The 999,653-nt window shown below is 37.6% G+C and overlaps 579 non-coding genes and 1 pseudogene across 579 annotated transcripts; 1 reads left to right on the forward strand and 579 right to left on the reverse strand.

The window, feature by feature from the left end:
• Positions 1-653: 653 nt before the first annotated feature.
• TRNAA-CGC (transfer RNA alanine (anticodon CGC)) lies at positions 654-725 on the reverse strand. Its single transcript has one exon. It is a non-coding gene; the product is annotated as a tRNA-Ala (tRNA).
• Positions 726-3,422: 2,697 nt separating this feature from the next.
• On the reverse strand, positions 3,423-3,494 carry TRNAA-CGC (transfer RNA alanine (anticodon CGC)). Its single transcript has one exon. It is a non-coding gene; the product is annotated as a tRNA-Ala (tRNA).
• A 1,774-nt stretch (positions 3,495-5,268) lies between these two features.
• TRNAA-UGC (transfer RNA alanine (anticodon UGC)) lies at positions 5,269-5,340 on the reverse strand. Its single transcript has one exon. It is a non-coding gene; the product is annotated as a tRNA-Ala (tRNA).
• An 851-nt stretch (positions 5,341-6,191) lies between these two features.
• TRNAA-CGC (transfer RNA alanine (anticodon CGC)) lies at positions 6,192-6,263 on the reverse strand. The gene has a single exon. It is a non-coding gene; the product is annotated as a tRNA-Ala (tRNA).
• A 1,776-nt stretch (positions 6,264-8,039) lies between these two features.
• TRNAA-CGC (transfer RNA alanine (anticodon CGC)) lies at positions 8,040-8,111 on the reverse strand. Its single transcript has one exon. It is a non-coding gene; the product is annotated as a tRNA-Ala (tRNA).
• Positions 8,112-8,962: 851 nt separating this feature from the next.
• On the reverse strand, positions 8,963-9,034 carry TRNAA-CGC (transfer RNA alanine (anticodon CGC)). The gene has a single exon. It is a non-coding gene; the product is annotated as a tRNA-Ala (tRNA).
• Positions 9,035-9,885: 851 nt separating this feature from the next.
• Positions 9,886-9,957, reverse strand: TRNAA-CGC (transfer RNA alanine (anticodon CGC)). The gene has a single exon. It is a non-coding gene; the product is annotated as a tRNA-Ala (tRNA).
• An 851-nt stretch (positions 9,958-10,808) lies between these two features.
• Positions 10,809-10,880, reverse strand: TRNAA-CGC (transfer RNA alanine (anticodon CGC)). Its single transcript has one exon. It is a non-coding gene; the product is annotated as a tRNA-Ala (tRNA).
• Positions 10,881-12,654: 1,774 nt separating this feature from the next.
• Positions 12,655-12,726, reverse strand: TRNAA-CGC (transfer RNA alanine (anticodon CGC)). The gene has a single exon. It is a non-coding gene; the product is annotated as a tRNA-Ala (tRNA).
• An 851-nt stretch (positions 12,727-13,577) lies between these two features.
• On the reverse strand, positions 13,578-13,649 carry TRNAA-CGC (transfer RNA alanine (anticodon CGC)). Its single transcript has one exon. It is a non-coding gene; the product is annotated as a tRNA-Ala (tRNA).
• An 851-nt stretch (positions 13,650-14,500) lies between these two features.
• Positions 14,501-14,572, reverse strand: TRNAA-CGC (transfer RNA alanine (anticodon CGC)). Its single transcript has one exon. It is a non-coding gene; the product is annotated as a tRNA-Ala (tRNA).
• An 851-nt stretch (positions 14,573-15,423) lies between these two features.
• Positions 15,424-15,495, reverse strand: TRNAA-CGC (transfer RNA alanine (anticodon CGC)). The gene has a single exon. It is a non-coding gene; the product is annotated as a tRNA-Ala (tRNA).
• Positions 15,496-16,346: 851 nt separating this feature from the next.
• On the reverse strand, positions 16,347-16,418 carry TRNAA-CGC (transfer RNA alanine (anticodon CGC)). The gene has a single exon. It is a non-coding gene; the product is annotated as a tRNA-Ala (tRNA).
• An 851-nt stretch (positions 16,419-17,269) lies between these two features.
• Positions 17,270-17,341, reverse strand: TRNAA-CGC (transfer RNA alanine (anticodon CGC)). Its single transcript has one exon. It is a non-coding gene; the product is annotated as a tRNA-Ala (tRNA).
• Positions 17,342-18,192: 851 nt separating this feature from the next.
• Positions 18,193-18,264, reverse strand: TRNAA-CGC (transfer RNA alanine (anticodon CGC)). The gene has a single exon. It is a non-coding gene; the product is annotated as a tRNA-Ala (tRNA).
• An 850-nt stretch (positions 18,265-19,114) lies between these two features.
• Positions 19,115-19,186, reverse strand: TRNAA-CGC (transfer RNA alanine (anticodon CGC)). Its single transcript has one exon. It is a non-coding gene; the product is annotated as a tRNA-Ala (tRNA).
• An 851-nt stretch (positions 19,187-20,037) lies between these two features.
• TRNAA-CGC (transfer RNA alanine (anticodon CGC)) lies at positions 20,038-20,109 on the reverse strand. Its single transcript has one exon. It is a non-coding gene; the product is annotated as a tRNA-Ala (tRNA).
• A 2,695-nt stretch (positions 20,110-22,804) lies between these two features.
• Positions 22,805-22,876, reverse strand: TRNAA-CGC (transfer RNA alanine (anticodon CGC)). The gene has a single exon. It is a non-coding gene; the product is annotated as a tRNA-Ala (tRNA).
• An 851-nt stretch (positions 22,877-23,727) lies between these two features.
• TRNAA-CGC (transfer RNA alanine (anticodon CGC)) lies at positions 23,728-23,799 on the reverse strand. The gene has a single exon. It is a non-coding gene; the product is annotated as a tRNA-Ala (tRNA).
• An 851-nt stretch (positions 23,800-24,650) lies between these two features.
• Positions 24,651-24,722, reverse strand: TRNAA-CGC (transfer RNA alanine (anticodon CGC)). The gene has a single exon. It is a non-coding gene; the product is annotated as a tRNA-Ala (tRNA).
• Positions 24,723-25,572: 850 nt separating this feature from the next.
• On the reverse strand, positions 25,573-25,644 carry TRNAA-CGC (transfer RNA alanine (anticodon CGC)). Its single transcript has one exon. It is a non-coding gene; the product is annotated as a tRNA-Ala (tRNA).
• Positions 25,645-26,495: 851 nt separating this feature from the next.
• Positions 26,496-26,567, reverse strand: TRNAA-CGC (transfer RNA alanine (anticodon CGC)). The gene has a single exon. It is a non-coding gene; the product is annotated as a tRNA-Ala (tRNA).
• Positions 26,568-27,418: 851 nt separating this feature from the next.
• TRNAA-CGC (transfer RNA alanine (anticodon CGC)) lies at positions 27,419-27,490 on the reverse strand. Its single transcript has one exon. It is a non-coding gene; the product is annotated as a tRNA-Ala (tRNA).
• An 851-nt stretch (positions 27,491-28,341) lies between these two features.
• Positions 28,342-28,413, reverse strand: TRNAA-CGC (transfer RNA alanine (anticodon CGC)). Its single transcript has one exon. It is a non-coding gene; the product is annotated as a tRNA-Ala (tRNA).
• A 1,772-nt stretch (positions 28,414-30,185) lies between these two features.
• On the reverse strand, positions 30,186-30,257 carry TRNAA-CGC (transfer RNA alanine (anticodon CGC)). The gene has a single exon. It is a non-coding gene; the product is annotated as a tRNA-Ala (tRNA).
• Positions 30,258-31,108: 851 nt separating this feature from the next.
• TRNAA-CGC (transfer RNA alanine (anticodon CGC)) lies at positions 31,109-31,180 on the reverse strand. Its single transcript has one exon. It is a non-coding gene; the product is annotated as a tRNA-Ala (tRNA).
• Positions 31,181-32,030: 850 nt separating this feature from the next.
• TRNAA-CGC (transfer RNA alanine (anticodon CGC)) lies at positions 32,031-32,102 on the reverse strand. The gene has a single exon. It is a non-coding gene; the product is annotated as a tRNA-Ala (tRNA).
• An 851-nt stretch (positions 32,103-32,953) lies between these two features.
• Positions 32,954-33,025, reverse strand: TRNAA-CGC (transfer RNA alanine (anticodon CGC)). Its single transcript has one exon. It is a non-coding gene; the product is annotated as a tRNA-Ala (tRNA).
• Positions 33,026-33,876: 851 nt separating this feature from the next.
• On the reverse strand, positions 33,877-33,948 carry TRNAA-CGC (transfer RNA alanine (anticodon CGC)). The gene has a single exon. It is a non-coding gene; the product is annotated as a tRNA-Ala (tRNA).
• An 851-nt stretch (positions 33,949-34,799) lies between these two features.
• On the reverse strand, positions 34,800-34,871 carry TRNAA-CGC (transfer RNA alanine (anticodon CGC)). Its single transcript has one exon. It is a non-coding gene; the product is annotated as a tRNA-Ala (tRNA).
• Positions 34,872-35,722: 851 nt separating this feature from the next.
• Positions 35,723-35,794, reverse strand: TRNAA-CGC (transfer RNA alanine (anticodon CGC)). The gene has a single exon. It is a non-coding gene; the product is annotated as a tRNA-Ala (tRNA).
• Positions 35,795-37,566: 1,772 nt separating this feature from the next.
• TRNAA-CGC (transfer RNA alanine (anticodon CGC)) lies at positions 37,567-37,638 on the reverse strand. Its single transcript has one exon. It is a non-coding gene; the product is annotated as a tRNA-Ala (tRNA).
• A 1,774-nt stretch (positions 37,639-39,412) lies between these two features.
• On the reverse strand, positions 39,413-39,484 carry TRNAA-CGC (transfer RNA alanine (anticodon CGC)). Its single transcript has one exon. It is a non-coding gene; the product is annotated as a tRNA-Ala (tRNA).
• Positions 39,485-42,178: 2,694 nt separating this feature from the next.
• Positions 42,179-42,250, reverse strand: TRNAA-CGC (transfer RNA alanine (anticodon CGC)). The gene has a single exon. It is a non-coding gene; the product is annotated as a tRNA-Ala (tRNA).
• A 2,697-nt stretch (positions 42,251-44,947) lies between these two features.
• TRNAA-CGC (transfer RNA alanine (anticodon CGC)) lies at positions 44,948-45,019 on the reverse strand. The gene has a single exon. It is a non-coding gene; the product is annotated as a tRNA-Ala (tRNA).
• A 2,695-nt stretch (positions 45,020-47,714) lies between these two features.
• On the reverse strand, positions 47,715-47,786 carry TRNAA-CGC (transfer RNA alanine (anticodon CGC)). Its single transcript has one exon. It is a non-coding gene; the product is annotated as a tRNA-Ala (tRNA).
• A 2,697-nt stretch (positions 47,787-50,483) lies between these two features.
• Positions 50,484-50,555, reverse strand: TRNAA-CGC (transfer RNA alanine (anticodon CGC)). Its single transcript has one exon. It is a non-coding gene; the product is annotated as a tRNA-Ala (tRNA).
• Positions 50,556-53,250: 2,695 nt separating this feature from the next.
• Positions 53,251-53,322, reverse strand: TRNAA-CGC (transfer RNA alanine (anticodon CGC)). The gene has a single exon. It is a non-coding gene; the product is annotated as a tRNA-Ala (tRNA).
• Positions 53,323-56,019: 2,697 nt separating this feature from the next.
• TRNAA-CGC (transfer RNA alanine (anticodon CGC)) lies at positions 56,020-56,091 on the reverse strand. The gene has a single exon. It is a non-coding gene; the product is annotated as a tRNA-Ala (tRNA).
• Positions 56,092-57,846: 1,755 nt separating this feature from the next.
• On the reverse strand, positions 57,847-57,918 carry TRNAA-CGC (transfer RNA alanine (anticodon CGC)). The gene has a single exon. It is a non-coding gene; the product is annotated as a tRNA-Ala (tRNA).
• A 607-nt stretch (positions 57,919-58,525) lies between these two features.
• Positions 58,526-58,597, reverse strand: TRNAA-CGC (transfer RNA alanine (anticodon CGC)). The gene has a single exon. It is a non-coding gene; the product is annotated as a tRNA-Ala (tRNA).
• Positions 58,598-59,448: 851 nt separating this feature from the next.
• Positions 59,449-59,520, reverse strand: TRNAA-CGC (transfer RNA alanine (anticodon CGC)). Its single transcript has one exon. It is a non-coding gene; the product is annotated as a tRNA-Ala (tRNA).
• Positions 59,521-61,275: 1,755 nt separating this feature from the next.
• TRNAA-CGC (transfer RNA alanine (anticodon CGC)) lies at positions 61,276-61,347 on the reverse strand. The gene has a single exon. It is a non-coding gene; the product is annotated as a tRNA-Ala (tRNA).
• A 607-nt stretch (positions 61,348-61,954) lies between these two features.
• TRNAA-CGC (transfer RNA alanine (anticodon CGC)) lies at positions 61,955-62,026 on the reverse strand. Its single transcript has one exon. It is a non-coding gene; the product is annotated as a tRNA-Ala (tRNA).
• Positions 62,027-64,722: 2,696 nt separating this feature from the next.
• Positions 64,723-64,794, reverse strand: TRNAA-CGC (transfer RNA alanine (anticodon CGC)). The gene has a single exon. It is a non-coding gene; the product is annotated as a tRNA-Ala (tRNA).
• A 1,774-nt stretch (positions 64,795-66,568) lies between these two features.
• Positions 66,569-66,640, reverse strand: TRNAA-CGC (transfer RNA alanine (anticodon CGC)). Its single transcript has one exon. It is a non-coding gene; the product is annotated as a tRNA-Ala (tRNA).
• Positions 66,641-67,472: 832 nt separating this feature from the next.
• Positions 67,473-67,544, reverse strand: TRNAA-CGC (transfer RNA alanine (anticodon CGC)). The gene has a single exon. It is a non-coding gene; the product is annotated as a tRNA-Ala (tRNA).
• Positions 67,545-68,151: 607 nt separating this feature from the next.
• TRNAA-CGC (transfer RNA alanine (anticodon CGC)) lies at positions 68,152-68,223 on the reverse strand. The gene has a single exon. It is a non-coding gene; the product is annotated as a tRNA-Ala (tRNA).
• An 851-nt stretch (positions 68,224-69,074) lies between these two features.
• Positions 69,075-69,146, reverse strand: TRNAA-CGC (transfer RNA alanine (anticodon CGC)). The gene has a single exon. It is a non-coding gene; the product is annotated as a tRNA-Ala (tRNA).
• Positions 69,147-70,901: 1,755 nt separating this feature from the next.
• TRNAA-CGC (transfer RNA alanine (anticodon CGC)) lies at positions 70,902-70,973 on the reverse strand. Its single transcript has one exon. It is a non-coding gene; the product is annotated as a tRNA-Ala (tRNA).
• A 607-nt stretch (positions 70,974-71,580) lies between these two features.
• On the reverse strand, positions 71,581-71,652 carry TRNAA-CGC (transfer RNA alanine (anticodon CGC)). The gene has a single exon. It is a non-coding gene; the product is annotated as a tRNA-Ala (tRNA).
• Positions 71,653-72,484: 832 nt separating this feature from the next.
• On the reverse strand, positions 72,485-72,556 carry TRNAA-CGC (transfer RNA alanine (anticodon CGC)). Its single transcript has one exon. It is a non-coding gene; the product is annotated as a tRNA-Ala (tRNA).
• A 607-nt stretch (positions 72,557-73,163) lies between these two features.
• Positions 73,164-73,235, reverse strand: TRNAA-CGC (transfer RNA alanine (anticodon CGC)). Its single transcript has one exon. It is a non-coding gene; the product is annotated as a tRNA-Ala (tRNA).
• An 851-nt stretch (positions 73,236-74,086) lies between these two features.
• TRNAA-CGC (transfer RNA alanine (anticodon CGC)) lies at positions 74,087-74,158 on the reverse strand. The gene has a single exon. It is a non-coding gene; the product is annotated as a tRNA-Ala (tRNA).
• A 1,755-nt stretch (positions 74,159-75,913) lies between these two features.
• TRNAA-CGC (transfer RNA alanine (anticodon CGC)) lies at positions 75,914-75,985 on the reverse strand. The gene has a single exon. It is a non-coding gene; the product is annotated as a tRNA-Ala (tRNA).
• Positions 75,986-77,515: 1,530 nt separating this feature from the next.
• Positions 77,516-77,587, reverse strand: TRNAA-CGC (transfer RNA alanine (anticodon CGC)). Its single transcript has one exon. It is a non-coding gene; the product is annotated as a tRNA-Ala (tRNA).
• A 1,755-nt stretch (positions 77,588-79,342) lies between these two features.
• Positions 79,343-79,414, reverse strand: TRNAA-CGC (transfer RNA alanine (anticodon CGC)). Its single transcript has one exon. It is a non-coding gene; the product is annotated as a tRNA-Ala (tRNA).
• Positions 79,415-80,944: 1,530 nt separating this feature from the next.
• On the reverse strand, positions 80,945-81,016 carry TRNAA-CGC (transfer RNA alanine (anticodon CGC)). Its single transcript has one exon. It is a non-coding gene; the product is annotated as a tRNA-Ala (tRNA).
• Positions 81,017-84,617: 3,601 nt separating this feature from the next.
• On the reverse strand, positions 84,618-84,689 carry TRNAA-CGC (transfer RNA alanine (anticodon CGC)). The gene has a single exon. It is a non-coding gene; the product is annotated as a tRNA-Ala (tRNA).
• A 1,530-nt stretch (positions 84,690-86,219) lies between these two features.
• Positions 86,220-86,291, reverse strand: TRNAA-CGC (transfer RNA alanine (anticodon CGC)). The gene has a single exon. It is a non-coding gene; the product is annotated as a tRNA-Ala (tRNA).
• A 2,697-nt stretch (positions 86,292-88,988) lies between these two features.
• On the reverse strand, positions 88,989-89,060 carry TRNAA-CGC (transfer RNA alanine (anticodon CGC)). Its single transcript has one exon. It is a non-coding gene; the product is annotated as a tRNA-Ala (tRNA).
• Positions 89,061-90,815: 1,755 nt separating this feature from the next.
• TRNAV-CAC (transfer RNA valine (anticodon CAC)) lies at positions 90,816-90,887 on the reverse strand. The gene has a single exon. It is a non-coding gene; the product is annotated as a tRNA-Val (tRNA).
• A 607-nt stretch (positions 90,888-91,494) lies between these two features.
• TRNAA-CGC (transfer RNA alanine (anticodon CGC)) lies at positions 91,495-91,566 on the reverse strand. The gene has a single exon. It is a non-coding gene; the product is annotated as a tRNA-Ala (tRNA).
• A 1,755-nt stretch (positions 91,567-93,321) lies between these two features.
• Positions 93,322-93,393, reverse strand: TRNAV-CAC (transfer RNA valine (anticodon CAC)). The gene has a single exon. It is a non-coding gene; the product is annotated as a tRNA-Val (tRNA).
• Positions 93,394-94,000: 607 nt separating this feature from the next.
• Positions 94,001-94,072, reverse strand: TRNAA-CGC (transfer RNA alanine (anticodon CGC)). The gene has a single exon. It is a non-coding gene; the product is annotated as a tRNA-Ala (tRNA).
• Positions 94,073-94,923: 851 nt separating this feature from the next.
• On the reverse strand, positions 94,924-94,995 carry TRNAA-CGC (transfer RNA alanine (anticodon CGC)). Its single transcript has one exon. It is a non-coding gene; the product is annotated as a tRNA-Ala (tRNA).
• An 851-nt stretch (positions 94,996-95,846) lies between these two features.
• Positions 95,847-95,918, reverse strand: TRNAA-CGC (transfer RNA alanine (anticodon CGC)). The gene has a single exon. It is a non-coding gene; the product is annotated as a tRNA-Ala (tRNA).
• An 851-nt stretch (positions 95,919-96,769) lies between these two features.
• On the reverse strand, positions 96,770-96,841 carry TRNAA-CGC (transfer RNA alanine (anticodon CGC)). Its single transcript has one exon. It is a non-coding gene; the product is annotated as a tRNA-Ala (tRNA).
• Positions 96,842-97,692: 851 nt separating this feature from the next.
• On the reverse strand, positions 97,693-97,764 carry TRNAA-CGC (transfer RNA alanine (anticodon CGC)). Its single transcript has one exon. It is a non-coding gene; the product is annotated as a tRNA-Ala (tRNA).
• Positions 97,765-99,536: 1,772 nt separating this feature from the next.
• Positions 99,537-99,608, reverse strand: TRNAA-CGC (transfer RNA alanine (anticodon CGC)). Its single transcript has one exon. It is a non-coding gene; the product is annotated as a tRNA-Ala (tRNA).
• Positions 99,609-100,440: 832 nt separating this feature from the next.
• On the reverse strand, positions 100,441-100,512 carry TRNAA-CGC (transfer RNA alanine (anticodon CGC)). The gene has a single exon. It is a non-coding gene; the product is annotated as a tRNA-Ala (tRNA).
• Positions 100,513-101,119: 607 nt separating this feature from the next.
• TRNAA-CGC (transfer RNA alanine (anticodon CGC)) lies at positions 101,120-101,191 on the reverse strand. The gene has a single exon. It is a non-coding gene; the product is annotated as a tRNA-Ala (tRNA).
• An 850-nt stretch (positions 101,192-102,041) lies between these two features.
• On the reverse strand, positions 102,042-102,113 carry TRNAA-CGC (transfer RNA alanine (anticodon CGC)). Its single transcript has one exon. It is a non-coding gene; the product is annotated as a tRNA-Ala (tRNA).
• A 1,755-nt stretch (positions 102,114-103,868) lies between these two features.
• On the reverse strand, positions 103,869-103,940 carry TRNAA-CGC (transfer RNA alanine (anticodon CGC)). Its single transcript has one exon. It is a non-coding gene; the product is annotated as a tRNA-Ala (tRNA).
• Positions 103,941-106,391: 2,451 nt separating this feature from the next.
• TRNAA-CGC (transfer RNA alanine (anticodon CGC)) lies at positions 106,392-106,463 on the reverse strand. The gene has a single exon. It is a non-coding gene; the product is annotated as a tRNA-Ala (tRNA).
• A 1,774-nt stretch (positions 106,464-108,237) lies between these two features.
• Positions 108,238-108,308, reverse strand: TRNAA-CGC (transfer RNA alanine (anticodon CGC)). The gene has a single exon. It is a non-coding gene; the product is annotated as a tRNA-Ala (tRNA).
• Positions 108,309-110,063: 1,755 nt separating this feature from the next.
• Positions 110,064-110,135, reverse strand: TRNAA-CGC (transfer RNA alanine (anticodon CGC)). Its single transcript has one exon. It is a non-coding gene; the product is annotated as a tRNA-Ala (tRNA).
• A 2,451-nt stretch (positions 110,136-112,586) lies between these two features.
• TRNAA-CGC (transfer RNA alanine (anticodon CGC)) lies at positions 112,587-112,658 on the reverse strand. Its single transcript has one exon. It is a non-coding gene; the product is annotated as a tRNA-Ala (tRNA).
• A 1,774-nt stretch (positions 112,659-114,432) lies between these two features.
• On the reverse strand, positions 114,433-114,503 carry TRNAA-CGC (transfer RNA alanine (anticodon CGC)). Its single transcript has one exon. It is a non-coding gene; the product is annotated as a tRNA-Ala (tRNA).
• Positions 114,504-115,335: 832 nt separating this feature from the next.
• On the reverse strand, positions 115,336-115,407 carry TRNAA-CGC (transfer RNA alanine (anticodon CGC)). Its single transcript has one exon. It is a non-coding gene; the product is annotated as a tRNA-Ala (tRNA).
• A 1,530-nt stretch (positions 115,408-116,937) lies between these two features.
• Positions 116,938-117,009, reverse strand: TRNAA-CGC (transfer RNA alanine (anticodon CGC)). Its single transcript has one exon. It is a non-coding gene; the product is annotated as a tRNA-Ala (tRNA).
• Positions 117,010-117,860: 851 nt separating this feature from the next.
• On the reverse strand, positions 117,861-117,932 carry TRNAA-CGC (transfer RNA alanine (anticodon CGC)). Its single transcript has one exon. It is a non-coding gene; the product is annotated as a tRNA-Ala (tRNA).
• Positions 117,933-119,706: 1,774 nt separating this feature from the next.
• On the reverse strand, positions 119,707-119,778 carry TRNAA-CGC (transfer RNA alanine (anticodon CGC)). Its single transcript has one exon. It is a non-coding gene; the product is annotated as a tRNA-Ala (tRNA).
• An 851-nt stretch (positions 119,779-120,629) lies between these two features.
• TRNAV-CAC (transfer RNA valine (anticodon CAC)) lies at positions 120,630-120,701 on the reverse strand. Its single transcript has one exon. It is a non-coding gene; the product is annotated as a tRNA-Val (tRNA).
• Positions 120,702-122,475: 1,774 nt separating this feature from the next.
• TRNAA-CGC (transfer RNA alanine (anticodon CGC)) lies at positions 122,476-122,547 on the reverse strand. The gene has a single exon. It is a non-coding gene; the product is annotated as a tRNA-Ala (tRNA).
• Positions 122,548-123,398: 851 nt separating this feature from the next.
• TRNAA-CGC (transfer RNA alanine (anticodon CGC)) lies at positions 123,399-123,470 on the reverse strand. Its single transcript has one exon. It is a non-coding gene; the product is annotated as a tRNA-Ala (tRNA).
• An 851-nt stretch (positions 123,471-124,321) lies between these two features.
• Positions 124,322-124,393, reverse strand: TRNAA-CGC (transfer RNA alanine (anticodon CGC)). The gene has a single exon. It is a non-coding gene; the product is annotated as a tRNA-Ala (tRNA).
• Positions 124,394-126,167: 1,774 nt separating this feature from the next.
• Positions 126,168-126,239, reverse strand: TRNAA-CGC (transfer RNA alanine (anticodon CGC)). The gene has a single exon. It is a non-coding gene; the product is annotated as a tRNA-Ala (tRNA).
• Positions 126,240-127,090: 851 nt separating this feature from the next.
• TRNAA-CGC (transfer RNA alanine (anticodon CGC)) lies at positions 127,091-127,162 on the reverse strand. Its single transcript has one exon. It is a non-coding gene; the product is annotated as a tRNA-Ala (tRNA).
• Positions 127,163-128,013: 851 nt separating this feature from the next.
• On the reverse strand, positions 128,014-128,085 carry TRNAA-CGC (transfer RNA alanine (anticodon CGC)). Its single transcript has one exon. It is a non-coding gene; the product is annotated as a tRNA-Ala (tRNA).
• Positions 128,086-130,782: 2,697 nt separating this feature from the next.
• Positions 130,783-130,854, reverse strand: TRNAA-CGC (transfer RNA alanine (anticodon CGC)). The gene has a single exon. It is a non-coding gene; the product is annotated as a tRNA-Ala (tRNA).
• Positions 130,855-132,628: 1,774 nt separating this feature from the next.
• Positions 132,629-132,700, reverse strand: TRNAA-CGC (transfer RNA alanine (anticodon CGC)). The gene has a single exon. It is a non-coding gene; the product is annotated as a tRNA-Ala (tRNA).
• Positions 132,701-133,551: 851 nt separating this feature from the next.
• Positions 133,552-133,623, reverse strand: TRNAA-CGC (transfer RNA alanine (anticodon CGC)). The gene has a single exon. It is a non-coding gene; the product is annotated as a tRNA-Ala (tRNA).
• Positions 133,624-134,474: 851 nt separating this feature from the next.
• On the reverse strand, positions 134,475-134,546 carry TRNAA-CGC (transfer RNA alanine (anticodon CGC)). Its single transcript has one exon. It is a non-coding gene; the product is annotated as a tRNA-Ala (tRNA).
• Positions 134,547-138,166: 3,620 nt separating this feature from the next.
• TRNAA-CGC (transfer RNA alanine (anticodon CGC)) lies at positions 138,167-138,238 on the reverse strand. Its single transcript has one exon. It is a non-coding gene; the product is annotated as a tRNA-Ala (tRNA).
• Positions 138,239-139,089: 851 nt separating this feature from the next.
• Positions 139,090-139,161, reverse strand: TRNAA-CGC (transfer RNA alanine (anticodon CGC)). Its single transcript has one exon. It is a non-coding gene; the product is annotated as a tRNA-Ala (tRNA).
• A 3,620-nt stretch (positions 139,162-142,781) lies between these two features.
• TRNAA-CGC (transfer RNA alanine (anticodon CGC)) lies at positions 142,782-142,853 on the reverse strand. The gene has a single exon. It is a non-coding gene; the product is annotated as a tRNA-Ala (tRNA).
• A 1,777-nt stretch (positions 142,854-144,630) lies between these two features.
• Positions 144,631-144,702, reverse strand: TRNAA-CGC (transfer RNA alanine (anticodon CGC)). Its single transcript has one exon. It is a non-coding gene; the product is annotated as a tRNA-Ala (tRNA).
• A 1,774-nt stretch (positions 144,703-146,476) lies between these two features.
• Positions 146,477-146,548, reverse strand: TRNAA-CGC (transfer RNA alanine (anticodon CGC)). The gene has a single exon. It is a non-coding gene; the product is annotated as a tRNA-Ala (tRNA).
• A 2,697-nt stretch (positions 146,549-149,245) lies between these two features.
• Positions 149,246-149,317, reverse strand: TRNAA-CGC (transfer RNA alanine (anticodon CGC)). The gene has a single exon. It is a non-coding gene; the product is annotated as a tRNA-Ala (tRNA).
• Positions 149,318-152,014: 2,697 nt separating this feature from the next.
• TRNAA-CGC (transfer RNA alanine (anticodon CGC)) lies at positions 152,015-152,086 on the reverse strand. The gene has a single exon. It is a non-coding gene; the product is annotated as a tRNA-Ala (tRNA).
• An 850-nt stretch (positions 152,087-152,936) lies between these two features.
• TRNAA-CGC (transfer RNA alanine (anticodon CGC)) lies at positions 152,937-153,008 on the reverse strand. Its single transcript has one exon. It is a non-coding gene; the product is annotated as a tRNA-Ala (tRNA).
• A 2,695-nt stretch (positions 153,009-155,703) lies between these two features.
• TRNAA-CGC (transfer RNA alanine (anticodon CGC)) lies at positions 155,704-155,775 on the reverse strand. Its single transcript has one exon. It is a non-coding gene; the product is annotated as a tRNA-Ala (tRNA).
• A 1,775-nt stretch (positions 155,776-157,550) lies between these two features.
• On the reverse strand, positions 157,551-157,622 carry TRNAA-CGC (transfer RNA alanine (anticodon CGC)). The gene has a single exon. It is a non-coding gene; the product is annotated as a tRNA-Ala (tRNA).
• Positions 157,623-158,472: 850 nt separating this feature from the next.
• TRNAA-CGC (transfer RNA alanine (anticodon CGC)) lies at positions 158,473-158,544 on the reverse strand. The gene has a single exon. It is a non-coding gene; the product is annotated as a tRNA-Ala (tRNA).
• Positions 158,545-162,162: 3,618 nt separating this feature from the next.
• TRNAA-CGC (transfer RNA alanine (anticodon CGC)) lies at positions 162,163-162,234 on the reverse strand. The gene has a single exon. It is a non-coding gene; the product is annotated as a tRNA-Ala (tRNA).
• Positions 162,235-164,008: 1,774 nt separating this feature from the next.
• TRNAA-CGC (transfer RNA alanine (anticodon CGC)) lies at positions 164,009-164,080 on the reverse strand. Its single transcript has one exon. It is a non-coding gene; the product is annotated as a tRNA-Ala (tRNA).
• Positions 164,081-166,777: 2,697 nt separating this feature from the next.
• On the reverse strand, positions 166,778-166,849 carry TRNAA-CGC (transfer RNA alanine (anticodon CGC)). Its single transcript has one exon. It is a non-coding gene; the product is annotated as a tRNA-Ala (tRNA).
• A 1,774-nt stretch (positions 166,850-168,623) lies between these two features.
• TRNAA-CGC (transfer RNA alanine (anticodon CGC)) lies at positions 168,624-168,695 on the reverse strand. Its single transcript has one exon. It is a non-coding gene; the product is annotated as a tRNA-Ala (tRNA).
• A 2,697-nt stretch (positions 168,696-171,392) lies between these two features.
• TRNAA-CGC (transfer RNA alanine (anticodon CGC)) lies at positions 171,393-171,464 on the reverse strand. The gene has a single exon. It is a non-coding gene; the product is annotated as a tRNA-Ala (tRNA).
• Positions 171,465-172,314: 850 nt separating this feature from the next.
• TRNAA-CGC (transfer RNA alanine (anticodon CGC)) lies at positions 172,315-172,386 on the reverse strand. Its single transcript has one exon. It is a non-coding gene; the product is annotated as a tRNA-Ala (tRNA).
• Positions 172,387-175,082: 2,696 nt separating this feature from the next.
• On the reverse strand, positions 175,083-175,152 carry TRNAA-CGC (transfer RNA alanine (anticodon CGC)). Its single transcript has one exon. It is a non-coding gene; the product is annotated as a tRNA-Ala (tRNA).
• Positions 175,153-176,005: 853 nt separating this feature from the next.
• TRNAA-CGC (transfer RNA alanine (anticodon CGC)) lies at positions 176,006-176,077 on the reverse strand. The gene has a single exon. It is a non-coding gene; the product is annotated as a tRNA-Ala (tRNA).
• Positions 176,078-177,851: 1,774 nt separating this feature from the next.
• On the reverse strand, positions 177,852-177,923 carry TRNAA-CGC (transfer RNA alanine (anticodon CGC)). Its single transcript has one exon. It is a non-coding gene; the product is annotated as a tRNA-Ala (tRNA).
• An 850-nt stretch (positions 177,924-178,773) lies between these two features.
• On the reverse strand, positions 178,774-178,845 carry TRNAA-CGC (transfer RNA alanine (anticodon CGC)). Its single transcript has one exon. It is a non-coding gene; the product is annotated as a tRNA-Ala (tRNA).
• An 851-nt stretch (positions 178,846-179,696) lies between these two features.
• Positions 179,697-179,768, reverse strand: TRNAA-CGC (transfer RNA alanine (anticodon CGC)). The gene has a single exon. It is a non-coding gene; the product is annotated as a tRNA-Ala (tRNA).
• A 1,774-nt stretch (positions 179,769-181,542) lies between these two features.
• Positions 181,543-181,614, reverse strand: TRNAA-CGC (transfer RNA alanine (anticodon CGC)). Its single transcript has one exon. It is a non-coding gene; the product is annotated as a tRNA-Ala (tRNA).
• A 1,774-nt stretch (positions 181,615-183,388) lies between these two features.
• Positions 183,389-183,460, reverse strand: TRNAA-CGC (transfer RNA alanine (anticodon CGC)). Its single transcript has one exon. It is a non-coding gene; the product is annotated as a tRNA-Ala (tRNA).
• An 850-nt stretch (positions 183,461-184,310) lies between these two features.
• On the reverse strand, positions 184,311-184,382 carry TRNAA-CGC (transfer RNA alanine (anticodon CGC)). Its single transcript has one exon. It is a non-coding gene; the product is annotated as a tRNA-Ala (tRNA).
• Positions 184,383-185,233: 851 nt separating this feature from the next.
• On the reverse strand, positions 185,234-185,305 carry TRNAA-CGC (transfer RNA alanine (anticodon CGC)). Its single transcript has one exon. It is a non-coding gene; the product is annotated as a tRNA-Ala (tRNA).
• An 851-nt stretch (positions 185,306-186,156) lies between these two features.
• On the reverse strand, positions 186,157-186,228 carry TRNAV-CAC (transfer RNA valine (anticodon CAC)). The gene has a single exon. It is a non-coding gene; the product is annotated as a tRNA-Val (tRNA).
• Positions 186,229-188,925: 2,697 nt separating this feature from the next.
• TRNAA-CGC (transfer RNA alanine (anticodon CGC)) lies at positions 188,926-188,997 on the reverse strand. Its single transcript has one exon. It is a non-coding gene; the product is annotated as a tRNA-Ala (tRNA).
• Positions 188,998-189,848: 851 nt separating this feature from the next.
• Positions 189,849-189,920, reverse strand: TRNAA-CGC (transfer RNA alanine (anticodon CGC)). Its single transcript has one exon. It is a non-coding gene; the product is annotated as a tRNA-Ala (tRNA).
• Positions 189,921-191,694: 1,774 nt separating this feature from the next.
• TRNAA-CGC (transfer RNA alanine (anticodon CGC)) lies at positions 191,695-191,766 on the reverse strand. Its single transcript has one exon. It is a non-coding gene; the product is annotated as a tRNA-Ala (tRNA).
• A 2,461-nt stretch (positions 191,767-194,227) lies between these two features.
• Positions 194,228-194,299, reverse strand: TRNAA-CGC (transfer RNA alanine (anticodon CGC)). The gene has a single exon. It is a non-coding gene; the product is annotated as a tRNA-Ala (tRNA).
• An 851-nt stretch (positions 194,300-195,150) lies between these two features.
• On the reverse strand, positions 195,151-195,222 carry TRNAA-CGC (transfer RNA alanine (anticodon CGC)). Its single transcript has one exon. It is a non-coding gene; the product is annotated as a tRNA-Ala (tRNA).
• A 1,774-nt stretch (positions 195,223-196,996) lies between these two features.
• Positions 196,997-197,068, reverse strand: TRNAA-CGC (transfer RNA alanine (anticodon CGC)). Its single transcript has one exon. It is a non-coding gene; the product is annotated as a tRNA-Ala (tRNA).
• An 851-nt stretch (positions 197,069-197,919) lies between these two features.
• Positions 197,920-197,991, reverse strand: TRNAA-CGC (transfer RNA alanine (anticodon CGC)). Its single transcript has one exon. It is a non-coding gene; the product is annotated as a tRNA-Ala (tRNA).
• A 1,774-nt stretch (positions 197,992-199,765) lies between these two features.
• Positions 199,766-199,837, reverse strand: TRNAA-CGC (transfer RNA alanine (anticodon CGC)). The gene has a single exon. It is a non-coding gene; the product is annotated as a tRNA-Ala (tRNA).
• A 1,774-nt stretch (positions 199,838-201,611) lies between these two features.
• On the reverse strand, positions 201,612-201,683 carry TRNAA-CGC (transfer RNA alanine (anticodon CGC)). Its single transcript has one exon. It is a non-coding gene; the product is annotated as a tRNA-Ala (tRNA).
• An 851-nt stretch (positions 201,684-202,534) lies between these two features.
• TRNAA-CGC (transfer RNA alanine (anticodon CGC)) lies at positions 202,535-202,606 on the reverse strand. The gene has a single exon. It is a non-coding gene; the product is annotated as a tRNA-Ala (tRNA).
• Positions 202,607-204,381: 1,775 nt separating this feature from the next.
• TRNAA-CGC (transfer RNA alanine (anticodon CGC)) lies at positions 204,382-204,453 on the reverse strand. Its single transcript has one exon. It is a non-coding gene; the product is annotated as a tRNA-Ala (tRNA).
• An 851-nt stretch (positions 204,454-205,304) lies between these two features.
• Positions 205,305-205,376, reverse strand: TRNAA-CGC (transfer RNA alanine (anticodon CGC)). The gene has a single exon. It is a non-coding gene; the product is annotated as a tRNA-Ala (tRNA).
• Positions 205,377-206,227: 851 nt separating this feature from the next.
• Positions 206,228-206,299, reverse strand: TRNAA-CGC (transfer RNA alanine (anticodon CGC)). Its single transcript has one exon. It is a non-coding gene; the product is annotated as a tRNA-Ala (tRNA).
• A 1,762-nt stretch (positions 206,300-208,061) lies between these two features.
• TRNAA-CGC (transfer RNA alanine (anticodon CGC)) lies at positions 208,062-208,133 on the reverse strand. The gene has a single exon. It is a non-coding gene; the product is annotated as a tRNA-Ala (tRNA).
• An 851-nt stretch (positions 208,134-208,984) lies between these two features.
• On the reverse strand, positions 208,985-209,056 carry TRNAA-CGC (transfer RNA alanine (anticodon CGC)). Its single transcript has one exon. It is a non-coding gene; the product is annotated as a tRNA-Ala (tRNA).
• A 1,774-nt stretch (positions 209,057-210,830) lies between these two features.
• On the reverse strand, positions 210,831-210,902 carry TRNAA-CGC (transfer RNA alanine (anticodon CGC)). Its single transcript has one exon. It is a non-coding gene; the product is annotated as a tRNA-Ala (tRNA).
• Positions 210,903-211,753: 851 nt separating this feature from the next.
• On the reverse strand, positions 211,754-211,825 carry TRNAA-CGC (transfer RNA alanine (anticodon CGC)). The gene has a single exon. It is a non-coding gene; the product is annotated as a tRNA-Ala (tRNA).
• Positions 211,826-212,676: 851 nt separating this feature from the next.
• Positions 212,677-212,748, reverse strand: TRNAA-CGC (transfer RNA alanine (anticodon CGC)). Its single transcript has one exon. It is a non-coding gene; the product is annotated as a tRNA-Ala (tRNA).
• An 852-nt stretch (positions 212,749-213,600) lies between these two features.
• Positions 213,601-213,672, reverse strand: TRNAA-CGC (transfer RNA alanine (anticodon CGC)). Its single transcript has one exon. It is a non-coding gene; the product is annotated as a tRNA-Ala (tRNA).
• Positions 213,673-214,523: 851 nt separating this feature from the next.
• On the reverse strand, positions 214,524-214,595 carry TRNAA-CGC (transfer RNA alanine (anticodon CGC)). The gene has a single exon. It is a non-coding gene; the product is annotated as a tRNA-Ala (tRNA).
• A 1,774-nt stretch (positions 214,596-216,369) lies between these two features.
• Positions 216,370-216,441, reverse strand: TRNAA-CGC (transfer RNA alanine (anticodon CGC)). The gene has a single exon. It is a non-coding gene; the product is annotated as a tRNA-Ala (tRNA).
• An 851-nt stretch (positions 216,442-217,292) lies between these two features.
• Positions 217,293-217,364, reverse strand: TRNAA-CGC (transfer RNA alanine (anticodon CGC)). The gene has a single exon. It is a non-coding gene; the product is annotated as a tRNA-Ala (tRNA).
• Positions 217,365-218,215: 851 nt separating this feature from the next.
• On the reverse strand, positions 218,216-218,287 carry TRNAA-CGC (transfer RNA alanine (anticodon CGC)). Its single transcript has one exon. It is a non-coding gene; the product is annotated as a tRNA-Ala (tRNA).
• An 848-nt stretch (positions 218,288-219,135) lies between these two features.
• On the reverse strand, positions 219,136-219,207 carry TRNAA-CGC (transfer RNA alanine (anticodon CGC)). Its single transcript has one exon. It is a non-coding gene; the product is annotated as a tRNA-Ala (tRNA).
• An 851-nt stretch (positions 219,208-220,058) lies between these two features.
• On the reverse strand, positions 220,059-220,130 carry TRNAA-CGC (transfer RNA alanine (anticodon CGC)). The gene has a single exon. It is a non-coding gene; the product is annotated as a tRNA-Ala (tRNA).
• Positions 220,131-220,981: 851 nt separating this feature from the next.
• On the reverse strand, positions 220,982-221,053 carry TRNAA-CGC (transfer RNA alanine (anticodon CGC)). Its single transcript has one exon. It is a non-coding gene; the product is annotated as a tRNA-Ala (tRNA).
• Positions 221,054-221,904: 851 nt separating this feature from the next.
• Positions 221,905-221,976, reverse strand: TRNAA-CGC (transfer RNA alanine (anticodon CGC)). The gene has a single exon. It is a non-coding gene; the product is annotated as a tRNA-Ala (tRNA).
• An 851-nt stretch (positions 221,977-222,827) lies between these two features.
• TRNAA-CGC (transfer RNA alanine (anticodon CGC)) lies at positions 222,828-222,899 on the reverse strand. Its single transcript has one exon. It is a non-coding gene; the product is annotated as a tRNA-Ala (tRNA).
• A 1,774-nt stretch (positions 222,900-224,673) lies between these two features.
• On the reverse strand, positions 224,674-224,745 carry TRNAA-CGC (transfer RNA alanine (anticodon CGC)). The gene has a single exon. It is a non-coding gene; the product is annotated as a tRNA-Ala (tRNA).
• Positions 224,746-225,596: 851 nt separating this feature from the next.
• Positions 225,597-225,668, reverse strand: TRNAA-CGC (transfer RNA alanine (anticodon CGC)). Its single transcript has one exon. It is a non-coding gene; the product is annotated as a tRNA-Ala (tRNA).
• A 1,774-nt stretch (positions 225,669-227,442) lies between these two features.
• Positions 227,443-227,514, reverse strand: TRNAA-CGC (transfer RNA alanine (anticodon CGC)). The gene has a single exon. It is a non-coding gene; the product is annotated as a tRNA-Ala (tRNA).
• Positions 227,515-228,365: 851 nt separating this feature from the next.
• On the reverse strand, positions 228,366-228,437 carry TRNAA-CGC (transfer RNA alanine (anticodon CGC)). Its single transcript has one exon. It is a non-coding gene; the product is annotated as a tRNA-Ala (tRNA).
• A 1,774-nt stretch (positions 228,438-230,211) lies between these two features.
• TRNAA-CGC (transfer RNA alanine (anticodon CGC)) lies at positions 230,212-230,283 on the reverse strand. Its single transcript has one exon. It is a non-coding gene; the product is annotated as a tRNA-Ala (tRNA).
• Positions 230,284-232,980: 2,697 nt separating this feature from the next.
• Positions 232,981-233,052, reverse strand: TRNAA-CGC (transfer RNA alanine (anticodon CGC)). The gene has a single exon. It is a non-coding gene; the product is annotated as a tRNA-Ala (tRNA).
• Positions 233,053-234,826: 1,774 nt separating this feature from the next.
• On the reverse strand, positions 234,827-234,898 carry TRNAA-CGC (transfer RNA alanine (anticodon CGC)). The gene has a single exon. It is a non-coding gene; the product is annotated as a tRNA-Ala (tRNA).
• A 1,773-nt stretch (positions 234,899-236,671) lies between these two features.
• TRNAA-CGC (transfer RNA alanine (anticodon CGC)) lies at positions 236,672-236,743 on the reverse strand. The gene has a single exon. It is a non-coding gene; the product is annotated as a tRNA-Ala (tRNA).
• An 851-nt stretch (positions 236,744-237,594) lies between these two features.
• Positions 237,595-237,666, reverse strand: TRNAA-CGC (transfer RNA alanine (anticodon CGC)). The gene has a single exon. It is a non-coding gene; the product is annotated as a tRNA-Ala (tRNA).
• A 1,774-nt stretch (positions 237,667-239,440) lies between these two features.
• Positions 239,441-239,512, reverse strand: TRNAA-CGC (transfer RNA alanine (anticodon CGC)). The gene has a single exon. It is a non-coding gene; the product is annotated as a tRNA-Ala (tRNA).
• Positions 239,513-241,286: 1,774 nt separating this feature from the next.
• On the reverse strand, positions 241,287-241,358 carry TRNAA-CGC (transfer RNA alanine (anticodon CGC)). The gene has a single exon. It is a non-coding gene; the product is annotated as a tRNA-Ala (tRNA).
• An 851-nt stretch (positions 241,359-242,209) lies between these two features.
• On the reverse strand, positions 242,210-242,281 carry TRNAA-CGC (transfer RNA alanine (anticodon CGC)). Its single transcript has one exon. It is a non-coding gene; the product is annotated as a tRNA-Ala (tRNA).
• Positions 242,282-244,055: 1,774 nt separating this feature from the next.
• On the reverse strand, positions 244,056-244,127 carry TRNAA-CGC (transfer RNA alanine (anticodon CGC)). The gene has a single exon. It is a non-coding gene; the product is annotated as a tRNA-Ala (tRNA).
• Positions 244,128-248,670: 4,543 nt separating this feature from the next.
• TRNAA-CGC (transfer RNA alanine (anticodon CGC)) lies at positions 248,671-248,742 on the reverse strand. The gene has a single exon. It is a non-coding gene; the product is annotated as a tRNA-Ala (tRNA).
• Positions 248,743-250,516: 1,774 nt separating this feature from the next.
• TRNAA-CGC (transfer RNA alanine (anticodon CGC)) lies at positions 250,517-250,588 on the reverse strand. The gene has a single exon. It is a non-coding gene; the product is annotated as a tRNA-Ala (tRNA).
• Positions 250,589-253,284: 2,696 nt separating this feature from the next.
• Positions 253,285-253,356, reverse strand: TRNAA-CGC (transfer RNA alanine (anticodon CGC)). The gene has a single exon. It is a non-coding gene; the product is annotated as a tRNA-Ala (tRNA).
• A 1,774-nt stretch (positions 253,357-255,130) lies between these two features.
• On the reverse strand, positions 255,131-255,202 carry TRNAA-CGC (transfer RNA alanine (anticodon CGC)). Its single transcript has one exon. It is a non-coding gene; the product is annotated as a tRNA-Ala (tRNA).
• Positions 255,203-256,053: 851 nt separating this feature from the next.
• Positions 256,054-256,125, reverse strand: TRNAA-CGC (transfer RNA alanine (anticodon CGC)). The gene has a single exon. It is a non-coding gene; the product is annotated as a tRNA-Ala (tRNA).
• A 1,774-nt stretch (positions 256,126-257,899) lies between these two features.
• On the reverse strand, positions 257,900-257,971 carry TRNAA-UGC (transfer RNA alanine (anticodon UGC)). The gene has a single exon. It is a non-coding gene; the product is annotated as a tRNA-Ala (tRNA).
• Positions 257,972-258,822: 851 nt separating this feature from the next.
• TRNAA-CGC (transfer RNA alanine (anticodon CGC)) lies at positions 258,823-258,893 on the reverse strand. Its single transcript has one exon. It is a non-coding gene; the product is annotated as a tRNA-Ala (tRNA).
• Positions 258,894-260,667: 1,774 nt separating this feature from the next.
• TRNAA-CGC (transfer RNA alanine (anticodon CGC)) lies at positions 260,668-260,739 on the reverse strand. The gene has a single exon. It is a non-coding gene; the product is annotated as a tRNA-Ala (tRNA).
• An 851-nt stretch (positions 260,740-261,590) lies between these two features.
• Positions 261,591-261,662, reverse strand: TRNAA-CGC (transfer RNA alanine (anticodon CGC)). The gene has a single exon. It is a non-coding gene; the product is annotated as a tRNA-Ala (tRNA).
• Positions 261,663-264,358: 2,696 nt separating this feature from the next.
• Positions 264,359-264,430, reverse strand: TRNAA-CGC (transfer RNA alanine (anticodon CGC)). Its single transcript has one exon. It is a non-coding gene; the product is annotated as a tRNA-Ala (tRNA).
• Positions 264,431-265,281: 851 nt separating this feature from the next.
• On the reverse strand, positions 265,282-265,353 carry TRNAA-CGC (transfer RNA alanine (anticodon CGC)). The gene has a single exon. It is a non-coding gene; the product is annotated as a tRNA-Ala (tRNA).
• Positions 265,354-267,126: 1,773 nt separating this feature from the next.
• Positions 267,127-267,198, reverse strand: TRNAA-CGC (transfer RNA alanine (anticodon CGC)). Its single transcript has one exon. It is a non-coding gene; the product is annotated as a tRNA-Ala (tRNA).
• Positions 267,199-268,049: 851 nt separating this feature from the next.
• Positions 268,050-268,121, reverse strand: TRNAA-CGC (transfer RNA alanine (anticodon CGC)). The gene has a single exon. It is a non-coding gene; the product is annotated as a tRNA-Ala (tRNA).
• Positions 268,122-269,895: 1,774 nt separating this feature from the next.
• Positions 269,896-269,967, reverse strand: TRNAA-CGC (transfer RNA alanine (anticodon CGC)). Its single transcript has one exon. It is a non-coding gene; the product is annotated as a tRNA-Ala (tRNA).
• An 851-nt stretch (positions 269,968-270,818) lies between these two features.
• TRNAA-CGC (transfer RNA alanine (anticodon CGC)) lies at positions 270,819-270,890 on the reverse strand. The gene has a single exon. It is a non-coding gene; the product is annotated as a tRNA-Ala (tRNA).
• A 1,774-nt stretch (positions 270,891-272,664) lies between these two features.
• On the reverse strand, positions 272,665-272,736 carry TRNAA-CGC (transfer RNA alanine (anticodon CGC)). Its single transcript has one exon. It is a non-coding gene; the product is annotated as a tRNA-Ala (tRNA).
• A 2,695-nt stretch (positions 272,737-275,431) lies between these two features.
• TRNAA-CGC (transfer RNA alanine (anticodon CGC)) lies at positions 275,432-275,503 on the reverse strand. The gene has a single exon. It is a non-coding gene; the product is annotated as a tRNA-Ala (tRNA).
• Positions 275,504-276,354: 851 nt separating this feature from the next.
• On the reverse strand, positions 276,355-276,426 carry TRNAA-CGC (transfer RNA alanine (anticodon CGC)). Its single transcript has one exon. It is a non-coding gene; the product is annotated as a tRNA-Ala (tRNA).
• Positions 276,427-278,199: 1,773 nt separating this feature from the next.
• On the reverse strand, positions 278,200-278,271 carry TRNAA-CGC (transfer RNA alanine (anticodon CGC)). Its single transcript has one exon. It is a non-coding gene; the product is annotated as a tRNA-Ala (tRNA).
• An 851-nt stretch (positions 278,272-279,122) lies between these two features.
• TRNAA-CGC (transfer RNA alanine (anticodon CGC)) lies at positions 279,123-279,194 on the reverse strand. Its single transcript has one exon. It is a non-coding gene; the product is annotated as a tRNA-Ala (tRNA).
• A 1,773-nt stretch (positions 279,195-280,967) lies between these two features.
• Positions 280,968-281,039, reverse strand: TRNAA-CGC (transfer RNA alanine (anticodon CGC)). Its single transcript has one exon. It is a non-coding gene; the product is annotated as a tRNA-Ala (tRNA).
• A 1,773-nt stretch (positions 281,040-282,812) lies between these two features.
• TRNAA-CGC (transfer RNA alanine (anticodon CGC)) lies at positions 282,813-282,884 on the reverse strand. Its single transcript has one exon. It is a non-coding gene; the product is annotated as a tRNA-Ala (tRNA).
• An 851-nt stretch (positions 282,885-283,735) lies between these two features.
• Positions 283,736-283,807, reverse strand: TRNAA-CGC (transfer RNA alanine (anticodon CGC)). Its single transcript has one exon. It is a non-coding gene; the product is annotated as a tRNA-Ala (tRNA).
• A 1,773-nt stretch (positions 283,808-285,580) lies between these two features.
• On the reverse strand, positions 285,581-285,652 carry TRNAA-CGC (transfer RNA alanine (anticodon CGC)). The gene has a single exon. It is a non-coding gene; the product is annotated as a tRNA-Ala (tRNA).
• Positions 285,653-287,425: 1,773 nt separating this feature from the next.
• TRNAA-CGC (transfer RNA alanine (anticodon CGC)) lies at positions 287,426-287,497 on the reverse strand. Its single transcript has one exon. It is a non-coding gene; the product is annotated as a tRNA-Ala (tRNA).
• A 1,773-nt stretch (positions 287,498-289,270) lies between these two features.
• On the reverse strand, positions 289,271-289,342 carry TRNAA-CGC (transfer RNA alanine (anticodon CGC)). The gene has a single exon. It is a non-coding gene; the product is annotated as a tRNA-Ala (tRNA).
• An 851-nt stretch (positions 289,343-290,193) lies between these two features.
• TRNAA-CGC (transfer RNA alanine (anticodon CGC)) lies at positions 290,194-290,265 on the reverse strand. Its single transcript has one exon. It is a non-coding gene; the product is annotated as a tRNA-Ala (tRNA).
• A 1,774-nt stretch (positions 290,266-292,039) lies between these two features.
• Positions 292,040-292,111, reverse strand: TRNAA-CGC (transfer RNA alanine (anticodon CGC)). Its single transcript has one exon. It is a non-coding gene; the product is annotated as a tRNA-Ala (tRNA).
• Positions 292,112-292,962: 851 nt separating this feature from the next.
• TRNAA-CGC (transfer RNA alanine (anticodon CGC)) lies at positions 292,963-293,034 on the reverse strand. The gene has a single exon. It is a non-coding gene; the product is annotated as a tRNA-Ala (tRNA).
• An 851-nt stretch (positions 293,035-293,885) lies between these two features.
• On the reverse strand, positions 293,886-293,957 carry TRNAA-CGC (transfer RNA alanine (anticodon CGC)). The gene has a single exon. It is a non-coding gene; the product is annotated as a tRNA-Ala (tRNA).
• An 851-nt stretch (positions 293,958-294,808) lies between these two features.
• Positions 294,809-294,880, reverse strand: TRNAA-CGC (transfer RNA alanine (anticodon CGC)). Its single transcript has one exon. It is a non-coding gene; the product is annotated as a tRNA-Ala (tRNA).
• An 851-nt stretch (positions 294,881-295,731) lies between these two features.
• Positions 295,732-295,803, reverse strand: TRNAA-CGC (transfer RNA alanine (anticodon CGC)). The gene has a single exon. It is a non-coding gene; the product is annotated as a tRNA-Ala (tRNA).
• Positions 295,804-297,577: 1,774 nt separating this feature from the next.
• Positions 297,578-297,649, reverse strand: TRNAA-CGC (transfer RNA alanine (anticodon CGC)). Its single transcript has one exon. It is a non-coding gene; the product is annotated as a tRNA-Ala (tRNA).
• Positions 297,650-299,423: 1,774 nt separating this feature from the next.
• On the reverse strand, positions 299,424-299,495 carry TRNAA-CGC (transfer RNA alanine (anticodon CGC)). The gene has a single exon. It is a non-coding gene; the product is annotated as a tRNA-Ala (tRNA).
• An 851-nt stretch (positions 299,496-300,346) lies between these two features.
• On the reverse strand, positions 300,347-300,418 carry TRNAA-CGC (transfer RNA alanine (anticodon CGC)). The gene has a single exon. It is a non-coding gene; the product is annotated as a tRNA-Ala (tRNA).
• Positions 300,419-301,269: 851 nt separating this feature from the next.
• On the reverse strand, positions 301,270-301,341 carry TRNAA-CGC (transfer RNA alanine (anticodon CGC)). The gene has a single exon. It is a non-coding gene; the product is annotated as a tRNA-Ala (tRNA).
• Positions 301,342-302,191: 850 nt separating this feature from the next.
• TRNAA-CGC (transfer RNA alanine (anticodon CGC)) lies at positions 302,192-302,263 on the reverse strand. Its single transcript has one exon. It is a non-coding gene; the product is annotated as a tRNA-Ala (tRNA).
• Positions 302,264-304,037: 1,774 nt separating this feature from the next.
• On the reverse strand, positions 304,038-304,109 carry TRNAA-CGC (transfer RNA alanine (anticodon CGC)). The gene has a single exon. It is a non-coding gene; the product is annotated as a tRNA-Ala (tRNA).
• Positions 304,110-305,883: 1,774 nt separating this feature from the next.
• On the reverse strand, positions 305,884-305,955 carry TRNAA-CGC (transfer RNA alanine (anticodon CGC)). The gene has a single exon. It is a non-coding gene; the product is annotated as a tRNA-Ala (tRNA).
• Positions 305,956-306,806: 851 nt separating this feature from the next.
• Positions 306,807-306,878, reverse strand: TRNAA-CGC (transfer RNA alanine (anticodon CGC)). Its single transcript has one exon. It is a non-coding gene; the product is annotated as a tRNA-Ala (tRNA).
• Positions 306,879-307,729: 851 nt separating this feature from the next.
• Positions 307,730-307,801, reverse strand: TRNAA-CGC (transfer RNA alanine (anticodon CGC)). The gene has a single exon. It is a non-coding gene; the product is annotated as a tRNA-Ala (tRNA).
• An 851-nt stretch (positions 307,802-308,652) lies between these two features.
• On the reverse strand, positions 308,653-308,724 carry TRNAA-CGC (transfer RNA alanine (anticodon CGC)). Its single transcript has one exon. It is a non-coding gene; the product is annotated as a tRNA-Ala (tRNA).
• A 2,697-nt stretch (positions 308,725-311,421) lies between these two features.
• TRNAA-CGC (transfer RNA alanine (anticodon CGC)) lies at positions 311,422-311,493 on the reverse strand. Its single transcript has one exon. It is a non-coding gene; the product is annotated as a tRNA-Ala (tRNA).
• A 1,774-nt stretch (positions 311,494-313,267) lies between these two features.
• On the reverse strand, positions 313,268-313,339 carry TRNAA-CGC (transfer RNA alanine (anticodon CGC)). The gene has a single exon. It is a non-coding gene; the product is annotated as a tRNA-Ala (tRNA).
• An 851-nt stretch (positions 313,340-314,190) lies between these two features.
• On the reverse strand, positions 314,191-314,262 carry TRNAA-CGC (transfer RNA alanine (anticodon CGC)). The gene has a single exon. It is a non-coding gene; the product is annotated as a tRNA-Ala (tRNA).
• An 851-nt stretch (positions 314,263-315,113) lies between these two features.
• Positions 315,114-315,185, reverse strand: TRNAA-CGC (transfer RNA alanine (anticodon CGC)). Its single transcript has one exon. It is a non-coding gene; the product is annotated as a tRNA-Ala (tRNA).
• An 850-nt stretch (positions 315,186-316,035) lies between these two features.
• Positions 316,036-316,107, reverse strand: TRNAA-CGC (transfer RNA alanine (anticodon CGC)). Its single transcript has one exon. It is a non-coding gene; the product is annotated as a tRNA-Ala (tRNA).
• A 1,774-nt stretch (positions 316,108-317,881) lies between these two features.
• TRNAA-CGC (transfer RNA alanine (anticodon CGC)) lies at positions 317,882-317,953 on the reverse strand. Its single transcript has one exon. It is a non-coding gene; the product is annotated as a tRNA-Ala (tRNA).
• Positions 317,954-319,727: 1,774 nt separating this feature from the next.
• Positions 319,728-319,799, reverse strand: TRNAA-CGC (transfer RNA alanine (anticodon CGC)). The gene has a single exon. It is a non-coding gene; the product is annotated as a tRNA-Ala (tRNA).
• An 851-nt stretch (positions 319,800-320,650) lies between these two features.
• On the reverse strand, positions 320,651-320,722 carry TRNAA-CGC (transfer RNA alanine (anticodon CGC)). The gene has a single exon. It is a non-coding gene; the product is annotated as a tRNA-Ala (tRNA).
• An 851-nt stretch (positions 320,723-321,573) lies between these two features.
• TRNAA-CGC (transfer RNA alanine (anticodon CGC)) lies at positions 321,574-321,645 on the reverse strand. Its single transcript has one exon. It is a non-coding gene; the product is annotated as a tRNA-Ala (tRNA).
• Positions 321,646-322,496: 851 nt separating this feature from the next.
• TRNAA-CGC (transfer RNA alanine (anticodon CGC)) lies at positions 322,497-322,568 on the reverse strand. The gene has a single exon. It is a non-coding gene; the product is annotated as a tRNA-Ala (tRNA).
• A 1,774-nt stretch (positions 322,569-324,342) lies between these two features.
• On the reverse strand, positions 324,343-324,414 carry TRNAA-CGC (transfer RNA alanine (anticodon CGC)). The gene has a single exon. It is a non-coding gene; the product is annotated as a tRNA-Ala (tRNA).
• Positions 324,415-325,265: 851 nt separating this feature from the next.
• TRNAA-CGC (transfer RNA alanine (anticodon CGC)) lies at positions 325,266-325,337 on the reverse strand. Its single transcript has one exon. It is a non-coding gene; the product is annotated as a tRNA-Ala (tRNA).
• Positions 325,338-327,111: 1,774 nt separating this feature from the next.
• On the reverse strand, positions 327,112-327,183 carry TRNAA-CGC (transfer RNA alanine (anticodon CGC)). Its single transcript has one exon. It is a non-coding gene; the product is annotated as a tRNA-Ala (tRNA).
• An 850-nt stretch (positions 327,184-328,033) lies between these two features.
• TRNAA-CGC (transfer RNA alanine (anticodon CGC)) lies at positions 328,034-328,105 on the reverse strand. Its single transcript has one exon. It is a non-coding gene; the product is annotated as a tRNA-Ala (tRNA).
• A 1,772-nt stretch (positions 328,106-329,877) lies between these two features.
• On the reverse strand, positions 329,878-329,949 carry TRNAA-CGC (transfer RNA alanine (anticodon CGC)). The gene has a single exon. It is a non-coding gene; the product is annotated as a tRNA-Ala (tRNA).
• A 1,774-nt stretch (positions 329,950-331,723) lies between these two features.
• TRNAA-CGC (transfer RNA alanine (anticodon CGC)) lies at positions 331,724-331,795 on the reverse strand. Its single transcript has one exon. It is a non-coding gene; the product is annotated as a tRNA-Ala (tRNA).
• Positions 331,796-333,567: 1,772 nt separating this feature from the next.
• TRNAA-CGC (transfer RNA alanine (anticodon CGC)) lies at positions 333,568-333,639 on the reverse strand. The gene has a single exon. It is a non-coding gene; the product is annotated as a tRNA-Ala (tRNA).
• A 5,466-nt stretch (positions 333,640-339,105) lies between these two features.
• Positions 339,106-339,177, reverse strand: TRNAA-CGC (transfer RNA alanine (anticodon CGC)). The gene has a single exon. It is a non-coding gene; the product is annotated as a tRNA-Ala (tRNA).
• An 851-nt stretch (positions 339,178-340,028) lies between these two features.
• On the reverse strand, positions 340,029-340,100 carry TRNAA-CGC (transfer RNA alanine (anticodon CGC)). The gene has a single exon. It is a non-coding gene; the product is annotated as a tRNA-Ala (tRNA).
• Positions 340,101-341,874: 1,774 nt separating this feature from the next.
• On the reverse strand, positions 341,875-341,946 carry TRNAA-UGC (transfer RNA alanine (anticodon UGC)). Its single transcript has one exon. It is a non-coding gene; the product is annotated as a tRNA-Ala (tRNA).
• An 851-nt stretch (positions 341,947-342,797) lies between these two features.
• TRNAA-CGC (transfer RNA alanine (anticodon CGC)) lies at positions 342,798-342,869 on the reverse strand. The gene has a single exon. It is a non-coding gene; the product is annotated as a tRNA-Ala (tRNA).
• Positions 342,870-343,720: 851 nt separating this feature from the next.
• TRNAA-CGC (transfer RNA alanine (anticodon CGC)) lies at positions 343,721-343,792 on the reverse strand. The gene has a single exon. It is a non-coding gene; the product is annotated as a tRNA-Ala (tRNA).
• Positions 343,793-344,643: 851 nt separating this feature from the next.
• TRNAA-CGC (transfer RNA alanine (anticodon CGC)) lies at positions 344,644-344,715 on the reverse strand. The gene has a single exon. It is a non-coding gene; the product is annotated as a tRNA-Ala (tRNA).
• Positions 344,716-347,412: 2,697 nt separating this feature from the next.
• TRNAA-CGC (transfer RNA alanine (anticodon CGC)) lies at positions 347,413-347,484 on the reverse strand. The gene has a single exon. It is a non-coding gene; the product is annotated as a tRNA-Ala (tRNA).
• Positions 347,485-348,353: 869 nt separating this feature from the next.
• On the reverse strand, positions 348,354-348,425 carry TRNAA-CGC (transfer RNA alanine (anticodon CGC)). The gene has a single exon. It is a non-coding gene; the product is annotated as a tRNA-Ala (tRNA).
• An 851-nt stretch (positions 348,426-349,276) lies between these two features.
• TRNAA-CGC (transfer RNA alanine (anticodon CGC)) lies at positions 349,277-349,348 on the reverse strand. The gene has a single exon. It is a non-coding gene; the product is annotated as a tRNA-Ala (tRNA).
• Positions 349,349-352,968: 3,620 nt separating this feature from the next.
• On the reverse strand, positions 352,969-353,040 carry TRNAA-CGC (transfer RNA alanine (anticodon CGC)). Its single transcript has one exon. It is a non-coding gene; the product is annotated as a tRNA-Ala (tRNA).
• Positions 353,041-354,799: 1,759 nt separating this feature from the next.
• TRNAA-CGC (transfer RNA alanine (anticodon CGC)) lies at positions 354,800-354,871 on the reverse strand. The gene has a single exon. It is a non-coding gene; the product is annotated as a tRNA-Ala (tRNA).
• Positions 354,872-357,074: 2,203 nt separating this feature from the next.
• On the reverse strand, positions 357,075-357,146 carry TRNAA-CGC (transfer RNA alanine (anticodon CGC)). Its single transcript has one exon. It is a non-coding gene; the product is annotated as a tRNA-Ala (tRNA).
• Positions 357,147-358,904: 1,758 nt separating this feature from the next.
• TRNAA-CGC (transfer RNA alanine (anticodon CGC)) lies at positions 358,905-358,976 on the reverse strand. Its single transcript has one exon. It is a non-coding gene; the product is annotated as a tRNA-Ala (tRNA).
• A 1,759-nt stretch (positions 358,977-360,735) lies between these two features.
• TRNAA-CGC (transfer RNA alanine (anticodon CGC)) lies at positions 360,736-360,807 on the reverse strand. The gene has a single exon. It is a non-coding gene; the product is annotated as a tRNA-Ala (tRNA).
• Positions 360,808-363,010: 2,203 nt separating this feature from the next.
• TRNAA-CGC (transfer RNA alanine (anticodon CGC)) lies at positions 363,011-363,082 on the reverse strand. Its single transcript has one exon. It is a non-coding gene; the product is annotated as a tRNA-Ala (tRNA).
• Positions 363,083-365,763: 2,681 nt separating this feature from the next.
• Positions 365,764-365,835, reverse strand: TRNAA-CGC (transfer RNA alanine (anticodon CGC)). Its single transcript has one exon. It is a non-coding gene; the product is annotated as a tRNA-Ala (tRNA).
• Positions 365,836-368,533: 2,698 nt separating this feature from the next.
• TRNAA-UGC (transfer RNA alanine (anticodon UGC)) lies at positions 368,534-368,605 on the reverse strand. Its single transcript has one exon. It is a non-coding gene; the product is annotated as a tRNA-Ala (tRNA).
• A 1,774-nt stretch (positions 368,606-370,379) lies between these two features.
• Positions 370,380-370,451, reverse strand: TRNAA-CGC (transfer RNA alanine (anticodon CGC)). Its single transcript has one exon. It is a non-coding gene; the product is annotated as a tRNA-Ala (tRNA).
• Positions 370,452-372,225: 1,774 nt separating this feature from the next.
• On the reverse strand, positions 372,226-372,297 carry TRNAA-CGC (transfer RNA alanine (anticodon CGC)). The gene has a single exon. It is a non-coding gene; the product is annotated as a tRNA-Ala (tRNA).
• Positions 372,298-374,994: 2,697 nt separating this feature from the next.
• TRNAV-CAC (transfer RNA valine (anticodon CAC)) lies at positions 374,995-375,066 on the reverse strand. Its single transcript has one exon. It is a non-coding gene; the product is annotated as a tRNA-Val (tRNA).
• An 851-nt stretch (positions 375,067-375,917) lies between these two features.
• TRNAV-CAC (transfer RNA valine (anticodon CAC)) lies at positions 375,918-375,988 on the reverse strand. Its single transcript has one exon. It is a non-coding gene; the product is annotated as a tRNA-Val (tRNA).
• Positions 375,989-377,764: 1,776 nt separating this feature from the next.
• On the reverse strand, positions 377,765-377,836 carry TRNAA-CGC (transfer RNA alanine (anticodon CGC)). Its single transcript has one exon. It is a non-coding gene; the product is annotated as a tRNA-Ala (tRNA).
• A 1,774-nt stretch (positions 377,837-379,610) lies between these two features.
• TRNAV-CAC (transfer RNA valine (anticodon CAC)) lies at positions 379,611-379,682 on the reverse strand. The gene has a single exon. It is a non-coding gene; the product is annotated as a tRNA-Val (tRNA).
• An 851-nt stretch (positions 379,683-380,533) lies between these two features.
• Positions 380,534-380,604, reverse strand: TRNAV-CAC (transfer RNA valine (anticodon CAC)). Its single transcript has one exon. It is a non-coding gene; the product is annotated as a tRNA-Val (tRNA).
• Positions 380,605-382,380: 1,776 nt separating this feature from the next.
• On the reverse strand, positions 382,381-382,451 carry TRNAV-CAC (transfer RNA valine (anticodon CAC)). The gene has a single exon. It is a non-coding gene; the product is annotated as a tRNA-Val (tRNA).
• Positions 382,452-384,225: 1,774 nt separating this feature from the next.
• On the reverse strand, positions 384,226-384,297 carry TRNAA-CGC (transfer RNA alanine (anticodon CGC)). Its single transcript has one exon. It is a non-coding gene; the product is annotated as a tRNA-Ala (tRNA).
• Positions 384,298-385,148: 851 nt separating this feature from the next.
• On the reverse strand, positions 385,149-385,219 carry TRNAV-CAC (transfer RNA valine (anticodon CAC)). Its single transcript has one exon. It is a non-coding gene; the product is annotated as a tRNA-Val (tRNA).
• A 1,775-nt stretch (positions 385,220-386,994) lies between these two features.
• TRNAA-CGC (transfer RNA alanine (anticodon CGC)) lies at positions 386,995-387,066 on the reverse strand. Its single transcript has one exon. It is a non-coding gene; the product is annotated as a tRNA-Ala (tRNA).
• Positions 387,067-391,607: 4,541 nt separating this feature from the next.
• On the reverse strand, positions 391,608-391,679 carry TRNAA-CGC (transfer RNA alanine (anticodon CGC)). The gene has a single exon. It is a non-coding gene; the product is annotated as a tRNA-Ala (tRNA).
• A 1,774-nt stretch (positions 391,680-393,453) lies between these two features.
• Positions 393,454-393,524, reverse strand: TRNAV-CAC (transfer RNA valine (anticodon CAC)). Its single transcript has one exon. It is a non-coding gene; the product is annotated as a tRNA-Val (tRNA).
• A 1,775-nt stretch (positions 393,525-395,299) lies between these two features.
• Positions 395,300-395,371, reverse strand: TRNAA-CGC (transfer RNA alanine (anticodon CGC)). The gene has a single exon. It is a non-coding gene; the product is annotated as a tRNA-Ala (tRNA).
• Positions 395,372-397,145: 1,774 nt separating this feature from the next.
• TRNAA-UGC (transfer RNA alanine (anticodon UGC)) lies at positions 397,146-397,217 on the reverse strand. The gene has a single exon. It is a non-coding gene; the product is annotated as a tRNA-Ala (tRNA).
• Positions 397,218-398,067: 850 nt separating this feature from the next.
• TRNAV-CAC (transfer RNA valine (anticodon CAC)) lies at positions 398,068-398,140 on the reverse strand. The gene has a single exon. It is a non-coding gene; the product is annotated as a tRNA-Val (tRNA).
• A 1,773-nt stretch (positions 398,141-399,913) lies between these two features.
• Positions 399,914-399,986, reverse strand: TRNAV-CAC (transfer RNA valine (anticodon CAC)). The gene has a single exon. It is a non-coding gene; the product is annotated as a tRNA-Val (tRNA).
• Positions 399,987-403,607: 3,621 nt separating this feature from the next.
• Positions 403,608-403,679, reverse strand: TRNAA-UGC (transfer RNA alanine (anticodon UGC)). The gene has a single exon. It is a non-coding gene; the product is annotated as a tRNA-Ala (tRNA).
• An 850-nt stretch (positions 403,680-404,529) lies between these two features.
• On the reverse strand, positions 404,530-404,602 carry TRNAV-CAC (transfer RNA valine (anticodon CAC)). Its single transcript has one exon. It is a non-coding gene; the product is annotated as a tRNA-Val (tRNA).
• Positions 404,603-407,300: 2,698 nt separating this feature from the next.
• TRNAA-UGC (transfer RNA alanine (anticodon UGC)) lies at positions 407,301-407,372 on the reverse strand. Its single transcript has one exon. It is a non-coding gene; the product is annotated as a tRNA-Ala (tRNA).
• A 1,773-nt stretch (positions 407,373-409,145) lies between these two features.
• On the reverse strand, positions 409,146-409,218 carry TRNAV-CAC (transfer RNA valine (anticodon CAC)). The gene has a single exon. It is a non-coding gene; the product is annotated as a tRNA-Val (tRNA).
• Positions 409,219-411,916: 2,698 nt separating this feature from the next.
• TRNAA-UGC (transfer RNA alanine (anticodon UGC)) lies at positions 411,917-411,988 on the reverse strand. The gene has a single exon. It is a non-coding gene; the product is annotated as a tRNA-Ala (tRNA).
• Positions 411,989-427,204: 15,216 nt separating this feature from the next.
• On the reverse strand, positions 427,205-427,276 carry TRNAA-UGC (transfer RNA alanine (anticodon UGC)). Its single transcript has one exon. It is a non-coding gene; the product is annotated as a tRNA-Ala (tRNA).
• A 4,550-nt stretch (positions 427,277-431,826) lies between these two features.
• TRNAA-CGC (transfer RNA alanine (anticodon CGC)) lies at positions 431,827-431,898 on the reverse strand. The gene has a single exon. It is a non-coding gene; the product is annotated as a tRNA-Ala (tRNA).
• Positions 431,899-441,979: 10,081 nt separating this feature from the next.
• TRNAA-UGC (transfer RNA alanine (anticodon UGC)) lies at positions 441,980-442,051 on the reverse strand. The gene has a single exon. It is a non-coding gene; the product is annotated as a tRNA-Ala (tRNA).
• Positions 442,052-442,902: 851 nt separating this feature from the next.
• On the reverse strand, positions 442,903-442,974 carry TRNAV-CAC (transfer RNA valine (anticodon CAC)). The gene has a single exon. It is a non-coding gene; the product is annotated as a tRNA-Val (tRNA).
• Positions 442,975-443,825: 851 nt separating this feature from the next.
• TRNAV-CAC (transfer RNA valine (anticodon CAC)) lies at positions 443,826-443,896 on the reverse strand. Its single transcript has one exon. It is a non-coding gene; the product is annotated as a tRNA-Val (tRNA).
• Positions 443,897-444,748: 852 nt separating this feature from the next.
• TRNAA-CGC (transfer RNA alanine (anticodon CGC)) lies at positions 444,749-444,820 on the reverse strand. Its single transcript has one exon. It is a non-coding gene; the product is annotated as a tRNA-Ala (tRNA).
• Positions 444,821-445,671: 851 nt separating this feature from the next.
• Positions 445,672-445,743, reverse strand: TRNAV-CAC (transfer RNA valine (anticodon CAC)). Its single transcript has one exon. It is a non-coding gene; the product is annotated as a tRNA-Val (tRNA).
• An 852-nt stretch (positions 445,744-446,595) lies between these two features.
• Positions 446,596-446,667, reverse strand: TRNAA-CGC (transfer RNA alanine (anticodon CGC)). Its single transcript has one exon. It is a non-coding gene; the product is annotated as a tRNA-Ala (tRNA).
• An 851-nt stretch (positions 446,668-447,518) lies between these two features.
• Positions 447,519-447,590, reverse strand: TRNAV-CAC (transfer RNA valine (anticodon CAC)). Its single transcript has one exon. It is a non-coding gene; the product is annotated as a tRNA-Val (tRNA).
• An 851-nt stretch (positions 447,591-448,441) lies between these two features.
• Positions 448,442-448,512, reverse strand: TRNAV-CAC (transfer RNA valine (anticodon CAC)). The gene has a single exon. It is a non-coding gene; the product is annotated as a tRNA-Val (tRNA).
• An 851-nt stretch (positions 448,513-449,363) lies between these two features.
• TRNAA-CGC (transfer RNA alanine (anticodon CGC)) lies at positions 449,364-449,435 on the reverse strand. Its single transcript has one exon. It is a non-coding gene; the product is annotated as a tRNA-Ala (tRNA).
• Positions 449,436-450,286: 851 nt separating this feature from the next.
• On the reverse strand, positions 450,287-450,358 carry TRNAV-CAC (transfer RNA valine (anticodon CAC)). The gene has a single exon. It is a non-coding gene; the product is annotated as a tRNA-Val (tRNA).
• Positions 450,359-451,210: 852 nt separating this feature from the next.
• Positions 451,211-451,282, reverse strand: TRNAA-CGC (transfer RNA alanine (anticodon CGC)). The gene has a single exon. It is a non-coding gene; the product is annotated as a tRNA-Ala (tRNA).
• Positions 451,283-453,056: 1,774 nt separating this feature from the next.
• On the reverse strand, positions 453,057-453,128 carry TRNAA-CGC (transfer RNA alanine (anticodon CGC)). Its single transcript has one exon. It is a non-coding gene; the product is annotated as a tRNA-Ala (tRNA).
• Positions 453,129-454,903: 1,775 nt separating this feature from the next.
• Positions 454,904-454,975, reverse strand: TRNAA-UGC (transfer RNA alanine (anticodon UGC)). Its single transcript has one exon. It is a non-coding gene; the product is annotated as a tRNA-Ala (tRNA).
• Positions 454,976-457,673: 2,698 nt separating this feature from the next.
• On the reverse strand, positions 457,674-457,745 carry TRNAA-UGC (transfer RNA alanine (anticodon UGC)). Its single transcript has one exon. It is a non-coding gene; the product is annotated as a tRNA-Ala (tRNA).
• Positions 457,746-461,365: 3,620 nt separating this feature from the next.
• On the reverse strand, positions 461,366-461,437 carry TRNAA-CGC (transfer RNA alanine (anticodon CGC)). Its single transcript has one exon. It is a non-coding gene; the product is annotated as a tRNA-Ala (tRNA).
• Positions 461,438-462,286: 849 nt separating this feature from the next.
• On the reverse strand, positions 462,287-462,358 carry TRNAV-CAC (transfer RNA valine (anticodon CAC)). The gene has a single exon. It is a non-coding gene; the product is annotated as a tRNA-Val (tRNA).
• A 5,464-nt stretch (positions 462,359-467,822) lies between these two features.
• TRNAV-CAC (transfer RNA valine (anticodon CAC)) lies at positions 467,823-467,894 on the reverse strand. Its single transcript has one exon. It is a non-coding gene; the product is annotated as a tRNA-Val (tRNA).
• A 6,387-nt stretch (positions 467,895-474,281) lies between these two features.
• TRNAV-CAC (transfer RNA valine (anticodon CAC)) lies at positions 474,282-474,353 on the reverse strand. The gene has a single exon. It is a non-coding gene; the product is annotated as a tRNA-Val (tRNA).
• Positions 474,354-477,972: 3,619 nt separating this feature from the next.
• On the reverse strand, positions 477,973-478,044 carry TRNAA-CGC (transfer RNA alanine (anticodon CGC)). The gene has a single exon. It is a non-coding gene; the product is annotated as a tRNA-Ala (tRNA).
• Positions 478,045-480,741: 2,697 nt separating this feature from the next.
• TRNAA-CGC (transfer RNA alanine (anticodon CGC)) lies at positions 480,742-480,813 on the reverse strand. The gene has a single exon. It is a non-coding gene; the product is annotated as a tRNA-Ala (tRNA).
• Positions 480,814-481,664: 851 nt separating this feature from the next.
• Positions 481,665-481,736, reverse strand: TRNAA-CGC (transfer RNA alanine (anticodon CGC)). Its single transcript has one exon. It is a non-coding gene; the product is annotated as a tRNA-Ala (tRNA).
• An 852-nt stretch (positions 481,737-482,588) lies between these two features.
• On the reverse strand, positions 482,589-482,660 carry TRNAA-CGC (transfer RNA alanine (anticodon CGC)). Its single transcript has one exon. It is a non-coding gene; the product is annotated as a tRNA-Ala (tRNA).
• Positions 482,661-483,511: 851 nt separating this feature from the next.
• TRNAA-CGC (transfer RNA alanine (anticodon CGC)) lies at positions 483,512-483,583 on the reverse strand. Its single transcript has one exon. It is a non-coding gene; the product is annotated as a tRNA-Ala (tRNA).
• Positions 483,584-484,434: 851 nt separating this feature from the next.
• Positions 484,435-484,506, reverse strand: TRNAV-CAC (transfer RNA valine (anticodon CAC)). The gene has a single exon. It is a non-coding gene; the product is annotated as a tRNA-Val (tRNA).
• Positions 484,507-485,357: 851 nt separating this feature from the next.
• Positions 485,358-485,429, reverse strand: TRNAA-CGC (transfer RNA alanine (anticodon CGC)). The gene has a single exon. It is a non-coding gene; the product is annotated as a tRNA-Ala (tRNA).
• Positions 485,430-486,280: 851 nt separating this feature from the next.
• TRNAA-CGC (transfer RNA alanine (anticodon CGC)) lies at positions 486,281-486,352 on the reverse strand. Its single transcript has one exon. It is a non-coding gene; the product is annotated as a tRNA-Ala (tRNA).
• Positions 486,353-488,127: 1,775 nt separating this feature from the next.
• TRNAA-CGC (transfer RNA alanine (anticodon CGC)) lies at positions 488,128-488,199 on the reverse strand. Its single transcript has one exon. It is a non-coding gene; the product is annotated as a tRNA-Ala (tRNA).
• An 851-nt stretch (positions 488,200-489,050) lies between these two features.
• Positions 489,051-489,122, reverse strand: TRNAA-CGC (transfer RNA alanine (anticodon CGC)). Its single transcript has one exon. It is a non-coding gene; the product is annotated as a tRNA-Ala (tRNA).
• Positions 489,123-490,896: 1,774 nt separating this feature from the next.
• Positions 490,897-490,968, reverse strand: TRNAA-GGC (transfer RNA alanine (anticodon GGC)). The gene has a single exon. It is a non-coding gene; the product is annotated as a tRNA-Ala (tRNA).
• Positions 490,969-491,819: 851 nt separating this feature from the next.
• TRNAA-CGC (transfer RNA alanine (anticodon CGC)) lies at positions 491,820-491,891 on the reverse strand. Its single transcript has one exon. It is a non-coding gene; the product is annotated as a tRNA-Ala (tRNA).
• An 851-nt stretch (positions 491,892-492,742) lies between these two features.
• Positions 492,743-492,814, reverse strand: TRNAA-CGC (transfer RNA alanine (anticodon CGC)). Its single transcript has one exon. It is a non-coding gene; the product is annotated as a tRNA-Ala (tRNA).
• Positions 492,815-494,588: 1,774 nt separating this feature from the next.
• Positions 494,589-494,660, reverse strand: TRNAA-CGC (transfer RNA alanine (anticodon CGC)). Its single transcript has one exon. It is a non-coding gene; the product is annotated as a tRNA-Ala (tRNA).
• A 2,698-nt stretch (positions 494,661-497,358) lies between these two features.
• On the reverse strand, positions 497,359-497,430 carry TRNAA-GGC (transfer RNA alanine (anticodon GGC)). The gene has a single exon. It is a non-coding gene; the product is annotated as a tRNA-Ala (tRNA).
• An 851-nt stretch (positions 497,431-498,281) lies between these two features.
• On the reverse strand, positions 498,282-498,353 carry TRNAA-CGC (transfer RNA alanine (anticodon CGC)). Its single transcript has one exon. It is a non-coding gene; the product is annotated as a tRNA-Ala (tRNA).
• An 851-nt stretch (positions 498,354-499,204) lies between these two features.
• TRNAA-CGC (transfer RNA alanine (anticodon CGC)) lies at positions 499,205-499,276 on the reverse strand. Its single transcript has one exon. It is a non-coding gene; the product is annotated as a tRNA-Ala (tRNA).
• Positions 499,277-501,050: 1,774 nt separating this feature from the next.
• Positions 501,051-501,122, reverse strand: TRNAA-CGC (transfer RNA alanine (anticodon CGC)). The gene has a single exon. It is a non-coding gene; the product is annotated as a tRNA-Ala (tRNA).
• Positions 501,123-501,973: 851 nt separating this feature from the next.
• TRNAA-CGC (transfer RNA alanine (anticodon CGC)) lies at positions 501,974-502,045 on the reverse strand. The gene has a single exon. It is a non-coding gene; the product is annotated as a tRNA-Ala (tRNA).
• Positions 502,046-502,896: 851 nt separating this feature from the next.
• On the reverse strand, positions 502,897-502,968 carry TRNAA-CGC (transfer RNA alanine (anticodon CGC)). The gene has a single exon. It is a non-coding gene; the product is annotated as a tRNA-Ala (tRNA).
• A 1,774-nt stretch (positions 502,969-504,742) lies between these two features.
• TRNAA-CGC (transfer RNA alanine (anticodon CGC)) lies at positions 504,743-504,814 on the reverse strand. Its single transcript has one exon. It is a non-coding gene; the product is annotated as a tRNA-Ala (tRNA).
• Positions 504,815-505,665: 851 nt separating this feature from the next.
• Positions 505,666-505,737, reverse strand: TRNAA-GGC (transfer RNA alanine (anticodon GGC)). Its single transcript has one exon. It is a non-coding gene; the product is annotated as a tRNA-Ala (tRNA).
• Positions 505,738-506,589: 852 nt separating this feature from the next.
• TRNAA-UGC (transfer RNA alanine (anticodon UGC)) lies at positions 506,590-506,661 on the reverse strand. The gene has a single exon. It is a non-coding gene; the product is annotated as a tRNA-Ala (tRNA).
• An 851-nt stretch (positions 506,662-507,512) lies between these two features.
• Positions 507,513-507,584, reverse strand: TRNAA-CGC (transfer RNA alanine (anticodon CGC)). The gene has a single exon. It is a non-coding gene; the product is annotated as a tRNA-Ala (tRNA).
• Positions 507,585-510,281: 2,697 nt separating this feature from the next.
• On the reverse strand, positions 510,282-510,353 carry TRNAA-GGC (transfer RNA alanine (anticodon GGC)). Its single transcript has one exon. It is a non-coding gene; the product is annotated as a tRNA-Ala (tRNA).
• A 2,697-nt stretch (positions 510,354-513,050) lies between these two features.
• Positions 513,051-513,122, reverse strand: TRNAA-GGC (transfer RNA alanine (anticodon GGC)). Its single transcript has one exon. It is a non-coding gene; the product is annotated as a tRNA-Ala (tRNA).
• Positions 513,123-513,973: 851 nt separating this feature from the next.
• On the reverse strand, positions 513,974-514,045 carry TRNAA-CGC (transfer RNA alanine (anticodon CGC)). The gene has a single exon. It is a non-coding gene; the product is annotated as a tRNA-Ala (tRNA).
• Positions 514,046-516,742: 2,697 nt separating this feature from the next.
• TRNAA-GGC (transfer RNA alanine (anticodon GGC)) lies at positions 516,743-516,814 on the reverse strand. Its single transcript has one exon. It is a non-coding gene; the product is annotated as a tRNA-Ala (tRNA).
• A 2,696-nt stretch (positions 516,815-519,510) lies between these two features.
• Positions 519,511-519,582, reverse strand: TRNAA-GGC (transfer RNA alanine (anticodon GGC)). Its single transcript has one exon. It is a non-coding gene; the product is annotated as a tRNA-Ala (tRNA).
• An 852-nt stretch (positions 519,583-520,434) lies between these two features.
• TRNAA-UGC (transfer RNA alanine (anticodon UGC)) lies at positions 520,435-520,506 on the reverse strand. The gene has a single exon. It is a non-coding gene; the product is annotated as a tRNA-Ala (tRNA).
• An 851-nt stretch (positions 520,507-521,357) lies between these two features.
• TRNAA-CGC (transfer RNA alanine (anticodon CGC)) lies at positions 521,358-521,429 on the reverse strand. Its single transcript has one exon. It is a non-coding gene; the product is annotated as a tRNA-Ala (tRNA).
• A 2,697-nt stretch (positions 521,430-524,126) lies between these two features.
• TRNAA-GGC (transfer RNA alanine (anticodon GGC)) lies at positions 524,127-524,198 on the reverse strand. Its single transcript has one exon. It is a non-coding gene; the product is annotated as a tRNA-Ala (tRNA).
• A 3,620-nt stretch (positions 524,199-527,818) lies between these two features.
• TRNAA-CGC (transfer RNA alanine (anticodon CGC)) lies at positions 527,819-527,890 on the reverse strand. Its single transcript has one exon. It is a non-coding gene; the product is annotated as a tRNA-Ala (tRNA).
• Positions 527,891-528,741: 851 nt separating this feature from the next.
• TRNAA-CGC (transfer RNA alanine (anticodon CGC)) lies at positions 528,742-528,813 on the reverse strand. Its single transcript has one exon. It is a non-coding gene; the product is annotated as a tRNA-Ala (tRNA).
• An 838-nt stretch (positions 528,814-529,651) lies between these two features.
• On the reverse strand, positions 529,652-529,723 carry TRNAA-UGC (transfer RNA alanine (anticodon UGC)). Its single transcript has one exon. It is a non-coding gene; the product is annotated as a tRNA-Ala (tRNA).
• An 851-nt stretch (positions 529,724-530,574) lies between these two features.
• On the reverse strand, positions 530,575-530,646 carry TRNAA-CGC (transfer RNA alanine (anticodon CGC)). Its single transcript has one exon. It is a non-coding gene; the product is annotated as a tRNA-Ala (tRNA).
• A 3,620-nt stretch (positions 530,647-534,266) lies between these two features.
• TRNAA-CGC (transfer RNA alanine (anticodon CGC)) lies at positions 534,267-534,338 on the reverse strand. The gene has a single exon. It is a non-coding gene; the product is annotated as a tRNA-Ala (tRNA).
• An 851-nt stretch (positions 534,339-535,189) lies between these two features.
• TRNAA-CGC (transfer RNA alanine (anticodon CGC)) lies at positions 535,190-535,261 on the reverse strand. The gene has a single exon. It is a non-coding gene; the product is annotated as a tRNA-Ala (tRNA).
• An 838-nt stretch (positions 535,262-536,099) lies between these two features.
• Positions 536,100-536,171, reverse strand: TRNAA-UGC (transfer RNA alanine (anticodon UGC)). The gene has a single exon. It is a non-coding gene; the product is annotated as a tRNA-Ala (tRNA).
• An 851-nt stretch (positions 536,172-537,022) lies between these two features.
• On the reverse strand, positions 537,023-537,094 carry TRNAA-CGC (transfer RNA alanine (anticodon CGC)). Its single transcript has one exon. It is a non-coding gene; the product is annotated as a tRNA-Ala (tRNA).
• Positions 537,095-537,945: 851 nt separating this feature from the next.
• On the reverse strand, positions 537,946-538,017 carry TRNAA-CGC (transfer RNA alanine (anticodon CGC)). The gene has a single exon. It is a non-coding gene; the product is annotated as a tRNA-Ala (tRNA).
• An 851-nt stretch (positions 538,018-538,868) lies between these two features.
• Positions 538,869-538,940, reverse strand: TRNAA-UGC (transfer RNA alanine (anticodon UGC)). Its single transcript has one exon. It is a non-coding gene; the product is annotated as a tRNA-Ala (tRNA).
• Positions 538,941-539,791: 851 nt separating this feature from the next.
• On the reverse strand, positions 539,792-539,863 carry TRNAA-CGC (transfer RNA alanine (anticodon CGC)). The gene has a single exon. It is a non-coding gene; the product is annotated as a tRNA-Ala (tRNA).
• A 1,774-nt stretch (positions 539,864-541,637) lies between these two features.
• Positions 541,638-541,709, reverse strand: TRNAA-CGC (transfer RNA alanine (anticodon CGC)). The gene has a single exon. It is a non-coding gene; the product is annotated as a tRNA-Ala (tRNA).
• A 1,771-nt stretch (positions 541,710-543,480) lies between these two features.
• On the reverse strand, positions 543,481-543,552 carry TRNAA-CGC (transfer RNA alanine (anticodon CGC)). The gene has a single exon. It is a non-coding gene; the product is annotated as a tRNA-Ala (tRNA).
• An 851-nt stretch (positions 543,553-544,403) lies between these two features.
• Positions 544,404-544,475, reverse strand: TRNAA-CGC (transfer RNA alanine (anticodon CGC)). Its single transcript has one exon. It is a non-coding gene; the product is annotated as a tRNA-Ala (tRNA).
• Positions 544,476-545,326: 851 nt separating this feature from the next.
• On the reverse strand, positions 545,327-545,398 carry TRNAA-CGC (transfer RNA alanine (anticodon CGC)). Its single transcript has one exon. It is a non-coding gene; the product is annotated as a tRNA-Ala (tRNA).
• An 852-nt stretch (positions 545,399-546,250) lies between these two features.
• On the reverse strand, positions 546,251-546,322 carry TRNAA-CGC (transfer RNA alanine (anticodon CGC)). Its single transcript has one exon. It is a non-coding gene; the product is annotated as a tRNA-Ala (tRNA).
• Positions 546,323-547,173: 851 nt separating this feature from the next.
• On the reverse strand, positions 547,174-547,245 carry TRNAA-UGC (transfer RNA alanine (anticodon UGC)). Its single transcript has one exon. It is a non-coding gene; the product is annotated as a tRNA-Ala (tRNA).
• Positions 547,246-549,019: 1,774 nt separating this feature from the next.
• TRNAA-CGC (transfer RNA alanine (anticodon CGC)) lies at positions 549,020-549,091 on the reverse strand. Its single transcript has one exon. It is a non-coding gene; the product is annotated as a tRNA-Ala (tRNA).
• A 1,774-nt stretch (positions 549,092-550,865) lies between these two features.
• On the reverse strand, positions 550,866-550,937 carry TRNAA-CGC (transfer RNA alanine (anticodon CGC)). The gene has a single exon. It is a non-coding gene; the product is annotated as a tRNA-Ala (tRNA).
• An 851-nt stretch (positions 550,938-551,788) lies between these two features.
• Positions 551,789-551,860, reverse strand: TRNAA-CGC (transfer RNA alanine (anticodon CGC)). The gene has a single exon. It is a non-coding gene; the product is annotated as a tRNA-Ala (tRNA).
• Positions 551,861-553,145: 1,285 nt separating this feature from the next.
• Positions 553,146-553,217, reverse strand: TRNAA-CGC (transfer RNA alanine (anticodon CGC)). The gene has a single exon. It is a non-coding gene; the product is annotated as a tRNA-Ala (tRNA).
• Positions 553,218-554,068: 851 nt separating this feature from the next.
• On the reverse strand, positions 554,069-554,140 carry TRNAV-CAC (transfer RNA valine (anticodon CAC)). Its single transcript has one exon. It is a non-coding gene; the product is annotated as a tRNA-Val (tRNA).
• An 852-nt stretch (positions 554,141-554,992) lies between these two features.
• On the reverse strand, positions 554,993-555,064 carry TRNAA-CGC (transfer RNA alanine (anticodon CGC)). The gene has a single exon. It is a non-coding gene; the product is annotated as a tRNA-Ala (tRNA).
• Positions 555,065-555,915: 851 nt separating this feature from the next.
• On the reverse strand, positions 555,916-555,987 carry TRNAA-UGC (transfer RNA alanine (anticodon UGC)). The gene has a single exon. It is a non-coding gene; the product is annotated as a tRNA-Ala (tRNA).
• An 851-nt stretch (positions 555,988-556,838) lies between these two features.
• Positions 556,839-556,910, reverse strand: TRNAA-CGC (transfer RNA alanine (anticodon CGC)). Its single transcript has one exon. It is a non-coding gene; the product is annotated as a tRNA-Ala (tRNA).
• A 2,696-nt stretch (positions 556,911-559,606) lies between these two features.
• Positions 559,607-559,678, reverse strand: TRNAA-CGC (transfer RNA alanine (anticodon CGC)). The gene has a single exon. It is a non-coding gene; the product is annotated as a tRNA-Ala (tRNA).
• Positions 559,679-562,374: 2,696 nt separating this feature from the next.
• TRNAA-CGC (transfer RNA alanine (anticodon CGC)) lies at positions 562,375-562,446 on the reverse strand. Its single transcript has one exon. It is a non-coding gene; the product is annotated as a tRNA-Ala (tRNA).
• Positions 562,447-563,297: 851 nt separating this feature from the next.
• Positions 563,298-563,369, reverse strand: TRNAA-CGC (transfer RNA alanine (anticodon CGC)). The gene has a single exon. It is a non-coding gene; the product is annotated as a tRNA-Ala (tRNA).
• Positions 563,370-565,575: 2,206 nt separating this feature from the next.
• On the reverse strand, positions 565,576-565,647 carry TRNAA-CGC (transfer RNA alanine (anticodon CGC)). The gene has a single exon. It is a non-coding gene; the product is annotated as a tRNA-Ala (tRNA).
• Positions 565,648-566,499: 852 nt separating this feature from the next.
• Positions 566,500-566,571, reverse strand: TRNAA-CGC (transfer RNA alanine (anticodon CGC)). Its single transcript has one exon. It is a non-coding gene; the product is annotated as a tRNA-Ala (tRNA).
• Positions 566,572-567,422: 851 nt separating this feature from the next.
• On the reverse strand, positions 567,423-567,494 carry TRNAA-UGC (transfer RNA alanine (anticodon UGC)). Its single transcript has one exon. It is a non-coding gene; the product is annotated as a tRNA-Ala (tRNA).
• Positions 567,495-568,345: 851 nt separating this feature from the next.
• Positions 568,346-568,417, reverse strand: TRNAA-CGC (transfer RNA alanine (anticodon CGC)). Its single transcript has one exon. It is a non-coding gene; the product is annotated as a tRNA-Ala (tRNA).
• A 1,774-nt stretch (positions 568,418-570,191) lies between these two features.
• TRNAA-CGC (transfer RNA alanine (anticodon CGC)) lies at positions 570,192-570,263 on the reverse strand. Its single transcript has one exon. It is a non-coding gene; the product is annotated as a tRNA-Ala (tRNA).
• Positions 570,264-572,037: 1,774 nt separating this feature from the next.
• On the reverse strand, positions 572,038-572,109 carry TRNAA-CGC (transfer RNA alanine (anticodon CGC)). Its single transcript has one exon. It is a non-coding gene; the product is annotated as a tRNA-Ala (tRNA).
• Positions 572,110-573,883: 1,774 nt separating this feature from the next.
• On the reverse strand, positions 573,884-573,955 carry TRNAA-CGC (transfer RNA alanine (anticodon CGC)). Its single transcript has one exon. It is a non-coding gene; the product is annotated as a tRNA-Ala (tRNA).
• Positions 573,956-575,729: 1,774 nt separating this feature from the next.
• Positions 575,730-575,801, reverse strand: TRNAA-CGC (transfer RNA alanine (anticodon CGC)). Its single transcript has one exon. It is a non-coding gene; the product is annotated as a tRNA-Ala (tRNA).
• A 2,696-nt stretch (positions 575,802-578,497) lies between these two features.
• TRNAA-CGC (transfer RNA alanine (anticodon CGC)) lies at positions 578,498-578,569 on the reverse strand. The gene has a single exon. It is a non-coding gene; the product is annotated as a tRNA-Ala (tRNA).
• Positions 578,570-579,420: 851 nt separating this feature from the next.
• On the reverse strand, positions 579,421-579,492 carry TRNAA-CGC (transfer RNA alanine (anticodon CGC)). The gene has a single exon. It is a non-coding gene; the product is annotated as a tRNA-Ala (tRNA).
• A 1,774-nt stretch (positions 579,493-581,266) lies between these two features.
• Positions 581,267-581,338, reverse strand: TRNAA-CGC (transfer RNA alanine (anticodon CGC)). The gene has a single exon. It is a non-coding gene; the product is annotated as a tRNA-Ala (tRNA).
• Positions 581,339-582,189: 851 nt separating this feature from the next.
• Positions 582,190-582,261, reverse strand: TRNAT-CGU (transfer RNA threonine (anticodon CGU)). The gene has a single exon. It is a non-coding gene; the product is annotated as a tRNA-Thr (tRNA).
• A 2,695-nt stretch (positions 582,262-584,956) lies between these two features.
• On the reverse strand, positions 584,957-585,028 carry TRNAV-CAC (transfer RNA valine (anticodon CAC)). Its single transcript has one exon. It is a non-coding gene; the product is annotated as a tRNA-Val (tRNA).
• Positions 585,029-589,549: 4,521 nt separating this feature from the next.
• Positions 589,550-589,621, reverse strand: TRNAA-CGC (transfer RNA alanine (anticodon CGC)). Its single transcript has one exon. It is a non-coding gene; the product is annotated as a tRNA-Ala (tRNA).
• A 2,700-nt stretch (positions 589,622-592,321) lies between these two features.
• Positions 592,322-592,393, reverse strand: TRNAA-CGC (transfer RNA alanine (anticodon CGC)). The gene has a single exon. It is a non-coding gene; the product is annotated as a tRNA-Ala (tRNA).
• A 1,777-nt stretch (positions 592,394-594,170) lies between these two features.
• TRNAA-CGC (transfer RNA alanine (anticodon CGC)) lies at positions 594,171-594,242 on the reverse strand. The gene has a single exon. It is a non-coding gene; the product is annotated as a tRNA-Ala (tRNA).
• An 851-nt stretch (positions 594,243-595,093) lies between these two features.
• On the reverse strand, positions 595,094-595,165 carry TRNAA-CGC (transfer RNA alanine (anticodon CGC)). Its single transcript has one exon. It is a non-coding gene; the product is annotated as a tRNA-Ala (tRNA).
• Positions 595,166-596,016: 851 nt separating this feature from the next.
• TRNAA-CGC (transfer RNA alanine (anticodon CGC)) lies at positions 596,017-596,088 on the reverse strand. The gene has a single exon. It is a non-coding gene; the product is annotated as a tRNA-Ala (tRNA).
• Positions 596,089-596,939: 851 nt separating this feature from the next.
• Positions 596,940-597,011, reverse strand: TRNAA-CGC (transfer RNA alanine (anticodon CGC)). The gene has a single exon. It is a non-coding gene; the product is annotated as a tRNA-Ala (tRNA).
• An 853-nt stretch (positions 597,012-597,864) lies between these two features.
• TRNAA-CGC (transfer RNA alanine (anticodon CGC)) lies at positions 597,865-597,936 on the reverse strand. Its single transcript has one exon. It is a non-coding gene; the product is annotated as a tRNA-Ala (tRNA).
• Positions 597,937-598,787: 851 nt separating this feature from the next.
• TRNAA-CGC (transfer RNA alanine (anticodon CGC)) lies at positions 598,788-598,859 on the reverse strand. The gene has a single exon. It is a non-coding gene; the product is annotated as a tRNA-Ala (tRNA).
• Positions 598,860-599,710: 851 nt separating this feature from the next.
• On the reverse strand, positions 599,711-599,782 carry TRNAA-CGC (transfer RNA alanine (anticodon CGC)). Its single transcript has one exon. It is a non-coding gene; the product is annotated as a tRNA-Ala (tRNA).
• A 1,776-nt stretch (positions 599,783-601,558) lies between these two features.
• TRNAA-CGC (transfer RNA alanine (anticodon CGC)) lies at positions 601,559-601,630 on the reverse strand. Its single transcript has one exon. It is a non-coding gene; the product is annotated as a tRNA-Ala (tRNA).
• A 1,774-nt stretch (positions 601,631-603,404) lies between these two features.
• TRNAA-CGC (transfer RNA alanine (anticodon CGC)) lies at positions 603,405-603,476 on the reverse strand. The gene has a single exon. It is a non-coding gene; the product is annotated as a tRNA-Ala (tRNA).
• Positions 603,477-604,329: 853 nt separating this feature from the next.
• On the reverse strand, positions 604,330-604,401 carry TRNAA-CGC (transfer RNA alanine (anticodon CGC)). Its single transcript has one exon. It is a non-coding gene; the product is annotated as a tRNA-Ala (tRNA).
• A 7,626-nt stretch (positions 604,402-612,027) lies between these two features.
• Positions 612,028-612,099, reverse strand: TRNAA-CGC (transfer RNA alanine (anticodon CGC)). Its single transcript has one exon. It is a non-coding gene; the product is annotated as a tRNA-Ala (tRNA).
• A 2,696-nt stretch (positions 612,100-614,795) lies between these two features.
• TRNAA-CGC (transfer RNA alanine (anticodon CGC)) lies at positions 614,796-614,867 on the reverse strand. Its single transcript has one exon. It is a non-coding gene; the product is annotated as a tRNA-Ala (tRNA).
• A 1,773-nt stretch (positions 614,868-616,640) lies between these two features.
• TRNAA-CGC (transfer RNA alanine (anticodon CGC)) lies at positions 616,641-616,712 on the reverse strand. Its single transcript has one exon. It is a non-coding gene; the product is annotated as a tRNA-Ala (tRNA).
• Positions 616,713-621,076: 4,364 nt separating this feature from the next.
• TRNAA-CGC (transfer RNA alanine (anticodon CGC)) lies at positions 621,077-621,148 on the reverse strand. Its single transcript has one exon. It is a non-coding gene; the product is annotated as a tRNA-Ala (tRNA).
• Positions 621,149-623,170: 2,022 nt separating this feature from the next.
• On the reverse strand, positions 623,171-623,242 carry TRNAA-CGC (transfer RNA alanine (anticodon CGC)). Its single transcript has one exon. It is a non-coding gene; the product is annotated as a tRNA-Ala (tRNA).
• Positions 623,243-627,603: 4,361 nt separating this feature from the next.
• Positions 627,604-627,675, reverse strand: TRNAA-CGC (transfer RNA alanine (anticodon CGC)). The gene has a single exon. It is a non-coding gene; the product is annotated as a tRNA-Ala (tRNA).
• Positions 627,676-634,558: 6,883 nt separating this feature from the next.
• TRNAA-CGC (transfer RNA alanine (anticodon CGC)) lies at positions 634,559-634,630 on the reverse strand. The gene has a single exon. It is a non-coding gene; the product is annotated as a tRNA-Ala (tRNA).
• Positions 634,631-637,574: 2,944 nt separating this feature from the next.
• TRNAA-CGC (transfer RNA alanine (anticodon CGC)) lies at positions 637,575-637,646 on the reverse strand. Its single transcript has one exon. It is a non-coding gene; the product is annotated as a tRNA-Ala (tRNA).
• Positions 637,647-640,590: 2,944 nt separating this feature from the next.
• Positions 640,591-640,662, reverse strand: TRNAA-CGC (transfer RNA alanine (anticodon CGC)). The gene has a single exon. It is a non-coding gene; the product is annotated as a tRNA-Ala (tRNA).
• Positions 640,663-648,464: 7,802 nt separating this feature from the next.
• TRNAA-CGC (transfer RNA alanine (anticodon CGC)) lies at positions 648,465-648,536 on the reverse strand. Its single transcript has one exon. It is a non-coding gene; the product is annotated as a tRNA-Ala (tRNA).
• A 4,536-nt stretch (positions 648,537-653,072) lies between these two features.
• TRNAA-CGC (transfer RNA alanine (anticodon CGC)) lies at positions 653,073-653,144 on the reverse strand. The gene has a single exon. It is a non-coding gene; the product is annotated as a tRNA-Ala (tRNA).
• A 1,773-nt stretch (positions 653,145-654,917) lies between these two features.
• TRNAA-UGC (transfer RNA alanine (anticodon UGC)) lies at positions 654,918-654,989 on the reverse strand. The gene has a single exon. It is a non-coding gene; the product is annotated as a tRNA-Ala (tRNA).
• A 2,022-nt stretch (positions 654,990-657,011) lies between these two features.
• Positions 657,012-657,083, reverse strand: TRNAA-UGC (transfer RNA alanine (anticodon UGC)). The gene has a single exon. It is a non-coding gene; the product is annotated as a tRNA-Ala (tRNA).
• Positions 657,084-660,027: 2,944 nt separating this feature from the next.
• Positions 660,028-660,099, reverse strand: TRNAA-CGC (transfer RNA alanine (anticodon CGC)). The gene has a single exon. It is a non-coding gene; the product is annotated as a tRNA-Ala (tRNA).
• A 2,944-nt stretch (positions 660,100-663,043) lies between these two features.
• TRNAA-CGC (transfer RNA alanine (anticodon CGC)) lies at positions 663,044-663,115 on the reverse strand. Its single transcript has one exon. It is a non-coding gene; the product is annotated as a tRNA-Ala (tRNA).
• Positions 663,116-666,059: 2,944 nt separating this feature from the next.
• Positions 666,060-666,131, reverse strand: TRNAA-CGC (transfer RNA alanine (anticodon CGC)). Its single transcript has one exon. It is a non-coding gene; the product is annotated as a tRNA-Ala (tRNA).
• Positions 666,132-670,666: 4,535 nt separating this feature from the next.
• TRNAA-CGC (transfer RNA alanine (anticodon CGC)) lies at positions 670,667-670,738 on the reverse strand. The gene has a single exon. It is a non-coding gene; the product is annotated as a tRNA-Ala (tRNA).
• Positions 670,739-671,588: 850 nt separating this feature from the next.
• Positions 671,589-671,660, reverse strand: TRNAA-CGC (transfer RNA alanine (anticodon CGC)). Its single transcript has one exon. It is a non-coding gene; the product is annotated as a tRNA-Ala (tRNA).
• Positions 671,661-672,511: 851 nt separating this feature from the next.
• TRNAA-UGC (transfer RNA alanine (anticodon UGC)) lies at positions 672,512-672,583 on the reverse strand. The gene has a single exon. It is a non-coding gene; the product is annotated as a tRNA-Ala (tRNA).
• An 851-nt stretch (positions 672,584-673,434) lies between these two features.
• TRNAA-CGC (transfer RNA alanine (anticodon CGC)) lies at positions 673,435-673,506 on the reverse strand. The gene has a single exon. It is a non-coding gene; the product is annotated as a tRNA-Ala (tRNA).
• Positions 673,507-674,357: 851 nt separating this feature from the next.
• Positions 674,358-674,429, reverse strand: TRNAA-CGC (transfer RNA alanine (anticodon CGC)). Its single transcript has one exon. It is a non-coding gene; the product is annotated as a tRNA-Ala (tRNA).
• An 851-nt stretch (positions 674,430-675,280) lies between these two features.
• On the reverse strand, positions 675,281-675,352 carry TRNAA-CGC (transfer RNA alanine (anticodon CGC)). The gene has a single exon. It is a non-coding gene; the product is annotated as a tRNA-Ala (tRNA).
• Positions 675,353-678,049: 2,697 nt separating this feature from the next.
• On the reverse strand, positions 678,050-678,121 carry TRNAA-CGC (transfer RNA alanine (anticodon CGC)). The gene has a single exon. It is a non-coding gene; the product is annotated as a tRNA-Ala (tRNA).
• An 851-nt stretch (positions 678,122-678,972) lies between these two features.
• On the reverse strand, positions 678,973-679,044 carry TRNAA-CGC (transfer RNA alanine (anticodon CGC)). Its single transcript has one exon. It is a non-coding gene; the product is annotated as a tRNA-Ala (tRNA).
• Positions 679,045-681,741: 2,697 nt separating this feature from the next.
• On the reverse strand, positions 681,742-681,813 carry TRNAA-CGC (transfer RNA alanine (anticodon CGC)). Its single transcript has one exon. It is a non-coding gene; the product is annotated as a tRNA-Ala (tRNA).
• Positions 681,814-682,664: 851 nt separating this feature from the next.
• Positions 682,665-682,736, reverse strand: TRNAA-CGC (transfer RNA alanine (anticodon CGC)). The gene has a single exon. It is a non-coding gene; the product is annotated as a tRNA-Ala (tRNA).
• Positions 682,737-685,433: 2,697 nt separating this feature from the next.
• On the reverse strand, positions 685,434-685,505 carry TRNAA-CGC (transfer RNA alanine (anticodon CGC)). Its single transcript has one exon. It is a non-coding gene; the product is annotated as a tRNA-Ala (tRNA).
• Positions 685,506-687,279: 1,774 nt separating this feature from the next.
• On the reverse strand, positions 687,280-687,351 carry TRNAA-CGC (transfer RNA alanine (anticodon CGC)). The gene has a single exon. It is a non-coding gene; the product is annotated as a tRNA-Ala (tRNA).
• An 851-nt stretch (positions 687,352-688,202) lies between these two features.
• On the reverse strand, positions 688,203-688,274 carry TRNAA-CGC (transfer RNA alanine (anticodon CGC)). Its single transcript has one exon. It is a non-coding gene; the product is annotated as a tRNA-Ala (tRNA).
• A 3,620-nt stretch (positions 688,275-691,894) lies between these two features.
• On the reverse strand, positions 691,895-691,966 carry TRNAA-CGC (transfer RNA alanine (anticodon CGC)). The gene has a single exon. It is a non-coding gene; the product is annotated as a tRNA-Ala (tRNA).
• Positions 691,967-692,817: 851 nt separating this feature from the next.
• Positions 692,818-692,889, reverse strand: TRNAA-CGC (transfer RNA alanine (anticodon CGC)). The gene has a single exon. It is a non-coding gene; the product is annotated as a tRNA-Ala (tRNA).
• Positions 692,890-695,586: 2,697 nt separating this feature from the next.
• On the reverse strand, positions 695,587-695,658 carry TRNAA-CGC (transfer RNA alanine (anticodon CGC)). The gene has a single exon. It is a non-coding gene; the product is annotated as a tRNA-Ala (tRNA).
• Positions 695,659-698,355: 2,697 nt separating this feature from the next.
• Positions 698,356-698,427, reverse strand: TRNAA-CGC (transfer RNA alanine (anticodon CGC)). The gene has a single exon. It is a non-coding gene; the product is annotated as a tRNA-Ala (tRNA).
• An 851-nt stretch (positions 698,428-699,278) lies between these two features.
• On the reverse strand, positions 699,279-699,350 carry TRNAA-CGC (transfer RNA alanine (anticodon CGC)). The gene has a single exon. It is a non-coding gene; the product is annotated as a tRNA-Ala (tRNA).
• Positions 699,351-700,201: 851 nt separating this feature from the next.
• On the reverse strand, positions 700,202-700,273 carry TRNAA-CGC (transfer RNA alanine (anticodon CGC)). Its single transcript has one exon. It is a non-coding gene; the product is annotated as a tRNA-Ala (tRNA).
• Positions 700,274-701,124: 851 nt separating this feature from the next.
• Positions 701,125-701,196, reverse strand: TRNAA-CGC (transfer RNA alanine (anticodon CGC)). The gene has a single exon. It is a non-coding gene; the product is annotated as a tRNA-Ala (tRNA).
• Positions 701,197-702,970: 1,774 nt separating this feature from the next.
• On the reverse strand, positions 702,971-703,042 carry TRNAA-CGC (transfer RNA alanine (anticodon CGC)). The gene has a single exon. It is a non-coding gene; the product is annotated as a tRNA-Ala (tRNA).
• An 851-nt stretch (positions 703,043-703,893) lies between these two features.
• Positions 703,894-703,965, reverse strand: TRNAA-CGC (transfer RNA alanine (anticodon CGC)). Its single transcript has one exon. It is a non-coding gene; the product is annotated as a tRNA-Ala (tRNA).
• An 850-nt stretch (positions 703,966-704,815) lies between these two features.
• Positions 704,816-704,887, reverse strand: TRNAA-CGC (transfer RNA alanine (anticodon CGC)). Its single transcript has one exon. It is a non-coding gene; the product is annotated as a tRNA-Ala (tRNA).
• An 851-nt stretch (positions 704,888-705,738) lies between these two features.
• Positions 705,739-705,810, reverse strand: TRNAA-CGC (transfer RNA alanine (anticodon CGC)). The gene has a single exon. It is a non-coding gene; the product is annotated as a tRNA-Ala (tRNA).
• Positions 705,811-706,661: 851 nt separating this feature from the next.
• TRNAA-CGC (transfer RNA alanine (anticodon CGC)) lies at positions 706,662-706,733 on the reverse strand. Its single transcript has one exon. It is a non-coding gene; the product is annotated as a tRNA-Ala (tRNA).
• Positions 706,734-708,506: 1,773 nt separating this feature from the next.
• Positions 708,507-708,578, reverse strand: TRNAA-CGC (transfer RNA alanine (anticodon CGC)). The gene has a single exon. It is a non-coding gene; the product is annotated as a tRNA-Ala (tRNA).
• An 851-nt stretch (positions 708,579-709,429) lies between these two features.
• Positions 709,430-709,501, reverse strand: TRNAA-CGC (transfer RNA alanine (anticodon CGC)). Its single transcript has one exon. It is a non-coding gene; the product is annotated as a tRNA-Ala (tRNA).
• A 1,773-nt stretch (positions 709,502-711,274) lies between these two features.
• TRNAA-CGC (transfer RNA alanine (anticodon CGC)) lies at positions 711,275-711,346 on the reverse strand. The gene has a single exon. It is a non-coding gene; the product is annotated as a tRNA-Ala (tRNA).
• Positions 711,347-713,120: 1,774 nt separating this feature from the next.
• TRNAA-CGC (transfer RNA alanine (anticodon CGC)) lies at positions 713,121-713,192 on the reverse strand. Its single transcript has one exon. It is a non-coding gene; the product is annotated as a tRNA-Ala (tRNA).
• Positions 713,193-715,889: 2,697 nt separating this feature from the next.
• TRNAA-CGC (transfer RNA alanine (anticodon CGC)) lies at positions 715,890-715,961 on the reverse strand. Its single transcript has one exon. It is a non-coding gene; the product is annotated as a tRNA-Ala (tRNA).
• Positions 715,962-716,812: 851 nt separating this feature from the next.
• Positions 716,813-716,884, reverse strand: TRNAA-CGC (transfer RNA alanine (anticodon CGC)). Its single transcript has one exon. It is a non-coding gene; the product is annotated as a tRNA-Ala (tRNA).
• Positions 716,885-718,645: 1,761 nt separating this feature from the next.
• TRNAA-CGC (transfer RNA alanine (anticodon CGC)) lies at positions 718,646-718,717 on the reverse strand. Its single transcript has one exon. It is a non-coding gene; the product is annotated as a tRNA-Ala (tRNA).
• An 851-nt stretch (positions 718,718-719,568) lies between these two features.
• Positions 719,569-719,640, reverse strand: TRNAA-CGC (transfer RNA alanine (anticodon CGC)). The gene has a single exon. It is a non-coding gene; the product is annotated as a tRNA-Ala (tRNA).
• A 1,761-nt stretch (positions 719,641-721,401) lies between these two features.
• On the reverse strand, positions 721,402-721,473 carry TRNAA-CGC (transfer RNA alanine (anticodon CGC)). The gene has a single exon. It is a non-coding gene; the product is annotated as a tRNA-Ala (tRNA).
• An 851-nt stretch (positions 721,474-722,324) lies between these two features.
• TRNAA-CGC (transfer RNA alanine (anticodon CGC)) lies at positions 722,325-722,396 on the reverse strand. Its single transcript has one exon. It is a non-coding gene; the product is annotated as a tRNA-Ala (tRNA).
• Positions 722,397-724,171: 1,775 nt separating this feature from the next.
• On the reverse strand, positions 724,172-724,243 carry TRNAA-CGC (transfer RNA alanine (anticodon CGC)). Its single transcript has one exon. It is a non-coding gene; the product is annotated as a tRNA-Ala (tRNA).
• Positions 724,244-731,554: 7,311 nt separating this feature from the next.
• Positions 731,555-731,626, reverse strand: TRNAA-CGC (transfer RNA alanine (anticodon CGC)). Its single transcript has one exon. It is a non-coding gene; the product is annotated as a tRNA-Ala (tRNA).
• Positions 731,627-732,475: 849 nt separating this feature from the next.
• Positions 732,476-732,547, reverse strand: TRNAA-UGC (transfer RNA alanine (anticodon UGC)). The gene has a single exon. It is a non-coding gene; the product is annotated as a tRNA-Ala (tRNA).
• Positions 732,548-735,244: 2,697 nt separating this feature from the next.
• Positions 735,245-735,316, reverse strand: TRNAA-CGC (transfer RNA alanine (anticodon CGC)). The gene has a single exon. It is a non-coding gene; the product is annotated as a tRNA-Ala (tRNA).
• A 1,772-nt stretch (positions 735,317-737,088) lies between these two features.
• Positions 737,089-737,160, reverse strand: TRNAA-CGC (transfer RNA alanine (anticodon CGC)). The gene has a single exon. It is a non-coding gene; the product is annotated as a tRNA-Ala (tRNA).
• A 1,759-nt stretch (positions 737,161-738,919) lies between these two features.
• On the reverse strand, positions 738,920-738,991 carry TRNAA-CGC (transfer RNA alanine (anticodon CGC)). The gene has a single exon. It is a non-coding gene; the product is annotated as a tRNA-Ala (tRNA).
• A 1,774-nt stretch (positions 738,992-740,765) lies between these two features.
• On the reverse strand, positions 740,766-740,837 carry TRNAA-CGC (transfer RNA alanine (anticodon CGC)). The gene has a single exon. It is a non-coding gene; the product is annotated as a tRNA-Ala (tRNA).
• Positions 740,838-741,688: 851 nt separating this feature from the next.
• TRNAA-CGC (transfer RNA alanine (anticodon CGC)) lies at positions 741,689-741,760 on the reverse strand. The gene has a single exon. It is a non-coding gene; the product is annotated as a tRNA-Ala (tRNA).
• Positions 741,761-742,610: 850 nt separating this feature from the next.
• Positions 742,611-742,682, reverse strand: TRNAA-CGC (transfer RNA alanine (anticodon CGC)). The gene has a single exon. It is a non-coding gene; the product is annotated as a tRNA-Ala (tRNA).
• A 1,774-nt stretch (positions 742,683-744,456) lies between these two features.
• On the reverse strand, positions 744,457-744,528 carry TRNAA-CGC (transfer RNA alanine (anticodon CGC)). Its single transcript has one exon. It is a non-coding gene; the product is annotated as a tRNA-Ala (tRNA).
• An 851-nt stretch (positions 744,529-745,379) lies between these two features.
• On the reverse strand, positions 745,380-745,451 carry TRNAA-CGC (transfer RNA alanine (anticodon CGC)). Its single transcript has one exon. It is a non-coding gene; the product is annotated as a tRNA-Ala (tRNA).
• Positions 745,452-747,210: 1,759 nt separating this feature from the next.
• Positions 747,211-747,282, reverse strand: TRNAA-CGC (transfer RNA alanine (anticodon CGC)). The gene has a single exon. It is a non-coding gene; the product is annotated as a tRNA-Ala (tRNA).
• Positions 747,283-749,056: 1,774 nt separating this feature from the next.
• Positions 749,057-749,128, reverse strand: TRNAA-CGC (transfer RNA alanine (anticodon CGC)). The gene has a single exon. It is a non-coding gene; the product is annotated as a tRNA-Ala (tRNA).
• A 1,772-nt stretch (positions 749,129-750,900) lies between these two features.
• TRNAA-CGC (transfer RNA alanine (anticodon CGC)) lies at positions 750,901-750,972 on the reverse strand. The gene has a single exon. It is a non-coding gene; the product is annotated as a tRNA-Ala (tRNA).
• A 1,774-nt stretch (positions 750,973-752,746) lies between these two features.
• Positions 752,747-752,818, reverse strand: TRNAA-CGC (transfer RNA alanine (anticodon CGC)). Its single transcript has one exon. It is a non-coding gene; the product is annotated as a tRNA-Ala (tRNA).
• Positions 752,819-753,669: 851 nt separating this feature from the next.
• TRNAA-CGC (transfer RNA alanine (anticodon CGC)) lies at positions 753,670-753,741 on the reverse strand. The gene has a single exon. It is a non-coding gene; the product is annotated as a tRNA-Ala (tRNA).
• A 2,698-nt stretch (positions 753,742-756,439) lies between these two features.
• Positions 756,440-756,511, reverse strand: TRNAA-CGC (transfer RNA alanine (anticodon CGC)). Its single transcript has one exon. It is a non-coding gene; the product is annotated as a tRNA-Ala (tRNA).
• Positions 756,512-757,362: 851 nt separating this feature from the next.
• On the reverse strand, positions 757,363-757,434 carry TRNAA-CGC (transfer RNA alanine (anticodon CGC)). The gene has a single exon. It is a non-coding gene; the product is annotated as a tRNA-Ala (tRNA).
• Positions 757,435-759,206: 1,772 nt separating this feature from the next.
• Positions 759,207-759,278, reverse strand: TRNAA-CGC (transfer RNA alanine (anticodon CGC)). The gene has a single exon. It is a non-coding gene; the product is annotated as a tRNA-Ala (tRNA).
• A 1,773-nt stretch (positions 759,279-761,051) lies between these two features.
• TRNAV-CAC (transfer RNA valine (anticodon CAC)) lies at positions 761,052-761,124 on the reverse strand. The gene has a single exon. It is a non-coding gene; the product is annotated as a tRNA-Val (tRNA).
• An 851-nt stretch (positions 761,125-761,975) lies between these two features.
• TRNAA-CGC (transfer RNA alanine (anticodon CGC)) lies at positions 761,976-762,047 on the reverse strand. Its single transcript has one exon. It is a non-coding gene; the product is annotated as a tRNA-Ala (tRNA).
• An 851-nt stretch (positions 762,048-762,898) lies between these two features.
• Positions 762,899-762,970, reverse strand: TRNAA-CGC (transfer RNA alanine (anticodon CGC)). Its single transcript has one exon. It is a non-coding gene; the product is annotated as a tRNA-Ala (tRNA).
• Positions 762,971-763,821: 851 nt separating this feature from the next.
• On the reverse strand, positions 763,822-763,892 carry TRNAA-UGC (transfer RNA alanine (anticodon UGC)). Its single transcript has one exon. It is a non-coding gene; the product is annotated as a tRNA-Ala (tRNA).
• An 851-nt stretch (positions 763,893-764,743) lies between these two features.
• On the reverse strand, positions 764,744-764,815 carry TRNAV-CAC (transfer RNA valine (anticodon CAC)). Its single transcript has one exon. It is a non-coding gene; the product is annotated as a tRNA-Val (tRNA).
• A 1,112-nt stretch (positions 764,816-765,927) lies between these two features.
• On the reverse strand, positions 765,928-765,999 carry TRNAA-CGC (transfer RNA alanine (anticodon CGC)). The gene has a single exon. It is a non-coding gene; the product is annotated as a tRNA-Ala (tRNA).
• Positions 766,000-766,850: 851 nt separating this feature from the next.
• Positions 766,851-766,922, reverse strand: TRNAA-CGC (transfer RNA alanine (anticodon CGC)). The gene has a single exon. It is a non-coding gene; the product is annotated as a tRNA-Ala (tRNA).
• A 1,775-nt stretch (positions 766,923-768,697) lies between these two features.
• TRNAA-CGC (transfer RNA alanine (anticodon CGC)) lies at positions 768,698-768,769 on the reverse strand. Its single transcript has one exon. It is a non-coding gene; the product is annotated as a tRNA-Ala (tRNA).
• Positions 768,770-769,619: 850 nt separating this feature from the next.
• Positions 769,620-769,691, reverse strand: TRNAE-CUC (transfer RNA glutamic acid (anticodon CUC)). The gene has a single exon. It is a non-coding gene; the product is annotated as a tRNA-Glu (tRNA).
• An 851-nt stretch (positions 769,692-770,542) lies between these two features.
• On the reverse strand, positions 770,543-770,614 carry TRNAA-UGC (transfer RNA alanine (anticodon UGC)). The gene has a single exon. It is a non-coding gene; the product is annotated as a tRNA-Ala (tRNA).
• An 851-nt stretch (positions 770,615-771,465) lies between these two features.
• On the reverse strand, positions 771,466-771,537 carry TRNAA-CGC (transfer RNA alanine (anticodon CGC)). Its single transcript has one exon. It is a non-coding gene; the product is annotated as a tRNA-Ala (tRNA).
• A 2,697-nt stretch (positions 771,538-774,234) lies between these two features.
• Positions 774,235-774,306, reverse strand: TRNAA-CGC (transfer RNA alanine (anticodon CGC)). The gene has a single exon. It is a non-coding gene; the product is annotated as a tRNA-Ala (tRNA).
• An 851-nt stretch (positions 774,307-775,157) lies between these two features.
• TRNAA-CGC (transfer RNA alanine (anticodon CGC)) lies at positions 775,158-775,229 on the reverse strand. The gene has a single exon. It is a non-coding gene; the product is annotated as a tRNA-Ala (tRNA).
• A 1,774-nt stretch (positions 775,230-777,003) lies between these two features.
• Positions 777,004-777,075, reverse strand: TRNAA-CGC (transfer RNA alanine (anticodon CGC)). The gene has a single exon. It is a non-coding gene; the product is annotated as a tRNA-Ala (tRNA).
• Positions 777,076-777,926: 851 nt separating this feature from the next.
• Positions 777,927-777,998, reverse strand: TRNAA-CGC (transfer RNA alanine (anticodon CGC)). Its single transcript has one exon. It is a non-coding gene; the product is annotated as a tRNA-Ala (tRNA).
• Positions 777,999-778,849: 851 nt separating this feature from the next.
• Positions 778,850-778,921, reverse strand: TRNAA-CGC (transfer RNA alanine (anticodon CGC)). Its single transcript has one exon. It is a non-coding gene; the product is annotated as a tRNA-Ala (tRNA).
• Positions 778,922-779,772: 851 nt separating this feature from the next.
• Positions 779,773-779,844, reverse strand: TRNAA-CGC (transfer RNA alanine (anticodon CGC)). Its single transcript has one exon. It is a non-coding gene; the product is annotated as a tRNA-Ala (tRNA).
• Positions 779,845-780,695: 851 nt separating this feature from the next.
• On the reverse strand, positions 780,696-780,767 carry TRNAA-CGC (transfer RNA alanine (anticodon CGC)). The gene has a single exon. It is a non-coding gene; the product is annotated as a tRNA-Ala (tRNA).
• Positions 780,768-781,618: 851 nt separating this feature from the next.
• Positions 781,619-781,690, reverse strand: TRNAA-CGC (transfer RNA alanine (anticodon CGC)). The gene has a single exon. It is a non-coding gene; the product is annotated as a tRNA-Ala (tRNA).
• Positions 781,691-782,541: 851 nt separating this feature from the next.
• Positions 782,542-782,613, reverse strand: TRNAE-CUC (transfer RNA glutamic acid (anticodon CUC)). Its single transcript has one exon. It is a non-coding gene; the product is annotated as a tRNA-Glu (tRNA).
• Positions 782,614-783,465: 852 nt separating this feature from the next.
• TRNAA-CGC (transfer RNA alanine (anticodon CGC)) lies at positions 783,466-783,537 on the reverse strand. The gene has a single exon. It is a non-coding gene; the product is annotated as a tRNA-Ala (tRNA).
• An 851-nt stretch (positions 783,538-784,388) lies between these two features.
• TRNAA-CGC (transfer RNA alanine (anticodon CGC)) lies at positions 784,389-784,460 on the reverse strand. Its single transcript has one exon. It is a non-coding gene; the product is annotated as a tRNA-Ala (tRNA).
• Positions 784,461-786,234: 1,774 nt separating this feature from the next.
• Positions 786,235-786,306, reverse strand: TRNAV-CAC (transfer RNA valine (anticodon CAC)). The gene has a single exon. It is a non-coding gene; the product is annotated as a tRNA-Val (tRNA).
• Positions 786,307-787,157: 851 nt separating this feature from the next.
• On the reverse strand, positions 787,158-787,229 carry TRNAA-CGC (transfer RNA alanine (anticodon CGC)). The gene has a single exon. It is a non-coding gene; the product is annotated as a tRNA-Ala (tRNA).
• Positions 787,230-788,080: 851 nt separating this feature from the next.
• Positions 788,081-788,152, reverse strand: TRNAA-CGC (transfer RNA alanine (anticodon CGC)). Its single transcript has one exon. It is a non-coding gene; the product is annotated as a tRNA-Ala (tRNA).
• Positions 788,153-789,003: 851 nt separating this feature from the next.
• TRNAA-CGC (transfer RNA alanine (anticodon CGC)) lies at positions 789,004-789,075 on the reverse strand. Its single transcript has one exon. It is a non-coding gene; the product is annotated as a tRNA-Ala (tRNA).
• Positions 789,076-790,849: 1,774 nt separating this feature from the next.
• Positions 790,850-790,921, reverse strand: TRNAA-CGC (transfer RNA alanine (anticodon CGC)). The gene has a single exon. It is a non-coding gene; the product is annotated as a tRNA-Ala (tRNA).
• Positions 790,922-791,772: 851 nt separating this feature from the next.
• Positions 791,773-791,844, reverse strand: TRNAA-CGC (transfer RNA alanine (anticodon CGC)). Its single transcript has one exon. It is a non-coding gene; the product is annotated as a tRNA-Ala (tRNA).
• Positions 791,845-792,695: 851 nt separating this feature from the next.
• TRNAA-CGC (transfer RNA alanine (anticodon CGC)) lies at positions 792,696-792,767 on the reverse strand. Its single transcript has one exon. It is a non-coding gene; the product is annotated as a tRNA-Ala (tRNA).
• Positions 792,768-793,618: 851 nt separating this feature from the next.
• TRNAA-CGC (transfer RNA alanine (anticodon CGC)) lies at positions 793,619-793,690 on the reverse strand. Its single transcript has one exon. It is a non-coding gene; the product is annotated as a tRNA-Ala (tRNA).
• A 1,774-nt stretch (positions 793,691-795,464) lies between these two features.
• On the reverse strand, positions 795,465-795,536 carry TRNAA-CGC (transfer RNA alanine (anticodon CGC)). The gene has a single exon. It is a non-coding gene; the product is annotated as a tRNA-Ala (tRNA).
• An 851-nt stretch (positions 795,537-796,387) lies between these two features.
• TRNAA-CGC (transfer RNA alanine (anticodon CGC)) lies at positions 796,388-796,459 on the reverse strand. The gene has a single exon. It is a non-coding gene; the product is annotated as a tRNA-Ala (tRNA).
• Positions 796,460-798,233: 1,774 nt separating this feature from the next.
• TRNAA-CGC (transfer RNA alanine (anticodon CGC)) lies at positions 798,234-798,305 on the reverse strand. Its single transcript has one exon. It is a non-coding gene; the product is annotated as a tRNA-Ala (tRNA).
• A 6,248-nt stretch (positions 798,306-804,553) lies between these two features.
• TRNAA-CGC (transfer RNA alanine (anticodon CGC)) lies at positions 804,554-804,625 on the reverse strand. Its single transcript has one exon. It is a non-coding gene; the product is annotated as a tRNA-Ala (tRNA).
• An 851-nt stretch (positions 804,626-805,476) lies between these two features.
• Positions 805,477-805,548, reverse strand: TRNAA-CGC (transfer RNA alanine (anticodon CGC)). Its single transcript has one exon. It is a non-coding gene; the product is annotated as a tRNA-Ala (tRNA).
• A 2,698-nt stretch (positions 805,549-808,246) lies between these two features.
• Positions 808,247-808,318, reverse strand: TRNAA-CGC (transfer RNA alanine (anticodon CGC)). Its single transcript has one exon. It is a non-coding gene; the product is annotated as a tRNA-Ala (tRNA).
• An 851-nt stretch (positions 808,319-809,169) lies between these two features.
• Positions 809,170-809,241, reverse strand: TRNAA-CGC (transfer RNA alanine (anticodon CGC)). The gene has a single exon. It is a non-coding gene; the product is annotated as a tRNA-Ala (tRNA).
• Positions 809,242-810,092: 851 nt separating this feature from the next.
• Positions 810,093-810,164, reverse strand: TRNAA-CGC (transfer RNA alanine (anticodon CGC)). The gene has a single exon. It is a non-coding gene; the product is annotated as a tRNA-Ala (tRNA).
• A 1,774-nt stretch (positions 810,165-811,938) lies between these two features.
• On the reverse strand, positions 811,939-812,010 carry TRNAA-CGC (transfer RNA alanine (anticodon CGC)). Its single transcript has one exon. It is a non-coding gene; the product is annotated as a tRNA-Ala (tRNA).
• Positions 812,011-812,861: 851 nt separating this feature from the next.
• On the reverse strand, positions 812,862-812,933 carry TRNAA-CGC (transfer RNA alanine (anticodon CGC)). The gene has a single exon. It is a non-coding gene; the product is annotated as a tRNA-Ala (tRNA).
• An 851-nt stretch (positions 812,934-813,784) lies between these two features.
• TRNAA-CGC (transfer RNA alanine (anticodon CGC)) lies at positions 813,785-813,856 on the reverse strand. Its single transcript has one exon. It is a non-coding gene; the product is annotated as a tRNA-Ala (tRNA).
• A 1,774-nt stretch (positions 813,857-815,630) lies between these two features.
• Positions 815,631-815,702, reverse strand: TRNAA-CGC (transfer RNA alanine (anticodon CGC)). Its single transcript has one exon. It is a non-coding gene; the product is annotated as a tRNA-Ala (tRNA).
• An 851-nt stretch (positions 815,703-816,553) lies between these two features.
• On the reverse strand, positions 816,554-816,625 carry TRNAA-CGC (transfer RNA alanine (anticodon CGC)). Its single transcript has one exon. It is a non-coding gene; the product is annotated as a tRNA-Ala (tRNA).
• Positions 816,626-818,399: 1,774 nt separating this feature from the next.
• TRNAA-CGC (transfer RNA alanine (anticodon CGC)) lies at positions 818,400-818,471 on the reverse strand. Its single transcript has one exon. It is a non-coding gene; the product is annotated as a tRNA-Ala (tRNA).
• Positions 818,472-819,322: 851 nt separating this feature from the next.
• Positions 819,323-819,394, reverse strand: TRNAA-CGC (transfer RNA alanine (anticodon CGC)). The gene has a single exon. It is a non-coding gene; the product is annotated as a tRNA-Ala (tRNA).
• A 1,774-nt stretch (positions 819,395-821,168) lies between these two features.
• TRNAA-CGC (transfer RNA alanine (anticodon CGC)) lies at positions 821,169-821,240 on the reverse strand. The gene has a single exon. It is a non-coding gene; the product is annotated as a tRNA-Ala (tRNA).
• An 851-nt stretch (positions 821,241-822,091) lies between these two features.
• TRNAA-CGC (transfer RNA alanine (anticodon CGC)) lies at positions 822,092-822,163 on the reverse strand. The gene has a single exon. It is a non-coding gene; the product is annotated as a tRNA-Ala (tRNA).
• Positions 822,164-823,937: 1,774 nt separating this feature from the next.
• TRNAA-CGC (transfer RNA alanine (anticodon CGC)) lies at positions 823,938-824,009 on the reverse strand. Its single transcript has one exon. It is a non-coding gene; the product is annotated as a tRNA-Ala (tRNA).
• An 851-nt stretch (positions 824,010-824,860) lies between these two features.
• On the reverse strand, positions 824,861-824,932 carry TRNAA-CGC (transfer RNA alanine (anticodon CGC)). Its single transcript has one exon. It is a non-coding gene; the product is annotated as a tRNA-Ala (tRNA).
• Positions 824,933-826,706: 1,774 nt separating this feature from the next.
• On the reverse strand, positions 826,707-826,778 carry TRNAA-CGC (transfer RNA alanine (anticodon CGC)). The gene has a single exon. It is a non-coding gene; the product is annotated as a tRNA-Ala (tRNA).
• An 851-nt stretch (positions 826,779-827,629) lies between these two features.
• On the reverse strand, positions 827,630-827,701 carry TRNAA-CGC (transfer RNA alanine (anticodon CGC)). Its single transcript has one exon. It is a non-coding gene; the product is annotated as a tRNA-Ala (tRNA).
• An 851-nt stretch (positions 827,702-828,552) lies between these two features.
• On the reverse strand, positions 828,553-828,624 carry TRNAA-CGC (transfer RNA alanine (anticodon CGC)). The gene has a single exon. It is a non-coding gene; the product is annotated as a tRNA-Ala (tRNA).
• A 1,774-nt stretch (positions 828,625-830,398) lies between these two features.
• On the reverse strand, positions 830,399-830,470 carry TRNAA-CGC (transfer RNA alanine (anticodon CGC)). The gene has a single exon. It is a non-coding gene; the product is annotated as a tRNA-Ala (tRNA).
• A 2,697-nt stretch (positions 830,471-833,167) lies between these two features.
• On the reverse strand, positions 833,168-833,239 carry TRNAA-CGC (transfer RNA alanine (anticodon CGC)). Its single transcript has one exon. It is a non-coding gene; the product is annotated as a tRNA-Ala (tRNA).
• An 851-nt stretch (positions 833,240-834,090) lies between these two features.
• TRNAA-CGC (transfer RNA alanine (anticodon CGC)) lies at positions 834,091-834,162 on the reverse strand. The gene has a single exon. It is a non-coding gene; the product is annotated as a tRNA-Ala (tRNA).
• A 1,774-nt stretch (positions 834,163-835,936) lies between these two features.
• Positions 835,937-836,008, reverse strand: TRNAA-CGC (transfer RNA alanine (anticodon CGC)). The gene has a single exon. It is a non-coding gene; the product is annotated as a tRNA-Ala (tRNA).
• A 2,697-nt stretch (positions 836,009-838,705) lies between these two features.
• TRNAA-CGC (transfer RNA alanine (anticodon CGC)) lies at positions 838,706-838,777 on the reverse strand. Its single transcript has one exon. It is a non-coding gene; the product is annotated as a tRNA-Ala (tRNA).
• Positions 838,778-839,628: 851 nt separating this feature from the next.
• TRNAA-CGC (transfer RNA alanine (anticodon CGC)) lies at positions 839,629-839,700 on the reverse strand. The gene has a single exon. It is a non-coding gene; the product is annotated as a tRNA-Ala (tRNA).
• A 1,774-nt stretch (positions 839,701-841,474) lies between these two features.
• TRNAA-CGC (transfer RNA alanine (anticodon CGC)) lies at positions 841,475-841,546 on the reverse strand. The gene has a single exon. It is a non-coding gene; the product is annotated as a tRNA-Ala (tRNA).
• Positions 841,547-843,320: 1,774 nt separating this feature from the next.
• Positions 843,321-843,392, reverse strand: TRNAA-CGC (transfer RNA alanine (anticodon CGC)). The gene has a single exon. It is a non-coding gene; the product is annotated as a tRNA-Ala (tRNA).
• An 851-nt stretch (positions 843,393-844,243) lies between these two features.
• TRNAA-CGC (transfer RNA alanine (anticodon CGC)) lies at positions 844,244-844,315 on the reverse strand. Its single transcript has one exon. It is a non-coding gene; the product is annotated as a tRNA-Ala (tRNA).
• An 851-nt stretch (positions 844,316-845,166) lies between these two features.
• TRNAA-CGC (transfer RNA alanine (anticodon CGC)) lies at positions 845,167-845,238 on the reverse strand. The gene has a single exon. It is a non-coding gene; the product is annotated as a tRNA-Ala (tRNA).
• An 851-nt stretch (positions 845,239-846,089) lies between these two features.
• TRNAA-CGC (transfer RNA alanine (anticodon CGC)) lies at positions 846,090-846,161 on the reverse strand. The gene has a single exon. It is a non-coding gene; the product is annotated as a tRNA-Ala (tRNA).
• Positions 846,162-847,012: 851 nt separating this feature from the next.
• Positions 847,013-847,084, reverse strand: TRNAA-CGC (transfer RNA alanine (anticodon CGC)). Its single transcript has one exon. It is a non-coding gene; the product is annotated as a tRNA-Ala (tRNA).
• An 851-nt stretch (positions 847,085-847,935) lies between these two features.
• TRNAA-CGC (transfer RNA alanine (anticodon CGC)) lies at positions 847,936-848,007 on the reverse strand. The gene has a single exon. It is a non-coding gene; the product is annotated as a tRNA-Ala (tRNA).
• A 1,774-nt stretch (positions 848,008-849,781) lies between these two features.
• Positions 849,782-849,853, reverse strand: TRNAA-CGC (transfer RNA alanine (anticodon CGC)). The gene has a single exon. It is a non-coding gene; the product is annotated as a tRNA-Ala (tRNA).
• A 2,697-nt stretch (positions 849,854-852,550) lies between these two features.
• Positions 852,551-852,622, reverse strand: TRNAA-CGC (transfer RNA alanine (anticodon CGC)). Its single transcript has one exon. It is a non-coding gene; the product is annotated as a tRNA-Ala (tRNA).
• Positions 852,623-853,472: 850 nt separating this feature from the next.
• TRNAA-CGC (transfer RNA alanine (anticodon CGC)) lies at positions 853,473-853,544 on the reverse strand. Its single transcript has one exon. It is a non-coding gene; the product is annotated as a tRNA-Ala (tRNA).
• A 1,774-nt stretch (positions 853,545-855,318) lies between these two features.
• On the reverse strand, positions 855,319-855,390 carry TRNAA-CGC (transfer RNA alanine (anticodon CGC)). The gene has a single exon. It is a non-coding gene; the product is annotated as a tRNA-Ala (tRNA).
• A 2,697-nt stretch (positions 855,391-858,087) lies between these two features.
• On the reverse strand, positions 858,088-858,159 carry TRNAA-CGC (transfer RNA alanine (anticodon CGC)). The gene has a single exon. It is a non-coding gene; the product is annotated as a tRNA-Ala (tRNA).
• A 1,774-nt stretch (positions 858,160-859,933) lies between these two features.
• TRNAA-CGC (transfer RNA alanine (anticodon CGC)) lies at positions 859,934-860,005 on the reverse strand. The gene has a single exon. It is a non-coding gene; the product is annotated as a tRNA-Ala (tRNA).
• Positions 860,006-860,856: 851 nt separating this feature from the next.
• On the reverse strand, positions 860,857-860,928 carry TRNAA-CGC (transfer RNA alanine (anticodon CGC)). The gene has a single exon. It is a non-coding gene; the product is annotated as a tRNA-Ala (tRNA).
• Positions 860,929-861,778: 850 nt separating this feature from the next.
• TRNAA-CGC (transfer RNA alanine (anticodon CGC)) lies at positions 861,779-861,850 on the reverse strand. Its single transcript has one exon. It is a non-coding gene; the product is annotated as a tRNA-Ala (tRNA).
• An 851-nt stretch (positions 861,851-862,701) lies between these two features.
• Positions 862,702-862,773, reverse strand: TRNAA-CGC (transfer RNA alanine (anticodon CGC)). Its single transcript has one exon. It is a non-coding gene; the product is annotated as a tRNA-Ala (tRNA).
• Positions 862,774-863,624: 851 nt separating this feature from the next.
• Positions 863,625-863,696, reverse strand: TRNAA-CGC (transfer RNA alanine (anticodon CGC)). The gene has a single exon. It is a non-coding gene; the product is annotated as a tRNA-Ala (tRNA).
• An 851-nt stretch (positions 863,697-864,547) lies between these two features.
• On the reverse strand, positions 864,548-864,619 carry TRNAA-CGC (transfer RNA alanine (anticodon CGC)). The gene has a single exon. It is a non-coding gene; the product is annotated as a tRNA-Ala (tRNA).
• Positions 864,620-865,470: 851 nt separating this feature from the next.
• Positions 865,471-865,542, reverse strand: TRNAA-UGC (transfer RNA alanine (anticodon UGC)). The gene has a single exon. It is a non-coding gene; the product is annotated as a tRNA-Ala (tRNA).
• An 852-nt stretch (positions 865,543-866,394) lies between these two features.
• On the reverse strand, positions 866,395-866,466 carry TRNAA-CGC (transfer RNA alanine (anticodon CGC)). Its single transcript has one exon. It is a non-coding gene; the product is annotated as a tRNA-Ala (tRNA).
• Positions 866,467-867,317: 851 nt separating this feature from the next.
• Positions 867,318-867,389, reverse strand: TRNAA-CGC (transfer RNA alanine (anticodon CGC)). Its single transcript has one exon. It is a non-coding gene; the product is annotated as a tRNA-Ala (tRNA).
• An 851-nt stretch (positions 867,390-868,240) lies between these two features.
• Positions 868,241-868,312, reverse strand: TRNAA-CGC (transfer RNA alanine (anticodon CGC)). Its single transcript has one exon. It is a non-coding gene; the product is annotated as a tRNA-Ala (tRNA).
• An 851-nt stretch (positions 868,313-869,163) lies between these two features.
• On the reverse strand, positions 869,164-869,235 carry TRNAA-UGC (transfer RNA alanine (anticodon UGC)). The gene has a single exon. It is a non-coding gene; the product is annotated as a tRNA-Ala (tRNA).
• Positions 869,236-870,086: 851 nt separating this feature from the next.
• On the reverse strand, positions 870,087-870,158 carry TRNAA-CGC (transfer RNA alanine (anticodon CGC)). Its single transcript has one exon. It is a non-coding gene; the product is annotated as a tRNA-Ala (tRNA).
• An 851-nt stretch (positions 870,159-871,009) lies between these two features.
• Positions 871,010-871,081, reverse strand: TRNAA-CGC (transfer RNA alanine (anticodon CGC)). The gene has a single exon. It is a non-coding gene; the product is annotated as a tRNA-Ala (tRNA).
• A 1,774-nt stretch (positions 871,082-872,855) lies between these two features.
• On the reverse strand, positions 872,856-872,927 carry TRNAA-CGC (transfer RNA alanine (anticodon CGC)). The gene has a single exon. It is a non-coding gene; the product is annotated as a tRNA-Ala (tRNA).
• An 850-nt stretch (positions 872,928-873,777) lies between these two features.
• On the reverse strand, positions 873,778-873,849 carry TRNAA-UGC (transfer RNA alanine (anticodon UGC)). The gene has a single exon. It is a non-coding gene; the product is annotated as a tRNA-Ala (tRNA).
• Positions 873,850-874,700: 851 nt separating this feature from the next.
• TRNAA-CGC (transfer RNA alanine (anticodon CGC)) lies at positions 874,701-874,772 on the reverse strand. Its single transcript has one exon. It is a non-coding gene; the product is annotated as a tRNA-Ala (tRNA).
• An 851-nt stretch (positions 874,773-875,623) lies between these two features.
• Positions 875,624-875,695, reverse strand: TRNAA-CGC (transfer RNA alanine (anticodon CGC)). The gene has a single exon. It is a non-coding gene; the product is annotated as a tRNA-Ala (tRNA).
• Positions 875,696-876,547: 852 nt separating this feature from the next.
• Positions 876,548-876,619, reverse strand: TRNAA-CGC (transfer RNA alanine (anticodon CGC)). Its single transcript has one exon. It is a non-coding gene; the product is annotated as a tRNA-Ala (tRNA).
• Positions 876,620-877,470: 851 nt separating this feature from the next.
• TRNAA-CGC (transfer RNA alanine (anticodon CGC)) lies at positions 877,471-877,542 on the reverse strand. The gene has a single exon. It is a non-coding gene; the product is annotated as a tRNA-Ala (tRNA).
• An 851-nt stretch (positions 877,543-878,393) lies between these two features.
• On the reverse strand, positions 878,394-878,465 carry TRNAA-UGC (transfer RNA alanine (anticodon UGC)). Its single transcript has one exon. It is a non-coding gene; the product is annotated as a tRNA-Ala (tRNA).
• Positions 878,466-879,317: 852 nt separating this feature from the next.
• Positions 879,318-879,389, reverse strand: TRNAA-CGC (transfer RNA alanine (anticodon CGC)). The gene has a single exon. It is a non-coding gene; the product is annotated as a tRNA-Ala (tRNA).
• An 852-nt stretch (positions 879,390-880,241) lies between these two features.
• On the reverse strand, positions 880,242-880,313 carry TRNAA-UGC (transfer RNA alanine (anticodon UGC)). Its single transcript has one exon. It is a non-coding gene; the product is annotated as a tRNA-Ala (tRNA).
• Positions 880,314-881,165: 852 nt separating this feature from the next.
• Positions 881,166-881,237, reverse strand: TRNAA-UGC (transfer RNA alanine (anticodon UGC)). The gene has a single exon. It is a non-coding gene; the product is annotated as a tRNA-Ala (tRNA).
• An 850-nt stretch (positions 881,238-882,087) lies between these two features.
• Positions 882,088-882,159, reverse strand: TRNAA-CGC (transfer RNA alanine (anticodon CGC)). Its single transcript has one exon. It is a non-coding gene; the product is annotated as a tRNA-Ala (tRNA).
• Positions 882,160-883,010: 851 nt separating this feature from the next.
• TRNAA-UGC (transfer RNA alanine (anticodon UGC)) lies at positions 883,011-883,082 on the reverse strand. The gene has a single exon. It is a non-coding gene; the product is annotated as a tRNA-Ala (tRNA).
• An 851-nt stretch (positions 883,083-883,933) lies between these two features.
• Positions 883,934-884,005, reverse strand: TRNAA-CGC (transfer RNA alanine (anticodon CGC)). Its single transcript has one exon. It is a non-coding gene; the product is annotated as a tRNA-Ala (tRNA).
• An 848-nt stretch (positions 884,006-884,853) lies between these two features.
• On the reverse strand, positions 884,854-884,925 carry TRNAA-UGC (transfer RNA alanine (anticodon UGC)). The gene has a single exon. It is a non-coding gene; the product is annotated as a tRNA-Ala (tRNA).
• Positions 884,926-885,772: 847 nt separating this feature from the next.
• On the reverse strand, positions 885,773-885,844 carry TRNAA-CGC (transfer RNA alanine (anticodon CGC)). Its single transcript has one exon. It is a non-coding gene; the product is annotated as a tRNA-Ala (tRNA).
• An 851-nt stretch (positions 885,845-886,695) lies between these two features.
• Positions 886,696-886,767, reverse strand: TRNAA-CGC (transfer RNA alanine (anticodon CGC)). The gene has a single exon. It is a non-coding gene; the product is annotated as a tRNA-Ala (tRNA).
• Positions 886,768-887,618: 851 nt separating this feature from the next.
• TRNAA-CGC (transfer RNA alanine (anticodon CGC)) lies at positions 887,619-887,690 on the reverse strand. Its single transcript has one exon. It is a non-coding gene; the product is annotated as a tRNA-Ala (tRNA).
• An 850-nt stretch (positions 887,691-888,540) lies between these two features.
• Positions 888,541-888,612, reverse strand: TRNAA-CGC (transfer RNA alanine (anticodon CGC)). Its single transcript has one exon. It is a non-coding gene; the product is annotated as a tRNA-Ala (tRNA).
• Positions 888,613-890,386: 1,774 nt separating this feature from the next.
• TRNAA-CGC (transfer RNA alanine (anticodon CGC)) lies at positions 890,387-890,458 on the reverse strand. The gene has a single exon. It is a non-coding gene; the product is annotated as a tRNA-Ala (tRNA).
• An 848-nt stretch (positions 890,459-891,306) lies between these two features.
• On the reverse strand, positions 891,307-891,378 carry TRNAA-UGC (transfer RNA alanine (anticodon UGC)). Its single transcript has one exon. It is a non-coding gene; the product is annotated as a tRNA-Ala (tRNA).
• An 851-nt stretch (positions 891,379-892,229) lies between these two features.
• On the reverse strand, positions 892,230-892,301 carry TRNAA-CGC (transfer RNA alanine (anticodon CGC)). Its single transcript has one exon. It is a non-coding gene; the product is annotated as a tRNA-Ala (tRNA).
• Positions 892,302-893,152: 851 nt separating this feature from the next.
• On the reverse strand, positions 893,153-893,224 carry TRNAA-CGC (transfer RNA alanine (anticodon CGC)). Its single transcript has one exon. It is a non-coding gene; the product is annotated as a tRNA-Ala (tRNA).
• Positions 893,225-894,075: 851 nt separating this feature from the next.
• On the reverse strand, positions 894,076-894,147 carry TRNAA-CGC (transfer RNA alanine (anticodon CGC)). Its single transcript has one exon. It is a non-coding gene; the product is annotated as a tRNA-Ala (tRNA).
• An 851-nt stretch (positions 894,148-894,998) lies between these two features.
• Positions 894,999-895,070, reverse strand: TRNAA-CGC (transfer RNA alanine (anticodon CGC)). Its single transcript has one exon. It is a non-coding gene; the product is annotated as a tRNA-Ala (tRNA).
• A 2,696-nt stretch (positions 895,071-897,766) lies between these two features.
• On the reverse strand, positions 897,767-897,838 carry TRNAA-CGC (transfer RNA alanine (anticodon CGC)). The gene has a single exon. It is a non-coding gene; the product is annotated as a tRNA-Ala (tRNA).
• An 851-nt stretch (positions 897,839-898,689) lies between these two features.
• TRNAA-UGC (transfer RNA alanine (anticodon UGC)) lies at positions 898,690-898,761 on the reverse strand. Its single transcript has one exon. It is a non-coding gene; the product is annotated as a tRNA-Ala (tRNA).
• A 1,773-nt stretch (positions 898,762-900,534) lies between these two features.
• TRNAA-CGC (transfer RNA alanine (anticodon CGC)) lies at positions 900,535-900,606 on the reverse strand. The gene has a single exon. It is a non-coding gene; the product is annotated as a tRNA-Ala (tRNA).
• Positions 900,607-901,454: 848 nt separating this feature from the next.
• Positions 901,455-901,526, reverse strand: TRNAA-UGC (transfer RNA alanine (anticodon UGC)). Its single transcript has one exon. It is a non-coding gene; the product is annotated as a tRNA-Ala (tRNA).
• Positions 901,527-902,377: 851 nt separating this feature from the next.
• Positions 902,378-902,449, reverse strand: TRNAA-CGC (transfer RNA alanine (anticodon CGC)). The gene has a single exon. It is a non-coding gene; the product is annotated as a tRNA-Ala (tRNA).
• Positions 902,450-903,300: 851 nt separating this feature from the next.
• TRNAA-CGC (transfer RNA alanine (anticodon CGC)) lies at positions 903,301-903,372 on the reverse strand. The gene has a single exon. It is a non-coding gene; the product is annotated as a tRNA-Ala (tRNA).
• Positions 903,373-906,068: 2,696 nt separating this feature from the next.
• Positions 906,069-906,140, reverse strand: TRNAA-CGC (transfer RNA alanine (anticodon CGC)). The gene has a single exon. It is a non-coding gene; the product is annotated as a tRNA-Ala (tRNA).
• Positions 906,141-907,915: 1,775 nt separating this feature from the next.
• Positions 907,916-907,987, reverse strand: TRNAA-CGC (transfer RNA alanine (anticodon CGC)). Its single transcript has one exon. It is a non-coding gene; the product is annotated as a tRNA-Ala (tRNA).
• An 849-nt stretch (positions 907,988-908,836) lies between these two features.
• Positions 908,837-908,908, reverse strand: TRNAA-CGC (transfer RNA alanine (anticodon CGC)). The gene has a single exon. It is a non-coding gene; the product is annotated as a tRNA-Ala (tRNA).
• Positions 908,909-910,680: 1,772 nt separating this feature from the next.
• TRNAA-CGC (transfer RNA alanine (anticodon CGC)) lies at positions 910,681-910,752 on the reverse strand. Its single transcript has one exon. It is a non-coding gene; the product is annotated as a tRNA-Ala (tRNA).
• An 851-nt stretch (positions 910,753-911,603) lies between these two features.
• TRNAA-CGC (transfer RNA alanine (anticodon CGC)) lies at positions 911,604-911,675 on the reverse strand. The gene has a single exon. It is a non-coding gene; the product is annotated as a tRNA-Ala (tRNA).
• Positions 911,676-913,449: 1,774 nt separating this feature from the next.
• Positions 913,450-913,521, reverse strand: TRNAA-CGC (transfer RNA alanine (anticodon CGC)). The gene has a single exon. It is a non-coding gene; the product is annotated as a tRNA-Ala (tRNA).
• A 5,426-nt stretch (positions 913,522-918,947) lies between these two features.
• TRNAA-CGC (transfer RNA alanine (anticodon CGC)) lies at positions 918,948-919,019 on the reverse strand. The gene has a single exon. It is a non-coding gene; the product is annotated as a tRNA-Ala (tRNA).
• An 849-nt stretch (positions 919,020-919,868) lies between these two features.
• Positions 919,869-919,940, reverse strand: TRNAA-CGC (transfer RNA alanine (anticodon CGC)). Its single transcript has one exon. It is a non-coding gene; the product is annotated as a tRNA-Ala (tRNA).
• A 1,773-nt stretch (positions 919,941-921,713) lies between these two features.
• TRNAA-CGC (transfer RNA alanine (anticodon CGC)) lies at positions 921,714-921,785 on the reverse strand. The gene has a single exon. It is a non-coding gene; the product is annotated as a tRNA-Ala (tRNA).
• A 3,600-nt stretch (positions 921,786-925,385) lies between these two features.
• Positions 925,386-925,457, reverse strand: TRNAA-CGC (transfer RNA alanine (anticodon CGC)). The gene has a single exon. It is a non-coding gene; the product is annotated as a tRNA-Ala (tRNA).
• Positions 925,458-927,227: 1,770 nt separating this feature from the next.
• TRNAA-CGC (transfer RNA alanine (anticodon CGC)) lies at positions 927,228-927,299 on the reverse strand. Its single transcript has one exon. It is a non-coding gene; the product is annotated as a tRNA-Ala (tRNA).
• Positions 927,300-929,071: 1,772 nt separating this feature from the next.
• Positions 929,072-929,143, reverse strand: TRNAA-CGC (transfer RNA alanine (anticodon CGC)). The gene has a single exon. It is a non-coding gene; the product is annotated as a tRNA-Ala (tRNA).
• An 851-nt stretch (positions 929,144-929,994) lies between these two features.
• On the reverse strand, positions 929,995-930,066 carry TRNAA-CGC (transfer RNA alanine (anticodon CGC)). The gene has a single exon. It is a non-coding gene; the product is annotated as a tRNA-Ala (tRNA).
• An 851-nt stretch (positions 930,067-930,917) lies between these two features.
• Positions 930,918-930,989, reverse strand: TRNAA-CGC (transfer RNA alanine (anticodon CGC)). The gene has a single exon. It is a non-coding gene; the product is annotated as a tRNA-Ala (tRNA).
• Positions 930,990-932,763: 1,774 nt separating this feature from the next.
• TRNAA-CGC (transfer RNA alanine (anticodon CGC)) lies at positions 932,764-932,835 on the reverse strand. Its single transcript has one exon. It is a non-coding gene; the product is annotated as a tRNA-Ala (tRNA).
• An 849-nt stretch (positions 932,836-933,684) lies between these two features.
• TRNAA-CGC (transfer RNA alanine (anticodon CGC)) lies at positions 933,685-933,756 on the reverse strand. Its single transcript has one exon. It is a non-coding gene; the product is annotated as a tRNA-Ala (tRNA).
• Positions 933,757-935,509: 1,753 nt separating this feature from the next.
• TRNAA-CGC (transfer RNA alanine (anticodon CGC)) lies at positions 935,510-935,581 on the reverse strand. Its single transcript has one exon. It is a non-coding gene; the product is annotated as a tRNA-Ala (tRNA).
• A 1,774-nt stretch (positions 935,582-937,355) lies between these two features.
• TRNAA-CGC (transfer RNA alanine (anticodon CGC)) lies at positions 937,356-937,427 on the reverse strand. The gene has a single exon. It is a non-coding gene; the product is annotated as a tRNA-Ala (tRNA).
• Positions 937,428-941,025: 3,598 nt separating this feature from the next.
• Positions 941,026-941,097, reverse strand: TRNAA-CGC (transfer RNA alanine (anticodon CGC)). Its single transcript has one exon. It is a non-coding gene; the product is annotated as a tRNA-Ala (tRNA).
• Positions 941,098-944,718: 3,621 nt separating this feature from the next.
• TRNAA-CGC (transfer RNA alanine (anticodon CGC)) lies at positions 944,719-944,790 on the reverse strand. The gene has a single exon. It is a non-coding gene; the product is annotated as a tRNA-Ala (tRNA).
• Positions 944,791-947,487: 2,697 nt separating this feature from the next.
• TRNAA-CGC (transfer RNA alanine (anticodon CGC)) lies at positions 947,488-947,559 on the reverse strand. The gene has a single exon. It is a non-coding gene; the product is annotated as a tRNA-Ala (tRNA).
• Positions 947,560-949,315: 1,756 nt separating this feature from the next.
• Positions 949,316-949,387, reverse strand: TRNAA-CGC (transfer RNA alanine (anticodon CGC)). Its single transcript has one exon. It is a non-coding gene; the product is annotated as a tRNA-Ala (tRNA).
• Positions 949,388-950,237: 850 nt separating this feature from the next.
• Positions 950,238-950,309, reverse strand: TRNAA-CGC (transfer RNA alanine (anticodon CGC)). The gene has a single exon. It is a non-coding gene; the product is annotated as a tRNA-Ala (tRNA).
• An 851-nt stretch (positions 950,310-951,160) lies between these two features.
• Positions 951,161-951,232, reverse strand: TRNAA-CGC (transfer RNA alanine (anticodon CGC)). Its single transcript has one exon. It is a non-coding gene; the product is annotated as a tRNA-Ala (tRNA).
• Positions 951,233-953,250: 2,018 nt separating this feature from the next.
• TRNAA-CGC (transfer RNA alanine (anticodon CGC)) lies at positions 953,251-953,322 on the reverse strand. Its single transcript has one exon. It is a non-coding gene; the product is annotated as a tRNA-Ala (tRNA).
• A 2,945-nt stretch (positions 953,323-956,267) lies between these two features.
• Positions 956,268-956,339, reverse strand: TRNAA-CGC (transfer RNA alanine (anticodon CGC)). The gene has a single exon. It is a non-coding gene; the product is annotated as a tRNA-Ala (tRNA).
• Positions 956,340-963,217: 6,878 nt separating this feature from the next.
• On the reverse strand, positions 963,218-963,289 carry TRNAA-CGC (transfer RNA alanine (anticodon CGC)). Its single transcript has one exon. It is a non-coding gene; the product is annotated as a tRNA-Ala (tRNA).
• An 852-nt stretch (positions 963,290-964,141) lies between these two features.
• On the reverse strand, positions 964,142-964,213 carry TRNAA-CGC (transfer RNA alanine (anticodon CGC)). Its single transcript has one exon. It is a non-coding gene; the product is annotated as a tRNA-Ala (tRNA).
• Positions 964,214-966,910: 2,697 nt separating this feature from the next.
• Positions 966,911-966,982, reverse strand: TRNAA-CGC (transfer RNA alanine (anticodon CGC)). The gene has a single exon. It is a non-coding gene; the product is annotated as a tRNA-Ala (tRNA).
• A 1,098-nt stretch (positions 966,983-968,080) lies between these two features.
• Positions 968,081-968,152, reverse strand: TRNAA-CGC (transfer RNA alanine (anticodon CGC)). Its single transcript has one exon. It is a non-coding gene; the product is annotated as a tRNA-Ala (tRNA).
• Positions 968,153-970,846: 2,694 nt separating this feature from the next.
• Positions 970,847-970,918, reverse strand: TRNAA-UGC (transfer RNA alanine (anticodon UGC)). The gene has a single exon. It is a non-coding gene; the product is annotated as a tRNA-Ala (tRNA).
• Positions 970,919-992,008: 21,090 nt separating this feature from the next.
• LOC148533708 (cyclin-dependent kinase 5 activator 1-like) lies at positions 992,009-992,821 on the forward strand (annotated as a pseudogene).
• Positions 992,822-999,653: the final 6,832 nt, after the last annotated feature.

Below are 999,653 nucleotides of genomic sequence, written 5' to 3' on the forward strand. Positions count from 1 at the left end.
AAAGTTCTCCATCAGAGACTGGTTCATCATCAGAATCCCCTACTTTTACTAATGAATGGTGTGGATATTGATCAAGTTTTGCTAACTAGAGGGCTGTCTTACATTCTGTTTGGTCATCAGTGTCAGAACTTAGCAGTAGGGCACAAAGGATGCATGCTAAGACTGCCTCTTGGCCACTGCTAGCTAATGCTTCACCAGACAATCTATGTAGAGTTGATATGTTGTCATCATTCCATGCTTTGAAATTTCATTAAGTGCTTGCCCTCCAAGCCCATGTCCATCCTCTTTTTGTTCATAAAGTGGTTGAACTTGTCTCTCAATCTTAATCGTTTAGTTCTGCTATATTATTTGTCTCGCTCTTTTATTAAGCTTTGCTTGAGTTGTCGCCTTCAGTTCCCACTGAAAATAAAAAATCTATTTCCTACTTACCATAAGTTTACCTTCAGTGTAGTAGAATGGCAATAAGCATTCAATGGGAACTTAACTTTGAAAAATGGAATGAAGAAGATGATGAATATAATCATATTTGATTGATTTTTTATGATTTGTAATCAACTTTGACTATTGCTGTAGAGTACTTTTATTGGTTTGCTTGTTTTCTTTGGCTCTACTAGAGAGTTTACATATGGTAAAAAGCTGTATTTTGTAAAACTTGCAGATGCCGGGGATTGAAACCGGGGCCTCATACATGCGAAGCATGCGCTCTACCACTGAGCTACATCCCCTATGAGCTGCTATTTTTTAATGCACAAGTGATTGCAGCTTTACATTTCACTAGAGATTTACTACTTTTCAGTGTTTTTAGGGATATCTTAGAGGATGGAAGCATAACCATTATACCATGCTTGACTGCAAGGACTTTATGGTTATCATGGCTGATGAGAATGCAAGTAGATGCCCATTCCGAACATTGGAATGCTCTTAAAGTTCTCCATCAGAGACTGGTTCATCATCAGAATCCCCTACTTTTACTAATGAATGGTGTGGATATTGATCAAGTTTTTCTAACTAGAGGGCTGTCTTACATTCTGTTTGGTCATCAGTGTCAGAACTTAGCAGAAGGGCACAAAGGATGCATGCTAAGACTGCCTCTTGGCCACTGCTATCTAATGCTTCACCAGACAATCTATGTAGAGTTGATATGTTGTCATCATTCCATGCTTTGAAATTTCATTAAGTGCTTGCCCTCCAAGCCCATGTCCATCCTCTTTTTGTTCACAAAGTGTTTGAACTTGTCTCTCAATCTTAATCAATTAGTTTTGCTATATTATTTGTCTCGCTCTTTTATTAAACTTTGCTTGAGTTGTCGCCTTCAGTTCCCACTGAAAATAAAAAATCTATTTCCTACTTACCATAAGTTTTCCCTCAGTGTAGGAGAATGGCAATAAGCATTCAATGGGAACTTAACTTTGAAAAATGGAATGAAGAAGATGATGAATATAATCATATTTGATTGATTTTTTATGATTTGTATTCAACTTTGACTATTGCTGTAGAGTACTTTTATTGGTTTGCTTGTTTTCTTTGGCTCTACTAGAGAGTTTACATATGGTAAAAAGCTGTATTTTGTAAAACTTGGAGATGCGGGGATTGAAACCGGGGCCTCATACATGCGAAGCATGCGCTCTACCACTAAGCTACATCCCCTATGAGCTGCTATTTTTTTATGCACAAGTGATTGCAGCTTTATATTTTACTAGAGATATACTACTTTTCAGTGTTATTAGGGATATCTTAGAGGATGGAAGCATAACCATTATACCATGCTTGACTGCAAGGACTTTATGGTTTTCATGGCTGATGAGAATGCAAGTAGATGCCCATTCCAAACACTGGAATGCTCTTAAAGTTCTCCATCAGAGACTGGTTTATCATCAGAATCCCCTACTTTTACTAATGAATGGTGTGGATATTGATCAAGTTTTGCTAACTAGAGGGCTGTCTTACATTCTGTTAGGTCATCAGTGTCAGAACTTAGCAGAAGGGCACAAAGGATGCATGCTAAGACTGACTCTTGGGCATTGCTAGCTAATGCTTCACCAGACAATCTATGTAGAGTTGATATGTTGTCATCATTCCATGCTTTGAAATTTCATTAAGTGCTTGCCCTCCAAGCCCATGTCCATCCTCTTTTTGTTCATAAAGTGGTTGAACTTGTCTCTCAATCTTAATCATTTAGTTCTGCTATATTATTTGTCTCGCTCTTTTATTAAACTTTGCTCAGGTAGTCGCCTTCAGTTCCCACTGAAAATAAAAAATCTATTTCCTACTTACCATATGTTTTCCCTCAGTGTAGGAGAATGGCAATAGGCATTCAATGGGAACTTAACTTTGAAAAATGGAATGAAGAAGATGATGAATATAATCATATTTGTTTAATTTTTTATGATTTGTATTCAACTTTGACTATTGCTGTATAGTACTTGTATTGGTTTGCTTGTTATCTTTGGCTCTTCTAGAGAGTTTAACTATGGTAAAAAGCTGTATTATGCAAAACTTAGAGATTCTGGGGATTGAACTCAGGAGCTTATACAAGCGAAGCATGCGCTCTACCACCGAGCTACATCCCATATGAGCTGCTATTTTCTGATGCATAAGTGATTGCAGCTTTACAATTCACTAGAGATTTACTACTTTTCAGTGTTATTAGTGATATCTTAGATGATGGAAGGATAACCATTATACCATGCTTGACTTCAAGGACTTTATGGTTTTCATGGCTGATGAGAATGCAAGTAGATGCCCATTCCAAACATTGGAAAGCTCTTAAAGTTCTCCATCAGAGACTGGTTCATCATCAGAATCCCCTAATTTTACTACAGAATGGTGTGGATATTGATCAAGTTTTGCTAACTAGAGGGCTGTCTTACATTCTGTTTGGTCATCAGTGTCAGAACTTAGCAGAAGGGCACAAAGGATACATGCTAAGACTGCCTCTTGGCCACTGCTAGCTAATGCTTCACCAGACAATCCATGTAGAGTTGATATGTTGTCATCATTCCATGCTTTGATATATCATTAAGTGCTTGCCCTCCAAGCCCATGTCCATCCTCTTTTTTGTTCACAAAGTGTTTGAACTTGTCTCTCAATCTTAATCAATTAGTTTTGCTATATTATTTGTCTCGCTCTTTTATTAAACTTTGCTCGGGTAGTCGCCTTCAGTTCCCACTGAAAATTAAAAATCTATTTCCTACTTACCATATGTTTTCCCTCAGTGTAGGAGAATGGCAATAGGCATTCAATGGGAACTTTACTTTGAAAAATGGAATGAAGAAGATGATGAATATAATCATATTTGATTGATTTTTTATGATTTGTATTCAACTTTGACTATTGCTGTAGAGTACTTTTATTGGTTTGCTTGTTTTCTTTGGCTCTACTAGAGAGTTTACATATGGTAAAAAGCTGTATTTTGTAAAACTTGGAGATGCCGGGGATTGAATCCGGGGCCTCATACATGCGAAGCATGCGCTCTACCACTGAGCTATATCCCCTATGAGCTGCTATTTTTTTATGCACAAGTGATTGCAGCTTTACATTTCACTAGAGATTTACTACTTTTCAGTGTTATTAGGGATATCTTAGAGGATGGAAGCATAACCATTATACCATGCTTGACTGCAAGGACTTTATGGTTATCATGGCTGATGAGAATGCAAGTAGATGCCCATTCCGAACATTGGAATGCTCTTAAAGTTCTCCATCAGAGACTGGTTCATCATCAGAATCCCCTACTTTTACTAATGAATGGTGTGCATATTGATCAAGTTTTGCTAACTAGAGGGCTGTCTTACATTCTGTTTGGTCATCAGTGTCAGAACTTAGCAGAAGGGCACAAAGGATGCATGCTAAGACTGCCTCTTGGGCATTGCTAGAAAATGCTTCACCAGACAATCTATGTAGAGTTGATATGTTGTCATCATTCCATGCTTTGAAATTTCATTAAGTGCTTGCCCTCCAAGCCCATGTCCATCCTCTTTTTGTTCATAAAGTGGTTGAACTTGTCTCTCAATCTTAATCATTTAGGTCAGCTATATTATTTGTCTCGCTCTTTTATTAAACTTTGCTTGAGTTGTCGCCTTCAGTTCCCACTGAAAATAAAAAATCTATTTCCTACTTACCATAAGTTTACCTTCAGTGTAGTAGAATGGCAATAAGCATTCAATGGGAACTTAACTTTGAAAAATGGAATGAAGAAGATGATGAATATAATCATATTTGATTGATTTTTTATGATTTGTAATCAACTTTGACTATTGCTGTAGAGAACTTTAATTGGTTTGCTTGTTTTCTTTGGCTCTACAAGAGAGTTTACATATGGTAAAAAGCTGTATTTTGTAAAACTTTGAGATGCCGGGGATTGAAACCGGGGCCTCATACATGCGAAGCATGCGCTCTACCACTGAGCTCCATCCCATATGAGCTGCTATTTTTTTAAGCACAAGTGATTGCAGCTTTATATTTTACTAGAGATTTACTACTTTTCAGTGTTATTAGGGATATCTTAGAGGATGGAAGCATAACCATTATACCATGCATGACTGCAAGGACTTTATGGTTTTCATGGCTGATGAGAATGCAAGTAGATGCCCATTCCAAACATTGGAATACTCTTAAAGTTCTCCATCAGAGACTGGTTTATCATCAGAATCCCCTTCTTTTACTAATGAATGGTGTGGATATTGATCAAGTTTTGCTAACTAGAGGGCTGTCTTACATTCAGTTTGGTCATCAGTGTCAGAACTTAGCAGAAGGGCACAAAGGATGCATGCTAAGACTGCCTCTTGGGCATTGCTAGCTAATGCTTCACCAGACAATCTATGTAGAGTTGATATGTTGTCATCATTCCATGCTTTGAAATTTCATTAAGTGCTTGCCCTCCAAGCCCATGTCCATCCTCTTTTTGTTCACAAAGTGTTTGAACTTGTCTCTCCATCTTAATCAATTAGTTTTGCTATATTATTTGTCTCGCTCTTTTATTAAACTTTGCTTGAGTTGTCGCCTTCAGTTCCCACTGAAAATAAAAAATCTATTTCCTACTTACCATAAGTTTTCCCTCAGTGTAGGAGAATGGCAATAAGCATTCAAAGGGAACTTAACTTTGAAAAATGGAATGAAGAAGATGATGAATATAATCATATTTGATTGATTTTTTATGATTTGTATTCAACTTTGACTATTGCTGTAGAGTAGTTTTATTGGTTTGCTTGTTTTCTTTGGCTCTACTAGAGAGTTTACATATGGTAAAAAGCTGTATTTTGTAAAATTTGGAGATGCCGGGGATTGAAACCGGGGCCTCATACATGCAAAGCATGCGCTCTACCACTGAGCTACATCCCCTATGAGCTGCTATTTTTTTATGCACAAGTGATTGCAGCTTTATATTTTACTAGAGATTTACTACTTTTCAGTGTTATTAGGGATATCTTAGAGGATGGAAGCATAACCATTATACCATGCTTGACTGCAAGGACTTTATGGTTTTCAAGGCTGATGAGAATGCAAGTAGATGCCCATTCCAAACCCTGGAATGCTCATAAAGTTCTCCATCAGAGACTGGTTTATCATCAGAATCCCCTACTTTTACTAATGAATGGTGTGGATATTGATCAAGTTTTGCTAACTAGAGGGCTGTCTTACATTCTGTTTGGTCATCAGTGTCAGAACTTAGCAGAAGGGCACAAAGGATGCATGCTAAGACTGCCTCTTGGGCATTGCTAGCTAATGCTTCACCAGACAATCTATGTAGAGTTGATATGTTGTCATCATTCCATGCTTTGAAATTTCATTAAGTGCTTGCCCTCCAAGCCCATGTCCATCCTATTTTTGTTCATAAAGTGGTTGAACTTGTCTCTCAATCTTAATCATTTAGTTCTGCTATATTATTTGTCTCTCTCTTTTATTAAACTTTGCTTGAGTTGTCGCCTTCAGTTCCCACTGAAAATAAAAAATCTATTTCCTACTTACCATAAGTTTACCTTCAGTGTAGGAGAATGGCAATAAGCATTCAATGGGAACTTAACTTTGAAAAATGGAATGAAGAAGATAATGAATATAATCATATTTGATGGATTTTTTATGATTTGTAATCAACTTTGACTATTGCTGTAGAGAACTTTTATTGGTTTGCTTGTTTTCTTTGGCTCTACAAGAGAGTTTACATATGGTAAAAAGCTGTATTTTGTAAAATTTGGAGATGCCGGGGATTGAAACCGGGGCCTCATACATGCGAAGCATGCGCTCTACCACTGAGCTACATCCCCTATGAGCTGCTATTTTTTTAAGCACAAGTGATTGCAGCTTTATATTTTACTAGAGATTTACTACTTTTCAGTGTTATTACGGATATCTTAGAGGATGGAAGCATAACCATTATACCATGCTTGACTGCAAGAACTTTATGGTTTTCATGGCTGATGAGAATGCAAGTAGATGCCCATTCCAAACATTGGAATGCTCTTAAAGTTCTCCATCAGAGACTGGTTTATCATTAGAATCCCCTACTTTTACTAATGAATGGTGTGGATATTGATCAAGTTTTGCTAACTAGAGGGCTGTCTTACATTCTGTTTGGTCATCAGTGTCAGAACTTAGCAGAGGGGCACAAAGGATGCATGCTAAGACTGACTCTTGGGCATTGCTAGCTAATGCTTCACCAGACAATCTATGTAGAGTTGATATGTTGTCATCATTCCATGCTTTGAAATTTCATTAAGTGCTTGCCCTCCAAGCCCATGTCCATCCTCTTTTTGTTCAAAAAGTGGTTGAACTTGTCTCTCAATCTTAATCATTTAGTTCTGCTGTATTATTTGTCTCGCTCTTTTATTAAACTTTGCTCAGGTAGTCGCCTTCAGTTCCCACTGAGAATAAAAAATCTATTTCCTACTTACCATATGTTTTCCCTCAGTGTAGAAGAATGGCAATAAGCATTCAATGGGAACTTAACTTTGAAAAATGGAATGAAGAAGATGATGAATATAATCATATTTGATTGATTTTTTATGATTTGTATTCAACTTTGACTATTGCTGTAGAGTACTTTTATTGGTTTGCTTGTTTTCTTTGGCTCTACTAGAGAGTTTACATATGGTAAAAAGCTGTATTTTGTAAAATTTGGAGATGCCGGGGATTGAAAACGGGGTCCTCATACATGCGAAGCATGCGCTCTACCACTGAGCTACATCCCCTATGAGCTGCTATTTTTTTATGCACAAGTGATTGCAGCTTTATATTTTACTAGAGATTTACTACTTTTCAGTGTTATTAGGGATATCTTAGAGGATGGAAGCATAACCATTATACGATGCTTGACTGCAAGGACTTTATGGTTTTCACGGCTGATGAGAATGCAAGTAGATGCCCATTCCAAACCCTGGAATGCTCATAAAGTTCTCCATCAGTGACTGGTTTATCATCAGAATCCCCTACTTTTACTAATGAATGGTGTGGATATTGATCAAGTTTTGCTAACTAGAGGGCTGTCTTACATTCTGTTTGGTCATCAGTGTCAGAACTTAGCAGAAGGGCACAAAGGATGCATGCTAAGACTGCCTCTTGGGCATTGCTAGCTAATGCTTCACCAGACAATCTATGTAGAGTTGATATGTTGTCATCATTCCATGCTTTGAAATTTCATTAAGTGCTTGCCCTCCAAGCCCATGTCCATCCTCTTTTTGTTCACAAAGTGTTTGAACTTGTCTCTCAATCTTAATCATTTAGTTCTGCTATATTATTTGTCTCGCTCTTTTATTAAACTTTGCTTGAGTTGTCGCCTTCAGTTCCCACTGAAAATAAAAAAATCTATTTCCTACTTACCATAAGTTTTCCCTCAGTGTAAGAGAATGGCAATAAGCATTCAAAGGGAACTTAACTTTGAAAAATGGAATGAAGAAGATGATGAATATAATCATATTTGATTGATTTTTTATGATTTGTATTCAACTTTGACTATTGCTGTAGAGTAGTTTTATTGGTTTGCTTGTTTTCTTTGGCTCTACTAGAGAGTTTACATTTGGTAAAAAGCTGTATTTTGTAAAATTTGGAGATGCCGGGGATTGAAACCGGGGCCTCATACATGCGAAGCATGCGCTCTACCACTGAGCTACATCCCCTATGAGCTGCTATTTTTTTATGCACAAGTGATTGCAGCTTTATATTTTGCTAGAGATTTACTACTTTTCAGTGTTATTAGGGATATCTTAGAGGATGGAAGCATAACCATTATACCATGCTTGACTGCAAGGACTTTATGGTTTTCACGGCTGATGAGAATGCAAGTAGATGCCCATTCCAAACCCTGGAATGCTCATAAAGTTCTCCATCAGAGACTGGTTTATCATCAGAATCCCCTACTTTTACTAATGAATGGTGTGGATATTGATCAAGTTTTGCTAACTAGAGGGCTGTCTTACATTCTGTTTGGTCATCAGTGTCAGAACTTAGCAGAAGGGCACAAAGGATGCATGCTAAGACTGCCTCTTGGGCATTGCTAGCTAATGCTTCACCAGACAATCTATGTAGAGTTGATATGTTGTCATCATTCCATGCTTTGAAATTTCATTAAGTGCTTGCCCTCCAAGCCCATGTCCATCCTCTTTTTGTTCATAAAGTGGTTGAACTTGTCTCTCAATCTTAATCATTTAGTTCTGCTATATTATTTGTCTCGCTCTTTTATTAAACTTTGCTTGAGTTGTCGCCTTCAGTTCCCACTGAAAATAAAAAATCTATTTCCTACTTACCATAAGTTTTCCCTCAGTGTAGAAGAATGGCAATAAGCATTCAATGGGAACTTAACTTTGAAAAATGGAATGAAGAAGATGATGAATATAATCATATTTGATTGATTTTTTATGATTTGTATTCAACTTTGACTATTGCTGTAGAGTACTTTTATTGGTTTGCTTGTTTTCTTTGGCTCTACTAGAGAGTTTACATATGGTAAAAAGCTGTATTTTGTAAAATTTGGAGATGCCGGGGATTGAAACCGGGGCCTCATACATGCGAAGCATGCGCTCTACCACTGAGCTACATCCCCTAAAAGCTGCTATTTTCTTATGCACAAGTGATCGCAGCTTTACAATTCACTAGAAATTTACTACTTTTCAGTGTTATTAGGGATATGTTAGAGGATGGAAGCATAACCATTATACCATGCTTGACTGCAAGGACTTTATGGTTTTCATGGCTGATGAGAATGCAAGTAGATTCCCATTCCAAACACTGGAATGCTCTTAAAGTTCTCCATCAGAGACTGGTTTATCATCAGAATCCCCTACTTTTACTAATGAATGGTGTGGATATTGATCAGGTTTTGCTAACTAGAGGGCTGTCTTACATTCTGTTTGGTCATCAGTGTCAGAACTTAGCAGAAGGGCACAAAGAAGGCATGCTAAGACTGCCTCTTGGGCATTGCTAGAAAATGCTTCACAAGACAATCTATGTAGACTTCATATGTTGTCATCATTCCATGCTCTGAAATTTTATTATGTGCTTGCCCTCCAACCCCTTGTCCATCCTCTTTTTGTTCATAAAGTGGTTGAACTTGTCTCTCAATCTTAATCATTTAGTTCTGCTATATTATTTGTCTCGCTCTTTTATTAAACTTTGCTCAGGTAGTCGCCTTCAGTTCCCACTGAGAATAAAAAATCTATTTCCTACTTACAATATGTTTTCCCTCAGTGTAGGAGAATGGCAATAGGCATTCAATGGGAACTTAACTTTGAAAAATGGAATGAAGAAGATGATGAATATAATCATATTTGATTGATTTTTTATGATTTGTATTCAACTTTGACTATTGCTGTAGAGTACTTTTATTGGTTTGCTTGTTTTCTTTGGCTCTACTAGAGAGTTTACATATGGTAAAAAGCTGTATTTTGTAAAACTTGGAGATGCCGGGGATTGAATCCGGGGCCTCATACATGCGAAGCATGCGCTCTACCACTGAGCTATATCCCCTATGAGCTGCTATTTTTTTATGCACAAGTGATTGCAGCTTTATATTTTACTAGAGATTTACTACTTTTCAGTGTTATTAGGGATATCTTAGAGGATGGAAGCATAACCATTATACCATGCTTGACTGCAAGGACTTTATGGTTTTCACGGCTGATGAGAATGCAAGTAGATGCCCATTCCAAACCCTGGAATGCTCATAAAGTTCTCCATCAGAGACTGGTTTATCATCAGAATCCCCTACTTTTACTAATGAATGGTGTGGATATTGATCAAGTTTTGCTAACTAGAGGGCTGTCTTACATTCTGTTTGGTCATCAGTGTCAGAACTTAGCAGAAGGGCACAAAGGATGCATGCTAAGACTGCCTCTTGGGCATTGCTAGCTAATGCTTCACCAGACAATCTATGTAGAGTTGATATGTTGTCATCATTCCATGCTTTGAAATTTCATTAAGTGCTTGCCCTCCAAGCCCATGTCCATCCTATTTTTGTTCATAAAGTGGTTGAACTTGTCTCTCAATCTTAATCATTTAGTTCTGCTATATTATTTGTCTCACTCTTTTATTAAACTTTGCTTGAGTTGTCGCCTTCAGTTCCCACTGAAAATAAAAAATCTATTTCCTACTTACCATAAGTTTACCTTCAGTGTAGGAGAATGGCAATAAGCATTCAATGGGAACTTAACTTTGAAAAATGGAATGAAGAAGATAATGAATATAATCATATTTGATGGATTTTTTATGATTTGTAATCAACTTTGACTATTGCTGTAGAGAACTTTTATTGGTTTGCTTGTTTTCTTTGGCTCTACAAGAGAGTTTACATATGGTAAAAAGCTGTATTTTGTAAAATTTGGAGATGCCGGGGATTGAAACCGGGGCCTCATACATGCGAAGCATGCGCTCTACCACTGAGCTACATCCCCTATGAGCTGCTATTTTTTTAAGCACAAGTGATTGCAGCTTTATATTCTACTAGAGATTTACTACTTTTCAGTGTTATTACGGATATCTTAGAGGATGGAAGCATAACCATTATACCATGCTTGACTGCAAGAACTTTATGGTTTTCATGGCTGATGAGAATGCAAGTAGATGCCCATTCCAAACATTGGAATGCTCTTAAAGTTCTCCATCAGAGACTGGTTTATCATCAGAATCCCCTACTTTTACTAATGAATGGTGTGGATATTGATCAAGTTTTGCTAACTAGAGGGCTGTCTTACATTCTGTTTGGTCATCAGTGTCAGAACTTAGCAGAGGGGCACAAAGGATGCATGCTAAGACTGACTCTTGGGCATTGCTAGCTAATGCTTCACCAGACAATCTATGTAGAGTTGATATGTTGTCATCATTCCATGCTTTGAAATTTCATTAAGTGCTTGCCCTCCAAGCCCATGTCCATCCTCTTTTTGTTCAAAAAGTGGTTGAACTTGTCTCTCAATCTTAATCATTTAGTTCTGCTGTATTATTTGTCTCGCTCTTTTATTAAACTTTGCTCAGGTAGTCGCCTTCAGTTCCCACTGAGAATAAAAAATCTATTTCCTACTTATCATATGTTTTCCCTCAGTGTAGGAGAATGGCAATAGGCATTCAATGGGAACTTAACTTTGAAAAATGGAATGAAGAAGATGATAAATATAATCATATTTGATTAATTTTTTATTATTTGTATTCAACTTTGACTATTGCTGTAGAGTACTTGTATTGGTTTGCTTGTTATCTTTGGCTCTTCTAGAGAGTTTACATATGGTAAAAAGCTGTATTTTGCAAAATTTAGAGATTCTGGGGATTGAACTCAGGAGCTTATACAAGCGAAGCATGCGCTCTACCACCGAGCTACATCCCCTATGAGCTGCTATTTTCTGATGCATAAGTGATTGCAGCTTTACAATTCACTAGAGATTTACTACTTTTCAGTGTTATAAGTGATATCTTAGAGGATGGAAGGATAACCATTATACCATGCTTGACTTCAAGGACTTTATTGTTTTCATGGCTGATGAGAATGCAAGTAGATGCCCATTCCGAACCTTGGAATGCTCTTAAAGTTCTCCATCAGAGACTGGTTCATCATCAGAATCCCCTACTTTTACTAATGAATGGTGTGGATATTGATCAAGTTTTGCTAACTAGAGGGCTGTCTTACATTCTGTTTGGTCATCAGTGTCAGAATTTAGCAGAAGGGCACAAAGGATGCATGCTAAGACTGCCTCTTGGCCACTGCTAGCTAATGCTTCACCAGACAATCTATGTAGAGTTGATATGTTGTCATCATTCCATGCTTTGAAATATCATTAAATGCTTGCCCTCCAAGCCCATGTCCATCCTCTTTTTGTTCACAAATTGTTTGAACTTGTCTTTCAATCTTAAACAATTAGTTTTGCTATATTATTTGTCTCGCTCTTTTATTAAACTTTGCTTGAGTTGTCGCCTTCAGTTCCCACTGAAAATAAAAAATCTATTTCCTACTTACCATAAGTTTTCCCTCAGTGTAGAAGAATGGCAATAAGCATTCAATGGGAACTTAACTTTGAAAAATGGAATGAAGAAGATGATGAATATAATCATATTTGATTGATTTTTTATGATTTGTATTCAACTTTGACTATTGCTGTAGAGTACTTTTATTGGTTTGCTTGTTTTCTTTGGCTCTACTAGAGAGTTTACATATGGTAAAAATCTGTATTTTGTAAAATTTGGAGATGCCGGGGATTGAAACCGGGGCCTCATACATGCGAAGCATGCGCTCTACCACTGAGCTACATCCCCTATGAGCTGCTATTTTTTTATGCACAAGTGATTGCAGCTTTATATTTTACTAGAGATTTACTACTTTTCAGTGTTATTAGGGATATCTTAGAGGATGGAAGCATAACCATTATACGATGCTTGACTGCAAGGACTTTATGGTTTTCACCGCTGATGAGAATGTAAGTAGATGCCCATTCCAAACCCTGTAATGCTCATAAAGTTCTCCATCAGAGACTGGTTTATCATCAGAATCCCCTACTTTTACTAATGAATGGTGTGGATATTGATCAAGTTTTGCTAACTAGAGGGCTGTCTTACATTCTGTTTGGTCATCAGTGTCAGAACTTAGCAGAAGGGCACAAAGGATGCATGCTAAGACTGCCTCTTGGCCACTGCTAGCTAATGCTTCACCAGACAATCCATGTAGAGTTGATATGTTGTCATCATTCCATGCTTTGATATATCATTAAGTGCTTGCCCTCCAAGCCCATGTCCATCCTCTTTTTGTTCACAAAGTGTTTGAACTTGTCTCTCAATCTTAATCAATTAGTTTTGCTATATTATTTGTCTCGCTCTTTTATTAAACTTTGCTCAGGTAGTCGCCTTCAGTTCCCACTGAAAATAAAAAATCTATTTCCTACTTACCATATGTTTTCCCTCAGTGTAGGAGAATGGCAATAGGCATTCAATGGGAACTTAACTTTGAAAAATGGAATGAAGAAGATGATGAATATAATCATATTTGATTGATTTTTTATGATTTGTATTCAACTTTGACTATTGCTGTAGAGTACTTTTATTGGTTTGCTTGTTTTCTTTGGCTCTACTAGAGAGTTTACATATGGTAAAAAGCTGTATTTTGTAAAACTTGGAGATGCCGGGGATTGAATCCGGGGCCTCATACATGCGAAGCATGCGCTCTACCACTGAGCTATATCCCCTATGAGCTGCTATTTTTTTATGCACAAGTGATTGCAGCTTTACATTTCACTAGAGATTTACTACTTTACTGTGTTATTAGGGATATCTTAGAGGATGGAAGCATAACCATTATACCATGCTTGACTGCAAGGACTTTATGGTTATCATGGCTGATGAGAATGCAAGTAGAAGCCCATTCCGAACATTGGAATGCTCTTAAAGTTCTCATCAGAGACTGGTTCATCATCAGAATCCCCTACTTTTACTAATGAATGGTTTGGATATTGTTCAAGTTTTGCTAACTAGAGGGCTGTCTTACATTCTGTTTGGTCATCAGTGTCAGAACTTAGCAGAAGGGCACAAAGGATGCATGCTAAGACTGCCTCTTGGGCATTGCTAGCTAATGCTTCACCAGACAATCTATGTAGAGTTGATATGTTGTCATCATTCCATGCTTTGAAATTTCATTAAGTGCTTGCCCTCCAAGCCCATGTCCATCCTCTTTTTGTTCACAAAGTGTTTGAACTTGTCTCTCAATCTTAATCAATTAGTTTTGCTATATTATTTGTCTCGCTCTTTTATTAAACTTTGCATGAGTTGTCGCCTTCAGTTCCCACTGAAAATAAAAAAATCTATTTCCTACTTACCATAAGTTTTCCCTCAGTGTAGGAGAATGGCAATAAGCATTCAAAGGGAACTTAACTTTGAAAAATGGAATGAAGAAGATGATGAATATAATCATATTTGATTGATTTTTTATGATTTGTATTCAACTTTGACTATTGCTGTAGAGTAGTTTTATTGGTTTGCTTGTTTTCTTTGGCTCTACTAGAGAGTTTACATTTGGTAAAAAGCTGTATTTTGTAAAATTTGGAGATGCCGGGGATTGAAACCGGGGCCTCATACATGCGAAGCATGCGCTCTACCACTGAGCTACATCCCCTATGAGCTGCTATTTTTTTATGCACAAGTGATTGCAGCTTTATATTTTACTAGAGATTTACTACTTTTCAGTGTTATTAGGGATATCTTAGAGGATGGAAGCATAACCATTATACCATGCTTGACTGCAAGGACTTTATGGTTTTCACGGCTGATGAGAATGCAAGTAGATGCCCATTCCAAACCCTGGAATGCTCATAAAGTTCTCCATCAGAGACTGGTTTATCATCAGAATCCCCTACTTTTACTAATGAATGGTGTGGATATTGATCAAGTTTTGCTAACTAGAGGGCTGTCTTACATTCTGTTTGGTCATCAGTGTCAGAACTTAGCAGAAGGGCACAAAGGATGCATGCTAAGACTGCCTCTTGGGCATTGCTAGCTAATGCTTCACCAGACAATCTATGTAGAGTTGATATGTTGTCATCATTCCATGCTTTGAAATTTCATTAAGTGCTTGCCCTCCAAGCCCATGTCCATCCTCTTTTTGTTCATAAAGTGGTTGAACTTGTCTCTCAATCTTAATCATTTAGTTCTGCTATATTATTTGTCTCGCTCTTTTATTAAACTTTGCTTGAGTTGTCGCCTTCAGTTCCCACTGAAAATAAAAAATCTATTTCCTACTTACCATAAGTTTTCCCTCAGTGTAGAAGAATGGCAATAAGCATTCAATGGGAACTTAACTTTGAAAAATGGAATGAAGAAGATGATGAATATAATCATATTTGATTGATTTTTTATGATTTGTATTCAACTTTGACTATTGCTGTAGAGTACTTTTATTGGTTTGCTTGTTTTCTTTGGCTCTACTAGAGAGTTTACATTTGGTAAAAAGCTGTATTTTGTAAAATTTGGAGATGCCGGGGATTGAAACCGGGGCCTCATACATGCGAAGCATGCGCTCTACCACTGAGCTACATCCCCTATGAGCTGCTATTTTTTTATGCACAAGTGATTGCAGCTTTATATTTTACTAGAGATTTACTACTTTTCAGTGTTATTAGGGATATCTTAGAGGATGGAAGCATAACCATTATACCATGCTTGACTGCAAGGACTTTATGGTTTTCACGGCGGATGAGAATGCAAGTAGATGCCCATTCCAAACCCTGGAATGCTCATAAAGTTCTCCATCAGAGACTGGTTTATCATCAGAATCCCCTACTTTTACTAATGAATGGTGTGGATATTGATCAAGTTTTGCTAACTAGAGGGCTGTCTTACATTCTGTTTGGTCATCAGTGTCAGAACTTAGCAGAAGGGCACAAAGGATGCATGCTAAGACTGCCTCTTGGGCATTGCTAGCTAATGCTTCACCAGACAATCTATGTAGAGTTGATATGTTGTCATCATTCCATGCTTTGAAATTTCATTAAGTGCTTGCCCTCCAAGCCCATGTCCATCCTCTTTTTGTTCATAAAGTGGTTGAACTTGTCTCTCAATCTTAATCATTTAGTTCTGCTATATTATTTGTCTCGCTCTTTTATTAAACTTTGCTTGAGTTGTCGCCTTCAGTTCCCACTGAAAATAAAAAATCTATTTCCTACTTACCATAAGTTTTCCCTCAGTGTAGAAGAATGGCAATAAGCATTCAATGGGAACTTAACTTTGAAAAATGGAATGAAGAAGATGATGAATATAATCATATTTGATTGATTTTTTATGATTTGTATTCAACTTTGACTATTGCTGTAGAGTACTTTTATTGGTTTGCTTGTTTTCTTTGGCTCTACTAGAGAGTTTACATATGGTAAAAAGCTGTATTTTGTAAAATTTGGAGATGCCGGGGATTGAAACCGGGGCCTCATACATGCGAAGAATGCGCTCTACCACTGAGCTACATCCCCTATGAGCTGCTATTTTTTTATGCACAAGTGATTGCAGCTTTATATTTTACTAGAGATTTACTACTTTTCAGTGTTATTAGGGATATCTTAGAGGATGGAAGCATAACCATTATACGATGCTTGACTGCAAGGACTTTATGGTTTTCACGGCTGATGAGAATGCAAGTAGATGCCCATTCCAAACCCTGGAATGCTCATAAAGTTCTCCATCAGAGACTGGTTTATCATCAGAATCCCCTACTTTTACTAATGAATGGTGTGGATATTGATCAAGTTTTGCTAACTAGAGGGCTGTCTTACATTCTGTTTGGTCATCAGTGTCAGAACTTAGCAGAAGGGCACAAAGGATGCATGCTAAGACTGCCTCTTGGGCATTGCTAGCTAATGCTTCACCAGACAATCTATGTAGAGTTGATATGTTGTCATCATTCCATGCTTTGAAATTTCATTAAGTGCTTGCCCTCCAAGCCCATGTCCATCCTCTTTTTGTTCATAAAGTGGTTGAACTTGTCTCTCAATCTTAATCATTTAGTTCTGCTATATTATTTGTCTCGCTCTTTTATTAAACTTTGCTTGAGTTGTCGCCTTCAGTTCCCACTGAAAATAAAAAATCTATTTCCTACTTACCATAAGTTTTCCCTCAGTGTAGAAGAATGGCAATAAGCATTCAATGGGAACTTAACTTTGAAAAATGGAATGAAGAAGATGATGAATATAATCATATTTGATTGATTTTTTATGATTTGTATTCAACTTTGACTATTGCTGTAGAGTACTTTTATTGGTTTGCTTGTTTTCTTTGGCTCTACTAGAGAGTTTACATATGGTAAAAAGCTGTATTTTGTAAAAATTGGAGATGCCGGGGATTGAAACCGGGGCCTCATACATGCGAAGCATGCGCTCTACCACTGAGCTACATCCCCTATGAGCTGCTATTTTTTTATGCACAAGTGATTGCAGCTTTATATTTTACTAGAGATTTACTACTTTTCAGTGTTATTAGGGATATCTTAGAGGATGGAAGCATAACCATTATACGATGCTTGACTGCAAGGACTTTATGGTTTTCACGGCTGATGAGAATGCAAGTAGATGCCCATTCCAAACCCTGGAATGCTCATAAAGTTCTCCATCAGAGACTGGTTTATCATCAGAATCCCCTACTTTTACTAATGAATGGTGTGGATATTGATCAAGTTTTGCTAACTAGAGGGCTGTCTTACATTCTGTTTGGTCAACAGTGTCAGAACTTAGCAGAAGGGCACAAAGGATGCATGCTAAGACTGCTTCTTGGCCACTGCTAGCTAATGCTTCACCAGACAATCCATGTAGAGTTGATATGTTGTCATCATTCCATGCTTTGATATATCATTAAGTGCTTGCCCTCCAAGCCCATGTCCATCCTCTTTTTGTTCACAAAGTGTTTGAACTTGTCTCTCAATCTTAATCAATTAGTTTTGCTATATTATTTGTCTCGCTCATTTATTAAACTTTGCTCAGGTAGTCGCCTTAAGTTCCAAGTGAAAATAAAAAATCTATTTCCTACTTACCATATGTTTTCCCTCAGTGTAGGAGAATGGCAATAGGCATTCAATGGGAACTTAACTTTGAAAAATGGAATGAAGAAGATGATGAATATAATCATATTTGATTGATTTTTTATGATTTGTATTCAACTTTGACTATTGCTGTAGAGTACTTTTATTGGTTTGCTTGTTTTCTTTGGCTCTACTAGAGAGTTTACATATGGTAAAAAGCTGTATTTTGTAAAACTTGGAGATGCCGGGGATTGAATCCGGGGCCTCATACATGCGAAGCATGCGCTCTACCACTGAGCTATATCCCCTATGAGCTGCTATTTTTTTATGCACAAGTGATTGCAGCTTTACATTTCACTAGAGATTTACTACTTTACTGTGTTATTAGGGATATCTTAGAGGATGGAAGCATAACCATTATACCATGCTTGACTGCAAGGACTTTATGGTTATCATGGCTGATGAGAATGCAAGTAGAAGCCCATTCCGAACATTGGAATGCTCTTAAAGTTCTCATCAGAGACTGGTTCATCATCAGAATCCCCTACTTTTACTAATGAATGGTGTGGATATTGTTCAAGTTTTGCTAACTAGAGGGCTGTCTTACATTCTGTTTGGTCATCAGTGTCAGAACTTAGCAGAAGGGCACAAAGGATGCATGCTAAGACTGCCTCTTGGGCATTGCTAGCTAATGCTTCACCAGACAATCTATGTAGAGTTGATATGTTGTCATCATTCCATGCTTTGAAATTTCATTAAGTGCTTGCCCTCCAAGCCCATGTCCATCCTCTTTTTGTTCACAAAGTGTTTGAACTTGTCTCTCAATCTTAATCAATTAGTTTTGCTATATTATTTGTCTCGCTCTTTTATTAAACTTTGCTTGAGTTGTCACCTTCAGTTCCCACTGAAAATAAAAAATCTATTTCCTACTTACCATAAGTTTTCCCTCAGTGTAGGAGAATGGCAATAAGCATTCAAAGGGAACTTAACTTTGAAAAATGGAATGAAGAAGATGATGAATATAATCATATTTGATTGATTTTTTATGATTTGTATTCAACTTTGACTATTGCTGTAGAGTAGTTTTATTGGTTTGCTTGTTTTCTTTGGCTCTACTAGAGAGTTTACATTTGGTAAAAAGCTGTATTTTGTAAAATTTGGAGATGCCGGGGATTGAAACCGGGGCCTCATACATGCGAAGCATGCGCTCTACCACTGAGCTACATCCCCTATGAGCTGCTATTTTTTTATGCACAAGTGATTGCAGCTTTATATTTTACTAGAGATTTACTACTTTTCAGTGTTATTAGGGATATCTTAGAGGATGGAAGCATAACCATTATACCATGCTTGACTGCAAGGACTTTATGGTTTTCACGGCTGATGAGAATGCAAGTAGATGCCCATTCCAAACCGTGGAATGCTCATAAAGTTCTCCATCAGAGACTGGTTTATCATCAGAATCCCCTTCTTTTACTAATGAATGGTGTGGATATTGATCAAGTTTTGCTAACTAGAGGGCTGTCTTACATTCTGTTTGGTCATCAGTGTCAGAACTTAGCAGAAGGGCACAAAGGATGCATGCTAAGACTGCCTCTTGGGCATTGCTAGCTAATGCTTCACCAGACAATCTATGTAGAGTTGATATGTTGTCATCATTCCATGCTTTGAAATTTCATTAAGTGCTTGCCCTCCAAGCCCATGTCCATCCTCTTTTTGTTCATAAAGTGGTTGAACTTGTCTCTCAATCTTAATCATTTAGTTCTGCTATATTATTTGTCTCGCTCTTTTATTAAACTTTGCTTGAGTTGTCGCCTTCAGTTCCCACTGAAAATAAAAAATCTATTTCCTAATTACCATAAGTTTACCTTCAGTGTAGGAGAATGGCAATAAGCATTCAATGGGAACTTAACTTTGAAAAATGGAATGAAGAAGATGATGAATATAATCATATTTGATGGATTTTTTATGATTTGTAATCAACTTTGACTATTGCTGTAGAGAACTTTTATTGGTTTGCTTGTTTTCTTTGGCTCTACAAGGGAGTTTACATATGGTAAAAAGCTGTATTTTGTAAAATTTGGAGATGCCGGGGATTGAAACCGGGGCCTCATACATGCGAAGCATGCGCTCTACCACTGAGCTACATCCCCTATGAGCTGCTATTTTTTTAAGCACAAGTGATTGCAGCTTTATATTTTACTAGAGATTTACTACTTTTCAGTGTTATTAGGGATATCTTAGAGGATGGAAGCATAACCATTATACCATGCTTGACTGCAAGGACTTTATGGTTTTCATGGCTGATGAGAAAGGAAGTAGATGCCCATTCCAAACATTGGAATGCTCTTAAAGTTCTCCATCAGAGACTGGTTTATCATCAGAATCCCCTACTTTTACTAATGAATGGTGTGGATATTGATCAAGTTTTGCTAACTAGAGGACTGTCTTACATTCTGTTTGGTCATCAGTGTCAGAACTTAGCAGAGGGGCACAAAGGATGCATGCTAAGACTGCCTCTTGGGCATTGCTAGCTAATGCTTCACCAGACAATCTATGTAGAGTTGATATGTTGTCATCATTCCACGCTTTGAAATTTCATTAAGTGCTTGCCCTCCAAGCCCATGTCCATCCTCTTTTTGTTCAAAAAGTGGTTGAACTTGTCTCTCAATCTTAATCATTTAGTTCTGCTGTATTATTTGTCTCGCTCTTTTATTAAACTTTGCTCAGGTAGTCGCCTTCAGTTCCCACTGAGAATAAAAAATCTATTTCCTACTTACCATGTTTTCCCTCAGTGTAGGAGAATGGCAATAGGCATTCAATGGGAACTTAACTTTGAAAAATGGAATGAAGAAGATGATGAATATAATCATATTTGATTAATTTTTTATGATTTGTATTCAACTTTGACTATTGCTGTAGAGTACTTGTATTGGTTTGCTTGTAATCTTTGGCTCTTCTAGAGAGTTTACATATGGTAAAAAGCTGTATTTTGGAAAACTTAGAGATTCTGTGGATTGAACTCAGGAGCTTATACAAGCGAAGCATGCGCTCTACCACCGAGCTACATCCCATATGAGCTGCTATTTTCTGATGCATAAGTGATTGCAGCTTTACAATTCACTAGAGATTTACTACTTTTCAGTGTTATTAGGGATATCTTAGATGATGGAAGGATAACCATTATACCATGCTTGACTTCAAGGACTTTATGGTTTTCATGGCTGATGAGAATGCAAGTAGATGCCCATTCCGAACATTGGAATGCTCTTAAAGTTCTCCATCAGACACTGGTTCATCATCAGAATCCCCTACTTTTACTACAGAATGGTGTGGATATTGATCAAGTTTTGCTAACTAGAGGGCTGTCTTACATTCTGTTTGGTCATCAGTGTCAGAACTTAGCAGAAGGGCACAAAGGATGCATGCTAAGACTGCCTCTTGGCCACTGCTAGCTAATGCTTCACCAGACAATCCATGTAGAGTTGATATGTTGTCATCATTCCATGCTTTGATATATCATTAAGTGCTTGCCCTCCAAGCCCATGTCCATCCTCTTTTTGTTCACAAAGTGTTTGAACTTGTCTCTCAATCTTAATCAATTAGTTTTGCTATATTATTTGTCTCGCTCTTTTATTAAACTTTGCTCGGGTAGTCGCCTTCAGTTCCCACTGAAAATAAAAAATATATTTCCTACTTACCATATGTTTTCCCTCAGTGTAGGAGAATGGCAATAGGCATTCAATGGGAACTTATCTTTGAAAAATGGAATGAAGAAGATGATGAATATAATCATATTTGATTGATTATTTATTATTTGTATTCAACTTTGACTATTGCTGTAGAGTACTTTTATTGGTTTGCTTGTTTTCTTTGGCTCTACTAGAGAGTTTACATATGGTAAAAAGCTGTATTTTGTAAAACTTGGAGATGCCGGGGATTGAATCCGGGGCCTCATACATGCGAAGCATGCGCTCTATCACTGAGCTATATCCCCTATGAGCTGCTATTTTTTTATGCACAAGTGATTGCAGCTTTATATTTTACTAGAGATTTACTACTTTTCAGTGTTATTAGGGATATCTTAGAGGATGGAAGCATAACCATTATACCATGCTTGACTGCAAGGACTTTATGGTTTTCATGGCTGATGAGAATGCAAGTAGATGCCCATTCCAAACACTGGAATGCTCTTAAAGTTCTCCATCAGAGACTGGTTTATCATCAGAATCCCCTACTTTTACTATTGAATGGTGTGGATATTGATCAAGTTTTGCTAACTAGAGGGCTGTCTTACATTCAGTTTGGTCATCAGTGTCAGAACTTAGCAGAAGGGCACAAAGGATGCATGCTAAGACTGCCTCTTGGGCATTGCTAGCTAATGCTTCACCAGACAATCTATGTAGAGTTGATATGTTGTCATCATTCCATGCTTTGAAATTTCATTAAGTGCTTGCCCTCCAAGCCCATGTCCATCCTCTTTTTGTTCATAAAGTGGTTGAACTTGTCTCTCAATCTTAATCATTTAGTTCTGCTATATTATTTGTCTCACTCTTTTATTAAACTTTGCTTGAGTTGTCGCCTTCAGTTCCCACTGAAAATAAAAAATCTATTTCCTAATTACCATAAGTTTACCTTCAGTGTAGGAGAATGGCAATAAGCATTCAATGGGAACTTAACTTTGAAAAATGGAATGAAGAAGATGATGAATATAATCATATTTGATGGATTTTTTATGATTTGTAATCAACTTTGACTATTGCTGTAGAGAACTTTTATTGGTTTGCTTGTTTTCTTTGGCTCTACAAGGGAGTTTACATATGGTAAAAAGCTGTATTTTGTAAAATTTGGAGATGCCGGGGATTGAAACCGGGGCCTCATACATGCGAAGCATGCGCTCTACCACTGAGCTACATCCCCTATGAGCTGCTATTTTTTTAAGCACAAGTGATTGCAGCTTTATATTTTACTAGAGATTTACTACTTTTCAGTGTTATTAGGGATATCTTAGAGGATGGAAGCATAACCATTATACCATGCTTGACTGCAAGGACTTTATGGTTTTCATGGCTGATGAGAATGCAAGTAGATGCCCATTCCAAACATTGGAATGCTCTTAAAGTTCTCCATCAGAGACTGGTTCATCATCAGAATCCCCTACTTTTACTAATGAATGGTGTGGATATTGATCAAGTTTTGCTAACTAGAGGGCTGTCTTACATTCTGTTTGGTCATCAGTGTCAGAACTTAGCAGAAGGGCACAAAGGATGCATGCTAAGACTGCCTCTTGGCCACTGCTAGCTAATGCTTCACCAGACAATCTATGTAGAGTTGATATGTTGTCATCATTCCATGCTTTGAAATATCATTAAATGCTTGCCCTCCAAGCCCATGTCCATCCTCTTTTTGTTCACAAAGTGTTTGAACTTGTCTTTCAATCTTAAACAATTAGTTTTGCTATATTATTTGTCTCGCTCTTTTATTAAACTTTGCTCAGGTAGTCGCCTTCAGTTCCCACTGAAAATAAAAAATCTATTTCCTACTTACCATATGTTTTCCCTCAGTGTAGGAGAATGGCAATAGGCATTCAATAGGTACTTAACTTTGAAAAATGGAATGAAGAAGATGATGAATATAATCATATTTGATTGATTTTTTATGATTTGTATTCAACTTTGACTATTGCTGTAGAGTACTTTTATTGGTTTGCTTGTTTTCTTTGGCTCTACTAGAGAGTTTACATATGGTAAAAAGCTGTATTTTGTAAAACTTTGAGATGCCGGGGATTGAACCCGGGGCCTCATACATGCGAAGCATGCACTCTACCACTGAGCTACATCCCCTATGAGCTGCTATTTTTTTATGCACAAGTGATTGCAGCTTTACATTTCACTAGAGATTTACTACTTTTCAGTGTTATTAGGGATATCTTAGAGGATGGAAGCATAACCTTTATACAATGCTTGACTGCAAGGACTTTATGGTTTTCATGGCTGAAGAGAATGCAGGTAGATGCCCATTCCAAACACTGGAATGCTCTTAAAGTTCTCCATCAGAGACTGGTTTATCATCAGAATCCCCTACTTTTACTAATGAATGGTGTGGATATTGATCAAGCTTTGCTAACTAGAGGGCTGTCTTACATTCTGTTTAGTCATCAGTGTCAGAACTTAGCAGAAGGGCACAAAGGATGCATGCTAAGACTGCCTCTTGGGCATTGCTAGCTAATGCTTCACCAGACAATCTATGTAGAGTTGATATGTTGTCATCATTCCATGCTTTGAAATTTCATTAAGTGCTTGCCCTCAAAGCCCATGTCCATCCTCTTTTTGTTCACAAAGTGTTTGAACTTGTCTCTCAATCTTAATCAATTAGTTTTGCTATATTATTTGTCTCGCTCTTTTATTAAACTTTGCTTGAGTTGTCGCCTTCAGTTCCCACTGAAAATAAAAAATCTATTTCCTACTTACCATAAGTTTTCCCTCAGTGTAGAAGAATGGCAATAAGCATTCAATGGGAACTTAACTTTGAAAAATGGAATGAAGAAGATGATGAATATAATCATATTTGATTGATTTTTTATGATTTGTATTCAACTTTGACTATTGCTGTAGAGTACTTTTATTGGTTTGCTTGTTTTCTTTGGCTCTACTAGAGAGTTTACATATGGTAAAAAGCTGTATTTTGTAAAACTTGGAGATGCCGGGGATTGAATCCGGGGCCTCATACATGCGAAGCATGCGCTCTACCACTGAGCTATATCCCCTATGAGCTGCTATTTTTTTATGCACAAGTGATTGCAGCTTTACATTTCACTAGAGATTTACTACTTTACTGTGTTATTAGGGATATCTTAGAGGATGGAAGCATAACCATTATACCATGCTTGACTTCAAGGACTTTATGGTTATCATGGCTGATGAGAATGCAAGTAGAAGCCCATTCCGAACATTGGAATGCTCTTAAAGTTCTCATCAGAGACTGGTTCATCATCAGAATCCCCTACTTTTACTAATGAATGGTGTGGATATTGTTCAAGTTTTGCTAACTAGAGGGCTGTCTTACATTCTGTTTGGTCATCAGTGTCAGAACTTAGCAGAAGGGCACAAAGGATGCATGCTAAGACTGCCTCTTGGGCATTGCTAGCTAATGCTTCACCAGACAATCTATGTAGAGTTGATATGTTGTCATCATTCCATGCTTTGAAATTTCATTAAGTGCTTGCCCTCCAAGCCCATGTCCATCCTCTTTTTGTTCACAAAGTGTTTGAACTTGTCTCTCAATCTTAATCAATTAGTTTTGCTATATTATTTGTCTCGCTCTTTTATTAAACTTTGCTTGAGTTGTCGCCTTCAGTTCCCACTGAAAATAAAAAATCTATTTCCTACTTACCATAAGTTTTCCCTCAGTGTAGGAGAATGGCAATAAGCATTCAAAGGGAACTTAACTTTGAAAAATGGAATGAAGAAGATGATGAATATAATCATATTTGATTGATTTTTTATGATTTGTATTCAACTTTGACTATTGCTGTAGAGTAGTTTTATTGGTTTGCTTGTTTTCTTTGGCTCTACTAGAGAGTTTACATTTGGTAAAAAGCTGTATTTTGTAAAATTTGGAGATGCCGGGGATTGAAACCGGGGCCTCATACATGCGAAGCATGCGCTCTACCACTGAGCTACATCCCCTATGAGCTGCTATTTTTTTATGCACAAGTGATTGCAGCTTTATATTTTACTAGAGATTTACTACTTTTCAGTGTTATTAGGGATATCTTAGAGGATGGAAGCATAACCATTATACCATGCTTGACTGCAAGGACTTTATGGTTTTCACGGCTGATGAGAATGCAAGTAGATGCCCATTCCAAACCCTGGAATGCTCATAAAGTTCTCCATCAGAGACTGGTTTATCATCAGAATCCCCTACTTTTACTAATGAATGGTGTGGATATTGATCAAGTTTTGCTAACTAGAGGGCTGTCTTACATTCTGTTTGGTCATCAGTGTCAGAACTTAGCAGAAGGGCACAAAGGATGCATGCTAAGACTGCCTCTTGGGCATTGCTAGCTAATGCTTCACCAGACAATCTATGTAGAGTTGATATGTTGTCATCATTCCATGCTTTGAAATTTCATTAAGTGCTTGCCCTCCAAGCCCATGTCCATCCTCTTTTTGTTCATAAAGTGGTTGAACTTGTCTCTCAATCTTAATCATTTAGTTCTGCTATATTATTTGTCTCGCTCTTTTATTAAACTTTGCTTGAGTTGTCGCCTTCAGTTCCCACTGAAAATAAAAAATCTATTTCCTACTTACCATAAGTTTTCCCTCAGTGTAGAAGAATGGCAATAAGCATTCAATGGGAACTTAACTTTGAAAAATGGAATGAAGAAGATGATGAATATAATCATATTTGATTGATTTTTTATGATTTGTATTCAACTTTGACTATTGCTGTAGAGTACTTTTATTGGTTTGCTTGTTTTCTTTGGCTCTACTAGAGAGTTTACATATGGTAAAAAGCTGTATTTTGTAAAATTTGGAGATGCCGGGGATTGAAACCGGGGCCTCATACATGCGAAGCATGCGCTCTACCACTGAGCTACATCCCCTATCAGCTGCTATTTTTTTATGCACAAGTGATTGCAGCTTTATATTTTACTAGAGATTTACTACTTTTCAGTGTTATTAGGGATATCTTAGAGGATGGAAGCATAACCATTATACGATGCTTGACTGCAAGGACTTTATGGTTTTCACGGCTGATGAGAATGCAAGTAGATGCCCATTCCAAACCATGGAATGCTCATAATGTTCTCCATCAGAGACTGGTTTATCATCAGAATCCCCTACTTTTACTAATGAATGGTGTGGATATTGATCAAGTTTTGCTAACTAGAGGGCTGTCTTACATTCTGTTTGGTCATCAGTGTCAGAACTTAGCAGAAGGGCACAAAGGATGCATGCTAAGACTGCCTCTTGGCCACTGCTAGCTAATGCTTCACCAGACAATCCATGTAGAGTTGATATGTTGTCATCATTCCATGCTTTGATATATCATTAAGTGCTTGCCCTCCAAGCCCATGTCCATCCTCTTTTTGTTCACAAAGTGTTTGAACTTGTCTCTCAATCTTAATCAATTAGTTTTGCTATATTATTTGTCTCGCTCTTTTATTAAACTTTGCTCGGGTAGTCGCCTTCAGTTCCCACTGAAAATAAAAAATATATTTCCTACTTACCATATGTTTTCCCTCAGTGTAGGAGAATGGCAATAGGCATTCAATGGGAACTTATCTTTGAAAAATGGAATGAAGAAGATGATGAATATAATCATATTTGATTGATTATTTATTATTTGTATTCAACTTTGACTATTGCTGTAGAGTACTTTTATTGGTTTGCTTGTTTTCTTTGGCTCTACTAGAGAGTTTACATATGGTAAAAAGCTGTATTTTGTAAAACTTGGAGATGCCGGGGATTGAATCCGGGGCCTCATACATGCGAAGCATGCGCTCTACCACTGAGCTATATCCCCTATGAGCTGCTATTTTTTTATGCACAAGTGATTGCAGCTTTATATTTTACTAGAGATTTACTACTTTTCAGTGTTATTAGGGATATCTTAGAGGATGGAAGCATAACCATTATACCATGCTTGACTGCAAGGACTTTATGGTTTTCATGGCTGATGAGAATGCAAGTAGATGCCCATTCCAAACACTGGAATGCTCTTAAAGTTCTCCATCAGAGACTGGTTTATCATCAGAATCCCCTACTTTTACTATTGAATGGTGTGGATATTGATCAAGTTTTGCTAACTAGAGGGCTGTCTTACATTCAGTTTGGTCATCAGTGTCAGAACTTAGCAGAAGGGCACAAAGGATGCATGCTAAGACTGCCTCTTGGGCATTGCTAGCTAATGCTTCACCAGACAATCTATGTAGAGTTGATATGTTGTCATCATTCCATGCTTTGAAATTTCATTAAGTGCTTGCTCTCCAAGCCCATGTCCATCCTCTTTTTGTTCATAAAGTGGTTGAACTTGTCTCTCAATCTTAATCATTTAGTTCTGCTATATTATTTGTCTCACTCTTTTATTAAACTTTGCTTGAGTTGTCGCCTTCAGTTCCCACTGAAAATAAAAAATCTATTTCCTAATTACCATAAGTTTACCTTCAGTGTAGGAGAATGGCAATAAGCATTCAATGGGAACTTAACTTTGAAAAATGGAATGAAGAAGATGATGAATATAATCATATTTGATGGATTTTTTATGATTTGTAATCAACTTTGACTATTGCTGTAGAGAACTTTTATTGGTTTGCTTGTTTTCTTTGGCTCTACAAGGGAGTTTACATATGGTAAAAAGCTGTATTTTGTAAAACTTGGAGATGCCGGGGATTGAACCCGGGGCCTCATACATGCGAAGCATGCGCTCTACCACTGAGCTACAACCCCTATGAGCTGCTATTTTTTTATGCACAAGTGATTGCAGCTTTACATTTCACTAGAGATTTACTACTTTTCAGTGTTATTAGGGATATCTTAGAGGATGGAAGCATAACCTTTATACAATGCTTGACTGCAAGGACTTTATGGTTTTCATGGCTGAAGAGAATGCAGGTAGATGCCCATTCCAAACACTGGAATGCTCTTAAAGTTCTCCATCAGAGACTGGTTTATCATCAGAATCCCCTACTTTTACTAATGAATGGTGTGGATATTGATCAAGCTTTGCTAACTAGAGGGCTGTGTTACATTCTGTTTAGTCATCAGTGTCAGAACTTAGCAGAAGGGCACAAAGGATGCATGCTAAGACTGCCTCTTGGGCATTGCTAGCTAATGCTTCACCAGACAATCTATGTAGAGTTGATAAGTTGTCATCATTCCACGCTTTGAAATTTCATTAAGTGCTTGCCCTCCAAGCCCATGTCCATCCTCTTTTTGTTCAAAAAGTGGTTGAACTTGTCTCTCAATCTTAATCATTTAGTTCTGCTGTATTATTTGTCTCGCTCTTTTATTAAACTTTGCTCAGGTAGTCGCCTTCAGTTCCCACTGAGAATAAAAAATCTATTTCCTACTTACCATGTTTTCCCTCAGTGTAGGAGAATGGCAATAGGCATTCAATGGGAACTTAACTTTGAAAAATGGAATGAAGAAGATGATGAATATAATCATATTTGATTAATTTTTTATGATTTGTATTCAACTTTGACTATTGCTGTAGAGTACTTGTATTGGTTTGCTTGTTATCTTTGGCTCTTCTAGAGAGTTTACATATGGTAAAAAGCTGTATTTTGCAAAATTTAGAGATTCTGGGGATTGAACTCAGGAGCTTATACAAGCGAAGCATGCGCTCTACCACCGAGCTACATCCCATATGAGCTGCTATTTTCTGATGCATAAGTGATTGCAGCTTTACAATTCACTAGAGATTTACTACTTTTCAGTGTTATTAGGGATATCTTAGAGGATGGAAGGATAACCATTATACCATGCTTGACTGCAAGGACTTTATGGTTTTCATGGCTGATGAAAATGCAAGTAGATGCCCATTCCGAACCTTGGAATGCTCTTAAAGTTCTCCATCAGAGACTGGTTCATCATCAGAATCCCCTACTTTTACTAATGAATGGTGTGGATATTGATCAAGTTTTGCTAACTAGAGGGCTGTCTTACATTCTGTTTGGTCATCAGTGTCAGAACTTAGCAGAAGGGCACAAAGGATGCATGCTAAGACTGCCTCTTGGCCACTGCTAGCTAATGCTTCACCAGACAATCTATGTAGAGTTGATATGTTGTCATCATTCCATGCTTTGAAATATCATTAAATGCTTGCCCTCCAAGCCCATGTCCATCCTCTTTTTGTTCACAAAGTGTTTGAACTTGTCTTTCAATCTTAAACAATTAGTTTTGCTATATTATTTGTCTCGCTCTTTTATTAAACTTTGCTCAGGTAGTCGCCTTCAGTTCCCACTGAAAATAAAAAATCTATTTCCTACTTACCATATGTTTTCCCTCAGTGTAGGAGAATGGCAATAGGCATTCAATAGGTACTTAACTTTGAAAAATGGAATGAAGAAGATGATGAATATAATCATATTTGATTGATTTTTTATGATTTGTATTCAACTTTGACTATTGCTGTAGAGTACTTTTATTGGTTTGCTTGTTTTCTTTGGCTCTACTAGAGAGTTTACATATGGTAAAAAGCTGTATTTTGTAAAACTTGGAGATGCCGGGGATTGAACCCGGGGCCTCATACATGCGAAGCATGCGCTCTACCACTGAGCTACATCCCCTATGAGCTGCTATTTTTTTATGCACAAGTGATTGCAGCTTTACATTTCACTAGAGATTTACTACTTTTCAGTGTTATTAGGGATATCTTAGAGGATGGAAGCATAACCTTTATACAATGCTTGACTGCAAGGACTTTATGGTTTTCATGGCTGAAGAGAATGCAGGTAGATGCCCATTCCAAACACTGGAATGCTCTTAAAGTTCTCCATCAGAGACTGGTTTATCATCAAAATCCCCTACTTTTACTAATGAATGGTGTGGATATTGATCAAGCTTTGCTAACTAGAGGGCTGTCTTACATTCTGTTTAGTCATCAGTGTCAGAACTTAGCAGAAGGGCACAAAGGATGCATGCTAAGACTGCCTCTTGGGCATTGCTAGCTAATGCTTCACCAGACAATCTATGTAGAGTTGATATGTTGTCATCATTCCATGCTTTGAAATTTCATTAAGTGCTTGCCCTCAAAGCCCATGTCCATCCTCTTTTTGTTCACAAAGTGTTTGAACTTGTCTCTCAATCTTAATCAATTAGTTTTGCTATATTATTTGTCTCGCTCTTTTATTAAACTTTGCTTGAGTTGTCGCCTTCAGTTCCCACTGAAAATAAAAAATCTATTTCCTACTTACCATAAGTTTTCCCTCAGTGTAGAAGAATGGCAATAAGCATTCAATGGGAACTTAACTTTGAAAAATGGAATGAAGAAGATGATGAATATAATCATATTTGATTGATTTTTTATGATTTGTATTCAACTTTGACTATTGCTGTAGAGTACTTTTATTGGTTTGCTTGTTTTCTTTGGCTCTACTAGAGAGTTTACATATGGTAAAAAGCTGTATTTTGTAAAACTTGGAGATGCCGGGGATTGAATCCGGGGCCTCATACATGCGAAGCATGCGCTCTACCACTGAGCTATATCCCCTATGAGCTGCTATTTTTTTATGCACAAGTGATTGCAGCTTTACATTTCACTAGAGATTTACTACTTTACTGTGTTATTAGGGATATCTTAGAGGATGGAAGCATAACCATTATACCATGCTTGACTGCAAGGACTTTATGGTTATCATGGCTGATGAGAATGCAAGTAGAAGCCCATTCCGAACTTTGGAATGCTCTTAAAGTTCTCATCAGAGACTGGTTCATCATCAGAATCCCCTACTTTTACTAATGAATGGTGTGGATATTGTTCAAGTTTTGCTAACTAGAGGGCTGTCTTACATTCTGTTTGGTCATCAGTGTCAGAACTTAGCAGAAGGGCACAAAGGATGCATGCTAAGACTGCCTCTTGGGCATTGCTAGCTAATGCTTCACCAGACAATCTATGTAGAGTTGATATGTTGTCATCATTCCATGCTTTGAAATTTCATTAAGTGCTTGCCCTCCAAGCCCATGTCCATCCTCTTTTTGTTCACAAAGTGTTTGAACTTGTCTCTCAATCTTAATCAATTAGTTTTGCTATATTATTTGTCTCGCTCTTTTATTAAACTTTGCTTGAGTTGTCGCCTTCAGTTCCCACTGAAAATAAAAAATCTATTTCCTACTTACCATAAGTTTTCCCTCAGTGTAGGAGAATGGCAATAAGCATTCAAAGGGAACTTAACTTTGAAAAATGGAATGAAGAAGATGATGAATATAATCATATTTGATTGATTTTTTATGATTTGTATTCAACTTTGACTATTGCTGTAGAGTAGTTTTATTGGTTTGCTTGTTTTCTTTGGCTCTACTAGAGAGTTTACATTTGGTAAAAAGCTGTATTTTGTAAAATTTGGAGATGCCGGGGATTGAAACCGGGGCCTCATACATGCGAAGCATGCGCTCTACCACTGAGCTACATCCCCTATGAGCTGCTATTTTTTTATGCACAAGTGATTGCAGCTTTATATTTTACTAGAGATTTACTACTTTTCAGTGTTATTAGGGATATCTTAGAGGATGGAAGCATAACCATTATACCATGCTTGACTGCAAGGACTTTATGGTTTTCACGGCTGATGAGAATGCAAGTAGATGCCCATTCCAAACCCTGGAATGCTCATAAAGTTCTCCATCAGAGACTGGTTTATCATCAGAATCCCCTACTTTTACTAATGAATGGTGTGGATATTGATCAAGTTTTGCTAACTAGAGGGCTGTCTTACATTCTGTTTGGTCATCAGTGTCAGAACTTAGCAGAAGGGTACAAAGGATGCATGCTAAGACTGCCTCTTGGGCATTGCTAGCTAATGCTTCACCAGACAATCTATGTAGAGTTGATATGTTGTCATCATTCCATGCTTTGAAATTTCATTAAGTGCTTGCCCTCCAAGCCCATGTCCATCCTCTTTTTGTTCATAAAGTGGTTGAACTTGTCTCTCAATCTTAATCATTTAGTTCTGCTATATTATTTGTCTCGCTCTTTTATTAAACTTTGCTTGAGTTGTCGCCTTCAGTTCCCACTGAAAATAAAAAATCTATTTCCTACTTACCATAAGTTTTCCCTCAGTGTAGAAGAATGGCAATAAGCATTCAATGGGAACTTAACTTTGAAAAATGGAATGAAGAAGATGATGAATATAATCATATTTGATTGATTTTTTATGATTTGTATTCAACTTTGACTATTGCTGTAGAGTACTTTTATTGGTTTGCTTGTTTTCTTTGGCTCTACTAGAGAGTTTACATATGGTAAAAAGCTGTATTTTGTAAAATTTGGAGATGCCGGGGATTGAAACCGGGGCCTCATACATGCGAAGCATGCGCTCTACCACTGAGCTACATCCCCTATGAGCTGCTATTTTTTTATGCACAAGTGATTGCAGCTTTATATTTTACTAGAGATTTACTACTTTTCAGTGTTATTAGGGATATCTTAGAGGATGGAAGCATAACCATTATACGATGCTTGACTGCAAGGACTTTATGGTTTTCACGGCTGATGAGAATGCAAGTAGATGCCCATTCCAAACCATGGAATGCTCATAATGTTCTCCATCAGAGACTGGTTTATCATCAGAATCCCCTACTTTTACTAATGAATGGTGTGGATATTGATCAAGTTTTGCTAACTAGAGGGCTGTCTTACATTCTGTTTGGTCATCAGTGTCAGAACTTAGCAGAAGGGCACAAAGGATGCATGCTAAGACTGCCTCTTGGCCACTGCTAGCTAATGCTTCACCAGACATACCATGTAGAGTTGATATGTTGTCATCATTCCATGCTTTGATATATCATTAAGTGCTTGCCCTCCAAGCCCATGTCCATCCTCTTTTTGTTCACAAAGTGTTTGAACTTGTCTCTCAATCTTAATCAATTAGTTTTGCTATATTATTTGTCTCGCTCTTTTATTAAACTTTGCTCAGGTAGTCGCCTTCAGTTCCCACTGAAAATAAAAAATCTATTTCCTACTTACCATATGTTTTCCCTCAGTGTAGGAGAATGGCAATAGGCATTCAATGGGAACTTAACTTTGAAAAATGGAATGAAGAAGATGATGAATATAATCATATTTGATTGATTTTTTATGATTTGTATTCAACTTTGACTATTGCTGTAGAGTACTTTTATTGGTTTGCTTGTTTTCTTTGGCTCTACTAGAGAGTTTACATATGGTAAAAAGCTGTATTTTGTAAAACTTGGAGATGCCGGGGATTGAATCCGGGGCCTCATACATGCGAAGCATGCGCTCTACCACTGAGCTATATCCCCTATGAGCTGCTATTATTTTATGCACAAGTGATTGCAGCTTTACATTTCACTAGAGATTTACTACTTTACTGTGTTATTAGGGATATCTTAGAGGATGGAAGCATAACCATTATACCATGCTTGACTGCAAGGACTTTATGGTTATCATGGCTGATGAGAATGCAAGTAGAAGCCCATTCCGAACATTGGAATGCTCTTAAAGTTCTCATCAGAGACTGGTTCATCATCAGAATCCCCTACTTTTACTAATGAATGGTGTGGATATTGTTCAAGTTTTTGCTAACTAGAGGGCTGTCTTACATTATATTTGGTCATCAGTGTCAGAACTTAGCAGAAGGGCACAAAGGATGCATGCTAAGACTGCCTCTTGGGCATTGCTAGCTAATGCTTCACCAGACAATCTATGTAGAGTTGATATGTTGTCATCATTCCATGCTTTGAAATTTCATTAAGTGCTTGCCCTCCAAGCCCATGTCCATCCTCTTTTTGTTCACAAAGTGTTTGAACTTGTCTCTCAATCTTAATCAATTAGTTTTGCTATATTATTTGTCTCGCTCTTTTATTAAACTTTGCTTGAGTTGTCGCCTTCAGTTCCCACTGAAAATAAAAAATCTATTTCCTACTTACCATAAGTTTTCCCTCAGTGTAGGAGAATGGCAATAAGCATTTAAAGGGAACTTAACTTTGAAAAATGGAATGAAGAAGATGATGAATATAATCATATTTGATTGATTTTTTATGATTTGTATTCAACTTTGACTATTGCTGTAGAGTAGTTTTATTGGTTTGCTTGTTTTCTTTGGCTCTACTAGAGAGTTTACATTTGGTAAAAAGCTGTATTTTGTAAAATTTGGAGATGCCGGGGATTGAAACCGGGGCCTCATACATGCGAAGCATGCGCTCTACCACTGAGCTACATCCCCTATGAGCTGCTATTTATTTATGCACAAGTGATTGCAGCTTTATATTTTACTAGAGATTTACTACTTTTCAGTGTTATTAGGGATATCTTAGAGGATGGAAGCATAACCATTATACCATGCTTGACTGCAAGGACTTTATGGTTTTCACGGCTGATGAGAATGCAAGTAGATGCCCATTCCAAACCCTGGAATGCTCATAAAGTTCTCCATCAGAGACTGGTTTATCATCAGAATCCCCTACTTTTACTAATGAATGGTGTGGATATTGATCAAGTTTTGCTAACTAGAGGGCTGTCTTACATTCTGTTTGGTCATCAGTGTCAGAACTTAGCAGAAGGGCACAAAGGATGCATGCTAAGACTGCCTCTTGGGCATTGCTAGCTAATGCTTCACCAGACAATCTATGTAGACTTGATATGTTGTCATCATTCCATGCTTTGAAATTTCATTAAGTGCTTGCCCTCCAAGCCCATGTCCATCCTCTTTTTGTTCATAAAGTGGTTGAACTTGTCTCTCAATCTTAATCATTTAGTTCTGCTATATTATTTGTCTCGCTCTTTTATTAAACTTTGCTTGAGTTGTCGCCTTCAGTTCCCACTGAAAATAAAAAATCTATTTCCTAATTACCATAAGTTTACCTTCAGTGTAGGAGAATGGCAATAAGCATTCAATGGGAACTTAACTTTGAAAAATGGAATGAAGAAGATGATGAATATAATCATATTTTATGGATTTTTTATGATTTGTAATCAACTTTGACTATTGCTGTAGAGAACTTTTATTGGTTTGCTTGTTTTCTTTGGCTCTACAAGGGAGTTTACATATGGTAAAAAGCTGTATTTTGTAAAATTTGGAGATGCCGGGGATTGAAACCGGGGCCTCATACATGCGAAGCATGCGCTCTACCACTGAGCTACATCCCCTATGAGCTGCTATTTTTTTAAGCACAAGTGATTGCAGCTTTATATTTTACTAGAGATTTACTACTTTTCAGTGTTATTAGGGATATCTTAGAGGATGGAAGCATAACCATTATACCATGCTTGACTGCAAGGACTTTATGGTTTTCATGGCTGATGAGAAAGCAAGTAGATGCCCATTCCAAACATTGGAATGCTCTTAAAGTTCTCCATCAGAGACTGGTTTATCATCAGAATCCCCTACTTTTACTAATGAATGGTGTGGATATTGATCAAGTTTTGCTAACTAGAGGACTGTCTTACATTCTGTTTGGTCATCAGTGTCAGAACTTAGCAGAGGGGCACAAAGGATGCATGCTAAGACTGCCTCTTGGGCATTGCTAGCTAATGCTTCACCAGACAATCTATGTAGAGTTGATATGTTGTCATCATTCCACGCTTTGAAATTTCATTAAGTGCTTGCCCTCCAAGCCCATGTCCATCCTCTTTTTGTTCAAAAAGTGGTTGAACTTGTCTCTCAATCTTAATCATTTAGTTCTGCTGTATTATTTGTCTCGCTCTTTTATTAAACTTTGCTCAGGTAGTCGCCTTCAGTTCCCACTGAGAATAAAAAATCTATTTCCTACTTACCATGTTTTCCCTCAGTGTAGGAGAATGGCAATAGGCATTCAATGGGAACTTAACTTTGAAAAATGGAATGAAGAAGATGATGAATATAATCATATTTGATTAATTTTTTATGATTTGTATTCAACTTTGACTATTGCTGTAGAGTACTTGTATTGGTTTGCTTGTTATCTTTGGCTCTTCTAGAGAGTTTACATATGGTAAAAAGCTGTATTTTGCAAAATTTAGAGATTCTGGGGATTGAACTCAGGAGCTTATACAAGCGAAGCATGCGCTCTACCACCGAGCTACATCCCCTATGAGCTGCTATTTTCTGATGCATAAGTGATTGCAGCTTTACAATTCACTAGAGATTTACTACTTTTCAGTGTTATTAGTGATATCTTAGAGGATGGAAGGATAACCATTATACCATGCTTGACTTCAAGGACTTTATTGTTTTCATGGCTGATGAGAATGCATGTAGATGCCCATTCCGAACATTGGAATGCTCTTAAAGTTCTCCATCAGAGACTGGTTCATCATCAGAATCCCCTACTTTTACTAATGAATGGTGTGGATATTGATCAAGTTTTGCTAACTAGAGGGCTGTCTTTCATTCTGTTTGGTCATCAGTGTCAGAACTTAGCAGAAGGGCACAAAGGATGCATGCTAAGACTGCCTCTTGGCCACTGCTAGCTATTGCTTCACCAGACAATCTATGTAGAGTTGATATGTTGTCATCATTCCATGCTTTGAAATATCATTAAATGCTTGCCCTCCAAGCCCATGTCCATCCTCTTTTTGTTCACAAAGTGTTTGAACTTGTCTTTCAATCTTAATCAATTAGTTTTGCTATATTATTTGTCTCGCTCTTTTATTAAACTTTGCTTGAGTTGTCGCCTTCAGTTCCCACTGAAAATAAAAAATCTATTTCCTACTTACCATAAGTTTTCCCTCAGTGTAGAAGAATGGCAATAAGCATTCAATGGGAACTTAACTTTGAAAAATGGAATGAAGAAGATGATGAATATAATCATATTTGATTGATTTTTTATGATTTGTATTCAACTTTGACTATTGCTGTAGAGTACTTTTATTGGTTTGCTTGTTTTCTTTGGCTCTACTAGAGAGTTTACATATGGTAAAAAGCTGTATTTTGTAAAATTTGGAGATGCCGGGGATTGAAACCGGGGCCTCATACATGCGAAGCATGCGCTCTACCACTGAGCTACATCCCCTATGAGCTGCTATTTTTTTATGCACAAGTGATTGCAGCTTTATATTTTACTAGAGATTTACTACTTTTCAGTGTTATTAGGGATATCTTAGAGGATGGAAGCATAACCATTATACGATGCTTGACTGCAAGGACTTTATGGTTTTCACGGCTGATGAGAATGCAAGTAGATGCCCATTCCAAACCCTGGAATGCTCATAAAGTTCTCCATCAGAGACTGGTTTATCATCAGAATCCCCTACTTTTACTAATGAATGGTGTGGATATTGATCAAGTTTTGCTAACTAGAGGGCTGTCTTACATTCTGTTTGGTCATCAGTGTCAGAACTTAGCAGAAGGGCACAAATGATGCATGCTAAGACTGCCTCTTGGGCATTGCTAGCTAATGATTCACCAGACAATCTATGTAGAGTTGATATGTTGTCATCATTCCATGCTTTGAAATTTCATTAAGTGCTTGCCCTCCAAGCCCATGTCCATCCTCTTTTTGTTCATAAAGTGGTTGAACTTGTCTCTCAATCTTAATCATTTAGTTCTGCTATATTATTTGTCTCGCTCTTTTATTAAACTTTGCTCAGGTAGTCACCTTCAGTTCCCACTGAGAATAAAAAATCTATTTCCTACTTACCATATGTTTTCCCTCAGTGTAGGAGAATGGCTATAGGCATTCAATGGGAACTTAACTTTGAAAAATGGAATGAAGAAGATGATGAATATAATCATATTTGATTAATTTTTTATGATTTGTATTCAACTTTGACTATTGCTGTAGAGTACTTGTATTGGTTTGCTTGTTATCTTTGGCTCTTCTAGAGAGTTTACATATGGTAAAAAGCTGTATTTTGGAAAACTTAGAGATTCTGTGGATTGAACTCAGGAGCTTATACAAGCGAAGCATGCGCTCTACCACCGAGCTACATCCCATATGAGCTGCTATTTTCTGATGCATAAGTGATTGCAGCTTTACAATTCACTAGAGATTTACTACTTTTCAGTGTTATTAGGGATATCTTAGATGATGGAAGGATAACCATTATACCATGCTTGACTTCAAGGACTTTATGGTTTTCATGGCTGATGAGAATGCAAGTAGATGCCCATTCCGAACATTGGAATGCTCTTAAAGTTCTCCATCAGAGACTGGTTCATCATCAGAATCCCCTACTTTTACTACAGAATGGTGTGGATATTGATCAAGTTTTGCTAACTAGAGGGCTGTCTTACATTCTGTTTGGTCATCAGTGTCAGAACTTAGCAGAAGGGCACAAAGGATGCATGCTAAGACTGCCTCTTGGCCACTGCTAGCTAATGCTTCACCAGACAATCCATGTAGAGTTGATATGTTGTCATCATTCCATGCTTTGATATATCATTAAGTGCTTGCCCTCCAAGCCCATGTCCATCCTCTTTTTGTTCACAAAGTGTTTGAACTTGTCTCTCAATCTTAATCAATTAGTTTTGCTATATTATTTGTCTCGCTCTTTTATTAAACTTTGCTCGGGTAGTCGCCTTCAGTTCCCACTGAAAATAAAAAATATATTTCCTACTTACCATATGTTTTCCCTCAGTGTAGGAGAATGGCAATAGGCATTCAAAGGGAACTTATCTTTGAAAAATGGAATGAAGAAGATGATGAATATAATCATATTTGATTGATTATTTATTATTTGTATTCAACTTTGACTATTGCTGTAGAGTACTTTTATTGGTTTGCTTGTTTTCTTTGGCTCTACTAGAGAGTTTACATATGGTAAAAAGCTGTATTTTGTAAAACTTGGAGATGCCGGGGATTGAATCCGGGGCCTCATACATGCGAAGCATGCGCTCTACCACTGAGCTATATCCCCTATGAGCTGCTATTTTTTTATGCACAAGTGATTGCAGCTTTATATTTTACTAGAGATTTACTACTTTTCAGTGTTATTAGGGATATCTTAGAGGATGGAAGCATAACCATTATACCATGCTTGACTGCAAGGACTTTATGGTTTTCATGGCTGATGAGAATGCAAGTAGATGCCCATTCCAAACACTGGAATGCTCTTAAAGTTCTCCATCAGAGACTGGTTTATCATCAGAATCCCCTACTTTTACTATTGAATGGTGTGGATATTGATCAAGTTTTGCTAACTAGAGGGCTGTCTTACATTCAGTTTGGTCATCAGTGTCAGAACTTAGCAGAAGGGCACAAAGGATGCATGCTAAGACTGCCTCTTGGGCATTGCTAGCTAATGCTTCACCAGGCAATTTATGTAGAGTTGATATGTTGTCATCATTCCATGCTTTGAAATTTCATTAAGTGCTTGCCCTCCAAGCCCATGTCCATCCTCTTTTTGTTCATAAAGTGGTTGAACTTGTCTCTCAATCTTAATCATTTAGTTATGCTATATTATTTGTCTCGCTCTTTTATTAAACTTTGCTCAGGTAGTCGCCTTCAGTTCCCACTGAGAATAAAAAATCTGTTTCCTACTTACCATATGTTTTCCCTCAGTGTAGGAGAATGGCAATAGGCATTCAATGGGAACTTAACTTTGAAAAATGGAATGAAGACGATGATGAATATAATCATATTTGATTCATTTTTTATGATTTGTATTCAACTTTGACTATTGCTGTAGAGTTCTTGTATTGTTTGCTTGATATCTTTGGCTCTTCTAGAGAGTTTACATATGGTAAAAAGCTGTATTTTGCAAAACTTAGAGATTCTGGGGATTGAACTCAGGAGCTTATACAAACGAAGCATGCGCTCTACCACCGAGCTACATCCCCTATGAGCTGTTATTTTCTGATGCATAAGTGATTGCAGCTTTACAATTCACTAGAGATTTACTACTTTTCAGTGTTATTAGTGATATCTTAGAGGATGGAAGGATAACCTTTATACCATGCTTGACTTCAAGGACTTTATGGTTTTCATGGCTGATGAGAATGCAAGTAGATGCCCATTCCGAACATTGGAATGCTCTTAAAGTTCTCCATCAGAGACTGGTTCATCATCAGAATCCCCTAATTTTACTACAGAATGGTGTGGATATTGATCAAGTTTTGCTAACTAGAGGGCTGTCTTACATTCTGTTTGGTCATCAGTGTCAGAACTTAGCAGAAGGGCACAAAGGATGCATGCTAAGACTGCCTCTTGGCCACTGCTAGCTAATGCTTCACCAGACAATCTATGTAGAGTTGATATGTTGTCATCATTCCATGCTTTGATATATCATTAAGTGCTTGCCCTCCAAGCCCATGTCCATCCTCTTTTTGTTCACAAAGTGTTTGAACTTGTCTCTCAATCTTAATCAATTAGTTTTGCTATATTATTTGTCTCGCTCTTTTATTAAACTTTGCTCGGGTAGTCGCCTTCAGTTCCCACTGAAAATAAAAAATCTATTTCCTACTTACCATATGTTTTCCCTCAGTGTAGGAGAATGGCAATAGGCATTCAAAGGGAACTTAACTTTGAAAAATGGAATGAAGAAGATGATGAATATAATCATATTTGATTGATTTTTTATGATTTGTATTCAACTATGACTATTGCTGTAGAGTACTTTTATTGGTTTGCTTGTTTTCTTTGGCTCTACTAGAGAGTTTACATATGGTAAAAAGCTGTATTTTGTAAAACTTGGAGATGCCGGCGATTGAATCCGGGGCCTCATACATGCGAAGCATGCGCTCTACCACTGAGCTATATCCCATATGAGCTGCTATTTTTTTATGCACAAGTGACTGCAGCTTTACATTTCACTAGAGATTTACTACTTTTCAGTGTTATTAGGGATATCTTAGAGGATGGAAGCATAACCATTATACCATGCTTGACTGCAAGGACTTTATGGTTATCATGGCTGATGGGAATGCAAGTAGATGCCCATTCCGAACATTGGAATGCTCTTAAAGTTCTCCATCAGAGACTGGTTTATCATCAGAATCCCCTACTTTTACTAATGAATGGTGTGGATATTGATCAAGCTTTGCTAACTAGAGGGCTGTCTTACATTCTGTCTGGTCATCAGTGTCAGAACTTAGCAGAAGGGCACAAAGGATGCATGCTAAGACTGCCTCTTGGGCATTGCTAGCTAATGCTTCACCAGACAATCTATGTAGAGTTGATATGTTGTCATCATTCCATGCTTTGAAATTTCATTAAGTGCTTGCCCTCCAAGCCCATGTCCATCCTCTTTTTGTTCACAGTGTTTGAACTTGTCTCTCAATCTTAATCAATTAGTTTTGCTATGTTATTTGTCTCGCTCTTTTATTAAACTTTGCTTGAGTTGTTGCCTTCAGTTCCCACTGAAAATAAAAAATCTATTTCCTACTTACCATAAGTTTTCCCTCAGTGTAGGAGAATGGCAATAAGCATTCAATGGGAACTTAACTTTGAAAAATGGAATGAAGAAGATGATGAATATAATCATATTTGATTGATTTTTTATGATTTGTATTCAACTTTGACTATTGCTCTAGAGTACTTTTATTGGTTTGCTTGTTTTCTTTGGCTCTACTAGAGAGTTTACATATGGTAAAAAGCTGTATTTTGTAAAACTTGGAGATGCCGGGGATTGAAACCGGGGCCTCATACATGCGAAGCATGCGCTCTACCACTGAGATACATCCCCTATGAGCTGCTATTTTTTTATGCACAAGTGATTGCAGCTTTATATTTTACTAGAGATTTACTACTTTTCAGTGTTATTAGGGATATCTTAGAGGATGGAAGCATAACCATTATACCATGCTTGACTGCAAGGACTTTATGGTTTTCATGGCTGATGAGAATGCAAGTAGATGCTCATTCCAAACACTGGAATGCTCATAAAGTTCTCCATCAAAGACTGGTTTATCATCAGAATCCCCTACTTTTACTAATGAATGGTGTGGATATTGATCAAGTTTTGCTAACTAGAGGGCTGTCTTACATTCTGTTAGGTCATCAGTGTCAGAACTTAGCAGAAGGGCACAAAGGATGCATGCTAAGACTGCCTCTTGGGCATTGCTAGCTAATACTTCACCAGACAATCTATGTAGAGTTGATATGTTGTCATCATTCCATGCTTTGAAATTTCATTAAGTGCTTGCCCACCAAGCCCATGTCCATCCTCTTTTTGTTCATAAAGTGGTTGAACTTGTCTCTCAATCTTAATCATTTTGTTCTGCTATATTACTTGTCTCGCTCTTTTATTAAACTTTGCTCAGGTAGTCGCCTTCAGTTCCCACTGAGAATAAAACATCTATTTCCTACTTACCATATGTTTTCCCTCAGTGTAGGAGAATGGCAATAGGCATTCAATGGGAACTTAACTTTGAAAAATGGAATGAAGAAGATGATGAATATAATCATATTTGTTTAATTTTTTATGATTTGTATTCAACTTTGACTATTGCTGTAGAGTACTTGTATTGGTTTGCTTGTTATCTTTGGCTCTTCTAGAAAGTTTACCTATGGTAAAAAGCTGTATTTTGCAAAACTTAGAGATTCTGGGGATTGAACTCAGGAGCTTATACAAGCGAAGCATGCGCTCTACCACCGAGCTACATCCCATATGAGCTGCTATTTTCTGATGCATAAGTGATTGCAGCTTTACAATTCACTAGAGATTTATTACTTTTCAGTTTTATTAGTGATATCTTAGATGATGGAAGGATAACCATTATACCATGCTTGACTTCAAGGACTTTATGGTTTTCATGGCTGATGAGAATGCAAGTAGATGCCCACTCCAAACATTGGAAAGCTCTTAAAGTTCTCCATCAGAGACTGGTTCATCATCAGAATCCCCTAATTTTACTACAGAATGGTGTGGATATTGATCAAGTTTTGCTAACTAGAGGGCTGTCTTACATTCTGTTTGGTCATCAGTGTCAGAACTTAGCAGAAGGGCACAAAGGATGCATGCTAAGACTGCCTCTTGGCCACTGCTAGCTAATGCTTCACCAGACAATCCATGTAGAGTTGATATGTTGTCATCATTCCATGCTTTGATATATCATTAAGTGCTTGCCCTCCAAGCCCATGTCCATCCTCTTTTTGTTCACAAAGTGTTTGAACTTGTCTCTCAATCTTAATCAATTAGTTTTGCTATATTATTTGTCTCGCTCTTTTATTAAACTTTTCTCGGGTAGTCGCCTTCAGTTCCCACTGAAAATAAAAAATCTATTTCCTACTTACCATATGTTTTCCCTCAGTGTAGGAGAATGGCAATAGGCATTCAATGGGAACTTAACTTTGAAAAATGGAATGAAGAAGATGATGAATATAATCATATTTGATTGATTTTTTATGATTTGTATTCAACTTTGACTATTGCTGTAGAGTACTTTTATTGGTTTGCTTGTTTTCTTTGGCTCTACTAGAGAGTTTACATATGGTAAAAAGCTGTATTTTGTAAAACTTGGAGATGCCGGGGATTGAATCCGGTGCCTCATACATGCGAAGCATGCGCTCTACCACTGAGCTATATCCCCTATGAGCTGCTATTTTTTTATGCACAAGTGATTGCAGCTTTACATTTCACTAGAGATTTACTACTTTTCAGTGTTATTAGGGATATCTTAGAGGATGGAAGCATAACCATTATACCATGCTTGACTGCAAGGACTTTATGGTTATCATGGCTGATGAGAATGCAAGTAGATGCCCATTCCGAACATTGGAATGCTCTTAAAGTTCTCCATCAGAGACTGGTTCATCATCAGAATCCCCTACTTTTACTAATGAATGGTGTGGATATTGATCAAGTTTTGCTAACTAGAGGGCTGTCTTACATTCTGTTTGGTCATCAGTGTCAGAACTTAGCAGAAGGGCACAAAGGATGCATGCTAAGACTGCCTCTTGGCCACTGCTAGCTAATGCTTCACCAGACAATCTATGTAGAGTTGATATGTTGTCATCATTCCATGCTTTGAAATTTCATTAAGTGCTTGCCCTCCAAGCCCATGTCCATCCTCTTTTTGTTCACAAAGTGTTTGAACTTGTCTCTCAATCTTAATCAATTAGTTTTGCTATATTATTTGTCTCGCTCTTTTATTAAACTTTGCTTGAGTTGTCGCCTTCAGTTCCCACTGAAAATAAAAAATCTATTTCCTACTTACCATAAGTTTTCCCTCAGTGTAGGAGAATGGCAATAAGCATTCAATGGGAACTTAACTTTGAAAAATGGAATGAAGAAGAAGATGAATATAATCATATTTGATTGATTTTTTATGATTTGTATTCAACTTTGACTATTGCTGTAGAGTACTTTTATTGGTTTGCTTGTTTTCTTTGGCTCTACTAGAGAGTTTACATATGGTAAAAAGCTGTATTTTGTAAAACTTGGAGATGCCGGGGATTGAAACCGGGGCCTCATACATGCGAAGCATGCGCTCTACCACTGAGCTACATCCCCTATGAGCTGCTATTTTTTTATGCACAAGTGATTGCAGCTTTATATTTTACTAGAGATTTACTACTTTTCAGTGTTATTAGGGATATCTTAGAGGATGGAAGCATAACCATTATACCATGCTTGACTGCAAGGACTTTATGGTTTTCATGGCTGATGAGAATGCAAGTAGATGCCCATTCCAAACACTGGAATGCTCTTAAAGTTCTCCATCAGAGACTGGTTTATCATCAGAATCCCCTACTTTTACTAATGAATGGTGTGGATATTGATCAAGTTTTGCTAACTAGAGGGCTGTCTTACATTCTGTTAGGTCATCAGTGTCAGAACTTAGCAGAAGGGCACAAAGGATGCATGCTAAGACTGACTCTTGGGCATTGCTAGCTAATGCTTCACCAGACAATCTATGTAGAGTTGATATGTTGTCATCATTCCATGCTTTGAAATCTCATTAAGTGCTTGCCCTCCAAGCCCATGTCCATCCTCTTTTTGTTCATAAAGTGGTTGAACTTGTCTCTCAATCTTAATCATTTTGTTCTGCTATATTACTTGTCTCGCTCTTTTATTAAACTTTGCTCAGGTAGTCGCCTTCAGTTCCCACTGAGAATAAAAAATCTATTTCCTACTTACCACATGTTTTCCCTCAGTGTAGGAGAATGGCAATAGGCATTCAATGGGAACTTAACTTTGAAAAATGGAATGAAGAAGATCATGAATATAATCATATTTGTTTAATTTTTTATAATTTGTATTCAACTTTGACTATTGCTGTAGAGTACTTGTATTGGTTTGCTTGTTATCTTTGGCTCTTCTAGAAAGTTTACCTATGGTAAAAAGCTGTATTTTGCAAAACTTAGAGATTCTGGGGATTGAACTCTGGAGCTTATACAAGCGAAGCATGCGCTCTACCACCGAGCTACATCCCATATGAGCTGCTATTTTCTGATGCATAAGTGATTGCAGCTTTACAATTCACTAGAGATTTACTACTTTTCAGTGTTATTAGTGATATCTTAGATGATGGAAGGATAACCATTATACCATGCTTGACTTCAAGGACTTTATGGTTTTCATGGCTGATGAGAATGCAAGTAGATGCCCATTCCAAACATTGGAATGCTCTTAAAGTTCTCCATCAGAGACTGGTTCATCATCAGAATCACCTAATTTTACTACAGAATGGTGTGGATATTGATCAAGTTTTGCTAACTAGAGGGCTGTCTTACATTCTGTTTGGTCATCAGTGTCAGAACTTAGCAGAAGGGCACAAAGGATGCATGCTAAGACTGCCTCTTGGCCAATGCTAGCTAATGCTTCACCAGACAATCCATGTAGAGTTGATATGTTGTCATCATTCCATGCTTTGATATATCATTAAGTGCTTGCCCTCCAAGCCCATGTCCATCCTCTTTTTGTTCACAAAGTGTTTGAACTTGTCTCTCAATCTTAATCAATTAGTTTTGCTATATTATTTTTCTCGCTCTTTTATTAAACTTTTCTCGGGTAGTCGCCTTCAGTTCCCACTGAAAATAAAAAATCTATTTCCTACTTACCATATGTTTTCCCTCAGTGTAGGAGAATGGCAATAGGCATTCAAAGGGAACTTAACTTTGAAAAATGGAATGAAGAAGATGATGAATATAATCATATTTGATTGATTTTTTATGATTTGTATTCAACTATGACTATTGCTGTAGAGTACTTTTATTGGTTTGCTTGTTTTCTTTGGCTCTACTAGAGAGTTTACATATGGTAAAAAGCTGTATTTTGTAAAACTTGGAGATGCCGGCGATTGAATCCGGGGCCTCATACATGCGAAGCATGCGCTCTACCACTGAGCTATATCCCATATGAGCTGCTATTTTTTTATGCACAAGTGACTGCAGCTTTACATTTCACTAGAGATTTACTACTTTTCAGTGTTATTAGGGATATCTTAGAGGATGGAAGCATAACCATTATACCATGCTTGACTGCAAGGACTTTATGGTTATCATGGCTGATGGGAATGCAAGTAGATGCCCATTCCGAACATTGGAATGCTCTTAAAGTTCTCCATCAGAGACTGGTTTATCATCAGAATCCCCTACTTTTACTAATGAATGGTGTGGATATTGATCAAGCTTTGCTAACTAGAGGGCTGTCTTACATTCTGTCTGGTCATCAGTGTCAGAACTTAGCAGAAGGGCACAAAGGATGCATGCTAAGACTGCCTCTTGGGCATTGCTAGCTAATGCTTCACCAGACAATCTATGTAGAGTTGATATGTTGTCATCATTCCATGCTTTGAAATTTCATTAAGTGCTTGCCCTCCAAGCCCATGTCCATCCTCTTTTTGTTCACAGTGTTTGAACTTGTCTCTCAATCTTAATCAATTAGTTTTGCTATGTTATTTGTCTCGCTCTTTTATTAAACTTTGCTTGAGTTGTTGCCTTCAGTTCCCACTGAAAATAAAAAATCTATTTCCTACTTACCATAAGTTTTCCCTCAGTGTAGGAGAATGGCAATAAGCATTCAATGGGAACTTAACTTTGAAAAATGGAATGAAGAAGATGATGAATATAATCATATTTGATTGATTTTTTATGATTTGTATTCAACTTTGACTATTGCTCTAGAGTACTTTTATTGGTTTGCTTGTTTTCTTTGGCTCTACTAGAGAGTTTACATATGGTAAAAAGCTGTATTTTGTAAAACTTGGAGATGCCGGGGATTGAAACCGGGGCCTCATACATGCGAAGCATGCGCTCTACCACTGAGATACATCCCCTATGAGCTGCTATTTTTTTATGCACAAGTGATTGCAGCTTTATATTTTACTAGAGATTTACTACTTTTCAGTGTTATTAGGGATATCTTAGAGGATGGAAGCATAACCATTATACCATGCTTGACTGCAAGGACTTTATGGTTTTCATGGCTGATGAGAATGCAAGTAGATGCTCATTCCAAACACTGGAATGCTCATAAAGTTCTCCATCAAAGACTGGTTTATCATCAGAATCCCCTACTTTTACTAATGAATGGTGTGGATATTGATCAAGTTTTGCTAACTAGAGGGCTGTCTTACATTCTGTTAGGTCATCAGTGTCAGAACTTAGCAGAAGGGCACAAAGGATGCATGCTAAGACTGCCTCTTGGGCATTGCTAGCTAATGCTTCACCAGACAATCTATGTAGAGTTGATATGTTGTCATCATTCCATGCTTTGAAATTTCATTAAGTGCTTGCCCACCAAGCCCATGTCCATCCTCTTTTTGTTCATAAAGTGGTTGAACTTGTCTCTCAATCTTAATCATTTTGTTCTGCTATATTACTTGTCTCGCTCTTTTATTAAACTTTGCTCAGGTAGTCGCCTTCAGTTCCCACTGAGAATAAAACATCTATTTCCTACTTACCATATGTTTTCCCTCAGTGTAGGAGAATGGCAATAGGCATTCAATGGGAACTTAACTTTGAAAAATGGAATGAAGAAGATGATGAATATAATCATATTTGTTTAATTTTTTATGATTTGTATTCAACTTTGACTATTGCTGTAGAGTACTTGTATTGGTTTGCTTGTTATCTTTGGCTCTTCTAGAAAGTTTACCTATGGTAAAAAGCTGTATTTTGCAAAACTTAGAGATTCTGGGGATTGAACTCAGGAGCTTATACAAGCGAAGCATGCGCTCTACCACCGAGCTACATCCCATATGAGCTGCTATTTTCTGATGCATAAGTGATTGCAGCTTTACAATTCACTAGAGATTTATTACTTTTCAGTTTTATTAGTGATATCTTAGATGATGGAAGGATAACCATTATACCATGCTTGACTTCAAGGACTTTATGGTTTTCATGGCTGATGAGAATGCAAGTAGATGCCCACTCCAAACATTGGAAAGCTCTTAAAGTTCTCCATCAGAGACTGGTTCATCATCAGAATCCCCTAATTTTACTACAGAATGGTGTGGATATTGATCAAGTTTTGCTAACTAGAGGGCTGTCTTACATTCTGTTTGGTCATCAGTGTCAGAACTTAGCAGAAGGGCACAAAGGATGCATGCTAAGACTGCCTCTTGGCCACTGCTAGCTAATGCTTCACCAGACAATCCATGTAGAGTTGATATGTTGTCATCATTCCATGCTTTGATATATCATTAAGTGCTTGCCCTCCAAGCCCATGTCCATCCTCTTTTTGTTCACAAAGTGTTTGAACTTGTCTCTCAATCTTAATCAATTAGTTTTGCTATATTATTTGTCTCGCTCTTTTATTAAACTTTTCTCGGGTAGTCGCCTTCAGTTCCCACTGAAAATAAAAAATCTATTTCCTACTTACCATATGTTTTCCCTCAGTGTAGGAGAATGGCAATAGGCATTCAATGGGAACTTAACTTTGAAAAATGGAATGAAGAAGATGATGAATATAATCATATTTGATTGATTTTTTATGATTTGTATTCAACTTTGACTATTGCTGTAGAGTACTTTTATTGGTTTGCTTGTTTTCTTTGGCTCTACTAGAGAGTTTACATATGGTAAAAAGCTGTATTTTGTAAAACTTGGAGATGCCGGGGATTGAATCCGGTGCCTCATACATGCGAAGCATGCGCTCTACCACTGAGCTATATCCCCTATGAGCTGCTATTTTTTTATGCACAAGTGATTGCAGCTTTACATTTCACTAGAGATTTACTACTTTTCAGTGTTATTAGGGATATCTTAGAGGATGGAAGCATAACCATTATACCATGCTTGACTGCAAGGACTTTATGGTTATCATGGCTGATGAGAATGCAAGTAGATGCCCATTCCGAACATTGGAATGCTCTTAAAGTTCTCCATCAGAGACTGGTTCATCATCAGAATCCCCTACTTTTACTAATGAATGGTGTGGATATTGATCAAGTTTTGCTAACTAGAGGGCTGTCTTACATTCTGTTTGGTCATCAGTGTCAGAACTTAGCAGAAGGGCACAAAGGATGCATGCTAAGACTGCCTCTTGGCCACTGCTAGCTAATGCTTCACCAGACAATCTATGTAGAGTTGATATGTTGTCATCATTCCATGCTTTGAAATTTCATTAAGTGCTTGCCCTCCAAGCCCATGTCCATCCTCTTTTTGTTCACAAAGTGTTTGAACTTGTCTCTCAATCTTAATCAATTAGTTTTGCTATATTATTTGTCTCGCTCTTTTATTAAACTTTGCTTGAGTTGTCGCCTTCAGTTCCCACTGAAAATAAAAAATCTATTTCCTACTTACCATAAGTTTTCCCTCAGTGTAGGAGAATGGCAATAAGCATTCAATGGGAACTTAACTTTGAAAAATGGAATGAAGAAGAAGATGAATATAATCATATTTGATTGATTTTTTATGATTTGTATTCAACTTTGACTATTGCTGTAGAGTACTTTTATTGGTTTGCTTGTTTTCTTTGGCTCTACTAGAGAGTTTACATATGGTAAAAAGCTGTATTTTGTAAAACTTGGAGATGCCGGGGATTGAAACCGGGGCCTCATACATGCGAAGCATGCGCTCTACCACTGAGCTACATCCCCTATGAGCTGCTATTTTTTTATGCACAAGTGATTGCAGCTTTATATTTTACTAGAGATTTACTACTTTTCAGTGTTATTAGGGATATCTTAGAGGATGGAAGCATAACCATTATACCATGCTTGACTGCAAGGACTTTATGGTTTTCATGGCTGATGAGAATGCAAGTAGATGCCCATTCCAAACACTGGAATGCTCTTAAAGTTCTCCATCAGAGACTGGTTTATCATCAGAATCCCCTACTTTTACTAATGAATGGTGTGGATATTGATCAAGTTTTGCTAACTAGAGGGCTGTCTTACATTCTGTTAGGTCATCAGTGTCAGAACTTAGCAGAAGGGCACAAAGGATGCATGCTAAGACTGACTCTTGGGCATTGCTAGCTAATGCTTCACCAGACAATCTATGTAGAGTTGATATGTTGTCATCATTCCATGCTTTGAAATCACATTAAGTGCTTGCCCTCCAAGCCCATGTCCATCCTCTTTTTGTTCATAAAGTGGTTGAACTTGTCTCTCAATCTTAATCATTTTGTTCTGCTATATTACTTGTCTCGCTCTTTTATTAAACTTTGCTCAGGTAGTCGCCTTCAGTTCCCACTGAGAATAAAAAATCTATTTCCTACTTACCACATGTTTTCCCTCAGTGTAGGAGAATGGCAATAGGCATTCAATGGGAACTTAACTTTGAAAAATGGAATGAAGAAGATCATGAATATAATCATATTTGTTTAATTTTTTATAATTTGTATTCAACTTTGACTATTGCTGTAGAGTACTTGTATTGGTTTGCTTGTTATCTTTGGCTCTTCTAGAAAGTTTACCTATGGTAAAAAGCTGTATTTTGCAAAACTTAGAGATTCTGGGGATTGAACTCTGGAGCTTATACAAGCGAAGCATGCGCTCTACCACCGAGCTACATCCCATATGAGCTGCTATTTTCTGATGCATAAGTGATTGCAGCTTTACAATTCACTAGAGATTTACTACTTTTCAGTGTTATTAGTGATATCTTAGATGATGGAAGGATAACCATTATACCATGCTTGACTTCAAGGACTTTATGGTTTTCATGGCTGATGAGAATGCAAGTAGATGCCCATTCCAAACATTGGAATGCTCTTAAAGTTCTCCATCAGAGACTGGTTCATCATCAGAATCACCTAATTTTACTACAGAATGGTGTGGATATTGATCAAGTTTTGCTAACTAGAGGGCTGTCTTACATTCTGTTTGGTCATCAGTGTCAGAACTTAGCAGAAGGGCACAAAGGATGCATGCTAAGACTGCCTCTTGGCCACTGCTAGCTAATGCTTCACCAGACAATCCATGTAGAGTTGATATGTTGTCATCATTCCATGCTTTGATATATCATTAAGTGCTTGCCCTCCAAGCCCATGTCCATCCTCTTTTTGTTCACAAAGTGTTTGAACTTGTCTCTCAATCTTAATCAATTAGTTTTGCTATATTATTTTTCTCGCTCTTTTATTAAACTTTTCTCGGGTAGTCGCCTTCAGTTCCCACTGAAAATAAAAAATCTATTTCCTACTTACCATATGTTTTCCCTCAGTGTAGGAGAATGGCAATAGGCATTCAAAGGGAACTTAACTTTGAAAAATGGAATGAAGAAGATGATGAATATAATCATATTTGATTGATTTTTTATGATTTGTATTCAACTATGACTATTGCTGTAGAGTACTTTTATTGGTTTGCTTGTTTTCTTTGGCTCTACTAGAGAGTTTACATATGGTAAAAAGCTGTATTTTGTAAAACTTGGAGATGCCGGCGATTGAATCCGGGGCCTCATACATGCGAAGCATGCGCTCTACCACTGAGCTATATCCCATATGAGCTGCTATTTTTTTATGCACAAGTGACTGCAGCTTTACATTTCACTAGAGATTTACTACTTTTCAGTGTTATTAGGGATATCTTAGAGGATGGAAGCATAACCATTATACCATGCTTGACTGCAAGGACTTTATGGTTATCATGGCTGATGGGAATGCAAGTAGATGCCCATTCCGAACATTGGAATGCTCTTAAAGTTCTCCATCAGAGACTGGTTTATCATCAGAATCCCCTACTTTTACTAATGAATGGTGTGGATATTGATCAAGCTTTGCTAACTAGAGGGCTGTCTTACATTCTGTCTGGTCATCAGTGTCAGAACTTAGCAGAAGGGCACAAAGGATGCATGCTAAGACTGCCTCTTGGGCATTGCTAGCTAATGCTTCACCAGACAATCTATGTAGAGTTGATATGTTGTCATCATTCCATGCTTTGAAATTTCATTAAGTGCTTGCCCTCCAAGCCCATGTCCATCCTCTTTTTGTTCACAGTGTTTGAACTTGTCTCTCAATCTTAATCAATTAGTTTTGCTATGTTATTTGTCTCGCTCTTTTATTAAACTTTGCTTGAGTTGTTGCCTTCAGTTCCCACTGAAAATAAAAAATCTATTTCCTACTTACCATAAGTTTTCCCTCAGTGTAGGAGAATGGCAATAAGCATTCAATGGGAACTTAACTTTGAAAAATGGAATGAAGAAGATGATGAATATAATCATATTTGATTGATTTTTTATGATTTGTATTCAACTTTGACTATTGCTCTAGAGTACTTTTATTGGTTTGCTTGTTTTCTTTGGCTCTACTAGAGAGTTTACATATGGTAAAAAGCTGTATTTTGTAAAACTTGGAGATGCCGGGGATTGAAACCGGGGCCTCATACATGCGAAGCATGCGCTCTACCACTGAGATACATCCCCTATGAGCTGCTATTTTTTTATGCACAAGTGATTGCAGCTTTATATTTTACTAGAGATTTACTACTTTTCAGTGTTATTAGGGATATCTTAGAGGATGGAAGCATAACCATTATACCATGCTTGACTGCAAGGACTTTATGGTTTTCATGGCTGATGAGAATGCAAGTAGATGCTCATTCCAAACACTGGAATGCTCATAAAGTTCTCCATCAAAGACTGGTTTATCATCAGAATCCCCTACTTTTACTAATGAATGGTGTGGATATTGATCAAGTTTTGCTAACTAGAGGGCTGTCTTACATTCTGTTAGGTCATCAGTGTCAGAACTTAGCAGAAGGGCACAAAGGATGCATGCTAAGACTGCCTCTTGGGCATTGCTAGCTAATGCTTCACCAGACAATCTATGTAGAGTTGATATGTTGTCATCATTCCATGCTTTGAAATTTCATTAAGTGCTTGCCCACCAAGCCCATGTCCATCCTCTTTTTGTTCATAAAGTGGTTGAACTTGTCTCTCAATCTTAATCATTTTGTTCTGCTATATTACTTGTCTCGCTCTTTTATTAAACTTTGCTCAGGTAGTCGCCTTCAGTTCCCACTGAGAATAAAACATCTATTTCCTACTTACCATATGTTTTCCCTCAGTGTAGGAGAATGGCAATAGGCATTCAATGGGAACTTAACTTTGAAAAATGGAATGAAGAAGATGATGAATATAATCATATTTGTTTAATTTTTTATGATTTGTATTCAACTTTGACTATTGCTGTAGAGTACTTGTATTGGTTTGCTTGTTATCTTTGGCTCTTCTAGAAAGTTTACCTATGGTAAAAAGCTGTATTTTGCAAAACTTAGAGATTCTGGGGATTGAACTCAGGAGCTTATACAAGCGAAGCATGCGCTCTACCACCGAGCTACATCCCATATGAGCTGCTATTTTCTGATGCATAAGTGATTGCAGCTTTACAATTCACTAGAGATTTATTACTTTTCAGTTTTATTAGTGATATCTTAGATGATGGAAGGATAACCATTATACCATGCTTGACTTCAAGGACTTTATGGTTTTCATGGCTGATGAGAATGCAAGTAGATGCCCACTCCAAACATTGGAAAGCTCTTAAAGTTCTCCATCAGAGACTGGTTCATCATCAGAATCCCCTAATTTTACTACAGAATGGTGTGGATATTGATCAAGTTTTGCTAACTAGAGGGCTGTCTTACATTCTGTTTGGTCATCAGTGTCAGAACTTAGCAGAAGGGCACAAAGGATGCATGCTAAGACTGCCTCTTGGCCACTGCTAGCTAATGCTTCACCAGACAATCCATGTAGAGTTGATATGTTGTCATCATTCCATGCTTTGATATATCATTAAGTGCTTGCCCTCCAAGCCCATGTCCATCCTCTTTTTGTTCACAAAGTGTTTGAACTTGTCTCTCAATCTTAATCAATTAGTTTTGCTATATTATTTTTCTCGCTCTTTTATTAAACTTTTCTCGGGTAGTCGCCTTCAGTTCCCACTGAAAATAAAAAATCTATTTCCTACTTACCATATGTTTTCCCTCAGTGTAGGAGAATGGCAATAGGCATTCAATGGGAACTTAACTTTGAAAAATGGAATGAAGAAGATGATGAATATAATCATATTTGATTGATTTTTTATGATTTGTATTCAACTTTGACTATTGCTGTAGAGTACTTTTATTGGTTTGCTTGTTTTCTTTGGCTCTACTAGAGAGTTTACATATGGTAAAAAGCTGTATTTTGTAAAACTTGGAGATGCCGGGGATTGAATCCGGTGCCTCATACATGCGAAGCATGCGCTCTACCACTGAGCTATATCCCCTATGAGCTGCTATTTTTTTATGCACAAGTGATTGCAGCTTTACATTTCACTAGAGATTTACTACTTTTCAGTGTTATTAGGGATATCTTAGAGGATGGAAGCATAACCATTATACCATGCTTGACTGCAAGGACTTTATGGTTATCATGGCTGATGAGAATGCAAGTAGATGCCCATTCCGAACATTGGAATGCTCTTAAAGTTCTCCATCAGAGACTGGTTCATCATCAGAATCCCCTACTTTTACTAATGAATGGTGTGGATATTGATCAAGTTTTGCTAACTAGAGGGCTGTCTTACATTCTGTTTGGTCATCAGTGTCAGAACTTAGCAGAAGGGCACAAAGGATGCATGCTAAGACTGCCTCTTGGCCACTGCTAGCTAATGCTTCACCAGACAATCTATGTAGAGTTGATATGTTGTCATCATTCCATGCTTTGAAATTTCATTAAGTGCTTGCCCTCCAAGCCCATGTCCATCCTCTTTTTGTTCACAAAGTGTTTGAACTTGTCTCTCAATCTTAATCAATTAGTTTTGCTATATTATTTGTCTCGCTCTTTTATTAAACTTTGCTTGAGTTGTCGCCTTCAGTTCCCACTGAAAATAAAAAATCTATTTCCTACTTACCATAAGTTTTCCCTCAGTGTAGGAGAATGGCAATAAGCATTCAATGGGAACTTAACTTTGAAAAATGGAATGAAGAAGAAGATGAATATAATCATATTTGATTGATTTTTTATGATTTGTATTCAACTTTGACTATTGCTGTAGAGTACTTTTATTGGTTTGCTTGTTTTCTTTGGCTCTACTAGAGAGTTTACATATGGTAAAAAGCTGTATTTTGTAAAACTTGGAGATGCCGGGGATTGAAACCGGGGCCTCATACATGCGAAGCATGCGCTCTACCACTGAGCTACATCCCCTATGAGCTGCTATTTTTTTATGCACAAGTGATTGCAGCTTTATATTTTACTAGAGATTTACTACTTTTCAGTGTTATTAGGGATATCTTAGAGGATGGAAGCATAACCATTATACCATGCTTGACTGCAAGGACTTTATGGTTTTCATGGCTGATGAGAATGCAAGTAGATGCCCATTCCAAACACTGGAATGCTCTTAAAGTTCTCCATCAGAGACTGGTTTATCATCAGAATCCCCTACTTTTACTAATGAATGGTGTGGATATTGATCAAGTTTTGCTAACTAGAGGGCTGTCTTACATTCTGTTAGGTCATCAGTGTCAGAACTTAGCAGAAGGGCACAAAGGATGCATGCTAAGACTGACTCTTGGGCATTGCTAGCTAATGCTTCACCAGACAATCTATGTAGAGTTGATATGTTGTCATCATTCCATGCTTTGAAATCTCATTAAGTGCTTGCCCTCCAAGCCCATGTCCATCCTCTTTTTGTTCATAAAGTGGTTGAACTTGTCTCTCAATCTTAATCATTTTGTTCTGCTATATTACTTGTCTCGCTCTTTTATTAAACTTTGCTCAGGTAGTCGCCTTCAGTTCCCACTGAGAATAAAAAATCTATTTCCTACTTACCACATGTTTTCCCTCAGTGTAGGAGAATGGCAATAGGCATTCAATGGGAACTTAACTTTGAAAAATGGAATGAAGAAGATCATGAATATAATCATATTTGTTTAATTTTTTATAATTTGTATTCAACTTTGACTATTGCTGTAGAGTACTTGTATTGGTTTGCTTGTTATCTTTGGCTCTTCTAGAAAGTTTACCTATGGTAAAAAGCTGTATTTTGCAAAACTTAGAGATTCTGGGGATTGAACTCTGGAGCTTATACAAGCGAAGCATGCGCTCTACCACCGAGCTACATCCCATATGAGCTGCTATTTTCTGATGCATAAGTGATTGCAGCTTTACAATTCACTAGAGATTTACTACTTTTCAGTGTTATTAGTGATATCTTAGATGATGGAAGGATAACCATTATACCATGCTTGACTTCAAGGACTTTATGGTTTTCATGGCTGATGAGAATGCAAGTAGATGCCCATTCCAAACATTGGAATGCTCTTAAAGTTCTCCATCAGAGACTGGTTTATCATCAGAATCACCTAATTTTACTACAGAATGGTGTGGATATTGATCAAGTTTTGCTAACTAGAGGGCTGTCTTACATTCTGTTTGGTCATCAGTGTCAGAACTTAGCAGAAGGGCACAAAGGATGCATGCTAAGACTGCCTCTTGGCCACTGCTAGCTAATGCTTCACCAGACAATCCATGTAGAGTTGATATGTTGTCATCATTCCATGCTTTGATATATCATTAAGTGCTTGCCCTCCAAGCCCATGTCCATCCTCTTTTTGTTCACAAAGTGTTTGAACTTGTCTCTCAATCTTAATCAATTAGTTTTGCTATATTATTTGTCTCGCTCTTTTATTAAACTTTTCTCGGGTAGTCGCCTTCAGTTCCCACTGAAAATAAAAAATCTATTTCCCTCAGTGTAGGAGAATGGCAATAGGCATTCAATGGGAACTTAACTTTGAAAAATGGAATGAAGAAGATGATGAATATAATCATATTTGATTGATTTTTTATGATTTGTATTCAACTTTGACTATTGCTATAGAGTACTTTTATTGGTTTGCTTGTTTTCTTTGGCTCTACTAGAGTGTTTACATATGGTAAAAAGCTGTATTTTGTAAAACTTGGAGATGCCGGGGATTGAAACCGGGGCCTCATACATGCGAAGCATGCGCTCTACCACTGAGCTACATCCCCTATGAGCTGCTATTTTTTTAAGCACAAGTGATTGCAGCTTTATATTTTACTAGAGATTTACTACTTTTCAGTGTTATTAGGGATATCTTAGAGGATGGAAGCATAACCATTATACCATGCCTCTTGGCCACTGCTAGCTAATGCTTCACCAGACAATCCATGTAGAGTTGATATGTTGTCATCATTCCATGCTTTGATATATCATTAAGTGCTTGCCCTCCAAGCCCATGTCCATCCTCTTTTTGTTCACAAAGTGTTTGAACTTGTCTCTCAATCTTAATCAATTAGTTTTGCTATATTATTTGTCTCACTCTTTTATTAAACTTTTCTCGGGTAGTCGCCTTCAGTTCCCACTGAAAATAAAAAATCTATTTCCTACTTACCATATGTTTTCCCTCAGTGTAGGAGAATGGCAATAGGCATTCAATGGGAACTTAACTTTGAAAAATGGAATGAAGAAGATGATGAATATAATCATATTTGATTGATTTTTTATGATTTGTATTCAACTTTGACTATTGCTGTAGAGTACTTTTATTGGTTTGCTTGTTTTCTTTGGCTCTACTAGAGAGTTTACATATGGTAAAAAGCTGTATTTTGTAAAACTTGGAGATGCCGGGGATTGAATCCGGGGCCTCATACATGCGAAGCATGCGCTCTACCACTGAGCTATATCCCCTATGAGCTGCTATTTTTTTATGCACAAGTGATTGCAGCTTTACATTTCACTAGAGATTTACTACTTTTCAGTGTTATTAGGGATATCTTAGAGGATGGAAGCATAACCATTATACCATGCTTGATTGCAAGGACTTTATGGTTATCATGGCTGATGAGAATGCAAGTAGATGCCCATTCCGAACATTGGAATGCTCTTAAAGTTCTCCATCAGAGACTGGTTCATCATCAGAATCCCCTACTTTTACTAATGAATGGTGTGGATATTGATCAAGTTTTGCTAACTAGAGGGCTGTCTTACATTCTGTTTGGTCATCAGTGTCAGAACTTAGCAGAAGGGCACAAAGGATGCATGCTAAGACTGCCTCTTGGCCACTGCTAGCTAATGCTTCACCAGACAATCTATGTAGAGTTGATATGTTGTCATCATTCCATGCTTTGAAATTTCATTAAGTGCTTGCCCTCCAAGCCCATGTCCATCCTCTTTTTGTTCACAAAGTGTTTGAACTTGTCTCTCAATCTTAATCAATTAGTTTTGCTATATTATTTGTCTCGCTCTTTTATTAAACTTTGCTTGAGTTGTCGCCTTCAGTTCCCACTGAAAATAAAAAATCTATTTCCTACTTACCATAAGTTTTCCCTCAGTGTAGGAGAATGGCAATAAGCATTCAATGGGAACTTAACTTTGAAAAATGGAATGAAGAAGATGATGAATATAATCATATTTGATTGATTTTTTATGATTTGTATTCAACTTTGACTATTGCTGTAGAGTACTTTTATTGGTTTGCTTGTTTTCTTTGGCTCTACTAGAGAGTTTACATATGGTAAAAAGCTGTATTTTGTAAAACTTGGAGATGCCGGGGATTGAAACCGGGGCCTCATACATGCGAAGCATGCGCTCTACCACTGAGCTACATCCCCTATGAGCTGCTATTTTTTTATGCACAAGTGATTGCAGCTTTATATTTTACTAGAAATTTACTACTTTTCAGTGTTATTAGGGATATCTTAGAGGATGGAAGCATAACCATTATACCATGCTTGACTGCAAGGACTTTATGGTTTTCATGGCTGATGAGAATGCAAGTAGATGCCCATTCCAAACACTGGAATGCTCTTAAAGTTCTCCATCAGAGACTGGTTTATCATCAGAATCCCCTACTTTTACTAATGAATGGTGTGGATATTGATCAAGTTTTGCTAACTAGAGGGCTGTCTTACATTCTGTTAGGTCATCAGTGTCAGAACTTAGCAGAAGGGCACAAAGGATGCATGCTAAGACTGACTCTTGGGCATTGCTAGCTAATGCTTCACCAGACAATCTATGTAGAGTTGATATGTTGTCATCATTCCATGCTTTGAAATTTCATTAAGTGCTTGCCCTCCAAGCCCATGTCCATCCTCTTTTTGTTCATAAAGTGGTTGAACTTGTCTCTCAATCTTAATCATTTTGTTCTGCTATATTACTTGTCTCGCTCTTTTATTAAACTTTGCTCAGGTAGTCGCCTTCAGTTCCCACTGAGAATAAAAAATCTATTTCCTACTTACCACATGTTTTCCCTCAGTGTAGGAGAATGGCAATAGGCATTCAATGGGAACTTAACTTTGAAAAATGGAATGAAGAAGATCATGAATATAATCATATTTGTTTAATTTTTTATGATTTGTATTCAACTTTGACTATTGCTGTAGAGTACTTGTATTGGTTTGCTTGTTATCTTTGGCTCTACTAGAAAGTTTACCTATGGTAAAAAGCTGTATTTTGCAAAACTTAGAGATTCTGGGGATTGAACTCTGGAGCTTATACAAGCGAAGCATGCGCTCTACCACCGAGCTACATCCCATATGAGCTGCTATTTTCTGATGCATAAGTGATTGCAGCTTTACAATTCACTAGAGATTTACTACTTTTCAGTGTTATTAGTGATATCTTAGATGATGGAAGGATAACCATTATACCATGCTTGACTTCAAGGACTTTATGGTTTTCATGGCTGATGAGAATGCAAGTAGATGCCCATTCCAAACATTGGAATGCTCTTAAAGTTCTCCATCAGAGACTGGTTCATCATCAGAATCACCTAATTTTACTACAGAATGGTGTGGATATTGATCAAGTTTTGCTAACTAGAGGGCTGTCTTACATTCTGTTTGGTCATCAGTGTCAGAACTTAGCAGAAGGGCACAAAGGACGCATGCTAAGACTGCCTCTTGGCCACTGCTAGCTAATGCTTCACCAGACAATCCATGTAGAGTTGATATGTTGTCATCATTCCATGCTTTGATATATCATTAAGTGCTTGCCCTCCAAGCCCATGTCCATCCTCTTTTTGTTCACAAAGTGTTTGAACTTGTCTCTCAATCTTAATCAATTAGTTTTGCTATATTATTTGTCTCGCTCTTTTATTAAACTTTTCTCGGGTAGTCGCCTTCAGTTCCCACTGAAAATAAAAAATATATTTCCCTCAGTGTAGGAGAATGGCAATAGGCATTCAATGGGAACTTAACTTTGAAAAATGGAATGAAGAAGATGATGAATATAATCATATTTGATTGATTTTTTATGATTTGTATTCAACTTTGACTATTGCTGTAGAGTACTTTTATTGGTTTGCTTGTTTTCTTTGGCTCTACTAGAGTGTTTACATATGGTAAAAAGCTGTATTTTTTAAAACTTGGAGATGCCGGGGATTGAAACCGGGGCCTCATACATGCGAAGCATGCGCTCTACCACTGAGCTACATCCCCTATGAGCTGCTATTTTTTTAAGCACAAGTGATTGCAGCTTTATATTTTACTAGAGATTTACTACTTTTCAGTGTTATTAGGGATATCTTAGAGGATGGAAGCATAACCATTATACCATGCCTCTTGGCCACTGCTAGCTAATGCTTCACCAGACAATCCATGTAGAGTTGATATGTTGTCATCATTCCATGCTTTGATATATCATTAAGTGCTTGCCCTCCAAGCCCATGTCCATCCTCTTTTTGTTCACAAAGTGTTTGAACTTGTCTCTCAATCTTAATCAATTAGTTTTGCTATGTTATTTGTCTCGCTCTTTTATTAAACTTTGCTTGAGTTGTTGCCTTCAGTTCCCACTGAAAATAAAAAATCTATTTCCTACTTACCATAAGTTTTCCCTCAGTGTAGGAGAATGGCAATAAGCATTCAATGGGAACTTAACTTTGAAAAATGGAATGAAGAAGATGATGAATATAATCATATTTGATTGATTTTTTATGATTTGTATTCAACTTTGACTATTGCTCTAGAGTACTTTTATTGGTTTGCTTGTTTTCTTTGGCTCTACTAGAGAGTTTACATATGGTAAAAAGCTGTATTTTGTAAAACTTGGAGATGCCGGGGATTGAAACCGGGGCCTCATACATGCGAAGCATGCGCTCTACCACTGAGATACATCCCCTATGAGCTGCTATTTTTTATGCACAAGTGATTGCAGCTTTATATTTTACTAGAGATTTACTACTTTTCAGTGTTATTAGGGATATCTTAGAGGATGGAAGCATAACCATTATACCATGCTTGACTGCAAGGACTTTATGGTTTTCATGGCTGATGAGAATGCAAGTAGATGCTCATTCCAAACACTGGAAAGCTCATAAAGTTCTCCATCAAAGACTGGTTTATCATCAGAATCCCCTACTTTTACTAATGAATGGTGTGGATATTGATCAAGTTTTGCTAACTAGAGGGCTGTCTTACATTCTGTTAGGTCATCAGTGTCAGAACTTAGCAGAAGGGCACAAAGGATGCATGCTAAGACTGCCTCTTGGGCATTGCTAGCTAATGCTTCACCAGACAATCTATGTAGAGTTGATATGTTGTCATCATTCCATGCTTTGAAATTTCATTAAGTGCTTGCCCACCAAGCCCATGTCCATCCTCTTTTTGTTCATAAAGTGGTTGAACTTGTCTCTCAATCTTAATCATTTTGTTCTGCTATATTACTTGTCTCGCTCTTTTATTAAACTTTGCTCAGGTAGTCGCCTTCAGTTCCCACTGAGAATAAAACATCTATTTCCTACTTACCATATGTTTTCCCTCAGTGTAGGAGAATGGCAATAGGCATTCAATGGGAACTTAACTTTGAAAAATGGAATGAAGAAGATGATGAATATAATCATATTTGTTTAATTTTTTATGATTTGTATTCAACTTTGACTATTGCTGTAGAGTACTTGTATTGGTTTGCTTGTTATCTTTGGCTCTTCTAGAAAGTTTACCTATGGTAAAAAGCTGTATTTTGCAAAACTTAGAGATTCTGGGGATTGAACTCAGGAGCTTATACAAGCGAAGCATGCGCTCTACCACCGAGCTACATCCCATATGAGCTGCTATTTTCTGATGCATAAGTGATTGCAGCTTTACAATTCACTAGAGATTTATTACTTTTCAGTTTTATTAGTGATATCTTAGATGATGGAAGGATAACCATTATACCATGCTTGACTTCAAGGACTTTATGGTTTTCATGGCTGATGAGAATGCAAGTAGATGCCCACTCCAAACATTGGAAAGCTCTTAAAGTTCTCCATCAGAGACTGGTTCATCATCAGAATCCCCTAATTTTACTACAGAATGGTGTGGATATTGATCAAGTTTTGCTAACTAGAGGGCTGTCTTACATTCTGTTTGGTCATCAGTGTCAGAACTTAGCAGAAGGGCACAAAGGATGCATGCTAAGACTGCCTCTTGGCCACTTCTAGCTAATGCTTCACCAGACAATCCATGTAGAGTTGATATGTTGTCATCATTCCATGCTTTGATATATCATTAAGTGCTTGCCCTCCAAGCCCATGTCCATCCTCTTTTTGTTCACAAAGTGTTTGAACTTGTCTCTCAATCTTAATCAATTAGTTTTGCTATATTATTTGTCTCGCTCTTTTATTAAACTTTTCTCGGGTAGTCGCCTTCAGTTCCCACTGAAAATAAAAAATCTATTTCCTACTTACCATATGTTTTCCCTCAGTGTAGGAGAATGGCAATAGGCATTCAATGGGAACTTAACTTTGAAAAATGGAATGAAGAAGATGATGAATATAATCATATTTGATTGATTTTTTATGATTTGTATTCAACTTTGACTATTGCTGTAGAGTACTTTTATTGGTTTGCTTGTTTTCTTTGGCTCTACTAGAGAGTTTACATATGGTAAAAAGCTGTATTTTGTAAAACTTGGAGATGCCGGGGATTGAATCCGGTGCCTCATACATGCGAAGCATGCGCTCTACCACTGAGCTATATCCCCTATGAGCTGCTATTTTTTTATGCACAAGTGATTGCAGCTTTACATTTCACTAGAGATTTACTACTTTTCAGTGTTATTAGGGATATCTTAGAGGATGGAAGCATAACCATTATACCATGCTTGACTGCAAGGACTTTATGGTTATCATGGCTGATGAGAATGCAAGTAGATGCCCATTCCGAACATTGGAATGCTCTTAAAGTTCTCCATCAGAGACTGGTTCATCATCAGAATCCCCTACTTTTACTAATGAATGGTGTGGATATTGATCAAGTTTTGCTAACTAGAGGGCTGTCTTACATTCTGTTTGGTCATCAGTGTCAGAACTTAGCAGAAGGGCACAAAGGATGCATGCTAAGACTGCCTCTTGGCCACTGCTAGCTAATGCTTCACCAGACAATCTATGTAGAGTTGATATGTTGTCATCATTCCATGCTTTGAAATTTTATTAAGTGCTTGCCCTCCAAGCCCATGTCCATCCTCTTTTTGTTCACAAAGTGTTTGAACTTGTCTCTCAATCTTAATCAATTAGTTTTGCTATATTATTTGTCTCGCTCTTTTATTAAACTTTGCTTGAGTTGTCGCCTTCAGTTCCCACTGAAAATAAAAAATCTATTTCCTACTTACCATAAGTTTTCCCTCAGTGTAGGAGAATGGCAATAAGCATTCAATGGGAACTTAACTTTGAAAAATGGAATGAAGAAGAAGATGAATATAATCATATTTGATTGATTTTTTATGATTTGTATTCAACTTTGACTATTGCTGTAGAGTACTTTTATTGGTTTGCTTGTTTTCTTTGGCTCTACTAGAGAGTTTACATATGGTAAAAAGCTGTATTTTGTAAAACTTGGAGATGCCGGGGATTGAAACCGGGGCCTCATACATGCGAAGCATGCGCTCTACCACTGAGCTACATCCCCTATGAGCTGCTATTTTTTTATGCACAAGTGATTGCAGCTTTATATTTTACTAGAGATTTACTACTTTTCAGTGTTATTAGGGATATCTTAGAGGATGGAAGCATAACCATTATACCATGCTTGACTGCAAGGACTTTATGGTTTTCATGGCTGATGAGAATGCAAGTAGATGCCCATTCCAAACACTGGAATGCTCTTAAAGTTCTCCATCAGAGACTGGTTTATCATCAGAATCCCCTACTTTTACTAATGAATGGTGTGGATATTGATCAAGTTTTGCTAACTAGAGGGCTGTCTTACATTCTGTTAGGTCATCAGTGTCAGAACTTAGCAGAAGGGCACAAAGGATGCATGCTAAGACTGACTCTTGGGCATTGCTAGCTAATGCTTCACCAGACAATCTATGTAGAGTTGATATGTTGTCATCATTAAATGCTTTGAAATTTCATTAAGTGCTTGCCCTCCAAGCCCATGTCCATCCTCTTTTTGTTCATAAAGTGGTTGAACTTGTCTCTCAATCTTAATCATTTTGTTCTGCTATATTACTTGTCTCGCTCTTTTATTAAACTTTGCTCAGGTAGTCGCCTTCAGTTCCCACTGAGAATAAAAAATCTATTTCCTACTTACCACATGTTTTCCCTCAGTGTAGGAGAATGGCAATAGGCATTCAATGGGAACTTAACTTTGAAAAATGGAATGAAGAAGATCATGAATATAATCATATTTGTTTAATTTTTTATGATTTGTATTCAACTTTGACTATTGCTGTAGAGTACTTGTATTGGTTTGCTTGTTATCTTTGGCTCTTCTAGAAAGTTTACCTATGGTAAAAAGCTGTATTTTGCAAAACTTAGAGATTCTGGGGATTGAACTCTGGAGCTTATACAAGCGAAGCATGCGCTCTACCACCGAGCTACATCCCATATGAGCTGCTATTTTTTTATGCACAAGTGATTGCAGCTTTACATTTCACTAGAGATTTACTACTTTTCAGTGTTATTAGGGATATCTTAGAGGATGGAAGCATAACCATTATACCATGCTTGACTGCAAGGACTTTATGGTTATCATGGCTGATGAGAATGCAAGTAGATGCCCATTCCGAACATTGGAATGCTCTTAAAGTTCTCCATCAGAGACTGGTTCATCATCAGAATCCCCTACTTTTACTAATGAATGGTGTGGATATTGATCAAGTTTTGCTAACTAGAGGGCTGTCTTACATTCTGTTTGGTCATCAGTGTCAGAACTTAGCAGAAGGGCACAAAGGATGCATGCTAAGACTGCCTCTTGGCCACTGCTAGCTAATGCTTCACCAGACAATCTATGTAGAGTTGATATGTTGTCATCATTCCATGCTTTGAAATTTTATTAAGTGCTTGCCCTCCAAGCCCATGTCCATCCTCTTTTTGTTCACAAAGTGTTTGAACTTGTCTCTCAATCTTAATCAATTAGTTTTGCTATATTATTTGTCTCGCTCTTTTATTAAACTTTGCTTGAGTTGTCGCCTTCAGTTCCCACTGAAAATAAAAAATCTATTTCCTACTTACCATAAGTTTTCCCTCAGTGTAGGAGAATGGCAATAAGCATTCAATGGGAACTTAACTTTGAAAAATGGAATGAAGAAGAAGATGAATATAATCATATTTGATTGATTTTTTATGATTTGTATTCAACTTTGACTATTGCTGTAGAGTACTTTTATTGGTTTGCTTGTTTTCTTTGGCTCTACTAGAGAGTTTACATATGGTAAAAAGCTGTATTTTGTAAAACTTGGAGATGCCGGGGATTGAAACCGGGGCCTCATACATGCGAAGCATGCGCTCTACCACTGAGCTACATCCCCTATGAGCTGCTATTTTTTTATGCACAAGTGATTGCAGCTTTATATTTTACTAGAGATTTACTACTTTTCAGTGTTATTAGGGATATCTTAGAGGATGGAAGCATAACCATTATACCATGCTTGACTGCAAGGACTTTATGGTTTTCATGGCTGATGAGAATGCAAATAGATGCCCATTCCAAACACTGGAATGCTCTTAAAGTTCTCCATCAGATACTGGTTTATCATCAGAATCCCCTACTTTTACTAATGAATGGTGTGGATATTGATCAAGTTTTGCTAACTAGAGGGCTGTCTTACATTCTGTTTGGTCATCAGTGTCAGAACTTAGCAGAAGGGCACAAAGGATGCATGCTAAGACTGCCTCTTGGCCACTGCTAGCTAATGCTTCACCAGACAATCCATGTAGAGTTGATATGTTGTCATCATTCCATGCTTTGATATATCATTAAGTGCTTGCCCTCCAAGCCCATGTCCATCCTCTTTTTGTTCACAAAGTGTTTGAACTTGTCTCTCAATCTTAATCAATTAGTTTTGCTATATTATTTGTCTCGCTCTTTTATTAAACTTTTCTCGGGTAGTCGCCTTCAGTTCCCACTGAAAATAAAAAATCTATTTCCCTCAGTGTAGGAGAATGGCAATAGGCATTCAATGGGAACTTAACTTTGAAAAATGGAATGAAGAAGATGATGAATATAATCATATTTGATTGATTTTTTATGATTTGTATTCAACTTTGACTATTGCTGTAGAGTACTTTTATTGGTTTGCTTGTTTTCTTTGGCTCTACTAGAGTGTTTACATATGGTAAAAAGCTGTATTTTGTAAAACTTGGAGATGCCGGGGATTGAAACCGGGGCCTCATACATGCGAAGCATGCGCTCTACCACTGAGCTACATCCCCTATGAGCTGCTATTTTTTTAAGCACAAGTGATTGCAGCTTTATATTTTACTAGAGATTTACTACTTTTCAGTGTTATTAGGGATATCTTAGAGGATGGAAGCATAACCATTATACCATGCCTCTTGGCCACTGCTAGCTAATGCTTCACCAGACAATCCATGTAGAGTTGATATGTTGTCATCATTCCATGCTTTGATATATCATTAAGTGCTTGCCCTCCAAGCCCATGTCCATCCTCTTTTTGTTCACAAAGTGTTTGAACTTGTCTCTCAATCTTAATCAATTAGTTTTGCTATATTATTTGTCTCGCTCTTTTATTAAACTTTTCTCGGGTAGTCGCCTTCAGTTCCCACTGAAAATAAAAAATCTATTTCCTACTTACCATATGTTTTCCCTCAGTGTAGGAGAATGGCAATAGGCATTCAATGGGAACTTAACTTTGAAAAATGGAATGAAGAAGATGATGAATATAATCATATTTGATTGATTTTTTATGATTTGTATTCAACTTTGACTATTGCTGTAGAGTACTTTTATTGGTTTGCTTGTTTTCTTTGGCTCTACTAGAGAGTTTACATATGGTAAAAAGCTGTATTTTGTAAAACTTGGAGATGCCGGGGATTGAATCCGGGGCCTCATACATGCGAAGCATGCGCTCTACCACTGAGCTATATCCCCTATGAGCTGCTATTTTTTTATGCACAAGTGATTGCAGCTTTACATTTCACTAGAGATTTACTACTTTTCAGTGTTATTAGGGATATCTTAGAGGATGGAAGCATAACCATTATACCATGCTTGATTGCAAGGACTTTATGGTTATCATGGCTGATGAGAATGCAAGTAGATGCCCATTCCGAACATTGGAATGCTCTTAAAGTTCTCCATCAGAGACTGGTTCATCATCAGAATCCCCTACTTTTACTAATGAATGGTGTGGATATTGATCAAGTTTTGCTAACTAGAGGGCTGTCTTACATTCTGTTTGGTCATCAGTGTCAGAACTTAGCAGAAGGGCACAAAGGATGCATGCTAAGACTGCCTCTTGGCCACTGCTAGCTAATGCTTCACCAGACAATCTATGTAGAGTTGATATGTTGTCATCATTCCATGCTTTGAAATTTCATTAAGTGCTTGCCCTCCAAGCCCATGTCCATCCTCTTTTTGTTCACAAAGTGTTTGAACTTGTCTCTCAATCTTAATCAATTAGTTTTGCTATATTATTTGTCTCGCTCTTTTATTAAACTTTGCTTGAGTTGTCGCCTTCAGTTCCCACTGAAAATAAAAAATCTATTTCCTACTTACCATAAGTTTTCCCTCAGTGTAGGAGAATGGCAATAAGCATTCAATGGGAACTTAACTTTGAAAAATGGAATGAAGAAGATGATGAATATAATCATATTTGATTGATTTTTTATGATTTGTATTCAACTTTGACTATTGCTGTAGAGTACTTTTATTGGTTTGCTTGTTTTCTTTGGCTCTACTAGAGAGTTTACATATGGTAAAAAGCTGTATTTTGTAAAACTTGGAGATGCCGGGGATTGAAACCGGGGCCTCATACATGCGAAGCATGCGCTCTACCACTGAGCTACATCCCCTATGAGCTGCTATTTTTTTATGCACAAGTGATTGCAGCTTTATATTTTACTAGAAATTTACTACTTTTCAGTGTTATTAGGGATATCTTAGAGGATGGAAGCATAACCATTATACCATGCTTGACTGCAAGGACTTTATGGTTTTCATGGCTGATGAGAATGCAAGTAGATGCCCATTCCAAACACTGGAATGCTCTTAAAGTTCTCCATCAGAGACTGGTTTATCATCAGAATCCCCTACTTTTACTAATGAATGGTGTGGATATTGATCAAGTTTTGCTAACTAGAGGGCTGTCTTACATTCTGTTAGGTCATCAGTGTCAGAACTTAGCAGAAGGGCACAAAGGATGCATGCTAAGACTGACTCTTGGGCATTGCTAGCTAATGCTTCACCAGACAATCTATGTAGAGTTGATATGTTGTCATCATTCCATGCTTTGAAATTTCATTAAGTGCTTGCCCTCCAAGCCCATGTCCATCCTCTTTTTGTTCATAAAGTGGTTGAACTTGTCTCTCAATCTTAATCATTTTGTTCTGCTATATTACTTGTCTCGCTCTTTTATTAAACTTTGCTCAGGTAGTCGCCTTCAGTTCCCACTGAGAATAAAAAATCTATTTCCTACTTACCACATGTTTTCCCTCAGTGTAGGAGAATGGCAATAGGCATTCAATGGGAACTTAACTTTGAAAAATGGAATGAAGAAGATCATGAATATAATCATATTTGTTTAATTTTTTATGATTTGTATTCAACTTTGACTATTGCTGTAGAGTACTTGTATTGGTTTGCTTGTTATCTTTGGCTCTTCTAGAAAGTTTACCTATGGTAAAAAGCTGTATTTTGCAAAACTTAGAGATTCTGGGGATTGAACTCTGGAGCTTATACAAGCGAAGCATGCGCTCTACCACCGAGCTACATCCCATATGAGCTGCTATTTTCTGATGCATAAGTGATTGCAGCTTTACAATTCACTAGAGATTTACTACTTTTCAGTGTTATTAGTGATATCTTAGATGATGGAAGGATAACCATTATACCATGCTTGACTTCAAGGACTTTATGGTTTTCATGGCTGATGAGAATGCAAGTAGATGCCCATTCCAAACATTGGAATGCTCTTAAAGTTCTCCATCAGAGACTGGTTCATCATCAGAATCACCTAATTTTACTACAGAATGGTGTGGATATTGATCAAGTTTTGCTAACTAGAGGGCTGTCTTACATTCTGTTTGGTCATCAGTGTCAGAACTTAGCAGAAGGGCACAAAGGATGCATGCTAAGACTGCCTCTTGGCCACTGCTAGCTAATGCTTCACCAGACAATCCATGTAGAGTTGATATGTTGTCATCATTCCATGCTTTGATATATCATTAAGTGCTTGCCCTCCAAGCCCATGTCCATCCTCTTTTTGTTCACAAAGTGTTTGAACTTGTCTCTCAATCTTAATCAATTAGTTTTGCTATATTATTTGTCTCGCTCTTTTATTAAACTTTTCTCGGGTAGTCGCCTTCAGTTCCCACTGAAAATAAAAAATCTATTTCCCTCAGTGTAGGAGAATGGCAATAGGCATTCAATGGGAACTTAACTTTGAAAAATGGAATGAAGAAGATGATGAATATAATCATATTTGATTGATTTTTTATGATTTGTATTCAACTTTGACTATTGCTGTAGAGTACTTTTATTGGTTTGCTTGTTTTCTTTGGCTCTACTAGAGTGTTTACATATGGTAAAAAGCTGTATTTTGTAAAACTTGGAGATGCCGGGGATTGAAACCGGGGCCTCATACATGCGAAGCATGCGCTCTACCACTGAGCTACATCCCCTATGAGCTGCTATTTTTTTAAGCACAAGTGATTGCAGCTTTATATTTTACTAGAGATTTACTACTTTTCAGTGTTATTAGGGATATCTTAGAGGATGTAAGCATAACCATTATACCATGCCTCTTGGCCACTGCTAGCTAATGCTTCACCAGACAATCCATGTAGAGTTGATATGTTGTCATCATTCCATGCTTTGATATATCATTAAGTGCTTGCCCTCCAAGCCCATGTCCATCCTCTTTTTGTTCACAAAGTGTTTGAACTTGTCTCTCAATCTTAATCAATTAGTTTTGCTATATTATTTGTCTCGCTCTTTTATTAAACTTTTCTCGGGTAGTCGCCTTCAGTTCCCACTGAAAATAAAAAATCTATTTCCTACTTACCATATGTTTTCCCTCAGTGTAGGAGAATGGCAATAGGCATTCAATGGGAACTTAACTTTGAAAAATGGAATGAAGAAGATGATGAATATAATCATATTTGATTGATTTTTTATGATTTGTATTCAACTTTGACTATTGCTGTAGAGTACTTTTATTGGTTTGCTTGTTTTCTTTGGCTCTACTAGAGAGTTTACATATGGTAAAAAGCTGTATTTTGTAAAACTTGGAGATGCCGGGGATTGAATCCGGGGCCTCATACATGCGAAGCATGCGCTCTACCACTGAGCTATATCCCCTATGAGCTGCTATTTTTTTATGCACAAGTGATTGCATCTTTACATTTCACTAGAGATTTACTACTTTTCAGTGTTATTAGGGATATCTTAGAGGATGGAAGCATAACCATTATACCATGCTTGATTGCAAGGACTTTATGGTTATCATGGCTGATGAGAATGCAAGTAGATGCCCATTCCGAACATTGGAATGCTCTTAAAGTTCTCCATCAGAGACTGGTTCATCATCAGAATCCCCTACTTTTACTAATGAATGGTGTGGATATTGATCAAGTTTTGCTAACTAGAGGGCTGTCTTACATTCTGTTTGGTCATCAGTGTCAGAACTTAGCAGAAGGGCACAAAGGATGCATGCTAAGACTGCCTCTTGGCCACTGTTAGCTAATGCTTCACCAGACAATCCATGTAGAGTTGATATGTTGTCATCATTCCATGCTTTGATATATCATTAAGTGCTTGCCCTCCAAGCCCATGTCCATCCTCTTTTTGTTCACAAAGTGTTTGAACTTGTCTCTCAATCTTAATCAATTAGTTTTGCTATATTATTTGTCTCGCTCTTTTATTAAACTTTTCTCGGGTAGTCGCCTTCAGTTCCTACTGAAAATAAAAAATCTATTTCCCTCAGTGTAGGAGAATGGCAATAGGCATTCAATGGGAACTTAACTTTGAAAAATGGAATGAAGAAGATGATGAATATAATCATATTTGATTGATTTTTTATGATTTGTATTCAACTTTGACTATTGCTGTAGAGTACTTTTATTGGTTTGCTTGTTTTCTTTGGCTCTACTAGAGTGTTTACATATGGTAAAAAGCTGTATTTTGTAAAACTTGGAGATGCCGGGGATTGAAACCGGGGCCTCATACATGCGAAGCATGCGCTCTACCACTGAGCTACATCCCCTATGAGCTGCTATTTTTTTAAGCACAAGTGATTGCAGCTTTATATTTTACTAGAGATTTACTACTTTTCAGTGTTATTAGGGATAGCTTAGAGGATGGAAGCATAACCATTATACCATGCCTCTTGGCCACTGCTAGCTAATGCTTCACCAGACAATCCATGTAGAGTTGATATGTTGTCATCATTCCATGCTTTGATATATCATTAAGTGCTTGCCCTCCAAGCCCATGTCCATCCTCTTTTTGTTCACAAAGTGTTTGAACTTGTCTCTCAATCTTAATCAATTAGTTTTGCTATATTATTTGTCTCGCTCTTTTATTAAACTTTTCTCGGGTAGTCGCCTTCAGTTCCCACTGAAAATAAAAAATCTATTTCCTACTTACCATATGTTTTCCCTCAGTGTAGGAGAATGGCAATAGGCATTCAATGGGAACTTAACTTTGAAAAATGGAATGAAGAAGATGATGAATATAATCATATTTGATTGATTTTTTATGATTTGTATTCAACTTTGACTATTGCTGTAGAGTACTTTTATTGGATTGCTTGTTTTCTTTGGCTCTACTAGAGAGTTTACATATGGTAAAAAGCTGTATTTTGTAAAACTTGGAGATGCCGGGGATTGAATCCGGGGCCTCATACATGCGAAGCATGCGCTCTACCACTGAGCTATATCCCCTATGAGCTGCTATTTTTTTATGCACAAGTGATTGCAGCTTTACATTTCACTAGAGATTTACTACTTTTCAGTGTTATTAGGGATATCTTAGAGGATGGAAGCATAACCATTATACCATGCTTGATTGCAAGGACTTTATGGTTATCATGGCTGATGAGAATGCAAGTAGATGCCCATTCCGAACATTGGAATGCTCTTAAAGTTCTCCATCAGAGACTGGTTCATCATCAGAATCCCCTACTTTTACTAATGAATGGTGTGGATATTGATCAAGTTTTGCTAACTAGAGGGCTGTCTTACATTCTGTTTGGTCATCAGTGTCAGAACTTAGCAGAAGGGCACAAAGGATGCATGCTAAGACTGCCTCTTGGCCACTGCTAGCTAATGCTTCACCAGACAATCTATGTAGAGTTGATATGTTGTCATCATTCCATGCTTTGAAATTTCATTAAGTGCTTGCCCTCCAAGCCCATGTCCATCCTCTTTTTGTTCACAAAGTGTTTGAACTTGTCTCTCAATCTTAATCAATTAGTTTTGCTATATTATTTGTCTCGCTCTTTTATTAAACTTTGCTTGAGTTGTCGCCTTCAGTTCCCACTGAAAATAAAAAATCTATTTCCTACTTACCATAAGTTTTCCCTCAGTGTAGGAGAATGGCAATAAGCATTCAATGGGAACTTAACTTTGAAAAATGGAATGAAGAAGATGATGAATATAATCATATTTGATTGATTTTTTATGATTTGTATTCAACTTTGACTATTGCTGTAGAGTACTTTTATTGGTTTGCTTGTTTTCTTTGGCTCTACTAGAGAGTTTACATATGGTAAAAAGCTGTATTTTGTAAAACTTGGAGATGCCGGGGATTGAAACCGGGGCCTCATACATGCGAAGCATGCGCTCTACCACTGAGCAACATCCCCTATGAGCTGCTATTTTTTTATGCACAAGTGATTGCAGCTTTATATTTTACTAGAAATTTACTACTTTTCAGTGTTATTAGGGATATCTTAGAGGATGGAAGCATAACCATTATACCATGCTTGACTGCAAGGACTTTATGGTTTTCATGGCTGATGAGAATGCATGTAGATGCCCATTCCAAACACTGGAATGCTCTTAAAGTTCTCCATCAGAGACTGGTTTATCATCAGAATCCCCAACTTTTACTAATGAATGGTGTGGATATTGATCAAGTTTTGCTAACTAGAGGGCTGTCTTACATTCTGTTTGGTCATCAGTGTCAGAACTTAGCAGAAGGGCACAAAGGATGCATGCTAAGACTGACTCTTGGGCATTGCTAGCTAATGCTTCACCAGACAATCTATGTAGAGTTGATATGTTGTCATCATTCCATGCTTTGAAATTTCATTAAGTGCTTGCCCTCCAAGCCCATGTCCATCCTCTTTTTGTTCATAAAGTGGTTGAACTTGTCTCTCAATCTTAATCATTTTGTTCTGCTATATTACTTGTCTCGCTCTTTTATTAAACTTTGCTCAGGTAGTCGCCTTCAGTTCCCACTGAGAATAAAAAATCTATTTCCTACTTACCACATGTTTTCCCTCAGTGTAGGAGAATGGCAATAGGCATTCAATGGGAACTTAACTTTGAAAAATGGAATGAAGAAGATCATGAATATAATCATATTTGTTTAATTTTTTATGATTTGTATTCAACTTTGACTATTGCTGTAGAGTACTTGTATTGGTTTGCTTGTTATCTTTGGCTCTTCTAGAAAGTTTACCTATGGTAAAAAGCTGTATTTTGCAAAACTTAGAGATTCTGGGGATTGAACTCTGGAGCTTATACAAGCGAAGCATGCGCTCTACCACCGAGCTACATCCCATATGAGCTGCTATTTTCTGATGCATAAGTGATTGCAGCTTTACAATTCACTAGAGATTTACTACTTTTCAGTGTTATTAGTGATATCTTAGATGATGGAAGGATAACCATTATACCATGCTTGACTTCAAGGACTTTATGGTTTTCATGGCTGATGAGAATGCAAGTAGATGCCCATTCCAAACATTGGAATGCTCTTAAAGTTCTCCATCAGAGACTGGTTCATCATCAGAATCACCTAATTTTACTACAGAATGGTGTGGATATTGATCAAGTTTTGCTAACTAGAGGGCTGTCTTACATTCTGTTTGGTCATCAGTGTCAGAACTTAGCAGAAGGGCACAAAGGATGCATGCTAAGACTGCCTCTTGGCCACTGCTAGCTAATGCTTCACCAGACAATCCATGTAGAGTTGATATGTTGTCATCATTCCATGCTTTGATATATCATTAAGTGCTTGCCCTCCAAGCCCATGTCCATCCTCTTTTTGTTCACAAAGTGTTTGAACTTGTCTCTCAATCTTAATCAATTAGTTTTGCTATATTATTTGTCTCGCTCTTTTATTAAACTTTTCTCGGGTAGTCGCCTTCAGTTCCCACTGAAAAAAAAAAATCTATTTCCCTCAGTGTAGGAGAATGGCAATAGGCATTCAATGGGGACTTAACTTTGAAAAATGGAATGAAGAAGATGATGAATATAATCATATTTGATTGATTTTTTATGATTTGTATTCAACTTTGACTATTGCTGTAGAGTACTTTTATTGGTTTGCTTGTTTTCTTTGGCTCTACTAGAGTGTTTACATATGGTAAAAAGCTGTATTTTGTAAAACTTGGAGATGCCGGGGATTGAAACCGGGGCCTCATACATGCGAAGCATGCGCTCTACCACTGAGCTACATCCCCTATGAGCTGCTATTTTTTTAAGCACAAGTGATTGCAGCTTTATATTTTACTAGAGATTTACTACTTTTCAGTGTTATTAGGGATATCTTAGAGGATGGAAGCATAACCATTATACCATGCCTCTTGGCCACTGCTAGCTAATGCTTCACCAGACAATCCATGTAGAGTTGATATGTTGTCATCATTCCATGCTTTGATATATCATTAAGTGCTTGCCCTCCAAGCCCATGTCCATCCTCTTTTTGTTCACAAAGTGTTTGAACTTGTCTCTCAATCTTAATCAATTAGTTTTGCTATATTATTTGTCTCGCTCTTTTATTAAACTTTTCTCGGGTAGTCGCCTTCAGTTCCCACTGAAAATAAAAAATCTATTTCCTACTTACCATATGTTTTCCCTCAGTGTAGGAGAATGGCAATAGGCATTCAATGGGAACTTAACTTTGAAAAATGGAATGAAGAAGATGATGAATATAATCATATTTGATTGATTTTTTATGATTTGTATTCAACTTTGACTATTGCTGTAGAGTACTTTTATTGGTTTGCTTGTTTTCTTTGGCTCTACTAGAGAGTTTACATATGGTAAAAAGCTGTATTTTGTAAAACTTGGAGATGCCGGGGATTGAATCCGGGGCCTCATACATGCGAAGCATGCGCTCTACCACTGAGCTATATCCTCTATGAGCTGCTATTTTTTTATGCACAAGTGATTGCAGCTTTACATTTCACTAGAGATTTACTACTTTTCAGTGTTATTAGGGATATCTTAGAGGATGGAAGCATAACCATTATACCATGCTTGACTGCAAGGACTTTATGGTTATCATGGCTGATGAGAATGCAAGTAGATGCCCATTCCGAACATTGGAATGCTCTTGAAGTTCTCCATCAGAGACTGGTTCATCATCAGAATCCCCTACTTTTACTAATGAATGGTGTGGATATTGATCAAGTTTTGCTAACTAGAGGGCTGTCTTACATTCTGTTTGGTCATCAGTGTCAGAACTTAGCAGAAGGGCACAAAGGATGCATGCTAAGACTGCCTCTTGGCCACTGCTAGCTAATGCTTCACCAGACAATCTATGTAGAGTTGATATGTTGTCATCATTCCATGCTTTGAAATTTCATTAAGTGCTTGCCCTCCAAGCCCATGTCCATCCTCTTTTTGTTCACAAAGTGTTTGAACTTGTCTCTCAATCTTAATCAATTAGTTTTGCTATATTATTTGTCTCGCTCTTTTATTAAACTTTGCTTGAGTTGTCGCCTTCAGTTCCCACTGAAAATAAAAAATCTATTTCCTACTTACCATAAGTTTTCCCTCAGTGTAGGAGAATGGCAATAAGCATTCAATGGGAACTTAACTTTGAAAAATGGAATGAAGAAGATGATGAATATAATCATATTTGATTGATTTTTTATGATTTGTATTCAACTTTGACTATTGCTCTAGAGTACTTTTATTGGTTTGCTTGTTTTCTTTGGCTCTACTAGAGAGTTTACATATGGTAAAAAGCTGTATTTTGTAAAACTTGGAGATGCCGGGGATTGAAACCGGGGCCTCATACATGCGAAGCATGCGCTCTTCCACTGAGCTACATCCCCTATGAGCTGCTATTTTTTTATGCACAAGTGATTGCAGCTTTATATTTTACTAGAGATTTACTACTTTTCAGTGTTATTAGGGATATCTTAGAGGATGGAAGCATAACCATTATACCATGCTTGACTGCAAGGACTTTATGGTTTTCATGGCTGATGAGAATGCAAGTAGATGCCCATTCCAAACACTGGAATGCTCATAAAGTTCTCCATCAGAGACTGGTTTATCATCAGAATCCCCTACTTTTACTAATGAATGGTGTGGATATTGATCAAGTTTTGCTAACTAGAGGGCTGTCTTACATTCTGTTTGGTCATCAGTGTCAGAACTTAGCAGAAGGGCACAAAGGATGCATGCTAAGACTGCCTCTTGGGAATTGCTAGCTAATGCTTCACCAGACAATCTATGTAGAGTTGATATGTTGTCATCATTCCATGCTTTGAAATTTCATTAAGTGCTTGCCCTCCAAGCCCATGTCCATCCTCTTTTTGTTCATAAAGTGGTTGAACTTGTCTCTCAATCTTAATCATTTTGTTCTGCTATATTACTTGTCTCGCTCTTTTATTAAACTTTGCTCAGGTAGTCGCCTTCAGTTCCCACTGAGAATAAAAAATCTATTTCCTACTTACCATATGTTTTCCCACAGTGTAGGAGAATGGCAATAGGCATTCAATGGGAACTTAACTTTGAAAAATGGAATGAAGAAGATGATGAATATAATCATATTTGTTTAATTTTTTATGATTTGTATTCAACTTTGACTATTGCTGTAGAGTACTTGTATTGGTTTGCTTGTTATCTTTGGCTCTTCTAGAAAGTTTACCTATGGTAAAAAGCTGTATTTTGCAAAACTTAGAGATTCTGGGGATTGAACTCTGGAGCTTATACAAGCGAAGCATGCGCTCTACCACCGAGCTACATCCCATATGAGCTGCTATTTTCTGATGCATAAGTGATTGCAGCTTTACAATTCACTAGAGATTTACTACTTTTCAGTGTTATTAGTGATATCTTAGATGATGGAAGGATAACCATTATACCATGCTTGACTTCAAGGACTTTATGGTTTTCATGGCTGATGAGAATGCAAGTAGATGCCCATTCCAAACATTGGAATGCTCTTAAAGTTCTCCATCAGAGACTGGTTCATCATCAGAATCACCTAATTTTACTACAGAATGGTGTGGATATTGATCAAGTTTTGCTAACTAGAGGGCTGTCTTACATTCTGTTTGGTCATCAGTGTCAGAACTTAGCAGAAGGGCACAAAGGATGCATGCTAAGACTGCCTCTTGGCCACTGCTAGCTAATGCTTCACCAGACAATCCATGTAGAGTTGATATGTTGTCATCATTCCATGCTTTGATATATCATTAAGTGCTTGCCCTCCAAGCCCATGTCCATCCTCTTTTTGTTCACAAAGTGTTTGAACTTGTCTCTCAATCTTAATCAATTAGTTTTGCTATATTATTTGTCTCGCTCTTTTATTAAACTTTTCTCGGGTAGTCGCCTTCAGTTCCCACTGAAAATAAAAAATCTATTTCCCTCAGTGTAGGAGAATGGCAATAGGCATTCAATGGGAACTTAACTTTGAAAAATGGAATGAAGAAGATGATGAATATAATCATATTTGATTGATTTTTTATGATTTGTATTCAACTTTGACTATTGCTGTAGAGTACTTTTATTGGTTTGCTTGTTTTCTTTGGCTCTACTAGAGTGTTTACATATGGTAAAAAGCTGTATTTTGTAAAACTTGGAGATGCCGGGGATTGAAACCGGGGCCTCATACATGCGAAGCATGCGCTCTACCACTGAGCTACATCCCCTATGAGCTGCTATTTTTTTAAGCACAAGTGATTGCAGCTTTATATTTTACTAGAGATTTACTACTTTTCAGTGTTATTAGGGATATCTTAGAGGATGGAAGCATAACCATTATACCATGCCTCTTGGCCACTGCTAGCTAATGCTTCACCAGACAATCCATGTAGAGTTGATATGTTGTCATCATTCCATGCTTTGATATATCATTAAGTGCTTGCCCTCCAAGCCCATGTCCATCCTCTTTTTGTTCACAAAGTGTTTGAACTTGTCTCTCAATCTTAATCAATTAGTTTTGCTATATTATTTGTCTCGCTCTTTTATTAAACTTTTCTCGGGTAGTCGCCTTCAGTTCCCACTGAAAATAAAAAATCTATTTCCTACTTACCATATGTTTTCCCTCAGTGTAGGAGAATGGCAATAGGCATTCAATGGGAACTTAACTTTGAAAAATGGAATGAAGAAGATGATGAATATAATCATATTTGATTGATTTTTTATGATTTGTATTCAACTTTGACTATTGCTGTAGAGTACTTTTATTGGTTTGCTTGTTTTCTTTGGCTCTACTAGAGAGTTTACATATGGTAAAAAGCTGTATTTTGTAAAACTTGGAGATGCCGGGGATTGAATCCGGGGCCTCATACATGCGAAGCATGCGCTCTACCACTGAGCTATATCCTCTATGAGCTGCTATTTTTTTATGCACAAGTGATTGCAGCTTTACATTTCACTAGAGATTTACTACTTTTCAGTGTTATTAGGGATATCTTAGAGAATGGAAGCATAACCATTATACCATGCTTGACTGCAAGGACTTTATGGTTATCATGGCTGATGAGAATGCAAGTAGATGCCCATTCCGAACATTGGAATGCTCTTGAAGTTCTCCATCAGAGACTGGTTCATCATCAGAATCCCCTACTTTTACTAATGAATGGTGTGGATATTGATCAAGTTTTGCTAACTAGAGGGCTGTCTTACATTCTGTTTGGTCATCAGTGTCAGAACTTAGCAGAAGGGCACAAAGGATGCATGCTAAGACTGCCTCTTGGCCACTGCTAGCTAATGCTTCACCAGACAATCTATGTAGAGTTGATATGTTGTCATCATTCCATGCTTTGAAATTTCATTAAGTGCTTGCCCTCCAAGCCCATGTCCATCCTCTTTTTGTTCACAAAGTGTTTGAACTTGTCTCTCAATCTTAATCAATTAGTTTTGCTATATTATTTGTCTCGCTCTTTTATTAAACTTTGCTTGAGTTGTCGCCTTCAGTTCCCACTGAAAATAAAAAATCTATTTCCTACTTACCATAAGTTTTCCCTCAGTGTAGGAGAATGGCAATAAGCATTGAATGGGAACTAAACTTTGAAAAATGGAATGAAGAAGATGATGAATATAATCATATTTGATTGATTTTTTATGATTTGTATTCAACTTTGACTATTGCTGTAGAGTACTTTTATTGGTTTGCTTGTTTTCTTTGGCTCTACTAGAGAGTTTACATATGGTAAAAAGCTGTATTTTGTAAAACTTGGAGATGCCGGGGATTGAAACCGGGGCCTCATACATGCGAAGCATGCGCTCTTCCACTGAGCTACATCCCCTATGAGCTGCTATTTTTTTATGCACAAGTGATTGCAGCTTTATATTTTACTAGAGATTTACTACTTTTCAGTGTTATTAGGGATATCTTAGAGGATGGAAGCATAACCATTATACCATGCTTGACTGCAAGGACTTTATGGTTTTCATGGCTGATGAGAATGCAAGTAGATGCCCATTCCAAACACTGGAATGCTCATAAAGTTCTCCATCAGAGACTGGTTTATCATCAGAATCCCCTACTTTTACTAATGAATGGTGTGGATATTGATCAAGTTTTGCTAACTAGAGGGCTGTCTTACATTCTGTTTGGTCATCAGTGTCAGAACTTAGCAGAAGGGCACAAAGGATGCATGCTAAGACTGCCTCTTGGGAATTGCTAGCTAATGCTTCACCAGACAATCTATGTAGAGTTGATATGTTGTCATCATTCCATGCTTTGAAATTTCATTAAGTGCTTGCCCTCCAAGCCCATGTCCATCCTCTTTTTGTTCATAAAGTGGTTGAACTTGTCTCTCAATCTTAATCATTTTGTTCTGCTATATTACTTGTCTCGCTCTTTTATTAAACTTTGCTCAGGTAGTCGCCTTCAGTTCCCACTGAGAATAAAAAATCTATTTCCTACTTACCATATGTTTTCCCACAGTGTAGGAGAATGGCAATAGGCATTCAATGGGAACTTAACTTTGAAAAATGGAATGAAGAAGATGATGAATATAATCATATTTGTTTAATTTTTTATGATTTGTATTCAACTTTGACTATTGCTGTAGAGTACTTGTATTGGTTTGCTTGTTATCTTTGGCTCTTCTAGAAAGTTTACCTATGGTAAAAAGCTGTATTTTGCAAAACTTAGAGATTCTGGGGATTGAACTCAGGAGCTTATACAAGCGAAGCATGCGCTCTACCACCGAGCTACATCCCATATGAGCTGCTATTTTCTGATGCATAAGTGATTGCAGCTTTACAATTCACTAGAGATTTATTACTTTTCAGTTTTATTAGTGATATCTTAGATGATGGAAGGATAACCATTATACCATGCTTGACTTCAAGGACTTTATGGTTTTCATGGCTGATGAGAATGCAAGTAGATGCCCACTCCAAACATTGGAAAGCTCTTAAAGTTCTCCATCAGAGACTGGTTCATCATCAGAATCCCCTAATTTTACTTCAGAATGGTGTGGATATTGATCAAGTTTTGCTAACTAGAGGGCTGTCTTACATTCTGTTTGGTCATCAGTGTCAGAACTTAGCAGAAGGGCACAAAGGATGCATGCTAAGACTGCCTCTTGGCCACTGCTAGCTAATGCTTCACCAGACAATCCATGTAGAGTTGATATGTTGTCATCATTCCATGCTTTGATATATCATTAAGTGCTTGCCCTCCAAGCCCATGTCCATCCTCTTTTTGTTCACAAAGTGTTTGAACTTGTCTCTCAATCTTAATCAATTAGTTTTGCTATATTATTTGTCTCGCTCTTTTATTAAACTTTGCTCAGGTAGTCGCCTTCAGTTCCCACTGAAAATAAAAAATCTATTTCCTACTTACCATATGTTTTCCCTCAGTGTAGGAGAATGGCAATAGGCATTCAATGGGAACTTAACTTTGAAAAATGGAATGAAGAAGATGATGAATATAATCATATTTGATTGATTTTTTATGATTTGTATTCAACTTTGACTATTGCTGTAGAGTACTTTTATTGGTTTGCTTGTTTTCTTTGGCTCTACTAGAGAGTTTACATATGGTAAAAAGCTGTATTTTGTAAAACTTGGAGATGCCGGGGATTGAATCCGGTGCCTCATACATGCGAAGCATGCGCTCTACCACTGAGCTATATCCCCTATGAGCTGCTATTTTTTTATGCACAAGTGATTGCAGCTTTACATTTCACTAGAGATTTACTACTTTTCAGTGTTATTAGGGATATCTTAGAGGATGGAAGCATAACCATTATACCATGCTTGACTGCAAGGACTTTATGGTTATCATGGCTGATGAGAATGCAAGTAGATGCCCATTCCGAACATTGGAATGCTCTTAAAGTTCTCCATCAGAGACTGGTTCATCATCAGAATCCCCTACTTTTACTAATGAATGGTGTGGATATTGATCAAGTTTTGCTAACTAGAGGGCTGTCTTACATTCTGTTTGGTCATCAGTGTCAGAACTTAGCAGAAGGGCACAAAGGATGCATGCTAAGACTGCCTCTTGGCCACTGCTAGCTAATGCTTCACCAGACAATCTATGTAGAGTTGATATGTTGTCATCATTCCATGCTTTGAAATTTCATTAAGTGCTTGCCCTCCAAGCCCATGTCCATCCTCTTTTTGTTCATAAAGTGGTTGAACTTGTCTCTCAATCTTAATCATTTTGTTCTGCTATATTACTTGTCTCGCTCTTTTATTAAACTTTGCTCAGGTAGTCGCCTTCAGTTCCCACTGAGAATAAAAAATCTATTTCCTACTTACCACATGTTTTCCCTCAGTGTAGGAGAATGGCAATAGGCATTCAATGGGAACTTAACTTTGAAAAATGGAATGAAGAAGATCATGAATATAATCATATTTGTTTAATTTTTTATGATTTGTATTCAACTTTGACTATTGCTGTAGAGTACTTGTATTGGTTTGCTTGTTATCTTTGGCTCTTCTAGAAAGTTTACCTATGGTAAAAAGCTGTATTTTGCAAAACTTAGAGATTCTGGGGATTGAACTCTGGAGCTTATACAAGCGAAGCATGCGCTCTACCACCGAGCTACATCCCATATGAGCTGCTATTTTCTGATGCATAAGTGATTGCAGCTTTACAATTCACTAGAGATTTACTACTTTTCAGTGTTATTAGTGATATCTTAGATGATGGAAGGATAACCATTATACCATGCTTGACTTCAAGGACTTTATGGTTTTCATGGCTGATGAGAATGCAAGTAGATGCCCATTCCAAACATTGGAATGCTCTTAATGTTCTCCATCAGAGACTGGTTCATCATCAGAATCACCTAATTTTACTACAGAATGGTGTGGATATTGATCAAGTTTTGCTAACTAGAGGGCTGTCTTACATTCTGTTTGGTCATCAGTGTCAGTACTTAGCAGAAGGGCACAAAGGATGCATGCTAAGACTGCCTCTTGGCCACTGCTAGCTAATGCTTCACCAGACAATCCATGTAGAGTTGATATGTTGTCATCATTCCATGCTTTGATATATCATTAAGTGCTTGCCCTCCAAGCCCATGTCCATCCTCTTTTTGTTCACAAAGTGTTTGAACTTGTCTCTCAATCTTAATCAATTAGTTTTGCTATATTATTTGTCTCGCTCTTTTATTAAACTTCTCTCGGGTAGTCGCCTTCAGTTCCCACTGAAAATAAAAAATCTATTTCCCTCAGTGTAGGAGAATGGCAATAGGCATTCAATGGGAACTTAACTTTGAAAAATGGAATGAAGAAGATGATGAATATAATCATATTTGATTGATTTTTTATGATTTGTAATCAACTTTGACTATTGCTGTAGAGTACTTTTATTGGTTTGCTTGTTTTCTTTGGCTCTACTAGAGTGTTTACATATGGTAAAAAGCTGTATTTTGTAAAACTTGGAGATGCCGGGGATTGAAACCGGGGCCTCATACATGCGAAGCATGCGCTCTACCACTGAGCTACATCCCCTATGAGCTGCTATTTTTTTAAGCACAAGTGATTGCAGCTTTATATTTTACTAGAGATTTACTACTTTTCAGTGTTATTAGGGATATCTTAGAGGATGGAAGCATAACCATTATACCATGCCTCTTGGCCACTGCTAGCTAATGCTTCACCAGACAATCCATGTAGAGTTGATATGTTGTCATCATTCCATGCTTTGATATATCATTAAGTGCTTGCCCTCCAAGCCCATGTCCATCCTCTTTTTGTTCACAAAGTGTTTGAACTTGTCTCTCAATCTTAATCAATTAGTTTTGCTATATTATTTGTCTCGCTCTTTTATTAAACTTTTCTCGGGTAGTCGCCTTCAGTTCCCACTGAAAATAAAAAATCTATTTCCTACTTACCATATGTTTTCCCTCAGTGTAGGAGAATGGCAATAGGCATTCAATGGGAACTTAACTTTGAAAAATGGAATGAAGAAGATGATGAATATAATCATATTTGATTGATTTTTTATGATTTGTATTCAACTTTGACTATTGCTGTAGAGTACTTTTATTGGTTTGCTTGTTTTCTTTGGCTCTACTAGAGAGTTTACATATGGTAAAAAGCTGTATTTTGTAAAACTTGGAGATGCCGGGGATTGAATCCGGGGCCTCATACATGCGAAGCATGCGCTCTACCACTGAGCTATATCCTCTATGAGCTGCTATTTTTTTATGCACAAGTGATTGCAGCTTTACATTTCACTAGAGATTTACTACTTTTCAGTGTTATTAGGGATATCTTAGAGGATGGAAGCATAACCATTATACCATGCTTGACTGCAAGGACTTTATGGTTATCATGGCTGATGAGAATGCAAGTAGATGCCCATTCCGAACATTGGAATGCTCTTGAAGTTCTCCATCAGAGACTGGTTCATCATCAGAATCCCCTACTTTTACTAATGAATGGTGTGGATATTGATCAAGTTTTGCTAACTAGAGGGCTGTCTTACATTCTGTTTGGTCATCAGTGTCAGAACTTAGCAGAAGGGCACAAAGGATGCATGCTAAGACTGCCTCTTGGCCACTGCTAGCTAATGCTTCACCAGACAATCTATGTAGAGTTGATATGTTGTCATCATTCCATGCTTTGAAATTTCATTAAGTGCTTGCCCTCCAAGCCCATGTCCATCCTCTTTTTGTTCACAAAGTGTTTGAACTTGTCTCTCAATCTTAATCAATTAGTTTTGCTATATTATTTGTCTCGCTCTTTTATTAAACTTTGCTTGAGTTGTCGCCTTCAGTTCCCACTGAAAATAAAAAATCTATTTCCTACTTACCATAAGCTTTCCCTCAGTGTAGGAGAATGGCAATAAGCATTCAATGGGAATTTAACTTTGAAAAATGGAATGAAGAAGATGATGAATATAATCATATTTGATTGATTTTTTATGATTTGTATTCAACTTTGACTATTGCTCTAGAGTACTTTTATTGGTTTGCTTGTTTTCTTTGGCTCTACTAGAGAGTTTACATATGGTAAAAAGCTGTATTTTGTAAAACTTGGAGATGCCGGGGATTGAAACCGGGGCCTCATACATGCGAAGCATGCGCTCTTCCACTGAGCTACATCCCCTATGAGCTGCTATTTTTTTATGCACAAGTGATTGCAGCTTTATATTTTACTAGAGATTTACTACTTTTCAGTGTTATTAGGGATATCTTAGAGGATGGAAGCATAACCATTATACCATGCTTGACTGCAAGGACTTTATGGTTTTCATGGCTGATGAGAATGCAAGTAGATGCCCATTCCAAACACTGGAATGCTCATAAAGTTCTCCATCAGAGACTGGTTTATCATCAGAATCCCCTACTTTTACTAATGAATGGTGTGGATATTGATCAAGTTTTGCTAACTAGAGGGCTGTCTTACATTCTGTTTGGTCATCAGTGTCAGAACTTAGCAGAAGGGCACAAAGGATGCATGCTAAGACTGCCTCTTGGGAATTGCTAGCTAATGCTTCACCAGACAATCTATGTAGAGTTGATATGTTGTCATCATTCCATGCTTTGAAATTTCATTAAGTGCTTGCTCTCCAAGCCCATGTCCATCCTCTTTTTGTTCATAAAGTGGTTGAACTTGTCTCTCAATCTTAATCATTTTGTTCTGCTATATTACTTGTCTCGCTCTTTTATTAAACTTTGCTCAGGTAGTCGCCTTCAGTTCCCACTGAGAATAAAAAATCTATTTCCTACTTACCATATGTTTTCCCACAGTGTAGGAGAATGGCAATAGGCATTCAATGGGAACTTAACTTTGAAAAATGGAATGAAGAAGATGATGAATATAATCATATTTGTTTAATTTTTTATGATTTGTATTCAACTTTGACTATTGCTGTAGAGTACTTGTATTGGTTTGCTTGTTATCTTTGGCTCTTCTAGAAAGTTTACCTATGGTAAAAAGCTGTATTTTGCAAAACTTAGAGATTCTGGGGATTGAACTCAGGAGCTTATACAAGCGAAGCATGCGCTCTACCACCGAGCTACATCCCATATGAGCTGCTATTTTCTGATGCATAAGTGATTGCAGCTTTACAATTCACTAGAGATTTATTACTTTTCAGTTTTATTAGTGATATCTTAGATGATGGAAGGATAACCATTATACCATGCTTGACTTCAAGGACTTTATGGTTTTCATGGCTGATGAGAATGCAAGTAGATGCCCACTCCAAACATTGGAAAGCTCTTAAAGTTCTCCATCAGAGACTGGTTCATCATCAGAATCCCCTAATTTTACTTCAGAATGGTGTGGATATTGATCAAGTTTTGCTAACTAGAGGGCTGTCTTACATTCTGTTTGGTCATCAGTGTCAGAACTTAGCAGAAGGGCACAAAGGATGCATGCTAAGACTGCCTCTTGGCCACTGCTAGCTAATGCTTCACCAGACAATCCATGTAGAGTTGATATGTTGTCATCATTCCATGCTTTGATATATCATTAAGTGCTTGCCCTCCAAGCCCATGTCCATCCTCTTTTTGTTCACAAAGTGTTTGAACTTGTCTCTCAATCTTAATCAATTAGTTTTGCTATATTATTTGTCTCGCTCTTTTATTAAACTTTGCTCAGGTAGTCGCCTTCAGTTCCCACTGAAAATAAAAAATCTATTTCCTACTTACCATATGTTTTCCCTCAGTGTAGGAGAATGGCAATAGGCATTCAATGGGAACTTAACTTTGAAAAATGGAATGAAGAAGATGATGAATATAATCATATTTGATTGATTTTTTATGATTTGTATTCAACTTTGACTATTGCTGTAGAGTACTTTTATTGGTTTGCTTGTTTTCTTTGGCTCTACTAGAGAGTTTACATATGGTAAAAAGCTGTATTTTGTAAAACTTGGAGATGCCGGGGATTGAATCCGGTGCCTCATACATGCGAAGCATGCGCTCTACCACTGAGCTATATCCCCTATGAGCTGCTATTTTTTTATGCACAAGTGATTGCAGCTTTACATTTCACTAGAGATTTACTACTTTTCAGTGTTATTAGGGATATCTTAGAGGATGGAAGCATAACCATTATACCATGCTTGACTGCAAGGACTTTATGGATATCATGGCTGATGAGAATGCAAGTAGATGCCCATTCCGAACATTGGAATGCTCTTAAAGTTCTCCATCAGAGACTGGTTCATCATCAGAATCCCCTACTTTTACTAATGAATGGTGTGGATATTGATCAAGTTTTGCTAACTAGAGGGCTGTCTTACATTCTGTTTGGTCATCAGTGTCAGAACTTAGCAGAAGGGCACAAAGGATGCATGCTAAGACTGCCTCTTGGCCACTGCTAGCTAATGCTTCACCAGACAATCTATGTAGAGTTGATATGTTGTCATCATTCCATGCTTTGAAATTTCATTAAGTGCTTGCCCTCCAAGCCCATGTCCATCCTCTTTTTGTTCACAAAGTGTTTGAACTTGTCTCTCAATCTTAATCAATTAGTTTTGCTATATTATTTGTCTCGCTCTTTTATTAAACTTTGCTTGAGTTGTCGCCTTCAGTTCCCACTGAAAATAAAAAATCTATTTCCTACTTACCATAAGTTTTCCCTCAGTGTAGGAGAATGGGAATAAGCATTCAATGGGAACTTAACTTTGAAAAATGGAATGAAGAAGAAGATGAATATAATCATATTTGATTGATTTTTTATGATTTGTATTCAACTTTGACTATTGCTGTAGAGTACTTTTATTGGTTTGCTTGTTTTCTTTGGCTCTACTAGAGAGTTTACATATGGTAAAAAGCTGTATTTTGTAAAACTTGGAGATGCCGGGGATTGAAACCGGGGCCTCATACATGCGAAGCATGCGCTCTACCACTGAGCTACATCCCCTATGAGCTGCTTTTTTTTTATGCACAAGTGATTGCAGCTTTATATTTTACTAGAGATTTACTACTTTTCAGTGTTATTAGGGATATCTTAGAGGATGGAAGCATAACCATTATACCATGCTTGACTGCAAGGACTTTATGGTTTTCATGGCTGATGAGAATGCAAGTAGATGCCCATTCCAAACACTGGAATGCTCTTAAAGTTCTCCATCAGAGACTGGTTTATCATCAGAATCCCCTACTTTTACTAATGAATGGTGTGGATATTGATCAAGTTTTGCTAACTAGAGGGCTGTCTTACATTCTGTTAGGTCATCAGTGTCAGAACTTAGCAGAAGGGCACAAAGGATGCATGCTAAGACTGACTCTTGGGCATTGCTAGCTAATGCTTCACCAGACAATCTATGTAGAGTTGATATGTTGTCATCATTCCATGCTTTGAAATTTCATTAAGTGCTTGCCCTCCAAGCCCATGTCCATCCTCTTTTTGTTCATAAAGTGGTTGAACTTGTCTCTCAATCTTAATCATTTTGTTCTGCTATATTACTTGTCTCGCTCTTTTATTAAACTTTGCTCAGGTAGTCGCCTTCAGTTCCCACTGAGAATAAAAAATCTATTTCCTACTTACCACATGTTTTCCCTCAGTGTAGGAGAATGGCAATAGGCATTCAATGGGAACTTAACTTTGAAAAATGGAATGAAGAAGATCATGAATATAATCATATTTGTTTAATTTTTTATGATTTGTATTCAACTTTGACTATTGCTGTAGAGTACTTGTATTGGTTTGCTTGTTATCTTTGGCTCTTCTAGAAAGTTTACCTATGGTAAAAAGCTGTATTTTGCAAAACTTAGAGATTCTGGGGATTGAACTCTGGAGCTTATACAAGCGAAGCATGCGCTCTACCACCGAGCTACATCCCATATGAGCTGCTATTTTCTGATGCATAAGTGATTGCAGCTTTACAATTCACTAGAGATTTACTACTTTTCAGTGTTATTAGTGATATCTTAGATGATGGAAGGATAACCATTATACCATGCTTGACTTCAAGGACTTTATGGTTTTCATGGCTGATGAGAATGCAAGTAGATGCCCATTCCAAACATTGGAATGCTCTTAAAGTTCTCCATCAGAGACTGGTTCATCATCAGAATCCCCTAATTTTACTACAGAATGGTGTGGATATTGATCAAGTTTTGCTAACTAGAGGGCTGTCTTACATTCTGTTTGGTCATCAGTGTCAGAACTTAGCAGAAGGGCACAAAGGATGCATGCTAAGACTGCCTCTTGGCCACTGCTAGCTAATGCTTCACCAGACAATCCATGTAGAGTTGATATGTTGTCATCATTCCATGCTTTGATATATCATTAAGTGCTTGCCCTCCAAGCCCATGTCCATCCTCTTTTTGTTCACAAAGTGATTGAACTTGTCTCTCAATCTTAATCAATTAGTTTTGCTATATTATTTGTCTCGCTCTTTTATTAAACTTTTCTCGGGTAGTCGCCTTCAGTTCCCACTGAAAATAAAAAATCTATTTCCCTCAGTGTAGGAGAATGGCAATAGGCATTCAATGGGAACTTAACTTTGAAAAATGGAATGAAGAAGATGATGAATATAATCATATTTGATTGATTTTTTATGATTTGTATTCAACTTTGACTATTGCTGTAGAGTACTTTTATTGGTTTGCTTGTTTTCTTTGGCTCTACTAGAGTGTTTACATATGGTAAAAAGCTGTATTTTGTAAAACTTGGAGATGCCGGGGATTGAAACCGGGGCCTCATACATGTGAAGCATGCGCTCTACCACTGAGCTACATCCCCTATGAGCTGCTATTTTTTTAAGCACAAGTGATTGCAGCTTTATATTTTACTAGAGATTTACTACTTTTCAGTGTTATTAGGGATATCTTAGAGGATGGAAGCATAACCATTATACCATGCCTCTTGGCCACTGCTAGCTAATGCTTCACCAGACAATCCATGTAGAGTTGATATGTTGTCATCATTCCATGCTTTGATATATCATTAAGTGCTTGCCCTCCAAGCCCATGTCCATCCTCTTTTTGTTCACAAAGTGTTTGAACTTGTCTCTCAATCTTAATCAATTAGTTTTGCTATATTATTTGTCTCGCTCTTTTATTAAACTTTTCTCGGGTAGTCGCCTTCAGTTCCCACTGAAAATAAAAAATCTATTTCCTACTTACCATATGTTTTCCCTCAGTGTAGGAGAATGGCAATAGGCATTCAATGGGTACTTAACTTTGAAAAATGGAATGAAGAAGAAGATGAATATAATCATATTTGATTGATTTTTTATAATTTGTATTCAACTTTGACTATTGCTGTAGAGTACTTTTATTGGTTTGCTTGTTTTCTTTGGCTCTACTAGAGAGTTTACATATGGTAAAAAGCTGTATTTTGTAAAACTTGGAGATGCCGGGGATTGAAACCGGGGCCTCATACATGCGAAGCATGCGCTCTACCACTGAGCTACATCCCCTATGAGCTGCTATTTTTTTATGCACAAGTGATTGCAGCTTTATATTTTACTAGAGATTTACTACTTTTCAGTGTTATTAGGGATATCTTAGAGGATGGAAGCATAACCATTATACCATGCTTGACTGCAAGGACTTTATGGTTTTCATGGCTGATGAGAATGCAAGTAGATGCCCATTCCAAACACTGGAATGCTCTTAAAGTTCTCCATCAGAGACTGGTTTATCATCAGAATCCCCTACTTTTACTAATGAATGGTGTGGATATTGATCAAGTTTTGCTAACTAGAGGGATGTCTTACATTCTGTTAGGTCATCAGTGTCAGAACTTAGCAGAAGGGCACAAAGGATGCATGCTAAGACTGACTCTTGGGCATTGCTAGCTAATGCTTCACCAGACAATCTATGTAGAGTTGATATGTTGTCATCATTCCATGCTTTGAAATTTCATTAAGTGCTTGCCCTCCAAGCCCATGTCCATCCTCTTTTTGTTCATAAAGTGGTTGAACTTGTCTCTCAATCTTAATCATTTTGTTCTGCTATATTACTTGTCTCGCTCTTTTATTAAACTTTGCTCAGGTAGTCGCCTTCAGTTCCCACTGAGAATAAAAAATCTATTTCCTACTTACCACATGTTTTCCCTCAGTGTAGGAGAATGGCAATAGGCATTCAATGGGAACTTAACTTTGAAAAATGGAATGAAGAAGATCATGAATATAATCATATTTGTTTAATTTTTTATGATTTGTATTCAACTTTGACTATTGCTGTAGAGTACTTGTATTGGTTTGCTTGTTATCTTTGGCTCTTCTAGAAAGTTTACCTATGGTAAAAAGCTGTATTTTGCAAAACTTAGAGATTCTGGGGATTGAACTCTGGAGCTTATACAAGCGAAGCATGCGCTCTACCACCGAGCTACATCCCATATGAGCTGCTATTTTCTGATGCATAAGTGATTGCAGCTTTACAATTCACTAGAGATTTACTACTTTTCAGTGTTATTAGTGATATCTTAGATGATGGAAGGATAACCATTATACCATGCTTGACTTCAAGGACTTTATGGTTTTCATGGCTGATGAGAATGCAAGTAGATGCCCATTCCAAACATTGGAATGCTCTTAAAGTTCTCCATCAGAGACTGGTTCATCATCAGAATCCCCTAATTTTACTACAGAATGGTGTGGATATTGATCAAGTTTTGCTAACTAGAGGGCTGTCTTACATTCTGTTTGGTCATCAGTGTCAGAACTTAGCAGAAGGGCACAAAGGATGCATGCTAAGACTGCCTCTTGGCCACTGCTAGCTAATGCTTCACCAGACAATCCATGTAGAGTTGATATGTTGTCATCATTCCATGCTTTGATATATCATTAAGTGCTTGCCCTCCAAGCCCATGTCCATCCTCTTTTTGTTCACAAAGTGTTTGAACTTGTCTCTCAATCTTAATCAATTAGTTTTGCTATATTATTTGTCTCGCTCTTTTATTAAACTTTTCTCGGGTAGTCGCCTTCAGTTCCCACTGAAAATAAAAAATCTATTTCCCTCAGTGTAGGAGAATGGCAATAGGCATTCAATGGGAACTTAACTTTGAAAAATGGAATGAAGAAGATGATGAATATAATCATATTTGATTGATTTTTTATGATTTGTATTCAACTTTGACTATTGCTGTAGAGTACTTTTATTGGTTTGCTTGTTTTCTTTGGCTCTACTAGAGTGTTTACATATGGTAAAAAGCTGTATTTTGTAAAACTTGGAGATGCCGGGGATTGAAACCGGGGCCTCATACATGTGAAGCATGCGCTCTACCACTGAGCTACATCCCCTATGAGCTGCTATTTTTTTAAGCACAAGTGATTGCAGCTTTATATTTTACTAGAGATTTACTACTTTTCAGTGTTATTAGGGATATCTTAGAGGATGGAAGCATAACCATTATACCATGCCTCTTGGCCACTGCTAGCTAATGCTTCACCAGACAATCCATGTAGAGTTGATATGTTGTCATCATTCCATGCTTTGATATATCATTAAGTGCTTGCCCTCCAAGCCCATGTCCATCCTCTTTTTGTTCACAAAGTGTTTGAACTTGTCTCTCAATCTTAATCAATTAGTTTTGCTATATTATTTGTCTCGCTCTTTTATTAAACTTTTCTCGGGTAGTCGCCTTCAGTTCCCACTGAAAATAAAAAATCTATTTCCTACTTACCATATGTTTTCCCTCAGTGTAGGAGAATGGCAATAGGCATTCAGTGGGTACTTAACTTTGAAAAATGGAATGAAGAAGATGATGAATATAATCATATTTGATTGATTTTTTATGATTTGTATTCAACTTTGACTATTGCTGTAGAGTACTTTTATTGGTTTGCTTGTTTTCTTTGGCTCTACTAGAGAGTTTACATATGGTAAAAAGCTGTATTTTGTAAAACTTGGAGATGCCGGGGATTGAATCCGGGGCCTCATACATGCGAAGCATGCGCTCTACCACTGAGCTATATCCCCTATGAGCTGCTATTTTTTTATGCACAAGTGATTGCAGCTTTACATTTCACTAGAGATTTACTACTTTTCAGTGTTATTAGGGATATCTTAGAGGATGGAAGCATAACCATTATACCATGCTTGACTGCAAGGACTTTATGGTTTTCATGGCTGATGAGAATGCAAGTAGATGCCCATTCCGAACATTGGAATGCTCTTAAAGTTCTCCATCAGAGACTGGTTCATCATCAGAATCCCCTACTTTTACTAATGAATGGTGTGGATATTGATCAAGTTTTGCTAACTAGAGGGCTGTCTTACATTCTGTTTGGTCATCAGTGTCAGAACTTAGCAGAAGGGCACAAAGGATGCATGCTAAGACTGCCTCTTGGCCACTGCTAGCTAATGCTTCACCAGACAATCTATGTAGAGTTGATATGTTGTCATCATTCCATGCTTTGAAATTTCATTAAGTGCTTGCCCTCCAAGCCCATGTCCATTCTCTTTTTGTTCACAAAGTGTTTGAACTTGTCTCTCAATCTTAATCAATTAGTTTTGCTATATTATTTGTCTCGCTCTTTTATTAAACTTTGCTTGAGTTGTCGCCTTCAGTTCCCACTGAAAATAAAAAATCTATTTCCTACTTACCATAAGTTTACCTTCAGTGTAGGAGAATGGCAATAAGCATTCAATGGGAACTTAACTTTGAAAAATGGAATGAAGAAGATGATGAATATAATCATATTTGATTGATTTTTTATGATTTGTATTCAACTTTGACTATTGCTGTAGAGTACTTTTATTGGTTTGCTTGTTATCTTTGGCTCTACAAGAGAGTTTACATATGGTAAAAAGCTGTATTTTGTAAAACTTGGAGATGCCGGGGATTGAAACCGGGGCCTCATACATGCGAAGCATGCGCTCTACCACTGAGCTACATCCCCTATGAGCTGCTATTTTTTTAAGCACAAGTGATTGCAGCTTTATATTTTACTAGAGATTTACTACTTTTCAGTGTTATTAGGGATATCTTAGAGGATGGAAGGATAACCATTATACCATGCTTGACTTCAAGGACTTTATTGTTTTCATGGCTGATGAGAATGCAAGTAGATGCCCATTCCAAACATTGGAATGCTCTTAAGGTTCTCCATCAGAGACTGGTTCATCATCAGAATCCCCTACTTTTACTAATGAATGGTGTGGATTTTGATCAAGTTTTGCTAACTAGAGGGCTGTCTTACATTCTGTTTGGTCATCAGTGTCAGAACTTAGCAGAAGGGCACAAAGGATGCATGCTAAGACTGCCTCTTGGGCACTGCCAGCTAATGCTTCACCAGACAATCTATGTAGAGTTGATATGTTGTCATCATTCCATGCTTTGAAATATCATTAAATGCTTGCCCTCCAAGCCCATGTCCATCCTCTTTTTGTTCACAAAGTGTTTGAACTTGTCTCTCAAACTTAATCAATTAGTTTTGCTATATTATTTGTCTCGCTCTTTTATTAAACTTTGCTTGAGTTGTCGCCTTCAGTTCCCACTGAAAATAAAAAATCTATTTCCTACTTACCATAAGTTTTCCCTCAGTGTAGGAGAATGGCAATAAGCATTCAATGGGAACTTAACTTTGAAAAATGGAATGAAGAAGATGATGAATATAATCATATTTGATTGATTTTTTATGATTTGTATTCAACTTTGACTATTGCTGTAGAGTACTTTTATTGGTTTGCTTGTTTTCTTTGGCTCTACTAGAGAGTTTACATATGGTAAAAAGCTGTATTTTGTATAACTTGGAGATGCCGGGGATTGAAACCAGGACCTCATACATGCGAAGCATGCGCTCTACCACTGAGCTACATCCCCTATGAGCTGCTATTTTTTTATGCACAAGTGATTGCAGCTTTACATTTCACTAGAGATTTACTACTTTTCAGTGTTATTAGGGATATCTTAGAGGATGGAAGCATAACCATTATACCATGCTTGACTGCAAGGACTTTATGGTTTTCATGGGTGATGAGAATGAAAGTAGAAGCCCATTCCATACATTGGAATGCTCATAAAGTTCTCCATCAGAGACTGGTTTATCATCAGAATCCCCTACTTTTACTAATGAATGGTGTGGATATTGATCAAGTTTTGCTAACTAGAGGGCTGTCTTACATTCTGTTTGGTCATCAGTGTCAGAACTTAGCAGAAGGGCACAAAGGATGCATGCTAAGACTGCCTCTTGGGCATTGCTAGCTAATGCTTCACCAGACAATCTATGTAGAGTTGATATTGTGTCATCATTCCATGCTTTGAAATTTCATTAAGTGCTTGCCCTCCAAGCCCATGTCCATCCTCTTTTTGTTCAAAAAGTGGTTGAACTTGTCTCTCAATCTTAATCATTTAGTTCTGCTGTGTTATTTGTCTCGCTCTTTTATTAAACTTTGCTCAGGTAGTCGCCTTCAGTTCCCACTGAGAATAAAAAATCTATTTCCTACTTACAATATGTTTTCCCTCAGTGTAGGAGAATATCAATAGGCATTCAATGGGAACTTACCTTTGAAAAATGGAATGAAGAAGATGATGAATATAATCATATTTGATTGATTTTTTATGATTTGTATTCAACTTTGACTATTGCTGTAGAGTACTTTTATTGGTTTGCTTGTTTTCTTTGGCTCTACTAGAGAGTTTACATATGGTAAAAAGCTGTATTTTGTAAAACTTGGAGATGCCGGGGATTGAAACCGGGACCTCATACATGCGAAGCATGCGCTCTACCACTGAGCTACATCCCCTATGAGCTGCTATTTTTTTATGCACAAGTGATTGCAGCTTTACATTTCACTACAGATTTACTACTTTTCAGTGTTATTAGGGATATCTTAGAGGATGGAAGCATAACCATTATACCATGCTTGACTGCAAGGACTTTATGGTTTTCATGGGAGATGAGAATGAAAGTAGAAGCCCATTCCAAACATTGGAATGCTCATAAAGTTCTCCATCAGAGACTGGTTTATCATCAGAATCCCCTACTTTTACTAATGAATGGTGTGGATATTGATCAAGTTTTGCTAACTAGAGGGCTGTCTTATATTCTGTTTGTTCATCTGTGTCAGAACTTAGTAGAAGGGCACAAAGGATGCATGCTATGACTGCCTCTTGGGCATTGCTAGCTAATGCTTCACCAGACAATCTAAGTAGAGTTCATATGTTGTCATCATTCCATGCTTTGAAATGTCATTAAGTGCTTGCCCTCCAAGCCCATGTCCATCCTCTTTTTGTTCACAAAGTGTTTGAACTTGTCTTTCAATCTTAAACAATTAGTTTTGCTATATTATTTGTCTCGCTCTTTAATTAAACTTTGCTCAGGTAGTCGCCTTCAGTTCCCACTGAAAATAAAAAATCTATTTCCTACTTACCATATGTTTTCCCTCAGTGTAGGAGAATGGCAATAGGCATTCAATAGGTACTTAACTTTGAAAACTGGAATGAAGAAGATGATGAATATAATCATATTTGATTGATTTTTTATGATTTGTATTCAACTTTGACTATTGCTGTAGAGTACTTTTATTGGTTTGCTTGTTTTCTTTGGCTCTACTAGAGAGTTTACATATGGTAAAAAGCAGTATTTTGTAAAACTTGGAGATGCCGGGGATTGAACCCGGGGCCTCATACATGCGAAGCATGCGCTCTACCACTGAACTACATCCCCTATGAGCTGCTATTTTTTTATGCACAAGTTATTGCAGCTTTACATTTCACTAGAGATTTACTACTTTTCAGTGTTATTAGGGATATCTTAGAGGATGGAAGCATAACCTTTATACAATGCTTGACTGCAAGGACTTTATGGTTTTCATGGCTGAAGAGAATGCAGGTAGATGCCCATTCCAAACACTGGAATGCTCTTAAAGTTCTCCATCAGAGACTGGTTTATCATCAGAATCCCCTACTTTTACTAATGAATGGTGTGGATATTGATCAAGTTTTGCTAACTAGAGGGCTGTCTAACATTCTGTTTAGTCATCAGTGTCAGAACTTAGCAGAAGGGCACAAAGGATGCATGCTAAGACTGCCTCTTGGGCATTGCTAGCTAATGCTTCACCAGACAATCTATGTAGAGTTGATATGTTGTCATCATTCCATGCTTTGAAATTTCATTAAGTGCTTGCCCTCCAAGCCCATGTCCATCCTCTTTTTGTTCACAAAGTGTTTGAACTTGTCTCAATCTTAATCAATTAGTTTTGCTATATTATTTGTCTCGCTCTTTTATTAAACTTTGCTTGAGTTGTCACCTTCAGTTCCCACTGAAAATAAAAAATCTATTTCCTACTTACCATATGTTTTCCCTCAGTGTAGGAGAATGGCAATAGGCATTCAATGGGAACTTAACTTTGAAAAATGGAATGAAGAAGATGATGAATATAATCATATTTGATTAATTTTTTATGATTTGTATTCAACTTTGACTATTGCTGTAGAGTACTTTTATTGGTTTGCTTGTTATCTTTGGCTCTTCTAGAGAGTTTACATATGGTAAGAAGCTGTATTTTGCAAAATTTAGAGATTCTGGGGATTGAACTCAGGAGCTTATACAAGCGAAGCATGCGCTCTACCACCGAGCTACATCCCCTATGAGCTGCTATTTTCTGATGCATAAGTGATTGCAGCTTTACAATTCACTAGAGATTTACTACTTTTCAGTGTTATTAGTGATATCTTAGAGGATGGAAGGATAACCATTATACCATGCTTGACTTCAAGGACTTTATTGTTTTCATGGCTGATGAGAATGCAAGTAGATGCCCATTCCGAACATTGGAATGCTCTTAAAGTTCTCCATCAGAGACTGGATCATCATCAGAATCCCCTACTTTTACTAATGAATGGTGTGGATTTTGATCAAGTTTTGCTAACTAGAGGGCTGTCTTACATTCTGTTTGGTCATCAGTGTCAGAACTTAGCAGAAGGGCACAAAGGATGCATGCTAAGACTGCCTCTTGGCCACTGCAAGCTAATGCTTCACCAGACAATCTATGTAGAGTTGATATGTTGTCATCATTCCATGCTTTGAAATATCATTAAATGCTTGCCCTCCAAGCCCATGTCCATCCTCTTTTTGTTCACAAAGTGTTTGAACTTGTCTCTCAATCTTAATCAATTAGTTTTGCTATATTATTTGTCTCGCTCTTTTATTAAACTTTGCTTGAGTTGTCGCCTTCAGTTCCCACTGAAAATAAAAAATCTATTTCCTACTTACCATAAGTTTTCCCTCAGTGTAGGAGAATGGCAATAAGCATTCAATGGGAACTTAACTTTGAAAAATGGAATGAAGAAGAAGATGAATATAATCATATTTGATTGATTTTTTATGATTTGTATTCAACTTTGACTATTGCTGTAGAGTACTTTTATTGGTTTGCTTGTTTTCTTTGGCTCTACTAGAGAGTTTACATATGGTAAAAAGCTGTATTTTGTATAACTTGGAGATGCCGAGGATTGAAACCGGGGCCTCATACATGCGAAGCATGCGCTCTACCACTGAGCTACATCCCCTATGAGCTGCTATTTTTTTATGCACAAGTGATTGCAGCTTTATATTTTACTAGAGATTTACTACTTTTCAGTGTTATTAGGGATATCTTAGAGGATGGAAGCATAACCATTATACCATGCTTGACTGCAAGGATTTTTTGGTTTTCATGGCTGATGAGAATGCAAGTAGATGCCCATTCCAAACATTGGAAAGCTCTTAAAGTTCTCCATCAGAGACTGGTTCATCATCAGAATCCCCTAATTTTACTACAGAATGGTGTGGATATTGATCAAGTTTTGCTAACTAGAGGGCTGTCTTACATTCTGTTTGGTCATCAGTGTCAGAACTTAGCAGAAGGGCACAAAGGATGCATGCTAAGACTGCCTCTTGGCCACTGCTAGCTAATGCTTCACCAGACAATCCATGTAGAGTTGATATGTTGTCATCATTCCATGCTTTGATATATCATTAAGTGCTTGCCCTCCAAGCCCATGTCCATCCTCTTTTTGTTCACAAAGTGTTTGAACTTGTCTCTCAATCTTAATCAATTAGTTTTGCTATATTATTTGTCTCGCTCTTTTATTAAACTTTTCTCGGGTAGTCGCCTTCAGTTCCCACTGAAAATAAAAAATCTATTTCCCTCAGTGTAGGAGAATGGCAATAGGCATTCAATGGGAACTTAACTTTGAAAAATGGAGTGAAGAAGATGATGAATATAATCATATTTGATTGATTTTTTATGATTTGTATTCAACTTTGACTATTGCTGTAGAGTACTTTTATTGGTTTGCTTGTTTTCTTTGGCTCTACTAGAGTGTTTACATATGGTAAAAAGCTGTATTTTGTAAAACTTGGAGATGCCGGGGATTGAAACCGGGGCCTCATACATGCGAAGCATGCGCTCTACCACTGAGCTACATCCCCTATGAGCTGCTATTTTTTTAAGCACAAGTGATTGCAGCTTTATATTTTACTAGAGATTTACTACTTTTCAGTGTTATTAGGGATATCTTAGAGGATGGAAGCATAACCATTATACCATGCCTCTTGGCCACTGCTAGCTAATGCTTCACCAGACAATCCATGTAGAGTTGATATGTTGTCATCATTCCATGCTTTGATATATCATTAAGTGCTTGCCCTCCAAGCCCATGTCCATCCTCTTTTTGTTCACAAAGTGTTTGAACTTGTCTCTCAATCTTAATCAATTAGTTTTGCTATATTATTTGTCTCGCTCTTTTATTAAACTTTTCTCGGGTAGTCGCCTTCAGTTCCCACTGAAAATAAAAAATCTATTTCCTACTTACCATATGTTTTCCCTCAGTGTAGGAGAATGGCAATAGGCATTCTATGGGAACTTAACTTTGAAAAATGGAATGAAGAAGATGATGAATATAATCATATTTGATTGATTTTTTATGATTTGTATTCAACTTTGACTATTGCTGTAGAGTACTTTTATTGGTTTGCTTGTTTTCTTTGGCTCTACTAGAGAGTTTACATATGGTAAAAAGCTGTATTTTGTAAAACTTGGAGATGCCGGGGATTGAATCCGGGGCCTCATACATGCGAAGCATGCGCTCTACCACTGAGCTATATCCCCTATGAGCTGCTATTTTTTTATGCACAAGTGATTGCAGCTTTACATTTCACTAGAGATTTACTACTTTTCAGTGTTATTAGGGATATCTTAGAGGATGGAAGCATAACCATTATACCATGCTTGACTGCAAGGACTTTATGGTTATCATGGCTGATGAGAATGCAAGTAGATGCCCATTCCGAACATTGGAATGCTCTTAAAGTTCTCCATCAGAGACTGGTTCATCATCAGAATCCCCTACTTTTACTAAAAAATGGTGTGGATATTGATCAAGTTTTGCTAACTAGAGGGCTGTCTTACATTCTGTTTGGTCATCAGTGTCAGAACTTAGCAGAAGGGCACAAAGGATGCATGCTAAGACTGCCTCTTGGCCACTGCTAGCTAATGCTTCACCAGACAATCTATGTAGAGTTGATATGTTGTCATCATTCCATGCTTTGAAATTTCATTAAGTGCTTGCCCTCCAAGCCCATGTCCATCCTCTTTTTGTTCACAAAGTGTTTGAACTTGTCTCTCAATCTTAATCAATTAGTTTTGCTATATTATTTGTCTCGCTCTTTTAATAAACTTTGCTTGAGTTGTCGTCTTCAGTTCCCACTGAAAATAAAAAATCTATTTCCTACTTACCATAAGTTTACCCTCAGTGTAGGAGAATGGCAATAAGCATTCAATGGGAACTTAACTTTGAAAAATGGAATGAAGAAGATGATGAATATAATCATATTTGATTGATTTTTTATGATTTGTATTCAACTTTGACTATTGCTGTAGAGTACTTTTATTGGTTTGCTTGTTTTCTTTGGCTCTACTAGAGAGTTTACATATGGTAAAAAGCTGTATTTGTAAAACTTGGAGATGCCGGGGATTGAAACCGGGGCCTCATACATGCGAAGCATGCGCTCTACCACTAAGCTACATCCCCTATGAGCTGCTATTTTTTTAAGCACAAGTGATTGCAGCTTTATATTTTACTAGAGATTTACTACTTTTCAGTGTTATTAGGGATATCTTAGAGGATGGAAGCATAACCATTATACCATGCTTGACTGCAAGGACTTTATGGTTTTCATGGCTGATGAGAATGCAAGTAGATGCCCATTCCAAACACTGGAATGCTCTTAAAGTTCTCCATCAGAGACTGGTTTATCATCAGAATCCCCTACTTTTACTAATGAATGGTGTGGATATTGATCAAGTTTTGCTAACTAGAGGGCTGTCTTACATTCTGTTAGGTCATCAGTGTCAGAACTTAGCAGAAGGGCACAAAGGATGCATGCTAAGACTGCCTCTTGGGCATTGCTAGCTAATGCTTCACCAGACAATCTATGTAGAGTTGATATGTTGTCATCATTCCATGCTTTGAAATTTCATTAAGTGCTTGCCCTCCAAGCCCATGTCCATCCTCTTTTTGTTCATAAAGTGGTTGAACTTGTCTCTCAATCTTAATCATTTTGTTCTGCTATATTACTTGTCTCGATCTTTTATTAAACTTTGCTCAGGTAGTCGCCTTCAGTTCCCACTGAGAATAAAAAATCTATTTCCTACTTACCACATGTTTTCCCTCAGTGTAGGAGAATGGCAATAGGCATTCAATGGGAACTTAACTTTGAAAAATGGAATGAAGAAGATGATGAATATAATCATATTTGTTTAATTTTTTATGATTTGTATTCAACTTTGACTATTGCTGTAGAGTACTTGTATTGGTTTGCTTGTTATCTTTGGCGCTTCTAGAAAGTTTACCTATGGTAAAAAGCTGTATTTTGCAAAACTTAGAGATTCTGGGGATTGAACTCTGGAGCTTATACAAGCGAAGCATGCGCTCTACCACCGAGCTACATCCCATATGAGCTGCTATTTTCTGATGCATAAGTGACTGCAGCTTTACAATTCACTAGAGATTTACTACTTTTCAGTGTTATTAGTGATATCTTAGATGATGGAAGGATAACCATTATACCATGCTTGACTTCAAGAACTTTATGGTTTTCATGGCTGATGAGAATGCAAGTAGATGCCCATTCCAAACATTGGAAAGCTCTTAAAGTTCTCCATCAGAGACTGGTTCATCATCAGAATCCCCTAATTTTACTACAGAATGGTGTGGATATTGATCAAGTTTTGCTAACTAGAGGGCTGTCTTACATTCTGTTTGGTCATCAGTGTCAGAACTTAGCAGAAGGGCACAAAGGATGCATGCTAAGACTGCCTCTTGGCCACTGCTAGCTAATGCTTCACCAGACAATCCATGTAGAGTTGATATGTTGTCATCATTCCATGCTTTGATATATCATTAAGTGCTTGCCCTCCAAGCCCATGTCCATCCTCTTTTTGTTCACAAAGTGTTTGAACTTGTCTCTCAATCTTAATCAATTAGTTTTGCTATATTATTTGTCTCGCTCTTTTATTAAACTTTTCTCGGGTAGTCGCCTTCAGTTCCCACTGAAAATAAAAAATCTATTTCCCTCAGTGTAGGAGAATGGCAATAAGCATTCAATGGGAACTTAACTTTGAAAAATGGAATGAAGAAGATGATGAATATAATCATATTTGATTGATTTTTTATGATTTGTATTCAACTTTGACTATTGCTGTAGAGTACTTTTATTGGTTTGCTTGTTTTCTTTGGCTCTACTAGAGTGTTTACATATGGTAAAAAGCTGTATTTTGTAAAACTTGGAGATGCCAGGGATTGAAACCGGGGCCTCATACATGCGAAGCATGCACTCTACCACTGAGCTACATCCCCTATGAGCTGCTATTTTTTTAAGCACAAGTGATTGCAGCTTTATATTTTACTAGAGATTTACTACTTTTCAGTGTTATTAGGGATATCTTAGAGGATGGAAGCATAACCATTATACCATGCCTCTTGGCCACTGCTAGCTAATGCTTCACCAGACAATCCATGTAGAGTTGATATGTTGTCATCATTCCATGCTTTGATATATCATTAAGTGCTTGCCCTCCAAGCCCATGTCCATCCTCTTTTTGTTCACAAAGTGTTTGAACTTGTCTCTCAATCTTAATCAATTAGTTTTGCTATATTATTTGTCTCTCTCTTTTATTAAACTTTTCTCGGGTAGTCGCCTTCAGTTCCCACTGAAAATAAAAAATCTATTTCCTACTTACCATATGTTTTCCCTCAGTGTAGGAGAATGGCAATAGGCATCCAATGGGAACTTAACTTTGAAAAATGGAATGAAGAAGATGATGAATATAATCATATTTGATTGATTTTTTATGATTTGTATTCAACTTTGACTATTGCTGTAGAGTACTTTTATTGGTTTGCTTGTTTTCTTTGGCTCTACTAGAGAGTTTACATATGGTAAAAAGCTGTATTTTGTAAAACTTGGAGATGCCGGGGATAGAATCCGGGGCCTCATACATGCGAAGCATGCGCTTTACCACTGAGCTATATCCCCTATGAGCTGCTATTTTTTATGCACAAGTGATTGCAGCTTTACATTTCACTAGAGATTTACTACTTTTCAGTGTTATTAGGGATATCTTAGAGGATGGAAGCATAACCATTATACCATGCTTGACTGCAAGGACTTTATGGTTATCATGGCTGATGAGAATGCAAGTAGATGCCCATTCCGAACATTGGAATGCTCTTAAGTTCTCCATCAGAGACTGGTTCATCATCAGAATCCCCTACTTTTACTAATGAATGGTGTGGATATTGATCAAGTTTTGCTAACTAGAGGGCTGTCTTACATTCTGTTTGGTCATCAGTGTCAGAACTTAGCAGAAGGGCACAAAGGATGCATGCTAAGACTGCCTCTTGGCCACTGCTAGCTAATGCTTCACCAGACAATCTATGTAGAGTTGATATGTTGTCATCATTCCATGCTTTGAAATTTCATTAAGTGCTTGCCCTCCAAGCCCATGTCCATCCTCTTTTTGTTCAAAAAGTGGTTGAACTTGTCTCTCAATCTTAATCATTTAGTTCTGCTGTATTATTTGTCTCGCTCTTTTATTAAACTTTGCTCAGGTAGTCGCCTTCAGTTCCCACTGAGAATAAAAAATCTATTTCCTACTTACCATATGTTTTCCCTCAGTGTAGGAGAATGGCAATAGGCATTCAAATGGAACTTAACTTTGAAAAATGGAATGAAGAAGATGATAAATATAATCATATTTGATTAATTTTTTATGATTTGTATTCAACCTTGACTATTGCTGTAGAGTACTTGTATTGGTTTGCTTGTTATCTTTGGCTCTTCTAGACAGTTTACATATGGTAAAAAGCTGTATTTTGCAAAATTTAGAGATTCTGGGGATTGAACTCAGGAGCTTATACAAGCGAAGCATGCGCTCTACCACCGAGCTACATCCCCTATGAGCTGCTATTTTCTGATGCACAAGTGATTGCAGCTTTACAATTCACTAGAGATTTACTACTTTTCAGTGTTATTAGTGATATCTTAGAGGATGGAAGGATAACCATTATACCATGCTTGACTTCAAGGACTTTATTGTTTTCATGGCTGATGAGAATGCAAGTAGATGCCCATTCCAAACATTGGAATGCTCTTAAAGTTCTCCATCAGAGACTGGTTCATCATCAGAATCCCCTACTTTTACTAATGAATGGTGTGGATTTTGATCAAGTTTTGCTAACTAGAGGGCTGTCTTACATTCTGTTTGGTCATCAGTGTCAGAACTTAGCAGAAGGGCACAAAGGATGCATGCTAAGACTGCCTCTTGGCCACTGCTAGCTAATGCTTCACCAGACAATCTATGTAGAGTTGATATGTTGTCATCATTCCATGCTTTGAAATATCATTAAATGCTTGCCCTCCAAGCCCATGTCCATCCTCTTTTTGTTCACAAAGTGTTTGAACTTGTCTCTCAAACTTAATCAATTAGTTTTGCTATATTATTTGTCTCGCTCTTTTATTAAACTTTGCTTGAGTTGTCGCCTTCAGTTCCCACTGAAAATAAAAAATCTATTTCCTACTTACCATAAGTTTTCCCTCAGTGTAGGAGAATGGCAATAAGCATTCAATGGGAACTTAACTTTGAAAAATGGAATGAAGAAGATGATGAATATAATCATATTTGATTGATTTTTTATGATTTGTATTCAACTTTGACTATTGCTGTAGAGTAGTTTTATTGGTTTGCTTGTTTTCTTTGGCTCTACTAGAGAGTTTACATATGGTAAAAAGCTGTATTTTGTAAAACTTAGAGATGCCGGGGATTGAAACCGGGACCTCATACATGCGAAGCATGCGCTCTACCACTGAGCTACATCCCCTATGAGCTGCTATTTTTTTATGCACAAGTGATTGCAGCTTTACATTTCACTAGAGATTTACTACTTTTCAGTGTTATTAGGGATATCTTAGAGGATGGAAGCATAACCATTATACCATGCTTGACTGCAAGGACTTTATGGTTTTCATGGGTGATGAGAATGAAAGTAGAAGCCCATTCCAAACATTGGAATGCTCATAAAGTTCTCCATCAGAGACTGGTTTATCATCAGAATCCCCTACTTTTACTAATGAATGGTGTGGATATTGATCAAGTTTTGCTAACTAGAGGGCTGTCTTACATTCTGTTTGGTCATCAGTGTCAGAACTTAGCAGAAGGGCACAAAGGATGCATGCTAAGACTGCCTCTTGGGCATTGCTAGCTAATGCTTCACCAGACAATCTATGTAGAGTTGATATGTTGTCATCATTCCATGCTTTGAAATTTCATTAAGTGCTTGCCCTCCAAGCCCATGTCCATCCTCTTTTTGTTCAAAAAGTGGTTGAACTTGTCTCTCAATCTTAATCATTTAGTTCTGCTGTGTTATTTGTCTCGCTCTTTTATTAAACTTTGCTCAGGTAGTCGCCTTCAGTTCCCACTGAGAATAAAAAATCTATTTCCTACTTACAATATGTTTTCCCTCAGTGTAGGAGAATGGCAATAGGCATTCAATGGGAACTTACCTTTGAAAAATGGAATGAAGAAGATGATGAATATAATCATATTTGATAAATTTTTTATGATTTGTATTCAACTTTGACTATTGCTGTAGAGTACTTGTATTGGTTTGCTTGTTATCTTTGGCTCTTCTAGAGAGTTTACATATGGTAAAAAGCTGTATTTTGCAAAATTTAGAGATTCTGGGGATTGAACTCAGGAGCTTATACAAGCGAAGCATGCGCTCTACCACCGAGCTACATCCCCTATGAGCTGCTATTTTCTGATGCATAAGTGATTGCAGCTTTACAATTCACTAGAGATTTACTACTTTTCAGTGTTATTAGTGATATCTTAGAGGATGGAAGGATAACCATTATACCATGCTTGACTTCAAGGACTTTATTGTTTTCATGGCTGATGAGAATGCAAGTAGATGCCCATTCCGAACATTGGAATGCTCTTAAAGTTCTCCATCAGAGACTGGTTCATCATCAGAATCCCCTACTTTTACTAATGAATGGTGTGGATTTTGATCAAGTTTTGCTAACTAGAGGGCTGTCTTACATTCTGTTTGGTCATCAGTGTCAGAACTTAGCAGAAGGGCACAAAGGATGCATGCTAAGACTGCCTCTTGGCCACTGCAAGCTAATGCTTCACCAGACAATCTATGTAGAGTTGATATGTTGTCATCATTCCATGCTTTGAAATATCATTAAATGCTTGCCCTCCAAGCCCATGTCCATCCTCTTTTTGTTCACAAAGTGTTTGAACTTGTCTCTCAATCTTAATCAATTAGTTTTGCTATATTATTTGTCTCGCTCTTTTATTAAACTTTGCTTGAGTTGTCGCCTTCAGTTCCCACTGAAAATAAAAAATCTATTTCCTACTTACCATAAGTTTTCCCTCAGTGTAGGAGAATGGCAATAAGCATTCAATGGGAACTTAACTTTGAAAAATGGAATGAAGAAGAAGATGAATATAATCATATTTGATTGATTTTTTATGATTTGTATTCAACTTTGACTATTGCTGTAGAGTACTTTTATTGGTTTGCTTGTTTTCATTGGCTCTACTAGAGAGTTTACATATGGTTAAAAGCTGTATTTTGTAAAACTTGGAGATGCCGGGGATTGAAACCGGGCCTCATACATGCGAAGCATGCGCTCTACCACTGAGCTACATCCCCTATGAGCTGCTATTTTTTTATGCACAAGTGATTGCAGCTTTATATTTTACTAGAGATTTACTACTTTTCAGTGTTATTAGGGATATCTTAGAGGATGGAAGCATAACCATTATACCATGCTTGACTGCAAGGACTTTATGGTTTTCATGGCTGATGAGAATGCAAGTAGATGCCCATTCCAAACATTGGAAAGCTCATAAAGTTCTCCATCAGAGACTGGTTCATCATCAGAATCCCCTAATTTTACTACAGAATGGTGTGGATATTGATCAAGTTTTGCTAACTAGAGGGCTGTCTTACATTCTGTTTGGTCATCAGTGTCAGAACTTAGCAGAAGATCACAAAGGATGCATGCTAAGACTGCCTCTTGGCCACTGCTAGCTAATGCTTCACCAGACAATCCATGTAGAGTTGATATGTTGTCATCATTCCATGCTTTGAAATTTCATTAAGTGCTTGCCCTCCAAGCCCATGTCCATCCTCTTTTTGTTCATAAAGTGGTTAAACTTGTCTCTCAATCTTAATCATTTTGTTCTGCTATATTACTTGTCTCGATCTTTTATTAAACTTTGCTCAGGTAGTCGCCTTCAGTTCCCACTGAGAATAAAAAATCTATTTCCTACTTACCACATGTTTTCCCTCAGTGTAGGAGAATGGCAATAGGCATTCAATGGGAACTTAACTTTGAAAAATGGAATGAAGAAGATGATGAATATAATCATATTTGTTTAATTTTTTATGATTTGTATTCAACTTTGACTATTGCTGTAGAGTACTTGTATTGGTTTGCTTGTTATCTTTGGCGCTTCTAGAAAGTTTACCTATGGTAAAAAGCTGTATTTTGCAAAACTTAGAGATTCTGGGGATTGAACTCTGGAGCTTATACAAGCGAAGCATGCGCTCTACCACCGAGCTACATCCCATATGAGCTGCTATTTTCTGATGCATAAGTGACTGCAGCTTTACAATTCACTAGAGATTTACTACTTTTCAGTGTTATTAGTGATATCTTAGATGATGGAAGGATAACCATTATACCATGCTTGACTTCAAGGACTTTATGGTTTTCATGGCTGATGAGAATGCAAGTAGATGCCCATTCCAAACATTGGAAAGCTCTTAAAGTTCTCCATCAGAGACTGGTTCATCATCAGAATCCCCTAATTTTACTACAGAATGGTGTGGATATTGATCAAGTTTTGCTAACTAGAGGGCTGTCTTACATTCTGTTTGGTCATCAGTGTCAGAACTTAGCAGAAGGGCACAAAGGATGCATGCTAAGACTGCCTCTTGGCCACTGCTAGCTAATGCTTCACCAGACAATCCATGTAGAGTTGATATGTTGTCATCATTCCATGCTTTGATATATCATTAAGTGCTTGCCCTCCAAGCCCATGTCCATCCTCTTTTTGTTCACAAAGTGTTTGAACTTGTCTCTCAATCTTAATCAATTAGTTTTGCTATATTATTTGTCTCGCTCTTTTATTAAACTTTTCTCGGGTAGTCGCCTTCAGTTCCCACTGAAAATAAAAAATCTATTTCCCTCAGTGTAGGAGAATGGCAATAAGCATTCAATGGGAACTTAACTTTGAAAAATGGAATGAAGAAGATGATGAATATAATCATATTTGATTGATTTTTTATGATTTGTATTCAACTTTGACTATTGCTGTAGAGTACTTTTATTGGTTTGCTTGTTTTCTTTGGCTCTACTAGAGTGTTTACATATGGTAAAAAGCTGTATTTTGTAAAACTTGGAGATGCCGGGGATTGAAACCGGGGCCTCATACATGCGAAGCATGCACTCTACCACTGAGCTACATCCCCTATGAGCTGCTATTTTTTTAAGCACAAGTGATTGCAGCTTTATATTTTACTAGAGATTTACTACTTTTCAGTGTTATTAGGGATATCTTAGAGGATGGAAGCATAACCATTATACCATGCCTCTTGGCCACTGCTAGCTAATGCTTCACCAGACAATCCATGTAGAGTTGATATGTTGTCATCATTCCATGCTTTGATATATCATTAAGTGCTTGCCCTCCAAGCCCATGTCCATCCTCTTTTTGTTCACAAAGTGTTTGAACTTGTCTCTCAATCTTAATCAATTAGTTTTGCTATATTATTTGTCTCTCTCTTTTATTAAACTTTTCTCGGGTAGTCGCCTTCAGTTCCCACTGAAAATAAAAAATCTATTTCCTACTTACCATATGTTTTCCCTCAGTGTAGGAGAATGGCAATAGGCATCCAATGGGAACTTAACTTTGAAAAATGGAATGAAGAAGATGATGAATATAATCATATTTGATTGATTTTTTATGATTTGTATTCAACTTTGACTATTGCTGTAGAGTACTTTTATTGGTTTGCTTGTTTTCTTTGGCTCTACTAGAGAGTTTACATATGGTAAAAAGCTGTATTTTGTAAAACTTGGAGATGCCGGGGATAGAATCCGGGGCCTCATACATGCGAAGCATGCGCTTTACCACTGAGCTATATCCCCTATGAGCTGCTATTTTTTATGCACAAGTGATTGCAGCTTTACATTTCACTAGAGATTTACTACTTTTCAGTGTTATTAGGGATATCTTAGAGGATGGAAGCATAACCATTATACCATGCTTGACTGCAAGGACTTTATGGTTATCATGGCTGATGAGAATGCAAGTAGATGCCCATTCCGAACATTGGAATGCTCTTAAGTTCTCCATCAGAGACTGGTTCATCATCAGAATCCCCTACTTTTACTAATGAATGGTGTGGATATTGATCAAGTTTTGCTAACTAGAGGGCTGTCTTACATTCTGTTTGGTCATCAGTGTCAGAACTTAGCAGAAGGGCACAAAGGATGCATGCTAAGACTGCCTCTTGGCCACTGCTAGCTAATGCTTCACCAGACAATCTATGTAGAGTTGATATGTTGTCATCATTCCATGCTTTGAAATTTCATTAAGTGCTTGCCCTCCAAGCCCATGTCCATCCTCTTTTTGTTCAAAAAGTGGTTGAACTTGTCTCTCAATCTTAATCATTTAGTTCTGCTGTATTATTTGTCTCGCTCTTTTATTAAACTTTGCTCAGGTAGTCGCCTTCAGTTCCCACTGAGAATAAAAAATCTATTTCCTACTTACCATATGTTTTCCCTCAGTGTAGGAGAATGGCAATAGGCATTCAAATGGAACTTAACTTTGAAAAATGGAATGAAGAAGATGATAAATATAATCATATTTGATTAATTTTTTATGATTTGTATTCAACCTTGACTATTGCTGTAGAGTACTTGTATTGGTTTGCTTGTTATCTTTGGCTCTTCTAGACAGTTTACATATGGTAAAAAGCTGTATTTTGCAAAATTTAGAGATTCTGGGGATTGAACTCAGGAGCTTATACAAGCGAAGCATGCGCTCTACCACCGAGCTACATCCCCTATGAGCTGCTATTTTCTGATGCAGAAGTGATTGCAGCTTTACAATTCACTAGAGATTTACTACTTTTCAGTGTTATTAGTGATATCTTAGAGGATGGAAGGATAACCATTATACCATGCTTGACTTCAAGGACTTTATTGTTTTCATGGCTGATGAGAATGCAAGTAGATGCCCATTCCAAACATTGGAATGCTCTTAAAGTTCTCCATCAGAGACTGGTTCATCATCAGAATCCCCTACTTTTACTAATGAATGGTGTGGATTTTGATCAAGTTTTGCTAACTAGAGGGCTGTCTTACATTCTGTTTGGTCATCAGTGTCAGAACTTAGCAGAAGGGCACAAAGGATGCATGCTAAGACTGCCTCTTGGCCACTGCTAGCTAATGCTTCACCAGACAATCTATGTAGAGTTGATATGTTGTCATCATTCCATGCTTTGAAATATCATTAAATGCTTGCCCTCCAAGCCCATGTCCATCCTCTTTTTGTTCACAAAGTGTTTGAACTTGTCTCTCAAACTTAATCAATTAGTTTTGCTATATTATTTGTCTCGCTCTTTTATTAAACTTTGCTTGAGTTGTCGCCTTCAGTTCCCACTGAAAATAAAAAATCTATTTCCTACTTACCATAAGTTTTCCCTCAGTGTAGGAGAATGGCAATAAGCATTCAATGGGAACTTAACTTTGAAAAATGGAATGAAGAAGATGATGAATATAATCATATTTGATTGATTTTTTATGATTTGTATTCAACTTTGACTATTGCTGTAGAGTAGTTTTATTGGTTTGCTTGTTTTCTTTGGCTCTACTAGAGAGTTTACATATGGTAAAAAGCTGTATTTTGTAAAACTTAGAGATGCCGGGGATTGAAACCGGGACCTCATACATGCGAAGCATGCGCTCTACCACTGAGCTACATCCCCTATGAGCTGCTATTTTTTTATGCACAAGTGATTGCAGCTTTACATTTCACTAGAGATTTACTACTTTTCAGTGTTATTAGGGATATCTTAGAGGATGGAAGCATAACCATTATACCATGCTTGACTGCAAGGACTTTATGGTTTTCATGGGTGATGAGAATGAAAGTAGAAGCCCATTCCAAACATTGGAATGCTCATAAAGTTCTCCATCAGAGACTGGTTTATCATCAGAATCCCCTACTTTTACTAATGAATGGTGTGGATATTGATCAAGTTTTGCTAACTAGAGGGCTGTCTTACATTCTGTTTGGTCATCAGTGTCAGAACTTAGCAGAAGGGCACAAAGGATGCATGCTAAGACTGCCTCTTGGGCATTGCTAGCTAATGCTTCACCAGACAATCTATGTAGAGTTGATATGTTGTCATCATTCCATGCTTTGAAATTTCATTAAGTGCTTGCCCTCCAAGCCCATGTCCATCCTCTTTTTGTTCAAAAAGTGGTTGAACTTGTCTCTCAATCTTAATCATTTAGTTCTGCTGTGTTATTTGTCTCGCTCTTTTATTAAACTTTGCTCAGGTAGTCGCCTTCAGTTCCCACTGAGAATAAAAAATCTATTTCCTACTTACAATATGTTTTCCCTCAGTGTAGGAGAATGGCAATAGGCATTCAATGGGAACTTACCTTTGAAAAATGGAATGAAGAAGATGATGAATATAATCATATTTGATAAATTTTTTATGATTTGTATTCAACTTTGACTATTGCTGTAGAGTACTTGTATTGGTTTGCTTGTTATCTTTGGCTCTTCTAGAGAGTTTACATATGGTAAAAAGCTGTATTTTGCAAAATTTAGAGATTCTGGGGATTGAACTCAGGAGCTTATACAAGCGAAGCATGCGCTCTACCACCGAGCTACATCCCCTATGAGCTACTATTTTCTGATGCATAAGTGATTGCAGCTTTACAATTCACTAGAGATTTACTACTTTTCAGTGTTATTAGTGATATCTTAGAGGATGGAAGGATAACCATTATACCATGCTTGACTTCAAGGACTTTATTGTTTTCATGGCTGATGAGAATGCAAGTAGATGCCCATTCCGAACATTGGAATGCTCTTAAAGTTCTCCATCAGAGACTGGTTCATCATCAGAATCCCCTACTTTTACTAATGAATGGTGTGGATTTTGATCAAGTTTTGCTAACTAGAGGGCTGTCTTACATTCTGTTTGGTCATCAGTGTCAGAACTTAGCAGAAGGGCACAAAGGATGCATGCTAAGACTGCCTCTTGGCCACTGCAAGCTAATGCTTCACCAGACAATCTATGTAGAGTTGATATGTTGTCATCATTCCATGCTTTGAAATATCATTAAATGCTTGCCCTCCAAGCCCATGTCCATCCTCTTTTTGTTCACAAAGTGTTTGAACTTGTCTCTCAATCTTAATCAATTAGTTTTGCTATATTATTTGTCTCGCTCTTTTATTAAACTTTGCTTGCGTTGTCGCCTTCAGTTCCCACTGAAAATAAAAAATCTATTTCCTACTTACCATAAGTTTTCCCTCAGTGTAGGAGAATGGCAATAAGCATTCAATGGGAACTTAACTTTGAAAAATGGAATGAAGAAGAAGATGAATATAATCATATTTGATTGATTTTTTATGATTTGTATTCAACTTTGACTATTGCTGTAGAGTACTTTTATTGGTTTGCTTGTTTTCATTGGCTCTACTAGAGAGTTTACATATGGTTAAAAGCTGTATTTTGTAAAACTTGGAGATGCCGGGGATTGAAACCGGGCCTCATACATGCGAAGCATGCGCTCTACCACTGAGCTACATCCCCTATGAGCTGCTATTTTTTTATGCACAAGTGATTGCAGCTTTATATTTTACTAGAGATTTACTACTTTTCAGTGTTATTAGGGATATCTTAGAGGATGGAAGCATAACCATTATACCATGCTTGACTGCAAGGACTTTATGGTTTTCATGGCTGATGAGAATGCAAGTAGATGCCCATTCCAAACATTGGAAAGCTCATAAAGTTCTCCATCAGAGACTGGTTCATCATCAGAATCCCCTAATTTTACTACAGAATGGTGTGGATATTGATCAAGTTTTGCTAACTAGAGGGCTGTCTTACATTCTGTTTGGTCATCACTGTCAGAACTTAGCAGAAGATCACAAAGGATGCATGCTAAGACTGCCTCTTGGCCACTGCTAGCTAATGCTTCACCAGACAATCCATGTAGAGTTGATATGTTGTCATCATTCCATGCTTTGATATATCATTAAGTGCTTGCCCTCCAAGCCCATGTCCATCCTCTTTTTGTTCACAAAGTGTTTGAACTTGTCTCTCAATCTTAATCAATTAGTTTTGCTATATTATTTGTCTCGCTCTTTTATTAAACTTTTCTCGGGTAGTCGCCTTCAGTTCCCACTGAAAATAAAAAATCTATTTCCCTCAGTGTAGGAGAATGGCAATAGGCATTCAATGGTAACTTAACTTTGAAAAATGGAATGAAGAAGATGATGAATATAATCATATTTGATTGATTTTTTATGATTTGTATTCAACTTTGACTATTGCTGTAGAGTACTTTTATTGGTTTGCTTGTTTTCTTTGGCTCTACTAGAGTGTTTACATATGGTAAAAAGCTGTATTTTGTAAAACTTGGAGATGCCGGGGATTGAAACCGGGGCCTCATACATGCGAAGCATGCGCTCTACCACTGAGCTACATCCCCTATGAGCTGCTATTTTTTTAAGCACAAGTGATTGCAGCTTTATATTTTACTAGAGATTTACTACTTTTCAGTGTTATTAGGGATATCTTAGAGGATGGAAGCAAAACCATTATACCATGCCTCTTGGCCACTGCTAGCTAATGCTTCACCAGACAATCCATGTAGAGTTGATATGTTGTCATCATTCCATGCTTTGATATATCATTAAGTGCTTGCCCTCCAAGCCCATGTCCATCCTCTTTTTGTTCACAAAGTGTTTGAACTTGTCTCTCAATCTTAATCAATTAGTTTTGCTATATTATTTGTCTCGCTCTTTTATTAAACTTTTCTCGGGTAGTCGCCTTCAGTTCCCACTGAAAATAAAAAATCTATTTCCTACTTACCATATGTTTTCCCTCAGTGTAGGAGAATGGCAATAGGCATTCTATGGGAACTTAACTTTGAAAAATGGAATGAAGAAGATGATGAATATAATCATATTTGATTGATTTTTTATGATTTGTATTCAACTTTGACTATTGCTGTAGAGTACTTTTATTGGTTTGCTTGTTTTCTTTGGCTCTACTAGAGAGTTTACATATGGTAAAAAGCTGTATTTTGTAAAACTTGGAGATGCCGGGGATTGAATCCGGGGCCTCATACATGCGAGGCATGCGCTCTAACACTGAGCTATATCCCCTATGAGCTGCTATTTTTTTATGCACAAGTGATTGCAGCTTTACATTTCACTAGAGATTTACTACTTTTCAGTGTTATTAGGGATATCTTAGAGGATGGAAGCATAACCATTATACCATGCTTGACTGCAAGGACTTTATGGTTATCATGGCTGATGAGAATGCAAGTAGATGCCCATTCCGAACATTGGAATGCTCTTAAAGTTCTCCATCAGAGACTGGTTCATCATCAGAATCCCCTACTTTTACTAAAAAAATGGTGTGGATATTGATCAAGTTTTGCTAACTAGAGGGCTGTCTTACATTCTGTTTGGTCATCAGTGTCAGAACTTAGCAGAAGGGCACAAAGGATGCATGCTAAGACTGCCTCTTGGCCACTGCTAGCTAATGCTTCACCAGACAATCTATGTAGAGTTGATATGTTGTCATCATTCCATGCTTTGAAATTTCATTAAGTGCTTGCCCTCCAAGCCCATGTCCATCCTCTTTTTGTTCACAAAGTGTTTGAACTTGTCTCTCAATCTTAATCAATTAGTTTTGCTATATTATTTGTCTCGCTCTTTTAATAAACTTTGCTTGAGTTGTCGCCTTCAGTTCCCACTGAAAATAAAAAATCTATTTCCTACTTACCATAAGTTTACCCTCAGTGTAGGAGAATGGCAATAAGCATTCAATGGGAACTTAACTTTGAAAAATGGAATGAAGAAGATGATGAATATAATCATATTTGATTGATTTTTTATGATTTGTATTCAACTTTGACTATTGCTGTAGAGTACTTTTATTGGTTTGCTTGTTTTCTTTGGCTCTACTAGAGAGTTTACATATGGTAAAAAGCTGTATTTGTAAAACTTGGAGATGCCGGGGATTGAAACCGGGGCCTCATACATGCGAAGCATGCGCTCTACCACTGAGCTACATCCCCTATGAGCTGCTATTTTTTTAAGCACAAGTGATTGCAGCTTTATATTTTACTAGAGATTTACTACTTTTCAGTGTTATTAGGGATATCTTAGAGGATGGAAGCATAACCATTATACCATGCTTGACTGCAAGGACTTTATGGTTTTCATGGCTGATGAGAATGCAAGTAGATGCCCATTCCAAACACTGGAATGCTCTTAAAGTTCTCCATCAGAGACTGGTTTATCATCAGAATCCCCTACTTTTACTAATGAATGGTGTGGATATTGATCAAGTTTTGCTAACTAGAGGGCTGTCTTACATTCTGTTTGGTCATCAGTGTCAGAACTTAGCAGAAGGGCACAAAGGATGCATGCTAAGACTGCCTCTTGGGCATTGCTAGCTAATGCTTCACCAGACAATCTATGTAGAGTTGATATGTTGTCATCATTCCATGCTTTGAAATTTCATTAAGTGCTTGCCCTCCAAGCCCATGTCCATCCTCTTTTTGTTCATAAAGTGGTTGAACTTGTCTCTCAATCTTAATCATTTAGTTCTGCTATATTATTTATCTCGCACTTTTATTAAACTTTGCTTGAGTTGTCGCCTTCAGTTCCCACTGAAAAAAAAAAATCTATTTCCTACTTACCATAAGATTACCTTCAGTGTAGGAGAATGGCAATAAGCATTCAATGGGAACTTAACTTTGAAAAATGGAATGAAGAAGATGATGAATATAATCATATTTGATTGATTTTTTATGATTTGTATTCAACTTTGACTATTGCTGTAGAGAACTTTTATTGGTTTGCTTGTTTTCTTTGGCTCTACAAGAGAGTTTACATATGGTAAAAAGCTGTATTTTGTAAAACTTGGAGATGCCGGGGATTGAAACCGGGGCCTCATACATGCGAAGCATGCACTCTACCACTGAGCTACATCCCCTATGAGCTGCTATTTTTTTAAGCACAAGTGATTGCAGCTTTATATTTTACTAGAGATTTACTACTTTTCAGTGTTATTAGGGATATCTTAGAGGATGTAAGCATAACCATTATACCATGCTTGACTGCAAGGACTTTATGGTTTTCATGGCTGAGGAGAATGCAAGTAGATGCCCATTCCAAACATTGGAATGCTCTTAAAGTTCTCCATCAGAGACTGGTTTATCATCAGAATCCCCTACTTTTACTAATGAATGGTGTGGATATTGATCAAGTTTTGCTAACTAGAGGGCTGTCTTACATTCTGTTTGGTCATCAGTGTCAGAACTTAGCAGAAGGGCACAAAGGATGCATGCTAAGACTGCCTCTTGGGCATTGCTAGCTAATGCTTCACCAGACAATCTATGTAGAGTTGATATGTTGTCATCATTCCATGCTTTGAAATTTCATTAAGTGCTTGCCCTCCAAGCCCATGTCCATCCTCTTTTTGTTCAAAAAGTGGTTGAACTTGTCTCTCAATCTTAATCATTTAGTTCTGCTGTGTTATTTGTCTCGCTCTTTTATTAAACTTTGCTCGGGTAGTCGCCTTCAGTTCCCACTGAGAATAAAAAATCTATTTCCTACTTACAATATGTTTTCCCTCAGTGTAGGAGAATGGCAATAGGCATTCAATGGGAACTTACCTTTGAAAAATGGAATGAAGAAGATGATGAATATAATCATATTTGATTAATTTTTTATGATTTGTATTCAACTTTGACTATTGCTGTAGAGTACTTGTATTGGTTTGCTTGTTATCTTTGGCTCTTCTAGAGAGTTTACATATGGTAAAAAGCTGTATTTTGCAAAATTTAGAGATTCTGGGGATTGAACTCAGGAGCTTATACATGCGAAGCATGCGCTCTACCACCGAGCTACATCCCCTATGAGCTGCTATTTTCTGATGCAGAAGTGATTGCAGCTTTACAATTCACTAGAGATTTACTACTTTTCAGTGTTATTAGTGATATCTTAGAGGATGGAAGGATAACCATTATACCATGCTTGACTTCAAGGACTTTATTGTTTTCATGGCTGATGAGAATGCAAGTAGATGCCCATTCCAAACATTGGAATGCTCTTAAAGTTCTCCATCAGAGACTGGTTCATCATCAGAATCCCCTACTTTTACTAATGAATGGTGTGGATTTTGATCAAGTTTTGCTAACTAGAGGGCTGTCTTACATTCTGTTTGGTCATCAGTGTCAGAACTTAGCAGAAGGGCACAAAGGATGCATGCTAAGACTGCCTCTTGGGCATTGCTAGCTAATGCTTCACCAGACAATCTATGTAGAGTTGATATATTGTCATCATTCCATGCTTTGAAATATCATTAAATGCTTGCCCTCCAAGCCCATGTCCATCCTCTTTTTGTTCACAAAGTGTTTGAACTTGTCTCTCAATCTTAATCAATTAGTTTTGCTATATTATTTGTCTCGCTCTTTTATTAAACTTTGCTTGAGTTGTCGCCTTCAGTTCCCACTGAAAATAAAAAATCTATTTCCTACTTACCATAAGTTTTCCCTCAGTGTAGGAGAATGGCAATAAGCATTCAATGGGAACTTAACTTTGAAAAATGGAATGAAGAAGATAATGAATATAATCATATTTGATTGATTTTTTATGATTTGTATTCAACTTTGACTATTGCTGTAGAGTACTTTTATTGGTTTGCTTGTTTTCTTTGGCTCTACTAGAGAGTTTACATATGGTAAAAAGCTGTATTTTGTAAAACTTGGAGATGCCGGGGATTGAAACTGGGACCTCATACATGCGAAGCATGCGCTCTACCACTGAGCTACATCCCCTATGAGCTGCTATTTTTTTATGCACAAGTGATTGCAGCTTTACATTTCACTAGAGATTTACTACTTTTCAGTGTTATTAGGGATATCTTAGAGGATGGAAGCATAACCATTATACCATGCTTGACTGCAAGGACTTTATGGTTTTCATGGGTGATGAGAATGAAAGTAGAAGCCCATTCCAAACATTGGAATGCTCATAAAGTTCTCCATCAGAGACTGGTTTATCATCAGAATCCCCTACTTTTACTAATGAATGGTGTGGATATTGATCAAGTTTTGCTAACTAGAGGGCTGTCTTATATTCTGTTTGTTCATCTGTGTCAGAACTTAGTAGAAGGGCACAAAGGATGCATGCTATGACTGCCTCTTGGGCATTGCTAGCTAATGCTTCACCAGACAATCTAAGTAGAGTTCATATGTTGTCATCATTCCATGCTTTGAAATGTCATTAAGTGCTTGCCCTCCAAGCCCATGTCCATCCTCTTTTTGTTCACAAAGTGTTTGAACTTGTCTTTCAATCTTAAACAATTAGTTTTGCTATATTATTTGTCTCGCTCTTTTATTAAACTTTGCTCAGGTAGTCGCCTTCAGTTCCCACTGAAAATAAAAAATCTATTTCCTACTTACCATATGTTTTCCCTCAGTGTAGGAGAAAGGCAATAGGCATTCAATAGGTACTTAACTTTGAAAACTGGAATGAAGAAGATGATGAATATAATCATATTTGATTGATTTTTTATGATTTGTATTCAACTTTGACTATTGCTGTAGAGTACTTTTATTGGTTTGCTTGTTTTCTTTGGCTCTACTAGAGAGTTTACATATGGTAAAAAGCTGTATTTTGTAAAACTTGGAGATGCCGGGGATTGAACCCGGGGCCTCATACATGTGAAGCATGCGCTCTACCACTGAGCTGCATCCCCTATGAGCTGCTATTTTCTGATGCATAAGTGATTGCAGCTTTACAATTCACTAGAGATTTACTACTTTTCAGTGTTATTAGTGATATCTTAGAGGATGGAAGGATAACCATTATACCATGCTTGACTTCAAGGACTTTATTGTTTTCATGGCTGATGAGAATGCAAGTAGATGCCCATTCCGAACATTGGAATGCTCTTAAAGTTCTCCATCAGAGACTGGTTCATCATCAGAATCCCCTACTTTTACTAATGAATGGTGTGGATTTTGATCAAGTTTTGCTAACTAGAGGGCTGTCTTACATTCTGTTTGGTCATCAGTGTCAGAACTTAGCAGAAGGGCACAAAGGATGCATGCTAAGACTGCCTCTTGGCCACTGCAAGCTAATGCTTCACCAGACAATCTATGTAGAGTTGATATGTTGTCATCATTCCATGCTTTGAAATATCATTAAATGCTTGCCCTCCAAGCCCATGTCCATCCTCTTTTTGTTCACAAAGTGTTTGAACTTGTCTCTCAATCTTAATCAATTAGTTTTGCTATATTATTTGTCTCGCTCTTTTATTAAACTTTGCTTGAGTTGTCGCCTTCAGTTCCCACTGAAAATAAAAAATCTATTTCCTACTTACCATAAGTTTTCCCTCAGTGTAGGAGAATGGCAATAAGCATTCAATGGGAACTTAACTTTGAAAAATGGAATGAAGAAGATGATGAATATAATCATATTTGATTGATTTTTTATGATTTGTATTCAACTTTGACTATTGCTGTAGAGTAGTTTTATTGGTTTGCTTGTTTTCTTTGGCTCTACTAGAGAGTTTACATATGGTAAAAAGCTGTATTTTGTAAAACTTCGAGATGCCGGGGATTGAAACCAGGACCTCATACATGCGAAGCATGCGCTCTACCACTGAGTTACATCCCCTATGAGCTGCTATTTTTTTATGCACAAGTGATTGCAGCTTTACATTTCACTAGAGATTTACTACTTTTCAGTGTTATTAGGGATATCTTAGAGAATGGAAGCATAACCATTATACCATGCTTGACTGCAAGGACTTTATGGTTTTCATGGGTGATGAGAATGAAAGTAGAAGCCCATTCCAAACATTGGAATGCTCATAAAGTTCTCCATCAGAGACTGGTTTATCATCAGAATCCCCTACTTTTACTAATGAATGGTGTGGATATTGATCAAGTTTTGCTAACTAGAGGGCTGTCTTATATTCTGTTTGTTCATCTGTGTCAGAACTTAGTAGAAGGTCACAAAGGATGTATGCTATGACTGCCTCTTGGGCATTGCTAGCTAATGCTTCACCAGACAATCTAAGTAGAGTTCATATGTTGTCATCATTCCATGCTTTGAAATGTCATTAAGTGCTTGCCCTCCAAGCCCATGTCCATCCTCTTTTTGTTCACAAAGTGTTTGAACTTGTCTTTCAATCTTAAACAATTAGTTTTGCTATATTATTTGTCTCGCTCTTTTATTAAACTTTGCTCAGGTAGTCGCCTTCAGTTCCCACTGAAAATAAAAAATCTATTTCCTACTTACCATATGTTTTCCCTCAGTGTAGGAGAATGGCAATAGGCATTTAATAGGTACTTAACTTTGAAAACTGGAATGAAGAAGATGATGAATATAATCATATTTGATTGATTTTTTATGATTTGTATTCAACTTTGACTATTGCTGTAGAGTACTTTTATTGATTTGCTTGTTTTCTTTGGCTCTACTAGAGAGTTTACATATGGTAAAAAGCTGTATTTTGTAAAACTTGGAGATGCCGGGGATTGAAACCAGGACCTCATACATGCGAAGCATGCGCTCTACCACTGAGCTACATCCCCTATGAGCTGCTATTTTTTTATGCACAAGTGATTGCAGCTTTACATTTCACTAGAGATTTACTACTTTTCAGTGTTATTAGGGATATCTTAGAGGATGGAAGCATAACCATTATACCATGCTTGACTGCAAGGACTTTATGGTTTTCATGGGTGATGAGAATGAAAGTAGAAGCCCATTCCAAACATTGGAATGCTCATAAAGTTCTCCATCAGAGACTGGTTTATCATCAGAATCCCCTACTTTTACTAATGAATGGTGTGGATATTGATCAAGTTTTGCTAACTAGAGGGCTGTCTTATATTCTGTTTGTTCATCTGTGTCAGAACTTAGTAGAAGGTCACAAAGGATGCATGCTATGACTGCCTCTTGGGCATTGCTAGCTAATGCTTCACCAGACAATCTAAGTAGAGTTCATATTTTGTCATCATTCCATGCTTTGAAATGTCATTAAGTGCTTGCCCTCCAAGCCCATGTCCATCCTCTTTTTGTTCACAAAGTGTTTTAACTTGTCTTTCAATCTTAAACAATTAGTTTTGCTATATTATTTGTCTCGCTCTTTTATTAAACTTTGCTCAGGTAGTCGCCTTCAGTTCCCACTGAAAATAAAAAATCTATTTCCTACTTACCATATGTTTTCCCTCAGTGTAGGAGAATGGCAATAGGCATTCAATAGGTACTTAACTTTGAAAACTGGAATGAAGAAGATGATGAATATAATCATATTTGATTGATTTTTTATGATTTGTATTCAACTTTGACTATTGCTGTAGAGTACTTTTATTGGTTTGCTTGTTTTCTTTGGCTCTACTAGAGAGTTTACATATGGTAAAAAGCTGTATTTTGTAAAACTTGGAGATGCCGGGGATTGAACCCGGGGCCTCATACATGCGAAGCATGCGCTCTACCACTGAGCTACATCCCCTATGAGCTGCTATTTTTTTATGCACAAGTTATTGCAGCTTTACATTTCACTAGAGATTTACTACTTTTCAGTGTTATTAGGGATATCTTAGAGGATGGAAGCATTACCTTTATACAATGCTTGACTGCAAGGACTTTATGGTTTTCATGGCTGAAGAGAATGCAGGTAGATGCCCATTCCAAAAACTGGAATGCTCTTAAAGTTCTCCATCAGAGACTGGTTTATCATCAGAATCCCCTACTTTTACTAATGAATGGTGTGGATATTGATCAAGCTTTGCTAACTAGAGGGCTGTCTAACATTCTGTTTAGTCATCAGTGTCAGAACTTAGCAGAAGGGCACAAAGGATGCATGCTAAGACTGCCTCTTGGGCATTGCTAGCTAATGCTTCACCAGACAATCTATGTAGAGTTGATATGTTGTCATCATTCCATGCTTTGAAATTTCATTAAGTGCTTGCCCTCCAAGCCCATGTCCATCCTCTTTTTGTTCACAAAGTGTTTGAACTTGTCTCTCAATCTTAATCAATTAGTTTTGCTATATTATTTGTCTCGCTCTTTTATTAAACTTTGCTTGAGTTGTCGCCTTCAGTTCCCACTGAAAATAAAAAATCTATTTCCTACTTACCATAAGTTTTCCCTCAGTGTAGGAGAATGGCAATAAGCATTCAATGGGAACTTAACTTTGAAAAATGGAATGAAGAAGAAGATGAATATAATCATATTTGATTGATTTTTTATGATTTGTATTCAACTTTGACTATTGCTGTAGAGTACTTTTATTGGTTTGCTTGTTTTCTTTGGCTCTACTAGAGAGTTTACATATGGTAAAAAGCTGTATTTTGTAAAACTTGGAGATGACGGAGATTGAAACCGGGGCCTCATACATGCGAAGCATGCGCTCTACCACTGAGCTACATCCCCTATGAGCTGCTATTTTTTTATGCACAAGTGATTGCAGCTTTATATTTTACTAGAGATTTACTACTTTTCAGTGTTATTAGGGATATCTTAGAGGATGGAAGCATAACCATTATACCATACTTGACTGCAAGGACTTTATGGTTTTCATGGCTGATGAGAATGCCAGTAGATGCCCATTCCAAACACTGGAATGCTCTTAAAGTTCTCCATCAGAGACTGGTTTATCATCAGAATCCCCTACTTTTACTAATGAATGGTGTGGATATTGATCAAGTTTTGCTAACTAGAGGGCTGTCTTACATTCTGTTTGGTCATCAGTGTCAGAACTTAGCAGAAGGGCACAAAGGATGCATGCTAAGACTGCCTCTTGGCCACTGCTAGCTAATGCTTCACCAGACAATCTATGTAGAGTTGATATGTTGTCATCATTCCATGCTTTGAAATTTCATTAAGTGCTTGCCCTCCAAGCCCATGTCCATCCTCTTTTTGTTCACAAAGTGTTTGAACTTGTCTCTCAATCTTAATCAATTAGTTTTGCTATATTATTTGTCTCGCTCTTTTAATAAACTTTGCTTGAGTTGTCGCCTTCAGTTCCCACTGAAAATAAAAAATCTATTTCCTACTTACCATAAGTTTACCCTCAGTGTAGGAGAATGGCAATAAGCATTCAATGGGAACTTAACTTTGAAAAATGGAATGAAGAAGATGATGAATATAATCATATTTGATTAATTTTTTATGATTTGTATTCAACTTTGACTATTGCTGTAGAGTACTTGTATTGGTTTGCTTGTTATCTTTGGCTCTTCTAGAGAGTTTACATATGGTAAAAAGCTGTATTTTGCAAAATTTAGAGATTCTGGGGATTGAACTCAGGAGCTTATACAAGCGAAGCATGCGCTCTACCACCGAGCTACATCCCCTATGAGCTGCTATTTTCTGATGCATAAGTGATTGCAGCTTTACAATTCACTAGAGATTTACTACTTTTCAGTGTTATTAGTGATATCTTAGAGGATGGAAGGATAACCATTATACCATGCTTGACTTCAAGGACTTTATTGTTTTCATGGCTGATGAGAATGCAAGTAGATGCCCATTCCAAACATTGGAATGCTCTTAAAGTTCTCCATCAGAGACTGGTTCATCATCAGAATCCCCTACTTTTACTAATGAATGGTGTGGATTTTGATCAAGTTTTGCTAACTAGAGGGCTGTCTTACATTCTGTTTGGTCATCAGTGTCAGAACTTAGCAGAAGGGCACAAAGGATGCATGCTAAGACTGCCTCTTGGCCACTGCAAGCTAATGCTTCACCAGACAATCTATGTAGAGTTGATATGTTGTCATCATTCCATGCTTTGAAATATCATTAAATGCTTGCCCTCCAAGCCCATGTCCATCCTCTTTTTGTTCACAAAGTGTTTGAACTTGTCTCTCAATCTTAATCAATTAGTTTTGCTATATTATTTGTCTCGCTCTTTTATTAAACTTTGCTTGAGTTGTCGCCTTCAGTTCCCACTGAAAATAAAAAATCTATTTCCTACTTACCATAAGTTTTCCCTCAATGTAGGAGAATGGCAATAAGCATTCAATGGGAACTTAACTTTGAAAAATGGAATGAAGAAGATGATGAATATAATCATATTTGATTGATTTTTTATGATTTGTATTCAACTTTGACTGTTGCTGTAGAGTACTTTTATTGGTTTGCTTGTTTTCTTTGGCTCTACTAGAGAGTTTACATATGGTAAAAAGCTGTATTTTGTAAAACTTGGAGATGCCGGGGATTGAAACCAGGACCACATACATGCGAAGCATGCGCTCTACCACTGAGCTACATCCCCTATGAGCTGCTATTTTTTTATGCACAAGTGATTGCAGCTTTACATTTCACTAGAGATTTACTACTTTTCAGTGTTATTAGGGATATCTTAGAGGATGGAAGCATAACCATTATACCATGCTTGACTGCAAGGACTTTATGGTTTTCATGGGTGATGAGAATGAAAGTAGAAGCCCATTCCAAACATTGGAATGCTCATAAAGTTCTCCATCAGAGACTGGTTTATCATCAGAATCCCCTACTTTTACTAATGAATGGTGTGGATATTGATCAAGTTTTGCTAACTAGAGGGCTGTCTTATATTCTGTTTGTTCATCTGTGTCAGAACTTAGTAGAAGGGCACAAAGGATGCATGCTATGACTGCCTCTTGGGCATTGCTAGCTAATGCTTCACCAGACAATCTAAGTAGAGTTCATATGTTGTCATCATTCCATGCTTTGAAATGTCATTAAGTGCTTGCCCTCCAAGCCCATGTCCATCCTCTTTTTGTTCACAAAGTGTTTGAACTTGTCTTTCAATCTTAAACAATTAGTTTTGCTATATTATTTGTCTCGCTCTTTTATTAAACTTTGCTCAGGTAGTCGCCTTCAGTTCCCACTGAAAATAAAAAATCTATTTCCTACTTACCATATGTTTTCCCTCAGTGTAGGAGAAAGGCAATAGGCATTCAATAGGTACTTAACTTTGAAAACTGGAATGAAGAAGATGATGAATATAATCATATTTGATTGATTTTTTATGATTTGTATTCAACTTTGACTATTGCTGTAGAGTACTTTTATTGGTTTGCTTGTTTTCTTTGGCTCTACTAGAGAGTTTACATATGGTAAAAAGCTGTATTTTGTAAAACTTGGAGATGCCGGGGATTGAACCCGGGGCCTCATACATGCGAAGCATGCGCTCTACCACTGAGCTGCATCCCCTATGAGCTGCTATTTTCTGATGCATAAGTGATTGCAGCTTTACAATTCACTAGAGATTTACTACTTTTCAGTGTTATTAGTGATATCTTAGAGGATGGAAGGATAACCATTATACCATGCTTGACTTCAAGGACTTTATTGTTTTCATGGCTGATGAGAATGCAAGTAGATGCCCATTCCGAACATTGGAATGCTCTTAAAGTTCTCCATCAGAGACTGGTTCATCATCAGAATCCCCTACTTTTACTAATGAATGGTGTGGATTTTGATCAAGTTTTGCTAACTAGAGGGCTGTCTTACATTCTGTTTGGTCATCAGTGTCAGAACTTAGCAGAAGGGCACAAAGGATGCATGCTAAGACTGCCTCTTGGCCACTGCAAGCTAATGCTTCACCAGACAATCTATGTAGAGTTGATATGTTGTCATCATTCCATGCTTTGAAATATCATTAAATGCTTGCCCTCCAAGCCCATGTCCATCCTCTTTTTGTTCACAAAGTGTTTGAACTTGTCTCTCAATCTTAATCAATTAGTTTTGCTATATTATTTGTCTCGCTCTTTTTTTAAACTTTGCTTGAGTTGTCGCCTTCAGTTCCCACTGAAAATAAAAAATCTATTTCCTACTTACCATAAGTTTTCCCTCAGTGTAGGAGAATGGCAATAAGCATTCAATGGGAACTTAACTTTGAAAAATGGAATGAAGAAGATGATGAATATAATCATATTTGATTGATTTTTTATGATTTGTATTCAACTTTGACTATTGCTGTAGAGTACTTTTATTGGTTTGCTTGTTTTCTTTGGCTCTACTAGAGAGTTTACATATGGTAAAAAGCTGTATTTTGTAAAACTTGGAGATGCCGGGGATTGAAACCGGGGCCTCATACATGCGAAGCATGCGCTCTACCACTGAGCTACATCCCCTATGAGCTGCTATTTTTTTAAGCACAAGTGATTGCAGCTTTATATTTTACTAGAGATTTACTACTTTTCAGTGTTATTAGGGATATCTTAGAGGATGGAAGCATAACCATTATACCATGCTTGACTGCAAGGACTTTATGGTTTTCATGGCTGATGAGAATGCAAGTAGATGCCCATTCCAAACACTGGAATGCTCTTAAAGTTCTCCATCAGAGACTGGTTTATCATCAGAATCCCCTACTTTTACTAATGAATGGTGTGGATATTGATCAAGTTTTGCTAACTAGAGGGCTGTCTTACATTCTGTTTGGTCATCAGTGTCAGAACTTAGCAGAAGGGCACAAAGGATGCATGCTAAGACTGCCTCTTGGGCATTGCTAGCTAATGCTTCACCAGACAATCTATGTAGAGTTGATATGTTGTCATCATTCCATGCTTTGAAATTTCATTAAGTGCTTGCCCTCCAAGCCCATGTCCATCCTCTTTTTGTTCAAAAAGTGGTTGAACTTGTCTCTCAATCTTAATCATTTAGTTCTGCTGTGTTATTTGTCTCGCTCTTTTATTAAACTTTGCTCGGGTAGTCGCCTTCAGTTCCCACTGAGAATAAAAAATCTATTTCCTACTTACAATATGTTTTCCCTCAGTGTAGGAGAATGGCAATAGGCATTCAATGGGAACTTACCTTTGAAAAATGGAATGAAGAAGATGATGAATATAATCATATTTGATTAATTTTTTATGATTTGTATTCAACTTTGACTATTGCTGTAGAGTACTTGTATTGGTTTGCTTGTTATCTTTGGCTCTTCTAGAGAGTTTACATATGGTAAAAAGCTGTATTTTGCAAAATTTAGAGATTCTGGGGATTGAACTCAGGAGCTTATACAAGCGAAGCATGCGCTCTACCACCGAGCTACATCCCCTATGAGCTGCTATTTTCTGATGCATAAGTGATTGCAGCTTTACAATTCACTAGAGATTTACTACTTTTCAGTGTTATTAGTGATATCTTAGAGGATGGAAGGATAACCATTATACCATGCTTGACTTCAAGGACTTTATGGTTTTCATGGCTGATGAGAATGCAAGTAGATTCCCATTCCGAACATTGGAATGCTCTTAAACTTCTCCATCAGAGACTGGTTCATCATCAGAATCCCTTACTTTTACTACAGAATGGTGTGGATATTGATCAAGTTTTGCTAACTAGAGGGCTGTCTTACATTCTGTTTGGTCATCAGTGTCAGAACTTAGCAGAAGGGCACAAAGGATGCATGCTACGACTGCCTCTTGGCCACTGCTAGCTAATGCTTCACCAGGCAATCTATGTAGAGTTGATATGTTGTCATCATTCCATGCTTTGAAATTTCATTAAGTGCTTGCCCTCCAAGCCCATGTCCATCCTCTTTTTGTTCATAAAGTGGTTGAACTTGTCTCTCAATCTTAATCATTTAGTTATGCTATATTATTTGTCTCGCTCTTTTATTAAACTTTGCTCAGGTAGTCGCCTTCAGTTCCCACTGAGAATAAAAAATCTGTTTCCTACTTACCATATGTTTTCCCTCAGTGTAGGAGAATGGCAATAGGCATTCAATGGGAACTTAACTTTGAAAAATGGAGTAAAGAAGATGATGAATATAATCATATTTGATTAATTTTTTATGATTTGTATTCAACTTTGACTATTGCTGTAGAGTTCTTGTATTGGTTTGCTTGATATCTATGGCTCTTCTAGAGAGTTTACATATGGTAAAAAGCTGTATTTTGCAAAACTTAGAGATTCTGGGGACTGAGCCCAGGAACTTATACAAGCGAAGCATGCGCTCTACCACCGAGCTACATCCCCTATGAGCTGCTATTTTCTGATGCATAAGTGATTGCAGCTTTACAATTCACTAGAGATTTACTACTTTTCAGTGTTATTAGTGATATCTTAGAGGATGGAAGGATAACCATTATACCATGCCTGACTTCAAGGACTTTATGGTTTTCATGGCTGATGAGAATGCAAGTAGATGCCTATTCCGAACATTGGAATGCTCTTAAAGTTCTCCATCAGAGACTGGTTCATCATCAGAATCCCCTACTTTTACTAATGAATGGTGTGGATATTGATCAAGTTTTGCTAACTAGAGGGCTGTCTTACATTCTGTTTGGTCATCAGTGTCAGAACTTAGCAGAAGGGCACAAAGGATGCATGCTAAGACTGCCTCTTGGCCACTGCTAGCTAATGCTTCACCAGACAATCTATGTAGAGTTGATATGTTGTCATCATTCCATGCTTTGAAATTTCATTAAGTGCTTGCCCTCCAAGCCCATGTCCATCCTCTTTTTGTTCACAAAGTGTTTGAACTTGTCTCTCAATCTTAATCAATTAGTTTTGCTATATTATTTGTCTCGCTCTTTTATTAAACTTTGCTTGAGTTGTCGCCTTCAGTTCCCACTGAAAATAAAAAATCTATTTCCTACTTACCATATGTTTTCCCTCAGTGTAGGAGAATGGCAATAGGCATTCAATGGGAACTTAACTTTGAAAAATGTAATGAAGAAGATGATGAATATAATCATATTTGATTGATTTTTTATGATTTGTTTTCAACTTTGACTATTGCTGTAGAGTACTTTTATTGGTTTGCTTGTTTTCTTTGGCTCTACTAGAGAGTTTACATATGGTAAAAAGCTGCATTTTGTAAAACTTGGAGATGCCGGGGATTGAAACCGGGGCCTCATACATGCGAAGCATGCGCTCTACCACTGAGCTACATCCCCTATGAGCTGCTATTTTTTTATGCACAAGTGATTGCAGCTTTACATTTCACTAGAGATTTACTACTTTTCAGTGTTATTAGGGATATCTTAGAGGATGGAAGCATAACCATTATACCATGCTTGACTGCAAGGACTTTATGGTTATCATGGCTGATGAGAATGCAAGTAGATGCCCATTCCAAACATTGGAATGCTCTTAAAGTTCTCCATCAGAGACTGGTTCATCATCAGAATCCCTTACTTTTACTAATCAATGGTGTGGATATTGATCAATTTTTGCTAACTAGAGGGCTGTCTTACATTCTGTTTGGTCATCAGTGTCAGAACTTAGCAGAAGGGCACAAAGGATGCATGCTAAGACTGCCTCTTCGCCACTGCTAGCTAATGCTTCACCAGACAATCTATGTAGAGTTGATATGTTGTCATCATTCCATGCTTTGAAATTTCATTAAGTGCTTGCCCTCCAAGCCCATGTCCATCCTCTTTTTGTTCACAAAGTGTTTGAACATGTCTCTCAATCTTAATCAATTAGTTTTGCTATATTATTTGTCTCGCTCTTTTATTAAACTTTGCTTGAGTTGTCACCTTCAGTTCCCACTGAAAATAAAAAATCTATTTCCTACTTACCATATGTTTTCCCTCAGTGTAGGAGAATGGCAATAGGCATTCAATGGGAACTTAACTTTGAAAAATGGAATGAAGAAGATGATGAATATAATCATATTTGATAAATTTTTTATGATTTGTATTCAACTTTGACTATTGCTGTAGAGTACTTGTATTGGTTTGCTTGTTATCTTTGGCTCTTCTAGAGAGTTTACATATGGTAAAAAGCTGTATTTTGCAAAATTTAGAGATTCTGGGGATTGAACTCAGGAGCTTATACAAGTGAAGCATGCGCTCTACCACCGAGCTACATCCCCTATGAGCTGCTATTTTCTGATGCATAAGTGATTGCAGCTTTACAATTCACTAGAGATTTACCACTTTTCAGTGTTATTAGTGATATCTTAGAGGATGGAAGGATAACCATTATACCATGCTTGACTTCAAGGACTTTATTGTTTTCATGGCTGATGAGAATGCAAGTAGATGCCCATTCCGAACATTGGAATGCTCTTAAAGTTCTCCATCAGAGACTGGTTCATCATCAGAATCCCCTACTTTTACTAATGAATGGTGTGGATTTTGATCAAGTTTTGCTAACTAGAGGGCTGTCTTACATTCTGTTTGGTCATCAGTGTCAGAACTTAGCAGAAGGGCACAAAGGATGCATGCTAAGACTGCCTCTTGGCCACTGCAAGCTAATGCTTCACCAGACAATCTATGTAGAGTTGATATGTTGTCATCATTCCATGCTTTGAAATATCATTAAATGCTTGCCCTCCAAGCCCATGTCCATCCTCTTTTTGTTCACAAAGTGTTTGAACTTGTCTCTCAATCTTAATCAATTAGTTTTGCTATATTATTTGTCTCGCTCTTTTATTAAACTTTGCTTGAGTTGTCGCCTTCAGTTCCCACTGAAAATAAAAAATCTATTTCCTACTTACCATAAGTTTTCCCTCAGTGTAGGAGAATGGCAATAAGCATTCAATGGGAACTTAACTTTGAAAAATGGAATGAAGAAGATGATGAATATAATCATATTTGATTGATTTTTTATGATTTGTATTCAACTTTGACTATTGCTGTAGAGTACTTTTATTGGTTTGCTTGTTTTCTTTGGCTCTACTAGAGAGTTTACATATGGTAAAAAGCTGTATTTTGTAAAACTTGGAGATGCCGGGGATTGAAACCGGGACCTCATACATGCGAAGCATGCGCTCTACCACTGAGCTACATCCCCTATGAGCTGCTATTTTTTTATGCACAAGTGATTGCAGCTTTACATTTCACTAGAGATTTACTACTTTTCAGTGTTATTAGGGATATCTTAGAGGATGGAAGCATAACCATTATACCATGCTTGACTGCAAGGACTTTATGGTTTTCATGGGTGATGAGAATGAAAGTAGAAGCCCATTCCAAACATTGGAATGCTCATAAAGTTCTCCATCAGAGACTGGTTTATCATCAGAATCCCCTACTTTTACTAATGAATGGTGTGGATATTGATCAAGTTTTGCTAACTAGAGGGCTGTCTTATATTCTGTTTGTTCATCTGTGTCAGAACTTAGTAGAAGGGCACAAAGGATGCATGCTATGACTGCCTCTTGGGCATTGCTAGCTAATGCTTCACCAGACAATCTAAGTAGAGTTCATATGTTGTCATCATTCCATGCTTTGAAATGTCATTAAGTGCTTGCCCTCCAAGCCCATGTCCATCCTCTTTTTGTTCTCAAAGTGTTTGAACTTGTCTTTCAATCTTAAACAATTAGTTTTGCTATATTATTTGTCTCGCTCTTTTATTAAACTTTGCTCAGGTAGTCGCCTTCAGTTCCCACTGAAAATAAAAAATCTATTTCCTACTTACCATATGTTTTCCCTCAGTGTAGGAGAATGGCAATAGGCATTCAATAGGTACTTAACTTTGAAAACTGGAATGAAGAAGATGATGAATATAATCATATTTGATTGATTTTTTATGATTTGTATTCAACTTTGACTATTGCTGTAGAGTACTTTTATTGGTTTGCTTGTTTTCTTTGGCTCTACTAGAGAGTTTACATATGGTAAAAAGCTGTATTTTGTAAAACTTGGAGATGCCGGGGATTGAACCCGGGGCCTCATACATGCGAAGCATGTGCTCTACCACTGAGCTTCATCCCCTATGAGCTGCTATTTTTTTATGCACAAGTTATTGCAGCTTTACATTTCACTAGAGATTTACTACTTTTCAGTGTTATTAGGGATATCTTAGAGGATGGAAGCATAACCTTTATACAATGCTTGACTGCAAGGACTTTATGGTTTTCATGGCTGAAGAGAATGCAGGTAGATGCCCATTCCAAACATTGTAATGCTCTTAAAGTTCTCCATCAGAGACTGGTTTATCATCAGAATCCCCTACTTTTACTAATGAATGGTGTGGATATTGATCAAGCTTTGCTAACTAGAGGGCTGTCTAACATTCTGTTTAGTCATCAGTGTCAGAACTTAGCAGAAGGGCACAAAGGATGCATGCTAAGACTGCCTCTTGGGCATTGCTAGCTAATGCTTCACCAGACAATCTATGTAGAGTTGATATGTTGTCATCATTCCATGCTTTGAAATTTCATTAAGTGCTTGCCCTCCAAGCCCATGTCCATCCTCTTTTTGTTCACAAAGTGTTTGAACTTGTCTCTCAATCTTAATCAATTAGTTTTGCTATATTATTTGTCTCGCTCTTTTATTAAACTTTGCTTGAGTTGTCACCTTCAGTTCCCACTGAAAATAAAAAATCTATTTCCTACTTACCATATGTTTTCCCTCAGTGTAGGAGAATGGCAATAGGCATTCAATGGGAACTTAACTTTGAAAAATGGAATGAAGAAGATGATGAATATAATCATATTTGATTAATTTTTTATGATTTGTATTCAACTTTGACTATTTCTGTAGAATACTTGTATTGGTTTGCTTGTTATCTTTGGCTCTTCTAGAGAGTTTACATATAGTAAAAAGCTGTATTTTGTAAAACTTGGAGATGCCGGGGATTGAAACCGGGGCCTCATACATGCGAAGCATGCGCTCTACCACTGAGCTTCATCCCCTATGAGCTGCTATTTTTTTATGCACAAGTTATTGCAGCTTTACATTTCACTAGAGATTTACTACTTTTCAGTGTTATTAGGGATATCTTAGAGGATGGAAGCATAACCTTTATACAATGCTTGACTGCAAGGACTTTATGGTTTTCATGGCTGAAGAGAATGCAGGTAGATGCCCATTCCAAACATTGTAATGCTCTTAAAGTTCTCCATCAGAGACTGGTTTATCATCAGAATCCCCTACTTTTACTAATGAATGGTGTGGATATTGATCAAGCTTTGCTAACTAGAGGGCTGTCTAACATTCTGTTTAGTCATCAGTGTCAGAACTTAGCAGAAGGGCACAAAGGATGCATGCTAAGACTGCCTCTTGGGCATTGCTAGCTAATGCTTCACCAGACAATCTATGTAGAGTTGATATGTTGTCATCATTCCATGCTTTGAAATTTCATTAAGTGCTTGCCCTCCAAGCCCATGTCCATCCTCTTTTTGTTCACAAAGTGTTTGAACTTGTCTCTCAATCTTAATCAATTAGTTTTGCTATATTATTTGTCTCGCTCTTTTATTAAACTTTGCTTGAGTTGTCACCTTCAGTTCCCACTGAAAATAAAAAATCTATTTCCTACTTACCATATGTTTTCCCTCAGTGTAGGAGAATGGCAATAGGCATTCAATGGGAACTTAACTTTGAAAAATGGAATGAAGAAGATGATGAATATAATCATATTTGATTAATTTTTTATGATTTGTATTCAACTTTGACTATTTCTGTAGAATACTTGTATTGGTTTGCTTGTTATCTTTGGCTCTTCTAGAGAGTTTACATATGGTAAAAATCTGTATTTTGCAAAACTTAGAGATTCTGGGGATTGAACTCAGGAGCTTATACAAGCGAAGCCTGCGCTCTACCACCAAGCTACATCCCATATGAGCTGCTATTTTCTGATGCATAAGTGATTGCAGCTTTACAATTCACTAGAGATTTACAACTTTTCAGTGTTATTAGGGATATCTTAGATGATGGAAGGATAACCATTATACCATGCTTGACTTCAAGGACTTTATGGTTTTCATGGCTGATGAGAATGCAAGTAGATTCCCATTCCGAACATTGGAATGCTCTTAAAGTTCTCCATCAGAGACTGGTTCATCATCAGAATCCCTTACTTTTACTACAGAATGGTGTGGATATTGATCAAGTTTTGCTAACTAGAGGGCTGTCTTACATTCTGTTTGGTCATCAGTGTCAGAACTTAGCAGAAGGGCACAAAGGATGCATGCTACGACTGCCTCTTGGCCACTGCTAGCTAATGCTTCACCAGGCAATCTATGTAGAGTTGATATGTTGTCATCATTCCATGCTTTGAAATTTCATTAAGTGCTTGCCCTCCAAGCCCATGTCCATCCTCTTTTTGTTCATAAAGTGGTTGAACTTGTCTCTCAATCTTAATCATTTAGTTATGCTATATTATTTGTCTCGCTCTTTTATTAAACTTTGCTCAGGTAGTCGCCTTCAGTTCCCACTGAGAATAAAAAATCTGTTTCCTACTTACCATATGTTTTCCCTCAGTGTAGGAGAATGGCAATAGGCATTCAATGGGAACTTAACTTTGAAAAATGGAGTAAAGAAGATGATGAATATAATCATATTTGATTAATTTTTTATGATTTGTATTCAACTTTGACTATTGCTGTAGAGTTCTTGTATTGGTTTGCTTGATATCTTTGGCTCTTCTAGAGAGTTTACATATGGTAAAAAGCTGTATTTTGCAAAACTTAGAGATTCTGGGGACTGAACTCAGGAGCTTATACAAGCGAAGCATGCGCTCTACCACCGAGCTACATCCCCTATGAGCTGCTATTTTCTGATGCATAAGTGATTGCAGCTTTACAATTCACTAGAGATTTACTACTTTTCAGTGTTATTAGTGATATCTTAGAGGATGGAAGGATAACCATTATACCATGCCTGACTTCAAGGACTTTATGATTTTCATGGCTGATGAGAATGCAAGTAGATGCCTATTCCGAACATTGGAATGCTCTTAAAGTTCTCCATCAGAGACTGGTTCATCATCAGAATCCCCTACTTTTACTAATGAATGGTGTGGATATTGATCAAGTTTTGCTAACTAGAGGGCTGTCTTACATTCTGTTTGGTCATCAGTGTCAGAACTTAGCAGAAGGGCACAAAGGATGCATGCTAAAACTGCCTCTTGGGCATTGCTAGCTAATGCTTCACCAGACAATCTATGTAGAGTTGATATGTTGTCATCATTTCATGCTTTGAAATTTCATTAAGTACTCGCCCTCCAAGCCCATGTCCATCTTCTTTTTGTTCATAAAGTGGTTGAACTTGTCTCTCAATCTTAATCATTTAGTTCTGCTATATTATTTGTCTCGCTCTTTTATTAAACTTTGCTCAGGTAGTCGCCATCAGTTCCCTCTGAGAATAAAAAATCTATTTCCTACTTACCATATGTTTTCCCTCAGTGTAGGAGAATGGCAATAGGCATTCAATGGGAACTTAACTTTGAAAAATGGAATGAAGAAGATGATGAATATAATCATATTTGATTTATTTTTTATGATTTGTATTCAACTTTGACTATTGCTGTAGAGTACTTGTATTGGTTTGATTGTTATCTTTGGCTCTTCTAGAGAGTTTACATATGGTAAAAAGCTGTATTTTGCAAAACTTAGAGATTCTGGGGATTGATCTCAGGAGCTTATTCAAGCGAAGCATGCGCTCTACCACCGAGCTACATCCCCTATGAGCTGCTATTTTCAGATGCATAAGTGATTGCAGCTTTACAAATCTCTAGAGATTTACTACTTTTCAGTGTTATTAGTGATATCTTAGAGGATGGAAGGATAACCATTATACCATGCTTGACTTCAAGGACTTTATGGTTTTCATGGCTGATGAGAATGCAAGTAGATGCCCATTCCGAACATTGGAATGCTCTTAAAGTTCTCCATCAGAGACTGGTTCATCATCAGAATCCCCTACTTTTACTAACGAATGGTGTGGATATTGATCAAGTTTTGCTAACTAGAGGGCTGTCTTACATTCTGTTTGGTCATCAGTGTCAGAACTAAGCAGAAGGGCACAAAGGATGCATGCTATGACTGCCTCTTGGCCACTGCTAGCTAATGCTTCACCAGACAATCCATGTAGAATTGATATGTTGTCATCATTCCATGCTTTGATATATCATTAAGTGCTTGCCCTCCAAGCCCATGTCCATCCTCTTTTTGTTCACAAAGTGTTTGAACTTGTCTCTCAATCTTAATCAATTAGTTTTGCTATATTATTTGTCTCGCTCTTTTATTAAACTTTGCTCAGGTAGTCGCCTTCAGTTCCCACTGAAAATAAAAAATCTATTTCCTACTTACCATATGTTTTCCCTCAGTGTAGGAGAATGGCAATAGGCATTCAATAGGTACTTAACTTTGAAAACTGGAATGAAGAAGATGATGAATATAATCATATTTGATTGATTTTTTATGATTTGTATTCAACTTTGACTATTGCTGTAGAGTACTTTTATTGGTTTGCTTGTTTTCTTTGGCTCTACTAGAGAGTTTACATATGGTAAAAAGCTGTATTTTGTAAAACTTGGAGATGCCGGGGATTGAACCCGGGGCCTCATACATGCGAAGCATGTGCTCTACCACTGAGCTTCATCCCCTATGAGCTGCTATTTTTTTATGCACAAGTTATTGCAGCTTTACATTTCACTAGAGATTTACTACTTTTCAGTGTTATTAGGGATATCTTAGAGGATGGAAGCATAACCTTTATACAATGCTTGACTGCAAGGACTTTATGGTTTTCATGGCTGAAGAGAATGCAGGTAGATGCCCATTCCAAACATTGTAATGCTCTTAAAGTTCTCCATCAGAGACTGGTTTATCATCAGAATCCCCTACTTTTACTAATGAATGGTGTGGATATTGATCAAGCTTTGCTAACTAGAGGGCTGTCTAACATTCTGTTTAGTCATCAGTGTCAGAACTTAGCAGAAGGGCACAAAGGATGCATGCTAAGACTGCCTCTTGGGCATTGCTAGCTAATGCTTCACCAGACAATCTATGTAGAGTTGATATGTTGTCATCATTCCATGCTTTGAAATTTCATTAAGTGCTTGCCCTCCAAGCCCATGTCCATCCTCTTTTTGTTCACAAAGTGTTTGAACTTGTCTCTCAATCTTAATCAATTAGTTTTGCTATATTATTTGTCTCGCTCTTTTATTAAACTTTGCTTGAGTTGTCACCTTCAGTTCCCACTGAAAATAAAAAATCTATTTCCTACTTACCATATGTTTTCCCTCAGTGTAGGAGAATGGCAATAGGCATTCAATGGGAACTTAACTTTGAAAAATGGAATGAAGAAGATGATGAATATAATCATATTTGATTAATTTTTTATGATTTGTATTCAACTTTGACTATTTCTGTAGAATACTTGTATTGGTTTGCTTGTTATCTTTGGCTCTTCTAGAGAGTTTACATATAGTAAAAAGCTGTATTTTGTAAAACTTGGAGATGCCGGGGATTGAAACCGGGGCCTCATACATGCGAAGCATGCGCTCTACCACTGAGCTTCATCCCCTATGAGCTGCTATTTTTTTATGCACAAGTTATTGCAGCTTTACATTTCACTAGAGATTTACTACTTTTCAGTGTTATTAGGGATATCTTAGAGGATGGAAGCATAACCTTTATACAATGCTTGACTGCAAGGACTTTATGGTTTTCATGGCTGAAGAGAATGCAGGTAGATGCCCATTCCAAACATTGTAATGCTCTTAAAGTTCTCCATCAGAGACTGGTTTATCATCAGAATCCCCTACTTTTACTAATGAATGGTGTGGATATTGATCAAGCTTTGCTAACTAGAGGGCTGTCTAACATTCTGTTTAGTCATCAGTGTCAGAACTTAGCAGAAGGGCACAAAGGATGCATGCTAAGACTGCCTCTTGGGCATTGCTAGCTAATGCTTCACCAGACAATCTATGTAGAGTTGATATGTTGTCATCATTCCATGCTTTGAAATTTCATTAAGTGCTTGCCCTCCAAGCCCATGTCCATCCTCTTTTTGTTCACAAAGTGTTTGAACTTGTCTCTCAATCTTAATCAATTAGTTTTGCTATATTATTTGTCTCGCTCTTTTATTAAACTTTGCTTGAGTTGTCACCTTCAGTTCCCACTGAAAATAAAAAATCTATTTCCTACTTACCATATGTTTTCCCTCAGTGTAGGAGAATGGCAATAGGCATTCAATGGGAACTTAACTTTGAAAAATGGAATGAAGAAGATGATGAATATAATCATATTTGATTAATTTTTTATGATTTGTATTCAACTTTGACTATTTCTGTAGAATACTTGTATTGGTTTGCTTGTTATCTTTGGCTCTTCTAGAGAGTTTACATATGGTAAAAATCTGTATTTTGCAAAACTTAGAGATTCTGGGGATTGAACTCAGGAGCTTATACAAGCGAAGCCTGCGCTCTACCACCAAGCTACATCCCATATGAGCTGCTATTTTCTGATGCATAAGTGATTGCAGCTTTACAATTCACTAGAGATTTACAACTTTTCAGTGTTATTAGGGATATCTTAGATGATGGAAGGATAACCATTATACCATGCTTGACTTCAAGGACTTTATGGTTTTCATGGCTGATGAGAATGCAAGTAGATTCCCATTCCGAACATTGGAATGCTCTTAAAGTTCTCCATCAGAGACTGGTTCATCATCAGAATCCCTTACTTTTACTACAGAATGGTGTGGATATTGATCAAGTTTTGCTAACTAGAGGGCTGTCTTACATTCTGTTTGGTCATCAGTGTCAGAACTTAGCAGAAGGGCACAAAGGATGCATGCTACGACTGCCTCTTGGCCACTGCTAGCTAATGCTTCACCAGGCAATCTATGTAGAGTTGATATGTTGTCATCATTCCATGCTTTGAAATTTCATTAAGTGCTTGCCCTCCAAGCCCATGTCCATCCTCTTTTTGTTCATAAAGTGGTTGAACTTGTCTCTCAATCTTAATCATTTAGTTATGCTATATTATTTGTCTCGCTCTTTTATTAAACTTTGCTCAGGTAGTCGCCTTCAGTTCCCACTGAGAATAAAAAATCTGTTTCCTACTTACCATATGTTTTCCCTCAGTGTAGGAGAATGGCAATAGGCATTCAATGGGAACTTAACTTTGAAAAATGGAGTAAAGAAGATGACGAATATAATCATATTTGATTAATTTTTTATGATTTGTATTCAACTTTGACTATTGCTGTAGAGTTCTTGTATTGGTTTGCTTGATATCTTTGGCTCTTCTAGAGAGTTTACATATGGTAAAAAGCTGTATTTTGCAAAACTTAGAGATTCTGGGGACTGAACTCAGGAGCTTATACAAGCGAAGCATGCGCTCTACCACCGAGCTACATCCCCTATGAGCTGCTATTTTCTGATGCATAAGTGATTGCAGCTTTACAATTCACTAGAGATTTACTACTTTTCAGTGTTATTAGTGATATCTTAGAGGATGGAAGGATAACCATTATACCATGCCTGACTTCAAGGACTTTATGATTTTCATGGCTGATGAGAATGCAAGTAGATGCCTATTCCGAACATTGGAATGCTCTTAAAGTTCTCCATCAGAGACTGGTTCATCATCAGAATCCCCTACTTTTACTAATGAATGGTGTGGATATTGATCAAGTTTTGCTAACTAGAGGGCTGTCTTACATTCTGTTTGGTCATCAGTGTCAGAACTTAGCAGAAGGGCACAAAGGATGCATGCTAAAACTGCCTCTTGGGCATTGCTAGCTAATGCTTCACCAGACAATCTATGTAGAGTTGATATGTTGTCATCATTTCATGCTTTGAAATTTCATTAAGTACTCGCCCTCCAAGCCCATGTCCATCTTCTTTTTGTTCATAAAGTGGTTGAACTTGTCTCTCAATCTTAATCATTTAGTTCTGCTATATTATTTGTCTCGCTCTTTTATTAAACTTTGCTCAGGTAGTCGCCATCAGTTCCCTCTGAGAATAAAAAATCTATTTCCTACTTACCATATGTTTTCCCTCAGTGTAGGAGAATGGCAATAGGCATTCAATGGGAACTTAACTTTGAAAAATGGAATGAAGAAGATGATGAATATAATCATATTTGATTTATTTTTTATGATTTGTATTCAACTTTGACTATTGCTGTAGAGTACTTGTATTGGTTTGATTGTTATCTTTGGCTCTTCTAGAGAGTTTACATATGGTAAAAAGCTGTATTTTGCAAAACTTAGAGATTCTGGGGATTGATCTCAGGAGCTTATTCAAGCGAAGCATGCGCTCTACCACCGAGCTACATCCCCTATGAGCTGCTATTTTCAGATGCATAAGTGATTGCAGCTTTACAAATCTCTAGAGATTTACTACTTTTCAGTGTTATTAGTGATATCTTAGAGGATGGAAGGATAACCATTATACCATGCTTGACTTCAAGGACTTTATGGTTTTCATGGCTGATGAGAATGCAAGTAGATGCCCATTCCGAACATTGGAATGCTCTTAAAGTTCTCCATCAGAGACTGGTTCATCATCAGAATCCCCTACTTTTACTAACGAATGGTGTGGATATTGATCAAGTTTTGCTAACTAGAGGGCTGTCTTACATTCTGTTTGGTCATCAGTGTCAGAACTAAGCAGAAGGGCACAAAGGATGCATGCTATGACTGCCTCTTGGCCACTGCTAGCTAATGCTTCACCAGACAATCCATGTAGAATTGATATGTTGTCATCATTCCATGCTTTGATATATCATTAAGTGCTTGCCCTCCAAGCCCATGTCCATCCTCTTTTTGTTCACAAAGTGTTTGAACTTGTCTCTCAATCTTAATCAATTAGTTTTGCTATATTATTTGTCTCGCTCTTTTATTAAACTTTGCTTGAGTTGTCGCCTTCAGTTCCCACTGAAAATAAAAAATCTATTTCCTACTTACCATAAGTTTTCCCTCAGTGTAGGAGAATGGCAATAAGCATTCAATGGGAACTTAATTTTGAAAAATGGAATGAAGAAGATGATGAAAATAATCATATTTGATTGATTTTTTATGATTTGTATTCAACTTTGACTATTGCTCTAGAGTACTTTCATTGGTTTGCTTGTTTTCTTAGGCTCTACTAGAGAGTTTACATATGGTAAAAAGCTGTATTTTGTAAAACTTGGAGATGCCGGGGATTGAAACCGGGGCCTCATACATGCGAAGCATGCGCTCTACCACTGAGCTACATCCCCTATGAGCTGCTATTTTTTTATGCACAAGTGATTGCAGCTTTATATTTTACTAGAGATTTACTACTTTTCAGTGTTATTAGGGATATCTTAGAGGATGGAAGCATAACCATTATACCATGCTTGACTGCAAGGACTTTATGTTTTTCATGGCTGATGAGAATGCAAGTAGATGCCCATTCCAAACACTGGAATGCTCATAAAGTTCTCCATCAGAGACTGGTTTATCATCAGAATCCCCTACTTTTACTAATGAATGGTGTGGATATTGATCAAGTTTTGCTAACTAGAGGGCTGTCTTACATTCTGTTAGGTCATCAGTGTCAGAACTTAGCAGAAGGGCACAAAGGATGCATGCTAAGACTGCCTCTTGGGCATTGCTAGCTAATGCTTCACCAGACAATCTATGTAGAGTTGATATGTTGTCATCATTCCATGCTTTGAAATTTCATTAAGTGCTTGCCCTCCAAGCCCATGTCCATCCTCTTTTTGTTCATAAAGTGATTGAACTTGTCTCTCAATCTTAATCATTTAGTTCTGCTATATTATTTGTCTCGCTCTTTTATTAAACTTTGCTCAGGTAGTCGCCATCAGTTCCCTCTGAGAATAAAAAATCTATTTCCTACTTACCATATGTTTTCCCTCAGTGTAGGAGAATGGCAATAGGCATTCAATGGGAACTTAACTTTGAAAAATGGAATGAAGAAGATGATGAATATAATCATATTTGATTGATTTTTTATGATTTGTATTCAACTTTGACTATTGCTGTAGAGTACTTGTATTGGTTTGATTGTTATCTTTGGCTCTTCTAGAGAGTTTACATATGGTAAAAAGCTGTATTTTGCAAAACTTAGAGATTCTGGGGATTGATCTCAGGAGCTTATTCAAGCGAAGCATGCGCTCTACCACCGAGCTACATCCCCTATGAGCTGCTATTTTCAGATGCATAAGTGATTGCAGCTTTACAAATCTCTAGAGATTTACTACTTTTCAGTGTTATTAGTGATATCTTAGAGGATGGAAGGATAACCATTATACCATGCTTGACTTCAAGGACTTTATGGTTGTTTTCATGGCTGATGAGAATGCAAGTAGATGCCCATTCCGAACATTGGAATGCTCTTAAAGTTCTCCATCAGAGACTGGTTCATCATCAGAATCCCCTACTTTTACTAATGAATGGTGTGGATATTGATCAAATTTTGCTAACTAGAGGGCTGTCTTACATTCTGTTTGGTCATCAGTGTCAGAACTAAGCAGAAGGGCACAAAGGATGCATGCTATGACTGCCTCTTGGCCACTGCTAGCTAATGCTTCACCAGACAATCCATGTAGAATTGATATGTTGTCATCATTCCATGCTTTGATATATCATTAAGTGCTTGCCCTCCAAGCCCATGTACATCCTCTTTTTGTTCACAAAGTGTTTGAACTTGTCTCTCAATCTTAATCAATTAGTTTTGCTATATTATTTGTCTCGCTCTTTTATTAAACTTTGCTTGAGTTGTCGCCTTCAGTTCCCACTGAAAATAAAAAATCTATTTCCTACTTACCATAAGTTTTCCCTCAGTGTAGGAGAATGGCAATAAGCATTCAATGGGAACTTAACTTTGAAAAATGGAATGAAGAAGATGATGAAAATAATCATATTTGATTGATTTTTTATGATTTGTATTCAACTTTGACTATTGCTCTAGAGTACTTTCATTGGTTTGCTTGTTTTCTTAGGCTCTACTAGAGAGTTTACATATGGTAAAAAGCTGTATTTTGTAAAACTTGGAGATGCCGGGGATTGAAACCGGGGCCTCATACATGCGAAGCATGCGCTCTACCACTGAGCTACATCCCCTATGAGCTGCTATTTTTTTATGCACAAGTGATTGCAGCTTTATATTTTACTAGAGATTTACTACTTTTCAGTGTTATTAGGGATATCTTAGAGGATGGAAGCATAACCATTATACCATGCTTGACTGCAAGGACTTTATGGTTTTCATGGCTGATGAGAATGCAAGTAGATGCCCATTCCAAACACTGGAATGCTCATAAAGTTCTCCATCAGAGACTGGTTTATCATCAGAATCCCCTACTTTTACTAATGAATGGTGTGGATATTGATCAAGTTTTGCTAACTAGAGGGCTGTCTTACATTCTGTTAGGTCATCAGTGTCAGAACTTAGCAGAAGGGCACAAAGGATGCATGCTAAGACTGCCTCTTGGGCATTGCTAGCTAATGCTTCACCAGACAATCTATGTAAAGTTGATATGTTGTCATCATTCCATGCTTTGAAATTTCATTAAGTGCTTGCCCTCCAAGCCCATGTCCATCCTCTTTTTGTTCATAAAGTGGTTGAACTTGTCTCTCAATCTTAATCATTTAGTTCTGCTATATTATTTGTCTCGCTCTTTTATTAAACTTTGCTCAGGTAGTCGCCATCAGTTCCCTCTGAGAATAAAAAATCTATTTCCTACTTACCATATGTTTTCCCTCAGTGTAGGAGAATGGCAATAGGCATTCAATGGGAACTTAACTTTGAAAAATGGAATGAAGAAGATGATGAATATAATCATATTTGATTGATTTTTTATGATTTATATTCAACTTTGACTATTGCTGTAGAGTACTTGTATTGGTTTGATTGTTATCTTTGGCTCTTCTAGAGAGTTTACATATGGTAAAAAGCTGTATTTTGCAAAACTTAGAGATTCTGGGGATTGATCTCAGGAGCTTATTCAAGCGAAGCATGCGCTCTACCACCGAGCTACATCCCCTATGAGCTGCTATTTTCAGATGCATAAGTGATTGCAGCTTTACAAATCTCTAGAGATTTACTACTTTTCAGTGTTATTAGTGATATCTTAGAGGATGGAAGGATAACCATTATACCATGCTTGACTTCAAGGACTTTATGGTTTTCATGGCTGATGAGAATGCAAGTAGATGCCCATTCCGAACATTGGAATGCTCTTAAAGTTCTCCATCAGAGACTGGTTCATCATCAGAATCCCCTACTTTTACTAACGAATGGTGTGGATATTGATCAAATTTTGCTAACTAGAGGGCTGTCTTACATTCTGTTTGGTCATCAGTGTCAGAACTAAGCAGAAGGGCACAAAGGATGCATGCTATGACTGCCTCTTGGCCACTGCTAGCTAATGCTTCACCAGACAATCCATGTAGAATTGATATGTTGTCATCATTCCATGCTTTGATATATCATTAAGTGCTTGCCCTCCAAGCCCATGTACATCCTCTTTTTGTTCACAAAGTGTTTGAACTTGTCTCTCAATCTTAATCAATTAGTTTTGCTATATTATTTGTCTCGCTCTTTTATTAAACTTTGCTTGAGTTGTTGCCTTCAGTTCCCACTGAAAATAAAAAATCTATTTCCTACTTACCATAAGTTTTCCCTCAGTGTAGGAGAATGGCAATAAGCATTCAATGGGAACTTAACTTTGAAAAATGGAATGAAGAAGATGATGAAAATAATCATATTTGATTGATTTTTTATGATTTGTATTCAACTTTGACTATTGCTCTAGAGTACTTTCATTGGTTTGCTTGTTTTCTTAGGCTCTACTAGAGAGTTTTCATATGGTAAAAAGCTGTATTTTGTAAAACTTGGAGATGCCGGGGATTGAAACCGGGGCCTCATACATGCGAAGCATGCGCTCTACCACTGAGCTACATCCCCTATGAGCTGCTATTTTTTTATGCACAAGTGATTGCAGCTTTATATTTTACTAGAGATTTACTACTTTTCAGTGTTATTAGGGATATCTTAGAGGATGGAAGCATAACCATTATACCATGCTTGACTGCAAGGACTTTATGGTTTTCATGGCTGATGAGAATGCAAGTAGATGCCCATTCCAAACACTGGAATGCTCATAAAGTTCTCCATCAGAGACTGGTTTATCATCAGAATCCCCTACTTTTACTAATGAATGGTGTGGATATTGATCAAGTTTTGCTAACTAGAGGGCTGTCTTACATTCTGTTAGGTCATCAGTGTCAGAACTTAGCAGAAGGGCACAAAGGATGCATGCTAAGACTGCCTCTTGGGCATTGCTAGCTAATGCTTCACCAGACAATCTATGTAGAGTTGATATGTTGTCATCATTCCATGCTTTGAAATTTCATTAAGTGCTTGCCCTCCAAGCCCATGTCCATCCTCTTTTTGTTCACAAAGTGTTTGAACATGTCTCTCAATCTTAATCAATTAGTTTTGCTATATTATTTGTCTCGCTCTTTTATTAAACTTTGCTTGAGTTGTCACCTTCAGTTCCCACTGAAAATAAAAAATCTATTTCCTACTTACCATATGTTTTCCCTCAGTGTAGGAGAATGGCAATAGGCATTCAATGGGAACTTAACTTTGAAAAATGGAATGAAGAAGATGATGAATATAATCATATTTGATTAATTTTTTATGATTTGTATTCAACTTTGACTATTGCTGTAGAATACTTGTATTGGTTTGCTTGTTATCTTTGGCTCTTCTAGAGAGTTTACATATGGTAAAAATCTGTATTTTGCAAAACTTAGAGATTCTGGGGATTGAACTCAGGAGCTTATACAAGCGAAGCCTGCGCTCTACCACCAAGCTACATCCCATATGAGCTGCTATTTTCTGATGCATAAGTGATTGCAGCTTTACAATTCACTAGAGATTTACAACTTTTCAGTGTTATTAGGGATATCTTAGATGATGGAAGGATAACCATTATACCATGCTTGACTTCAAGGACTTTATGGTTTTCATGGCTGATGAGAATGCAAGTAGATTCCCATTCCGAACATTGGAATGCTCTTAAAGTTCTCCATCAGAGACTGGTTCATCATCAGAATCCCCTACTTTTACTACAGAATGGTGTGGATATTGATCAAGTTTTGCTAACTAGAGGGCTGTCTTACATTCTGTTTGGTCATCAGTGTCAGAACTTAGCAGAAGGGCACAAAGGATGCATGCTACGACTGCCTCTTGGCCACTGCTAGCTAATGCTTCACCAGGCAATCTATGTAGAGTTGATATGTTGTCATCATTCCATGCTTTGAAATTTCATTAAGTGCTTGCCCTCCAAGCCCATGTCCATCCTCTTTTTGTTCATAAAGTGGTTGAACTTGTCTCTCAATCTTAATCATTTAGTTATGCTATATTAATTGTCTCGCTCTTTTATTAAACTTTGCTCAGGTAGTCGCCTTCAGTTCCCACTGAGAATAAAAAATCTGTTTCCTACTTACCATATGTTTTCCCTCAGTGTAGGAGAATGGCAATAGGCATTCAATGGGAACTTAACTTTGAAAAATGGAGTAAAGAAGATGATGAATATAATCATATTTGATTAATTTTTTATGATTTGTATTCAACTTTGACTATTGCTGTAGAGTTCTTGTATTGGTTTGCTTGATATCTTTGGCTCTTCTAGAGAGTTTACATATGGTAAAAAGCTGTATTTTGCAAAACTTAGAGATTCTGGGGACTGAACTCAGGAGCTTATACAAGCGAAGCATGCGCTCTACCACCGAGATACATCCCCTATGAGCTGTTATTTTCTGATGCATAAGTGATTGCAGCTTTACAATTCACTAGAGATTTACTACTTTTCAGTGTTATTAGTGATATCTTAGAGGATGGAAGGATAACCATTATACCATGCCTGACTTCAAGGACTTTATGGTTTTCATGGCTGATGAGAATGCAAGTAGATGCCTATTCCGAACATTGGAATGCTCTTAAAGTTCTCCATCAGAGACTGGTTCATCATCAGAATCCCCTACTTTTACTAATGAATGGTGTGGATTTTGATCAAGTTTTGCTAACTAGAGGGCTGTCTTACATTCTGTTTGGTCATCAGTGTCAGAACTTAGCAGAAGGGCACAAAGGATGCATGCTAAGACTGCCTCTTGGCCACTGCAAGCTAATGCTTCACCAGACAATCTATGTAGAGTTGATATGTTGTCATCATTCCATGCTTTGAAATATCATTAAATGCTTGCCCTCCAAGCCCATGTCCATCCTCTTTTTGTTCACAAAGTGTTTGAACTTGTCTCTCAATCTTAATCAATTACTTTTGCTATATTATTTGTCTCGCTCTTTTATTAAACTTTGCTTGAGTTGTCGCCTTCAGTTCTCACTGAAAATAAAAAATCTATTTCCTACTTACCATAAGTTTTCCCGCAGTGTAGGAGAATGGCAATAAGCATTCAATGGGAACTTAACTTTGAAAAATGGAATGAAGAAGATGATGAATATAATCATATTTGATTGATTTTTTATGATTTGTATTCAACTTTGACTATTGCTGTAGAGTACTTTTATTGGTTTGCTTGTTTTCTTTGGCTCTACTAGAGAGTTTACATATGGTAAAAAGCTGTATTTTGTAAAACTTGGAGATGCCGGGGATTGAAACCGGGAACTCATACATGCGAAGCATGCGCTCTACCACTGAGCTACATCCCCTATGAGCTGCTATTTTTTTATGCACAAGTGATTGCAGCTTTACATTTCACTAGAGATTTACTACTTTTCGGTGTTATTAGGGATATCTTAGAGGATGGAAGCATAAGCATTATACCATGCTTGACTGCAAGGACTTTATGGTTTTCATGGGTGATGAGAATGAAAGTAGAAGCCCATTCCAAACATTGGAATGCTCATAAAGTTCTCCATCAGAGACTGGTTTATCATCAGAATCCCCTACTTTTACTAATGAATGGTGTGGATATTGATCAAGTTTTGCTAACTAGAGGGCTGTCTTATATTCTGTTTGTTCATCTGTGTCAGAACTTAGTAGAAGGGCACAAAGGATGCATGCTAAGACTGCCTCTTGGGCATTGCTAGCTAATGCTTCACCAGACAATCTAAGTAGAGTTCATATGTTGTCATCATTCCATGCTTTGAAATTTCATTAAGTGCTTGCCCTCCAAGCCCATGTCCATCCTCTTTTTGTTCACAAAGTGTTTGAACTTGTCTCTCAATCTTAATCAATTAGTTTTGCTATATTATTTGTCTCGCTCTTTTATTAAACTTTGCTTGAGTTGTCACCTTCAGTTCCCACTGAAAATAAAAAATCTATTTCCTACTTACCATATGTTTTCCCTCAGTGTAGGAGAATGGCAATAGGCATTCAATGGGAACTTAACTTTGAAAAATGGAATGAAGAAGATGATGAATATAATCATATTTGATTAATTTTTTATGATTTGTATTCAACTTTGACTATTGCTGTAGAATACTTGTATTGGTTTGCTTGTTATCTTTGGCTCTTCTAGAGAGTTTACATATGGTAAAAATCTGTATTTTGCAAAACTTAGAGATTCTGGGGATTGAACTCAGGAGCTTATACAAGCGAAGCCTGCGCTCTACCACCAAGCTACATCCCATATGAGCTGCTATTTTCTGATGCATAAGTGATTGCAGCTTTACAATTCACTAGAGATTTACAACTTTTCAGTGTTATTAGGGATATCTTAGATGATGGAAGGATAACCATTATACCATGCTTGACTTCAAGGACTTTATGGTTTTCATGGCTGATGAGAATGCAAGTAGATTCCCATTCCGAACATTGGAATGCTCTTAAAGTTCTCCATCAGAGACTGGTTCATCATCAGAATCCCCTACTTTTACTACAGAATGGTGTGGATATTGATCAAGTTTTGCTAACTAGAGGGCTGTCTTACATTCTGTTTGGTCATCAGTGTCAGAACTTAGCAGAAGGGCACAAAGGATGCATGCTACGACTGCCTCTTGGCCACTGCTAGCTAATGCTTCACCAGGCAATCTATGTAGAGTTGATATGTTGTCATCATTCCATGCTTTGAAATTTCATTAAGTGCTTGCCCTCCAAGCCCATGTCCATCCTCTTTTTGTTCATAAAGTGGTTGAACTTGTCTCTCAATCTTAATCATTTAGTTATGCTATATTAATTGTCTCGCTCTTTTATTAAACTTTGCTCAGGTAGTCGCCTTCAGTTCCCACTGAGAATAAAAAATCTGTTTCCTACTTACCATATGTTTTCCCTCAGTGTAGGAGAATGGCAATAGGCATTCAATGGGAACTTAACTTTGAAAAATGGAGTAAAGAAGATGATGAATATAATCATATTTGATTAATTTTTTATGATTTGTATTCAACTTTGACTATTGCTGTAGAGTTCTTGTATTGGTTTGCTTGATATCTTTGGCTCTTCTAGAGAGTTTACATATGGTAAAAAGCTGTATTTTGCAAAACTTAGAGATTCTGGGGACTGAACTCAGGAGCTTATACAAGCGAAGCATGCGCTCTACCACCGAGCTACATCCCCTATGAGCTGTTATTTTCTGATGCATAAGTGATTGCAGCTTTACAATTCACTAGAGATTTACTACTTTTCAGTGTTATTAGTGATATCTTAGAGGATGGAAGGATAACCATTATACCATGCCTGACTTCAAGGACTTTATGGTTTTCATGGCTGATGAGAATGCAAGTAGATGCCTATTCCGAACATTGGAATGCTCTTAAAGTTCTCCATCAGAGACTGGTTCATCATCAGAATCCCCTACTTTTACTAATGAATGGTGTGGATATTGATCAAGTTTTGCTAACTAGAGGGCTGTCTTACATTCTGTTTGGTCATCAGTGTCAGAACTTAGCAGAAGGGCACAAAGGATGCATGCTAAGACTGCCTCTTGGCCACTGCTAGCTAATGCTTCACCAGACAATCTATGTAGAGTTGATATGTTGTCATCATTCCATGCTTTGAAATATCATTAAGTGCTTGCACTCCAAGCCCATGTCCATCCTCTTTTTCTTCACAAAGTGTTTGAATTTGTCTCTCAATCTTAATCAATTAGATTTGCTATATTATTTGTCTAGCTCTTTTATTAAACTTTGCTTGAGTTGTCGCCTTCAGTTCCCACTGAAAATAAAAAATCTATTTCCTACTTACCATAAGTTTTCCCTCAGTGTAGGAGAATGGCAATAAGCATTCAATGGGAACTTAACTTTGAAAAATGGAATGAAGAAGATGATGAATATAATCATATTTGATTGATTTTTTATGATTTGTATTCAACTTTGACTATTGCTGTAGAGTACTTTTATTGGTTTGCTTGTTTTCTTTGGCTCTACTAGAGAGTTTACATATGGTAAAAAGCTGTATTTTGTAAAACTTGGAGATGCTGGGGATTGAAACCGGGGCCTCATACATGCGAAGCATGCGCTCTACCACTGAGCTACATCCCCTATGAGCTGCTATTTTTTATGCGCAAGTGATTGCAGCTTTACATTTCACTAGAGATTTACTAATTTTCAGTGTTATTAGGGATATCTTAGAGGATGGAAGCATAACCATTATACCATGCTTGACTGCAAGGACTTTATAGTTTTCATGGGTGATGAGAATGCAAGTAGAAGCCCATTCCAAACATTGGAATGCTCTTAAAGTTCTCCATCAGAGACTGGTTTATCATCAGAATCCCCTACTTTTACTAATGAATGGTGTGGATATTGATCAAGCTTTGCTAACTAGAGGGCTGTCTTACATTCTGTTTGGTCATCAGTGTCAGAACTTAGCAGAAGGGCACAAAGGATGCATGCTAAGACTTCCTCTTGGGCATTGCTAGCTAATGCTTCACCAGACAATCTATGTAGAGTTGATATGTTGTCATCATTCCATGCTTTGAAATGTCATTAAGTGCTTGCCCTCCAAGCCCATGTCCATCCTCTTTTTGTTCACAAAGTGTTTGAACTTGTCTCTCAATCTTAATCAATTAGTTTTGCTATATTATTTGTCTCGCTCTTTTATTAAACTTTGCTTGAGTTGTCGCCTTCAGTTCCCACTGAAAATAAAAAATCTATTTCCTACTTACCATATGTTTTCCCTCAGTGTAGGAGAATGGCAATAGGCATTCAATGGGAACTTAACTTTGAAAAATGGAATGAAGAAGATGATGAATATAATCATATTTGATTGATTTTTTATGATTTGTATTCAACTTTGACTATTGCTGTAGAGTACTTTTATTGGTTTGCTTGTTTTCTTTGGCTCTACTAGAGAGTTTACATATGGTAAAAAGCTGTATTTTGTAAAACTTGGAGATGCCGGGGATTGAATCCGGGGCCTCATACATGCGAAGCATGCGCTCTACCACTGAGCTATATCCCCTATGAGCTGCTATTTTTTTATGCACAAGTGATTGCAGCTTTACATTTCACTAGAGATTTACTACTTTTCAGTGTTATTAGGGATATCTTAGAGGATGGAAGCATAACCATTATACCATGCTTGACTGCAAGGACTTTATGGTTATCATGGCTGATGAGAATGCAAGTAGATGCCCATTCCGAACATTGGAGTGCTCTTAAAGTTCTCCATCAGAGACTGGTTCATCATCAGAATCCCCTACTTTTACTAATGAATGGTGTGGATATTGATCAAGTTTTGCTAACTAGAGGGCTGTCTTACATTCTGTTTGGTCATCAGTGTCAGAACTTAGCAGAAGGGCACAAAGGATGCATGCTAAGTCTGCCTCTTGGCCACTGCTAGCTAATGCTTCACCAGACAATCCATGTAGAGTTGATATGTTGTCATCATTCCATGCTTTGAAATATCATTAAGTGCTTCCCTCCAAGCCCATGTCCATCCTCTTTTTGTTCACAAAGTGTTTGAACTTGTCTCTCAATCTTAATCAATTAGTTTTGCTATATTATTTGTCTCGCTCTTTTATTAAACTTTGCTCGTTTAGTCGCCTTCAGTTCCCAATGAAATTAAAAAATCTATTTCCTCATTACCATAGTTTTCCCTCAGTGTAGGAGAATGGCAATAGGCATTCAATGTGAACTTAACTTTGAAAAATGGAATGAAGAAGATGATGAATATAATCATATTTGATTGATTTTTTATGATTTGTATTCAACTTTCACTATTGCTGTAGAGTACTTTTATTGGTTTGCTTGTTTTCTTTGGCTCTACTAGAGAGTTTACATATGGTAAAAAGCTGTATTTTGTAAAACTTGGAGATGCCGGGGATTGAATCCGCGGCTTCATACATGCGAAGCATGTGCTCAACCACTGAGCTATATCCCCTATGAGCTGCTATTTTTTTATGCACAAGTGATTGCAGCTTTACATTTCACTAGAGATTTACTACTTTTCAGTGTTATTAGGGATATCTTAGAGGATGGAAGCATAAGCATTATACCATGCTTGACTGCAAGGACTTTATGGTTATCATGGCTGAAGAGAATGCAGGAAGATGCCCATTCCAAACACTGGAATGCTCTTAAAGTTCACCATCAGAGACTGGTTTATCATCAGATTCCCCTACTTTTACTAATGAATGGTGTGGATATTGATCAAGCTTTGCTAACTAGAGGGCTGTCTTACATTCTGTTTGGTCATCAGTGTCAGAACTTAGAAGAAGGGCACAAAGGATGCATGCTAAAACTGCCTCTTGGGCATTGCTAGCTAATGCTTCACCAGACAATCTATGTAGAGTTGATATGTTGTCATCATTTCATGCTTTGAAATTTCATTAAGTACTCGCCCTCCAAGCCCATGTCCATCCTCTTTTTGTTCACAAAGTGTTTGAACTTGTCTCTCAATCTTAATCAATTAGTTTTGCTATATTATTTGTCTCGCTCTTTTATTAAACTTTGCTTGAGTTGTCGCCTTCAGTTCCCACTGAAAATAAAAAATCTATTTCCTACTTACCATAAGTTTTCCCTCAGTGTAGGAGAATGGCAATAGGCATTCAATGGGAACTTAACTTTGAAAAATGGAATGAAGAAGATGATGAATATAATCATATTTGATTGATTTTTTATGATTTGTATTCAACTTTGACTATTGCTGTAGAGTACTTGTATTGGTTTGATTGTTATCTTTGGCTCTTCTAGAGAGTTTACATATGGTAAAAAGCTGTATTTTGCAAAACTTAGAGATTCTGGGGATTGATCTCAGGAGCTTATTCAAGCGAAGCATGCGCTCTACCACCGAGCTACATCCCCTATGAGCTGCTATTTTCAGATGCATAAGTGATTGCAGCTTTACAAATCTCTAGAGATTTACTACTTTTCAGTGTTATTAGTGATATCTTAGAGGATGGAAGGATAACCATTATACCATGCTTGACTTCAAGGACTTTATGGTTTTCATGGCTGATGAGAATGCAAGTAGATGCCCATTCCGAACATTGGAATGCTCTTAAAGTTCTCCATCAGAGACTGGTTCATCATCAGAATCCCCTACTTTTACTAACGAATGGTGTGGATATTGATCAAGTTTTGCTAACTAGAGGGCTGTCTTACATTCTGTTTGGTCATCAGTGTCAGAACTAAGCAGAAGGGCACAAAGGATGCATGCTATGACTGCCTCTTGGCCACTGCTAGCTAATGCTTCACCAGACAATCCATGTAGAATTGATATGTTGTCATCATTCCATGCTTTGATATATCATTAAGTGCTTGCCCTCCAAGCCCATGTCCATCCTCTTTTTGTTCACAAAGTGTTTGAACTTGTCTCTCAATCTTAATCAATTAGTTTTGCTATATTATTTGTCTCGCTCTTTTATTAAACTTTGCTTGAGTTGTCGCCTTCAGTTCCCACTGAAAATAAAAAATCTATTTCCTACTTACCATAAGTTTTCCCTCAGTGTAGGAGAATGGCAATAAGCATTCAATGGGAACTTAACTTTGAAAAATGGAATGAAGAAGATGATGAAAATAATCATATTTGATTGATTTTTTATGATTTGTATTCAACTTTGACTATTGCTCTAGAGTACTTTCATTGGTTTGCTTGTTTTCTTAGGCTCTACTAGAGAGTTTACATATGGTAAAAAGCTGTATTTTGTAAAACTTGGAGATGCCGGGGATTGAAACCGGGGCCTCATACATGCGAAGCATGCGCTCTACCACTGAGCTACATCCCCTATGAGCTGCTATTTTTTTATGCACAAGTGATTGCAGCTTTATATTTTACTAGAGATTTACTACTTTTCAGTGTTATTAGGGATATCTTAGAGGATGGAAGCATAACCATTATACCATGCTTGACTGCAAGGACTTTATGTTTTTCATGGCTGATGAGAATGCAAGTAGATGCCCATTCCAAACACTGGAATGCTCATAAAGTTCTCCATCAGAGACTGGTTTATCATCAGAATCCCCTACTTTTACTAATGAATGGTGTGGATATTGATCAAGTTTTGCTAACTAGAGGGCTGTCTTACATTCTGTTAGGTCATCAGTGTCAGAACTTAGCAGAAGGGCACAAAGGATGCATGCTAAGACTGCCTCTTGGGCATTGCTAGCTAATGCTTCACCAGACAATCTATGTAGAGTTGATATGTTGTCATCATTCCATGCTTTGAAATTTCATTAAGTGCTTGCCCTCCAAGCCCATGTCCATCCTCTTTTTGTTCATAAAGTGGTTGAACTTGTCTCTCAATCTTAATCATTTAGTTCTGCTATATTATTTGTCTCGCTCTTTTATTAAACTTTGCTCAGGTAGTCGCCATCAGTTCCCTCTGAGAATAAAAAATCTATTTCCTACTTACCATATGTTTTCCCTCAGTGTAGGAGAATGGCAATAGGCATTCAATGGGAACTTAACTTTGAAAAATGGAATGAAGAAGATGATGAATATAATCATATTTGATTGATTTTTTATGATTTGTATTCAACTTTGACTATTGCTGTAGAGTACTTGTATTGGTTTGATTGTTATCTTTGGCTCTTCTAGAGAGTTTACATATGGTAAAAAGCTGTATTTTGCAAAACTTAGAGATTCTGGGGATTGATCTCAGGAGCTTATTCAAGCGAAGCATGCGCTCTACCACCGAGCTACATCCCCTATGAGCTGCTATTTTCAGATGCATAAGTGATTGCAGCTTTACAAATCTCTAGAGATTTACTACTTTTCAGTGTTATTAGTGATATCTTAGAGGATGGAAGGATAACCATTATACCATGCTTGACTTCAAGGACTTTATGGTTTTCATGGCTGATGAGAATGCAAGTAGATGCCCATTCCGAACATTGGAATGCTCTTAAAGTTCTCCATCAGAGACTGGTTCATCATCAGAATCCCCTACTTTTACTAACGAATGGTGTGGATATTGATCAAGTTTTGTCTAACTAGAGGGCTGTCTTACATTCTGTTTGGTCATCAGTGTCAGAACTAAGCAGAAGGGCACAAAGGATGCATGCTATGACTGCCTCTTGGCCACTGCTAGCTAATGCTTCACCAGACAATCCATGTAGAATTGATATGTTGTCATCATTCCATGCTTTGATATATCATTAAGTGCTTGCCCTCCAAGCCCATGTCCATCCTCTTTTTGTTCACAAAGTGTTTGAACTTGTCTCTCAATCTTAATCAATTAGTTTTGCTATATTATTTGTCTCGCTCTTTTATTAAACTTTGCTTGAGTTGTCGCCTTCAGTTCCCACTGAAAATAAAAAATCTATTTCCTACTTACCATATGTTTTCCCTCAGTGTAGGAGAATGGCAATAGGCATTCAATGGGAACTTAACTTTGAAAAATGGAATGAAGAAGATGATGAATATAATCATATTTGATTGATTTTTTATGATTTGTATTCAACTTTGACTATTGCTGTAGAGTACTTTTATTGGTTTGCTTGTTTTCTTTGGCTCTACTAGAGAGTTTACATATGGTAAAAAGCTGTATTTTGTAAAACTTGGAGATGCCGGGGATTGAAACCGGGGCCTCATACATGCGAAGCATACGCTCTACCACTGAGCTACATCCCCTATGAGCTGCTATTTTTTATGCGCAAGTGATTGCAGCTTTACATTTCACTAGAGATTTACTAATTTTCAGTGTTATTAGGGATATCTTAGAGGATGGAAGCATAACCATTATACCATGCTTGACTGCAAGGACTTTATAGTTTTCATGGGTGATGAGAATGCAAGTAGAAGCCCATTCCAAACATTGGAATGCTCTTAAAGTTCTCCATCAGAGACTGGTTTATCATCAGAATCCCCTACTTTTACTAATGAATGGTGTGGATATTGATCAAGCTTTGCTAACTAGAGGGCTGTCTTACATTCTGTTTGGTCATCAGTGTCAGAACTTAGCAGAAGGGCACAAAGGATGCATGCTAAGACTGCCTCTTGGGCATTGCTAGCTAATGCTTCACCAGACAATCTATGTAGAGTTGATATGTTGTCATCATTCCATGCTTTGAAATGTCATTAAGTGCTTGCCCTCCAAGCCCATGTCCATCCTCTTTTTGTTCACAAAGTGTTTGAACTTGTCTCTCAATCTTAATCAATTAGTTTTGCTATATTATTTGTCTCGCTCTTTTATTAAACTTTGCTTGAGTTGTCGCCTTCAGTTCCCACTGAAAATAAAAAATCTATTTCCTACTTACCATATGTTTTCCCTCAGTGTAGGAGAATGGCAATAGGCATTCAATGGGAACTTAACTTTGAAAAATGGAATGAAGAAGATGATGAATATAATCATATTTGATTGATTTTTTATGATTTGTATTCAACTTTGACTATTGCTGTAGAGTACTTTTATTGGTTTGCTTGTTTTCTTTGGCTCTACTAGAGAGTTTACATATGGTAAAAAGCTGTATTTTGTAAAACTTGGAGATGCCGGGGATTGAATCCGGGGCCTCATACATGCGAAGCATGCGCTCTACCACTGAGCTATATCCCCTATGAGCTGCTATTTTTTTATGCACAAGTGATTGCAGCTTTACATTTCACTAGAGATTTACTACTTTTCAGTGTTATTAGGGATATCTTAGAGGATGGAAGCATAACCATTATACCATGCTTGACTGCAAGGACTTTATGGTTATCATGGCTGATGAGAATGCAAGTAGATGCCCGTTCCGAACATTGGAATGCTCTTAAAGTTCTCCATCAGAGACTGGTTCATCATCAGAATCCCTTACTTTTACTAATCAATGGTGTGGATATTGATCAAGTTTTGCTAACTAGAGGGCTGTCTTACATTCTGTTTGGTCATCAGTGTCAGAACTTAGCAGAAGGGCACAAAGGATGCATGCTAAGACTGCCTCTTCGCCACTGCTAGCTAATGCTTCACCAGACAATCTATGTAGAGTTGATATGTTGTCATCATTCCATGCTTTGAAATTTCATTAAGTGCTTGCCCTCCAAGCCCATGTCCATCCTCTTTTTGTTCACAAAGTGTTTGAACATGTCTCTCAATCTTAATCAATTAGTTTTGCTATATTATTTGTCTCGCTCTTTTATTAAACTTTGATTGAGTTGTCGCCTTCAGTTCCCACTGAAAATAAAAAATCTATTTCCTACTTACCATATGTTTTCCCTCAGTGTAGGAGAATGGCAATAGGCATTCAATGGGATCTTAACTTTGAAAAATGGAATGAAGAAGATGATGAATATAATCATATTTGATTAATTTTTTATGATTTGTATTCAACTTTGACTATTGCTGTAGAGTACTTGTATTGGTTTGCTTGTTATCTTTGGCTCTTCTAGAGAGTTTACATATGGTAAAAAGCTGTATTTTGCAAAACTTAGAGATTCTGGGGATTGAACTCAGGAGCTTATACAAGCGAAGCATGCGCTCTACCACCGAGCTACATCCCATATGAGCTGCTATTTTCTGATGCTTAAGTGATTGCAGCTTTACAATTCACTAGAGATTTACTACTTTTCAGTGTTATTAGTGATATCTTAGAGGATGGAAGGATAACCATTATACCATGCTTGACTTCAAGGACTTTATGGTTTTCATGGCTGATGAGAATGCAAGTAGATGCCCATTCCGAACATTGGAGTGCTCTTAAAGTTCTCCATCAGAGACTGGTTCATCATCAGAATCCCCTACTTTTACTAATGAATGGTGTGGATATTGATCAAGTTTTGCTAACTAGAGGGCTGTCTTACATTCTGTTTGGTCATCAGTGTCAGAACTTAGCAGAAGGGCACAAAGGATGCATGCTAAGTCTGCCTCTTGGCCACTGCTAGCTAATGCTTCACCAGACAATCCATGTAGAGTTGATATGTTGTCATCATTCCATGCTTTGAAATATCATTAAGTGCTTCCCTCCAAGCCCATGTCCATCCTCTTTTTGTTCACAAAGTGTTTGAACTTGTCTCTCAATCTTAATCAATTAGTTTTGCTATATTATTTGTCTCGCTCTTTTATTAAACTTTGCTCGTTTAGTCGCCTTCAGTTCCCAATGAAATTAAAAAATCTATTTCCTCATTACCATAGTTTTCCCTCAGTGTAGGAGAATGGCAATAGGCATTCAATGTGAACTTAACTTTGAAAAATGGAATGAAGAAGATGATGAATATAATCATATTTGATTGATTTTTTATGATTTGTATTCAACTTTCACTATTGCTGTAGAGTACTTTTATTGGTTTGCTTGTTTTCTTTGGCTCTACTAGAGAGTTTACATATGGTAAAAAGCTGTATTTTGTAAAACTTGGAGATGCCGGGGATTGAATCCGCGGCCTCATACATGCGAAGCATGTGCTCAACCACTGAGCTATATCCCCTATGAGCTGCTATTTTTTTATGCACAAGTGATTGCAGCTTTACATTTCACTAGAGATTTACTACTTTTCAGTGTTATTAGGGATATCTTAGAGGATGGAAGCATAAGCATTATACCATGCTTGACTGCAAGGACTTTATGGTTATCATGGCTGAAGAGAATGCAGGAAGATGCCCATTCCAAACACTGGAATGCTCTTAAAGTTCACCATCAGAGACTGGTTTATCATCAGATTCCCCTACTTTTACTAATGAATGGTGTGGATATTGATCAAGCTTTGCTAACTAGAGGGCTGTCTTACATTCTGTTTGGTCATCAGTGTCAGAACTTAGAAGAAGGGCACAAAGGATGCATGCTAAAACTGCCTCTTGGGCATTGCTAGCTAATGCTTCACCAGACAATCTATGTAGAGTTGATATGTTGTCATCATTTCATGCTTTGAAATTTCATTAAGTACTCGCCCTCCAAGCCCATGTCCATCCTCTTTTTGTTCACAAAGTGTTTGAACTTGTCTCTCAATCTTAATCAATTAGTTTTGCTATATTATTTGTCTCGCTCTTTTATTAAACTTTGCTTGAGTTGTCGCCTTCAGTTCCCACTGAAAATAAAAAATCTATTTCCTACTTACCATAAGTTTTCCCTCAGTGTAGGAGAATGGCAATAGGCATTCAATGGGAACTTAACTTTGAAAAATGGAATGAAGAAGATGATGAATATAATCATATTTGATTGATTTTTTATGATTTGTATTCAACTTTGACTATTGCTGTAGAGTACTTGTATTGGTTTGATTGTTATCGTTGGCTCTTCTAGAGAGTTTACATATGGTAAAAAGCTGTATTTTGCAAAACTTAGAGATTCTGGGGATTGATCTCAGGAGCTTATTCAAGCGAAGCATGCGCTCTACCACCGAGCTACATCCCCTATGAGCTGCTATTTTCAGATGCATAAGTGATTGCAGCTTTACAAATCTCTAGAGATTTACTACTTTTCAGTGTTATTAGTGATATCTTAGAGGATGGAAGGATAACCATTATACCATGCTTGACTTCAAGGACTTTATGGTTTTCATGGCTGATGAGAATGCAAGTAGATGCCCATTCCGAACATTGGAATGCTCTTAAAGTTCTCCATCAGAGACTGGTTCATCATCAGAATCCCCTACTTTTACTAACGAATGGTGTGGATATTGATCAAGTTTTGCTAACTAGAGGGCTGTCTTACATTCTGTTTGGTCATCAGTGTCAGAACTAAGCAGAAGGGCACAAAGGATGCATGCTATGACTGCCTCTTGGCCACTGCTAGCTAATGCTTCACCAGACAATCCATGTAGAATTGATATGTTGTCATCATTCCATGCTTTGATATATCATTAAGTGCTTGCCCTCCAAGCCCATGTCCATCCTCTTTTTGTTCACAAAGTGTTTGAACTTGTCTCTCAATCTTAATCAATTAGTTTTGCTATATTATTTGTCTCGCTCTTTTATTAAACTTTGCTTGAGTTGTCGCCTTCAGTTCCCACTGAAAATAAAAAATCTATTTCCTACTTACCATAAGTTTTCCCTCAGTGTAGGAGAATGGCAATAAGCATTCAATGGGAACTTAACTTTGAAAAATGGAATGAAGAAGATGATGAAAATAATCATATTTGATTGATTTTTTATGATTTGTATTCAACTTTGACTATTGCTCTAGAGTACTTTCATTGGTTTGCTTGTTTTCTTAGGCTCTACTAGAGAGTTTACATATGGTAAAAAGCTGTATTTTGTAAAACTTGGAGATGCCGGGGATTGAAACCGGGGCCTCATACATGCGAAGCATGCGCTCTACCACTGAGCTACATCCCCTATGAGCTGCTATTTTTTTATGCACAAGTGATTGCAGCTTTATATTTTACTAGAGATTTACTACTTTTCAGTGTTATTAGGGATATCTTAGAGGATGGAAGCATAACCATTATACCATGCTTGACTGCAAGGACTTTATGGTTTTCATGGCTGATGAGAATGCAAGTAGATGCCCATTCCAAACACTGGAATGCTCATAAAGTTCTCCATCAGAGACTGGTTTATCATCAGAATCCCCTACTTTTACTAATGAATGGTGTGGATATTGATCAAGTTTTGCTAACTAGAGGGCTGTCTTACATTCTGTTAGGTCATCAGTGTCAGAACTTAGCAGAAGGGCACAAAGGATGCATGCTAAGACTGCCTCTTGGGCATTGCTAGCTAATGCTTCACCAGACAATCTATGTAGAGTTGATATGTTGTCATCATTCCATGCTTTGAAATTTCATTAAGTGCTTGCCCTCCAAGCCCATGTCCATCCTCTTTTTGTTCAGAAAGTGTTTGAACATGTCTCTCAATCTTAATCAATTAGTTTTGCTATATTATTTGTCTCGCTCTTTTATTAAACTTTGCTTGAGTTGTCACCTTCAGTTCCCACTGAAAATAAAAAATCTATTTCCTACTTACCATATGTTTTCCCTCAGTGTAGGAGAATGGCAATAGGCATTCAATGGGAACTTAACTTTGAAAAATGGAATGAAGAAGATGATGAATATAATCATATTTGATAAATTTTTTATGATTTGTATTCAACTTTGACTATTGCTGTAGAGTACTTGTATTGGTTTGCTTGTTATCTTTGGCTCTTCTAGAGAGTTTACATATGGTAAAAAGCTGTATTTTGCAAAATTTAGAGATTCTGGGGATTGAACTCAGGAGCTTATACAAGCGAAGCATGCGCTCTACCACCGAGCTACATCCCCTATGAGCTGCTATTTTCTGATGCATAAGTGATTGCAGCTTTACAATTCACTAGAGATTTACTACTTTTCAGTGTTATTAGTGATATCTTAGAGGATGGAAGGATAACCATTATACCATGCTTGACTTCAAGGACTTTATTGTTTTCATGGCTGATGAGAATGCAAGTAGATGCCCATTCCGAACATTGGAATGCTCTAAAAGTTCTCCATCAGAGACTGGTTCATCATCAGAATCCCCTACTTTTACTAATGAATGGTGTGGATTTTGATCAAGTTTTGCTAACTAGAGGGCTGTCTTACATTCTGTTTGGTCATCAGTGTCAGAACTTAGCAGAAGGGCACAAAGGATGCATGCTAAGACTGCCTCTTGGCCACTGCAAGCTAATGCTTCACCAGACAATCTATGTAGAGTTGATATGTTGTCATCATTCCATGCTTTGAAATATCATTAAATGCTTGCCCTCCAAGCCCATGTCCATCCTCTTTTTGTTCACAAAGTGTTTGAACTTGTCTCTCAATCTTAATCAATTAGTTTTGCTATATTATTTGTCTCGCTCTTTTATTAAACTTTGCTTGAGTTGTCGCCTTCAGTTCCCACTGAAAATAAAAAATCTATTTCCTACTTACCATAAGTTTTCCCTCAGTGTAGGAGAATGGCAATAAGCATTCAATGGGAACTTAACTTTGAAAAATGGAATGAAGAAGATGATGAATATAATCATATTTGATTGATTTTTTATGATTTGTATTCAACTTTGACTATTGCTGTAGAGTACTTTTATTGGTTTGCTTGTTTTCTTTGGCTCTACTAGAGAGTTTACATATGGTAAAAAGCTGTATTTTGTAAAACTTGGAGATGCCGGGGATTGAAACCGGGACCTCATACATGCGAAGCATGCGCTCTACCACTGAGCTACATCCCCTATGAGCTGCTATTTTTTTATGCACAAGTGATTGCAGCTTTACATTTCACTAGAGATTTACTACTTTTCAGTGTTATTAGGGATATCTTAGAGGATGGAAGCATAAGCATTATACCATGCTTGACTGCAAGGACTTTATGGTTTTCATGGGTGATGAGAATGAAAGTAGAAGCCCATTCCAAACATTGGAATGCTCATAAAGTTCTCCATCAGAGACTGGTTTATCATCAGAATCCCCTACTTTTACTAATGAATGGTGTGGATATTGATCAAGTTTTGCTAACTAGAGGGCTGTCTTATATTCTGTTTGTTCATCTGTGTCAGAACTTAGTAGAAGGGCACAAAGGATGCATGCTAAGACTGCCTCTTGGGCATTGCTAGCTAATGCTTCACCAGACAATCTAAGTAGAGTTCATATGTTGTCATCATTCCATGCTTTGAAATTTCATTAAGTGCTTGCCCTCCAAGCCCATGTCCATCCTCTTTTTGTTCACAAAGTGTTTGAACTTGTCTCTCAATCTTAATCAATTAGTTTTGCTATATTATTTGTCTCGCTCTTTTATTAAACTTTGCTTGAGTTGTCACCTTCAGTTCCCACTGAAAATAAAAAATCTATTTCCTACTTACCATATGTTTTCCCTCAGTGTAGGAGAATGGCAATAGGCATTCAATGGGAACTTAACTTTGAAAAATGGAATGAAGAAGATGATGAATATAATCATATTTGATTAATTTTTTATGATTTGTATTCAACTTTGACTATTGCTGTAGAATACTTGTATTGGTTTGCTTGTTATCTTTGGCTCTTCTAGAGAGTTTACATATGGTAAAAATCTGTATTTTGCAAAACTTAGAGATTCTGGGCATTGAACTCAGGAGCTTATACAAGCGAAGCCTGCACTCTACCACCAAGCTACATCCCATATGAGCTGCTATTTTCTGATGCATAAGTGATTGCAGCTTTACAATTCACTAGAGATTTACAACTTTTCAGTGTTATTAGGGATATCTTAGATGATGGAAGGATAACCATTATACCATGCTTGACTTCAAGGACTTTATGGTTTTCATGGCTGATGAGAATGCAAGTAGATTCCCATTCCGAACATTGGAATGCTCTTAAAGTTCTCCATCAGAGACTGGTTCATCATCAGAATCCCCTACTTTTACTACAGAATGTTGTGGATATTGATCAAGTTTTGCTAACTAGAGGGCTGTCTTACATTCTGTTTGGTCATCAGTGTCAGAACTTAGCAGAAGGGCACAAAGGATGCATGCTACGACTGCCTCTTGGCCACTGCTAGCTAATGCTTCACCAGGCAATCTATGTAGAGTTGATATGTTGTCATCATTCCATGCTTTGAAATTTCATTAAGTGCTTGCCCTCCAAGCCCATGTCCATCCTCTTTTTGTTCATAAAGTGGTTGAACTTGTCTCTCAATCTTAATCATTTAGTTATGCTATATTATTTGTCTCGCTCTTTTATTAAACTTTGCTCAGGTAGTCGCCTTCAGTTCCCACTGAGAATAAAAAATCTGTTTCCTACTTACCATATGTTTTCCCTCAGTGTAGGAGAATGGCAATAGGCATTCAATGGGAACTTAACTTTGAAAAATGGAGTAAAGAAGATGATGAATATAATCATATTTGATTAATTTTTTATGATTTGTATTCAACTTTGACTATTGCTGTAGAGTTCTTGTATTGGTTTGCTTGATATCTTTGGCTCTTCTAGAGAGTTTACATATGGTAAAAAGCTGTATTTTGCAAAACTTAGAGATTCTGGGGACTGAACTCAGGAGCTTATACAAGCGAAGCATGCGCTCTACCACCGAGCTACATCCCCTATGAGCTGCTATTTTCTGATGCATAAGTGATTGCAGCTTTACAATTCACTAGAGATTTACTACTTTTCAGTGTTATTAGTGATATCTTAGAGGATGGAAGGATAACCATTATACCATGCTTGACTTCAAGGACTTTATGGTTTTCATGGCTGATGAGAATGCAAGTAGATGCCTATTCCGAACATTGGAATGCTCTTAAAGTTCTCCATCAGAGACTGGTTCATCATCAGAATCCCCTACTTTTACTAATGAATGGTGTGGATATTGATCAAGTTTTGCTAACTAGAGGGCTGTCTTACATTCTGTTTGGTCATCAGTGTCAGAACTTAGCAGAAGGGCACAAAGGATGCATGCTAAGACTGCCTCTTGGCCACTGCTAGCTAATGCTTCACCAGACAATCTATGTAGAGTTGATATGTTGTCATCATTCCATGCTTTGAAATATCATTAAGTGCTTGCACTCCAAGCCCATGTCCATCCTCTTTTTCTTCACAAAGTGTTTGAACTTGTCTCTCAATCTTAATCAATTAGTTTTGCTATATTATTTGTCTCGCTCTTTTATTAAACTTTGCTTGAGTTGTCGCCTTCAGTTCCCACTGAAAATAAAAAATCTATTTCCTACTTACCATAAGTTTTCCCTCAGTGTAGGAGAATGGCAATAAGCATTCAATGGGAACTTAACTTTGAAAAATGGAATGAAGAAGATGATGAAAATAATCATATTTGATTGATTTTTTATGATTTGTATTCAACTTTGACTATTGCTCTAGAGTACTTTCATTGGTTTGCTTGTTTTCTTAGGCTCTACTAGAGAGTTTACATATGGTAAAAAGCTGTATTTTGTAAAACTTGGAGATGCCGGGGATTGAAACCGGGGCCTCATACATGCGAAGCATGCGCTCTACCACTGAGCTACATCCCCTATGAGCTGCTATTTTTTTATGCACAAGTGATTGCAGCTTTATATTTTACTAGAGATTTACTACTTTTCAGTGTTATTAGGGATATCTTAGAGGATGGAAGCATAACCATTATACCATGCTTGACTGCAAGGACTTTATGGTTTTCATGGCTGATGAGAATGCAAGTAGATGCCCATTCCAAACACTGGAATGCTCATAAAGTTCTCCATCAGAGACTGGTTTATCATCAGAATCCCCTACTTTTACTAATGAATGGTGTGGATATTGATCAAGTTTTGCTAACTAGAGGGCTGTCTTACATTCTGTTAGGTCATCAGTGTCAGAACTTAGCAGAAGGGCACAAAGGATGCATGCTAAGACTGCCTCTTGGGCATTGCTAGCTAATGCTTCACCAGACAATCTATGTAGAGTTGATATGTTGTCATCATTCCATGCTTTGAAATTTCATTAAGTGCTTGCCCTCCAAGCCCATGTCCATCCTCTTTTTGTTCAGAAAGTGTTTGAACATGTCTCTCAATCTTAATCAATTAGTTTTGCTATATTATTTGTCTCGCTCTTTTATTAAACTTTGCTTGAGTTGTCACCTTCAGTTCCCACTGAAAATAAAAAATCTATTTCCTACTTACCATATGTTTTCCCTCAGTGTAGGAGAATGGCAATAGGCATTCAATGGGAACTTAACTTTGAAAAATGGAATGAAGAAGATGATGAATATAATCATATTTGATAAATTTTTTATGATTTGTATTCAACTTTGACTATTGCTGTAGAGTACTTGTATTGGTTTGCTTGTTATCTTTGGCTCTTCTAGAGAGTTTACATATGGTAAAAAGCTGTATTTTGCAAAATTTAGAGATTCTGGGGATTGAACTCAGGAGCTTATACAAGCGAAGCATGCGCTCTACCACCGAGCTACATCCCCTATGAGCTGCTATTTTCTGATGCATAAGTGATTGCAGCTTTACAATTCACTAGAGATTTACTACTTTTCAGTGTTATTAGTGATATCTTAGAGGATGGAAGGATAACCATTATACCATGCTTGACTTCAAGGACTTTATTGTTTTCATGGCTGATGAGAATGCAAGTAGATGCCCATTCCGAACATTGGAATGCTCTAAAAGTTCTCCATCAGAGACTGGTTCATCATCAGAATCCCCTACTTTTACTAATGAATGGTGTGGATTTTGATCAAGTTTTGCTAACTAGAGGGCTGTCTTACATTCTGTTTGGTCATCAGTGTCAGAACTTAGCAGAAGGGCACAAAGGATGCATGCTAAGACTGCCTCTTGGCCACTGCAAGCTAATGCTTCACCAGACAATCTATGTAGAGTTGATATGTTGTCATCATTCCATGCTTTGAAATATCATTAAATGCTTGCCCTCCAAGCCCATGTCCATCCTCTTTTTGTTCACAAAGTGTTTGAACTTGTCTCTCAATCTTAATCAATTAGTTTTGCTATATTATTTGTCTCGCTCTTTTATTAAACTTTGCTTGAGTTGTCGCCTTCAGTTCCCACTGAAAATAAAAAATCTATTTCCTACTTACCATAAGTTTTCCCTCAGTGTAGGAGAATGGCAATAAGCATTCAATGGGAACTTAACTTTGAAAAATGGAATGAAGAAGATGATGAATATAATCATATTTGATTGATTTTTTATGATTTGTATTCAACTTTGACTATTGCTGTAGAGTACTTTTATTGGTTTGCTTGTTTTCTTTGGCTCTACTAGAGAGTTTACATATGGTAAAAAGCTGTATTTTGTAAAACTTGGAGATGCCGGGGATTGAAACCGGGACCTCATACATGCGAAGCATGCGCTCTACCACTGAGCTACATCCCCTATGAGCTGCTATTTTTTTATGCACAAGTGATTGCAGCTTTACATTTCACTAGAGATTTACTACTTTTCAGTGTTATTAGGGATATCTTAGAGGATGGAAGCATAAGCATTATACCATGCTTGACTGCAAGGACTTTATGGTTTTCATGGGTGATGAGAATGAAAGTAGAAGCCCATTCCAAACATTGGAATGCTCATAAAGTTCTCCATCAGAGACTGGTTTATCATCAGAATCCCCTACTTTTACTAATGAATGGTGTGGATATTGATCAAGTTTTGCTAACTAGAGGGCTGTCTTATATTCTGTTTGTTCATCTGTGTCAGAACTTAGTAGAAGGGCACAAAGGATGCATGCTAAGACTGCCTCTTGGGCATTGCTAGCTAATGCTTCACCAGACAATCTAAGTAGAGTTCATATGTTGTCATCATTCCATGCTTTGAAATTTCATTAAGTGCTTGCCCTCCAAGCCCATGTCCATCCTCTTTTTGTTCACAAAGTGTTTGAACTTGTCTCTCAATCTTAATCAATTAGTTTTGCTATATTATTTGTCTCGCTCTTTTATTAAACTTTGCTTGAGTTGTCACCTTCAGTTCCCACTGAAAATAAAAAATCTATTTCCTACTTACCATATGTTTTCCCTCAGTGTAGGAGAATGGCAATAGGCATTCAATGGGAACTTAACTTTGAAAAATGGAATGAAGAAGATGATGAATATAATCATATTTGATTAATTTTTTATGATTTGTATTCAACTTTGACTATTGCTGTAGAATACTTGTATTGGTTTGCTTGTTATCTTTGGCTCTTCTAGAGAGTTTACATATGGTAAAAATCTGTATTTTGCAAAACTTAGAGATTCTGGGCATTGAACTCAGGAGCTTATACAAGCGAAGCCTGCACTCTACCACCAAGCTACATCCCATATGAGCTGCTATTTTCTGATGCATAAGTGATTGCAGCTTTACAATTCACTAGAGATTTACAACTTTTCAGTGTTATTAGGGATATCTTAGATGATGGAAGGATAACCATTATACCATGCTTGACTTCAAGGACTTTATGGTTTTCATGGCTGATGAGAATGCAAGTAGATTCCCATTCCGAACATTGGAATGCTCTTAAAGTTCTCCATCAGAGACTGGTTCATCATCAGAATCCCCTACTTTTACTACAGAATGTTGTGGATATTGATCAAGTTTTGCTAACTAGAGGGCTGTCTTACATTCTGTTTGGTCATCAGTGTCAGAACTTAGCAGAAGGGCACAAAGGATGCATGCTACGACTGCCTCTTGGCCACTGCTAGCTAATGCTTCACCAGGCAATCTATGTAGAGTTGATATGTTGTCATCATTCCATGCTTTGAAATTTCATTAAGTGCTTGCCCTCCAAGCCCATGTCCATCCTCTTTTTGTTCATAAAGTGGTTGAACTTGTCTCTCAATCTTAATCATTTAGTTATGCTATATTATTTGTCTCGCTCTTTTATTAAACTTTGCTCAGGTAGTCGCCTTCAGTTCCCACTGAGAATAAAAAATCTGTTTCCTACTTACCATATGTTTTCCCTCAGTGTAGGAGAATGGCAATAGGCATTCAATGGGAACTTAACTTTGAAAAATGGAGTAAAGAAGATGATGAATATAATCATATTTGATTAATTTTTTATGATTTGTATTCAACTTTGACTATTGCTGTAGAGTTCTTGTATTGGTTTGCTTGATATCTTTGGCTCTTCTAGAGAGTTTACATATGGTAAAAAGCTGTATTTTGCAAAACTTAGAGATTCTGGGGACTGAACTCAGGAGCTTATACAAGCGAAGCATGCGCTCTACCACCGAGCTACATCCCCTATGAGCTGCTATTTTCTGATGCATAAGTGATTGCAGCTTTACAATTCACTAGAGATTTACTACTTTTCAGTGTTATTAGTGATATCTTAGAGGATGGAAGGATAACCATTATACCATGCTTGACTTCAAGGACTTTATGGTTTTCATGGCTGATGAGAATGCAAGTAGATGCCTATTCCGAACATTGGAATGCTCTTAAAGTTCTCCATCAGAGACTGGTTCATCATCAGAATCCCCTACTTTTACTAATGAATGGTGTGGATATTGATCAAGTTTTGCTAACTAGAGGGCTGTCTTACATTCTGTTTGGTCATCAGTGTCAGAACTTAGCAGAAGGGCACAAAGGATGCATGCTAAGACTGCCTCTTGGCCACTGCTAGCTAATGCTTCACCAGACAATCTATGTAGAGTTGATATGTTGTCATCATTCCATGCTTTGAAATATCATTAAGTGCTTGCACTCCAAGCCCATGTCCATCCTCTTTTTCTTCACAAAGTGTTTGAACTTGTCTCTCAATCTTAATCAATTAGTTTTGCTATATTATTTGTCTCGCTCTTTTATTAAACTTTGCTTGAGTTGTCGCCTTCAGTTCCCACTGAAAATAAAAAATCTATTTCCTACTTACCATAAGTTTTCCCTCAGTGTAGGAGAATGGCAATAAGCATTCAATGGGAACTTAACTTTGAAAAATGGAATGAAGAAGATGATGAATATAATCATATTTGATTGATTGTTTATGATTTGTATTCAACTTTGACTATTGCTGTAGAGTACTTTTATTGGTTTGCTTGTTTTCTTTGGCTCTACTAGAGAGTTTACATATAGTAAAAAGCTGTATTTTGTAAAACTTGGAGATGCCGGGGATTGAAACTGGGGCCTCATACATGCGAAGCATGCGCTCTACCACTGAGCTACATCCCCTATGAGCTGCTATTTTTTATGCGCAAGTGATTGCAGCTTTACATTTCACTAGAGATTTACTAATTTTCAGTGTTATTAGGGATATCTTAGAGGATGGAAGCATAACCATTATACCATGCTTGACTGCAAGGACTTTATAGTTTTCATGGGTGATGAGAATGCAAGTAGAAGCCCATTCCAAACATTGGAATGCTCTTAAAGTTCTCCATCAGAGACTGGTTTATCATCAGAATCCCCTACTTTTACTAATGAATGGTGTGGATATTGATCAAGCTTTGCTAACTAGAGGGCTGTCTTACATTCTGTTTGGTCATCAGTGTCAGAACTTAGCAGAAGGGCACAAAGGATGCATGCTAAGACTGCCTCTTGGGCATTGCTAGCTAATGCTTCACCAGACAATCTATGTAGAGTTGATATGTTGTCATCATTCCATGCTTTGAAATGTCATTAAGTGCTTGCCCTCCAAGCCCATGTCCATCCTCTTTTTGTTCACAAAGTGTTTGAACTTGTCTCTCAATCTTAATCAATTAGTTTTGCTATATTATTTGTCTCGCTCTTTTATTAAACTTTGCTTGAGTTGTCGCCTTCAGTTCCCACTGAAAATAAAAAATCTATTTCCTACTTACCATATGTTTTCCCTCAGTGTAGGAGAATGGCAATAGGCATTCAATGGGAACTTAACTTTGAAAAATGGAATGAAGAAGATGATGAATATAATCATATTTGATTGATTTTTTATGATTTGTATTCAACTTTGACTATTGCTGTAGAGTACTTTTATTGGTTTGCTTGTTTTCTTTGGCTCTACTAGAGAGTTTACATATGGTAAAAAGCTGTATTTTGTAAAACTTGGAGATGCCGGGGATTGAATCCGGGGCCTCATACATGCGAAGCATGCGCTCTACCACTGAGCTATATCCCCTATGAGCTGCTATTTCTTTATGCACAAGTGATTGCAGCTTTACATTTCACTAGAGATTTACTACTTTTCAGTGTTATTAGGGATATCTTAGAGGATGGAAGCATAACCATTATACCATGCTTGACTGCAAGGACTTTATGGTTATCATGGCTGATGAGAATGCAAGTAGATGCCCGTTCCGAACATTGGAATGCTCTTAAAGTTCTCCATCAGAGACTGGTTCATCATCAGAATCCCTTACTTTTTCTAATCAATGGTGTGGATATTGATCAAGTTTTGCTAACTAGAGGGCTGTCTTACATTCTGTTTGGTCATCAGTGTCAGAACTTAGCAGAAGGGCACAAAGGATGCATGCTAAGACTGCCTCTTCGCCACTGCTAGCTAATGCTTCACCAGACAATCTATGTAGAGTTGATATGTTGTCATCATTCCATGCTTTGAAATTTCATTAAGTGCTTGCCCTCCAAGCCCATGTCCATCCTCTTTTTGTTCACAAAGTGTTTGAACATGTCTCTCAATCTTAATCAATTAGTTTTGCTATATTATTTGTCTCGCTCTTTTATTAAACTTTGCTCGTTTAGTCGCCTTCAGTTCCCAATGAAATTAAAAAATCTATTTCCTCATTACCATAGTTTTCCCTCAGTGTAGGAGAATGGCAATAGGCATTCAATGGGAACTTAACTTTGAAAAATGGAATGAAGAAGATGATGAATATAATCATATTTGATTGATTTTTTATGATTTGTATTCAACTTTGACTATTGCTGTAGAGTACTTGTATTGGTTTGATTGTTATCTTTGGCTCTTCTAGAGAGTTTACATATGGTAAAAAGCTGTATTTTGCAAAACTTAGAGATTCTGGGGATTGATCTCAGGAGCTTATTCAAGCGAAGCATGCGCTCTACCACCGAGCTACATCCCCTATGAGCTGCTATTTTCAGATGCATAAGTGATTGCAGCTTTACAAATCTCTAGAGATTTACTACTTTTCAGTGTTATTAGTGATATCTTAGAGGATGGAAGGATAACCATTATACCATGCTTGACTTCAAGGACTTTATGGTTTTCATGGCTGATGAGAATGCAAGTAGATGCCCATTCCGAACATTGGAATGCTCTTAAAGTTCTCCATCAGAGACTGGTTCATCATCAGAATCCCCTACTTTTACTAACGAATGGTGTGGATATTGATCAAGTTTTGCTAACTAGAGGGCTGTCTTACATTTTGTTTGGTCATCAGTGTCAGAACTAAGCAGAAGGGCACAAAGGATGCATGCTATGACTGCCTCTTGGCCACTGCTAGCTAATGCTTCACCAGACAATCCATGTAGAATTGATATGTTGTCATTATTCCATGCTTTGATATATCATTAAGTGCTTGCCCTCCAAGCCCATGTCCATCCTCTTTTTGTTCACAAAGTGTTTGAACTTGTCTCTCAATCTTAATCAATTAGTTTTGCTATATTATTTGTCTCGCTCTTTTATTAAACTTTGCTTGAGTTGTCGCCTTCAGTTCCCACTGAAAATAAAAAATCTATTTCCTACTTACCATAAGTTTTCCCTCAGTGTAGGAGAATGGCAATAAGCATTCAATGGGAACTTAACTTTGAAAAATGGAATGAAGAAGATGATGAAAATAATCATATTTGATTGATTTTTTATGATTTGTATTCAACTTTGACTATTGCTCTAGAGTACTTTCATTGGTTTGCTTGTTTTCTTAGGCTCTATTAGAGAGTTTACATATGGTAAAAAGCTGTATTTTGTAAAACTTGGAGATGCCGGGGATTGAAACCGGGGCCTCATACATGCGAAGCATGCGCTCTACCACTGAGCTATATCCCATATGAGCTGCTATTTTTTTATGCACAAGTGACTGCAGCTTTACATTTCACTAGAGATTTACTACTTTTCAGTGTTATTAGGGATATCTTAGAGGATGGAAGCATAACCATTATACCATGCTTGACTGCAAGGACTTTATGGTTATCATGGCTGATGGGAATGCAAGTAGATGCCTATTCCGAACATTGGAATGCTCTTAAAGTTCTCCATCAGAGACGGGTTCATCATCAGAATCCCCTACTTTTACTAATGAATGGTGTGGATATTGATCAAGCTTTGCTAACTAGAGGGCTGTCTTACATTCTGTTTGGTCATCAGTGTCAGAACTTAGCAGAAGGGCACAAAGGATGCATGCTAAGACTGCCTCTTGGGCATTGCTAGCTAATGCTTCACCAGACAATCTATGTAGAGTTGATATGTTGTCATCATTCCATGCTTTGAAATTTCATTAAGTGCTTGCCCTCCAAGCCCATGTCCATCCTCTTTTTGTTCACAAAGTGTTTGAACTTGTCTCTCAATCTTAATCAATTAGTTTTGCTATATTATTTGTCTCGCTCTTTTATTAAACTTTGCTTGAGTTGTCGCCTTCAGTTCCCACTGAAAATAAAAAATCTAGTTCCTACTTACCATAAGTTTTCCCTCAGTGTAGGAGAATGGCAATAAGCATTCAATGGCAACTTAACTTTGAAAAATGGAATGAAGAAGATGATGAAAATAATCATATTTGATTGATTTTTTATGATTTGTATTCAACTTTGACTATTGCTCTAGAGTACTTTCATTGGTTTGCTTGTTTTCTTTGGCTCTACTAGAGAGTTTACATATGGTAAAAAGCTGTATTTTGTAAAACTTGGAGATGCCGGGGATTGAAACCGGGGCCTCATACATGCGAAGCATGCGCTCTACCACTGAGCTACATCCTTTATGAGCTGCTATTTTTTTATGCACAAGTGATTGCAGCTTTATATTTTACTAGAGATTTACTACTTTTCAGTGTTATTAGGGATATCTTAGAGGATGGAAGCATAACCATTATACCATCCTTGACTGCAAGGACTTAATGGTTTTCATGGCTGATGAGAATGCAAGTAGATGCCCATTCCAAACACTGGAATGCTCATAAAGTTCTCCATCAGAGACTGGTTTATCATCAGAATCCCCTACTTTTACTAATGAATGGTGTGGATATTGATCAAGTTTTGCTAACTAGAGGGCTGTCTTACATTCTGTTAGGTCATCAGTGTCAGAACTTAGCAGAAGGGCACAAAGGATGCATGCTAAGACTGCCTCTTGGGCATTGCTAGCTAATGCTTCACCAGACAATCTATGTAGAATTGATATGTTGTCATCATTCCATGCTTTGAAATTTCATTAAGTGCTTGCCCTCCAAGCCCATGTCCATCCTCTTTTTGTTCACAAAGTGTTTGAACTTGTCTCTCAATCTTAATCAATTAGTTTTGCTATATTATTTGTCTCGCTCTTTTATTAAACTTTGCTTGAGTTGTCGCCTTCAGTTCCCACTGAAAATAAAAAATCTATTTCCTACTTACCATAAGTTTTCCCTCAGTGTAGGAGAATGGCAATAAGCATTCAATGGGAACTTAACTTTGAAAAATGGAATGAAGAAGATGATAAATATAATCATATTTGATTGATTTTTTATGATTTGTATTCAACTTTGACTATTGCTCTAGAGTACTTTTATTGGTTTGCTTGTTTTCTTTGCCTCTACTAGAGAGTTTACATATGGTAAAAAGCTGTATTTTGTAAAACTTGGAGATGCCGGGGATTGAAACCGGGGCCTCATACATGCGAAGAATGCGCTCTACCACTGAGCTACATCCCCTATGAGCTGCTATTTTTTTATGCACAAGTGATTGCAGCTTTATATTTTACCAGAGATTTACTACTTTTCAGTGTTATTAGGGATATCTTAGAGGATGGAAGCATAACCATTATACCATGCTTGACTGCAAGGACTTTATGGTTTTCATGGCTGATGAGAATGCAAGTAGATGCCCATTCCAAACACTGGAATGCTCTTAAAGTTCTCCATCAGAGACTGGTTTATCATCAGAATCCCCTACTTTTACTAATGAATGGTGTGGATATTGATCAAGTTTTGCTAACTAGAGGGCTGTCTTACATTCTGTTAGGTCATCAGTGTCAGAACTTAGCAGAAGGGCACAAAGGATGCATGCTAAGACTGCCTCTTGGGCATTGCTGGCTAATGCTTCACCAGACAATCTATGTAGAGTTGATATGTTGTCATCATTCCATGCTTTGAAATTTCATTAAGTGCTTGCCCTCCAAGCCCATGTCCATCCTCTTTTTGTTCATAAAGTGGTTGAACTTGTCTCTCAATCTTAATCATTTAGTTCTGCTATATTATTTGTCTCGCTCTTTTATTAAACTTTGCTCAGGTAGTCGCCTTCAGTTCCCACTGAAAATAAAAAATCTATTTCCTACTTACCATATGTTTTCCCTCAGTGTAGGAGAATGGCAATAGGCATTCAATGGGAACTTAACTTTGAAAAATGGTATGAAGAAGATGATGAATATAATCATATTTGTTTAATTTTTTATGATTTGTATTCAACTTTGACTATTGCTGTAGAGTACTTGTATTGGTTTGCTTCTTATCTTTGGCTCTTCTAGAGAGTTTACATATGGTAAAAAGCTGTATTTTGCAAAACTTAGAGATTCTGGGGATTGAACTCAGGAGCTTATACAAGCGAAGCATGCGCTCTACCACCGAGCTACATCCCATATGAGCTGCTATTTTCTGATGCATAAGTGATTGCAGCTTTACAATTCACTAGAGATTTACTACTTTTCAGTGTAATTAGTGATATCTTAGATGATGGAAGGATAACCATTATACCATAGTTGACTTCAATGACTTTATGGTTTTCATGGCTGATGAGAATGCAAGTAGATGCCCACTCCAAACATTGGAAAGCTCTTAAAGTTCTCCATCAGAGACTGGTTCATCATCAGAATCCCCTAATTTTACTACAGAATGGTGTGGATATTGATCAAGTTTTGCTAACTAGAGGGCTGTCTTACATTCTGTTTGGTCATCAGTGTCAGAACTTAGCAGAAGGGCACAAAGGATGCATGCTAAGACTGCCTCTTGGCCACTGCTAGCTAATGCTTCACCAGACAATCCATGTAGAGTTGATATGTTGTCATCATTCCATGCTTTGATATATCATTAAGTGCTTGCCCTCCAAGCCCATGTCCATCCTCTTTTTGTTCACAAAGTGTTCGAACTTGTCTCTCAATCTTAATCAATTAGTTTTGCTATATTATTTGTCTCGGTCTTTTATTAAACTTTGCTCGGGTAGTCGCCTTCAGTTCCCACTGAAAATAAAAAATCTATTTCCTACTTACCATATGTTTTCCCTCAGTGTAGGAGAATGGCAATAGGCATTCAATGGGAACTTAACTTTGAAAAATGGAATGAAGAAGATGATGAATATAATCATATTTGATTGATTTTTTATGATTTGTATTCAACTTTGACTATTGCTGTAGAGTACTTTTATTGGTTTGCTTGTTTTACTTGGCTCTACTAGAGAGTTTACATATGGTAAAAAGCTGTATTTTGTAAAACTTGGAGATGCCGGGGATTGAAACCGGGGCCACATACATGCGAAGCATGCGCTCTACCACTGAGATACATCCCCTATGAGCTGCTATTTTTTTAAGCACAAGTGATTGCAGCTTTATATTTTACTAGAGATTTACTACTTTTCAGTGTTATTAGGGATATCTTAGAGGATGGAAGCATAACCATTATACCATGCTTGACTGCAAGGACTTTATGGTTTTCATGGCTGATGAGAATGCAAGTAGATGCCCATTCCAAACACTGGAATGCTTTTAAAGTTCTCCATCAGAGTCTGGTTTATCATCAGTATCCCCTAATTTTACTAATGAATGGTGTGGATATTGATCAAGTTTTGCTAACTAGAGGGCTGTCTTACATTCTGTTTGGTCATCAGTGTCAGAACTTAGCAGAAGGGCACAAAGGATGCATGCTAAGACTGCCTCTTGGGCATTGCTAGCTAATGCTTCACCAGACAATCTATGTAGAGTTGATATGTTGTCATCATTCCATGCTTTGAAATTTCATTAAGTGCTTGCCCTCCAAGCCCATGTCCATCCTCTTTTTGTTCACAAAGTGTTTGAACTTGTCTCTCAATCTTAATCAATTAGTTTTGCAATATTATTTGTCTCGCTCATTTATTAAACTTTGCTTGAGTTGTCGCCTTCAGTTCCCACTGAAAATAAAAAATCTATTTCTTACTTACCATAAGTTTACCCTCAGTGTAGGAGAATGGCAATAAGCATTCAATGGAACTTAACTTTGAAAAATGGAATGAAGAGGATGATGAATATAATCATATTTGATTGATTTTTTATGATTTGTATTCAACTTTGACTATTGCTGTAGAGAACTTTTATTGGTTTGCTTGATTTCTTTGGCTCTACAAGAGAGTTTACATATGGTAAAAAGCTGTATTTTGTAAAACTTGGAGATGCCGGGGATTGAAACCAGGGCCTCATACATGCGAAGCATGCGCTCTACCACTGAGCTACATCCCCTATGAGCTGCTATTTTTTTAAGCACAAGTGATTGCAGCTTTATATTTTACTAGAGATTTACTACTTTTCAGTGTTATTAGGGATATCTTAGAGGATGGAAGAATAACCATTATACCATGCTTGACTGCAAGGACTTTATGGTTTTCATGGCTGATGAGAATGCAAGTAGATGCCCATTCCAAACACTGGAATGCTCTTGAAGTTCTCCATCAGAGACTGGTTTATCATCAGAATCCCCAACTTTTACTAATGAATGGTGTGGATATTGATCAAGTTTTGCTAACTAGAGGGCTGTCTTACATTCTGTTTGGTCATCAGTGTCAGAACTTAGCAGAAGGGCACAAAGGATGCATGCTATGACTGCCTCTTGGCCACTGCTAGCTAATGCTTCACCAGACAATCCATGTAGAGCTGATATGTTGTCATCATTCCATTCTTTGATATATCATTAAGTGCTTGCCCTCCAAGCCCATGTCCATCCTCTTTTTGTTCACAAAGTGTTTGAACTTGTCTCTCAATCTTAATCAATTAGTTTTGCTATATTATTTGTCTCGCTCTTTTATTAAACTTTGCTTGAGTTGTCGCCTTCAGTTCCCACTGAAAATAAAAAATCTATTTCCTACTTACCATAAGTTTTCCCTCAGTGTAGGAGAATGGCAATAAGCATTCAATGGGAACTTAACTTTGAAAAATGGAATGAAGAAGATGATGAATATAATCATATTTGATTGATTTTTTATGATTTGTATTCAACTTTGACTATTGCTCTAGAGTACTTTTATTGGTTTGCTTGTTTTCTTTGGCTCTACTAGAGAGTTTACATATGGTAAAAAGCTGTATTTTGTAAAACTTGGAGATGCCGGGGATTGAAACCGGGGCCTCATACATGCGAAGCATGCGCTCTACCACTGAGCTACATCCCCTATGAGCTGCTAATATTTTATGCACAAGTGATTGCAGCTTTATATTTTACTAGAGATTTACTACTTTTCAGTGTTATTAGGGATATCATAGAGGATGGAAGCATAACCATTATACCATGCTTGACTGCAAGGACTTTATGGTTTTCATGGCTGATGAGAATGCAAGTAGATGCCCATTCCAAACACTGGAATGCTCATAAAGTTCTCCATCAGAGACTGGTTTATCATCAGAATCCCCTACTTTTACTAATGAATGGTGTGGATATTGATCAAGTTTTGCTAACTAGAGGGCTGTCTTACATTCTGTTAGGTCATCAGTGTCAGAACTTAGCAGAAGGGCACAAAGGATGCATGCTAAGACTGCCTCTTGGGCATTGCTAGCTAATGCTTCACCAGACAATCTATGTAGAGTTGATATGTTGTCATCTTTCCATGCTTTGAAATTTCATTAAGTGCTTGCCCTCCAAGCCCATGTCCATCCTCATTTAGTACATAAAGTGGTTGAACTTGTCTCTCAATCTTAATCAATTAGTTCTGCTATATTATTTGTCTCGCTCTTTTATTAAACTTTGCTCAGGTAGTCGCCTTCAGTTCCCACTGAGAATAAAAAATCTATTTCCTACTTACCATATGTTTTCCCTCAGTGTAGGAGAATGGCAATAGGCATTCAATGGGAACTTAACTTTGAAAAATGGAATGAAGAAGATGATGAATATAATCATATTTGTTTAATTTTTTATGATTTGTATTCAACTTTGACTATTGCTGTAGAGTACTTGTATTGGTTTGCTTGTTATCTTTGGCTCTTCTAGAGAGTTTAAATATGGTAAAAAGCTGTATTTTGCAAATCTTAGAGATTCTGGGGATTGAACTCAGGAGCTTATAGAAGCGAAGCATGCGCTCTACCACCGAGCTACATCCCATATGAGCTGCTATTTTCTGATGCATAAGTGATTGCAGCTTTACAATTCACTAGAGATTTACTACTTTTCAGTGTAATTAGTGATATCTTAGAAGATGGAAGGATAACCATTATACCATACTTGACTTCAAGGACTTTATGGTTTTCATGGCTGATGAGAATGCAAGTAGATGCCCACTCCAAACATTGGAAAGCTCTTAAAGTTCTCCATCAGAAACTGGTTCATCATAAGAATCCCCTAATTTTACTACAGAATGGTGTGGATATTGATCAAGTTTTGCTAGCTAGAGGGCTGTCTTACATTCTGTTTGGTCATCAGTGTCAGAACTTAGCAGAAGGGCACAAAGGATGCATGCTAAGACTGGCTCTTGGCCACTGCTAGCTAATGCTTCACCAGACAATCCATGTAGAGTTGATATGTTGTCATCATTCCATGATTTGATATATCATTAAGTGCTTGCCCTCCAAGCCCATGTCCATCCTCTTTTTGTTCACAAAGTGTTTGAACTTGTCTCTCAATCTTAATCAATTAGTTTTGCTATATTATTTGTCTCGCTCTTTTATTAAACTTTGCTCGGGTAGTCGCCTTCAGTTCCCACTGAAAATAAAAAATCTATTTCCTACTTACCATATGTTTTCCCTCAGTGTAGGAGAATGGCAATAGGCATTCAATGGGAACTTAACTTTGAAAAATGGAATGAAGAAGATGATGAATATAATCATATTTGATTGATTTTTTATGATTTGTATTCAACTTTGACTATTGCTGTAGAGTACTTTTATTGGTTTGCTTGTTTTCTTTGGCTCTACTAGAGAGTTTACATATGGTAAAAAGCTGTATTTTGTAAAACTTGGAGATGCCGGGGATTGAAACCGGGGCCTCATACATGCGAAGCATGCGCTCTACCACTGAGCTACATCCCCTATGAGCTGCTATTTTTTTAAGCACAAGTGATTGCAGCTTTATATTTTACTAGAGATTTACTACTTTTCAGTGTTATTAGGGATATCTTAGAGGATGGAAGCATAACCATTATACCATGCTTGACTGCAAGGACTTTATGGTTTTCATGGCTGATGAGAATGCAAGTAGATGCCCATTCCAAACACTGGAATGCTCATAAAGTTCTCCATCAGAGACTGGTTTATCATCAGAATCCCCTACTTTTACTAATGAATGGTGTGGATATTGATCAAGCTTTGCTAACTAGAGGGCTGTCTTACATTCTGTTTGGTCATCAGTGTCAGAACTTAGCAGAAGGGCACAAAGGATGCATGCTAAGACTGCCTCTTGGGCATTGCTAGCTAATGCTTCACCAGACAATCTATGTAGAGTTGATATTTTGTCATCATTCCATGCTTTGAAATTTCATTAAGTGCTTGCCCTCCAAGGCCATGTACATCCTTTTTTTGTTCATAAAGTGGTTGAACTTGTCTCTCAATCTTAATCAATTAGTTCTGCTATATTATTTGTCTCGCTCTTTTATTAAACTTTGCTCAGATAGTCGCCTTCAATTCCCACTGAGAATAAAAAATCTATTTCCTACTTACCATATGTTTTCCCTCAGTGTAGGAGAATGGCAATAGGCATTCAATGGGAACTTAACTTTGAAAAATGGAATGAAGAAGATGATGAATATAATCATATTTGTTTAATTTTTTATGATTTGTATTCAACTTTGACTATTGCTGTAGAGTACTTGTATTGGTTTGCTTGTTATCTTTGGCTCTTCTAGAGAGTTTAAATATGGTAAAAAGCTGTATTTTGCAAAACTTAGAGATTCCGGGGATTGAACTGAGGAGCTTATACAAGCGAAGCATGCGCTCTACCACCGAGCTACATCCCATATGAGCTGCTATTTTCTGATGCATAAGTGATTGCAGCTTTACAATTCACTAGAGATTTACTACTTTTCAGTGTAATTAGTGATATCTTAGATGATGGAAGGATAACCATTATACCATAGTTGACTTCAATGACTTTATGGTTTTCATGGCTGATGAGAATGCAAGTAGATGCCCACTCCAAACATTGGAAAGCTCTTAAAGTTCTCCATCAGAGACTGGTTCATCATCAGAATCCCCTAATTTTACTACAGAATGGTGTGGATATTGATCAAGTTTTGCTAACTAGAGGGCTGTCTTACATTCTGTTTGGTCATCAGTGTCAGAACTTAGCAGAAGGGCACAAAGGATGCATGCTAAGACTGCCTCTTGGCCACTGCTAGCTAATGCTTCACCAGACAATCCATGTAGAGTTGATATGTTGTCATCATTCCATGCTTTGATATATCATTAAGTGCTTGCCCTCCAAGCCCATGTCCATCCTCTTTTTGTTCACAAAGTGTTCGAACTTGTCTCTCAATCTTAATCAATTAGTTTTGCTATATTATTTGTCTCGGTCTTTTATTAAACTTTGCTCGGGTAGTCGCCTTCAGTTCCCACTGAAAATAAAAAATCTATTTCCTACTTACCATATGTTTTTTCTCAGTGTAGGAGAATGGCAATAGGCATTCAATGGGAACTTAACTTTGAAAAATGGAATGAAGAAGATGATGAATATAATCATATTTGATTGATTTTTTATGATTTGTATTCAACTTTGACTATTGCTGTAGAGTACTTTTATTGGTTTGCTTGTTTTACTTGGCTCTACTAGAGAGTTTACATATGGTAAAAAGCTGTATTTTGTAAAACTTGGAGATGCCGGGGATTGAAACCGGGGCCACATACATGCGAAGCATGCGCTCTACCACTGAGATACATCCCCTATGAGCTGCTATTTTTTTAAGCACAAGTGATTGCAGCTTTATATTTTACTAGAGATTTACTACTTTTCAGTGTTATTAGGGATATCTTAGAGGATGGAAGCATAACCATTATACCATGCTTGACTGCAAGGACTTTATGGTTTTCATGGCTGATGAGAATGCAAGTAGATGCCCATTCCAAACACTGGAATGCTTTTAAAGTTCTCCATCAGAGTCTGGTTTATCATCAGTATCCCCTAATTTTACTAATGAATGGTGTGGATATTGATCAAGTATTGCTAACTAGAGGGCTGTCTTACATTCTGTTTGGTCATCAGTGTCAGAACTTAGCAGAAGGGCACAAAGGATGCATGCTAAGACTGCCTCTTGGGCATTGCTAGCTAATGCTTCACCAGACAATCTATGTAGAGTTGATATGTTGTCATCATTCCATGCTTTGAAATTTCATTAAGTGCTTGCCCTCCAAGCCCATGTCCATCCTCTTTTTGTTCACAAAGTGTTTGAACTTGTCTCTCAATCTTAATCAATTAGTTTTGCAATATTATTTGTCTCGCTCATTTATTAAACTTTGCTTGAGTTGTCGCCTTCAGTTCCCACTGAAAATAAAAAATCTATTTCCTACTTACCATAAGTTTACCCTCAGTGTAGGAGAATGGCAATAAGCATTCAATGGAACTTAACTTTGAAAAATGGAATGAAGAGGATGATGAATATAATCATATTTGATTGATTTTTTATGATTTGTATTCAACTTTGACTATTGCTGTAGAGAACTTTTATTGGTTTGCTTGATTTCTTTGGCTCTACAAGAGAGTTTACATATGGTAAAAAGCTGTATTTTGTAAAATTTGGAGATGCCGGGGATTGAAACCAGGGCCTCATACATGCGAAGCATGCGCTCTACCACTGAGCTACATCCCCTATGAGCTGCTATTTTTTTAAGCACAAGTGATTGCAGCTTTATATTTTACTAGAGATTTACTACTTTTCAGTGTTATTAGGGATATCTTAGAGGATGGAAGAATAACCATTATACCATGCTTGACTGCAAGGACTTTATGGTTTTCATGGCTGATGAGAATGCAAGTAGATGCCCATTCCAAACACTGGAATGCTCTTAAAGTTCTCCATCAGAGACTGGTTTATCATCAGAATCCCCAACTTTTACTAATGAATGGTGTGGATATTGATCAAGTTTTGCTAACTAGAGGGCTGTCTTACATTCTGTTAGGTCATCAGTGTCAGAACTTAGCAGAAGGGCACAAAGGATGCATGCTAAGACTGCCTCTTGGGCATTGCTGGCTAATGCTTCACCAGACAATCTATGTAGAGTTGATATGTTGTCATCATTCCATGCTTTGAAATGTCATTAAGTGCTTGCCCTCCAAGCCCATGTCCATCCTCTTTTTGTTCACAAAGTGTTTGAACTTGTCTCTCAATCTTAATCAATTAGTTTTGCTATATTATTTGTCTCGCTCTTTTATTAAACTTTGCTCGGGTAGTCGCCTTCAGTTCCCACTGAAAATAAAAAATCTATTTCCTACTTACCATAAGTTTTCCCTCAGTGTAGGAGAATGGCAATAGGCATTCAATGGGAACTTAACTTTGAAAAATGGAATGAAGAAGATGATGAATATAATCATATTTGATTGATTTTTTATGATTTGTATTCAACTTTGACTATTGCTGTAGAGTACTTTTATTGGTTTGCTTGTTTTACTTGGCTCTACTAGAGAGTTTACATATGGTAAAAAGCTGTATTTTGTAAAACTTGGAGATGCCTGGGATTGAAACCGGGGCCACATACATGCGAAGCATGCGCTCTACCACTGAGCTACATCCCCTATGAGCTGCTATTTTTTTAAGCACAAGTGATTGCAGCTTTATATTTTACTAGAGATTTACTACTTTTCAGTCTTATTAGGGATATCTTAGAGGATGGAAGCATAACCATTATACCATGCTTGACTGCAAGGACTTTATGGTTTTCATGGCTGATGAGAATGCAAGTAGATGCCCATTCCAAACACTTGAATGCTCTTAAAGTTCTCCATCAGAGTCTGGTTTATCATCAGAATCCCCTAATTTTACTAATGAATGGTGTGGATATTGATCAAGTTTTGCTAACTAGAGGGCTGTCTTACATTCTGTTTGGTCATCAGTGTCAGAACTTAGCAGAAGGGCACAAAGGATGCATGCTAAGACTGCCTCTTGGGCATTGCTAGCTAATGCTTCACCAGACAATCTATGTAGAGTTGATATGTTGTCATCATTCCATGCTTTGAAATTTCATTAAGTGCTTGCCCTCCAAGCCCATGTCCATCCTCTTTTTGTTCACAAAGTGTTTGAACTTGTCTCTCAATCTTAATCAATTAGTTTTGCAATATTATTTGTCTCGCTCTTTTATTAAACTTTGCTTGAGTTGTCGCCTTCAGTTCCCACTGAAAATAAAAAATCTATTTCCTACTTACCATAAGTTTACCCTCAGTGTAGGAGAATGGCAATAAGCATTCAATGGGAACTTAACTTTGAAAAATGGAATGAAGAAGATGATGAATATAATCATATTTGATTGATTTTTTATGATTTGTATTCAACTTTGACTATTGCTGTAGAGAACTTTTATTGGTTTGCTTGTTTTCTTTGGCTCTACAAGAGAGTTTACATATGGTAAAAAGCTGTATTTTGTAAAACTCGGAGATGCCGGGGATTGAAACCAGGGCCTCATACATGTGAAGCATGCGCTCTACCACTGAGCTACATCCCCTATGAGCTGCTATTACTTTAAGCACAAGTGATTGCAGCTTTATATTTTACTAGAGATTTACTACTTTTCAGTGTTATTAGGGATATCTTAGAGGATGGAAGCATAACCATTATACCATGCTTGACTGCAAGGACTTTATGGTTTTCATGGCTGATGAGAATGCAAGTAGATGCCCATTCCAAACACTGGAATGCTCTTAAAGTTCTCCATCAGAGACTGGTTTATCATCAGAATCCCCAACTTTTACTAATGAATGGTGTGGATATTGATCAAGTTTTGCTAACTAGAGGGCTGTCTTACATTCTGTTTGGTCATCAGTGTCAGAACTTAGCAGAAGGGCACAAAGGATGCATGCTAAGACTGCCTCTTGGGCATTGCTAGCTAATGCTTCACCAGACAATCTATGTAGAGTTGATATGTTGTCATCATTCCATGCTTTGAAATTTCATTAAGTGCTTGCCCTCCAAGCCCACTTCCATCCTCTTTTTGTTCATAAAGTGGTTGAACTTGTCTCTCAATCTTAATCATTTAGTTCTGCTATATTATTTGTCTCGCTCTTTTATTAAACTTTGCTCGGGTAGTCGCCTTCAGTTCCCACTGAAAATAAAAAATCTATTTCCTACTTACCATATGTTTTCCCTCAGTGTAGGAGAATGGCAATAGGCATTCAATGTGAACTTAACTTTGAAAAATGGAATGAAGAAGATGATAAATATAATCATATTTGACTGATTTTTTATGATTTGTATTCAACTTTGACTATTGCTCTAGAGTACTTTTATTGGTTTGCTTGTTTTCTTTGGCTCTACTAGAGAGTTTACATATGGTAAAAAGCTGTATTTTGTAAAACTTGGAGATGCCGGGGATTGAATCCGGGGCCTCATACATGCGAAGCATGCGCTCTACCACTGAGCTATATCCCATATGAGCTGCTATTTTTTTATGCACAAGTGACTGCAGCTTTACATTTCACTAGAGATTTACTACTTTTCAGTGTTATTAGGGATATCTTAGAGGATGGAAGCATAACCATTATACCATGCATGACTGCAAGGACTTTATGGTTATCATGGCTGATGGGAATGCAAGTAGATGCCCATTCCGAACATTGGAATGCTCTTAAAGTTCTCCATCAGAGACGGGTTCATCATCAGAATCCCCTACTTTTACTAATGAATGGTGTCGATATTGATCAAGCTTTGCTAACTAGAGGGCTGTCTTACATTCTGTTAGGTCATCAGTGTCAGAACTTAGCAGAAGGGCACAAAGGATGCATGCTAAGACTGCCTCTTGGGCATTGCTAGCTAATGCTTCACCAGACAATCTATGTAGAGTTGATATGTTGTCATCATTCCATGCTTTGAAATTACATTAAGTGCTTGCCCTCCAAGCCCATGTCCATCCTCTTTTTGTTCATAAAGTGGTTGAACTTGTCTCTCAATCTTAATCATTTAGTTCTGCTATATTATTTGTCTCGCTCTTTTATTAAACTTTGCTTGAGTTGTCGCCTTCAGTTCCCACTGAAAATAAAAAATCTATTTCCTACTTACCATAAGTTTACCCTCAGTGTAGGAGAAAGGCAATAAGCATTCAATGGGAACTTAACTTTGAAAAATGGAATGAAGAAGATGATGAATATAATCATATTTGATTGATTTTTTATGATTTGTATTCAACTTTGACTATTGCTGTAGAGAACTTTTATTGGTTTGCTTGTTTTCTTTGGCTCTACAAGAGAGTTTACATATGGTAAAAAGCTGTATTTTGTAAAACTTGGAGATGCCGGGGATTGAATCCGGGGCCTCATACATGCGAAGCATGCGCTCTACCACTGAGCTATATCCCATATGAGCTGCTATTTTTTTATGCACAAGTGACTGCAGCTTTACATTTCACTAGAGATTTACTACTTTTCAGTGTTATTAGGGATATCTTAGAGGATGGAAGCATAACCATTATACCATGCTTGACTGCAAGGACTTTATGGTTATCATGGCTGATGGGAATGCAAGTAGATGCCCATTCCGAACATTGGAATGCTCTTAAAGTTCTCCATCAGAGACGGGTTCATCATCAGAATCCCCTACTTTTACTAATGAATGGTGTCAATATTGATCAAGCTTTGCTAACTAGAGGGCTGTCTTACATTCTGTTTGGTCATCAGTGTCAGAACTTAGCAGAAGGGCACAAAGGATGCATGCTAAGACTGCCTCTTGGGCATTGCTAGCTAATGCTTCACCAGACAATCTATGTAGAGTTGATATGTTGTCATCATTCCATGCTTTGAAATTTCATTAAGTGCTTGCCCTCCAAGCCCATGTCCATCCTCTTTTTGTTCACAAAGTGTTTGAACTTGTCTCTCAATCTTAATCAATTAGTTTTGCTATATTATTTGTCTCGCTCTTTTATTAAACTTTGCTTGTGTTGTCGCCTTCAGTTCCCACTGAAAATAAAAAATCTATTTCCTACTTACCATAAGTTTTCCCTCAGTGTAGGAGAATGGCAATAAGCATTCAATGGGAACTTAACTTTGAAAAATGGAATGAAGAAGATGATAAATATAATCATATTTGATTGATTTTTTATGATTTGTATTCAACTTTGACTATTGCTCTAGAGTACTTTTATTGGTTTGCTTGTTTTCTTTGGCTCTACTAGAGAGTTTACATATGGTAAAAAGCTGTATTTTGTAAAACTTGGAGATGCCGGGGATTGAAACCGGGGCCTCATACATGCGAAGCATGCGCTCTACCACTGAGCTACATCCCCTATGAGCTGCTATTTTTTTATGCACAAGTGATTGCAGCTTTATATTTTACTAGAGATTTACTACTTTTCAGTGTTATTAGGGATATCTTAGAGGATGGAAGCATAACCATTATACCATGCTTGACTGCAAGGACTTTATGGTTTTCATGGCTGATGAGAATGCAAGTAGATGCCCATTCCAAACACTGGAATGCTCATAAAGTTCTCCATCAGAGACTGGTTTATCATCAGAATCCCCTACTTTTACTAATGAATGGTGTGGATATTGATCAAGTTTTGCTAACTAGAGGGCTGTCTTACATTCTGTTAGGTCATCAGTGTCAGAACTTAGCAGAAGGGCACAAAGGATGCATGCTAAGACTGCCTCTTGGGCATTGCTAGCTAATGCTTCACCAGACAATCTATGTAGAGTTGATATGTTGTCATCATTCCATGCTTTGAAATTTCATTAAGTGCTTGCCCTCCAAGCCCATGTCCATCCTCTTTTTGTTCACAAAGTGTTTGAACTTGTCTCTCAATCTTAATCAATTAGTTTTGCTATATTATTTGTCTCGCTCTTTTATTAAACTTTGCTTGAGTTGTCGCCTTCAGTTCCCACTGAAAATAAAAAATCTATTTCCTACTTACCATAAGTTTTCCCTCAGTGTAGGAGAATGGCAATAAGCATTCAATGGGAACTTAACTTTGAAAAATGGAATGAAGAAGATGATGAATATAATCATATTTGATTGATTTTTTATGATTTGTATTCAACTTTGACTATTGCTCTAGAGTACTTTTATTGGTTTGCTTGTTTTCTTTGGCTCTACTAGAGAGTTTACATATGGTAAAAAGCTGTATTTTGTAAAATTTGGAGATGCCGGGGATTGAAACCGGGGCCTCATACATGCGAAGCATGCGCTCTACCACTGAGCTACATCCCCTATGAGCTGCTATTTTTTTATGCACAAGTGATTGCAGCTTTATATTTTACTAGAGATTTACTACTTTTCAGTGTTATTAGGGATATCTTAGAGGATGGAAGCATAACCATTATACCATGCTTGACTGCAAGGACTTTATGGTTTTCATGGCTGATGAGAATGCAAGTAGATGCCCATTCCAAACCGTGGAATGCTCATAAAGTTCTCCATCAGAGACTGGTTCATCATCAGAATCCCGTCCTTTTACTAATGAATGGTGTGGATATTGATCAAGTTTTGCTAACTAGAGGGCTGTCTTACATTCTGTTTGGTCATCAGTGTCAGAACTTAGCAGAAGGGCACAAAGGATGCATGCTAAGACTGCCTCTTGGGCATTGCTAGCTAATGCTTCACCAGACAATCTATGTTGAGTTGATATGTTGTCATCATTCCATGCTTTGAAATTTCATTAAGTGCTTGCCCTCCAAGCCCATGTCCATCCTCTTTTTGTTCATAAAGTGGTTGAACTTGTCTCTCAATCTTAATCATTTAGTTCTGCTATATTATTTGTCTCGCTCTTTTATTAAACTTTGCTCAGGTAGTCGCCTTCAGTTCCCACTGAGAATAAAAAATCTGTTTCCTACTTACCATATGTTTTCCCTCAGTGTAGGAGAATGGCAATAGGCATTCAATGGGAACTTCACTTTGAAAAATGGAATGAAGAAGATGATGAATATAATCATATTTGATTAATTTTTTATGATTTGTATTCAACTTTGACTATTGCTGTAGAGTACTTGTATTGGTTTGCTTGTTATCTTTGGCTCTTCTAGAGAGTTTACATATGGTAAAAAGCTGTATTTTGCAAAACTTAGAGATTCTGGGGATTGAACTCAGGAGCTTATACAAGCGAAGCATGCGCTCTACCACCGAGCTACATCCCATATGAGCTGCTATTTTCTGAGGCATAAGTGATTGCAGCTTTACAATTCACTAGAGATTTACTACTTTTCAGTGTTATTAGGGATATCTTAGATGATGGAAGGATAACCATTATACCATGCTTGACTTCAAGGACTTTATGGTTTTCATGGCTGATGAGAATGCAAGTAGATGCCCATTCCGGACATTGGAATGCTCTTAAAGTTCTCCATCAGAGACTGGTTCATCATCAGAATCTCCTACTTTTACTACAGAATGGTGTGGATATTGATCAAGTTTTGCTAACTAGAGGGCTGTCTTACATTCTGTTTGGTCATCAGTGTCAGAACTTAGCAGAAGGGCACAAAGGATGCAAGCTAAGACTGCCTCTTGGCCACTGCTAGCTAATGCTTCACCAGACAATCTATGTAGAGTTGATATGTTGTCATCATTCCATGCTTTGAAATATCATTAAGTGCTTGCCCTCCAAGCCCATGTCCATCCTCTTTTTCTTCACAAAGTGTTTGAACTTGTCTCTCAATCTTAATCAATTAGTTTTGCTATATTATTTGTCTCGCTCTTTTATTAAACTTTGCTTGAGTTGTCGCCTTCAGTTCCCACTGAAAATAAAAAATCTATTTCCTACTTACCATAAGTTTTCCCTCAGTGTAGGAGAATGGCAATAAGCATTCAATGGGAACTTAACTTTGAAAAATGGAATGAAGAAGATGATGAATATAATCATATTTGATTGATTTTTTATGATTTGTATTCAACTTTGACTATTGCTGTAGAGTACTTTTATTGGTTTGCTTGTATTCTTTGGCTCTACTAGAGAGTTTACATATGGTAAAAAGCTGTATTTCGTAAAACTTGGAGATGCCGGGGATTGAAACCGGGGCCTTATACATGCGAAGCATGCGCTCTACCACTGAGCTACATCCCCTATGAGCTGCTATTTTTTTATGCACAAGTGATTGCAGCTTTACATTTCACTAGAGATTTACTACTTTTCAGTGTTATTAGGGATATCTTAGAGGATGGAAGCATGACCATTATACCATGCTTGACTGCAAGGACTTTATGGTTTTCATGGGTGATGAGAATGCAAGTAAAAGCCCATTCCAAACATTGTAATGCTCTTAAAGTTCTCCATCAGAGACTGGTTTATCATCAGAATCCCCTACTTTTACTAATGAATGGTGTGGATATTGATCAAGTTTTGCTAACTAGAGGGCTGTCTTATATTCTGTTTGGTCATCAGTGTCAGAACTTAGTAGAAGGGCACAAAGGATGCATGCTATGACTGCCTCTTGGGCATTGCTAGCTAATGCTTCACCAGACAATCTAAGTAGAGTTCATATGTTGTCATCATTCCATGCTTTGAAATGTCATTAAGTGCTTGCCCTCCAAGCCCATGTCCATCCTCTTTTTGTTCACAAAGTGTTTGAACTTGTCTTTCAATCTTAAACAATTAGTTTTGCTATATTATTTGTCTCGCTCTTTTATTAAACTTTGCTCAGGTAGTCGCCTTCAGTTCCCACTGAGAATAAAAAATCTATTTCCTACTTACCATATGTTTTCCCTCAGTGTAGGAGAATGGCAATAGGCATTCAATAGGTACTTAACTTTGAAAACTATAATGAAGAAGATGATGAATATAATCATATTTCATTGATTGTTTATGATTTGTATTCAACTTTGACTATAGCTGTAGAGTACTTTTATTGGTTTGCTTGTTTTCTTTGGCTCTACTAGAGAGTTTACATATGGTAAAAAGCTGTATTTTGTAATACTTGGAGATGACCATTCCAAACCGTGGAATGCTCATAAAGTTCTCCATCAGAGACTGGTTTATCATCAGAATCCCCTTCTTTTACTAATGAATGGTGTGGATATTGATCAAGTTTTGCTAACTAGAGGGCTGTCTTACATTCTGTTTGGTCATCAGTGTCAGAACTTAGCAGAAGGGCACAAAGGATGCATGCTAAGACTGCCTCTTGGGCATTGCTAGCTAAAGCTTCACCAGACAATCTATGTTGAGTTGATATGTTGTCATCATTCCATGCTTTGAAATTTCATTAAGTGCTTGCCCTCCAAGCCCATGTCCATCCTCTTTTTGTTCATAAAGTGGTTGAACTTGTCTCTCAATCTTAATCATTTAGTTCTGCTATATTATTTGTCTCGCTCTTTTATTAAACTTTGCTCAGGTAGTCGCCTTCAGTTCCCACTGAGAATAAAAAATCTGTTTCCTACTTACCATATGTTTTCCCTCAGTGTAGGAGAATGGCAATAGGCATTCAATGGGAACTTCACTTTGAAAAATGGAATGAAGAAGATGATGAATATAATCATATTTGATTAATTTTTTATGATTTGTATTCAACTTTGACTATTGCTGTAGAGTACTTGTATTGGTTTGCTTGTTATCTTTGGCTCTTCTAGAGAGTTTACATATGGTAAAAAGCTGTATTTTGCAAAACTTAGAGATTCTGGGGATTGAACTCAGGAGCTTATACAAGCAAAGCATGCGCTCTACCACCGAGCTACATCCAATATGAGCTGCTATTTTCTGAGGCATAAGTGATTGCAGCTTTACAATTCACTAGAGATTTACTACTTTTCAGTGTTATTAGGGATATCTTAGATGATGGAAGGATAACCATTATACCATGCTTGACTTCAAGGACTTTATGGTTTTCATGGCTGATGAGAATGCAAGTAGATGCCCATTCCGGACATTGGAATGCTCTTAAAGTTCTCCATCAGAGACTGGTTCATCATCAGAATCTCCTACTTTTACTACAGAATGGTGTGGATATTGATCAAGTTTTGCTAACTAGAGGGCTGTCTTACATTCTGTTTGGTCATCAGTGTCAGAACTTAGCAGAAGGGCACAAAGGATGCAAGCTAAGACTGCCTCTTGGCCACTGCTAGCTAATGCTTCACCAGACAATCTATGTAGAGTTGATATGTTGTCATCATTCCATGCTTTGAAATATCATTAAGTGCTTGCCCTCCAAGCCCATGTCCATCCTCTTTTTCTTCACAAAGTGTTTGAACTTGTCTCTCAATCTTAATCAATTAGTTTTGCTATATTATTTGTCTCGCTCTTTTATTAAACTTTGCTTGAGTTGTCGCCTTCAGTTCCCACTGAAAATAAAAAATCTATTTCCTACTTACCATAAGTTTTCCCTCAGTGTAGGAGAATGGCAATAAGCATTCAATGGGAACTTAACTTTGAAAAATGGAATGAAGAAGATGATGAATATAATCATATTTGATTGATTTTTTATGATTTGTATTCAACTTTGACTATTGCTGTAGAGTACTTTTATTGGTTTGCTTGTATTCTTTGGCTCTACTAGAGAGTTTACATATGGTAAAAAGCTGTATTTCATAAAACTTGGAGATGCCGGGGATTGAAACCGGGGCCTCATACATGCGAAGCATGTGCTCTACCACTGAGCTACATCCCCTATGAGCTGCTATTTTTTTATGCACAAGTGATTGCAGCTTTACATTTCACTAGAGATTTACTACTTTTCAGTGTTATTAGGGATATCTTTGAGGATGGAAGCATGACCATTATACCATGCTTGACTGCAAGGAATTTATGGTTTTCATGGGTGATGAGAATGCAAGTAAAAGCCCACTCCAAACATTGTAATGCTCTTAAAGTTCTCCATCAGAGACTGGTTTATCATCAGAATCCCCTACTTTTACTAATGAATGGTGTGGATATTGATCAAGTTTTGCTAACTAGAGGGCTGTCTTATATTCTGTTTGTTCATCAGTGTCAGAACTTAGTAGAAGGGCACAAAGGATGCATGCTATGACTGCCTCTTGGGCATTGCTAGCTAATGCTTCACAAGACAATCTAAGTAGAGTTCATATGTTGTCATCATTCCATGCTTTGAAATGTCATTAAGTGCTTGCCCTCCAAGCCCATGTCCATCCTCTTTTTCTTCACAAAGTGTTTGAACTTGTCTTTCAATCTTAAACAATTAGTTTTGCTATATTATTTGTCTCGCTCTTTTATTAAACTTTGCTCAGGTAGTCGCCTTCAGTTCCCACTGAGAATAAAAAATCTATTTCCTACTTACCATATGTTTTCCCTCAGTGTAGGAGAATGGCAATAGGCATTCAATAGGTACTTAACTTTGAAAACTATAATGAAGAAGATGATGAATATAATCATATTTGATTGATTGTTTATGATTTGTATTCAACTTTGACTATAGCTGTAGAGTACTTTTATTGGTTTGCTTGTTTTCTTTGGCTCTACTAGAGAGTTTAAATATGGTAAAAAGCTGTATTTTGTAAAACTTGGAGATGCCGGGGATTGAACCCGGGGCCTCATACATGCGAAGCATGCGCTCTACCACTGAGCTACATCCCCTAAGAGCTGCTATTTTTTTATGCACAAGTTATTGCAGCTTTACATTTCACTAGAGAATTACTACTTTTCAGTGTTATTAGGGATATCTTAGAGGATGGAAGCATAACCATTATACCATGCTTGACTGCAAGGACTTTATGGTTTTCACGGCTGATGAGAATGCAAGTAGATGCCCATTCCAAACCGTGGAATGCTCATAAAGTTCTCCATCAGAGACTGGTTTATCATCAGAATCCCCTTCTTTTACTAATGAATGGTGTGGATATTGATCAAGTTTTGCTAACTAGAGGGCTGTCTTACATTCTGTTTGGTCATCAGTGTCAGAACTTAGCAGAAGGGCACAAAGGATGCATGCTAAGACTGCCTCTTGGGCATTGCTAGCTAATGCTTCACCAGACAATCTATGTTGAGTTGATATGTTGTCATCATTCCATGCTTTGAAATTTCATTAAGTGCTTGCCCTCCAAGCCCATGTCCATCCTCTTTTTGTTCATAAAGTGGTTGAACTTGTCTCTCAATCTTAATCATTTAGTTCTGCTATATTATTTGTCTCGCTCTTTTATTAAACTTTGCTCAGGTAGTCGCCTTCAGTTCCCACTGAGAATAAAAAATCTGTTTCCTACTTACCTTATGTTTTCCCTCAGTGTAGGAGAATGGCAATAGGCATTCAATGGGAACTTCACTTTGAAAAATGGAATGAAGAAGATGATGAATATAATCATATTTGATTAATTTTTTATGATTTGCATTCAACTTTGACTATTGCTGTAGAGTACTTGTATTGGTTTGCTTGTTATCTTTGGCTCTTCTAGAGAGTTTACATATGGTAAAAAGCTGTATTTTGCAAAACTTAGAGATTCTGGGGATTGAACTCAGGAGCTTATACAAGCGAAGCATGCGCTCTACCACCGAGCTACATCCCATATGAGCTGCTATTTTCTGAGGCATAAGTGATTGCAGCTTTACAATTCACTAGAGATTTACTACTTTTCAGTGTTATTAGGGATATCTTAGATGATGGAAGGATAACCATTATACCATGCTTGACTTCAAGGACTTTATGGTTTTCATGGCTGATGAGAATGCAAGTAGATGCCCATTCCGGACATTGGAATGCTCTTAAAGTTCTCCATCAGAGACTGGTTCATCATCAGAATCCCCTACTTTTACTACAGAATGGTGTGGATATTGATCAAGTTTTGCTAACTAGAGGGCTGTCTTACATTCTGTTTGGTCATCAGTGTCAGAACTTAGCAGAAGGGCACAAAGGATGCATGCTAAGACTGCCTCTTGGCCACTGCTAGCTAATGCTTAACCAGACAATCTATGTAGAGTTGATATGTTGTCATCATTCCATGCTTTGAAATATCATTAAGTGCTTGCCCTCCAAGCCCATGTCCATCCTCTTTTTCTTCACAAAGTGTTTGAACTTGTCTCTCAATCTTAATCAATTAGTTTTGCTATATTATTTGTCTCGCTCTTTTATTAAACTTTGCTTGAGTTGTCGCCTTCAGTTCCCACTGAAAATAAAAAATCTATTTCCTACTTACCATAAGTTTTCCCTCAGTGTAGGAGAATGGCAATAAGCATTCAATGGGAACTTAACTTTGAAAAATGGAATGAAGAAGATGATGAATATAATCATATTTGATTGATTTTTTATGATTTGTATTCAACTTTGACTATTGCTGTAGAGTACTTTTATTGGTTTGCTTGTATTCTTTGGCTCTACTAGAGAGTTTACATATGGTAAAAAGCTGTATTTCGTAAAACTTGGAGATGCCGGGGATTGAAACCGGGGCCTCATACATGCGAAGCATGCGCTCTACCACTGAGCTACATCCCCTATGAGCTGCTATTTTTTTATGCACAAGTGATTGCAGCTTTACATTTCACTTGAGATTTACTACTTTTCAGTGTTATTAGGGATATCTTAGAGGATGGAAGCATGACCATTATACCATGCTTGACTTCAAGGACTTTATGGTTTTCATGGCTGATGAGAATGCAAGTAGATGCCCATTCCGGACATTGGAATGCTCTTAAAGTTCTCCATCAGAGACTGGTTCATCATCAGAATCCCCTACTTTTACTACAGAATGGTGTGGATATTGATCAAGTTTTGCTAACTAGAGGGCTGTCTTACATTCTGTTTGGTCATCAGTGTCAGAACTTAGCAGAAGGGCACAAAAGATGCATGCTGAGACTGCCTCTTGGCCACTGCTAGCTAATGCTTCACCAGACAATCTATGTAGAGTTGATATGTTGTCATCATTCCATGCTTTGAAATATCATTAAATACTTGCCCTCCAAGCCCATGTCCATCCTCTTTTTGTTCACAAAGTGTTTGAACTTGTCTCTCAATCTTATTCAATTAGTTTTGATATATTATTTGTCTCGCTCTTTTATTAAACTTTGCTTAAGTTGTCGCCTTCAGTTCCCACTGAAAATAAAAAATCTATTTCCTACTTACCATAAGTTTTCCCTCAGTGTAGGAGAATGGCAATAAGCATTCAATGGGAACTTAACTTTGAAAAATGGAATGAAGAAGATGATGAATATAATCATATTTGATTGATTTTTTATGATTTGTATTCAACTTTGACTATTGCTGTAGAGTACTTTTATTGGTTTGCTTGTTTTCTTTGGCTCTACTAGAGAGTTTACATATGGTAAAAAGCTGTATTTTGTAAAACTTGGAGATGCCCGGGATTGAAACCGGGGACTCATACATGCGAAGCATGCGCTCTACCACTGAGCTACATCCCCAATGAGCTGCTATTTTTTTATGCACAAGTGATTGCAGCTTTATATTTTACTAGAGATTTACTACTTTTCAGTGTTATTAGGGATATCTTAGAGGATGGAAGCATAACCATTATACCATGCTTGACTGCAAGGACTTTATGGTTTTCACGGCTGATGAGAATCTAAGTAGATGCCTATTCCAAACCGTGGAATGCTCATAAAGTTCTCCATCAGAGACTGGTTTATCATCAGAATCCCCTTCTTTTACTAATGAATGGTGTGGATATTGATCAAGTTTTGCTAACTAGAGGGCTGTCTTACATTCTGTTTGGTCATCAGTGTCAGAACTTAGCAGAAGGGCACAAAGGATGCATGTTAAGACTGCCTCTTGGGCATTGCTAGCTAAAGCTTCACCAGACAATCTATGTTGAGTTGATATGTTGTCATCATTCCATGCTTTGAAATTTCATTAAGTGCTTGCCCTCCAAGCCCATGTCCATCCTCTTTTTGTTCATAAAGTGGTTGAACTTGTCTCTCAATCTTAATCATTTAGTTCTGCTATATTATTTGTCTCGCTCTTTTATTAAACTTTGCTCAGGTAGTCGCCTTCAGTTCCCACTGAGAAAAAAAAATCTGTTTCCTACTTACCATATGTTTTCCCTCAGTGTAGGAGAATGGCAATAGGCATTCAATGGGAACTTCACTTTGAAAAATGGAATGAAGAAGATGATGAATATAATCATATTTGATTAATTTTTTATGATTTGTATTCAACTTTGACTATTGCTGTAGAGTACTTGTATTGGTTTGCTTGTTATCTTTGGCTCTTCTAGAGAGTTTACATATGGTAAAAAGCTGTATTTTGCAAAACTTAGAGATTCTGGGGATTGAACTCAGGAGCTTATACAAGCAAAGCATGCGCTCTACCACCGAGCTACATCCCATATGAGCTGCTATTTTCTGAGGCATAAGTGATTGCAGCTTTACATTTCACTAGAGATTTACTACTTTTCAGTGTTATTAGGGATATCTTAGAGGATGGAAGCATGACCATTATACCATGCTTGACTGCAAGGAATTTATGGTTTTCATGGGTGATGAGAATGCAAGTAAAAGCCCACTCCAAACATTGTAATGCTCTTAAAGTTCTCCATCAGAGACTGGTTTATCATCAGAATCCCCTACTTTTACTAATGAATGGTGTGGATATTGATCAAGTTTTGCTAACTAGAGGGCTGTCTTACATTCTGTTTGGTCATCAGTGTCAGAACTTAGCAGAAGGGCACAAAGGATGCAAGCTAAGACTGCCTCTTGGCCACTGCTAGCTAATGCTTCACCAGACAATCTATGTAGAGTTGATATGTTGTCATCATTCCATGCTTTGAAATATCATTAAGTGCTTGCCCTCCAAGCCCATGTCCATCCTCTTTTTCTACACAAAGTGTTTGAACTTGTCTTTCAATCTTAAACAATTAGTTTTGCTATATTATTTGTCTCGCTCTTTTATTAAACTTTGCTCAGGTAGTCGCCTTCAGTTCCCACTGAGAATAAAAAATCTATTTCCTACTTACCATATGTTTTCCCTCAGTGTAGGAGAATGGCAATAGGCATTCAATAGGTACTTAACTTTGAAAACTATAATGAAGAAGATGATGAATATAATCATATTTGATTGATTGTTTATGATTTGTATTCAACTTTGACTATAGCTGTAGAGTACTTTTATTGGTTTGCTTGTTTTCTTTGGCTCTACTAGAGAGTTTACATATGGTAAAAAGCTGTATTTTGTAAAACTTGGAGATGCCGGGGATTGAACCCGGGGCATCATACTTGCGAAGCATGCGCTCTACCACTGAGCTACATCCCCTATGAGCTGCTATTTTTTTATGCACAAGTTATTGCAGCTTTACATTTCACTAGAGATTTACTACTTTTCAGTGTTATTAGGGATATCTTAGAGGATGGAAGCATAACCATTATACCATGCTTGACTGCAAGGACTTTATGGTTTTCACGGCTGATGAGAATGCAAGTAGATGCCCATTCCAAACCGTGGAATGCTCATAAAGTTCTCCATCAGAGACTGGTTTATCATCAGAATCCCCTTCTTTTACTAATGAATGGTGTGGATATTGATCAAGTTTTGCTAACTAGAGGGCTGTCTTACATTCTGTTTGGTCATCAGTGTCAGAACTTAGCAGAAGGGCACAAAGGATGCATGCTAAGACTGCCTCTTGGGCATTGCTAGCTAATGCTTCACCAGACAATCTATGTTGAGTTGATATGTTGTCATCATTCCATGCTTTGAAATTTCATTAAGTGCTTGCCCTCCAAGCCCATGTCCATCCTCTTTTTGTTCATAAAGTGGTTGAACTTGTCTCTCAATCTTAATCATTTAGTTCTGCTATATTATTTGTCTCGCTCTTTTATTAAACTTTGCTCAGGTAGTCGCCTTCAGTTCCCACTGAGAATAAAAAATCTGTTTCCTACTTACCTTATGTTTTCCCTCAGTGTAGGAGAATGGCAATAGGCATTCAATGGGAACTTCACTTTGAAAAATGGAATGAAGAAGATGATGAATATAATCATATTTGATTAATTTTTTATGATTTGCATTCAACTTTGACTATTGCTGTAGAGTACTTGTATTGGTTTGCTTGTTATCTTTGGCTCTTCTAGAGAGTTTACATATGGTAAAAAGCTGTATTTTGCAAAACTTAGAGATTCTGGGGATTGAACTCAGGAGCTTATACAAGCGAAGCATGCGCTCTACCACCGAGCTACATCCCATATGAGCTGCTATTTTCTGAGGCATAAGTGATTGCAGCTTTACAATTCACTAGAGATTTACTACTTTTCAGTGTTATTAGGGATATCTTAGATGATGGAAGGATAACCATTATACCATGCTTGACTTCAAGGACTTTATGGTTTTCATGGCTGATGAGAATGCAAGTAGATGCCCATTCCGGACATTGGAATGCTCTTAAAGTTCTCCATCAGAGACTGGTTCATCATCAGAATCCCCTACTTTTACTACAGAATGGTGTGGATATTGATCAAGTTTTGCTAACTAGAGGGCTGTCTTACATTCTGTTTGGTCATCAGTGTCAGAACTTAGCAGAAGGGCACAAAGGATGCATGCTAAGACTGCCTCTTGGCCACTGCTAGCTAATGCTTAACCAGACAATCTATGTAGAGTTGATATGTTGTCATCATTCCATGCTTTGAAATATCATTAAGTGCTTGCCCTCCAAGCCCATGTCCATCCTCTTTTTCTTCACAAAGTGTTTGAACTTGTCTCTCAATCTTAATCAATTAGTTTTGCTATATTATTTGTCTCGCTCTTTTATTAAACTTTGCTTGAGTTGTCGCCTTCAGTTCCCACTGAAAATAAAAAATCTATTTCCTACTTACCATAAGTTTTCCCTCAGTGTAGGAGAATGGCAATAAGCATTCAATGGGAACTTAACTTTGAAAAATGGAATGAAGAAGATGATGAATATAATCATATTTGATTGATTTTTTATGATTTGTATTCAACTTTGACTATTGCTGTAGAGTACTTTTATTGGTTTGCTTGTATTCTTTGGCTCTACTAGAGAGTTTACATATGGTAAAAAGCTGTATTTCGTAAAACTTGGAGATGCCGGGGATTGAAACCGGGGCCTCATACATGCGAAGCATGCGCTCTACCACTGAGCTACATCCCCTATGAGCTGCTATTTTTTTATGCACAAGTGATTGCAGCTTTACATTTCACTTGAGATTTACTACTTTTCAGTGTTATTAGGGATATCTTAGAGGATGGAAGCATGACCATTATACCATGCTTGACTTCAAGGACTTTATGGTTTTCATGGCTGATGAGAATGCAAGTAGATGCCCATTCCGGACATTGGAATGCTCTTAAAGTTCTCCATCAGAGACTGGTTCATCATCAGAATCCCCTACTTTTACTACAGAATGGTGTGGATATTGATCAAGTTTTGCTAACTAGAGGGCTGTCTTACATTCTGTTTGGTCATCAGTGTCAGAACTTAGCAGAAGGGCACAAAAGATGCATGCTAAGACTGCCTCTTGGCCACTGCTAGCTAATGCTTCACCAGACAATCTATGTAGAGTTGATATGTTGTCATCATTCCATGCTTTGAAATATCATTAAATACTTGCCCTCCAAGCCCATGTCCATCCTCTTTTTGTTCACAAAGTGTTTGAACTTGTCTCTCAATCTTATTCAATTAGTTTTGATATATTATTTGTCTCGCTCTTTTATTAAACTTTGCTTAAGTTGTCGCCTTCAGTTCCCACTGAAAATAAAAAATCTATTTCCTACTTACCATAAGTTTTCCCTCAGTGTAGGAGAATGGCAATAAGCATTCAATGGGAACTTAACTTTGAAAAATGGAATGAAGAAGATGATGAATATAATCATATTTGATTGATTTTTTATGATTTGTATTCAACTTTGACTATTGCTGTAGAGTACTTTTATTGGTTTGCTTGTTTTCTTTGGCTCTACTAGAGAGTTTACATATGGTAAAAAGCTGTATTTTGTAAAACTTGGAGATGCCCGGGATTGAAACCGGGGACTCATACATGCGAAGCATGCGCTCTACCACTGAGCTACATCCCCAATGAGCTGCTATTTTTTTATGCACAAGTGATTGCAGCTTTATATTTTACTAGAGATTTACTACTTTTCAGTGTTATTAGGGATATCTTAGAGGATGGAAGCATAACCATTATACCATGCTTGACTGCAAGGACTTTATGGTTTTCACGGCTGATGAGAATCTAAGTAGATGCCTATTCCAAACCGTGGAATGCTCATAAAGTTCTCCATCAGAGACTGGTTTATCATCAGAATCCCCTTCTTTTACTAATGAATGGTGTGGATATTGATCAAGTTTTGCTAACTAGAGGGCTGTCTTACATTCTGTTTGGTCATCAGTGTCAGAACTTAGCAGAAGGGCACAAAGGATGCATGCTAAGACTGCCTCTTGGGCATTGCTAGCTAAAGCTTCACCAGACAATCTATGTTGAGTTGATATGTTGTCATCATTCCATGCTTTGAAATTTCATTAAGTGCTTGCCCTCCAAGCCCATGTCCATCCTCTTTTTGTTCATAAAGTGGTTGAACTTGTCTCTCAATCTTAATCATTTAGTTCTGCTATATTATTTGTCTCGCTCTTTTATTAAACTTTGCTCAGGTAGTCGCCTTCAGTTCCCACTGAGAATAAAAAATCTGTTTCCTACTTACCATATGTTTTCCCTCAGTGTAGGAGAATGGCAATAGGCATTCAATGGGAACTTCACTTTGAAAAATGGAATGAAGAAGATGATGAATATAATCATATTTGATTAATTTTTTATGATTTGTATTCAACTTTGACTATTGCTGTAGAGTACTTGTATTGGTTTGCTTGTTATCTTTGGCTCTTCTAGAGAGTTTACATATGGTAAAAAGCTGTATTTTGCAAAACTTAGAGATTCTGGGGATTGAACTCAGGAGCTTATACAAGCAAAGCATGCGCTCTACCACCGAGCTACATCCCATATGAGCTGCTATTTTCTGAGGCATAAGTGATTGCAGCTTTACAATTCACTAGAGATTTACTACTTTTCAGTGTTATTAGGGATATCTTAGATGATGGAAGGATAACCATTATACCATGCTTGACTTCAAGGACTTTATGGTTTTCATGGCTGATGAGAATGCAAGTAGATGCCCATTCCGGACATTGGAATGCTCTTAAAGTTCTCCATCAGAGACTGGTTCATCATCAGAATCTCCTACTTTTACTACAGAATGGTGTGGATATTGATCAAGTTTTGCTAACTAGAGGGCTGTCTTACATTCTGTTTGGTCATCAGTGTCAGAACTTAGCAGAAGGGCACAAAGGATGCAAGCTAAGACTGCCTCTTGGCCACTGCTAGCTAATGCTTCACCAGACAATCTATGTAGAGTTGATATGTTGTCATCATTCCATGCTTTGAAATATCATTAAGTGCTTGCCCTCCAAGCCCATGTCCATCCTCTTTTTCTTTACAAAGTGTTTGAACTTGTCTCTCAATCTTAATCAATTAGTTTTGCTATATTATTTGTCTCGCTCTTTTATTAAACTTTGCTTGAGTTGTCGCCTTCAGTTCCCACTGAAAATAAAAAATCTATTTCCTACTTACCATACGTTTTCCCTCAGTGTAGGAGAATGGCAATAAGCATTCAATGGGAACTTAACTTTGAAAAATGGAATGAAGAAGATGATGAATATAATCATATTTGATTGATTTTTTATGATTTGTATTCAAACTTTGACTATTGCTGTAGAGTACTTTTATTGGTTTGCTTGTATTCTTTGGCTCTACTAGAGAGTTTACATATGGTAAAAAGCTGTATTTCGTAAAACTTGGAGATGCCGGGGATTGAAACCGGGGCCTCATACATGCGAAGCATGCGCTCTACCACTGAGCTACATCCCCTATGAGCTGCTATTTTTTTATGCACAAGTGATTGCAGCTTTACATTTCACTAGAGATTTACTACTTTTCAGTGTTATTAGGGATATCTTAGAGGATGGAAGCATGACTATTATACCATGCTTGACTGCAAGGAATTTATGGTTTTCATGGGTGATGAGAATGCAAGTAAAAGCCCACTCCAAACATTGTAATGCTCTTAAAGTTCTCCATCAGAGACTGGTTTATCATCAGAATCCCCTACTTTTACTAATGAATGGTGTGGATATTGATCAAGTTTTGCTAACTAGAGGGCTGTCTTATATTCTGTTTGGTCATCAGTGTCAGAACTTAGTAGAAGGGCACAAAGGATGCATGCTATGACTGCCTCTTGGGCATTGCTAGCTAATGCTTCACCAGACAATCTAAGTAGAGTTCATATGTTGTCATCATTCCATGCTTTGAAATGTCATTAAGTGCTTGCCCTCCAAGCCCATGTCCATCCTCTTTTTGTTCACAAAGTGTTTGAACTTGTCTTTCAATCTTAAACAATTAGTTTTGCTATATTATTTGTCTCGCTCTTTTATTAAACTTTGCTCAGGTAGTCGCCTTCAGTTCCCACTGAGAATAAAAAATCTATTTCCTACTTACCATATGTTTTCCCTCAGTGTAGGAGAATGGCAATAGGCATTCAATAGGTACTTAACTTTGAAAACTATAATGAAGAAGATGATGAATATAATCATATTTGATTGATTGTTTATGATTTGTATTCAACTTTGACTATAGCTGTAGAGTACTTTTATTGGTTTGCTTGTTTTCTTTGGCTCTACTAGAGAGTTTACATATGGTAAAAAGCTGTATTTTGTAAAACTTGGAGATGCCGGGGATTGAACCCGGGGCCTCATACATGCGAAGCATGCGCTCTACCACTGAGCTACATCCCCTATGAGCTGCTATTTTTTTATGCACAAGTTATTGCAGCTTTACATTTCACTAGAGATTTACTACTTTTCAGTGTTATTAGGGATATCTTAGAGGATGGAAGCATAACCATTATACCATGCTTGACTGCAAGGACTTTATGGTTTTCACGGCTGATGAGAATGCAAGTAGATGCCCATTCCAAACCGTGGAATGCTCATAAAGTTCTCCATCAGAGACTGGTTTATCATCAGAATCCCCTTCTTTTACTAATGAATGGTGTGGATATTGATCAAGTTTTGCTAACTAGAGGGCTGTCTTACATTCTGTTTGGTCATCAGTGTCAGAACTTAGCAGAAGGGCACAAAGGATGCATGCTAAGACTGCCTCTTGGGCATTGCTAGCTAATGCTTCACCAGACAATCTATGTTGAGTTGATATGTTGTCATCATTCCATGCTTTGAAATTTCATTAAGTGCTTGCCCTCCAAGCCCATGTCCATCCTCTTTTTGTTCATAAAGTGGTTGAACTTGTCTCTCAATCTTAATCATTTAGTTCTGCTATATTATTTGTCTCGCTCTTTTATTAAACTTTGCTCAGGTAGTCGCCTTCAGTTCCCACTGAAAATAAAAAATCTATTTCCTACTTACCATAAGTTTTCCCTCAGTGTAGGAGAATGGCAATAAGCATTCAATGGGAACTTAACTTTGAAAAATGGAATGAAGAAGATGATGAATATAATCATATTTGATTGATTTTTTATGATTTGTATTCAACTTTGACTATTGCTGTAGAGTACTTTTATTGGTTTGCTTGTATTCTTTGGCTCTACTAGAGAGTTTACATATGGTAAAAAGCTGTATTTCGTAAAACTTGGAGATGCCGGGGATTGAAACCGGGGCCTCATACATGCGAAGCATGCGCTCTACCACTGAGCTACATCCCCTATGAGCTGCTATTTTTTTATGCACAAGTGATTGCAGCTTTACATTTCACTAGAGATTTACTACTTTTCAGTGTTATTAGGGATATCTTAGAGGATGGAAGCATGACCATTATACCATGCTTGACTGCAAGGAATTTATGGTTTTCATGGGTGATGAGAATGCAAGTAAAAGCCCACTCCAAACATTGTAATGCTCTTAAAGTTCTCCATCAGAGACTGGTTTATCATCAGAATCCCCTACTTTTACTAATGAATGGTGTGGATATTGATCAAGTTTTGCTAACTAGAGGGCTGTCTTATATTCTGTTTGGTCATCAGTGTCAGAACTTAGTAGAAGGGCACAAAGGATGCATGCTATGACTGCCTCTTGGGCATTGCTAGCTAATGCTTCACCAGACAATCTAAGTAGAGTTCATATGTTGTCATCATTCCATGCTTTGAAATGTCATTAAGTGCTTGCCCTCCAAGCCCATGTCCATCCTCTTTTTGTTCACAAAGTGTTTGAACTTGTCTTTCAATCTTAAACAATTAGTTTTGCTATATTATTTGTCTCGCTCTTTTATTAAACTTTGCTCAGGTAGTCGCCTTCAGTTCCCACTGAGAATAAAAAATCTATTTCCTACTTACCATATGTTTTCCCTCAGTGTAGGAGAATGGCAATAGGCATTCAATAGGTACTTAACTTTGAAAACTATAATGAAGAAGATGATGAATATAATCATATTTGATTGATTGTTTATGATTTGTATTCAACTTTGACTATAGCTGTAGAGTACTTTTATTGGTTTGCTTGTTTTCTTTGGCTCTACTAGAGAGTTTACATATGGTAAAAAGCTGTATTTTGTAAAACTTGGAGATGCCGGGGCCTCATACATGAGAAGCATGCGCTCTACCACTGAGCTACATCCCCTATGAGCTGCTATTTTTTTATGCACAAGTTATTGCAGCTTTACATTTCACTAGAGATTTACTACTTTTCAGTGTTATTAGTGATATCTTAGATGATGGAAGGATAACCATTATACCATGCTTGACTTCAAGGACTTTATGGTTTTCATGGCTGATGAGAATGCAAGTAGATGCCCATTCCGGACATTGGAATGCTCTTAAAGTTCTCCATCAGAGACTGGTTCATCATCAGAATCTCCTACTTTTACTACAGAATGGTGTGTATATTGATCAAGTTTTGCTAACTAGAGGGCTGTCTTACATTCTGTTTGGTCATCAGTGTCAGAACTTAGCAGAAGGGCACAAAGGATGCAAGCTAAGACTGCCTCTTGGCCACTGCTAGCTAATGCTTCACCAGACAATCTATGTAGAGTTGATATGTTGTCATCATTCCATGCTTTGAAATATCATTAAGTGCTTGCCCTCCAAGCCCATGTCCATTCTCTTTTTCTTCACAAAGTGTTTGAACTTGTCTCTCAATCTTAATCAATTAGTTTTGCTATATTATTTGTCTCGCTCTTTTATTAAACTTTGCTTGAGTTGTCGCCTTCAGTTCCCACTGAAAATAAAAAAATCTATTTCCTACTTACCATAAGTTTTCCCTCAGTGTAGGAGAATGGCAATAAGCATTCAATGGGAACTTAACTTTGAAAAATGGAATGAAGAAGATGATGAATATAATCATATTTGATTGATTTTTTATGATTTGTATTCAACTTTGACTATTGCTGTAGAGTACTTTTATTGGTTTGCTTGTATTCTTTGGCTCTACTAGAGAGTTTACATATGGTAAAAAGCTGTATTTCGTAAAACTTGGAGATGCCGGGGATTGAAACCGGGGCCTCATACATGCGAAGCATGCGCTCTACCACTGAGCTACATCCCCTATGAGCTGCTATTTTTTTATGCACAAGTGATTGCAGCTTTACATTTCACTAGAGATTTACTACTTTTCAGTGTTATTAGGGATATCTTAGAGGATGGAAGCATGACCATTATACCATGCTTGACTGCAAGGAATTTATGGTTTTCATGGGTGATGAGAATGCAAGTAAAAGCCCACTCCAAACATTGTAATGCTCTTAAAGTTCTCCATCAGAGACTGGTTTATCATCAGAATCCCCTACTTTTACTAATGAATGGTGTGGATATTGATCAAGTTTTGCTAACTAGAGGGCTGTCTTATATTCTGTTTGGTCATCAGTGTCAGAACTTAGTAGAAGGGCACAAAGGATGCATGCTATGACTGCCTCTTGGGCATTGCTAGCTAATGCTTCACCAGACAATCTAAGTAGAGTTCATATGTTGTCATCATTCCATGCTTTGAAATGTCATTAAGTGCTTGCCCTCCAAGCCCATGTCCATCCTCTTTTTGTTCACAAAGTGTTTGAACTTGTCTTTCAATCTTAAACAATTAGTTTTGCTATATTATTTGTCTCGCTCTTTTATTAAACTTTGCTCAGGTAGTCGCCTTCAGTTCCCACTGAGAATAAAAAATCTATTTCCTACTTACCATATGTTTTCCCTCAGTGTAGGAGAATGGCAATAGGCATTCAATAGGTACTTAACTTTGAAAACTATAATGAAGAAGATGATGAATATAATCAGATTTGATTGATTGTTTATGATTTGTATTCAACTTTGACTATAGCTGTAGAGTACTTTTATTGGTTTGCTTGTTTTCTTTGGCTCTACTAGAGAGTTTACATATGGTAAAAAGCTGTATTTTGTAAAACTTGGAGATGCCGGGGATTGAACCCAGGGCCTCATACTTGCGAAGCATGCGCTCTACCACTGAGCTACATCCCCTATGAGCTGCTATTTTTTTATGCACAAGTTATTGCAGCTTTACATTTCACTAGAGATTTACTACTTTTCAGTGTTATTAGGGATATCTTAGAGGATGGAAGCATAACCATTATACCATGCTTGACTGCAAGGACTTTATGGTTTTCACGGCTGATGAGAATGCAAGTAGATGCCCATTCCAAACCGTGGAATGCTCATAAAGTTCTCCATCAGAGACTGGTTTATCATCAGAATCCCCTTCTTTTACTAATGAATGGTGTGGATATTGATCAAGTTTTGCTAACTAGAGGGCTGTCTTACATTCTGTTTGGTCATCAGTGTCAGAACTTAGCAGAAGGGCACAAAGGATGCATGCTAAGACTGCCTCTTGGGCATTTCTAGCTAATGCTTCACCAGACAATCTATGTTGAGTTGATATGTTGTCATCATTCCATGCTTTGAAATTTCATTAAGTGCTTGCCCTCCAAGCCCATGTCCACTCTCTTTTTGTTCATAAAGTGGTTGAACTTGTCTCTCAATCTTAATCATTTAGTTCTGCTATATTATTTGTCTCGCTCTTTTATTAAACTTTGCTCAGGTAGTCGCCTTCAGTTCCCACTGAGAATAAAAAATCTGTTTCCTACTTACCTTATGTTTTCCCTCAGTGTAGGAGAATGGCAATAGGCATTCAATGGGAACTTCACTTTGAAAAATGGAATGAAGAAGATGATGAATATAATCATATTTGATTAATTTTTTATGATTTGCATTCAACTTTGACTATTGCTGTAGAGTACTTGTATTGGTTTGCTTGTTATCTTTGGCTCTTCTAGAGAGTTTACATATGGTAAAAAGCTGTATTTTGCAAAACTTAGAGATTCTGGGGATTGAACTCAGGAGCTTATACAAGCGAAGCATGCGCTCTACCACCGAGCTACATCCCATATGAGCTGCTATTTTCTGAGGCATAAGTGATTGCAGCTTTACGATTCACTAGAGATTTACTACTTTTCAGTGTTATTAGGGATATCTTAGATGATGGAAGGATAACCATTATACCATGCTTGACTTCAAGGACTTTATGGTTTTCATGGCTGATGAGAATGCAAGTAGATGCCCATTCCGGACATTGGAATGCTCTTAAAGTTCTCCATCAGAGACTGGTTCATCATCAGAATCCCCTACTTTTACTACAGAATGGTGTGGATATTGATCAAGTTTTGCTAACTAGAGGGCTGTCTTACATTCTGTTTGGTCATCAGTGTCAGAACTTAGCAGAAGGGCACAAAGGATGCATGCTAAGACTGCCTCTTGGCCACTGCTAGCTAATGCTTAACCAGACAATCTATGTAGAGTTGATATGTTGTCATCATTCCATGCTTTGAAATATCATTAAGTGCTTGCCCTCCAAGCCCATGTCCATCCTCTTTTTCTTCACAAAGTGTTTGAACTTGTCTCTCAATCTTAATCAATTAGTTTTGCTATATTATTTGTCTCGCTCTTTTATTAAACTTTGCTTGAGTTGTCGCCTTCAGTTCCCACTGAAAATAAAAAATCTATTTCCTACTTACAATAAGTTTTCCCTCAGTGTAGGAGAATGGCAATAAGCATTCAATGGGAACTTAACTTTGAAAAATGGAATGAAGAAGATGATGAATATAATCATATTTGATTGATTTTTTATGATTTGTATTCAACTTTGACTATTGCTGTAGAGTACTTTTATTGGTTTGCTTGTATTCTTTGGCTCTACTAGAGAGTTTACATATGGTAAAAAGCTGTATTTCGTAAAACTTGGAGATGCCGGGGATTGAAACCGGGGCCTCATACATGCGAAGTATGCGCTCTACCACTGAGCTACATCCCCTATGAGCTGCTATTTTTTTCTGCACAAGTGATTGCAGCTTTACATTTCACTTGAGATTTACTACTTTTCAGTGTTATTAGGGATATCTTAGAGGATGGAAGCATAACCTTTATACAATGCTTGACTGCAAGGACTTTATGGTTTTCATGGCTGAAGAGAATGCAGGTAGATGCCCATTCCGGACATTGGAATGCTCTTAAAGTTCTCCATCAGAGACTGGTTCATCATCAGAATCCCCTACTTTTACTACAGAATGGTGTGGATATTGATCAAGTTTTGCTAACTAGAGGGCTGTCTTACATTCTGTTTGGTCATCAGTGTCAGAACTTAGCAGAAGGGCACAAAGGATGCATGCTAAGACTGCCTCTTGGCCACTGCTAGCTAATGCTTCACCAGACAATCTATGTAGAGTTGATATGTTGTCATCATTCCATGCTTTGAAATATCATTAAATACTTGCCCTACAAGCCCATGTCCATCCTCTTTTTGTTCACAAAGTGTTTGAACTTGTCTCTCAATCTTAATCAATTAGTTTTGCTATATTATTTGTCTCGCTCTTTTATTAAACTTTGCTTAAGTTGTCGCCTTCAGTTCCCACTGAAAATAAAAAATCTATTTCCTACTTACCATAAGTTTTCCCTCAGTGTAGGAGAATGGCAATAGGCATTCAATGGGAACTTAACTTTGAAAAATGGAATGAAGAAGATGATGAATATAATCATATTTGATTGATTTTTTATTATTTGTATTCAACTTTGACTATTGCTGTAGAGTACTTTTATTGGTTTGCTTGTTTTCTTTGGCTCTACTAGAGAGTTTACATATGGTAAAAAGCTGTATTTTGTAAAACTTGGAGATGCCCGGGATTGAAACCGGGGACTCATACATGCGAAGCATGCGCTCTACCACTGAGCTACATCCCCAATGAGCTGCTATTTTTTTATGCACAAGTGATTGCAGCTTTATATTTTACTAGAGATTTACTACTTTTCAGTGTTATTAGGGATATCTTAGAGGATGGAAGCATAACCATTATACCATGCTTGACTGCAAGGACTTTATGGTTTTCACGGCTGATGAGAATCTAAGTAGATGCCCATTCCAAACCCTGGAATGCTCATAAAGTTCTCCATCAGAGACTGGTATATCATCAGAATCCCCTTCTTTTACTAATGAATGGTGTGGATATTGATCAAGTTTTGCTAACTAGAGGGCTATCTTACATTCTGTTTGGTCATCAGTGTCAGAACTTAGCAGAAGGGCACAAAGGATGCATGCTAAGACTGCCTCTTGGGCATTGCTAGCTAATGCTTCACCAGACAATCTATGTAGAGTTGATATGTTGTCATCATTCCATGCTTTGAAATTTCATTAAGTGCTTGCCCTCCAAGCCCATGTCCATCCTCTTTTTGTTCACAAAGTGTTTGAACTTGTCTCTCAATCTTAATCAATTAGTTTTGCTATATTATTTGTCTCGCTCTTTTATTAAACTTTGCTTGAGTTGTCGCCTTCAGTTCCCACTGAAAATAAAAAATCTATTTCCTACTTACCATAAGTTTTCCCTCAGTGTAGGAGAATGGCAATAAGCATTCAATGGGAACTTAACTTTGAAAAATGGAATGAAGAAGATGATGAATATAATCATATTTGATTGATTTTTTATGATTTGTATTCAACTTTGACTATTGCTGTAGAGTACTTTTATTGGTTTGCTTGTTTTCTTTGGCTCTACTAGAGAGTTTACATATGGTAAAAAGCTGTATTTTGTAAAATTTGGAGATGCCGGGGATTGAAACCGGGGCCTCATACATGCGAAGCATGCGCTCTACCACTGAGCTACATCCCCTATGATCTGCTATTTTTTTATGCACAAGTGATTGCAGCTTTATATTTTACTAGAGATTTACTACTTTTCAGTGTTATTAGGGATATCTTAGATGATGGAAGGATAACCATTATACCATGCTTGACTTCAAGGACTTTATGGTTTTCATGGCTGATGAGAATGCAAGTAGATGCCCATTCCGGACATTGGAATGCTCTTAAAGTTCTCCATCAGAGACTGGTTCATCATCAGAATCCCCTACTTTTACTACAGAATGGTGTGGATATTGATCAAGTTTTGCTAACTAGAGGGCTGTCTTACATTCTGTTTGGTCATCAGTGTCAGAACTTAGCAGAAGGGCACAAAGGATGCAAGCTAAGACTGCCTCTTGGCCACTGCTAGCTAATGCTTCACCAGACAATCTATGTAGAGTTGATATGTTGTCATCATTCCATGCTTTGAAATATCATTAAGTGCTTGCCCTCCAAGCCCATGTCCATCCTCTTTTTCTTCACAAAGTGTTTGAACTTGTCTCTCAATCTTAATCAATTAGTTTTGCTATATTATTTGTCTCGCTCTTTTATTAAACTTTGCTTGAGTTGTCGCCTTCAGTTCCCACTGAAAATAAAAAAATCTATTTCCTACTTACCATAAGTTTTCCCTCAGTGTAGGAGAATGGCAATAAGCATTCAATGGGAACTTAACTTTGAAAAATGGAATGAAGAAGATGATGAATATAATCATATTTGATTGATTTTTTATGATTTGTATTCAACTTTGACTATTGCTGTAGAGTACTTTTATTGGTTTGCTTGTATTCTTTGGCTCTACTAGAGAGTTTACATATGGTAAAAAGCTGTATTTCGTAAAACTTGGAGATGCCGGGGATTGAAACCGGGGCCTCATACATGCGAAGCATGCGCTCTACCACTGAGCTACATCCCCTATGAGCTGCTATTTTTTTATGCACAAGTGATTGCAGCTTTACATTTCACTAGAGATTTACTACTTTTCAGTGTTATTAGGGATATCTTAGAGGATGGAAGCATGACCATTATACCATGCTTGACTGCAAGGAATTTATGGTTTTCATGGGTGATGAGAATGCAAGTAAAAGCCCACTCCAAACATTGTAATGCTCTTAAAGTTCTCCATCAGAGACTGGTTTATCATCAGAATCCCCTACTTTTACTAATGAATGGTGTGGATATTGATCAAGTTTTGCTAACTAGAGGGCTGTCTTATATTCTGTTTGGTCATCAGTGTCAGAACTTAGTAGAAGGGCACAAAGGATGCATGCTATGACTGCCTCTTGGGCATTGCTAGCTAATGCTTCACCAGACAATCTAAGTAGAGTTCATATGTTGTCATCATTCCATGCTTTGAAATGTCATTAAGTGCTTGCCCTCCAAGCCCATGTCCATCCTCTTTTTGTTCACAAAGTGTTTGAACTTGTCTTTCAATCTTAAACAATTAGTTTTGCTATATTATTTGTCTCGCTCTTTTATTAAACTTTGCTCAGGTAGTCGCCTTCAGTTCCCACTGAGAATAAAAAATCTATTTCCTACTTACCATATGTTTTCCCTCAGTGTAGGAGAATGGCAATAGGCATTCAATAGGTACTTAACTTTGAAAACTATAATGAAGAAGATGATGAATATAATCAGATTTGATTGATTGTTTATGATTTGTATTCAACTTTGACTATAGCTGTAGAGTACTTTTATTGGTTTGCTTGTTTTCTTTGGCTCTACTAGAGAGTTTACATATGGTAAAAAGCTGTATTTTGTAAAACTTGGAGATGCCGGGGATTGAACCCGGGGCCTCATACTTGCGAAGCATGCGCTCTACCACTGAGCTACATCCCCTATGAGCTGCTATTTTTTTATGCACAAGTTATTGCAGCTTTACATTTCACTAGAGATTTACTACTTTTCAGTGTTATTAGGGATATCTTAGAGGATGGAAGCATAACCATTATACCATGCTTGACTGCAAGGACTTTATGGTTTTCACGGCTGATGAGAATGCAAGTAGATGCCCATTCCAAACCGTGGAATGCTCATAAAGTTCTCCATCAGAGACTGGTTTATCATCAGAATCCCCTTCTTTTACTAATGAATGGTGTGGATATTGATCAAGTTTTGCTAACTAGAGGGCTGTCTTACATTCTGTTTGGTCATCAGTGTCAGAACTTAGCAGAAGGGCACAAAGGATGCATGCTAAGACTGCCTCTTGGGCATTGCTAGCTAATGCTTCACCAGACAATCTATGTTGAGTTGATATGTTGTCATCATTCCATGCTTTGAAATTTCAGTAAGTGCTTGCCCTCCAAGCCCATGTCCACTCTCTTTTTGTTCATAAAGTGGTTGAACTTGTCTCTCAATCTTAATCATTTAGTTCTGCTATATTATTTGTCTCGCTCTTTTATTAAACTTTGCTCAGGTAGTCGCCTTCAGTTCCCACTGAGAATAAAAAATCTGTTTCCTACTTACCTTATGTTTTCCCTCAGTGTAGGAGAATGGCAATAGGCATTCAATGGGAACTTCACTTTGAAAAATGGAATGAAGAAGATGATGAATATAATCATATTTGATTAATTTTTTATGATTTGCATTCAACTTTGACTATTGCTGTAGAGTACTTGTATTGGTTTGCTTGTTATCTTTGGCTTTTCTAGAGAGTTTACATATGGTAAAAAGCTGTATTTTGCAAAACTTAGAGATTCTGGGGATTGAACTCAGGAGCTTATACAAGCGAAGCATGCGCTCTACCACCGAGCTACATCCCATATGAGCTGCTATTTTCTGAGGCATAAGTGATTGCAGCTTTACGATTCACTAGAGATTTACTACTTTTCAGTGTTATTAGGGATATCTTAGATGATGGAAGGATAACCATTATACCATGCTTGACTTCAAGGACTTTATGGTTTTCATGGCTGATGAGAATGCAAGTAGATGCCCATTCCGGACATTGGAATGCTCTTAAAGTTCTCCATCAGAGACTGGTTCATCATCAGAATCCCCTACTTTTACTACAGAATGGTGTGGATATTGATCAAGTTTTGCTAACTAGAGGGCTGTCTTACATTCTGTTTGGTCATCAGTGTCAGAACTTAGCAGAAGGGCACAAAGGATGCATGCTAAGACTGCCTCTTGGCCACTGCTAGCTAATGCTTAACCAGACAATCTATGTAGAGTTGATATGTTGTCATCATTCCATGCTTTGAAATATCATTAAGTGCTTGCCCTCCAAGCCCATGTCCATCCTCTTTTTCTTCACAAAGTGTTTGAACTTGTCTCTCAATCTTAATCAATTAGTTTTGCTATATTATTTGTCTCGCTCTTTTATTAAACTTTGCTTGAGTTGTCGCCTTCAGTTCCCACTGAAAATAAAAAATCTATTTCCTACTTACAATAAGTTTTCCCTCAGTGTAGGAGAATGGCAATAAGCATTCAATGGGAACTTAACTTTGAAAAATGGAATGAAGAAGATGATGAATATAATCATATTTGATTGATTTTTTATGATTTGTATTCAACTTTGACTATTGCTGTAGAGTACTTTTATTGGTTTGCTTGTATTCTTTGGCTCTACTAGAGAGTTTACATATGGTAAAAAGCTGTATTTCGTAAAACTTGGAGATGCCGGGGATTGAAACCGGGGCCTCATACATGCGAAGCATGCGCTCTACCACTGAGCTACATCCCCTATGAGCTGCTATTTTTTTCTGCACAAGTGATTGCAGCTTTACATTTCACTTGAGATTTACTACTTTTCAGTGTTACTAGGGATATCTTAGAGGATGGAAGCATAACCTTTATACAATGCTTGACTGCAAGGACTTTATGGTTTTCATGGCTGAAGAGAATGCAGGTAGATGCCCATTCCGGACATTGGAATGCTCTTAAAGTTCTCCATCAGAGACTGGTTCATCATCAGAATCCCCTACTTTTACTACAGAATGGTGTGGATATTGATCAAGTTTTGCTAACTAGAGGGCTGTCTTACATTCTGTTTGGTCATCAGTGTCAGAACTTAGCAGAAGGGCACAAAGGATGCATGCTAAGACTGCCTCTTGGCCACTGCTAGCTAATGCTTCACCAGACAATCTATGTAGAGTTGACATGTTGTCATCATTCCATGCTTTGAAATATCATTAAATACTTGCCCTACAAGCCCATGTCCATCCTCTTTTTGTTCACAAAGTGTTTGAACTTGTCTCTCAATCTTAATCAATTAGTTTTGCTATATTATTTGTCTCGCTCTTTTATTAAACTTTGCTTAAGTTGTCGCCTTCAGTTCCCACTGAAAATAAAAAATCTATTTCCTACTTACCATAAGTTTTCCCTCAGTGTAGGAGAATGGCAATAGGCATTCAATGGGAACTTAACTTTGAAAAATGGAATGAAGAAGATGATGAATATAATCATATTTGATTGATTTTTTATTATTTGTATTCAACTTTGACTATTGCTGTAGAGTACTTTTATTGGTTTGCTTGTTTTCTTTGGCTCTACTAGAGAGTTTACATATGGTAAAAAGCTGTATTTTGTAAAACTTGGAGATGCCCGGGATTGAAACCGGGGACTCATACATGCGAAGCATGCGCTCTACCACTGAGCTACATCCCCAATGAGCTGCTATTTTTTTATGCACAAGTGATTGCAGCTTTATATTTTACTAGAGATTTACTACTTTTCAGTGTTATTAGGGATATCTTAGAGGATGGAAGCATAACCATTATACCATGCTTGACTGCAAGGACTTTATGGTTTTCACGGCTGATGAGAATCTAAGTAGATGCCCATTCCAAACCCTGGAATGCTCATAAAGTTCTCCATCAGAGACTGGTATATCATCAGAATCCCCTTCTTTTACTAATGAATGGTGTGGATATTGATCAAGTTTTGCTAACTAGAGGGCTATCTTACATTCTGTTTGGTCATCAGTGTCAGAACTTAGCAGAAGGGCACAAAGGATGCATGCTAAGACTGCCTCTTGGGCATTGCTAGCTAATGCTTCACCAGACAATCTATGTAGAGTTGATATGTTGTCATCATTCCATGCTTTGAAATTTCATTAAGTGCTTGCCCTCCAAGCCCATGTCCATCCTCTTTTTGTTCACAAAGTGTTTGAACTTGTCTCTCAATCTTAATCAATTAGTTTTGCTATATTATTTGTCTCGCTCTTTTATTAAACTTTGCTTGAGTTGTCGCCTTCAGTTCCCACTGAAAATAAAAAATCTATTTCCTACTTACCATAAGTTTTCCCTCAGTGTAGGAGAATGGCAATAAGCATTCAATGGGAACTTAACTTTGAAAAATGGAATGAAGAAGATGATGAATATAATCATATTTGATTGATTTTTTATGATTTGTATTCAACTTTGACTATTGCTGTAGAGTACTTTTATTGGTTTGCTTGTTTTCTTTGGCTCTACTAGAGAGTTTACATATGGTAAAAAGCTGTATTTTGTAAAATTTGGAGATGCCGGGGATTGAAACCGGGGCCTCATACATGCGAAGCATGCGCTCTACCACTGAGCTACATCCCCTATGATCTGCTATTTTTTTATGCACAAGTGATTGCAGCTTTATATTTTACTAGAGATTTACTACTTTTCAGTGTTATTAGGGATATCTTAGATGATGGAAGGATAACCATTATACCATGCTTGACTTCAAGGACTTTATGGTTTTCATGGCTGATGAGAATGCAAGTAGATGCCCATTCCGGACATTGGAATGCTCTTAAAGTTCTCCATCAGAGACTGGTTCATCATCAGAATCCCCTACTTTTACTACAGAATGGTGTGGATATTGATCAAGTTTTGCTAACTAGAGGGCTGTCTTACATTCTGTTTGGTCATCAGTGTCAGAACTTAGCAGAAGGGCACAAAGGATGCAAGCTAAGACTGCCTCTTGGCCACTGCTAGCTAATGCTTCACCAGACAATCTATGTAGAGTTGATATGTTGTCATCATTCCATTCTTTGAAATATCATTAAGTGCTTGCCCTCCAAGCCCATGTCCATCCTCTTTTTCTTCACAAAGTGTTTGAACTTGTCTCTCAATCTTAATCAATTAGTTTTGCTATATTATTTGTCTCGCTCTTTTATTAAACTTTGCTTGAGTTGTCGCCTTCAGTTCCCACTGAAAATAAAAAATCTATTTCCTACTTACCATAAGTTTTCCCTCAGTGTAGGAGAATGGCAATAAGCATTCAATGGGAACTTAACTTTGAAAAATGGAATGAAGATGATGAATATAATCATATTTGATTGATTTTTTATGATTTGTATTCAACTTTGACTATTGCTGTAGAGTACTTTTATTGGTTTGCTTGTATTCTTTGGCTCTACTAGAGAGTTTACATATGGTAAAAAGCTGTATTTCATAAAACTTGGAGATGCCGGGGATTGAAACCGGGGCCTCATACATGCGAAGCATGCGCTCTACCACTGAGCTACATCCCCTATGAGCTGCTATTTTTTTATGCACAAGTGATTGCAGCTTTACATTTCACTAGAGATTTACTACTTTTCAGTGTTATTAGGGATATCTTAGAGGATGGAAGCATGACCATTATACCATGCTTGACTGCAAGGAATTTATGGTTTTCATGGGTGATGAGAATGCAAGTAAAAGCCCACTCCAAACATTGTAATGCTCTTAAAGTTCTCCATCAGAGACTGGTTTATCATCAGAATCCCCTACTTTTACTAATGAATGGTGTGGATATTGATCAAGTTTTGCTAACTAGAGGGCTGTCTTATATTCTGTTTGGTCATCAGTGTCAGAACTTAGTAGAAGGGCACAAAGGATGCATGCTATGACTGCCTCTTGGGCATTGCTAGCTAATGCTTCACCAGACAATCTAAGTAGAGTTCATATGTTGTCATCATTCCATGCTTTGAAATGTCATTAAGTGCTTGCCCTCCAAGCCCATGTCCATCCTCTTTTTGTTCACAAAGTGTTTGAACTTGTCTTTCAATCTTAAACAATTAGTTTTGCTATATTATTTGTCTCGCTCTTTTATTAAACTTTGCTCAGGTAGTCGCCTTCAGTTCCCACTGAGAATAAAAAATCTATTTCCTACTTACCATATGTTTTCCCTCAGTGTAGGAGAATGGCAATAGGCATTCAATAGGTACTTAACTTTGAAAACTATAATGAAGAAGATGATGAATATAATCATATTTGATTGATTGTTTACGATTTGTATTCAACTTTGACTATAGCTGTAGAGTACCTTTATTGGTTTGCTTATTTTCTTTGGCTCTACTAGAGAGTTTACATATGGTAAAAAGCTGTATTTTGTAAAACTTGGAGATGCCGGGGATTGAACCAGGGGCCTCATACATGCGAAGCATGTGCTCTACCACTGAGCTACATCCCCTATGAGCTGCTATTTTTTTATGCACAAGTTATTGCAGCTTTACATTTCACTAGAGATTTACTACTTTTCAGTGTTATTAGGGATATCTTAGAGGATGGAAGCATAACCATTATACCATGCTTGACTGCAAGGACTTTATGGTTTTCACGGCTGATGAGAATGCAAGTAGATGCCCATTCCAAACCGTGGAATGCTCATAAAGTTCTCCATCAGAGACTGGTTTATCATCAGAATCCCCTTCTTTTACTAATGAATGGTGTGGATATTGATCAAGTTTTGCTAACTAGAGGGCTGTCTTACATTCTGTTTGGTCATCAGTGTCAGAACTTAGCAGAAGGGCACAAAGGATGCATGCTAAGACTGCCTCTTGGGCATTGCTAGCTAATGCTTCACCAGACAATCTATGTAGAGTTGATATGTTGTCATCATTCCATGCTTTGAAATGTCATTAAGTGCTTGCCCTCCAAGCCCATGTCCATCCTCTTTTTGTTCACAAAGTGTTTGAACTTGTCTTTCAATCTTAAACAATTAGTTTTGCTATATTATTTGTCTCGCTCTTTTATTAAACTTTGCTCAGGTAGTCGCCTTCAGTTCCCACTGAGAATAAAAAATCTATTTCCTACTTACCATATGTTTTCCCTCAGTATAGGAGAATGGCAATAGGCATTCAATAGGTACTTAACTTTGAAAACTATAATGAAGAAGATGATGAATATAATCATATTTGATTGATTGTTTATGATTTGTATTCAACTTTGACTATAGCTGTAGAGTACTTTTATTGGTTTGCTTGTTTTCTTTGGCTCTACTAGAGAGTTTACATATGGTAAAAAGCTGTATTTTGTAAAACTTGGAGATGCCGGGGATTGAACCCGGGGCCTCATACATGCGAAGCATGCGCTCTACCACTGAGCTACATCCCCTATGAGCTGCTATTTTTTTATGCACAAGTTATTGCAGCTTTACATTTCACTAGAGATTTACTACTTTTCAGTGTTATTAGGGATATCTTAGAGGATGGAAGCATAACCTTTATACAATGCTTGACTGCAAGGACTTTATGGTTTTCATGGCTGAAGAGAATGCAGGTAGATGCCCATTCCGGACATTGGAATGCTCTTAAAGTTCTCCATCAGAGACTGGTTCATCATCAGAATCCCCTACTTTTACTACAGAATGGTGTGGATATTGATCAAGTTTTGCTAACTAGAGGGCTGTCTTACATTCTGTTTGGTCATCAGTGTCAGAACTTAGCAGAAGGGCACAAAGGATGCATGCTAAGACTGCCTCTTGGCCACTGCTAGCTAATGCTTCACCAGACAATCTATGTAGAGTTGATATGTTGTCATCATTCCATGCTTTGAAATATCATTAAATACTTGCCCTCCAAGCCCATGTCCATCCTCTTTTTGTTCACAAAGTGTTTGAACTTGTCTCTCAATCTTAATCAATTAGTTTTGCTATATTATTTGTCTCTCTCTTTTATTAAACTTTGCTTAAGTTGTCGCCTTCAGTTCCCACTGAAAATAAAAAATCTATTTCCTACTTACCATAAGTTTTCCCTCAGTTTAGGAGAATGGCAATAAGCATTCAATGGGAACTTAACTTTGAAAAATGGAATGAAGAAGATGATGAATATAATCATATTTGATTGATTTTTTATGATTTGTATTCAACTTTGACTATTGCTGTAGAGTACTTTTATTGGTTTGCTTGTTTTCTTTGGCTCTACTAGAGAGTTTACATATGGTAAAAAGCTGTATTTTGTAAAACTTGGAGATGCCAGGGATTGAAACCGGGGACTCATACATGCGAAGCATGCGCTCTACCACTGAGCTACATCCCCAATGAGCTGCTATTTTTTTATGCACAAGTGATTGCAGCTTTATATTTTACTAGAGATTTACTACTTTTCAGTGTTATTAGGGATATCTTAGAGGATGGAAGCATAACCATTATACCATGCTTGACTGCAAGGACTTTATGGTTTTCACGGCTGATGAGAATCTAAGTAGATGCCCATTCCAAACCCTGGAATGCTCATAAAGTTCTCCATCAGAGACTGGTATATCATCAGAATCCCCTACTTTTACTAATGAATGGTGTGGATATTGATCAAGTTTTGCTAACTAGAGGGCTACCTTACATTCTGTTTGGTCATCAGTGTCAGAACTTAGCAGAAGGGCACAAAGGATGCATGCTAAGACTGCCTCTTGGGCATTGCTAGCTAATGCTTCACCAGACAATCTATGTAGAGTTGATATGTTGTCATCATTCCATGCTTTGAAATATCATTAAGTGCTTGCCCTCCAAGCCCATGTCCATCCTCTTTTTGTTCACAAAGTGTTTGAACTTGTCTCTCAATCTTAATCAATTAGTTTTGCTATATTATTTGTCTCGCTCTTTTATTAAACTTTGCTTGAGTTGTCGCCTTCAGTTCCCACTGAAAATAAAATATCTATTTCCTACTTACCATAAGTTTTCCCTCAGTGTAGGAGAATGGCAATAAGCATTCAATGGGAACTTAACTTTGAAAAATGGAATGAAGAAGATGATGAATATAATCATATTTGATTAATTTTTTATGATTTGTATTCAACTTTGACTATTGCTGTAGAGTACTTTTATTGGTTTGCTTGTTTTCTTTGGCTCTACTAGAGAGTTTACATATGGTAAAAAGCTGTATTTTGTAAAATTTGGAGATGCCGGGGATTGAAACCGGGGCCTCATACATGCGAAGCATGCGCTCTACCACTGAGCTACATCCCCTATGAGCTGCTATTTTTTTATGCACAAGTGATTGCAGCTTTATATTTTACTAGAGATTTACTACTTTTCAGTGTTATTAGGGATATCTTAGAGGATGGAAGCATAACCATTATACCATGCTTGACTGCAAGGACTTTATGGTTTTCACGGCTGATGAGAATGCAAGTAGATGCCCATTCCAAACCGTGGAATGCTCATAAAGTTCTCCATCAGAGACTGGTTTATCATCAGAATCCCCTTCTTTTACTAATGAATGGTGTGGATATTGATCAAGTTTTGCTAACTAGAGGGCTGTCTTACATTCTGTTTGGTCATCAGTGTCAGAACTTAGCAGAAGGGCACAAAGGATGCATGCTAAGACTGCCTCTTGGGCATTGCTAGCTAATGCTTCACCAGACAATCTATGTTGAGTTGATATGTTGTCATCATTCCATGCTTTGAAATTTCATTAAGTGCTTGCCCTCCAAGCCCATGTCCATCCTCTTTTTGTTCATAAAGTGGTTGAACTTGTCTCTCAATCTTAATCATTTAGTTCTGCTATATTATTTGTCTCGCTCTTTTATTAAACTTTGCTCAGGTAGTCACCTTCAGTTCCCACTGAGAATAAAAAATCTGTTTCCTACTTACCATATGTTTTCCCTCAGTGTAGGAGAATGGCAATAGGCATTCAATGGGAACTTCACTTTGAAAAATGGAATGAAGAAGATGATGAATATAATCATAATTGATTAATTTTTTATGATTTGTATTCAACTTTGACTATTGCTGTAGAGTACTTGTATTGGTTTGCTTGTTATCTTTGGCTCTTCTAGAGAGTTTACATATGGTAAAAAGCTGTATTTTGCAAAACTTAGAGATTCTGGGGATTGAACTCAGGAGCTTATACAAGCGAAGCATGCGCTCTACCACCGAGCTACATCCCATATGAGCTGCTATTTTCTGAGGCATAAGTGATTGCAGCTTTACAATTCACTAGAGATTTACTACTTTTCAGTGTTATTAGGGATATCTTAGATGATGGAAGGATAACCATTATACCATGCTTGACTTCAAGGACTTTATGGTTTTCATGGCTGATGAGAATGCAAGTAGATGCCCATTCCGGACATTGGAATGCTCTTAAAGTTCTCCATCAGAGACTGGTTCATCATCAGAATCTCCTACTTTTACTACAGAATGGTGTGGATATTGATCAAGTTTTGCTAACTAGAGGGCTGTCTTACATTCTGTTTGGTCATCAGTGTCAGAACTTAGCAGAAGGGCACAAAGGATGCAAGCTAAGACTGCCTCTTGGCCACTGCTAGCTAATGCTTCACCAGACAATCTATGTAGAGTTGATATGTTGTCATCATTCCATGCTTTGAAATATCATTAAGTGCTTGCCCTCCAAGCCCATGTCCATCCTCTTTTTCTTCACAAAGTGTTTGAACTTGTCTCTCAATCTTAATCAATTAGTTTTGCTATATTATTTGTCTCGCTCTTTTATTAAACTTTGCTTGAGTTGTCGCCTTCAGTTCCCACTGAAAATAAAAAATCTATTTCCTACTTACCATAAGTTTTCCCTCAGTGTAGGAGAATGGCAATAAGCATTCAATGGGAACTTAACTTTGAAAAATGGAATGAAGAAGATGATGAATATAATCATATTTGATTGATTTTTTATGATTTGTATTCAACTTTGACTATTGCTGTAGAGTACTTTTATTGGTTTGCTTGTATTCTTTGGCTCTACTAGAGAGTTTACATATGGTAAAAAGCTGTATTTCGTAAAACTTGGAGATGCCGGGGATTGAAACCGGGGCCTCATACATGCGAAGCATGCGCTCTACCACTGAGCTACATCCCCTATGAGCTGCTATTTTTTTATGCACAAGTGATTGCAGCTTTACATTTCACTAGAGATTTACTACTTTTCAGTGTTATTAGGGATATCTTAGAGGATGGAAGCATGACCATTATACCATGCTTGACTGCAAGGAATTTATGGTTTTCATGGGTGATGAGAATGCAAGTAAAAGCCCACTCCAAACATTGTAATGCTCTTAAAGTTCTCCATCAGAGACTGGTTTATCATCAGAATCCCCTACTTTTACTAATGAATGGTGTGGATATTGATCAAGTTTTGCTAACTAGAGGGCTGTCTTATATTCTGTTTGGTCATCAGTGTCAGAACTTAGTAGAAGGGCACAAAGGATGCATGCTATGACTGCCTCTTGGGCATTGCTAGCTAATGCTTCACCAGACAATCCAAGTAGAGTTCATATGTTGTCATCATTCCATGCTTTGAAATGTCATTAAGTGCTTGCCCTCCAAGCCCATGTCCATCCTCTTTTTGTTCACAAAGTGTTTGAACTTGTCTTTTAATCTTAAACAATTAGTTTTGCTATATTATTTGTCTCGCTCTTTTATTAAACTTTGCTCAGGTAGTCGCCTTCAGTTCCCACTGAGAATAAAAATTCTATTTCCTACTTACCATATGTTTTCCCTCAGTGTAGGAGAATGGCAATAGGCATTCAATAGGTACTTAACTTTGAAAACTGGAATGAAGAAGATGATGAATATAATCATATTTGATTGATTTTTTATGATTTGTATTCAACTTTGACTATTGCTGTAGAGTACTTTTATTGGTTTGCTTGTTTTCTTTGGCTCTACTAGAGAGTTTACATATGGTAAAAAGCTGTATTTTGTAAAACTTGGAGATGACCGGGATTGAAACCGGGGACTCATACATGCGAAGCATGCGCTCTACCACTGAGCTACATCCCCAATGAGCTGCTATTTTTTTATGCACAAGTGATTGCAGCTTTATATTTTACTAGAGATTTACTACTTTTCAGTGTTATTAGGAATATCTTAGAGGATGGAAGCATAACCATTATACCATGCTTGACTGCAAGGACTTTATGGTTTTCACGGCTGATGAGAATGCAAGTAGATGCCCATTCCAAACCGTGGAATGCTCATAAAGTTCTCCATCAGAGACTGGTTTATCATCAGAATCCCCTTCTTTTACTAATGAATGGTGTGGATATTGATCAAGTTTTGCTAACTAGAGGGCTGTCTTACATTCTGTTTGGTCATCAGTGTCAGAACTTAGCAGAAGGGCACAAAGGATGCATGCTAAGACTGCCTCTTGGGCATTGCTAGCTAAAGCTTCACCAGACAATCTATGTTGAGTTGATATGTTGTCATCATTCCATGCTTTGAAATTTCATTAAGTGCTTGCCCTCCAAGCCCATGTCCATCCTCTTTTTGTTCATAAAGTGGTTGAACTTGTCTCTCAATCTTAATCATTTAGTTCTGCTATATTATTTGTCTCGCTCTTTTATTAAACTTTGCTCAGGTAGTCGCCTTCAGTTCCCACTGAGAATAAAAAATCTGTTTCCTACTTACCATATGTTTTCCCTCAGTGTAGGAGAATGGCAATAGGCATTCAATGGGAACTTCACTTTGAAAAATGGAATGAAGAAGATGATGAATATAATCATATTTGATTAATTTTTTATGATTTGTATTCAACTTTGACTATTGCTGTAGAGTACTTGTATTGGTTTGCTTGTTATCTTTGGCTCTTCTAGAGAGTTTACATATGGTAAAAAGCTGTAATTTGCAAAACTTAGAGATTCTGGGGATTGAACTCAGGAGCTTATACAAGCGAAGCATGCGCTCTACCACCGAGCTACATCCCATATGAGCTGCTATTTTCTGAGGCATAAGTGATTGCAGCTTTACAATTCACTAGAGATTTACTACTTTTCAGTGTTATTAGGGATATCTTAGAAGATGGAAGGATAACCATTATACCATGCTTGACTTCAAGGACTTTATGGTTTTCATGGCTGATGAGAATGCAAGTAGATGCCCATTCCGGACATTGGAATGCTCTTAAAGTTCTCCATCAGAGACTGGTTCATCATCAGAATCTCCTACTTTTACTACAGAATGGTGTGGATATTGATCAAGTTTTGCTAACTAGAGGGCTGTCTTACATTCTGTTTGGTCATCAGTGTCAGAACTTAGCAGAAGGGCACAAAGGATGCAAGCTAAGACTGCCTCTTGGCCACTGCTAGCTAATGCTTCACCAGACAATCTATGTAGAGTTGATATGTTGTCATCATTCCATGCTTTGAAATATCATTAAGTGCTTGCCCTCCAAGCCCATGTCCATCCTCTTTTTCTTCACAAAGTGTTTGAACTTGTCTCTCAATCTTAATCAATTAGTTTTGCTATATTATTTGTCTCGCTCTTTTATTAAACTTTGCTTGAGTTGTCGCCTTCAGTTCCCACTAAAAATAAAAAATCTATTTCCTACTTACCATAAGTTTTCCCTCAGTGTAGGAGAATGGCAATAAGCATTCAATGGGAACTTAACTTTGAAAAATGGAATGAAGAAAATGATGAATATAATCATATTTGATTGATTTTTTATGATTTGTATTCAACTTTGACTATTGCTGTAGAGTACTTTTATTGGTTTGCTTGTATTCTTTGGCTCTACTAGAGAGTTTACATATGGTAAAAAGCTGTATTTCGTAAAACTTGGAGATGCCGGGGATTGAAACCGGGGCCTCATACATGCGAAGCATGCGCTCTACCACTGAGCTACATCCCCTATGAGCTGCTATTTTTTTATGCACAAGTGATTGCAGCTTTACATTTCACTAGAGATTTACTACTTTTCAGTGTTATTAGGGATATCTTAGAGGATGGAAGCATGACCATTATACCATGCTTAACTGCAAGGAATTTATGGTTTTCATGGGTGATGAGAATGCAAGTAAAAGCCCACTCCAAACATTGTAATGCTCTTAAAGTTCTCCATCAGAGACTGGTTTATCATCAGAATCCCCTACTTTTACTAATGAATGGTGTGGATATTGATCAAGTTTTGCTAACTAGAGGGCTGTCTTATATTCTGTTTGGTCATCAGTGTCAGAACTTAGTAGAAGGGCACAAAGGATGCATGCTATGACTGCCTCTTGGGCATTGCTAGCTAATGCTTCACCAGACAATCTAAGTAGAGTTCATATGTTGTCATCATTCCATGCTTTGAAATGTCATTAAGTGCTTGCCCTCCAAGCCCATGTCCATCCTCTTTTTGTTCACAAAGTGTTTGAACTTGTCTTTCAATCTTAAACAATTAGTTTTGCTATATTATTTGTCTCGCTCTTTTATTAAACTTTGCTCAGGTAGTCGCCTTCAGTTCCCACTGAGAATAAAAAATCTATTTCCTACTTACCATATGTTTTCCCTCAGTGTAGGAGAATGGCAATAGGCATTCAATAGGTACTTAACTTTGAAAACTATAATGAAGAAGATGATGAATATAATCATATTTGATTGATTGTTTATGATTTGTATTCAACTTTGACTATAGCTGTAGAGTACTTTTATTGGTTTGCTTGTTTTCTTTGGCTCTACTAGAGAGTTTACATATGGTAAAAAGCTGTATTTTGTAAAACTTGGAGATGCCGGGGATTGAACCCGGGGCCTCATACATGCGAAGCATGCGCTCTACCACTGAGCTACATCCCTTATGAGCTGCTATTTTTTTATGCACAAGTTATTGCAGCTTTACATTTCACTAGAGATTTACTACTTTTCAGTGTTATTAGGGATATCTTAGAGGATGGAAGCATAACCATTATACCATGCTTGACTGCAAGGACTTTATGGTTATCATGGCTGATGAGAATGCAAGTAGATGCCCATTCCAAACCGTGGAATGCTCATAAAGTTCTCCATCAGAGACTGGTTTATCATCAGAATCCCCTACTTTTACTATTGAATGGTGTGGATATTGATCAAGTTTTGCTAACTAGAGGGCTGTCTTACATTCTGTTTGGTCATCAGTGTCAGAACTTAGCAGAAGGGCACAAAGGATGCATGCTAAGACTGCCTCTTGGGCATTGCTAGCTAATGCTTCACCAGGCAATCTATGTAGAGTTGATATGTTGTCATCATTCCATGCTTTGAAATTTCAATAAGTGCTTGCCCTCCAAGCCCATGTCCATCCTCTTTTTGTTCATAAAGTGGTTGAACATGTCTCCCAATCTTAATCATTTAGTTATGCTATATTATTTGTCTCGCTCTTTTATTAAACTTTGCTCAGGTAGTCGCCTTCAGTTCACACTGAGAATAAAAAATCTGTTTCCTACTTACCTTATGTTTTCCCTCAGTGTAGGAGAATGGCAATAGGCATTCAATGGGAACTTAACTTTGAAAAATGGAATGAAGAAGATGATGAATATAATCATATTTGATTAATTTTTTATGATTTGTATTCAACTTTGACTATTGCTGTAGAGTTCTTGTATTGGTTTGCTTGTTATCTTTGGCTCTTCTAGAGAGTTTACATATGGTAAAAAGCTGTATTTTGCAAAACTTAGAGATTCTGGGGATTGAACTCAGGAGCTTATACAAGCGAAGCATGGGCTCTACCACCGAGCTACATCCCCTATGAGCTGCTATTTTCTGATGCATAAGTGATTGCAGCTTTACAATTCACTAGAGATTTACTACTTTTCAGTGTTATTAGTGATATCTTAGAGGATGGAAGGATAACCATTATACCATGCTTGACTTCAAGGACTTTATGGTTTTCATGGCTGATGAGAATGCAAGTAGATGCCCATTCCGAACATTGGAATGCTCTTAAAGTTCTCCATCAGAGACTGGTTCATCATCAGAATCCCCTACTTTTACTACAGAATGGTGTGGATATTGATCAAGTTTTGCTAACTAGAGGGCTGTCTTACATTCTGTTTGGTCATCAGTGTCAGAACTTAGCAGAAGGGCACAAAGGATGCATGCTAAGACTGCCTCTTGGCCACTGCTAGCTAATGCTTCACCAGACAATCTATGTAGAGTTGATATGTTGTCATCATTCCATGCTTTGAAATATCATTAAGTGCTTGCCCTCCAAGCCCATGTCCATCCTCTTTTTCTTCACAAAGTGTTTGAACTTGTCTCTCAATCTTAATCAATTAGTTTTGCTATATTATTTGTCTCGCTCTTTTATTAAACTTTGCTTGAGTTGTCGCCTTCAGTTCCCACTGAGAATAAAAAATCTATTTCCTACTTATCATAAGTTTTCCCTCAGTGTAGGAGAATGGCAATAAGCATTCAATGGGAACTTAACTTTGAAAAATGGAATGAAGAAGATGATGAATATAATCATTTTTGATTGATTTTTTATGATTTGTATTCAAGTTTGACTATTGCTGTAGAGTACTTTTATTGGTTTGCTTGTTTTCTTTGGCTCTACTAGAGAGTTTAAATATGGTAAAAAGCTGTATTTTGTAAAATTTGGAGATGCCAGGGATTGAAACCGGGGCCTCATACATGCGAAGCATGCGCTCTACCACTGAGCTACATCCCCTATGAGCTGCTATTTTTTTATGCACAAGTGATTGCAGCTTTATATTTTACTAGAGATTTACTACTTTTCAGTGTTATTAGAGATATCTTAGAGGATGGAAGCATAACCATTATACCATGCTTGACTGCAAGGACTTTATGGTTATCATGGCTGATGAGAATGCAAGTAGATGCCCATTCCAAACACTGGAATGCTCTTAAAGTTCTCCATCAGAGACTGGTTTATCATCAGAATCCCCTACTTTTACTATTGAATGGTGTGGATATTGATCAAGTTTTGCTAACTAGAGGGCTGTCTTACATTCTGTTTGGTCATCAGTGTCAGAACTTAGCAGAAGGGCACAAAGGATGCATGCTAAGACTGCCTCTTGGGCATTGCTAGCTAATGCTTCACCAGGCAATCTATGTAGAGTTGATATGTTGTCATCATTCCATGCTTTGAAATTTCAATAAGTGCTTGCCCTCCAAGCCCATGTCCATCCTCTTTTTGTTCATAAAGTGGTTGAACATGTCTCCCAATCTTAATCATTTAGTTATGCTATATTATTTGTCTCGCTCTTTTATTAAACTTTGCTCAGGTAGTCGCCTTCAGTTCACACTGAGAATAAAAAATCTATTTCCTACTTACCATATGTTTTCCCTCAGTGTAGGAGAATGGCAATAGGCATTCAATGGGAACTTAACTTTGAAAAATGGAATGAAGAAGATGATGAATATAATCATATTTGATTAATTTTTTATGATTTGTATTCAACTTTGACTATTGCTGTAGAGTTCTTGTATTGGTTTGCTTGTTATCTTTGGCTCTTCTAGAGAGTTTACATATGGTAAAAAGCTGTATTTTGCAAAACTTAGAGATTCTGGGGATTGAACTCAGGAGCTTATACAAGCGAAGCATGCGCTCTACCACCGAGCTACATCCCCTATGAGCTGCTATTTTCTGATGCATAAGTGATTGCAGCTTTACAATTCACAAGAGATTTACTACTTTTCAGTGTTATTAGTGATATCTTAGAGGATGGAAGGATAACCATTATACCATGCTTGACTTCAAGGACTTTATGGTTTTCATGGCTGATGAGAATGCAAGTAGATGCCCATTCCGAACATTGGAATGCTCTTAAAGTTCTCCATCAGAGACTGGTTCATCATCAGAATCCCCTACTTTTACTACAGAATGGTGTGGATATTGATCAAGTTTTGCTAACTAGAGGGCTGTCTTACATTCTGTTTGGTCATCAGTGTCAGAACTTAGCAGAAGGGCACAAAGGATGCATGCTAAGACTGCCTCTTGGCCACTGCTAGCTAATGCTTCACCAGACAATCTATGTAGAGTTGATATGTTGTCATCATTCCATGCTTTGAAATATCATTAAGTGCTTGCCCTCCAAGCCCATGTCCATCCTCTTTTTGTTCACAAAGTGTTTGAACTTGTCTCTCAATCTTAATCAATTAGTTTTGCTATATTATTTGTCTCGCTCTTTTATTAAACTTTGCTTGAGTTGTCGCCTTCAGTTCCCACTGAGAATAAAAAATCTATTTCCTACTTATCATAAGTTTTCCCTCAGTGTAGGAGAATGGCAATAAGCATTCAATGGGAACTTAACTTTGAAAAATGGAATGAAGAAGATGATGAATATAATCATATTTGATTGATTTTTTATGATTTGTATTCAACTTTGACTATTGCTGTAGAGTACTTTTATTGGTTTGCTTGTTTTCTTTGGCTCTACTAGAGAGTTTACATATGGTAAAAAGCTGTATTTTGTAAAACTTGGAGATGCCGGGGATTGAAACCGGTGCCTCATACATGCGAAGCATGCGCTCTACCACTGAGCTACATCGCCTATGAGCTGCTATTTTTTTATGCACAAGTGATTGCAGCTTTATATTTTACTAGAGATTTACTACTTTTCAGAGTTATTAGGGATATCTTAGAGGATGGAAGCATAACCATTATACCATGCTTGACTGCAAGGACTTTATGGTTTTCACGGCTGATGAGAATGCAAGTAGATGCCCATTCCAAACCTAGGAATGCTCATAAAGTTCTCCATCAGAGACTGGTTTATCATCAGAATCCCCTACTTTTACTAATGAATGGTGTGGATATTGATCAAGGTTTGCTAACTAGAGGGCTGTCTTACATTCTGTTTGGTCATCAGTGTCAGAACTTAGCAGAAGGGCACAAAGGATGCATGCTAAGACTGCCTCTTGGGCATTGCTAGCTAATGCTTCACCAGACAATCTATGTAGAGTTGATATGTTGCCATCATTCCATGCTTTGAAATTTCATTAAGTGCTTGCCCTCCAAGCCCATGTCCATCCTCTTTTTGTTCATAAAGTGGTTGAACTTGTCTCTCAATCTTAATCATTTAGTTTTGCTATATTATTTGTCTCACTCTTTTATTAAACTTTGCTCAGGTAGTCGCCTTCAGTTCCCACTGAGAATAAAAAATCTATTTCCTACTTACCATATGTTTTCCCTCAGTGTAGGAGAATGGCAATAAGCATTCAATGTTTACTTAACTTTGAAAAATGGAATGAAGAAGATGATGAATATAATCATATTTGATTGATTTTTTATGATTTTTATTCAACTTTGACTATTGCTGTAGAGTACTTTTATTGGTTTGCTTGTTTTCTTTGGCTCTACTAGAGAGTTTACATATGGTAAAAAGCTGTATTTTGTAAAACTTGGAGATGCCGGGGATTGAAACCGGGGCCTCATACATGCGAAGCATGCGCTCTACCACTGAGCTACATCCCCTATGAGCTGCTATTTTTTTATGCACAAGTGATTGCAGCTTTATATTTTACTAGAGATTTACTACTTTTCAGTGTTATTAGGGATATCTTAGAGGATGGAAGCATAACCATTATACCATGCTTGACTGCAAGGACTTTATGGTTTTCACGGCTGATGAGAATGCAAGTAGATGCCCATTCCAAACCCTGGAATGCTCATAAAGTTCTCCATCAGAGACTGGTTTATCATCAGAATCCCCTACTTTTACTAATGAATGGTGTGGATATTGATCAAGTTTTGCTAACTAGAGGGCTGTCTTACATTGTGTTTGGTCATCAGTGTCAGAACTTAGCAGAAGGGCACAAAGGATGCATGCTAAGACTGCCTCTTGGGCATTGCTAGCTAATGCTTCACCAGACAATCTATGTAGAGTTGATATGTAGTCATCATTCCATGCTTTGAAATTTCATTAAGTGCTTGCCCTCCAAGCCCATGTCCATCCTCTTTTTGTTCATAAAGTGGTTGAACTTGTCTCTCAATCTTAATCATTTAGAACTGCTATATTATTTGTCTCGCTCTTTTATTAAACTTTGCTCAGGTAGTCGCCTTCAGTTCCCACTGAGAATAAAAAATCTATTTCCTACTTACCATATGTTTTCCCTCAGTGTAGAAGAATGGCAATAGGCATTCAATGGGAACTTAACTTTGAAAAATGGAATGAAGAAGATGATGAATATAATCATATTTGATTAATTTTTTATGATTTGTATTCAACTTTGACTATTGCTGTAGAGTACTTGTATTGGTTTGCTTGTTATCTTTGGCTCTTCTAGAGAGTTTACATATGGTAAAAAGCTGTATTTTGCAAAATATAGAGATTCTGGGGATTGAACTCAGGAGCTTATACAAGCGAAGCATGCGCTCTACCACCGAGCTACATCCAATATGAGCTGCTATTTTCTGATGCATAAGTGATTGCAGCTTTACAATTCACTAGAGATTTACTACTTTTCAGTGTTATTAGTGATATCTTAGAGGATGGAAGGATAACCATTATACCATGCTTGACTTCAAGGACTTTATGGTTTTCATGGCTGATGAGAATGCAAGTAGATGCCCATTCCGAACATTGGAATGCTCTTAAAGTTCTCCATCAGAGACTGGTTCATCATCAGAATCCCCTACTTTTACTACAGAATGGTGTGGATATTGATCAAGTTTTGCTAACTAGAGGGCTGTCTTACATTCTGTTTGGTCATCAGTGTCAGAACTTAGCAGAAGGGCACAAAGGATGCATGCTAAGACTGCCTCTTGGCCACTGCTAGCTAATGCTTCACCAGACAATCTATGTAGAGTTGATATGTTGTCATCATTCCATGCTTTGAAATATCATTAAGTGCTTGCCCTCCAAGCCCATGTCCATCCTCTTTTTCTTCACAAAGTGTTTGAACTTGTCTCTCAATCTTAATCAATTAGTTTTGCTATATTATTTGTCTCGCTCTTTTATTAAACTTTGCTTGAGTTGTCGCCTTCAGTTCCCACTGAGAATAAAAAATCTATTTCCTACTTATCATAAGTTTTCCCTCAGTGTAGGAGAATGGCAATAAGCATTCAATGGGAACTTAACTTTGAAAAATGGAATGAAGAAGATGATGAATATAATCATTTTTGATTGATTTTTTATGATTTGTATTCAAGTTTGACTATTGCTGTAGAGTACTTTTATTGGTTTGCTTGTTTTCTTTGGCTCTACTAGAGAGTTTAAATATGGTAAAAAGCTGTATTTTGTAAAATTTGGAGATGCCAGGGATTGAAACCGGGGCCTCATACATGCGAAGCATGCGCTCTACCACTGAGCTACATCCCCTATGAGCTGCTATTTTTTTATGCACAAGTGATTGCAGCTTTATATTTTACTAGAGATTTACTACTTTTCAGTGTTATTAGAGATATCTTAGAGGATGGAAGCATAACCATATACCATGCTTGACTGCAAGGACTTTATGGTTATCATGGCTGATGAGAATGCAAGTAGATGCCCATTCCAAACACTGGAATGCTCTTAAAGTTCTCCATCAGAGACTGGTTTATCATCAGAATCCCCTACTTTTACTATTGAATGGTGTGGATATTGATCAAGTTTTGCTAACTAGAGGGCTGTCTTACATTCTGTTTGGTCATCAGTGTCAGAACTTAGCAGAAGGGCACAAAGGATGCATGCTAAGACTGCCTCTTGGGCATTGCTAGCTAATGCTTCACCAGGCAATCTATGTAGAGTTGATATGTTGTCATCATTCCATGCTTTGAAATTTCAATAAGTGCTTGCCCTCCAAGCCCATGTCCATCCTCTTTTTGTTCATAAAGTGGTTGAACATGTCTCCCAATCTTAATCATTTAGTTATGCTATATTATTTGTCTCGCTCTTTTATTAAACTTTGCTCAGGTAGTCGCCTTCAGTTCACACTGAGAATAAAAAATCTATTTCCTACTTACCATATGTTTTCCCTCAGTGTAGGAGAATGGCAATAGGCATTCAATGGGAACTTAACTTTGAAAAATGGAATGAAGAAGATGATGAATATAATCATATTTGATTAATTTTTTATGATTTGTATTCAACTTTGACTATTGCTGTAGAGTTCTTGTATTGGTTTGCTTGTTATCTTTGGCTCTTCTAGAGAGTTTACATATGGTAAAAAGCTGTATTTTGCAAAACTTAGAGATTCTGGGGATTGAACTCAGGAGCTTATACAAGCGAAGCATGCGCTCTACCACCGAGCTACATCCCCTATGAGCTGCTATTTTCTGATGCATAAGTGATTGCAGCTTTACAATTCACTAGAGATTTACTACTTTTCAGTGTTATTAGTGAAATCTTAGAGGATGGAAGGATAACCATTATACCATGCTTGACTTCAAGGACTTTATGGTTTTCATGGCTGATGAGAATGCAAGTAGATGCCCATTCCGAACATTTAAATGCTCTTAAAGTTCTCCATCAGAGACTGGTTCATCATCAGAATCCCCTACTTTTACTACAGAATGGTGTGGATATTGATCAAGTTTTGCTAACTAGAGGGCTGTCTTACATTCTGTTTGGTCATCAGTGTCAGAACTTAGCAGAAGGGCACAAAGGATGCATGCTAAGACTGCCTCTTGGCCACTGCTAGCTAATGCTTCACCAGACAATCTATGTAGAGTTGATATGTTGTCATCATTCCATGCTTTGAAATATCATTAAGTGCTTGCCCTCCAAGCCCATGTCCATCCTCTTTTTGTTCACAAAGTGTTTGAACTTGTCTCTCAATCTTAATCAATTAGTTTTGCTATATTATTTGTCTCGCTCTTTTATTAAACTTTGCTTGAGTTGTCGCCTTCAGTTCCCACTGAGAATAAAAAATCTATTTCCTACTTATCATAAGTTTTCCCTCAGTGTAGGAGAATGGCAATAAGCATTCAATGGGAACTTAACTTTGAAAAATGGAATGAAGAAGATGATGAATATAATCATATTTGATTGATTTTTTATGATTTGTATTCAACTTTGACTATTGCTGTAGAGTACTTTTATTGGTTTGCTTGTTTTCTTTGGCTCTACTAGAGAGTTTACATATGGTAAAAAGCTGTATTTTGTAAAACTTGGAGATGCCGGGGATTGAAACCGGTGCCTCATACATGCGAAGCATGCGCTCTACCACTGAGCTACATCCCCTATGAGCTGCTATTTTTTTATGCACAAGTGATTGCAGCTTTATATTTTACTAGAGATTTACTACTTTTCAGAGTTATTAGGGATATCTTAGAGGATGGAAGCATAACCATTATACCATGCTTGACTGCAAGGACTTTATGGTTTTCACGGCTGATGAGAATGCAAGTAGATGCCCATTCCAAACCCAGGAATGCTCATAAAGTTCTCCATCAGAGACTGGTTTATCATCAGAATCCCCTACTTTTACTAATGAATGGTGTGGATATTGATCAAGGTTTGCTAACTAGAGGGCTGTCTTACATTCTGTTTGGTCATCAGTGTCAGAACTTAGCAGAAGGGCACAAAGGATGCATGCTAAGACTGCCTCTTGGGCATTGCTAGCTAATGCTTCACCAGACAATCTATGTAGAGTTGATATGTTGCCATCATTCCATGCTTTGAAATTTCATTAAGTGCTTGCCCTCCAAGCCCATGTCCATCCTCTTTTTGTTCATAAAGTGGTTGAACTTGTCTCTCAATCTTAATCATTTAGTTCTGCTATATTATTTGTCTCGCTCTTTTATTAAACTTTGCTCAGGTAGTCGCCTTCAGTTCCCACTGAGAATAAAAAATCTATTTCCTACTTACCATATGTTTTCCCTCAGTGTAGGAGAATGGCAATAAGCATTCAATGTTTACTTAACTTTGAAAAATGGAATGAAGAAGATGATGAATATAATCATATTTGATTGATTTTTTATGATTTGTATTCAACTTTGACTATTGCTGTAGAGTACTTTTATTGGTTTGCTTGTTTTCTTTGGCTCTACTAGAGAGTTTACATATGGTAAAAAGCTGTATTTTGTAAAACTTGGAGATGCCGGGGATTGAAACCGGGGCCTCATACATGCGAAGCATGCGCTCTACCACTGAGCTACATCCCCTATGAGCTGCTATTTTTTTATGCACAAGTGATTGCAGCTTTATATTTTACTAGAGATTTACTACTTTTCAGTGTTATTAGGGATATCTTAGAGGATGGAAGCATAACCATTATACCATGCTTGACTGCAAGGACTTTATGGTTTTCACGGCTGATGAGAATGCAAGTAGATGCCCATTCCAAACCCTGGAATGCTCATAAAGTTCTCCATCAGAGACTGGTTTATCATCAGAATCCCCTACTTTTACTAATGAATGGTGTGGATATTGATCAAGTTTTGCTAACTAGAGGGCTGTCTTACATTGTGTTTGGTCATCAGTGTCAGAACTTAGCAGAAGGGCACAAAGGATGCATGCTAAGACTGCCTCTTGGGCATTGCTAGCTAATGCTTCACCAGACAATCTATGTAGAGTTGATATGTAGTCATCATTCCATGCTTTGAAATTTCATTAAGTGCTTGCCCTCCAAGCCCATGTCCATCCTCTTTTTGTTCATAAAGTGGTTGAACTTGTCTCTCAATCTTAATCATTTAGAACTGCTATATTATTTGTCTCGCTCTTTTATTAAACTTTGCTCAGGTAGTCGCCTTCAGTTCCCACTGAGAATAAAAAATCTATTTCCTACTTACCATATGTTTTCCCTCAGTGTAGAAGAATGGCAATAGGCATTCAATGGGAACTTAACTTTGAAAAATGGAATGAAGAAGATGATGAATATAATCATATTTGATTAATTTTTTATGATTTGTATTCAACTTTGACTATTGCTGTAGAGTACTTGTATTGGTTTGCTTGTTATCTTTGGCTCTTCTAGAGAGTTTACATATGGTAAAAAGCTGTATTTTGCAAAATTTAGAGATTCTGGGGATTGAACTCAGGAGCTTATACAAGCGAAGCATGCGCTCTACCACCGAGCTACATCCCATATGAGCTGCTATTTTCTGATGCATAAGTGATTGCAGCTTTACAATTCACTAGAGATTTACTACTTTTCAGTGTTATTAGGGATATCTTAGATGATGGAAGGATAACCATTATACCATGCTTGACTTCAAGGTCTTTATGGTTTTCATGGCTGATGAGAATGCAAGTAGATGCCCATTCCAAACCCTGGAATGCTCATAAAGTTCTCCATCAGAGACTGGTTTATCATCAGAATCCCCAACTTTTACTAATGAATGGTGTGGATATTGATCAAGTTTTGCTAACTAGAGGGCTACCTTACATTCTGTTTGGTCATCAGTGTCAGAACTTAGCAGAAGGGCACAAAGGATGCATGCTAAGACTGCCTCTTGGGCATTGCTAGCTAATGCTTCACCAGACAATATATGTAGAGTTGATATGTTGTCATCATTCCATGCTTTGAAATTTCATTAAGTGCTTGCCCTCCAAGCCCATGTCCATCCTCTTTTTGTTCACAAAGTGTTTGAACTTGTCTCTCAATCTTAATCAATTAGTTTTGCTATATTATTTGTCTCGCTCTTTTATTAAACTTTGCTTGAGTTGTCGCCTTCAGTTCCCACTGAAAATAAAAAATCTATTTCCTACTTACCATAAGTTTTCCCTCAGTGTAGGAGAATGGCAATAAGCATTCAATGGGAACTTAACTTTGAAAAATGGAATGAAGAAGATGATGAATATAATCATATTTGATTGATTTTTTATGATTTGTATTCAACTTTGACTATTGCTGTAGAGTACTTTTATTGGTTTGCTTGTTTTCTTTGGCTCTACTAGAGAGTTTACATATGGTAAAAAGCTGTATTTTGTAAAATTTGGAGATGCCGGGGATTGAAACCGGGGCCTCATACATGCGAAGCATGCGCTCTACCACTGAGCTACATCCCCTATGAGCTGCTATTTTTTTATGCACAAGTGATTGCAGCTTTATATTTTACTAGAGATTTACTACTTTTCAGTGTTATTAGGGATATCTTAGAGGATGGAAGCATAACCATTATACCATGCTTGACTGCAAGGACTTTATGGTTTTCACGGCTGATGAGAATGCAAGTAGATGCCCATTCCAAACCGTGGAATGCTCATAAAGTTCTCCATCAGAGACTGGTTTATCATCAGAATCCCCTTCTTTTACTAATGAATGGTGTGGATATTGATCAAGTTTTGCTAACTAGAGGGCTGTCTTACATTCTGTTTGGTCATCAGTGTCAGAACTTAGCAGAAGGGCACAAAGGATGCATGCTAAGACTGCCTCTTGGGCATTGCTAGCTAATGCTTCACCAGACAATCTATGTTGAGTTGATATGTTGTCATCATTCCATGCTTTGAAATTTCATTAAGTGCTTGCCCTCCAAGCCCATGTCCATCCTCTTTTTGTTCATAAAGTGGTTGAACTTGTCTCTCAATCTTAATCATTTAGTTCTGCTATATTATTTGTCTCGCTCTTTTATTAAACTTTGCTCAGGTAGTCACCTTCAGTTCCCACTGAGAATAAAAAATCTGTTTCCTACTTACCATATGTTTTCCCTCAGTGTAGGAGAATGGCAATAGGCATTCAATGGGAACTTCACTTTGAAAAATGGAATGAAGAAGATGATGAATATAATCATATTTGATTAATTTTTTATGATTTGTATTCAACTTTGACTATTGCTGTAGAGTACTTGTATTGGTTTGCTTGTTATCTTTGGCTCTTCTAGAGAGTTTACATATGGTAAAAAGCTGTATTTTGCAAAACTTAGAGATTCTGGGGATTGAACTCAGGAGCTTATACAAGCGAAGCATGCGCTCTACCACCGAGCTACATCCCATATGAGCTGCTATTTTCTGAGGCATAAGTGATTGCAGCTTTACAATTCACTAGAGATTTACTACTTTTCAGTGTTATTAGGGATATCTTAGATGATGGAAGGATAACCATTATACCATGCTTGACTTCAAGGACTTTATGGTTTTCATGGCTGATGAGAATGCAAGTAGATGCCCATTCCGAACATTGGAATGCTCTTAGAGTTCTCCATCAGAGACTGGTTCATCATCAGAATCCCCTACTTTTACTACAGAATGGTGTGGATATTGATCAAGTTTTGCTAACTAGAGGGCTGTCTTACATTCTGTTTGGTCATCAGTGTCAGAACCTAGCAGAAGGGCACAAAGGATGCATGCTAAGACTGCCTCTTGGCCACTGCTAGCTAATGCTTCACCGGACAATCCATGTAGAGTTGATATGTTGTCATCATTCCATGCTTTGATATATCATTAAGTGCTTGCCCTCCAAGCCCATGTCCATCCTCTTTTTGTTCACAAAGTGTTTGAACTTGTCTTTCAATCTTAAACAATTAGTTTTGCTATATTATTTGTCTCGCTCTTTTATTAAACTTTGCTCAGGTAGTCGCCTTCAGTTCCCACTGAGAATAAAATATCTATTTCCTACTTACCATATGTTTTCCCTCAGTGTAGGAGAATGGCAATAGGCATTCAATAGGTACTTAACTTTGAAAACTATAATGAAGAAGATGATGAATATAATCATATTTGATTGATTGTTTATGATTTGTATTCAACTTTGACTATAGCTGTAGAGTACTTTTATTGGTTTGCTTGTTTTCTTTGGCTCTACTAGAGAGTTTACATATGGTAAAAAGCTGTATTTTGTAAAACTTGGAGATGCCGGGGATTGAACCCGGGGCCTCATACATGCGAAGCATGCGCTCTACCACTGAGCTATATCCCCTATGAACTGCTATTTTTTTATGCACAAGTTATTGCAGCTTTACATTTCACTAGAGATTTACTACTTTTCAGTGTTATTAGGGATATCTTAGAGGATGGAAGCATAACCTTTATACAATGCTTGACTGCAAGGACTTTATGGTTTTCATGGCTGAAGAGAATGCAGGTAGATGCCCATTCCAAACACTGGAATGCTCTTAAAGTTCTCCATCAGAGACTGGTTTATCATCAGAATCCCCTACTTTTACTAATGAATGGTGTGGATATTGATCAAGGTTTGGTAACTAGAGGGCTGTCTTACATTCTGTTTGGTCATCAGTGTCAGAACTTAGCAGAAGGGCACAAAGGATGCATGATAAGACTGCCTCTTGGGCATTGCTAGCTAATGCTTCACCAGACAATCTATGTAGAGTTGATATGTTGTCATCATTCCATGCTTTGAAATTTCATTAAGTGCTTGCCCTTCAAGTCCATGTCCATCCTCTTTTTGTTCACAAAGTGTTTGAACTTGTCTCTCAATATTAATCAATTAGTTTTGCTATATTATTTGTCTCGCTCTTTTATTAAACTTTGCTTGAGTTGTCGCCTTCAGTTCCCACTGAAAATAAAAAATCTATTTCCTACTTACCATAAGTTTTCCCTCAGTGTAGGAGAATGGCAATAAGCATTCAATGGGAACTTAACTTTGAAAAGTGGAATGAAGAAGATGATGAATATAATCATTTTTGATTGATTTTTTATGATTTGTATTCAAGTTTGACTATTGCTGTAGAGTACTTTTATTGGTTTGCTTGTTTTCTTTGGCTCTACTAGAGAGTTTAAATATGGTAAAAAGTTGTATTTTGTAAAATTTGGAGATGCCAGGGATTGAAACCGGGGCCTCATACATGCGAAGCATGCGCTCTACCACTGAGCTACATCCCCTATGAGCTGCTATTTTGTTATGCACAAGTGATTGCAGCTTTATATTTTACTAGAGATTTACTACTTTTCAGTGTTATTAGTGATATCTTAGAGGATGGAAGCATAACCATTATACCATGCTTGACTGCAAGGACTTTATGGTTATCATGGCTGATGAGAATGCAAGTAGATGCCCATTCCAAACACTGGAATGCTCTTAAAGTTCTCCATCAGAGACTGGTTTATCATCAGAATCCCCTACTTTTACTATTGAATGGTGTGGATATTGATCAAGTTTTGCTAACTAGAGGGCTGTCTTACATTCTGTTTGGTCATCAGTGTCAGAACTTAGCAGAAGGGCACAAAGGATGCATGCTAAGACTGCCTCTTGGGCATTGCTAGCTAATGCTTCATCAGGCAATCTATGTAGAGTTGATATGTTGTCATCATTCCATGCTTTGAAATTTCAATAAGTGCTTGCCCTCCAAGCCCATGTCCATCCTCTTTTTGTTCATAAAGTGGTTGAACATGTCTCCCAATCTTAATCATTTAGTTATGCTATATTATTTGTCTCGCTCTTTTATTAAACTTTGCTCAGGTAGTCGCCTTCAGTTCACACTGAGAATAAAAAATCTATTTCCTACTTACCATATGTTTTCCCTCAGTGTAGGAGAATGGCAATAGGCATTCAATGGGAACTTAACTTTGAAAAATGGAATGAAGAAGATGATGAATATAATCATATTTGATTAATTTTTTATGATTTGTATTCAACTTTGACTATTGCTGTAGAGTTCTTGCATTGGTTTGCTTGTTATCTTTGGCTCTTCTAGAGAGTTTACATATGGTAAAAAGCTGTATTTTGCAAAACTTAGAGATTCTGGGGATTGAACTCAGGAGCTTATACAAGCGAAGCATGCGCTCTACCACCGAGCTACATCCCCTATGAGCTGCTATTTTCTGATGCATAAGTGATTGCAGCTTTACAATTCACTAGAGATTTACTACTTTTCAGTGTTATTAGTGATATCTTAGAGGATGGAAGGATAACCATTATACCATGCTTGACTTCAAGGACTTTATGGTTTTCATGGCTGATGAGAATGCAAGTAGATGCCCATTCCGAACATTGGAGTGCTCTTAAAGTTCTCCATCAGAGACTGGTTCATCATCAGAATCCCCTACTTTTACTACAGAATGGTGTGGATATTGATCAAGTTTTGCTAACTAGAGGGCTGTCTTACATTCTGTTTGGTCATCAGTGTCAGAACTTAGCAGATGGGCACAAAGGATGCATGCTAAGACTGCCTCTTGGCCACTGCTAGCTAATGCTTCACCAGACAATCTATGTAGAGTTGATATGTTGTCATCATTCCATGCTTTGAAATATCATTAAGTGCTTGCCCTCCAAGCCCATGTCCATCCTCTTTTTCTTCACAAAGTGTTTGAACTTGTCTCTCAATCTTAATCAATTAGTTTTGCTATATTATTTGTCTCGCTCTTTTATTAAACTTTGCTTGAGTTGTCGCCTTCAGTTCCCACTGAGAATAAAAAATCTATTTCCTACTTATCATAAGTTTTCCGTCAGTGTAGGAGAATGGCAATAAGCATTCAATGGGAACTTAACTTTGAAAAATGGAATGAAGAAGATGATGAATATAATCATTTTTGATTGATTTTTTATGATTTGTATTCAAGTTTGACTATTGCTGTAGAGTACTTTTATTGGTTTGCTTGTTTTCTTTGGCTCTACTAGAGAGTTTAAATATGGTAAAAAGCTGTATTTTGTAAAATTTGGAGATGCCAGGGATTGAAACCGGGGCCTCATACATGCGAAGCATGCGCTCTACCACTGAGCTACATCCCCTATGAGCTGCTATTTTTTTATGCACAAGTGATTGCAGCTTTATATTTTACTAGAGATTTACTACTTTTCAGTGTTATTAGGGATATCTTAGAGGATGGAAGCATAACCATTATACCATGCTTGACTGCAAGGACTTTATGGTTATCATGGCTGATGAGAATGCAAGTAGATGCCCATTCCAAACACTGGAATGCTCTTAAAGTTCTCCATCAGAGACTGGTTTATCATCAGAATCCCCTACTTTTACTATTGAATGGTGTGGATATTGATCAAGTTTTGCTAACTAGAGGGCTGTCTTACATTCTGTTTGGTCATCAGTGTCAGAACTTAGCAGAAGGGCACAAAGGATGCATGCTAAGACTGCCTCTTGGGCATTGCTAGCTAATGCTTCACCAGGCAATCTATGTAGAGTTGATATGTTGTCATCATTCCATGCTTTGAAATTTCAATAAGTGCTTGCCCTCCAAGCCCATGTCCATCCTCTTTTTGTTCATAAAGTGGTTGAACATGTCTCCCAATCTTAATCATTTAGTTATGCTATATTATTTGTCTCGCTCTTTTATTAAACTTTGCTCAGGTAGTCGCCTTCAGTTCACACTGAGAATAAAAAATCTATTTCCTACTTACCATATGTTTTCCCTCAGTGTAGGAGAATGGCAATAGGCATTCAATGGGAACTTAACTTTGAAAAATGGAATGAAGAAGATGATGAATATAATCATATTTGATTAATTTTTTATGATTTGTATTCAACTTTGACTATTGCTGTAGAGTTCTTGTATTGGTTTGCTTGTTATCTTTGGCTCTTCTAGAGAGTTTACATATGGTAAAAAGCTGTATTTTGCAAAACTTAGAGATTCTGGGGATTGAACTCAGGAGCTTATACAAGCGAAGCATGCGCTCTACCACCGAGCTACATCCCCTATGAGCTGCTATTTTCTGATGCATAAGTGATTGCAGCTTTACAATTCACTAGAGATTTACTACTTTTCAGTGTTATTAGTGATATCTTAGAGGATGGAAGGATAACCATTATACCATGCTTGACTTCAAGGACTTTATGGTTTTCATGGCTGATGAGAATGCAAGTAGATGCCCATTCCAAACATTGGAATGCTCTTAAAGTTCTCCATCAGAGACTGGTTCATCATCAGAATCCCCTACTTTTACTACAGAATGGTGTGGATATTGATCAAGTTTTGCTAACTAGAGGGCTGTCTTACATTCTGTTTGGTCATCAGTGTCATAACTTAGCAGAAGGGCACAAAGGATGCATGCTAAGACTGCCTCTTGGCCACTGCTAGCTAATGCTTCACCAGACAATCCATGTAGAGTTGATATGTTGTCATCATTCCATGCTTTGATATATCATTAAGTGCTTGCCCTCCAAGCCCATGTCCATCCTCTTTTTGTTCACAAAGTGTTTGAACTTGTCTCTCAATCTTAATCAATTAGTTTTGCTATATTATTTGTCTTGCTCTTTTATTAAACTTTGCTCGGGTAGTCGCCTTCAGTTCCCACTGAAAATCAAAAATCTATTTCCTACTTACCATATGTTTTCCCTCAGTGTAGGAGAATGGCATTAGGCATTCAATGGGAACTTAACTTTTAAAAATGGAATGAAGAAGATGATGAATATAATCATATTTGATTGATTTTTTATGATTTGTATTCAACTTTGACTATTGCTGTAGAGTACTTTTATTGGTTTGCTTGTTTTCTTTGGCTCTACTAGAGAGTTTACATATGGTAAAAAGCTGTATTTTGTAAAACTTGGAGATGCCAGGGATTGAATCCGGGGCCTCATACATGCGAAGCATGCGCTCTACCACTGAGCTATATCCCCTATGAACTGCTATTTTTTCATGCACAAGTGATTGCAGCTTTACATTTCACTAGAGATTTACTACTTTTCAGTGCTATTAGGGATATCTTAGAGGATGGAAGCATAACCATTATACCATGCTTGACTGCAAGGACTTTATGGTTATCATGGCTGATGAGAATGCAAGTAGATGCCCATTCCAAACACTGGAATGCTCTTAAAGTTCTCCATCAGAGACTGGTTTATCATCAGAATCCCCTACTTTTACTATTGAATGGTGTGGATATTGATCAAGTTTTGCTAACTAGAGGGCTGTCTTACATTCTGTTTGGTCATCAGTGTCAGAACTTAGCAGAAGGGCACAAAGGATGCATGCTAAGACTGCCTCTTGGGCATTGCTAGCTAATGCTTCACCAGGCAATCTATGTAGAGTTGATATGTTGTCATCATTCCATGCTTTGAAATTTCAATAAGTGCTTGCCCTCCAAGCCCATGTCCATCCTCTTTTTGTTCATAAAGTGGTTGAACATGTCTCCCAATCTTAATCATTTAGTTATGCTATATTATTTGTCTCGCTCTTTTATTAAACTTTGCTCAGGTAGTCGCCTTCAGTTCACACTGAGAATAAAAAATCTATTTCCTACTTACCATATGTTTTCCCTCAGTGTAGGAGAATGGCAATAGGCATTCAATGGTAACTTAACTTTGAAAAATGGAATGAAGAAGATGATGAATATAATCATATTTGATTATTTTTTTATGATTTGTATTCAACTTTGACTATTGCTGTAGAGTTCTTGTATTGGTTTGATTGTTATCTTTGGCTCTTCTAGAGAGTTTACATATGGTAAAAAGCTGTATTTTGCAAAACTTAGAGATTCTGGGGATTGAACTCAGGAGCTTATACAAGCGAAGCATGCGCTCTACCACCAAGCTACATCCCCTATGAGCTGCTATTTTTTTATGCACAAGTGATTGCAGCTTTACATTTCACTTGAGATTTACTACTTTTCAGTGTTATTAGGGATATCTTAGAGGATGGAAGCATGACCATTATACCATGCTTGACTGCAAGGACTTTATGGTTTTCATGGGTGATGAGAATGCAAGTAGAAGCCCATTCCAAACATTGTATTGCTCTTAAAGTTCTCCATCAGAGACTGGTTTATCATCAGAATCCCCTACTTTTACTAATGAATGGTGTGGATATTGATCAAGTTTTGCTAACTAGAGGGCTGTCTTATATTCTGTTTGGTCATCAGTGTCAGAACTTAGTAGAAGGGCACAAAGGATGCATGCTATGACTGCCTCTTGGGCATTGCTAGCTAATGCTTCACCAGACAATCTAAGTAGAGTTGATATGTTGTCATCATTCCATGCTTTGAAATGTCATTAAGTGCTTGCCCTCCAAGCCCATGTCCATCCTCTTTTTGTTCACAAAGTGTTTGAACTTGTCTTTCAATCTTAAACAATTAGTTTTGCTATATTATTTGTCTCGCTCTTTTATTAAACTTTGCTCAGGTAGTCGCCTTCAGTTCACACTGAGAATAAAAAATCTATTTCCTACTTACCATATGTTTTCCCTCAGTGTAGGAGAATGGCAATAGGCATTCAATGGGAACTTAACTTTGAAAAATGGAATGAAGAAGATGATGAATATAATCATATTTGATTAATTTTTTATGATTTGTATTCAACTTTGACTATTGCTGTAGAGTTCTTGTATTGGTTTGCTTGTTATCTTTGGCTCTTCTAGAGAGTTTACATATGGTAAAAAGCTGTATTTTGCAAAACTTAGAGATTCTGGGGATTGAACTCAGGAGCTTATACAAGCGAAGCATGCGCTCTACCACCGAGCTACATCCCCTATGAGCTGCTATTTTCTGATGCATAAGTGATTGCAGCTTTACAATTCACTAGAGATTTACTACTTTTCAGTGTTATTAGTGATATCTTAGAGGATGGAAGGATAACCATTATACCATGCTTGACTTCAAGGACTTTATGGTTTTCATGGCTGATGAGAATGCAAGTAGATGCCCATTCCGAACATTGGAATGCTCTTAAAGTTCTCCATCAGAGACTGGTTCATCATCAGAATCCCCTACTTTTACTACAGAATGGTGTGGATATTGATCAAGTTTTGCTAACTAGAGGGCTGTCTTACATTCTGTTTGGTCATCAGTGTCAGAACTTAGCAGAAGGGCACAAAGGATGCATGCTAAGACTGCCTCTTGGCCACCACTAGCTAATGCTTCACCAGACAATCTATGTAGAGTTGATATGTTGTCATCATTCCATGCTTTGAAATATCATTAAGTGCTTGCCCTCCAAGCCCATGTCCATCCTCTTTTTCTTCACAAAGTGTTTGAACTTGTCTCTCAATCTTAATCAATTAGTTTTGCTATATTATTTGTCTCGCTCTTTTATTAAACTTTGCTTGAGTTGTCGCCTTCAGTTCCCACTGAGAATAAAAAATCTATTTCCTACTTATCATAAGTTTTCCCTCAGTGTAGGAGAATGGCAATAAGCATTCAATGGGAACTTAACTTTGAAAAATGGAATGAAGAAGATGATGAATATAATCATTTTTGATTGATTTTTTATGATTTGTATTCAAGTTTGACTATTGCTGTAGAGTACTTTTATTGGTTTGCTTGTTTTCTTTGGCTCTACTAGAGAGTTTAAATATGGTAAAAAGCTGTATTTTGTAAAATTTGGAGATGCCAGGGATTGAAACCGGGGCCTCATACATGCGAAGCATGCGCTCTACCACTGAGCTACATCCCCTATGAGCTGCTATTTTTTTATGCACAAGTGATTGCAGCTTTATATTTTACTAGAGATTTACTACTTTTCAGTGTTATTAGGGATATCTTAGAGGATGGAAGCATAACCATTATACCATGCTTGACTGCAAGGACTTTATGGTTATCATGGCTGATGAGAATGCAAGTAGATGCCCATTCCAAACACTGGAATGCTCTTAAAGTTCTCCATCAGAGACTGGTTCATCATCAGAATCCCCTACTTTTACTATTGAATGGTGTGGATATTGATCAAGTTTTGCTAACTAGAGGGCTGTCTTACATTCTGTTTGGTCATCAGTGTCAGAACTTAGCAGAAGGGCACAAAGGATGCATGCTAAGACTGCCTCTTGGGCATTGCTAGCTAATGCTTCACCAGGCAATCTATGTAGAGTTGATATGTTGTCATCATTCCATGCTTTGAAATTTCAATAAGTGCTTGCCCTCCAAGCCCATGTCCATCCTCTTTTTGTTCATAAAGTGGTTGAACATGTCTCCCAATCTTAATCATTTAGTTATGCTATATTATTTGTCTCGCTCTTTTATTAAACTTTGCTCAGGTAGTCGCCTTCAGTTCACACTGAGAATAAAAAATCTATTTCCTACTTACCATATGTTTTCCCTCAGTGTAGGAGAATGGCAATAGGCATTCAATGGTAACTTAACTTTGAAAAATGGAATGAAGAAGATGATGAATATAATCATATTTGATTAATTTTTTATGATTTGTATTCAACTTTGACTATTGCTGTAGAGTTCTTGTATTGGTTTGCTTGTTATCTTTGGCTCTTCTAGAGAGTTTACATATGGTAAAAAGCTGTATTTTGCAAAACTTAGAGATTCTGGGGATTGAACTCAGGAGCTTATACAAGCGAAGCATGCGCTCTACCACCGAGCTACATCCCCTATGAGCTGCTATTTTTTTATGCACAAGTGATTGCAGCTTTACATTTCACTTGAGATTTACTACTTTTCAGTGTTATTAGGGATATCTTAGAGGATGGAAGCATGACCATTATACCGTGCTTGACTGCAAGGACTTTATGGTTTTCATGGGTGATGAGAATGCAAGTAGAAGCCCATTCCAAACATTGTATTGCTCTTAAAGTTCTCCATCAGAGACTGGTTTATCATCAGAATCCCCTACTTTTACTAATGAATGGTGTGGATATTGATCAAGTTTTGCTAACTAGAGGGCTGTCTTATATTCTGTTTGGTCATCAGTGTCAGAACTTAGTAGAAGGGCACAAAGGATGCATGCTATGACTGCCTCTTGGGCATTGCTAGCTAATGCTTCACCAGACAATCTATGTAGAGTTGATATGTTGTCATCATTCCATGCTTTGAATTTTCATTAAGTGCTTGCCCTTCAAGTCCATGTCCATCCTCTTTTTGTTCACAAAGTGTTTGAACTTGTCTTTCAATCTTAAACAATTAGTTTTGCTATATTATTTGTCTCGCTCTTTTATTAAACTTTGCTCAGGTAGTCGCCTTCAGTTCCCACTGAGAATAAAATATCTATTTCCTACTTACCATATGTTTTCCCTCAGTGTAGGAGAATGGCAATAGGCATTCAATAGGTACTTAACTTTGAAAACTATAATGAAGAAGATGATGAATATAATCATATTTGATTGATTGTTAATGATTTGTATTCAACTTTGACTATAGCTGTAGAGTACTTTTATTGGTTTGCTTGTTTTCTTTGGCTCTACTAGAGAGTTTACATATGGTAAAAAGCTGTATTTTGTAAAACTTGGAGATGCCGGGGATTGAACCCGGGGCCTCATACATGCGAAGCATGCGCTCTACCACTGAGCTACATCCCCTATGAGCCGCTATTTTTTTATGCACAAGTTATTGCAGCTTTACATTTCACTAGAGATTTACTACTTTTCAGTGTTATTAGGGATATCTTAGAGGATGGAAGCATAACCTTTATACAATGCTTGACTGCAAGGACTTTATGGTTTTCATGGCTGAAGAGAATGCAGGTAGATGCCCATTCCAAACACTGGAATGCTCTTAAAGTTCTCCATCAGAGACTGGTTTATCATCAGAATCCCCTACTTTTACTAATGAATGGTGTGGATATTGATCAAGCTTTGCTAACTAGAGGGCTGTCTTACATTCTGTTTGGTCATCAGTGTCAGAACTTAGCAGAAGGGCACAAAGGATGCATGATAAGACTGCCTCTTGGGCATTGCTAGCTAATGCTTCACCAGACAATCTATGTAGAGTTGATATGTTGTCATCATTCCATGCTTTGAATTTTCATTAAGTGCTTGCCCTTCAAGTCCATGTCCATCCTCTTTTTGTTCACAAAGTGTTTGAACTTGTCTCTCAATATTAATCAATTAGTTTTGCTATATTATTTGTCTCGCTCTTTTATTAAACTTTGCTTGAGTTGTCGCCTTCAGTTCCCACTGAAAATAAAAAATCTATTTCCTACTTACCATAAGTTTTCCCTCAGTGTAGGAGAATGGCAATAAGCATTCAATGGGAACTTAACTTTGAAAAGTGGAATGAAGAAGATGATGAATATAATCATTTTTGATTGATTTTTTATGATTTGTATTCAAGTTTGACTATTGCTGTAGAGTACTTTTATTGGTTTGCTTGTTTTCTTTGGCTCTACTAGAGAGTTTAAATATGGTAAAAAGCTGTATTTCGTAAAATTTGGAGATGCCAGGGATTGAAACCGGGGCCTCATAAATGCGATGCATGCGCTCTACCACTGAGCTACATCCCCTATGAGCTGCTATTTTTTATGCACAAGTGATTGCAGCTTTATATTTTACTAGAGATTTACTACTTTTCAGTGTTATTAGGGATATCTTAGAGGATGGAAGCATAACCATTATACCATGCTTGACTGCAAGGACTTTATGGTTATCATGGCTGATGAGAATGCAAGTAGATGCCCATTCCAAACACTGGAATGCTCTTAAAGTTCTCCATCAGAGACTGGTTTATCATCAGAATCCCCTACTTTTACTATTGAATGGTGTGGATATTGATCAAGTTTTGCTAACTAGAGGGCTGTCTTACATTCTGTTTGGTCATCAGTGTCAGAACTTAGCAGAAGGGCACAAAGGATGCATGCTAAGACTGCCTCTTGGGCATTGCTAGCTAATGCTTCACCAGGCAATCTATGTAGAGTTGATATGTTGTCATCATTCCATGCTTTGAAATTTCAATAAGTGCTTGCCCTCCAAGCCCATGTCCATCCTCTTTTTGTTCATAAAGTGGTTGAACATGTCTCCCAATCTTAATCATTTAGTTATGCTATATTATTTGTCTCGCTCTTTTATTAAACTTTGCTCAGGTAGTCGCCTTCAGTTCACACTGAGAATAAAAAATCTATTTCCTACTTACCATATGTTTTCCCTCAGTGTAGGAGAATGGCAATAGGCATTCAATGGGAACTTCACTTTGAAAAATGGAATGAAGAAGATGATGAATATAATCATATTTGATTAATTTTTTATGATTTGTATTCAACTTTGACTATTGCTGTAGAGTTCTTGTATTGGTTTGCTTGTTATCTTTGGCTCTTCTAGAGAGTTTACATATGGTAAAAAGCTGTATTTTGCAAAACTTAGAGATTCTGGGGATTGAACTCAGGAGCTTATACAAGCGAAGCATGCGCTCTACCACCGAGCTACATCCCCTATGAGCTGCTATTTTCTGATGCATAAGTGATTGCAGCTTTACAATTCACTAGAGATTTACTACTTTTCAGTGTTATTAGTGATATCTTAGAGGATGGAAGGATAACCATTATACCATGCTTGACTTCAAGGACTTTATGGTTTTCATGGCTGATGAGAATGCAAGTAGATGCCCATTCCGAACATTGGAATGCTCTTAAAGTTCTCCATCAGAGACTGGTTCATCATCAGAATCCCCTACTTTTACTACAGAATGGTGTGGATATTGATCAAGTTTTGCTAACTAGAGGGCTGTCTTACATTCTGTTTGGTCATCAGTGTCAGAACTTAGCAGAAGGGCACAAAGGATGCATGCTAAGACTGCCTCTTGGCCACCACTAGCTAATGCTTCACCAGACAATCTATGTAGAGTTGATATGTTGTCATCATTCCATGCTTTGAAATATCATTAAGTGCTTGCCCTCCAAGCCCATGTCCATCCTCTTTTTCTTCACAAAGTGTTTGAACTTGTCTCTCAATCTTAATCAATTAGTTTTGCTATATTATTTGTCTCGCTCTTTTATTAAACTTTGCTTGAGTTGTCGCCTTCAGTTCCCACTGAGAATAAAAAATCTATTTCCTACTTATCATAAGTTTTCCCTCAGTGTAGGAGAATGGCAATAAGCATTCAATGGGAACTTAACTTTGAAAAATGGAATGAAGAAGATGATGAATATAATCATTTTTGATTGATTTTTTATGATTTGTATTCAAGTTTGACTATTGCTGTAGAGTACTTTTATTGGTTTGCTTGTTTTCTTTGGCTCTACTAGAGAGTTTAAATATGGTAAAAAGCTGTATTTTGTAAAATTTGGAGATGCCAGGGATTGAAACCGGGGCCTCATACATGCGAAGCATGCGCTCTACCACTGAGCTACATCCCCTATGAGCTGCTATTTTTTTATGCACAAGTGATTGCAGCTTTATATTTTACTAGAGATTTACTACTTTTCAGTGTTATTAGGGATATCTTAGAGGATGGAAGCATAACCATTATACCATGCTTGACTGCAAGGACTTTATGGTTATCATGGCTGATGAGAATGCAAGTAGATGCCCATTCCAAACACTGGAATGCTCTTAAAGTTCTCCATCAGAGACTGGTTTATCATCAGAATCCCCTACTTTTACTATTGAATGGTGTGGATATTGATCAAGTTTTGCTAACTAGAGGGCTGTCTTACATTCTGTTTGGTCATCAGTGTCAGAACTTAGCAGAAGGGCACAAAGGATGCATGCTAAGACTGCCTCTTGGGCATTGCTAGCTAATGCTTCACCAGGCAATCTATGTAGAGTTGATATGTTGTCATCATTCCATGCTTTGAAATTTCAATAAGTGCTTGCCCTCCAAGCCCATGTCCATCCTCTTTTTGTTCATAAAGTGGTTGAACATGTCTCCCAATCTTAATCATTTAGTTATGCTATATTATTTGTCTCGCTCTTTTATTAAACTTTGCTCAGGTAGTCGCCTTCAGTTCACACTGAGAATAAAAAATCTATTTCCTACTTACCATATGTTTTCCCTCAGTGTAGGAGAATGGCAATAGGCATTCAATGGGAACTTAACTTTGAAAAATGGAATGAAGAAGATGATGAATATAATCATATTTGATTAATTTTTTATGATTTGTATTCAACTTTGACTATTGCTGTAGAGTTCTTGTATTGGTTTGCTTGTTATCTTTGGCTCTTCTAGAGAGTTTACATATGGTAAAAAGCTGTATTTTGCAAAACTTAGAGATTCTGGGGATTGAACTCAGGAGCTTATACAAGCGAAGCATGCACTCTACCACCGAGCTACATCCCCTATGAGCTGCTATTTTCTGATGCATAAGTGATTGCAGCTTTACAATTCACTAGAGATTTACTACTTTTCAGTGTTATTAGTGATATCTTAGAGGATGGAAGGATAACCATTATACCATGCTTGACTTCAAGGACTTTATGGTTTTCATGGCTGATGAGAATGCAAGTAGATGCCCATTCCGAACATTGGAATGCTCTTAAAGTTCTCCATCAGAGACTGGTTCATCATCAGAATCCCCTACTTTTACTACAGAATGGTGTGGATATTGATCAAGTATTGCTAACTAGAGGGCTGTCTTACATTCTGTTTGGTCATCAGTGTCAGAACTTAGCAGAAGGGCACAAAGGATGCATGCTAAGACTGCCTCTTGGCCACTGCTAGCTAATGCTTCACCAGACAATCTATGTAGAGTTGATATGTTGTCATCATTCCATGCTTTGAAATATCATTAAGTGCTTGCCCTCCAAGCCCATGTCCATCCTCTTTTTCTTCACAAAGTGTTTGAACTTGTCTCTCAATCTTAATCAATTAGTTTTGCTATATTATTTGTCTCGCTCTTTTATTAAACTTTGCTTGAGTTGTCGCCTTCAGTTCCCACTGAGAATAAAAAATCTATTTCCTACTTATCATAAGTTTTCCCTCAGTGTAGGAGAATGGCAATAAGCATTCAATGGGAACTTAACTTTGAAAAATGGAATGAAGAAGATGATGAATATAATCATATTTGATTGATTTTTTATGATTTGTATTCAACTTTGACTATTGCTGTAGAGTACTTTTATTGGTTTGCTTGTTTTCTTTGGCTCTACTAGAGAGTTTACATATGGTAAAAAGCTGTATTTTGTAAAACTTGGAGATGCCGGGGATTGAAACCGGGGCCTCATACATGCGAAGCATGCGCTCTACCACTGAGCTACATCCCCTATGAGCTGCTATTTTTTTATGCACAAGTGATTGCAGCTTTATATTTTACTAGAGATTTACTACTTTTCAGAGTTATTAGGGATATCTTAGAGGATGGAAGCATAACCATTATACCATGCTTGACTGCAAGGACTTTATGGTTTTCACGGCTGATGAGAATGCAAGTAGATGCCCATTCCAAACCCAGGAATGCTCATAAAGTTCTCCATCAGAGACTGGTTTATCATCAGAATCCCCTACTTTTACTAATGAATGGTGTGGATATTGATCAAGGTTTGCTAACTAGAGGGCTGTCTTACATTCTGTTTGGTCATCAGTGTCAGAACTTAGCAGAAGGGCACAAAGGATGCATGCTAAGACTGCCTCTTGGGCATTGCTAGCTAATGCTTCACCAGACAATCTATGTAGAGTTGATATGTTGCCATCATTCCATGCTTTGAAATTTCAATAAGTGCTTGCCCTCCAAGCCCATGTCCATCCTCTTTTTGTTCATAAAGTGGTTGAACTTGTCTCTCAATCTTAATCATTTAGTTCTGCTATATTATTTGTCTCGCTCTTTTATTAAACTTTGCTCAGGTAGTCGCCTTCAGTTCCCACTGAAAATAAAAAATCTATTTCCTACTTACCATATGTTTTCCCTCAGTGTAGTAGAATGGCAATAAGCATTCAATGGGAACTTAACTTTGAAAAATGGAATGAAGAAGATGATGAATATAATCATATTTGATTGATTTTTTATGATTTGTATTCAACTTTGACTATTGCTGTAGAGTACTTTTATTGGTTTGCTTGTTTTCTTTGGCTCTACTAGAGAGTTTACATATGGTAAAAAGCTGTATTTTGTAAAATTTGGAGATGCCGGGGATTGAAACCGGGGCCTCATACATGCGAAGCATGCGCTCTACCACTGAGCTACATCCCCTATGAGCTGCTATTTTTTTATGCACAAGTGATTGCAGCTTTATATTTTACTAGAGATTTACTACTTTTCAGTGTTATTAGGGATATCTTAGAGGATGGAAGCATAACCATTATACCATGCTTGACTGCAAGGACTTTATGGTTTTCACGGCTGATGAGAATGCAAGTAGATGCCCATTCCAAACCCTGGAATGCTCATAAAGTTCTCCATCAGAGACTGGTTTATCATCAGAATCCCCTACTTTTACTAATGAATGGTGTGGATATTGATCAAGTTTTGCTAACTAGAGGGCTGTCTTACATTGTGTTTGGTCATCAGTGTCAGAACTTAGCAGAAGTGCACAAAGGATGCATGCTAAGACTGCCTCTTGGGCATTGCTAGCTAATGCTTCACCAGACAATCTATGTAGAGTTGATATGTAGTCATCATTCCATGCTTTGAAATTTCATTAAGTGCTTGCCCTCCAAGCCCATGTCCATCCTCTTTTTGTTCATAAAGTGGTTGAACTTGTCTCTCAATCTTAATCATTTAGAACTGCTATATTATTTGTCTCGCTCTTTTATTAAACTTTGCTCAGGTAGTCGCCTTCAGTTCCCACTGAGAATAAAAAATCTATTTCCTACTTACCATATGTTTTCCCTCAGTGTAGAAGAATGGCAATAGGCATTCAATGGGAACTTAACTTTGAAAAATGGATTGAAGAAGATGATGAATATAATCATATTTGCTTAATTTTTTATGATTTGTATTCAACTTTGACTATTGCTGTACAGTTCTTGTATTGGTTTGCTTGTTATCTTTGGCTCTTCTAGAGAGTTTACATATGGTAAAAAGCTGTATTTTGCAAAACTTAGAGATTCTGGGGATTGATCTCAGGAGCTTATACACGCGAAGCATGCGCTCTACCACCGAGCTACATCCCCTATGAGCTGCTATTTTCTGATGCATAAGTGATTGCAGCTTTACAATTCACTAGAGATTTACTACTTTTCAGTGTTATTAGTGATATCTTAGAGGATGGAAGGATAACCATTATACCATGCTTGACTTCAAGGACATTATGGTTTTCATGGCTGATGAGAATGCAAGTAGATGCCCATTCCGAACATTGGAATGCTCTTAAAGTTCTCCATCAGAGACTGGTTCATCATCAGAATCCCCTACTTTTACTAATGAATGGTGTGGATATTGATCAAGTTTTGCTAACTAGAGGGCTGTCTTACATTCTGTTTGGTCATCAGTGTCAGAACTTAGCAGAAGGGCACAAAGGATGCATGCTAAGACTGCCTCTTGGCGACTGCTAGCTAATGCTTCACCAGACAATCTATGTAGAGTTGATATGTTGTCATCATTCCATGCTTTGAAATATCATTAAGTGCTTGCCCTCCAAGCCCATGTTCACCCTCTTTTTCTTCACAAAGTGTTTGAACTTGTCTCTCAATCTTAATCAATTAGTTTTGCTATATTATTTGTCTTGCTCTTTTATTAAACTTTGCTTGAGTTGTCGCCTTCAGTTCCCACTGAATATTAAAAATCTATTTCCTATTTACCATAAGTTTTCCCTCAGTGTAGGAGAATGGCAATAAGCATTCAATGGGAACTTAACTTTGAAAAATGGAATGAAGAAGATGATGAATATAATCATATTTGATTGATTTTTTATGATTTGTATTCAACTTTGACTATTGCTGTAGAGTACTTTTATTGGTTTGCTTGTTTTCTTTGGCTCTACTAGAGAGTTTACATATGGTAAAAAGCTGTATTTTGTAAAACTTTGAGATGCCGGGTATTGAAACCGGGGCCTCATACATGCAAAGCATGCGCTCTACCACTGAGCTACATCCCCTATGAACTGCTATTTTTTTATGCACAAGTGATTGCAGCTTTACATTTCATTAGAGATTTACTACTTTTCAGTGTTATTAGGGATATCTTAGAGGATGGAAGCATGACCATTATACCATGCTTGACTGCAAGGACTTTATGGTTTTCATGGGTGATGAGAATGCAAGTAGAAGCCCATTCCAAACATTGGAATGCTCTTAAAGTTCTCCATTAGAGACTGGTTTATCATCAGAATCCCCTACTTTTACTAATGAATGGTGTGGATATTGATCAAGTTTTGCTAACTAGAGGGCTGTCTTATATTCTGTTTGGTCATCAGTGTCAGAACTTAGTAGAAGGGCACAAAGGATGCATGCTATGACTGCCTCTTGGGCATTGCTAGCTAATGCTTCACCAGACAATCTAAGTAGAGTTCATATGTTGTCATCATTTCATGCTTTGAAATGTCATTAAGTGCTTGCCCTCCAAGCCCATGTCCATCCTCTTTTTGTTCACAAAGTGTTTGAACTTGTCTTTCAATCTTAAACAATTAGTTTTGCTATATTATTTGTCTCGCTCTTTTATTAAACTTTGCTCAGGTAGTCGCCTTCAGTTCCCACTGAAAATAAAAAATCTATTTCCTACTTACCATATGTTTTCCCTCAGTGTAGGAGAATGGCAATAGGCATTCAATAGGTACTTAACTTTGAAAACTGGAATGAAGAAGATGATGAATATAATCATATTTGATTGATTTTTTATGATTTGTATTCAACTTTGACTATTGCTGTAGAGTACTTTTATTGGTTTGCTTGTTTTCTTTGGCTCTACTAGAGAGTTTACATATGGTAAAAAGCTGTATTTTGTAAAACTTGGAGATGCCGGGGATTGAACCGGGGCCTCATACATGCGAAGCATGCGCTCTACCACTGAGCTACATCCCCTATGAGCTGCTATTTTTTTATGCACAAGTTATTGCAGCTTTACATTTCACTAGAGATTTACTACTTTTCAGTGTTATTAGGGATATCTTAGAGGATGGAAGCTTAACCTTTATACAATGCTTGACTGCAAGGACTTTATGGTTTTCATGGCTGAAGAGAATGCAGGTAGATGCCCATTCCAAACACTGGATTGCTCTTAAAGTTCTCCATCAGAGACTGGTTTATCATCAGAATCCCTTACTTTTACTAATGAATGGTGTGGATATTGATCAAGCTTTGCTAACTAGAGGGCTGTCTTACATTCTGTTTGGTCATCAGTGTCAGAACTTAGCAGAAGGGCACAAAGGATGCATGCTAAGACTGCCTCTTGGGCATTGCTAGCTAATGCTTCACCAGACAATCTATGTAGAGTTGATATGTTGTCATCATTCCATGCTTTGAAATTTCATTAAGTGCTTGCCCTCCAAACCCATGTCCATCCTCTTTTTGTTCATAAAGTGGTTGAACTTGTCTCTCAATCTTAATCATTTAGTTCTGCTATATTATTTGTCTCGCTCTTTTATTAAACTTTGCTCAGGTAGTCGCCTTCAGTTCCCACTGAGAATAAAAAATCTATTTCCTACTTACCATATGTTTTCCCTCAGTGTAGGAGAATGGCAATAGGCATTCAATGGGAACTTAACTTTGAAAAATGGAATGAAGAAGATGATGAATATAATCATATTTGATTAATTTTTTATGATTTGTATTCAACTTTGACTATTGCTGTAGAGTACTTGTATTGGTTTGCTTGTTATCATTGGCTCTTCTAGAGAGTTTACATATGGTAAAAAGCTGTATTATGCAAAACTTGGAGATTCTGGGGATTGAACTCAGGAGCTTATACAAGCGAAGCATGCGCTCTACCACCGAGCTACATCCCATATGAGCTGCTATTTTCTGATGCACAAGTGATTGCAGCTTTACATTTCACTAGAGATTTACTACTTTTCAGTGCTATTAGGGATATCTTAAAGGATGGAAGCATAACCATTATACCATGCTTGACTGCAAGGACTTTATGGTTTTCATGGCTGATGAGAATGCAAGTAGATGCCCATTCCAAACACTTGAATGCTCTTAAAGTTCTCCATCAGAGACTGGTTCATCATCAGAATCCCCTACTTTTACTAATGAATGGTGTGGATATTGATCAAGTTTTGCTAACTAGAGGGCTGTCTTACATTCTGTTTGGTCATCAGTGTCAGAACTTAGCAGAAGGGCACAAAGGATGCATGCTAAGACTGCCTCTTCGCCACTGCTAGCTAATGCTTCACCAGACAATCTATGTAGATTTGATATGTTGTCATCATTCCATGCTTTGAAATTTCATTAAGTGCTTGCCCTCCAAGCCCATGTCCATCCTCTTTTTGTTCACAAAGTGTTTGAACTTGTCTCTCAATCTTAATCAATTAGTTTTGCTATATTATTTGTCTCGCTCTTTTATTAAACTTTGCTTGAGTTGTCGCCTTCAGTTCCCACTGAAAATAAAAAATCTATTTCCTACTTACCATAAGTTTACCCTCAGTGTAGGAGAATGGCAATAAGCATTCAATGGGAACTTAACTTTGAACAATGGAATGAAGAAGATAATGAATATAATCATATTTGATTGATTTTTTATGATTTGTATTCAACTTTGACTATTGCTGTAGAGTACTTTTATTGGTTTGCTTGTTTTCTTTGGCTCTACTAGAGAGTTTAAATATGGTAAAAAGCTGTATTTTGTAAAATTTGGAGATGCCGGGGATTGAAACCGGGGCCTCATACATGCGAAGCATGCGCTCTACCACTGAGCTACATCCCCTATGAGCTGCTATTTTTTTATGCACAAGTGATTGCAGCTTTATATTTTACTAGAGATTTACTACTTTTCAGTGTTATTAGGGATATCTTAGAGGATGGAAGCATAACCATTATACCATGCTTGACTGCAAGGACTTTATGGTTTTCACGGCTGATGAGAATGCAAGTAGATGCCCATTCCAAACCCTGGAATGCTCATAAAGTTCTCCATCAGAGACTGGTTTATCATCAGAATCCCCTACTTTTACTAATGAATGGTGTGGATATTGATCAAGTTTTGCTAACTAGAGGTCTGTCTTACATTCTGTTTGGTCATCAGTGTCAGAACTTAGCAGAAGGGCACAAAGGATGCATGCTAAGACTGCCTCTTGACCACTGCTAGCTAATGCTTCACCAGACAATCCATGTAGAGTTGATATGTTGACATCATTCCATGCTTTGATATATCATTAAGTGCTTGCCCTCCAAGCCCATGTCCATCCTCTTTTTGTTCACAAAGTGTTTGAACTTGTCTCTCAATCTTAATCAATTAGTTTTGCTATATTATTTGTCTCGCTCTTTTATTAAACTTTGCTCGGGTAGTCGCCTTCAGTTCCCACTGAAAATAAAAAATCTATTTCCTACTTACCATATGTTTTCCCTCAGTGTAGGAGAATGGCAATAGGCATTCAATGGGAACTTAACTTTGAAAAATGGAATGAAGAAGATGATGAATATAATCATATTTGATTGATTTTTTATGATTTGTATTCAACTTTGACTATTGCTGTAGAGTACTTTTATTGGTTTGTTTGTTTTCTTTGGCTCTACTAGAGAGTTTACATATGGTAAAAAGCTGTATTTTGTAAAACTTGGAGATGCCGGGGATTGAATCCGGGGCCTCATACATGCGAAGCATGCGTTCTACCACTGAGCTACATCCCCTATGAGCTGCTATTTTTTTATGCACAAGTGATTGCAGCTTTATATTTTACTAGAGATTTACTACTTTTCAGTGTTATTAGGGATATCTTAGAGGATGGAAGCATAACCATTATACCATGCTTGACTGCAAGGACTTTATGGTTTTCACGGCTGATGAGAATGCAAGTAGATGCCCATTCCAAACCCTGGAATGCTCATAAAGTTCTCCATCAGAGACTGGTTTATCAGCAGAATCCCCTACTTTTACTAATGAATGGTGTGGATATTGATCAAGTTTTGCTAACTAGAGGGCTGTCTTACATTCTGTTTGGTCATCAGTGTCAGAACTTAGCAGAAGGGCACAAAGGATGCATGCTAAGACTGCCTCTTGGGCATTGCTAGCTAATGCTTCACCAGACAATCTATGTAGAGTTGATATGTTGTCATCATTCCATGCTTTGAAATTTCATTAAGTGCTTGCCCTCCAAGCCCATGTCCATCCTCTTTTTGTTCATAAAGTGGTTGAACTTGTCTCTCAATCTTAATCATTTAGTTCTGCTATATTATTTGTCTCGCTCTTTTATTAAACTTTGCTCAGGTAGTCGCCTTCAGTTCCCACTGAGAATAAAAAATCTAATTCCTACTTACCATATGTTTTCACTCAGTGTAGGAGAATGGCAATAGGCATTCAATGGGAACTTAACTTTGAAAAATGGAATGAAGAAAATGATGAATATAATCATATTTGATTAATTTTTTATGATTTGTATTCAACTTTGACTATTGCTGTAGAGTACTTGTATTGGTTTGTTGTTATCATTGGCTCTTCTAGAGAGTTTACATATGGTAAAAAGCTGTATTTTGCAAAACTTGGAGATTTTGGGGATTGAACTCAGGAGCTTATACAAGCGAAGCATGCGCTCTACCACCGAGCTACATCCCATATGAGCTGCTATTTTCTGATGCCTAAGTGATTGCAGCTTTACAATTCACTAGAGATTTACTACTTTTCAGTGTTATTAGGGATATCTTAGAGGATGGAAGCATAACCATTATACCATGCTTGACTGCAAGGACTTTATGGTTTTCATGGCTGATGAGAATGCAAGTAGATGCCCATTCCAAACACTGGAATGCTCTTAAAGTTCTCCATCAGAGACTGGTTTATCATCAGAATCCCCTACTTTTACTATTGAATGGTGTGGATATTGATCAAGTTTTGCTAACTAGAGGGCTGTCTTACATTCTGTTTGGTCATCAGTGTCAGAACTTAGCAGAAGGGCACAAAGGATGCATGCTAAGACTGCATCTTGGGCATTGCTAGCTAATGCTTCACCAGGCAATCTATGTAGAGTTGATATGTTGTCATCATTCCATGCTTTGAAATTTCATTAAGTGTCTGCCCTCCAAGCCCATGTCCATCCTCTTTTTGTTCATAAAGTGGTTAAACTTGTCTCTCAATCTTAATCATTTAGTTATGCTATATTATTTGTCTCGCTCTTTTATTAAACTTTGCTCGGGTAGTCGCCTTCAGTTCCCACTGAAAATAAAAAATCTATTTCCTACTTACCATATGTATTCCCTCAGTGTAGGAGAATGGCAATAGGCATTCAATGGGAACTTAACTTTGAAAAATGGAATGAAGAAGATGATGAATATAATCATATTTGATTAATTTTTTATGATTTGTATTCAACTTTGACTATTGCTGTAGAGTTCTTGTATTGGTTTGCTTGTTATCTTTGGCTCTTCTAGAGAGTTTACATATGGTAAAAAGCTGTATTGTGCAAAACTTAGAGATTCTGGGGATTGAACTCAGGAGCTTATACAAGCAAAGCATGCGCTCTACCACCGAGCTACATCCCCTATGAACTGCTATTTTCTGATGCATAAGTGATTGCAGCTTTACAATTCACTAGAGATTTACTACTTTTCAGTGTTATTAGTGATATCTTAGAGGATGGAAGGATAACCATTATACCATGCTTGACTTCAAGGACTTTATGGTTTTCATGGCTGATGAGAATGCAAGTAGATGCCCATTCCGAACATTGGAATGCTCTTAAATTTCTCCATAAGAGACTGGTTCATCATCAGAATCCCCTACTTTTACTAATGAATGGTGTGGATATTGATCAAGTTTTGCTAACTAGAGGGCTGTCTTACATTCTGTTTGGTCATCAGTGTCAGAACTTAGCAGAAGGGCACAAAGGATGCATGCTAAGACTGCCTCTTGGCCACTGCTAGCTAATGCTTCACCAGACAATCTATGTAGAGTTGATATGTTGTCATCATTCCATGCTTTAAAATATCATTAAGTGCTTGCCCTCCAAGTCCATGTCCGTCCTCTTTTTCTTCACAAAGTGTTTGAACTTGTCTCTCAATCTTAATCAATTAGTTTTGCTATATTATTTGTCTCGCTCTTTTATTAAACTTTGCTTGAGTTGTCGCCTTCAGTTCCCACTGAAAATAAAAAATCTATTTCCTACTTACCATAAGTTTTCCCTCAGTGTAGGAGAATGGCAATAAGCATTCAATGGGAACTTAACTTTGAAAAATGGAATGAAGAAGATGATGAATATAATCATATTTGATTGATTTTTTATGATTTGTATTCAACTTTGACTATTGCTGTAGAGTACTTTTATTGGTTTGCTTGTTTTCTTTGGCTCTACTAGAGAGTTTACATATGGTAAAAAGCTGTATTTTGTAAAACTTGGAGATGCCGGGGATTGAAACCGGGGCCTCATACATGCGAAGCATGCACTCTACCACTGAGCTACATCCCCTATGAGCTGCTATTTTTTTATGCACAAGTGATTGCAGCTTTACATTTCACTACAGATTTACTACTTTTCAGTGTTATTAGGGATATCTTAGAGGATGGAAGCATAACCATTATACCATGTTTGACTGCAAGGACTTTATGGTTTTCATGGGTGATGAGAATGCAAGTAGAAGCCCATTCCAAGCATTGGAATGCTCTTAAAGTTCTCCATAAGAGACTGGTTTATCATCAGAATCCCCTACTTTTACTAATGAATGGTGTGGATATTGATCAAGTTTTGCTAACTAGAGGGCTGTCTTACATTCTGTTTGGTCATCAGTGTCAGAACTTAGTAGAAGGGCACAAAGGATGCATGCTATGACTGCCTCTTGGGCATTGCTAGCTAATGCTTCACCAGACAATCTAAGTAGAGTTCATATGTTGTCATCATTCCATGCTTTGAAATTTCATTAAGTACTTGCTCTCCAAGCCAATGTCCATCCTCTTTTTGTTCACAAAGTGTTTGAACTTGTCTTTCAATCTTAAACAATTAGTTTTGCTATATTATTTGTCTCATCTTTTTAATAAACTTTGCTCAGGTAGTCGCCTTCAGTTCCCACTGAAAATTAAAAATCTATTTCCTACTTACCATATGTTTTCCCTCAGTGTAGGAGAATGGCAATAGGCATTCAATAGGTACTTAACTTTTAAAACTGGAATGAAGAAGATGATGAATATAATCATATTTGATTGATTTTTTATGATTTGTATTCAACTTTGACTATTGCTGTAGAGTACTTTTATTGGTTTGCTTGTTTTCTTTGGCTCTACTAGAGAGTTTACATATGGTAAAAAGCTGTATTTTGTAAAACTTGGAGATGCCGGGGATTGAATCCGGGGCCTCAAACATGCGAAGCATGCGCTCTACCATTGAGCTACATCCCCTATGAGCTGCTATTTTTTTATGCACAAGTGATTGCAGCTTTACATTTCACTAGAGATTTACTACTTTTCAGTGTTATTAGGGATATCTTAGAGGATGGAAGCATAATTATTATACCATGCTTGACTGCAAGGACTTTATGGTTTTCATGGCTGATGAGAATGCAAGTAGATGCCCCTTCCAAACACTGGAATGCTCTTAAAGTTCTCCATCAGAGACTGGTTTATCATCAGAATCCCCAACTTTTACTAATGAATGGTGTGGATATTGATCAAGTTTTGCTAACTAGAGGGCTGTCTTACATTCTGTTTGGTCATCAGTGTCTGAACTTAGCAGAAGGGCACAAAGGATGCATGCTAAGACTGCCTCTTGGGCATTGCTAGCTAATGCTTCACCAGACAATCTATTTAGAGTTGATATGTTGTCATCATTCCATGCTTTGAAATTTCATTAAGTGCTTGCCCTCCAAGCCCATGTCCATCCTCTTTTTGTTCATTAATGGTTGTACTTGTCTCTCAATCTTAATCATTTAGTTCTGCTATATTATTTGTCTCGCTCTTTTATTAAACTTTGCTTGAGTTGTCGCCTTCAGTTCCCACTGAAAATAAAAAATCTATTTCCTACTTACCATATGTTTTCCCTCAGTGTAGGAGAATGGTAATAGGCATTCAATGGGAACTTAACTTTGAAAACTGGAATGAAGAAGATGATGAATATAATCATATTTGATTGATTTTTTATGATTTGTATTCAACTTTGACTATTGCTGTAGAGTACCTGTATTGGTTTGCTTGTTATCTTTGGCTCTTCTAGAGAGTTTACATATGGTAAAAAGCTGTATTTTGCAAAACTTAGAGATTCTGGGGATTGAACTCAGGGGCTTATACAAGCGAAGCATGCGCTCTACCACCGAGCTACATCCCCTATGAGCTGCTATTTTTTTATGCACAAGTGATTGCAGCTTTACATTTCACTAGAGATTTACTACTTTTCAGTGTTATTAGGGATATCTTAGAGGATGGAAGCATAACCATTATACCATGGTTGACTGCAAGGACTTTATGGTTTTCATGGCTGATGAGAATGCAAGTAGATGCCCATTCCGAACATTGGAATGCTCTTAAAGTTCTCCATCAGAGACTGGTTCATCATCAGAATCCCCTACTTTTACTAATGAATGGTGTGGATATTGATCAAGTTTTGCTAACTAGAGGGCTGTCTTACATTCTGTTTGGTCATCAGTGTCAGAACTTAGCAGAAGGGCACAAAGGATGCATGCTAAGACTGCCTCTTGGCCACAGCTAGCTAATGCTTCACCAGACAATCTATGTAGAGTTGATATGTTGTCATCATTCCATGCTTTGAAATTTCATTAAGTGCTTGCCCTCCAAGACCATGTCCATCCTCTTTTTGTTCACAAAGTGTTTGAACTTGTCTCTCAATCTTAATCAATTAGTTTTGCTATATTATTTGTCTCGCTCTTTTATTAAACTTTGCTTGAGTTGTCGCCTTCAGGTCCCACTGAAAATAAAAAATCTATTTCCTACTTACCATAAGTTTTCCCTCAGTGTAGGAGAATGGCAATAAGCATTCAATGGGAACTTAACTTTGAAAAATGGAATGAAGAAGATGATGAATATAATCATATTTGATTGATTTTTTATGATTTGTATTCAACTTTGACTATTGCTGTAGAGTACTTTTATTGCTTTGCTTGTTTTCTTTGGCTCTACTAGAGAGTTTACATATGGTAAAAAGCTGTATTTTGTAAAACTTGGAGATGCCGGGGATTGAAACCGGGGCCTCATACATGCGAAGCATGCGCTCTACCACTGAGCTACATCCCCTATGAGCTGCTATTTTTTTATGCGCAAGTGATTGCAGCTTTACATTTCACTAGAGATTTACTACTTTTCAGTGTTATTAGTGATATCTTAGAGGATGGAAGCATAACCATTATACCATGCTTGACTGCAAGGACTTTATGGTTTTCATGGGTGATGAGAATGCAAGTAGAAGCCCATTCCAAACATTGTAATGCTCTTAAAGTTCTCCATCAGAGACTGGTTTATCATCAGAATCCCCTACTTTTACTAATGAATGGTGTGGATATTTATCAAGTTTTGCTAACTAGAGGGCTGTCTTACATTCTGTTTGGTCATCAGTGTCAGAACTTAGAAGAAGGGAACAAAGGATGCATGCTAAGACTGCCTCTTGGCCACTGCTAGCTAATGCTTCACCAGACAATCCATGTAGAGTTGATATGTTGTCATCATTCCATGCTTTGATATATCATTAAGTGCTTGCCCTCCAAGCCCATGTCCATCCTCTTTTTGTTCACAAAGTGTTTGAACTTGTCTCTCAATCTTAATCAATTATTTTTGCTATATTATTTGTCTCGCTCTTTTATTAAACTTTGCTCGGGTAGTCGCCTTCAGTTCCCACTGAGAATAAAAAATCTATTTCCTACTTACCATATGTTTTCCCTCAGTGTAGGAGAATGGCAATAGGCATTCAATGGGAACTTAACTTTGAAAAATGGAATGAAGAAGATGATGAATATAATCATATTTGATTGATTTTTTATGATTTGTATTCAACTTTGACTATTGCTGTAGAGTACTTTTATTGGTTTGCTTGTTTTCTTTGGCTCTACTAGAGAGTTTACATATGGTAAAAAGCTGTATTTTGTAAAACTTGGAGATGCCGGGGATTGAAACCAGGGCCTCATACATGCGAAGCATGCGCTCTACCACTGAGCTACATCCCCTATGAGCTGCTATTTTTTTATGCACAAGTGATTGCAGCTTTATATTTTACTAGAGATTTACTACTTTTCAGTGTTATTAGGGATATCTTAGAGGATGGAAGCATAACCATTATACCATGCTTGACTGCAAGGACTTTATGGTTTTCATGGCTGATGAGAATGCAAGTAGATGACCATTCCAAACACTGGAATGCTCTTAAAGTTCTCCATCAGAGACTGGTTTATCATCAGAATCCCCTACTTTTACTATTGAATGGTGTGGATATTGATCAAGTTTTGCAAACTAGAGGGCTGTCTTACATTCTGTTTGGTCATCAGTGTCAGAACTTAGCAGAAGGGCACAAAGGATGCATGCTAAGACTGCCTCTTGGGCATTGCTAGCTAATGCTTCAGCAGGCAATTTATGTAGAGTTGATATGTTGTCATCATTCCATGCATTGAAATTTCATTAAGTGTCTGCCCTCCAAGCCCATGTCCATCCTCTTTTTGTTCATAAAGTGGTTAAACTTGTCTCTCAATCTTAATCATTTAGTTATGCTATATTATTTGTCTCGCTCTTTTATTAAACTTTGCTCGGGTAGTCGCCTTCAGTTCCCACTGAAAATAAAAAATCTATTTCCTACTTACCATATGTTTTCCCTCAGTGTAGGAGAATGGCAATAGGCATTCAATGCGAAATTAACTTTGAAAAATGGAATGAAGAAGATGATGAATATAATCATATTTGATTAATTTTTTATGATTTGTATTCAACTTTGACTATTGCTGTTGAGTTCTTGTATTGGTTTGCTTGTTATCTTTGGCTCTTCTAGAGAGTTTACATATGGTAAAAAGCTGTATTTTGCAAAACTTAGAGATTCTGGGGATTGAACTTAGGAGCTTATACAAGCGAAGCATGCGCTCTACCACCGAGCTACATCCCCTATGAGCTGCTATTTTCTGATGCATAAGTGATTGCAGCTTTACAATTCACTAGCGATTTACTACTTTTCAGTGTTATTAGTGATGTCTTAGAGGATGGAAGGATAACCATTATACCATGCTTGACTTCAAGGACTTTATGGTTTTCATGGCTGATGAGAATGCAAGTAGATGCCCATTCCGAACATTGGAATGCTCTTAAAGTTCTCCATCAGAGACTGGTTCATCATCAGAATCCCCTACTTTTACTAAAGAATGGTGTGGATATTGATCAAGTTTTGCTAACTAGAGGGCTGTCTTACATTCTGTTTGGTCATCAGTGTCAGAACTTAGCAGAAGGGCACAAAGGATGCATGCTAAGACTGCCTCTTGGCCACTGCTAGCTAATGCTTCACCAGTCAATCTATGTAGAGTTGATATGTTGTCATCATTCCATGCTTTGAATTATCATTAAGTGCTTGCCCTCCAAGCCCATGTCCATCCTCTTTTTGTTCATAAAGTGTTTGAACTTGTCTCTCAATCTTAATCATTTAGTTATGCTATATTATTTGTCTCGCTCTTTTATTAAACTTTGCTCAGGTAGTCGCCTTCAGTTCCCACTGAAAATAAAAAATCTTCTTCCTACTTACCATATGTTTTCCCTCAGTGTAGGAGAATGGCAATAGGCATTCAATAGTTACTTAACTTTGAAAACTGGAATGAAGAAGATGATGAATATAATCATATTTGATTGATTTTTTATGATTTGTATTCAACTTTGACTATTGCTGTAGAGTACTTTTATTGGTTTGCTTGTTTTCTTTGGCTCTACTAGAGAGTTTACATATGGTAAAAAGCTGTATTTTGTAAAACTTGGAGATGCCGGGGATTGAATCCGGGGCCTCAAACATGCGAAGCATGTGCTCTACCATTGAGCTACATCCCCTATGAGCTGCTATTTTTTTATGCACAAGTGATTGCAGCTTTACATTTCACTAGAGATTTACTACTTTTCAGTGTTATTAGGGATATCTTAGAGGATGGAAGCATAATTATTATACCATGCTTGACTGCAAGGACTTTATGGTTTTCATGGCTGATGAGAATGCAAGTAGATGCCCCTTCCAAACACTGGAATGCTCTTAAAGTTCTCCATCAGAGACTGGTTTATCATCAGAATCCCCTACTTTTACTAATGAATGGTGTGGATATTGATCAAGTTTTGCTAACTAGAGGGCTGTCTTACATTCTGTTTGGTCATCAGTGTCTGAACTTAGCAGAAGGGCACAAAGGATGCATGCTAAGACTTCCTCTTGGGCATTGCTAGCTAATGCTTCACCAGACAATCTAAGTAGAGTTCATATGTTGTCATCATTCCATGCTTTGAAATTTCATTAAGTACTTGCCCTCCAAGCCAATGTCCATCCTCTTTTTGTTCACAAAGTGTTTGAACTTGTCTCTCAATCTTAATCAATTATTTTTGCTATATTATTTGTCTCGCTCTTTTATTAAACTTTGCTCGGGTAGTCGCCTTCAGTTCCCACTGAGAATAAAAAATCTATTTCCTACTTACCATATGTTTTCCCTCAGTGTAGGAGAATGGCAATAGGCATTCAATGGGAACTTAACTTTGAAAAATGGAATGAAGAAGATGATGAATATAATCATATTTGATTGATTTTTTATGATTTGTATTCAACTTTGACTATTGCTGTAGAGTACTTTTATTGGTTTGCTTGTTTTCTTTGGCTCTACTAGAGAGTTTACATATGGTAAAAAGCTGTATTTTGTAAAACTTGGAGATGCCGGGGATTGAAACCAGGGCCTCATACATGCGAAGCATGCGCTCTACCACTGAGCTACATCCCCTATGAGCTGCTATTTTTTTATGCACAAGTGATTGCAGCTTTATATTTTACTAGAGATTTACTACTTTTCAGTGTTATTAGGGATATCTTAGAGGATGGAAGCATAACCATTATACCATGCTTGACTGCAAGGACTTTATGGTTTTCATGGCTGATGAGAATGCAAGTAGATGACCATTCCAAACACTGGAATGCTCTTAAAGTTCTCCATCAGAGACTGGTTTATCATCAGAATCCCCTACTTTTACTATTGAATGGTGTGGATATTGATCAAGTTTTGCAAACTAGAGGGCTGTCTTACATTCTGTTTGGTCATCAGTGTCAGAACTTAGCAGAAGGGCACAAAGGATGCATGCTAAGACTGCCTCTTGGGCATTGCTAGCTAATGCTTCAGCAGGCAATTTATGTAGAGTTGATATGTTGTCATCATTCCATGCATTGAAATTTCATTAAGTGTCTGCCCTCCAAGCCCATGTCCATCCTCTTTTTGTTCATAAAGTGGTTAAACTTGTCTCTCAATCTTAATCATTTAGTTATGCTATATTATTTGTCTCGCTCTTTTATTAAACTTTGCTCGGGTAGTCGCCTTCAGTTCCCACTGAAAATAAAAAATCTATTTCCTACTTACCATATGTTTTCCCTCAGTGTAGGAGAATGGCAATAGGCATTCAATGCGAAATTAACTTTGAAAAATGGAATGAAGAAGATGATGAATATAATCATATTTGATTAATTTTTTATGATTTGTATTCAACTTTGACTATTGCTGTTGAGTTCTTGTATTGGTTTGCTTGTTATCTTTGGCTCTTCTAGAGAGTTTACATATGGTAAAAAGCTGTATTTTGCAAAACTTAGAGATTCTGGGGATTGAACTTAGGAGCTTATACAAGCGAAGCATGCGCTCTACCACCGAGCTACATCCCCTATGAGCTGCTATTTTCTGATGCATAAGTGATTGCAGCTTTACAATTCACTAGCGATTTACTACTTTTCAGTGTTATTAGTGATGTCTTAGAGGATGGAAGGATAACCATTATACCATGCTTGACTTCAAGGACTTTATGGTTTTCATGGCTGATGAGAATGCAAGTAGATGCCCATTCCGAACATTGGAATGCTCTTAAAGTTCTCCATCAGAGACTGGTTCATCATCAGAATCCCCTACTTTTACTAAAGAATGGTGTGGATATTGATCAAGTTTTGCTAACTAGAGGGCTGTCTTACATTCTGTTTGGTCATCAGTGTCAGAACTTAGCAGAAGGGCACAAAGGATGCATGCTAAGACTGCCTCTTGGCCACTGCTAGCTAATGCTTCACCAGTCAATCTATGTAGAGTTGATATGTTGTCATCATTCCATGCTTTGAATTATCATTAAGTGCTTGCCCTCCAAGCCCATGTCCATCCTCTTTTTGTTCATAAAGTGTTTGAACTTGTCTCTCAATCTTAATCATTTAGTTATGCTATATTATTTGTCTCGCTCTTTTATTAAACTTTGCTCAGGTAGTCGCCTTCAGTTCCCACTGAAAATAAAAAATCTTCTTCCTACTTACCATATGTTTTCCCTCAGTGTAGGAGAATGGCAATAGGCATTCAATAGTTACTTAACTTTGAAAACTGGAATGAAGAAGATGATGAATATAATCATATTTGATTGATTTTTTATGATTTGTATTCAACTTTGACTATTGCTGTAGAGTACTTTTATTGGTTTGCTTGTTTTCTTTGGCTCTACTAGAGAGTTTACATATGGTAAAAAGCTGTATTTTGTAAAACTTGGAGATGCCGGGGATTGAATCCGGGGCCTCAAACATGCGAAGCATGTGCTCTACCATTGAGCTACATCCCCTATGAGCTGCTATTTTTTTATGCACAAGTGATTGCAGCTTTACATTTCACTAGAGATTTACTACTTTTCAGTGTTATTAGGGATATCTTAGAGGATGGAAGCATAATTATTATACCATGCTTGACTGCAAGGACTTTATGGTTTTCATGGCTGATGAGAATGCAAGTAGATGCCCCTTCCAAACACTGGAATGCTCTTAAAGTTCTCCATCAGAGACTGGTTTATCATCAGAATCCCCTACTTTTACTAATGAATGGTGTGGATATTGATCAAGTTTTGCTAACTAGAGGGCTGTCTTACATTCTGTTTGGTCATCAGTGTCTGAACTTAGCAGAAGGGCACAAAGGATGCATGCTAAGACTTCCTCTTGGGCATTGCTAGCTAATGCTTCACCAGACAATCTATTTAGAGTTGATATGTTGTCATCATTCCATGCATTGAAATTTCATTAAGTGCTTGCCCTCCAAGCCCATGTCCATCCTCTTTTTGTTCATTAATGGTTGTACTTGTCTCTCAATCTTAATCATTTAGTTCTGCTATATTATTTGTCTCGCTCTTTTATTAAACTTTGCTCAGGTAGTCGCCTTCAGTTCCCACTGAGAATAAAAAATCTAATTCCTACTTACCATATGTTTTCACTCAGTGTAGGAGAATGGCAATAGGCATTCAATGGGAACTTAACTTTGAAAAATGGAATGAAGAAAATGATGAATATAATCATATTTGATTAATTTTTTATGATTTGTATTCAACTTTGACTATTGCTGTAGAGTACTTGTATTGGTTTGTTGTTATCATTGGCTCTTCTAGAGAGTTTACATATGGTAAAAAGCTGTATTTTGCAAAACTTGGAGATTCTGGGGATTGAACTCAGGAGCTTATACAAGCGAAGCATGCGCTCTACCACCGAGCTACATCCCATATGAGCTGCTATTTTCTGATGCCTAAGTGATTGCAGCTTTACAATTCACTAGAGATTTACTACTTTTCAGTGTTATTAGGGATATCTTAGAGGATGGAAGCATAACCATTATACCATGCTTGACTGCAAGGACTTTATGGTTTTCATGGCTGATGAGAATGCAAGTAGATGCCCATTCCAAACACTGGAATGCTCTTAAAGTTCTCCATCAGAGACTGGTTTATCATCAGAATCCCCTACTTTTACTATTGAATGGTGTGGATATTGATCAAGTTTTGCTAACTAGAGGGCTGTCTTACATTCTGTTTGGTCATCAGTGTCAGAACTTAGCAGAAGGGCACAAAGGATGCATGCTAAGACTGCATCTTGGGCATTGCTAGCTAATGCTTCACCAGGCAATCTATGTAGAGTTGATATGTTGTCATCATTCCATGCTTTGAAATTTCATTAAGTGTCTGCCCTCCAAGCCCATGTCCATCCTCTTTTTGTTCATAAAGTGGTTAAACTTGTCTCTCAATCTTAATCATTTAGTTATGCTATATTATTTGTCTCGCTCTTTTATTAAACTTTGCTCGGGTAGTCGCCTTCAGTTCCCACTGAAAATAAAAAATCTATTTCCTACTTACCATATGTTTTCCCTCAGTGTAGGAGAATGGCAATAGGCATTCAATGGGAACTTAACTTTGAAAAATGGAATGAAGAAGATGATGAATATAATCATATTTGATTAATTTTTTATGATTTGTATTCAACTTTGACTATTGCTGTAGAGTTCTTGTATTGGTTTGCTTGTTATCTTTGGCTCTTCTAGAGAGTTTACATATGGTAAAAAGCTGTATTGTGCAAAACTTAGAGATTCTGGGGATTGAACTCAGGAGCTTATACAAGCGAAGCATGCGCTCTACCACCGAGCTACATCCCCTATGAGCTGCTATTTTCTGATGCATAAGTGATTGCAGCTTTACAATTCACTAGAGATTTACTACTTTTCAGTGTTATTAGTGATATCTTAGAGGATGGAAGGATAACCATTATACCATGCTTGACTTCAAGGACTTTATGGTTTTCATGGCTGATGAGAATGCAAGTAGATGCCCATTCCGAACATTGGAATGCTCTTAAATTTCTCCATAAGAGACTGGTTCATCATCAGAATCACCTACTTTTACTAATGAATGGTGTGGATATTGATCAAGTTTTGCTAACTAGAGGGCTGTCTTACATTCTGTTTGGTCATCAGTGTCAGAACTTAGCAGAAGGGCACAAAGGATGCATGCTAAGACTGCCTCTTGGCCACTGCTAGCTAATGCTTCACCAGACAATCTATGTAGAGTTGATATGTTGTCATCATTCCATGCTTTAAAATATCATTAAGTGCTTGCCCTCCAATTCCATGTCCGTCCTCTTTTTCTTCACAAAGTGTTTGAACTTGTCTCTCAATCTTAATCAATTAGTTTTGCTATATTATTTGTCTCGCTCTTTTATTAAACTTTGCTTGAGTTGTCGCCTTCAGTTCCCACTGAAAATAAAAAATCTATTTCCTACTTACCATAAGTTTTCCCTCAGTGTAGGAGAATGGCAATAAGCATTCAATGGGAACTTAACTTTGAAAAATGGAATGAAGAAGATGATGAATATAATCATATTTGATTGATTTTTTATGATTTGTATTCAACTTTGACTATTGCTGTAGAGTACTTTTATTGGTTTGCTTGTTTTCTTTGGCTCTACTAGAGAGTTTACATATGGTAAAAAGCTGTATTTTGTAAAACTTGGAGATGCCGGGGATTGAAACCGGGGCCTCATACATGCGAAGCATGCACTCTACCACTGAGCTACATCCCCTATGAGCTGCTATTTTTTTATGCACAAGTGATTGCAGCTTTACATTTCACTACAGATTTACTACTTTTCAGTGTTATTAGGGATATCTTAGAGGATGGAAGCATAACCATTATACCATGCTTGACTGCAAGGACTTTATGGTTTTCATGGGTGATGAGAATGCAAGTAGAAGCCCATTCCAAGCATTGGAATGCTCTTAAAGTTCTCCATAAGAGACTGGTTTATCATCAGAATCCCCTACTTTTACTAATGAATGGTGTGGATATTGATCAAGTTTTGCTAACTAGAGGGCTGTCTTACATTCTGTTTGGTCATCAGTGTCAGAACTTAGTAGAAGGGCACAAAGGATGCATGCTATGACTGCCTCTTGGGCATTGCTAGCTAATGCTTCACCAGACAATCTAAGTAGAGTTCATATGTTGTCATCATTCCATGCTTTGAAATTTCATTAAGTACTTGCCCTCCAAGCCAATGTCCATCCTCTTTTTGTTCACAAAGTGTTTGAACTTGTCTTTCAATCTTAAACAATTAGTTTTGCTATATTATTTGTCTCATCCTTTTAATAAACTTTGCTCAGGTAGTCGCCTTCAGTTCCCACTGAAAATAAAAAATCTATTTCCTACTTACCATATGTTTTCCCTCAGTGTAGGAGAATGGCAATAGGCATTCAATAGGTACTTAACTTTGAAAACTGGAATGAAGAAGATGATGAATATAATCATATTTGATTGATTTTTTATGATTTGTATTCAACTTTGACTATTGCTGTAGAGTACTTTTATTGGTTTGCTTGTTTTCTTTGGCTCTACTAGAGAGTTTACATATGGTAAAAAGCTGTATTTTGTAAAACTTGGAGATGCCGGGGATTGAATCCGGGGCCTCAAACATGCGAAGCATGCGCTCTACCATTGAGCTACATCCCCTATGAGCTGCTATTTTTTTATGCACAAGTGATTGCAGCTTTACATTTCACTAGAGATTTACTACTTTTCAGTGTTATTAGGGATATCTTAGAGGATGGAAGCATAATTATTATACCATGCTTGACTGCAAGGACTTTATGGTTTTCATGGCTAATGAGAATGCAAGTAGATGCCCCTTCCAAACACTGGAATGCTCTTAAAGTTCTCCATCAGAGACTGGTTTATCATCAGAATCCCCAACTTTTACTAATGAATGGTGTGGATATTGATCAAGTTTTGCTAACTAGAGGGCTGTCTTACATTCTGTTTGGTCATCAGTGTCTGAACTTAGCAGAAGGGCACAAAGGATGCATGCTAAGACTGCCTCTTGGGCATTGCTAGCTAATGCTTCACCAGACAATCTATTTAGAGTTGATATGTTGTCATCATTCCATGCTTTGAAATTTCATTAAGTGCTTGCCCTCCAAGCCCATGTCCATCCTCTTTTTGTTCATTAATGGTTGTACTTGTCTCTCAATCTTAATCATTTAGTTCTGCTATATTATTTGTCTCGCTCTTTTATTAAACTTTGCTTGAGTTGTCGCCTTCAGTTCCCACTGAAAATAAAAAATCTATTTCCTACTTACCATATGTTTTCCCTCAGTGTAGGAGAATGGTAATAGGCATTCAATGGGAACTTAACTTTGAAAAATGGAATGAAGAAGATGATGAATATAATCATATTTGATTAATTTTTTATGATTTGTATTCAACTTTGACTATTGCTGTAGTGTACTTGTATTGGTTTGCTTGTTATCTTTGGCTCTTCTAGAGAGTTTACATATGGTAAAAAGCTGTATTTTGCAAAACTTAGAGATTCTGGGGATTGAACTCAGGGGCTTATACAAGCGAAGCATGCGCTCTACCACCGAGCTACATCCCCTATGAGCTGCTATTTTTTCATGCACAAGTGATTGCAGCTTTACATTTCACTAGAGATTTACTACTTTTCAGTGTTATTAGGGATATCTTAGAGGATGGAAGCATAACCATTATACCATGGTTGACTGCAAGGACTTTATGGTTTTCATGGCTGATGAGAATGCAAGTAGATGCCCATTCCGAACATTGGAATGCTCTTAAAGTTCTATATCAGAGACTGGTTCATCATCAGAATCCCCTACTTTTACTAATGAATGGTGTGGATATTGATCAAGTTTTGCTAACTAGAGGGCTGTCTTACATTCTGTTTGGTCATCAGTGTCAGAACTTAGCAGAAGGGCACAAAGGATGCATGCTAAGACTGCCTCTTGGCCACAGCTAGCTAATGCTTCACCAGACAATCTATGTAGAGTTGATATGTTGTCATCATTCCATGCTTTGAAATTTCATTAAGTGCTTGCCCTCCAAGCCCATGTCCATCCTCTTTTTGTTCACAAAGTGTTTGAACTTGTCTCTCAATCTTAATCATTTAGTTTTGCTATATTATTTGTCTCGCTCTTTTATTAAACTTTGCTTGAGTTGTCGCCTTCAGGTCACACTGAAAATAAAAAATCTATTTCCTACTTACCATAAGTTTTCCCTCAGTGTAGGAGAATGGCAATAAGCATTCAATGGGAACTTAACTTTGAAAAATGGAATGAAGAAGATGATGAATATAATCATATTTGATTGATTTTTTATGATTTGTATTCAACTTTGACTATTGCTGTAGAGTACTTTTATTGGTTTGCTTGTTTTCTTTGGCTCTACTAGAGAGTTTACATATGGTAAAAAGCTGTATTTTGTAAAACTTGGAGATGCCGGGGATTGAAACCGGGGCCTCATACATGCGAAGCATGCGCTCTACCACTGAGCTACATCCCCTATGAGCTGCTATTTTTTTAGGCGCAAGTGATTGCAGCTTTACATTTCACTAGAGATTTACTACTTTTCAGTGTTATTAGGGATATCTTAGAGGATGGAAGCATAACCATTATACCATGCTTGACTGCAAGGACTTTATGGTTTTCATGGGTGATGAGAATGCAAGTAGAAGCCCATTCCAAACATTGTAATGCTCTTAAAGTTCTCCATCAGAGACTGGTTTATCATCAGAATCCCCTACTTTTACTAATGAATGGTGTGGATATTTATCAAGTTTTGCTAACTAGAGGGCTGTCTTACATTCTGTTTGGTCATCAGTGTCAGAACTTAGAAGAAGGGAACAAAGGATGCATGCTAAGACTGCCTCTTGGCCACTGCTAGCTAATGCTTCACCAGACAATCCATGTAGAGTTGATATGTTGTCATCATTCCATGCTTTGATATATCATTAAGTGCTTGCCCTCCAAGCCCATGTCCATCCTCCTTTTGTTCACAAAGTGTTTGAACTTGTCTCTCAATCTTAATCAATTAGTTTTGCTATATTATTTGTCTCGCTCTTTTATTAAGCTTTGCTTGAGTTGTCGCCTTCAGTTCCCACTGAAAATAAAAAATCTATTTCCTACTTACCATAAGTTTACCCTCAGTGTAGGAGAATGGCAATAAGCATTCAATGGGAACTTAACTTTGAAAAATGGAATGAAGAAGATGATGAATATAATCATATTTGATTGATTTTTTATGATTTGTATTCAACTTTGACTATTGCTGTAGAGTACTTTTATTGGTTTGCTTGTTTTCTTTGGCTCTACTAGAGAGTTTACATATGGTAAAAAGCTGTATTTTGTAAAACTTGGAGATGCCGGGGATTGAAACCGGGGCCTCATACATGCGAAGCATGCGCTCTACCACTGAGCTACATCCCCTATGAGCTGCTATTTTTTTATGCACAAGTGATTGCAGCTTTATATTTTACTAGAGATTTACTACTTTTCAGTGTTATTAGGGATATCTTAGAGGATGGAAGCATAACCATTATACCATGCTTGACTGCAAGGACTTTATGGTTTTCATGGCTGATGAGAATGCAAGTAGATGACCATTCCAAACACTGGAATGCTCTTAAAGTTCTCCATCAGAGACTGGTTTATCATCAGAATCCCCTACTTTTACTATTGAATGGTGTGGATATTGATCAAGTTTTGCAAACTAGAGGGCTGTCTTACATTCTGTTTGGTCATCAGTGTCAGAACTTAGCAGAAGGGCACAAAGGATGCATGCTAAGACTGCCTCTTGGGCATTGCTAGCTAATGCTTCAGCAGGCAATTTATGTAGAGTTGATATGTTGTCATCATTCCATGCTTTGAAATTTCATTAAGTGTCTGCCCTCCAAGCCCATGTCCATCCTCTTTTTGTTCATAAAGTGGTTAAACTTGTCTCTCAATCTTAATCATTTAGTTCTGCTATATTATTTGTCTCGCTCTTTTATTAAACTTTGCTCGGGTAGTCGCCTTCAGTTCCCACTGAAAATAAAAAATCTATTTCCTACTTACCATATGTTTTCCCTCAGTGTAGGAGAATGGCAATAGGCATTCAATGGGAAATTAACTTTGAAAAATGGAATGAAGAAGATGATGAATATAATCATATTTGATTAATTTTTTATGATTTGTATTCAACTTTGACTATTGCTGTAGAGTTCTTGTATTGGTTTGCTTGTTATCTTTGGCTCTTCTAGAGAGTTTACATATGGTAAAAAGCTGTATTTTGCAAAACTTAGAGATTCTGGGGATTGAATTAGGAGCTTATACAAGCGAAGCATGCGCTCTACCACCGAGCTACATCCCCTATGAGCTGCTATTTTCTGATGCATAAGTGATTGCAGCTTTACAATTCACTAGAGATTTACTACTTTTCAGTGTTATTAGTGATATCTTAGAGGATGGAAGGATAACCATTATACCATGCTTGACTTCAAGGACTTTATGGTTTTCATGGCTGATGAGAATGCAAGTAGATGCCCATTCCGAACATTGGAATGCTCTTAAAGTTCTCCATCAGAGACTGGTTCATCATCAGAATCCCCTACTTTTACTAATGAATGGTGTGGATATTGATCAAGTTTTGCTAACTAGAGGGCTGTCTTACATTCTGTTTGGTCATCAGTGTCAGAACTTAGCAGAAGGGCACAAAGGATGCATGCTAAGACTGCCTCTTGGCCACTGCTAGCTAATGCTTCACCAGTCAATCTATGTAGAGTTGATATGTTGTCATCATTCCATGCTTTGAATTATCATTAAGTGCTTGCCCTCCAAGCCCATGTCCATCCTCTTTTTGTTCATAAAGTGTTTGAACTTGTCTCTCAATCTTAATCATTTAGTTATGCTATATTATTTGTCTCGCTCTTTTATTAAACTTTGCTCAGGTAGTCGCCTTCAGTTCCCACTGAAATTAAAAAATCTTCTTCCTACTTACCATATGTTTTCCCTCAGTGTAGGAGAATGGCAATAGGCATTCAATAGTTACTTAACTTTGAAAACTGGAATGAAGAAGATGATGAATATAATCATATTTGATTGATTTTTTATGATTTGTATTCAACTTTGACTATTGCTGTAGAGTACTTTTATTGGTTTGCTTGTTTTCTTTGGCTCTACTAGAGAGTTTACATATGGTAAAAAGCTGTATTTTGTAAAACTTGGAGATGCCGGGGATTGAATCCGGGGCCTCAAACATGCGAAGCATGTGCTCTACCATTGAGCTACATCCCCTATGAGCTGCTATTTTTTTATGCACAAGTGATTGCAGCTTTACATTTCACTAGAGATTTACTACTTTTCAGTGTTATTAGGGATATCTTAGAGGATGGAAGCATAATTATTATACCATGCTTGACTGCAAGGACTTTATGGTTTTCATGGCTGATGAGAATGCAAGTAGATGCCCCTTCCAAACACTGGAATGCTCTTAAAGTTCTCCATCAGAGACTGGTTTATCATCAGAATCCCCTACTTTTACTAATGAATGGTGTGGATATTGATCAAGTTTTGCTAACTAGAGGGCTGTCTTACATTCTGTTTGGTCATCAGTGTCTGAACTTAGCAGAAGGGCACAAAGGATGCATGCTAAGACTTCCTCTTGGGCATTGCTAGCTAATGCTTCACCAGACAATCTATTTAGAGTTGATATGATGTCATCATTCCATGCTTTGAAATTTCATTAAGTGCTTGCCCTCCAAGCCCATGTCCATCCTCTTATTGTTCATTAATGGTTGTACTTGTCTCTCAATCTTAATCATTTAGTTCTGCTATATTATTTGTCTCGCTCTTTTATTAAACTTTGCTTGAGTTGTCGCCTTCAGTTCCCACTGAAAATAAAAAATCTATTTCCTACTTACAATATGTTTTCCCTCAGTGTAGGAGAATGGTAATAGGCATTCAATGGGAACTTAACTTTGAAAAATGGAATGAAGAAGATGATGAATATAATCATATTTGATTAATTTTTTATGATTTGTATTCAACTTTGACTATTGCTGTAGAGTACTTGTATTGGTTTGGTTGTTATCTTTGGCTCTTCTAGAGAGTTTACATATGGTAAAAAGCTGTATTTTGCAAAACTTAGAGATTCTGGGGATTGAACTCAGGGGCTTATACAAGCGAAGCATGCGCTCTACCACCGAGCTACATCCCCTATGAGCTGCTATTTTTTTATGCAGAAGTGATTGCAGCTTTACATTTCACTAGAGATTTACTACTTTTCAGTGTTATTAGGGATATCTTAGAGGATGGAAGCATAACCATTATACCATGGTTGACTGCAAGGACTTTATGGTTTTCATGGCTGATGAGAATGCAAGTAGATGCCCATTCCGAACATTGGAATGCTCTTAAAGTTCTCCATCAGAGACTGGTTCATCATCAGAATCCCCTACTTTTACTAATGAATGGTGTGGATATTGATCAAGTTTTGCTAACTAGAGGGCTGTCTTACATTCTGTTTGGTCATCAGTGTCAGAACTTAGCAGAAGGGCACAAAGGATGCATGCTAAGACTGCCTCTTGGCCACAGCTAGCTAATGCTTCACCAGACAATCTATGTAGAGTTGATATGTTGTCATCATTCCATGCTTTGAAATTTCATTAAGTGCTTGCCCTCCAAGCCCATGTCCATCCTCTTTTTGTTCACAAAGTGTTTGAACTTGTCTCTCAATCTTAATCAATTAGTTTTGCTATATTATTTGTCTCGCTCTTTTATTAAACTTTGCTTGAGTTGTCGCCTTCAGGTCCCACTGAAAATAAAAAATCTATTTCCTACTTACCATAAGTTTTCCCTCAGTGTAGGAGAATGGCAATAAGCATTCAATGGGAACTTAACTTTGAAAAATGGAATGAAGAAGATGATGAATATAATCATATTTGATTGATTTTTTATGATTTGTATTCAACTTTGACTATTGCTGTAGAGTACTTTTATTGGTTTGCTTGTTTTCTTTGGCTCTACTAGAGAGTTTACATATGGTAAAAAGCTGTATTTTGTAAAACTTGGAGATGCCCGGGATTGAAACCGGGGCCTCATACATGCGAAGCATGCGCTCTACCCCTGAGCTACATCCCCTATGAGCTGCTATTTTTTTAGGCGCAAGTGATTGCAGCTTTACATTTCACTAGAGATTTACTACTTTTCAGTGTTATTAGGGATATCTTAGAGGATGGAAGCATAACCATTATACCATGCTTGACTGCAAGGACTTTATGGTTTTCATGGGTGATGAGAATGCAAGTAGAAGCCCATTCCAAACATTGTAATGCTCTTAAAGTTCTCCATCAGAGACTGGTTTATCATCAGAATCCCCTACTTTTACTAATGAATGGTGTGGATATTTATCAAGTTTTGCTAACTAGAGGGCTGTCTTACATTCTGTTTGGTCATCAGTGTCAGAACTTAGAAGAAGGGAACAAAGGATGCATGCTAAGACTGCCTCTTGGCCACTGCTAGCTAATGCTTCACCAGACAATCCATGTAGAGTTGATATGTTGTCATCATTCCATGCTTTGATATATCACTAAGTGCTTGCCCTCCAAGCCCATGTCCATCCTCCTTTTGTTCACAAAGTGTTTGAACTTGTCTCTCAATCTTAATCAATTAGTTTTGCTATATTATTTGTCTCGCTCTTTTATTAAACTTTGCTTGAGTTGTCGCCTTCAGTTCCCACTGAAAATAAAAAATCTATTTCCTACTTACCATAAGTTTACCCTCAGTGTAGGAGAATGGCAATAAGCATTCAATGGGAACTTAACTTTGAAAAATGGAATGAAGAAGATAATGAATATAATCATATTTGATTGATTTTTTATGATTTGTATTCAACTTTGACTATTGCTGTAGAGTACTTTTATTGGTTTGCTTGTTTTCTTTGGCTCTACTAGAGAGTTTACATATGGTAAAAAGCTGTATTTTGTAAAACTTGGAGATGCCGGGGATTGAAACCGGGGCCTCATACATGCGAAGCATGCGCTCTACCACTGAGCTACATCCCCTATGAGCTGCTATTTTTTTATGCACAAGTGATTGCAGCTTTATATTTTACTAGAGATTTACTACTTTTCAGTGTTATTAGGGATATCTTAGAGGATGGAAGCATAACCATTATACCATGCTTGACTGCAAGGACTTTATGGTTTTCATGGCTGATGAGAATGCAAGTAGATGACCATTCCAAACACTGGAATGCTCTTAAAGTTCTCCATCAGAGACTGGATTATCATCAGAATCCCCTACTTTTACTATTGAATGGTGTGGATATTGATCAAGTTTTGCAAACTAGAGGGCTGTCTTACATTCTGTTTGGTCATCAGTGTCAGAACTTAGCAGAAGGGCACAAAGGATGCATGCTAAGACTGCCTCTTGGGCATTGCTAGCTAATGCTTCAGCAGGCAATTTATGTAGAGTTGATATGTTGTCATCATTCCATGCTTTGAAATTTCATTAAGTGTCTGCCCTCCAAGCCCATGTCCATCCTCTTTTTGTTCATAAAGTGGTTAAACTTGTCTCTCAATCTTAATCATTTAGTTATGCTATATTATTTGTCTCGCTCTTTTATTAAACTTTGCTCGGGTAGTCGCCTTCAGTTCCCACTGAAAATAAAAAATCTATTTCCTACTTACCATATGTTTTCCCTCAGTGTAGGAGAATGGCAATAGGCATTCAATGGGAATTAACTTTGAAAAATGGAATGAAGAAGATGATGAATATAATCATATTTGATTAATTTTTTATGATTTGTATTCAACTTTGACTATTGCTGTAGAGTTCTTGTATTATTTTGCTTGTTATCTTTGGCTCTTCTAGAGAGTTTACATATGGTAAAAAGCTGTATTTTGCAAAACTTAGAGATTCTGGGGATTGAACTTAGGAGCTTATACAAGCGAAGCATGCGCTCTACCACCGAGCTACATCCCCTATGAGCTCCTATTTTCTGATGCATAAGTGATTGCAGCTTTACAATTCACTAGAGATTTACTACTTTTTAGTGTTATTAGTGATATCTTAGAGGATGGAAGGATAACCATTATACCATGCTTGACTTCAAGGACTTTATGGTTTTCATGGCTGATGAGAATGCAAGTAGATGCCCATTCCGAACATTGGAATGCTCCTAAAGTTCTCCATCAGAGACTGGTTCATCATCAGAATCCCCTACTTTTACTAATGAATGGTGTGGATATTGATCAAGTTTTGCTAACTAGAGGGCTGTCTTACATTCTGTTTGGTCATCAGTGTCAGAACTTAGCAGAAGGGCACAAAGGATGCATGCTAAGACTGCCTCTTGGCCACTGCTAGCTAATGCTTCACCAGTCAATCTATGTAGAGTTGATATGTTGTCATCATTCCATGCTTTGAATTATCATTAAGTGCTTGCCCTCCAAGCCCATGTCCATCCTCTTTTTGTTCATAAAGTGTTTGAACTTGTCTCTCAATCTTAATCATTTAGTTATGCTATATTATTTGTCTCGCTCTTTTATTAAACTTTGCTCAGGTAGTCGCCTTCAGTTCCCACTGAAAATAAAAAATCTTCTTCCTACTTACCATATGTTTTCCCTCAGTGTAGGAGAATGGCAATAGGCATTCAATAGTTACTTAACTTTGAAAACTGGAATGAAGAAGATGATGAATATAATCATATTTGATTGATTTTTTATGATTTGTATTCAACTTTGACTATTGCTGTAGAGTACTTTTATTGGTTTGCTTGTTTTCTTTGGCTCTACTAGAGAGTTTACATATGGTAAAAAGCTGTATTTTGTAAAACTTGGAGATGCCGGGGATTGAATCCGGGGCCTCAAACATGCGAAGCATGTGCTCTACCATTGAGCTACATCCCCTATGAGCTGCTATTTTTTTATGCACAAGTGATTGCAGCTTTACATTTCACTAGAGATTTACTACTTTTCAGTGTTATTAGGGATATCTTAGAGGATGGAAGCATAATTATTATACCATGCTTGACTGCAAGGACTTTATGGTTTTCATGGCTGATGAGAATGCAAGTAGATGCCCCTTCCAAACACTGGAATGCTCTTAAAGTTCTCCATCAGAGACTGGTTTATCATCAGAATCCCCTACTTTTACTAATGAATGGTGTGGATATTGATCAAGTTTTGCTAACTAGAGGGCTGTCTTACATTCTGTTTGGTCATCAGTGTCTGAACTTAGCAGAAGGGCACAAAGGATGCATGCTAAGACTTCCTCTTGGGCATTGCTAGCTAATGTCTCACCAGACAATCTATTTAGAGTTGATATGTTGTCATCATTCCATGCTTTGAAATTTCATTAAGTGCTTGCCCTCCAAACCCATGTCCATCCTCTTTTTGTTCATTAATGGTTGTACTTGTCTCTCAATCTTAATCATTTAGTTCTGCTATATTAATTGTCTCGCTCTTTTATTAAACTTTGCTCAGGAAGTCCCCTTCAGTTCCCACTGAGAATAAAAAATCTATTTCCTACTTACCATATGTTTTCCCTCAGTGTAGGAGAATGGCAATAGGCATTCAATGGGAACTTAACTTTGAAAAATGGAATGAAGAAGATGATGAATATAATCATATTTGATTATTTTTTTATGATTTGTATTCAACTTTGACTATTGCTGTAGAGTACTTGTATTGGTTTGCTTGTTATCTTTGGCTCTTCTAGAGAGTTTACATATGGTTAAAAGCTGTATTTTGCAAAACTTAGAGATTCTGGGGATTGAACTCAGGGACTTATACAAGCGAAGCATGCGCTCTACCACCGAGCTACATCCCCTATGAGCTGCTATTTTCTGATGCATAAGTGATTGCATCTTTACAATTCACTAGAGATTTACTACTTTTCAGTGTTATTAGTGATATCTTAGAGGATGGAAGGATAACCATTATACCATGCTTGACTTCTAGGACTGTATGGTTTTCATGGCTGATGAGAATGCAAGTAGATGCCCATTCCGAACATTGGAATGCTCTTAAAGTTCTCCATCAGAGACTGGTTCATCATCAGAATCCCCTACTTTTACTAATGAATGGTGTGGATATTGATCAAGTTTTGCTAACTAGAGGGCTGTCTTACATTCTGTTTGGTCATCAGTGTCAGAACTTAGCAGAAGGGCACAAAGGATGCATGCTAAGACTGCCTCTTGGCCACAGCTAGCTAATGCTTCACCAGACAATCTATGTAGAGTTGATATGTTGTCATCATTCCATGCTTTGAAATTTCATTAAGTGCTTGCCCTCCAAGCCCATGTCCATCCTCTTTTTGTTCACAAAGTGTTTGAACTTGTCTCTCAATCTTAATCAATTAGTTTTGCTATATTATTTGTCTCGCTCTTTTATTAAACTTTGCTTGAGTTGTCGCCTTCAGGTCCCACTGAAAATAAAAAATCTATTTCCTACTTACCATATGTTTTCCCTCAGTGTAGGAGAATGGCAATAGGCATTCAATAGGTACTTAACTTTAAAAACTGGAATGAAGAAGATGATGAATATAATCATATTTGATTGATTTTTTATGATTTGTATTCAACTTTGACTATTGCTGTAGAGTACTTTTATTGGTTTGCTTGTTTTCTTTGGCTCTACTAGAGAGTTTACATATGGTAAAAAGCTGTATTTTGTAAAACATGGAGATGCCGGGGATTGAATCCGGGGCCTCATACATGCGAAGCATGCGCTCTACCATTGAGCTACATCCCCTATGAGCTGCTATTTTTTTATGCACAAGTGATTGCAGCTTTACATTTCACTAGAGATTTACTACTTTTCAGTGTTATTAGGGATATCTTAGAGGATGGAAGCATAATTATTATACCATGATTGACTGCAAGGACTTTATGGTTTTCATGGCTGATGAGAATGCAAGTAGATGCCCCTTCCAAACACTGGAATGCTCTTAAAGTTCTCCATCAGAGACTGGTTTATCATCAGAATCCCCTACTTTTACTAATGAATGGTGTGGATATTGATCAAGTTTTGCTAACTAGAGGGCTGTCTTACATTCTGTTTGGTCATCAGTGTCTGAACTTAGCAGAAGGGCACAAAGGATGCATGCTAAGACTGCCTCTTGGGCATTGCTAGCTAATGCTTCACCAGACAATCTATTTAGAGTTGATATGTTGTCATCATTCCATGCTTTGAAATTTCATTAAGTGCTTGCACTCCAAGCCCATGTCCATCCTCTTTTTGTTCATTAATGGTTGTACTTGTCTCTCAATCTTAATCATTTAGTTCTGCTATATTAATTGTCTCGCTCTTTTATTAAACTTTGCTCAGGTAGTCGCCTTCAGTTCCCACTGAGAATAAAAAATCTATTTCCTACTTACCATATGTTTTCCCTCAGTGTAGGAGAATGGCAATAGGCATTCAATGGGAACTTAACTTTGAAAAATGGAATGAAGAAGATGATGAATATAATCATATTTGATTATTTTTTTATGATTTGTATTCAACTTTGACTATTGCTGTAGAGTACTTGTATTGGTTTGCTTGTTATCTTTGGCTCTTCTAGAGAGTTTACATATGGTAAAAAGCTGTATTTTGCAAAACTTAGAGATTCTGGGGATTGAACTCAGGGGCTTATACAAGCGAAGCATGCGCTCTACCACCGAGCTACATCCCCTATGAGCTGCTATTTTCTGATGCATAAGTGATTGCAGCTTTACAATTCACTAGAGATTTACTACTTTTCAGTGTTATTAGTGATATCTTAGAGGATGGAAGGATAACCATTATACCATGCTTGACTTCTAGGACTGTATGGTTTTCATGGCTGATGAGAATGCAAGTAGATGCCCATTCCGAACATTGGAATGCTCTTAAAGTTCTCCATCAGAGACTGGTTCATAATCAGAATCCCCTACTTTTACTAATGAATGGTGTGGATATTGATCAAGTTTTGCTAACTAGAGGGCTGTCTTACAATCTGTTTGGTCATCAGTGTCAGAACTTAGCAGAAGGGCACAAAGGATGCATGCTAAGACTGCATCTTGGCCACTGCTAGCTAATGCTTCAACAGACAATCTTTGTAGAGTTCATATGTTGTCATCATTCCATGCTTTGAAATTTCATTAAGTGCTTGCCCTCCAAGCCCATGTCAATCCTCTTTTTGTTCACAAACTGTTTGAACTTGTCTCTCAATCTTAATCAATTAGTTTTGCTATATTATTTGTCTCGCTCTTTTATTAAACTTTGCTCGGGTAGTCGCCTTCAGTTCCCACTGAAAATAAAAAATCTATTTCCTACTTACCATATGTTTTCCCTCAGTGTAGGAGAATGGCAATAGGCATTCAATGGGAACTGAACTTTGAAAAATGGAATGAAGAAGATGATGAATATACTCATATTTGATTGATTTTTTATGATTTGTATTCAACTTTGACTATTGCTGTAGAGTACTTTTATTGGTTTGATTGTTTTCTTTGGCTCTACTAGAGAGTTTACATATGGTAAAAAGCTGTATTTTGTAAAACTTGGAGATGCCGGGGATTGAATCCGGGGCCTCATACATGCGAAGCATGCGCTCTACCACTGAGCTATATCCCCTATGAGCTGCTATTTTTTTATGCACAAGTGATTGCAGCTTTACATTTCACTAGAGATTTAATACTTTTCTGTGTTATTAGGGATATCTTAGAGGATGGAAGCATAACCATTATTCCATGCTTGACTGCAAGGACTTTATGGTTATCATGGCTGATGAGAATGCAAGTAGATGCCCATTCCGAACATTGGAATGCTCTTAAAGTTCTCCATCAGAGACTGGTTCATCATCAGAATCCCCTACTTTTACTAATGAATGGTGTGGATATTGATCAAGTTTTGCTAACTAGAGGGCTGTCTTACATTCTGTATGGTCATCAGTGTCAGAACTTAGCAGAAGGGCACAAAGCATGCATGCTAAGACTGCCTCTTCGCCACTGCTAGCTAATGCTTCACCAGACAATCTATGTACAGTTGATATGTTGTCATCATTCCATGCTTTGAAATTTCATTAAGTGCTTGCCCTCCAAGCCCATGTCCATCCTCTTTTTGTTCACAAAGTGTTTGAACTTGTCTCTCAATCTTAATCAATTAGTTTTGCTATATTATTTGTCTCGCTCTTTTATTAAACTTTGCTTGAGTTGTCGCCTTCAGTTCACACTGAAAATAAAAAATCTATTTCCTACTTACCATAAGTTTACCGTCAGTGTAGGAGAATGGCAATAAGCATTCAATGGGAACTTAACTTTGAAAAATGGAATGAAGAAGATGATGAATATAATCATATTTGCTTGATTTTTTATGATTTGTATTCAACTTTGACTATTGCTGTAGAGTACTTTTATTGGTTTGCTTGTTTTCTTTGGCTCTACTAGAGAGTTTACATATGGTAAAAAGCTGTATTTTGTAAAACTTGGAGATGCCGGGGATTGAAACCGGGGCCTCATACATGCGAAGCATGCACTCTACCACTGAGCTACATCCCCTATGAGCTGCTATTTTTTTATGCACAAGTGATTGCAGCTTTATATTTTACTAGAGATTTACTACTTTTCAGTGTTATTAGGGATATCTTAGAGGATGGAAGCATAACCATTATACCATGCTTGACTGCAAGGACTTTATGGTTTTCATGGCTGATGAGAATGCAAGTAGATGCCCATTCCGAACATTGGAATGCTCTTAAAGTTCTCCATCAGAGACTGGTTCATCATCAGAATCCCCTACTTTTACTAATGAATGGTGTGGATATTGATCAAGTTTTGCTAACTAGAGGGCTGTCTTACATTCTGTTTGGTCATCAGTGTCAGAACTTAGCAGAAGGGCACAAAGGATGCATGCTAAGACTGCCTCTTGGCCACTGCTAGCTAATGCTTCACCAGACAATCTATGTAGAGTTGATATGTTGTCATCATTCCATGCTTTGAATTATCATTAAGTGCTTGCCCTCCAAGCCCATGTCCATCCTCTTTTTGTTCATAAAGTGTTTGAACTTGTCTCTCAATCTTAATCATTTAGTTCTGCTATATTATTTGTCTCGCTCTTTTATTAAACTTTGCTCAGGTAGTCGCCTTCAGTTCCCACTGAGAATAAAAAATCTATTTCCTACTTACCATATGTTTTCCCTCAGTGTAGGAGAATGGCAATAGGCATTCAATGGGAACTTAACTTTGAAAAATGGAATGAAGAAGATGATGAATATAATCATATTTGATTATTTTTTTATGATTTGTATTCAACTTTGACTATTGCTGTACAGTACTTGTATTGGTTTGCTTGTTATCTTTGGCTCTTCTAGAGAGTTTACATATGGTAAAAAGCTGTATTTTGCAAAACTTAGAGATTCTGGGGATTGAACTCAGGGGCTTATACAAGCGAAGCATGCGCTCTACCACCGAGCTACATCCCCTATGAGCTGCTATTTTCTGATGCATAAGTGATTGCAGCTTTACAATTCCCTAGAGATTTACTACTTTTCAGTGTTATTAGTGATATCTTAGAGGATGGAGGGATAACCATTATACCATGCTTGACTTCAAGGACTGTATGGTTTTCATGGCTGATGAGAATGCAAGTAGATGCCCATTCCGAACATTGGAATGCTCTTTAAGTTCTCCATCAGAGACTGGTTCATCATCAGAATCCCCTACTTTTACTAATGAATGGTGTGGATATTGATCAAGTTTTGCTAACTAGAGGGCTGTCTTACAATCTGTTTGATCATCAGTGTCAGAACTTAGCAGAAGGGCACAAAAGATGCATGCTAAGACTGCCTCTTGGCCACTGCTAGCTAATGCTTCAACAGACAATCTTTGTAGAGTTCATATGTTGTCATCATTCCATGCTTTGAAATTTCATTAAGTGCTTGCCCTCCAAGCCCATGTCCATCCTCTTTTTGTTCACAAAGTGTTTGAACTTGTCTCTCAATCTTAATCAATTAGTTTTGCTATATTATTTGTCTCGCTCTTTTATTAAACTTTGCTCGGGTAGTCGCCTTCAGTTCCCACTGAAAATAAAAAATCTATTTCCTACTTACCATATGTTTTCCCTCAGTGTAGGAGAATGGCAATAGGCATTCAATGGGAACTTAACTTTGAAAAATGGAATGAAGAAGATGATGAATATAATCATATTTGATTGATTTTTTATGATTTGTATTCAACTTTGACTATTGCTGTAGAGTACTTTTATTGGTTTGCTTGTTTTCTTTGGCTCTACTAGAGAGTTTACATATGGTAAAAAGCTGTATTTTGTAAAACTTGGAGATGCCGGGGATTGAATCCGGGGCCTCATACATGCGAAGCATGCGCTCTACCACTGAGCTATATCCCCTATGAGCTGCTATTTTTTTATGCACAAGTGATTGCAGCTTTACATTTCACTAGAGATTTACTACTTTTCAGTGTTATTAGGGATATCTTAGAGGATGGAAGCATAACCATTATACCATGCTTGACTGCAAGGAATTTATGGTTTTCATGGCTGATGAGAATGCAAGTAGATGCCCATTCCGAACATTGGAATGCTCTTAAAGTTCTCCATCAGAGACTGGTTCATAATCAGAATCCCCTACTTTTACTAATGAATGGTGTGGATATTGATCAAGTTTTGCTAACTAGAGGGCTGTCTTACAATCTGTTTGGTCATCAGTGTCAGAACTTAGCAGAAGGGCACAAAGGATGCATGCTAAGACTGCATCTTGGCCACTGCTAGCTAATGCTTCAACAGACAATCTTTGTAGAGTTCATATGTTGTCATCATTCCATGCTTTGAAATTTCATTAAGTGCTTGCCCTCCAAGCCCATGTCCATCCTCTTTTTGTTCACAAAGTGATTGAACTTGTCTCTCAATCTTAATCAATTAGTTTTGCTATATTATTTGTCTCGCTCTTTTATTAAACTTTGCTCGGGTAGTCGCCTTCAGTTCCCACTGAAAATAAATAATCTATTTCCTACTTACCATATGTTTTCCCTCAGTGTAGGAGAATGGCAATAGGCATTCAATGGGAACTTAACTTTGAAAAATGGAATGAAGAAGATGATGAATATACTCATATTTGATTGATTTTTTATGATTTGTATTCAACTTTGACTATTGCTGTAGAGTACTTTTATTGGTTTGATTGTTTTCTTTGGCTCTACTAGAGAGTTTACATATGGTAAAAAGCTGTATTTTGTAAAACTTGGAGATGCCGGGGATTGAATCCGGGGCCTCATACATGCGAAGCATGCGCTCTACCACTGAGCTATATCCCCTATGAGCTGCTATTTTTTTATGCACAAGTGATTGCAGCTTTACATTTCACTAGAGATTTAATACTTTTCTGTGTTATTAGGGATATCTTAGAGGATGGAAGCATAACCATTATTCCATGCTTGACTGCAAGGACTTTATGGTTATCATGGCTGATGAGAATGCAAGTAGATGCCCATTCCGAACATTGGAATGCTCTTAAAGTTCTCCATCAGAGACTGGTTCATCATCAGAATCCCCTACTTTTACTAATGAATGGTGTGGATATTGATCAAGTTTTGCTAACTAGAGGGCTGTCTTACATTCTGTTTGGTCATCAGTGTCAGAACTTAGCAGAAGGGCACAAAGCATGCATGCTAAGACTGCCTCTTCGCCACTGCTAGCTAATGCTTCACCAGACAATCTATGTACAGTTGATATGTTGTCATCATTCCATGCTTTGAAATTTCATTAAGTGCTTGCCCTCCAAGCCCATGTCCATCCTCTTTTTGTTCACAAAGTGTTTGAACTTGTCTCTCAATCTTAATCAATTAGTTTTGCTATATTATTTGTCTCGCTCTTTTATTAAACTTTGCTTGAGTTGTCGCCTTCAGTTCCCACTGAAAATAAAAAATCTATTTCCTACTTACCATAAGTTTACCCTCAGTGTAGGAGAATGGCAATAAGCATTCAATGGGAACTTAACTTTGAAAAATGGAATGAAGAAGATGATGAATATAATCATATTTGCTTGATTTTTTATGATTTGTATTCAACTTTGACTATTGCTGTAGAGTACTTTTATTGGTTTGCTTGTTTTCTTTGGCTCTACTAGAGAGTTTACATATGGTAAAAAGCTGTATTTTGTAAAACTTGGAGATGCCGGGGATTGAAACCGGGGCCTCATACATGCGAAGCATGCACTCTACCACTGAGCTACATCCCCTATGAGCTGCTATTTTTTTATGCACAAGTGATTGCAGCTTTATATTTTACTAGAGATTTACTACTTTTCAGTGTTATTAGGGATATCTTAGAGGATGGAAGCATAACCATTATACCATGCTTGACTGCAAGGACTTTATGGTTTTCATGGCTGATGAGAATGCAAGTAGATGCCCATTCCGAACATTGGAATGCTCTTAAAGTTCTCCATCAGAGACTGGTTCATCATCAGAATCCCCTACTTTTACTAATGAATGGTGTGGATATTGATCAAGTTTTGCTAACTAGAGGGCTGTCTTACAATCTGTTTGGTCATCAGTGTCAGAACTTAGCAGAAGGGCACAAAGGATGCATGCTAAGACTGCATCTTGGCCACTGCTAGCTAATGCTTCAACAGACAATCTTTGTAGAGTTCATATGTTGTCATCATTCCATGCTTTGAAATTTCATTAAGTGTTTGCCCTCCAAGCCCATGTCCATCCTCTTTTTGTTCACAAAGTGTTTGAACTTGTCTCTCAATCTTAATCAATTAGTTTTGCTATATTATTTGTCTCGCTCTTTTATTAAACTTTGCTCGGGTAGTCGCCTTCAGTTCCCACTGAAAATAAAAAATCTATTTCCTACTTACCATATGTTTTCCCTCAGTGTAGGAGAATGGCAATAGGCATTCAATGGGAACTTAACTTTGAAAAATGGAATGAAGAAGATGATGAATATACTCATATTTGATTGATTTTTTATGATTTGTATTCAACTTTGACTATTGCTGTAGAGTACTTTTATTGGTTTGATTGTTTTCTTTGGCTCTACTAGAGAGTTTACATATGGTAAAAAGCTGTATTTTGTAAAACTTGGAGATGCCGGGGATTGAATCCGGGGCCTCATACATGCGAAGCATGCGCTCTACCACTGAGCTATATCCCCTATGAGCTGCTATTTTTTTATGCACAAGTGATTGCAGCTTTACATTTCACTAGAGATTTAATACTTTTCTGTGTTATTAGGGATATCTTAGAGGATGGAAGCATAACCATTATTCCATGCTTGACTGCAAGGACTTTATGGTTATCATGGCTGATGAGAATGCAAGTAGATGCCCATTCCGAACATTGGAATGCTCTTAAAGTTCTCCATCAGAGACTGGTTCATCATCAGAATCCCCTACTTTTACTAATGAATGGTGTGGATATTGATCAAGTTTTGCTAACTAGAGGGCTGTCTTACATTCTGTTTGGTCATCAGTGTCAGAACTTAGCAGAAGGGCACAAAGCATGCATGCTAAGACTGCCTCTTCGCCACTGCTAGCTAATGCTTCACCAGACAATCTATGTACAGTTGATATGTTGTCATCATTCCATGCTTTGAAATTTCATTAAGTGCTTGCCCTCCAAGCCCATGTCCATCCTCTTTTTGTTCACAAAGTGTTTGAACTTGTCTCTCAATCTTAATCAATTAGTTTTGCTATATTATTTGTCTCGCTCTTTTATTAAACTTTGCTTGAGTTGTCGCCTTCAGTTCCCACTGAAAATAAAAAATCTATTTCCTACTTACCATAAGTTTACCCTCAGTGTAGGAGAATGGCAATAAGCATTCAATGGGAACTTAACTTTGAAAAATGGAATGAAGAAGATGATGAATATAATCATATTTGCTTGATTTTTTATGATTTGTATTCAACTTTGACTATTGCTGTAGAGTACTTTTATTGGTTTGCTTGTTTTCTTTGGCTCTACTAGAGAGTTTACATATGGTAAAAAGCTGTATTTTGTAAAACTTGGAGATGCCGGGGATTGAAACCGGGGCCTCATACATGCGAAGCATGCACTCTACCACTGAGCTACATCCCCTATGAGCTGCTATTTTTTTATGCACAAGTGATTGCAGCTTTATATTTTACTAGAGATTTACTACTTTTCAGTGTTATTAGGGATATCTTAGAGGATGGAAGCATAACCATTATACCATGCTTGACTGCAAGGACTTTATGGTTTTCATGGCTGATGAGAATGCAAGTAGATGCCCATTCCGAACATTGGAATGCTCTTAAAGTTCTCCATCAGAGACTGGTTCATCATCAGAATCCCCTACTTTTACTAATGAATGGTGTGGATATTGATCAAGTTTTGCTAACTAGAGGGCTGTCTTACATTCTGTTTGGTCATCAGTGTCAGAACTTAGCAGAAGGGCACAAAGGATGCATGCTAAGACTGCCTCTTGGCCACTGCTAGCTAATGCTTCACCAGACAATCTATGTAGAGTTGATATGTTGTCATCATTCCATGCTTTGAAGTATCATTAAGTGCTTGCCCTCCAAGCCCATGTCCATCCTCTTTTTGTTCATAAAGTGTTTGAACTTGTCTCTCAATCTTAATCATTTAGTTCTGCTATATTATTTGTCTCGCTCTTTTATTAAACTTTGCTCAGGTAGTCGCCTTCAGTTCCCACTGAGAATAAAAAATCTATTTCCTACTTACCATATGTTTTCCCTCAGTGTAGGAGAATGGCAATAGGCATTCAATGGGAACTTAACTTTGAAAAATGGAATGAAGAAGATGATGAATATAATCATATTTGATTATTTTTTTATGATTTGTATTCAACTTTGACTATTGCTGTAGAGTACTTGTATTGGTTTGCTTGTTATCTTTGGCTCTTCTAGAGAGTTTACATATGGTAAAAAGCTGTATTTTGCAAAACTTAGAGATTCTGGGGATTGAACTCAGGGGCTTATACAAGCGAAGCATGCGCTCTACCACCGAGCTACATCCCCTATGAGCTGCTATTTTCTGATGCATAAGTGATTGCAGCTTTACAATTCACTAGAGATTTACTACTTTTCAGTGTTATTAGTGATATCTTAGAGGATGGAAGGATAACCATTATACCATGCTTGACTTCAAGGACTGTATGGTTTTCATGGCTGATGAGAATGCAAGTAGATGCCCATTCCGAACATTGGAATGCTCTTTAAGTTCTCCATCAGAGACTGGTTCATCATCAGAATCCCCTACTTTTACTAATGAATGGTGTGGATATTGATCAAGTTTTGCTAACTAGAGGGCTGTCTTACAATCTGTTTGATCATCAGTGTCAGAACTTAGCAGAAGGGCACAAAAGATGCATGCTAAGACTGCCTCTTGGCCACTGCTAGCTAATGCTTCAACAGACAATCTTTGTAGAGTTCATATGTTGTCATCATTCCATGCTTTGAAATTTCATTAAGTGCTTGCCCTCCAAGCCCATGTCCATCCTCTTTTTGTTCACAAAGTGTTTGAACTTGTCTCTCAATCTTAATCAATTAGTTTTGCTATATTATTTGTCTCGCTCTTTTATTAAACTTTGCTCGGGTAGTCGCCTTCAGTTCCCACTGAAAATAAAAAATCTATTTCCTACTTACCATATGTTTTCCCTCAGTGTAGGAGAATGGCAATAGGCATTCAATGGGAACTTAACTTTGAAAAATGGAATGAAGAAGATGATGAATATAATCATATTTGATTGATTTTTTATGATTTGTATTCAACTTTGACTATTGCTGTAGAGTACTTTTATTGGTTTGCTTGTTTTCTTTGGCTCTACTAGAGAGTTTACATATGGTAAAAAGCTGTATTTTGTAAAACTTGGAGATGCCGGGGATTGAATCCGGGGCCTCATACATGCGAAGCATGCGCTCTACCACTGAGCTATATCCCCTATGAGCTGCTATTTTTTTATGCACAAGTGATTGCAGCTTTACATTTCACTAGAGATTTAATACTTTTCTGTGTTATTAGGGATATCTTAGAGGATGGAAGCATAACCATTATTCCATGCTTGACTGCAAGGACTTTATGGTTATCATGGCTGATGAGAATGCAAGTAGATGCCCATTCCGAACATTGGAATGCTCTTAAAGTTCTCCATCAGAGACTGGTTCATCATCAGAATCCCCTACTTTTACTAATGAATGGTGTGGATATTGATCAAGTTTTGCTAACTAGAGGGCTGTCTTACATTCTGTTTGGTCATCAGTGTCAGAACTTAGCAGAAGGGCACAAAGCATGCATGCTAAGACTGCCTCTTCGGCACTGCTAGCTAATGCTTCACCAGACAATCTATGTACAGTTGATATGTTGTCATCATTCCATGCTTTGAAATTTCATTAAGTGCTTGCCCTCCAAGCCCATGTCCATCCTCTTTTTGTTCACAAAGTGTTTGAACTTGTCTCTCAATCTTAATCAATTAGTTTTGCTATATTATTTGTCTCGCTCTTTTATTAAACTTTGCTTGAGTTGTCGCCTTCAGTTCCCACTGAAAATAAAAAATCTATTTCCTACTTACCATAAGTTTACCCTCAGTGTAGGAGAATGGCAATAAGCATTCAATGGGAACTTAACTTTGAAAAATGGAATGAAGAAGATGATGAATATAATCATATTTGATTATTTTTTTATGATTTGTATTCAACTTTGACTATTGCTGTAGAGTACTTGTATTGGTTTGCTTGTTATCTTTGGCTCTTCTAGAGAGTTTACATATGGTAAAAAGCTGTATTTTGCAAAACTTAGAGATTCTGGGGATTGAACTCAGGGGCTTATACAAGCGAAGCATGCGCTCTACCACCGAGCTACATCCCCTATGAGCTGCTATTTTCTGATGCATAAGTGATTGCAGCTTTACAATTCACTAGAGATTTACTACTTTTCAGTGTTATTAGTGATATCTTAGAGGATGGAAGGATAACCATTATACCATGCTTGACTTCAAGGACTGTATGGTTTTCATGGCTGATGAGAATGCAAGTAGATGCCCATTCCGAACATTGGAATGCTCTTTAAGTTCTCCATCAGAGACTGGTTCATCATCAGAATCCCCTACTTTTACTAATGAATGGTGTGGATATTGATCAAGTTTTGCTAACTAGAGGGCTGTCTTACAATCTGTTTGATCATCAGTGTCAGAACTTAGCAGAAGGGCACAAAAGATGCATGCTAAGACTGCCTCTTGGCCACTGCTAGCTAATGCTTCAACAGACAATCTTTGTAGAGTTCATATGTTGTCATCATTCCATGCTTTGAAATTTCATTAAGTGCTTGCCCTCCAAGCCCATGTCCATCCTCTTTTTGTTCACAAAGTGTTTGAACTTGTCTCTCAATCTTAATCAATTAGTTTTGCTATATTATTTGTCTCGCTCTTTTATTAAACTTTGCTCGGGTAGTCGCCTTCAGTTCCCACTGAAAATAAAAAATCTATTTCCTACTTACCATATGTTTTCCCTCAGTGTAGGAGAATGGCAATAGGCATTCAATGGGAACTTAACTTTGAAAAATGGAATGAAGAAGATGATGAATATAATCATATTTGATTGATTTTTTATGATTTGTATTCAACTTTGACTATTGCTGTAGAGTACTTTTATTGGTTTGCTTGTTTTCTTTGGCTCTACTAGAGAGTTTACATATGGTAAAAAGCTGTATTTTGTAAAACTTGGAGATGCCGGGGATTGAATCCGGGGCCTCATACATGCGAAGCATGCGCTCTACCACTGAGCTATATCCCCTATGAGCTGCTATTTTTTTATGCACAAGTGATTGCAGCTTTACATTTCACTAGAGATTTAATACTTTTCTGTGTTATTAGGGATATCTTAGAGGATGGAAGCATAACCATTATTCCATGCTTGACTGCAAGGACTTTATGGTTATCATGGCTGATGAGAATGCAAGTAGATGCCCATTCCGAACATTGGAATGCTCTTAAAGTTCTCCATCAGAGACTGGTTCATCATCAGAATCCCCTACTTTTACTAATGAATGGTGTGGATATTGATCAAGTTTTGCTAACTAGAGGGCTGTCTTACATTCTGTTTGGTCATCAGTGTCAGAACTTAGCAGAAGGGCACAAAGCATGCATGCTAAGACTGCCTCTTCGCCACTGCTAGCTAATGCTTCACCAGACAATCTATGTACAGTTGATATGTTGTCATCATTCCATGCTTTGAAATTTCATTAAGTGCTTGCCCTCCAAGCCCATGTCCATCCTCTTTTTGTTCACAAAGTGTTTGAACTTGTCTCTCAATCTTAATCAATTAGTTTTGCTATATTATTTGTCTCGCTCTTTTATTAAACTTTGCTTGAGTTGTCGCCTTCAGTTCCCACTGAAAATAAAAAATCTATTTCCTACTTACCATAAGTTTACCCTCAGTGTAGGAGAATGGCAATAAGCATTCAATGGGAACTTAACTTTGAAAAATGGAATGAAGAAGATGATGAATATAATCATATTTGCTTGATTTTTTATGATTTGTATTCAACTTTGACTATTGCTGTAGAGTACTTTTATTGGTTTGCTTGTTTTCTTTGGCTCTACTAGAGAGTTTACATATGGTAAAAAGCTGTATTTTGTAAAACTTGGAGATGCCGGGGATTGAAACCGGGGCCTCATACATGCGAAGCATGCACTCTACCACTGAGCTACATCCCCTATGAGCTGCTATTTTTTTATGCACAAGTGATTGCAGCTTTATATTTTACTAGAGATTTACTACTTTTCAGTGTTATTAGGGATATCTTAGAGGATGGAAGCATAACCATTATACCATGCTTGACTGCAAGGACTTTATGGTTTTCATGGCTGATGAGAATGCAAGTAGATGCCCATTCCGAACATTGGAATGCTCTTAAAGTTCTCCATCAGAGACTGGTTCATCATCAGAATCCCCTACTTTTACTAATGAATGGTGTGGATATTGATCAAGTTTTGCTAACTAGAGGGCTGTCTTACAATCTGTTTGGTCATCAGTGTCAGAACTTAGCAGAAGGGCACAAAGGATGCATGCTAAGACTGCATCTTGGCCACTGCTAGCTAATGCTTCAACAGACAATCTTTGTAGAGTTCATATGTTGTCATCATTCCATGCTTTGAAATTTCATTAAGTGCTTGCCCTCCAAGCCCATGTCCATCCTCTTTTTGTTCACAAAGTGTTTGAACTTGTCTCTCAATCTTAATCAATTAGTTTTGCTATATTATTTGTCTCGCTCTTTTATTAAACTTTGCTCGGGTAGTCGCCTTCAGTTCCCACTGAAAATAAAAAATCTATTTCCTACTTACCATATGTTTTCCCTCAGTGTAGGAGAATGGCAATAGGCATTCAATGGGAACTTAACTTTGAAAAATGGAATGAAGAAGATGATGAATATACTCATATTTGATTGATTTTTTATGATTTGTATTCAACTTTGACTATTGCTGTAGAGTACTTTTATTGGTTTGATTGTTTTCTTTGGCTCTACTAGAGAGTTTACATATGGTAAAAAGCTGTATTTTGTAAAACTTGGAGATGCCGGGGATTGAATCCGGGGCCTCATACATGCGAAGCATGCGCTCTACCACTGAGCTATATCCCCTATGAGCTGCTATTTTTTTATGCACAAGTGATTGCAGCTTTACATTTCACTAGAGATTTAATACTTTTCTGTGTTATTAGGGATATCTTAGAGGATGGAAGCATAACCATTATTCCATGCTTGACTGCAAGGACTTTATGGTTATCATGGCTGATGAGAATGCAAGTAGATGCCCATTCCGAACATTGGAATGCTCTTAAAGTTCTCCATCAGAGACTGGTTCATCATCAGAATCCCCTACTTTTACTAATGAATGGTGTGGATATTGATCAAGTTTTGCTAACTAGAGGGCTGTCTTACATTCTGTTTGGTCATCAGTGTCAGAACTTAGCAGAAGGGCACAAAGCATGCATGCTAAGACTGCCTCTTCGCCACTGCTAGCTAATGCTTCACCAGACAATCTATGTACAGTTGATATGTTGTCATCATTCCATGCTTTGAAATTTCATTAAGTGCTTGCCCTCCAAGCCCATGTCCATCCTCTTTTTGTTCACAAAGTGTTGAACTTGTCTCTCAATCTTAATCAATTAGTTTTGCTATATTATTTGTCTCGCTCTTTTATTAAACTTTGCTTGAGTTGTCGCCTTCAGTTCCCACTGAAAATAAAAAATCTATTTCCTACTTACCATAAGTTTACCCTCAGTGTAGGAGAATGGCAATAAGCATTCAATGGGAACTTAACTTTGAAAAATGGAATGAAGAAGATGATGAATATAATCATATTTGCTTGATTTTTTATGATTTGTATTCAACTTTGACTATTGCTGTAGAGTACTTTTATTGGTTTGCTTGTTTTCTTTGGCTCTACTAGAGAGTTTACATATGGTAAAAAGCTGTATTTTGTAAAACTTGGAGATGCCGGGGATTGAAACCGGGGCCTCATACATGCGAAGCATGCACTCTACCACTGAGCTACATCCCCTATGAGCTGCTATTTTTTTATGCACAAGTGATTGCAGCTTTATATTTTACTAGAGATTTACTACTTTTCAGTGTTATTAGGGATATCTTAGAGGATGGAAGCATAACCATTATACCATGCTTGACTGCAAGGACTTTATGGTTTTCATGGCTGATGAGAATGCAAGTAGATGCCCATTCCGAACATTGGAATGCTCTTAAAGTTCTCCATCAGAGACTGGTTCATCATCAGAATCCCCTACTTTTACTAATGAATGGTGTGGATATTGATCAAGTTTTGCTAACTAGAGGGCTGTCTTACATTCTGTTTGGTCATCAGTGTCAGAACTTAGCAGAAGGGCACAAAGGATGCATGCTAAGACTGCCTCTTGGCCACTGCTAGCTAATGCTTCACCAGACAATCTATGTAGAGTTGATATGTTGTCATCATTCCATGCTTTGAATTATCATTAAGTGCTTGCCCTCCAAGCCCATGTCCATCCTCTTTTTGTTCATAAAGTGTTTGAACTTGTCTCTCAATCTTAATCATTTAGTTCTGCTATATTATTTGTCTCGCTCTTTTATTAAACTTTGCTCAGGTAGTCGCCTTCAGTTCCCACTGAGAATAAAAAATCTATTTCCTACTTACCATATGTTTTCCCTCAGTGTAGGAGAATGGCAATAGGCATTCAATGGGAACTTAACTTTGAAAAATGGAATGAAGAAGATGATGAATATAATCATATTTGATTATTTTTTTATGATTTGTATTCAACTTTGACTATTGCTGTAGAGTACTTGAATTGGTTTGCTTGTTATCTTTGGCTCTTCTAGAGAGTTTACATATGGTAAAAAGCTGTATTTTGCAAAACTTAGAGATTCTGGGGATTGAACTCAGGGGCTTATACAAGCGAAGCATGCGCTCTACCACCGAGCTACATCCCCTATGAGCTGCTATTTTCTGATGCATAAGTGATTGCAGCTTTACAATTCACTAGAGATTTACTACTTTTCAGTGTTATTAGTGATATCTTAGAGGATGGAAGGATAACCATTATACCATGCTTGACTTCAAGGACTGTATGGTTTTCATGGCTGATGAGAATGCAAGTAGATGCCCATTCCGAACATTGGAATGCTCTTTAAGTTCTCCATCAGAGACTGGTTCATCATCAGAATCCCCTACTTTTACTAATGAATGGTGTGGATATTGATCAAGTTTTGCTAACTAGAGGGCTGTCTTACAATCTGTTTGATCATCAGTGTCAGAACTTAGCAGAAGGGCACAAAAGATGCATGCTAAGACTGCCTCTTGGCCACTGCTAGCTAATGCTTCAACAGACAATCTTTGTAGAGTTCATATGTTGTCATCATTCCATGCTTTGAAATTTCATTAAGTGCTTGCCCTCCAAGCCCATGTCCATCCTCTTTTTGTTCACAAAGTGTTTGAACTTGTCTCTCAATCTTAATCAATTAGTTTTGCTATATTATTTGTCTCGCTCTTTTATTAAACTTTGCTCGGGTAGTCGCCTTCAGTTCCCACTGAAAATAAAAAATCTATTTCCTACTTACCATATGTTTTCCCTCAGTGTAGGAGAATGGCAATAGGCATTCAATGGGAACTTAACTTTGAAAAATGGAATGAAGAAGATGATGAATATAATCATATTTGATTGATTTTTTATGATTTGTATTCAACTTTGACTATTGCTGTAGAGTACTTTTATTGGTTTGCTTGTTTTCTTTGGCTCTACTAGAGAGTTTACATATGGTAAAAAGCTGTATTTTGTAAAACTTGGAGATGCCGGGGATTGAATCCGGGGCCTCATACATGCGAAGCATGCGCTCTACCACTGAGCTATATCCCCTATGAGCTGCTATTTTTTTATGCACAAGTGATTGCAGCTTTACATTTCACTAGAGATTTAATACTTTTCTGTGTTATTAGGGATATCTTAGAGGATGGAAGCATAACCATTATTCCATGCTTGACTGCAAGGACTTTATGGTTATCATGGCTGATGAGAATGCAAGTAGATGCCCATTCCGAACATTGGAATGCTCTTAAAGTTCTCCATCAGAGACTGGTTCATCATCAGAATCCCCTACTTTTACTAATGAATGGTGTGGATATTGATCAAGTTTTGCTAACTAGAGGGCTGTCTTACATTCTGTTTGGTCATCAGTGTCAGAACTTAGCAGAAGGGCACAAAGCATGCATGCTAAGACTGCCTCTTCGCCACTGCTAGCTAATGCTTCACCAGACAATCTATGTACAGTTGATATGTTGTCATCATTCCATGCTTTGAAATTTCATTAAGTGCTTGCCCTCCAAGCCCATGTCCATCCTCTTTTTGTTCACAAAGTGTTTGAACTTGTCTCTCAATCTTAATCAATTAGTTTTGCTATATTATTTGTCTCGCTCTTTTATTAAACTTTGCTTGAGTTGTCGCCTTCAGTTCCCACTGAAAATAAAAAATCTATTTCCTACTTACCATAAGTTTACCCTCAGTGTAGGAGAATGGCAATACGCATTCAATGGGAACTTAACTTTGAAAAATGGAATGAAGAAGATGATGAATATAATCATATTTGATTATTTTTTTATGATTTGTATTCAACTTTGACTATTGCTGTAGAGTACTTGTATTGGTTTGCTTGTTATCTTTGGCTCTTCTAGAGAGTTTACATATGGTAAAAAGCTGTATTTTGCAAAACTTAGAGATTCTGGGGATTGAACTCAGGGGCTTATACAAGCGAAGCATGCGCTCTACCACCGAGCTACATCCCCTATGAGCTGCTATTTTCTGATGCATAAGTGATTGCAGCTTTACAATTCACTAGAGATTTACTACTTTTCAGTGTTATTAGTGATATCTTAGAGGATGGAAGGATAACCATTATACCATGCTTGACTTCAAGGACTGTATGGTTTTCATGGCTGATGAGAATGCAAGTAGATGCCCATTCCGAACATTGGAATGCTCTTTAAGTTCTCCATCAGAGACTGGTTCATCATCAGAATCCCCTACTTTTACTAATGAATGGTGTGGATATTGATCAAGTTTTGCTAACTAGAGGGCTGTCTTACAATCTGTTTGATCATCAGTGTCAGAACTTAGCAGAAGGGCACAAAAGATGCATGCTAAGACTGCCTCTTGGCCACTGCTAGCTAATGCTTCAACAGACAATCTTTGTAGAGTTCATATGTTGTCATCATTCCATGCTTTGAAATTTCATTAAGTGCTTGCCCTCCAAGCCCATGTCCATCCTCTTTTTGTTCACAAAGTGTTTGAACTTGTCTCTCAATCTTAATCAATTAGTTTTGCTATATTATTTGTCTCGCTCTTTTATTAAACTTTGCTCGGGTAGTCGCCTTCAGTTCCCACTGAAAATAAAAAATCTATTTCCTACTTACCATATGTTTTCCCTCAGTGTAGGAGAATGGCAATAGGCATTCAATGGGAACTTAACTTTGAAAAATGGAATGAAGAAGATGATGAATATAATCATATTTGATTGATTTTTTATGATTTGTATTCAACTTTGACTATTGCTGTAGAGTACTTTTATTGGTTTGCTTGTTTTCTTTGGCTCTACTAGAGAGTTTACATATGGTAAAAAGCTGTATTTTGTAAAACTTGGAGATGCCGGGGATTGAATCCGGGGCCTCATACATGCGAAGCATGCGCTCTACCACTGAGCTATATCCCCTATGAGCTGCTATTTTTTTATGCACAAGTGATTGCAGCTTTACATTTCACTAGAGATTTAATACTTTTCTGTGTTATTAGGGATATCTTAGAGGATGGAAGCATAACCATTATTCCATGCTTGACTGCAAGGACTTTATGGTTATCATGGCTGATGAGAATGCAAGTAGATGCCCATTCCGAACATTGGAATGCTCTTAAAGTTCTCCATCAGAGACTGGTTCATCATCAGAATCCCCTACTTTTACTAATGAATGGTGTGGATATTGATCAAGTTTTGCTAACTAGAGGGCTGTCTTACATTCTGTTTGGTCATCAGTGTCAGAACTTAGCAGAAGGGCACAAAGCATGCATGCTAAGACTGCCTCTTCGCCACTGCTAGCTAATGCTTCACCAGACAATCTATGTACAGTTGATATGTTGTCATCATTCCATGCTTTGAAATTTCATTAAGTGCTTGCCCTCCAAGCCCATGTCCATCCTCTTTTTGTTCACAAAGTGTTTGAACTTGTCTCTCAATCTTAATCAATTAGTTTTGCTATATTATTTGTCTCGCTCTTTTATTAAACTTTGCTTGAGTTGTCGCCTTCAGTTCCCACTGAAAATAAAAAATCTATTTCCTACTTACCATAAGTTTACCCTCAGTGTAGGAGAATGGCAATAAGCATTCAATGGGAACTTAACTTTGAAAAATGGAATGAAGAAGATGATGAATATAATCATATTTGCTTGATTTTTTATGATTTGTATTCAACTTTGACTATTGCTGTAGAGTATTTTTATTGGTTTGCTTGTTTTCTTTGGCTCTACTAGAGAGTTTACATATGGTAAAAAGCTGTATTTTGTAAAACTTGGAGATGCCGGGGATTGAAACCGGGGCCTCATACATGCGAAGCATGCACTCTACCACTGAGCTACATCCCCTATGAGCTGCTATTTTTTTATGCACAAGTGATTGCAGCTTTATATTTTACTAGAGATTTACTACTTTTCAGTGTTATTAGGGATATCTTAGAGGATGGAAGCATAACCATTATACCATGCTTGACTGCAAGGACTTTATGGTTTTCATGGCTGATGAGAATGCAAGTAGATGCCCATTCCGAACATTGGAATGCTCTTAAAGTTCTCCATCAGAGACTGGTTCATCATCAGAATCCCCTACTTTTACTAATGAATGGTGTGGATATTGATCAAGTTTTGCTAACTAGAGGGCTGTCTTACAATCTGTTTGGTCATCAGTGTCAGAACTTAGCAGAAGGGCACAAAGGATGCATGCTAAGACTGCATCTTGGCCACTGCTAGCTAATGCTTCAACAGACAATCTTTGTAGAGTTCATATGTTGTCATCATTCCATGCTTTGAAATTTCATTAAGTGCTTGCCCTCCAAGCCCATGTCCATCCTCTTTTTGTTCACAAAGTGTTTGAACTTGTCTCTCAATCTTAATCAATTAGTTTTGCTATATTATTTGTCTCGCTCTTTTATTAAACTTTGCTCGGGTAGTCGCCTTCAGTTCCCACTGAAAATAAAAAATCTATTTCCTACTTACCATATGTTTTCCCTCAGTGTAGGAGAATGGCAATAGGCATTCAATGGGAACTTAACTTTGAAAAATGGAATGAAGAAGATGATGAATATACTCATATTTGATTGATTTTTTATGATTTGTATTCAACTTTGACTATTGCTGTAGAGTACTTTTATTGGTTTGATTGTTTTCTTTGGCTCTACTAGAGAGTTTACATATGGTAAAAAGCTGTATTTTGTAAAACTTGGAGATGCCGGGGATTGAATCCGGGGCCTCATACATGCGAAGCATGCGCTCTACCACTGAGCTATATCCCCTATGAGCTGCTATTTTTTTATGCACAAGTGATTGCAGCTTTACATTTCACTAGAGATTTAATACTTTTCTGTGTTATTAGGGATATCTTAGAGGATGGAAGCATAACCATTATTCCATGCTTGACTGCAAGGACTTTATGGTTATCATGGCTGATGAGAATGCAAGTAGATGCCCATTCCGAACATTGGAATGCTCTTAAAGTTCTCCATCAGAGACTGGTTCATCATCAGAATCCCCTACTTTTACTAATGAATGGTGTGGATATTGATCAAGTTTTGCTAACTAGAGGGCTGTCTTACATTCTGTTTGGTCATCAGTGTCAGAACTTAGCAGAAGGGCACAAAGCATGCATGCTAAGACTGCCTCTTCGCCACTGCTAGCTAATGCTTCACCAGACAATCTATGTACAGTTGATATGTTGTCATCATTCCATGCTTTGAAATTTCATTAAGTGCTTGCCCTCCAAGCCCATGTCCATCCTCTTTTTGTTCACAAAGTGTTTGAACTTGTCTCTCAATCTTAATCAATTAGTTTTGCTATATTATTTGTCTCGCTCTTTTATTAAACTTTGCTTGAGTTGTCGCCTTCAGTTCCCACTGAAAATAAAAAATCTATTTCCTACTTACCATAAGTTTACCCTCAGTGTAGGAGAATGGCAATAAGCATTCAATGGGAACTTAACTTTGAAAAATGGAATGAAGAAGATGATGAATATAATCATATTTGCTTGATTTTTTATGATTTGTATTCAACTTTGACTATTGCTGTAGAGTACTTTTATTGGTTTGCTTGTTTTCTTTGGCTCTACTAGAGAGTTTACATATGGTAAAAAGCTGTATTTTGTAAAACTTGGAGATGCCGGGGATTGAAACCGGGGCCTCATACATGCGAAGCATGCACTCTACCACTGAGCTACATCCCCTATGAGCTGCTATTTTTTTATGCACAAGTGATTGCAGCTTTATATTTTACTAGAGATTTACTACTTTTCAGTGTTATTAGGGATATCTTAGAGGATGGAAGCATAACCATTATACCATGCTTGACTGCAAGGACTTTATGGTTTTCATGGCTGATGAGAATGCAAGTAGATGCCCATTCCGAACATTGGAATGCTCTTAAAGTTCTCCATCAGAGACTGGTTCATCATCAGAATCCCCTACTTTTACTAATGAATGGTGTGGATATTGATCAAGTTTTGCTAACTAGAGGGCTGTCTTACATTCTGTTTGGTCATCAGTGTCAGAACTTAGCAGAAGGGCACAAAGGATGCATGCTAAGACTGCCTCTTGGCCACTGCTAGCTAATGCTTCACCAGACAATCTATGTAGAGTTGATATGTTGTCATCATTCCATGCTTTGAATTATCATTAAGTGCTTGCCCTCCAAGCCCATGTCCATCCTCTTTTTGTTCATAAAGTGTTTGAACTTGTCTCTCAATCTTAATCATTTAGTTCTGCTATATTATTTGTCTCGCTCTTTTATTAAACTTTGCTCAGGTAGTCGCCTTCAGTTCCCACTGAGAATAAAAAATCTATTTCCTACTTACCATATGTTTTCCCTCAGTGTAGGAGAATGGCAATAGGCATTCAATGGGAACTTAACTTTGAAAAATGGAATGAAGAAGATGATGAATATAATCATATTTGATTATTTTTTTATGATTTGTATTCAACTTTGACTATTGCTGTAGAGTACTTGTATTGGTTTGCTTGTTATCTTTGGCTCTTCTAGAGAGTTTACATATGGTAAAAAGCTGTATTTTGCAAAACTTAGAGATTCTGGGGATTGAACTCAGGGGCTTATACAAGCGAAGCATGCGCTCTACCACCGAGCTACATCCCCTATGAGCTGCTATTTTCTGATGCATAAGTGATTGCAGCTTTACAATTCACTAGAGATTTACTACTTTTCAGTGTTATTAGTGATATCTTAGAGGATGGAAGGATAACCATTATACCATGCTTGACTTCAAGGACTGTATGGTTTTCATGGCTGATGAGAATGCAAGTAGATGCCCATTCCGAACATTGGAATGCTCTTTAAGTTCTCCATCAGAGACTGGTTCATCATCAGAATCCCCTACTTTTACTAATGAATGGTGTGGATATTGATCAAGTTTTGCTAACTAGAGGGCTGTCTTACAATCTGTTTGATCATCAGTGTCAGAACTTAGCAGAAGGGCACAAAAGATGCATGCTAAGACTGCCTCTTGGCCACTGCTAGCTAATGCTTCAACAGACAATCTTTGTAGAGTTCATATGTTGTCATCATTCCATGCTTTGAAATTTCATTAAGTGCTTGCCCTCCAAGCCCATGTCCATCCTCTTTTTGTTCACAAAGTGTTTGAACTTGTCTCTCAATCTTAATCAATTAGTTTTGCTATATTATTTGTCTCGCTCTTTTATTAAACTTTGCTCGGGTAGTCGCCTTCAGTTCCCACTGAAAATAAAAAATCTATTTCCTACTTACCATATGTTTTCCCTCAGTGTAGGAGAATGGCAATAGGCATTCAATGGGAACTTAACTTTGAAAAATGGAATGAAGAAGATGATGAATATAATCATATTTGATTATTTTTTTATGATTTGTATTCAACTTTGACTATTGCTGTAGAGTACTTGTATTGGTTTGCTTGTTATCTTTGGCTCTTCTAGAGAGTTTACATATGGTAAAAAGCTGTATTTTGCAAAACTTAGAGATTCTGGGGATTGAACTCAGGGGCTTATACAAGCGAAGCATGCGCTCTACCACCGAGCTACATCCCCTATGAGCTGCTATTTTCTGATGCATAAGTGATTGCAGCTTTACAATTCACTAGAGATTTACTACTTTTCAGTGTTATTAGTGATATCTTAGAGGATGGAAGGATAACCATTATACCATGCTTGACTTCAAGGACTGTATGGTTTTCATGGCTGATGAGAATGCAAGTAGATGCCCATTCCGAACATTGGAATGCTCTTTAAGTTCTCCATCAGAGACTGGTTCATCATCAGAATCCCCTACTTTTACTAATGAATGGTGTGGATATTGATCAAGTTTTGCTAACTAGAGGGCTGTCTTACAATCTGTTTGATCATCAGTGTCAGAACTTAGCAGAAGGGCACAAAAGATGCATGCTAAGACTGCCTCTTGGCCACTGCTAGCTAATGCTTCAACAGACAATCTTTGTAGAGTTCATATGTTGTCATCATTCCATGCTTTGAAATTTCATTAAGTGCTTGCCCTCCAAGCCCATGTCCATCCTCTTTTTGTTCACAAAGTGTTTGAACTTGTCTCTCAATCTTAATCAATTAGTTTTGCTATATTATTTGTCTCGCTCTTTTATTAAACTTTGCTCGGGTAGTCGCCTTCAGTTCCCACTGAAAATAAAAAATCTATTTCCTACTTACCATATGTTTTCCCTCAGTGTAGGAGAATGGCAATAGGCATTCAATGGGAACTTAACTTTGAAAAATGGAATGAAGAAGATGATGAATATAATCATATTTGATTGATTTTTTATGATTTGTATTCAACTTTGACTATTGCTGTAGAGTACTTTTATTGGTTTGCTTGTTTTCTTTGGCTCTACTAGAGAGTTTACATATGGTAAAAAGCTGTATTTTGTAAAACTTGGAGATGCCGGGGATTGAATCCGGGGCCTCATACATGCGAAGCATGCGCTCTACCACTGAGCTATATCCCCTATGAGCTGCTATTTTTTTATGCACAAGTGATTGCAGCTTTACATTTCACTAGAGATTTAATACTTTTCTGTGTTATTAGGGATATCTTAGAGGATGGAAGCATAACCATTATTCCATGCTTGACTGCAAGGACTTTATGGTTATCATGGCTGATGAGAATGCAAGTAGATGCCCATTCCGAACATTGGAATGCTCTTAAAGTTCTCCATCAGAGACTGGTTCATCATCAGAATCCCCTACTTTTACTAATGAATGGTGTGGATATTGATCAAGTTTTGCTAACTAGAGGGCTGTCTTACATTCTGTTTGGTCATCAGTGTCAGAACTTAGCAGAAGGGCACAAAGCATGCATGCTAAGACTGCCTCTTCGCCACTGCTAGCTAATGCTTCACCAGACAATCTATGTACAGTTGATATGTTGTCATCATTCCATGCTTTGAAATTTCATTAAGTGCTTGCCCTCCAAGCCCATGTCCATCCTCTTTTTGTTCACAAAGTGTTTGAACTTGTCTCTCAATCTTAATCAATTAGTTTTGCTATATTATTTGTCTCGCTCTTTTATTAAACTTTGCTTGAGTTGTCGCCTTCAGTTCCCACTGAAAATAAAAAATCTATTTCCTACTTACCATAAGTTTACCCTCAGTGTAGGAGAATGGCAATAAGCATTCAATGGGAACTTAACTTTGAAAAATGGAATGAAGAAGATGATGAATATAATCATATTTGATTATTTTTTTATGATTTGTATTCAACTTTGACTATTGCTGTAGAGTACTTGTATTGGTTTGCTTGTTATCTTTGGCTCTTCTAGAGAGTTTACATATGGTAAAAAGCTGTATTTTGCAAAACTTAGAGATTCTGGGGATTGAACTCAGGGGCTTATACAAGCGAAGCATGCGCTCTACCACCGAGCTACATCCCCTATGAGCTGCTATTTTCTGATGCATAAGTGATTGCAGCTTTACAATTCACTAGAGATTTACTACTTTTCAGTGTTATTAGTGATATCTTAGAGGATGGAAGGATAACCATTATACCATGCTTGACTTCAAGGACTGTATGGTTTTCATGGCTGATGAGAATGCAAGTAGATGCCCATTCCGAACATTGGAATGCTCTTTAAGTTCTCCATCAGAGACTGGTTCATCATCAGAATCCCCTACTTTTACTAATGAATGGTGTGGATATTGATCAAGTTTTGCTAACTAGAGGGCTGTCTTACAATCTGTTTGATCATCAGTGTCAGAACTTAGCAGAAGGGCATAAAAGATGCATGCTAAGACTGCCTCTTGGCCACTGCTAGCTAATGCTTCAACAGACAATCTTTGTAGAGTTCATATGTTGTCATCATTCCATGCTTTGAAATTTCATTAAGTGCTTGCCCTCCAAGCCCATGTCCATCCTCTTTTTGTTCACAAAGTGTTTGAACTTGTCTCTCAATCTTAATCAATTAGTTTTGCTATATTATTTGTCTCGCTCTTTTATTAAACTTTGCTCGGGTAGTCGCCTTCAGTTCCCACTGAAAATAAAAAATCTATTTCCTACTTACCATATGTTTTCCCTCAGTGTAGGAGAATGGCAATAGGCATTCAATGGGAACTTAACTTTGAAAAATGGAATGAAGAAGATGATGAATATAATCATATTTGATTGATTTTTTATGATTTGTATTCAACTTTGACTATTGCTGTAGAGTACTTTTATTGGTTTGCTTGTTTTCTTTGGCTCTACTAGAGAGTTTACATATGGTAAAAAGCTGTATTTTGTAAAACTTGGAGATGCCGGGGATTGAATCCGGGGCCTCATACATGCGAAGCATGCGCTCTACCACTGAGCTATATCCCCTATGAGCTGCTATTTTTTTATGCACAAGTGATTGCAGCTTTACATTTCACTAGAGATTTAATACTTTTCTGTGTTATTAGGGATATCTTAGAGGATGGAAGCATAACCATTATTCCATGCTTGACTGCAAGGACTTTATGGTTATCATGGCTGATGAGAATGCAAGTAGATGCCCATTCCGAACATTGGAATGCTCTTAAAGTTCTCCATCAGAGACTGGTTCATCATCAGAATCCCCTACTTTTACTAATGAATGGTGTGGATATTGATCAAGTTTTGCTAACTAGAGGGCTGTCTTACATTCTGTTTGGTCATCAGTGTCAGAACTTAGCAGAAGGGCACAAAGCATGCATGCTAAGACTGCCTCTTCGCCACTGCTAGCTAATGCTTCACCAGACAATCTATGTACAGTTGATATGTTGTCATCATTCCATGCTTTGAAATTTCATTAAGTGCTTGCCCTCCAAGCCCATGTCCATCCTCTTTTTGTTCACAAAGTGTTTGAACTTGTCTCTCAATCTTAATCAATTAGTTTTGCTATATTATTTGTCTCGCTCTTTTATTAAACTTTGCTTGAGTTGTCGCCTTCAGTTCCCACTGAAAATAAAAAATCTATTTCCTACTTACCATAAGTTTACCCTCAGTGTAGGAGAATGGCAATAAGCATTCAATGGGAACTTAACTTTGAAAAATGGAATGAAGAAGATGATGAATATAATCATATTTGCTTGATTTTTTATGATTTGTATTCAACTTTGACTATTGCTGTAGAGTACTTTTATTGGTTTGCTTGTTTTCTTTGGCTCTACTAGAGAGTTTACATATGGTAAAAAGCTGTATTTTGTAAAACTTGGAGATGCCGGGGATTGAAACCGGGGCCTCATACATGCGAAGCATGCACTCTACCACTGAGCTACATCCCCTATGAGCTGCTATTTTTTTATGCACAAGTGATTGCAGCTTTATATTTTACTAGAGATTTACTACTTTTCAGTGTTATTAGGGATATCTTAGAGGATGGAAGCATAACCATTATACCATGCTTGACTGCAAGGACTTTATGGTTTTCATGGCTGATGAGAATGCAAGTAGATGCCCATTCCGAACATTGGAATGCTCTTAAAGTTCTCCATCAGAGACTGGTTCATCATCAGAATCCCCTACTTTTACTAATGAATGGTGTGGATATTGATCAAGTTTTGCTAACTAGAGGGCTGTCTTACAATCTGTTTGGTCATCAGTGTCAGAACTTAGCAGAAGGGCACAAAGGATGCATGCTAAGACTGCATCTTGGCCACTGCTAGCTAATGCTTCAACAGACAATCTTTGTAGAGTTCATATGTTGTCATCATTCCATGCTTTGAAATTTCATTAAGTGCTTGCCCTCCAAGCCCATGTCCATCCTCTTTTTGTTCACAAAGTGTTTGAACTTGTCTCTCAATCTTAATCAATTAGTTTTGCTATATTATTTGTCTCGCTCTTTTATTAAACTTTGCTCGGGTAGTCGCCTTCAGTTCCCACTGAAAATAAAAAATCTATTTCCTACTTACCATATGTTTTCCCTCAGTGTAGGAGAATGGCAATAGGCATTCAATGGGAACTTAACTTTGAAAAATGGAATGAAGAAGATGATGAATATACTCATATTTGATTGATTTTTTATGATTTGTATTCAACTTTGACTATTGCTGTAGAGTACTTTTATTGGTTTGATTGTTTTCTTTGGCTCTACTAGAGAGTTTACATATGGTAAAAAGCTGTATTTTGTAAAACTTGGAGATGCCGGGGATTGAATCCGGGGCCTCATACATGCGAAGCATGCGCTCTACCACTGAGCTATATCCCCTATGAGCTGCTATTTTTTTATGCACAAGTGATTGCAGCTTTACATTTCACTAGAGATTTAATACTTTTCTGTGTTATTAGGGATAACTTAGAGGATGGAAGCATAACCATTATTCCATGCTTGACTGCAAGGACTTTATGGTTATCATGGCTGATGAGAATGCAAGTAGATGCCCATTCCGAACATTGGAATGCTCTTAAAGTTCTCCATCAGAGACTGGTTCATCATCAGAATCCCCTACTTTTACTAATGAATGGTGTGGATATTGATCAAGTTTTGCTAACTAGAGGGCTGTCTTACATTCTGTTTGGTCATCAGTGTCAGAACTTAGCAGAAGGGCACAAAGCATGCATGCTAAGACTGCCTCTTCGCCACTGCTAGCTAATGCTTCACCAGACAATCTATGTACAGTTGATATGTTGTCATCATTCCATGCTTTGAAATTTCATTAAGTGCTTGCCCTCCAAGCCCATGTCCATCCTCTTTTTGTTCACAAGGTGTTGAACTTGTCTCTCAATCTTAATCAATTAGTTTTGCTATATTATTTGTCTCGCTCTTTTATTAAACTTTGCTTGAGTTGTCGCCTTCAGTTCCCACTGAAAATAAAAAATCTATTTCCTACTTACCATAAGTTTACCCTCAGTGTAGGAGAATGGCAATAAGCATTCAATGGGAACTTAACTTTGAAAAATGGAATGAAGAAGATGATGAATATAATCATATTTGCTTGATTTTTTATGATTTGTATTCAACTTTGACTATTGCTGTAGAGTACTTTTATTGGTTTGCTTGTTTTCTTTGGCTCTACTAGAGAGTTTACATATGGTAAAAAGCTGTATTTTGTAAAACTTGGAGATGCCGGGGATTGAAACCGGGGCCTCATACATGCGAAGCATGCACTCTACCACTGAGCTACATCCCCTATGAGCTGCTATTTTTTTATGCACAAGTGATTGCAGCTTTATATTTTACTAGAGATTTACTACTTTTCAGTGTTATTAGGGATATCTTAGAGGATGGAAGCATAACCATTATACCATGCTTGACTGCAAGGACTTTATGGTTTTCATGGCTGATGAGAATGCAAGTAGATGCCCATTCCGAACATTGGAATGCTCTTAAAGTTCTCCATCAGAGACTGGTTCATCATCAGAATCCCCTACTTTTACTAATGAATGGTGTGGATATTGATCAAGTTTTGCTAACTAGAGGGCTGTCTTACATTCTGTTTGGTCATCAGTGTCAGAACTTAGCAGAAGGGCACAAAGGATGCATGCTAAGACTGCCTCTTGGCCACTGCTAGCTAATGCTTCACCAGACAATCTATGTAGAGTTGATATGTTGTCATCATTCCATGCTTTGAATTATCATTAAGTGCTTGCCCTCCAAGCCCATGTCCATCCTCTTTTTGTTCATAAAGTGTTTGAACTTGTCTCTCAATCTTAATCATTTAGTTCTGCTATATTATTTGTCTCGCTCTTTTATTAAACTTTGCTCAGGTAGTCGCCTTCAGTTCCCACTGAGAATAAAAAATCTATTTCCTACTTACCATATGTTTTCCCTCAGTGTAGGAGAATGGCAATAGGCATTCAATGGGAACTTAACTTTGAAAAATGGAATGAAGAAGATGATGAATATAATCATATTTGATTATTTTTTTATGATTTGTATTCAACTTTGACTATTGCTGTAGAGTACTTGAATTGGTTTGCTTGTTATCTTTGGCTCTTCTAGAGAGTTTACATATGGTAAAAAGCTGTATTTTGCAAAACTTAGAGATTCTGGGGATTGAACTCAGGGGCTTATACAAGCGAAGCATGCGCTCTACCACCGAGCTACATCCCCTATGAGCTGCTATTTTCTGATGCATAAGTGATTGCAGCTTTACAATTCACTAGAGATTTACTACTTTTCAGTGTTATTAGTGATATCTTAGAGGATGGAAGGATAACCATTATACCATGCTTGACTTCAAGGACTGTATGGTTTTCATGGCTGATGAGAATGCAAGTAGATGCCCATTCCGAACATTGGAATGCTCTTTAAGTTCTCCATCAGAGACTGGTTCATCATCAGAATCCCCTACTTTTACTAATGAATGGTGTGGATATTGATCAAGTTTTGCTAACTAGAGGGCTGTCTTACAATCTGTTTGATCATCAGTGTCAGAACTTAGCAGAAGGGCACAAAAGATGCATGCTAAGACTGCCTCTTGGCCACTGCTAGCTAATGCTTCAACAGACAATCTTTGTAGAGTTCATATGTTGTCATCATTCCATGCTTTGAAATTTCATTAAGTGCTTGCCCTCCAAGCCCATGTCCATCCTCTTTTTGTTCACAAAGTGTTTGAACTTGTCTCTCAATCTTAATCAATTAGTTTTGCTATATTATTTGTCTCGCTCTTTTATTAAACTTTGCTCGGGTAGTCGCCTTCAGTTCCCACTGAAAATAAAAAATCTATTTCCTACTTACCATATGTTTTCCCTCAGTGTAGGAGAATGGCAATAGGCATTCAATGGGAACTTAACTTTGAAAAATGGAATGAAGAAGATGATGAATATAATCATATTTGATTGATTTTTTATGATTTGTATTCAACTTTGACTATTGCTGTAGAGTACTTTTATTGGTTTGCTTGTTTTCTTTGGCTCTACTAGAGAGTTTACATATGGTAAAAAGCTGTATTTTGTAAAACTTGGAGATGCCGGGGATTGAATCCGGGGCCTCATACATGCGAAGCATGCGCTCTACCACTGAGCTATATCCCCTATGAGCTGCTATTTTTTTATGCACAAGTGATTGCAGCTTTACATTTCACTAGAGATTTAATACTTTTCTGTGTTATTAGGGATATCTTAGAGGATGGAAGCATAACCATTATTCCATGCTTGACTGCAAGGACTTTATGGTTATCATGGCTGATGAGAATGCAAGTAGATGCCCATTCCGAACATTGGAATGCTCTTAAAGTTCTCCATCAGAGACTGGTTCATCATCAGAATCCCCTACTTTTACTAATGAATGGTGTGGATATTGATCAAGTTTTGCTAACTAGAGGGCTGTCTTACATTCTGTTTGGTCATCAGTGTCAGAACTTAGCAGAAGGGCACAAAGCATGCATGCTAAGACTGCCTCTTCGCCACTGCTAGCTAATGCTTCACCAGACAATCTATGTACAGTTGATATGTTGTCATCATTCCATGCTTTGAAATTTCATTAAGTGCTTGCCCTCCAAGCCCATGTCCATCCTCTTTTTGTTCACAAAGTGTTTGAACTTGTCTCTCAATCTTAATCAATTAGTTTTGCTATATTATTTGTCTCGCTCTTTTATTAAACTTTGCTTGAGTTGTCGCCTTCAGTTCCCACTGAAAATAAAAAATCTATTTCCTACTTACCATAAGTTTACCCTCAGTGTAGGAGAATGGCAATACGCATTCAATGGGAACTTAACTTTGAAAAATGGAATGAAGAAGATGATGAATATAATCATATTTGATTATTTTTTTATGATTTGTATTCAACTTTGACTATTGCTGTAGAGTACTTGTATTGGTTTGCTTGTTATCTTTGGCTCTTCTAGAGAGTTTACATATGGTAAAAAGCTGTATTTTGCAAAACTTAGAGATTCTGGGGATTGAACTCAGGGGCTTATACAAGCGAAGCATGCGCTCTACCACCGAGCTACATCCCCTATGAGCTGCTATTTTCTGATGCATAAGTGATTGCAGCTTTACAATTCACTAGAGATTTACTACTTTTCAGTGTTATTAGTGATATCTTAGAGGATGGAAGGATAACCATTATACCATGCTTGACTTCAAGGACTGTATGGTTTTCATGGCTGATGAGAATGCAAGTAGATGCCCATTCCGAACATTGGAATGCTCTTAAAGTTCTCCATCAGAGACTGGTTCATCATCAGAATCCCCTACTTTTACTAATGAATGGTGTGGATATTGATCAAGTTTTGCTAACTAGAGGGCTGTCTTACAATCTGTTTGATCATCAGTGTCAGAACTTAGCAGAAGGGCACAAAAGATGCATGCTAAGACTGCCTCTTGGCCACTGCTAGCTAATGCTTCAACAGACAATCTTTGTAGAGTTCATATGTTGTCATCATTCCATGCTTTGAAATTTCATTAAGTGCTTGCCCTCCAAGCCCATGTCCATCCTCTTTTTGTTCACAAAGTGTTTGAACTTGTCTCTCAATCTTAATCAATTAGTTTTGCTATATTATTTGTCTCGCTCTTTTATTAAACTTTGCTCGGGTAGTCGCCTTCAGTTCCCACTGAAAATAAAAAATCTATTTCCTACTTACCATATGTTTTCCCTCAGTGTAGGAGAATGGCAATAGGCATTCAATGGGAACTTAACTTTGAAAAATGGAATGAAGAAGATGATGAATATAATCATATTTGATTGATTTTTTATGATTTGTATTCAACTTTGACTATTGCTGTAGAGTACTTTTATTGGTTTGCTTGTTTTCTTTGGCTCTACTAGAGAGTTTACATATGGTAAAAAGCTGTATTTTGTAAAACTTGGAGATGCCGGGGATTGAATCCGGGGCCTCATACATGCGAAGCATGCGCTCTACCACTGAGCTATATCCCCTATGAGCTGCTATTTTTTTATGCACAAGTGATTGCAGCTTTACATTTCACTAGAGATTTAATACTTTTCTGTGTTATTAGGGATATCTTAGAGGATGGAAGCATAACCATTATTCCATGCTTGACTGCAAGGACTTTATGGTTATCATGGCTGATGAGAATGCAAGTAGATGCCCATTCCGAACATTGGAATGCTCTTAAAGTTCTCCATCAGAGACTGGTTCATCATCAGAATCCCCTACTTTTACTAATGAATGGTGTGGATATTGATCAAGTTTTGCTAACTAGAGGGCTGTCTTACATTCTGTTTGGTCATCAGTGTCAGAACTTAGCAGAAGGGCACAAAGCATGCATGCTAAGACTGCCTCTTCGCCACTGCTAGCTAATGCTTCACCAGACAATCTATGTACAGTTGATATGTTGTCATCATTCCATGCTTTGAAATTTCATTAAGTGCTTGCCCTCCAAGCCCAAGTCCATCCTCTTTTTGTTCACAAAGTGTTTGAACTTGTCTCTCAATCTTAATCAATTAGTTTTGCTATATTATTTGTCTCGCTCTTTTATTAAACTTTGCTTGAGTTGTCGCCTTCAGTTCCCACTGAAAATAAAAAATCTATTTCCTACTTACCATAAGTTTACCCTCAGTGTAGGAGAATGGCAATAAGCATTCAATGGGAACTTAACTTTGAAAAATGGAATGAAGAAGATGATGAATATAATCATATTTGCTTGATTTTTTATGATTTGTATTCAACTTTGACTATTGCTGTAGAGTATTTTTATTGGTTTGCTTGTTTTCTTTGGCTCTACTAGAGAGTTTACATATGGTAAAAAGCTGTATTTTGTAAAACTTGGAGATGCCGGGGATTGAAACCGGGGCCTCATACATGCGAAGCATGCACTCTACCACTGAGCTACATCCCCTATGAGCTGCTATTTTTTTATGCACAAGTGATTGCAGCTTTATATTTTACTAGAGATTTACTACTTTTCAGTGTTATTAGGGATATCTTAGAGGATGGAAGCATAACCATTATACCATGCTTGACTGCAAGGACTTTATGGTTTTCATGGCTGATGAGAATGCAAGTAGATGCCCATTCCGAACATTGGAATGCTCTTAAAGTTCTCCATCAGAGACTGGTTCATCATCAGAATCCCCTACTTTTACTAATGAATGGTGTGGATATTGATCAAGTTTTGCTAACTAGAGGGCTGTCTTACAATCTGTTTGGTCATCAGTGTCAGAACTTAGCAGAAGGGCACAAAGGATTCATGCTAAGACTGCATCTTGGCCACTGCTAGCTAATGCTTCAACAGACAATCTTTGTAGAGTTCATATGTTGTCATCATTCCATGCTTTGAAATTTCATTAAGTGCTTGCCCTCCAAGCCCATGTCCATCCTCTTTTTGTTCACAAAGTGTTTGAACTTGTCTCTCAAACTTAATCAATTAGTTTTGCTATATTATTTGTCTCGCTCTTTTATTAAACTTTGCTCGGGTAGTCGCCTTCAGTTCCCACTGAAAATAAAAAATCTATTTCCTACTTACCATATGTTTTCCCTCAGTGTAGGAGAATGGCAATAGGCATTCAATGGGAACTTAACTTTGAAAAATGGAATGAAGAAGATGATGAATATACTCATATTTGATTGATTTTTTATGATTTGTATTCAACTTTGACTATTGCTGTAGAGTACTTTTATTGGTTTGATTGTTTTCTTTGGCTCTACTAGAGAGTTTACATATGGTAAAAAGCTGTATTTTGTAAAACTTGGAGATGCCGGGGATTGAATCCGGGGCCTCATACATGCGAAGCATGCGCTCTACCACTGAGCTATATCCCCTATGAGCTGCTATTTTTTTATGCACAAGTGATTGCAGCTTTACATTTCACTAGAGATTTAATACTTTTCTGTGTTATTAGGGATATCTTAGAGGATGGAAGCATAACCATTATTCCATGCTTGACTGCAAGGACTTTATGGTTATCATGGCTGATGAGAATGCAAGTAGATGCCCATTCCGAACATTGGAATGCTCTTAAAGTTCTCCATCAGAGACTGGTTCATCATCAGAATCCCCTACTTTTACTAATGAATGGTGTGGATATTGATCAAGTTTTGCTAACTAGAGGGCTGTCTTACATTCTGTTTGGTCATCAGTGTCAGAACTTAGCAGAAGGGCACAAAGCATGCATGCTAAGACTGCCTCTTCGCCACTGCTAGCTAATGCTTCACCAGACAATCTATGTACAGTTGATATGTTGTCATCATTCCATGCTTTGAAATTTCATTAAGTGCTTGCCCTCCAAGCCCATGTCCATCCTCTTTTTGTTCACAAAGTGTTTGAACTTGTCTCTCAATCTTAATCAATTAGTTTTGCTATATTATTTGTCTCGCTCTTTTATTAAACTTTGCTTGAGTTGTCGCCTTCAGTTCCCACTGAAAATAAAAAATCTATTTCCTACTTACCATAAGTTTACCCTCAGTGTAGGAGAATGGCAATAAGCATTCAATGGGAACTTAACTTTGAAAAATGGAATGAAGAAGATGATGAATATAATCATATTTGCTTGATTTTTTATGATTTGTATTCAACTTTGACTATTGCTGTAGAGTACTTTTATTGGTTTGCTTGTTTTCTTTGGCTCTACTAGAGAGTTTACATATGGTAAAAAGCTGTATTTTGTAAAACTTGGAGATGCCGGGGATTGAAACCGGGGCCTCATACATGCGAAGCATGCACTCTACCACTGAGCTACATCCCCTATGAGCTGCTATTTTTTTATGCACAAGTGATTGCAGCTTTATATTTTACTAGAGATTTACTACTTTTCAGTGTTATTAGGGATATCTTAGAGGATGGAAGCATAACCATTATACCATGCTTGACTGCAAGGACTTTATGGTTTTCATGGCTGATGAGAATGCAAGTAGATGCCCATTCCGAACATTGGAATGCTCTTAAAGTTCTCCATCAGAGACTGGTTCATCATCAGAATCCCCTACTTTTACTAATGAATGGTGTGGATATTGATCAAGTTTTGCTAACTAGAGGGCTGTCTTACATTCTGTTTGGTCATCAGTGTCAGAACTTAGCAGAAGGGCACAAAGGATGCATGCTAAGACTGCCTCTTGGCCACTGCTAGCTAATGCTTCACCAGACAATCTATGTAGAGTTGATATGTTGTCATCATTCCATGCTTTGAATTATCATTAAGTGCTTGCCCTCCAAGCCCATGTCCATCCTCTTTTTGTTCATAAAGTGTTTGAACTTGTCTCTCAATCTTAATCATTTAGTTCTGCTATATTATTTGTCTCGCTCTTTTATTAAACTTTGCTCAGGTAGTCGCCTTCAGTTCCCACTGAGAATAAAAAATCTATTTCCTACTTACCATATGTTTTCCCTCAGTGTAGGAGAATGGCAATAGGCATTCAATGGGAACTTAACTTTGAAAAATGGAATGAAGAAGATGATGAATATAATCATATTTGATTATTTTTTTATGATTTGTATTCAACTTTGACTATTGCTGTAGAGTACTTGTATTGGTTTGCTTGTTATCTTTGGCTCTTCTAGAGAGTTTACATATGGTAAAAAGCTGTATTTTGCAAAACTTAGAGATTCTGGGGATTGAACTCAGGGGCTTATACAAGCGAAGCATGCGCTCTACCACCGAGCTACATCCCCTATGAGCTGCTATTTTCTGATGCATAAGTGATTGCAGCTTTACAATTCACTAGAGATTTACTACTTTTCAGTGTTATTAGTGATATCTTAGAGGATGGAAGGATAACCATTATACCATGCTTGACTTCAAGGACTGTATGGTTTTCATGGCTGATGAGAATGCAAGTAGATGCCCATTCCGAACATTGGAATGCTCTTTAAGTTCTCCATCAGAGACTGGTTCATCATCAGAATCCCCTACTTTTACTAATGAATGGTGTGGATATTGATCAAGTTTTGCTAACTAGAGGGCTGTCTTACAATCTGTTTGATCATCAGTGTCAGAACTTAGCAGAAGGGCACAAAAGATGCATGCTAAGACTGCCTCTTGGCCACTGCTAGCTAATGCTTCAACAGACAATCTTTGTAGAGTTCATATGTTGTCATCATTCCATGCTTTGAAATTTCATTAAGTGCTTGCCCTCCAAGCCCATGTCCATCCTCTTTTTGTTCACAAAGTGTTTGAACTTGTCTCTCAATCTTAATCAATTAGTTTTGCTATATTATTTGTCTCGCTCTTTTATTAAACTTTGCTCGGGTAGTCGCCTTCAGTTCCCACTGAAAATAAAAAATCTATTTCCTACTTACCATATGTTTTCCCTCAGTGTAGGAGAATGGCAATAGGCATTCAATGGGAACTTAACTTTGAAAAATGGAATGAAGAAGATGATGAATATAATCATATTTGATTGATTTTTTATGATTTGTATTCAACTTTGACTATTGCTGTAGAGTACTTTTATTGGTTTGCTTGTTTTCTTTGGCTCTACTAGAGAGTTTACATATGGTAAAAAGCTGTATTTTGTAAAACTTGGAGATGCCGGGGATTGAATCCGGGGCCTCATACATGCGAAGCATGCGCTCTACCACTGAGCTATATCCCCTATGAGCTGCTATTTTTTTATGCACAAGTGATTGCAGCTTTACGTTTCACTAGAGATTTACTACTTTTCAGTGTTATTAGGGATATCTTAGAGGATGGAAGCATAACCATTATACCATGCTTGACTGCAAGGACTTTATGGTTATCATGGCTGATGAGAATGCAAGTAGATGCCCATTCCGAACATTGGAATGCTCTTAAAGTTCTCCATCAGAGACTGGTTCATCATCAGAATCCCCTACTTTTACTAATGAATGGTGTGGATATTGATCAAGTTTTGCTAACTAGAGGGCTGTCTTACATTCTGTTTGGTCATCAGTGTCAGAACTTAGCAGAAGGGCACAAAGGATGCATGCTAAGACTGCCTCTTCGCCACTGCTAGCTAATGCTTCACCAGACAATCTATGTACAGTTGATATGTTGTCATCATTCCATGCTTTGAAATTTCATTAAGTGCTTGCCCTCCAAGCCCATGTCCATCCTCTTTTTGTTCACAAAGTGTTTGAACTTGTCTCTCAATCTTAATCAATTAGTTTTGCTATATTATTTGTCTCGCTTTATTATTAAACTTTGCTTGAGATGTCGCCTTCAGTTCCCACTGAAAATAAAAAATCTATTTCCTACTTACCATAAGTTTACCCTCAGTGTAGGAGAATGGCAATAAGCATTCAATGGGAACTTAACTTTGAAAAATGGAATGAAGAAGATGATGAATATAATCATATTTGATTGATTTTTTATGATTTGTATTCAACTTTGACTATTGCTGTAGAGTACTTTTATTGGTTTGCTTGTTTTCTTTGGCTCTACTAGAGAGTTTACATATGGTAAAAAGCTGTATTTTGTAAAACTTGGAGATGCCGGGGATTGAAACCGGGGCCTCATACATGCGAAGCATGCGCTCTACCACTGAGCTACATCCCCTATGAGCTGCTATTTTTTTTTGCACAAGTGATTGCAGCTTTATATTTTACTAGAGATTTACTACTTTTCAGTGTTATTAGGGATATCTTAGAGGATGGAAGCATAACCATTATACCATGCTTGACTGCAAGGACTTTATGGTTTTCATGGCTGATGAGAATGCAAGTAGATGCCCATTCCAAACACTGGAATGCTCTTAAAGTTCTCCATCAGAGACTGGTTTATCATCAGAATCCCCTACTTTTACTATTGAATGGTGTGGATATTGATCAAGTTTTGCTAACTAGAGGGCTGTCTTACATTCTGTTTGGTCATCAGTGTCAGAACTTAGCAGAAGGGCACAAAGGATGCATGCTAAGACTGCCTCTTGGGCATTGCTAGCTAATGCTTCACCAGGCAATCTATGTAGAGTTGATATGTTGTCATCATTCCATGCTTTGAAATTTCATTAAGTGTCTGCCCTCCAAGCCCATGTCAATCCTCTTTTTGTTTATAAAGTGGTTAAACTTGTCTCTCAATCTTAATCATTTAGTTATGCTATATTATTTGTCTCGCTCTTTTATTAAACTTTGCTCGGGTAGTCACCTTCAGTTCCCACTGAAAATAAAAAATCTATTTCCTACTTACCATATGTTTTCCCTCAGTGTAGGAGAATGGCAAAAGGCATTCAATGGGAAATTAACTTTGAAAAATGGAATGAAGAAGATGATGAATATAATCATATTTGATTAATTTTTTATGATTTGTATTCAACTTTGACTATTGCTGTAGAGTTCTTGTATTGGTTTGCTTGTTATCTTTGGCTCTTCTAGAGAGTTTACATATGGTAAAAAGCTGTATTTTGCAAAACTTAGAGATTCTGGGGATTGAACTCAGGAGCTTATACAAGCGAAGCATGCGCTCTACCACCGAGCTACATCCCCTATGAGCTGCTATTTTCTGATGCATAAGTGATTGCAGCTTTACAATTCACTAGAGATTTACTACTTTTCAGTGTTATTAGTGATATCTTAGAGGATGGAAGGATAACCATTATACCATGCTTGACTTCAAGGACTTTATGGTTTTCATGGCTGATGAGAATGCAAGTAGATGCCCATTCCGAACATTGGAATGCTCTTAAAGTTCTCCATCAGAGACTGGTACATCATCAGAATCCCCTACTTTTACTAATGAATGGTGTGGATATTGATCAAGTTTTGCTAACTAGAGGGCTGTCTTACATTCTGTTTGGTCATCAGTGTCAGAACTTAGCAGAAGGGCACAAAGGATGCATGCTAAGACTGCCTCTTGGCCACTGCTAGCTAATGCTTCACCAGACAATCTATGTAGAGTTGATATGTTGTCATCATTCCATGCTTTGAATTATCATTAAGTGCTTGCCCTCCAAGCCCATGTCCATCCTCTTTTTGTTCATAAAGTGGTTGAACTTGTCTCTCAATCTTAATCATTTAGTTATGCTATATTATTTGTCTCGCTCTTTTATTAAACTTTGCTCAGGTAGTCGCCTTCAGTTCCCACTGCAAATAAAAAATCTATTTCCTACTTACCATATGTTTTCCCTCAGTGTAGGAGAATGGCAATAGGCATTCAATAGGTACTTAACTTTAAAAACTGGAATGAAGAAGATGATGAATATAATCATATTTGATTGATTTTTTATGATTTGTATTCAACTTTGACTATTGCTGTAGAGTACTTTTATTGGTTTGCTTGTTTTCTTTGGCTCTACTAGAGAGTTTACATATGGTAAAAAGCTGTATTTTGTAAAACTTGGAGATGCCGGGGATTGAATCCGGGGCCTCAAACATGCGAAGCATGCGCTCTACCATTGAGCTACATCCCCTATGAGCTGCTATTTTTTTATGCACAAGTGATTGCAGCTTTACATTTCACTAGAGATTTACTACTTTTCAGTGTTATTAGGGATATCTTAGAGGATGGAAGCATAATTATTATACCATGCATGACTGCAAGGACTTTATGGTTTTCATGGCTGATGAGAATGCAAGTAGATGCCCCTTCCAAACACTGGAATGCTCTTAAAGTTCTCCATCAGAGACTGGTTTATCATCAGAATCCCCTACTTTTACTAATGAATGGTGTGGATATTGATCAAGTTTTGCTAACTAGAGGGCTGTCTTACATTCCGTTTGGTCATCAGTGTCTGAACTTAGCAGAAGGGCACAAAGGATGCATGCTAAGACTGCCTCTTGGGCATTGCTAGCTAATGCTTCACCAGACAATCTATTTAGAGTTGATATGTTGTCATCATTCCATGCTTTGAAATTTCATTAAGTGCTTGCCCTCCAAGCCCATGTCCATCCTCTTTTTGTTCATTAATGGTTGTACTTGTCTCTCAATCTTAATCAATTAGTTTTGCTATATTATTTGTCTCGCTCTTTTATTAAACTTTGCTCGGGTAGTCGCCTTCAGTTCCCACTGAAAATAAAAAATCTATTTCCTACTTACCATATGTTTTCCCTCAGTGTAGGAGAATGGCAATAGGCATTCAATGGGAACTTAACTTTGAAAAATGGAATGAAGAAGATGATGAATATAATCATATTTGATTGATTTTTTATGATTTGTATTCAACTTTGACTATTGCTGTAGAGTACTTTTATTGGTTTGCTTGTTTTCTTTGGCTCTACTAGAGAGTTTACATATGGTAAAAAGCTGTATTTTGTAAAACTTGGAGATGCCGGGGATTGAATCCGGGGCCTCATACATGCGAAGCATGCGCTCTACCACTGAGCTATATCCCCTATGAGCTGCTATTTTTTTATGCACAAGTGATTGCAGCTTTACGTTTCACTAGAGATTTACTACTTTTCAGTGTTATTAGGGATATCTTAGAGGATGGAAGCATAACCATTATACCATGCTTGACTGCAAGGACTTTATGGTTATCATGGCTGATGAGAATGCAAGTAGATGCCCATTCCGAACATTGGAATGCTCTTAAAGTTCTCCATCAGAGACTGGTTCATCATCAGAATCCCCTACTTTTACTAATGAATGGTGTGGATATTGATCAAGTTTTGCTAACTAGAGGGCTGTCTTACATTCTGTTTGGTCATCAGTGTCAGAACTTAGCAGAAGGGCACAAAGGATGCATGCTAAGACTGCCTCTTCGCCACTGCTAGCGAATGCTTCACCAGACAATCTATGTACAGTTGATATGTTGTCATCATTCCATGCTTTGAAATTTCATTAAGTGCTTGCCCTCCAAGCCCATGTCCATCCTCTTTTTGTTCATTAATGGTTGTACTTGTCTCTCAATCTTAATCATTTAGTTCTGCTATACTAATTGTCTCGCTCTTTTATTAAACTTTGCTCAGGTAGTCGCCTTCAGTTAACACTGAGAATAAAAAATCTATTTCCTACTTACCATATGTTTTCCCTCAGTGTAGGAGAATGGCAATAGTCATTCAATGGGAACTTAACTTTGAAAAATGGAATGAAGAAGATGATGAATATAATCATATTTGATTTTTTTTTTATGATTTGTATTCAACTTTGACTATTGCTGTAGAGTACTTGTATTGGTTTGCTTGTTATCTTTGGCTCTTCTAGAGAGTTTACATATGGTAAAAAGCTGTATTTTGCAAAACTTAGAGATTCTGGGGATTGAACTCAGGGGCTTATACAAGCGACGCATGCGCTCTACCACCGAGCTACATCCCATATGAGCTGCTATTTTCTGATGCATAAGTGATTGCAGCTTTACAATTCACTAGAAATTTACTACTTTTCAGTGTTATTAGTGATATCTTAGAGGATGGAAGGATAACCATTATACCATGCTTGACTTCAAGGACTGTATGGTTTTCATGGCTGATGAGAATGCAAGTAGATGCCCATTCCGAACATTGGAATGCTCTTAAGTTCTCCATCAGAGACTGGTTCATCATCAGAATCCCCTACTTTTACTAATGAATGGTGTGGATATTGATCAAGTTTTGCTAACTAGAGGGCTGTCTTACAATCTGTTTGGTCATCAGTGTCAGAACTTAGCAGAAGGGCACAAAGGATGCATGCTAAGACTGCCTCTTGGCCACTGCTAGCTAATGCTTCAACAGACAATCTTTGTAGAGTTCATATGTTGTCATCATTCCATGCTTTGAAATTTCTTTAAGTGCTTGCCTTCCAAGCCCATGTCCATCCTCTTTTTGTTCACAAAGTGTTTGAACTTGTCTCTCAATCTTAATCAATTAGTTTTGCTATATTATTTGTCTCGCTCTTTTATTAAACTTTGCTCGGGTAGTCGCCTTCAGTTCCCACTGAAAATAAAAAATCTATTTCCTACTTACCATATGTTTTCCCTCAGTGTAGGAGAATGGCAATAGGCATTCAATGGGAACTTAACTTTGAAAAATGGAATGAAGAAGATGATGAATATAATCATATTTGATTGATTTTTTATGATTTGTATTCAACTTTGACTATTGCTGTAGAGTACTTTTATTGGTTTGCTTGTTTTCTTTGGCTCTACTAGAGAGTTTACATATGGTAAAAAGCTATATTTTGTAAAACTTGGAGATGCCGGGGATTGAATCCGGGGCCTCATACATGCGAAGCATGCACTCTACCACTGAGCTACATCCCCTATGAGCTGCTATTTTTTTATGCACAAGTGATTGCAGCTTTACATTTCACTAGAGATTTACTACTTTTCAGTGTTATTAGGGATATCTTAGAGGATGGAAGCATAACCATTATACCATGCTTGACTGCAAGGAATTTATGGTTTTCATGGCTGATGAGAATGCAAGTAGATGCCCCTTCCAAACTCTGGAATGCTCTTTAAGTTCTCCATCAAAGACTGGTTTATCATCAGAATCCCCTACTTTTACTAATGAATGGTGTGGATATTGATCAAGTTTTGCTAACTAGAGGGCTGTCTTACATTCTGTTTGGTCATCAGTGTCAGAGCTTAGCAGAAGGGCACAAAAGATGCATGCTAAGACTGCCTCTTGGGCATTGCTAGCTAATGCTTCTCCAGACAATCTATGTAGAGTTGATATGTTGTCATCATTCCATGCTTTGAAATTTCATTAAGTGCTTGCCCTCCAAGCCCATGTCCATCCTCTTTTTGTTCACAAAGTGTTTGAACTTGTCTCTCAATCTTAATCAATTAGTTTTGCTATATTATTTGTCTCGCTCTTTTATTAAACTTTGCTTGAGTTGTCGCCTTCAGTTCCCACTGAAAATAAAAAATCTATTTCCTACTTACCATAAGTTTTCCCTCAGTGTAGGAGAATGGCAATAAGCATTCAATGGGAACTTAACTTTGAAAAATGGAATGAAGAAGATGATGAATATAATCATATTTGATTGATTTTTTATGATTTGTATTCAACTTTGACTATTGCTGTAGAGTACTTTTATTGGTTTGCTTGTTTTCTTTGGCTCTACTAGAGAGTTTACATATGGTAAAAAGCTGTATTTTGTAAAACTTGGAGATGCCAGGGATTGAAATCGGGGCCTCATACATGCGAAGCATGCACTCTACCACTGAGCTACATCCCCTATGAGCTGCTATTTTTTTATGCACAAGTGATTGCAGCTTTACATTTCACTAGAGATTTACTACTTTTCAGTGTTATTAGGGATATCTTAGAGGATGGAAGCATAACCATTATACCATGCTTGACTGCAAGGACTTTATGGTTTTCATGGGTGATGAGAATGCAAGTAGAAGCCCATTCCAAGCATTGGAATGCTCTTAAAGTTCTCCATCAGAGACTGGTTTATCATCAGAATCCCCTACTTTTACTAATGAATGGTGTGGATATTGATCAAGTTTTGCTAACTAGAGGGCTGTCTTACATTCTGTTTGGTCATCAGTGTCAGAACTTAGTAGAAGGGCACAAAGGATGCATGCTATGACTGCCTCTTGGGCATTGCTAGCTAATGCTTCACCAGACAATCTAAGTAGAGTTCATATGTTGTCATCATTCCATGCTTTGAAATTTCATTAAGTACTTGCCCTCCAAGCCCATGTCCATTCTCTTTTTGTTCACAAAGTGTTTGAACTTGTCTTTCAATCTTAAACAATTAGTTTTGCTATATTATTTGTCTCGCTCTTTTATTAAACTTTGCTCAGGTAGTCGCTTCCAGTTCCCACTGAAAATAAAAAATCTATTTCCTACTTACCATATGTTTTCCCTCAGTGTAGGAGAATGGCAATAGGCATTCAATAGGTACTTAACTTTGAAAACTGGAATGAAGAAGATGATGAATATAATCATATTTGATTGATTTTTTATGATTTGTATTCAACTTTGACTATTGCTGTAGAGTACTTTTATTGGTTTGCTTGTTTTCTTTGGCTCTACTAGAGAGTTTACATATGGTAAAAAGCTGTATTTTGTAAAACTTGGAGATGCCGGGGATTGAATCCGGGGCCTCAAACATGCGAAGCATGCGCTCTACCACTGAGCTACATTCCCTATGAGCTGCTATTTTTTTATGCACAAGTGATTGCAGCTTTACATTTCACTAGAGATTTACTACTTTTCAGTGTTATTAGGGATAACTTAGAGGATGGAAGCATAATTATTATACCATGCTTGACTGCAAGGACTTTATGGTTTTCATGGCTGATGAGAATGCAAGTAGATGCCCCTTCCAAACACTGGAATGCTCTTAAAGTTCTCCATCAGAGACTGGTTTATCATCAGAATCCCCTACTTTTACTAATGAATGGTGTGGATATTGATCAAGTTTTGCTAACTAGATTGCTGTCTTACATTCTGTTTGGTCATCAGTGTCTGAACTTAGCAGAAGGGCACAAAGGATGCATGCTAAGACTGCCTCTTGGGCATTGCTAGCTAATGCTTCACCAGACAATCTATTTAGAGTTGATATGTTGTCATCATTCCATGCTTTGAAATTTCATTAAGTGCTTGCCCTCCAAGCCCATGTCCATCCTCTTTTTGTTCATTAATGGTTGTACTTGTCTCTCAATCTTAATCATTTAGTTCTGCTATATTAATTGTCTCGCTCTTTTATTAAACTTTGCTCAGGTAGTCGCCTTCAGTTAACACTGAGAATAAAAAATCTATTTCCTACTTACCATATGTTTTCCCTCAGTGTAGGAGAATGGCAATAGTCATTCAATGGGAACTTAACTTTGAAAAATGGAATGAAGAAGATGATGAATATAATCATATTTGATTATTTTTTTATGATTTGTATTCAACTTTGACTATTGCTGTAGAGTACTTGTATTGGTTTGCTTGTTATCTTTGGCTCTTCTAGAGAGTTTACATATGGTAAAAAGCTGTATTTTGCAAAACTTAGAGATTCTGGGGATTGAACTCAGGGGCTTATACAAGCGACGCATGCGCTCTACCACCGAGCTACATCCCCTATGAGCTGCTATTTTCTGATTCATAAGTGATTGCAGCTTTACAATTCACTAGAAATTTACTACTTTTCAGTGTTATTAGTGATATCTTAGAGGATGGAAGGATAACCATTATACCATGCTTGACTTCAAGGACTGTATGGTTTTCATGGCTGATGAGAATGCAAGTAGATGCCCATTCCGAACATTGGAATGCTCTTAAGTTCTCCATCAGAGACTGGTTCATCATCAGAATCCCCTACTTTTACTAATGAATGGTGTGGATATTGATCAAGTTTTGCTAACTAGAGGGCTGTCTTACAATCTGTTTGGTCATCAGTGTCAGAACTTAGCAGAAGGGCACAAAGGATGCATGCTAAGACTGCCTCTTGGCCACTGCTAGCTAATGCTTCAACAGACAATCTTTGTAGAGTTCATATGTTGTCATCATTCCATGCTTTGAAATTTCTTTAAGTGCTTGCCTTCCAAGCCCATGTCCATCCTCTTTTTGTTCACAAAGTGTTTGAACTTGTCTCTCAATCTTAATCAATTAGTTTTGCTATATTATTTGTCTCGCTCTTTTATTAAACTTTGCTCGGGTAGTCGCCTTCAGTTCCCACTGAAAATAAAAAATCTATTTCCTACTTACCATATGTTTTCCCTCAGTGTAGGAGAATGGCAATAGGCATTCAATGGGAACTTAACTTTGAAAAATGGAATGAAGAAGATGATGAATATAATCATATTTGATTGATTTTTTATGATTTGTATTCAACTTTGACTATTGCTGTAGAGTACTTTTATTGGTTTGCTTGTTTTTTTTGGCTCTACTAGAGAGTTTACATATGGTAAAAAGCTATATTTTGTAAAACTTGGAGATGCCGGGGATTGAATCCGGGGCCTCATACATGCGAAGCATGCACTCTACCACTGAGCTATATCCCCTATGAGCTGCTATTTTTTTATTCACAAGTGATTGCAGCTTTACATTTCACTAGAGATTTACTACTTTTCAGTGTTATTAGGGATATCTTAGAGGATGGAAGCATAACCATTATACCATGCTTGACTGCAAGGAATTTATGGTTTTCATGGCTGATGAGAATGCAAGTAGATGCCCCTTCCAAACTCTGGAATGCTCTTTAAGTTCTCCATCAAAGACTGGTTTATCATCAGAATCCCCTACTTTTACTAATGAATGGTGTGGATATTGATCAAGTTTTGCTAACTAGAGGGCTGTCTTACATTCTGTTTGGTCATCAGTGTCAGAGCTTAGCAGAAGGGCACAAAAGATGCATGCTAAGACTGCCTCTTGGGCATTGCTAGCTAATGCTTCTCCAGACAATCTATGTAGAGTTGATATGTTGTCATCATTCCATGCTTTGAAATTTCATTAAGTGCTTGCCCTCCAAGCCCATGTCCATCCTCTTTTTGTTCACAAAGTGTTTGAACTTGTCTCTCAATCTTAATCAATTAGTTTTGCTTTATTATTTGTCTCGCTCTTTTATTAAACTTTGCTTGAGTTGTCGCCTTCAGTTCCCACTGAAAATAAAAAATCTATTTCCTACTTACCATAAGTTTTCCCTCAGTGTAGGAGAATGGCAATAAGCATTCAATGGGAACTTAACTTTGAAAAATGGAATGAAGAAGATGATGAATATAATCATATTTGATTGATTTTTTATGATTTGTATTCAACTTTGACTATTGCTGTAGAGTACTTTTATTGGTTTGCTTGTTTTCTTTGGCTCTACTAGAGAGTTTACATATGGTAAAAAGCTGTATTTTGTAAAACTTAGAGATGCCGGGGATTGAACCCGGGGCCTCTTACATGCGAAGCATGCGCTCTACCACTGAGCAACATCCCGTATGAGCTGCTATTTTTTTATGCACAAGTGATTGCAGCTTTACATTTCACTAGAGATTTACTACTTTTCAGTGTTATTAGGGATATCTTAGAGGATGGAAGCATAACCTTTATACCATGCTTGACTGCAAGGACTTTATAGTTTTCATGGCTGAAGAGAATGCTGGTAGATGCCCATTCCAAACACTGGAATGCTCTTAAAGTTCTCCATCAGAGACTGGTTTATCATCAGAATCATCTACTTTTACTAATGAATGGTGTGGATATTGATCAAGCTTTGCTAACTAGAGGGCTGTCTTACATTCTGTTTGGTCATCAGTGTCAGAACTTAGCAGAAGGGCACAAAGGATGCATGCTAAGACTGCCTCTCTGGCATTGCTAGCTAATGCTTCACCAGACAATCTAAGTAGAGTTCATATGTTGTCATCATTCCATGCTTTGAAATTTCATTAAGTGCTTGCCCTCCAAGCCCATGTCCATTCTCTTTTTGTTCACAAAGTGTTTGAACTTGTCTTTCAATCTTAAACAAATAGTTTTGCTATATTATTTGTCTCGCTCTTTTATTAAACTTTGCTCAGGTAGTCGCCTTCAGTTCCCACTGAAAATAAAAAATCTATTTCCTACTTACCATATGTTTTCCCTCAGTGTAGGAGAATGGCAATAGGCATTCAATAGGTACTTAACTTTGAAAACTGGAATGAAGAAGATGATGAATATAATCATATTTGATTGATTTTTTATGATTTGTATTCAACTTTGACTATTGCTGTAGAGTACTTTTATTGGTTTGCTTGTTTTCTTTGGCTCTACTAGAGAGTTTACATATGGTAAAAAGCTGTATTTTTTAAAACTTGGAGATGTCGGGGATTGAATCTGGGGCCTCATACATGCGAAGCATGCACTCTACCACTGAGCTACATCCCCTATGAGCTGCTATTTTTTTATGCACAAGTGATTGCAGCTTTACATTTCACTAGAGATTTACTACTTTTCAGTGTTATTAGGGATATCTTAGAGGATGGAAGCATAACCATTATACCATGCTTGACTGCAAGGACTTTATGGTTTTCATGGCTGATGAGAATGCAAGTAGATGCCCCTTCCAAACACTGGAATGCTCTTAAAGTTCTCCATCAGAGACTGGTTTATCATCAGAATCCCCTACTTTTACTAATGAATGGTGTGGATATTGATCAATTTTTGCTAACTAGAGGGCTGTCTTACATTCTGTTTGGTCATCAGTGTCAGAACTTAGCAGAAGGGCACAAAGGATGCATGCTAAGACTGCCTCTTGGGCATTGCTAGCTAATGCTTCACCAGACAATCTATGTAGAGTTGATATGTTGTCATCATTCCATGCTTTGAAATTTCATTAAGTGCTTGCCCTCCAAGCCCATGTCCATCCTCTTTTTGTTCATTAGGTGGTTGTACTTGTCTCTCAATCTTAATCATTTAGTTCTGCTATATTATTTGTCTCGCTCTTTTATTAAACTTTGCTTGAGTTGTCGCCTTCAGGTCCCACTGAAAATAAAAAATCTATTTCCTACTTACCATAAGTTTTCCCTCAGTGTAGGAGAATGGCAATAAGCATTCAATGGGAACTTAACTTTGAAAAATGGAATGAAGAAGATGATGAATATAATCATATTTGATTGATTTTTTATGATTTGTATTCAACTTTGACTATTGCTGTAGAGTACTTTTATTGGTTTGCTTGTTTTCTTTGGCTCTACTAGAGAGTTTACATATTGTAAAAAGCTGTATTTTGTAAAACTTGGAGATGCCGGGGATTGAACCCGGGGCCTCTTACATACGAAGCATGCGCTCTACCACTGAGCAACATCCCGTATGAGCTGCTATTTTTTTATGCACAAGTGATTGCAGCTTTACATTTCACTAGAGATTTACTACTTTTCAGTGTTATTAGGGATATCTTAGAGGATGGAAGCATAACCTTTATACCATGCTTGACTGCAAGGACTTTATAGTTTTCATGGCTGAAGAGAATGCAGGTAGATGCCCATTCCAAACACTGGAATGCTCTTAAAGTTCTCCATCAGAGACTGGATTTTCATCAGAATCATCTACTTTTACTTATGAATGGTGTGGATATTGATCAAGCTTTGCTAACTAGAGGGCTGTCTTACATTCTGTTTGGTCATCAGTGTCAGAACTTAGCAGAAGGGCACAAAGGATGCATGCTAAGACTGCCTCTTGGGCATTGCTAGCTAATGCTTCACCAGACAATCTATGTAGAGTTGATATGTTGTCATCATTCCATGCTTTGAAATTTCATTAAGTGCTTGCCCTCCAAGCCCATGTCCATCCTCTTTTTGTTCACAAAGTGTTTGAACTTGTCTCTCAATCTTAATCAATTAGTTTTGCTATATTATTTATCTCGCTCTTTTATTAAACTTTGCTCAGGTAGTCGCCTTCAGTTCCCACTGAGAATAAAAAATCTATTTCCTACTTACCATATGTTTTCCCTCAGTGTAGGAGAATGGCAATAGGCATTCAATAGGTACTTAACTTTGAAAACTGGAATGAAGAAGATGATGAATATAATCATATTTGATTGATTTTTTATGATTTGTATTCAACTTTGACTATTGCTGTAGAGTACTTTTATTGGTTTGCTTGTTTTCTTTGGCTCTACTAGAGAGTTTACATATGGTAAAAAGCTGTATTTTTTAAAACTTGGAGATGTCGGGGATTGAATCTGGGGCCTCATACATGCGAAGCATGCACTCTACCACTGAGCTACATCCCCTATGAGCTGCTATTTTTTTATGCACAAGTGATTGCAGCTTTACATTTCACTAGAGATTTACTACTTTTCAGTGTTATTAGGGATATCTTAGAGGATGGAAGCATAACCATTATACCATGCTTGACTGCAAGGACTTTATGGTTTTCATGGCTGATGAGAATGCAAGTAGATGCCCCTTCCAAACACTGGAATGCTCTTAAAGTTCTCCATCAGAGACTGGTTTATCATCAGAATCCCCTACTTTTACTAATGAATGGTGTGGATATTGATCAATTTTTGCTAACTAGAGGGCTGTCTTACATTCTGTTTGGTCATCAGTGTCAGAACTTAGCAGAAGGGCACAAAGGATGCATGCTAAGACTGCCTCTTGGGCATTGCTAGCTAATGCTTCACCAGACAATCTATGTAGAGTTGATATGTTGTCATCATTCCATGCTTTGAAATTTCATTAAGTGCTTGCCCTCCAAGCCCATGTCCATCCTCTTTTTGTTCATTAGGTGGTTGTACTTGTCTCTCAATCTTAATCATTTAGTTCTGCTATATTATTTGTCTCGCTCTTTTATTAAACTTTGCTTGAGTTGTCGCCTTCAGGTCCCACTGAAAATAAAAAATCTATTTCCTACTTACCATAAGTTTTCCCTCAGTGTAGGAGAATGGCAATAAGCATTCAATGGGAACTTAACTTTGAAAAATGGAATGAAGAAGATGATGAATATAATCATATTTGATTGATTTTTTATGATTTGTATTCAACTTTGACTATTGCTGTAGAGTACTTTTATTGGTTTGCTTGTTTTCTTTGGCTCTACTAGAGAGTTTACATATTGTAAAAAGCTGTATTTTGTAAAACTTGGAGATGCCGGGGATTGAACCCGGGGCCTCTTACATACGAAGCATGCGCTCTACCACTGAGCAACATCCCGTATGAGCTGCTATTTTTTTATGCACAAGTGATTGCAGCTTTACATTTCACTAGAGATTTACTACTTTTCAGTGTTATTAGGGATATCTTAGAGGATGGAAGCATAACCTTTATACCATGCTTGACTGCAAGGACTTTATAGTTTTCATGGCTGAAGAGAATGCAGGTAGATGCCCATTCCAAACACTGGAATGCTCTTAAAGTTCTCCATCAGAGACTGGATTTTCATCAGAATCATCTACTTTTACTTATGAATGGTGTGGATATTGATCAAGCTTTGCTAACTAGAGGGCTGTCTTACATTCTGTTTGGTCATCAGTGTCAGAACTTAGCAGAAGGGCACAAAGGATGCATGCTAAGACTGCCTCTTGGGCATTGCTAGCTAATGCTTCACCAGACAATCTATGTAGAGTTGATATGTTGTCATCATTCCATGCTTTGAAATTTCATTAAGTGCTTGCCCTCCAAGCCCATGTCCATCCTCTTTTTGTTCACAAAGTGTTTGAACTTGTCTCTCAATCTTAATCAATTAGTTTTGCTATATTATTTATCTCGCTCTTTTATTAAACTTTGCTCAGGTAGTCGCCTTCAGTTCCCACTGAGAATAAAAAATCTATTTCCTACTTACCATATGTTTTCCCTCAGTGTAGGAGAATGGCAATAGGCATTCAATGGGAACTTAACTTTGAAAAATGGAATGAAGAAGATGATGAATATAATCATATTTGAATGATTTTTTATGATTTGTATTCAACTTTGACTATTGCTGTAGAGTACTTTTATTGGTTTGCTTGTTTTCTTTGGCTCTACTAGAGAGTTTACATATGGTAAAAAGCTGTATTTTGTAAAACTTGGAGATGCCGGGGATTGAAACCGGGGCCTCATACATGCGAAGCATGCGCTCTACCACTGAGCTACATCCCCTATGAGTTGCTATTTTTTTATGCACAAGTGATTGCAGCTTTACATTTCACTGGAGATTTACTACTTTTCAGTGTTATTAGGGATATATTAGAGGATGGAAGCATAACCATTGTACCATGCTTGACTGGAAGGACTTTATGGTTTTCATGGGTGATGAGAATGCATGTAGAAGCCCATTCCAAACATTGGAATGCTCTTAAAGTTCTCCATCAGAGACTGGTTTATCATCAGAATCCCCTACTTTTACTAATGAATATTGTGGATATTGATCAAGTTTTGCTAACTAGAGGGCTGTCTTACATTCTGTTTGGTCATCAGTGTCAGAACTTAGCAAAAGGGCACAAAGGATGCATGCTATGACTGCCTCTTGGGCATTGCTAGCTAATGCTTCACCAGACAATCTAAGTAGAGTTCATATGTTGTCATCATTCCATGCTTTGAAATTTCATTAAGTGTTTGCCTTCCAAGCCTATGTCCATCCTCTTTTTGTTCACAAAGTGTTTGAACTTGACTCTCACTCTTAATCAATTAGTTTTGCTATATTATTTGTCTCGCTCTTTTATTAAACTTTGCTTGGGTTGTCGCCTTCAGTTCCCACTGAAAATAAAAAATCTATTTCCTACTTACCATAAGTTTTCCCTCAGTGTAGAAGAATGGCAATAGGCATTCAATGGGAACTTAACTTTGAAAAATGGAATGAAGAAGATGATGAATATAATCATGTTTGATTGATTTTTTATGATTTGTATTCAACTTTGACTTTTGCTGTAGAGTACTTTTATTGGTTTGCTTGTTTTCTTTGGCTCTACTAGAGAGTTTACATATGGTAAAAAGCTGTATTTTGTAAAACTTGGAGATGCCGGGGATTGAATCCGGGGCCTCATACATGCGAAGCATGCGCTCTACCACTGAGCTATATCCCCTATGAGCTGCTATTTTTTTATGCACAAGTGATTGCAGCTTTACATTTCACTAGAGATTTACTACTTTTCAGTGTTATTAGGGATATCTTAGAGGATGGAAGTATAACCATTAAACCATGCTTGACTGCAAGGACTTTATGGTTTTCATTGCTGATGAGAATGCAAGTAGATGCCCATTCCGAACATTGGAATGCTCTTAAAGTTCTCCATCAGAGACTGGTTCATCATCAGAATCCCCTACTTTTACTAATGAATGGTGTGGATATTGATCAAGTTTTGCTAACTAGAGGGTTGTCTTACATTCTGTTTGGTCATCAGTGTCAGAACTTAGCAGAAGGGCACAAAGGATGGATGCTAAGACTGCCTCTTGGGCATTGCTAGCTAATGCTTCACCAGACAATCTAAGTATAGTTCATATGTTGTCATCATTCCATTCTTTGAAATTTCATTAAGTGCTTGCCCTCCAAGCCTATGTCCATCCTCTTTTTGTTCACAAAGTGTTTGAACTTGTCTCTCAATCTTAATCAATTAGTTTTGCTATATTATTTGTCTCGCTCTTTTATTAAACTTTGCTTGAGTTGTCGCCTTCAGTTCCCACTGAAAATAAAAAATCTATTTCCTACTTACCATAAGTTTTCCCTCAGTGTAGAAGAATGGCAATAGGCATTCAATGGGAACTTAACTTTGAAAAATGGAATGAAGAAGATGATGAATATAATCATATTTGATTGATTTTTTATGATTTGTATTCAACTTTGACTATTGCTGTAGAGTAGTTTTATTGGTTTGCTTGTTTTCTTTGGCTCTACTAGAGAGTTTACATATGGTAAAAAGCTGTATTTTGTAAAACTTGGAGATGCTGGGGATTGAATCCGGGGACTCATACATGCGAAGCATGCGCTCTACCACTGAGCTATATCCCCTATGAGCTGCTATTTTTTTATGCACAAGTGATTGCAGCTTTACAATTCACTAGAGATTTACTATTTTTCAGTGTTATTAGGGATATCTTAGAGGATGGAAGCATAACCATTATACCATTCTTGACTGCAAGGACTTTATGGTTTTCATGGGTGATGAGAATGCAAATAGAAGCCCATTCCAAACATTGGAATGCTCTTAAAGTTCTCCATCAGAGACTGGTTCATCATCAGAATCCCCTACTTTTACTAATGAATGGTGTGGATATTGATCAAGTTTTGCTAACTAGAGGGCTGTCTTACATTCTGTTTGGTCATCAGTGTCAGAACTTAGCAGAAGGGCACAAAGGATGCATGCTAAGACTGCCTCTTGGCCACTGCTAGCTAATGTTTCAACAGACAATCTATGTAGAGTTCATATGTTGTCATCATTCCATGCTTTGAAATTTCAATAAGTGCTTGCCCTCCAAGCCCATGTCCATCTTCTTTTTGTTCACAAAGTGTTTGAACTTGTCTCTCAATCTTAATCAATTAGTTTTGCTATATTATTTGTCTCACTCTTTTATTAAACTTTGCTCGGGTAGTTGCCTTCAGTTCCCACTGAAAATAAAAAATCTATTTCCTACTTACCATATGTTTTCCCACAGTGTAGGAGAATGGCAATAAGCATTCAATGGGAACTTAACTTTGAAAAATGGAATGAAGACGATGATGAATATAATCATATTTGATTGATTTTTTATGATTTGTATTCAACTTTGACTATTGCTGTAGAGTACTTTTATTGGTTTGCTTGTTATCTTTGGCTCTACTAGAGAGTTTACATATGGTAAAAAGCTGTATTTTGTAAAACTTTGAGATGCCGGGGATTGAACCCGGGGCCTCATACATGCAAAGCATGCACTCTACCACTGAGCTATATCCCCTATGAGCTGCTATTTTCTTATAGACAAGTGATTGCAGCTTTACATTTCACTAGAGATTTACTACTTTTCAGTGTTATAAGGGATATATTAGAGGATGGAAGCATAACCATTATACCATGCTTGACTGCAAGGACTTTATGGTTTTCATGGCTGATGAGAATGCAAGTAGATGCCCATTCCAAACACTGGAATGCTCCTAAAGTTCTCCATCAGAGACTGGTTTATCATCAGAATCCCCTACTTTTACTAATGAATGGTGTGGATATTGATCAAGTTTTGCTAACTAGAGGGCTGTCTTACATTCTGTTTGGTCATCAGTGTCAGAACTTAGCAGAAGGGCACAAAGGATGCATGCTATCACTGCCTCTTGGGCATTGCTAGCTAATGCTTCACCAGACAATCTATGTAGAGTTGATATGTTGTCATCATTCCATGCTTTGAAATTTCATTAAGTGCTTGCCCTCCAAGCCCATGTCCATCCTCTTTTTGTTCACAAAGTGTTTGAACTTGTCTCTCAATCTTAATCAATTAGTTCTGCTATATTATTTGTCTCGCTCTTTTATTAAACTTTGCTCAGGTAGTCGCCTTCAGTTCCCACTGAGAATAAAAAATCTATTTCCTACTTACCATATGTTTTCCCTCAGTGTAGGAGAATGGCAATAGGCATTCAATGGGAACTTAACTTTGAAAAATGGAATGAAGAAGATGATGAATATAATCATATTTGATTAATTTTTTATGATTTGTATTCAACTTCGACTATTGCTGTAGAGTACTTTTTTTGGTTTGCTTGTTTTCTTTGGCTCTACTAGAGAGTTTACATATGGTAAAAAGCTGTATTTTGCAAAACTTAGAGATTCTGGGGATTGAACCCGGGGCCTCATACATGCGAAGCATGCGCTCTACCACTGAGCTACATCCCCTATGAGCTGCTATTTTCTTATGCACAAGTGATTGCAACTTTACATTTCACTGGAGATTTACTACTTTTCAGTGTTATTAGGGATATATTAGAGGATGGAAGTATAACCATTAAACCATGCTTGACTGCAAGGACTTTATGGTTTTCATTGCTGATGAGAATGCAAGTAGATGCCCGTTCCGAACTTTGGAATGCTCTTAAAGTTCTCCATCAGAGACTGGTTCATCATCAGAATCCCCTACTTTTACTAATGAATGGTGTGGATATTGATCAAGTTTTGCTAACTAGAGGGCTGTCTTACATTCTGTTTGGTCATCAGTGTCAGATCTTAGCAGAAGGGCACAAAGGATGCATGCTAAGACTGCCTCTTGGCCACTGCTAGCTAATGCTTCAACAGACAATCTATGTAGAGTTCATATGTTGTCATCATTCCATGCTTTGAAATTTCATTAAGTGCTTGCCCTCCAAACCTATGTCCATCCTCTTTTTGTTCAAAAAGTGTTTGAACTTGTCTCTCAATCTTAATCAATTAGTTTTGCTATATTATTTCTCTCGCTCTTTTATTAAACTTTGCTTGAGTTGACGCCTTCAGTTCCCACTGAAAATAAAAAATCTATTTCCTACTTACCATAAGTTTTCCCTCAGTGTAGGAGAATGGAAATAGGCATTCAATGGGAACTTAACTTTGAAAAATGGAATGAAGAAGATGATGAATATAATCATATTTGATTGATTTTTTATGATTTGTATTCAACTTTGACTATTGCTGTAGAGTACTTTTATTGGTTTGCTTGTTTTCTTTGGCTCTACTAGAGAGTTTACATATGGTAAAAAGCTGTATTTTGTAAAACTTGGAGATGCCGGGGATTGAAACCGGGGCCTCATACATGCGAAACATGCACTCTACCACTGAGCTACATCCCCTATGAGCTGCTATTTTTTTATGCACAAGTGATTGCAGCTTTACATTTCATTAGAGATTTACTACTTTTCAGTGTTATTAGGGATATCTTAGATGATGGAAGCATAACCATTATACCATGCTTGACTGCAAGGACTTTATGGTTTTCACGGCTGATGAGAATGCAGGTAGATGCCCATTCCAAACACTGGAATGCTCTTAAAGTTCTCCATCAGAGACTGGTTTATCATCTGAATCCCCTACTTTTACTAATGAATGGTGTGGATATTGATCAAGTTTTGCTAACTAGAGGGCTGTCTTACATTCTGTTTGGTCATCAGTGTCAGAACTTAGCAGAAGGGCACAAAGGATGCATGCTATGACTGCCTCTTGGGCATTGCTAGCTAATGCTTCACCAGACAATCTATGTAGAGTTCATATGTTGTCATCATTCCATGCTTTGAAATTTCATTAAGTGCTTGCCCTCCAAGCCTATGTTCATCCTCTTTTTGTTCACAAAGTGCTTGAACTTGTCTCTCGATCTTAATCAATTAGTTTTGCTATATTATTTGTCTCGCTCTTTTATTAAACTTTCCTCGGGTTGTCGCCTTCAGTTCCCACTGAAAATAAAAAATCTATTTCCTACTTACCATAAGTTTTCCCTCACTGTAGAAGAATGGCAATAGGCATTCAATGGGAACTTAACTTTGAAAAATGGAATGAAGAAGATGATGAATATAATCATATTTGATTGATTTTTTATGATTTGTATTCAACTTTGACTATTGCTGTAGAGTACTTTTATTGGTTTGCTTGTTTTCTTTGGCTCTACTAGAGAGTTTACATATGGTAAAAAGCTGTATTTTGTAAAACTTGGAGATGCCGGGGATTGAATCCGGGGCCTCATACATGCGAAGCATGCACTCTACCACTGAGCTATATCCCCTATGAGCTGCTATTTTTTTATGCACAAGTGATTGCAGCTTTACATTTCACTAGAGATTTACTACTTTTCAGTGTTATTAGGGATATCTTAGAGGATGGAAGTATAACCATTATACCATGCTTGACTGCAAGGACTTTATGGTTTTCATGGCTGATGAGAATGCAAGTAGATGCCCATTCCAAACACTGGAATGCTCCTAAAGTTCTCCATCAGAGACTGGTTTATCATCAGAATCCCCTACTTTTACTAATGAATGGTGTGGATATTGATCAAGTTTTGCTAACTAGAGGGCTGTCTTACATTCTGTTTGGTCATCAGTGTCAGAACTTAGCAGAAGGGCACAAAGGATGCATGCTATCACTGCCTCTTGGGCATTGCTAGCTAATGCTTCACCAGACAATCTATGTAGAGTTGATATGTTGTCATCATTCCATGCTTTGAAATTTCATTAAGTGCTTGCCCTCCAAGCCCATGTCCATCCTCTTTTTGTTCACAAAGTGTTTGAACTTGTCTCTCAATCTTAATCAATTAGTTCTGCTATATTATTTGTCTCGCTCTTTTATTAAACTTTGCTCAGGTAGTCGCCTTCAGTTCCCACTGAGAATAAAAAATCTATTTCCTACTTACCATATGTTTTCCCTCAGTGTAGGAGAATGGCAATAGGCATTCAATGGGAACTTAACTTTGAAAAATGGAATGAAGAAGATGATGAATATAATCATATTTGATTAATTTTTTATGATTTGTATTCAACTTCGACTATTGCTGTAGAGTACTTTTTTTGGTTTGCTTGTTTTCTTTGGCTCTACTAGAGAGTTTACATATGGTAAAAAGCTGTATTTTGCAAAACTTAGAGATTCTGGGGATTGAACCCGGGGCCTCATACATGCGAAGCATGCGCTCTACCACTGAGGTACATCCCCTATGAGCTGCTATTTTCTTATGCACAAGTGATTGCAACTTTACATTTCACTGGAGATTTACTACTTTTCAGTGTTATTAGGGATATATTAGAGGATGGAAGTATAACCATTAAACCATGCTTGACTGCAAGGACTTTATGGTTTTCATTGCTGATGAGAATGCAAGTAGATGCCCGTTCCGAACTTTGGAATGCTCTTAAAGTTCTCCATCAGAGACTGGTTCATCATCAGAATCCCCTACTTTTACTAATGAATGGTGTGGATATTGATCAAGTTTTGCTAACTAGAGGGCTGTCTTACATTCTGTTTGGTCATCAGTGTCAGATCTTAGCAGAAGGGCACAAAGGATGCATGCTAAGACTGCCTCTTGGCCACTGCTAGCTAATGCTTCAACAGACAATCTATGTAGAGTTCATATGTTGTCATCATTCCATGCTTTGAAATTTCATTAAGTGCTTGCCCTCCAAACCTATGTCCATCCTCTTTTTGTTCAAAAAGTGTTTGAACTTGTCTCTCAATCTTAATCAATTAGTTTTGCTATATTATTTCTCTCGCTCTTTTATTAAACTTTGCTTGAGTTGACGCCTTCAGTTCCCACTGAAAATAAAAAATCTATTTCCTACTTACCATAAGTTTTCCCTCAGTGTAGGAGAATGGAAATAGGCATTCAATGGGAACTTAACTTTGAAAAATGGAATGAAGAAGATGATGAATATAATCATATTTGATTGATTTTTTATGATTTGTATTCAACTTTGACTATTGCTGTAGAGTACTTTTATTGGTTTGCTTGTTTTCTTTGGCTCTACTAGAGAGTTTACATATGGTAAAAAGCTGTATTTTGTAAAACTTGGAGATGCCGGGGATTGAAACCGGGGCCTCATACATGCGAAACATGCACTCTACCACTGAGCTACATCCACTATGAGCTGCTATTTTTTTATGCACAAGTGATTGCAGCTTTACATTTCATTAGAGATTTACTACTTTTCAGTGTTATTAGGGATATCTTAGATGATGGAAGCATAACCATTATACCATGCTTGACTGCAAGGACTTTATGGTTTTCACGGCTGATGAGAATGCAGGTAGATGCCCATTCCAAACACTGGAATGCTCTTAAAGTTCTCCATCAGAGACTGGTTTATCATCTGAATCCCCTACTTTTACTAATGAATGGTGTGGATATTGATCAAGTTTTGCTAACTAGAGGGCTGTCTTACATTCTGTTTGGTCATCAGTGTCAGAACTTAGCAGAAGGGCACAAAGGATGCATGCTATGACTGCCTCTTGGGCATTGCTAGCTAATGCTTCACCAGACAATCTATGTAGAGTTCATATGTTGTCATCATTCCATGCTTTGAAATTTCATTAAGTGCTTGCCCTCCAAGCCTATGTTCATCCTCTTTTTGTTCACAAAGTGCTTGAACTTGTCTCTCGATCTTAATCAATTAGTTTTGCTATATTATTTGTCTCGCTCTTTTATTAAACTTTCCTCGGGTTGTCGCCTTCAGTTCCCACTGAAAATAAAAAATCTATTTCCTACTTACCATAAGTTTTCCCTCACTGTAGAAGAATGGCAATAGGCATTCAATGGGAACTTAACTTTGAAAAATGGAATGAAGAAGATGATGAATATAATCATATTTGATTGATTTTTTATGATTTGTATTCAACTTTGACTATTGCTGTAGAGTACTTTTATTGGTTTGCTTGTTTTCCTTGGCTCTACTAGAGAGTTTACATATGGTAAAAAGCTGTATTTTGTAAAACTTGGAGATGCCGGGGATTGAATCCGGGGCCTCATACATGCGAAGCATGCACTCTACCACTGAGCTATATCCCCTATGAGCTGCTATTTTTTTATGCACAAGTGATTGCAGCTTTACATTTCACTAGAGATTTACTACTTTTCAGTGTTATTAGGGATATCTTAGAGGATGGAAGTATAATCATTAAACCATGCTTGACTGCAAGGACTTTATGGTTTTCATTGCTGATGAGAATGCAAGTAGATGCCCAATCCGAACATTGGAATGCTCTTAAAGTTCTCCATCAGAGACTGGTTCATCATCAGAACCCCCTACTTTTACTAATGAATGGTGTGGATATTGATCAAGTTTTGCTAACTAGAGGGCTGTCTTACATTCTGTTTGGTCATCAGTGTCAGAACTTAGCAGAAGGGCACAAAGGATGCATGCTAAGACTGCCTCTTGGCCACTGCTAGCTAATGCTTCAACAGACAATCTATGTAGAATTCATATGTTGTCATCATTCCATGCTTTGAAATTTCATTAAGTGCTTGCCCTCCAAGCCCATGTCCATCCTCTTTTTGTTCACAAAGTGTTTGAACTTGTCTCTCAATCTTAATCAATTAGTTTTGCTATATTATTTGTCTCGCTCTTTTATTAAACTTTGCTCTTTTATTAAACTTTGCTTGAGTTGACGCCTTCAGTTCCCACTGAAAATAAAAAATCTATTTCCTACTTACCATAAGTTTTCCCTCAGTGTAGGAGAATGGAAATAGGCATTCAATGGGAACTTAACTTTGAAAAATGGAATGAAGAAGATGATGAATATAATCATATTTGATTGATTTTTTATGATTTGTATTCAACTTTGACTATTGCTGTAGAGTACTTTTATTGGTTTGCTTGTTTTCTTTGGCTCTACTAGAGAGTTTACATATGGTAAAAAGCTGTATTTTGTAAAACTTGGAGATGCCGGGGATTGAAACCGGGGCCTCATACATGCGAAACATGCACTCTACCACTGAGCTACATCCCCTATGAGCTGCTGTTTTTTTATGCACAAGTGATTGCAGCTTTACATTTCATTAGAGATTTACTACTTTTCAGTGTTATTAGGGATATCTTAGATGATGGAAGCATAACCATTATACCATGCTTGACTGCAAGGACTTTATGGTTTTCACGGCTGATGAGAATGCAGGTAGATGCCCATTCCAAACACTGGAATGCTCTTAAAGTTCTCCATCAGAGACTGGTTTATCATCTGAATCCCCTACTTTTACTAATGAATGGTGTGGATATTGATCAAGTTTTGCTAACTAGAGGGCTGTCTTACATTCTGTTTGGTCATCAGTGTCAGAACTTAGCAGAAGGGCACAAAGGATGCATGCTATGACTGCCTCTTGGGCATTGCTAGCTAATGCTTCACCAGACAATCTATGTAGAGTTCATATGTTGTCATCATTCCATGCTTTGAAATTTCATTAAGTGCTTGCCCTCCAAGCCTATGTTCATCCTCTTTTTGTTCACAAAGTGCTTGAACTTGTCTCTCGATCTTAATCAATTAGTTTTGCTATATTATTTGTCTCGCTCTTTTATTAAACTTTCCTCGGGTTGTCGCCTTCAGTTCCCACTGAAAATAAAAAATCTATTTCCTACTTACCATAAGTTTTCCCTCACTGTAGAAGAATGGCAATAGGCATTCAATGGGAACTTAACTTTGAAAAATGGAATGAAGAAGATGATGAATATAATCATATTTGATTGATTTTTTATGATTTGTATTCAACTTTGACTATTGCTGTAGAGTACTTTTATTGGTTTGCTTGTTTTCTTTGGCTCTACTAGAGAGTTTACATATGGTAAAAAGCTGTATTTTGTAAAACTTGGAGATGCCGGGGATTGAATCCGGGGCCTCATACATGCGAAGCATGCACTCTACCACTGAGCTATATCCCCTATGAGCTGCTATTTTTTTATGCACAAGTGATTGCAGCTTTACATTTCACTAGAGATTTACTACTTTTCAGTGTTATTAGGGATATCTTAGATGATGGAAGCATAACCATTATACCATGCTTGACTGCAAGGACTTTATGGTTTTCATGGCTGATGAGAATGCAGGTAGATGCCCATTCCAAACACTGGAATGCTCTTAAAGTTCTCCATCAGAGACTGGTTTATCATCTGAATCCCCTACTTTTACTAATGAATGGTGTGGATATTGATCAAGTTTTGCTAACTAGAGGGCTGTCTTACATTCTGTTTGGTCATCAGTGTCAGAACTTAGCAGAAGGGCACAAAGGATGCATGCTATGACTGCCTCTTGGGCATTGCTAGCTAATGCTTCACCAGACAATCTATGTAGAGTTCATATGTTGTCATCATTCCATGCTTTGAAATTTCATTAAGTGCTTGCCCTCCAAGCCTATGTTCATCCTCTTTTTGTTCACAAAGTGCTTGAACTTGTCTCTCGATCTTAATCAATTAGTTTTGCTTTATTATTTGTCTCGCTCTTTTATTAAACTTTGCTCGGGTTGTCGCCTTCAGTTCCCACTGAAAATAAAAAATCTATTTCCTACTTACCATAAGTTTTCCCTCAGTGTAGGAGAATGGCAATAGGCATTCAATGGGAAATTAACTTTGAAAAATGGAATGAAGAAGATGATGAATATAATCATATTTGATTGATTTTTTATGATTTGTATTCAACTTTGACTATTGCTGTAGAGTACTTTTATTGGTTTGCTTGTTTTCTTTGGCTCTTCTAGAGAGTTTACATATGGTAAAAAGCTGTATTTTGTAAAACTTGGAGATGCCGGGGATTGAATCCGGGGCCTCATACATGCAAAGCATGCCTTCTACCACTGACCTACATCCCCTATGAGCTGCTATTTTTTTATGCACAAGTGATTGCAGCTTTACATTTCACTAGAGATTTACTACTTTTCAGTGTTATTAGGGATATCTTAGAGGATGGAAACATAACCATTATACCATGCTTGACTGCAAGGACTTTATGGTTTTCATGGCTGATGAGAATGCAAGTAGATGCCCATTCCGAACATTGGAATGCTCTTAATGTTCTCCATAAGAGACTGGTTTATCATCAGAATCCCCTACTTTTACTAATGAATGGTGTGGATATTGATCAAGTTTAGCTAAATAGAGGGCTGTCTTACATTCTCTTTGGTCATCAGTGTCAGAACTTAGCAAAAATGCACAAAGGATCCATGCTATGACTGCCTCTTGGGCATTGCTAGCTAATGCTTCAACAGACAATCTATGTAGAGTTCATATGTTGTCATCATTTCATGCTTTGAAATTTCATTAAGTGCTTGCCCTCCAAGCCCATGTCCATCCTCTTTTTGTTCACAAAGTGTTTGAACTTGTCTCTCAATCTTAATCAATTAGTTTTGCTATATTATTTGTCTCGCTCTTGTATTAAACTTTGCTCGGGTAGTCGCCTTCAGTTCCCACTGAAAATAAAAAATCTATTTCCTACTTACCATATGTTTTCCCTCAGTGTAGGAGAATGGCAATAGGCATTCAATGGGAACTTAACTGTGAAAAATAGAATGAAGAATATGATGAATATAATCATATTTGATTGATTTTTTATGATTTGTATTCAACTTTGACTATGGCTGTAGAGTACTTTTATTGGTTTGCTTGTTAACTTTGGCTCTACTAGAGAGTTTACATTTGGTAAAAAGCTGTATTTTGTAAAACTTGGAGATGCCGGAGATTGAACCCGGGGCCTCATACATGCGAAGCATGCGCTCTACCACCGAGTTACATCCCCTATGAGCTGCAATTTTCTTATGCACAAGTGATTGCAGCTTTACATTTCACTAGAGATTTACTACTTTTCTGTGTTATTAGGGATATCTTAGAGGATGGAAACATAACCATTATACCATGCTTGACTGCAAGGACTTTATGGTTTTCATGGGTGATGAGAATGCAAGTAGAAGCCCATTCCAAACATTGGAATGCTCTTAAAGTTCTCCATCAGAGACTGGTTTATCATCAGAATCCCCTACTTTTACTAATGAAAGGTGTGGATATTGATCAAGTTTTGCTAACTAGAGGGCTGTCTTACATTCTGTTTGGTCATCAGTGTCAGAACTTAGCAAAAGGGCACAAAGGATGCATGCTGTGACTGCCTCTTGGGCATTGCTAGCTAATGCTTCACCAGACAATCTAAGTAGAGTTCATATGTTGTCATCATTCCATGCTTTGAAATTTCATTAAGTGTTTGCCTTCCAAGCCTATGTCCATCCTCTTTTTGTTCACAAAGTGTTTGAACTTGTCTCTCAATCTTAATCAATTAGTTTTGCTATATTATTTGTCTCGCTCTTTTATTAAACTTTCCTCGGGTTGTCGCCTTCAGTTCCCACTGAAAATAAAAAATCTATTTCCTACTTACCATAAGTTTTCCCTCACTGTAGAAGAATGGCAATAGGCATTCAATGGGAACTTAACTTTGAAAAATGGAATGAAGAAGATGATGAATATAATCATATTTGATTGATTTTTTATGATTTGTATTCAACTTTGACTATTGCTGTAGAGTACTTTTATTGGTTTACTTGTTTTCTTTGGCTCTACTAGAGAGTTTACATATGGTAAAAAGCTGTATTTTGTAAAACTTGGAGATGTCGGGGATTGAATCCGGGGCCTCATACATGCGAAGCATGCACTCTACCACTGAGCTATATCCCCTATGAGCTGCTATTTTTTTATGCACAAGTGATTGCAGATTTACATTTCACTAGAGATTTACTACTTTTCAGTGTTATTAGGGATATCTTAGAGGATGGAAGTATAACCATTAAACCATGCTTGACTGCAAGGACTTTATGGTTTTCATTGCTGATGAGAATGCAAGTAGATGCCCAATCCGAACATTGGAATGCTCTTAAAGTTCTCCATCAGAGACTGGTTCATCATCAGAACCCCCTACTTTTACTAATGAATGGTGTGGATATTGATCAAGTTTTGCTAACTAGAGGGCTGTCTTACATTCTGTTTGGTCATCAGTGTCAGAACTTAGCAGAAGGGCACAAAGGATGCATGCTAAGACTGCCTCTTGGCCACTGCTAGCTAATGCTTCAACAGACAATCTATGTAGAATTCATATGTTGTCATCATTCCATGCTTTGAAATTTCATTAAGTGCTTGCCCTCCAAGCCCATGTCCATCCTCTTTTTGTTCACAAAGTGTTTGAACTTGTCTCTCAATCTTAATCAATTAGTTTTGCTAAATTATTTGTCTCGCTGTTTTATTAAACTTTGCTCGGGTAGTCGCCTTCAGTTCCCACTGAAAATAAAAAATCTATTTCCTACTTACCATAAGTTTTCCCTCAGTGTAGGAGAATGGCAATAGGCATTCAATGGGAACTTAACTTTGAAAAATGGAATGAAGAAGATGATGAATATAATCATATTTGATTGATTTTTTATGATTTGTATTCAACTTTGACTATTGCTGTAGAGTACTTTTATTGGTTTGCTTGTTAATTTTGGCTCTACTAGAGAGTTTACATATGGTAAAAAGCTGTATTTTGTAAAACTTGGAGATGCCGTAGATTGAACCCAGGGCCTCATACATGCGAAGCATGCGCTCTACCACTGAGCTACATCCCCTATGAGCTGCAATTTTCTTATGCACAAGTGATTGCAGCTTTACATTTCACTAGAGATTTACTACTTTTCTGTGTTATTAGGGATATCTTAGAGGATGGAAACATAACCATTATACCATGCTTGACTGCAAGGACTTTATGGTTTTCATGGCTGATGAGAATGCAAGTAGATGCCCATTCCAAACACTGGAATGCTCTTAAAATTCTCCATCAGAGCCTGGTTTATCATCAAAATCCCCTACTTTTACTAATGATTTGTGTGGATATTGATCAAGTTTTGCTAACTAGAGGGCTGTCTTACATTCTGTTTGGTCATCAGTGTCAGAACTTAGCAGAAGGGCACAAAGGATGCATGCTAAGACTGCCTCTTGGCCACTGCTAGCTAATGCTTCAACAGACAATCTATGTAGAGTTCATATGTTGTCATCATTCCATGCTTTGAAATTTCATTAAGTGCTTGCCCTCCAAGCCCATGTCCATCCTCTTTTTGTTCACAAAGTGTTTGAACTTGTCTCTCAATCTTAATCAATTAGTTTTGCTATATTATTTGTCTCACTGTTTTATTAAACTTTGCTCGGGTAGTCGCCTTCAGTTCCCACTGAAAATAAAAAATCTATTTCCTACTTACCATATGTTTTCCCTCAGTGTAGGAGAATGGCAATAGGCATTCAATGGGAACTTAACTTTGAAAAATGGAATGAAGAAGATGATGAATATAATCATATTTGATTGATTTTTTATGATTTGTATTCAACTTTGACTATTGCTGTAGAGTACTTTTATTGGTTTGCTTGTTAACTTTGGCTCTACTAGAGAGTTTACATATGGTAAAAAGCTGTATTTTGTAAAACTTGGAGATGCCGGGCATTGAACCCGGGGCCTCATACATGCGAAGCATGCGCTCTACCCCTGAGCTACTATTTTCTTATGCACAAGTGATTGCAGCTTTACATTTCACTAGAGATTTACTACTTTTCAGTGTTATTAGGGATATATTAGAGGATGGAAGCATAACCATTATACCATGCTTGACTGCAAGGACTTTATGGTTTTCATGGGTGATGAGAATGCAAGTAGAAGCCCATTCCAAACATTGGAATGCTCTTAAAGTTCTCCATCAGAGACTGGTTTATCTTCAGAATCCCCTACTTTTACTAATGAATGGTGTGGATATTGATCAAGTTTTGCTAACTAGAGGGCTGTCTTACATTCTGTTTGGTCATCAGTGTCAGAACTTAGCAGAAGGGCACAAAGGATGCATGCTATGACTGCCTCTTGGGCATTGCTAGCTAATGCTTCACCAGACAATCTATGTAGAGTTCATATGTTGTCATCATTCCATGCTTTGAAATTTCATTAAGTGCTTGCCCTCCAAGCCTATGTCCATCCTCTTTTTGTTCACAAAGTGTTTGAACTTGTCTCTCAATCTTAATCAATTAGTTTTGCTATATTATTTGTCTCGCTCTTTTATTAAACTTTGCTCGGGTTGTCGCCTTCAGTTCACACTGAAAATAAAAAATTCTATTTCCTACTTACCATAAGTTTTCCCTCAGTGTAGGAGAATGGCAATAGGCATTCAATGGGAACTTAACTTTGAAAAATGGAATGAAGAAGATGATGAATATAATCATATTTGATTGATTTTTTATGATTTGTATTCAACTCTGACTATTGCTGTAGAGTACTTTTATTGGTTTGCTTGCTTTCTTTGGCTCTACTAGAGAGTTTACATATGGTAAATAGCTGTATTTTATAAAACTTGGAGATGCCGGGGATTGAATCCGGGGCCTCATACATGCGAAGCATGCGCTCTACCACTGAGCTACATCCCCTATGAGCTGCTATTTTTTTATGCACAAGTGATTGCAGCTTTACATTTCACTAGAGATTTACTACTTTTCAGTGTTATTAGGGATATCTTAGAGGATGGAAGCATTACCATTATACCATGCTTGACTGCAAGGACTTTATGGTTTTCATGGCTGATGAGAATGCAAGTAGATGCCCATTCCAAACACTGGAATGCTCTTAAAGTTCTCCATCAGAGACTGGTTTATCATCAGAATCCCCTACTTTTACTAATGAATGGTGTGGATATTGATCAAGTTTTGCTAACTAGAGGGCTGTCTTACATTCTGTTTGGTCATCAGTGTCAGAACTTAGCAGAAGGGCACAAAGGATGCATGCTATGACTGCTTCCTGGACACTGCTAGCTAATGCTTCAACAGACAATCTATGTAGAGTTCATATGTTGTCATCATTCCATGCTTTGAAATTTCATTAAGTGCTTGCCCTCCAAGCCCATGTCCATCCTCTTTTTGTTCACAAAGTGTTTGAACTTGTCTCTCAATCTTAATCAATTAGTTTTGCTATATTATTTGTCTCGCTCTTTTATTAAACTTTGCTCGGGTAGTCGCCTTCAGTTCCCACTGAAAATAAAAAATCTATTTCCTACTTACCATATATTTTCCCTCAGTGTAGGAGAATGGCAATAGGCATTCAATGGGAACTTAACTTTGAAAAATGGAATGAAGAAGATGATGAATATAATCATATTTGATTGATTTTTTATGATTTGTATTCAACTTTGACTATTGCTGTAGAGTACTTTTATTGGTTTGCTTGTTAACTTTGGCTCTACTAGAGAGTTTACATATGGTAAAAAGCTGTATTTTGTAAAACTTGGAGATGCCGGGGATTGAACCCGGGGCCTCATACATGCGAAGCATGCGCTCTACCCCTGAGCTACTATTTTCTTATGCACAAGTGATTGCAGCTTTACATTTCACTAGAGATTTACTACTTTTCAGTGTTATTAGGGATATCTTAGAGGATGGAAGCATTACCATTATACCATGCTTGACTGCAAGGACTTTATGGTTTTCATGGCTGATGAGAATGCAAGTAGATGCCCATTCCAAACATTGGAATGCTCTTAAAGTTCTCCATCAGAGACTGGTTTATCATCAGAATCCCCTACTTTTACTAATGAATGGTGTGGATATTGATTTTTTATGATTTGTATTCAACTTTGACTATTGCTGTAGAGTACTTTTATTGGTTTGCTTGTTAACTTTGGCTCTACTAGAGAGTTTACATATGGTAAAAAGCTGTATTTTGTAAAACTTGGAGATGCCGGGCATTGAACCCGGGGCCTCATACATGCGAAGCATGCGCTCTACCCCTGAGCTACTATTTTCTTATGCACAAGTGATTGCAGCTTTACATTTCACTAGAGATTTACTACTTTTCAGTGTTATTAGGGATATATTAGAGGATGGAAGCATAACCATTATACCATGCTTGACTGCAAGGACTTTATGGTTTTCATGGGTGATGAGAATGCAAGTAGAAGCCCATTCCAAACATTGGAATGCTCTTAAAGTTCTCCATCAGAGACTGGTTTATCTTCAGAATCCCCTACTTTTACTAATGAATGGTGTGGATATTGATCAAGTTTTGCTAACTAGAGGGCTGTCTTACATTCTGTTTGGTCATCAGTGTCAGAACTTAGCAGAAGGGCACAAAGGATGCATGCTATGACTGCCTCTTGGGCATTGCTAGCTAATGCTTCACCAGACAATCTATGTAGAGTTCATATGTTGTCATCATTCCATGCTTTGAAATTTCATTAAGTGCTTGCCCTCCAAGCCTATGTCCATCCTCTTTTTGTTCACAAAGTGTTTGAACTTGTCTCTCAATCTTAATCAATTAGTTTTGCTATATTATTTGTCTCGCTCTTTTATTAAACTTTGCTCGGGTTGTCGCCTTCAGTTCACACTGAAAATAAAAAATTCTATTTCCTACTTACCATAAGTTTTCCCTCAGTGTAGGAGAATGGCAATAGGCATTCAATGGGAACTTAACTTTGAAAAATGGAATGAAGAAGATGATGAATATAATCATATTTGATTGATTTTTTATGATTTGTATTCAACTCTGACTATTGCTTCAGAGTACTTTTATTGGTTTGCTTGCTTTCTTTGGCTCTACTAGAGAGTATACATATGGTAAATAGCTGTATTTTATAAAACTTGGAGATGCCGGGGATTGAATCCGGGGCCTCATACATGCGAAGCATGCGCTCTACCACTGAGCTACATCCCCTATGAGCTGCTATTTTTTTATGCACAAGTGATTGCAGCTTTACATTTCACTAGAGATTTACTACTTTTCAGTGTTATTAGGGATATCTTAGAGGATGGAAGCATTACCATTATACCATGCTTGACTGCAAGGACTTTATGGTTTTCATGGCTGATGAGAATGCAAGTAGATGCCCATTCCAAACATTGGAATGCTCTTAAAGTTCTCCATCAGAGACTGGTTTATCATCAGAATCCCCTACTTTTACTAATGAATGGTGTGGATATTGATCAAGTTTTGCTAACTAGAGGGCTGTCTTACATTCTGTTTGGTCATCAGTGTCAGAACTTAGCAGAAGGGCACAAAGGATGCATGCTATGACTGCTTCCTGGACACTGCTAGCTAATGCTTCAACAGACAATCTATGTAGAGTTCATATGTTGTCATCATTCCATGCTTTGAAATTTCATTAAGTGCTTGCCCTCCAAGCCCATGTCCATCCTCTTTTTGTTCACAAAGTGTTTGAACTTGTCTCTAAATCTTAATCAATTAGTTTTGCTATATTATTTGTCTCGCTGTTTTATTAAACTTTGCTCGGGTAGTCGCCTTCAGTTCCCACTGAAAATAAAAAATCTATTTCCTACTTACCATATGTTTTCCCTCAGTGTAGGAGAATGGCAATAGGCATTCAATGGGAACTTAACTTTGAAAAATGGAATGAAGAAGATGATGAATATAATCATATTTGATTGATTTTTTATGATTTGTATTCAACTTTGACTATTGCTATAGAGTACTTTTATTGGTTTGCTTGTTAACTTTGGCTCTACTAGAGAGTTTACATATGGTAAAAAGCTGTATTTTGTAAAACTTGGAGATGCCGGGCATTGAACCCAGGGCCTCATACATGCGAAGCATGCGCTCTACCCCTGAGCTACTATTTTCTTATGCACAAGTGATTGCAGCTTTACATTTCACTAGAGATTTACTACTTTTCAGTGTTATTAGGGATATCTTAGAGGATGGAAGCATTACCATTATACCATGCTTGACTGCAAGGACTTTATGGTTTTCATGGCTGATGAGAATGCAAGTAGATGCCCATTCCAAACACTGGAATGCTCTTAAAGTTCTCCATCAGAGACTGGTTTATCATCAGAATCCCCTACTTTTACTAATGAATGGTGTGGATATTGATCAAGTTTTGCTAATTAGAGTGCTGTCTTACATTCTGTTTGGACATCAGTGTCAGAACTTAGTAGAAGTGCACAAAGGATGCATGCTATGATTACCTCTTGGGCATTGCTATCTAATGCTTCCCCAGATAATCTATCTAGAGTTGATATGTTGTCATCATTCCATGTTTTGAAATTTCATTAAGTGCTTGCCCTCCAAGCCCATGTCCATCCTCTTTTTGTTCACAAAGTGTTTGAACTTGTCTCTCAATCTTAATCAATTAGTTTTGCTATATTATTTGTCTCGCTGTTTTATTAAACTTTGATCGGGTAGTCGCCTTCAGTTTCCACTGAAAATAAAAAATCTATTTCCTACTTACCATATGTTTTCCCTCAGTGTAGGAGAATGGCAATAGGCATTCAATGGGAACTTAACTTTGAAAAATGGAATGAAGAAGATGATGAATATAATCATATTTGATTGATTTTTTATGATTTGTATTCAACTTTGACTATTGCTGTAGAGTACTTTTATTGGTTTGCTTGTTAACTTTGGCTCTACTAGAGAGTTTACTTATGGTAAAAAGCTGTATTTTGTAAAACTTGGAGATGCCGGAGATTGAACCTGGGGCCTCATACATGCGAAGCATGCGCTCTACCACTGAGCTACATCCCCTATGAGCTGCAATTTTCTTATGCACAAGTGATTGCAGCTTTACATTTCACTAGAGATTTACTACTTTTCTGTGTTATTAGGGATATCTTAGAGGATGGAAACATAACCATTATACCATGCTTGACTGCAAGGACTTTATGGTTTTCATGGCTGATGAGAATGCAAGTAGATGCCCATTCCAAACACTGGAATGCTCTTAAAATTCTCCATCAGAGCCTGGTTTATCATCAGAATCCCCTACTTTTACTAATGAATGGTGTGGATATTGATCAAGTTTTGCTAACTAGAGGGCTGTCTTACATTCTGTTTGGTCATCAGTGTCAGAACTTAGCAGAAGGGCACAAAGGATGCATGCTAAGTCTCCCTCTTGGCCACTGCTAGCTAATGCTTCAACAGACAATCTATGTAGAGTTCATATGTTGTCATCATTCCATGCTTTGAAATTTCATTAAGTGCTTGCCCTCCAAGCCCATGTCCATCCTCTTTTTGTTCACAAAGTGTTTGAACTTGTCTCTCAATCTTAATCAATTAGTTTTGCTATATTATTTGTCTCACTGTTTTATTAAACTTTGCTCGGGTAGTCGCCTTCAGTTCCCACTGAAAATAAAAAATCTATTTCCTACTTACCATATGTTTTCCCTCAGTGTAGGAGAATGGCAATAGGCATTCAATGGGAACTTAACTTTGAAAAATGGAATGAAGAAGATGATGAATATAATCATATTTGATTGATTTTTTATGATTTGTATTCAACTTTGACTATTGCTGTAGAGTACTTTTATTGGTTTGCTTGTTAACTTTGGCTCTACTAGAGAGTTTACATATGGTAAAAAGCTGTATTTTGTAAAACTTGGAAATGCCGGGCATTGAACCCGGGGCCTCATACATGTGAAGCATGCGCTCTACCCCTGAGCTACTATTTTCTTATGCACAAGTGATTGCAGCTTTACATTTCACTAGAGATTTACTACTTTTCAGTGTTATTAGGGATATATTAGAGGATGGAAGCATAACCATTATACCATGCTTGACTGCAAGGACTTTATGGTTTTCATGGGTGATGAGAATGCAAGTAGAAGCCCATTCCAAACATTGGAATGCTCTTAAAGTTCTCCATCAGAGACTGGTTTATCTTCAGAATCCCCTACTTTTACTAATGAATGGTGTGGATATTGATCAAGTTTTGCTAACTAGAGGGCTGTCTTACATTCTGTTTGGTCATCAGTGTCAGAACTTAGCAGAAGGGCACAAAGGATGCATGCTATGACTGCCTCTTGGGCATTGCTAGCTAATGCTTCACCAGACAATCTATGTAGAGTTCATATGTTGTCATCATTCCATGCTTTGAAATTTCATTAAGTGCTTGCCCTCCAAGCCTATGTCCATCCTCTTTTTGTTCACAAAGTGTTTGAACTTGTCTCTCAATCTTAATCAATTAGTTTTGCTATATTATTTGTCTCGCTCTTTTATTAAACTTTGCTCGGGTTGTCGCCTTCAGTTCACACTGAAAATAAAAAATTCTATTTCCTACTTACCATAAGTTTTCCCTCAGTGTAGGAGAATGGCAATAGGCATTCAATGGGAACTTAACTTTGAAAAATGGAATGAAGAAGATGATGAATATAATCATATTTGATTGATTTTTTATGATTTGTATTCAACTCTGACTATTGCTGTAGAGTACTTTTATTGGTTTGCTTGCTTTCTTTGGCTCTACTAGAGAGTTTACATATGGTAAATAGCTGTATTTTATAAAACTTGGAGATGCCGGGGATTGAATCCGGGGCCTCATACATGCGAAGCATGCGCTCTACCACTGAGCTACATCCCCTATGAGCTGCTATTTTTTTATGCACAAGTGATTGCAGCTTTACATTTCACTAGAGATTTACTACTTTTCAGTGTTATTAGGGATATCTTAGAGGATGGAAGCATTACCATTATACCATGCTTGACTGCAAGGACTTTATGGTTTTCATGGCTGATGAGAATGCAAGTAGATGCCCATTCCAAACATTGGAATGCTCTTAAAGTTCTCCATCAGAGACTGGTTTATCATCAGAATCCCCTACTTTTACTAATGAATGGTGTGGATATTGATCAAGTTTTGCTAACTAGAGGGCTGTCTTACATTCTGTTTGGTCATCAGTGTCAGAACTTAGCAGAAGGGCACAAAGGATGCATGCTATGACTGCTTCCTGGACACTGCTAGCTAATGCTTCAACAGACAATCTATGTAGAGTTCATATGTTGTCATCATTCCATGCTTTGAAATTTCATTAAGTGCTTGCCCTCCAAGCCCATGTCCATCCTCTTTTTGTTCACAAAGTGTTTGAACTTGTCTCTCAATCTTAATCAATTAGTTTTGCTATATTATTTGTCTCGCTCTTTTATTAAACTTTGCTCGGGTAGTCGCCTTCAGTTCCCACTGAAAATAAAAAATCTATTTCCTACTTACCATATATTTTCCCTCAGTGTAGGAGAATGGCAATAGGCATTCAATGGGAACTTAACTTTGAAAAATGGAATGAAGAAGATGATGAATATAATCATATTTGATTGATTTTTTATGATTTGTATTCAACTTTGACTATTGCTGTAGAGTACTTTTATTGGTTTGCTTGTTAACTTTGGCTCTACTAGAGAGTTTACATATGGTAAAAAGCTGTATTTTGTAAAACTTGGAGATGCCGGGGATTGAACCCGGGGCCTCATACATGCGAAGCATGCGCTCTAACCCTGAGCTACTATTTTCTTATGCACAAGTGATTGCAGCTTTACATTTCACTAGAGATTTACTACTTTTCAGTGTTATTAGGGATATCTTAGAGGATGGAAGCATTACCATTATACCATGCTTGACTGCAAGGACTTTATGGTTTTCATGGCTGATGAGAATGCAAGTAGATGCCCATTCCAAACATTGGAATGCTCTTAAAGTTCTCCATCAGAGACTGGTTTATCATCAGAATCCCCTACTTTTACTAATGAATGGTGTGGATATTGATTTTTTATGATTTGTATTCAACTTTGACTATTGCTGTAGAGTACTTTTATTGGTTTGCTTGTTAACTTTGGCTCTACTAGAGAGTTTACATATGGTAAAAAGCTGTATTTTGTAAAACTTGGAGATGCCGGGCATTGAACCCGGGGCCTCATACATGCGAAGCATGCGCTCTACCCCTGAGCTACTATTTTCTTATGCACAAGTGATTGCAGCTTTACATTTCACTAGAGATTTACTACTTTTCAGTGTTATTAGGGATATATTAGAGGATGGAAGCATAACCATTATACCATGCTTGACTGCAAGGACTTTATGGTTTTCATGGGTGATGAGAATGCAAGTAGAAGCCCATTCCAAACATTGGAATGCTCTTAAAGTTCTCCATCAGAGACTGGTTTATCTTCAGAATCCCCTACTTTTACTAATGAATGGTGTGGATATTGATCAAGTTTTGCTAACTAGAGGGCTGTCTTACATTCTGTTTGGTCATCAGTGTCAGAACTTAGCAGAAGGGCACAAAGGATGCATGCTATGACTGCCTCTTGGGCATTGCTAGCTAATGCTTCACCAGACAATCTATGTAGAGTTCATATGTTGTCATCATTCCATGCTTTGAAATTTCATTAAGTGCTTGCCCTCCAAGCCTATGTCCATCCTCTTTTTGTTCACAAAGTGTTTGAACTTGTCTCTCAATCTTAATCAATTAGTTTTGCTATATTATTTGTCTCGCTCTTTTATTAAACTTTGCTCGGGTTGTCGCCTTCAGTTCACACTGAAAATAAAAAATTCTATTTCCTACTTACCATAAGTTTTCCCTCAGTGTAGGAGAATGGCAATAGGCATTCAATGGGAACTTAACTTTGAAAAATGGAATGAAGAAGATGATGAATATAATCATATTTGATTGATTTTTTATGATTTGTATTCAACTCTGACTATTGCTTCAGAGTACTTTTATTGGTTTGCTTGCTTTCTTTGGCTCTACTAGAGAGTTTACATATGGTAAATAGCTGTATTTTATAAAACTTGGAGATGCCGGGGATTGAATCCGGGGCCTCATACATGCGAAGCATGCGCTCTACCACTGAGCTACATCCCCTATGAGCTGCTATTTTTTTATGCACAAGTGATTGCAGCTTTACATTTCACTAGAGATTTACTACTTTTCAGTGTTATTAGGGATATCTTAGAGGATGGAAGCATTACCATTATACCATGCTTGACTGCAAGGACTTTATGGTTTTCATGGCTGATGAGAATGCAAGTAGATGCCCATTCCAAACATTGGAATGCTCTTAAAGTTCTCCATCAGAGACTGGTTTATCATCAGAATCCCCTACTTTTACTAATGAATGGTGTGGATATTGATCAAGTTTTGCTAACTAGAGGGCTGTCTTACATTCTGTTTGGTCATCAGTGTCAGAACTTAGCAGAAGGGCACAAAGGATGCATGCTATGACTGCTTCCTGGACACTGCTAGCTAATGCTTCAACAGACAATCTATGTAGAGTTCATATGTTGTCATCATTCCATGCTTTGAAATTTCATTAAGTGCTTGCCCTCCAAGCCCATGTCCATCCTCTTTTTGTTCACAAAGTGTTTGAACTTGTCTCTCAATCTTAATCAATTAGTTTTGCTATATTATTTGTCTCGCTCTTTTATTAAACTTTGCTCGGGTAGTCACCTTCAGTTCCCACTGAAAATAAAAAATCTATTTCCTACTTACCATATATTTTCCCTCAGTGTAGGAGAATGGCAATAGGCATTCAATGGGAACTTAACTTTGAAAAATGGAATGAAGAAGATGATGAATATAATCATATTTGATTGATTTTTTATGATTTGTATTCAACTTTGACTATTGCTGTAGAGTACTTTTATTGGTTTGCTTGTTAACTTTGGCTCTACTAGAGAGTTTACATATGGTAAAAAGCTGTATTTTGTAAAACTTGGAGATGCCGGGGATTGAACCCGGGGCCTCATACATGCGAAGCATGCGCTCTACCCCTGAGCTACTATTTTCTTATGCACAAGTGATTGCAGCTTTACATTTCACTAGAGATTTACTACTTTTCAGTGTTATTAGGGATATCTTAGAGGATGGAAGCATTACCATTATACCATGCTTGACTGCAAGGACTTTATGGTTTTCATGGCTGATGAGAATGCAAGTAGATGCCCATTCCAAACATTGGAATGCTCTTAAAGTTCTCCATCAGAGCCTGGTTTATCATCAGAATCCCCTACTTTTACTAATGAATGGTGTGGATATTGATCAAGTTTTGCTAACTAGAGGGCTGTCTTACATTCTGTTTGGTCATCAGTGTCAGAACTTAGCAGAAGGGCACAAAGGATGCATGCTAAGTCTCCCTCTTGGCCACTGCTAGCTAATGCTTCAACAGACAATCTATGTAGAGTTCATATGTTGTCATCATTCCATGCTTTGAAATTTCATTAAGTGCTTGCCCTCCAAGCCCATGTCCATCCTCTTTTTGTTCACAAAGTGTTTGAACTTGTCTCTCAATCTTAATCAATTAGTTTTGCTATATTATTTGTCTCGCTCTTTTATTAAACTTTGCTCGGGTTGTCGCCTTCAGTTCCCACTGAAAATAAAAAATCTATTTCCTACTTACCATAAGTTTTCCCTCAGTGTAGGAGAATGGCAATAGGCATTCAATGGGAACTTAACTTTGAAAAATGGAATGAAGAAGATGATGAATATAATCATATTTGATTGATTTTTTATGATTTGTATTCAACTTTGACTATTGCTGTAGAGTACTTTTATTGGTTTGCTTGTTATATTTGGCTCTACTAGAGAGTTTACATATGGTAAAAAGCTGTATTTTGTAAAACTTGGAAATGCCAGAGATTGAACCCGGGGCCTCATATATGCGAAGCATGCGCTCTACCACCGAGCTACATCACCTATGAGCTGCTATTTTCTTATGCACAAGTGAGTGCAGCTTTATATTTCACTAGAGATTTACTACTTTTCAGTGTTATTAGCGATATATTAAAGGATGGAAGCATAACCATTATACCATGCTTGACTGCAAGGACTTCATGGTTGTCATGGGTGATGAGAATGCAAGTAGAAGCCCATTCCAAACATTGGAATCCTCTTAAAGTTCTCCATCAGAGACTGGTTTATCATCAGAATCCCCTACTTTTACTAATGAATGGTGTGGATATTGATCAAGTTTTGCTAACTAGAGGGCTGTCTTACATTCTGTTTGGTCATCAGTGTCAGAACTTAGCAGAAGGGCACAAAGGATGCATGCTATCACTGCCTCTTGAGCATTGCTAGCTAATGCTTCACCAGACAATCTATGTAGAGTTCATATGTTGTCATCATTCCATGCTTTGAAATTTCATTAAGTGCTTGCCCTCCAAGCCTATCTCCATCCTCTTTTTGTTCACAAAGTGTTTGAACTTGTCTCTCGATCTTAATCAATTAGTTTTGCTATATTATTTGTCTCGCTCTTTTATTAAACTTTGCTCGGGTAGTCGCCATCAGTTCCCACTGAAATTAAAAAATCTATTTCCTACTTACCATATGTTTTCCCTCAGTGTAGGAGAATGGCAATAGGCATTCAATGGGAACTTAACTTTGAAAAATGGAATGAAGAAGATGATGAATATAATCATATTTGATTGATTTTTTATGATTTGTATTCAACTTTGACTATTGCTGTAGAGTACGTTTTTTGGTTTGCTTGTTAACTTTGGCTCTACTAGAGAGTTTACATATGGTAAAAAGCTGTATTGTGTAAAACTTGGAGACACCGGGGATTGAACCCGGGGCGTCATACATGCGAAGCATGCGCTCTACCACTGAGCTACATCCCCTATGAGCTGCTATTTCCTTATGTACAAGTGATTGCAGCTTTACATTTCACTAGAGATTTACTACTTTTCAGTGTTATTAGGGATATATTAGAGGATGTAAGCATAACCATTATACCATGCTTGACTGCAAGGACTTTATGGTTTTCATGGGTGATGAGAATGCAAGTAGAAGTCCATTCCAAACATTGGAATGCTCTTAAAGTTCTCCATCAGAGACTGGTTTATCATCAGAATCCCCTACTTTTACTAATGAATGGTGTGGATATTGATCAAATTTTGCTAACTAGAGGGCTGTCTTACATTCTGTTTGGTCATCAGTGTCAGAACTTAGCAGAAGGGCACAAAGGATGCATGCTAAGACTGCCTCTTGGCCACAGCTAGCTAATGCTTCACCAGACAATCTATGTAGAGTTCATATGTTGTCATCATTCCATGCTTTGAAATTTCATTAAGTGCTCGCCCTCCAAGCCCATGTCCATCCTCTTTTTGTTCACAAAGTGTTTGAACTTGTCTCTCAATCTTAATCAATTAGTTTTGCTATATTATTTGTCTCACTCTTTTATTAAACTTTGCTCGGGTAGTCGCCTTCAGTTCCCACTGAAAATAAAAAATCTATTTCCTACTTACCATATGTTTTCCCTCAGTGTAGAAGAATGGCAATAGGCATTCAATGGGAACTTAACTTTGAAAAATGGAATGAAGAAGATGATGAATATAATCATATTTGATTGTTTTTTTATGATTTGTATTCAACTTTGACTATTGCTGTAGAGTACTTTTATTGGTTTGCTTTTTAACTTTTGCTTTTCTAGAGAGTTTACATATGGTAAAAAGCTGTATTTTGTAAAACTTGGAAATGCCGGGGATTGAACCCAGGGCCTCATACATGTGAAGCATGCGCTCTACCACTGAGCTACATCCCGTATGAGCTGCTATTTTCTTATGCACAAGTGATTGCAGCTTTACATTTCACTAGAGATTTACTACTTTTCAGTGTTATTAGGGATATATTAGAGGATGGAAGCATAACCATTATACCATGCTTGACTGCAAGGACTTTATGGTTTTCATGGCTGATGAGAATGCAAGTAGAAGCCCATTCCAAACATTGGAATGCTCTTAAACTTCTCCATCAGAGACTGGTTTATCATCAGAATCCCCTACTTTTACTAATGAATGGTGTGGATATTGATCAAGTTTTGCTAACTAGAGGGCTGTCTTACATTCTGTTTGGTCATCAGTGTCAGAACTTAGCAGAAGGGCACAAAGGATGTATGCTATGACTGCCTCTTGGGCATTGCTAGCTAATGCTTCACCAGACAATCTATGTAGAGTTCATATGTTGTCATCATTCCATGCTTTGAAATTTCATTAAGCGCTTGCCCTCCAAGCCTATGTCCATCCTCTTTTTGTTCACAAAGTGTTTGAACTTGTCTCTCAATCTTAATCAATTAGTTTTGCTATATTCCTTGTCTCGCTCTTTTATTAAACTTTGCTCGGGTAGTCGCCTTCAGTTCCCACTGAAAATAGAAAATCTATTTCCTACTTACCATAAGTTTTCCCTCAGTGTAGGAGAATGTCAATAGGCATTCAATGGGAACTTAACTTTGAAAATTGGAATGAAGAAGATGATGAATATAATCATATTTGATTAATTTTTTATGATTTGTATTCAACTCTGACTATTGCTGTAGAGTACTTTTATTGGTTTGCTTGTTTTCTTTGGCTCTACTAGAGAGTTTACATATGGTAAAAAGCTGTATTTTATAAAACTTGGAGATGCCGGGGATTGAATCCTGGGGCCTCATACATGCGAAGCACGCACTCTACCATTGAGCTACATCCCCTTTGAGCTGCTATTTTTTTATGCACAAGTGATTGCAGCTTTACATTTCACTAGAGATTTACTACTTTTCAGTGTTATTAAGGATATCTTAGAGGATGGAAGCATTACCATTATACCATGCTTGACAGCAAGGAATTAATGGTTTTCATGGCTGATGAGAATGCAAGTAGATGCCCATTCCAAACACTGGAATGCTCTTAAAGTTCTCCATCAGAGACTGGTTTATCATCAGAATCCCCTACTTTTACTAATGAATGGTGTGGATATTGATCAAGTTTTGCTAACTAGAGGGCTGTCTTACATTCTGTTTGGTCATCAGTGTCAAAACTTAGCAGAAGGGCACAAAGGATGCATGCTAAGACTGCCTCTTGGCCACTGCTAGCTAATGCTTCAACAGACAATCTATGTAGAGTTCATATGTTGTCATCATTCCATGCTTTGAAATTTCATTAAGTGCTTGCCCTCCAAGCCCATGTCCATCCTCTTTTTGTTCACAAAGTGTTTGAACTTGTCTCTCAATCTTAATCAATTAGTTTTGCTATATTATTTGTCTCGCTCTTTTATTAAACTTTGCTCGGGTAGTCGCCTTCAGTTCCCACTGAAAATAAAAAATCTATTTCCTACTTAAAATATGTTTTCCCTCAGTGTAGGAGAATGGCAATAGGCATTCAATGGGAACTTAACTTTGAAAAATGGAATGAAGAAGATGATGAATATAATCATATTTGATTGATTTTTTATGATTTGTATTCAACTTTGACTATTGCTGTAGAGTACTTTTATTGGTTTGCTTGTTAACTTTGGCTCTACTAGAGAGTTTACTTATGGTAAAAAGATGTATTTTGTAAAACTTGGAGATGCCGGGGATTGATCCCGGGGCCTCATACATGCAAAGCATGCGCTCTACCACTGAGCTACATCCCCTAAGAGCTGCTATTTTCTTATGTACAAGTGATTGCAGCTTTACATTTCACTAGAGATTTACTACTTTTCAGTGTTAATAGGGATATATTAGAGGATGGAAGCATAACCATTATACCATGCTTGACTGCAAGGACTTTATGGTTTTCATGGGTGATGAGAATGCAAGTAGAAGTCCATTCCAAACAATGGAATGCTCTTAAAGTTCTCCATCAGAGACTGGTTTATCATCAGAATCCCCTACTTTTACTAATGAATGGTGTGCATATTGATCAAGTTTTGCTAACTAGAGGGCTGTCTTACATTCTGTTTGGTCATCAGTGTCAGAACTTAGCAGAAGGGCACAAAGGATGCATGCTATGACTGCCTCTTGGGCATTGCTAGCTAATGCTTCACCAGACAATCTATGTAGAGTTGATATGTTGTCATCATTCCATGCTTTGAAATTTAATTAAGCCCTTGCCCTCCAAGCCTATGTCCATCCTCTTTTTGTTCACAAAGTGTTTGAACTTGTCTCTCAATCTTAATCAATTAGTTTTGCTATATTACTTGTCTCGTTCTTTTATTAAACTTTGCTCGGGTTGTCGCCTTCAGTTCCCACTGAAAATAGAAAATCTATTTCCTACTTACTATAAGTTTTCCCTCAGTGTAGGAGAATGGCAATAGGCATTCAATGGGAACTTAACTTTGAAAATTGGAATGAAGAAGATGATGAATATAATCATATTTGATTGATTTTTTATGATTTGTATTCAACTCTGACTATTGCTGTAGAGTACTTTTATTGGTTTGCTTGTTTTCTTTGGCTCTACTAGAGAGTTTACATATGGTAAAAAGCTGTATTTTATAAAACTTGGAGATGCCGCGGATTGAATCCGGGGCCTCATACATGCGAAGCACGCACTCTACCACTGAGCTACATCCCCTATGAGCTGCTATTTTTTTATGCACAAGTGATTGCAGCTTTACATTTCATTAGAGATTTACTACTTTTCAGTGTTATTAGGGATATCTTAGAGGATGGAAGCATTACCATTATACCATGCTTGACTGCAAGGACTTTATGGTTTTCATGGCTGATGAGAATGCAAGTAGATGCCCATTCCAAACACTGGAATGCTCTTAAAGTTCTCCATCAGAGACTGGTTTATCATCAGAATCCCCTACTTTTACTAATGAATGGTGTGGATATTGATCAAGTTTTGCTAACTAGAGGGCTGTCTTACATTCTGTTTGGTCATCAATGTCAGAACTTAGCAGAAGGGCACAAAGGATGCATGCTATGACTGCTTCCTGGACACTGCTAGCTAATGCTTCAACAGACAATCTATGTAGAGTTCATATGTTGTCATCATTCCATGCTTTGAAATTTCATTAAGTGCTTGCCCTCCAAGCCCATGTCCATCCTCTTTTTGTTCACAAAGTGTTTGAACTTGTCTCTCAATCTTAATCAATTAGTTTTGCTATATTATGTGTCTCGCTCTTTTATTAAACTTTGCTCGGGTAGTCGCCTTCAGTTCCCACTGAAAATAAAAAATCTATTTCCTACTTACCATATGTTTTCCCTCAGTGTAGGAGAATGGCAATAGGCATTCAATGGGAACTTAACTTTGAAAAATGGAATGAAGAAGATGATGAATATAATCATATTTGATTGATTTTTTATGATTTGTATTCAACTTTGACTATTGCAGTAGAGTACTTTTATTGGTTTGCTTGTTAACTTTGGCTCTACTAGAGAGTTTACATATGGTAAAAAGCTGTATTTTGTAAAACTTGGAGATGCCGGGGATTGAACCCGGGGCCTCATACATGCGAAGCATGCACTCTACCACTGAGCTACATCCCCTATGAGCTGCTATTTCTTTATGCACAAGTGATTGCAGCTTTACATTTCACTAGAGATTTACTACTTTTCAGTGTTATTAGGGATATATTAGAGGATGGAAGCATAACCATTATACCATGCTTGACTGTAAGGACTTTATGGTTTTCATGGGTGATGAGAATGCAAGTAGAAGCCCATTCCAAACACTGGAATGCTCTTAAAGTTCTCCATCAGAGACTGGTTTATCATCAGAATCCCCTACTTTTACTAATGAATGGTGTGGATATTGATCAAGTTTTGCTAACTAGAGGGCTGTCTTACATTCTGTTTGGTCATCAGTGTCAGAACTTAGCAGAAGGGCACAAAGGATGCATGCTATGACTGCCTCTTGGGCATTGCTAGCTAATGCTTCACCAGACAATCTATGTAGAGTTCATATGTTGTCATCATTCCATGCTTTGAAATTTCATTAAGTGCTTGCCCTCCAAGCCTATGTCCATCCTCTTTTTGTTCACAAAGTGTTTGAACTTGTCTCTCGATCTTAATCAATTAGTTTTGCTTTATTATTTGTCTCGCTCTTTTATTAAACTTTGCTCGGGTAGTCGCCATCAGTTCCCACTGAAAATAAAAAATCTATTTCCTACTTACCATATGTTTTCCCTCAGTGTAGGAGAATGGCAATAGGCATTCAATGGGAACTTAACTTTGAAAAATGGAATGAAGAAGATGATGAATATAATCATATTTGATTGATTTTTTATGATTTGTATTCAACTTTGACTATTGCTGTAGAGTACTTTTATTGGTTTGCTTTTTAACTTTGGCTCTACTAGAGAGTTTACATATGGTAAAAAGCTGTATTTTGTAAAACTTGGAAACGCCGGGGATTGAACCCAGGGCCTCAAACATGTGAAGCATGCGCTCTACCACTGAGCTACATCCCGTATGAGCTGCTATTTTCTTATGCACAAGTGATTGCAGCTTTACATTTCACTAGAGAGTTACTACTTTTCAGTGTTATTAGGGATATCTTAGAGGATGGAAGCATTACCATTATACCATGCTTGACTGCAAGGACTTTATGGTTTTCATGGCTGATGAGAATGCAAGTAGATGCCCATTCCAAACACTGGAATGCTCTTAAAGTTCTCCATCAGAGACTGGTTTATCATCAGAATCCCCTACTTTTACTAATGAATGGTGTGGATATTGATCAAGTTTTGCTAACTAGAGGGCTGTCTTACATTCTGTTTGGTCATCAGTGTCAGAACTTAGCAGAAGGGCACAAAGGATGCATGCTAAGACTGCTTCCTGGACACTGCTAGCTAATTCTTCAACAGACAATCTATGTAGAGTTCATATGTTGTCATCATTCCATGCTTTGAAATTTCATTAAGTGCTTGCCCTCCAAGCCCATGTCCATCCTCTTTTTGTTCACAAAGTGTTTGAACTTGTCTCTCAATCTTAATCAATTAGTTTTGCTATATTATTTGTCTCGCTCTTTTATTAAACTTTGCTCGGGTAGTCGCCTTCAGTTCCCACTGAAAATAAAAAATCTATTTCCTACTTACCATATGTTTTCCCTCAGTGTTTGAGAATGGCAATAGGCATTCAATGGGAACTTAACTTTGAAAAATGGAATGAAGAAGATGATGAATATAATCATATTTGATTGATTTTTTATGATTTGTATTCAACTTTGACTATTGCAGTAGAGTACTTTTATTGGTTTGCTTGTTAACTTTGGCTCTCCTAGAGAGTTTACATATGGTAAAAAGCTGTATTTTGTAAAACTTGGAGATGCCGGGGATTGAACCCGGGGCCTCATACATGCGAAGCATGCGCTCTACCACTGAGCTACATCCCCTAGGAGCTGCTATTATCTTATGCACAAGTGATTGCAGCTTTACATTTCACTAGAGATTTACTACTTTTCAGTGTTATTAGGGATATATTAGAGGATGGAAGCATAACCATTATACCATGCTTGACTGCAAGGACTTTATGGTTTTCATGGGTGATGAGAATGCAAGTAGAAGCCCATTCCAAACATTGGAATGCTCTTAAAGTTCTCCATCAGAGACTTGTTTATCATCAGAATCCCCTACTTTTACTAATGAATGGTGTGGATATTGATCAAGTTTTGCTAACTAGAGGGCTGTCTTACATTCTGTTTGGTCATCAGTGTCAGAACTTAGCAGAAGGGCACAAAGGATGTATGCTATGACTGCCTCTTGGGCATTGCTAGCTAATGCTTCACCAGACAATCTATGTAGAGTTCATATGTTGTCATCATTCCATGCTTTGAAATTTCATTAAGTGCTTGCCCTCCAAGCCTATGTCCATCCTCTTTTTGTTCACAAAGTGTTTGAACTTGTCTCTCGATCTTAATCAATTAGTTTTGCTTTATTATTTGTCTCGCTCTTTTATTAAACTTTGCTCGGGTAGTCGCCATCAGTTCCCACTGAAAATAAAAAATCTATTTCCTACTTACCATATGTTTTCCCTCAGTGTAGGAGAATGGCAATAGGCATTCAATGGGAACTTAACTTTGAAAAATGGAATGAAGAAGATGATGAATATAATCATATTTGATTGAGTTTTTATGATTTGTATTCAACCTTGACTATTGCTGTAGAGTACTTTTATTGGTTTGCTTTTTAACTTTGGCTCTACTAGAGAGTTTACATATGGTAAAAAGCTGTATTTTGTAAAACTTGGAAATGCCGGGGATTGAACCCAGGGCCTCATACATGTGAAGCATGCGCTCTACCACTGAGCTACATCCCGTATGAGCTGCTGTTTTCTTATGCACAAGTGATTGCAGCTTTACATTTCACTAGAGAGTTACTACTTTTCAGTGTTATTAGGGATATATTAGAGGATGGAAGCATAACCATTATACCATGCTTGACTGCAAGGACTTTATGGTTTTCATGGCTGATGAGAATGCAAGTAGAAGCCCATTCCAAACATTGGAATGCTCTTAAAGTTCTCCATCAGAGACTGGTTTATCATCAGAATCCCCTACTTTTACTAATGAATAGTGTGGATATTGATCAAGTTTTGCTAACTAGAGGGCTGTCTTACATTCTGTTTGGTCATCAGTGTCAGAACTTAGCAGAAGGGCACAAAGGATGCATGCTAAGACTGCCTCTTGGCCACTGCTAGCTAAAGCTTCACCAGACAATCTATGTAGAGTTCATATGTTGTCATCATTCCATGCTTTGAAATTTCATTAAGTGCTTGCCCTCCAAGCCCATGTCCATCCTCTTTTTGTTCACAAAGTGTTTGAACTTGTCTCTCAATCTTAATCAATTAGTTTTGCTATATTATTTGTCTCGCTCTTTTATTAAACTTTGCTCGGGTAGTCGCCTTCAGTTCCCACTGAAAATAAAAAATCTATTTCCTACTTACCATATGTTTTCCCTCAGTGTAGGAGAATGGCAATAGGCATTCAATGGGAACTTAACTTTGAAAAATGGAATGAAGAAGATGATGAATATAATCATATTTGATTGATTTTTTATGATTTGTATTCAACTTTGACTATTGCTGTAGAGTACTTTTATTGGTTTGCTTTTTAACTTTTGCTTTTCTAGAGAGTTTACATATGGTAAAAAGCTGTATTTTGTAAAACTTGGAAATGCCAGGGATTGAACCCAGGGCCTCATACATGTGAAGCATGCGCTCTACCACTGAGCTACATCCCGTATGAGCTGCTATTTTCTTATGCACAAGTGATTGCAGCTTTACATTTCACTAGAGAGTTACTACTTTTCAGTGTTATTAGGGATATATTAGAGATTGGAAGCATAACCATTATACCATGCTTGACTGCAAGGACTTTATGGTTTTCATGGCTGATGAGAATACAAGTAGAAGCCCATTCTAAACATTGGAATGCTCTTAAACTTCTCCATCAGAGACTGGTTTATCATCAGAATCCCCTACTTTTACTAATGAATAGTGTGGATATTGATCAAGTTTTGCTAACTAGAGGGCTGTCTTACATTCTGTTTGGTCATCAGTGTCAGAACTTAGCAGAAGGGCACAAAGGATGCATGCTAAGACTGCCTCTTGGCCACTGCTAGCTAATGCTTCAACAGACAATCTATGTAGAGTTCATATGTTGTCATCATTCCATGCTTTGAAATTTCATTAAGTGCTTGCCCTCCAAGCCCATGTCCATCCTCATTTTGTTCACAAAGTGTTTGAACTTGTCTCTCAATCTTAATCAATTAGTTTTGCTATATTATTTGTCTCGCTCTTTTATTAAACTTTGCTCGGGTAGTCGCCTTCAGTTCCCACTGAAAATAAAAAATCTATTTCCTACTTAAAATATGTTTTCCCTCAGTGTAGGAGAATGGCAATAGGCATTCAATGGGAACTTAACTTTGAAAAATGGAATGAAGAAGATGATGAATATAATCATATTTGATTGATTTTTTATGATTTGTATTCAACTTTGACTATTGCTGTAGAGTACTTTTATTGGTTTGCTTGTTAACTTTGGCTCTACTAGAGAGTTTACATATGGTAAAAAGCTGTATTTTGTAAAACTTGGAGATGCCGGGTATTGAACCCGGGGCCTCATACATGTGAAGCATGCGCTCTACCACTGAGCTACATCCCCTAGGAGCTGCTATTATCTTATGCACAAGTGATTGCAGCTTTACATTTCACTAGAGAGTTACTACTTTTCAGTGTTATTAGGGATATATTAGAGGATGGAAGCATAACCATTATACCATGCTTGACTGCAAGGACTTTATGGTTTTCATGGGTGATGAGAATGCAAGTAGAAGCCCATTCCAAACATTGGAATGCTCTTAAAGTTCTCCATCAGAGACTGGTTTATCATCAGAATCCCCTACTTTTACTAATGAATGGTGTGGATATTGATCAAGTTTTGCTAACTAGAGGGCTGTCTTACATTCTGTTTGGTCATCAGTGTCAGAACTTAGCAGAAGGGCACAAAGGATGCATGCTATGACTGCCTCTTGGGCATTGCTAGCTAATGCTTCACCAGACAATCTATGTAGAGTTCATATGTTGTCATCATTCCATGCTTTGAAATTTCATTAAGTGCTTGCCCTCCAAGCCTATGTCCATCCTCTTTTTGTTCACAAAGTGTTTGAACTTGTCTCTCGATCTTAATCAATTAGTTTTGCTTTATTATTTGTCTCGCTCTTTTATTAAACTTTGCTCGGGTAGTCGCCATCAGTTCCCACTGAAAATAAAAAATCTATTTCCTACTTACCATATGTTTTCCCTCAGTGTAGGAGAATGGCAATAGGCATTCAATGGGAACTTAACTTTGAAAAATGGAATGAAGAAGATGATGAATATAATCATATTTGATTGATTTTTTATGATTTGTATTCAACTTTGACTATTGCAGTAGAGTACTTTTATTGGTTTGCTTTTTAACTTTGGCTCTACTAGAGAGTTTACATATGGTAAAAAGCTGTATTTGGTAAAACTTGGAAATGCCGGGGATTGAACCCGGGGCCTCATACATGTGAAGCATGCGCTCTACCACTGAGCTACTTCCCGTATGAGCTGCTATTTTCTTATGCACAAGTGATTGCAGCTTTACATTTCACTAGAGAGTTACTTCTTTTCAGTGTTATTAGGGATATATTAGAGGATGGAAGCATAACCATTATACCATGCTTGACTGCAAGGACTTTATGGTTTTCATGGCTGATGAGAATGCAAGTAGAAGCCCATTCCAAACATTGGAATGCTCTTAAAGTTCTCCATCAGAGACTGGTTTATCATCAGAATCCCCTACTTTTACTAATGAATGGTGTGGATATTGATCAAGTTTTGCTAACTAGAGGGCTGTCTTACATTCTGTTTGGTCATCAGTGTCAGAACTTAGCAGAAGGGCACAAAGGATGCATGCTATGACTGCCTCTTGGGCATTGCTAGCTAATGCTTCACCAGACAATCTATGTAGAGTTGATATGTTGTCATCATTCCATGCTTTGAAATTTCATTAAGTGCTTGCCCTCCAAGCCTATGTCCATCCTCTTTTTGTTCACAAAGTGTTTGAATTTGTCTCTAAATCTTAATCAATTAGTTTTGCAATATTACTTGTCTCGCTCTTTTATTAAACTTTGCTCGAGTTGTCGCCTTCAGTTCCCACTGAAAATAGAAAATCTATTTCCTACTTACCATAAGTTTTCCCTCAGTGTAGGAGAATGGCAATAGGCATTCAATGGGAACTTAACTTTGAAAATTGGAATGAAGAAGATGATGAATATAATCATATTTGATTGATTTTTTATGATTTGTATTCAACTCTGACTATTGCTGTAGAGTACTTTTATTGGTTTGCTTGTTTTCTTTGGCTCTACTAGAGAGTTTACATATGGTAAAAAGCTGTATTTTATAAAACTTGGAGATGCCGGGGATTGAATCCTGGGGCCTCATACATGCGAAGCACGCACTCTACCATTGAGCTACATCCCCTTTGAGCTGCTATTTTTTTATGCACAAGTGATTGCAGCTTTACATTTCACTAGAGATTTACTACTTTTCAGTGTTATTAAGGATATCTTAGAGGATGGAAGCATTACCATTATACCATGCTTGACTGCAAGGACTTTATGGTTTTCATGGCTGATGAGAATGCAAGTAGATGCCCATTCCAAACACTGGAATGCTCTTAAAGTTCTCCATCAGAGACTGGTTTATCATCAGAATCCCCTACTTTTACTAATGAATGGTGTGGATATTGATCAAGTTTTGCTAACTAGAGGGCTGTCTTACATTCTGTTTGGTCATCAATGTCAGAACTTAGCAGAAGGGCACAAAGGATGCATGCTATGACTGCTTCCTGGACACTGCTAGCTAATGCTTCAACAGACAATCTATGTAGAGTTCATATGTTGTCATCATTCCATGCTTTGAAATTTCATTAAGTGCTTGCCCTCCAAGCCCATGTCCATCCTCTTTTTGTTCACAAAGTGTTTGAACTTGTCTCTCAATCTTAATCAATTAGTTTTGCTATATTATGTGTCTCGCTCTTTTATTAAACTTTGCTCGGGTAGTCGCCTTCAGTTCCCACTGAAAATAAAAAATCTATTTCCTACTTACCATATGTTTTCCCTCAGTGTAGGAGAATGGCAATAGGCATTCAATGGGAACTTAACTTTGAAAAATGGAATGAAGAAGATGATGAATATAATCATATTTGATTGATTTTTTATGATTTGTATTCAACTTTGACTATTGCAGTAGAGTACTTTTATTGGTTTGCTTGTTAACTTTGGCTCTCCTAGAGAGTTTACATATGGTAAAAAGCTGTATTTTGTAAAACTTGGAGATGCCGGGGATTGAACCCGGGGCCTCATACATGCGAAGCATGCGCTCTACCACTGAGCTACATCCCCTAGGAGCTGCTATTATCTTATGCACAAGTGATTGCAGCTTTACATTTCACTAGAGATTTACTACTTTTCAGTGTTATTAGGGATATATTAGAGTATGGAAGCATAACCATTATACCATGCTTGACTGCAAGGACTTTATGGTTTTCATGGGTGATGAGAATGCAAGTAGAAGCCCATTCCAAACATTGGAATGCTCTTAAAGTTCTCCATCAGAGACTTGTTTATCATCAGAATCCCCTACTTTTACTAATGAATGGTGTGGATATTGATCAAGTTTTGCTAACTAGAGGGCTGTCTTACATTCTGTTTGGTCATCAGTGTCAGAACTTAGCAGAAGGGCACAAAGGATGTATGCTATGACTGCCTCTTGGGCATTGCTAGCTAATGCTTCACCAGACAATCTATGTAGAGTTCATATGTTGTCATCATTCCATGCTTTGAAATTTCATTAAGTGCTTGCCCTCCAAGCCTATGTCCATCCTCTTTTTGTTCACAAAGTGTTTGAACTTGTCTCTCGATCTTAATCAATTAGTTTTGCTTTATTATTTGTCTCGCTCTTTTATTAAACTTTGCTCGGGTAGTCGCCATCAGTTCCCACTGAAAATAAAAAATCTATTTCCTACTTACCATATGTTTTCCCTCAGTGTAGGAGAATGGCAATAGGCATTCAATGGGAACTTAACTTTGAAAAATGGAATGAAGAAGATGATGAATATAATCATATTTGATTGAGTTTTTATGATTTGTATTCAACCTTGACTATTGCTGTAGAGTACTTTTATTGGTTTGCTTTTTAACTTTGGCTCTACTAGAGAGTTTACATATGGTAAAAAGCTGTATTTTGTAAAACTTGGAAATGCCGGGGATTGAACCCAGGGCCTCATACATGTGAAGCATGCGCTCTACCACTGAGCTACATCCCGTATGAGCTGCTATTTTCTTATGCACAAGTGATTGCAGCTTTACATTTCACTAGAGAGTTACTACTTTTCAGTGTTATTAGGGATATATTAGAGGATGGAAGCATAACCATTATACCATGCTTGACTGCAAGGACTTTATGGTTTTCATGGCTGATGAGAATGCAAGTAGAAGCCCATTCCAAACATTGGAATGCTCTTAAAGTTCTCCATCAGAGACTGGTTTATCATCAGAATCCCCTACTTTTACTAATGAATAGTGTGGATATTGATCAAGTTTTGCTAACTAGAGGGCTGTCTTACATTCTGTTTGGTCATCAGTGTCAGAACTTAGCAGAAGGGCACAAAGGATGCATGCTAAGACTGCCTCTTGGCCACTGCTAGCTAATGCTTCAACAGACAATCTATGTAGAGTTCATATGTTGTCATCATTCCATGCTTTGAAATTTCATTAAGTGCTTGCCCTCCAAGCCCATGTCCATCCTCATTTTGTTCACAAAGTGTTTGAACTTGTCTCTCAATCTTAATCAATTAGTTTTGCTATATTATTTGTCTCGCTCTTTTATTAAACTTTGCTCGGGTAGTCGCCTTCAGTTCCCACTGAAAATAAAAAATCTATTTCCTACTTAAAATATGTTTTCCCTCAGTGTAGGAGAATGGCAATAGGCATTCAATGGGAACTTAACTTTGAAAAATGGAATGAAGAAGATGATGAATATAATCATATTTGATTGATTTTTTATGATTTGTATTCAACTTTGACTATTGCTGTAGAGTACTTTTATTGGTTTGCTTGTTAACTTTGGCTCTACTAGAGAGTTTACATATGGTAAAAAGCTGTATTTTGTAAAACTTGGAGATGCCGGGGATTGAACCCGGGGCCTCATACATGTGAAGCATGCGCTCTACCACTGAGCTACATCCCCTAGGAGCTGCTATTATCTTATGCACAAGTGATTGCAGCTTTACATTTCACTAGAGAGTTACTACTTTTCAGTGTTATTAGGGATATATTAGAGGATGGAAGCATAACCATTATACCATGCTTGACTGCAAGGACTTTATGGTTTTCATGGGTGATGAGAATGCAAGTAGAAGCCCATTCCAAACATTGGAATGCTCTTAAATTTCTCCATCAGAGACTGGTTTATCATCAGAATCCCCTACTTTTACTAATGAATGGTGTGGATATTGATCAAGTTTTGCTAACTAGAGGGCTGTCTTACATTCTGTTTGGTCATCAGTGTCAGAACTTAGCAGAAGGGCACAAAGGATGCATGCTATGACTGCCTCTTGGGCATTGCTAGCTAATGCTTCACCAGACAATCTATGTAGAGTTCATATGTTGTCATCATTCCATGCTTTGAAATTTCATTAAGTGCTTGCCCTCCAAGCCTATGTCCATCCTCTTTTTGTTCACAAAGTGTTTGAACTTGTCTCTCGATCTTAATCAATTAGTTTTGCTTTATTATTTGTCTCGCTCTTTTATTAAACTTTGCTCGGGTAGTCGCCATCAGTTCCCACTGAAAATAAAAAATCTATTTCCTACTTACCATATGTTTTCCCTCAGTGTAGGAGAATGGCAATAGGCATTCAATGGGAACTTAACTTTGAAAAATGGAATGAAGAAGATGATGAATATAATCATATTTGATTGATTTTTTATGATTTGTATTCAACTTTGACTATTGCAGTAGAGTACTTTTATTGGTTTGCTTTTTAACTTTGGCTCTACTAGAGAGTTTACATATGGTAAAAAGCTGTATTTGGTAAAACTTGGAAATGCCGGGGATTGAACCCGGGGCCTCATACATGTGAAGCATGCGCTCTACCACTGAGCTACTTCCCGTATGAGCTGCTATTTTCTTATGCACAAGTGATTGCAGCTTTACATTTCACTAGAGAGTTACTTCTTTTCAGTGTTATTAGGGATATATTAGAGGATGGAAGCATAACCATTATACCATGCTTGACTGCAAGGACTTTATGGTTTTCATGGCTGATGAGAATGCAAGTAGAAGCCCATTCCAAACATTGGAATGCTCTTAAAGTTCTCCATCAGAGACTGGTTTATCATCAGAATCCCCTACTTTTACTAATGAATGGTGTGGATATTGATCAAGTTTTGCTAACTAGAGGGCTGTCTTACATTCTGTTTGGTCATCAGTGTCAGAACTTAGCAGAAGGGCACAAAGGATGCATGCTATGACTGCCTCTTGGGCATTGCTAGCTAATGCTTCACCAGACAATCTATGTAGAGTTGATATGTTGTCATCATTCCATGCTTTGAAATTTCATTAAGTGCTTGCCCTCCAAGCCTATGTCCATCCTCTTTTTGTTCACAAAGTGTTTGAATTTGTCTCTAAATCTTAATCAATTAGTTTTGCAATATTACTTGTCTCGCTCTTTTATTAAACTTTGCTCGAGTTGTCGCCTTCAGTTCCCACTGAAAATAGAAAATCTATTTCCTACTTACCATAAGTTTTCCCTCAGTGTAGGAGAATGGCAATAGGCATTCAATGGGAACTTAACTTTGAAAATTGGAATGAAGAAGATGATGAATATAATCATATTTGATTGATTTTTTATGATTTGTATTCAACTCTGACTATTGCTGTAGAGTACTTTTATTGGTTTGCTTGTTTTCTTTGGCTCTACTAGAGAGTTTACATATGGTAAAAAGCTGTATTTTATAAAACTTGGAGATGCCGGGGATTGAATCCTGGGGCCTCATACATGCGAAGCACGCACTCTACCATTGAGCTACATCCCCTTTGAGCTGCTATTTTTTTATGCACAAGTGATTGCAGCTTTACATTTCACTAGAGATTTACTACTTTTCAGTGTTATTAAGGATATCTTAGAGGATGGAAGCATTACCATTATACCATGCTTGACTGCAAGGACTTTATGGTTTTCATGGCTGATGAGAATGCAAGTAGATGCCCATTCCAAACACTGGAATGCTCTTAAAGTTCTCCATCAGAGACTGGTTTATCATCAGAATCCCCTACTTTTACTAATGAATGGTGTGGATATTGATCAAGTTTTGCTAACTAGAGGGCTGTCTTACATTCTGTTTGGTCATCAGTGTCAGAACTTAGCAGAAGAGCACAAAGGATGCATGCTATGACTGCTTCCTGGACACTGCTAGCTAATGCTTCAACAGACAATCTATGTAGAGTTCATATGTTGTCATCATTCCATGCTTTGAAATTTCATTAAGTGCTTGCCCTCCAAGCCCATGTCCATCCTCTTTTTGTTCACAAAGTGTTTGAACTTGTCTCTCAATCTTAATCAATTAGTTTTGCTATATTATTTGTCTCGCTCTTTTATTAAACTTTGCTCGGGTAGTCGCCTTCAGTTCCCACTGAAAATAAAAAATCTATTTCCTACTTACCATATGTTTTCCCTCAGTGTAGGAGAATGGCAATAGGCATTTAATGGGAACTTAACTTTGAAAAATGGAATGAAGAAGATGATGAATATAATCATATTTGATTGATTTTTTATGATTTGTATTCAACTTTGACTATTGCTGTAGAGTACTTTTATTGGTTTGCTTTTTAACTTTGGCTCTACTAGAGAGTTTACATATGGTAAAAAGCTGTATTTGGTAAAACTTGGAAATGCCGGGGATTGAACCCGGGGCCTCATACATGTGAAGCATGCGCTCTACCACTGAGCTACTTCCCGTATGAGCTGCTATTTTCTTATGCACAAGTGATTGCAGCTTTACATTTCACTAGAGAGTTACTACTTTTCAGTGTTATTAGGGATATATTAGAGGATGGAAGCATAACCATTATACCATGCTTGACTGCAAGGACTTTATGGTTTTCATGGCTGATGAGAATGCAAGTAGAAGCCCATTCCAAACATTGGAATGCTCTTAAAGTTCTCCATCAGAGACTGGTTTATCATCAGAATCCCCTACTTTTACTAATGAATGGTGTGGATATTGATCAAGTTTTGCTAACTAGAGGGCTGTCTTACATTCTGTTTGGTCATCAGTGTCAGAACTTAGCAGAAGGGCACAAAGGATGCATGCTATGACTGCCTCTTGGGCATTGCTAGCTAATGCTTCACCAGACAATCTATGTAGAGTTGATATGTTGTCATCATTCCATGCTTTGAAATTTCATTAAGTGCTTGCCCTCCAAGCCTATGTCCATCCTCTTTTTGTTCACAAAGTGTTTGAATTTGTCTCTAAATCTTAATCAATTAGTTTTGCAATATTACTTGTCTCGCTCTTTTATTAAACTTTGCTCGAGTTGTCGCCTTCAGTTCCCACTGAAAATAGAAAATCTATTTCCTACTTACCATAAGTTTTCCCTCAGTGTAGGAGAATGGCAATAGGCATTCAATGGGAACTTAACTTTGAAAATTGGAATGAAGAAGATGATGAATATAATCATATTTGATTGATTTTTTATGATTTGTATTCAACTCTGACTATTGCTGTAGAGTACTTTTATTGGTTTGCTTGTTTTCTTTGGCTCTACTAGAGAGTTTACATATGGTAAAAAGCTGTATTTTATAAAACTTGGAGATGCCGCGGATTGAATCCGGGGCCTCATACATGCGAAGCACGCACTCTACCACTGAGCTACATCCCCTATGAGCTGCTATTTTTTTATGCACAAGTGATTGCAGCTTTACATTTTATTAGAGATTTACTACTTTTCAGTGTTATTAGGGATATCTTAGAGGATGGAAGCATTACCATTATACCATGCTTGACTGCAAGGACTTTATGGTTTTCATGGCTGATGAGAATGCAAGTAGATGCCCATTCCAAACACTGGAATGCTCTTAAAGTTCTCCATCAGAGACTGGTTTATCATCAGAATCCCCTACTTTTACTAATGAATGGTGTGGATATTGATCAAGTTTTGCTAACTAGAGGGCTGTCTTACATTCTGTTTGGTCATCAGTGTCAGAACTTAGCAGAAGTGCACAAAGGATGCATGCTATGACTGCTTCCTGGACACTGCTAGCTAATGCTTCAACAGACAATCTATGTAGAGTTCATATGTTGTCATCATTCCATGCTTTGAAATTTCATTAAGTGCTTGCCCTCCAAGCCCATGTCCATCCTCTTTTTGTTCACAAAGTGTTTGAACTTGTCTCTCAATCTTAATCAATTAGTTTTGCTATATTATTTGTCTCGCTCTTTTATTAAACTTTGCTTGGGTAGTCGCCTTCAGTTCCCACTGAAAATAAAAAATCTATTTCCTACTTACCATATGTTTTCCCTCAGTGTAGGAGAATGGCAATAGGCATTCAATGGGAACTTAACTTTGAAAAATGGAATGAAGAAGATGATGAATATAATCATTTTTGATTGATTTTTTATGATTTGTATTCAACTTTGACTATTGCAGTAGAGTACTTTTATTGGTTTGCTTGTTAACTTTGGCTCTACTAGAGAGTTTACATATGGTAAAAAGCTGTATTTTGTAAACTTGGAGATGCCGGGGATTGAACCCGGGGCCTCATACATGCGAAGCATGCGCTCTACCACTGAGCTACATCCCCTAGGAGCTGCTATTATCTTATGCACAAGTGATTGCAGCTTTACATTTCACTAGAGATTTACTACTTTTCAGTGTTATTAGGGATATATTAGAGGATGGAAGCATAACTATTATACCATGCTTGACTGCAAGGACTTTATGGTTTTCATGGGTGATGAGAATGCAAGTAGAAGCCCATTCCAAACATTGGAATGCTCTTAAAGTTCTCCATCAGAGACTGGTTTATCATCAGAATCCCCTACTTTTACTAATGAATGGTGTGGATATTGATCAAGTTTTGCTAACTAGAGGGCTGTCTTACATTCTGTTTGGTCATCAGTGTCAGAACTTAGCAGAAGGGCACAAAGGATGCATGCTATGACTGCCTCTTGGGCATTGCTAGCTAATGCTTCACCAGACAATCTATGTAGAGTTCATATGTTGTCATCATTCCATGCTTTGAAATTTCATTAAGTGCTTGCCCTCCAAGCCTATGTCCATCCTCTTTTTGTTCACAAAGTGTTTGAACTTGTCTCTCGATCTTAATCAATTAGTTTTGCTTTATTATTTGTCTCGCTCTTTTATTAAACTTTGCTCGGGTAGTCGCCATCAGTTCCCACTGAAAATAAAAAATCTATTTCCTACTTACCATATGTTTTCCCTCAGTGTAGGAGAATGGCAATAGGCATTCAATGGGAACTTAACTTTGAAAAATGGAATGAAGAAGATGATGAATATAATCATATTTGATTGATTTTTTATGATTTGTATTCAACTTTGACTATTGCTGTAGAGTACTTTTATTGGTTTGCTTTTTAACTTTGGCTCTACTAGAGAGTTTACATATGGTAAAAAGCTGTATTTGGTAAAACTTGGAAATGCCGGGGATTGAACCCGGGGCCTCATACATGTGAAGCATGCGCTCTACCACTGAGCTACTTCCCGTATGAGCTGCTATTTTCTTATGCACAAGTGATTGCAGCTTTACATTTCACTAGAGAGTTACTACTTTTCAGTGTTATTAGGGATATCTTAGAGGATGGAAGCATAACCATTATACCATGCTTGACTGCAAGGACTTTATGGTTTTCATGGCTGATGAGAATGCAAGTAGAAGCCCATTCCAAACATTGGAATGCTCTTAAAGTTCTCCATCAGAGACTGGTTTATCATCAGAATCCCCTACTTTTACTAATGAATGGTGTGGATATTGATCAAGTTTTGCTAACTAGAGGGCTGTCTTACATTCTGTTTGGTCATCAGTGTCAGAACTTAGCAGAGGGGCACAAAGGATGCATGCTATGACTGCCTCTTGGGCATTGCTAGCTAATGCTTCACCAGACAATCTATGTAGAGTTGATATGTTGTCATCATTCCATGCTTTGAAATTTCATTAAGTGCTTGCCCTCCAAGCCTATGTCCATCCTCTTTTTGTTCACAAAGTGTTTGAATTTGTCTCTAAATCTTAATCAATTAGTTTTGCTATATTACTTGTCTCGCTCTTTTATTAAACTTTGCTCGAGTTGTCGCCTTCAGTTCCCACTGAAAATAGAAAATCTATTTCCTACTTACCATAAGTTTTCCCTCAGTGTAGGAGAATGGCAATAGGCATTCAATGGGAACTTAACTTTGAAAATTGGAATGAAGAAGATGATGAATATAATCATATTTGATTGATTTTTTATGATTTGTATTCAACTCTGACTATTGCTGTAGAGTACTTTTATTGGTTTGCTTGTTTTCTTTGGCTCTACTAGAGAGTTTACATATGGTAAAAAGCTGTATTTTATAAAACTTGGAGATGCCGCGGAATGAATCCGGGGCCTCATACATGGGAAGCACGCACTCTACCACTGAGCTACATCCACTATGAGCTGCTATTTTTTTATGCACAAGTGATTGCAGCTTTACATTTCATTAGAGATTTACTACTTTTCAGTGTTATTAGGGATATCTTAGAGGATGGAAGCATTACCATTATACCATGCTTGACTGCAAGGACTTTATGGTTTTCATGGCTGATGAGAATGCAAGTAGATGCCCATTCCAAACACTGGAATGCTCTTAAAGTTCTCCATCAGAGACTGGTTTATCATCAGAATCCCCTACTTTTACTAATGAATGGTGTGGATATTGATCAAGTTTTGCTAACTAGAGGGCTGTCTTACATTCTGTTTGGTCATCAGTGTCAGAACTTAGCAGAAGAGCACAAAGGATGCATGCTATGACTGCTTCCTGGACACTGCTAGCTAATGCTTCAACAGACAATCTATGTAGAGTTCATATGTTGTCATCATTCCATGCTTTGAAATTTCATTAAGTGCTTGCCCTCCAAGCCCATGTCCATCCTCTTTTTGTTCACAAAGTGTTTGAACTTGTCTCTCAATCTTAATCAATTAGTTTTGCTATATTATTTGTCTCGCTCTTTTATTAAACTTTGCTCGGGTAGTCGCCTTCAGTTCCCACTGAAAATAAAAAATCTATTTCCTACTTACCATATGTTTTCCCTCAGTGTAGGAGAATGGCAATAGGCATTCAATGGGAACTTAACTTTGAAAAATGGAATGAAGAAGATGATGAATATAATCATATTTGATTGATTTTTTATGATTTGTATTCAACTTTGACTATTGCAGTAGAGTACTTTTATTGGTTTGCTTGTTAACTTTGGCTCTACTAGAGAGTTTACATATGGTAAAAAGCTGTATTTTGTAAAACTTGGAGATGCCGGGGATTGAACCCGGGGCCTCATACATGCGAAGCATGCGCTCTACCACTGAGCTACATCCCCTAGGAGCTGCTATTATCTTATGCACAAGTGATTGCAGCTTTACATTTCACTAGAGATTTACTACTTTTCAGTGTTATTAGGGATATATTAGAGGATGGAAGCATAACCATTATAACATGCTTGACTGCAAGGACTTTATGGTTTTCATGGGTGATGAGAATGCAAGTAGAAGCCCATTCCAAACATTGGAATGCTCTTAAAGTTCTCCATCAGAAACTGGTTTATCATCAGAATCCCCTACTTTTACTAATGAATGGTGTGGATATTGATCAAGTTTTGCTAACTAGAGGGCTGTCTTACATTCTGTTTGGTCATCAGTGTCTGAACTTAGCAGAAGGGCACAAAGGATGCATGCTATGACTGCCTCTTGGGCATTGCTAGCTAATGCTTCACCAGACAATCTATGTAGAGTTCATATGTTGTCATCATTCCATGCTTTGAAATTTCATTAAGTGCTTGCCCTCCAAGCCCATGTCCATCCTCTTTTTGTTCACAAAGTGTTTGAACTTGTCTCTCAATCTTAATCAATTAGTTTTGCTATATTATTTGTCTCGCTCTTTTATTAACCTTTGCTCGGGTAGTCGCCTTCAGTTCCCACTGAAAATAAAAAATCTATTTCCTACTTACCATATGTTTTCCCTCAGTGTAGGAGAATGGCAATAGGCATTCAATGGGAACTTAACTTTGAAAAATGGAATGAAGAAGATGATGAATATAATCATATTTGATTGATTTTTTATGATTTGTATTCAACTTTGACTATTGCTGTAGAGTACTTTTATTGGTTTGCTTTTTAACTTTTGCTTTTCTAGAGAGTTTACATATGGTAAAAAGCTGTATTTTGTAAAACTTGGAAATGCCGGGGATTGAACCCAGGGCCTCATACATGTGAAGCATGCGCTCTACCACTGAGCTACATCCCGTATGAGCTGCTATTTTCTTATGCACAAGTGATTGCAGCTTTACATTTCACTAGAGAGTTACTACTTTTCAGTGTTATTAGGGATATATTAGAGGATGGAAGCATAACCATTATACCATGCTTGACTGCAAGGACTTTATGGTTTTCATGGCTGATGAGAATGCAAGTAGAAGTCCATTCCAAACAATGGAATGCTCTTAAAGTTCTCCATCAGAGACTGGTTTATCATCAGAATCCCCTACTTTTACTAATGAATGGTGTGCATATTGATCAAGTTTTGCTAACTAGAGGGCTGTCTTACATTCTGTTTGGTCATCAGTGTCAGAACTTAGCAGAAGGGCACAAAGGATGCATGCTATGACTGCCTCTTGGGCATTGCTAGCTAATGCTTCACCAGACAATCTATGTAGAGTTGATATGTTGTCATCATTCCATGCTTTGAAATTTAATTAAGCCCTTGCCCTCCAAGCCTATGTCCATCCTCTTTTTGTTCACAAAGTGTTTGAACTTGTCTCTCAATCTTAATCAATTAGTTTTGCTATATTACTTGTCTCGCTCTTTTATTAATCTTTGCTCGGGTTGTCGCCTTCAGTTCCCACTGAAAATAGAAAATCTATTTCCTACTTACTATAAGTTTTCCCTCAGTGTAGGAGAATGGCAATAGGCATTCAATGGGAACTTAACTTTGAAAATTCGAATGAAGAAGATGATGAATATAATCATATTTGATTGATTTTTTATGATTTGTATTCAACTCTGACTATTGCTGTAGAGTACTTTTATTGGTTTGCTTGTTTTCTTTGGCTCTACTAGCTCTACTAGAGAGTTTACATATGGTAAAAAGCTGTATTTTGTAAAACTTGGAAATGCCGGGGATTGAACCCAGGGCCTCATACATGCTTTGAACTGAGCTACATCCCGTATGAGCTGCTATTTTCGTATGCACAAGTGATTGCAGCTTTACATTTCACTAGAGAGTTACTACTTTTCAGTGTTATTAGGGATATATTAGAGGATGGAAGCATAACCATTATACCATGCTTGACTGCAAGGACTTTATGGTTTTCATGGCTGATGAGAATGCAAGTAGAAGCCCATTCCAAACATTGGAATGCTCTTAAAGTTCTCCATCAGAGACTGGTTTATCATCAGAATCCCCTACTTTTACTAATGAATAGTGTGGATATTGATCAAGTTTTGCTAACTAGAGGGCTGTCTTACATTCTGTTTGGTCATCAGTGTCAGAACTTAGCAGAAGGGCACAAAGGATGCATGCTAAGACTGCCTCTTGGCCACTGCCAGCTAATGCTTCACCAGACAATCTATGTAGAGTTCATATGTTGTCATCATTCCATGCTTTGAAATTTCATTAAGTGCTTGCCCTCCAAGCCCATGTCCATCCTCTTTTTGTTCACAAAGTGTTTGAACTTGTCTCTCAATCTTAATCAATTAGTTTTGCTATATTATTTGTCTCGCTCTTTTATTAAACTTTGCTCGGGTAGTCGCCTTCAGTTCCCACTGAAAATAAAAAATCTATTTCCTACGTACCATATGTTTTCCCTCAGTGTAGGAGAATGGCAATAGGCATTCAATGGGAACTTAACTTTGAAAAATGGAATGAAGAAGATGATGAATATAATCATATTTGATTGATTTTTTATGATTTGTATTCAACTTTGACTATTGCTGTAGAGTACTTTTATTGGTTTGCTTTTTAACTTTTGCTTTTCTAGAGAGTTTACATATGGTAAAAAGCTGTATTTTGTAAAACTTGGAAATGCCGGGGATTGAACCAAGGGCCTCATACATGTGAAGCATGCGCTCTACCACTGAGCTACATCCCGTATGAGCTGCTATTTTCTTATGCACAAGTGATTGCAGCTTTACATTTCACTAGAGAGTTACTACTTTTCAGTGTTATTAGGGATATATTAGAGGATGGAAGCATAACCATTATACCATGCTTGACTGCAAGGACTTTATGGTTATCATGGCTGATGAGAATGCAAGTAGAAGCCCATTCCAAACATTGGAATGCTCTTAAACTTCTCCATCAGAGACTGGTTTATCATCAGAATCCCCTACTTTTACTAATGAATGGTGTGGATATTGATCAAGTTTTGCTAACTAGAGGGCTGTCTTACATTCTGTTTGGTCATCAGTGTCAGAACTTAGCAGAAGGGCACAAAGGATGTATGCTATGACTGCCTCTTGGGCATTGCTAGCTAATGCTTCACCAGACAATCTATGTAGAGTTCATATGTTGTCATCATTCCATGCTTTGAAATTTCATTAAGCGCTTGTCCTCCAAGCCTATGTCCATCCTCTTTTTGTTCACAAAGTGTTTGAACTTGTCTCTCAATCTTAATCAATTAGTTTTGCTATATTCCTTGTCTCGCTCTTTTATTAAACTTTGCTCGGGTAGTCGCCTTCAGTTCCCACTGAAAATAGAAAATCTATTTCCTACTTAGAATAAGTTTTCCCTCAGTGTAGGAGAATGGCAATAGGCATTCAATGGGAACTTAACTTTGAAAATTGGAATGAAGAAGATGATGAATATAATCATATTTGATTGATTTTTTATGATTTGTATTCAACTCTGACTATTGCTGTAGAGTACTTTTATTGGTTTGCTTGTTTTCTTTGGCTCTACTAGAGAGTTTACATATGGTAAAAAGCTGTATTTTATAAAACTTGGAGATGCCGGGGATTGAATCCTGGGGCCTCATACATGCGAAGCACGCACTCTACCATTGAGCTACATCCCCTTTGAGCTGCTATTTTTTTATGCACAAGTGATTGCAGCTTTAGATTTCATTAGAGATTTACTACTTTTCAGTGTTATTAGGGATATCTTAGAGGATGGAAGCATTACCATTATACCATGCTTGACTGCAAGGACTTTATGGTTTTCATGGCTGATGAGAATGCAAGTAGATGCCCATTCCAAACACTGGAATGCTCTTAAAGTTCTCCATCAGAGACTGGTTTATCATCAGAATCCCCTACTTTTACTAATGAATGGTGTGGATATTGATCAAGTTTTGCTAACTAGAGGGCTGTCTTACATTCTGTTTGGTCATCAGTGTCAGAACTTAGCAGAAGAGCACAAAGGATGCATGCTATGACTGCTTCCTGGACACTGCTAGCTAATGCTTCAACAGACAATCTATGTAGAGTTCATATGTTGTCATCATTCCATGCTTTGAAATTTCATTAAGTGCTTGCCCTCCAAGCCCATGTCCATCCTCTTTTTGTTCACAAAGTGTTTGAACTTGTCTCTCAATCTTAATCAATTAGTTTTGCTATATTATTTGTCTCGCTCTTTTATTAAACTTTGCTCGGGTAGTCGCCTTCAGTTCCCACTGAAAATAAAAAATCTATTTCCTACTTACCATATGTTTTCCCTCAGTGTAGGAGAATGGCAATAGGCATTCAATGGGAACTTAACTTTGAAAAATGGAATGAAGAAGATGATGAATATAATCATATTTGATTGATTTTTTATGATTTGTATTCAACTTTGACTATTGCAGTAGAGTACTTTTATTGGTTTGCTTGTTAACTTTGGCTCGACTAGAGAGTTTACATATGGTAAAAAGCTGTATTTTGTAAAACTTGGAGATGCCGGGGATTGAACCCGGGGCCTCATACATGCGAAGCATGCGCTCTACCACTGAGCTACATCCCCTAGGAGCTGCTATTATCTTATGCACAAGTGATTGCAGCTTTACATTTCACTAGAGATTTACTACTTTTCAGTGTTATTAGGGATATATTAGAGGATGGAAGCATAACCATTATACCATGCTTGACTGCAAGGACTTTATGGTTTTCATGGGTGATGAGAATGCAAGTAGAAGCCCATTCCAAACATTGGAATGCTCTTAAAGTTCTCCATCAGAGACTGGTTTATCATCAGAATCCCCTACTTTTACTAATGAATGGTGTGGATATTGATCAAGTTTTGCTAACTAGAGGGCTGTCTTACATTCTGTTTGGTCATCAGTGTCAGAACTTAGCAGAAGGGCACAAAGGATGCATGCTATGACTGCCTCTTGGGCATTGCTAGCTAATGCTTCACCAGACAATCTATGTAGAGTTCATATGTTGTCATCATTCCATGCTTTGAAATTTCATTAAGTGCTTGCCCTCCAAGCCTATGTCCATCCTCTTTTTGTTCACAAAGTGTTTGAACTTGTCTCTCGATCTTAATCAATTAGTTTTGCTTTATTATTTGTCTCGCTCTTTTATTAAACTTTGCTCGGGTAGTCGCCATCAGTTCCCACTGAAAATAAAAAATCTATTTCCTACTTACCATATGTTTTCCCTCAGTGTAGGAGAATGGCAATAGGCATTCAATGGGAACTTAACTTTGAAAAATGGAATGAAGAAGATGATGAATATAATCATATTTGATTGATTTTTTATGATTTGTATTCAACTTTGACTATTGCTGTAGAGTACTTTTATTGGTTTGCTTTTTAACTTTGGCTCTACTAGAGAGTTTACATATGGTAAAAAGCTGTATTTTGTAAAACTTGGAAATGCCGGGGATTGAACCCAGGGCCTCATACATGTGAAGCATGCGCTCTACCACTGAGCTACATCCCGTATGAGCTGCTATTTTCTTATGCACAAGTGATTGCAGCTTTACATTTCACTAGAGAGTTACTACTTTTCAGTGTTATTAGGGATATATTAGAGGATGGAAGCATAACCATTATACCATGCTTGACTGCAAGGACTTTATGGTTTTCATGGCTGATGAGAATGCAAGTAGAAGCCCATTCCAAACATTGGAATGCTCTTAAAGTTCTCCATCAGAGACTGGTTTATCATCAGAATCCCCTACTTTTACTAATGAATAGTGTGGATATTGATCAAGTTTTGCTAACTAGAGGGCTGTCTTACATTCTGTTTGGTCATCAGTGTCAGAACTTAGCAGAAGGGCACAAAGGATGCATGCTAAGACTGCCTCTTGGCCACTGCTAGCTAAAGCTTCACCAGACAATCTATGTAGAGTTCATATGTTGTCATCATTCCATGCTTTGAAATTTCATTAAGTGCTTGCCCTCCAAGCCTATGTCCATCCTCGTTTTGTTCACAAAGTGTTTGAACTTGTCTCTCGATCTTAATCAATTAGTTTTGCTTTATTATTTGTCTCGCTCTTTTATTAAACTTTGCTCGGGTAGTCGCCATCAGTTCCCACTGAAAATAAAAAATCTATTTCCTACTTACCATATGTTTTCCCTCAGTGTAGGAGAATGGCAATAGGCATTCAATGTGAACTTAACTTTGAAAAATGGAATGAAGAAGATGATGAATATAATCATATTTGATTGATTTTTTATGATTTGTATTCAACTTTGACTATTGCTGTAGAGTACTTTTATTGGTTTGCTTTTTAACTTTGGCTCTACTAGAGAGTTTACATATGGTAAAAAGCTGTATTTGGTAAAACTTGGAAATGCCGGGGATTGAACCCGGGGCCTCATACATGTGAAGCATGCGCTCTACCACTGAGCTACTTCCCGTATGAGCTGCTATTTTCTTATGCACAAGTGATTGCAGCTTTACATTTCACTAGAGAGTTACTACTTTTCAGTGTTATTAGGGATATCTTAGAGGATGGAAGCATAACCATTATACCATGCTTGACTGCAAGGACTTTATGGTTTTCATGGCTGATGAGAATGCAAGTAGAAGCCCATTCCAAACATTGGAATGCTCTTAAAGTTCTCCATCAGAGACTGGTTTATCATCAGAATCCCCTACTTTTACTAATGAATGGTGTGGATATTGATCAAGTTTTGCTAACTAGAGGGCTGTCTTACATTCTGTTTGGTCATCAGTGTCAGAACTTTGCAGAAGGGCACAAAGGATGCATGCTATGACTGCCTCTTGGGCATTGCTAGCTAATGCTTCACCAGACAATCTATGTAGAGTTGATATGTTGTCATCATTCCATGCTTTGAAATTTCATTAAGTGCTTGCCCTCCAAGCCTATGTCCATCCTCTTTTTGTTCACAAAGTGTTTGAATTTGTCTCTAAATCTTAATCAATTAGTTTTGCTATATTACTTGTCTCGCTCTTTTATTAAACTTTGCTCGAGTTGTCGCCTTCAGTTCCCACTGAAAATAGAAAATCTATTTCCTACTTACCATAAGTTTTCCCTCAGTGTAGGAGAATGGCAATAGGCATTCAATGGGAACTTAACTTTGAAAATTGGAATGAAGAAGATGATGAATATAATCATATTTGATTGATTTTTTATGATTTGTATTCAACTCTGACTATTGCTGTAGAGTACTTTTATTGGTTTGCTTGTTTTCTTTGGCTCTACTAGAGAGTTTACATATGGTAAAAAGCTGTATTTTATAAAACTTGGAGATGCCGCGGATTGAATCCGGGGCCTCATACATGCGAAGCACGCACTCTACCACTGAGCTACATCCCCTATGAGCTGCTATTTTTTTATGCACAAGTGATTGCAGCTTTACATTTCATTAGAGATTTACTACTTTTCAGTGTTATTAGGGATATCTTAGAGGATGGAAGCATTACCATTATACCATGCTTGACTGCAAGGACTTTATGGTTTTCATGGCTGATGAGAATGCAAGTAGATGCCCATTCCAAACACTGGAATGCTCTTAAAGTTCTCCATCAGAGACTGGTTTTTCATCAGAATCCCCTACTTTTACTAATGAATGGTGTGGATATTGATCAAGTTTTGCTAACTAGAGGGCTGTCTTACATTCTGTTTGGTCATCAGTGTCAGAACTTAGCAGAAGAGCACAAAGGATGCATGCTATGACTGCTTCCTGGACACTGCTAGCTAATGCTTCAACAGACAATCTATGTAGAGTTCATATGTTGTCATCATTCCATGCTTTGAAATTTCATTAAGTGCTTGCCCTCCAAGCCCATGTCCATCCTCTTTTTGTTCACAAAGTGTTTGAACTTGTCTCTCAATCTTAATCAATTAGTTTTGCTATATTATTTGTCTCGCTCTTTTATTAAACTTTGCTCGGGTAGTCGCCTTCAGTTCCCACTGAATATAAAAAATCTATTTCCTACTTACCATATGTTTTCCCTCAGTGTAGGAGAATGGCAATAGGCATTCAATGGGAACTTAACTTTGAAAAATGGAATGAAGAAGATGATGAATATAATCATATTTGATTGATTTTTTATGATTTGTATTCAACTTTGACTATTGCAGTAGAGTACTTTTATTGGTTTGCTTGTTAACTTTGGCTCTACTAGAGAGTTTACATATGGTAAAAAGCTGTATTTTGTAAAACTTGGAGATGCCGGGGATTGAACCCGGGGCCTCATACATGCGAAGCATGCGCTCTACCACTGAGCTACATCCCCTAGGAGCTGCTATTATCTTATGCACAAGTGATTGCAGCTTTACATTTCACTAGAGATTTACTACTTTTCAGTGTTATTAGGGATATATTAGAGGATGGAAGCATAACCATTATACCATGCTTGACTGCAAGGACTTTATGGTTTTCATGGGTGATGAGAATGCAAGTAGAAGCCCATTCCAAACATTGGAATGCTCTTAAAGTTCTCCATCAGAAACTGGTTTATCATCAGAATCCCCTACTTTTACTAATGAATGGTGTGGATATTGATCAAGTTTTGCTAACTAGAGGGCTGTCTTACATTCTGTTTGGTCATCAGTGTCAGAACTTAGCAGAAGGGCACAAAGGATGCATGCTATGACTGCCTCTTGGGCATTGCTAGCTAATGCTTCACCAGACAATCTATGTAGAGTTCATATGTTGTCATCATTCCATGCTTTGAAATTTCATTAAGTGCTTGCCCTCCAAGCCTATGTCCATCCTCTTTTTGTTCACAAAGTGTTTGAACTTGTCTCTCAATCTTAATCAATTAGTTTTGCTATATTCCTTGTCTCGCTCTTTTATTAAACTTTGCTCGGGTAGTCGCCTTCAGTTCCCACTGAAAATAGAAAATCTATTTCCTACTTACCATATGTTTTCCCTCAGTGTAGGAGAATGGCAATAGGCATTCAATGGGAACTTAACTTTGAAAATTGGAATGAAGAAGATGATGAATATAATCATATTTGATTGATTTTTTATGATTTGTATTCAACTTTGACTATTGCTGTAGAGTACTTTTATTGGTTTGCTTTTTAACTTTGGCTCTACTAGAGAGTTTACATATGGTAAAAAGCTGTATTTTGTAAAACTTGGAAATGCCGGGGATTGAACCCAGGGCCTCATACATGTGAAGCATGCGCTCTACCACTGAGCTACATCCCGTATGAGCTGCTATTTTCTTATGCACAAGTGATTGCAGCTTTACATTTCACTAGAGAGTTACTACTTTTTAGTGTTATTAGGGATATATTAGAGGATGGAAGCATAACCATTATACCATGCTTGACTGCAAGGACTTTATGGTTTTCATGGCTGATGAGAATGCAAGTAGAAGCCCATTCCAAACATTGGAATGCTCTTAAAGTTCTCCATCAGAGACTGGTTTATCATCAGAATCCCCTACTTTTACTAATGAATAGTGTGGATATTGATCAAGTTTTGCTAACTAGAGGGCTGTCTTACATTCTGTTTGGTCATCAGTGTCAGAACTTAGCAGAAGGGCACAAAGGATGCATGCTAAGACTGCCTCTTGGCCACTGCTAGCTAAAGCTTCACCAGACAATCTATGTAGAGTTCATATGTTGTCATCATTCCATGCTTTGAAATTTCATTAAGTGCTTGCCCTCCAAGCCCATGTCCATCCTCTTTTTGTTCACAAAGTGTTTGAACTTGTCTCTCAATCTTAATCAATTAGTTTTGCTATATTATTTGTCTCGCTCTTTTATTAAACTTTGCTCGGGTAGTCGCCTTCAGTTCCCACTGAAAATAAAAAATCTATTTCCTACTTACCATATGTTTTCCCTCAGTGTAGGAGAATGGCAATAGGCATTCAATGGGAACTTAACTTTGAAAAATGGAATGAAGAAGATGATGAATATAATCATATTTGATTGATTTTTTATGATTTGTATTCAACTTTGACTATTGCTGTAGAGTACTTTTATTGGTTTGCTTGTTAACTTTGGCTCTACTAGAGAGTTTACTTATGGTAAAAAGATGTATTTTGTAAAACTTGGAGATGCCGGGGATTGATCCCGGGGCCTCATACATGCAAAGCATGCGCTTTACCACTGAGCTACATCCCCTAAGAGCTGCTATTTTCTTATGTACAAGTGACTGCAGCTTTACATTTCACTAGAGATTTACTACTTTTCAGTGTTAATAGGGATATATTAGAGGATGGAAGCATAACCATTATACCATGCTTGACTGCAAGGACTTTATGGTTTTCATGGGTGATGAGAATGCAAGTAGAAGTCCATTCCAAACAATGGAATGCTCTTAAAGTTCTCCATCAGAGACTGGTTTATCATCAGAATCCCCTACTTTTACTAATGAATGGTGTGCATATTGATCAAGTTTTGCTAACTAGAGGGCTGTCTTACATTCTGTTTGGTCATCAGTGTCAGAACTTAGCAGAAGGGCACAAAGGATGCATGCTATGACTGCCTCTTGGGCATTGCTAGCTAATGCTTCACCAGACAATCTATGTAGAGTTGATATGTTGTCATCATTCCATGCTTTGAAATTTAATTAAGCCCTTGCCCTCCAAGCCTATGTCCATCCTCTTTTTGTTCACAAAGTGTTTGAACTTGTCTCTCAATCTTAATCAATTAGTTTTGCTATATTACTTGTCTCGCTCTTTTATTAATCTTTGCTCGGGTTGTCGCCTTCAGTTCCCACTGAAAATAGAAAATCTATTTCCTACTTACTATAAGTTTTCCCTCAGTGTAGGAGAATGGCAATAGGCATTCAATGGGAACTTAACTTTGAAAATTCGAATGAAGAAGATGATGAATATAATCATATTTGATTGATTTTTTATGATTTGTATTCAACTCTGACTATTGCTGTAGAGTACTTTTATTGGTTTGCTTGTTTTCTTTGGCTCTACTAGAGAGTTTACATATGGTAAAAAGCTGTATTTTGTAAAACTTGGAAATGCCGGGGATTGAACCCAGGGCCTCATACATGTGAAGCATGCGCTCTACCACTGAGCTACATCCCATATGAGCTGCTATTTTCGTATGCATAAGTGATTGCAGCTTTACATTTCACTAGAGAGTTACTACTTTTCAGTGTTATTAGGGATATATTAGAGGATGGAAGCATAACCATTATACCATGCTTGACTGCAAGGGCTTTATGGTTTTCATGGCTGATGAGAATGCAAGTAGAAGCCCATTCCAAACATTGGAATGCTCTTAAAGTTCTCCATCAGAGACTGGTTTATCATCAGAATCCCCTACTTTTACTAATGAATAGTGTGGATATTGATCAAGTTTTGCTAACTAGAGGGCTGTCTTACATTCTGTTTGGCCATCAGTGTCAGAACTTAGCAGAAGGGCACAAAGGATGCATGCTAAGACTGCCTCTTGGCCACTGCTAGCTAATGCTTCACCAGACAATCTATGTAGAGTTCATATGTTGTCATCATTCCATGCTTTGAAATTTCATTAAGTGCTTGCCCTCCAAGCCCATGTCCATCCTCTTTTTGTTCACAAAGTGTTTGAACTTGTCTCTCAATCTTAATCAATTAGTTTTGCTATATTATTTGTCTCGCTCTTTTATTAAACTTTGCTCGGGTAGTCGCCTTCAGTTCCCACTGAAAATAAAAAATCTATTTCCTACTTACCATATGTTTTCCCTCAGTGTAGGAGAATGGCAATAGGCATTCAATGGGAACTTAACTTTGAAAAATGGAATGAAGAAGATGATGAATATAATCATATTTGATTGATTTTTTATGATTTGTATTCAACTTTGACTATTGCTGTAGAGTACTTTTATTGGTTTGCTTTTTAACTTTGGCTCTACTAGAGAGTTTACATATGGTAAAAAGCTGTATTTTGTAAAACTTGGAGATGCCGGGGATTGAACCCGGGGCCTCATACATGCGAAGCATGCGCTCTACCACTGAGCTACATCCCGTATGAGCTGCTATTTTCTTATGCACAAGTGATTGCAGCTTTACATTTCACTAGAGAGTTACTACTTTTCAGTGTTATTAGGGATATATTAGAGGATGGAAGCATAACCATTATACCATGCTTGACTGCAAGGACTTTATGGTTTTCATGGCTGATGAGAATGCAAGTAGAAGCCCATTCCAAACATTGGAATGCTCTTAAAGTTCTCCATCAGAGACTGGTTTATCATCAGAATCCCCTACTTTTACTAATGAATAGTGTGGATATTGATCAAGTTTTGCTAACTAGAGGGCTGTCTTACATTCTGTTTGGTCATCAGTGTCAGAACTTAGCAGAAGGGCACAAAGGATGCATGCTAAGACTGCCTCTTGGCCACTGCTAGCTAAAGCTTCACCAGACAATCTATGTAGAGTTCATATGTTGTCATCATTCCATGCTTTGAAATTTCATTAAGTGCTTGCCCTCCAAGCCCATGTCCATCCTCTTTTTGTTCACAAAGTGTTTGAACTTGTCTCTCAATCTTAATCAATTAGTTTTGCTATATTATTTGTCTCGCTCTTTTATTAAACTTTGCTCGGGTAGTCGCCTTCAGTTCCCACTGAAAATAAAAAATCTATTTCCTACTTACCATATGTTTTCCCTCAGTGTAGGAGAATGGCAATAGGCATTCAATGGGAACTTAACTTTGAAAAATGGAATGAAGAAGATGATGAATATAATCATATTTGATTGATTTTTTATGATTTGTATTCAACTTTGACTATTGCTGTAGAGTACTTTTATTGGTTTGCTTTTTAACTTTGGCTCTACTAGAGAGTTTACATATGGTAAAAAGCTGTATTTTGTAAAACTTGGAAATGCCGGGGATTGAACCCAGGGCCTCATACATGTGAAGCATGCGCTCTACCACTGAGCTACATCCCATATGAGCTGCTATTTTCGTATGCACAAGTGATTGCAGCTTTACATTTCACTAGAGAGTTACTACTTTTCAGTGTTATTAGGGATATATTAGAGGATGGAAGCATAACCATTATACCATGCTTGACTGCAAGGGCTTTATGGTTTTCATGGCTGATGAGAATGCAAGTAGAAGCCCATTCCAAACATTGGAATGCTCTTAAAGTTCTCCATCAGAGACTGGTTTATCATCAGAATCCCCTACTTTTACTAATGAATAGTGTGGATATTGATCAAGTTTTGCTAACTAGAGGGCTGTCTTACATTCTGTTTGGCCATCAGTGTCAGAACTTAGCAGAAGGGCACAAAGGATGCATGCTAAGACTGCCTCTTGGCCACTGCTAGCTAATGCTTCACCAGACAATCTATGTAGAGTTCATATGTTGTCATCATTCCATGCTTTGAAATTTCATTAAGTGCTTGCCCTCCAAGCCCATGTCCATCCTCTTTTTGTTCACAAAGTGTTTGAACTTGTCTCTCAATCTTAATCAATTAGTTTTGCTATATTATTTGTCTCGCTCTTTTATTAAACTTTGCTCGGGTAGTCGCCTTCAGTTCCCACTGAAAATAAAAAATCTATTTCCTACTTACCATATGTTTTCCCTCAGTGTAGGAGAATGGCAATAGGCATTCAATGGGAACTTAACTTTGAAAAATGGAATGAAGAAGATGATGAATATAATCATATTTGATTGATTTTTTATGATTTGTATTCAACTTTGACTATTGCTGTAGAGTACTTTTATTGGTTTGCTTTTTAACTTTGGCTCTACTAGAGAGTTTACATATGGTAAAAAGCTGTATTTTGTAAAACTTGGAGATGCCGGGGATTGAACCCGGGGCCTCATACATGCGAAGCATGCGCTCTACCACTGAGCTACATCCCGTATGAGCTGCTATTTTCTTATGCACAAGTGATTGCAGCTTTACATTTCACTAGAGAGTTACTACTTTTCAGTGTTATTAGGGATATATTAGAGGATGGAAGCATAACCATTATACCATGCTTGACTGCAAGGACTTTATGGTTTTCATGGCTGATGAGAATGCAAGTAGAAGCCCATTCCAAACATTGGAATGCTCTTAAAGTTCTCCATCAGAGACTGGTTTATCATCAGAATCCCCTACTTTTACTAATGAATAGTGTGGATATTGATCAAGTTTTGCTAACTAGAGGGCTGTCTTACATTCTGTTTGGTCATCAGTGTCAGAACTTAGCAGAAGGGCACAAAGGATGCATGCTAAGACTGCCTCTTGGCCACTGCTAGCTAAAGCTTCACCAGACAATCTATGTAGAGTTCATATGTTGTCATCATTCCATGCTTTGAAATTTCATTAAGTGCTTGCCCTCCAAGCCCATGTCCATCCTCTTTTTGTTCACAAAGTGTTTGAACTTGTCTCTCAATCTTAATCAATTAGTTTTGCTATATTATTTGTCTCGCTCTTTTATTAAACTTTGCTCGGGTAGTCGCCTTCAGTTCCCACTGAAAATAAAAAATCTATTTCCTACTTACCATATGTTTTCCCTCAGTGTAGGAGAATGGCAATAGGCATTCAATGGGAACTTAACTTTGAAAAATGGAATGAAGAAGATGATGAATATAATCATATTTGATTGATTTTTTATGATTTGTATTCAACTTTGACTATTGCTGTAGAGTACTTTTATTGGTTTGCTTTTTAACTTTTGCTTTTCTAGAGAGTTTACATATGGTAAAAAGCTGTATTTTGTAAAACTTGGAAATGCCGGGGATTGAACCCAGGGCCTCATACATGTGAAGTATGCGCTCTACCACTGAGCTACATCCCGTATGAGCTGCTATTTTCTTATGCACAAGTGATTGCAGCTTTACATTTCACTAGAGAGTTACTACTTTTCAGTGTTATTAGGGATATATTAGAGATTGGAAGCATAACCATTATACCATGCTTGACTGCAAGGACTTTATGGTTTTCATGGCTGATGAGAATACAAGTAGAAGCCCATTCCAAACATTGGAATGCTCTTAAACTTCTCCATCAGAGACTGGTTTATCATCAGAATCCCCTACTTTTACTAATGAATGGTGTGGATATTGATCAAGTTTTGCTAACTAGAGGGCTGTCTTACATTCTGTTTGGTCATCAGTGTCAGAACTTAGCAGAAGGGCACAAAGGATGTATGCTATGACTGCCTCTTGGGCATTGCTAGCTAATGCTTCACCAGACAATCTATGTAGAGTTCATATGTTGTCATCATTCCATGCTTTGAAATTTCATTAAGCGCTTGCCCTCCAAGCCTATGTCCATCCTCTTTTTGTTCACAAAGTGTTTGAACTTGTCTCTCAATCTTAATCAATTAGTTTTGCTATATTCCTTGTCTCGCTCTTTTATTAAACTTTGCTCGGGTAGTCGCCTTCAGTTCCCACTGAAAATAGAAAATCTATTTCCTACTTACCATAAGTTTTCCCTCAGTGTAGGAGAATGGCAATAGGCATTCAATGGGAACTTAACTTTGAAAATTGGAATGAAGAAGATGATGAATATAATCATATTTGATTGATTTTTTATGATTTGTATTCAACTCTGACTATTGCTGTAGAGTACTTTTATTGGTTTGCTTGTTTTCTTTGGCTCTACTAGAGAGTTTACATATGGTAAAAAGCTGTATTTTATAAAACTTGGAGATGCCGGGGATTGAATCCTGGGGCCTCATACATGCGAAGCACGCACTCTACCATTGAGCTACATCCCCTTTGAGCTGCTATTTTTTTATGCACAAGTGATTGCAGCTTTACATTTCACTAGAGATTTACTACTTTTCAGTGTTATTAAGGATATCTTAGAGGATGGAAGCATTACCATTATACCATGCTTGACAGCAAGAAATTTATGGTTTTCATGGCTGATGAGAATGCAAGTAGATGCCCATTCCAAACACTGGAATGCTCTTAAAGTTCTCCATCAGAGACTGGTTTATCATCAGAATCCCCTACTTTTACTAATGAATGGTGTGGATATTGATCAAGTTTTGCTAACTAGAGGGCTGTCTTACATTCTGTTTGGTCATCAGTGTCAGAACTTAGCAGAAGGGCACAAAGGATGCATGCTAAGACTGCCTCTTGGCCACTGCTAGCTAATGCTTCAACAGACAATCTATGTAGAGTTCATATGTTGTCATCATTCCATGCTTTGAAATTTCATTAAGTGCTTGCCCTCCAAGCCCATGTCCATCCTCTTTTTGTTCACAAAGTGTTTGAACTTGTCTCTCAATCTTAATCAATTAGTTTTGCTATATTATTTGTCTCGCTCTTTTATTAAACTTTGCTCGGGTAGTCGCCTTCAGTTCCCACTGAAAATAAAAAATCTATTTCCTACTTAAAATATGTTTTCCCTCAGTGTAGGAGAATGGCAATAGGCATTCAATGGGAACTTAACTTTGAAAAATGGAATGAAGAAGATGATGAATATAATCATATTTGATTGATTTTTTATGATTTGTATTCAACTTTGACTATTGCTGTAGAGTACTTTTATTGGTTTGCTTGTTAACTTTGGCTCTACTAGAGAGTTTACTTATGGTAAAAAGATGTATTTTGTAAAACTTGGAGATGCCAGGGATTGATCCCGGGGCCTCATACATGCAAAGCATGCGCTTTACCACTGAGCTACATCCCCTAAGAGCTGCTATTTTCTTATGTACAAGTGACTGCAGCTTTACATTTCACTAGAGATTTACTACTTTTCAGTGTTAATAGGGATATATTAGAGGATGGAAGCATAACCATTATACCATGCTTGACTGCAAGGACTTTATGGTTTTCATGGGTGATGAGAATGCAAGTAGAATTCCATTCCAAACAATGGAATGCTCTTAAAGTTCTCCATCAGAGACTGGTTTATCATCAGAATCCCCTACTTTTACTAATGAATGGTGTGCATATTGATCAAGTTTTGCTAACTAGAGGGCTGTCTTACATTCTGTTTGGTCATCAGTGTCAGAACTTAGCAGAAGGGCACAAAGGATGCATGCTATGACTGCCTCTTGGGCATTGCTAGCTAATGCTTCACCAGACAATCTATGTAGAGTTGATATGTTGTCATCATTCCATGCTTTGAAATTTAATTAAGCCCTTGCCCTCCAAGCCTATGTCCATCCTCTTTTTGTTCACAAAGTGTTTGAACTTGTCTCTCAATCTTAATCAATTAGTTTTGCTATATTACTTGTCTCGCTCTTTTATTAATCTTTGCTCGGGTTGTCGCCTTCAGTTCCCACTGAAAATAGAAAATCTATTTCCTACTTACTATAAGTTTTCCCTCAGTGTAGGAGAATGGCAATAGGCATTCAATGGGAACTTAACTTTGAAAATTGGAATGAAGAAGATGATGAATATAATCATATTTGATTGATTTTTTATGATTTGTATTCAACTCTGACTATTGCTGTAGAGTACTTTTATTGGTTTGCTTGTTTTCTTTGGCTCTACTAGAGAGTTTACATATGGTAAAAAGCTGTATTTTGTAAAACTTGGAAATGCCGGGGATTGAACCCAGGGCCTCATACATGTGAAGCATGCGCTCTACCACTGAGCTACATCCCATATGAGCTGCTATTTTCGTATGCACAAGTGATTGCAGCTTTACATTTCACTAGAGAGTTACTACTTTTCAGTGTTATTAGGGATATATTAGAGGATGGAAGCATAACCATTATACCATGCTTGACTGCAAGGGCTTTATGGTTTTCATGGCTGATGAGAATGCAAGTAGAAGCCCATTCCAAACATTGGAATGCTCTTAAAGTTCTCCATCAGAGACTGGTTTATCATCAGAATCCCCTACTTTTACTAATGAATAGTGTGGATATTGATCAAGTTTTGCTAACTAGAGGGCTGTCTTACATTCTGTTTGGTCATCAGTGTCAGAACTTAGCAGAAGGGCACAAAGGATGCATGCTAAGACTGCCTCTTGGCCACTGCTAGCTAATGCTTCACCAGACAATCTATGTAGAGTTCATATGTTGTCATCATTCCATGCTTTGAAATTTCATTAAGTGCTTGCCCTCCAAGCCCATGTCCATCCTCTTTTTGTTCACAAAGTGTTTGAACTTGTCTCTCAATCTTAATCAATTAGTTTTGCTATATTATTTGTCTCGCTCTTTTATTAAACTTTGCTCGGGTAGTCGCCTTCAGTTCCCACTGAAAATAAAAAATCTATTTCCTACTTACCATATGTTTTCCCTCAGTGTAGGAGAATGGCAATAGGCATTCAATGGGAACTTAACTTTGAAAAATGGAATGAAGAAGATGATGAATATAATCATATTTGATTGATTTTTTATGATTTGTATTCAACTTTGACTATTGCTGTAGAGTACTTTTATTGGTTTGCTTTTTAACTTTTGCTTTTCTAGAGAGTTTACATATGGTAAAAAGCTGTATTTTGTAAAACTTGGAAATGCCGGGGATTGAACCCAGGGCCTCATACATGTGAAGCATGCGCTCTACCACTGAGCTACATCCCGTATGAGCTGCTATTTTCTTATGCACAAGTGATTGCAGCTTTACATTTCACTAGAGAGTTACTACTTTTCAGTGTTATTAGGGATATATTAGAGGATGGAAGCATAACCATTATACCATGCTTGACTGCAAGGACTTTATGGTTTTCATGGCTGATGAGAATGCAAGTAGAAGCCCATTCCAAACATTGGAATGCTCTTAAACTTCTCCATCAGAGACTGGTTTATCATCAGAATCCCCTACTTTTACTAATGAATGGTGTGGATATTGATCAAGTTTTGCTAACTAGAGGGCTGTCTTACATTCTGTTTGGTCATCAGTGTCAGAACTTAGCAGAAGGGCACAAAGGATGTATGCTATGACTGCCTCTTGGGCATTGCTAGCTAATGCTTCACCAGACAATCTATGTAGAGTTCATATGTTGTCATCATTCCATGCTTTGAAATTTCATTAAGCGCTTGCCCTCCAAGCCTATGTCCATCCTCTTTTTGTTCACAAAGTGTTTGAACTTGTCTCTCAATCTTAATCAATTAGTTTTGCTATATTCCTTGTCTCGCTCTTTTATTAAACTTTGCTCGGGTAGTCGCCTTCAGTTCCCACTGAAAATAGAAAATCTATTTCCTACTTACCATAAGTTTTCCCTCAGTGTAGGAGAATGGCAATAGGCATTCAATGGGAACTTAACTTTGAAAATTGGAATGAAGAAGATGATGAATATAATCATATTTGATTGATTTTTTATGATTTGTATTCAACTCTGACTATTGCTGTAGAGTACTTTTATTGGTTTGCTTGTTTTCTTTGGCTCTACTAGAGAGTTTACATATGGTAAAAAGCTGTATTTTATAAAACTTGGAGATGCCGGGGATTGAATCCTGGGGCCTCATACATGCGAAGCACGCACTCTACCATTGAGCTACATCCCCTTTGAGCTGCTATTTTTTTATGCACAAGTGATTGCAGCTTTACATTTCACTAGAGATTTACTACTTTTCAGTGTTATTAAGGATATCTTAGAGGATGGAAGCATTACCATTATACCATGCTTGACAGCAAGGAATTTATGGTTTTCATGGCTGATGAGAATGCAAGTAGATGCCCATTCCAAACACTGGAATGCTCTTAAAGTTCTCCATCAGAGACTGGTTTATCATCAGAATCCCCTACTTTTACTAATGAATGGTGTGGATATTGATCAAGTTTTGCTAACTAGAGGGCTGTCTTACATTCTGTTTGGTCATCAGTGTCAGAACTTAGCAGAAGGGCACAAAGGATGCATGCTAAGACTGCCTCTTGGCCACTGCTAGCTAATGCTTCAACAGATAATCTATGTAGAGTTCATATGTTGTCATCATTCCATGCTTTGAAATTTCATTAAGTGCTTGCCCTCCAAGCCCATGTCCATCCTCTTTTTGTTCACAAAGTGTTTGAACTTGTCTCTCAATCTTAATCAATTAGTTTTGCTATATTATTTGTCTCGCTCTTTTATTAAACTTTGCTCGGGTAGTCACCTTCAGTTCCCACTGAAAATAAAAAATCTATTTCCTACTTAAAATATGTTTTCCCTCAGTGTAGGAGAATGGCAATAGGCATTCAATGGGAACTTAACTTTGAAAAATGGAATGAAGAAGATGATGAATATAATCATATTTGATTGATTTTTTATGATTTGTATTCAACTTTGACTATTGCTGTAGAGTACTTTTATTGGTTTGCTTGTTAACTTTGGCTCTACTAGAGAGTTTACTTATGGTAAAAAGATGTATTTTGTAAAACTTGGAGATGCCGGGGATTGATCCCGGGGCCTCATACATGCAAAGCATGCGCTCTACCACTGAGCTACATCCCCTAAGAGCTGCTATTTTCTTATGTACAAGTGATTGCAGCTTTACATTTCACTAGAGATTTACTACTTTTCAGTGTTAATAGGGATATATTAGAGGATGGAAGCATAACCATTATACCATGCTTGACTGCAAGGACTTTATGGTTTTCATGGGTGATGAGAATGCAAGTAGAAGTCCATTCCAAACAATGGAATGCTCTTAAAGTTCTCCATCAGAGACTGGTTTATCATCAGAATCCCCTACTTTTACTAATGAATGGTGTGCATATTGATCAAGTTTTGCTAACTAGAGGGCTGTCTTACATTCTGTTTGGTCATCAGTGTCAGAACTTAGCAGAAGGGCACAAAGGATGCATGCTATGACTGCCTCTTGGGCATTGCTAGCTAATGCTTCACCAGACAATCTATGTAGAGTTGATATGTTGTCATCATTCCATGCTTTGAAATTTAATTAAGCCCTTGCCCTCCAAGCCTATGTCCATCCTCTTTTTGTTCACAAAGTGTTTGAACTTGTCTCTCAATCTTAATCAATTAGTTTTGCTATATTACTTGTCTCGCTCTTTTATTAAACTTTGCTCGGGTTGTCGCCTTCAGTTCACACTGAAAATAGAAAATCTATTTCCTACTTACTATAAGTTTTCCCTCAGTGTAGGAGAATGGCAATAGGCATTCAATGGGAACTTAACTTTGAAAATTGGAATGAAGAAGATGATGAATATAATCATATTTGATTGATTTTTTATGATTTGTATTCAACTCTGACTATTGCTGTAGAGTACTTTTATTGGTTTGCTTGTTTTCTTTGGCTCTACTAGAGAGTTTACATATGGTAAAAAGCTGTATTTTATAAAACATGGATATGCCGCGGATTGAATCCGGGGCCTCATACATGCGAAGCACGCACTCTACCACTGAGCTACATCCCCTATGAGCTGCTATTTTTTTTTGCACAAGTGATTGCAGCTTTACATTTCATTAGAGATTTACTACTTTTCAGTGTTATTAGGGATATCTTAGAGGATGGAAGCATTACCATTATACCATGCTTGACTGCAAGGACTTTATGGTTTTCATGGCTGATGAGAATGCAAGTAGATGCCCATTCCAAACACTGGAATGCTCTTAAAGTTCTCCATCAGAGACTGGTTTATCATCAGAATCCCCTACTTTTACTAATGAATGGTGTGGATATTGATCAAGTTTTGTTAACTAGAGGGCTGTCTTACATTCTGTTTGGTCATCAGTGTCAGAACTTAGCAGAAGGGCACAAAGGATGCATGCTATGACTGCTTCCTGGACACTGCTAGCTAATGCTTCAACAGACAATCTATGTAGAGTTCATATGTTGTCATCATTCCATGCTTTGAAATTTCATTAAGTGCTTGCCCTCCAAGCCCATGTCCATCCTCTTTTTGTTCACAAAGTGTTTGAACTTGTCTCTCAATCTTAATCAATTAGTTTTGCTATATTATTTGTCTCGCTCTTTTATTAAACTTTGCTCGGGTAGTCGCCTTCAGTTCCCACTGAAAATAAAAAATCTATTTCCTACTTACCATATGTTTTCCCTCAGTGTAGGAGAATGGTAATAGGCATTCAATGGGAACTTAACTTTGAAAAATGGAATGAAAAAGATGATGAATATAATCATATTTGATTGATTTTTTATGATTTGTATTCAACTTTGACTATTGCTGTAGAGTACTTTTATTGGTTTGCTTTTTAACTTTGGCTCTACTAGAGAGTTTACATATGGTAAAAAGCTGTATTTTGTAAAACTTAGAAATGCCGGGGATTGAACCCAGGGCCTCATACATGTGAAGCATGCGCTCTACCACTGAGCTACATCCCATATGAGCTGCTATTTTCGTATGCACAAGTGATTGCAGCTTTACATTTCACTAGAGAGTTACTACTTTTCAGTGTTATTAGGGATATATTAGAGGATGGAAGCATAACCATTATACCATGCTTGACTGCAAGGGCTTTATGGTTTTCATGGCTGATGAGAATGCAAGTAGAAGCCCATTCCAAACATTGGAATGCTCTTAAAGTTCTCCATCAGAGACTGGTTTATCATCAGAATCCCCTACTTTTACTAATGAATAGTGTGGATATTGATCAAGTTTTGCTAACTAGAGGGCTGTCTTACATTCTGTTTGGTCATCAGTGTCAGAACTTAGCAGAAGGGCACAAAGGATGCATGCTAAGACTGCCTCTTGGCCACTGCTAGCTAATGCTTCACCAGACAATCTATGTAGAGTTCATATGTTGTCATCATTCCATGCTTTGAAATTTCATTAAGTGCTTGCCCTCCAAGCCCATGTCCATCCTCTTTTTGTTCACAAAGTGTTTGAACTTGTCTCTCAATCTTAATCAATTAGTTTTGCTATATTATTTGTCTCGCTCTTTTATTAAACTTTGCTCGGGTAGTCGCCTTCAGTTCCCACTGAAAATAAAAAATCTATTTCCTACTTACCATATGTTTTCCCTCAGTGTAGGAGAATGGCAATAGGCATTCAATGGGAACTTAACTTTGAAAAATGGAATGAAGAAGATGATGAATATAATCATATTTGATTGATTTTTTATGATTTGTATTCAACTTTGACTATTGCTGTAGAGTACTTTTATTGGTTTGCTTTTTAACTTTTGCTTTTCTAGAGAGTTTACATATGGTAAAAAGCTGTATTTTGTAAAACTTGGAAATGCCGGGGATTGAACCCAGGGCCTCATACATGTGAAGCATGCGCTCTACCACTGAGCTACATCCCGTATGAGCTGCTATTTTCTTATGCACAAGTGATTGCAGCTTTACATTTCACTAGAGAGTTACTACTTTTCAGTGTTATTAGGGATATATTAGAGGATGGAAGCATAACCATTATACCATGCTTGACTGCAAGGACTTTATGGTTTTCATGGCTGATGAGAATGCAAGTAGAAGCCCATTCCAAACATTGGAATGCTCTTAAACTTCTCCATCAGAGACTGGTTTATCATCAGAATCCCCTACTTTTACTAATGAATGGTGTGGATATTGATCAAGTTTTGCTAACTAGAGGGCTGTCTTACATTCTGTTTGGTCATCAGTGTCAGAACTTAGCAGAAGGGCACAAAGGATGTATGCTATGACTGCCTCTTGGGCATTGCTAGCTAATGCTTCACCAGACAATCTATGTAGAGTTCATATGTTGTCATCATTCCATGCTTTGAAATTTCATTAAGCGCTTGCCCTCCAAGCCTATGTCCATCCTCTTTTTGTTCACAAAGTGTTTGAACTTGTCTCTCAATCTTAATCAATTAGTTTTGCTATATTCCTTGTCTCGCTCTTTTATTAAACTTTGCTCGGGTAGTCGCCTTCAGTTCCCACTGAAAATAGAAAATCTATTTCCTACTTACCATAAGTTTTCCCTCAGTGTAGGAGAATGGCAATAGGCATTCAATGGGAACTTAACTTTGAAAATTGGAATGAAGAAGATGATGAATATAATCATATTTGATTGATTTTTTATGATTTGTATTCAACTCTGACTATTGCTGTAGAGTACTTTTATTGGTTTGCTTGTTTTCTTTGGCTCTACTAGAGAGTTTACATATGGTAAAAAGCTGTATTTTATAAAACTTGGAGATGCCGGGGATTGAATCCTGGGGCCTCATACATGCGAAGCACGCACTCTACCATTGAGCTACATCCCCTTTGAGCTGCTATTTTTTTATGCACAAGTGATTGCAGCTTTACATTTCACTAGAGATTTACTACTTTTCAGTGTTATTAAGGATATCTTAGAGGATGGAAGCATTACCATTATACCATGCTTGACAGCAAGGAATTTATGGTTTTCATGGCTGATGAGAATGCAAGTAGATGCCCATTCCAAACACTGGAATGCTCTTAAAGTTCTCCATCAGAGACTGGTTTATCATCAGAATCCCCTACTTTTACTAATGAATGGTGTGGATATTGATCAAGTTTTGCTAACTAGAGGGCTGTCTTACATTCTGTTTGGTCATCAGTGTCAGAACTTAGCAGAAGGGCACAAAGGATGCATGCTAAGACTGCCTCTTGGCCACTGCTAGCTAATGCTTCAACAGATAATCTATGTAGAGTTCATATGTTGTCATCATTCCATGCTTTGAAATTTCATTAAGTGCTTGCCCTCCAAGCCCATGTCCATCCTCTTTTTGTTCACAAAGTGTTTGAACTTGTCTCTCAATCTTAATCAATTAGTTTTGCTATATTATTTGTCTCGCTCTTTTATTAAACTTTGCTCGGGTAGTCACCTTCAGTTCCCACTGAAAATAAAAAATCTATTTCCTACTTAAAATATGTTTTCCCTCAGTGTAGGAGAATGGCAATAGGCATTCAATGGGAACTTAACTTTGAAAAATGGAATGAAGAAGATGATGAATATAATCATATTTGATTGATTTTTTATGATTTGTATTCAACTTTGACTATTGCTGTAGAGTACTTTTATTGGTTTGCTTGTTAACTTTGGCTCTACTAGAGAGTTTACTTATGGTAAAAAGATGTATTTTGTAAAACTTGGAGATGCCGGGGATTGATCCCGGGGCCTCATACATGCAAAGCATGCGCTCTACCACTGAGCTACATCCCCTAAGAGCTGCTATTTTCTTATGTACAAGTGATTGCAGCTTTACATTTCACTAGAGATTTACTACTTTTCAGTGTTAATAGGGATATATTAGAGGATGGAAGCATAACCATTATACCATGCTTGACTGCAAGGACTTTATGGTTTTCATGGGTGATGAGAATGCAAGTAGAAGTCCATTCCAAACAATGGAATGCTCTTAAAGTTCTCCATCAGAGACTGGTTTATCATCAGAATCCCCTACTTTTACTAATGAATGGTGTGCATATTGATCAAGTTTTGCTAACTAGAGGGCTGTCTTACATTCTGTTTGGTCATCAGTGTCAGAACTTAGCAGAAGGGCACAAAGGATGCATGCTATGACTGCCTCTTGGGCATTGCTAGCTAATGCTTCACCAGACAATCTATGTAGAGTTGATATGTTGTCATCATTCCATGCTTTGAAATTTAATTAAGCCCTTGCCCTCCAAGCCTATGTCCATCCTCTTTTTGTTCACAAAGTGTTTGAACTTGTCTCTCAATCTTAATCAATTAGTTTTGCTATATTACTTGTCTCGCTCTTTTATTAAACTTTGCTCGGGTTGTCGCCTTCAGTTCACACTGAAAATAGAAAATCTATTTCCTACTTACTATAAGTTTTCCCTCAGTGTAGGAGAATGGCAATAGGCATTCAATGGGAACTTAACTTTGAAAATTGGAATGAAGAAGATGATGAATATAATCATATTTGATTGATTTTTTATGATTTGTATTCAACTCTGACTATTGCTGTAGAGTACTTTTATTGGTTTGCTTGTTTTCTTTGGCTCTACTAGAGAGTTTACATATGGTAAAAAGCTGTATTTTATAAAACATGGATATGCCGCGGATTGAATCCGGGGCCTCATACATGCGAAGCACGCACTCTACCACTGAGCTACATCCCCTATGAGCTGCTATTTTTTTTTGCACAAGTGATTGCAGCTTTACATTTCATTAGAGATTTACTACTTTTCAGTGTTATTAGGGATATCTTAGAGGATGGAAGCATTACCATTATACCATGCTTGACTGCAAGGACTTTATGGTTTTCATGGCTGATGAGAATGCAAGTAGATGCCCATTCCAAACACTGGAATGCTCTTAAAGTTCTCCATCAGAGACTGGTTTATCATCAGAATCCCCTACTTTTACTAATGAATGGTGTGGATATTGATCAAGTTTTGTTAACTAGAGGGCTGTCTTACATTCTGTTTGGTCATCAGTGTCAGAACTTAGCAGAAGGGCACAAAGGATGCATGCTATGACTGCTTCCTGGACACTGCTAGCTAATGCTTCAACAGACAATCTATGTAGAGTTCATATGTTGTCATCATTCCATGCTTTGAAATTTCATTAAGTGCTTGCCCTCCAAGCCCATGTCCATCCTCTTTTTGTTCACAAAGTGTTTGAACTTGTCTCTCAATCTTAATCAATTAGTTTTGCTATATTATTTGTCTCGCTCTTTTATTAAACTTTGCTCGGGTAGTCGCCTTCAGTTCCCACTGAAAATAAAAAATCTATTTCCTACTTACCATATGTTTTCCCTCAGTGTAGGAGAATGGTAATAGGCATTCAATGGGAACTTAACTTTGAAAAATGGAATGAAAAAGATGATGAATATAATCATATTTGATTGATTTTTTATGATTTGTATTCAACTTTGACTATTGCTGTAGAGTACTTTTATTGGTTTGCTTTTTAACTTTGGCTCTACTAGAGAGTTTACATATGGTAAAAAGCTGTATTTTGTAAAACTTAGAAATGCCGGGGATTGAACCCAGGGCCTCATACATGTGAAGCATGCGCTCTACCACTGAGCTACATCCCGTATGAGCTGCTATTTTTGTATGCACAAGTGATTGCAGCTTTACATTTCACTAGAGAGTTACTACTTTTCAGTGTTATTAGGGATATATTAGAGGATGGAAGCATAACCATTATACCATGCTTGACTGCAAGGACTTTATGGTTTTCATGGCTGATGAGAATGCAAGTAGAAGCCCATTCCAAACATTGGAATGCTCTTAAAGTTCTCCATCAGAGACTGGTTTATCATCAGAATCCCCTACTTTTACTAATGAATAGTGTGGATATTGATCAAGTTTTGCTAACTAGAGGGCTGTCTTACATTCTGTTTGGTCATCAGTGTCAGAACTTAGCAGAAGGGCACAAAGGATGCATGCTAAGACTGCCTCTTGGCCACTGCTAGCTAATGCTTCACCAGACAATCTATGTAGAGTTCATATGTTGTCATCATTCCATGCTTTGAAATTTCATTAAGTGCTTGCCCTCCAAGCCCATGTCCATCCTCTTTTTGTTCACAAAGTGTTTGAACTTGTCTCTCAATCTTAATCAATTAGTTTTGCTATATTATTTGTCTCGCTCTTTTATTAAACTTTGCTCGGGTAGTCGCCTTCAGTTCCCACTGAAAATAAAAAATCTATTTCCTACTTACCATAAGTTTTCCCTCAGTGTAGGAGAATGGCAATAGGCATTCAATGGGAACTTAACTTTGAAAATTGGAATGAAGAAGATGATGAATATAATCATATTTGATTGATTTTTTATGATTTGTATTCAACTCTGACTATTGCTGTAGAGTACTTTTATTGGTTTGCTTGTTTTCTTTGGCTCTACTAGAGAGTTTACATATGGTAAAAAGCTGTATTTTATAAAACTTGGAGATGCCGGGGATTGAATCCTGGGGCCTCATACATGCGAAGCACGCACTCTACCATTGAGATACATCCCCTTTGAGCTGCTATTTTTTTATGCACAAGTGATTGCAGCTTTACATTTCACTAGAGATTTACTACTTTTCAGTGTTATTAAGGATATCTTAGAGGATGGAAGCATTACCATTATACCATGCTTGACAGCAAGGAATTTATGGTTTTCATGGCTGATGAGAATGCAAGTAGATGCCCATTCCATGCTATATTATTTGTCTCGCTCTTTTATTAAACTTTGCTCGGGTAGTCACCTTCAGTTCCCACTGAAAATAAAAAATCTATTTCCTACTTAAAATATGTTTTCCCTCAGTGTAGGAGAATGGCAATAGGCATTCATGGCTGATGAGAATGCAAGTAGAAGCCCATTCCAAACATTGGAATGCTCTTAAAGTTCTCCATCAGAGACTGGTTTATCATCAGAATCCCCTACTTTTACTAATGAATAGTGTGGATATTGATCAAGTTTTGCTAACTAGAGGGCTGTCTTACATTCTGTTTGGTCATCATTGTCAGAACTTAGCAGAAGGGCACAAAGGATGCATGCTAAGACTGCCTCTTTACCACTGCTAGCTAATGCTTCACCAGACAATCTATGTAGAGTTCATATGTTGTCATCATTCCATGCTTTGAAATTTCATTAAGCCCTTGCCCTCCAAGCCTATGTCCATCCTCTTTTTGTTCACAAAGTGTTTGAACTTGTCTCTCAATCTTAATCAATTAGTTTTGCTATATTACTTGTCTCGCTCTTTTATTAAACTTTGCTCGGGTTGTCGCCTTCAGTTCACACTGAAAATAGAAAATCTATTTCCTACTTACTATAAGTTTTCCCTCAGTGTAGGAGAATGGCAATAGGCATTCAATGGGAACTTAACTTTGAAAATTGGAATGAAGAAGATGATGAATATAATCATATTTGATTGATTTTTTATGATTTGTATTCAACTCTGACTATTGCTGTAGAGTACTTTTATTGGTTTGCTTGTTTTCTTTGGCTCTACTAGAGAGTTTACATATGGTAAAAAGCTGTATTTTATAAAACATGGATATGCCGCGGATTGAATCCGGGGCCTCATACATGCGAAGCACGCACTCTACCACTGAGCTACATCCCCTATGAGCTGCTATTTTTTTTTGCACAAGTGATTGCAGCTTTACATTTCATTAGAGATTTACTACTTTTCAGTGTTATTAGGGATATCTTAGAGGATGGAAGCATTACCATTATACCATGCTTGACTGCAAGGACTTTATGGTTTTCATGGCTGATGAGAATGCAAGTAGATGCCCATTCCAAACACTGGAATGCTCTTAAAGTTCTCCATCAGAGACTGGTTTATCATCAGAATCCCCTACTTTTACTAATGAATGGTGTGGATATTGATCAAGTTTTGTTAACTAGAGGGCTGTCTTACATTCTGTTTGGTCATCAGTGTCAGAACTTAGCAGAAGGGCACAAAGGATGCATGCTATGACTGCTTCCTGGACACTGCTAGCTAATGCTTCAACAGACAATCTATGTAGAGTTCATATGTTGTCATCATTCCATGCTTTGAAATTTCATTAAGTGCTTGCCCTCCAAGCCCATGTCCATCCTCTTTTTGTTCACAAAGTGTTTGAACTTGTCTCTCAATCTTAATCAATTAGTTTTGCTATATTATTTGTCTCGCTCTTTTATTAAACTTTGCTCGGGTAGTCGCCTTCAGTTCCCACTGAAAATAAAAAATCTATTTCCTACTTACCATATGTTTTCCCTCAGTGTAGGAGAATGGTAATAGGCATTCAATGGGAACTTAACTTTGAAAAATGGAATGAAAAAGATGATGAATATAATCATATTTGATTGATTTTTTATGATTTGTATTCAACTTTGACTATTGCTGTAGAGTACTTTTATTGGTTTGCTTTTTAACTTTGGCTCTACTAGAGAGTTTACATATGGTAAAAAGCTGTATTTTGTAAAACTTAGAAATGCCGGGGATTGAACCCAGGGCCTCATACATGTGAAGCATGCGCTCTACCACTGAGCTACATCCCGTATGAGCTGCTATTTTCGTATGCACAAGTGATTGCAGCTTTACATTTCACTAGAGAGTTACTACTTTTCAGTGTTATTAGGGATATATTAGAGGATGGAAGCATAACCATTATACCATGCTTGACTGCAAGGACTTTATGGTTTTCATGGCTGATGAGAATGCAAGTAGAAGCCCATTCCAAACATTGGAATGCTCTTAAAGTTCTCCATCAGAGACTGGTTTATCATCAGAATCCCCTACTTTTACTAATGAATAGTGTGGATATTGATCAAGTTTTGCTAACTAGAGGGCTGTCTTACATTCTGTTTGGTCATCAGTGTCAGAACTTAGCAGAAGGGCACAAAGGATGCATGCTAAGACTGCCTCTTGGCCACTGCTAGCTAATGCTTCACCAGACAATCTATGTAGAGTTCATATGTTGTCATCATTCCATGCTTTGAAATTTCATTAAGTGCTTGCCCTCCAAGCCCATGTCCATCCTCTTTTTGTTCACAAAGTGTTTGAACTTGTCTCTCAATCTTAATCAATTAGTTTTGCTATATTATTTGTCTCGCTCTTTTATTAAACTTTGCTCGGGTAGTCGCCTTCAGTTCCCACTGAAAATAAAAAATCTATTTCCTACTTACCATAAGTTTTCCCTCAGTGTACGAGAATGGCAATAGGCATTCAATGGGAACTTAACTTTGAAAATTGGAATGAAGAAGATGATGAATATAATCATATTTGATTGATTTTTTATGATTTGTATTCAACTCTGACTATTGCTGTAGAGTACTTTTATTGGTTTGCTTGTTTTCTTTGGCTCTACTAGAGAGTTTACATATGGTAAAAAGCTGTATTTTATAAAACTTGGAGATGCCGGGGATTGAATCCTGGGGCCTCATACATGCGAAGCACGCACTCTACCATTGAGATACATCCCCTTTGAGCTGCTATTTTTTTATGCACAAGTGATTGCAGCTTTACATTTCACTAGAGATTTACTACTTTTCAGTGTTATTAAGGATATCTTAGAGGATGGAAGCATTACCATTATACCATGCTTGACAGCAAGGAATTTATGGTTTTCATGGCTGATGAGAATGCAAGTAGATGCCCATTCCATGCTATATTATTTGTCTCGCTCTTTTATTAAACTTTGCTCGGGTAGTCACCTTCAGTTCCCACTGAAAATAAAAAATCTATTTCCTACTTAAAATATGTTTTCCCTCAGTGTAGGAGAATGGCAATAGGCATTCATGGCTGATGAGAATGCAAGTAGAAGCCCATTCCAAACATTGGAATGCTCTTAAAGTTCTCCATCAGAGACTGGTTTATCATCAGAATCCCCTACTTTTACTAATGAATAGTGTGGATATTGATCAAGTTTTGCTAACTAGAGGGCTGTCTTACATTCTGTTTGGTCATCATTGTCAGAACTTAGCAGAAGGGCACAAAGGATGCATGCTAAGACTGCCTCTTTACCACTGCTAGCTAATGCTTCACCAGACAATCTATGTAGAGTTCATATGTTGTCATCATTCCATGCTTTGAAATTTCATTAAATGCTTGCCCTCCAAGCCCATGTCCATCCTCTTTTTGTTCACAAAGTGTTTGAACTTGTCTCTCAATCTTAATCAATTAGTTTTGCTATATTATTTGTCTCGCTCTTTTATTAAACTTTGCTCGGGTAGTCGCCTTCAGTTCCCACTGAAAATAAAAAATCTATTTCCTACTTACCATATGTTTTCCCTCAGTGTAGGAGAATGGCAATAGGCATTCAATGGGAACTTAACTTTGAAAAATTGAATGAAGAAGATGATGAATATAATCATATTTGATTGATTTTTTATGATTTGTATTCAACTTTGACTATTGCTGTAGAGTACTTTTATTGGTTTGCTTTTTAACTTTTGCTTTTCTAGAGAGTTTACATATGGTAAAAAGCTGTATTTTGTAAAACTTGGAAATGCCGGGGATTGAACCCAGGGCCTCATACATGTGAAGCATGCGCTCTACCACTGAGCTACACTGAGCTACATCCCGTATGCTATTTTCTTATGCACAAGTGATTGCAGCTTTACATTTCACTAGAGAGTTACTACTTTTCAGTGTTATTAGGGATATATTAGAGGATGGAAGCATAACCATTATACCATGCTTGACTGCAAGGACTTTATGGTTTTCATGGCTGATGAGAATACAAGTAGAAGCCCATTCCAAACATTGGAATGCTCTTAAACTTCTCCATCAGAGACTGGTTTATCATCAGAATCCCCTACTTTTACTAATGAATGGTGTGGATATTGATCAAGTTTTGCTAACTAGAGGGCTGTCTTACATTCTGTTTGGTCATCAGTGTCAGAACTTAGCAGAAGGGCACAAAGGATGTATGCTATGACTGCCTCTTGGGCATTGCTAGCTAATGCTTCACCAGACAATCTATGTAGAGTTCATATGTTGTCATCATTCCATGCTTTGAAATTTCATTAAGCGCTTGCCCTCCAAGCCTATGTCCATCCTCTTTTTGTTCACAAAGTGTTTGAACTTGTCTCTCAATCTTAATCAATTAGTTTTGCTATATTCCTTGTCTCGCTCTTTTATTAAACTTTGCTCGGGTAGTCGCCTTCAGTTCCCACTGAAAATAGAAAATCTATTTCCTACTTACTATAAGTTTTCCCTCAGTGTAGGAGAATGGCAATAGGCATTCAATGGGAACTTAACTTTGAAAATTGGAATGAAGAAGATGATGAATATAATCATATTTGATTGATTTTTTATGATTTGTATTCAACTCTGACTATTGCTGTAGAGTACTTTTATTGGTTTGCTTGTTTTCTTTGGCTCTACTAGAGAGTTTACATATGGTAAAAAGCTGTATTTTATAAAACATGGAGATGCCGCGGATTGAATCCGGGGCCTCATACATGCGAAGCACGCACTCTACCACTGAGCTACATCCCCTATGAGCTGCTATTTTTTTTTGCACAAGTGATTGCAGCTTTACATTTCATTAGAGATTTACTACTTTTCAGTGTTATTAGGGATATCTTAGAGGATGGAAGCATTACCATTATACCATGCTTGACTGCAAGGACTTTATGGTTTTCATGGCTGATGAGAATGCAAGTAGATGCCCATTCCAAACACTGGAATGCTCTTAAAGTTCTCCATCAGAGACTGGTTTATCATCAGAATCCCCTACTTTTACTAATGAATGGTGTGGATATTGATCAAGTTTTGCTAACTAGAGGGCTGTCTTACATTCTGTTTGGTCATCAGTGTCAGAACTTAGCAGAAGGGCACAAAGGATGCATGCTATGACTGCTTCCTGGACACTGCTAGCTAATGCTTCAACAGACAATCTATGTAGAGTTCATATGTTGTCATCATTCCATGCTTTGAAATTTCATTAAGTGCTTGCCCTCCAAGCCCATGTCCATCCTCTTTTTGTTCACAAAGTGTTTGAACTTGTCTCTCAATCTTAATCAATTAGTTTTGCTATATTATTTGTCTCGCTCTTTTATTAAACTTTGCTCGGGTAGTCGCCTTCAGTTCCCACTGAAAATAAAAAATCTATTTCCTACTTACCATATGTTTTCCCTCAGTGTAGGAGAATGGTAATAGGCATTCAATGGGAACTTAACTTTGAAAAATGGAATGAAGAAGATGATGAATATAATCATATTTGATTGATTTTTTATGATTTGTATTCAACTTTGACTATTGCTGTAGAGTACTTTTATTGGTTTGCTTTTTAACTTTGGCTCTACTAGAGAGTTTACATATGGTAAAAAGCTGTATTTTGTAAAACTTGGAAATGCCGGGGATTGAACCCAGGGCCTCATACATGTGAAGCATGCGCTCTACCACTGAGCTACATCCCGTATGAGCTGCTATTTTCGTATGCACAAGTGATTGCAGCTTTACATTTCACTAGAGAGTTACTACTTTTCAGTGTTATTAGGGATATATTAGAGGATGGAAGCATAACCATTATACCATGCTTGACTGCAAGGACTTTATGGTTTTCATGGGTGATGAGAATGCAAGTAGAAGCCCATTCCAAACATTGGAATGCTCTTAAAGTTCTCCATCAGAGACTGGTTTATCATCAGAATCCCCTACTTTTACTAATGAATAGTGTGGATATTGATCAAGTTTTGCTAACTAGAGGGCTGTCTTACATTCTGTTTGGTCATCAGTGTCAGAACTTAGCAGAAGGGCACAAAGGATCATGCTAAGACTGCCTCTTGGCCACTGCTAGCTAATGCTTCACCAGACAATCTATGTAGAGTTCATATGTTGTCATCATTCCATGCTTTGAAATTTCATTAAGTGCTTGCCCTCCAAGCCCATGTCCATCATCTTTTTGTTCACAAAGTGTTTGAACTTGTCTCTCAATCTTAATCAATTAGTTTTGCTATATTATTTGTCTCGCTCTTTTATTAAACTTTGCTCGGGTAGTCGCCTTCAGTTCCCACTGAAAATAAAAAATCTATTTCCTACTTACCATATGTTTTCCCTCAGTGTAGGAGAATGGCAATAGGCATTCAATGGGAACTTAACTTTGAAAAATGGAATGAAGAAGATGATGAATATAATCATATTTGATTGATTTTTTATGATATGTATTCAACTTTGACTATTGCTGTAGAGTACTTTTATTGGTTTGCTTTTTAACTTTTGCTTTTCTAGAGAGTTTACATATGGTAAAAAGCTGTATTTTGTAAAACTTGGAAATGCCAGGGATTGAACCCAGGGCCTCATACATGTGAAGCATGCGCTCTACCACTGAGCTACATCCCGTATGAGCTGCTATTTTCTTATGCACAAGTGATTGCAGCTTTACATTTCACTAGAGAGTTACTACTTTTCAGTGTTATTAGGGATATATTAGAGGATGGAAGCATAACCATTATACCATGCTTGACTGCAAGGACTTTATGGTTTTCATGGCTGATGAGAATGCAAGTAGAAGCCCATTCCAAACATTGGAATGCTCTTAAACTTCTCCATCAGAGACTGGTTTATCATCAGAATCCCCTACTTTTACTAATGAATGGTGTGGATAATGATCAAGTTTTGCTAACTAGAGGGCTGTCTTACATTCTGTTTGGTCATCAGTGTCAGAACTTAGCAGAAGGGCACAAAGGATGTATGCTATGACTGCCTCTTGGGCATTGCTAGCTAATGCTTCACCAGACAATCTATGTAGAGTTCATATGTTGTCATCATTCCATGCTTTGAAATTTCATTAAGCGCTTGCCCTCCAAGCCTATGTCCATCCTCTTTTTGTTCACAAAGTGTTTGAACTTGTCTCTCAATCTTAATCAATTAGTTTTGCTATATTCCTTGTCTCGCTCTTTTATTAAACTTTGCTCGGGTAGTCGCCTTCAGTTCCCACTGAAAATAGAAAATCTATTTCCTACTTACCATAAGTTTTCCCTCAGTGTAGGAGAATGGCAATAGACATTCAATGGGAACTTAACTTTGAAAATTGGAATGAAGAAGATGATGAATATAATCATATTTGATTGATTTTTTATGATTTGTATTCAACTCTGACTATTGCTGTAGAGTACTTTTATTGGTTTGCTTGTTTTCTTTGGCTCTACTAGAGAGTTTACATATGGTAAAAAGCTGTATTTTATAAAACTTGGAGATGCCGGGGATTGAATCCTGGGGCCTCATACATGCGAAGCACGCACTCTACCATTGAGCTACATCCCCTTTGAGCTGCTATTTTTTTATGCACAAGTGATTGCAGCTTTACATTTCACTAGAGATTTACTACTTTTCAGTGTTATTAAGGATATCTTAGAGGATGGAAGCATTACCATTATACCATGCTTGACAGCAAGGAATTTATGGTTTTCATGGCTGATGAGAATGCAAGTAGATGCCCATTCCATGCTATATTATTTGTCTCGCTCTTTTATTAAACTTTGCTCGGGTAGTCACCTTCAGTTCCCACTGAAAATAAAAAATCTATTTCCTACTTAAAATATGTTTTCCCTCAGTGTAGGAGAATGGCAATAGGCATTCATGGCTGATGAGAATGCAAGTAGAAGCCCATTCCAAACATTGGAATGCTCTTAAAGTTCTCCATCAGAGACTGGTTTATCATCAGAATCCCCTACTTTTACTAATGAATAGTGTGGATATTGATCAAGTTTTGCTAACTAGAGGGCTGTCTTACATTCTGTTTGGTCATCATTGTCAGAACTTAGCAGAAGGGCACAAAGGATGCATGCTAAGACTGCCTCTTTACCACTGCTAGCTAATGCTTCACCAGACAATCTATGTAGAGTTCATATGTTGTCATCATTCCATGCTTTGAAATTTCATTAAGTGCTTGCCCTCCAAACCCATGTCCATCCTCTTTTTGTTCACAAAGTGTTTGAACTTGTCTCTCAATCTTAATCAATTAGTTTTGCTATATTATTTGTCTCGCTCTTTTATTAAACTTTGCTCGGGTAGTCGCCTTCAGTTCCCACTGAAAATAAAAAATCTATTTCCTACTTACCATATGTTTTCCCTCAGTGTAGGAGAATGGCAATAGGCATTCAATGGGAACTTAACTTTGAAAAATGGAATGAAGAAGATGATGAATATAATCATATTTGATTGATTTTTTATGAGTTGTATTCAACTTTGACTATTGCTGTAGAGTACTTTTATTGGTTTGCTTTTTAACTTTTGCTTTTCTAGAGAGTTTACATATGGTAAAAAGCTGTATTTTGTAAAACTTGGAAATGCCGGGGATTGAACCCAGGGCCTCATACATGTGAAGCATGCGCTCTACCACTGAGCTACACTAAGCTACATCCCGTATGCTATTTTCTTATGCACAAGTGATTGCAGCTTTACATTTCACTAGAGAGTTACTACTTTTCAGTGTTATTAGGGATATATTAGAGGATGGAAGCATAACCATTATACCATGCTTGACTGCAAGGACTTTATGGTTTTCATGGCTGATGAGAATACAAGTAGAAGCCCATTCCAAACATTGGAATGCTCTTAAACTTCTCCATCAGAGACTGGTTTATCATCAGAATCCCCTACTTTTACTAATGAATGGTGTGGATAATGATCAAGTTTTGCTAACTAGAGGGCTGTCTTACATTCTGTTTGGTCATCAGTGTCAGAACTTAGCAGAAGGGCACAAAGGATGTATGCTATGACTGCCTCTTGGGCATTGCTAGCTAATGCTTCACCAGACAATCTATGTAGAGTTCATATGTTGTCATCATTCCATGCTTTGAAATTTCATTAAGCGCTTGCCCTCCAAGCCTATGTCCATCCTCTTTTTGTTCACAAAGTGTTTGAACTTGTCTCTCAATCTTAATCAATTAGTTTTGCTATATTCCTTGTCTCGCTCTTTTATTAAACTTTGCTCGGGTAGTCGCCTTCAGTTCCCACTGAAAATAGAAAATCTATTTCCTACTTACCATAAGTTTTCCCTCAGTGTAGGAGAATGGCAGAAGGCATTCAATGGGAACTTAACTTTGAAAATTGGAATGAAGAAGATGATGAATATAATCATATTTGATTGATTTTTTATGATTTGTATTCAACTCTGACTATTGCTGTAGAGTACTTTTATTGGTTTGCTTGTTTTCTTTGGCTCTACTAGAGAGTTTACATATGGTAAAAAGCTGTATTTTATAAAACTTGGAGATGCCGCGGATTGAATCCGGGGCCTCATACATGCGAAGCACGCACTCTACCACTGAGCTACATCCCCTATGAGCTGCTATTTTTTTATGCACAAGTGATTGCAGCTTTACATTTCATTAGAGATTTACTACTTTTCAGTGTTATTAGGGATATCTTAGAGGATGGAAGCATTACCATTATACCATGCTTGACTGCAAGGACTTTATGGTTTTCATGGCTGATGAGAATGCAAGTAGATGCCCATTCCAAACACTGGAATGCTCTTAAAGTTCTCCATCAGAGACTGGTTTATCATCAGAATCCCCTACTTTTACTAATGAATGGTGTGGATATTGATCAAGTTTTGCTAACTAGAGGGCTGTCTTACATTCTGTTTGGTCATCAGTGTCAGAACTTAGCAGAAGGGCACAAAGGATGCATGCTATGACTGCTTCCTGGACACTGCTAGCTAATGCTTCAACAGACAATCTATGTAGAGTTCATATGTTGTCATCATTCCATGCTTTGAAATTTCATTAAGTGCTTGCCCTCCAAGCCCATGTCCATCCTCTTTTTGTTCACAAAGTGTTTGAACTTGTCTCTCAATCTTAATCAATTAGTTTTGCTATATTATTTGTCTCGCTCTTTTATTAAACTTTGCTCGGGTAGTCGCCTTCAGTTCCCACTGAAAATAAAAAATCTATTTCCTACTTACCATATGTTTTCCCTCAGTGTAGGAGAATGGCAATAGGCATTCAATGGGAACTTAACTTTGAAAAATGGAATGAAGAAGATGATGAATATAATCATATTTGATTGATTTTTTATGATTTGTATTCAACTTTGACTATTGCTGTAGAGTACTTTTATTGGTTTGCTTTTTAACTTTGGCTCTACTAGAGAGTTTACATATGGTAAAAAGCTGTATTTTGTAAAACTTGGAAATGCCAGGGATTGAACCCGGGGCCTCATACATGTGAAGCATGCGCTCTACCACTGAGCTACATCCCGTATGAGCTGCTATTTTCTTATGCACAAGTGATTGCAGCTTTACATTTCACTAGAGAGTTACTACTTTTCAGTGTTATTAGGGATATATTAGAGGATGGAAGCATAACCATTATACCATGCTTGACTGCAAGGACTTTATGGTTTTCATGGCTGATGAGAATGCAAGTAGAAGCCCATTCCAAACATTGGAATGCTCTTAAAGTTCTCCATCAGAGACTGGTTTATCATCAGAATCCCCTACTTTTACTAATGAATGGTGTGGATATTGATCAAGTTTTGCTAACTAGAGGGCTGTCTTACATTCTGTTTGGTCATCAGTGTCAGAACTTAGCAGAAGGGCACAAAGGATGCATGCTATGACTGCCTCTTGGGCATTGCTAGCTAATGCTTCACCAGACAATCTATGTAGAGTTGATATGTTGTCATCATTCCATGCTTTGAAATTTCATTAAGTGCTTGCCCTCCAAGCCTATGTCCATCCTCTTTTTGTTCACAAAGTGTTTGAATTTGTCTCTAAATCTTAATCAATTAGTTTTGCTATATTACTTGTCTCGCTCTTTTATTAAACTTTGCTCGAGTTGTCGCCTTCAGTTCTCACTGAAAATAGAAAATCTATTTCCTACTTACCATAAGTTTTCCCTCAGTGTAGGAGAATGGCAATAGGCATTCAATGGGAACTTAACTTTGAAAATTGGAATGAAGAAGATGATGAATATAATCATATTTGATTGATTTTTTATGATTTGTATTCAACTCTGACTATTGCTGTAGAGTACTTTTATTGGTTTGCTTGTTTTCTCTGGCTCTACGAGAGAGTTTACATATGGTAAAAAGCTGTATTTTATAAAACTTGGAGATGCCGGGGATTGAATCCTGGGGCCTCATACATGCGAAGCACGCACTCTACCATTGAGCTACATCCCCTTTGAGCTGCTATTTTTTTATGCACAAGTGATTGCAGCTTTACATTTCACTAGAGATTTACTACTTTTCAGTGTTATTAAGGATATCTTAGAGGATGGAAGCATTACCATTATACAATGCTTGACAGCAAGGAATTTATGGTTTTCATGGCTGATGAGAATGCAAGTAGATGCCCATTCCAAACACTGGAATGCTCTTAAAGTTCTCCATCAGAGACTGGTTTATCATCAGAATCCCCTACTTTTACTAATGAATGGTGTGGATATTGATCAAGTTTTGCTAACTAGAGGGCTGTCTTACATTCTGTTTGGTCATCAGTGTCAGAACTTAGCAGAAGGGCACAAAGGATGCATGCTAAGACTGCCTCTTGGCCACTGCTAGCTAATGCTTCAACAGACAATCTATGTAGAGTTCATATGTTGTCATCATTCCATGCTTTGAAATTTCATTAAGTGCTTGCCCTCCAAGCCCATGTCCAACCTCTTTTTGTTCACAAAGTGTTTGAACTTGTCTCTCAATCTTAATCAATTAGTTTTGCTATATTATTTGTCTCGCTCTTTTATTAAACTTTGCTCGGGTAGTCGCCTTCAGTTCCCACTGAAAATAAAAAATCTATTTCCTACTTAAAATATGTTTTCCCTCAGTGTAGGAGAATGGCAATAGGCATTCAATGGGAACTTAACTTTGAAAAAAGGAATGAAGAAGATGATGAATATAATCATATTTGATTGATTTTTTATGATTTGTATTCAACTTTGACTATTGCTGTAGAGTACTTTTATTGGTTTGCTTGTTAACTTTGGCTCTACTAGAGAGTTTACTTATGGTAAAAAGCTGTATTTTGTAAAACTTTGAGATGCCGGGGATTGATCCCGGGACCTCATATATGCAAAGCATGCGCTCTACCACTGAGCTACATCCCCTAAGAGCTGCTATTTCTTATGTACAAGTGATTGCAGCTTTACATTTCACTAGAGATTTACTACTTTTCAGTGTTAATAGGGATATATTAGAGGATGGAAGCATAACCATTATACCATGCTTGACTGCAAGGACTTTATGGTTTTCATGGGTGATGAGAATGCAAGTAGAAGTCCATTCCGAACAATGGAATGCTCTTAAAGTTCTCCATCAGAGACTGGTTTATCATCAGAATCCCCTACTTTTACTAATGAATGGTGTGCATATTGATCAAGTTTTGCTAACTAGAGGGCTGTCTTACATTCTGTTTGGTCATCAGTGTCAGAACTTAGCAGAAGGGCACAAAGGATGCATGCTATGACTGCCTCTTGGGCATTGCTAGCTAATGCTTCACCAGACAATCTATGTAGAGTTGATATGTTGTCATCATTCCATGCTTTGAAATTTTATTAAGCCCTTGCCCTCCAAGCCTATGTCCATCCTCTTTTTGTTCACAAAGTGTTTGAACTTGTCTCTCAATCTTAATCAATTAGTTTTGCTATATTATTTGTCTCGCTCTTTTATTAAACTTTGCTCGGGTAGTCGCCTTCAGTTCCCACTGAAAATAAAAAATCTATTTCCTACTTACCATATGTTTTCCCTCAGTGTAGGAGAATGGCAATAGGCATTCAATGGGAACTTAACTTTGAAAAATGGAATGAAGAAGATGATGAATATAATCATATTTGATTGATTTTTTATGATTTGTATTCAACTTTGACTATTGCTGTAGAGTACTTTTATTGGTTTGCTTTTTAACTTTGGCTCTACTAGAGAGTTTACATATGGTAAAAAGCTGTATTTTGTAAAACTTGGAAATGCCGGGGATTGAACCCAGGGCCTCATACATGTGAAGCATGCGCTCTACCACTGAGCTACATCCCGTATGAGCTGCTATTTTCTTATGCACAAGTGATTGCAGCTTTACATTTCACTAGAGAGTTACTACTTTTCAGTGTTATTAGGGATATATTAGAGGATGGAAGCATAACCATTATACCATGCTTGACTGCAAGGACTTTATGGTTTTCATGGCTGATGAGAATGCAAGTAGAAGCCCATTCCAAACATTGGAATGCTCTTAAAGTTCTCCATCAGAGACTGGTTTATCATCAGAATCCCCTACTTTTACTAATGAATAGTGTGGATATTGATCAAGTTTTGCTAACTAGAGGGCTGTCTTACATTCTGTTTGGTCATCAGTGTCAGAACTTAGCAGAAGGGCACAAAGGATGCATGCTAAGACTGCCTCTTGGCCACTGCTAGCTAATGCTTCACCAGACAATCTATGTAGAGTTCATATGTTGTCATCATTCCATGCTTTGAAATTTCATTAAGTGCTTGCCCTCCAAGCCCATGTCCATCCTCTTTTTGTTCACAAAGTGTTTGAACTTGTCTCTCAATCTTAATCAATTAGTTTTGCTATATTATTTGTCTCGCTCTTTTATTAAACTTTGCTCGGGTAGTCGCCTTCAGTTCCCACTGAAAATAAAAAATCTATTTCTACTTACCATATGTTTTCCCTCAGTGTAGGAGAATGGCAATAGGCATTCAATGGGAACTTAACTTTGAAAAATGGAATGAAGAAGATGATGAATATAATCATATTTGATTGATTTTTTATGATTTGTATTCAACTTTGACTATTGCTGTAGAGTACTTTTATTGGTTTGCTTTTTAAATTTTGCTTTTCTAGAGAGTTTACATATGGTAAAAAGCTGTATTTTGTGAAACTTGGAAATGCCGGGGATTGAACCCAGGGCCTCATACATGTGAAGCATGCGCTCTACCACTGAGCTACATCCCGTATGAGCTGCTATTTTCTTATGCACAAGTGATTGCAGCTTTACATTTCACTAGAGAGTTACTACTTTTCAGTGTTATTAGGGATATATTAGAGGATGGAAGCATAACCATTATACCATGCTTGACTGCAAGGACTTTATGGTTTTCATGGCTGATGAGAATGCAAGTAGAAGCCCATTCCAAACATTGGAATGCTCTTAAAGTTCTCATCAGAGACTGGTTTATCATCAGAATCCCCTACTTTTACTAATGAATAGTGTGGATATTGATCAAGTTTTGCTAACTAGAGGGCTGTCTTACATTCTGTTTGGTCATCAGTGTCAGAACTTAGCAGAAGGGCACAAAGGATGCATGCTAAGACTGCCTCTTGGCCACTGCTAGCTAATGCTTCACCAGACAATCTATGTAGAGTTCATATGTTGTCATCATTCCATGCTTTGAAATTTCATTAAGTGCTTGCCCTCCAAGCCCATGTCCATCCTCTTTTTGTTCACAAAGTGTTTGAACTTGTCTCTCAATCTTAATCAATTAGTTTTGCTATATTATTTGTCTTGCTCTTTTATTAAACTTTGCTCGGGTAGTCGCCTTCAGTTCCCACTGAAAATAAAAAATCTATTTCCTACTTACCATATGTTTTCCCTCAGTGTAGGAGAATGGCAAAAGGCATTCAATGGGAACTTAACTTTGAAAAATGGAATGAAGAAGATGATGAATATAATCATATTTGATTGATTTTTTATGATTTGTATTCAACTTTGACTATTGCTGTAGAGTACTTTTATTGGTTTGCTTTTTAACTTTTGCTTTTCTAGAGAGTTTACTTATGGTAAAAAGCTGTATTTTGTAAAACTTGGAAATGCCAGGGATTGAACCCAGGGCCTCATACATGTGAAGCATGCGCTCTACCACTGAGCTACATCCCGTATGAGCTGCTATTTTCTTATGCACAAGTGATTGCAGCTTTACATTTCACTAGAGAGTTACTACTTTTCAGTGTTATTAGGGATATATTAGAGGATGGAAGCATAACCATTATACCATGCTTGACTGCAAGGACTTTATGGTTTTCATGGCTGATGAGAATACAAGTAGAAGCCCATTCCAAACATTGGAATGCTCTTAAACTTCTCCATCAGAGACTGGTTTATCATCAGAATCCCCTACTTTTACTAATGAATGGTGTGGATATTGATCAAGTTTTGCTAACTAGAGGGCTGTCTTACATTCTGTTTGGTCATCAGTGTCAGAACTTAGCAGAAGGGCACAAAGGATGTATGCTATGACTGCCTCTTGGGCATTGCTAGCTAATGCTTCACCAGACAATCTATGTAGAGTTCATATGTTGTCATCATTCCATGCTTTGAAATTTCATTAAGCGCTTGCCCTCCAAGCCTATGTCCATCCTCTTTTTGTTCACAAAGTGTTTGAACTTGTCTCTCAATCTTAATCAATTAGTTTTGCTATATTCCTTGTCTCGCTCTTTTATTAAACTTTGCTCGGGTAGTCGCCTTCAGTTCCCACTGAAAATAGAAAATCAATTTCCTACTTACCATAAGTTTTCCCTCAGTGTAGGAGAATGGCAAAAGGCATTCAATGGGAACTTAACTTTGAAAATTGGAATGAAGAAGATGATGAATATAATCATATTTGATTGATTTTTTATGATTTGTATTCAACTCTGACTATTGCTGTAGAGTACTTTTATTGGTTTGCTTGTTTTCTTTGGCTCTACTAGAGAGTTTACATATGGTAAAAAGCTGTATTTTATAAAACTTGGAGATGCCGCGGATTGAATCCGGGGCCTCATACATGCGAAGTATGCACTCTACCACTGAGCTACATCCCCTATGAGCTGCTATTTTTTTATGCACAAGTGATTGCAGCTTTACATTTCATTAGAGATTTACTACTTTTCAGTGTTATTAGGGATATCTTAGAGGATGGAAGCATTACCATTATACCATGCTTGACTGCAAGGACTTTATGGTTTTCATGGCTGATGAGAATGCAAGTAGATGCCCATTCCAAACACTGGAATGCTCTTAAAGTTCTCCATCAGAGACTGGTTTATCATCAGAATCCCCTACTTTTACTAATGAATGGTGTGGATATTGATCAAGTTTTGCTAACTAGAGGGCTGTCTTACATTCTGTTTGGTCATCAGTGTCAGAACTTAGCAGAAGGGCACAAAGGATGCATGCTATGACTGCTTCCTGGACACTGCTAGCTAATGCTTCAACAGACAATCTATGTAGAGTTCATATGTTGTCATCATTCCATGCTTTGAAATTTCATTAAGTGCTTGCCCTCCAAGCCCATGTCCATCCTCTTTTTGTTCACAAAGTGTTTGAACTTGTCTCTCAATCTTAATCAATTAGTTTTGCTATATTATTTGTCTCGCTCTTTTATTAAACTTTGCTCGGGTAGTCGCCTTCAGTTCCCACTGAAAATAAAAAATCTATTTCCTACTTACCATATGTTTTCCCTCAGTGTAGGAGAATGGCAATAGGCATTCAATGGGAACTTAACTTTGAAAAATGGAATGAAGAAGATAATGAATATAATCATATTTGATTGATTTTTTATGATTTGTATTCAACTTTGACTATTGCAGTAGAGTACTTTTATTGGTTTGCTTGTTAACTTTGGCTCTACTAGAGAGTTTACGGTAAAAAGTAAAAAGTAAAAAGCTGTATTTTGTAAAACTTGGAGATGCCGGGGATTGAACCCGGGGCCTCATACATGCGAAGCATGCGCTCTACCACTGAGCTACATCCCCTAGGAGCTGCTATTATCTTATGCACAAGTGATTGCAGCTTTACATTTCACTAGAGATTTACTACTTTTCAGTGTTATTAGGGATATATTAGAGGATGGAAGCATAACCATTATACCATGCTTGACTGCAAGGACTTTATGGTTTTCATGGGTGATGAGAATGCAAGTAGAAGCCCATTCCAAACATTGGAATGCTCTTAAAGTTCTCCATCAGAGACTGGTTTATCATCAGAATCCCCTACTTTTACTAATGAATGGTGTGGATATTGATCAAGTTTTGCTAACTAGAGGGCTGTCTTACATTCTGTTTGGTCATCAGTGTCAGATCTTAGCAGAAGGGCACAAAGGATGCATGCTATGACTGCCTCTTGGGCATTGCTAGCTAATGCTTCACCAGACAATCTATGTAGAGTTCATATGTTGTCATCATTCCATGCTTTGAAATTTCATTAAGTGCTTGCCCTCCAAGCCTATGTCCATCCTCTTTTTGTTCACAAAGTGTTTGAACTTGTCTCTCGATCTTAATCAATTAGTTTTGCTTTATTATTTGTCTCGCTCTTTTATTAAACTTTGCTCGGGTAGTCGCCATCAGTTCCCACTGAAAATAAAAAATCTATTTCCTACTTACCATATGTTTTCCCTCAGTGTAGGAGAATGGCAATAGGCATTCAATGGGAACTTAACTTTGAAAAATGGAATGAAGAAGATGATGAATATAATCATATTTGATTGATTTTTTATGATTTGTATTCAACTTTGACTATTGCTGTAGAGTACTTTTATTGGTTTGCTTTTTAACTTTGGCTCTACTAGAGAGTTTACATATGGTAAAAAGCTGTATTTTGTAAAACTTGGAAATGCCGGGGATTGAACCCAGGGCCTCATACATGTGAAGCATGCGCTCTACCACTGAGCTACATCCCGTATGAGCTGCTATTTTCTTATGCACAAGTGATTGCAGCTTTACATTTCACTAGAGAGTTACTACTTTCAGTGTTATTAGGGATATATTAGAGGATGGAAGCATAACCATTATACCATGCTTGACTGCAAGGACTTTATGGTTTTCATGGCTGATGAGAATGCAAGTAGAAGCCCATTCCAAACATTGGAATGCTCTTAAAGTTCTCCATCAGAGACTGGTTTATCATCAGAATCCCCTACTTTTACTAATGAATAGTGTGGATATTGATCAAGTTTTGCTAACTAGAGGGCTGTCTTACATTCTGTTTGGTCATCAGTGTCAGAACTTAGCAGAAGGGCACAAAGGATGCATGCTAAGACTGCCTCTTGGCCACTGCTAGCTAATGCTTCACCAGACAATCTATGTAGAGTTCATATGTTGTCATCATTCCATGCTTTGAAATTTCATTAAGTGCTTGCCCTCCAAGCACATGTCCATCCTCTTTTTGTTCACAAAGTGTTTGAACTTGTCTCTCAATCTTAATCAATTAGTTTTGCTATATTATTTGTCTCGCTCTTTTATTAAACTTTGCTCGGGTAGTCGCCTTCAGTTCCCACTGAAAATAAAAAATCTATTTCCTACTTACCATATGTGTTCCCTCAGTGTAGGAGAATGGCAATAGGCATTCAATGGGAACTTAACTTTGAAAAATGGAATGAAGAAGATGATGAATATAATCATATTTGATTGATTTTTTATGATTTGTATTCAACTTTGACTATTGCTGTAGAGTACTTTTATTGGTTTGCTTTTTAACTTTTGCTTTTCTAGAGAGTTTACATATGGTAAAAAGCTGTATTTTGTAAAACTTGGAAATGCCGGGGATTGAACCCAGGGCCTCATACATGTGAAGCATGCGCTCTACCACTGAGCTACATCCCGTATGAGCTGTTATTTTCTTATGCACAAGTGATTGCAGCTTTACATTTCACTAGAGAGTTACTACTTTTCAGTGTTATTAGGGATATATTAGAGGATGGAAGCATAACCATTATACCATGCTTGACTGCAAGGACTTTATGGTTTTCATGGCTGATGAGTATACAAGTAGAAGCCCATTCCAAACATTGGAATGCTCTTAAACTTCTCCATCAGAGACTGGTTTATCATCAGAATCCCCTACTTTTACTAATGAATGGTGTGGATATTGATCAAGTTTTGCTAACTAGAGGGCTGTCTTACATTCTGTTTGGTCATCAGTGTCAGAACTTAGCAGAAGGGCACAAAGGATGTATGCTATGACTGCCTCTTGGGCATTGCTAGCTAATGCTTCACCAGACAATCTATGTAGAGTTCATATGTTGTCATCATTCCATGCTTTGAAATTTCATTAAGCGCTTGCCCTCCAAGCCTATGTCCATCCTCTTTTTGTTCACAAAGTGTTTGAACTTGTCTCTCAATCTTAATCAATTAGTTTTGCTATATTCCTTGTCTCGCTCTTTTATTAAACTTTGCTCGGGTAGTCGCCTTCAGTTCCCACTGAAAATAGAAAATCTATTTCCTACTTACCATAAGTTTTCCCTCAGTGTAGGAGAATGGCAAAAGGCATTCAATGGGAACTTAACTTTGAAAATTGGAATGAAGAAGATGATGAATATAATCATATTTGATTGATTTTTATGATTTGTATTCAACTTTGACTATTGCTGTAGAGTACTTTTATTGGTTTGCTTTTTAACTTTGGCTCTACTAGAGAGTTTACATATGGTAAAAAGCTGTATTTTGTAAAACTTGGAAATGCCAGGGATTGAACCCGGGGCCTCATACATGTGAAGCATGCGCTCTACCACTGAGCTACATCCCGTATGAGCTGCTATTTTCTTATACACAAGTGATTGCAGCTTTACATTTCACTAGAGAGTTACTACTTTTCAGTGTTATTAGGGATATATTAGAGGATGGAAGCATAACCATTATACCATGCTTGACTGCAAGGACTTTATGGTTTTCATGGCTGATGAGAATGCAAGTAGAAGCCCATTCCAAACATTGGAATGCTCTTAAAGTTCTCCATCAGAGACTGGTTTATCATCAGAATCCCCTACTTTTACTAATGAATGGTGTGGATATTGATCAAGTTTTGCTAACTAGAGGGCTGTCTTACATTCTGTTTGGTCATCAGTGTCAGAACTTAGCAGAAGGGCACAAAGGATGCATGCTATGACTGCCTCTTGGGCATTGCTAGCTAATGCTTCACCAGACAATCTATGTAGAGTTGATATGTTGTCATCATTCCATGCTTTGAAATTTCATTAAGTGCTTGCCCTCCAAGCCTATGTCCATCCTCTTTTTGTTCACAAAGTGTTTGAATTTGTCTCTAAATTTTAATCAATTAGTTTTGCTATATTATTTGTCTCGCTCTTTTATTAAACTTTGCTCGGGTAGTCGCCTTCAGTTCCCACTGAAAATAAAAAATCTATTTCCTACTTACCATATGTGTTCCCTCAGTGTAGGAGAATGGCAATAGGCATTCAATGGGAACTTAACTTTGAAAAATGGAATGAAGAAGATGATGAATATAATCATATTTGATTGATTTTTTATGATTTGTATTCAACTTTGACTATTGCTGTAGAGTACTTTTATTGGTTTGCTTTTTAACTTTTGCTTTTCTAGAGAGTTTACATATGGTAAAAAGCTGTATTTTGTAAAACTTGGAAATGCCGGGGATTGAACCCAGGGCCTCATACATGTGAAGCATGCGCTCTACCACTGAGCTACATCCCGTATGAGCTGTTATTTTCTTATGCACAAGTGATTGCAGCTTTACATTTCACTAGAGAGTTACTACTTTTCAGTGTTATTAGGGATATATTAGAGGATGGAAGCATAACCATTATACCATGCTTGACTGCAAGGACTTTATGGTTTTCATGGCTGATGAGTATACAAGTAGAAGCCCATTCCAAACATTGGAATGCTCTTAAACTTCTCCATCAGAGACTGGTTTATCATCAGAATCCCCTACTTTTACTAATGAATGGTGTGGATATTGATCAAGTTTTGCTAACTAGAGGGCTGTCTTACATTCTGTTTGGTCATCAGTGTCAGAACTTAGCAGAAGGGCACAAAGGATGTATGCTATGACTGCCTCTTGGGCATTGCTAGCTAATGCTTCACCAGACAATCTATGTAGAGTTCATATGTTGTCATCATTCCATGCTTTGAAATTTCATTAAGCGCTTGCCCTCCAAGCCTATGTCCATCCTCTTTTTGTTCACAAAGTGTTTGAACTTGTCTCTCAATCTTAATCAATTAGTTTTGCTATATTCCTTGTCTCGCTCTTTTATTAAACTTTGCTCGGGTAGTCGCCTTCAGTTCCCACTGAAAATAGAAAATCTATTTCCTACTTACCATAAGTTTTCCCTCAGTGTAGGAGAATGGCAAAAGGCATTCAATGGGAACTTAACTTTGAAAATTGGAATGAAGAAGATGATGAATATAATCATATTTGATTGATTTTTTATGATTTGTATTCAACTTTGACTATTGCTGTAGAGTACTTTTATTGGTTTGCTTTTTAACTTTGGCTCTACTAGAGAGTTTACATATGGTAAAAAGCTGTATTTTGTAAAACTTGGAAATGCCAGGGATTGAACCCGGGGCCTCATACATGTGAAGCATGCGCTCTACCACTGAGCTACATCCCGTATGAGCTGCTATTTTCTTATGCACAAGTGATTGCAGCTTTACATTTCACTAGAGAGTTACTACTTTTCAGTGTTATTAGGGATATATTAGAGGATGGAAGCATAACCATTATACCATGCTTGACTGCAAGGACTTTATGGTTTTCATGGCTGATGAGAATGCAAGTAGAAGCCCATTCCAAACATTGGAATGCTCTTAAAGTTCTCCATCAGAGACTGGTTTATCATCAGAATCCCCTACTTTTACTAATGAATGGTGTGGATATTGATCAAGTTTTGCTAACTAGAGGGCTGTCTTACATTCTGTTTGGTCATCAGTGTCAGAACTTAGCAGAAGGGCACAAAGGATGCATGCTATGACTGCCTCTTGGGCATTGCTAGCTAATGCTTCACCAGACAATCTATGTAGAGTTGATATGTTGTCATCATTCCATGCTTTGAAATTTCATTAAGTGCTTGCCCTCCAAGCCTATGTCCATCCTCTTTTTGTTCACAAAGTGTTTGAATTTGTCTCTAAATTTTAATCAATTAGTTTTTCTATTTTACTTGTCTCGCTCTTTTATTAAACTTTGCTCGAGTTGTCGCCTTCAGTTCCCACTGAAAATAGAAAATCTATTTCCTACTTACCATAAGTTTTCCCTCAGTGTAGGAGAATGGCAATAGGCATTCAATGGGAACTTAACTTTGAAAATTGGAATGAAGAAGATGATGAATATAATCATATTTGATTGATTTTTTATGATTTGTATTCAACTCTGACTATTGCTGTAGAGTACTTTTATTGGTTTGCTTGTTTTCTTTGGCTCTACTAGAGAGTTTACATATGGTAAAAAGCTGTATTTTATAAAACTTGGAGATGCCGGGGATTGAATCCTGGGGCCTCATACATGCGAAGCACGCACTCTACCATTGAGCTACATCCCCTTTGAGCTGCTATTTTTTTATGCACAAGTGATTGCAGCTTTACATTTCACTAGAGATTTACTACTTTTCAGTGTTATTAAGGATATCTTAGAGGATGGAAGCATTACCATTATACAATGCTTGACAGCAAGGAATTTATGGTTTTCATGGCTGATGAGAATGCAAGTAGATGCCCATTCCAAACACTGGAATGCTCTTAAAGTTCTCCATCAGAGACTGGTTTATCATCAGAATCCCCTACTTTTACTAATGAATAGTGTGGATATTGATCAAGTTTTGCTAACTAGAGGGCTGTCTTACATTCTGTTTGGTCATCAGTGTCAGAACTTAGCAGAAGGGCACAAAGGATGCATGCTAAGACTGCCTCTTGGCCACTGCTAGCTAATGCTTCACCAGACAATCTATGTAGAGTTCATATGTTGTCATCATTCCATGCTTTGAAATTTCATTAAGTGCTTGCCCTCCAAGCCCATGTCCATCCTCTTTTTGTTCACAAAGTGTTTGAACTTGTCTCTCAATCTTAATCAATTAGTTTTGCTATATTATTTGTCTCGCTCTTTTATTAAACTTTGCTCGGGTAGTCGCCTTCAGTTCCCACTGAAAATAAAAAATCTATTTCCTACTTACCATATGTTTTCCCTCAGTGTAGGAGAATGGCAATAGGCATTCAATGGGAACTTAACTTTGAAAAATGGAATGAAGAAGATGATGAATATAATCATATTTGATTGATTTTTTATGATTTGTATTCAACTTTGACTATTGCTGTAGAGTACTTTTATTGGTTTGCTTTTTAACTTTTGCTTTTCTAGAGAGTTTACATATGGTAAAAAGCTGTATTTTGTAAAACTTGGAAATGCCGGGGATTGAACCCAGGGCCTCATACATGTGAAGCATGCGCTCTACCACTGAGCTACATCCCGTATGAGCTGCTATTTTCTTATGCACAAGTGATTGCAGCTTTACATTTCACTAGAGAGTTACTACTTTTCAGTGTTATTAGGGATATTTTAGAGGATGGAAGCATAACCATTATACCATGCTTAACTGCAAGGACTTTATGGTTTTCATGGCTGATGAGAATACAAGTAGAAGCCCATTCCAAACATTGGAATGCTCTTAAACTTCTCCATCAGAGACTGGTTTATCATCAGAATCCCCTACTTTTACTAATGAATGGTGTGGATATTGATCAAGTTTTGCTAACTAGAGGGCTGTCTTACATTCTGTTTGGTCATCAGTGTCAGAACTTAGCAGAAGGGCACAAAGGATGTATGCTATGACTGCCTCTTGGGCATTGCTAGCTAATGCTTCACCAGACAATCTATGTAGAGTTCATATGTTGTCATCATTCCATGCTTTGAAATTTCATTAAGCGCTTGCCCTCCAAGCCTATGTCCATCCTCTTTTTGTTCACAAAGTGTTTGAACTTGTCTCTCAATCTTAATCAATTAGTTTTGCTATATTCCTTGTCTCGCTCTTTTATTAAACTTTGCTCGGGTAGTCGCCTTCAGTTCCCACTGAAAATAGAAAATCTATTTCCTACTTACCATAAGTTTTCCCTCAGTGTAGGAGAATGGCAAAAGGCATTCAATGGGAACTTAACTTTGAAAATTGGAATGAAGAAGATGATGAATATAATCATATTTGATTGATTTTTTATGATTTGTATTCAACTCTGACTATTGCTGTAGAGTACTTTTATTGGTTTGCTTGTTTTCTTTGGCTCTACTAGAGAGTTTACATATGGTAAAAAGCTGTATTTTATAAAACTTGGAGATGCCGCGGATTGAATCCGGGGCCTCATACATGCGAAGCACGCACTCTACCACTGAGCTACATCCCCTATGAGCTGCTATTTTTTTATGCACAAGTGATTGCAGCTTTACATTTCATTAGAGATTTACTACTTTTCAGTGTTATTAGGGATATCTTAGAGGATGGAAGCATTACCATTATACCATGCTTGACTGCAAGGACTTTATGGTTTTCATGGCTGATGAGAATGCAAGTAGATGCCCATTCCAAACACTGGAATGCTCTTAAAGTTCTCCATCAGAGACTGGTTTATCATCAGAATCCCCTACTTTTACTAAAGAATGGTGTGGATATTGATCAAGTTTTGCTAACTAGAGGGCTGTCTTACATTCTGTTTGGTCATCAGTGTCAGAACTTAGCAGAAGGGCACAAAGGATGCATGCTATGACTGCTTCCTGGACACTGCTAGCTAATGCTTCAACAGACAATCTATGTAGAGTTCATATGTTGTCATCATTCCATGCTTTGAAATTTCATTAAGTGCTTGCCCTCCAAGCCCATGTCCATCCTCTTTTTGTTCACAAAGTGTTTGAACTTGTCTCTCAATCTTAATCAATTAGTTTTGCTATATTATTTGTCTCGCTCTTTTATTAAACTTTGCTCGGGTAGTCGCCTTCAGTTCCCACTGAAAATAAAAAATCTATTTCCTACTTAATATATGTTTTCCCTCAGTGTAGGAGAATGGCAATAGGCATTCAATGGGAACTTAACTTTGAAAAATGGAATGAAGAAGATGATGAATATAATCATATTTGATTGATTTTTTATGATTTGTATTCAACTTTGACTATTGCTGTAGAGTACTTTTATTGGTTTGCTTTTTAACTTTGGCTCTACTAGAGAGTTTACATATGGTAAAAAGCTGTATTTTGTAAAACTTGGAAATGCCAGGGATTGAACCCGGGGCCTCATACATGTGAAGCATGCGCTCTACCACGGAGCTACATCCCATATGAGCTGCTATTTTCTTATGCACAAGTGATTGCAGCTTTACATTTCACTAGAGAGTTACTACTTTTCAGTGTTATTAGGGATATATTAGAGGATGGAAGCATAACCATTATACCATGCTTGACTGCAAGGACTTTATGGTTTTCATGGCTGATGAGAATGCAAGTAGAAGCCCATTCCAAACATTGGAATGCTCTTAAAGTTCTCCATCAGAGACTGGTTTATCATCAGAATCCCCTACTTTTACTAATGAATGGTGTGGATATTGATCAAGTTTTGCTAACTAGAGGGCTGTCTTCCATTCTGTTTGGTCATCAGTGTCAGAACTTAGCAGAAGGGCACAAAGGATGCATGCTATGACTGCCTCTTGGGCATTGCTAGCTAATGCTTCACCAGACAATCTATGTAGAGTTGATATGTTGTCATCATTCCATGCTTTGAAATTTCATTAAGTGCTTGCCCTCCAAGCCTATGTCCATCCTCTTTTTGTTCACAAAGTGTTTGAATTTGTCTCTAAATCTTAATCAATTAGTTTTGCTATATTACTTGTCTCGCTCTTTTATTAAACTTTGCTCGAGTTGTCGCCTTCAGTTCCCACTGAAAATAGAAAATCTATTTCCTACTTACCATAAGTTTTCCCTCAGTGTAGGAGAATGGCAATAGGCATTCAATGGGAACTTAACTTTGAAAATTGGAATGAAGAAGATGATGAATATAATCATATTTGATTGATTTTTTATGATTTGTATTCAACTCTGACTATTGCTGTAGAGTACTTTTATTGGTTTGCTTGTTTTCTTTGGCTCTACTAGAGAGTTTACATATGGTAAAAAGCTGTATTTTATAAAACTTGGAGATGCCGGGGATTGAATCCTGGGGCCTCATACATGCGAAGCACGCACTCTACCATTGAGCTACATCCCCTTTGAGCTGCTATTTTTTTATGCAAAAGTGATTGCAGCTTTACATTTCACTAGAGATTTACTACTTTTCAGTGTTATTAAGGATATCTTAGAGGATGGAAGCATTACCATTATACAATGCTTGACAGCAAGGAATTTATGGTTTTCATGGCTGATGAGAATGCAAGTAGATGCCCATTCCAAACACTGGAATGCTCTTAAAGTTCTCCATCAGAGACTGGTTTATCATCAGAATCCCCTACTTTTACTAATGAATGGTGTGGATATTGATCAAGTTTTGCTAACTAGAGGGCTGTCTTACATTCTGTTTGGTCATCAGTGTCAGAACTTAGCAGAAGGGCACAAAGGATGCATGCTAAGACTGCCTCTTGGCCACTGCTAGCTAATGCTTCAACAGACAATCTATGTAGAGTTCATATGTTGTCATCATTCCATGCTTTGAAATTTCATTAAGTGCTTGACCTCCAAGCCCATGTCCAACCTCTTTTTGTTCACAAAGTGTTTGAACTTGTCTCTCAATCTTAATCAATTAGTTTTGCTATATTATTTGTCTCGCTCTTTTATTAAACTTTGCTCGGGTAGTCGCCTTCAGTTCCCACTGAAAATAAAAAATCTATTTCCTACTTAAAATATGTTTTCCCTCAGTGTAGGAGAATGGCAATAGGCATTCAATGGGAACTTAACTTTGAAAAATGGAATGAAGAAGATGATGAATATAATCATATTTGATTGATTTTTTATGATTTGTATTCAACTTTGACTATTGCTGTAGAGTACTTTTATTGGTTTGCTTGTTAACTTTGGCTCTACTAGAGAGTTTACTTATGGTAAAAAGCTGTATTTTGTAAAACTTGGAGATGCCGGGGATTGATCCCGGGGCCTCATATATGCAAAGCATGCGCTCTACCACTGAGCTACATCCCCTAAGAGCTGCTATTTTCTTATGTACAAGTGATTGCAGCTTTACATTTCACTAGAGATTTACTACTTTTCAGTGTTAATAGGGATATATTAGAGGATGGAAGCATAACCATTATACCATGCTTGACTGCAAGGACTTTATGGTTTTCATGGGTGATGAGAATGCAAGTAGAAGTCCATTCCGAACAATGGAATGCTCTTAAAGTTCTCCATCAGAGACTGGTTTATCATCAGAATCCCCTACTTTTACTAATGAATGGTGTGCATATTGATCAAGTTTTGCTAACTAGAGGGCTGTCTTACATTCTGTTTGGTCATCAGTGTCAGAACTTAGCAGAAGGGCACAAAGGATGCATGCTATGACTGCCTCTTGGGCATTGCTAGCTAATGCTTCACCAGACAATCTATGTAGAGTTGATATGTTGTCATCATTCCATGCTTTGAAATTTTATTAAGCCCTTGCCCTCCAAGCCTATGTCCATCCTCTTTTTGTTCACAAAGTGTTTGAACTTGTCTCTCAATCTTAATGAATTAGTTTTGCTATATTACTTGTCTCGCTCTTTTATTAAACTTTGCTCGGGTTGTCGCCTTCAGTTCCCACTGAAAATAGAAAATCTATTTCCTACTTACTATAAGTTTTCCCTCAGTGTAGGAGAATGGCAATAGGCATTCAATGGGAACTTAACTTTGAAAATTGGAATGAAGAAGATGATGAATATAATCATATTTGATTGATTTTTTATGATTTGTATTCAACTCTGACTATTGCTGTAGAGTACTTTTATTGGTTTGCTTGTTAACTTTGGCTCTACTAGAGAGTTTACTTATGGTAAAAAGCTGTATTTTGTAAAACTTGGAGATGCTGGGGATTGAACCCAGGGCCTCATACATGTGAAGCATGCGCTCTACCTCTGAGCTACATCCCCTATGAGCTGCTGTTTTCTTATGTACAAGTGATTGCAGCTTTACATTTCACTAGAGATTTACTACTTTTCAGTGTTATTAGGGATATATTAGAGTATGGAAGCATAACCATTATACCATGCTTGACTTCAAGGACTTTATGGTTTTCATGGGTGATGAGAATGCAAGTAGAAGTCCATTCCAAACTTTGGAATGCTCTTAAAGTTCTCCATCAGAGACTGGTTTATCATCAGAATCCCCTACTTTTACTAATGAATGGTGTGGATATTGATCAAGTTTTGCTAACTAGAGGGCTGTCTTACATTCTGTATGCTCATCAGTGTCAGAACTTAGCAGAAGAGCACAAAGGATGCATGCTATGACTGCTTCCTGGACACTGCTAGCTAATGCTTCAACAGACAATCTATGTAGAGTTCATATGTTGTCATCATTCCATGCTTTGAAATTTCATTAAGTGCTTGCCCTCCAAGCCCATGTCCATCCTCTTTTTGTTCACAAAGTGTTTGAACTTGTCTCTCAATCTTAATCAATTAGTTTTGCTATATTATTTGTCTCGCTCTTTTATTAAACTTTGCTCGGGTAGTCGCCTTCAGTTCCCACTGAAAATAAAAAATCTATTTCCTACTTACCATATGTTTTCCCTCAGTGTAGGAGAATGGCAATAGGCATTCAATGGGAACTTAACTTTGAAAAATGGAATGAAGAAGATGATGAATATAATCATATTTGATTGATTTTTTATGATTTGTATTCAACTTTGACTATTGCTGTAGAGTATTTGTATTGGTTTGCTTTTTAACTTTGGCTCTTCTAGAGAGTTTACATATGGTAAAAAGCTGTATTTTGTAAAATTAGTTAATGCCGGGGATTGAACCCGGGGCCTCATACATGTGAAGCATGCGCTCTACCACTGAGCTACATCCCGTATGAGCTGCTATTTTCTTATGCGCAAGTGATTGCAGCTTTACATTTTACTAGAGAGTTACTACTTTTCAGTGTTATTAGGGATATATTAGAGGATGTAAGCATAACCATTATACCATGCTTGACTGCAAGGACTTTATGGTTTTCATGGCTGATGAGAATGCAAGTAGAAGCCCATTCCAAACATTGGAATGCTCTTAAAGTTCTCCATCAGAGACTGGTTTATCATCAGAATCCCCTACTTTTACTAATGAATTGTGTGGATATTGATCAAGTTTTGCTAACTAGAGGGCTGTCTTACATTCTGTTTGGTCATCAGTGTCAGAACTTAGCAGAAGGGCACAAAGGATGCATGCTATGACTGCCTCTTGGGCATTGCTAGCTAATGCTTCACCAGACAATCTATGTAGAGTTGATATGTTGTCATCATTCCATGCTTTGAAATTTCATTAAGTGCTTGCCCTCCAAGCCTATGTCCATCCTCTTTTTGTTCACAAAGTGTTTGAACTTGTCTCTAAATCTTAATCAATTAGTTTTGCTATATTACTAGTCTCGCTCTTTTATTAAACTTTGCTCGAGTTGTCGCCTTCAGTTCCCACTGAAAATAGAAAATCTATTTCCTACTTACCATAAGTTTTCCCTCAGTGTAGGAGAATGGCAATAGGCATTCAATGGGAACTTAACTTTGAAAATTGGAATGAAGAAGATGATGAATATAATCATATTTGATTGATTTTTTATGATTTGTATTCAACTCTGACTATGGCTGTAGAGTACTTTTATTGGTTTGCTTGTTTTCTTTGGCTCTACTAGAGAGTTTACATATGGTAAAAAGCTGTATTTTATAAAACTTGGAGATGCCGGGGATTGAATCCGGGGCCTCATACATGCGAAGCACGCACTCTACCACTGAGCTACATCCCCTATGAGCTGCTATTTTTTTATGCACAAGTTATTGCAGCTTTACATTTCACTAGAGATTTACTACTTTTCAGTGTTATTAGGGATATCTTAGAGGATGGAAGCATTACCATTATACCATGCTTGACTGCAAGGACTTTATGTTTTTCATGGCTGATGAGAATGCAAGTAGATGCCCATTCCAAACACTGGAATGCTCTTAAAGTTCTCCATCAGAGACTGGTTTATCATCAGAATCCCCTACTTTTACTAATGAATGGTGTGGATATTGATCAAGTTTTGCTAACTAGAGGGCTGTCTTACATTCTGTTTGGTCATCAGTGTCAGAACTTAGCAGAAGGGCACAAAGGATGCATGCTAAGACTGCCTCTTGGCCACTGCTAGCTAATGCTTCAACAGACAATCTATGTAGAGTTCATATGTTGTCATCATTCCATGCTTTGAAATTTCATTAAGTGCTTGCCCTCCAAGCCCATGTCCATCCTCTTTTTGTTCACAAAGTGTTTGAACTTGTCTCTCAATCTTAATCAATTAGTTTTGCTATATTATTTGTCTCGCTCTTTTATTAAACTTTGCTCGGGTAGTCGCCTTCAGTTCCCACTGAAAATAAAAAATCTATTTCCTACTTACCATATGTTTTCCCTCAGTGTAGGAGATTGGCAATAGGCATTCGATGGGAACTTAACTTTGAATAATGGAATGAAGAAGATGATGAATATAATCATATTTGATTGATTTTTTATGATTTGTATTCAACTTTGACTATTGCTGTAGAGTACTTTTATTGGTTTGCTTGTTAACTTTGGCTCTACTAGAGAGTTTACTTATGGTAAAAAGCTGTATTTTGTAAAACTTGGAGATGCTGGGGATTGAACCCAGGGCCTCATACATGTGAAGCATGCGCTCTACCACTGAGCTACATCCCCTATGAGATGCTGTTTTCTTATGTACAAGTGATTGCAGCTTTACATTTCACTAGAGATTTACTACTTTTCAGTGTTATTAGGGATATATTAGAGTATGGAAGCATAACCATTATACCATGCTTGACTTCAAGGACTTTATGGTTTTCATGGGTGATGAGAATGCAAGTAGAAGTCCATTCCAAACTTTGGAATGCTCTTAAAGTTCTCCATCAGAGACTGGTTTATCATCAGAATCCCCTACTTTTACTAATGAATGGTGTGGATATTGATCAAGTTTTGCTAACTAGAGGGCTGTCTTACATTCTGTTTGGTCATCAGTGTCAGAACTTAGCAGAAGGGCACAAAGGATGCATGCTATGACTGCTTCCTGGACACTGCTAGCTAATGCTTCAACAGACAATCTATGTAGAATTCATAATTTGTCATCATTCCATGCTTTGAAATTTCATTAAGTGCTTGCCCTCCAAGCCCATGTCCATCCTCTTTTATGTTCACAAAGTGTTTGAACTTGTCTCTCAATCTTAATCAATTAGTTTTGCTATATTATTTGTCTCGCTCTTTTATTAAACTTTGCTCAGGTAGTCGCCTTCAGTTCCCACTGAAAATAAAAAATCTATTTCCTACTTACCATATGTTTTCCCTCAGTGTAGGAGAATGGCAATAGGCATTCAATGGGAACTTAACTTTGAAAAATGGAATGAAGAAGATGATGAATATAATCATATTTGATTGATTTTTTATGATTTGTATTCAACTTTGACTATTGCTGTAGAGTACTTTTATTGGTTTGCTTGTTAACTTTGGCTCTACTAGAGAGTTTACATATGGTAAAAAGCTGTATTTTGTAAAACTTGGAGATGCCGGGGATTGAACCCGGGGCCTCATACATGCGAAGCATGCGCTCTACCACTGCGCTACATCCCCTAGGAGCTGCTATTATCTTATGCACAAGTGATTGCAGCTTTACATTTCACTAGAGATTTACTACTTTTCAGTGTTATTAGGGATATATTAGAGGATGGAAGCATAACCATTATACCATGCTTGACTGCAAGGACTTTATGGTTTTCATGGGTGATGAGAATGCAAGTAGAAGCCCATTCCAAACATTGGAATGCTCTTAAAGTTCTCCATCAGAGACTGGTTTATCATCAGAATCCCCTACTTTTACTAATGAATGGTGTGGATATTGATCAAGTTTTGCTAACTAGAGGCCTGTCTTATATTCTGTTTGGTCATCAGTGTCAGAACTTAGCAGAAGGGCACAAAGGATGTATGCTATGACTGCCTCTTGGGCATTGCTAGCTAATGCTTCACCAGACAATCTATGTAGAGTTGATATGTTGTCATCATTCCATGCTTTGAAATTTTATTAAGCCCTTGCCCTCCAAGCCTATGTCCATCCTCTTTTTGTTCACAAAGTGTTTGAACTTGTCTCTCAATCTTAATGAATTAGTTTTGCTATATTACTTGTCTCGCTCTTTTATTAAACTTTGCTCGGGTTGTCGCCTTCAGTTCCCACTGAAAATAGAAAATCTATTTCCTACTTACTATAAGTTTTCCCTCAGTGTAGGAGAATGGCAATAGGCATTCAATGGGAACTTAACTTTGAAAATTGGAATGAAGAAGATGATGAATATAATCATATTTGATTGATTTTTTATGATTTGTATTCAACTCTGACTATTGCTGTAGAGTACTTTTATTGGTTTGCTTGTTAACTTTGGCTCTACTAGAGAGTTTACTTATGGTAAAAAGCTGTATTTTGTAAAACTTGGAGATGCTGGGGATTGAACCCAGGGCCTCATACATGTGAAGCATGCGCTCTACCTCTGAGCTACATCCCCTATGAGCTGCTGTTTTCTTATGTACAAGTGATTGCAGCTTTACATTTCACTAGAGATTTACTACTTTTCAGTGTTATTAGGGATATATTAGAGTATGGAAGCATAACCATTATACCATGCTTGACTTCAAGGACTTTATGGTTTTCATGGGTGATGAGAATGCAAGTAGAAGTCCATTCCAAACTTTGGAATGCTCTTAAAGTTCTCCATCAGAGACTGGTTTATCATCAGAATCCCCTACTTTTACTAATGAATGGTGTGGATATTGATCAAGTTTTGCTAACTAGAGGGCTGTCTTACATTCTGTATGCTCATCAGTGTCAGAACTTAGCAGAAGAGCACAAAGGATGCATGCTATGACTGCTTCCTGGACACTGCTAGCTAATGCTTCAACAGACAATCTATGTAGAGTTCATATGTTGTCATCATTCCATGCTTTGAAATTTCATTAAGTGCTTGCCCTCCAAGCCCATGTCCATCCTCTTTTTGTTCACAAAGTGTTTGAACTTGTCTCTCAATCTTAATCAATTAGTTTTGCTATATTATTTGTCTCGCTCTTTTATTAAACTTTGCTCGGGTAGTCGCCTTCAGTTCCCACTGAAAATAAAAAATCTATTTCCTACTTACCATATGTTTTCCCTCAGTGTAGGAGAATGGCAATAGGCATTCAATGGGAACTTAACTTTGAAAAATGGAATGAAGAAGATGATGAATATAATCATATTTGATTGATTTTTTATGATTTGTATTCAACTTTGACTATTGCTGTAGAGTATTTGTATTGGTTTGCTTTTTAACTTTGGCTCTTCTAGAGAGTTTACATATGGTAAAAAGCTGTATTTTGTAAAATTAGTTAATGCCGGGGATTGAACCCGGGGCCTCATACATGTGAAGCATGCGCTCTACCACTGAGCTACATCCCGTATGAGCTGCTATTTTCTTATGCGCAAGTGATTGCAGCTTTACATTTTACTAGAGAGTTACTACTTTTCAGTGTTATTAGGGATATATTAGAGGATGTAAGCATAACCATTATACCATGCTTGACTGCAAGGACTTTATGGTTTTCATGGCTGATGAGAATGCAAGTAGAAGCCCATTCCAAACATTGGAATGCTCTTAAAGTTCTCCATCAGAGACTGGTTTATCATCAGAATCCCCTACTTTTACTAATGAATTGTGTGGATATTGATCAAGTTTTGCTAACTAGAGGGCTGTCTTACATTCTGTTTGGTCATCAGTGTCAGAACTTAGCAGAAGGGCACAAAGGATGCATGCTATGACTGCCTCTTGGGCTTTGCAGCTAATGCTTCACCAGACAATCTATGTAGAGTTGATATGTTGTCATCATTCCATGCTTTGAAATTTCATTAAGTGCTTGCCCTCCAAGCCTATGTCCATCCTCTTTTTGTTCACAAAGTGTTTGAACTTGTCTCTAAATCTTAATCAATTAGTTTTGCTATATTACTAGTCTCGCTCTTTTATTAAACTTTGCTCGAGTTGTCGCCTTCAGTTCCCACTGAAAATAGAAAATCTATTTCCTACTTACCATAAGTTTTCCCTCAGTGTAGGAGAATGGCAATAGGCATTCAATGGGAACTTAACTTTGAAAATTGGAATGAAGAAGATGATGAATATAATCATATTTGATTGATTTTTTATGATTTGTATTCAACTCTGACTATGGCTGTAGAGTACTTTTATTGGTTTGCTTGTTTTCTTTGGCTCTACTAGAGAGTTTACATATGGTAAAAAGCTGTATTTTATAAAACTTGGAGATGCCGGGGATTGAATCCGGGGCCTCATACATGCGAAGCACGCACTCTACCACTGAGCTACATCCCCTATGAGCTGCTATTTTTTTATGCACAAGTTATTGCAGCTTTACATTTCACTAGAGATTTACTACTTTTCAGTGTTATTAGGGATATCTTAGAGGATGGAAGCATTACCATTATACCATGCTTGACTGCAAGGACTTTATGTTTTTCATGGCTGATGAGAATGCAAGTAGATGCCCATTCCAAACACTGGAATGCTCTTAAAGTTCTCCATCAGAGACTGGTTTATCATCAGAATCCCCTACTTTTACTAATGAATGGTGTGGATATTGATCAAGTTTTGCTAACTAGAGGGCTGTCTTACATTCTGTTTGGTCATCAGTGTCAGAACTTAGCAGAAGGGCACAAAGGATGCATGCTAAGACTGCCTCTTGGCCACTGCTAGCTAATGCTTCAACAGACAATCTATGTAGAGTTCATATGTTGTCATCATTCCATGCTTTGAAATTTCATTAAGTGCTTGCCCTCCAAGCCCATGTCCATCCTCTTTTTGTTCACAAAGTGTTTGAACTTGTCTCTCAATCTTAATCAATTAGTTTTGCTATATTATTTGTCTCGCTCTTTTATTAAACTTTGCTCGGGTAGTCGCCTTCAGTTCCCACTGAAAATAAAAAATCTATTTCCTACTTACCATATGTTTTCCCTCAGTGTAGGAGATTGGCAATAGGCATTCGATGGGAACTTAACTTTGAATAATGGAATGAAGAAGATGATGAATATAATCATATTTGATTGATTTTTTATGATTTGTATTCAACTTTGACTATTGCTGTAGAGTACTTTTATTGGTTTGCTTGTTAACTTTGGCTCTACTAGAGAGTTTACTTATGGTAAAAAGCTGTATTTTGTAAAACTTGGAGATGCTGGGGATTGAACCCAGGGCCTCATACATGTGAAGCATGCGCTCTACCACTGAGCTACATCCCCTATGAGATGCTGTTTTCTTATGTACAAGTGATTGCAGCTTTACATTTCACTAGAGATTTACTACTTTTCAGTGTTATTAGGGATATATTAGAGTATGGAAGCATAACCATTATACCATGCTTGACTTCAAGGACTTTATGGTTTTCATGGGTGATGAGAATGCAAGTAGAAGTCCATTCCAAACTTTGGAATGCTCTTAAAGTTCTCCATCAGAGACTGGTTTATCATCAGAATCCCCTACTTTTACTAATGAATGGTGTGGATATTGATCAAGTTTTGCTAACTAGAGGGCTGTCTTACATTCTGTTTGGTCATCAGTGTCAGAACTTAGCAGAAGGGCACAAAGGATGCATGCTAAGACTGCTTCCTGGACACTGCTAGCTAATGCTTCAACAGACAATCTATGTAGAATTCATAATTTGTCATCATTCCATGCTTTGAAATTTCATTAAGTGCTTGCCCTCCAAGCCCATGTCCATCCTCTTTTATGTTCACAAAGTGTTTGAACTTGTCTCTCAATCTTAATCAATTAGTTTTGCTATATTATTTGTCTCGCTCTTTTATTAAACTTTGCTCAGGTAGTCGCCTTCAGTTCCCACTGAAAATAAAAAATCTATTTCCTACTTACCATATGTTTTCCCTCAGTGTAGGAGAATGGCAATAGGCATTCAATGGGAACTTAACTTTGAAAAATGGAATGAAGAAGATGATGAATATAATCATATTTGATTGATTTTTTATGATTTGTATTCAACTTTGACTATTGCTGTAGAGTACTTTTATTGGTTTGCTTGTTAACTTTGGCTCTACTAGAGAGTTTACATATGGTAAAAAGCTGTATTTTGTAAAACTTGGAGATGCCGGGGATTGAACCCGGGGCCTCATACATGCGAAGCATGCGCTCTACCACTGCGCTACATCCCCTAGGAGCTGCTATTATCTTATGCACAAGTGATTGCAGCTTTACATTTCACTAGAGATTTACTACTTTTCAGTGTTATTAGGGATATATTAGAGGATGGAAGCATAACCATTATACCATGCTTGACTGCAAGGACTTTATGGTTTTCATGGGTGATGAGAATGCAAGTAGAAGCCCATTCCAAACATTGGAATGCTCTTAAAGTTCTCCATCAGAGACTGGTTTATCATCAGAATCCCCTACTTTTACTAATGAATGGTGTGGATATTGATCAAGTTTTGCTAACTAGAGGCCTGTCTTATATTCTGTTTGGTCATCAGTGTCAGAACTTAGCAGAAGGGCACAAAGGATGTATGCTATGACTGCCTCTTGAGCATTGCTAGCTAATGCTTCACCAGACAATCTATGTAGAGTTCATATGTTGTCATCATTCCATGCTTTGAAATTTCATTAAGCGCTTGCCCTCCAAGCCCATGTCCATCCTCTTTTTGTTCACAAAGTGTTTGAACTTGTCTCTCAATCTTAATCAATTAGTTTTGCTATATTATTTGTCTCGCTCTTTTATTAAACTTTGCTCGGGTAGTCGCCTTCAGTTCCCACTGAAAATAAAAATTCTATTTCCTACTTACCATATGTTTTCCCTCAGTGTAGGAGAATGGCAATAGGCATTCAATGGGAACTTAACTTTGAAAAATGGAATGAAGAAGATGATGAATATAATCATATTTGATTGATTTTTTATGATGTGTATTCAACTTTGACTATTGCTGTAGAGTACTTTTATTGGTTTGCTTGTTTTCTTTGGCTCTACTAGAGAGTTTACATATGGTAAAAAGCTGTATTTTATAAAACTTGGACATGCCGCGGATTGAATCCGGGGCCTCATACATGCGAAGCACGCACTCTACCACTGAGCTACATCCCCTATGAGCTGCTATTTTTTTATGCACAAGTGATTGCAGCTTTACATGTCATTAGAGATTTACTACTTTTCAGTGTTATTAGGGATATCTTAGAGGATGGAAGCATTACCATTATACCATGCTTGACTGCAAGGACTTTATGGTTTTCATGGCTGATGAGAATGCAAGTAGATGCCCATTCCAAACACTGGAATGCTCTTAAAGTTCTCCATCAGAGACTGGTTTATCATCAGAATCCCCTACTTTTACTAATGAATTGTGTGGATATTGATCAAGTTTTGCTAACTAGAGGGCTGTCTTACATTCTGTTTGGTCATCAGTGTCAGAACTTAGCAGAAGGGCACAAAGGATGCATGCTATGACTGCCTCTTGGGCATTGCTAGCTAATGCTTCACCAGACAATCTATGTAGAGTTGATATGTTGTCATCATTCCATGCTTTGAAATTTCATTAAGTGCTTGCCCTCCAAGCCTATGTCCATCCTCTTTTTGTTCACAAAGTGTTTGAACTTGTCTTTAAATCTTAATCAATTAGTTTTGCTATATTACTTGTCTCACTCTTTTATTAAACTTTGCTCGAGTTGTCGCCTTCAGTTCCCACTGAAAATAGAAAATCTATTTCCTACTTACCATAAGTTTTCCCTCAGTGTAGGAGAATGGCAATAGGCATTCAATGGGAACTTAACTTTGAAAATTGGAATGAAGAAGATGATGAATATAATCATATTTGATTGATTTTTTATGATTTGTATTCAACTCTGACTATGGCTGTAGAGTACTTTTATTGGTTTGCTTGTTTTCTTTGGCTCTACTAGAGAGTTTACATATGGTAAAAAGCTGTATTTTATAAAACTTGGAGATGCCGGGGATTGAATCCGGGGCCTCATACATGCGAAGCACGCACTCTACCACTGAGCTACATCCCCTATGAGCTGCTATTTTTTTATGCACAAGTTATTGCAGCTTTACATTTCACTAGAGATTTACTACTTTTCAGTGTTATTAGGGATATATTAGAGGATGGAAGCATAACCATTATACCATGCTTGACTGCAAGGACTTTATGGTTTTCATGGGTGATGAGAATGCAAGTAGAAGCCCATTCCAAACATTGGAATGCTCTTAAAGTTCTCCATCAGAGACTGGTTTATCATCAGAATCCCCTACTTTTACTAATGAATGGTGTGGATATTGATCAAGTTTTGCTAACTAGAGGGCTGTCTTACATTCTGTTTGGTCATCAGTGTCAGAACTTAGCAGAAGGGCACAAAGGATGTATGCTATGACTGCCTCTTGGGCATTGCTAGCTAATGCTTCACCAGACAATCTATGTAGAGTTCATATGTTGTCATCATTCCATGCTTTGAAATTTCATTAAGCGCTTGCCCTCCAAGCCTATGTCCATCCTCTTTTTGATCACAAAGTGTTTGAACTTGTCTCTCAATCTTAATCAATTAGTTTTGCTATATTCCTTGTCTCGCTCTTTTATTAAACTTTGCTCGGGTAGTCGCCTTCAGTTCCCACTGAAAATAGAAAATCTATTTCCTACTTACCATAAGTTTTCCCTCAGTGTAGGAGAATGGCAATAGGCATTCAATGGGAACTTAACTTTGAAAATTGGAATGAAGAAGATGATGAATATAATCATATTTGATTGATTTTTTATGATTTGTATTCAACTCTGACTATTGCTGTAGAGTACTTTTATTGGTTTGCTTGTTTTCTTTGGCTCTACTAGAGAGTTTACATATTGTAAAAAGCTGTATTTTATAAAACTTGGAGATGCCGGGGATTGAATCCTGGGGCCTCATACATGCGAAGCACGCACTCTACCATTGAGCTACATCCCCTTTGAGCTGCTATTTTTTTATGCACAAGTGATTGCAGCTTTACATTTCACTAGAGATTTACTACTTTTCAGTGTTATTAAGGATATCTTAGAGGATGGAAGCATTACCATTATACCATGCTTGACAGCAAGGAATTTATGGTTTTCATGGCTGATGAGAATGCAAGTAGATGCCCATTCCAAACACTGGAATGCTCTTAAAGTTCTCCATCAGAGACTGGTTTATCATCAGAATCCCCTACTTTTACTAATGAATGGTGTGGATATTGATCAAGTTTTGCTAACTAGAGGGCTGTCTTACATTCTGTTTGGTCATCAGTGTCAGAACTTAGCAGAAGGGCACAAAGGATGCATGCTAAGACTGCCTCTTGGCCACTGCTAGCTAATGCTTCAACAGACAATCTATGTAGAGTTCATATGTTGTCATCATTCCATGCTTTGAAATTTCATTAAGTGCTTGCCCTCCAAGCCCATGTCAATCCTCTTTTTGTTCACAAAGTGTTTGAACTTGTCTCTCAATCTTAATCAATTAGTTTTGCTATATTATTTGTCTCGCTCTTTTATTAAACTTTGCTCGGGTAGTCGCCTTCAGTTCCCACTGAAAATAAAAAATCTATTTCCTACTTACCATAAGTTTTCCCTCAGTGTAGGAGAATGGCAATAGGCATTCAATGGGAACTTAACTTTGAAAAATGGAATGAAGAAGATGATGAATATAATCATATTTGATTGATTTTTTATGATTTGTATTCAACTTTGACTATTGCTGTAGAGTACTTTTATTGGTTTGCTTGTTAACTTTTGCTCTACTAGAGAGTTTACTTATGGTAAAAAGCTGTATTTTGTAAAACTTGGAGATGCCGGGGATTGATCCCGGGGCCTCATACATGCAAAGCATGCGCTCTACCACTGAGCTACATCCCCTAAGAGATGCTATTTTCTTATGTACAAGTGATTGCAGCTTTACATTTCACTAGAGATTTACTACTTTTCAGTGTTAATAGGGATATATTAGAGGATGGAAGCATAACCATTATACCATGCTTGACTGCAAGGACTTTATGGTTTTCATGGGTGATGAGAATGCAAGTAGAAGTCCATTCCAAACAATGGAATGCTCTTAAAGTTCTCCATCAGAGACTGGTATATCATCAGAATCCCCTACTTTTACTAATGAATGGTGTGCATATTGATCAGGTTTTGCTAACTAGAGGGCTGTCTTACATTCTGTTTGGTCATCAGTGTCAGAACTTAGCAGAAGGGCACAAAGGATGCATGCTATGACTGCCTCTTGGGCATTGCTAGCTAATGCTTCACCAGACAATCTATGTAGAGTTGATATGTTGTCATCATTCCATGCTTTGAAATTTAATTAAGCCCTTGCCCTCCAAGCCTATGTCCATCCTCTTTTTGTTCACAAAGTGTTTGAACTTGTCTCTCAATCTTAATCAATTAGTTTTGCTATATTACTTGTCTCGCTCTTTTATTAAACTTTGCTCGGGTTGTCGCCTTCAGTTCCCACTGAAAATAGAAAATCTATTTCCTACTTACTATAAGTTTTCCCTCAGTGTAGGAGAATGGCAATAGGCATTCAATGGGAACTTAACTTTGAAAATTGGAATGAAGAAGATGATGAATATAATCATATTTGATTGATTTTTTATGATTTGTATTCAACTCTGACTATTGCTGTAGAGTACTTTTATTGGTTTGCTTGTTTTCTTTGGCTCTACTAGAGAGTTTACATATGGTAAAAAGCTGTATTTTATAAAACTTGGAGATGCCGAGGATTGAATCCGGGGCCTCATACATGCGAAGCACGCACTCTACCACTGAGCTACATCCCCTATGAGCTGCTATTTTTTTATGCACAAGTGATTGCAGCTTTACATTTCATTAGAGATTTACTACTTTTCAGTGTTATTAGGGATATCTTAGAGGATGGAAGCATTACCATTATACCATGCTTGACTGCAAGGACTTTATGGTTTTCATGGGTGATGAGAATGCAAGTAGAAGCCCATTCCAAACATTGGAATGCTCTTAAAGTTCTCCATCAGAGACTGGTTTATCATCAGAATCCCCTACTTTTACTAATGAATGGTGTGGATATTGATCAAGTTTTGCTAACTAGAGGGCTGTCTTACATTCTGTTTGGTCATCAGTGTCAGAACTTAGCAGAAGGGCACAAAGGATGTATGCTATGACTGCCTCTTGGGCATTGCTAGCTAATGCTTCACCAGACAATCTATGTAGAGTTCATATGTTGTCATCATTCCATGCTTTGAAATTTCATTAAGCGCTTGCCCTCCAAGCCTATGTCCATCCTCTTTTTGATCACAAAGTGTTTGAACTTGTCTCTCAATCTTAATCAATTAGTTTTGCTATATTCCTTGTCTCGCTCTTTTATTAAACTTTGCTCGGGTAGTCGCCTTCAGTTCCCACTGAAAATAGAAAATCTATTTCCTACTTACCATAAGTTTTCCCTCAGTGTAGGAGAATGGCAATAGGCATTCAATGGGAACTTAACTTTGAAAATTGGAATGAAGAAGATGATGAATATAATCATATTTGATTGATTTTTTATGATTTGTATTCAACTCTGACTTTTGCTGTAGAGTACTTTTATTGGTTTGCTTGTTTTCTTTGGCTCTACTAGAGAGTTTACATATGGTAAAAAGCTGTATTTTATAAAACTTGGAGATGCCGGGGATTGAATCCTGGGGCCTCATACATGCGAAGCACGCACTCTACCATTGAGCTACATCCCCTTTGAGCTGCTATTTTTTTATGCACAAGTGATTGCAGCTTTACATTTCACTAGAGATTTACTACTTTTCAGTGTTATTAAGGATATCTTAGAGGATGGAAGCATTACCATTATACCATGCTTGACAGCAAGGAATTTATGGTTTTCATGGCTGATGAGAATGCAAGTAGATGCCCATTCCAAACACTGGAATGCTCTTAAAGTTCTCCATCAGAGACTGGTTTATCATCAGAATCCCCTACTTTTACTAATGAATGGTGTGGATATTGATCAAGTTTTGCTAACTAGAGGGCTGTCTTACATTCTGTTTGGTCATCAGTGTCAGAACTTAGCAGAAGGGCACAAAGGATGCATGCTAAGACTGCCTCTTGGCCACTGCTAGCTAATGCTTCAACAGACAATCTATGTAGAGTTCATATGTTGTCATCATTCCATGCTTTGAAATTTCATTAAGTGCTTGCCCTCCAAGCCCATGTCCATCCTCTTTTTGTTCACAAAGTGTTTGAACTTGTCTCTCAATCTTAATCAATTAGTTTTGCTATATTATTTGTCTCGCTCTTTTATTAAACTTTGCTCGGGTAGTCGCCTTCAGTTCCCACTGAAAATAAAAAATCTATTTCCTACTTACCATAAGTTTTCCCTCAGTGTAGGAGAATGGCAATAGGCATTCAATGGGAACTTAACTTTGAAAAATGGAATGAAGAAGATGATGAATATAATCATATTTGATTGATTTTTTATGATTTGTATTCAACTTTGACTATTGCTGTAGAGTACTTTTATTGGTTTGCTTGTTAACTTTTGCTCTACTAGAGAGTTTACTTATGGTAAAAAGCTGTATTTTGTAAAACTTGGAGATGCCGGGGATTGATCCCGGGGCCTCATACATGCAAAGCATGCGCTCTACCACTGAGCTACATCCCCTAAGAGATGCTATTTTCTTATGTACAAGTGATTGCAGCTTTACATTTCACTAGAGATTTACTACTTTTCAGTGTTAATAGGGATATATTAGAGGATGGAAGCATAACCATTATACCATGCTTGACTGCAAGGACTTTATGGTTTTCATGGGTGATGAGAATGCAAGTAGAAGTCCATTCCAAACAATGGAATGCTCTTAAAGTTCTCCATCAGAGACTGGTATATCATCAGAATCCCCTACTTTTACTAATGAATGGTGTGCATATTGATCAAGTTTTGCTAACTAGAGGGCTGTCTTACATTCTGTTTGGTCATCAGTGTCAGAACTTAGCAGAAGGGCACAAAGGATGCATGCTATGACTGCCTCTTGGGCATTGCTAGCTAATGCTTCACCAGACAATCTATGTAGAGTTGATATGTTGTCATCATTCCATGCTTTGAAATTTAATTAAGCCCTTGCCCTCCAAGCCTATGTCCATCCTCTTTTTGTTCACAAAGTGTTTGAACTTGTCTCTCAATCTTAATCAATTAGTTTTGCTATATTACTTGTCTCGCTCTTTTATTAAACTTTGCTCGGGTTGTCGCCTTCAGTTCCCACTGAAAATAGAAAATCTATTTCCTACTTACTATAAGTTTTCCCTCAGTGTAGGAGAATGGCAATAGGCATTCAATGGGAACTTAACTTTGAAAATTGGAATGAAGAAGATGATGAATATAATCATATTTGATTGATTTTTTATGATTTGTATTCAACTCTGACTATTGCTGTAGAGTACTTTTATTGGTTTGCTTGTTTTCTTTGGCTCTACTAGAGAGTTTACATATGGTAAAAAGCTGTATTTTATAAAACTTGGAGATGCCGAGGATTGAATCCGGGGCCTCATACATGCGAAGCACGCACTCTACCACTGAGCTACATCCCCTATGAGCTGCTATTTTTTTATGCACAAGTGATTGCAGCTTTACATTTCATTAGAGATTTACTACTTTTCAGTGTTATTAGGGATATCTTAGAGGATGGAAGCATTACCATTATACCATGCTTGACTGCAAGGACTTTATGGTTTTCATGGCTGATGAGAATGCAAGTAGATGCCCATTCCAAACACTGGAATGCTCTTAAAGTTCTCCATCAGAGACTGGTTTATCATCAGAATCCCCTACTTTTACTAATGAATGGTGTGGATATTGATCAAGTTTTGCTAACTAGAGGGCTGTCTTACATTCTGTTTGGTCATTAGTGTCAGAACTTAGCAGAAGGGCACAAAGGATGCATGCTATGACTGCTTCCTGGACACTGCTAGCTAATGCTTCAACAGACAATCTATGTAGAGTTCATATGTTGTCATCATTCCATGCTTTGAAATTTCATTAAGTGCTTGCCCTCCAAGCCCATGTCCATCCTCTTTTTGTTCACAAAGTGTTTGAACTTGTCTCTCAATCTTAATCAATTAGTTTTGCTATATTATTTGTCTCGCTCTTTTATTAAACTTTGCTCGGGTAGTCGCCTTCAGTTCCCACTGAAAATAAAAAATCTATTTCCTACTTACCATATGTTTTCCCTCAGTGTAGGAGAATGGCAATAGGCATTCAATGGGAACTTAACTTTGAAAAATGGAATGAAGAAGATGATGAATATAATCATATTTGATTGATTTTTTATGATTTGTATTCAACTTTGACTATTGCTGTAGAGTACTTTTATTGATTTGCTTTTTAACTTTGGCTCTACTAGAGAGTTTACATATGGTAAAAAGCTGTATTTTGTAAAACTTGGAAATGCCAGGGATTGAACCCGGGGCCTCATACATGTGAAGCATGCGCTCTACCACTGAGCTACATCCCGTATGAGCTGCTATTTTCTCATGCACAAGTGATTGCAGCTTTACATTTCACTAGAGAATTACTACTTTTCAGTGTTATTAGGGATATCTTAGAGGATGGAAGCATTACCATTATACCATGCTTGACTGCAAGGACTTTATGTTTTTCATGGCTGATGAGAATGCAAGTAGATGCCCATTCCAAACACTGGAATGCTCTTAAAGTTCTCCATCAGAGACTGGTTTATCATCAGAATCCCCTACTTTTACTAATGAATGGTGTGGATATTGATCAAGTTTTGCTAACTAGAGGGCTGTCTTACATTCTGTTTGGTCATCAGTGTCAGAACTTAGCAGAAGGGCACAAAGGATGCATGCTAAGACTGCCTCTTGGCCACTGCTAGCTAATGCTTCAACAGACAATCTATGTAGAGTTCATATGTTGTCATCATTCCATGCTTTGAAATTTCATTAAGTGCTTGCCCTCCAAGCCCATGTCCATCCTCTTTTTGTTCACAAAGTGTTTGAATTTGTCTCTCAGTCTTAATCAATTAGTTTTGCTATATTATTTGTCTCGCTCTTTTATTAAACTTTGCTCGGGTAGTCGCCTTCAGTTCCCACTGAGAATAAAAAATCTATTTCCTACTTACCATATGTTTTCCCTCAGTGTAGGAGAATGGCAATAGGCATTCAATGGGAACTTAACTTTGAAAAATGGAATGAAGAAGATGATGAATATAATCATATTTGATTGATTTTTTATGATTTGTATTCAACTTTGACTATTGCTGTAGAGTACTTTTATTGGTTTGCTTGTTAACTTTGGCTCTACTAGAGAGTTTACTTATGGTAAAAAGCTGTATTTTGTAAAACTTGGAGATGCCGGGGATTGATCCCGGGGCCTCATACAAGCGAAGCATGCGCTCTACCACCGAGCTACATCACTTATGAGCTGCTATTTTCTGATGCATAAGTGATTGCAGCTTTACAATTCACTAGAGATTTACTCCTTTTCAGTGTTATTAGGGATATCTTAGAGGATGGAAGCATAACCATTATACCATGCTTGACTGCAAGGACTTTATGGTTTTCATGGCTGATGAGAATGCAAGTAGATGCCCATTCCAAACACTGGAATGCTCTTAAAGTTCTCCATCAGAGACTGGTTTATCATCAGAATCCCCTACTTTTACTAATGAATGGTGTGGATATTGATCAAGTTTTGCTAACTAGAGGGCTGTCTTACATTCTGTTTGGTCATCAGTGTCAGAACTTAGCAGAAGGGCACAAAGAATGCATGCTAAGACTGCCTCTTGGGCATTGCTAGAAAATGCTTCACAAGACAATCTTTGTAGACTTCATATGTTGTCATCATTCCATGCTTTGAAATTTTATTAAGTGCTTGCCCTCCAAGCCCATGTCCATCCTCTTTTTGTTCATAAAGTGGTTGAACTTGTCTCTCAATCTTAATCAATTAGTTTTGCTATATTATTTGTCTCGCTCTTTTATTAAACTTTGCTCGGGTAGTCGCCTTCAGTTCCCACTGAAAATAAAAAATCTATTTCCTACTTACCATATGTTTTCCCTCAGTGTAGGAGAATGGCAATAGGCATACAATGGGAACTTAACTTTGAAAAATGGAATGAAGAAGATGATGAATATAATCATATTTGATTGATTTTTTATGATTTGTATTCATCTTTGACTATTGCTGTAGAGTACTTTTTTTGGTTTGCTTGTTAACTTTGGCTTTACTAGAGAGTTTACATATGGTAAAAAGCTGTATTTTGTAAAACTTAGAGATGCCAGGGATTGAACTCGGGGCCTCATACATGCGAAGCATGCGCTCTACCACTGAGCTACATCCCCTATGAGCTGCTATTTTCTTATGTACAAGTGATTGCAGCTTTACATTTCACTAGAGATTTACTACTTTTCAGAGTTTTTAGGGATATATTAGAGGATGGAAGCATAACCATTATACCATGCTTGACTGCAAGGACTTTATGATTTTCATGGGTGATGAGAATGCAAGTAGAAGTCCATTCCAAACATTGGAATGCTCTTAAAGTTCTCCATCAGAGACTGGTTTATCATCAGAACCCCTACTTTTACTACTGAATGGTGTGGATATTGATCAAGTTTTGCTAACTAGAGGGCTGTCTTACATTCTGTTTGGTCATCAGTGTCAGAACTTAGCAGAAGGGCACAAAGGATGCATGCTAAGACTGCCTCTTGGCCACTGCTAGCTAATGCTTCAACAGACAATCTATGTAGAGTTCATATGTTGTCATCATTCCATGCTTTGAAATTTCATTAAGTGCTTGCCCTCCAAGCCCATGTCCATCCTCATTTTGTTCACAAAGTGTTTGAACTTGTCTCTCAATCTTAATCAATTAGTTTTGCTATATTATTTGTCTCGCTCTTTTATTAAACTTTGCTCGGGTAGTCGCCTTCAGTTCCCACTGAAAATAAAAAATCTATTTCCTACTTACCATATGTTTTCCCTCAGTGTAGGAGAATGGCAATAGGCATTCAATGGGAACTTAACTTTGAAAAATGGAATGAAGAAGATGATGAATATAATCATATTTGATTGATTTTTTATGATTTGTATTCAACTTTGACTATTGCTGTAGAGTACTTTTATTGGTTTGCTTTTTAACTTTTGCTCTTCTAGAGAGTTTACATATGGTAAAAAGCTGTATTTTTAAAACTTGGAAATGCCGGGGATTGAACCCAGGGCCTCATACATGTGAAGCATGCGCTCTACCACTGAGCTACATCCCCTATGAGCTGCTATTTTCTTATGTACAAGTGATTGCAGCTTTACATTTCACTAGAGATTTACTACTTTTCAGAGTTTTTAGGGATATATTAGAGGATGGAAGCATAACCATTATACCATGCTTGACTGCAAGGACTTTATGGTTTTCATGGGTGATGAGAATGCAAGTAGAAGTCCATTCCAAACATTGGAATGCTCTTAAAGTTCTCCATCAGAGACTGGTTTATCATCAGAATCCCGTACTTTTACTAATGAATGGTGTGGATATTGATCAAGTTTTGCTAACTAGAGGGCTGTCTTACATTCTGTTTGGTCATCAGTGTCAGAACTTAGCAGAAGGGCACAAAGGATGCATGCTATGACTGCCTCTTGGCCACTGCTAGCTAATGCTTCAACAGACAATCTATGTAGAGTTCATATGTTGTCATCATTCCATGCTTTGAAATTTCATTAAGTGCTTGCCCTCCAAGCCCATGTCCATCCTCTTTTTGTTCACAAAGTGTTTGAATTTGTCTCTCAGTCTTAATCAATTAGTTTTGCTATATTATTTGTCTCGCTCTTTTATTAAACTTTGCTCGGGTAGTCGCCTTCAGTTCCCACTGAGAATAAAAAATCTATTTCCTACTTACCATATGTTTTCCCTCAGTGTAGGAGAATGGCAATAGGCATTCAATGGGAACTTAACTTTGAAAAATGGAATGAAGAAGATGATGAATATAATCATATTTGATTGATTTTTTATGATTTGTATTCAACTTTGACTATTGCTGTAGAGTACTTTTATTGGTTTGCTTGTTAACTTTGGCTCTACTAGAGAGTTTACTTATGGTAAAAACTGTCTTTTGTAAAACTTGGAGATGCCGGGGATTGATCCCGGGGCCTCATACAAGCGAAGCATGCGCTCTACCACCGAGCTACATCACTTATGAGCTGCTATTTTCTGATGCATAAGTGATTGCAGCTTTACAATTCACTAGAGATTTACTACTTTTCAGTGTTATTAGGGATATCTTAGAGGATGGAAGCATAACCATTATACCATGCTTGACTGCAAGGACTTTATGGTTTTCATGGCTGATGAGAATGCAAGTAGATGCCCATTCCAAACACTGGAATGCTCTTAAAGTTCTCCATCAGAGACTGGTTTATCATCAGAATCCCCTACTTTTACTAATGAATGGTGTGGATATTGATCAAGTTTTGCTAACTAGAGGGCTGTCTTACATTCTGTTTGGTCATCAGTGTCAGAACTTAGCAGAAGGGCACAAAGGATGCATGCTAAGACTGCCTCTTGGCCTCTGCTAGCTAATGCTTCACCAGACAATCTATGTAGAGTTGATATGTTGTCATCATTCCATGGTTTGAAATATCATTAAGTGCATGCCCTCCAAGCCCATGTCCATCCTCTTTTTGTTCACAAAGTGTTTGAACTTGTCTCTCAATCTTAATCAATTAGTTTTGCTATATTATTTGTCTCGCTCTTTTATTAAACTATGCTTGAGTTGTCGCCTTCAGTTCCCACTGAAAATATAAAATCTATTTCCTACTTACCATAAGTTTTCCATCATTGTAGGAGAATGGCAATAAGCATTCAATGGGAACTTAACTTTGAAAAATGGAATGAAGAAGATGATGAATATAATCATATTTGATTGATTTTTTATGATTTGTATTCAACTTTGACTATTGCTGTTGAATACTATTATTGGTTTGCTTGTTTTCTTTGGCTCTACTAGAGAGTTTACATATGGTAAAAAGCTGTATTTTGTAAAACTTTGAGATGCCGGGGATTGAAACCGGGGCCTCATACATGCGAACCATGCGCTCTACCACTGAGCTACATCACCTATGAGCTGCTATTTTTTTATGCACAAGTGATTGCAGCTTTACATTTCACTAGAGATTTACTACTTTTCAGTGTTATTAGGGATATCTTAGAGGATGGAAGCATAACCATTATACCATGCTTGACTGCAAGGACTTTATGGTTTTCATGGCTGATGAGAATGCAAGTAGAAGCCCATTCCAAACATTGGAATGCTCTTAAAGTTCTCTATCAGAGACTGGTTTATCATCAGAATCCCCTACTTTTACTAATGAATGGTGTGGATATTGATCAAGTTTTGCTAACTAGAGGGCTGTCTTACATTCTGTTTGGTCATCAGTGTCAGAACTTAGCAGAAGGGCACAAAGGATGCATGCTAAGACTGCCTCTTGGCCACTGCTAGCTAATGCTCCACCAGACAATCTATGTAGAGTTGATATGTTGTCATCATTCCATGCTTTGAAATATCATTAAGTGCTTGCCCTCCAAGCCCATGTCCATCCTCTTTTTCTTCACAAAGTGTTTGAACTTGTCTCTCAATCTTAATCAATTAGTTTTGATATATTATTTGTCTCGCTCTTTTATTAAACTTTGATTGAGTTGTCGCCTTCAGTTCCCACTGAAAATAAAAAATCTATTTCCTACTTACCATAAGTTTTCCCTCAGTGTAGGAGAATGGCAATAAGCATTCAATGGGAACTTAACTTTGAAAACTGGAATGAAGAAGATGATGAATATAATCATATTTGATTGATTTTTTATGATTTGTATTCAACTTTGACTATTGCTGTAGAGTACTTTTATTGGTTTGCTTGTTTTCTTTGGCTTTACTACAGAGTTTACATATGGTAAAAAGCTGTATTTTGTAAAACTTTGATATGCCAGGGATTGAACCCGGGACCTCATACATGCGAAGCATGTGCTCTACCACTGAGCTACATCCCCTATGAGCTGCTATTTTCTTATGCATAAGTGATTGCAGCTTTACAATTCACTAGAGATTTACTACTTTTCAGTGTTATTAGTGATATCTTAGAGGATGGAAGCATAACCATTATACCATGCTTGACTGCAAGGACTTTATGGTTTTCATGGATGATGAGAATGTAAGTAGATTCCCATTCCAAACACTGGAATGCTCTTAAAGTTCTCCATCAGAGACTGGTTCATCATCAGAATCCCCTACCTTTACTAATGAATGGTGTGGATATTGATCAAGTTTTGCTAACTAGAGGGCTGTCTTACATTCTGTTTGGTCATCAGTGTCAGAACTTAGCAGAAGGGCACAAAGGATGCATGCTAAGACTGCCTATTGGGCATTGCTAGCTAATGCTTCACCAGACAATCTATGTAGAGTTGATATGTTGTCATCATTCCATGCTTTGAAATTTCATTAAGTGCTTGCCCTCCAAGCCCATGTCCATCCTCTTTTTGTTTATAAAGTGGTTGAACTTGTCTCTCCATCTTAATCATTTAGTTCTGCTATATTATTTGTCTCGCTCTTTTATTAAACTTTGCTCAGGTAGTCGCCTTCAGTTCCCACTGAGAATAAAAAATCTATTTCCTACTTACCATAAGTTTTCCCTCAGTGTAGGAGAATGGCAATAGGCATTCAATGGGAACTTAACCTTGAAAACTGGAATGAAGAAGATGATGAATATAATCATATTTGATTGATTTTTTATGATTTGTGTTCAACTTTGACTATTGCTGTAGAGTACTTTTATTGGTTTGCTTGTTAACTTTGGCTCTACTAGAGAGTTTACATATGGTAAAAAGCTGTATTTTGTAAAACTTAGAGATTCTGGGGATTGAACCTGGGGCCTCATACATGTGAAGCATGCGCTCTACCACTGAGCTACATCCCTTATGAGCTGCTATTTTCTTATGCACAAGTGATTGCAGCTTTACATTTCACTAGAGATTTACTACTTTTCAGTGTTATTAGGGATATCTTAGAGGATGGAAGCATAACCATTATACCATGCTTGACTGCAAGGACTTTATGGTTTTCATGGCTGATGAGAATGCAAGTAGATGCCCATTCCAAACACTGGAATGCTCTTAAAGTTCTCCATCAGAGACTGGTTTATCATCAGAATCCCCTACTTTTACTAATGAATGGTGTGGATATTGATCAAGTTTTGCTAACTAGAGGGCTGTCTTACATTCTGTTTGGTCATCAGTGTCAGAACTTAGCAGAAGGGCACAAAGGATGCATGCTAAGACTGCCTCTTGGGCATTGCTAGAAAATGCTTCACAAGACAATCTATGTAGACTTCATATGTTGTCATCATTCCATGATTTGAAATTTCATTAAGTGCTTGCCCTCCAAGCCCATGTCCATCCTCTTTTTGTTCACAAAGTGTTTGAATTTGTCTCTCAGTCTTAATCAATTAGTTTTGCTATATTATTTGTCTCGCTCTTTTATTAAACTTTGCTCGGGTAGTCGCCTTCAGTTCCCACTGAGAATAAAAAATATATTTCCTACTTACCATATGTTTTCCCTCAGTGTAGGAGAATGGCAATAGGCATTCAATGGGAACTTAACTTTGAAAAATGGAATGAAGAAGATGATGAATATAATCATATTTGATTGATTTTTTATGATTTGTATTCAACTTTGACTATTGCTGTAGAGTACTTTTATTGGTTTGCTTGTTAACTTTGGCTCTACTAGAGAGTTTACTTATGGTAAAAAGCTGTATTTTGTAAAACTTGGAGATGCCGGGGATTGATCCCGGGGCCTCATACAAGCGAAGCATGCGCTCTACCACCGAGCTACATCACTTATGAGCTGCTATTTTCTGATGCATAAGTGATTGCAGCTTTACAATTCACTAGAGATTTACTCCTTTTCAGTGTTATTAGGGATATCTTAGAGGATGGAAGCATAACCATTATACCATGCTTGACTGCAAGGACTTTATGGTTTTCATGGCTGATGAGAATGCAAGTAGATGCCCATTCCAAACACTGGAATGCTCTTAAAGTTCTCCATCAGAGACTGGTTTATCATCAGAATCCCCTACTTTTACTAATGAATGGTGTGGATATTGATCAAGTTTTGCTAACTAGAGGGCTGTCTTACATTCTGTTTGGTCATCAGTGTCAGAACTTAGCAGAAGGGCACAAAGAATGCATGCTAAGACTGCCTCTTGGGCATTGCTAGAAAATGCTTCACAAGACAATCTATGTAGATTTAATATGTTGTCATCATTCCATGCTTTGAAATTTCATTAAGTGCTTGCCCTCCAAGCCCATGTCCATCCTCATTTTGTTCACAAAGTGTTTGAACTTGTCTCTCAATCTTAATCAATTAGTTTTGCTATATTATTTGTCTCGCTCTTTTATTAAACTTTGCTCGGGTAGTCGCCTTCAGTTCCCACTGAAAATAAAAAATCTATTTCCTACTTACCATATGTTTTCCCTCAGTGTAGGAGAATGGCAATAGGCATTCAATGGGAACTTAACTTTGAAAAATGGAATGAAGAAGATGATGAATATAATCATATTTGATTGATTTTTTATGATTTGTATTCAACTTTGACTATTGCTGTAGAGTACTTTTATTGGTTTGCTTTTTAACTTTTGCTCTTCTAGAGAGTTTACATATGGTAAAAAGCTGTATTTTTAAAACTTGGAAATGCCGGGGATTGAACCCAGGGCCTCATACATGTGAAGCATGCGCTCTACCACTGAGCTACATCCCCTATGAGCTGCTATTTTCTTATGTACAAGTGATTGCAGCTTTACATTTCACTAGAGATTTACTACTTTTCAGAGTTTTTAGGGATATATTAGAGGATGGAAGCATAACCATTATACCATGCTTGACTGCAAGGACTTTATGGTTTTCATGGGTGATGAGAATGCAAGTAGAAGTCCATTCCAAACATTGGAATGCTCTTAAAGTTCTCCATCAGAGACTGGTTTATCATCAGAATCCCGTACTTTTACTAATGAATGGTGTGGATATTGATCAAGTTTTGCTAACTAGAGGGCTGTCTTACATTCTGTTTGGTCATCAGTGTCAGAACTTAGCAGAAGGGCACAAAGGATGCATGCTATGACTGCCTCTTGGCCACTGCTAGCTAATGCTTCAACAGACAATCTATGTAGAGTTCATATGTTGTCATCATTCCATGCTTTGAAATTTCATTAAGTGCTTGCCCTCCAAGCCCATGTCCATCCTCTTTTTGTTCACAAAGTGTTTGAATTTGTCTCTCAGTCTTAATCAATTAGTTTTGCTATATTATTTGTCTCGCTCTTTTATTAAACTTTGCTCGGGTAGTCGCCTTCAGTTCCCACTGAGAATAAAAAATCTATTTCCTACTTACCATATGTTTTCCCTCAGTGTAGGAGAATGGCAATAGGCATTCAATGGGAACTTAACTTTGAAAAATGGAATGAAGAAGATGATGAATATAATCATATTTGATTGATTTTTTATGATTTGTATTCAACTTTGACTATTGCTGTAGAGTACTTTTATTGGTTTGCTTGTTAACTTTGGCTCTACTAGAGAGTTTACTTATGGTAAAAACTGTCTTTTGTAAAACTTGGAGATGCCGGGGATTGATCCCGGGGCCTCATACAAGCGAAGCATGCGCTCTACCACCGAGCTACATCACTTATGAGCTGCTATTTTCTGATGCATAAGTGATTGCAGCTTTACAATTCACTAGAGATTTACTACTTTTCAGTGTTATTAGGGATATCTTAGAGGATGGAAGCATAACCATTATACCATGCTTGACTGCAAGGACTTTATGGTTTTCATGGCTGATGAGAATGCAAGTAGATGCCCATTCCAAACACTGGAATGCTCTTAAAGTTCTCCATCAGAGACTGGTTTATCATCAGAATCCCCTACTTTTACTAATGAATGGTGTGGATATTGATCAAGTTTTGCTAACTAGAGGGCTGTCTTACATTCTGTTTGGTCATCAGTGTCAGAACTTAGCAGAAGGGCACAAAGGATGCATGCTAAGACTGCCTCTTGGCCTCTGCTAGCTAATGCTTCACCAGACAATCTATGTAGAGTTGATATGTTGTCATCATTCCATGGTTTGAAATATCATTAAGTGCATGCCCTCCAAGCCCATGTCCATCCTCTTTTTGTTCACAAAGTGTTTGAACTTGTCTCTCAATCTTAATCAATTAGTTTTGCTATATTATTTGTCTCGCTCTTTTATTAAACTATGCTTGAGTTGTCGCCTTCAGTTCCCACTGAAAATATAAAATCTATTTCCTACTTACCATAAGTTTTCCATCATTGTAGGAGAATGGCAATAAGCATTCAATGGGAACTTAACTTTGAAAAATGGAATGAAGAAGATGATGAATATAATCATATTTGATTGATTTTTTATGATTTGTATTCAACTTTGACTATTGCTGTTGAATACTATTATTGGTTTGCTTGTTTTCTTTGGCTCTACTAGAGAGTTTACATATGGTAAAAAGCTGTATTTTGTAAAACTTTGAGATGCCGGGGATTGAAACCGGGGCCTCATACATGCGAACCATGCGCTCTACCACTGAGCTACATCACCTATGAGCTGCTATTTTTTTATGCACAAGTGATTGCAGCTTTACATTTCACTAGAGATTTACTACTTTTCAGTGTTATTAGGGATATCTTAGAGGATGGAAGCATAACCATTATACCATGCTTGACTGCAAGGACTTTATGGTTTTCATGGCTGATGAGAATGCAAGTAGAAGCCCATTCCAAACATTGGAATGCTCTTAAAGTTCTCTATCAGAGACTGGTTTATCATCAGAATCCCCTACTTTTACTAATGAATGGTGTGGATATTGATCAAGTTTTGCTAACTAGAGGGCTGTCTTACATTCTGTTTGGTCATCAGTGTCAGAACTTAGCAGAAGGGCACAAAGGATGCATGCTAAGACTGCCTCTTGGCCACTGCTAGCTAATGCTCCACCAGACAATCTATGTAGAGTTGATATGTTGTCATCATTCCATGCTTTGAAATATCATTAAGTGCTTGCCCTCCAAGCCCATGTCCATCCTCTTTTTCTTCACAAAGTGTTTGAACTTGTCTCTCAATCTTAATCAATTAGTTTTGATATATTATTTGTCTCGCTCTTTTATTAAACTTTGATTGAGTTGTCGCCTTCAGTTCCCACTGAAAATAAAAAATCTATTTCCTACTTACCATAAGTTTTCCCTCAGTGTAGGAGAATGGCAATAAGCATTCAATGGGAACTTAACTTTGAAAACTGGAATGAAGAAGATGATGAATATAATCATATTTGATTGATTTTTTATGATTTGTATTCAACTTTGACTATTGCTGTAGAGTACTTTTATTGGTTTGCTTGTTTTCTTTGGCTTTACTACAGAGTTTACATATGGTAAAAAGCTGTATTTTGTAAAACTTTGATATGCCAGGGATTGAACCCGGGACCTCATACATGCGAAGCATGTGCTCTACCACTGAGCTACATCCCCTATGAGCTGCTATTTTCTTATGCATAAGTGATTGCAGCTTTACAATTCACTAGAGATTTACTACTTTTCAGTGTTATTAGTGATATCTTAGAGGATGGAAGCATAACCATTATACCATGCTTGACTGCAAGGACTTTATGGTTTTCATGGATGATGAGAATGTAAGTAGATTCCCATTCCAAACACTGGAATGCTCTTAAAGTTCTCCATCAGAGACTGGTTCATCATCAGAATCCCCTACCTTTACTAATGAATGGTGTGGATATTGATCAAGTTTTGCTAACTAGAGGGCTGTCTTACATTCTGTTTGGTCATCAGTGTCAGAACTTAGCAGAAGGGCACAAAGGATGCATGCTAAGACTGCCTATTGGGCATTGCTAGCTAATGCTTCACCAGACAATCTATGTAGAGTTGATATGTTGTCATCATTCCATGCTTTGAAATTTCATTAAGTGCTTGCCCTCCAAGCCCATGTCCATCCTCTTTTTGTTTATAAAGTGGTTGAACTTGTCTCTCCATCTTAATCATTTAGTTCTGCTATATTATTTGTCTCGCTCTTTTATTAAACTTTGCTCAGGTAGTCGCCTTCAGTTCCCACTGAGAATAAAAAATCTATTTCCTACTTACCATAAGTTTTCCCTCAGTGTAGGAGAATGGCAATAGGCATTCAATGGGAACTTAACCTTGAAAACTGGAATGAAGAAGATGATGAATATAATCATATTTGATTGATTTTTTATGATTTGTGTTCAACTTTGACTATTGCTGTAGAGTACTTTTATTGGTTTGCTTGTTAACTTTGGCTCTACTAGAGAGTTTACATATGGTAAAAAGCTGTATTTTGTAAAACTTAGAGATTCTGGGGATTGAACCTGGGGCCTCATACATGTGAAGCATGCGCTCTACCACTGAGCTACATCCCTTATGAGCTGCTATTTTCTTATGCACAAGTGATTGCAGCTTTACATTTCACTAGAGATTTACTACTTTTCAGTGTTATTAGGGATATCTTAGAGGATGGAAGCATAACCATTATACCATGCTTGACTGCAAGGACTTTATGGTTTTCATGGCTGATGAGAATGCAAGTAGATGCCCATTCCAAACACTGGAATGCTCTTAAAGTTCTCCATCAGAGACTGGTTTATCATCAGAATCCCCTACTTTTACTAATGAATGGTGTGGATATTGATCAAGTTTTGCTAACTAGAGGGCTGTCTTACATTCTGTTTGGTCATCAGTGTCAGAACTTAGCAGAAGGGCACAAAGGATGCATGCTAAGACTGCCTCTTGGGCATTGCTAGAAAATGCTTCACAAGACAATCTATGTAGACTTCATATGTTGTCATCATTCCATGATTTGAAATTTCATTAAGTGCTTGCCCTCCAAGCCCATGTCCATCCTCTTTTTGTTCACAAAGTGTTTGAATTTGTCTCTCAGTCTTAATCAATTAGTTTTGCTATATTATTTGTCTCGCTCTTTTATTAAACTTTGCTCGGGTAGTCGCCTTCAGTTCCCACTGAGAATAAAAAATCTATTTCCTACTTACCATATGTTTTCCCTCAGTGTAGGAGAATGGCAATAGGCATTCAATGGGAACTTAACTTTGAAAAATGGAATGAAGAAGATGATGAATATAATCATATTTGATTGATTTTTTATGATTTGTATTCAACTTTGACTATTGCTGTAGAGTACTTTTATTGGTTTGCTTGTTAACTTTGGCTCTACTAGAGAGTTTACTTATGGTAAAAAGCTGTATTTTGTAAAACTTGGAGATGCCGGGGATTGATCCCGGGGCCTCATACAAGCGAAGCATGCGCTCTACCACCGAGCTACATCACTTATGAGCTGCTATTTTCTGATGCATAAGTGATTGCAGCTTTACAATTCACTAGAGATTTACTCCTTTTCAGTGTTATTAGGGATATCTTAGAGGATGGAAGCATAACCATTATACCATGCTTGACTGCAAGGACTTTATGGTTTTCATGGCTGATGAGAATGCAAGTAGATGCCCATTCCAAACACTGGAATGCTCTTAAAGTTCTCCATCAGAGACTGGTTTATCATCAGAATCCCCTACTTTTACTAATGAATGGTGTGGATATTGATCAAGTTTTGCTAACTAGAGGGCTGTCTTACATTCTGTTTGGTCATCAGTGTCAGAACTTAGCAGAAGGGCACAAAGAATGCATGCTAAGACTGCCTCTTGGGCATTGCTAGAAAATGCTTCACAAGACAATCTTTGTAGACTTCATATGTTGTCATCATTCCATGCTTTGAAATTTTATTAAGTGCTTGCCCTCCAAGCCCATGTCCATCCTCTTTTTGTTCATAAAGTGGTTGAACTTGTCTCTCAATCTTAATCAATTAGTTTTGCTATATTATTTGTCTCGCTCTTTTATTAAACTTTGCTCGGGTAGTCGCCTTCAGTTCCCACTGAAAATAAAAAATCTATTTCCTACTTACCATATGTTTTCCCTCAGTGTAGGAGAATGGCAATAGGCATACAATGGGAACTTAACTTTGAAAAATGGAATGAAGAAGATGATGAATATAATCATATTTGATTGATTTTTTATGATTTGTATTCATCTTTGACTATTGCTGTAGAGTACTTTTTTTGGTTTGCTTGTTAACTTTGGCTTTACTAGAGAGTTTACATATGGTAAAAAGCTGTATTTTGTAAAACTTAGAGACGACAGGGATTGAACTCGGGGCCTCATACATGCGAAGCATGCGCTCTACCACTGAGCTACATCCCCTATGAGCTGCTATTTTCTTATGTACAAGTGATTGCAGCTTTACATTTCACTAGAGATTTACTACTTTTCAGAGTTTTTAGGGATATATTAGAGGATGGAAGCATAACCATTATACCATGCTTGACTGCAAGGACTTTATGATTTTCATGGGTGATGAGAATGCAAGTAGAAGTCCATTCCAAACATTGGAATGCTCTTAAAGTTCTCCATCAGAGACTGGTTTATCATCAGAATCCCCTACTTTTACTACTGAATGGTGTGGATATTGATCAAGTTTTGCTAACTAGAGGGCTGTCTTACATTCTGTTTGGTCATCAGTGTCAGAACTTAGCAGAAGGGCACAAAGGATGCATGCTAAGACTGCCTCTTGGCCACTGCTAGCTAATGCTTCAACAGACAATCTATGTAGAGTTCATATGTTGTCATCATTCCATGCTTTGAAATTTCATTAAGTGCTTGCCCTCCAAGCCCATGTCCATCCTCTTTTTGTTCACAAAGTGTTTGAACTTGTCTCTCAATCTTAATCAATTAGTTTTGCTATATTATTTGTCTCGCTCTTTTATTAAACTTTGCTCGGGTAGTCGCCTTCAGTTCCCACTGAAAATAAAAAATCTATTTCCTACTTACCATATGTTTTCCCTCAGTGTAGGAGAATGGCAATAGGCATTCAATGGGAACTTAACTTTGAAAAATGGAATGAAGAAGATGATGAATATAATCATATTTGATTGATTTTTTATGATTTGTATTCAACTTTGACTATTGCTGTAGAGTACTTTTATTGGTTTGCTTTTTAACTTTTGCTCTTCTAGAGAGTTTACATATGGTAAAAAGCTGTATTTTTAAAACTTGGAAATGCCGGGGATTGAACCCAGGGCCTCATACATGTGAAGCATGCGCTCTACCACTGAGCTACATCCCCTATGAGCTGCTATTTTCTTATGTACAAGTGATTGCAGCTTTACATTTCACTAGAGATTTACTACTTTTCAGAGTTTTTAGGGATATATTAGAGGATGGAAGCATAACCATTATACCATGCTTGACTGCAAGGACTTTATGGTTTTCATGGGTGATGAGAATGCAAGTAGAAGTCCATTCCAAACATTGGAATGCTCTTAAAGTTCTCCATCAGAGACTGGTTTATCATCAGAATCCCGTACTTTTACTAATGAATGGTGTGGATATTGATCAAGTTTTGCTAACTAGAGGGCTGTCTTACATTCTGTTTGGTCATCAGTGTCAGAACTTAGCAGAAGGGCACAAAGGATGCATGCTATGACTGCCTCTTGGCCACTGCTAGCTAATGCTTCAACAGACAATCTATGTAGAGTTCATATGTTGTCATCATTCCATGCTTTGAAATTTCATTAAGTGCTTGCCCTCCAAGCCCATGTCCATCCTCTTTTTGTTCACAAAGTGTTTGAATTTGTCTCTCAGTCTTAATCAATTAGTTTTGCTATATTATTTGTCTCGCTCTTTTATTAAACTTTGCTCGGGTAGTCGCCTTCAGTTCCCACTGAGAATAAAAAATCTATTTCCTACTTACCATATGTTTTCCCTCAGTGTAGGAGAATGGCAATAGGCATTCAATGGGAACTTAACTTTGAAAAATGGAATGAAGAAGATGATGAATATAATCATATTTGATTGATTTTTTATGATTTGTATTCAACTTTGACTATTGCTGTAGAGTACTTTTATTGGTTTGCTTGTTAACTTTGGCTCTACTAGAGAGTTTACTTATGGTAAAAACTGTATTTTGTAAAACTTGGAGATGCCGGGGATTGATCCCGGGGCCTCATACAAGCGAAGCATGCGCTCTACCACCGAGCTACATCACTTATGAGCTGCTATTTTCTGATGCATAAGTGATTGCAGCTTTACAATTCACTAGAGATTTACTACTTTTCAGTGTTATTAGGGATATCTTAGAGGATGGAAGCATAACCATTATACCATGCTTGACTGCAAGGACTTTATGGTTTTCATGGCTGATGAGAATGCAAGTAGATGCCCATTCCAAACACTGGAATGCTCTTAAAGTTCTCCATCAGAGACTGGTTTATCATCAGAATCCCCTACTTTTACTAATGAATGGTGTGGATATTGATCAAGTTTTGCTAACTAGAGGGCTGTCTTACATTCTGTTTGGTCATCAGTGTCAGAACTTAGCAGAAGGGCACAAAGGATGCATGCTAAGACTGCCTCTTGGCCTCTGCTAGCTAATGCTTCACCAGACAATCTATGTAGAGTTGATATGTTGTCATCATTCCATGGTTTGAAATATCATTAAGTGCATGCCCTCCAAGCCCATGTCCATCCTCTTTTTGTTCACAAAGTGTTTGAACTTGTCTCTCAATCTTAATCAATTAGTTTTGCTATATTATTTGTCTCGCTCTTTTATTAAACTATGCTTGAGTAGTCGCCTTCAGTTCCCACTGAAAATATAAAATCTATTTCCTACTTACCATAAGTTTTCCATCATTGTAGGAGAATGGCAATAAGCATTCAATGGGAACTTAACTTTGAAAAATGGAATGAAGAAGATGATGAATATAATCATATTTGATTGATTTTTTATGATTTGTATTCAACTTTGACTATTGCTGTTGAATACTATTATTGGTTTGCTTGTTTTCTTTGGCTCTACTAGAGAGTTTACATATGGTAAAAAGCTGTATTTTGTAAAACTTTGAGATGCCGGGGATTGAAACCGGGGCCTCATACATGCGAACCATGCGCTCTACCACTGAGCTACATCACCTATGAGCTGCTATTTTTTTATGCACAAGTGATTGCAGCTTTACATTTCACTAGAGATTTACTACTTTTCAGTGTTATTAGGGATATCTTAGAGGATGGAAGCATAACCATTATACCATGCTTGACTGCAAGGACTTTATGGTTTTCATGGCTGATGAGAATGCAAGTAGAAGCCCATTCCAAACATTGGAATGCTCTTAAAGTTCTCTATCAGAGACTGGTTTATCATCAGAATCCCCTACTTTTACTAATGAATGGTGTGGATATTGATCAAGTTTTGCTAACTAGAGGGCTGTCTTACATTCTGTTTGGTCATCAGTGTCAGAACTTAGCAGAAGGGCACAAAGGATGCATGCTAAGACTGCCTCTTGGCCACTGCTAGCTAATGCTCCACCAGACAATCTATGTAGAGTTGATATGTTGTCATCATTCCATGCTTTGAAATATCATTAAGTGCATGCCCTCCAAGCCCATGTCCATCCTCTTTTTGTTTATAAAGTGTTTGAACTTGTCTCTCCATCTTAATCATTTAGTTCTGCTATATTATTTGTCTCGCTCTTTTATTAAACTTTGCTCAGGTAGTCGCCTTCAGTTCCCACTGAGAATAAAAAATCTATTTCCTACTTACCATAAGTTTTCCCTCAGTGTAGGAGAATGGCAATAGGCATTCAATGGGAACTTAACCTTGAAAACTGGAATGAAGAAGATGATGAATATAATCATATTTGATTGATTTTTTATGATTTGTGTTCAACTTTGACTATTGCTGTAGAGTACTTTTATTGGTTTGCTTGTTAACTTTGGCTCTACTAGAGAGTTTACATATGGTAAAAAGCTGTATTTTGTAAAACTTAGAGATTCTGGGGATTGAACCTGGGGCCTCATACATGTGAAGCATGCGCTCTACCACTGAGCTACATCCCTTATGAGCTGCTATTTTCTTATGCACAAGTGATTGCAGCTTTACATTTCACTAGAGATTTACTACTTTTCAGTGTTATTAGGGATATCTTAGAGGATGGAAGCATAACCATTATACCATGCTTGACTGCAAGGACTTTATGGTTTTCATGGCTGATGAGAATGCAAGTAGATGCCCATTCCAAACACTGGAATGCTCTTAAAGTTCTCCATCAGAGACTGGTTTATCATCAGAATCCCCTACTTTTACTAATGAATGGTGTGGATATTGATCAAGTTTTGCTAACTAGAGGGCTGTCTTACATTCTGTTTGGTCATCAGTGTCAGAACTTAGCAGAAGGGCACTAAGGATGCATGCTAAGACAGCCTCTTGGGCATTGCTAGAAAATGCTTCACAAGACAATCTATGTAGACTTCATATGTTGTCATCATTCCATGCTTTGAAATTTCATTAAGTGCTTGCCCTCCAAGCCCATGTCCATCCTCTTTTGGTTCATAAAGTGGTTGAACTTGTCTCTCAATCTTAATCATTTAGTTCTGCTATATTATTTGTCTTGCTCTTTTATTAAACTTTGCTCAGGTAGTCGCCTTCAGTTCCCACTGAGAATAAAAAATCTATTTCCTACTTACCATAAGTTTTCCCTCAGTGTAGGAGAATGGCAATAGGCATTCAATGGGAACTTAACTTTGAAAAATGGAATGAAGAAGATGATGAATATAATCATATTTGATTGATTTTTTATGATTTGTATTCAACTTTGACTATTGCTGTAGAGTACTTTTATTGGTTTGCTTGTTAACTTTGGCTCTACTAGAGAGTTTACATATGGTAAAAAGCTGTATTTTGTGAAACTTGGAGATGCCAGGGATTGAACCCGGGGCCTCATACATGCGAAGCATGCGCTCTACCACTGAGCTACATCCCCTATAAGCTGCTATTTTCTTATGCACAAGTGATTGCAGCTTTACATTTCACTAGAGATTTACTACTTTTCAGTGTTATTAGGGATATATTAGAGGATGGAAGCATAACCATTATACCATGCTTGACAGCAAGGACTTTATGGTTTTCATGGCTGATGAGAATGCAAGTAGATTCCCATTCCAAACACTGGAATGCTCTTAAAGTTCTCCATCAGAGACTGGTTTATCATCAGAATCCCCTACTTTTACTAATGAATGGTGTGGATATTGATCAAGTTTTGCTAACTAGAGGGCTGTCTTACATTCTGTTTGGTCATCAGTGTCAGAACTAAGCAGAAGGGCACAAAGAAAGCATGCTAAGACTGCCTCTTGGGCATTGCTAGAAAATGCTTCACAAGACAATCTATGTAGATTTAATATGTTGTCATCATTCCATGCTTTGAAATTTCATTAAGTGCTTGCCCTCCAAGCCCATGTCCATCCTCTTTTTGTTCAAAAAGTGTTTGAACTTGTCTCTTAATCTTAATCAATTAGTTTTGCTATATTATTTGTCTCGCTCTTTTATTAAACTTTGCTCGGGTAGTCGCCTTCAGTTCCCACTGAAAATAAAAAATCTATTTCCTACTTACCATATGTTTTCCCTCAGTGTAGGAGAATGGCAAAAGGCATTCAATGGGAACTTAACTTTGAAAAATGGAATGAAGAAGATGATGAATATAATCATATTTGAATGATTATTTATGATTTGTATTCAACTTTGACTATTGCTGTAGAGTACTTTTATTGGTTTGCTTGTTAACATTGGCTCTACTAGAGAGTTTACATATGGTAAAAAGCTGTATTTTGTAAAACTTAGAGATGCCGGGGATTGAAACCGGGGCCTCATACATGCGAACCATGCGCTCTACCACTGAGCTACATCACCTATGAGCTGCTATTTTTTTATGCACAAGTGATTGCAGCTTTACATTTCACTAGAGATTTACTACTTTTCAGTGTTATTAGGGATATCTTAGAGGATGGAAGCATAACCATTATACCATGCTTGACTGCAAGGACTTTATGGTTTTCATGGCTGATGAGAATGCAAGTAGAAGCCCATTCCAAACATTGGAATGCTCTTAAAGTTCTCTATCAGAGACTGGTTTATCATCAGAATCCCCTACTTTTACTAATGAATGGTGTGGATATTGATCAAGTTTTGCTAACTAGAGGGCTGTCTTACATTCTGTTTGGTCATCAGTGTCAGAACTTAGCAGAAGGGCACAAAGGATGCATGCTAAGACTGCCTCTTGGCCACTGCTAGCTAATGCTCCACCAGACAATCTATGTAGAGTTGATATGTTGTCATCATTCCATGCTTTGAAATATCATTAAGTGCATGCCCTCCAAGCCCATGTCCATCCTCTTTTTGTTTATAAAGTGTTTGAACTTGTCTCTCCATCTTAATCATTTAGTTCTGCTATATTATTTGTCTCGCTCTTTTATTAAACTTTGCTCAGGTAGTCGCCTTCAGTTCCCACTGAGAATAAAAAATCTATTTCCTACTTACCATAAGTTTTCCCTCAGTGTAGGAGAATGGCAATAGGCATTCAATGGGAACTTAACCTTGAAAACTGGAATGAAGAAGATGATGAATATAATCATATTTGATTGATTTTTTATGATTTGTGTTCAACTTTGACTATTGCTGTAGAGTACTTTTATTGGTTTGCTTGTTAACTTTGGCTCTACTAGAGAGTTTACATATGGTAAAAAGCTGTATTTTGTAAAACTTAGAGATTCTGGGGATTGAACCTGGGGCCTCATACATGTGAAGCATGCGCTCTACCACTGAGCTACATCCCTTATGAGCTGCTATTTTCTTATGCACAAGTGATTGCAGCTTTACATTTCACTAGAGATTTACTACTTTTCAGTGTTATTAGGGATATCTTAGAGGATGGAAGCATAACCATTATACCATGCTTGACTGCAAGGACTTTATGGTTTTCATGGCTGATGAGAATGCAAGTAGATGCCCATTCCAAACACTGGAATGCTCTTAAAGTTCTCCATCAGAGACTGGTTTATCATCAGAATCCCCTACTTTTACTAATGAATGGTGTGGATATTGATCAAGTTTTGCTAACTAGAGGGCTGTCTTACATTCTGTTTGGTCATCAGTGTCAGAACTTAGCAGAAGGGCACTAAGGATGCATGCTAAGACAGCCTCTTGGGCATTGCTAGAAAATGCTTCACAAGACAATCTATGTAGACTTCATATGTTGTCATCATTCCATGCTTTGAAATTTCATTAAGTGCTTGCCCTCCAAGCCCATGTCCATCCTCTTTTGGTTCATAAAGTGGTTGAACTTGTCTCTCAATCTTAATCATTTAGTTCTGCTATATTATTTGTCTTGCTCTTTTATTAAACTTTGCTCAGGTAGTCGCCTTCAGTTCCCACTGAGAATAAAAAATCTATTTCCTACTTACCATAAGTTTTCCCTCAGTGTAGGAGAATGGCAATAGGCATTCAATGGGAACTTAACTTTGAAAAATGGAATGAAGAAGATGATGAATATAATCATATTTGATTGATTTTTTATGATTTGTATTCAACTTTGACTATTGCTGTAGAGTACTTTTATTGGTTTGCTTGTTAACTTTGGCTCTACTAGAGAGTTTACATATGGTAAAAAGCTGTATTTTGTGAAACTTGGAGATGCCAGGGATTGAACCCGGGGCCTCATACATGCGAAGCATGCGCTCTACCACTGAGCTACATCCCCTATAAGCTGCTATTTTCTTATGCACAAGTGATTGCAGCTTTACATTTCACTAGAGATTTACTACTTTTCAGTGTTATTAGGGATATATTAGAGGATGGAAGCATAACCATTATACCATGCTTGACAGCAAGGACTTTATGGTTTTCATGGCTGATGAGAATGCAAGTAGATTCCCATTCCAAACACTGGAATGCTCTTAAAGTTCTCCATCAGAGACTGGTTTATCATCAGAATCCCCTACTTTTACTAATGAATGGTGTGGATATTGATCAAGTTTTGCTAACTAGAGGGCTGTCTTACATTCTGTTTGGTCATCAGTGTCAGAACTAAGCAGAAGGGCACAAAGAAAGCATGCTAAGACTGCCTCTTGGGCATTGCTAGAAAATGCTTCACAAGACAATCTATGTAGATTTAATATGTTGTCATCATTCCATGCTTTGAAATTTCATTAAGTGCTTGCCCTCCAAGCCCATGTCCATCCTCTTTTTGTTCAAAAAGTGTTTGAACTTGTCTCTTAATCTTAATCAATTAGTTTTGCTATATTATTTGTCTCGCTCTTTTATTAAACTTTGCTCGGGTAGTCGCCTTCAGTTCCCACTGAAAATAAAAAATCTATTTCCTACTTACCATATGTTTTCCCTCAGTGTAGGAGAATGGCAAAAGGCATTCAATGGGAACTTAACTTTGAAAAATGGAATGAAGAAGATGATGAATATAATCATATTTGAATGATTATTTATGATTTGTATTCAACTTTGACTATTGCTGTAGAGTACTTTTATTGGTTTGCTTGTTAACATTGGCTCTACTAGAGAGTTTACATATGGTAAAAAGCTGTATTTTGTAAAACTTAGAGATGCCGGGGATTGAATCCGGGGCCTCATACATGCGAAGCATGCGCTCTACCACTGAGCTACATCGCCTATGAGCTGCTATTTTGTTATGCACAAGTGATTGCAGGCTTTACATTTCACTAGAGATTTACTAATTTTCAGTGTTATTAGGGATATCTTAGAGGATGGAACCATAACCATTATACCATACTTGACTGCAAGGACTTTATGGTTTTCATGGCTGATGACAATGCAAGTAGATGCCCATTCCAAACACTGGAATGCTCTTAAAGTTCTCCATCAGAGACTGGTTTATCATCAGAATCCCCTACTTTTACTAATGAATGGTGTGGATATTGATCAAGTTTTGCTAACTAGAGGGCTGTCTTACATTCTGTTTGGTCATCAGTGTCAGAACTTAGCAGAAGGTCAAAAAGGATGCATGCTAAGACTGCCTCTTGGGCATTGCTAGCTAATGCTTCACCAGACAATCTATGTAGAGTTGATATGTTGTCATCATTCCATGCTTTGAAATTTCATTAAGTGCTTGCCCTCCAAGCCCATGTCCATCCTCTTTTTGTTCACAAAGTGTTTGAACTTGTCTCTCAATCTTAATCATTTAGTTCTGCTATATTATTTGTCTCGCTCTTTTATTAAACTTTGCTCAGGTAGTCGCCTTCAGTTCCCACTGAGAATAAAATATCTATTTCCTACTTACCATATGTTTTCCCACAGTGTAGGAGAATGGCAATAGGCATTCAATGGGAACTTAACTTTGAAAAATGGAATGAAGAAGATGATGAATATAATCATATTTGATTGATTTTTTATGATTTGTGTTCAACTTTGACTATTGCTGTAGAGTACTTTTATTGGTTTGCTTGTTTTCTTTGGCTCTACTAGAGAGTTTACATATGGTAAAAAGCTGTATTTTGTCAAACTTGGAGATGCCGGGCATTGAATCCGGGGCCTCATACATGCGAAGCATGCGCTCTACCACTGAGCTACATCGCCTATGAGCTGCTATTTTTTTATGCACAAGTGATTGCAGCTTTACATTTCACTAGAGATTTACTACTTTTCAGTGTTATTAGGGATATATTAGAGGATGGAAGCATAACCATTATACGATGCTTGACTGCAAGGACTTTATGGTTTTCATGGGTGATGAGAATGCAAGTAGAAGCCCATTACAAACATTGGAATGCTCTTAAAGTTCTCCATCAGAGAATGGTTTATCATCAGAATCCTCTACTTTTACTAATGAATGGTGTGGATATTGATCAAGTTTTGCTAACTAGAGGGCTGTCTTACATTCTGTTTGGTCATTTGTGTCAGAACTTAGCAGAAGGGCACAAAGGATGCATGCTATGACTGCCTCTTGGGCATTGCTAGCTAATGCTTCACCAGACAATCTAAGTAGAGTTCATATGTTGTCATCATTCCATGCTTTGAAATTTCATTAAGTGCTTGCCCTCCAAGCCCATGTCCATCCTCTTTTTGTTCATAAAGTGGTTGAACTTGTCTCTCAATCTTAATCATTTAGTTCTGCTATATTATTTGTCTCGCTCTTTTATTAAACTTTGCTCGGGTGTTCGCCTTCAGTTCCCACTGAAAATAAAAAATCTATTTCCTACTTACCATATGTTTTCCCACAGTGTAGGAGAATGGCAATAGGCATTCAATGGGAACTTAACTTTGAAAAATGGAATGAAGAAGATGATGAATATAATCATATTTGATTGATTTTTTATGATTTGTGTTCAACTTTGACTATTGCTGTAGAGTACTTTTATTGGTTTGCTTGTTTTCTTTGGCTCTACTAGAGAGTTTACATATGGTAAAAAGCTGTATTTTGTCAAACTTGGAGATGCCGGGCATTGAATCCGGGGCCTCATACATGCGAAGCATGCGCTCTACCACTGAGCTACATCGCCTATGAGCTGCTATTTTTTTATGCACAAGTGATTGCAGCTTTAAATTTCACTAGAGATTTACTACTTTTCAGTGTCATTAGGGATATATTAGAGGATGGAAGCATAACCATTATACCATGCTTGACTGCAAGGACTTTATGGTTTTCATGGCTGATGAGAATGCAAGTAGATGCCCATTCCAAACACTGGAATGCTCTTAAAGTTCTCCATCAGAGACTGGTTTATCATCAGAATCCCCTACTTTTACTAATGAATGGTGTGGATATTGATCAAGTTTTGCTCACTAGAGGGCTGTCTTACATTCTGTTTGGTCATCAGTGTCAGAACTTAGCAGAAGGGCACAAAGGATGCATGCTAAGACTGCCTCTTGGGCATTGCTAGAAAATGCTTCACAAGACAATCTATGTAGACTTCATATGTTGTCATCATTCCATGCTTTGAAATTTCATTAAGAGCTTGCCCTCCAAGCCCATGTCCATCCTCTTTTTGTTCATAAAGTGGTTGAACTTGTCTCTCAATCTTAATCATTTAGTTCTGCTATATTATTTGTCTCGCTCTTTTATTAAACTTTGCTCAGGTAGTCACCTTCAGTTCCCACTGAGAATAAAAAATCTATTTCCTACTTACCATAAGTTTTCCCTCAGTGTAGGAGAATGGCAATAGGCATTCAATGGGAACTTAACTTTGAAAAATGGTATGAAGAAGATGATGAATATAATCATATTTGATTGATTTTTTATGATTTGTATACAACTTTGACTATTGCTGTAGAGTACTTTTATTGGTTTGCTTGTTAACTTTGGCTCTACTAGAGAGTTTACATATGGTAAAAAGCTGTATTTTGTGAAACTTGGAGATGCCGGGGATTGAACCCGGGGCCTCATACGTGTGAAGCATGCGCTCTACCACTGAGCTACATCCCCTATAAGCGGCTATTTTCTTATGCACAAGTGATTGCAGCTTTACATTTCACTAGAGATTTACTACTTTTCAGTGTTATTAGGGATATATTAGAGGATGGAAGCATAACCATTATACAATGCTTGACAGCAAGGACTTTATGGTTTTCAAGGCTGATGAGAATGCAAGTAGATTCCCATTCCAAACACTGGAATGCTCTTAAAGTTCTCCATCAGAGACTGGTTTATCATCAGAATCCCCTACTTTTACTAATGAATGGTGTGGATATTGATCAAGTTTTGCTAACTAGAGGGCTGTCTTACATTCTGTTTGGTCATCAGTGTCAGAACTTAGCAGAAGGGCACAAAGAATGCATGCTAAGACTGCCTCTTGGGCATTGCTAGAAAATGCTTCACAAGACAATCTATGTAGACTTCATATGTTGTCATCATTCCATGCTTTGAAATTTCATTAAGTGCTTGCCCTCCAAGCCCATGTCCATCCTCTTTTTGTTCAAAAAGTGTTTGAACTTGTCTCTTAATCTTAATCAATTAGTTTTGCTATATTATTTGTCTCGCTCTTTTATTAAACTTTGCTCGGGTAGTCGCCTTCAGTTCCCACTGAGAATAAAAAATCTATTTCCTACTTACCATATGTTTTCCCTCAGTGTAGAAGAATGGCAAAAGCCATTCAATGGGAACTTAACTTTGAAAAATGGAATGAAGAAGATGATGAATATAATCATATTTGAATGATTATTTATGATTTGTATTCAACTTTGACTATTGCTGTAGAGTACTTTTATTGGTTTGCTTGTTAACATTGGCTCTACTAGAGAGTTTACATATGGTAAAAAGCTGTCTTTTGTAAAACTTAGAGATGCCGGGGATTGAACCCGGGGTCTCATACATGCGAAGCATGCGCTTTACCACTGAGCTACATCCCCTATGAGCTGCTATTTTTTTATGTACAAGTGATTGCAGCTTTACATTTCACTAGAGATTTACTACTTTTCAGTGTTATTAGGGATATATTAGAGGATGGAAGCATAACCATTATACGATGCTTGACTGCAAGGACTTTATGGTTTTCATGGGTGATGAGAATGCAAATAGAAGCCCATTCCAAACATTGGAATGCTCTTAAAGTTCTCCATCAGAGAATGGTTTATCATCAGAATCCTCTACTTTTACTAATGAATGGTGTGGATATTGATCAAGTTTTGCTAACTAGAGGGCTGTCTTACATTCTGTTTGGTCATTTGTGTCAGAACTTAGCAGAATGGCACAAAGGATGCATGCTATGACTGCCTCTTGGGCATTGCTAGCTAATGCTTCACCAGACAATCTAAGTAGAGTTCATATGTTGTCATCATTCAATGCTTTGAAATTTCATTAAGTGCTTGCCCTCCAAGCCCATGTCCATCCTCTTTTTGTTCACAAAGTGTTTGAACTTGTCTTTCAATCTTAAACAATTAGTTTTTCTATATTATTTGTCTCGCTCTTTTATTAAACTTTGCTCAGGTAGTCGCCCTCAGTTCCCTCTGAAAATAAAAAATCTATTTCCTACTTACCATAAGTTTTCCCTCAGTGTAGGAGAATGGCAATAGGCATTCAATAGGAACTTAACCTTGAAAACTGGAATGAAGAAGATGATGAATATAATCATATTTGATTTATTTTTTATGATTTGTATTCAACTTTGACTATTGCTGTAGAGTACTTTTATTGGTTTGCTTGTTTTCTTTGCCTCTACTGGAGAGTTTACATATGGTAAAAAGCTGTATTTTGTAAAACTTGGAGATGCCGGGGATTGAACCCGGGGCCTCATACATGCGAAGCATGCGCTCTACCACTGAGCTACATCCCCTATGAGCTGCTATTTTTTTATGCACAAGTGATTGCAGCTTTACATTTCACTAGAGATTTACTACTTTTCAGTGTTATTAGGGATATCTTAGAGGATGGAAGCATGACCATTATACCATGCTTGACTGCAAGGACTTTATGGTTTTCATGGCTGATGAGAATGCAAGTAGATGCCCATTCCAAACACTGGAATGCTCTTAAAGGTTCTCCATCAGAGACTGGTTTATCATCAGAATCCCCTACTTTTACTAATGAATGGTGTGGATATTGATCAAGTTTTGCTCACTAGAGGGCTGTCTTACATTCTGTTTGGTCATCAGTGTCAGAACTTAGCAGAAGGGCACAAAGAATGCATGCTAAGACTGCCTCTTGGGCATTGCTAGAAAATGCTTTTCAAGACAATCTATGTAGACTTCATATGTTGTCATCATTCCATGCTTTGAAATTTTATTAAGTGCTTGCCCTCCAAGCCCATGTCCATCCTCTTTTTGTTCATAAAGTGGTTGAACTTATCTCTCAATCTTAATCATTTAGTTCTGCTATATTATTTGTCTCGCTCTTTTATTAAACTTTACTCAGGTAGTCGCCTTCAGTTCCCACTGAGAATAAAAAATCTATTTCCTACTTACAATATGTTTTCCCTCAGTGTAGGAGAATGGCAATAGGCATTCAATGGGAACTTAACTTTGAAACATGTAATGAAGAAGATGATGAATATAATCATATTTGATTGATTTTTTATGATTTGTATTCAACTTTGACTATTGCTGTAGAGTACTTTTATTGGTTTGCTTGTTAACTTTGGCTCTACTAGAGAGTTTACATATGGTAAAAGGCTGTATTTTGTAAAACAAAGAGATGCCGGGGATTAACCCCGGGGCCTCATACATGCGAAGCATGCGCTCTACCACTGAGCTACATCCCCTATAAGCTGCTATTTTCTTATGCACAAGTGATTGCAGCTTTACATTTCACTAGAGATTTACTACTTTTCAGTGTTATTATGGATATATTAGAGGATGGAAGCATAACCATTAAACCATGCTTGACTGCAAGGACTTTATGGTTTTCATGGCTGATGAGAATGCAAGTAGATGCCCATTCCAAACACTGGAATGCTCTTAAAGTTCTCCATCAGAGACTGGTTTATCATCAGAATCCCCTACTTTTACTACTGAATGGTGTGGATATTGATCAAGTTTTGCTAACTAGAGGGCTGTCTTACATTCTGTTTGGTCATCAGTGTCAGAACTTAGCAGAAGGGCACAAAGGATGCATGCTAAGACTGCCTCTTGGGCATTGCTAGAAAATGCTTCACAAGACAATCTATGTAGACTTCATATGTTGTCATCATTCCATGCTTTGAAATTTCATTAAGTGCTTGCCCTCCAAGCCCATGTCCATCCTCATTTTGTTCATAAAGTGGTTGAACTTGTCTCTCAATCTTAATCATTTAGTTCTGCTATATTATTTGTCTCGCTCTTTTATTAAACTTTGCTCAGGTAGTCGCCTTCAGTTCCCACTGAGAATAAAAAATCTATTTCCTACTTACAATATGTTTTCCCTCAGTGTAGGAGAATGGCAATAGGCATTCAATGGGAACTTAACTTTGAAAAATGGATTGAAGAAGATGATGAATATAATCATATTTGATTGATTTTTTATGATTTGTGTTCAACTTTGACTATTGCTGTAGAGTACTTTTATTGGTTTGCTTGTTATCTTTGGCTCTACTAGAGAGTTTACATATGGTAAAAAGCTGTATTTTGTAAAACTTGGAGATGCCGGGGATTGAATCCGGGGCCTCATACATGCGAAGCATGCGCTCTACCACTGAGCTACATCGCCTATGAGCTGCTATTTTTTTATGCACAAGTGATTGCAGCTTTACATTTCACTAAAGATTTACTACTTTTCAGTATCATTAGGGATATATTAGAGGATGGAAGCATAACCATTATACCATGCTTGACTGCAAGGACTTTTTGGTTTTCATGGCTGATGAGAATGCAAGTAGATGTCCATTCCAAACACTGGAATGCTCTTAAAATTCTCCATCAGAGACTGGTTTATCATTAGAATCCCTTACTTTTACTAATGAATGGTGTGGATATTGATCAAGTTTTGCTAACTAGAGGGCTGTCTTACATTCTGTTTGGTCATCAGTGTCAGAACTTAGCAGAAGGGCACAAAGTATGCATGCTAAGACTGCCTCTTGGGCATTGCTAGAAAATGCTTCACAATACAATCTATGTAGACTTCATATGTTGTCATCATTCCATGCTTTGAAATTTCATTAAGTGCTTGCCCTCCAAGCCCATGTCCATCCTCTTTTTGTTCATAAAGTGGTTGAACTTGTCTCTCAATCTTAATCATTTAGTTCTGCTATATTATTTGTCTCGCTCTTTTATTAAACTTTGCTCAGGTAGTCGCCTTCAGTTCCCACTGAGAATAAAAAATCTATTTCCTACTTACCATAAGTTTTCCCTAAGTGTAGGAGAATGGCAATAGGCATTCAATGGGAACTTAACTTTGAAAAATGGAATGAAGAAGATGATGAATATAATCATATTTGATTGATTTTTTATGATTTGTATTCAACTTTGACTATTGCTGTAGAGTACTTTTATTGGTTTGCTTGTTAACTTTGGCTCTACTAGAGAGTTTACATATGGTAGAAAGCTGTATTTTGTGAAACTTGGAGATGCTGGGGATTGAACCCAGGGCCTCATACATGCGAAGCATGCGCTCTACCACTGAGCTACATCCCCTATGAGCTGCTATTTTTTTATGCACAAGTGATTGCAGCTTTACATTTCACAAGAGATTTACTACTTTTCAGTGTTAATAGGGATATCTTAGAGGATGGAAGCATAACCATTATACCATGCTTGACTGCAAGGACTTTATGGTTTTCATGGCTGATGAGAATGCAAGTAGATGCCCATTCCAAACACTGGAATGCTCTTAAAGTTCTCCATCAGAGACTGGTTTATCATCAGAATCCCCTACTTTTACTAATGAATGGTGTGGATATTGATCAAGTTTTGCTAACTAGAGGGCTGTCTTACATTCTGTTTGGTCATCAGTGTCAGAACTTAGCAGAAGGGCACAAAGGATGCATGCTAAGACTGCCTCTTGGGCATTGCTAGAAAATGCTTCACAAGACAATCTATGTAGACTTCATATGTTGTCATCATTCCATGCTTTGAAATTTCATTAAGTGCTTGCCCTCCAAGCCCATGTCCATCCTCTTTTTGTTTATAAAGTGGTTGAACTTGTCTCTCCATCTTAATCATTTAGTTCTGCTATATTATTTGTCTCGCTCTTTTATTAAACTTTGCTCAGGTAGTCGCCTTCAGTTCCCACTGAGAATAAAAAATCTATTTCCTACTTACCATAAGTTTTCCCTCAGTGTAGGAGAATGGCAATAGGCATTCAATGGGAACTTAACCTTGAAAACTGGAATGAAGAAGATGATGAATATAATCATATTTGATTGATTTTTTATGATTTGTATTCAACTTTGACTATTGCTGTAGAGTACTTTTATTGGTTTGCTTGTTAACTTTGGCTCTACTAGAGAGTTTACATATGGTAAAAAGCTGTATTTTGTAAAACTTAGAGATTCTGGGGATTGAACCTGGGGCCTCATACATGCGAAGCATGCGCTCTACCACTGAGCTACATCCCTTATGAGCTGCTATTTTCTTATGCACAAGTGATTGCAGCTTTACATTTCACTAGAGATTTACTACTTTTCAGTGTTATTAGGGATATCTTAGAGGATGGAAGCATAACCATTATACCATGCTTGACTGCAAGGACTTTATGGTTTTCATGGCTGATGAGAATGCAAGTAGATGCCCATTCCAAACACTGGAATGCTCTTAAAGTTCTCCATCAGAGACTGGTTTATCATCAGAATCCCCTACTTTTACTAATGAATGGTGTGGATATTGATCAAGTTTTGCTAACTAGAGGGCTGTCTTACATTCTGTTTGGTCATCAGTGTCAGAACTTAGCAGAAGGGCACAAAGGATGCATGCTAAGACTGCCTCTTGGGCATTGCTAGAAAATGCTTCACAAGACAATCTATGTAGACTTCATATGTTGTCATCATTCCATGCTTTGAAATTTCATTAAGTGCTTGCCCTCCAAGCCCATGTCCATCCTCTTTTTGTTTATAAAGTGGTTGAACTTGTCTCTCCATCTTAATCATTTAGTTCTGCTATATTATTTGTCTCGCTCTTTTATTAAACTTTGCTCAGGTAGTCGCCTTCAGTTCCCACTGAAAATAAAAAATCTATTTGCTACTTACCATAAGTTTTCCCTCAGTGTAGGAGAATGGCAATAGGCATTCAATAGGAACTTAACCTTGAAAACTGGAACGAAGAAGATGATGAATATAATCATATTTGATTGATTTTTTATGATTTGTATTCAACTTTGACTATTGCTGTAGAGTACTTTTATTGGTTTGCTTGTTTTCTTTGGCTCTACTAGAGAGTTTACATATGGTAAAAAGCTGTATTTTGTAAAACTTGGAGATGCCGGGGATTGAATCCGGGGCCTCATACATGCCAAGCATGCGCTCTACCACTGAGCTACATCCCCTATGAGCTGCTATTTTTTTATGCACAAGTGATTGCAGCTTTACATTTCACTAGAGATTTACTACTTTTCAGTGTTATTAGGGATATCTTAGAGGATGGAAGCATAACCATTATACCATGTTTGACTGCAAGGACTTTATGGTTTTCATGGCTGATGAGAATGCAAGTAGATGCCCATTCCAAACACTGGAATGCTCTTAAAGTTCTCCATCAGAGACTGGTTTATCATCAGAATCCCCTACTTTTACTAATGAATGGTGTGGATATTGATCAAGTTTTGCTCACTAGAGGGCTGTCTTACATTCTGTTTGGTCATCAGTGTCAGAACTTAGCAGAAGGGCACTAAGGATGCATGCTAAGACTGCCTCTTGGGCATTGCTAGAAAATGCTTCACAAGACAATCTATGTAGACTTCATATGTTGTCATCATTCCATGCTTTGAAATTTCATTAAGTGCTTGCCCTCCAAGCCCATGTCCATCCTCTTTTTGTTCATAAAGTGGTTGAACTTGTCTCTCAATCTTAATCATTTAGTTCTGCTATATTATTTGTCTTGCTCTTTTATTAAACTTTGCTCAGGTAGTCGCCTTCAGTTCCCACTGAGAATAAAAAATCTATTTCCTACTTACCATAAGTTTTCCCTCAGTGTAGGAGAATGGCAATAGGCATTCAATGGGAACTTAACTTTGAAAAATGGAATGAAGAAGATGATGAATATAATCATATTTGATTGATTTTTTATGATTTGTATTCAACTTTGACTATTGCTGTAGAGTACTTTTATTGGTTTGCTTGTTAACTTTGGCTCTACTAGAGAGTTTACATATGGTAAAAAGCAGTATTTTGTGAAACTTGGAGATGCCAGGGATTGAACCCGGGGCCTCATACATGCGAAGCATGCGCTCTACCACTGAGCTACATCCCCTATAAGCTGCTATTTTCTTATGCACAAGTGATTGCAGCTTTACATTTCACTAGAGATTTACTACTTTTCAGTGTTATTAGGGATATATTAGAGGATGGAAGCATAACCAGTAAACCATGCTTGACAGCAAGGACTTTATGGTTTTCATGGCTGATGAGAATGCAAGTAGATTCCCATTCCAAACACTGGAATGCTCTTAAAGTTCTCCATCAGAGACTGGTTTATCATCAGAATCCCCTACTTTTACTAATGAATGGTGTGGATATTGATCAAGTTTTGCTAACTAGAGGGCTGTCTTACATTCTGTTTGGTCATCAGTGTCAGAACTAAGCAGAAGGGCACAAAGAAAGCATGCTAAGACTGCCTCTTGGGCATTGCTAGAAAATGCTTCACAAGACAATCTATGTAGATTTAATATGTTGTCATCATTCCATGCTTTGAAATTTCATTAAGTGCTTGCCCTCCAAGCCCATGTCCATCCTCTTTTTGTTCAAAAAGTGTTTGAACTTGTCTCTCAATCTTAATCAATTAGTTTTGCTATATTATTTGTCTCGCTCTTTTATTAAACTTTGCTCGGGTAGTCGCCTTCAGTTCCCACTGAAAATAAAAAATCTATTTCCTACTTACCATATGTTTTCCCTCAGTGTAGGAGAATGGCAAAAGGCATTCAATGGGAACTTAACTTTGAAAAATGGAATGAAGAAGATGATGAATATAATCATATTTGAATGATTATTTATGATTTGTATTCAACTTTGACTATTGCTGTAGAGTACTTTTATTGGTTTGCTTGTTAACATTGGCTCTACTAGAGAGTTTACATATGGTAAAAAGCTGTATTTTGTAAAACTTAGAGATGCCGGGGATTGAATCCGGGGCCTCATACATGCGAAGCATGCGCTCTACCACTGAGCTACATCGCCTATGAGCTGCTATTTTGTTATGCACAAGTGATTGCAGCTTTACATTTCACTAGAGATTTACTAATTTTCAGTGTTATTAGGGATATCTTAGAGGATGGAACCATAACCATTATACCATACTTGACTGCAAGGACTTTATGGTTTTCATGGCTGATGACAATGCAAGTAGATGCCCATTCCAAACACTGGAATGCTCTTAAAGTTCTCCATCAGAGACTGGTTTATCATCAGAATCCCTTACTTTTACTAATGAATGGTGTGGATATTGATCAAGTTTTGCTAACTAGAGGGCTGTCTTACATTCTGTTTGGTCATCAGTGTCAGAACTTAGCAGAAGGTCAAAAAGGATGCATGCTAAGACTGCCTCTTGGGCATTGCTAGCTAATGCTTCACCAGACAATCTATGTAGAGTTGATCTGTTGTCATCATTCCATGCTTTGAAATTTCATTAAGTGCTTGCCCTCCAAGCCCATGTCCATCCTCTTTTTGTTCACAAAGTGTTTGAACTTGTCTCTCAATCTTAATCATTTAGTTCTGCTATATTATTTGTCTCGCTCTTTTATTAAACTTTGCTCAGGTAGTCGCCTTCAGTTCCCACTGAGAATAAAAAATCTATTTCCTACTTACCATATGTTTTCCCACAGTGTAGGAGAATGGCAATAGGCATTCAATGGGAACTTAACTTTGAAAAATGGAATGAAGAAGATGATGAATATAATCATATTTGATTGATTTTTTATGATTTGTGTTCAACTTTGACTATTGCTGTAGAGTACTTTTATTGGTTTGCTTGTTTTCTTTGGCTCTACAAGAGAGTTTACATATGGTAAAAAGCTGTATTTTGAAAAACTTGGAGATGCCGGGGATTGAATCCGGTGCCTCATACATGCGAAGCATGTGCTCTACCACTGAGCTACATCGCCTATGAGCTGCTATTTTTTTATGCACAAGTGATTGCAGCTTTACATTTCACTAGAGATTTACTACTTTTCAGTATCATTAGGGATATATTAGAGGATGGAAGCATAACCATTATACCATGCTTGACTGCAAGGACTTTATGGTTTTCATGGCTGATGAGAATGCAAGTAGATGCCCATTCCAAACACTGGAATGCTCTTAAAGTTCTCCATCAGAGACTGGTTTATCATTAGAATCCCTTACTTTTACTAATGAATGGTGTGGATATTGATCAAGTTTTGCTAACTAGAGGGCTGTCTTACATTCTGTTTGGTCATCAGTGTCAGAACTTAGCAGAAGGGCACAAAGGATGCATGCTAAGACTGCCTCTTGGGCATTGCTAGAAAATGCTTCACAATACAATCTATGTAGACTTCATATGTTGTCATCATTCCATGCTTTGAAATTTCATTAAGTGCTTGCCCTCCAAGCCCATGTCCATCCTCTTTTTGTTCATAAAGTGGTTGAACTTGTCTCTCAATCTTAATCATTTAGTTCTGCTATATTATTTGTCTCGCTCTTTTATTAAACTTTGCTCAGGTAGTCGCCTTCAGTTCCCACTGAGAATAAAAAATCTATTTCCTACTTACCATAAATTTTCCCTCAGTGTAGGAGAATGGCAATTGGCATTCAATAGGAACTTAACTTTGAAAACTGGAATGAAGAAGATGATGAATATTATCATATTTGATTTATTTTTTATGATTTGTATTCAACTTTGACTATTGCTGTAGAGTACTTTTATTGGTTTGCTTGTTTTCTTTGCCTCTACTAGAGAGTTTACATATGGTAAAAAGCTGTATTTTGTAAAACTTGGAGATGCCGGGGATTGAACCCGGGGCCTCATACATGCGAAGCATGCGCTCTACCACTGAGCTACATCCCCTATGAGCTGCTATTTTTTTATGCACAAGTGATTGCAGCTTTACATTTCACTAGAGATTTACTACTTTTCAGTGTTATTAGGGATATCTTAGAGGATGGAAGCATGACCATTATACCATGCTTGACTGCAAGGACTTTATGGTTTTCATGGCTGATGAGAATGCAAGTAGATGCCCATTCCAAACACTGGAATGCTCTTAAAGGTTCTCCATCAGAGACTGGTTTATCATCAGAATCCCCTACTTTTACTAATGAATGGTGTGGATATTGATCAAGTTTTGCTCACTAGAGGGCTGTCTTACATTCTGTTTGGTCATCAGTGTCAGAACTTAGCAGAAGGGCACAAAGAATGCATGCTAAGACTGCCTCTTGGGCATTGCTAGAAAATGCTTTTCAAGACAATCTATGTAGACTTCATATGTTGTCATCATTCCATGCTTTGAAATTTTATTAAGTGCTTGCCCTCCAAGCCCATGTCCATCCTCTTTTTGTTCATAAAGTGGTTGAACTTATCTCTCAATCTTAATCATTTAGTTCTGCTATATTATTTGTCTCGCTCTTTTATTAAACTTTACTCAGGTAGTCGCCTTCAGTTCCCACTGAGAATAAAAAATCTATTTCCTACTTACAATATGTTTTCCCTCAGTGTAGGAGAATGGCAATAGGCATTCAATGGGAACTTAACTTTGAAACATGTAATGAAGAAGATGATGAATATAATCATATTTGATTGATTTTTTATGATTTGTATTCAACTTTGACTATTGCTGTAGAGTACTTTTATTGGTTTGCTTGTTAACTTTGGCTCTACTAGAGAGTTTACATATGGTAAAAGGCTGTATTTTGTAAAACAAAGAGATGCCGGGGATTAACCCCGGGGCCTCATACATGCGAAGCATGCGCTCTACCACTGAGCTACATCCCCTATAAGCTGCTATTTTCTTATGCACAAGTGATAGCAGCTTTACATTTCACAAGAGATTTACTACTTTTCAGTGTTAATAGGGATATCTTAGAGGATGGAAGCATAACCATTATACCATGCTTGACTGCAAGGACTTTATGGTTTTCATGGCTGATGAGAATGCAAGTAGATGCCCATTCCAAACACTGGAATGCTCTTAAAGTTCTCCATCAGAGACTGGTTTATCATCAGAATCCCCTACTTTTACTAATGAATGGTGTGGATATTGATCAAGTTTTGCTAACTAGAGGGCTGTCTTACATTCTGTTTGGTCATCAGTGTCAGAACTTAGCAGAAGGGCACAAAGGATGCATGCTAAGACTGCCTCTTGGGCATTGCTAGAAAATGCTTCACAAGACAATCTATGTAGACTTCATATGTTGTCATCATTCCATGCTTTGAAATTTCATTAAGTGCTTGCCCTCCAAGCCCATGTCCATCCTCTTTTTGTTTATAAAGTGGTTGAACTTGTCTCTCCATCTTAATCATTTAGTTCTGCTATATTATTTGTCTCGCTCTTTTATTAAACTTTGCTCAGGTAGTCGCCTTCAGTTCCCACTGAGAATAAAAAATCTATTTCCTACTTACCATAAGTTTTCCCTCAGTGTAGGAGAATGGCAATAGGCATTCAATGGGAACTTAACCTTGAAAACTGGAATGAAGAAGATGATGAATATAATCATATTTGATTGATTTTTTATGATTTGTATTCAACTTTGACTATTGCTGTAGAGTACTTTTATTGGTTTGCTTGTTAACTTTGGCTCTACTAGAGAGTTTACATATGGTAAAAAGCTGTATTTTGTAAAACTTAGAGATTCTGGGGATTGAACCTGGGGCCTCATACATGCGAAGCATGCGCTCTACCACTGAGCTACATCCCTTATGAGCTGCTATTTTCTTATGCACAAGTGATTGCAGCTTTACATTTCACTAGAGATTTACTAATTTTCAGTGTTATTAGGGATATCTTAGAGGATGGAAGCATAACCATTATACCATGCTTGACTGCAAGGACTTTATGGTTTTCATGGCTGATGAGAATGCAAGTAGATGCCCATTCCAAACACTGGAATGCTCTTAAAGTTCTCCATCAGAGACTGGTTTATCATCAGAATCCCCTACTTTTACTAATGAATGGTGTGGATATTGATCAAGTTTTGCTAACTAGAGGGCTGTCTTACATTCTGTTTGGTCATCAGTGTCAGAACTTAGCAGAAGGGCACAAAGGATGCATGCTAAGACTGCCTCTTGGGCATTGCTAGAAAATGCTTCACAAGACAATCTATGTAGACTTCATATGTTGTCATCATTCCATGCTTTGAAATTTCATTAAGTGCTTGCCCTCCAAGCCCATGTCCATCCTCTTTTTGTTTATAAAGTGGTTGAACTTGTCTCTCCATCTTAATCATTTAGTTCTGCTATATTATTTGTCTCGCTCTTTTATTAAACTTTGCTCAGGTAGTCGCCTTCAGTTCCCACTGAAAATAAAAAATCTATTTGCTACTTACCATAAGTTTTCCCTCAGTGTAGGAGAATGGCAATAGGCATTCAATAGGAACTTAACCTTGAAAACTGGAACGAAGAAGATGATGAATATAATCATATTTGATTGATTTTTTATGATTTGTATTCAACTTTGACTATTGCTGTAGAGTACTTTTATTGGTTTGCTTGTTTTCTTTGGCTCTACTAGAGAGTTTACATATGGTAAAAAGCTGTATTTTGTAAAACTTGGAGATGCCGGGGATTGAATCCGGGGCCTCATACATGCCAAGCATGCGCTCTACCACTGAGCTACATCCCCTATGAGCTGCTATTTTTTTATGCACAAGTGATTGCAGCTTTACATTTCACTAGAGATTTACTACTTTTCAGTGTTATTAGGGATATCTTAGAGGATGGAAGCATAACCATTATACCATGTTTGACTGCAAGGACTTTATGGTTTTCATGGCTGATGAGAATGCAAGTAGATGCCCATTCCAAACACTGGAATGCTCTTAAAGTTCTCCATCAGAGACTGGTTTATCATCAGAATCCCCTACTTTTACTAATGAATGGTGTGGATATTGATCAAGTTTTGCTCACTAGAGGGCTGTCTTACATTCTGTTTGGTCATCAGTGTCAGAACTTAGCAGAAGGGCACTAAGGATGCATGCTAAGACTGCCTCTTGGGCATTGCTAGAAAATGCTTCACAAGACAATCTATGTAGACTTCATATGTTGTCATCATTCCATGCTTTGAAATTTCATTAAGTGCTTGCCCTCCAAGCCCATGTCCATCCTCTTTTTGTTCATAAAGTGGTTGAACTTGTCTCTCAATCTTAATCATTTAGTTCTGCTATATTATTTGTCTTGCTCTTTTATTAAACTTTGCTCAGGTAGTCGCCTTCAGTTCCCACTGAGAATAAAAAATCTATTTCCTACTTACCATAAGTTTTCCCTCAGTGTAGGAGAATGGCAATAGGCATTCAATGGGAACTTAACTTTGAAAAATGGAATGAAGAAGATGATGAATATAATCATATTTGATTGATTTTTTATGATTTGTATTCAACTTTGACTATTGCTGTAGAGTACTTTTATTGGTTTGCTTGTTAACTTTGGCTCTACTAGAGAGTTTACATATGGTAAAAAGCTGTATTTTGTGAAACTTGGAGATGCCAGGGATTGAACCCGGGGCCTCATACATGCGAAGCATTCGCTCTACCACTGAGCTACATCCCCTATAAGCTGCTATTTTCTTATGCACAAGTGATTGCAGCTTTACATTTCACTAGAGATTTACTACTTTTCAGTGTTATTAGGGATATATTAGAGGATGGAAGCATAACCATTAAACCATGCTTGACAGCAAGGACTTTATGGTTTTCATGGCTGATGAGAATGCAAGTAGATTCCCATTCCAAACACTGGAATGCTCTTAAAGTTCTCCATCAGAGACTGGTTTATCATCAGAATCCCCTACTTTTACTAATGAATGGTGTGGATATTGATCAAGTTTTGCTAACTAGAGGGCTGTCTTACATTCTGTTTGGTCATCAGTGTCAGAACTAAGCAGAAGGGCACAAAGAAAGCATGCTAAGACTGCCTCTTGGGCATTGCTAGAAAATGCTTCACAAGACAATCTATGTACATTTAATATGTTGTCATCATTCCATGCTTTGAAATTTCATTAAGTGCTTGCCCTCCAAGCCCATGTCCATCCTCTTTTTGTTCAAAAAGTGTTTGAACTTGTCTCTCAATCTTAATCAATTAGTTTTGCTATATTATTTGTCTCGCTCTTTTATTAAACTTTGCTCGGGTAGTCGCCTTCAGTTCCCACTGAAAATAAAAAATCTATTTCCTACTTACCATATGTTTTCCCTCAGTGTAGGAGAATGGCAAAAGGCATTCAATGGGAACTTAACTTTGAAAAATGGAATGAAGAAGATGATGAATATAATCATATTTGAATGATTATTTATGATTTGTATTCAACTTTGACTATTGCTGTAGAGTACTTTTATTGGTTTGCTTGTTAACATTGGCTCTACTAGAGAGTTTACATATGGTAAAAAGCTGTATTTTGTAAAACTTAGAGATGCCGGGGATTGAATCCGGGGCCTCATACATGCGAAGCATGCGCTCTACCACTGAGCTACATCGCCTATGAGCTGCTATTTTGTTATGCACAAGTGATTGCAGCTTTACATTTCACTAGAGATTTACTAATTTTCAGTGTTATTAGGGATATCTTAGAGGATGGAACCATAACCATTATACCATACTTGACTGCAAGGACTTTATGGTTTTCATGGCTGATGACAATGCAAGTAGATGCCCATTCCAAACACTGGAATGCTCTTAAAGTTCTCCATCAGAGACTGGTTTATCATCAGAATCCCTTACTTTTACTAATGAATGGTGTGGATATTGATCAAGTTTTGCTAACTAGAGGGCTGTCTTACATTCTGTTTGGTCATCAGTGTCAGAACTTAGCAGAAGGTCAAAAAGGATGCATGCTAAGACTGCCTCTTGGGCATTGCTAGCTAATGCTTCACCAGACAATCTATGTAGAGTTGATATGTTGTCATCATTCCATGCTTTGAAATTTCATTAAGTGCTTGCCCTCCAAGCCCATGTCCATCCTCTTTTTGTTCACAAAGTGTTTGAACTTGTCTCTCAATCTTAATCATTTAGTTCTGCTATATTATTTGTCTCGCTCTTTTATTAAACTTTGCTCAGGTAGTCGCCTTCAGTTCCCACTGAGAATAAAAAATCTATTTCCTACTTACCATATGTTTTCCCACAGTGTAGGAGAATGGCAATAGGCATTCAATGGGAACTTAACTTTGAAAAATGGAATGAAGAAGATGATGAATATAATCATATTTGATTGATTTTTTATGATTTGTGTTCAACTTTGACTATTGCTGTAGAGTACTTTTATTGGTTTGCTTGTTTTCTTTGGCTCTACAAGAGAGTTTACATATGGTAAAAAGCTGTATTTTGAAAAACTTGGAGATGCCGGGGATTGAATCCGGTGCCTCATACATGCGAAGCATGTGCTCTACCACTGAGCTACATCGCCTATGAGCTGCTATTTTTTTATGCACAAGTGATTGCAGCTTTACATTTCACTAGAGATTTACTACTTTTCAGTATCATTAGGGATATATTAGAGGATGGAAGCATAACCATTATACCATGCTTGACTGCAAGGACTTTATGGTTTTCATGGCTGATGAGAATGCAAGTAGATGCCCATTCCAAACACTGGAATGCTCTTAAAGTTCTCCATCAGAGACTGGTTTATCATTAGAATCCCTTACTTTTACTAATGAATGGTGTGGATATTGATCAAGTTTTGCTAACTAGAGGGCTGTCTTACATTCTGTTTGGTCATCAGTGTCAGAACTTAGCAGAAGGGCACAAAGGATGCATGCTAAGACTGCCTCTTGGGCATTGCTAGAAAATGCTTCACAATACAATCTATGTAGACTTCATATGTTGTCATCATTCCATGCTTTGAAATTTCATTAAGTGCTTGCCCTCCAAGCCCATGTCCATCCTCTTTTTGTTCATAAAGTGGTTGAACTTGTCTCTCAATCTTAATCATTTAGTTCTGCTATATTATTTGTCTCGCTCTTTTATTAAACTTTGCTCAGGTAGTCGCCTTCAGTTCCCACTGAGAATAAAAAATCTATTTCCTACTTACCATAAATTTTCCCTCAGTGTAGGAGAATGGCAATTGGCATTCAATAGGAACTTAACTTTGAAAACTGGAATGAAGAAGATGATGAATATTATCATATTTGATTTATTTTTTATGATTTGTATTCAACTTTGACTATTGCTGTAGAGTACTTTTATTGGTTTGCTTGTTTTCTTTGGCTCTACTAGAGAGTTTACATATGGTAAAAAGCTGTATTTTGTAAAACTTGGAGATGCCGGGGATTGAATCCGGGGCCTCATACATGCGAAGCATGCGCTCTACCACTGAGCTACATCCCCTATGAGCTGCTATTTTTTTATGCACAAGTGATTGCAGCTTTACATTTCACTAGAGATTTACTACTTTTCAGTGTTATTAGGGATATATTAGAGGATGGAAGCATAACCATTATACGATGCTTGACTGCAAGGACTTTATGGTTTTCATGGGTGATGAGAATGCAAGTAGAAGCCCATTCCAAACATTGGAATGCTCTTAAAGTTCTCCATCAGAGAATGGTTTATCATCAGAATCCTCTACTTTTACTAATGAATGGTGTGGATATTGATCAAGTTTTGCTAACTAGAGGGCTGTCTTACATTCTGTTTGGTCATTTGTGTCAGAACTTAGCAGAAGGGCACAAAGGATGCATGCTATGACTGCCTCTTGGGCATTGCTAGCTAATGCTTCACCAGACAATCTAAGTAGAGTTCATATGTTGTCATCATTCCATGCTTTGAAATTTCATTAAGTGCTTGCCCTCCAAGCCCATGTCCATCCTCTTTTTGTTCATAAAGTGGTTGAACTTGTCTCTCAATCTTAATCATTTAGTTCTGCTATATTATTTGTCTCGCTCTTTTATTAAACTTTGCTCGGGTGTTCGCCTTCAGTTCCCACTGAAAATAAAAAATCTATTTCCTACTTACCATATGTTTTCCCACAGTGTAGGAGAATGGCAATAGGCATTCAATGGGAACTTAACTTTGAAAAATGGAATGAAGAAGATGATGAATATAATCATATTTGATTGATTTTTTATGATTTGTGTTCAACTTTGACTATTGCTGTAGAGTACTTTTATTGGTTTGCTTGTTTTCTTTGGCTCTACTAGAGAGTTTACATATGGTAAAAAGCTGTATTTTGTCAAACTTGGAGATGCCGGGCATTGAATCCGGGGCCTCATACATGCGAAGCATGCGCTCTACCACTGAGCTACATCGCCTATGAGCTGCTATTTTTTTATGCACAAGTGATTGCAGCTTTACATTTCACTAGAGATTTACTACTTTTCAGTATCATTAGGGATATATTAGAGGATGGAAGCATAACCATTATACCATGCTTGACTGCAAGGACTTTATGGTTTTCATGGCTGATGAGAATGCAAGTAGATGCCCATTCCAAACACTGGAATGCTCTTAAAGTTCTCCATCAGAGACTGGTTTATCATCAGAATCCCCTACTTTTACTAATGAATGGTGTGGATATTGATCAAGTTTTGCTCACTAGAGGGCTGTCTTACATTCTGTTTGGTCATCAGTGTCAGAACTTAGCAGAAGGGCACAAAGGATGCATGCTAAGACTGCCTCTTGGGCATTGCTAGAAAATGCTTCACAAGACAATCTATGTAGACTTCATATGTTGTCATCATTCCATGCTTTGAAATTTCATTAAGAGCTTGCCCTCCAAGCCCATGTCCATCTTCTTTTTGTTCATAAAGTGGTTGAACTTGTCTCTCAATCTTAATCATTTAGTTCTGCTATATTATTTGTCTCGCTCTTTTATTAAACTTTGCTCAGGTAGTCACCTTCAGTTCCCACTGAGAATAAAAAATCTATTTCCTACTTACCATAAGTTTTCCCTCAGTGTAGGAGAATGGCAATAGGCATTCAATGGGAACTTAACTTTGAAAAATGGTATGAAGAAGATGATGAATATAATCATATTTGATTGATTTTTTATGATTTGTATACAACTTTGACTATTGCTGTAGAGTACTTTTATTGGTTTGCTTGTTAACTTTGGCTCTACTAGAGAGTTTACATATGGTAAAAAGCTGTATTTTGTGAAACTTGGAGATGCCGGGGATTGAACCCGGGGCCTCATACGTGCGAAGCATGCGCTCTACCACTGAGCTACATCCCCTATAAGCGGCTATTTTCTTATGCACAAGTGATTGCAGCTTTACATTTCACTAGAGATTTACTACTTTTCAGTGTTATTAGGGATATATTAGAGGATGGAAGCATAACCATTATACCATGCTTGACAGCAAGGACTTTATGGTTTTCAAGGCTGATGAGAATGCAAGTAGATTCCCATTCCAAACACTGGAATGCTCTTAAAGTTCTCCATCAGAGACTGGTTTATCATCAGAATCCCCTACTTTTACTAATGAATGGTGTGGATATTGATCAAGTTTTGCTAACTAGAGGGCTGTCTTACATTCTGTTTGGTCATCAGTGTCAGAACTTAGCAGAAGGGCACAAAGAATGCATGCTAAGACTGCCTCTTGGGCATTGCTAGAAAATGCTTCACAAGACAATCTATGTAGACTTCATATGTTGTCATCATTCCATGCTTTGAAATTTCATTAAGTGCTTGCCCTCCAAGCCCATGTCCATCCTCTTTTTGTTCACAAAGTGTTTGAACTTGTCTCTCAATCTTAATCATTTAGTTCTGCTATATTATTTGTCTCGCTCTTTTATTAAACTTTGCTCAGGTAGTCGCCTTCAGTTCCCACTGAGAATAAAAAATCTATTTCCTACTTACCATATGTTTTCCCACAGTGTAGGAGAATGGCAATAGGCATTCAATGGGAACTTAACTTTGAAAAATGGAATGAAGAAGATGATGAATATAATCATATTTGATTGATTTTTTATGATTTGTGTTCAACTTTGACTATTGCTGTAGAGTACTTTTATTGGTTTGCTTGTTTTCTTTGGCTCTACAAGAGAGTTTACATATGGTAAAAAGCTGTATTTTGAAAAACTTGGAGATGCCGGGGATTGAATCCGGTGCCTCATACATGCGAAGCATGTGCTCTACCACTGAGCTACATCGCCTATGAGCTGCTATTTTTTTATGCACAAGTGATTGCAGCTTTACATTTCACTAGAGATTTACTACTTTTCAGTATCATTAGGGATATATTAGAGGATGGAAGCATAACCATTATACCATGCTTGACTGCAAGGACTTTATGGTTTTCATGGCTGATGAGAATGCAAGTAGATGCCCATTCCAAACACTGGAATGCTCTTAAAGTTCTCCATCAGAGACTGGTTTATCATTAGAATCCCTTACTTTTACTAATGAATGGTGTGGATATTGATCAAGTTTTGCTAACTAGAGGGCTGTCTTACATTCTGTTTGGTCATCAGTGTCAGAACTTAGCAGAAGGGCACAAAGGATGCATGCTAAGACTGCCTCTTGGGCATTGCTAGCTAATGCTTCACCAGACAATCTAAGTAGAGTTCATATGTTGTCATCATTCCATGCTTTGAAATTTCATTAAGTGCTTGCCCTCCAAGCCCATGTCCATCCTCTTTTTGTTCATAAAGTGGTTGAACTTGTCTCTCAATCTTAATCATTTAGTTCTGCTATATTATTTGTCTCGCTCTTTTATTAAACTTTGCTCGGGTGTTCGCCTTCAGTTCCCACTGAAAATAAAAAATCTATTTCCTACTTACCATATGTTTTCCCTCAGTGTAGAAGAATGGCAAAAGCCATTCAATGGGAACTTAACTTTGAAAAATGGAATGAAGAAGATGATGAATATAATCATATTTGAATGATTATTTATGATTTGTATTCAACTTTGACTATTGCTGTAGAGTACTTTTATTGGTTTGCTTGTTAACATTGGCTCTACTAGAGAGTTTACATATGGTAAAAAGCTGTCTTTTGTAAAACTTAGAGATGCCGGGGATTGAACCCGGGGTCTCATACATGCGAAGCATGCGCTTTACCACTGAGCTACATCCCCTATGAGCTGCTATTTTTTTATGTACAAGTGATTGCAGCTTTACATTTCACTAGAGATTTACTACTTTTCAGTGTTATTAGGGATATATTAGAGGATGGAAGCATAACCATTATACGATGCTTGACTGCAAGGACTTTATGGTTTTCATGGGTGATGAGAATGCAAATAGAAGCCCATTCCAAACATTGGAATGCTCTTAAAGTTCTCCATCAGAGAATGGTTTATCATCAGAATCCTCTACTTTTACTAATGAATGGTGTGGATATTGATCAAGTTTTGCTAACTAGAGGGCTGTCTTACATTCTGTTTGGTCATTTGTGTCAGAACTTAGCAGAATGGCACAAAGGATGCATGCTATGACTGCCTCTTGGGCATTGCTAGCTAATGCTTCACCAGACAATCTAAGTAGAGTTCATATGTTGTCATCATTCAATGCTTTGAAATTTCATTAAGTGCTTGCCCTCCAAGCCCATGTCCATCCTCTTTTTGTTCACAAAGTGTTTGAACTTGTCTTTCAATCTTAAACAATTAGTTTTGCTATATTATTTGTCTCGCTCTTTTATTAAACTTTGCTCAGGTAGTCGCCCTCAGTTCCCTCTGAAAATAAAAAATCTATTTCCTACTTACCATAAGTTTTCCCTCAGTGTAGGAGAATGGCAATAGGCATTCAATAGGAACTTAACCTTGAAAACTGGAATGAAGAAGATGATGAATATAATCATATTTGATTTATTTTTTATGATTTGTATTCAACTTTGACTATTGCTGTAGAGTACTTTTATTGGTTTGCTTGTTTTCTTTGCCTCTACTAGAGAGTTTACATATGGTAAAAAGCTGTATTTTGTAAAACTTGGAGATGCCGGGGATTGAATCCGGGGCCTCATACATGCCAAGCATGCACTCTACCACTGAGCTACATCCCCTATGAGCTGCTATTTTTTTATGCACAAGTGATTGCAGCTTTACATTTCACTAGAGATTTACTACTTTTCAGTGTTATTAGGGATATCTTAGAGGATGGAAGCATAACCATTATAACATGCTTGACTGCAAGGACTTTATGGTTTTCATGGCGGATGAGAATGCAAGTAGATGCCCATTCCAAACACTGGAATGCTCTTAAAGTTCTCCATCAGAGACTGGTTTATCATCAGAATCCCCTACTTTTACTAATGAATGGTGTGGATATTGATCAAGTTTTGCTCACTAGAGGGCTGTCTTACATTCTGTTTGGTCATCAGTGTCAGAACTTAGCAGAAGGGCACAAAGGATGCATGCTAAGACTGCCTCTTGGGCATTGCTAGAAAATGCTTCACAAGACAATCTATGTAGACTTCATATGTTGTCATCATTCCATGCTTTGAAATTTCATTAAGTGCTTGCCCTCCAAGCCCATGTCCATCCTCTTTTTGTTCATAAAGTGGTTGAACTTGTCTCTCAATCTTAATCATTTAGTTCTGCTATATTATTTGTCTCGCTCTTTTATTAAACTTTGCTCAGGTAGTCGCCTTCAGTTCCCACTGAGAATAAAAAATCTATTTCCTACTTACAATATGTTTTCCCTCAGTGTATGAGAATGGCAATAGGCATTCAATGGGAACTTAACTTTGAAAAATGGAATGAAGAAGATGATGAATATAATCATATTTGATTGATTTTTTTATGATTTGTTTTCAACTTTGACTATTGCTGTAGAGTACTTCTATTGGTTGGCTTGTTAACTTTGGCTCTACTAGAGAGTTTACATATGGTAAAACGCTGTATTTTGTGAAACTTGGAGATGCCGGGGATTGAACCCAGGGCCTCATACATGCAAAGCATGCGCTCTACCACTGAGCTACATCCCCTATAAGCTACTATTTTCTTATGCACAAGTGATTGCAGCTTTACATTTCACTAGAGATTTACTACTTTTCAGTGTTATTAGGGATATATTAGAGGATGGAAGCATAACCATTATACCATGCTTGACTGCAAGGACTTTATGGTTTTCATGGCTGATGAGAATGCAAGTAGATTCCCATTCCAAACACTGGAATGCTCTTTAAGTTCTCCATCAGAGACTGGTTTATTATCAGAATCCCCTACTTTTACTAATGAATGGTGTGGATATTGATCAAGTTTTGCTAACTAGAGGGCTGTCTTACATTCTGTTTGGTCATCAGTGTCAGAACTTAGCAGAAGGGCACAAAGAATGCATGCTAAGACTGCCTCTTGGGCATTGCTAGAAAATGCTTCACAATACAATCTATGTAGACTTCATATGTTGTCATCATTCCATGCTTTGAAATTTCATTAAGTGCTTGCCCTCCAAGCCCATGTCCATCCTCTTTTTGTTCATAAAGTGGTTGAACTTGTCTTTCAATCTTAATCATTTAGTTCTGCTATATTATTTGTCTCGCTCTTTTATTAAACTTTGCTCAGGTAGTCGCCTTCAGTTCCCACTGAGAATAAAAAATCTATTTCCTACTTACCATAAGTTTTCCCTCAGTGTAGGAGAATGGCAATTGGCATTCAATAGGAACTTAACTTTGAAAACTGGAATGAAGAAGATGATGAATATTATCATATTTGATTTATTTTTTATGATTTGTATTCAACTTTGACTATTGCTGTAGAGTACTTTTATTGGTTTGCTTGTTTTCTTTGGCTCTACTAGAGAGTTTACATATGGTAAAAAGCTGTATTTTGTAAAACTTGGAGATGCCGGGGATTGAATCCGGGGCCTCATACATGCGAAGCATGCGCTCTACCACTGAGCTACATCCCCTATGAGCTGCTATTTTTTTATGCACAAGTGATTGCAGCTTTACATTTCACTAGAGATTTACTACTTTTCAGTGTTATTAGGGATATATTAGAGGATGGAAGCATAACCATTATACGATGCTTGACTGAAAGGACTTTATGGTTTTCATGGGTGATGAGAATGCAAGTAGAAGCCCATTCCAAACATTGGAATGCTCTTAAAGTTCTCCATCAGAGAATGGTTTATCATCAGAATCCTCTACTTTTACTAATGAATGGTGTGGATATTGATCAAGTTTTGCTAACTAGAGGGCTGTCTTACATTCTGTTTGGTCATTTGTGTCAGAACTTAGCAGAAGGGCACAAAGGATGCATGCTATGACTGCCTCTTGGGCATTGCTAGCTAATGCTTCACCAGACAATCTAAGTAGAGTTCATATGTTGTCATCATTCCATGCTTTGAAATTTCATTAAGTGCTTGCCCTCCAAGCCCATGTCCATCCTCTTTTTGTTCATAAAGTGGTTGAACTTGTCTCTCAATCTTAATCATTTAGTTCTGCTATATTATTTGTCTCGCTCTTTTATTAAACTTTGCTCGGGTGTTCGCCTTCAGTTCCCACTGAAAATAAAAAATCTATTTCCTACTTACCATATGTTTTCCCACAGTGTAGGAGAATGGCAATAGGCATTCAATGGGAACTTAACTTTGAAAAATGGAATGAAGAAGATGATGAATATAATCATATTTGATTGATTTTTTATGATTTGTGTTCAACTTTGACTATTGCTGTAGAGTACTTTTATTGGTTTGCTTGTTTTCTTTGGCTCTACTAGAGAGTTTACATATGGTAAAAAGCTGTATTTTGTAAAACTTGGAGATGCCGGGCATTGAATCCGGGGCCTCATACATGCGAAGCATGCGCTCTACCACTGAGCTACATCGCCTATGAGCTGCTATTTTTTTATGCACAAGTGATTGCAGCTTTACATTTCACTAGAGATTTACTACTTTTCAGTATCATTAGGGATATATTAGAGGATGGAAGCATAACCATTATACCATGCTTGACTGCAAGGACTTTATGGTTTTCATGGCTGATGAGAATGCAAGTAGATGCCCATTCCAAACACTGGAATGCTCTTAAAGTTCTCCATCAGAGACTGGTTTATCATTAGAATCCCTTACTTTTACTAATGAATGGTGTGGATATTGATCAAGTTTTGCTAACTAGAGGGCTGTCTTACATTCTGTTTGGTCATCAGTGTCAGAACATAGCAGAAGGGCACAAAGAATGCATGCTAAGATTGCCTCTTGGGCATTGCTAGAAAATGCTTCACAATACAATCTATGTAGACTTCATATGTTGTCATCATTCCATGCTTTGAAATTTCATTAAGTGCTTGCCCTCCAAGCCCATGTCCATCCTCTTTTTGTTCATAAAGTGGTTGAACTTGTCTCTCAATCTTAATCATTTAGTTCTGCTATATTATTTGTCTCACTCTTTTATTAAACTTTGCTCAGGTAGTCGCCTTCAGTTCCCACTGAGAATAAAAAATCTATTTCCTACTTACCATAAGTTTTCCCTCAGTGTAGGAGAATGGCAATAGGCATTCAATGGGAACTTAACTTTGAAAAATGGAATGAAGAAGATGATGAATATAATCATATTTGATTGATTTTTTATGATTTGTGTTCAACTTTGACTATTGCTGTAGAGTACTTTTATTGGTTTGCTTGTTAACTTTGGCTCTACTAGAGAGTTTGCATATGGGAAAAAGCTGTATTTTGTAAAACTTAGAGATTCTGGGGATTGAACCTGGGGCCTCATACATGCGAAGCATGCGCTCTACCACTGAGCTACATCCCTTATGAGCTGCTATTTTCTTATGCACAAGTGATTGCAGCTTTACATTTCACTAGAGATTTACTACTTTTCAGTGTTATTAGGGATATCTTAGAGGATGGAAGCATAACCATTATACCATGCTTGACTGCAAGGACTTTATGGTTTTCATGGCTGATGACAATGCAAGTAGATGCCCATTCCAAACACTGGAATGCTCTTAAAGTTCTCCATCAGAGACTGGTTTATCATCAGAATCCCCTACTTTTACTAATGAATGGTGTGGATATTGATCAAGTTTTGCTAACTAGAGGGCTGTCTTACATTCTGTTTGGTCATCAGTGTCAGAACTTAGAAGAAGGTTAAAAAGGATGCATGCTAAGACTGCCTCTTTGGCATTGCTAGCTAATGCTTCACCAGACAATCTATGTAGAGTTGATATGTTGTCATCAATCCATGCTTTGAAATTTCATTAAGTGCTTGCCCTCCAAGCCCATGTCCATCCTCTTTTTGTTCACAAAGTGTTTGAACTTGTCTTTCAATCTTAAACAATTAGTTTTGCTATATTATTTGTCTCGCTCTTTTATTAAACTTTGCTCAGGTAGTCGCCTTCAGTTCCCACTGAAAATAAAAAATCTATTTCCTACTTACCATAAGTTTTCCCTCAGTGTAGGAGAATGGCAATAGGCATTCAATAGGAACTTAACCTTGAAAACTGGAACGAAGAAGATGATGAATATAATCATATTTGATTGATTTTTTATGATTTTTATTCAACTTTGACTATTGCTGTAGAGTACTTTTATTGGTTTGCTTGTTTTCTTTGGCTCTACTAGAGAGTTTACATATGGTAAAAAGCTGTATTTTGTAAAACTTAGAGATGCCGGGGATTGAATCCGGGGCCTCATACATGCCAAGCATGCGCTCTACCTCTGAGCTACATCCCCTAAGAGCTGCTATTTTTTTATGCACAAGTGATTGCAGCTTTACATTTCACTAGAGATTTACTACTTTTCAGTGTTATTAGGGATATATTAGAGGATGGAAGCATAACCATTATACGATGCTTGACTGCAAGGACTTTATGGTTTTCATGGGTGATGAGAATGCAAGTAGAAGCCCATTCCAAACATTGGAATGCTCTTAAAGTTCTCCATCAGAGAATGGTTTATCATCAGAATCCTCTACTTTTACTAATGAATGGTGTGGATATTGATCAAGTTTTGCTAACTAGAGGGCTGTCTTACATTCTGTTTGGTCATTTGTGTCAGAACTTAGCAGAAGGGCACAAAGGATGCATGCTATGACTGCCTCTTGGGCATTGCTAGCTAATGCTTCACCAGACCATCTAAGTAGAGTTCATATGTTGTCATCATTCCATGCTTTGAAATTTCATTAAGTGCTTGCCCTCCAAGCCCATGTCCATCCTCTTTTTGTTCATAAAGTGGTTGAACTTGTCTCTCAATCTTAATCATTTAGTTCTGCTATATTATTTGTCTCGCTCTTTTATTAAACTTTGCTCGGGTGTTCGCCTTCAGTTCCCACTGAAAAAAAAAAATCTATTTCCTACTTACCATATGTTTTCCCACAGTGTAGGAGAATGGCAATAGGCATTCAATGGGAACTTAACTTTGAAAAATGGAATGAAGAAGATGATGAATATAATCATATTTGATTGATTTTTTATGATTTGTGTTCAACTTTGACTATTGCTGTAGAGTACTTTTATTGGTTTGCTTGTTTTCTTTGGCTCTACTAGAGAGTTTACATATGGTAAAAAGCTGTATTTTGTAAAACTTGGAGATGCCGGGCATTGAATCCGGGGCCTCATACATGCGAAGCATGCACTCTACCACTGAGCTACATTGCCTATGAGCTGCTATTTTTTTATGCACAAGTGATTGCAGCTTTACATTTCACTAGAGATTTACTACTTTTCAGTATCATTAGGGATATATTAGAGGATGGAAGCATAACCATTATACCATGCTTGACTGCAAGGACTTTATGGTTTTCATGGCTGATGAGAATGCAAGTAGATGCCCATTCCAAACACTGGAATGCTCTTAAAGTTCTCCATCAGAGACTGGTTTATCATTAGAATCCCTTACTTTTACTAATGAATGGTGTGGATATTGATCAAGTTTTGCTAACTAGAGGGCTGTCTTACATTCTGTTTGGTCATCAGTGTCAGAACATAGCAGAAGGGCACAAAGGATGCATGCTAAGATTGCCTCTTGGGCATTGCGAGAAAATGCTTCACAATACAATCTATGTAGACTTCATATGTTGTCATCATTCCATGCTTTGAAATTTCATTAAGTGCTTGCCCTCCAAGCCCATGTCCATCCTCTTTTTGTTCATAAAGTGGTTGAACTTGTCTCTCAATCTTAATCATTTAGTTCTGCTATATTATTTGTCTCGCTCTTTTATTAAACTTTGCTCAGGTAGTCGCCTTCAGTTCCCACTGAGAATAAAAAATCTATTTCCTACTTACCATAAGTTTTCCCTCAGTGTAGGAGAATGGCAATAGGCATTCAATGGGAACTTAACTTTGAAAAATGGAATGAAGAAGATGATGAATATAATCATATTTGATTGATTTTTTATGATTTGTGTTCAACTTTGACTATTGCTGTAGAGTACTTTTATTGGTTTGCTTGTTAACTTTGGCTCTACTAGAGAGTTTGCATATGGGAAAAAGCTGTATTTTGTAAAACTTAGAGATTCTGGGGATTGAACCTGGGGCCTCATACATGCGAAGCATGCGCTCTACCACTGAGCTACATCCCTTATGAGCTGCTATTTTCTTATGCACAAGTGATTGCAGCTTTACATTTCACTAGAGATTTACTACTTTTCAGTGTTATTAGGGATATATTAGAGGATGGAAGCATAACCATTATACGATGCTTGACTGCAAGGACTTTATGGTTTTCATGGGTGATGAGAATGCAAATAGAAGCCCATTCCAAACATTGGAATGCTCTTAAAGTTCTCCATCAGAGAATGGTTTATCATCAGAATCCTCTACTTTTACTAATGAATGGTGTGGATATTGATCAAGTTTTGCTAACTAGAGGGCTGTCTTACATTCTGTTTGGTCATTTGTGTCAGAACTTAGCAGAATGGCACAAAGGATGCATGCTATGACTGCCTCTTGGGCATTGCTAGCTAATGCTTCACCAGACAATCTAAGTAGAGTTCATATGTTGTCATCATTCAATGCTTTGAAATTTCATTAAGTGCTTGCCCTCCAAGCCCATGTCCATCCTCTTTTTGTTCACAAAGTGTTTGAACTTGTCTTTCAATCTTAAACAATTAGTTTTGCTATATTATTTGTCTCGCTCTTTTATTAAACTTTGCTCAGGTAGTCGCCCTCAGTTCCCTCTGAAAATAAAAAATCTATTTCCTACTTACCATAAGTTTTCCCTCAGTATAGGAGAATGGCAATAGGCATTCAATAGGAACTTAACCTTGAAAACTGGAATGAAGAAGATGATGAATATAATCATATTTGATTTATTTTTTATGATTTGTATTCAACTTTGACTATTGCTGTAGAGTACTTTTATTGGTTTGCTTGTTTTCTTTGCCTCTACTAGAGAGTTTACATATGGTAAAAAGCTGTATTTTGTAAAACTTGGAGATGCCGGGGATTGAATCCGGGGCCTCATACATGCCAAGCATGCACTCTACCACTGAGCTACATCCCCTATGAGCTGCTATTTTTTTATGCACACGTGATTGCAGCTTTACATTTCACTAGAGATTTACTACTTTTCAGTGTTATTAGGGATATCTTAGAGGATGGAAGCATAACCATTATAACATGCTTGACTGCAAGGACTTTATGGTTTTCATGGCTGATGAGAATGCAAGTAGATGCCCATTCCAAACACTGGAATGCTCTTAAAGTTCTCCATCAGAGACTGGTTTATCATCAGAATCCCCTACTTTTACTAATGAATGGTGTGGATATTGATCAAGTTTTGCTCACTAGAGGGCTGTCTTACATTCTGTTTGGTCATCAGTGTCAGAACTTAGCAGAAGGGCACAAAGGATGCATGCTAAGACTGCCTCTTGGGCATTGCTAGAAAATGCTTCACAAGACAATCTATGTAGACTTCATATGTTGTCATCATTCCATGCTTTGAAATTTCATTAAGTGCTTGCCCTCCAAGCCCATGTCCATCCTCTTTTTGTTCATAAAGTGGTTGAACTTGTCTCTCAATCTTAATCATTTAGTTCTGCTATATTATTTGTCTCGCTCTTTTATTAAACTTTGCTCAGGTAGTCGCCTTCAGTTCCCACTGAGAATAAAAAATCTATTTCCTACTTACCATAAGTTTTCCCTCAGTGTAGGAGAATGGCAATTGGCATTCAATAGGAACTTAACTTTGAAAACTGGAATGAAGAAGATGATGAATATTATCATATTTGATTTATTTTTTATGATTTGTATTCAACTTTGACTATTGCTGTAGAGTACTTTTATTGGTTTGCTTGTTTTCTTTGGCTCTACTAGAGAGTTTACATATGGTAAAAAGCTGTATTTTGTAAAACTTGGAGATGCCGGGGATTGAATCCGGGGCCTCATACATGCGAAGCATGCGCTCTACCACTGAGCTACATCCCCTATGAGCTGCTATTTTTTTATGCACAAGTGATTGCAGCTTTACATTTCACTAGAGATTTACTACTTTTCAGTGTTATTAGGGATATATTAGAGGATGGAAGCATAACCATTATACGATGCTTGACTGCAAGGACTTTATGGTTTTCATGGGTGATGAGAATGCAAGTAGAAGCCCATTCCAAACATTGGAATGCTCTTAAAGTTCTCCATCAGAGAATGGTTTATCATCAGAATCCTCTACTTTTTCTAATGAATGGTGTGGATATTGATCAAGTTTTGCTAACTAGAGGGCTGTCTTACATTCTGTTTGGTCATTTGTGTCAGAACTTAGCAGAAGGGCACAAAGGATGCATGCTATGACTGCCTCTTGGGCATTGCTAGCTAATGCTTCACCAGACAATCTAAGTAGAGTTCATATGTTGTCATCATTCCATGCTTTGAAATTTCATTAAGTGCTTGCCCTCCAAGCCCATGTCCATCCTCTTTTTGTTCATAAAGTGGTTGAACTTGTCTCTCAATCTTAATCATTTAGTTCTGCTATATTATTTGTCTCGCTCTTTTATTAAACTTTGCTCGGGTGTTCGCCTTCAGTTCCCACTGAAAATAAAAAATCTATTTCCTACTTACCATATGTTTTCCCACAGTGTAGGAGAATGGCAATAGGCATTCAATGGGAACTTAACTTTGAAAAATGGAATGAAGAAGATGATGAATATAATCATATTTGATTGATTTTTTATGATTTGTGTTCAACTTTGACTATTGCTGTAGAGTACTTTTATTGGTTTGCTTGTTTTCTTTGGCTCTACTAGAGAGTTTACATATGGTAAAAAGCTGTATTTTGTAAAACTTGGAGATGCCGGGCATTGAATCCGGGGCCTCATACATGCGAAGCATGCGCTCTACCACTGAGCTACATCGCCTATGAGCTGCTATTTTTTTATGCACAAGTGATTGCAGCTTTACATTTCACTAGAGATTTACTACTTTTCAGTATCATTAGGGATATATTAGAGGATGGAAGCATAACCATTATACCATGCTTGACTGCAAGGACTTTATGGTTTTCATGGCTGATGAGAATACAAGTAGATGCCCATTCCAAACACTGGAATGCTCTTAAAGTTCTCCATCAGAGACTGGTTTATCATTAGAATCCCTTACTTTTACTAATGAATGGTGTGGATATTGATCAAGTTTTGCTAACTAGAGGGCTGTCTTACATTCTGTTTGGTCATCAGTGTCAGAACATAGCAGAAGGGCACAAAGGATGCATGCTAAGATTGCCTCTTGGGCATTGCTAGAAAATGCTTCACAATACAATCTATGTAGACTTCATATGTTGTCATCATTCCATGCTTTGAAATTTCATTAAGTGCTTGCCCTCCAAGCCCATGTCCATCCTCTTTTTGTTCATAAAGTGGTTGAACTTGTCTCTCAATCTTAATCATTTAGTTCTGCTATATTATTTGTCTCGCTCTTTTATTAAACTTTGCTCAGGTAGTCGCCTTCAGTTCCCACTGAGAATAAAAAATCTATTTCCTACTTACCATAAGTTTTCCCTCAGTGTAGGAGAATGGCAATAGGCATTCAATGGGAACTTAACTTTGAAAAATGGAATGAAGAAGATGATGAATATAATCATATTTGATTGATTTTTTATGATTTGTGTTCAACTTTGACTATTGCTGTAGAGTACTTTTATTGGTTTGCTTGTTAACTTTGGCTCTACTAGAGAGTTTGCATATGGGAAAAAGCTGTATTTTGTAAAACTTAGAGATTCTGGGGATTGAACCTGGGGCCTCAAACATGCGAAGCATGCGCTCTACCACTGAGCTACATCCCTTATGAGCTGCTATTTTCTTATGCACAAGTGATTGCAGCTTTACATTTCACTAGAGATTTACTACTTTTCAGTGTTATTAGGGATATCTTAGAGGATGGAAGCATAACCATTATACCATGCTTGACTGCAAGGACTTTATGGTTTTCATGGCTGATGACAATGCAAGTAGATGCCCATTCCAAACACTGGAATGCTCTTAAAGTTCTCCATCAGAGACTGGTTTATCATCAGAATCCCCTACTTTTACTAATGAATGGTGTGGATATTGATCAAGTTTTGCTAACTAGAGGGCTGTCTTACATTCTGTTTGGTCATCAGTGTCAGAACTTAGAAGAAGGTCAAAAAGGATGCATGCTAAGACTGCCTCTTTGGCATTGCTAGCTAATGCTTCACCAGACAATCTATGTAGAGTTGATATGTTGTCATCAATCCATGCTTTGAAATTTCATTAAGTGCTTGCCCTCCAAGCCCATGTCCATCCTCTTTTTGTTCACAAAGTGTTTGAACTTGTCTTTCAATCTTAAACAATTAGTTTTGCTATATTATTTGTCTCGCTCTTTTATTAAACTTTGCTCAGGTAGTCGCCTTCAGTTCCCACTGAAAATAAAAAATCTATTTCCTACTTACCATAAGTTTTCCCTCAGTGTAGGAGAATGGCAATAGGCATTCAATAGGAACTTAACCTTGAAAACTGGAACGAAGAAGATGATGAATATAATCATATTTGATTGATTTTTTATGATTTTTATTCAACTTTGACTATTGCTGTAGAGTACTTTTATTGGTTTGCTTGTTTTCTTTGGCTCTACTAGAGAGTTTACATATGGTAAAAAGCTGTATTTTGTAAAACTTAGAGATGCCGGGGATTGAATCCGGGGCCTCATACATGCCAAGCATGCGCTCTACCTCTGAGCTACATCTCCTAAGAGCTGCTATTTTTTTATGCACAAGTGATTGCAGCTTTACATTTCACTAGAGATTTACTACTTTTCAGTGTTATTAGGGATATATTAGAGGATGGAAGCATAACCATTATACGATGCTTGACTGCAAGGACTTTATGGTTTTCATGGGTGATGAGAATGCAAGTAGAAGCCCATTCCAAACATTGGAATGCTCTTAAAGTTCTCCATCAGAGAATGGTTTATCATCAGAATCCTCTACTTTTACTAATGAATGGTGTGGATATTGATCAAGTTTTGCTAACTAGAGGGCTGTCTTACATTCTGTTTGGTCATTTGTGTCAGAACTTAGCAGAAGGGCACAAAGGATGCATGCTATGACTGCCTCTTGGGCATTGCTAGCTAATGCTTCACCAGACCATCTAAGTAGAGTTCATATGTTGTCATCATTCCATGCTTTGAAATTTCATTAAGTGCTTGCCCTCCAAGCCCATGTCCATCCTCTTTTTGTTCATAAAGTGGTTGAACTTGTCTCTCAATCTTAATCATTTAGTTCTGCTATATTATTTGTCTCGCTCTTTTATTAAACTTTGCTCGGGTGTTCGCCTTCAGTTCCCACTGAAAATAAAAATCTATTTCCTACTTACCATATGTTTTCCCACAGTGTAGGAGAATGGCAATAGGCATTCAATGGGAACTTAACTTTGAAAAATGGAATGAAGAAGATGATGAATATAATCATATTTGATTGATTTTTTATGATTTGTGTTCAACTTTGACTATTGCTGTAGAGTACTTTTATTGGTTTGCTTGTTTTCTTTGGCTCTACTAGAGAGTTTACATATGGTAAAAAGCTGTATTTTGTAAAACTTGGAGATGCCGGGCATTGAATCCGGGGCCTCATACATGCGAAGCATGCGCTCTACCACTGAGCTACATTGCCTATGAGCTGCTATTTTTTTATGCACAAGTAATTGCAGCTTTACATTTCACTAGAGATTTACTACTTTTCAGTATCATTAGGGATATATTAGAGGATGGAAGCATAACCATTATACCATGCTTGACTGCAAGGACTTTATGGTTTTCATGGCTGATGAGAATGCAAGTAGATGCCCATTCCAAACACTGGAATGCTCTTAAAGTTCTCCATCAGAGACTGGTTTATCATTAGAATCCCTTACTTTTACTAATGAATGGTGTGGATATTGATCAAGTTTTGCTAACTAGAGGGCTGTCTTACATTCTGATTGGTCATCAGTGTCAGAACATAGCAGAAGGGCACAAAGGATGCATGCTAAGATTGCCTCTTGGGCATTGCGAGAAAATGCTTCACAATACAATCTATGTAGACTTCATATGTTGTCATCATTCCATGCTTTGAAATTTCATTAAGTGCTTGCCCTCCAAGCCCATGTCCATCCTCTTTTTGTTCATAAAGTGGTTGAACTTGTCTCTCAATCTTAATCATTTAGTTCTGCTATATTATTTGTCTCGCTCTTTTATTAAACTTTGCTCAGGTAGTCGCCTTCAGTTCCCACTGAGAATAAAAAATCTATTTCCTACTTACCATAAGTTTTCCCTCAGTGTAGGAGAATGGCAATAGGCATTCAATGGGAACTTAACTTTGAAAAATGGAATGAAGAAGATGATGAATATAATCATATTTGATTGATTTTTTATGATTTGTGTTCAACTTTGACTATTGCTGTAGAGTACTTTTATTGGTTTGCTTGTTAACTTTGGCTCTACTAGAGAGTTTGCATATGGGAAAAAGCTGTATTTTGTAAAACTTAGAGATTCTGGGGATTGAACCTGGGGCCTCATACATGCGAAGCATGCGCTCTACCACTGAGCTACATCCCTTATGAGCTGCTATTTTCTTATGCACAAGTGATTGCAGCTTTACATTTCACTAGAGATTTACTACTTTTCAGTGTTATTAGGGATATATTAGAGGATGGAAGCATAACCATTATACGATGCTTGACTGCAAGGACTTTATGGTTTTCATGGGTGATGAGAATGCAAATAGAAGCCCATTCCAAACATTGGAATGCTCTTAAAGTTCTCCATCAGAGAATGGTTTATCATCAGAATCCTCTACTTTTACTAATGAATGGTGTGGATATTGATCAAGTTTTGCTAACTAGAGGGCTGTCTTACATTCTGTTTGGTCATTTGTGTCAGAACTTAGCAGAATGGCACAAAGGATGCATGCTATGACTGCCTCTTGGGCATTGCTAGCTAATGCTTCACCAGACAATCTAAGTAGAGTTCATATGTTGTCATCATTCAATGCTTTGAAATTTCATTAAGTGCTTGCCCTCCAAGCCCATGTCCATCCTCTTTTTGTTCACAAAGTGTTTGAACTTGTCTTTCAATCTTAAACAATTAGTTTTGCTATATTATTTGTCTCGCTCTTTTATTAAACTTTGCTCAGGTAGTCGCCCTCAGTTCCCTCTGAAAATAAAAAATCTATTTCCTACTTACCATAAGTTTTCCCTCAGTATAGGAGAATGGCAATAGGCATTCAATAGGAACTTAACCTTGAAAACTGGAATGAAGAAGATGATGAATATAATCATATTTGATTTATTTTTTATGATTTGTATTCAACTTTGACTATTGCTGTAGAGTACTTTTATTGGTTTGCTTGTTTTCTTTGCCTCTACTAGAGAGTTTACATATGGTAAAAAGCTGTATTTTGTAAAACTTGGAGATGCCGGGGATTGAATCCGGGGCCTCATACATGCCAAGCATGCACTCTACCACTGAGCTACATCCCCTATGAGCTGCTATTTTTTTATGCACAAGTGATTGCAGCTTTACATTTCACTAGAGATTTACTACTTTTCAGTGTTATTAGGGATATCTTAGAGGATGGAAGCATAACCATTATAACATGCTTGACTGCAAGGACTTTATGGTTTTCATGGCTGATGAGAATGCAAGTAGATGCCCATTCCAAACACTGGAATGCTCTTAAAGTTCTCCATCAGAGACTGGTTTATCATCAGAATCCCCTACTTTTACTAATGAATGGTGTGGATATTGATCAAGTTTTGCTCACTAGAGGGCTGTCTTACATTCTGTTTGGTCATCAGTGTCAGAACTTAGCAGAAGGGCACAAAGGATGCATGCTAAGACTGCCTCTTGGGCATTGCTAGAAAATGCTTCACAAGACAATCTATGTAGACTTCATATGTTGTCATCATTCCATGCTTTGAAATTTCATTAAGTGCTTGCCCTCCAAGCCCATGTCCATCCTCTTTTTGTTCATAAAGTGGTTGAACTTGTCTCTCAATCTTAATCATTTAGTTCTGCTATATTATTTGTCTCGCTCTTTTATTAAACTTTGCTCAGGTAGTCGCCTTCAGTTCCCACTGAGAATAAAAAATCTATTTCCTACTTACAATATGTTTTCCCTCAGTGTATGAGAATGGCAATAGGCATTCAATGGGAACTTAACTTTGAAAAATGGAATGAAGAAGATGATGAATATAATCATATTTGATTGATTTTTTTATGATTTGTTTTCAACTTTGACTATTGCTGTAGAGTACTTCTATTGTTTGGCTTGTTAACTTTGGCTCTACTAGAGAGTTTACATATGGTAAAACGCTGTATTTTGTGAAACTTGGAGATGCCGGGGATTGAACCCAGGGCCTCATACATGCAAAGCATGCGCTCTACCACTGAGCTACATCCCCTATAAGCTACTATGTTCTTATGCACAAGTGATTGCAGCTTTACATTTCACTAGAGATTTACTACTTTTCAGTGTTATTAGGGATATATTAGAGGATGGAGGCATAACCATTATACCATGCTTGACTGCAAGGACTTTATGGTTTTCATGGCTGATGAGAATGCAAGTAGATTCCCATTCCAAACACTGGAATGCTCTTTAAGTTCTCCATCAGAGACTGGTTTATTATCAGAATCCCCTACTTTTACTAATGAATGGTGTGGATATTGATCAAGTTTTGCTAACTAGAGGGCTGTCTTACATTCTGTTTGGTCATCAGTGTCAGAACTTAGCAGAAGGGCACAAAGAATGCATGCTAAGACTGCCTCTTGGGCATTGCTAGAAAATGCTTCACAATACAATCTATGTAGACTTCATATGTTGTCATCATTCCATGCTTTGAAATTTCATTAAGTGCTTGCCCTCCAAGCCCATGTCCATCCTCTTTTTGTTCATAAAGTGGTTGAACTTGTCTCTCAATCTTAATCATTTAGTTCTGCTATATTATTTGTCTCGCTCTTTTATTAAACTTTGCTCAGGTAGTCGCCTTCAGTTCCCACTGAGAATAAAAAATCTATTTCCTACTTACCATAAGTTTTCCCTCAGTGAAGGAGAATGGCAATTGGCATTCAATAGGAACTTAACTTTGAAAACTGGAATGAAGAAGATGATGAATATTATCATATTTGATTTATTTTTTATGATTTGTATTCAACTTTGACTATTGCTGTAGAGTACTTTTATTGGTTTGCTTGTTTTCTTTGGCTCTACTAGAGAGTTTACATATGGTAAAAAGCTGTATTTTGTAAAACTTGGAGATGCCGGGGATTGAATCCGGGGCCTCATACATGCGAAGCATGCGCTCTACCACTGAGCTACATCCCCTATGAGCTGCTATTTTTTTATGCACAAGTGATTGCAGCTTTACATTTCACTAGAGATTTACTACTTTTCAGTGTTATTAGGGATATATTAGAGGATGGAAGCATAACCATTATACGATGCTTGACTGCAAGGACTTTATGGTTTTCATGGGTGATGAGAATGCAAGTAGAAGCCCATTCCAAACATTGGAATGCTCTTAAAGTTCTCCATCAGAGAATGGTTTATCATCAGAATCCTCTACTTTTACTAATGAATGGTGTGGATATTGATCAAGTTTTGCTAACTAGAGGGCTGTCTTACATTCTGTTTGGTCATTTGTGTCAGAACTTAGCAGAAGGGCACAAAGGATGCATGCTATGACTGCCTCTTGGGCATTGCTAGCTAATGCTTCACCAGACAATCTAAGTAGAGTTCATATGTTGTCATCATTCCATGCTTTGAAATTTCATTAAGTGCTTGCCCTCCAAGCCCATGTCCATCCTCTTTTTGTTCATAAAGTGGTTGAACTTGTCTCTCAATCTTAATCATTTAGTTCTGCTATATTATTTGTCTCGCTCTTTTATTAAACTTTGCTCGGGTGTTCGCCTTCAGTTCCCACTGAAAATAAAAAATCTATTTCCTACTTACCATATGTTTTCCCACAGTGTAGGAGAATGGCAATAGGCATTCAATGGGAACTTAACTTTGAAAAATGGAATGAAGAAGATGATGAATATAATCATATTTGATTGATTTTTTATGATTTGTGTTCAACTTTGACTATTGCTGTAGAGTACTTTTATTGGTTTGCTTGTTTTCTTTGGCTCTACTAGAGAGTTTACATATGGTAAAAAGCTGTATTTTGTAAAACTTGGAGATGCCGGGCATTGAATCCGGGGCCTCATACATGCGAAGCATGCGCTCTACCACTGAGCTACATCGCCTATGAGCTGCTATTTTTTTATGCACAAGTGATTGCAGCTTTACATTTCACTAGAGATTTACTACTTTTCAGTATCATTAGGGATATATTAGAGGATGGAAGCATAACCATTATACCATGCTTGACTGCAAGGACTTTATGGTTTTCATGGCTGATGAGAATGCAAGTAGATGCCCATTCCAAACACTGGAATGCTCTTAAAGTTCTCCATCAGAGACTGGTTTATCATTAGAATCCCTTACTTTTACTAATGAATGGTGTGGATATTGATCAAGTTTTGCTAACTAGAGGGCTGTCTTACATTCTGTTTGGTCATCAGTGTCAGAACATAGCAGAAGGGCACAAAGGATGCATGCTAAGATTGCCTCTTGGGCATTGCTAGAAAATGCTTCACAATACAATCTATGTAGACTTCATATGTTGTCATCATTCCATGCTTTGAAATTTCATTAAGTGCTTGCCCTCCAAGCCCATGTCCATCCTCTTTTTGTTCATAAAGTGGTTGAACTTGTCTCTCAATCTTAATCATTTAGTTCTGCTATATTATTTGTCTCGCTCTTTTATTAAACTTTGCTCAGGTAGTCGCCTTCAGTTCCCACTGAGAATAAAAAATCTATTTCCTACTTACCATAAGTTTTCCCTCAGTGTAGGAGAATGGCAATAGGCATTCAATGGGAACTTAACTTTGAAAAATGGAATGAAGAAGATGATGAATATAATCATATTTGATTGATTTTTTATGATTTGTGTTCAACTTTGACTATTGCTGTAGAGTACTTTTATTGGTTTGCTTGTTAACTTTGGCTCTACTAGAGAGTTTGCATATGGGAAAAAGCTGTATTTTGTAAAACTTAGAGATTCTGGGGATTGAACATGGGGCCTCATACATGCGAAGCATGCGCTCTACCACTGAGCTACATCCCTTATGAGCTGCTATTTTCTTATGCACAAGTGATTGCAGCTTTACATTTCACTAGAGATTTACTACTTTTCAGTGTTATTAGGGATATCTTAGAGGATGGAAGCATAACCATTATACCATGCTTGACTGCAAGGACTTTATGGTTTTCATGGCTGATGACAATGCAAGTAGATGCCCATTCCAAACACTGGAATGCTCTTAAGTTTCTCCATCAGAGACTGGTTTATCATCAGAATCCCCTACTTTTACTAATGAATGGTGTGGATATTGATCAAGTTTTGCTAACTAGAGGGCTGTCTTACATTCTGTTTGGTCATCAGTGTCAGAACTTAGAAGAAGGTCAAAAAGGATGCATGCTAAGACTGCCTCTTTGGCATTGCTAGCTAATGCTTCACCAGACAATCTATGTAGAGTTGATATGTTGTCATCAATCCATGCTTTGAAATTTCATTAAGTGCTTGCCCTCCAAGCCCATGTCCATCCTCTTTTTGTTCACAAAGTGTTTGAACTTGTCTTTCAATCTTAAACAATTAGTTTTGCTATATTATTTGTCTCGCTCTTTTATTAAACTTTGCTCAGGTAGTCGCCTTCAGTTCCCACTGAAAATAAAAAATCTATTTCCTACTTACCATAAGTTTTCCCTCAGTGTAGGAGAATGGCAATAGGCATTCAATAGGAACTTAACCTTGAAAACTGGAACGAAGAAGATGATGAATATAATCATATTTGATTGATTTTTCATGATTTGTATTCAACTTTGACTATTGCTGTAGAGTACTTTTATTGGTTTGCTTGTTTTCTTTGGCTCTACTAGAGAGTTTACATATGGTAAAAAGCTGTATTTTGTAAAACTTAGAGATGCCGGGGATTGAATCCGGGGCCTCATACATGCCAAGCATGCGCTCTACCTCTGAGCTACATCCCCTAAGAGCTGCTATTTTTTTATGCACAAGTGATTGCAGCTTTACATTTCACTAGAGATTTACTACTTTTCAGTGTTATTAGGGATATATTAGAGGATGGAAGCATAACCATTATACGATGCTTGACTGCAAGGACTTTATGGTTTTCATGGGTGATGAGAATGCAAGTAGAAGCCCATTCCAAACATTGGAATGCTCTTAAAGTTCTCCATCAGAGAATGGTTTATCATCAGAATCCTCTACTTTTACTAATGAATGGTGTGGATATTGATCAAGTTTTGCTAACTAGAGGGCTGTCTTACATTCTGTTTGGTCATTTGTGTCAGAACTTAGCAGAAGGGCACAAAGGATGCATGCTATGACTGCCTCTTGGGCATTGCTAGCTAATGCTTCACCAGACAATCTAAGTAGAGTTCATATGTTGTCATCATTCCATGCTTTGAAATTTCATTAAGTGCTTGCCCTCCAAGCCCATGTCCATCCTCTTTTTGTTCATAAAGTGGTTGAACTTGTCTCTCAATCTTAATCATTTAGTTCTGCTATATTATTTGTCTCGCTCTTTTATTAAACTTTGCTCGGGTGTTCGCCTTCAGTTCCCACTGAAAATAAAAAATCTATTTCCTACTTACCATATGTTTTCCCACAGTGTAGGAGAATGGCAATAGGCATTCAATGGGAACTTAACTTTGAAAAATGGAATGAAGAAGATGATGAATATAATCATATTTGATTGATTTTTTATGATTTGTGTTCAACTTTGACTATTGCTGTAGAGTACTTTTATTGGTTTGCTTGTTTTCTTTGGCTCTACTAGAGAGTTTACATATGGTAAAAAGCTGTATTTTGTAAAACTTGGAGATGCCGGGCATTGAATCCGGGGCCTCATACATGCGAAGCATGCGCTCTACCACTGAGCTACATTGCTTATGAGCTGCTATTTTTTTATGCACAAGTGATTGCAGCTTTACATTTCACTAGAGATTTACTACTTTTCAGTATCATTAGGGATATATTAGAGGATGGAAGCATAACCATTATACCATGCTTGACTGCAAGGACTTTATGGTTTTCATGGCTGATGAGAATGCAAGTAGATGCCCATTCCAAACACTGGAATGCTCTTAAAGTTCTCCATCAGAGACTGGTTTATCATTAGAATCCCTTACTTTTACTAATGAATGGTGTGGATATTGATCAAGTTTTGCTAACTAGAGGGCTGTCTTACATTCTGTTTGGTCATCAGTGTCAGAACATAGCAGAAGGGCACAAAGGATGCATGCTAAGATTGCCTCTTGGGCATTGCGAGAAAATGCTTCACAATACAATCTATGTAGACTTCATATGTTGTCATCATTCCATGCTTTGAAATTTCATTAAGTGCTTGCCCTCCAAGCCCATGTCCATCCTCTTTTTGTTCATAAAGTGGTTGAACTTGTCTCTCAATCTTAATCATTTAGTTCTGCTATATTATTTGTCTCGCTCTTTTATTAAACTTTGCTCAGGTAGTCGCCTTCAGTTCCCACTGAGAATAAAAAATCTATTTCCTACTTACCATAAGTTTTCCCTCAGTGTAGGAGAATGGCAATAGGCATTCAATGGGAACTTAACTTTGAAAAATGGAATGAAGAAGATGATGAATATAATCATATTTGATTGATTTTTTATGATTTGTGTTCAACTTTGACTATTGCTGTAGAGTACTTTTATTGGTTTGCTTGTTAACTTTGGCTCTACTAGAGAGTTTGCATATGGGAAAAAGCTGTATTTTGTAAAACTTAGAGATTCTGGGGATTGAACCTGGGGCCTCATACATGCGAAGCATGCGCTCTACCACTGAGCTACATCCCTTATGAGCTGCTATTTTCTTATGCACAAGTGATTGCAGCTTTACATTTCACTAGAGATTTACTACTTTTCAGTGTTAATAGGGATATCTTAGAGGATGGAAGCATAACCATTATACCATGCTTGACTGCAAGGACTTTATGGTTTTCATGGCTGATGACAATGCAAGTAGATGCCCATTCCAAACACTGGAATGCTCTTAAAGTTCTCCATCAGAGACTGGTTTATCATCAGAATCCCCTACTTTTACTAATGAATGGTGTGGATATTGATCAAGTTTTGCTAACTAGAGGGCTGTCTTACATTCTGTTTGGTCATCAGTGTCAGAACTTAGAAGAAGGTCAAAAAGGATGCATGCTAAGACTGCCTCTTTGGCATTGCTAGCTAATGCTTCACCAGACAATCTATGTAGAGTTGATATGTTGTCATCAATCCATGCTTTGAAATTTCATTAAGTGCTTGCCCTCCAAGCCCATGTCCATCCTCTTTTTGTTCACAAAGTGTTTGAACTTGTCTTTCAATCTTAAACAATTAGTTTTGCTATATTATTTGTCTCGCTCTTTTATTAAACTTTGCTCAGGTAGTCGCCTTCAGTTCCCACTGAAAATAAAAAATCTATTTCCTACTTACCATAAGTTTTCCCTCAGTGTAGGAGAATGGCAATAGGCATTCAATAGGAACTTAACCTTGAAAACTGGAACGAAGAAGATGATGAATATAATCATATTTGATTGATTTTTTATGATTTGTATTCAACTTTGACTATTGCTGTAGAGTACTTTTATTGGTTTGCTTGTTTTCTTTGGCTCTACTAGAGAGTTTACATATGGTAAAAAGCTGTATTTTGTAAAACTTAGAGATGCCGGGGATTGAATCCGGGGCCTTATACATGCCAAGCATGCGCTCTACCTCTGAGCTACATCCCCTAAGAGCTGCTATTTTTTTATGCACAAGTGATTGCAGCTTTACATTTCACTAGAGATTTACTACTTTTCAGTGTTATTAGGGATATCTTAGAGGATGGAAGCATAACCATTATACCATGCTTGACTGCAAGGACTTTATGGTTTTCATGGCTGATGAGAATGCAAGTAGATGCCCATTCCAAACACTGGAAAGCTCTTAAAGTTCTCCATCAGAGACTGGTTTATCATCAGAATCCCCTACTTTTACTAATGAATGGTGTGGATATTGATCAAGTTTTGCTAACTAGAGGGCTGTCTTACATTCTGTTTGGTCATCAGTGTCAGAAATTAGCAGAAGGGCACAAAGGATGCATGCTAAGACTGCCTCTTGGGCATTGCTAGAAAATGCTTCACAAGACAATCTATGTAGACTTCATATGTTGTCATCATTCCATGCTTTGAAATTTCATTAAGAGCTTGCCCTCCAAGCCCATGTCCATCCTCTTTTTGTTCATAAAGTGGTTGAACTTGTCTCTCAATCTTAATCATTTAGTTCTGCTATATTATTTGTCTCGCTCTTTTATTAAACTTTGCTCGGGTAGTCGCCTTCAGTTCCCACTGAGAATAAAAAATCTATTTCCTACTTACCATATGTTTTCCCTCAGTGTAGAAGAATGGCAAAAGCCATTCAATGGGAACTTAACTTTTAAAAATGGAATGAAGAAGATGATGAATATAATCATATTTGAATGATTATTTATGATTTGTATTCAACTTTGACTATTGCTGTAGAGTACTTTTATTGGTTTGCTTGTTAACATTGGCTCTACTAGAGAGTTTACATATGGTAAAAATCTGTCTTTTGTAAAACTTAGAGATGCCGGGGATTGAACCCGGGGCCTCATACATGCGAAGCATGCGCTCTACCACTGAGCTACATCCCCTATGAGCTGCTATTTTTTTATGCACAAGTGATTGCAGCTTTACATTTCACTAGAGATTTACTACTTTTCAGTGTTATTAGGGATATATTAGAGGATGGAAGCATAACCATTATACGATGCTTGACTGCAAGGACTTTATGGTTTTCATGGGTTATGAGAATGCAAGTAGAAGCCCATTCCAAACATTGGAATGCTCTTAAAGTTCTCCATAAGAGAATGGTTTATCATCAGAATCCTCTACTTTTACTAATGAATGGTGTGGATATTGATCAAGTTTTGCTAACTAGAGGGCTGTCTTACATTCTGTTTGGTCATTTGTGTCAGAACTTAGCAGAATGGCACAAAGGATGCATGCTATGACTGCCTCTTGGGCATTGCTAGCTAATGCTTCACCAGACAATCTAAGTAGAGTTCATATGTTGTCATCATTCAATGCTTTGAAATTTCATTAAGTGCTTGCCCTCCAAGCCCATGTCCATCCTCTTTTTGTTCACAAAGTGTTTGAACTTGTCTTTCAATCTTAAACAATTAGTTTTGCTATATTATTTGTCTCGCTCTTTTATTAAACTTTGCTCAGGTAGTCGCCCTCAGTTCCCTCTGAAAATAAAAAATCTATTTCCTACTTACCATAAGTTTTCCCTCAGTGTAGGAGAATGGCAATAGGCATTCAATAGGAACTTAACCTTGAAAACTGGAATGAAGAAGATGATGAATATAATCATATTTGATTTATTTTTTATGATTTGTATTCAACTTTGACTATTGCTGTAGAGTACTTTTATTGGTTTGCTTGTTTTCTTTGCCTCTACTAGAGAGTTTACATATGGTAAAAAGCTGTATTTTGTAAAACTTGGAGATGCCGGGGATTGAATCCGGGGCCTCATACATGCGAAGCATGCACTCTACCACTGAGCTACATCCCCTATGAGCTGCTATTTTTTTATTCACAAGTGATTGCAGCTTTACATTTCACTTGAGATTTACTACTTTTCAGTGTTATTAGGGATATCTTAGAGGATGGAAGCATAACCATTATAACATGCTTGACTGCAAGGACTTTATGGTTTTCATGGCTGATGAGAATGCAAGTAGATGCCCATTCCAAACATTGGAATGCTCTTAAAGTTCTCCATCAGACCCTGGTTTATCATCAGAATCCCCTACTTTTACTAATGAATGGTGTGGATATTGATCAAGTTTTGCTAACTAGAGGGCTGTCTTACATTCTGTTTGGTCATTTGTGTCAGAACTTAGCAGAAGGGCACAAAGGATGCATGCTAAGACTGCCTCTTGGGCATTGCTAGAAAATGCTTCACAAGACAATCTATGTAGACTTCATATGTTGTCATCCTTCCAGAAAATGCTTCACAAGACAATCTATGTAGACTTCATATGTTGTCATCATTCCATGCTTTGAAATTTCATTAAGTGCTTGCCCTCCAAGCCCATGTCCATCCTCTTTTTGTTCATAAAGTGGTTGAACTTGTCTCTCAATCTTAATCATTTAGTTCTGCTATATTATTTGTCTCGCTCTTTTATTAAACTTTGCTCAGGTAGTCGCCTTCAGTTCCCACTGAAAATAAAATATCTATTTACTACTTACCATATGTTTTCCCTCAGTGTAGGAGAATGGCAATAAGCATTCAATGGGAACTTAACTTTGAAAAATGGAATGAAGAAGATGATGAATATAATCATATTTGATTGATTTGGCTCTACTAGAGAGTTTACATATGGTAAAAAGCTGTATTTTGTAAAACTTGGAGATGGCAGGGTTTGAACCCAGGGCCTCATACATGCAAAGCATGCGCTCTACCACTGAGCTACATCCCCTATAAGCTACTATTTTCTTATGCACAAGTGATTGCAGCTTTACATTTCACTAGAGATTTACTACTTTTCAGTGTGATTAGGGATATCTTAGAGGATGGAAGCATAACCATTAAACCATGCTTGACTGCAAGGACTTTATGGTTTTCATGGGTGATGAGAATGCAAGTAGAAGCCCATTCCAAACATTGGAATGCTCTTAAAGTTCTCCATCAGACCCTGGTTTATCATCAGAATCCCCTACTTTTACTAATGAATGGTGTGGATATTGATCAAGTTTTGCTAACTAGAGGGCTGTCTTACATTCTGTTTGGTCATTTGTGTCAGAACTTAGCAGAAGGGCACAAAGGATGCATGCTAAGACTGCCTCTTGGGCATTGCTAGAAAATGCTTCACAAGACAATCTATGTAGACTTCATATGTTGTCATCCTTCCATGCTTTGAAATTTCATTAATTGCTTGCCCTCCAAGCCCATGTCCATAGTCTTTTTGTTCACAAAGTGTTTGAACTTGTCTCTCAATCTTAAACAATTAGTTTTGCTATATTATTTGTCTCGCTCTTTTATTAAACTTTGCTCAGGTAGTCGCCTTCAGTTCCCACTGAAAATAAAAAATCTATTTCCTACTTACCATAAGTTTTCCCTCAGTGTAGGAGAATGGCAATAGGCATTCAATAGGAACTTAACCTTGAAAACTGGAATGAAGAAGATGATGAATATAATCATATTTGATTGATTTTTTATGATTTGTATTCAACTTTGACTATTGCTGTAGAGTACTTTTATTGGTTTGCTTGTTTTCTTTGGCTCTACTAGAGAGTTTACATATGGTAAAAAGCTGTATTTTGTAAAACTTGGAGATGCCGGGGATTGAATCCGGGGCCTCATTCATGCGAAGCATGCGCTCTACCACTGAGCTACATTCCCTATGAGTTGCTATTTTTTTATGCACAAGTGATTGCAGCTTTACATTTCACTAGAGATTTACTACTTTTCAGTGTTATTAGGGATATCTTAGAGGATGGAAGCATAACCATTATACCATGCTTGACTGCAAGGACTTTATGGTTTTCATGGCTGATGAGAATGCAAGTAGATGCCCATTCCAAACACTGGAATGCTTTTAAAGTTCTTCATCAGAGACTGGTTTATCATCAGAATCCCCTACTTTTACTAATGAATGGTGTGGATATTGATCAAGTTTTGCTAACTAAAGGGCTGTCTTACATTCTGTTTGGTCATCAGTGTCAGAACTTAGCAGAAGGGCACAAAGGATGCATGCTAAGACTGCCTCTTGGGCATTGCTAGAAAATGCTTCACAAGACAATCTATGTAGACTTCAGATGTTGTCATCATTCCCTGCTTTGAAATTTCATTAAGTGCTTGCCCTCCAAGCCCATGTCCATCCTCGTTTTGTTCATAAAGTGGTTGAACTTGTCTCTCAATCTTAATCATTTAGTTCTGCTATATTATTTGTCTCGCTCTTTTATTAAACTTTGCTCGGGTGTTCGCCTTCAGTTCACACTGAAAATAAAAAATCTATTTCCTACTTACCATATGTTTTCCCACAGTGTAGGAGAATGGCAATAGGCATTCAATGGGAACTTAACTTTGAAAAATGGAATGAAGAAGATGATGAATATAATCATATTTGATTAATTTTTTATGATTTGTGTTCAACTTTGACTATTGCTGTAGAGTACTTTTATTGGTTTGCTTGTTATCATTGGCTCTACTAGAGAGTTTACATATGGTAAAAAGCTGTATTTTGTAAAACTTGGAGATGCCGGGCATTGAATCCGGGGCCTCATACATGCGAAGCATGCGCTCTACCACTGAGCTACATTGCTTATGAGCTGCTATTTTTTTATGCACAAGTGATTGCAGCTTTACATTTCACTAGAGATTTACTACTTTTCAGTATCATTAGGGATATATTAGAGGATGGAAGCATAACCATTATACCATGCTTGACTGCAAGGACTTTATGGTTTTCATGGCTGATGAGAATGCAAGTAGATGCCCATTCCAAACACTGGAATGCTCTTAAAGTTCTCCATCAGAGACTGGTTTATCATTAGAATCCCTTACTTTTACTAATGAATGGTGTGGATATTGATCAAGTTTTGCTAACTAGAGGGCTGTCTTACATTCTGTTTGGTCATCAGTGTCAGAACATAGCAGAAGGGCACAAAGGATGCATGCTAAGATTGCCTCTTGGGCATTGCGAGAAAATGCTTCACAATACAATCTATGTAGACTTCATATGTTGTCATCATTCCATGCTTTGAAATTTCATTAAGTGCTTGCCCTCCAAGCCCATGTCCATCCTCTTTTTGTTCATAAAGTGGTTGAACTTGTCTCTCAATCTTAATCATTTAGTTCTGCTATATTATTTGTCTCGCTCTTTTATTAAACTTTGCTCAGGTAGTCGCCTTCAGTTCCCACTGAGAATAAAAAATCTATTTCCTACTTACCATAAGTTTTCCCTCAGTGTAGGAGAATGGCAATAGGCATTCAATGGGAACTTAACTTTGAAAAATGGAATGAAGAAGATGATGAATATAATCATATTTGATTGATTTTTTATGATTTGTGTTCAACTTTGACTATTGCTGTAGAGTACTTTTATTGGTTTGCTTGTTAACTTTGGCTCTACTAGAGAGTTTGCATATGGGAAAAAGCTGTATTTTGTAAAACTTAGAGATTCTGGGGATTGAACCTGGGGCCTCATACATGCGAAGCATGCGCTCTACCACTGAGCTACATCCCTTATGAGCTGCTATTTTCTTATGCACAAGTGATTGCAGCTTTACATTTCACTAGAGATTTACTACTTTTCAGTGTTAATAGGGATATCTTAGAGGATGGAAGCATAACCATTATACCATGCTTGACTGCAAGGACTTTATGGTTTTCATGGCTGATGACAATGCAAGTAGATGCCCATTCCAAACACTGGAATGCTCTTAAAGTTCTCCATCAGAGACTGGTTTATCATCAGAATCCCCTACTTTTACTAATGAATGGTGTGGATATTGATCAAGTTTTGCTAACTAGAGGGCTGTCTTACATTCTGTTTGGTCATCAGTGTCAGAACTTAGAAGAAGGTCAAAAAGGATGCATGCTAAGACTGCCTCTTTGGCATTGCTAGCTAATGCTTCACCAGACAATCTATGTAGAGTTGATATGTTGTCATCAATCCATGCTTTGAAATTTCATTAAGTGCTTGCCCTCCAAGCCCATGTCCATCCTCTTTTTGTTCACAAAGTGTTTGAACTTGTCTTTCAATCTTAAACAATTAGTTTTGCTATATTATTTGTCTCGCTCTTTTATTAAACTTTGCTCAGGTAGTCGCCTTCAGTTCCCACTGAAAATAAAAAATCTATTTCCTACTTACCATAAGTTTTCCCTCAGTGTAGGAGAATGGCAATAGGCATTCAATAGGAACTTAACCTTGAAAACTGGAACGAAGAAGATGATGAATATAATCATATTTGATTGATTTTTTATGATTTGTATTCAACTTTGACTATTGCTGTAGAGTACTTTTATTGGTTTGCTTGTTTTCTTTGGCTCTACTAGAGAGTTTACATATGGTAAAAAGCTGTATTTTGTAAAACTTAGAGATGCCGGGGATTGAATCCGGGGCCTTATACATGCCAAGCATGCGCTCTACCTCTGAGCTACATCCCCTAAGAGCTGCTATTTTTTTATACACAAGTGATTGCAGCTTTACATTTCACTAGAGATTTACTACTTTTCAGTGTTATTAGGGATATCTTAGAGGATGGAAGCATAACCATTATACCATGCTTGACTGCAAGGACTTTATGGTTTTCATGGCTGATGAGAATGCAAGTAGATGCCCATTCCAAACACTGGAAAGCTCTTAAAGTTCTCCATCAGAGACTGGTTTATCATCAGAATCCCCTACTTTTACTAATGAATGGTGTGGATATTGATCAAGTTTTGCTAACTAGAGGGCTGTCTTACATTCTGTTTGGTCATCAGTGTCAGAAATTAGCAGAAGGGCACAAAGGATGCATGCTAAGACTGCCTCTTGGGCATTGCTAGAAAATGCTTCACAAGACAATCTATGTAGACTTCATATGTTGTCATCATTCCATGCTTTGAAATTTCATTAAGAGCTTGCCCTCCAAGCCCATGTCCATCCTCTTTTTGTTCATAAAGTGGTTGAACTTGTCTCTCAATCTTAATCATTTAGTTCTGCTATATTATTTGTCTCGCTCTTTTATTAAACTTTGCTCGGGTAGTCGCCTTCAGTTCCCACTGAGAATAAAAAATCTATTTCCTACTTACCATATGTTTTCCCTCAGTGTAGAAGAATGGCAAAAGCCATTCAATGGGAACTTAACTTTTAAAAATGGAATGAAGAAGATGATGAATATAATCATATTTGAATGATTATTTATGATTTGTATTCAACTTTGACTATTGCTGTAGAGTACTTTTATTGGTTTGCTTGTTAACATTGGCTCTACTAGAGAGTTTACATATGGTAAAAATCTGTCTTTTGTAAAACTTAGAGATGCCGGGGATTGAACCCGGGGCCTCATACATGCGAAGCATGCGCTCTACCACTGAGCTACATCCCCTATGAGCTGCTATTTTTTTATGCACAAGTGATTGCAGCTTTACATTTCACTAGAGATTTACTACTTTTCAGTGTTATTAGGGATATATTAGAGGATGGAAGCATAACCATTATACGATGCTTGACTGCAAGGACTTTATGGTTTTCATGGGTTATGAGAATGCAAGTAGAAGCCCATTCCAAACATTGGAATGCTCTTAAAGTTCTCCATAAGAGAATGGTTTATCATCAGAATCCTCTACTTTTACTAATGAATGGTGTGGATATTGATCAAGTTTTGCTAACTAGAGGGCTGTCTTACATTCTGTTTGGTCATTTGTGTCAGAACTTAGCAGAATGGCACAAAGGATGCATGCTATGACTGCCTCTTGGGCATTGCTAGCTAATGCTTCACCAGACAATCTAAGTAGAGTTCATATGTTGTCATCATTCAATGCTTTGAAATTTCATTAAGTGCTTGCCCTCCAAGCCCATGTCCATCCTCTTTTTGTTCACAAAGTGTTTGAACTTGTCTTTCAATCTTAAACAATTAGTTTTGCTATATTATTTGTCTCGCTCTTTTATTAAACTTTGCTCAGGTAGTCGCCCTCAGTTCCCTCTGAAAATAAAAAATCTATTTCCTACTTACCATAAGTTTTCCCTCAGTGTAGGAGAATGGCAATAGGCATTCAATAGGAACTTAACCTTGAAAACTGGAATGAAGAAGATGATGAATATAATCATATTTGATTTATTTTTTATGATTTGTATTCAACTTTGACTATTGCTGTAGAGTACTTTTATTGGTTTGCTTGTTTTCTTTGCCTCTACTAGAGAGTTTACATATGGTAAAAAGCTGTATTTTGTAAAACTTGGAGATGCCGGGGATTGAATCCGGGGCCTCATACATGCGAAGCATGCACTCTACCACTGAGCTACATCCCCTATGAGCTGCTATTTTTTTATTCACAAGTGATTGCAGCTTTACATTTCACTTGAGATTTACTACTTTTCAGTGTTATTAGGGATATCTTAGAGGATGGAAGCATAACCATTATAACATGCTTGACTGCAAGGACTTTATGGTTTTCATGGCTGATGAGAATGCAAGTAGATGCCCATTCCAAACATTGGAATGCTCTTAAAGTTCTCCATCAGACCCTGGTTTATCATCAGAATCCCCTACTTTTACTAATGAATGGTGTGGATATTGATCAAGTTTTGCTAACTAGAGGGCTGTCTTACATTCTGTTTGGTCATTTGTGTCAGAACTTAGCAGAAGGGCACAAAGGATGCATGCTAAGACTGCCTCTTGGGCATTGCTAGAAAATGCTTCACAAGACAATCTATGTAGACTTCATATGTTGTCATCCTTCCAGAAAATGCTTCACAAGACAATCTATGTAGACTTCATATGTTGTCATCATTCCATGCTTTGAAATTTCATTAAGTGCTTGCCCTCCAAGCCCATGTCCATCCTCTTTTTGTTCATAAAGTGGTTGAACTTGTCTCTCAATCTTAATCATTTAGTTCTGCTATATTATTTGTCTCGCTCTTTTATTAAACTTTGCTCAGGTAGTCGCCTTCAGTTCCCACTGAAAATAAAATATCTATTTACTACTTACCATATGTTTTCCCTCAGTGTAGGAGAATGGCAATAAGCATTCAATGGGAACTTAACTTTGAAAAATGGAATGAAGAAGATGATGAATATAATCATATTTGATTGATTTGGCTCTACTAGAGAGTTTACATATGGTAAAAAGCTGTATTTTGTAAAACTTGGAGATGGCAGGGTTTGAACCCAGGGCCTCATACATGCAAAGCATGCGCTCTACCACTGAGCTACATCCCCTATAAGCTACTATTTTCTTATGCACAAGTGATTGCAGCTTTACATTTCACTAGAGATTTACTACTTTTCAGTGTGATTAGGGATATCTTAGAGGATGGAAGCATAACCATTAAACCATGCTTGACTGCAAGGACTTTATGGTTTTCATGGGTGATGAGAATGCAAGTAGAAGCCCATTCCAAACATTGGAATGCTCTTAAAGTTCTCCATCAGACCCTGGTTTATCATCAGAATCCCCTACTTTTACTAATGAATGGTGTGGATATTGATCAAGTTTTGCTAACTAGAGGGCTGTCTTACATTCTGTTTGGTCATTTGTGTCAGAACTTAGCAGAAGGGCACAAAGGATGCATGCTAAGACTGCCTCTTGGGCATTGCTAGAAAATGCTTCACAAGACAATCTATGTAGACTTCATATGTTGTCATCCTTCCATGCTTTGAAATTTCATTAATTGCTTGCCCTCCAAGCCCATGTCCATAGTCTTTTTGTTCACAAAGTGTTTGAACTTGTCTCTCAATCTTAAACAATTAGTTTTGCTATATTATTTGTCTCGCTCTTTTATTAAACTTTGCTCAGGTAGTCGCCTTCAGTTCCCACTGAAAATAAAAAATCTATTTCCTACTTACCATAAGTTTTCCCTCAGTGTAGGAGAATGGCAATAGGCATTCAATAGGAACTTAACCTTGAAAACTGGAATGAAGAAGATGATGAATATAATCATATTTGATTGATTTTTTATGATTTGTATTCAACTTTGACTATTGCTGTAGAGTACTTTTATTGGTTTGCTTGTTTTCTTTGGCTCTACTAGAGAGTTTACATATGGTAAAAAGCTGTATTTTGTAAAACTTGGAGATGCCGGGGATTGAATCCGGGGCCTCATTCATGCGAAGCATGCGCTCTACCACTGAGCTACATTCCCTATGAGTTGCTATTTTTTTATGCACAAGTGATTGCAGCTTTACATTTCACTAGAGATTTACTACTTTTCAGTGTTATTAGGGATATCTTAGAGGATGGAAGCATAACCATTATACCATGCTTGACTGCAAGGACTTTATGGTTTTCATGGCTGATGAGAATGCAAGTAGATGCCCATTCCAAACACTGGAATGCTTTTAAAGTTCTTCATCAGAGACTGGTTTATCATCAGAATCCCCTACTTTTACTAATGAATGGTGTGGATATTGATCAAGTTTTGCTAACTAAAGGGCTGTCTTACATTCTGTTTGGTCATCAGTGTCAGAACTTAGCAGAAGGGCACAAAGGATGCATGCTAAGACTGCCTCTTGGGCATTGCTAGAAAATGCTTCACAAGACAATCTATGTAGACTTCAGATGTTGTCATCATTCCCTGCTTTGAAATTTCATTAAGTGCTTGCCCTCCAAGCCCATGTCCATCCTCGTTTTGTTCATAAAGTGGTTGAACTTGTCTCTCAATCTTAATCATTTAGTTCTGCTATATTATTTGTCTCGCTCTTTTATTAAACTTTGCTCGGGTGTTCGCCTTCAGTTCACACTGAAAATAAAAAATCTATTTCCTACTTACCATATGTTTTCCCACAGTGTAGGAGAATGGCAATAGGCATTCAATGGGAACTTAACTTTGAAAAATGGAATGAAGAAGATGATGAATATAATCATATTTGATTAATTTTTTATGATTTGTGTTCAACTTTGACTATTGCTGTAGAGTACTTTTATTGGTTTGCTTGTTATCATTGGCTCTACTAGAGAGTTTACATATGGTAAAAAGCTGTATTTTGTAAAACTTGGAGATGCCGGGGATTGAACCCGGGGCCTCATACATGCGAAGCATGCGCTCTACAATTGAGCTACATCCCCTATGAGCTGCTATTTTCTTATGCACAAGTGATTGCAGCTTTACATTTCACTAGAGATTTACTACTTTTCAGTGTTATTAGGGATATCTTAGAGGATGGAAGCATAACCATTATACCATGCTTGACTACAAGGACTTTATGGTTTTCATGGCTGATGAGAATGCAAGTAGATGCCCATTCCGAACATTGGATTGCTCTTAAAGTTCTCCATAAGAGACTGGTTTATCATCAGAATCCCTTACTTTTGCTAATGAATGGTGTGGATATTGATCAAGTTTTGCTAAATAGAGTGCTGTCTTACATTCTGTTTGGTCATCAGTGTCAGAACTTGGCAAAAGGGCACAAAGGATGCATGCTATGACAGCCTCTTGGGCATTGCTAGCTAATGCTTCAACAGACAATCTATGTAGAGTTCATATGTTGTCATCATTCCATGCTTTGAAATGTCATTAAGTGCTTGCCCTCCAAGCCCTTGTCCATCCTCTTTTTGTTCACAAAGTGTTTGAACTTGTCTCTTAATCTTAATCAATTAGTTTTGCTATATTATTTGTCTCGCTCTTTTATTAAACTTTGCTCTGGTAGTCGCCTTCAGTTCCCACTGAAAATAAAATATCTATTTCCTACTTACCATATGTTTTCCCTCAGTGTAGGAGAATGGCAATAAGCATTCAATGGGAACTTAACTTTGAAAAATGGAATGAAGAAGATGATGAATATAATCATATTTGATTGATTTTTTATGATTTGTATTCAACTTTGACTATTGCTGTAGAGTACTTTTATTGGTTTGCTTGTTTTCTTTGGCTCTACTAGAGAGTTTCCATATGGTAAAAAGCTGTATTTTGTAAAACTTGGAGATGGCAGGGATTGAACCCAGGGCCTCATACATGCAAAGCATGCGCTCTACCACTGAGCTACATCCCCTATAAGCTACTATTTTCTTATGCACAAGTGATTGCAGCTTTACATTTCACTAGAGATTTACTACTTTTCAGTGTGATTAGGGATATCTTAGAGGATGGAAGCATAACCATTAAACCATGCTTGACTGCAAGGACTTTATGGTTTTCATGGGTGATGAGAATGCAAGTAGAAGCCCATTCCAAACATTGGAATGCTCTTAAAGTTCTCCATCAGAGACTGGTTTATCATCAGAATCCCCTACTTTTACTAATGAATGGTGTGGATATTGATCAAGTTTTGCTAACTAGAGGGCTGTCTTACATTCTGTTTGGTCATTTGTGTCAGAACTTAGCAAAAGGGCACAAAGGATGCATGCTAAGACTGCCTCTTGGGCATTGCTAGAAAATGCTTCACAAGACAATCTATGTAGACTTCATATGTTGTCATCCTTCCATGCTTTGAAATTTCATTAATTGCTTGCCCTCCAAGCCCATGTCCATAGTCTTTTTGTTCACAAAGTGTTTGAACTTGTCTTTCAATCTTAAACAATTAGTTTTGCTATATTATTTGTCTCGCTCTTTTATTAAACTTTGCTCAGGTAGTCGCCTTCAGTTCCCACTGAAAATAAAAAATCTATTTCCTACTTACCATAAGTTTTCCCTCAGTGTAGGAGAATGGCAATAGGCATTCAATAGGAACTTAACCTTGAAAACTGGAATGAAGAAGATGATGAATATAATCATATTTGATTGATTTTTTATGATTTGTATTCAACTTTGACTATTGCTGTAGAGTACTTTTATTGGTTTGCTTGTTTTCTTTGGCTCTACTAGAGAGTTTACATATGGTAAAAAGCTGTATTTTGTAAAACTTGGAGATGCCGGGGATTGAATCCGGGGCCTCATTCATGCGAAGCATGCGCTCTACCACTGAGCTACATCCCCTATAAGTTGCTATTTTTTTATGCACAAGTGATTGCAGCTTTACATTTCACTAGAGATTTACTACTTTTCAGTGTTATTAGGGATATCTTAGAGGATGGAAGCATAACCATTATACCATGCTTGACTGCAAGGACTTTATGGTTTTCATGGCTGATGAGAATGCAAGTAGATGCCCATTCCAAACACTGGAATGCTCTTAAAGTTCTCCATCAGAGACTGGTTTATCATCAGAATCCCCTACTTTTACTAATGAATGGTGTGGATATTGATCAAGTTTTGCTAACTAAAGGGCTGTCTTACATTCTGTTTGGTCATCAGTGTCAGAACTTAGCAGAAGGGCACAAAGGATGCATGCTAAGACTGCCTCTTGGGCATTGCTAGAAAATGCTTCACAAGACAATCTATGTAGACTTCAGATGTTGTCATCATTCCCTGCTTTGAAATTTCATTAAGTGCTTGCCCTCCAAGCCCATGTCCATCCTCGTTTTGTTCATAAAGTGGTTGAACTTGTCTCTCAATCTTAATCATTTAGTTCTGCTATATTATTTGTCTCGCTCTTTTATTAAACTTTGCTCGGGTGTTCGCCTTCAGTTCACACTGAAAATAAAAAATCTATTTCCTACTTACCATATGTTTTCCCACAGTGTAGGAGAATGGCAATAGGCATTCAATGGGAACTTAACTTTGAAAAATGGAATGAAGAAGATTATGAATATAATCATATTTGATTAATTTTTTATGATTTGTGTTCAACTTTGACTATTGCTGTAGAGTACTTTTATTGGTTTGCTTGTTATCATTGGCTCTACTAGAGAGTTTACATATGGTAAAAAGCTGTATTTTGTAAAACTTGGAGTTGCCGGGGATTGAACCCGGGGGCTCATACATGCGAAGCATGCGCTCTACAATTGAGCTACATCCCCTATGAGCTGCTATTTTCTTATGCACAAGTGATTGCAGCTTTACATTTCACTAGAGATTTACTACTTTTCAGTGTTATTAGGGATATCTTAGAGGATGGAAGCATAACCATTATACCATGCTTGACTACAAGGACTTTATGGTTTTCATGGCTGATGAGAATGCAAGTAGATGCCCATTTCGAACATTGGATTGCTCTTAAAGTTCTCCATAAGAGACTGGTTTATCATCAGAATCCCTTACTTTTGCTAATGAATGGTGTGGATATTGATCAAGTTTTGCTAAATAGAGGGCTGTCTTACATTCTGTTTGGTCATCAGTGTCAGAACTTGGCAAAAGGGCACAAAGGATGCATGCTATGACAGCCTCTTGGGCATTGCTAGCTAATGCTTCAACAGACAATCTATGTAGAGTTCATATGTTGTCATCATTCCATGCTTTGAAATGTCATTAAGTGCTTGCCCTCCAAGCCCTTGTCCATCCTCTTTTTGTTCACAAAGTGTTTGAACTTGTCTCTTAATCTTAATCAATTAGTTTTGCTATATTATTTGTCTCGCTCTTTTATTAAACTTTGCTCGGGTAGTCGCCTTCAGTTCCCACTGAAAATAAAATATCTATTTCCTACTTACCATATGTTTTCCCTCAGTGTAGGAGAATGGCAATAAGCATTCAATGGGAACTTAACTTTGAAAAATGGAATGAAGAAGATGATGAATATAATCATATTTGATTGATTTTTTATGATTTGTATTCAACTTTGACTATTGCTGTAGAGTACTTTTATTGGTTTGCTTGTTTTCTTTGGCTCTACTAGAGAGTTTACATATGGTAAAAAGCTGTATTTTGTAAAACTTGGAGATGCCGGGGATTGAATCCGGGGCCTCATTCATGCGAAGCATGCGCTCTACCACTGAGCTACATTCCCTATGAGTTGCTATTTTTTTATGCACAAGTGATTGCAGCTTTACATTTCACTAGAGATTTACTACTTTTCAGTGTTATTAGGGATATCTTAGAGGATGGAAGCATAACCTTTATACCATGCTTGACTGCAAGGACTTTATGGTTTTCATGGCTGATGAGAATGCAAGTAGATGCCCATTCCAAACACTGGAATGCTCTTAAAGTTCTCCATCAGAGACTGGTTTATCATCAGAATCCCCTACTTTTACTAATGAATGGTGTGGATATTGATCAAGTTTTGCTAACTAAAGGGCTGTCTTACATTCTGTTTGGTCATCAGTGTCAGAACTTAGCAGAAGGGCACAAAGGATGCATGCTAAGACTGCCTCTTGGGCATTGCTAGAAAATGCTTCACAAGACAATCTATGTAGACTTCAGATGTTGTCATCATTCCCTGCTTTGAAATTTCATTAAGTGCTTGCCCTCCAAGCCCATGTCCATCCTCGTTTTGTTCATAAAGTGGTTGAACTTGTCTCTCAATCTTAATCATTTAGTTCTGCTATATTATTTGTCTCGCTCTTTTATTAAACTTTGCTCGGGTGTTCGCCTTCAGTTCACACTGAAAATAAAAAATCTATTTCCTACTTACCATATGTTTTCCCACAGTGTAGGAGAATGGCAATAGGCATTCAATGGGAACTTAACTTTGAAAAATGGAATGAAGAAGATGATGAATATAATCATATTTGATTAATTTTTTATGATTTGTGTTCAACTTTGACTATTGCTGTAGAGTACTTTTATTGGTTTGCTTGTTATCATTGGCTCTACTAGAGAGTTTACATATGGTAAAAAGCTGTATTTTGTAAAACTTGGAGTTGCAGGGGATTGAACCCAGGGCCTCATACATGCGAAGCATGCGCTCTACAATTGAGCTACATCCCCTATGAGCTGCTATTTTCTTATGCACAAGTGATTGCAGCTTTACATTTCACTAGAGATTTACTACTTTTCAGTGTTATTAGGGATATCTTAGAGGATGGAAGCATAACCATTATACCATGCTTGACTACAAGGACTTTATGGTTTTCATGGCTGATGAGAATGCAAGTAGATGCCCATTCCGAACATTGGATTGCTCTTAAAGTTCTCCATAAGAGACTGGTTTATCATCAGAATCCCTTACTTTTGCTAATGAATGGTGTGGATATTGATCAAGTTTTGCTAAATAGAGGGCTGTCTTACATTCTGTTTGGTCATCAGTGTCAGAACTTGGCAAAAGGGCACAAAGGATGCATGCTATGACAGCCTCTTGGGCATTGCTAGCTAATGCTTCAACAGACAATCTATGTAGAGTTCATATGTTGTCATCATTCCATGCTTTGAAATGTCATTAAGTGCTTGCCCTCCAAGCCCTTGTCCATCCTCTTTTTGTTCACAAAGTGTTTGAACTTGTCTCTTAATCTTAATCAATTAGTTTTGCTATATTATTTGTCTCGCTCTTTTATTAAACTTTGCTCGGGTAGTCGCCTTCAGTTCCCACTGAAAATAAAATATCTATTTCCTACTTACCATATGTTTTCCCTCAGTGTAGAAGAATGGCAATAAGCATTCAATGGGAACTTAACTTTGAAAAATGGAATGAAGATGATGAATATAATCATATTTGATTGATTTTTTATGATTTGTATTCAACTTTGACTATTGCTGTAGAGTACTTTTATTGGTTTGCTTGTTTTCTTTGGCTCTACTAGAGAGTTTACATATGGTAAAAAGCTGTATTTTGTAAAACTTGGAGATGGCAGGGATTGAACCCGGGGCCTCTTACATGCGAAGCAAGCGCTCTACCACTGAGCTACATCCCCTATGAGCTGCTATATTTTTATGCACAAGTGATTGCAGCTTTACATTTCACTAGAGATTTACTACTTTTCAGTGTGATTAGGGATATCTTAGAGGATGGAAGCATAACCATTAAACCATGCTTGACTGCAAGGACTTTATGGTTTTCATGGGTGATGAGAATGTAAGTAGAAGCCCATTCCAAACATTGGAATGCTCTTAAAGTTCTCCATCAGAGAATGGTTTATCATCAGAATCCCCTACTTTTACTAATGAATGGTGTGGATATTGATCAAGTTTTGCTAACTAGAGGGCTGTCTTACATTCTGTTTGGTCATTTGTGTCAGAACTTAGCAGAAGGGCACAAAGGATGCATGCTAAGACTGCCTCTTGGGCATTGCTAGAAAATGCTTCACAAGACAATCTATGTAGACTTCATATGTTGTCATCATTCCATGCTTTGAAATTTCATTAATTGCTTGCCATCCAAGCCCATGTCCATAGTCTTTTTGTTCACAAAGTGTTTGAACTTGTCTTTCAATCTTAAACAATTAGTTTTGCTATATTATTTGTCTCGCTCTTTTATTAAACTTTGCTCAGGTAGTCGCCTTCAGTTCCCACTGAAAATAAAAAATCTATTTCCTACTTACCATAAGTTTTCCCTCAGTGTAGGAGAATGGCAATAGGCATTCAATAGGAACTTAACCTTGAAAACTGGAATGAAGAAGATGATGAATATAATCATATTTGATTGATTTTTTATGATTTGTATTCAACTTTGACTATTGCTGTAGAGTACTTTTATTGGTTTGCTTGTTTTCTTTGGCTCTACTAGAGAGTTTACATATGGTAAAAAGCTGTATTTTGTAAAACTTGGAGATGCCGGGGATTGAATCCGGGGCCTCATTCATGCGAAGCATGCGCTCTACCACTGAGCTACATCCCCTATGAGTTGCTATTTTTTTATGCACAAGTGATTGCAGCTTTACATTTCACTAGAGATTTACTACTTTTCAGTGTTATTAGGGATATCTTAGAGGATGGAAGCATAACCATTATACCATGCTTGACTGCAAGGACTTTATGGTTTTCATGGCTGATGAGAATGCAAGTAGATGCAGATTCCAAACACTGGAATGCTCTTTAAGTTCTCCATCAGAGACTGGTTTATCATCAGAATGCCCTACTTTTACTAATGAATGGTGTGGATATTGATCAAGTTTTGCTAACTAGAGGGCTGTCTTACATTCTGTTTGTTCATCAGTGTCAGAACTTAGCAGAAGGGCACAAAGGATGCATGCTAAGACTGCCTCTTGGGCATTGCTAGAAAATGCTTCACAAGACAATCTATGTAGACTTCAGATGTTGTCATCATTCCCTGCTTTGAAATTTCATTAAGTGCTTGCCCTCCAAGCCCATGTCCATCCTCGTTTTGTTCATAAAGTGGTTGAACTTGTCTCTCAATCTTAATCATTTAGTTCTGCTATATTATTTGTCTCGCTCTTTTATTAAACTTTGCTCGGGTGTTCGCCTTCAGTTCACACTGAAAATAAAAAATCTATTTCCTACTTACCATATGTTTTCCCACAGTGTAGGAGAATGGCAATAGGCATTCAATGGGAACTTAACTTTGAAAAATGGAATGAAGAAGATGATGAATATAATCATATTTGATTAATTTTTTATGATTTGTGTTCAACTTTGACTATTGCTGTAGAGTACTTTTATTGGTTTGCTTGTTATCATTAGCTCTACTAGAGAGTTTACATATGGTAAAAAGCTGTATTTTGTAAAACTTGGAGTTGCCGGGGATTGAACCCGGGGCCTCATACATGCGAAGCATGCGCTCTACAATTGAGCTACATCCCCTATGAGCTGCTATTTTCTTATGCACAAGTGATTGCAGCTTTACATTTCACTAGAGATTTACTACTTTTCAGTGTTATTAGGGATATCTTAGAGGATGGAAGCATAACCATTATACCATGCTTGATTACAAGGACTTTATGGTTTTCATGGCTGATGAGAATGCAAGTAGATGCCCATTCCGAACATTGGATTGCTCTTAAAGTTCTCCATAAGAGACTGGTTTATCATCAGAATCCACTACTTTTGCTAATGAATGGTGTGGATATTGATAAAGTTTTGCTAAATAGAGGGCTGTCTTACATTCTGTTTGGTCATCAGTGTCAGAACTTGGCAAAAGGGCACAAAGGATGCATGCTATGACAGCCTCTTGGGCATTGCTAGCTAATGCTTCAACAGACAATCTATGTAGAGTTCATATGTTGTCATCATTCCATCCTTTGAAATGTCATTAAGTGCTTGCCCTCCAAGCCGATGTCCATCCTCTTTTTGTTCACAAAGTGTTTGAACTTGTCTCGTAATCTTAATCAATTAGTTTTGCTATATTATTTGTCTCGCTCTTTTATTAAACTTTGCTCGGGTAGTCGCCTTCAGTTCCCACTGAAAATAAAATATCTATTTCCTACTTACCATATGTTTTCTCTCAGTGTAGGAGAATGGCAATAAGCATTCAATGGGAACTTAACTTTGAAAAATGGAATGAAGAAGATGATGAATATAATCATATTTGATTGATTTTTTATGATTTGTATTCAACTTTGACTATTGCTGTAGAGTACTTTTATTGGTTTGCTTGTTAACTTTGGCTCTACTAGAGAGTTTACATATGGTAAAAAACCTGTATTTTGTAAAACTTAGAGATGCCGGGGATTGAACCCGGGGCCTCATACATGCGAAGCATGTGGTCTACCACTGAGCTACATCCCCTATAAGCTGCTCTTTTCTTATGCACAAGTGATTGCAGCTTTACATTACACTAGAGATTTACTACTTTTCAGTGTGATTAGGGATATCTTAGAGGATGGAAGCATAACCATTAAACCATGCTTGACTGCAAGGACTTTATGGTTTTCATGGGTGATGAGAATGCAAGTAGAAGCCCATTCCAAACATTGGAATGCTCTTAAAGTTCTCCATCAGAGACTGGTTTATTGTCAGAATCCCCTACTTTTACTAATGAATGGTGTGGATATTGATCAAGTTTTGCTAACTAGAGGGCTGTCTTACATTCTGTTTGGTCACCAGTGTCAGAACTTAGCAGAAGGGCACAAAGAATGCATGCTAAGACTGCCTCTTGGGCATTGCTAGAAAAGGCTTCACAAGACAATCTATGTAGACTTCATATGTTGTCATCATTCCATGCTTTGAAATTTTATTAAGTGCTTGCCCTCCAAGCCCATGTCCATCCTCTTTTTGTTCATAAAGTGGTTGAACTTATCTCTCAATCTTAATCATTTAGTTCTGCTATATTATTTGTCTCACTCTTTTATTAAACTTTGCTCAGGTAGTCGCCTTCAGTTCCCACTGAGAATAAAAAATCTATTTCCTACTTACAATATGTTTTCCCTCAGTGTAGGAGAATGGCAATAGGCATTCAATGGGAACTTAACTTTGAAAAATGGAATGAAGAAGATGATGAATATAATCATATTTGATTGATTTTTTATGATTTGTATTCAACTTTGACTATTGCTGTAGAGTACTTTTATTGGTTTGCTTGTTAACTTTGGCTCTACTAGAGAGTTTACATATGGTAAAAAGCTGTATTTTGTAAAACAAAGAGATGCCGGGGATTAACCCCGGGGCCTCATACATGCAAAGCATGCGCTCTACCACTGAGCTACATCCCCTATAAGCTGCTATTTTCTTATGCACAAGTGATTGCAGCTTTACATTTCACTAGAGATTTACTACTTTTCAGTGTTATTAGGGATATATTAGAGGATGGAAGCATAACCATTATACCATGCTTGACTGCAAGGACTTTATGGTTTTCATGGCTGATGAGAATGCAAGTAGATGCCCTTTCCAAACACTGGAATGCTCTTAAAGTTCTCCATCAGAGACTGGTTTATCATCAGAATCCCCAACTTTTACTAATGAATGGTGTGGATATTGATCAAGTTTTGCTAACTAGAGGGCTGTCTTACATTCTGTTTGGTCATTTGTGTCAGAACTTAGCAGAAGGGCACAAAGGATGCATGCTAAGACTGCCACTTGGGCATTGCCAGAAAATGCTTCACAAGACAATCTATGTAGACTTCATATGTTGTCATCATTCCATGCTTTGAAATTTCATTAATTGCTTGCCCTCCAAGCCCATGTCCATAGTCTTTTTGTTCACAAAGTGTTTGAACTTGTCTTTCAATCTTAAACAATTAGTTTTGCTATATTATTTGTCTCGCTCTTTTATTAAACTTTGCTCAGGTAGTCGCCTTCAGTTCCCACTGAAAATAAAAAATCTATTTCCTACTTACCATAAGTTTTCCCTCAGTGTAGGAGAATGGCAATAGGCATTCAATAGGAACTTAACCTTGAAAACTGGAATGAAGAAAATGATGAATATAATCATATTTGATTGATTTTTTATGATTTTTATTCAACTTTGACTGTTGCTGTAGAGTACTTTTATTGGTTTGCTTGTTTTCTTTGGCTCTACTAGAGAGTTTACATATGGTAAAAAGCTGTATTTTGTAAAACTTGGAGATGTCGGGGATTGAATCCGGGGCCTCATTCATGCGAAGCATGCGCTCTACCACTGAGCTACATCCCCTATGAGCTGCTATTTTTTTATGCACAAGTGATTGCAGCTTTACATTTCACTAGAGATTTACTACTTTTCAGTGTTATTAGGGATATCTTAGAGGATGGAAGCATAACCATTATACCATGCTTGACTGCAAGGACTTTATGGTTTTCATTGCTGATGAGAATGCAAGTAGATGCCCATTCCAAACACTGGAATGCTCTTAAAGTTCTCCATCAGAGACTGGTTTATCATCAGAATCCCCTACTTTTACTAATGAATGGTGTGGATATTGATCAAGTTTTGCTAACTAGAGGGCTGTCTTACATTCTGTTTGGTCATCAGTGTCAGAACTTAGCAGAAGGGCACAAAGGAAGCATGCTAAGACTGCCTCTTGGGCATTGCTAGAAAATGCTTCACAAGACAATCTATGTAGACTTCAGATGTTGTCATCATTCCATGCTTTGAAATTTCATTAAGTGCTTGCCCTCCAAGCCCATGTCCATCCTCTTTTTGTTCATAAAGTGGTTGAACTTGTCTCTCAATCTTAATCATTTAGTTCTGCTATATTATTTGTCTCGCTCTTTTATTAAACTTTGCTCAGGTAGTCGGCTTCAGTTCCCACTGACAATAAAAAATCTATTTCCTACTTACCATAAGTTTTCCCTCAGTGTAGGAGAACGGCAATAGGCATTCAATGGGAACTTAACCTTGAAAAATGGAATGAAGAAGATGATGAATATAATCATATTTGATTGATTTTTTATGATTTGTATTCAACTTTGACTATTGCTGTAGAGTACTTTTATTGGTTTGCTTGTTAACTTTGGCTCTCCTAGAGAGTTTACATATGGTAAAAAGCTGTATTTAGTGAAACTTAGAGATGCCGGGGATTGAACCCGGGGCCTCATACATGCGAAACATGCACTCTACCACTGAGCTACATCCCCTATAAGCTGCTATTTTTTTATGCACAAGTGATTGCAGCTTTACATTTCACTAGAGATTTACTATTTTTCAGTGTTATTAGGGATATATTAGAGGATGGAAGCATAACCATTATACCATGCTTGACTGCAAGGACTTTATGGTTTTCATGGCTGATGAGAATGCAAGTAGATGCCCATTCCGAACTTTGGCTTGCTCTTAAAGTTCTCCATAAGAGACTGGTTTATCATCAGAATCCCCTACTTTTACTAATGAATGGAGTGGATATTGATCAAGTTTTGCTAAATAGAGGGCTGTCTTACATTCTGTTTGGTCATCAGTGTCAGAATTTAGCAAAAGGGCACAAAGGATGCATGCTATGACAGCCTCTTGGGCATTGCTAGCTAATGCTTGAACAGACAATCTATGTAGAGTTCATATGTTGTCATCATTCCATGCTTTGAAATTTCATTAAGTGCTTGCCCTCAAAGCCCTTGTCCATCCTCTTTTTGTTCACAAAGTGTTTGAAATTGTCTCTAAATCTTATTCAATTAGTTTTGCTATATTATTTGTCTCGCTCTTTTATTAAACTTTGCTCGGGTAGTCGCCTTCAGTTCCCACTGTAAATAAAAAATCTATTTCCTACTTATCATATGTTTTCCCTCAGTGTAGGAGAATGGCAATAAGCATTCAATGGGAACTTAACTTTGAAAAATGGAATGAAGAAAATGATGAATATAATCATATTTGATTGATTTTTTATGATTTGTATTCAACTTTGACTATTGCTGTAGAGTACTTTTATTGGTTTGCTTGTTTTCTTTGGCTCTACTAGAGAGTTTACATATGGTAAAAAGCTGTATTTTGTAAAACTTGGAGACGGCGGGGATTGAACCCGGGGCCTCATACATGCGAAGCATGCACTCCACCACTGCGCTACATCCACTATGAGCTGCTATATTTTTATGCACAAGTGATTGCAGCTTTACATTTCACTAGAGTTTTACTACTTTTCAGTGTGATTAGGGATATCTTAGAGGATGGAAGCATAACCATTATACCATGCTTGACTGCAAGGACTTTATGGTTTTCATGGGTGATGAGAATGCAAGTAGATGCCCATTCCAAACATTGGAATGCTCTTAAAGTTCTCCATCAGAGACTGATTTATCATCAGAATCCCCTACTTTTACTAATGAATGGTGTGGATATTGATCAAGCTTTGCTAACTTGAGGGCTGTCTTACATTTTGTTTGGTCATCAGTGTCAAAACTTAGCAGAAGGGCACAAAGGATGCATGCTATGACTGCCTCTTGGGCATTGCTAGCTAATGCTTCACCAGACAATCTAAGTACAGTTCATATGTTGTCATCATTCCATGCTTTGAAATTTCATTAAGTGCTTGCCCTCCAAGCCCATGTCCATCCTCTTTTTGTTCACAAAGTGTTTGAACTTGTCTCTCAATCTTAATCATTTAGTTTTGCTATATTATTTGTCTCGCTCTTTTATTAAACTTTGCTCGGGTAGTCGCCTTCAGTTCCCACTGAAAACAAAATATCTATTTCCTACTTACCATATGTTTTCCCTCAGTGTAGAAGAATGGCAATAAGCATTCAATGGGAACTTAACTTTGAAAAATGGAATGAAGAAGATGATGAATATAATCATATTTGATTGATTTTTTATGATTTGTATTCAACTTTGACTATTGCTGTAGAGTACTTTTATTGGTTTGCTTGTTATCATTGGCTCTACTAGAGAGTTTACATATGGTAAAAAGCTGTATTTTGTAAAACTTGGAGTTGCCGGGGATTGAACCCGGGGCCTCATACATGCGAAGCATGCGCTCTACAATTGAGCTACATCCCCTACGAGCTACTATTTTCTTATGCACAAGTGATTGCAGCTTTACATTTCACTAGAGATTTACTACTTTTCAGTGTTATTAGGGATATCTTAGAGGATGGAAGCATAACCATTATACCATGCTTGACTACAAGGACTTTATGGTTTTCATGGCTGATGAGAATGCAAGTAGATGCCCATTCCGAACATTGGATTGCTCTTAAAGTTCTCCATAAGAGACTGGTTTATCATCAGAATCCCTTACTTTTGCTAATGAATGGTGTGGATATTGATCAAGTTTTGCTAAATAGAGGGCTGTCTTACATTCTGTTTGGTCATCAGTGTCAGAACTTGGCAAAAGGGCACAAAGGATGCATGCTATGACAGCCTCTTGGGCATTGCTAGCTAATGCTTCAACAGACAATCTATGTAGAGTTCATATGTTGTCATCATTCCATGCTTTGAAATGTCATTAAGTGCTTGCCCTCCAAGCCCTTGTCCATCCTCTTTTTGTTCACAAAGTGTTTGAACTTGTCTCTTAATCTAAATCAATTAGTTTTGCTATATTATTTGTCTCGCTCTTTTATTAAACTTTGCTCGGGTAGTCGCCTTCAGTTCCCACTGAAAATAAAATATCTATTTCCTACTTACCATATGTTTTCCCTCAGTGTAGAAGAATGGCAATAAGCATTCAATGGGAACTTAACTTTGAAAAATGAAATGAAGAAGATGATGAATATAATCATATTTGATTGATTTTTTATGATTTGTATTCAACTTTGACTATTGCTGTAGAGTACTTTTATTGGTTTGCTTGTTTTCTTTGGCTCTACTAGAGAGTTTACATATGGTAAAAAGCTGTATTTTGTAAAACTTGGAGATGGCAGGGATTGAACCCGAGGCCTCTTACCTGCGAAGCAAGCGCTCTACCACTGAGCTACATCCCCTATGAGCTGCTATATTTTTATGCACAAGTGATTGCAGCTTTACATTTCACTAGAGATTTACTACTTTTCAGTGTCATTAGGGATATCTTAGAGGATGGAAGCATAACCATTAAACCATGCTTGACTGCAAGGACTTTATGGTTTTCATGGGTGATGAGAATGCAAGTAGAAGCCCATTCCAAACATTGGAATGCTCTTAAAGTTCTCCATCAGAGACTGGTTTATCATCAGAATCCCCTACTTTTACTAATGAATGGTGTGGATATTGATCAAGTTTTGCTAACTAGAGGGCTGTCTTACATTCTGTTTGGTCATTTGTGTCAGAACTTAGCAGAAGGGCACAAAGGATGCATGCTAAGACTGCCTCTTGGGCATTGCTAGAAAATGCTTCACAAGACAATCTATGTAGACTTCATATGTTGTCATCATTCCATGCTTTGAAATTTCATTAATTGCTTGCCCTCCAAGCCCATGTCCATAGTCTTTTTGTTCACAAAGTGTTTGAACTTGTCTTTCAATCTTAAACAATTAGTTTTGCTATATTATTTGTCTCGCTCTTTTATTAAACTTTGCTCAGGTAGTCGCCTTCAGTTCCCACTGAAAATAAAAAATCTATTTCCTACTTACCATAAGTTTTCCCTCAGTGTAGGAGAATGGCAATAGGCGTTCAATAGGAACTTAACCTTGAAAACTGGAATGAAGGTGTGGATATTGATCAAGTTTTGCTAACTAGAGGGCTGTCTTACATTCTGTTTGGTCATCTTTGTCAGAACTTAGCAGAAGGGCGCAAAGGATGCATGCTAAGACTGCCTCTTGGGCATTGCTAGAAAATGCTTCACAAGACAATCTATGTAGACTTCAGATGTTGTCATCATTCCCTGCTTTGAAATTTCATTAAGTGCTTGCCCTCCAAGCCCATGTCCATCCTCGTTTTGTTCATAAAGTGGTTGAACTTGTCTCTCAATCTTAATCATTTAGTTCTGCTATATTATTTGTCTCGCTCTTTTATTAAACTTTGCTTTCAGTTCACACTGAAAATAAAAAATCTATTACCTACTTACCATATGTTTTCCCACAGTGTAGGAGAATGGCAATAGGCATTCAATGGGAACTTAACTTTGAAAAATGGAATGAAGAAGATGATGAATATAATCATATTTGATTAATTTTTTATGATTTGTGTTCAACTTTGACTATTGCTGTAGAGTACTTTTATTGGCTTGCTTGTTATCATTGGCTCTACTAGAGAGTTTACATATGGTAAAAAGCTGTATTTTGTAAAACTTGGAGTTGCCGGGGATTGAACCCGGGGCCTCATACATGCGAAGCATGCGCTCTACAATTGAGCTACATCCCCTATGAGCTGCTATTTTCTTATGCACAAGTGATTGCAGCTTTACATTTCACTAGAGATTTACTACTTTTCAGTGTTATTAGGGATATATTAGAGGATGGAAGCATAACCATTAAACCATGATTGACTGCAAGGACTTTATGGTTTTCATGGCTGATGAGAATGCAAGTAGATGCCCATTCCGAACATTGGATTGCTCTTAAAGTTCTCCATAAGAGACTGGTTTATCATCAGAATCCCTTATTTTTGCTAATGAATGGTGTGGATATTGATCAAGTTTTGCTAAATAGAGGGCTGTCTTACATTCTGTTTGGTCATCAGTGTCAGAACTTGGCAAAAGGGCACAAAGGATGCATGCTATGACAGCCTCTTGGGCATTGCTAGCTAATGCTTCAACAGACAATCTATGTAGAGTTCATATGTTGTCATCATTCCATGCTTTGAAATGTCATTAAGTGCTTGCCCTCCAAGCCCTTGTCCATCCTCTTTTTGTTCACAAAGTGTTTGAACTTGTCTCTTAATCTTAATCAATTAGTTTTGCTATATTATTTGTCTCGCTCTTTTATTAAACTTTGCTCGGGTAGTCGCCTTCAGTTCCCACTGAAAATAAAATATCTATTTCCTACTTACCATATGTTTTCTCTCAGTGTAGGAGAATGGCAATAAGCATTCAATGGGAACTTAACTTTGAAAAATGGAATGAAGAAGATGATGAATATAATCATATTTGATTGATTTTTTATGATTTGTATTCAACTTTGACTATTGCTGTAGAGTACTTTTATTGGTTTGCTTGTTTTCTTTGGCTCTACTAGAGAGTTTACATATGGTAAAAAGCTGTATTTTGTAAAACTTGGAGATGGCAGGGATTGAACCCGGGGCCTCTTACATGTGAAGCAAGCGCTCTACCACTGAGCTACATCCCCTATGAGCTGCTATATTTTTATGCACAAGTGATTGCAGCTTTACATTTCACTAGAGATTTACTACTTTTCAGTGTGATTAGGGATATCTTAGAGGATGGAAGCATAACCATTAAACCATGCTTGACTGCAAGGACTTTATGGTTTTCATGGGTGATGAGAATGCAAGTAGAAGCCCATTCCAAACATTGGAATGCTCTTAAAGTTCTCCATCAGAGACTGGTTTATCATCAGAATCCCCTACTTTTACTAATGAATGGTGTGAATATTGATCAAGTTTTGCTAACTAGAGGGCTGTCTTACATTCTGTTTGGTCATTTGTGTCAGAACTTAGCAGAAGGGCACAAAGGATGCATGCTAAGACTGCCTCTTGGTCATTGCTAGAAAATGCTTCACAAGACAATCTATGTAGACTTCATATGTTGTCATCATTCCATGCTTTGAAATTTCATTAAGTGCTTGCCCTCCAAGCCCATGTCCATCCTCTTTTTGTTCATAAAGTGGTTGAACTTGTCTCTCAATCTTAATCATTTAGTTCTGCTATATTATTTGTCTCGCTCTTTTATTAAACTTTGCTCAGGTAGTCGCCTTCAGTTCCCACTGAGAATAAAAAATCTATTTCCAACTTACCATAAGTTTTCCCTCAGTGTAGGAGAATGGCAATAGGCATTCAATGGGAACTTAACTTTGAAAAATGGAATGAAGAAGATGATGAATATAATCATATTTGATTGATTTTTTATGATTTGTATTCAACTTTGACTATTGCTGTAGAGTACTTTTATTGGTTTGCTTGTTAACTTTGGCTCTACTAGAGAGTTTACATATGGTAAAAAACCTGTATTTTGTAAAACTTAGAGATGCCGGGGATTGAACCCGGGGCCTCATACATGCGAAGCATGTGGTCTACCACTGAGCTACATCCCCTATAAGCTGCTCTTTTCTTATGCACAAGTGATTGCAGCTTTACATTTCACTAGAGATTTACTACTTTTCAGTGTTATTAGGGATATATTAGAGGATGGAAGCATAACCATTATACCATGCTTGACTGCAAGGACTTTATGGTTTTCATGGCTGATGAGAATGCAAGTAGATGCCCATTCCAAACACTGGAATGCTCTTAAAGTTCTCCATCAGAGACTGGTTTATCGTCAGAATCCCCTACTTTTACTAATGAATGGTGTGGATATTGATCAAGTTTTGCTAACTAGAGGGCTGTCTTACATTCTGTTTGGTCACCAGTGTCAGAACTTAGCAGAAGGGCACAAAGAATGCATGCTAAGACTGCCTCTTGGGCATTGCTAGAAAAGGCTTCACAAGACAATCTATGTAGACTTCATATGTTGTCATCATTCCATGCTTTGAAATTTTATTAAGTGCTTGCCCTCCAAGCCCATGTCCATCCTCTTTTTGTTCATAAAGTGGTTGAACTTATCTCTCAATCTTAATCATTTAGTTCTGCTATATTATTTGTCTCACTCTTTTATTAAACTTTGCTCAGGTAGTCGCCTTCAGTTCCCACTGAGAATAAAAAATCTATTTCCTACTTACAATATGTTTTCCCTCAGTGTAGGAGAATGGCAATAGGCATTCAATGGGAACTTAACTTTGAAAAATGGAATGAAGAAGATGATGAATATAATCATATTTGATTGATTTTTTATGATTTGTATTCAACTTTGACTATTGCTGTAGAGTACTTTTATTGGTTTGCTTGTTAACTTTGGCTCTACTAGAGAGTTTACATATGGTAAAAAGCTGTATTTTGTAAAACAAAGAGATGCCGGGGATTAACCCCGGGGCCTCATACATGCAAAGCATGCGCTCTACCACTGAGCTACATCCCCTATAAGCTGCTATTTTCTTATGCACAAGTGATTGCAGCTTTACATTTCACTAGAGATTTACTACTTTTCAGTGTTATTAGGGATATATTAGAGGATGGAAGCATAACCATTATACCATGCTTGACTGCAAGGACTTTATGGTTTTCATGGCTGATGAGAATGCAAGTAGATGCCCTTTCCAAACACTGGAATGCTCTTAAAGTTCTCCATCAGAGACTGGTTTATCATCAGAATCCCCAACTTTTACTAATGAATGGTGTGGATATTGATCAAGTTTTGCTAACTAGAGGGCTGTCTTACATTCTGTTTGGTCATTTGTGTCAGAACTTAGCAGAAGGGCACAAAGGATGCATGCTAAGACTGCCACTTGGGCATTGCCAGAAAATGCTTCACAAGACAATCTATGTAGACTTCATATGTTGTCATCATTCCATGCTTTGAAATTTCATTAATTGCTTGCCCTCCAAGCCCATGTCCATAGTCTTTTTGTTCACAAAGTGTTTGAACTTGTCTTTCAATCTTAAACAATTAGTTTTGCTATATTATTTGTCTCGCTCTTTTATTAAACTTTGCTCAGGTAGTCGCCTTCAGTTCCCACTGAAAATAAAAAATCTATTTCCTACTTACCATAAGTTTTCCCTCAGTGTAGGAGAATGGCAATAGGCATTCAATAGGAACTTAACCTTGAAAACTGGAATGAAGAAAATGATGAATATAATCATATTTGATTGATTTTTTAAGATTTTTATTCAACTTTGACTATTGCTGTAGAGTACTTTTATTGGTTTGCTTGTTTTCTTTGGCTCTACTAGAGAGTTTACATATGGTATAAAGCTGTATTTTGTAAAACTTGGAGATGCCGGGGATTGAATCCGGGGCCTCATTCATGCGAAGCATGCACTCTACCACTGAGCTACATCCCCTATGAGCTGCTATTTTTTTATGCACAAGTGATTGCAGCTTTACATTTCACTAGAGATTTACTACTTTTCAGTGTTATTAGGGATATCTTAGAGGATGGAAGCATAACCATTATACCATGCTTGACTGCAAGGACTTTATGGTTTTCATTGCTGATGAGAATGCAAGTAGATGCCCATTCCAAACACTGGAATGCTCTTAAAGTTCTCCATCAGAGACTGGTTTATCATCAGAATCCCCTACTTTTACTAATGAATGGTGTGGATATTGATCAAGTTTTGCTAACTAGAGGGCTGTCTTACATTCTGTTTGGTCATCAGTGTCAGAACTTAGCAGAAGGGCACAAAGGAAGCATGCTAAGACTGCCTCTTGGGCATTGCTAGAAAATGCTTCACAAGACAATCTATGTAGACTTCAGATGTTGTCATCATTCCATGCTTTGAAATTTCATTAAGTGCTTGCCCTCCAAGCCCATGTCCATCCTCTTTTTGTTCATAAAGTGGTTGAACTTGTCTCTCAATCTTAATCATTTAGTTCTGCTATATTATTTGTCTCGCTCTTTTATTAAACTTTGCTCAGGTAGTCGCCTTCAGTTCCCTCTGTAAATAAAAAATCTATTTCCTACTTACCATATGTTTTCCCTCAGTGTAGGAGAATGGCAATAAGCATTCAATGGGAACTTAACTTTGAAAAATGGAATGAAGAAAATGATGAATATAATCATATTTGATTGATTTTTTATGATTTGTATTCAACTTTGACTATTGCTGTAGAGTACTTTTATTGGTTTGCTTGTTTTCTTTGGCTCTACTAGAGAGTTTACATATGGTAAAAAGCTGTATTTTGTAAAACTTGGAGACGGCGGGGATTGAAATCGGGGCCTCATACATGCGAAGCATGCACTCCACCACTGCGCTACATCCACTATGAGCTGCTATATTTTTATGCACAAGTGATTGCAGCTTTACATTTCACTAGAGTTTTACTACTTTTCAGTGTGATTAAGGATATCTTAGAGGATGGAAGCATAACCATTATACCATGCTTGACTGCAAGGACTTTATGGTTTTCATGGCTGATGAGAATGCAAGTAGATGCCCATTCCGAACATTGGATTGCTCTTAAAGTTCTCCATAAGAGACTGGTTTATCATCAGAATCCCCTACTTTTACTAATGAATGATGTGGATATTGATCAAGTTTTGCTAAATAGAGGGCTGTCTTACATTCTGTTTGGTTATCTGTGTCAGAACTTAGCAAAAGGGCACAAAGGATGCATGCTATGACAGCCTCTTGGGCATTGCTAGCTAATGCTTCACCAGACAATCTATGTAGAGTTGAAATGCTGTCATCATTCCATGCTTTGAAATTTCATTAAGTGCATGCCCTCCAAGCCCATGTCCATCCTCTTTTTGTTCACAAAGTGTTTGAACTTGTCTCTTAATCTTAATCAATTAGTTTTGCTATATTATTTGTCTCGCTCTTTTATTAAACTTTGCTCGGGTAGTCGCCTTCAGTTCCCACTGAAAATAAAAAATCTATTTCCTACTTACCATATGTTTTCCCTCAGTGTAGGAGAATGGCAAAAGGCATTCGATGGGAACTTAACTTTGAAAAATGGAATGAAGAAGATGATGAATATAATCATATTTGATTGATTATTTATGATTTGTATTCAACTTTGACTATTGCTGTAGAGTACTTTTATTGGTTTGCTTGTTAACTTTGGCTCTACTAGAGAGTTTACATATGGTAAAAAGCTGTATTTTGTAAAACTTAGAGATACCGGGGATTGAACCGGGGCCTCATACATGCGAAGCATGCACTCTACCACTGAGCTACATCCCCTATGAGCGGCTGTTTTCTGATGCAAAAGTGATTGCAGCTTTACATTTCACTAGAGATTTACTACTTTTCAGTGTTATTAGGGATATCTTAGAGGATGGAAGCATAACCATTATACCATGCTCGACTGCAAGGACTTTATGGTTTTCATGGCTGATGAGAATGCAAGTAGATGCCCATTCCAAACACTGGAATGCTCTTAAAGTTCTCCATCAGAGACTGGTTTATCATCAGAATCCCCTACTTTTACTAATGAATGGTGTGGATATTGATCAAGTTTTGCTAACTAGAGGGCTGTCTTACATTCTGTTTGGTCATCAGTGTCAGAACTTAGCAGAAGGGCACAAAGGATGCATGCTAAGACTGCCTCTTGGGCATTGCTAGAAAATGCTTCAACAGACAATCTATGTAGACTTCATATGTTGTCATCATTCCATGCTTTGAAATTTCATTAATTGCTTGCCCTCCAAGCCCATGTCCATAGTCTTTTTGTTCACAAAGTGTTTGAACTTGTCTTTCAATCTTAAACAATTAGTTTTGCTATATTATTTGTCTCGCTCTTTTATTAAACTTTGCTCAGGTAGTCGCCTTCAGTTCCCACTGAAAATAAAAAATCTATTTCCTACTTACCATAAGTTTTCCCTCAGTGTAGGAGAATGGCAATAGGCATTCAATAGGAACTTAACCTTGAAAACTGGAATGAAGAAAATGATGAATATAATCATATTTGATTGATTTTTTAAGATTTTTATTCAACTTTGACTATTGCTGTAGAGTACTTTTATTGGTTTGCTTGTTTTCTTTGGCTCTACTAGAGAGTTTACATATGGTATAAAGCTGTATTTTGTAAAACTTGGAGATGCCGGGGATTGAATCCGGGGCCTCATTCATGCGAAGCATGCACTCTACCACTGAGCTACATCCCCTATGAGCTGCTATTTTTTTATGCACAAGTGATTGCAGCTTTACATTTCACTAGAGATTTACTACTTTTCAGTGTTATTAGGGATATCTTAGAGGATGGAAGCATAACCATTATACCATGCTTGACTGCAAGGACTTTATGGTTTTCATTGCTGATGAGAATGCAAGTAGATGCCCATTCCAAACACTGGAATGCTCTTAAAGTTCTCCATCAGAGACTGGTTTATCATCAGAATCCCCTACTTTTACTAATGAATGGTGTGGATATTGATCAAGTTTTGCTAACTAGAGGGCTGTCTTACATTCTGTTTGGTCATCAGTGTCAGAACTTAGCAGAAGGGCACAAAGGAAGCATGCTAAGACTGCCTCTTGGGCATTGCTAGAAAATGCTTCACAAGACAATCTATGTAGACTTCAGATGTTGTCATCATTCCATGCTTTGAAATTTCATTAAGTGCTTGCCCTCCAAGCCCATGTCCATCCTCTTTTTGTTCATAAAGTGGTTGAACTTGTCTCTCAATCTTAATCATTTAGTTCTGCTATATTATTTGTCTCGCTCTTTTATTAAACTTTGCTCAGGTAGTCGCCTTCAGTTCCCTCTGTAAATAAAAAATCTATTTCCTACTTACCATATGTTTTCCCTCAGTGTAGGAGAATGGCAATAAGCATTCAATGGGAACTTAACTTTGAAAAATGGAATGAAGAAAATGATGAATATAATCATATTTGATTGATTTTTTATGATTTGTATTCAACTTTGACTATTGCTGTAGAGTACTTTTATTGGTTTGCTTGTTTTCTTTGGCTCTACTAGAGAGTTTACATATGGTAAAAAGCTGTATTTTGTAAAACTTGGAGACGGCAGGGATTGAAATCGGGGCCTCATACATGCGAAGCATGCACTCCACCACTGCGCTACATCCACTATGAGCTGCTATATTTTTATGCACAAGTGATTGCAGCTTTACATTTCACTAGAGTTTTACTACTTTTCAGTGTGATTAAGGATATCTTAGAGGATGGAAGCATAACCATTATACCATGCTTGACTGCAAGGACTTTATGGTTTTCATGGCTGATGAGAATGCAAGTAGATGCCCATTCCGAACATTGGATTGCTCTTAAAGTTCTCCATAAGAGACTGGTTTATCATCAGAATCCCCTACTTTTACTAATGAATGATGTGGATATTGATCAAGTTTTGCTAAATAGAGGGCTGTCTTACATTCTGTTTGGTTATCTGTGTCAGAACTTAGCAAAAGGGCACAAAGGATGCATGCTATGACAGCCTCTTGGGCATTGCTAGCTAATGCTTCACCAGACAATCTATGTAGAGTTGAAATGCTGTCATCATTCCATGCTTTGAAATTTCATTAAGTGCTTGCCCTCCAAGCCCATGTCCATCCTCTTTTTGTTCACAAAGTGTTTGAACTTGTCTCTTAATCTTAATCAATTAGTTTTGCTATATTATTTGTCTCGCTCTTTTATTAAACTTTGCTCGGGTAGTCGCCTTCAGTTCCCACTGAAAATAAAAAATCTATTTCCTACTTACCATATGTTTTCCCTCAGTGTAGGAGAATGGCAAAAGGCATTCGATGGGAACTTAACTTTGAAAAATGGAATGAAGAAGATGATGAATATAATCATATTTGATTGATTATTTATGATTTGTATTCAACTTTGACTATTGCTGTAGAGTACTTTTATTGGTTTGCTTGTTAACTTTGGCTCTACTAGAGAGTTTACATATGGTAAAAAGCTGTATTTTGTAAAACTTAGAGATACCGGGGATTGAACCGGGGCCTCATACATGCGAAGCATGCACTCTACCACTGAGCTACATCCCCTATGAGCGGCTATTTTCTGATGCAAAAGTGATTGCAGCTTTACATTTCACTAGAGATTTACTACTTTTCAGTGTTATTAGGGATATCTTAGAGGATGGAAGCATAACCATTATACCATGCTCGACTGCAAGGACTTTATGGTTTTCATGGCTGATGAGAATGCAAGTAGATGCCCATTCCAAACACTGGAATGCTCTTAAAGTTCTCCATCAGAGACTGGTTTATCATCAGAATCCCCTACTTTTACTAATGAATGGTGTGGATATTGATCAAGTTTTGCTAACTAGAGGGCTGTCTTACATTCTGTTTGGTCATCAGTGTCAGAACTTAGCAGAAGGGCACAAAGGATGCATGCTAAGACTGCCTCTTGGGCATTGCTAGAAAATGCTTCAACAGACAATCTATGTAGACTTCATATGTTGTCATCATTCCATGCTTTGAAATTTCATTAAGTGCTTGCCCTCCAAGCCCTTGTCCATCCTCTTTTTGTTCACAAAGTGTTTGAACTTGTCTCTTAATCTTAATCAATTAGTTTTGCTATATTATTTGTCTCGCTCTTTTATTAAACTTTGCTCGGGTAGTCGCCTTCAGTTCCCACTGAAAATAAAAAATCTATTTCCTACTTACCATATGTTTTCCCTCAGTGTAGGAGAATGGCAATAAGCATTCAATGGGAACTTAACTTTGAAAAATGTAATGAAGAAGATGATGAATATAATCATATTTGATTGATTTTTTATGATTTGTATTCAACTTTGACTATTGCTGTAGAGTACTTTTATTGGTTTGCTTGTTATCATTGGCTCTACTAGAGAGTTTACATATGGTAAAAAGCTGTATTTTGTAAAACTTGGAGTTGCCGGGGATTGAACCCGGGGCCTCATACATGCGAAGCATGCGCTCTACAATTGAGCTACATCCCCTACGAGCTACTATTTTCTTATGCACAAGTGATTGCAGCTTTACATTTCACTAGAGATTTACTACTTTTCAGTGTTATTAGGGATATCTTAGAGGATGGAAGCATAACCATTATACCATGCTTGACTACATGGACTTTATGGTTTTCATGGCTGATGAGAATGCAAGTAGATGCCCATTCCGAACATTGGATTGCTCTTAAAGTTCTCCATAAGAGACTGGTTTATCATCAGAATCCCTTACTTTTGCTAATGAATGGTGTGGATATTGATCAAGTTTTGCTAAATAGAGGGCTGTCTTACATTCTGTTTGGTCATCAGTGTCAGAACTTGGCAAAAGGGCACAAAGGATGCATGCTATGACAGCCTCTTGGGCATTGCTAGCTAATGCTTCAACAGACAATCTATGTAGAGTTCATATGTTGTCATCATTCCATGCTTTGAAATGTCATTAAGTGCTTGCCCTCCAAGCCCTTGTCCATCCTCTTTTTGTTCACAAAGTGTTTGAACTTGTCTCTTAATCTAAATCAATTAGTTTTGCTATATTATTTGTCTCGCTCTTTTATTAAACTTTGCTCGGGTAGTCGCCTTCAGTTCCCACTGAAAATAAAATATCTATTTCCTACTTACCATATGTTTTCCCTCAGTGTAGAAGAATGGCAATAAGCATTCAATGGGAACTTAACTTTGAAAAATGAAATGAAGAAGATGATGAATATAATCATATTTGATTGATTTTTTATGATTTGTATTCAACTTTGACTATTGCTGTAGAGTACTTTTATTGGTTTGCTTGTTTTCTTTGGCTCTACTAGAGAGTTTACATATGGTAAAAAGCTGTATTTTGTAAAACTTGGAGATGGCAGGGATTGAACCAGGGGCCTCTTACATGCGAAGCAAGCGCTCTACCACTGAGCTACATCCCCTATGAGCTGCTATATTTTTATGCACAAGTGATTGCAGCTTTACATTTCACTAGAGATTTACTACTTTTCAGTGTCATTAGGGATATCTTAGAGGATGGAAGCATAACCATTAAACCATGCTTGACTGCAAGGACTTTATGGTTTTCATGGGTGATGAGAATGCAAGTAGAAGCCCATTCCAAACATTGGAATGCTCTTAAAGTTCTCCATCAGAGACTGGTTTATCATCAGAATCCCCTACTTTTACTAATGAATGGTGTGGATATTGATCAAGTTTTGCTAACTAGAGGGCTGTCTTACATTCTGTTTGGTCATTTGTGTCAGAACTTAGCAGAAGGGCACAAAGGATGCATGCTAAGACTGCCTCTTGGGCATTGCTAGAAAATGCTTCACAAGACAATCTATGTAGACTTCATATGTTGTCATCATTCCATGCTTTGAAATTTCATTAATTGCTTGCCCTCCAAGCCCATGTCCATAGTCTTTTTGTTCACAAAGTGTTTGAACTTGTCTTTCAATCTTAAACAATTAGTTTTGCTATATTATTTGTCTCGCTCTTTTATTAAACTTTGCTCAGGTAGTCGCCTTCAGTTCCCACTGAAAATAAAAAATCTATTTCCTACTTACCATAAGTTTTCCATCAGTGTAGGAGAATGGCAATAGGCATTCAATAGGAACTTAACCTTGAAAACTGGAATGAAGGTGTGGATATTGATCAAGTTTTGCTAACTAGAGGGCTGTCTTACATTCTGTTTGGTCATCTTTGTCAGAACTTAGCAGAAGGGCGCAAAGGATGCATGCTAAGACTGCCTCTTGGGCATTGCTAGAAAATGCTTCACAAGACAATCTATGTAGACTTCAGATGTTGTCATCATTCCCTGCTTTGAAATTTCATTAAGTGCTTGCCCTCCAAGCCCATGTCCATCCTCGTTTTGTTCATAAAGTGGTTGAACTTGTCTCTCAATCTTAATCATTTAGTTCTGCTATATTATTTGTCTCGCTCTTTTATTAAACTTTGCTTTCAGTTCACACTGAAAATAAAAAATCTATTTCCTACTTACCATATGTTTTCCCACAGTGTAGGAGAATGGCAATAGGCATTCAATGGGAACTTAACTTTGAAAAATGGAATGAAGAAGATGATGAATATAATCATATTTGATTAATTTTTTATGATTTGTGTTCAACTTTGACTATTGCTGTAGAGTACTTTTATTGGCTTGCTTGTTATCATTGGCTCTACTAGAGAGTTTACATATGGTAAAAAGCTGTATTTTGTAAAACTTGGAGTTGCCGGGGATTGAAACCGGGGCCTCATACATGCGAAGCATGCGCTCTACAATTGAGCTACATTCCCTATGAGCTGCTATTTTCTAATGCACAAGTGATTGCAGCTTTACATTTCACTAGAGATTTACTACTTTTCAGTGTTATTAGGGATATATTAGAGGATGGAAGCATAACCATTAAACCATGCTTGACTGCAAGGACTTTATGGTTTTCATGGCTGATGAGAATGCAAGTAGATGCCCATTCCGAACATTGGATTGCTCTTAAAGTTCTCCATAAGAGACTGGTTTATCATCAGAATCCCTTATTTTTGCTAATGAATGGTGTGGATATTGATCAAGTTTTGCTAAATAGAGGGCTGTCTTACATTCTGTTTGGTCATCAGTGTCAGAACTTGGCAAAAGGGCACAAAGGATGCATGCTATGACAGCCTCTTGGGCATTGCTAGCTAATGCTTCAACAGACAATCTATGTAGAGTTCATATGTTGTCATCATTCCATGCTTTGAAATGTCATTAAGTGCTTGCCCTCCAAGCCCTTGTCCATCCTTTTTGTTCACAAAGTGTTTGAACTTGTCTCTTAATCTTAATCAATTAGTTTTGCTATATTATTTGTCTCGCTCTTTTATTAAACTTTGCTCGGGTAGTCGCCTTCAGTTCCCACTGAAAATAAAATATCTATTTCCTACTTACCATATGTTTTCCCTCAGTGTAGGAGAATGGCAATAAGCATTCAATGGGAACTTAACTTTGAAAAATGGAATGAAGAAGATGATGAATATAATCATATTTGATTGATTTTTTATGATTTGTATTCAACTTTGACTATTGCTGTAGAGTACTTTTATTGGTTTGCTTGTTTTCTTTGGCTCTACTAGAGAGTTTACATATGGTAAAAAGCTGTATTTTGTAAAACTTGGAGATGGCAGGGATTGAACCCGGGGCCTCTTACATGCGAAGCAAGCGCTCTACCACTGAGCTACATCCCCTATGAGCTGCTATATTTTTATGCACAAGTGATTGCAGCTTTACATTTCACTAGAGATTTACTACTTTTCAGTGTGATTAGGGATATCTTAGAGGATGGAAGCATAACCATTAAACCATGCTTGACTGCAAGGACTTTATGGTTTTCATGGGTGATGAGAATGCAAGTAGAAGCCCATTCCAAACATTGGAATGCTCTTAAAGTTCTCCATCAGAGACTGGTTTATCATCAGAATCCCCTACTTTTACTAATGAATGGTGTGAATATTGATCAAGTTTTGCTAACTAGAGGGCTGTCTTACATTCTGTTTGGTCATTTGTGTCAGAACTTAGCAGAAGGGCACAAAGGATGCATGCTAAGACTGCCTCTTGGGCATTGCTAGAAAATGCTTCACAAGACAATCTATGTAGACTTCATATGTTGTCATCATTCCATGCTTTGAAATTTCATTAAGTGCTTGCCCTCCAAGCCCATGTCCATCCTCTTTTTGTTCATAAAGTGGTTGAACTTGTCTCTCAATCTTAATCATTTAGTTCTGCTATATTATTTGTCTCGCTCTTTTATTAAACTTTGCTCAGGTAGTCGCCTTCAGTTCCCACTGAGAATAAAAAATCTATTTCCAACTTACCATAAGTTTTCCCTCAGTGTAGGAGAATGGCAATAGGCATTCAATGGGAACTTAACTTTGAAAAATGGAATGAAGAAGATGATGAATATAATCATATTTGATTGATTTTTTATGATTTGTATTCAACTTTGACTATTGCTGTAGAGTACTTTTATTGGTTTGCTTGTTAACTTTGGCTCTACTAGAGAGTTTACATATGGTAAAAAACCTGTATTTTGTAAAACTTAGAGATGCCGGGGATTGAACCCGGGGCCTCATACATGCGAAGCATGTGGTCTACCACTGAGCTACATCCCCTATAAGCTGCTCTTTTCTTATGCACAAGTGATTGCAGCTTTACATTTCACTAGAGATTTACTACTTTTCAGTGTTATTAGGGATATATTAGAGGATGGAAGCATAACCATTATACCATGCTTGACTGCAAGGACTTTATGGTTTTCATGGCTGATGAGAATGCAAGTAGATGCCCATTCCAAACACTGGAATGCTCTTAAAGTTCTCCATCAGAGACTGGTTTATCGTCAGAATCCCCTACTTTTACTAATGAATGGTGTGGATATTGATCAAGTTTTGCTAACTAGAGGGCTGTCTTACATTCTGTTTGGTCACCAGTGTCAGAACTTAGCAGAAGGGCACAAAGAATGCATGCTAAGACTGCCTCTTGGGCATTGCTAGAAAAGGCTTCACAAGACAATCTATGTAGACTTCATATGTTGTCATCATTCCATGCTTTGAAATTTTATTAAGTGCTTGCCCTCCAAGCCCATGTCCATCCTCTTTTTGTTCATAAAGTGGTTGAACTTATCTCTCAATCTTAATCATTTAGTTCTGCTATATTATTTGTCTCACTCTTTTATTAAACTTTGCTCAGGTAGTCGCCTTCAGTTCCCACTGAGAATAAAAAATATATTTCCTACTTACAATATGTTTTCCCTCAGTGTAGGAGAATGGCAATAGGCATTCAATGGGAACTTAACTTTGAAAAATGGAATGAAGAAGATGATGAATATAATCATATTTGATTGATTTTTTATGATTTGTATTCAACTTTGACTATTGCTGTAGAGTACTTTTATTGGTTTGCTTGTTAACTTTGGCTCTACTAGAGAGTTTACATATGGTAAAAAGCTGTATTTTGTAAAACAAAGAGATGCCGGGGATTAACCCCGGGGCCTCATACATGCAAAGCATGCGCTCTACCACTGAGCTACATCCCCTATAAGCTGCTATTTTCTTATGCACAAGTGATTGCAGCTTTACATTTCACTAGAGATTTACTACTTTTCAGTGTTATTAGGGATATATTAGAGGATGGAAGCATAACCATTATACCATGCTTGACTGCAAGGACTTTATGGTTTTCATGGCTGATGAGAATGCAAGTAGATGCCCTTTCCAAACACTGGAATGCTCTTAAAGTTCTCCATCAGAGACTGGTTTATCATCAGAATCCCCAAATTTTACTAATGAATGGTGTGGATATTGATCAAGTTTTGCTAACTAGAGGGCTGTCTTACATTCTGTTTGGTCATTTGTGTCAGAACTTAGCAGAAGGGCACAAAGGATGCATGCTAAGACTGCCACTTGGGCATTGCCAGAAAATGCTTCACAAGACAATCTATGTAGACTTCATATGTTGTCATCATTCCATGCTTTGAAATTTCATTAATTGCTTGCCCTCCAAGCCCATGTCCATAGTCTTTTTGTTCACAAAGTGTTTGAACTTGTCTTTCAATCTTAAACAATTAGTTTTGCTATATTATTTGTCTCGCTCTTTTATTAAACTTTGCTCAGGTAGTCGCCTTCAGTTCCCACTGAAAATAAAAAATCTATTTCCTACTTACCATAAGTTTTCCCTCAGTGTAGGAGAATGGCAATAGGCATTCAATAGGAACTTAACCTTGAAAACTGGAATGAAGAAAATGATGAATATAATCATATTTGATTGATTTTTTATGATTTTTATTCAACTTTGACTATTGCTGTAGAGTACTTTTATTGGTTTGCTTGTTTTCTTTGGCTCTACTAGAGAGTTTACATATGGTAAAAAGCTGTATTTTGTAAAACTTGGAGATGCCGGGGATTAAATCCGGGGCCTCATTCATGCGAAGCATGCGCTCTACCACTGAGCTACATCCCCTATGAGCTGCTATTTTTTTATGCACAAGTGATTGCAGCTTTACATTTCACTAGAGATTTACTACTTTTCAGTGTTATTAGGGATATCTTAGAGGATGGAAGCATAACCATTATACCATGCTTGACTGCAAGGACTTTATGGTTTTCATTGCTGATGAGAATGCAAGTAGATGCCCATTCCAAACACTGGAATGCTCTTAAAGTTCTCCATCAGAGACTGGTTTATCATCAGAATCCCCTACTTTTACTAATGAATGGTGTGGATATTGATCAAGTTTTGCTAACTAGAGGGCTGTCTTACATTCTGTTTGGTCATCAGTGTCAGAACTTAGCAGAAGGGCACAAAGGAAGCATGCTAAGACTGCCTCTTGGGCATTGCTAGAAAATGCTTCACAAGACAATCTATGTAGACTTCAGATGTTGTCATCATTCCATGCTTTGAAATTTCATTAAGTGCTTGCCCTCCAAGCCCATGTCCATCCTCTTTTTGTTCATAAAGTGGTTGAACTTGTCTCTCAATCTTAATCATTTAGTTCTGCTATATTATTTGTCTCGCTCTTTTATTAAACTTTGCTCAGGTAGTCGCCTTCAGTTCCCACTGTAAATAAAAAATCTATTTCCTACTTACCATATGTTTTCCCTCAGTGTAGGAGAATGGCAATAAGCATTCAATGGGAACTTAACTTTGAAAAATGGAATGAAGAAAATGATGAATATAATCATATTTGATTGATTTTTTATGATTTGTATTCAACTTTGACTATTGCTGTAGAGTACTTTTATTGGTTTGCTTGTTTTCTTTGGCTCTACTAGAGAGTTTACATATGGTAAAAAGCTGTATTTTGTAAAACTTAGAGATACCGGGGATTGAACCGGGGAATCATACATGCGAAGCATGCACTCTACCACTGAGCTACATCCCCTATGAGCGGCTATTTTCTGATGCAAAAGTGATTGCAGCTTTACATTTCACTAGAGATTTACTACTTTTCAGTGTTATTAGGGATATCTTAGAGGATGGAAGCATAACCATTATACCATGCTCGACTGCAAGGACTTTATGGTTTTCATGGCTGATGAGAATGCAAGTAGATGCCCATTCCAAACACTGGAATGCTCTTAAAGTTCTCCATCAGAGACTGGTTTATCATCAGAATCCCCTACTTTTACTAATGAATGGTGTGGATATTGATCAAGTTTTGCTAACTAGAGGGCTGTCTTACATTCTGTTTGGTCATCAGTGTCAGAACTTAGCAGAAGGGCACAAAGGATGCATGCTAAGACTGCCTCTTGGGCATTGCTAGAAAATGCTTCAACAGACAATCTATGTAGACTTCATATGTTGTCATCATTCCATGCTTTGAAATTTCATTAAGTGCTTGCCCTCCAAGCCCTTGTCCATCCTCTTTTTGTTCACAAAGTGTTTGAACTTGTCTCTTAATCTTAATCAATTAGTTTTGCTATATTATTTGTCTCGCTCTTTTATTAAACTTTGCTCAGGTAGTCGCCTTCAGTTCCCACTGAGAATAAAAAATCTATTTCCAACTTACCATAAGTTTTCCCTCAGTGTAGGAGAATGGCAATAGGCATTCAATGGGAACTTAACTTTGAAAAATGGAATGAAGAAGATGATGAATATAATCATATTTGATTGATTTTTTATGATTTGTATTCAACTTTGACTATTGCTGTAGAGTACTTTTATTGGTTTGCTTGTTAACTTTGGCTCTACTAGAGAGTTTACATATGGTAAAAAACCTGTATTTTGTAAAACTTAGAGATGCCGGGGATTGAACCCGGGGCCTCATACATGCGAAGCATGTGGTCTACCACTGAGCTACATCCCCTATAAGCTGCTCTTTTCTTATGCACAAGTGATTGCAGCTTTACATTTCACTAGAGATTTACTACTTTTCAGTGTTATTAGGGATATATTAGAGGATGGAAGCATAACCATTATACCATGCTTGACTGCAAGGACTTTATGGTTTTCATGGCTGATGAGAATGCAAGTAGATGCCCATTCCAAACACTGGAATGCTCTTAAAGTTCTCCATCAGAGACTGGTTTATCGTCAGAATCCCCTACTTTTACTAATGAATGGTGTGGATATTGATCAAGTTTTGCTAACTAGAGGGCTGTCTTACATTCTGTTTGGTCACCAGTGTCAGAACTTAGCAGAAGGGCACAAAGAATGCATGCTAAGACTGCCTCTTGGGCATTGCTAGAAAAGGCTTCACAAGACAATCTATGTAGACTTCATATGTTGTCATCATTCCATGCTTTGAAATTTTATTAAGTGCTTGCCCTCCAAGCCCATGTCCATCCTCTTTTTGTTCATAAAGTGGTTGAACTTATCTCTCAATCTTAATCATTTAGTTCTGCTATATTATTTGTCTCACTCTTTTATTAAACTTTGCTCAGGTAGTCGCCTTCAGTTCCCACTGAGAATAAAAAATATATTTCCTACTTACAATATGTTTTCCCTCAGTGTAGGAGAATGGCAATAGGCATTCAATGGGAACTTAACTTTGAAAAATGGAATGAAGAAGATGATGAATATAATCATATTTGATTGATTTTTTATGATTTGTATTCAACTTTGACTATTGCTGTAGAGTACTTTTATTGGTTTGCTTGTTAACTTTGGCTCTACTAGAGAGTTTACATATGGTAAAAAGCTGTATTTTGTAAAACAAAGAGATGCTGGGGATTAACCCCGGGGCCTCATACATGCAAAGCATGCGCTCTACCACTGAGCTACATCCCCTATAAGCTGCTATTTTCTTATGCACAAGTGATTGCAGCTTTACATTTCACTAGAGATTTACTACTTTTCAGTGTTATTAGGGATATATTAGAGGATGGAAGCATAACCATTATACCATGCTTGACTGCAAGGACTTTATGGTTTTCATGGCTGATGAGAATGCAAGTAGATGCCCTTTCCAAACACTGGAATGCTCTTAAAGTTCTCCATCAGAGACTGGTTTATCATCAGAATCCCCAACTTTTACTAATGAATGGTGTGGATATTGATCAAGTTTTGCTAACTAGAGGGCTGTCTTACATTCTGTTTGGTCATTTGTGTCAGAACTTAGCAGAAGGGCACAAAGGATGCATGCTAAGACTGCCACTTGGGCATTGCCAGAAAATGCTTCACAAGACAATCTATGTAGACTTCATATGTTGTCATCATTCCATGCTTTGAAATTTCATTAATTGCTTGCCCTCCAAGCCCATGTCCATAGTCTTTTTGTTCACAAAGTGTTTGAACTTGTCTTTCAATCTTAAACAATTAGTTTTGCTATATTATTTGTCTCGCTCTTTTATTAAACTTTGCTCAGGTAGTCGCCTTCAGTTCCCACTGAAAATAAAAAATCTATTTCCTACTTACCATAAGTTTTCCCTCAGTGTAGGAGAATGGCAATAGGCATTCAATAGGAACTTAACCTTGAAAACTGGAATGAAGAAAATGATGAATATAATCATATTTGATTGATTTTTTATGATTTTTATTCAACTTTGACTATTGCTGTAGAGTACTTTTATTGGTTTGCTTGTTTTCTTTGGCTCTACTAGAGAGTTTACATATGGTAAAAAGCTGTATTTTGTAAAACTTGGAGATGCCGGGGATTGAATCCGGGGCCTCATTCATGCGAAGCATGCGCTCTACCACTGAGCTACATCCCCTATGAGCTGCTATTTTTTTATGCACAAGTGATTGCAGCTTTACATTTCACTAGAGATTTACTACTTTTCAGTGTTATTAGGGATATCTTAGAGGATGGAAGCATAACCATTATACCATGCTTGACTGCAAGGACTTTATGGTTTTCATTGCTGATGAGAATGCAAGTAGATGCCCATTCCAAACACTGGAATGCTCTTAAAGTTCTCCATCAGAGACTGGTTTATCATCAGAATCCCCTACTTTTACTAATGAATGGTGTGGATATTGATCAAGTTTTGCTAACTAGAGGGCTGTCTTACATTCTGTTTGGTCATCAGTGTCAGAACTTAGCAGAAGGGCACAAAGGAAGCATGCTAAGACTGCCTCTTGGGCATTGCTAGAAAATGCTTCACAAGACAATCTATGTAGACTTCAGATGTTGTCATCATTCCATGCTTTGAAATTTCATTAAGTGCTTGCCCTCCAAGCCCATGTCCATCCTCTTTTTGTTCATAAAGTGGTTGAACTTGTCTCTCAATCTTAATCATTTAGTTCTGCTATATTATTTGTCTCGCTCTTTTATTAAACTTTGCTCAGGTAGTCGCCCTCAGTTCCCACTGTAAATAAAAAATCTATTTCCTACTTACCATATGTTTTCCCTCAGTGTAGGAGAATGGCAATAAGCATTCAATGGGAACTTAACTTTGAAAAATGGAATGAAGAAAATGATGAATATAATCATATTTGATTGATTTTTTATGATTTGTATTCAACTTTGACTATTGCTGTAGAGTACTTTTATTGGTTTGCTTGTTTTCTTTGGCTCTACTAGAGAGTTTACATATGGTAAAAAGCTGTATTTTGTAAAACTTAGAGATACCGGGGATTGAACCGGGGAATCATACATGCGAAGCATGCACTCTACCACTGAGCTACATCCCCTATGAGCGGCTATTTTCTGATGCAAAAGTGATTGCAGCTTTACATTTCACTAGAGATTTACTACTTTTCAGTGTTATTAGGGATATCTTAGAGGATGGAAGCATAACCATTATACCATGCTCGACTGCAAGGACTTTATGGTTTTCATGGCTGATGAGAATGCAAGTAGATGCCCATTCCAAACACTGGAATGCTCTTAAAGTTCTCCATCAGAGACTGGTTTATCATCAGAATCCCCTACTTTTACTAATGAATGGTGTGGATATTGATCAAGTTTTGCTAACTAGAGGGCTGTCTTACATTCTGTTTGGTCATCAGTGTCAGAACTTAGCAGAAGGGCACAAAGGATGCATGCTAAGACTGCCTCTTGGGCATTGCTAGAAAATGCTTCAACAGACAATCTATGTAGACTTCATATGTTGTCATCATTCCATGCTTTGAAATTTCATTAAGTGCTTGCCCTCCAAGCCCTTGTCCATCCTCTTTTTGTTCACAAAGTGTTTGAACTTGTCTCTTAATCTTAATCAATTAGTTTTGCTATATTATTTGTCTCGCTCTTTTATTAAACTTTGCTCAGGTAGTCGCCTTCAGTTCCCACTGAGAATAAAAAATCTATTTCCAACTTACCATAAGTTTTCCCTCAGTGTAGGAGAATGGCAATAGGCATTCAATGGGAACTTAACTTTGAAAAATGGAATGAAGAAGATGATGAATATAATCATATTTGATTGATTTTTTATGATTTGTATTCAACTTTGACTATTGCTGTAGAGTACTTTTATTGGTTTGCTTGTTAACTTTGGCTCTACTAGAGAGTTTACATATGGTAAAAAACCTGTATTTTGTAAAACTTAGAGATGCCGGGGATTGAACCCGGGGCCTCATACATGCGAAGCATGTGGTCTACCACTGAGCTACATCCCCTATAAGCTGCTCTTTTCTTATGCACAAGTGATTGCAGCTTTACATTTCACTAGAGATTTACTACTTTTCAGTGTTATTAGGGATATATTAGAGGATGGAAGCATAACCATTATACCATGCTTGACTGCAAGGACTTTATGGTTTTCATGGCTGATGAGAATGCAAGTAGATGCCCATTCCAAACACTGGAATGCTCTTAAAGTTCTCCATCAGAGACTGGTTTATCGTCAGAATCCCCTACTTTTACTAATGAATGGTGTGGATATTGATCAAGTTTTGCTAACTAGAGGGCTGTCTTACATTCTGTTTGGTCACCAGTGTCAGAACTTAGCAGAAGGGCACAAAGAATGCATGCTAAGACTGCCTCTTGGGCATTGCTAGAAAAGGCTTCACAAGACAATCTATGTAGACTTCATATGTTGTCATCATTCCATGCTTTGAAATTTTATTAAGTGCTTGCCCTCCAAGCCCATGTCCATCCTCTTTTTGTTCATAAAGTGGTTGAACTTATCTCTCAATCTTAATCATTTAGTTCTGCTATATTATTTGTCTCACTCTTTTATTAAACTTTGCTCAGGTAGTCGCCTTCAGTTCCCACTGAGAATAAAAAATATATTTCCTACTTACAATATGTTTTCCCTCAGTGTAGGAGAATGGCAATAGGCATTCAATGGGAACTTAACTTTGAAAAATGGAATGAAGAAGATGATGAATATAATCATATTTGATTGATTTTTTATGATTTGTATTCAACTTTGACTATTGCTGTAGAGTACTTTTATTGGTTTGCTTGTTAACTTTGGCTCTACTAGAGAGTTTACATATGGTAAAAAGCTGTATTTTGTAAAACAAAGAGATGCTGGGGATTAACCCCGGGGCCTCATACATGCAAAGCATGCGCTCTACCACTGAGCTACATCCCCTATAAGCTGCTATTTTCTTATGCACAAGTGATTGCAGCTTTACATTTCACTAGAGATTTACTACTTTTCAGTGTTATTAGGGATATATTAGAGGATGGAAGCATAACCATTATACCATGCTTGACTGCAAGGACTTTATGGTTTTCATGGCTGATGAGAATGCAAGTAGATGCCCTTTCCAAACACTGGAATGCTCTTAAAGTTCTCCATCAGAGACTGGTTTATCATCAGAATCCCCAACTTTTACTAATGAATGGTGTGGATATTGATCAAGTTTTGCTAACTAGAGGGCTGTCTTACATTCTGTTTGGTCATTTGTGTCAGAACTTAGCAGAAGGGCACAAAGGATGCATGCTAAGACTGCCACTTGGGCATTGCCAGAAAATGCTTCACAAGACAATCTATGTAGACTTCATATGTTGTCATCATTCCATGCTTTGAAATTTCATTAATTGCTTGCCCTCCAAGCCCATGTCCATAGTCTTTTTGTTCACAAAGTGTTTGAACTTGTCTTTCAATCTTAAACAATTAGTTTTGCTATATTATTTGTCTCGCTCTTTTATTAAACTTTGCTCAGGTAGTCGCCTTCAGTTCCCACTGAAAATAAAAAATCTATTTCCTACTTACCATAAGTTTTCCCTCAGTGTAGGAGAATGGCAATAGGCATTCAATAGGAACTTAACCTTGAAAACTGGAATGAAGAAAATGATGAATATAATCATATTTGATTGATTTTTTATGATTTTTATTCAACTTTGACTATTGCTGTAGAGTACTTTTATTGGTTTGCTTGTTTTCTTTGGCTCTACTAGAGAGTTTACATATGGTAAAAAGCTGTATTTTGTAAAACTTGGAGATGCCGGGGATTGAATCCGGGGCCTCATTCATGCGAAGCATGCGCTCTACCACTGAGCTACATCCCCTATGAGCTGCTATTTTTTTATGCACAAGTGATTGCAGCTTTACATTTCACTAGAGATTTACTACTTTTCAGTGTTATTAGGGATATCTTAGAGGATGGAAGCATAACCATTATACCATGCTTGACTGCAAGGACTTTATGGTTTTCATTGCTGATGAGAATGCAAGTAGATGCCCATTCCAAACACTGGAATGCTCTTAAAGTTCTCCATCAGAGACTGGTTTATCATCAGAATCCCCTACTTTTACTAATGAATGGTGTGGATATTGATCAAGTTTTGCTAACTAGAGGGCTGTCTTACATTCTGTTTGGTCATCAGTGTCAGAACTTAGCAGAAGGGCACAAAGGAAGCATGCTAAGACTGCCTCTTGGGCATTGCTAGAAAATGCTTCACAAGACAATCTATGTAGACTTCAGATGTTGTCATCATTCCATGCTTTGAAATTTCATTAAGTGCTTGCCCTCCATGCCCATGTCCATCCTCTTTTTGTTCATAAAGTGGTTGAACTTGTCTCTCAATCTTAATCATTTAGTTCTGCTATATTATTTGTCTCGCTCTTTTATTAAACTTTGCTCAGGTAGTCGCCTTCAGTTCCCACTGTAAATAAAAAATCTATTTCCTACTTACCATATGTTTTCCCTCAGTGTAGGAGAATGGCAATAAGCATTCAATGGGAACTTAACTTTGAAAAATGGAATGAAGAAAATGATGAATATAATCATATTTGATTGATTTTTTATGATTTGTATTCAACTTTGACTATTGCTGTAGAGTACTTTTATTGGTTTGCTTGTTTTCTTTGGCTCTACTAGAGAGTTTACATATGGTAAAAAGCTGTATTTTGTAAAACTTAGAGACGGCGGGGATTGAACCCGGGGCCTCATACATGCGAAGCATGCACTCCACCACTGCGCTACATCCACTATGAGCTGCTATATTTTTATGCACAAGTGATTGCAGCTTTACATTTCACTAGAGTTTTACTACTTTTCAGTGTGATTAGGGATATCTTAGAGGATGGAAGCATAACCATTATACCATGCTTGACTGCAAGGACTTTATGGTTTTCATGGCTGATGAGAATGCAAGTAGATGCCCATTCCGAACATTGGATTGCTCTTAAAGTTCTCCATAAGAGACTGGTTTATCATCAGAATCCCCTACTTTTACTAATGAATGATGTGGATATTGATCAAGTTTTGCTAAATAGAGGGCTGTCTTACATTCTGTTTGGTTATCTGTGTCAGAACTTAGCAAAAGGGCACAAAGGATGCATGCTATGACAGCCTCTTGGGCATTGCTAGCTAATGCTTCACCAGACAATCTATGTAGAGTTGAAATGCTGTCATCATTCCATGCTTTGAAATTTCATTAAGTGCATGCCCTCCAAGCCCATGTCCATCCTCTTTTTGTTCACAAAGTGTTTGAACTTGTCTCTTAATCTTAATCAATTAGTTTTGCTATATTATTTGTCTCGCTCTTTTATTAAACTTTGCTCGGGTAGTCGCCTTCAGTTCCCACTGAAAATAAAAAATCTATTTCCTACTTACCATATGTTTTCCCTCAGTGTAGGAGAATGGCAAAAGGCATTCAATGGGAACTTAACTTTGAAAAATGGAATGAAGAAGATGATGAATATAATCATATTTGATTGATTATTTATGATTTGTATTCAACTTTGACTATTGCTGTAGAGTACTTTTATTGGTTTGCTTGTTAACTTTGGCTCTACTAGAGAGTTTACATATGGTAAAAAGCTGTATTTTGTAAAACTTAGAGATACCGGGGATTGAACCGGGGCCTCATACATGCGAAGCATGCACTCTACCACTGAGCTACATCCCCTATGAGCGGCTATTTTCTGATGCAAAAGTGATTGCAGCTTTACATTTCACTAGAGATTTACTACTTTTCAGTGTTATTAGGGATATCTTAGAGGATGGAAGCATAACCATTATACCATGCTCGACTGCAAGGACTTTATGGTTTTCATGGCTGATGAGAATGCAAGTAGATGCAAATTCCAAACACTGGAATGCTCTTAAAGTTCTCCATCAGAGACTGGTTTATCATCAGAATCCCCTACTTTTACTAATGAATGGTGTGGATATTGATCAAGTTTTGCTAACTAGAGGGCTGTCTTACATTCTGTTTGGTCATCAGTGTCAGAACTTAGCAGAAGGGCACAAAGGATGCATGCTAAGACTGCCTCTTGGGCATTGCTAGAAAATGCTTCAACAGACAATCTATGTAGACTTCATATGTTGTCATCATTCCATGCTTTGAAATGTCATTAAGTGCTTGCCCTCCAAGCCCTTGTCCATCCTCTTTTTGTTCACAAAGTGTTTGAACTTGTCTCTTAATCTTAATCAATTAGTTTTGCTATATTATTTGTCTCGCTCTTTTATTAAACTTTGCTCGGGTAGTCGCCTTCAGTTCCCACTGAAAATAAAAAATCTATTTCCTACTTACCATATGTTTTCCCTCAGTGTAGGAGAATGGCAATAAGCATTCAATGGGAACTTAACTTTGAAAAATGTAATGAAGAAGATGATGAATATAATCATATTTGATTGATTTTTTATGATTTTTATTCAACTTTGACTATTGCTGTAGAGTACTTTTATTGGTTTGCTTGTTTGCTTTGGCTCTACTAGAGAGTTTACATATGGTAAAAAGCTGTATTTTGTAAAACTTGGAGATGCCGGGGATTGAATCCGGGGCCTCATACATGCGAAGCATGCGCTCTACCACTGAGCTACATCCCCTATGAGCTGCTATTTTTTTATGCACAAGTGATTGCAGCTTTACATTTCACTAGAGATTTACTACTTTTCAGTGTCATTAGGGATATATTAGAGGATGGAAGCATAACCATTATACCATGCTTGACTGCAAGGACTTTATGGTTTTCATGGCTGATGAGAATGCAAGTAGATGCCCATTCCAAACACTGGAATGCTCTTAAAGTTCTCCATCAGAGACTGGTTTATCATCAGAATCCCCTACTTTTACTAATGAATGGTGTGGATATTGATCAAGTTTTGCTAACTAGAGGGCTGTCTTACATTCTGTTTGGTCATCAGTGTCAGAACTTAGCAGAAGGGCAAAAAGGATGCATGCTAAGACTGCCTCTTGGGCATTGCTAGCTAATGCTTCACCAGACAATCTATGTAGAGTTGATATGTTGTCATCATTCCATGCTTTGAAATTTCATTAAGTGCTTGCCCTCCAAGCCCATGTCCATCCTCTTTTTGTTCACAAAGTGTTTGAACTTGTCTCTCAATCTTAATCATTTAGTTCTGCTATATTATTTGTCTCGCTCTTTTATTAAACTTTGCTCAGGTAGTCGCCTTCAGTTCCCACTGAGAATAAAAAATCTATTTCCTACTTACCATATGTTTTCCCTCAGTGTAGGAGAATGGCAATAAGCATTCAATGGGAACTTAACTTTGAAAAATGTAATGAAGAAGATGATGAATATAATCATATTTGATTGATTTTTTATGATTTTTATTCAACTTTGACTATTGCTGTAGAGTACTTTTATTGGTTTGCTTGTTTGCTTTGGCTCTACTAGAGAGTTTACATATGGTAAAAAGCTGTATTTTGTAAAACTTGGAGATGCCGGGGATTGAATCCGGGGCCACATACATGCGAAGCATGCGCTCTACCACTGAGCTACATCCCCTATGAGCTGCTATTTTTTTATGCACAAGTGATTGCAGCTTTACATTTCACTAGAGATTTACTACTTTTCAGTGTCATTAGGGATATATTAGAGGATGGAAGCATAACCATTATACCATGCTTGACTGCAAGGACTTTATGGTTTTCATGGCTGATGAGAATGCAAGTAGATGCCCATTCCAAACACTGGAATGCTCTTAAAGTTCTCCATCAGAGACTGGTTTATCATCAGAATCCCCTACTTTTACTAATGAATGGTGTGGATATTGATCAAGTTTTGCTAACTAGAGGGCTGTCTTACATTCTGTTTGGTCGTCAGTGTCAGAACTTAGCAGAAGGGCAAAAAGGATGCATGCTAAGACTGCCTCTTGGGCATTGCTAGCTAATGCTTCACCAGACAATCTATGTAGAGTTGATATGTTGTCATCATTCCATGCTTTGAAATTTCATTAAGTGCTTGCCCTCCAAGCCCATGTCCATCCTCTTTTTGTTCACAAAGTGTTTGAACTTGTCTCTCAATCTTAATCATTTAGTTCTGCTATATTATTTGTCTCGCTCTTTTATTAAACTTTGCTCAGGTAGTCGCCTTCAGTTCCCACTGAGAATAAAAAATCTATTTCCTACTTACAATATGTTTTCCCTCAGTGTAGGAGAATGGCAATAGGCATTCAATGGGAACTTAACTTTGAAAAATGGAATGAAGAAGATGATGAATATAATCATATTTGATTGATTTTTTATGATTTGTATTCAACTTTGACTATTGCTGTAGAGTACTTTTATTGGTTTGCTTGTTTTCTTTGGCTCTACTAGAGAGTTTACATATGGTAAAAAGCTGTATTTTGTAAAACTTGGATATGCCGGGGATTGAATCCGGGGCCTCATACATGCGAAGCATGCGCTCAACCACTGAGCTACATCCCCTATGAGCTGCTATTTTTTTATGCACAAGTGATTGCAGCTTTACATTTCACTAGAGATTTACTACTTTTCAGTGTCATTAGGGATATATTAGAGGATGGAAGCATAACCATTATACCATGCTTGACTGCAAGGACTTTATGGTTTTCATGGCTGATGAGAATGCAAGTAGATGCCCATTCCAAACACTGGAATGCTCTTAAAGTTCTCCATCAGAGACTGGTTTATCATCAGAATCCCCTACTTTTACTAATGAATGGTGTGGATATTGATCAAGTTTTGCTAACTAGAGGGCTGTCTTACATTCTGTTTGGTCATCAGTGTCAGAACTTAGCAGAAGGGCAAAAAGGATGCATGCTAAGACTGCCTCTTGGGCATTGCTAGCTAATGCTTCAACAGACAATCTATGTAGAGTTGATATGTTGTCATCATTCCATGCTTTGAAATTTCATTAAGTGCTTGCCCTCCAAGCCCATGTCCATCCTCTTTTTGTTCACAAAGTGTTTGAACTTGTCTCTCAATCTTAATCATTTAGTTCTGCTATATTATTTGTCTCGCTCTTTTATTAAACTTTGCTCAGGTAGTCGCCTTCAGTTCCCACTGAGAATAAAAAATCTATTTCCTACTTACCATATGTTTTCCCTCAGTGTAGGAGAATGGCAATAAGCATTCAATGGGAACTTAACTTTGAAAAATGTAATGAAGAAGATGATGAATATAATCATATTTGATTGATTTTTTATGATTTTTATTCAACTTTGACTATTGCTGTAGTGTACTTTTATTGGTTTGCTTGTTTGCTTTGGCTCTACTAGAGAGTTTACATATGGTAAAAAGCTGTATTTTGTAAAACTTGGAGATGCCGGGGATTGAATCCGGGGCCACATACATGCGAAGCATGCGCTCTACCACTGAGCTACATCCCCTATGAGCTGCTATTTTTTTATGCACAAGTGATTGCAGCTTTACATTTCACTAGAGATTTACTACTTTTCAGTGTCATTAGGGATATATTAGAGGATGGAAGCATAACCATTATACCATGCTTGACTGCAAGGACTTTATGGTTTTCATGGCTGATGAGAATGCAAGTAGATGCCCATTCCAAACACTGGAATGCTCTTAAAGTTCTCCATCAGAGACTGGTTTATCATCAGAATCCCCTACTTTTACTAATGAATGGTGTGGATATTGATCAAGTTTTGCTAACTAGAGGGCTGTCTTACATTCTGTTTGGTCGTCAGTGTCAGAACTTAGCAGAAGGGCAAAAAGGATGCATGCTAAGACTGCCTCTTGGGCATTGCTAGCTAATGCTTCACCAGACAATCTATGTAGAGTTGATATGTTGTCATCATTCCATGCTTTGAAATTTCATTAAGTGCTTGCCCTCCAAGCCCATGTCCATCCTCTTTTTGTTCACAAAGTGTTTGAACTTGTCTCTCAATCTTAATCATTTAGTTCTGCTATATTATTTGTCTCGCTCTTTTATTAAACTTTGCTCAGGTAGTCGCCTTCAGTTCCCACTGAGAATAAAAAATCTATTTCCTACTTACAATATGTTTTCCCTCAGTGTAGGAGAATGGCAATAGGCATTCAATGGGAACTTAACTTTGAAAAATGGAATGAAGAAGATGATGAATATAATCATATTTGATTGATTTTTTATGATTTGTATTCAACTTTGACTATTGCTGTAGAGTACTTTTATTGGTTTGCTTGTTTTCTTTGGCTCTACTAGAGAGTTTACATATGGTAAAAAGCTGTATTTTGTAAAACTTGGATATGCCGGGGATTGAATCCGGGGCCTCATACATACGAAGCATGCGCTCTACCACTGAGCTACATCCCCTATGAGCTGCTATTTTTTTATGCACAAGTGATTGCAGCTTTACATTTCACTAGAGATTTACTACTTTTCAGTGTCATTAGGGATATATTAGAGGATGGAAGCATAACCATTATACCAGGCTTGACTGCAAGGACTTTATGGTTTTCATGGCTGATGAGAATGCAAGTAGATGCCCATTCCAAACACTGGAATGCTCTTAAAGTTCTCCATCAGAGACTGGTTTATCATCAGAATCCCCTACTTTTACTAATGAATGGTGTGGATATTGATCAAGTTTTGCTAACTAGAGGGCTGTCTTACATTCTGTTTGGTCATCAGTGTCAGAACTTAGCAGAAGGGCACAAAGGATGCATGCTAAGACTGCCTCTTGGGCATTGCTAGAAAATGCTTCAACAGACAATCTATGTAGACTTCATATGTTGTCATCATTCCATGCTTTGAAATTTCATTAAGTGCTTGCCCTCCAAGCCCTTGTCCATCCTCTTTTTGTTCACAAAGTGTTTGAACTTGTCTCTTAATCTTAATCAATTAGTTTTGCTATATTATTTGTCTCGCTCTTTTATTAAACTTTGCTCGGGTAGTCGCCTTCAGTTCCCACTGAAAATAAAAAATCTATTTCCTACTTACCATATGTATTCCCTCAGTGTAGGAGAATGGCAATAAGCATTCAATGGGAACTTAACTTTGAAAAATGTAATGAAGAAGATGATGAATATAATCATATTTGATTGATTTTTTATGATTTTTATTCATCTTTGACTATTGCTGTAGAGTACTTTTATTGGTTTGCTTGTTAACTTTGGCTCTACTAGAGAGTTTACATATGGTAAAAAGCTGTATTTTGTAAAACTTAGAGATACCGGGGATTGAACCGGGGCCTCATACATGTGAAGCATGCACTCTACCACTGAGCTACATCCCCTATGAGTGGCTATTTTCTGATGCATAAGTGATTGCAGCTTTACATTTCACTAGAGATTTACTACTTTTCAGTGTTATTAGGGATATCTTAGAGGATGGAAGCATAACCATTATACCATGCTCGACTGCAAGGACTTTATGGTTTTCATGGCTGATGAGAATGCAAGTAGATGCCCATTCCAAACACTGGAATGCTCTTAAAGTTCTCCATCAGAGACTGGTTTATCATCAGAATCTCCTACTTTTACTAATGAATGGTGTGGATATTGATCAAGTTTTGCTAACTAGAGGGCTGTCTTACATTCTGTTTGGTCATCAGTGTCAGAACTTAGCAGAAGGGCACAAAGGATGCATGCTAAGACTGCCTCTTGGGCATTGCTAGAAAATGCTTCACAAGACAATCTATGTAGACTTCATATGTTGTCATCATTCCATGCTTTGAAATTTCATTAAGTGCTTGCCCTCCAAGCCCATGTCCATCCTCTTTTTGTTCATAAAGTGGTTGAACTTGTCTCTCAATCTTAATTATTTAGTTCTGCTATATTATTTGTCTCGCTCTTTTATTAAACTTTGCTCAGGTAGTCGCCTGCAGTTCCCACTGAGAATAAAAAATCTATTTCCTACTTACCATAAGTTTTCCCTCAGTGTAGGAGAATGGCAATAGGCATTCAATGGGAACTTAACTTTGAAAAATGGAATGAAGAAGATGATGAATATAATCATATTTGATTAATTTTTAATGATTTGTATTCATCTTTGACTATTGCTGTAGAGTACTTGTATTGGTTTGCTTGTTATCTTTGGCTCTTCTAGAGAGTTTACATATGGTAAAAGCAGTATTTTGCAAAACTTAGAGATTCTGGGGATAGAACTCAGGGGCTTATACAAGCGAAGCATGCGCTCTAACACCGAGATACATCCCCTATGTGCTGCTATTTTCTGATGCATAAGTGATTGCAGCTTTACAATTCACTAGAGATTTACTACTTCTCAGTGTTATTAGTGATATCTTAGAGGATGGAAGCATAACCATTATACCATGCTTGACTTCAAGGACTTTATGGTTTTCATGGCTGATGAGAATGCAAGTAGATGCCCATTCCAAACACTGGAATGCTCTTAAAGTTCTCCATCAGAGACTGGTTTATCATCAGAATCCCCTACTTTTACTAATGAATGGTGTGGATATTGATCAAGTTTTGCTAACTAGAGGGCTGTCTTACATTCTGTTTGGTCATCAGTGTCAGAACTTAGCAGAAGGGCAAAAAGGATGCATGCTAAGACTGCCTCTTGGGCATTGCTAGCTAATGCTTCACCAGACAATCTAAGTAGAGTTGATATGTTGTCATCATTCCATGCTTTGAAATTTCATTAAGTGCTTGCCCTCCAAGCCCATGTCCATCCTCTTTTTGTTCACAAAGTGTTTGAACTTGTCTCTCAATCTTAATTATTTAGTTCTGCTATATTATTTGTCTCGCTCTTTTATTAAACTTTGCTCAGGTAGTCGCCTTCAGTTCCCACTGAGAATAAAAAGTCTATTTCCTACTTACCATATGTTTTCCCTCAGTGTAGGAGAATGGCAATAGGTATTCAATAGGAACTTAACTTTGAAAACTGGAATGAAGAATATGATGAATATAATCATATTTGATTTATTTTTTATGATTTGTATTCAACTTTGACTATTGCTGTAGAGTATTTTTATTGGTTTGCTTGTTTTCTTTGGCTCTACTAGAGAGTTTACATATGGTAAAAAGCTGTATTTTGTAAAACTTGGAGATGCCGGGGATTGAATCCGGGGCCTCATACATGTGAAGCATGCGCTCTACCACTGAGCTACATCCCCTATGAGCTGCTATTTTTTTATGCACAAGTGATTGCAGCTTTACATTTCACTAGAGATTTACTACTTTTCAGTGTCATTAGGGATATATTAGAGGATGGAAGCATAACCATTATACCATGCTTGACTGCAAGGACTTTATGGTTTTCATGGCTGATGAGAATGCAAGTAGATGCCCATTCCGAACATTGGATTGCTCTTAAAGTTCTCCATAAGAGACTGGTTTATCATCAGAATCCCCTACTTTTACTAATGAATGATGTGGATATTGATCAAGTTTTGCTAAATAGAGGGCTGTCTTACATTCTGTTTGGTTATCTGTGTCATAACTTAGCAAAAGGGCACAAAGGATGCATGCTATGACAGCCTCTTGGGCATTGCTAGCTAATGCTTCACCAGACAATCTATGTAGAGTTGAAATGCTGTCATCATTCCATGCTTTGAAATTTCATTAAGTGCATGCCCTCCAAGCCCATGTCCATCCTCTTTTTGTTCACAAAGTGTTTGAACTTGTCTCTTAATCTTAATCAATTAGTTTTGCTATATTATTTGTCTCGCTCTTTTATTAAACTTTGCTCGGGTAGTCGCCTTCAGTTCCCACTGAAAATAAAAAATCTATTTCCTACTTACCATATGTTTTCCCTCAGTGTAGGAGAATGGCAAAAGGCATTCAATGGGAACTTAACTTTGAAAAATGGAATGAAGAAGATGATGAATATAATCATATTTGATTGATTATTTATGATTTGTATTCAACTTTGACTATTGCTGTAGAGTACTTTTATTGGTTTGCTTGTTAACTTTGGCTCTACTAGAGAGTTTACATATGGTAAAAAGCTGTATTTTGTAAAACTTAGAGATACCGGGGATTGAACCGGGGCCTCATACATGTGAAGCATGCACTCTACCACTGAGCTACATCCCCTATGAGCGGATATTTTCTGATGCAAAAGTGATTGCAGCTTTACATTTCACTAGAGATTTACTACTTTTCAGTGTTATTAGGGATATCTTAGAGGATGGAAGCATAACCATTATACCATGCTCGACTGCAAGGACTTTATCGTTTTCATGGCTGATGAGAATGCAAGTAGATGCCCATTCCAAACACTGGAATGCTCTTAAAGTTCTCCATCAGAGACTGGTTTATCATCAGAATCCCCTACTTTTACTAATGAATGGTGTGGATATTGATCAAGTTTTGCTAACTAGAGGGCTGTCTTACATTCTGTTTGGTCATCAGTGTCAGAACTTAGCAGAAGGGCACAAAGGATGCATGCTAAGACTGCCTCTTGGGCATTGCTAGAAAATGCTTCAACAGACAATCTATGTAGACTTCATATGTTGTCATCATTCCATGCTTTGAAATTTCATTAAGTGCTTGCCCTCCAAGCCCATGTCCATCCTCTTTTTGTTCACAAAGTGTTTGAACTTGTCTCTCAATCTTAATCAATTAGTTTTGCTATATTATTTGTCTCGCTCTTTTATTAAACTTTGCTCGGGTAGTCGCCTTCAGTTCCCACTGAAAATAAAAAATCTATTTCCTACTTACCATATGTTTTCCCTCAGTGTAGGAGAATGGCAATAAGCATTCAATGGGAACTTATCTTTGAAAAATGTAATGAAGAAGATGATGAATATAATCATATTTGATTGATTTTTTATGATTTTTATTCAACTTTGACTATTGCTGTAGAGTACTTTTATTGGTTTGCTTGTTTGCTTTGGCTCTACTAGAGAGTTTACATATGGTAAAAAGCTGTATTTTGTAAAACTTAGAAATGCCGGGGATTGAACCCGGGGCCTCATACATGCGAAGCATGCGCTCTACCACTGAGATACATCGCCCATGAGCTGCTATTTTCTTATGCACAAGTGATTGCAGCTTTACATTTCACTAGAGATTTACTACTTTTCAGTGTTATTAGTGATATCTTAGAGGATGGAAGCATAACCATTATACCATGCTTGACTGCAAGGACTTTATGGTTTTCATGGCTGATGAGAATGCAAGTAGATGCCCATTCCGAACATTGGATTGCTCTTAAAGTTCTCCATAAGAGACTGGTTTATCATCAGAATCCCCTACTTTTACTAATGAATGGTGTGGATATTGATCAAGTTTTGCTAAATAGAGGGCTGTCTTACATTCTGTTTGGTCATCAGTGTCAGAATTTAGCAAGAGGGCACAAAGGATGCATGCTATGACAGCCTCTTGGGCATTGCTAGCTAATGCTTCAACAGACAATCTATGTAGAGTTCATATGTTGTCATCATTCCATGCTTTGAAATTTCATTAAGTGCTTGCCCTCAAAGCCCTTGTCCATCCTCTTTTTGTTCACAAAGTGTTTGAACTTGTCTCTTAATCTTATTCAATTAGTTTTGCTATATTATTTGTCTCGCTCTTTTATTAAACTTTGCTCGGGTAGTCGCCTTCAGTTCCCACTGAAAATAAAAAATCTATTTCCTTCTTACCATATGTTTTCCCTCAGTGTAGGAGAATGGCAATAAGCATTCAATGGGAACTTAACTTTGAAAAATGGAATGAAGAAAATGATGAATATAATCATATTTGATTGATTTTTTATGATTTGTATTCAACTTTGACTATTGCTGTAGAGTACTTTTATTGGTTTGCTTGTTTTCTTTGGCTCTACTAGAGAGTTTACATATGGTAAAAAGCTGTATTTTGTAAAACTTAGAGATGGCGGGGATTGAACCCGGGGCCTCATACATGCGAAGCATGCACTCCACCACTGAGATACATCCCCTATGAGCTGCTATATTTTTATGCACAAGTGATTGCAGCTTTACATTTCACTAGAGATTTACTACTTTTCAGTGTGATTAGGGATATCTTAGAGGATGGAAGCATAACCATTATACCATGCTTGACTGCAAGGACTTTATGGTTTTCATGGCTGATGAGAATGCAAGTAGATGCCCATTCCAAACATTGGAATGCTCTTAAAGTTCTCCATCAGAGACTGATTTATCATCAGAATCCCCTACTTTTACTAATGAATGGTGTGGATATTGATCAAGCTTTGCTAACTAGAGGGCTGTCTTACATTTTGTTTGGTCATCAGTGTCAGAACTTAGCAGAAGGGCACAAAGGATGCATGCTATGACTGCCTCTTGGGCATTGCTAGCTAATGCTTCACCAGACAATCTAAGTACAGTTCATATGTTGTCATCATTCCATGCTTTGAAATTTCATTAAGTGCTTGCCCTCCAAGCCCATGTCCATCCTCTTTTTGTTCACAAATTGTTTGAACTGGTCTTTCAATCTTAAACAATTAGTTTTGCTATATTATTTGTCTCGCTCTTTTATTAAACTTTGCTCGGGTAGTCGCCTTCAGTTCCCACTGAAAATCAAAAATCTATTTCCTACTTACCATAAGTTTTCCCTCAGTGTAGGAGAATGGCAATAGGCACTTAACCTTGAAAACTGGAATGAAGAAGATGATGAATATAATCATATTTGATTGATTTTTTATGATTTGTATTGAACTTTGACTATTGCTGTAGAGTACTTTTATTGGTTTGCTTGTTTTCTTTGGCTCTACTAGAGAGTTTACATATGGTAAAAAGCTGTATTTTGTAATGCCAGGGATTGAACCCGGGGCCTCATACATGCGAAGCATGTGCTCTACCACTGAGCTATATCCCCTATAAGCTGCTCTTTTCTTATGCACAAGTGATTGCAGCTTTACATTTCACTAGAGATTTACTACTTTTCAGTGTTATTAGGGATATCTTTGAGGATGGAATCATAACCATTATACCATGCTCGACTGCAAGGACTTTATGGTTTTCATGGCTGATGAGAATGCAAGTAGATGCCCATTCCGAACATTGGAATGCTCTTAAAGTTCTCCATAAGAGACTGGTTTATCATCAGAATCCCCTACTTTTACTAATGAATGGTGTGGATATTGATCAAGTTTTGCTAAATAGAGGGCTGTCTTACATTCTGTTTGGTCATCAGTGACAGAACTTAGCAAAAGGGCACAAAGGATGCATGCTATGACTGCCTCTTGGGCATTGCTAGCTAATGCTTCAACAGACAATCTATGTAGAGTTCATATGTTGTCATCATTCCATGCTTTGAAATTTCATTAAGTGCTTGCCTTCCAAGCCCATGTCCATCCTCTTTTTGTTCACAAAGTGTTTGAACTTGTCTCTTAATCTTAATCAATTAGTTTTGCTATATTATTTGTCTCGCTCTTTTATTAAACTTTGCTCGGGTAGTCGCCTTCAGTTCCCACTGAAAATAAAAAATCTATTTCCTACTTACCATATGTTTTCCCTCAGTGTAGGAGAATGGCAATAAGCATGCAATGGGAACTTAACTTTGAAAAATGGAATGAAGAAGATGATGAATATAATCATATTTGATTGATTTTTTATGATTTTTATTCAACTTTGACTATTGCTGTAGAGTACTTTTATTGGTTTGCTTGTTTTCTTTGGCTCTACTAGAGAGTTTACATATGGTAAAAAGCTGTATTTTGTAAAACTTGGAGATGCCGGGGATTGAACCCGGGGCCTCATACATGCGAAGCATGCACTCTACCACTGAGCTACATCCCCTATGAGCTGCTATTTTTTTATGCACAAGTGATTGCAGCTCTACATTTCACTAGAGATTTACTACTTTTCAGTGTTATTAGGGATATCTTCGAGGATGGAAGCATAACCATTATACCATGCTTGACTGCAAGGACTTTATGGTTTTCATGGCTGATGAGAATGCAAGTAGATGCCCATTCCAAACACTGGAATGCTCTTAAAGTTCTCCATCAGAGACTGGTTTATCATCAGAATCCCCTACTTTTACTAATTAATGGTGTGGATATTGATCAAGTTTTGCTAACTAGAGGGCTGTCTTACATTCTGTTTGGTCATCAGTGTCAGAACTTAGCAGAAGGGCACAAAGGATGCATGCTAAGACTGCCTCTTGGGCATTGCTAGAAAATGCTTCACAAGACAATCTATGTAGAGTTGATATGTTGTCATCATTCCATCCTTTGAAATTTCATTAAGTGCTTGCCCTCCAAGCCCATGTCCATCCTCTTTTTGTTCATAAAGTGGTTGAAATTGTCTCTCAATCTTAATCATTTAGTTCTGCTATATTATTATTTGTCTCGCTCTTTTTTTAAATTTTGCTCAGGTAGTCACCTTCAGTTCCCACTGAGAATAAAAAATCTATTTCCTACTTACCATATGTTTTCCCTCAGTGTAGGAGAATGGCAATAGGCATTCTATGGGAACTTAACTTTGAAAAATGGAATGAAGAAGATGATGAATATAATCATATTTGATTATTTTTTTATGATTTGTATTCAACTTTGACTATTGCTGTAGAGTACTTGTATTGGTTTGCTTGTTATCTTTGGCTCTTCTAGAGAGTTTACATATGGTAAAAAGCTGTATTTTGCAAAACTTAGAGATTCTGGGGATTGAACTCAGGGGCTTATACAAGCAAAGCATGCGCTCTGCCACTGAGCTACATCCCCTATGAGCTGCTATTTTCTTATGCACAAGTAATTGCAGCTTTACATTTCACTAGAGATTTACTACTTTTCAGTGTTATTAGGGATATATTAGAGGATGGAAGCATAACCATTATACCATGCTTGACTGCAAGGACTTTATGGTTTTCATGGCTGATGAGAATGCAAGTAGCTGCCCATTCCAAACATTGGAATGCTCTTAAAGTTCTCCATCAGAGACTGGTTTATCATCAGAATCCCCTACTTTTACGAATGAATGGTGTGGATATTGGTCAAGTTTTGCTAACTAGAGGGCTGTCTTACATTCTGTTTGGTCATCAGTGTCAGAACTTAGCAGAAGGGCACAAAGGATGCATGCTAAGACTGCCTCTTGGGCATTGCTAGCTAATGCTTCACCAGACAATCTATGTAGAGTTGATATGTTGTCATCATTCCATGCTTTGAAATTTCATTAAGTGCTTGCCCTCCAAGCCCATGTCCATCCTCTTTTTGTTCACAAAGTGTTTGAACTTGTCTCTCAATCTTAATCATTTAGTTTTGCTATATTATTTGTCTCGCTCTTTTATTAAACTTTGCTCGGGTAGTCGCCTTCAGTTCCCACTGAAAATGAAAAATCTATTTCCTGCTTACCATATGTTTTCCCTCAGTGTAGGAGAATGGCAATAGGCATTCAATGGGAAATTAACTTTGAAAAATGGAATGAAGAAGATGATGAATATAATCATATTTGATTGATTTTTTATGATTTGTATTCAACTTTGACTATTGCTGTAGAGAACTTTTATTGGTTTGCTTGTTATCTTTGGCTGTACTAGAGAGTTTACATATGGTAAAAAGCTGTATTTTGTAAAACTTGGAGATGCCGGGGATTGAACACGGGGCCTCATACAAGCGAAGAATGCGCTCTACCACTGAGCTACATCCCCTATAAGCAGCTATTTTCTTATGCACAAGTGATTGAAGCTTTACAATTCACTAGAGATTTACTACTTTTCAGTGTTATTAGTGATATATTAGAGGATGGAAGCATAACCATTATACCATGCTTGACTTCAAGGACTGTATGGTTTTCATGGCTGATGAGAATGCAAGTAGATGCCCATTCCGAACATTGGAATGCTCTTAAAGTTCTCCATAAGAGACTGGTTTATCATCAGAATCCCCTACTTTTACTAATGAATGGTGTGGATATTGATCAAGTTTTGCTAAATAGAGGGCTGTCTTACATTCTGTTTGGTCATCAGTGACAGAACTTAGCAAAAGGGCACAAAGGATGCATGCTATGACTGCCTCTTGGGCATTGCTAGCTAATGCTTCAACAGACAATCTATGTAGAGTTCATATGTTGTCATCATTCCATGCTTTGAAATTTCATTAAGTGCTTGCCCTCCAAGCCCATGTCCATCCTCTTTTTGTTCACAAAGTGTTTGAACTTGTCTCTTAATCTTAATCAATTAGTTTTGCTATATTATTTGTCTCGCTCTTTTATTAAACTTTGCTCGGGTAGTCGCCTTCAGTTCCCACTGAAAATAAAAAATCTATTTCCTACTTACCATATGTTTTCCCTCAGTGTAGGAGAATGGCAATAAGCATGCAATGGAAACTTAACTTTGAAAAATGGAATGAAGAAGATGATGAATATAATCATATTTGATTGATTTTTTATGATTTTTATTCAACTTTGACTATTGCTGTAGAGTACTTTTATTGGTTTGCTTGTTTTCTTTGGCTCTACTAGAGAGTTTACATATGGTAAAAAGCTGTATTTTGTAAAACTTGGAGATGCCGGGGATTGAACCCGGGGCCTCATACATGCGAAGCATGCGCTCTACCACTGAGCTACATCCCCTATGAGCTGCTATTTTTTTATGCACAAGTGATTGCAGCTTTACATTTCACTAGAGATTTACTACTTTTCAGTGTTATTAGGGATATCTTCGAGGATGGAAGCATAACCATTATACCATGCTTGACTGCAAGGACTTTATGGTTTTCATGGCTGATGAGAATGCAAGTAGATGCCCATTCCAAACACTGGAATGCTCTTAAAGTTCTCCATCAGAGACTGGTTTATCATCAGAATCCCCTACTTTTACTAATGAATGGTGTGGATATTGATCAAGTTTTGCTAACTAGAGGGCTGTCTTACATTCTGTTTGGTCATCAGTGTCAGAACTTAGCAGAAGGGCACAAAGGATGCATGCTAAGACTGCCTCTTGGGCATTGCTAGAAAATGCTTCACAAGACAATCTATGTAGAGTTGATATGTTGTCATCATTCCATCCTTTGAAATTTCATTAAGTGCTTGCCCTCCAAGCCCATGTCCATCCTCTTTTTGTTCATAAAGTGGTTGAAATTGTCTCTCAATCTTAATCATTTAGTTCTGCTATATTATTATTTGTCTCGCTCTTTTTTTAAATTTTGCTCAGGTAGTCACCTTCAGTTCCCACTGAGAATAAAAAATCTATTTCCTACTTACCATATGTTTTCCCTCAGTGTAGGAGAATGGCAATAGGCATTCTATGGGAACTTAACTTTGAAAAATGGAATGAAGAAGATGATGAATATAATCATATTTGATTATTTTTTTATGATTTGTATTCAACTTTGACTATTGCTGTAGAGTACTTGTATTGGTTTGCTTGTTATCTTTGGCTCTTCTAGAGAGTTTACATATGGTAAAAAGCTGTATTTTGCAAAACTTAGAGATTCTGGGGATTGAACTCAGGGGCTTATACAAGCAAAGCATGCGCTCTACCACCGAGCTACATCCCCTATGAGCTGCTATTTTCTGATGCATAAGTGATTGCAGCTTTACAATTCACTAGAGATTTACTACTTTTCAGTGTTACTGGTGATATCTTAGAGGATGGAAGGATAACCATTATACCATGCTTGACTGCAAGGACTTTATGGTTTTCATCACTGATGAGAATGCAAGTAGATGCCCATTCCGAACATTGGAATGCTCTCAAAGTTCTCCATCAGAGACTGGTTCATCATCAGAATTCCCTACTTTTGCTAATGAATGGTGTGGATATTGATCAAGTTTTGCTAACTAGAGGGCTGTCTTACATTCTGTTTGGTCATCAGTGTCAGAACTTAGCAGAAGGGCACAAAGGATGCATGCTAAGACTGCCTCTTGGCCACTGCTAACTAATGCTTCACCAGACAATCTATGTAGAGATGATATGTTGTCATCATTCCATGCTTTGAAATATCATTAAGTGCTTGCCCTCCAAGCCCATGTCCATCCTCTTTTAGTTCACAAAGTATTTGAACTTGTCTCTCAATCTTAATCAATTAGTTTTGCTATATTATTTGTCTCGCTCTTTTATTAAACTTTGCTTGAGTTGTCGCCTTCAGTTCCCACTGAAAATAAAAAATCTATTTCCTACTTACCATAAGCTTTCCCTCAGTGTAGGAGAATGGCAATAGGCATTCAATGGGAACTTAACTTTGAAAACTGGAATGAAGAAGATGATGAATATAATCATATTTGATTGATTTTTTATGATTTGTGTTCAACTTTGACTATTGCTGTAGAGTACTTTTATTGGTTTGCTTGTTATCTTTAGCTCTACTAGAGAGTTTACATATGGTAAAAAGCTGTATTTTGTAAAACTTGGAGATGCCGGGGATTGAACACGGGGCCTCATACATGCGAAGCATGCGCTCTACCACTGAGCTACATCCCCTATGAGCTGCTATTTTCTTATGCACAAGTAATTGCAGCTTTACATTTCACTAGAGATTTACTACTTTTCAGTGTTATTAGGGATATATTAGAGGATGGAAGCATAACCATTATACCATGCTTGACTGCAAGGACTTTATGGTTTTCATGGGTGATGAGAATGCAAGTAGCTGCCCATTCCAAACATTGGAATGCTCTTAAAGTTCTCCATCAGAGACTGGTTTATCATCAGAATCCCCTACTTTTACGAATGAATGGTGTGGATATTGGTCAAGTTTTGCTAACTAGAGGGCTGTCTTACATTCTGTTTGGTCATCAGTGTCAGAACTTAGCAGAAGGGCACAAAGGATGCATGCTAAGACTGCCTCTTGGGCATTGCTAGCTAATGCTTCACCAGACAATCTATGTAGAGTTGATATGTTGTCATCATTCCATGCTTTGAAATTTCATTAAGTGCTTGCCCTCCAAGCCCATGTCCATCCTCTTTTTGTTCACAAAGTGTTTGAACTTGTCTCTCAATCTTAATCATTTAGTTTTGCTATATTATTTGTCTCGCTCTTTTATTAAACTTTGATCGGGTAGTCGCCTTCAGTTCCCACTGAAAATGAAAAATCTATTTCCTGCTTACCATATGTTTTCCCTCAGTGTAGGAGAATGGCAATAGGCATTCAATGGGAAATTAACTTTGAAAAATGGACTGAAGAAGATGATGAATATAATCATATTTGATTGATTTTTTATGATTTGTATTCAACTTTGACTATTGCTGTAGAGAACTTTTATTGGTTTGCTTGTTATCTTTGGCTGTACTAGAGAGTTTACATATGGTAAAAAGCTGTATTTTGTAAAACTTGGAGATGCCGGGGATTGAACACGGGGCCTCATACAAGCGAAGCATGCGCTCTACCACTGAGCTACATCCCCTATGAGCTGCTATTTTCTTATGCACAAGTGATTGCAACTTTACATTTCACTAGAGATTTACTACTTTTCAGTGTTATTAGGGATATCTTAGAGGATGGAAGCATAACCATTATACCATGCTTGACTGCAAGGACTTTATGGTTTTCATGGGTGATAAGAATGCAAGTAGATGCCCTTTCCAAACACTGGAATGCTCTTAAAGTTCTCCATCAGAGACTGGTTTATCATCAGAATCCCCTACTTTTACTAATGAATAGTGTGGATATTGATCAAGTTTTGCTAACTAGAGGGATGTCTTACATTCTGTTTGGTCATCAGTGTCAGAACTTAGCAGAAGGGCACAAAGGATGCATGCTAAGACTGCCTCTTGGGCATTGCTAGCTAATGCTTCACCAGACAATCTATGTAGAGTTGATATGTTGTCATCATTCCATGCTTTGAAATTTCATTAAGTGCTTGCCCTCCAAGCCCATGTCCATCCTCATTTTGTTCACCAAGTGTTTGAACTTGTCTCTCAATCTTAATCATTTAGTTTTGCTATATTATTTGTCTCGCTCTTTTATTAAACTTTGCTCGGGTAGTCGCCTTCAGTTCCCACTGAAAATAAAAAATCTATTTCCTACTTACCATAAGTTTTCCCTCAGTGTAGGAGAATGGCAATAGGCATTCAATGGGAACTTAACTTTGAAAAATGGAATGAAGAAGATGATGAATATAATTATATTTGATTGATCTCTTATGATTTGTATTCAACTTTGACTATTGCTGTAGAGAACTTTTATTGGTTTCCTTGTTATCTTTGGCTCTACTAGAGAGTTTACATATGGTAAAAAGCTGTATTTTGTAAAACTTGGAGATGCCGGGGATTGAACACGGGGCCTCATACATGCGAAACATGCGCTCTACCACTGAGCTACATCCCCTATAAGCAGCTATTTTCTTATGCACAAGTGATTGAAGCTTTACAATTCACTAGAGATTTACTACTTTTCAGTGTTATTAGTGATATATTAGAGGATGGAAGCATAACCATTATACCATGCTTGACTTCAAGGACTGTATGGTTTTCATGGCTGATGAGAATGCAAGTAGATGCCCATTCCGAACATTGGAATGCTCTTAAAGTTCTCCATCAGAGACTCGTTTATCATCAGAATCCACTACTTTTACGAATGAATGGTGTGGATATTGGTCAAGTTTTGCTAACTAGAGGGCTGTCTTACATTCTGTTTGGTCATCAGTGTCAGAACTTAGTAGAAGGGCACAAAGGATGCATGCTATGACTACCTCTTGGGCATTGCTAGCTAATGCTTCACCAGACAATCTATGGATAGTTGATATGTTGTCATCATTCCATGCTTTGGAATTTCATTAAGTGCTTGCCCTCCAAGCCCATGTCCATCCTCTTTTTGTTCACAAAGTGTTTGAACTTGTCTCTCAAGCTTAATCAAATAGTTTTGCTATATTATTTGTCTCGCTCTTTTATTAAACTTTGCTCGGGTAGTCGCCTTCAGTTCCCACTGAAAATAAAAAATCTGTTTCCTACTTACCATATGTTTTCCCTCAGTGTAGTAGAATGGCAATAGGCATTCAATGGGAACTTAACTTTGAAAAATGGAATGAAGAAGATGATGAATATAATCATATTTGATTGATTTTTTATGATTTGTATTCAACTTTGACTATTGCTGTAGAGTACTTTTATTGGTTTGCTTGTTATCTTTGGCTCTACTAGAGAGTTTACATATGGTAAAAAGCTGTATTTTGTAAAATTTGGAGATGCCAGGGATTGAACCTGGGGCCGCATACATGCGAAGCATGCGCTCTACCACTGAGCTACATCCCCTATGAGCTGCTATTTCTTATGCACAAGTGATTGCAGCTTTACATTTCACTAGAGATTTACTACTTTTCAGTGTTATTAGGGATATCTTAGAGGATGGAAGCATAACCATTATACCATGCTTGACTGCAAGGACTTTATGGTTTTCATGGGTGATTAGAATGCAAGTAGATGCCCATTCCAAACATTGGAATGCTCTTAAAGTTCTCCATCAGAGACTGGTTTATCATCAGAATCCCCTACTTTTACGAATGAATGGTGTGGATATTGGTCAAGTTTTGCTAACTAGAGGGCTATCTTACATTCTGTTTGGTCATCAGTGTCAGAACTTAGCAGAAGGGCACAAAGGATGCATGCTAAGACTGCCTCTTGGGCATTGCTAGCTAATGCTTCACCAGACAATCTATGTAGAGTTGACATGTTGTCATCATTCCATGCTTTGAAATTTCATTAAGTGCTTGCCCTCCAAGCCCATGTCCATCCTCTTTTTGTTAACAAAGTGTTTGAACTTGTCTCTCAATCTTAATCATTTAGTTTTGCTATATTATTTGTCTCGCTCTTTTATTAAACTTTGCTCGGGTAGTCGCCTTCAGTTCCCACTGAAAATGAAAAATCTATTTCCTACTTACCATATGTTTTCCCTCAGTGTAGGAGAATGGCAATAGGCATTCAATGGGAAATTAACTTTGAAAAATGGAATGAAGAAGATGATGATGAATATAATCATATTTGATTGATTTTTTATGATTTGTATTCAACTTTGACTATTGCTGTAGAGAACTTTTATTGGTTTGCTTGTTATCTTTGGCTCTACTAGAGAGTTTACATATGGTAAAAAGCTGTATTTTGTAAAACTTGGAGATGCCGGGGATTGAACACGGGGCCTCATACATGCGAAACATGCGCTCTACCACTGAGCTACATCCCCTATGAGCAGCTATTTTTTTATGCACAAGTGATTGCAGCTTTACATTTCACTAGAGATTTACTACTTTTCAGTGTTATTAGGGATATCTTCGAGGATGGAAGCATAACCATTATACCATGCTTGACTGCAAGGACTTTATGGTTTTCATGGCTGATGAGAATGCAAGTAGATGCCCATTCCAAACACTGGAATGCTCTTAAAGTTCTCCATCAGAGACTGGTTTATCATCAGAATCCCCTACTTTTACTAATGAATGGTGTGGATATTGATCAAGTTTTGCTAACTAGAGGGCTGTCTTACATTCTGTTTGGTCATCAGTGTCAGAACTTAGCAGAAGGGCACAAAGGATGCATGCTAAGACTGCCTCTTGGGCATTGCTAGAAAATGCTTCACAAGACAATATATGTAGAGTTGATATGTTGTCATCATTCCATGCTTTGAAATTTCATTAAGTGCTTGCCCTCCAAGCCCATGTCCATCCTCTTTTTGTTCACAAAGTGTTTGAACTTGTCTCTCAAGCTTAATCAAATAGTTTTGCTATATTATTTGTCTCGCTCTTTTATTAAACTTTGCTCGGGTAGTCGCCTTCAGTTCCCACTGAAAATAAAAAATCTGTTTCCTACTTACCATATGTTTTCCCTCAGTGTAGTAGAATGGCAATAGGCATTCAATGGTAACTTAACTTTGAAAAATGGAATGAAGAAGATGATGAATATAATCATATTTGATTGATTTTTTATGATTTGTATTCAACTTTGACTATTGCTGTAGAGTACTTTTATTGGTTTGCTTGTTATCTTTGGCTCTACTAGAGAGTTTACATATGGTAAAAAGCTGTATTTTGTAAAATTTGGAGATGCCAGGGATTGAACCTGGGGCCGCATACATGCGAAGCATGCGCTCTACCACTGAGCTACATCCCCTATGAGCTGCTATTTCTTATGCACAAGTGATTGCAGCTTTACATTTCACTAGAGATTTACTACTTTTCAGTGTTATTAGGGATATATTAGAGGATGGAAGCATAACCATTATACCATGCTTGACTGCAAGGACTTTATGGTTTTCATGGGTGATGAGAATGCAAGTAGATGCCCATTCCAAACATTGGAATGCTCTTAAAGTTCTCCATCAGAGACTGGTTTATCATCAGAATCCCCTACTTTTACGAATGAATGGTGTGGATATTGGTCAAGTTTTGCTAACTAGAGGGCTATCTTACATTCTGTTTGGTCATCAGTGTCAGAACTTAGCAGAAGGGCACAAAGGATGCATGCTAAGACTGCCTCTTGGGCATTGCTAGCTAATGCTTCACCAGACAATCTATGTAGAGTTGACATGTTGTCATCATTCCATGCTTTGAAATTTCATTAAGTGCTTGCCCTCCAAGCCCATGTCCATCCTCTTTTTGTTCACAAAGTGTTTGAACTTCTCTCAATCTTAATCATTTAGTTTTGCTATATTATTTGTCTCGCTCTTTTATTAAACTTTGCTCGGGTAGTCGCCTTCAGTTCCCACTGAAAATGAAAAATCTATTTCCTACTTACCATATGTTTTCCCTCAGTGTAGGAGAATGGCAATAGGCATTCAATGGGAAATTAACTTTGAAAAATGGAATGAAGAAGATGATGATGAATATAATCATATTTGATTGATTTTTTATGATTTGTATTCAACTTTGACTATTGCTGTAGAGAACTTTTATTGGTTTGCTTGTTATCTTTGGCTCTACTAGAGAGTTTACATATGGTAAAAAGCTGTATTTTGTAAAACTTGGAGATGCCGGGGATTGAACACGGGGCCTCATACATGCGAAACATGCGCTCTACCACTGAGCTACATCCCCTATGAGCAGCTATTTTTTTATGCACAAGTGATTGCAGCTTTACATTTCACTAGAGATTTACTACTTTTCAGTGTTATTAGGGATATCTTCGAGGATGGAAGCATAACCATTATACCATGCTTGACTGCAAGGACTTTATGGTTTTCATGGCTGATGAGAATGCAAGTAGATGCCCATTCCAAACACTGGAATGCTCTTAAAGTTCTCCATCAGAGACTGGTTTATCATCAGAATCCCCTACTTTTACTAATGAATGGTGTGGATATTGATCAAGTTTTGCTAACTAGAGGGCTGTCTTACATTCTGTTTGGTCATCAGTGTCAGAACTTAGCAGAAGGGCACAAAGGATGCATGCTAAGACTGCCTCTTGGGCATTGCTAGAAAATGCTTCACAAGACAATCTATGTAGAGTTGATATGTTGTCATCATTCCATGCTTTGAAATTTCATTAAGTGCTTGCCCTCCAAGCCCATGTCCATCCTCTTTTTGTTCATAAAGTGGTTGAAATTGTCTCTCAATCTTAATCATTTAGTTCTGCTATATTATTATTTGTCTCGCTCTTTTTTTAAATTTTGCTCAGGTAGTCACCTTCAGTTCCCACTGAGAATAAAAATCTATTTCCTACTTACCATATGTTTTCCCTCAGTGTAGGAGAATGGCAATAGGCATTCTATGGGAACTTAACTTTGAAAAATGGAATGAAGAAGATGATGAATATAATCATATTTGATTATTTTTTTATGATTTGTATTCAACTTTGACTATTGCTGTAGAGTACTTGTATTGGTTTGCTTGTTATCTTTGGCTCTTCTAGAGAGTTTACATATGGTAAAAAGCTGTATTTTGCAAAACTTAGAGATTCTGGGGATTGAACTCAGGGGCTTATACAAGCAAAGCATGCGCTCTACCAACGAGCTACATCCCCTATGAGCTGCTATTTTTTGATGCATAAGTGATTGCAGCATTACAATTCACTAGAGATTTACTACTTTTCAGTGTTACTGGTGATATCTTAGAGGATGGAAGGATAACCATTATACCATGCTTGACTGCAAGGACTTTATGGTTTTCATGGCTGATGAGAATGCAAGTAGATGCCCATTCCGAACATTGGAATGCTCTCAAAGTTCTCCATCAGAGACTGGTTCATCATCAGAATCCCCTACTTTTGCTAATGAATGGTGTGGATATTGATCAAGTTTTGCTAACTAGAGGGCTGTCTTACATTCTGTTTGGTCATCAGTGTCAGAACTTAGCAGAAGGGCACAAAGGATGCATGCTAAGACTGCCTCTTGGCCACTGCTAACTAATGCTTCACTAGACAATCTATGTAGAGATGATATGTTGTCATCATTCCATGCTTTGAAATATCATTAAGTGCTTGCCCTCCAAGCCCATGTCCATCCTCTTTTAGTTCACAAAGTGTTTGAACTTGTCTCTCAATCTTAATCAATTAGTTTTGCTATATTATTTGTCTCGCTCTTTTATTAAACTTTGCTTGAGTTGTCGCCTTCAGTTCCCACTGAAAATAAAAAATCTATTTCCTACTTACCATAAGCTTTCCCTCAGTGTAGGAGAATGGCAATAGGCATTCAATGGGAACTTAACTTTGAAAACTGGAATGAAGAAGATGATGAATATAATCATATTTGATTGATTTTTTATGATTTGTGTTCAACTTTGACTATTGCTGTAGAGTACTTTTATTGGTTTGCTTGTTATCTTTAGCTCTACTAGAGAGTTTACATATGGTAAAAAGCTGTATTTTGTAAAACTTGGAGATGCCGGGGATTGAACACGGGGCCTCATACATGCGAAGCATGCGCTCTACCACTGAGCTACATCCCCTATGAGCTGCTATTTTCTTATGCACAAGTAATTGCAGCTTTACATTTCACTAGAGATTTACTACTTTTCAGTGTTATTAGGGATATATTAGAGGATGGAAGCATAACCATTATACCATGCTTGACTGCAAGGACTTTATGGTTTTCATGGGTGATGAGAATGCAAGTAGCTGCCCATTCCAAACATTGGAATGCTCTTAAAGTTCTCCATCAGAGACTGGTTTATCATCAGAATCCCCTACTTTTACGAATGAATGGTGTGGATATTGGTCAAGTTTTGCTAACTAGAGGGCTGTCTTACATTCTGTTTGGTCATCAGTGTCAGAACTTAGCAGAAGGGCACAAAGGATGCATGCTAAGACTGCCTCTTGGGCATTGCTAGCTAATGCTTCACCAGACAATCTATGTAGAGTTGATATGTTGTCATCATTCCATGCTTTGAAATTTCATTAAGTGCTTGCCCTCCAAGCCCATGTCCATCCTCATTTTGTTCACCAAGTGTTTGAACTTGTCTCTCAATCTTAATCATTTAGTTTTGCTATATTATTTGTCTCACTCTTTTATTAAACTTTGCTCGGGTAGTCGCCTTCAGTTCCCACTGAAAATAAAAAATCTATTTCCTACTTACCATAAGTTTTCCCTCAGTGTAGGAGAATGGCAATAGGCATTCAATGGGAACTTAACTTTGAAAAATGGAATGAAGAAGATGATGAATATAATTATATTTGATTGATTTCTTATGATTTGTATTCAACTTTGACTATTGCTGTAGTGAACTTTTATTGGTTTCCTTGTTATCTTTGGCTCTACTAGAGAGTTTACATATGGTAAAAAGCTGTATTTTGTAAAACTTGGAGATGCCGGGGAATGAACACGGGGCCTCATACATGCGAAACATGCGCTCTACCACTGAGCTACATCCCCTATGAGCAGCTAATTTCTTATGCACAAGTGATTGAAGCTTTACAATTCACTAGAGATTTACTACTTTTCAGTGTTATTAGTGATATATTAGAGGATGGAAGCATAACCATTATACCATGCTTGACTTCAAGGACTGTATGGTTTTCATGGCTGATGAGAATGCAAGTAGATGCCCATTCCGAACATTGGAATGCTCTTAAAGTTCTCCATCAGAGACTCGTTTATCATCAGAATCCACTACTTTTACGAATGAATGGTGTGGATATTGGTCAAGTTTTGCTAACTAGAGGGCTGTCTTACATTCTGTTTGGTCATCAGTGTCAGAACTTAGTAGAAGGGCACAAAGGATGCATGCTATGACTACCTCTTGGGCATTGCTAGCTAATGCTTCACCAGACAATCTATGGAGAGTTGATATGTTGTCATCATTCCATGCTTTGGAATTTCATTAAGTGCTTGCCCTCCAAGCCCATGTCCATCCTCTTTTTGTTCACAAAGTGTTTGAACTTGTCTCTCAAGCTTAATCAAATAGTTTTGCTATATTATTTGTCTCGCTCTTTTATTAAACTTTGCTCGGGTAGTCGCCTTCAGTTCCCACTGAAAATAAAAAATCTGTTTCCTACTTACCATATGTTTTCCCTCAGTGTAGTAGAATGGCAATAGGCATTCAATGGGAACTTAACTTTGAAAAATGGAATGAAGAAGATGATGAATATAATCATATTTGATTGATTTTTTATGATTTGTATTCAACTTTGACTATTGCTGTAGAGTACTTTTATTGGTTTGCTTGTTATCTTTGGCTCTACTAGAGAGTTTACATATGGTAAAAAGCTGTATTTTGTAAAATTTGAAGATGCCAGGGATTGAACCTGGGGCCACATACATGCGAAGCATGCGCTCTACCACTGAGCTACATCCCCTATGAGCTGCTATTTCTTATGCACAAGTGATTGCAGCTTTACATTTCACTAGAGATTTACTACTTTTCAGTGTTATTAGGGATATATTAGAGGATGGAAGCATAACCATTATACCATGCTTGACTGCAAGGACTTTATGGTTTTCATGGGTGATGAGAATGCAAGTAGATGCCCATTCCAAACATTGGAATGCTCTTAAAGTTCTCCATCAGAGACTGGTTTATCATCAGAATCCCCTACTTTTACGAATGAATGGTGTGGATATTGGTCAAGTTTTGCTAACTAGAGGGCTATCTTACATTCTGTTTGGTCATCAGTGTCAGAACTTAGCAGAAGGGCACAAAGGATACATGCTAAGACTGCCTCTTGGGCATTGCTAGCTAATGCTTCACCAGACAATCTATGTAGAGTTGACATGTTGTCATCATTCCATGCTTTGAAATTTCATTAAGTGCTTGCCCTCCAAGCCCATGTCCATCCTCTTTTTGTTCACAAAGTGTTTGAACTTGTCTCTCAATCTTAATCATTTAGTTTTGCTATATTATTTGTCTCGCTCTTTTATTAAACTTTGCTCGGGTAGTCGCCTTCAGTTCCCACTGAAAATGAAAAATCTATTTCCTACTTACCATATGTTTTCCCTCAGTGTAGGAGAATGGCAATAGGCATTCAATGGGAAATTAACTTTGAAAAATGGAATGAAGAAGATGATGATGAATATAATCATATTTGATTGATTTTTTATGATTTGTGTTCAACTTTGACTATTGCTGTAGAGTACTTTTATTGGTTTGCTTGTTTTCTTTGGCTCTAGTAGAGAGTTTACATATGGTAATAAGCTGTATTTTGTAAAACTTGGAGATGCCAGGGATTGAACCCAGGGCCTCATACATGCGAAACATGCGCTCTGCCACTGAGCTACATCCCCTAAGAGCTGCTATTTTTTAATACACAAGTGATTGCAGCTTTACATTTCACTAGAGATTTACTACTTTTCAGTGTTATTAGGGATATCTTAGAGGATGGAAGCATAACCATTATACCATGCTTGACTGCAAGGACTTTATGGTTTTCATGGGTGATGAGAATGCAAGTAGATGCCCATTCCAAACATTGGAATGCTCTTAAAGTTCTCCATCAGAGACTGGTTTATCATCAGAATCCACTACTTTTACTAATGAATGGTGTGGAAATTGATCAAGTTTTGCTAACTAGAGGGCTGTCTTACATTCTGTTTGGTCATCAGTGTCAGAACTTAGTAGAAGGGCACAAAGGATGCATGCTATGACTGCCTCTTGGGCATTGCTAGCTAATGCTTCACCAGAAAATCTATCTAGAGTTGATATGTTGTCATCATTCCATGCTTTGAAATTTCATTAAGTGCTTGCCCTCCAAGCCAATGTCCATCCTCTTTTTGTTCACAAAGTGTTTGAACTTGTCTCTTAATCTTAATCAATTAGTTTTGCTATATTATTTGTCTCGCTCTTTTATTAAACTTTGCTCGGTTGTTCTCCTTCAGTTCCCACTGAAAATAAAAAATCTATTTCCTACTTACGATATGTTTTCCCTCAGTGTAGGAGAATGGCAATAGGCATTCAATGGGAACTTAACTTTGAAAAATGGAATGAAGAAGATGATGAATATAATCATATTTGATTAATTTTTTATAATTTGTATTCAACTTTGACTATTGCTGAAGAGTATTTGTATTGATTTGCTTGTTATCTTTTATCTTTTATTAAACTTTGCTCGGGTTGTCGCCTTCAGTTCCCACTGAAAATAAAAAATCGATTTCCTACTTACCATAAGTTTTCCCTCAGTGTAGGAGAATGGCAATAGGCATTCAATGGGAACTTAACTTTGAAAACTGGAATGAAGAAGATGATGAATATAATCATATTTGATTAATTTTTTATGATTTGTATTCAACTTTGACTATTGCTGTAGAGTACTTTTATTGGTTTGCTTGTTTTCTTTGGCTCTACTAGAGAGTTTATATATGGTAAAAAGCTGTATTTTGTAAAACTTAGAGATTCCGGGTATTGAACTTGGGGACTTATACAAGCGAAGCATGCGCTCTACCACTGAGCTACATCCCCTATGAGCTGCTATTTTCTGATGCACAAGTGATTGAAGCTTTACAATTCACTAGAGATTTACTACTTTTCAGTGTTATTAGTGATATCTTAGAGGATGGAAGGATAACCATTATACCATGCTTGACTTCAAGGACTGTATGGTTTTCATGGCTGATGAGAATGCAAGTAGATGCCCATTCCGAACATTGGAATGCTCTTAAAGTTCTCCATCAGAGACTCTTTAATCATCAGAATCCACTACTTTTACTAATGTATGGTGTGGAAATTGATCAAGTTTTGCTAACTAGAGGGCTGTCTTACATTCTGTTTGGTCATCAGTGTCAGAACTTAGTAGAAGGGCACAAAGGATGCATGCTATGACTGCCTCTTGGGCATTGCTAGCTAATGCTTCACCAGACAATCTATGGAGAGTTGATATGTTGTCATCATTCCATGCTTTGAAATTTCATTAAGTGCTTGCCCTCCAAGCCCATGTCCATCCTCTTTTTGTTCACAGTGTTTGAACTTGTCTCTCAAGCTTAATCAAATAGTTTTGCTATATTATTTGTCTCGCTCTTTTATTAAACTTTGCTCGGGTAGTCGCCTTCAGTTCCCACTGAAAATAAAAAATCTGTTTCCTACTTACCATATGTTTTCCCTCAGTGTAGTAGAATGGCAATAGGCATTCAATGGGAACTTAACTTTGAAAAATGGAATGAAGAAGATGATGAATATAATCATATTTGATTGATTTTTTATGATTTGTATTCAACTTTGACTATTGCTGTAGAGTACTTTTATTGGTTTGCTTGTTATCTTTGGCTCTACTAGAGAGTTTACATATGGTAAAAAGCTGTATTTTGTAAAATTTGGAGATGCGAGGGATTGAACCTGGGGCTGCATACATGCGAAGCATGCGCTCTACCACTGAGCTACATCCCCTATGAGCTGTTATTTCTTATGCACAAGTGATTGCAGCTTTACATTTCACTAGAGATTTACTACTTTTCAGTATTATTAGGGACATCTTTGAGGAAGGAAGTATAACCATTATACCATGCTTGACTTCAAGGACTTTATGGTTTTCATGGCTGATGAGAATGCAAGGAGATGCCCATTCCGAACTTTGGAATGCTCTTAAAGTTCTCTATCAGAGACTGGTTTATCATCAGAATCCCCTACTTTTACTTATGAATGGTGTGGATATAGATCAAGTTTTGCTAACTAGAGGGCTGTCTTACATTCTGTTTGGTCATCAGTGTCAGAACTTAGCAGAAGGGCACAAAGGATGCATGCTAAGACTGCCTCTTGGCCACTGCTAGCTAATGCTTCACCAGACAATCTATGTAGAGTTGATATGTTGTCATCATTCCATGCTTTGAAATATCATTAAGTGCTTGCCCTCCAAGCCCATGTCCATCCTCTTTTTGTTCACAAAGTGTTTGAACTTGTCTCTCAATCTTAATCAATTAGTTTTGCTATATTATTTGTCTCACTCTTTTATTAAACTTTGCTCGGGTTTTCACCTTCAGTTCCCACTGAAAATAAAAAATCTATTTCCTACTTACGATATGTTTTCCCTCAGTGTAGGAGAATGGCAATAGGCATTCAATGGGAACTTAACTTTGAAAAATGGAATGAAGAAGATGATGAATATAATCATATTTGATAAATTTTTTATAATTTGTTTTCAACTTTGACTATTGCTGAAGAGTATTTGTATTGGTTTGCTTGTTATCTTTTATCTTTTATTAAACTTTGCTCGGGTTGTCGCCTTCAGTTCCCACTGAAAATAAAAAATCGATTTCCTACTTACCATATGTTTTCCCTCAGTGTAGGAGAATGGCAATAGGCATTCAATGGAAACTTAACTTTGAAAAATGGAATGAAGAAGATGATGAATATAATCATATTTGATTGATTTTTTATGATTTGTATTCAACTTTGACTATTGCTGTAGAGTACTTTTATTGGTTTGCTTGTTTTCTTTGGCTCTACTAGAGAGATTACATATGGTAAAAAGCTGTATTTTGTAAAACTTAGAGATTCTGGGTATTGAACTTGGGGCCTTATACAAGCGAAGCATGCGCTCTACCACTGAGCTACATCCCCTATGAGCTGCTATTTTCTCATGCACAAGTGATTGAAGCTTTACAATTCACTAGCGATTTACTACTTTTCAGTGTTATTAGTGATATCTTAGAGGATGGAAGGATAACCATTATACCATGCTTGACTTCAAGGACTGTATGGTTTTCATGGCTGATGAGAATGCAAGTAGATGCCCATTCCGAACATTGGAATGCTCTTAAAGTTCTCCATCAGAGACTCGTTTATCATCAGAATCCACTACTTTTACTAATGAATGGTGTCGAAATTGATCAAGTTTTGCTGACTAGAGGGCTGTCTTACATTCTGTTTGGTCATCAGTGTCAGAACTTAGTAGAAGGGCACAAAGGATGCATGCTATGACTGCCTCTTGGGCATTGCTAGCTAATGCTTCACCAGACAATCTATGTAGAGTTGATATGTTGTTATCATTCCATGCTTTGAAATTTCATTAAGTGCTTGCCCTCCAAGCCCATGTCCATCCTCTTGTTGTTCACAAAGTGTTTGAACTTGTCTCTCAAGCTTAATCAATTAGTTTTGCTATATTATTTGTCTCGCTCTTTTATTAAACTTTGCTCGGGTAGTCGCCTTCAGTTCTCACTGAAAATAAAAAATCTATTTCCTACTTTCCATATGTTTTCCCTCAGTGTAGTACAATGGCAATAGGCATTCAATGGGAACTTAACTTTGAAAAATAGAATAAAGATGATGATGAATATAATCATATTTGATTGATTTTTTATGATTTGTATTCAACTTTGACTATTGCTGTAGTTATTTTATTGGTTTGCTTGTTATCTTTGGCTCTACTAGAGAGTTTAAATTTGGTAAAAAGCTGTATTTTGTAAAACTTGGAGATGCCAGAGATTGAACCCGGGGCCTCATACATGCGAAGCATGCGCGCTACTACTGAGCTACATCCCCTATGAGCTGCTATTTTCTTATGCACAAGTGGTTGCAGCTTTACATTTCACTAGAGATTTACTACTTTTCAGTGTTATTAGGGATATCTTAGAGGATGGAAGCATAACCATTATACCATGCTTGACTGCAAGGACTTTATGGTTTTCATGGCTGATGAGAATGCAAGTAGAAGCCCTTTCCAAACATTGGAATGCTCTTAAAGTTCTCCATCAGAGACTGGTTTATCATCAGAATCCCCTTTTTTTACTAATGAATGGTGTAGATATTGATCAAGTTTTGCTAACTAGAGGGCTGTCTTACATTCTGTTTGGTCATCAGTGTCAGAACTTAGCAGAAGGGCACAAAGGATGCAGGCTATGACTGCCTCTTGGGCATTGCTAGCTAATGCTTCACCAGACAATCTATGTAGAGTTCATATGTTGTCATCATTCCATGCTTTGAAATTTCATTAAGTGCTTAACCTCCAAGCCCATGTCCATCCTCTTTTAGTTCACAAAGTGTTTGAACTTGTCTCTCTATCTTAATCAATTAGTATTGATATATTATTTGTCTCGCTCTTTTATTAAACTTTGCTCAGGTAGTCGCCTTCAGTTCCCACTGAAAATAAAAAATCTATTTCCTACTTACCATAAGTTTTCCCTCAGTGTAGGAGAATGGCAATAGGCATTCAATGGGAACTTAACTTTGAAAAACGGAATGAAGAAGATGATGAATATAATCAGATTTGATTAATTTTTTATAATTTGTATTCAACTTTGACTATTGCTGAAGAGTACTTGCATTGGTTTGCTTGTTATCTTTTATCTTTTATTAAACTTTGCTCGGGTTGTCGCCTTCAGTTCCCACTGAAAATAAAAAATCGATTTCCTTCTTACCATAACTTTTCCCTCAGTATAGGAGAATGGCAATAGGCATTCAATGGGAACTTAACTTTGAAAAATGGAATGAAGAAGATGATGAATATAATCATATTTGATTGATTTTTTATGATTTGTATTCAACTTTGACTATTGCTGTAGAGTACTTTTATTGGTTTGCTTGTTATCTTTGGCTCTACTAGAGAGTTTACATATGGTAAAAAGCTGTATTTTGTAAAACTTTGAGATGCCAGAGATTGAACCCGGGGCCTCATACATGCGAAGCATGCGCGCTACTACTGAGCTACATCCCCTTTGAGCTGCTATTTTCTTATGCACAAGTGGTTGCAGCTTTACATTTCACTAGAGATTTACTACTTTTCAGTGTTATTAGGGATATCTTAGAGGATGGAAGCATAACCATTATACCATGCTTGACTGCAAGGACTTTATGGTTTTCAAGGCTGATGAGATTGCAAGTAGAAGCCCTTTCCAAACATTGGAATGCTCTTAAAGTTCTCCATCAGAGACTGGTTTATCATCAGAATCCCCTTTTTTTACTAATGAATGGTGTAGATATTGATCAAGTTTTGCTAACTAGAGGGCTGTCTTACATTCTGTTTGGTCATCAGTGTCAGAACTTAGCAGAAGGGCACAAAGGATGCATGCTATGACTGCCTCTTGGGCATTGCTAGCTAATGCTACACCAGACAATCTATGTAGAGTTCATATGTTGTCATCATTCCATGCTTTGAAATTTCATTAAGTGCTTGCCCTCCAAGCCCATGTCCATCCTCTTTTAGTTCACAAAGTGTTTGAACTTGTCTCTCTATCTTAATCAATTAGTATTGATAAATTATTTGTCTTGCTCTTTTATTAAACTTTGCTCAGGTAGTCGCCTTCAGTTCCCACTGAAAATAAAAAATCTATTTCCTACTTACCATAAGTTTTCCCTCAGTGTAGGAGAATGGCAATAGGCATTCAATGGGAACTTAACTTTGAAAAACGGAATGAAGAAGATGATGAATATAATCATATTTGATTAATTTTTTATAATTTGTATTCAACTTTGACTATTGCTGAAGAGTACTTGTATTGGTATGCTTGTTATCTTTTATCTTTTATTAAACTTTGCCCGGGTTGTCGCCTTCAGTTCCCACTGAAAATAAAAAATCGATTTCCTTCTTACCATAACTTTTCCCTCAGTGTAGGAGAATGGCAATAGGCATTCAATGGGAACTTAACTTTGAAAAATGGAATGAAGAAGATGATGAATATAATCATATTTGATTGATTTTTTATGATTTGTATTCAACTTTGACTATTGCTGTAGAGTACTTTTATTGGTTTGCTTGTTATCTTTGGCTCTACTAAAGAGTTTACATATGGTAAAAAGCTGTATATTGTAAAACTTGGAGATGCCGGGGATTGAACCCGGGGCCTCATACATGTGAAGCATGCACTCTACCACTGATATACATCCCCAATGAGGCTGTGATCTACTTATGCACAAGTGATTGCAGCTTTACATTTCACTAGATATTTCCTACTTTTCAGTGTTATTAGGGATATCTTAGAAGATGGAAGTATAACCATTATACCATGCTTGACTGCAAGGACTTTATGGTTTTCATGGCTGATGAGAATGCAAGTAGATGCCCATTACAATCATTGGAATGCTCTTAAAGTTCTCTATCAGAGACTGGTTTATCATCAGAATCCCCTACTTTTACTAAATGAATGGTGTGGATATAGATCAAGTTTTGCTAACTAGAGGGCTGTCTTACATTCTGTTTGGTCATCAGTGACAGAAATTAGCAGAAGGGCACAAAGGATGCATGCTAAGACTGCCTCTTGGGCATTGCTAGCTAATGCTTCACCAGACAATCTATGTAGAGTTGATATGTTGTCATCATTCCATGCTTTGAAATATCATTAAGTGCTTGCCCTCCAAGCCCATGTCCATCCTCTTTTTGTTCACAAAGTGTTTGAACTTGTCTCTCAATCTTAATCAATTAGTTTTGCTATATTATTTGTCTCGCTCTTTTATTAAACTTTGCTCGGGTGTTCACCTTCAGTTCCCACTGAAAATAAAAAATCTATTTCCTACTTATGATATGTTTTCCCTCAGTGTATGAGAATGGCAATAGGCATTAAATGGGAACTTAACTTTGAAAAATGGAATGAAGAAGATGATGAATATAATCATATTTGATTAGTTTTTTAAAATTTGTATTCAACTTTGACTATTGCTGAAGAGTACTTGTATTGGTTTGCTTGTTATCTTTTATCTTTTATTAAACTTTGCTCGGGTTGTCGCCTTCAGTTCCCACTGAAAATAAAAAATCGATTTCCTTCTTACCATAACTTTTCCCTCAGTGTAGGAGAATGGCAATAGGCGTTCAATGGGAACTTAACTTTGAAAAATGGAATGAAGAAGATGATGAATATAATCATATTTGATTGATTTTTTATGATTTGTATTCAACTTTGACTATTGCTGTAGAGTACTTTTATTGGTTTGCTTGTTATCTTTGGCTCTACTAGAGAGTTTACATATGGTAAAAAGCTGTATTTTGTAAAACTTGGAGATGCCAGGGATTGAACACGGGGCCTCATACATGCGAAGCATGCGCTCTACCACTGAGCTACATCCCCTATGAGCTGCTATTTGCTTATGCACAAGTGACTGCAGCTTTACATTTCACTAGAGATTTACTACTTTTCAGTGTTATTAGGGACATCTTAGAGGATGGAAGTATAACCATTAAACCATGCTTGACTTCAAGGACTTTATGGTTTTCATGGCTGATGAGAATGCAAGGAGATGCCCATTCCGAACATTGGAATGCTCTTAAAGTTCTCCATCAGAGACTGGTTTATCATCAGAATACCCTACTTTTTCTAATGAATGATGTGGATATTGATCAAGTTTTCCTAACTAGAGGGCTTTCTTACATTCTGTTTGGTCATCAGTGTCAGAACTTAGTAGAAGGGCACAAAGGATGCATGCTATGACTGCCTCTTGGGCTAGCTAGCTAATGCTTCACCAGACAATCCATCTAGAGTTGATATGTTGTCATCATTCCATGCTTTGAAATATCATTAAGTGCTTGCCCTCCAAGCCCATGTTCATCCTCTTTTTGTTCACAAAGTGTTTGAACTTGTCTCTCAATCTTAATCAATTAGTTTTGCTATATTATTTGTCTCGCTCTTTTATTAAACTTTGCTCGGGTTGTCACCTTCAGTTCCCACTGAAAATAAAAAATCTATTTCCTACTTACGATATGTTTTCCCTCAGTGTAGGAGAATGGCAATAGGCATTCAATGGGAACTTAACTTTGAAAAATGGAATGAAGAAGATGATGAATATAATCATCTTTGATTGATTTTTTATGATTTGTATTCAACTTTGACTATTGCTGTAGAGTACTTTTATTGGTTTGCTTGTTTTCTTTGGCTCTACTAGAGAGTTTATATTTGGTAAAAAGCTGTATTTTGTAAAACTTAGAGATTCCGGGTATTGAAGTTGGGGCCTTATACAAGTGAAGCATGCGCTCTACCACTGAGCTACATCCCCTATGAGCTGCTATTTTCTGATGCACTAGTGATTGAAGCTTTACAATTCACTAGAGATTTACTACTTTTCAGTGTTATTAGTGATATCTTAGAGGATGGAAGGATAACCATTATACCATGCTTGACATCAAGGACTGTATGGTTTTCATGGCTGACGAGAATGCAAGTAGATGCCCATTCCGAACATTGGAATGCTCTTAAAGTTCTCCATTAGAGACTCATTTATCATCAGAATCCACTACTTTTACTAATGAATGGTGTGGAAATTGATCAAGTTTTGCTAACTAGAGGGCAGTCTTACATTCTGTTTGGTCATCTTTGTCAGAACTTAGTAGAAGGGCACAAAGGTTGCATGCTATGACTGCCTCTTGGGCATTGATAGCTAATGCTTCACCAGACAATCTATGGAGGGTTGATATGTTGTCATCATTCCATGCTTTGAAATTTCATTAAGTGCTTGCCCTCCAAGCCCATGTCCATCCTCTTTTTGTTCATAAAGTGTTTGAACTTGTCTCTCAAGCTTAATCAATTAGTTTTGCTATATTATTTGTCTCGCTCTTTTATTAAACTTTGCTCGGGTAGTTGCCTTCAGTTCCCACTGAAAATAAAAAATCTATTTCCTACTTACCATATGTTTTCCCTCAGTGTAGTAGAATGGCAATAGGCATTCAATGGGAACTTAACTTTGAAAAATGGAATGAAGAAGATGATGAATATAATCATATTTGATTGATTTTTTATGATTTGTATTCAACTTTGACTATTGCTGTAGAGTACTTTTATTGGTTTGCTTGTTATCTTTGGCTGTACTAGAGAGTTTACATATGGTAAAAAGCTGTATTTTGTAAAACTTTAAGATGCCAGGGATTGAACCCGGGGCCTCATACATGCGAAGCATGCGCTCTACCACTGAGTTACATCCCCTATGAGCTGCTATTTTCTTATGCACAAGTGATTGCAGCTTTACATTTCACTAGAGATTTACTACTTTTCAGTGTTATTAGGGACATCTTTGAGGATGGAAGTATAACCATTATACCATGCTTGACTTCAAGGACTTTATGGTTTTCATGGCTGATGAGAATGCAAGGAGATGCACATTCCGAACATTGGAATGCTCTTAAAGTTCTCTATCAGAGACTGGTTTATCATCAGAATCCCCTACTTTTACTTATGAATGGTGTGGATATAGATCAAGTTTTGCTAACTAGAGGGCTGTCTTACATTCTGTTTGGTCATCAGTGTCAGAACTTAGCAGAAGGGCACAAAGGATGCATGCTAAGACTGCCTCTTGGCCACTGCTAGCTAATGCTTCACCAGACAATCTATGTAGAGTTGATATGTTGTCATCATTCCATGCTTTGAAATATCATTAAGTGCTTGCCCTCCAAGCCCATGTTCATCCTCTTTTTGTTCACAAAGTGTTTGAACTTGTCTCTCAATCTTAATCAATTAGTTTTGCTATATTATTTGTCTCGCTCTCTTATTAAACTTTGCTCGGGTTGTCAACTTCAGTTCCCACTGAAAATAAAAAATCGATTTCCTACTTACGATATGTTTTCCCTCAGTGTAGGAGAATGGCAATAGGCATTCAATGGGAACTTAACTTTGAAAAATGGAATGAAGAAGATGATGAATATAATCATATTTGATTGATTTTTTATGATTTGTATTCAACTTTGACTATTGCTGTAGAGTACTTTTATTGGTTTGCTTGTTATCTTTGGCTCTACTAGAGAGTTTACATATGGTAAAAAGCTGTATTTTGTAAAACTTGGAGATGCCAGGGATTGAACACGGGGCCTCATACATGCGAAGCATGCGCTCTACCACTGAGCTACATCCCCTATGAGCTGCTATTTGCTTATGCACAAGTGACTGCAGCTTTACATTTCACTAGAGATTTACTACTTTTCAGTGTTATTAGGGACATCTTAGAGGATGGAAGTATAACCATTAAACCATGCTTGACTTCAAGGACTTTATGGTTTTCATGGCTGATGAGAATGCAAGGAGATGCCCATTCCGAACATTGGAATGCTCTTAAAGTTCTCCATCAGAGACTGGTTTATCATCAGAATACCCTACTTTTTCTAATGAATGATGTGGATATTGATCAAGTTTTCCTAACTAGAGGGCTTTCTTACATTCTGTTTGGTCATCAGTGTCAGAACTTAGTAGAAGGGCACAAAGGATGCATGCTATGACTGCCTCTTGGGCTAGCTAGCTAATGCTTCACCAGACAATCCATCTAGAGTTGATATGTTGTCATCATTCCATGCTTTGAAATATCATTAAGTGCTTGCCCTCCAAGCCCATGTTCATCCTCTTTTTGTTCACAAAGTGTTTGAACTTGTCTCTCAATCTTAATCAATTAGTTTTGCTATATTATTTGTCTCGCTCTTTTATTAAACTTTGCTCGGGTTGTCACCTTCAGTTCCCACTGAAAATAAAAAATCTATTTCCTACTTACGATATGTTTTCCCTCAGTGTAGGAGAATGGCAATAGGCATTCAATGGGAACTTAACTTTGAAAAATGGAATGAAGAAGATGATGAATATAATCATCTTTGATTGATTTTTTATGATTTGTATTCAACTTTGACTATTGCTGTAGAGTACTTTTATTGGTTTGCTTGTTTTCTTTGGCTCTACTAGAGAGTTTATATTTGGTAAAAAGCTGTATTTTGTAAAACTTAGAGATTCCGGGTATTGAAGTTGGGGCCTTATACAAGTGAAGCATGCGCTCTACCACTGAGCTACATCCCCTATGAGCTGCTATTTTCTGATGCACTAGTGATTGAAGCTTTACAATTCACTAGAGATTTACTACTTTTCAGTGTTATTAGTGATATCTTAGAGGATGGAAGGATAACCATTATACCATGCTTGACTTCAAGGACTGTATGGTTTTCATGGCTGACGAGAATGCAAGTAGATGCCCATTCCGAACATTGGAATGCTCTTAAAGTTCTCCATTAGAGACTCATTTATCATCAGAATCCACTACTTTTACTAATGAATGGTGTGGAAATTGATCAAGTTTTGCTAACTAGAGGGCAGTCTTACATTCTGTTTGGTCATCTTTGTCAGAACTTAGTAGAAGGGCACAAAGGTTGCATGCTATGACTGCCTCTTGGGCATTGATAGCTAATGCTTAACCAGACAATCTATGGAGGGTTGATATGTTGTCATCATTCCATGCTTTGAAATTTCATTAAGTGCTTGCCCTCCAAGCCCATGTCCATCCTCTTTTTGTTCATAAAGTGTTTGAACTTGTCTCTCAAGCTTAATCAATTAGTTTTGCTATATTATTTGTCTCGCTCTTTTATTAAACTTTGCTCGGGTAGTTGCCTTCAGTTCCCACTGAAAATAAAAAATCTATTTCCTACTTACCATATGTTTTCCCTCAGTGTAGTAGAATGGCAATAGGCATTCAATGGGAACTTAACTTTGAAAAATGGAATGAAGAAGATGATGAATATAATCATATTTGATTGATTTTTTATGATTTGTATTCAACTTTGACTATTGCTGTAGAGTACTTTTATTGGTTTGCTTGTTATCTTTGGCTGTACTAGAGAGTTTACATATGGTAAAAAGCTGTATTTTGTAAAACTTGAAGATGCCAGGGATTGAACCCGGGGCCTCATACATGCGAAGCATGCGCTCTACCACTGAGTTACATCCCCTATGAGCTGCTTTTTTCTTATGCACAAGTGATTGCAGCTTTACATTTCACTAGAGATTTACTACTTTTCAGTGTTATTAGGGACATCTTTGAGGATGGAAGTATAACCATTATACCATGCTTGACTTCAAGGACTTTATGGTTTTCATGGCTGATGAGAATGCAAGGAGATGCCCATTCCGAACATTGGAATGCTCTTAAAGTTCTCTATCAGAGACTGGTTTATCATCAGAATCCCCTACTTTTACTTATGAATGGTGTGGATATAGATCAAGTTTTGCTAACTAGAGGGCTGTCTTACATTCTGTTTGGTCATCAGTGTCAGAACTTAGCAGAAGGGCACAAAGGATGCATGCTAAGACTGCCTCTTGGCCACTGCTAGCTAATGCTTCACCAGACAATCTATGTAGAGTTGATATGTTGTCATCATTCCATGCTTTGAAATATCATTAAGTGCTTGCCCTCCAAGCCCATGTTCATCCTCTTTTTGTTCACAAAGTGTTTGAACTTGTCTCTCAATCTTAATCAATTAGTTTTGCTATATTATTTGTCTCGCTCTTTTATTAAACTTTGCTCGGGTTGTCAACTTCAGTTCCCACTGAAAATAAAAAATCGATTTCCTACTTACGATATGTTTTCCCTCAGTGTAGGAGAATGGCAATAGGCATTCAATGGGAACTTAACTTTGAAAAATGGAATGAAGAAGATGATGAATATAATCATATTTGATTAATTTTTTATAATTTGTATTCAACTTTGACTATTGCTGAAGAGTATTTGTATTGATTTGCTTGTTATCTTTTATCTTTTATTAAACTTTGCTCGGGTTGTCGCCTTCAGTTCCCACTGAAAATAAAAAATCGATTTCCTACTTACCATAAGTTTTCCCTCAGTGTAGGAGAATGGCAATAGGCATTCAATGGGAACTTAACTTTGAAAACTGGAATGAAGAAGATGATGAATATAATCATATTTGATTGATTTTTTATGATTTGTATTCAACTTTGACTATTGCTGTAGAGTACTTTTATTGGTTTGCTTGTTTTCTTTGGCTCTACTAGAGAGTTTATATATGGTAAAAAGCTGTATTTTGTAAAACTTAGAGATTCCGGGTATTGAACTTGGGGACTTATACAAGCGAAGCATGTGCTCTACCACTGAGCTACATCGCCTATGAGCTGCTATTTTCTGATGCACAAGTGATTGAAGCTTTACAATTCACTAGAGATTTACTACTTTTCAGTGTTATTAGTGATATCTTAGAGGATGGAAGGATAACCATTATACCATGCTTGACTTCAAGGACTGTATGGTTTTCATGTCTGATGAGAATGCAAGTAGATGCCCATTCCGAACATTGGAATGCTCTTAAAGTTCTCCATCAGAGACTCGTTAATCATCAGAATCCACTACTTTTACTAATGTATGGTGTGGAAATTGATCAAGTTTTGCTAACTAGAGGGCTGTCTTACATTCTGTTTGGTCATCAGTGTCAGAACTTAGTAGAAGGGCACAAAGGATGCATGCTATGACTGCCTCTTGGGCATTGCTAGCTAATGCTTCACCAGACAATCTATGGAGAGTTGATATGTTGTCATCATTCCATGCTTTGAAATTTCATTAAGTGCTTGCCCTCCAAGCCCATGTCCATCCTCTTTTTGTTCACAAAGTGTTTGAACTTGTCTCTCAAGCTTAATCAAATAGTTTTGCTATATTATTTGTCTCGCTCTTTTATTAAACTTTGCTCGGGTAGTCGCCTTCAGTTCCCACTGAAAATAAAAAATCTGTTTCCTACTTACCATATGTTTTCCCTCAGTGTAGTAGAATGGCAATAGGCATCCAATGGGAACTTAACTTTGAAAAATGGAATGAAGAAGATGATGAATATAATCATATTTGATTGATTTTTTATGATTTGTATTCAACTTTGACTATTGCTGTAGAGTACTTTTATTGGTTTGCTTGTTATCTTTGGCTCTACTAGAGAGTTTAAATTTGGTAAAAAGCTGTATTTTGTAAAACTTGGAGATGCCAGAGATTGAACCCGGGGCCTCATACATGCGAAGCATGCGCGATACTACTGAGCTACATCCCCTATGAGCTGCTATTTTCTTATGCACAAGTGGTTGCAGCTTTACATTTCACTAGAGATTTACTACTTTTCAGTGTTATTACGGATATCTTAGAGGATGGAAGCATAACCATTATACCATGCTTGACTGCAAGGACTTTATGGTTTTCATGGCTGATGAGAATGCAAGTAGAAGCCCTTTCCAAACATTGGAATGCTCTTAAAGTTCTCCATCAGAGACTGGTTTATCATCAGAATCCCCTTTTTTTACTAATGAATGGTGTAGATATTGATCAAGTTTTGCTAACTAGAGGGCTGTCTTACATTCTGTTTGGTCATCAGTGTCAGAACTTAGCAGAAGGGCACAAAGGATGCAGGCTATGACTGCCTCTTGGGCATTGCTAGCTAATGCTTCACCAGACAATCTATGTAGAGTTCATATGTTGTCATCATTCCATGCTTTGAAATTTCATTAAGTGCTTAACCTCCAAGCCCATGTCCATCCTCTTTTAGTTCACAAAGTGTTTGAACTTGTCTCTCTATCTTAATCAATTAGTATTGATATATTATTTGTCTCGCTCTTTTATTAAACTTTGCTCAGGTAGTCGCCTTCAGTTCCCACTGAAAATAAAAAATCTATTTCCTACTTACCATAAGTTTTCCCTCAGTGTAGGAGAATGGCAATAGGCATTCAATGGGAACTTAACTTTGAAAAACGGAATGAAGAAGATGATGAATATAATCATATTTGATTAATTTTTTATAATTTGTATTCAACTTTGACTATTGCTGAAGAGTACTTGCATTGGTTTGCTTGTTATCTTTTATCTTTTATTAAACTTTGCTCGGGTTGTCGCCTTCAGTTCCCACTGAAAATAAAAAATCGATTTCCTTCTTACCATAACTTTTCCCTCAGTGTAGGAGAATGGCAATAGGCATTCAATGGGAACTTAACTTTGAAAAATGGAATGAAGAAGATGATGAATATAATCATATTTGATTGATTTTTTATGATTTGTATTCAACTTTGACTATTGCTGTAGAGTACTTTTATTGGTTTGCTTGTTATCTTTGGCTCTACTAGAGAGTTTACATATGGTAAAAAGCTGTATTTTGTAAAACTTGGAGATGCCAGAGATTGAACCCGGGGCCTCATACATGCGAAGCATGCGCGCTACTACTGAGCTACATCCCCTTTGAGCTGCTATTTTCTTATGCACAAGTGGTTGCAGCTTTACATTTCACTAGAGATTTACTACTTTTCAGTGTTATTAGGGATATCTTTGAGGATGGAAGCATAACCATTATACCATGCTTGACTGCAAGGACTTTATGGTTTTCAAGGCTGATGAGATTGCAAGTAGAAGCCCTTTCCAAACATTGGAATGCTCTTAAAGTTCTCCATCAGAGACTGGTTTATCATCAGAATCCCCTTTTTTTACTAATGAATGGTGTAGATATTGATCAAGTTTTGCTAACTAGAGGGCTGTCTTACATTCTGTTTGGTCATCAGTGTCAGAGCTTAGCAGAAGGGCACAAAGGATGCATGCTATGACTGCCTCTTGGGCATTGCTAGCTAATGCTTCACCAGACAATCTATGTAGAGTTCATATGATGTCATCATTCCATGCTTTGAAATTTCATTAAGTGCTTGCCCTCCAAGCCCATGTCCATCCTCTTTTAGTTCACAAAGTGTTTGAACTTGTCTCTCTATCTTAATCAATTAGTATTGATAAATTATTTGTCTCGCTCTTTTATTAAACTTTGCTCAGGTAGTCGCATTCAGTTCCCACTGAAAATAAAAAATCTATTTCCTACTTACCATAAGTTTTCCCTCAGTGTAGGAGAATGGCAATAGGCATTCAATGGGAACTTAACTTTGAAAAATGGAATGAAGAAGATGATGAATATAATCATATTTGATTAATTTTTTATAATTTGTATTCAACTTTGACTATTGCTGAAGAGTACTTGTATTGGTTTGCTTGTTATCTTTTATCTTTTATTAAACTTTGCTCGGGTTGTCGCCTTCAGTTCCCACTGAAAATAAAAAATCGATTTCCTTCTTACCATAACTTTTCCCTCAGTGTAGGAGAATGGCAATAGGCATTCAATGGGAACTTAACTTTGAAAAATCTAATGAAGAAGATGATGAATATAATCATATTTGATTGATTTTTTATGATTTGTATTCAACTTTGACTATTGCTGTAGAGTACTTTTATTGGTTTGCTTGTTATCTTTGGCTCTACTAGAGAGTTTACATATGGTAAAAAGCTGTATTTTGTAAAACTTGGAGATGCCAGGGATTGAACCTGGGGCCTCATACATGCGAAGCATGCGCTCTACCACTGAGCTACATCCCCTATGAGCTGCTATTTTCTTAAGCACAAGTGATTGCAGCTTTACATTTCACTAGAGATTTACTACTTTTCAGTATTATTAGGGACATCTTTGAGGATGGAAGTATAACCATTATACCATGCTTGACTTCAAGGACTTTATGGTTTTCATGGCTGATGAGAATGCAAGGAGATGCCCATTCCGAACATTGGAATGCTCTTAAAGTTCTCTATCAGAGACTGGTTTATCATCAGAATCCCCTACTTTTACTTATGAATGGTGTGGATATAGATCAAGTTTTGCTAACTAGAGGGCTGTCTTACATTCTGTTTGGTCATCAGTGTCAGAACTTAGCAGAAGGGCACAAAGGATGCATGCTAAGACTGCCTCTTGGCCACTGCTAGCTAATGCTTCACCAGACAATCTATGTAGAGTTGATATGTTGTCATCATTCCATGCTTTGAAATATCATTAAGTGCTTGCCCTCCAAGCCCATGTCCATCCTCTTTTTGTTCACAAAGTGTTTGAACTTGTCTCTCAATCTTAATCAATTAGTTTTGCTATATTATTTGTCTCACTCTTTTATTAAACTTTGCTCGGGTTGTCACCTTCAGTTCCCACTGAAAATAAAAAATCTATTTCCTACTTACGATATGTTTTCCCTCAGTGTAGGAGAATGGCAATAGGCATTCAATGGGAACTTAACTTTGAAAAATGGAATGAAGAAGATGATGAATATAATCATATTTGATAAATTTTTTATAATTTGTATTCAACTTTGACTATTGCTGAAGAGTATTTGTATTGGTTTGCTTGTTATCTTTTATCTTTTATTAAACTTTGCTCGGGTTGTCGCCTTCAGTTCCCACTGAAAATAAAAAATCGATTTCCAACTTACCATATGTTTTCCCTCAGTGTAGGAGAATGGCAATAGGCATTCAATGGGAACTTAACTTTGAAAAATGGAATGAAGAAGATGATGAATATAATCATATTTGATTGATTTTTTATGATTTGTATTCAACTTTGACTATTGCTGTAGAGTACTTTTATTGGTTTGCTTGTTTTCTTTGGCTCTACTAGAGAGTTTACATATGGTAAATAGCTGTATTTTGTAAAACTTAGAGATTCCGGGTATTGAACTTGGGGACTTATACAAGCGAAGCATGTGCTCTACCACTGAGCTACATCGCCTATGAGCTGCTATTTTCTGATGCACAAGTGATTGAAGCTTTACAATTCACTAGAGATTTACTACTTTTCAGTGTTATTAGTGATATCTTAGAGGATGGAAGGATAACCATTATACCATGCTTGACTTCAAGGACTGTATGGTTTTCATGTCTGATGAGAATGCAAGTAGATGCCCATTCCGAACATTGGAATGCTCTTAAAGTTCTCCATCAGAGACTCGTTAATCATCAGAATCCACTACTTTTACTAATGTATGGTGTGGAAATTGATCAAGTTTTGCTAACTAGAGGGCTGTCTTACATTCTGTTTGGTCATCAGTGTCAGAACTTAGTAGAAGGGCACAAAGGATGCATGCTATGACTGCCTCTTGGGCATTGCTAGCTAATGCTTCACCAGACAATCTATGGAGAGTTGATATGTTGTCATCATTCCATGCTTTGAAATTTCATTAAGTGCTTGCCCTCCAAGCCCATGTCCATCCTCTTTTTGTTCACAAAGTGTTTGAACTTGTCTCTCAAGCTTAATCAAATAGTTTTGCTATATTATTTGTCTCGCTCTTTTATTAAACTTTGCTCGGGTAGTCGCCTTCAGTTCCCACTGAAAATAAAAAATCTGTTTCCTACTTACCATATGTTTTCCCTCAGTGTAGTAGAATGGCAATAGGCATTCAATGGGAACTTAACTTTGAAAAATGGAATGAAGAAGATGATGAATATAATCATATTTGATTGATTTTTTATGATTTGTATTCAACTTTGACTATTGCTGTAGAGTACTTTTATTGGTTTGCTTGTTATCTTTGGCTCTACTAGAGAGTTTACATATGGTAAAAAGCTGTATTTTGTAAAATTTGGAGATGCCAGGGATTGAACCTTGGGCTGCATACATGCGAAGCATGCGCTCTACCACTGAGCTACATCCCCTATGAGCTGTTATTTCTTATGCACAAGTGATTGCAGCTTTACATTTCACTAGAGATTTACTACTTTTCAGTATTATTAGGGACATCTTTGAGGAAGGAAGTATAACCATTATACCATGCTTGACTTCAAGGACTTTATGGTTTTCATGGCTGATGAGAATGCAAGGAGATGCCCATTCCGAACTTTGGAATGCTCTTAAAGTTCTCTATCAGAGACTGGTTTATCATCAGAATCCCCTACTTTTACTTATGAATGGTGTGGATATAGATCAAGTTTTGCTAACTAGAGGGCTGTCTTACATTCTGTTTGGTCATCAGTGTCAGAACTTAGCAGAAGGGCACAAAGGATGCATGCTAAGACTGCCTCTTGGCCACTGCTAGCTAATGCTTCACCAGACAATCTATGTAGAGTTGATATGTTGTCATCATTCCATGCTTTGAAATATCATTAAGTGCTTGCCCTCCAAGCCCATGTCCATCCTCTTTTTGTTCACAAAGTGTTTGAACTTGTCTCTCAATCTTAATCAATTAGTTTTGCTATATTATTTGTCTCACTCTTTTATTAAACTTTACTCGGGTTGTCACCTTCAGTTCCCACTGAAAATAAAAAATCTATTTCCTACTTACGATATGTTTTCCCTCAGTGTAGGAGAATGGCAATAGGCATTCAATGGGAACTTAACTTTGAAAAATGGAATGAAGAAGATGATGAATATAATCATATTTGATAAATTTTTTATAATTTGTTTTCAACTTTGACTATTGCTGAAGAGTATTTGTATTGGTTTGCTTGTTATCTTTTATCTTTTATTAAACTTTGCTCGGGTTGTCGCCTTCAGTTCCCACTGAAAATAAAAAATCGATTTCCTACTTACCATATGTTTTCCCTCAGTGTAGGAGAATGGCAATAGGCATTCAATGGAAACTTAACTTTGAAAAATGGAATGAAGAAGATGATGAATATAATCATATTTGATTGATTTTTTATGATTTGTATTCAACTTTGACTATTGCTGTAGAGTACTTTTATTGGTTTGCTTGTTTTCTTTGGCTCTACTAGAGAGATTACATATGGTAAAAAGCTGTATTTTGTAAAACTTAGAGATTCTGGGTATTGAACTTGGGGCCTTATACAAGCGAAGCATGCGCTCTACCACTGAGCTACATCCCCTATGAGCTGCTATTTTCTCATGCACAAGTGATTGAAGCTTTACAATTCACTAGCGATTTACTACTTTTCAGTGTTATTAGTGATATCTTAGAGGATGGAAGGATAACCATTATACCATGCTTGACTTCAAGGACTGTATGGTTTTCATGGCTGATGAGAATGCAAGTAGATGCCCATTCCGAACATTGGAATGCTCTTAAAGTTCTCCATCAGAGACTCGTTTATCATCAGAATCCACTACTTTTACTAATGAATGGTGTCGAAATTGATCAAGTTTTGCTAACTAGAGGGCTGTCTTACATTCTGTTTGGTCATCAGTGTCAGAACTTAGTAGAAGGGCACAAAGGATGCATGCTATGACTGCCTCTTGGGCATTGCTAGCTAATGCTTCACCAGACAATCTATGTAGAGTTGATATGTTGTTATCATTCCATGCTTTGAAATTTCATTAAGTGCTTGCCCTCCAAGCCCATGTCCATCCTCTTGTTGTTCACAAAGTGTTTGAACTTGTCTCTCAAGCTTAATCAATTAGTTTTGCTATATTATTTGTCTCGCTCTTTTATTAAACTTTGCTCGGGTAGTCGCCTTCAGTTCCCACTGAAAATAAAAAATCTATTTCCTACTTACCATATGTTTTCCCTCAGTGTAGTACAATGGCAATAGGCATTCAATGGGAACTTAACTTTGAAAAATGGAATAAAGATGATGATGAATATAATCATATTTGATTGATTTTTTATGATTTGTATTCAACTTTGACTATTGCTGTAGTTATTTTATTGGTTTGCTTGTTATCTTTGGCTCTACTAGAGAGTTTAAATTTGGTAAAAAGCTGTATTTTGTAAAACTTGGAGATGCCAGAGATTGAACCCGGGGCCTCATACATGCGAAGCATGCGCGATACTACTGAGCTACATCCCCTATGAGCTGCTATTTTCTTATGCACAAGTGGTTGCAGCTTTACATTTCACTAGAGATTTACTACTTTTCAGTGTTATTACGGATATCTTAGAGGATGGAAGCATAACCATTATACCATGCTTGACTGCAAGGACTTTATGGTTTTCATGGCTGATGAGAATGCAAGTAGAAGCCCTTTCCAAACATTGGAATGCTCTTAAAGTTCTCCATCAGAGACTGGTTTATCATCAGAATCCCCTTTTTTTACTAATGAATGGTGTAGATATTGATCAAGTTTTGCTAACTAGAGGGCTGTCTTACATTCTGTTTGGTCATCAGTGTCAGAACTTAGCAGAAGGGCACAAAGGATGCAGGCTATGACTGCCTCTTGGGCATTGCTAGCTAATGCTTCACCAGACAATCTATGTAGAGTTCATATGTTGTCATCATTCCATGCTTTGAAATTTCATTAAGTGCTTAACCTCCAAGCCCATGTCCATCCTCTTTTAGTTCACAAAGTGTTTGAACTTGTCTCTCTATCTTAATCAATTAGTATTGATATATTATTTGTCTCGCTCTTTTATTAAACTTTGCTCAGGTAGTCGCCTTCAGTTCCCACTGAAAATAAAAAATCTATTTCCTACTTACCATAAGTTTTCCCTCAGTGTAGGAGAATGGCAATAGGCATTCAATGGGAACTTAACTTTGAAAAACGGAATGAAGAAGATGATGAATATAATCATATTTGATTAATTTTTTATAATTTGTATTCAACTTTGACTATTGCTGAAGAGTACTTGCATTGGTTTGCTTGTTATCTTTTATCTTTTATTAAACTTTGCTCGGGTTGTCGCCTTCAGTTCCCACTGAAAATAAAAAATCGATTTCCTTCTTACCATAACTTTTCCCTCAGTGTAGGAGAATGGCAATAGGCATTCAATGGGAACTTAACTTTGAAAAATGGAATGAAGAAGATGATGAATATAATCATATTTGATTGATTTTTTATGATTTGTATTCAACTTTGACTATTGCTGTAGAGTACTTTTATTGGTTTGCTTGTTATCTTTGGCTCTACTAGAGAGTTTACATATGGTAAAAAGCTGTATTTTGTAAAACTTGGAGATGCCAGAGATTGAACCCGGGGCCTCATACATGCGAAGCATGCGCGCTACTACTGAGCTACATCCCCTTTGAGCTGCTATTTTCTTATGCACAAGTGGTTGCAGCTTTACATTTCACTAGAGATTTACTACTTTTCAGTGTTATTAGGGATATCTTTGAGGATGGAAGCATAACCATTATACCATGCTTGACTGCAAGGACTTTATGGTTTTCAAGGCTGATGAGATTGCAAGTAGAAGCCCTTTCCAAACATTGGAATGCTCTTAAAGTTCTCCATCAGAGACTGGTTTATCATCAGAATCCCCTTTTTTTACTAATGAATGGTGTAGATATTGATCAAGTTTTGCTAACTAGAGGGCTGTCTTACATTCTGTTTGGTCATCAGTGTCAGAGCTTAGCAGAAGGGCACAAAGGATGCATGCTATGACTGCCTCTTGGGCATTGCTAGCTAATGCTTCACCAGACAATCTATGTAGAGTTCATATGATGTCATCATTCCATGCTTTGAAATTTCATTAAGTGCTTGCCCTCCAAGCCCATGTCCATCCTCTTTTAGTTCACAAAGTGTTTGAACTTGTCTCTCTATCTTAATCAATTAGTATTGATAAATTATTTGTCTCGCTCTTTTATTAAACTTTGCTCAGGTAGTCGCATTCAGTTCCCACTGAAAATAAAAAATCTATTTCCTACTTACCATAAGTTTTCCCTCAGTGTAGGAGAATGGCAATAGGCATTCAATGGGAACTTAACTTTGAAAAATGGAATGAAGAAGATGATGAATATAATCATATTTGATTAATTTTTTATAATTTGTATTCAACTTTGACTATTGCTGAAGAGTACTTGTATTGGTTTGCTTGTTATCTTTTATCTTTTATTAAACTTTGCTCGGGTTGTCGCCTTCAGTTCCCACTGAAAATAAAAAATCGATTTCCTTCTTACCATAACTTTTCCCTCAGTGTAGGAGAATGGCAATAGGCATTCAATGGGAACTTAACTTTGAAAAATCTAATGAAGAAGATGATGAATATAATCATATTTGATTGATTTTTTATGATTTGTATTCAACTTTGACTATTGCTGTAGAGTACTTTTATTGGTTTGCTTGTTATCTTTGGCTCTACTAGAGAGTTTACATATGGTAAAAAGCTGTATTTTGTAAAACTTGGAGATGCCAGGGATTGAACCTGGGGCCTCATACATGCGAAGCATGCGCTCTACCACTGAGCTACATCCCCTATGAGCTGCTATTTTCTTAAGCACAAGTGATTGCAGCTTTACATTTCACTAGAGATTTACTACTTTTCAGTATTATTAGGGACATCTTTGAGGATGGAAGTATAACCATTATACCATGCTTGACTTCAAGGACTTTATGGTTTTCATGGCTGATGAGAATGCAAGGAGATGCCCATTCCGAACATTGGAATGCTCTTAAAGTTCTCTATCAGAGACTGGTTTATCATCAGAATCCCCTACTTTTACTTATGAATGGTGTGGATATAGATCAAGTTTTGCTAACTAGAGGGCTGTCTTACATTCTGTTTGGTCATCAGTGTCAGAACTTAGCAGAAGGGCACAAAGGATGCATGCTAAGACTGCCTCTTGGCCACTGCTAGCTAATGCTTCACCAGACAATCTATGTAGAGTTGATATGTTGTCATCATTCCATGCTTTGAAATATCATTAAGTGCTTGCCCTCCAAGCCCATGTCCATCCTCTTTTTGTTCACAAAGTGTTTGAACTTGTCTCTCAATCTTAATCAATTAGTTTTGCTATATTATTTGTCTCACTCTTTTATTAAACTTTGCTCGGGTTGTCACCTTCAGTTCCCACTGAAAATAAAAAATCTATTTCCTACTTACGATATGTTTTCCCTCAGTGTAGGAGAATGGCAATAGGCATTCAATGGGAACTTAACTTTGAAAAATGGAATGAAGAAGATGATGAATATAATCATATTTGATAAATTTTTTATAATTTGTATTCAACTTTGACTATTGCTGAAGAGTATTTGTATTGGTTTGCTTGTTATCTTTTATCTTTTATTAAACTTTGCTCGGGTTGTCGCCTTCAGTTCCCACTGAAAATAAAAAATCGATTTCCAACTTACCATATGTTTTCCCTCAGTGTAGGAGAATGGCAATAGGCATTCAATGGGAACTTAACTTTGAAAAATGGAATGAAGAAGATGATGAATATAATCATATTTGATTGATTTTTTATGATTTGTATTCAACTTTGACTATTGCTGTAGAGTACTTTTATTGGTTTGCTTGTTTTCTTTGGCTCTACTAGAGAGTTTACATATGGTAAATAGCTGTATTTTGTAAAACTTAGAGATTCTGGGTATTGAACTTGGGGCCTTATACAAGCGAAGCATGCGCTCTACCACTGAGCTACATCCCCTATGAGCTGCTATCATCTTATGCACAAGTTATTGCAGCTCTACATTTCACTAGAGATTTACTACTTTTCAGTGTTATTAGGGATATCTTATAGGATGGAAGGATAACCATTATACCATGCTTGAGTGGAAGGACTTTATGGTTTTCATGGCTGATGAGAATGCAAGTAGAAGCCCATTCCAAACATTGGAATGCTCTTAAAGTTCTCCATCAGAGACTGGTTTATCATCAGAATGCCCTACTTTTACTAATGTATGGTGTGGATATTTTTCAAGTTTTAGTAACTAGAGGGCTGTCTTACATTCTGTTTGGTCATCAGTGTCAGAACTTAGCAGAAGGGCAAAAAGGATGCATGCTATGACTGCCTCTTGGGCATTGCTAGCTAATGCTTCACCAGACAATCTATATAGAGTTGATATGTTGTCATCATTCCATGCTTTGAAATTTCATTAAGTGCTTGCCCTCCAAGCCCATATCCATCCTCTTTTTGTTCTCAAAGTGTTTGAACTTGTCTCTCAATATTAATCAATTAGTTTTGCTATATTATTTGTCTGGCTCTTTTATTAAACTTTGCTCGGGTTGTCGCCTTCAGTTCCCACTGAAAATAAAAAATCTATTTCCTACTTACCATAAGTTTTCCCTCAGTGTAGGAGAATGGCAATAGGCATTCAATGGGAACTTTACTTTGAAAAATGGAATGAAGACGATGATGAATTTAATCATATTTGATTGATTTTTTATGATTTGTAGTCAACTTTGACTATTGCTGTAGTGTACTTTTATTGGTTTGCTTGTTATCTTTGGCTCTTCTAGAGAGTTTACATATGGTAAAAAGCTGTATTTTGCAAAACATGGAGATGCCAAGGATTGAATCCAGAGCCTCATACATGCAAAGCATGTGCTCTACCACTGAGCTACATCCCCTATGTGCTGCTATGTTTTTATGCACAGGTGATTGCAGCTTTACATTTCCCTTGAGATTTACTACTTTTCAGTGTTATTAGGGACATATTAGAGGATGGAAGAATAACCATTATACCATGCTTGACTTCAAGGACTTTATGGTTTTCATAGCTGATGAGAATGCAAGGAGATGCCCATTCCGAACATTGAAATGCTCTTAAAGTTCTCCATCACAGACTGGTGTATCATCAGAATACCCTACTTTTACTAATGAATGGTGTGGATATTGATCAAGTTATGCTAACTAGAGGGCTTTCTTACATTCTGTTTGGTCATCAGTGTCAGAAATTAGTAGAAGGGCACAAAGGATGCATGCTATGATTGCCTCTTGGGCATTGCTAGCTAATGCTTCACCAGACAATCTATCTAGAGTTGATATGTTGTCATCATTCCATGCTTTGAAATTTCATTAAGTGCTTGCCCTCCTAGCCCATGTCCATCCTCTTTTTGTTCACAAAGTGTTTGAACTTGTCTCTCAATCTTAATCAATTAGTTTTACTATATTATTTGTCTCGCTCTTTTATTAACCTTTGCTCGGGTAGTCGCCTTCAGTTCCCACTGAAAATAAAAAATCTATTTCCTACTTACCATATGTTTTCCCTCAGTGTCGGAGAATGGCAATATGCATTCAATGGGAACTTTACTTTGAAAAATGGAATGAAGATGATGATGAATATAATCATATTTGATTGATTTTTTATGATTTGTAGTCAACTTTGACTATTGCTGTAGAGTACTTTTATTGGTTTGCTTGTTATCTTTGGCTCTTCTAGAGAGTTTACATATGGTAAAAAGCTGTATTTTGCAAAACATGGAGATGTCGAGGATTGAACCCAGGGCCTCATACATGCAAAGCATGCGCTCTACGACTGAGCTACATCCCCTATGAGCTGCAATGATATTATGCACAGGTGATTGCAGCTTTACATTTCCCTTGAGATTTACTACTTTTCAGTGTTATTAGGGACATCTTAGAGGATGGAAGTATAACCATTATACCATGCTTGACTTCAAGGACTTTATGGTTTTCATAGCTGATGAGAATGCAAGGAGATGCCCATTCTGAACATTGGAATGCTCTTAAAGTTCTCCATCATAGACTGGTGTATCATCAGAATACCCTACTTTTTCTAAAGAATGGTGTGGATATTGATCAAGTTTTGCTAACTAGAGGGCTTTCTTACATTCTGTTTGGTCATCAGTGTCAGAACTTAGTAGAAGGGCACAAAAGATGCATGCTATGACTGCCTCTTGGGCTAGCTAGCTAATGCTTCACCAGACAATCTATCTAGAGTTGATATGTTGTCATCATTCCATGCTTTGAAATTTCATTAAGTGCTTGCCCTCCAAGCCCATGTCCATCCTCTTTTTGTTCACAAAGTGTTTGAACTTGTCTCTCAATCTTAATCAATTAGTTTTGCTATATTATTTGTCTCACTCTTTTATTAAACTTTGCTCGGGTTGTCACCTTCAGTTCCCACTGAAAATAAAAAATCTATTTCCTACTTACGATATGTTTTCCCTCAGTGTAGGAGAATGGCAATAGGCATTCAATGAGAACTTAACTTTGAAAAATGGAATGAAGAAGATGATGAATATAATCATATTTGATTGATTTTTTATGATTTGTATTCAACTTTGACTATTGCTGTAGAGTATTTTTATTGGTTTGCTTGTTTTCTTTGGCTCTACTAGAGAGTTTACATATGGTAAAAAGCTGTATTTTGTAAAACTTAGAGATTCCGGGTATTGAACTTGGGGCCTTATACAAGCGAAGCATGCGCTCTACCACTGAGCTACATCCCCTATGTGCTGCTATTTTCTTATGCACAAGTGATTGAAGCTTTACAATTCACTAGAGATTTACTACTTTTCAGTGTTATTAGTGATATCTTAGAGGATGGAAGCATAACCATTATACCATGCTTGACTTCAAGGACTGTATGGTTTTCATGGCTGATGAGAATGCAAGTAGATGCCCATTCCGAACATTGGAATGCTCTTAATGTTCTCCATCAGAGACTGGTTCATCATCAGAATCCCCTACTTTTACTAATGAATGGTGTGGATATTGATCAAGTTTTGCTAACTAGAGGGCTGTCTTACATTCTGTTTGGTCATCAGTGTCAGAACTTAGCAGAAGGGCACAAAGGATGCATGCTAAGACTGCCTCTTGGCCACTGCTAGCTAATGCTTCACCAGACAATCTATGTAGAGTTGATATGTTGTCATCATTCCATGCTTTGAAATTTCATTAAGTGCTTGCCCTCCAAGCCCATGTCCATCCTCTTTTTGTTCACAAAGTGTTTGAACTTGTCTCTCAATCTTAATCAATTAGTTTTGCTATATTATTTGTCTCGCTCTTTTATTAAACTTTGCTTGAGTTGTCGCCTTCAGTTCCCACTGAAAATAAAAAATCTATTTCCTACTTACAATAAGTTTACCCTCAGTGTAGGAAAATGGCAATAAGCATTCAATGGGAACTTAACTTTGAAAAATGGAATGAAGAAGATGATGAATATAATCATATTTGATTGATTTTTTATGATTTGTATTCAACTTTGACTATTGCTGTAGAGTACTTTTAGTGGTTTGCTTGTTATCTTTGGCTCTTCTAGAGAGTTTACATATGGTAAAAAGCTGTATTTTGCAAAACATGGAGATGTCGAGGATTGAACCCAGGACCTCATACATGCAAAGCATGCGCTCTACAACTGAGCTACATCCCCTATGAGCTGCAATGATTTTATGCACTGGTGATTGCAGCTTTACATTTCCCTTGAGATTTACTACTTTTCAGTGTTATTAGGGACATCTTAGAGGATGGAAGTATAACCATTATACCATGCTTTACTTCAAGGACTTTATGGTTTTCATAGCTGATGAGAATGCAAGGAGATGCCCATTCTGAACATTGGAATGCTCTTAAAGTTCTCCATCATAGACTGGTGTATCATCAGAATACCCTACTTTTTCTAAAGAATGGTGTGGATATTGATCAAGTTTTGCTAACTAGAGGGCTTTCTTACATTCTGTTTGGTCATCAGTGTCAGAACTTAGTAGAAGGGCACAAAAGATGCATGCTATGACTGCCTCTTGGGCTAGCTAGCTAATGCTTCACCAGACAATCTATCTAGAGTTGATATGTTGTCATCATTCCATGCTTTGAAATTTCATTAAGTGCTTGCCCTCCAAGCCCATGTCCATCCTCTTTTTGTTCACAAAGTGTTTGAACTTGTCTCTCAATCTTAATCAATTAGTTTTGCTATATTATTTGTCTCACTCTTTTATTAAACTTTGCTCAGGTTGTCACCTTCAGTTCCCACTGAAAATAAAAAATCTATTTCCGACTTACGATATGTTTTCCCTCAGTGTAGGAGAATGGCAATAGGCATTCAATGGGAACTTAACTTTGAAAAATGGAATGAAGAAGATGATGAATATAATCATATTTGATTAATTTTTTATAATTTGTATTCAACTTTGACTATTGCTGAAGAGTATTTGTATTGGTTTGCTTGTTATCTTTTATCTTTTATTAAACTTTGCTCGGGTTGTCGCCTTCAGTTCCCACTGAAAATAAAAAATCGATTTCCTACTTACCATATGTTTTCACTCAGTGTAGGAGAATGGCAATAGGCATTCAATGGGAACTTAACTTTGAAAAATGGAATGAAGAAGATGATGAATATAATCATATTTGATTGATTTTTTATGATTTGTATTCAACTTTGACTATTGCTGTAGAGTATTTTTATTGGTTTGCTTGTTTTCTTTGGCTCTACTAGAGAGTTTACATATGGTAAAAAGCTGTATTTTGTAAAACTTAGAGATTCCGGGTATTGAACTTGGGGCCTTATGCATGCGAAGCATGTGCTCTACCACTGAGCTACATCCCCTATGTGCTGCTATTTTCTAATGCACAAGTGATTGAAGCTTTACAATTCACTAGAGATTTACTACTTTTCAGTGTTATTACTGATATCTTAGAGGATGGAAGGATAACCATTATACCATGCTTGACTTCAAGGACTGTATGGTTTTCATGGCTGATGAGAATGCAAGTAGATGCCCATTCCGAACATTGGAATGCTCTTAATGTTCTCCATCAGAGACTGGTTCATCATCAGAATCCCCTACTTTTACTAATGAATGGTGTGGATATTGATCAAGTTTTGCTAACTAGAGGGCTGTCTTACATTCTGTTTGGTCATCAGTGTCAGAACTTAGCAGAAGGGCACAAAGGATGCATGCTAAGACTGCCTCTTGGCCACTGCTAGCTAATGCTTCACCAGACAATCTATGTAGAGTTGATATGTTGTCATCAATCCATGCTTTGAAATTTCATTAAGTGCTTGCCCTCCAAGCCCATGTCCATCCTCTTTATGTTCACAAAGTGTTTGAACTTGTCTCTCAATCTTAATCAATTAGTTTTGCTATATTATTTGTCTCGCTCTTTTATTAAACTTTGCTTGAGTTGTCGCCTTCAGTTCCCACTGAAAATAAAAAATCTATTTCCTACTTACAATAAGTTTACCCTCAGTGTAGGAGAATGGCAATAAGCATTCAATGGGAACTTAACTTTGAAAAATGGAATGAAGAAGATGATGAATATAATCATATTTGATTGATTTTTTATGATTTGTATTCAACTTTGACTATTGCTGTAGAGTACTTTTATTGGTTTGCTTGTTATCTTTGGCTCTACTAGAGAGTTTACATATGGTAAAAAGCTGTATTTTGTAAAACTTGGAGATGCCAGGGATTGAACCTGGGGCCTCATACATGCGAAGCATGCGCTCTACCACTGAGCTACTTCCCCTATGAGCTGCTATTTTCTTATGCACAAGTGATTGCAGCTTTACATTTCACTAGAGATTTACTACTTTTCAGTATTATTAGGGACATCTTTGAGGATGGAAGTATAACCATTATACCATGCTTGACTTCAAGGACTTTATGGTTTTCATGGCTGATGAGAATGCAAGGAGATGCCCATTCCGAACATTGAAATGCTCTTAAAGTTCTCCATCACAGACTGGTGTATCATCAGAATACCCTACTTTTACTAATGAATGGTGTGGATATTGATCAAGTTATGCTAACTAGAGGGCTTTCTTACATTCTGTTTGGTCATCAGTGTCAGAAATTAGTAGAAGGGCACAAAGGATGCATGCTATGATTGCCTCTTGGGCATTGCTAGCTAATGCTTCACCAGACAATCTATCTAGAGTTGATATGTTGTCATCATTCCATGCTTTGAAATTTCATTAAGTGCTAGCCCTCCTAGCCCATGTCCATCCTCTTTTTGTTCACAAAGTGTTTGAACTTGTCTCTCAATCTTAATCAATTAGTTTTACTATATTATTTGTCTCGCTCTTTTATTAACCTTTGCTCGGGTAGTCGCCTTCAGTTCCCACTGAAAATAAAAAATCTATTTCCTACTTACCATATGTTTTCCCTCAGTGTCGGAGAATGGCAATATGCATTCAATGGGAACTTTACTTTGAAAAATGGAATGAAGATGATGATGAATATAATCATATTTGATTGATTTTTTATGATTTGTATTCAACTTTGACTATTGCTGTAGAGTACTTTTATTGGTTTGCTTGTTATCTTTGGCTCTTCTAGAGAGTTTACATATGGTAAAAAGCTGTATTTTGCAAAACATGGAGATGTCGAGGATTGAACCCAGGACCTCATACATGCAAAGCATGCGCTCTACAACTGAGCTACATCCCCTATGAGCTGCAACGATTTTATGCACTGGTGATTGCAGCTTTACATTTCCCTTGAGATTTACTACTTTTCAGTGTTATTAGGGACATCTTAGAGGATGGAAGTATAACCATTATACCATGCTTTACTTCAAGGACTTTATGGTTTTCATAGCTGATGAGAATGCAAGGAGATGCCCATTCTGAACATTGGAATGCTCTTAAAGTTCTCCATCATAGACTGGTGTATCATCAGAATACCCTACTTTTTCTAAAGAATGGTGTGGATATTGTTCAAGTTTTGCTAACTAGAGGGCTTTCTTACATTCTGTTTGGTCATCAGTGTCAGAACTTAGTAGAAGGGCACAAAAGATGCATGCTATGACTGCCTCTTGGGCTAGCTAGCTAATGCTTCACCAGACAATCTATCTAGAGTTGATATGTTGTCATCATTCCATGCTTTGAAATTTCATTAAGTGCTTGCCCTCCAAGCCCATGTCCATCCTCTTTTTGTTCACAAAGTGTTTGAACTTGTCTCTCAATCTTAATCAATTAGTTTTGCTATATTATTTGTCTCACTCTTTTATTAAACTTTGCTCAGGTTGTCACCTTCAGTTCCCACTGAAAATAAAAAATCTATTTCCTACTTACGATATGTTTTCCCTCAGTGTAGGAGAATGGCAATAGGCATTCAATGGGAACTTAACTTTGAAAAATGGAATGAAGAAGATGATGAATATAATCATATTTGATTAATTTTTTATAATTTGTATTCAAATTTGACTATTGCTGAAGAGTATTTGTATTGGTTTGCTTGTTATCTTTTATCTTTTATTAAACTTTGCTCGGGTTGTCGCCTTCAGTTCCCACTGAAAATAAAAAATCGATTTCCTACTTACCATATGTTTTCACTCAGTGTAGGAGAATGGCAATAGGCATTCAATGGGAACTTAACTTTGAAAAATGGAATGAAGAAGATGATGAATATAATCATATTTGATTGATTTTTTATGATTTGTATTCAACTTTGACTATTGCTGTAGAGTATTTTTATTGGTTTGCTTGTTTTCTTTGGCTCTACTAGAGAGTTTACATATGGTAAAAAGCTGTATTTTGTAAAACTTAGAGATTCCGGGTATTGAACTTGGGGCCTTATACAAGCGAAGCATGTGCTCTACCACTGAGCTACATCCCCTATGTGCTGCAATTTTCTTATGCACAAGTGATTGAAGCTTTACAATTCACTAGAGATTTACTACTTTTCAGTGTTATTAGTGATATCTTAGAGGATGGAAGGATAACCATTATACCATGCTTGACTTCAAGGACTGTATGGTTTTCATGGCTGATGAGAATGCAAGTAGATGCCCATTCCGAACATTGGAATGCTCTTAATGTTCTCCATCAGAGACTGGTTCATCATCAGAATCCCCTACTTTTACTAATGAATGGTGTGGATATTGATCAAGTTTTGCTAACTAGAGGGCTGTCTTACATTCTGTTTGGTCATCAGTGTCAGAACTTAGCAGAAGGGCACAAAGGATGCATGCTAAGACTGCCTCTTGGCCACTGCTAGCTAATGCTTCACCAGACAATCTATGTAGAGTTGATATGTTGTCATCAATCCATGCTTTGAAATTTCATTAAGTGCTTGCCCTCCAAGCCCATGTCCATCCTCTTTTTGTTCACAAAGTGTTTGAACTTGTCTCTCAATCTTAATCAATTAGTTTTGCTATATTATTTGTCTCGCTCTTTTATTAAACTTTGCTTGAGTTGTCGCCTTCAGTTCCCACTGAAAATAAAAAATCTATTTCCTACTTACCATAAGTTTACCCTCAGTGTAGGAGAATGGCAATAAGCATTCAATGGGAACTTAACTTTGAAAAATGGAATGAAGAAGATGATGAATATAATCATATTTGATTGATTTTTTATGATTTGTATTCAACTTTGACTATTGCTGTAGAGTACTTTTATTGGTTTGCTTGTTATCTTTGGCTCTACTAGAGAGTTTACATATGGTAAAAAGCTGTATTTTGTAAAACTTGGAGATGCCAGGGATTGAACCTGGGGCCTCATACATGCGAAGCATGCGCTCTACCACTGAGCTACATCCCCTATGAGCTGCTATTTTCTTATGCAAAAGTGATTGCAGCTTTACATTTCACTAGAGATTTACTACTTTTCAGTATTATTAGGGACATCTTTGAGGATGGAAGTATAACCATTATACCATGCTTGACTTCAAGGACTTTATGGTTTTCATGGCTGATGAGAATGCAAGGAGATGCCCATTCCGAACATTGAAATGCTCTTAAAGTTCTCCATCACAGACTGGTGTATCATCAGAATACCCTACTTTTACTAATGAATGGTGTGGATATTGATCAAGTTATGCTAACTAGAGGGCTTTCTTACATTCTGTTTGGTCATCAGTGTCAGAAATTAGTAGAAGGGCACAAAGGATGCATGCTATGATTGCCTCTTGGGCATTGCTAGCTAATGCTTCACCAGACAATCTATCTAGAGTTGATATGTTGTCATCATTCCATGCTTTGAAATTTCATTAAGTGCTAGCCCTCCTAGCCCATGTCCATCCTCTTTTTGTTCACAAAGTGTTTGAACTTGTCTCTCAATCTTAATCAATTAGTTTTACTATATTATTTGTCTCGCTCTTTTATTAACCTTTGCTCGGGTAGTCGCCTACAGTTCCCACTGAAAATAAAAAATTTATTTCCTACTTACCATATGTTTTCCCTCAGTGTCGGAGAATGGCAATATGCATTCAATGGGAACTTTACTTTGAAAAATGGAATGAAGATGATGATGAATATAATCATATTTGATTGATTTTTTATGATTTGTATTCAACTTTGACTATTGCTGTAGAGTACTTTTATTGGTTTGTTTGTTATCTTTGGCTCTTCTAGAGAGTTTACATATGGTAAAAAGCTGTATTTTGCAAAACATGGAGATGTCGAGGATTGAACCCAGGACCTCATACATGCAAAGCATGCGCTCTACAACTGAGATACATCCCCTATGAGCTGCAATGATTTTATGCACTGGTGATTGCAGCTTTACATTTCCCTTGAGATTTACTACTTTTCAGTGTTATTAGGGACATCTTAGAGGATGGAAGTATAACCATTATACCATGCTTTACTTCAAGGACTTTATGGTTTTCATAGCTGATGAGAATGCAAGGAGATGCCCATTCTGAACATTGGAATGCTCTTAAAGTTCTCCATCATAGACTGGTGTATCATCAGAATACCCTACTTTTTCTAAAGAATGGTGTGGATATTGATCAAGTTTTGCTAACTAGAGGGCTTTCTTACATTCTGTTTGGTCATCAGTGTCAGAACTTAGTAGAAGGGCACAAAAGATGCATGCTATGACTGCCTCTTGGGCTAGCTAGCTAATGCTTCACCAGACAATCTATCTAGAGTTGATATGTTGTCATCATTCCATGCTTTGAAATTTCATTAAGTGCTTGCCCCCCAAGCCCATGTCCATCCTCTTTTTGTTCACAAAGTGTTTGAACTTGTCTCTCAATCTTAATCAATTAGTTTTGCTATATTATTTGTCTCACTCTTTTATTAAACTTTGCTCGGGTTGTCACCTTCAGTTCCCACTGAAAATAAAAAATCTATTTCCTACTTACGATATGTTTTCCCTCAGTGTAGGAGAATGGCAATAGGCATTCAATGGGAACTTAACTTTGAAAAATGGAATGAAGAAGATGATGAATATAATCATATTTGATTAATTTTTTATAATTTGTATTCAACTTTGACTATTGCTGAAGAGTATTTGTATTGGTTTGCTTGTTATCTTTTATCTTTTATTAAAATTTGCTCGGGTTGTCGCCTTCAGTTCCCACTGAAAATAAAAAATCGATTTCCTACTTACCATATGTTTTCCCTCAGTGTAGGAGAATGGCAATAGGCATTCAATGGGAACTTAACTTTGAAAAATGGAATGAAGAAGATGATGAATATAATCATATTTGATTGATTTTTTATGATTTGTATTCAACTTTGACTATTGCTGTAGAGTATTTTTATTGGTTTGCTTGTTTTCTTTGGCTCTACTAGAGAGTTTACATATGGTAAAAAGCTGTATTTTGTAAAACTTAGAGATTCCGGGTATTGAACTTGGGGCCTTATACAAGCGAAGCATGTGCTCTACCACTGAGCTACATCCCCTATGTGCTGCTATTTTCTTATGCACAAGTGATTGAAGCTTTACAATTCACTAGAGATTTACTACTTTTCAGTGTTATTAGTGATATCTTAGAGGATGGAAGGATAACCATTATACCATGCTTGACTTCAAGGACTGTATGGTTTTCATCGCTGATGAGAATGCAAGTAGATGCCCATTCCGAACATTGGAATGCTCTTAATGTTCTCCATCAGAGACTGGTTCATCATCAGAATCCCCTACTTTTACTAATGAATGGTGTGGATATTGATCAAGTTTTGCTAACTAGAGGGCTGTCTTACATTCTGATTGGTCATCAGTGTCAGAACTTAGCAGAAGGGCACAAAGGATGCATGCTAAGACTGCCTCTTGGCCACTGCTAGCTAATGCTTCACCAGACAATCTATGTAGAGTTGATATGTTGTCATCAATCCATGCTTTGAAATTTCATTAAGTGCTTGCCCTCCAAGCCCATGTCCATCCTCTTTTTGTTCACAAAGTGTTTGAACTTGTCTCTCAATCTTAATCAATTAGTTTTGCTATATTATTTGTCTCGCTCTTTTATTAAACTTTGCTTGAGTTGTCGCCTTCAGTTCCCACTGAAAATAAAAAATCTATTTCCTACTTACAATAAGTTTACCCTCAGTGTAGGAGAATGGCAATAAGCATTCAATGGGAACTTAACTTTGAAAAATGGAATGAAGAAGATGATGAATATAATCATATTTGATTGATTTTTTATGATTTGTATTCAACTTTGACTATTGCTGTAGAGTACTTTTATTGGTTTGCTTGTTATCTTTGGCTCTACTAGAGAGTTTACATATGGTAAAAAGCTGTATTTTGTAAAACTTGGAGATGCCAGGGATTGAACCTGGGGCCTCATACATGCGAAGCATGCGCTCTACCACTGAGCTACATCCCCTATGAGCTGCTATTTTCTTATGCACAAGTGATTGCAGCTTTACATTTCACTAGAGATTTACTACTTTTCAGTATTATTAGGGACATCTTTGAGGATGGAAGTATAACCATTATACCATGCTTGACTTCAAGGACTTTATGGTTTTCATGGCTGATGAGAATGCAAGGAGATGCCCATTCCGAACATTGGAATGCTCTTAAATTTCTCTATCAGAGACTGGTTTATCATCAGAATCCCCTACTTTTACTAATGAATGGTGTGGATATAGATCAAGTTTTGCTAACTAGAGGGCTGTCTTACATTCTGTTTGGTCATCAGTGTCAGAACTTAGCAGAAGGGCACAAAGGATGCATGCTAAGACTGCCTCTTGGCCACTGCTAGCTAATGCTTCACCAGACAATCTATGTAGAGTTGATATGTTGTCATCATTCCATGCTTTGAAATATCATTAAGTGCTTGCCCTCCAAGCCCATGTCCATCCTCTTTTTGTTCACAAAGTGTTTGAACTTGTCTCTCAATCTTAATCAATTAGTTTTGCTATATTATTTGTCTCACTCTTTTATTAAACTTTGCTCGGGTTGTCACCTTCAGTTCCCACTGAAAATAAAAAATCTATTTCCTACTTACGATATGTTTTCCCTCAGTGTAGGAGAATGGCAATAGGCATTCAATGGGAACTTAACTTTGAAAAATGGAATGAAGAAGATGATGAATATAATCATATTTGATAAATTTTTTATAATTTGTATTCAACTTTGACTATTGCTGAAGAGTATTTGTATTGGTTTGCTTGTTATCTTTTATCTTTTATTAAACTTTGCTCGGGTTGTCGCCTTCAGTTCCCACTGAAAATAAAAAATTGATTTCCTACTTACCATATGTTTTCCCTCAGTGTAGGAGAATGGCAATAGGCATTCAATGGGAACTTAACTTTGAAAAATGGAATGAAGAAGATGATGAATATAATCATATTTGATTGATTTTTTATGATTTGTATTCAACTTTGACTATTGCTGTAGAGTACTTTTATTGGTTTGCTTGTTTTCTTTGGCTCTACTAGAGAGTTTACATATGGTAAAAAGCTGTATTTTGTAAAACTTAGAGATTCTGGGTATTGAACTTGGGGCCTTATACAAGCGAAGCATGCGCTCTACCACTGAGCTACATCCCCTAAGAGCTGCTATTTTCTTATGCACAAGTGATTGAAGCTTTACAATTCACTAGAGATTTACTACTTTTCAGTTTTATTAGTGATATCTTAGAGGATTGAAGGATAACCATTATACCATGCTTGACTACAAGGACTGTATGGATTTCATGGCTGATGAGAATGCAAGTAGATGCCCATTCCGAACATTGGAATGCTCTTAAAGTTCTCCATCAGAGACTCGTTTATCATCAGAATCCACTACTTTTACTAATGAATGGTGTGGAAATTGATCAAGTTTTGCTAACTAGAGAGCTGTCTTACATTCTGTTTGGTCATCAGTGTCAGAACTTAGTAGAAGGGCACAAAGGATGCATGCTATGACTGCCTCTTGGGCATTGCTAGCTAATGCTTCACCAGACAATCTATGTAGAGTTGATATGTTGTCATCATTCCATGCTTTGAAATTTCATTAAGTGCTTGCCCTCCAAGCCCATGTCCATCCTCTTGTTGTTCACAAAGTGTTTGAACTTGTCTCTCAAGCTTAATCAATTAGTTTTGCTATATTATTTGTCTCGCTCTTTTATTAAACTTTGCTCGGGTAGTCGCCTTCAGTTCCCACTGAAAATAAAAAATCTATTTCCTACTTACCATATGTTTTCCCTCAGTGTAGTACAATGGCAATAGGCATTCAATGGGAACTTAACTTTGAAAAATGGAATAAAGATGATGATGAATATAATCATATTTGATTGATTTTTTTATGATTTGTATTCAACTTTGACTATTGCTGTAGAGTATTTTTATTGGTTTGCTTGTTTTCTTTGGCTCTACTAGAGAGTTTACATATGGTAAAAAGCTGTATTTTGTAAAACTTAGAGATTCCGGGTATTGAACTTGGGGCCTTATACAAGCGAAGCATGTGCTCTACCACTGAGCTACATCCCCTATGTGCTGCTATTTTCTTATGCACAAGTGATTGAAGCTTTACAATTCACTAGAGATTTACTACTTTTCAGTGTTATTAGTGATATCTTAGAGGATGGAAGGATAACCATTATACCATGCTTGACTTCAAGGACTGTATGGTTTTCATGGCTGATGAGAATGCAAGTAGATGCCCATTCCAAACATTGGAATGCTCTTAATGTTCTCCATCAGAGACTGGTTCATCATCAGAATCCCCTACTTTTACTAATGAATGGTGTGGATATTGATCAAGTTTTGCTAACTAGAGGGCTGTCTTACATTCTGTTTGGTCATCAGTGTCAGAACTTAGCAGAAGGGCACAAAGGATGCATGCTAAGACTGCCTCTTGGCCACTGCTAGCTAATGCTTCACCAGACAATCTATGTAGAGTTGATATGTTGTCATCAATCCATGCTTTGAAATTTCATTAAGTGCTTGCCCTCCAAGCCCATGTCCATCCTCTTTTTGTTCACAAAGTGTTTGAACTTGTCTCTCAATCTTAATCAATTAGTTTTGCTATATTATTTGTCTCGCTCTTTTATTAAACTTTGCTTGAGTTGTCGCCTTCAGTTCCCACTGAAAATAAAAAATCTATTTCCTACTTACAATAAGTTTACCCTCAGTGTAGGAGAATGGCAATAAGCATTCAATGGGAACTTAACTTTGAAAAATGGAATGAAGAAGATGATGAATATAATCATATTTGATTGATTTTTTTATGATTTGTATTCAACTTTGACTATTGCTGTAGTTATTTTATTGGTTTGCTTGTTATCTTTGGCTCTACTAGAGAGTTTACATTTGGTAAAAAGCTGTATTTTGTAAAACTTGGAGATGCCGGAGATTGAACCCGGGGCCTCATACATGCGAAGCATGCGCGCTACTACTGAGCTACATCCCCTATGAGCTGCTATTTTCTTATGCACAAGTGATTGAAGCTTTACAATTCACTAGAGATTTACTACTTTTCAGTTTTATTAGTGATATCTTAGAGGATTGAAGGATAACCATTATACCATGCTTGACTACAAGGACTGTATGGATTTCATGGCTGATGAGAATGCAAGTAGATGCCCATTCCGAACATTGGAATGCTCTTAAAGTTCTCCATCAGAGACTCGTTTATCATCAGAATCCACTACTTTTACTAATGAATGGTGTGGAAATTTATCAAGTTTTGCTAACTAGAGAGCTGTCTTACATTCTGTTTGGTCATCAGTGTCAGAACTTAGTAGAAGGGCACAAAGGATGCATGCTATGACTGCCTCTTGGGCATTGCTAGCTAATGTTTCACCAGACAATCTATGTAGAGTTGATATGTTGTCATCATTCCATGCTTTGAAATTTCATTAAGTGCTTGCCCTCCAAGCCCATGTCCATCCTCTTGTTGTTCACAAAGTGTTTGAACTTGTCTCTCAAGCTTAATCAATTAGTTTTGCTATATTATTTGTCTCGCTCTTTTATTAAACTTTGCTCGGGTAGTCGCCTTCAGTTCCCACTGAAAATAAAAAATCTATTTCCTACTTACCATATGTTTTCCCTCAGTGTAGTACAATGGCAATAGGCATTCAATGGGAACTTAACTTTGAAAAATGGAATAAAGATGATGATGAATATAATCATATTTGATTGATTTTTTTATGATTTGTATTCAACTTTGACTATTGCTGTAGTTATTTTATTGGTTTGCTTGTTATCTTTGGCTCTACTAGAGAGTTTACATTTGGTAAAAAGCTGTATTTTGTAAAACTTGGAGATGCCGGAGATTGAACCCGGGGCCTCATACATGCGAAGCATGCGCGCTACTACTGAGCTACATCCCCTATGAGCTGCTATTTTCTTATGCACAAGTGGTTGCAGCTTTACATTTCACTAGAGATTTACTACTTTTCAGTGTTATTAGGGATATCTTAGAGGATGGAATCATAACCATTATACCATGCTTGACTGCAAGGACTTTATGGTTTTCATGGCTGATGAGAATGCAAGTAGAAGCCCTTTCCAAACATTGGAATGCTCTTAAAGTTCTCCATCAGAGACTTGTTTATCATCAGAATCCCCTTTTTTTACTAATGAATGGTGTGGATATTGATCAAGTTTTGCTAACTAGAGGGCTGTCTTACATTCTGTTTGGTCATCAGTGTCAGAACTTAGCAGAAGGGCACAAAGGATGCATGCTATGACTGCCTCTTGGGCATTGCTAGCTAATGCTTCACCAGACAATCTATGTAGAGTTCATATGTTGTCATCATTCCATGCTTTGAAATTTCATTAAGTGCTTGCCCTCCAAGCCCATGTCCATCCTCTTTTAGTTCACAAAGTGTTTGAACTTGTCTCTCTATCTTAATCAATTAGTATTGATATATTATTTGTCTCGCTCTTTTATTAAACTTTGCTCAGGTAGTCGCCTTCAGTTCCCACTGAAAATAAAAAATCTATTTCCTACTTACCATAAGTTTTCCCTCAGTGTAGGAGAATGGCAATAGGCATTCAATGGGAACTTAACTTTGAAAAATGGAATGAAGAAGATGATGAATATAATCATATTTGATTAATTTTTTATGATTTATATTCAACTCTGACTATTGCTGTAGAGTACTTTTATTGGTTTGCTTGTTATCTTGGGCTCTTCTAGAGAGTTTACATATGGTAAAAAGCTGTATTTTGCAAAACTTTGAGATGCCGGTGATTGAACCCAGGGCCTCACACATGCAAAGCTTGTGCTCTACCTCTGAGCTGCATCCCCTATGAGCAGCTATTTTCTTATGCACAAGTGATTTCCGCTTTACATTTCACTAGAGATTTACTTCTTTTCAGTGCTATTAGAGATATCTTAGAGGATGGAAGCATAACCATTATACCATGCTAGACTGCAAGGACCTTATGGTTTTCATGGGTGATGAGAATGCAAGTAGAAGCCCATTCCAAACATTGGATTGCTCTTAAAGTTCTCCATCAGAGACTTGTTTATCATCAGAATCCACTACTTTTATGAATCAATGGTGTGGATATTGATCAAGTTTTGCTAACTAAAGGCATGTCTTTCATTCTGTTTGGTCTTCAGTGTCAGAACTTAGCAGAAGGGCACAAAGGATGCATGCTATGACTGCCTCTTGGGCATTGCTAGCTAATGCTTCACCAGACAATCTATGTAGAGTTAATATGTTGTCATCATTCCATGCTTTGAAATTTCATTAAGTGCTTGCCCTCCATGCCCATATCAATCCTCTTTTTGTTCACACAGTGTTTGAACTTGTCTCTCAATTTTAATCAATTAGTTTTGCTATATTATTTGTCTTGCTCTTTTATTAAACTTTGATGGGTTGTCTCCTTCAGTTCCCACTGAAAATAAAAAATCTATTCCTACTTACCATAAGTTTTCCCTCAGTGTAGGAGAATGGCAATAGGCATTCATTGGGAACTTAACTTTGAAAAATGGAAGAAGAAGATGATGAATATAATCATATTTGATTAATTTTTATGATTTGTATTCAACTTTGACTATTGCTATAGAGTACTTTTATTGGTTTGCATGTTATCTTTGGCTCTTCTAGAGAGTTTACATATGGTAAAAGCTGTATTTTGCAAAACTTGCAGATGCCGGAGTTTGAACCCGGGGCCTCACATATGCGAAGCATGCGCTCTACCAATGAGCTACAACCTCTATGAGTTGTTATTTTTTTATGCACAAGTGATTGCAGCTTTAAATTTCACTAGAGATTTACTACTTTTCAGTGTTATTAGGGATATCAAAGAGGATGGAAGGATAACCATTATACCATACTTGACTGGAAGGACTTTATGGTATTCATGGCTGATGAGAATGCAAGAAGATGCCCATTCCGAACATTGTAATGCTCTTAAAGTTCTCCATCAGAGACTGGTTTATCATCAGAATCCCCTACTTTTACTAATGAATGGTGTGGATATTGATCAAGTTTTGCTAACTAGAGGGCTGTCTTACATTCTGTTTGGTCATCAGTGTCAGAACTTAGCAGAAGGGCACAAAGGATGCATGCTAAGACAGCCTCTTGGCCACTGCTAGCTAATGCTTCACCAGACAATCTAAGTAGAGTTGATATGTTGTCATCATTCCATGCTTTGATATATCATTAAGTGCTTGCCCTCCAAGCCCATGTCCATCCTCTTTTTGTTCACAAAGTGTTTGAACTTGTCTCTCAATCTTAATCAATTAGTTTTGCTATATTATTTGTCTCACTCTTTTATTAAACTTTGCTCGGGTTGTCGCCTTCAGTTCCCACTGAAAATAAAAAATCTATTTCCTTCTTACCATAAGTTTTCCCTCAGTGTAGGAGAATGGCAATAGGCATTCAATGGGAACTTTACTTTGAAAAATGGAATGAAGACGATGATGAATATAATCATATTTGATTAATTTTTTATAATTTGTATTCAACTTTGACTATTGCTGAAGAGTATTTGTATTGGTTTGCTTGTTATCTTTTATCTTTTATTAAACTTTGCTCGGGTTGTCGCCTTCAGTTCCCACTGAAAATAAAAAATCGATTTCCTACTTACCATATGTTTTCCCTCAGTGTAGGAGAATGGCAATAGGCATTCAATGGGAACTTAACTTTGAAAAATGGAATGAAGAAGATGATGAATATAATCATATTTGATTGATTTTTTATGATTTGTATTCAACTTTGACTATTGCTGTAGAGTATTTTTATTGGTTTGCTTGTTTTCTTTGGCTCTACTAGAGAGTTTACATATGGTAAAAAGCTGTATTTTGTAAAACTTAGAGATTCCGGGTATTGAACTTGGGGCCTTATACAAGCGAAGCATGTGCTCTACCACTGAGCTACATCCCCTATGTGCTGCTATTTTCTTATGCACAAGTGATTGAAGCTTTACAATTCACTAGAGATTTACTACTTTTCAGTGTTATTAGTGATATCTTAGAGGATTGAAGGATAACCATTATACCATGCTTGACTTCAAGGACTGTATGGTTTTCATGGCTGATGAGAATGCAAGTAGATGCCCATTCCGAACATTGGAATGCTCTTAATGTTCTCCATCAGAGACTGGTTCATCATCAGAATCCCCTACTTTTACTAATGAATGGTGTGGATATTGATCAAGTTTTGCTAACTAGAGGGCTGTCTTACATTCTGTTTGGTCATCAGTGTCAGAACTTAGCAGAAGGGCACAAAGGATGCATGCTAAGACTGCCTCTTGGACACTGCTAGCTAATGCTTCACCAGACAATCTATGTAGAGTTGATATGTTGTCATCAATCCATGCTTTGAAATTTCATTAAGTGCTTGCCCTCCAAGCCCATGTCCATCCTCTTTTTGTTCACAAAGTGTTTGAACTTGTCTCTCAATCTTAATCAATTAGTTTTGCTATATTATTTGTCTCGCTCTTTTATTAAACTTTGCTTGAGTTGTCGCCTTCAGTTCCCACTGAAAATAAAAAATCTATTTCCTACTTACAATAAGTTTACCCTCAGTGTAGGAGAATGGCAATAAGCATTCAATGGGAACTTAACTTTGAAAAATGGAATGAAGAAGATGATGAATATAATCATATTTGATTGATTTTTTATGATTTGTATTCAACTTTGACTATTGCTGTAGAGTACTTTTATTGGTTTGCTTGTTATCTTTGGCTCTACTAGAGAGTTTACATATGGTAAAAAGCTGTATTTTGTAAAACTTGGAGATGCCAGGGATTGAACCTGGGGCCTCATACATGCGAAGCATGCGCTCTACCACTGAGCTACATCCCCTATGAGCTGCTATTTTCTTATGCACAAGTGATTGCAGCTTTACATTTCACTAGAGATTTACTACTTTTCAGTATTATTAGGGACATCTTTGAGGATGGAAGTATAACCATTATACCATGCTTGACTTCAAGGACTTTATGGTTTTCATGGCTGATGAGAATGCAAGGAGATGCTCATTCCGAACATTGGAATGCTCTTAAATTTCTCTATCAGAGACTGGTTTATCATCAGAATCCCCTACTTTTACTAATGAATGGTGTGGATATAGATCAAGTTTTGCTAACTAGAGGGCTGTCTTACATTCTGTTTGGTCATCAGTGTCAGAACTTAGCAGAAGGGCACAAAGGATGCATGCTAAGACTGCCTCTTGGCCACTGCTAGCTAATGCTTCACCAGACAATCTATGTAGAGTTGATATGTTGTCATCATTCCATGCTTTGAAATATCATTAAGTGCTTGCCCTCCAAGCCCATGTCCATCCTCTTTTTGTTCACAAAGTGTTTTAACTTGTCTCTTAATCTTAATCAATTAGTTTTGCTATATTATTTGTCTCACTCTTTTATTAAACTTTGCTCGGGTTGTCACCTTCAGTTCCCACTGAAAATAAAAAATCTATTTCCTACTTACGATATGTTTTCCCTCAGTGTAGGAGAATGGCAATAGGCATTCAATGGGAACTTAACTTTGAAAAATGGAATGAAGAAGATGATGAATATAATCATATTTGATTGCTTTTTTATGATTTGTATTCAACTTTGACTATTGCTGTAGAGTACTTTTATTGGTTTGCTTGTTTTCTTTGGCTCTACTAGAGAGTTTACATATGGTAAAAAGCTGTATTTTGTAAAACTTAGAGATTCTGGGTATTGAACTTGGGGCCTTATACAAGCGAAGCATGCGCTCTACCACTGAGCTACATCCCCTAAGAGCTGCTATTTTCTTATGCACAAGTGATTGAAGCTTTACAATTCACTAGAGATTTACTACTTTTCAGTTTTATTAGTGATATCTTAGAGGATTGAAGGATAACCATTATACCATGCTTGACTTCAAGGACTGTATGGTTTTCATGGCTGATGAGAATGCAAGTAGATGCCCATTCCGAACATTGGAATGCTCTTAAAGTTCTCCATCAGAGACTCGTTTATCATCAGAATCCACTACTTTTACTAATGAATGGTGTGGAAATTGATCAAGTTTTGCTAACTAGAGAGCTGTCTTACATTCTGTTTGGTCATCAGTGTCAGAACTTAGTAGAAGGGCACAAAGGATGCATGCTATGACTGCCTCTTGGGCATTGCTAGCTAATGCTTCACCAGACAATCTATGTAGAGTTGATATGTTGTCATCATTCCATGCTTTGAAATTTCATTAAGTGCTTGCCCTCCAAGCCCATGTCCATCCTCTTGTTGTTCACAAAGTGTTTGAACTTGTCTCTCAAGCTTAATCAATTAGTTTTGCTATATTATTTGTCTCGCTCTTTTATTAAACTTTGCTCGGGTAGTCGCCTTCAGTTCCCACTGAAAATAAAAAATCTATTTCCTACTTACCATATGTTTTCCCTCAGTGTAGTACAATGGCAATAGGCATTCAATGGGAACTTAACTTTGAAAAATGGAATAAAGATGATGATGAATATAATCATATTTGATTGATTTTTTTATGATTTGTATTCAACTTTGACTATTGCTGTAGTTATTTTATTGGTTTGCTTGTTATCTTTGGCTCTACTAGAGAGTTTACATTTGGTAAAAAGCTGTATTTTGTAAAACTTGGAGATGCCGGAGATTGAACCCGGGGCCTCATACATGCGAAGCATGCGCGCTACTACTGAGCTACATCCCCTATGAGCTGCTATTTTCTTATGCACAAGTGGTTGCAGCTTTACATTTCACTAGAGATTTACTACTTTTCAGTGTTATTAGGGATATCTTAGAGGATGGAATCATAACCATTATACCATGCTTGACTGCAAGGACTTTATGGTTTTCATGGCTGATGAGAATGCAAGTAGAAGCCCTTTCCAAACATTGGAATGCTCTTAAAGTTCTCCATCAGAGACTTGTTTATCATCAGAATCCCCTTTTTTTACTAATGAATGGTGTGGATATTGATCAAGTTTTGCTAACTAGAGGGCTGTCTTACATTCTGTTTGGTCATCAGTGTCAGAACTTAGCAGAAGGGCACAAAGGATGCATGCTATGACTGCCTCTTGGGCATTGCTAGCTAATGCTTCACCAGACAATCTATGTAGAGTTCATATGTTGTCATCATTCCATGCTTTGAAATTTCATTAAGTGCTTGCCCTCCAAGCCCATGTCCATCCTCTTTTAGTTCACAAAGAGTTTGAACTTGTCTCTCTATCTTAATCAATTAGTATTGATATATTATTTGTCTCGCTCTTTTATTAAACTTTGCTCAGGTAGTCGCCTTCAGTTCCCACTGAAAATAAAAAATCTATTTCCTACTTACCATAAGTTTTCCCTCAGTGTAGGAGAATGGCAATAGGCATTCAATGGGAACTTAACTTTGAAAAATGGAATGAAGAAGATGATGAATATAATCATATTTGATTAATGTTTTATGATTTATATTCAACTCTGACTATTGCTGTAGAGTACTTTTATTGGTTTGCTTGTTATATTGGGCTCTTCTAGAGAGTTTACATATGGTAAAAAGCTGTATTTTGCAAAACTTTGAGATGCCGGTGATTGAACCCAGGGCCTCACACATGCAAAGCTTGTGCTCTACCTCTGAGCTGCATCCCCTATGAGCAGCTATTTTCTTATGCACAAGTGATTTCCGCTTTACATTTCACTAGAGATTTACTTCTTTTCAGTGCTATTAGGGATATCTTAGAGGATGGAAGCATAACCATTATACCATGCTAGACTGCAAGGACTTTATGGTTTCATGGGTGATGAGAATGCAAGTAGAAGCCCATTCCAAACATTGGATTGCTCTTAAAGTTCTCCATCAGAGACTTGCTTATCATCAGAATCCACTACTTTTATGAATCAATGGTGTGGATATTGATCAAGTTTTGCTAACTAAAGGCATGTCTTTCATTCTGTTTGGTCTTCAGTGTCAGAACTTAGCAGAAGGGCACAAAGGATGCATGCTATGACTGCCTCTTGGGCATTGCTAGCTAATGCTTCACCAGACAATCTATGTAGAGTTAATATGTTGTCATCATGCCATGCTTTGAAATTTCATTAAGTGCTTGCCCTCCATGCCCATATCCATCCTCTTTTTGTTCACACAGTGTTTGAACTTGTCTCTCAATTTTAATCAATTAGTTTTGCTATATTATTTGTCTTGCTCTTTTATTAAACTTTGATGGGTTGTCTCCTTCAGTTCCCACTGAAAATAAAAAATCTATTCCTACTTACCATAAGTTTTCCCTCAGTGTAGGAGAATGGCAATAGGCATTCATTGGGAACTTAACTTTGAAAAATGGAAGAAGAAGATGATGAATATAATCATATTTGATTAATTTTTATGATTTGTATTCAACTTTGACTATTGCTATAGAGTACTTTTATTGGTTTGCATGTTATCTTTGGCTCTTCTAGAGAGTTTACATATGGTAAAAGCTGTATTTTGCAAAACTTGCAGATGCCGGAGTTTGAACCCGGGGCCTCACATATGCGAAGCATGCGCTCTACCAATGAGCTACAACCTCTATGAGTTGTTATTTTTTTATGCACAAGTGATTGCAGCTTTAAATTTCACTAGAGATTTACTACTTTTCAGTGTTATTAGGGATATCAAAGAGGATGGAAGGATAACCATTATACCATACTTGACTGGAAGGACTTTATGGTATTCATGGCTGATGAGAATGCAAGTAGATGCCCATTCCGAACATTGGAATGCTCTTAAAGTTCTTCATCAGAGACTGGTTCAATATCAGAATCCCCTACTTTTACTAATGAATGGTGTGGATATTGATCAAGTTTTGCTAACTAGAGGGCTGTCTTACATTCTGTTTGGTCATCAGTGTCAGAACTTAGCAGAAGGGCACAAAGGATGCATGCGAAGACAGCCTCTTGGCCACTGCTAGCTAATGCTTCACCAGACAATCTATGTAGAGTTGATATGTTGTCATCATTCCATGCTTTGAAATATCATTAAATGCTTGCCCTCCAAGCCCATGTCCATCCTCTTTTTGTTCACAAAGTGTTTGAACTTGTCTCTCAATCTTAATCAATTAGTTTTGCTATATTATTTGTCTCGCTCTTTTATTAAACTTTGCTTGAGTTGTCGCCTTCAGTTCCCACTGAAAATAAAAAATCTATTTCCTACTTACCATAAGGTTTCCCTCAGTGTAGGAGAATGGCAATAAGCATTCAATGGGAACTTAACTTTGAAAAATGGAATGAAGAAGATGATGAATATAATCATATTTGATTGATTTTTTATGTTTTGTATTCAACTTTGACTATTGCTGTAGAGTACTTTTATTGGTTTGCTTGTTTTCTTTGGCTCTACTAGAGAGTTTACATATGGTAAAATGCTGTATTTTGTAAAACTTGGAGATGCCGGGGATTGAAACCGGGGCCTCATACATGCGAAGCATGCGCTCTACCACTGAGCTACATCCCCTATGAGCTGCTATTTTTTTATGCACAAGTGATTGCAGCTTTACATTTCACTAGAGATTTACTACTTTTCAGTGTTATTAGGGATATATTAGAGGATGGAAGCATAACCATTATACCATGCTTGACTGCAAGGACTTTATGGTTTTCATGGCTGATGAGAATGCAAGTAGATGCCCATTCCAAACACTGGAATGCTCTTAAACTTCTCCATCAGAGACTGGTTTATCATCAGAATCCCCTACTTTTACTAATGAATGGTGTGGATATTGATCAAGTTTTGCTAACTAGAGGGCTGTCTTACATTCTGTTTGGTCATCAGTGTCAGAACTTAGTAGAAGGGCACAAAAGATGCATGCTATGACTGCCTCTTGGGCTAGCTAGCTAATGCTTCACCAGACAATCTATCTAGAGTTGATATGTTGTCATCATTCCATGCTTTGAAATTTCATTAAGTGCTTGCCCTCCAAGCCCATGTCCATCCTCTTTTTGTTCACAAAGTGTTTGAACTTGTCTCTCAATCTTAATCAATTAGTTTTGCTATATTATTTGTCTCACTCTTTTATTAAACTTTGCTCGGGTTGTCACCTTCAGTTCCCACTGAAAATAAAAAATCTATTTCCTACTTACGATATGTTTTCCCTCAGTGTAGGAGAATGGCAATAGGCATTCAATGAGAACTTAACTTTGAAAAATGGAATGAAGAAGATGATGAATATAATCATATTTGATTGATTTTTTATGATTTGTATTCAACTTTGACTATTGCTGTAGAGTATTTTTATTGGTTTGCTTGTTTTCTTTGGCTCTACTAGAGAGTTTACATATGGTAAAAAGCTGTATTTTGTAAAACTTAGAGATTCCGGGTATTGAACTTGGGGCCTTATACAAGTGAAGCATGCGCTCTACCACTGAGCTACATCCCCTATGTGCTGCTATTTTCTTATGCACAAGTGATTGAAGCTTTACAATTCACTAGAGATTTACTACTTTTCAGTGTTATTAGTGATATCTTAGAGGATGGAAGCATAACCATTATACCATGCTTGACTTCAAGGACTGTATGGTTTTCATGGCTGATGAGAATGCAAGTAGATGCCCATTCCGAACATTGGAATGCTCTTAATGTTCTCCATCAGAGACTGGTTCATCATCAGAATCCCCTACTTTTACTAATGAATGGTGTGGATATTGATCAAGTTTTGCTAACTAGAGGGCTGTCTTACATTCTGTTTGGTCATCAGTGTCAGAACTTAGCAGAAGGGCACAAAGGATGCATGCTAAGACTGCCTCTTGGCCACTGCTAGCTAATGCTTCACCAGACAATCTATGTAGAGTTGATATGTTGTCATCATTCCATGCTTTGAAATTTCATTAAGTGCTTGCCCTCCAAGCCCATGTCCATCCTCTTTTTGTTCACAAAGTGTTTGAACTTGTCTCTCAATCTTAATCAATTAGTTTTGCTATATTATTTGTCTCGCTCTTTTATTAAACTTTGCTTGAGTTGTCGCCTTCAGTTCCCACTGAAAATAAAAAATCTATTTCCTACTTACAATAAGTTTACCCTCAGTGTAGGAAAATGGCAATAAGCATTCAATGGGAACTTAACTTTGAAAAATGGAATGAAGAAGATGATGAATATAATCATATTTGATTGATTTTTTATGATTTGTATTCAACTTTGACTATTGCTGTAGAGTACTTTTAGTGGTTTGCTTGTTATCTTTGGCTCTACTAGAGAGTTTACATATGGTAAAAAGCTGTATTTTGTAAAACTTGGAGATGCCAGGGATTGAACCTGGGGCCTCATACATGCAAAGCATGCGCTCTACCACTGAGCTACATCCCCTATGAGCTGCTATTTTCTTATGCACAAGTGATTGCAGCTTTACATTTCACTAGAGATTTACTACTTTTCAGTATTTTTAGGGACATCTTTGAGGATGGAAGTATAACCATTATACCATGCTTGACTTCAAAGACTTTATGGTTTTCATGGCTGATGAGAATGCAAGGAGATGCCCATTCCGAACATTGGAATGCTCTTAAAGTTCTCTATCAGAGACTGGTTTATCATCAGAATCCCCTACTTTTACTTATGAATGATGTGGATATAGATCAAGTTTTGCTAACTAGAGGGCTGTCTTACATTCTGTTTGGTCATCAGTGTCAGAACTTAGCAGAAGGGCACAAAGGATGCATGCTAAGACTGCCTCTTGGCCACTGCTAGCTAATGCTTCACCAGACAATCTATGTAGAGTTGATATGTTGTCATCATTCCATGCTTTGAAATATCATTAAGTGCTTGCCCTCCAAGCCCATGTCCATCCTCTTTTTGTTCACAAAGTGTTTGAACTTGTCTCTCAATCTTAATCAATTAGTTTTGCTATATTATTTGTCTCACTCTTTTATTAAACTTTGCTCGGGTTGTCACCTTCAGTTCCCACTGAAAATAAAAAATCTATTTCCTACTTACGATATGTTTTCCCTCAGTGTAGGAGAATGGCAATAGGCATTCAATGGGAACTTAACTTTGAAAAATGGAATGAAGAAGATGATGAATATAATCATATTTGATAAATTTTTTATAATTTGTATTCAACTTTGACTATTGCTGAAGAGTATTTGTATTGGTTTGCTTGTTATCTTTTATCTTTTATTAAACTTTGCTCGGGTTGTCGCCTTCAGTTCCCACTGAAAATAAAAAATCGATTTCCAACTTACCATATGTTTTCCCTCAGTGTAGGAGAATGGCAATAGGCATTCAATGGGAACTTAACTTTGAAAAATGGAATGAAGAAGATGATGAATATAATCATATTTGATTGATTTTTTATGATTTGTATTCAACTTTGACTATTGCTGTAGAGTACTTTTATTGGTTTGCTTGTTTTCTTTGGCTCTACTAGAGAGTTTACATATGGTAAATAGCTGTATTTTGTAAAACTTAGAGATTCAGGGTATTGAACTTGGGGCCTTATACAAGCGAAGCATGCGCTCTACCACTGAGCTACATCCCCTATGAGCTGCTATCATCTTATGCACAAGTTATTGCAGCTCTACATTTCACTAGAGATTTACTACTTTTCAGTGTTATTAGGGATATCTTATAGGATGGAAGGATAACCATTATACCATGCTTGAGTGGAAGGACTTTATGGTTTTCATGGCTGATGAGAATGCAAGTAGAAGCCCATTCCAAACATTGGAATGCTCTTAAAGTTCTCCATCAGAGACTGGTTTATCATCAGAATGCCCTACTTTTACTAATGTATGGTGTGGATATTTTTCAAGTTTTAGTAACTAGAGGGCTGTCTTACATTCTGTTTGGTCATCAGTGTCAGAACTTAGCAGAAGGGCAAAAAGGATGCATGCTATGACTGCCTCTTGGGCATTGCTAGCTAATGCTTCACCAGACAATCTATATAGAGTTGATATGTTGTCATCATTCCATGCTTTGAAATTTCATTAAGTGCTTGCCCTCCAAGCCCATATCCATCCTCTTTTTGTTCACAAAGTGTTTGAACTTGTCTCTCAATCTTAATCAATTAGTTTTGCTATATTATTTGTCTCGCTCTTTTATTAAACTTTGCTCGGGTTGTCGCCTTCAGTTCCCACTGAAAATAAAAAATCTATTTCCTACTTACCATAAGTTTTCCCTCAGTGTAGGAGAATGGCAATAGGCATTCAATGGGAACTTTACTTTGAAAAATGGAATGAAGACGATGATGAATATAATCATATTTGATTGATTTTTTATGATTTGTAGTCAACTTTGACTATTGCTGTAGTGTACTTTTATTGGTTTGCTTGTTATCTTTGGCTCTTCTAGAGAGTTTACATATGGTAAAAAGCTGTATTTTGCAAAACATGGAGATGCCGAGGATTGAATCCAGAGCCTCATACATGCAAAGCATGTGCTCTACCACTGAGCTACATCCCCTATGAGCTGCTATGTTTTTATGCACAGGTGATTGCAGCTTTACATTTCCCTTGAGATTTACTACTTTTCAGTGTTATTAGGGACATATTAGAGGATGGAAGAATAACCATTATACCATGCTTGACTTCAAGGACTTTATGGTTTTCATAGCTGATGAAAATGCAAGGAGATGCCCATTCCGAACATTGAAATGCTCTTAAAGTTCTCCATCACAGACTGGTGTATCATCAGAATACCCTACTTTTACTAATGAATGGTGTGGATATTGATCAAGTTATGCTAACTAGAGGGCTTTCTTACATTCTGTTTGGTCATCAGTGTCAGAAATTAGTAGAAGGGCACAAAGGATGCATGCTATGATTGCCTCTTGGGCATTGCTAGCTAATGCTTCACCAGACAATCTATCTAGAGTTGATATGTTGTCATCATTCCATGCTTTGAAATTTCATTAAGTGCTTGCCCTCCTAGCCCATGTCCATCCTCTTTTTGTTCACAAAGTGTTTGAACTTGTCTCTCAATCTTAATCAATTAGTTTTACTATATTATTTGTCTCGCTCTTTTATTAACCTTTGCTCGGGTAGTCGCCTTCAGTTCCCACTGAAAATAAAAAATCTATTTCCTACTTACCATATGTTTTCCCTCAGTGTCGGAGAATGGCAATATGCATTCAATGGGAACTTTACTTTGAAAAATGGAATGAAGATGATGATGAATATAATCATATTTGATTGATTTTTTATGATTTGTAGTCGACTTTGACTATTGCTGTAGAGTACTTTTATTGGTTTGCTTGTTATCTTTGGCTCTTCTAGAGAGTTTACATATGGTAAAAAGCTGTATTTTGCAAAACATGGAGATGTCGAGGATTGAACCCAGGACCTCATACATGCAAACCATGCGCTATACAACTGAGCTACATCCCCTATGAGCTGCAATGATTTTATGCACAGGTAATTGCAGCTTTACATTTCCCTTGAGATTTACTACTTTTCAGTGTTATTAGGGACATCTTAGAGGATGGAAGTATAACCATTATACCATGCTTGACTTCAAGGACTTTATGGTTTTCATAGCTGATGAGAATGCAAGGAGATGCCCATTCTGAACATTGGAATGCTCTTAAAGTTCTCCATCATAGACTGGTGTATCATCAGAATACCCTACTTTTTCTAAAGAATGGTGTGGATATTGATCAAGTTTTGCTAACTAGAGGGCTTTCTTACATTCTGTTTGGTCATCAGTGTCAGAACTTAGTAGAAGGGCACAAAAGATGCATGCTATGACTGCCTCTTGGGCTAGCTAGCTAATGCTTCACCAGACAATCTATCTAGAGTTGATATGTTGTCATCATTCCATGCTTTGAAATTTCATTAAGTGCTTGCCCTCCAAGCCCATGTCCATCCTCTTTTTGTTCACAAAGTGTTTGAACTTGTCTCTCAATCTTAATCAATTAGTTTTGCTATATTATTTGTCTCACTCTTTTATTAAACTTTGCTCGGGTTGTCACCTTCAGTTCCCACTGAAAATAAAAAATCTATTTCCTACTTACGATATGTTTTCCCTCAGTGTAGGAGAATGGCAATAGGCATTCAATGGGAACTTAACTTTGAAAAATGGAATGAAGAAGATGATGAATATAATCATATTTGATTAATTTTTTATAATTTGTATTCAACTTTGACTATTGCTGAAGAGTATTTGTATTGGTTTGCTTGTTATCTTTTATCTTTTATTAAACTTTGCTCGGGTTGTCGCCTTCAGTTCCCACTGAAAATAAAAAATCGATTTCCTACTTACCATATGTTTTCCCTCAGTGTAGGAGAATGGCAATAGGCATTCAATGGGAACTTAATTTTGAAAAATGGAATGAAGAAGATGATGAATATAATCATATTTGATTGATTTTTTATGATTTGTATTCAACTTTGACTATTGCTGTAGAGTATTTTTATTGGTTTGCTTGTTTTCTTTGGCTCTACTAGAGAGTTTACATATGGTAAAAAGCTGTATTTTGTAAAACTTAGAGATTCCGGGTATTGAACTTGGGGCCTTATACAAGCGAAGCATGTGCTCTACCACTGAGCTACATCCCCTATGTGCTGCTATTTTCTAATGCACAAGTGATTGAAGCTTTACAATTCACTAGAGATTTACTACTTTTCAGTGTTATTAGTGATATCTTAGAGGATGGAAGGATAACCATTATACCATGCTTGACTTCAAGGACTGTATGGTTTTCATGGCTGATGAGAATGCAAGTAGATGCCCATTCCGAACATTGGAATGCTCTTAATGTTCTCCATCAGAGACTGGTTCATCATCAGAATCCCCTACTTTTACTAATGAATGGTGTGGATATTGATCAAGTTTTGCTAACTAGAGGGCTGTCTTACATTCTGTTTGGTCATCAGTGTCAGAACTTAGCAGAAGGGCACAAAGGATGCATGCTAAGACTGCCTCTTGGCCACTGCTAGCTAATGCTTCACCAGACAATCTATGTAGAGTTGATATGTTGTCATCAATCCATGCTTTGAAATTTCATTAAGTGCTTGCCCTCCAAGCCCATGTCCATCCTCTTTTTGTTCACAAAGTGTTTGAACTTGTCTCTCAATCTTAATCAATTAGTTTTGCTATATTATTTGTCTCGCTCTTTTATTAAACTTTGCTTGAGTTGTCGCCTTCAGTTCCCACTGAAAATAAAAAATCTATTTCCTACTTACCATAAGTTTACCCTCAGTGTAGGAGAATGGCAATAAGCATTCAATGGGAACTTAACTTTGAAAAATGGAATGAAGAAGATGATGAATATAATCATATTTGATTGATTTTTTATGATTTGTATTCAACTTTGACTATTGCTGTAGAGTACTTTTATTGGTTTGCTTGTTATCTTTGGCTCTACTAGAGAGTTTACATATGGTAAAAAGCTGTATTTTGTAAAACTTGGAGATGCCAGGGATTGAACCTGGGGCCTCATACATGCGAAGCATGCGCTCTACCACTGAGCTACATCCCCTATGAGCTGCTATTTTCTTATGCACAAGTGATTGCAGCTTTACATTTCACTAGAGATTTACTACTTTTCAGTATTATTAGGGACATCTTTGAGGATGGAAGTATAACCATTATACCATGCTTGACTTCAAGGACTTTATGGTTTTCATGGCTGATGAGAATGCAAGGAGATGCCCATTCCGAACATTGAAATGCTCTTAAAGTTCTCCATCACAGACTGGTGTATCATCAGAATACCCTACTTTTACTAATGAATGGTGTGGATATTGATCAAGTTATGCTAACTAGAGGGCTTTCTTACATTCTGTTTGGTCATCAGTGTCAGAAATTAGTAGAAGGGCACAAAGGATGCATGCAATGATTGCCTCTTGGGCATTGCTAGCTAATGCTTCACCAGACAATCTATCTAGAGTTGATATGTTGTCATCATTCCATGCTTTGAAATTTCATTAAGTGCTAGCCCTCCTAGCCCATGTCCATCCTCTTTTTGTTCACAAAGTGTTTGAACTTGTCTCTCAATCTTAATCAATTAGTTTTACTATATTATTTGTCTCGCTCTTTTATTAACCTTTGCTCGGGTAGTCGCCTTCAGTTCCCACTGAAAATAAAAAATCTATTTCCTACTTACCATATGTTTTCCCTCAGTGTCGGAGAATGGCAATATGCATTCAATGGGAACTTTACTTTGAAAAATGGAATGAAGATGATGATGAATATAATCATATTTGATTGATTTTTTATGATTTGTATTCAACTTTGACTATTGCTGTAGAGTACTTTTATTGGTTTGTTTGTTATCTTTGGCTCTTCTAGAGAGTTTACATATGGTAAAAAGCTGTATTTTGCAAAACATGGAGATGTCCAGGATTGAACCCAGGACCTCATACATGCAAAGCATGCGCTCTACAACTGAGATACATCCCCTATGAGCTGCAATGATTTTATGCACTGGTGATTGCAGCTTTACATTTCCCTTGAGATTTACTACTTTTCAGTGTTATTAGGGACATCTTAGAGGATGGAAGTATAACCATTATACCATGCTTTACTTCAAGGACTTTATGGTTTTCATAGCTGATGAGAATGCAAGGAGATGCCCATTCTGAACATTGGAATTCTCTTAAAGTTCTCCATCATAGACTGCTGTATCATCAGAATACCCTACTTTTTCTAAAGAATGGTGTGGATATTGATCAAGTTTTGCTAACTAGAGGGCTTTCTTACATTCTGTTTGGTCATCAGTGTCAGAACTTAGTAGAAGGGCACAAAAGATGCATGCTATGACTGCCTCTTGGGCTAGCTAGCTAATGCTTCACCAGACAATCTATCTAGAGTTGATATGTTGTCATCATTCCATGCTTTGAAATTTCATTAAGTGCTTGCCCTCCAAGCCCATGTCCATCCTCTTTTTGTTCACAAAGTGTTTGAACTTGTCTCTCAATCTTAATCAATTAGTTTTGCTATATTATTTGTCTCACTCTTTTATTAAACTTTGCTCGGGTTGTCACCTTCAGTTCCCACTGAAAATAAAAAATCTATTTCCTACTTACGATATGTTTTCCCTCAGTGTAGGAGAATGGCAATAGGCATTCAATGGGAACTTAACTTTGAAAAATGGAATGAAGAAGATGATGAATATAATCATATTTGATTAATTTTTTATAATTTGTATTCAACTTTGACTATTGCTGAAGAGTATTTGTATTGGTTTGCTTGTTATCTTTTATCTTTTATTAAACTTTGCTCGGGTTGTCGCCTTCAGTTCCCACTGAAAATAAAAAATCGATTTCCTACTTACCATATGTTTTCCCTCAGTGTAGGAGAATGGCAATAGGCATTCAATGGGAACTTAATTTTGAAAAATGGAATGAAGAAGATGATGAATATAATCATATTTGATTGATTTTTTATGATTTGTATTCAACTTTGACTATTGCTGTAGAGTATTTTTATTGGTTTGCTTGTTTTCTTTGGCTCTACTAGAGAGTTTACATATGGTAAAAAGCTGTATTTTGTAAAACTTAGAGATTCCGGGTATTGAACTTGGGGCCTTATACAAGCGAAGCATGTGCTCTACCACTGAGCTACATCCCCTATGTGCTGCTATTTTCTAATGCACAAGTGATTGAAGCTTTACAATTCACTAGAGATTTACTACTTTTCAGTGTTATTAGTGATATCTTAGAGGATGGAAGGATAACCATTATACCATGCTTGACTTCAAGGACTGTATGGTTTTCATGGCTGATGAGAATGCAAGTAGATGCCCATTCCGAACATTGGAATGCTCTTAATGTTCTCCATCAGAGACTGGTTCATCATCAGAATCCCCTACTTTTACTAATGAATGGTGTGGATATTGATCAAGTTTTGCTAACTAGAGGGCTGTCTTACATTCTGTTTGGTCATCAGTGTCAGAACTTAGCAGAAGGGCACAAAGGATGCATGCTAAGACTGCCTCTTGGCCACTGCTAGCTAATGCTTCACCAGACAATCTATGTAGAGTTGATATGTTGTCATCAATCCATGCTTTGAAATTTCATTAAGTGCTTGCCCTCCAAGCCCATGTCCATCCTCTTTTTGTTCACAAAGTGTTTGAACTTGTCTCTCAATCTTAATCAATTAGTTTTGCTATATTATTTGTCTCGCTCTTTTATTAAACTTTGCTTGAGTTGTCGCCTTCAGTTCCCACTGAAAATAAAAAATCTATTTCCTACTTACCATAAGTTTACCCTCAGTGTAGGAGAATGGCAATAAGCATTCAATGGGAACTTAACTTTGAAAAATGGAATGAAGAAGATGATGAATATAATCATATTTGATTGATTTTTTATGATTTGTATTCAACTTTGACTATTGCTGTAGAGTACTTTTATTGGTTTGCTTGTTATCTTTGGCTCTACTAGAGAGTTTACATATGGTAAAAAGCTGTATTTTGTAAAACTTGGAGATGCCAGGGATTGAACCTGGGGCCTCATACATGCGAAGCATGCGCTCTACCACTGAGCTACATCCCCTATGAGCTGCTATTTTCTTATGCACAAGTGATTGCAGCTTTACATTTCACTAGAGATTTACTACTTTTCAGTATTATTAGGGACATCTTTGAGGATGGAAGTATAACCATTATACCATGCTTGACTTCAAGGACTTTATGGTTTTCATGGCTGATGAGAATGCAAGGAGATGCCCATTCCGAACATTGAAATGCTCTTAAAGTTCTCCATCACAGACTGGTGTATCATCAGAATACCCTACTTTTACTAATGAATGGTGTGGATATTGATCAAGTTATGCTAACTAGAGGGCTTTCTTACATTCTGTTTGGTCATCAGTGTCAGAAATTAGTAGAAGGGCACAAAGGATGCATGCAATGATTGCCTCTTGGGCATTGCTAGCTAATGCTTCACCAGACAATCTATCTAGAGTTGATATGTTGTCATCATTCCATGCTTTGAAATTTCATTAAGTGCTAGCCCTCCTAGCCCATGTCCATCCTCTTTTTGTTCACAAAGTGTTTGAACTTGTCTCTCAATCTTAATCAATTAGTTTTACTATATTATTTGTCTCGCTCTTTTATTAACCTTTGCTCGGGTAGTCGCCTTCAGTTCCCACTGAAAATAAAAAATCTATTTCCTACTTACCATATGTTTTCCCTCAGTGTCGGAGAATGGCAATATGCATTCAATGGGAACTTTACTTTGAAAAATGGAATGAAGATGATGATGAATATAATCATATTTGATTGATTTTTTATGATTTGTATTCAACTTTGACTATTGCTGTAGAGTACTTTTATTGGTTTGTTTGTTATCTTTGGCTCTTCTAGAGAGTTTACATATGGTAAAAAGCTGTATTTTGCAAAACATGGAGATGTCCAGGATTGAACCCAGGACCTCATACATGCAAAGCATGCGCTCTACAACTGAGATACATCCCCTATGAGCTGCAATGATTTTATGCACTGGTGATTGCAGCTTTACATTTCCCTTGAGATTTACTACTTTTCAGTGTTATTAGGGACATCTTAGAGGATGGAAGTATAACCATTATACCATGCTTTACTTCAAGGACTTTATGGTTTTCATAGCTGATGAGAATGCAAGGAGATGCCCATTCTGAACATTGGAATTCTCTTAAAGTTCTCCATCATAGACTGCTGTATCATCAGAATACCCTACTTTTTCTAAAGAATGGTGTGGATATTGATCAAGTTTTGCTAACTAGAGGGCTTTCTTACATTCTGTTTGGTCATCAGTGTCAGAACTTAGTAGAAGGGCACAAAAGATGCATGCTATGACTGCCTCTTGGGCTAGCTAGCTAATGCTTCACCAGACAATCTATCTAGAGTTGATATTTTGTCATCATTCCATGCTTTGAAATTTCATTAAGTGCTTGCCCTCCAAGCCCATGTCCATCCTCTTTTTGTTCACAAAGTGTTTGAACTTGTCTCTCAATCTTAATCAATTAGTTTTGCTATATTATTTGTCTCACTCTTTTATTAAACTTTGCTCGGGTTGTCACCTTCAGTTCCCACTGAAAATAAAAAATCTATTTCCTACTTACGATATGTTTTCCCTCAGTGTAGGAGAATGGCAATAGGCATTCAATGGGAACTTAACTTTGAAAAATGGAATGAAGAAGATGATGAATATAATCATATTTGATTAATTTTTTATAATTTGTATTCAACTTTGACTATTGCTGAAGAGTATTTGTATTGGTTTGCTTGTTATCTTTTATCTTTTATTAAACTTTGCTCGGGTTGTCGCCTTCAGTTCCCACTGAAAATAAAAAATCGATTTCCTACTTACCATATGTTTTCCCTCAGTGTAGGAGAATGGCAATAGGCATTCAATGGGAACTTAACTTTGAAAAATGGAATGAAGAAGATGATGAATATAATCATATTTGATTGATTTTTTATGATTTGTATTCAACTTTGACTATTGCTGTAGAGTATTTTTATTGGTTTGCTTGTTTTCTTTGGCTCTACTAGAGAGTTTACATATGGTAAAAAGCTGTATTTTGTAAAACTTAGAGATTCCGGGTATTGAACTTGGGGCCTTATACAAGCGAAGCATGTGCTCTACCACTGAGCTACATCCCCTATGTGCTGCTATTTTCTTATGCACAAGTGATTGAAGCTTTACAATTCACTAGAGATTTACTACTTTTCAGTGTTATTAGTGATATCTTAGAGGATGGAAGGATAACCATTATACCATGCTTGACTTCAAGGACTGTATGGTTTTCATGGCTGATGAGAATGCAAGTAGATGCCCATTCCGAACATTGGAATGCTCTTAATGTTCTCCATCAGAGACTGGTTCATCATCAGAATCCCCTACTTTTACTAATGAATGGTGTGGATATTGATCAAGTTTTGCTAACTAGAGGGCTGTCTTACATTCTGTTTGGTCATCAGTGTCAGAACTTAGCAGAAGGGCACAAAGGATGCATGCTAAGACTGCCTCTTGGCCACTGCTAGCTAATGCTTCACCAGACAATCTATGTAGAGTTGATATGTTGTCATCAATCCATGCTTTGAAATTTCATTAAGTGCTTGCCCTCCAAGCCCATGTCCATCCTCTTTTTGTTCACAAAGTGTTTGAACTTGTCTCTCAATCTTAATCAATTAGTTTTGCTATATTATTTGTCTCGCTCTTTTATTAAACTTTGCTTGAGTTGTCGCCTTCAGTTCCCACTGAAAATAAAAAATCTATTTCCTACTTACAATAAGTTTACCCTCAGTGTAGGAGAATGGCAATAAGCATTCAATGGGAACTTAACTTTGAAAAATGGAATGAAGAAGATGATGAATATAATCATATTTGATTGATTTTTTATGATTTGTATTCAACTTTGACTATTGCTGTAGAGTACTTTTATTGGTTTGCTTGTTATCTTTGGCTCTACTAGAGAGTTTACATATGGTAAAAAGCTGTATTTTGTAAAACTTGGAGATGCCAGGGATTGAACCAGGGGCCTCATACATGCGAAGCATGCGCTCTACCACTGAGCTACATCCCCTATGAGCTGCTATTTTCTTATGCACAAGTGATTGCAGCTTTACATTTCACTAGAGATTTACTACTTTTCAGTATTATTAGGGACATCTTTGAGGATGGAAGTATAACCATTATACCATGCTTGACTTCAAGGACTTTATGGTTTTCATGGCTGATGAGAATGCAAGGAGATGCCCATTCCGAACATTGGAATGCTCTTAAATTTCTCTATCAGAGACTGGTTTATCATCAGAATCCCCTACTTTTACTAATGAATGGTGTGGATATAGATCAAGTTTTGCTAACTAGAGGGCTGTCTTACATTCTGTTTGGTCATCAGTGTCAGAACTTAGCAGAAGGGCACAAAGGATGCATGCTAAGACTGCCTCTTGGCCACTGCTAGCTAATGCTTCACCAGACAATCTATGTAGAGTTGATATGTTGTCATCATTCCATGCTTTGAAATATCATTAAGTGCTTGCCCTCCAAGCCCATGTCCATCCTCTTTTTGTTCACAAAGTGTTTGAACTTGTCTCTCAATCTTAATCAATTAGTTTTGCTATATTATTTGTCTCACTCTTTTATTAAACTTTGCTCGGGTTGTCACCTTCAGTTCCCACTGAAAATAAAAAATCTATTTCCTACTTACGATATGTTTTCCCTCAGTGTAGGAGAATGGCAATAGGCATTCAATGGGAACTTAACTTTGAAAAATGGAATGAAGAAGATGATGAATATAATCATATTTGATTGATTTTTTATGATTTGTATTCAACTTTGACTATTGCTGTAGAGTACTTTTATTGGTTTGCTTGTTTTCTTTGGCTCTACTAGAGAGTTTACATATGGTAAAAAGCTGTATTTTGTAAAACTTAGAGATTCTGGGTATTGAACTTGGGGCCTTATACAAGCGAAGCATGCGCTCTACCACTGAGCTACATCCCCTAAGAGCTGCTATTTTCTTATGCACATGTGATTGAAGCTTTACAATTCACTAGAGATTTACTACTTTTCAGTTTTATTAGTGATATCTTAGAGGATTGAAGGATAACCATTATACCATGCTTGACTACAAGGACTGTATGGATTTCATGGCTGATGAGAATGCAAGTAGATGCCCATTCCGAACATTGGAATGCTCTTAAAGTTCTCCATCAGAGACTCGTTTATCATCAGAATCCACTACTTTTACTAATGAATGGTGTGGAAATTGATCAAGTTTTGCTAACTAGAGAGCTGTCTTACATTCTGTTTGGTCATCAGTGTCAGAACTTAGTAGAAGGGCACAAAGGATGCATGCTATGACTGCCTCTTGGGCATTGCTAGCTAATGCTTCACCAGACAATCTATGTAGAGTTGATATGTTGTCATCATTCCATGCTTTGAAATTTCATTAAGTGCTTGCCCTCCAAGCCCATGTCCATCCTCTTGTTGTTCACAAAGTGTTTGAACTTGTCTCTCAAGCTTAATCAATTAGTTTTGCTATATTATTTGTCTCGCTCTTTTATTAAACTTTGCTCGGGTAGTCGCCTTCAGTTCCCACTGAAAATAAAAAATCTATTTCCTACTTACCATATGTTTTCCCTCAGTGTAGTACAATGGCAATAGGCATTCAATGGGAACTTAACTTTGAAAAATGGAATAAAGATGATGATGAATATAATCATATTTGATTGATTTTTTTATGATTTGTATTCAACTTTGACTATTGCTGTAGTTATTTTATTGGTTTGCTTGTTATCTTTGGCTCTACTAGAGAGTTTACATTTGGTAAAAAGCTGTATTTTGTAAAACTTGGAGATGCCGGAGATTGAACCCGGGGCCTCATACATGCGAAGCATGCGCGCTACTACTGAGCTACATCCCCTATGAGCTGCTATTTTCTTATGCACAAGTGGTTGCAGCTTTACATTTCACTAGAGATTTACTACTTTTCAGTGTTATTAGGGATATCTTAGAGGATGGAATCATAACCATTATACCATGCTTGACTGCAAGGACTTTATGGTTTTCATGGCTGATGAGAATGCAAGTAGAAGCCCTTTCCAAACATTGGAATGCTCTTAAAGTTCTCCATCAGAGACTTGTTTATCATCAGAATCCCCTTTTTTTACTAATGAATGGTGTGGATATTGATCAAGTTTTGCTAACTAGAGGGCTGTCTTACATTCTGTTTGGTCATCAGTGTCAGAACTTAGCAGAAGGGCACAAAGGATGCATGCTATGACTGCCTCTTGGGCATTGCTAGCTAATGCTTCACCAGACAATCTATGTAGAGTTCATATGTTGTCATCATTCCATGCTTTGAAATTTCATTAAGTGCTTGCCCTCCAAGCCCATGTCCATCCTCTTTTAGTTCACAAAGTGTTTGAACTTGTCTCTCTATCTTAATCAATTAGTATTGATATATTATTTGTCTCGCTCTTTTATTAAACTTTGCTCAGGTAGTCGCCTTCAGTTCCCACTGAAAATAAAAAATCTATTTCCTACTTACCATAAGTTTTCCCTCAGTGTAGGAGAATGGCAATAGGCATTCAATGGGAACTTAACTTTGAAAAATGGAATGAAGAAGATGATGAATATAATCATATTTGATTAATTTTTTATGATTTATATTCAACTCTGACTATTGCTGTAGAGTACTTTTATTGATTTGCTTGTTATCTTGGGCTCTTCTAGAGAGTTTACATATGGTAAAAAGCTGTATTTTGCAAAACTTTGAGATGCCGGTGATTGAACCCAGGGCCTCACACATGCAAAGCTTGTGCTCTACCTCTGAGCTGCATCCCCTATGAGCAGCTATTTTCTTATGCACAAGTGATTTCCGCTTTACATTTCACTAGAGATTTACTTCTTTTCAGTGCAATTAGGGATATCTTAGAGGATGGAAGCATAACCATTATACCATGCTAGACTGCAAGGACTTTATGGTTTCATGGGTGATGAGAATGCAAGTAGAAGCCCATTCCAAACATTGGATTGCTCTTAAAGTTCTCCATCAGAGACTTGTTTATCATCAGAATCCACTACTTTTATGAATCAATGGTGTGGATATTGATCAAGTTTTGCTAACTAAAGGCATGTCTTTCATTCTGTTTGGTCTTCAGTGTCAGAACTTAGCAGAAGGGCACAAAGGATGCATGCTATGACTGCCTCTTGGGCATTGCTAGCTAATGCTTCACCAGACAATCTATGTAGAGTTAATATGTTGTCATCATTCCATGCTTTGAAATTTCATTAAGTGCTTGCCCTCCATGCCCATATCCATCCTCTTTTTGTTCACACAGTGTTTGAACTTGTCTCTCAATTTTAATCAATTAGTTTTGCTATATTATTTGTCTTGCTCTTTTATTAAACTTTGATGGGTTGTCTCTTTCAGTTCCCACTGAAAATAAAAAATCTATTCCTACTTACCATAAGTTTTCCCTCAGTGTAGGAGAATTGCAATAGGCATTCATTGGGAACTTAACTTTGAAAAATGGAAGAAGAAGATGATGAATATAATCATATTTGATTAATTTTTATGATTTGTATTCAACTTTGACTATTGCTATAGAGTACTTTTATTGGTTTGCTTGTTATCTTTGGCTCTTCTAGAGAGTTTACATATGGTAAAAGCTGTATTTTGCAAAACTTGCAGATGCCGGAGTTTGAACCCGGGGCCTCACATATGCGAAGCATGCGCTCTACCAATGAGCTACAACCTCTATGAGTTGTTATTTTTTTATGCACAAGTGATTGCAGCTTTAAATTTCACTAGAGATTTACTACTTTTCAGTGTTATTAGGGATATCAAAGAGGATGGAAGGATAACCATTATACCATACTTGACTGGAAGGACTTTATGGTATTCATGGCTGATGAGAATGCAAGAAGATGCCCATTCCGAACATTGTAATGCTCTTAAAGTTCTCCATCAGAGACTGGTTTATCATCAGAATCCCCTACTTTTACTAATGAATGGTGTGGATATTGATCAAGTTTTGCTAACTAGAGGGCTGTCTTACATTCTGTTTGGTCATCAGTGTCAGAACTTAGCAGAAGGGCACAAAGGATGCATGCTAAGACAGCCTGTTGGCCACTGCCAGCTAATGCTTCACCAGACAATCTAAGTAGAGTTGATATGTTGTCATCATTCCATGCTTTGATATATCATTAAGTGCTTGCCCTCCAAGCCCATGTCCATCCTCTTTTTGTTCACAAAGTGTTTGAACTTGTCTCTCAATCTTAATCAATTAGTTTTGCTATATTATTTGTCTCGCTCTTTTATTAAACTTTGCTTGAGTTGTCGCCTTCAGTTCCCACTGAAAATAAAAAATCTATTTCCTACTTACCATAAGTTTACCCTCAGTGTAGGAGAATGGCAATAAGCATTCAATGGGAACTTAACTTTGAAAAATGGAATGAAGAAGATGATGAATATAATCATATTTGATTGATTTTTTATGATTTGTATTCAACTTTGACTATTGCTGTAGAGTACTTTTATTGGTTTGCTTGTTTTCTTTGGCTCTACTAGAGAGTTTACATATGGTAAAAAGCTGTATTTTGTAAAACTTGAGATGCCGGGGATTGAAACCGGGGCCTCATACATGCGAAGCATGCGCTCTACCACTGAGCTACATCCCCTATGAGCTGCTATTTTTTTAAGCACAAGTGATTGCAGCTTTATATTTTACTAGAGATGTACTACTTTTCAGTGTTATTAGGGATATCTTAGAGGATGGAAGCATAACCATTATACCATGCTTGACTGCAAGGGCTTTATGGTTTTCATGGCTGATGAGAATGCAAGTAGATGCCCATTCCAAACACTGGAATGCTCTTAAAGTTCTCCATCAGAGACTGGTTTATCATCAGAATCCCCTACTTTTACTAATGAATGGTGTGGATATTGATCAAGTTTTGCTAACTAGAGGGCTGTCTTACATTCTGTTTGGTCATCGGTGTCAGAACTTAGCAGAAGGGCACAAAGGATGCATGCTAAGACTACCTCTTGGGCATTGCTAGCTAATGCTTCACCAGACAATCTATGTAGAGTTGATATGTTGTCATCATTCCATGCTTTGAAATTACATTAAGTGCTTGCCCTCCAAGCCCATGTCCATCCTCTTTTAGTTCACAAAGTTTTTGAACTTGTCTCTCTATCTTAATCAATTAGTATTGATATATTATTTGTCTCGCTCTTTTATTAAACTTTGCTCAGGTAGTCGCCTTCAGTTCCCACTGAAAATAAAAAATCTATTTCCTACTTACCATAAGTTTTCCCTCAGTGTAGGAGAATGGCAATAGGCATTCAATGGGAACTTAACTTTGAAAAATGGAATGAAGAAAATGATGAATATAATCATATTTGATTAATTTTTTATGATTTGTATTCAACTCTGACTATTGCTGTAGAGTACTTTTGTTGGTTTCTTGTTATCTTGGGCTCTTCTAGAGAGTTTACATATGGTAAAAAGCTGTATTTTGCAAATTTTGGAAATGCCGGGGATTGAAACCGGGGCCTCATACATGCGAAGCATGCGCTCTACCACTGAGCTACATCCCCTATGAGCTGCTATTTTTTTAAGCACATGTGATTGCAGCTTTATATTTTACTAGAGATTTACTACTTTTCAGTGTTATTAGGGATATTTTAGAGGATGGAAGCATAACCATTATACCATGCTTGACTGCAAGGACTTTATGGTTTTCATGGCTGATGAGAATGCAAGTAGATGCCCATTCCAAACACTGGAATGCCCTTAAAGTTCTCCATCAGAGACTGGTTTATCATCAGAATCCCCTACTTTTACTAATGAATGGTGTGGATATTGATCAAGTTTTGCTAACTAGAGGGCTGTCTTACATTCTGTTTGGTCATCAGTGTCAGAACTTAGCAGAAGGGCACAAAGGATGCATGCTAAGACTGCCTCTTGGGCATTGCTAGCTAATGCTTCACCAGACAATGTATGTAGAGTTGATATGTTGTCATCATTCCATGCTTTGAAATTTCATTAAGTGCTTGCCCTCCAAGCCCATGTCCTTCCTCTTTTTGTTCATAAAGTGGTTGAACTTGTCTCTCAATCTTAATCATTTAGTTCTGCTATATTATTTGTCTCGCTCTTTTATTAAACTTTGCTCAGGTATTCGCCTTCAGTTCCCACTGAGAATAAAAAATCTAATTCCTACTTACAATATGTTTTCCCTCAGTGTAGGAGAATGGCAATAGGCATTCAATGGGAACTTAACTTTGAAAAATGGAATGAAGAAGATGATGAATATAATCATATTTGATTAATTTTTTATGATTTGTATTCAACTTTGACTATTGCTGTAGAGTACTTGTATTGGTTTGCTTGTTATCTGTGTCTCTTCTAGAGAGTTTACATATGGTAAAAAGCTGCATTTTGCAAAACATGGAGATGCCAGGGATTGAACCCGGGGCCTCATACATGCAAAGCATGCGCTCTACCACTGAGCTACATCCCCTATGAGCTGCTATTTTCTGATGCATAAGTGATTGCAGCTTTACAATTCACTAGAGATTTACTACTTTTCAGTGTTATTAGTGATATCTTAGAGGATGGAAGGATAACCATTATACCATGCTTGACTTCAAGGACTTTATTGTTTTCATGGCTGATGAGAATGCAAGTAGATGCCCATTCCGAACATTGGAATGCTCTTAAAGTTCTTCATCAGAGACTGGTTCAATATCAGAATCCCCTACTTTTACTAATGAATGGTGTGGATATTGATCAAGTTTTGCTAACTAGAGGGCTGTCTTACATTCTGTTTGGTCATCAGTGTCAGAACTTAGCAGAAGGGCACAAAGGATGCATGCGAAGACAGCCTCTTGGCCACTGCTAGCTAATGCTTCACCAGACAATCTATGTAGAGTTGATATGTTGTCATCATTCCATGCTTTGAAATATCATTAAATGCTTGCCCTCCAAGCCCATGTCCATCCTCTTTTTGTTCACAAAGTGTTTGAACTTGTCTCTCAATCTTAATCAATTAGTTTTGCTATATTATTTGTCTCGCTCTTTTATTAAACTTTGCTTGAGTTGTCGCCTTCAGTTCCCACTGAAAATAAAAAATCTATTTCCTACTTACCATAAGGTTTCCCTCAGTTTTGGAGAATGGCAATAAGCATTCAATGGGAACTTAACTTTGAAAAATGGAATGAAGAAGATGATGAATATAATCATATTTGATTGATTTTTTATGTTTTGTATTCAACTTTGACTATTGCTGTAGAGTACTTTTATTGGTTTGCTTGTTTTCTTTGGCTCTACTAGAGAGTTTACATATGGTAAAATGCTGTATTTTGTAAAACTCGGAGATGCCGGGGATTGAAACCGGGGCCTCATACATGCGAAGCATGCGCTCTACCACTGAGCTACATCCCCTATGAGCTGCTCTTTTTTTATGCACAAGTGATTGCAGCTTTACATTTCACTAGAGATTTACTACTTTTCAGTGTTATTAGGGATATATTAGAGGATGGAAGCATAACCATTATACCATGCTTGACTGCAAGGACTTTATGGTTTTCATGGGTGATGAGAATGCAAGTAGAAGCCCATTCCAAACATTGGAATGCTCTTAAAGTTCTCCATCAGAGACTGGTTTATCATCAGAATCCCCTACTTTTACTAATGAATGGTGTGGATATTGATCAAGTTTTGCTAACTAGAGGGCTGTCTTATATTCTGTTTGGTCATCAGTGTCAGAACTTAGTAGAAGGGCACAAAGGATGCATGCTATGACTGCCTCTTGGGCATTGCTAGCTAATGCTTCACCAGACAATCTAAGTAGAGTTCATATGTTGTCATCATTCCATGCTTTGAAATGTCATTAAGTGCTTGCCCTCCAAGCCCATGTCCATCCTCTTTTTGTTCACAAAGTGTTTGAACTTGTCTTTCAATCTTAAACAATTAGTTTTGCTATATTATTTGTCTCGCTCATTTATTAAACTTTGCTCAGGTAGTCGCCTTCAGTTCCCACTGAAAATAAAAAATCTATTTCCTACTTACCATATGTTTTCCCTCAGTGTAGGAGAATGGCAATAGGCATTGAATAGGTACTTAACTTTGAAAACTGGAATGAAGAAGATGATGAATATAATCATATTTGATTGATTTTTTATGATTTGTATTCAACTTTGACTATTGCTGTAGAGTACTTTTATTGGTTTGCTTGTTTTCTTTGGCTCTACTAGAGAGTTTACATATGGTAAAAAGCTGTATTTTGTAAAACTTGGAGATGCCAGGGATTGAACTCGGGGCCTCATACATGCGAAGCATGCGCTCTACCACTGAGCTACATCCCCTATGAGCTGCTATGTTTTTATGCACAAGTTATTGCAGCTTTACATTTCACTAGAGATTTACTACTTTTCAGTGTTATTAGGGATATCTTAGAGGATGGAAGCATAACCTTTATACAATGCTTGACTGCAAGGACTTTATGGTTTTCATGGCTGAAGAGAATGCAGGTAGATGCCCATTCCAAACACTGGAATGCTCTTAAAGTTCTCCATCAGAGACTGGTTTATCATCAGAATCCCCTACTTTTACTAATGAATGGTGTGGATATTGATCAAGCTTTGCTAACTAGAGGGCTGTCTTACATTCTGTTTGGTCATCAGTGTCAGAACTTAGCAGAAGGGCACAAAGGATGCATGCTAAGACTGCCTCTTGGGCATTGCTAGCTAATGCTTCACCAGACAATATATGTAGAGTTGATATGTTGTCATCATTCCATGCTTTGAAATTTCATTAAGTGCTTGCCCTCCAAGCCCATGTCCATCCTCTTTTTGTTCACAAAGTGTTTGAACTTGTCTCTCAATCTTAATCAATTAGTTTTGCTATATTATTTGTCTCGCTCTTTTATTAAACTTTGATTGAGTTGTCGCCTTCAGTTCCCACTGAAAATAAAAAATCTATTTCCTACTTACCATAAGTTTTCCCTCAGTGTAGGAGAATGGCAATAAGCATTCAATGGGAACTTAACTTTGTAAAATGGAATCACGAAGATGATGAATATAATCATATTTGATTGAATTTTTATGATTTGTATTCAACTTTGACTATTGCTGTAGAGTACTTTTATTGGTTTGCTTGTTTTCTTTGGCTCTACTAGAGAGTTTACATATGGTAAAAAGCTGTATTTTGTAAAATTTGGAGATGCCGGGGATTGAAACGGGGGCCTCATACATGCGAAGCATGCGCTCTACCACTGAGCTACATCCCCTATGAGCTGCTATTTTTTTATGCACAAGTGATTGCAGCTTTATATTTTACTAGAGATTTACTACTTTTCAGTGTTATTAGGGATATCTTAGAGGATGGAAGCATAACCATTATACCATGCTTGACTGCAAGGACTTTATGGTTTTCACGGCTGATGAGAATGCAAGTAGATGCCCATTCCAAACCCTGGAATGCTCATAAAGTTCTCCATCAGAGACTGGTTTATCATCAGAATCCCCTACTTTTACTAATGAATGGTGTGGATATTGATCAAGTTTTGCTAACTAGAGGGCTGTCTTACATTCTGTTTGGTCATCAGTGTCAGAACTTAGCAGAAGGGCACAAAGGATGCATGCTAAGACTGCCTCTTGGGCATTGCTAGCTAATGCTTCACCAGACAATCTATGTAGTGTTGATATGTTGTCATCATTCCATGCTTTGAAATTTCATTAAGTGCTTGCCCTCCAAGCCCATGTCCATCCTCTTTTTGTTCATAAAGTGGTTGAACTTGTCTCTCAATCTTAATCATTTAGTTCTGCTATATTATTTGTCTCACTCTTTTATTAAACTTTGCTCAGGTAGTCGCCTTCAGTTCCCACTGAGAATAAAATATCTATTTCCTACTTACCATATGTTTTCCCTCAGTGTAGGAGAATGGCAATAGGCATTCAATGGGAACTTCACTTTGAAAAATGGAATGAAGAAGATGATGAATATAATCATATTTGATTAATTTTTTATGATTTGTATTCAACTTTGACTATTGCTGTAGAGTACTTGTATTGATTTGCTTGTTATCTTTGGCTCTTCTAGAGAGTTTACATATGGTAAAAAGCTGTATTTTGCAAAACTTAGAGATTCTGGGGATTGAACTCAAGAGCTTATACAAGCGAAGCATGCGCTCTACCACCGAGCTACATCCCCTATGAGCTGCTATTTTCTGATGCATAAGTGATTGCAGCTTTACAATTCACTAGAGATTTACTACTTTTCAGTGTTATTAGGGATATCTTAGAGGATGGAAGTATAACCATTATACCATGCTTGACTTCAAGGACTTTATGGTTTTCATGGCTGATGAGAATGCAAGTAGATGCCCATTCCGAACATTGGAATGCTCTTAAAGTTCTCCATCAGAGACTGGTTCATCATCAGAATCCCCTACTTTTACTACAGAATGGTGTGGATATTGATCAAGTTTTGCTAACTAGAGGGCTGTCTTACATTCTGTTTGGTCATCAGTGTCAGAACTTAGCAGAAGGGCACAAAGGATGCATGCTAAGACTGCCTCTTGGGCACTGCTAGCTAATGCTTCACCAGAGAATCCATGTAGAGTTGATATGTTGTCATCATTCCATGCTTTGATATATCATTAAGTGCTTGCCCCCCAAGCCCATGTCCATCCTCTTTTTGTTCACAAAGTGTTTGAACTTGTCTCTCAATCTTAATCAATTAGTTTTGCTATATTATTTGTCTCGCTCTTTTATTAAACTTTGCTCGGGTAGTCGCCTTCAGTTCCCACGGAAAATAAAAAATCTATTTCCTACTTACCATATGTTTTCCCTCAGTGTAGGAGAATGGCAATAGGCATTCAATGGGAACTTAACTTTGAAAAATGGAATGAAGAAGATGATGAATATAATCATATTTGATTGATTTTTTATGATTTGTATTCAACTTTGACTATTGCTGTAGAGTACTTTTATTGGTTTGCTTGTTTTCTTTGGCTCTACTAGAGAGTTTACATATGGTAAAAAGCTGTATTTTGTAAAACTTGGAGATGCCGGGGATTGATACCGGGGCCTGATACATGCGAAGCATGCGCTCTACCACTGAGCTATATCCCCTATGAGCTGCTATTTTTTTATGCACAAGTGATTGCAGCTTTACATTTCACTAGAGATTTACTACTTTTCAGTGTTATTAGGGATATCTTAGAGGATGGAAGCATAACCATTATACCATGCTTGACTGCAAGGACTTTATGGTTATCATGGCTGATGAGAATGCAAGTAGATGCCCATTCCGAACATTGGAATGCTCTTAAAGTTCTCCATCAGAAACTGGTTCATCATCAGAATCCCCTACTTTTACTACAGAATGGTGTGGATATTGATCAAGTTTTGCTAACTAGAGGGCTGTCTTACATGCTGTTTGGTCATCAGTGTCAGAACTTAGCAGAAGGGCACAAAGGATGCATGCTAAGACTGCCTCTTGGCCACTGCTAGCTAATGCTTCACTAGACAATCTATGTAGAGTTGATATGTTGTCATCATTCCATGCTTTGAAATATCATTAAGTGCTTGCCCGACAAGCCCATGTCCATCCTCTTTTTGTTCACAAAGTGTTTGAACTTGTCTCTCAATCTTAATCAATTAGTTTTGCTATATTATTTGTCTCGCTCTTTTATTAAACTTTGCTTGAGTTGTCGCCTTCAGTTCCCACTGAAAATAAAAAATCTATTTCCTACTTACCATAAGTTTTCCCTCAGTGTAGGAGAATGGCAATAAGCATTCAATGGGAACTTAACTTTGAAAAATGGAATGAAGAAGATGATGAATATAATCATATTTGATTGATTTTTTATGATTTTTATTCAACTTTGACTATTGCTGTAGAGTACTGTTATTGGTTTGCTTGTTTTCTTTGGCTCTACTAGAGAGTTTACATATGGTAAAAAGCTGTATTTTGTAAAATTTGGAGATGCCGGGGATTGAAACCGGGGCATCATACATGCGAAGCATGCGCTCTACCACTGAGCTACATCCCCTATGAGCTGCTATTTTTTTATGCACAAGTGATTGCAGCTTTACATTTCACTAGAGATTTACTACTTTTCAGTGTTATTAGGGATATATTAGAGGATGGAAGCATAACCTTTATACAATGCTTGACTGCAAGGACTTTATGGTTTTCATGGCTGAAGAGAATGCAGGTAGATGCCCATTCCAAACACTGGAATGCTCTTAAAGTTCTCCATCAGAGACTGGTTTATCATCAGAATCCCCTACTTTTACTAATGAATGGTGTGGATATTGATCAAGCTTTGCTAACTAGAGGGCTGTCTTACATTCTGTTTGGTCATCAGTGTCAGAACTTAGCAGAAGGGCACAAAGGATGCATGCTAAGACTGCCTCTTGGGCATTGCTAGCTAATGCTTCACCAGACAATATATGTAGAGTTGATATGTTGTCATCATTCCATGCTTTGAAATTTCATTAAGTGCTTGCCCTCCAAGCCCATGTCCATCCTCTTTTTGTTCACAAATTGTTTGAACTTGTCTCTCAATCTTAATCAATTAGTTTTGCTATATTATTTGTCTCGCTCTTTTATTAAACTTTGCTTGAGTTGTCGCCTTCAGTTCCCACTGAAAATAAAAAATCTATTTCCTACTTACCATAAGTTTTCCCTCAGTGTAGGAGAATGGCAATAAGCATTCAATGGGAACTTAACTTTGAAAAATGGAATCACGAAGATGATGAATATAATCATATTTGATTGAATTTTTATGATTTGTATTCAACTTTGACTATTGCTGTAGAGTACTTTTATTGGTTTGCTTGTTTTCTTTGGCTCTACTAGAGAGTTTACATATGGTAAAAAGCTGTATTTTGTAAAATTTGGAGATGCCGGGGATTGAAACCGGGGCCTCATACATGCGAAGCATGCGCTCTACCACTGAGCTACATCCCCTATGAGCTGCTATTTTTTTATGCACAAGTGATTGCAGCTTTATATTTTACTAGAGATTTACTACTTTTCAGTGTTATTAGGGATATCTTAGAGGATGGAAGCATAACCATTATACCATGCTTGACTGCAAGGACTTTATGGTTTTCACGGCTGATGAGAATGCAAGTAGATGCCCATTCCAAACCCTGGAATGCTCATAAAGTTCTCCATCAGAGACTGGTTTATCATCAGAATCCCCTACTTTTACTAATGAATGGTGTGGATATTGATCAAGTTTTGCTAACTAGAGGGCTGTCTTACATTCTGTTTGGTCATCAGTGTCAGAACTTAGCAGAAGGGCACAAAGGATGCATGCTAAGACTGCCTCTTGGGCATTGCTAGCTAATGCTTCACCAGACAATCTATGTAGTGTTGATATGTTGTCATCATTCCATGCTTTGAAATTTCATTAAGTGCTTGCCCTCCAAGCCCATGTCCATCCTCTTTTTGTTCATAAAGTGGTTGAACTTGTCTCTCAATCTTAATCATTTAGTTCTGCTATATTATTTGTCTCACTCTTTTATTAAACTTTGCTCAGGTAGTCGCCTTCAGTTCCCACTGAGAATAAAATATCTATTTCCTACTTACCATATGTTTTCCCTCAGTGTAGGAGAATGGCAATAGGCATTCAATGGGAACTTCACTTTGAAAAATGGAATGAAGAAGATGATGAATATAATCATATTTGATTAATTTTTTATGATTTGTATTCAACTTTGACTATTGCTGTAGAGTACTTGTATTGATTTGCTTGTTATCTTTGGCTCTTCTAGAGAGTTTACATATGGTAAAAAGCTGTATTTTGCAAAACTTAGAGATTCTGGGGATTGAACTCAAGAGCTTATACAAGCGAAGCATGCGCTCTACCACCGAGCTACATCCCCTATGAGCTGCTATTTTCTGATGCATAAGTGATTGCAGCTTTACAATTCACTAGAGATTTACTACTTTTCAGTGTTATTAGGGATATCTTAGATGATGGAAGGATAACCATTATACCATGCTTGACTTCAAGGACTTTATGGTTTTCATGGCTGATGAGAATTCAAGTAGATGCCCATTCCGAACATTGGAATGCTCTTAAAGTTCTCCATCAGAGACTGGTTCATCATCAGAATCCCCTACTTTTACTACAGAATGGTGTGGATATTGATCAAGTTTTGCTAACTAGAGGGCTGTCTTACATTCTGTTTGGTCATCAGTGTCAGAACTTAGCAGAAGGGCACAAAGGATGCATGCTAAGACTGCCTCTTGGGCACTGCTAGCTAATGCTTCACCAGAGAATCCATGTAGAGTTGATATGTTGTCATCATTCCATGCTTTGATATATCATTAAGTGCTTGCCCCCCAAGCCCATGTCCATCCTCTTTTTGTTCACAAAGTGTTTGAACTTGTCTCTCAATCTTAATCAATTAGTTTTGCTATATTATTTGTCTCGCTCTTTTATTAAACTTTGCTCGGGTAGTCGCCTTCAGTTCCCACGGAAAATAAAAAATCTATTTCCTACTTACCATATGTTTTCCCTCAGTGTAGGAGAATGGCAATAGGCATTCAATGGGAACTTAACTTTGAAAAATGGAATGAAGAAGATGATGAATATAATCATATTTGATTGATTTTTTATGATTTGTATTCAACTTTGGCTATTGCTGTAGAGTACTTTTATTGGTTTGCTTGTTTTCTTTGGCTCTACTAGAGAGTTTACATATGGTAAAAAGCTGTATTTTGTAAAACTTGGAGATGCCGGGGATTGATACCGGGGCCTGATACATGCGAAGCATGCGCTCTACCACTGAGCTATATCCCCTATGAGCTGCTATTTTTTTATGCACAAGTGATTGCAGCTTTACATTTCACTAGAGATTTACTACTTTTCAGTGTTATTAGGGATATCTTAGAGGATGGAAGCATAACCATTATACCATGCTTGACTGCAAGGACTTTATGGTTATCATGGCTGATGAGAATGCAAGTAGATGCCCATTCCGAACATTGGAATGCTCTTAAAGTTCTCCATCAGAGACTGGTTCATCATCAGAATCCCCTACTTTTACTACAGAATGGTGTGGATATTGATCAAGTTTTGCTAACTAGAGGGCTGTCTTACATGCTGTTTGGTCATCAGTGTCAGAACTTAGCAGAAGGGCACAAAGGATGCATGCTAAGACTGCCTCTTGGCCACTGCTAGCTAATGCTTCACTAGACAATCTATGTAGAGTTGATATGTTGTCATCATTCCATGCTTTGAAATATCATTAAGTGCTTGCCCTCCAAGCCCATGTCCATCCTCTTTTTGTTCACAAAGTGTTTGAACTTGTCTCTCAATCTTAATCAATTAGTTTTGCTATATTATTTGTCTCGCTCTTTTATTAAACTTTGCTTGAGTTGTCGCCTTCTGTTCCCACTGAAAATAAAAAATCTATTTCCTACTTACCATAAGTTTTCCCTCAGTGTAGGAGAATGGCAATAAGCATTCAATGGGAACTTAACTTTGAAAAATGGAATGAAGAAGATGATGAATATAATCATATTTGATTGATTTTTTATGATTTTTATTCAACTTTGACTATTGCTGTAGAGTACTGTTATTGGTTTGCTTGTTTTCTTTGGCTCTACTAGAGAGTTTACATATGGTAAAAAGCTGTATATTGTAAAATTTGGAGATGCCGGGGATTGAAACCGGGGCATCATACATGCGAAGCATGCGCTCTACCACTGAGCTACATCCCCTATGAGCTGCTATTTTTTTATGCACAAGTGATTGCAGCTTTACATTTCACTAGAGATTTACTACTTTTCAGTGTTATTAGGGATATATTAGAGGATGGAAGCATAACCTTTATACAATGCTTGACTGCAAGGACTTTATGGTTTTCATGGCTGAAGAGAATGCAGGTAGATGCCCATTCCAAACACTGGAATGCTCTTAAAGTTCTCCATCAGAGACTGGTTTATCATCAGAATCCCCTACTTTTACTAATGAATGGTGTGGATATTGATCAAGCTTTGCTAACTAGAGGGCTGTCTTACATTCTGTTTGGTCATCAGTGTCAGAACTTAGCAGAAGGGCACAAAGGATGCATGCTAAGACTGCCTCTTGGGCATTGCTAGCTAATGCTTCACCAGACAATATATGTAGAGTTGATATGTTGTCATCATTCCATGCTTTGAAATTTCATTAAGTGCTTGCCCTCCAAGCCCATGTCCATCCTCTTTTTGTTCACAAATTGTTTGAACTTGTCTCTCAATCTTAATCAATTAGTTTTGCTATATTATTTGTCTCGCTCTTTTATTAAACTTTGCTTGAGTTGTCGCCTTCAGTTCCCACTGAAAATAAAAAATCTATTTCCTACTTACCATAAGTTTTCCCTCAGTGTAGGAGAATGGCAATAAGCATTCAATGGGAACTTAACTTTGAAAAATGGAATCACGAAGATGATGAATATAATCATATTTGATTGAATTTTTATGATTTGTATTCAACTTTGACTATTGCTGTAGAGTACTTTTATTGGTTTGCTTGTTTTCTTTGGCTCTACTAGAGAGTTTACATATGGTAAAAAGCTGTATTTTGTAAAATTTGGAGATGCCGGGGATTGAAACCGGGGCCTCATACATGCGAAGCATGCGCTCTACCACTGAGCTACATCCCCTATGAGCTGCTATTTTTTTATGCACAAGTGATTGCAGCTTTATATTTTACTAGAGATTTACTACTTTTCAGTGTTATTAGGGATATCTTAGAGGATGGAAGCATAACCATTATACCATGCTTGACTGCAAGGACTTTATGGTTTTCACGGCTGATGAGAATGCAAGTAGATGCCCATTCCAAACCCTGGAATGCTCATAAAGTTCTCCATCAGAGACTGGTTTATCATCAGAATCCCCTACTTTTACTAATGAATGGTGTGGATATTGATCAAGTTTTGCTAACTAGAGGGCTGTCTTACATTCTGTTTGGTCATCAGTGTCAGAACTTAGCAGAAGGGCACAAAGGATGCATGCTAAGACTGCCTCTTGGGCATTGCTAGCTAATGCTTCACCAGACAATCTATGTAGTGTTGATATGTTGTCATCATTCCATGCTTTGAAATTTCATTAAGTGCTTGCCCTCCAAGCCCATGTCCATCCTCTTTTTGTTCATAAAGTGGTTGAACTTGTCTCTCAATCTTAATCATTTAGTTCTGCTATATTATTTGTCTCACTCTTTTATTAAACTTTGCTCAGGTAGTCGCCTTCAGTTCCCACTGAGAATAAAATATCTATTTCCTACTTACCATATGTTTTCCCTCAGTGTAGGAGAATGGCAATAGGCATTCAATGGGAACTTAACTTTGAAAAATGGAATGAAGAAGATGATGAATATAATCATATTTGATTAATTTTTTATGATTTGTATTCAACTTTGACTATTGCTGTAGAGTACTTGTATTGATTTGCTTGTTATCTTTGGCTCTTCTAGAGAGTTTACATATGGTAAAAACCTGTATTTTGCAAAACTTAGAGATTCTGGGGATTGAACTCAAGAGCTTATACAAGCGAAGCATGCGCTCTACCACCGAGCTACATCCCCTATGAGCTGCTATTTTCTGATGCATAAGTGATTGCAGCTTTACAATTCACTAGAGATTTACTACTTTTCAGTGTTATTAGGGATATCTTAGATGATGGAAGGATAACCATTATACCATGCTTGACTTCAAGGACTTTATGGTTTTCATGGCTGATGAGAATGCAAGTAGATGCCCATTCCGAACATTGGAATGCTCTTAAAGTTCTCCATCAGAGACTGGTTCATCATCAGAATCCCCTACTTTTACTACAGAATGGTGTGGATATTGATCAAGTTTTGCTAACTAGAGGGCTGTCTTACATTCTGTTTGGTCATCAGTGTCAGAACTTAGCAGAAGGGCACAAAGGATGCATGCTAAGACTGCCTCTTGGGCACTGCTAGCTAATGCTTCACCAGAGAATCCATGTAGAGTTGATATGTTGTCATCATTCCATGCTTTGATATATCATTAAGTGCTTGCCCCCCAAGCCCATGTCCATCCTCTTTTTGTTCACAAAGTGTTTGAACTTGTCTCTCAATCTTAATCAATTAGTTTTGCTATATTATTTGTCTCGCTCTTTTATTAAACTTTGCTCGGGTAGTCGCCTTCAGTTCCCACGGAAAATAAAAAATCTATTTCCTACTTACCATATGTTTTCCCTCAGTGTAGGAGAATGGCAATAGGCATTCAATGGGAAATTAACTTTGAAAAATGGAATGAAGAAGATGATGAATATAATCATATTTGATTGATTTTTTATGATTTGTATTCAACTTTGACTATTGCTGTAGAGTACTTTTATTGGTTTGCTTGTTTTCTTTGGCTCTACTAGAGAGTTTACATATGGTAAAAAGCTGTATTTTGTAAAACTTGGAGATGCCGGGGATTGATACCGGGGCCTGATACATGCGAAGCATGCGCTCTACCACTGAGCTATATCCCCTATGAGCTGCTATTTTTTTATGCACAAGTGATTGCAGCTTTACATTTCACTAGAGATTTACTACTTTTCAGTGTTATTAGGGATATCTTAGAGGATGGAAGCATAATCATTATACCATGCTTGACTGCAAGGACTTTATGGTTATCATGGCTGATGAGAATGCAAGTAGATGCCCATTCCGAACATTGGAATGCTCTTAAAGTTCTCCATCAGAGACTGGTTCATAATCAGAATCCCCTACTTTTACTAATGAATGGTGTGGATATTGATCAAGTTTTGCTAACTAGAGGGCTGTCTTACATGCTGTTTGGTCATCAGTGTCAGAACTTAGCAGAAGGGCACAAAGGATGCATGCTAAGACTGCCTCTTGGCCACTGCTAGCTAATGCTTCACTAGACAATCTATGTAGAGTTGATATGTTGTCATCATTCCATGCTTTGAAATATCATTAAGTGCTTGCCCTCCAAGCCCATGTCCATCCTCTTTTTGTTCACAAAGTGTTTGAACTTGTCTCTCAATCTTAATCAATTAGTTTTGCTATATTATTTGTCTCGCTCTTTTATTAAACTTTGCTTGAGTTGTCGCCTTCAGTTCCCACTGAAAATAAAAAATCTATTTCCTACTTACCATAAGTTTTCCCTCAGTGTAGGAGAATGGCAATAAGCATTCAATGGGAACTTAACTTTGAAAAATGGAATGAAGAAGATGATGAATATAATCATATTTGATTGATTTTTTATGATTTTTATTCAACTTTGACTATTGCTGTAGAGTACTGTTATTGGTTTGCTTGTTTTCTTTGGCTCTACTAGAGAGTTTACATATGGTAAAAAGCTCTATTTTGTAAAATTTGGAGATGCCGGGGATTGAAACCGGGGCATCATACATGCGAAGCATGCGCTCTACCACTGAGCTACATCCCCTATGAGCTGCTATTTTTTTATGCACAAGTGATTGCAGCTTTACATTTCACTAGAGATTTACTACTTTTCAGTGTTATTAGGGATATATTAGAGGATGGAAGCATAACCATTATACCATGCTTGACTGCAAGGACTTTATGGTTTTCATGGGTGATGAGAATGCAAGTAGAAGCCCATTCCAAACATTGGAATGCTCTTAAAGTTCTCCATCAGAGACTGGTTTATCATCAGAATCCCCTACTTTTACTAATGAATGGTGTGGATATTGATCAAGTTTTGCTAACTAGAGGGCTGTCTTATATTCTGTTTGGTCATCAGTGTCAGAACTTAGTAGAAGGGCACAAAGGATGCATGCTATGACTGCCTCTTGGGCATTGCTAGCTAATGCTTCACCAGACAATCTAAGTAGAGTTGATATGTTGTCATCATTCCATGCTTTGAAATTTCATTAAGTGCTTGCCCTCCAAGCCCATGTCCATCCTCTTTTTGTTCACAAAGTGTTTGAACTTGTCTTTCAATCTTAAACAATTAGTTTTGCTATATTATTTGTCTCGCTCTTTTATTAAACTTTGCTCAGGTAGTCGCCTTCAGTTCCCACTGAAAATAAAAAATCTATTTCCTACTTACCATATGTTTTCCCTCAGTGTAGGAGAATGGCAATAGGCATTCAATGGGAACTTAACTTTGAAAAATGGAATGAAGAAGATGATGAATATAATCATATTTGATTGATTTTTTATGATTTGTATTCAACTTTGACTATTGCTGTAGAGTACTTGTATTGGTTTGCTTGTTATCTTTGGCTCTTCTAGAGAGTTTACATATGGTAAAAAGCTGTATTTTGCAAAACTTAGAGATTCTGGGGATTGAACTCAGGAGCTTATACAAGCGAAGCATGCGCTCTACCACCGAGCTACATCCCCTATGAGCTGCTATTTTCTGATGCATAAGTGATTGCAGCTTTACAATTCACTAGAGATTTACTACTTTTCAGTGTTATTAGTGATATCTTAGAGGATGGAAGGATAACCATTATACCATGCTTGACTTCAAGGACTTTATTGTTTTCATGGCTGATGAGAATGCAAGTAGATGCCCATTCCGAACATTGGAATGCTCTTAAAGTTCTTCATCAGAGACTGGTTCATCATCAGAATCCCTTACTTTTACTAATGAATGGTGTGGATATTGATCAAGTTTTGCTAACTAGAGGGCTGTCTTACATTCTGTTTGGTCATCAGTGTCAGAACTTAGCAGAAGAGCACAAAGGATGCATGCTAAGACTGCCTCTTGGCCACTGCTAGCTAATGCTTCACCAGACAATCTATGTAGAGTTGATATGTTGTCATCATTCCATGCTTTGAAATATCATTAAATGCTTGCCCTCCAAGCCCATGTCCATCCTCTTTTTGTTCACAAAGTGTTTGAACTTGTCTCTCAATCTTAATCAATTAGTTTTGCTATATTATTTGTCTCGCTCTTTTATTAAACTTTGCTTGAGTTGTCGCCTTCAGTTCCCACTGAAAATAAAAAATCTATTTCCTACTTACCATAAGGTTTCCCTCAGTGTAGGAGAATGGCAATAAGCATTCAATGGGAACTTAACTTTGAAAAATGGAATGAAGAAGATGATGAATATAATCATATTTGATTGATTTTTTATGATTTGTATTCAACTTTGACTATTGCTGTAGAGTACTTTTATTGGTTTGCTTGTTTTCTTTGGCTCTACTAGAGAGTTTACATATGGTAAAAAGCTGTATTTTGTAAAACTTGGAGATGCCGGGGATTGAAACCGGGGCCTCATACATGCGAAGCATGCGCTCTACCACTGAGCTACATCCCCTATGAGCTGCTATTTTTTTATGCACAAGTGATTGCAGCTTTACATTTCACTAGAGATTTACTACTTTTCAGTGTTATTAGGGATATCTTAGAGGATGGAAGCATAACCATTATACCATGCTTGACTGCAAGGACTTTATGGTTTTCACGGCTGATGAGAATGCAAGTAGATGCCCATTCCAAACCCTGGAATGCTCATAAAGTTCTCCATCAGAGACTGGTTTATCATCAGAATCCCCTACTTTTACTAATGAATGGTGTGGATATTGATCAAGTTTTGCTAACTAGAGGGCTGTCTTACATTCTGTTTGGTCATCAGTGTCAGAACTTAGCAGAAGGGCACAAAGGATGCATGCTAAGACTGCCTCTTGGCCACTGCTAGCTAATGCTTCACCAGACAATCTATGTAGAGTTGATATGTTGTCATCATTCCATGCTTTGAAATATCATTAAATGCTTGCCCTCCAAGCCCATGTCCATCCTCTTTTTGTTCACAAAGTGTTTGAACTTGTCTCTCAATCTTAATCAATTAGTTTTGCTATATTATTTGTCTCGCTCTTTTATTAAACTTTGCTTGAGTTGTCGCCTTCAGTTCCCACTGAAAATAAAAAATCTATTTCCTACTTACCATAAGGTTTCCCTCAGTGTAGGAGAATGGCAATAAGCATTCAATGGGAACTTAACTTTGAAAAATGGAATGAAGAAGATGATGAATATAATCATATTTGATTGATTTTTTATGATTTGTATTCAACTTTGACTATTGCTGTAGAGTACTTTTATTGGTTTGCTTGTTTTCTTTGGCTCTACTAGAGAGTTTACATATGGTAAAAAGCTGTATTTTGTAAAACTTGGAGATGCCGGGGATTGAAACCGGGGCCTCATACATGCGAAGCATGCGCTCTACCACTGAGCTACATCCCCTATGAGCTGCTATTTTTTTATGCACAAGTGATTGCAGCTTTACATTTCACTAGAGATTTACTACTTTTCAGTGTTATTAGGGATATCTTAGAGGATGGAAGCATAACCATTATACCATGCTTGACTGCAAGGACTTTATGGTTTTCACGGCTGATGAGAATGCAAGTAGATGCCCATTCCAAACCCTGGAATGCTCATAAAGTTCTCCATCAGAGACTGGTTTATCATCAGAATCCCCTACTTTTACTAATGAATGGTGTGGATATTGATCAAGTTTTGCTAACTAGAGGGCTGTCTTACATTCTGTTTGGTCATCAGTGTCAGAACTTAGCAGAAGGGCACAAAGGATGCATGCTAAGACTGCCTCTTGGGCATTGCTAGCTAATGCTTCACCAGACAATCTATGTAGTGTTGATATGTTGTCATCATTCCATGCTTTGAAATTTCATTAAGTGCTTGCCCTCCAAGCCCATGTCCATCCTCTTTTTGTTCATAAAGTGGTTGAACTTGTCTCTCAATCTTAATCATTTAGTTCTGCTATATTATTTGTCTCGCTCTTTTATTAAACTTTGCTCAGGTAGTCGCCTTCAGTTCCCACTGAAAATAAAAAATCTATTTCCTACTTACCATAAGTTTTCCCTCAGTGTAGGAGAATGGCAATAAGCATTCAATGGGAACTTAACTTTGAAAAATGGAATCACGAAGATGATGAATATAATCATATTTGATTGATTTTTTATGATTTGTATTCAACTTTGACTATTGCTGTAGAGTACTTGTATTGATTTGCTTGTTATCTTTGGCTCTTCTAGAGAGTTTACATATGGTAAAAAGCTGTATTTTGCAAAACTTAGAGATTCTGGGGATTGAACTCAAGAGCTTATACAAGCGAAGCATGCGCTCTACCACCGAGCTACATCCCCTATGAGCTGCTATTTTCTGATGCATAAGTGATTGCAGCTTTACAATTCACTAGAGATTTACTACTTTTCAGTGTTATTAGGGATATCTTAGATGATGGAAGGATAACCATTATACCATGCTTGACTTCAAGGACTTTATGGTTTTCATGGCTGATGAGAATGCAAGTAGATGCCCATTCCGAACATTGGAATGCTCTTAAAGTTCTCCATCAGAGACTGGTTCATCATCAGAATCCCCTACTTTTACTACAGAATGGTGTGGATATTGATCAAGTTTTGCTAACTAGAGGGCTGTCTTACATTCTGTTTGGTCATCAGTGTCAGAACTTAGCAGAAGGGCACAAAGGATGCATGCTAAGACTGCCTCTTGGGCACTGCTAGCTAATGCTTCACCAGAGAATCCATGTAGAGTTGATATGTTGTCATCATTCCATGCTTTGATATATCATTAAGTGCTTGCCCCCCAAGCCCATGTCCATCCTCTTTTTGTTCACAAAGTGTTTGAACTTGTCTCTCAATCTTAATCAATTAGTTTTGCTATATTATTTGTCTCGCTCTTTTATTAAACTTTGCTCGGGTAGTCGCCTTCAGTTCCCACGGAAAATAAAAAATCTATTTGATACTTACCATATGTTTTCCCTCAGTGTAGGAGAATGGCAATAGGCATTCAATGGGAAATTAACTTTGAAAAATGGAATGAAGAAGATGATGAATATAATCATATTTGATTGATTTTTTATGATTTGTATTCAACTTTGACTATTGCTGTAGAGTACTTTTATTGGTTTGCTTGTTTTCTTTGGCTCTACTAGAGAGTTTACATATGGTAAAAAGCTGTATTTTGTAAAACTTGGAGATGCCGGGGATTGATACCGGGGCCTGATACATGCGAAGCATGCGCTCTACCACTGAGCTATATCCCCTATGAGCTGCTATTTTTTTATGCACAAGTGATTGCAGCTTTACATTTCACTAGAGATTTACTACTTTTCAGTGTTATTAGGGATATCTTAGAGGATGGAAGCATAACCATTATACCATGCTTGACTGCAAGGACTTTATGGTTATCATGGCTGATGAGAACGCAAGTAGATGCCCATTCCGAACATTGGAATGCTCTTAAAGTTCTCCATCAGAGACTGGTTCATCATCAGAATCCCCTACTTTTACTACAGAATGGTGTGGATATTGATCAAGTTTTGCTAACTAGAGGGCTGTCTTACATGCTGTTTGGTCATCAGTGTCAGAACTTAGCAGAAGGGCACAAAGGATGCATGCTAAGACTGCCTCTTGGCCACTGCTAGCTAATGCTTCACTAGACAATCTATGTAGAGTTGATATGTTGTCATCATTCCATGCTTTGAAATATCATTAAGTGCTTGCCCTCCAAGCCCATGTCCATCCTCTTTTTCTTCACAAAGTGTTTGAACTTGTCTCTCAATCTTAATCAATTAGTTTTGCTATATTATTTGTCTCGCTCTTTTATTAAACTTTGCTTGAGTTGTCGCCTTCAGTTCCCACTGAAAATAAAAAATCTATTTCCTACTTACCATAAGTTTTCCCTCAGTGTAGGAGAATGGCAATAAGCATTCAATGGGAACTTAACTTTGAAAAATGGAATGAAGAAGATGATGAATATAATCATATTTGATTGATTTTTTATGATTTTTATTCAACTTTGACTATTGCTGTAGAGTACTGTTATTGGTTTGCTTGTTTTCTTTGGCTCTACTAGAGAGTTTACATATGGTAAAAAGCTGTATTTTGCAAAACTTAGAGATTCTGGGGATTGAACTCAGGAGCTTATACAAGCGAAGCATGCGCTCTACCACCGAGCTACATCCCCTATGAGCTGCTATTTTCTGATGCATAAGTGATTGCAGCTTTACAATTCACTAGAGATTTACTACTTTTCAGTGTTATTAGTGATATCTTAGAGGATGGAAGCATAATCATTATACCATGCTTGACTGCAAGGACTTTATGGTTATCATGGCTGATGAGAATGCAAGTAGATGCCCATTCCGAACATTGGAATGCTCTTAAAGTTCTCCATCAGAGACTGGTTCATCATCAGAATCCCCTACTTTTACTAATGAATGGTGTGGATATTGATCAAGTTTTGCTAACTAGAGGGCTGTCTTACATGCTGTTTGGTCATCAGTGTCAGAACTTAGCAGAAGGGCACAAAGGATGCATGCTAAGACTGCCTCTTGGCCACTGCTAGCTAATGCTTCACTAGACAATCTATGTAGAGTTGATATGTTGTCATCATTCCATGCTTTGAAATATCATTAAGTGCTTGCCCTCCAAGCCCATGTCCATCCTCTTTTTGTTCACAAAGTGTTTGAACTTGTCTCTCAATCTTAATCAATTAGTTTTGCTATATTATTTGTCTCGCTCTTTTATTAAACTTTGCTTGAGTTGTCGCCTTCAGTTCCCACTGAAAATAAAAAATCTATTTCCTACTTACCATAAGTTTTCCCTCAGTGTAGGAGAATGGCAATAAGCATTCAATGGGAACTTAACTTTGAAAAATGGAATGAAGAAGATGATGAATATAATCATATTTGATTGATTTTTTATGATTTTTATTCAACTTTGACTATTGCTGTAGAGTACTGTTATTGGTTTGCTTGTTTTCTTTGGCTCTACTAGAGAGTTTACATATGGTAAAAAGCTCTATTTTGTAAAATTTGGAGATGCCGGGGATTGAAACCGGGGCATCATACATGCGAAGCATGCGCTCTACCACTGAGCTACATCCCCTATGAGCTGCTATTTTTTTATGCACAAGTGATTGCAGCTTTACATTTCACTAGAGATTTACTACTTTTCAGTGTTATTAGGGATATATTAGAGGATGGAAGCATAACCATTATACCATGCTTGACTGCAAGGACTTTATGGTTTTCATGGGTGATGAGAATGCAAGTAGAAGCCCATTCCAAACATTGGAATGCTCTTAAAGTTCTCCATCAGAGACTGGTTTATCATCAGAATCCCCTACTTTTACTAATGAATGGTGTGGATATTGATCAAGTTTTGCTAACTAGAGGGCTGTCTTATATTCTGTTTGGTCATCAGTGTCAGAACTTAGTAGAAGGGCACAAAGGATGCATGCTATGACTGCCTCTTGGGCATTGCTAGCTAATGCTTCACCAGACAATCTAAGTAGAGTTGATATGTTGTCATCATTCCATGCTTTGAAATTTCATTAAGTGCTTGCCCTCCAAGCCCATGTCCATCCTCTTTTTGTTCACAAAGTGTTTGAACTTGTCTTTCAATCTTAAACAATTAGTTTTGCTATATTATTTGTCTCGCTCTTTTATTAAACTTTGCTCAGGTAGTCGCCTTCAGTTCCCACTGAAAATAAAAAATCTATTTCCTACTTACCATATGTTTTCCCTCAGTGTAGGAGAATGGCAATAAGCATTCAATGGGAACTTAACTTTGAAAAATGGAATCACGAAGATGATGAATATAATCATATTTGATTGAATTTTTATGATTTGTATTCAACTTTGACTATTGCTGTAGAGTACTTTTATTGGTTTGCTTGTTTTCTTTGGCTCTACTAGAGAGTTTACATATGGTAAAAAGCTGTATTTTGTAAAATTTGGAGATGCCGGGGATTGAAACCGGGGCCTCATACATGCGAAGCATGCGCTCTACCACTGAGCTACATCCCCTATGAGCTGCTATTTTTTTATGCACAAGTGATTGCAGCTTTATATTTTACTAGAGATTTACTACTTTTCAGTGTTATTAGGGATATCTTAGAGGATGGAAGCATAACCATTATACCATGCTTGACTGCAAGGACTTTATGGTTTTCACGGCTGATGAGAATGCAAGTAGATGCCCATTCCAAACCCTGGAATGCTCATAAAGTTCTCCATCAGAGACTGGTTTATCATCAGAATCCCCTACTTTTACTAATGAATGGTGTGGATATTGATCAAGTTTTGCTAACTAGAGGGCTGTCTTACATTCTGTTTGGTCATCAGTGTCAGAACTTAGCAGAAGGGCACAAAGGATGCATGCTAAGACTGCCTCTTGGGCATTGCTAGCTAATGCTTCACCAGACAATCTATGTAGTGTTGATATGTTGTCATCATTCCATGCTTTGAAATTTCATTAAGTGCTTGCCCTCCAAGCCCATGTCCATCCTCTTTTTGTTCATAAAGTGGTTGAACTTGTCTCTCAATCTTAATCATTTAGTTCTGCTATATTATTTGTCTCACTCTTTTATTAAACTTTGCTCAGGTAGTCGCCTTCAGTTCCCACTGAGAATAAAATATCTATTTCCTACTTACCATATGTTTTCCCTCAGTGTAGGAGAATGGCAATAGGCATTCAATGGGAACTTAACTTTGAAAAATGGAATGAAGAAGATGATGAATATAATCATATTTGATTAATTTTTTATGATTTGTATTCAACTTTGACTATTGCTGTAGAGTACTTGTATTGATTTGCTTGTTATCTTTGGCTCTTCTAGAGAGTTTACATATGGTAAAAAGCTGTATTTTGCAAAACTTAGAGATTCTGGGGATTGAACTCAAGAGCTTATACAAGCGAAGCATGCGCTCTACCACCGAGCTACATCCCCTATGAGCTGCTATTTTCTGATGCATAAGTGATTGCAGCTTTACAATTCACTAGAGATTTACTACTTTTCAGTGTTATTAGGGATATCTTAGATGATGGAAGGATAACCATTATACCATGCTTGACTTCAAGGACTTTATGGTTTTCATGGCTGATGAGAATGCAAGTAGATGCCCATTCCGAACATTGGAATGCTCTTAAAGTTCTCCATCAGAGACTGGTTCATCATCAGAATCCCCTACTTTTACTACAGAATGGTGTGGATATTGATCAAGTTTTGCTAACTAGAGGGCTGTCTTACATTCTGTTTGGTCATCAGTGTCAGAACTTAGCAGAAGGGCACAAAGGATGCATGCTAAGACTGCCTCTTGGGCACTGCTAGCTAATGCTTCACCAGAGAATCCATGTAGAGTTGATATGTTGTCATCATTCCATGCTTTGATATATCATTAAGTGCTTGCCCCCCAAGCCCATGTCCATCCTCTTTTTGTTCACAAAGTGTTTGAACTTGTCTCTCAATCTTAATCAATTAGTTTTGCTATATTATTTGTCTCGCTCTTTTATTAAACTTTGCTCGGGTAGTCGCCTTCAGTTCCCACGGAAAATAAAAAATCTATTTGATACTTACCATATGTTTTCCCTCAGTGTAGGAGAATGGCAATAGGCATTCAATGGGAAATTAACTTTGAAAAATGCAATGAAGAAGATGATGAATATAATCATATTTGATTGATTTTTTATGATTTGTATTCAACTTTGACTATTGCTGTAGAGTACTTTTATTGGTTTGCTTGTTTTCTTTGGCTCTACTAGAGAGTTTACATATGGTAAAAAGCTGTATTTTGTAAAACTTGGAGATGCCGGGGATTGATACCGGGGCCTGATACATGCGAAGCATGCGCTCTACCACTGAGCTATATCCCCTATGAGCTGCTATTTTTTTATGCACAAGTGATTGCAGCTTTACATTTCACTAGAGATTTACTACTTTTCAGTGTTATTAGGGATATCTTAGAGGATGGAAGCATAACCATTATATCATGCTTGACTGCAAGGACTTTATGGTTATCATGGCTGATGAGAATGCAAGTAGATGCCCATTCCGAACATTGGAATGCTCTTAAAGTTCTCCATCAGAGACTGGTTCATCATCAGAATCCCCTACTTTTACTACAGAATGGTGTGGATTTTGATCAAGTTTTGCTAACTAGAGGGTAGTCTTACATTCTGTTTGGTCATCAGTGTCAGAACTTAGCAGAAGGGCACAAAGGATGCATGCTAAGACTGCCTCTTGGCCACTGCTAGCTAATGCTTCACCAGACAATCTATGTAGAGTTGATATGTTGTCATCATTCCATGCTTTGAAATATCATTAAATGCTTGCCCTCCAAGCCCATGTCCATCCTCTTTTTGTTCACAAAGTGTTTGAACTTGTCTCTCAATCTTAATCAATTAGTTTTGCTATATTATTTGTCTCGCTCTTTTATTAAACTTTGCTTGAGTTGTCGCCTTCAGTTCCCACTGAAAATAAAAAATCTATTTCCTACTTACCATAAGGTTTCCCTCAGTGTAGGAGAATGGCAATAAGCATTCAATGGGAACTTAACTTTGAAAAATGGAATGAAGAAGATGATGAATATAATCATATTTGATTGATTTTTTATGATTTGTATTCAACTTTGACTATTGCTGTAGAGTACTTTTATTGGTTTGCTTGTTTTCTTTGGCTCTACTAGAGAGTTTACATATGGTAAAAAGCTGTATTTTGTAAAACTTGGAGATGCCGGGGATTGAAACCGGGGCCTCATACATGCGAAGCATGCGCTCTACCACTGAGCTACATCCCCTATGAGCTGCTATTTTTTTATGCACAAGTGATTGCAGCTTTACATTTCACTAGAGATTTACTACTTTTCAGTGTTATTAGGGATATCTTAGAGGATGGAAGCATAACCATTATACCATGCTTGACTGCAAGGACTTTATGGTTTTCACGGCTGATGAGAATGCAAGTAGATGCCCATTCCAAACCCTGGAATGCTCATAAAGTTCTCCATCAGAGACTGGTTTATCATCAGAATCCCCTACTTTTACTAATGAATGGTGTGGATATTGATCAAGTTTTGCTAACTAGAGGGCTGTCTTACATTCTGTTTGGTCATCAGTGTCAGAACTTAGCAGAAGGGCACAAAGGATGCATGCTAAGACTGCCTCTTGGGCATTGCTAGCTAATGCTTCACCAGACAATCTATGTAGTGTTGATATGTTGTCATCATTCCATGCTTTGAAATTTCATTAAGTGCTTGCCCTCCAAGCCCATGTCCATCCTCTTTTTGTTCATAAAGTGGTTGAACTTGTCTCTCAATCTTAATCATTTAGTTCTGCTATATTATTTGTCTCGCTCTTTTATTAAACTTTGCTCAGGTAGTCGCCTTCAGTTCCCACTGAAAATAAAAAATCTATTTCCTACTTACCATAAGTTTTCCCTCAGTGTAGGAGAATGGCAATAAGCATTCAATGGGAACTTAACTTTGAAAAATGGAATCACGAAGATGATGAATATAATCATATTTGATTGATTTTTTATGATTTGTATTCAACTTTGACTATTGCTGTAGAGTACTTTTATTGGTTTGCTTGTTTTCTTTGGCTCTACTAGAGAGTTTACATAAGGTAAAAAGCTGTATTTTGTAAAATTTGGAGATGCCGTGGATTGAAACTGGGGCCTCATACATGCGAAGCATGCGCTCTACCACTGAGCTACATCCCCTATGAGCTGCTATTTTTTTATGCACAAGTGATTGCAGCTTTATATTTTACAAGAGATTTACTACTTTTCAGTGTTATTAGGGATATCTTAGAGGATGGAAGCATAACCTTTATACAATGCTTGACTGCAAGGACTTTATGGTTTTCATGGCTGAAGAGAATGCAGTTAGATGCCCATTCCAAACACTGGAATGCTCTTAAAGTTCTCCATCAGAGACTGGTTTATCATCAGAATCCCCTACTTTTACTAATGAATGGTGTGGATATTGATCAAGCTTTGCTAACTAGAGGGCTGTCTTACATTCTGTTTGGTCATCAGTGTCAGAACTTAGCAGAAGGGCACAAAGGATGCATGCTAAGACTGCCTCTTGGGCATTGCTAGCTAATGCTTCCCCAGACAATATATGTAGAGTTGATATGTTGTCATCATTCCATGCTTTGAAATTTCATTAAGTGCTTGCCCTCCAAGCCCATGTCCATCCTCTTTTTGTTCATAAAGTGTTTGAACTTGTCTCTCAATCTTAATCATTTAGTTCTGCTATATTATTTGTCTCGCTCTTTTATTAAACTTTGCTCAGGTAGTCGCCTTCAGTTCCAACTGAGAATAAAAAATCTATTTCCTACTTACCATATGTTTTCCCTCAGTGTAGAAGAATGGCAATAGGCATTCAATGGGAACTTAACTTTGAAAAATGGAATGAAGAAGATGATGAATATAATCATATTTGATTAATTTTTTATGATTTGTATTCAACTTTGACTATTGCTGTAGAGTACTTGTATTGATTTGCTTGTTATCTTTGGCTCTTCAAGAGAGTTTACATATGGTAAAAAGCTGTATTTTGCAAAACTTAGAGATTCTGGGGATTGAACTCAGGAGCTTATACAAGCGAAGCATGCGCTCTACCACCGAGCTACATCCCCTATGAGCTGCTATTTTCTGATGCATAAGTGATTGCAGCTTTACAATTCACTAGAGATTTACTACTTTTCAGTGTTATTAGGGAAATCTTAGATGATGGAAGGATAACCATTATACCATGCTTGACTTCAAGGACTTTATGGTTTTCATGGCTGATGAGAATGCAAGTAGATGCCCATTCCGAACATTGGAATGCTCTTAAAGTTCTCCATCAGAGACTGGTTCATCATCAGAATCCCCTACTTTTACTACAGAATGGTGTGGATATTGATCAAGTTTTGCTAACTAGAGGGCTGTCTTACATTCTGTTTGGTCATCAGTGTCAGAACTTAGCAGAAGGGCACAAAGGATGCATGCTAAGACTGCCTCTTGGCCACTGCTAGCTAATGCTTCACCAGACAATCCATGTAGAGTTGATATGTTGTCATCATTCCATGCTTTGAAATATCATTAAGTGCTTGCCCTCCAAGCCCATGTCCATCCTCTTTTTGTTCACAAAGTGTTTGAACTTGTCTCTCAATCTTAATCAATTAGTTTTGCTATATTATTTGTCTCGCTCTTTTATTAAACTTTGCTCAGGTAGTCGCCTTCAGTTCCCACTGAAAATAAAAAATCTATTTCCTACTTACCATAAGGTTTCCCTCAGTGTAGGAGAATGGCAATAAGCATTCAATGGGAACTTAACTTTGAAAAATGGAATGAAGAAGATGATGAATATAATCATATTTGATTGATTTTTTATGATTTGTATTCAACTTTGACTATTGCTGTAGAGTACTTTTATTGGTTTGCTTGTTTTCTTTGGCTCTACTAGAGAGTTTACATATGGTAAAAAGCTGTATTTTGTAAAACTTGGAGATGCCGGGGATTGAAACCGGAGCCTCATACATGCGAAGCATGCGCTCTACCACTGAGCTACATCCCCTATGAGCTGCTATTTTTTTATGCACAAGTGATTGCAGCTTTACATTTCACTAGAGATTTACTACTTTTCAGTGTTATTAGGGATATCTTAGAGGATGGAAGCATAACCATTATACCATGCTTGACTGCAAGGACTTTATGGTTTTCATGGGTGATGAGAATGCAAGTAGAAGCCCATTCCAAACATTGGAATGCTCTTAAAGTTCTCCATCAGAGACTGGTTTATCATCAGAATCCCCTACTTTTACTAATGAATGGTGTGGATATTGATCAAGTTTTGCTAACTAGAGGGCTGTCTTATATTCTGTTTGGTCATCAGTGTCAGAACTTAGTAGAAGGGCACAAAGGATGCATGCTATGACTGCCTCTTGGGCATTGCTAGCTAATGCTTCACCAGACAATCTAAGTAGAGTTCATATGTTGTCATCATTCCATGCTTTGAAATGTCATTAAGTGCTTGCCCTCCAAGCCCATGTCCATCCTCTTTTTGTTCACAAAGTGTTTGAACTTGTCTTTCAATCTTAAACAATTAGTTTTGCTATATTATTTGTCTCGCTCTTTTATTAAACTTTGCTCAGGTAGTCGCCTTCAGTTCCCACTGAAATTAAAAAATCTATTTCCTACTTACCATATGTTTTCCCTCAGTGTAGGAGAATGGCAATAGGCATTCAATAGGTATTTAACTTTGAAAACTGGAATGAAGAAGATGATGAATATAATCATATTTGATTGATTTTTTATGATTTGTATTCAACTTTGACTATTGCTGTAGAGTACTTTTATTGGTTTGCTTGTTTTCTTTGGCTCTACTAGAGAGTTTACATATGGTAAAAAGCTGTATTTTGTAAAACTTGGAGATGCCGGGGTTTGAACCCGGGGCCTCATACATGCGAAGCATGCGCTCTACCACTGAGCTACATCCCCTATGAGCTGCTATGTTTTTATGCACAAGTTATTGCAGCTTTACATTTCACTAGAGATTTACTACTTTTCAGTGTTATTAGGGATATCTTAGAGGATGGAAGCATAACCTTTATACAATGCTTGACTGCAAGGACTTTATGGTTTTCATGGCTGAAGAGAATGCAGGTAGATGCCCATTCCAAACACTGGAATGCTCTTAAAGTTCTCCATCAGAGACTGGTTTATCATCAGAATCCCCTACTTTTACTAATGAATGGTGTGGATATTGATCAAGCTTTGCTAACTAGAGGGCTGTCTTACATTCTGTTTGGTCATCAGTGTCAGAACTTAGCAGAAGGGCACAAAGGATGCATGCTAAGACTGCCTCTTGGGCATTGCTAGCTAATGCTTCCCCAGACAATATATGTAGAGTTGATATGTTGTCATCATTCCATGCTTTGAAATTTCATTAAGTGCTTGCCCTCCAAGTTCATGTCCATCCTCTTTTTGTTCACAAAGTGTTTGAACTTGTTTCTCAATCTTAATCAATTAGTTTAGCTATATTATTTGTCTCGCCCTTTTATTAAACTTTGCTTGAGTTGTCGTCTTCAGTTCCCACTGAAAATAAAAAATCTATTTCCTACTTACCATAAGTTTTCCCTCAGTGTAGGAGAATGGCAATAAGCATTCATTGGGAACTTAACTTTGAAAAATGGAATCACGAAGATGATGAATATAATCATATTTGATTAATTTTTTATGATTTGTATTCAACTTTGACTATTGCTGTAGAGTACTTTTATTGGTTTGCTTGTTTTCTTTGGCTCTACTAGAGAGTTTACATAAGGTAAAAAGCTGTATTTTGTATAATTTGGAGATGCCGGGGATTGAAACCGGGGCCTCATACATGCGAAGCATGCGCTCTACCACTGAGCTACATCCCCTATGAGCTGCTATTTTTTTATGCACAAGTGATTGCAGCTTTATATTTTACTAGAGATTTACTACTTTTCAGTGTTATTAGGGATATCTTAGAGGATGGAAGCATAACCATTATACCATGCTTGACTGCAAGGACTTTATGGTTTTCATGGCTGATGAGAATGCAAGTAGATGCCCATTCCAAACCCTGGAATGCTCATAAAGTTCTCCATCAGAGACTGGTTTATCATCAGAATCCCCTACTTTTTCTAATGAATGGTGTGGATATTGATCAAGTTTTGCTAACTAGAGGGCTGTCTTACATTCTGTTTGGTCATCAGTGTCAGAACTTAGCAGAAGGGCACAAAGGATGCATGCTAAGACTGCCTCTAGGGCATTGCTAGCTAATGCTTCACCAGACAATCTATGTAGTGTTGATATGTTGTCATCATTCCATGCTTTGAAATTTCATTAAGTGCTTGCCCTCCAAGCCCATGTCCATCCTCTTTATGTTCATAAAGTGGTTGAACTTGTCTCTCAATCTTAATCATTTAGTTTTGCTATATTATTTGTCTCGCTCTTTTATTAAACTTTGCTTGAGTTGTCGCCTTCAGTTCCCACTGAAAATAAAAAATCTATTTCCTACTTACCATAAGTTTACCCTCAGTGAAGGAGAATGGCAATAAGCATTCAATGGGAACTTAACTTTGAAAAATGGAATGAAGAAGATGATGAATATAATCATATTTGATTGATTTTTTATGATTTGTATTCAACTTTGACTATTGCTGTAGAGTACTTTTATTGGTTTGCTTGTTTTCTTTGGCTCTACTAGAGAGTTTACATATGGTAAAAAGCTGTATTTTGTAAAACTTGGAGATGCCGGGGATTGAAACCGGGGCCTCATAAATGCGAAGCATGCGCTCTACCACTGAGCTACATCCCCTATGAGCTGCTATTTTTTTATGCACAAGTGATTGCAGCTTTATATTTTACTAGAGATTTACTACTTTTCAGTGTTATTAGGGATATCTTAGAGGATGGAAGCATAACCATTATACCATGCTTGACTGCAAGGACTTTATGGTTATCATGGCTGATGAGAATGCAAGTAGATGCCCATTCCGAACATTGGAATGCTCTTAAAGTTCTCCATCAGAGACTGGTTCATCATCAGAATCCCCTACTTTTACTAATGAATGGTGTGGATATTGATCAAGTTTTACTAACTAGAGGGCTGTCTTACATTCTGTTTGGTCATCAGTGTCAGAACTTAGCAGAAGGGCACAAAGGATGCATGCTAAGACTGCCTCTTCGCCACTGCTGGCTAATACTTCACCAGACAATCTATGTAGAGTTGGTATGTTGTCATCATTCCATGCTTTGAAATTTCATTAAGTGCTTGCCCTCCAAGCCCATGCCCATCCTCTTTTTGTTCACAAAGTGTTTGAACTTGTCTCTCAATCTTAATCAATTAGTTTTGCTATATTATTTGTCTCGCTCTTTTATTAAACTTTGCTTGAGTTGTCGCCTTCAGTTCCCACTGAAAATAAAAAATCTATTTCCTACTTACCATAAGTTTACCCTCAGTGTAGGAGAATGGCAATAAGCATTCAATGGGAACTTAACTTTGAAAAATGGAATGAAGAAGATGATGAATATAATCATATTTGATTGATTTTTTATGATTTGTATTCAACTTTGACTATTGCTGTACAGTACTTTTATTGGTTTGCTTGTTTTCTTTGGCTCTACTAGAGAGTTTACATATGGTAAAAAGCTGTATTTTGTAAAACTTGGAGATGCCGGGGATTGAAACCGGGGCCTCATAAATGCGAAGCATGCGCTCTACCACTGAGCTACATCCCATATGAGCTGCTATTTTCTTATGCACAAGTGATTGCAGCTTTACATTTCACTAGAGATTTACTACTTTTCAGTGTTATTAGGGATATCTTAGAGGATGGAAGCATAACCATTATACCATGCTTGACTGCAAGGACTTTATGGTTTTCATGGCTGATGAGAATGCAAGTAGATGCCCATTCCAAACACTGGAATGCTCTTAAGGTTCTCCATCAGAGACTGGTTTATCATCAGAATCCCCTACTTTTACTACTGAATGGTGTGGATATTGATCACGTTTTGCTAACTAGAGGGCTGTCTTACATTCTGTTTGGTCATCAGTGTCAGAACTTAGCAGAAGGGCACAAAGGATGCATGCTAAGACTGCCTCTTGGGCATTGCTAGCTAATGCTTCACCAGGCAATCTATGTAGAGTTGATATGTTGTCATCATTCCATGCTTTGAAATTTCATTAAGTGCTTGCCCTCCAAGCCCATGTCCATCCTCTTTTTGTTCATAAAGTGGTTAAACTTGTGTCTCAATCTTAATCATTTAGTTATGCTATATTATTTGGCTCGCTCTTTTATTAAACTTTGCTCAGGTACTCGCCTTCAGTTCCCACTGAGAATAAAAAATCTATTTCCTACTTACCATATGTTTTCCCTCAGTGTAGGAGAATGGCAATAGGCATTCAATGGGAACTTAACTTTGAAAAATGGAATGAAGAAGATTATGAATATAATCATATTTGATTAATTTTTTATGATTTGTATTCAACTTTGACTATTGCTGTAGAGTTCTTGTATTGGTTTGCTTGTTATATTTGGCTCTTCTAGAGAGTTTACATATGGTAAAAAGCTGTATTTTGTAAAACTTGGAGATGCCGGGGATTGAAACCGGGGCCTCATACATGCGAAGCATGCGCTCTACCACTGAGCTACATCCCCTATGAGCTGCTATTTTTTTATGCACAAGTGATTGCAGCTTTACATTTCACTAGAGATTTACTACTTTTCAGTGTTATTAGGGATATCTTAGAGGATGGAAGCATAACCATTATACCATGCTTGACTTCAAGGACTTTATGGTTTTCATGGGTGATGAGAATGCAAGTAGAAGCCCACTCCAAACATTGGAATGCTCTTAAAGTTCTCCATCAGAGACTGGTTTATCATCAGAATCCCCTACTTTTACTAATGAATGGTGTGGATATTGATCAAGTTTTGCTAACTAGAGGGCTGTCTTATATTCTGTTTGGTCATCAGTGTCAGAACTTAGTAGAAGGGCACAAAGGATGCATGCTATGACTGCCTCTTGGGCATTGCTAGCTAATGCTTCACCAGACAATCTAAGTAGAGTTCATATGTTGTCATCATTCCATGCTTTGAAATGTCATTAAGTGCTTGCCCTCCAAGCCCATGTCCATCCTCTTTTTGTTCACAAAGTGTTTGAACTTGTCTCTCAATCTTAATCAATTAGTTTTGCTATATTATTTGTCTTGCTCTTTTATTAAACTTTGCTTGAGTTGTCGCCTTCAGTTCCCACTGAAAATAAAAAATCTATTTCCTACTTACCTTAAGTTTTCCCTCAGTGTAGGAGAATGGCAATAAGCATTCATTGGGAACTTAACTTTGAAAAATGGAATGAAGAAGATGATGAATATAATCATATTTGATTGATTTTTTATGATTTGTATTCAACTTTGACTATTGCTGTAGAGTACTTTTATTGGTTTGCTTGTTTTCTTTGGCTCTACTAGAGAGTTTACATATGGTAAAAAGCTGTATTTTGTAAAATTTGGAGATGCCGGGGATTGAAACCGGGGCCTCATACATGCGAAGCATGCGCTCTACCACTGAGCTACATCCCCTATGAGCTGCTATTTTTTTATGCACAAGTGATTGCAGCTTTATATTTTACTAGAGATTTACTACTTTTCAGTGTTATTAGGGATATCTTAGATGATGGAAGGATAACCATTATACCATGCTTGACTTCAAGGACTTTATGGTTTCATGGCTGATGAGAATGCAAGTAGATGCCCATTCCGAACATTGGAATGCTCTTAAAGTTCTCCATCAGAGACTGGTTCATCATCAGAATCCCCTACTTTTACTACAGAATGGTGTGGATATTGATCAAGTTTTGCTAACTAGAGGGCTGTCTTACATTCTGTTTGGTCATCAGTGTCAGAACTTAGCAGAAGGGCACAAAGGATGCATGCTAAGACTGCCTCTTGGCCACTGCTAGCTAATGCTTCACCAGACAATCCATGTAGAGTTGATATGCTGTCATCATTCCATGCTTTGATATATCATTAAGTGCTTGCCCTCCAAGCCCATGTCCATCCTCTTTTTGTTCACAAAGTGTTTGAACTTGTCTCTCAATCTTAATCAATTAGTTTTCCTATATTATTTGTCTTGCTCTTTTATTAAACTTTGCTCGGGTAGTCGCAATCAGTTCCCACTGAAAATAAAAAATCTATTTCCTACTTACCATATGTTTTCCCTCAGTGTAGGAGAATGGCAATAGGCATTCAATGGGAACTTAACTTTGAAAAATGGAATGAAGAAGATGATGAATATAATCATATTTGATTGATTTTTTATGATTTGTATTCAACTTTGACTATTGCTGTAGAGTACTTTTATTGGTTTGCTTGTTTTCTTTGGCTCTACTAGAGAGTTTACATATGGTAAAAAGCTGTATTTTGTAAAACTTGGAGATGCCGGGGATTGAATCCGGGGCCTCATACATGCGAAGCATGCGCTCTACCACTGAGCTATATCCCCTATGAGCTGCTATTTTTTTATGCACAAGTGATTGCAGCTTTACATTTCACTAGAGATTTTCTACTTTTCAGTGTTATTAGGGATATCTTAGAGGATGGAAGCATAACCATTATACCATGCTTGACTGCAAGGACTTTATGGTTATCATGGCTGATGAGAATGCAAGTAGATGCCCATTCCGAACATTGGAATGCTCTTAAAGTTCTCCATCAGAGACTGGTTCATCATCAGAATCCCCTACTTTTACTACAGAATGGTGTGGATATTGATCAAGTTTTGCTAACTAGAGGGCTGTCTTACATTCTGTTTGGTCATCAGTGTCAGAACTTAGCAGAAGGGCACAAAGGATGCATGCTAAGACTGCCTCTTGGCCACTGCTAGCTAATGCTTCACCAGACAATCTATGTAGAGTTGATATGTTGTCATCATTCCATGCTTTGAAATTTCATTAAGTGCTTGCCCTCCAAGCCCATGTCCATCCTCTTTTTGTTCACAAAGTGTTTGAACTTGTCTCTCAATCTTAATCAATTAGTTTTGCTATATTATTTGTCTCGCTCTTTTATTAAACTTTGCTTGAGTTGTCGCCTTCAGTTCCCACTGAAAATAAAAAATCTATTTCCTACTTACCATAAGTTTACCCTCAGTGAAGGAGAATGGCAATAAGCATTCAATGGGAACTTAACTTTGAAAAATGGAATGAAGAAGATGATGAATATAATCATATTTGATTGATTTTTTATGATTTGTATTCAACTTTGACTATTGCTGTAGAGTACTTTTATTGGTTTGCTTGTTTTCTTTGGCTCTACTAGAGAGTTTACATATGGTAAAAAGCTGTATTTTGTAAAACTTGGAGATGCCGGGGATTGAAACCGGGGCCTCATACATGCGAAGCATGCGCTCTACCACTGAGCTACATCCCCTATGAGCTGCTATTTTTTTATGCACAAGTGATTGCAGCTTTACATTTCACTAGAGATTTACTACTTTTCAGTGTTATTAGGGATATCTTAGAGGATGGAAGCATAACCATTATACCATGCTTGACTTCAAGGACTTTATGGTTTTCATGGGTGATGAGAATGCAAGTAGAAGCCCACTCCAAACATTGGAATGCTCTTAAAGTTCTCCATCAGAGACTGGTTTATCATCAGAATCCCCTACTTTTACTAATGAATGGTGTGGATATTGATCAAGTTTTGCTAACTAGAGGGCTGTCTTATATTCTGTTTGGTCATCAGTGTCAGAACTTAGTAGAAGGGCACAAAGGATGCATGCTATGACTGCCTCTTGGGCATTGCTAGCTAATGCTTCACCAGACAATCTAAGTAGAGTTCATATGTTGTCATCATTCCATGCTTTGAAATGTCATTAAGTGCTTGCCCTCCAAGCCCATGTCCATCCTCTTTTTGTTCACAAAGTGTTTGAACTTGTCTCTCAATCTTAATCAATTAGTTTTGCTATATTATTTGTCTCACTCTTTTATTAAACTTTGCTTGAGTTGTCGCCTTCAGTTCCCACTGAAAATAAAAAATCTATTTCCTACTTACCATAAGTTTTCCCTCAGTGTAGGAGAATGGCAATAAGCATTCAATGGGAACTTAACTTTGAAAAATGGAATGAAGAAGATGATGAATATAATCATATTTGATTGATTTTTTATGATTTGTATTCAACTTTGACTATTGCTGTAGAGTACTTTTATTGGTTTGCTTGTTTTCTTTGGCTCTACTAGAGAGTTTACATATGGTAAAAAGCTGTATTTTGTAAAATTTGGAGATGCCGGGGATTGAAACCGGGGCCTCATACATGCGAAGCATGCGCTCTACCACTGAGCTACATCCCCTATGAGCTGCTATTTTTTTATGCACAAGTGATTGCAGCTTTATATTTTACTAGAGATTTACTACTTTTCAGTGTTATTAGGGATATCTTAGATGATGGAAGGATAACCATTATACCATGCTTGACTTCAAGGACTTTATGGTTTCATGGCTGATGAGAATGCAAGTAGATGCCCATTCCGAACATTGGAATGCTCTTAAAGTTCTCCATCAGAGACTGGTTCATCATCAGAATCCCCTACTTTTACTACAGAATGGTGTGGATATTGATCAAGTTTTGCTAACTAGAGGGCTGTCTTACATTCTGTTTGGTCATCAGTGTCAGAACTTAGCAGAAGGGAACAAAGGATGCATGCTAAGACTGCCTCTTGGCAACTGCTAGCTAATGCTTCACCAGACAATCCATGTAGAGTTGATATGCTGTCATCATTCCATGCTTTGATATATCATTAAGTGCTTGCCCTCCAAGCCCATGTCCATCCTCTTTTTGTTCACAAAGTGTTTGAACTTGTCTCTCAATCTTAATCAATTAGTTTTGCTATATTATTTGTCTTGCTCTTTTATTAAACTTTGCTCGGGTAGTCGCAATCAGTTCCCACTGAAAATAAAAAATCTATTTCCTACTTACCATATGTTTTCCCTCAGTGTAGGAGAATGGCAATAGGCATTCAATGGGAACTTAACTTTGAAAAATGGAATGAAGAAGATGATGAATATAATCATATTTGATTGATTTTTTATGATTTGTATTCAACTTTGACTATTGCTGTAGAGTACTTTTATTGGTTTGCTTGTTTTCTTTGGCTCTACTAGAGAGTTTACATATGGTAAAAAGCTGTATTTTGCAAAACTTAGAGATTCTGGGGATTGAACTCAGGAGCTTATACAAGCGAAGCATGCGCTCTACAACCGAGCTACATCCCCTATGAGCTGCTATTTTCTGATGCATAAGTGATTGCAGCTTTACAATTCACTAGAGATTTACTACTTTTCAGTGTTATTAGTGATATCTTAGAGGATGGAAGGATAACCATTATACCATGCTTGACTTCAAGGACTTTATGGTTTTCATGGCTGATGAGAATGCAAGTAGATGCCCATTCCGAACATTGGAATGCTCTTATAGTTCTCCATCAGAGACTGGTTCATCATCAGAATCCCCTACTTTTACTAATGAATGGTGTGGATATTGATCAAGTTTTGCTAACTAGAGGGCTGTCTTACATTCTGTTTGGTCATCAGTGTCAGAACTTAGCAGAAGGGCACAAAGGATGCATGCTAAGACTGCCTCTTGGCCACTGCTAGCTAATGCTTCACCAGACAATCTATGTAGAGTTGATATGTTGTCATCATTCCATGCTTTGAAATAACATTAAGTGCTTGCCCTCCAAGCCCATGTCCATCCTCTTTTTCTTCACAAAGTGTTTGAACTTGTCTCTCAATCTTAATCAATTAGTTTTGCTATATTATTTGTCTCGCTCTTTTATTAAACTTTGCTTGAGTTGTCGCCTTCAGTTCCCACTGAAAATAAAAAATCTATTTCCTACTTACCATAAGTTTTCCCTCAGTGTAGGAGAATGGCAATAAGCATTCAATGGGAACTTAACTTTGAAAAATGGAATGAAGAAGATGATGAATATAATCATATTTGATTGATTTTTTATGATTTGTAATCAACTTTGACTATTGCTGTAGAGTACTTTTATTGGTTTGCTTGTTTTCTTTGGCTCTACTAGAGAGTTTACATATGGTAAAAAGCTGTATTTTGTAAAACTTGGAGATGCCGGGGATTGAAACCGGGGCCTCATACATGCGAAGCATGCGCTCTACCACTGAGCTACATCCCCTATGAGCTGCTATTTTTTTATGCACAAGTGATTGCAGCTTTACATTTCACTAGAGATTTACTACTTTTCAGTGTTATTAGGGATATCTTAGAGGATGGAAGCATAACCATTATACCATGCTTGACTTCAAGGACTTTATGGTTTTCATGGGTGATGAGAATGCAAGTAGAAGCCCACTCCAAACATTGGAATGCTCTTAAAGTTCTCCATCAGAGACTGGTTTATCATCAGAATCCCCTACTTTTACTAATGAATGGTGTGGATATTGATCAAGTTTTGCTAACTAGAGGGCTGTCTTATATTCTGTTTGGTCATCAGTGTCAGAACTTAGTAGAAGGGCACAAAGGATGCATGCTATGACTGCCTCTTGGGCATTGCTAGCTAATGCTTCACCAGACAATCTAAGTAGAGTTCATATGTTGTCATCATTCCATGCTTTGAAATGTCATTAAGTGCTTGCCCTCCAAGCCCATGTCCATCCTCTTTTTGTTCACAAAGTGTTTGAACTTGTCTCTCAATCTTAATCAATTAGTTTTGCTATATTATTTGTCTCACTCTTTTATTAAACTTTGCTTGAGTTGTCGCCTTCAGTTCCCACTGAAAATAAAAAATCTATTTCCTACTTACCATAAGTTTTCCCTCAGTGTAGGAGAATGGCAATAAGCATTCAATGGGAACTTAACTTTGAAAAATGGAATGAAGAAGATGATGAATATAATCATATTTGATTGATTTTTTATGATTTGTATTCAACTTTGACTATTGCTGTAGAGTACTTTTATTGGTTTGCTTGTTTTCTTTGGCTCTACTAGAGAGTTTACATATGGTAAAAAGCTGTATTTTGTAAAATTTGGAGATGCCGGGGATTGAAACCGGGGCCTCATACATGCGAAGCATGCGCTCTACCACTGAGCTACATCCCCTATGAGCTGCTATTTTTTTATGCACAAGTGATTGCAGCTTTATATTTTACTAGAGATTTACTACTTTTCAGTGTTATTAGGGATATCTTAGATGATGGAAGGATAACCATTATACCATGCTTGACTTCAAGGACTTTATGGTTTCATGGCTGATGAGAATGCAAGTAGATGCCCATTCCGAACATTGGAATGCTCTTAAAGTTCTCCATCAGAGACTGGTTCATCATCAGAATCCCCTACTTTTACTACAGAATGGTGTGGATATTGATCAAGTTTTGCTAACTAGAGGGCTGTCTTACATTCTGTTTGGTCATCAGTGTCAGAACTTAGCAGAAGGGAACAAAGGATGCATGCTAAGACTGCCTCTTGGCAACTGCTAGCTAATGCTTCACCAGACAATCCATGTAGAGTTGATATGCTGTCATCATTCCATGCTTTGATATATCATTAAGTGCTTGCCCTCCAAGCCCATGTCCATCCTCTTTTTGTTCACAAAGTGTTTGAACTTGTCTCTCAATCTTAATCAATTAGTTTTGCTATATTATTTGTCTTGCTCTTTTATTAAACTTTGCTCGGGTAGTCGCAATCAGTTCCCACTGAAAATAAAAAATCTATTTCCTACTTACCATATGTTTTCCCTCAGTGTAGGAGAATGGCAATAGGCATTCAATGGGAACTTAACTTTGAAAAATGGAATGAAGAAGATGATGAATATAATCATATTTGATTGATTTTTTATGATTTGTATTCAACTTTGACTATTGCTGTAGAGTACTTTTATTGGTTTGCTTGTTTTCTTTGGCTCTACTAGAGAGTTTACATATGGTAAAAAGCTGTATTTTGCAAAACTTAGAGATTCTGGGGATTGAACTCAGGAGCTTATACAAGCGAAGCATGCGCTCTACAACCGAGCTACATCCCCTATGAGCTGCTATTTTCTGATGCATAAGTGATTGCAGCTTTACAATTCACTAGAGATTTACTACTTTTCAGTGTTATTAGTGATATCTTAGAGGATGGAAGGATAACCATTATACCATGCTTGACTTCAAGGACTTTATGGTTTTCATGGCTGATGAGAATGCAAGTAGATGCCCATTCCGAACATTGGAATGCTCTTATAGTTCTCCATCAGAGACTGGTTCATCATCAGAATCCCCTACTTTTACTAATGAATGGTGTGGATATTGATCAAGTTTTGCTAACTAGAGGGCTGTCTTACATTCTGTTTGGTCATCAGTGTCAGAACTTAGCAGAAGGGCACAAAGGATGCATGCTAAGACTGCCTCTTGGCCACTGCTAGCTAATGCTTCACCAGACAATCTATGTAGAGTTGATATGTTGTCATCATTCCATGCTTTGAAATAACATTAAGTGCTTGCCCTCCAAGCCCATGTCCATCCTCTTTTTCTTCACAAAGTGTTTGAACTTGTCTCTCAATCTTAATCAATTAGTTTTGCTATATTATTTGTCTCGCTCTTTTATTAAACTTTGCTTGAGTTGTCGCCTTCAGTTCCCACTGAAAATAAAAAATCTATTTCCTACTTACCATAAGTTTTCCCTCAGTGTAGGAGAATGGCAATAAGCATTCAATGGGAACTTAACTTTGAAAAATGGAATGAAGAAGATGATGAATATAATCATATTTGATTGATTTTTTATGATTTGTAATCAACTTTGACTATTGCTGTAGAGTACTTTTATTGGTTTGCTTGTTTTCTTTGGCTCTACTAGAGAGTTTACATATGGTAAAAAGCTGTATTTTGTAAAACTTGGAGATGCCGGGGATTGAAACCGGGGCCTCATACATGCGAAGCATGCGCTCTACCACTGAGCTACATCCCCTATGAGCTGCTATTTTTTTATGCACAAGTGATTGCAGCTTTATATTTTACTTGAGATTTACTACTTTTCAGTGTTATTAGGGATATCTTAGAGGATGGAAGCATAACCATTATACCATGCTTGACTGCAAGGACTTTATGGTTTTCACGGCTGATGAGAATGCAAGTAGATGCCCATTCCAAACCCTGGAATGCTCTTAAAGTTCTCCATCAGAGACTGGTTTATCATCAGAATCCCCTACTTTTACTAATGATTGGTGTGGATATTGATCAAGTTTTGCTAACTAGAGGGCTGTCTTACATTCTGTTTGGTCATCAGTGTCAGAACTTAGCTGAAGGGCACAAAGGATGCATGCTAAGACTGCCTCTTGGGCATTGCTAGCTAATGCTTCACCAGACAATCTATGTAGAGTTGATATGTTGTCATCATTCCATGCTTTGAAATTTCATTAAGTGCTTGCCCTCCAAGCCCATGTCCATCCTCTTTTTGTTCATAAAGTGGTTGAACTTGTCTCTCAATCTTAATCATTTAGTTCTGCTATATTATTTGTCTCGCTCTTTTATTAAACTTTGCTCAGGTAGTCGCTTTCAGTTCCCACTGAGAATAAAAAATCTATTTCCTACTTACCATATGTTTTCCCTCAGTGTAGGAGAATGGCAATAGGCATTCAATGGGAACTTAACTTTGAAAAATGGAATGAAGAAGATGATGAATATAATCATATTTGATTAATTTTTTATGATTTGTATTCAACTTTGACTATTGCTGTAGAGTACTTGTATTGGTTTGCTTGTTATCTTTGGATCTTCTAGAGAGTTTACATATGGTAAAAAGCTGTATTTTTCAAAACTTAGAGATTCTGGGGATTGAACTCAGGAGCTTATACAAGCGAAGCATGCGCTCTACCACCGAGCTACATCCCATATGAGCTGCTATTTTCTGATGCATAAGTGATTGCAGCTTTACAATTCACTAGAGATTTACTACTTTTCAGTGTTATTAGTGATATCTTAGATGATGGAAGGATAACCATTATACCATGCTTGACTTCAAGGACTTTATGGTTTTCATGGCTGATGAGAATGCAAGTAGATGCCCATTCCGAACATTGGAATGCTCTTAAAGTTCTCCATCAGAGACTGCTTCATCATCAGAATCCCCTACTTTTACTACAGAATGGTGTGGATATTGATCAAGTTTTGCTAACTAGAGGGCTGTCTTACATTCTGTTTGGTCATCAGTGTCAGAACTTAGCAGAAGGGCCCAAAGGATGCATGCTAAGACTGCCTCTTGGCCACTGCTAGCTAATGCTTCACCAGACAATCCATGTAGAGTTGATATGTTGTCATCATTCCATGCTTTGATATATCATTAAGTGCTTGCCCTCCAAGCCCATGTCCATCCTCTTTTTGTTCGCAAAGTGTTTGAACTTGTCTCTCAATCTTAATCAATTAGTTTTGCTATATTATTTGTCTCGCTCTTTTATTAAACTTTACTCGGGTAGTCGCCTTCAGTTCCCACTGAAAATAAAAAATCTATTTCCTACTTACCATATGTTTTCCCTCAGTGTAGGAGAATGGCAATAGGCATTCAATGGGAACTTAACTTTGAAAAATGGAATGAAGAAGATGATGAATATAATCATATTTGATTGATTTTTTATGATTTGTATTCAACTTTGACTATTGCTGTAGAGTACTTTTATTGGTTTGCTTGTTTTCTTTGGCTCTACTAGAGAGTTTACATAAGGTAAAAAGCTGTATTTTGTAAAACTTGGAGATGCCGGGGATTGAAACCGGGGCCTCATACATGCGAAGCATGCGCTCTACCACTGAGCTACATCCCCTATGAGCTGCTATTTTTTTATGCACAAGTGATTGCAGCTTTATATTTTACTAGAGATTTACTACTTTTCAGTGTTATTAGGGATATCTTAGAGGATGGAAGCATAACCATTATACCATGCTTGACTGCAAGGACTTTATGGTTTTCATGGCTGATGAGAATGCAAGTAGATGCCCATTCCAAACACTGGAATGCTCTTAAAGTTCTCCATCAGAGACTGGTTTATCATCAGAATCCCCTACTTTTACTATTGAATGGTGTGGATATTGATCAAGTTTTGCTAACTAGAGGGCTGTCGTACATTCTGTATGGTCATCAGTGTCAGAACTTAGCAGAAGGGCACAAAGGATGCATGCTAAGACTGCCTCATGGGCATTGCTAGCTAATGCTTCACCAGGCAATCTATGTAGAGTTGATATGTTGTCATCATTCCATGCTTTGAAATTTCATTAAGTGCTTGCCCTCCAAGCCCATGTCCATCCTCTTTTTGTTCATAAAGTGGTTGAACTTGTCTCTCAATCTTAATCATTTAGTTATGCTAGATTATTTGTCTCGCTCTTTTATTAAACTTTGCTCAGGTAGTCGCCTTCAGTTCCCACTGAGAATAAAAAACCTATTTCCTACTTACCATATGTTTTCCCTCAGTGTAGGAGAATGGCAATAGGCATTCAATGGGAACTTAACTTTGAAAAATGGAATGAAGAAGATGATGAATATAATCATATTTGATTAATTTTTTAAGATTTGTATTCAACTTTGACTATTGCTGTAGAGTTCTTGTATTGGTTTGCTTGTTATCTTTGGCTCTTCTAGAGAGTTTACATATGGTAAAAAGCTGTATTTTGCAAAACTTAGAGATTCTGGGGATTGAACTCAGGAGCTTATGCAAGCGAAGCATGCGCTCTACCACCGAGCTACATCCCCTATGAGCTGCTATTTTCTGATGCATAAGTGATTGCAGCTTTACAATTCACTAGAGATTTACTGCTTTTCAGTGTTATTAGTGATATCTTAGAGGATGGAAGGATAACCATTATACCATGCTTGACTTCAAGGACTTTATGGTTTTCATGGCTGATGAGAATGCAAGTAGATGCCCATTCCGAACATTGGAATGCTCTTAAAGTTCTCCATCAGAGACTGGTTCATCATCAGAATCCCCTACTTTTACTAATGAATGGTGTGGATATTGATCAAGTTTTGCTAACTAGAGGGCTGTCTCACATTCTGTTTGGTCATCAGTGTCAGAACTTAGCAGAAGGGCACAAAGGATGCATGCTAAGACTGCCTCTTGGCCACTGCTAGCTAATGCTTCACCAGACAATCTATGTAGAGTTGATATGTTGTCATCATTCCATGCTTTGAAATATCATTAAGTGCTTGCCCTCCAAGCCCATGCCCATCCTCTTTTTGTTCACAAAGTGTTTGAACTTGTCTCTCAATCTTAATCAATTAGTTTTGCTATATTATTTGTCTCGCTCTTTTATTAAACTTTGCTTGAGTTGTCGCCTTCAGTTCCCACTGAAAATAAAAAATCTATTTCCTACTTACCATATGTTTTCCCTCAGTGTAGGAGAATGGCAATAGGCATTCAATAGGTATTTAACTTTGAAAACTGGAATGAAGAAGATGATGAATATAATCATATTTGATTGATTTTTTATGATTTGTATTCAACTTTGACTATTGCTGTAGAGTACTTTTATTGGTTTGCTTGTTTTCTTTGGCTCTACTAGAGAGTTTACATATGGTAAAAAGCTGTATTTTGTAAAACTTGGAGATGCCGGGGATTGAATTCGGGGCCTCAAACATGCGAAGCATGCGCTCTACCACTGAGCTACATCCCCTATGAGCTGCTATTTTTTTATGCACAAGTGATTGCAGCTTTACATTTCACTAGAGATTTACTACTTTTCAGTGTTATTAGGTATAACTTAGAGGATGGAAGCATAACCATTATACCATGCTTGACTGCAAGGACTTTATGGTTTTCATGGCTGATGAGAATGCAAGTAGATGCCCCTTCCAAACACTGGAATGCTCTTTAAGTTCTCCATCAGAGACTGCTTCATCATCAGAATCCCCTACTTTTACTACAGAATGGTGTGGATATTGATCAAGTTTTGCTAACTAGAGGGCTGTCTTACATTCTGTTTGGTCATCAGTGTCAGAACTTAGCAGAAGTGCACAAAGGATGCATGCTAAGACTGCCTCTTGGCCACAGCTAGCTAATGCTTCACCAGACAATCCATGTAGAGTTGATATGTTGTCATCATTCCATGCTTTGATATATCATTAAGTGCTTGCCCTCCAAGCCAATGTCCATCCTCTTTTTGTTTGCAAAGTGTTTGAACTTGTCTCTCAATCTTAATCAATTAGTTTTGCTATATTATTTGTCTCGCTCTTTTATTAAACTTTACTCGGGTAGTCGCCTTCAGTTCCCACTGAAAATAAAAAATCTATTTCCTACTTACCATATGTTTTCCCTCAGTGTAGGAGAATGGCAATAGGCATTCAATGGGAACTTAACTTTGAAAAATGGAATGAAGAAGATGATGAATATAATCATATTTGATTGATTTTTTATGATTTGTATTCAACTTTGACTATTGCTGTAGAGTACTTTTATTGGTTTGCTTGTTTTCTTTGGCTCTACTAGAGAGTTTACATATGGTAAAAAGCTGTATTTTGTAAAACTTGGAGATGCCGGGGATTGAAACCGGGGCCTCATACATGCGAAGCATGCGCTCTACCACTGAGCTACATCCCCTATGAGCTGCTATTTTTTTATGCACAAGTGATTGCAGCTTTATATTTTACTAGAGATTTACTACTTTTCAGTGTTATTAGGGATATCTTAGAGGATGGAAGCATAACCATTATACCATGCTTGACTGCAAGGACTTTATGGTTTTCATGGGTGATGAGAATGCAAGTAGAAGCCCATTCCAAACATTGGAATGCTCTTAAAGTTCTCCATCAGAGACTGGTTTATCATCAGAATCCCCTACTTTTACTAATGAATGGTGTGGATATTGATCAAGTTTTGCTAACTAGAGGGCTGTCTTACATTCTGTTTGGTCATCAGTGTCAGAACTTAGTAGAAGGGAACAAAGGATGCATGCTATGACTGCCTTTCTGGCATTGCTAGCTAATGCTTCACCAGACAATCTAAGTAGAGTTCATATGTTGTCATCATTCCATGCTTTGAAATTTCATTAAGTGCTTGCCCTCCAAGCCCATGTCCATCCTCTTTTTGTTCACAAAGTGTTTGAACTTGTCTTTCAATCTTAAACAATTAGTTTTGCTATATTATTTGTCTCGCTCTTTTATTAAACTTTGCTCAGGTAGTCACCTTCAGTTCCCACTGAAAATAAAAAATCTATTTCCTACTTACCATATGTTTTCCCTCAGTGTAGGAGAATGGCAATAGGCATTCAATGGGAACTTAACTTTGAAAAATGGAATGAAGAAGATGATGAATATAATCATATTTGATTGATTTTTTATGATTTGTATTCAACTTTGACTATTGCTGTAGAGTACTTTTATTGGTTTGCTTGTTTTCTTTGGCTCTACTAGAGAGTTTACATATGGTAAAAAGCTGTATTTTGTAAAACTTGGAGATGCCGGGGATTGAATCCGGGGCCTCATACATGCGAAGCATGCGCTCTACCACTGAGCTATATCCCCTATGAGCTGCTATTTTTTTATGCACAAGTGATTGCAGCTTTACATTTCACTAGAGATTTACTACTTTTCAGTGTTATTAGGGATATCTTAGAGGATGGAAGCATAACCATTATACCATGGTTGACTGCAAGGACTTTATGGTTTTCATGGCTGATGAGAATGCAAGTAGATGCCCATTCCGAACATTGGAATGCTCTTAAAGTTCTCCATCAGAGACTGGTTCATCATCAGAATCCCCTACTTTTACTAATGAATGGTGTGGATATTGATCAAGTTTTGCTAACTAGAGGGCTGTCTTACATTCTGTTTGGTCATCAGTGTCAGAACTTAGCATAAGGGCACAAAGGATGCATGCTAAGACTGCCTCTTGGCCACAGCTAGCTAATGCTTCACCAGACAATCTATGTAGAGTTGATATGTTGTCATCATTCCATGCTTTGAAATTTCATTAAGTACTTGCCCTCCAAGCCCATGTCCATCCTCTTTTTGTTCACAAAGTGTTTGAACTTGTCTCTCAATCTTAATCAATTAGTTTTGCTATATTATTTGTCTCGCTCTTCTATTAAACTTTGCTTGAGTTGTCGCCTTCAGGTCCCACTGAAAATAAAAAATCTATTTCCTACTTACCATAAGTTTTCCCTCAGTGTAGGAGAATGGCAATAAGCATTCAATGGGAACTTAACTTTGAAAAATGGAATGAAGAAAATGATGAATATAATCATATTTGATTGATTTTTTATGATTTGTATTCAACTTTGACTATTGCTGTAGAGTACTTTTATTGGTTTGCTTGTTTTCTTTGGCTCTACTAGAGAGTTTACATATGGTAAAAAGCTGTATTTTGTAAAACTTGGAGATGCCGGGGACTCTTACATGCGAAGCATGCGCTCTACCACTGAGCAACATCCCGTATGAGCTGCTATTTTTTTATGCACAAGTGATTGCAGCTTTACATTTCACTAGAGATTTACTACTTTTCAGTGTTATTAGGGATATCTTAGAGGATGGAAGCATAACCTTTATACCATGCTTGACTGCAAGGACTTTATGGTTTTCATGGCTGATGAGAATGCAAGTAGAAGCCCATTCCAAACACTGGAATGCTCTTAAAGTTCTCCATCAGAGACTGGTTTATCATCAGAATCCCCTACTTTTACTAATGAATGGTGTGGATATTGATCAAGTTTTGCTAACTAGAGGGCTGTCTTACATTCTGTTTGGTCATCAGTGTCAGAACTTAGTAGAAGGGAACAAAGGATGCATGCTATGACTGCCTTTCTGGCATTGCTAGCTAATGCTTCACCAGACAATCTAAGTAGAGTTCATATGTTGTCATCATTCCATGCTTTGAAATTTCATTAAGTGCTTGCCCTCCAAGCCCATGTCCATCCTCTTTTTGTTCACAAAGTGTTTGAACTTGTCTTTCAATCTTAAACAATTAGTTTTGCTATATTATTTGTCTCGCTCTTTTATTAAACTTTGCTCAGGTAGTCACCTTCAGTTCCCACTGAAAATAAAAAATCTATTTCCTACTTACCATATGTTTTCCCTCAGTGTAGGAGAATGGCAATAGGCATTCAATGGGAACTTAACTTTGAAAAATGGAATGAAGAAGATGATGAATATAATCATATTTGATTGATTTTTTATGATTTGTATTCAACTTTGACTATTGCTGTAGAGTACTTTTATTGGTTTGCTTGTTTTCTTTGGCTCTACTAGAGAGTTTACATATGGTAAAAAGCTGTATTTTGTAAAACTTGGAGATGCCGGGGATTGAATCCGGGGCCTCATACATGCGAAGCATGCACTCTACCACTGAGCTACATCCCCTATGAGCTGCTATTTTTTTATGCACAAGTGATTGCAGCTTTACATTTCACTAGAGATTTACTACTTTTCAGTGTTATTAGGGATATCTTAGAGGATGGAAGCATAACCATTATACCATGCTTGACTGCAAGGACTTTATGGTTCTCATGGCTGATGAGAATGCAAGTAGATGCCCCTTCCAAACACTGGAATGCTCTTAAAGTTCTCCATCAGAGACTGGTTTATCATCAGAATCCCCTACTTTTACTAATGAATGGTGTGGATATTGATCAAGTTTTGCTAACTAGAGGGCTGTCTTACATTCTGTTTGGTCATCAGTGTCAGAACTTAGCAGAAGGGCACAAAGGATGCATGCTAAGACTGCCTCTTGGGCATTGCTAGCTAATGCTTCACCAGACAATCTATGTAGAGTTGATATGTTGTCATCATTCCATGCTTTGAAATTTCATTAAGTGCTGGCCCTCCAAGCCCATGTCCATCCTCTTTTTGTTCATAAAGTGGTTGAACTTGTCTCTCAATCTTAATCATTTAGTTCTGCTATATTATTTGTCTCGCTCTTTTATTAAACTTTGCTCAGGTAGTCACCTTCAGTTCCCACTGAGAATAAAAAATCTATTTCCTACTTACCATATGTTTTCCCTCAGTGTAGGAGAATGGCAATAGGCATTCAATGGGAACTTAACTTTGAAAAATGGAATGAAGAAGATGATGAATATAATCATATTTGATTGATTTTTTATGATTTGTATTCAACTTTGACTATTGCTGTAGAGTACTTTTATTGGTTTGCTTGTTTTCTTTGGCTCTACTAGAGAGTTTACATATGGTAAAAAGCTGTATTTTGTAAAACTTGGAGATGCCGGGGATTGAAACCGGGGCCTCATACATGCGAAGCATGCGCTCTACCACTGAGCTACATCCCCTATGAGCTGCTATTTTTTTATGCACAAGTGATTGCAGCTTTATATTTTACTAGAGATTTACTACTTTTCAGTGTTATTAGGGATATCTTAGAGGATGGAAGCATAACCATTATACCATGCTTGACTGCAAGGACTTTATGGTTTTCATGGCTGATGAGAATGCAAGTAGATGCCCATTCCAAACACTGGAATGCTCTTAAAGTTCTCCATCAGAGACTGGTTTATCATCAGAATCCCCTACTTTTACTATTGAATGGTGTGGCTATTGATCAAGTTTTGCTAACTAGAGGGCTGTCTTACATTCTGTTTGGTCATCAGTGTCAGAACTTAGCATAAGGGCACAAAGGATGCATGCTAAGACTGCCTCTTGGCCACAGCTAGCTAATGCTTCACCAGACAATCTATGTAGAGTTGATATGTTGTCATCATTCCATGCTTTGAAATTTCATTAAGTACTTGCCCTCCAAGCCCATGTCCATCCTCTTTTTGTTCACAAAGTGTTTGAACTTGTCTCTCAATCTTAATCAATTAGTTTTGCTATATTATTTGTCTCGCTCTTTTATTAAACTTTGCTTGAGTTGTCACCTTCAGGTCCCACTGAAAATAAAAAATCTATTTCCTACTTACCATAAGTTTTCCCTCAGTGTAGGAGAATGGCAATAAGCATTCAATGGGAACTTAACTTTGAAAAATGGAATGAAGAAGATGATGAATATAATCATATTTGATTGATTTTTTATGATTTGTATTCAACTTTGACTATTGCTGTAGAGTACTTTTATTGGTTTGCTTGTTTTCTTTGGCTCTACTACAGAGTTTACATATGGTAAAAAGCTGTATTTTGTAAAACTTGGAGATGCCGGGGACTCTTACATGCGAAGCATGCGCTCTACCACTGAGCAACATCCCGTATGAGCTGCTATTTTTTTATGCACAAGTGATTGCAGCTTTACATTTCACTAGAGATTTACTACTTTTCAGTGTTATTAGGGATATTTTAGAGGATGGAAGCATAACCTTTATACCATGCTTGACTGCAAGGACTTTATGGTTTTCATGGGTGATGAGAATGCAAGTAGAAGCCCATTCCAAACATTGGAATGCTCTTAAAGTTCTCCATCAGAGACTGGTTTATCATCAGAATCCCCTACTTTTACTAATGAATGGTGTGGATATTGATCAAGTTTTGCTAACTAGAGGGCTGTCTTACATTCTGTTTGGTCATCAGTGTCAGAACTTAGTAGAAGGGAACAAAGGATGCATGCTATGACTGCCTTTCTGGCATTGCTAGCTAATGCTTCACCAGACAATCTAAGTAGAGTTCATATGTTGTCATCATTCCATGCTTTGAAATTTCATTAAGTGCTTGCCCTCCAAGCCCATGTCCATCCTCTTTTTGTTCACAAAGTGTTTGAACTTGTCTTTCAATCTTAAACAATTAGTTTTGCTATATTATTTGTCTCGCTCTTTTATTAAACTTTGCTCAGGTAGTCACCTTCAGTTCCCACTGAAAATAAAAAATCTATTTCCTACTTACCATATGTTTTCCCTCAGTGTAGGAGAATGGCAATAGGCATTCAATGGGAACTTAACTTTGAAAAATGGAATGAAGAAGATGATGAATATAATCATATTTGATTGATTTTTTATGATTTGTATTCAACTTTGACTATTGCTGTAGAGTACTTTTATTGGTTTGCTTGTTTTCTTTGGCTCTACTAGAGAGTTTACATATGGTAAAAAGCTGTATTTTGTAAAACTTGGAGATGCCGGGGATTGAATCCGGGGCCTCATACATGCGAAGCATGCGCTCTACCACTGAGCTATATCCCCTATGAGCTGCTATTTTTTTATGCACAAGTGATTGCAGCTTTACATTTCACTAGAGATTTACTACTTTTCAGTGTTATTAGGGATATCTTAGAGGATGGAAGCATAACCATTATACCATGGTTGACTGCAAGGACTTTATGGTTTTCATGGCTGATGAGAATGCAAGTAGATGCCCATTCCGAACATTGGAATGCTCTTAAAGTTCTCCATCAGAGACTGGTTCATCATCAGAATCCCCTACTTTTACTAATGAATGGTGTGGATATTGATCAAGTTTTGCTAACTAGAGGGCTGTCTTACATTCTGTTTGGTCATCAGTGTCAGAACTTAGCATAAGGGCACAAAGGATGCATGCTAAGACTGCCTCTTGGCCACAGCTAGCTAATGCTTCACCAGACAATCTATGTAGAGTTGATATGTTGTCATCATTCCATGCTTTGAAATTTCATTAAGTACTTGCCCTCCAAGCCCATGTCCATCCTCTTTTTGTTCACAAAGTGTTTGAACTTGTCTCTCAATCTTAATCAATTAGTTTTGCTATATTATTTGTCTCGCTCTTCTATTAAACTTTGCTTGAGTTGTCGCCTTCAGGTCCCACTGAAAATAAAAAATCTATTTCCTACTTACCATAAGTTTTCCCTCAGTGTAGGAGAATGGCAATAAGCATTCAATGGGAACTTAACTTTGAAAAATGGAATGAAGAAGATGATGAATATAATCATATTTGATTGATTTTTTATGATTTGTATTCAACTTTGACTATTGCTGTAGAGTACTTTTATTGGTTTGCTTGTTTTCTTTGGCTCTACTAGAGAGTTTACATATGGTAAAAAGCTGTATTTTGTAAAACTTGGAGATGCCGGGGATTGAATCCGGGGCCTCATACATGCGAAGCATGCACTCTACCACTGAGCTACATCCCCTATGAGCTGCTATTTTTTTATGCACAAGTGATTGCAGCTTTACATTTCACTAGAGATTTACTACTTTTCAGTGTTATTAGGGATATCTTAGAGGATGGAAGCATAACCATTATACCATGCTTGACTGCAAGGACTTTATGGTTCTCATGGCTGATGAGAATGCAAGTAGATGCCCCTTCCAAACACTGGAATGCTCTTAAAGTTCTCCATCAGAGACTGGTTTATCATCAGAATCCCCTACTTTTACTAATGAATGGTGTGGATATTGATCAAGTTTTGCTAACTAGAGGGCTGTCTTACATTCTGTTTGGTCATCAGTGTCAGAACTTAGCAGAAGGGCACAAAGGATGCATGCTAAGACTGCCTCTTGGGCATTGCTAGCTAATGCTTCACCAGACAATCTATGTAGAGTTGATATGTTGTCATCATTCCATGCTTTGAAATTTCATTAAGTGCTTGCCCTCCAAGCCCATGTCCATCCTCTTTTTGTTCATAAAGTGGTTGAACTTGTCTCTCAATCTTAATCATTTAGTTCTGCTATATTATTTGTCTCGCTCTTTTATTAAACTTTGCTCAGGTAGTCGCCTTCAGTTCCCACTGAGAATAAAAAATCTATTTCCTACTTACCATATGTTTTCCCTCAGTGTAGGAGAATGGCAATAGGCATTCAATGGGAACTTAACTTTGAAAAATGGAATGAAGAAGATGATGAATATAATCATATTTGATTAATTTTTTATGATTTGTATTCAACTTTGACTATTGCTGTAGAGTTCTTGTATTGGTTTGCTTGTTATCTTTGGCTCTTCTAGAGAGTTTACATATGGTAAAAAGCTGTATTTTGCAAAACTTAGAGATTCTGGGGATTGAACTCAGGAGCTTATACAAGCGAAGCATGCGCTCTACCACCGAGCTACATCCCCTATGAGCTGCTATTTTCTGATGCATAAGTGATTGCAGCTTTACAATTCACTAGAGATTTACTACTTTTCAGTGTTATTAGTGATATCTTAGAGGATGGAAGGATAACCATTATACCATGCTTGACTTCAAGGACTTTATGGTTTTCATGGCTGATGAGAATGCAAGTAGATGCCCATTCCGAACATTGGAATGCTCTTAAAGTTCTCCATCAGAGACTGGTTCATCATCAGAATCCCCTACTTTTACTAATGAATGGTGTGGATATTGATCAAGTTTTGCTAACTAGAGGGCTGTCTTACATTCTGTTTGGTCATCAGTGTCAGAACTTAGCAGAAGGGCACAAAGGATGCATGCTAAGACTGCCTCTTAGCCACTGCTAGCTAATGCTTCACCAGACAATCTATGTAGAGTTGATATGTTGTCATCATTCCATGCTTTGAAATATCATTAAGTGCTTGCCCTCCAAGCCCATGTCCATCCTCTTTTTCTTCACAAAGAGTTTGAACTTGTCTCTCAATCTTAATCAATTAGTTTTGCTAAATTATTTGTCTCGCTCTTTTATTAAACTTTGCTTGAGTTGTCGCCTTCAGTTCCCACTGAGAATAAAAAATCTATTTCCTACTTACCATAAGTTTTCCCTCAGTGTAGGAGAATGGCAATAAGCATTCAATGGGAACTTAACTTTGAAAAATGGAATGAAGAAGATGATGAATATAATCATATTTGATTGATTTTTTATGATTTGTATTCAACTTTGACTATTGCTGTAGAGTACTTTTATTGGTTTGCTTGTTTTCTTTGGCTCTACTAGAGAGTTTACATATGGTAAAAAAGCTGTATTTTGTAAAACTTGGAGATGCCGGGGATTGAAACCGGGGCCTCATACATGCGAAGCATGCACTCTACCACTGAGCTACATCCCCTATGAGCTGCTATTTTTTTATGCACAAGTGATTGCAGCTTTACATTTCACTAGAGATTTACTACTTTTCAGTGTTATTAGGGATATCTTAGAGGATGGAAGCATAACCATTATACCATGCTTGACTGCAAGGACTTTATGGTTTTCATGGGTGATGAGAATGCAAGTAGAAGCCCATTCCAAACATTGGAATGCTCTTAAAGTTCTCCATCAGAGACTGGTTTATCATCAGCATCCCCTACTTTTACTTATGAATGGTGTGGATATTGATCAAGTTTTGCTAACTAGAGGGCTGTCTTACATTCTGTTTGGTCATCAGTGTCAGAACTTAGTAGAAGGGCACAAAGGATGCATGCTATGACTGCCTCTTGGTCATTGCTAGCTAATGCTTCACCAGACAATCTAAGTAGAGTTCATATGTTGTCATCATTCCATGCTTTGAAATTTCATTAAGTGCTTGCCCTCCAAGCCCATGTCCATCCTCTTTTTGTTCACAAAGTGTTTGAACTTGTCTTTCAATCTTAAACAATTAGTTTTGCTATATTATTTGTCTCGCTCTTTTATTAAACTTTGCTCAGGTAGTCGCCTTCAGTTCCCACTGAAAATAAAAAATCTATTTCCTACTTACCATATGTTTTCCCTCAGTGTAGGAGAATGGCAATAGGCATTCAATTGGGAATTTAACTTTGAAAACTGGAATGAAGAAGATGATGAATATAATCATATTTGATTGATTTTTTATGATTTGTATTCAACTTTGACTATTGCTGTAGAGTACTTTTATTGGTTTGCTTGTTTTCTTTGGCTCTACTAGAGAGTTTACATATGGTAAAAAGCTGTATTTTGTAAAACTTGGAGATGCTGGGGATTGAATCCGGGGCCTCAAACATGCGAAGCATGCGCTCTACCACTGAGCTACATCCCCTATCAGCTGCTATTTTTTTATGCACAAGTGATTGCAGCTTTACATTTCACTAGAGATTTACTACTTTTCAGTGTTATTAGGGATATCTTAGAGGATGGAAGCATAACCATTATACCATGCTTGACTGCAAGGACTTTATGGTTTTCATGGCTGATGAGAATGCAAGTAGATGCCCCTTCCAAACACTGGAATGCTCTTAAAGTTCTCCATCAGAGACTGGTTTATCATCAGAATCCCCTACTTTTACTAATGAATGGTGTGGATATTGATCAAGTTTTGCTAACTAGAGGGCTGTCTTACATTCTGTTTGGTCATCAGTGTCTGAACTTAGCAGAAGGGCACAAAGGATGCATGCTAAGACTGCCTCTTGGGCATTGCTAGCTAATGCTTCACCAGACAATCTATGTAGAGTTGATATGTTGTCATCATTCCATGCTTTGAAATTTCATTAAGTGCTTGCCCTCCAAGCCCATGTCCATCCTCTTTTTGTTCATTAATGGTTGTACTTGTCTCTCAATCTTAATCATTTAGTTCTGCTATATTATTTGTCTCGCTCTTTTATTAAACTTTGCTCAGGTAGTCGCCTTCAGTTCCCACTGAGAATAAAAAATCTATTTCCTACTTACCATATGTTTTCCCTCAGTGTAGGAGAATGGCAATAGGCATTCAATGGGAACTTAACTTTGAAAAATGGAATGAAGAAGATGATGAATATAATCATAATTGATTATTTTTTTATGATTTGTATTCAACTTTGACTATTGCTGTAGAATACTTGTATTGGTTTGCTTGTTATCTTTGGCTCTTCTAGAGAGTTTACATATGGTAAAAAGCTGTATTTTGCAAAACTTAGAGATTCTGGGGATTGAACTCAGGGGCTTATACAAGCGAAGCATGCGCTCTACCACCGATCTACATCCCCTATGAGCTGCTATTTTCTGATGCATAAGTGATTGCAGCTTTACAATTCACTAGAGATTTACTTCTTTTCAGTGTTATTAGTGATATCTTAGAGGATGGAAGGATAACCATTATACCATGCTTGACTTAAAGGACTGTATGGTTTTCATGGCTGATGAGAATGCAAGTAGATGCCCATTCTGAACATTGGAATGCTCTTAAAGTTCTCCATCAGAGACTGGTTCATCATCAGAATCCCCTACTTTTACTAATGAATGGTGTGGATATTGATCAAGTTTTGCTAACTAGAGGGCTGTCTTACATTCTGTTTGGTCATCAGTGTCAGAACTTAGCATAAGGGCACAAAGGATGCATGCTAAGACTGCCTCTTGGCCACTGCTAGCTAATGCTTCAACAGACAATCTTTGTAGAGTTCATATGTTGTCATCATTCCATGCTTTGAAATTTCATTAAGTGCTTGCCCTCCAAGCCCATGTCCATCCTCTTTTTGTTCACAAAGTGTTTGAACTTGTCTCTCAATCTTAATCAATTAGTTTTGCTATATTATTTGTCTCGCTCTTTTATTAAACTTTGCTTGAGTTGTCGCCTTCAGGTCCCACTGAAAATAAAAAATCTATTTCCTACTTACCATAAGTTTTCCCTCAGTGTAGGAGAATGGCAATAAGCATTCAATGGGAACTTAACTTTGAAAAATGGAATGAAGAAGATGATGAATATAATCATATTTGATTGATTTTTTATGATTTGTATTCAACTTTGACTATTGCTGTAGAGTACTTTTATTGGTTTGCTTGTTTTCTTTGGCTCTACTAGAGAGTTTACATATGATAAAAAGCTGTATTTTGTAAAACTTGGAGATGCCAGGGAATGAACCCAGGACCTCTTACATGCGAAGCATGCGCTCTACCACTGAGCAACATCCCCTATGAGCTGCTATTTTTTTATGCACAAGTGATTGCAGCTTTACATTTCACTAGAGATTTACTACTTTTCAGTGTTATTAGGGATATCTTAGAGGATGGAAGCATAACCTTTACACCATGCTTGACTGCAAGGACTTTATAGTTTTCATGGCTGAAGAGAATGCAGGTAGATGCCCATTTCAAACACTGGAATGCTCTTAAAGTTCTCCATCAGAGACTGGTTTATCATCAGAATCCCCTACTTTTACTAATGAATGGTGTGGATATTGATCAAGTTTTGCTAACTAGAGGGCTGTCTTACATTCTGTTTGGTCATCAGTGTCAGAACTTAGTAGAAGGGAACAAAGGATGCATGCTATGACTGCCTCTCTGGCATTGCTAGCTAATGCTTCACCAGACAATCTAAGTAGAGTTCATATGTTGTCATCATTCCATGCTTTGAAATTTCATTAAGTGCTTGCCCTCCAAGCCCATGTCCATCCTCTTTTTGTTCATAAAGTGGTTGAACTTGTCTCTCAATCTTAATCATTTAGTTATGCTATATTATTTGTCTCGCGCTTTTATTAAACTTTGCTCAGGTAGTCGCCTTCAGTTCCCACTGAGAATAAAAAATCTATTTCCTACTTACCATATGTTTTCCCTCAGTGTAGGAGAATGGCAATAGGCATTCAATGGGAACTTAACTTTGAAAAATGGAATGAAGAAGATGATGAATATAATCATATTTGATTAATTTTTTATGATTTGTATTCAACTTTGACTATTGCTGTAGAGTTCTTGTATTGGTTTGCATGTTATCTTTGGCTCTTCTAGATAGTTTACATATAGTAAAAAGCTGTATTTTGCAAAACTTAGAGATTCTGGGGATTGAACTCAGGAGCTTATACAAGCGAAGCATGCGCTCTACCACCGAGCTACATCCCCTATGAGCTGCTATTTTCTGATGCATAAGTGATTGCAGCTTTACAATTCACTAGAGATTTACTACTTTTCAGTGTTATTAGGGATATCTTAGAGGATGGAAGCATAACCATTATACCATGCTTCACTGCAAGGACTTTATGGTTTTCATGGGTGATGAGAATGCAAGTAGAAGCCCATTCCAAACATTGGAATGCTCTTAAAGTTCTCCATCAGAGACTGGTTTATCATCAGAATCCCCTACTTTTACTTATGAATGGTGTGGATATTGATCAAGTTTTGCTAACTAGAGGGCTGTCTTACATTCTGTTTGGTCATCAGTGTCAGTAGTTAGTAGAAGGGCACAAAGGATGCATGCTATGACTGCCTCTTGGTCATTGCTAGCTAATGCTTCACCAGACAATCTAAGTAGAGTTCATATGTTGTCATCATTCCATGCTTTGAAATTTCATTAAGTGCTTGCCCTCCAAGCCCATGTCCATCCTCTTTTTGTTCACAAAGTGTTTGAACTTGTCTTTCAATCTTAAACAATTAGTTTTGCTATATTATTTGTCTCGCTCTTTTATTAAACTTTGCTCAGGTAGTCGCCTTCAGTTCCCACTGAAAATAAAAAATCTATTTCCTACTTACCATATGTTTTCCCTCAGTGTAGGAGAATGGCAATAGGCATTCAATAGGTATTTAACTTTGAAAACTGGAATGAAGAAGATGATGAATATAATCATATTTGATTGATTTTTTATGATTTGTATTCAACTTTGACTATTGCTGTAGAGTACTTTTATTGGTTTGCTTGTTTTCTTTGGCTCTACTAGAGAGTTTACATATGGTAAAAAGCTGTATTTTGTAAAATTTGGAGATGCTGGGGATTGAATCCGGGGCCTCAAACATGCGAAGCATGCGCTCTACCACTGAGCTACATCCCCTATGAGCTGCTATTTTTTTATGCACAAGTGATTGCAGCTTTACATTTCACTAGAGATTTACTACTTTTCAGTGTTATTAGGGATATCTTAGAGGATGGAAGCATAACCATTATACCATGCTTCACTGCAAGGACTTTATGGTTTTCATGGGTGATGAGAATGCAAGTAGAAGCCCATTCCAAACATTGGAATGCTCTTAAAGTTCTCCATCAGAGACTGGTTTATCATCAGAATCCCCTACTTTTACTTATGAATGGTGTGGATATTGATCAAGTTTTGCTAACTAGAGGGCTGTCTTACATTCTGTTTGGTCATCAGTGTCTGAACTTAGCAGAAGGGCACAAAGGATGCATGCTAAGACTGCCTCTTGGGCATTGCTAGCTAATGCTTCACCAGACAATCTATGTAGAGTTGATATGTTGTCATCATTCCATGCTTTGAAATTTCATTAAGTGCTTGCCCTCCAAGCCCATGTTCATCCTCTTTTTGTTCATTAATGGTTGTACTTGTCTCTCAATCTTAATCATTTAGTTCTGCTATATTATTTGTCTCGCTCTTTTATTAAACTTTGCTCAGGTAGTCGCCTTCAGTTCCCACTGAGAATAAAAAATCTATTTCCTACTTACCATATGTTTTCCCTCAGTGTAGGAGAATGGCAATAGGCATTCAATGGGAACTTAACTTTGAAAAATGGAATGAAGAAGATGATGAATATAATCATATTTGATTATTTTTTTATGATTTGTATTCAACTTTGACTATTGCTGTAGAGTACTTGTATTGGTTTGCTTGTTATCTTTGGCTCTTCTAGAGAGTTTACATATGGTAAAAAGCTGTATTTTGCAAAACTTAGAGATTCTGGGGATTGAACTCAGGGGCTTATACAAGCGAAGCATGCGCTCTACCACCGAGCTACATCCCCTATGAGGTGCTATTTTCTGATGCATAAGTGATTGCAGCTTTACAATTCACTAGAGATTTACTACTTTTCAGGGTTATTAGTGATATCTTAGAGGATGGAAGGATAACCATTATACCATGCTTGACTTCAAGGACTGTATGGTTTTCATGGCTGATGAGAATGCAAGTAGATGCCCATTCTGAACATTGGAATGCTCTTAAAGTTCTCCATCAGAGACTGGTTCATCATCAGAATCCCCTACTTTTACTAATGAATGGTGTGGATATTGATCAAGTTTTGCTAACTAGAGGGCTGTCTTACATTCTGTTTGGTCATCAGTGTCAGAACTTAGCAGAAGGGCACAAAGGATGCATGCTAAGACTGCCTCTTGGCCACTGCTAGCTAATGCTTCACCAGACAATCTATGTAGAGTTGATATGTTGTCATCATTCCATGCTTTGAAATTTCATTAAGTGCTTGCCCTCCAAGCCCATGTCCATCCTCTTTTTGTTCATAAAGTGGTTGAACTTGTCTCTCAATCTTAATCATTTAGTTATGCTATATTATTTGTCTCGCTCTTTTATTAAACTTTGCTCAGGTAGTCGCCTTCAGTTCCCACTGAGAATAAAAAATCTATTTCCTACTTACCATATGTTTTCCCTCAGTGTAGGAGAATGGCAATAGGCATTCAATGGGAACTTAACTTTGAAAAATGGAATGAAGAAGATGATGAATATAATCATATTTGATTGATTTTTTATGATTTGTATTCAACTTTGACTATTGCTGTAGAGTACTTGTATTGGTTTGCTTATTATCTTTGGCTCTTCTAGAGAGTTTACATATGGTAAAAAGCTGTATTTTGCAAAACTTAGAGATTCTGGGGATTGAACTCAGGGGCTTATTCAAGCGAAGCATGCGCTCTACCACCGAGCTACATCCCCTATGAGCTGCTATTTTCTGATGCATAAGTGATTGCAGCTTTACAATTCACTAGAGATTTACTACTTTTCAGTGTTATTAGTGATATCTTAGAGGATGGAAGGATAACCATTATACCATGCTTGACTTCAAGGACTGTATGGTTTTCATGACTGATGAGAATGCAAGTAGATGCCCATTCCGAACATTGGAATGCTCTTAAAGTTCTCCATCAGAGACTGGTTCATCATCAGAATCCCCTTCTTTTACTAATGAATGGTGTGGATATTGATCAAGTTTTGCTAACTAGGGGGCTGTCTTACAATCTGTTTGGTCATCAGTGTCAGAACTTAGCTGAAGGGCACAAAGGATGCATGCTAAGACTGCCTCTTGGCCACTGCTAGCTAATGCTTCAACAGACAATCTTTGTAGAGTTCATATGTTGTCATCATTCCATGCTTTGAAATTTCATTAAGTGCTTGCCCTCCAAGCCCATGTCCATCCTCTTTTTCTTCACAAAGTGTTTGAACTTGTCTCTCAATCTTAATCAATTAGTTTTGCTATATTATTTGTCTCGCTCTTTTATTAAACTTTGCTTGAGTTGTCGCCTTCAGTTCCCACTGAGAATAAAAAATCTATTTCCTACTTACCATAAGTTTTCCCTCAGTGTAGGAGAATGGCAATAAGCATTCAATGGGAACTTAACTTTGAAAAATGGAATGAAGAAGATGATGAATATAATCATATTTGATTGATTTTTTATGATTTGTATTCAACTTTGACTATTGCTGTAGAGTACTTTTATTGGTTTGCTTGTTTTCTTTGGCTCTACTAGAGAGTTTACATATGGTAAAAAGCTGTATTTTGTAAAACTTGGAGATGCCGGGGATTGAAACCGGGGCCTCATACAAGCGAAGCATGCACTCTACCACTGAGCTACATCCCCTATGAGCTGCTATTTTTTTATGCACAAGTGATTGCAGCTTTACATTTCACTAGAGATTTACTACTTTTCAGTGTTATTAGGGATATCTTTGAGGATGGAAGCATAACCATTATACCATGCTTGACTGCAAGGACTTTATGGTTTTCATGGCTGATGAGAATGCAAGTAGATGCCCCTTCCAAACACTGGAATGCTCTTAAAGTTCTCCATCAGAGACTGGTTTATCATCAGAACCCCTACTTTTACTAATGAATGGTGTGGATATTGATCAAGTTTTGCTAACTAGAGGGCTGTCTTACATTCTGTTTGGTCATCAGTGTCTGAACTTAGCAGAAGGGCACAAAGGATGCATGCTAAGACTGCCTCTTGGGCATTGCTAGCTAATGCTTCACCAGACAATCTATGTAGAGTTGATATGTTGTCATCATTCCATGCTTTGAAATTTCATTAAGTGCTTGCCCTCCAAGCCCATGTCCATCCTCTTTTTGTTCATTAATGGTTGTACTTGTCTCTCAATCTTAATCATTTAGTTCTGCTATATTATTTGTCTCGCTCTTTTATTAAACTTTGCTCAGGTAGTCGCCTTCAGTTCCCACTGAGAATAAAAAATCTATTATCTACTTACCATATGTTTTCCCTCAGTGTAGGAGAATGGCAATAGGCATTCAATGGGAACTTAACTTTGAAAAATGGAATGAAGAAGATGATGAATATAATCATATTTGATTATTTTTTTAAGATTTGTATTCAACTTTGACTATTGCTGTAGAGTACTTTTATTGGTTTGCTTGTTTTCTTTGGCTCTACTAGAGAGTTTACATATGGTAAAAAGCTGTATTTTGTAAAACTTGGAGATGCCGGGGATTGAACCCAGGACCTCTTACATGCAAAGCATTCGCTCTACCACTGAGCAACATCCCCTATGAGCTGCTATTTTTTTATGCACAAGTGATTGCAGCTTTACATTTCACTAGAGATTTACTACTTTTCAGTGTTATTAGGGATATCTTAGAGGATGGAAGCATAACCTTTACACCATGCTTGACTGCAAGGACTTTATAGTTTTCATGGCTGAAGAGAATGCAGGTAGATGCCCATTTCAAACACTGGAATGCTCTTAAAGTTCTCCATCAGAGACTGGTTCATCATCAGAATCCCCTACTTTTACTAATGAATGGTGTGGATATTGATCAAGTTTTGCTAACTAGAGGGCTGTCTTACATTCTGTTTGGTCATCAGTGTCAGAACTTAGCAGAAGGGCACAAAGGATGCATGCTAAGACTGCCTCTTGGCCACTGCTAGCTAATGCTTCACCAGACAATCTATGTAGAGTTGATATGTTGTCATCATTCCATGCTTTGAAATTTCATTAAGTGCTTGCCCTCCAAGCCCATGTCCATCCTCTTTTTGTTCACAAAGTGTTTGAACTTGTCTCTCAATCTTAATCAGTTAGTTTTGCTATATTATTTGTCTCGCTCTTTTATTAAACTTTGCTTGAGTTGTCGCCTTCATGTCCCACTGAAAATAAAAAATCTATTTCCTACTTACCATAAGTTTTCCCTCAGTGTAGGAGAATGGCAATAAGCATTCAATGGGAACTTAACTTTGAAAAATGGAATGAAGAAGATGATGAATATAATCATATTTGATTGATTTTTTATGATTTGTATTCAACTTTGACTATTGCTGTAGAGTACTTTTATTGGTTTGCTTGTTTTCTTTGGCTCTACTAGAGAGTTTACATATGGTAAAAAGCTGTATTTTGTAAAACTTGGAGATGGCGGGGATTGAACCCAGGACCTCTTACATGCGAAGCATGCGCTCTACCACTGAGCAACATCCCCTATGAGCTGCTATTTTTTTATGCACAAGTGATTGCAGCTTTACATTTCACTAGAGATTTACTACTTTTCAGTGTTATTAGGGATATCTTAGAGGATGGAAGCATAACCTTTACACCATGCTTGACTGCAAGGACTTTATAGTTTTCATGGCTGAAGAGAATGCAGGTAGATGCCCATTTCAAACACTGGAATGCTCTTAAAGTTCTCCATCAGTGACTGGTTTATCATCAGAATCCCCTACTTTTACTAATGAATGGTGTGGATATTGATCAAGCTTTGCTAACTAGAGGGCTGTCTTACATTCTGTTTGGTCATCAGTGTCAGAACTTAGCAGAAGGGCACAAAGGATGCATGCTAAGACTGCCTCTTGGGCATTGCTAGCTAATGCTTCACCAGACAATCTATGTAGAGTTGATATGTTGTCATCATTCCATCCTTTGAAATTTCATTAAGTGCTTGCCCTCCAAGCCCATGTCCATCCTCTTTTTGTTCACAAAGTGTTTGAACTTGTCTCTCAATCTTAATCAATTAGTTTTGCTATATTATTTATCTAGCTCTTTTATTAAACTTTGCTCAGGTAGTCGCCTTCAGTTCCCACTGAGAATAAAAAATCTATTTCTTACTTACCATATGTTTTCCCTCAGTGTAGGAGAATGGCAATAGGCATTCAATGGGAACTTAACTTTGAAAAATGGAATGAAGAAGATGATGAATATAATCATATTTGATTATTTTTTTATGATTTGTATTCAACTTTGACTATAGCTGTAGAGTACTTGTATTGGTTTGCTTGTTATCTTTGGCTCTTCTAGAGAGTTTACATATGGTAAAAAGCTGTATTTTGCAAAACTTAGAGATTCTGGGGATTGAACTCAGGGGCTTATACAAGCGAAGCATGCACTCTACAACCGAGCTACATCCCCTATGAGCTGCTATTTTCTGATGCATAAGTGATTGCAGCTTTACAATTCACTAGAGATTTACTACTTTTCAGTGTTATTAGTGATATCTTAGAGGATGGAAGGATAACCATTATACCATGCTTGAATTCAAGGACTGTATGGTTTTCATGACTGATGAGAATGCAAGTAGATGCCCATTCCGAACATTGGAATGCTCTTAAAGTTCTCCATCAGAGACTGGTTCATCATCAGAATCCCCTTCTTTTACTAATGAATGGTGTGGATATTGATCAAGTTTTGCTAACTAGGGGGCTGTCTTACAATCTGTTTGGTCATCAGTGTCAGAACTTAGCAAAAGGGCACAAAGGATGCATGCTAAGACTGCCTCTTGGCCACTGCTAGCTAATGCTTCAACAGACAATCTTTGTAGAGTTCATATGTTGTCATCATTCCATGCTTTGAAATTTCATTAAGTGCTTGCCCTCCAAGCCCATGTCCATCCTCTTTTTCTTCACAAAGTGTTTGAACTTGTCTCTCAATCTTAATCAATTAGTTTTGCTATATTATTTGTCTCGCTCTTTTATTAAACTTTGCTTGAGTTGTCGCCTTCAGTTCCCACTGAGAATAAAAAATCTATTTCCTACTTACCATAAGTTTTCCCTCAGTGTAGGAGAATGGCAATAAGCATTCAATGGGAACTTAACTTTGAAAAATGGAATGAAGAAGATGATGAATATAATCATATTTGATTGATTTTTTATGATTTGTATTCAACTTTGACTATTGCTGTAGAGTACTTTTATTGGTTTGCTTGTTTTCTTTGGCTCTACTAGAGAGTTTACATATGGTAAAAAGCTGTATTTTGTAAAACTTGGAGATGCCGGGGATTGAAACCGGGGCCTCATACAAGCGAAGCATGCACTCTACCACTGAGCTACATCCCCTATGAGCTGCTATTTTTTTATGCACAAGTGATTGCAGCTTTACATTTCACTAGAGATATACTACTTTTCAGTGTTATTAGGGATATCTTTGAGGATGGAAGCATAACCATTATACCATGCTTGACTGCAAGGACTTTATGGTTTTCATGGCTGATGAGAATGCAAGTAGATGCCCCTTCCAAACACTGGAATGCTCTTAAAGTTCTCCATCAGAGACTGGTTTATCATCAGAATCCCCTACTTTTACTAATGAATGGTGTGGATATTGATCAAGTTTTGCTAACTAGAGGGCTGTCTTACATTCTGTTTGGTCATCAGTGTCTGAACTTAGCAGAAGGGCACAAAGGATGCATGCTAAGACTGCCACTTGGGCATTGCTAGCTAATACTTCACCAGACAATCTATGTAGAGTTGATATGTTGTCATCATTCCATGCTTTGAAATTTCATTAAGTGCTTGCCCTCCAAGCCCATGTCCATCCTCTTTTTGTTCATTAATGGTTGTACTTGTCTCTCAATCTTAATCATTTAGTTCTGCTATATTATTTGTCTCGCTCTTTTATTAAACTTTGCTCAGGTAGTCGCCTTCAGTTCCCACTGAGAATAAAAAATCTATTTCCTACTTACCATATGTTTTCCCTCAGTGTAGGAGAATGGCAATGGCATTCAATGGGAACTTAACTTTGAAAAATGGAATGAAGAAGATGATGAATATAATCATATTTGATTATTTTTTTATGATTTGTATTCAACTTTGACTATTGCTGTAGAGTACTTGTATTGGTTTGCTTGTTATCTTTGGCTCTTCTAGAGAGTTTACATATGGTAAAAAGCTGTATTTTGCAAAACTTAGAGATTCTGGGGATTGAACTCAGGGGCTTATACAAGCGAAGCATGCGCTCTACCACTGAGCTACATCCCCTATGAGCTGCTATTTTCTGATGCAAAAGTGATTGCAGCTTTACAATTCACTAAAGATTTACTACTTTTCAGTGTTATTAGTGATATCTTAGAGGATGGAAGGATAACCATTATACCATGCTTGACTTCAAGGACTGTATGGTTTTCATGGCTGATGAGAATGCAAGTAGATGCCCATTCCGAACATTGGAATGCTCTTAAAGTTCTCCATCAGAGACTGGTTCATCATCAGAATCCCCTACTTTTACTAATAAATGGTGTGGATATTGATCAAGTTTTGCTAACTAGAGGGCTGTCTTACAATCTGTTTGGTCATCAGTGTCAAAACTTAGCAGAAGGGCACAAAGGATGCATGCTAAGACTGCCTCTTGGCCACTGCTAGCTAATGCTTCAACAGACAATCTTTGTAGAGTTCATATGTTGTCATCATTCCATGCTTTGAAATTTCATTAAGTGCTTGCCCTCCAAGCCCATGTCCATCCTCTTTTTGTTCACAAAGTGTTTGAACTTGTCTCTCATTCTTAATCAATTAGTTTTGCTATATTATTTGTCTCGCTCTTTTATTAAACTTTGCTCGGGTAGTCGCCTTCAGTTCCCACTGAAAATAAAAAATCTATTTCCTACTTACCATATGTTTTCCCTCAGTATAGGAGAATGGCAATAGGCATTCAATGGGAACTTAACTTTGAAAAATGGAATGAAGAAGATGATGAATATAATCATATTTGATTGATTTTTTATGATTTGTATTCAACTTTGACTATTGCTGTAGAGTACTTTTATTGGTTTGCTTGTTTTCTTTGGCTCTACTAGAGAGTTTACATATTGTAAAAAGCTATACTTTGTAAAACTTGGAGATGCCGGGGATTGAATCCGGGGCCTCATACATGCGAAGCATGCGCTCTACCACTGAGCTATATCCCCTATGAGCTGCTATTTTTTTATGCACAAGTGATTGCAGCTTTACATTTCACTAGAGATTTACTACTTTTCAGTGTTATTAGGAATATCTTAGAGGATGGAAGCATAACCATTATACCATGCTTGACTGCAAGGACTTTATGGTTTTCATGGCTGATGAGAATGCAAGTAGATGCCCATTCCGAACATTGGAATGCTCTTAAAGTTCTCCATCAGAGACTGGTTCATCATCAGAATCCCCTACTTTTACTAATGAATGGTGTGGATATTGATCAAGTTTTGCTAACTAGAGGGCTGTCTTACATTCTTTTTGGTCATCAGTGTCAGAACTTAGCAGAAGGGCACAAAGGATGCATGCTAAGACTGCCTCTTGGCCACTGCTAGCTAATGCTTCACCAGACAATCTATGTAGAGTTAATATGTTGTCATCATTCCATGCTTTGAAATGTCATTAAGTGCTTGCCCTCCAAGCCCATGTCCATCCTCTTTTTGTTCACAAAGTGTTTGAACTTGTCTCTCAATCTTAATCAATTAGTTTTGCTATATTATTTGCCTCGCTCTTTTATTAAACTTTGCTTGAGTTGTCGCCTTCAGTTCCCACTGAAAATAAAAAATCTATTTCCTACTTACCATATGTTTTCCCTCAGTGTAGGAGAATGGCAATAGGCATTCAATGGGAACTTAACTTTGAAAAATGGAATGAAGAAGATGATGAATATAATCATATTTGATTGATTTTTTATGATTTGTATTCAACTTTGACTATTGCTGTAGAGTACTTTTATTGGTTTGCTTGTTTTCTTTGGCTCTACTAGAGAGTTTACATATGGTAAAAAGCTGTATTTTGTAAAACTTGGAGATGCCGGGGACTCTTACATGCAAAGCATGCGCTCTACCACTGAGCAACATCCCGTAAGAGCTGCTATTTTTTTATGCACAAGTGATAGCAGCTTTACATTTCACTAGAGATTTACTACTTTCAGTGTTATTAGGGATATCTTAGAGGATGGAAGCATAACCTTTATACCATGCTTGACTGCAAGGACTTTATGGTTTTCATGGGTGATGAGAATGCAAGTAGAAGCCCATTCCAAACATTGGAATGCTCTTAAAGTTCTCCATCAGAGACTGGTTTATCATCAGAATCCCCTACTTTTACTAATGAATGGTGTGGATATTGATCAAGTTTTGCTAACTAGAGGGCTGTCTTACATTCTGTTTGGTCATCAGTGTCAGAACTTAGAAGAAGGGAACAAAGGATGCATGCTAAGACTGCCTCTCTGGCATTGCTAGCTAATGCTTCACCAGACAATCTAAGTAGAGTTCATATGTTGTCATCATTCCATGCTTTGAAATTTCATTAAGTGCTTGCCCTCCAAGCCCATGTCCATCCTCTTTTTGTTCACAAAGTGTTTGAACTTGTCTCTCAATCTTAATCAATTAGTTTTGCTAAATTATTTGTCTCGCTGTTTTATTAAACTTTGCTCGGGTAGTCGCCTTCAGTTCCCACTGAAAATAAAAAATCTATTTCCTACTTACCATATGTTTTCCCTCAGTGTAGGAGAATGGCAATAGGCATTCAATAGGTACTTAACTTTGAAAAATGGAATGAAGAAGATGATGAATATAATCATATTTGATTGATTTTTTATGATTTGTATTCAACTTTGACTATTGCTGTAGAGTACTTTTATTGGTTTGCTTGTTTTCTTTGGCTCTACTAGAGAGTTTACATATGGTAAATGCTGTATTTTGTAAAACTTGGAGATGCCGGGGATTGAATCCGGGGCCTCATACATGCGAAGCATGCACTCTACCACTGAGCTACATCCCCTATGAGCTGCTATTTTTTTATGCACAAGTGATTGCAGCTTTACATTTCACTAGAGATTTTCTACTTTTCAGTGTTATTAGGGATATCTTAGAGGATGGAAGCATAACCATTATAGCATGCTTGACTGCAAGGACTTTATGGTTTTCATGGCTGATGAGAATGCAAGTAGATGCCCCTTCCAAACACTGGAATGCTCTTAAAGTTCTCCATCAGAGACTGGTTTATCATCAGAATCCCCTACTTTTACTAATGAATGGTGTGGATATTGATCAAGTTTTGCTAACTAGAGGGCTGTCTTACATTCTGTTTGGTCATCAGTGTCAGAACTTAGCAGAAGGGCACAAAGGATGCATGCTAAGACTGCCTCTTGGGCATTGCTAGCTAATGCTTCACCAGACAATCTATGTAGAGTTGATATGTTGTCATCATTCCATGCTTTGAAATTTCATTAAGTGCTTGCCCTCCAAGCCCATGTCCATCCTCTTTTTGTTCATTAGGTGGTTGTACTTGTCTCTCAATCTTAATCATTTAGTTCTGCTATATTATTTGTCTCGCTCTTTTATTAAACTTTGCTCAGGTAGTCGCCTTCAGTTCCCACTGAGAATAAAAAATCTATTTCCTACTTACCATATGTTTTCCCTCAGTGTAGGAGAATGGCAATAGGCATTCAATGGGAATTTAACTTTGAAAAATGGAATGAAGAAGATGATGAATATAATCATATTTGATTATTTTTTTATGATTTGTATTCAACTTTGACTATTGCTGTAGAGTACTTGTATTGGTTTGCTTGTTATCTTTGGCTCTTCTAGAGAGTTTACATATGGTAAAAAGCTGTATTTTGCAAAACTTAGAGATTCTGGGGATTGAACTCAGGGGCTTATACAAGCGAAGCATGCGCTCTACCACCGAGCTACATCCCCTATGAGCTGTTATTTTCTGATGCATAAGTGATTGCAGCTTTACAATTCACTAGAGATTTACTACTTTTCAGTGTTATTAGTGATATCTTAGAGGATGGAAGGATAACCATTATACCATGCTTGACTTCAAGGACTGTATGGTTTTCATGGCTGATGAGAATGCAAGTAGATGCCCATTCTGAACATTGGAATGCTCTTAAAGTTCTCCATCAGAGACTGGTTCATCATCAGAATCCCCTACTTTTACTAATGAATGGTGTGGATATTGATCAAGTTTTGCTAACTAGAGGGCTGTCTTACATTCTGTTTGGTCATCAGTGTCAGAACTTAGCAGAAGGGCACAAAGGATGCATGCTAAGACTGCCTCTTGGCCACTGCTAGCTAATGCTTCAACAGACAATATTTCTAGAGTTCATATGTTGTCATCATTCCATGCTTTGAAATTTCATTAAGTGCTTGCCCTCCAAGCCCATGTCCATCCTCTTTTTGTTCACAAAGTGTTTGAACTTGTCTCTCAATCTTAATCAATTAGTTTTGCTATATTATTTGTCTCGCTCTTTTATTAAACTTTGCTCGGGTAGTCGCCTTCAGTTCCCACTGAAAATAAAAACTCTATTTCCTACTTACCATATGTTTTCCCTCAGTGTAGGAGAATGGCAATAAGCATTCAATGGGAACTTAACTTTGAAAAATGGAATGAAGAAGATGATGAATATAATCATATTTGATTGATTTTTTATGATTTGTATTCAACTTTGACTATTGCTGTAGAGTACTTTTATTGGTTTGCTTGTTTTCTTTGGCTCTACTAGAGAGTTTACATATGGTAAAAAGCTATATTTTGTAAAACTTGGAGATGCCGGGGATTGAATCCGGGGCCTCATACATGCGAAGCATGCGCTCTACCACTGAGCTATATCCCCTATGAGCTGCTATTTTTTTATGCACAAGTGATTGCAGCTTTACATTTCACTAGAGATTTACTACTTTTCAGTGTTATTAGGGATATCTTAGAGGATGGAAGCATAACCATTATACCATGCTTGACTGCAAGGACTTTATGGTTTTCATGGCTGATGAGAATGCAAGTAGATGCCCATTCCGAACATTGGAATGCTCTTAAAGTTCTCCATCAGAGACTGGTTCTTTATCATAATCCCCTACTTTTACTAATGAATGGTGTGGATATTGATCAAGTTTTGCTAACTAGAGGGCTGTCTTACATTCTGTTTGGTCATCAGTGTCAGAACTTAGCAGAAGGTCACAAAGGATGCATGCTAAGACTGCCTCTTGGCCACTGCTAGCTAATGCTTCACCAGACAATCTATGTAGAGTTGATATGTTGTCATCATTCCATGCTTTGAAATATCATTAAGTGCTTGCCCTCAAAGCCCATGTCCATCCTCTTTTTGTTCACAAAGTGTTTGAACTTGTCTCTCAATCTTAATCAATTAGTTTTGCTATATTATTTGTCTCGCTCTTTTATTAAACTTTGCTTGAGTTGTCGCCTTCAGGTCCCACTGAAAATAAAAAATCTATTTCCTACTTACCATAAGTTTTCCCTCAGTGTAGGAGAATGGCAATAAGCATTCAATGGGAACTTAACTTTGAAAAATGGAATGAAGAAGATGATGAATATAATCATATTTGATTGATTTTTTAAGATTTGTATTCAACTTTGACTATTGCTGTAGAGTACTTTTATTGGTTTGCTTGTTTTCTTTGGCTCTACTTGAGAGTTTACATATGGTAAAAAGCTGTATTTTGTAAAACTTGGAGATGCCGGGGATTGAACCCGGGACCTCTTACATGCGAAGCATGCGCTCTACCACTGAGCAACATCCCCTATGAGCTGCTATTTTTTTATGCACAAGTGATTGCAGCTTTACATTTCACTAGAGATTTACTACTTTTCAGTGTTATTAGGGATATCTTAGAGGATGGAAGCGTAACCTTTACACCATGCTTGACTGCAAGGACTTTATAGTTTTCATGGCTGAAGAGAATGCAGGTAGATGCCCATTTCAAACACTGGAGTGCTCTTAAAGTTCTCCATCAGAGACTGGTTTATCATCAGAATCCCCTACTTTTACTAATGAATGGTGTGGATATTGATCAAGCTTTGCTAACTAGAGGTCTGTCTTACATTCTGTTTGGTCATCAGTGTCAGAACTTAGCAGAAGGGCACAAAGGATGCATGCTAAGACTGCCTCTTGGGCATTGCTAGCTAATGCTTCACCAGACAATCTATGTAGAGTTGATATGTTGTCATCATTCCATGCTTTGAAATTTCATTAAGTGCTTGCCCTCCAAGCCCATGTCCATCCTCTTTTTGTTCACAAAGTGTTTGAACTTGTCTCTCAATCTTAATCAATTAGTTTTGCTATATTATTTGCCTCGCTCTTTTATTAAACTTTGCTTGGGTAGTTGCCTTCAGTTCCCACTGAAAATAAAAAATCTATTTCCTACTTACCATATGTTTTCCCTCAGTGTAGGAGAATGGCAATAGGCATTCAATGGGAACTTAACTTTGAAAAATGGAATGAAGAAGATGATGAATATAATCATATTTGATTGATTTTTTATGATTTGTATTCAACTTTGACTATTGCTGTAGAGTACTTTTATTGGTTTGCTTGTTTTCTTTGGCTCTACTAGAGAGTTTACATATGGTAAATGCTGTATTTTGTAAAACTTGGAGATGCCGGGGATTGAATCCGGGGCCTCATACATGCGAAGCATGCACTCTACCACTGAGCTACATCCCCTATGAGCTGCTATTTTTTTATGCACAAGTGATTGCAGCTTTACATTTCACTAGAGATTTTCTACTTTTCAGTGTTATTAGGGATATCTTAGAGGATGGAAGCATAACCATTATAGCATGCTTGACTGCAAGGACTTTATGGTTTTCATGGCTGATGAGAATGCAAGTAGATGCCCCTTCCAAACACTGGAATGCTCTTAAAGTTCTCCATCAGAGACTGGTTTATCATCAGAATCCCCTACTTTTACTAATGAATGGTGTGGATATTGATCAAGTTTTGCTAACTAGAGGGCTGTCTTACATTCTGTTTGGTCATCAGTGTCAGAACTTAGCAGAAGGGCACAAAGGATGCATGCTAAGACTGCCTCTTGGGCATTGCTAGCTAATGCTTCACCAGACAATCTATGTAGAGTTGATATGTTGTCATCATTCCATGCTTTGAAATTTCATTAAGTGCTTGCCCTCCAAGCCCATGTCCATCCTCTTTTTGTTCATTAGGTGGTTGTACTTGTCTCTCAATCTTAATCATTTAGTTCTGCTATATTATTTGTCTCGCTCTTTTATTAAACTTTGCTCAGGTAGTCGCCTTCAGTTCCCACTGAGAATAAAAAATCTATTTCCTACTTACCATATGTTTTCCCTCAGTGTAGGAGAATGGCAATAGGCATTCAATGGGAATTTAACTTTGAAAAATGGAATGAAGAAGATGATGAATATAATCATATTTGATTATTTTTTTATGATTTGTATTCAACTTTGACTATTGCTGTAGAGTACTTGTATTGGTTTGCTTGTTATCTTTGGCTCTTCTAGAGAGTTTACATATGGTAAAAAGCTGTATTTTGCAAAACTTAGAGATTCTGGGGATTGAACTCAGGGGCTTATACAAGCGAAGCATGCGCTCTACCACCGAGCTACATCCCCTATGAGCTGTTATTTTCTGATGCATAAGTGATTGCAGCTTTACAATTCACTAGAGATTTACTACTTTTCAGTGTTATTAGTGATATCTTAGAGGATGGAAGGATAACCATTATACCATGCTTGACTTCAAGGACTGTATGGTTTTCATGGCTGATGAGAATGCAAGTAGATGCCCATTCTGAACATTGGAATGCTCTTAAAGTTCTCCATCAGAGACTGGTTCATCATCAGAATCCCCTACTTTTACTAATGAATGGTGTGGATATTGATCAAGTTTTGCTAACTAGAGGGCTGTCTTACATTCTGTTTGGTCATCAGTGTCAGAACTTAGCAGAAGGGCACAAAGGATGCATGCTAAGACTGCCTCTTGGCCACTGCTAGCTAATGCTTCAACAGACAATATTTCTAGAGTTCATATGTTGTCATCATTCCATGCTTTGAAATTTCATTAAGTGCTTGCCCTCCAAGCCCATGTCCATCCTCTTTTTGTTCACAAAGTGTTTGAACTTGTCTCTCAATCTTAATCAATTAGTTTTGCTATATTATTTGTCTCGCTCTTTTATTAAACTTTGCTCGGGTAGTCGCCTTCAGTTCCCACTGAAAATAAAAACTCTATTTCCTACTTACCATATGTTTTCCCTCAGTGTAGGAGAATGGCAATAAGCATTCAATGGGAACTTAACTTTGAAAAATGGAATGAAGAAGATGATGAATATAATCATATTTGATTGATTTTTTATGATTTGTATTCAACTTTGACTATTGCTGTAGAGTACTTTTATTGGTTTGCTTGTTTTCTTTGGCTCTACTAGAGAGTTTACATATGGTAAAAAGCTATATTTTGTAAAACTTGGAGATGCCGGGGATTGAATCCGGGGCCTCATACATGCGAAGCATGCGCTCTACCACTGAGCTATATCCCCTATGAGCTGCTATTTTTTTATGCACAAGTGATTGCAGCTTTACATTTCACTAGAGATTTACTACTTTTCAGTGTTATTAGGGATATCTTAGAGGATGGAAGCATAACCATTATACCATGCTTGACTGCAAGGACTTTATGGTTTTCATGGCTGATGAGAATGCAAGTAGATGCCCATTCCGAACATTGGAATGCTCTTAAAGTTCTCCATCAGAGACTGGTTCTTTATCATAATCCCCTACTTTTACTAATGAATGGTGTGGATATTGATCAAGTTTTGCTAACTAGAGGGCTGTCTTACATTCTGTTTGGTCATCAGTGTCAGAACTTAGCAGAAGGTCACAAAGGATGCATGCTAAGACTGCCTCTTGGCCACTGCTAGCTAATGCTTCACCAGACAATCTATGTAGAGTTGATATGTTGTCATCATTCCATGCTTTGAAATATCATTAAGTGCTTGCCCTCAAAGCCCATGTCCATCCTCTTTTTGTTCACAAAGTGTTTGAACTTGTCTCTCAATCTTAATCAATTAGTTTTGCTATATTATTTGTCTCGCTCTTTTATTAAACTTTGCTTGAGTTGTCGCCTTCAGGTCCCACTGAAAATAAAAAATCTATTTCCTACTTACCATAAGTTTTCCCTCAGTGTAGGAGAATGGCAATAAGCATTCAATGGGAACTTAACTTTGAAAAATGGAATGAAGAAGATGATGAATATAATCATATTTGATTGATTTTTTAAGATTTGTATTCAACTTTGACTATTGCTGTAGAGTACTTTTATTGGTTTGCTTGTTTTCTTTGGCTCTACTTGAGAGTTTACATATGGTAAAAAGCTGTATTTTGTAAAACTTGGAGATGCCGGGGATTGAACCCGGGACCTCTTACATGCGAAGCATGCGCTCTACCACTGAGCAACATCCCCTATGAGCTGCTATTTTTTTATGCACAAGTGATTGCAGCTTTACATTTCACTAGAGATTTACTACTTTTCAGTGTTATTAGGGATATCTTAGAGGATGGAAGCGTAACCTTTACACCATGCTTGACTGCAAGGACTTTATAGTTTTCATGGCTGAAGAGAATGCAGGTAGATGCCCATTTCAAACACTGGAGTGCTCTTAAAGTTCTCCATCAGAGACTGGTTTATCATCAGAATCCCCTACTTTTACTAATGAATGGTGTGGATATTGATCAAGCTTTGCTAACTAGAGGTCTGTCTTACATTCTGTTTGGTCATCAGTGTCAGAACTTAGCAGAAGGGCACAAAGGATGCATGCTAAGACTGCCTCTTGGGCATTGCTAGCTAATGCTTCACCAGACAATCTATGTAGAGTTGATATGTTGTCATCATTCCATGCTTTGAAATTTCATTAAGTGCTTGCCCTCCAAGCCCATGTCCATCCTCTTTTTGTTCACAAAGTGTTTGAACTTGTCTCTCAATCTTAATCAATTAGTTTTGCTATATTATTTGCCTCGCTCTTTTATTAAACTTTGCTTGGGTAGTTGCCTTCAGTTCCCACTGAAAATAAAAAATCTATTTCCTACTTACCATATGTTTTCCCTCAGTGTAGGAGAATGGCAATAGGCATTCAATGGGAACTTAACTTTGAAAAATGGAATGAAGAAGATGATGAATATAATCATATTTGATTGATTTTTTATGATTTGTATTCAACTTTGACTATTGCTGTAGAGTACTTTTATTGGTTTGCTTGTTTTCTTTGGCTCTACTAGAGAGTTTACATATGGTAAAAAGCTGTATTTTTTAAAACTTGGAGATGCCGGGGACTCTTACATGCAAAGCATGCGCTCTACCACTGAGCAACATCCCGTAAGAGCTGCTATTTTTTTATGCACAAGTGATAGCAGCTTTACATTTCACTAGAGATTTACTACTTTCAGTGTTATTAGGGATATCTTAGAGGATGGAAGCATAACCTTTATACCATGCTTGACTGCAAGGACTTTATGGTTTTCATGGGTGATGAGAATGCAAGTAGAAGCCCATTCCAAACATTGGAATGCTCTTAAAGTTCTCCATCAGAGACTGGTTTATCATCAGAATCCCCTACTTTTACTAATGAATGGTGTGGATATTGATCAAGTTTTGCTAACTAGAGGGCTGTCTTACATTCTGTTTGGTCATCAGTGTCAGAACTTAGAAGAAGGGAACAAAGGATGCATGCTAAGACTGCCTCTCTGGCATTGCTAGCTAATGCTTCACCAGACAATCTAAGTAGAGTTCATATGTTGTCATCATTCCATGCTTTGAAATTTCATTAAGTGCTTGCCCTCCAAGCCCATGTCCATCCTCTTTTTGTTCACAAAGTGTTTGAACTTGTCTCTCAATCTTAATCAATTAGTTTTGCTAAATTATTTGTCTCGCTGTTTTATTAAACTTTGCTCGGGTAGTCGCCTTCAGTTCCCACTGAAAATAAAAAATCTATTTCCTACTTACCATATGTTTTCCCTCAGTGTAGGAGAATGGCAACAGGCATTCAATAGGTACTTAACTTTGAAAAATGGAATGAAGAAGATGATGAATATAATCATATTTGATTGATTTTTTATGATTTGTATTCAACTTTGACTATTGCTGTAGAGTACTTTTATTGGTTTGCTTGTTTTCTTTGGCTCTACTAGAGAGTTTACATATGGTAAATGCTGTATTTTGTAAAACTTGGAGATGCCGGGGATTGAATCCGGGGCCTCATACATGCGAAGCATGCACTCTACCACTGAGCTACATCCCCTATGAGCTGCTATTTTTTTATGCACAAGTGATTGCAGCTTTACATTTCACTAGAGATTTTCTACTTTTCAGTGTTATTAGGGATATCTTAGAGGATGGAAGCATAACCATTATAGCATGCTTGACTGCAAGGACTTTATGGTTTTCATGGCTGATGAGAATGCAAGTAGATGCCCCTTCCAAACACTGGAATGCTCTTAAAGTTCTCCATCAGAGACTGGTTTATCATCAGAATCCCCTACTTTTACTAATGAATGGTGTGGATATTGATCAAGTTTTGCTAACTAGAGGGCTGTCTTACATTCTGTTTGGTCATCAGTGTCAGAACTTAGCAGAAGGGCACAAAGGATGCATGCTAAGACTGCCTCTTGGGCATTGCTAGCTAATGCTTCACCAGACAATCTATGTAGAGTTGATATGTTGTCATCATTCCATGCTTTGAAATTTCATTAAGTGCTTGCCCTCCAAGCCCATGTCCATCCTCTTTTTGTTCATTAGGTGGTTGTACTTGTCTCTCAATCTTAATCATTTAGTTCTGCTATATTATTTGTCTCGCTCTTTTATTAAACTTTGCTCAGGTAGTCGCCTTCAGTTCCCACTGAGAATAAAAAATCTATTTCCTACTTACCATATGTTTTCCCTCAGTGTAGGAGAATGGCAATAGGCATTCAATGGGAATTTAACTTTGAAAAATGGAATGAAGAAGATGATGAATATAATCATATTTGATTATTTTTTTATGATTTGTATTCAACTTTGACTATTGCTGTAGAGTACTTGTATTGGTTTGCTTGTTATCTTTGGCTCTTCTAGAGAGTTTACATATGGTAAAAAGCTGTATTTTGCAAAACTTAGAGATTCTGGGGATTGAACTCAGGGGCTTATACAAGCGAAGCATGCGCTCTACCACCGAGCTACATCCCCTATGAGCTGTTATTTTCTGATGCATAAGTGATTGCAGCTTTACAATTCACTAGAGATTTACTACTTTTCAGTGTTATTAGTGATATCTTAGAGGATGGAAGGATAACCATTATACCATGCTTGACTTCAAGGACTGTATGGTTTTCATGGCTGATGAGAATGCAAGTAGATGCCCATTCTGAACATTGGAATGCTCTTAAAGTTCTCCATCAGAGACTGGTTCATCATCAGAATCCCCTACTTTTACTAATGAATGGTGTGGATATTGATCAAGTTTTGCTAACTAGAGGGCTGTCTTACATTCTGTTTGGTCATCAGTGTCAGAACTTAGCAGAAGGGCACAAAGGATGCATGCTAAGACTGCCTCTTGGCCACTGCTAGCTAATGCTTCAACAGACAATATTTCTAGAGTTCATATGTTGTCATCATTCCATGCTTTGAAATTTCATTAAGTGCTTGCCCTCCAAGCCCATGTCCATCCTCTTTTTGTTCACAAAGTGTTTGAACTTGTCTCTCAATCTTAATCAATTAGTTTTGCTATATTATTTGTCTCGCTCTTTTATTAAACTTTGCTCGGGTAGTCGCCTTCAGTTCCCACTGAAAATAAAAACTCTATTTCCTACTTACCATATGTTTTCCCTCAGTGTAGGAGAATGGCAATAAGCATTCAATGGGAACTTAACTTTGAAAAATGGAATGAAGAAGATGATGAATATAATCATATTTGATTGATTTTTTATGATTTGTATTCAACTTTGACTATTGCTGTAGAGTACTTTTATTGGTTTGCTTGTTTTCTTTGGCTCTACTAGAGAGTTTACATATGGTAAAAAGCTATATTTTGTAAAACTTGGAGATGCCGGGGATTGAATCCGGGGCCTCATACATGCGAAGCATGCGCTCTACCACTGAGCTATATCCCCTATGAGCTGCTATTTTTTTATGCACAAGTGATTGCAGCTTTACATTTCACTAGAGATTTACTACTTTTCAGTGTTATTAGGGATATCTTAGAGGATGGAAGCATAACCATTATACCATGCTTGACTGCAAGGACTTTATGGTTTTCATGGCTGATGAGAATGCAAGTAGATGCCCATTCCGAACATTGGAATGCTCTTAAAGTTCTCCATCAGAGACTGGTTCTTTATCAGAATCCCCTACTTTTACTAATGAATGGTGTGGATATTGATCAAGTTTTGCTAACTAGAGGGCTGTCTTACATTCTGTTTGGTCATCAGTGTCAGAACTTAGCAGAAGGTCACAAAGGATGCATGCTAAGACTGCCTCTTGGCCACTGCTAGCTAATGCTTCACCAGACAATCTATGTAGAGTTGATATGTTGTCATCATTCCATGCTTTGAAATATCATTAAGTGCTTGCCCTCAAAGCCCATGTCCATCCTCTTTTTGTTCACAAAGTGTTTGAACTTGTCTCTCAATCTTAATCAATTAGTTTTGCTATATTATTTGTCTCGCTCTTTTATTAAACTTTGCTTGAGTTGTCGCCTTCAGGTCCCACTGAAAATAAAAAATCTATTTCCTACTTACCATAAGTTTTCCCTCAGTGTAGGAGAATGGCAATAAGCATTCAATGGGAACTTAACTTTGAAAAATGGAATGAAGAAGATGATGAATATAATCATATTTGATTGATTTTTTAAGATTTGTATTCAACTTTGACTATTGCTGTAGAGTACTTTTATTGGTTTGCTTGTTTTCTTTGGCTCTACTTGAGAGTTTACATATGGTAAAAAGCTGTATTTTGTAAAACTTGGAGATGCCGGGGATTGAACCCGGGACCTCTTACATGCGAAGCATGCGCTCTACCACTGAGCAACATCCCGTAAGAGCTGCTATTTTTTTATGCACAAGTGATAGCAGCTTTACATTTCACTAGAGATTTACTACTTTCAGTGTTATTAGGGATATCTTAGAGGATGGAAGCATAACCTTTATACCATGCTTGACTGCAAGGACTTTATGGTTTTCATGGGTGATGAGAATGCAAGTAGAAGCCCATTCCAAACATTGGAATGCTCTTAAAGTTCTCCATCAGAGACTGGTTTATCATCAGAATCCCCTACTTTTACTAATGAATGGTGTGGATATTGATCAAGTTTTGCTAACTAGAGGGCTGTCTTACATTCTGTTTGGTCATCAGTGTCAGAACTTAGAAGAAGGGAACAAAGGATGCATGCTAAGACTGCCTCTCTGGCATTGCTAGCTAATGCTTCACCAGACAATCTAAGTAGAGTTCATATGTTGTCATCATTCCATGCTTTGAAATTTCATTAAGTGCTTGCCCTCCAAGCCCATGTCCATCCTCTTTTTGTTCACAAAGTGTTTGAACTTGTCTCTCAATCTTAATCAATTAGTTTTGCTAAATTATTTGTCTCGCTGTTTTATTAAACTTTGCTCGGGTAGTCGCCTTCAGTTCCCACTGAAAATAAAAAATCTATTTCCTACTTACCATATGTTTTCCCTCAGTGTAGGAGAATGGCAACAGGCATTCAATAGGTACTTAACTTTGAAAAATGGAATGAAGAAGATGATGAATATAATCATATTTGATTGATTTTTTATGATTTGTATTCAACTTTGACTATTGCTGTAGAGTACTTTTATTGGTTTGCTTGTTTTCTTTGGCTCTACTAGAGAGTTTACATATGGTAAATGCTGTATTTTGTAAAACTTGGAGATGCCGGGGATTGAATCCGGGGCCTCATACATGCGAAGCATGCACTCTACCACTGAGCTACATCCCCTATGAGCTGCTATTTTTTTATGCACAAGTGATTGCAGCTTTACATTTCACTAGAGATTTTCTACTTTTCAGTGTTATTAGGGATATCTTAGAGGATGGAAGCATAACCATTATAGCATGCTTGACTGCAAGGACTTTATGGTTTTCATGGCTGATGAGAATGCAAGTAGATGCCCCTTCCAAACACTGGAATGCTCTTAAAGTTCTCCATCAGAGACTGGTTTATCATCAGAATCCCCTACTTTTACTAATGAATGGTGTGGATATTGATCAAGTTTTGCTAACTAGAGGGCTGTCTTACATTCTGTTTGGTCATCAGTGTCAGAACTTAGCAGAAGGGCACAAAGGATGCATGCTAAGACTGCCTCTTGGGCATTGCTAGCTAATGCTTCACCAGACAATCTATGTAGAGTTGATATGTTGTCATCATTCCATGCTTTGAAATTTCATTAAGTGCTTGCCCTCCAAGCCCATGTCCATCCTCTTTTTGTTCATTAGGTGGTTGTACTTGTCTCTCAATCTTAATCATTTAGTTCTGCTATATTATTTGTCTCGCTCTTTTATTAAACTTTGCTCAGGTAGTCGCCTTCAGTTCCCACTGAGAATAAAAAATCTATTTCCTACTTACCATATGTTTTCCCTCAGTGTAGGAGAATGGCAATAGGCATTCAATGGGAATTTAACTTTGAAAAATGGAATGAAGAAGATGATGAATATAATCATATTTGATTATTTTTTTATGATTTGTATTCAACTTTGACTATTGCTGTAGAGTACTTGTATTGGTTTGCTTGTTATCTTTGGCTCTTCTAGAGAGTTTACATATGGTAAAAAGCTGTATTTTGCAAAACTTAGAGATTCTGGGGATTGAACTCAGGGGCTTATACAAGCGAAGCATGCGCTCTACCACCGAGCTACATCCCCTATGAGCTGTTATTTTCTGATGCATAAGTGATTGCAGCTTTACAATTCACTAGAGATTTACTACTTTTCAGTGTTATTAGTGATATCTTAGAGGATGGAAGGATAACCATTATACCATGCTTGACTTCAAGGACTGTATGGTTTTCATGGCTGATGAGAATGCAAGTAGATGCCCATTCTGAACATTGGAATGCTCTTAAAGTTCTCCATCAGAGACTGGTTCATCATCAGAAACCCCTACTTTTACTAATGAATGGTGTGGATATTGATCAAGTTTTGCTAACTAGAGGGCTGTCTTACATTCTGTTTGGTCATCAGTGTCAGAACTTAGCAGAAGGGCACAAAGGATGCATGCTAAGACTGCCTCTTGGCCACTGCTAGCTAATGCTTCAACAGACAATATTTCTAGAGTTCATATGTTGTCATCATTCCATGCTTTGAAATTTCATTAAGTGCTTGCCCTCCAAGCCCATGTCCATCCTCTTTTTGTTCACAAAGTGTTTGAACTTGTCTCTCAATCTTAATCAATTAGTTTTGCTATATTATTTGTCTCGCTCTTTTATTAAACTTTGCTCGGGTAGTCGCCTTCAGTTCCCACTGAAAATAAAAACTCTATTTCCTACTTACCATATGTTTTCCCTCAGTGTAGGAGAATGGCAATAAGCATTCAATGGGAACTTAACTTTGAAAAATGGAATGAAGAAGATGATGAATATAATCATATTTGATTGATTTTTTATGATTTGTATTCAACTTTGACTATTGCTGTAGAGTACTTTTATTGGTTTGCTTGTTTTCTTTGGCTCTACTAGAGAGTTTACATATGGTAAAAAGCTATATTTTGTAAAACTTGGAGATGCCGGGGATTGAATCCGGGGCCTCATACATGCGAAGCATGCGCTCTACCACTGAGCTATATCCCCTATGAGCTGCTATTTTTTTATGCACAAGTGATTGCAGCTTTACATTTCACTAGAGATTTACTACTTTTCAGTGTTATTAGGGATATCTTAGAGGATGGAAGCATAACCATTATACCATGCTTGACTGCAAGGACTTTATGGTTTTCATGGCTGATGAGAATGCAAGTAGATGCCCATTCCGAACATTGGAATGCTCTTAAAGTTCTCCATCAGAGACTGGTTCTTTATCAGAATCCCCTACTTTTACTAATGAATGGTGTGGATATTGATCAAGTTTTGCTAACTAGAGGGCTGTCTTACATTCTGTTTGGTCATCAGTGTCAGAACTTAGCAGAAGGTCACAAAGGATGCATGCTAAGACTGCCTCTTGGCCACTGCTAGCTAATGCTTCACCAGACAATCTATGTAGAGTTGATATGTTGTCATCATTCCATGCTTTGAAATATCATTAAGTGCTTGCCCTCAAAGCCCATGTCCATCCTCTTATTGTTCAAAAAGTGTTTGAACTTGTCTCTCAATCTTAATCAATTAGTTTTGCTATATTATTTGTCTCGCTCTTTTATTAAACTTTGCTTGAGTTGTCGCCTTCAGGTCCCACTGAAAATAAAAAATCTATTTCCTACTTACCATATGTTTTCCCTCAGTGTAGGAGAATGGCAATAAGCATTCAATGGGAATTTAACTTTGAAAAATGGAATGAAGAAGATGATGAATATAATCATATTTGATTGATTTTTTAAGATTTGTATTCAACTTTGACTATTGCTGTAGAGTACTTTTATTGGTCTGCTTGTTTTCTTTGGCTCTACTTGAGAGTTTACATATGGTAAAAAGCTGTATTTTGTAAAACTTGGAGATGCCGGGGATTGAACCCGGGACCTCTTACATGCGAAGCATGCGCTCTACCACTGAGCAACATCCCTTATGAGCTGCTATTTTTTTATGCACAAGTGATTGCAACTTTACATTTCACTGGAGATTTACTACTTTTCAGTGTTATTAGGGATATCTTAGAGGATGGAAGCGTAACCTTTACACCATGCTTGACTGCAAGGACTTTATAGTTTTCATGGCTGAAGAGAATGCAGGTAGATGCCCATTTCAAACACTGGAGTGCTCTTAAAGTTCTCCATCAGAGACTGGTTTATCATCAGAATCCCCTACTTTTACTAATGAATGGTGTGGATATTGATCAAGCTTTGCTAACTAGAGGTCTGTCTTACATTCTGTTTGGTCATCAGTGTCAGAACTTAGCAGAAGGGCACAAAGGATGCATGCTAAGACTGCCTCTTGGGCATTGCTAGCTAATGCTTCACCAGACAATCTATGTAGAGTTGATATGTTGTCATCATTCCATGCTTTGAAATTTCATTAAGTGCTTGCCCTCCAAGCCCATGTCCATCCTCTTTTTGTTCACAAAGTGTTTGAACTTGTCTCTCAATCTTAATCAATTAGTTTTGCTATATTATTTATCTCGCTCTTTTATTAAACTTTGCTCAGGTAGTCGCCTTCAGTTCCCACTGAGAATAAAAAATCTATTTCCTACTTACCATATGTTTTCCCTCAGTGTAGGAGAATGGCAATAGGCATTCAATGGGAACTTAACTTTGAAAAATGGAATGAAGAAGATGATGATTATTATAATCATATTTGATTCATTTTTTATGATTTGTATTCAACTTTGACTATTGCTGTAGAGTACTTGTATTGGTTTGCTTGTTATCTTTGGTTCTTCTAGAGAGTTTACATATGGTAAAAAGCTGTACTTTGCAAAACTTAGAGATTCTGGGGATTGAACTCAGGAGCTTATACAAGCGAAGCATGCGCTCTACCACCGAGCTACATCCCCTATGAGCTGCTATTTTCTGATGCATAAGTGATTGCAGCTTTACAATTCACTAGAGATTTACTACTTTTCAGTGTTATTAGTGATATCTTAGAGGATGGAAGGATAACCATTATACCATGCTTGACTGCAAGGACTTTATGGTTTTCATGGCTGATGAGAATGCAAGTAGATGCCCCTTCCTAACACTGGAATGCTCTTAAAGTTCTCCATCAGAGACTGGTTTATCATCAGAATCCACTACTTTTACTAATGAATGGTGTGGATATTGATCAAGTTTTGCTAACTAGAGGGCTGTCTTACATTCTGTTTGGTCATCAGTGTCTGAACTTAGCAGAAGGGCACAAAGGATGCATGCTAAGACTGCCTCTTGGGCATTGCTAGCTAATGCTTCACCAGACAATCTATGTAAAGTTGATATGTTGTCATCATTCCATGCTTTGAAATTTCATTAAGTGCTTGCCCTCCAAGCCCATGTCCATCCTCTTTTTGTTCATTAATGGTTGTACTTGTCTCTCAATCTTAATCATTTAGTTCTGCTATATTATTTGTCTCGCTCTTTTATTAAACTTTGCTCAGGTAGTCGCCTTCAGTTCCCACTGAGAATAAAAAATCTATTTCCTACTTACCATATGTTTTCCCTCAGTGTAGGAGAATGGCAATAGGCATTCAATGGGAACTTAACTTTGAAAAATGGAATGAAGAAGATGATGAATATAATCATATTTGATTATTTTTTTATGATTTGTATTCAACTTTGACTATAGCTGTAGAGTACTTGTATTGGTTTGCTTGTTATCTTTGGCTCTTCTAGAGAGTTTACATATGGTAAAAAGCTGTATTTTGCAAAACTTGGAGATTCTGGGGATTGAACTCAGGGGCTTATACAAGCAAAGCATGCGCTCTACCACCGAGCTACATCCCCTATGAGCTGCTATTTTCTGATGCATAAGTGATTGCAGCTTTACAATTCCCTAGAGATTTACTACTTTTCAGTGTTATTAGTGATATCTTAGAGGATGGAAGGATAACCATTATACCATGCTTGACTTCAAGGACTGTATGGTTTTCATGGCTGATGAGAATGCAAGTAGATGCCCATTCCGAACATTGGAATGCTCTTAAAGTTCTCCATCAGAGACTGGTTCATCATCAGAATCCCCTTCTTTTACTAATGAATGGTGTGGATATTGATCAAGTTTTGCTAACTAGAGGGCTGTCTTACAATCTGTTTGGTCATCAGTGTCAGAACTTAGCAGAAGGGCAGAAAGGATGCATGCTAAGACTGCCTCTTGGCCACTGCTAGCTAATGCTTCAACAGACAATCTTTGTAGAGTTCATATGTTGTCATCATTCCATGCTTTGAAATTTCATTAAGTGCTTGCCCTCCAAGCCCATGTCCTCCTCTTTTTCTTCACAAAGTGTTTGAACTTGTCTCTCAATCTTAATCAATTAGTTTTGCTATATTATTTGTCTCGCTCTTTTATTAAACTTTGCTTGAGTTGTCGCCTTCAGTTCCCACTGAGAATAAAAAATCTATTTCCTACTTACCATAAGTTTTCCCTCAGTGTAGGAGAATGGCAATAAGCATTCAATGGGAACTTAACTTTGAAAAATTGAATGAAGAAGATGATGAATATAATCATATTTGATTAATTTTTTATGATTTGTATTCAACTTTGACTATTGCTGTAGAGTACTTTTATTGGTTTGCTTGTTTTATTTGGCTCTACTAGAGAGTTTACATATGGTAAAAAGCTGTATTTTGTAAAACTTAGAGATGCCGGGGATTGAAACCGGGGCCTCATACATGCGAAGCATGCACTCTACCACTGAGCTACATCCCCTATGAGCTGCTATTTTTTTATGCACAAGTGATTGCAGCTTTACATTTCACTAGAGATTTACTACTTTTCAGTGTTATTAGGGATATCTTAGAGGATGGAAGCATAACCATTATACCATGCTTGACTGCAAGGACTTTATGGTCTTCATGGGTGATGAGAATGCAAGTAGAAGCCCATTCCAAACATTGGAATGCTCTTAAAGTTCTCCATCAGAGACTGGTTTATCATCAGAATCCCCTACTTTTACTAATGAATGGTGTGGATATTGATCAAGTTTTGCTAACTAGAGGGCTGTCTTACATTCTGTTTGGTCATCAGTATCAGAACTTAGTAGAAGGGCACAAAGGATGCATACTATGACTGCCTCTTGGTCATTGCTAGCTACTGCTTCACCAGACAATCTAAGTAGAGTTCATATGTAGTCATCATTCCATGCTTTGAAATTTCATTAAGTGCTTGCCCTCCAAGCCCATGTCCATGCTCTTTTTGTTCACAAAGTGTTTGAACTTGTCTTTCAATCTTAAACAATTAGTTTTGCTATATTATTTGTCTCGCTCTTTTATTAAACTTTGCTCAGGTAGTCGCCTTCAGTTCCCACAGAAAATAAAAAATCTATTTCCTACTTACCATATGTTTTCCTTCAGTGTAGGAGAATGGCAATAGGCATTCAATAGGTATTTAACTTTGAAAACTGGAATGAAGAAGATGATGAATATAATCATATTTGATTGATTTTTTATTATTTGTATTCAACTTTGACTATTGCTGTAGAGTACTTTTATTGGTTTGCTTGTTTTCTTTGGCTCTACTAGAGAGTTTACATATGGTAAAAAGCTGTATTTTGTAAAACTTGGAGATGCCGGGGATTGAATCCGGGGCCTCAAACATGCGAAGCATGCGCTCTACCACTGAGCTACATCCCCTATGAGCTGCTATTTTTTATGCACAAGTGATTGCAGCTTTACATTTCACTAGAGATTTACTACTTTTCAGTGTTATTAGGGATATCTTAGAGGATGGAAGCATAACCATTATACCATGCTTGACTGCAAGGACTTTATGGTTTTCATGGCTGATGAGAATGCAAGTAGATGCCCCTTCCAAACACTGGAATGCTCTTAAAGTTCTCCATCAGAGACTGGTTTATGATCAGAATCCCCTACTTTTACTAATGAATGGTGTGGATATTGATCAAGTTTTGCTAACTAGAGGGCTGTCTTACATTCTGTTTGGTCATCAGTGTCTGAACTTAGCAGAAGGGCACAAAGGATGCATGCTAAGACTGCCTTTTGGGCATTGCTAGCTAATGCTTCACCAGACAATCTATGTAGAGTTGATATGTTGTCATCATTCCATGCTTTGAAATTTCATTAAGTGCTTGCCCTCCAAGCCCATGTCCATCCTCTTTTTGTTCATTAATGGTTGTACTTGTCTCTCAATCTTAATCATTTAGTTCTGCTATATTATTTGTCTCGCTCTTTTATTAAACTTTGCTCAGGTAGTTGCCTTCAGTTCCCACTGAGAATAAAAAATCCATTTCCTACTTACCATATGTTTTCCCTCAGTGTAGGAGAATGGCAATAGGCATTCAATGGGAACTTAACTTTGAAAAATGGAATGAAGAAGATGATGAATATAATCATATTTGATTATTTTTTTATGATTTGTATTCAACTTTGACTATTGCTGTAGAGTACTTGTATTGGTTTGCTTGTTATCTTTGGCTCTTCTAGAGAGTTTACATAAGGTAAAAAGCTGTATTTTGCAAAACTTAGAGATTCTGGGGATTGAACTCAGGGCCTTATACAAGTGAAGCATGCGCTCTACCACTGAGCTACATCCCCTATGAGCTGCTATTTTCTGATGCATAAGTGATTGCAGCTTTACAATTCACTAGAGATTTACTACTTTTCAGTGTTATTAGTGATATCTTAGAGGATGGAAGGATAACCATTATACCATGCTTGACTTCAAAGACTGTATGGTTTTCATGGCTGATGAGAATGCAAGTAGATGCCCATTCTGAACATTGGAATGCTCTTAAAGTTCTCCATCAGAGACTGGTTCATCATCAGAATCCCTTACTTTTACTAATGAATGGTGTGGATATTGATCAAGTTTTGCTAACTAGAGGGCTGTCTTACATTCTGTTTGGTCATCAGTGTCAGAACTTAGCAGAAGGGCACAAAGGATGCATGCTAAGACTGCCTCTTGGCCACTGCTAGCTAATGCTTCAACAGACAATCTTTGTAGAGTTCATATGTTGTCATCATTCCATGCTTTGAAATTTCATTAAGTGCTTGCCCTCCAAGCCCATGTCCATCCTCTTTTTGTTCACAAAGTGTTTGAACTTGTCTCTCAATCTTAATCAATTAGTTTTGCTAAATTATTTGTCTCGCTGTTTTATTAAACTTTGCTCGGGTAGTCGCCTTCAGTTCCCACTGAAAATAAAAAATCTATTTCCTACTTACCATATGTTTTCCCTCAGTGTAGGAGAATGGAAATAGGCATGCAATGGGAACTTAACTTTGAAAAATGGAATGAAGAAGATGATGAACATAATCATATTTGATTGATTTTTTATGATTTGTATTCAACTTTGACTATTGCTGTAGAGTACTTTTATTGGTTTGCTTGTTAATTTTGGCTCTACTAGAGAGTTTACATATGGTAAAAAGCTGTATTTTGTAAAACTTGGAGATGCCGGGGATTGAACCCAGGGCCTCATACATGCGAAGCATGCGCTCTACCACTGAGCTACATCCCCTATGAACTGCTATTTTCTTATGCACAAGTGATTGCAACTTTACATTTCACTGGAGATTTACTACTTTTCAGTGTTATTAGGGACATATTAGAGGATGGAAGTATAACCATTAAACCATGCTTGACTGCAAGGACTTTATGGTTTTCATTGCTGATGAGAATGCAAGTAGATGCCCATTCCGAACATTAGAATGCTCTTAAAGTTCTCCATCAGAGACTGGTTCATCATCAGAATCCCCTACTTTTACTAATGAATGGTATGGATATTGATCAAGTTTTGCTAACTAGGGGGCTGTCTTACATTCTGTTTGGTCATCAGTGTCAGAACTTAGCAGAAGGGCACAAAGGATGCATGCTATGACTGCATCTTGGGCATTGCTAGCTAATGCTTCACCAGACAATCTATGTAGAGTTCATATGTTGTCATCATTCCATGCTTTCAAATTTCATTAAGTGCTTGCCCTCCAAGCCCATGTCCATCCTCTATTTGTTCACAAAGTGTTTGAACTTGTCTCTCAATCTTAATCAATTAGTTTTGCTATATTATTTGTCTCGCTCTTTTATTAAACTTTGCTCAGGTAGTCGCCTTCAGTTCCCACTGAAAATAAAAAATCTATTTCCTACTTACCATAAGTTTTCCCTCAGTGTAGGAGAATGGCAATAGGCATTCAATGGAAACTTAACTTTGAAAACTGGAATGAAGAAGATGATGAATATAATCATAATTGATTGATTTTTTATGATTTGTATTCAACTTTGACTATTGCTGTAGAGTACTTTTATTGGTTTGCTTGTTATCTTTGGCTCTACTAGAGAGTTTACATATGGTAAAAAGCTGTATTTTGTAAAACTTGGAGATGCCGGAGATTGAAACCGGGGCCTCATATATGCGAAGCATGCGCTCTACCACCGAGCTACATCCCCTATGAGCTGCTATTTCCTTATGCACAAGTGAGTGCAGCTTTATATTTCACTAGAGATTTACTACTTTTCAGTGTTATTAGCGATATATTAAAGGATGGAAGCATATCCATTATACCATGCTTGACTGCAAGGACTTCATGGTTGTCATGGGTGATGAGAATGCAAGTAGAAGCCTATTCCAAACATTGGAATGCTCTTAAAGTTCTCCATCAGAGACTGGTTTATCATCAGAATCCCCTACTTTTAGTAATGAATGGTGTGGATATTGATCAAGTTTTGCTATCTAGAGGGCTGTCTTACATTCTGTTTGGTCATCAGTGTCAGAACTTAGCAGAAGGGCACAATGGATGCATGCTATGACTGCCTCTTGGGCATTGCTAGCTAATGCTTCACCAGACAATCTATGTAGAGTTCATATGTTGTCATCATTCCATGCTTTGAAATTTCATTAAGTGCTAGCCCTCCAAGCCTATGTCCATCCTCTTTTTGTTCACAAAGTGTTTGAACTTGTCTCTCGATCTTAATCAATTAGTTTTGCTTTATTATTTGTCTCGCTCTTTTATTAAACTTTGCTCGGGTAGTCGCCTTCAGTTCCCACTGAAAATAAAAAATCTATTTCCTACTTACCATATGTTTTCCCTCAGTGTAGGAGAATGGCAATAGGCATTCAATGGGAACTTAACTTTGAAAAATGGAATGAAGAAGATGATGAATATAATCATATTTGATTGATTTTTTATGATTTGTATTCAACTTTGACTATTGCTGTAGAGTACTTTTATTGGTTTGCTTTTTAACTTTTGCTCTACTAGAGAGTTTACATATGGTAAAAAGTTGTATTTTGTTAAACTTGGAAATGCCGGGGATTGAACCCGGGGCCTCATACATGTGAAGCATGCGCTCTACCACTGAGCTACATCCCATATGAGCTGCTATTTTCTTATGCACAAGTGATTGCAGCTTTACATTTCACTAGAGAGTTACTACTTTTCAGTGTTATTAGGGATATATTAGAGGATGGAAGCATAACCATTATACCATGCTTGACTGCAAGGACTTTATGGTTTTCATGGCTGATAAGAATGCAAGTAGAAGCCCATTCCAAACATTGGAATGCTCTTAAAGTTCTCCATCAGAGACTGGTTTATCATCAGAATCCCCTACTTTTACTAATGAATGGTGTGGATATTGATCAAGTTTTCCTAACTAGAGGGCTGTCTTACATTCTGTTTGGTCATCAGTGTCAGAACTTAGCAGAAGGGCACAAAGGATGCATGCTATGACTGCCTCTTGGGCATTGCTAGCTAATGCTTCACCAGACAATCTATGTAGAGTTGATATGTTGTCATCATTCCATGCTTTGAAATTTCATTAAGTGCTTGCCCTCCAAGCCTATGTCCATCCTCTTTTTGTTCACAAAGTGTTTGAACTTGTCTCTCAATCTTAATCAATTAGTTTTGCTATATTTCTTGTCTTGCTCTTTTATTAAACTTTGCTCTTGTTGTCGCCTTCAGTTCCCTCTGAAAATAGAAAATCTATTTCCTACTTACCATAAGTTTTCCCTCAGTGTAGGAGAATGGCAATAGGCATTCAATGGGAACTTAACTTTGAAAATTGGAATGAAGAAGATGATGAATATAATCATATTTGATTGATTTTTTATGATTTGTATTCAACTCTGACTATTGCTGTAGAGTACTTTTATTGGTTTGCTTGTTTTCTTTGGCTCTACTAGAGAGTTTACATATGGTAAAAAGCTGTATTTTATAAAACTTGGAGATGCCGGGGATTGAATCCGGGGCCTCATACATGCGAAGCACGCACTCTACCACTGAGCTACATCCCCTATGAGCTGCTATTTTTTTATGCACAAGTTATTGCAGCTTTACATTTCACTAGAGATTTACAACTTTTCAGTGTTATTAGGGATATCTTAGAGGATGGAAGCATTACCATTATACCATGCTTGACTGCAAGGACTTTATGTTTTTCATGGCTGATGAGAATGCAAGTAGATGCCCATTCCAAACACTGGAATGCTCTTAAAGTTCTCCATCAGAGACTGGTTTATCATCAGAATCCCCTACTTTTACTAATGAATGGTGTGGATATTGATCAAGTTTTGCTAACTAGAGGGCTGTCTTACATTCTGTTTGGTCATCAGTGTCAGAACTTAGCAGAAGGGCACAAAGGATGCATGCTAAGACTGCCTCTTGGCCACAGCTAGCTAATGCTTCAACAGACAATATTTGTAGAGTTCATATGTTGTCATCATTCCATGCTTTGAAATTTCATTAAGTGCTTGCCCTCCAAGCCCATGTCCATCCTCTTTTTGTTCACAAAGTGTTTGAACTTGTCTCTCAATCTTAATCAATTAGTTTTGCTATATTATTTGTCTCGCTCTTTTATTAAACTTTGCTCGGGTAGTCGCCTTCAGTTCCCACTGAAAATAAAAAATCTATTTCCTACTTACCATATGTTTTCCCTCAGTGTAGGAGAATGGCAATAGGCATTCAATGGGAACTTAACTTTGAAAAATGGAATGAAGAAGATGATGAATATAATCATATTTGATTGATTTTTTATGATTTGTATTCAACTTTGACTATTGCTGTAGAGTACTTTTATTGGTTTGCTTGTTAACTTTGGCTCTACTAGAGAGTTTACTTATGGTAAAAAGCTGTATTTTGTAAAACTTGGAGATGCCGGGGATTGAACCCGGGGCCTCATACATGCGAAGCATGCGCTCTACCACTGAGCTACATCCCCTATGAACTGTTATTTTCTTATGTACAAGTGATTGCAGCTTTACATTTCACTAGAGATTTACTACTTTTCAGTGTTATTAGGGATATATTAGAGGATGGAAGCATAACCATTATACCATGCTTTACTGCAAGGACTTTATGGTTTTCATGGGTGATGAGAATGCAAGTAGAAGTCCATTCCAAACATTGGAATGCTCTTAAAGTTCTCCATCAGAGACTGGTTTATCATCAGAATCCCCTACTTTTACTAATGAATGGTGTGGATATTGATCAAGTTTTGCTAACTAGAGGGCTGTCTTACATTTTGTTTGGTCATCAGTGTCAGAACTTAGCAGAAGGGCACAAAGGATGCATGCTATGACTGCTTCCTGGATACTGCTAGCTAATGCTTCAACAGACAATCTATGTAGAGTTCATATGTTGTCATCATTCCATGCTTTGAAATTTCATTAAGTGCTTGCCCTCCAAGCCCATGTCCATCCTCTTTTTGTTCACAAAGTGTTTGAACTTGTCTCTCAATCTTAATCAATTAGTTTTGCTATATTATTTGTCTCGCTCTTTTATTAAACTTTGCTCGGGTAGTCGCCTTCAGTTCCCACTGAAAATAAAAAATCTATTTCCTACTTACCATATGTTTTCCCTCAGTGTAGGAGAATGGCAATAGGCATTCAATGGGAACTTAACTTTGAAAAATGGAATGAAGAAGATGATGAATATAATCATATTTGATTGATTTTTTATGATTTGTATTCAACTTTGACTATTGCTACAGAGTACTTTTTTTGGTTTGCTTGTTAACATTGGCTCTACTAGAGAGTTTACATATGGTAAAAAGCAGTATTTTGTAAAACTTGGAGACGCCGGGGATTGAACCCAGGCCTCATACATGCAAAGCATGCGCTCTACCACTGAGCTACATCCCCTATGAGCTGCTATTTTCTTACGTACAAGTGATTGCAGCTTTACATTTCACTAGAGATTTACTACTTTTCAGTGTTATTAGGGATATATTAGAGGATGGAAGCATAACCATTATACCATGCTTGACTGCAAGGACTTTATGGTTTTCATGGGTGATGAGTAGGCAAGTACAAGTCCATTCCAAACATTGGAATGCTCTTAAAGTTCTCCATCAGAGACTGGTTTATCATCAGAATCCCCTACTTTTACTAATGAATGGTGTGGATATTGATCAAGTTTTGCTAACTAGAGGGCTGTCTTACATTCTGTTTGGTCATCAGTGTCAGAACTTAGCAGAAGGGCACAAAGGATGCATGCTATGACTGCTTCCTGGATACTGCTAGCTAATGCTTCAACAGACAATCTATGTAGAGTTCATATGTTGTCATCATTCCATGCTTTGAAATTTCATTAAGTGCTTGCCCTCCAAGCCCATGTCCATCCTCTTTTTGTTCACAAAGTGTTTGAACTTGTCTCTCAATCTTAATCAATTAGTTTTGCTATATTATTTGTCTCGCTCTTTTATTAAACTTTGCTCGGGTAGTCGCCTTCAGTTCCCACTGAAAATAAAAAATCTATTTCCTACTTACCATATGTTTTCCCTCAGTGTAGGAGAATGGCAATAGGCATTCAATGGGAACTTAACTTTGAAAAATGGAATGAAGAAGATGATGAATATAATCATATTTGATTGATTTTTTATGATTTGTATTCAACTTTGACTATTGCTGTAGAGTACTTTTATTGGTTTGCTTGTTAACTTTGGCTCTACTAGAGAGTTTACTTATGGTAAAAAGCTGTATTTTGTAAAACTTGGAGATGCCGGTGATTGAACCCGGGGCCTCATACATGTGAAGCATGCACTCTACCACTGAGCTACATCCCCTATGAGCTGTTATTTTCTTATGTACAAGTGATTGCAGCTTTACATTTCACTAGAGATTTACTACTTTTCAGTGTTATTAGGGATATATTAGAGGATGGAAGCATAACCATTATACCATGCTTTACTGCAAGGACTTTATGGTTTTCATGGGTGATGAGAATGCAAGTAGAAGTCCATTCCAAACATTGGAATGCTCTTTAAGTTCTCCATCAGAGACTGGTTTATCATCAGAATCCCCTACTACCACTGAGCTACATCCCCTATGAGCTGCTATTTTCTTATGTACAAGTGATTGCAGCTTTACATTTCACTAGAGATTTACTACTTTTCAGTGTTATTAGGGATATATTAGAGGATGGAAGCATAACCATTATACCATGCTTGACTGCAAGGACTTTATGGTTTTCATGGGTGATGAGAAGGCAAGTAGAAGTCCATTCCAAACATTGGAATGCTCTTAAAGTTCTCCATCAGAGACTGGTTTATCATCAGAATCCCCTACTTTTACTAATGAATGGTGTGGATATTGATCAAGTTTTGCTAACTAGAGGGCTGTCTTACATTCTGTTTGGTCATCAGTGTCAGAACTTAGCAGAAGGGCACAAAGGATGCATGCTAAGACTGCCTCTTGGCCACTGCCAGCTAATGCTGCAACAGACAATATTTGTAGAGTTCATATGTTGTCATCATTCCATGCTTTGAAATTTCATTAAGTGCTTGCCCTCCATGCCCATGTCCATCCTCTTTTTGTTCTCAAAGTGTTTGAACTTGTCTCTCAATCTTAATCAATTAGTTTTGCTATATTATTTGTCTCTCTCTTTTATTAAACTTTGCTAGGGTAGTCGCCTTCAGTTCCCACTGAGAATAAAAAATCTATTTCCTACTTACCATATGTTTTCCCTCAGTGTAGGAGAATGGCAATAGGCATTCAATGGGAACTTAACTTTGAAAAATGGAATGAAGAAGATGATGAATATAATCATATTTGATTGATTTTTTATGATTTGTATTCAACTTTGACTATTGCTGTAGAGTACTTTTATTGGTTTGCTTGTTAACTTTGGCTCTACTAGAGAGTTTACTTATGGTAAAAAGCTGTATTTTGTAAAACTTTGAGATGCCGGGGATTGAACCCGGGGCCTCATACATGCGAAGCATGCACTCTTCCACTGAGCTACATCCCCTATGAGCTGTTATTTTCTTATGTACAAGTGATTGCAGCTTTACATTTCACTAGAGATTTACTACTTTTCAGTGTTATTAGGGATATATTAGAGGATGGAAGCATAACCATTATACCATGCTTTACTGCAAGGACTTTATGGTTTTCATAGGTGATGAGAATGCAAGTAGAAGTCCATTCCAAACATTGGAATGCTCTTAAAGTTCTCCATCAGAGACTGGTTTATCATCAGAATCCCCTACTTTTACTAATGAATGGTGTGGATAGTGATCAAGTTTTGCTAACTAGAGGGCTGTCTTACATTCTGTTTGGTCATCAGTGTCAGAACTTAGCAGAAGGGCACAAAGGATGCATGCTATGACTGCTTCCTGGATACTGCTAGCTAATGCTTCAACAGACAATCTATGTAGAGTTCATATGTTGTCATCATTCCATGCTTTGAAATTTCATTAAGTGCTTGCCCTCCAAGCCCATGTCCATCCTCTTTTTGTTCACAAAGTGTTTGAACTTGTCTCTCAATCTTAATCAATTAGTTTTGCTATATTATTTGTCTCGCTCTTTTATTAAACTTTGCTCGGGTAGTCGCCTTCAGTTCCCACTGAAAATAAAAAATCTATTTCCTACTTACCATATGTTTTCCCTCAGTGTATGAGAATGGCAATAGGCATTCAATGGGAACTTAACTTTGAAAAATGGAATGAAGAAGATGATGAATATAATCATATTTGATTGATTTTTTATGATTTGTATTCAACTTTGACTATTGCTACAGAGTACTTTTTTTGGTTTGCTTGTTAACTTTGGCTCTACTAGAGAGTTTACATATGGTAAAAAGCTGTATTTTGTAAAACTTGGAGACGCCGGGGATTGAACCCGGGGCCTCATACATGCGAAGCATGCGCTCTACCACTGAGCTACATCCCCTATGAGCTGCTATTTTCTTATGTACAAGTGATTGCAGCTTTACATTTCACTAGAGATTTACTACTTTTCAGTGTTATTAGGGATATATTAGAGGATGGAAGCATAACCATTATACCATGCTTGACTGCAAGGACTTTATGGTTTTCATGGGTGATGAGAAGGCAAGTAGAAGTCCATTCCAAACATTGGAATGCTCTTAAAGTTCTCCATCAGAGACTGGTTTATCATCAGAATCCCCTACTTTTACTAATGAATGGTGTGGATATTGATCAAGTTTTGCTAACTAGAGGGCTGTCTTACATTCTGTTTGGTCATCAGTGTCAGAACTTAGCAGAAGGGCACAAAGGATGCATGCTAAGACTGCCTCTTGGCCACTGCTAGCTAATACTTCACCAGACAATCTATGTAGAGTTCATATGTTGTCATCATTCCATGCTTTGAAATTTCATTAAGTGCTTGCCCTCCAAGCCCATGTCCATCCTCTTTTTGTTCACAAAGTGTTTGAACTTGTCTCTCAATCTTAATCAATTAGTTTTGCTATATTATTTGTCTCGCTCTTTTATTAAACTTTGCTCGGGTAGTCGCCTTCAGTTCCCACTGAAAATAAAAAATCTATTTCCTACTTACCATATGTTTTCCCTCAGTGTAGGAGAATGGCAATAGGCATTCAATGGGAACTTAACTTTGAAAAATGGAATGAAGAAGATGATGAATATAATCATATTTGATTGATTTTTTATGATTTGTATTCAACTTTGACTATTGCTGTAGAGTACTTTTATTGGTTTGCTTGTTTTCTTTGGCTCTACTAGAGAGTTTACATATGGTAAAAAGCTGTATTTTGTAAAACTTGGAGATGCCGGGGATTGAATCCGGGGCCTCATACATGCGAAGCATGCGCTCTACCACTGAGCTACATCCCGTATGAGCTGCTATTTTTTTATGCACAAGTGATTGCAGCTTTACATTTCACTAGAGATTTACTACTTTTCAGTGTTATTAGGGATATATTAGAGGATGGAAGCATAACCATTATACCATGCTTGACTGCAAGGACTTTATGGTTTTCATGGGTGATGAGAAATCAAGTAGAAGTCCATTCCAAACTTTGGAATGCTCTTAAAGTTCTCCATCAGAGACTGGATTATCTTCAGAAATCCCCTACTTTTACAAATTAATGGTGTGCATAATGATCAAGTTTTGCTAACTAGAGGGCTGTCTTACATTCTGTTTGGTCATCAGGGTATGAACTTAGCAGAAGGGCACAAAGGATGCATGCTATGACTGCCTCTTGGGCATTGCTAGCTAATGCTTCACCAGACAATCTATGTAGAGTTGATATGTTGTCATCATTCCATGCTTTGAAATTTAATTAAGCGCTTGCCCTCCAAGCCTATGTCCATCCTCTTTTTGTTCACAAAGTGTTTGAACTTGTCTCTCAATCTTAATCAATTAGTTTTGCTATATTACTTGTCTCGCTCTTTTATTAAACTTTGCTCGGGTTGTCGCCTTCAGTTCCCACTGAAAATATAAAATCTATTTCCTACTTACCATAAGTTTTCCCTCAGTGTAGGAGAATGGCAATAGGCATTCAATGGGAACTTAACTTTGAAAATTGGAATGAAGAAGATGATGAATATAATCATATTTGATTGATTTTTTATGATTTGTATTCAACTCTGACTATTGCTGTAGAGTACTTTTATTGGTTTGCTTGTTTTCTTTGGCTCTACTAGAGAGTTTACATATGGTAAAAAGCTGTATTTTATAAAACTTGGAGATGTCGGGGATTGAATCCGGGGCCTCATACATGCGAAGCATGCACTCTACCACTGAGCTACATCCCCTATGAGCTGCTATTTTTTTATACACAAGTGATTGCAGCTTTACATTTCACTAGAGATTTACTACTTTTCAGTGTTATTAGGGATATCTTAGAGGATGGAAGCATTACCATTATACCATGCTTGACTGCAAGGACTTTATGGTTTTCATGGCTGATGAGAATGCAAGTAGAAGCCCATTCCAAACACTGGAATGCTCTTAAAGTTCTCCATCAGAGACTGGTTTATCATCAGAATCCCCTACTTTTACTAATGAATGGTGTGGATATTGATCAAGTTTTGCTAACTAGAGGGCTGTCTTACATTCTGTTTGGTCATCAGTGTCAGAACTTAGCAGAAGGGCACAAAGGATGCATGCTATGACTGCTTCCTGGACACTGCTAGCTAATGCTTCAACAGACAATCTATGTAGAGTTCATATGTTGTCATCATTCCATGCTTTGAAATTTCATTAAGTGCTTGCCCTCCAAGCCCATGTCCATCCTCTTTTTGTTCACAAAGTGTTTGAACTTGTCTCTCAATCTTAATCAATTAGTTGTGCTATATTATTTGTCTCACTCTTTTATTAGACTTTGCTCGGGTAGTCGCCTTCAGTTCCCACTGAAAATAAAAAATCTATTTCCTACTTACCATATGTTTTCCCTCAGTGTAGGAGAATGGCAATAGGCATTCAATGGGAACTTAACTTTGAAAAATGGAATGAAGAAGATGATGAATATAATCATATTTGATTGATTTTTTATGATTTGTATTCAACTTTGACTATTGCTGTAGAGTACTTTTATTGGTTTGCTTGTTAACTTTGGCTCTACTAGAGAGTTTACATATGGTAAAAAGCTGTATTTTGTAAACTTGGAGATGCCGGGGATTGAACCCGGGGCCTCATACATGAGAAGCATGCGCTCTACCACTGAGCTACATCCCCTATGAGCTGCTATTATCTTATGCACAAGTGATTGCAGCTTTACATTTCACTAGAGATTTACTACTTTTCAGTGTTATTAGGGATATATTAGAGGATGGAAGCATAACCATTATACCATGCTTGACTGCAAGGGCTTTATGGTTTTCATGGGTGATGAGAATGCAAGTTGAAGCCCATTCCAAACATTGGAATGCTCTTAAAGTTCTCCATCAGAGACTGGTTTATCATCAGAATCCCCTACTTTTACTAATGAATGGTGTGGATATTGATCAAGTTTTGCTAACTAGAGGGCTGTCTTACATTCTGTTTGCTCATCAGTGTCAGAACTTAGCAGAAGGGCACAAAGGATGCATGCTATGACTGCCTCTTGGGCATTGCTAGCTAATGCTTCACCAGACAATCTAAGTAGAGTTCATATGTTGTCATCATTCCATGCTTTGAAATTTCATTAAGTGCTTGCCCTCCAAGCCCATGTCCATCCTCTTTTTGTTCACAAAGTGTTTGAACTTGTCTCTCAATCTTAATCAATTAGTTTTGCTATATTATTTGTCTCGCTCTTTTATTAAACTTTGCTCAGGTAGTCACCTTCAGTTCCCACTTAAAATAAAAAATCTATTTCCTACTTACCATAAGTTTTCCCTCAGTGTAGGAGAATGGCAATAGGCATTCAATGGGAACTTAACTTTGAAAACTGGAATGAAGATGATGATGAATATAATCATATTTGATTGATTTTTTATGATTTGTGTTCAACTTTGACTATTGCTGTAGAGTACTTTTATTGGTTTGCTTGTTATCTTTGGCTCTACAAAAGAGTTTACATATGGTAAAAAGCTGTATTTTGTAAAACTTGGAGATGCCGATGATTGAACCCAGGGCCTCATACATGCAAAGCATGCGCTCTACCACTGAGCTACATCCCCTATGAGTTGCTCTTTTCTTATGCACAAGTGATTGCAGCTTTACATTTCACTAGAGATTTACTACTTTTCAGTGTTATTAGGGATATCTTAGAGGATGATAGCATAACCATTATACCATGCTTGACTGCAAGGACTTTATGGTTTTCATGGCTGATGAGAATGCAAGTAGATGCCCATTCCGAACATTGGAATGCTCTTAAAGTTCACCATAAGAGACTGGTTTATCATCAGAATCCCCTACTTTTACTAATGAATGGTGTTGATATTGATCAATTTTTGCTAAATAGAGGGCTGTCTTACATTCTGTTTGGTCATCAGTGTCAGAACTTAGCAAAAGGGCACAAAGGATGCATTCTGTGACTGCCTCTTGGGCATTGCTAGCTAATGCTTCAACAGACAATCTATGTAGAGTTCATATGTTGTCATCATTCCATGCTTTGAAATTTCATTAAGTGCTTGCCCTCCATGCCCATGTCCATCCTCTTTTTGTTCACAAAGTGTTTGAACTTGTCTCTCAATCTTAATCAATTACTTTTGCTATATTATTTGTCTCGCTCTTTTATTAAACTTTGCTCGGGTAGTGGCCTTCAGTTCCCACTGAAAATAAAAAATCTATTTCCTACTTACCATATGTTTTCGCTCAGTGTAGAAGAATGGCAATAGGCATTCAATGGGAACTTAACTGTGAAAAATAGAATGAAGAAGATGATGAATATAATCATATTTGATTGATTTTTTATGATTTGTATTCAACTTTGACTATTGCTGTAGAGTACTTTTATTGGTTTGCTTGTTTTCTTTGGCTTTACTAGAGAGTTTACATATGGTAAAAAGCTGTATTTTGTAAAACTTGGAGAGGCCAGGGATTGAACCCGGGACCTCATACATGCGAAGCATGCACTCTACCACTGAGCTACATCCCCTATGAGCTGCTATTTTCTTATGCACAAGTGATTGCAACTTTACATTTCACTAGAGATTTACTACTTTTCAGTGTTATTAGGGATATATTAGAGGATGGAAGCATAACCATTATACCATGCTTGACTGCAAGGACTTTATGGTTTTCATGGCTGATGAGAATGCAAGTAGATGCCCATTCCGAACATTGGAATGCTCTTAAAGTTCACCATAAGAGACTGGTTTATCATCAGAATCCCCTACTTTTACTAATGAATGGTGTTGATATTGATCAAGTTTTGCTAAATAGAGGGCTGTCTTACATTCTGTTTGGTCATCAATGTCAGAACTTGGCAAAAGGGCACAAAGGATGCATGCTATGACTGCCTCTTGGGCATTGCTAGCTAATGCTTCAACAGACAATCTATGTAGAGTTCATATGTTGTCATCATTCCATGCTTTGAAATTTCATTAACTGCTTGCCCTCCAAGCCCATGTCCATCCTCTTTTTGTTCACAAAGTGTTTGAACTTGTCTCTTAATCTTAATCAATTAGTTTTGCTATATTATTTGTCTCGCTCTTTTATTAAACTTTGCTCGGGTAGTCGCCTTCAGTTCCCACTGAGAATAAAAAATCTATTTCCTACTTACCATATGTTTTCCCTCAGTGTAGGAGAATGGCAATAGGCATTCAATGGGAACTTAACTTTGAAAAATGGAATGAAGAAGATGATGAATATAATCATATTTGATTGATTTTTTATGATTTGTATTCAACTTTGACTATTGCTGTAGAGTACTTTTATTGGTTTGCTTGTTTTCTTTGGCTCTACTAGAGAGTTTACATATGGTAAAAATCTGTATTTCGTAAAACTTGGAGATGCCGGGGATTGCATCCGGGGCCTCATACATGCGAAGCATGCCCTCTACCACTGAGCTACATCCCCTATGAGCTGCTATTTTTTGATGCACAAGTGATTGCAGCTTTAAATTTCACTAGAGATTTACTACTTTTCAGTGTTATTAGGGATATCTTAGAGGATGGAAGCATAACCATTATACCATCCTTGACTGCAAGGACTTTATGGTTTTCATGGCTGATGAGAATGCAAGGAGATGCCCATTCCGAACATTGGAATGCTCTTAAAGTTCTCCATAAGAGACTGGTTTATCATCAGAATCCCCTACTTTTACTAATGAATGGTGTGGATATTGATCAAGTTTTGCTAAATAGAGGGCTGTCTTACATTCTGTTTGGTCATCAGTGTCAGAACTTAGCAAAAGGGCACAAAGGATGCATGCTATGACTGCCTCTTGGGCATTGCTAGCTAATGCTTCAACAGACAATCTATGTAGAGTTCATATGTTGTCATCATTCCATGCTTTGAAATTTTATTAAGTGCTTGCCCTCCAAGCCCATGTCCATCCTCTTTTTGTTCATAAAGTGGTTGAACTTATCTCTCAATCTTAATCATTTAGTTCTGCTATATTATTTGTCTCGCTCTTTTATTAAACTTTACTCAGGTAGTCGCCTTCAGTTCACACTGAGAATAAAAAATCTATTTCCTACTTACAATATGTTTTCCCTCAGTGTAGGAGAATGGCAATAGGCATTCAATGGGAACTTAACTTTGAAAAATGTAATGAAGAAGATGATGAATATAATCATATTTGATTGATTTTTTATGATTTGTATTCAACTTTGACTATTGCTGTAGAGTACTTTTATTGATTTGCTTGTTAACTTTGGCTCTACTAGAGAGTTTACATATGGTAAAAAGCTGTATTTTGTAAAACAAAGAGATGCCGGGGATTAACCCCGGGGCCTCATACATGCGAAGCATGCGCTCTACCACTGAGCTACATCCCCTATGAGCTGCTATTTTCTTATGCACAAGTGATTGCAGCTTTACATTTCACTAGAGATTTACTACTTTTCAGTGTTATTAGGGATATATTAGAGGATGGAAGCATAACCATTATACCATGCTTGACTGCAAGGACTTCATGGTTTTCATGGCTGATGAGAATGCAAGTAGATGCCCATTCTGAACATTGGAATGCTCTCAAAGTTCTCCATCAGAGACTGGTTCATCATCAGAATCCCCTACTTTTACTAATGAATGGTTTGGATATTGATCAAGTTTTGCTAACTAGAGGGCTGTCTTACATTCTGTTTGGTCATCAGTGTCAGAACTTAGCAGAAGGGCACAAAGGATGCATGCTAAGTCTGCCTCTTGGGCATTGCTAGCTAATGCTTCACCAGACAATCTATGTAGACTTCATATGTTGTCATCATTCCATGCTTTGAAATTTCATTAAGTGCTTGCCCTCCAAGCCCATGTCCATCCTCTTTTTGTTCACAAAGTGTTTGAACTTGTCTCTCAATCTTAATCAATTAGTTTTGCTATATTATTTGTCTCGCTCTTTTATTAAACTTTGCTTGAGTTGTCGCCTTCAGTTCCCACTGAAAATAAAAAATCTATTTCCTACTTACCATAAGTTTTCCCTCAGTGTAGGAGAATGGCAATAGGCATTCAATGGGAACTTAACTTTGAAAAATGGAATGAAGAAGATGATGAATATAATCATATTTGATTGATTTTTTATGATTTGTGTTCAACTTTGACTATTGCTGTAGAGTACTTTTATTGGTTTGCTTGTTATCTTTGGCTCTACTAGAGAGTTTATATATGGTAAAAAGCTGTATTTTGTAAAACTAAGAGATGCCAGGGATTGAACCCAGGGCCTCATACATGCGAAGCATGCGCTCTACCACTGAGCTACATCCCCTATAAGCTGCTATTTTCTTATGCACAAGTGATTGCAGCTTTACATTTCACTAGAGATTTATTACTTTTCAGTGTTATTAGGGATATATTAGAGGATGGAAGCATAACCATTATACCATGCTTGACTGCAAGGACTTTACGGTTTTCATGGCTGATGAGAATGCAAGTAGATGCCCATTCCAAACACTGGAATGCTCTTAAAGTTCTCCATCAGAGACTGGTTTATCATCAGAATCCCCTACTTTTACTAATGAATGGTGTGGATATTGATCAAGTTTTGCTAACTAGAGGGCTGTCTTACATTCTGTTTGGTCATCAGTGTCAGAACTTAGCAGAAGGGCACAAAGAATGCATGCTAAGACTGCCTCTTGGGCATTGCTAGAAAATGCTTCACAAGACAATCTATGTAGACTTCATATGTTGTCATGATTCCATGCTTTGAAATTTTATTAAGTGCTTGCCCTCCAAGCCCATGTCCATCCTCTTTTTGTTCATAAAGTGGTTGAACTTGTCTCTCAATCTTAATCATTTAGCTCTGCTATATTATTTGTCTCGCTTTTTTATTAAACTTTGCTCAGGTAGTCGCCTTCAGTTCCCACTGAGAATAAAAAATCTATTTCCTACTTACAATATGTTTTCCCTCAGTGTAGGAGAATGGCAATAGGCATTCAATGGGAACTTAACTTTGAAAAATGGAATGAAGAAGATGATGAATATAATCATATTTGATTGATTTTTTATGATTTGTGTTCAACTTTGACTATTGCTGTAGAGTACTTTTATTGGTTTGCTTGTTATCTTTGGCTCTACTAGAGAGTTTACATATGGTAAAAAGCTGCATTTTGTAAAACTTGGAGATGACGGGGATTGAACCCGGGGCCTCATACATGCGAAGCATGCGCTCTACTACTGAGCTACATCCCCTATGAGCTGCTGTTTATTTATACACAAGTGATTGCAGCTTTACATTTCACTAGAGATTTACTACTTTTCAGTGTTATTAGGGATGTAATAGAGGATGGAAGCATAACCATTATATGATGCTTGACTGCAAGGACTTTATGGTTTTCATGGGTGATGAGAAAGCAAGTTGAAGCCCATTCCAAACATTGGAATGCTCTTAAAGTTCTCCATCAGAGACTGGTTTATCATCAGAATCCCCTACTTTTACTAATAAATGGTGTGGATATTGATCAAGTTTTGCTAACTAGAGGGCTGTCTTACATTCTGTTTGGTCATCAGTGTCTGAACTTAGCAGAAGGGCACAAAGGATGCATGCTATGACTGCCTCTTGGGCATTGCTAGCTAATGCTTCACCAGACAATCTAAGTAGACTTCATATGTTGTCATCATTCCATGCTTTGAAATTTCATTAAGTGCTTGCCCTCCAAGCCCATGTCCATCCTCTTTTTGTTCACAAAGTGTTTGAACTTGTCTCTTAATCTTAATCAATTAGTTTTGCTATATTATTTGTCTCGCTCTTTTATTAAACTTTGCTCGGGTAGTCGCCATCAGTTCCCACTGAAAATAAAAAATCTATTTCCTACTTACCATATGTTTTCCCTCAGTGTAGGAGAATGGCAAAAGGCATTCAAAGGGAACTTAACTTTGAAAAATGGAATGAAGAAGATGATGAATATAATCATATTTGATTGATTATTTATGATTTGTATTCAACTTTGACTATTGCTGTAGAGTACTTTTTTTGGTTTGCTTGTTAACTTTGGCTCTACTAGAGAGTTTACATATGGTAAAAAGCTGTATTTTGTAAAACTTAGAGATTCTGGGGATTGAACCCGAGGCCTCATACATGCGAAGCATGCGCTCTACCACTGAGCTACATCCCCTATGAGCTGCTATTTTCTTATGCACAAGTGATTGCAGCTTTACATTTCACTAGAGATTTACTACTTTTCAGTGTTATTAGGGATATCTTAGAGGATGGAAGCTTAATCATTATACCATGCTTGACTGCAAGGACTTTATGGTTTTCATGGCTGATGACAATTCAAGTAGATGCCCATTCCAAACACTGGAATGCTCTTAAAGTTCTCCATCAGAGACTGGTTTATCATCAGAATCCCCTACTTTTACTAATGAATGGTGTGGATATTGATCAAGTTTTGCTAACTAGAGGGCTGTCTTACATTCTGTTTGGTCATCAGTGTCAGAACTTAGCAGAAGGTCAAAAAGGATGCATGCTAAGACTGCCTCTTGGGCATTGCTAGCTAATGCTTCACCAGACAATCTATGTAGAGTTGATATGTTGTCATCATTCCATGCTTTGAAATTTCATTAAGTGCTTGCCCTCCAAGCCCATGTCCATCCTCTTTTTGTTCACAAAGTGTTTGAACTTGTCTCTCAATCTTAATCATTTAGTTCTGCTATATTATTTGTCTCGCTCTTTTATTGAACTTTGCTCAGGTAGTCGCCTTCAGTTCCCACTGAGAATAAAAAATCTATTTCCTACTTACCATATGTTTTCCCTCAGTGTAGGAGAATGGCAATTGGCATTCAATAGGAACTTAACTTTGAAAAATGGAATGAAGAAGATGATGAATATAATCATATTTGATTTATTTTTTATGATTTGTATTCAACTTTGACTATTGCTGTAGAGTACTTTTATTGGTTTGCTTGTTTTCTTTGGCTCTACTAGAGAGTTTACATATGGTAAAAAGCTGTATTTTGTAAAACTTGGAGATGCTGGGGTTTGAATCCGGGGCCTCATACATGCGAAGCATGCGCTCTACCACTGAGCTACATCCCCTATGAGCTGCTATTTTCTTATGCACAAGTGATTGCAGCTTTACATTTCACTAGAGATTTACTACTTTTCAGTGTCATTAGGGATATATTAGAGGATGGAAGCATAGCCATTATACCATGCTTGACTGCAAGGACTTTATAGTTTTCATGGCTGATGAGAATGCAAGTAGATGCCCATTCCAAACACTGGAATGCTCTTAAAGTTCTCCATCAGAGACTGGTTTATCATCAGAATCCCCTACTTTTACTAATGAATGGTGTGGATATTGATCAAGTTTTGGTAACTAGAGGGCTGTCTTACATTCTGTTTGGTCATCAGTGTCAGAACTTAGCAGAAGGGCACAAAGGATGTATGCTAAGACTGCCTCTTGGGCATTGCTAGAAAATGCTTCACAAGACAATCTATGTAGACTTCATATGTTGTCATCATTCCATGCTTTGAAATTTCATTAAGTGCTTGCCCTCCAAGCCCATGTCCATCCTCTTTTTGTTCATAAAGTGGTTGAACTTGTCTCTCAATCTTAATCATTTAGTTCTGCTATATTATTTGTCTCGCTCTTTTATTAAACTTTGCTCGGGTGTTCGCCTTCAGTTCCCACTGAAAATAAAAAATCTATTTCCTACTTACCATATGTTTTCCCACAGTGTAGGAGAATGGCAATAGGCATTCAATGGGAACTTAACTTTGAAAAATGGAATGAAGAAGATGATGAATATAATCATATTTGATTGATTTTTTATGATTTGTGTTCTACTTTGACTATTGCTGTAGAGTACTTTTATTGGTTTGCTTGTTTTCTTTGGCTCTACTAGAGAGTTTACATATGGTAAAAAGCTGTATTTTGTAAAACTTGGAGATGCCGGGGATTGAATCCGGGGCCTCATACATGCGAAGCATGCGCTCTACCACTGAGCTACATCCCCTATAAGCTGCTATTTTTTTATGCACAAGTGATTGCAGCTTTACATTTCACTAGAGATTTACTACTTTTCAGTGTTATTAGGGATATATTAGAGGATGGAAGCATAACCATTATACCATGCTTGACTGCAAGGACTTTATGGTTTTCATGGGTGATGAGTATGCAAGTAGAAGCCCATTCCAAACTTTGGAGTGCTCTTAAATTTCTCCATCAGAGACTGGTTTATCATCAGAATCCCCTACTTTTACTAATGAATGGTGTGGATATTGATCAAGTTTTGCTAACTAGAGGGCTGTCTTACATTCTGTTTGGTCATTTGTGTCAGAACTTAGCAGAAGGGCACAAAGGATGCATGCTATGACTGCCTCTTGGGCATTGCTAGCTAATGCTTCAACAGACAATCTAAGTAGAGTTCATATGTTGTCATCATTCAATGCTTTGAAATTTCATTAAGTGCTTGCCCTCCAAGCCCATGTCCATCCTCTTTTTGTTCACAAAGTGTTTGAACTTGTCTCTCAATCTTAATCATTTAGTTTTGCTATATTATTTGTCTCGCTCTTTTATTAAACTTTGCTCGGGTAGTCGCCTTCAGTTCCCACTGAAAATAAAAAATCTATTTCCTACTTACCATAAGTTTTCCCTCAGTGTAGGAGAATGGCAATAGGCATTCAATGGGAACTTAACTTTGAAAAATGCAATGAAGAAGATGATGAATATAATCATATTTGATTGATTTTTTATGATTTGTATTCAACTTTGACTATTGCTGTAGAGTACTTTTATTGGTTTGCTTGTTTTCTTTGGCTCTACTAGAGAGTTTACATATGGTAAAAAGCTGTATTTTGTAAAACTTGGAGATGCTGGGGTTTGAATCCGGGGCCTCATACATGCGAAGCATGCGCTCTACCACTGAGCTACATCCCCTATGAGCTGCTATTTTCTTATGCACAAGTGATTGCAGCTTTACATTTCACTAGAGATTTACTACTTTTCAGTGTCATTAGGGATATATTAGAGGATGGAAGCATAGCCATTATACCATGCTTGACTGCAAGGACTTTATAGTTTTCATGGCTGATGAGAATGCAAGTAGATGCCCATTCCAAACACTGGAATGCTCTTAAAGTTCTCCATCAGAGACTGGTTTATCATCAGAATCCCCTACTTTTACTAATGAATGGTGTGGATATTGATCAAGTTTTGGTAACTAGAGGGCTGTCTTACATTCTGTTTGGTCATCAGTGTCAGAACTTAGCAGAAGGGCACAAAGGATGTATGCTAAGACTGCCTCTTGGGCATTGCTAGAAAATGCTTCACAAGACAATCTATGTAGACTTCATATGTTGTCATCATTCCATGCTTTGAAATTTCATTAAGTGCTTGCCCTCCAAGCCCATGTCCATCCTCTTTTTGTTCATAAAGTGGTTGAACTTGTCTCTCAATCTTAATCATTTAGTTCTGCTATATTATTTGTCTCGCTCTTTTATTAAACTTTGCTCGGGTGTTCGCCTTCAGTTCCCACTGAAAATAAAAAATCTATTTCCTACTTACCATATGTTTTCCCACAGTGTAGGAGAATGGCAATAGGCATTCAATGGGAACTTAACTTTGAAAAATGGAATGAAGAAGATGATGAATATAATCATATTTGATTGATTTTTTATGATTTGTGTTCTACTTTGACTATTGCTGTAGAGTACTTTTATTGGTTTGCTTGTTTTCTTTGGCTCTACTAGAGAGTTTACATATGGTAAAAAGCTGTATTTTGTAAAACTTGGAGATGCCGGGGATTGAATCCGGGGCCTCATACATGCGAAGCATGCGCTCTACCACTGAGCTACATCCCCTATAAGCTGCTATTTTTTTATGCACAAGTGATTGCAGCTTTACATTTCACTAGAGATTTACTACTTTTCAGTGTTATTAGGGATATATTAGAGGATGGAAGCATAACCATTATACCATGCTTGACTGCAAGGACTTTATGGTTTTCATGGGTGATGAGTATGCAAGTAGAAGCCCATTCCAAACTTTGGAGTGCTCTTAAATTTCTCCATCAGAGACTGGTTTATCATCAGAATCCCCTACTTTTACTAATGAATGGTGTGGATATTGATCAAGTTTTGCTAACTAGAGGGCTGTCTTACATTCTGTTTGGTCATTTGTGTCAGAACTTAGCAGAAGGGCACAAAGGATGCATGCTATGACTGCCTCTTGGGCATTGCTAGCTAATGCTTCAACAGACAATCTAAGTAGAGTTCATATGTTGTCATCATTCAATGCTTTGAAATTTCATTAAGTGCTTGCCCTCCAAGCCCATGTCCATCCTCTTTTTGTTCACAAAGTGTTTGAACTTGTCTCTCAATCTTAATCATTTAGTTTTGCTATATTATTTGTCTCGCTCTTTTATTAAACTTTGCTCGGGTAGTCGCCTTCAGTTCCCACTGAAAATAAAAAATCTATTTCCTACTTACCATAAGTTTTCCCTCAGTGTAGGAGAATGGCAATAGGCATTCAATGGGAACTTAACTTTGAAAAATGCAATGAAGAAGATGATGAATATAATCATATTTGATTGATTTTTTATGATTTGTATTCAACTTTGACTATTGCTGTAGAGTACTTTTATTGGTTTGCTTGTTAACTTTGGCTCTTCTAGAGAGTTTACATATGGTAAAAAGCTGTATTTTGTAAAACTAAGAGATGCCGGGGATTGAACCCAGGGCCTCATACATGCGAAGCATGCGCTCTACTACTGAGCTACATCCCCTATGAGCTGCTGTTTATTTATACACAAGTGATTGCAGCTTTACATTTCACTAGAGATTTACTACTTTTCAGTGTTATTAGGGATGTAATAGAGGATGGAAGCATAACCATTATACGATGCTTGACTGCAAGGACTTTATGGTTTTCATGGGTGATGAGAAAGCAAGTTGAAGCCCATTCCAAACATTGGAATGCTTTTAAAGTTCTCCATCAGAGACTGGTTTATCATCAGAATCCCCTACTTTTACTAATGAATGGTGTGGATATTGATCAAGTTTTGCTAACTAGAGGGCTGTCTTACATTCTGTTTGGTCATTTGTGTCAGAACTTAGCAGAAGGGCACAAAGGATGCATGCTATGACTGCCTCTTGGGCATTGCTAGCTAATGCTTCACCAGACAATCTAAGTAGAGTTCATATGTTGTCATCATTCCATGCTTTGAAATTTCATTAAGTGCTTGCCCTCCAAGCCCATGTCCATCCTCTTTTTGTTCACAAAGTGTTTGAACTTGTCTTTCAATCTTAAACAATTAGTTTTGCTATATTATTTGTCTCGCTCTTTTATTAAACTTTGCTCAGGTAGTCGCCTTCAGTTCCCACTGAAAATAAAAAATCTATTTCCTACTTACCATAAGTTTTCCCTCAGTGTAGGAGAATGGCAATAGGCATTCAATAGGAGCTTAACCTTGAAGACTGGAATGAAGAAGATGATGAATATAATCATATTTGGTTGATTTTTTATGATTTGTGTTCAACTTTGACTATTGCTGTAGAGTACTTTTTTTGGTTTGCTTGTTTTCTTTGGCTCTACTAGAGAGTTTACATATGGTAAAAAGCTGTATTTTGTAAAACTTGGAGATGCCGGGGATTGAATCCGGGGCCTCATACATGCGAAGCATGCGCTCTACCACTGAGCTACATCCCCTATGAGCTGCTATTTTCTTATGCACAAGTGATTGCAGCTTTACATTTCACTAGAGATTTACTACTTTTCAGTGTTATTAGGGATATATTAGAGGATGGAAGCATAACCATTATACCATGCTTGACTGCAAGGACTTTATGGTTTTCATGGCTGATGAGAATGCAAGTAGATGCCCATTCCAAACACTGGAATGCTCTTAAAGTTCTCCATCAGAGACTGGTTTATCATCAGAATCCCCTACTTTTACTAATGAATGGTATGGATATTGATCAAGTTTTGCTAACTAGAGGGCTGTCTTACATTCTGTTTGGTCATCAGTGTCAGAACTTAGCAGAAGGGCACAAAGAATGCATGCTAAGACTGCCTCTTGGGCATTGCTAGAAAATGCTTCACAAGACAATCTATGTAGACTTCATATGTTGTCATCATTCCATGCTTTGAAATTTCATTAAGTGCTTGCCCTCCAAGCCCATGTCCATCCTCTTTTTGTTCACAAAGTGTTTGAACTTGTCTCTTAATCTTAATCAATTAGTTTTGCTATATTATTTGTCTCGCTCTTTTATTAAACTTTGCTCGGGTAGTCGCCTTCAGTTCCCACTGAAAATAAAAAATCTATTTCCTACTTACCATATGTTTTCCCTCAGTGTAGGAGAATGGCAAAAGGCATTCAATGGGAACTTAACTTTGAAAAATGGAATGAAGAAGATGATGAATATAATCATATTTGATTGATTTTTTATGATTTGTGTTCAACTTTGACTATTGCTGTAGAGTACTTTTATTGGTTTGCTTGTTTTCTTTGGCTCTACTAGAGAGTTTACATATGGTAAAAAGCTGTATTTTGTAAAACTTGGAGATGCCGGGGATTGAATCCGGGGGCTCATACATGAGAAGCATGCGCTCTACCACTGAGCTACATCCCCTATAAGCTGCTATTATTTTATGCACAAGTGATTGCAGCTTTACATTTCACTAGAGATTTACTACTTTTCAGTGTCATTAGGGATATATTAGAGGATGGAAGCATAACCATTATACCATGCTTGACTGCAAGGACTTTATAGTTTTCATGGCTGATGAGAATGCAAGTAGATGCCCATTCCAAACACTGGAATGCTCTTAAAGTTCTCCATCAGAGACTGGTTTATCATCAGAATCCCCTACTTTTACTAATGAATGGTGTGGATATTGATCAAGTTTTGCTAACTAGAGGGCTGTCTTACATTCTGTTTGGTCATCAGTGTCAGAACTTAGCAGAAGGGCACAAAGGATGCATGCTAAGACTGCCTCTTGGGCATTGCTAGAAAATGCTTCACAAGACAATCTATGTAGACTTCATATGTTGTCATCATTCCATGCTTTGAAATTTCATTAAGTGCTTGCCCTCCAAGCCCATGTCCATCCTCTTTTTGTTCATAAAGTGGTTGAACTTGTCTCTCAATCTTAATCATTTAGTTCTGCTATATTATTTGTCTCGCTCATTTATTAAACTTTGCTCGGGTGTTTGCCTTCAGTTCCCACTGAAAATAAAAAAATCTATTTCCTACTTACCATATGTATTCCCACAGTGTAGGAGAATGGCAATAGGCATTCAATGGGAACTTAACTTTGAAAAATGGAATGAAGAAGATGATGAATATAATCATATTTGATTGATTTTTTATGATTTGTGTTCAACTTTGACTATTGCTGTAGAGTACTTTTATTGGTTTGCTTGTTTTCTTTGGCTCTACTAGAGAGTTTACATATGGTAAAAAGCTGTATTTTGTAAAACTTGGAGATGCCGGGGATTGAATCCGGGGGCTCATACATGCGAAGCATGCACTCTACCACTGAGCTACATCCCCTATAAGCTGCTATTATTTTATGCACAAGTGATTGCAGCTTTACATTTCACTAGAGATTTACTACTTTTCAGTGTTATTAGGGATATATTAGAGGATGGAAGCATAACCATTATACGATGCTTGACTGCAAGGACTTTATGGTTTTCATTGGTGATGAGAAAGCAAGCTGAAGCCCATTCTAAACATTGGAATGCTCTTAAAGTTCTCCATCAGAGACTGGTTTATCATCAGAATCCCCTACTTTTACTAATGAATGGTGTGGATATTGATCAAGTTTTGCTAACTAGAGGGCTGTCTTACATTCTGTTTGGTCATTTGTGTCAGAACTTAGCAGAAGGGCACAAAGGATGCATGCTATGACTGCCTCTTGGGCATTGCTAGCTAATGCTTCACCAGACAATCTAAGTAGAGTTCATATGTTGTCATCATTCCATGCTTTGAAATTTCATTAAGTGCTTGCCCTCCAAGCCCATGTCCATCCTCTTTTTGTTCACAAAGTGTTTGAACTTGTCTTTCAATCTTAAACAATTAGTTTTGCTATATTATTTGTCTTGCTCTTTTATTAAACTTTGCTCAGGTAGTCGCCTTCAGTTCCCACTGAAAATAAAAAATCAATTTCCTACTTACCATAAGTTTTCCCTCAGTGTAGGAGAATGGCAATAGGCTTTCAATAGGAGCTTAACCTTGAAAACTGGAATGAAGAAGATGATGAATATAATCATATTTGATTGATTTTTTATGATTTGTGTTCAACTTTGACTATTGCTGTAGAGTACTTTTATTAGTTTGCTTGTTTTCTTTGGCTCTACTAGAGAGTTTACATATGGTAAAAAGCTGTATTTTGTAAAACTTGGAGATGCCGGGGATTGGATCCGGGGCCTCATGCATGCGAAGCATGCGCTCTACCACTGAGCTACATCCCCTAAGAGCTGCTATTTTCTAATGCACAAGTGATTGCAGCTTTACATTTCACTAGAGATTTACTACTTTTCAGTGTTATTAGGGATATATTAGAGGATGGAAGCATAACCATTATACCATGCTTGACTGCAAGGACTTTATGGTTTTCATGGCTGATGAGAATGCAAGTAGATGCCCATTCCAAACACTGGAATGCTCTTAAAGTTCTCCATCAGAGACTGGTTTATCATCAGAATCCCCTACTTTTACTAATGAATGGTGTGGATATTGATCAAGTTTTGCTAACTAGAGGGCTGTCTTACATTCTGTTTGGTCATCAGTGTCAGAACTTAGCAGAAGGGCACAAAGAATGCATGCTAAGACTGCCTCTTGGGCATTGCTAGAAAATGCTTCACAAGACAATCTATGTAGACTTCATATGTTGTCATCATTCCATGCTTTGAAATTTCATTAAGTGCTTGCCCTCCAAGCCCATGTCCATCCTCTTTTTGTTCACAAAGTGTTTGAACTTGTCTCTTAATCTTAATCAATTAGTTTTGCTATATTATTTGTCTCGCTCTTTTATTAAACGTTGCTCGGGTAGTCGCCTTCAGTTCCCACTGAAAATAAAAAATCTATTTCCTACTTACCATATGTTTTCCCTCAGTGTAGGAGAATGGCAAAAGGCATTCAATGGGAACTGAACTTTGAAAAATGGAATGAAGAAGATGATGAATATAATCATATTTGATTGATTATTTATGATTTGTATTCAACTTTGACTATTGCTGTAGAGTACTTTTTTTGGTTTGCTTGTTAACTTTGGCTCTACTAGAGAGTTTACATATGGTAAAAAGCTGTATTTTGTAAAACTTAGAGATTCTGGGAATTGAACCCGGGGCCTCATACATGCGAAGCATGCTCTCTACCACTGAGCTACAGCCCCTATGAGCTGCTATTTTCTTATGCACAAGTGATTGCAGCTTTACATTTCACTAGAGATTTACTACTTTTCAGTGTTATTAGGGATATCTTAGAGGATGGAAGCATAACCATTATACCATGCTTGACTGCAAGGACTTTATGGTTTTCATGGCTGATGACAATTCAAGTAGATGCCCATTCCAAACATTGGAATGCTCTTAAAGTTCTCCATCAGAGACTGGTTTATCATCAGAATCCCCTACTTTTACTAATGAATGGTGTGGATATTGATCAAGTTTTGCTAACTAGAGGGCTGTCTTACATTCTGTTTGGTCATCAGTGTCAGAACTTAGCAGAAGGGCACAAAGGATGCATGCTAAGACTGCCTCTTGGGCATTGCTAGAAAATGCTTCGCAAGACAATCTATGTAGACTTCATATGTTGTCATCATTCCATGCTTTGAAATTTCATTAAGTGCTTGCCCTCCAAGCCCATGTCCATCCTCTTTTTGTTCATAAAGTGGTTGAACTTGTCTCTCAATCTTAATCATTTAGTTCTGCTATATTATTTGTCTCGCTCTTTTATTAAACTTTGCTCGGGTGTTCGCCTTCAGTTCCCACTGAAAATAAAAAATCTATTTCCTACTTACCATATGTTTTCCCACAGTGTAGGAGAATGGCAATAGGCATTCAATGGGAACTTAACTTTGAAAAATGGAATGAAGAAGATGATGAATATAATCATATTTGATTGATTTTTTATGATTTGTGTTCAACTTTGACTATTGCTGTAGAGTACTTTTATTGGTTTGCTTGTTTTCTTTGGCTCTACTAGAGAGTTTACATATGGTAAAAAGCTGTATTTTGTAAAACTTGGAGATGCCGGGGATTGAATCCGGGGCCTCATACATGTGAAGCATGCGCTCTACCACTGAGCTACATCCCCTATAAGCTGCTATTTTTTTATGCAAAAGTGATTGCAGCTTTACATTTCACTAGAGATTTACTACTTTTCAGTGTTATTAGGGATATATTAGAGGATGGAAGCATAACCATTATACGATGCTTGACTGCAAGGACTTTATGGTTTACATGGGTGATGAGAATGCAAGTAGAAGCCCATTCCAAACTTTGGAATGCTCTTAAATTTCTCCATCAGAGACTGGTTTATCATCAGAATCCACTACTTTTACTAATGAATGGTGTGGATATTGATCAAGTTTTGCTAACTAGAGGGCTGTCTTGCATTCTGTTTGGTCATTTGTGTCAGAACGTAGCAGAAGGGCACAAAGGATGCATGCTATGACTGCCTCTTGGGCATTGCTAGCTAATGCTTCAACAGACAATCTAAGTAGAGTTCATATGTTGTCATCATTCAATGCTTTGAAATTTCATTAAGTGCTTGCCCTCCAAGCCCATGTCCATCCTCTTTTTGTTCACAAAGTGTTTGAACTTGTCTCTCAATCTTAATCATTTAGTTTTGCTATATTATTTGTCTCGCTCTTTTATTAAACTTTGCTCGGGTAGTCGCCTTCAGTTCCCACTGAAAATAAAAAATCTATTTCCTACTTACCATAAGTTTTCCCTCAGTGTAGGAGAATGGCAATAGGCATTCAATGGGAACTTAACTTTGAAAAATGGAATGAAGAGGATGATGAATATAATCATATTTGATTGATTTTTTATGATTTGTGTTCAACTTTGACTATTGCTGTAGAGTACTTTTATTGGTTTGCTTGTTATCTTTGGCTCTACTAGAGAGTTTACATATGGTAAAAAGCTGTATTTTGTAAAACTTGGAGATGCCGGGGATTGAACCCGGGGCCTCATACATGCGAAGCATGCGCTCTACTACTGAGCTACATCCCCTATGACCTGCTGTTTATTTATACACAAGTGATTGCAGCTTTACATTTCACTAGAGATTTACTACTTTTCAGTGTTATTAGGGATGTAATAGAGGATGGAAGCATAACCATTATACGATGCTTGACTGCAAGTACTTTATGGTTTTCATGGGTGATGAGAAAGCAAGTTGAAGCCCATTCCAAACATTGGAATGCTCTTAAAGTTCTCCATCAGAGACTGGTTTATCATCAGAATCCCCTACTTTTACTAATGAATGGTGTGGATATTGATCAAGTTTTGCTAACTAGAGGGCTGTCTTACATTCTGTTTGGTCATTTGTGTCAGAACTTAGCAGAAGGGCACAAAGGATGCATGCTATGACTGCCTCTTGGGCATTGCTAGCTAATGCTTCACCAGACAATCTAAGTAGAGTTCATATGTTGTCATTATTCCATGCTTTGAAATTTCATTAAGTGCTTGCCCTCCAAGCCCATGTCCATCCTCTTTTTGTTCACAAAGTGTTTGAACTTGTCTTTCAATCTTAAACAATTAGTTTTGCTATATTATTTGTCTCGCTCTTTTATTAAACTTTGCTCAGGTAGTCGCCTTCAGTTCCCACTGAAAATAAAAAATCTATTTCCTACTTACCATAAGTTTTCCCTCAGTGTAGGAGAATGGCAATAGGCATTCAATAGGAGCTTAACCTTGAAAACTGGAATGAAGAAGATGATGAATATAATCATATTTGGTTGATTTTTTATGATTTGTGTTCAACTTTGACTATTGCTGTAGAGTACTTTTATTGGTTTGCTTGTTTTCTTTGGCTCTACTAGAGAGTTTACATATGGTAAAAAGCTGTATTTTGTAAAACTTGGAGATGCCGGGGATTGAATCCGGGGCCTCATACATGCGAAGCATGCGCTCTACCACTGAGCTACATCCCCTATGAGCTGCTATTTTCTTATGCACAAGTGATTGCAGCTTTACATTTCACTAGAGATTTACTACTTTTCAGTGTTATTAGGGATATATTAGAGGATGGAAGCATAACCATTATACCATGCTTGACTGCAAGGACTTTATGGTTTTCATGGCTGATGAGAATGCAAGTAGATGCCCATTCCAAACATTGGAATGCTCTTAAAGTTCTCCATCAGAGACTGGTTTATCATCAGAATCCCCTACTTTTACTAATGAATGGTGTGGATATTGATCAAGTTTTGCTAACTAGAGGGCTGTCTTACATTCTGTTTGGTCATTTGTGTCAGAACTTAGCAGAAGGGCACAAAGGATGCATGCTATGACTGCCTCTTGGGCATTGCTAGCTAATGCTTCACCAGACAATCTAAGTAGAGTTCATATGTTGTCATCATTCCATGCTTTGAAATTTCATTAAGTGCTTGCCCTCCAAGCCCATGTCCATCCTATTTTTGTTCACAAAGTGTTTGAACTTGTCTTTCAATCTTAAACAATTAGTTTTGCTATATTATTTGTCTCGCTCTTTTATTAAACTTTGCTCGGGTAGTCGCCTTCAGTTCCCACTGAAAATAAAAAATCTATTTCCTACTTACCATATGTTTTCCCTCAGTGTAGGAGAATGGCAAAAGGCATTCAATGGGAACTTAACTTTGAAAAATGGAATGAAGAAGATGATGAATATAATCATATTTGATTGATTATTTATGATTTGTATTCAACTTTGACTATTGCTGTAGAGTACTTTTTTTGGTTTGCTTGTTAACTTTGGCTCTACTAGAGAGTTTACATATGGTAAAAAGCTGTATTTTGTAAAACTTAGAGATTCTGGGGATTGAACCCGGGGCCTCATACATGCGAAGCATGCGCTCTACCACTGAGCTACATCCCCTATGAGCTGCTATTTTTTTATGCACAAGTGATTGCAGCTTTACATTTCACTAGAGATTTACTACTTTTCAGTGTTATTAGGGATATCTTAGAGGATGGAAGCATAACCATTATACCATGCTTGACTGCAAGGACTTTATGGTTTTCATGGCTGATGACAATTCAAGTAGATGCCCATTCCAAACACTGGAATGCTCTTAAAGTTCTCCATCAGAGACTGGTTTATCATCAGAATCCCCTACTTTTACTAATGAATGGTGTGGATATTGATCAAGTTTTGCTAACTAGAGGGCTGTCTTACATTCTGTTTGGTCATCAGTGTCAGAACTTAGCAGAAGGGCACAAAGGATGCATGCTAAGACTGCCTCTTGGGCGTTGCTTGAAAATGCTTCACAAGACAATCTATGTAGAGTTGATATGTTGTCATCATTCCATGCTTTGAAATTTCATTAAGTGCTTGCCCTCCAAGCCCATGTCCATCCTCTTTTTGTTCACAAAGTGTTTGAACTTGTCTCTCAATCTTAATCATTTAGTTCTGCTATATTATTTGTCTCGCTCTTTTATTAAACTTTGCTCAGGTAGTCGCCTTCAGTTCCCACTGAGAATAAAAAATCTATTTCCTACTTACCATATGTTTTCCCACAGTGTAGGAGAATGGCAATTGGCATTCAATAGGAACTTAACTTTGAAAACTGCAATGAAGAAGATGATGAATATAATCATATTTGATTTATTTTTTATGATTTGTATTCAACTTTGACTATTGCTGTAGAGTACTTTTATTGGTTTGCTTGTTTTCTTTGGCTCTACTAGAGAGTTTACATATGGTAAAAAGCTGTATTTTGTAAAACTTGGAGATGCTGGGGATTGAATCCGGGGCCTCATACATGCGAAGCATGCGCTCTACTACTGAGCTACATCCCCTATGAGCTGCTATTTTCTTATGCACAAGTGATTGCAGCTTTACATTTCACTAGAGATTTACTACTTTTCAGTGTCATTAGGGATATATTAGAGGATGGAAGCATAGCCATTATACCATGCTTGACTGCAAGGACTTTATAGTTTTCATGGCTGATGAGAATGCAAGTAGATGCCCATTCCAAACACTGGAATGCTCTTAAAGTTCTCCATCAGAGACTGGTTTATCATCAGAATCCCCTACTTTTACTAATGAATGGTGTGGATATTGATCAAGTTTTGCTAACTAGAGGGCTGTCTTACATTCTGTTTGGTCATCAGTGTCAGAACTTAGCAGAAGGGCACAAAGGATGCATGCTAAGACTGCCTCTTGGGCATTGCTAGAAAATGCTTCGCAAGACAATCTATGTAGACTTCATATGTTGTCATCATTCCATGCTTTGAAATTTCATTAAGTGCTTGCCCTCCAAGCCCATGTCCATCCTCTTTTTGTTCATAAAGTGGTTGAACTTGTCTCTCAATCTTAATCATTTAGTTCTGCTATATTATTTGTCTCGCTCTTTTATTAAACTTTGCTCGGGTGTTCGCCTTCAGTTCCCACTGAAAATAAAAAATCTATTTCCTACTTACCATATGTTTTCCCACAGTGTAGGAGAATGGCAATAGGCATTCAATGGGAACTTAACTTTGAAAAATGGAATGAAGAAGATGATGAATATAATCATATTTGATTGATTTTTTATGATTTGTGTTCAACTTTGACTATTGCTGTAGAGTACTTTTATTGGTTTGCTTGTTTTCTTTGGCTCTACTAGAGAGTTTACATATGGTAAAAAGCTGTATTTTGTAAAACTTGGAGATGCCGGGGATTGAATCCGGGGCCTCATACATGCGAAGCATGCGCTCTACCACTGAGCTACATCCCCTATAAGCTGCTATTTTTTTATGCAAAAGTGATTGCAGCTTTACATTTCACTAGAGATTTACTACTTTTCAGTGTTATTAGGGATATATTAGAGGATGGAAGCATAACCATTATACGATGCTTGACTGCAAGGACTTTATGGTTTTCATGGGTGATGAGAATGCAAGTAGAAGCCCATTCCAAACTTTGGAATGCTCTTAAATTTCTCCATCAGAGACTGGTTTATCATCAGAATCCCCTACTTTTACTAATGAATGGTGTGGATATTGATCAAGTTTTGCTAACTAGAGGGCTGTCTTGCATTCTGTTTGGTCATTTGTGTCAGAACGTAGCAGAAGGGCACAAAGGATGCATGCTATGACTGCCTCTTGGGCATTGCTAGCTAATGCTTCAACAGACAATCTAAGTAGAGTTCATATGTTGTCATCATTCAATGCTTTGAAATTTCATTAAGTGCTTGCCCTCCAAGCCCATGTCCATCCTCTTTTTGTTCACAAAGTGTTTGAACTTGTCTCTCAATCTTAATCATTTAGTTTTGCTATATTATTTGTCTCGCTCTTTTATTAAACTTTGCTCGGGTAGTCGCCTTCAGTTCCCACTGAAAATAAAAAATCTATTTCCTACTTACCATAAGTTTTCCCTCAGTGTAGGAGAATGGCAATAGGCATTCAATGGGAACTTAACTTTGAAAAATGGAATGAAGAGGATGATGAATATAATCATATTTGATTGATTTTTTATGATTTGTGTTCAACTTTGACTATTGCTGTAGAGTACTTTTATTGGTTTGCTTGTTATCTTTGGCTCTACTAGAGAGTTTACATATGGTAAAAAGCTGTATTTTGTAAAACTTGGAGATGCCGGGGATTGAACCCGGGGCCTCATACATGCGAAGCATGCGCTCTACTACTGAGCTACATCCCCTATGACCTGCTGTTTATTTATACACAAGTGATTGCAGCTTTACATTTCACTAGAGATTTACTACTTTTCAGTGTTATTAGGGATGTAATAGAGGATGGAAGCATAACCATTATACGATGCTTGACTGCAAGTACTTTATGGTTTTCATGGGTGATGAGAAAGCAAGTTGAAGCCCATTCCAAACATTGGAATGCTCTTAAAGTTCTCCATCAGAGACTGGTTTATCATCAGAATCCCCTACTTTTACTAATGAATGGTGTGGATATTGATCAAGTTTTGCTAACTAGAGGGCTGTCTTACATTCTGTTTGGTCATTTGTGTCAGAACTTAGCAGAAGGGCACAAAGGATGCATGCTATGACTGCCTCTTGGGCATTGCTAGCTAATGCTTCACCAGACAATCTAAGTAGAGTTCATATGTTGTCATTATTCCATGCTTTGAAATTTCATTAAGTGCTTGCCCTCCAAGCCCATGTCCATCCTCTTTTTGTTCACAAAGTGTTTGAACTTGTCTTTCAATCTTAAACAATTAGTTTTGCTATATTATTTGTCTCGCTCTTTTATTAAACTTTGCTCAGGTAGTCGCCTTCAGTTCCCACTGAAAATAAAAAATCTATTTCCTACTTACCATAAGTTTTCCCTCAGTGTAGGAGAATGGCAATAGGCATTCAATAGGAGCTTAACCTTGAAAACTGGAATGAAGAAGATGATGAATATAATCATATTTGGTTGATTTTTTATGATTTGTGTTCAACTTTGACTATTGCTGTAGAGTACTTTTATTGGTTTGCTTGTTTTCTTTGGCTCTACTAGAGAGTTTACATATGGTAAAAAGCTGTATTTTGTAAAACTTGGAGATGCCGGGGATTGAATCCGGGGCCTCTTACATGCGAAGCATGCGCTCTACCACTGAGCTACATCCCCTATGAGCTGCTATTTTCTTATGCACAAGTGATTGCAGCTTTACATTTCACTAGAGATTTACTACTTTTCAGTGTTATTAGGGATATATTAGAGGATGGAAGCATAACCATTATACCATGCTTGACTGCAAGGACTTTATGGTTTTCATGGCTGATGAGAATGCAAGTAGATGCCCATTCCAAACATTGGAATGCTCTTAAAGTTCTCCATCAGAGACTGGTTTATCATCAGAATCCCCTACTTTTACTAATGAATGGTGTGGATATTGATCAAGTTTTGCTAACTAGAGGGCTGTCTTACATTCTGTTTGGTCATTTGTGTCAGAACTTAGCAGAAGGGCACAAAGGATGCATGCTATGACTGCCTCTTGGGCATTGCTAGCTAATGCTTCACCAGACAATCTAAGTAGAGTTCATATGTTGTCATCATTCCATGCTTTGAAATTTCATTAAGTGCTTGCCCTCCAAGCCCATGTCCATCCTCTTTTTGTTCACAAAGTGTTTGAACTTGTCTTTCAATCTTAAACAATTAGTTTTGCTATATTATTTGTCTCGCTCTTTTATTAAACTTTGCTCGGGTAGTCGCCTTCAGTTCCCACTGAAAATAAAAAATCTATTTCCTACTTACCATATGTTTTCCCTCAGTGTAGGAGAATGGCAAAAGGCATTCAATGGGAACTTAACTTTGAAAAATGGAATGAAGAAGATGATGAATATAATCATATTTGATTGATTATTTATGATTTGTATTCAACTTTGACTATTGCTGTAGAGTACTTTTTTTGGTTTGCTTGTTAACTTTGGCTCTACTAGAGAGTTTACATATGGTAAAAAGCTGTATTTTGTAAAACTTAGAGATTCTGGGGATTGAACCCGGGGCCTCATACATGCGAAGCATGCGCTCTACCACTGAGCTACATCCCCTATGAGCTGCTATTTTTTTATGCACAAGTGATTGCAGCTTTACATTTCACTAGAGATTTACTACTTTTCAGTGTTATTAGGGATATCTTAGAGGATGGAAGCATAACCATTATACCATGCTTGACTGCAAGGACTTTATGGTTTTCATGGCTGATGACAATTCAAGTAGATGCCCATTCCAAACACTGGAATGCTCTTAAAGTTCTCCATCAGAGACTGGTTTATCATCAGAATCCCCTACTTTTACTAATGAATGGTGTGGATATTGATCAAGTTTTGCTAACTAGAGGGCTGTCTTACATTCTGTTTGGTCATCAGTGTCAGAACTTAGCAGAAGGGCACAAAGGATGCATGCTAAGACTGCCTCTTGGGCGTTGCTTGAAAATGCTTCACAAGACAATCTATGTAGAGTTGATATGTTGTCATCATTCCATGCTTTGAAATTTCATTAAGTGCTTGCCCTCCAAGCCCATGTCCATCCTCTTTTTGTTCACAAAGTGTTTGAACTTGTCTCTCAATCTTAATCATTTAGTTCTGCTATATTATTTGTCTCGCTCTTTTATTAAACTTTGCTCAGGTAGTCGCCTTCAGTTCCCACTGAGAATAAAAAATCTATTTCCTACTTACCATATGTTTTCCCACAGTGTAGGAGAATGGCAATTGGCATTCAATAGGAACTTAACTTTGAAAACTGCAATGAAGAAAATGATGAATATAATCATATTTGATTTATTTTTTATGATTTGTATTCAACTTTGACTATTGCTGTAGAGTACTTTTATTGGTTTGCTTGTTTTCTTTGGCTCTACTAGAGAGTTTACATATGGTAAAAAGCTGTATTTTGTAAAACTTGGAGATGCTGGGGATTGAATCCGGGGCCTCATACATGCGAAGCATGCGCTCTACTACTGAGCTACATCCCCTATGAGCTGCTATTTTCTTATGCACAAGTGATTGCAGCTTTACATTTCACTAGAGATTTACTACTTTTCAGTGTCATTAGGGATATATTAGAGGATGGAAGCATAGCCATTATACCATGCTTGACTGCAAGGACTTTATAGTTTTCATGGCTGATGAGAATGCAAGTAGATGCCCATTCCAAACACTGGAATGCTCTTAAAGTTCTCCATCAGAGACTGGTTTATCATCAGAATCCCCTACTTTTACTAATGAATGGTGTGGATATTGATCAAGTTTTGCTAACTAGAGGGCTGTCTTACATTCTGTTTGGTCATCAGTGTCAGAACTTAGCAGAAGGGCACAAAGGATGCATGCTAAGACTGCCTCTTGGGCATTGCTAGAAAATGCTTCGCAAGACAATCTATGTAGACTTCATATGTTGTCATCATTCCATGCTTTGAAATTTCATTAAGTGCTTGCCCTCCAAGCCCATGTCCATCCTCTTTTTGTTCATAAAGTGGTTGAACTTGTCTCTCAATCTTAATCATTTAGTTCTGCTATATTATTTGTCTCGCTCTTTTATTAAACTTTGCTCGGGTGTTCGCCTTCAGTTCCCACTGAAAATAAAAAATCTATTTCCTACTTACCATATGTTTTCCCACAGTGTAGGAGAATGGCAATAGGCATTCAATGGGAACTTAACTTTGAAAAATGGAATGAAGAAGATGATGAATATAATCATATTTGATTGATTTTTTATGATTTGTGTTCAACTTTGACTATTGCTGTAGAGTACTTTTATTGGTTTGCTTGTTTTCTTTGGCTCTACTAGAGAGTTTACATATGGTAAAAAGCTGTATTTTGTAAAACTTGGAGATGCCGGGGATTGAATCCGGGGCCTCATACATGCGAAGCATGCGCTCTACCACTGAGCTACATCCCCTATGAGCTGCTATTTTCTTATGCACAAGTGATTGCAGCTTTACATTTCACTAGAGATTTACTACTTTTCAGTGTTATTAGGGATATATTAGAGGATGGAAGCATAACCATTATACCATGCTTGACTGCAAGGACTTTATGGTTTTCATGGCTGATGAGAATGCAAGTAGATGCCCATTCCAAACATTGGAATGCTCTTAAAGTTCTCCATCAGAGACTGGTTTATCATCAGAATCCCCTACTTTTACTAATGAATGGTGTGGATATTGATCAAGTTTTGCTAACTAGAGGGCTGTCTTACATTCTGTTTGGTCATTTGTGTCAGAACTTAGCAGAAGGGCACAAAGGATGCATGCTATGACTGCCTCTTGGGCATTGCTAGCTAATGCTTCACCAGACAATCTAAGTAGAGTTCATATGTTGTCATCATTCCATGCTTTGAAATTTCATTAAGTGCTTGCCCTCCAAGCCCATGTCCATCCTCTTTTTGTTCACAAAGTGTTTGAACTTGTCTTTCAATCTTAAACAATTAGTTTTGCTATATTATTTGTCTCGCTCTTTTATTAAACTTTGCTCGGGTAGTCGCCTTCAGTTCCCACTGAAAATAAAAAATCTATTTCCTACTTACCATATGTTTTCCCTCAGTGTAGGAGAATGGCAAAAGGCATTCAATGGGAACTTAACTTTGAAAAATGGAATGAAGAAGATGATGAATATAATCATATTTGATTGATTATTTATGATTTGTATTCAACTTTGACTATTGCTGTAGAGTACTTTTTTTGGTTTGCTTGTTAACTTTGGCTCTACTAGAGAGTTTACATATGGTAAAAAGCTGTATTTTGTAAAACTTAGAGATTCTGGGGATTGAACCCGGGGCCTCATACATGCGAAGCATGCGCTCTACCACTGAGCTACATCCCCTATGAGCTGCTATTTTTTTATGCACAAGTGATTGCAGCTTTACATTTCACTAGAGATTTACTACTTTTCAGTGTTATTAGGGATATCTTAGAGGATGGAAGCATAACCATTATACCATGCTTGACTGCAAGGACTTTATGGTTTTCATGGCTGATGACAATTCAAGTAGATGCCCATTCCAAACACTGGAATGCTCTTAAAGTTCTCCATCAGAGACTGGTTTATCATCAGAATCCCCTACTTTTACTAATGAATGGTGTGGATATTGATCAAGTTTTGCTAACTAGAGGGCTGTCTTACATTCTGTTTGGTCATCAGTGTCAGAACTTAGCAGAAGGGCACAAAGGATGCATGCTAAGACTGCCTCTTGGGCATTGCTTGAAAATGCTTCACAAGACAATCTATGTAGAGTTGATATGTTGTCATCATTCCATGCTTTGAAATTTCATTAAGTGCTTGCCCTCCAAGCCCATGTCCATCCTCTTTTTGTTCACAAAGTGTTTGAACTTGTCTCTCAATCTTAATCATTTAGTTCTGCTATATTATTTGTCTCGCTCTTTTATTAAACTTTGCTCAGGTAGTCGCCTTCAGTTCCCACTGAGAATAAAAAATCTATTTCCTACTTACCATATGTTTTCCCTCAGTGTAGGAGAATGGCAATTGGCATTCAATAGGAACTTAACTTTGAAAACTGCAATGAAGAAGATGATGAATATAATCATATTTGATTTATTTTTTATGATTTGTATTCAACTTTGACTATTGCTGTAGAGTACTTTTATTGGTTTGCTTGTTTTCTTTGGCTCTACTAGAGAGTTTACATATGGTAAAAAGCTGTATTTTGTAAAACTTGGAGATGCTGGGGATTGAATCCGGAGCCTCATACATGCGAAGCATGCGCTCTACTACTGAGCTACATCCCCTATGAGCTGCTATTTTCTTATGCACAAGTGATTGCAGCTTTACATTTCACTAGAGATTTACTACTTTTCAGTGTCATTAGGGATATATTAGAGGATGGAAGCATAGCCATTATACCATGCTTGACTGCAAGGACTTTATAGTTTTCATGGCTGATGAGAAAGCAAGTAGATGCCCATTCCAAACACTGGAATGCTCTTAAAGTTCTCCATCAGAGACTGGTTTATCATCAGAATCCCCTACTTTTACTAATGAATGGTGTGGATATTGATCAAGTTTTGCTAACTAGAGGGCTGTCTTACATTCTGTTTGGTCATCAGTGTCAGAACTTAGCAGAAGGGCACAAAGGATGCATGCTAAGACTGCCTCTTGGGCATTGCTAGAAAATGCTTCGCAAGACAATCTATGTAGACTTCATATGTTGTCATCATTCCATGCTTTGAAATTTCATTAAGTGCTTGCCCTCCAAGCCCATGTCCATCCTCTTTTTGTTCATAAAGTGGTTGAACTTGTCTCTCAATCTTAATCATTTAGTTCTGCTATATTATTTGTCTCGCTCTTTAATTAAACTTTGCTCGGGTGTTCGCCTTCAGTTCCCACTGAAAATAAAAAATCTATTTCCTACTTACCATATGTTTTCCCACAGTGTAGGAGAATGGCAATAGGCATTCAATGGGAACTTAACTTTGAAAAATGGAATGAAGAAGATGATGAATATAATCATATTTGATTGATTTTTTATGATTTGTGTTCAACTTTGACTATTGCTGTAGAGTACTTTTATTGGTTTGCTTGTTTTCTTTGGCTCTACTAGAGAGTTTACATATGGTAAAAAGCTGTATTTTGTAAAACTTGGAGATGCCGGGGATTGAATCCGGGGCCTCATACATGCGAAGCATGCGCTCTACCACTGAGCTACATCCCCTATAAGCTGCTATTTTTTTATGCAAAAGTGATTGCAGCTTTACATTTCACTAGAGATTTACTACTTTTCAGTGTTATTAGGGATATATTAGAGGATGGAAGCATAACCATTATACCATGCTTGACTGCAAGGACTTTATGGTTTTCATGGGTGATGAGAATGCAAGTAGAAGCCCATTCCAAACTTATTTATTATTTATTTATTAACAGTTTCTTATATAGCGCAGCAAATTCCGTTGCGCTTTACAATTTGAATCAAGATTAACATTATACTGGGTTGTAAAAGACATACATACATGACATACATAAGGGTAAGAGGGCCCTGTTCACAAGCTTACAATCTATAGGGAAATAGGTGTTGATACACAAGGAGAGGTGCTATTGCAAATAGGTCCAGCCCAATTGCAGATATTCTTGGTGGGCTGTATAATCCAATCACACTGAAAAGTTGGCCTAGGGTTAGGAGGATGTTCAATTGAAGAAAGAGAAGATGTGATAAGTGTTTACTATAAGAAGAGAGTTAGATAGGGAGCTATAAAAGGTTAGGTGGGCGGTCCTGGAATCTGATAAGCTTGTCTAAAGAGGTGAGTTTTCAGAGAACGCTTGAATGTTTGGAAACTAGTGGAAAGTCTTATTGTGCATGGGAGGGCATTCCACAGGGTGGGTGCAGCCCGAAAAAAGTCCTGTAACCGTGCATGGGAACAAGTAATGCGCGGGGATGAGAGACGCAGATCTTGTGCAGAACGGAGATGTCGGGTTGGAAGATATTTTGAGATAAGTGAAGAGATGTATGTTGGTGTGGTTTGGTTAATAGCTTTATGTGTGAGTGCAAGTATTTTAAATTGAATACGGTAGAAGACTGGCAGCCAATGGAGGGACTGACAGAGTGGATCAGCAGACACTGAACGTTTGGTGAGAAAGATCAACCTCGCAGCTGCATTCAAAATGGATTGTAGTGGGGAGAGCCTGTTTTTGGGAAGACCAATAAGGAGACTATTGCAATAGTCAATGCGGGAAATTATGAGTGCGTGTATAAGAGTTTTTGCAGTGTCTTGAGTAAGATATGATCGAATTTTGGCTATGTTTCTTAGATGCATGTAACAGGATTTAGAGACAGATTGAATGTGGGGAACAAAAGACAGTTCAGAGTCAAGGATGACACCTAGGCAGCGAGCTTGTGAGGTGGGGTAGATTGTCGAGTTGTCAACAGTAATAGAGATATCAGGTTGGTAACCGCTATTGGCTGGTGGAAATATAATTAATTCTGTTTTGGATATATTAAGTTTGAGGTGGCGAGATGACATCCAAGATGAAATGGCAGAGAGACATTCAGTGACACGGACCAGCACAGATGGTGACAAATCTGGGGAGGATAGGTAAATTTGAGTATCGTCCGCGTACAGATGATACTGAAAACCAAAAGAGCTGATTAGTTTGCCAAGAGAGGTGGTATATATTGAGAAAAGCAGAGGACCTAATACTGAACCTTGTGGTACTCCAACTGATAGAGGTAGCGAAGTGGAGTTAGAATCAGAAAAGCGAACAGTGAAAGAGCGATTAGATAGGTAAGATGAGAACCAAGAAAGGGCTGTGTCTTGAAGACCTATGGATTGTAGTGTTTGTATGAGAAGAGAGTGGTCAACAGTGTCAAAGGCAGCTGAGAGATCTAGAAAAATTAGAAGTGAATAATGGCCTTTAGCCTTGGCAGTGACCAGATCATTTACTACCTTAGCCAGTGCTGTCTCAGTGGAGTGTTGGGAACGAAAGCCTGACTGAAGTGGATCCAATAAGTTGTGGGTGTTAAGAAAGTGTGTGAGGCGAGTGTAGGCAAGTCTCTCCAGTAGCTTGGAGGGGCAAGGTAGCTGGGAGATAGGACGGTAATTTGAGAGAGAGTTAGGGTCAGAATTTTGTTTTTTCAAAATGGGAGTGATCACTGCATGCTTGAACAGTGATGGAAAGATACCAGTAGAGAAAGAGAGATTACAGATTTTAGTTAAGTGTGGAATGAGCACAGGAGACAGAGCTTTACTGATTTGTGAGGGTGTAGGATCAAGAGGAGAGGTAGTAGAGTAGGAGGATGAGAAGAGTGTAGCTACTTCATCTTCATTAGTGGGGTCAAATGATGAGAACGTGCCATTGGGTTCAGGTAGGGAATTGAACAAGACCCTGGCTGAGGAAGTGCATACCATTTCATTTCGGATATTATCAATCTTGTTTTTGAAATAGGAAGCAAGATCTTGTGCACTGATAGTAGCAGGTGGGTTGGGTGATGGAGGGTTAAGAAGTGATTTAAATGTATTAAAAAGTCGCTTGGGGTTAGAGGCTTGGTCAGAGATAACAGATTGGAAATATATCTGTTTGGCATTATCCAGTGCATTACGATAAGAGTGGTAGATTGTCTTATACGTGAGGAAGTCACTTGGAGTATGAGACTTTCGCCACTGACGTTCTACTTTACGTGAGAGTTTTTGTAGGTGTCTTGTGAATTTGGAATGCCACGGCTGACGTCTAAGTCTACGCAGAATGTGATGGGTAGCTGGAGCTACTTCATCAAGGGCTAGTTCTAGGGTCTGGTTCAGGTGTGATACAGCAGTCTCAGGAGAAGTGAAAGTAGAAATAGGTAAGAGTGATTGTTGCAGAGAGGTGGATAGTTGTTCAAAATTAATAGTATTAATATCTCTGCGGGTTTGAGGAGGTTTGGTTGATTTGCTTGGCATTGAGGCTGATGTAATGGAGGAGAGTGTGCAGGCGATAAGGTTATGATCTGAGAGAGGGAAAGGAGAATTAGTGAAATCAGAGACTGAGCATAGTCTGGTAAATACAAGATCAAGGCAGTGGCCATCTTGATGAGTAGAGGAGTCAGTCCATTGGGAGAGGCCAAGAGAGGATGTTAAGGAGAGAAGTTTGGAGGCATGAGGGGATTGTGGACTGTCAATGGGGATATTGAAATCACCCATGATGATGGTGGAGATGTCAGAGGATAGGAAGTGAGGGAGCCAGGCAGAAAAATGTTCCAGAAATTGATTGGGTGGTCCAGGTGGACGATAGATAGCAGCAATGCGCAGAGAGAAAGGAGTGAAAGTCCTAATAGAATGTACTTCAAATGATGTAAATGTAAGGGATAGTACCTGTGGAATAACTGTGTATGTAAAAGATTGGGACAGTAGTATTCCTACTCCACCTCCTTTACTATTACCAGGCCTGGAGGTATGTGTGAAGTGTAGACCACCATGTGAGAGTGCTGCAGGGGAGGCAGTGTCTGTTTGTGTGAGCCATGTTTCTGTTAATGCCAGAAGATTGAGGTTATTAGAAATAAAGAGGTCATGGATGGATGTTAGTTTGTTGCAGACAGAGCGTGCATTCCATAAGGCACATTTCAGTGTTTTGGAGGGTGATGGGAGGCATGTGATGTGTCTGAGGTTTGCTGGATTTATATTCCGTGAGTAGGGCATGTGTGTAGGGCCTGGATTTGGTGATATGTCACCAGCTAAGAGAAGTAGAAGGAGAGAGACATAAATATAGTTCTGTGTTTTGTATGAAAGTTTTTTATGGCAACAGGTTGTGGATGTTATGGTCAATTTAGAAAGATAAGTAAATAGCTCATGTGCGTTCATAAGAGGGGAGTAGATTATTGAGGCTGCAATGTGTACAGAGGGGTGAGCTGCAGGGAGAGTAAAGGATGAAATAACCTTAGAGAACATGCCATGGAGTGAAATAAGAATGAATAATGTATGGTACATGATGGTTTAGAATAAAAAGAGAAAATCCGTAGAATATAAATAGTTATTGTTTGCATTTAGAAATTACCTGCTTTATGATGTTGTTCAATGTTTGTTCAACTGGTTTTTAACTGTTCATTTTGATACTTCATGCATGGGATGCCCAGCTCAATCGAGCCCAGCTCTCTAGATCTGACTAGTAAGATATACTGTGGCTGATTAACATAGGCTACATCTGAGACATGTCCAGCTGACCTAAGGTGTTAAATTGCCTTGTGTTTGATTATGTAAACAACAGCCCAGTTTGCCATCATAAACTATGCTTCACTAACAACAACATCACAAAAATAGGAAATGACTATTGCAACAATTTAAAATATCACATACATTTAAATATGATGAATGAATAAAGTTCAGAGTATGATTGCAGGAGGGTGGATATCACATACATTTAAATATGATGAATGAATAAAGTTCAGAGTATGATTGCAGGAGGGTGGATATCACATACATTTAAATATGATGAATGAATAAAGTTCAGAGTATGATTGCAGGAGGGTGGATATCACATACATTTAAATATGATGAATGAATAAAGTTCAGAGTATGATTGCAGGAGGGTGGATATCACATACATTTAAATATGATGAATGAATAAAGTTCAGAGTATGATTGCAGGAGGGTGGATATCACATACATTTAAATATGATGAATGAATAAAGTTCAGAGTATGATTGCAGGAGGGTGGATATCACATACATTTAAATATGATGAATGAATAAAGTTCAGAGTATGATTGCAGGAGGGTGGATATCACATACATTTAAATATGATGAATGAATAAAGTTCAGAGTATGATTGCAGGAGGGTGGATATCACATACATTTAAATATGATGAATGAATAAAGTTCAGAGTATGATTGCAGGAGGGTGGATATCACATACATTTAAATATGATGAATGAATAAAGTTCAGAGTATGATTGCAGGAGGGTGGATATCACATACATTTAAATATGATGAATGAATAAAGTTCAGAGTATGATTGCAGGAGGGTGGATATCACATACATTTAAATATGATGAATGAATAAAGTTCAGAGTATGATTGCAGGAGGGTGGATATCACATACATTTAAATATGATGAATGAATAAAGTTCAGAGTATGATTGCAGGAGGGTGGATATCACATACATTTAAATATGATGAATGAATAAAGTTCAGAGTATGATTGCAGGAGGGTGGATATCACATACATTTAAATATGATGAATGAATAAAGTTCAGAGTATGATTGCAGGAGGGTGGATATCACATACATTTAAATATGATGAATGAATAAAGTTCAGAGTATGATTGCAGGAGGGTGGATATCACATACATTTAAATATGATGAATGAATAAAGTTCAGAGTATGATTGCAGGAGGGTGGATATCACATACATTTAAATATGATGAATGAATAAAGTTCAGAGTATGATTGCAGGAGGGTGGATATCACATACATTTAAATATGATGAATGAATAAAGTTCAGAGTATGATTGCAGGAGGGTGGATATCACATACATTTAAATATGATGAATGAATAAAGTTCAGAGTATGTTTGCAGGAGGGTGGATATCACATACATTTAAATATGATGAATGAATAAAGTTCAGAGTATGATTGCAGGAGGGTGGATATCACATACATTTAAATATGATGAATGAATAAAGTTCAGAGTATGATTGCAGGAGGGTGGATATCACATACCTGAGAGATGAGAAAAGAAGATGGTTAGATCCAGATAAATGTAATTTGGTTTTTAACTGTTCATTTTGATACTTTATGCATAGGATACTTCATGCATGGGATGCCCAGCTCAATCGGAATGCTCTTAAATTTCTCCATCAGAGACTGGTTTATCATCAGAATCCCCTACTTTTACTAATGAATGGTGTGGATATTGATCAAGTTTTGCTAACTAGAGGGCTGTCTTGCATTCTGTTTGGTCATTTGTGTCAGAACGTAGCAGAAGGGCACAAAGGATGCATGCTATGACTGCCTCTTGGGCATTGCTAGCTAATGCTTCAACAGACAATCTAAGTAGAGTTCATATGTTGTCATCATTCAATGCTTTGAAATTTCATTAAGTGCTTGCCCTCCAAGCCCATGTCCATCCTCTTTTTGTTCACAAAGTGTTTGAACTTGTCTCTCAATCTTAGTCATTTAGTTTTGCTATATTATTTGTCTCGCTCTTTTATTAAACTTTGCTCGGGTAGTCGCCTTCAGTTCCCACTGAAAATAAAAAATCTATTTCCTACTTACCATAAGTTTTCCCTCAGTGTAGGAGAATGGCAATAGGCATTCAATGGGAACTTAACTTTGAAAAATGGAATGAAGAAGATGATGAATATAATCATATTTGATTGATTTTTTATGATTTGTGTTCAACTTTGACTATTGCTGTAGAGTACTTTTATTGGTTTGCTTGTTATCTTTGGCTCTACTAGAGAGTTTACATATGGTAAAAAGCTGTATTTTGTAAAACTTGGAGATGCCGGGGATTGAACCTGGGGCCTCATACATGCGAAGCATGCGCTCTACTACTGAGCTACATCCCCTATGACCTGCTGTTTATTTATACACAAGTGATTGCAGCTTTACATTTCACTAGAGATTTACTACTTTTCAGTGTTATTAGGGATGTAATAGAGGATGGAAGCATAACCATTATACGATGCTTGACTGCAAGGACTTTATGGTTTTCATGGGTGATGAGAAAGCAAGTTGAAGCCCATTCCAAACATTGGAATGCTCTTAAAGTTCTCCATCAGAGACTGGTTTATCATCAGAATCCCCTACTTTTACTAATGAATGGTGTGGATATTGATCAAGTTTTGCTAACTAGAGGGCTGTCTTACATTCTGTTTGGTCATTTGTGTCAGAACTTAGCAGAAGGGCACAAAGGATGCATGCTATGACTGCCTCTTGGACATTGCTAGCTAATGCTTCACCAGACAATCTAAGTAGAGTTCATATGTTGTCATCATTCCATGCTTTGAAATTTCATTAAGTGCTTGCCCTCCAAGCCCATGTCCATCCTCTTTTTGTTCACAAAGTGTTTGAACTTGTCTCTTAATCTTAATCAATTAGTTTTGCTATATTATTTGTCTCGCTCTTTTATTAAACTTTGCTCGGGTAGTCGCCTTCAGTTCCCACTGAAAATAAAAAATCTATTTCCTACTTACCATAAGTTTTCCCTCAGTGTAGGAGAATGGCAATAGGCATTCAATGGGAACTTAACTTTGAAAAATGGAATGAAGAAGATGATGAATATAATCATATTTGATTGATTTTTTATGATTTGTGTTCAACTTTGACTATTGCTGTAGAGTACTTTTATTGGTTTGCTTGTTATCTTTGGCTCTACTAGAGAGTTTACATATGGTAAAAAGCTGTATTTTGTAAAACTTGGAGATGCCGGGGATTGAACCCGGGGCCTCATACATGCGAAGCATGCGCTCTACTACTGAGCTACATCCCCTATGACCTGCTGTTTATTTATACACAAGTGATTGCAGCTTTACATTTCACTAGAGATTTACTACTTTTCAGTGTTATTAGGGATGTAATAGAGGATGGAAGCATAACCATTATACGATGCTTGACTGCAAGGACTTTATGGTTTTCATGGGTGATGAGAAAGCAAGTTGAAGCCCATTCCAAACATTGGAATGCTCTTAAAGTTCTCCATCAGAGACTGGTTTATCATCAGAATCCCCTACTTTTACTAATGAATGGTGTGGATATTGATCAAGTTTTGCTAACTAGAGGGCTGTCTTACATTCTGTTTGGTCATTTGTGTCAGAACTTAGCAGAAGGGCACAAAGGATGCATGCTATGACTGCCTCTTGGACATTGCTAGCTAATGCTTCACCAGACAATCTAAGTAGAGTTCATATGTTGTCATCATTCCATGCTTTGAAATTTCATTAAGTGCTTGCCCTCCAAGCCCATGTCCATCCTCTTTTTGTTCACAAAGTGTTTGAACTTGTCTCTTAATCTTAATCAATTAGTTTTGCTATATTATTTGTCTCGCTCTTTTATTAAACTTTGCTCGGGTAGTCGCCTTCAGTTCCCACTGAAAATAAAAAATCTATTTCCTACTTACCATATGTTTTCCCTCAGTGTAGGAGAATGGCAAAAGGCATTCAATGGGAACTTAACTTTGAAAAATGGAATGAAGAAGATGATGAATATAATCATATTTGATTGATTATTTATGATTTGTATTCAATTTTGACTATTGCTGTAGAGTACTTTTTATGGTTTGCTTGTTAACTTTGGCTCTACTAGAGAGTTTACATATGGTAAAAAGCTGTATTTTGTAAAACTTGGAGATGCCGGGGATAGAATCCGGGGGCTCATACATGCGAAGCATGCGCTCTACCACTGAGCTACATCCCCTATAAGCTGCTATTATTTTATGCACAAGTGATTGCAGCTTTACATTTCACTAGAGATTTACTACTTTTCAGTGTCATTAGGGATATATTAGAGGATGGAAGCATAACCATTATACCATGCTTGACTGCAAGGACTTTATAGTTTTCATGGCTGATGAGAATGCAAGTAGATGCCCATTCCAAACACTGGAATGCTCTTAAAGTTCTCCATCAGAGACTGGTTTATCATCAGAATCCCCTACTTTTACTAATGAATGGTGTGGATATTGATCAAGTTTTGCTAACTAGAGGGCTGTCTTACATTCTGTTTGGTCATCAGTGTCAGAACTTAGCAGAAGGGCACAAAGGATGCATGCTAAGACTGCCTCTTGGGCATTGCTAGAAAATGCTTCACAAGACAATCTATGTAGACTTCATATGTTGTCATCATTCCATGCTTTGAAATTTCATTAAGTGCTTGCCCTCCAAGCCCATGTCCATCCTCTTTTTGTTCATAAAGTGGTTGAACTTGTCTCTCAATCTTAATCATTTAGTTCTGCTATATTATTTGTCTCGCTCATTTATTAAACTTTGCTCGGGTGTTTGCCTTCAGTTCCCACTGAAAATAAAAAAATCTATTTCCTACTTACCATATGTTTTCCCACAGTGTAGGAGAATGGCAATAGGCATTCAATGGGAACTTAACTTTGAAAAATGGAATGAAGAAGATGATGAATATAATCATATTTGATTGATTTTTTATGATTTGTGTTCAACTTTGACTATTGCTGTAGAGTACTTTTATTGGTTTGCTTGTTTTCTTTGTCTCTACTAGAGAGTTTACATATGGTAAAAAGCTGTATTTTGTAAAACTTGGAGATGCCGGGGATTGAATCCGGGGGCTCATACATGTGAAGCATGCGCTCTACCACTGAGCTACATCCCCTATAAGCTGCTATTATTTTATGCACAAGTGATTGCAGCTTTACATTTCACTAGAGATTTACTACTTTTCAGTGTTATTAAGGATATATTAGAGGATGGAAGCATAACCATTATACCATGCTTGACTGCAAGGACTTTATGGTTTTCATGGCTGATAACAATTCAAGTAGATGCCCATTCCAAACACTGGAATGCTCTTAAAGTTCTCCATCAGAGACTGGTTTATCATCAGAATCCCCTACTTTTACTAATGAATGGTGTGGATATTGATCAAGTTTTGCTAACTAGAGGGCTGTCTTACATTCTGTTTGGTCATCAGTGTCAGAACTTAGCAGAAGGTCAAAAAGGATGCATGCTATGACTGCCTCTTGGGCATTGCTAGCTAATGCTTCACCAGACAATCTATGTAGAGTTGATATGTTGTCATCATTCCATGCTTTGAAATTTCATTAAGTGCTTGCCCTCCAAGCCCATGTCCATCCTCTTTTTGTTCACAAAGTGTTTGAACTTGTCTCTCAATCTTAATCATATAGTTCTGCTATATTATTTGTCTCGCTCTTTTATTAAACTTTGCTCAGGTAGTCGCCTTCAGTTCCCACTGAGAATAAAAAATCTATTTCCTACTTACCATAGGTTTTCCCTCAGTGTAGGAGAATGGCAATTGGCATTCAATAGGAACTTAACTTTGAAAACTGGAATGAAGAAAATGATGAATATAATCATATTTGATTTATTTTTTATGATTTGTATTCAACTTTAACTATTGCTGTAGAGTACTTTTATTGGTTTGCTTGTTTTCTTTGGCTCTACTAGAGAGTTTACATATGGTAAAAAGCTGTATTTTGTAAAACTTGGAGATGCTGGGGATTGAATCCAGGGCCTCATACATGCGAAGCATGCGCTCTACCACTGAGCTACATCCCCTATGAGCTGCTATTTTCTTATGCACAAGTGATTGCAGCTTTACATTTCACTAGAGATTTACTACTTTTCAGTGTCATTAGGGATATATTAGAGGATGGAAGCATAGCCATTATACCATGCTTGACTGCAAGGACTTTATAGTTTTCATGGCTGATGAGAATGCAAGTAGATGCCCATTCCAAACACTGGAATGCTCTTAAAGTTCTCCATCAGAGACTGGTTTATCATCAGAATCCCCTACTTTTACTAATGAATGGTGTGGATATTGATCAAGTTTTGCTAACTAGAGGGCTGTCTTACATTCTGTTTGGTCATCAGTGTCAGAACTTAGCAGAAGGGCACAAAGGATGCATGCTAAGACTGCCTCTTGGGCATTGCTAGAAAATTCTTCGCAAGACAATCTATGTAGACTTCATATGTTGTCATCATTCCATGCTTTGAAATTTCATTAAGTGCTTGCCCTCCAAGCCCATGTCCATCCTCTTTTTGTTCATAAAGTGGTTGAACTTGTCTCTCAATCTTAATCATTTAGTTCTGCTATATTATTTGTCTCGCTCTTTTATTAAACTTTGCTCAGGTAGTCGCCTTCAGTTCCCACTGAAAATAAAAAATCTATTTCCTACTTACCATATGTTTTCCCACAGTGTAGGAGAATGGCAATAGGCATTCAATGGGAACTTAACTTTGAAAAATGGAATGAAGAAGATGATGAATATAATCATATTAGATTGATTTTTTATGATTTGTGTTCAACTTTGACTATTGCTGTAGAGTACTTTTATTGGTTTGCTTGTTTTCTTTGGCTCTACTAGAGAGTTTACATATGGTAAAAAGCTGTATTTTGTAAAACTTTGAGATGCCGGGGATTGAATCCGGGGCCTCATACATGCGAAGCATGCGCTCTACCACTGAGCTACATCCCCTATAAGCTGCTATTTTTTTATGGAAAAGTGATTGCAGCTTTACATTTCACTAGAGATTTACTACTTTTCAGTGTTATTAGGGATATATTAGAGGATGGAAGCATAACCATTATACGATGCTTGACTGCAAGGACTTTATGGTTTTCATGGGTGATGAGAATGCAAGTAGAAGCCCATTCCAAACTTTGGAATGCTCTTAAATTTCTCCATCAGAGACTGGTTTATCATCAGAATCCCCTACTTTTACTAATGAATGGTGTGGATATTGATCAAGTTTTGCTAACTAGAGGGCTGTCTTGCATTCTGTTTGGTCATTTGTGTCAGAACGTAGCAGAAGGGCACAAAGGATGCATGCTATGACTGCCTCTTGGGCATTGCTAGCTAATGCTTCAACAGACAAACTAAGTAGAGTTCATATGTTGTCATCATTCAATGCTTTGAAATTTCATTAAGTGCTTGCCCTCCAAGCCCATGTCCATCCTCTTTTTGTTCACAAAGTGTTTGAACTTGTCTCTCAATCTTAATCATTTAGTTTTGCTATATTATTTGTCTCGCTCTTTTATTAAACTTTGCTCGGGTAGTCGCCTTCAGTTCCCACTGAAAATAAAAAATCTATTTCCTACTTACCATAAGTTTTCCCTCAGTGTAGGAGAATGGCAATAGGCATTCAATGGGAACTTAACTTTGAAAAATGGAATGAAGAAGATGATGAATATAATCATATTTGATTGATTTTTTATGATTTGTGTTCAACTTTGACTATTGCTGTAGAGTACTTTTATTGGTTTGCTTGTTATCTTTGGCTCTACTAGAGAGTTTACATATGGTAAAAAGCTGTATTTTGTAAAACTTGGAGATGCCGGGGATTGAACCCGGGGCCTCATACATGCGAAGCATGCGCTCTACTACTGAGCTACATCCCCTATGACCTGCTGTTTATTTATACACAAGTGATTGCAGCTTTACATTTCACTAGAGATTTACTACTTTTCAGTGTTATTAGGGATGTAATAGAGGATGGAAGCATAACCATTATACGATGCTTGACTGCAAGGACTTTATGGTTTTCATGGGTGATGAGAAAGCAAGTTGAAGCCCATTCCAAACATTGGAATGCTCTTAAAGTTCTCCATCAGAGACTGGTTTATCATCAGAATCCCCTACTTTTACTAATGAATGGTGTGGATATTGATCAAGTTTTGCTAACTAGAGGGCTGTCTTACATTCTGTTTGGTCATTTGTGTCAGAACTTAGCAGAAGGGCACAAAGGATGCATGCTATGACTGCCTCTTGGACATTGCTAGCTAATGCTTCACCAGACAATCTAAGTAGAGTTCATATGTTGTCATCATTCCATGCTTTGAAATTTCATTAAGTGCTTGCCCTCCAAGCCCATGTCCATCCTCTTTTTGTTCACAAAGTGTTTGAACTTGTCTCTTAATCTTAATCAATTAGTTTTGCTATATTATTTGTCTCGCTCTTTTATTAAACTTTGCTCGGGTAGTCGCCTTCAGTTCCCACTGAAAATAAAAAATCTATTTCCTACTTACCATATGTTTTCCCTCAGTGTAGGAGAATGGCAAAAGGCATTCAATGGGAACTTAACTTTGAAAAATGGAATGAAGAAGATGATGAATATAATCATATTTGATTGATTATTTATGATTTGTATTCAATTTTGACTATTGCTGTAGAGTACTTTTTATGGTTTGCTTGTTAACTTTGGCTCTACTAGAGAGTTTACATATGGTAAAAAGCTGTATTTTGTAAAACTTAGAGATTCTCGGGATTGAACCCGGGGCCTCATACATGCGAAGCATGCGCTCTACCACTGAGATACATCCCCTATGAGCTGCTATTTTCTTATACACAAGTGATTGCAGCTTTACATTTCACTAGAGATTTACTACTTTTCAGTGTTATTAGGGATATCTTAGAGGATGGAAGCATAACCATTATACCATGCTTGACTGCAAGGACTTTATGGTTTTCATGGCTGATGACAATTCAAGTAGATGCCCATTCCAAACACTGGAATGCTCTTAAAGTTCTCCATCAGAGACTGGTTTATCATCAGAATCCCCTACTTTTACTAATGAATGGTGTGGATATTGATCAAGTTTTGCTAACTAGAGGGCTGTCTTACATTCTGTTTGGTCATCAGTGTCAGAACTTAGCAGAAGGTCAAAAAGGATGCATGCTAAGACTGCCTCTTGGGCATTGCTAGCTAATGCTTCACCAGACAATCTATGTAGAGTTGATATGTTGTCATCATTCCATGCTTTGAAATTTCATTAAGTGCTTGCCCTCCAAGCCCATTTCCATCCTCTTTTTGTTCACAAAGTGTTTGAACTTGTCTCTCAATCTTAATCATTTAGTTCTGCTATATTATTTGTCTCGCTCTTTTATTAAACTTTGCTCAGGTAGTCGCCTTCAGTTCCCACTGAGAATAAAAAATCTATTTCCTACTTACCATATGTTTTCCCTCAGTGTAGGAGAATGGCAATTGGCATTCAATAGGAACTTAACTTTGAAAACTGGAATGAAGAAGATGATGAATATAATCATATTTGATTTATTTTTTATGATTTGTATTCAACTTTGACTATTGCTGTAGAGTACTTTTATTGGTTTGCTTGTTTTCTTTGGCTCTACTAGAGCGTTTACATATGGTAAAAAGCTGTATTTTGTAAAACTTGGAGATGCTGGGGATTGAATCCGGGGCCTCATACATGCGAAGCATGCGCTCTACCACTGAGCTACATCCCCTATGAGCTGCTATTTTCTTATGCACAAGTGATTGCAGCTTTACATTTCACTAGAGATTTACTACTTTTCAGTGTCATTAGGGATATTATAGAGGATGGAAGCATAACCATTATACCATGCTTGACTGCAAGGACTTTATAGTTTTCATGGCTGATGAGAATGCAAGTTGATGCCCATTCCAAACACTGGAATGCCCTTAAAGTTCTCCATCAGAGACTGGTTTATCATCAGAATCCCCTACTTTTACTAATGAATGGTGTGGATATTGATCAAGTTTTGCTAACTAGAGGGCTGTCTTACATTATGTTTGGTCATCAGTGTCAGAACTTAGCAGAAGGGCACAAAGGATGCATGCTAAGACTGCCTCTTGGGCATTGCTAGAAAATGCTTCACAAGACAATCTATGTAGACTTCATATGTTGTCATCATTCCATGCTTTGAAATTTCATTAAGTGCTTGCCCTCCAAGCCCATGTCCATCCTCTTTTTGTTCATAAAGTGGTTGAACTTGTCTCTCAATCTTAATCATTTAGTTCTGCTATATTATTTGTCTCGCTCATTTATTAAACTTTGCTCGGTTGTTCGCCTTCAGTTCCCACTGAAAATAAAAAAATCTATTTCCTACTTACCATATGTTTTCCCACAGTGTAGGAGAATGGCAATAGGCATTCAATGGGAACTTAACTTTGAAAATGGAATGAAGAAGATGATGAATATTATCATATTTGATTGATTTTTTATGATTTGTGTTCAACTTTGACTATTGCTGTAGAGAACTTTTATTGGTTTGCTTGTTAACTTTGGCTCTACTAGAGAGTTTATATATGGTAAAAAGCTGTATTTTGTAAAACTTAGAGATTCTGGGGATTGAACCCGGGGCCTCATACATGCGAAGCATGCGCTCTACCACTGAGCTACATCCCCTATGAGCTGCTATTTTCTTAGGCACAAGTGATTGCAGCTTTACATTTCACTAGAGATTTACTACTTTTCAGTGTTATTAGGGATATCTTAGAGGATGGAAGCATAACCATTATACCATGCTTGACTGCAAGGACTTTATGGTTTTCATGGCTGATGAGAATGCAAGTAGATGCCCATTCCAAACACTGGAATGCTCTTAAAGTTCTCCATCAGAGACTGGTTTATCATCAGAATCCCCTACTTTTACTAATGAATGGTGTGGATATTGATCAAGTTTTACTAACTAGAGGGCTGTCTTGCATTCTGTTTGGTCATTTGTGTCAGAACGTAGCAGAAGGGCACAAAGGATGCATGCTATGACTGCCTCTTGGGCATTGCTAGCTAATGCTTCAACAGACAAACTAAGTAGAGTTCATATGTTGTCATCATTCAATGCTTTGAAATTTCATTAAGTGCTTGCCCTCCAAGCCCATGTCCATCCTCTTTTTGTTCACAAAGTGTTTGAACTTGTCTCTCAATCTTAATCATTTAGTTTTGCTATATTATTTGTCTCGCTCTTTTATTAAACTTTGCTCGGGTAGTCGCCTTCAGTTCCCACTGAAAATAAAAAATCTATTTCCTACTTACCATAAGTTTTCCCTCAGTGTAGGAGAATGGCAATAGGCATTCAATGGGAACTTAACTTTGAAAAATGGAATGAAGAAGATGATGAATATAATCATATTTGATTGATTTTTTATGATTTGTGTTCAACTTTGACTATTGCTGTAGAGTACTTTTATTGGTTTGCTTGTTATCTTTGGCTCTACTAGAGAGTTTACATATGGTAAAAAGCTGTATTTTGTAAAACTTGGAGATGCCGGGGATTGAACCCGGGGCCTCATACATGCGAAGCATGCGCTCTACTACTGAGCTACATCCCCTATGACCTGCTGTTTATTTATACACAAGTGATTGCAGCTTTACATTTCACTAGAGATTTACTACTTTTCAGTGTTATTAGGGATGTAATAGAGGATGGAAGCATAACCATTATACGATGCTTGACTGCAAGGACTTTATGGTTTTCATGGGTGATGAGAAAGCAAGTTGAAGCCCATTCCAAACATTGGAATGCTCTTAAAGTTCTCCATCAGAGACTGGTTTATCATCAGAATCCCCTACTTTTACTAATGAATGGTGTGGATATTGATCAAGTTTTGCTAACTAGAGGGCTGTCTTACATTCTGTTTGGTCATTTGTGTCAGAACTTAGCAGAAGGGCACAAAGGATGCATGCTATGACTGCCTCTTGGACATTGCTAGCTAATGCTTCACCAGACAATCTAAGTAGAGTTCATATGTTGTCATCATTCCATGCTTTGAAATTTCATTAAGTGCTTGCCCTCCAAGCCCATGTCCATCCTCTTTTTGTTCACAAAGTGTTTGAACTTGTCTCTTAATCTTAATCAATTAGTTTTGCTATATTATTTGTCTCGCTCTTTTATTAAACTTTGCTCGGGTAGTCGCCTTCAGTTCCCACTGAAAATAAAAAATCTATTTCCTACTTACCATATGTTTTCCCTCAGTGTAGGAGAATGGCAAAAGGCATTCAATGGGAACTTAACTTTGAAAAATGGAATGAAGAAGATGATGAATATAATCATATTTGATTGATTATTTATGATTTGTATTCAATTTTGACTATTGCTGTAGAGTACTTTTTATGGTTTGCTTGTTAACTTTGGCTCTACTAGAGAGTTTACATATGGTAAAAAGCTGTATTTTGTAAAACTTAGAGATTCTCGGGATTGAACCCGGGGCCTCATACATGCGAAGCATGCGCTCTACCACTGAGATACATCCCCTATGAGCTGCTATTTTCTTATACACAAGTGATTGCAGCTTTACATTTCACTAGAGATTTACTACTTTTCAGTGTTATTAGGGATATCTTAGAGGATGGAAGCATAACCATTATACCATGCTTGACTGCAAGGACTTTATGGTTTTCATGGCTGATGACAATTCAAGTAGATGCCCATTCCAAACACTGGAATGCTCTTAAAGTTCTCCATCAGAGACTGGTTTATCATCAGAATCCCCTACTTTTACTAATGAATGGTGTGGATATTGATCAAGTTTTGCTAACTAGAGGGCTGTCTTACATTCTGTTTGGTCATCAGTGTCAGAACTTAGCAGAAGGTCAAAAAGGATGCATGCTAAGACTGCCTCTTGGGCATTGCTAGCTAATGCTTCACCAGACAATCTATGTAGAGTTGATATGTTGTCATCATTCCATGCTTTGAAATTTCATTAAGTGCTTGCCCTCCAAGCCCATTTCCATCCTCTTTTTGTTCACAAAGTGTTTGAACTTGTCTCTCAATCTTAATCATTTAGTTCTGCTATATTATTTGTCTCGCTCTTTTATTAAACTTTGCTCAGGTAGTCGCCTTCAGTTCCCACTGAGAATAAAAAATCTATTTCCTACTTACCATATGTTTTCCCTCAGTGTAGGAGAATGGCAATTGGCATTCAATAGGAACTTAACTTTGAAAACTGGAATGAAGAAGATGATGAATATAATCATATTTGATTTATTTTTTATGATTTGTATTCAACTTTGACTATTGCTGTAGAGTACTTTTATTGGTTTGCTTGTTTTCTTTGGCTCTACTAGAGCGTTTACATATGGTAAAAAGCTGTATTTTGTAAAACTTGGAGATGCTGGGGATTGAATCCGGGGCCTCATACATGCGAAGCATGCGCTCTACCACTGAGCTACATCCCCTATGAGCTGCTATTTTCTTATGCACAAGTGATTGCAGCTTTACATTTCACTAGAGATTTACTACTTTTCAGTGTCATTAGGGATATTATAGAGGATGGAAGCATAACCATTATACCATGCTTGACTGCAAGGACTTTATAGTTTTCATGGCTGATGAGAATGCAAGTTGATGCCCATTCCAAACACTGGAATGCCCTTAAAGTTCTCCATCAGAGACTGGTTTATCATCAGAATCCCCTACTTTTACTAATGAATGGTGTGGATATTGATCAAGTTTTGCTAACTAGAGGGCTGTCTTACATTATGTTTGGTCATCAGTGTCAGAACTTAGCAGAAGGGCACAAAGGATGCATGCTAAGACTGCCTCTTGGGCATTGCTAGAAAATGCTTCACAAGACAATCTATGTAGACTTCATATGTTGTCATCATTCCATGCTTTGAAATTTCATTAAGTGCTTGCCCTCCAAGCCCATGTCCATCCTCTTTTTGTTCATAAAGTGGTTGAACTTGTCTCTCAATCTTAATCATTTAGTTCTGCTATATTATTTGTCTCGCTCATTTATTAAACTTTGCTCGGTTGTTCGCCTTCAGTTCCCACTGAAAATAAAAAAATCTATTTCCTACTTACCATATGTTTTCCCACAGTGTAGGAGAATGGCAATAGGCATTCAATGGGAACTTAACTTTGAAAATGGAATGAAGAAGATGATGAATATTATCATATTTGATTGATTTTTTATGATTTGTGTTCAACTTTGACTATTGCTGTAGAGAACTTTTATTGGTTTGCTTGTTAACTTTGGCTCTACTAGAGAGTTTATATATGGTAAAAAGCTGTATTTTGTAAAACTTAGAGATTCTGGGGATTGAACCCGGGGCCTCATACATGCGAAGCATGCGCTCTACCACTGAGCTACATCCCCTATGAGCTGCTATTTTCTTAGGCACAAGTGATTGCAGCTTTACATTTCACTAGAGATTTACTACTTTTCAGTGTTATTAGGGATATCTTAGAGGATGGAAGCATAACCATTATACCATGCTTGACTGCAAGGACTTTATGGTTTTCATGGCTGATGAGAATGCAAGTAGATGCCCATTCCAAACACTGGAATGCTCTTAAAGTTCTCCATCAGAGACTGGTTTATCATCAGAATCCCCTACTTTTACTAATGAATGGTGTGGATATTGATCAAGTTTTACTAACTAGAGGGCTGTCTTACATTCTGTTTGGTCATCAGTGTCAGAACTTAGCAGAAGGTCAAAAAGGATGCATGCTAAGACTGCCTCTTGGGCATTGCTAGCTAATGCTTCACCAGACAATCTATGTAGAGTTGATATTTTGTCATTAATCCATGCTTTGAAATTTCATTAAGTGCTTGCCCTCCAAGCCCATGTCCATCCTCTTTTTGTTCACAAAGTGTTTGAACTTGTCTCTCAATCTTAATCATTTAGTTCTGCTATATTATTTGTCTCGCTCTTTTATTAAACTTTGCTCAGGTAGTCGCCTTCAGTTCCCACTGAGAATAAAAAATCTATTTCCTACTTACCATATGTTTTCCCTCAGTGTAGGAGAATGGCAATTGGCATTCAATAGGAACTTAACTTTGAAAACTGGAATGAAGAAGATGATGAATATAATCATATTTGATTTATTTTTTATGATTTGTATTCAACTTTGACTATTGCTGTAGAGTACTTTTATTGGTTTGCTTGTTTTCTTTGGCTCTACTAGAGAGTTTACATATGGTAAAAAGCTGTATTTTGTAAAACTTGGAGATGCTGGGGATTGAATCTGGGGCCTCATACATGCGAAGCATGCGCTCTACCACTGAGCTACATCCCCTATGAGCTGCTATTTTCTTATGCACAAGTGATTGCAGCTTTACATTTCACTAGAGATTTACTACTTTTCAGTGTCATTAGGGATATATTAGAGGATGGAAGCATAACCATTATACCATGCTTGACTGCAAGGACTTTATAGTTTTCATGGCTGATGAGAATGCAAGTAGATGCCCATTCCAAACACTGGAATGCTCTTAAAGTTCTCCATCAGAGACTGGTTTATCATCAGAATCCCCTACTTTTACTAATGAATGGTGTGGATATTGATCAAGTTTTGCTAACTAGAGGGCTGTCTTACATTCTGTTTGGTCATCAGTGTCAGAACTTAGCAGAAGGGCACAAAGGATGCATGCTAAGACTGCCTCTTGGGCATTGCTTGAAAATGCTTCACAAGACAATCTATGTAGACTTCATATGTTGTCATCATTCCATGCTTTGAAATTTCATTAAGTGCTTGCCCTCCAAGCCCATGTCCATCCTCTTTTTGTTCATAAAGTGGTTGAACTTGTCTCTCAATCTTAATCATTTAGTTCTGCTATATTATTTGTCTCGCTCATTTATTAAACTTTGCTCGGGTGTTCGCCTTCAGTTCCCACTGAAAATAAAAAATCTATTTCCTACTTACCATATGTTTTCCCACAGTGTAGGAGAATGGCAATAGGCATTCAATGGGAACTTAACTTTGAAAAATGGAATGAAGAAGATGATGAATATAATCATATTTGATTGATTTTTTATGATTTGTGTTCAACTTTGACTATTGCTGTAGAGTACTTTTATTGGTTTGCTTGTTTTCTTTGGCTCTACTAGAGAGTTTACATATGGTAAAAAGCTGTATTTTGTAAAACTTGGAGATGCCGGGGATTGAATCCGGGGCCTCATACATGCGAAGCATGCGCTCTACCTCTGAGCTACATCCCCTATAAGCTGCTATTATTTTATGCACAAGTGATTGCAGCTTTACATTTCACTAGAGATTTACTACTTTTCAGTGTTATTAGGGATATATTAGAGGATGGAAGCATAACCATTATACGATGCTTGACTGCAAGGACTTTATGGTTTTCATGGGTGATGAGAATGCAAGTAGAAGCCCATTCCAAACTTTGGAATGCTCTTAAATTTCTCCATCAGAGACTGGTTTATCATCAGAATCCCCTTCTTTTACTAATGAATGGTGTGGATATTGATCAAGTTTTGCTAACTAGAGGGCTGTCTTACATTCTGTTTGGTCATTTGTGTCAGAACTTAGCAGAAGGGCACAAAGGATGCATGCTATGACTGCCTCTTGGGCATTACTAGCTAATGCTTCAACAGACAATCTAAGTAGAGTTCATATGTTGTCATCATTCAATGCTTTGAAATTTCATTAAGTGCTTGCCCTCCAAGCCCATGTCCATCCTCTTTTTGTTCACAAAGTGTTTGAACTTGTCTTTCAATCTTAAACAATTAGTTTTGCTATATTATTTGTCTCGCTCTTTTATTAAACTTTGCTCAGGTAGTCGCCTTCAGTTCCCACTGAAAATAAAAAATCTATTTCCTACTTACCATAAATTTTCCCTCAGTGAAAGAGAATGGCAATAGGCATTCAATAGGAACTTAACCTTGAAAACTGGAATGAAGAAGATGATGAATATAATCATATTTGATTGATTTTTTATGATTTGTATTCAACTTTGACTGTTGCTGTAGAGTACTTTTATTGGTTTGCTTGTTTTCTTTGGCTCTACTAGAGAGTTTACATATGGTAAAATGCTGTATTTTGTAAAACTTGGAGATGCCGGGGATTGAATCCGGGGCCTCATACATGCGAAGCATGCTCTCTACCACTGAGCTACATCCCCTATGAGCTGCTATTTTTTTATGCACAAGTGATTGCAGCTTTACATTTCACTAGAGATTTACTACTTTTCAGTGTTATTAGGGATATCTTAGTGGATGGAAGCATAACCATTATACCATGCTTGACTGCAAGGACTTTATGGTTTTCATGGCTGATGACAATTCAAGTAGATGCCCATTCCAAACACTGGAATGCTCTTAAAGTTCTCCATCAGAGACTGGTTTATCATCAGAATCCCCTACTTTTACTAATGAATGGTGTGGATATTGATCAAGTTTTGCTAACTAGAGGGCTGTCTTACATTCTGTTTGGTCATCAGTGTCAGAACTTAGCAGAAGGGCACAAAGGATGCATGCTAAGACTGCCTCTTGGGCATTGCTTGAAAATGCTTCACAAGACAATCTATGTAGAGTTGATATGTTGTCATCATTCCATGCTTTGAAATTTCATTAAGTGCTTGCCCTCCAAGCCCATGTCCATCCTCTTTTTGTTCACAAAGTGTTTGAACTTGTCTCTCAATCTTAATCATTTAGTTCTGCTATATTATTTGTCTCGCTCTTTTATTAAACTTTGCTCAGGTAGTCGCCTTCAGTTCCCACTGAGAATAAAAAATCTATTTCCTACTTACCATATGTTTTCCCTCAGTGTAGGAGAATGGCAATTGGCATTCAATAGGAACTTAACTTTGAAAACTGCAATGAAGAAGATGATGAATATAATCATATTTGATTTATTTTTTATGATTTGTATTCAACTTTGACTATTGCTGTAGAGTACTTTTATTGGTTTGCTTGTTTTCTTTGGCTCTACTAGAGAGTTTACATATGGTAAAAAGCTGTGTTTTGTAAAACTTGGAGATGCTGGGGATTGAATCCGGGGCCTCATACATGCGAAGCATGCGCTCTACTACTGAGCTACATCCCCTATGAGCTGCTATTTTCTTATGCACAAGTGATTGCAGCTTTACATTTCACTAGAGATTTACTACTTTTCAGTGTCATTAGGGATATATTAGAGGATGGAAGCATAGCCATTATACCATGCTTGACTGCAAGGACTTTATAGTTTTCATGGCTGATGAGAATGCAAGTAGATGCCCATTCCAAACACTGGAATGCTCTTAAAGTTCTCCATCAGAGACTGGTTTATCATCAGAATCCCCTACTTTTACTAATGAATGGTGTGGATATTGATCAAGTTTTGCTAACTAGAGGGCTGTCTTACATTCTGTTTGGTCATCAGTGTCAGAACTTAGCAGAAGGGCACAAAGGATGCATGCTAAGACTGCCTCTTGGGCATTGCTAGAAAATGCTTCGCAAGACAATCTATGTAGACTTCATATGTTGTCATCATTCCATGCTTTGAAATTTCATTAAGTGCTTGCCCTCCAAGCCCATGTCCATCCTCTTTTTGTTCATAAAGTGGTTGAACTTGTCTCTCAATCTTAATCATTTAGTTCTGCTATATTATTTGTCTCGCTCTTTTATTAAACTTTGCTCGGGTGTTCGCCTTCAGTTCCCACTGAAAATAAAAAATCTATTTCCTACTTACCATATGTTTTCCCACAGTGTAGGAGAATGGCAATAGGCATTCAATGGGAACTTAACTTTGAAAAATGGAATGAAGAAGATGATGAATATAATCATATTTGATTGATTTTTTATGATTTGTGTTCAACTTTGACTATTGCTGTAGAGTACTTTTATTGGTTTGCTTGTTTTCTTTGGCTCTACTAGAGAGTTTACATATGGTAAAAAGCTGTATTTTGTAAAACTTTGAGATGCCGGGGATTGAATCCGGGGCCTCATACATGCGAAGCATGCGCTCTACCACTGAGCTACATCCCCTATAAGCTGCTATTTTTTTATGGAAAAGTGATTGCAGCTTTACATTTCACTAGAGATTTACTACTTTTCAGTGTTATTAGGGATATATTAGAGGATGGAAGCATAACCATTATACGATGCTTGACTGCAAGGACTTTATGGTTTTCATGGGTGATGAGAATGCAAGTAGAAGCCCATTCCAAACTTTGGAATGCTCTTAAATTTCTCCATCAGAGACTGGTTTATCATCAGAATCCCCTACTTTTACTAATGAATGGTGTGGATATTGATCAAGTTTTGCTAACTAGAGGGCTGTCTTGCATTCTGTTTGGTCATTTGTGTCAGAACGTAGCAGAAGGGCACAAAGGATGCATGCTATGACTGCCTCTTGGGCATTGCTAGCTAATGCTTCAACAGACAATCTAAGTAGAGTTCATATGTTGTCATCATTCAATGCTTTGAAATTTCATTAAGTGCTTGCCCTCCAAGCCCATGTCCATCCTCTTTTTGTTCACAAAGTGTTTGAACTTGTCTCTCAATCTTAATCATTTAGTTTTGCTATATTATTTGTCTCGCTCTTTTATTAAACTTTGCTCGGGTAGTCGCCTTCAGTTCCCACTGAAAATAAAAAATCTATTTCCTACTTACCATAAGTTTTCCCTCAGTGTAGGAGAATGGCAATAGGCATTCAATGGGAACTTAACTTTGAAAAATGGAATGAAGAAGATGATGAATATAATCATATTTGATTGATTTTTTATGATTTGTGTTCAACTTTGACTATTGCTGTAGAGTACTTTTATTGGTTTGCTTGTTATCTTTGGCTCTACTAGAGAGTTTACATATGGTAAAAAGCTGTATTTTGTAAAACTTGGAGATGCCGGGGATTGAACCCGGGGCCTCATACATGCGAAGCATGCGCTCTACTACTGAGCTACATCCCCTATGACCTGCTGTTTATTTATACACAAGTGATTGCAGCTTTACATTTCACTAGAGATTTACTACTTTTCAGTGTTATTAGGGATGTAATAGAGGATGGAAGCATAACCATTATACGATGCTTGACTGCAAGGACTTTATGGTTTTCATGGGTGATGAGAAAGCAAGTTGAAGCCCATTCCAAACATTGGAATGCTCTTAAAGTTCTCCATCAGAGACTGGTTTATCATCAGAATCCCCTACTTTTACTAATGAATGGTGTGGATATTGATCAAGTTTTGCTAACTAGAGGGCTGTCTTACATTCTGTTTGGTCATTTGTGTCAGAACTTAGCAGAAGGGCACAAAGGATGCATGCTATGACTGCCTCTTGGACATTGCTAGCTAATGCTTCACCAGACAATCTAAGTAGAGTTCATATGTTGTCATCATTCCATGCTTTGAAATTTCATTAAGTGCTTGCCCTCCAAGCCCATGTCCATCCTCTTTTTGTTCACAAAGTGTTTGAACTTGTCTCTTAATCTTAATCAATTAGTTTTGCTATATTATTTGTCTCACTCTTTTATTAAACTTTGCTCGGGTAGTCGCCTTCAGTTCCCACTGAAAATAAAAAATCTATTTCCTACTTACCATATGTTTTCCCTCAGTGTAGGAGAATGGCAAAAGGCATTCAATGGGAACTTAACTTTGAAAAATGGAATGAAGAAGATGATGAATATAATCATATTTGATTGATTATTTATGATTTGTATTCAATTTTGACTATTGCTGTAGAGTACTTTTTATGGTTTGCTTGTTAACTTTGGCTCTACTAGAGAGTTTACATATGGTAAAAAGCTGTATTTTGTAAAACTTAGAGATTCTCGGGATTGAACCCGGGGCCTCATACATGCGAAGCATGCGCTCTACCACTGAGATACATCCCCTATGAGCTGCTATTTTCTTATACACAAGTGATTGCAGCTTTACATTTCACTAGAGATTTACTACTTTTCAGTGTTATTAGGGATATCTTAGAGGATGGAAGCATAACCATTATACCATGCTTGACTGCAAGGACTTTATGGTTTTCATGGCTGATGACAATTCAAGTAGATGCCCATTCCAAACACTGGAATGCTCTTAAAGTTCTCCATCAGAAACTGGTTTATCATCAGAATCCCCTACTTTTACTAATGAATGGTGTGGATATTGATCAAGTTTTGCTAACTAGAGGGCTGTCTTACATTCTGTTTGGTCATCAGTGTCAGAACTTAGCAGAAGGTCAAAAAGGATGCATGCTAAGACTGCCTCTTGGGCATTGCTAGCTAATGCTTCACCAGACAATCTATGTAGAGTTGATATGTTGTCATCATTCCATGCTTTGAAATTTCATTAAGTGCTTGCCCTCCAAGCCCATTTCCATCCTCTTTTTGTTCACAAAGTGTTTGAACTTGTCTCTCAATCTTAATCATTTAGTTCTGCTATATTATTTGTCTCGCTCTTTTATTAAACTTTGCTCAGGTAGTCGCCTTCAGTTCCCACTGAGAATAAAAAATCTATTTCCTACTTACCATATGTTTTCCCTCAGTGTAGGAGAATGGCAATTGGCATTCAATAGGAACTTAACTTTGAAAACTGGAATGAAGAAGATGATGAATATAATCATATTTGATTTATTTTTTATGATTTGTATTCAACTTTGACTATTGCTGTAGAGTACTTTTATTGGTTTGCTTGTTTTCTTTGGCTCTACTAGAGCGTTTACATATGGTAAAAAGCTGTATTTTGTAAAACTTGGAGATGCTGGGGATTGAATCCGGGGCCTCATACATGCGAAGCATGCGCTCTACCACTGAGCTACATCCCCTATGAGCTGCTATTTTCTTATGCACAAGTGATTGCAGCTTTACATTTCACTAGAGATTTACTACTTTTCAGTGTCATTAGGGATATTATAGAGGATGGAAGCATAACCATTATACCATGCTTGACTGCAAGGACTTTATAGTTTTCATGGCTGATGGGAATGCAAGTTGATGCCCATTCCAAACACTGGAATGCCCTTAAAGTTCTCCATCAGAGACTGGTTTATCATCAGAATCCCCTACTTTTACTAATGAATGGTGTGGATATTGATCAAGTTTTGCTAACTAGAGGGCTGTCTTACATTATGTTTGGTCATCAGTGTCAGAACTTAGCAGAAGGGCACAAAGGATGCATGCTAAGACTGCCTCTTGGGCATTGCTAGAAAATGCTTCACAAGACAATCTATGTAGACTTCATATGTTGTCATCATTCCATGCTTTGAAATTTCATTAAGTGCTTGCCCTCCAAACCCATGTCCATCCTCTTTTTGTTCATAAAGTGGTTGAACTTGTCTCTCAATCTTAATCATTTAGTTCTGCTATATTATTTGTCTCGCTCATTTATTAAACTTTGCTCGGGTGTTCGCCTTCAGTTCCCACTGAAAATAAAAAAATCTATTTCCTACTTACCATATGTTTTCCCACAGTGTAGGAGAATGGCAATAGGCATTCAATGGGAACTTAACTTTGAAAATGGAATGAAGAAGATGATGAATATTATCATATTTGATTGATTTTTTATGATTTGTGTTCAACTTTGACTATTGCTGTAGAGAACTTTTATTGGTTTGCTTGTTAACTTTGGCTCTACTAGAGAGTTTACATATGGTAAAAAGCTGTATTTTGTAAAACTTAGAGATTCTGGGGATTGAACCCGGGGCCTCATACATGCGAAGCATGCGCTCTACCACTGAGCTACATCCCCTATGAGCTGCTATTTTCTTAGGCACAAGTGATTGCAGCTTTACATTTCACTAGAGATTTACTACTTTTCAGTGTTATTAGGGATATCTTAGAGGATGGAAGCATAACCATTATACCATGCTTGACTGCAAGGACTTTATGGTTTTCATGGCTGATGAGAATGCAAGTAGATGCCCATTCCAAACACTGGAATGCTCTTAAAGTTCTCCATCAGAGACTGGTTTATCATCAGAATCCCCTACTTTTACTAATGAATGGTGTGGATATTGATCAAGTTTTGCTAACTAGAGGGCTGTCTTACATTCTGTTTGGTCATCAGTGTCAGAACTTAGCAGAAGGTCAAAAAGGATGCATGCTAAGACTGCCTCTTGGGCATTGCTAGCTAATGCTTCACCAGACAATCTATGTAGAGTTGATATTTTGTCATTAATCCATGCTTTGAAATTTCATTAAGTGCTTGCCCTCCAAGCCCATGTCCATCCTCTTTTTGTTCACAAAGTGTTTGAACTTGTCTCTCAATCTTAATCATTTAGTTCTGCTATATTATTTGTCTCGCTCTTTTATTAAACTTTGCTCAGGTAGTCGCCTTCAGTTCCCACTGAGAATAAAAAATCTATTTCCTACTTACCATATGTTTTCCCTCAGTGTAGGAGAATGGCAATAGGCATTCAATAGGAACTTAACTTTGAAAACTGGAATGAAGAAGATGATGAATATAATCATATTTGATTTATTTTTTATGATTTGTATTCAACTTTGACTATTGCTGTAGAGTACTTTTATTGGTTTGCTTGTTTTCTTTGGCTCTACTAGAGAGTTTACATATGGTAAAAAGCTGTATTTTGTAAAACTTGGAGATGCTGGGGATTGAATCTGGGGCCTCATACATGCGAAGCATGCGCTCTACCACTGAGCTACATCCCCTATGAGCTGCTATTTTCTTATGCACAAGTGATTGCAGCTTTACATTTCACTAGAGATTTACTACTTTTCAGTGTCATTAGGGATATATTAGAGGATGGAAGCATAACCATTATACCATGCTTGACTGCAAGGACTTTATAGTTTTCATGGCTGATGAGAATGCAAGTAGATGCCCATTCCAAACACTGGAATGCTCTTAAAGTTCTCCATCAGAGACTGGTTTATCATCAGAATCCCCTACTTTTACTAATGAATGGTGTGGATATTGATCAAGTTTTGCTAACTAGAGGGCTGTCTTACATTCTGTTTGGTCATCAGTGTCAGAACTTAGCAGAAGGGCACAAAGGATGCATGCTAAGACTGCCTCTTGGGCATTGCTTGAAAATGCTTCACAAGACAATCTATGTAGACTTCATATGTTGTCATCATTCCATGCTTTGAAATTTCATTAAGTGCTTGCCCTCCAAGCCCATGTCCATCCTCTTTTTGTTCATAAAGTGGTTGAACTTGTCTCTCAATCTTAATCATTTAGTTCTGCTATATTATTTGTCTCGCTCATTTATTAAACTTTGCTCGGGTGTTCGCCTTCAGTTCCCACTGAAAATAAAAAATCTATTTCCTACTTACCATATGTTTTCCCACAGTGTAGGAGAATGGCAATAGGCATTCAATGGGAACTTAACTTTGAAAAATGGAATGAAGAAGATGATGAATATAATCATATTTGATTGATTTTTTATGATTTGTGTTCAACTTTGACTATTGCTGTAGAGTACTTTTATTGGTTTGCTTGTTTTCTTTGGCTCTACTAGAGAGTTTACATATGGTAAAAAGCTGTATTTTGTAAAACTTGGAGATGCCGGGGATTGAATCCGGGGCCTCATACATGCGAAGCATGCGCTCTACCTCTGAGCTACATCCCCTATAAGCTGCTATTATTTTATGCACAAGTGATTGCAGCTTTACATTTCACTAGAGATTTACTACTTTTCAGTGTTATTAGGGATATATTAGAGGATGGAAGCATAACCATTATACGATGCTTGACTGCAAGGACTTTATGGTTTTCATGGGTGATGAGAATGCAAGTAGAAGCCCATTCCAAACTTTGGAATGCTCTTAAATTTCTCCATCAGAGACTGGTTTATCATCAGAATCCCCTTCTTTTACTAATGAATGGTGTGGATATTGATCAAGTTTTGCTAACTAGAGGGCTGTCTTACATTCTGTTTGGTCATTTGTGTCAGAACTTAGCAGAAGGGCACAAAGGATGCATGCTATGACTGCCTCTTGGGCATTGCTAGAAAATGCTTCAACAGACAATCTAAGTAGAGTTCATATGTTGTCATCATTCAATGCTTTGAAATTTCATTAAGTGCTTGCCCTCCAAGCCCATGTCCATCCTCTTTTTGTTCACAAAGGGTTTGAACTTGTCTCTTAATCTTAATCAATTAGTTTTGCTATATTATTTGTCTCGCTCTTTTATTAAACTTTGCTCGGGTAGTCGCCTTCAGTTCCCACTGAAAATAAAAAATCTATTTCCTACTTACCATATGTTTTCCCACAGTGTAGGAGAATGGCAATAGGCATTCAATGGGAACTTAACTTTGAAAAATGGAATGAAGAAGATGATGAATATAATCATATTTGATTGATTTTTTATGATTTGTGTTCAACTTTGACTATTGCTGTAGAGTACTTTTATTGGTTTGCTTGTTTTCTTTGGCTCTACTAGAGAGTTTACATATGGTAAAAAGCTGTATTTTGTAAAACTTGGAGATGCCGGGGATTGAATCCGGGGCCTCATACATGCGAAGCATGCGCTCTACCTCTGAGCTACATCCCCTATAAGCTGCTATTATTTTATGCACAAGTGATTGCAGCTTTACATTTCACTAGAGATTTACTACTTTTCAGTGTTATTAGGGATATATTAGAGGATGGAAGCATAACCATTATACCATGCTTGACTGCAAGGACTTTATGGTTTTCATGGCTGATGAGAATGCAAGTAGATTCCCATTCCAAACACTGGAATGCTCTTAAAGTTCTCCATCAGAGACTGGTTTATCATCAGAATCCCCTACTTTTACTAATGAATGGTGTGGATATTGATCAAGTTTTGCTAACTAGAGGGCTGTCTTACATTCTGTTTGGTCATCAGTGTCAGAACTTAGCAGAAGGGCACAAAGAATGCATGCTAAGACTGCCTCTTGGGCATTGCTAGAAAATGCTTCACAAGACAATCTATGTAGACTTCATATGTTGTCATCATTCCATGCTTTGAAATTTCATTAAGTGCTTGCCCTCCAATCCCATGTCCATCCTCTTTTTGTTCATAAAGTGTTTGAACTTGTCTCTCAATCTTAATCATTTAGTTCTGCTATATTATTTGTCTCGCTCTTTTATTAAACTTTGCTCGGGTAGTCGCCTTCAGTTCCCACTGAAAATAAAAAATCTATTTCCTACTTACCATATGTTTTCCCTCAGTGTAGGAGAATGGCAAAAGGCATTCAATGGGAACTTAACTTTGAAAAATGGAATGAAGAAGATGATGAATATAATCATATTTGATTGATTATTTATGATTTGTATTCAACTTTGACTATTGCTGTAGAGTACTTTTTTTGGTTTGCTTGTTAACTTTGGCTCTACTAGAGAGTTTACATATGGTAAAAAGCTGTATTTTGTAAAACTTAGAGATTCTGGGGATTGAACCCGGGGCCTCATACATGCGAAGCATGCGCTCTACCACTGAGCTACATCCCCTATGAGCCGCTATTTTCTTATGCACAAGTGATTGCAGCTTTACATTTCACTATAGATTTACTACTTTTCAGTGTTATTAGGGATATCTTAGAGGATGGAAGCATAACCATTATACCATGCTTGACTGCAAGGACTTTATGCTTTTCATGGCTGATGACAATTCAAGTAGATGCCCATTCCAAACACTGGAATGCTCTTAAAGTTCTCCATCAGAGACTGGTTTATCATCAGAATCCCCTACTTTTACTAATGAATGGTGTGGATATTGATCAAGTTTTGCTAACTAGAGGGCTGTCTTACATTCTGTTTGGTCATCAGTGTCAGAACTTAGCAGAAGGTCAAAAAGGATGCATGCTAAGACTGCCTCTTGGGCATTGCTAGCTAATGCTTCACCAGACAATCTATGTAGAGTTGATATGTTGTCATCATTCCATGCTTTGAAATTTCATTAAGTGCTTGCCCTCCAAGCCCATGTCCATCCTCTTTTTGTTCACAAAGTGTTTGAACTTGTCTCTAAATCTTAATCATTTAGTTCTGCTATATTATTTGTCTCGCTCTTTTATTAAACTTTGCTCAGGTAGTCGCCTTCAGTTCCCACTGAGAATAAAAAATCTATTTCCTACTTACCATATGTTTTCCCTCAGTGTAGGAGAATGGCAATTGGCATTCAATAGGAACTTAACTTTGAAAACTGGAATGAAGAAGATGATGAATATAATCATATTTGATTTATTTTTTATGATTTGTATTCAACTTTGACTATTGCTGTAGAGTACTTTTATTGGTTTGCTTGTTTTCTTTGGCTCTACTAGAGAGTTTACATATGGTAAAAAGCTGTATTTTGTAAAACTTGGAGATGTTGGGGATTGAATCTGGGGCCTCATACATGCGAAGCATGCGCTCTACCACTGAGCTACATCCCCTATGAGCTGCTATTTTCTTATGCACAAGTGATTGCAGCTTTACATTTCACTAGAGATTTACTACTTTTCAGTGTCATTAGGGATATATTAGAGGATGGAAGCATAACCATTATACCATGCTTGACTGCAAGGACTTTATAGTTTTCATGGCTGATGAGAATGCAAGTAGATTCCCATTCCAAACACTGGAATGCTCTTAAAGTTCTCCATCAGAGACTGGTTTATCATCAGAATCCCCTACTTTTACTAATGAATGGTGTGGATATTGATCAAGTTTTGCTAACTAGAGGGCTGTCTTACATTCTGTTTGGTCATCAGTGTCAGAACTTAGCAGAAGGGCACAAAGGATGCATGCTAAGACTGCCTCTTGGGCATTGCTTGAAAATGCTTCACAAGACAATCTATGTAGACTTCATATGTTGTCATCATTCCATGCTTTGAAATTTCATTAAGTGCTTGCCCTCCAAGCCCATGTCCATCCTCTTTTTGTTCATAAAGTGGTTGAACTTGTCTCTCAATCTTAATCATTTAGTTCTGCTATATTATTTGTCTCGCTCATTTATTAAACTTTGCTCGGGTGTTCGCCTTCAGTTCCCACTGAAAATAAAAAATCTATTTCCTACTTACCATATGTTTTCCCACAGTGTAGGAGAATGGCAATAGGCATTCAATGGGAACTTAACTTTGAAAAATGGAATGAAGAAGATGATGAATATAATCATATTTGATTGATTTTTTATGATTTGTGTTCAACTTTGACTATTGCTGTAGAGTACTTTTATTGGTTTGCTTGTTTTCTTTGGCTCTACTAGAGAGTTTACATATGGTAAAAAGCTGTATTTTGTAAAACTTGGAGATGCCGGGGATTGAATCCGGGGCCTCATACATGCGAAGCATGCGCTCTACCTCTGAGCTACATCCCCTATAAGCTGCTATTATTTTATGCACAAGTGATTGCAGCTTTATATTTCACTAGAGATTTACTTCTTTTCAGTGTTATTAGGGATATATTAGAGGATGGAAGCATAACCATTATACCATGCTTGACTGCAAGGACTTTATGGTTTTCATGGCTGATGAGAATGCAAGTAGATTCCCATTCCAAACACTGGAATGCTCTTAAAGTTCTCCATCAGAGACTGGTTTATCATCAGAATCCCCTACTATTACTAATGAATGGTGTGGATATTGATCAAGTTTTCCTAACTAGAGGGCTGTCTTACATTCTGTTTGGTCATCAGTGTCAGAACTTAGCAGAAGGGCACAAAGAATGCATGCTAAGACTGCCTCTTGGGCATTGCTAGAAAATGCTTCACAAGACAATCTATGTAGACTTCATATGTTGTCATCATTCCATGCTTTGAAATTTCATTAAGTGCTTGCCCTCCAAGCCCATGTCCATCCTCTTTTTGTTCACAAAGTGTTTGAACTTGTCTCTTAATCTTAATAAATTAGTTTTGCTATATTATTTGTCTCGCTCTTTTATTAAACTTTGCTCGGGTAGTCGCCTTCAGTTCCCACTGAAAATAAAAAATCTATTTCCTACTTACCATATGTTTTCCCACAGTGTAGGAGAATGGCAATAGGCATTCAATGGGAACTTAACTTTGAAAAATGGAATGAAGAAGATGATGAATATAATCATATTTGATTGATTTTTTATGATTTGTGTTCAACTTTGACTATTGCTGTAGAGTACTTTTATTGGTTTGCTTGTTTTCTTTGGCTCTACTAGAGAGTTTACATATGGTAAAAAGCTGTATTTTGTAAAACTTGGAGATGCCGGGGATTGAATCTGGGTCCTCATACATGCGAAGCATGCGCTCTACCTCTGAGCTACATCCCCTATAAGCTGCTATTATTTTATGCACAAGTGATTGCAGCTTTACATTTCACTAGAGATTTACTTCTTTTCAGTGTTATTAGGGATATATTAGAGGATGGAAGCATAACCATTATACCATGCTTGACTGCAAGGACTTTATGGTTTTCATGGCTGATGAGAATGCAAGTAGATTCCCATTCCAAACACTGGAATGCTCTTAAAGTTCTCCATCAGAGACTGGTTTATCATCAGAATCCCCTACTTTTACTAATGAATGGTGTGGATATTGATCAAGTTTTCCTAACTAGAGGGCTGTCTTACATTCTGTTTGGTCATCAGTGTCAGAACTTAGCAGAAGGGCACAAAGAATGCATGCTAAGACTGCCTCTTGGGCATTGCTAGAAAATGCTTCACAAGACAATCTATGTAGACTTCATATGTTGTCATCATTCCATGCTTTGAAATTTCATTAAGTGCTTGCCCTCCAAGCCCATGTCCATCCTCTTTTTGTTCACAAAGTGTTTGAACTTGTCTCTTAATCTTAATAAATTAGTTTTGCTATATTATTTGTCTCGCTCTTTTATTAAACTTTGCTCGGGTAGTCGCCTTCAGTTCCCACTGAAAATAAAAAATCTATTTCCTACTTACCATATGTTTTCCCTCAGTGTAGGAGAATGGCAAAAGGCATTCAATGGGAACTTAACTTTGAAAAATGGAATGAAGAAGATGATGAATATAATCATATTTGATTGATTATTTATGATTTGTATTCAACTTTGACTATTGCTGTAGAGAACTTTTATTGGTTTGCTTGTTTTCTTTGGCTCTACTAGAGAGTTTACATATGGTAAAAAGCTGTATTTTGTAAAACTTAGAGATTCTGGGGATTGAACCCGGGGCCTCATACATGCGAAGCATGCGCTCTACCACTGAGCTACATCCACTATGAGCTGCTATTTTCTTAGGCACAAGTGATTGCAGCTTTACATTTCACTAGAAATTTACTACTTTTCAGTGTTATTAGGGATATCTTAGAGGATGGAAGCATAACCATTATACCATGCTTGACTGCAAGGACTTTATGGTTTTCATGGCTGATGACAATGCAAGTAGATGCCCATTCCAAACACTGGAATGCTCTTAAAGTTCTCCATCAGAGACTGGTTTATCATCAGAATCCCCTACTTTTACTAATGAATGGTGTGGATATTGATCAAGTTTTGCTAACTAGAGGGCTGTCTTACATTCTGTTTGGTCATCAGTGTCAGAACTTAGCAGAAGGTCAAAAAGGATGCATGCTAAGACTGCCTCTTGGGCATTGCTAGCTAATGCTTCACCAGACAATCTATGTAGAGTTGATATTTTGTCATTAATCCATGCTTTGAAATTTCATTAAGTGCTTGCCCTCCAAGCCCATGTCCATCCTCTTTTTGTTCACAAAGTGTTTGAACTTGTCTCTCAATCTTAATCATTTAGTTCTGCTATATTATTTGTCTCGCTCTTTTATTAAACTTTGCTCAGGTAGTCGCCTTCAGTTCCCACTGAGAATAAAAAATCTATTTCCTACTTACCATATGTTTTCCCTCAGTGTAGGAGAATGGCAATTGGCATTCAATAGGAACTTAACTTTGAAAACTGGAATGAAGAAGATGATGAATATAATCATATTTGATTGATTTTTTATGATTTGTGTTCAACTTTGACTATTGCTGTAGAGTACTTTTATTGGTTTGCTTGTTTTCTTTGGCTCTACTAGAGAGTTTACATATGGTAAAAAGCTGTATTTTGTAAAACTTGGAGATGCCGGGGATTGAATCCGGGGCCTCATACATGCGAAGCATGCGCTCTACCTCTGAGCTACATCCCCTATAAGCTGCTATTATTTTATGCACAAGTGATTGCAGCTTTACATTTCACTAGAGATTTACTACTTTTCAGTGTTATTAGGGATATATTAGAGGATGGAAGCATAACCATTATACCATGCTTGACTGCAAGGACTTTATGGTTTTCATGGCTGATGAGAATGCAAGTAGATTCCCATTCCAAACACTGGAATGCTCTTAAAGTTCTCCATCAGAGACTGGTTTATCATCAGAATCCCCTACTTTTACTAATGAATGGTGTGGATATTGATCAAGTTTTGCTAACTAGAGGGCTGTCTTACATTCTGTTTGGTCATCAGTGTCAGAACTTAGCAGAAGGGCACAAAGAATGCATGCTAAGACTGCCTCTTGGGCATTGCTAGAAAATGCTTCACAAGACAATCTATGTAGACTTCATATGTTGTCATCATTCCATGCTTTGAAATTTCATTAAGTGCTTGCCCTCCAATCCCATGTCCATCCTCTTTTTGTTCATAAAGTGTTTGAACTTGTCTCTCAATCTTAATCATTTAGTTCTGCTATATTATTTGTCTCGCTCTTTTATTAAACTTTGCTCGGGTAGTCGCCTTCAGTTCCCACTGAAAATAAAAAATCTATTTCCTACTTACTATATGTTTTCCCTCAGTGTAGGAGAATGGCAAAAGGCATTCAATGGGAACTTAACTTTGAAAAATGGAATGAAGAAGATGATGAATATAATCATATTTGATTGATTATTTATGATTTGTATTCAACTTTGACTATTGCTGTAGAGTACTTTTTTTGGTTTGCTTGTTAACTTTGGCTCTACTAGAGAGTTTACATATGGTAAAAAGCTGTATTTTGTAAAACTTAGAGATTCTGGGGATTGAACCCGGGGCCTCATACATGCGAAGCATGCGCTCTACCACTGAGCTACATCCCCTATGAGCCGCTATTTTCTTATGCACAAGTGATTGCAGCTTTACATTTCACTATAGATTTACTACTTTTCAGTGTTATTAGGGATATCTTAGAGGATGGAAGCATAACCATTATACCATGCTTGACTGCAAGGACTTTATGCTTTTCATGGCTGATGACAATTCAAGTAGATGCCCATTCCAAACACTGGAATGCTCTTAAAGTTCTCCATCAGAGACTGGTTTATCATCAGAATCCCCTACTTTTACTAATGAATGGTGTGGATATTGATCAAGTTTTGCTAACTAGAGGGCTGTCTTACATTCTGTTTGGTCATCAGTGTCAGAACTTAGCAGAAGGTCAAAAAGGATGCATGCTAAGACTGCCTCTTGGGCATTGCTAGCTAATGCTTCACCAGACAATCTATGTAGAGTTGATATGTTGTCATCATTCCATGCTTTGAAATTTCATTAAGTGCTTGCCCTCCAAGCCCATGTCCATCCTCTTTTTGTTCACAAAGTGTTTGAACTTGTCTCTAAATCTTAATCATTTAGTTCTGCTATATTATTTGTCTCGCTCTTTTATTAAACTTTGCTCAGGTAGTCGCCTTCAGTTCCCACTGAGAATAAAAAATCTATTTCCTACTTACCATATGTTTTCCCTCAGTGTAGGAGAATGGCAATTGGCATTCAATAGGAACTTAACTTTGAAAACTGGAATGAAGAAGATGATGAATATAATCATATTTGATTTATTTTTTATGATTTGTATTCAACTTTGACTATTGCTGTAGAGTACTTTTATTGGTTTGCTTGTTTTCTTTGGCTCTACTAGAGAGTTTACATATGGTAAAAAGCTGTATTTTGTAAAACTTGGAGATGCTGGGGATTGAATCTGGGGCCTCATACATGCGAAGCATGCGCTCTACCACTGAGCTACATCCCCTATGAGCTGCTATTTTCTTATGCACAAGTGATTGCAGCTTTACATTTCACTAGAGATTTACTACTTTTCAGTGTCATTAGGGATATATTAGAGGATGGAAGCATAACCATTATACCATGCTTGACTGCAAGGACTTTATAGTTTTCATGGCTGATGAGAATGCAAGTAGATTCCCATTCCAAACACTGGAATGCTCTTAAAGTTCTCCATCAGAGACTGGTTTATCATCAGAATCCCCTACTTTTACTAATGAATGGTGTGGATATTGATCAAGTTTTGCTAACTAGAGGGCTGTCTTACATTCTGTTTGGTCATCAGTGTCAGAACTTAGCAGAAGGGCACAAAGGATGCATGCTAAGACTGCCTCTTGGGCATTGCTTGAAAATGCTTCACAAGACAATCTATGTAGACTTCATATGTTGTCATCATTCCATGCTTTGAAATTTCATTAAGTGCTTGCCCTCCAAGCCCATGTCCATCCTCTTTTTGTTCATAAAGTGGTTGAACTTGTCTCTCAATCTTAATCATTTAGTTCTGCTATATTATTTGTCTCGCTCATTTATTAAACTTTGCTCGGGTGTTCGCCTTCAGTTCCCACTGAAAATAAAAAATCTATTTCCTACTTACCATATGTTTTCCCACAGTGTAGGAGAATGGCAATAGGCATTCAATGGGAACTTAACTTTGAAAAATGGAATGAAGAAGATGATGAATATAATCATATTTGATTGATTTTTTATGATTTGTGTTCAACTTTGACTATTGCTGTAGAGTACTTTTATTGGTTTGCTTGTTTTCTTTGGCTCTACTAGAGAGTTTACATATGGTAAAAAGCTGTATTTTGTAAAACTTGGAGATGCCGGGGATTGAATCCGGGGCCTCATACATGCGAAGCATGCGCTCTACCTCTGAGCTACATCCCCTATAAGCTGCTATTATTTTATGCACAAGTGATTGCAGCTTTACATTTCACTAGAGATTTACTTCTTTTCAGTGTTATTAGGGATATATTAGAGGATGGAAGGATAACCATTATACCATGCTTGACTGCAAGGACTTTATGGTTTTCATGGCTGATGAGAATGCAAGTAGATTCCCATTCCAAACACTGGAATGCTCTTAAAGTTCTCCATCAGAGACTGGTTTATCATCAGAATCCCCTACTATTACTAATGAATGGTGTGGATATTGATCAAGTTTTCCTAACTAGAGGGCTGTCTTACATTCTGTTTGGTCATCAGTGTCAGAACTTAGCAGAAGGGCACAAAGAATGCATGCTAAGACTGCCTCTTGGGCATTGCTAGAAAATGCTTCACAAGACAATCTATGTAGACTTCATATGTTGTCATCATTCCATGCTTTGAAATTTCATTAAGTGCTTGCCCTCCAAGCCCATGTCCATCCTCTTTTTGTTCACAAAGTGTTTGAACTTGTCTCTTAATCTTAATAAATTAGTTTTGCTATATTATTTGTCTCGCTCTTTTATTAAACTTTGCTCGGGTAGTCGCCTTCAGTTCCCACTGAAAATAAAAAATCTATTTCCTACTTACCATATGTTTTCCCACAGTGTAGGAGAATGGCAATAGGCATTCAATGGGAACTTAACTTTGAAAAATGGAATGAAGAAGATGATGAATATAATCATATTTGATTGATTTTTTATGATTTGTGTTCAACTTTGACTATTGCTGTAGAGTACTTTTATTGGTTTGCTTGTTTTCTTTGGCTCTACTAGAGAGTTTACATATGGTAAAAAGCTGTATTTTGTAAAACTTGGAGATGCCGGGGATTGAATCTGGGTCCTCATACATGCGAAGCATGCGCTCTACCTCTGAGCTACATCCCCTATAAGCTGCTATTATTTTATGCACAAGTGATTGCAGCTTTACATTTCACTAGAGATTTACTTCTTTTCAGTGTTATTAGGGATATATTAGAGGATGGAAGCATAACCATTATACCATGCTTGACTGCAAGGACTTTATGGTTTTCATGGCTGATGAGAATGCAAGTAGATTCCCATTCCAAACACTGGAATGCTCTTAAAGTTCTCCATCAGAGACTGGTTTATCATCAGAATCCCCTACTTTTACTAATGAATGGTGTGGATATTGATCAAGTTTTCCTAACTAGAGGGCTGTCTTACATTCTGTTTGGTCATCAGTGTCAGAACTTAGCAGAAGGGCACAAAGAATGCATGCTAAGACTGCCTCTTGGGCATTGCTAGAAAATGCTTCACAAGACAATCTATGTAGACTTCATATGTTGTCATCATTCCATGCTTTGAAATTTCATTAAGTGCTTGCCCTCCAAGCCCATGTCCATCCTCTTTTTGTTCACAAAGTGTTTGAACTTGTCTCTTAATCTTAATAAATTAGTTTTGCTATATTATTTGTCTCGCTCTTTTATTAAACTTTGCTCGGGTAGTCGCCTTCAGTTCCCACTGAAAATAAAAAATCTATTTCCTACTTACCATATGTTTTCCCTCAGTGTAGGAGAATGGCAAAAGGCATTCAATGGGAACTTAACTTTGAAAAATGGAATGAAGAAGATGATGAATATAATCATATTTGATTTATTTTTTGTGATTTGTATTCAACTTTGACTATTGCTGTAGAGTACTTTTATTGGTTTGCTTGTTTTCTTTGGCTCTACTAGAGAGTTTACATATGGTAAAAAGCTGAATTTTGTAAAACTTGGAGATGCCGGGGATTGAATCCGGGGCTTCATACATGCGAAGCATGCGCTCTAGCACTGAGCTACATCCCCTATGAGCTGCTATTTTTTTATGCACAAGTGATTGCAGCTTTACATTTCACTAGAGATTTACTACTTTTCAGTGTTATTAGGGATATCTTAGAGGATGGAAGCATAACCATTATACCATGCTTGACTGCAAGGACTTTATGGTTTTCATGGCTGATGAGAATGCAAGTAGATGCCCATTCCAAACACTGGAATGCTCTTAAAGTTCTCCATCAGAGACTGGTTTATCATCAGAATCCCCTACTTTTACTAATGAATGGTGTGGATATTGATCAAGTTTTGCTAACTAGAGGGCTGTCTTACATTCTGTTTGGTCATCAGTGTCAGAACTTAGCAGAAGGGCACAAAGGATTCATGCTAAGACTGCCTCTTGGGCATTGCTAGAAAATGCTTCACAAGACAATCTATGTAGACTTCATATGTTGTCATCATTCCATGCTTTGAAATTTCATTAAGTGCTTGCCCTCCAAGCCCATGTCCATCCTCTTTCTGTTCATAAAGTGGTTGAACTTGTCTCTCAATCTTAATCATTTAGTTCTGCTATATTATTTGTCTCGCTCTTTTATTAAACTTTGCTCAGGTAGTCGCCTTCAGTTCCCACTGAGAATAAAAAATCTATTTCCTACTTACCATAAGTTTTCCCTCAGTGTAGGAGAATGGCAATAGGCATTCAATGGGAACTTAACTTTGAAAAATGGAATGAAGAAGATGATGAATATAATCATATTTGATTGATTTTTTATGATTTGTATTCAACTTTGACTATTGCTGTAGAGTACTTTTATTGGTTTGCTTGTTTTCTTTGGCTCTACTAGAGAGTTTACATATGGTAAAAAGCTGTATTTTGTAAAACTTGGAGATGCCGGGGATTGAATCCGGGGCCTCATACATGCGAAGCATGCGCTCTACCTCTGAGCTACATCCCCTATAAGCTGCTATTATTTTATGCACAAGTGATTGCAGCTTTACATTTCACTAGAGATTTACTACTTTTCAGTGTTATTAGGGATATATTAGAGGATGGAAGCATAACCATTATACGATGCTTGACTGCAAGGACTTTATGGTTTTCATGGGTGATGAGAATGCAAGTAGAAGCCCATTCCAAACTTTGGAATGCTCTTAAATTTCTCCATCAGAGACTGGTTTATCATCAGAATCCCCTTCTTTTACTAATGAATGGTGTGGATATTGATCAAGTTTTGCTAACTAGAGGGCTGTCTTACATTCTGTTTGGTCATTTGTGTCAGAACTTAGCAGAAGGGCACAAAGGATGCATGCTATGACTGCCTCTTGGGCATTACTAGCTAATGCTTCAACAGACAATCTAAGTAGAGTTCATATGTTGTCATCATTCAATGCTTTGAAATTTCATTAAGTGCTTGCCCTCCAAGCCCATGTCCATCCTCTTTTTGTTCACAAAGTGTTTGAACTTGTCTTTCAATCTTAAACAATTAGTTTTGCTATATTATTTGTCTCGCTCTTTTATTAAACTTTGCTCAGGTAGTCGCCTTCAGTTCCCACTGAAAATAAAAAATCTATTTCCTTCTTACCATATGTTTTCCCTCAGTGTAGGAGAATGGCAAGAGGCATTCAATGGGAACTTAACTTTGAAAAATGGAATGAAGAAGATGATGAATATAATCATATTTGATTGATTATTTATGATTTGTATTCAACTTTGACTATTGCTGTAGAGTACTTTTTTTGGTTTGCTTGTTAACTTTGGCTCTACTAGAGAGTTTACATATGGTAAAAAGCTGTATTTTGTAAAACTTAGAGATTCTGGGGATTGAACCCGGGGCCTCATACATGCGAAGCATGCGCTCTACCACTGAGCTACATCCCCTATGAGCCGCTATTTTCTTATGCACAAGTGATTGCAGCTTTACATTTCACTATAGATTTACTACTTTTCAGTGTTATTAGGGATATCTTAGAGGATGGAAGCATAACCATTATACCATGCTTGACTGCAAGGACTTTATGCTTTTCATGGCTGATGACAATTCAAGTAGATGCCCATTCCAAACACTGGAATGCTCTTAAAGTTCTCCATCAGAGACTGGTTTATCATCAGAATCCCCTACTTTTACTAATGAATGGTGTGGATATTGATCAAGTTTTGCTAACTAGAGGGCTGTCTTACATTCTGTTTGGTCATCAGTGTCAGAACTTAGCAGAAGGTCAAAAAGGATGCATGCTAAGACTGCCTCTTGGGCATTGCTAGCTAATGCTTCACCAGACAATCTATGTAGAGTTGATATGTTGTCATCATTCCATGCTTTGAAATTTCATTAAGTGCTTGCCCTCCAAGCCCATGTCCATCCTCTTTTTGTTCACAAAGTGTTTGAACTTGTCTCTAAATCTTAATCATTTAGTTCTGCTATATTATTTGTCTCGCTCTTTTATTAAACTTTGCTCAGGTAGTCGCCTTCAGTTCCCACTGAGAATAAAAAATCTATTTCCTACTTACCATATGTTTTCCCTCAGTGTAGGAGAATGGCAATTGGCATTCAATAGGAACTTAACTTTGAAAACTGGAATGAAGAAGATGATGAATATAATCATATTTGATTTATTTTTTATGATTTGTATTCAACTTTGACTATTGCTGTAGAGTACTTTTATTGGTTTGCTTGTTTTCTTTGGCTCTACTAGAGAGTTTACATATGGTAAAAAGCTGTATTTTGTAAAACTTGGAGATGCTGGGGATTGAATCTGGGGCCTCATACATGCGAAGCATGCGCTCTACCACTGAGCTACATCCCCTATGAGCTGCTATTTTCTTATGCACAAGTGATTGCAGCTTTACATTTCACTAGAGATTTACTACTTTTCAGTGTCATTAGGGATATATTAGAGGATGGAAGCATAACCATTATACCATGCTTGACTGCAAGGACTTTATAGTTTTCATGGCTGATGAGAATGCAAGTAGATTCCCATTCCAAACACTGGAATGCTCTTAAAGTTCTCCATCAGAGACTGGTTTATCATCAGAATCCCCTACTTTTACTAATGAATGGTGTGGATATTGATCAAGTTTTGCTAACTAGAGGGCTGTCTTACATTCTGTTTGGTCATCAGTGTCAGAACTTAGCAGAAGGGCACAAAGGATGCATGCTAAGACTGCCTCTTGGGCATTGCTTGAAAATGCTTCACAAGACAATCTATGTAGACTTCATATGTTGTCATCATTCCATGCTTTGAAATTTCATTAAGTGCTTGCCCTCCAAGCCCATGTCCATCCTCTTTTTGTTCATAAAGTGGTTGAACTTGTCTCTCAATATTAATCATTTAGTTCTGCTATATTATTTGTTTTGCTCATTTATTAAACTTTGCTCGGGTGTTCGCCTTCAGTTCCCACTGAAAATAAAAAATCTATTTCCTACTTACCATATGTTTTCCCACAGTGTAGGAGAATGGCAATAGGCATTCAATGGGAACTTAACTTTGAAAAATGGAATGAAGAAGATGATGAATATAATCATATTTGATTGATTTTTTATGATTTGTGTTCAACTTTGACTATTGCTGTAGAGTACTTTTATTGGTTTGCTTGTTTTCTTTGGCTCTACTAGAGAGTTTACATATGGTAAAAAGCTGTATTTTGTAAAACTTGGAGATGCCGGGGATTGAATCCGGGGCCTCATACATGCGAAGCATGCGCTCTACCTCTGAGCTACATCCCCTATAAGCTGCTATTATTTTATGCACAAGTGATTGCAGCTTTACATTTCACTAGAGATTTACTTCTTTTCAGTGTTATTAGGGATATATTAGAGGATGGAAGCATAACCATTATACGATGCTTGACTGCAAGGACTTTATGGTTTTCATGGGTGATGAGAATGCAAGTAGAAGCCCATTCCAAACTTTGGAATGCTCTTAAATTTCTCCATCAGAGACTGGTTTATCATCAGAATCCCCTACTTTTACTAATGAATGGTGTGGATATTGATCAAGTTTTGCTAACTAGAGGGCTGTCTTACATTCTGTTTGGTCATTTGTGTCAGAACTTAGCAGAAGGGCACAAAGGATGCATGCTATGACTGCCTCTTGGGCATTACTAGCTAATGCTTCAACAGACAATCTAAGTAGAGTTCATATGTTGTCATCATTCAATGCTTTGAAATTTCATTAAGTGCTTGCCCTCCAAGCCCATGTCCATCCTCTTTTTGTTCACAAAGTGTTTGAACTTGTCTCTTAATCTTAATAAATTAGTTTTGCTATATTATTTGTCTCGCTCTTTTATTAAACTTTGCTCGGGTAGTCGCCTTCAGTTCCCACTGAAAATAAAAAATCTATTTCCTACTTACCATATGTTTTCCCTCAGTGTAGGAGAATGGCAAAAGGCATTCAATGGGAACTTAACTTTGAAAAATGGAATGAAGAAGATGATGAATATAATCATATTTGATTGATTATTTATGATTTGTATTCAACTTTGACTATTGCTGTAGAGAACTTTTATTGGTTTGCTTGTTAACTTTGGCTCTACTAGAGAGTTTACATATGGTAAAAAGCTGTATTTTGTAAAACTTAGAGATTCTGGGGATTGAACCCGGGGCCTCATACATGCGAAGCATGCGCTCTACCACTGAGCTACAACCCCTATGAGCTGCTATTTTCTTAGGCACAAGTGATTGCAGCTTTACATTTCACTAGAGATTTACTACTTTTCAGTGTTATTAGGGATATATTAGAGGATGGAAGCATAACCATTATACCATGCTTGACTGCAAGGACTTTATGGTTTTCATGGCTGATGACAATGCAAGTAGATGCCTATTCCAAACACTGGAATGCTCTTAAAGTTCTCCATCAGAGACTGGTTTATCATCAGAATCCCCTACTTTTACTAATGAATGGTGTGGATATTGATCAAGTTTTGCTAACTAGAGGGCTGTCTTACATTCTGTTTGGTCATCAGTGTCAGAACTTAGCAGAAGGTCAAAAAGGATGCATGCTAAGACTGCCTCTTGGGCATTGCTAGCTAATGCTTCACCAGACAATCTATGTAGAGTTGATATTTTGTCATTAATCCATGCTTTGAAATTTCATTAAGTGCTTGCCCTCCAAGCCCATGTCCATCCTCTTTTTGTTCACAAAGTGTTTGAACTTGTCTCTCAATCTTAATCATTTAGTTCTGCTATATTATTTGTCTCGCTCTTTTATTAAACTTTGCTCAGGTAGTCGCCTTCAGTTCCCACTGAGAATAAGAAATCTATTTCCTACTTACCATATGTTTTCCCTCAGTGTAGGAGAATGGCAATTGGCATTCAATAGGAACTTAACTTTGAAAACTGGAATGAAGAAGATGATGAATATAATCATATTTGATTTATTTTTTATGATTTGTATTCAACTTTGACTATTGCTGTAGAGTACTTTTATTGGTTTGCTTGTTTTCTTTGGCTCTACTAGAGAGTTTACATATGGTAAAAAGCTGAATTTTGTAAAACTTGGAGATGCCGGGGATTGAATCCGGGGCCTCATACATGCGAAGCATGCGCTCTAGCACTGAGCTACATCCCCTATGAGCTGCTATTTTTTTATGCACAAGTGATTGCAGCTTTACATTTCACTAGAGATTTACTACTTTTCAGTGTTATTAGGGATATCTTAGAGGATGGAAGCATAACCATTATACCATGCTTGACTGCAAGGACTTTATGGTTTTCATGGCTGATGAGAATGCAAGTAGATGCCCATTCCAAACACTGGAATGCTCTTAAAGTTCTCCATCAGAGACTGGTTTATCATCAGAATCCCCTACTTTTACTAATGAATGGTGTGGATATTGATCAAGTTTTGCTAACTAGAGGGCTGTCTTACATTCTGTTTGGTCATCAGTGTCAGAACTTAGCAGAAGGGCACAAAGGATTCATGCTAAGACTGCCTCTTGGGCATTGCTAGAAAATGCTTCACAAGACAATCTATGTAGACTTCATATGTTGTCATCATTCCATGCTTTGAAATTTCATTAAGTGCTTGCCCTCCAAGCCCATGTCCATCCTCTTTTTGTTCATAAAGTGGTTGAACTTGTCTCTCAATCTTAATCATTTAGTTCTGCTATATTATTTGTCTCGCTCTTTTATTAAACTTTGCTCAGGTAGTCGCCTTCAGTTCCCACTGAGAATAAAAAATCTATTTCCTACTTACCATAAGTTTTCCCTCAGTGTAGGAGAATGGCAATAGGCATTCAATGGGAACTTAACTTTGAAAAATGGAATGAAGAAGATGATGAATATAATCATATTTGATTGATTTTTTATGATTTGTATTCAACTTTGACTATTGCTGTAGAGTACTTTTATTGGTTTGCTTGTTAACTTTGGCTCTACTAGAGAGTTTACATATGGTAAAAAGCTGTATTTTGTGAAACTTGGAGAAGCCAGGGATTGAACCTGGGGCCTCATACATGCGAAGCATGCGCTCTACCTCTGAGCTACATCCCCTATAAGCTGCTATTATTTTATGCACAAGTGATTGCAGCTTTACATTTCACTAGAGATTTACTACTTTTCAGTGTTATTAGGGATATATTAGAGGATGGAAGCATAACCATTATACGATGCTTGACTGCAAGGACTTTATGGTTTTCATGGGTGATGAGAATGCAAGTAGAAGCCCATTCCAAACTTTGGAATGCTCTTAAATTTCTCCATCAGAGACTGGTTTATCATCAGAATCCCCTTCTTTTACTAATGAATGGTGTGGATATTGATCAAGTTTTGCTAACTAGAGGGCTGTCTTACATTCTGTTTGGTCATTTGTGTCAGAACTTAGCAGAAGGGCACAAAGGATGCATGCTATGACTGCCTCTTGGGCATTACTAGCTAATGCTTCAACAGACAATCTAAGTAGAGTTCATATGTTGTCATCATTCAATGCTTTGAAATTTCATTAAGTGCTTGCCCTCCAAGCCCATGTCCATCCTCTTTTTGTTCACAAAGTGTTTGAACTTGTCTTTCAATCTTAAACAATTAGTTTTGCTATATTATTTGTCTCGCTCTTTTATTAAACTTTGCTCAGGTAGTCGCCTTCAGTTCCCACTGAAAATAAAAAATCTATTTCCTACTTACCATAAATTTTCCCTCAGTGTAGGAGAATGGCAATAGGCATTCAATAGGAACTTAACCTTGAAAACTGGAATGAAGAAGATGATGAATATAATCATATTTGATTGATTTTTTATGATTTGTATTCAACTTTGACTGTTGCTGTAGAGTACTTTTATTGGTTTGCTTGTTTTCTTTGGCTCTACTAGAGAGTTTACATATGGTAAAATGCTGTATTTTGTAAAACTTGGAGATGCCGGGGATTGAATCCGGGGCCTCATACATGCGAAGCATGCGCTCTACCACTGAGCTACATCACCTATGACCTGCTGTTTATTTATACACAAGTGATTGCAGCTTTACATTTCACTAGAGATTTACTACTTTTCAGTGTTATTAGGGATGTAATAGAGGATGGAAGCATAACCATTATACGATGCTTGACTGCAAGGACTTTATGGTTTTCATGGGTGATGAGAAAGCAAGTTGAAGCCCATTCCAAACATTGGAATGCTCTTAAAGTTCTCCATCAGAGACTGGTTTATCATCAGAATCCCCTACTTTTACTAATGAATGGTGTGGATATTGATCAAGTTTTGCTAACTAGAGGGCTGTCTTACATTCTGTTTGGTCATCAGTGTCAGAACTTAGCAGAAGGTCAAAAAGGATGCATGCTAAGACTGCCTCTTGGGCATTGCTAGCTAATGCTTCACCAGACCATCTATGTAGAGTTGATATTTTGTCATTAATCCATGCTTTGAAATTTCATTAAGTGCTTGCCCTCCAAGCCCATGTCCATCCTCTTTTTGTTCACAAAGTGTTTGAACTTGTCTCTCAATCTTAATCATTTAGTTCTGCTATATTATTTGTCTCGCTCTTTTATTAAACTTTGCTCAGGTAGTCGCCTTCAGTTCCCACTGAGAATAAAAAATCTATTTCCTACTTACCATATGTTTTCCCTCAGTGTAGGAGAATGGCAATTGGCATTCAATGGGAACTTAACTTTGAAAACTGGAATGAAGAAGATGATGAATATAATCATATTTGATTTATTTTTTATGATTTGTATTCAACTTTGACTATTGCTGTAGAGTACTTTTATTGGTTTGCTTGTTTTCTTTGGCTCTACTAGACAGTTTACATATGGTAAAAAGCTGTATTTTGTAAAACTTGGAGATGCCGGGGATTGAATCCGGGGCCTCATACATGCGAAGCATGCGCTCTAGCACTGAGCTACATCCCCTATGAGCTGCTATTTTCTTATGCACAAGTGATTGCAGCTTTACATTTCACTAGAGATTTACTACTTTTCAGTGTTATTAGGGATATCTTAGAGGATGGAAGCATAACCATTATACCATGCTTGACTGCAAGGACTTTATGGTTTTCATGGCTGATGAGAATGCAAGTAGATGCCCATTCCAAACATTGGAATGCTCTTAAAGTTCTCCATCAGAGACTGGTTTATCATCAGAATCCCCTACTTTTACTAATGAATGGTGTGGATATTGATCAAGTTTTGCTAACTAGAGGGCTGTCTTACATTCTGTTTGGTCATCAGTGTCAGAACTTAGCAGAAGGGCACAAAGGATGCATGCTAAGACTGCCTCTTGGGCATTGCTAGAAAATGCATCACAAGACAATCTATGTAGACTTCATATGTTGTCATCATTCCATGCTTTGAAATTTCATTAAGTGCTTGCCCTCCAAGCCCATGTCCATCCTCTTTTTGTTCATAAAGTGGTTGAACTTGTCTCTCAATCTTAATCATTTAGTTCTGCTATATTATTTGTCTCGCTCTTTTATTAAACTTTGCTCAGGTAGTCGCCTTCAGTTCCCACTGAGAATAAAAAATCTATTTCCTACTTACCATAAGTTTTCCCTCAGTGTAGGAGAATGGCAATAGGCATTCAATGGGAACTTAACTTTGAAAAATGGAATGAAGAAGATGATGAATATAATCATATTTGATTGATTTTTTATGATTTGTATTCAACTTTGACTATTGCTGTAGAGTACTTTTATTGGTTTGCTTGTTAACTTTGGCTCTACTAGAGAGTTTACATATGGTAAAAAGCTATATTTTGTGAAATTTGGAGATGCCGGGGATTGAACCCGGGGCTTCATACATGCGAAGCATGTGCTCTACCACTGAGCTACATCCCCTATAAGCTGCTATTTTCTTATGCACAAGTGATTGCAGCTTTACATTTCACTTGAGATTTACTACTTTTCAGTGTTATTAGGGATATATTAGAGGATGGAAGCATAACCATTATACCATGCTTGACTGCAAGGACTTTATGGTTTTCATGGCTGATGAGAATGCAAGTAGATTCCCATTCCAAACACTGGAATGCTCTTAAAGTTCTCCATCAGAGACTGGTTTATCATCAGAATCCCCTACTTTTACTAATGAATGGTGTGGATATTGATCAAGTTTTGCTAACTAGAGGGCTGTCTTACATTCTGTTTGGTCATCAGTGTCAGAACTTAGCAGAAGGGCACAAAGAATGCATGCTAAGACTGCCTCTTGGGCATTGCTAGAAAATGCTTCACAAGACAATCTATGTAGACTTCATATGTTGTCATCATTCCATGCTTTGAAATTTCATTAAGTGCTTGCCCTCCAATCGCATGTCCATCCTCTTTTTGTTCATAAAGTGTTTGAACTTGTCTCTCAATCTTAATCATTTAGTTCTGCTATATTATTTGTCTCGCTCTTTTATTAAACTTTGCTCGGGTAGTCGCCTTCAGTTCCCACTGAAAATAAAAAATCTATTTCCTACTTACCATATGTTTTCCCTCAGTGTAGGAGAATGGCAAAAGGCATTCAATGGGAACTTAACTTTGAAAAATGGAATGAAGAAGATGATGAATATAATCATATTTGATTGATTATTTATGATTTGTATTCAACTTTGACTATTGCTGTAGAGTACTTTTTTTGGTTTGCTTGTTAACTTTGGCTCTACTAGAGAGTTTACATATGGTAAAAAGCTGTATTTTGTAAAACTTAGAGATTCTGGGGATTGAACCCGGGGCCTCATACATGCGAAGCATGCGCTCTACCACTGAGCTACATCCCCTATGAGCAGCTATTTTCTTATGCACAAGTGATTGCAGCTTTACATTTCACTATAGATTTACTACTTTTCAGTGTTATTAGGGATATCTTAGAGGATGGAAGCATAACCATTATACCATGCTTGACTGCAAGGACTTTATGCTTTTCATGGCTGATGACAATTCAAGTAGATGCCCATTCCAAACACTGGAATGCTCTTAAAGTTCTCCATCAGAGACTGGTTTATCATCAGAATCCCCTACTTTTACTAATGAATGGTGTGGATATTGATCAAGTTTTGCTAACTAGAGGGCTGTCTTACATTCTGTTTGGTCATCAGTGTCAGAACTTAGCAGAAGGTCAAAAAGGATGCATGCTAAGACTGCCTCTTGGTCATTGCTAGCTAATGCTTCACCAGACAATCTATGTAGAGTTGATATGTTGTCATCATTCCATGCTTTGAAATTTCATTAAGTGCTTGCCCTCCAAGCCCATGTCCATCCTCTTTTTGTTCACAAAGTGTTTGAACTTGTCTCTAAATCTTAATCATTTAGTTCTGCTATATTATTTGTCTCGCTCTTTTATTAAACTTTGCTCAGGTAGTCGCCTTCAGTTCCCACTGAGAATAAAAAATCTATTTCCTACTTACCATATGTTTTCCCTCAGTGTAGGAGAATGGCAATTGGCATTCAATAGGAACTTAACTTTGAAAACTGGAATGAAGAAGATGATGAATATAATCATATTTGATTTATTTTTTATGATTTGTATTCAACTTTGACTATTGCTGTAGAGTACTTTTATTGGTTTGCTTGTTTTCTTTGGCTCTACTAGAGAGTTTACATATGGTAAAAAGCTGTATTTTGTAAAACTTGGAGATGCTGGGGATTGAATCTGGGGCCTCATACATGCGAAGCATGCGCTCTACCACTGAGCTACATCCCCTATGAGCTGCTATTTTCTTATGCACAAGTGATTGCAGCTTTACATTTCACTAGAGATTTACTACTTTTCAGTGTCATTAGGGATATATTAGAGGATGGAAGCATAACCATTATACCATGCTTGACTGCAAGGACTTTATAGTTTTCATGGCTGATGAGAATGCAAGTAGATTCCCATTCCAAACACTGGAATGCTCTTAAAGTTCTCCATCAGAGACTGGTTTATCATCAGAATCCCCTACTTTTACTAATGAATGGTGTGGATATTGATCAAGTTTTGCTAACTAGAGGGCTGTCTTACATTCTGTTTGGTCATCAGTGTCAGAACTTAGCAGAAGGGCACAAAGGATGCATGCTAAGACTGCCTCTTGGGCATTGCTTGAAAATGCTTCACAAGACAATCTATGTAGACTTCATATGTTGTCATCATTCCATGCTTTGAAATTTCATTAAGTGCTTGCCCTCCAAGCCCATGTCCATCCTCTTTTTGTTCATAAAGTGGTTGAACTTGTCTCTCAATATTAATCATTTAGTTCTGCTATATTATTTGTTTTGCTCATTTATTAAACTTTGCTCGGGTGTTCGCCTTCAGTTCCCACTGAAAATAAAAAATCTATTTCCTACTTACCATATGTTTTCCCACAGTGTAGGAGAATGGCAATAGGCATTCAATGGGAACTTAACTTTGAAAAATGGAATGAAGAAGATGATGAATATAATCATATTTGATTGATTTTTTATGATTTGTGTTCAACTTTGACTATTGCTGTAGAGTACTTTTATTGGTTTGCTTGTTTTCTTTGGCTCTACTAGAGAGTTTACATATGGTAAAAAGCTGTATTTTGTAAAACTTGGAGATGCCGGGGATTGAATCCGGGGCCTCATACATGCGAAGCATGCGCTCTACCTCTGAGCTACATCCCCTATAAGCTGCTATTATTTTATGCACAAGTGATTGCATGTTTACATTTCACTAGAGATTTACTTCTTTTCAGTGTTATTAGGGATATATTAGAGGATGGAAGCATAACCATTATACGATGCTTGACTGCAAGGACTTTATGGTTTTCATGGGTGATGAGAATGCAAGTAGAAGCCCATTCCAAACTTTGGAATGCTCTTAAATTTCTCCATCAGAGACTGGTTTATCATCAGAATCCCCTACTTTTACTAATGAATGGTGTGGATATTGATCAAGTTTTGCTAACTAGAGGGCTGTCTTACATTCTGTTTGGTCATTTGTGTCAGAACTTAGCAGAAGGGCACAAAGGATGCATGCTATGACTGCCTCTTGGGCATTACTAGCTAATGCTTCAACAGACAATCTAAGTAGAGTTCATATGTTGTCATCATTCAATGCTTTGAAATTTCATTAAGTGCTTGCCCTCCAAGCCCATGTCCATCCTCTTTTTGTTCACAAAGTGTTTGAACTTGTCTCTTAATCTTAATAAATTAGTTTTGCTATATTATTTGTCTCGCTCTTTTATTAAACTTTGCTCGGGTAGTCGCCTTCAGTTCCCACTGAAAATAAAAAATCTATTTCCTACTTACCATATGTTTTCCCTCAGTGTAGGAGAATGGCAAAAGGCATTCAATGGGAACTTAACTTTGAAAAATGGAATGAAGAAGATGATGAATATAATCATATTTGATTGATTATTTATGATTTGTATTCAACTTTGACTATTGCTGTAGAGAACTTTTATTGGTTTGCTTGTTAACTTTGGCTCTACTAGAGAGTTTACATATGGTAAAAAGCTGTATTTTGTAAAACTTAGAGATTCTGGGGATTGAACCCGGGGCCTCATACATGCGAAGCATGCGCTCTACCACTGAGCTACAACCCCTATGAGCTGCTATTTTCTTAGGCACAAGTGATTGCAGCTTTACATTTCACTAGAGATTTACTACTTTTCAGTGTTATTAGGGATATATTAGAGGATGGAAGCATAACCATTATACCATGCTTGACTGCAAGGACTTTATGGTTTTCATGGCTTATGACAATGCAAGTAGATGCCTATTCCAACCACTGGAATGCTCTTAAAGTTCTCCATCAGAGACTGGTTTATCATCAGAATCCCCTACTTTTACTAATGAATGGTGTGGATATTGATCAAGTTTTGCTAACTAGAGGGCTGTCTTACATTCTGTTTGGTCATCAGTGTCAGAACTTAGCAGAAGGTCAAAAAGGATGCATGCTAAGACTGCCTCTTGGGCATTGCTAGCTAATGCTTCACCAGACAATCTATGTAGAGTTGATATTTTGTCATTAATCCATGCTTTGAAATTTCATTAAGTGCTTGCCCTCCAAGCCCATGTCCATCCTCTTTTTGTTCACAAAGTGTTTGAACTTGTCTCTCAATCTTAATCATTTAGTTCTGCTATATTATTTGTCTCGCTCTTTTATTAAACTTTGCTCAGGTAGTCGCCTTCAGTTCCCACTGAGAATAAGAAATCTATTTCCTACTTACCATATGTTTTCCCTCAGTGTAGGAGAATGGCAATTGGCATTCAATAGGAACTTAACTTTGAAAACTAGAATGAAGAAGATGATGAATATAATCATATTTGATTTATTTTTTATGATTTGTATTCAACTTTGACTATTGCTGTAGAGTACTTTTATTGGTTTGCTTGTTTTCTTTGGCTCTACTAGAGAGTTTACATATGGTAAAAAGCTGAATTTTGTAAAACTTGGAGATGCCGGGGATTGAATCCAGGGCCTCATACATGCGAAGCATGCGCTCTAGCACTGAGCTACATCCCCTATGAGCTGCTATTTTTTTATGCACAAGTGATTGCAGCTTTACATTTCACTAGAGATTTACTACTTTTCAGTGTTATTAGGGATATCTTAGAGGATGGAAGCATAACCATTATACCATGCTTGACTGCAAGGACTTTATGGTTTTCATGGCTGATGAGAATGCAAGTAGATGCCCATTCCAAACACTGGAATGCTCTTAAAGTTCTCCATCAGAGACTGGTTTATCATCAGAATCCCCTACTTTTACTAATGAATGGTGTGGATATTGATCAAGTTTTGCTAACTAGAGGGCTGTCTTACATTCTGTTTGGTCATCAGTGTCAGAACTTAGCAGAAGGGCACAAAGGATTCATGCTAAGACTGCCTCTTGGGCATTGCTAGAAAATGCTTCACAAGACAATCTATGTAGACTTCATATGTTGTCATCATTCCATGCTTTGAAATTTCATTAAGTGCTTGCCCTCCAAGCCCATGTCCATCCTCTTTTTGTTCATAAAGTGGTTGAACTTGTCTCTCAATCTTAATCATTTAGTTCTGCTATATTATTTGTCTCGCTCTTTTATTAAACTTTGCTCAGGTAGTCGCCTTCAGTTCCCACTGAGAATAAAAAATCTATTTCCTACTTACCATAAGTTTTCCCTCAGTGTAGGAGAATGGCAATAGGCATTCAATGGGAACTTAACTTTGAAAAATGGAATGAAGAAGATGATGAATATAATCATATTTGATTGATTTTTTATGATTTGTATTCAACTTTGACTATTGCTGTAGAGTACTTTTATTGGTTTGCTTGTTAACTTTGGCTCTACTAGAGAGTTTACATATGGTAAAAAGCTGTATTTTGTGAAACTTGGAGAAGCCGGGGATTGAACCTGGGGCCTCATACATGCGAAGCATGCGCTCTACCACTGAGCTACATCCCCTATAAGCTGCTATTTTCTTATGCACAAGTGATTGCAGCTTTACATTTCACTAGAGATTTACTACTTTTCAGTGTTATTAGGGATATATTAGAGGATGGAAGCATAACCATTATACGATGCTTGACTGCAAGGACTTTATGGTTTTCATGGGTGATGAGAATGCAAGTAGAAGCCCATTCCAAACATTGGAATGCTCTTAAAGTTCTCCATCAGAGACTGGTTTATCATCAGAATCCCCTACTTTTACTAATGAATGGTGTGGATATTGATCAAGTTTTGCTAACTAGAGGGCTGTCTTACATTCTGTTTGGTCATTTGTGTCAGAACTTAGCAGAAGGGCACAAAGGATGCATGCTATGACTGCCTCTTGGGCATTGCTAGCTAATGCTTCACCAGACAATCTAAGTAGAGTTCATATGTTGACATCATTCAATGCTTGAAACTTCATTAAGTGCTTGCCCTCCAAGCCCATGTCCATCCTCTTTTTGTTCACAATGTGTTTGAACTTGTCTTTCAATCTTAAACAATTAGTTTTGCTATATTATTTGTCTCGCTCTTTTATTAAACTTTGCTCAGGTAGTCGCCTTCAGTTCCCACTGAAGATAAAAAATCTATTTCCTACTTACCATAAGTTTTCCCTCAGTGTAGGAGAATGGCAATAGGCATTCATTAGGAACTTAACCTTGAAAACTGGAATGAAGAAGATGATGAATATAATCATATTTGATTGATTTTTTATGATTTGTATTCAACTTTGACTATTGCTGTAGAGTACTTTTATTGGTTTGCTTGTTAACTTTGGCTCTACTAGAGAGTTTACATATGGTAAAAAGCTATATTTTGTGAAATTTGGAGATGCCGGGGATTGAACCCGGAGCTTCATACATGCGAAGCATGTGCTCTACCACTGAGCTACATCCCCTATAAGCTGCTATTTTCTTATGCACAAGTGATTGCAGCTTTACATTTCACTTGAGATTTACTACTTTTCAGTGTTATTAGGGATATATTAGAGGATGGAAGCATAACCATTATACCATGCTTGACTGCAAGGACTTTATGGTTTTCATGGCTGATGAGAATGCAAGTAGATTCCCATTCCAAACACTGGAATGCTCTTAAAGTTCTCCATCAGAGACTGGTTTATCATCAGAATCCCCTACTTTTACTAATGAATGGTGTGGATATTGATCAAGTTTTGCTAACTAGAGGGCTGTCTTACATTCTGTTTGGTCATCAGTGTCAGAACTTAGCAGAAGGGCACAAAGAATGCATGCTAAGACTGCCTCTTGGGCATTGCTAGAAAATGCTTCACAAGACAATCTATGTAGACTTCATATGTTGTCATCATTCCATGCTTTGAAATTTCATTAAGTGCTTGCCCTCCAATCCCATGTCCATCCTCTTTTTGTTCATAAAGTGGTTGAACTTGTCTCTCAATCTTAATCATTTAGTTCTGCTATATTATTTGTCTCGCTCTTTTATTAAACTTTGCTCGGGTAGTCGCCTTCAGTTCCCACTGAAAATAAAAAATCTATTTCCTACTTACCATATGTTTTCCCTCAGTGTAGGAGAATGGCAAAAGGCATTCAATGGGAACTTAACTTTGAAAAATGGAATGAAGAAGATGATGAATATAATCATATTTGATTGATTATTTATGATTTGTATTCAACTTTGACTATTGCTGTAGAGTACTTTTTTTGGTTTGCTTGTTAACTTTGGCTCTACTAGAGAGTTTACATATGGTAAAAAGCTGTATTTTGTAAAACTTAGAGATTCTGGGGATTGAACCCGGGGCCTCATACATGCGAAGCATGCGCTCTACCACTGAGCTACTTCCCCTATGAGCCGCTATTTTCTTATGCACAAGTGATTGCAGCTTTACATTTCACTATAGATTTACTACTTTTCAGTGTTATTAGGGATATCTTAGAGGATGGAAGCATAACCATTATACCATGCTTGACTGCAAGGACTTTATGCTTTTCATGGCTGATGACAATTCAAGTAGATGCCCATTCCAAACACTGGAATGCTCTTAAAGTTCTCCATCAGAGACTGGTTTATCATCAGAATCCCCTACTTTTACTAATGAATGGTGTGGATATTGATCAAGTTTTGCTAACTAGAGGGCTGTCTTACATTCTGTTTGGTCATCAGTGTCAGAACTTAGCAGAAGGTCAAAAAGGATGCATGCTAAGACTGCCTCTTGGGCATTGCTAGCTAATGCTTCACCAGACAATCTATGTAGAGTTGATATGTTGTCATCATTCCATGCTTTGAAATTTCATTAAGTGCTTGCCCTCCAAGCCCATGTCCATCCTCTTTTTGTTCACAAAGTGTTTGAACTTGTCTCTAAATCTTAATCATTTAGTTCTGCTATATTATTTGTCTCGCTCTTTTATTAAACTTTGCTCAGGTAGTCGCCTTCAGTTCCCACTGAGAATAAAAAATCTATTTCCTACTTACCATATGTTTTCCCTCAGTGTAGGAGAATGGCAATTGGCATTCAATAGGAACTTAACTTTGAAAACTGGAATGAAGAAGATGATGAATATAATCATATTTGATTGATTTTTTATGATTTGTGTTCAACTTTGACTATTGCTGTAGAGTACTTTTATTGGTTTGCTTGTTTTCTTTGGCTCTACTAGAGAGTTTACATATGGTAAAAAGCTGTATTTTGTAAAACTTGGAGATGCCGGGGATTGAATCCGGGGCCTCATACATGCGAAGCATGCGCTCTACCTCTGAGCTACATCCCCTATAAGCTGCTATTATTTTATGCACAAGTGATTGCAGCTTTACATTTCACTAGAGATTTACTTCTTTTCAGTGTTATTAGGGATATATTAGAGGATGGAAGCATAACCATTATACGATGCTTGACTGCAAGGACTTTATGGTTTTCATGGGTGATGAGAATGCAAGTAGAAGCCCATTCCAAACTTTGGAATGCTCTTAAATTTCTCCATCAGAGACTGGTTTATCATCAGAATCCCCTACTTTTACTAATGAATGGTGTGGATATTGATCAAGTTTTGCTAACTAGAGGGCTGTCTTACATTCTGTTTGGTCATTTGTGTCAGAACTTAGCAGAAGGGCACAAAGGATGCATGCTATGACTGCCTCTTGGGCATTACTAGCTAATGCTTCAACAGACAATCTAAGTAGAGTTCATATGTTGTCATCATTCAATGCTTTGAAATTTCATTAAGTGCTTGCCCTCCAAGCCCATGTCCATCCTCTTTTTGTTCACAAAGTGTTTGAACTTGTCTCTTAATCTTAATAAATTAGTTTTGCTATATTATTTGTCTCGCTCTTTTATTAAACTTTGCTCGGGTAGTCGCCTTCAGTTCCCACTGAAAATAAAAAATCTATTTCCTACTTACCATATGTTTTCCCTCAGTGTAGGAGAATGGCAAAAGGCATTCAATGGGAACTTAACTTTGAAAAATGGAATGAAGAAGATGATGAATATAATCATATTTGATTGATTATTTATGATTTGTATTCAACTTTGACTATTGCTGTAGAGAACTTTTATTGGTTTGCTTGTTAACTTTGGCTCTACTAGAGAGTTTACATATGGTAAAAAGCTGTATTTTGTAAAACTTAGAGATTCTGGGGATTGAACCCGGGGCCTCATACATGCGAAGCATGCGCTCTACCACTGAGCTACAACCCCTATGAGCTGCTATTTACTTAGGCACAAGTGATTGCAGCTTTACATTTCACTAGAGATTTACTACTTTTCAGTGTTATTAGGGATATATTAGAGGATGGAAGCATAACCATTATACCATGCTTGACTGCAAGGACTTTATGGTTTTCATGGCTGATGACAATGCAAGTAGATGCCTATTCCAAACACTGGAATGCTCTTAAAGTTCTCCATCAGAGACTGGTTTATCATCAGAATCCCCTACTTTTACTAATGAATGGTGTGGATATTGATCAAGTTTTGCTAACTAGAGGGCTGTCTTACATTCTGTTTGGTCATCAGTGTCAGAACTTAGCAGAAGGGCACAAAGAATGCATGCTAAGACTGCCTCTTGGGCATTGCTAGCTAATGCTTCACCAGACAATCTATGTAGAGTTGATATTTTGTCATTAATCCATGCTTTGAAATTTCATTAAGTGCTTGCCCTCCAAGCCCATGTCCATCCTCTTTTTGTTCATAAAGTGGTTGAACTTGTCTCTCAATCTTAATCATTTAGTTCTGCTATATTATTTGTCTCGCTCTTTTATTAAACTTTGCTCGGGTAGTCGCCTTCAGTTCCCACTGAAAATAAAAAATCTATTTCCTACTTACCATATGTTTTCCCTCAGTGTAGGAGAATGGCAAAAGGCATTCAATGGGAACTTAACTTTGAAAAATGGAATGAAGAAGATGATGAATATAATCATATTTGATTGATTATTTATGATTTGTATTCAACTTTGACTATTGCTGTAGAGTACTTTTTTTGGTTTGCTTGTTAACTTTGGCTCTACTAGAGAGTTTACATATGGTAAAAAGCTGTATTTTGTAAAACTTAGAGATTCTGGGGATTGAACCCGGGGCCTCATACATGCGAAGCATGCGCTCTACCACTGAGCTACTTCCCCTATGAGCCGCTATTTTCTTATGCACAAGTGATTGCAGCTTTACATTTCACTATAGATTTACTACTTTTCAGTGTTATTAGGGATATCTTAGAGGATGGAAGCATAACCATTATACCATGCTTGACTGCAAGGACTTTATGCTTTTCATGGCTGATGACATTTCAAGTAGATGCCCATTCCAAACACTGGAATGCTCTTAAAGTTCTCCATCAGAGACTGGTTTATCATCAGAATCCCCTACTTTTACTAATGAATGGTGTGGATATTGATCAAGTTTTGCTAACTAGAGGGCTGTCTTACATTCTGTTTGGTCATCAGTGTCAGAACTTAGCAGAAGGTCAAAAAGGATGCATGCTAAGACTGCCTCTTGGGCATTGCTAGCTAATGCTTCACCAGACAATCTATGTAGAGTTGATATGTTGTCATCATTCCATGCTTTGAAATTTCATTAAGTGCTTGCCCTCCAAGCCCATGTCCATCCTCTTTTTGTTCACAAAGTGTTTGAACTTGTCTCTAAATCTTAATCATTTAGTTCTGCTATATTATTTGTCTCGCTCTTTTATTAAACTTTGCTCAGGTAGTCGCCTTCAGTTCCCACTGAGAATAAAAAATCTATTTCCTACTTACCATATGTTTTCCCTCAGTGTAGGAGAATGGCAATTGGCATTCAATAGGAACTTAACTTTGAAAACTGGAATGAAGAAGATGATGAATATAATCATATTTGATTGATTTTTTATGATTTGTGTTCAACTTTGACTATTGCTGTAGAGTACTTTTATTGGTTTGCTTGTTTTCTTTGGCTCTACTAGAGAGTTTACATATGGTAAAAAGCTGTATTTTGTAAAACTTGGAGATGCCGGGGATTGAATCCGGGGCCTCATACATGCGAAGCATGCGCTCTACCTCTGAGCTACATCCCCTATAAGCTGCTATTATTTTATGCACAAGTGATTGCAGCTTTACATTTCACTAGAGATTTACTTCTTTTCAGTGTTATTAGGGATATATTAGAGGATGGAAGCATAACCATTATACGATGCTTGACTGCAAGGACTTTATGGTTTTCATGGGTGATGAGAATGCAAGTAGAAGCCCATTCCAAACTTTGGAATGCTCTTAAATTTCTCCATCAGAGACTGGTTTATCATCAGAATCCCCTACTTTTACTAATGAATGGTGTGGATATTGATCAAGTTTTGCTAACTAGAGGGCTGTCTTACATTCTGTTTGGTCATTTGTGTCAGAACTTAGCAGAAGGGCACAAAGGATGCATGCTATGACTGCCTCTTGGGCATTACTAGCTAATGCTTCAACAGACAATCTAAGTAGAGTTCATATGTTGTCATCATTCAATGCTTTGAAATTTCATTAAGTGCTTGCCCTCCAAGCCCATGTCCATCCTCTTTTTGTTCACAAAGTGTTTGAACTTGTCTCTTAATCTTAATAAATTAGTTTTGCTATATTATTTGTCTCGCTCTTTTATTAAACTTTGCTTGGGTAGTCGCCTTCAGTTCCCACTGAAAATAAAAAATCTATTTCCTACTTACCATATGTTTTCCCTCAGTGTAGGAGAATGGCAAAAGGCATTCAATGGGAACTTAACTTTGAAAAATGGAATGAAGAAGATGATGAATATAATCATATTTGATTGATTATTTATGATTTGTATTCAACTTTGACTATTGCTGTAGAGAACTTTTATTGGTTTGCTTGTTAACTTTGGCTCTACTAGAGAGTTTACATATGGTAAAAAGCTGTATTTTGTAAAACTTAGAGATTCTGGGGATTGAACCCGGGGCCTCATACATGCGAAGCATGCGCTCTACCACTGAGCTACAACCCCTATGAGCTGCTATTTACTTAGGCACAAGTGATTGCAGCTTTATATTTCACTAGAGATTTACTACTTTTCAGTGTTATTAGGGATATATTAGAGGATGGAAGCATAACCATTATACCATGCTTGACTGCAAGGACTTTATGGTTTTCATGGCTGATGACAATGCAAGTAGATGCCTATTCCAAACACTGGAATGCTCTTAAAGTTCTCCATCAGAGACTGGTTTATCATCAGAATCCCCTACTTTTACTAATGAATGGTGTGGATATTGATCAAGTTTTGCTAACTAGAGGGCTGTCTTACATTCTGTTTGGTCATCAGTGTCAGAACTTAGCAGAAGGTCAAAAAGGATGCATGCTAAGACTGCCTCTTGGGCATTGCTAGCTAATGCTTCACCAGACAATCTATGTAGAGTTGATATTTTGTCATTAATCCATGCTTTGAAATTTCATTAAGTGCTTGCCCTCCAAGCCCATGTCCATCCTCTTTTTGTTCACAAAGTGTTTGAACTTGTCTCTCAATCTTAATCATTTAGTTCTGCTATATTATTTGTCTCGCTCTTTTATTAAACTTTGCTCAGGTAGTCGCCTTCAGTTCCCACTGAGAATAAGAAATCTATTTCCTACTTACCATATGTTTTCCCTCAGTGTAGGAGAATGGCAATTGGCATTCAATAGGAACTTAACTTTGAAAACTGGAATGAAGAAGATGATGAATATAATCATATTTGATTTATTTTTTATGATTTGTATTCAACTTTGACTATTGCTGTAGAGTACTTTTATTGGTTTGCTTGTTTTCTTTGGCTCTACTAGAGAGTTTACATATGGTAAAAAGCTGAATTTTGTAAAACTTGGAGATGCCGGGGATTGAATCCGGGGCCTCATACATGCGAAGCATGCGCTCTAGCACTGAGCTACATCCCCTATGAGCTGCTATTTTTTTATGCACAAGTGATTGCAGCTTTACATTTCACTAGAGATTTACTACTTTTCAGTGTTATTAGGGATATCTTAGAGGATGGAAGCATAACCATTATACCATGCTTGACTGCAAGGACTTTATGGTTTTCATGGCTGATGAGAATGCAAGTAGATGCCCATTCCAAACACTGGAATGCTCTTAAAGTTCTCCATCAGAGACTGGTTTATCATCAGAATCCCCTACTTTTACTAATGAATGGTGTGGATATTGATCAAGTTTTGCTAACTAGAGGGCTGTCTTACATTCTGTTTGGTCATCAGTGTCAGAACTTAGCAGAAGGGCACAAAGGATTCATGCTAAGACTGCCTCTTGGGCATTGCTAGAAAATGCTTCACAAGACAATCTATGTAGACTTCATATGTTGTCATCATTCCATGCTTTGAAATTTCATTAAGTGCTTGCCCTCCAAGCCCATGTCCATCCTCTTTTTGTTCATAAAGTGGTTGAACTTGTCTCTCAATCTTAATCATTTAGTTCTGCTATATTATTTGTCTCGCTCTTTTATTAAACTTTGCTCAGGTAGTCGCCTTCAGTTCCCACTGAGAATAAAAAATCTATTTCCTACTTACCATAAGTTTTCCCTCAGTGTAGGAGAATGGCAATAGGCATTCAATGGGAACTTAACTTTGAAAAATGGAATGAAGAAGATGATGAATATAATCATATTTGATTGATTTTTTATGATTTGTATTCAACTTTGACTATTGCTGTAGAGTACTTTTATTGGTTTGCTTGTTAACTTTGGCTCTACTAGAGAGTTTACATATGGTAAAAAGCTGTATTTTGTGAAACTTGGAGAAGCCGGGGATTGAACCTGGGGCCTCATACATGCGAAGCATGCGCTCTACCACTGAGCTACATCCCCTATAAGCTGCTATTTTCTTATGCACAAGTGATTGCAGCTTTACATTTCACTAGAGATTTACTACTTTTCAGTGTTATTAGGGATATATTAGAGGATGGAAGCATAACCATTATACGATGCTTGACTGCAAGGACTTTATGGTTTTCATGGGTGATGAGAATGCAAGTAGAAGCCCATTCCAAACATTGGAATGCTCTTAAAGTTCTCCATCAGAGACTGGTTTATCATCAGAATCCCCTACTTTTACTAATGAATGGTGTGGATATTGATCAAGTTTTGCTAACTAGAGGGCTGTCTTACATTCTGTTTGGTCATTTGTGTCAGAACTTAGCAGAAGGGCACAAAGGATGCATGCTATGACTGCCTCTTGGGCATTGCTAGCTAATGCTTCACCAGACAATCTAAGTAGAGTTCATATGTTGACATCATTCAATGCTTGAAACTTCATTAAGTGCTTGCCCTCCAAGCCCATGTCCATCTTCTTTTTGTTCACAATGTGTTTGAACTTGTCTTTCAATCTTAAACAATTAGTTTTGCTATATTATTTGTCTCGCTCTTTTATTAAACTTTGCTCAGGTAGTCGCCTTCAGTTCCCACTGAAGATAAAAAATCTATTTCCTACTTACCATAAGTTTTCCCTCAGTGTAGGAGAATGGCAATAGGCATTCATTAGGAACTTAACCTTGAAAACTGGAATGAAGAAGATGATGAATATAATCATATTTGATTGATTTTTTATGATTTGTATTCAACTTTGACTATTGCTGTAGAGTACTTTTATTGGTTTGCTTGTTTTCTTTGGCTCTACTAGAGAGTTTACATATGGTAAAAAGCTGTATTTTGTAAAACTTGGAGATGCCGGGGATTGAATCCGGGGCCTCATACATGCGAAGCATGCGCTCTACCACTGAGCTACATCCCCTATGAGCTGCTATTTTTTTATGCACAAGTGATTGCAGCTTTACATTTCACTAGAGATTTACTTATTTTCAGTGTTATTAGGGATATCTTAGAGGATGGAAGCATAACCATTATACCATGCTTGACTGCAAGGACTTTATGGTTTTCATGGCTGATGAGAATGCAAGTAGATTCCCATTCCAAACACTGGAATGCTCTTAAAGTTCTCCATCAGAGACTGGTTTATCATCAGAATCCCCTACTTTTACTAATGAATGGTGTGGATATTGATCAAGTTTTGCTAACTAGAGGGCTGTCTTACATTCTGTTTGGTCATCAGTGTCAGAACTTAGCAGAAGGGCACAAAGGATGCATGCTAAGACTGCCTCTTGGGCATTGCTAGAAAATGCTTCACAAGACAATCTATGTAGACTTCATATGTTGTCATCATTCCATGCTTTGAAATTTCATTAAGTGCTTGCCCTCCAAGCCCATGTCCATCCTCTTTTTGTTCATAAAGTGGTTGAACTTGTCTCTCAATCTTAATCATTTAGTTCTGCTATATTATTTGTCTCGCTCTTTTATTAAACTTTGCTCGGGTAGCCGCCTTCAGTTCCCACTGAGAATAAAAAATCTATTTCCTACTTACCATAAGTTTTCCCTCAGTGTAGGAGAATGGCAATAGGCATTCAATGGGAACTTAACTTTGAAAAATGGAATGAAGAAGATGATGAATATAATCATATTTGATTGATTTTTTATGATTTGTATTCAACTTTGACTATTGCTGTAGAGTACTTTTATTGGTTTGCTTGTTAACTTTGGCTCTACTAGAGAGTTTACATATGGTAAAAAGCTGCATTTTGTGAAACTTGGAGATGCCGGGGATTGAACCTGGGGCCTCATACATGCGAAGCATGCGCTCTACCACTGAGCTACATCCCCTATAAGCTGCTATGTTCTTATGCACAAGTGATTGCAGCTTTACATTTCACTAGAGATTTACTACTTTTCAGTGTTATTAGGGATATATTAGAGGATGGAAGCATAACCATTATACCATGCTTGACTGCAAGGACTTTATGGTTTTCATGGCTGATGAGAATGCAAGTAGATGCCCATTCCAAACACTGGAATGCTCTTAAAGTTCTCCATCAGAGACTGGTTTATCATCAGAATCCCCTACTTTTACTAATGAATGGTGTGGATATTGATCAAGTTTTGCTAACTAGAGGGCTGTCTTACATTCTGTTTGGTCATCAGTGTCAGAACTTAGCAGAAGGGCACAAAGGATGCATGCTAAGACAGCCTCTTGGGCATTGCTAGAAAATGCTTCACAAGACAATCTATGTAGACTTCATATGTTGTCATCATTCCATGCTTTGAAATTTCATTAAGTGCTTGCCCTCCAAGCCCATGTCCATCCTCTTTTTGTTCATAAAGTGGTTGAACTTGTCTCTCAATCTTAATCATTTAGTTCTGCTATATTATTTGTCTCGCTCTTTTATTAAACTTTGCTCAGGTAGTCGCCTTCAGTTCCCACTGAGAATAAAAAATCTATTTCCTACTTACCATAAGTTTTCCCTCAGTGTAGGAGAATGGCAATAGGCATTCAATGGGAACTTAACTTTGAAAAATGGAATGAAGAAGATGATGAATATAATCATATTTGATTGATTTTTTATGATTTGTATTCAACTTTGACTATTGCTGTAGAGTACTTTTATTGGTTTGCTTGTTAACTTTGGCTCTACTAGAGAGTTTACATATGGTAAAAATCTGTATTTTGTGAAACTTGGAGATGCCGGGGATTGAACCTGGGGCCTCATACATGCGAAGCATGCGCTCTACCACTGAGCTACATCCCCTATAAGCTGCTATTTTCATAAGCTCAAGTGATTGCAGCTTTACATTTCACTTGAGATTTACTACTTTTCAGTGTTATTAGGGATATATTAGAGGATGGAAGCATAACCATTATACCATGCTTGACTGCAAGGACTTTATGGTTTTCATGGCTCATGAGAATGCAAGTAGATTCCCATTCCAAACACTGGAATGCTCTTAAAGTTCTCCATCAGAGATTGGTTTATCATCAGTATCCCCTACTTTTTCTAATGAATGGTGTGGATATTGATCAAGTTTTGCTAACTAGAGGGCTGTCTTACATTCTGTTTGGTCATCAGTGTCAGAACTTAGCAGAAGGGCACAAAGAATGCATGCTAAGACTGCCTCTTGGGCATTGCTAGAAAATGCTTCACAAGACAATCTATGTAGACTTCATATGTTGTCATCATTCCATGCTTTGAAATTTCATTAAGTGCTTGCCCTCCAAGCCCATGTCCATCCTCTTTTTGTTCATAAAGTGGTTGCACTTGTCTCTCAATCTTAATCATTTAGTTCTGCTATATTATTTGTCTCGCTCTTTTATTAAACTTTGCTCAGGTAGTCGCCTTCAGTTCCCACTGAGAATAAAAAATCTATTTCCTACTTACCATATGTTTTCCCTCAGTGTAGGAGAATGGCAATTGGCATTCAATAGGAACTTAACTTTGAAAACTGGAATGAAGAAGATGATGAATATAATCATATTTGATTTATGTTTTATGATTTGTATTCAACTTTGACTATTGCTGTAGAGTACTTTTATTGGTTTGCTTGTTTTCTTTGGCTCTACTAGAGAGTTTACATATGGTAAAAATCTGTATTTTGTAAAACTTGGAGATGCCGGGGATTGAATCCGGGGCCTCATACATGCGAAGCATGCGCTCTACCTCTGAGCTACATCCCCTATGAGCTGCTCTTTTTTTATGCACAAGTGATTGCAGTTTTACATTTCACTAGAGATTTACTACTTTTCAGTATCATTAGGGATATATTAGAGGATGGAAGCATAACCATTATACCATGCTTGACTGCAAGGACTTTATGGTTTTCATGGCTGATGAGAATGCAAGTAGATGCCCATTCCAAACACTGAAATGCTCTTAAAGTTCTCCATCAGAGACTGGTTTATCATTAGAATCCCTTACTTTTACTAATGAATGGTGTGGATATTGATCAAGTTTTGCTAACTAGAGGGCTGTCTTACATTCTGTTTGGTCATCAGTGTCAGAACTTAGCAGAAGGGCACAAAGGATGCATGCTAAGACTGCCTCTTGGGCATTGCTAGAAAATGCTTCACAAGACAATCTATGTAGACTTCATATGTTGTCATCATTCCATGCTTTGAAATTTCATTAAGTGCTTGCCCTCCAAGCCCATGTCCATCCTCTTTTTGTTCATAAAGTGGTTGAACTTGTCTCTCAATCTTAATCATTTAGTTCTGCTATATTATTTGTCTCGCTCTTTTATTAAACTTTGCTCGGGTAGCCGCCTTCAGTTCCCACTGAGAATAAAAAATCTATTTCCTACTTACCATAAGTTTTCCCTCAGTGTAGGAGAATGGCAATAGGCATTCAATGGGAACTTAACTTTGAAAAATGGAATGAAGAAGATGATGAATATAATCATATTTGATTGATTTTTTATGATTTGTATTCAACTTTGACTATTGCTGTAGAGTACTTTTATTGGTTTGCTTGTTAACTTTGGCTCTACTAGAGAGTTTACATATGGTAAAAAGCTATATTTTGTGAAACTTGGAGATGCCGGGAATTGAACCCAGGGCCTCATACATGCAAAGCATGCGCTCTACCACTGAGCTACATCCCCTATAAGCTGCTATTTTCTTATGCACAAGTGATTGCAGCTTTACATTTCACTAGAGATTTACTACTTTTCAGTGTTATTAGGGATATCTTAGAGGATGGAAGCATAACCATTTTACCATCCTTGACTGCAAGGACTTTATGGTTTTCATGGCTGATGAGAATGCAAGTAGATACCCATTCCAAACACTGGAATGCTCTTAAAGTTCTCCATCAGAGACTGGTTTATCATCAGAATCCCCTACTTTTACTAATGAATGGTGTGGATATTGATCAAGTTTTGCTAACTAGAGGGCTGTCTTACATTCTGTTTGGTCATCAGTGTCAGAACTTAGCAGAAGGGCACAAAGGATGCATGCTAAGACTGCCTCTTGGGCATTGCTAGAAAATGCTTCACAAGACAATCTATATAGACTTCATATGTTGTCATCATTCCATGCTTTGAAATTTCATTAAGTGCTTGCCCTCCAAGCCCATGTCCATCCTCTTTTTGTTCATAAAGTGGTTGAACTTGTCTCTCAATCTTAATCATTTAGTTCTGCTATATTATTTGTCTCGCTCTTTTATTAAACTTTGCTCAGGTAGTCGCCTTCAGTTCCCACTGAGAATAAAAAATCTATTTCCTACTTACCATAAGTTTTCCCTCAGTGTAGGAGAATGGCAATAGGCATTCAATGGGAACTTAACTTTGAAAAATGGAATGAAGAAGATGATGAATATAATCATATTTGATTGATTTTTTAATGATTTGTATTCAACTTTGACTATTGCTGTAGAGTACTTTTATTGGTTTGCTTGTTAACTTTGGCTCTACTAGAGAGTTTACATATGGTAAAAAGCTGCATTTTGTGAAACTTGGAGATGCCGGGGATTGAACCTGGGGCCTCATACATGCGAAGCATGCGCTCTACCACTGAGCTACATCCCCTATAAGCTGCTATGTTCTTATGCACAAGTGATTGCAGCTTTACATTTCACTAGAGATTTACTACTTTTCAGTGTTATTAGGGATATATTAGAGGATGGAAGCATAACCATTATACCATGCTTGACTGCAAGGACTTTATGGTTTTCATGGCTGATGAGAATGCAAGTAGATGCCCATTCCAAACACTGGAATGCTCTTAAAGTTCTCCATCAGAGACTGGTTTATCATCAGAATCCCCTACTTTTACTAATGAATGGTGTGGATATTGATCAAGTTTTGCTAACTAGAGGGCTGTCTTACATTCTGTTTGGTCATCAGTGTCAGAACTTAGCAGAAGGGCACAAAGGATGCATGCTAAGACAGCCTCTTGGGCATTGCTAGAAAATGCTTCACAAGACAATCTATGTAGACTTCATATGTTGTCATCATTCCATGCTTTGAAATTTCATTAAGTGCTTGCCCTCCAAGCCCATGTCCATCCTCTTTTTGTTCATAAAGTGGTTGAACTTGTCTCTCAATCTTAATCATTTAGTTCTGCTATATTATTTGTCTCGCTCTTTTATTAAACTTTGCTCAGGTAGTCGCCTTCAGTTCCCACTGAGAATAAAAAATCTATTTCCTACTTACCATAAGTTTTCCCTCAGTGTAGGAGAATGGCAATAGGCATTCAATGGGAACTTAACTTTGAAAAATGGAATGAAGAAGATGATGAATATAATCATATTTGATTGATTTTTTATGATTTGTATTCAACTTTGACTATTGCTGTAGAGTACTTTTATTGGTTTGCTTGTTAACTTTGGCTCTACTAGAGAGTTTACATATGGTAAAAATCTGTATTTTGTGAAACTTGGAGATGCCGGGGATTGAACCCAGGGCCTCATACATGCGAAGCATGCGCTCTACCACTGAGCTACATCCCCTATAAGCTGCTATTTTCATATGCTCAAGTGATTGCAGCTTTACATTTCACTTGAGATTTACTACTTTTCAGTGTTATTAGGGATATATTAGAGGATGGAAGCATAACCATTATACCATGCTTGACTGCAAGGACTTTATGGTTTTCATGGCTCATGAGAATGCAAGTAGATTCCCATTCCAAACACTGGAATGCTCTTAAAGTTCTCCATCAGAGACTGGTTTATCATCTGAATCCCCTTCTTTTTCTAATGAATGGTGTGGATATTGATCAAGTTTTGCTAACTAGAGGGCTGTCTTACATTCTGTTTGGTCATCAGTGTCAGAACTTAGCAGAAGGGCACAAAGAATGCATGCTAAGACTGCCTCTTGGGCATTGCTAGAAAATGCTTCACAAGACAATCTATGTAGACTTCATATGTTGTCATCATTCCATGCTTTGAAATTTCATTAAGTGCTTGCCCTCCAAGCCCATGTCCGTCCTCTTTTTGTTCATAAAGTGGTTGAACTTGTCTCTCAATCTTAATCATTTAGTTCTGCTATATTATTTGTCTCGCTCTTTTATTAAACTTTGCTCAGGTAGTCGCCTTCAGTTCCCACTGAGAATAAAAAATCTATTTCCTACTTACCATATGTTTTCCCTCAGTGTAGGAGAATGGCAATTGGCATTCAATAGGAACTTAACTTTGAAAACTGGAATGAAGAAGATGATGAATATAATCATATTTGATTTATTTTTTATGATTTGTATTCAACTTTGACTATTGCTGTAGAGTACTTTTATTGGTTTGCTTGTTTTCTTTGGCTCTACTAGAGAGTTTACATATGGTAAAAAGCTGTATTTTGTAAAACTTGGAGATGCCGGGGATTGAATCCGGGGCCTCATACATGCGAAGCATGCGCTCTACCTCTGAGCTACATCCCCTATGAGCTGCTATTTTTTTATGCACAAGTGATTGCAGCTTTACATTTCACTAGAGATTTACTACTTTTCAGTATCATTAGGGATATATTAGAGGATGGAAGCATAACCATTATACCATGCTTGACTGCAAGGACTTTATGGTTTTCATGGCTGATGAGAATGCAAGTAGATGCCCATTCCAAACACTGGAATGCTCTTAAAGTTCTCCATCAGAGACTGGTTTATCATTAGAATCCCTTACTTTTACTAATGAATGGTGTGGATATTGAGCAAGTTTTGCTAACTAGAGGGCTGTCTTACATTCTGTTTGGTCATCAGTGTCAGAACTTAGCAGAAGGGCACAAAGGATGCATGCTAAGACTGCCTCTTGGGCATTGCTAGAAAATGCTTCACAATACAATCTATGTAGACTTCATATGTTGTCATCATTCCATGCTTTGAAATTTCATTAAGTGCTTGCCCTCCAAGCCCATATCCATCCTCTTTTTGTTCATAAAGTGGTTGAACTTGTCTCTCAATCTTAATCATTTAGTTCTGCTATATTATTTGTCTCGCTCTTTTATTAAACTTTGCTCGGGTAGTCGCCTTCAGTTCCCACTGAGAATAAAAAATCTATTTCCTACTTACCATAAGTTTTCCCTCAGTGTAGGAGAATGGCAATAGGCATTCAATGGGAACTTAACTTTGAAAAATTGAATGAAGAAGATGATGAATATAATCATATTTGATTGATTTTTTATGATTTGTATTCAACTTTGACTATTGCTGTAGAGTACTTTTATTGGTTTGCTTGTTAACTTTGGCTCTACTAGAGAGTTTACATATGGTAATAAGCTGTATTTTGTGAAACTTGGAGATGCTGGGAATTGAACGCGGGGCCTCATACATGCAAAGCATGCGCTCTACCACTGAGCTACATCCCCTATAAGCTGCTATTTTCTTATGCACAAGTGATTGCAGCTTTACATTTCACTAGAGATTTACTACTTTTCAGTGTTATTAGGGATATATTAGAGGATGGAAGCATAACCATTATATCATGCTTGACTGCAAGGACTTTATGGTTTTCATGGCTGATGACAATGCAAGTAGATGCCCATTCCAAACACTGGAATGCTCTTAAAGTTCTCCATCAGAGACTGGTTTATCATCAGAATCCCCTACTTTTACTAATGAATGGTGTGGATATTGATCAAGTTTTGCTAACTAGAGGGCTGTCTTACATTCTGTTTGGTCATCAGTGTCAGAACTTAGCAGAAGGGCACAAAGAATGCATGCTAAGACTGCCTCTTGGGCATTGCTAGAAAATGCTTCACAAGACAATCTATGTAGACTTCATATGTTCTCATCATTCCATGCTTTGAAATTTCATTAAGTGCTTGCCCTCCAAGCCCATGTCCATCCTCTTTTTGTTCATAAAGTGGTTGAACTTGTCTCTCAATCTTAATCATTTAGTTCTGCTATATTATTTGTCTCGCTCTTTTATTAAACTTTGCTCAGGTAGTCGCCTTCAGTTCCCACTGAGAATAAAAAATCTATTTCCTACTTACCATATGTTTTCCCTCAGTGTAGGAGAATGGCAATTGGCATTCAATAGGAACTTAACTTTGAAAACTGGAATGAAGAAGATGATGAATATAATCATATTTGATTTATTTTTTATGATTTGTATTCAACTTTGACTATTGCTGTAGAGTACTTTTATTGGTTTGCTTGTTTTCTTTGGCTCTACTAGAGAGTTTACATATGGTAAAAAGCTGTATTTTGTAAAACTTGGAGATGCCAGGGATTGAATCCGGGGCCTCATACATGCGAAGCATGCGCTCTACCACTGAGCTACATCCCCTATGAGCTGCTATTTTTTTATGCACAAGTGATTGCAGCTTTACATTTCACTAGAGATTTACTACTTTTCAGTATCATTAGGGATATATTAGAGGATGGAAGCATAACCATTATACCATGCTTGACTGCAAGGACTTTATGGTTTTCATGGCTGATGAGAATGCAAGTAGATGCCCATTCCAAACACTGGAATGCTCTTAAAGTTCTCCATCAGAGACTGGTTTATCATTAGAATCCCTTACTTTTACGAATGAATGGTGTGGATATTGATCAAGTTTTGCTAACTAGAGGGCTGTCTTATATTCTGTTTGGTCATCAGTGTCAGAACTTAGCAGAAGGGCACAAAGGATGCATGCTAAGACTGCCTCTTGGGCATTGCTAGAAAATGCTTCACAATACAATCTATGTAGACTTCATATGTTGTCATCATTCCATGCTTTGAAATTTCATTAAGTGCTTGCCCTCCAAGCCCATGTCCCTCCTCTTTTTGTTCACAATGTGTTTGAACTTGTCTTTCAATCTTAAACAATTAGTTTTGCTATATTATTTGTCTCGCTCTTTTATTAAACTTTGCTCAGGTAGTCGCCTTCAGTTCCCACTGAAAATAAAAAATCAATTTCCTACTTACCATAAGTTTTCCCTCAGTGTAGGAGAATGGCAATAGGCATTCATTAAGAACTTAACCTTGAAAACTGGAATGAAGAAGATGATGAATATAATCATATTTGATTGATTTTTTATGATTTGTATTCAACTTTGACTATTGCTGTAGAGTACTTTTATTGGTTTGCTTGTTTTCTTTGGCTCTACTAGAGAGTTTACATATGGTAAAAAGCTGTATTTTGTAAAACTTGGAGATGCCGGGGATTGAATCCGGGGCCTCATACATGCGAAGCATGCACTCTACCACTGAGCTACATCCCCTAGGAGCTGCTATTTTTTTATGCACAAGTGATTGCAGCTTTACATTTCACTAGAGATTTACTACTTTTCAGTGTTATTAGGGATATCTTAGAGGATGGAAGCATAACCATTATACCATGCTTGACTGCAAGGAATTTATGGTTTTCATGGCTGATGAGAATGCAAGTAGATGCCCATTCCAAACACTGGAATGCTCTTAAAGTTCTCCATCAGAGACTGGTTTATCATCAGAATCCCCTACTTTTACTAATGAATGGTGTGAATATTGATCAAGTTTTGCTAACTAGAGGGCTGTCTTACATTCTGTTTGGTCATCAGTGTCAGAACTTAGCAGAAGGGCACAAAGGATGCATGCTAAGACAGCCTCTTGGGCATTGCTAGAAAATGCTTCACAAGACAATCTATGTAGACTTCATATGTTGTCATCATTCCATGCTTTGAAATTTCATTAAGTGCTTACCCTCCAAGCCCATATCCATCCTCTTTTTGTTCATAAAGTGGTTGAACTTGTCTCTCAATCTTAATCATTTAGTTCTGCTATATTATTTGTCTCGCTCTTTTATTAAACTTTGCTCGGGTAGTCGCCTTCAGTTCCCACTGAGAATAAAAAATCTATTTCCTACTTACCATAAGTTTTCCCTCAGTGTAGGAGAATGGCAATAGGCATTCAATGGGAACTTAACTTTGAAAAATTGAATGAAGAAGATGATGAATATAATCATATTTGATTGATTTTTTATGATTTGTATTCAACTTTGACTATTGCTGTAGAGTACTTTTATTGGTTTGCTTGTTAACTTTGGCTCTACTAGAGAGTTTACATATGGTAAAAAGCTGTATTTTGTGAAACTTGGAGATGGCAGGGATTGAATCCGGGGCCTCATACATGCGAAGCATGCGCTCTACCACTGAGCTACATCCCCTATGAGCTGCTATTTTTTTATGCACAAGTGATTGCAGCTTTACATTTCACTAGAGATTTACTACTTTTCAGTATCATTAGGGATATATTAGAGGATGGAAGCATAACCATTATACCATGCTTGACTGCAAGGACTTTATGGTTTTCATGGCTGATGAGAATGCAAGTAGATGCCCATTCCAAACACTGGAATGCTCTTAAAGTTCTCCATCAGAGACTGGTTTATCATTAGAATCCCTTACTTTTACTAATGAATGGTGTGGATATTGATCAAGTTTTGCTAACTAGAGGGCTGTCTTACATTCTGTTTGGTCATCAGTGTCAGAACTTAGCAGAAGGGCACAAAGGATGCATGCTAAGACTGCCTCTTGGGCATTGCTAGAAAATGCTTCACAATACAATCTATGTAGACTTCATATGTTGTCATCATTCCATGCTTTGAAATTTCATTAAGTGCTTGCCCTCCAAGCCCATGTCCATCCTCTTTTTGTTCACAATGTGTTTGAACTTGTCTTTCAATCTTAAACAATTAGTTTTGCTATATTATTTGTCTCGCTCTTTTATTAAACTTTGCTCAGGTAGTCGCCTTCAGTTCCCACTGAAAATAAAAAATCTATTTCCTACTTACCATAAGTTTTCCCTCAGTGTAGGAGAATGGCAATAGGCATTCATTAGGAACTTAACCTTGAAAACTGGAATGAAGAAGATGATGAATATAATCATATTTGATTGATTTTTTATGATTTGTATTCAACTTTGACTATTGCTGTAGAGTACTTTTATTGGTTTGCTTGTTTTCTTTGGCTCTACTAGAGAGTTTACATATGGTAAAAAGCTGTATTTTCTAAAACTTGGAGATGCCGGGGATTGAATCCGGGGCCTCATACATGCGAAGCATGCGCTCTACCACTGAGCTACATCCCCTATGAGCTGCTATTTTTTATGCACAAGTGATTGCAGCTTTACATTTCACTAGAGATTTACTAATTTTCAGTGTTATTAGGGATATCTTAGAGGATGGAAGCATAACCATTATACCATGCTTGACTGCAAGGACTTTATGGTTTTCATGGCTGATGAGAATGCAAGTAGATGCCCATTCCAAACACTGGAATGCTCTTAAAGTTCTCCATCAGAGACTGGTTTATCATCAGAATCCCCTACTTTTACTAATGAATGGTGTGAATATTGATCAAGTTTTGCTAACTAGAGGGCTGTCTTACATTCTGTTTGGTCATCAGTGTCAGAACTTAGCAGAAGGGCACAAAGGATGCATGCTAAGACTGCCTCTTGGGCATTGCTAGAAAATGCTTCACAAGACAATCTATGTAGACTTCATATGTTGTCATCATTCCATGCTTTGAAATTTCATTAAGTGCTTGCCCTCCAAGCCCATATCCATCCTCATTTTGTTCATAAAGTGGTTGAACTTGTCTCTCAATCTTAATCATTTAGTTCTGCTATATTATTTGTCTCGCTCTTTTATTAAACTTTGCTCGGGTAGTCGCCTTCAGTTCCCACTGAGAATAAAAAATCTATTTCCTACTTACCATAAGTTTTCCCTCAGTGTAGGAGAATGGCAATAGGCATTCAATGGGAACTTAACTTTGAAAAATGGAATGAAGAAGATGATGAATATAATCATATTTGATTGATTTTTTATGATTTGTATTCAACTTTGACTATTGCTGTAGAGTACTTTTATTGGTTTGTTTGTTAACTTTGGCTCTACTAGAGAGTTTACATATGGTAATAAGCTGTATTTTGTGAAACTTGGAGATGCTGGGAATTGAACCCGGGGCCTCATACATGCAAAGCTTGCGCTCTACCACTGAGATACATCCCCTATAAGCTGCTATTTTCTTATGCACAAGTGATTGCAGCTTTACATTTCACTAGAGATTTACTACTTTTCAGTGTTATTAGGGATATATTAGAGGATAGAAGCATAACCATTATACCATGCTTGACTGCAAGGACTTTATGGTTTTCATGGCTGATGACAATGCAAGTAGATGCCCATTCCAAACACTGGAATGCTCTTAAAGTTCTCCATCAGAGACTGGTTTATTATCAGAATCCCCTACTTTTACTAATGAATGGTGTGGATATTGATCAAGTTTTGCTAACTAGAGGGCTGTCTTACATTCTGTTTGGTCATCAGTGTCAGAACTTAGCAGAAGGGCACAAAGAATGCATGCTAAGACTGCCTCTTGGGCATTGCTAGAAAATGCTTCACAAGACAATCTATGTAGACTTCATATGTTGTCATCATTCCATGCTTTGAAATTTCATTAAGTGCTTGCCCTCCAAGCCCATGTCCATCCTCTTTTTGTTCATAAAGTGGTTGAACTTGTCTCTCAATCTTAATCATTTAGTTCTGCTATATTATTTGTCTCGCTCTTTTATTAAACTTTGCTAAGGTAGTCGCCTTCAGTTCCCACTGAGAATAAAAAATCTATTTCCTACTTACCATATGTTTTCCCTCAGTGTAGGAGAATGGCAATTGGCATTCAATAGGAACTTAACTTTGAAAACTGGAATGAAGAAGATGATGAATATAATCATATTTGATTTATTTTTTATGATTTGTATTCAACTTTGACTATTGCTGTAGAGTACTTTTATTGGTTTGCTTGTTTTCTTTGGCTCTACTAGAGAGTTTACATATGGTAAAAAGCTGTATTTTGTAAAACTTGGAGATGCCGGGGATTGAATCCGGGGCCTCATACATGCGAAGCATGCGCTCTACCACTGAGCTACATCCCCTATGAGCTGCTATTTTTTTATGCACAAGTGATTGCAGCTTTACATTTCACTAGAGATTTACTACTTTTCAGTATCATTAGGGATATATTAGAGGATGGAAGCATAACCATTATACCATGCTTGACTGCAAGGACTTTATGGTTTTCATGGCTGATGAGAATGCAAGTAGATGCCCATTCCAAACACTGGAATGCTCTTAAAGTTCTCCATCAGAGACTGGTTTATCATTAGAATCCCTTACTTTTACTAATGAATGGTGTGGATATTGATCAAGTTTTGCTAACTAGAGGGCTGTCTTATATTCTGTTTGGTCATCAGTGTCAGAACTTAGCAGAAGGGCACAAAGGATGCATGCTAAGACTGCCTCTTGGGCATTGCTAGAAAATGCTTCACAATACAATCTATGTAGACTTCATATGTTGTCATCATTCCATGCTTTGAAATTTCATTAAGTGCTTGCCCTCCAAGCCCATGTCCATCCTCTTATTGTTCACAATGTGTTTGAACTTGTCTTTCAATCTTAAACAATTAGTTTTGCTATATTATTTGTCTCGCTCTTTTATTAAACTTTGCTAAGGTAGTCGCCTTTAGTTCCCACTGAAAATAAAAAATCTATTTCCTACTTACCATAAGTTTTCCCTCAGTGTAGGAGAATGGCAATAGGCATTCATTAAGAACTTAACCTTGAAAACTGGAATGAAGAAGATGATGAATATAATCATATTAGATTGATTTTTTATGATTTGTATTCAACTTTGACTATTGCTGTAGAGTACTTTTATTGGTTTGCTTGTTTTCTTTGGCTCTACTAGAGAGTTTACATATGGTAAAAAGCTGTATTTTGTAAAACTTGGAGATGCCGGGGATTGAATCCGGGGCCTCATACATGCGAAGCATGCGCTCTACCACTGAGCTACATCCCCTAGGAGCTGCTATTTTTTTATGCACAAGTGATTGCAGCTTTACATTTCACTAGAGATTTACTACTTTTCAGTGTTATTAGGGATATCTTAGAGGATGGAAGCATCACCATTATACCATGCTTGACTGCAAGGTATTTATGGTTTTCATGGCTGATGAGAATGCAAGTAGATGCCCATTCCAAACACTGGAATGCTCTTAAAGTTCTCCATCAGAGACTGGTTTATTATCAGAATCCCCTACTTTTACTAATGAATGGTGTGAATATTGATCAAGTTTTGCTAACTAGAGGGCTGTCTTACATTCTGTTTGGTCATCAGTGTCAGAACTTAGCAGAAGGGCACAAAGGATGCATGCTAAGACTGCCTCTTGGGCATTGCTAGAAAATGCTTCACAAGACAATCTATGTAGACTTCATATGTTGTCATCATTCCATGCTTTGAAATTTCATTAAGTGCTTGCCCTCCAAGCCCATATCCATCCTCTTTTTGTTCATAAAGTGGTTGAACTTGTCTCTCAATCTTAATCATTTAGTTCTGCTATATTATTTGTCTCGCTCTTTTATTAAACTTTGCTCGGGTAGTCGCCTTCAGTTCCCACTGAGAATAAAAAATCTATTTCCTACTTACCATAAGTTTTCCCTCAGTGTAGGAGAATGGCAATAGGCATTCAATGGGAACTTAACTTTGAAAAATGGAATGAAGAAGATGATGAATATAATCATATTTGATTGATTTTTTTATGATTTGTTTTCAACTTTGACTATTGCTGTAGAGTACTTTTATTGGTTTGCTTGTTAACTTTGGCTCTACTAGAGAGTTTACATATGGTAAAAAGCTGTATTTTGTAAAACTTGGAGATGCCGGGGATTGAATCCGGGGCCTCATACATGCGAAGCATGCGCTCTACCACTGAGCTACATCCCCTATGAGCTGCTATTTTTTTATGCACAAGTGATTGCAGCTTTACATTTCACTAGAGATTTACTACTTTTCAGTATCATTAGGGATATATTAGAGGATGGAAGCATAACCATTATACCATGCTTGACTGCAAGGACTTTATGGTTTTCATGGCTGATGAGAATGCAAGTAGATGCCCATTCCAAACACTGGAATGCTCTTAAAGTTCTCCATCAGAGACTGGTTTATCATTAGAATCCCTTACTTTTACTAATGAATGGTGTGGATATTGATCAAGTTTTGCTAACTAGAGGGCTGTCTTATATTCTGTTTGGTCATCAGTGTCAGAACTTAGCAGAAGGGCACAAAGGATGCATGCTAAGACTGCCTCTTGGGCATTGCTAGAAAATGCTTCACAATACAATCTATGTAGACTTCATATGTTGTCATCATTCCATGCTTTGAAATTTCATTAAGTGCTTGCCCTCCAAGCCCATGTCCATCCTCTTTTTGTTCACAATGTGTTTGAACTTGTCTTTCAATCTTAAACAATTAGTTTTGCTATATTATTTGTCTCGCTCTTTTATTAAACTTTGCTAAGGTAGTCGCCTTTAGTTCCCACTGAAAATAAAAAATCTATTTCCTACTTACCATAAGTTTTCCCTCAGTGTAGGAGAATGGCAATAGGCATTCATTAAGAACTTAACCTTGAAAACTGGAATGAAGAAGATGATGAATATAATCATATTTGATTGATTTTTTATGATTTGTATTCAACTTTGACTATTGCTGTAGAGTACTTTTATTGGTTTGCTTGTTTTCTTTGGCTCTACTAGAGAGTTTACATATGGTAAAAAGCTGTATTTTGTAAAACTTGGAGATGCCGGGGATTGAATCCGGGGCCTCATACATGCGAAGCATGCGCTCTACCACTGAGCTACATCCCCTAGGAGCTGCTATTTTTTTATGCACAAGTGATTGCAGCTTTACATTTCACTAGAGATTTACTACTTTTCAGTGTTATTAGGGATATCTTAGAGGATGGAAGCATCACCATTATACCATGCTTGACTGCAAGGTATTTATGGTTTTCATGGCTGATGAGAATGCAAGTAGATGCCCATTCCAAACACTGGAATGCTCTTAAAGTTCTCCATCAGAGACTGGTTTATTATCAGAATCCCCTACTTTTACTAATGAATGGTGTGAATATTGATCAAGTTTTGCTAACTAGAGGGCTGTCTTACATTCTGTTTGGTCATCAGTGTCAGAACTTAGCAGAAGGGCACAAAGGATGCATGCTAAGACTGCCTCTTGGGCATTGCTAGAAAATGCTTCACAAGACAATCTATGTAGACTTCATATGTTGTCATCATTCCATGCTTTGAAATTTCATTAAGTGCTTGCCCTCCAAGCCCATATCCATCCTCTTTTTGTTCATAAAGTGGTTGAACTTGTCTCTCAATCTTAATCATTTAGTTCTGCTATATTATTTGTCTCGCTCTTTTATTAAACTTTGCTCGGGTAGTCGCCTTCAGTTCCCACTGAGAATAAAAAATCTATTTCCTACTTACCATAAGTTTTCCCTCAGTGTAGGAGAATGGCAATAGGCATTCAATGGGAACTTAACTTTGAAAAATGGAATGAAGAAGATGATGAATATAATCATATTTGATTGATTTTTTATGATTTGTTTTCAACTTTGACTATTGCTGTAGAGTACTTTTATTGGTTTGCTTGTTAACTTTGGCTCTACTAGAGAGTTTACATATGGTAAAAAGCTGTATTTTGTGAAACTTGGAGATGCCGGGAATTGAACCCGGGGCCTCATACATGCAAAGCATGCGCTCTACCACTGAGCTACATCCCCTATAAGCTGCTATTTTCTTATGCACAAGTGATTGCAGCTTTACATTTCACTAGAGATTTACTACTTTTCAGTGTTATTAGGGATATATTAGAGGATGGAAGCATAACCATTATACAATGCTTGACTGCAAGGACTTTATGGTTTTCATGGCTGATGACAATGCAAGTAGATGCCCATTCCAAACACTGGAATGCTCTTAAAGTTCTCCATCAGAGACTGGTATATCATCAGAATCCCCTACTTTTACTAATGAATGGTGTGGATATTGATCAAGTTTTGCTAACTAGAGGGCTGTCTTACATTCTGTTTGGTCATCAGTGTCAGAACTTAGCAGAAGGGCACAAAGAATGCATGCTAAGACTGCCTCTTGGGCATTGCTAGAAAATGCTTCACAATACAATCTATGTAGACTTCATATGTTGTCATCATTCCATGCTTTGAAATTTCATTAAGTGCTTGCCCTCCAAGCCCATGTCCATCCTCTTTTTGTTCACAAAGTGTTTGAACTTGTCTTTCAATCTTAAACAATTAGTTTTGCTATATTATTTGTCTCGCTCTTTTATTAAACTTTGCTCAGGTAGTCGCCTTCAGTTCCCACTGAAAATAAAAAATCTATTTCCTACTTACCATAAGTTTTCCCTCAGTGTAGGAGAATGGCAATAGGCATTCAATAGGAACTTAACCTTGAAAACTGGAATGAAGAAGATGATGATTATAATCATATTTGTTTGATTTTTTTATGATTTGTATTCAACTTTGACTATTGCTGTAGAGTACTTTTATTGGTTTGCTTGTTAACTTTGGCTCTACTAGAGAGTTTACATATGGTAAAAAGCTGTATTTTGTGAAACTTAGAGATGCTGGGGATTGAACCCGGGGCCTCATACATGCGAAGCATGCGCTCTACCACTGAGCTACATCCCCTATGAGCTGCTATTTTCTTATGCACAAGTGATTGCAGCTTTACATTTCACTTGAGATTTACTACTTTTCAGTGTTATTAGGGATATATTAGAGGATGGAAGCATAACCATTATACCATGCTTGACTGCAAGGACTTTATGGTTTTCATGGCTGATGAGAATGCAAGTAGATGCCCATTCCAAACACTGGAATGCTCTTAAAGTTCTCCATCAGAGACTGGTTTATCATCAGAATCCCCTACTTTTACTAATGAATGGTGTGAATATTGATCAAGTTTTGCTAACTAGAGGGCTGTCTTACATTCTGTTTGGTCATCAGTGTCAGAACTTAGCAGAAGGGCACAAAGGATGCATGCTAAGACTGCCTCTTGGGCATTGCTAGAAAATGCTTCACAAGACAATCTATGTAGACTTCATATGTTGTCATCATTCCATGCTTTGAAATTTCATTAAGTGCTTGCCCTCCAAGCCCATATCCATCCTCTTTTTGTTCATAAAGTGGTTGAACTTGTCTCTCAATCTTAATAATTTAGTTTTGCTATATTATTTGTCTCGCTCTTTTATTAAACTTTGCTCGGGTAGTCGCCTTCAGTTCCCACTGAGAATAAAAAATCTATTTCCTACTTACCATAAGTTTTCCCTCAGTGTAGGAGAATGGCAATAGGCATTCAATGGGAACTTAACTTTGAAAAATGGAATGAAGAAGATGATGAATATAATCATATTGGATTGATTTTTTTATGATTTGTATTCAACTTTGACTATTGCTGTAGAGTACTTTTATTGGTTTGCTTGTTAACTTTGGCTCTACTAGAGAGTTTACATATGGTAAAAAGCTGTATTTTGTGAAACTTGGAGATGCCGGGAATTGAACCCGGGGCCTCATACATGCAAAGCATGTGCTCTACCACTGAGCTACATCCCCTATAAGCTGCTATTTTCTTATGCACAAGTGATTGCAGCTTTACATTTCACTTGAGATTTACTACTTTTCAGTGTTATTAGGGATATATTAGAGGATGGAAGCATAACCATTATACCATGCTTGACTGCAAGGACTTTATGGTTTTCATGGCTGATGAGAATGCAAGTAGATGCCCATTCCAAACACTGGAATGCTCTTAAAGTTCTCCATCAGAGACTGGTTTATCATCAGAATCCCCTACTTTTACTAATGAATGGTGTGAATATTGATCAAGTTTTGCTAACTAGAGGGCTGTCTTACATTCTGTTTGGTCATCAGTGTCAGAACTTAGCAGAAGGGCACAAAGGATGCATGCTAAGACTGCCTCTTGGGCATTGCTAGAAAATGCTTCACAAGACAATCTATGTAGACTTCATATGTTGTCATCATTCCATGCTTTGAAATTTCATTAAGTGCTTGCCCTCCAAGCCCATATCCATCCTCTTTTTGTTCATAAAGTGGTTGAACTTGTCTCTCAATCTTAATCATTTAGTTCTGCTATATTATTTGTCTCGCTCTTTTATTAAACTTTGCTCGGGTAGTCGCCTTCAGTTCCCACTGAGAATAAAAAATCTATTTCCTACTTACCATAAGTTTTCCCTCAGTGTAGGAGAATGGCAATAGGCATTCAATGGGAACTTAACTTTGAAAAATGGAATGAAGAAGATGATGAATATAATCATATTTGATTGATTTTTTTATGATTTGTATTCAACTTTGACTATTGCTGTAGAGTACTTTTATTGGTTTGCTTGTTAACTTTGGCTCTACTAGAGAGTTTACATATGGTAAAAAGCTGTATTTTGTGAAACTTGGAGATGCCGGGAATTGAACCCGAGGCCTCATACATGCAAAGCATGCGCTCTACCACTGAGCTACATCCCCTATGAGCTGCTATTTTCTTATGCACAAGTGATTGCAGCTTTACATTTCACTAGAGATTTACTACTTTTCAGTGTTATTAGGGATATATTAGAGGATGGAAGCATAACCATTATACCATGCTTGACTGCAAGGACTATATGGTTTTCATGGCTGATGACAATGCAAGTAGATGCCCATTCCAAACACTGGAATGCTCTTAAAGTTCTCCATCAGAGACTGGTTTATCATCAGAATCCCCTACTTTTACTAATGAATGGTGTGGATATTGATCAAGTTTTGCTAACTAGAGGGCTGTCTTACATTCTGTTTGGTCATCAGTGTCAGAACTTAGCAGAAGGGCACAAAGAATGCATGCTAAGACTGCCTCTTGGGCATTGCTAGAAAATGCTTCACAATACAATCTATGTAGACTTCATATGTTGTCATCATTCCATGCTTTGAAATTTCATTAAGTGCTTGCCCTCCAAGCCCATGTCCATCCTCTTTTTGTTCACAAAGTGTTTGAACTTGTCTTTCAATCTTAAACAATTAGTTTTGCTATATTATTTGTCTCGCTCTTTTATTAAACTTTGCTCAGGTAGTCGCCTTCAGTTCCCATGAAAATAAAAAATCTATTTCCTACTTACCATAAGTTTTTCCTCAGTGTAGGAGAATGGCAATAGGCATTCAATAGGAACTTAACCTTGAAAACTGGAATGAAGAAGATGATGATTATAATCATATTTGTTTGATTTTTTATGATTTGTATTCAACTTTGACTATTGCTGTAGAGTACTTTTATTGGTTTCCTTGTTAACTTTGGCTCTACTAGAGAGTTTACATATGGTAAAAAGCTGTATTTTGTGAAACTTGGAGATGCCGGGGATTGAACCCGGGGCCTCATACATGCGAAGCATGCGCTCTACCACTGAGCTACATCCCCTATAAGCTGCTATTTTCTTATGCACAAGTGATTGCAGCTTTACATTTCACTTGAGATTTACTACTTTTCAGTGTTATTAGGGATATATTAGAGGATGGAAGCATAACCATTATACCATGCTTGACTGCAAGGACTTTATGGTTTTCATGGCTGATGACAATGCAAGTAGATGCCCATTCCAAACACTGGAATGCTCTTAAAGTTCTCCATCAGAGACTGGTTTATCATCAGAATCCCCTACTTTTACTAATGAATGGTGTGGATATTGATCAAGTTTTGCTAACTAGAGGGCTGTCTTACATTCTGTTTGGTCATCAGTGTCAGAACTTAGCAGAAGGGCACAAAGAATGCATGCTAAGACTGCCTCTTGGGCATTGCTAGAAAATGCTTCACAATACAATCTATGTAGACTTCATATGTTGTCATCATTCCATGCTTTGAAATTTCATTAAGTGCTTGCCCTCCAAGCCCATGTCCATCCTCTTTTTGTTCACAAAGTGTTTGAACTTGTCTTTCAATCTTAATCATTTAGTTCTGCTATATTATTTGTCACGCTCTTTTATTAAACTTTGCTCGGGTAGTCGCCTTCAGTTCCCACTGAGAATAAAAAATCTATTTCCTACTTACCATAAGTTTTCCCTCAGTGTAGGAGAATGGCAATAGGCATTCAATGGGAACTTAACTTTGAAAAATGGAATGAAGAAGATGATGAATATTATCATATTTGATTGATTTTTTATGATTTGTATTCAACTTTGACTATTGCTGTAGAGTACTTTTATTGGTTTGCTTGTTAACTTTGGCTCTACTAGAGAGTTTACATATGGTAAAAAGCTATATTTTATGAAACTTGGAGATGCCGGGAATTGAACCCAGGGCCTCAAACATGCAAAGCATGCGCTCTACCACTGAGCTACATCCCCTATAAGCTGCTATTTTCTTATGCACAAGTGATTGCAGCTTTACATTTCACTAGAGATTTACTACTTTTCAGTGTTATTAGGGATGTATTAGAGGATGGAAGCATAACCATTATACCATGCTTGACTGCAAGGACTTTATGGTTTTCATGGCTGATGACAATGCAAGTAGATGCCCATTCCAAACACTGGAATGCTCTTAAAGTTCTCCATCAGAGACTGGTTTATCATCAGAATCCCCTACTATTACTAATGAATGGTGTGGATATTGATCAAGTTTTGCTAACTAGAGGGCTGTCTTACATTCTGTTTGGTCATCAGTGTCAGAACTTAGCAGAAGGGCAAAAAGGATGCATGCTAAGACTGCCTCTTGGGCATTGCTAGCTAATGCTTCACCAGACAATCTTTGTAGAGTTGATATGTTGTCATCATTCCATGCTTTGAAATTTCATTAAGTGCTTGCCCTCCAAGCCCATGTCCATCCTCTTTTTGTTCACAAAGTGTTTGAACTTGTCTCTCAATCTTAATCATTTAGTTCTGCTATATTATTTGTCTCGCTCTTTTATTAAACTTTGCTCAGATAGTCGCCTTCAGTTCCCACTGAGAATAAAAAATCTATTTCCTACTTACCATATGTTTTCCCTCAGTGTAGGAGAATGGCAATTGGCATTCAATAGGAACTTAACTTTGAAAACTGGAATGAAGAAGATGATGAATATAATCATATTTGATTTATTTTTTATGATTTGTATTCAACTTTGACTATTGCTGTAGAGTACTTTTATTGGTTTGATTGTTTTCTTTGGCTCTACTAGAGAGTTTACATATGGTAAAAAGCTGTATTTTGTAAAACTTGGAGATGCCGGGGATTGAATCCAGGGCCTCATACATGCGAAGCATGCGCTCTACCACTGAGCTACATCCCCTATGAGCTGCTATTTTTTTATGCACAAGTGATTGCAGCTTTACATTTCACTAGAGATTTACTACTTTTCAGTGTTATTAGGGATATATTAGAGGATGGAAGCATAACCATTATACGATGCTTGACTGCAAGGACTTTATGGTTTTCATGGGTGATGAGAATGCAAGTAGAAGCCCATTCCAAACATTGGAATGCTCTTAAAGTTCTCCATCAGAGAATGGTTTATCATCAGAATCCTCTACTTTTACTAATGAATGGTGTGGATATTGATCAAGTTTTGCTAACTAGAGGGCTGTCTTACATTCTGTTTGGTCATTTGTGTCAGAACTTAGCAGAAGGGCACAAAGGATGCATGCTATGACTGCCTCTTGGGCATTGCTAGCTAATGCTTCACCAGACAATCTAAGTAGAGTTCATATGTTGTCATCATTCAATGCTTTGAAATTTCATTAAGTGCTTGCCCTCCAAGCCCATGTCCATCCTCTTTTTGTTCATAAAGTGGTTGAACTTGTCTCTCAATCTTAATCATTTAGTTCTGCTATATTATTTGTCTCGCTCTTTTATTAAACTTTGCTCAGGTAGTCGCCTTCAGTTCCCACTGAGAATAAAAAATCTATTTCCTACTTACCATAAGTTTTCCCTCAGTGTAGGAAAATGGCAATAGGCATTCAATGGGAACTTAACTTTGAAAAATGGAATGAAGAAGATGAAAATAATCATATTTGATTGATTTTTTATGATTTGTATTCAACTTTGACTATTGCTGTAGAGTACTTTTATTGGTTTGCTTGTTAACTTTGGCTCTACTAGAGAGTTTACATATGGTAAAACGCTGTATTTTGTGAAACTTGGAGATGCCAGGGATTGAACCCGGGGCCTCATACATGCAAAGCATGCGCTCTAACACTGAGCTACATCCCCTATAAGCTACTATTTATTTATGCACAAGTGATTGCAGCTTTACATTTCACTAGAGATTTACTAATTTTCAGTGTTATTAGGGATATATTAGAGGATGGAAGCATAACCATTATACCATGCTTGACTGCAAGGACTTTATGGCTTTCATGGCTCATGAGAATGCAAGTAGATTCCCATTCCAAACACTGGAATGCTCTTTAAGTTCTCCATCAGAGACTGGTTTATCATCAGAATCCCCTACTTTTACTAATGAATGGTGTGGATATTGATCAAGTTTTGCTAACTAGAGGGCTGTCTTACATTCTGTTTGGTCATCAGTGTCAGAACTTAGCAGAAGGGCACAAAGAATGCATGCTAAGACTGCCTCTTGGGCATTGCTAGAAAATGCTTCAACAGACAATCTATGTAGACTTCATATGTTGTCATCATTCCATGCTTTGAAAATTCATTAAGTGCTTGCCCTCCAAGCCCATGTCCATCCTCTTTTTGTTCACAAAGTGTTTGAACTTGTCTCTTAATCTTAATTAGTTTTGCTATATTATTTGTCTCGCTCTTTTATTAAACTTTGCTCGGGTAGTCGCCTTCAGTTCCCACTGAAAATAAAAAATCTATTTCCTTCTTACCATATGTTTTCCCTCAGTGTAGGAGAATGGCAAGAGGCATTCAATGGGAACTTAACTTTGAAAAATGGAATGAAGAAGATGATGAATATAATCATAATTGATTTATTTTTTATGATTTGTATTCAACTTTGACTATTGCTGTAGAGTACTTTTATTGGTTTCCTTGTTAACTTTGGCTCTACTAGAGAGTTTACATATGGTAAAAAGCTGTATTTTGTGAAACTTGGAGATGCCGGGGATTGAATCCGGGGCCTCATACATGCGAAGCATGCGCTCTACCACTGAGCTACATCCCCTATAAGCTGCTATTTTCTTATGCACAAGTGATTGCAGCTTTACATTTCACTTGAGATTTACTACTTTTCAGTGTTATTAGGGATATATTAGAGGATGGAAGCATAACCATTATACCATGCTTGACTGCAAGGACTTTATGGCTTTCATGGCTGATGAGAATGCAAGTAGATGCCCATTCCAAACACTGGAATGCTCTTAAAGTTCTCCATCAGAGACTGGTTTATCATCAGAATCCCCTACTTTTACTAATGAATGGTGTGGATATTGATCAAGTTTTGCTAACTAGAGGGCTGTCTTACATTCTGTTTGGTCATCAGTGTCAGAACTTAGCAGAAGGGCACAAAGAATGCATGCTAAGACTGCCTCTTGGGCATTGCTAGAAAATGCTTCACAATACAATCTATGTAGACTTCATATGTTGTCATCATTCCATGCTTTGAAATTTCATTAAGTGCTTGCCCTCCAAGCCCATGTCCATCCTCTTTTTGTTCACAAAGTGTTTGAACTTGTCTTTCAATCTTAATCATTTAGTTCTGCTATATTATTTGTCACGCTCTTTTATTAAACTTTGCTCGGGTAGTCGCCTTCAGTTCCCACTGAGAATAAAAAATCTATTTCCTACTTACCATAAGTTTTCCCTCAGTGTAGGAGAATGGCAATAGGCATTCAATGGGAACTTAACTTTGAAAAATGGAATGAAGAAGATGATGAATATTATCATATTTGATTGATTTTTTATGATTTGTATTCAACTTTGACTATTGCTGTAGAGTACTTTTATTGGTTTGCTTGTTAACTTTGGCTCTACTAGAGAGTTTACATATGGTAAAAAGCTATATTTTATGAAACTTGGCGATGCCGGGAATTGAACCCGGGGCCTCATACATGCGAAGCATGCGCTCTACCACTGAGCTACATCCCCTATAAGCTGCTATTTTCTTATGCACAAGTGATTGCAGCTTTACATTTCACTAGAGATTTACTACTTTTCAGTGTTATTAGGGATATATTAGAGGATGGAAGCATAACCATTATACCATGCTTGACTGCAAGGACTTTATGGTTTTCATGGCTGATGACAATGCAAGTAGATGCCCATTCCAAACACTGGAATGCTCTTAAAGTTCTCCATCAGAGACTGGTTTATCATCAGAATCCCCTACTTTTACTAATGAATGGTGTGGATATTGATCAAGTTTTGCTAACTAGAGGGCTGTCTTACATTCTGTTTGGTCATCAGTGTCAGAACTTAGCAGAAGGGCACAAAGAATGCATGCTAAGACTGCCTCTTGGGCATTGCTAGAAAATGCTTCACAATACAATCTATGTAGACTTCATATGTTGTCATCATTCCATGCTTTGAAATTTCATTAAGTGCTTGCACTCCAAGCCCATGTCCATCCTCTTTTTGTTCACAAAGTGTTTGAACTTGTCTTTCAATCTTAATCATTTAGTTCTGCTATATTATTTGTCACGCTCTTTTATTAAACTTTGCTCGGGTAGTCGCCTTCAGTTCCCACTGAGAATAAAAAATCTATTTCCTACTTACCATAAGTTTTCCCTCAGTGTAGGAGAATGGCAATAGGCATTCAATGGGAACTTAACTTTGAAAAATGGAATGAAGAAGATGATGAATATTATCATATTTGATTGATTTTTTATGATTTGTATTCAACTTTGACTATTGCTGTAGAGTACTTTTATTGGTTTGCTTGTTAACTTTGGCTCTACTAGAGAGTTTACATATGGTAAAAAGCTATATTTTATGAAACTTGGCGATGCCGGGAATTGAACCCGGGGCCTCATACATGCGAAGCATGCGCTCTACCACTGAGCTACATCCCCTATAAGCTGCTATTTTCTTATGCACAAGTGATTGCAGCTTTACATTTCACTAGAGATTTACTACTTTTCAGTGTTATTAGGGATATATTAGAGGATGGAAGCATAACCATTATACCATGCTTGACTGCAAGGACTTTATGGTTTTCATGGCTGATGACAATGCAAGTAGATGCCCATTCCAAACACTGGAATGCTCTTAAAGTTCTCCATCAGAGACTGGTTTATCATCAGAATCCCCTACTTTTACTAATGAATGGTGTGGATATTGATCAAGTTTTGCTAACTAGAGGGCTGTCTTACATTCTGTTTGGTCATCAGTGTCAGAACTTAGCAGAAGGGCACAAAGAATGCATGCTAAGACTGCCTCTTGGGCATTGCTAGAAAATGCTTCACAATACAATCTATGTAGACTTCATATGTTGTCATCATTCCATGCTTTGAAATTTCATTAAGTGCTTGCACTCCAAGCCCATGTCCATCCTCTTTTTGTTCACAAAGTGTTTGAACTTGTCTTTCAATCTTAATCATTTAGTTCTGCTATATTATTTGTCTCGCTCTTTTATTAAACTTTGCTCAGGTAGTCGCCTTCAGTTCCCACTGAGAATAAAAAATCTATTTCCTACTTACCATAAGTTTTCCCTCAGTGTAGGAGAATGGCAATAGGCATTCAATAGGAACTTAACTTGAAAACTGGAATGAAGAAGATGATGAATATAATCATATTTGTTTGATTTTTTATGATTTGTATTCAACTTTGACTATTGCTGTAGAGTACTTTTATTGGTTTGCTTGTTTTCTTTGGCTCTACTAGAGAGTTTACATATGGTAAAAAGCTGTATTTTGTAAAACTTGGGGATGCCGGGGATTGAAACCGGGGCCTCATACATGCGAAGCATGCGCTCTACCACTGAGCTACATCCCCTATGAGCTGCTATTTTTTTATGCACAAGTGATTGCAGCTTTACATTTCACTAGAGATTTACTACTTTTCAGTGTTATTAGGGATATATTAGAGGATGGAAGCATAACCATTATACCATGCTTGACAGCAAGGACTTTATGGTTTTCATGGCTGATGAGAATGCAAGTAGATTCCCATTCCAAACACTGGAATGCTCTTAAAGTTCTCCATCAGAGACTGGTTTATCATCAGAATCCCCTACTTTTACTAATGAATGGTGTGGATATTGATCAAGTTTTGCTAACTAGAGGGCTGTCTTACATTCTGTTGGGTCATCAGTGTCAGAACTTAGCAGAAGGGCACCAAGAATGCATGCTAAGACTGCCTCTTGGGCATTGCTAGAAAATGCTTCACAAGACAATCTATGTAGACTTCATATGTTGTCATCATTCCATGCTTTGAAATTTCATTAAGTGCTTGCCCTCCAAGCCCATGTCCATCCTCTTTTTGTTCACAAAGTGTTTGAACTTGTCTCTTAATCTTAATCAATTAGTTTTGCTATATTATTTGTCTCGCTCTTTTATTAAACTTTGCTCGGGTAGTCGCCTTCAGTTCCCACTGAAAATAAAAAATCTATTTCCTACTTACCATATGTTTTCCCTCAGTGTAGGAGAATGGCAAAAGGCATTCAATGGGAACTTAACTTTGAAAAATGGAATGAAGAAGATGATGAATATAATCATATTTGATTGATTATTTATGATTTGTATTCAACTTTGACTATTGCTGTAGAGTACATTTATTGGTTTGCTTGTTAACTTTGGCTCTACTAGAGAGTTTACATATGGTAAAAAGCTGTATTTTGTAAAACTTAGAGATGCCGGGGATTGAACCCGACGCCTCATACATGCGAAGCATGCGCTCTACTACTGAGCTACATTCCCTCTGAGCTGCTATTTTCTTATGCACAAGTGATTGCAGCTTTACATTTCACTAGAGATTTACTACTTTTCAGTGTTATTTCGGATATCTTAGAGGATGGAAGCATAACCATTATACCATGCTTGACTGCAAGGACTTTATGGTTTTCATGGCTGATGACAATGCAAGTAGATGCCCATTCCAAACACTGGAATGCTCTTAAAGTTCTCCATCAGAGACTGGTTTATCATCAGAATCCCCTACTTTTACTAATGAATGGTGTGGATATTGATCAAGTTTTGCTAACTAGAGGGCTGTCTTACATTCTGTTTGGTCATCAGTGTCAGAACTTAGCAGAAGGGCAAAAAGGATGCATGCTAAGACTGCCTCTTGGGCATTGCTAGCTAATGCTTCACCAGACAATCTTTGTAGAGTTGATATGTTGTCATCATTCCATGCTTTGAAATTTCATTAAGTGCTTGCCCTCCAAGCCCATGTCCATCCTCTTTTTGTTCACAAAGTGTTTGAACTTGTCTCTCAATCTTAATCATTTAGTTCTGCTATATTATTTGTCTCGCTCTTTTATTAAACTTTGCTCAGATAGTCGCCTTCAGTTCCCACTGAGAATAAAAAATCTATTTCCTACTTACCATATGTTTTCCCTCAGTGTAGGAGAATGGCAATTGGCATTCAATAGGAACTTAACTTTGAAAACTGGAATGAAGAAGATGATGAATATAATCATATTTGATTTATTTTTTATGATTTGTATTCAACTTTGACTATTGCTGTAGAGTACTTTTATTGGTTTGCTTGTTTTCTTTGGCTCTACTAGAGAGTTTACATATGGTAAAAAGCTGTATTTTGTAAAACTTGGAGATGCCGGGGATTGAATCCAGGGCCTCATACATGCGAAGCATGCGCTCTACCACTGAGCTACATCCCCTATGAGCTGCTATTTTTTTATGCACAAGTGATTGCAGCTTTACATTTCACTAGAGATTTACTACTTTTCAGTGTTATTATGGATATATTAGAGGATGGAAGCATAACCATTATACGATGCTTGACTGCAAGGACTTTATGGTTTTCATGGGTGATGAGAATGCAAGTAGAAGCCCATTCCAAACATTGGAATGCTCTTAAAGTTCTCCATCAGAGAATGGTTTATCATCAGAATCCTCTACTTTTACTAATGAATGGTGTGGATATTGATCAAGTTTTGCTAACTAGAGGGCTGTCTTACATTCTGTTTGGTCATTTGTGTCAGAACTTAGCAGAAGGGCACAAAGGATGCATGCTATGACTGCCTCTTGGGCATTGCTAGCTAATGCTTCACCAGACAATCTAAGTAGAGTTCATATGTTGTCATCATTCAATGCTTTGAAATTTCATTAAGTGCTTGCCCTCCAAGCCCATGTCCATCCTCTTTTTGTTCATAAAGTGGTTGAACTTGTCTCTCAATCTTAATCATTTAGTTCTGCTATATTATTTGTCTCGCTCTTTTATTAAACTTTGCTCAGGTAGTCGCCTTCAGTTCCCACTGAGAATAAAAAATCTATTTCCTACTTACCATAAGTTTTCCCTCAGTGTAGGAAAATGGCAATAGGCATTCAATGGGAACTTAACTTTGAAAAATGGAATGAAGAAGATGAAAATAATCATATTTGATTGATTTTTTATGATTTGTATTCAACTTTGACTATTGCTGTAGAGTACTTTTATTGGTTTGCTTGTTAACTTTGGCTCTACTAGAGAGTTTACATATGGTAAAACGCTGTATTTTGTGAAACTTGGAGATGCCAGGGATTGAACCCGGGGCCTCATACATGCAAAGCATGCGCTCTAACACTGAGCTACATCCCCTATAAGCTACTATTTATTTATGCACAAGTGATTGCAGCTTTACATTTCACTAGAGATTTACTAATTTTCAGTGTTATTAGGGATATATTAGAGGATGGAAGCATAACCATTATACCATGCTTGACTGCAAGGACTTTATGGCTTTCATGGCTCATGAGAATGCAAGTAGATTCCCATTCCAAACACTGGAATGCTCTTTAAGTTCTCCATCAGAGACTGGTTTATCATCAGAATCCCCTACTTTTACTAATGAATGGTGTGGATATTGATCAAGTTTTGCTAACTAGAGGGCTGTCTTACATTCTGTTTGGTCATCAGTGTCAGAACTTAGCAGAAGGGCACAAAGAATGCATGCTAAGACTGCCTCTTGGGCATTGCTAGAAAATGCTTCAACAGACAATCTATGTAGACTTCATATGTTGTCATCATTCCATGCTTTGAAAATTCATTAAGTGCTTGCCCTCCAAGCCCATGTCCATCCTCTTTTTGTTCACAAAGTGTTTGAACTTGTCTCTTAATCTTAATCAATTAGTTTTGCTATATTATTTGTCTCGCTCTTTTATTAAACTTTGCTCGGGTAGTCGCCTTCAGTTCCCACTGAAAATAAAAAATCTATTTCCTTCTTACCATATGTTTTCCCTCAGTGTAGGAGAATGGCAAGAGGCATTCAATGGGAACTTAACTTTGAAAAATGGAATGAAGAAGATGATGAATATAATCATATTTGATTTATTTTTTATGATTTGTATTCAACTTTGACTATTGCTGTAGAGTACTTTTATTGGTTTGCTTGTTTTCTTTGGCTCTACTAGACAGTTTACATATGGTAAAAAGCTGTATTTTGTAAAACTTGGAGATGCCGGGGATTGAATCCGAGGCCTCATACTTGCGAAGCATGCGCTCTACCACTGAGCTACATCCCCTATGAGCTGCTATTTTTTTATGCACAAGTGATTGCAGCTTTACATTTCACTAGAGATTTACTACTTTTCAGTATCATTAGGGATATATTAGAGGATGGAAGCATAACCATTATACCATGCTTGACTGCAAGGACTTTATGGTTTTCATGGCTGATGAGAATGCAAGTAGATGCCCATTCCAAACACTGGAATGCTCTTAATGTTCTCCATCAGAGACAGGTTTATCATTAGAATCCCTTACTTTTACTAATGAATGGTGTGGATATTGATCAAGTTTTGCTAACTAGAGGGCTGTCTTACATTCTGTTTGGTCATCAGTGTCAGAACTTAGCAGAAGGGCAAAAAGGATGCATGCTAAGACTGCCTCTTGGGCATTGCTAGAAAATGCTTCACAAGACAATCTATGTAGACTTCATATGTTGTCATCATTCCATGCTTTGAAATTTCATTAAGTGCTTGCCCTCCAAGCCCATGTCCATCCTCTTTTTGTTCATAAAGTGGTTGAACTTGTCTCTCAATCTTAATCATTTAGTTCTGCTATATTATTTGTCTCGCTCTTTTATTAAACTTTGCTCAGGTAGTCACCTTCATTTCCCACTGAGAATAAAAAATCTATTTCCTACTTACAATATGTTTTCCCTCAGTGTAGGAGAATGGCATTAGGCATTCAATGGGAACTTAACTTTGAAAAATGGAATGAAAAAGATGATGAATATAATCATATTTGATTAATTTTTTATGAACTGTGTTCAACTTTGACTATTGCTGTAGAGTACTTTTATTGGTTTGCTTGTTATCATTGGCTCTACTAGAGAGTTTACATATGGTAAAAATCTGTATTTTTTAAAACTTGGAGTTGCCGGGGATTGAACCCGGGGCCTCATACATGCGAAGCATGCGCTCTACAACTGAGCTACATCCCCTATGAGCTGCTATTTTCTTATGCACAAGAGATTGCAGCTTTACATTTCACTAGAGATTTACTACTTTTCAGTGTTATTAGGGATATCTTAGAGGATGGAAGCATAACCATTATACCATGCTTGACTACAAGGACATTATGGTTTTCATGGCTGATGAGAATGCAAGTAGATGCCCATTCCGAACATTGGATTGCTCTTAAAGTTCTCCATAAGAGACTGGTTTATCATCAGAATCCCCTACTTTTGCTAATGAATGGTGTGGATATTGATCAAGTTTTGCTAAATAGAGGGCTGTCTTACATTCTGTTTGGTCATCAGTGTCAGAACTTAGCAAAAGGGCACAAAGGATGCATGCTATGATAGCCTCTTGGGCATTGCTAGCTAATGCTTCAACAGACAATCTATGTAGAGTTCATATGTTGTCATCATTCCATGCTTTGAAATGTCATTAAGTGCTTGCCCTCCAAGCCCTTGTCCATCCTCTTTTTGTTCACAAAGTGTTTGAACTTGTCTCTTAATCTTAATCAATTAGTTTTGCTATATTATTTGTCTCGCTCTTTTATTAAACTTTGCTCGGGTAGTCGGCTTCAGTTCCCACTGAAAATAAAATATCTATTTCCTACTTACCATATGTTTTCCCTCAGTGTAGGAGAATGGCAATAAGCATTCAATGGGAACTTAACTTTGAAAAATGGAATGAAGAAGATGATGAATATAATCATATTTGATTGATTTTTTATGATTTGTATTCAACTTTGACTATTGCTGTAGAGTACTTTTATTGGTTTGCTTGTTAACTTTGGCTCTACTAGAGAGTTTACATATGGTAAAAAGCTGTATTTTGTAAAACAAAGAGATGCCGGGGATTAACCCCGGGGCCTCATACATGCGAAGCATGCGCTCTACCACTGAGCTACATCTCCTATAAGCTGCTATTTTCTTATGCACAAGTGATTGCAGCTTTACATTTCACTAGAGATTTACTACTTTTCAGTGTTATTAGGGATATATTAGAGGATGGAAGCATAACCATTATACCATGCTTGACTGCAAGGACTTTATGGTTTTCATGGCTGATGAGAATGCAAGTAGATGCCCATTCCAAACACTGGAATGCTCTTAAAGTACTCCATCAGAGACTGGTTTATCATCAGAATCCCCTACTTTTACTAATGAATGGTGTGGATATTGATCAAGTTTTGCTAACTAGAGGGCTGTCTTACATTCTGTTTGGTCATCAGTGTCAGAACTTAGCAGAAGGGCACAAAGGATGCATGCTAAGACTGCCTCTTGGGCATTGCTAAAAAATGCTTCACAAGACAATCTATGTAGACTTCAGATGTTGTCATCATTCCATGCTTTGAAATTTCATTAAGTGCTTGCCCTCCAAGCCCATGTCCATCCTCTTTTTGTTCATAAAGTGGTTGAACTTGTCTCTCAATCTTAATCATTTAGTTCTGCTATATTATTTGTCTCGCTCTTTTATTAAACTTTGCTCAGGTAGTCGCCTTCAGTTCCCACTGAGAATAAAAAATCTATTTCCTACTTACCATAAGTTTTCCCTCAGTGTAGGAGAATGGCAATAGGCATTCAATGGGAACTTAACCTTGAAAAATGGAATGAAGAAGATGATGAATATAATCATATTTGATTGATTTTTTATGATTTGTATTCAACTTTGACTATTGCTGTAGAGTACTTTTATTGGTTTGCTTGTTAACTTTGGCTCTCCTAGAGAGTTTACATATGGTAAAAAGCTGTATTTTGTGAAACTTAGAGATGCCGGGGATTGAACCCGGGGCCTCATACATGCGTAGCATGCACTCTACCACTGAGCTACATCCCCTATAAGCTGCTATTTTCTTATGCACAAGTGATTGCAGCTTTACATTTCACTAGAGATTTACTACTTTTCAGTGTTATTAGGGATATATTAGAGGATGGAAGCATAACCATTATACCATGCTTGACTGCAAGGACTTTATGGTTTTCATGGCTGATGAGAATGCAAGTAGATGCCCATTCCGAACATTGGAATGCTCTTAAAGTTCTCCATAAGAGACTGGTTTATCATCAGAATCCCCTACTTTTACTAATGAATGGTGTGGATATTGATCAAGTTTTGCTAAATAGAGGGCAGTCTTACATTCTGTTTGGTCATCAGTGTCAGAACTTAGCAAAAGGGCACAAAGGATGCATGCTATGACTGCCTCTTGGGCATTGCTAGCTAATGCTTCAACAGACAATCTATGTAGAGTTCATATGTTGTCATCATTCCATGCTTTGAAATTTCATTAAGTGCTTGCCCTCCAAGCCCATGTCCATCCTCTTTTTGTTCACAAAGTGTTTGAACTTGTCTCTTAATCTTAATCAATTAGTTTTGCTATATTATTTGTCTCGCTCTTTTATTAAACTTTGCTCGGGTAGTCGCCTTCAGTTCCCACTGAAAATAAAAAATCTATTTCCTACTTACCATATGTTTTCCCTCAGTGTAGGAGAATGGCAAAAGGCATTCAATGGGAACTTAACTTTGAAAAATGGAATGAAGAAGATGATGAATATAGTCATATTTGATTGATTATTTATGATTTGTATTCAACTTTGACTATTGCTGTAGAGTACTTTTATTGGTTTGCTTGTTAACTTTGGCTCTACTAGAGAGTTTACATATGGTAAAAAGCTGTATTTTGTAAAACTTGGAGATGCCTGGGATTGAATCCGGGGCCTCATACATGCGAAGCATGCGCTCTACCACTGACCTACATCCCCTATGAGCTGCTATTTTTTTATGCACAAGTGATTGCAGCTTTACATTTCACTAGAGATTTACTACTTTTCAGTGTCATTAGGGATATATTAGAGGATGGAAGCATAACCATTATACCATGCTTGACTGCAAGGACTTTATGGTTTTCATGGGTGATGACAATGCAAGTAGAAGCCCATTCCAAACATTGGAATGCTCTTAAAGTTCTCCATCAGAGACTGGTTTATCATCAGAATCCCTTACTTTTACTAATGAATGGTGTGGATATTGATCAAGTTTTGCTAACTAGAGGACTATCTTACATTCTGTTTGCTCATCAGTGTCAGAACTTAGCAGAAGGGCACAAAGGATGCATGCTATGACTGCCTCTTGGGCATTGCTAGCTAATGCTTCAACAGACAATCTATGTAGAGTTCATATGTTGTCATCATTCCATGCTTTGAAATTTCATTAAGTGCTTGCCCTCCAAGCCCATGTCCATCCTCTTTTTGTTCACAAAGTGTTTGAACTTGTCTTTCAATCTTAAACAATTAGTTTTGCTATATTATTTGTCTCGCTCTTTTATTAAACTTTGCTCAGGTAGTCGCCTTCAGTTCCCATGAAAATAAAAAATCTATTTCCTACTTACCATAAGTTTTCCCTCAGTGTAGGAGAATGGCAATAGGCATTCAATAGGAACTTAACCTTGAAAACTGGAATGAAGAAGATGATGATTATAATCATATTTGTTTGATTTTTTATGATTTGTATTCAACTTTGACTATTGCTGTAGAGTACTTTTATTGGTTTCCTTGTTAACTTTGGCTCTACTAGAGAGTTTACATATGGTAAAAAGCTGTATTTTGTGAAACTTGGAGATGCCGGGGATTGAACCCGGGGCCTCATACATGCGAAGCATGCGCTCTACCACTGAGAACAATCCCCTATAAGCTGCTATTTTCTTATGCACAAGTGATTGCAGCTTTACATTTCACTTGAGATTTACTACTTTTCAGTGTTATTAGGGATATATTAGAGGATGGAAGCATAACCATTATACCATGCTTGACTGCAAGGACTTTATGGTTTTCATGGCTGATGACAATGCAAGTAGATGCCCATTCCAAACACTGGAATGCTCTTAAAGTTCTCCATCAGAGACTGGTTTATCATCAGAATCCCCTACTTTTACTAATGAATGGTGTGGATATTGATCAAGTTTTGCTAACTAGAGGGCTGTCTTACATTCTGTTTGGTCATCAGTGTCAGAACTTAGCAGAAGGGCACAAAGAATGCATGCTAAGACTGCCTCTTGGGCATTGCTAGAAAATGCTTCACAATACAATCTATGTAGACTTCATATGTTGTCATCATTCCATGCTTTGAAATTTCATTAAGTGCTTGCCCTCCAAGCCCATGTCCATCCTCTTTTTGTTCACAAAGTGTTTGAACTTGTCTTTCAATCTTAATCATTTAGTTCTGCTATATTATTTGTCACGCTCTTTTATTAAACTTTGCTCGGGTAGTCGCCTTCAGTTCCCACTGAGAATAAAAAATCTATTTCCTACTTACCATAAGTTTTCCCTCAGTGTAGGAGAATGGCAATAGGCATTTAATGGGAACTTAACTTTGAAAAATGGAATGAAGAAGATGATGAATATTATCATAATTGATTGATTTTTTATGATTTGTATTCAACTTTGACTATTGCTGTAGAGTACTTTTATTGGTTTGCTTGTTAACTTTGGCTCTACTAGAGAGTTTACATATGGTAAAAAGCTATATTTTATGAAACTTTGAGATGCCGGGAATTGAACCCGGGGCCTCATACATGCGAAGCATGCGCTCTACCACTGAGCTACATCCCCTATAAGCTGCTATTTTCTTATGCACAAGTGATTGCAGCTTTACATTTCACTAGAGATTTACTACTTTTCAGTGTTATTAGGGATATATTAGAGGATGGAAGCATAACCATTATACCATGCTTGACTGCAAGGACTTTATGGTTTTCATGGCTGATGACAATGCAAGTAGATGCCCATTCCAAACACTGGAATGCTCTTAAAGTTCTCCATCAGAGACTGGTTTATCATCAGAATCCCCTACTTTTACTAATGAATGGTGTGGATATTGATCAAGTTTTGCTAACTAGAGGGCTGTCTTACATTCTGTTTGGTCATCAGTGTCAGAACTTAGCAGAAGGGCACAAAGAATGCATGCTAAGACTGCCTCTTGGGCATTGCTAGAAAATGCTTCACAATACAATCTATGTAGACTTCATATGTTGTCATCATTCCATGCTTTGAAATTTCATTAAGTGCTTGCACTCCAAGCCCATGTCCATCCTCTTTTTGTTCACAAAGTGTTTGAACTTGTCTTTCAATCTTAATCATTTAGTTCTGCTATATTATTTGTCTCGCTCTTTTATTAAACTTTGCTCAGGTAGTCGCCTTCAGTTCCCACTGAGAATAAAAAATCTATTTCCTACTTACCATAAGTTTTCCCTCAGTGTAGGAGAATGGCAATAGGCATTCAATGGGAACTTAACTTTGAAAAATGGAATGAAGAAGATGATGAATTTAATCATATTTGATTGATTTTTTATGATTTGTATTCAACTTTGACTATTGCTGTAGAGTACTTTTATAGGTTTGCTTGTTAACATTGGCTCTACTTGAGAGTTTACATATGGTAAAAAGCTGTATTTTGTGAAACTTGGAGATGTCGGGAATTGAACCCGGGGCCTCATACATGCAAAGCATGCGCTCTACAACTGAGCTACATCCCCTATGAGCTGCTATTTTCTTATGCACAAGTGATTGCAGCTTTACATTTCACTAGAGATTTACTACTTTTCAGTGTTATTAGGGATATATTAGAGGATGGAAGCATAACCATTATACCATGCTTGACTGCAAGGACTTCATGGTTTTCATGGCTGATGACAATGCAAGTAGATGCCCATTCCAAACACTGGAATGCTCTTAAAGTTCTCCATCAGAGACTGGTTTATCATCAGAATCCCCTACTTTTACTAATGAATGGTGTGGATATTGATCAAGTTTTGCTAACTAGAGGGCTGTCTTACATTCTGTTTGGTCATCAGTGTCAGAACTTAGCAGAAGGGCACAAAGAATGCATGCTAAGACTGCCTCTTGGGCATTGCTAGAAAATGCTTCACAATACAATCTATGTACACTTCATATGTTGTCATCATTCCATGCTTTGAAATTTCATTAAGTGCTTGCCCTCCAAGCCCATGTCCATCCTCTTTTTGTTCACAAAGTGTTTGAACTTGTCTTTCAATCTTAAACAATTAGTTTTGCTATATTATTTGTCTCGCTCTTTTATTAAACTTTGCTCAGGTAGTCGCCTTCAGTTCCCACTGAAAATAAAAAATCTATTTCCTACTTACCATAAGTTTTCCCTCAGTGTAGGAGAATGGCAATAGGCATTCAATAGGAACTTAACTTGAAAACTGGAATGAAGAAGATGATGAATATAATCATATTTGTTTGATTTTTTATGATTTGTATTCAACTTTGACTATTGCTGTAGAGTACTTTTATTGGTTTGCTTGTTTTCTTTGGCTCTACTAGAGAGTTTACATATGGTAAAAAGCTGTATTTTGTAAAACTTAGAGATGCCGTAGATTGAAACCGGGGCCTCATACATGCGAAGCATGCGCTCTACCACTGAGCTACATCCCCTCTGAGCTGCTATTTTCTTATGCACAAGTGATTGCAGCTTTACATTTCACTAGAGATTTACTACTTTTCAGTGTTATTTCGGATATCATAGAGGATGGAAGCATAACCATTATACCATGCTTGACTGCAAGGACTTTATGGTTTTCATGGCTGATGACAATGCAAGTAGATGCCCATTCCAAACACTGGAATGCTCTTAAAGTTCTCCATCAGAGACTGGTTTATCATCAGAATCCCCTACTTTTACTAATGAATGGTGTGGATATTGATCAAGTTTTGCTAACTAGAGGGCTGTCTTACATTCTGTTTGGTCATCAGTGTCAGAACTTAGCAGAAGGGCAAAAAGGATGCATGCTAAGACTGCCTCTTGGGCATTGCTAGCTAATGCTTCACCAGACAATCTTTGTAGAGTTGATATGTTGTCATCATTCCATGCTTTGAAATTTCATTAAGTGCTTGCCCTCCAAGCCCATGTCCATCCTCTTTTTGTTCACAAAGTGTTTGAACTTGTCTCTCAATCTTAATCATTTAGTTCTGCTATATTATTTGTCTCGCTCTTTTATTAAACTTTGCTCAGATAGTCGCCTTCAGTTCCCACTGAGAATAAAAAATCTATTTCCTACTTACCATATGTTTTCCCTCAGTGTAGGAGAATGGCAATTGGCATTCAATAGGAACTTAACTTTGAAAACTGGAATGAAGAAGATGATGAATATAATAATATTTGATTTATTTTTTATGATTTGTATTCAACTTTGACTATTGCTGTAGAGTACTTTTATTGGTTTGCTTGTTTTCTTTGGCTCTACTAGAGAGTTTACATATGGTAAAAAGCTGTATTTTGTAAAACTTGGAGATGCCGGGGATTGAATCCAGGGCCTCATACATGCGAAGCATGCGCTCTACCACTGAGCTACATCCCCTATGAGCTGCTATTTTTTTATGCACAAGTGATTGCAGCTTTACATTTCACTAGAGATTTACTACTTTTCAGTGTTATTAGGGATATATTAGAGGATGGAAGCATAACCATTATACGATGCTTGACTGCAAGGACTTTATGGTTTTCATGGGTGATGAGAATGCAAGTAGAAGCCCATTCCAAACATTGGAATGCTCTTAAAGTTCTCCATCAGAGAATGGTTTATCATCAGAATCCTCTACTTTTACTAATGAATGGTGTGGATATTGATCAAGTTTTGCTAACTAGAGGGCTGTCTTACATTCTGTTTGGTCATTTGTGTCAGAACTTAGCAGAAGGGCACAAAGGATGCATGCTATGACTGCCTCTTGGGCATTGCTAGCTAATGCTTCACCAGACAATCTAAGTAGAGTTCATATGTTGTCATCATTCAATGCTTTGAAATTTCATTAAGTGCTTGCCCTCCAAGCCCATGTCCATCCTCTTTTTGTTCATAAAGTGGTTGAACTTGTCTCTCAATCTTAATCATTTAGTTCTGCTATATTATTTGTCTCGCTCTTTTATTAAACTTTGCTCAGGTAGTCGCCTTCAGTTCCCACTGAGAATAAAAAATCTATTTCCTACTTACCATAAGTTTTCCCTCAGTGTAGGAAAATGGCAATAGGCATTCAATGGGAACTTAACTTTGAAAAATGGAATGAAGAAGATGAAAATAATCATATTTGATTGATTTTTTATGATTTGTATTCAACTTTGACTATTGCTGTAGAGTACTTTTATTGGTTTGCTTGTTAACTTTGGCTCTACTAGAGAGTTTACATATGGTAAAACGCTGTATTCTGTGAAACTTGGAGATGCCAGGGATTGAACCCGGGGCCTCATACATGCAAAGCATGCGCTCTAACACTGAGCTACATCCCCTATAAGCTACTATTTATTTATGCACAAGTGATTGCAGCTTTACATTTCACTAGAGATTTACTAATTTTCAGTGTTATTAGGGATATATTAGAGGATGGAAGCATAACCATTATACCATGCTTGACTGCAAGGACTTTATGGCTTTCATGGCTCATGAGAATGCAAGTAGATTCCCATTCCAAACACTGGAATGCTCTTTAAGTTCTCCATCAGAGACTGGTTTATCATCAGAATCCCCTACTTTTACTAATGAATGGTGTGGATATTGATCAAGTTTTGCTAACTAGAGGGCTGTCTTACATTCTGTTTGGTCATCAGTGTCAGAACTTAGCAGAAGGGCACAAAGAATGCATGCTAAGACTGCCTCTTGGGCATTGCTAGAAAATGCTTCAACAGACAATCTATGTAGACTTCATATGTTGTCATCATTCCATGCTTTGAAAATTCATTAAGTGCTTGCCCTCCAAGCCCATGTCCATCCTCTTTTTGTTCACAAAGTGTTTGAACTTGTCTCTTAATCTTAATCAATTAGTTTTGCTATATTATTTGTCTCGCTCTTTTATTAAACTTTGCTCGGGTAGTCGCCTTCAGTTCCCACTGAAAATAAAAAATCTATTTCCTTCTTACCATATGTTTTCCCTCAGTGTAGGAGAATGGCAAGAGGCATTCAATGGGAACTTAACTTTGAAAAATGGAATGAAGAAGATGATGAATATAATCATATTTGATTTATTTTTTATGATTTGTATTCAACTTTGACTATTGCTGTAGAGTACTTTTATTGGTTTGCTTGTTTTCTTTGGCTCTACTAGAGAGTTTACATATGGTAAAAAGCTGTATTTTGTAAAACTTGGAGATGCCGGGGATTGAACCCGGGGCCTCATACATGCGAAGCATGCGCTCTACCACTGAGCTACATCCCCTATGAGCTGCTGTTTTTTTATGCACAAGTGATTGCAGCTTTACATTTCACTAGAGATTTACTACTTTTCAGTATCATTAGGGATATATTAGAGGATGGAAGCATAACCATTATACCATGCTTGACTGCAAGGACTTTATGGTTTTCATGGCTGATGAGAATGCAAGTAGATGCCCATTCCAAACACTGGAATGCTCTTAATGTTCTCCATCAGAGACAGGTTTATCATTAGAATCCCTTACTTTTACTAATGAATGGTGTGGATATTGATCAAGTTTTGCTAACTAGAGGGCTGTCTTACATTCTGTTTGGTCATCAGTGTCAGAACTTAGCAGAAGGGCACAAAGGATGCATGCTAAGACTGCCTCTTGGGCATTGCTAGAAAATGGTTCACAAGACAATCTATGTAGACTTCATATGTTGTCATCATTCCATGCTTTGAAATTTCATTAAGTGCTTGCCCTCCAAGCCCATGTCCATCCTCTTTTTGTTCATAAAGTGGTTGAACTTGTCTCTCAATCTTAATCATTTAGTTCTGCTATATTATTTGTCTCGCTCTTTTATTAAACTTTGCTCAGGTAGTCGCCTTCATTTCCCACTGAGAATAAAAAATCTATTTCCTACTTACAATATGTTTTCCCTCAGTGTAGGAGAATGGCATTAGGCATTCAATGGGAACTTAACTTTGAAAAATGGAATGAAGAAGATGATGAATATAATCATATTTGATTAATTTTTTATGAACTGTGTTCAACTTTGACTATTGCTGTAGAGTACTTTTATTGGTTTGCTTGTTATCATTGGCTCTACTAGAGAGTTTACATATGGTAAAAATCTGTATTTTTTAAAACTTGGAGTTGCCGGGGATTGAACCCGGGGCCTCATACATGCGAAGCATGCGCTCTACAACTGAGCTACATCCCCTATGAGCTGCTATTTTTTATGCACAAGAGATTGCAGCTTTACATTTCACTAGAGATTTACTACTTTTCAGTGTTATTAGGGATATCTTAGAGGATGGAAGCATAACCATTATACCATGCTTGACTACAAGGACATTATGGTTTTCATGGCTGATGAGAATGCAAGTAGATGCCCATTCCGAACATTGGATTGCTCTTAAAGTTCTCCATAAGAGACTGGTTTATCATCAGAATCCCCTACTTTTACTAATGAATGGTGTGGATATTGATCAAGTTTTGCTAAATAGAGGGCTGTCTTACATTCTGTTTGGTCATCAGTGTCAGAACTTAGCAAAAGGGCACAAAGGATGCATGCTATGATAGCCTCTTGGGCATTGCTAGCTAATGCTTCAACAGACAATCTATGTAGAGTTCATATGTTGTCATCATTCCATGCTATGAAATGTCATTAAGTGCTTGCCCTCCAAGCCCTTGTCCATCCTCTTTTTGTTCACAAAGTGTTTGAACTTGTCTCTTAATCTTAATCAATTAGTTTTGCTATATTATTTGTCTCGCTCTTTTATTAAACTTTGCTCGGGTAGTCGGCTTCAGTTCCCACTGAAAATAAAATATCTATTTCCTACTTACCATATGTTTTCCCTCAGTGTAGGAGAATGGCAATAAGCATTCAATGGGAACTTAACTTTGAAAAATGGAATGAAGAAGATGATGAATATAATCATATTTGATTGATTTTTTATGATTTGTATTCAACTTTGACTATTCCTGTAGAGTACTTTTATTGGTTTGCTTGTTAACTTTGGCTCTACTAGAGAGTTTACATATGGTAAAAAGCTGTATTTTGTAAAACAAAGAGATGCCGGGGATTAACCTCGGGGCCTCATACATGCGAAGCATGCGCTCTACCACTGAGCTACATCTCCTATAAGCTGCTATTTTCTTATGCACAAGTGATTGCAGCTTTACATTTCACTAGAGATTTACTACTTTTCAGTGTTATTAGGGATATATTAGAGGATGGAAGCATAACCATTATACCATGCTTGACTGCAAGGACTTTATGGTTTTCATGGCTGATGAGAATGCAAGTAGATGCCCATTCCAAACACTGGAATGCTCTTAAAGTACTCCATCAGAGACTGGTTTATCATCAGAATCCCCTACTTTTACTAATGAATGGTGTGGATATTGATCAAGTTTTGCTAACTAGAGGGCTGTCTTACATTCTGTTTGGTCATCAGTGTCAGAACTTAGCAGAAGGGCACAAAGGATGCATGCTAAGACTGCCTCTTGGGCATTGCTAAAAAATGCTTCACAAGACAATCTATGTAGACTTCAGATGTTGTCATCATTCCATGCTTTGAAATTTCATTAAGTGCTTGCCCTCCAAGCCCATGTCCATCCTCTTTTTGTTCATAAAGTGGTTGAACTTGTCTCTCAATCTTAATCATTTAGTTCTGCTATATTATTTGTCTCGCTCTTTTATTAAACTTTGCTCAGGTAGTCGCCTTCAGTTCCCACTGAGAATAAAAAATCTATTTCCTACTTACCATAAGTTTTCCCTCAGTGTAGGAGAATGGCAATAGGCATTCAATGGGAACTTAACCTTGAAAAATGGAATGAAGAAGATGATGAATATAATCATATTTGATTGATTTTTTATGATTTGTATTCAACTTTGACTATTGCTGTAGAGTACTTTTATTGGTTTGCTTGTTAACTTTGGCTCTCCTAGAGAGTTTACATATGGTAAAAAGCTGTATTTTGTGAAACTTAGAGATGCCGGCGATTGAACCCGGGGCCTCATACATGCGTAGCATGCACTCTACCACTGAGCTACATCCCCTATAAGCTGCTATTTTCTTATGCACAAGTGATTGCAGCTTTACATTTCACTAGAGATTTACTACTTTTCAGTGTTATTAGGGATATATTAGAGGATGGAAGCATAACCATTATACCATGCTTGACTGCAAGGACTTTATGGTTTTCATGGCTGATGAGAATGCAAGTAGATGCCCATTCCGAACATTGGAATGCTCTTAAAGTTCTCCATAAGAGACTGGTTTATCATCAGAATCCCCTACTTTTACTAATGAATGGTGTGAATATTGATCAAGTTTTGCTAAATAGAGGGCAGTCTTACATTCTGTTTGGTCATCAGTGTCAGAACTTAGCAAAAGGGCACAAAGGATGCATGCTATGACTGCCTCTTGGGCATTGCTAGCTAATGCTTCAACAGACAATCTATGTAGAGTTCATATGTTGTCATCATTCCATGCTTTGAAATTTCATTAAGTGCTTGCCCTCCAAGCCCATGTCCATCCTCTTTTTGTTCACAAAGTGTTTGAACTTGTCTCTTAATCTTAATCAATTAGTTTTGCTATATTATTTGTCTCGCTCTTTTATTAAACTTTGCTCGGGTAGTCGCCTTCAGTTCCCACTGAAAATAAAAAATCTATTTCCTACTTACCATATGTTTTCCCTCAGTGTAGGAGAATGGCAAAAGGCATTCAATGGGAACTTAACTTTGAAAAATGGAATGAAGAAGATGATGAATATAGTCATATTTGATTGATTATTTATGATTTGTATTCAACTTTGACTATTGCTGTAGAGTACTTTTATTGGTTTGCTTGTTAACTTTGGCTCTACTAGAGAGTTTACATATGGTAAAAAGCTGTATTTTGTAAAACTTGGAGATGCCGGGGATTGAATCCGGGGCCTCATACATGCGAAGCATGCGCTCTACCACTGACCTACATCCCCTATGAGCTGCTATTTTTTTATGCACAAGTGATTGCAGCTTTACATTTCACTAGAGATTTACTACTTTTCAGTGTCATTAGGGATATATTAGAGGATGGAAGCATAACCATTATACCATTCTTGACTGCAAGGACTTTATGGTTTTCATGGCTGATGAGAATGCAAGTAGATGCCCATTCCAAACACTGGAATGCTCTTAAAGTTCTCCATCAGAGACTGGTTTATCATCAGTATCCCCTACTTTTACTAATGAATGGTGTGGATATTGATCAAGTTTTGCTAACTAGAGGGCTATCTTACATTCTGTTTGGTCATCAGTGTCAGAACTTAGCAAAAGGGCACAAAGGATGCATGCTATGACTGCCTCTTGGGCATTGCTAGCTAATGGTTCAACAGACAATCTATGTAGAGTTCATATGTTGTCATCATTCCATGCTTTGAAATTTCATTAAGTGCTTGCCCTCCAAGCCCATGTCCATCCTCTTTTTGTTCATAAAGTGGTTGAACTTGTCTCTTAATCTTAATCAATTAGTTTTGCTATATTATTTGTCTCGCTCTTTTATTAAACTTTGCTCGGGTAGTCGCCTTCAGTTCCCACTGAAAATGAAAAATCTATTTCCTACTTACCATATGTTTTCCCTCAGTGTAGGAGAATGGCAAAAGGCATTCAATGGGAACTTAACTTTGAAAAATGGAATGAAGAAGATGATGAATATAATCATATTTGATTGATTATTTATGATTTGTATTCAACTTTGACTATAGCTGTAGAGTTCTTTTATTGGTTTGCTTGTTAACTTTGGCTCTACTAGAGAGTTTACATATGGTAAAAAGCGGAATTTTGTAAAACTTAGAGATACCGGGGATTGAACCCGGGGCCTCATACATGTGAAGCATGCGCTCTAAAACTGAGCTACATCCCCTATGAGCTGCTATTTTCTGATGCACAAGTGATTGCAGCTTTACATTTCACTAGAGATTTACTACTTTTCAGTGTTATTAGGGATATATTAGAGGATGGAAGCATAACCATTATACCATGCTTGACTGCAAGGACTTTATGGTTTTCATGGGTGATGACAATGCAAGTAGAAGCCCATTCCAAACATTGGAATGCTCTTAAAGTTCTCCATCAGAGACTGGTTTATCATCAGAATCCCCTACTTTTACTAATGAATGGTGTGGATATTGATCAAGTTTTGCTAACTAGAGGACTATCTTACATTCTGTTTGCTCATCAGTGTCAGAACTTAGCAGAAGGGCACAAAGGATGCATGCTATGACTGCCTCTTGGGCATTGCTAGCTAATGCTTCAACAGACAATCTATGTAGAGTTCAAATGTTGTCATCATTCCATGCTTTGAAATTTCATTAAGTGCTTGCCCTCCAAGCCCATGTCCATCCTCTTTTTGTTCACAAAGTGTTTGAACTTGTCTCTCAATCTTAATCAATTAGTTTTGCTATAATATTTGTCTCGCTCTTTTATTAAACTTTGCTCGGGTAGTCGACATCAGTTCCCACTGAAAATAAAAAATCTATTTCCTACTTACCATATGTTTTCCCTCAGTGTAGGAGAATGGCAATAGGCATTCAATGGGAACTTAACTTTGAAAAATGGAATGAAGAAGATGATGAATATAATCATATTTGATTGATTTTTTTATGATTTGTATTCAACTTTGGCTATTGCTGTAGAGTACTTTTATTGGTTTGATTGTTATATTTGGCTCTACTAGAGAGTTTACATATGGTAAAAAGCTGTATTTTGTAAAACTTTGAGATGCCGGGGATTGAACCCAGAGCTTCATACATGCGAAGCATGCGCTCTACCACTGAGCTACATCCCCTATGAGCTGCTATTTGCTTATTCACAAGTTATTGCAGCTTTACATTTCACTAGAGATTTACTACTTTTCAGTGTTATTAGGGATATATTAGAGGATGGAAGCATAACCATTATACCATGATTGACTGCAAGGACTTTATGGTTTTCATGGGTGATGAGAATGCAAGTGGAAGCCCATTCCAAACATTGGAATGCTCTTAAAGTTCTCCGTCAGAGACTGGTTTATTATCAGAATCCCCTACTTTTACTAATGAATGGTGTGGATCTTGATCAAGTTTTGCTAACTAGAGGGCTGTTTTACATTCTGTTTGGTCATCAGTGTCAGATATTACCAAAAGGGCACAAAGGATGCATGCTATGACTGCCTCTTGGGCATTGCTAGCTAATGCTTAAACAGACAATCTATGTAGAGTGCATATGTTGTCATCATTCCATGCTTTGAAATTTCATTAAGTGCTTGCCCTCCAAGCCCATGTCCATCCTCTTTTGTTCACAAAGTGTTTCAACTTGTCTCTCAAGCTTAATCAATTAGTTTTGCTATATTATTTGTCTTGCTCTTTTATTAAACTTTGCACGGGTAGTCGCCTTCAGTTCCCACTGAAAATAAAAAATCTATTTCCTACTTACCATATGTTTTCCCTCAGTGTAGTAGAATGGCAATAGGCAGTCAATGGGAACTTAACTTTGAAAAATGGAATGAAGAAGATGATGAATATAATCATATTTGATTGATTTTTTATGATTTGTATTCAACTTTGACTATTGCTATAGAGTACTTTTATTGGTTTGCTTGTTATCTTTGGCTCTACTAGAGAGTTTACATATGATAAAAGCTGTATTTTGTAAAACTTGGAGATGCCAGGGATTGAACCCGGGGCCTCATACATGCGAAGCACGCGCTCTACCACTGAGCTACATCCCCTATGAGCTGCTGTTTTCTTATGCACAAGTGATTTCAGCTTTACATTTCACTAGAGATTTACTACTTCTCAGTATTATTAGGGACATCTTAGAGGATGGAAGTATAACCATTATACCATTCTTGACTTCAAGGACTTTATGGTTTTCATGGCTGATGAGAATGCAAGGAGATGCCCATTCCGAACATTGGAATGCTCTTAAAGTTCTCCATCAGAGACTGGTTTATCATCAGAATACCCTACTTTTTCCTAATGAATGATGTGGATATTGATCAAGTTTTACTAACTAGAGGGCTTTCTTACATTCTGTTTGGTCATCAGTGTCAAAACTTAGTAGAAGGGCACAAAGGATTCATGCTATGACTGCCTCTTGGGCTAGCTAGCTAATGCTTCACCAGAAAATCTATCTAGAGTTGATATGTTGTCATCATTCCATGCTTTGAAATTTCATTAAGTGCTTGCCCTCCAAGCCAATGTCCATCCTCTTTTTGTTCACAAAGTTTTTGAACTTGTCTCTTAATCTTAATCAATTAGTTTTGCTATATTATTTGTCTCGCTCTATTATTAAACTTTGCTCGGGTGTTCGCCTTCAGTTCCCACTGAAAATAAAAAATCTATTTCCTACTTACCATATGTTTTCCCACAGTGTAGGAGAATGGCAATAGGCATTCAATGGGAACTTTACTTTGAAAACTGGAATGAAGAAGATGATGAATATAATCATATTTGATTGATTTTTTATGATTTGTATTCAACTTTGACTATTGCTGTAGAGTACTTGTATTGGTTTGCTTGTTATCTTTGGCTCTTCTAGAGAGTTTACATATGGTAAAAAGCTGTATTTTGCAAAACTTAGAGATTCCGGGGATTGAACTAGGGGGCTTATACAAGCGAAGCATGCGCTCTACCACTGAGCTACATCCCCTATGAGCTGCTATATTCTTATGCACAAGTGATTGCTGCTTTACATTTCACTAGAGATTTACTTTTGTTCAGTGTTATTAGGGACATCTTAGAGGATGGAAGTATAACCATTATACCATGCTTGACTTCAAGAACTTTATGGTTTTCATGGCTGATGAGAATGCAAGTAGAAGCCCATTCCAAACATTGGAATGCTCTTAAAGTTCTCCATCAGAGACTGGTTTATCATCAGAATCCACTACTTTACTAACGAATGGTGTGGAAATTGATCAAGTTTTGCTAACTAGAGGGCTGTCTTACATTCTGTTTGGTCATCAGTGTCAGAACTTAGTAGAAGGGCACAAAGGATGCATGCTATGACTGCCTCTTGGGCATTGCTAGCTAATGCTTCACCAGACAATCTATGAAGAGTTAATATGTTGTCATCATTCCATGCTTTGAAATTTCATTAAGTGCTTGCCCTCCAAGCCCATGTCCATCCTCTTTTGTTCACAAAGTGTTTGAACTTGTCTCTCAAGCTTAATCAATTAGTTTTGCTATATTATTTGTCTTGCTCTTTTATTAAACTTTGCACGGGTAGTCGCCTTCAGTTCCCACTGAAAATAAAAAATCTATTTCCTACTTACCATATGTTTTCCCTCAGTGTAGTAGAATGGCAATAGGCATTCAATGGGAACTTAACTTTGAAAAATGGAATGAAGAAGATGATGAATATAATCATATTTGATTGATTTTTTATGATTTGTATTCAACTTTGACTATTGCTGTAGAGTACTTTTATTGGTTTGCTTGTTATCTTTGGCTCTACTAGAGAGTTTACATATGTTAAAAAGCTGTATTTTCTAAAACTTGGAGATGCCAGGGATTGAACCCAGGGCCTCATACATGCGAAGCATGCGCTCTACCACTGAGCTACATCCCCTATGAGTTGCTATTTGCTTATGCACAAGTGATTTCAGCTTTACATTTCACTAGAGATTTACTACTTTTCAGTGTTATTAGGGATATATTAGAGGATGGAAGCATAACTATTATTCCATGCTTAACTGCAAAGACTTTATGGTTTTCATCGCTGATGAGAATGCAAGGAGATGACCATTCCGAACATTGGAATGCTCTTAAAGTTCTCCATCAGAGACTGGTTTATCATCAGAATACCCTACTTTTTCCTAATGAATGATGTGGATATTGATCAAGTTTTACTAACTAGAGGGCTTTCTTACATTCTGTTTGGTCATCAGTGTCAAAACTTAGTAGAAGGGCACAAAGGATGCATGCTATGACTGCCTCTTGGGCTAGCTAACTAATGCTTCACCAGAAAATCTATCTAGAGTTGATATGTTGTCATCATTCCATGCTTTGAAATTTCATTAAGTGCTTGCCCTCCAAGCCAATGTCCATCCTCTTTTTGTTCACAAAGTGTTTGAACTTGTCTCTTAATCTTAATCAATTAGTTTTGCTATATTATTTGTCTCGCTCTATTATTAAACTTTGCTCGGGTGTTCGCCTTCAGTTCCCACTGAAAATAAAAAATCTATTTCCTACTTACCATATGTTTTCCCACAGTGTAGGAGAATGGCAATAGGCATTCAATGGGAACTTTACTTTGAAAACTGGAATGAAGAAGATGATGAATATAATCATATTTGATTGATTTTTTATGATTTCTATTCAGCTTTGACTATTGCTGTAGAGTACTTTTATTGGTTTGCTTGTTATCTTTGGCTCTACTAGAGAGTTTACATATGTTAAAAAGCTGTATTTTGTAAAACTTGGAGATGCCGAGGATTGAACCCAGGGCCTCATACATGCGAAGCATGCGCTCTACCACTGAGCTACATCCCCTATGAGCTGCTATTTTCTTATGCACAAGTGATTTCAGCTTTACATTTCACTAGAGATTTACTACTTTTCAGTGTTATTAGGGATATATTAGAGGATGGAAGCATAACTATTATTCCATGCTTAACTGCAAAGACTTTATGGTTTTCATGGCTGATGAGAATGCAAGGAGATGCCCATTCCGAACATTGGAATGCTCTTAAAGTTCTCCATCAGAGACTGGTTTATCATCAGAATACCCTACTTTTTCCTAATGAATGATGTGGATATTGATCAAGTTTTACTAACTAGAGGGCTTTCTTACATTCTGTTTGGTCATCAGTGTCAAAACTTAGTAGAAGGGCACAAAGGATGCATGCTATGACTGCCTCTTGGGCTAGCTAGCTAATGCTTCACCAGAAAATCTATCTAGAGTTGATATGTTGTCATCATTCCATGCTTTGAAATTTCATTAAGTGCTTGCCCTCCAAGCCAATGTCCATCCTCTTTTTGTTCACAAAGTGTTTGAACTTGTCTCATAATCTTAATCAATTAGTTTTGCTATATTATTTGTCTCGCTCTTTTATTAAACTTTGCTCGGGTGTTCGCCTTCAGTTCCCATTGAAAATAAAAAATCTATTTCCTACTTACCATATGTTTTCCCACAGTGTAGGAGAATGGCAATAGGCATTTAATGGGAACTTTACTTTGAAAACTGGAATGAAGAAGATGATGAATATAATCATATTTGATTGATTTTTTATGATTTGTATTCAACTTTGACTATTGCTGTAGAGTACTTGTATTGGTTTGCTTGTTATCTTTGGCTCTTCTAGAGAGTTTACATATGGTAAAAAGCTGTATTTTGCAAAACTTAGAGATTCCGGGGATTGAACTAGGGGGCTTATACAAGCGAAGCAGGCGCTCTACCACTGAGCTACATCCCCTATGAGCTGCTATATTCTTATGCACAAGTGATTGCAGCTTTACATTTCACTAGAGATTTACTACTTTTCAGTGTTATTAGGGATATATTAGAGGATGGAAGCATAACTATTATTCCATGCTTAACTGCAAAGACTTTATGGTTTTCATGGGTGATGGGAATGCAAGTAGAAGCCCATTCCAAACATTGGAATGCTCTTAAAGTTCTCCATCAGAGACAGGTTTATCATCAGAATCCCCTACTTTTACTAATGAATGGTATGGATATTGATCAAGTTTTGATAACTAGAGGGCTGTCTTACATTCTGTTTGGTCATCAGTGTCAGAACTTAGCAGAAGGGCACAAAGGATGCATGCTATGACTGCCTCTTGGGCATTGCTAGCTAATGCTTCAACAGACAATCTATGTAGAGTTCATATGTTGTCATCATTCCATGCTTTGAAATTTCATTAACTGCTTGCCCTCCAAGCCCATGTCCATCCTCTTTTTGTTCACAAAGTGTTTGAACTTGTCTCTCAATCTTAATCAATTAGTTTTGCTATATTATTTGTCTCGCTCTTTTATTAAACTTTGCTCAGGTAGTCGCCTTCAGTTCCCACTGAAAATAAAAATTCTATTTCCTACTTACCATATGTTTTGCCTCAGTGTAGGAGAATGGCAATAGGCATTCAATGGGAACTTAACTTTGAAAAATGGAATGAAGAAGATGATGAATATAATCATATTTGATTGATTTTTTATGATTTGTATTCATCTTTGACTATTGCTGTAGAGAACTTTTATTGGTTTGCTTGTTATCTTTGGCTCTACTAGAGAGTTTACATATGGTAAAAAGCTGTATTTTGTAAAACTTGGAGATGCCGGGGATTGAACACAGGGACTCATACATGCGAAGCATGCGCTCTACCACTGAGCTACATCCCCTATGAGCTGCTATTTTTTTATGCGCAAGTGATTGCAGCTTTACATTGCACTAGAGATTTACTACTTTTCAGTGTTATTAGGGATATATTAGAGGATGGAAGCATAACCATTATACCATGCTTGACTGCAAGGACTTTATGGTTTTCATGGGTGATGACAACGCAAGTAGAAGCCCATTCCAAACATTGGAATGCTCTTAAAGTTCTCCATCAGAGACTGGTTTATCATCAGAATCCCCTACTTTTACTAATGAATGGTGTGGATATTGATCAAGTTTTGCTAACTAGAGGGCTATCTTACATTCTGTTTGGTCATCAGTGTCAGAACTTAGCAGAAGGGCACAAAGGATGCATGCTATGACTGCCTCTTGGGCATTGCTAGCTAATGCTTCAACAGACAATCTATGTAGAGTTCATATGTTGTCATCATTCCATGCTTTGAAATTTCATTAAGTGCTTGCCCTCCAAGCCCATGTCCATCCTCTTTTTGTTCACAAAGTGTTTGAAATTGTCTCTCAATCTTAATCAATTAGTTTTGCTATAATATTTGTCTCGCTCTTTTATTAAACTTTGCTCGGGTAGTCGCCATCAGTTCCCACTGAAAATAAAAAATCTATTTCCTACTTACCATATGTTTTCCCTCGGTGTAGGAGAATGGCAATAGGCATTCAATGGGAACTTAACTTTGAAAAATGGAATGAAGAAGATGATGAATATAATCATATTTGATTGATTATTTATGATTTGTATTCAACTTTGACTATTGCTGTAGAGTACTTTTATAGGTTTGCTTGTTATCTTTGGCTCTACTAGAGAGTTTACATATGGTAAAAAGCTGTATTTTGTAAAACTTGGAGATGCCTCATACATGCGAAGCATGCGCTCTACCACTGAGCTACATCCCCTATCAGCTGCTATTTTCTTATTCACAAGTGATTGCAGCTTTACATTTCACTAGAGATTTACTACTTTTCAGTGTTATTAGGGATATCTTAGAGGATGGAAGCATAACCATTATACCATGCTTGACTGCAAGGACTTTATGGTTTTCATGGCTGATGAGAATGCAAGTAGATGCCCTTTCCAAACACTGGAATGCTCTTAAAGTTCTGCATCAGAGACAGGTTTATCATCAGAATCCCCTACTTTTACTAATGAATGGTATGGATATTGATCAAGTTTTGATAACTAGAGGGCTGTCTTACATTCTGTTTGGTCATCAGTGTCAGAACTTAGCAGAAGGGCACAAAGGATGCATGCTATGACTGCCTCTTGGGCATTGCTAGCTAATGCTTCAACAGACAATCTATGTAGAGTTCATATGTTGTCATCATTCCATGCTTTGAAATTTCATTAACTGCTTGCCCTCCAAGCCCATGTCCATCCTCTTTTTGTTCACAAAGTGTTTGAACTTGTCACTCAATCTTAATCAATTAGTTTTGCTATATTATTTGTCTCGCTCTTTTATTAAACTTTGCTCAGGTAGTCGCCTTCAGTTCCCACTGAAAATAAAAATTCTATTTCCTACTTACCATATGTTTTGCCTCAGTGTAGGAGAATGGCAATAGGCATTCAATGGGAACTTAACTTTGAAAAATGGAATGAAGAAGATGATGAATATAATCATATTTGATTGATTTTTTATGATTTGTATTCATCTTTGACTATTGCTGTAGAGAACTTTTATTGGTTTGCTTGTTATCTTTGGCTCTACTAGAGAGTTTACATATGGTAAAAAACTGTATTTTGTAAAACTTAGAGATGCCGGGGATTGAACACAGGGACTCATACATGCGAAGCATGCGCTCTACCACTGAGCTACATCCCCTATGAGCTGCTATTTTTTTATGCGCAAGTGATTGCAGCTTTACTTTTCACTAGAGATTTACTACTTTTCAATGTTATTAGGGATATATTAGAGGATGGAAGCATAACCATTATACCATGCTTGACTGCAAGGACTTTATGGTTTTCATGGGTGATGACAATGCAAGTAGAAGCCCATTCCAAACATTGGAATGCTCTTAAAGTTCTCCATCAGAGACTGGTTTATCATCAGAATCCCCTACTTTTACTAATGAATGGTGTGGATATTGATCAAGTTTTGATAACTAGAGGGCTGTCTTACATTCTGTTTGGTCATCAGTGTCAGAACTTAGCAGAAGGGCACAAAGGATGCATGCTATGACTGCCTCTTGGGCATTGCTAGCTAATGCTTCAACAGACAATCTATGTAGAGTTCATATGTTGTCATCATTCCATGCTTTGAAATTTCATTAACTGCTTGCCCTCCAAGCCCATGTCCATCCTCTTTTTGTTCACAAAGTGTTTGAAATTGTCTCTCAATCTTAATCAATTAGTTTTGCTATAATATTTGTCTCGCTCTTTTATTAACCTTTGCTCGGGTAGTCGCCATCAGTTCCCACTGAAAATAAAAAATCTATTTCCTACTTACCATATGTTTTCCCTCGGTGTAGGAGAATGGCAATAGGCATTCAATGGGAACTTAACTTTGAAAAATGGAATGAAGAAGATGATGAATATAATCATATTTGATTGATTTTTTATGATTTGTATTCAACTTTGACTATTGCTGTAGAGTACTTTTATTGGTTTGCTTGTTATCTTTGGCTCTACTAGAGAGTTTACATATGGTAAAAAGCTGTATTTTGTAAAACTTGGAGATGCCTCATACATGCGAAGCATGCGCTCTACCACTGAGCTACATCCCCTATCAGCTGCTATTTTCTTATTCACAAGTTATTGCAGCTTTACATTTCACTAGAGATTTACTACTTTTCAGTGTTATTAGGGATATATTATAGAATGGAAGCATAACCATTATACCATGATTGACTGCAAGGAATTTATGGTTTTCATGGGTGATGAGAATGCAAGTGGAAGCCCATTCCAAACATTGGAATGCTCTTAAAGTTCTCCATCAGAGACTGGTTTATTATCAGAATCCCCTACTTTTACTAATGAATGGTGTGGATATTGATCAAGTTTTGCTAACTAGAGGGCTGTCTTACATTCTGTTTGGTCATCAGTGTCAGATCTTACCAAAAGGGCACAAAGGATGCATGCTATGACTGCCTCTTGGGCATTGCTAGCTAATGCTTCAACAGACAATCTATGTAGAGTTCATATGTTGTCATCATTCCATGCTTTGAAATTTCATTAAGTGCTTGCCCTCCAAGCCCATGTCCATCCTCTTTTTGTTCACAAAGTGTTTGAACTTGTCTCTCAATCTTAATCAATTAGTTTTGCTATATTATTTGTCTCGCTCTTTTATTAAACTTTGCTCGGGTAGTCGCCTTCAGTTCCCACTGAAAATAAAAAATCTATTTCCTACTTACCATATGTTTTCCCTCAGTGTAGGAGAATGGCAATAGGCATTCAATGGGAACTTAACTTTGAAAAATGGAATGAAGAAGATGATGAATATAATCATATTTGATTGATTTTTTATGATTTGTATTCAACTTTGACTATTGCTGTAGAGTACTTTTATTGGTTTGCTTGTTATCTTTGGCTCTACTAGAGAGTTTACATATGCTAAAAAGCTGTATTTTGTAAAACTTGGAGATACCGAGGATTGAACCCTGGGCCGCATACATGCGAAGCATGCGCTCTACCACTGAGCTACATGCCCTATGAGCTGCTATTTTCTCATGCACAAGTGATTGCTGCTTTACATTTCACTAGAGATTTACTTTTGTTCAGTGTTATTAGGGACATCTTAGAGGATGGAAGTATAACCATTATACCATGCTTGACTTCAAGAACTTTATGGTTTTCATGGCTGATGAGAATGCAAGTAGAAGCCCATTCCAAACATTGGAATGCTCTTAAAGTTCTCCATCAGAGACTGGTTTATCATCAGAATCTACTACTTTACTAACGAATGGTGTGGAAATTGATCAAGTTTTGCTAACTAGAGGGCTGTCTTACATTCTGTTTGGTCATCAGTGTCAGAACTTAGTAGAAGGGCACAAAGGATGCATGCTATGACTGCCTCTTGGGCATTGCTAGCTAATGCTTCACCAGACAATCTATGAAGAGTTGATATGTTGTCATCATTCCATGCTTTGAAATTTCATTAAGTGCTTGCCCTCCAAGCCCATGTCCATCCTCTTTTGTTCACAAAGTGTTTGAACTTGTCTCTCAAGCTTAATCAATTAGTTTTGCTATATTATTTGTCTTGCTCTTTTATTAAACTTTGCACGCGTAGTCGCCTTCAGTTCCCACTGAAAATAAAAAATCTATTTCCTACTTACCATATGTTTTCCCTCAGTGTAGTAGAATGGCAATAGGCATTCAATGGGAACTTAACTTTGAAAAATGGAATGAAGAAGATGATGAATATAATCATATTTGATTGATTTTTTATGATTTGTATTCAACTTTGACTATTGCTGTAGAGTACTTTTATTGGTTTGCTTGTTATCTTGGGCTCTTCTGGAGAGTTTACATATGGTAAAAAGCTGTATTTTGCAAAACTTTGAGATGCCGGTGATTGAACCCAGGGCCTCACACATGCAAAGCTTGCGCTCTACCTCTGAGCTGCATCCCCTATGAGCTGCTATTTTCTTATTCACAAGTTATTGCAGCTTTACATTTCACTAGAGATTTACTACTTTTCAGTGTTATTAGGGATATATTAGAGGATGGAAGCATAACCATTATACCATGATTGACTGCAAGGAATTTATGGTTTTCAAGGGTGATGAGAATGCAAGTAGAAGCCCATTCCAAACATTGGAATGCTCTTAAAGTTCTCCATCAGAGACTGGTTTATTATCAGAATCCCCTACTTTTACTAATGAATGGTGTGGATATTGATCAAGTTTTGCTAACTAGAGGGCTGTCTTAAATTCTGTTTGGTCATCAGTGTCAGATCTTACCAAAAGGGCACAAAGGATGCATGCTATGACGGCCTCTTGGGCATTGCTAGCTAATTCTTCAACAGACAATCTATGTAGAGTTAATATGTTGTCATCATTCCATGCTTTGAAATTTCATTAAGTGCTTGCCCTCCAAGCCCATGTCCATCCTCTTTTTGTTCACAAAGTGTTTGAACTTGTCTCTCAATCTTAATCAATTAGTTTTGCTATATTATTTGTCTCGCTCTTTTATTAAACTTTGCTCGGGTAGTCGCCTTCAGTTCCCACTGAAAATAAAAAATCTATTTCCTACTTACCATATGTTTTCCCTCAGTGTAGGAGAATGGCAATAGGCATTCAATGGGAACTTAACTTTGAAAAATGGAATGAAGAAGATGATGAATATAATCATATTTGATTGATTTTTTATGATTTGTATTCAACTTTGACTATTGCTGTAGAGTACTTTTATTGGTTTGCTTGTTATCTTTGGCTCTACTAGAGAGTTTACATATGCTAAAAAGCTGTATTTTGTAAAACTTGGAGATACCGAGGATTGAACCCGGGGCCACATACATGCGAAGCATGCGCTCTACCACTGAGCTACATCCCCTATGAGCTGCTGTTTTCTCATGCACAAGTGATTGCTGCTTTACATTTCACTAGAGATTTACTTTTGTTCAGTGTTATTAGGGACATCTTAGAGGATGGAAGCATAACCATTATACCATGCTTGACTTCAAGAACTTTATGGTTTTCATGGCTGATGAGAATGCAAGTAGAAGCCCATTCCAAACATTGGAATGCTCTTAAAGTTCTCCATCAGAGACTGGTTTATCATCAGAATCCACTACTTTACTAACGAATGGTGTGGAAATTGATCAAGTTTTGCTAACTAGAGGGCTGTCTTACATTCTGTTTGGTCATCAGTGTCAGAACTTAGTAGAAGGGCACAAAGGATGCATGCTATGACTGCCTCTTGGGCATTGCTAGCTAATGCTTCACCAGACAATCTATGAAGAGTTGATATGTTGTCATCATTCCATGCTTTGAAATTTCATTAAGTGCTTGCCCTCCAAGCCCATGTCCATCCTCTTTTGTTCACAAAGTGTTTGAACTTGTCTCTCAAGCTTAATCAATTAGTTTTGCTATATTATTTGTCTTGCTCTTTTATTAAACTTTCCACGGGTAGTCGCCTTCAGTTCCCACTGAAAATAAAAAATCTATTTCCTACTTACCATATGTTTTCCCTCAGTGTAGTAGAATGGCAATAGGCATTCAATGGGAACTTAACTTTGAAAAATGGAATGAAGAAGATGATGAATATAATCATATTTGATTGATTTTTTATGATTTCTATTCAGCTTTGACTATTGCTGTAGAGTACTTTTATTGGTTTGCTTGTTATCTTTGGCTCTACTAGAGAGTTTACATATGTTAAAAAGCTGTATTTTGTAAAACTTGGAGATGCCGAGGATTGAACCCAGGGCCTCATACATGCGAAGCATGCGCTCTACCACTGAGCTACATCCCCTATGAGTTGCTATTTTCTTATACACAAGTGATTTCAGCTTTACATTTCACTAGAGATTTACTACTTTTCAGTGTTATTAGGGATATATTAGAGGATGGAAGCATAACTATTATTCCATGCTTAACTGCAAAGACTTTATGGTTTTCATGGCTGATGAGAATGCAAGGAGATGCCCATTCCGAACATTGGAATGCTCTTAAAGTTCTCCATCAGAGACTGGTTTATCATCAGAATACCCTACTTTTTCCTAATGAATGATGTGGATATTGATCAAGTTTTACTAACTAGAGGGCTTTCTTACATTCTGTTTGGTCATCAGTGTCAAAACTTAGTAGAAGGGCACAAAGGATGCATGCTATGACTGCCTCTTGGGCTAGCTAACTAATGCTTCACCAGAAAATCTATCTAGAGTTGATATGTTGTCATCATTCCATGCTTTGAAATTTCATTAAGTGCTTGCCCTCCAAGCCAATGTCCATCCTCTTTTTGTTCACAAAGTGTTTGAACTTGTCTCTTAATCTTAATCAATTAGTTTTGCTATATTATTTGTCTCGCTCTATTATTAAACTTTGCTCGGGTGTTCGCCTTCAGTTCCCACTGAAAATAAAAAATCTATTTCCTACTTACCATATGTTTTCCCACAGTGTAGGAGAATGGCAATAGGCATTTAATGGGAACTTTACTTTGAAAACTGGAATGAAGAAGATGATGAATATAATCATATTTGATTGATTTTTTATGATTTGTATTCAACTTTGACTATTGCTGTAGAGTACTTGTATTGGTTTGCTTGTTATCTTTGGCTCTTCTAGAGAGTTTACATATGGTAAAAAGCTGTATTTTGCAAAACTTAGAGATTCCGGGGATTGAACTAGGGGGCTTATACAAGCGAAGCAGGCGCTCTACCACTGAGCTACATCCCCTATGAGCTGCTATATTCTTATGCACAAGTGATTGCAGCTTTACATTTCACTAGAGATTTACTACTTTTCAGTGTTATTAGGGATATATTAGAGGATGGAAGCATAACTATTATTCCATGCTTAACTGCAAAGACTTTATGGTTTTCATGGGTGATGGGAATGCAAGTAGAAGCCCATTCCAAACATTGGAATGCTCTTAAAGTTCTCCATCAGAGACAGGTTTATCATCAGAATCCCCTACTTTTACTAATGAATGGTATGGATATTGATCAAGTTTTGATAACTAGAGGGCTGTCTTACATTCTGTTTGGTCATCAGTGTCAGAACTTAGCAGAAGGGCACAAAGGATGCATGCTATGACTGCCTCTTGGGCATTGCTAGCTAATGCTTCAACAGACAATCTATGTAGAGTTCATATGTTGTCATCATTCCATGCTTTGAAATTTCATTAACTGCTTGCCCTCCAAGCCCATGTCCATCCTCTTTTTGTTCACAAAGTGTTTGAACTTGTCTCTCAATCTTAATCAATTAGTTTTGCTATATTATTTGTCTCGCTCTTTTATTAAACTTTGCTCAGGTAGTCGCCTTCAGTTCCCACTGAAAATAAAAATTCTATTTCCTACTTACCATATGTTTGCCTCAGTGTAGGAGAATGGCAATAGGCATTCAATGGGAACTTAACTTTGAAAAATGGAATGAAGAAGATGATGAATATAATCATATTTGATTGATTTTTTATGATTTGTATTCATCTTTGACTATTGCTGTAGAGAACTTTTATTGGTTTGCTTGTTATCTTTGGCTCTACTAGAGAGTTTACATATGGTAAAAAGCTGTATTTTGTAAAACTTGGAGATGCCGGGGATTGAACACAGGGACTCATACATGCGAAGCATGCGCTCTACCACTGAGCTACATCCCCTATGAGCTGCTATTTATTTATGCGCAAGTGATTGCAGCTTTACATTGCACTAGAGATTTACTACTTTTCAGTGTTATTAGGGATATATTAGAGGATGGAAGCATAACCATTATACCATGCTTGACTGCAAGGACTTTATGGTTTTCATGGGTGATGACAACGCAAGTAGAAGCCCATTCCAAACATTGGAATGCTCTTAAAGTTCTCCATCAGAGACTGGTTTATCATCAGAATCCCCTACTTTTACTAATGAATGGTGTGGATATTGATCAAGTTTTGCTAACTAGAGGGCTATCTTACATTCTGTTTGGTCATCAGTGTCAGAACTTAGCAGAAGGGCACAAAGGATGCATGCTATGACTGCCTCTTGGGCATTGCTAGCTAATGCTTCAACAGACAATCTATGTAGAGTTCATATGTTGTCATCATTCCATGCTTTGAAATTTCATTAAGTGCTTGCCCTCCAAGCCCATGTCCATCCTCTTTTTGTTCACAAAGTGTTTGAAATTGTCTCTCAATCTTAATCAATTAGTTTTGCTATAATATTTGTCTCGCTCTTTTATTAAACTTTGCTCGGGTAGTCGCCATCAGTTCCCACTGAAAATAAAAAATCTATTTCCTACTTACCATATGTTTTCCCTCGGTGTAGGAGAATGGCAATAGGCATTCAATGGGAACTTAACTTTGAAAAATGGAATGAAGAAGATGATGAATATAATCATATTTGATTGATTATTTATGATTTGTATTCAACTTTGACTATTGCTGTAGAGTACTTTTATAGGTTTGCTTGTTATCTTTGGCTCTACTAGAGAGTTTACATATGGTAAAAAGCTGTATTTTGTAAAACTTGGAGATGCCTCATACATGCGAAGCATGCGCTCTACCACTGAGCTACATCCCCTATCAGCTGCTATTTTCTTATTCACAAGTGATTGCAGCTTTACATTTCACTAGAGATTTACTACTTTTCAGTGTTATTAGGGATATCTTAGAGGATGGAAGCATGACCATTATACCATGCTTGACTTCAAGAACTTTATGGTTTTCATGGCTGATGAGAATGCAAGTAGAAGCCCATTCCAAACATTGGAATGCTCTTAAAGTTCTCCATCAGAGACTGGTTTATCATCAGAATCCACTACTTTACTAACGAATGGTGTGGAAATTGATCAAGTTTTGCTAACTAGAGGGCTGTCTTACATTCTGTTTGGTCATCAGTGTCAGAACTTGGTAGAAGGGCACAAAGGATGCATGCTATGACTGCCTCTTGGGCATTGCTAGCTAATGCTTCAACAGACAATCTATGTAGAGTTCATATGTTGTCATCATTCCATGCTTTGAAATTTCATTAAGTGCTTGCCCTCCAAGCCCATGTCCATCCTCTTTTTGTTCACAAAGTGTTTGAACTTGTCTCTCAATCTTAATCAATTAGTTTTGCTATATTATTTGTCTCGCTCTTTTATTAAACTTTGCTCGGGTAGTCGCCTTCAGTTCCCACTGAAAATAAAAAATCTATTTCCTACTTACCATATGTTTTCCCTCAGTGTAGGAGAATGGCAATAGGCATTCAATGGGAACTTAACTTTGAAAAATGGAATGAAGAAGATGATGAATATAATCATATTTGATTGATTTTTTATGATTTGTATTCAACTTTGACTATTGCTGTAGATTACTTTTATTGGTTTGCTTGTTATCTTTGGCTCTACTAGAGAGTTTACATATGGTAAAAAGCTGTATTTTGTAAAACTTGGAGAAGCCGAGGATTGAACCCGGGGCCGCATACATGCGAAGCATGCGCTCTACCACTGAGTTACATCCCCTATGAGCTGCTATTTTCTTATGCACAAGTGATTTCAGCTTTACATTTCACTAGAGATTTACTACTTTTCAGTATTATTAGGGACATCTTAGAGGATGGAAGTATAACCATTATACCATGCTTGACTTCAAGGACTTTATGGTTTTCATGGCTGATGAGAATGCAAGAAGATGCCCATTCCGAACATTGGAATGCTCTTAAAGTTCTCCATCAGAGACTGGTTTATCATCAGAATACCCTACTTTTTCCTAATGAATTATGTGGATATTGATCAAGTTTTACTAACTAGAGGGCTTTCTTACATTCTGTTTGGTCATCAGTGTTAAAACTTAGTAGAAGGGCACAAAGGATGCATGCTATGACTGCCTCTTGGGCTAGCTAGCTAATGCTTCACCAGAAAATCTATCTAGAGTTGATATGTTGTCATCATTCCATGCTTTGAAATTTCATTAAGTGCTTGCCCTCCAAGCCAATGTCCATCCTCTTTTTGTTCACAAAGTGTTTGAACTTGTCTCTTAATCTTAATCAATTAGTTTTGCTATATTATTTGTCTCGCTCTTTTATTAAACTTTGCTCGGGTGTTCGCCTTCAGTTCCCATTGAAAATAAAAAATCTATTTCCTACTTACCATATGTTTTCCCACAGTGTAGGAGAATGGCAATAGGCATTCAATGGGAACTTTACTTTGAAAACTGGAATGAAGAAGATGATGAATATAATCATATTTGATTGATTTTTTATGATTTGTATTCAACTTTGACTATTGCTGTAGAGTACTTGTATTGGTTTGCTTGTTATCTTTGGCTCTTCTAGAGAGTTTACATATGGTAAAAAGCTGTATTTTGCAAAACTTAGAGATTCCGGGGATTGAACTAGGGGGCTTATACAAGCAAAGCATGCGCTCTACCACTGAGCTACATCCCCTATGAGCTGCTATATTCTTATGCACAAGTGATTGCAGCTTTACATTTCACTAGAGATTTACTACTTTTCAGTGTTATTAGGGATATCTTAGAGGATGGAAGCATAACCATTATACCATGCTTGACTGCAAGGACTTTATGGTTTTCATGGCTGATGAGAATGCAAGTAGATGCCCTTTCCAAACACTGGAATGCTCTTAAAGTTCTCCATCTGAGACTGGTTTATCATCAGAATCCCCTACTTTTACTAATGAATGGTGTGGATATTGATCAAGTTTTGCTAACTAGAGGGCTGTCTTACATTCTGTTTGGTCATCAGTGTCAGATCTTACCAAAAGGGCACAAAGGATGCATGCTATGACTGCCTCTTGGGCATTGCTAGCTAATGCTTCAACAGACAATCTATGTAGAGTTCATATGTTGTCATCATTCCATGCTTTGAAATTTCATTAACTGCTTGCCCTCCAAGCCCATGTCCATCCTCTTTTTGTTCACAAAGTGTTTGAACTTGTCTCTCAATCTTAATCAATTAGTTTTGCTATATTATTTGTCTCGCTCTTTTATTAAACTTTGCTCAGGTAGTCGCCTTCAGTTCCCACTGAAAATAAAAATTCTATTTCCTACTTACCATATGTTTTGCCTCAGTGTAGGAGAATGGCAATAGGCATTCAATGGGAACTTAACTTTGAAAAATGGAATGAAGAAGATGATGAATATAATCATATTTGATTGCTTTTTTATGATTTGTATTCATCTTTGACTATTGCTGTAGAGAACTTTTATTGGTTTGCTTGTTATCTTTGGCTCTACTAGAGAGTTTACATATGGTAAAAAGCTGTATTTTGTAAAACTTGGAGATGCCGGGGATTGAACACAGGGACTCATACATGCGAAGCATGCGCTCTACCACTGAGCTACATCCCCTATGAGCTGCTATTTTTTATTCACAAGTGATTGCAGCTTTACATTTCACTAGAGATTTACTACTTTTCAGTGTTATTAGGGATATATTAGAGGATGGAAGCATAACCATTATACCATGCTTGACTGCAAGGACTTTATGGTTTTCATGGTTGATGACAACGCAAGTAGAAGCCCATTCCAAACATTGGAATGCTCTTAAAGTTCTCCATCAGAGACTGGTTTATCATCAGAATCCCCTACTTTTACTAATGAATGGTGTGGATATTGATCAAGTTTTACTAACTAGAGGGCTTTCTTACATTCTGTTTGGTCATCAGTGTTAAAACTTAGTAGAAGGGCACAAAGGATGCATGCTATGACTGCCTCTTGGGCTAGCTAGCTAATGCTTCACCAGAAAATCTATCTAGAGTTGATATGTTGTCATCATTCCATGCTTTGAAATTTCATTAAGTGCTTGCCCTCCAAGCCAATGTCCATCCTCTTTTTGTTCACAAAGTGTTTGAACTTGTCTCTTAATCTTAATCAATTAGTTTTGCTATATTATTTGTCTCGCTCTTTTATTAAACTTTGCTCGGGTGTTCGCCTTCAGTTCCCATTGAAAATAAAAAATCTATTTCCTACTTACCATATGTTTTCCCACAGTGTAGGAGAATGGCAATAGGCATTTAATGGGAACTTTACTTTGAAAACTGGAATGAAGAAGATGATGAATATAATCATATTTGATTGATTTTTTATGATTTGTATTCAACTTTGACTATTGCTGTAGAGTACTTGTATTGGTTTGCTTGTTATCTTTGGCTCTTCTAGAGAGTTTACATATGGTAAAAAGCTGTATTTTACAAAACTTACAGATTCCGGGGATTGAACTAGGGGGCTTATACAAGCGAAGCAGGCGCTCTACCACTGAGCTACATCTCCTATGAGCTGCTATTTTCTTATGCACAAGTGATTGCAGCTTTACATTTCACTAGAGATTTACTACTTTTCAGTGTTATTAGGGATATATTAGAGGATGGAAGCATAACTATTATTCCATGCTTAACTGCAAAGACTTTATGGTTTTCATGGGTGATGAGAATGCAAGTAGAAGCCCATTCCAAACATTGGAATGCTCTTAAAGTTCTCCATCAGAGACTGGTTTATCATCAGAATCCACTACTTTACTAACGAATGGTGTGGAAATTGATCAAGTTTTGCTAACTAGAGGGCTGTCTTACATTCTGTTTGGTCATCAGTGTCAGAACTTAGTAGAAGGGCACAAAGGATGCATGCTATGACTGCCTCTTGGGCATTGCTAGCTAATGCTTCACCAGACAATCTATGAAGAGTTGATATGTTGTCATCATTCCATGCTTTGAAATTTCATTAAGTGCTTGCCCTCCAAGCCCATGTCCATCCTCTTTTGTTCACAAAGTGTTTGAACTTGTCTCTCAAGCTTAATCAATTAGTTTTGCTATATTATTTGTCTTGCTCTTTTATTAAACTTTGCACGGGTAGTCACCTTCAGTTCCCACTGAAAATAAAAAATCTATTTCCTACTTACCATATGTTTTCCCTCAGTGTAGTAGAATGGCAATAGGCATTCAATGGGAACTTAACTTTGAAAAATGGAATGAAGAAGATGATGAATATATTCATATTTGATTGATTTTTTATGATTTGTATTCAACTTTGACTGTTGCTGTAGAGTACTTTTATTGGTTTGCTTGTTATCTTTGGCTCTACTAGAGAGTTTACATATGTTAAAAAGCTGTATTTTCTAAAACTTGGAGATGCCAGGGATTGAACCCAGGGCCTCATACATGCGAAGCATGCGCTCTACCACTGAGCTACATCCCCTATGAGCTGCTATTTTCTTATGCACAAGTGATTTCAGCTTTACATTTCACTAGAGATTTACTACTTTTCAGTGTTATTAGGGATATATTAGAGGATGGAAGCATAACTATTATTCCATGCTTAACTGCAAAGACTTTATGGTTTTCATGGTTGATGAGAATGCAAGGAGATGCCCATTCCGAACATTGGAATGCTCTTAAAGTTCTCCATCAGAGACTGGTTTATCATCAGAATACCCTACTTTTTCCTAATGAATGATGTGGATATTGATCAAGTTTTACTAACTAGAGGGCTTTCTTACATTCTGTTTGGTCATCAGTGTCAAAACTTAGTAGAAGGGCACAAAGGATGCATGCTATGACTGCCTCTTGGGCTAGCTAACTAATGCTTCACCAGAAAATCTATCTAGAGTTGATATGTTGTCATCATTCCATGCTTTGAAATATCATTAAGTGCTTGCCCTCCAAGCCAATGTCCATCCTCTTTTTGTTCACAAAGTGTTTGAACTTGTCTCTTAATCTTAATCAATTAGTTTTGCTATATTATTTGTCTCGCTCTATTATTAAACTTTGCTCGGGTGTTCGCCTTCAGTTCCCACTGAAAATAAAAAATCTATTTCCTACTTACCATATGTTTTCCCACAGTGTAGGAGAATGGCAATAGGCATTCAATGGGAACTTTACTTTGAAAACTGGAATGAAGAAGATGATGAATATAATCATATTTGATTGATTTTTTATGATTTGTATTCAACTTTGACTATTGCTGTAGAGTACTTGTATTGGTTTGCTTGTTATCTTTGACTCTTCTAGAGAGTTTACATATGGTAAAAAGCTGTATTTTGCAAAACTTAGAGATTCCGGGGATTGAACTAGGGGGCTTATACAAGCAAAGCATGCGCTTTACCACTGAGCTACATCCCCTATGAGCTGCTATATTCTTATGCACAAGTGATTGCAGCTTTACATTTCACTAGAGATTTACTACTTTTCAGTGTTATTAGGGATATCTTAGAGGATGGAAGCATAACCATTATACCATGCTTGACTGCAAGGACTTTATGGTTTTCATGGCTGATGAGAATGCAAGTAGATGCCTTTTCCAAACACTGGAATGCTCTTAAAGTTCTCCATCTGAGACTGGTTTATCATCAGAATCCCCTACTTTTACTAATGAATGGTGTGGATATTGATCAAATTTTGCTAAATAGAGGGCTGTCTTACATTCTGTTTGGTCATCAGTGTCAGATCTTACCAAAAGGGCACAAAGAATGCATGCTATGACTGCCTCTTGGGCATTGCTAGCTAATGCTTCAACAGACAATCTATGTAGAGTTCATATGTTGTCATCATTCCATGCTTTGAAATTTCATTGTGCTTGCCCTCCAAGCCCATGTCCATCCTCTTTTTGTTCACAAAGTGTTTGAACTTGTCTCTCAATCTTAATCAATTAGTTTTGCTATATTATTTGTCTCGCTCTTTTATTAAACTTTGCTCGGGTAGTCGCCTTCAGTTCCCACTGAAAATAAAAAATCTATTTCCTACTTACCATATGTTTTCCCTCAGTGTAGGAGAATGGCAATAGGCATTCAATGGGAACTTAACTTTGAAAAATGGAATGAAGAAGATGATGAATATAATCATATTTGATTGATTTTTTATGATTTGTATTCAACTTTGACTATTGCTGTAGAGTACTTTTATTGGTTTGCTTGTTATCTTTGGCTCTACTAGAGAGTTTACATATGTTAAAAAGCTGTATTTTGTAAAACTTGGAGATGCCGAGGATTGAACTCGGGGCCGCATACATGCGAAGCATGCGCTCTACCACTGAGTTACATCCCCTATGAGCTGCTATTTTCTTATGCACAAGTGATTTCAGCTTTACATTTCACTAGAGATTTACTACTTTTCAGTATTATTAGGGACATCTTAGAGGATGGAAGCATAACCATTATACCATGCTTGACTGCAAGGACTTTATGGTTTTCATGGCTGATGAGAATGCAAGGAGATGCCCATTCCGAACATTGGAATGCTCTTAAAGTTCTCCATCAGAGACAGGTTTATCATCAGAATCCCCTACTTTTACTAATGAATGGTATGGATATTGATCAAGTTTTGATAACTAAAGGGCTGTCTTACATTCTGTTTGGTCATCAGTGTCAGAACTTAGCAGAAGGGCACAAAGGATGCATGCTATGACTGCCTCTTGGGCATTGCTAGCTAATGCTTCAACAGACAATCTATGTAGAGTTCATATGTTGTCATCATTCCATGCTTTGAAATTTCATTAACTGCTTGCCCTCCAAGCCCATGTCCATCCTCTTTTTGTTCACAAAGTGTTTGAACTTGTCTCTCAATCTTAATCAATTAGTTTTGCTATATTATTTGTCTCGCTCTTTTATTAAACTTTGCTCAGGTAGTCGCCTTCAGTTCCCACTGAAAATAAAAATTCTATTTCCTACTTACCATATGTTTTGCCTCAGTGTAGGAAAATGGCAATAGGCATTCAATGGGAACTTAACTTTGAAAAATGGAATGAAGAAGATGATGAATATAATCATATTTGATTGATTTTTTATGATTTGTATTCATCTTTGACTATTGCTGTAGAGAACTTTTATTGGTTTGCTTGTTATCTTTGGCTCTACTAGAGAGTTTACATATGGTAAAAAGCTGTATTTTGTAAAACTTGGAGATGCCGGGGATTGAACACAGGGACTCATACATGCGAAGCATGCGCTCTACCACTGAGCTACATCCCCTATGAGCTGCTATTTTTTTATGCGCAAGTGATTGCAGCTTTACATTTCACTAGAGATTTACTACTTTTCAGTGTTATTAGGGATATATTAGAGGATGGAAGCATAACCATTATACCATGCTTGACTGCAAGGACTTTATGGTTTTCATGGGTGATGACAACGCAAGTAGAAGCCCATTCCAAACATTGGAATGCTGTTAAAGTTCTCCATCAGAGACTGGTTTATCATCAGAATCCCCTACTTTTACTAATGAATGGTGTGGATATTGATCAAGTTTTGCTAACTAGAGGGCTATCTTACATTCTGTTTGCTCATCAGTGTCAGAACTTAGCAGAAGGGCACAAAGGATGCATGCTATGACTGCCTCTTGGGCATTGCTAGCTAATGCTTCAACAGACAATCTATGTAGAGTTCATATGTTGTCATCATTCCATGCTTTGAAATTTCATTAAGTGCTTGCCCTCCAAGCCCATGTCCATCCTCTTTTTGTTCACAAAGTGTTTGAAATTGTCTCTCAATCTTAATCAATTAGTTTTGCTATAATATTTGTCTCGCTCTTTTATTAAACTTTGCTCGGGTAGTCGCCATCAGTTCCCACTGAAAATAAAAAATCAATTTCCTACTTACCATATGTTTTCCCTCGGTGTAGGAGAATGGCAATAGGCATTCAATGGGAACTTAACTTTGAAAAATGGAATGAAGAAGATGATGAATATAATCATATTTGATTGATTTTTTATGATTTGTATTCATCTTTGACTATTGCTGTAGAGAACTTTTATTGGTTTGCTTGTTATCTTTGGCTCTACTAGAGAGTTTACATATGGTAAAAAGCTGTATTTTGTAAAACTTGGAGATGCCGGGGATTGAACACAGGGACTCATACATGCGAAGCATGCGCTCTACCACTGAGCTACATCCCCTATGAGCTGCTATTTTTTTATGCGCAAGTGATTGCAGCTTTACATTTCACTAGAGATTTACTACTTTTCAGTGTTATTAGGGATATCTTAGAGGATGGAAGCATAACCATTATACCATGCTTGACTTCAAGAACTTTATGGTTTTCATGGCTGATGAGAATGCAAGGAGATGCCCATTCCGAACATTGGAATGCTCTTAAAGTTCTCCATCAGAGACTGGTTTATCATCAGAATACCCTACTTTTTCCTAATGAATGATGTGGATATTGATCAAGTTTTACTAACTAGAGGGCTTTCTTACATTCTGTTTGGTCATCAGTGTCAAAACTTAGTAGAAGGGCACAAAGGATGCATGCTATGACTGCCTCTTGGGCTAGCTAACTAATGCTTCACCAGAAAATCTATCTAGAGTTGATATGTTGTCATCATTCCATGCTTTGAAATTTCATTAAGTGCTCGCCCTCCAAGCCAATGTCCATCCTCTTTTTGTTCACAAAGTGTTTGAACTTGTCTCTTAATCTTAATCAATTAGTTTTGCTATATTATTTGTCTCGCTCTTTTATTAAACTTTGCTCGGGTGTTCGCCTTCAGTTCCCATTGAAAATAAAAAATCTATTTCCTACTTACCATATGTTTTCCCACAGTGTAGGAGAATGGCAATAGGCATTTAATGGGAACTTTACTTTGAAAACTGGAATGAAGAAGATGATGAATATAATCATATTTGATTGATTTTTTATGATTTGTATTCAACTTTGACTATTGCTGTAGAGTACTTGTATTGGTTTGCTTGTTATCTTTGGCTCTTCTAGAGAGTTTACATATGGTAAAAAGCTGTATTTTGCAAAACTTAGAGATTCCGGGGATTGAACTAGGGGGCTTATACAAGCGAAGCAGGCGCTCTACCACTGAGCTACATCCCCTATGAGCTGCTATTTTCTTATGCACAAGTGATTGCAGCTTTACATTTCACTAGAGATTTACTACTTTTCAGTGTTATTAGGGATATATTAGAGGATGGAAGCATAACTATTATTCCATGCTTAACTGCAAAGACTTTATGGTTTTCATGGGTGATGAGAATGCAAGTAGAAGCCCATTCCAAACATTGGAATGCTCTTAAAGTTCTCCATCAGAGACAGGTTTATCATCAGAATCCCCTACTTTTACTAATGAATGGTATGGATATTGATCAAGTTTTGATAACTAGAGGGCTGTCTTACATTCTGTTTGGTCATCAGTGTCAGAACTTAGCAGAAGGGCACAAAGGATGCATGCTATGACTGCCTCTTGGGCATTGCTAGCTAATGCTTCAACAGACAATCTATGTAGAGTTCATATGTTGTCATCATTCCATGCTTTGAAATTTCATTAAATGCTTGCCCTCCAAGCCCATGTCCATCCTCTTTTTGTTCACAAAGTGTTTGAACTTGTCTCTCAATCTTAATCAATTAGTTTTGCTATATTATTTGTCTCGCTCTTTTATTAAACTTTGCTCGGGTAGTCGCCTTCAGTTCCCACTGAAAATAAAAAATCTATTTCCTACTTACCATATGTTTTCCCTCAGTGTAGGAGAATGGCAATAGGCATTCAATGGGAACTTAACTTTGAAAAATGGAATGAAGAAGATGATGAATATAATCATATTTGATTGATTTTTTATGATTTGTATTCAACTTTGACTATTGCTGTAGAGTACTTTTATTGGTTTGCTTGTTATCTTTGGCTCTACTAGAGAATTTACATATGCTAAAAAGCTGTATTTTGTAAAACTTGGAGATGCCGAGGATTGAACCCGGGGCCACATACATGCGAAGCATGCGCTCTACCACTGAGCTACATCCCCTATGAGCTGCAGTTCTCTTATGCACAAGTGATTGCTGCTTTACATTTCACTAGAGATTTACTTTTGTTCAGTGTTATTAGGGACATCTTAGAGGATGGAAGTATAACCATTATACCATGCTTGACTTCAAGAACTTTATGGTTTTCATGGCTGATGAGAATGCAAGTAGAAGCCCATTCCAAACATTGGAATGCTCTTAAAGTTCTCCATCAGAGACTGGTTTATCATCAGAATCCACTACTTTACTAACGAATGGTGTGGAAATTGATCAAGTTTTGCTAACTAGAGGGCTGTCTTACATTCTGTTTGGTCATCAGTGTCAGAACTTAGTAGAAGGGCACAAAGGATGCATGCTATGACTGCCTCTTGGGCATTGCTAGCTAATGCTTCACCAGACAATCTATGAAGAGTTGATATGTTGTCATCATTCCATGCTTTGAAATTTCATTCAGTGCTTGCCCTCCAAGCCCATGTCCATCCTCTTTTGTTCACAAAGTGTTTGAACTTGTCTCTCAAGCTTAATCAATTAGTTTTGCTATATTATTTGTCTTGCTCTTTTATTAAACTTTGCACGGGTAGTCGCCTTCAGTTCCCACTGAAAATAAAAAATCTATTTCCTACTTACCATATGTTTTCCCTCAGTGTAGTAGAATGGCAATAGGCATTCAATGGGAACTTAACTTTGAAAAATGGAATGAAGAAGATGATGAATATAATCATATTTGATTGATTTTTTATGATTTGTATTCAACTTTGACTGTTGCTGTAGAGTACTTTTATTGGTTTGCTTGTTATCTTTGGCTCTACTAGAGAGTTTACATATGTTAAAAAGCTGTATTTTCTAAAATTTGGAGATGCCAGGGATTGAACCCAGGGCCTCATACATGCGAAGCATGCGCTCTACCACTGAGCTACATCCCCTATGAGCTGCTAATTTCTTATGCACAAGTGATTTCAGCTTTACATTTCACTAGAGATTTACTACTTTTCAGTGTTATTAGGGATATATTAGAGGATGGAAGCATAACTATTATTCCATGCTTAACTGCAAAGACTTTATGGTTTTCATGGTTGATGAGAATGCAAGGAGATGCCCATTCCGAACATTGGAATGCTCTTAAAGTTCTCCATCAGAGACTGGTTTATCATCAGAATACCCTACTTTTTCCTAATGAATGATGTGGATATTGATCAAGTTTTACTAACTAGAGGGCTTTCTTACATTCTGTTTGGTCATCAGTGTCAAAACTTAGTGAAGGGCACAAAGGATGCATGCTATGACTGCCTCTTGGGCTAGCTAACTAATGCTTCACCAGAAAATCTATCTAGAGTTGATATGTTGTCATCATTCCATGCTTTGAAATTTCATTAAGTGCTTGCCCTCCAAGCCCATGTCCATCCTCTTTTTGTTCACAAAGTGTTTGAAATTGTCTCTCAATCTTAATCAATTAGTTTTGCTATAATATTTGTCTCGCTCTTTTATTAAACTTTGCTCGGGTAGTCGCCATCAGTTCCCACTGAAAATAAAAAATCTATTTCCTACTTACCATATGTTTTCCCTCGGTGTAGGAGAATGGCAATAGGCATTCAATGGGAACTTAACTTTGAAAAATGGAATGAAGAAGATGATGAATATAATCATATTTGATTGATTTTTTATGATTTGTATTCAACTTTGACTATTGCTGTAGAGTACTTTTATAGGTTTGCTTGTTATCTTTGGCTCTACTAGAGAGTTTACATATGGTAAAAAGCTGTATTTTGTAAAACTTGGAGATGCCTCATACATGCGAAGCATGCGCTCTACCACTGAGCTACATCCCCTATCAGCTGCTATTTTCTTATTCACAAGTGATTGCAGCTTTACATTTCACTAGAGATTTACTACTTTTCAGTGTTATTAGGGATATCTTAGAGGATGGAAGCATAACCATTATACCATGCTTGACTTCAAGAACTTTATGGTTTTCATGGCTGATGAGAATGCAAGTAGAAGCCCATTCCAAACATTGGAATGCTCTTAAAGTTCTCCATCAGAGACTGGTTTATCATCAGAATCCACTACTTTACTAACGAATGGTGTGGAAATTGATCAAGTTTTGCTAACTAGAGGGCTGTCTTACATTCTGTTTGGTCATCAGTGTCAGAACTTAGTAGAAGGGCACAAAGGATGCATGCTATGACTGCCTCTTGGGCATTGCTAGCTAATGCTTCAACAGACAATCTATGTAGAGTTCATATGTTGTCATCATTCCATGCTTTGAAATTTCATTAAGTGCTTGCCCTCCAAGCCCATGTCCATCCTCTTTTTGTTCACAAAGTGTTTGAACTTGTCTCTCAATCTTAATCAATTAGTTTTGCTATATTATTTGTCTCGCTCTTTTATTAAACTTTGCTCGGGTAGTCGCCTTCAGTTCCCACTGAAAATAAAAAATCTATTTCCTACTTACCATATGTTTTCCCTCAGTGTAGGAGAATGGCAATAGGCATTCAATGGGAACTTAACTTTGAAAAATGGAATGAAGAAGATGATGAATATAATCATATTTGATTGATTTTTTATGATTTGTATTCAACTTTGACTATTGCTGTAGAGTACTTTTATTGGTTTGCTTGTTATCTTTGGCTCTACTAGAGAGTTTACATATGGTAAAAAGCTGTATTTTGTAAAACTTGGAGATGCCGAGGATTGAACCCGGGGCCGCATACATGCGAAGCATGCGCTCTACCACTGAGTTACATCCCCTATGAGCTGCTATTTTCTTATGCACAAGTGATTTCAGCTTTACATTTCACTAGAGATTTACTACTTTTCAGTATTATTAGGGACATCTTAGAGGATGGAAGTATAACCATTATACCATGCTTGACTTCAAGGACTTTATGGTTTTCATGGCTGATGAGAATGCAAGGAGATGCCCATTCCGAACATTGGAATGCTCTTAAAGTTCTCCATCAGAGACTGGTTTATCATCAGAATACCCTACTTTTTCCTCATGAATGATGTGGATATTGATCAAGTTTTACTAACTAGAGGGCTTTCTTACATTCTGTTTGGTCATCAGTGTCAAAACTTAGTAGAAGGGCACAAAGGATGCATGCTATGACTGCCTCTTGGGCTAGCTAGCTAATGCTTCACCAGAAAATCTATCTAGAGTTGATATGTTGTCATCATTCCATGCTTTGAAATTTCATTAAGTGCTTGCCCTCCAAGCCAATGTCCATCCTCTTTTTGTTCACAAAGTGTTTGAACTTGTCTCTTAATCTTAATCAATTAGTTTTGCTATATTATTTGTCTCGCTCTTTTATTAAACTTTGCTCGGGTGTTCGCCTTCAGTTCCCATTGAAAATAAAAAATCTATTTCCTACTTACCATATGTTTTCCCACAGTGTAGGAGAATGGCAATAGGCATTTAATGGGAACTTTACTTTGAAAACTGGAATGAAGAAGATGATGAATATAATCATATTTGATTGATTTTTTATGATTTGTATTCAACTTTGACTATTGCTGTAGAGTACTTGTATTGGTTTGCTTGTTATCTTTGGCTCTTCTAGAGAGTTTACATATGGTAAAAAGCTGTATTTTGCAAAACTTAGAGATTCCGGGGATTGAACTAGGGGGCTTATACAAGCGAAGCAGGCGCTCTACCACTGAGCTACATCCCCTATGAGCTGCTATTTTCTTATGCACAAGTGATTGCAGCTTTACATTTCACTAGAGATTTACTACTTTTCAGTGTTATTAGGGATATATTAGAGGATGGAAGCATAACTATTATTCCATGCTTAACTGCAAAGACTTTATGGTTTTCATGGGTGATGAGAATGCAAGTAGAAGCCCATTCCAAACATTGGAATGCTCTTAAAGTTCTCCATCAGAGACAGGTTTATCATCAGAATCCCCTACTTTTACTAATGAATGGTATGGATATTGATCAAGTTTCGATAACTAGAGGGCTGTCTTACATTCTGTTTGGTCATCAGTGTCAGAACTTAGCAGAAGGGCACAAAGGATGCATGCTATGACTGCCTCTTGGGCATTGCTAGCTAATGCTTCAACAGACAATCTATGTAGAGTTCATATGTTGTCATCATTCCATGCTTTGAAATTTCATTAAATGCTTGCCCTCCAAGCCCATGTCCATCCTCTTTTTGTTCACAAAGTGTTTGAACTTGTCTCTCAATCTTAATCAATTAGTTTTGCTATATTATTTGTCTCGCTCTTTTATTAAACTTTGCTCGGGTAGTCGCCTTCAGTTCCCACTGAAAATAAAAAATCTATTTCCTACTTACCATATGTTTTCCCTCAGTGTAGGAGAATGGCAATAGGCATTCAATGGGAACTTAACTTTGAAAAATGGAATGAAGAAGATGATGAATATAATCATATTTGATTGATTTTTTATGATTTGTATTCAACTTTGACTATTGCTGTAGAGTACTTTTATTGGTTTGCTTGTTATCTTTGGCTCTACTAGAGAGTTTACATATGCTAAAAAGCTGTATTTTGTAAAACTTGGAGATGCCGAGGATTGAACCCGGGGCCGCATACATGCGAAGCATGCGCTCTACCACTGAGCTACATCCCCTATGAGCTGCTATTTTCTTATGCACAAGTGATTGCTGCTTTACATTTCACTAGAGATTTACTTTTGTTCAGTGTTATTAGGGACATCTTAGAGGATGGAAGTATAACCATTATACCATGCTTGACTTCAAGAACTTTATGGTTTTCATGGCTGATGAGAATGCAAGTAGAAGCCCATTCCAAACATTGGAATGCTCTTAAAGTTCTCCATCAGAGACTGGTTTATCATCAGAATACCCTACTTTTTCCTAATGAATGATGTGGATATTGATCAAGTTTTACTAACTAGAGGGCTTTCTTACATTCTGTTTGGTCATCAGTGTCAAAACTTAGTAGAAGGGCACAAAGGATGCATGCTATGACTGCCTCTTGGGCTAGCTAACTAATGCTTCACCAGAAAATCTATCTAGAGTTGATATGTTGTCATCATTCCATGCTTTGAAATTTCATTAAGTGCTTGCCCTCCAAGCCAATGTCCATCCTCTTTTTGTTCACAAAGTGTTTGAACTTGTCTCTTAATCTTAATCAATTAGTTTTGCTATATTATTTGTCTCGCTCTATTATTAAACTTTGCTCGGGTGTTCGCCTTCAGTTCCCACTGAAAATAAAAAATCTATTTCCTACTTACCATATGTTTTCCCACAGTGTAGGAGAATGGCAATAGGCATTCAATGGGAACTTTACTTTGAAAACTGGAATGAAGAAGATAATGAATATAATCATATTTGATTGATTTTTTATGATTTGTATTCAACTTTGACTATTGCTGTAGAGTACTTGTATTGGTTTGCTTGTTATCTTTGGCTCTTCTAGAGAGTTTACATATGGTAAAAAGCTGTATTTTGCAAAACTTAGAGATTCCGGGGATTGAACTAGGGGGCTTATACAAGCAAAGCATGCGCTCTACCACTGAGCTACATCCCCTATGAGCTGCTATATTCTTATGCACAAGTGATTGCAGCTTTACATTTCACTAGAGATTTACTACTTTTCAGTGTTATTAGGGATATCTTAGAGGATGGAAGCATAACCATTATACCATGCTTGACTGCAAGGACTTTATGGTTTTCATGGCTGATGAGAATGCAAGTAGATGCCTTTTCCAAACACTGGAATGCTCTTAAAGTTCTCCATCTGAGACTGGTTTATCATCAGAATCCCCTACTTTTACTAATGAATGGTGTGGATATTGATCAAGTTTTGCTAACTAGAGGGCTGTCTTACATTCTGTTTGGTCATCAGTGTCAAAACTTAGTAGAAGGGCACAAAGGATGCATGCTATGACTGCCTCTTGGGCTAGCTAGCTAATGCTTCACCAGAAAATCTATCTAGAGTTGATATGTTGTCATCATTCCATGCTTTGAAATTTCATTAAGTGCTTGCCCTCCAAGCCAATGTCCATCCTCTTTTTGTTCACAAAGTGTTTGAACTTGTCTCTTAATCTTAATCAATTAGTTTTGCTATATTATTTGTCTCGCTCTTTTATTAAACTTTGCTCGGGTGTTCGCCTTCAGTTCCCATTGAAAATATAAAATCTATTTCCTACTTACCATATGTTTTCCCACAGTGTAGGAGAATGGCAATAGGCATTTAATGGGAACTTTACTTTGAAAACTGGAATGAAGAAGATGATGAATATAATCATATTTGATTGATTTTTTATGATTTGTATTCAACTTTGACTATTGCTGTAGAGTACTTGTATTGGTTTGCTTGTTATCTTTGGCTCTTCTAGAGAGTTTACATATGGTAAAAAGCTGTATTTTGCAAAACTTAGAGATTCCGGGGATTGAACTAGGGGGCTTATACAAGCGAAGCAGGCGCTCTACCACTGAGCTACATCCCCTATGAGCTGCTATTTTCTTATGCACAAGTGATTGCAGCTTTACATTTCACTAGAGATTTACTACTTTTCAGTGTTATTAGGGATATATTAGAGGATGGAAGCATAACTATTATTCCATGCTTAACTGCAAAGACTTTATGGTTTTCATGGGTGATGAGAATGCAAGTAGAAGCCCATTCCAAACATTGGAATGCTCTTAAAGTTCTCCATCAGAGACAGGTTTATCATCAGAATCCCCTACTTTTACTAATGAATGGTATGGATATTGATCAAGTTTTGATAACTAGAGGGCTGTCTTACATTCTGTTTGGTCATCAGTGTCAGAACTTAGCAGAAGGGCACAAAGGATGCATGCTATGACTGCCTCTTGGGCATTGCTAGCTAATGCTTCAACAGACAATCTATGTAGAGTTCATATGTTGTCATCATTCCATGCTTTGAAATTTCATTAAGTGCTTGCCCTCCAAGCCCATGTCCATCCTCTTTTTGTTCACAAAGTGTTTGAAATTGTCTCTCAATCTTAATCAATTAGTTTTGCTATAATATTTGTCTCGCTCTTTTATTAAACTTTGCTCGGGTAGTCGCCATCAGTTCCCACTGAAAATAAAAAATCTATTTCCTACTTACCATATGTTTTCCCTCGGTGTAGGAGAATGGCAATAGGCATTTAATGGGAACTTTACTTTGAAAACTGGAATGAAGAAGATGATGAATATAATCATATTTGATTGATTTTTTATGATTTGTATTCAACTTTGACTATTGCTGTAGAGTACTTTTATAGGTTTGCTTGTTATCTTTGGCTCTACTAGAGAGTTTACATATGGTAAAAAGCTGTATTTTGTAAAACTTGGAGATGCCTCATACATGCGAAGCATGCGCTCTACCACTGAGCTACATCCCCTATCAGCTGCTATTTTCTTATTCACAAGTTATTGCAGCTTTACATTTCACTAGAGATTTACTTTTGTTCAGTGTTATTAGGGACATCTTAGAGGATGGAAGTATAACCATTATACCATGCTTGACTTCAAGAACTTTATGGTTTTCATGGCTGATGAGAATGCAAGTAGAAGCCCATTCCAAACATTGGAATGCTCTTAAAGTTCTCCATCAGAGACTGGTTTATCATCAGAATCCACTACTTTACTAACGAATGGTGTGGAAATTGATCAAGTTTTGCTAACTAGAGGGCTGTCTTACATTCTGTTTGGTCATCAGTGTCAGAACTTAGTAGAAGGGCACAAAGGATGCATGCTATGACTGCCTCTTGGGCATTGCTAGCTAATGCTTCACCAGACAATCTATGAAGAGTTGATATGTTGTCATCATTCCATGCTTTGAAATTTCATTAAGTGCTTGCCCTCCAAGCCCATGTCCATCCTCTTTTGTTCACAAAGTGTTTGAACTTGTCTCTCAAGCTTAATCAAATAGTTTTGCTATATTATTTGTCTTGCTCTTTTATTAAACTTTGCACGGGTAGTCGCCTTCAGTTCCCACTGAAAATAAAAAATCTATTTCCTACTTACCATATGTTTTCCCTCAGTGTAGTAGAATGGCAATAGGCATTCAATGGGAACTTAACTTTGAAAAATGGAATGAAGAAGATGATGAATATAATCATATTTGATTGATTTTTTATGATTTGTATTCAACTTTGACTGTTGCTGTAGAGTACTTTTATTGGTTTGCTTGTTATCTTTGGCTCTACTAGAGAGTTTACATATGTTAAAAAGCTGTATTTTCTAAAACTTGGAGATGCCAGGGATTGAACCCAGGGCCTCATACATGCGAAGCATGCGCTCTACCACTGAGTTACATCCCCTATGAGCTGCTATTTTCTTATGCACAAGTGATTTCAGCTTTACATTTCACTAGAGATTTACTACTTTTCAGTGTTATTAGGGATATATTAGAGGATGGAAGCATAACTATTATTCCATGCTTAACTGCAAAGACTTTATGGTTTTCATGGCTGATGAGAATGCAAGGAGATGCCCATTCCAAACATTGGAATGCTCTTAAAGTTCTCCATCAGAGACTGGTTTATCATCAGAATACCCTACTTTTTCCTAATGAATGATGTGGATATTGATCAAGTTTTACTAACTAGAGGGCTTTCTTACATTCTGTTTGGTCATCAGTGTCAAAACTTAGTAGAAGGGCACAAAGGATGCATGCTATGACTGCCTCTTGGGCTAGCTAACTAATGCTTCACCAGAAAATCTATCTAGAGTTGATATGTTGTCATCATTCCATGCTTTGAAATTTCATTAAGTGCTTGCCCTCCAAGCCAATGTCCATCCTCTTTTTGTTCACAAAGTGTTTGAACTTGTCTCTTAATCTTAATCAATTAGTTTTGCTATATTATTTGTCTCGCTCTATTATTAAACTTTGCTCGGGTGTTCGCCTTCAGTTCCCACTGAAAATAAAAAATCTATTTCCTACTTACCATATGTTTTCCCACAGTGTAGGAGAATGGCAATAGGCATTCAATGGGAACTTTACTTTGAAAACTGGAATGAAGAAGATGATGAATATAATCATATTTGATTGATTTTTTATGATTTGTATTCAACTTTGACTATTGCTGTAGAGTACTTGTATTGGTTTGCTTGTTATCTTTGGCTCTTCTAGAGAGTTTACATATGGTAAAAAGCTGTATTTTGCAAAACTTAGAGATTCCGGGGATTGAACTAGGGGGCTTATACAAGCAAAGCATGCGCTCTACCACTGAGCTACATCCCCTATGAGCTGCTATATTCTTATGCACAAGTGATTGCAGCTTTACATTTCACTAGAGATTTACTACTTTTCAGTGTTATTAGGGATATCTTAGAGGATGGAAGCATAACCATTATACCATGCTTGACTGCAAGGACTTTATGGTTTTCATGGCTGATGAGAATGCAAGTAGATGCCCTTTCCAAACACTGGAATGCTCTTAAAGTTCTCCATCTGAGACTGGTTTATCATCAGAATCCCCTACTTTTACTAATGAATGGTGTGGATATTGATCAAGTTTTGCTAACTAGAGGGCTGTCTTACATTCTGTTTGGTCATCAGTGTCAGATCTTACCAAAAGGGCACAAAGGATGCATGCTATGACTGCCTCTTGGGCATTGCTAGCTAATGCTTCAACAGACAATCTATGTAGAGTTCATATGTTGTCATCATTCCATGCTTTGAAATTTCATTAAGTGCTTGCCCTCCAAGCCCATGTCCATCCTCTTTTTGTTCACAAAGTGTTTGAACTTGTCTCTCAATCTTAATCAATTAGTTTTGCTATATTATTTGTCTCGCTCTTTTATTAAACTTTGCTCGGGTAGTCGCCTTCAGTTCCTACTGAAAATAAAAAATCTATTTCCTACTTACCATATGTTTTCCCTCAGTGTAGGAGAATGGCAATAGGCATTCAATGGGAACTTAACTTTGAAAAATGGAATGAAGAAGATGATGAATATAATCATATTTGATTGATTTTTTATGATTTGTATTCAACTTTGACTATTGCTGTAGAGTACTTTTATTGGTTTGCTTGTTATCTTTGGCTCTACTAGAGAGTTTACATATGGTAAAAAGCTGTATCTTCTAAAACTTGGAGATGCCGAGGATTGAATCCGGGGCCGCATACATGCGAAGCATGCGCTCTACCACTGAGTTACATCCCCTATGAGCTGCTATTTTCTTATGCACAAGTGATTTCAGCTTTACATTTCACTAGAGATTTACTACTTTTCAGTATTATTAGGGACATCTTAGAGGATGGAAGTATAACCATTATACCATGCTTGACTTCAAGGACTTTATGGTTTTCATGGCTGATGAGAATGCAAGGAGATGCCCATTCCGAACATTGGAATGCTCTTAAAGTTCTCCATCAGAGACTGGTTTATCATCAGAATACCCTACTTTTTCCTAATGAATGATGTGGATATTGATCAAGTTTTACTAACTAGAGGGCTTTCTTACATTCTGTTTGGTCATCAGTGTCAAAACTTAGTAGAAGGGCACAAAGGATGCATGCTATGACTGCCTCTTGTGCTAGCTAGCTAATGCTTCACCAGAAAATCTATCTAGAGTTGATATGTTGTCATCATTCCATGCTTTGAAATTTCATTAAGTGCTTGCCCTCCAAGCCAATGTCCATCCTCTTTTTGTTCACAAAGTGTTTGAACTTGTCTCTTAATCTTAATCAATTAGTTTTGCTATATTATTTGTCTCGCTCTTTTATTAAACTTTGCTCGGGTGTTCGCCTTCAGTTCCCATTGAAAATAAAAAATCTATTTCCTACTTACCATATGTTTTCCCACAGTGTAGGAGAATGGCAATAGGCATTTAATGGGAACTTTACTTTGAAAACTGGAATGAAGAAGATGATGAATATAATCATATTTGATTGATTTTTTATGATTTGTATTCAACTTTGACTATTGCTGTAGAGTACTTGTATTGGTTTGCTTGTTATCTTTGGCTCTTCTAGAGAGTTTACATATGGTAAAAAGCTGTATTTTGCAAAACTTAGAGATTCCGGGGATTGAACTAGGGGGCCTCATACAAGCGAAGCAGGCGCTCTACCACTGAGCTACATACCCTATGAGCTGCTATTTTCTTATGCACAAGTGATTGCAGCTTTACATTTCACTAGAGATTTACTACTTTTCAGTGTTATTAGGGATATATTAGAGGATGGAAGCATAACTATTATTCCATGCTTAACTGCAAAGACTTTATGGTTTTCATGGGTGATGAGAATGCAAGTAGAAGCCCATTCCAAACATTGGAATGCTCTTAAAGTTCTCCATCAGAGACAGGTTTATCATCAGAATCCCCTACTTTTACTAATGAATGGTATGGATATTGATCAAGTTTTGATAACTAAAGGGCTGTCTTACATTCTGTTTGGTCATCAGTGTCAGAACTTAGTAGAAGGGCACAAAGGATGCATGCTATGACTGCCTCTTGGGCATTGCTAGCTAATGCTTCAACAGACAATCTATGTAGAGTTCATATGTTGTCATCATTCCATGCTTTGAAATTTCATTAACTGCTTGCCCTCCAAGCCCATGTCCATCCTCTTTTTGTTCACAAAGTGTTTGAACTTGTCTCTCAATCTTAATCAATTAGTTTTGCTATATTATTTGTCTCGCTCTTTTATTAAACTTTGCTCAGGTAGTCGCCTTGAGTTCCCACTGAAAATAAAAATTCTATTTCCTACTTACCATATGTTTTGCCTCAGTGTAGGAAAATGGCAATAGGCATTCAATGGGAACTTAACTTTGAAAAATGGAATGAAGAAGATGATGAATATAATCATATTTGATTGATTTTTTATGATTTGTATTCATCTTTGACTATTGCTGTAGAGAACTTTTATTGGTTTGCTTGTTATCTTTGGCTCTACTAGAGAGTTTACATATGGTAAAAAGCTGTATTTTGTAAAACTTGGAGATGCCGAGGATTGAACCCGGGGCCGCATACATGCGAAGCATGCGCTCTACCACTGAGTTACATCCCCTATGAGCTGCTATTTTTTTATGCACAAGTGATTTCAGCTTTACATTTCACTAGAGATTTACTACTTTTCAGTATTATTAGGGACATCTTAGAGGATGGAAGTATAACCATTATACCATGCTTGACTTCAAGGACTTTATGGTTTTCATGGCTGATGAGAATGCAAGGAGATGCCCATTCCGAACATTGGAATGCTCTTAAAGTTCTCCATCAGAGACAGGTTTATCATCAGAATCCCCTACTTTTACTAATGAATGGTATGGATATTGATCAAGTTTTGCTAACTAGAGGGCTGTCTTACATTCTGTTTGGTCATCAGTGTCAGAACTTAGTAGAAGGGCACAAAGGATGCATGCTATGACTGCCTCTTGGGCATTGCTAGCTAATGCTTCACCAGACAATCTATGAAGAGTAGATTAAGTTGTCATCATTCCATGCTTTGAAATTTCATTAAGTGCTTCCCCTCCAAGCCCTTGTCCATCCTCTTTTGTTCACAAAGTGTTTGAACTTTTCTCTCAAGCTTAATCAATTAGTTTTGCTATATTATTTGTCTTGCTCTTTTATTAAACTTTGCACGGGTAGTCGCCTTCAGTTCCCACTGAAAATAAAAAATCTATTTCCTACTTACCATATGTTTTCCCTCAGTGTAGTAGAATGGCAATAGGCATTCAATGGGAACTTAACTTTGAAAAATAGAATGAAGAAGATGATGAATATAATCATATTTGATTGATTTTTTATGATTTGTATTCAACTTTGACTGTTGCTGTAGAGTACTTTTATTGGTTCGCTTGTTATCTTTGGCTCTACTAGAGAGTTTACATATGTTAAAAAGCTGTATTTTGTAAAACTTGGAGATGTTAGGGATTGAACCCTGGGCCTCATACATGCGAAGCATGCGCTCTACCACTGAGCTACATCCCCTATGAGCTGCTATTTTCTTATGCACAAGTGATTGCAGCTTTACATTTCACTAGAGATTTACTACTTTTCAGTGTTATTAGGGATATATTAGAGGATGGAAGCATAACTATTATTCCATGCTTAACTGCAAAGACTTTATGGTTTTCATGGGTGATGAGAATGCAAGTAGAAGCCCATTCCAAACATTGGAATGCTCTTAAAGTTCTCCATCAGAGACTGGTTTATCATCAGAATACCCTACTTTTTCCTAATGAATGATGTGGATATTGATCAAGTTTTACTAACTAGAGGGCTTTCTTACATTCTGTTTGGTCATCAGTGTCAAAACTTAGTAGAAGGGCACAAAGGATGCATGCTATGACTGCCTCTTGGGCTAGCTAGCTAATGCTTCACCAGAAAATCTATCTAGAGTTGATATGTTGTCATCATTCCATGCTTTGAAGTTTCATTAAGTGCTTGCCCTCCAAGACAATGTCCATCCTCTTTTTGTTCACAAAGTGTTTGAACTTGTCTCTTAATCTTAATCAATTAGTTTTGCTATATTATTTGTCTCGCTCTTTTATTAAACTTTGCTCGGGTGTTCGCCTTCAGTTCCCATTGAAAATAAAAAATCTATTTCCTACTTACCATATGTTTTCCCACAGTGTAGGAGAATGGCAATAGGCATTTAATGGGAACTTTACTTTGAAAACTGGAATGAAGAAGATGATGAATATAATCATATTTGATTGATTTTTTATGATTTGTATTCAACTTTGACTATTGCTGTAGAGTACTTGTATTGGTTTGCTTGTTATCTTTGGCTCTTCTAGAGAGTTTACATATGGTAAAAAGCTGTATTTTGCAAAACTTAGAGATTCCAGGGATTGAACTAGGGGGCTTATACAAGCGAAGCAGGCGCTCTACCACTGAGCTACATCCCCTATGAGCTGCTATTTTCTTATGCACAAGTGATTGCAGCTTTACATTTCACTAGAGATTTACTACTTTTCAGTGTTATTAGGGATATATTAGAGGATGGAAGCATAACTATTATTCCATGCTTAACTGCAAAGACTTTATGGTTTTCATGGGTGATGAGAATGCAAGTAGAAGCCCATTCCAAACATTGGAATGCTCTTAAAGTTCTCCATCAGAGACAGGTTTATCATCAGAATCCCCTACTTTTACTAATGAATGGTATGGATATTGATCAAGTTTTGATAACTAGAGGGCTGTCTAACATTCTGTTTGGTCATCAGTGTCAGAACTTAGCAGAAGGGCACAAAGGATGCATGCTATGACTGCCTCTTGGGCATTGCTAGCTAATGCTTCAACAGACAATCTATGTAGAGTTCATATGTTGTCATCATTCCATGCTTTGAAATTTCATTAACTGCTTTCCCTCCAAGCCCATGTCCATCCTCTTTTTGTTCACAAAGTGTTTGAACTTGTCTCTCAATCTTAATCAATTAGTTTTGCTATATTATTTGTCTCGCTCTTTTATTAAACTTTGCTCAGGTAGTCGCCTTCAGTTCCCACTGAAAATAAAAATTCTATTTCCTACTTACCATATGTTTTGCCTCAGTGTAGGAGAATGGCAATAGGCATTCAATGGGAACTTAACTTTGAAAAATGGAATGAAGAAGATGATGAATATAATCATATTTGATTGATTTTTTATGATTTGTATTCATCTTTGACTATTGCTGTAGAGAACTTTTATTGGTTTGCTTGTTATCTTTGGCTCTACTAGAGAGTTTACATATGGTAAAAAGCTGTATTTTGTAAAACTTGGAGATGCCGGGGATTGAACACAGGGACTCATACATGCGAAGCATGCGCTCTACCACTGAGCTACATCCCCTAAAAGCTGCTATTTTCTTATGCGCAAGTGATTGCAGCTTTACATTTCACTAGAGATTTACTACTTTTCAGTGTTATTAGGGATATATTAGAGGATGGAAGCATAACCATTATACCATGCTTGACTGCAAGGACTTTATGGTTTTCATGGGTGATGACAACGCAAGTAGAAGCCCATTCCAAACATTGGAATGCTCTTAAAGTTCTCCATCAGAGACTGGTTTATCATCAGAATCCCCTACTTTTACTAATGAATGGTGTGGATATTGATCAAGTTTTGCTAACTAGAGGGCTATCTTACATTCTGTTTGCTCATCAGTGTCAGAACTTAGCAGAAGGGCACAAAGGATGCATGCTATGACTGCCTCTTGGGCATTGCTAGCTAATGCTTCAACAGACAATCTATGTAGAGTTCATATGTTGTCATCATTCCATGCTTTGAAATTTCATTAAGTGCTTGCCCTCCAAGCCCATGTCCATCCTCTTTTTGTTCACAAAGTGTTTGAAATTGTCTCTCAATCTTAATCAATTAGTTTTGCTATAATATTTGTCTCGCTCTTTTATTAAACTTTGCTCGGGTAGTCGCCATCAGTTCCCACTGAAAATAAAAAATCTATTTCCTACTTACCATATGTTTTCCCTCGGTGTAGGAGAATGGCAATAGGCATTCAATGGGAAATTAACTTTGAAAAATGGAATGAAGAAGATGATGAATATAATCATATTTGATTGATTTTTTATGATTTGTATTCAACTTTGACTATTGCTGTAGAGTACTTTTATAGGTTTGCTTGTTATCTTTGGCTCTACTAGAGAGTTTACATATGGTAAAAAGCTGTATTTTGTAAAACTTGGGAGATGCCTCATACATGCGAAGCATGCGCTCTACCACTGAGCTACATCCCCTATCAGCTGCTATTTTCTTATTCACAAGTTATTGCAGCTTTACATTTCACTAGAGATTTACTACTTTTCAGTGTTATTAGGGATATATTAGAGGATGGAAGCATAACCATTTTACCATGATTGACTGCAAGGAATTTATGGTTTTCAAGGGTGATGAGAATGCAAGTGGAAGCCCATTCCAAACATTGGAATGCTCTTAAAGTTCTCCATCAGAGACTGGTTTATTATCAGAATCCCCTACTTTTACTAATGAATGGTGTGGATATTGATCAAGTTTTGCTAACTAGAGGGCTGTCTTACATTCTGTTTGGTCATCAGTGTCAGATCTTACCAAAAGGGCACAAAGGCTGCATGCTATGACTGCCTCTTGGGCATTGCTAGCTAATGCTTCAACAGACAATCTATGTAGAGTTCATATGTTGTCATCATTCCATGCTTTGAAATTTCATTAAGTGCTTGCCCTCCAAGCCCATGTCCATCCTCTTTTTGTTCACAAAGTGTTTGAACTTGTCTCTCAATCTTAATCAATTAGTTTTGCTATATTATTTGTCTCGCTCTTTTATTAAACTTTGCTCGGGTAGTCGCCTTCAGTTCCCACTGAAAATAAAAAATCTATTTCCTACTTACCATATGTTTTCCCTCAGTGTAGGAGAATGGCAATAGGCATTCAATGGGAACTTAACTTTGAAAAATGGAATGAAGAAGATGATGAATATAATCATATTTGATTGATTTTTTATGATTTGTATTCAACTTTGACTATTGCTGTAGAGTACTTTTATTGGTTTGCTTGTTATCTTTGGCTCTACTAGAGAGTTTACATATGCTAAAAAGCTGTATTTTGTAAAACTTGGAGATGCCGAGGATTGAACCCGGGGCCGCATACATGCGAAGCCTGCGCTCTACCACTGAGCTACATCCCCTATGAGCTGCTATTTTCTTATGCACAAGTGATTGCTGCTTTACATTTCACTAGAGATTTACTACTGTTCAGTGTTATTAGGGACATCTTAGAGGATGGAAGTATAACCATTATACCATGCTTGACTTCAAGAACTTTATGGTTTTCATGGCTGATGAGAATGCAAGTAGAAGCCCATTCCAAACATTGGAATGCTCTTAAAGTTCTCCATCAGAGACTGGTTTATCATCAGAATCCCCTACTTTTACTAAAGAATGGTGTGGAAATTGATCAAGTTTTGCTAACTAGAGGGCTGTCTTACATTCTGTTTGGTCATCAGTGTCAGAACTTAGTAGAAGGGCACAAAGGATGCATGCTATGACTGCCTCTTGGGCATTGCTAGCTAATGCTTCACCAGACGATCTATGAAGAGTTGATATGTTGTCATCATTCCATGCTTTGAAATTTCATTAAGTGCTTCCCCTCCAAGCCCATGTCCATCCTCTTTTGTTCACAAAGTGTTTGAACTTTTCTCTCAAGCTTAATCAATTAGTTTTGCTATATTATTTGTCTTGCTCTTTTATTAAACTTTGCACGGGTAGTCGCCTTCAGTTCCCACTGAAAATAAAAAATCTATTTCCTACTTACCATATGTTTTCCCTCAGTGTAGTAGAATGGCAATAGGCATTCAATGGGAACTTAACTTTGAAAAATGGAATGAAGACGATGATGAATATAATCATATTTGATTGATTTTTTATGATTTGTATTCAACTTTGACTGTTGCTGTAGAGTACTTTTATTGGTTCGCTTGTTATCTTTGGCTCTACTAGAGAGTTTACATATGTTAAAAAGCTGTATTTTGTAAAACTTGGAGATGCCAGGGATTGAACCCAGGGCCTCATACATGCGAAGCATGCGCTCTACCACTGAGCTACATCCCCTATGAGCTGCTATTTTCTTATGCACAAGTGATTGCAGCTTTACATTTCAATAGAGATTTACTACTTTTCAGTGTTATTAGGGATATATTAGAGGATGGAAGCATAACTATTATTCCATGCTTAACTGCAAAGACTTTATGGTTTTCATGGGTGATGAGAATGCAAGTAGAAGCCCATTCCAAACATTGGAATGCTCTTAAAGTTCTCCATCAGAGACTGGTTTATCATCAGAATCCCCTACTTTTACTAATGAATGGTGTGGATATTGATCAAGTTTTGATAACTAGAGGGCTGTCTTACATTCTGTTTGGTCATCAGTGTCAGAACTTAGCAGAAGGGCACAAAGGATACATGCTATGACTGCCTCTTGGGCATTGCTAGCTAATGCTTCAACAGACAATCTATGTAGAGTTCATATGTTGTCATCATTCCATGCTTTGAAATTTCATTAAGTGCTTGCCCTCCAAGCCCATGTCCATCCTCTTTTTGTTCACAAAGTGTTTGAACTTGTCTCTCAATCTTAATCAATTAGTTTTGCTATAATATTTGTCTCGCTCTTTTATTAAACTTTGCTCGGGTAGTCGCCTTCAGTTCCCACTGAAAATAAAAAATCTATTTCCTACTTACCATATGTTTTCCCTCAGTGTAGGAGAATGGCAATAGGCATTCAATGGGAACTTAACTTTGAAAAATGGAATGAAGAAGATGATGAATATAATCATATTTGATTGATTTTTTATGATTTGTATTCAACTTTGACTATTGCTGTAGAGTACTTTTTTTGGTTTGCTTGTTATCTTTGGCTCTACTAGAGAGTTTACATATGGTAAAAAGCTGTATTTTGTAAAACTTGGAGATGCCAGGGATTGAACCCGGGGCCTCATACATGCGAAGCATGTGCTATACCACTGAGCTACATCCCCTATGAGCTGCTAATTTCTTTTGCACAAGTGATTGCAGCTTTACATTTCACTAGAGATTTACTACTTTTCAGTTTTATTAGGGATATATTAGAGGATGGAAGCATAACCGTTATACCATGATTGACTGCAAGGACTTTATGGTTTTCATGGGTGATGAGATGCAAGAGGAAGCCCATTCCAAACATTGGAATGCTCTTAAAGTTCTCCATCAGAGACTGGTTTATCATCAGAATCCCCTACTTTTACTAATGAATGATGTGGATATTGATTAAGTTTTGCTAACTAGAGGGCTTTCTTACATTCTGTTTGGTCATCAGTGTCAGAACTTAGTAGAAGGGCACAAAGGATGCATGCTATGACTGCCTCTTGGGCTAGCTAGCTAATTCTTCACCAGACAATCTGTCTAGAGTTGATATGTTGTCATCATTCCATGCTTTGAAATTTCATTAAGTGCTTGCCCTCCAAGCCAATGTCCATCCTCTTTGTGTTCACAAAGTGTTTGAACTTGTCTCTTAATCTTAATCAATTAGTTTTGCTATATTATTTGTCTCGCTCTTTTATTAAACTTTGCTCGGGTAGTCACCTTCAGTTCCCACTGAAAATAAAAAATCTATTTCCTACTTACCATATGTTTTCCCACAGTGTAGGAGAATGGCAATAGGCATTCAATGGGAACTTTACTTTGAAAAATGGAATGAAGATGATGAATATAATCATATTTGATTGATTTTTTATGATTTGTATTCAATTTTGACTATTGCTGTAGAGTACTTTTATTGGTTTGCTCGTTATCTTTGGCTCTTCTAGAGAGTTTACATATGGTAAAAAGCTGTATTTTGCAAAACATGGAGATGACGGGGATGGAACCCGGGGCCTCATACATGCAAAGCATGCACTCTACCACGATATACATCCCCAATGAGGCTGCAATCTACTTATGCACAAGTGATTGCAGCTTTACATTTCACTAGAGATTTCCTTCTTTTCAGTGTTATTAGGGATATCTTAGAAGATGGAAGTATAACCATTATACCATGCTTGACTGCAAGGACTCTATGGTTTTCATGGCTGATGAGAATGCAAGTAGATGCCCATTCCAATCATTGGAATGCTCTTAAAGTTCTCTATCCGAGACTGGTTTATCATCAGAATCCCCTACTTTTACTAAATGAATGGTGTGGATATAGATCAAGTTTTGCTAACTAGAGGGCTGTCTTACATTCTGTTTGGTCATCAGTGACAGAACTTAGCAGAAGGGCACAAAGGATGCATGCTAAGACTGCCTCTTGGCCACTGCTAGCTAATGCTTCACCAGACAATCTATGTAGAGTTGATATGTTGTCATCATTCCATGCTTTGAAATATCATTAAGTGCTTGCCCTCCAAGCCCATGTCCATCCTCTTTTTGTTCACAAAGTGTTTGAACTTGTCTCTCAATCTTAATCAATTAGTTTTGCTATATTATTTGTCTCGCTCTTTTATTAAACTTTGCTCGGGTTGTCACCTTCAGTTCCCACTGAAAATAAAAAATCTATTTCCTACTTATGATATGTTTTCCCTCAGTGTATGAGAATGGCAATAGGCATTCAATGGGAACTTAACTTTGAAAAATGGAATGAAGAAGATGATGAATATAATCATATTTGATTACTTTTTTATAATTTGTATTCAACTTTGACTATTGCTGAAGAGTACTTGTATTGGTTTGCTTGTTATCTTTTATGTTTTATTAAACTTTGCTCGGGTTGTCGCCTTCAGTTCCCACTGAAAATAAAAAATCGATTTCCTTCTTACCATAACTTTTCCCTCAGTGTAGGAGAATGGCAATAGGCATTCAATGGGAACTTAACTTTGAAAAATGGAATGAAGAAGATGATGAATATAATCATATTTGATTGATTTTTTATGATTTGTATTCAACTTTGACTATTGCTGTAGAGTACTTTTATTGGTTTGCTTGTTATCTTTGGCTCTACTAGAGAGTTTACATATGGTAAAAAGCTGTATTTTGTAAAACTTGGAGATGCCAGGGATTGAACCCGGGGCCTCATACATGCGAAGCATGCGCTCTACCACTGACCTACATCCCCTATGAGCTGCTTTTTTCTTATGCACAAGTGACTGCAGCTTTACATTTCACTAGAGATTTACTACTTTTCAGTGTTATTAGGGACATCTTAGAGGATGGAAGTATAACCGTTATACCATGATTGACTGCAAGGACTTTATGGTTTTCATGGGTGATGAGATGCAAGAGGAAGCCCATTCCAAACATTGGAATGCTCTTAAAGTTCTCCATCAGAGACTGGTTTATCATCAGAATCCCCTACTTTTACTAATGAATGATGTGGATATTGATCAAGTTTTGCTAACTAGAGTGCTTTCTTACATTCTGTTTGGTCATCAGTGTCAGAACTTAGTAGAAGGGCACAAAGGATGCATGCTATGACTGCCTCTTGGGCTAGCTAGCTAATTCTTCACCAGACAATCTGTCTAGAGTTGATATGTTGTCATCATTCCATGCTTTGAAATTTCATTAAGTGCTTGCCCTCCAAGCCAATGTCCATCCTCTTTGTGTTCACAAAGTGTTTGAACTTGTCTCTTAATCTTAATCAATTAGTTTTGCTATATTATTTGTCTCGCTCTTTTATTAAACTTTGCTCGGGTAGTCACCTTCAGTTCCCACTGAAAATAAAAAATCTATTTCCTACTTACCATATGTTTTCCCACAGTGTAGGAGAATGGCAATAGGCATTCAATGGGAACTTTACTTTGAAAAATGGAATGAAAAAGATGATGAATATAATCATATTTGATTGATTTTTTATGATTTGTATTCAATTTTGTCTATTGCTGTAGAGTACTTTTATTGGTTTGCTCGTTATCTTTGGCTCTTCTAGAGAGTTTACATATGGTAAAAAGCTGTATTTTGCAAAACATGGAGATGACGGGGATGGAACCCGGGGCCTCGTACATGCAAAGCATGCACTCTACCACGATATACATCCCCAATGAGGCTGCAATCTACTTATGCACAAGTGATTGCAGCTTTACATTTCACTAGAGATTTCCTTCTTTTCAGTGTTATTAGGGATATCTTAGAAGATGGAAGTATAACCATTATACCATGCTTGACTGCAAGGACTCTATGGTTTTCATGGCTGATGAGAATGCAAGTAGATGCCCATTCCAATCATTGGAATGCTCTTAAAGTTCTCTATCCGAGACTGGTTTATCATCAGAATCCCCTACTTTTACTAAATGAATGGTGTGGATATAGATCAAGTTTTGCTAACTAGAGGGCTGTCTTACATTCTGTTTGGTCATCAGTGACAGAACTTAGCAGAAGGGCACAAAGGATGCATGCTAAGACTGCCTCTTGGCCACTGCTAGCTAATGCTTCACCAGACAATCTATGTAGAGTTGATATGTTGTCATCATTCCATGCTTTGAAATATCATTAAGTGCTTGCCCTCCAAGCCCATGTCCATCCTCTTTTTGTTCACAAAGTGTTTGAACTTGTCTCTCAATCTTAATCAATTAGTTTTGCTATATTATTTGTCTCGCTCTTTTATTAAACTTTGCTCGGGTTGTCACCTTCAGTTCCCACTGAAAATAAAAAATCTATTTCCTACTTATGATATGTTTTCCCTCAGTGTATGAGAATGGCAATAGGCATTCAATGGGAACTTAACTTTGAAAAATGGAATGAAGAAGATGATGAATATAATCATATTTGATTACTTTTTTATAATTTGTATTCAACTTTGACTATTGCTGAAGAGTACTTGTATTGGTTTGCTTGTTATCTTTTATGTTTTATTAAACTTTGCTCGGGTTGTCGCCTTCAGTTCCCACTGAAAATAAAAAATCTATTTCCTACTTACCATATGTTTTCCCACAGTGTAGGAGAATGGCAACAGGCATTCAATGGGAACTTTACTTTGAAAAATGGAATGAAGAAGATGATGAATATAATCATATTTGATTGATTTTTTATGATTTGATTTCAACTTTGACTATTGCTGTAGAGTACTTTTATTGGTTTGCTTATTATCTTTGGCTCTTCTAGAGAGTTTACATATGGTAAAAAGCTGTATTTTGCAAAACATGGAGATGCCGGGGAAAGAACCCGGGGCCTCATACATGCAAAGCATGTGCTCTACCACTGAGATAGATCCCCTATGAGGCTGTGATCTTCTTATGCACAAGTGATTGCAGCTTTACATTTCACTAGAGATTTACTACTTTTCAGTGTTATTAGGGATATCTTAGAAGATGGAAGTATAACCATTATACCATGCTTGACTGCAAGGACTTTATGGTTTTCATGGCTGATGAGAATGCAAGTAGATGCCCATTCCAATCATTGGAAAGCTCTTAATGTTCTCTATCAGAGACTGGTTTATCATCAGAATCCCCTACTTTTACTTATGAATGGTGTGGATATAGATAAAGTTTTGCTAACTAGAGGGCTGTCTTACGTTCTGTTTGGTCATCAGTGTCAGAACTTAGCAGAAGGGCACAAAGGATGCATGCTAAGACTGCCTCTTGGCCACTGCTAGCTAATGCTTCACCAGACACTCTATGTAGAGTTGATATGTTGTCATCATTCCATGCTTTGAAATTTCATTAAGTGCTTGCCCTCCAAGCCCATGTCCATCCTCTTTTTGTTCATAAAGTGTTTGAACTTGTCTCTCAAGCTTAATCAATTAGTTTTGCTATATTATTTGTCTCACTCTTTTATTAAACTTTGCTCGGGTAGTTGCCTTCAGTTCCCACTGAAAATAAAAAATCTATTTCCTACTTACCATATGTTTTCCCTCAGTGTAGTAGAATGGCAATAGGCATTCAATGGGAACTAAACTTTGACAAATGGAATGAAGAAGATGATGAATATAATCATATTTGATTGATTTTTTATGATTTGTATTCAACTTTGACTATTGCTGTAGAGTACTTTTATTGGTTTGCTTGTTATCTTTGGCTCTACTAGAGAGTTTACATATGGTAAAAAGCTGTATTTTGTAAAACTTGAAGATGCCAGGGATTGAACCCGGAGCCCCATACATGCGAAGCATGCGCTCTACCACTGAGCTACATCCCCTATGAGCTGCTATTTTCTTATGCACAAGTGATTGCAGCTTTACATTTCACTAGAGATTTACTACTTTTCAGTGTTATTAGGGACATCTTAGAGGATGGAAGTATAACCATTATACCATGCTTGACTTCAAGGACTTTATGGTTTTCATGGCTGATGAGAATGCAAGGAGATGCACATTCCGAACATTGGAATGCTCTTAAAGTTCTCTACCAGAGACTGGTTTATCATCAGAATCCCCTACTTTTACTTATGAATGGTGTGGATATAGATCAAGTTTTGCTAACTAGAGGGCTGTCTTACATTCTGTTTGGTCATCAGTGTCAGAACTTAGCAGAAGGGCACAAAGGATGCATGCTAAGACAGCCTCTTGGCCACTGCTAGCTAATGCTTCACCAGACAATCTATGTAGAGTTGATATGTTGTCATCATTCCATGCTTTGAAATATCATTAAGTGCTTGCCCTCCAAGCCCATATTCATCCTCTTTTTGTTCACAAAGTTTTTGAACTTGTCTCTCAATCTTAATCAATTAGTTTTGCTATATTATTTGTCTCGCTCTTTTATTAAACTTTGCTCGGGATGTCACCTTCAGTTCCCACTGAAAATAAAAAATCTATTTCCTACTTACGATATGTTTTCCCTCAGTGTAGGAGAATGGCAATAGGCATTCAATGGGAACTTAACTTTGAAAAATGGAATGAAGAAGATGATGAATATAATCATATTTGATTAATTTTTTATAATTTGTATTCAACTTTGACTATTGCTGAAGAGTATTTGTATTGATTTGCTTGTTATCTTTTATCTTTTATTAAACTTTGCTCGGGTTGTCGCCTTCAGTTCCCACTGAAAATAAAAAATCGATTTCCTACTTACCATAAGTTTTCCCTCAGTGTTGGAGAATGGAAATAGGCATTCAATGGGAACTTAACTTTGAAAACTGGAATGAAGAAGATGATGAATATAATCATATTTGATTGATTTTTTATGATTTGTATTCAACTTTGACTATTGCTGTAGAGTACTTTTATTGGTTTGCTTGTTTTCTTTGGCTCTACTAGAGAGTTTATATATGGTGAAAAGCTGTATTTTGTAAAACTTAGAGATTCCGGGTATTGAACTTGGGGCCTTATACAAGCGAAGCATGTGCTCTACCACTGAGCTACATCCCCTATGAGCTGCTATTTTCTGATGCACAAGTGATTGAAGCTTTACAATTCACTAGAGATTTACTACTTTTCAGTGTTATTAGTGATATCTTAGAGGATGGAAGTATAACCATTATACCATGCTTGACTTCAAGGACTGTATGGTTTTCATGGCTGATGAGAATGCAAGTAGATGCCCATTCCGAACATTGGAATGCTCTTAAAGTTCTCCATCAGAGACTCGTTTATCATCAGAATCCACTACTTTTACTAATGAATGGTGTGGAAATTGATCAAGTTTTGCTAACTAGAGGGCTGTCTTACATTCTGTTTGGTCATCAGTGTCAGAACTTAGTAGAAGGGCACAAAGGATGCATGCTATGACTGCCTCTTGGGCATTGCTAGCTAATGCTTCACCAGACAATCTATGGAGAGTTGATATGTTGTCATCATTCCATGCTTTGAAATTTCATTAAGTGCTTGCCCTCCAAGCCCATGTCCATCCTCTTTTTGTTCACAAAGTGTTTGAACTTGTCTCTCAAGCTTAATCAATTAGTTTTGCTATATTATTTGTCTCGCTCTTTTATTAAACTTTGCTCGGGAAGTCGCCTTCAGTTCCCACTGAAAATAAAAAATCTATTTCCTACTTGCCATATGTTTTCCCTCAGTGTAGTAGAATGGCAATAGGCATTCAATGGGAACTTAACTTTGAAAAATGGAATGAAGAAGATGATGAATATAATCATATTTGATTGATTTTTTATGATTTGTATTCATCTTTGACTATTGCTGTAGAGTACTTTTATTGGTTTGCTTGTTATCTTTGGCTCTACTAGAGAGTTTACATATGGTAAAAAGCTGTATTTTGTAAAACAGAGATGCCAAGGATTGAACCCGGGGCCTCATACATGCGAAGCATGTGCTCTACTACTGAGCTACATCCCCTATGAGCTGCTATTTTATTATGCACAAGTGATTGCAGCTTTACATTTCACTAGAGATTTACTACTTTTCAGTGTTACTAGGGACATCTTTGAGGATGGAAGTATAACCATTATACCATGCTTGACTTCAAGGATTTTATGGTTTTCATGGCTGATGAGAATGCAAGGAGATGCCCATTCCGAACATTGGAATGCTCTTAAAGTTCTCTATCAGAGACTGGTTTATCATCAGAATCCCCTACTTTTACTTATGAATGGTGTGGATATAGATCAAGTTTTGCTAACTAGAGGGCTGTCTTACATTCTGTTTGGTCATCAGTGTCAGAACTTAGCAGAAGGGCACAAAGGATGCATGCTAAGACTGCCTCTTGGCCACTGCTAGCTAATGCTTCACCAGACAATCTATGTAGAGTTGATATGTTGTCATCATTCCATGCTTTGAAATATCATTAAGTGCTTGCCCTCCAAGCCCATGTCCATCCTCTTTTTGTTCACAAAGTGTTTGAACTTGTCTCTCAATCTTAATCAATTAGTTTTGCTATATTATTTGTCTCACTCTTTTATTAAACTTTGCTCGGGTTGTCACCTTCAGTTCCCACTGAAAATAAAAAATCTATTTCCTACTTACGATATGTTTTCCCTCAGTGTAGGAGAATGGCAATAAGCATTCAATGGGAACTTAACTTTGAAAAATGGAATGAAGAAGATGATGAATATAATCTTATTTGATTAATTTTTTATCATTTGTATTCAACTTCGACTATTGCTGAAGAGTATTTGTATTGATTAGCTTGTTATCTTTTATCTTTTATTAAACTTTGCTTGGGTTGTCGCCTTCAGTTCCCTCTGAAAATAAAAAATCGATTTCCTACTTACCATAAGTTTTCCCTCAGTGTAGGAGAATGGCAATAGGCATTCAATGGGAACTTAACTTTGAAAACTGGAATGAAGAAGATGATGAATATAATCATATTTGATTGATTTTTTATGATTTGTATTCAACTTTGACTATTGCTGTAGAGTACTTTTATTGGTTTGCTTGTTTTCTTTGGCTCTACTAGAGAGTTTATATATGGTAAAAAGCTGTATTTTGTAAAACTTAGAGATTCCGGGTATTGAACTTGGGGCCTTACACAAGCGAAGCATGCGCTATACCACTGAGATACATCCCCTATGAGCTGCTATTTTCTGATGCACAAGTGATTGAAGCTTTACAATTCACTAGAGATTTACTACTTTTCAGTGTTATTAGTGATATCTTAGAGGTTGGAAGGATAACCATTATACCATGCTTGACTTCAAGGACTGTATGGTTTTCATGGGTGATGAGAATGCAAGTAGATGCCCATTCCGAACATTGGAATGCTCTTAAAGTTCTCCATCAGAGACTCGTTTATCATCAGAATCCACTACTTTTACTAATGAATGGTGTGGAAATTGATCAAGTTTTGCTAACTAGAGGGCTGTCTTACATTCTGTTTGGTCATCAGTGTCAGAACTTAGTAGAAGGGCACAAAGGATGCATGCTATGACTGCCTCTTGGGCATTGCTAGCTAAAGCTTCACCAGACAATCTATGGAGAGTTGATATGTTGTCATCATACCATGCTTTGAAATTTCATTAAGTGCTTGCTCTCCAAGCCCATGTCCATCCTCTTTTTGTTCACAAAGTGTTTGAACTTGTCTCTCAAGCTTAATCAATTAGTTTTGCTATATTATTTGTCTCGCTCTTTTATTAAACTTTGCTCGGGTAGTCGCCTTCAGTTCCCACTGAAAATAAAAAATCTATTTCCTACTTACCATAAGTTTTCCCTCAGTGTAGGAGAATGGCAATAGGCATTCAATGGGAACTTAACTTTGAAAAATGGAATGAAGAAGATGATGAATATAATCATATTTGATTAATTTTTTATGATTTATCTTCAACTCTGACTATTGCTGTAGAGTACTTTTATTGGTTTTCTTGTTATCTTGGGCTCTTCTAGAGAGTTTACATATGGTAAAAAGCTGTATTTTGCAAAACTTTGAGATGCGGGTGATTGAACCCAGGGCCTCACACATGCAAAGCTTGTGCTCTACCTCTGAGCTGCATCCCATTTGAGCTGCTATTTTCTTATGCACAAGTGATTTCCGCTTTACATTTCACTAGAGATTTACTACTTTTCATGTTATTAGGGATATCTTAGAGGATGGAAGCATAACCATTATACCATGCTAGACTGCAAGGACTTTATGGTTTTCATGGGTGATGAGAATGCAAGTAGAAGCCCATTCCAAACATTGGAATGCTCTTAAAGTTCTCCATCAGAGACTTGTTTATCATCAGAATCCACTACTTTTACTAATCAATGGTGTGGATATTGATCAAGTTTTGCTAACTAAAGGGCTGTCTTTCATTCTGTTTGGTCATCAGTGTCAGAACTTAGCAGAAGGGCACAAAGGATGCATGCTATGACTGCCTCTTGGGCATTGCTAGCTAATGCTTCTCCAGACAATCTATGTAGAGTTAATATGTTGTCATCATTCCATGCTTTGAAATTTCATTAAGTGCTTGCCCTCCAAGCCCATATCCATCTTCTTTTTGTTCACAAAGTGTTTGAACTTGTCTCTCAATTTTAATCAATTAGTTTTGCTATATTATTTGTCTTGCTCTTTTATTAAACTTTGATGGGTTGTCTCCTTCAGTTCCCACTGAAAATAAAAAATCTATTCCTACTTACCATAAGTTTTCCCTCAGTGTAGGAGAATGGCAATAGGCATTCAATGGGAACTTAACTTTGAAAAATGGAAGAAGAAGATGATGAATATAATCATATTTGAATTAATTTTTATGATTTGTATTCAACTTTGACTATTGCTATAGAGTACTTTTATTGGTTTGCATGTTATCTTTGGCTCTTCTAGAGAGTTTACATATGGTAAAAAGCTGTATTTTGCAAAACTTGTAGATGCCGGAGTTTGAACCCGGGGCCTCACATATGCAAAGCATGCGCTCTACCAATGAGCTACAACCTCTATGAGTTGTTATTTTTTTATGCACAAGTGATTGCAGCTTTAAATTTCACTAGAGATTTACTACTTTTCAGTGTTATTAGGGATATCAAAGAGGATGGAAGGATAACCATTATACCATACTTGACTGGAAGGACTTTATGGTATTCATGGCTGAAGAGAATGCAAGAAGATGCCCATTCCGAACATTGTAATGCTCTTAAAGTTCTCCATCAGAGACTGGTTTATCATCAGAATCCCCTACTTTTACTAATGAATGGTGTGGATATTGATCAAGTTTTGCTAACTAGAGGGCTGTCTTACATTCTGTTTGGTCATCAGTGTCAGAACTTAGCAGAAGGGCACAAAGGATGCATGCTAAGACTGCCTCTTGGCCACTGCTAGCTAATGCTTCACCAGACAATCTAAGTAGAGTTGATATGTTGTCATCATTCCATGCTTTGAAATATCATTAAGTGCTTGCCCTCTAAGTCCATGTCCATCCTCTTTTTGTTCACAAAGTGTTTGAACTTGTCTCTCAATCTTAATCAATTAGTTTTGCTATATTATTTGTCTCACTCTTTTATTAAACTTTGCTCGGGTTGTCGCCTTCAGTTCCCACTGAAAATAAAAAATCTATTTCTTACTTACCATAAGTTTTCCCTCAGTGTAGGAGAATGGCAATAGGCATTCAATGGGAACTTAACTTGAAAAACAGAATGAAGAAGATGATGAATATAATCATATTTGATTGATTTTTTATGATTTGTATTCAACTTTGAGTATTGCTGTAGAGTACTTTTATTGGTTTGCTTGTTATCTTTGGCTCTACTAGAGAGTTTACATATGGTAAAAAGCTGTATTTTGTAAAATTTGGAGATGCCAGGAATTGAACACGGGGCCTCTTACATGCGAAGCAAGCGCTCTACAAGTGAGCTACATCCCCTAAGAGCTACTATCATCTTATGCACAAGTGATTGCAGCTTTACATTTCACTAGAGATTTACTACTTTTCAGTGTTATTAGGGACATATTAGAGGATGGAAGAATAACCATTATACCATGCTTGACTTCAAGGACTTTATGGTTTTCATAGCTGATGAGAATGCAAGGAGATGCCCATTCCGAACATTGGAATGCTCTTAAAGTTCTCCATCACAGACTGGTTTATCATCAGAATCCCCTACTTTTACTATAGAATGGTATGGATATTGATCAAGTTTTGATAACTAGAGGGCTATCTTACATTCTGTTTGGTCATCAGTGTCAGAACTTAGCAGAAGGGCACAAAGGATGCATGCTATGACTGCCTCTTGGGCATTGCTAGCTAATGCTTCAACAGACAATCTATGTAGAGTTCATATGTTGTCATCATTCCATGCTTTGAAATTTCATTAACTGCTTGCCCTCCAAGCCCATGTCCGTCCTCTTTTTGTTTACAAAGTGTTTGATCTTGTCTCTCAATCTTAATCAATTAGTTTTGCTATGTTATTTGTCTCGCTCTTTTATTAAACTTTGCTCAGGTAGTCGCCTTCAGTTCCCACTGAAAATAAAAATTCTATTTCCTACTTACCATATGTTTTGCCTCAGTGTAGGAGAATGGCAATAGGAATTCAATGGGAACTTAACTTTGAAAAATGGAATGAAGAAGATGATGAATATAATCATATTTGATTGATTTTTTATGATTTGTAATCAACTTTGACTGTTGCTGTAGAGTACTTTTATTGGTTTGCTTGTTATCTTTGGCTCTACTAGAGAGTTTACATATGGTAAAAAGCTGTATTTTGTAAAACTTGGAGATGCCGGGGATTGGACCCGGGGCCTCATACATGCGAAGCATGCGCTCTACCACTGAGCTACATCCCCTATGAGCTGCTATTTTCTTATGCACAAGTGATTGCAGCTTTACATTTCACTAGAGATTTACTACTTTTCAGTGTTATTAGGAATATATTAGAGGATGGAAGCATAACTATTATACCATGCTTAACTGCAAAGACTTTATGGTTTTCATGGGTGATGAGAATACAAGTAGAAGCCCATTCCAAACATTGGAATGCTCTTAAAGTTCTCCATCAGAGACTGGTTTATCATCAGAATCCCCTACTTTTACTAATGAATGGTGTGGATATTGATCAAGTTTTGATAACTAGAGGGCTATCTTACATTCTGTTTGGTCATCAGTGTCAGAACTTAGCAGAAGGGCAGAAAAGGATGCATGCTATGACTGCCTCTTGGGCATTGCTAGCTAATGCTTCAACAGACAATCTATGTAGAGTTCATATGTTGTCATCATTCCATGCTTTGAAATTTCATTAAGTGCTTGCCCTCCAAGCCCATGTCCATCCTCTTTTTGTTCACAAAGTGTTTGAACTTGTCTCTCAATCTTAATCAATTAGTTTTGCTATAATATTTGTCTCGCTCTTTTATTAAACTTTGCTCGGGTAGTCGCCTTCAGTTCCCACTGAAAATAAAAAATCTATTTCCTACTTACCATATGTTTTCCCTCAGTGTAGGAGAATGGCAATAGGCATTCAATGGGAACTTAACTTTGAAAAATGGAATGAAGAAGATGATGAATATAATCATATTTGATTGATTTTTTAAGATTTGTATTCAACTTTGACTATTGCTGTAGAGTACTTTTATTGGTTTGCTTGTTATCTTTGGCTCTACTAGAGAGTTTACATATGGTAAAAAGCTGTATTTTGTAAAACTTGGAGATGCCGGGGATTGAACCAGGGGCCTCATACATGCGAAGCATGCGCTCTACCACTGAGCTACATCCCCTATGAGCTGCTATTTTCTTATGCACAAGTGATTGCAGCTTTACATTTCACTAGAGATTTACTACTTTTCAGTTTTATTAGGGATATATTAGAGGATGGAAGCATAACCATTATACCATGATTGACTGCAAGGACTTTATGGTTTTCATGGGTGATGAGAATGCAAGTGGAAGCCCATTCCAAACATTGGAATGCTCTTAAAGTTCTCCATCAGAGACTGGTTTATCATCAGAATCCCCTACTTTTACTAATGAATGGTGTGGATATTGATCAAGTTTTGCTAACTAGAGGGCTGTCTTACATTCTGTTTGGTCATCAGTGTCAGAACTTAGTAGAAGGGCACAAAGGATGCCTGCTATGACTGCCTCTTGGGCATTGCTAGCTAATGCGTCACCAAACAATCTATGTAGAGTTGATATGTTGTCATCATTCCATGCTTTGAAATTTCATTAAGTGCTTGCCCTCCAAGCCCATGTCCATCCTCTTTTGTTCACAAAGTGTTTGAAATTGTCTCTCAAGCTTAATCAATTAGTTTTTCTATATTATTTGTCTTACTCTTTTATTAAACTTTGCACGGGTAGTCGCCTTCAGTTCCCACTGAAAATAAAAAATCGATTTCCTTCTTACCATAACTTTTCCCTCAGTGTAGGAGAATGGCAATAGGCATTCAATGGGAACTTAACTTTGAAAAATGGAATGAAGAAGATGATGAATATAATCATATTTGATTGATTTTTTATGATTTGTATTCAACTTTGACTATTGCTGTAGAGTACTTTTATTGGTTTGCTTGTTATCTTTGGCTCTTCTAGAGAGTTTACATATGGTAAAAAGCTGTATTTTGCAAAACATCGAGATGCCGGGGAAAGAACCCAGGGCCTCATACATGCAAAGCATGTGCTCTACCACTGAGATACATCCCCTATGAGGCTGTGATCTTCTTATGCACAAGTGATTGCAGCTTTACATTTCACTAGAGATTTACTACTTTTCAGTGTTATTAGGGACATATTAGAGGATGGAAGAATAACCATTATACCATGCTTGACTTCAAGGACTTTATGGTTTTCATAGCTGATGAGAATGCAAGGAGATGCCCATTCCGAACATTGGAATGCTCTTAAAGTTCTCCATCACAGACTGGTGTATCATCAGAATACCCTACTTTTACTAATGAATGGTGTGGATATTGATCAAGTTATGCTAACTAGAGGGCTTTCTTACATTCTGTTTGGTCATCAGTGTCAGAAATTAGTAGAAGGGCACAAAGGATGCATGCTATGACTGCCTCTTGGGCATTGCTAGCTAATGCTTCACCAGACAATCTATCTAGAGTTGATATGTTGTCATCATTCCATGCTTTGAAATTTCATTAAGTGCTTGCCCTCCAAGCCCATGTCCATCCTCTTTTTGTTCACAAAGTGTTTGAACTTGTCTCTCAATCTTAATCAATTAGTTTTGCTATATTATTTGTCTCACTCTTTTATTAAACTTTGCTCGGGTTGTCACCTTCAGTTCCCACTGAAAATAAAAAATCTATTTCCTACTTACGATATGTTTTCCCTCAGTGTAGGAGAATGGCAATAGGCATTCAATGGGAACTTAACTTTGAAAAATGGAATGAAGAAGATGATGAATATAATCATATTTGATAAATTTTTTATAATTTGTATTCAACTTTGACTATTGTTGTAGAGTACATTTATTGGTTTGCTTGTTATCTTTGGCTCTACTAGAGAGTTTACATATGTTAAAAAGCTGTATTTTGTAAAACTTGGAGATGTTAGGGATTGAACTCGGGGCCTCATACATGTGAAGCATGCGCTCTACCACTGAGCTACATCCCCTATGAGCTGCTATTTTCTTATGCACAAGTGATTGCAGCTTTACATTTCACTAGAGATTTACTACTTTTCAGTGTTATTAGGGATATATTAGAGGATGGAAGCATAACTATTATTCCATGTTTAACTGCAAAGACTTTATGGTTTTCATGGGTGATGAGAATGCAAGTAGAAGCCCATTCCAAACATTGGAATGCTCTTAAAGTTCTCCATCAGAGACTGGTTTATCATCAGAATCCCCTACTTTTACTATTGAATGGTATGGATATTGATCAAGTTTTGATAACTAGAGGGCTATCTTACATTCTGTTTGGTCATCAGTGTCAGAACTTAGCAGAAGGGCACAAAGGATGCATGCTATGACTGCCTCTTGGGCATTGCTAGCTAATGCTTCAACAGACAATCTATGTAGAGTTCATATGTTGTCATCATTCCATGCTTTGAAATTTCATTAACTGCTTGCCCTCCAAGCCCATGTCCATCCTCTTTTTGTTTACAAAGTGTTTGAACTTGTCTCTCAATCTTAATCAATTAGTTTTGCTATATAATTTGTCTCGCTCTTTTATTAAACTTTGCTCAGGTAGTCGCCTTCAGTTCCCACTGAAAATAAAAATTCTATTTCCTACTTACCATATGTTTTGCCTCAGTGTAGGAGAATGGCAATAGGAATTCAATGGGAACTTAACTTTGAAAAATGGAATGAAGAAGATGATGAATATAATCATATTTGATTGATTTTTTATGATTTGTATTCAACTTTGACTATTGCTGTAGAGTACTTTTATTGGTTTGCTTGTTATCTTTGGCTCTACTAGAGAGTTTACATATGGTAAAAAGCTGTATTTTGTAAAACTTGGAGATGCCGGGGATTGGACCCGGGGCCTCATACATGCGAAGCATGCGCTCTACCACTGAGCTACATCCCCTATGAGCTGCTATTTTCTTATGCACAAGTGATTGCAGCTTTACATTTCACTAGAGATTTACTACTTTTCAGCTTTATTAGGGATATATTAGAGGATGGAAGCATAACCATTATACCATGATTGACTGCAAGGACTTTATGGTTTTCATGGGTGATGAGAATGCAAGTGGAAGCCCATTCCAAACATTGGAATGCTCTTAAAGTTCTCCATCAGAGACTGGTTTATCATCAGAATCCCCTACTTTTACTAATGAATGGTGTGGATATTGATCAAGTTTTGCTAACTAGAGGGCTGTCTTACATTCTGTTTGGTCATCAGTGTCAGAACTTAGTAGAAGGGCACAAAGGATGCCTGCTATGACTGCCTCTTGGGCATTGCTAGCTAATGCTTCACCAGACATTCTATGTAGAGTTGATATGTTGTCATCATTCCATGCTTTGAAATTTCATTAAGTGCTTGCCCTCCAAGCCCATGTCCATCCTCTTTTGTTCACAAAGTGTTTGAAATTGTCTCTCAAGCTTAATCAATTAGTTTTGCTATATTATTTGTCTTACTCTTTTATTAAACTTTGCACGGGTAGTCGCCTTCAGTTCCCACTGAAAATAAAAAATCTATTTCCTACTTACCATATGTTTTCCCTCAGTGTAGGAGAATGGCAATAGGCATTCAATGGGAACTTAACTTTGAAAAATGAAATGAAGAAGATGATGAATATAATCATATTTGATTGATTTTTTATAATTTGTATTCAACTTTGACTATTGCTGAAGAGTACTTGTATTGGTTTGCTTGTTATCTTTTATCTTTTATTAAACTTTGCTCGGGTTGTCGCCTTCAGTTCCCACTGAAAATAAAAAATCGATTTCCTTCTTACCATAACTTTTCCCTCAGTGTAGGAGAATGGCAATAGGCATTCAATGGGAACTTAACTTTGAAAAATGGAATGAAGAAGATGATGAATATAATCATATTTGATTGATTTTTTATGATTTGTATTCAACTTTGACTATTGCTGTAGAGTACTTTTATTGGTTTGCTTGTTATCTTTGGCTCTACTAGAGAGTTTACATATGGTAAAAAGCTGTATTTTGTAAAACTTGGAGATGCCAGGGATTGAACCCGGGGCCTCATACATGCGAAGCATGCGCTCTACCACTGAGCTACATCCCCTATGAGCTGCTATTTTCTTATGCACAAGTGATTGCAGCTTTACATTTCACTAGAGATTTACTACTTTTCAGTGTTATTAGGGACATCTTTGAGGATGGAAGTATAACCATTATACCATGCTTGACTTCAAGGACTTTATGGTTTTCATGGCTGATGAGAATGCAAGGAGATGCCCATTCCGAACATTGGAATGCTCTTAAAGTTCTCTATCAGAGACTGGTTTATCATCAGAATACCCTACTTTTACTTATGAATGGTGTGGATATAGATCAAGTTTTGCTAACTAGAGGGCTGTCTTACATTCTGTTTGGTCATCAGTGTCAGAACTTAGCAGAAGGGCACAAAGGATGCATGCAAAGACTGCCTCTTGGCCACTGCTAGCTAATGCTTCACCAGACAATCTATGTAGAGTTGATATGTTGTCATCATTCCATGCTTTGAAATATCATTAAGTGCTTGCCCTCCAAGCCCATGTCCATCCTCTTTTTGTTCACAAAGTGTTTGAACTTGTCTCTCAAGCTTAATCAATTAGTTTTGCTATATTCTTTGTCTCGCTCTTTTATTAAACTTTGCTCGGGTAGTCGCCTTCAGTTCCCACTGAAAATAAAAAATCTATTTCCTACTTACCATATGTTTTCCCTCAGTGTAGGAGAATGGCAATAGGCATTCAATGGGAACTTAACTTTGAAAAATGGAATGAAGATGATGAATATAATCATATTTGATTGATTTTTCATGATTTGTATTCAACTCTGACTATTGCTGTAGAGTACTTTTATTGGTTTGCTTGTTATCTTGGGCTCTTCTAGAGAGTTTACATATGGTAAAAAGCTGTATTTTGCAAAACTTTGAGATGCCGGAGTTTGAACCCGGGGCCTCACATATGCGTAGCATGTGCTCTACCAATGAGCTACAACCTCTATGAGTTGTTATTTTTTTATGCACAAGTGATTGCAGCTTTAAATTTCACTAGAGATTTACTACTTTTCAGTGTTATTAGGGATATCAAAGAGGATGGAAGGATAACTATTATACCATACTTGACTGGAAGGACTTTATGGTATTCATGGCTGATGAGAATGCAAGAAGATGCCCATTCCGAACATTGTAATGCTCTTAAAGTTCTCCATCAGAGACTGGTTTATCATCAGAATCCCCTACTTTTACTAATGAATGGTGTGGATATTGATCAAGTTTTGCTAACTAGAGGGCTGTCTTACATTCTGTTTGGTCATCAGTGTCAGAACTTAGCAGAAGGGCACAAAGGATGCATGCTAAGACTGCCTCTTGGCCACTGCTAGCTAATGCTTCACCATACAATCTAAGTAGAGTTGATATGTTGTCATCATTCCATGCTTTGAAATATCATTAAGTGCTTGCCCTCCAAGCCCATGTCCATCCTCTTTTTGTTCACAAAGTGTTTGAACTTGTCTCTCAATCTTAATCAATTAGTTTTGCTATATTATTTGTCTCACTCTTTTATTAAACTTTGCTCGGGTTGTCGCCTTCAGTTCCCACTGAAAATAAAAAATCTATTTCCTACTTACCATAAGTTTTCCCTCAGTGTAGGAGAATGGCAATAGGCATTCAATGGGAACTTAACTTTGAAAAATAGAATGAAGAAGATGATGAATATAATCATATTTGATTGATTTTTTATGATTTGTATTCAACTTTGAGTATTGCTGTAGAGTACTTTTATTGGTTTGCTTGTTATCTTTGGCTCTACTAGAGAGTTTACATATGGTAAAAAGCTGTATTTTGTAAAATTTGGAGATGCCGGGAATTGAACACGGGGCCTCTTACATGCGAAGCATGCGCTCTACAAGTGAGCTACATCCCCTAAGAGCTGCTATCATCTTATGCACAAGTGATTGCAGCTCTACATTTCACTAGAGATTTACTACTTTTCAGTGTTATTAGGGATATCTTATAGGATGGAAGGATAACCATTATACCATGCTTGAGTGGAAGGACTTTATGGTTTTCATGGCTGATGAGAATGCAAGTAGAAGCCCATTCCAAACATTGGAATGCTCTTAAAGTTCTCCATCAGAGACTGGTTTATCATCAGAATGCCCTACTTTTACTAATGTATGGTGTGGATATTTTTCAAGTTTTAGTAACTAGAGGGCTGTCTTACATTCTGTTTGGTCATCAGTGTCAGAACTTAGCAGAAGGGCAAAAAGGATGCATGCTATGACTGCCTCTTGGGCATTGCTAGCTAATGCTTCACCAGACAATCTATATAGAGTTGATATGTTGTCATCATTCCATGCTTTGAAATTTCATTAAGTGCTTGCCCTCCAAGCCCATATCCATCCTCTTTTTGTTCACAAAGTGTTTGAACTTGTCTCTCAATCTTAATCAATTAGTTTTGCTATATTATTTGTCTCGCTCTTTTATTAAACTTTGCTCGGGTTGTCGCCTTCAGTTCCCACTGAAAATAAAAAATCTATTTCCTACTTACCATAAGTTTTCCCTCAGTGTAGGAGAATGGCAATAGGAATTCAATGGGAACTTTACTTTGAAAAATGGAATGAAGACGATGATGAATATAATCATATTTGATTGATTTTTTATGATTTGTAGTCAACTTTGACTATTGCTGTAGTGTACTTTTATTGGTTTGCTTGTTATCTTTGGCTCTTCTAGAGAGTTTACATATGGTAAAAAGGTGTATTTTGCAAAACATGGAGATGCCGAGGATTGAATCCAGAGCCTCATACATGCAAAGCATGTGCTCTACCACTGAGCTACATCCCCTATGAGCTGCTATGTTTTTATGCACAGGTGATTGCAGCTTTACATTTCCCTTGAGATTTACTACTTTTCAGTGTTATTAGGGACATATTAGAGGATGGAAGTATAACCATTATACCATGCTTGACTTCAAGGACTTTATGGTTTTCATAGCTGATGAGAATGCAAGGAGATGCCCATTCCGAACATTGGAATGCTCTTAAAGTTCTCCATCACAGACTGGTGTATCATCAGAATACCCTACTTTTACTAATGAATGGTGTGGATATTGATCAAGTTATGCTAACTAGAGGGCTTTCTTACATTCTGTTTGGTCATCAGTGTCAGAAATTAGTAGAAGGGCACAAAGGATGCATGCTATGATTGCCTCTTGGGCATTGCTAGCTAATGCTTCACCAGACAATCTATCTAGAGTTGATATGTTGTCATCATTCCATGCTTTGAAATTTCATTAAGTGCTTGCCCTCCTAGCCCATGTCCATCCTCTTTTTGTTCACAAAGTGTTTGAACTTGTCTCTCAATCTTAATCAATTAGTTTTACTATATTATTTGTCTCGCTCTTTTATTAACCTTTGCTCGGGTAGTCACCTTCAGTTCCCACTGAAAATAAAAAATCTATTTCCTACTTACCATATGTTTTCCCTCAGTGTCGGAGAATGGCAATATGCATTCAATGGGAACTTTACTTTTAAAAATGGAATGAAGATGATGATGAATATAATCATATTTGATTGATTTTTTATGATTTGTAGTCAACTTTGACTATTGCTGTAGAGTACTTTTATTGGTTTGCTTGTTATCTTTGGCTCTACTAGAGAGTTTACATATGGTAAAAAGCTGTATTTTGTAAAATTTGGAGATGGCGGGAATTGAACACGGGGCCTCTTACATGCGAAGCAAGCGCTCTACCAGTGAGCTACATCCCCTAAGAGCTGCTATCATCTTATGCACAAGTGATTGCAGCTCTACATTTCACTAGAGATTTACTACTTTTCAGTGTTATTAGGGACATCTTAGTGGATGAAAGGATAACCATTATACCGTGCTAGACTTCAAGGACTTTACGGTTTCCATGGCTAATGAGAATTCAAGTAGATGCCCATTCCAAATATAGGTATGCTCTTAAACTTCTCCATCAGAGACTGGTTTTTCATCAGAATCCCCTACTTTATGTAATGAATGGTGTGGATATTGATCAAGTGTTGGTAACTAGAGGAGTTTCTTACATTCTGTTTGGTCATCAGTGTTAGAACTTAGTAGAAGGGCACAAAGGATGCATGCTATGACTGCCTCTTGGGCATTGCTAGCTGAGGCTTCACCAGACAATCTATGCGGAGTTTGTATGTTGTCATGATTCCATACTTTGATAGATCATTAAGTGCTTGCCCTCCAAGCCCATGTCCATCCTGTTTTTGTTCACAAAGTGTTTGAACTTGTCTCTCAATCTTAATCAATTAGTTTTGTTGTAATATTTATCTCCCTCTTTTATTAAACTTTGCTCGTGTAGTCCCCTTCAGTTCCCACTGAAAATAAAAAATCTATTTCCTACTCCGTATATGTTTTCCCTCAGTGTAGGAGAATGGCAATAGGCATTAAATGGGAACTTATCTTTGAATCATGGAATGAAGATGATGAATATAATCATATATGATTGATTTTTCATGATTTATATTTAACTTTGCCTATTACTGTAGAGTACTTTTATTGGTTGCTTGTTATCTTGGGCTCTTCTGGATAGTTTACATACAGTTAAGTAAGAAGCTGTATTTTGCAAAACATGGAGAAGCCGGGGATTGAACCCTGGCGGCCTTATACATGTGTGATACCCCCAATTCTGGGAGTATCACTAATGGGTGCCCTTTTTGGAATGGGATGCCTGGTTTATGTGGGATAGATGTGTCTAATATTTATTTGGGTGTGCATGATACCCCAGGGCTGTAATGTGTATTATTTATGTAGTGGACACTGGCATTTCTATGCTTTATATTATGCCAGCCAGACTGCCTATGTTCTCCTTCCCCCTCCGGGATTATGAACTGTTTCCCTGTCGTGGACTGTTAATGGTGGTGTGGTGCGGGGTCTGGACTGCCCCACTGGACTTGAGGGGGACCCCAGCTTGCCCACATGCTTTAATATAGTGCCTGTGACTGTGGTGTAGCACGCGTGCCTAGCGGGAACACAGCCGGTGCGTGCATCGGGACCCGGACGGAGGATATAAAAAAAGCTGTCCGTCTGACCATTGGGGAACTCCTGAGGCAGCGTGATACAGCGCAGTGTCCGCGCACTCACCTGACAGCTGTGAGATCATCAGCGGGAGCCGCGGATGCCGCTGACAGGGTGAGAGGCTGGACTGACCGGAGCGTGGTTATGAGGAACGGCCATCAGGGAGGGAGCGCTGTCATCTGGAGCTTCTCAGGAAGCTGTTGCTGCTTGGGAGAGGAAGCAGCATAGGCGGGACTGCCCCAAAGCCTTCCCCCTCTGTGGTGACTGACAGCCGGGGGCCTTTATTCGAGGAAAGAACGCAGTCCCAGGTGCTGCAAGCGCTGATCAGCTGGACTACAAGGAGCAGGTTTGTTAGATGTTAGACTTAGGGTTAGGCACCCCCCACGGTTAGGTTTAGGCTAGGGGAAGGGGGGTTTAGGGTTAGGCACCCCCCCAGGAGACTTAGGTTTAGGCGGTGGGGAAGGGGGGATTAGGTTTAGGCACTTAGAGGGGGGATTAGGGTTAGGCACTTGGGGGGGAGGTTAGGGTTAGGCACCCCTAAGGGAGGGTTAGGGTTAGGGGGGGGGAATTAGGTTAGCGATACTTACCTTAGGGACGATCAGGATTTTCACCTTTGCCGGGCTGCCGCTGTCGGGATTTGAACCGCCGGCCCTGCGTCCGGTGGTAATACATACTACGCCCCTGGTATTGTATGGGGTTAAACTTTCTCTGCTAACACCTGCGAATAGAACCACTAGAGTATACTCATTTTAAGCAAAGGCAGACTTCTTCAGGGACAGCTACAGGCTATCTTAAAGAGTTTCCAAGCCCGGGCTAGCAGCATTCAAGCGCCAGGGACAGAATTAGCATTAGTGGCAGTGTAGCATTCACAGATATCTTCAGGTATTCTAGTGGCATAGCCTTAAGGCCTTCGTTTATTAAAAAGTGCACCAACGCAAGGGGTTTTGGCCAGACATTCAGGGACTAAATGTTCACTAAGTGTTAAGTGTTGTTATATATAATTAGATAACGGTATTACTGTATTAAGTGTATGGTTCCTAGTGTATAAGTGTAAGACTAACTCAGTTGCTTACAGTACAAGAAAAGAAGTATTCCAGTTAAATAAAATCTCCGGGATAAAGCTTGTGAATTTATGTGACTAATGTTACTAATGTAATAATACTGTTATGTCATAAGTAATTGCTACTTTGTAAAACGAACAACATTGAATAAGTTTCACTTCATTGTTCAATCTTGATAATTGTATCAAAGAATTTTGAAGGCTTACAGATGAACCAGGAACTGTATCTGGTAAGCAAATAAGTTACTACAACACACTTAGCCTTACCTGTGTTATAGGGGTGTTACACATGCAAAGCATGCGCTATACCACTGAGCTACAGTACATCCCCTATGAGCTGTCCAGCATCAGCTAATTTCATACCCATCACTGACTCACCCCATTTTATGTATATATTTAATGAATAGTTCAGCTTCATCAATGTCATTCTGACCATCCACCAAACTGCATTGGCCACAGCACTGAGAAGCCGGCTCTATCAGTGCTGCAATAGCAGTCCTCCAGTCCAGTTCCCACAGCAGTGGTCGGTGTGAGGGGCGTCCACTCCTTTAGTGTCCCGTTAGGGAGGTTCCACTGCATGGAAATGAGACAGACACATCTTGTTCCCATTACATGAGGAGGGAGAGCACTTGGACGCTCTGTGACTCCTCTAAAAGGAGCAGTGGATTGATTGCCAGCCAGCGAGGACTGTGCATGGCCCGTGACAGAGGTGGAACTTATTCCACCTCCTAATACAGCTAACAAAATGCTGTTCCACCCTGTGCTGGCGTGGGATGTGCGCTGGACCATTTTTGGATTTGGATTTGCCAAACTGCGGTGACTAGCTTTGGATTTGGATTTTTTACAAAAATTTACAAAGAAAGCTAATATCACATAAATTGGGCTTTTTTTTCTTCCTAGAGCAGTGTTGGCTAACCTTGACACTCCAGCTGTTGTGGAACTATATATCCCAGCATGCCCTGCCACAGTTTTAGCATGCCCTAATAGCAAAACTGTAGCAGTGCATGCTGGGTTATGTAGTTCCATAACAGCTGGAGTGTCAAGGTTAGCCAACACTGTCCTGGAGTATTATTAACCTCAATAACATTAATTTACAGTAATTTACAGTCAATTTAGACCACCTCACAGCTTATAATATTGTTTTCACCATTATTGGCCAAAGGTTGCAGTGAGCTGACTGGTTACTAAGCGACAGAGCAGCGGCACAATGACACAGACACCACAGTATAAAGCACATCTATGACACATTGCCACACAGCAGTGGCAGAAATGAAAGGTAGTGCAAGATGGAATGGTCCTTGGGCCCTCCCACCCACCAAGTGGGGTACGGCCAGCAGAGTCACAGTACTTGTTTACACAGTGGGCTATGGCCCAATGAGTCACAGTGCACAATCTTATTCACATTACACCGCACATAGTGCCCCTGATTCACATTACACCATAAAGTAGTGTTTCTTATTTATGTTACGACACACAGTAGTGCCCCTTTTACACAATGCCCACAGTAGTGCCCCTTTTACACAATGTCCACATTAGTGACCCTTATTCACAAAGCCTACAGTAGTAATGCCCCTTATATAATGCCCACAGTAGTAGTGCCCATTATATAATGCCCATAGCAATAGTGTCCCTTACACAGTGCCCCCAGCAGGGGTGTCCTTTACACAATTCTAGTAGTATGCCCCCAGTAGTAGTGCCCCCAGTAGTGCGCCCCCAGTAGTGCGCCCCCATTAGAAGTGCCCCTAGTAGTTGTGGCCCCATTAGTAGTGCCCCTAGTAGTATGCCCCCAGTAGTAGTGTCCCCAGTAGTATGCCCACCAGTAGTGTGCCCCCATTAGAAGTGCCCCCTGTAGTTGTGGCCCCAGTAGTATGCTCCCATTAGAAGTGCCCCCAGTAGTTGTGCCCCCTGTAGTATGCCCCCATTAGTAGTGCCCCTAGTAGTATGCCCCTATCAGTAGTGCCCCCAGTAGCGCCCCCTAACACACAAAGAAAAAAAAACTTATCTGAATCCCTGCTCCTGCCATGACCGCAGCCGTCCGCTCCTCTCTGCACTATGGGAGAGACACCATGACACCCGCTGGCGGCTGTGTGTTTGTTTCTGTGTAGGGCAGACTGCTATCACTGCGGCCTGCCCTACACTAGTGGGGCCCTGATGTTGGATTCTCTTGCGAGAATCCAACGTCAGGAGACTGCCGTTCGGCCTCGAAGTGGGATCCGAGTCAGGCGGGGAACACCCGAACAGCGTTCGGGTGGACTCGGATCCCCGATGTTCGGAGCTGTTCAGATTCCACAGAATCCGAACCGTTCAACCCTAGATCTGGCCCACTTTAACCCCTGGTAGTAATGCAATATTTTAGAAACTTAAGAGCCAGAGAAGTCTTCAAATCAGATCTGGGTAGTCCCCCTGATGAAGAATATTAATCAGCAATATGAGAGATGGTGGCATAGAGCACTACATCTACTGATAAAGGATAATACCTATACAGTATATTACAGATGGTCCTGTGATCATCAGCAGACATTTAATCATTTGAGGTTAATCCAATTAGGAGAGAGTTTATAAGTGCGAGTTTGTCTCATGAAACACACACTTCACACGAATGCTAGAGAATCATGCAATCCAATTAGAAATGCCAACTCGCACTACTCGCAGTGATGTTGTGCAAATTCCCTATAGCATGCGACTTGGTGCATGAAAAAGTGGGGAGACCATTTTGGACCCCAAAAAATTAATAATTTTGGTAGCAGGAAGGTATAGAAGGCTGTTAGTGGGCATAAGGAAAGTATTGAAGGTTTTTAAATGGTGTCAAATAGCTGATTTGTGCACTTTAAAAAAAAATAAAAAAAAATGATAAAAAGAAAACTTTTTTTACTTAATCTCAAACGAATTAAACAAAAATAAATGAGAAGGAATAAGAGTGATTTTGGATTAATTTAAGGCCACTTTAATTTAAATAAAAAATGTTTTAACAAAAACAAGATAATGCATTATTTTTCCATTTAAAAAATACTGTATATTTAAATTTGCGGTGCCTAAACTAGGGGTGAGCGGGTTCGGCTTTCTGAAATCTGAACCCCCCCGAGCCCCCCCGATCCGAGGCCGATCCGAGTCAGGCTCGACTTTTCCCGCCTGACTCGGATCTGAAATCGAGGCAAAACGTCATCATCCTGAAGGGGTCTCGCGGGTTTTGGATCCTATATAAGGTACCCGCGTCAGCGCCATTTTCTCACTCGGCTGTGGACAGTGAAGAGGGAGGGTGGGAGTTAGGGCTGGCTGGGCTGTGTAGTGTAGTGTAGTGTAGTGCAGAGTAGTGTTGTGCTGTGCTGTGCTGCGCTGTGCTGCTGTTGTCCATAGGGGCTGTGTCCACTACTTCAAAGTCCATAGGGGCTGGCTGTGTTGTGCTGTGCTGCTGTTAATAGGGGCTGTGTCCACTACTTCAAAGTCCATAGGGGCTGGCTGGACTGTGTTGTGCAGTCAGTTGTCCATAGGGGCTGTGTCCACTCCAAAGTCCTGTGCAGTGTCCCAGTCCTAAAGGGGTGCTGTAGTGTTGTCCAGGGGGTGCTCTGTCCATCAGGGGTGCTCCCCCCAAGTGCTATAAAACAAAATATTTTTTCTGTGTTTGTGAATTGTGTGCGCAGTAGCCGCACGTGCATCAACAAAGTAGTGCCAAGCGTGCGCCTGTGTCATAAGTAAAGGACCGGCTGGCTTGACCGTTAAAGGGTGCTGTAACCCCCAAAGTACACTCAAAACCAAATAAAAAAATATTTTCTGTGTTTGTGAATTGTGTGCGCAGTAGCCGCACGTGCATCAACAAAGTAGTGCCAAGCGTGTGCCTGTGTCATAAGTAAAGGGCCGGCTGGCTTGACCGTTAAAGGGTGCTGTAACCCCCAAAGTACACTCCAGTCCAAACCAAATAAAAAAATATTTTCTGTATTTGTGAATTGTGTGCGCAGTAGCCGCACGTGCTTCAACAAAGTAGTGCCAAGCGTGCGCCTGTGTCATAAGTAAAGGGCCGGCTGGCTTGACCGTTAAAGGGTGCTGTAACCCCCAAAGTACACTCCAAACCAAATAAAAAAATATTTTCTGTGTTTGTGAATTGTGTGTGCAGTAGCCGCACATGCATCAACAAAGTAGTGCCAAGCGTGCGCCTGTGTCATAAGTAAAGGGCCGGCTGGCTTGACCGTTAAAGGGTGCTGTAACCCCCAAAGTACACTCCAGTCCAAACCAAATAAAAAAATATTTTCTGTGTTTGTGAATTGTGTGCGCAGTAGCCGCACGTGCATCAACAAAGTAGTGCCAAGCGTGCGCCTGTGTCATAAGTAAAGGGCCGGCTGGCTTGACCGTTAAAGGGTGCTGTAACCCCCAAAGTACACTCCAAACCAAATAAAAAAATATTTTCTGTGTTTGTGAATTGTGTGCGCAGTAGCCGCACGTGCATCAACAAAGTAGTGCCAAGCGTGCGCCTGTGTCATAAGTAAAGGGCCGGCTGGCTTGACCGTTAAAGGGTGCTGTAACCCCCAAAGTACACTCCAAACCAAATAAAAAAATATTTTCTGTGTTTGTGAATTGTGTGCACTGTGGCTGCACGTGCATCAACAAAGGAGCAGTGCCAAGCGTGCGCCTGTGTCCCATAAGTAAAGAGCCGGCTGGCTCATTTCTTAAAGGGTGGTGTAACCCACAAAGTGCACTACTCTCCAGCAAAAATAAAAAAATATTTTCTGTGTTTGTGTGCGCCTTAGCCGCACGTATATATCAATATAACATAAATGGAGGACCAAACTTTCTCCGATAAAAATAAAATAGGGAAAGATCAAGAACCACTTCCTCCTAGTGCTGTTGCTGCTGCTGGGAGTTGTTCATCATCCCAGAGAGGAAGTAGGAACACCACTACTTTTACTAAACAATTGACCCTCCAACAGTCCCTAGCGATGAGGATGAAGTACGACAGCAGTCATCCTGAAGCAAAATGTATAACTGAGGCCTTGACTGCTATGTTGGTGTTAGACGTGCGTCCGGTATCCGCCATTAGTGCAGTGGGATTTAGACAATTGATGGAGGTAGTGTGTCCCCGGTTCCAAATCCCGTCTAGATTCCACCTGCATCCTCAAAGCAGCAGCGACAAGAGTGCGTCTGTCTGTTAAAGGGTGGTGTAACCCTCAAAGTGCGCTCCACAAACAATAAAAAAATTCTTTTTTTTTCTCTTTGTGAAATGTGTGGGCTGTAGCCGCACGTGCATCCTTAAAGCAGCAGCGACAAGCGTGCATCTGTCTGTTAAAGGGTGGTGTAACCCTCAAAGTGCGCTCCACAAACAATAAAAAAATTATTCTTTTTTTTTCTCTTTGTGAAATGTGTGGGCTGTAGCCGCACCTGCATCCTTAAAGCAGCAGCGACAAGCGTGCGTCTGTCTGTTAAAGGGTGGTGTAACCCTCAAAGTGTGCTTAACAAACAATAAAAAAATTCTTCTTTTTTTTTCTGTCTTTGTGAATTGTGTGGGCTGTAGCCACACTTGCATCTTCAAAGCAGCAGCGACAAGCGTGCGTCTGTCTGTTAAAGGGTGGTGTAACCCTCAAAGTGCTCCAAAAATAAAAAACTATTTTTTTTATGTGTTTGTGACTTGTGTGCGATGTAGCCGCACGTGCATCCTTAAAGCAGCAGCGACAAACGTGCGTCTGTCTGTTAAAGGATTACATCGGTGACAGCATCCAAGTAGGCATGTCAGACAGTCCGTACCTGTACTGGCAGGAAAAAGAAGCAATTTGGAGGTCCCTTTACAAACTGGCTCTATTTTATCTGAGTTGCCCCCCCTCCAGTGTGTACTCCGAAAGAGTGTTTAGCGCAGCCGGGAACCATGTCAGCGAAAGGCGTAGGAGGTTGCTTCCACAAAATGTGGAGAAGATGATGTTCATAAAATGAATTATCAACTCTTCCAGGGAGACCAGCCTCCAGAACGTACAGAGGGACCTGTGGTTGTGGATTCCAGCAGGGACGAATTAATACTCTGAGAGGATGAGGATGTACACAACACTGAAGAAGGTGAGGAATCGGTGGATGAGGAGGATGAGGACGACATCTTGCCTCCGTAGAGCCAGTTTGTGCAGGGACAGATTAATTGCCAGCTTGTTTTGTGGGGGCCCAAATGAACCAATCATTTCAGCCACAGTCGTGTGGCAGACCCTGGCGCTGAAATGTTTGGTTTGTTAAAGTGTGCATGTCCTGTTTATACAACATAAGGGTGGGTGGGAGGGCCCAAGGACAATTCCATCTTGCACCTCTTTTTTTTCTTTGAATTATGTACTGTTTGGGGCCTAGTTTTTCAAACTGCCATCCTGTCTGCCACTGCAGTGTCACTCCTAGATGGGCCACGTGTTTGTGCCGCCCACTCGTATCTCTTAGCATAGTCATCCAGCTACCTCGGTGCAACCTTTTGGATATAAAAACACTATTGTGAGGTGTGAGGTGTTCAGAATAGACTGGAAATGAGTGTAAATTAAGGTTATTGAGGTTAATAATAGCATAGGAGCAGAAAAACACACAAATTCTGTGATTTTAGCTGTTTTTATGCTTTTTTTAAAAAAAATACAGATCCAAAACACAAAACCCAGAACCCCAAACACGGAAGGGTGGTTTTGGCAAAACCAATCCAGATCCAAAACACGAAGGAAGATCCAGATCCAAAACCAAAACACAAAACACGAAAAGTGGATGGTGCACACCCCTAGCCTAAACTAATTAAAAAGTTGATTTGGGAGTAATCTGAGGCCATTTTCTTTTTTAAAACAACCAACAATGACATGTAATTATTGGGCCAATTAAGCTAATAGAAAACTTCTAAACGCCTACTTAGTTGTTAGGGGGCTGTCCAAGGGGTTCTGTGTTGTGTCTGGACATTTTTACCTTAAAATAATGATTTTCCCTACCATTTTACACACTCAGGGACGTGAGCACAAAAAAAAACGTGATTTACCTCTGAAAAAAAAATATGGGAGTTTGGAATTGGATTGCAACTACACTTCGCGGTGCAAGTTTTCCCTGAAAACAGCTTGCACAAGTCAACTCGCACCAACTCATACCTAGCTGGATTGACCCCCCTATGAGTTAAATGATTAAAATCCTGGTATAAACACTGCAAAAGACCCTGGGCGTTCTAGCTCTGATCAGGTGGAAATCGCACCGAAAAAATTGCTTTACATATACTCAGCACAGCCAATTGCCTTATAGTTAAGTTCTCTATGCATATAGACATATTTACATAATTTAAGAACATGTATTTTGTACTATGTATGGAAAAGCTTAAATAGTACCTGTATGACAAGGATGATAAATTTAAACAAGTTTAGCTATATTGGTAGAGATATGTTAGGAACTCTAGAGCTCATTCAGACCCACTCGCTAGATGCGTTCGCTCGCACCCTCCATATGCAAATTCAGCGCACGCCCAGCAAGGCAGGCGATCGCACGGCAAGGCATTAGCACGCCCACTACGTCTTGGCGTGCGATCACTTAGTGTATGCAGACACCCACCAGCCATTCTTAAGACGCCCACTTACACACGTCATCTCCCGGAAGTGCATGAAACCATTTGTACAGCGTACACCATCGGATGCGATCGCGCTTGAGGTTGACTATACCCTGCCGCAAGCACTGCGAGCACTTCAGAGTGAAATCCCACCAAGTGACGTGTACTATGACGCTGCCTTTTAATTATGCACGCTTCTGAAACGGCGTTGAGACACTCAGGCACGCCTGCGTTCGCACCTCCACTCCCCCGTTTCCAGTGGCCAGCCCCTGTCACCACCCACAAACGTCCTCTCCTGTCACTCACTCTGCTGGGCAGTCTATGCGCAGCGAGCGAATGCATCCTGATCTCTCGCACAGGTTCGCGTATGCGCTTTGCGATACGTACACATGCGCAAAAAGCGACTGTCGGCCAGCTGCGAGCATTCGCATCATAGCGAGCGGGTCTGAATCAGTGCCCTCCTACCTGAAATGGAGCGGCCTCCTGACCGCTCGCATAGCTGTGGGTAACCACCCACAGCATATGCGAGCGGCCAAAAAGATGGGCTTGCGACGAGACCCTGCGGTAGGGCCTCGCTGCCGCAAGCCCAGAAGTGATTTTGGCTCTATCAGAGCCAAAATCACTCCCACTGACATCATTACTGATGTCAGTGGGGCCGGCTTCAGACGGTAGGCGTTCCCATGGGAACACCTCCGTCTGGCCACCACGCCCCCGGCACGCCCACCAAAGGGGGCGTGCTGTCAGTCACCATCGACAGCACGCCCCCTTTGGTGCGAGACCCCGAGCGACGTATTTCTCGTCGCTCGCCGGGTCTCGCGCATGCGCACGACGGAGCTCCCTCCGTCGTGCGCATGCGCATTCGGCAAACATCGACCCGCTTGCGAGCGTCATTTGCTCGCGAGTGGGTCTGAATGACCCCCAATGTTTACAACGATTTGAACGATTTCATGAACGATGAACGATTTCTGACAGTATTAAAATGAATGAAATCGTTAAAATCTGACTGCAATCAGATTTCAGAGATCGTTATCTTGCATGCGGGAACGCGCATCGTTCGTTGATGCATGCCCCACACGTCACAGATATGAATGATTGAACGATTTTTACAAACGTTATCGTTCAGATCTGACACAAAATCTGACAATGTGTATGCACCATAAGAGTCCTGGCTTTTTGTAAACACAAGCTTATTGCATTGGCTGATCCTTGGTGAGTGTGGGGGGGGGAGCGATTAGGTAAGCCCGCCCGTAGCACTTCCATCCTGCTTACAGCTGTCGGCTCTAGAAGCAGAACACAGGTGGGCAGGGAGAGGGCAGGGTCTGATGCTGTTTAGTGGCAGCAGCCACCCTCCCCAGCCAGTGGCAGCTCAAGGCATGGGCTAGCAGGGCCTTCGCCCTGAGCACCATAGCCTGAAGGGAACAGTCCCGCCTGAGCATTACCTGCATGGCTCCAGAAAAACCCACCCTCACCCACTGGCGTTTTTGTTATACGCTCAGCGGGAGGGAGCGAGGGGGGGAAGGGGCGACAGCGCAGCACAGGACGGCACTGGGCACTGAGAAACCTAGCGCCAGTCCTGTCCCCAGCCCAGCACGGGGCAGTCTCGGCTTTCTCCCTTACCTGATCTTCCACACACCCATGCTCTGCTGCTAGAGCCAACAGCTGTGGACAGGAGAAAAGTGTTACAGGTGGGGAATCGCCAGGCAAAAAACAAGGGTGCCCCATTTTTCTGTGTTAAACGGTGAAGGAAATAGACAGACTTAAAATCTCTCAACCTACCTTCTTTACACTACATTAAAAATACAGCGCCGACGGCACTTCCTGCATATCCCCCTGGCTGCCGACATGTAGCCATTTGGTAATCTGAACCAGTGGACCAGTTGGGAAGGTAAATTAATTTTAGGGGGGGTTTCCCCCCTCCCCTCAAAGCCGACAACAAGACCCACTCGTTGTACTCAGTTTTACTGTACATATGGGTGACGAGTGGAACTTGTCCTCCCCAAGAATGTACCGTAAGTATAACAACATTTTTTCTATTGTACCTGCAAAGGATTGTAGCCAGTGACGGAACCTGTGAGTGGCGTGCTCAGGTGAAAGCAAGTGCCTGCCGCCACCACACAGACACACACCCCCCAACCAGGGCCGGCAACAGAAATCTTGGGGCCCAGTACACTGATGTCTCTGAGGGCACCACCTTCTCACCACCATCCCCGACCTCGCACCCACACATAACTCCCCTGCCTGTGTTTTGATATGTGAAGAATGATAATGTTAACTGAAAGATATGCCAGCCTTTAAATAATGTAAAAATACACTATAACTTACCACCACTGATGATGCAGGCAGGTCTTGATCACAGTGCTGTAGATGCCACAGAGGTAGGAGGGATGGTGATGTAGTCAGTCATCCTTAGTTCTCAGCCCCTCATCACCTTCCACAGCTTCACACCCTCATCACCATGCTCAGCCCAAAAGTTCCTTATCACCTTCCTCAACCTCACACCCTCATCACCATGCTCATACCACATACCACCTTCCTTAGCTCACAACCACCTTCATCTTCCTCAGCCCTTAGTCCCATTACCTTCCCCAGCCTTCTGTCCCCTTCACCTTCCCGAGCCCTGAGCATCCTTCACCTTCCCTAGCCCTCAGCATTCTTCACCTTCCCCAGCCCTCAGCATCCTTCACCTTCCCCAGCATCCTTCACCTTCCCCAGCCCTCAGCCCACTTCACCTTCCCCAGCCCACAGCATCCTTCACCTTCCCCAGCCCTCAGCATTCTTCACCTTCCCCAGCATCCATCACCTTCCCCAGCCCTCAACCCCCTTCACCTTCCCGAGCCCTCAGCATCCTTCACCCTCCCCAGCCCTCAGCATCATTCACCTTCCCCAACCCTCAGCATCCTTCACCTTCCCCAGCATCCGTCACCTTTCCCAGCCCTCAGCCCCCTTCACCTTCCCGAGCCCTCAGCATCCTTCACCTTCCCAGCATACATCACCTTCCCCAGCCCTCAGCCCCCTTCACCTTCCCGAGGCCTCAGCATCTGTCACCTTCCCAAGCCCCCAGCATCCTTCACCTTCCCCAGCCCTCAGCATCCATCACCTTCCCCAGCCCTCAGCATCCTTCACTTTCCCCAGCCCTCAGCATCCTTCACCTTCCCCAGCATCTGTCACCTTGCCCAGCCCTCAGCCCCCTTCAACTTCCTGAACCCTCAGCCTCCATCACCTTCCTGAACCCTAGCAACCTTCACCTTCCCGAGCCCTCAGCATCCTTCACCTTCCCCAGCCCGCAGCATCCTTCACCTTCCCCAGCCCTCAGCATCCTTCACCTTCCCCAGCATCCATCACCTTTCCCAGCCCTCAGCCCCCTTCAACTTCCTGAACCCTCAGCATCCTTCACCTTCCCGAACCCTCAGCATCCTTCACCTTCCCGAACCCTCAGCATCCTTCACCTTCCCGAGCCGTCAGCATCCTTCACCTTTCCGAGCCCTCAGTATCCTTCAACTTCCCGAGCCAACAGCATCCTTCACCTTCCACAGTCCAAAGCATCCTTCACCTTCCCCAGCATCCTTCACCTTCCCCAGCCCTCAGCATCCATCACCTTCCCCAGCATCCGTCACCTTCCCCAGCCCTCAGCCCCCTTCACCTTCCCAAGCCCTCAGCATCCTTCACCTTCCTGAGCCCTCAGAATCCTTCTCCTTCCCCAGCATCTGTCACCTTCCCCATCACTCAGCATCCTTCACCTTCCCCAGCATCCGTCACCTTCCCCAGCCCTCAGCCACCTTCACCTTCCCGAGCCCTCAGCATCCTTCACCTTCCTGAGCCCTCAGAATCCTTCACCTTCCCCAGCATACATCACCTTCCCCAGCCCTCAGCCCCCTTCACCTTCCTGAGCCCTCAGCATCCTTCACCTTCCCCAGCCCTCAGCATCCTTCACCTTCCCCAGCCCTCAGCATCTTTCACCTTCCCCAGTCCTCAGCATCCTTCACCTTCCCCAGCATCCATCACCTTCCCCAGCCCTCAGCCCCCTTCACCTTCCCGAGCCCTCAGCATCCTTCACCTTTCCTAGCCCTCAGCATCCTTCACCTTCCCCTGCCCTCAGCATCCTTCACCTTCCCGAACCCTCAGCATCCTTCACCTTCCCGAACCCTCAGCATCCTTCACCTTCCCGAGCCGTCAGCATCCTTCACCTTTCCGAGCCCTCAGTATCCTTCAACTTCCCGAACCCTCAGCATCCTTCACCTTCCACAGTCCAAAGCATCCTTCACCTTCCCCAGCATCCTTCACCTTCCCCAGCCCTCAGCATCCATCACCTTCCCCAGCATCCGTCACCTTCCCCAGCCCTCAGCCCCCTTCACCTTCCCAAGCCCTCAGCATCCTTCACCTTCCTGAGCCCTCAGAATCCTTCTCCTTCCCCAGCATCTGTCACCTTCCCCATCCCTCAGCATCCTTCACCTTCCCCAGCATCCGTCACCTTCCCCAGCCCTCAGCCACCTTCACCTTCCCGAGCCCTCAGCATCCTTCACCTTCCTGAGCCCTCAGAATCCTTCACCTTCCCCAGCATACATCACCTTCCCCAGCCCTCAGCCCCCTTCACCTTCCCGAGCCCTCAGCATCCTTCACCTTCCCCAGCCCTCAGCATCCTTCACCTTCCCCAGCCCTCAGCATCTTTCACCTTCCCCAGTCCTCAGCATCCTTCACCTTCCCCAGCATCCATCACCTTCCCCAGCCCTCAGCCCCCTTCACCTTCCCGAGCCCTCAGCATCCTTCACCTTTCCTAGCCCTCAGCATCCTTCACCTTCCCCAGCCCTCAGCATCCTTCACCTTCCCCAGCATCCGTCACCTTTCCCAGCCCTCAGCCCCCTTCACCTTCCCGAGCCCTCAGCATCCTTCACCTTCCCGAGCCCTCAGCATCCTTCACCTTCCCCAGCCCTCAGCCCCCTTCACCTTCCCCAGCCCTCAGCATCCTTCACCTTCCCGAGCCCTCAGCATCCTTCACCTTCCCCAGCCCTCAGCATTCTTCACCTTCCCCAGCTCTCAGCATCCTTCACCTTCCCGAGCCCTCAGCATCCTTCACCTTCCCGAGCCCTCAGCATCCTTCACCTTCCCCAGCATCTGTCACCTTTCCCAGCCCTCAGCCCCTTCAACTTCACCAGCCCTCAGCCACCTTCACCTTCTTCAGCCGCTGCCCCCAGCCCCGCCTCCTTCCTCTGCACCCAGCCCCTCACCATCGCAGTGTAGTCCACTGTGTGCCTGGCAGACAGGGATGATGTGCGGCGGCGTGGCGTATGACGTCACGCCGCCATGTTGCTTACTGGAAAGCTCATGTCTGGCTCGGGTCAGATCAGAGCTACAGGCAAGTCGAACCCAGCGCTGCTCGGGCCAGACTACAAAAGATCTGGGCTACGGATATGGGTACCGGGGGTCGTGGCTCGGAGCACTGAGTCTGCCATCCGCGGACCTGCTTTGTGCCCATCTGGGCCTCGGGGCCCTTCTGGACCTCGGAGCCCGGTACAGGTGTACCCTTTGTCCCCCCCTGTCGCCGGGCCTGACCCCAACTGCCACCACCACACTCCCACCTTATCTTATTCAATAAACGGAAATGTAGCAAGCCTTGGAAAGCAATAAAATGGAGAAGTTGCCCAAGGCAACCAAACAGCGTCTACTGTGCTAGATAAGACAGAAGCTGATTGGTTGCTGTGGGCAACTTCTCCACTTCTCTTTCCAAAGTGGAGATTTATCAAAGCTTGGAGAGAGATAAAGTGAAAAGAGATAAAGTACCAACCAATCAGCTCCTGTCATTTTTCAAAAATAGCCTGTAAGATAAAGTACCAACATGATTATTTGGTACTTTGGGCCTGATTCAGACCCGGTCACTATGAGCGTACACTCGCATGATGCGTATGCAAATATTTGAAAGTGACGCAGTGGGGAGCGATCGCTCGCCAAGGCATAAGCACGCCCATCGTACCTGTACGAGTGTTCACTTTATGCATGCAGACTCCCCTTAGCGAATGCAGAGACGCCCACTGCCCCACGTCATCTCCTGGAAGTTTATGAAAACATTGGTACATCGACCACTATCGGATGTGAACGCAGTGCTTTTTTACCGCAAGCATTACGAGGAAAACAGAGGAAAATGCTGTATGCTTTCCCCAACTTCCCCCCCACCGCAGGACACTGCGGCCCGCGGGTGGGACAGCAGGACAGTCCCAAAAAATGGGTGTGTCCCGCCAGGGCCGGATTAACAATGGGGCGGGTGGAGCTCCAGCTCCAGGCCTCCCATAAGAATAGGCCCACAGGCTTCATTGCAGACAGTGCAGTGTTGACAGGTAAAAAAAAACGTTCCTGTCACCACAAGCGGCCGTCTGATGCTCAGCACATTCATACCCCGAGGGCGAGGCCCAACCTATTCACAGTTTCACCCGCTACCCACCCCGCCGCCAGGTGCGCGAAGCCCCGCCCACAGCCGACCGAAGCACGGTCCCCCCACCGTGGCTATCTGAAGCTCCGCCCCCTTATTCACGTCACAGGTACACATTTACTTATTACTTGCCGTCATGTCATCCTGTGCATGGCACATTCATTTTACCTGGGGATGTAGATATTGAAGATAAACCATATAAAGAGTGTTTTCTCCAGAAGAAGAAGCAGAAAGCAAAAACAGAAAGGGATAATCAGAAGCATAAAGAACTCTTCCAGTGGGTGGATTTTGAGAAGTGAGTGGACATTAATTATGGTTTCATGTATGTAAACACAGGCTCAGACTTTAATCCCCATTCAGCAGTTTTGCAGTCCCTACTCCCAGTCGCACAGAGCGGGGTGCCCTGACAGCAGAACCAGTGGCTGCATCCCGTGCTCTACTCCTTATTCCCATCTCCTGCACTGTGTTGGGATAGGCTCATCTCATGACGTCTTCCACAGTCCCGTGGGCTCTGTACTGCTGCTCGGAGCGACCTTCAGATGCCCCAAGCAGCACCTTATTTACATGGTGAAGTGGCATGGGGCGCAGGGTTATGGCGTACTGGCACTCTGTTACGGGGCTGCCTATCCCTATAGTGTGACATCATAGACTGTGTTCTTCTCCTATACATATACTATGCAGGACAGTGCTGTTGTCGTCTTCTTGGAGTATGTCCCATACGATGCCGCAATGCAGCGCCGGTCTCATAACCGACAACAGTATCCCGGACGAGGGACTTAAGATAGGTGTCGAAATACCGATGCCTAGCTTAATCCTGATGTCGGAATGCCGAAGGACGCATGCCCGAATGAGGTAAGTCCGGGGAGCCCTTAGAGTTAGCTGCAGGGTGAGGGTTAGGTTTAGAGAGCTTAGCGGGGTTAATTTTGGGGGGGAGGTTGGGGTTTGGCACCCTTAGGGGGAACGGTTAGGGTTAGGCACCACTGCGGAGGTTGGGTTGAGGCACTAAGTGGGGAGGATTAGGTTTAGTAAGCTTAGTGGGGTTAGTGGTAGGTTTTGGGGGGGAGGTTAGGGTTTGGCACCCCTAGGGGGGATGGTTAGGGTTTGGCACTAAGGGGGGAGGGTTAGGTTTAGGCCCTGGATGGCCTGATCCGCGGGATCAGGGCGACATATCTTCTAGTGTGTACCAACCTTTACACTACCCCAGACGACCCAGCTGACTGCACATGTGTGACCTGAGGGCTCACAGTGCAGAGGTGGTGAAGGGATCTGCTTGGATCCCTTTTCGCAACCTCAGTCCTTCTTCCCATTGGAAGGAGCGAGGCTCCAGGAATCTTCACCATCTTAACTAAAGTTTGCTGAATCCTAGGCGGCTGTTACAGAAAAGTGAAAACATGTGGACTAGCGTTTCTGCATGTGCATCAGGTCTGTTCGGGATCATGAATAGGCCCCTAAACACATTTTTCCTTTTAAAGTTAAAGTCTGCCTTAAATGTTTATACAGCATAAATAATATTATAATGCCAACGTATAATCTTTAGCAAAAGGCACAAGACATTATAAACTCATAGATACATAAAACAATCAGGGGTCTATTTACTAAGCAGTGTTAGGAGACAGAGTGAAAAGTGACAAGGTGCCAGCCAATCAGCTCCTAACTGCCATCTCACAGGCTGTGTTTGAAAAATTACAGCTGGGAGCTGATTGGCTGGCACCTTATCACTTTTCACTCTGTCTCCTAACACTGCTTAGTAACTAGACCCCTCAGTCATTTAAGTTACACAAAATGCTGCTTATTGTAACATACCTCCATATTACATTGTGTTTAATACCTAAGCCTGTCAATTAATTTGCAGAAAAATCCTCACTGCGACAGCTGTCGCAGGCCCATTGCAGCACATGGGCAGTGTGACATACACGCATGCGCAGTAGAAGAAAATCAGCCATTTGTGAAAACATCGGCATTGTGACCGTCTCTGAATCAGGCCCACAGATCACACCCTTTTACAAAACAAAATATAATTTTTGATATACAGTAGCTCCACTATAAAGTGGTTGAAGGTAGGTGCTAGCTGTGCCCTCCGTGGAGCCTCACGGCACAGGCCACACCCCCTGTGCAAACCACACCGCTAGTTATGCACCCACATCAATAGTCACACTGCACAGCGCTGGTCACACCCTCTCTAGCAGCACACAAAAGCCCCTAAATAAATGTCAGCTCCAGGCCCTTTTGGAACTTAATCTGGCACTGGCGTGGGGGCCCCTGGATGACCGCCCCGTCCGCCCTGCCTATAATCCGGTCCTGTATACTATTATAATACACACAGCATGTTACCTACTAGTGTGTATGTGAGAGCAGACACCGGCATCTTACAGCGCAGACACACACAGTAATAATGTGTAGCACTGCCTTTATGTCTGCTTAGTTACAGCATCATCCACACTGCAGAGATCGTCTGATACATCGCCGATAGCCGTAGGCAGCTGCACAGAGGACGAGATGTATGAACAGGCGTTAGGGAAATTAGTGGTATCAGTGCACGTTATGTGCGCTGATACTGCTTCTTCCCCATGTATTAATATGGGGTTGGGTGGAAAATGATATGTACCACTGTCATTATTGGCGCCGCTATCTAGAAGATAGTGCGCCGATGTACCACCCAATGTATGACTGCAGCTGATGTTTCCCTATCACCACAGCAGGGACAGCACCGTCCCTGGTTGCCGCGGCTGCCGACTCCGGGCTTCATGTGAGATCTCGTGTATGCCCAGTGGAGCCGGCCTAAGGTAATACACAGCGCTAGGCTAATGCACTGTGGGGTCTGGTAGGGATCGCCGGAGGGGGGCGTTATAACTTGTTATTACATCTCGTCAGTACTGCTTCCTGCTTTGCCTCGTTAAAGAGGTGAAGCAGGGACAATTTTAGGGGCATGATGCATGCGGCTATAATACATCTCCCCCAGAGAGAGCACTTTTGAATTTGGCGCCTCAGTTGTGATAAAAATGAATACATAAAAGTGTCCTTATAATATATAGTACATATCTAATACATCAGGACATGTTTCTCACTATGGTGACAAAGCCACGGCATGTTCTGGACCTAAAACTCACTGTAAAGATGCAGTTTTAGTCGGCGAGCAGAGCTCCTTACCTTCACCTGTAACCAATATCTAAGGTAAAGGGTTCGGGTGTATAAGCTAAACCAGATACAGAAAACACTGTTAAGACAAATCTCTGCCAACATAAATGAGATTTTCTATGTCAGTGAAATGTAAATTGACTCCCTCTTCTTTGGACTTTGCTTTAACACGGGTTTGTTATAAGGGGTTTTAATTTATTAGGATTACACAAAAATCTCACACAGAACCTCAGAGTTAATGATTTATTTTAGGTAATTGCTATAATGAATTTCAAAAACTATAATTTCATTTTGATGGCTTGTGCTACCTGGGTGCCACAGACTTGCGTATTCAGTTAATGATTTTACTCTTAATATTTACACACTGGACATAGATAATCAGTGCTAAATTGGTTTACTATAGTTTTCTGCTGTTGCCTGGCCAGCACATTCAGTGTACTCACATAAGGTTATGTCACTTTTTGAATTGTCTAGAATGTTATCAGTAGCTCATTAGCATAAATAACGCATCACAATCATCATTCCGTGTCACAATGCAGAATGTAAGCAGAGTACCTCTGACAACAACCTCCTGGACTCAGTCGCTGCCTAGTCTACAAACGGGCAGCTTCTTTCACAAAGTGCTGGAAACGGATTGTGCCTATCTGATTGTCTGCTGCAGTCAGAACCACCACAGATCTGAATCTGAATTTGATTCCTGCACGCATTTCTGCTTGCAGGTACCGTAGATAAAGAATAGGAATGTGGAATTGTTTCCCATTTCGGTGCTTCCAAAAGACGGGTCAGCCCAAGGAAGAATTATCAACTGTGACCCATCACACTGCTGTCGAGAACAGCAAGACTGGAAGATCTGTCGAAAGACAGTCACTCATCTGGCGTTTTAGGCGATTTATGGCTAAGAGGAGACAACACTGACATGGTGAAACCGATGTCACTCATCTCATCAGAGAGAGCATGAAGGATTCTCTATCCTGTGTTGATTTAACAATTTTCACGCAGGCCTCAGACAACACTTTTGCTAAGAAGTTTGCTTCTAATGTTGTTGAAGACCAGCAAGTGTGCTTGAATCCAAAATGCACAAAGATGCAGGCATCCACCAGCGAGCTCCTGAGCTGCTTTGCCGAGTTCATCTGTGAAAGTTGTCACCAGCTGAACAATCTGTCACCTACAGATATCATTTTATGGATGACAAGTATAGACGACTCTCTCACTCGATGCTGGCAGGAAGAAGGCTTCATCAACCCGGCCAATGTAGTGTTCCTCTACATGCTCTGCCGAGAGTTCAATCTATCAGAGTTGGACAGTGAGCAAGACCTACTGGCATTTCTATCCACATGTCTGTATATATCCTACGCATACGTGGGTAGTGAGATCTCCTATCCAATGAAGCCATTCCTAGTGGAAAGTTCAAAGGAAGACTTTTGGAGCCGTTGCCTCTACATCATTAATTTCATGAGCTCAAAGATGCTGCGCTTCCATGCCGACCACCATTATTTCATCCAGATCTTTGTTGATCTCAAAGCTGAGGGTGAACAGGAGAGCAGCATAGTATAGTACTGGACAAGTAATCAACATTACTCCAGGCTAAATACTATACACAGCAATCTCCACCATCCGATCCATGCTGTGAACTAATACAGCAAGTTCACCATCAGTTCCAGGCTGTGCACTGACACAGCAAGCTCTACCATCAGCTCCAGACTGTGCACTGACACAGCAAGCTCTACCATCAGCTCCAGACTGTGCTCTGACACAGCAAGCTCTACCATCAGCTCCAGACTGTGCTCTGACACAGCAAGCTTCGTCATCAGCTCCAGACTGTGCACCGACACAGTAAGCTTCATCATCAGCTCCAGGCTGTGCACTGACACAGCAAGCTCTACCATCAGCTCCAAACTGTGCTCTGACACAGCAAGCTCTACCATCAGTTCCAGACTGTGCTCTGACACAGCAAGCTCTACCATCAGTTCCAGACTGTGCTCTGACACAGCAAGTTCACCATCAGCTCCAGGCTGTGCACTGACACAGCAAGCTCTACCATCAGCTCCGGACTGTGCTCTGACACAGCAAGCTCTACCATCAGCTCCAGACTGTGCACTGACACAGCAAGCTCTACCATCAGCTCCAGACTGTGCTCTGACACAGCAAGCTCTACCATCAGCTCCAGACTGTGCACTGACACAGCAAGCTCTACCATCAGCTCCAGACTGTGCTCTGACACAGCATGCTTCATCATCAGTTCCAGACTGTGCTCTGACACAGCAAGCTTCGTCATCAGCTCCAGACTGTGCACTGACACAGCAAGCTTCGTCATCAGCTCCAGGCTGTGCACTGACACAGCAAGCTCTACCATCAGCTCCAGACTGTGCACTGACACAGCAAGCTTCATCATCAGCTCCAGACTGTGCTCTGACACAGCATGCTTCATCATCAGTTCCAGACTGTGCTCTGACACAGCAAGCTTCGTCATCAGCTCCAGACTGTGTTCTGACACAGCAAGCTTCATCATCAGCTCCAGACTGTGCTCTGACACAGCAAGCTTCATCATCAGCTCCAGGCTGTGCACTGACACAGAAAGCTTCATCATCAGCTCCAGGCTGTGCACTGACACAGCAAGCTTCATCATCAGCTCCAGGCTGTGCACTGACACAGAAAGCTTCATCATCAGCTCCAGGCTGTGCACTGACACAGCAAGCTCTACCATCAGCTCCAGGCCGTGCTCTGACACAGAAAGCTTCATCATCAGTTCCAGACTGTGCTGACACAGCAAGCTTCATCATCAGCTCCAGACTGTGCTCTGACACAGCATGCTTCGTCATCAGCTCCAGACTGTGGGCCTGATTTAGAGCCGGACGCTCTGACCAGAGCGCTCGCTCTGAATCAGGGCCCTCCTACCTAAAAATGGAGCGGCCTCTTGGACGCTCGCATAGCTGTGGGTCATCACCCACAGCTTATGCGAGCGTCCATCATGATGGTGACCATCGCGACCATCGGGCTTGCGACGAGACCCTGTGGTAGGGTCTCGTTGCCGCAAGCCCTGGAGTGCCTTTGGCTCTATCAGAGCCGAGAGCACTCCCACTGACATCACTTGTGATGTCAGTGGGGCCGGCTCCAGACGGAAGGCGTTCCCATGGGAACGCCTCCGTCTGGGCAGCAACGACCCCGGCACGCCCACCAAAGGGGGCGTGCTGTCAATCACCATCGACAGCACGCCCCCTTTGGTGCGAGACCCATAGCAACAGCTTGGCTGTCGCTATGTGGGTCTCGCACGTGCGCACGACGGAGCTCCCTCCGTCGTGCGCATGCGGGCACCATCGACCCGCTTGCGAGCGCTCAGCGCTCGCAAGCGGGTCTGAATTAGGCCCTGTGCTCTGACACAGCATGCTTTATCATCAGCTCCAGACTGTGCACTGACACAGGAAGCTTCATCATCAGCTCCAGACTGTGCTCTGACACAGCAAGCTTCATCATCAGCTCCAGACTGTGCACTGACACAGGAAGCTTCATCATCAGCTCCAGACTGTGCACTGACACAGGAAGCTTCATCATCAGCTCCAGGCTGTGCACTGACACAGCAAGCTCTACCATCAGCTCCAGACTGTGCTCTGACACAGCAAGCTCTACCATCAGTTCCAGACTGTGCTCTGACACAGCAAGCTCTACCATCAGTTCCAGACTGTGCTCTGACACAGCAAGTTCACCATCAGCTCCAGGCTGTGCACTGACACAGCAAGCTCTACCATCAGCTCCGGACTGTGCTCTGACACAGCAAGCTCTACCATCAGCTCCAGACTGTGCACTGACACAGCAAGCTCTACCATCAGCTCCAGACTGTGCACTGACACAGCAAGCTCTACCATCAGCTCCAGACTGTGCTCTGACACAGCATGCTTCATCATCAGTTCCAGACTGTGCTCTGACACAGCAAGCTTCGTCATCAGCTCCAGACTGTGCACTGACACAGCAAGCGTCGTCATCAGCTCCAGGCTGTGCACTGACACAGCAAGCTCTACCATCAGCTCCAGACTGTGCACTGACACAGCAAGCTTCATCATCAGCTCCAGACTGTGCTCTGACACAGCATGCTTCATCATCAGTTCCAGACTGTGCTCTGACACAGCAAGCTTCGTCATCAGCTCCAGACTGTGTTCTGACACAGCAAGCTTCATCATCAGCTCCAGACTGTGCTCTGACACAGCAAGCTTCATCATCAGCTCCAGGCTGTGCACTGACACAGAAAGCTTCATCATCAGCTCCAGGCTGTGCACTGACACAGCAAGCTTCATCATCAGCTCCAGGCTGTGCACTGACACAGAAAGCTTCACCATCAGCTCCAGACTGTGCTCTGACACAGCAAGCTCTACCATCAGTTCCAGACTGTGCTCTGACACAGCAAGCTTCATCATCAGTTCCAGACTGTGCTGACACAGCAAGCTTCATCATCAGCTCCAGACTGTGCTCTGACACAGCATGCTCTACCATCAGCTCCGGACTGTGCTCTGACACAGCAAGCTCTACCATCAGCTCCAGACTGTGCACTGACACAGCAAGCTCTACCATCAGCTCCAGACTGTGCACTGACACAGCAAGCTCTACCATCAGCTCCAGACTGTGCTCTGACACAGCATGCTTCATCATCAGTTCCAGACTGTGCTCTGACACAGCAAGCTTCGTCATCAGCTCCAGACTGTGCACTGACACAGCAAGCTTCGTCATCAGCTCCAGGCTGTGCACTGACACAGCAAGCTCTACCATCAGCTCCAGACTGTGCACTGACACAGCAAGCTTCATCATCAGCTCCAGACTGTGCTCTGACACAGCATGCTTCATCATCAGTTCCAGACTGTGCTCTGACACAGCAAGCTTCGTCATCAGCTCCAGACTGTGTTCTGACACAGCAAGCTTCATCATCAGCTCCAGACTGTGCTCTGACACAGCAAGCTTCATCATCAGCTCCAGGCTGTGCACTGACACAGAAAGCTTCATCATCAGCTCCAGGCTGTGCACTGACACAGCAAGCTTCATCATCAGCTCCAGGCTGTGCACTGACACAGAAAGCTTCATCATCAGCTCCAGGCTGTGCACTGACACAGCAAGCTCTACCATCAGCTCCAGGCCGTGCTCTGACACAGAAAGCTTCATCATCAGTTCCAGACTGTGCTGACACAGCAAGCTTCATCATCAGCTCCAGACTGTGCTCTGACACAGCATGCTTCGTCATCAGCTCCAGACTGTGGGCCTGATTTAGAGCCGGACGCTCTGACCAGAGCGCTCGCTCTGAATCAGGGCCCTCCTACCTAAAAATGGAGCGGCCTCTTGGACGCTCGCATAGCTGTGGGTCATCACCCACAGCTTATGCGAGCGTCCATCATGATGGTGACCATCGCGACCATCGGGCTTGCGACGAGACCCTGTGGTAGGGTCTCGTTGCCGCAAGCCCTGGAGTGCTTTTGGCTCTATCAGAGCCGAGAGCACTCCCACTGACATCACTTGTGATGTCAGTGGGGCCGGCTCCAGACGGAAGGCGTTCCCATGGGAACGCCTCCGTCTGGGCAGCAACGACCCCGGCACGCCCACCAAAGGGGGCGTGCTGTCAATCACCATCGACAGCACGCCCCCTTTGGTGCGAGACCCATAGCAACAGCTTGGCTGTCGCTATGTGGGTCTCGCACGTGCGCACGACGGAGCTCCCTCCGTCGTGCGCATGCGGGCACCATCGACCCGCTTGCGAGCGCTCAGCGCTCGCAAGCGGGTCTGAATTAGGCCCTGTGCTCTGACACAGCATGCTTTATCATCAGCTCCAGACTGTGCACTGACACAGGAAGCTTCATCATCAGCTCCAGACTGTGCTCTGACACAGCAAGCTTCATCATCAGCTCCAGACTGTGCACTGACACAGGAAGCTTCATCATCAGCTCCAGACTGTGCACTGACACAGGAAGCTTCATCATCAGCTCCAGGCTGTGCACTGACACAGCAAGCTCTACCATCAGCTCCAGACTGTGCTCTGACACAGCAAGCTCTACCATCAGTTCCAGACTGTGCTCTGACACAGCAAGCTCTACCATCAGTTCCAGACTGTGCTCTGACACAGCAAGTTCACCATCAGCTCCAGGCTGTGCACTGACACAGCAAGCTCTACCATCAGCTCCGGACTGTGCTCTGACACAGCAAGCTCTACCATCAGCTCCAGACTGTGCACTGACACAGCAAGCTCTACCATCAGCTCCAGACTGTGCACTGACACAGCAAGCTCTACCATCAGCTCCAGACTGTGCTCTGACACAGCATGCTTCATCATCAGTTCCAGACTGTGCTCTGACACAGCAAGCTTCATCATCAGCTCCAGACTGTGCTCTGACACAGCATGCTTCATCATCAGTTCCAGACTGTGCTCTGACACAGCAAGCTTCGTCATCAGTTCCAGACTGTGTTCTGACACAGCAAGCTTCATCATCAGCTCCAGACTGTGCTCTGACACAGCAAGCTTCATCATCAGCTCCAGGCTGTGCACTGACACAGAAAGCTTCATCATCAGCTCCAGGCTGTGCACTGACACAGCAAGCTTCATCATCAGCTCCAGGCTGTGCACTGACACAGAAAGCTTCATCATCAGCTCCAGGCTGTGCACTGACACAGCAAGCTCTACCATCAGCTCCAGGCCGTGCTCTGACACAGAAAGCTTCATCATCAGTTCCAGACTGTGCTGACACAGCAAGCTTCATCATCAGCTCCAGACTGTGCTCTGACACAGCATGCTTCGTCATCAGCTCCAGACTGTGGGCCTGATTTAGAGCCGGACGCTCTGACCAGAGCGCTCGCTCTGAATCAGGGCCCTCCTACCTAAAAATGGAGCGGCCTCTTGGACGCTCGCATAGCTGTGGGTCATCACCCACAGCTTATGCGAGCGTCCATCATGATGGTGACCATCGCGACCATCGGGCTTGCGACGAGACCCTGTGGTAGGGTCTCGTTGCCGCAAGCCCTGGAGTGCTTTTGGCTCTATCAGAGCCGAGAGCACTCCCACTGACATCACTTGTGATGTCAGTGGGGCCGGCTCCAGACGGAAGGCGTTCCCATGGGAACGCCTCCGTCTGGGCAGCAACGACCCCGGCACGCCCACCAAAGGGGGCGTGCTGTCAATCACCATCGACAGCACGCCCCCTTTGGTGCGAGACCCATAGCAACAGCTTGGCTGTCGCTATGTGGGTCTCGCACGTGCGCACGACGGAGCTCCCTCCGTCGTGCGCATGCGGGCACCATCGACCCGCTTGCGAGCGCTCAGCGCTCGCAAGCGGGTCTGAATTAGGCCCTGTGCTCTGACACAGCATGCTTTATCATCAGCTCCAGACTGTGCACTGACACAGGAAGCTTCATCATCAGCTCCAGACTGTGCTCTGACACAGCAAGCTTCATCATCAGCTCCAGACTGTGCACTGACACAGGAAGCTTCATCATCAGCTCCAGACTGTGCTCTGACACAGCAAGCTCTACCATCAGCTCCAGACTGTGCACTGACACAGGAAGCTTCATCATCAGCTCCAGACTGTGCACTGACACAGGAAGCTTCATCATCAGCTCCAGACTGTGCACTGACACACAGTGACTTGAATTTAGAATATTTTTTGCATTTACAATAAAATGTTTTGAGTTTTCTTCTATAAAATTGGTTTGTGTATTATTTTGCTTTACAGGTCTAATATATGGACAGGGTTTTACTATGCAATGTTTTGTGATTTTTTTTTTCACTGTAACAATGTCCTGCAGAGGGACCAGAGATCGCCTTATTGGACACCAATATCTGTTTGCAAATAGGAAGTGGGACTAGTAAATATTTATCTAAAAAAACCCAGGAAGCAGTGACCCAGGTCTCCCCTTTTAGACTAGATCATTGTGGGCATGCTGCCATTGCCTTTGTGAGACAGCGAACACTATGGGTCCCTGCCAGCCACTTATCTGCTCTCCTCACAGGCGGTACATGCTACTGTCACCACGTGCTCCGCACAGTTCAGGAGGGAAAAGCAACAAGGTGAGAATTTTACTTCCTTGTGTCTGCAACCCCAAACCCATCCCCTCCCTTCCCTCTCACTCCTTACCGCCCACTCCTCTCCCCTCCTTCTCCTCTCATCTCCCTCTCCTACTATCATGTGTAAGCCTTAAGGGGCATTACACTGTAAGTGGCATTACTGTGCGGAATAATATATAAAAGCCACTGCATGACTTAATGTGTTATAAGGTACACTACTATAGTGTGGCATAATGTGTATAAGGGGTACTACGGTGTGGTACACTACACTGATTGAAATGGGGGGTGTCTTAAGTACACACCCCCTTTGAGTGGCCACTCCCCCATTGTCCAGATGAACTTCTTCTGCAATTATTGAGG

The sequence above is a fragment of the Taudactylus pleione genome, unplaced genomic scaffold (assembly GCF_031769625.1).
Source record: "Taudactylus pleione unplaced genomic scaffold, aTauple2 ptg000070l, whole genome shotgun sequence".
In the NCBI taxonomy this organism is placed as follows: Eukaryota; Metazoa; Chordata; class Amphibia; order Anura; family Myobatrachidae; genus Taudactylus; species Taudactylus pleione.